The 1,145,180-nt window shown below is 40.4% G+C and overlaps 30 protein-coding genes, 14 long non-coding RNA genes and 24 other non-coding genes across 90 annotated transcripts; 39 read left to right on the forward strand and 29 right to left on the reverse strand.

Moving 5' to 3' along the window:
* Positions 1-1,522: 1,522 nt before the first annotated feature.
* Positions 1,523-5,915, reverse strand: LOC145442832 (activin receptor type-1C-like). The gene has a single exon (XM_080320850.1). It carries the CDS (start codon positions 5,825-5,827, stop codon positions 4,247-4,249), a length of 1,581 nt encoding a protein of 526 aa, XP_080176976.1. The 5' UTR covers positions 5,828-5,915; the 3' UTR covers positions 1,523-4,246.
* A 14,886-nt stretch (positions 5,916-20,801) lies between these two features.
* On the forward strand, positions 20,802-21,807 carry LOC145443477 (uncharacterized). Its single transcript, XR_013916440.1, has 2 exons — positions 20,802-21,293; positions 21,369-21,807. It is a non-coding gene; the product is annotated as an uncharacterized LOC145443477 (long non-coding RNA).
* On the reverse strand, positions 21,504-22,923 carry LOC145443476 (uncharacterized). Of its 2 annotated transcripts, XR_013916439.1 has the most exons (4): positions 22,626-22,917; positions 22,494-22,563; positions 21,811-22,202; positions 21,504-21,750 (listed from the first exon to the last, which is right to left on the reverse strand). It is a non-coding gene; the product is annotated as an uncharacterized LOC145443476 (long non-coding RNA). The 2 variants fall into 2 exon arrangements; XR_013916438.1 differs by having other exon boundaries at positions 21,811-22,923.
* A 23,686-nt stretch (positions 22,924-46,609) lies between these two features.
* LOC145442848 (bystin-like) lies at positions 46,610-407,213 on the reverse strand. 2 transcript variants are annotated; one of them, XM_080320876.1, is made up of 3 exons: positions 407,174-407,213; positions 48,205-48,843; positions 46,610-47,332 (listed from the first exon to the last, which is right to left on the reverse strand). In XM_080320876.1, the coding sequence occupies exons 2-3, from the start codon at positions 48,802-48,804 to the stop codon at positions 46,640-46,642; spliced, it is 1,293 nt and encodes a 430-aa protein (XP_080177002.1). In that variant the 5' UTR covers positions 48,805-48,843; positions 407,174-407,213; the 3' UTR covers positions 46,610-46,639. The 2 variants fall into 2 exon arrangements, with proteins under 2 accessions (XP_080177002.1, XP_080177003.1); XM_080320877.1 differs by lacking the exon at positions 407,174-407,213 and having other exon boundaries at positions 48,205-50,876.
* Positions 48,844-51,757, reverse strand: LOC145442879 (dnaJ homolog subfamily C member 27-like). Its single transcript, XM_080320915.1, has one exon. The coding sequence runs from the start codon at positions 51,755-51,757 to the stop codon at positions 50,936-50,938; it is 822 nt and encodes a 273-aa protein (XP_080177041.1). The 3' UTR covers positions 48,844-50,935.
* LOC145442900 (mitochondrial import inner membrane translocase subunit Tim29-like) lies at positions 51,774-53,963 on the reverse strand. Its single transcript, XM_080320940.1, has one exon. It carries the CDS (start codon positions 53,747-53,749, stop codon positions 53,081-53,083), a length of 669 nt encoding a protein of 222 aa, XP_080177066.1. The 5' UTR covers positions 53,750-53,963; the 3' UTR covers positions 51,774-53,080.
* Positions 80,174-100,537, reverse strand: LOC145442586 (polycystin-1-like protein 2). 5 transcript variants are annotated; one of them, XM_080320537.1, is made up of 20 exons: positions 100,211-100,537; positions 98,328-98,480; positions 94,297-94,424; positions 93,778-93,969; positions 93,524-93,714; positions 92,764-92,999; positions 91,301-91,554; positions 89,714-89,887; positions 88,874-89,013; positions 88,066-88,220; positions 87,125-87,398; positions 86,932-87,064; positions 85,955-86,119; positions 85,137-85,274; positions 83,569-83,754; positions 83,364-83,508; positions 82,431-82,548; positions 81,327-81,385; positions 81,054-81,268; positions 80,174-80,603 (listed from the first exon to the last, which is right to left on the reverse strand). In XM_080320537.1, exons 1-20 carry the CDS (start codon positions 100,283-100,285, stop codon positions 80,381-80,383), a joined length of 3,354 nt encoding a protein of 1,117 aa, XP_080176663.1. In that variant the 5' UTR covers positions 100,286-100,537; the 3' UTR covers positions 80,174-80,380. The 5 variants fall into 5 exon arrangements, with proteins under 5 accessions (XP_080176663.1, XP_080176661.1, XP_080176662.1 ...); XM_080320535.1 differs by lacking the exon at positions 100,211-100,537 and adding an exon at positions 98,535-100,186; XM_080320536.1 differs by lacking the exon at positions 100,211-100,537 and adding an exon at positions 98,535-100,185 and having other exon boundaries at positions 89,714-89,884.
* Trnaq-cug (transfer RNA glutamine (anticodon CUG)) lies at positions 109,993-110,065 on the forward strand. Its single transcript has one exon. It is a non-coding gene; the product is annotated as a tRNA-Gln (tRNA).
* On the forward strand, positions 110,442-110,513 carry Trnaq-cug (transfer RNA glutamine (anticodon CUG)). The gene has a single exon. It is a non-coding gene; the product is annotated as a tRNA-Gln (tRNA).
* Positions 110,741-110,812, forward strand: Trnaq-uug (transfer RNA glutamine (anticodon UUG)). The gene has a single exon. It is a non-coding gene; the product is annotated as a tRNA-Gln (tRNA).
* Positions 114,213-114,283, forward strand: Trnaq-cug (transfer RNA glutamine (anticodon CUG)). Its single transcript has one exon. It is a non-coding gene; the product is annotated as a tRNA-Gln (tRNA).
* Trnaq-cug (transfer RNA glutamine (anticodon CUG)) lies at positions 114,660-114,731 on the forward strand. Its single transcript has one exon. It is a non-coding gene; the product is annotated as a tRNA-Gln (tRNA).
* Trnaq-uug (transfer RNA glutamine (anticodon UUG)) lies at positions 114,961-115,032 on the forward strand. The gene has a single exon. It is a non-coding gene; the product is annotated as a tRNA-Gln (tRNA).
* On the forward strand, positions 115,254-115,325 carry Trnaq-uug (transfer RNA glutamine (anticodon UUG)). The gene has a single exon. It is a non-coding gene; the product is annotated as a tRNA-Gln (tRNA).
* LOC145442981 (uncharacterized) lies at positions 117,847-208,304 on the forward strand. Its single transcript, XR_013916234.1, has 2 exons — positions 117,847-118,046; positions 207,748-208,304. It is a non-coding gene; the product is annotated as an uncharacterized LOC145442981 (long non-coding RNA).
* Positions 119,020-119,091, forward strand: Trnaq-uug (transfer RNA glutamine (anticodon UUG)). The gene has a single exon. It is a non-coding gene; the product is annotated as a tRNA-Gln (tRNA).
* Trnaq-uug (transfer RNA glutamine (anticodon UUG)) lies at positions 119,321-119,392 on the forward strand. The gene has a single exon. It is a non-coding gene; the product is annotated as a tRNA-Gln (tRNA).
* Positions 120,809-121,331, forward strand: LOC145443888 (uncharacterized). 2 transcript variants are annotated; one of them, XR_013916569.1, is made up of 2 exons: positions 120,809-120,903; positions 121,172-121,331. It is a non-coding gene; the product is annotated as an uncharacterized LOC145443888 (long non-coding RNA). The 2 variants fall into 2 exon arrangements; XR_013916570.1 differs by having other exon boundaries at positions 121,184-121,331.
* Trnaq-cug (transfer RNA glutamine (anticodon CUG)) lies at positions 123,015-123,086 on the forward strand. The gene has a single exon. It is a non-coding gene; the product is annotated as a tRNA-Gln (tRNA).
* On the forward strand, positions 123,468-123,539 carry Trnaq-uug (transfer RNA glutamine (anticodon UUG)). Its single transcript has one exon. It is a non-coding gene; the product is annotated as a tRNA-Gln (tRNA).
* On the forward strand, positions 123,621-123,692 carry Trnaq-uug (transfer RNA glutamine (anticodon UUG)). Its single transcript has one exon. It is a non-coding gene; the product is annotated as a tRNA-Gln (tRNA).
* Positions 123,772-123,843, forward strand: Trnaq-uug (transfer RNA glutamine (anticodon UUG)). Its single transcript has one exon. It is a non-coding gene; the product is annotated as a tRNA-Gln (tRNA).
* Trnaq-uug (transfer RNA glutamine (anticodon UUG)) lies at positions 123,925-123,996 on the forward strand. The gene has a single exon. It is a non-coding gene; the product is annotated as a tRNA-Gln (tRNA).
* On the forward strand, positions 124,826-124,897 carry Trnaq-uug (transfer RNA glutamine (anticodon UUG)). The gene has a single exon. It is a non-coding gene; the product is annotated as a tRNA-Gln (tRNA).
* Positions 126,290-126,360, forward strand: Trnaq-cug (transfer RNA glutamine (anticodon CUG)). The gene has a single exon. It is a non-coding gene; the product is annotated as a tRNA-Gln (tRNA).
* Positions 131,258-153,672, forward strand: LOC145442415 (ephrin-A5-like). Of its 2 annotated transcripts, none has more exons than XM_080320319.1 (6): positions 131,258-131,502; positions 141,502-141,665; positions 142,169-142,294; positions 147,746-147,829; positions 149,563-149,652; positions 151,825-153,672. In XM_080320319.1, exons 1-6 carry the CDS (start codon positions 131,399-131,401, stop codon positions 152,064-152,066), a joined length of 810 nt encoding a protein of 269 aa, XP_080176445.1. In that variant the 5' UTR covers positions 131,258-131,398; the 3' UTR covers positions 152,067-153,672. The 2 variants fall into 2 exon arrangements, with proteins under 2 accessions (XP_080176445.1, XP_080176446.1); XM_080320320.1 differs by having other exon boundaries at positions 131,260-131,502; positions 149,563-149,674; positions 151,844-151,891.
* On the forward strand, positions 160,100-161,515 carry LOC145443310 (uncharacterized). Its single transcript, XR_013916386.1, has 3 exons — positions 160,100-160,174; positions 160,731-160,920; positions 161,416-161,515. It is a non-coding gene; the product is annotated as an uncharacterized LOC145443310 (long non-coding RNA).
* Positions 198,418-198,489, forward strand: Trnaq-cug (transfer RNA glutamine (anticodon CUG)). Its single transcript has one exon. It is a non-coding gene; the product is annotated as a tRNA-Gln (tRNA).
* Trnaq-cug (transfer RNA glutamine (anticodon CUG)) lies at positions 199,610-199,681 on the forward strand. The gene has a single exon. It is a non-coding gene; the product is annotated as a tRNA-Gln (tRNA).
* On the forward strand, positions 209,872-209,943 carry Trnaq-uug (transfer RNA glutamine (anticodon UUG)). Its single transcript has one exon. It is a non-coding gene; the product is annotated as a tRNA-Gln (tRNA).
* Positions 210,736-210,807, forward strand: Trnaq-cug (transfer RNA glutamine (anticodon CUG)). The gene has a single exon. It is a non-coding gene; the product is annotated as a tRNA-Gln (tRNA).
* Trnaq-uug (transfer RNA glutamine (anticodon UUG)) lies at positions 242,563-242,634 on the forward strand. Its single transcript has one exon. It is a non-coding gene; the product is annotated as a tRNA-Gln (tRNA).
* Trnaq-uug (transfer RNA glutamine (anticodon UUG)) lies at positions 243,001-243,072 on the forward strand. Its single transcript has one exon. It is a non-coding gene; the product is annotated as a tRNA-Gln (tRNA).
* Positions 266,156-267,710, reverse strand: LOC145442834 (solute carrier family 49 member A3-like). The gene has a single exon (XM_080320852.1). It carries the CDS (start codon positions 267,658-267,660, stop codon positions 266,161-266,163), a length of 1,500 nt encoding a protein of 499 aa, XP_080176978.1. The 5' UTR covers positions 267,661-267,710; the 3' UTR covers positions 266,156-266,160.
* On the forward strand, positions 270,552-572,078 carry LOC145443014 (uncharacterized). The gene is made up of 2 exons (XR_013916268.1): positions 270,552-270,684; positions 571,752-572,078. It is a non-coding gene; the product is annotated as an uncharacterized LOC145443014 (long non-coding RNA).
* On the reverse strand, positions 289,086-292,127 carry LOC145442843 (solute carrier family 49 member A3-like). The gene has a single exon (XM_080320867.1). The coding sequence runs from the start codon at positions 292,006-292,008 to the stop codon at positions 290,620-290,622; it is 1,389 nt and encodes a 462-aa protein (XP_080176993.1). The 5' UTR covers positions 292,009-292,127; the 3' UTR covers positions 289,086-290,619.
* LOC145442953 (uncharacterized) lies at positions 308,102-313,013 on the reverse strand. The gene is made up of 2 exons (XR_013916203.1): positions 312,607-313,013; positions 308,102-311,588 (listed from the first exon to the last, which is right to left on the reverse strand). It is a non-coding gene; the product is annotated as an uncharacterized LOC145442953 (long non-coding RNA).
* On the forward strand, positions 333,942-376,232 carry LOC145442821 (uncharacterized). The gene is made up of 5 exons (XM_080320836.1): positions 333,942-334,142; positions 334,273-334,430; positions 357,172-357,202; positions 365,745-366,617; positions 375,820-376,232. The coding sequence occupies exons 1-5, from the start codon at positions 334,064-334,066 to the stop codon at positions 376,131-376,133; spliced, it is 1,455 nt and encodes a 484-aa protein (XP_080176962.1). The 5' UTR covers positions 333,942-334,063; the 3' UTR covers positions 376,134-376,232.
* On the forward strand, positions 397,354-401,033 carry LOC145443212 (uncharacterized). Its single transcript, XM_080321200.1, has 2 exons — positions 397,354-397,907; positions 398,792-401,033. The coding sequence occupies exons 1-2, from the start codon at positions 397,714-397,716 to the stop codon at positions 399,795-399,797; spliced, it is 1,200 nt and encodes a 399-aa protein (XP_080177326.1). The 5' UTR covers positions 397,354-397,713; the 3' UTR covers positions 399,798-401,033.
* On the forward strand, positions 440,637-457,030 carry LOC145443298 (uncharacterized). 2 transcript variants are annotated; one of them, XM_080321286.1, is made up of 6 exons: positions 440,637-441,831; positions 445,592-445,669; positions 445,761-445,921; positions 450,677-450,713; positions 454,081-454,212; positions 455,139-457,030. In XM_080321286.1, exons 1-6 carry the CDS (start codon positions 441,780-441,782, stop codon positions 455,285-455,287), a joined length of 609 nt encoding a protein of 202 aa, XP_080177412.1. In that variant the 5' UTR covers positions 440,637-441,779; the 3' UTR covers positions 455,288-457,030. The 2 variants fall into 2 exon arrangements, with proteins under 2 accessions (XP_080177412.1, XP_080177411.1); XM_080321285.1 differs by having other exon boundaries at positions 445,761-445,915; positions 450,650-450,713.
* Positions 458,188-459,765, reverse strand: LOC145443299 (uncharacterized). Its single transcript, XM_080321287.1, has 3 exons — positions 459,564-459,765; positions 459,245-459,480; positions 458,188-458,926 (listed from the first exon to the last, which is right to left on the reverse strand). The coding sequence occupies exons 1-3, from the start codon at positions 459,691-459,693 to the stop codon at positions 458,732-458,734; spliced, it is 561 nt and encodes a 186-aa protein (XP_080177413.1). The 5' UTR covers positions 459,694-459,765; the 3' UTR covers positions 458,188-458,731.
* On the reverse strand, positions 478,887-482,632 carry LOC145443227 (uncharacterized). Of its 2 annotated transcripts, none has more exons than XR_013916354.1 (3): positions 482,018-482,632; positions 481,414-481,649; positions 478,887-479,322 (listed from the first exon to the last, which is right to left on the reverse strand). It is a non-coding gene; the product is annotated as an uncharacterized LOC145443227 (long non-coding RNA). The 2 variants fall into 2 exon arrangements; XR_013916353.1 differs by having other exon boundaries at positions 481,414-481,574; positions 482,018-482,617.
* LOC145443625 (uncharacterized) lies at positions 484,493-486,114 on the forward strand. The gene is made up of 3 exons (XR_013916493.1): positions 484,493-484,740; positions 485,235-485,333; positions 485,702-486,114. It is a non-coding gene; the product is annotated as an uncharacterized LOC145443625 (long non-coding RNA).
* On the forward strand, positions 495,438-496,687 carry LOC145443430 (putative inactive caspase B). The gene has a single exon (XM_080321396.1). It carries the CDS (start codon positions 495,470-495,472, stop codon positions 496,685-496,687), a length of 1,218 nt encoding a protein of 405 aa, XP_080177522.1. The 5' UTR covers positions 495,438-495,469.
* LOC145442952 (uncharacterized) lies at positions 498,347-916,371 on the forward strand. 4 transcript variants are annotated; one of them, XR_013916202.1, is made up of 7 exons: positions 498,372-499,341; positions 499,663-499,756; positions 504,444-504,609; positions 505,491-505,541; positions 508,619-508,690; positions 509,255-509,384; positions 511,715-512,173. It is a non-coding gene; the product is annotated as an uncharacterized LOC145442952 (long non-coding RNA). The 4 variants fall into 4 exon arrangements; XR_013916201.1 differs by lacking the exons at positions 508,619-508,690; positions 511,715-512,173 and adding an exon at positions 916,044-916,371 and having other exon boundaries at positions 498,347-499,341; XR_013916199.1 differs by lacking the exons at positions 508,619-508,690; positions 511,715-512,173 and having other exon boundaries at positions 498,347-499,341; positions 509,255-509,376.
* LOC145442910 (induced myeloid leukemia cell differentiation protein Mcl-1 homolog) lies at positions 511,823-513,792 on the reverse strand. The gene is made up of 2 exons (XM_080320951.1): positions 512,427-513,792; positions 511,823-512,181 (listed from the first exon to the last, which is right to left on the reverse strand). The coding sequence occupies exons 1-2, from the start codon at positions 512,895-512,897 to the stop codon at positions 512,062-512,064; spliced, it is 591 nt and encodes a 196-aa protein (XP_080177077.1). The 5' UTR covers positions 512,898-513,792; the 3' UTR covers positions 511,823-512,061.
* LOC145442828 (sialate O-acetylesterase-like) lies at positions 527,605-888,303 on the reverse strand. The gene is made up of 10 exons (XM_080320845.1): positions 888,288-888,303; positions 541,900-542,031; positions 541,243-541,413; positions 536,326-536,507; positions 534,974-535,112; positions 533,354-533,528; positions 532,456-532,568; positions 530,994-531,276; positions 529,779-529,968; positions 527,605-528,229 (listed from the first exon to the last, which is right to left on the reverse strand). Exons 2-10 carry the CDS (start codon positions 542,003-542,005, stop codon positions 527,969-527,971), a joined length of 1,620 nt encoding a protein of 539 aa, XP_080176971.1. The 5' UTR covers positions 542,006-542,031; positions 888,288-888,303; the 3' UTR covers positions 527,605-527,968.
* LOC145443287 (uncharacterized) lies at positions 552,330-553,228 on the forward strand. Its single transcript, XR_013916375.1, has 2 exons — positions 552,330-552,776; positions 553,133-553,228. It is a non-coding gene; the product is annotated as an uncharacterized LOC145443287 (long non-coding RNA).
* LOC145443286 (uncharacterized) lies at positions 553,234-556,570 on the reverse strand. Of its 2 annotated transcripts, none has more exons than XR_013916372.1 (3): positions 556,026-556,570; positions 555,775-555,949; positions 553,234-553,439 (listed from the first exon to the last, which is right to left on the reverse strand). It is a non-coding gene; the product is annotated as an uncharacterized LOC145443286 (long non-coding RNA). The 2 variants fall into 2 exon arrangements; XR_013916374.1 differs by having other exon boundaries at positions 556,016-556,570.
* LOC145442830 (sialate O-acetylesterase-like) lies at positions 558,554-571,147 on the forward strand. The gene is made up of 9 exons (XM_080320848.1): positions 558,554-558,697; positions 560,441-560,611; positions 561,573-561,754; positions 562,333-562,471; positions 563,008-563,182; positions 564,947-565,059; positions 566,148-566,430; positions 568,686-568,875; positions 569,783-571,147. The coding sequence occupies exons 1-9, from the start codon at positions 558,601-558,603 to the stop codon at positions 570,041-570,043; spliced, it is 1,611 nt and encodes a 536-aa protein (XP_080176974.1). The 5' UTR covers positions 558,554-558,600; the 3' UTR covers positions 570,044-571,147.
* Positions 580,484-585,320, reverse strand: LOC145442435 (arsenite methyltransferase-like). Its single transcript, XM_080320342.1, has 4 exons — positions 584,925-585,320; positions 584,141-584,252; positions 583,955-584,075; positions 580,484-581,379 (listed from the first exon to the last, which is right to left on the reverse strand). Exons 1-4 carry the CDS (start codon positions 585,022-585,024, stop codon positions 581,167-581,169), a joined length of 546 nt encoding a protein of 181 aa, XP_080176468.1. The 5' UTR covers positions 585,025-585,320; the 3' UTR covers positions 580,484-581,166.
* LOC145442918 (uncharacterized) lies at positions 590,982-610,705 on the reverse strand. Its single transcript, XM_080320963.1, has 4 exons — positions 610,511-610,705; positions 610,372-610,448; positions 608,596-609,679; positions 590,982-592,063 (listed from the first exon to the last, which is right to left on the reverse strand). Exons 1-3 carry the CDS (start codon positions 610,653-610,655, stop codon positions 609,419-609,421), a joined length of 483 nt encoding a protein of 160 aa, XP_080177089.1. The 5' UTR covers positions 610,656-610,705; the 3' UTR covers positions 590,982-592,063; positions 608,596-609,418.
* LOC145442797 (uncharacterized) lies at positions 621,724-627,946 on the reverse strand. The gene is made up of 3 exons (XM_080320807.1): positions 624,323-627,946; positions 624,193-624,256; positions 621,724-623,058 (listed from the first exon to the last, which is right to left on the reverse strand). Exons 1-3 carry the CDS (start codon positions 626,524-626,526, stop codon positions 622,885-622,887), a joined length of 2,442 nt encoding a protein of 813 aa, XP_080176933.1. The 5' UTR covers positions 626,527-627,946; the 3' UTR covers positions 621,724-622,884.
* Positions 718,540-787,649, reverse strand: LOC145442796 (uncharacterized). 2 transcript variants are annotated; one of them, XM_080320805.1, is made up of 18 exons: positions 787,283-787,646; positions 779,265-779,416; positions 773,594-773,657; positions 763,455-763,721; positions 745,028-745,393; positions 744,641-744,762; positions 744,440-744,575; positions 743,981-744,072; positions 742,032-742,200; positions 741,550-741,704; positions 741,426-741,484; positions 735,181-735,292; positions 734,958-735,119; positions 734,763-734,893; positions 732,734-732,810; positions 727,754-727,943; positions 721,449-721,534; positions 718,540-718,820 (listed from the first exon to the last, which is right to left on the reverse strand). In XM_080320805.1, exons 1-18 carry the CDS (start codon positions 787,359-787,361, stop codon positions 718,714-718,716), a joined length of 2,526 nt encoding a protein of 841 aa, XP_080176931.1. In that variant the 5' UTR covers positions 787,362-787,646; the 3' UTR covers positions 718,540-718,713. The 2 variants fall into 2 exon arrangements, with proteins under 2 accessions (XP_080176931.1, XP_080176932.1); XM_080320806.1 differs by lacking the exons at positions 718,540-718,820; positions 721,449-721,534; positions 732,734-732,810 and having other exon boundaries at positions 727,760-727,943; positions 787,283-787,649.
* LOC145442839 (sterile alpha motif domain-containing protein 3-like) lies at positions 767,356-772,961 on the forward strand. Of its 2 annotated transcripts, none has more exons than XM_080320860.1 (8): positions 767,356-768,817; positions 768,883-769,198; positions 769,309-769,402; positions 770,377-770,535; positions 770,597-770,809; positions 770,877-771,003; positions 771,290-771,369; positions 772,392-772,961. In XM_080320860.1, the coding sequence occupies exons 1-8, from the start codon at positions 768,613-768,615 to the stop codon at positions 772,644-772,646; spliced, it is 1,449 nt and encodes a 482-aa protein (XP_080176986.1). In that variant the 5' UTR covers positions 767,356-768,612; the 3' UTR covers positions 772,647-772,961. The 2 variants fall into 2 exon arrangements, with proteins under 2 accessions (XP_080176986.1, XP_080176985.1); XM_080320859.1 differs by having other exon boundaries at positions 767,358-768,817; positions 768,877-769,198.
* Positions 873,372-933,892, reverse strand: LOC145442845 (uncharacterized). Of its 3 annotated transcripts, none has more exons than XR_013916165.1 (14): positions 933,753-933,892; positions 933,374-933,485; positions 933,173-933,308; positions 932,628-932,719; positions 924,817-924,985; positions 924,330-924,487; positions 924,205-924,263; positions 895,969-896,080; positions 895,751-895,909; positions 895,556-895,686; positions 889,329-889,405; positions 886,948-887,134; positions 874,116-874,274; positions 873,372-873,641 (listed from the first exon to the last, which is right to left on the reverse strand). XR_013916165.1 is itself a non-coding variant. In XM_080320869.1 (14 exons), the coding sequence occupies exons 2-13, from the start codon at positions 933,389-933,391 to the stop codon at positions 874,211-874,213; spliced, it is 1,362 nt and encodes a 453-aa protein (XP_080176995.1). In that variant the 5' UTR covers positions 933,392-933,485; positions 933,753-933,892; the 3' UTR covers positions 873,372-873,571; positions 874,189-874,210. The 3 variants fall into 3 exon arrangements, 2 of the variants coding, with proteins under 2 accessions (XP_080176995.1, XP_080176997.1); XM_080320869.1 differs by having other exon boundaries at positions 873,372-873,571; positions 874,189-874,274; XM_080320871.1 differs by lacking the exon at positions 886,948-887,134 and having other exon boundaries at positions 873,372-873,571; positions 874,189-874,218; positions 889,316-889,405.
* On the reverse strand, positions 902,518-907,343 carry LOC145443016 (uncharacterized). Of its 2 annotated transcripts, none has more exons than XR_013916270.1 (2): positions 906,336-907,343; positions 902,518-903,345 (listed from the first exon to the last, which is right to left on the reverse strand). It is a non-coding gene; the product is annotated as an uncharacterized LOC145443016 (long non-coding RNA). The 2 variants fall into 2 exon arrangements; XR_013916269.1 differs by lacking the exon at positions 906,336-907,343 and adding an exon at positions 905,122-906,234.
* Positions 904,794-904,876, forward strand: Trnal-uaa (transfer RNA leucine (anticodon UAA)). Its single transcript has one exon. It is a non-coding gene; the product is annotated as a tRNA-Leu (tRNA).
* On the reverse strand, positions 913,257-916,220 carry LOC145443017 (uncharacterized). Its single transcript, XR_013916271.1, has 2 exons — positions 916,113-916,220; positions 913,257-915,726 (listed from the first exon to the last, which is right to left on the reverse strand). It is a non-coding gene; the product is annotated as an uncharacterized LOC145443017 (long non-coding RNA).
* Trnal-uaa (transfer RNA leucine (anticodon UAA)) lies at positions 914,013-914,095 on the reverse strand. The gene has a single exon. It is a non-coding gene; the product is annotated as a tRNA-Leu (tRNA).
* A 1,355-nt stretch (positions 933,893-935,247) lies between the features above and the next one.
* On the reverse strand, positions 935,248-964,938 carry LOC145442917 (uncharacterized). Its single transcript, XM_080320962.1, has 4 exons — positions 964,695-964,938; positions 960,718-960,869; positions 942,409-942,469; positions 935,248-935,512 (listed from the first exon to the last, which is right to left on the reverse strand). Exons 1-4 carry the CDS (start codon positions 964,831-964,833, stop codon positions 935,379-935,381), a joined length of 486 nt encoding a protein of 161 aa, XP_080177088.1. The 5' UTR covers positions 964,834-964,938; the 3' UTR covers positions 935,248-935,378.
* An 18,513-nt stretch (positions 964,939-983,451) lies between these two features.
* Positions 983,452-988,957, reverse strand: LOC145442930 (uncharacterized). The gene is made up of 4 exons (XM_080320979.1): positions 986,680-988,957; positions 986,257-986,401; positions 984,523-984,602; positions 983,452-983,684 (listed from the first exon to the last, which is right to left on the reverse strand). The coding sequence occupies exons 2-4, from the start codon at positions 986,330-986,332 to the stop codon at positions 983,460-983,462; spliced, it is 381 nt and encodes a 126-aa protein (XP_080177105.1). The 5' UTR covers positions 986,333-986,401; positions 986,680-988,957; the 3' UTR covers positions 983,452-983,459.
* Positions 988,958-994,099: 5,142 nt separating this feature from the next.
* Positions 994,100-1,015,409, reverse strand: LOC145442876 (uncharacterized). The gene is made up of 7 exons (XM_080320912.1): positions 1,015,260-1,015,409; positions 1,014,528-1,014,574; positions 1,010,701-1,010,848; positions 1,003,776-1,003,832; positions 1,000,173-1,000,286; positions 999,129-999,282; positions 994,100-997,381 (listed from the first exon to the last, which is right to left on the reverse strand). The coding sequence occupies exons 1-7, from the start codon at positions 1,015,321-1,015,323 to the stop codon at positions 997,120-997,122; spliced, it is 846 nt and encodes a 281-aa protein (XP_080177038.1). The 5' UTR covers positions 1,015,324-1,015,409; the 3' UTR covers positions 994,100-997,119.
* A 3,748-nt stretch (positions 1,015,410-1,019,157) lies between these two features.
* Positions 1,019,158-1,027,834, reverse strand: LOC145442929 (uncharacterized). 3 transcript variants are annotated; one of them, XR_013916174.1, is made up of 6 exons: positions 1,027,370-1,027,815; positions 1,026,939-1,027,136; positions 1,026,662-1,026,868; positions 1,022,878-1,023,205; positions 1,022,735-1,022,805; positions 1,019,158-1,021,725 (listed from the first exon to the last, which is right to left on the reverse strand). XR_013916174.1 is itself a non-coding variant. In XM_080320978.1 (6 exons), exons 4-6 carry the CDS (start codon positions 1,023,032-1,023,034, stop codon positions 1,021,648-1,021,650), a joined length of 306 nt encoding a protein of 101 aa, XP_080177104.1. In that variant the 5' UTR covers positions 1,023,035-1,023,205; positions 1,026,662-1,026,868; positions 1,026,939-1,027,136; positions 1,027,370-1,027,834; the 3' UTR covers positions 1,019,158-1,021,647. The 3 variants fall into 3 exon arrangements, 2 of the variants coding, with proteins under 2 accessions (XP_080177104.1, XP_080177103.1); XM_080320978.1 differs by having other exon boundaries at positions 1,027,370-1,027,834; XM_080320977.1 differs by lacking the exons at positions 1,019,158-1,021,725; positions 1,022,735-1,022,805; positions 1,022,878-1,023,205 and adding an exon at positions 1,025,476-1,026,604 and having other exon boundaries at positions 1,027,370-1,027,808.
* Positions 1,027,835-1,029,338: 1,504 nt separating this feature from the next.
* Positions 1,029,339-1,044,150, reverse strand: LOC145443138 (methyltransferase-like protein 27). Its single transcript, XM_080321133.1, has 5 exons — positions 1,042,895-1,044,150; positions 1,040,653-1,040,788; positions 1,037,188-1,037,299; positions 1,036,998-1,037,118; positions 1,029,339-1,031,592 (listed from the first exon to the last, which is right to left on the reverse strand). Exons 1-5 carry the CDS (start codon positions 1,042,964-1,042,966, stop codon positions 1,031,380-1,031,382), a joined length of 654 nt encoding a protein of 217 aa, XP_080177259.1. The 5' UTR covers positions 1,042,967-1,044,150; the 3' UTR covers positions 1,029,339-1,031,379.
* A 14,514-nt stretch (positions 1,044,151-1,058,664) lies between these two features.
* LOC145443338 (uncharacterized) lies at positions 1,058,665-1,060,763 on the forward strand. The gene is made up of 4 exons (XM_080321320.1): positions 1,058,665-1,059,032; positions 1,060,070-1,060,183; positions 1,060,259-1,060,333; positions 1,060,548-1,060,763. The coding sequence occupies exons 1-4, from the start codon at positions 1,058,792-1,058,794 to the stop codon at positions 1,060,715-1,060,717; spliced, it is 600 nt and encodes a 199-aa protein (XP_080177446.1). The 5' UTR covers positions 1,058,665-1,058,791; the 3' UTR covers positions 1,060,718-1,060,763.
* Positions 1,060,764-1,089,919: 29,156 nt separating this feature from the next.
* LOC145442653 (uncharacterized) lies at positions 1,089,920-1,111,742 on the reverse strand. Of its 2 annotated transcripts, none has more exons than XM_080320622.1 (6): positions 1,111,543-1,111,742; positions 1,109,192-1,109,340; positions 1,105,459-1,105,522; positions 1,103,823-1,104,053; positions 1,099,148-1,099,600; positions 1,089,920-1,090,382 (listed from the first exon to the last, which is right to left on the reverse strand). In XM_080320622.1, the coding sequence occupies exons 1-6, from the start codon at positions 1,111,616-1,111,618 to the stop codon at positions 1,090,072-1,090,074; spliced, it is 1,284 nt and encodes a 427-aa protein (XP_080176748.1). In that variant the 5' UTR covers positions 1,111,619-1,111,742; the 3' UTR covers positions 1,089,920-1,090,071. The 2 variants fall into 2 exon arrangements, with proteins under 2 accessions (XP_080176748.1, XP_080176747.1); XM_080320621.1 differs by having other exon boundaries at positions 1,103,814-1,104,053; positions 1,111,543-1,111,733.
* Positions 1,111,743-1,131,834: 20,092 nt separating this feature from the next.
* Positions 1,131,835-1,140,356, reverse strand: LOC145443458 (guanine nucleotide-binding protein subunit gamma-like). The gene is made up of 2 exons (XM_080321427.1): positions 1,140,129-1,140,356; positions 1,131,835-1,132,153 (listed from the first exon to the last, which is right to left on the reverse strand). Exons 1-2 carry the CDS (start codon positions 1,140,246-1,140,248, stop codon positions 1,132,058-1,132,060), a joined length of 216 nt encoding a protein of 71 aa, XP_080177553.1. The 5' UTR covers positions 1,140,249-1,140,356; the 3' UTR covers positions 1,131,835-1,132,057.
* Between the last annotated feature and the right edge of the window lie 4,824 nt (positions 1,140,357-1,145,180).

Consider the following 1,145,180-nt stretch of genomic DNA (forward strand, 5'->3'; position numbering starts at 1 on the left):
TCGTATTATGTCTATAACTTATTAATTAGAAAAATTATGCCCGACACAAAAATATTATTCAAATATTTGAAAATGTGATTTTATTTCGTGTCAAGCGTGAATTATGCAATAGCAAATCACATTTCCACGATGTTTGTGGAATGCCTGTCTGCAAGGACCCGTCAATCAAGGCCTAGTTGGAACCTATAATATCTCGATTATTGATGCTGCGGCCCGCGGCGTAATCAAAAACTAGGAAATGGCCCGCGAGCGCATTTGAGACCTCTGATTTAGATTCTAGAATATGGCTAATAGCGAGTAGTTCTAGATGCGCACTTTGAAAATCCAGTAGTTTGTACATAATTTCCAAGTCTTAGCCTGCCCGAAAACTACCACACCTCGTTAACAATAACTCAAGTTCTCTGTACAGTAGGGCTCTTCAAAAATCACTTTTTTTTCTCAAATCATACTGGCTACTTGATAAAATTGTTAGGTTACCTAATTTAAGCCTACACAAAAAATTTGGTACAATTCCAGCCAGTAACCGCTTTGCTACAGGAGAAGAAAGTTTCTATTTATTATATAAAAATGAATAATGAAAATTTTCTGTTCACCCCATGAAAGTGTTAGGCTGCCTATAGAAACGATGCTGACCAAATTTGGTTCAATTCCAACCAGCGGAAGCGGAGTTATTGCCGTCGAAAAATTTGGATTTGAATAAAATAGTATTTACGGTGACCGATTCTTTGTTTATTTATTATAGTTGTGCTCACCGTAAATACTATTTTATGCAAATCCAAAGTTTTCGACGACATTACCTTCGCTTCCGCTGGTTGGAATTGAACCAAATTTGGTGAGCATCGTTTCTATAGACAGCCTAACACTTTCATGGGGTGAACAGAAAATTTTCATATTTTTTATTATTTATTTTTATATAATAAATAGAAACTTTCTTCTCCTGTAGCAAAGCGGTTACTGGCTGGAATTGAACCAAATTTTGTGTGTAGGCTTAAATTAGGTAACCTAACAATTTTATCAAGTAGCCAGTACGATTTGAGAAAAAAAGTGAATTTTGAAGAGCCCTACTGTACAGTAATCTATTCGCGGGCCGAAGTAGTGATTACAACCTTTTTCTTGGGAATGCGAAATCAGAAAGATATCTAATTATCTATACACGCGACACTGGCCTGAGTGCCCATCGCATGCACGGACTCTAAACCGAACGAATAAGTGCAATGTGTTTTACCCGTCCGAAACTCGGGATTCAACGCGACTATAACCTATTTCACGCCGGCAGTATCTAGGCACGCGACCTTTCACGAACTCGGACCATAGGTCGCTCCAACTTTTCCGGAGGTGATTTCCAAAGCGCTTGGCGTGTAAAAGCGCGGCGTCGTACCGTGTGCCGATACTACGAGAAGAATTGTTGACTCGTGCGTCACCACAACCCTGGAGCGTGTTATCATATTTATCGCGCGAAAGATGTAGCTAAGTGCGTTGCCGCTAGCAGACCATAACACTGACTCAACTGTAAAACAACACGTTTCCCATCTCGGTGATTTATACACGAATAACAGTAAACAGCATTTCACACAAGTCTAAATTCTCGTACATCAAGACACGGCGATGGAGCTTCCACAACGCTTCAAATTTTCGTATTAAGAAACGCACACTGGCAGAGGCGGTTGAAAAAGAACAAGAACTCACACGTTATGGTAAAGTAACAATTTTGTAAAGAGCCCCAACCGCGGTGTGCTATTATGGTGGCGTAGCAATTCTTCGGGCATTTGTGGCTGTAATGGAATCGTGTGACGTTGTCAAATGCCGCTTACAGCGGAAGCGGTTGTCAATGTATTATATTCCCGACTGTTCAGATGTTAACCTAACACGCCGAACGCCGGTTAGGGCAGTCGCGACTGAATAATACGCACAGCGAGTTCACCGCCGGTTTACATTAAGACGGGCTAATCTCGGTTCTCAATCGCAAAACATTGCAGGGCAAGGAGGAAATGCCTTAGGACGCTTTATTAACGTCATTCCACTGTCCGATTTTAGGCATTCCCGCTCGCCAGGTGGAGATAAAATCTCGATTATATATACAACATTCGTTAGCTTAGTCCGGTTCTCTTCTAAAGCTGACAAAATGTATCAAGTCATCCAAAACCGTTTACAGTTCTCAATGAATGAATGCGACATTGATGGAATCACAAGCCGCTTGGAATGATGCATGACCGAAGATGTGGCAGGTTGCTTAGTTTCCAAACGATGAATCCGCAACCCTAACAAGAGAAGTTGGGGACTGGACTGGCGCGTTCAATAAAATCACACATTCACTCCGTGATACGCGAGTCATCGATAACTGAAATAAGTGAATCCTAGTGTACTCGTACAGACCAAGTCACAGGAAAGGAAATGGCTAATTACAGTCTCGCCATAAACGACCCATGCCGCCTTAGTTACAATAATATCCGAATTTCAACACTGTGTTGAGAACAAGGAAATCATCACTTTCTATGTGTTTTGACCGTCTCAATTTGCAATGACTTCGCCCCTGACAAGCGTCGGGGCTGGATCAATAGATCTTTTGGATGTGAGCATCAACGTCTAGTGACGCCAACCAGGATTGGACAGCGTATACTGGGAGTTGGTAGTGGAAAATGGAATAAAATGAAACGGTGACATCACTTCATTGTGAACGTCATCAAGGCGTTTTGCGAGTCCCCTAGTCTAGATATTTCGAACAGGACACATCAGACTGGCATTGTACGCCGACAATATCAGATTCCCTGAACATTAAAATAGAAAAACATCAGAAAAAAGTCCCATCACGTATTATTCCGATTTCCGAATGCCTGTACTGTACAAGGTCCGCCATTTCATTTTGTTTCAAGACAACAAAAGCACTCACACACGAATAATGCACTGTACGCCACGTATTTACAAGTAAACCCTGATTCGGAATCAGTGCAAGCAAATAAAAATGAGGTAAGAAGAGTGAATGGCTATAACAACCGTTAATTCACAGCCTGAAGGCATAGCGAGGTATATCGGTGATCACATCATGGAGACCGTTGGATGCGTGTGTATCGATCGCTTCACTTCGGGACGGACAAATTCCGACGCTAATTTCGCGATCATGTTTTCAGAGGGATCCACAAAGCCGAGTATCAGGTCAAACAAAACACACAAAAAACGGAAAGCGTACTACAAGATAATAAATGAACTATTGTAGAGAAAAAAGAAAACAGCTTCGTCGTTAATAATAACGGGGCCGCCGCTGTTCGGTAATTGAAACGCATCACGGCGCGGTCGCAAAACATGATTCGTAAAAACAAGAGAAAAAAGTTAACGGGCAGCACAGAAATGTTTTTCGCGTACGTAATGCCTGTCAATGCAATACCCAAACGAGCGGCGTCGCAACAGCTGTATTCGCGACGCTACCCGGGGTAGCGATCCGCTTGGGAACGCAGAAACAAGTCACACAATATCGTCTTCGAAATCGGGTTAAAATACAGAAGAAATGCATTGGAAAAGGTCCCGCGTCATGGGGGCAAGATGAGGCGCGCGGCGACTGCGGGGTGCGACCAAATCTCACGACGGCGACACGTACGCCACCACTGAAGATGCGAGCACTCGAATCCGAACTGAGTATTGATTGTAACAAGTCGAGTTGCGAGAGATTTTTTCAGTACTGAAATTATGCACCCCTATACGCTAAGTAAGATTTACATAATCAACGACAATTACAGGTTTCAATAGTGTTTTCTAACGTGAAAGCCTTGAAACCTCGATTGGCCGTATTAAAGCATCCAAAAGAAATAGTACAAAGCCGCTCGATTTAGTGAAAATTACATTTTCACGAAGTCTCGATCGACGCACAGCATAGTCACAAAATTCGATGAAATAACTATGGTCAAAACAGAATCACATTACCTTTATGCGGTTTAGAACTTGCAGTAGTTTCTATGCAGTTCATCTGTAGATTCTACACCGCTACCACACTGTGACAAATGATCTACCCTCTGGTCGGAGTCAGCCGATTCACCCCGGTAATACATAGCCGTCTCACGAAATTTTCCGAGATCAGCAAACCGTGTAGAACCACTGGTTAGTGATTACTATCAATGATTTTTTGTATGTCCGGCTAACACAGAATGGTGGTACTTGTATACTCGACTGAACGCAGAACACTCAATTCGGGATCCAATCACACGACAACTCAATTTAACCAGGCCCTAACAGCAACGTCACATCGTGACCGAATGAGTCACACAATTTTGACGCCCTCATCGTCTTTCAAGGACTTCAGGTCTTTCTTAATCCGCAACGCCGTCAACCTCGCGTTGCCGTTCTCGTACCAGCACTCCTGCATGATCTTGTGCAGCCCGCGCAGGCAGTCGTGGCTGCGCCACAGCGGCGTGATCGACGGTCTCAGCTTTTTCGTGCACACCACGTCTTTCATCTCGTCGATCGAAGGGTCGTTGGGCACCAGATCAAAATACGGCAGCTCGTAAGACAAGCTCTGCCCGCCTACAGTGGACCGGCGCGCTATCTCCCAAAACACAAGCCCCAATGAGTAGATGTCGGCTCTTTTAAACGAATCAAAGTGCCGTACGTTGATAGTCTCGTCTAAGACTTCCGGTGCCATGTACCGGACAGTGCCCGCTTTATCATTCGACGGCATGTCGATGGTATCAGACCCAGCCTCAAGTCGCACCGCGAGGCCCAAATCCGCGATCGCACATTCCCCGTTTCTCTTCACCAAGATATTTTTCGATTTCAAATCCCTGTGAGCGATCGGAGGCTTACCCTGCGTGCCCAAAATCTCCATGTGCAAATGCTCCAGCCCGCAAACGACAGATATCATCATCCTAAACATGGCTGCTTCGTCCACGAGTCTTCTGCCCAGGTAGTCAAACAGAGATCCGTTCTCGTGATATTGAGACACGAGCCACAGTTCCGTCCAAGTGCCGCCGTCTCGATTATCAGCCGCTACGTATCCCAGTATATTATCGTGCCGCAACATTTTGGTCTCGTAGATTTGTGCCTCACGTTTCCAGGAGCGTTCGTCACGCGAAGAAAACTTCTTGACCGCCACATCTTCGCCACCGCGCCACTTTCCGCGGTATACTTCTCCATACCGGCCCTTTCCGATCACTTCTAGCAGAGTGATTTGGCGTGCGATCGATCGCGGCACTAACAGAGGCTGCCCGGCCCCTGATCCACTAGACCAGCCATCTTCGTAATCTCTATTCGAGTCGAGGCCATCTTCTACATTCGGAATCGACCCGGCGTTGCTACTGTAAGTATTATCCTGCGAAGACTTCAGCCTTGTCTTACGTTTCACCGCCCATATGGCTAGCAACGCAATCGTTACCGCAAGTACTGCGACAGTCACCGGCACTCCAACCAGGATTTTGATTTGTGTCGAAACGGGCTTTTTGGCATCGTCAGAAGGTGTGGTAGGCGGCAAAGGGGGTTGGTCTCCGTTGCAATAGTCTTTGTCGCAACACTCCATTTTCATGTGCGAGGGACCGTCTCGGCAATGAAAGAAATTGTACATCATTTCAGCTTCCGAAAAACAGCCCCTTTCCTTCCTGGTGTACGGCTCGCCCACTGACGGGTAAGGAACGAACTCTGTCATAGAGAAGCACGTTCCGTTAATCTCGGTGCAGTTTCCTTTATCATTGTATCCGAGGCCTTGATCGAGGCTCTTATAGCAAGTCACTGCAGTAACTCGGGACACTGCGACAGCAGCCAGGGCAACTGCCACCACAGCAACCATAGAGTGCATCTTGAAATTGATCTGATCTATCAAAGGTTTACGTCTAAACCCAAAAACAGACATCAGTTATTATATCAGTGTAGCACAGAACCGCATGACAATGCTGCTAGTCTGCTACTGTGCTTCAATGAAAATGTGTTTGGCATTCAGGCCCGTTGTAATTTGCATAGACCTACTGAACGATTGAATCATTGATGATGTCACTGGTTGCCCGACATATGAGCATGCGACACAATGGAAAACGACAGTTCAGCATGGAACACATCAGCATGCGTCACTTCAGCATGTGACTGTATAACCCAAAAACTTACCCTAACCCGAAACATAGCCTAACCTAACCTAACCTAGCCTAACCTAACCTAAATCCTAACCCTAACCCAACCATAAACCTAACCTAACCTACCCCTAACCCGTAATTTAACCCACGTGCTCATGTGTCGCATGCCAAATTGTCGCATGCTGTAATGTCGCATGCTCATATGTCCACGGACCGATGTCACTATATCATAAGCCGGTGTTGCACCAGTTCAACTGATCGAAATATATATGTAAATTCAAATCAGTTAAACATATGTAAATTGAAGGCTACTTGTTGCTACTTTCATCACAACTTACAAAAAACACAATTCTTGCAACTCGAACACTTTCGGGTGCCTTTCATCAAATTAGCAAGTAATAATCCAAATTACAGGTCATGAAATTCGGAGTCAAAAGTCTTGGAGCTATTATAAATTCGCAATTGATGTTATGGTGAAAGCAATCATATGGCTCTGTACAACGGATTAGCGGTGTGCGCAGGTCATCTGGGAAGCATAAATCAACACAATTATGGGGAAATTTAATGAGCCTTTTTAATATAAGCTGATGTGTTAAGTAATTCTATGCCATATCTAGTCGTAGCCTACTACAATTATATTCGTTGAGCAGATACAAAATTTCACCAATTTTATCATTTGGATAGTTTCCTGGTTTAAGTTTTATTCTGTACAACACAGAAAGATATTTTGCACATGGCTTCAGATGGAAAGTATTCACTCCCTGCCTGAACACTGTGAACAGCCAGTTTCACTTTACAGCAACAAAACTGCTCATAAGCCGATGGAAGTTTACACCAAATTTTGTTGCTCTTGCCCTATTTTTATAATTTTACTAAATCAAAATAGGCACACGAGGAGAGATCTACCTATATGTAAATTTTGACATCAGTTTAACAAGTTTGTATTAATTAGGGCTTAAGAAAAGCTTCAAAATCACCTACAGTCCAGAATGTAAAGTACCATTACACAAAAACACTCTGGCAATGAGCAATCAAAACACTCTCACAATAAGCAATCCCTCGCAGTTTCAGGCAAAACAATCATTTATTATTAGTTTACAATGTAATAACTTTTTCGTACATGCCATTGGCTCCCCCATTGTGATGTTTTAGGGTTTGAAAACAGTTGAATTGGTAAATCAGTAAATGATGATCCTATTTAATAGCCTATGATAGACCATACAATATGTGGTTAAGTCACCCATGAAATGCGACAAACACTACCATCTGCAATAACTAGCAAGGTCAAGAATAGTTCAGATAGGCCTATGCATGAAAGACTATATGTCTTAGGTGTTGTTTACTATACAAGGAATATGATACCAATTACCAACAATCACTGCCTTCACTAACTTATCTAATACACGCTAGAAATGAGTATCAAAATAGCCAGGGCAACAGCTTCCAAACAATTCCAAGAATAGAGCTCTAGCATTAGGCTACTCCATAGAGATTTAGTTGGCAATAACAATCAACTTTCCCGCTTGGCCTCATTTCCGTTTGTGCGAAAACAAGGATTCAACAAGCTGCTAGTTCTGATCGAAGGCGTTTCTAAATATTTACGAGATTGACATTTCACGACATCGGAACGGCACGTTGTAAATGAAATTAACGCTACTCACGTTGTATAAAATAAATAAAGGTTACGGCTATACCAATGAACCTGACCATGCCTGGAAATGTTATTGCTAAATTTATATGAAATCATCGCTCTGTTTCATCTCAGCCTGATACAACTCTCCATTCGACTACTGTCAATATATAATAAATTAATTGTTCCTAGAGAGTGGAATGGATGACTCAATTTGTTCAGTTACAATCAAAACATCCAGCAGATGAGTTTTTCCTGGAGCAACGTGCTGGCGCCAAAGCCTAGTCAAAACAGTTTAAAAACTGTTGACAAAGCTTTGAATCTTCATGGAACGCACGTTTCTTAGAAGTAGACTAGTGATTGACCAGCAGTACTGTGACTGAGCTATACAGGATTGTAAGAAACACCAAATTATCATTGTCTCAATGTAACTGGCGGTATTTATTTCACTGCTGCATTAAAAAGTAGAGATTTTAATGAACCAAATGTCACGCATACCGTATCAAGTTCATAATAGTGATACTCATACTCAGATTTGCAACTTGAAATCAAAACACTCAGGTGCCAGTGCCTGATATCACCTAGGTCTATAGAAACTTCCCTTCAAAATTGACACCAGTGGTAGGTTAACATAACGTGATACAAACTAATCGCTTGGCACATAGGCCTACTGATATGGAATCCATAAACCATTAACAGTGAACCTCACACAGAGCAAGATATTGATCAATTAAGTTCACAATAAAAATTTCCTGAAAAAATATTTGCTATCAGTCAATACATAGCCCACACCAGGGGTTCTCAACCCGCGGCTCGCAGACGATTATATTGCAGCCCGCGACATATTTCATTATGAACGCAATTACTACTAGTGTCTGGTACGTATTGTTATTGAAGACAGATGTGTCATATTTGTCAAAGAACAGTTGTTGTAATAAAGCGCAGAAGCTTAAAATAATATCAAGATAGTTTCTTCTGGAGTTATACATTTCGCCTGATCTTAAAGAAAACATTGCCAGTTAGGTGTCAAGCCCAGCAATCCACATTTCGAGGCATTGTTAAAATTGCCGACGACGTTACAAATGTTCAAAATTGCATGGAATATCGCTAAACCCAAGAATCTGCCAGAGAAGATGTGACTTCAATAAAACTTCAAGGTACCGTGCGAATATTCGCTGTTTTCGGAATTTAGCAAGGCCAACATTACCTGAGAAATTTCGAAGCTACATTTGTCCGATTCAACCGTCACCAGATAGGTAACAGCATTGGCAGTCGAATTTTTATTGCACGTTCTGAAAGAGGTTGTCACGTAGACTACTTAAGCTTAGCATTGGACGAATCCACCGACTTCACACATCGCATAGCTAATTATCCAGGTGCATTTTATTAGACTGGACATATTCCCGGAGGAAATGCTGACGGAGCAAACGCGGCAAGGTGACCAGTGAGTAACATTACCTTGACAAAGGTGACTTCCGTAACTATGGGTGCAGGGCTCCAGCCATGGAAGGAAAGGAGAAGGGTTGATTCGTTTGCTCAGATATGAGCCCAAACGCTTGACTTCTTCTCATATCACAGAGCTCAAAGTGACAATGGCCTCTGTACCGAAGAAGTTACCGTAAATTTAATACTTGCTCGCTGTCGCATTGAAACAGAGAGTTCACTTCTCTGGTGGAAGGGTTTGAAGGTACATATACTGACTTGGCAACGAATGCAACGCATGATCCATGACGGGATTTACTTGCGCCGCTGGAAGATAGATATTCTCTCATGGTGATAACAATGTTCTGCGGTCCACAGTTTTTTTGCTGATAAAATGCGGCCCGTTATTTGAGGGAAGTCTAGAACCCCTGGCCTACACAATGGTAGAGGAGAAATTGTTGCCAATTCACTTGATCAAACCTAACAGAGTGCAGCAAATCGTTATTCGCATACCACCGGCTGAAAATTGTCTAATTGAAGCTTTTGTATCCATGTTGCAGATGAACTGATGTTTGAATTGTTCAATAGATCAATTGGTAGAAAGTTTCAATTAGTCAGTAATTTCAGAGTTTCTTCCCTTTTATGTTGGTAATTGCCAAGTGGCACATAATTCAACGGCTTGTGTATGGTTTTTAGACCAGTTGAAATAGTGTTTCCACAATCCATATTCAGCACCGCATAACACATATGACTTGTTGGTGTGAAAATATGATGACCCTAGCTACAATGCCCATCTTTCCGAAAGATATTAATAAAATAAGATGAATTTTGTGACAGTGACCTGCAGACCATAAAATGAATTCCGTGAATCCATATTACAGCTACTCTGTATATTTGAAAGGACAGAAACAATAGCAATTACTATATACAGCCAAGTCGTAATGACCTTTTCATGGCAAGAATACCTCTGTCTTGACATGACAGCAATATTATTTAGACATGGTAGCATTGCTCATGACACAGATTCTATACCCTATAATAGATGCACTGCTTTATAGCAGGAGTTTCAAATTCCTGGCCAGCGAGCCAAACAAAGCATATAAAAGCCTGGATAACGTTCGACGGTTTGAAACTGTAGAGATCAGTGGTTCCCAATGAGGGCAATATCGCCCCCCCCCCTCCCCCGGGTGGCGCTTTGGCGGTCTAGAGGGGCGAAAATAACGAATGGGGAGAAAGGGGGGCGATGGCGCGTTAAAACGGCTATATTGGAGTCAAGTCGGAGAAATGACCTTTATTTAGTCAAGTCGCCAGTGATTACAGTTTGTACGCCATTTTTCGGTTCCCAATATTTGGAGGGTGATGATCGGTGTGGAGCTTGAAGAGGGGATGATGAGTTGTAAAAGGTTGGGAACCACTAGTATAGATGAAAAAACATATTATATACATATATATACAAATTGCGCATTGTCCTGTCCAGAGTCCAGTATTATCAGATTGCAAGTATATCATATCTGTGCAAACAGAGTAGCTTATATCTATTTGTCACATTTCGCGGATATCAACTTTTCGTTTCATTTTCATTCGACCAAATCATGGTCATGGTTATGATCCGTCACATTGCTTCAAACACAACTATTGTCCAAAATATGGCCGAATATTTTATACCATATTTTATACAATGATTTCAGCATAACGTGAAAAATGGACTCGCATACAAGCTAAGTATGATTCGTCAGCAACGATATATACAGTCTCAAAACCAGAGATTCACAACTTGAGCACACAATATCACATGATCCTATCCACACTGATAGTGAAACTAACACAATTACAAAATGCACACTATTTACAAAAAAAAATGTATTGACAGGCTATTCTCCACAAAGTATTAACGAAACTGTTTAGGAACACCTTCTCCAAAATGTCTATTGACTGACCTGTAGAGGCCTGATACCGTATTGCTAAGTATGGCATCAGGCATATATTGCCGAATAAAACAGTGTTTCCCAACCTTTTCGGATGTCGGAGCCACATTCAAAACTCCAGAGAAAATATGGAGCCGGATGAAAACACTAGAGTAGGCTACTTCTACCTCTGGATCTCACCATCCAGCTAATTCAAAAGCATGCACGTAGACTTCTATAGATTCTGTATCAGATATTTTAGCATTGATAGACGCAGATTGGCGAGTTTCAAGAGGCCTTGGACGGCTTTTAGACATAACTAATATCCCTCATTTTAGCATTCATACACATAAATTGACTATAACTATTCATCGAAACAAACAACAACTGCCGTCTATCATGTTTTGTGGCATATTTAGAGGTCAATCTGAGCCGCAAGAAGGGTACCTTGGAGCCGTCGTTGGGAATTACAAATCATTCTTGGGTATCACATCAGGAATGCACCAAAAATACCTGCTCCATATCATTTTGGACTTGCCAGCGCCAAAGGAACCACAGTGAACAGATGCTGCTACATATGCTATTAATCACTATGAAATGATTTATGTCAATAGGAGATGGCAGGATGAAAATAATGGCCCAGACTCCCGAGAAGGTGCTTGTCTGCTTGACACTGAGTTATTGACAAATCTGTTCTACGTCACATCTAGTTACATGAGTGTACATATGCGGCCATATGGAAGCCAGTCATGCGCTTTATATAATTTTTAGTAGGCCTATTCCTTACATTTCAAATTGGCTGATACACCACAGTGTTACTAATTCATTGCTTCCAACAGTCTGGATAAACGCCAAGTACCTGGGGATGCTACGAGATACATATGCTCATGTAAATGCATATTGTCATGCTGCAAGGATGCTCGAAAACCTACGCTATACTTTGCAAATGCATGATGTATTAAATAGGGTACTTAAAGAGCTTCTTCATTACACAATTGCATGGTATATTCATATTGCAATGAACCCGAATATTTTGCTCACTGTCATTTTACATGATATGTCAAGTTCCTAGTTCTTCTAAGCTTGTATGGCCTACAGCAGCGGTCGGGAACCTATGGCTCGCGAGCCATATATGGCTCTTTTGGGTATATAATATGGCTCTTTCGCAAATATATATATTTTTTTACTAAATTGCTCAATATTGCAGCAACTTGTTAGTAAATTTTCATCACGACCAGAATAATTATTCTCGTGACCGTGTGAACATGTCTTCGAGAGGTAAAGACAGTACCGTTATCAGGGTTCGGGGTTCCGGCAGCTCTTTTCAAAATCCCTAAATTTAAGTTACTGTCGCGCCGGAGACCAATATCACTCGCGAATTCGATGTACCCGACTCGAAATCTTGGATTGCATGATAGGCTACGTTGATTGATCAAAGAGAATAGCATACATGGCGATGCCCATGAATGACAACGCAGGTATCAAATATATACGCACCGTCTTCCTGATCTACGGCGCGAAATGAACTGCCTTGGAAGTGACATTTACAATTACAAACAACGCCATAGCTATCCACGTTCTTTATTGGTAAGTCGCTTTGTAATACCAGCGATAAAATGTAGGCGAGTAGCGCAACGTTACATGTTCTCGCCGAAAATCTGAGCATTGTGAAGTTGATCAGTATTTAGATTTTCGGTATCATTGCAACAGTTCCATTCAGTTCACATCAGTTATTACAAATTCTAAGCTATTTACGATTAATTGCGGCATCAATGGCAAAGTTTAGCCCATCTGTGCCTTACCTATCGCATCGGGCTGCATTTCCGAGTAATAAATATGCAAGTCGCGTAATTTTGGGAGGAAAATGTTAAAAATTCCGTCATTCATCAACAGCGATAGAAAATACCAATAGTAATTGAAATTTTCACAATTTTCGTTCACTCATCCAGGCGACAGGTGACGAGCTGACTCGCTTGCCTCCCCTGACCCCATGTCACTGATGTATCACACCTTACATTGGGTATATACTGCTGTAGTGATCATGTATGGGCCCACTTACGCATGTGAGCATGGGTTGTCGCCAGACATGGGGTGATTACTTCATGAATGTAATCGATTGCGATTACGATTACTTCCGAATGACGCGATTACGATTACGATTACAACAAAATCTGGAAGTAGTCGATTACGATTACGATTACATTGGAAAAGTAATCACGATTACATTTATTTTGCATTTTAGAAGTTATGTTGGAAGACAATATATGGATTGCGCTGAAAAGGCCTAATGAGATAACAAACTTCCTTTAAAAAATATGCGTGATTTGCTTGTTACGTCATAATGTACCCATTGCCCATTGTTATACAGGACGATTTATCGCACCCAACGATTTGCATTCTTGCCAGGTCGATGACTGCCGCACCCCAAAATTCCCAATATGGTGGGAGCGAGCTCGAAGGGGCCTCAAGAGTATTTCGTAAACCAATATAAATTATAGAGTATTCTCGAGAGATTTAATTAACTTGAAAATTCTCTCTAGCTTGATTTTGGAATGCATACGTCTCCCCCTCAACAAAAAAAGCATACAAAATTTATAGTAGGCTTCTATTTAAAACAAATGGTTGTTCAAACACATTGTTTCTGACACGTTTCAAACGGTGTTTTAAACAGCCTTTTTTTTAAAAAAACTCTTTTTTCAAGGTGTAAAATTATGCCATAATTGTGTAAATGCTTTCCACGATTACCACCCGATTTAGCCGACGTACATCGATATGGATTGGTTGAAACCCCTCAAAATAGTCGGTTCAACAGTTATAGTACAGATATTTCGTCAAAGGAGCTATATTTACCCTATATTTTCAATTGTCAATGTCAATCCACATCCGTGACGTCATGGTTTGAAAACAAAACATGTTTTAAACAAGGGCCTTGTTGTAAACATGCTCGCTTTAAATTTATTTTTGTTTTAAACGCAACCCTAATTTATAGCAATAGGCATTTAGGTTCCAGTCAATACTGTGCCACGACTCACCAAATGACATATGCAATTTCGACCAACACGCGACTTCACGAAGTGTGCTACTAAGGAAAGACCTTGGCCGAAACTTTGGGTATGTGTCCACTGTCCATTGTCAATAGCCGCGCTGGGTGGGCATGACTAATGGTCCGGTCCTTCCAATCCGAGCTCACAATGCAAATGCCCCCCGGACACCCACAGAGCATTAAAGACATGACAATTTGTGTGTGCGTCTCACGAAAGTTTTTCTTTTAGTCTGCTACGTTAGGGATACAACAATATCTTTTGATTATATAACATACCGGAAGTCACGAATTAACAACATACACTAAAGTAATTATAACAAGATAACAGACATTATAATTATGAATTACGTGTCACCAGCTCTACAGGTAAATCTGACCATCGGGGGCAGAGAGAGAGGATTAAAAATTAATAATAGTGTAATGCGATTACCAATATTATTGACGAAATTCAGTCTTCAACTTGAAATTATCACACTATGGGGCCAAAGACCAACGTTTCGACTGGGAACGAATAGCTGTTTTCATCTTGATTCTAGCTACAACCCACGCTAACATGATATATAAGCCCATAGATATGGCGGCAGGTCCCAATGTTGAGTAAAGAATTATGAAATAACGATTGGCGCATGTTTCAAGTAGAGTCATATGAGCAGAACATAAAATTCTGCCTTCAACTTAATACAGATAATGTGCTGCAAGCTGCCGCTACGACAAACGGCAAAAACGGCTCGCGCGCGGTTATGATATATATCAGCAGCTGTTGATTTTTATTGCTTCGTTGCGGAGACCCTAATGCAGAGGTCTCAAACTCAAATGTGCTCGCGGGCCAATTTCCTACTTTTTGATGGCGCCGCGGGCCGCAGCACCAATAATAGGGGGATTTAATGTATTTCAAACCAAAGGCCTTATGTCCGGGGTTCGAGCATAGGCCTACTCCTGATAACTAGGTTACATTGATCATGTCATTACCGAAGTCAAATAGAATCAGTATTTGATTAAACCTTCTAATGTTGGAACAGATCAATAACAACTTGAACATGATGGATCTGTGCCATAACATTAGAAATGTGCAATCACCGAAGAATCCATTGGTGTTACACTTACAGCTGTGAAGCGTAGGCTACGACTAGTTAATACTCGCCAAATTAAATTGGTGATAATAACACATATAAAGATACCCAAGATGACACAGGATGTAACCAACTATACATCAAAGGGGCAACATAATGTCAATGGCGGTTGCCATACCTACCTGCTTAGATATCTAAATAAGCTACGCAACGCAAGCTACGACCTTTTGATATTTTACTATTTCTCTTACCAGTTTGATAGTTTGTTCATAGTGTCCAGTATGGTGTGGACACAAGCAAATCTCACGGCTCAGTGGAATTGGTCTACGTCACACTTTCCATTTGGTCGAAGGCATTTTGACGGTAATTTTCGACCGGCTTGCCCAGCATTAAATTTCATAAAACGTGTATCAATGGAAAGATACCAACGGTACTGATTGCGAAAATATGACCTTTATTATGTTCGTGGCCCTGGAACTCGCCAAAATAAACTTCGAATGTTGCATTGTAAGTAAGTTTGGTATTGTGACGCAGCCATGCCATTTGAGCAGCTCAGGAGCAATGCGCACGACAGTGATAGTGTGAATTATAGATATTCAACATGGAACGGCAACGACCGATTTGGCAGCTTCGTTCCGCCTCGCCGAGGATGGAGTGGAGAATTGTTTTGCGTAAGCGACTGTAGGATTTCTGGCAATCCGAAAGCTATCTTCCCGAGCGCAGAAATTATTGAATCTGGTCTTGATCGAAAGCTACTGTTGCACCGATTCCGAAAATATAAATTAAAATAATGATCAGGCACTTATCCACCTAGAATCCGTCCTCCAAGTCTGAAATATCGACATTGTTCGAACAATCGGAGAATCGCAACGGGTCATTGTTATGGCCATTGTGTTGCGGTTACCCGTTTGTTCCATGTTTAATTTCTATAGTGTGAATGCTGAATCGCTTGCGCAACAATCGCCAATACGCTTGCAGCTTGCGGTGCTCCTCACTTGCTCCCAGACGTCATTGCTGCGTCACAATAAAAAACTCACTTACAATGCAACATTCACAAAATTCCTTCTCTGATTGTAACGTTTGACGCGACGAGTACGAGAATTTCTACAGAAGGTCGCGCGAAAGTCCAAATCACAATTTTCAGTCACGAATTATCAACGGGTCATGTTTTACCATCATAAACAAGTAATTTCACGTAATAGTTGATCTTCCACTGCGTGGTAACTTCTGATAGTGATGTATTAGTGAAGTTTGATTAGTAGTTTTAGATTGAATTTCAAGTTCTCAAATAAATAAATAAATTGGTAGTTAAATATTGTCGAATACTTCGAAATCCAAAATATCGTCGCGGGCCGCACTAAATGGTCTCGCGGGCCGCGTGTTTGAGACCTCTGCCCTAATGTATTATTTGATGAGTACAAAATTTCAAATCTCTGTCCACTGTAGGCCTATGCACGACGTACGTACTACATAGGCCTACTGCTCGGGAAGCAGCAACGGTCAAACTGCGTTTGCATACCATAACCAAACATCAATACAGAAGGTACTAGGTAGAGAGGTGATTAATTATCCTGCTGCGGGGTACTGGCGTGTGGAACGTGTTGATAGCCTGATATACAGCACTGCGGGTGTTCTTACAATCACACGAATGTACGTGACGTACATCGAATATCTATTTACTGTGGATACTTCTTACGCAATGACTAGCAAGGCTAATATGCAACTTCTGACGTGATAATGAGCAATGGCATTTAAAAATCAGACGTTTGAACCTGGTATAATACAACTTTCTTGTTCACGAATGTTTAGTTCATTTCATAGCCCTTGTACAAATAAAAAGTAATCGTTCTTTCACAAAGAAATCGATTAGATATGGGAAGTAGTCGATTACGATTACGATTACTTCGTAATTTTTTCGAATGTAATCGATTGCGATTACGATTACTTGGAAATGCTGTAATCGTCGTAATCGATTACGATTACTAATCGCGATTACCCCATGTCTGGTTGTCGCATTTAAAAGGAGCATCACGACGAAGCTATATTCTCGTAACTGAAATTTCGCATGCTGGAATACGTTTACCAGCATTATTAGCACGAGTTTTTGCAGAAAAAATGAGACGCACACGACGAATCCTATGTGCTTCCATGACGTCACGAGTTTTCAATTGTGACATAACAGTTGATTGACATGTATGGCTCTTTGGGAGTTAAAATGGAAAAAATTGGCCAATATGGCTCTTCGGACGAAAAAGGTTCCCGACCACTGGCCTACAGCATGCGCAATCGCGCATATTTTGATTTTTAATTTTATACATCAAGCAGTCACACAGTGTGGGCTGAATAGCTGACTACACGAGAAAAGAATTTTGGCTGCCACCAATGCTGCTGTTATCATTTACGCTATTGTTGACTGTTCACATCTCAATGTACTGATATGTACCGTAGGTATGATATTATAGCTGAAATTACTTCTATTCTAGACGAAATGGTAGTGCCCAAGTGCTAACACAGTGCACAGTTAGTCTTACGATAAATTTCGCACAGCGAAATACGAATTGTCATGCGGCTTTAAATCCAATTGTCATGCGGGGAACATTCTCATTACGCCCAATATATTGCGTATCTATAGGACTTGATATCCTATAAAGTATTTGCTTCTTGATTCAACCGCAACTTATTTTGCTGTTATACTCGTGCTGCAGTAGACAATACGATCATGGCCATATTGACACATCATTTGCTGCATTCAAGTTTTTCCTCTCTGTTGCGTGATCCATTTACTGTTAATGAGGAAAACGAACTTGATTGATTGGTGCCGCTGAAATATCATGATTGTGTGTTTATATCGAGTGCAATGCCATACTGGTGAAGAGATTTGGTTTTGGTCTTGACCGGCTGTCGGCATTGGAATCGACTGATTACACTCATATATCACGTTTTTGATCTTAACCAGGGCTAACAAAAACTAACACTGGATGGTAAACAAGATAGCAAGAGAAGTTTATCGAAGTGATCAACAATTTGGATATCAATAATGCTCAAAATTGAGAGCGCTTTTGCACCAACGCCTTACGAGAAGTAAACCAAGTTAATGTTTTGTCGTTTTGGGGTGATATTTGAAATATTCATGCGCAAAGTTAACATACAAATTGTAGTGTGTTTGAACCTTCTCTGGTCTCACTCTATAGCGTAGTTCAAACGTGTCAGAGAATATGCTAAATTAACTGGCCACACACCATTCAAAAGTAATAGTTCTACACAGGTCGCACACCCCTGCGTTGAGCTAGACACTAGGATCCGACAAAAACTTCACGAAATATGTTTTTACTTGCTATGTCTCTTGCTTGCTGCGCAACTGCGAATAATTAGTTCGATCATTGATTACGTATGCACAGGTCCGAGGTGACGATCAAATATGTACAGACAATGGTGCATACAAGCCAAACAAGTTTAGTGCAACCCTCATCAGGATTCAGTCATGTGTAACATAAACAGCAAGTATTGATTCTTAATTAGTCAAAGAAGTTTGTAGAAACTTAGATAGTTCTCTATTCCTAACATAAAAGTGAGCAACTGCTTTTTTGCTAAGCATAAGCAGCAAATTAGACGCTGACATTTCAACTTTCAATTTTATCATCTAACAGGATTATTCTAAAATGGAAATACGGTAGGCTACAATTGACAAGTAATATATTTAATAATATCGTATCATTTTTTATTCAATTCAATTTAGATTTGCAGGAACTACAATTTAAACATGAATCCCAATACCTATGAAGTTTGATAGCATTGAAACTTCATATTATTTCATTCTCTACACGTCCAAGAAAATAAAAATAACTTTTTAGACACGGATATTCGCGATGGAAAATCCTTATGAGACACATTATTGCCACCCAACATAATTCTGTACTGTAATTACTATATCACGCTTAAATATACAACTTCTTGGTACTTCAATTCAAACTTTTCAAAATGTAATGTCATAAATGATATGATAAACTCAAACTGCATCCAATTACTATACCAGGAACCATGTCCCAGTACGGTAGTAGATGAACTAAATATATCATCATGAAACATAGTCTGGTGCTGGCAGTGGCGGACTGAAAATCTCTGGCGCCAAGTACAACAGCATGACCTTTTGCTTCTGAAATTTCAGACACTTCGTGACCAGTCCAGACTGTCGAGAGCGCCTTTCTTCCCGTCTGACGACTGACGCAGAATGACGAAAACATGAAAACACGCGGTCCGCGAAATATTCAACGAACCAACAAATACGAACGGAGTTAACGGACTCGGTCCTTTAGTTCAGTAAGTTTTAAAGGTCAACTGCATCTTCATGACAACTTTGCGGAATCATGTTCAGAATTTTTTTTCATAACGAAATTAACGACTTTCCGTGTTTCAACTCAATCGGAAATTGCCGTAATTTTGACTGAAAGTTCCAATATTGGCATGTTTACAGAAAAAGCAGAATGTCCATTGTGACGTCAAGTGAATGACACATATCATCAACACCGGTCACAGCGGCTGTTTGTGTGGTTGCCAGTAAACTCGCCCCAAAGTAAATTCGGCCCGTCGAATTCGGCCTTCGGTCACTTTGGCCGTCGGTGAATTCGGCCCTCAGTAAATTCGGCCCTCGGTAAATTCGGCCAGGGCCAGAGTAACAATAACAGTTACAATACCATTACCTAACCTGAACCCTAACCCTAATGCTAACCTAACTCTAATCCTAACCTAACCCTAATCCTAACCTAACCATAATCCTAACCCTAATCTTAACCTAATCCTAACCTAACCCTAATCCTAACCTAACCCTAATCCTAAAACCCTAACGCTAATCCTAACCCTAAACCTAACCCCTAACCTCCAAATCACTTGATAATATTATAATTATGTAATATAATACACATGATCAGTTATTAGTTATTAGTATGTTTAGGGTTTGGATTAGCGTTAGGGTTAGGATTAGGGTTAAGTTAGGGTTAGGATTAGGGTTAGGTTAGGTTAGGATTAGGGTTAGGTTAGGATTAGGTTTAGGATTAGGGCTAAGTTAGGATTAGGGTTAGGTTAGGATTAGGGTTAGGGTTAGGTTAGGTTAGGATTAGGGTTAGGTTAGGATTAGGGTTAGGATTAGTGTTAGGGTTCAGGTTAGATAATATTATAATTATGTAATATAATACACATTATTAGTTCGTAATACAATTTCACACAATGTTCTCCGAGGGCCGAATATACCGATTGAATTCGACTGTCGGTAAATTCGGCCCCCTAAACATCGGCATATATATATACATATATATATTCATACGCGTACCCTGTTCCCCAAATCACTTGATAATAATATAATTATGAAATTAATTCACATTAATAGGTGGTAATACATTTTTATAAAAAATTCTCCGAGGGCAGAATTGACCGAGTAACCAGTCAATTGACCGGTGAATTCGGCCGTCGGTAAATTCGGTCCCCGTGAATATCCGCGTTATCTCCCGTGATTACGCGATCTACGCATACCCTGACATCCAAATCACTTAATAATAGTATAATTATGTAATTAATTCATGTTAACGGTTGGTAATACATTTTAATACAATATTCTCGGTGGGCCGAATTTACTGATGTAATGGCCGAATTTGCCTGGGCCGAATTTACTTTGGGGCGAGTTTACTGGCAACCGTTTGTGTTCTCGCAGTTTTTATTCTAGTCAGTAATGGCCGAGGTTTCCATTGTAACGGATTTGCCAAGTGATATTGAGACTGAGTCTGAGTACTCCGATGTCGAATGTGAGTATCGTTTTTGCACGTACTTACAAAATTACCGTTAAAATGCCGGATTGGTTCAGGTGTTGATGCGCTCGATCCCACGTCAGTGGAACCCCTTGCAGCTTCATAATAATGATTGGTCATGAACAGCCTAGCTTGCTCAGCGCAAGCCGCTCGTCGAGACTACATGAAATACAGTTGTATATATAGTATGTAGTGTAATAGCTCGTTTCAGTCATGCATCTTGATAAGTTTGTGCTGTAAGGGGGTTCCGAGAGTTACTGACAGAAATAAAGTGTATCACAGAATTGCCAGGATTCAATGCAGTGTGTCTGGACGTTGACGTATTGGAGATGTCCTACTATGGATATAAACAGGAATATGGCCGCAGAATAATAACATCGAGTTCGATGTATGAATGGGATGAGTCTCTGATCCGGTTTCCAAATACTTTTCTCGCACTAATGCATTTGTTTTCATTTTTCAGAAATTGTGTTCGCTGGGTATGGGGATTCTGTGGCAAAAACCAGCGGAAAATCCTGCCTGCATGCGTTGTTACTGCTGTCCGAACAAAATTTACGTCAAATTCTTACAAAGGATTCAAGTTCAGTAACGCCACATCGTGAATGTACAGTTGTATTCCAAATAATAAACGCATGTAACTAATCGACCAAAATGACTACCGTGTCGGGTGTCAGGCAGAAAAGCATATCGGGTTTTATGTCGGGCAATAGCTTCCTCTCTGCTAATTTTGATAACGCTGCTAGTCAGAGGAGGTGGAACGGTCTCAGCACAATCGCTCAACTCAACAGTTTCTGGTCCAGTTCTGATGAGTGCTTGAACTTCTTCGACAAGCTCATTGTAGAAATCTAGAACAGGCATAACAATATGAAGAAATCTTATGCTGCAGTCAGATCAGCGGCAGTTACCAAATGTTGAATTTTCAAGTATCATGTGGGCCGTACATTCCCCATTTTTGTACTTCCGGTATTTGACCACGGTGCTCCTTGTTTCGACATCTTTTGAGTTTCCGAGCAATTTTCATTGAAATGCAGGATTGGCAACTGCATCCTACAAAATATGCATAATTGATGAGGCTAGTAATTATGCCAAAATCTGATATAGGTTAGTTTTGAATAGCCAAGACACCTGGCTTTTATGACTGAAATATGGTTGTAGTGATATAACTTTGGGCAGAAATGATTGAAGGCATTGAATGATTCACTTCCAGCAGTGTTTCCATTCGGCGATAGATGGCGGATGTCATTTTCCATTCGCGTGGAGTAGAGAACATAGCAAATCCTTTCATATGCCAATGAATCTGAAAATGGATTGCCATAATGGTAAACAACAGAATCAAAGATGCTATTCATTGTAACTTAAATTTAGGCCTATATTTATCATGTATATATGCTGAATGAAGCAGTTTGTTTCTTTTTGATACAGTCAAGTAGGCTTTAAAGGATGTAACGCCATCTACACTACCCGTAAATCAAAATCTGGAGTATGAGCAGTTTGTGCAGTCTTGCTTGATTCTCAGTGTGCTACCTAAATCAGACTCTTGCACGTTCGACTCTGATTGACACATTGGACAATGTTGAAAAATGCTCACCAGATTATTTCTGTCCACAATCACAAACTGGGTCTTGCTATTCTCCAGACATTCCTCTGAATCTGAATGCCTGCAAATCATTATCTTGGTGAAGACTTGGTACAAATATGATTACACTGTTCAAGTACTCACTCTGACTCGCCATCTAACTGTGTGGGGTGGAAGCTATCGTCACTTGACAGGAATTGGATATCACTTTCACAGTCTTCATAATCCTCTCCGGCAATAGGGTTTGGACAGCGATGAAAAGACACTTTGGGTACGGAATATTGCGTATTTCAGCAACCATACGCGACACAAGATGTACCTCCGTGCCTCATCTTCTTCATACCTTCCATATTCACAATCAAATTCAGTATCAAAATCAATCCCAACACGAATAACTATCTGTTTACCACACTGAGCTATACCAGGACTTTTGTCGTGTCATTCACATGACGTCATTTCATAGCTGAATGATTTCATATCCGTTTTTCCGCTTTACGATTTATAATTTAAATGAGAGGGTAAACCAAAATTGCGGTCACTAGAGGGCGCGCGTGCGACTGGTCCTTTGTTTACGTATCTACAACGACGACTCAGGAAGTGTATTAGAGGTAGTATTGGAGTGGTAGTAGTAGTAGTAGTGGAGTAGTTATAGTAGTAGATTAGTAATAGAGGTAGTAGTGATGCCGTGTTGTTCTGTTCCCCGTTGCTCAAATGCCGGCGGTCACCGATTTCCGACTCACGTAGACGCCAGAAAGAAGTGGATAGTGGCGATACGAAGGCTTGACAGTCGCACCAAAAAACTGTGGCAGCCGGGCCCAAGCGCTCGTGTTTGTAGCGCACATTTTGTGGAGGCCGACTATCGTGACGATGGAAATGGTAAGGATGAAATTTTCTGATTGCCGGTGGGCATCGAATGCTCCAGCCCAGCTGGTACATGTTGCTTTCCGTTATGTAGTACCGGTATATAAGCCAGGAGTTATTGAACAGCTGAATATTTGGTTGAACAAGTCCCTAATTTTATCTGTCTCAATACCAGAAATTCATTCATTCATTTTCGTTTCTCTGTTTACAGTTGAGAGGAAATTATTGCGCGACGGTGCAGTGCCTTCTATTTTCCCATTTGGACGGTCTGCAAAGTCGGTCTGCAAAGGAAGGAAAGGAAGAGCAAAGCGCAGGCATTATGATCCATTTGAAGATATTTGTCCTGACAACATCCACTCGAATTTAAACCCAGAAATATGGTTTAGCGAAGAGGTCGTAATCGATAATGATAATGAGGGGTGCAGTAATCAATTGAATATGTCTGTAAACGATGATGGACATGTTGACGAAACGACTCAATGTTGTTTGATGCCATCACATGGATTGAGATTGGACAGCTTGAAAGACAAACCCGAAGCTGTGAAATATTTCACTGGATTTGATGATTACCATCACTTTGATTTTTTTTTTTAATGTTCTTGGTCCAGCTGCCCATTACTTAAAAAGTCAATGCAGCCGTCTGTCTCCCCAAGAGCAACTCTATCTCACTCTCATGAAACTTCGCCAGGCAAAAGACGACTTTGAACTTTCACTCATATTCAACATCAGCAAAGTTCGAGTAGGTCAGTTGTTCAACATGTGGGTCAATTTCATGTACCATCAGTTGAAAGAGTTGAACACCTGGCCATCGTATGAGCTGACGCAAGAACACATGCCACAAGATTTTAGCAAGAATTTTCCTTCTACCAGAGTAATATTAGATGCGACCGAAGTTCCCATTGAAAAGCCCTCTAATGTGAACGCACAATCAGCCACATTTTCTTCTTATAAGAACCGCAACACCTTGAAAACCATCATTGGCTGTTCTCCCTCTGGCCTTGTCTCTTATGTGTCCGATACTTATGGTGGTAGGACGACCGATAGACAAATTATGGAGAGATCTGTGCTAATGACGGATAAAAGCAAGCTCCAGCGACGGGACAGCATCATGGCTGATCGTGGTTTATTGGTGCAGGATTTATTTGCAAATCGGGACGTCTTTGTAAATACTCCACATTTGCTTGGGGACAAAAACCAATTTGATGAGGAAGTATTAATTCACGACCGCCGAGTTGCCTCGAAAAGGATACACATCGAGCGCATCATAGGTCTAAGTAAGACCTTCAAAATTTTAAAGAATGAACTTCAATGGAACAAAGTTGCCATCGGACACAAACTGATTTTTGTGTGCTTCATGATAAGCAACTTCCGTAGGCGTATAGTTGACAAATACGCATAGATTTATAAATATTAGGCTGTGTTTTGTTATGACGGGAAGTTTCTTCTACCACTTGATGGTATGTAGCTTCTGGTTACATATTTTGCTTTAATTTTTCAGGACTAACCGAGGTGAGCCATTGTGGTATGACTGTGTACTTCTGTATTCTGATACCCTCCTTGCAAAAAAAAAATGAATTTTTGATTCCTTGGGAGTACGAATGCGCGCAAGAAAGTCCAGGCTATATTATATATGATTATGCTCTCCGGGTTGTGCCGATTACGCAGAAGCCCTTACAGTTGTATATGCCAGCCCACTCCTGATCAAGTTGCCGCAATTACTATAGTCATACTGTTTCTAGAGTTGAGGCCTGAGAATTTGCTGTATAATTACAGAAACTTTTATACAAAGAACAATTAGCATTGGAAATAGATGAAATTTGGCACTAATTCAGTGCTGCAGCGTTTGCAGCAATGTATTCCCGATAGTGGTTGAAGTAAAAGTCTCTGAGCTTAGGCAAAAGGTACTCCTTCCAAAATTTGTCATCATACTGCACTTCCTCGATCAATATGCACGGTTTTCCATTACAGGGGGTGTACACAATGAAGTAGCAAGCATCCCTCTTGCTTAGTGCCAGGCCTCCTTGTATTTGGCAGTAGTATGGGTGCGATATACGTAATGCCATTCTCCCATCAGACCTGAACTCGAGGAATGAGAAGCCCTTCCCTGGTGCAATAGGGTTTTCACGGGCAGTGTATGGGCATTTAATTTCTATGGTGTGGGTAGACCCCACTAACCCATCTGGAGTAGCCCCAAGGTAGGGAAACGATGGCAATATCCAGAGACCTGACGAGTCAACAGTAACACACATCTCCTCCTCAAATGCCCGCCTCGCTATTGGCTCATAGGTCTTTCCATGAATAATTGGCTGAACATTGAGTTTTTGGGGATTAAGGATGGTGTTACACAGGGAATGGAGATCACGTCGGGCTGTGAGATGGAAAATGGTGCCGAAGTGACTTGCTGTTAATCGCCATTCTCTGTGACGAAACCACAAACTGCTGTGGCTTTGTTGCCTTGTAGCAGACTGAATCTGTTCGGCTTCTTTTTCTGTAATCTGGGAACAAAATAGACAATTTCATTAAAAAGAAACAGTCTACAGTGGTGCAGAGTGATAATGAGGTGCAATGGAAGTACATGGTTACGAAAAACTACCACTAGGCCTACTAGGAAAAGAAGCATCCCACCATCATGTAATTTCAATTATTATTATTTTATTCATATTCCTAACCACATAACGTACGAAATAAGGCAAAGTCATTTTTTAGATGCAGTTGACCTTTAACGGTTTCAATATCTTTTGACATCATAGCAGATATAGGAGGTCACGAAATAGCATCATGTAACGAATTCATTATACCAACAAGTCCGCCCGAAGATGTTTAATTACTATTTAGGGGTCCTACCTTTTCCAACACACCTCACTCAGCTCTACTGGTAAATCTGATTACGTGAGCGGAGATAGGATAAATAACTGATAGCATATATGCATTGCAATTCGCGGTCATATATTGACCGATTGAATCATGAGTTATACAAATTTTTCTCGCTTCGCGCGAATAGGCGTAATTAGATGTCTCACTTAACATATGCTGAGAGGGTCTGGGGGGACGTAGGCTAGGGGGAGGGCAAGACCGACGTTTTATTTGGTAGAGGGGGGCTGACGAAGTGCTTTTACGGTCCTGCTCACACACACCGAGCGAGATAGTGTAATGGTGATGCGTCCGGCTTCTAGATCATGGTTTCCATCCCCAGCCGAGTCATACCGAAAACTCGGAAATTGGTAATCGCAGCTATCCTGCTAGACGCTCAGCAACCGCGGATAGCATGGAGGAGAAAAAATCGGGGTGTAGTTGAAGACTAGGTGAACTTGTGGTTGTATCGCACCTGCGTCGTCAAAGCATCTGCTCTCTCCCTCTCTCTCTCTCTCTCTCTCTCTCACACACACACGCACACATACACAAACACACACACATACACAATGTGCAATGCGGTATAATGAACCGATAGGAGGATGACGATCGAACGACTCGTTGCGGCATCTGTCTCGGCCTTTGTTGCCCGATGTCACAGATATTTCGATGCTATTATATCTTCCCGGGTAGCAGCAGGCGCTTATCGTCACCACTACGATAACTCAAGCAGGGTCGTTACAGCACTTTGTCAGCCAGACTTTAACTATTGGATTTTCAAAATGTGCAACTATTGAACTAGTGCGTGACGATCGAGACCATAACATGACTATATTTAAAACTGATAATACCAGTCAGTGAGAAATGGGTGAGATTGAATGGACAATGGACATTTCAAAAAGACGAGGTTTCGAGTTTGAAATTCGAAGGGCGCAAAACCCACCCCTGACTACGTCACTGTTTGTATGTGATGACTTTGAGATATAGATTCAAGACCAGTGTTCCCAAACTTTTTCGGTGTGAGGGCCAAATTTAGAATTTCAGAGTACGGTGGGGGCCGCACGAATACTACGGCTATGAAACGGACCCAAACAGTCATCGTGGCTATTTCGGAGCAGTTTTATTGCCCGAGATTTCGAAACTGTACACTGTTTACCGCTACTTATCTGCTGAATTGGGTGTCCGTTGAGTGAATCAGCTTTCCTGGCCTAAACGCGCGAAGCGCGAGAAATTTCTTTAGATTCATGACTGAATCGGTCAATATGATCGGGAACCGCATGTATTGCTATCAATTTTCATCCTGTCTCTGTTCACGCAAAATGATTTACCGGTAGAGCTGAGTGAGGTGTGTTTTAAAAGGTATAGGCCCCCTCAATAGTAATTAAACATCTCCGGGGGTATACCCGTTGGCAGGATTGTAACAGCACTTCGTCAGGACCCCAGACTCCCATAGGGTGATAAACTGACCCCGCATCACGTTGTTCGCTTTTGCAACGAAATTAAAGTTGTACTGTTTAGTGAGACAGCGCGACGCGCGAATATTTCGATAATTCATGTAAAATCGGTGGATAAGATCGGGAATGGCATGGTTGTCCTCTTTGCCCACGTAATTAGATTAACCGGTAGAGCTGAGTGAGAAGTGTTTTTGAAACTGCAGACCACGTAAAATTAAACATCTTCGGGCGGGCGGACCCCTAGGTATGACTTCTTTACATGAAGTTATTTCGTGATCCCTCCTGTCTGCTATATAAAAAATGTAGAATTGCCCAAACCTACTAAACTGAAAGCTCACACGATTTCAGATCGGTATTTCTTCACTGGCATATAACTTTCTTTCCTGCGGGATGGTATTTGTCTTGTGAGGTTCAGATTGCCAAGACAAGAACATTCGGCGCAAGTCATTTAGGCGCCTATATGGACAATTAAACCTATATGTAGTTTGTACATATAACGAATTTTCTGGTATTTCGAAGTTTTTGGTCAGCTGCCGATCGTTCTGACACACTTCATGGAGTAACATATGTTACATGGCCTAAAACTTTATATGTCTTGGTGCGTTTGTGACAGCCCACCCGTTGTGGGTGTATGTGATGATTGTTTGTTACTATTGTGATGGTACTGTTATTTCTAGGGCCGCCAAGTGTCTAGTACCGACTACGTGAAATGGACACTTGGTGGACCCGTGATAATGCATGGGCCCTTCTTGTCTGAACTGGCTGCCGCGAGGACGCAGAAATAAAGCTGTCTAAAAACTATTGTGAATCTCTTTACATCGACTATATCAGGAGGTCTTCCACACGTTGTGGTGCTGTCATGGCCAACGGTGATATGCCCATTTCTATAAATCTTGCGTATTTTTTCTTGGGGAAGAGTGCCCAATAATCAAGATATGTGGCGAATTAAATTCGCGCATGACGCGAATTTTTTTTTTAAAAAGTTCCATAAATTTTAAAAAAATACTCCATAATTTATGGTAACTCACGAAATAATTTTGTGCCCCCTTCGAGCTCGGCCTCCCTCAATTGGGGGGTTTGGGGTGCGACAGCTACGGCCCTGACTATAGGACTACTAATTATGCTGCTTTTAGCTGACGAAGAGGTGTGCATTTCGGCGTTTTCAACCGCGAGTCACGTGTTGCACATCAAGTTATCATAGGGTTACCATCCATACGTCCTCTTTTAAGATGATATGTCTTCTTTTTTGAGGATTTTGGTTACATATAGGGGCAACTTCGACTGATATACATTACGTCAGCACTGTGGGAACGCTACGGCGACTATTTCGGGAGCTGGACCGGAAAGTTGACCCTTTTTTCAATCAACCACCTGTTAATGTGAAAGAAAAACTGCATTTTCGGGAGTTGAGCTTCTTTTTCTTTTTTAGTCAAGCGACCACGAAGTTGGAAATATTTACATTTTTTCAGGATTTTCCTCCTATTTTGAAAGTTATCAATACCTATTTATATCTATAGCTACTGCCCGTTCAACTGGAAAGTTAGGGCACAATGCATTGAAACAGCAGCGACGTAACGTTAGCAGTCTATACTCACAACTTTCCTGCAATTCTATAATTAAAAACTATAGAGGCCAAGCCAAGCAAGAGTATTTACTAAATATATATATTTTTTGTCATAAATCGATTTCCTAATATATTTTGGGGGCCGCAAGAAATCCATCTGGGGGCCGCATGCGGCCCTCGGGCCGCACTTGGGAATCACTGTTCAAGACTATCACACAGCAGTATATCGGTGTCACGATTCAAGTCAAACGACGACACGAGTTTTCTAGTTGTTCAATAGCAAAATTTTATTTTAGCTTCACAACTAGACCTACTCTCTTCTCAAAACCCACAACTAGAACTAGAACAGACAGACAGAAGTTTATTTCCAAAATGCAAGAAAATATTGCGGTTAAATGTTGGCCAACGATACGACCATCATATGTCATCAAGTCAGCTGGTGAACTATATAGGCTACTCACTTTTCAGAATCCGAAACTAGAACAAGAACTAGTAGGCCTATAGTTGACCGCCAACCATGCAGGGCCGAAACAACACTTCCTCAGTCCATTCCCAAAAAACGTTGGTGCTGGCGCCCTCATAGTGTGATAAACCAAATTTCTGGGGGCTACACTACGCCCCCTCCCCAAGCCCCTTTCAGGATGTACGTTTTCGCTGCTATACTTGTTGGCAGTTTTCGTATGACTTGACTTGACTCGAGTCACTTTCCAAAAATGACTTGACTTGACTTGAGTCACTTTGCAAAAATGACTTGACTTGACTCGGCACTTCAGAAATGTTGATTGACCCGTTACTCGGAGCAAAAATTACGAGTCAATTTCAAGTCATCAAATAAACGGTGCAGGCTAAATCACTGTATCTTGTATATGTTTGGATTGTTTGCGACATACCGGTGTGACTTGTGAGAGAAGCCAGTGCTTCACGGATCGTACGTTTCCCTGATCCTCCATTGTCACACAAAAATAAACTGACCGCAAACGAAACGATCACAGCTTGCGTGTACTAGAAGTAGACTAATCTAATAGCAATGTATCACTTTTTCTCAGACGACTCAGAACCAACCCTCTTGTATGATTTAAATCGAACGAACATCGTTTATGCGTTTATATTCTCGCGAATGTTTTAATGGGTAATGTAGCCTACTGTACCATATCAATTTGTTTCAACTTCTCTAGGCTTGGTACTCTACTCTATTTTGACTCACGTATTTTATTATCAGTTCTACGTGTGCGTGAGCGATACAACATGCCATATTGTATGTATATCTATCTTCATATTCGTTAATAATTCAAGATAAATGGTCAATCAATCTGTCTTTCACACAGCTAGCAAAATGTAATGACATTGAATCATCACTGATACTTCAAAAATTCAATTTGACTTGAATTATGACTGGACTCGTGATTTGACTTGACTTTGACTCGATGAGTCACCTTCGAAAATCGATTGACTTGACGTGACTCGAGTCAAAACTTATGTTGACTCGAGATGACTCGTGACTTGACGGTAGTGACTTGATCTCAACACATGCTTGTGGGCGAGATTTGTTATAGTACTTATTACTGGGTCAGTTTATATCAGTCTAATCTTGCGAAGGGCGAATATTTTTTATAATCAATGATTGAATCGGTCAATAATATCGATAATTGCATACATATAGACCAGAGGTCTCAAACTCAAATATGCTCGCGGGCCAATTTCCAAGTTTCTGATGGCGTCGCGGGTCGCATCACCAATAATAGGGGTATTAAATGTATTTCAAAGAAGGCCTTATTTAACGGCACCTTGCAGACTGGCATTCCACGCACATGTGAAAATGTGATTACTATTATGAATTCACGCCTGGCATAAAAAAAATTGTTATAGGGTAATTGGCATAGTTTGTCAAAATAATTAGTTACAGACATCATGCTGCCATAGTGCAAATGCATCGTAACATCCTGAAAGCTACCGCGTTATAATTTTGCAGCTTGCGGACATTTGACGTGCCACAATAATAGGAAGAATATTTTAGAATTTAACAAAGATTGATCTGATATCAGAGCATTGGAGGAGTACAGCCATATCCTGATAATGATAACTAGGATATTGATCATGACATTACCAAAGTCAAATTATATCAGCGTTAGATTTACCTTCGAATATTGGAACAGATCAATAACAACTTGAATATAATGATTAATGTGCCATAGCAATAGAAATGTCCATCGCCGAAGACTCCATTGGGGATACAGCTAAGAAGCGTACCACACTGCCACTACTTTACTCGCCACCTTTGATTAGCGATGGATAAAGAGACCAAAGATGACGCGAGATACAACTATCTACAGAATGCCAATGGTTGCCATATCGCCCTGCTTGGATATCTAAATACGATACGCAACGCAAGCTACGACCTTTTCATATGTCACTGTTTTCCATAACAGTCTGGTAGTTTGTTTCGTCTGTGGTTGTACCAAGTCACGGCATTTCAAGTTCTTCTCTGATTGTAACGTTTGACCCGACTCAACTGGAGTCATTTTTATTTTATCAGTCCGAGTTAGAGTTATTCTACAAAAATTCGCGTACAAGTCCAAATCACCATTTTCAGTCACAAATCATCAACGGGTAATGTTTTACCATCATATAATCAGCTAATGTGACGTAAAAGCTGATCTTTCACCGCATGGTAACTTTTGAAAGTGAAGTTTGATGAGTAGGCCTATAGTTTCAGGTTTTTGGAGTAGTTTTAAAACGATTTTTAAATTCTCAAATCTAAAAAAAGATATGCAGCAGTTAAATATTGTCGAAAATTTTAAAATCCAAAATGCCCACGTGGGCCGCACAAAATGATCTCGCGGGCCGCGTGTTTGAGACCTCTGATATAGACCCTATCTATTCTATAAATTATATTATCCTCTCTCTGTTCACGTAATCAGATTTACCGGTAGAGCTGAGTAAGGTGTTGTCTTGGAAAATTTATTTCGTGACCTCCTGTCTGCTATGTAAAAAGATATTGAAATCACCCAAACGTACTAAACTAAAAGACGCACGCGATTCCAAATAGGTATTTCTTCACTGGCAAATGTCTTGGTGCGTCGTGGTGGCGCGGTAATGGCCGACGCCGAAATGCCCAACAATCAAGATATTTGGCAACATTTAATCGCGGCTAGCACGAAAAAAATTTGAATAAAGTTGCAGAAATTTCAAAAAATACTCTATATTTATGTTCAGTCACGAAATGTCCCTCTGGTCCTGCCGCCAACTTAAATAGGTATGCTAGTTATTTGTACGAGTCTGTTCGTCAACACCCATTGGGAGACCAACACAAATTGCAGGCCATACGTCCCCGAATCCAAACATTTACAATATACAGACTCCGAGTCTTACTCCCTAGTCTTTAAATGCACCGACTCCGACTATTTTCCTCGCAGAATTCCGACTTCAACAGGGAGTAGTAGGCCTATATACTACAAATTTACTTCGAAAATCATGCCATACCGCAGTGATGGTAAAATGACTTTCATACAAACAATAAACATATCCTAGCATATCATTCACGATGTCAAGCAAAATTGTTTCATTGTGGCACAGCTCGAAATGGTCACTGCACACTGCACAGTGCACAAACGCGGGCTGCATGCGGCCCACCGGGTCATGTTTTGCAGCCCGCGACATGATTTCAGATTTACGAAGAACGTTTAGGAGAGCATTACGAAATCCGGAAATTGATTGTATTTTAAAAATTTTGTTAATCTTGTTCAAAATAAGCTGCTCTCGTGTACCCAAAATCACTATTCCTCACTAGCTGATATGGCTTCGGCGATGGTAATAGCATTCCATGAAGGAAGAATTCTATGAATAGGCATGGGCATATTACCTTGACGTGCAATGCACCCGACACTGCCAAGACCGAGACGCTAATAAAAGTACTTAAGGGCTCCCACTGGATAAAGCTTTACAATGAAATATCTTTCCAGCAAGTAGGCTACCGTGTCTAGCTAACCTAACCCCGATATCGATTCTTTCGCCGAAAAGTGCTATCCCCATCACGTCTCGTGTGCAGCTCATATAGCTAAAACTAGAATGAAAGTGAAGATCATGATATTTTTGTTGTATTTGCATGTCTTCAATAAAATATTATTTCTTTTGTGGTAGGCTAAGTACGCCCGTTGCCCATGTTATATATAGGGTTACCATATTTTGGAATCGGTAAAGGAGGACACTTTTTAAAAGTCATAAAAGTTAGATTACCGGATTTGAAAACAGCTGATTTTAAAATTTCTAAAGGGAAACTTGTTGTATTGACTAAAAAAAGGTCATCACTCCGACTCGACTCCCGATAATGACCCACTCGAGCGTCCGCATTACATATTCGCGTCATTTATGGCGTTTTTAGTTGACCCTGGCCATGAGCCTAGCTGTCAAATTCGAAGGGAGGACGAATTTTCAAAAAGGCGGACATACAGGTGTCCTCGGTGGACCTTTTCGATTTCCTGGAAAGGGGGCACATATGGTAACCCTAATATTAGTTATTATAGATTACTGGTGCACAAAGTAAACTGTGTGTACATCATGTGTGTTAAAAAAACAAAACCATCAAAATATGATTTTCATACAAAGCGGGAAAATATTTTGGATAGGCTAATAATTGCAAATCCGTGTGACTTCGCAGTTCCCTTTCAGATACTATATAGTTTATAAATGCAAGGCCTCAACATTGGGGATATTCATCGTATTGTTCGGTCAAAACGCAACAGAGTGATACCGACTGCTTAATGACAAATGAGCTTATTGGATAGAATTGACATTTCAGAAGAACATGGTTTCGATTTCGAACTCCAACCTACTCGGGTCTACGCCACTGTACACTAGGGTTATGACTGGAAAAAAAAATTCAAAATTTTGTGTGTCCTGTAGTCACAAATGATGAGCTTTTGTGTCCTGATTTCAAAGCTCACAAAAGTTAAGACTGCTTGAACAAAAACCTCCCACACAAAAATTTTCCAGTTTTCACCGTATGGAGGATAGGCTTTCTTTTGTAGATACAGACTATATAATTTATTTATCGACTGATTTGAATTTAACTGACCCAATTCCAATTGCGAAGATTTAAAATAGTATTTTGGTACATTTTGATCGCCCAGATTGAATTATTCCTATCGTGTTCTTGTTTACAGTCAATATTAAATAATTATTAAATAATTATTAATTCCGATTTTAGATGTAGACTGTATATATCGTATAATTTCAATTTGTCTGGCACAAATCAAACTGGATGTTCGAAAAGGCGAAAGTAGAACAACTCTAGGTATTTTCAGCGGTCTAGAAAACCGCTTAGAAGAATATGATGTACAGGAAAATTTGAAAATCTGATATTTCATATGTGGCACCGTAGCATATGTTGATACTGGACGGCAGAATGGCCTTGTTTCGAAACTGCGAAATGCAATGATGAGCATGGGTTTTCATATCCCTTGACAAAATTATATTATCGATTCTTAAAGCATATATTAGAGTTCTTCAATCCAACGTCTTCAAGAAATCCAACTCTCAGCTACAAATTTGGAGACGATGTGGTAAAACACTACGAAAACTAGGTGCAATCCACCAAGCACGAATTTCAGAGGAAAATATTAGAAAACCGAGGATGTAGGGATGATTTTAAGTTTATCTATGGCATGTGCAGAACATGCCGTTCTTTCAAAGAAAATAGTATAGATTACCACTGATCAAATGGCTGAAACTTCCATCTCTACGCAATGCGAGAGGGTGCTCAAGGGCCATTATTGCGTACTTCCACTTCCCCGATAGAGAATAACTCTGGAGATGCTTATTTATTGCAAATGCGTGTCAGGAAGACTGGTATTCTAACCAGATGTCTAAAGATGGAATATACTAGAGCCCGACCGATTATCGCGCGCGGTTCGTCGATAATATCGAGACGATATCACACTTTGAAATAATTATCGGTATCGGCCATTGGAGCTGAAAAATTAACGGCAATTTGCGTGTGACGTCACAACATGGCGGAAGGAAGCCAGAAAACTATAATCTTTGATCGCTAGACTGAGAATATTTATATATTTCATATAGCTTACACTTTACAGGTGTCCAGATGCAGCCTTTCTAGTTCATTTCATGTTCAAGTATTACAATGGCTGTAAAGATGTTCAAATAAATGCCCTCTGAAGATTTGAAAATGTGCTTATGTATACATCCAACTTCTTTTGAATATCGGCTGAATGTATTGGGGTTATCGGCTAAGGTGTGAGATATTGGTTTTATCGGTATCGACCCAAAAATCCAATATCGGTCGGGCTCTAGAATATACCAAAGATTATTTGCTGCTATCTTCGCGGTCGAATGTCCTGCAGCGATAAAGTGCCCCAAAACCCCATTGAAAGTCAAATATGTCCATCGTAGATGTCCCTGGCACTAACATAATAACAGAAAGGGAAGTCAAATTGATGAATGAACTTCACAATAAGTGTAAAAGGACATATATTTGAAGATTAAATTTGTAGCAAAGAATATCTTTGAATTTTAAATTTTTTCCATATTTGGACCAGTGTCGAAAATTGATGTTAGTTTGTGGGGGACATTTTTTTCGATTTGAACAAAATGATTATAATTTTAATAATTTATACCAAAATGTTCATCAATTCCTGCTACAGGCAAAAAAAATTTTTTTTTAGTCATAACATAACCCTACTGTACAGTGTACACGGCGTACAATTCGACTGCCGAGCGAGGCTATACATAGGCTTACCTGCAACCAATGATGGTCACGACAGGCGTAGTAGCATCATAAATCAAACGATTTGAGTGTTTGTCTTGACTTTCAGCGAGCCCGTGAGTCTGGCTTCGGAAACCCCTATATAGTGTCACCGGTTATGAATGACTGAACTACAGAGCTCCATTTGAGACCACATTTTATATTAAATGGACTGTCTCTTCAGGAACCTCTGATGCAGTGTTGGGATGACTCGAGTCAGACTCGAGTCAACTTTTTCGTATGACTTGACTTGACTCGAGTTACTTTGCAAAAATGACTTGACTTGACTTGACTCGGAGCTTCAGAAATCTGCATTGACTCGTGACTCGGAGCAAAATTTACGAGTCAATTTCAAGTCATCAAGTAAACAGTGTCGATTAAATCAATGAATCCACAAGATTCATTAAGATACGATGGTGTCACTTGTGAGAGCAATCATTCATTCACTGATTGTACGTTACACTGATCCTCCATTGTTGCATCACAAATAAATTGACCGCAAACGAAACGGTCACAGTTTACGTTCTCGTACCAGTAGTAGATTATTCTAATAGTAATGTGTCTCTGTTTCTTGGACGGCTCAATGCTTACGTTGCGCATTACTCAGTTTTGCCAACCCTCTTGTATGATTTAAATCGAACAAATATAGTAGGTGCGTTTATATCCCTACGGATGGGTAGATGGGTAGTGTAGGCTGTTGTACAAATGCAATTTGTTTCAACTTCTCGAGGATTCGTATTCGGTCCTATATTTTGGCTGATAATAACTGACTGTAGCATGTAACTGCATGTACAGCTACTCACGTATTCTAATAGCAGTTGTACGTGTGCGTGGGCGATGCGATGTCTTTTTGCATGTTTATTTAACTTTATATTCGTTATTTGACTCAAGATAAATGGCCAGTTCATCTGTCTTTCAGACACTTAGCAAAATGTAATGGCTTTGAATCATCACTCATACTTCGAAATTCAATTTGACTTGAATTGTGACTTGACTCGTGACTTGACTTGACTTGACTCGACTTGACTCGAGTCACCTCCAAAAAACGGGTGACTTGACTTGACTCGAGTCACCTTCGAAAATCGATTGACTTGACTTGACTCGAGTCAAAATGTGCAATGACTCGAAATGACTCGTGACTCGAAGGTAGTGACTTGATCCCAACACTGCTCTGATGATTGAGACAGTGTGACTATTAGAGGTCGACCGATGTTGGTTTTTGCAGGCCGATTCCGATACCGATTATTCCCATCTGATAGGCTACCGAATACCAGGGAACGTAAAAAGGGGTAGAATATTCATGTCCACTGTACCCCCACATTGTTCTCGTTGTTGTTCACGACCTAAATATTTAAAATTAACCAATTTCCATACTTGATTATCCCTGTGATGGGTATCCTCCGGCACCCATCGATTTGGAATTTCAGTCATTAATAGCAGCACCAAAATCTGTTTGTGATTCGCTTCTCGCGCTTTGCGTTTATTATTCACATACCACTACTTGATTGAATAAAATCTATCCAGACCGGTCGTAGATATCACATTGATTCAAAACTGCCGACGCATTGCGGATTTACTCAAATATTAGTAAAAGACAATCAGTAGGCTTCATCTACATCTGCCGACAAGACAGCGTAATGGTGAAGCGTCCGACTTCTTGATCGGTAGGTCATGGGTTCGATTCCCGGCCGAGTCAGACCAAAGACCTAATTAATAGCACTGGTATCCATGACTTCCCTGCTTGGCGCTCATGCATTACTGGGATAGCATGGAGGGATGGTGGAAGACTTGGAAAGCCGTAAAAGGCTATATCTGCACCTTCCTTGTCCAGCGGCATATGCACATCATGCACTCATGTGTGTATGTGTATCATGAGTCGGTGTATATGCCGAAAAACAACATCAAGGACAAAAATAAACTACGTCCTTTCCTTCCTACTATATGTTCGACGGAAATGAGATTACACCGTAACCGGAGTTGGTGCTAGCAGAAGCAAGATATAATCTGGTCCTTGTTTTTAGCCAACATAGATTTATCCTGATTCATCTATAGTGCAGTGCTTTTCAACCTTTGTGAGCTAGCTCCATTGACACGTTTTTTGTAAAATAAATTCCATTCGCACGAACTAACCGTAAATTGTTATACAAAAAAAGATGAAGATACTTGAGAATATTTTGTTCAGATGTGCAACAAATTGACTACTATGTAGGCTGTAGCTTAGCCATCAAGTGTCTCATTAAAAAGGCAACTTTGTTTGCTCGTTTTGATTTCAATTATTTAACTGAAACCCTTCTCGGCCAAACAAGTTGTTGGGTTTTGTACAAGAACGTATACGAGTGCATGGATGGCCAGGTCTTAAAATCTGTTCCGCACTCCTATCCAAAAATACATCGTCTTTTTCGCGAGTGACAAATGCTGGCCGGCAGAAATCGTTTTTGAGAGCTGACACAAAGGTCCCGGAGGTTCCAATTTGTCCAAAGGGTGAAAACCCCACATGTTTGTGTTGAGGCTTTTGCCTTATGTCTTAGAAAATAATGTCTAAAACGATCAAGGAGAGTAGGCACATTAGAGCTCGCTACCTCATGATACGTATCTCCAACTTGTGTTCTGTTTTTTTTCTTCGATTTTCCATTTTCTGTCTCGTGAGTAAATGAGAAGAGCAAATAAACTCACGATAATGTGGGTTCAGCTGTTTAGCTCAATCTAACTTGAAAATTCATCTCGCGACCCGAGCCTCGCTCATGAACAGGAATTCATTTTTAATATTACAGTAGTATGCTACGATTTTACGGGCATGTATGACATACAGAACGTACACACTACAATTCTACCCCACACATCTCTACGATACATGCCTGACGCAGGCGATTTCAAATCAGGGTGAATTAAATTCCTCTGCGCGTCGCATTGGTACTACTGTGTATACATCAGCACCGTAACTGCCGCACCCCAAACCCCCAAATTGGGGGGGGGCCCGAGCTCGAAGGGGGCCCAAAATTATTTCGTGAATTAGCATAAATCATACAGTATTTTTTGAAAATTCATGCAATTTTTTTTCTAAATTTTTCGCGCTGCGCGCGAATTCAAGTAGCCATTTATCTTTATTATTGAGTATTGGGCCATTACCGCGCCACGACCCACCAAGACATACAATCAAGTTTTAGGCCATATAACATGCGACTCCAAGAAGTGTGCCAGAACGATCGGCAGCGAGAAAAGCTTGGCCGAAAATGTCTATGCCCTTATGCAGACCGAAGACTTTGTTATATATACAAAATACATATAGGTTTAATTGTCCATAGGAGTCTAAATGACTGGCGCCGAATCTTCCTGTCTTTGCAATCTGAACCTCACAAGACAAATACCATCCCGCTGGGAAAAATTTTATGCCAGTGAAGAAATACCAATTTGAAATCGTGTGCGTCTCTTAGTTTAGAAGCCTACGCCCAAACGTGATTCTATATTTTTTGATATAGCAGACTGGAAGTCACGAAATAACATCATGTAACGAAGTCATATCATCGGGTCCGCCCGCCCGAAGATGTTTAATCATTATTTACGGTCCCTCTTGTTTTCAAGACACTTCACTCAGCTCTACCGGTAAATCTAATTACGTGAGTAGAGAGGACAATAAATTGATAGCATAATATATATGGAATCGCCGATCTGATTGACCGATTTTATCATAAATTATCGAAAATTTTCGCGCTTCGCGCTGGCTCACAATACAGTACGGATAATTTCGTGACAAACGCGAACAACGTGATTGGGGGGTCGTTTTATCACCCTATGGGAGTCCAAGACCCACGTTTTTGGGGGCCTGACGAGGTGCTGTTTCGTTCCTGCCAACGGGTATACGCCCGAAGATGTTCAATTATTATGGAGTGGTCCTACCTTTTCAAACGCACCTGACTCAGCTCTACCGGCAAATCTGATTACGTGAGCAGATAGAAGATAGAAATTGATAACAATATATGCAATTCCCGATCATACTTACCGATGAAATCATTAATTCTAGAAATTTTCCGCGCTTCGCGCGCTTAGGCGACAAAAGCTGATTCACTAAAGAAAATCCAAATGAATATGATGAATAGCGGTAAAGAGTGTACCGCCGGAGGGGGGTCTGGGGGGCGAAGCCCCCCAGAAGTTGGGTCTATAACCCTATGGGGGGCCCAAGACCAAAGTTTTGGGGGGGGGGCCTGATGAAGTGCTGTTACGGCCCTGGTACTCATATTGCAAGAACGGGACTATTCCGTGCCGACAACAGAGCATATCCATATCGAAAGGTTTGGCCATCCAACTTAGGTCATTTTTAGGCAAGGTTTTATCGCCGCTTATGTTTTGGCACCCCATTTTATCAGCGGTCTGTTAGCCAAAACTTTACGTCTTCATGTGCCCGGACCCAGAAGGGGTTGGCCTCGAAATGAATGAGTCTAATAGTCCTGAACTCGCTTATTGCACACCCCTACACTAGCTCATGCCAACGGTCTTCGTCTTTGTTTTCTAGAAAAAACATTCGGACAAATCTTATCCCATAAATTCAAACCAAAGGTCAACAGATTCTGATGATCAAGCCATATTTCTGCGTGTCTCGCTTAGTCTGGCTACAGTACCCAACGCAGTGAGCTTGGATATGTAAAAACGACCGCATAATTTTTTGCAATAAATCCAACAAATATTACATGCATGTTAACAGATAGCTCTAGCACCGTGTCGACCCAAAACTATATCCTTTGCGTTCCATAATTTAATAACCCTTGAAGGAGTAAAAATTTGCGTTACAGTAACTTGCACATTAGGGCTGTTCAAAAATAACTTATTTTTTTGGATTCCAGTCGTTCACTTATCAAAGTGTCAGGTTACCCTATAAAACGCTGCACACCAAATTTGGTTCAATTCTAACAAGTATAGGGCTCCGCAGATCCAATTGAATTTTTTAATTTAAACAGGAAAATTAAAAAAAAAAATTTCAAATTTTTCTGTCAACCCCATGGAATTGTTGAGCTGTCTTCGGAGACCATGCAAAACAAATTTGACTCAATTCCAACTAGTAGAAGCGGAGTTATTGAAGTTTTTCGTTGATATTTCTCGGATTATCCTTGATTAGTGGATAATCCGAGGATTATCAACGAAAAACTCCAATAACTCCGCTTCTACTAGTTGGAATTGAGTCAAATTTGTTTTACATGGTCTCTGAAGACAGCTCAACAATTTCATGGGGTTGACAGAAAAATTTGAATTTTTTTTAATTTTCCTGTTTAAATTTAAAAAAATCAATTGGATCTGCGGAGTCCTATACTTGTTAGAATTGAACCGAATTTGGTGTCACTGGCGTAGCAGCATGTGCTGCCGCCCCTGGCTGTCGCTTAAAGTGCCGCCCCCCCCAACCCCCCCTAAGTAGACCGCAGCAAATTTCGACATAGATTCATGTTCAAGCAATCTTGTCAATAAAAATAATTACAAATAATATGCCGCGTGTCAGCCTCACCGTCTTAACGTTGATAAGGCCAAAATAATAAAGACTATAAATAGCGAACGACTGTATTGTGGAAATAGAAAATCAATAGCCGCCTCAAACAAAATCAGCGATAATACCCTCAAAGTTTTTGAACGTAGTATTTTTCTGTAGACAGAATGGATAGAGCTTATAGCCGATCATCATTCATGGTACAACGTAAATAAGACTTAATCAGTTTGAGCTTTGAGAAGCTCCTAACGCAGCTCGCAATTGAAACACCAATGGTCAGGTACCGTTTCAGACAAGAGCACGAGCCTAAATATCGTGTCGAATCAAGTAGCTTTGCATCAAACGCTGTTGCACTACGATCAAACGTGGTTTCACTGCTACGCACCAGCCTCTCGACCCTTTTAAAATCTCAAGTTGAACAACTTCATATGATCATAACTTAATTTGTGTAAGTCCCAGACACCTCATATTGGTTTGTACGAAAAGCTAGCAATCTTCTGATAAATATGATCCCTAATTTGAAGGTATAAGCCAGCCATAAGGCGTGGCAATATTCGCAGCCAACTCCAAAAAGTCCACCTCGTCGTCATAAGTGCTTCTAAAAGCGCTGGTGAATAAATTGTGACTTTCGCTTTGCAGCAGCGGGTGGGAATTCTAATATCCAAACATATCTCTTAAGTCATGGGCGGGCAACATATGGCCTACGGGCCGCATCCGGTCCGGTTTTCCGTCTTACATGATAATGTGACCCGCGGCCCCAGTCTGCCGAGATTCTCCACTACTTGCTTACTACAGGTCCAATTTTAGTGACTGTATGCGCAGCGTGCGAGAGTGGAGCTTACGCGTAAGTTCGTACAAGCGAGAAGACTTGCATTATCGGCATTTACCATGTACTCAACCCTAATGTCGTTTGTGGTAATCATTGTGTTTGTCGACTACAATGGTCAATGGGTCATTTACACTAAGCTGATATTTCGTATTTTTGATTCCGTAACTGCCGACATGTAGCACGGCACACTTCTAGGCTTGTAAGACACCGCTTATGCCAGTGGTTGCCAACTCAAAACGGGTCTCAGGCCACTTTTCAAATTTTGTAGAGGACGGAGGCCGCATGAATTCAATATCGCGATTAATTAGGCCACATAGTTGAACAACGACACTATCTAGTCACGTATTCAACCATAATGAATTGATATATTTGTAAATTTGGGGTACTGGACTTATAGAACGCCTTGAAATCCTAATTAAGGATTGCACTGTGTGTTGATTGATCAGAGAGAACCAGACATGGCGGCGCCTGTATGACAACGCAATTCTCCACATTGTCTTCGTCATTATCGGCGAGAAGTGGCTTTGAAGTGACATTGCTGTCGTTAAAATACATTCATTAAATACGATTCATTCCTTGTATAAATGGGTGAATAATGTATTGAATCAGCAATCCGGCCCGCCAAGTAGGGGAGATGTGGTACCGATGGATCAAAAATTTGAAAATGATCGCTGGCCCCGAAATGTTCAGCCGAAAACAGCAGATCTTTTGCTGGCTCAGCACTTTGATACAAGCTCCACCTATCGCGCACATATACATGAATATCCTTCTTTCCAAAGAATATTTATGGACGTTTAAAATTTGTTGCTCGAACGTGTCATCGGTCCCCACCCGGTGGGTCCAATGACACACGACCCGGGGACCTATGACACATATACCCTAAAAAACTCAACTGTAACTACTTTTCTTGCTCAGTATTATAATCTAAGCTACAGCAAGCCAAAGAAGAATGTTTGGTCGCAACTGGCAAAAAATGGAATAAATATTAACTCAAATGTTGTCATAAAATCACGTTTCGATTTAGGCTCGGACTTATAAATTTGAGGGTACATACATATTGCCCGAAAATCGACAGTATGACTTCCAAATACCTGGTTATAGCAATAAAACATCATATGCAATTATTACATAAAGATTTTCTGTACGTAGTCATGTTTCATTTGTTTCATGATTAGTATGCTTGATTATTTTGCTTGATTTGGCTATTGTATCATCGGTCCCCACCCTACGAATTTTATACATGAATCGAAAAATAGTCCACTCAAGGAAAGTACTGAAAAAAATAATAGGTGCCATTATATAGCCTGATACAAGCCCTACACTTCACAATAAAAATGATCGCTGGTTTGTTCGTGTTGAAGGTTACAAAGAAAAATGTATATGTCGATATAAATTTAGTTTACACCCCCCAAAACAAAAATCATCTGTGAGAGACCCCATAGCTCGCGCACGTCGAATTTTTTTGTATGTGAGGAAAGGTCTTGCCAGCATGCAATTGTAGACAAGTTCACGGAGTGTGATCATGGAATTATCATGGAGAATTTTCAAAGTATTTTCGGTGCCAGTGATCCATCGGTACCACATCTCCCCTACTTAATTTTCCTATATCCGGCCCGCCGACTGTAGGAGTTGCCCGCCCCTGATTTAAGTGGTTTATGCCTGTAAACCTAGTTTCAGCTTCAAGTTTAAATCTGCCCAAAGCTTGAAACATGCATCGTCCAACTTCTTCAACAACACTGAGGCAAGCATCTTCTGATTGTTCGCCAGGCGTTCTTATTTTTCCGCGAACTCTCCGAACAATCGGCCTGGACGGCTATTTCGGAGTGGTTCCATTATCATGTAAACATATTAATTCGTGTTTTTGGAATCAGCGCGACACCAGCTTTCAATTGAGACCTGTTTGATTAAATTTTAGCTTACGAGACGCCAGCTATAGGACTACCAATTACGTTTCTTTTAGCCGGCCGTGTACACTGTGTCGAGCGAGATAGTGTAATCGTGATGCGTACGGCTTATTGATCGGTAGGTCGTGGGTTCGATCCCTGGCCGGGTCAGACCAAAGACTCGAAAACTGGTATCTGCGGTTATCCCGACAGGCGCTCAGCAATTACGGAGGAGAAAAAACGGGGGTGCAGACTAGATGACCTTACTATGAAGTCCGTATCGCATCTCCGTCGCCTAAACATCTCGGTTGTGCAGGCGAAAAATATTGCCATCTCTCTTACTCTCTCTCTATCTCTCTCACACACGCTGTGCAGCCTCATTTTGCCGCCCCCTTGGAGCCTGCCGCCCCTGGTGCAGAGCCAGAACCGCCAAGCGGCTGCTACGCCACTGTTTGGTGTGCAGCGTTTTTAGGGTAACCTGACGATTTAAGAGGTGACCGGCTTGAATCGAAAAAAAAAGTTATTTTTGAACAGCCCTATTGCACATGTGAGGCTGTAATGATGATATCACTATTTACTACTATCCTCGTGCCTCGCGCTAATCGAACAGTTATTACGTAATATGATGATTGTTTAGCGAAAAGAAAGCAGAAAGCAGAGATGGTCAGTAACGATTACGAAGTAATTCTACTTTTTCGAAGTACTCAAGTAGTTTTCCTCTACTTCTGGTATTCACTCAAGTAGATCTGATTTTCGCAACTTCCACTTCGTAATTTTTTGTGATCTACTTTCTTACTTTTCGCTATTTTAAGTTTGTCAAGTAGAAGTAGTTTAATCCTTTAATAAGGAGGATAGCTTGAGGAATTTCGGAGCTGTTTTCACGGAGTATCAACATTTAATATTCATAAAAGTTGAGTAAAGCCCCAAATTTTCGCCTCGATTCGCGCTAAGTGGATACGGAATAACCAGTATGATTTCACGAAAGTACCGGTGAGTATAATTTGGGTAGCGAGTTGGCGTGGTTCCCTTCACACCGCATTGTCGCCCTTTGCCCATATGGAATATTTCACCACAGTAGGCTATATATGGCTCATCATAACGTTTAAAACTGATGTTTCGCAATCTAGCATTTACTTTTCATATCGTAATCTAGCAGTCCATTGGCTTGTCCTAATCTGGAAAAGTGAACTCTGACTTTTTTAGTTTTAGAGCTGTTTTAGCATACCCCCTTTGAACCGTTCTGTCTTTAGACATGAAATACATATTCCGCTTTTAGAAGAAGTATTTATATTTCACTTTCAATTCCCAGTATCATATGCTTTGACTCGAGCGATAACATGCATGTTGAAGTATAAAAGCAAGTGTAGTAATGCCTTTAATTTCCGAAAATAAGCAACACAATATGGCATTTTTACGATCCAACATATTTTTATTCACGTTTACTAATCGCGCAAATGGTTCACACCGTATCCTATTCAGTACAACATCTCTATATTGCTCTTCTACTAAACCACGGGTCTTATAATATGGGGAAGGGCGCCATACCATGATATTTTCTAGAACGGGCTGTTCGACCAAACAGAGGATTACCATATCAATACTATCATTTTCATCTCATGATGCGGACGAAAGCTTTATATGCTGTCGAAAATTGAATACCTCCTGGTATGCATCAATATGAATCAAGCTTAGCACCTTCCGCATAGCTCAATTCGCACACTTTGACAATCCATGCGAACGAGTTACGATTGTTTTCACAACTACTTACTTACTTGAGTAGAGTAGTAAAGGCAGTAAATTATACTTCAAGTAGTTTTAGGTTGCTTATGGAAGAAGTACTTCTACTCGTACTTGAGTAGATTTTCTCGTCGCTTCTTCTACTTCTACTTGAGTAGGTGTCTTGACTACTTTTACCACCTCTGGCAGAAAGTCAATTTGACGTCATTTTCCAGCCTGTCGCAGGCTCGGACGGGCTGATATAATGTATTTCTGCCACTACACCAGCTTCCAACCCAGGCTTTAGGTTATGTAATAATTATAGCGCGATAACATTAATTCACTCCGGCTTGTGGGAGCTACGATTAGTCGTGCTTCGTAAGTTAAACAAGTTTGGACAATTACGTCGCGACGATAAAAGTTACACTGCCTTCGAATTTCCTGTTGGGTTTATTTGCATTATTCCACGTCAGCAAAATTGACAATTATTCACGATTTTCATTCGCACTCATCCAGATTTTTCATTAGCACAAGTTGCAAAGCACTGATCTAGTGATTCCCAAAGCAGACGCTGGTACTTTCGTTATCCATGGGACGCTAGATCAAAAAGTAAAGCTTGGGAAACATGACTGTGTTCAATATATCCCTCCATTTCACACGGCTAGCGATGAGCCAGCTTCAAGTTTGCGACATTGCCTCCATAGCACAACCCTGATCTTAAACAAGCGTACTCCACACCACTCGAAGTAATCATTCCACCAATGTATTACAATAATATCAAAGCGGTTCCTCCATCACCACCTCTTTACTCTCCCTGGTCATGATCTGGTGCCGAATCTCGGGCGTAATCTTCGGGTGCGTCTGATACCGCAAAAGCTCCTGCAAGCTTTCCGCCTGCTCGTCCGATATATCGTTCCTATAAATCTCCACAAACGCCAACAGCGACTGATGCCACAGCACGGGCAGTTGACGTTTGTCGTTTTTGAACTGTACGAAATGAAACACGAGCGCGTCTATAACCCTAAACGGCAACGCGTATTTTTTCATGATCAACACACGCAAAAAGATGCTGTTCGCGCCGGTGTAGTTCATTTCCGCGATTTTCAGAAGGGCCGCGCTGGAATGCAACACCGGCAACGAACATTTCGAAACCACGCTTGATATAATGGTAGCTTCTCGCAACGTGCAAGTACCATCCTCGCACAGAGGCAGTATAATCCCCTTAAAAAACCCTGCCGGCTTATACATAGCCTTTTTCAAGGCCATAAACAAGTGAAAGTTGAGTCTCTTGTAGTATTCGATATCGTCGCGCACTCTTGGCAGTAATACGAGGTTGAAGAAGCGTTGCGCCATCGCCGAGTTGAGATTGGACGCGAAAATGCGCGTGGCTTGATAAATGGCCGCTGCGCTCCAAGACTCAGGTTCAGTGACGGCCAAAATCTGTTCCCAGTTTTTCAGATTCGGGATCACCTTGACAGAGAGATTTTATTCAATTCATCAACCATGAACGAGGCCGTAACAACAACCTTTTACCTATAAGTCATGAAATCAGATCATTTTGAACTACAAAACTGACACTAGATCAGTGGTTTTGAAACTTTTTTGTGCACGGATCCCAAGCAACCTATTCTGACATAATTTTACCAACTGCATAACTTGGGGTTACCATATTTTATGGCTCCAATTTCAGACACTATTTATAGCCTACTAGCGAGTTTAAAATGACATATGAAAAACACTGATGTTGGGCCCGCCTTAGGGTAATATACATATCTGTGTTAAATTTTGTGAACGAATTCTGTCAATTATATTGGTTCTTCCGCATATTACTATTACACCAGCAGGTTGCACATCCGGTGGTTTCCAACCTTTTACGGTCGCGTCCTCAATTCTGATTTGAAAATGTTTCATGGCCCAGCTCAAAAATTAATAAGCTGATTATTAATAGGTTAGCTTGCCCAGATTTTAGTCACAGCCAATTTTGGAAGCTGATTATGCTCAGCATCTTTGCAATCTCCAGAATAAAGGCAAACGACTCCCAGGTATAGAATCACAAATAGTCCTATTTCAGTAAAAGATGGATAATTTTATTTTTTAATTGCATTTTTGCGAGGGCTCAGAGGTCCCCATATTAAAATCGATATACGCACTAATTGACGCGCCTGAGTCATATCACCAATTGCTGACGATTGCCTTTGATCAGACATAAATATTTGGGTTTATTTCACTATGAATATATTACCGTAATCATTTGTATATGCAAGTTCTATTCTTCAGATATAACAGAGCAACACTAAAATAAAGGAAACGTTAGGCTTCCGTTATTGACACTGCGATCTTACCTTGAACGCTTTAGGCAGCCTGCCCGACCGGTACTTGCTCAGTATCGTTCTCACGTCCCGGTAGACCTCGACGATCCGCGGATCCAAATCCGACATAAAACTGTCGGCGCCTGGCAGTAGCGTCTCTACCTCGCTCTTTTTTTCGTTAATTTTCTCCATGATAATGTCGGCCAACGTTCTTTTAGTGGCAGGATTCGGGTTCATGAATTGCTTCAACGCCGCTTCGTCACTTTCGTCGATCTGTATCTCATCCTCGACGTAGTTATGCTGCGCACTTTCCTGCAGGGTTGGCCAATCATCGTCCTCCGAATCAGAGCCCGTGTTATTCGCCAACTTTGGAATCTTTTTCGTATTCCTGCGAGAGTCCACAAGCCCCACGTCGCTCTCCAAGTCTTGCTGTTGTTTCAACGCTTCTTTTATGATTTTCTTCGTAAGTTTCTGATCGACGTACTGGTCTTCCTCTCGCCTTAACCTGACTTTTTCCGGTCTTTCCGAATCTTTGACTTGATCGAACGCGGCTATGTCCTCGGTCAAACCCGTGGTCTGCTGGTGAGACATAGGGTAGGCGCGTTTCGCGCGCAGCTTTTTACTCTTACCCATACTGTTACGGTTAATATATTATTCCGCTGCGAGATTGCGCTAAAAAAATATGACAGCTGTTAGAGAATAGTGAACGCTACGCGAGATAAGAACAATACTGTGATGAAATACACGGTCGGTAAAAATGTTGCAATGCGACAGAGAAAATAAAGTCGAGGCATCAAATCTTTTGGGATAATATTCAAAGATATTCCGAGGTCATGGATAAATTTATTCCTCCATTAAACACGGCAATTCAAGTAATTATTCACTGCAGACTTGGACAACTAGAAAATTTTGTGATTTTAAAATTAGATTAGAATTACAGCTACTAAGTTTTTTCTAAATTAGATTGGAATTACTGAAAACTTGAAAATTGAATCAAGTTCGGTTGCTATCAAATCACAGTTCAATCCTACCAGCATGAGATTAGCAAATGTCTGTAAAACAAGCTTGGCTCGTTTCGCACTATACAGCTCTCCTATAGCAGTTACAGGAAAACCAGAAATTGGATTAGAATTACGTGACAGGCGTTTCGAATTATCTAGTTGCCCAAGTCCGATTCACTGCATCGAGATATAATTTGATTGTAATTATGAAATCTAAACTTGTGTATAAACTTGTATTGACACCGTCTGTTATATGAAGAAGATTAGAAAAAATACAGTAGCACAACCAAGTTCAATATGGTAGAAATTTACACTATATCGCAGATTACAGGTGGGATTTAGTCAAGCAGAGCTTCAGAATGGGTATTTATATGAATTTATGTGTCACAGCCCAGTAAACGGCACATTGGAGGTCTTGTAAAATTCCTGAAGTAAGAACTAACCAAATATGCTCAAATGCGTTCAGGTTTTCCTAACAAGGGGCCCACGCAATTTATGGATGAAGGCTCGAGAAAAATATCTGGACCGCACGAAACAGAGTGAGCTTGGCAAAAACATATATGTATCGTATAATAAACACACGGACTCAATGCACTACTAGTGAAAAAATATATATAAAATATTTCAAGTTTAACTACCGAAAATTTTTATATGAAATGGCTACGTACAAATAGATTGTGACATGTGTATAATACTAATCCAACACCGGAGAGTCAATCAATGTACAAAATAACACTACAGGAAAATAAGTGTTACAGTTAAACTGGAATCTTATCGTCAGAAAAGCATGGTATAAATATTAATTAATAATTGAAAACTGCGCAACAGGAGTGATTACTCGTCCATTACAAGGATAGTATGAGCTATAACTAAGTACTACATGTTAAGATCTTTAGAAAGAATTCGGCAAGGCAGAGTAACAACTCCCTCTAAGATCTACATTAATCACTAATTTCTTGTTGCGAGGTAGTTCATCGTCGCCGTGGAATCAAAGTAACTTATGTACATTTTTCAGATTTTGAGATCCATTTTTCAAACTTACAGAAAATCAAGGGAATATCATTAATATTGAAATGAACCCGAATATTTTCGGCTGACAGTCGTCAGGGGTTATCATCAGCAACTAGTAGAGAATTGGAAAGAACATTGTGTATCAACAACCGCATCATAAACCATGACGTCAACAGCACGAAATGAGATCTGAAATAAGAGAGAGTTCAATGTACTATTTTAAGATGGTACACGAAGTACTACTGCAGACAAAGCTTGGGCTGATGTGTTTTGATAAAGGTCGACTCCGAGGCACACAGATGAAAGTGTGAGCGGCCTCTACCGATGATGCAAAATTTGTCGTCAGTGACGTCATATTTTGTGATGCGATTGTTGATATACCATGTTCTTTCCAATTCTCTACTAGTTGCTGACGATTACCTCTGACGTGTGTTAGCCGAAAATATTCGGGTTCATTTCAATATGACGATGCTATTCAACTGTATGTTGAAGTTCTGTACCTACAAGAAGCTCCAGAAAATCAAGTTTTTTACAGTCATATCTTGGTTAACTTTCAACAATGTAATAAACATGGCCATCGCCAAGATATGGCCATTAGAAAATGCGCAACATGGACATAAGCTACTTTGACTGCACAGCAAAAATACCTACCATATCTAACATGTTAAACTCTTGTCAATGAAGACAATGATATATGGAAAAATGTTATTCCTCTCACATACAAGGTCTCAGTGCAAGACAACAATCGTCAATCACCTATTTCTCAACAGCGCAGTTCTCGCGTTAACGAGCGCTTTAAAAGCATCCTCGCTGCCGGGCGCTACGTTTTTATCCGGATGCAACAACACAGCGAGTTTCCGATAAGCTTTGTTGATATCTTCCCTCGTGGCCGAATGATGCACGCCGAGTTTTTCGTAATTATCTCTACCGTTTTTTATTCGCACTATCGCGTCCGCTTGCTCTTTGGTAAATCCGACCTTGACTTGTACTGGGTTTAGTCGGCCGCCGTTCTCCGCCAAGTCCAAGAGAGAGTTGAACAAAGCTTGGAACATCTCATTGACGCCTTCTCCTGATCCCGCTGACGTTTCAAAATATTGAAAACTGTTGCTTTCAGCCCACAGTCGGCCTTCTGTAGCGTCCACCATTCTGTTTCCCCGGTCGATTTTATTAGCGCACACAAAGAACAGAACGTTATCAATTTTTTGAGGCTGTCCGATCTCGTTCCGCATTTCTTGTAGCCACGAATTTAAGCTCTCGAAACTAGTACGGTTCGTGACGTCGTATACCAAAATAGCCGCTTGCGTGTCTTTGTAAAATTCATTTCTGACCTCGTAAAAAAAGGGATGCCCCGCCATGTCGAAGATGTTCACTTTTAATTCACGGTCGCGCAGATGTAGTTTCGTGACTCCGTAATCGATGCCTATCGTGGCGAGGTATTTGTTTACAAATCTTTTTTCGCAGTAACGTTTTATGAGGCAGCTTTTGCCGACTTCTGCGTCCCCCATGCTGATTATCTTAACGCGGAGACTTTTAGGGAGGCCCTTCTTGCGGCCTAGAGGATTGGGATTAGACATTTTTCAAGGATAGGCACTAGAAAAATGCAACAGAACTTGGTTTCAAAATAGCCACGATTCAACGTAAAGCATTCCAAGATGATTAAGATAAATATATTCACAGCACTACACACTAACACAACAGAAAGATATTAAATCCGAATTTCATCAGTTGAGTAAGTGAATCACAATTTGTAACTGCAAAACTTGAAGGTCAAATTAATTAGCGCTACGATTGTACGATAGTGTATTACTACCAGGGCTGGACCAAATTGACTATCGAGTAGATTCAAATATTCAAGTATCCCTCATTATGATGTTAGAGTATGTACGAATGACGTTGAAATATATACCTTTTGTCCCCTCCCCCCAAAAAAATACAACAACAGTCCTACATTACATTGAAGATTATTTGATATTTTTTCGATCACATCTATTTCATGGCACGTTGTGACAATGCGATGGCTTGATAGTGACTTTACAGATACGTAATTTCCACTAACAGCATCGAAACTATACTTCTCGTAGACGGCCAGAAGAGTATAATTTCAGCACACGAAAAAATCAGTGGTTCCCATCCTTTATGGATGTCAGAGCCGCATTACAAACTTCAGAGTACATATGGAACCGCATGAAAACACTCGAGTAGGCTACTTGTAACGAAAAGTAGCTAGCCTGCCTCTGAATGTCACCATCCAGCTAATTCAAAAACATTTCTTAGACTTCTATATCGGATATTTTAGCATTGATAGACGCAGATTGGCGAGTGCTATACATTGAAATGAACTGAGAGTGCATATCATTACTACAACATACTATCATGTCGATGTGCCATAGCTCTTCATACATTCCAACACTTGATGCACAAGTTTGCGGGGGGATTATACGGCAAGTAATATTGGACTTATTGCAATTTGTACTTGACTATGAGCTGTAATTTTGACGTTAGTAAAATTCTGTCCATATTTACTCTTGACAGACACGATATATAAAGGTCTATGACCAGCAGAACTCAAGATATATCCTTGTCTGACGCTAGTCTGCAAGAATTCTATTTCCCCGTTTTCAGAAGCGGCATTTGACAGCAGCTTTAGACGTAACCAATAGGCCCTATCACTCATTTTAGCATTCATATACAATTGTGTTCCATTATATTTTTGTGGCATATTCAGAGCTTAATCAGAGCTGCAAGAAGGCTACCTTTGAGTTGCATGCGGCTCTGAGAGCCTCGGTTGGGTATCACTGCTCATCTAGCATTACTTGAAATATTAAAATTAATACTCGATTCAGATGTAAGTAGCCTAATCTAATCATTGTGACCAGCCTTAATTAGTACGCGAACAATTATTCTGAAACGACAGCAGCTGTTATCGGACGATTTTGCTCCGATATCGGAACAACTGGATTACCAAAATACGACACTCCGCTTAATCGGTACATTAAATCTTTCACAGCATCTAGCCTACCATCTATGTCCTTGGGTAGCTCTTCAAAATCAACATCATAGTCAGCCATTTTATACTGCAACACCCAATATTTACCAAAGCATCCGATATCAAGTATTTGACCAAACGTGTCATACCATCTTGGCTGCAAATGCTTACATTGAGACTCGTAAAATTTGTTACATTTGTCGTAATCTGATGCGTAGACGACTGAGAATAATATCAAATTGCGGTAGCGAATCTGTCCTTTGGCCATATGGCGTGAAATTTTCTGTAAATGCGCGTCAGACTCTTTATTTTTAACGCTGTCAGTAAGTAATGACACCGCATTAACACTCCCTACAAGGTCTTCAGTGAATTGCTTTTCTGTCGGACTGGTCCAATTGAGGCAAACACCTAGTGAAAACAAGCCGGCGTATAGTGATGATTTCAATGGCCTATTCTTCGCGGAAGCCCAAGTCTCTTTCGCTGCAGTTTTGTAGTCAACAGCGGCTGTTTTGAAGGAATTCGAAATCTTCGTACCAAGACCCCGGAATGATCGGGAGAGAACCTTCCCGACGGCAGACATCCTTTAAGCTTTTGTTCTGTTCCTTTTCGTTTCCCCGTACCAATTACTTTTTCACATAAATCCAAGATATGTACATTACAGAAAACAACCTGGAGCTGCGACTATATTAATGCCTTATTAGTATACCTGCAATACGGATTAGGGATTCATCACAGCAGCAACGCACATTGATAAAAGCGGTACTCCATATCACAGAGCATGTTACAAATCGATACGGCTGAATAACTCCGTGAAAATGAAATCAAACTGGATGAAATATGCCGGTTTCATTTACGATATTGTGGGATTACCATATTTAGGAATCGGGAAAAGAGGACGCTTTTTCAAAATTTTCAGACTTGGAATTTTGGAGTAAAATTCGGAAAAAATAGTAAATTTTTCCCGACTTTGTGGTTGGTCGACTAAAAAAAGCCAGCCCATTTTCACTCGAATCTATCCATCATTGGTTTATTAACAATTTTATCAGTTCAATACACCACAAAAAAAATGCGATACAATGAAAAGAAAGGAAGATGTCGAAGCGACTAGGAGTTGTCTATGAGTCCACTATCTTAGCACTAAAAGCTGTTAAGGACGACGAATTCCCCAAAAAAGAGAGAGAGAGAGAGAGATATGATATTCTTTCTCGCCTGCACCATCGAGATGCTTTGGCGACGGAGTTGCGATACGGCCCCATGAGGTCATCTAGTCTGCGCCCCCGTTTTTTTTCTCCTCCATGCTATCCGTGATTGCTGAGCGCCTAGCAGGATAGCTGCGGATACCATTTTTCGAGTCTTTGGTATGACCCGGCCGGGGATCGAACCCACGACCTACCGCTCGAGAAGCCGGACGCATAACCATTACACTATCACTCCCAAAAAAGAGAGAACAACTAGGCGACCCCGGAGGACCAATTAATCAATCAATCAGGTTTATTAATATTTTCATCGTTTCAAAACGTCACAAGACTGCGATACAATGAAAACATATGACATTTTTGTGCATGGTGAGTGGTGACCCTATGATATTGGTTCTAATGCTGAGAGAGAGAGAGAGGGAGAGAGAGAGAGAGAGAGAGACTCCTGACGTCACGTGTCTGGCTGGGCAAGGTAGGACAACATTGTTAAAATATAACGAAACCTTCATATTTCGCGGTTTTACGTTTTTATCGGCACGAGTGGAAAATATTTTAATACTGGAGGCACTCTCAAAATAAATATATAATCCGGAGATCGAACATAAGCTTGCTGTAATACAAAATTATTAATGCACCTTCATCGCCCACTGCCGGTAATCAAACCAGTTATCTCTCTACGACGTGATCCTATTCATATTCATGCTTCAGTTGTATACGAGGAGCTTGCGCACTTACTCTGACTTTCAAACTGATTCCCGCGACGGCATGGTTTTTCGAATGTATTTCATAACATCCAACCCAGGGGCGTAGTAGTAAACTCCTTACTATATAGCAGGGTTACCATACGTCCTCCTTTGCGGTGTTTCAGAATGTCCTCCGAGGACACCTAGATATCTTCCTTTACAGCTTTTACAACTAGGATACTGGACATGTTACTGAAATTCGGCATAAATGACGCGAAATAGCTAATATGTCAGTTCGAGAGGTAAATTCATGATACGAACGGAAGTGACGAATTTTTTTAGTCAACTGGAATGAATTGTAGTAAAAGGTGGGTAAATTTGTAGTCGAAAAGCAATGACCGTTTTACAACAAAATGTACAGTAAATATTGCAAAATTGGCCGTTTGCAGTCTCGATCAAGTTACTTTTACGATTTGTCAAAGTATCTACTTTCTCCGATTCCAATGGTAACCCTACTATTATAACATGCGGTATATATTCCACTGTAACATTGTTTTCTTTTGTCCTACAACACAGATCAGCCTTCCCCCGCCCGACACGAATACACAAAGTTTGGTGAACATGGTGTTATACCAATGGGACGATCATGGAAAATCGATTCGTAACATATCATCGGCACGACCGAAGATGTGTCTGATTGGTGTGCACATCATAACAATCCGTAAAGAAACAATAGCCAAATACGACACCGAAAATAAAGTTCAAGTATTCAGGCCTACTAGCAACGACTGGATCGCGACGCAGAGCATCAAACACAATTGTTGATGAAACTTAACAACAGTCAGACTGCTGCTTGAATGTAATATTGTATACTACTCGGTATCAAAAACAACTGGACAATATAGGCTTACATAAATATTTCCAACACCAAACATGGGCATTTCTTTGAAACACCTTCGGAATCTCCGAAAGACAACGTACAATACGCGGACAGGAAAACATCAACTGTGAAGGATTTCTAACATACAAAACTAACTATATATCCAGCCCGCATTTCAGATACCATACATTATCAGTTTGCTGCAATTTAACACTGTGCGTGGTGTTGTTAGACTCGTCAAATCTTCACGTTACCAGAACCGTCTGAATTTGCTCTCGTCTTCCTCGCCAAGCTGAAAAAGCCAAAAAAAAACATGGGGCTTGGTGCAAAACGGATGACCGCAATGAATGGAGCTTCAACAGTATGTATAAGACTCTCTTGCTGAAAAATGAAAAATAAATAGACACTCTTACCGCACGCAGAGCACCGCCACAAGCAGTAACGAGAATATGAGGAGGGTCCCAAATGCGATGGTGAGGAGAAAATAGATATTGTCTGCATTCGCGCCATCGCTTGAATCGAAGTCGCCTTCCCGCATAAAAGACGTAGCTTCCGTTTGCCAACCATTGGTGGAATCATCTACATCGAAATTTGAACCAGTGATTGCCGGCCCGGTTCCTATAAAATTGGTTAGATGCGATCGTTAACGAAATCAATCTGCGACGAGACAGTTTTATCAAAATTTTTGGCACGGGGAGGACTCATGACCGAGAAGTCACTAACGACGACAAATATACAACTTCAAGTCAGACTTGATCAGCTGTAGAAAATTTCCAGCCTTTCCCAATCGGTTAGAAATAAAATTAGAGACACATTTTTACAAATTAGACGGGGATTAGAATTATATAGCTACACGGTTTTTTAAAAAGTAGATTCGAATTAGAATTAAGTACAGTTTTATTTTAATTAGAATAAAATTAGAATTTCTGAATTACGAAACTTGGAAATTACTGAATCAATTTCAGTTCGTGTCAAATCAGAAGTCATTGTCATGAGAACGGCAAATGTCTGTACAGTGTACAGTGTACACTGTACACAGAGCTCTTGTTGCGCACTATATAGTTCACCTGTAGCAATTACAGAAAAACCGGAAATCTGATTATATTAAAATTAGAACATTTCAACATTTTAACGAATTAGATTATAATTAAAATGAGTACGTATAAACATTCATTATTATTATAATAATTATTGTAATTAGAGAATATTTCACAAATTATATTAGAATTAGAATTGAGAAAAGAAATTTTTCACGAATTAGATTTCGCTTTAATTAGTCAATTAGACAACTAGAATTATCTAGGCCTAGTTGTCCAAGGAAGGAAGGAAAGGAGGTTATGCATTTTTTCCCGATGTTTTTGCGGAAGATAGGCTACACCGACTTATCCGACAAGATAGCGTAGTGGCGAAGCGTCCGGCTTCTTGGTCGGTAGGTCGTGGGCTCGATCCCCGTCCGGGTCAGACCAAAGACCTGATTAGTATCACTGGTATCCATGACTTCCCTGCTTGGCGCTCATGCATTGCTGGGATAGCATGGAGGGGTGGTGCATGACTTAGAAAGCCGTAAAGGCTATATCTGCACTTCCTTGTCCAGCGGCATATGCACATCATGCACTCATGGTATGCATATGCACAGATCGTGTGTATGTGTATCATGAGTCAAAAAACGTCAAGGACAAAATAAACTACGTCCTTTCCTTTCCTGACTCATTATAGAGTCGGCGCACATCCATACCATGAGTGGAAATATAGCCTTCTAAGGCTTTCTAAGTCTGGCACCACCCCTCCATGAAATCTCGGTAATTCTGAGCGCCAAGTGGGGAAGTCCTCGACACCAGTTTTACTAATCCGGTCCTTCGTCTAACCCGACCGGGGATTGAATCCGCGACCAACCGGACGCTTCCCCATTACGTCATCTTGTCGGTCTGTTCGAAGCAAGTTAACTTTGAACTCTGCACTCGATTATTATTGGTGGTTGTACAATGTACACTTGGAGTGATGATAGAATTGCGGTGGCAAACTCAAATATTATCGATTTTGCCAGGACTTTCACAAGAACGACTTCGAATAGTTACTAGTATTATTTCATCTTGAAACGAAATGTAGCAGAGCTATGGAAGAAAAACACAAACGCAAATTCACCATAATACGAGCTTTTGTCTATGGAGCACTATAGCCATACGGAGGTTAGTACTCTATAGTTTGTCACGGAAGCCGAATGCTTTCCGGATATGATACATCTATTCAACTCTACCTTCTCCAGGATAAAGTCCGGTTGATACATGATCGTAGGTGTTTGTAGCTCTTGCTGCGCGAGGAGAATTCGTAATCCCAGGTTCTGGTAATGAATTAAAACGTGTTGTCACCCGGGGCTGTCAAATCAGTCAAGACAGGATCGTAACTGACGCACCCCAAGCCGACGAGGTCGAGCTCGACGGGGGCCCCAAATTATTTCGTGAATTAGCATAAATGATAGAGTATATTTTAAAAATTTGCGCAACTTTTTCAAATTTTTTTCGCGCTTGGCGCGATTTCAAGTTGCCAAATTTCTTTACTTGGTACCTTCTCCCAAGAAAAACACACGAGATTTATACAAATGGACATATCGGCGCTGGCCGCACCACGACGCACCAATACATTTAATGATTTAGGACATATTACATACGACTCCAAGAAGTGTGTCATAACGATCGGCAGCGCGAAAATCTTGAACGAAAAGGACTGCCCTTATGCTGACAAACTTCTTTATATATGCAGAGTACATATAGGTTTAATTGTCCATAGGCGCCTAAATGACTGGCGCCAAATGTCCGTCTTGGCAATCTGAACCTCACAAGACGAATACCATCCCGCAGGGAAAATTATATGCTAGAGAAGAAATACCAATTTGAAATCGAGTGCGTCTTTTAGTTTAGTAGCTTACGGTTACGTATGTGCGATTCTATATTTTTTGATATAGCAGACAGGAGGTCACGAAATAACATCATGTAACGAAGTAATACCAACGGGTCCACCCACCCGAAGATGTTTAATTATTATTTACGGGCCCTACAGTTTCCAAGACACCTCACTTGACTCTACCGGTAAATATGATCACGTGAGCAGAGAGGACAAAAATTTGATAACAATATATATGCAATTCCCGGTCTTATTGACCGATTCAACCATGAAGTATTGAAAATTTTCGCGCTTAGCGCGTCTAGGCGAGAACAGCTGGCCCACTAAACAGACTCCCAATGTAGAAGACAAGTAGAGGCAAAGAGCAGATAGACAAAGGGAGTCTGGGGGACGAAGCCCCTCAAAAGTTCGATTTATCACCATATGGGGGGGCCCAAGACCAACGCTTTGGAGGGGGGGCTGATGAAGTGCTGTTACGGCCCTGGTCATAGATAATGCTCAAATACAAGTGGCAGTAATTCCATCGATGTTCACTTAATTGCGAGTAGCCTACATATACTACATATAGGGTTCGGCGCAACGATTCCGAGTACTCGAATATGAGCGAGTATTATTCCAGTGCTCTTCAACCTTCTCCGTCGTGGTACACCCTTTTAACATTTATTCGAAACTCGTGCACCCCTGTCCCAGTAACTCACTGATTCCGTATAGTAAGCCTAATCCAAGGGTGTTTAACCGCTTCGTTATTCACGCCCGTGCTTCGATTCCACTGTACGGCAGAGACTCGTCATGGCCCCTCTGGACGTCATATACTCATGTTAAATTGGCTAATGGGAACTTCGCACCACAGAGGGACTTGTGGTGTTCTGTGCCATCACTGATTTCTCAAGATATACGTTGCGTATAATATCTTCTAATTGTAGCCGCAGAACACCCTGCAGGCTTGCTATCTATCTACTAAAATCGTGAGTATAAATATTAGGAACAGCTACATGAATTCCCTCTCTAGTCGCGCGGAGCACGAAAAAATTTTACACCTTGAAAATTTATTTCGTCGATAACATTGGTTGTTTGATATGTCACTGCCGAATACGTATTCATTCTTAGCCCACGTGGTTAGATGAAACGATAGAGCGGACGGAGGGCGCGTCTTCGAAAATTTTGGGCACAAAATGAATGATGCTGCATCTTCCGGTTTATATTAATTACTTGTTCGCATTTTGTTATTTTTAACAAGGATTGATAAGGAGTGTAGGCTTGGTCGAAATATATAAAATATTGGAATTGGCCAAACGTACACGAAAAAACCTTCATTCGTGAGACGCACACGATTCGAACTTTGTGTTGCTTTATTAAGTGCATCATTTTCCTCATTTGTACGGTGGGAATCATATTATCCTATTATAATGAAAACGGAAAAACCTAGTCATACACTCCGAATCGCGCCAAGCGTGAATAAATTTTCAAGATTAAATTCTCTCAACGATTCGGGAACCAATTTGTCAATTCAAATTGCATATTGACGGTCGCCAACACACGCCAATTCAAATACATGGTGTTGAAAGCCGCATAATTATTGTTTAACGTCGTAGCGCCTGCGGGTTGTCCTCTGGCATGTTTAAATAAGGACGAAGAAGGCTGCAACGTATTCTGAGGGCTAAATATTAATCAGGGCTCGAGGTTACCGGACCACCATTTAGCACAGCGGTTCTTAAACGCGACGCCCTCCCGAGACTCCCTGGCTACGCCCCTGCGGCCTGCAGTGATGTATAGGCTACACTTCGCTATTTATAAGCATCTTGCAGAAGGTTTCAATTCAATATTTTGAGCTCTCGCGGTGGTTTCCTCAATAAGCGTTACAGACAGATATCGCAAGCTGAACACATGTCAACTCCATTCTGTTCTACTCCAAAAGGAACGAAAGTCCATTACCAACGTTCAAATGAGGAGAAACATTTCCTTATGGCATCACAAAAGGAATGAAACTTACAAGCTTACAGCCTTTATGAACTGAACATATTGTAGCCCAGGCTACGATATTTCAGACCCGGCTAACATGTTTTGAAACATAAACTTGCCTGTCTATTGTGATAGCTATAGTCATCGGTCTATTTCAATTAGAATCTGGTACACCCCTAGCTGTTCACCCCATCGGAGTGGTAAAGCCGTTTAAAAATTTAGTACAACCTGGGGTGCACGATGCACCCGGTTGGAGAGCCCTGTATTATTCTAATGATTCGAGTCGACGAGCGAGACATGATTTTCAGGAATGAAATTTTATGCTCCTTATTGCCTGTTGCCACTAAGATTTAATCAAAATGGATTATAGCTTCGATAATATGTTCCACTGTGGAAGCCTTACAACTTCGATTAGTCGTATTGTAGCATACGACAACAACATGTAGTACAAAGCTACGCACGTCAGTTGAAATGATATTTAGGTCAAGTTGTGATAAAAGCCTATTGCATTGTCGCATAGTTCAGTGAGATATGCATGATCGAATACTACCAAATTATCTTTAACGTGACGTAGAATTGAGATGTTACTATTTGTGATAGCATAACAGACTGGTTCATATTCAAACTCTTGGCATCTTTGATACTGTCTTGGCGCCATAATGAGTGATGCTCGGTAACCCCGCGTACTCAATTCAAATCGAATCACTAAGTATACTCGATATGGGCCTGAGCTAATTCTATAGCATGTTATCATGTAATGATATGTTAATGTACATTGTACAATGTATAAATCCCAACTTGTGCGTACCCTTTTTCAAAGTACGTGTCCCGTCCGTGGTGTTTCCAACGATGTACCGATATTGAATTTGAAACCCGCGACTATCAGTTGACGCCGTCTTTGACAGCGCTATTGTAACTGGTAGCACGTGTTCTCTCTGTTTCGAGCGTTTGGTTGTGCAGCTATCGATCATACTGGTGTTCGAAGATCTGATTTCGAAACAACCGCCTCTCCGGAAACTGCAGAGATTTGGCGTTTCATCGAAAGCTGGTAACAGAAATAAATAAGCGCGAGTCCGTATCAAATGATGACAATTGGTGAGAAATTGACATTGCAAAATAAAGGTGGCGTAAATAAATTGATCTGTCGGCAGTTTGGCGGCGAGGGCATCTTGAAAACCAGTACTTACTGTGTCTGCATTATGCATAATTGCGTGGAAACCGCACTGTGTCATATTGGAAAACAAAACAATAAATTATATCTGCGTAGAATTGATGATTTGATAAATCAACACATCTCACACCTGCGTGTGTTATTAAGTACAGTGTGCGAGTCTGCGAGTTTTCAATGCTGTGACAGAAGTAATATTTGGTCTCACGTAGAGCCTTATCGCTATTGGATTTTGAGATGTCGACAAATAGCACCTTCACCGATTATCCTGATATATTCAGCTCGGTCGATACTCAAAATATATGACATCTATCTATCCGTAACGGAACGCATTTATACATTTTTACCGCCATTGCTACACTTGGACATGAAATAAATTAGAAAGGCTGTATCTGGATTACCTGTAAATAAGGGTGGTCAGTAATGAAGTACTGCTACTTTTTAGAGTAATCGAGTAGTTTTTGACTACTCCCACAAATTGCTCAAGGGGTTATGTGTTTAGAGACTATTTCTACTTGGAAGTTTTCAATTTTCTAGGGAGAACGTGGCCTAGAATACTTATTATTTAACTCACTTTGGAATGGCGAGTATAGCAACGATGGCTGTTTGACCATCTCCGCCTGTAAGCTACAGCTAATAAATATATCAATATTCCCAGTTTCAAAATAGCAGGTTATAGTTTCTGATCCCTATACCCAGGGTTACTATACGTCCTGCTTGAAGGATTTTTCGTACTTTCCAAAGAAATCGAAAAAATCTTCCCCCGACGCCCAGATGTACTCCTTTTTAGAAATTAGACGTCCTTCTAAGCCTTGAGAGCCAGACGATTGTACACAATCCGGAAATGACGCGTAAACTGGATTTCGACGGTAATGACGGCGAGGTCGAGTGAAAAATTGTCAGCTATAGACTCAACGTGGGAGCGGGCTTACGAGTCGAGTTGGTAGAATGACCTTTTTTTATTCAATCCAATAATATTTCCCGTAATTACCCGTTGTCTCATCCGCTATATGATCTCTTGTAACTTGGTAAAAGTGTCCTGTGGCCGATACCGATATTTCTTTCAAAATGTGATATGAATATATGTTACAGGCCAAGCTCTAGTTGCACGTGCACCATGGGGACCCTGCTAATTCATTCGGTATGTAGTTAAGTTTTCGCTACCTGATATTCCCAGCGACATATCGCCTGTTTCACAGGTCAGATTCGTGCTGGTGAGGTTAAGCAACAACGTGCTTCCGGGAGACTCGCATCCTCTCGCGACGAATTCCCATTGCCGCGCGTACTTCTCCGTTTCGAAATGAGCAACCACGCCTGTACTGTCGGTGCATAGGTTGATTTGTTCTGCGCGAAACCTTCCTATAACGAAGCCTGCAAATAGCACGCATGAAACTTTGCATGGCATATGTCAAAAATAACAAAATAGCGTATTTTTGGAATTTTTCGGAGGTTATTTTTGGCAATTCTGGCATCGCAATAAATTCATATTTGCAGACTCTAGTTCACGATTTAAAACGTTTCAGCTTGGTCTTTCTCGTGAAATTGAAGTCCTAAAACATGCAGTATCCTCATTCCATACTGTGCGAACCCAACAGCAAGATTTATCCGAATTGAAAATGATGTTCGAGACCAAATTTACCCGATACAAAACCAAGTTCTTCTGCAATATCTGTTCCTAATAGTCGATTCACCGTGCTTGCGAAATCACCGGCGTTCATACAGGACGCATTATGTAACAATTGAAAAGGGTTTTTGAGACGTCTGGATCGTAGCCTTCACTACCCAACCGATGGTTAGAAATCATGACGACTTTAATAATCAATTCAATATGAAAAATTACCCATCCGGCAATGGTAATTAGGAAAGGACTTAATATAGGTCTATATATGTATGTATGGTACGTATAGATATGGAGGAATTTTGCACCATGTCTTTTCAGTGTTCATCGATGAGACTGAGTCCCTATAGAAAAACGAGACACAGTCCATCACAGTGGTTTTGACCGGGGGTCCGCGAAGCATTTTCAGGGGGTCCGCGAAACCTTTTTGTAAAATGATTGATAAAGCTTGCTAAAGCTGCAGGACTCGCATCATTAGAATGATTCTCCGAGATAAAATATCCTACAGCGCAAACTCATTTCAATTGCCAGAAGCCTAATAATATAAACATATTGCTGTTTAGAGACGTTTCGTTGGGGTCGTTTGAAATGGAAATTCCTGATTTTTCCCCATACTCTAGTCGTTTCTATATAGCATCTCATCTTGAAGTTATTCTGGTGGAGTGGTTATGTATATCACAGCAGAAAATAGACTTTATGGTGAGGTTTCAATCCCTTCATTGGGACATAGAGTATGGGGAAAAATCGGGAATTTTCCATTTCAATGTCCCAATGAAGGGATTGAAGCCTCACTATAACGCAGAGCGAATGTTTGTAGATGTTATAGTTGTGTTTTATCTGACTCCAGAAGGTTGCGTTTACAATTCGCTGCGTGTTCCCTTGCGTTCGACTCGACGGACCGGCGTAACCACGTCGTACGGCCTTGTTGGCTAACGTACCACGAATCCTGTCTATTGCACACGTAGTCGATGGATCACACTGACGAATATATTTTGTTTCTGTCCCCACGACTTGTAACTTTATTGAATCAATGTACGACGACGTAACAGTACTTCCGAACCAGCGAATAATCATGAATTAACGTGTATATACGCTGTGTTACATTCGTATATATATCATAGCCACGAGAGATTACATGCACCAAAGATCGTATACGATCTATTTCTCTTATCTATAATTCACACGACAAATAGACGACTCACGAAGGTCTTTCGGGTTTTCACTTCAGGGAATTAAGTAAGGTTCACAACACTCCCTATTGCTCAAATCTTAAAATGGCGTGAACAATATATTTCGTTAAACTCACCATGAAGTCTATATTCTGCTGTGATATACATAACCACTCCACCAGAATAACTTCATGATGAGATGCTATATAGAACTAACCATAAGCTGGACGGTATTTAAAACTGTTTTTAAATTTTGGTGCCATATATGTTGCGAACACAGCAAAAAGGTGTCGTCGGAAGCGGTACGCGTTAATAATATTACATTTGTCAGCGCCTACTTCATGGAAATATTTTCGGCACTTGTTCATATCAAATCGAAAACGCGGATTTTGATGACAATAAATACAGCTGCAAAAATCGCTCCGAAGAAATCGCTTCGAAATAACAAAAGTCGATACCAAATCTCCACATATAGTATGATGTTATTTTCACGAAAAGTCATTTTGTGGCTGTTTCTTACTAGCCTACAGTTTATATTTGCACAAGACAAATTACGATTGCCCGATAATTTAGCTAATTTTGAACAAAAACTTGATGGGGTCCGCGAAGGCAAAAAGATCCGGATTTGGTCACTGGACTTTTTGACCTTTTCATTCGCCTTTCATGGACCGCTTGGATAGTAGTCTTATATTATCTGCATTACTTTTCATTCAGTGTGCATCAGAGTTGGATCAATTACAATATTTTAATTCAATTACAATTACAATTACAATTACAATTACTTCCTTGCATGTCTCAACTACGTTACAGTTACAATTACTCAATGCTAAAAATATCAAATTACAATTACAATTGCTGTTAAATATGTAATTATTTACAATCAAAATTACACTTACAATTACTTTTAAACAGGAAATAAATGCAAAAGGAAAGAACCTCCCGATAACTAAGAATTACAATATTTTGGTTTGCATTTACATTTTCACTTGCTCGGAAACTGTTAGATTGCATTTGATGAACATTAGGGCGCGAAAAAGTTTCTCGCCCCAGTAAATTTGGTCAAGATTGGAGGTAAGATTGGGATAACATCTCTACAAATGCGTGATCAAGTTTGATGAAGCCTTGGTTGGAAACTTGATTTTTTTGCTACCGTTGCAACAACCCTTGGTACTGATCAGAGATTAAAAAAAAACTTTGACCGTGGTGTAGGAAATGGTTCAGTACAGGTTTCAGAAGAGTTTATTTGCTGTTCATCCATTTTTGAAATATTAAGATTTTTTAGACACGCCCCCCCCCCTTTATGACAGTGAATATTTCGTGCCCTTATCGTCATTGCACACAATTAGGGCTGGGCAAAATCGAGCACCTGAGTGATTCGATTCTGAATCACGTATTATGCTTCGAGTCGAGTCGAGTATTCGAGTATCACTGATTATGACGTAATAACAGTATGTAAGATGTCAAGGTTCAAATATGTACCTTTTATGCCACCACAAAGAATAAATGCCTGTTATTCGTCACGTTACAAATACTTTGGTATTATTTCGACTCTACCGATTTCATTTCACTTTGTGACAATGTTGTGGAAGTATCATGACTTCGGAAATGTGTTATTTCCAGTAACGTTCGTAGCTTGGTGCTATGTTTCGTATGCTGCGAAACGGCTAATCAAGGTTTCAAGGCTTCCACGCTGGAAAATAATATCAAAACCATAATTCTCGTTGATAAAATAACTTTCAGGGGCGAGTGGCGTATAATTTCAGTACTCGAAAAAATCGTCTTTTGCTACTCGACTCGAATCATTAAAATAATTACTCGATTCAGATTCGAGTACTCGAATCATTGTACCCAACCCTACACACAATGAAACCAGAAACTTAGAAATCCTTACATATAGTTTGATGGTACGGAAGGTTATGACTGCTGATGAGAGAATTCTCCAATACGAAATTCAGACTATACACCGACACCGAGCAATAACCATAAAACGGAGGTGAATCGGGCCAAGCGTGGAAAAGATTTCAGTTCATCGGAGCGTCGCGCCCCGTTCAGATGCATTCACGCCGCTCAAGGGGCCACGACTAGGGTTAGTTCGGATATCAATAATTTTCACTATCCGGATAACGGATATATCCGTATATTTGGAATTTAGCTAACCGGTTAACCGGATAGTGAATCCTAAGCGAGATAATCGATTTCACGAGGTCTGCATGAAAAATGGATCGCAAAATCATTACACAGTGTAATTGCAGCTCCCTCCTTATAAAGCACACCGCATCAATAGTGGCATCCTGTAGCCGGGACCGGAGTTTTGTAACAAAGAGTCCACACGTATTATATGCTCTTTCTGCTTCCACAGAATGGGCTGAATTATAGTAGTCTAAGCAAAGCTGAATATAGTAAGCAGCGCTTCCTTTTTGCCCATTCTTCTGTTTAGGTGTCTAGTACTGGAAGGACGAGTAGCTGATACCGGAATTGAGGCCGACACGATAGCTCACTCTAATTCCTCCATGAGAAATTCGCATGATCAGGCCCGTAGCCAGCCGAAAAATAAGGGGGGTGTTTTGAATAAAACGAGGTGGTTTCGATTTTTTTTTCGAATTTAGTATCAGCGGAAATCAATTACGCTTGTACGCACGAACATGTTTCCGGAATGCGAACATTCGATGTCATTTAGTTTCGCAATGTCACTCATTAATCAGAATCGCTGATTATAATAATCTCAACGGCATATTGTCTCCAAGTCACCAAGAGATAGGAGCCAACGCATGCCAGGCCCGAGACTATGGTTACGCCAGCGATGATATCGTTCGTACCATGCCTGTTGCAGATGCGATTGCGCAGGCCAGCGATAATATCGCGAGCACCAAGCCAATGCAGATGCGATTATGTAGGCCAGAGATGGTGTAATGTCCACAGAGCCTATTGCAGATGTGATTCTGCCGGCGGAACTATAGGCTTGTTGAAGACTCGAAAAACCACGCCAGCGACGATAGCCGAGTTCGCGGCAATCAATGACCTAATTTGGTGATTTTCTCAGCGGGAGATTGCGTCGCGTTACACAATGCATTAACGTATCCCACTAATTGCCGACACGCTTCTCGCTAATTGGCCGCGCGAAACCCTGATAATACGACTTATTGAAGCTTCCTAAAAGTTTGAAACACATTAATAACGATACTATTTTATCCGGTTAACCGACAGATTTATATCCGGATATCGGATAATAAAAACACCTGCGGTTAACCGGTTAACCGTTATCCGGATAATCCAACCCTAGCCACGACCCCAGTTTGAGAACCAATAGTTTAGCCTATATTGTAATTCACAAAGTTTTCTGTTGCCACTGAAGTATTGGAAACAGTTTAGCTTGACTGAATTATCTAGTTATAACGCAGTACGCATAGAACACCGATGTAAATAGGCTAATTATTACATGTGGTGACTGTTTACTAAGGCCTTAAGGCCCCTCTTCGTCATCCTGGTTCGTACAGGATTTTCACTGGTGCGACGAATAAATGATTTATTAAATTATCATTTTATGTTGTGATTGTCAGGTTTCCATGAAAATGTAATTGAGATTGTAATTGAGAAAAATTTTGATCAAATTACAATTACAATTACACAAAATAGAAATGCTTTAATTACAATTACAATTACATGAAAAAATGTAATTAATTACATTCAGCTCAATTACAAATTACAATTGATCCAACTCTGGTGTGCATGCCTCCTATTTACTCCGCCTAGGCTAAGGTGGGTGTCTGATCTTAATGGCTACTCCAAGTTGTTTCGACACCTTCCTATCTTTTCATTGTATCGCAGTCTTGTGATGTTTTGAAACGATGAAAATATTAATAAACCTGATTGATTGATTGATTGATTGATTGATTGAGTCTATGGACCTCCGAAGGATTCATGGGCCCTAATTTTAGAATTCTGATTTACGCACTTGTGATGTCGATTCATACAAACTCCAGTCAATTCATATTGACATTTTCAACTTATTCTCTTCATAAAAACTAACTTATTTCATTAAAAATCTATATTTTCAAACAGCCTTATTTTAGACATTTTAAAAATTATGTTTGGCATTTGGTTCCGAAATGCAAAAAAATAACAATGCCTGCATGACGTGCAGGTATTTAATTTCCCATATTGAGCGTAGCGTTGTACTATGCGTTTCGTATGCTGCGTCACTACCAATCGAAATTTACAGCCTTCCAAAGCAGAAAATTGCACTGCAACAATAATAATGATTCTTGTTGATAAATTATACCTCTTAGTGGCAAGGAGCGTATAAATTCAGCACTCGAAAACGTCAACCGTTAGAACCAATACTCGATTCAGCTTCGAGCACTGAAATCATTGTCGAATGTTGATACTACTTCGCAAAAGTTCGGACGTATAGCCGCGTGTGACAGCGTACCTTTACGAATTCACCTAATATTATTCGATTGTTTCGATTGATATACCATATTACTACAACAAGATAATATTCAACACTGGTATAACGGGTGTAGTTGTTATTACAAAATCGTTCGAACGAAACCGCATACGTCTATACCAGCCAATAGAATTTCTGAGAAAACATTAACACATGTCGTCAACATGACCATTTACAATTACTCAAACACATGTCTTCACATTTACCATTTCCGATTACTCATGATTCATGGCACTAAGGTAAAAAGCTATTTGAATATAAGGGAATATTCAATTCACTTCTATCGACACTGGAATGTCGAAAACATTAATCCTAACAATTCACGTAATAATTTATAAATTATCATTTACTCACCCATCCACAGTAGCATCAAATGAAACATTCTACCACGGCACATGACGCCCGAAAATTGTCAAGCAACAATTACAGCAGTAACTGTCTTATCCGTGACTATAGAAAATGCCTTTGAAAAGATAGTAGATTTTACAGAACTCATTCAAGCCGAAACTATTATCAACTCCGAGCGGAATATGTCTACAAGTAGCCTACACATCATCCAAACACTTTCATTGATAAATTTTGCCTATAGAACGACGCAACTCGCATTAGCCTACGCCTATTTGCCGTGTCACATGTCACGGGTACAAACGACGACATTACACATCTCATATGCTTGCGTCTAAACTTTCGCACTGGCTCATATTTCCACTACGTTTTTCCGGTATTAGGGACGGTATGAATGAACTCGTACAGTAATTCCTCTTGCACCATCACCAGGTTTGCGACACAAACTTACTCTATGAAGTAGGGGATTTCTAGCCACGAGATCTCAGTGTGATCTTACAGCACGATTTCTCGACCTCAAGTCCACCTACCAACCTGCCCTTCTCTACAGCAGGGCGAATTTTATCGTGGGTCATCACATTATGCATTTATATGTTGTTGACTGTATTATACGTGGTATATACGTGCACACTGCACAGACAGACGAAGTGGTCTCTAGCCTACGGACATAGGCGCCGAACGCTAATTTTCCTTAGGCATGCGAGTTCGATGACGTCACAAAGGAATGACGTCATGATCCGACGAAATTGATAATTAGGGATAATACAGCATCAATTCATGAGGGTCAAGTGCCTGCATAAATGCCGATTATGCAATATCTTCGTGTTAACAAACTTGCGCGTATGATAAGCTTGTAAACGAGTCCGGAAGTGCTGTCAATTAGCGAGTCCCTGCCGCTAGCGAACAATTAAATACGGCGCTTATCAACGCGTATTACGTAACCTCGGCGACGATTTGCGCAAGGCAAAATGTCAGAGTAGTTATGGAATCTGTTCTATAATGGCACCGATTTCAGGTTGTTCAAACCTTTCTCGTCTTTTACAACTCAAGCCTTGACAGATGACACACATCTTCTGATGATTATGTTTAGGTATTAGCGGAATTCACTTACGCATGCACGGTGCACTCACAATCGCACATGTCTGCGGACATTCGATCTTCTATGTCATTCAGGCCAGCGATGTCGCTGTTTAATTACAATCGCTAACCAACAAACACCTAACGGCATTGTCACCAAACCATCGAAAGATTGGAGCTAACGAATGCTAGGCTCGAGAGATGGGAGCCAACGCATGCTCGGCTCTAGACGCGATAGTTGGCCAGCGATGATATCTTTTGTACCAGCCCTGTTGCAGATGCGATTGTGTAGGCAAGCGATAATATCGTGTGCGCCAATGCAGATGCGATAGTGCAGACAGCGATGTTACCGGGCCTATTGCTGATGTGATTGTTAATCATGCTCAAGCGAGTGAAACTTGGCCTGTCGGAGACGCGATAAAGCAGGCAAGCGTCCCAAGCGATGATTGCCGAGCGCACGGCAATCAATGACACAATTTCGCGATCATCTCAGCGGGAGATCGCGTCGCGTTACATTGTGCACAGACAAATCTCGTTAATTGGCAACGCGCCTGTAGCTAATTGGCCGCGCGGAGCTGGTTACCTCGCTCACATATGCGGAAGCAGGTAATGTCGTAAACGGAAATACATTGCGATTCGTTCTAAATAACACAATCGGGGTTTATGCCGATTCATGCCAAACCGAATTCTAGGCATGCCGCATGCCTAAAAAAATGTCTAGGCATGCCCAGGTTCGGCGCCTATGCCTACGGAAGTTGGTAATAATAGCAATCAATCACTGCAATTTACAGTGTGTTGGATGGACGCAATGACCCACAGACGCAAGTCATTATCGTAAAATGATTGCCCAATCTGGTATTGTGTTACGGAACAAGTTCTCAGTACGGCGTGACTGACGATTGATATGTGTTGTAAGACTCTGGCTCGCATGTGATTGTGAGCTCATCATCAAAACGCACCATTGCACGAGTTACGCAATATTGAACAGTAATAGGTGCTTCAGTATTAAATGTAGTAAAGTAATAAATGCTTCAGTATTTAGTGTGAGCCGAAAGGGTTAGGAAACACCGATTCACTGCTGCGATGAGTTAACCATGTCGGAGTATATTTTAGACCTATGGTCCCCTATACGTGGCCGATTTTGAGAAACATGGGGAGCGAAAATAACAAAGAAGGCAATTGGGGGCGAATACGTACGAAGAGAGGGATAGGAGGGGGCGAAATGTTAGAACGTACGGGATATCGGCATATAATAGACGTGAAAAAAGGGGTTACTCTGGAACTACCGCGACAGTTGACTCAAAAATTTTGATGAATCGAAACAAGTTGGGGACCACTGTTTCACTCTTAACATAATAGCGATTGGATAATAATTCGCAAACCGTAACTTGGACTTGTTGAAGAACATGTGGCTGACGACTACAGAACCTGGTCCATGGATATCTAGATATATCCCTGGTCTGGTTTAATATAGGCTAGTTATCCTCAGTGTATTGCTAACTGTGCATGTACGGTACAACTAATATTATCGCGCAGCTGACGAGCAAAGCAGTACATCGGTTCATTACCCCTTTCTATACTGAACTATGCTGAAAGCAGATATTCAAACTCTGGTGGTAACAAGTCGAATATGACGCCATGTGACCTGCAAACCGCAAGACATTTCTGGTACGAAATCTGCAGTCGCTATGATCGCACAGACCTGATGATGATGATGTAGGAAGGAACACTTAACGAAACCGCAGACTAATCGAAATAGCAGGACATGCCTGTCCGATTCACGATCATCATTACTCGATTACTAATCAACATTCAAACAATACGCAAGCATTAGGAAAAGCTTGAATTGACAAGAGAACCAAAGTGAGCATCTGATAAGCATAGGAAGAAATTGAATTAGCGGTTATAGGCATGATTGCAAGAAGTTATTTGTCCCACCGTTGCAACACTAATGGATTGCAGATTTGACCGAGGTTAACTATAGAATTAATACGTTAGTGTTATTCATCCGATCCACAAAAGTGGTACATTACAAAAGCCTAGAACCAAAATATCGCTACATTATGAACATCAAACAACAAACGCATATAGATAGGTAATTTATTCATGTATTGGGTATACTGTTGCAGTTATGAGACTCATCACATCAACCAATTATGACTGTTAGTCTGTGAATCTTAATTCTGTGAGTACAGATTTTACTAAAGAAAACCATGCCAAACAACAAAGTGGGAGGGAGAGCCATGAATTTAATGTTATGTTCGGTTCCGCGTCATTTACAGGGAAACATTATCGTAGAATAATATCAACTTCCACATGCTAAACCTGCGTTCCATTGGAACAGATACCCTTCACGTGTACGTGTACGTCGTTACCGAGCGATTCTACTACGTCCGGCCTGCAGACACAGAGCAAAAGAACCTGTTGACAAGTTTGATGAACCACAGATGTTTCATTGACTAGGCCTTTATCAGCTATTGAATTACATTACGAGGATAACTACGATGGTAATCTAATTGACGTTTGCATTGACTAGGGTTCTTTCCATGTATAGTTATACCAATGAATGCAAGTTACAATCGAATCAAAATAGGTATGGAAGGGAAACATTGCGTCCAACCACCTCCCAAAACATGCGCCGTCATGGTATATTTTCCCCTTCTTAAGGCACGAATATTTGCCATTTCTCTGGATATCTCACTATACTTACTATACTAATATCATAGTGTATCATAGCGTGAGACTTTGTAAATATCTGTGGTCTTTTCCCACTCGTACACATGCACAGCAGCTACACTTCTATTGTTTTTATTCCGATTTTAACTATACAGGATGTGATATATGTAGGCTATCTTTTGAATGATTCATACATGTTAAAGTTGAGTTGCATATGTTTAAAACAAGGCCCTTGTTTAAGACAAGTTTTTTTGAAATTAATGACGTCACGAATATTCAATTGTGACGTCATAGTGGTTTGACATGAACAATTGAAAATATAAGATAAATATAGTTGCTTTGACGAAATATCTGTACTATAGCTGTTGAACCGAGTATTTTGAGGGAACCATCCCATATCGATATACGTCGGCTATATCGGATGGTAATTGTCCGTAGGCTAATACAACATGTTTTTGGATAGTATTTACCCAATTATGGCATAATTTTACAACTTATAAAAACCATTTTTTTTAAAAACGCTTTTGTCTAAAACATTCTTGAAAACATGTTTGAAACAAAATGTTTTTAACAACTATTTGTTTTAAATGCAACCCTAGTTGAAGTATTCGTGGCTTGTCTATGTTACGAAAACTTAATGATGCATGAGACCAGAGTTGCATCAAATACAAATGGTTATTTAAAACACTGCCACGGAGAAGTGTTGAGTACACGGCGTGGGCTTCCACTTGTAAATTTACATTACTCTTCACATTGATTGTGGATATGCTCAGTCGACAGCAGCCAACCCTAATTGTTTACGGGACCATTATTCTTGTGGACGGAAACATTCGATATCGATAATGTTCTGGTGCTGAAATGGATTGCGTTCTTTTTCACAAATTCGAGTATTTCTAAAACTCAGTGGCAGGCTTACGAACGATACTAAAGGCTTCCAAGAGGTACGCCGCAACCAAAATGTTGCGTACCACTTCACTAAATATAGACGCAAACTATGCCACAAAAATAAGAAATGTTTTGCCAACGGAACACTTCGAAATATGAAATAGTAAACACTAAAATTGAATAAAAGCACAAACAGCAGTTAAGATGTAATATTGGGGGGTATAATCTCAGTCAGAAATTATAAGTAAGGAATGCCACAATATTAGGCTGGCGTATAAGCGCTCTATATATTCTGCAATGAAATCTGCATTTAGGGCGGTTCCTTACATTTTCCAAACAAATTTTCTAGCCTACCTAAAATCAATACACAAACAAAAAATATTAAATAGGCCTATCTCATACGCTCTGCGATATAAATTATTTATTAGCACATCCTAGCTATTAATAAAAGGCAATAATTTTTGTGAAAAAAGTAATTTGCATCTACAATTACAAAAAATTAAGTAACCCATAATATAACGGAAGCGAATGTAGCAAATCGTCTTTATTATAGTGCGCGATGATATTAGATGTATGCGGTATAAACATGGAAGAAAACTATTTACCAATTCCCCGAATTTCCATGTAATGCTGCGTTTAATTCCCTCCAGGAGTTTTCAATTGAGGACGACAAATAAGCAGGTCATGGTATGAGGAATCTCCATACTCCATACCCGCATAAATCGTTCCAAACCATATACTTACAATCTTCCAAACCATATTTGATACTTTTCGATACTTTCACAGTTGTCCGACCTCTCACATAATAGTCTATTTTTAATGTGTGGAAATTTTCCGGCATATGTACTCAGATTATTTTTGATGAAATTATCCCTTTAAACAGCCTTGCTGCACGGCTGCACCAAATCTAGTCCCAATTTATTTGTATTACAAGTCTGCGATGTAGGTTGCCTAATCATTGAAGAGGGAAAGTAAAACATATACAGGCTTACGGGATTATTGGGGAATCACAACGGAAGCTCCATGACATGTAAAACGCAACGCAACTCTAGCAATAATCTTTAAAATTATGAAAAAATGTATTGTTCTATTAGAATATATCTTAGAATAGAATTTGACCTCGCTACAATCATTAGGGTTGTTGCGACAGCGGATCAAATGTCCGATTGCCCTCCAAGCATTGGGCCATACTCATTAGCTTCATTAATAGCCATCATCAGGGTGTCCATTCTTTCATCAGAAATAACAAGAATTAATGAAGTTACAATGCCTGTTGGGGACCGGCACGGCGTTCGCTCCGAGACAAGCTACATATTATTGTATCACAATGATTCTTATGTCAAATAGATATTGCGCGATGTTCATTCGAGAAAAGCGCAGGAAATGATTGCCAAGTGCAACAAATTGATATAAATATCCATGTAACTGCAACATTCTCAGAGTCATTTCGATATGCGAAATGTAAACTGTAACGCGACAGCGGTTGAATATCATTCGTTTTTATGATAGTCAGATTGGAATTATTATCATTTATATTATATTCCTTCCCATGCGCGTTACAACACTCTTTTGTCTTCAAATAGATGTCGACCGGGGTGGGTGAGTGACAGTCCCAATTTGAGATATCAGCATAGACCTCTATCATTGAACGATTTTCTGAGTTACGCAATCGATTTGGCAAATTGAAATTATAGGATCATTGTCATGGTTCTGGCAAAACTGACAAAGTATGGAAAATAATTTTCACACCATACTATGAAATTTACATGCCATACCGTACTTGCACATTTCCATATTCCCAACTAAAAGTAGCCGATCTGCGCAGTATTTCAGTGTGGTCAACGATCATGGACTCGAAACATTTATTCACCGCTACCGGAAGCAACTGGATTGCAACCAATAGCAAATCGCAACATATTGAGCCAAGACACAAAGTTCAGCGCAGCTCTGATGAAACATAATATAGCAGTTGACTTCAGCTACCAGTCACGGAAGATAGAATCTCTATAAACGGGCCTATGCCCGGTTTATTTAGAACCAAGTATTGCGCGACATGTGTTGATAGCCTAATAACTTCCACCGTGCTACCCCCGTCCTTGACGTTGTACATTGCCCCGGGTGAGACTTGACCAACCAGAGCGAAACGCTGTTACTGAAGGTTAATTCTGAACTATATTCAGTGACCCGAGATGCACGGGCTGCATCACCAATTTATTAATCTGTAGGCCAAGAACAAATAAGGTACAAATACAATTCTCGTTGCTTATAGTAGTTTGCAATTGAGTTTTTCTGATTCTTAACGCACTCCAGTGGCGGATCTCATAAAGTTGCATTGATCAAACTAGTGGTTCTCAACCTTTTTGCCTTCGCGAACCGCTTTTGGACCGTCACGGACCCCAAAGTATTAGTTCAAATTCAACTCAATTATCGTACAATCGTAATCTGTCTCGTGTAAATATAAACTGTAGGCTAGTCATAAACAGCAATAAAATGTATTCTTTTGAAAATAACGTCATAAGATTTATATAGAAATTGGGTAGAGTTTTATTAGTTCAAAGCGAATTCTGCAGCTACTTTTCTTGAAATACGTGATAATTTCTTGAAAATCCACGTCTTATATTTAATATGATAGGCTTACCATATTTCGGAAATGAAAAAAGAGGACACTTTTTCAGAAATTTCAGACAAGCAAAACTGGAGAAGAATTCTCAAAAACAGGTAAATTTCACCCGCTTCATGATCGGATGACTAAAAAAGAAAAAAAAAAAAAAAAAAGGTCATCACTTCCGCTCAGAGCTCAAAAACACGTTTTTCACTCAACATTGCCAGGTGGATGACTCAAAAAAAAAAAAAAAAAAAAAAAAAAGGTCATCACTTCCGCTCAGAGCTCAAAAACACGTTTTTCACTCAACATTGCCAGGTGGATGACTCAAAAAAAAAAAAAAAAAAAAAAAAGGTCATCACTTCCGCTCAGAGCTCAAAAACACGTTTTTCACTCAACATTGCCAGGTGGATGACTAAAAAAAAAAAAAAAAAAAAAAATAAAAGGTCTTTTTTTCGCTCAGAGCTGAAATCACCCCTTTTCCCTCCGAAATACCCGCCGGAGCTTCACTTCTGCGCTAATTTGCGGCATATGACTCGCGATTTCCTCTAAATATGACATAAATTTTTAAAAAAGAGGACAAAATCTCAAAAAAGAGGACAAAAGGGCGTCCTCCGAGGACACTTTCAAAAAAGTCAAAAAAGAGGACAAATCCTCTTAAAAGAGGACGTATGGTAAGCCTATAATATGAACGATGTGCCGACTGCCGACCATCTATTTCGACAAAGATAAGTGGTGGCGAATGCAATAATAACGTGTAACGCTTCCGACGACACTTTCCGGTATGATCGTCAGATTATATTTCCTTCGGAACAAGATCCCAGCTAGCACGCCCACTTGGTATCCAGGTGGAATTTAAGTGGTTAGGTGGGATGGATGATCGGAATGGGTTAGTGACATGTAACCCACATCGAAACCAAGCGGGATTTCCATCCGTAAAGATGCGTGGTTATACCATACCAATCCCAGGTAGATTGCAATAAGTCTCTTCTAATTGTACCTATCAATTTGAACTCGGGGAAGGTTTACTTGTTGAGTTTTTGATATCAAATCATCTAGAAACATGAGAAACCCACTTATAGAGGAGCTCAGATTTCCCAGATATCACCCACACAGGAACCAACCTTATTTTCCATCAATGTTATTTGGTTTATTTCATCGAATAATAAAGTTGGTTCCGTATGTAGTAAAGTTTTCTAGCTATTATGCTATCCCTGTTGGTTGCTCGAACCTCGAACATTAAAACCCCTACCATGCTTTACCTCATCAATGTGATTTGAACTATTTAAAATTGACCGTTTGTCACACTGAAGTGAACTTAAATTTCCGTTGCTAGAGTACTCAATTCCTCACAGCGTGCGTTATAAATTTCTTGCGTAGATCCCATTACCTTTATCCCTTATCTGTATCTATTATTTTTAACTCAGGATTAATTTTACTCGTAAAATTTCTGTGATCAAATAATTGAAACTTGTTATTTTCGTCAATGAAGAATGGTCGACTTTTCATACGGCTCCCACATGTGACCGAGTAGTTTTCCGAAATAGATGCTTCTTTTATATTTTCCTACAGCAAGGTTTGTTCATCTATATATAGTAAAGTCATAATATAATCGGTTTCCGATTTATTCATTTGCGATGCTGGTCGCTGGGACATTTCCAAATTGAATTCCACCTCAATATGAATTGAATTCGGGTACTGGTGACGATAAGCGCCTAAGAATCGGGCGGCCTCGGTTCGACTCCCGTCGGAGGTTTGTCCGGGCTCCTCTTCTTGCGACATGAGACCCGAGAATGACTCGACGAAAGAATGCACTCACACACAAGTTATGGAAATCGCGAGCAAGGGCCCTGGCCCCGAAAATGATCAACATCGAGAGTAACTGTGACGGCGGGCACTCTAAAGCCGAGGTAGATGTCAGCCTAAAAGACGGCAACTGCGCGTCGGTCGGCATCCTCCTATCTGTTCATTACGTCGCTTTCTATCTTATCGTATTGTACATTGTGTGTGTCTTGTTCAGTTGAAAATATAACTCATCAACGATTACACTTAAACAGTGATGACGGCCTCACTCACCCACCGTAAAGGTTATTATATACTCAGATTACCGTATATATTGGTTTGCGTGATTGGGGGTAGCAGGTTCCAGGTATGTACTGTGCAGTATACAATGTTAAGTTAACTAACGTTTAGGGTATAACCTAACATCGCATAGCACATCTCTACGTCGACTTCTCGGCCCAGTTACACTGCTACAAGGACCGGGGTCGCAATATTGTCTTCGCTGCCAGCTAAGTGGGTTACCCACATGGTCCCCCAGAAATTACCTCTGTAATATGGGGCCAAAAATGTACGGTTCCCGCTTGGTTTCCCCAGCTGGTTACCACAATTCATCTCACCTTGATACCTTGTGGTACCCAAGTAGGCGTGCTACCTGGGATATACACACAATGTAGCCTATATTGCGATGTAATGAAAATATAGGACGATGCCGAACGACCAGTTGCGGTCTCTTAAACTGCCAACCACCTTGGCCTAGTGACCGATGTCACAGTTCCTTTTTCAGTGTTCTTGCACTTTCCGTTCTTTGTGGGTGCTCACAACACATAAGACTCCAAAATAGAGAAACATATTTTTTAATGAACATATGCCAAGTCATTTCTGTCCAGCAGATCGATCATCTTGAAGTGATTCTGGAATAGTGGTTACGTATATCACATGAGAAAATGGCTTTTTGGAAAGAGTTCGAAGTCACCCCGCTTGACCTTACTCCTCCAACTTTTTTTTATTTTTTCGCAAACCCCGACAAAACATCTCTGAACAGCAATAAGTTTGTATCATCTCATACAGTCATTCTGTTGATGCGAGTCCTGAAGTTTTTCGCAGTTTACAGGCAAAACTGCATCGTGATTTTCCCAATTTAAAGAAATACAAATCAGGTTATCAATCATTTCTCAAATTTAGAGGTTTCGCGGACCCCCGGTTGAGAACCACTGTTCTAAACCAATTGCATAGTTGCTTGAAAATGCCACAGAAGAAAGGTATAGTGCGAAGCGAGCCAAGCTGAGTGTACAGACATTTGCTATTCTCGTGCTTATGAAAATGGAGTCTGTTTTGACATGCACTGAACCAGATTGTTGTTGCGTTTATCTGAATCGGAATTCAATTCATTTCCCAAGTATTTGTCAATTCCCTAATTCTAATGTAATTTGGTGAAAACTGTAACTATATAATCCTAATCTAATCTCGAACAGCTGAAAATTTTCTTGCAGCGAACTCTGTCCTGGGTTATGTTAATTCTGAACAATGGAAAGACCTGAATAGAAATTTGAGGGGTCGGGCAAAGCCTCTTCAAGTACCTGACGTCAACTAATTCGCGTGGTAGAGAACAAAAGAGAGCATTATTTTTGAATCCTGTATTTCTGGAATAACTGCATGGACTTTCCCCATCCAGACTTAGTAAAGTGGCCCTTGAAAGGTCATCGCCAAGGCGAATGTGCATTCTGGCTATCTATAAGCAATATGAAGAAATAGCATTGTACTGTATTCAGCAAGATCCACTCTGCGATGAGGACCACAACGATACATGATCGCCGTACTCAAGATATTCATAAAGCTTCCTTGTGCTTTTTTCGACGACGGATATTTCTCCCCGGATGTAAATTCGTCGCGGCAGACGACCGCGTTCCATTGCCAAAGAAAAACGCCTGCTGCCGCTCGTAGCTTATCTTCAACACTTCGGTGTGCATTTTTTCTTTCGTCCTTTCCTGCTCGGCCTTCGTTTTCATTTCTTCCAGAACGCGCTTCCTGCCCTCGAGCACGAACAGAGACCTGGGAATTTCAGACAGTCTGAAAGTGTTGTCTCAAACTTACTGCCAAACGTGAGAGTGGTCGCTTGACTTTCAAGTCTTTACCTCGCTTACCATCCAACACTAGGCCCAAACATTTTTGCCCACTTGCACGGACGTCCAGTTTGTGACAGACCTAGACAGCTAGATTCTATTTGTAAAATGGAGACTAACTCGAGCGAAATGACGGGATCCTATCCACTCAGATGATTACCTAATAGCATAAAATACTACTATCTGATATTTCCACGCACAGTTTTAACATACCCGTTGATTCAACACTTTGCAGCGACAGATTTCAGTTGTAAAACGAAATCAATGTCAGTGGATATCGTGATGAAAAACTTCAATTTCAATGGGCGAATCCAAATCCAAACTCAGAAAAGCACATTGCTGGACAGCGAAAACCACAAGCGATCAAAAAATACCATACCGAATTTGCTTCCTCGTCAAAAACAGAAAGTCGTGCTTCTTCAAATTGCGCAGCAGCAACTTCGACTCGCGGAACGCGTTCTCCAAAACCACCGCAAAGAAGTTCACGAAAAGCTTCCCGTAAATCACGAAGAACACAAAGCAAAATATTCCGCCTTGCAGCGGGTGCGACGCCAGCACGTTGCTCATGTAGGCGCCGGCGGCGTAAGCGACAATCTCAATGAAATGTAGCAATGAGACTAAAGAAATCAATGCTAAAATCAAAGTAACACACCGACTGAGCGGCCCGTACAAAAGAGCTGAAGTCCAGCATGTCGCGGAATAAAATCAGACCTGAAAGTAGAAATTCAACAAACTGATGCGCCCATCTGCTGTACATTTCATGCGACCAAAAAATAATAGCGGTTCTACAACCAAAATGATACTTTGTTATTTTTTCGACCACACCTACTCCACTGTGGGCAGACTTGGACAACTAGATAATTCTGGATTGCTAGCATAACTAATAAGAGCGAAATGTAATTCCAATTTAATTTCAGGCTTTCTCAAAATGCTACAGACCTGTAATGTGTAAAGCAGGTCTAGCAGTATTCTACATTTGGTACAAAGTGTACAATGTACATTCGTCATTCTCGTGCTTACGAGAACGATTTAATATGAACTGAGCCTGATTTTTATTGCATTTCTTTCTAATTAGGAATTAAAACCAATTTTAGAGTTTTTGCAAATTTAGTAACTCTGATTGAATCTAATTCGGGAATGCCAAATATTTTCTAGAAGAGCTTCTTGGAGGTACAGAACTTCAATATACAATTGAATTGCATATTCAGAGTGAAATGAACCCGGATATTTTCGACTGACACTCGTCAGGGGCAATCGTCAGTGACTAGTAGAGAATTGGAAGAACATTGTGTATCAACAATCACATCACATCGACGGTGACGTCATATTTTATGATACGATTGTCTGTATACAATGTTCTTTTCAATTCTCTACTAGTTGTTGACGATTACCCCTGACCAGTGTAAGACAAAAATATTTGGGTTCATTTCAATATGAATTTACTATTCAAACATTTTCTGGTTAACCAGTTCTGGATGTTGGTTGATAATGCCGTCACAGATTTATGCCATTTCTGCTAACGTGTGTAGTGTAGCCTCTTACTACACGTTTTGGATGCTGCGATACGACCAATTCAGGTTTGAAGGCGTCCACATTTGCAAAAAAGCACCAAAGCTACAATTCTCAGTGGTTATATAGTGGAAAAGGTGTTTAAAATCAGTACTGTCTCACTACTCGGATTCGAATCATTACAAAAAATACTCAATTCCTATTCAATTATTGAACCATTGTGCCCCCTCCCTACCCGCAGACTCACCCGAATGGTAAAACGCACCAAATCCGACCAGCAAACAGATCAGATGTCCCACCAAATCGAATCTTATCACCTGCATCGTGGCGTACGAAACGCGGAAATGATGGTGACCCTCCATTATCTGCAGCAAGGATCAGGTAACAGTTATGCCGTGTGCTAGGTGGTGATAAAAAGGCGGAATAACAGAGAAGAGCGCGGTAACAATAGAGAGTAATTCAACACAAAATCAAGAGGACGCTCATGATGCCATACAATGCGAATGTTGCTGTGATCTGAGACAACTATTTAGCCAACTCAAGTACTGTATGTATTTACAGGGCGATTGGAATTAGCAATGTGACGGTATACGTTTGTGTTCACTTGAGCCAGAACCTTCCAGGGGCTCACGCTATTCGTAGTACGGAGTTCACACAATAAGTCGTTCATTTTGTAAAGTCCCAATCGGAAAATATTTGCTGAGAAAAATCGGGTAGTAAACAGGGATATAACCATGTGCGGAAAGGGTGAACGAAAGACGTTTTTGCCACAAAAAACTTCGGATTTGACGTTACAAAGTCACGTTAGTGTCAAAAATTGTTAGACCGCTTCAAAACTCGTGAACAACCCCAAATGTTTATTCTCGTTATACTCTGGTACTGAAATAACAGATATTCACAGTTTTAAAGGTAGATTCTTTAATTTAAGTCTACTGGTTGACATAGATGTAACTATAGCTTACTGAATGTCATTATTCAGTTTATTTTAGGCACTAATATTTGAAATTGAATATTTGGAATTATGAATTTCACAAAATCGAACATGGAATGTCGAATAATTTCAAACTTTCCGCTCATTTTGCAGTGAAACCATTACAGAATCGTGCCGTCATTGAATAAATAGCCTGAAATTCTTCAAATCATTTCATCAACAACATTCAAATCTAAAAGAATCACTCACGGCGATGGTTCTCAACATCGTGAAAAAGATGCAGTACCCCAAGAGCGCTACAAAGATATCGCCGAGATTCGAAGCAGAGTACAGCAGCGATAGATAACTCCCACCGGTACGCATTGCATGCATCGCGAGGTCCGTACGATTGGCCCTGTAAAAAGGCGTGTTGTGTCACACTACAAAACGACCAATCGCACAAAGTCGTAGTCACTTTGAAAGGTATGTGACTACGATGCCAACCGACGACGCTAAAGTCGAGATCTCCAATAAGTTCCAAAAGCCAGCGAAATAACTGAAGCCCGTCTCTCTGGCCAGGTTGAAAATGCTGTACAAGAAGTAGAACGCGATCGCCAGCAACGCGAACAAGCTGAGGTAGGTGACGTAATCGTATGTGGTGCTGAAAGATGACTTTTCGCTTAAATTCAACGACTAGAAAAATTCTAGGTCTTCGAAATTTGATTGCAATTAGAACTACTGAATTCACAGTAGCTTGGCAATTGAATTAAATTTCCGAAATGGGAAGAAACGCAACAAAAATCCATTTTGGTTCACATTGAATCAGAGCTGTTGCTGATAAGCATGAGAATGGCAGATGCCTGAAATTACTGCGGAAGTAATGCAGCAAGTTTACAGTCGATTTCGAGTAGGAACGGAAATTTTCAAGGCATCTAATACTACATTGAGTCGCAGTAGAAAATGGAAGGTCTCAAATGTACTCGTATAAGTAATTTTGAAAAGTAGATTTCCAGGGCTCGTATACTTTTAGCGGATAATTGTCGGCGGAATTATATGGTGATCTTCGCCAACAACGCAAATCAATTTCATTGATTGACTGAATAAGAATCAGTGCCAACGTAGTGCATTTCGTTCTTGATGTTGTGTGATTGCGGGTCAAGCCCACAGCAGAGAGTCACTAAATATTCACTAACGGAAAGCTGAATATTTCGAGCATATTTTTGTAACAAAGGAAGTAAAACTTTTGAGATTGGCAAGGTCCATGCTCCGTTTAGTGTTGATTTTTTTTTATGTTGCCAACCCCTTGCATAGAGTGGTCAAAAATTTAAATGCAAAGAATTTCAACCAAATATGTCACAGCCTAATGACGTGAAAAATTGTAATATATTAAAAAGATTCACAGTGCAGAACCTACCAAGGTTCGTTTGTGAACGTGAACCTCAAAATTTCTGAGGTTCACACACAGAACGCGAACGTTCACACCATCCCTACTAACGACACTACAAATAGGCGCAATCTTCACAAACATATTCAGGAACCGTCACGCAGGGGCCATTTCACTCACGATAATGATATGCAAACTTCTACTTTTCAAAATCAAAATGTAGAGAGTAAGTAGGCTACTACCGTCTAAAAAACTATCAAGTAGACCTACCATACTTTCAGCACCAGAAAAGAGGAAATCTTTGGCCGGAATCACCCTGAAACAGCCTTCAAAGTCTGAAAATCGGCATTGATCTGAACAATCGTAACCACACAACGGTCATTGTAATGATGATTGTGCTGCATCGCTGCGATTGTTTAGAACAATGCTGATTCTCAGACTTTGAAGGATGTTTCGGGGTGGTTCCATTACTCTGATGAAATTTTGATGTATTTTTTCGGAATCAGCGCGACAGTAGCTTTGATATAAGATCAACTTTATTTAATTTGAGCGCAAGTAGAAGTGGATAACACTTGATAATGAAGAAGTAGTCAAAGATTAATTGAGCATGCAGAAAAAGTAGAAGAAATTTGTTACTAACTACCTCGGCATGGACTTACACGACATAGTGAGTTTTCATGATCATCAGTCGAAGGTCCCTGTGCACACCACCGCTGTTAGACATTTCAAAAGACATTTGCACGTAGCAGTAAAATCTCAAGGCCGCATTGTACAACACAGTCTCCAACATTACAAGTCTGAAAATAAAAAGCCGATGTTAGGTCCGTCAGTTTACGGCAGGGTTGTAATCAAGTCACCAGGTTCCGAGTCACAAGTATGTTCTACTTTAATAATTTCGACTCAATTAAGTTCGAGTTCAAGTGGGAGTGCAGAGGGTTGAGTTTGAGTCATAATGTTGAGACTAAAGTCCGAGTCCACTGTTCGGTTTCAACTTCAAGTCATGTTCAACCCACTTTTCACAACTCTGCTTGGGAGATATCGAATATACTAATGTTCCTCACTGTTAACAGTTTGTGGCCCTATTTTTAAAGTAACAGTACTGATAGACAATATACCAATAATGCGGTAACTTCACTATTCTTCAAAGTCACAATCAAATGCCTGTCTTGGCCATCCGAATCTCGAGTCATGTGCAATGACTTTAGTACAAGTCCCGTCGATACACATGTTTACTTAAGGCTAGTCGAGCTCAAAGAATCCCGACTTCAGTCATTAAGACCCTGGTTTACTGCATTGCATTCATCGTGATATGATAATCACAATGGCACGGCTCAGTCGAGGCAAGAGATATAATTTTTTGATGAAATTAGGACATTATTTCAGATTTCAATATTTCACAATTAATAACTTGAAAAATAGCCACATCTCCTTCATATTCCTACACAATGATATGTTGCAACATCTTGAGGTATCCAACCTTGAATGTCGATCGATCCAATTGTTTCGTTCGAGATATCGAAGCATCTTGGTTGCGTTGCTTTTGTCTTTCCCAAGACTTGCCACGTAGCCACCAGAATTGTAGATGCCGAGCTCCCCAAAATACGGCAAGGACCATTGATCGCCAAGCATATATCTCCAGGGACTGCACAATGCAATGAATTTAGGTTGGGTGGACAAATTAGGGAAGTGTAATAATAACAGTACATGGATGTCAATTGTTTCTCCTATAATGTGATTGATCTCAATTCATCACAAATATTTGAATATTGTGGTCAATAAAACTTTGCTTGATATAGCCTACATGCCGGTTTCAACATCACATTTTCAATTTCATTTTCTGAAAAACGCGAACAAAACAATATGCAGTTATTCTTCATGGCACTTACAAATGTTTAGTATATGATTTTCTACATTCATCATCATCTACAATTCATCATTTTCTCTTCCATTTTGATTGCTTGTTATCACGTTACTGCAATTTATCACAAAAATCAATGTTGATGTTATGTATATATGAGTCTTTTGTGCAAATGATCATGGTATTGACCTGTGATTTAATTCTGCTGCTAAACTAAGGTATCCACATCGTCTAAGAGTGATGATGCAAAAGGTCATATGAGTGACGATTACATGAGATGACTACATTGTAGTTACTACGGGAACAGTATATTCATATTGAATGGGAAAACATAACGTTCAACTTTACAAAGTTTATTTGTTACGAAATGCCTTGAAAGATGAGTTTTGGGCAGTTCGTGCCACATTCCTATTTTCCTTTCGCCAGCAACAATTCCGAATCTTCGAAGAAGGGATGATTTTGGAAATAATTATAATGGAATTATGTAAACAAGGAGCAGTCACTGTGAATATCATAAAACAAATCACCAAGAATTATAATAGTGGCATATTTCTACCAGACATAACCAGTAAAATGTCATTAGTTCACATCAATACCTTTGCTCATATGAATAAACGCCGTCGTCGCTGGTCTCATGCTCCAGATAACTGGTATCTTCCAGGTCATACCTTGACTTGCAAGAAATATCATCGATATTCAACAACAATTTTCCGTGAATGCACGGCTGCTCTACAAACAAGATATCGGTATTTTGCCATCGTCGCAAAAGAGAACCGCAAACGAAATCACCTTTCGCAAACTTTTGCTGACGTATAATAGGCTCCGAAACAACGACTAATTGTCCGTCTGTGAAGTAAGAATGGTATCCTCCATACAATGTTTCCACCGCTGGTCCGCTTAGCCATGCGTAAACGTCTGTGAATGTTTTGACACTGTGCCAGTCGTTGGTGCCAACTTGGAACATATTGCTTAGAGCCCTCTTGTGATGAAACATCTTGTTGTCGTGAATGCTGACAGCGTTGAGAACGAGGATGCTCAGGTATACCATGTGTATAGAAAGATCCTAGATTGAGAGACGGCAGACTTATATAAGCTACCAATCGAATTACTTGACAACTAAATACTTTTTTTTAAGTAGTTCTAGTTTTAAAGAAGGAAATTATTCGTCGAACAAATAGAAAACATGTGCCGTCGTTTGGCATGAGTCGTGATGCCAGTGCTCTGTTGCGTGATGTACTTGCAGGTATTGCAAGCTCAGAGTCATCACAGCTAACAGTGGCATAGCCAGGGGGTGGGTTTTGGGGATTGAAACCCTTGCCATTTTATGAAAAAAGCCGATCCGATTCCGGAAATTCAAAATTAATAAGTTGCTTTGGAATTTAACAGGTCGTTAGTTCTATTTCTAGTTGCGACTTGCGCAAGTTTTGAAAAGTGAGCACCGTAGTTCAAGTTCCACTGTAGTTCTAGTCTGATAGACAATGTTATTTCAACCCTTAACTCAGTGGTTCCCAACCTTTTCCCACCCACGTACCATTTCGAAGTTTTATGCAGTGCTCGCGTACCACCTGCTGACTAATTTAATTTTGACAGTTTGACGGAGACGAGCATGAATAACAAGATTCTTCATGGGTAAAGCATTTTTGCAAGGACCCCTCAACACGGAATCATTTGGATTTTAAGGTATTTCGACATCACCTGAGAGCTTTGACGATTACACAAAAACAAATTACTTTGATTCTCCTCCTGAACACCATTTTTGCCCGTCGCTCCTGCGACTCTCCCAGCACTTTCTCAGGCCTCGGAGGTTTATAACATGAATTGGTGCTGCGCATCTTTCGTGTCCTTCGTACGGCCATCTCTTCATCACAGTGTGATTGCAAACAAACTAAGTCGTAAATATTTGACAAAATAAGCACCGTGTTTCACAATATTCCTGCCCTGTCCAAGTTCGTCAAAACGTACAACCAGACATAGAAAACTAGACAATTGTAGTGTTGAAGTGCCGGTAATCTAATTCTAATCTAATTTCTGCTTTTCCTAAAAATGTAACAGGAAAACTGTATATTGCAAAATGAGCCAAGCTCGGTTTAAAGACATATTCCATTCTCACCACAAGAATGAGCTCAGAATAGATATGAATTGAACTTTATGTTTGTTGTGCTTCTTTCACAAATGCAGTAATTCGAATTCTAATCTAACTTGGAAAAAATTGTTTAGCTACAATTCTAATCCAATTAGGGAAAAACTGTGCGGCTATAATTCTAATTCTAATCCAATTTTGGAATAGCCCATCAACTGACAACCAACAGCATGGGATAATTATCACAGAAGTGCAAAATATCATTGATTTTCAAACATGTTCACTGTGTTTCTGACGTTTTCTATTGATGAGGGTCAGTCGAAGAACTTTTCGTTGATAAATTAACAATACGAACGTATTGTTTCGTGTATTGTCCTAATGAATCACCATAATTTGTAAGATTTGAGAATAGTTACTGCTTCATTTCCAAAGCTCCACAAAACCAGGGACTAATGTACCTGGCGAAAGTAAGGGCGGTATCCAGTCTTTTACGTCCAGTTTACGACGCCTGATGACAGAGAAATATGCAAGAGCAAGAGCTTTCAACGGTTCCGTTATGAATATACTGAACAGAGTCCCGGATAATAAAGACACCAGCCTGTAAGAAAAAGTATGGCTGAGACTGTATGACAGTGGAAGAAATTTGATTAGCCCAGATGTTCTCAACATTTTTTTACCGCCTACCACCTCAAAGTTCTATGATATTGTTGCGTACAAACATAATGAAAAACTCAACTTTACTCCTAAATGAATCATATGTTCATATTGCAACAAACCCTGGCTGACACTTATCAGGGGTAATCATCAGGAACTAGTAGAGAAGTGGAAAGAGCATTGTATATCAACAATCGTATCACTAGATATGACGTCACCATTTCCGGCATGAAAGTTTGAGCAATGTACATGGGAGGATTGGCAAAAACCTTCGGTTGGAAATTCCAAAACAAAAGTGGACCACAAGCTGATCCAAGTGCGGTGCAACTGATGAAATGATAACTGGTGACGCATAAAGTATTTAGTTAACTGCTCATTCAATCAAGATATTTCTAAAATTAAAAAAAATATGTTAACGATTCGAGAAAACAGTAATTTGCCACTGGACTAGCCTATATGTTAAGAGCACCTCGGCGTCACACAAATGGCACTTTTCAAAGCAATTAAAAATTCCTTCAAATAAAAGGTTGGTCGCATAGATTTGAAAAGTGATGGTCATCAGGTTTTCTCTAATAACTTACTGCAATGTGATTCAGTTGCGACACACATTTTGGATTTGACCACTGCGAAACATCACATCCTACCATTGTCTTGAAGCGTGGAGACCGTACATCATTCCAAAAAAGACGGTGAACACCGTGCTGTACGCGACTCCCAATATGATGAACAACCATCCAAAATGTGTGCACCGCCATGGTAAACGTTTCGATGCCAATGCCGGATCGATTTCACTCGAGGTGACCATTTCACTGACACTGCTTGACAAAGGATTAAGATTGCTTTGCTACAAAGGAACAAACATGAAAGCTTCAAAATGACTGCATGAGCCTATTGATGTAGAACCAACAATAGTATTGCAGTGAACACATAAAACTTCAGTCCTCAAAAAAAGTCACACACACTAGGCCTGAGAGTAGTTACTCTCTGCCAGTTAGGGTTCTGTTGATACTCTTCAACACTCTGTTCCAATCAAAGTTACAATACCGAATTCTTTGCTGGGGCGCTGCCTGCAACAATACGATTGACCCACTGCAAATACCACAACATCAGATCATTCGTATCATTGCCACGGGGCGTGGATGTGTAACTAATAAATCGCTACTCAAAAGATTTGGTGTTCTAAACATATAAGATACGAGGAAGCTAGAAAGTGTCAAGTTTATGTATCAGATCCATTGTGGTCACTGTCCTTCAAATTTGAACGGCTACTACACTTCGGAGTCAAAAGCGCACAAGTACGGCACAGGCGCGTCAACGAAGAATAACTACCATATGATCAGGACTGAATAAAAGAAAACGCATTGCTGTATCAAGTATCAAGTATACCAGACCCCAATTGTGGAACAGCATCTCGCCGGCTATCCGACAGTCGTCATGTCTCCATTCAAGTCGAAATACAAGCAATTTCTTGTAAATGAATACTAGTCAACCTTCAGGATTACCAGACCACGACCTAACATATAGATCTCGACTTCTGCCATCTCATTTTGTCGCTTGGCTTTTATATTATCTGCTTTACTTTCATTCAGTGTGCATGCCTCTTCTCTACTTCGCCTAGGCCAAGGTGGGTGTCTGATCCCAAAGACTACTCCAAGTCGTTTCGACACCTTCCTATCTTTTCATTGTATCACAGTTTCGTGGTGTTTTGAAATGATGAAAATATTAATAAACTGATATGATACTGACGATAGTTTATTTGTGTTAAACGAGTAATTTATACTACGTTATAATTGCGAACTTGTTTGTTAGCTTGAATCGATAACATTGAATAATTGCGACTGCAATGTCACTTCAATAATTAATGCAATCAAAATACAAGGCAATGAATTCATTGCCATATTAATCAATTTTACAAGGATTTTTGGTGGACCCTCATCAGGACATACCATCAACATCGCCGAAATCATGATTGAAAGAACCCAACATAATTATAGATGATGGCAATATAACGTTGTTCGAACTCGTAACCAAGAATTAAATTATGTATCGTAGTCTAATAGAGAGAAAAGGTCGTAGTTTATTTTTGTCCTTGATGTTTTTGCGGCATATACACCGACGCATGATACACATACACACGATCTGTGCATATGCATACCATGAGTGCATATGCCGCTGAACAAGGAAGGTGCAGATATAATTACATTGTCATATCAATTGAAACAAAAGGTTACCTCAATTTCGGCCCGCTTACAGGATTTATCTTCGGACCTGCCGACGGACTTTGAAGATTCAGCTTCAAGTACGATTTCTCCAAGCGTTCGCCAGCATTGTACATATAAGGCTTTGTGACGTGGTAGTCAGCATGCAAATTGTTCGTTCTTGTAAAGTTCTTTGAATCTCTTGTGCGAATATTGTTTTTTAAATTCTCACCACTTCCAAGGAACCCATCGCCAGCATGAGTTATCGAGCGATAATGTAATTTATTCTGTCAAATTTTCAAAAAGCATTTGAAACTTGCAGGTTTTGGAGAGAGATAATCTCTATTTGTCAACCGTGCAAATCAATAACGTAACATAACAAAAACGCAGTTCAACAAAATGTGATACACCGATAAGCATGGTATACACGGAAGGCTCGATATAACATAGTCATCAAAGCCAAGCCGAGAAGGATCTTACAGAGGCTGTTACCCTCAAAAATTAAATTTTAACCTATCAAATTATTCAAACTAAATTATAAAATAAAAAAAGAAGAAAACAAAATTAAAAAACAACACACCACATCATGGTCATAAACTTGTACAAACTACTCAATTTTCAACATTCGCAACTAGAACTAGAATTACAACTACAGCTACTATTTTTTCTAAATTCGCAACGTGGACTACAACTGACTGGAGCTATTCATTTTTAAAAGCTCAGAACCAGAACTAGAACTACAACCACTGTTTGCAAAATTCGCAACTACATCAGATCCCCGCATCATAGCCAGTGTCCCAAAGGAGCCAGGATGTGCGTCCAACAAATCACTGCTCAAAAGATTTGGTGTCCTAAACATAAGAGAAAGAAACTAGAAATTGTCCAGTTTATGTATCAGTTCCACTGCGCTCTCTGCCCCGAAAATTTGATTGCCGGACCTGCATTTAGGAACAGCATCTCGGCGGCTATCCAGCAGTAGTCAACCCGACATATCGATCTCCCCGTCCGACACGTGCCACTTCTTTTTGTCGCCTGTCCTGTTACATTATTTTCTTTTACTTTTCATTCAGTATTCATGCCTCCTTTTTACAAACCCTAGGCCAGGTGGGTGTCTGATTTTCAAGGACTACTCCAAGTCGTTTTGACACCTTCCTATCTTTTCATTGTATCGCAGTCTTGTGTTGTCTTTGAAATGATGATTTTGTTAATAATAAATTGAATGAACTAGAACTACTAATTTATCAAAATTTGCAACAATAACTAAAACTATTCACTTTTCAAAACTTGCACCTACCACTAGAACTGGGCCTACTCTCTTTTCAAAATTCGCAACTACAACTAGAACTAAAACTACTCTGTTTTTAATATTCGCAACTAGAACTGGAATTAATTAACAGTAGTTAGTTGACCGTCTACTAAATAGATTGTTAGTTTGTACATGTCCGATCATGGAAAATTTGAAATAAAATAAATAAAATAACGATTGTCACTTATACCCGAATAGGAATCGGCCTGGAATGAGCGCTCGGATGCGTGGTGTACGATGGCATTGATAAACTATCTTCATTGTACAAACTGTTTTCAGTTTTAGCTGATTCATAAGCATCGATGGATGGTTCTTTTGATAAATCGGATTCATGCGAATCACGTTTCATAAGGCGGTTGCGTGAGTTGCGAAAAATTGTTGAGATCACAAACGGAAATGGGAAGCAGATGATACTGCTTTCGATACCTGGGATAAAAAGAGAGGATATCGATGGGACATGCCAACAGAGAGGTACAAAGGCATGTAATAAAAGCTGGCATGTGAACAGTGTCTTGGTGTAGATGTAATTAGTCATTGATTTTGTGGTAAATAGCTTCATAAGAATGATGCATTCTGTATCACAAATAAAACCGGTTCGGGGGTGGGAAAAATGTCCTTCTGGCCCATGAATACCAAAGATTAGAAAGGCATACAGTCGCAATACTCATTGAAATGAAGTAAATCACAGCAAATTGTATCATTCATTACATAGCTGATTCCGCAACGGAAATTTTGTTTGGGAAAACATGCATGGCGAGGTTGCGTATATCTATTTGCAATCAATACGACTAGCTCATAGCTCTCCTGCTGTGTTGTGATGTGATCCGCCCGCCCGTTGTCGACTTAGAACCTCAAATTGAATGAAGAGCGTATAGTGTGGTACAATGTAGTTTTATAATTGTACTTTCAACATTAGACTTTCATGAACCCCTAAAACAGTCAATACGCACCTATTGCAACGTTCAACCACTGAAACGAGTAGAAACCAACATCCACAACAGAAGAACCTTGCGATCCGTACAAGGCGAGTGTGGTCGACATCATCACAAAAACGAAAAGCATGCAACATCCAACTCGCTGCACCCGAGACATATCATGCACCGACCATGCAGCCATCGCAAAGGACGAAAACCATAAATGCCTGACCAAAAGAGCAATATATTTCTCTAGCCATATAGACCCCTATTCATTTTGGTTTATTCACCTGTCCTTCATATAACTTCCGCTCTTAATCACAAACAAGCTTCGAAACGTGTTCAGTTCTTTAACAGAAGCAGCCGGAACCACAATGTCAAGCTTGCATTCGCCAGAGACATGATCGGCAAGCCAAGAACGAACGAGAAACATCCAACATTCTCTGGTTTCGTAATCTTGAACAACGATGCGGTCAACATACCTGGAATTTTGATACGATTTTCTCCCGATCAGTGTATTTTTAGGTCATTATATAAATGCTCTTTTCATTCAGAACCACAGTTATCACATTATTGATCGACTTGAAGACTAGTTTTATTTGTAGGTGGTATTTTCATGCTCTGGTAAGTCGACATGGAGTAGCAAACTCTGAATTTTAACGGCGACATTTTTTCATTATTTCTAATCATTTTGGTGATACAAATAAGTAATTGCAGCTGATCATGACACTGTAGTCCTGAAAACATGTTAGCAAATACTGCTTTTTGATAATCTTCACCTACAGCTTGTGATAGAACCGCTAGCATACCATTCGGGGCTTTGACCTTCATTGTGATGCCATAATCGTATTTTCCGTACGTCACCTATGGCAGACTTTGTTGTGAGGACAAATGTCGTGACAGCACCTTGGTTTAGCAGCTTTTCCTCGCCAGATCTCTGCACAAAAACACAATGCATGATGTCTTAAAATGCTCATTTCATTATATATGATATTATTGTCTCGAATAGTAAATAGGGAGGGCAAAATCGAGCACCTGAGTGATTCGATGAATGATGTGGCAAGTTGAGATGTGCAGGGTTGTAATTACTCAACTCGAGTCGCGATTTTTGGTGACTCGGCTTGTCTTGAGTCATTTTTTCAAATGCGTAAAATGACACAACTCGGCCCAAGTCATGTGACTCGAGACCAAATTTGGTATCTTAGGCATCGTTTTATCAAGACAACTTATCAATTTCATGGGTCCGCCAATGAAATCTGAATTTTCTCTAATAGCTTCGATTCTTCAGGTTGGAATTGAGCCAGATTTGGTGTGGAGCGATTTTAGTTAACCCTTTGTAATCGGCCGGCCAACTGACCAAAATTTTAATGCATAAAAAAAAACACGATAAAATGGCATCCATACGGCTTAAATCGACGCCCAATATATTGATGTAGACCTGAAGTAGCCGCCTAGCAGTCTGAGATACTCTCACGGCTTAGACGCCAGAGGGAATAGCGTTATGCGAGAAAATGTTCTCGATTTCTTGAAAATAAAATACAATTTTTTTCTTCCATATCTCTTGACGTCATACCTAGGCCCTCTCTTGGTATATGAACACCTGATTGCCTTCCGCATGAATCTCTACGTTCCAACGAGACATTACACGCTACTATAGCGATTCATAGCCCAGCGGTACAATCTTGGATAGGTAGAGATGATAAGCACGAATCATGCGGCTGCCGTCGATGAGTAATCGATTACATAACATAGTAACTGCCTTGGCAATTTTGCCTATCGTATATATCTCCATGCTATTGAAGTGTTATCAACCCCAGTTGCTTGTATATTGCTTGATAGGGATATTGATGAATATGCCAGGATAATGGCTAACCATATGTACAATTTGCAATTGCCTGAAGCAATTGTACATCTGTTTGAAACCGCAACAAGTCGGGTGATCTTACGCAGCCATGATTTTCACGTAATATGGTATTACATTCTTTCACGTCAATTTGAAACATCTTCTACGTGCTAATCTTCGATATAAGGACTTTCATAGAATAGTATGACCAACAACAAGTCATAAAAGATAACTGTAATTGGTTATATGACGTCTATAACGGAAGATACAATGGTTTATATTTCAGGCGTTCATTCACGCGAACATCATTACAAATTAAATTTTGCGGGAAACGTTTTTGCGTGTTCAATCTGCATTTCAAGCAGGATATAAATAATACAGTCCATCCTCAAGATTACCGGACCACGACTGACGTATCGATCTCGCTTCCCATGACATGCCGCCCCATTTCTTGTCACTTTCTTTTTCTATACTATCTTCTTTACTTTCATTCAGTGTGCATGCCTCCTCTTTACATCGCCTAGGCCAAGGTGGGTGTCTGATTCTATAGACTACTCCAAATCGCTTCGACATCTTCCAGTCTTTTCATTGTATCGCATTTTTGATGATGATGATGATATACATTGATAAATAGGTTGTACATGGTCTGATGTATGCGTATTCATAAGAGCTATCCATATAAATCGATCGTTACAGTTTAAAACTAATACAGGTCTAGCTATCTTAGAATAAATAACGACTCCTCTGTGTTAAACAGTCGCGGTCCAGTATACTGGACAGCTGGTCGCAAAGGGTTAACCTAACAATTTTATCAGCTAATCAGTTAAATTTGAAGAAACAAGCTAATTTTGAACAGCCTTAATGTAGAATCTAGTGCAGAAACGGACATTAAATCACTGTTTAAAAATCAATGCAACAATAGAGAGTCTTTATTTTTTCATCCAACCAAAATACATAACAAGCAGACGGCAATGATGGTGGTACAGAAACTATGCATACACAGTATGCGGTATCAGATAGGAATGATCGATGCGACCTTGAAGGTCAACTAGTCCGATCACACCCACATCAAACGGGTACACTTGTCTCTATACAGTCTGGCAATAATATAACTTATTAGTAGGGCAAGTTTTTGTTGCACTAAAATCGCGAGAAAATTGCATTTATCTTCATCAAAAGTTGGAGTAAAAAGGTTCATTTATAATTTTTGTTGAATTATCAGGGTATGAGATACTCGATAGGTTCCATTGTATAACGTAGTTCTTGCAGAGCTGTCAAATTTGTTACTTTATTGCCATTTAACGCACGGTCTGGCGAAACCGCCAAAAATTACGTTTTTATCAGCACATAGCGAGAAAATTACGCAATACGGGAATAATTTTCCCAAAAAAGCCAAACAGCATAGCTATAACCCCCCCCCTAAAACAAGTCAAATACCGCACCCCAAATCCCTAGATCTGCAAACTTGACCGAAGGCGTTGCAGAGATACTCACTCTTGGCAACTTTAACAAAATCTATAGCCTGAATAAGGTGACCCAGCGAAAATGTAGTTTGTGAAATGGGAAACAACCTCAAACTTAAACGACAGCATCAATAAAGTGATCTCTATTTACATATTGTTCGATCACGGTCGTGCTTTTCGGGGTAGTTGAACTTTTTGCTTGCATGCCATTGTGTCATAGATCAGAGTGAGATGCAGCTAACCCATCATATAACTCTTTGTTATGCAAATCAAAGAGAATAAAACCATACTAGAAATAGTTTATAGCAAGTTTTTAAATTCCTTCTTTACATTTTGACGCAATATTTGATAAAATTGGCACTATAAAATCTCTACAAACAGCTTAAAACATCATAGTAGATTCTGAGTAACTACAAAGCTGTGAAAAAAGTTGCAAAAACTTGCCCTACTTATTAGACTATCCAGGGGTTCTCAGCCATTTTTTGGCTGTGGCCTATTTTCCGGCTTGAAAATGTTCTGTGGCCCACCTCTTTTCAAGTCATAGTGCATTTCAATGTGTGGTAGGCGTATCGCCGCCGATATGGCTATTTCTTTATAATATACGAATGTTTCTTTTATTACTGTTCAGTGTTCATATTCAAATGTCGATCTGAGGGGACATGAAATCGCGCGGAGCGCGACGAAAATTTTCAAGGTAAATAAATCTCCAACAGACAACCAACGAAATAATTATTAGAAACTTAGAGCTCTTCCAATTGTGGGTTAGGGGTGTGAAAGTTACGGCCCAGCAATATCGTATAACTCTTGCGTACACCCTGTTCCACTCAAGTCGCGAAACCCAATGATCCGTTCCCCGCATTCACTGTGTGATTTGGGGTTTAATTCCACTCTGGTGGGGAATACTATACCCATTCTGGGCCCGCTTCAAACAATTCTTTGATGAATGGGATACTAAAGAGAAGTGAATTTTTCTTTAATATGCTAGTAATACAATGTAGTCCTACCTAATATATGTCTTGTACCTTTTGAAGTCACGATGTAATGACATTAAATCCAATGATACCACCAATTCATGTGACTCTTACATTGTGTACAATGATTTCAAGGCCGGACATTTTTAGACCGACTCCGAAGATTAATGTGCTGTGCCAACTCCTCAATCCATTATGATTCAGTCGGAATACTTGGATATTCATCCCAGCATTAACTTTCAGTTATTATATAATCGAAATTATTTTCGTTGCTGTTGGCCGGAGGTTGTCATAGCTGGGGGTACAAAAGCCGCCGTATCCCCACCCATTTCGACCTGTACATCGTGACTCCATACGTTCCACAAAGTCTCAGCAGAGTCGGATGAAAAACTTTATGTAGCATACGCATAATTCGATATGTTTTTCTAATATATGAACAAAAAAAAAATGCAACTAAACTTTCACGAATTCTACAATTTTCCAAATAGCTCTGTGGCCTACCCAAATTACTCGTCTAGCGGGCCATGGCCCACCCTTTGAGAACCCCTGCCGCTATCCCATACCTGCAATAAATGGACTTTACTACGTCTGTCTCCAATTAATCTGATCGCAACTGTGGATGTCGGACTGGCCCGTTTCCTATTTCCAGTAAACACAACAACGAGATAGCGATATTTTTCGTCCGCAAAGTTATCGTCAACTTCAACGTAGGGTGGCTGTAAATACCAATGTCGGTGGCAATGCATTTATGAAACATGAAAACAACTCACTGCATTTCTGTCCTTCTTGTCTTTTATAAAAGCCAGAATGAAAGCCAGTGTAAATGCAACATATATCATGGAGATGGATATTATTACAATAGGATTAGCTTGAAATTCTTTCATTACATCCATATCGACCTGACTTGAAGAGATAAGTACTGATAAGTGAAGTTATGAAAGGCGTGGGAATTTAAACCGGGTGTTTGAACTGATATCGATAAGCAGGGTTGTTATTACTCGAGTCATGGAAATTCGCAATAGAAAATGACTCGACTCGAGTTAATTTGTGTGCTGACTCAACTTCCTACTTGAGTCAGGTCATGATTAGGGTGATTTTTATAAAACATATAATTGTGACTATTGTTGACCTTGAAAAACTTTATTTTGAAAAAATTTTGCCCTCATGTATAGGCCTATAGATTAGGTGTTTTAGCATATAATGTTAGAATTGTATTCCAACTACTTTATCTGCGTTTTTGGTTGGAACTGTCTGTCCTTACGAAATAGTTTGGCCTGAAAACTTTTTTGACTCAAGAACTGACATATTTTTGCATGAAAAAAACTTCATTGTTGTAATACAACGAAAGATACTTTCCTACATTCTCATGTAGAAAGTGTCTGTCCTTACTAAGTAGCTTGCCAAGAATTGAGAAAGAACGTTCAGCAGCAGCTGTGGGCTGGCAACACTGAAGTTGTTGGTGACACACTGCTAATGATCCCTCTAATTTTTCACGAGTCTGTGCGAACTCACTACGTGGTGCCTTGGACAACAGTGTGTAACGACTAAAAAAAGGTCATCACTTCGGATTTTTGTGCACAGCTTAGATTTTCTGTGCACAGAGACTGTGTCATCACTGTACAATTGCGCACGCGAACAGCTTAGAGCAGTGGTTCTCAACCTGGGGGAGGGTGAAAGCATCTGAGGGGGGCCGCGAAGAAGCGGTCAACTGAAAAGTTTTTTTGCGCTCTACATATAGACCGAATTTTTTAATTCTCTCCTCAACAGTCATAGCCTTCCATGCCATCAAACAATCTGTTGGGGTTGCTAGCATCCCGGTTGGATTTTGTGATATGACGATAAGGGGATGAATGTAGAATGTCTGGCAATCGTATAGCCGGCGTCAAGAGCGAGGAACTGGTCTTCATTGGAAGCTCGGGTCGCACTGATTTCGAAAATACAATTCGAAATATGATCAAGGCACCAGAACCTCACCCAAAATCACCCTCAACAACTGAAATATGCATTGTTCAAAAATATCAGATCGTCGTGACACAATGACCATAACAATGACCTTTTGTGGAACTCCGATTCGACATGTATTTCAGACTTTGGCGGCAAATTTGGGGTGGTTCCAGTGCCCTGGTTATATTTTAAATTATATTTCTGGAATCAGTGAGACGGCTAGCTTTCGATAAAGCCCAGTTTTTTTTAAATTCTGCCTCTAGACACCAGTTACGGTATCCACTGACAGCAAATCCTACATTCGATGCCACGCGGCGATCAATCACCAGTGAAATGATACCTACCGTAATCAGAAGACAAACTTGGACATAGCCAGGAAACACTCCAGACATGATGCAAAGTGATATACCTGAGTATATCCCCGGGGCCCTTCCCTTGGAAATCGGTTCTACTCTAATTGCCTGAATATTTCGAAAAGAAGTCGAAGTACTTCGTTACTGACCTGAACACCTCTGGTACTGTACGATACCTTAAGTCCAGTTAGAAGAATAGAAAGACGACGGTTATAGGCAGACATCACCAAAGACAGAACGTTTAATAAACGCTGACTTCTAAAAATAAGCTACAATACCGGTACAGTGTCCACGAAAAAATCATTGGACCGTGAACCCGCCTGCATGACGCGAAAAATCGTTGTCCTTGTCGTTTTTACTATTTTACACAGCGTATACAGCAACTACGGTTGACAGCGTTTATTTATTTAGCTTCTCAGCTGAGTCTCATTTTCCCGAATGAGCGCCGCGACACTGAGCAATCGGCGACGGCAGTAAGAGCAAAGATAAGAAACGATGAAATCGAGGTTGTGACGTAATAATTGGAGACTTGAGGGCGCCACAAGACAGTCTTCCTAACTTAGGGCTCCCATCAGGGCATGGTATGATATCGAATGGAATGGAGTATGAAATTTCCATACTCCATACCTGCCCAATCGTTCCATACCATTGCAACATTCTTCCATGCCATATTTAATACTTTTTCCTTACTTTCGCAACTTGCCCAACCTCTCAAGTGATATTCTATTTTTCATACGTGGAAATGTTACGGCGTTTTTATTTTAAATATTTTGGATGAAATATCCATTTAAACAGCTCTGGTGAACCAATGATATACCCAGCTTCTTTATATCATATGTTGTCAGCAATGTATGTTGGCTAATCACGGTTGTAACCAAGTCACAAGGCTCCGAGTCACAAGTCAATCTCACTTTTATATTTTTGACTCGAGTCAAGTCGAGTCATTTTCAATTCCCACCGAGTCAAGTCCGAGTCCAAGTCAGCGAACAGAGGATCGAGTCCGAGTCATGGTATTATGACTCGAGTCCGAGTCCAAGTCATTGTGTTGACTGCTCAGTTTCCAGTTAAAGTCTTCCTAAACCCACTTTTTTTTAACTCCGTTTGGTGATATTGAATGGTTCGCATTCATAACATATCAATTTTACTCACTTTTAGTAGTTTCTGGTCGCATTTTCAAGCACCAGTACCAACAAACGAAATCCCAATAATGTGTTGGCTCCGAAATTACAATGAAATGTCGGTCTAGGCCGTCTGAATCTCGAGTCAATGACTTGCTTCGAGTCATGCGCAATGACTCGAGTCCAAGTCGAGTCAATAGGCCTACACAGATTTACTCGAGTCGAGTCGAGTCATTTTCGTATTTTGAGAAAATGACTCGAGTCGAGTCGAGTCATCCGAAAATCGTGACTCGAGTCAGACTCGAGTCGAGTCATGACTCGAGTCATTACAACCCTGTGGCTAATCATCGAAGACGGAACGTTAATTTATAGGCCTACACTTGAGATTATTTGGAAATAACAACAGAATTTCATGACATGTAAATGTAGTGTGGTATAAGGGACTGCTACCATAGTAACATCATCTACAAGATTACATAAACCAGAGGTATTGTCAAATAAGAAGATTGGTTATTCCCAACCCTTTTTTTTCTATATTCCCCACAACCTGAAATCTATATTTCCACCCTTTAAAATTGCTCCCTCCAATAAAATTTGGTAAAACGTTGTTTTGTGAAGACTTGCTATTGGTGAAAGTTAAGACCCCCGGAATTGAACAGCACGCAATAAAATGAATGAGCAGTGAACTGATAACCGTACACGCAATCAAGGGCGTAGCCAGAAAAAATATTTTTTTGGGGGGGCTAAAAATTCGATGACGTAAATGAGCCCCTCCCACCTAAAGATAAGGAAAGATGGGCTAAAACGATGGTCTTGGACCTTTATTGGATGATTAACACAACATCTGAGGCGATCTTTATGCATATATTCCGCTCATATAAAGTGATGTGTGATTGTAGAAAACTCTGACGTCAATACTTTCGCGCGAAGCGCGAAAACTTTTTGGTTAAAGAATGAAAATTGTTCATTATATTGTTACTTGCATATTGCAAATACATTGTCATTATCAGATTTACCGGCAAAGCTGATAGAAGTGGTGTCATCGAACATTCAGGGCTAGTACACTTGAACAATGTTCATAACACACGGCAAGACTATTTAGAGCAGTGGTTCTCAACCGGTGATCCGCAAAGCCTTTTCAAGGGATCCACGAAAACTACAAATTTGCAAAATGGTTGATAACCTAATAATAATAAACTATTTCTGATTTGTTTTAAATTAGAGAGATGATGAAGCACTTTCGCTTCATAACTGCTGAAAGTTCAGGACTCACATAAACAGAGAATGGCCGTCTGAGATGAAATATTCCACCGTGCAAAGTCATTTTAATTGCCAATAGCCTCCTTATACGAACACATTGCTGTTTAGGGATGTTTAGCTGGGGTTTTGGAAATAATTGTATGCCGAGATCCATTTTCTCCTATGAAATACATCGACCGCTATTCCAGAATAACTTCACGATGAGCTGCTAGATAGAAATGACTAGGCTGGAGGATATATTGATCCATGTATATGTTGCCATCATAGCCAAATGTGTCGTCTGACGCGTTACGCGTTATTATTACATTCGCCACCACCTATCTCTGTGGAAATGGATTGTCGGCACTCGTTCATGTCAAATCGACGACGTGGATTTTCAAGACATAGCCCTGTATTTCAAGAAATGCAGCTACAGAATTCGCTTTAAAATAATAAAAAGTCGGTGTTATTTTCAAGAAAGGTCATTTCGCTGTTGTTTATCACTAGCCTACAGATAATAATTGCACAAGACAGATGAAGGTTGCATGATAATAGAGGCAAATTTGAAATAAGAACTGGGGGTCCGCCGGGGTAGCCTACGTGAAGGTGCAAAGAGGGTCCGCGACGACAGAAAGGTTGAGAACCACTGATTTAGAATTTGTATAGGGTGGACGCCGGACGGGACAGTTGTCATTTATTGCTGTTACTTCATGACTTGCGGAGAAAGCTGTCACCACTCAAGAGATCTCTCACACACAAGGCCGTAGCTAGAATTACATTTTTTATTACGGGGGGGGGGGGGGATTTTTATGAGTTTAGGGAAGCTCTCCCGTGGGAACACCTCGCAGAACCGTACATCCTGCCATGGGCAATTTCATCACTACCCTTTATTCAAACGATTCTTAGACGCACGCACACACATACCCTCAGGAAGCTTCCAGTTGAAAAGCAGTGTGCATTTCGGACCTAGTCGTGCGGAGCGTACATGTTTTTGAGTAAATCAAAGTATTTGATCAATAACATTGGTGCGTGTATATGAGCAAGTGGATTCCATCCTTAATAATTACTTCGTTGAAGCACGGTTATTTAGTGCTGACCTCTGGTGAAGATTGATGCTAGTTTAGAGATTTGAATTGCTGATATATATACCAGACCAAATTACAAAACTCCTTTGATCAGACTCGTGCGATTTCAAATTAGCACTTTTTAAAGGGAGGTGGCGATATTTTCCTGTGCCAGTCGCATTCATGTCGGAGAAGTCTGATTGCAGGGACAGGATCATTAGGCGCCAGCCATTTAAGTACCCGAAAATCTATATCGAATACATGCGTCGGTCGGTCAATCATTTTGGGAGCGCACTTTGCGGAGTCGCATGTAACCTACTTTATATGTCTTCGTGTGTCCCGTAACGGGAATAGTCGGAGCTAACAGTCCCCAATCCCCATACTGAACTGACAACCCTAAACTCAATCAACCCAACGACCTTGAGTTACTCTCGTGTATCTACTGGTACTGTTCTATTCTCATAATTAAGAATGCAGCTAAAATCAATTGTGGGTATTTGCGGAAGATTTTTTTTCGGGACACCGATAATAAAATCAAGACAGTCATGATCATGGACACTAAATCGCACGAAGCGCGAAGAAATTTTTTAGGTTGCATCCATCTGCCCTAAAATAATGTCATATTTATTGATTTTACGAAAAATTTTCCTAAAATTGGGGGGGGGGGGCGATCGCCCCTTTCGCCCCTCGCTGGCTACGCCAGTGCACGCAATGTTGCACCTCCGTCAATATGGTGTAAGCCGACAGAAAAATAGGAAGGGTTTGAAATATTTCCAAATGTAGCGAGGTAGCATCAATTTACATGTGTCAATGCCAAAAAATGCATGGGCCAGATAAACTTCCTGCTGTTGGATATAAGCCGCCATAAGCTACACTTTCGCACGCTACATAACTCGAAAAGAAATATTTCGTTTCATCAGTCCGGCTGTGCTATCAATTAGCGAGTCCGCGATCTCCCTGAATACATATTCACATAGGCTACATATGAACTTTTATTATAACGAATCAGGTGATTTCAATCACACCATTTCGCATGCGACTGGATATAACAACGCATGCGGGAGATCGCGTGTCGCTGTCCAGTCGATTCTCGCTAATTGGAGGCAGTGATAATCAGAGGTGGTCAGTAACGAAGTACTTCTTCTTGAGTACTTCTACTTTTTAGAAGTACTCAAGTAGTTTTCCTCTAATTCTGGTACTTACTCAAGTAGATCTGATTTTTGCTACTTCTTCTTCTACTTCGCAATATTTTGTGATCTACTTACTTACTTCTCGCTATTTTCAGTTTGTCAAGTAGAAGCAGTTTAATCCTCCAATCAGTATCATTGCCTGAGGAGTTTCGGGGCTGTTTTCACGGCGTATCAACATTAATTTTCATAAAAGTTGCGCTTCGCGCTCAGTGGATACGAAAGTATGATTTCACGAAAGTATCGGTGATTATAAATTAGGTAGCGGGTTGGCGTGGTTCCGTTCACACTGCATTATCGCCCTTCGCCCATATGTAATATTTCATCACAGTAAATATGACTCATCATAATGTTTGAAACTGATGTTTCGCAATCTAACATTTACTTATCATATTGCAATCTAGTAGTCCATGCCGTGTCCTAATCTAGAAAAAAAGACTCTGAATTTTTTTTAGTCTTAGAGCTGTTTTAGCATGCAGACGAATGCTCATGCTGTCGAAAATTGAATACCTCCTGGTATGCATCAATATGAATCAAGCTCGGCACCTTTCGCATAGTTCAATTTGCACCTTGTGACAATCCATGCGAACGAATTACGATCGTTTTCACAACTACTTACTTACTTGAGTAGATTTGAAGTCAGTTAATTCTATTTCTACTTCAAGTAGTTTTAGATTGCTTATGGAAGAAGTACTTCTACTCGTACTTGAGTACATTTTTTCGTCGCTACTTCTACTTGGGTAGCTTTCTTGACTACTTTGACCACCACTGCTGATAATACGAATTGCTGAATTGCAAATGAGCTAACAGGCCTAAATATTAGAGATAGCCTACGATCGGAATTTCATACAGACGTTTAATAAACGAGGTTAATAATGTGATTTTGTTACAATTGAGTCTATACCGTGAGCGACTTTTTGAGGTATGCAATAAATTCGACGAATCGAAAGTAACATCATTGTCATGATTCTGGCAAAACTGCCAAAGTATGGAAAAAATATGGAAGTATGAAAAGAACATTCCATACCATACATGGGAAATTTCCATACCATACCATACTTGCACTCTTCAATATTCCATACCGAAATTTCGTTCCATAATATACCATACTTCCATACCATACCATATACCATGCCCTGATTACCGTACGTCCTCTTTTAAGAGGATTTGTCCTCTTTTTTTGACTTTTTTAAAAGTGTCCTCGGACTCGGAAGACGCCCAAAGGTCATATTGTTTGAGATTTCGTCACCTTTTTTGACAATTTCGGTGATATATAGGGCTAAATACGACAGAGACACAATAAGTCAGCTCCGTAGTGACGCTCCGGCGACTATTTTGGGAGCTGGGTCGGAAAGTCCACCCTTTTTTTAATCAAACACCTGATAATGTGAAGAAAACTGTATTTTGGGCGATGAGCGAGAAGTTTGACCATTTGTTTAGTCAACCGACGACGAAGTGGGAAAAATCTATACCCCCTTTCAAAGTTTTCCTCCGGTTTTGCAAGTTTCAAAATTTTGAATGAGTGTCCACTTTTCCGGTTTCCAAAATATGATAATCCTATCCTAACTAGAGGTCTAGAGCGCAGGCCTGCGGGCCGTATCCTGCCCATGAAGGGATTTTATGCGGCCCACAGAGAGTTTACGGTATTTAATAATGATGCGGCGCGCAGCCGGAGAAAAGTGGCCATGAAACTATTTGTTTTGTTCGGGTCTCTACCTACATAAATTTGCTAGCCAACATTTTCGACTATGAAAATGAACAAACAAAAATGAATCGAAATCTAACTGATGTTCACATGCAATCTTTACCAAGGGTTTCTCGTCCGACATGCAACCAGAATTCTAATAACTGGTCGACAACTTTGATCGACCACAGATCCATATTGTCTTCAACAGTTATTGAAGTATATATTACTTCAATATTCAATTCATTCAATACTGTTTTGGGCCTCTACACTTTCAACCTAAAATTAACATTATTTATGACAGTGGATCTTAACCCTTTTTCCTCCAGCGCCCCCTTTCAAAAATTATAGTGCTCTAGCGCCCCCAACCTCATATGTGATAAACCAAACTTCCGAGGGGCTTCGCCCCCAGACTCCCCTTCGGCTATCCGCTGTTTGCTGATACTAGTCATCTACATTTGGTGTCCATATACTGAGCCAGCTATTCTCGCCTAGACGCGTGAAGCGCGAAAAATTTCAATAATTAATGATTGAATTGGTCAATATGATCGGGAAAAGCATGTATATTGATATCAAATTTTATCCTCTCTCTCTGCTCACGTAAACAGATTAACCGGTAGAGCTGAGTGATGTGTGATTGAAAGGGAGGACCCCTCAATAATAATTATACATTCTCGGGCGTATACCCGTTGGCAGGAACGAAACGACACTTCGTCAGAGCCCCCGAAAAAACTTGGGTCTTGGGCTTCCATAGGGTGATAAACCGACCGCCCCCCACCACGTTGTTCGCTTTTGCCACGAAATCAGCTGTACTGTTTAGCGAGCCAGTGCGAAGCGCAAAAATTTTCCATAATTCATGATAAGATTGGTCAATAAGATCGGGAATTGCATATATATTGCTATCATTTTCTTGTCCCCTCTGCTCACTTTACCAGATTTACCGGCAGAGCCGAGTGAGGTGCAATGTTCCCTCGAAGCTGCGCACGTGCGCAGTGATGACACGGTCTCTGCGCACGTGCGCAGTGATGACACGGTCTCTGCGCACGTGCGCAGTGATGACACGGTCTCTGCGCACGTGCGCAGTGATGACATGGTCTCTGCGCACAGAAAATCTACGTTGCGCACAACAAATCCGAAGTTACGACCTTTTTTTAGTCGTTACGCACTGTTATCCAAGGGTCTGCACTGTGAGTTGTTGAGTGTGCGCAGACTCGTCAAAACGCAGAGGGAACATTGTGAGGTGTCTTGGAAACTGTAGGGCCCGTAACTAATATTTAAACATATTCGGGCGGGCGGACCCGTTGCATGATGTTATTTCGTGACCTCCTGTGTTCTATATCAAAAAATATAGAATCGCTCAACAGGGATATCTAGTTCTATATATCCATGTCGCCCAATCGTACTAGACTAAAAGACGCACACAATTTCAAATTGGTATTTCTTCACTGGCATATAATTTTTCCCTGCCAGATGGAGTTCTCTGACCAGTACCGAGGCTTGTGGCAACAATAGCAAAAAAATTCAAGTTTCCAACCAAGGCTTCATCAAACTAGATCACGCATTTGTAGAGATGTTATCCCAATCTTACCTACAATATTGGCCAAATTTACTGGGGCCAGAAACTTTTCGCATCCTAATGTTCATCCAATGCAATCTTACAGTTTCCGAGCAAGTGAAAATGTAAATGCGAACCAAAATATTGTAATTCTTAGTTATATGGAGGTATTTTTTCCCTTTGAATTTATTTTAATTTCACGCACCTTATCGGTATCATCCTTATCGCTGACGCCTTACCAATTACATTTCATTATCCTGACCCAGCTCTGAGTAGCCTAATCGTTTGATTACATTTCATTTACTGTCCTGTAGCCTATTCGCTATTAGTCGCTCAAACCTTTGGTCTTAACAGTCGCTTGAAACATTTTTCTGTGCTTGTAGTTTTCAGTACCCATGATTAGGAATAGTTCGAATACGTTCGAGATTTTTTCAATTAAAGGGTATTCTACATAACAGGAATGAAACATGAAGAGCTTGAGATTGTTGCTAATTACGTCGCTACGGTTGTCAAAGAACACCTCTTTACTGAATCATTACCTGTTTAAATGTAATTGTAATTATAATTGTAATTAATTACATGTTTAACAGTAATTATAATTGGTATTGTAATTTGATATTTTTAGCATTGAGCAATTGTAATTGTAATGTAATTGAAACATGCAAGGAAGTAATTGTAATTATAGTGGTAATTGAATTAACATATTGTAATTGATCCAACTCTGCTCAGGACTCTGAATCCTACGATCCGAGTTCAAATCTCGGACGGACCTGATGCCTTCGTTTGTATCTCCTTGTATTTTTACAATATTATAAATTATATATTTTTAATATTGTCTAAGCGATTTGCGTGGCCCATGGTGTAATGGTTAGCACACCAGGACTATGAGTCCTGCGACCCGAGTTCAAATCTCGGTGTGACTTGATGCCATGGTTTGTATTTCCTTGTATTTTTGAATCCTGCGATCCGTGTTCAATTCTCGGTGGGAGCTAATTTTTAATTATTTCGAATTGATTTGCGTGGCCCCATGGTGTAATGGTTAGCACTCGGGGCTTCGAATCCAGCGATCCGAGTTCAAATCTCGGTGGGACCTAATGCCTTCGTTCGCATTTCCTTCTTTATTTGACAATAATAATGGAATATTTATCCGTATTTTATGGTACTATTTTGCATTATTTGTAGTCGATTTCTGTGGCCCCATGGTGTAATGATTAGCTTTCAGGACTTTAAAACCTGCCATCCGAGTTCAAATTTCATTGGGACCTGAGTGTCGTTGTTTTTATTTCATACTTCCGGAAAATATTATATGGTGGTATTTTGCAATATTTCTCGTCGATCTGCGTGGCCCCATGGTGTAATGATAGCACTCAGGACTTTGAATCCTGCGATCCGAGTTTAAATCTCGGTGGGACCTAATACATTCGTTTGTATTTCCTTGTTTTTTTTACAATTGGAATATTTTTAATTATTTCTAATCGATTTGCGTGGCCCCATGGAGTAATGGTTGGCAATCAGGACTCAGAATCCTGCGATTCGAGTTCAAATCTCGGTGGGCATAATGCGTTCGTTCGCATTTCCTTGTTTTTTTTAAACAATAATAATGGAATATTCATCCGTATTTATGAGCGATTTGCGTGCCCATATGGTGTAATGGTTAGCTCTCAGGATTCTGAATCCTGCGATCCGATTTCAAGTCTCGATGGGACCTAATGCCCTCGTTGTATTTCCTTGATTTTTCACAATAATAATGCAATATTCATCCGTATATACATGTCGATTTGCGTGGCCCCATGGTGTAATGGTTAGCACTCAGGACTTCGAATCCTGCAATCCGGGTTCAAACCTCGTTTGGACCTAATGCCCTCGTTTGTATTTCCTTGTTTTTTTGACAATATTATTTGAATATTTTTAATTATTTCTAATCGATTTACGTGGCCCCATGGTGTAATGGTTAGCACTCAGGACTTTGAATCCTGCTATCCGAGTTCAAAACTCGGTGGACCTAATTCCGTTGTTTGCATTTCCCTGTTTTTTTTTTTACAATAAAAATGGTATATTTATCCGTATTTATAATCGATATGCGTGGCCCATATGGTGTAATGGTTATCACTCAGGACTCTGAATCCTGCGATCCGAGTTCAAATCTCGGTGGGACCTGAAAGTCGTTGGCTTTATTTCATTACTTTCGGAAATTATTATATGGTACTATTTTGCATTATTTGTAGTCGATTTGCGTGGCCCCATGGAGTAATGGTTAGCACTCAGAACTTTGAATCCTGCGATACGAGTTTAAAACTACGCGGGACCTAATTCCTTTGTTTGCATTTCCCTGTTTTTTTTACAATAATAATGGTATATTTATCCGTATTTATAATCGATTTGCGTGGCCCATTGGTGTAATGGTTAGCACTCCGGACGTTGACTCCTGCGATCCGAGCTTAAATCTCGTTGGGACCTAATGCCTTCGTTTGTATTTCCTTGTTTTTTTACAATAATATTTTGATATTTTTACTTATTTTCGAGAGATTCGAGTGGCCCCATGGTGTAATGGTTATCACTCAGGACTCTGAATCCTGCGATCCGAGTTCAAATCTCGGTGGGACCTGAAAGTCGTTGGCTTTATTTCATTACTTTCGGAAATTATTATATGGTACTATTTTGCATTATTTGAAGTCGATTTGTGTGGCCCCATGGCGTAAGGGTTAGTTTTCACGACTTTGAATCCTGCCATCCGAGTTCAAATCTCGTTGGAACCTGAATGTCGTTGTTTTTATTTCATACTTCCGGAAAATATTGTTGGAATATTTTTAACTATTTCCAATCGATTTGCGTGGCCCCATGGGGTAATGGTTAGCACTCAGGACTTTGAATCCTGCGATCCGAGTTCAAATCTCGGTGGGACCTAATGCATTGTTTGTCTTTCCTTGTTTTTTTTTACAATATTATTGGAATATATTTAACTATTTCCAACCGATTTGCGTGGCCCCATGAAGTAATGGTTGGCAACCAGGACTCTGAATCCTGCGATACGAGTTAAAGTCTCGGTGGGACCTAACGCTTTCGTTCGCATTTCCTTGTTTTTTTTTAAACAATAATAATGGAATATTTATCCGTATTTATGAGCGATATGCGTGACCATATGGTGTAATGCAGGGGCGGGCAACTTCTTCAGTCGGCGGGCCGGATATAGGAAAATTAAGTACTTGGCGGGCCGGATTGCTGAATCGATACATTATTCGCCCATTTATCCACATATACAAGGAATAAATCGTATTAAATGAATGTATTTTAACGACAGCAATGTCACTTCAAAGCCATTTCTCGGCGATAATGACAAGGACAACAACGTGGATTTGAGCATAGCATTGCCATACAGGCGCCGACATGTCTGCTTCTATCTGATCAATCAACGCGCGGTGCAATCCTTAACTCTTTCGATGCCGAGCTAAATTTGACGATTGTCTTCAAAACGCCGCGATTTACACCAAATAACCCCAATTTCAACCGATCGTAACTTCGTCGCTACCTTAGCTACCGAGACGTACCTACGTCCCAGAGATGAGCGGATTTGAAATTTCTATGTCCTAATCCAATCCAAATCCGAACCTTCAAATCCAATCCAAATCCTAATCCACAACTTTTTCATATTCAAGTCCATGTCCAATCCTAATCCGATTCCAGCTGGAAATTCAGAAGAAAAAAACAATTTATGCAATGGAGGGATTCGAAAATTTTCTTTCACAACCAACGATTCACTTGATTCAAGGTAACCTAGAAACCATAAGTACATTAATAACTGATCTGAATAAAGTTTGTCGCCATTCGCCAGACGACATTTCAATCTCCCAGAAAATAGGTAAATCCAATCCAAATCCTAATCCGTTCTGAAAAAAATGTCTAATCCAAATCCAATCCAAATCCGACAAAATTTCACAAATCCTGTTTTTTCAAAACCTAATCCTAATCCATGCTCATCTCTGCTACGTCCGTATTGTAGCCGCGAACGATAGCTATCTAATGATGCGTAACGTGCCTTGATTGATCCTGTCGTGTTGCTAGCAGAGATGAGCATGGATTAGGATTAGGTTTTGAAAAAACAGGATTTGTGAAATTTTGGCGGATTTGGATTGGATTTTGATTAGACATTTTTTTCGGAACGGATTAGGATTTGGATTGGATTTACCTATTTTCTGCGAGATTGAAATGTCGTGTGGCGAATGGCGACAAACTTTATTCAGGTCAGTTATTAATGTACTTATGGTTACTAAGTTATCTTGTATCAAGTGAATCGTTGGTTGAGAAAGAAAATTTTCGAATCTCTCCATTGCATAAATTAGTATTTTTTCTGAATTTCCAGTTGGAATCGGATTAGGATTGGACATGGACTTGAATATGAAAAAGTTATGGATTAGGATTTGGACTTGGATATGAAGGTTCGGATTTGGATTGGATTAGGACATAGAAATTTCAAATCCGCTCATCTCTGGTTGCTAGGACAGGCTTCGGTACGATCTGTAGCTTGGCTGATTTCAGGCGCGCTGCTGCCAAGGTATGGATTTTGTTGGTGTTTCTATGGTACTTATAGATTAGCTGTGACGTTGTAAATTTCACAGAATATTCTTATTATATTATATATTGATAATATATTATCCTTAAATCGTTAATTCCTTTTCGATGGCAATGCGGAGGTTCAGAACCGTCGTGAAATACTGCTGCCGACATGATCTTCGGTCATCGATGCTTCAAGGTTATCATTGTGACGTCAAATCCGCAATAATGGCTCGAAAATTTGACTTCTGCTAGTACCGGTACTCAAGTTTGTTTTTCAGGCTCAGTAACATACCGACGGAGCCCATTTGTGTACGATTACAAGCAACGATCTGCACAAAAACATCATAATTTGTCACCGTTGAGTCCTCGTCATCTCCCGATGCAATTCTACGTTTGAAAAACTTGAATAAATACGTATATATTGGTGTGGAGTCTGTGTTGTCGCAGTACATGTACTGACTTGGTGGCTTCAGTAGACCCGTATTTTAACTTAACGCGCGATGTGTCGCTAAAGATTGGTGATAATGATGTCAAATGTCTGTAGGTATTGGCATCTGTTGAAAATCATTACCGTCGTGGAAATATATATCAAATAAAGTTACTATTCCGTACAGGTAATCCAGCGAAATTGCCTCTTAGTAGCAAGTCTTGAATTTTGAATTCATTACCGCACAATGCCTCGACTGCCATGGACGCAAAACGGCATGTCAGATTTTCGAGACAAAAATACGCTCTCTCGATTTAGCGAACATATGGGGATACGCGGCGTCGAAAGAGTTAATTAGGATTTCAAAGCGTTCGATAAGCCAGGTGCCCCAAATTTACCAAGATATCAATTCATTAGGGTTGATTAGGTGACGAGATAGCGTCGTTGTTCAACTGTGTGGCCTATAATTAATCTTGATATTGAATTCGTGCCCGCGTCCTCTACGAAATTTGAAAAGTGGCCCGCGACTGGTTTTAAGTTTGCGACCCCTGCCATAAGCGATGTCTTACAAAAGCCTAGAAGTGTGACGTGACACAAGTCGGCGGTTACGGAATCAAAAATAAGAAATATCAGCCTGGTGTAAATGACCATTGTAGTCGACAAACACTATGATTACCACAAACGACATTGTAGTTGAGTACATCGTAAATGCCGATAATGCAAGTCTTCTCGCTTCGACGAACTTACATACATGACATACAGTCACTTAAATTTGACGTTGTAAGCAAGTAGTGGGAATCTCAGCAGAATGGGGCCGCGGGCCACGGGCCGGACAAAATCCCTTCGCGGGTCGGATCCGGCCCGCGGGCCGTATGTTGCCCACCTCTGGTGTAATGGTTAGCTCTCAGGATTCTGAATCCTGCGATCCGATTTCAAGTCTCGGTGGGACCTGAAAGTCGTTGACTTTATTTCATTACTTTCGGAAATTATTATATGGTATTATTTTGCATTATTTGCAGTCAATTTGTGTGGCCCCGTGGTGTAATGGTTAGCTTTCAGGACTTTGCATCCTGCCATTCGAGTTCAAATCTCGGTGGGACCTGAATGTCGTTGTTTTTATTTCATACTTCGGAAAAACATTATATGGTCCTATTTTGCAATATTTCTAGTCGATCTGCGTGGCCCATGGTGTAATGGTTAGCACTCAGGAATTTGAATCCTGCGATCCGAGCTCAAATCTCGGTGGGACCCAATGCCTTCGTTTGTATTTCCTTTTTTTTGTCAATAATATTTCCATATTTTTAATTATTTTCGAGAGATTCGAGTGGCCCATGGTGTAATGGTTATCACTCAGGACTCTGAATCCTGCGATCCGAGTTCAAATCTCGGTGGGACCTGAAAGTCGTTGGCTTTATTTCATTACTTTCGGAAATTATTATATGGTGTTATTTTGCATTATTTGCAGTCAATTTGTGTGGCCCCGTGGTGTAATGGTTAGCTTTCAGGACTTTGCATCCTGCCATTCGAGTTCAAATCTCGGTGGGACCTGAATGTCGTTGTTTTTATTTCATACTTCAGAAAAACATTATATGGTCCTATTTTGCAATATTTCTAGTCGATCTGCGTGGCCCCATGGTGTAATGGTTAGCACTCAGGAATTTGAATCCTGCGATCCGAGCTCAAATCTCGGTGGGACCCAATGCCTTCGTTTGTATTTCCTTTTTTTTGTCAATAATATTTCCATATTTTTAATTATTTTCGAGAGATTCGAGTGGCCCCATGGTGTAATGGTTATCACTCAGGACTCTGAATCCTGCGATCCGAGTTCAAATCTCGGTGGGACCTGAAAGTCGTTGGCTTTATTTCATTACTTTCGGAAATTATTATATGGTACTATTTTGCATTATTTGTAGTCGATTTGCGTGGCCCCATGGAGTAATGGTTAGCACTCAGGACTTTGCAACCTGCCATCCGAGTTCAAATCTCGGTGGGACCTGAATGTCGTTGTTTTTATTTCATACTTCCGGAAAATATTATATGGTCCTATTTTGCAATATTTCTAGTCGATCTGCGTGGCCCCATGGTGTAATGGTTAGCACTCAGGACTTTGAATCCTGCGATCCGAGTTCAAATCTCGGTGGGACCTGAAAGTCGTTGACTTTATTTCATTACTTTCGGAAATTATTGTATGGTGTTATTTTGCATTATTTGCAGTCAATTTGTGTGGCCCCGTGGTTAGCTTTCAGGACTTTGCATCCTGCCATTCGAGTTCAAATCTCGGTGGGACCTGAATGTCGTTGTTTTTATTTCATACTTCCGAAAAATATTATATGGTTCTATTTTGCAATATTTCTAGTCGATCTGCGTGGCCCCATGGTGTAATGGTTAGCACTCAGGACTTTGAATCCTGCGACCCGAGTTCAAATCTCGGTGGGACCTGAAAGTCGTTGACTTTATTTCATTACTTTCGGAAATTATTATATGGTTCTATTTTGCATTATTTGCCGTCAATTTGCGTGGCCCCATGGTGTAATGGTTAGCATTCAGGACTTTGCAACCTGCCATCCGAGTTCAAATCTCGGTGGGACCTGAATGACGTTGTTTTTATTTCATACTTCCGGAAAATATTATATGGTCCTATTTCGCAATATTTCTAGTCGATCTGCGTGGTCCATGGTGTAATGATTAGCACTCGGGACTTTGAATCCTGCCATCCGAGTGCAAATCTCGGTGGGACCTGAAAGTCGTTAACTTTATTTCATTAGAGAGAGAGAGAGAGAGTCTTTATTTTTCATCAAACGAAAATACATAACACACGGCAGTGGTGGTGGTACAGAAAATATGCATGCACAGTATTCGGTATTAGATAGGAATGATCGATAAGACCGTGAGGGTCATCTAGTCTGATCAGTGATCACACCAGCATCAAACAGGTACACTTGACTCTAAACAGTCTGGCTGTAAAAAAAGTTACAGTAGTTAAAAAAATAAAATAGAAGAAAAATTAAACGATGGTAGCAAATGATCAATGAAGCAATGTCTGGGCGAGGTAGGGCAACAGTGTTAGTGTAACGATAAGAGGTGATCAAGTAGAGCTTTTTTGAATCTATTCTAGGGCAATTCACGGATATGTGGTGGCAATGCATTCCAGATGATAGGTCCCGAGCAATGTTCCCTCTAAGCTGCGCACGTGCGCAAATGCGCAGTGCTGAAACGGTCTCTGCGCACAGAATATCTACGCTGCGCACAAAAATCCGAAATGATGTTTTTTTTTTATAGTCGTTGCGCACTGTTGTCCAACGGACCACGCAGGCGCGCAGACTCGTGAAAATTAAGATGGAACATTGCCAGGGCCAAAAAGTGTTTTCACTGAAGTATGAAACCGAGGTACAAGTGCGGCCCGCAAAAGTAAGTATTGCGCTCCGTGCATAAATGAGAATTTACAATCACGTGCGCCTCACGGAAGATATTTTTTTAGTATGGACTCGTACGCGTGAGGGATGCTGATATCATTTCAATAGCGCAGTATTTTCTGGGAATGTCGAAATAACATGGTTTAACAAGTTATAAATAACAATTAATGGGCTAGCTCGAAGTTAATCTGCGAGAAACTAACGAATAGTCTTCTCCGCGTAAGATTTACTCAGGACCGTAACTGTCGCACCCCAAACCCCCCAATTGGAGGGGCCGAGCTTGAAGGGGGACCTAAATTATTCCGGGAATTAACATAAATCATGGTGTATTTTTGGGAATTTCTTTTCGCGCTGCGCGCGATTTATTATTGTCAGATATCTTGATTATTGTATTGGGTACCCTTTCCCAACAAAAAATACGCATGATTTATAGAAATGGACAGTTGGGTGTCGGCCATTACCGCACCATGACGCGCCAAGTTAAAGGCTATGTAACATGTGACTCCAAGAAGTGCGCCAGAACAGCAGCGAGAAAACCTTGGGCGAAAAAGACTGCCCCCGTGCTGACCGAAAACTTCGATATATATACAAATACATATATGTGTAATTGTCCATGTTCAATTGTTCATAGGCGCCTAAATGGCTGGCGCCGAATGTTCATGTCCTTGCGAGCCGAGTCCCACAACAATACAAATGCCATATCGAGAGAACAATATTATCCAGTAAAGAAATACCAATATGAAATCGTGTATGTCTTTTACTTTAGTACGTTTTGGCGATTTCAATATCTTTTTATAATAGCAGATAGGGGGTAACGAAATGGCATCATGTAACGAAGTCATTAAACCAACGGGTACGCCCGAAGATGTTTTATTATCATTTAAAGGACCTATCTATTCCAACACACCTCACTGGATCAGCACTAGCGGTAAATCTGATTATGTGAGCAGGGAGAGGATAAAAATTGTTAGCAGTATATATGCAATTCCCGATCATATCGACCGATGCAATCATGAATTACATATTTTTTCGCGCTTCGCGCATTTAGGGACGCAACCACTAAACGGGCATCCAATGTAGATGATAAGTACCGGAAAAAGCCCAGAGACCGAGGATATCTGGGAAGCGAAGCCCCCCAGTAGTCGATTTGATCATCCCATTGGAGGGTGGTTGCGCACTCTTGTCCGAGGGCCTGCGCAGTGAGTTAGCGGGTTTGCGCAGACTTTTGAAAAATTAGAGGGAACATTGGTCCCGAGTAGTCGATGGATCTCTTAGTCAAGTTGCTATTGGGTGGGGGTAAGTAGATATTTCCTTTAGACGAGGATCTCGTGTAATGGGAGTGGACATTTTTAGCAGGCATGAAAAAGTCATCAAACTCAGGAGGCAAACTATTGGAAAAATAATTGTGAATGACTTTTGATACTTCGAAGCGATATAGGTCGTCAACTTGCAAAATTCGGTGCTTACGGTAGTAAGGCGATAGTTTGGTACGTAAATGTACAGATGAGATCAGCCGTATCGCACGGTTTTGCAGGGTTCAAATTCTGCACAGAAATGTTTTGCATGCACTTCCCCATACTACGATTCCATATTGCAGGTGAGAGTGGAAAAGAGAAAAATATATGGTTCGTAGTATTGATCTGGAAACCGAAGATTGCAGACGGGTCATTATTCCCACACACCGAGCTAGTTTTGATATTGTGCATTCAATATGCTGCTTCCAAGACATTTTAGCATCAATAGTGTAGTGACACCGAGATATTTTGCTGAGTCACATATGGAGATTTGTTTATGATTGATGTCCACAGTGAAACTATGATTGGCATTATTTAAAAGGAGCATCTCGGTCTTATCTGCATTCAAGCTTAGTTTGTTTGCTTGCAGCCATCTCGACACTTTTGGGAGTTCCCTATTCACGGATGCAAGCAAATCATTGACAGTGTTGGAGGTTATGAAGAGGTGAGTATCATCAGCAAATAGGGTTGTGCGGAATAAAGAGCATTAACAATGTCGTTAATATAAATAAGGAAAAAAGTCGGTCCAAGGACTGAGCCTTGTGGGACTCCACAAGTTATATCTCTGGTAGTCGATCTTAATGTCCCCAGTTTAACAAATTGTTTGCGATTTGCCAGGTAGCTTTCAAGTAGAGTTGCTGCAATACCCCTGATTCCATAGTGTTCTAGCTTGTATCTTAAGATTCTGTGGTTAACTGTGTCGAAAGCTTTGCGGAGGTCGATAAAAATGCTGCAGCCACTTTTTTTTTGCTTGATGGTTTTGTAATAGTCCGTTACAATTAATAGTATTGCATGGTTGGTGTTGTGGTTTGATCTGAATCCATGCTGAGTCGGAGACAGTACTGCATTCAATTCAAAAATTTTTTTGAGTCGGCAGTCAATCAGTTTTTCAAAAACCGTGGCAAGATTTGGCAGAACAGATATTGGTCGGTAGTTAGAAATTTGCTTTTTACAGCATTTCTTAAACACTGGCATTACTCTGGCAGTTTTCAGTGCATATACTTTCGGAAATTATTATATGGTGCTATTTTGCATTATTTGCAGTCAATTTGTGTGGCCCCGTGGTGTAATGGTTAGCATTCAGGACATTGCAACCTGCCATCCGGGTTCAAATCTCGGTGGGACCTGAATGTCGTTGTTTTTATTTCATACTTCCGGAAAATATTATATGGTGCTATTTTGCAATATCCTAGAGTCGATCTGCGTGGCCCCATGGTGTAATGGTTAGCACTCAGGACTTTGAATCCTGCGATCCGAGTTCAAATCTCGGTGGGACCTGAAAGTCGTTGACTTTATTTCATCACTTTCGGAAATTATTATATGGTGCTATTTTGCATTATTTGCCGTCAATTTGTGTGGCCCCGTGGTGTAATGGTTAGCATTCAGGACATTGCTACCTGCCATCCAGATTCAAATCTCGGTGGGACCTGATTGTCGTTGTTTTTATTTCATACTTCCGGAAAATATTATATGAAGCTATTTTGCAATATTTCTAGTCGATCTGCGTGGCCCCATGGTGTAATGGTTAGCACTCAGGACTTTGAATCCTGCGATCCGAGTTCAAATCTCGGTGGGACCTGAAAGTCGTTGACTTTATTTCATTACTTCCGGAAAATATTATATGGTACTATTTTGCAATATTTCTAGTCGATCTGCGTGGTCCCATGGTGTAATGGTTAGCATTCAGGACTTTGCAACCTGCCATCCGAGTTCAAATCTCGGTGGGACCTGAATGTCGTTGTTTTTATTTCATACTTCCGGAAAATATTATATGGTGCTATTTTGCAATATTTCTAGTCGATCTGCGTGGCCCCATGGAGTAATGGTTGGCAACCAGGACTCAGAATCCTGCGGTTCGAGTTCAAATCTCGGTGGGCATAATGCGTTCGTTCGCATTTCCTTTTTTTTTTACAATATTATTGGAATATATTTAACTATTTCCAACCGATTTGCGTGGCCCCATGGAGTAATGGTTGGCAATCAGGACTCTGAATCCTGTGATTCGAGTTAAAGTCTCGATGGGACCTAACGCCTTCGTTCGCATTTCCTTGTTTTTTTTAAACAATAATAATGGAATATTTATCCGTATTTATGAGCGATATGCGTGGCCATATGGTGTAATGCAGGGGCGGGCAACTTCTTCAGTCAGCGGGCCGGATATAGGAAAATTAAGTTCTTGGCGGGCCGGATTGCTGAATCGATACATTATTCGCCCATTTATCCACATATACAAGGAATAAATCGTATTAAATGAATGTATTTTAACGACAGCAATTCCGTCACTTCAAAGCCATTTCTCGGCGATAATGACAAGGACAACAACGTGGATTTGAGCATAGCATTGCCATACAGGCGCCGACATGTCTGCTTCTATCTGATCAATCAACGCGCGGTGCAATCCTTAACTCTTTCGACGCCGAGCTAAATTTGACGATTGTCTTCAATACGCCGCGATTTACACCAAATAACCCCAATTCAAACCGATCGTAACTTCGTCGCTACCTTAGCTACCGAGACCTACCTACGTCCCAGAGATGAGCGGATTTGAAATTTCTATGTCCTAATCCAATCCAAATCCGAACCTTCAAATCCAATCCAAATCCTAATCCACATCTTTTAAATATTCAAGTCCATGTCCAATCCTAATCCGATTCCAGCTGGAAATTCAGAAGAAAAAAACAATTTATGCAATGAAGGGATTCGAAAATTTTCTTTCACAACCAACAATTCACTTGATTCAAGGTAACCTAGAAACTATAAGTACATTAATAACTGATCTGAATAAAGTTTGTCGCCATTCGCCAGACGACATTTCAATCTCCCAGAAAATAGGTAAATCCAATCCAAATCCTAATCCGTTCTGAAAAAAATGTCTAATCCAAATCCAATCCAAATCCGACAAAATTTCACAAATCCTGTTTTTTCAAAACCTAATCCTAATCCATGCTCATCTCTGCTACGTCCGTATTGTAGCCGCGAACGATAGCTATCTAATGATGCGTAACGTGCCTTGATTGATCCTGTCGTGTTGCTAGGACAGGCTTCGGTACGAACTGTAGTTTGGCTGATTTCAGGCGCGCTGCTGCCAAGGTATGGATTTTGTTGGTGTTTCTATGGTACTTATAGATTAGCTGTGACGTTGTAAATCTCACAGAATATTCTTATTATATTATATATTGATAATATATTATCCTTAAATCGTTAATTCCTTTTCGATGGCAATGCGGAGGTTCAGAACCGTCGTGAAATACTGCTGCCGACATGATCTTCGGTCGTCGATGCTTCAAGGTTGTCATTGTGACGTCAAATCCGCAATAATGGCTCGAAAATTTGACTTCTGCTAGTACCGGTACTCAAGTTTGTTTTTCAGGCGCAGTAACATACCGACGGAGCCCATTTGTGTACGATTACAAGCAACGATCTGCACAAAAACATCATAATTTGTCACCGTTGAGTCCTCGTCATCTCCCGATGCAATTTTACGTTTGAAAAACTTGAATAAATACGTATATATTGGTGTGGAGTCTGTGTTGTCGCAGTACATGTACTGACTTGGTGGCTTCAGTAGACCCGTATATTAACTTAATGCGCGATGTGTCGCTAAAGATTGGTGATAATGATGTCAAATGTCTGTAGGTATTGGCATCTGTTGAAAATCATTACCGTCGTGGAAATATATATCAAATAAAGTTTCTATTCCGTACAGGTAATCCAGCGAAATTGCCTCTTAGTAGCAAGTCTTGAATTTTGAATTCATTACCGCACAATGCCTCGACTGCCATGGACGCAAAACGGCATGTCAGATTTTCGAGACAAAAATACGCTCTCTCGATTAAGCGAACATATGGGGATACGCGGCGTTTTGAAGACAATCGGTAGCGAACATATGGGGATACGCGGCGTCGAAAGAGTTAATTAGGATTTCAAAGCGTTCGATAAGCCAGGTGCCCCAAATTTACCAAGATATCAATTCATTAGGGTTGATTAGGTGACGAGATAGCGTCGTTGTTCAACTGTGTGGCCTATAATTAATCTTGATATTGAATTCGTGCCCGCGTCCTCTACGAAATTTGAAAAGTGGCCCGCGACTGGTTTTAAGTTTGCGACCCCTGCCATAAGCGATGTCTTACAAAAGCCTAGAAGTGTGACGTGACACAAGTCGGCGGTTACGGAATCAAAAATAAGAAATATCAGCCTGGTGTAAATGACCATTGTAGTCGACAAACACCATGATTACCACAAACGACATTGTAGTTGAGTAGCCTACATCGTAAATGCCGATAATGCAAGTCTTCTCGCTTCGACGAACTTACATACATGACATACAGTCACTTAAATTTGACGCTGTAAGCAAGTAGTGGGAATCTCAGCAGAATGGGGCCGCGGGCCACATTATCATGTAAGACGGAAAACTGTCCACGGGCCGGACAAAATCCCTTCGCGGGTCGGATCCGGCCCGCGGGTCGTATGTTGCCCACCTCTGGTGTAATGGTTAGCTCTCAGGATTCTGAATCCTGCGATCCGATTTCAAGTCTCGGTGGGACCTGAAAGTCGTTGACTCTATTTCATTACTTTCGGAAATTATTATATGGTTGATGGTTCGAGTCTCGGCTCTGCCATGTTTCTATGTGTCGGAGGTTTATCTGGGCTCCTCATCGCCGATCCCGCTGTAATACAGCGCATTGAAAAGCCCAGACAAAGAGAGAGCCGAACTCGTAAAAGGAGGCAGCAAATGAGCCGAAAAAGGACTGAAGTTCATGAAGACATGACATTATGCGTTTATGAAATTTACTGTGTGGGCGCAAATAACCACGAGTTGCAAGCGCCAATTATATGAGTTAATAAAAACAACAACAACAACAACAATATGGTGTTATTTTGCATTATTTGCAGTCAATTTGTGTGGCCCCGTGGTGTAATGGTTAGCTTTCAGGACTTTGCATCCTGCCATTCGAGTTCAAATCTCGGTGGGACCTGAATGTCGTTGTTTTTATTTCATACTTCCGAAAAATATTATATGGTCCTATTTTGCAATATTTCTAGTCGATCTTCGTGACCCCATGGTGTAATGGTTAGCACTCAGGACTTTGAATCCTGCGATCCGAGCTCAAATCTCGGTGGGACCCAATGCCTTCGTTTGTATTTCCTTTTTTTTGTCAATAATATTTGCATATTTTTAATTATTTTCGAGAGATTCGAGTGGCCCCATGGTGTAATGGTTATCACTCAGGACTCTGAATCCTGCGATCCGAGTTCAAATCTCGGTGGGACCTGAAAGTCGTTGGCTTTATTTCATTACTTTCGGAAATTATTATATGGTACTATTTTGCATTATTTGTAGTCGATTTGCGTGGCCCCATGGAGTAATGGTTAGCACTCAGGACTTTGAATCCTGCGATCCGAGTTCAAATCTCGGTGGGACCTGAAAGTCGTTGACTTTATTTCATTACTTTCGGAAATTATTATATGGTGCTTTTTTTGCATTATTTGCCGTCAATTTGTGTGGCCCCATGGTGTAGTGGTTAGCATTCAGGACTTTGCAACCTGCCATCCGAGTTCAAATCTCGGTGGGACCTGAATGTCGTTGTTTTTATTTCATACTTCCGGAAAATATTATATGGTCCTATTTTGCAATATTTCTAGTCGATCTGCGTGGCCCCATGGTGTAATGGTTAGCACTCAGGACTTTGAATCCTGCGATCCGAGTTCAAATCTCGGTGGGACCTGAAAGTCGTTGACTTTATTTCATTACTTTCGGAAATTATTATATGGTGATTTTTTTTGCATTATTTGCCGTCAATTTGTGTGGCCCCATGGTGTAATGGTTAGCACTCAGGACTTTGAATCCTGCGATCCGAGTTCAAATCTCGGTGGGACCTGAAAGTCGTTGACTTTATTTCATTACTTTCGGAAATTATTATATGGTGCTTTTTTGCATTATTTGCCGTCAATTTGTGTGGCCCCATGGTGTAATGGTTAGCACTCAGGACTTTGAATCCTGCGATCCGAGTTCAAATCTCGGTGGGACCTGAAAGTCGTTGACTTTATTTCATTACTTTCGGAAATTATTATATGGTGATTTTTTTTGCATTATTTGCCGTCAATTTGTGTGGCCCCATGGTGTAATGATTAGCACTCAGGACTTTGAATCCTGCGATCCGAGTTCAAATCTCGGTGGGACCTGAAAGTCGTTGAATTTATTTCATTACTTGCGGCAAATATTATATGGTGCTATTTTGCAATATTTCTAGTCGATCTGCGTGGTCCCATGGTGTAATGGTTAGCATTCAGGACTTTGCAACCTGCCATCCGAGTTCAAATCTCGGTGGGACCTGAATGTCGTTGTTTTTATTTCATACTTCCGGAAAATATTATATGGTGCTATTTTGCAATATTTCTAGTCGATCTGCGTGGCCCCATGGTTTAATGGTTAGCTATCAGGACTTTGAATCCTGCGATCCGAGTTCAAATCTCGGTTGGACCTAATGCCTTCGTTTGTATTTCCTTGTTTTTTTTGACAATATTATTTGAATATTTTTAATTATTTCTAATCGATTTACGTGGCCCCATGGTGTAATGGTTAGCATTCAGGACATTGCAACCTGCCATCCGGGTTCAAATCTCAGTGGGACCTGAATGTCGTTGTTTTTATTTCATACTTCCGGAAAATATTATATGGTGCTATTTTGCAATATTTCTAGTCGATCTGCGTGGCCCCATGGTTTAATGGTTAGCTTTCAGGACTTTGAATCCTGCGATCCGAGTTCAAATCTCGGTTGGACCTAATGCCTTCGTTTGTATTTCCTTGTTTTTTTTGACAATATTATTTGAATATTTTTAATTATTTCTAATCGATTTACGTGGCCCCATGGTGTAATGGTTAGCATTCAGGACATTGCAACCTGCCATCCGGGTTCAAATCTCAGTGGGACCTGAATGTCGTTGTTTTTATTTCATACTTCCGGAAAATATTATATGGTGCTATTTTGCAATATTTCTAGTCGATCTGCGTGGCCCCATGGTGTAATGGTTAGCACTCAGGACTTTGAATCCTGCGATCCGAGTTCAAATCTCGGTGGGACCTGAAAGTCGTTGACTTTATTTCATTACTTCCGGAAAATATTATATGGTCCTATTTTGCAATATTTCTAGTCGATCTGCGTGGTCCATGGTGTAATGATTAGCACTTGGGACTTTGAATCCTGCCATCCGAGTTCAAATCTCGGTGGGACCTGAATGTCGTTGTTTTTATTTCATACTTCCGGAAAATATTATATGGTGCTATTTTGCAATATTTCTAGTCGATCTGCGTGGCCCCATGGTGTAATGGTTAGCACTCAGGACTTTGAATCCTGCGATCCGATTCCAAATCTCGGTTGGACCTAATGCATTCGTTTGTATTACCTTGTTTTTTTTACAATATTATTGCAATATTTTTAATTATTTCTGATCGATTTGCGTGGCCCCATTGGGTAATGGTTGGCAATCAGGACTCTGAATCCTGCGATTCGAGTTCAGGTCTCGGTGGGACCTAATGCCTTCGTTCGCATTTCCTTGTTTTTTTTAAACAATAATAGTGGAATATTTAACCGTATTTATGAGCGATATGCGTGGCCATATGGTGTAATGGTTAGCTCTCAGGACTCTGAATCCTGCGATCCGATTTCAAGTCTCGGTAGGACCTAATGCCCTCGTTGTATTTCCTTGTTTTTTGACAATAATAATGCAATATTTATCCGTATATATCATTCGATTTGCGTGGCCCCAAGGTGCAATGGTTAGTACTCGGGACTTTGAATCCTGCGATCCGAGTTCAAATCTCGGTTGGACCTAATGCTTCGTTTGTATTTCCTCGTTTTTCGACAATATTATTGAAACATTTAAAAATATTTCTAATAGATTTACGTGACCCCATGGTGTAATGGTTAGCACTCAGGACTGTGAATCCTGCGAGTATAAAAACTATAAAATTTGTCCTCGGAAGGCTCTACTACAATACGCAAATGCGTCTCCTTTTTGACTGGTAAATGGATAATTTTCCGCTAAGTCAACAAAGTGGGTACACCTATCAAACGGGAAGCTTAAATCTGGTATCTGGTATATTCAAATACCGATGAAAGATTCCGATTTCAGATTAGGAAGGAAAGCACTGCCTGTAATTTCTCCTAAGATCTAGTAAATAAAACTTTTTAGATGATCATAAAGCACCCAACCGCAAACAGTTGGTCCGAAAATTCGTATCGGCATATCGAACACTTGAGCACAAGCATAAAGGTTCACTTCCTGTTCAGAAATCTTGGTATATTTCCTGATCATCTTGTTGATTAGCAAGGGGAGAGGTTCTACCAAGACCTCCGATCAACAAAAAAGAGATATCAGGGCAGATGAGATGAACAATGGAACATATCATGTCAGACTATTGCCGAAACCTTTCAAGAAACTGCACTGAATAGCTTACAGGCGAAAATGTCTGCGTGGCCCATGGTGTAATGGTTAGCACTCAGGACTCTGAATCCTGCGATCCGAGTTCAAGTCTCGGTGGGACCTGAATGTCGTTGTTTTTATTTCATTACTTTCGGAAAATATTATATGGTAGTATTTTGCTTTATTTCAAGTGGATCCGCGTGGCCCCATATGGTGTAATGGTTAGCACTCAGGACCTTGAAACCTGCGATCCGAGTTCAAATCTCGATGGGACCTAATGTCTTCGTATGCATTTCCTTGTTTTTTTGACAATAGTAATGGAATATTTATCCGTATTCATAATCGATTTGCGTGGCCCCATAATGTAATGTGTATCGAGCAAGATAGTGTAATGTTGATGCGTCCGGCTTCTTGATCGGTAAGCCGTAGGTTCGATCCCCGGTCGGGTCATACCAAGGACTCGAAAATTAGTATCCGCAGCTATCCTGCGTTCGGCTTTTTAACTCAGCTGTTGCAATCACCCCTTGCTATGCCTCTTTTTTACAACCAAATGGGTATCCGACGATCCGTGTAATAGTGAATTGATAGATGCATATATGATATCTAACCCACAGATCAGTCAACGCATGAAAAACACGTTTTCAACAACTACTATCGTTTTTCTGCATGGTGGACGAAGATGAGAGTAGATCAGGGATCCGGAGGATGTCGCTGATGAGCGCAATCCTTCTGTAAAGATGTTCAATCAGAAATGTCGTATTTTATACAGTTGAATTGAATCTCAAGATACACAAACTCTTGCGTTTAGTTCGAGATCAACCGACTTCACACGCCAATAAAACATTATTTCACGTGTGGAATTTAAAATTTTCGCTCCTGAGTAAAATAGCATAACATGAACTGTGGTGAATTTGTTCCCTAACGTAAAAACGGTAAAAACTGTTGGTTAGACTCCGAACTTTATATTCACAACTGCCATCGTTGTAATTCCCGGGTCATATTCTGCACTATGCTACAGCGAAGATATATTATCCGAAATTGTGGTATAAAAGTCGATTGCCAGTTCGAGCAAGGATGATGCGGTGCCAAATTTTTCGTAATATTTTGCACCTCGAATTCCACTCTTTATGTCGTATAAATCACGGTTTCTCGTGTTGATATTCATCACTGATAGCTATCAGTTGTCATACGTCCGGAATTTCCCGGAAATGTCCGGAATTTCCAGGACATGTCCGGAATTTCATTGTTCAAACTTGCGTCCGGGAGGAATTCTTAAAACATGCCTAAATGTCCGGAATCTTGAAGGCTTGACGTAGGCTCATAATTTTATCGTTAATCAATATAATAACATTATTTTTGGGTATATACGCTACATGATATTTTTCTTCGCGCTGCGCGCGATTTAGTATCACATTTATCGTTTTTCATAAGGGGACTACCACCCTCGTCCAAACTGCAATAAAATAAAAATAACCTTCATTTACTGAAATAATCCTAATTGTAATCGCAAGTATATGAGAACGGTATATTCCTAGAGAGGGTTAAGGATGTTTAAATGCTTTACTAAAAGATAGTGGTTCCAAACGGAGAGGTCGTTTGCCTTTATTCTGGGGTTTGCGGAGATGCTGAACGTAATCAGCTTCCAAAATAGACCGTGAGTAAGTCTGGGCAAGGGTGCTGACTTCTTTTAGTAATCAGCTGGTTAGATTTTGATCCGGGTCACGGAACATTTTCAAATTGGAGATGGAGTCGCGACCATAAAAGGTTGGAAACGACTGGATGTGGGGAGTTTATAAAGCTCCGTGGTTCGCACCGGCATAAGGCTGCATGATGAACAATCTTATTGGTCTGACATGACCATGACTTAACGATGTACAATTACGCTCCCTGTATTTTCGAAGTCATTTTTCCCCACCAGCTCTACCGCTAACTCTGAACATATGACAGAGAGAGGATCAAACTATATAGTAAAATGGAAGAACCAATATTATTGACTAAAGTCTTTCAAAAAATTGAACGGCCGGATGCATATAGAAACCATGATGCATATAGCAAGCTCCATAGAATTTGCGTCGATTACAATATTGTGGGCCCAAAATCATTGTTTATTTGGCGGGAAGGGGCTGAAAAAAGTGATTTCGGTCCCGGTTGTACACAACACACAGCCACATACATACTCCTAAACTTGGCTCGTGACCACATCTGGTCTATAAGCAAAGCTTTGCTGGAGTGACGTCATATTGACAGACAATGTGCTCATAACTGATTTTGAAATCCACTAGTGTGCGCTAAAGAGCGTCCGTAATTTGGGTCACAGAAATAATGGTATCCCTACCTTACTACGACTTGATGATGATGGTATCCATGGTGCTTTCCGACTACAATGGTCATTTGCACCACGTCTATATTCTCTATCACGATTCGATATGTTTCTACCAGTAGCACATCCTAGCTCTAGGCTGTTTTGAAGACACCGCATACACGGAGCAGATGGCGAGAAGCAGCCTCGACAAACCTACAACATATTACGACGGGATTGTGGACTTGTGATATATCAGATGTCACGTCAAGTTCAGCTATAATGCTAGGACGACACAAATAATAGTTTGAGTTTCCATATCTTGGAATCCGGAAAGGAGGCCACTTTTCACAAATCATAATAGTCAGATCACCGGGCTAGAAAACTGCTGATTATGAAATTTGTACTAGAAATTTAGTTTGTGTTGACTAAAAGAAAGGTCATTTTCCCTGACCCACTCCCAAAATGACCCGCTCGGACGACGGCACTACAGATTTCGCGTCATTGTATGGCGTTTTTTAGTTCGGCCTGTCCAATTACCCTGGCTGTCAAAGCTACAAAGGAGAACGGATTTCCATAAAGGAGAACATATGGTAACCCTATATTAGTGTCCATTACCCTGGCTGTCATAGCTATCAAGGAGACCGTAAGGAAACCCTATATATTAGTCAACTTCTTACAAGACTCTGAGCTGCGCTATTTCACTATTTCTAATAGTGTTAATTTATTTTGAATATGCCTCGATAGGGTTACTATTCACTGGGGCCCAGTGACTAAGTCAGTGGTTCTTAAAGTATGGGTCGCGACCCAAACATAGGTCGCGAAGGGTATAATTTTGGGTCGCGACGGTACCAGAGCGGTCCTTTAATATGTATGTAATATTATTTGAGGTCATTGCAACAACAAAATATGTTCGCTTTTCGCGCGATTTACTGTAGTTGGTTTGAGCATATCAGAGGTCACTGAGTTTGGTACCACGGCCAATAAGCGAGACACGCGGAGAAGTCGCCACCACAACATGACTTGATCATGAAAATGTGCCGACCTTTGTATTAAACAAATTGGTTTGAATTCATGATAAGATTTTTTCAACATTGGTTTCTCTGGAAAACACCGTCGGAGACCTGGGACGCTTTAGTGTAGCGTTGTACAACGAGCGGTTGCCGGTTTATGAGGCCAAAACCCGTCCACGCTTGGACACATGGATATATGGCGTTGGGCCAACATACGGCTGGGCAAAGTGCGGTGCCAAAAAGTTCGCTGGCGATAATTGACCGTCGCTGGGTGGCCAAACCCTTCGTTATTGATATAATTGGTCGGCACCCAAATGCATTCATTTTCGTGTGTGTTGCTTGGGTCGCGAGATATCACTAAAAGTCAGATTTGGGTCGCGGTCTAAAAAGTATAAGAACCACTGGACTAAGTCCATGTAATTTCATATAAACATCCATAGCCGAAGCCACGATGAAGATTTTGGGGTAGGGGATTTTTATCAATGATGTGACGTGCGAGGTAGTGAGAGGTAGCGGCATATGCACATCATGAACTCATGGTATGTATATGTAATATGTATGGATTGTATGCACAGATCGCGTGTATGTCTATCATGAGTCGGCCGGTGTATATGCCGCAAAAACATCCAGGACAAAAATATACAACATCCTTCCTTCCTTCCTGCTTATTGTAATGATTCGATTCGAGTGGTGTCCTGCAGTGATTTCGAGTACTGAAATTATACTTCGCTTTCCAATGAGAATTTGTCAATGAGGAGTATAGTTTCAACGTATTTTTCCTAACGTGGAAGCGTTCAAGCTTCAAATAGTCGTATCAGTATCACAGCATCCACATCGTTGTATGAAGCTACACACGGTATAGCGAAATGACATTTCTGTAAGCCCGTGACCGTGACTGGGGTTGCATTTAAACCAAAAATCGATTTAAAAGAAACATGTTTTAAACAAGGTTCTTGTTTGAACATGTTTTTAATCCACGACGTCAGGAATATTCATTTGTGACGTCATATTGAATTGGCATTGACAATTGAAAATATAGGATGAATATAGCTCATTTGAAGAAATATCTACGTACTATAGCTGTTGAACCGACTATTTTGAGGTTTCCAACCATCCCATATCGTGTACGTCGGCTATATCGGGCGATAATTGTCCGTAGGCTAATACAACATATTTTTTTGGAAAGTATTACACAATTATGGCATATTTATGCAACTTAAAATACACCATTTGTTTTAAATGCAACCCTAACCGTGACCAACACAAGCATAATCAACTTGTCGAAAGAATACCCAATTATCATGGTGTGGTGCAGAACATTCATAATTTATTTGTGGTAGCATAAAAGGTACATTTATGAACTTCCAATATTACCAACCCGGTTTTCAATTTCCTAATGATCGTGGCTTCGTTAGAGGCTTGGCTAGAATATAGTAGGCCTATATTATTCTATATTGCTATAACTTCCACTTGTTTCTATCGTGATTACAAGTGTTGATCTCACTGCCTCACCAGCGTAGATACTATAATCGCAAGATGTCGCACGCGAACAGCCTCCGTTTCACGAACCAGACCGGCTTCATTTATAAGCGAAAGTACGAGTTCAGAACTAATCGGCCGGCGACGTAACCGCGGCATGTTTTTGTTCAAGGGAGATCACCTTTGAGAGAGTGAAAATGTACCCAAATTGAGATTTGTAGTTGACTCTTCCTCTTCAATTGCGATGCAAAGACACCCAGTTATCGGTCTATGAATTTGCGAAAAATTGAATTCGGTGACCAATGCGCCTACATCTTTATTTCTAATATGCTGCATTTTCTAGTAGATAACTACTAAAACTTTTGTCGACATGGATTTACGGAATTTTCTGCAGTTCCTGGTTACTGCGCTGGTGTTGGAGATAGTTACAAGCAAGAGACACCTGGTTTATTGGAACGGAAAGATTATCCCACGGTAAGTACTGTCCTGTTCACCCTTTATGGCGTTGGTGTTCTATTTTATTATCCATTGGTAGGCTAGGTGTTTATGTAGGGGTATGCGTCCCGTAGATTGTCAAGAAATCGCTGGCGCTAACGCGAAAGGCATCATAACTACTTGGATTTATACAGCAGTGACTCTGCACATTACAACATGGCCATATTGAAATCCAATGAGATTGCATCTCGGGAATAAGAATTACCTTTGTGTCTTGTCTCGTGCACTAACGTGTTGTGCAAGTGGACTACCTCTCGAGGGATTTAGGTCGAACACACTACACAGTGTTGCTTTTACCATACTTTCCGCGGAGTAAAAATCTTGTTTTGTGTAAATAAATGGGACCTCTGTCAAAGCGACGCGAGTCTTCGTCAGAAGAACTTGTGCTTAACAATATTACCCAACTAACCCACGTTAGGAAGTATAGTAGCCTACTGGTCAGTTAACTGATATCGGAGATTGATATGGCAGTGCTATTTAGGATATATACCACACACATACGCACACCTTACTTTCGTCTCACGGTTTCCTTATGCTAAACTAAATACAGATGTGAAGTTACTACAACCGAATAACGGATGGCTATATACTGCTACTTGGCGCTCTTCGACCTAGTTTGTGAAATGAAAAATATGAAGGGCGATAAGCATCTAATTGGTGGCTTTTGTGTCAATTAAAATGTTCATTCCTTCTTCATGTTGGTGTGTTATGGATGTTATTACTGAATGTAGTATATATATAACAGACGTGTTGTTACTGATCCGCTGGATGCGGTAACTGAAAATATCTGTAGTATTAGAATTGAGTTTTCGATTTACTGTCATGTGACAGTATTGCACGGCTGAAATACTAGATATGATTGTCATCGGTGAATAATTGTACCCCCGTCTGATTATGATGTCAGACGTCCTCATTCGAAACCATGAATCCAAATTTAAGTGCATCAGCGTAGAATATGGTGCTTTGGGTATTGCTTTTCCAAGGATACCGGGATTGTGGCCCCACTATTCACAACGCTGATTCGCACCCGCAGACTATAATGTAGGCTATATCGATAGATTCTGTTGGAATTGCATCTGTTAAGATAAATTTCGCCAAATAGTACGAATAATGCTTAAAAATTCCCCGGCTGTTTCATCTCTCTCGGCCGACAACTGTGAGCGATTGATTAGCCGCACGCAAATGGGACATGTCTGTTATTCTTAGGGATTAGTCGCAACCTAACGCAACAGAGAATATAACGTTGATGTCTTCAAAGATAGATGAATCTTAAGAGCCGATCTGTAAACGGATTTCGGGCGCTCTGCGGAACGCAAATTGACGAAACCCCTTATCCGCGATTACGCGCCGAGCTCGCAATCCAATAATAATGTAAGAACATTGATAGATTTTATGCGTTTGCTCCAATTTCGTTTTCCTGATCCGGACTCGTACTGGGTATTCCAATTTGAAGGATTATGAAATGAGCAATGCGACCTTTGCGATTCCTTACCGCAATATATGTGGGCTTATTTCATCGTTTCATCCTATTACGAGGCTTGGTCATGCTGAGTGCGGAACGAAATCGAACTATGTGCTCGGGAGAAAAAAATATGGGAACGCAGGAAATGAACTCAATGTAACTGCAAATTTAAATTGAAAATAAATCGACTTCGAATATGCTTAGAACTCTTCCTATGTGCCTCAATTAATTATTCGCTTAGGTTTAATAAAATGTTAAATAGCTTCTTGGAGGTACTGAACTTCAATATACAATTGAATACTATATTCATATTGAAACGAACCCGAAGATTTTCGACTGACACTCGTCAGGAGTTCGTGTGCCATCTTAAAATAGTACATCGAGCCCTCTCTTATTTCAGATCTCATTTCATGCTGGTGACGTCATATTTCAAGATACGATTGTTGATATACAATGTTTTTTCCAATCCCAACTAGTTGCTGACGATGACCTCTGACGAGCGTCAGCCGAAAATATTACGTTCATTTCAATTTAAATGGTAAATGTAGTCAATCTATTGAAATCAGTTCCGTATTGGCTAGAATTGTTATTTTGCGGTAAAGACACATGTATTCTGCAGAGTAGGCCAAACACCCATGGTTCGATCATATGTGCTCAAATCACATCCTCGCGGCAATTCCATTTGGATGGCTGAAAATAATGTATTTGCGTAAATTGAAGTAAGATACTCGTACATATTCATAAGCCGTCATGCTGATATGAGTCGTCATGAGCACTTTACTAATATCAGAAAATTCGCGAGGGTATCGATTTCATCATAATAGTATCTGAATTTGACTTTCTACCCACAAGTACATCGGTAGCCCAGCGAATATCGAAAGTGTTTTCATTGGTAGTAACTAGGGCAAGTTTTTGTTGCACCAAAATCGCGAGAACATTGCATTTAATTTAAAAGAAAGTTGCTGTAAAAAGTTGCATTTACAATTTTTGTTGAATTTTTAGGGTATGAGATGCTCGAAAAGTTCCGTTGTATAACCTAGTTCCTACAGAGCGGTCAAATTTGTGACTTTATTGCCATTTAACGCACGGTCTGGCGAAACCGCCTAAAATTACATTTTGTCCGGCACATAGCAAGAAATTACGCAATGCGGGAATCATTTCCCCCAAAAAGGCTAACAGCATAGCGATAACCCATCCCCCTAAAACAAGTCAAATAACACACCCCAAACTCCTTAGGTCTGCAGACTTGACACAAGGCATTGCAAAAAAACTCTTTCTCGGTGACTTTAATAAAGGCAATAGAAAAAAAGGTGATTCAGTAAAAATGTAATTTTTGGCGATCTTGCCCGGGCGCTCCTGAAATGTGAAACTATTTCAAATTTAAACGACAGAATTATTAAAGCGATCTATTTACATATTGTTCGGGCACGGTCGTGCTTGGCAGGGGTAGTTGAACTTCCTGCTTACAAGCCATTGTGTCATAGATAACAGTGAGATGCAGCTAACCCATCATATAGCTTAGTTTTGCACATCAAAGAGAAGTTAACCATACTAAAAATAGTTTAGAGCGTGTTTGTAAATCACTCCTTTACATTTTAACGTAATATTTGATAAAAGTTGCAGTAAAAATTGGCATGAAAAAGAGAGAAAAGTTGCAAAAAGTTGCTCTATAAAATCCCCCCAAACAGCTTAAAACATCATAGTACAGTACATAGATTCCGAGTATCTAGAAAGCTGTCGGAAGCTGTAAACAAAAAAGTTGCAAAAGTTGAAAAAACTTGCCCTATAGTAATAACCAACAGTAACACCGGACGGACTGGTGTTAAGGATATAGCCAACCAAGAGCTTATGTGTAAGTCCTAAACTACGCCACTTTGCTATTTGATACTGTTGTTTACCGGTTCATTAGAATCGATAGCATCATATTAGCCTCTCAATTATGCTATGAATAGCGGGACTTGTTATATGTCACGGTAATAGAATCTTGGCCCACAACGTAAACTGAGCTCACCAGATTATATCGCCTGTTATTAAGATCCTTGCCCGTGCGTTACGGCCGTAACTCTGCGGGCGGCAGATGCAAAGTTTTGAATCGCGGACTGTTCTTTCCCGGTGTGTCGGATTCACTTTCACATTTTATCCGATAAAATGTGTTCAAAGAGTGGTTAATGAGCCGTTGGGTGCGCGTAGGGCGTTTCAAAGTCCTAATAATTCGATTAGACTACATCGCAATCGGAAGTACGAGCTTTGATGGCCCGACGGATATCAGCCGTTCTAGAAATATCGCCACTTAGGCATCGACCAACTCTGGCATGTCCAGTTGTCCACTTGTCCAGTCACTTCATCACTTCATTTATCGCACTCTTTTGTCATTACCATAGTCCTATATTGCTTGCTCTAAGCATCGCAAATTGTTGCTATCAAACTGTTGATTACTATGAACCGTTAAATATTATGCTACGATTTGTCAGACCAGGCTGATTAGACACTAAAGCAAAAGGGTAACTCCCGGTAAGCCAAATCATTGCCTGATGTCTGAATCCCTAGTCCTGCCTCACTACAAAAAGCCTCAACGCATGCCAGAGAGTATACAAGACATCCAAACGCAAATAAACTTTAATGGCTTTGTTCTTTAACCCAGTGGTTCCCAACCTTTTTCGACCCATCGCCACCTTTTCAAGCTCAACACCGATCATCGCCCCCTAAATTTTGTGTACCGAAAATTGGGCATACAAACTGTAATCACCGGCGGGTTAACTAAAAAAAGGTCAACTTTTTAACTCGATGTGTAATTTGACACTTTTGTAACTGAATTTCCGTGGCTTGACTAAAAAAAAAGGTCAGCCGTTTTGACGCGTCATCGCCCCCCTTTCGCCCCTTCGCTATTTTCGCCCCCCGTCGCCCCTTTGTCCATTTTCGCCCCCCTATCGCCCCCTTCGTCATTTTCGCCCTCCTAGATCGCCCACGTTGGGAACCACTGTTTTAACACAATGTTGATGCACAGTTGGTGTTGTGCACCAGTAATCTGTTGTAATGTATTGAATGCGTAGATATATGTGTAATGTGGTAGAAATTTGTTTTTGTTACTCAACGAAAATTTTTAGTTCCTCGAAAGCTTGCGGATTAGCATAAGGGTTCCCCGGGTTATTAAAGGTTAAGAACCACTGGAATATAGAGCGATGAGCGGTTGCATCAGACCGTCCGGCGTCTAGCACAACTAATTCCACGGATGCAGTTTCGGTCAAGTTCAGTGTAGCGCGGCCCAATTAGCTTCGTAGCAACGCTGCTATAACATAACGCCAAAACCTTTCGAGCTGTCGGAGGGGATTAATCCACGAGACATGCCAACATGGCGATGACCCATGTCGGTAATACGTTAAAATGAGAATGAAAACGAATCTCGAATCTCATTCTGGAGAACAAAGTATAGCTGAGACAAGAAGATGTGAGGCTTAGTATCCAAGCTGTTTCACGCTTGGCCTAACCTTCAATTGCTCGAGACCGGGGCTCGCTGTGAAAAATAGGGATTCGGCCTGCGCGTGTCAGAAAACATGCTCGTAGAGTGGCTGTGCAATTAGAGATAAATCTGTTGAGGTAATACTTAGTACTAGGCATTCCCTCAGCGACCAGTAACCACGCTTTTCCGCTGTCACTATTTCCGATGGCTATAACAGTAAGCAACAGGCAGATTAAAAAAAAACTAGTCTTCAGTTCGTGCTTGGCTAACTACCTCGTGTGGGACTGCGATATTTTCATTGTGAACTGGAATATAGATTCGCTTTTATGTTTAGGTTCGTCTCAAAGCTAAATCCGTGCAGGTGGGAGACCGTAAGATGTGTTCACTAGATGTGTCCATGTCTTATTCTAATTATGACTTCGTTTTTTTTGCGTCGAGTCCAGCCAATGCTCAATTACCATCGACTGATTGATATTTTCGAATCATATTACAATATTTACATGTATAGTAAGCCTGCATCTAGAAATGTTACTATAGATATCCTTGGTAGAATATGTCTTACCCTACACCATCAGTGGTTCTCAAACTTTTTTAGACACTCGCCCCTTTATGACAGTAAAAAATTCGCGCCGCCTTATCGTCATATCACAAAATGCAACCAGAATGCTAGCAATCACAACGGGCAGTTTGATGGCACGGAAGGTTATGGACTGTTGATGAAATATGAAATTAGGACTATACAAAGAGCAATAACCATGAATTGGAGGTAAATCGCGCGGGGCACGAAATTTTTGTCAGTTGACCGCAGCTTCGCGCCCCCTCAGATGCTTTCACGCCCAGTTTGAGAACCACTGCCCTACACGATAAAACTCCAAAGTGAACCAATTTAAATAATCAGTCCTCTAATTGAAATATATATTTTGTCAGTTTCAGCCCATATACTCGCAACATTGTGCGATCAGAGGTGCTTAAACTGCAATGAATAATGTGCAGTGGCCACCAGCCAAACAGCCAAGACGGAAGTAATTCCGAATTGCTTTGCTACATTACAATGAGATCACTACATATGTCTCTGTACATAAAAAAATGATCTGTCCTCTTTCGCATTGCCCTCTCGTAACCAGCTTCGACATTACGTTATACATAAATTCCAGTCGGATATGATGCGTGTGTCCTGTGTATAATTTTGGCAACACTTGCACTGGGCGTCTGCGCTCGCGTCTAGCCGGCCACGGTATCTCTATCATCCCCACTCGTACATCACACTTGGACCAAATTATGCATAAAGTGCCGCCTGACGCAGGGCGATAGGCAAGCTCTATTCTAGAGGTTGGAACAATATATTAGTCGCGGTGAAACGATCAATCTCCATTACGCCCTATCCGGAACGCTTCGCGCACTATCGATTTTCACTCGCGCCCGCCTTTAAAGTGTGACTCAGCAAGTTCACGAAGTTCACCTGGCCATCCGAAAAATCGCGATCAAGATACATTTCCGTTTATGACCTTTTCGAAGCAGATTTTGTACTAACTTCTGTATTTTTAAAACGTGCTACTAGAAATAGAACTATACTCACTTTTCAAAACTCGCAACTAGAATTAGAACTTACGACCTTCAAATATCCTCGCAGAAACACAACCAACTATAATTAACTGATAATTCAAGTTACTGAATTACAAATGAGCTGAGCATTATTGGAGATAGGATCGGCATTTCAAAAGGACGGGGTCTCGAGTTTGAAATAGGAGGGGTGATGACTCTGAGCTAACAATGACTGCTAGAATATCACACAGCAGTTAGACGATAAGCGTCATTCCTTTTGTTTAATAAACAACAACACAGCAGAACAACAGCACATGTATCGCGATTCACGCCAAACGTCGACACGTGCTCTATAGTTGATCCACAACTAATTGTTTTCAAATGCGCAACATGGGTTAGAACTAGAACTACTCACGTTTTAAAAACTAAACTAGAAATGCTCAAAAACCTGTAATATGTTGATCGCCAACTAACCATCAATTAGCAGTTTGTACTGCTAGTGTTTTTCGAAGGCAATTTGGTGGTGTATCTTGAATCTTGATCTTCCTAGCAGGACACGCGAAGTTTAGGTTTGGCGACTGTCAGAAAACTTACCAAATAACTAATGACGTGTTAACTTCAAATGGCAGAGGTTGACGGCCTGTTCGTTCGTATATTTGAAGTTCTAAAACACAGCTGTTTCTTACACTTTTCCCCTCGCGTACCGTGCCAGGCATTTACACTGTGCATACCGCGTATACCACCTTGGTAGAGTGCGCGGGTCACCGGGAAGTAATACCGGTATCAGTGTTGTAGGCGTAAAACGTTTCACCGCAACAGCAATAACTAAGTATAGATTTGTATCATAAGTACGAATGGCGGGGTGGTGAGTCATTCAAATGATCCCAAATGCCGAATATAAAACAAGTAGCACACCGCGATCTATATCAGTTCGCTGATTGGCGTTGGAATGAGCATTTCTGTTCATTGGCAAACAGCAACCAACCCCACGAAGTTCGCGCATACGATATTCCACAGGATAAGGTGTAACTTTATTTACTGCGGAATGTGTAGAACCACGTTCGAACTATTTTGAGTGTGCTGTTGGCATGTAAGTTTATTAAATCTCTTGGCGTTGCAAAACCAAAGATGGTATCCGTCGTCGTACGCGTGATCGACAATACTTGCACAATTTTCCAGAATCCCGGATTATATTTAACCATCATGTTCCATCCTCTCTAAAGGTTATGACTTAAAACTATTCGCGTAAATCTATACACGGTATTATCCGATGCAATTTTCGGATCCAAACAAGAGGATGACACCGAGTGAACTCACGGTAAGGGTATAATCAAGCGATTACAGAATCCATACTTATCATATAATATTATGATGTGCTTTGGCGATGTACCGTCAGATTCCAGCAGGGGCATTGTTTGTCGCATACCACAAAATCAGATAACCTTTCTATAGAGATACCAATTGTCCTTCCTATTCTTAGTCCGTGAATGTAGACGCAACATACAGTGTTTGTTGTTGATAAATAACGACAACAGGTTTGGAAAACACGCGGATAAACTGTGGAAACGCAATGCGATTGAATTGACAAAGTGGCGAAGTGCGAAATTGAATTGAATATATTTGTTTATAGTAATTACAACAATGCCAATGTATGGGAAAGGTTTTACAGAAAAATACAAAGAAATCTGATTCCTTATACATTATTCTATTCATAATTTGAATTGTTACGAATATACATCGCAGTTGCCACAGTCTTGATATCATTCTTTACGTTACGAATTGACTTTTCCAGCGGTGCATATAAGCAAACAAACGAAAAGAAGTAAACATGAGCGAGCAGCACCACGATGGAAACGGCATCAGTTGTTGACATGTTGTTGTTGTTGTTGACATCAATCAATCAATTAATCAATAAATAAAACATTTATTGAAATTTTGATCAAATAAAAACACCACAAGATGACAAGATTACGATATAACGAAAAGATAGGAAGGTGTCGAAGCGACTTGGGGTAGTCTTTAAATCATGTAGACATTGACCAAAGTACAGAGTGCTGATATCGTTGTAACATATAAACAAAAGCAACAACTGCATTTACTCAAAATACACTTAGTAACATCGCTATGGTGATATAATACATTTTTAGTATCATCTATTTGGTTCTATATAATGTCGAGACGGCATCCCGTGTAGATTCGGTAAATAGTATGCAGTGAAAATTGTCATCGTGCAGGTCAATTGTATTTCCGGGCACTTCATGGCGTTGTTTGAACGGGACGCAATTATTCTCGGGATCGGAAGAGAATGTCGCCGATCGCGTCTCAAGTTAACCTGACCCGACTCCGTTTAAAGTTCACATTATACACCCGAAACAGGGTACTGTTTTCTACCCCCAATTAGTCATGCACATTAACATGACGAAGCAGCCCTTGTTTTGGTTAACCTCTCAGTTTCCCGTGTTAGTATCGTGCGTTGAAGACGATTTATTGATGCTATATCGCAGATGGTTGGACTACTCACGTTTCACCCTTTGAAGATGCATGGTCGTCGCTATGCCATATCACCGCTAAAGTTTATATTTTTGAATGACGCTGTTGGATGGTATGCATTCCACGGTCATGCGGTCATATTGTCTTTGAACTCTTCCGCGGTGGCTAGTCCTTGCATATACACTGGTATTTCTCGAGAAGCTTCTAAATAGCCTAATAAAGAACAACAATCAAACACGTTTGTGTTATTTACATCTGTTTCGTGTTGATTGTGCAATCCACAGATTACACAATGCGACAGAACAACGCGCCACGGCAGAGATGCATCTTTGCATATTTCGAAGTACAACAACTGATATTGTAGTACTTTGCAGTGTGAAATAGGCCTTGCCACATCATATTAGACTTGGCTAAACATATATCTTTATATATAAAGCGAAATTTGGTAAGAGCAAAACTGAAATTGATTTCATTTTCAAGTTCTCGCGAATTCAGTGATTCATTCTAATTCTAGTCTAATTTGGAAAAACAATGTGTTGCTATAATTCTAATTCTAGTCGAATTCGGATTAAAAACTGTGAAGCTAGAATTCTAATTTTTATCTAACTTGGAAAATCTGAACATTTCCGAGTTCTCCAATTCTACTTGATTGTAGGATTGGAATATTACGAATCGTTGTTTATAGAATTCGTTAGAAGCACATAGTGCATCCGTATCCCAGACGTTTGGGGGCGGCGTTGAACACATCTGAAGCTGAACACACTTTGAAACGTGTTCGAGCGATCGTATATATTTCTTTAGGGATGAGGACATAAATAATTTTTCAGAATGCCATGTTCCGACAGTATGATAGTGGTAGGCTTATTCATTACGCTATACTTGGCAGTTCTGCTTAAACGGGGCAATGGAATATTTGTCGGACATACTCTCACAATTCATGCTATACCCTATTATGTTCGCAACCGATGCCCCTTTGAATAGTATCGCTCATAATCCTATAACATCAACTTCATTTTATGCATTACAGATTACAAAAAGGCGGATTGCATGTGACCGTGGAAGTAGACGATTGGATGGACGTTGTGTGTCCTTACTACGCTGACGAGGACGCCCGCACAGCCGTCGCCAGCGCCGATTATCTTTTCATTTACAACGTGACAGAATACGATTTCAATGCGTGCGACACCAGACGTAAGGAAATGCCTTTAATTGCAGACAGCTTAACCACACACATGTCATGCTGATGACGTGTTGTTATGTTTGTTTGTCGGTATTTAGAAGTGGGAAGGCGTTGACGATTCGCGTTGTGAATTTGCAGACTTATTTATATTGTACTGCGGATATACAGATGACTTGTCAGGTGCCTATGCTTTCGAAATTCCTCTATGTATCTTCACAACTCAAATAACTATAACCACACTGTAAATAGGCCGAACTTTGAAATATATATTCAGTCATCGTCAAACACTGGCTAGTTCTCGCAGTTATTACAACAATTTCATTCAAAAAAGTGACTCAAACTTATTTCATAACTACCTGCTACTTTTTGAAATCCAAAGCGAGAAAAGTGGTAATCTAAGTCTTAACCCATAACCACTTGTATAGTGTAAATAAGCAAAAATTGCTTCAGTACTCCGTAAAGTGTACTTCGTTACTGGCCAGCCCTCATGTCCCTAACTGAAACGGTATTTCAGGTGGCTTGCCAGTTCAAGTTTGCGATGATCCCTTGACGGAAAGGAAACTCACCACGAAATTTCAGGAGCGCAGCCCGTCTCCCTTTGGATTTACCTTCAGACCGGGCGAAACGTATTACTATATATGTGAGGAAAGAACTCTTCTGCATCCGTTAGTAGTATTACGTGACACCGTGGAGCAATATATTTGGATTTGAAAGTATCTGTTGATTATGGCCTAGATTGGATGTAGCATTGAATTAGAACTCTTCTATTTTTTGGGGTGCATAGCAATTTTAAATTGTCGATAAAGACTTTAGAACAACATTGAACCATTTACCACAGTTGTTCTGCACTGAGGTTCCACGTCAACTCTGTGGCAGGTTCACAAGATATACCCCAATCTTTTTCTCACTTACAGAATGTAAGAGCCAGACGGCTTGTCCATTAAGTAGAGAGATAAAAAATATATATATAAACGGATTTAGAAGTTGAGAACGTAATTTAGTACTTCTGGCTAAAACAGGCGACTTAACCACGTCAAAATGATGCAAGTGTTCTACTAAATTATGTAAAAGTACCCTACAATTGTAATACCAGTAATATGTGAAAGGAGAGATAAATATAAAAAATACTATTTGACGAAATTCGACAGTAGAATTTTGCGAAATTTGACAGAATAGTAGTCAAGAGTGAAGTCGCATTTCTTTCAGAATAAACTCCACAGACAAAATCGAAGTGATGATTTTTACAGGACTTGGCCTCGCATAAACTTTGCTAAAACCATACATAGCAGGCGTAAAGGCAGCTAGAAAATCCTCATTAAACCAATGTCTCAATTAAAGTACCAATTGTTTGTGATGCGCACTTTGTGATAATTCCATTCTGGGTTGATTTGGATTTTGGAATTCGTTTTGAAATTTTACCGGTCCTCAAGCTAAACAGGTTGAGAGCCGCAGAACTTAAGCATATCATACTAAGAGAGTGATGTTGAGCATGGTGAAATCCAAACTTGGAGTATAGAGTTCAAAAAAATCCAGGAAAGTATTTGGGTGGGCAAATAATATCACTAGTGCTAAAAACTCTACTCATTTAACATAGGTAGATCTTATGTATCATTCGGAACGGCGCAAAATTTAGGCAAATTTCTGCAATAAATCATTTGAAAACTGTCTCCCGATATCGCTAATACCTATAAGTTATAACCACGTGGCGGGTTGAATCGACTTTTGATGACGTAGGCCGTAAAATTCGAAATTGGCACTCGCGATTGGTCACGCGTACGAAAGGTGAAAAGGCCGAACTCGCACCTCGAAAAAATCTTGCCAACACGCCCCGCTCAGTCGCCCGCGATGCTATCGCTGGGATTTATGTAGATTGTGAGCCGTCAATATTTAACCGGTGCCGACTTTATTGTGTTACTCATCCAGTTTTAATTGTTGGGATTATTGCCACCGTAAGCTTTTAAAAAATTGATATAAACCGTAATATTTGGTTTATATTGGGAATACAATTCTCTACAAGCCCCTGACGAGCGTTCGGGGTTTAATTCAATGTGAATATATTATACATCCAAGAGTCCAATCAAATAGTTTAAAACCTTTCGGTCGCGTATTTTGGTTATAAAAGAATATCAAACTGCTTGATGGAGCAATTGAATAGCATATTCATATTGGAATTCTGAACCAAAATATTTTCGGCCAACACTCGCCAGCGTAATTGTCAGCAACTATAGTATAGAATTGGAAAATATTCGGGTATTTTTCAATATGGATATATTATTCAATTGCGTACTGAATCTCTTTGATGGTACAATTAGTATGCATTTCTAATTTTAGCGAGGCTCCCCTTATCCACGCCAAAGTCCCCGCGCACCAAATATAGGAAGTATTTTCAGAATTGATAGCACTTTCTAGTTTCTAACACCCCTTATTCGCTTCACCCGCCGTCGGAATCTCGTTAGACGCACCGACATGATTTGGGGCTGTGTTTGGTTAGGAATTTGAGCCTGCGGTAGGAAATGTATCTATATTTGCACAGCATTAGCGCGGGGCTTCAAGTCATTCTTTCTGAGATGCTTTCAACCCCGCGCCGTGTCATTAACCGTGAAATGACTGTGTCTACCTTCTTCGAGGCTCTCTCCCGTTTTTCGGTTTTTCTCGAGGGTCAGTGGCGTTCACTGTAATTCTTGCAGAGGGCGAAATATGGGTCACCATCCGCATGTTGCTGTTATATCAATGTCATATTATTGCGGTAGTATCATGACAGCAAAATCGAAGGCACGTATACATCAATGAAATACTGTCAATTGATAGGCGTAGAATTACCAAGTTGAGCTTTCATTCATAATCGCAATCTAATATCCGTATTTTGAATTTGCGAATTTTGGATTCGGCTGTAGCTAGCCAAATGTCAAGATTATATATGCTATTACCAGCATAATATAAAAGCCGCGTGCAATTCAGGATTCAGCTGCAAGGCATATGATCAGTTTAACATTTTGAATTAGTACCTTTGGGAATCGGCTATATCGTACCAATCGTCAGGATTGATGCTACCAATATATTTTACAGGAATCAAATTCACGAATCCAATAAAAGGCTTATGCGGGCCGTACCCAAGTTTTCATGATCTTCAATTGTATGGTCCCGCATTTTAACGTGTATTTTAATGACAGGGCATTCAAATAATAATCGTAACTCAGTTTGCAGAATAATCCAAATCAAGAAGGCTGATTTAAAAGCAATCGGTGCATCTGGTCACCGTTAAGTCGCGACTTTGGCCATTAAATTGTAGGCCGTGGGAACGCTTTAGTGGCGTACGAACAATGACAGTGTCCAGTCCATAGCTAATCCACTCTGTAAGTCAACATGCATGCGAGTCTGGTTGTTCTAGTTTATTTAAAAAAAATTAAGTGCTTATCGCCCGTTGATCTATGGCACCACGATCAAAAATTACGAGCCTGGACATTGGACATGTACTAGCGTCAGTAAATATCACACAAAATAAAATGTGGAAATGAGCTTTCGGCAAGATAAGAAAATGCAAGCGAGACTGAAAATTATACCAATTACAAATACGAGTCTGGTAATATAATCAGAATATATTTGCGTGATTGTGTTATGGTCTCTATTATCCTGATTTGTAGCACGGCCCGCTTTCTGTGGTACACACTGTAACACACATATGTTTAACCCGGAATATCGATGGTGTATTAAGCCTTATTCATATCATTGTCCGCAGTGATGTGTGTGTTCAACTGTGCATGGGCAGTGGGCACAGAGCAGTGAGCACGGGTATACAGTAAAGTTTCCACGCGTGCTGTTGGTTCCATACGCGCCCTCGCGAATCTACCACAAGAACTCGTTACCCCGCTTATTGTCGGTATAGTCGCCATTTTATTGTTCAAGTGCGTTTCGAGCGCTTTTTTCGCTTATCGACGCGAAACCAAACTTCCTTCGCGCATTCGATACAAATCGCTTCCACCTGTGATTTCTCCCACCTCCGAAGTACATGGCGTGTTTGAAATTAGAAAGTGTTCACGTGTGAAAACGAACGCCCCAGATTTGATGTTTACTTTACGTGATGCAAAGCAATGACAATTGCCGGCCGCCCGAAGGGACATTCGACAGCTTGCAGATATTTACTGTTGAGTATTTGCAATGTAATTTTATGTTACGGCTCGTTTAAAACTTATTGGGACGCTATGAAGCACAACTCCTGAAAGTTAGATAAATTCGACATAATCTTAAAAATGATGATGGGCGTTGGAAATTTTGTGTATTGAAAATGGCCCTCTATTTATGGTAGACATTTGTCTACAATCGCTATTCATCTCATTACTAATTTATAGCATGGAATAATAACGAAGAATTTTTACTGACTATTTGGGTTTACTAGGGCGCGTCAACTTCTATACAGCAACACCATTTTACAGCTTGGGTAGGTTTTTGGTTTAGCCCCGTAAATGGCGTTCCTATGCAGCTCTCCGGCTTCCCAGTCAGACTCATTAGGGATTAAGACAAGCACATATTCTATTTCTCATTCCGTGAGTGAGTAATGAGCATTCAAGATAATCAATGCCGCAGGAGTCGGCCTGATAGTCCTTCGTCAGATACAAATTACCTTGTTTATGTCCTGCCCATTCGGACTTCGAGTACTGAATGTAGGGTTGCATTTAAAACAAAAATTAATTTAAAACAAACAAGTTTAAAACAAGGTCCTATTTAAAACATTTTTTTTAAGCCATGACGTCACGAATGTTCAATTGTGACGTCCTCGTGGATTGACATTGACAATTGAAAATATAGGGTAAATACAGCTCCTTTGACGAAATATCTGTATACTATCAATGTTGAACCGACTATTTTGAGGGGTTTAAACCGTCCCATATCGATATACATCGGCTATGTCGAGTGGTAATTGTCCGTAGGCTCATACGACATGTTTTTTTGGAAAGTATTTACACAATTATAGCATAATTTCACAACTTGAAAAAACACATTTTTTTAAAAAAGACCTTTGTTTAAAACACTGCTTAAAACGCACAGTGTTTTAAAACACAATTTGTTTCAAAGTGAAACCCTGACTGAATGGAACCGCACATGATTTAACTGTGACTATTGACGATATTGATGCAAACGATTAAAAAGACATAGACATAGTATATCAATTACCACCCTCTCTGCGTCACTGGCCCGGGTGTACTGTAACGTTTTTATGTAAAAAGGAGCTACATACTCAATACACATTAAACCAAAGATATATACGGTGCTGAAAGGTATTGTTTAGACTCGTGATATATGTAACGTTCGCTGTCCTGAAGTACCGCATGGCGACTGTCCAACATTAATCCAATCTCCACATGAATCAGTTGATCACTTGTACCAGAGAATTGAATGAGGATAACGGGGATAGCCACGAAGAACATGGGGTATAAAACATACAGAAAAAATATAAAAACTCACAAAGAAAAGATAATGGGAAACCTGATTTTTCGTCCTATAGAAATAAGAGACAACGATATCAACATAAATTGACGAACATAACGAAATGCGGAATGTCTCGAGGAGCAACCCGTATATATTAGATATACCTTTGATTCGCCATCCTTAATTCTTTATTTTATTTTGACGCGAATGTAGCCTATACAGTTGGCTATTTATTTATAATTTAACCATACTACATTTTTTTAAAAAGATTGTACAGCAATTTTGTTATATGTGTCGATTTGTGACATACGGAGTTTAAATGTAGCTACCAGAACATAGCTGACACTAGGGTGGATATACCATCGTTGTATGTATTAAAGATCTACATATTTTCGCTTTATGCGTTCCTTATATACCTCCGCCTGGTAATTATAGTTTTATGCTCTCTAGCGAAAACACTGACCATTACGGCTGCTATTTTATCCGAGATCTGAAAGGCAAAATCGACCACGTGAAATGTAATACTAATCCCCCCAAACAAGACCCTTCTTTCATGGATGCATGATATCATCCGTCGTAATTGGATTGCCTATCCTTTCAATGCTAGCGCAGTCCACTGTATCGGTCAATTACACCTACTTTATCGGTGTGTCGCTCTCGTTTCCAGCGAAACCCATGCACGGCGACTCCAATAAAGGATGCACGGAAAACACACTGAAAATGATTGTGAACGTGGAGAAAAGAGGAACAGGTGCGACAACTGTTTGCGTCTTCTTAATTACGAATGGTCTCTTAATCCCATCCTAAAATATTATAGGGATGATTCACAGAGTAGGACTAGAAAATTTTCTGCTATTCCAAATTCGAGTAGAATTAGAATTATAGCTACACTATTGTTTTCCGAATTAGACAATAGAATTAGAATAATAGCTACACATTTTCCAAATTAGATTAGAATTAGAAATATAGCTATGTTATTGTTTTCCAAATTATACTAGAATTAGAATTATAGCTACACTATTGTTTTCCAAATTAGGCAATATAATACGGATAATAGCCACAGTCTTTTTCCAAATTGGACTAGAATTAGAATAATAGCCACACATTTTTTCTAAATTAGATTAGAATGGGAATTATATCTATAATATTGTTTTCCAAATTATATTAGAATTAGAATTATAGCTACACATTTGTCCAGATTAGACAAGAATTAGAATAATAGCTTCACATACTTTTCCAAATTATATTAGAATTAGAATTATAGCTACGCTATTTTTTTCCAAATTATACAATATAATACGGATAATAGCCACAGTGTGCTTTCAAATTAGACTAGAATTAGAATAATAGCCCCACATTTCTGTAAATTAGATTACAATGAGAAATATAGCTATAATATTGTTTTCCAAATTATATTAGAATTAGAATTATAGGTACAGTTTTGTTTCCAAATTAGACTACAATTACAATTATAGCTACACATTTGTCCAGATTAGACAAGAATTAGAATAATAGCTTCACATACTTTTCCAAATTACATTAGAATTAGAATTATAGCTACACTATTGTTTTCCAAATTAGACAAGAATTAGAATAATATCTCCACATTATTCCAAATTAAATTAGAATTAGAAATATAGCTATACCATTGTTTTCCAAATTAGACAAGAATTAGAATGATAGTTAAGCAGTTTAAAAAAAATTAGATTACAGTTAGAATTACTGAATTCGCGAAAACTTGAAAATTGAATCAAATTCTATTTATATCAAATCAGAGTTTTTTTCTAATGAGCATGATAATGGCAATTGCCTGTACAGCAAGCTTGGCTCATTTCCCACTATATACCGTTTTGCTGTCGCATTTTCAGGAAAACCAGAAATAAAATTAAAACAATGAACATTGCACACATTAGATTAGAATTAGATTACCGGCATCTCGCTCTAATTAGTCGAATTAGTCAACTCGATTTATCCAGTATACAAGTCTGGTGTCTAGCAAAGCGTACTGGAATATATTCCCGAGGGTGTAACACGATAACATGTATACGAACTGTCGAACACAGATACGGACAAGATAATATACTATTTCCCAATCCCGCAATACCACACGTGACATCGGATCAGATAACCCAACATATATGTTTTGAAGCCGCTCTGGTTGGAACAAATGGCCCTTCCCTCTCGTGATCATTTGAAGAATATAACCACGAATTTTCAGTCACGGAGAAAAATTTGACAAACAGTGGCGCGTATTCCGGCTTTAAGCCGCTTCACGCTGGTTAATTCACGTGACCTGACAGATGGCGTTGACAGAACTATTGTGTAGTTTAGACGAGACATCTTCCACATATGTCGCCATATGGAAAAGCATGTAAACCACCGCTATAGGCATTGCAGATAGTGTAATGAAGGGATTAATGCACCGTACTCCTTTTGTTTATATACTATAAAGGGATTTCATCTTGACCTATTCATTTTTTAAAGTTTACGACCCCCTTGACCGCGCGAAGATAGTGTATCACGAAACATCTGCACATTTTCCCAACGAAAAGACCGTTCTCACATCCGAGTCAAGTGAGTCGCCATATTCACATTGGTGTGCATGAGAAATCAATATACATGAAGTGTGTTTACATCTAAGCCAATTATTTATGCATGCGTGCGTTCACACGTATCACGGATCATTTGCGATGAGTAAACCTTATACATCTTGTCGGGAATAGTAGCCTACGATTCGTAAACCAACTGACATGATGCAGGTCTTCATCATTATGATTCTTGGTTCAATTCCGTAGCATCCATTTTTGACATAAGATCATCGCATGTCACGAAAATTGCAGGCTTTATATTACAGAATTTTCCTTAGTGTTAACGTGTGAACTATATGTTAGCACCTTTTAAAGTGTAATCTCGAACTGTGCACAAGTATATACCATGTGCTCGTGAAAAATATCGATGTAACGTGGACAAAATAGCGAGAATTTATGTTTCAAACTGATAGATATATTATGGATTATGGTTTCAATGAATGAGTATGGAATACAGTAGAGGCTTGCAGCAATCCAGTATGTGACTATTGTACACATGCAGTAGGTATACAATGAATATTATTCATATACATCGAATACATACCTATCCCAAATTTATTACTATTTTCCGTACAACACCATGTCTTATATGCGTTCTTGAAATTATTAGACCAAGTCATGGTTACAGTTTCAGCGTTGGCAATAAAAATTGTGCGAATACATGTCCGAATGGTGTATATCGGATACCAGTTTTCCATTCATAAAGGAACAGGTTTCTGTATCGCGACAGCCCCTACGAATTCGCAGAAAATTGAAATTCGAGCGCCTTATTTTCGTGGTCACCCTTTTGGATTCGATGAATCACAGCTCCGAACAAGATAATGATTCAGTATTACGCGGGCGCGTATCCTGTTATGGTTCTTCGTCCAACAAGGCATCGGGGTGAGATCGTCACCCAACTATATAGTGAAGCAATTCATCAATCGAAGCTACATACAAGCCTCAGCTGCAGAGTCTCAAATCGACTTACATATGGCCGCGTAGTATAGTCTTAATGGAGATAAATTGCGGGTTTCAGACTTCACATTTTCAAATCTGCTGACGGTTGTAAACTGTGTGTAGCTGGATTGCATATTAAAACGTCGATTAATCCAGATAACCCGCTATTAGAGGCTTAGATCGTCATGGGCACGAAGTAATTACTAGTTAGTGAATGGAGCTTACTGTCCCCGCTAATTATTTGCGACAAGTGCTTAATTCCTGGTTATCGACTCCACACTTATGTTATTGGAAAAGCACAGAACACACTCGCACTATTGTTATTATATGCAAAACATTGCGAAGGTGGTTGAGACACATTGCGGTCGCGGACGGTAACCTCGGTGGGTGTATGGTGTTTTGTAAACGACACATGCCAGGAGGTATTTAGTTTTTCTTCTGACCACAGTATCGTGTGATAGAAATGTAGACGGGACGCTGACGAGATCACTGATATGAATGCTGAAGGCCTAACTGATCTCCAGGCATGTCTTATAAAGTTGTGAATGTGCATATAGTTCAAGCAGAAGCGGTCAATGCCGTTGTAATGGCTACTAAAGTAATATAGAAGTAGTATTGTAAACTTCAACTCAATTACAAGTCCAAGTATGGATTTCTAAGGTGTGCTAAAAGTACTCAAGTAGAAGAAAAAACTGAGAGGCCTCAAAACAACTCTACTAAGCAAGTTTATTGTTGCATACTTGAATATATTCAGTTAAGCTGGCTATTTCGCTCGGTGATCTAAACATACCGCAAAGCTACTTTCTACTTCACATAATCCGAAGGGTAGAAATTTGCTTCAACATCCGTGAAGTCGCAGTTGCAGTGGTCTAAAAGAATGTCCGTTTGAGGGTGTATTGCGAGAGGCTAGGCGTCACTTGTGTGAACTCCATAGAAGTATAAAAGCGATTCTTTGCTGTCCATAGCGTCCTATGCACTGTGTGCAAGCTCTCATATACTTCTCTTAGGGCTCCTGAATCTGTCATATAGAACGCTGGATGTTTCATGCTGTCAATGAATGTATTAAAACGTGCTCTAACTCTAACCCTACTACACTTTTTAATTCTGGTGCGGGTACTTGATATATGAACGCATATGTTCCGTACCGAGTACCCAGGGATATTATTACATATGCCTTACCATATATTCCAAACAATTTTGATCTATCTGCAATTCAAAGGTCGAGAGACAAACCGAAGAAGGCACCACCACCATCGCCCCACAACCAGCACCACAACGACGACGACCACACTCGCCCCGAAGAAATCAATATTCCGAGTCATCAACACATCACGGACTGCGTCGCATGCCAAAAATCGCCGCGGCCACAACCCAGGCAGCAGCTCTACATCCGCCTTCAAGCGCACGAATTTATTATCAGTCGCCAGCGCGGCGTTAATACTGTGTTGGTACTTCCGATGAGACGGCGTCGGCGTACTGAAACTGTGTAATGAAATATCGCGATATCGCTCGCACCTGTTCGCCGGGCGGTATTTCCCGAAACACTTCGCCCGCGCGACATAGATGCTTATTTTCGTGATGAGGACATGTGTTTGCTCGCGGCGCGACAGTGCTAATTTCAGACAATGCGCTAGCCACGAGCATGTGTCCTGACGGTATTTGAAACCTCAAAATCGTGACGCGGTTTGCGGAATGAGTTTAGAAACTGTTAGATTCTCCGAATTGCCATGCAGTCGTGAAGATTTAAACGTGAAACAGTGCACCGGAGGAGAAAGTGATATAAAGCCATATACGGTGATGATAATCGCCACTGAATCGCCTTGGTCGTTGTAGGACGCAAGTATACGTAACTGTAAACAATCTAACTCTTACATGTTGCAATTTACATTATTATGAACTACAGATCGAAGCATGGCGTTTTCCTCAGGGTATACAGACGACTATGAGCGTGAGCAATATAGTATTCTCGGATTTTATCCGCGGCTACCTATGAATACTTCAGTTGTCTGGCTTACATGGCCGTATATACGCACCTGTAAGTGCTTCAACTTATTGACGTTGATTTTAAATCACTTGCAAGCTGTGGCGAGATAGCGTAGTGGTCCGTTCCACAGGTATAACAGCTATATATTGCTACAGTCCCGTCCGACCAAAGTCGACTCTGGAATACTGCCTATAAGTGTTTGAGGTTTATCTAGGCTCCTCCTCGCTATCTTATACACCAAAGCGGCGTGCCTAGAACGAACGTGGCTCGTGCTACAAGTCGGCATCACAGGCATCATGAAAAAGAATATCGGTCTGGTGTAAAATTTCCGAATGTCCAAATGTCTAAACACCATGAATACTAGAATAACAACAACTTGCAAGCTTGAACGAACACGAGCTCAGCATCCCGCCGTTAAACAGCTTTAAAGGGTTTTCAAATCTGAAATTGGTGACTTCCAGACTGCGAATGCATGTCACCTCTTTTCAGACGCACGTTTTAGTGAAAAAATGCATAGATGTGTCCGGTCTTTGGCTGTCATAACATTTTGTCGGGCAAAGGAAAGTTGACATTTCTGGCATACAATATAGCGGCAGCATCAAACGGTTAACCCATCATTTTATACCTTGTTGGGGAATCGTGGTGCTGCAATACAGTTTGTTCCAGGCATTTGTGAGACACTGCGCGCACCCTGAGTGGCAGTCGGGAGCCTATAGATAAACTTGAACTCTTAATAAGGAGTTCGGAGGACCACACCTTTTTCGTTTTGCGGCAACTGCTGAAACCACTATTAAACTAGAGGCACAGCATCATTTGCAGTGTATGAAGTCAGTTCACATCTCTATCACGGTACTCTCGAAGTCCCCGTAGGAAATAATTTAAATTTAGAATTTTGACATCCGGTACGTTTCTGATACTAAAGTATTACCTGTTTGGTTCTTTTTTATATTCTTTATGATATAATCGCGAAATTGACGATGCTTCGCCTTCGTCTTCACTATACGTGTTTGTTATTTAATATGTGTGTTACGTCAACTATTATATCGTTACTGTTTTCGTGAAATTAGACGGAACGTTGATTCATTGTGCGATGGTTTATCAGTGAAATGGGGGCTTCAAATTACACCGGATACGCATGTCAGTCTAGTTGGGGTTACACCAAACCGCAACACGCTGGACAGATGTTAAATTCGACACAGTAGGACTTGAAGACCATGATAATTTTGGATACCATGTTTTCCTCTGGGTGTGTACAGTAAAAGTAACAATCATAAAATTAATCTTATCCCGAGCTTGATAAGGAAAGTGCACAGGCAATATACTACAAAGAAGGGATCTGGTAGCACAGTAAGACCATTCATAGACTAATCTGGTTATTCCGAAGTGTATGGTCAAAGTTCTTTCATAATTTTACACGAATATGAACCGCTTTTAGTAGTTTTTAGTTCATCCCGCTAATCCATCTCGGGGGAGGCATTGAATCGTAGCAAGCGGGTGGAAATGGCAGATTCTCCTTAATCTATTTCAAATGGTTTTGTACCGTCCTACGCGCGGCTACAGTGTAACAAAATCCGCTGTCTTTAGCTGGTGGCTGTGTTTTCCATTCAATGCGTCACCGCGAACACAGGGGCACAGGGTAACACATAACACTGTGCGTCATACATCCTTATGACGTATAGTGAAACCAAAATGTTCCATTATATACATTCGAGTTTACTGGTAGCGATCGGGGTGCTGATGAGGTAAGCTGACTAAACTCCGAACAAAGAATTAAACTTTTAAATCGGATTGAATAATACAGAACGAACGCGTCTCATTAAAGAAACTTTGCCTGGAAGCGTGAAGACAGGACTTGTTACAGACAGATTTAAAGGCATACTTGAAGCATGAATCGCATCCATACAACTAAGGAATACTATTTTTGACACTGTGCAAATATTCAGTCACTGAACCATCTTGTCTCTACCTATCTCCCATCATAATCCTGTCTATCCGCCAGGATGCCGAGACGTTATACGAGAATATATACTCAGGTGGACAGAATTACAACTACGTTGATTGCTGCATCACATTGTATCAACATGACTAAAGAAAACTCACTACTTGAAAGAGCGCACACTCTTTGTAAATAGAATTTTTAATTATTCTTCACGCCGAACGCTTCCCATGATTTATTCCGACGTGTATTCCCTCTTATCTCACGAATCGTTGATTACAGGGCTTATTTACCAGTGCGAGTCACGACTGAGATTTGCTGATATTGTGACTGTTCAATTAATACGCATTGATAAAATGAATCCTATGAGACACGATAAATGTATTCTTATAAATCTGTAGTTGTTTGAACGTGGTTTAGAGCACGCGTGATCTATTATTTATTGAGGTCCCGCGATATTGGCATTTTTCCATAGTCCGCGTTTAAATTTTGACTTCCAGATACAAACTCTTATCTTATTAATAGGTTGATTATCTTTTACATGCCAAAAAAGTCAAAAATGTGGCGTTAGCTCCAAAAATTGTCAAAATTGTTTACAAAGTCTAAAGTTCAAGGTCGAAACTCAGATTTGGGTTGCGATCTAAAAAAATGCGATGTTGTGAAGCAACAGAGGTATTACAAGCAACGCAGCAGTATACACTGAACTTCAATGCTGCCAGAAAACAGCTGCTTCTATTGAACGACTTTTCTCCATTCTTGCCAAGCTACTTCGTAAGGACAGACAGCTCCAACGGAAATGTAGAAAACTACTGGAATTCTAACATTATGTGCAACAAGGCCGAATTTAAATACTTGAGGAAAAATTTTGTCACAATTAAGTATTTTATCGTCAAAAAATAATTTCCCTACTTATTAGCTGTCATTTACCAGTTCGCATCAATTTTCAGGTCTGTTAAATCGAGAGGAACGATCGCAACAGATAACGGACTCAGTTCAAAAATCCGTAGTGACAAGGAAGTCACCCTCTCGATATACCCGAAAAAGCGGCGTGAGGTAGCTGAGTCAATAAACCTCTCACCATTTACAGATTCGATAGGAAGTGATATGTGTGGCGAAGTGTTCAACTAAAACCCGTTGTAAATTGTAACAATCTCAGAGTGGGTCTGAATAGCTCTCTACTAGAATTTGGATTGCGGTTTACTTTTGGATATATACTTTACCGATTGTTGCTAATCAGTCTTGAGGAGGCGCTTTGCCTCACTTGTACCATTTGCTTGTGTAGTTTACACTTGGACAACACTTTGACTAGAGAAGGGCCCAGAGATTTGGTGTCTCTCGAGTTCATAGATGAAAGGTTACAATTTGCGGGAAACTTGTAGTTTTTCAAGCCTTTGCTAACACTTTGCGACTAATTACATAATTTAGGTATTATAAAAAGCGACTCGAAATCTACATAGCAGTATTTCAACACATCTCATTCATGCGACGTAACGAACATATGAGTTTAAGTGATTTGCTGTTAAAGCTGCGATGCCTAAACACGATATTCTTCATACATTCTATACTGCGGTACGATTTAGCCCGCAATCTGGACTTCACGAATCCATGTTATTTGATCTCGAAGAACCTGAAAAGTCGCCGTCATTGCAATAAGATTTCACATGCTCCATAGTAGATTGGACTACATTCTTAATATATAAATATACCAATCATACACTCTTAATACCATCAGTATGCACTATCCGTTGATTAATTGATAATTAGGCCAACGTGATAAATTTCGTCATTTTATTGTTGTGCTCATCACAGACAGGGCATTGAATCGCATTATTTTGGCTTCTATGACAGAGTCACTGGAATCTGCATCTGCTGTCCAACTACGCCCAAATCGAAATGCAGTAAACGGCCGAATGAACACCGCAATGCATGTTTGTTGTATCTTAGCGAAAAGAGTGTGTGTTACAACCAAAGGGCCGAAAAGGGTGGTACACGAATACAGAACATGATACATCGAGGTCATACGTCCCACGTGCCTCCGTATACGTGCATAATTTGGATCAAAATGTTGTACTCGATTTAAACCGCGGTATAAGTATGAGGGATAGATTCTAAATTCGTGTGTCATGGGTGTATATTCACACCCGTATGTCAGGGGCGGTACACGGATGGAAATCACACTCTTTTCGCTAAGACTGAGGGTTGCATTTAAAACAAAAATCTATTCAAAACTAGTAAAATATTTAAACATGTTTTTAGCCATGACGTCAAGAATATTCAATTGTGACATCACAGTCGATAGACTTTGTTGTATGGCTTCTTAGGAATTGCAATTAGACACATGGTCATGGTCAGTATGGGTCCTTCGGCGAAAAAGATTTCCGACCTCTGCCTTTAATAGCGGAGGCCACACGTACAATATTAACTCGCGACGGCACTCCCGACAATCTCACTTTTCACTAAGACGGGTGTTACGTCATCATGGGGTGGGGGAAGGCTAACTGAGTGTCGTACTTACAAAGCGTCAACGTGGGCTAGGATATTGGATTCATTTTTGACATCATTCGTAACGATATTCTGCCCTACAATGTTACCGACCGGATGATTCGGTAGTACACTGTAAATCCGCAAGGTCGTATTGAACACTTCATAACACTTTTTTCTGCGTACAGACACACTTTTTGGGCATATAAACGCATTGGGCCATTATCGTCGCAACGCTTCTGCGTATTTCTCCGTTTACATGTAACACTTCGCCACTGCGGCTTATTTTCAAGAAAATTTATACTTGGTAATTTATCATCAATTTTGCATTCATAAACCATCGCTACGTTTGGATATCACATTAAATCATGGTATATGTAAAATAATATTACTCACTTGACCCAACACTCAGTTTAAGGGTAATATTTCAATGAAATTTACATATTTCCCTGTGACGAAGAGGGGTCACAACCTTCGTTACGGTAGAGCGCGCTCGATTTCAGTTTGGATTTGAATTGGTGGTTCGTCAGGCTTCAGGCAGAGAGTAGGGTACTTGGCGAAATGGATATATTGAAGCAGTTTCTGCTACCTGATGGCGTAAAGGATCATAACATCCATGTACTGTAAGGTATGGAAATGCGGTAAATGTTATTGAATGTATGTAATGTGAGAATAGTCATAAAATTAACTCGTTTTGACATTGCAGTAACGTCGTTTGTTTTAGATGTTTTAGCAGGCTACTGATATCCCTTATTCATATGAATGTTCTTTAGATGTTTTGTAGTATATGATTCGTCTGATATTATTGCTGGATGATCGAGCTTCGAATCTGATAATATACCAGGCTGCGACCAGGTCCAGTACTACGGTACTGCTGGGAAGCTGCTATAAAAGTAACTTTTTTGACATATGGATAAAGGGATGTTCTCTCTATCCACACTGAAATATCACTATGTAGGCGATATTGTGGTCCATTGTGGACAAGTACTGCAATGTCAGCAATTGAATGCCGGTATGACAGTCATGCAACGGTTTTGATTGTTTTTCAACTGCAACACATTTTACACTGTATGGCCTACTGTTTATTCCAAGTGGTAAGGTGTTAACTAAAGCGATTTTTTTTTGAAATGTCAAAATAGGTCAGAATTTTGTCAAAATTGTACCGTTAGGTCAAAAATTGCCAAAATTTTTTACAAAATCAAAATTTTGTTGGCAACTTGCATTTCGTTTGTATCATAAATGATTGCACTGTCGGTGAACTTATCATTTTACAATTTACATCTTGTAGCCTACTTTGTAGTCCTACCGTTGTAGACGGACCATCGTCTGCTCATTGTGAATCATAAACTGTCAAATGAAACAAATACTCAACGTAGCCTATTGCACTATCCTAACTGAAGCAAGACTGCGTGGGCATTGGTTCTTCTATTAGAAACCGTATGATGAATAATTGCGATGTAGACAACTTTGTCATAATGAGAGAGAGAGTGCAGTGTACGCACAACTTCAGTGTTGCCGGCCAACAACTGCAGCTGGTGAACGTTCTTTCTTCATTCTTGCCAAGCTACTTAGTTAGTACAGACACTTTCTACCCGAAAATGTAGGAAAGTATCTTTCGTTGTACTACAACAAATTTTTAATTATTTCTACCATAATACGAGATGTAACTAATACTAGAATTATTCATGGGTCCAGATTTCGATAAAATAAGTTCTTTCTCATGTAAAAATTTGTCAATTTTCATGCTAAAAGATTTTTTCAGGTCAAATTACTTCGGAAGAACAGACAGCTCCAGCCAGAAATAAAGATGAGTTCCGGTAATACAATTCTAACACTATGCGAGAAACACCTAATTTAAGTACATGGGGTCAAAATTAAGTTTTTCATCATCAAAATATGTGTGAATTTGAATTTTTTAGTCAAAATCTTACTTTTTTAGGTTCAAAAAAATCGCCCCAATAATAGCACAGCCAAACAAACAATCTTTTCAACAAACCATGGATCACAAGGGGTAGTATTTGTTTTGCCCAATCCCCAAATTTGACTTTTCTGAGTTTATTGTGATACGGTAACTGAACTAAACTCTATTTTGCAGGTAGTATGTATTGAACTTGGCACCTTTTTGAAATGCATTTGCTGTATGGAATACTGGTAAGCATCACGGTGTTTTGTAAGTGAACTGGTATATCCTTAGAGAATGAATTTGATTCTGTTGCAATCTTTGTGATAAAGATTTTTATGAAAGTTTGCTGGTAAAATTTCACAAAAATTGTTAACAATCCAGGAAGTATACTAACTGTGCCAGAGAAAAATTGGTGGTAACGTCATGTGCAACTTTCCATTCCATTACTCAATTATTCTATGAAATACACCTTCTGTCACGCACAACATATTGCAGAAAAAAAACTGTATCCAGTATGATATCTGCGTGATTACTGAGCAGTTCATTTGTATTGCGAATTTTGGCAACAAATATTTCTTTTCAATAGTCTTGGATTGATCCTCAAATTCGTTCAACTGATGTCCACTCTTTAAAAAGAGCCCCCTGGGTCTACCGTGCCTGCGATGACAATGTTGACAGTGACGTGAGGAGTCGTTCGTAACGGGTTTTGTGCCGGCACAGTCATCTTATGTGATACAGACCTTTGTCTCAAGAGCCCATGTATACATGTGATTATGTAAGCCTATTTTTTCATTTTATATATCACCATTGATTATGTAATTTGCTGGTTTTTGCAGTCCTACTTATCTCACGAACTATCTCGCAGAGTAGCTTACGGGCTATTCGATATGAGCTGAAAAAGGCTTCATCTGTGTACACTGTACAGTACACTGAACACTGAACAGAGATGTAGTTGAACGTAATGAGCTCGTGTAACTTGTACTTTCACTATTGCTTACTGAACTATAATGGGCTAGGTCAGTGGTTCTCAACCTGAGGGGCTGAGCACCTCTCCTGCGCTTCTGTAACCTATCTGTGTGAAATATTTATATTTACTTCTGCATCAAATTTACAATTTTCCTTTTTAATGTTTCTTTTTTTCTAGGAGCAGCATTTGGATTTGACCAGTAAAAAAAAGATCCGCTATGGCACGCCACGAATCAGGGACTCATCAAGCCTGGGTTGCCGGCTGATGGAAAGAATATGAAAAATGCCCTAATGTGCAGGTAGTATGTATTGCAATTGGCACCTTCTTGAAATGCATTTGTTGTTTAAAATACTGGTAAGCATCGCGGTATTTCGTAAGTAAACTGGTATATCCTTAGATAATGAATTTGATTCTGCTGCATTCGGTTATTTTTATGAATGTTTGCTGGTAAAATTCCACTAAAATGATTAACAATCCAGGAAAGTATGCTACTCGTGCTGTAGTAAAATTGGTGGTACGGTCACATGCAACTTTCCATTACATTAATTATTTGTTCTATGAAAGACACCCTTTTGTCACATACAAATGTATCCAGTGTGATATCTGCGTAATACTGAATGCCGGTGACGTCATATTTTGTGATACGATTTTTGATGTACAACGTTCTTTCGAGTTCTCTACTAGTTGCTGACGATTACCCCTGACGAGTCTCAGCCGAAAATATTCGGGCTCATTTCAATATGCATATACTATTCAATTTTATATTGAAGTTTTGCACCTCGAAGAAGCTGTTCGAATATTGAATAGTTCCCTTGTATTGCAAATTTTTGAAACAAGTATTTTCTTTTCAACAGTCTTGGATTGATCTTCAAATTCATCCAACTGGTGTCGACTCTTCGAAGAGACCCCCTGGTTCTACCGTGCCTGTGCTAACAGACAATGTTGATAGTGACGTGAGGAGTCATCTGAACGGATTTTGTGCCGGTGCAGTCATCTTTTGCGATAATACTTTTGCCTCAAGAACCCATGGAAACATGTGATCATGTAAGTCTATTTATTCATTTCATATATCACCATTGATCATGTAATGTGCTGGTTTTTGCAGTCCTAATTTTCTTAATAACTATCTATACATGCGATATGAGCTGAAGAGAGGCATGATCTGTGTACATTTAACAGAGGTGTTCTTGAATGTAAAGAGCTGGGGTAACTTGTATTTAAACTACTGCTTACTGAACTATACTTGGAACATCAAATTGAGATCATTTCCCATGTCGTGCTAATTCCAAATAATTTCGTTAATTAAATTTAATCAGGAAGGAAGTATTTTGAAAGATTGGGAACAATTACAATTACTGCAATGAAGGAAAATTATTCAACACCTTCGATAAGATGTCACAAAGTTTTTTGTACTAAAGACAATCAATGTGTCCTTTGTCTGGTCAATTATTGTAATCGTAATGGAAATCCAAACCCATAGGAATAACGATTCTACTATATTTATTTTCGGATCTTGTTTGCAATCAATTACATTTTCAGCAAAACGAGGTTGATGAAGTCAACTGTCTTCTTCTCCAAGCCAAATTGAGAGACAAGCTAATACAATCCAAGACCCAAGCGCATGTCTTATTGAAACAGGTATCGTAATCTTTCTGTTTTGTGGACCGTACAAATTTACATAGACCGTTCGTAGACGTACATAGCAGTGTTGGGATCAAGTCACTACCTTCGAGTCACGAGTCATCTCGAGTCATTGCACATTTTGACTCGAGTCAAGTCAAGTCAATCGATTTTCGAAGGTGACTCGAGTCAAGTCAAGTCACTCGTTTTTTGGAGGTGACTCGAGTCAAGTCGAGTCAAGTCAAGTCAAGTCACGAGTCAAGTCAATTTGAATTTTCGAAGCATGAGTGATGATTCAAAGTCATTACATTTTGCTCGCTGCGTGAAGTACATATTAATTGGCTATTTATCCTGAATGAAATAACAAATTTGAAGTTGAATACATGTCAAAAGGTGTTGTGTCACTCACGCATATGTAGAACTGGTAATAAAATACGTGAGTATCTGTATAGCTCCATGCTTCAGTCTGTTATTATCATCCAAAATTGAAGATCGAATTCGAAGCCTCGGGAAGTTGAAACAAATGGATATCGTACAATACACTACCCATCCATCTACACATCCGTAAGCTTATAAATGCATAAACTATATTCGTTCGATTTAAATCACGCAATAGTTGGTAAAGGTGAGCCGTCTAAGAATTAGAGATGCGTTGCTATTAGAATTAGATTAATCTACTATTACTACAACGTAAGCTGTGATAATTTAGCTTGCGGTCAATTTATTTGTGATGTAACAATGAAGGATCAGTGAAACCTACAATCAGTGAATGAGTGGTTATTCTAACAAGTGACATCGGCGTATCGCAAACAATCCGAACATACACAAGACACAGATATTTGATCGAGCCAGTTAACTTGATGACTTGAAATTGACTCGTGAATTTTGCTCCGAGTCACGAGTCAATCCACATTTTTGAAGCGCCGAGTCAAGTCAAGTCAAGTCATTTTGGCAAAGTGACTCGAGTCAAGTCAAGTCATACGAAAAAGTTGACTCGAGTCTGACTCGAGTCAAGTCATGACTCGAGTCATCCCAACACTGGTACATAGACGTTCTGCTATAAATTTCATTCTGATTTACAGTTCTGCATTCTCACTGTGGCATGTGCGTCTGAATGTCAATGTAAATGTCAAAATGGCCGAAATGAAAAAAGCGCAGACCTAATTCAAGATATTTTTATTAGTCGTTATGCGAATTTTAGTCCTTCTCAGTGATAGGATTTCACATGTACCCGAGCGTACATATATATATATGTACCCGAGCGCCTTTCCTGCGCTTGTGTAACCTGCATGTGTGAAATATTTATATTTATTTTTGCATAAAATTTAGAATTTTCATTGACATATTCAAAACTTTGGAATTTAATCACATTTTCAAGGAGCACAACTTGGAGTCGACCAGTAGAAAAGAAGCAAACACCATGGCACGCCACGAATCAGAGATTGACCGATCCTGGATTGCAGCTGATGCCAAGAATATAAAACTGCTTCAGTGAAAATGAAGTATTCAGAAACATTGTTGACGTTTTGAGCTACTATGCATTGGATTGTCATACCCTGAAGGAGTGGTTCTCAAACAGGAGAAAGCATTTGAAGGGGCGTGAACCCGCTGTCAACTAAAATCTTTTTCGCACATGGCAGCTTCTACTTATTTCTCTGTGTATGGTCAGAATTTAATATTTGAATATTCTCTCATCAACAACTATTACCGTCACTGCCATCCAACTATCAGTTGGGATTTCTAGCGTTCTGGTTGCTTTTTTTAATTTCATGATACGACGATAAGGGGTGTGTGAAATTTTTTTGCTATCATAGCGGGGCGTGTCCAAATATGTTTAAGAACCAGTGCCCTAATGACTTCCATATTTCATATTTTGCAGCAGACTGGCAAATAACAACAAAATCTTTTCTGTAAATCTGCAAAATTTGTATGGACTCAAAGAAACGATTTCTTTGTTATTTAAACAAAAGTGATTGGCATTAACCTGATATAAATCCTTGTAATGCAAGCCCAAGAATATTTTTGATGCCTGGTTAGCAGGCCCAATTTCATTAAGAGTAAAAAATACTTTGTTACTTGTTTATCGTGGTAGTGGTAGTGAAACTGATATATTCATTGTTTGTTTTTTTACAATAAAATTAGAAATTTACAAGCCATAATTTGATCAATTATAAATATGTTTTAATGATTTGTGTTGATCATGTTTTCCGTTAACGGACGTAACCAATGAATTTGATTCCATGCCTTTGTCACGAATGATACTAAATGATATTTTGTTATCACTATCCCTAATTCCCTATGCATTCATTTTCATGATTGAACGAGTTGTATGATATTTGTAGTGAGTTTGCTCTTGATCATTTGTGATGTTTGTGATTTCATGGACTATTCCGGAAACGGTTTCCACTGCTGATCTGAATTTATGAAACCCTGTCACAGCAGCTATTGGAAATGTCAATGTTTGCACGTATTTAATCACCCAGGTTGGGTATTATAAGCGTCATCTATTCATGAATCAATAAAATCTGATTTTATTTTGAGCCCTGCGTTCCGGTGACTAGTCAACCAGCCACTTTGAGGCTGAACACTTTTTAGGTAAACACTCTTAATTTAAACACTTCGCAACACTTCTAGGCGTTCAATTTTTGGATCACGTTTCGTGTTCAATTTTCCGGGTTGAGCAACACTTCAGAATTTACAGTGTAGTTGAAAACAAGATTATAATGCTATATGCACATTGCACACACATTCCAAGGCATTGCTGACAGCTATTTTTAGAGGGAATACTTTCATTAGCAGTGGTATTCAATAAATGAACACAACAGTCAAATGCCGTATGGCCCGAATTGTAGTGATTAATTCATCTGCGATTGGCTAGGTGTTGGGTCAGTTATGGACAGCTTTCTAGGGCACAACACCTGGGTGGATGAAGTCCCGCGATGATCAAATCGGAAAACCGGCGAAATAAAAATAGCCGGTAGTAACCATAATCCTTTCATATCATGCATGGGATGGGTATTAGTGATAGTTTTTCATGAGATTTTGTAACCTCCTCGTCCATCATTGCATGGCCCGTGTTTTATTGTGGTATTCGTGGTGTTTGTCGACTACTATGGTCATTTACTCCAGGCCGATATTCTTCATTTTGATTCCGTAACGGCCGACTTATAGCTTCTAGGCTTTTCGTAAGAGTCGGCTTACGCGGATGAGGTGGCGACGCGGAGCCTAGATAAACTTTCATCACTTGGGTATAAGAATTCTGAAGTCGGCCAGTGTCGTTATCGTTTTACAGACGTCGTGTTTTAATCTAATTCTTGTGGTTGCTGGAGCCAATTATTGCACCTATTTGAATATCATAAGATTAGTTTGGCATGTGCCTGTCCGTTTTCCTTGAGTTTGTGGAAATGTTTTAGAACTGATGCTCTCTGCAGGTTTGTGCGCATTGATTAGGAAACGCCAACAGGGGCACACTATACCGGTAACAACTTGTGATCAAGGGAAGAATCACACGATTACAACAAAAGCTTATCCCGGTGGATCGGATTTCAAAATGGGTGGCGCGCCTATACTACGTTGTCATCGCCGCATGTGGCAATGCCTCACGCCCATACTTTCTCACATTTCATCAAAGGAAACATCATCGAAATACCACTGTCTTGATTTCCTTTTCGCTACTAGCATCACCTTGTGATATGAGTTGTCTGTAGCGTATGCTTGGAAAATAGACACAAGTCCTATATCAGAGGTCTCAAATTCAAATGGGCTGGCGGGCCACTTTCCTAATTTTTAATGACGCCGCGGGTCGCAGCATCAATAATAGGGGTGTTCCATGTATATATTGTATAATGTCCAAGTAGTTCTTATTTGAGGAACCTTGCAGACAGGCATTTCACAAACATCGTGAAAATGTAATTTACTAATATACTATTCACGCTTGGCACAAAAAAAATCATATTTTCAAATATTTGAATAAAATAGTTTTTGTGCCGAGCATAATTCGTCAAAATAATGAGTTATAGACGTCATGCGAGAGTACGCATGATGACTTCGTAAAAGCTGTCGGGTTATAATATTGCAGCTATAGTGGACTTTGACGTGCCACAATTTTATGTAGAATATTTTAGAATTTACTAAAGATATCAGAGCATGTGAGCGGTGTAGCCTAATCGGGGTTTCGGATATAGTCGTGATAAGTATCCTATTGTTACTGTCATTGCTAAAGTCAAATTAAACCCGCGTTAGCTTTTCTTCGATTAATATTGGAACAGATCAATAACAACTTAAATAGTAATAACATTGTTTCTCAGCCGTTTTAGCGATCGTACCCCTTGTGAATTCAATAAGATTTTCCGTGCCCCTGTTCATTTTCAACACAATTTCTGATGGTAACTATAGTTATATATATATAAAAATCAGAAAGCCCATTAACATAAAATCCCGCGTAGCTCGAATATTATTTTCCAGTTGAATAAATTGGTCCAGAAAATATTCCACATCATATAGGCCTATTTCCACGATGCATCTCGTACCCTCTGATGTGGTGCTTCGTACCTCGAAGGAGCTACGGACCCCTGGTTAAGAACCCCTGCAATAGAAATGACCAGTCGCCGAAGAATCCATTGGTGTTACATCCGTGGAGCGTACCACTGCCTTAGTCGCCACCGATAATAACATGGATAAAGAGGACAAACAACAACCAGTATATATGGTATACAGCAGGGGTGGGCAACATACGGCCCGCGGGCCGGATCCGGCCCGCGAAGGAATTTTGTCCGGCCCGCGGACAGTTTTCCGTTTTATATGATAATGCGGCCCGCGGCTACAGCCTGCCGAAATACCCCGCTACTTGCTTACTACGTCAAATTTTAGTGAATATATGCTATTTGTAAGCGCAGCGTGCGAGTGGAGCTTGCGCGTAAGTTCGTCGAAGCGAGAAGACTTGCATTATCGGCATTTACGATGTACTCAACCCTAATATCGTTTGTGGTAATCATGGTGTTTGTAGACTACAATGGTCATTTACACCAGACCGATATTTCTAATTTTTGATTCCGTAACCGCCAACTTGTAGGCTTTTGTAATACAACGCTTATGCCAGGGGTCGCCAACTCAAAACGGGTCGCGGGCCACTTTTCAAATTTCGTAGATGCCGCGGTCCGCATGAATTTAATATCGAGATAAATAAGGCCACACAGATAAACAACGACGCTATCTCATCACCTACCCAGCCCTAATGAATTGATATCTTGGTAAATTTGGGGTGCCGGGCTTATCGAACGCCTTGAAATATTAATTAGAGATTGCACCGTAAGTTGATTGATCACAGCATAGTGTCCTATATGGTGTGTACACAAGCAAATCTCACGGCTCAGTAAAATTGGTCTACGTCACACTTTCCCTTTGGTCAAAGGCAATTTTACCGTCATTTTTGACCGGCTTGTCAAGCATTAAAATTGATAAAACTGGTATCAATCGAAAGCTACCGCGGTACTGATTGCGAAAATATAAATTGTATTCTGCTCGTGGTCATGGAACCCCCAAAATCAGCTTCGAATCTTGCATTGTAACGGAGTTTGGTATTGTGACGCAGCCATGCCGTCTGGGAGCAGGTGAGGAGCAGAGTAAACCGCAAGTGTATTGGCCATTGTTGCGCTACCGATTGAGCATTCACATTCTTACTCTCGTGCACGCTTGCTCCTGAGCTGCTCAGACGGCATGGCTGCGTCACAATACCAAACTCCGTTACAATGCAACATTGCAGGCTGATTTTTTTTTTGGGGGGGGGGGGGGTCCAGAACCTCGAGCAGAATAGAATTTATGTTTTTTGAAAGCCAGCGCCGCGGTAGCTTTCGATCGATACCCGTTTTATCAAATTTAATGCTCGGCAAGTCGGTCAAAAACTACCGTCAAATTGCCTTTGACCAAATGGAAAGTGTGACGTAGACCAATTTCACTGAGCGGTCAGTTTTGATTGTGTTCACACCATATAGGACACTATGATCAAAGAGAAGCAGACAAGGCGGCGTCTGTATGACAATGCAGTTCCCAAATCCACATTATATCCTCGTCGTTATTGGCAAGAAATGGCTTTGAAGGGACATTGCTGTCGTTAAAATACCATCGTTAAATACGATTTAGTCCTTGTATATGTGGATAAATGGGCGAATAATGTATCGATTCAGCAATCCGGCCCGCTACGTACTTGATTTTCCTATATCCGGCCCGCCGACTAGAGAAGTTGCCCGCCCCTGGTATACAGTATATATATACGTCACGGGGGCCACAAAACGCCAATGGTTTCCATATAGACCTGGTTAGATATCTATATACCCTACGTAACGCAAGTTACGGGGTTTTGATATGTTACTATTCCTCACGACAGTTTCATAGATTGTTGCGTCCGTAGGATCACCAAGTCACTATTCCGAACGCAAGTCCTTCTCTGATTTTAACGTTTGACCGGGCACAACTCGAGTCATTTTTAGTTTATCACCCAATCAACCCAAAATCGAGTAATTTGACGAAAGGTCGCACCAAACGAAATCACAATCTTCAGTTACGAATCATCAACGGGTCATGTTTCATCATCATGAACCTGAAATGTGACGTAATAGCGATTTTCCACCTCATGGTAGATTTTAGAAGTGATGTGATGGTGAGGTTTGTTTAGATTTCAGGTTTTTGTAGTAGTTTTAGAGTGAACTTTAAGTTCTTAAATCTAAAAAAGATATATGACAATTGAATATATTGTCGAATAATTCAAATTCCAAAATGCCTTCGCGGGCCGCACAAAATGTTCTCGCGGGCTGCGTGTTTGCGACCTCTGTGCTATATGGACTTATTAATGCATGTTGTGATCACAACACGTTAACGGGGCATGGTCGGAACCAACAATGCGTAAAGATGATTCCTCGTCATTCATCGCAAAACATAGCACGCTTTAAGTATGCCGATGCTGTGAAATCACTAATCGTAATTAACCACAGTCTCGCCAACAAAAGGGAGGACTGGGGAAAATTAACGCGATGACTAAAACCGAATGCGCTAGCCAGTCTCATGACACCGCTTAACTATAGAACAGCGGATCGCGACGTATTGTTGTTGTTTTGTTTCACGGCGGTTATAGACATCTGTGGTCATTTTATGTCAGCTATAGGCCCGTACGTTTGATGGCGATTCCTTTTATTACTTGATGGCCTACTTTTTCACGCGCAGCCTGCACATAAGGTGGTGATGAGGAGCCTGGGCAAACCTTCGACACAATACAATAGTCTTCGCAATGAATCTAACCCGTAGCCCATTGGTTGCCTTGTTTAGTATATATGTTATTTTATATACCATGCCGATATTGTCAATTGCCACTACTGAACCTTCGACTTACAGTACGTTCCAAATTCGCTCCAGGTTTCTGTAAGACACTCAGTTAACACCTTGGTGATGATGGAGATCATGGGTGGCCAACCTGCCGCCGTATAAGGAGATTTGTGCGGCCGTCGATACGTAATTCAATTAGTAGGCTATGTGTTGGCGGCCGTGGACATGCAAATTGAATTAGCGACTTTACTCTCGAATTTTGAGAGATTTCAATTATTCTAGAAATTTCTTTTCGATTCAATGCGACTTCGTTTTTCCATATTAATATAGTATCCGCCTTTGCATTGTGAGCCCCACAGTGAAGATGCGAACAGCAGAGGAAAATGGTGCGTCCTATATAGAAATACCAGCTTGTAATCGTGTGCACCTCACGAAAGAAATTTGTTTCTGGTTCGTTTGGTCGATTCCAATACCTTTCTCCTATACCGACAATCCTGATGGAGGTCAAAAAATAACAGCATGCAACAAAGTGACTAATAACAATTGGCTCACTCGAATATGTATCATCATTCACAGCTTGCCCTAAATTTTCGAAAACAATCCCTCCATCAACTCTAGCGTCGAATCTCATCAGATGGGCCGAGAAAAGATAAATATTTGATAGTAATATGTGAAATTACTATGTATTAATGACGAAATTCACACGTGAAACTGAAAAAAAATTTCTCGCCTTGCGCAGCCATAACGACACCCAGTTACTATTCATAACATGACTATTCACGATTTCGGTAAGTCGATAGAAAAAAGTAGATTAGTCCGGACTTTACCGGAAATGGACATATGGAGACTGGACACTGTGGACTATTTATCATGGGTATTTGGCGTCCAGTTAGTTCAATAAGACTATGCCCTGGAATACGGCCATAGGCTATACATAAGTCTAAGTAATCGTAACACGGTCCTGAATAGCAAAAGGGGTGGCTACCCCTGATGTAGATCCTAGCTCGATAAATCGCATAAACAGCAAGGATCCTATATAGCGGAGACTTCAGTCGACAGCAACCGTTATTGTTAATTTATAGTGTTTTGATGGCATTGGTAAAAATAAATAGATTTGAGATTGATGTGATGACCTTTTGGTCATCGACTTCTGAAATTTCTGGGGTACGTTCAACCGGCTACAAAACTTGAATGGGTTCGCGATCAAAAGAGTTTAAGAACCCCTGCCCCAGATAAACCCCCGATATCTTCATGGAGTCGTTTTCAGTTGGATTAAAACCAGTATAGCTCATTGGTCACGTATAGGATGAACATTGGACAATTGAGCATGGACCATTGATGTCGCAGCGAATTTCATGATTGACCATTGCCTATCATGAGATCCAGGCTTTTACGTTAACTACATTCTATGTAGTCTCAAACGGGCACGATGTACTCAATTGTACTCGATATTACATATCGTGTTAGACAAAGTCATAAAAGCACTTTTAATGAGTGGATTGTGATATCTCTTTGTGCTAAATGCATCTCTTCGAATCGGAAGTGTCCATTAGGGCTGTTCAAAAATAACTTTTTTTTCCTGATTCCAGCCGTTCACTGATTAAATTGTCAGGTTGCCACAACAAAGGCTGCACACCAAATTTGGTTCAATTCGAACATGTCTAAGCGTCCGCAGAGCCAATTAAAATTTTTAATTTACTACGTAAATTTAAAAAAAAAATTTCAAATTTTTCTCTCAAACCCATGAAAATGTTGAGATGTCTTCAAAGACCATGCAAATGAAATTTGAGTCAATTCCAACCAGTAGAAACGGAGTTATTTGAGTTTTTCGTTGATAATTCTCGGATTATCCACCAATCAAGGATAATTGGAAAATTATCAACGAAAAACTCCAATAACTCCACTTCTACTAGTCCGAATTGAGTCAAATTTTATTTGCATCGTCTCTGAAGACAGCTCAACAATTTCATGGGGTTGACAGAAAAATTTGAAAATTTTTTTTTTTCAATTTTCCTGTATAAATTAAAAATTTTAATTGGATCCGCGGAGCCCTATACTTGTTAGAATTGAACCAAATTTGGTGTGCAGCGTTTTTTAAGGTAACCTGACGATTTAATCGGTGAACGGCTGGAATCCGGAAAAAAAAGTTATTTTTGAACAGCCCTAGTGTCCATTCAATATCGGTAACTGCGACGGTGCTCTGTACAAAATTATGGGTATGGTTGAACGCCGTTGTCTCAAAGCAAGTCCTACGCCAATCTCGTAAGCCCTGTCCTGCACGTATCCCCGCCGAAGAGAAAATATTCACCAACAAATGGAAAATCAGATTCAATAACAGCAATGACATTTCGATGCTTTTCCATACGTCGATATTACTATGTAAAGGTTTAGGTGGACGCGGTGATCTCAAAAGGGATAGATGAGAATTGTGCACTCACCGAAAGCGTTACTACAGAGAAATATCAAACTGTAGCTAACTAAATATCACTAGCATACAGCCAGCGGTGCTAATGTCATCACTATGGTCTTCGATTAGTGACAAAGGTAACAAGGGATGCTGCTGAAGCTGACTGAATACAATGACGTTGGGTAGGTTTACATGCAGATGGACCCACTATAAGAATTATGAGATATAAACTGTTAGGACTGCGGGTATAGGACTCTAGACACGGGAATCTGACTGGAAAACAATGATTTCTAGAATTCAGCCAATTTTTAACAACCCCGGAGACGTCCAAGCGTGAGATGTTCAACTCTTGGTCCATGTTTGTAATTACGGACCGCACAGTTACATAAATTAAAGTTCTGATCAATCACTCTTTGTAAGACTTTGTAGGAGCTTAACAAATGCGCAATCCCTTGCGCAACTTTAAGTTAAACGGCTACTGGGATTAGGGAATGTTATTCATTGTCTTCGTGACCTAAACTGGACCTAGCGTGTCTTATCCCACACTGCACATTGCCCTTTGATAACATAGGCGTCTTTGTGTTTGGATTGGAAAGCCCGTAGTCCACACCTATCCTCTTTCAAGTGTTAGTCCCGACAGACCTTTTCCTACTACGGATCCATCAACCTAATCCCCTAAACATCGTGATTTATGTGCTGTTCATCAGAGAGATTGCTTTGTTTCATTAAGTGATTTCTCTGCTTTCGTAGGTCGAGCGTAATCAAACGTGTTAACCCGAAAAATAGCCTTTCGAAAGTGCCGTGAAGTATGGCTGCAGCCGTTGCTTGTGTCGAACCTGTAACTTATCAATACCATACATCTTAGTTAGGAGTTTTTAGCGATTTGAAGAACATTCTTGGAATTGTCGATTTGATGTTGCTAATCGCGAGAGGCGCCATGAGAGCAAACTAAATCGTCGGTCAAGTACTCGAGTTCGCTCTGCAGTAGACTTAGGGCAGTGTGGCTTTCGACCTTCTTGACCATGCGGCATCCTATCAAAGGGATAAATAGTTGGCGGCACCCCAGCACTGGATCAACTTTATGCGTTTTCAGCATATCAACGTACACTCTTAGCGAAAAAGTGTATTCACAAGCATGCACCACCCGTGATATACGCGTGCGAATCAGCCGTGAATACAATTCAGTTTCAAACTAAAATAAAATCCATGTCCGGAGTCGCATTTAGTCTAATTTGTGCACATCATAATTTTGATTGATAATGGAGCAATAATGTTATACTCTTATCGGAGGAAAAGCAATCATTCCAAAACCCTTTTTCGCTTATCTTGAAAACAAATTGCTACCGCTGAATTTCTACATGTCCCGCTGGCGCTACGCCGCTAACCAAGCCTGCTGCAGAAAGTAAATGCCAATAACTACGATATGCCAAACCTGATACTCTCTGAAACTCGGTTAGCAACAAAAACGTTCAGTTAAGGGGGCAGTTAAGGAACAGTCTAATCTGTTCTCATGTTAAATATAAAATATATATAATAATAATAATACAAATAAAAGCCGTGTATATGTTTATCCACTGGTATTTATGAATGATGATAATCAGGAACATTTTTTCTGTAAATATTGAACGCTCATATATTTTGTATTGAAATGCGGTGAATCACCTCTGAATCCACACCCTAAACACACCTGATTTTATCAATTCGTGCGTGATTATATCAATATATTGCATGTCGCCAACAACGTAGATACGCTTATATTCTGATTTCCACAGTCTGAGCATTGGGCAGTGCCCTTGATGTTTCATGTTTGTACTGTATGGGACATTTATTTTGCTTGTGGAGCAAGAAATGCACTGACTGCTTCAGACATCTGGCAATGTGGCTCTGCCGCGTCGAGCACTAATGAGGATCAAGTCAAAGGGGGCTTGTTGGTGCGAGCCGGTGACCAGATCTGAAATTATACTCAAACCGGAATTATTTGAAAGATACTGTCGCATTTACTCCAGAAATGTCAATATCATTCTAAACAGGGTACCAGTAACCCCCCAAAATAGCACGATGGTACCGAAAAAGGCGATGTTACTGGATAATAGTAGAGCAGTGAGACAGCGCCTTGTCTATCGTGTCACGAGAATGTGCCCAATTTGTGTTGAGTGGTATTCCGGTATCTTGACGAATTTTATGTCGTCACACAAAGGCGGCACAAGTAACGTAGTAGTCTATTTTCCAATCACGAACCGCATCGTCACCGGCTTTTGAATACATAAGATCTGTACTTAACCAGTTTTTGCTTAACAATGTAACAGGCCGTAATACTGCAGTTCTTCATTATCTCGCGAGACTATTGAACGCTCTAAATGGCTCCACGGTTGAGAGTCACTGACTTATGGGTACTTACGATTTTTAATTCGATAAGAGATTGTTAACAGGTTAAGGTTATTGAATGACATATAATGTTATGACACGCTAGACTACGTTTGCTAATTTCAAACGTCGTAGCCTAGATGAAGTTTTTTCTGTAATGTATTGACGGCACTCATAATATCTTACCCTGGTCCGGTACGTCATGTAAATGCAGGCATTGGATTTGAAGAGAGGTTTACAACCTGTGATCCGCAGAGAAAATTGTGAGGTCCGCGAAATGGGTTTCAAATTTAGCCTAAGGACTTATAAGTTTGAGCTGATCCCGTGCGGTTGAGAGAATGGATAAAAAGAAAGAACAAAATCAATTTAATATATGCAAATGCTGACATGCAAATCGTCGCGTTTCTTCTGCATTTATACTTCGGGGACCATTGGTTCCCACAACTCGTTCCGAGCTTAGTGTTACCAGCCCAGTAATGGGCCAAGACGTGTATCTGTAGCAATGTGGTTCGCATACCGAACACATCAGCCCTAATTCACGGATAGCAACCCTTACTTTAAGCATCGACCCGTAGTCCAGCTGCAGGCCAGTGCGATGCCACAGGTGGACGCACCGTTGCTTTATGTCTCGGTATTATATCGCGTGTATAGTCCGTGTTGACTCATGAAATGAAACTCATCAACGGGGCCACATTTTTGTTATTCAAAATACCTTTTAAGTTATGGATAGTATGGTCTGTGTAATCCTCCGATAAGTTGTATTTAATATTCGAAATTTTATGCCGGTGACTTCATATTTGGTGATACGATTGTTGATATGCCATGTTCCTTCAATTCTCTACTAGTTGCTGACGATTGCCCTTGACGAATGTTTATTTCAATATGAATATATTATTCAATTGTAAATTGGCGAGAGTATAAACTCTCCTTTACCTATACTTACTTTCACACGTAATATCTAAGTGACAAATACACGGTACGACATTAGTGCCAATCTACAACTACATGGGTAATACACATATCATGTAACATTGTAACATATCCATCTTCCCATGGCGTAAATCCCGTGTATGTTCAGTAGGGATGGTGTGAACCTCTGAAAGGTTCAGGTTCGTGTGAACGCGAACCTTTTTGAAAGGTTCTGTGTGATCACGAACGTGAACATCGTGACGTCACGTGACGTCATATTGCTAATTCCAACCCTACATTTCAGTGAAGTGATAGCCTATATTAATGTACAGTGCACACGATACCTAACGACGACTCGGGCCACATATAATGCCACAATGCTAAAGTACATATTGAAGTTTTAAACGACGCCAAATGTATCAATTGGGGCAATCAAATGATATAATGATACCATAAAATCAATATCTTCCGTCGTTTTGCCAACAATTTTGACGAGGACTTGCAAGGGACGGGGACTTGCATGGGAACGGTCTAGGCCAGACCGGACAATGTATTCGGCGTCCGAGTATTGCTACGTTGATATTGAGCAGAGTATAAAACGGGTTTCTATACTTGTTACCGATATTACCCCATCAACAAGTTATACAGCAGTAGCCAACACCCCAATCGCACGGATTTGGTTTTTATGATACAATAAACATATGAAGTCACGATTGCCCCGTACGCCTGCCAGGTTTTTACATCAGACAACGATATCAATGTCATTGATTGGTTGAATAAGTATCATTCGCTCACTACCTCCGTCTTACATGTAGTGTATTTAGCTATTGATGTTGTGAGATTGCGGATCAAGCTCACAGCAGAATATATATTCACAGATGGAAAGCTGAATATTTCGAGCAAACATTTGTAACAAAGCAATTTTTGAGATTGTCAAGGTGCAAACTCGTTTAGTGTTGATTTTTTCATGCTGCCAGCGCCATGCATAAAGTTGTTCGCAGTTGAAATGCAATAAATTTCAACCAAAGTTGTCATATTGAAGTGAAAGTTGTAATATATGAAAAAGGTTCACAGTGCAGAACCTACCAAGGTTCGTTTGTGAACGTGAACCTCTAAATTTCCGAGGTTCACACACAGAACGCGAACGTGAACCTCACGTTCACACCATCCCTAATGTTCAGCCGTGAGTATACAGTGTGCACTGTGTAATGTGCTTATACATAGCTGGTACTCATCGGCATTACCAGAGGAACCACGGAAGATTTGATAGAGAGAGTAGAAATGTCTGACCAAACGTCTCGCAAGTAATTACAACCGGTTGATGAACTATTTGTTTTATCGCGGCGTGCCAGAAACGACTGATGTTATCGTGATAGTTTTCCTTGTAAGCGACTGATTTTTGACATAACGTCCGCGTAAAAAAACAACTAAAGACGTTCTGATTCTGTTTCAAAATCTTGCGTGCCACACTGTCGTAGATTTCCATTTCGCGGTTCTTCTCGAAGTGCTGGTTGCGAATGCGTTCAAGTTATGTGTTTCGGCATTCAATAAAGATGGTTGACCTGTTGGAATTCGCCACGAAATTCCTGCCAATGTCATGACATTGACCATCAAAGATCAAGGTCTGCAGTTAATGATCCTTGTGACAGTGATTTGTATTCGGTAATCTTCTGAAACATTGGTTGCGAAACCGGTACACCAGCTTGTGTGTGTATAACAGTACGCGCCCGTGACTTCGCTTTTTAATTTCAATTGCAATGACGGTTCATTGGAGCAAAGGCATTTCAGTCACTATCATGAATTTGACTGCATGCCATCATTTGACAGTGACAGTGACATTTGACATTTTAACCTTTACGGTGCAACTAGGGTTAGATTTAAAACAAAACTTTTATTAAAACACACTTGCGTTAGACATTTTTGAACGATCTTTTAAATATAAGCCTTTTCTCGTGTTTTATATTAATTAGCCTTCTAGCTTCGCCTATAAGGCGCTATATGGACAACTTCTATTAATTCATTCATTACTCCAGATTGTCGATTAGATATTACTATACTATGTATCGTTTTATACTATATTATTAATTTTGATTATATTAATATAAAATATATTACAAATGGCATAGTAGGCCTATACTAGGGATCTTTTCCATCATAATAATAATCGGGTATAGAACGAAAAAAATCGATCGTTCTTTTTTATGCTAGAAAATAGGTTGCCGCGTCTTGGACCCGCGTGTCCGCTGTTCAGGAGGATAAGAGCGCTTGTAGTCTGAACGAAGCCAATTTTAATCTGCAAACGGACTTTGATGAAGCTGCCACAAATCATCTCCAAACAGAGCAAGACTTAGCATGCAAGCCCGCAGCAATTGCTTATTTACAATCGGCTTATCGTTAGGCTTGAAGCGTTCTCTATTGGGCACACCGTTTCGTGCGATTGGATGAGAGATAACTCCTCTATAGTCCTATTTAGTTGCAATCTGTCTCTTGCCGTGTTTACTTTGCTTGACAAGCGTCCAGCCGTAATCATTACAAGAAAATGGACGCTCGCCGCCCCAAAGGAGCTTAATCTAAAACTCAAACAATTGGTCAAAGTAACAGCTGCGGCTTAATAACACAAAACAGCTATTATGGCTTTTAAACTAACACCAAGTTCATTTACAACAGTAAGTAAGTACTTCAAGCGCCTGCACCCGCAAGGTGCTTACGAGTAATTGAGTACGCAAACATATATGGAGCACGAACATACCAAATTTCCAACTATGAAGAAGTTCGCCTGCATTAAACTATGCTATTTTGCTGTTACTTATTCTTCTTTAAGCACAAAATGATGATGAGCTGTGGGTATAGGCTTATAACCTATAGCAAACCTATGCTTACATTACAGACTTCTTTGGAAACGTGGTGAACCTATATACCTCGGTTAATACCAGCAAATATTGTTTGTGCTCATGGAGTCGATACAAATAGAGATTAATCTCACTAATTGTATTTGCATTTGGCTATTTTGTGCAATCCATCAACATAAATCTACCAAACACTAGTTTGGTGTTGAAGTTTCCATACCTTTCAATCAACGCGTGGCACCACGGTTACTCATAATTATATAGGTTGGGCTCTGTCGGATTTAAAATATGGTGCGTGCGATTTGAGGCATAGGATTTTACCAGAAGCCGTGCGGTCTTACGATACATAGGTCCTTGCTGTCTATTGAGTCATATCATTCCAAGAAGCAAAACTTTAAGCCCACGAGTGGATACAACCCGTTACCGGATCAAGTTTATTCATAGGATGGTTCATTCGAAAGCGGCAACGGGTAGTTCGAGTATTGTCATGTAAAACTCGCGGCGTCTTTGTAACTTGGTCACCGGTAGATTACGAAAACGTGATGTCGCTTTGGCTGCCTCAGCAGCATTGCTCAGCAGCGAATGCTTGCGACTAAGTTTGAGTGCCGCTGCCGCATACGGCAATCGATGAAAGCTGACTGGGTTATGTTCTAGCTCCCTCTGGCGTCATCCTCTCGTCAAAAGAACTGCCGAAACGAGAACAGCCGATGCAAATCATATATAATATAATGTATATATCCAACCAGTCAGCTGATAGTAATAGAAATATCAAAATCTCCGTTGCGATTGTACGGTTTTATACGGGGAATAAAGATTCCCAATAGTACGTCTGACTAAAATACAGTACGATTTGCGGCCCAGCATGAGGCCGCCTCCGGGTCAAAGCGTTTCCTCATATTGAGCAGTTAGAATGATGCGCCTGTGATATGGTCGGTAAAGGATTGCGAGCTGATTTCTTCAGTGCGAGAATCTTGTTCCAATGCTGTGCTTTGAACTGTGATCACATTCTTTGCGATTGTTCAGAAATTGTCATAGCGCATGGCGCAGAGAATATTATACTGATTACACTCATTTCTGTTGTGGCATGCAAAATAGCAGTGAACTGGTATTTGTATCATGTACACACAATGTACAACAGTACAGTAAGCTTGTGCAGTATCCTTAAAATTTCATTCCATCTTAATGATTTCTGGTATATGGCCTGTTAGTTGTCGTAACGCAATGATTATTTCAGGTCAAATAATATCTACGAACCGGACAATGTCGCGGGACATCGCTACTCTTCCGTCATCATCATTTTAATAAAATATTTATCAAATAAATACACCACAAGATTGTGATATAATGAAAAGATCGGGGGTCAACATGGTTCGCGGGTCGAACTCAACTCAGCTCTATGACAGATTTCTGTCGCACGCGATTTGAAATTGGGGTGCATTATTTTCCCCTGCCCTCAAATTCGTACTTCATTTGTACTACTCAAATTGCAACGACGGAACTGTGTGGGTTCTGAACGTTTCGGCAACCGGACATATCAATGTCCAACGATTTGGCTAACCTGCGACGGTCATTCTTGGCCAAGGTTTGTCATCGCCGATTTGTTTCACACCGCACTTTGCCTATTCGTACGTAGGTACGTAGGGCCGTACGTAGGGCCGCAGTGGTTACTGATTACACTCACTTCTGTTGTCGCATGCAAAACAGCAGTGAACTGGTATTTGTATCATGTACACACAATGTACAACAGTACAGTAAGCTAAATGGGATGACTCGAGTCAGACTTGACTTGACTCGGCGCTTCAAAAATGTGGATTGACTCGTGACTCGGAGCAGAATTTTCGAGTCAATTTCAAGTCATCCAGTAAACGGTGTCGATTGCATCACCCTATCTTATGTATGTATGTATGTATGTTGTAGTAGTAGTAGTAGTAGTAGTAGTAGTAGTAGTAGTAGTAGTAGTAGTAGTAGTAGTAGTAGTAGTGGTAGTGGTAGTGGTAGTGGTAGTGGTAGTGGTAGTGGTAGTGGTAGTGGTAGTGGTAGTGGTAGTGGTAGTGGTAGTAGTAGTAGTAGTAGTAGTAGTAGTAGTAGTAGTAGTAGTAGTAGTAGTAGTAGTAGTAGTAGTAGTAGTAGTAGTAGTAGTAGTAGTAGTAGTAGTAGTAGTAGTAGTAGTAGTAGTAGTAGTAGTAGTAGTAGTAGTAGTAGTAGTAGTAGTAGTAGTAGTAGTAGTAGTAGTAGTAGTAGTAGACTTGAATCGTGACTTGACTCGTGACTTGACTTGACTTGACTTGACTTGACTTGACTTGACTTGACTTGACTTGACTTGACTTGACTTGACTTGACTCGACTTGACTCAAGTCTGCTCCGAAAATCGATTGACTTGACTTGACTCGAGTCAAAATGTGTAATGACTCGTGATGACTCATGGTTCGAAGGTAGCAACTTGATCCCAACACTGGTGCAGTATCCTTAAAATATCATTCCAACTTAATGATTTCTGGTATATAGCCTGCTAGTTGTCGTAACGCAATGATTATTTCAGGTCAAATAATACCTACAAGCCGGACAATGTCGCGGATACATCGCTACTCTTCCGTCATCATCATTTTATTAAAATATTTATCAAATAAATACACCACAAGATTGCGATATAATGAAAAGATCAGGGGTCAACATGGGTCGCGGGCCACTTTTCAAAATTCGTGGAGGGCTCGGGCCGCATGAATTCAACATCGAGATAAGATAGGTCACACAGATTGACCACCACATTTTTATAACATTACGTCAGTACAACGCCATGCTCTTTGTCAAGGGCGACGGGCATAGTTGACAGCAAAGAAATGATGTTTGATTAAAGAAATATTAATGAAACAAAAATATCGTGATCCCTGGTCTACAATATCCCCGGTTTGGGAAGCCTATGCTCGAGGAATCGCAAAATCCTTTCATAAATCAACATAAGGTAACTTTATTTTTGGATACGTCAATACTTTTGGCCAGCATGCGACTCCGCGAAGTGCGCGGCAAAAAATATCGGCGGGCGTAAACCTTAACGCTCAGAAAGACCGCCACATGTTTGCTGAAACATTTGATCACGATATAGATAGCCTATGGCCCGGCGTCGAAATAGCCGCCGCCGAAGTGTTCCCTCCCGTAGTGGATACGATGGTCCTGATAAAGAAATGCGAACTAGGAAATGGGTACATCTCAAGAAAACGGTTTTTCCTTACGGTTGGTTTGGTACGAATGATCGATACCAAAATAATTTGAGTTAAGACACCATACGAAGAAGGCGTGTAGATGCAGGCGCTGGGTGGCAATATAGAGGTCTGCCTGGGAGCTGATTGAGATGGCGTTTTGAATGCGATGAGCATGATTGCAAAATGTGACGTATTCCAATGGCACCTTGGGGCTGTTTCGTGTTTATACTTCAGTCGAAAGGCTGAAGAGATCAAACAAATGCGCCCACTGGAGAAATTATGTTTATGTTCTTGGATTCGTTATAGATTTCATGTCTTGGCTACATATCGTAGCATTCCAAACGCAATCCACCGAAACATAAACTGAACAACAGCGAAGCAATCTGTTCTAATACCGAACGAGATGGATGGCATATAAATTCAGAACACATCAAATCATCGACCGCACTGTGGCGAAGTATTAGGTTATTATTCTACAATCCAAAATTCCTGTATAGAATGATTCATCTTTGTGATACCCGTATATTGATATATTTCCAAGCTTGAGAAATCGATGTTACTGTCAGTTTTACTAGATATGTCATCTACGCTAGCTTGCATAGCTCAGCTTTGGTACTGCATATTTTGTATGCTGTTATACGACGCACTGAGGTTTCAAGGCTTCCGAGTTGGGAAAAAGAGCTAATTGATTTTTGTTTTGTTTTGAGGCATTCTTGGTGTTTGTCGACTACTATGGTCATTTGCACCAGGGCAATTTTCTTCAGTTTTGTTCCGTAGCTGCCGACTTGTAGCACGGCCCACTTCTTTTATAAAACATCGCTTTACACGGATGGGATGGCGAGGAGGAGCCTAGAGAAACCTTCACCATTTAGGCAGCAATTCTAAAGTCGACCTCGGTCGTACTCGAACCAGAAACAGATTGGTGTTGCAGCTGTGGATTATACCACTACCATATCTCGCCACCGAGATGAAGACTGACTATTTCAAATCTGGGTGAGTCGATCTACATGTCAGAGTCGTTAATTAATAATTTGAGAAGTCTGAAATGGAATCCGAGTCGTAATTTGAAATTGTACGTAGTCGTAAGTCTAAGCTGAATCGCAAGTGGGAATCTTACCAGGCTCTTGAGAAGTTTGTGCTACCGTTGCTGGACGGAAATACGCTATCAACCGTTAATGGGGTTCAAATTTCATGCTGACTTCGAAGCCCATATTCGAGAGACGATTTACAGTCGCCACGCACTGACATGCTTTCATTTCCGCATTGTCACACTTCTTGGTTTTTCCATAAGCAGAAGGGTTGTTAAAAAAAACATTTTTTCCGGATTCCAGTGATTCACTGATCAAATTTTCAAGTTACCCTAAAAAACGCTGCACTTCAAGTTTGGCTCAATTCTAGCAAGTGTAAGCCGCTGCAGAGCAAATTTAAATTTAAAAATTGTCATGTGAAATTGAATATATTTCTGTCAAACCCACGAAATTGTTGAGTTGTCTTCAAAGACGATGCAAAACAAATTTGAATCAATTCCAACCTGTAGAACTGAAGTTATTGCAGTTGAAAGTTCTGCATTTGCAAAAAATAGCATTGGTGGTGGGTGGTCCCAGAAGTATTAATGAAAAACTCAAATAACGGGAATGTATGACGTATACTGCGCAGTAGGGCTGTTCAAAAATAACTTTTTCTCCCGGATTCCAGCCATTCACTGATTAAACTGTCAGGTTACCCTAAAAACGCTGCACACCAAATTTGATTCAATTCTAACAAGTATACGACTCCGCAGTCCAATTAAAAATTTTAAATCATTAGGAAATATTTTTAATTAAATTTTTCAAATTTTTCTGCCGATCCCACGAAATTGTTGAGCTGTCTTCAAAGACGATGCAAAACAAATTTGAGTCAATTCCAACGAGTAGAAGCAGAGATATTCTAGTTTTTCGTTGATAATTCTGTGATTATCCTTGATCGTTGGATTATCAACGAAAAACTCAAATAACTCCGCTTCTACTCGTTGGAATTGACTCAAATTTGTTGTGCATCGTCTTTGAAGACAGCTCAACAATTCTCGTGGGGTCGACAGAAAAATTTGGAAATTTTTTTAAAATTTTTCCTAATGAATTAAATATTTTAATTGGATCTGCAGAGTCGTATACTTGTTAGAATTGAATCAAACTTGGTGTGCAGCGTTTTTTAGGGTAACCTGACGATTTATTCAGTGAATGGCTTGAATCCGGGGGAAAAAGCTTTTTTTGACCAGCCCTTCTACGCAGACAGTCGTACTCAACTCAGCTCTATGACAGATTTCTGTCGCACGCGATTTGAAATTGGGGTGCATTATTTTCCCCTGCGGTTAAATTCGTACTTCATTTGTACTACTCAACTTGCAACGACGGAACTGTGTGGGTGCCGACCGTTTCGACAAGCGGACATATCAATGTCCAACGATTTGGCTAACCTGCGACGGTCAATCTCGGCCAAGGTTTATCGTTGCCGATTTGTTTCACACCGCACGTTGCCAATCCGTACGTTGGTCGATATTTCATGTCTTCATGTGTACTGGCGCGGAAGGAATTAACCTCTAAATACCTGTGTATCAACAGTCCCGCACCCGCTCCTTACACACCACTTCACTAAAGCACCCAAACAGTCTTCAGCGGTATTTTCCAGAAAACCAATGTCGGATAAATCTTATCGTGAATTTAGACCCATTTGTGTAATACAAATATCGACACATTCTCACGATCAAGCCATGGTGGAGTTAAGACTTTTCGGCGTCTTTGACATATTTTCAATAGTAGCCTACCAACGACAGTGACCTCGGATATGTAGGCTATAAACTATCGACAGGAAATCACGCAAATCGCGAAGAATTTTTTACGCTGGAACCAATTCAACGAATATTACATCGATAGTAAAGATCGCTCGCAACCCAAAACTATACCCTTTGTGACCCATACTTTAAGAACCCTTGCTCTATAGGAAAGCTACTACCAATAGCATGATGGTAAATTCTTCCGATGAAAAATGGAGAGGTCCCACCGAGTTTTTAACTCGGATCGCAGGATTCAAAGTCCTGAGTGCTAACCATTGCACCATGGGCCGCAATGATTGCGGCGCAGCAGAGAAAGCCATTGTGGATAACATGTTACCAAATTCAGCAAATGGAAAATAGAGAGGTCCTACCGAGATTAGAACTCGCATCGCTGGATCCAGAGTCCTGAGCGCTAACCATTACACGATGGGGCCCGGCTTGTATAAACCGTCCGTGCGGAAAGCTATTCCCAATAGCATGCTGCTAAATTCTGCAGATGAAATAGAGAGTTCACACCAAGATTTGAACTCTGATCGTAGGATTCAAAGTCCTGAGTGCTCTATCATTGTACCATGAGGGCAGAAACATGGGGACTGTATTAGGCAACTTTATTGGCAGATATACAGTGCCAAATCGGCAAATAAGGAGGTTTCAAGGATCCACCGAGATTTGAGCACGAATCACCAGATTCACAACTGTAACTTCGTCTTAACTATAATCCCGCGAGGCAATACATGTTTCCACAATGTGATGAAAACTGTTTCAAAGATATACTTCTGAACCTGACTCTGCAGAAGTCTTCCTCTCCTATCATGACAGTCACTGTCTGAGCGAATGGAATTTATCAAAGCTAGAAAAATCCCTTATGATGAATCTAATTCACTACGCGCCTGATGCCATAGAAATTAACACTGCAATTTTACATGGTTATGATGGTGCAACACATTCACATTGCTATGTATGGTGCTACGTAAATTTTTGAAGTCACATTCGATTGTCACGTTAATGCATATTTCTGATGTCACTTTATGGTTCAAAATTGGTTGTCTTTTAAAATATCCATTACGGTTTCTCCATATAGTTACGGTTTCGACGAGCAAAACCCAACACCGCAACGGCCTAATTGGGCCTGTCTTACCTTATCTGGTATGAGTAATGTCGTGTCGAAAAGTTCAATTCCGCGACTTTGTTTGGGAAATGACAAACATTATCACCCGACCATTTATCATCAGAAAGATTGCATGTGTTTACACAGAAAGGTAACGCTTCCCAACCCCGAGGCAGGTATAGCCCGATTTCCCCGTTAATTCGACCCAGTGTGTCCAATTAATAGTGCTGTCCGAGCTGTAAGCGATGACCGCATGTTATGTTCAAATAATGAGTATTTGCACAGTCCTGTTTTAGCATATATCATGTAAGTCAGGTCATCATGGTCAAATGAATTGCTACAGTTACAGACTATGTTCATGTCTATGTCGGCAGTGATACAAGAGTGTCTACAGATGGTATAAATAACTTGCGTTAGAAAGGCCGTAACGCAGTCAAATTAGACGGCTTTGCGGGATTCCACAAAAATAGCATTGGTAGAAAAGTCGCGTTTTATGAAAATTTAAACCGATTACAGTTATGTTTTTGATTTTCAAGGTCAAGTATATGAAATGAGTGACGCATGCGATGTGGTTTAGGCAATATATAATTGAATGTCTTTTGCAAGGATGCAACAACAATGGTCGTGATAGGTCGCCATACGGCTTGGCGATTGGTGATTTACTTGGAAACAAAAGGTTTCTGTGACGGTAGGGTTACCATACGTTCTTCTTTCGGAGAATTTGTTCTCCTTTTTCAGGAAATCGTAGGGGAGACCGGGACAATTGTATTTTTCAACATTACGTGTTTTTCCCGTGGAAATTTCATATCCAAAGTTTTATATAAAGAAGCCAACAACTCAATAGTTGATATAAAATCCAAAATGGAACAATCAGCACTCAATCATGGAAATTTTGGGTCGCGAAAATCGTCTCTGAAATGTTACAATCGTCCCGTATACTAAGGGGCAATTGTACCACCCAAGCGGTGCAATTATAGCAATGTTATTCATAACTAAAAACAAACTAAATGAACAACAAAAACGGAAGCAAAAATTTTAATATTGCATTAAACTAAAGAGATAGAAGTTTGAACGCTTCCAGGCTACGCCTCATCGCATTTTTGGCATCTGAATGTAGTATCACCCATCGTGCCATCTTCATGAGCTCAAAGTGTACAAGAAACACATTTATTACATCATCTCCTTACACATATTCGCCCTCTTCTACCAAGGTGCTGTTGTTCAGCGTGGTTGGGCATTCGGTCACCTGCGAAGGTGCGACACCGACCTGGATAAAGTATCTTGGTTGAATGGGGCGATGATAGTGTAGCAAAACAAGCACACAACATTGTGTGGCGTCAAAGCTAATAGCATTCTTCTGTGCTGTACAAAATTTAAATAAATTGTTCACTTCAAATGACAAAATGTTAGTGAGCCATGCTCAAAGTCACGGGATGAGGATTCAGGTATGGGCAAGCTCTTAAGTGGCCATTGAAGGTCGGCATACCAAAAGTCGATCAACATGAGAAAGGGTGGTAGAATTACGGAACGAACCGAACGCTAAGATTCGCATCACCACTTCTGTCATCATCATCATCATTGGTTTATTAGCAATTTTATCAGTTCAATACACCACAAAAAAATGCGATACAATGAATAGACAGGAAGATGTCGAAGCGACTTGGATTTGTCAATGGAATCGGACACCCACCTTGGCCTAGGCGTAGTAAAGAGGAGGCATGCACACTGAATGAAAGTAAAGAATACAGTATAGAAAAAGAAAGCGACAAGAAATAGGGCGGCATGTCATGGGAAGCGAGATCGATAGGTCAGTCGTGGTCCGGTAATCTTGAGGATGGCCGTTTCGACAGATGATCATGTTAGAATTGGTATGGCAAGGCTGTATATGTCCTGGTATTGAACTTGTGGCTGTTGCAAGATTCATCTGCAGTATAGATAAATGTTATACCAACATAAGAACAAAGATATTTCATAACATGAATACTAACGTTTTGTGGATAAGTCAGGGTAATCTGACCGCAAAGTTTGAGATGGAAAAAAGGTCACTTTCGCCCTGTAACCAGTCCTAATCAGGGTCTCATTGCCATCTGGTATGACTTGCTGATAACTGTATGAAAGCTCATAAACACCTAAGCGGCACAAAAATGTGGCGAGATAGCGTATAGTGGTATAATCCACAGCTGCAACACCAATGGGTTGCGGGTTCGAGTCCGACCGAGGTCCACTTCAGAATTCCTACCTAAATGTTGGAGGTTTATCTTTATCTAGGCTACTCCTCGCCACCTCATCCGCGTAAACGGTGTCTTACAAAACGCTTAAAAGTGGGCCGTGCTACAAGTCGGCAGTTACGGAATAAAATGAAGTATATCGGCCTGGCGTAAATGACCATAGTAGCCTATAGTCGACGAACACCATGAAAATCACAGACAAACAAACAAACCTAAGTGGCACGGGCAGTCATTCGTACACAGCATGTTGCCCTTTATTCAAAAGGTTGAACACCCCTGACCTATGTGATTTCCACTTCCATGCTTTGGGGCAATATTGTATCATTATTTTCATTATTTCGAATAATTTTGCGTGACCCCATGGTGTAATGACTAGTAGTGCGGCGCAGATCGACAAATTCCCTAATCCGACTCCAATACTGTTTCTTAAAAATGGCGCCCGGCTTCGATACGGCACAGGTCATATTAGAAAAAGTATGAATGCATATAAATCCTGGGAATACCCACCCAGGATCTGATTAGGCTACTTCTCGCACAATACTCCATGGTACTCCAACAGATCCAATGATGCGTAACTGCCGCACCCCCAACCCCCCAATTGGGGGGGGAGCTCGAAGGGGGCCCAAAATTATTTCGTAAATTAGTATACAATCGTAATTTTTTGGAAATTCAAGCAACTTTTTAAAAGAAAATGTCATGTTGCCAAATATCGGGGTCATTGAGTACTCTTCCCCAAAGAAAATATACGTGTGATTTATACAAATAGGCATTTCGGCGTCGACCATTACCGCGCCGCGACGCATAAAAACATATACAGTTTTAGGTCATGTAACATGCGACTCCAAGAAGTGTGCCAGAACGATCGGCGGCGAGAAAACCTGCACGGCATAGGACTGCCCTCATGCTGACCGAAAACTTCGATATATATACAGTGCATAGGCCTATATGTTTGATTGTCCGAATGTCCATAGGCGCCTAGATGGCTGGCGCCGAATGTTCATACCCTTGCAATGAAGAAATACTAATTTAAAATTGTGTGCGTCAATTAGTTTAGTACAGTGGTTCGCAAACTGGGGGGCGTGAAAGCATCTGAAGGGGGCGCGAAGCTGCGGTCAACTGAAAAATTTGTTCGCGCTCTGCGCGATTTACCTCCAAATCGTAGTTATTGCTCTGCGTATAGACCGAATTTGATATTTTTGCACTTCACGCGTTTAGGTGAAGTATGTCGTCGTCACTAAGCAGTACAATAAATGCTGGTTATAAGTCGCTGCAAACACGACTAACCTGAAGCGGGGTTGCGCGGTCCTTTGAACAACTGTGAGCAAGACGAGCGAGCACCCATACTAGTCGCAAGAATAAAGATACAGCATTTACATTACTTTTTTTATCAAGTGTAACCTATGCCCAGGGCCGTAACAGCACTTCCTCAGCCCCCCAAAAAACTTTGGTCCCGGGCCCCCCATATGGTGGTAAATCTAACTTCTGGGGGGCTTCGCCCCCAGACCCCCCTCAGGCTATACACTGTTTACCGTTGCTTATCTGCTAGTTTGGGTGGCCGTTTAATAAGTCGGCTTTCCACGTCTAAACGCGCGAGGCGCGAGAATTTTCAATAATTCATGACTGAATCGGTCAATATTATCGGGAATTGCATATATATTGCTATCAATTTTTATCCTCTCTCTGCTCACGTAATCTTAGCTACCGGTAGAGCTGAGTGAGGTGTGTTTGAAAAGATAGGACACCTCAATAATGATTAAAAATCTCCTTGTGTATACCCGTTGGCAGGAACGAAACAGCACTTCGTCAGGCCCACCCAAAAATTTTGAGTCTTGGGCTCTAGGGTGATAAACTGACGTTGTTCGCTTTTGCCACGAAATTATAGTTGTACTGTTTAGTGAGCAAGCGCGAAGCGCGAGAATTTTCGATAATTAATGAGAAAATCGGTCAATAAGATCGGGAATTGCATATTTATTGCTATCAATGTCTTGTCCCTCTGCTTACGTAATCAGATTTACCGGTAGAGCTGAGCTGAGTGAGGTGTCTTTGAAACTGTACAGCCCGTAAATACTAATTGAACATCTTCGGGCGGGCGGAATCGTCCGTATGACTTCGTTACATGATGTTATTTCGTGACCTCCTGTCTGCTATATCAAAAAATATAAAATCGCCCAAACGTACTAGACTGAAAGATCACACGATTTTGGATTGGTATTTCTTCACTGGCATATAATTTTTTCCTGCGGGATGGTATTTGTCTTGTGAGGTTCGGATTGCCAAGACAGGAACATTCGGCGCCAGTCATTTAAGCGCATATATGGACAAATAAACCTATATGTAATTTGTATATACAACGAAGTTTTCGCTCAGCATAAGGGCAGTCCTTTACGGCCAAGGTTTTCTCGCTGCCGATCGTTCTGGCACACTTCTTGTAGTCGCCTGTTGCATGGCCTAAAACTTTATATGTCTCTTTATATGCGTCGTGCCGCGGTAATGGCCAACGCCGATATGTCCATGTATAGAAATCTTGCGTATTTTTTCTTGGGGGAAGAGTACCCAATAATCAAGATATTTGGCGACTTGAAATCGCGCAAATCCCGAAAAAATTTTTGAAAAAGTTGCATAAATTTTCAAAAAATTCTCTAAAATTTATGCTAATTCACGAAATAATTTTGGGTCCCTTCGAGCTCGCCCCCCCCCCCCCCATTAGCGAAGTTTCGAGCTCGCCCCCCCCCCCACCATTAGCGAAGTTTCTATAGATATCTCTTACCGGCCCTGCACACATAACGACCAAGACGTATTGGCGAGAGAGCGTAGTGGTATATTTCACAGCTGCAACACCAATGGATTGCGGGTTCGAGTCCGACTCCATAATTCCTACCCAAGAGATGGAGGTTTATCTAAGCTCCTCCTCGCCATCTCACCCGTGTAAGCGGTGTCTTATAAAAGCCTAGAAGTTTGCCGTGCAGCAAATCGGCAGCTATTACGGAATAAAAATGAAGCAAGTAAAAATATTTGAAATACACAAGGCACATGCTTTTTTAGTGCTTCATCCTGCCAGTCTGGAGTTGACATGCAAAGAATTTCAACCAAAGATGTTATAATGATGTGAAAAATTGTAATAACTGAAAACCTGAAAAGGAAGTTGACTTGTACAGAGACATGTTCACATACTATTCACCATAGTGTATTTTGATTATAATCAATCATTTAAACTTTATATCAATAATAATAATCTTACAACCAAACAAACATTCAGTGGCTGCTGCTGATGTGACGACGGGGAATAGTAAAATTTTATATTCAGTAGCAATGATGAATTAGGTATGGCACACTGCATAACATCATATACATGCATATTGCATACATTTAGGTAGAGAGATGAAGGACAACTAAAAACTTAAGGGATATCCCTGTACAGCAGAAGTCGCCAACTCAAAACGAGTCGCGGGCCACTTTTCAGATATCGTAGAGTCCGCGGTTCAATAGCCCGCGCAGGTAAACAACCACGTTTTTAAAACTTTTCCTCAGTACAATGTTGTGCTCTCTAACATGGACGACTGGCCTAGTTACCACAAATGAAATGATATATTATAAAAATTAGGAATACAACAACAAATATCATTATCACTACTTTCATCATATTTTGAACTATGAGCAGCGCACCTGATAACACTTTTAAGCGATTAAAGAATCGATATTGGGGTTAGCTATACACGGTATTTGCAGGAAAACTAACTCTTCATGAAGCCTGGTCTTGTAGAGAAGCCTGAAGTCGTCTTCTAAGCGCCTTGGTCTTGGCCGTGTCTGAGGCTATTGCACGTGAAGGCAATATGCCCAGCCCATTTATATCAGCTAATTCTTCCTCCGTGGAATGTCATTACCATCGCCGAAGCCGTTTCAGCAAGTGAGGAATAGTGATGTTGGGCACAGGAGAATAGCCTATTCTTAACATCAACAATATTTTCAACTGAAATAAATTTCAGAATTTTTAAATGCTTTACTAAGCGTTCTTCCGATATATCTAACCAGTTAGACACACACACGCGCGCGCATATTCTGTATAGCGAACTATGTCCGGTGTTACACGATTCACGAATGATGCGAATTAGGTAACGACGAACGCAGGACATATCGGTTTATATCTATACTGAATTTACTACGCACCAAAATGCCAAATATTATTGTTATGAAAAATCAGTGTGCATTTATTTAATAAATGAATGATTCGGTTCAATCGGGTGCAAGAGGATTTTTATTATTATTTAAAAACTCAGCTGTGTCAGTCTGGGAAGAGATGAACTGTTACCTATTTTCGAACCATTTTGCATATTCTACCAACCATAAATAATTTCATCAAATTCTGCGGGAATATTTCTACCATGATACGTGTCAAATTGTCTATTCTCCGAGTCGGGAGAATTCTTGTCAAAATAAATAAATAAATATTGCTCTTCCCCCAATCTTTTTTTACCCGAAAATCCCTAACTGAATCCGGAAATCACACAACCCTATCATGTACTGGTTTCGCATTTCACCGTAACAAATGAAAGCAGAGTCGAAAATATAAAATTACGATGCATAATGTATATATTCTAATGACCTAAGCGCGGCAAAATACGTTTCTGATCCGTCCTTCGCCCAGTCGCATCAGATTTCGGATCATTTGATCGTTTCGAACTGAGAAGTATTTTGTGGGCTTTTATGTCTGTAAATCCGTCGACCGGGGTGACGAGCTGACGACTTGTCACATATTTCACTATGCGTCTGTCATTGCATACCCGTAAGTTTTATCCGTCGCGCGCCTTAATGAAGAGTCGAGCCATACGTCAGTCCTTTCGTGAAGTCCTTCTTCTGTCGTCAGCGAGTAACCTACAAAAGACTCGACGACGGAAGAGTCGGTGACGAATTTAATCGCGTATAACCACCGGTGTCGCAGTTTTCTACAATCTACACCACGGCAAAACATCTTTTGTACATATTGACTCTCAATCTCCGGTCATTGCAAACGAACAAATATAGAATTCCATCATGTACTTTGTATGAGTAATTGTGAGGTAGGAAATATCTTCGCATTCTGTACCTAAAATGGACTGTATAGTCTCTTCGAGTAGTAGTGTGCATATCATCATGCATCGCAGTGGTGCGCAAATTTTACTTTAACGCGTACCCCTGAATTCTGGAGGTTTTCGTGGACCCCATTAGTGACATGGTCTGAGAAGAAAAATTCGAATTGCATTGATTGGACGTAACGAAGCTCAATAAAAGGAATTGGCATAGACATGTTGGATTTATTAAATTTCCGGAATAGAAAATGCAGTTTGTTATTTTAGCGGTTTCGTCAAGGTTTATTTTCGATCGTGTGCGACTATTCGTATCCGATAATTTTAGTGCGGAGCCGGCTTGGATATCCAGCCGGACTTTTTCATTTTTGGCCGGAGCCGGATCGGAGCCGGATCAATACTTTTTTTATACGGACAGAATCTTTATTGATAAGGATGGCTTTTGTAACTAAATAACGACCAACCAAACGTAAGTAACCGCCAAGCCAGTGCGAAAATAAACGACCCATATTTATAAATTCCCGGAACCACCATACCGTCACGTAGGGCGGAGCATGGACCGGAGACGCATAGGATATCCGGCCGGAATTTTTCATTTTTGGCCGGATCGGAGCCGGACAAGAGAATTGAAAAACAGGATCGGAGTCGGACCAGAGAATTTGTCGATCCGATCCGCACTAGATAATTTCTACGATGCTCCGTGATAAGATTTTTATACTTTGTGATAAATAAAGTTCCAGCCTTATTGAATGGAAGTTTCATCGTGTTGATAAGATAAATACCGTCGCATGAACTGTCATGTGAGCTGATTTGAGATGCTCTCGTAACTCTTGCGGTATCATTCTTCCTTTGGTAAGAACCATTCTGCGTATAGAAATATTTGGTTTCTGATGTCCCTTCGCTTTGAGTGATGAAAGTAAAAACAAACGAAATCTTTGCTGCACATTTTTGACATTTCTCGATATGTGATCTTAAGCTGACTTGATATAGACAAAATTAGACTAAATGTTATTGACCCTGAAGTTCAAAATGTAATTGAAAAATATAGTCATATTGAAATAAGCTCGAATACTTTCAACTGCAACTAGGAGAGACTTGAAAAGGACATTATGATATATCAACAATCGTATCTTCAAATAGGACGTCGCCGACATGGCGAAGATAACCCTGGACGAGCGTCAGTTGCCAATAATCGGGTTTATTTCAATGCCTATTGACGTTCGGTACCCCCAAGAGGCTCTTGACCTTGGTTGAACAACAATAAGATTTTTAATCGCATTTTCGAGGACCCCAGTTTAAGAACCCCTTATCTGTCGTAATGTGGATTCGGCAATCTTCTGCGCGTATGACAATTATCCGTGAGGGCATGTCATGTAGGGTTACCATACGTCCTCTTTTGAGAGGATTTGTCCTCTTTTTTGACATTTTTGAAGGTGTTCTCGGAGGACGACCAAATGTCCTCTTTTGTGAGAATTTTGGTTAAATGTATGTTCAATTCAACTGAGATATAAGAAATCGGTACTCAAGTGAGGGTCCGGCGGTTCTTTCGGGAGTTGAGCTAGAAAGTTGACTTTTTGTTTAGTCAACCAACGAAAAAATCAACCAATTTTTCCGGATTTTACTCCGGTATTGCAAGTCTGGAAATTATGAAGTGTCCTCTTTTCAGATTCTCAAAATATGGTAGCCCTAATGTCATGACAGTCATGCTCGTTCGTAAGCTATGGCCTGAAGTGATTGTGATATCGGACCAGAAGTAACATAGGATATTGCACGATTGTACGTTGATTGGTCCCGGATCCCGCGGTTGATTACAGCCTGATTCAAGCCAGAAAAGTAGTATTAATTTTATATCGTTGATAAGTCAGGTTTTGGGACGATTTAAGTACGAAGATTTTCATATATCGAATCCGAAACCAATCCTGCCGTGCACAAACCCGAAAAGCCCCAATCAACTTACATCTTCCAGTCTCTATACGCTAATCGGTAAAAGTGACTCAACAAGAACAAACAAAAAAATCCACTAGGAATTCGCTACAAGGGTGTTAAAAGATGAATATGGTCTTGCTAATGTTGATTGAGTAACTAGACTTCATTAAATTGAGTAAAGTATTACTTACCGCCTAGCAATCAATCCCATCGATAACAAGTGTGTACGGTTGATTACCTGCTTCCGATACTAGAGCACTCACGACAATCTGGGTTCGATTCTCAGCCAGTCTGAAACACTGGTTAACGTCCTATCTATTATTTTACATCATCATTTGTAAGCAGCAAAGTGTCTAAATCGGCTTAATTCCTAAGAACAACACAATAGTAGAATTCGCGATTCCAAACGGGCAACTTTCGGACTGATGTGTTTTGGTTTCATCAATCAGGTTGATACGAGAGCGGCGAAAAAGCCAATATTCTCCGTGAGTCATCATAACTCATCTAGTCGCCGCGGTCTGAAACGTAGAGTATCCCGACTTTCGCCGTGGTGGCAAGCGATGCAATGTCCCCCAATATATCTGGCTTTGAGATTACGAATACTGAATAAGCTATATACAATGTTTTGATATGTTTTTGTACTTTGAAGACACCAACGTGATTGCTTTCAGTGTCTGATTCAATTCAGCCACGACTTGTTTATACCACGTCATGTCAGGAATTAAATTGAGGTATAGTGATTGAATCAAGACCAATTCCGATCCATTTCCGGCAAAGGGAAGATGAAGTGAATAATATATAGCTCATAATCGCGTCAAAATGAAACATGCAAACAACTTACACAAAGCTGAAGCGAAGGTGAGACTTATACTCGGGAATAAAAACCGACGTGGATACAGGGTTGCTGCAAAATGACAATAGATTTCTCGACATCCTGCAAATTATAACAGCGTTCTTTCATTTATGTCATTTTTGCAACGTTTTGATACGATGACCATTTAGTCAAAACAGGAATTAACGAAAAAGAAGAAAAGAAGTGCGCAGACAAACGGGAAACGATACAGCTCAAATCCGAAAGAAAATTTGCTGCTTCAAAGAATGTTGCATCGGGTGCTATTTGAAGTGAAAAGTACACATAAAATGTGTATCGTATAGGCATCTAATAACCCTGTAACAATAAGATTTATTCAATAGAATCAGTTGAACTAACAATTTTCGTCGTTTTCAATTTACATTGCATACTTACCTAAATTTTCTTGTCGCTTATCCACTTATACCGCTGCAGTTCACAGAAGATGTCGAATCCGACTATAAGTAGTCGACACCGACTCTTTCCAACATATCTGAAATGGACCTGAAAATCTTTGCCGCAGACAACAATACGAACGAAATAATAAATTGCATATCCTCTGAGTCAGCGTAAGCAGATTAAAACAGCAAAGTTTACGTGATTCCGCTTCACTTTGGAGAGTTAAAGGTGGCGATACCGAGCGTGTTGTCAGGCTGACTCATGCACTTCATCACATGAAAGCTGCGAGTAAATCGACACATCCTACGCGTCTCTACCGACTTTCAATCTGTCCAAACACTATTATAAGACTCGTTTCAAAATGGAGTTCGGGAAGGAATTAGCTTATAGTGGATAGTCAGAATTATCGCAAAACCCCGTGTCCTTTTTGTGTGTCTTTGCGTATCATGTATGTTAGTTGTTTAGGGAATTGCGGATTTATGGAGATATTATGAGGTGATATTATGCCCCCACCTTACCGAATAAAGACTAAAATAACACAGTAACGGTCAGCTACATATACTGCATTTCAATTGCATGACGTAATGCTTGAACCATGCCTAAATGAATTTGAGTTGACAGTTTTCGACGGTTTTGTGTATTTCTGAACTTTAACGGCAGCCGGCAGCGGCCCCATGGTGTAATGGTTAGCACTCAGGACTCTGAATCCCGCGGTTCGAGTTGAAATCTCTTTGGGACCTGCTGCTTTTAAGGATCGGAATCTCTACGGTCAGCAATGAGGGCTTTGGATTCTGCGTTATGAGTTCAAATGCCGGTAGGACGCCTGTGAATTTCGCATTTACAAATCTTGTATCACATTTCTTCTGACAACTTGACTATCATGTTTGTCACACGATCTAATGATTAGCTCTATAAGGACTCCGAGCCGAGCTCAAATTCCCATGTATTTGTATCATATCTCTCAGTTTCGTCACTATATGCCCCCGTATGATTATGTTTCACATCTCGGTGGGACCTCACTACTGTCCATTTGCCAAATTTGGCACGGTGTTGTTGGTAGTAACTCGAATTCTTCAAATCTAGGCAAGACCTACTACTTATGGCAAAGCATGCCACTTTTGATTCATTTTCTGCAGATATTTTAGACATAATAATGGTGCACCTGCCATTCTGAATATATTCTAATTTTCTGTCACCAGCTCTACCGCCGTGTTCGTAAGATTTCATGGATAGTCAGCGCTGAGGTCCAGAGATCCTGCTCTTCGAGTTGCCACCGGAAAGAGACGTGCTTTTTGTTTTTCATATGAACTTCATATAGAGCATTTCCACTCGGGAACTTTCCATTTCTATCCAACCTATATTCATCGCACTCCAGTAAGCGAACTGTGTTTGGTCTTACTTAAATCCTGTTTGGCGCAATGAGGATTGGAAAGTATCGCAACGCAACGCAATAAACTTGACACTTTACTGTATATTCTTAGTCGACAAGCGAGTTCGCTACCTCTATCGATGTAGACAGGCCCCGCAAACGCAAGTTCGAATCCAACAATCCGGATTTTAATTGAAGTGCGCCTAAATTTTGGAGTAGAGCGGATGAATTATTGTCACCATTTCTGAAACCAAGTTCTTATAGCCAAGCATAGATTATAGAGTTCGTCAGGAACGAAGTATTTTTAATTTTCGAAATACTCAAGTAATTACTTCCTATAACCACTTCATCGAGTGATGAATACACTATCTTTCAATGAATCGGCGTTAACAGCTTTCGACACTTTTTTATAATCCTGAGCAGCGGTCGTTATTGGCCCCATGGTGTAATGGTCAGCACTTTGAATCCTGCGATCCGAGTTCAAATCTCGGTGGGACCTTCCATTTATTCGGTAATAAAGTTTGCATTTTTGCATTTCGTCTGAAATGGTGACTATAATATTTGCCCAAAGGCAAAGGTAAAGGTGAGCTGTAGAGATTCGAATTGCGGTGCAACCCCATAGTTGTCGAATTTTGCGCCATGTTATTGAAATTGCTTTCCTCCTGACGTAGTGACCGGTGTGACTCCGTGGTGTAACGGATAGCACTCAGGACTCAGAATCCTTCGATCCGACTTCAAATCGCATTTATGTATGGGAGTTTGTGACCACATGGTGTAATGGTTAGCATTCAGGACTTCGCGTTCGATTCCAAATATTGGTGAGATCTTTAAAATTTGCATCAAGTAAGGATCAACTCCTCGGACCCGAGTTCAAATCTCAATGAGACCATACGCAGTTCTGCGTTTACAGCTTATTTTTGATATTATTATCGTCAGAGCGAGGTAGGAGACTCGACCCAATAGTGGACTTATTTAATTTCGCATTTGCCGGATTTTCACCGTATTGTTGTGAACTTTCGTCAGATCGAAGTGAGCGTAGTGGCCCTATGGTGTAATGGTTACCATCCAGGACTCTGAATGCTACGATCCGGTTTCTAATCTCGGTGGGACCTCGATATTTCCATGTGGTTCATTTGACACCATGATAGGGGCAATACAACTTCTGGTATAGGGTGCACCAATGCATTTTGTGCCAGCACTGAGGAGTTTGTATCCTTCAAGTCTCGGTGGACCTGCCAGTTTATAAGGATAGGCAAAGCATACCATTCTTGTTCCATTTGAAGCAGATTTATTTGTGAACTTCTGGTGTTGGCTTGATCGCATTGCGACTTAAATGATTTGCTATAATACATTTATCAGACATATCTGCACGCGTTTGCCATTCTGTATATATTCGACTTCTCTGTCACCAGCTCCATCGCCTTGTTCATAAGGTTAGATGTGTTATGTTCGTGCATTTTACGTTGGTATCGTTTGTTTCTTATTTATCTAGGATTAGTAATTACCGCATATCATTATTTCCTCGTGTGTCGTGTTTTTATTTATACCCTGTGTTCTATTGTCTAATGGTCTTTCGTTTTAACTGAACTCTGCATCGTGTCGCTTGTTTTAAAGTTATTCTGCTGATAATATACTGATTTCATATTGCAACATAGTCGTATTGAGTTATTGTTCATACAAGATCAAGAACATAACAAGATGGACGGTCAGCGCTGAGATCTTCCCATCCTCCTCTTCGAGTTGCCACCGCAAATGGACGAGCTTTTTGATTTATGCATGAACTTCGTAGATCATTGCTGACACAGTTAACACTTATCGATACAATTTTACATATTTCAAAACTTCAATTCCGGCTCGTATAGGCCCCGTGGTGTAATCTTCAGCACCCAGGAATTTGGATCCTGCGATCTGAGTTCAAATCTCGGGGGGACCTGTGACTTCGCGTAAAAACGTTTTATATAATATTTCTTCTGATATCGTGCATATCATATATTTTCCTCTTGTGATCATGATTATCTTCAACGCCTCTACCTCCGATCCGAGTCCAAGTCTTCATGGAGTCACTCAATGCTCTATTTGCCGAATCCTAAACCGTATTTGTGATATGATTTTTCTCTCAGCGAATTGAGCAGTGCGGCCCCATGGTGTAATGGTTAGCACTCAGGACTCTGAATCCTGCGATCCGAGTTCAAATCTCGGTGGGACCTATTAGTTTCGTATTAACAATTTTAAATCATATTTCTTCTGATATAGTGTCTGTCATATTTTCCTCGTGGTTTGATTATTACTTCTGAAGTTTCAAATCTGATAGTATCATCATCATCATCATTGGTTTATTAGCAATTTTATCGGTTCAATACACCACAAAATGCGATCCAATGAAAAGATAGGAAAGTGTCGAAGCGACTTTGAGCAGTCTATTGAATCAGACACCCACCTTGGTCTAGGCGATGTACACTGAATGAAAAGTAAAGAAGATGGTATAGAAAAAGGAAAATAGCAATAAATGGGGTGGCATGTCATGGAAGGCGAGATCGATAGGTCAGTCGTGGTCCGGTAATGTTGAGGATGGACTAATATTCACTTAGCAGTAATTGCTTGTATTTCGACTTGAATGTAGACATGCTCGTCGACTGTCGGATGACCGGCGGGATACTGTTCCACACATCGGGTCCGTGATAGAGCGATGATCTTTTCGGTCGATCATATGGTATTTGGACGACGTGGACGCGCGTGTGTTGTACTTGTGCGCTTTTGATTCCGAGGTAAAAAAAAGTCATTGAAATAATCGAGACAACGACCGCAGTGGAACTGATACATAAACTTGGCGATTTCTAGTTTCCGCATATCATCTATGTTTAGGACACCGAATCTCTTCAGCAGCGACTTCTTGTCGCTGGATGGATGGATGCCCCCATGTTGTAACGGTTAGCAATCAGTACTCTTGCGATCCGAGGTAATCCGAGTTATCTATGGGACCTGCTACCTTTACGAATCGGGTTTTTGTAGTCCCTCTGTGCCATGGTTAGCGCTAAGGACTTTGAATCATGCGATCCTAGTTCTAATCACGGTCGTACCCTAATTTATTATATTTTATTAACAAATCTTGCATCATGTTGCTTCTGATATCGTAACTGTCATGTTGGCCCCCTGATGTAAAGGTTAGCTCGAAGGTAAATATACCTCCAATTTGAGTTCAAATCTCCATTGAACATGTCTGCCCCTTGCTGTAATGATTAGCTGGAATGACTACACCTCCAATTCGAGTTCGAATCTCCATCGAACATATTTTTGATGTTACTCTCGTGATAGCCACGCGCCGAGAGAGGTCCCATGGTGTAATGGTTAGCACTCAGGACTCTGAATCCTGCGATCCGAGTTCAAGTCTCGGTGGGGCCTGACATTTTTAAGGAATGAAATCCATTTTATCTGCATATAGCTTGAATGGAATGTGGTGAATAGATGTATCCTAAAGTAGACTTATCGATGTCGTCAGAAGGTTTGTACGAGGTCAGTCCAATTGTCAACCATGGCGTTTTTGGTCGCCATGCTTGTTGAATGATCTTAGCGACTTCGACAAAACATCGGAACAATGGATCATAAACAGACAATTTATCTTTATGCGCCCATGCAATGATAAAGTATTTACAAAACATCCTGATTTTGCGTATAGACATTGTTGTAATCTAACACCAACATAAAGCAACGTTGGCGAATGTAACACCTCTAATTACCTCCAAGAATGTAGCATATAACGATTTCTCGAATATCTCACCTTTGTGATCTATACTTTTGCGACCCAAATATTTATACGGCATTGTTAAAAAATTAATTTAACACATAAAAGCTTGTGATTCGGTGATCATATTCTTGGCCAGGTAGATTATGCGTAGCTGATTTTCAGATATATGTTTTGTTGTGGTCTCGATATGATGTGCGTTATAGCAGAGATTTAAAATTTGTTGTGTAACTGTTAGCTGGACTTTGTTGGCCCTTTCTTGAAGTGCTGTTGCTACTAGAATAGCCAAGAGTGAAATCGCGATGTGGCAGACAAATACAAGGCTGCATATACGACAAATAGTATGGAATTCGGATGTATTGAATTTTTGATGGATTGTAGATATATCTATTGCTAACTATCCCTTTGGCCTGGATGTGTATAGGTGGTCTTTGGACCACAGAACAAATCTGCATTGCCATCAGGACTTACGAAAACTCCAGTACGGATCTCAGAAGATACACTTCGTTGTTACAAGCTAAGCTTTCTATCCATCACACTATGAAGTGGATGTCTCTGTGTAACCAAAAGACAATTCATATTCTAACTACTAAACTCGGCCGTAAGTTTATGGAATGGACACTGCTGCGTTAACTATTGACCCACATTTGCCAATGTATAGTAAATTGTGAAGTCGTAGCCACACAAGATGCGCTCTGATCGTTATAGCGCGATATGGGAACTAATCGCTGGAGCTTGGACCATCCAGTCATAAAGGGCATTTCCTGAATGCGCTGTGCTCACCGACTGTACGGGAAATGAATGGACAGGGTCAGCATTACATTGACATCAGAGTTTAAAGAAATTCCGAATTAGATATTAATACAACAAATATTCTATCAAATCATGGCAGATGTCTGTACACAAAACTTGGCTTGTTTTGCACTATGCATGATCATGTAATGGTTTAGGAAAACCATCGAGCATGTCCATATTCAAGTCGAAATGCGAACAATTTCTATTGAATCAATACTGTAGTCAGCCGCCTAGTTTACTGGACCACGGCCTGACATATCTATCTCGCCTTTCCGCACATGCAACCGCTTTTTGTCGCCTATCCTTTCATATTATCTTTTTTTTTTCATTTCAGTGTGCATGTCTTATTTTACATCGCTTAGTCCAGATGGGTGTTTGATTTCGGAGACTACTCCAAGTCGTTTTGACACCTTCATGTCTTTCATTGAATCGCGGTCTTGTGGTGTATTGAAGTGATGAAATTATTAGCAATAAATTAAATGGAAGTGAATTTTGCTCAAAGCAGTCAAATTCGACAACTAGAATTATCCGAAATGATACGCTCCTTGTCACTGAGAGGTAATTTATTAATGTGAGTGAGAGTTTCGATACTATTTTTCACTGTGATAGGCTGTGAATCAAATATGCAGTATAAAGCTATACGCGCGATATAGTACGAAGATGTGATTAATCCACGCAAAGCGCAGGGATACAATCTTTAACGGGATGTAAAAGTTGGCATCATATTATTTATGTTCGCATAAAAATTACATATTTGAACTTGCCACATCATCCATACTATTGTGACATCAATAGGAGTGATGCTCAAGTACTCGACTCGAAGCAATAGCCTCTGTATCATGGATTCATGGTAACTGAATTTAATTTCGGAATATGTGTCTATGTGTTGTGCAGTATCATTAGTGAGTTAGCTTTTGTCGAGATGATGTCCTCTGCAGTATCGAGTTTAACCACCTCCAATCAACAGTTTACTTTTACAATATGCGACCCCACCAGTTGAACTACTTACGAGGTTACTTTCCAAATCTTCACTTTCTAGCAACAGGTATGGAAATCTCCATATCTAGTTGCACTTGAGTATAGCCTACTTCGCATTCTAGTTGAGTGCCATGAGCGGCTATACTTTGAACACCCCTGTGTTCAGTCCAGTGCTGGATCGGGATTGTGGATTCTAACTGGTAAGGGACCAGGTAAGTTTTTCTTAAACAGGATTCGGATCCTGTTTCAGGTGCATGCATTGTTTATTTCACTGTTTTGTTTTAAATTGGACTAAGCTGGCGTCAGCATTCATCACTATTTCTGAAAATGCCTAATAGCAAACTTTAATGCACAATGCACAGCCAAGGTGTAATTAAAAATATCGACGGCAGGGGCAAATGGATGCTCAACCTTGTGCAGGATATTTTAGGGTCCGGATTTTAACAATTGAGACGGAAAAAGGATCCGGATGGTATCAGGATTCTATTTTATCGAACATGATTGGATCCGGATCTCGAGAAACCATGATCCGTACATCTCTGGTTCACATGTAACCCAAAATAAAGTTAAAATGTCGTCAGATCTTTTCTGTAGCGTCGGACATTAGGCATGCTGGGAAAGAAAATGCACCTGATGATGTAGCAAATTCTGAATTGTTTGTTTAATGAAACGAGATACATTTTGCAAATGAGCATATACATGTAAAGTTCAAGGTGTCTTGCGGTCTACTCTAAATCGGATACGTATCAAACTAAAACAACGTCCTTCATCGTCAGTGAGATGAAAGCACGCCGCATACCCGATAACGGATACATATCTCAAATAAACGAACCGCTATTTGTACTAAGTTGTATTATCAATGATTTCAAATCACCATTTTCGGGTGTGTTGCGTACAGCATCGTTTACGTAGCTGTCGTAAAAACTGATTGACTGGACGGTAATTACGTTCCCGTTGAATTCTGCGGCTTGGCCTTGAAATGAGTCACGGGCTCTGTCACCAAGAAAATGATGTCGCCGATATACATTGAAAATCGCAAAGCCAGCTGTGGCTCGATAAGTTTCTACTTTCGACAATTATTATCTACGTCAAGCGTATTGTCCAGGTGGATGGAAATTGTCGTCAAAACACGGTCGCTTTCTCCAGCATTCTTCAAAAAGAGTTGGTGTGTTAACACTTCAACAGCTAGGGTTGCATTTGAAACAAAAATCAATTTGAAACAAACACGCTTAAAACATGGCCCTTGTTTAAAAAATGTTTTTATTATTTGTTCTTTATTCATGAAGTTACGAATATTGGATTGCGGCGTCATAATGGATTGGCATTGATAATTGAAGTTATAGGGTAAATATGGCTCTTACGGAGAAAAAGGCTTGCGACCCCAGTTATAAACGGACGAACATAACATAACATAACATCTTTGGGTTATATTTTTCATCTGTACAAGTACACACAATGTACAATGCGATAAGACACAATGCGATGTCATGAACAGATAGGAGGATGTCGAACGACACGCATCAGTAACGAACCTTTACTGTAACATCCACCTCGGCCGAGAGTGCCCGATGTCACAGTTCTTTTTCGATGTTGATATTTTTTGAAGCCGCGGCCCATTCTACTAGTTCTTTCCATTCCTTGTGAGTGCTTTTTTCGTCGGGTCTTTTACTAGGCTTTTTTTGTCGCCGTAAGAACGGCAACAGCGGGGGAAGAGGAGCCCAGATAAACCTCCGGCGGGAATCGAACCCGATCCGTCAGATTGGTGGGCGCTTATCGTAACCACTACGCTATCTTTAACTCGGACTACATCGTTTCGCAGCATTTTTACGGTCGGCGGTCATCATCATCAGAACATCAATTCCGTACCATTGATCCATATCTACGTGCTGTAACCATTGAACTGACGACGATTTCAAGGGTTCTGACCATTTCATTATGTACAAACGTTGACTATATTAGATGCAAATCGTCCGTATGCTCATGCCACATGTTTTTCGAGAGCATTTACATAATTATATCATAATTATGCAACTTTTGAAGAAAAAAAAAACTTTTTCAATAAGGCATTAATTTAAAACACTGTTTAAAACATGTTCTTTAAACAAAGTGCTTTACAACATCGCTTGTTTTAAATGCGACCCTAGTTATACGCTGTCAAGAAGCATGGTATTATTTCAACGTGCAACCGTACGTTGAATAATATTCACGGTCTAATTTGTTTTAAAATATGAGATGTATGTATTGTAGGGAGCTATAGCAAGCTAGTAAGATGTGGTCGTTATTAACGAAGTACTTCTACTTTTCGTAGTACTACTACTACAAGTTTTACCTACATGTACTATTTAACTCAAGTGCTTCTATACTGGACAGTTTTCAGTGTTTTAAGCAAAACTAGGCCTAGAATACTTACTTTTACACTTACTTGCAATTTGCGACTTCTTCTTGTGCTTGCATAAACAATTTCTACGTGACTTCAACTTTATACGCCTACTCGAATACCAACGTTGACTTTCACCACCGCTGCTAGCAATTGAAAACTTTTCATAGCAAATTACCGCTCTCGGTATGGGAAAGGCCGCGAAAACGTCAACAATTCGTTTTTACAGTAGGTAAATTTTGTCTTCAACCCAACCTTAGATATCACTGTAATTTTGTACAAGAAGCCGGCAGAATAGATCACAATTTCGTGACCGCAACGGGTTAGCGTTCTAATTTGTTACGGTGTGTGTCCTGGCTGAGACCCTATATCCCATGACAGTGGCGGCTCGTGATAATATCGGGTGGTGGGGCAAGGGGTGTACGCGATTTTAATTGTCTAAATGACGTCACAATAGTGTATTCCGACGTGACAATGTGACTTCGTGGTGGTCACACTCAGTTTGTATGGGGTATATTCACTAAGCATAGTAAACAAGACTTACGTATTTCAAATTATTCGAAAGAAAATATCAAGTACAGTTGTTCATACCTGCATATTTTAACGTTTGTATCAGCAGGCCTATTGCGCGCGGCGTGATTTCATAGTTGCAAAATGTTCATTGTTCAATGACGAGTTCATTGAAATATGGAATACCCAGAATGAGAGCGTTGAGAATCGGGAGCACATCTAACGCATCGAGCCTAAGTACTGCAGCAAAGTTGATAGAAAGCGATTTTTCAACTATAAGAAAGTTCACTAGTGGTTAACTTCGGAAAAAGATGTATTAGAATATAAACAAGTCAACTCGAGCCGAGCAATGTCGACTATAGGGTAATATCGAGACACCGTTTGCAGTAGAACACATGCTTCAGATCACGATACCCAGTTACGGTCGAAATAGAGACACTGTCCCTGGCACCAGCAGTGTAAAAGTGTATAACAAGGCGTCCTTATCCTCGCTTATACGTCAGCCTTTCATTTTTTATCGCAATACGTTGGGAAAAGGTAAGAGTGCGCTTTCCTCCCGTGTACGATTAGATCAATGTACAATTTCCAGGCTGATAAGGGCCGAGTCTTGCCTAAAAACACTGAATTTTGCATAAAATATATTGAGGAATAGGCTGATCAATTGATCAGCTGTTAGCCGTCATCGAAAACGAGCTATTAGCTAACGCGCTTGACATCGGGTTGTCAGCAAATGGCTTAAAGGCCACAATTTCACGGTGAAATTGACATTGGAGAATATAAAATAAAGTAGATATTTGAATGCAAACCGAGAATCTTAGTAAACTGTTTCATGAGATCATCATCTCATCACCTATCTCAGTATGAAACACAGTTAAAATTAGCACAGACCAACGCCGGCTTTTGCGTGAAATCCGCAATGCGGTAGTCAGCGTTAGGCCTACCATACTCGACCTCGATAATGAAATTACTGCCTTAATCATTGAGTGTCAATCTCGGGACATGGCACAGCGTTCGATACTGAAATCAAGATATACCGTTTAAAAGCTCAAGACGGATATAGGTATAGAGCATCGTTAAAATCGATAGAGACCAATACCGGTATTGCATAAAATCTGGCGAGTCAGCTCTCACTCGACTTAGCAAACGAAATTACCACCCACATAGTTCAGTGATAAACTTCAAACTTGGTACGGCGATCGATACTAACACTAAAACCAACTATGCCAAATGTCATGACCGATCTCTGTATGGAACATCGTCAAAATCAGTGGAGACCAATACCCGCTTTGGAGTAAAATCTGTTTGCGATACATGACGGATCAGCCAGCACACAGTCAACTTTGGAAACGACATTACTACCGTACACTTTAAGTAGCAACCCTGAAACTTGGAGCAGTGCTAAATACGACCTTCACGATATAACATACCAAGTTACAAGAATTATCATGGAGCGAAACATCGTCAAAATCGACCTATGCCAGCAAAGGTCGACTCAACGCATATTACGGTAACCGAGTTCAGATATAGATACGATTGTTACATCACACCTTAAGGGCAACCAGGTAGGTTGCCCCACTTGCTCGGTAATTTTATGAATAGGAGAGAGTAAATCACCGTTTCTTTATTGTGCGCGGCTTTGAGAGAACAGACAGTGAAAGCTTGTTATGAGCGCTACCGGGGCAAGCCCCGGCTAGGCATTCACAAAGCGAAAACACAGAAGAGAATTCGATTTTCGCAAAGACTTCGCTAGGTATATGCATTTACAAGCGAAAGCACAAGAATAATGCGGGTTTCGCTGTGATTTCGGTATATATTGATTGCTGTGCGTCTATAAATGGTAAATAATTGTTATTGAACAGAATTTTAGGTGGGGCAATGCCCCTGTTGCCCTATAGGACGAGCCGCCACTGTCCCATGACCAGGAACGCAGAAATCTGAGTCCAATGCTATTTTATAATCAGCGGTGGAAGATCACACTCAATAATTATATGTTGGCTAATTATTATTCCGTGAAGTGACGTCAGGTACCATATTACCTTTGTCAATACTCGGAATTTGCATTGTGCCCCACGATTGCAAATGCTAGTCAGCCCTCTAGTTTACCGGACCACGACCTGACATATCGATCTCACCTTACAACACGTGTCACCTCTTCTTGGCTCCCGTTCTTTTATATTATCTTCTTTTACTTTTCATTCAGTGTGCATGTGCAGTTGTGCATGCATGCCTCTTTTTTACGTCGCTTAGGCCAGGCTGGCGTCTGCTTTCGAAGCCAATATACTCCAAGTCGTTTCGACACCTTCCTATCTTTCAGTATATTGCAGTCTTGTGGCGTGTTGAAATGATGAAATTGTTGGCGATAAATTGAATTGAATTGAATCTGTGCTCACCGCTCTGTTGTATTAGCGCAGGGGTGGGCAAACTTTTCAGCTCGCGGGCCGCATTCAACATCTGAATTGATACGCGGGCCGCACTTAAAATCGTAATTATAAGAGCTAATGCGCAAGCTTTTATTCGATTGACTGCAGACTCAAGAATTTTTTTGAACTGAATGCAGTACTGTCCCCGACTCAGCATGGATTCAGATCAAACCACAACACCAACCATGCAATACTATCAATTGTAACGGACTATTACAAAACCATCAAGCAAAAAGAAAGTGGCTGCAGCATTTTTATCGACCTCCGCAAAGCTTTCGACACAGTTAACCACAGAATCTTAAGATACAAGCTAGAGCACTATGGAATCAGGGGTATTGCAGCAACTCTACTTGAAAGCTACCTGGCAAACCGCAAACAATTTGTTAAACTGGGGACATTAAGAACGACTACCAGAGATATAACTTGTGGAGTGCCACAAGGCTCAGTCCTTAGACCGACTTTTTTCCTCATTTATATTAACGACATTGTTAATGCATCTTTACTCCACACAACCCTATTTGCTGATGATACTCACCTCTTCATTACCTTCAACACTGTCGATGATTTGCATGCATCTGTGAATAGGGAACTCCCAAAAGTGTCAAGATGGCTGCAAGCAAACAAACTAAGTTTGAATGCATATAAGACCGAGATGCTCCTTTTAAATAATGCCAATCATAGTTTCACTGTGGACATCAATCATAAACAAATCTCCATATGTGACTCAGCAAAATATCTCGGCGTCACCATTGATGCCAAAATGTCCTGGAAGCAGCATATTGAATGCACAATATCAAAACTAGCTCGGTGTGTGGGAATAATGACCCGTCTGCAATCTTTGGTTTCCAGATCAGTACTACGAACCATCTATTTCTCTCTTTTCCACTCTCACCTGCAATATGGAATCGTAGTATGGGGAAAAGCATGCACAACATTTTTGTGCAGAATTTGAACCCTGCAAAACCGTGCGATACGGCTGATCTCATCTATACCTTTACGTACCAAACTATCGCCTTACTACCGTAAGCACCGAATTTTGCAAGTTGACAAACTATATCGCTTCGAAGTATCAAAAGTCATTCACAAATATTTTTCCAATAGTTTGCCTCCTGTGTTTGATGACTTTTTCATACCTGCCAAAAATGTCCACTCCCACTACACGAGATCCTCGTCTAAAGGAAATATCTACTTACCCCCACCCAATAGCAACCTAACTAAGAGATCTGTCGACTACTCGGGACCTATCATCTAGAATGCATTACCACCACACATCCGTGAATTGCCTTATAATAGATTCAAAAAAGCCCTACTTGATCACCTCTTGTCCTTACACTAACACTGTTGCCCTACCTCGCCCAGACATTGCTTCATTGATCATTTGCTACCATCGTTTAATTTTTCTTCTATTTTATTTTTTTAACTACTGTAACCTTTTTTACAGTCAGACTGCTTAGAGTCAAGTTTACCTGTTTGATGCTGGTGTGATCAGACTAGATGACCTTCACGGTCTTATCGATCATTCCTATCTAATACCGAATACTGTGCAAGCATATTTTCTGTACCACCATCACTGCCGTGTGTTATGTATTTTGGTTGGATGAAAATAAAGACTCTCTCTCTGTCTTATATAAAGCAGTGGTTTGACTGCGACCCAAATCCGAGTTTTAGTGGCGTCTCTTGATCCAAGCCTCTCACATCAAATCATATGCATTTTTAATATGACTATGCTACATTTTACAGGCATGTATACGATATAGAGAACACGCAGACAGCAGTCGTACGCCATGCGGCTCTATGGAACATGTTTGACTCACGCGATTTCAAATTAGAGTGTGTTATTTGACCACGGGTCGCACTTGTACTGACTTTCTACTCAGACTATTCGGTACCAACCGTTTCGACGTCAGTGTTTTTCCGAGAAAGCATGGTCGGACAAATCTTGTGGTGAACTCATACCAGTACAAAGGTCGGAACATTTTTATGATCAAGCCAAGTCGTTGTGATGACTTTTCTGTGCGTCTCGCTGATTGGCCTAGTAGTTAAAAGAAATTCAACAAATATTACATAATAAAAGATCGGTCAGAGGCCATCGCGACCCAAAAGTATAACATTCGCGACCCATACTTTCAGCACCCCTGATATAAAGTAACCGAAGACGTGGCGATAATACCTATGTATAGTGAATGTACATAATAAAGCAATTTACATATTGGTTTGATGATAACGCTCACGCGTCAGAAACATGATTTTTACTGCACATTTTTATCAATATTTCTAGCACGTTCCTCGATGCCTTCGTGGGCCGCACAAAATGTTGACGCGGGCAGTATGCGGCCCGCGGGCCGTAGTTTGCCCACCTCCGTTCTAGCGGGAGGGTATACAGTCAACTATGAGTGGTTAGGTTGTGGACTCAATGTTGTAAATAGTTGATAATCGTACGCACATTGATTATTTACAAGAATATAGTTTATTTCATGTATAAATCTAGTCGATCACTGTGAATTTCGCATTGCTATAAAATACGCAGCCATAGTATATTGATAGATATGATAATAGTAGTAAATTAGAGCAGGGGTTGTCCTATGACTATTCCAATCATTTCAATCAATATTGATGAATTTTCCAGCAGTAGATTACATACTCAACGTCTATGAATCCATCAGCGACACAATATTTGTGTAACCGTTTCAACTGAACAACATCTGAAGCACGCTTAACGTAATCATGTTTGTTTTATTTTGAGCACAACAACTTTCTTCATCGACATGATGGCCCCATGGTGTAATGGTCAGCACTCAGGACTTTGAATCCTGCGATCCGAGTTCAAATCTCGGTGGGACCTCTTTCGATCTACTCAAAACGGTACTATCAGAGAGAACCTAATTGTCCCATAGCTTTGAATTTCGTGTCTAGATTTCTAGAAAGCAAGTAATGTTTAACGACAACTTTATTTTAATAATTGATAATACGTCTGCAAAGTTTTCAAATCATGTCATAGATATCAAAAATATTGCTTAGTAAATCTCGGTGGGAATTTGCTTTTCGAAAATGGCGATTATTTCAATGTAGAATTTGCCATGGCTTTGCCCTTCTTCTACATCGCTAAATTCTGAATTTAGATTCATATACTCCAATTAATATTGTATGGGGATTTCACTTCCGTACAATTGCGAACATTCATTACTTATGTCTAACGATTGTGGGAGAGATTTCTTGCACGTATGGTGATTGGTGATACACTTGATGGACAGTTGACAAGCTATCGTTGAATTAATTTTTAATAATTTTCTCCTTAAAAAAACATCGCGAAACTGCGATGCAATGAAAAGATTGGAAGATGTCAAAACGACCTGGAATCACTCACAAAATACGCGCCATATTCTTGCAACAGGGAATCGGGGGAACCGAGGGAATGTTATTTGATATTATTCGTATTATAGTAGTTGCAGGCATCCTACAGTAATAGACCTACAACAAAACGAATCCCAAAATACGGTAGGCAATGACCTTGAATATCAATATAAAGACATAATCTTGAAACATCGCCACAAGCGCGCGAAAGATGGAAGCGATTCGTTGGTTCCTTCCGGGCTATTTCAATTATTCATTGTATTAATTTACATCAAAGCGCCGTGGCCCCATGGTGTAATGGTTAGCACTCAGGACTCTGAATCCTGCGATCCGAGTTCAAATCTCGGTGGGACCTTGCACATTTTAATTTTCAACGTACATATATTTATTGGTAACTCGGCTACTTTCCCTAAAATGTCGACTATACCGCTTTGAGAAATATGTTTACATTTGAGCGTTAATAATAATAATATTAACAGTAATACGGCCGTTCGTTTCACTACGACCTCGCTACTTTAAACCGTGTGTGATGTAGACAGACGTGACAACAGCGCACTCGAGTATTCTGACACTTTTTTCTGTCCGGGCAATGGGCATACGGGCCGTGAAAACATCTGCTTGTCGTTTCACCTGCAATCAATACTTCATCTTCACCGTAACCTCGAATATCACTGGCCTTTTGCATACGACGATGGGTATAGTTTGTGGAATTTTAATATTTAGGTCGTCAGCCCACTTTCAGGATTCGAAATGAGGTTACCCCGTCTCGTCTGTTACTTTACTATAGGCTAATTGTTCGAATAGTTATCTCTTTATTCTATAACATGTCTAAAGTTGCAGTAGTTTATAAATGACCATACAGATTTTCACGGCAGGTTCTAATCTACTAAAAGCTGCGACTAGAGAGTTGCGTTTCGCGTTTACAATTGAACTCATTTTGTTTGCGCGGTATTGCTTGCGAAGGCAACCCTCCATCGTGTCGAGCCTGGGGTTTGTTTGGATGGTATTACGGATTATACCGATCTCGGGACGGGTCGCGACAATCATTTTCTCGGTTATAGCCGCCGTGTTTGTAACTTGAGGCTAAAACTACCAATGGTAATCATATCATTCAGCTCTAATCTTCGTGGGTGATGTGTGAATAGAGATGCTGACAAGGGTTATTCACTAGCGACGACCGTTTTTGTTTATTTATACCTGGACAAAGCGTGGGGAAACGACTCCCCGAAGTTAACAAAGGAATTGCTGACAAAAAGGCTGTGCTGCGCTGGGTCTCGCCCGTGAGAAGAATCGAGAATTGCTGCAAGGCTCGTGTCTCTCTGCAAGGAATATAGCACGTGCAAATAAAACGATACATTTTCGTACAAGCATTACAGTAAATGTATCATGGCGATTTATCCCGTGCAGACATTGCAATTCTAGCAGTACGCTAACTTGATAAACGGGCAGACCTTCTAATAGAGTCTTTGGCACAAGGTGATGCCGCGGTGATACTCTGCGTGGCGTTCCGGCCACAAGTCAAAAAATGGAAGGTTTCAAATACACTGCTCGTGACGCACCGTGTTGCTTCATTCCGAATATGCTATCTACATCACAATTTTTCATCTTGCGCTTCTTGATATTAGAACCCTGCAATGCCCAAGCTGTCTTGCTTCAGTTAGCATATTGCGGTACGTTGACCGATGACCATAACACCATGTCAACCTATTTGTTTCATTTGACCGTTTATGATTCACAAGGAGCAGACAATGGACCGTCTACAACGGTAGGCCTATAAAGTAGGCTACAAGCTGTAAAATTTCAAGTGATAACTTCAACGACCGTGCAAAATCTACGATACAAACAAAATGCAGAGGTCAAAATTTTTTTGACTTCTGAAACAATTTTGACGAAATTTTGACAAATTTCGACCTGTCAAAAAAAGTTGCCCTAGTTATAATGTGTTCTGTGAACATGATCGAGATGTGCCATTTTTAGGGATTATCTGATTGAAGTATTATTTACTAATAATCTCAAAATCTGTTGAAATAGGCCATATATTGCAAGCAATTTTTAATCTACTCAGAATTGCTTCGCGGGCCGGATGAAATCGTCTAGCGAGCCGTATGTTTTACCCCCTGGACTATTGAGACTGACGTCATATATTACTCGGCACGTTCACCTTTAGATGCCTTATCTAAGGTTGTATTAGCAGAGTCTATCAACTTGATAAAAGAAAACGTAACTTAATGCCAATCAACTCCCTCTTGTAAACATATAATAACATTTACCGTGTTAGCGAGTTTATTAGATAGCCCGTTTCTTCAAGCCCACCCAATCGACTAATTACAGGAAAACAAAAATAAAATGCCGCGTGACGTGTATCATGTTACCTATTCGATTCCAAGTGTTTGCAGACACGAGATGTATACCCTTTAATTTCATAATTCACGAACGCTAACTCATACAACACTAATTATTCACGGTTCTGTTCTACGCACAATGCAGTTCATTTGTATATGTAAAATGATGCTAAACACATATCGTGAAACGCAAAGACACATAATTATATCCAGGGATATCTAGAACTTCTAGAAGTTCTAGATATCCCTGATTATATCCAACGCTTAAACCACACGTATGCGTGCTGTTTGCCGCTTTGCATCTGATAAATCAAGAATCGGCACACGCAGCATGCGTTACCGCAGTGAAATGAATATGCAGCAATTCTGAGAGTATTATAAATTACAACCTGCACAGTGCACAGCATGTAGTGTGCAGATGAAGCGTGTAACCTTACTACATTTCGATTTATCTTAAAAGTCAAGTGTGTGTATCTTGCTACTTGCTAGCCACATGAGCCAAGCGACAAGCACAAACCGCACACATAATTACATGCTTAAAAGAGTTGAGCCAATAACATTGAACATCTTGGGGCATCATCATAAGTGATCGATTAAGGTATATACTGATTTTAATAACTGGGTTGCGATCATAAAGATCTATTTTGTCGTGAGTAACTAATGACGCTTTTTGACGTGTTTCGCGCGTATACAGCTAATGTGTATTATGATGCTCTTGGTAGCCTTGATAAATGCTGGAGCCCAGCAACAAATTGATTATTTCGCAGATGCCCGTTGACTATGTTCATTGTTCAACTGTTCAATGTTCATGCAATATTTTGGGCTCGTTCAGGCTGCTGACTAGAATAGAACCAGATTATTCTCATAGGCATGAGAATGGCAAATGTCTGTAGTGTGCACCTCGCTCATTTAGCAATATACAGTTGATTAGGATTAGGATGAAAATGGGAACACGGAGACATTTCACAGAGCATAGGTAAAAGTCAGACTACCGGTATCTCACTCAATTACTCTCAACTATAGAACCAGTATTATTTAGTTGCACAAATCTGTTCGGATTGTCGGTCCTCAGCATGATAAATTGGGACCATAATAACGTTTGCGTATTGGTATCTGTTTGTCATCTTGTGACAACCCTACCGAAGATTTGGGTATGGGGAAATATCTTTCATGTGTTGCATACATGACTAGTCCAACGCAAGAAAGAAGAAATACCGCAGCTTCTCGATGTGGCTCTTACGAATTTACGAACAATCGTTTCCATCCGACTTGGCTGCAAGCATTGAGCATGCAGAATCTACATTACATCGTAGTTCGTTCACGAATCTATTGAGTATCGAAATATCAATTCCTCAACTTTCTGATACGAAGTTACCGAACAAAATCCCCACAAAAAGACCAAGGTTTTCAAAATCTCGAAATGTAATTGCGGAAATTCATAGAAGAAAGTATCAGAAAATTTTCAGTAAGATAAAGTGGAATAGAAATGAAGAATCACAATAATTCGGAAACATAAAATATGACTACGGGACACAAGAACGTATAGTTCGGTTCAAGAAAAAAAACGACGAACGAAAAGCTGTAACAATTGCAACCCTCACACATATACGCGCTGCGGGTACGAAAAGATACAATCCGAAGCTTCATATATCTTTACGAGCACTTTTGGAAAATTGTCGCTTTCGAAAATAGACAACTAACAAATTTTGTCACCGTAAATGTTGACCTCTTGGCAAACGCGCGATAAAAAATTGAAACAAGGCAAGCACACTGATCGTCAAGGGTGCAGCGAGAAAATTCGGGCGGGGAAAACAACTGCGCCAGCGGCATAATTTCTACCAAATGCATTGCGACCTAGTAATGTACGCATGGTCACGGATACCATATAGGCAGCTCTCGTCTGACTTTACAAGCCACAACGAGACGGGGCCTTCCAAAAACATAGTTTCCAGACGAGCACGCACGGTGCTGATGCATTTGCACTGACATTATCATCATTTACAATAACACGATATCCGACCCTTTCTCCATACGGGCGTGTACACCGGTTTCATCTCACGTGACGTAGCACATGCTATGCATTGCGATTTCACAGACGATTTCATACAGTCACTGTACTGTGTACGGCCTGGGGCATTTTCCTTGACGCATGCAACATCACAGTTTTCCAAGTCTGAGAAACGCATTATAGCAATATCTGTGTCTCAATACGAGAGTTTATTACCGGGATATGTCATAAGCGGAGGAATTTTTAGCCCGGGCGAGCATTGAGCCGGTTCGCCACCTCATCGCTGGCAGTCGTGCGTCGTGCTTCGTGAACGGCATTGAGGTATCTTAGCTTAAGCGAAGTCCCTGATTTCCAAAAGAGCGTTCAAAAGTAGATATACCACGCACGATATTGTAACGGAAATATAATACGAAGGCGACAAGACAGAAGCGCTGTTTCCGCCGTGTTTAGAACCCCGGACCTCGCTGACTCTTGGGAGGTTGCCTTTTGGGGACAATGAATCGTACTGTATCACGAACGGTTGGCGTGTGGTGGAAGGGCTGGCTTTCGCGTGATGGTTATGGCGCGTCTTTGAGTAATCTGCAATAAACACGTTGGTGACTCTTTTGACAGTACAGAACTTCAGTATATTGCAATTGAATAATATATTCATATTGAAATGAACACGAATATTTCCGGCTGACACTCGCCAGGGGTCAGAAAATTCGCTGGCTTATAATATAGCGATCGCGTAATACGCTAAATCGAATAAGAGACGATTGCAATTTGGCGACCTACGACCAGTGGCGTGGCCAGGGGAGAAAGACGCCTTATCCCTCCAAATTTTCCACCAGCCCATTGTGACGTCCTATTTGGTCACTACGGCGCGATTAATCTGTGAAGTCACTTCGCTCTTACATAATTTCGCCACCTCTCGCCTACCGAATGAAAATTTCATTGGCGCATCCCAAATTTTCAGTCTACGTCTTTGCCTGGGAATGCATATCGCCGATTCATTCTAATCGAATATGTTACAGCCGAAAGTTGAAGCCATGAACGTGCGTATCGAACTAAAAAATAACTGCAATTTTCGAACGAGCCGACTTAATAATGATACGATTAAATTTCCGATCCCTGGCCCGAATCGTACCTACACCTTCAGGCGGGCTATACAATTTACTGGAATTGTCTCTTTTGCTGTGCGTAAATCGTCTGATGAGAAATGGGGTTATATGATTTGGGAATTTGGTAATAATCCTCAAATATGTCGTACGAACTGGAACCTTATCGACGCACCCAAGAGGGCAAAGCAGGCATGATACCCAGTCCAAATATTTAGACATGAGCGTGATTAGGCGATCCTAATTGACACATCCGAGTACACGACTGGCCATACATTATTCCCGTACATTTATGTCATACCTTCAACTCAGCGAGGTATTATCAATATAATGCGGTCGAAATGGTCGTTAACTTAACGACAACGATACCCATCTCGCGGTAGGCGCGACTCGAAACTGTATTTCACGATATCATTGATTTGATAGCGACATTTGCCGGCGGTTTTGAAACTTAAATATCAAGCGTAACTGATGTCCACATGAAAGAGTGTCGCAGTCATGTTATTGAGGACTGCCTCGTCCATCTTATTACGTGGGATTGTGTTCAGCTGAGGATTATCTATTCGTGCAATCTACAAATACAAATTTGCAATCGGTAATATCTCACCGTGTGTCTTGTCGTGGTGCGTCGCATCTATTTTCTCTTTCGAATGGTAAGTGATAGTTCGCCTGCGCCCGCCTTGACTAGCAACTGAAACGCAATAGGTACATTAATGCTAAATTCTATGCGGTTGAAATATGAAATACAAGATAATTGATCAGCGGACTTCTTCGGTAGAAAGATTAACCATGAAAAGACTTGGGTAAACTTGACAATTTTAGTTGTCTTATTAGTCGAAATATTACTATTTTCTAATTTCAATTCTAATCTAATTTCTCGTTTCTAGAATGAACTCTGTTATGATATGAAATGAAGTTGATTTTTTTTGTATTTCTTTCAAATTCAGAATTTCATCCAATTTCCAAGTTTTTGCAAATTCAGTAATTCGAAATGAAATCTAATTATAATTCTAGAGTAATTTGGTGGAAAAGTTGTCAAATTTCAAGTTGTCCAAGTTCAACTCGAACAATAATGACATACTATCAGTTAGAATTCTCGTAAATAGAACGATTCTAATTATGACCTCACATTCGCAATGACATCACAATATAAGTTTATAAGCGATATCATCTGCTCTGGCACATAGTTCATTTCTAACAGCACACACAAGACACAACACCAAGATGATTATGCTTGTATCATTTCAAAAGTGTTTTATAACTTTTAATACCTCTTCCTCGTCGGTGGACGTGTATCATCATTCGCATTGTATCTTCGTTGCATCCGTTGCTGATATCGTCCAGTGGTTTGGCTAAATGTAACAGCAAATAATCATATACCGGCATGGTGTTAAGTAGCAGTCAGAAAAGTATGCGCATTTTGTAAAGAGCAAAGAGAAAGGGTTCTTAGCGGCCCTCAGGTCCAACTATAGACGCGTACTGTGTAATTGCAGGTTAGTTGTTAACAATTGAATGCGTAGCTTAGTTGATAGTAGACATTTGACCAATTTGAGCAAAATGTCGATAATTTAATTCTAATCTAATCTGTGTAATGTTCTTATGTGCTCTCATGCTAATTCTAATATAATTTCTGGTTTTCCTGGAAATACTGCGGGAGAAGTGTATAGCGCTAGTGCAAAACGAGTTAAGCTCGGTGTACAGACATTTGCCGTTCTCATGCTTATGAGCATAAAATCTGAGTTGATATAAACTGAACTTAATGTTTGTTGCGTCCCTCCCCAACTCAATTTCCAAGTTTTTGGGAATTCAGTGATTCTTATTCGAATCCAAGCTGAAATTTTTCTGCAGTTATTGAACTCTGCTTGGTAGGTTAGCGGATGGCACCTCACTGAAAGAGTGTCTTTTGTGCGGATCCATTGTTGAAAAGTGACCTTTAGCGGCGGTTTATCGGGAATAAATCATGTAATACCCACGTGAGGCTTATCTCAATCTCGGCCTCTCGAACAAAAACATGTACACACACGTAACAAGACTCTCAAAGACTTGAGTCAACACGCTACTGGAAGGGGCCCGGGGTTTAACTTTCCGCCCGTCTTCTCCATCACAAGGCGCTGTCTGAAATTTACGCGATAGAAACGGTGGGGGAAGATAAAACGTCCCTGTGCAAATACAGTCATATTTGCTCTGCGTCCCATTCCACTTGTGCACGCTGCCTTTGTCCGCGCTCCATATATCATACGCTGTTGATTTTTCGGTCAATTTTATTCAAGGAGCCGTCCCGCGCTTTCGCATTGAAATTGTCGAAGAATATGCGGTTTAGATTAACCTCTTTCGGACGTGTCTAATTAAAGAAAATGCCTGTCGCGCACGGGACATGTGGCGAGATCAAAGCGAGTAATGAACAACGAGTTCTGTACAATAGTTGAATTATGTTTCACCGTATTTTGGGTAAATAATACGCCGGTCGGACGATATTTCCACCGCGTTGGCAAACACGAAATCTGTCAATCGCGGGGTCAACATATCGCAGGAATTTACTTGTGCGCGAATCCGCACTCGCGAGCGGACTAAAATGACAGATAACAAGACAGAAACTTACTCAACTCAACACATCTGTAGAAAATCAGATCATGTTACCAATAACGTGAATGCAGATATGAAGATATGATATGATACGTATTTGTATTCGCACATTGAAATGGGTGTCAAAGAAAAACCAGGTGCCGGTAAGTCCCAATGATTTGATTTGCAGTCTATACGCTATAATGGAGGTCTGATATCTGCACCTAATTCCACCCATGTATTTACAGTTCAGGGCGAATTCGCAGTTGTTCCCGATGGATGCGTTTTTCTTTCGATATATTAACATTAACAGCGATCATTCACAAGTGCCGTCAAGACCGCCGAGAGTTCACAGATAGCAGACGGCACGGCCAATTGGATGTGTATAATAGGCAGACAATCCTCAATTCTCTTGCCCAATTTATTTCTACTATACGGAAGCTTAGCGGATAACAGACATATCATCATTGTTTGCGTTACAGTTCGTTTAGTTTCTCATAACCTTATGTCTTCGACATAATATAGGAAAGGCTAAATCACCGATTCTTGAGGCCATTCTCAAAACTAGTTTGGGTTTTGTGATTTATGAGCATGTCTGGAAGTTGCTTGGATTCGAGTGAACAAACAAATTAATCCTTTAGCCACAACCACGCGAAACCAGCGTCTCGCTGGAGGCGCTGTATCACATTCCAAGGCACGACATCTCGCTCCTTATACCGGGTATTGCATCGGACAGGCATGGACATTGGACGGCTTGATAATTCTAATGTAATTTCTGAAATGTTTCTATGCTCGAATATTGATTCTAACCTAATTTTTAGTTTTCTTGAAAATGTTACAGGAGAACTGTATAAAAACTAGGTGGCTATCATTATTTTTTTTTTCTAAGATAGAAAATCTGAAAATGTCCTGGTCGTTCAATTCTGTTATTGAGATACTATAGATATGATATGTTTTCATTGGCTATACAACAGGTGTAATTTCACGAGTTTAACGTGGCTTCACATATCTATAGATTTCCTTGACGAGCTTTCACATGCGACTCACATCGACTGTATGCATAAAAACCAACGTACCGAGTTTTGTTGTCATACTTCCATCGCTACAAGTTTACCCAAACATTATTTACGACAATTAGGCTGTTGGAGACGCACATGTCGTCCCAGCAACACTGCGATATAGTGGAATCGCGAGTGAAAAGCTTGTTACCTTACCTTGATAAAACTTATAACTTTAGTCCAGCAACCTGATACGATTCTTGACATACAGTGTTATTCTAAATTCTCTACTAGTCACTGACGATTACCCGTGACGAGGGTCAGCCGATAATATTCGGGTTTATATCAATATAAATGTAATATTCAATGGTATAGTGAAGCTCCGCACCTCCAAGAGAATATGCGTTTTTACGAAAAATGTATACATTTGACTGTGGACAGCATAGAACGCGGTGACACCCGTACACGGTGGACATCACAATCCTTTGAAAATGAATTGATAGATCTTCCATTCTCCAAAGCTTTCTCAGATTGGATGAAAATTTTATGAGATGTCCTGCCACTCCGAAATATTATTCAACAAACAATCAAAGAACGTAAACAATGAGCGATCGCTTATTTGACGTTAGCTGTCAAGGACACTTGTACGGGGTCAAGCTTCGGTTATGACGATGATATGTGTTGACACGATTGCGGCCGACAATCTCTTTCGCAATTTACGATCAGTTAATCAAGTCACCCGACGCAATGCAGCCAAATGTCGAACTGAATCGAGAAGTTCGCGTAAATTCATAAACGCGAACGTTTGTAGATATTTCCAACTCATTTTGACATATGTTTACGCGTTACTGATACCGGTCGAATAACAACATGTAAGTAATGAGATGATTGTGAAAATAGCGATTGATAAAATTTATTGACGCCACAGCCATACCGCACATGATCCGAAAAAGTTGATGTCAAATTGACGTAATAGCTTTATGATGCGCAGCGTTGAAATACGTTTGATAGCACTTCAATGAAGTGAGATCAAAGCTTTCCATGTCGGAAATCCAGCATTATCGACACAGGAGAGCAATAAGAATATCTTTCTGCTTTGAACAGTAACAATACATTAAGCGCTCAGGGATTAGCCATCGAACCAAATATGTTGCCGTAATGATAAATCGTCGTACACCGAATACTTGATTTGACACGCTATTGAAATACATGGGTTTACAACACAAGTAGCCCACATTAGGATGGGCATATGTAACAAATTATGAACACAATATGCCGCCTCCGCACAGCAGGCATATTCCAACAAGGTAACATGCTAGTACAAACAAATAATATTGGTGCATAGAGTATACCCCACAATGTGAGTATGCGACCCATGATGTATATATTCCCTATGGCGACGTATACCTGGTAGCTACAACTGTGGGCCAATAATAGCATATTACTATTCTTGATATTTGAAGAGCTTCATGGAGGGGGAGAACTTCATTATACGATTGAACAGTATATTCATATTGAAATAAACCCGAATATATTTGGCTGGCGATGAATCGCATTGTTGATATACAATGTTATGTCCAATCCTCTACTATAGTTGCTGCTGATTAACCTCTGAGGAGTGTCATCCGAACACTCTCGGGTCTTTAATATGAATATACCATTCAATTGTATATTATTGGTATCAAAGACTGATGCCAAGATCAAAGTCAAATTCGTACAAGCCATATGTTAAAAGTTATTGTAATATTGACGAATGTACATTCGTACAAATTTATGTACTATATACCTTCTACGAGTAGACATCATACAACTCGTGCTGTGCGTCTATTTCGGTTAAAGCGATGGCATTTCTTATGAAACATACTTGGAACTGGAAGCCATTTAAGTGTTGAGATGTATATTGTGACTTGGAATGTACATTGTCAATAATTGTAAAGAATTTCATGGCAACGTAATTCCGGGAGACATCTACGAAACTTGAGTTCATAGTTTATACGAAAGTGTTTTTGAACTTTTGATATTCGCCATTGGGCATTAAATATTTTAATACGCGCAATCAAAACGCGGAGTCATGTATTGTGTGCGATTGATTTCACACATGAGAACTGATGCAACGTATACATTCTGATTTGTGACCACACGCAATCGAAAACAAGCCGCCTTACAAGTTTAACAATAACATGTCAACACCGTGCCAATGGAAAGAGTGCCTTTGTCGAAACGCGTATTAAAACTACGCTAGGTTTGCGACCAAAGCAGTCGCGTCATTTGGGACATGTAGCTTGATTTAGATTTCACTAAAAACGATACTCACAAATATAATAGTAGGTCGCTCCGGGCATGAAGGTGAAGCCAAACGGGTACGGACTGCGTTCTTGAAATTTCGTGGTGAGTTTCTTCTCCGTGTACGGAGAATCGCAAGTTTGCAGCATGATTCCATCTTGGAAAATGAGACACATTTAGAAGCAGGCTTCTTAATAGCCTAGAAAATAGATTATAGCATTCACAATTCGAGGAACCATTCAACTCGGAACCGTCGTCTTTTCGCGCTAGTGCTATTACAATGCTTTTTAAAAAGGTAAGTAAATATAAAATCGGTATAGTTTAAAGGTAACTATACCTACTGTTCGTTAGTAGTTCTAGGTATGGAAGATCTTTTTGGAGGTAGAAAACTTCCATATACAATTGTGTAATATATTAATATCGAAATAAATGCTCGTCAGCAACTAGTAGAGAATTGGAGGGAACATGTATAGCATGAATCAAGAACCAATGTTCTGGTACTAGTTGAGGATTCTGAAAAGCGAGTAGTCAATAGTTTTAGTTCTGTAGTTGCGGATTTTTTAAATCCAGTGGTTTGCACTAGTCTGGCTCTAGCAAATTACTTTTCCACACACAACAATGCACCTATGATCGTGTGTGCACAAGGCTGCGAATCGTCGCGCGCTGGCACATCTTCGAATCCCATGCAAACCCGGCCAGCAATCGTCAACCTCACGATTTCGCAAACAATGTAATCGCTTTTTAAAGTGTCACAAAAGAGATGTCGAAGCTACATCAAACACCGTCGCCGGACGAGCGTTGTTGAAACAATTTAGGAGATTTCGTAGATTAGAAATTCGAGTAAATATGCGGAGACTGTTGAATTTGTTTAAACTGTCGAAAATCCGTAGCCACACGGTCGCAATTTGATGCTGGCCAGGGAGCCAAGTTTATCCCAGATATTCACAAAAGAATACAAAAGGACATATAGTTTGCCAAACGCTGACTTACCAATTAATGTCATTTCTACAGATACGCACAATAGGAACGCGTTCATTGATATGATTCAATTTTTTATCACAGCCAATGAATTAATGACTTCGAAAGATGTCATATAATTGAAGGATACACATACAGTAATTCATTTCCATAGACAACGATCCACAGAGACACGTAGAAGGTCATGGTGTCCGACAGTATTACTTCAGATCTTGATTCGGCCGTCCATTTTAGTTGATTACAAGTAAGTGCTACTAAAATGTATTAGTTTGCGGAAATGTGTCATCTTTCGAAAATCAAAATCAAATCGTCGTGGAATTACGACAAAACGCAACTGAAAATAAGGAATTGTAACTTTGATTTAATCAGAATTTTTCCGCTGAGATTTTTATATTTTAGATAGTCATAACACCTGTTGTATGCGCGTTTCTATTGAAGTTTCTACCAGGCAACATCCTGTTAAAATCATCAACTTTTTTCAGCTGTTGCATTTCTTTTGAAATGGGACTCAGCTGTTACCTGGACTCTGTTATAGAAATTTCTCTAAATTATTCTGTCGAAATTCGTCAAGATCTGTTTAAAAACCCTTTTTACTGGTCTTAAATCAGTTATTGATTACTTTAAAACAGCTTGGTACAAAAGCTACAGCGTTGTGAAATAATGAATACTCTACCACGCCAGAAAGCGTCTTAAATTACTTTCAAAATTTCCTAACCAGTTTAAAATTTGATTTTTATTCACTAATTATTGCACAAGCCTTCCACTTCTTACATTTAGCAGTTGAGAATAAAATTGAAATACTGTATATTTGGCGGACTGGTCAGAAAGTTCACTTGGACCAGCGGCTGAGAAACAATAGTTATTCGTGGTATTCGTGGTGCTTTGAACCAGGCCGATATCCTGTATTACTATAATCCGTATCTGACGACACAGCCCATTTCTATGCGTGTTACGACACCGTTTACGCGGTTCAGATGTCGAGGGGAGCCTTAATAAACCTGCAAGAATGAGGTAGGAATTCTAGAGTAGGCCATGGTAGTTGGTAGGACTCGAACTCGCAACATATTGGTGTTGTGACTGTGCCACCCACCGATAAGCAGTGTTAAAGCTTCTTTCGCAAGGTGTATGCCTTTCTACAGTTATATCTGCGCATCTCCAGATAGCCGCGAAGGAGTTTATACAGAGAAAAATAGTCTTGCCCGTGGCCTCAGCGAATGTTTCACTACTCATAAAATGCGCCAGCCATCTTACTTTCAGTATTACACGAATCGTAGTCCGACCGCGTCACGTTGTAGATATTCAGAAGAAGTTCCTCCCGACGCGGTCCTCTCGCGCTTTTCACTCCGTGCCGATTAGCGTACGGACACAAGACGTCCATGTAGTCGTCCACTTCAAGGTTAATCTCCAACCCTCCGAACGAAAGTCTGTCAAAGAGTATGTTCAGTAAAAACGCCATGTTGCAGTTTCTCGCGCAATGCACGTGGACAGACACTTGGTTATTATTATTAGTATATTCTTTATTCGCAGTGAAACTGGTAAATACACACATAATCCAATGAGAAATCTGCCCCCTAACGAAATGGCGAGACTGAAGTAAGCTTTCAGAAATTCAGTAATATATATTCAAATTGTTATTCATATGCAATACATGAAGCGGTCAGATATAATAATTGTGGTAGATGAAGGCAAGGGTTGCAGCGGTAGAGATGATTGAATATGAAGAACATGCTCTGAGTTTGACTACAAGTGTAATTTAATCCAGTGGTGCATTCAAGGTCTTCCGAAAAACTTATATATTATCGTTGAAAAACAAGGAAAATAGAGTGGCGCAGCCATAGCATTAAAGCTTTTTTCGTCACGACAACACAATCTTCACATTAATACCGACAGGATAAGCCTTGTGGTAATTTAAAACAGGCAGGGATGTCCAATTTCCATTGGTAGTATGAATATACAAATTCTATCCCTAAAAGAAATCACATATTCACATGAAATCGTAATAGCCGCGTACCGTACATCTGTACACTATTATGATTTTAACTTCTCGCTAATTGTTATTGAAGGAAAGTTTGAGTCATTGTCATTTGCGCCCAGCAAAACTCAGTCACTGCGCACGTCCGGTTAAGAACTGTCTCAAACACCATAAATGGTATAATAAACGATATCTGAATACATTGCGCTACCTTAAAGACATCTGCGACTTAATCATGTGCACCAATGAACGATTTAATGCGTCGTAATTGAAATACATGCGAGTTCCACAATAGATTCGTATACGCAACAGTCGAAAATTACAGAAGTTCGAGTTCCGCACCGGGCCCTTCTAATATGACTTTTGACTTAATCTATTTAGCGTTATAACAGAAAAAGTCAAAAAATGTGTAGATGTAGATGTGTTGTCAATATGGTGATTCGTTTACCTTCGGGCTATTAGGAAGATAGCGCGTAGCGGATTCATTAGATCAGGGATGTGCTATCTATAGCTGACGGTGGTTTGAACACGCGCCAATCCTACGCATACAATCGGTAAGTAACGTGAAGTTTAACACGGTTCGGTTATACAGTCGAACCTGACTTTGCTTAATGGCATGATTCCGATCGTTTATTGAACAAATGAAAAACATATTTATGAAGCCAAAAGGCGATAATGATTCTGCGCTACCCACCAATGCCAACTATTGCTGTGCACAGGGGCACGGTAATGGTCATTGGTCAGTGGTCACACATGCCACACGGGCAAGTACAGTCATTACTATATGAGATGTACGGTTCTTTATAAGCATCAGTCATATGGCAGTGGAATCAGTGGAAAAGGTATATTTCAAGCCGAAGTATCCGAGTAATAAAACTCATGATGATATCCTGAGTTTTATATCTTCCGAGGCATCTGGGAGATGTATTCATGTGCATTCGTCTGTGATACCACCACTAAGTAAACACGATTTTCAATTCTACTAATACGGTGTTGGCATGCGGCTGTAGGTACTCCCCGCTCGAACTTTACTCTGCTTTGTTCAAAGAACATTCAAGCCGAGCGTGGGAGGGCAATGTCAATCAAAAACAGCCAGGCAAACATTACAAGTCAAAAGCTTGGGTAACGAACCACTTCGAGTGTTGTAATTAGAAAAATACTTGAAACTTCATGGGTTGGTATTACGAGAAAATCAGGGTTACAACAATCGCGGTAGCCCGCAGTCGGATGTACACAGAACAATGGCCCGTTAACTCTATTGCTCTCTTTACATCGTTGATTGTAGGGTGCGAAGTTAAGGTATGTGCTTGTGCTGTGCACATTGCCGGCCTGCATAATCATGAAATGGTACTTTCCGTCCCATCGGAATATTTCGTAAGCGTATTGTATAGCTTGCTACTTTTTTAAGTGATTAATTGAGAGGTGATAGATACAGCTTCCGTAAGTGCCATAAACATAGATGGTAAAATGAAATTAATTGTATTGGATACACAACAGCAGGTTTTATCTATATACACAATGCGTAAATTGATGTTATATATGAAACGTGATCGATGATATTCACCAGTCATGACTGAACAAATTATGACGTCTGGCGGGCTCAAAAGTGTGGATGGATATTTCGACGGCTATCAGAGCGACCTTGAGTACGTCCACTTATGTCATCCACGCCTCAAGTCCAAATCCAAGCAGTTTTTACTGAATCAATCCTAGCCCGTGTTAGAGATTATCATGCCACTTCTTTATCGTATTTTTATTAATTTTATAGGTTCAATATTTCCATTCAGTGTACAAGCCTCTGCGTAGCATATATTTTGCCATTTTATTTCTATGAAGAGATTCTTGGAGGCAGAGAACTTCAATATGCAATTGTATAGTATATTCATATTGAAATGAATATTTACGGCCGACAATCGTCAGTAACTAGTAGATAATTGGAAAGAACATTATATATTAATGATCGTAACTATTTATGTATATATATATATCAAGGTAGGCGTTTGACTGAAATAGACTAAAACCATACGTTTCGAGTCCTTCTTGTAATCCATTTTTTCGCATTTCTTATGACATTTTGAGGAGTTGAAATTGATAATGAACGATTGATCGTAGGGTGTCATTTTGTACTCTCAAAACGCCACATGTTCTCGATCGGTAGTCATAGATTACAGAAACTAATTACTACTGTTTCTGTATTTCAAACCTGAACAAGAGCCCATTAAAAAGACCGCGAGTGACATGTCGTTCATCAGCACCTGACTAAACTACGAATACCACCGGTGGAACACCATACGATGTAAATCTACCTTATACGTAACCCAAGATACATGCTAATTCACAATCAAACACACATCAGGTCACACCACGGCGTTCGCGCGGCCACCCACCACATTCAGAGTTTTCGAATGCGTCACAGCAAATATTTGAACCTCTTCCACAGAGGTACTAAGGCGTTCACTCCGTCTGAGCTTTCCATTGTGCGACGGCGAATGTCTACGACGCTGTATCGAAAATACCAAGTACATTCCGGGACCATCGTTCATTGCGTGAATACGCGGTGTCAACGAGGAATTTTAAGGATTACGAAAAATATTTTGAGTCAATAACGGCGACATACAAGAAGCGATCCGCACAAAGCCGGCGTTTCGTCACGCGTTTTCGTCAAAAAAGACACAAGGTCCCACGTGTCCAGTCATTGAGATGATCAACAGGCATTAACAACTTATACATTAAAAATATTTACTTCATCGATTGAAGAACTATTATTTCAGTGGGTATTATCGAGGCACTTGGACGACGGATATGAGAAGGAGTGCCGAAAGCATATTCTCTTAAGTCGATCATGGTGTGCTGAGAGGATGACAGTTTCAAAAGCAAGTCTTTGGCCATATCCAACCGGCGATCGAGCACACCCACAGCCTACCAGATCGAAATGATGGAGGCTGTCCCAGTAGTACTACGCCCATATACAATCCAGTTTGCATACTTGGTAGGGGAATAATTTTTAAAGTAGCGAACTAAAAACATATATGCTAATATGTGCTAATATGTGCTCAAACTGCAAGCCTTCATCCCCACTGTTTCTCGCCTAGACGAGAACATTATTTCAACTAAAATTCAACAGGATTCAAGGTTAAGGATTGAACGAATAGACATAGACATATGAACCTTATAAATCACAGCCCCTTAGAATAGTCCGGTTATGAGCAATAAGATGGCGATGTCAATGCACAGTTAAATACATGTAGTTGAAAAACAAGGGCTACCATTGTAACGGGTACACATCTTTGTGCGATGACAGTATATAATTGGTTAAAATTGAGTTTGTGGAAACTGCATTGCGAATGTCAGGTATACACGCCTTCTACTGATTAGCCTTTCCAATCACTAGGTCCTTCCGTGTAGGAGGATTCACGACCCAATAATAATGATGCATCATCCCAATCAATGCGGGATAGTGACGATTTAATCACATTTAATGTGAACTATGACGACATAGTAGGTTGTGCGGTTGCATTTGCCACCTGCCGCGACTCCGAATTACGTGACTAGAATTTTTCATGGTACATTTCGACTTGATGGCAAGGTATGGCTATATTGGCTAATGATAATTCACTAAATCTTGGGAAGAAATCTGGTTTCACAACTTATATCCGGATCCGGGATGAAAATGGCACAAGTTACAAAATAGCTGAACGGCTGAAACCTACGGTACTCAATACCAATCGATCTAGCAACAGACCATTACCGGTTTACCAAATACGGACTGATTAGGACCGTGTTTTTGATGGGATAACATTACTGGCATATCTATCTCTACCTTACGACCCTTTGAAACGATGACAACCCAAATGATACCGTCTCAATAAAAACAGCGCGATTTAATTTTAGAATCAGACTAAACATACTTCTATCGAGCGTAGAAAAGGTTTTAAAAAAACACACTTATTGCGTGGTTGCGTAAACGGTTGTTATAGACTTAGATATGGAGTATGTAGCCGGGAATTTAAGGATTAATGGACGCGCAATAACTACGCCTTTAGTATCCGTGACGTATTGCACTCTAAGCTTGAAACAACACGCTTGGAAATAGGTGAGTGCGAAAATAGGTCGGAATATTAACAATATTTGACTTTACGACAAGGCGGACAAAAATAGTATGTCGTTCGGTGGATTAGCTGGTTTATTATCACTTGTTATTCTTCTGTCTAATACTTTCGAGGTTATATGACAAGGCAGTCGAAAAAGTTTTAGCCATATATTCCTTATGCATCTTTGATACTAACCAACAGAATGTTGACTACTGACAACGCATTGAATAACCATTGTCGACTAACGTCTGAAAATTGGAGTCGCTAATTGTCCGGGTCGCAGAGTTGACAACTACATGTCTGCTGTGTAGTGCAGAACGAAGAACGTCATCAAGTTTCTTACTGAAGGTCAGAGTCAAATTATATACATTACTGGAGAGACAAACTCCTCAAACGTAGACAAAAATATAGCCTCGGACACCGATTACTTGGTGTAGACGCAGAAGGCAAATAAGTCGGCAAAGCACCTACCGACCAGTAAAAACAGCCCTTTTGTTGATCGCCCAGTGCCCAGACAAAGAGTCCCATTATATCATTATCAAGTCAGGCAAATGAACCGACGACATCGCGGTACTATGCGCGGGGCTACGATACGTAAACTAACAATAGCCAAACACTTGGTGAAGATTTAGCGCTGTGGTCTTTCGGTTCATCTTTGAGGACACTTATTCCGTTCGGTTTGTTATAGTTACTATTATCGCCAATGAAGGAGTACGCCGGCATAGCATATCACGTCATGTCTGAGATAATTAGTCATGGTATAATTTCATATTATCGGTAAGCGCATATATAGAGTGAACAATGAACATCAACTATATACAAAAACTCGAGTCTTGGGTAGTTAATTAAGTTGTGACTTCATTATATAGGCGCGTTCTTGCTTGGTATCGCAATATAATTGGAGCAGTTTGTGTAATTTCCGTGCAAAATTAACTGGTATATCACACATCACATGCTACGTTTGCTCACTGTTGTAGGTTGGGACTCGAACCAAAAGCGGAGGTGTCTGTTGAAAACATCATCTGACGTATTCGAGACTCCATGTCATAATGTAGTTTTCCCAACATCACGATGCGATTCGTGAATGTAATAATAACAAAAGCTATTGACACCAACGGCTAAATTTATTAGAATCGACAAATCAAAAGCTATCAGGAGATAAACCTTGTTCACAAACGAAGTTTATCCATCGGACGCGTTGAAAGAGCTATGCGGGGCAACTCATTCTGTGAACAACAGCCACGAACTATTCGCTTGTCGTGTGTACGCCACAACAGCGCATTTACACACGCCAAAGCACGATTACAGGTAAATCCTGGCTGCGAAAGCATGGACGAAAAGGTTCGTAATGCCGATAATGGATGACTAATAATCGTTACCGACGAGCTTAGCAAGGTAAGCTAGGAAATAATCCAATTTTGGTAACAAACGCCTTGCAAAATTCAGGAACACATCGGGAATGCGGTAAATTTCCGGAGTGCCAGGTGCTAAATAAATTCCCTAGATAAGATAGTTTCGGTACTCCAAATTCAAAGGCCGAACACAAACACGGCCGTTTGCTGGATAAAACACACCGCTGGCTAGACATTTTGCAGATTCATTTATGTTTTTACACATTGGATGTACACGAGAGCACAGCCGGTCATTTATATTGTGATGACTATTCAGAGGTTTGATCATGTTCTATTACATCCCGAATTCTGATTCATTCCAATTTATATTGGCGTAAATATTTACTGCTCTTTAGTAATGTGGGTTACGGCGTACAGACCGGTAGCAAATGTAGCCGACTTTTATGGCCGTGGTACCTCAGTGGCGCCTCGATAAAACTTACAGACATTAAATCATAACTCACTATGAGGTATCAGATACTTTGGAAATACACTGGGAGATACAAACGCGCAGAACACGGGCAAGTGTCGCCTGCGGTTAATATTCGCGCGATAAAAAATACTGATATAAACATCAAACAGCATACCGGTATCTTCATCTCGGAGTGTACAAAACTCAGAGTCTAGAGACACCAAAATACCGCCGCCGTAAACTTAGAAAAGGCGAGGAAAATGCCATAACTTCAAATGAGTAGTAGACCTTTAACGAATTATATGGTACAGCAGGGGCGGGCAACTTCTCCAAGCGGCGGGCCGGATATAGGAAAATTAGGTACTTGGCGGGCCGGATTGCTGAATCGATACATTATTCGCCCATTTATCCACATATACAAGGAATAAATCGTATTAAATGAATGTATTTTAACGACAGCAATGCAACTTTAAAGCCATTTCTCGCCAATAATGACGAAGACAATGTTAATTTGAGAACAGCATTGTCATACAGCAGGGGTGGCCAACCTTTTTGCCAGTCACGGCCGCATTTCGACTACTCATGTAGCCTACGGCCGCATTCCAGGGCATAGTCGTAATGAACTAGCAGGACGCCAAATACTCATGTTAAAGTGTATATGTCCATTTCCGGTGAACTCCGTATTAATCTATTAAATAATGTTGGCTGTTCATAATCGCGCCAAGCGGGAAAAATTTTTCAGATTCATTCATCGATTTCGTCATTAAAATTTGTAGTTTTACATATTATTTCTCCTCCCATGTGATCATATTGATGGAGGGCTGTTTTCGAAAATTTAGGGCTGGTTATGAAGGATGATGCATCTCCGGGCTGGCCAATTATTATTGGTCACTTTGCTGCATGCTGTTCTTTGCATTTCTCGACCTCCCGTCAGGATTGTCGGTGTAGTGAGGAGCACACGATTCCGAGTTGGTATTTCTTTATGAGGCGCATCATTTTCCTTTGCTGTTCGCAACTGTACTGGGTGGCTCTGATCGTAAAGTGCGCAACTATATTAAAATCGAAAAATGAAGTCGCATTGAATCGCGCCCTGCGCGAAGAAAATTTCAAGAATAATCAAAATCTTTCAAGAAATCTGGAGTCAATTCGTAAATTCAAATTCCATGTCGACGGCCGCTAACACATACTAATTGAATTACGCGTCCACGGCCGCACAAATTTGCTTCTACGGCCGCAGGTTGGCCAACCCTGTCATATAAACACCACCATGTCTACTTCCCTCTGATCAATCAACACACGGTGCAATCCTTCATTAAGATTTCAAGGCGTTCAATAAGCCCGATACCCCAAATTTACAAAGATATCAATGCATTGGGGTTCAGTAGGGGACGAGATAGCGTAGTTGTTAAACTGTGTGGCCTGCCAGCGTAGTTGTTAAACTGTGTGGCCTGTCTATCTCGATATTGAATTCATGCGGGCCGCGGCCTCGAAATTTGAAAGTGGCCCCCGACCCGTCTTCAGTTGGCGACACCTGACATAAGCGGTGTCTTACAAAAACCTAGAAGTGTGCGCCGTACTACAAGTCGGCGGTTACGGAATCAAAAATAAGAAATATCGGCCTGGTGTAAATGACCATTGTCGTCGACAAACACCATGATTACCACAAATGACATTACGGTTCAGTAGGCCTACATCGCAAATGCCGATAATGCAAGTCTTCTCGCTTGGACGAACTTGCGCGTAAGCTCCACCCTCGCTCGCTGCGCATACATGTGTATAATAACATACAGTCACTAATATTTGATGTATGTAAGCAAGAAGTGGGGAATTTCGGAAGACTGGGGCCGGCGGGCCACATTATCATGTAAGACGAAAAACTGTCCGCGGGCCGGACAAAATCCCTTCGCGGGCCGGATCCGGCCCGCGGGCCGTATGTTGCCCGCCCCTGTGGTACAGTGTTATATGATGTACTATATCTGTTACTGTGTAGCTCTCATAACGATACAATGGAAGAGGGAAACTTTGTCAGATTGCCTAATATTTTTACAGCCATTTAGCGGGTGAACGTAAAAATATCACAGTAACTACTATAAGTACAATACACATAAACTGTACGTACGAGTACTGTAGGCATGAACTACCAGTACATATGAAATTGTTCTGGTAAAATATTCAATTGAATCAGATCACCATCCTGCATGTACGATAGGGTTGTTTAAAAGTAACTTAATTCAAATTTTTGCGCCCACTAGCTGAACTTGGAACTTGTTAACTTAGCTAAAAAAAACGTTGCATATCAAATTTGGCTCAATTCCAACGAGTAGAAGTGAAGCGAGAGTTGGAAAAGTTTGGATATATTATAAAAAATTAATAAATAAATAAAATTTAATTGAATAGTATATTCATATTGAAATGAACCCGAATATTTTCGGCTGACACTCGTCAGGGGTAATCGTCAGCAACTAGTAGGGAATTGGAAAGAACATTGTATATCAACAATCGTATCACAAAATATGACGTCACCAGCATGAAATTTCGTGAATGAGAGAGCGTTCAATGTACTATTTTTAGGTGGTACACGGACTCCTTTTGTTGACAGAGTTTCGGTTGGTGTACACCAAAACGAACTAAACCGAAACCTAATCGATAGAAGAACGTTAGTATCCGGTTGAGCAGGGAAATCAAGATGAGCGTGAGTAGGACCACCCCAGTAAGTCCGAAACCAAACCATATACAAATCCCAGACACGATTACCATCGCCCTTGTAACTTGAATATGTAAGGTCATTGACATTAACCAAGTGTTACCTAGCCCGCATTAATTTTACGTCTTACGTCCGGTGGGCGGTCTCAAACCGGAACTGAAAGAGGCAAGCGAGGATTAGAAGTGTTGAAATAACCAAGAGCACGGCCGAACGCGATAGTTTGAGTACACAAGACTCGCGCGTAGTTAGTTAGTTCAAGATCTAATCTCGAAATCAAAATATAACCACGCAGTTTTTCAAGTGCCATGACGTGACGCGTGTAAGGTTTGAAGAAAATGGTATTTTTGAGTTTAACCGGAATCGGGTTGATATCACGCGCTTACGGTAGTTCAAATAAGATATTGTACAAGGAGAAATAAGTTCATTACTCATTAGCATGGGCTATGGACGATACCAAAGTGAACAATCACACACGCACACTCGCACGGTAGGGCGGAGCATGGACCGGAGCCGGATTGGATATCCGGCCGGATTTTCTCATTTTTGGCCGGTGCCGGTTCGGAGCCGGATCATTACTTTTTATAAGAATATGACAGCTTTACCCCCTTCCTCCCTCGAACCAATAGTTACAGTGAAACGTTCATGGAAATAAACCACATGTTAAGTCCAAGTTTACATAATTACTTCAGATGAGGACTGGGTTTGATCTTTGAGTTTTTAATTTCCTGTTTGCATTGTTTCAATCAATATTCAATACCATCCTGTCAGTAGGAAATTGTTATCGTAGTTTTACGGGCCGGATCATGGTCATTTCTAGAATCCGGCCTTGGAGTCGGACAGGAGTCGGACCAGAGACCTTATAGTTTGGAAGGTCAGATACACATTTTAAAACGCGAATGCTGCGTTGTCGAGAAACATTTTACGAGTACCTCGTTTCCGTTGAAATTATGGGTTCCGACAACGGGAATTCACGCATCTTACGACATCGCATAAGGCCAGATAGTTCATTGTTGGATAATAATATAGGATATCCCGACTGATGCGGAAAAATATTCCTGCCAAGACTTATTCGCAAAGTCCTGTTGGATAAGGCCTAGCTTACAATATATTGAATAGTGAATCTATCTACTGAAATAACAGTGTCTCAACGCGTGGCACCGCTGAAAACAGCTCGATATATCAGTCTACTGTACAAATCGTGGCCACTTAGTTTGGAAAAACTAAATATTTTCGATTTCTCGTTTTGTATATCTAGTATGTTCGAGGAACCACAATTGATCCGCAATCGGGCAAACAACGAGGGCTCCAACTTCGCATAGTGGAAAAGATATCTACCAATTTGACTTGGAATAAAAATTCGTTTTGAATACCTATAGGGTTGGCCAGAATCGAGTGTCCGAATAATTCGGTACTTATTCGAGTTTCGAGCACATGTTTAACATACGTTACAGGACGTCTGTCGTCATACAGTACGAATGAATTTAAAAGATAAAGTTTCTACCTCCCACACAGATAGAATGACAATAATGTCAGTAAGGCCTATACATAGCAAAATGAATATTTCCATATTTTTTACCTATAGCTATACGACTGCAGCTACAGCATTTCGATGTAATGCTGCTACATAAAATGGTCGTTGATGTGAGCATTGAACAATGAACTGAACATGCATAGCCTCATGCTGGAAACAATGGATAGAACTTTAATAAAATAGATCTCCTTCGTTAGGGACGCGCAGCTTTGATACTGGAAAAATCACAATCTTTATACCGCTCGCCTCGAATCATTGCAGCCAATACTCTACTGTGATTAAATTCCTGGTTCGTTTTGCCCTACCCAAATTCAGTTTGACAACATATCCCGAATATAACTAAATGAATGGAACTTGTTACCTCACAATGCTCGTTGAGTATGCGTTGTATTACATGTATCCTATAGTCATCTGAACGCAAGGATACTAACTATAATATACGGATATCGAATGGTCGGTTGATGTTTCATCGATATCGTATAATCAGTGATAGAACCATGGCGCATCCGAGCATCTAAGATTTAAATATCCACACTGATTTCAAACCCAACAATCGCAGATCAAATTGCAGGCGTCAAATCTTTATTGTAGTACCAATGTTTAGTGGCCCATAAATTCAATATGTCAAAATAAAGTTACATTTCATCACTGTATGTAGGATGGTAGTGCATGCTTGCATTCACATGATCATTTATACACAGTACACACGCTGTCGATTATAGCAATCCTTATCCGATAATGACCATCACTAATTACACCACGCTTTCTCTTGAAAATCGGTTTGAAGTAGCCTGGGAATAATTACCGTTGTGCCGCTGCGAACAATAAACAAATACTACGCCTATTACCTACAACAAAAGAAGTCTAGCTCTTATTCACAACTGTTCAAACAAACAAAACCCTAAATCCATTTCGAATCGGACTAATTGACAGCCAAGTTAAATTTCTAAAATACGAGGAACTTGTTTCATAATCTGCGTTCCAAGATCGCGAGTCGAAATTGACTAATGTAATGTAACGTAACCGCTAGTTACGTGCACAAAATTAACGGGCCTTCGTAGGCTTGAAAATATCGGTAATACTGTCGGAAATGGATGGAAGTATACCGGTTTCCCACTGTTTTTTGTCTGGAATACAGCTTACAAAATCACACGAAAATCATACGCCAAAATATTTACGTAGCAAGCTCCTAATTGGTTTTAATCGTGATGTGAAGGGTTTGATTAAGTCATCGTTTTTAATTCTCTGCCGAGTTCAGAAAACGTTGCGTCCTTTAGAAATGCATATACCTGAAAACAGGATTCTAAACAGACTTTTCACTGAACCGACATTGACAGTTCGGATCACGTTTCGACATTTTATCCTAATCTTAAAATCATTCTGGTTTTATGTTAGCGAGGCCTTGATAATATTACCGCGAAACACACTAGGTAATATGAGCGTTAGATGCCGTATTAGAGAGATAAAGTAATCCGTGAAACGTAATAAGTCTACTATATAAACCCCCAGTCCAGCATCGACGTTGGAGGTATACGAATCTGACGAGACCATTGTACTCATAAGCGATCTTGGCAAGGGTTAACTGTAGAATTGTTGTGATGTTAGTGTTCACAATATTTGCAAGTTACATTTACAACGCGCTAAACGATCGATAAGATATGTCGCGTTGGGTAAACATTTGGAAAATACTGATCAGAACATAATAGTTGCCAGTTGTTACTATGGTTAGGAAAGTAAGTTGGCCAATGGCCATTCTGTGTGACATTATGCGGCTACCGATGTTTTCATCGGAACCAGGTGGGAGCCAGTGTGGGTTTTCCGACGAGCGTAAATGTTCCGCGAGAAATTTTATTCCAACTGGTCACATTGAATCCAGGCATAATAAACCACATTAATGTAGCGCCCGAGACATTGGTATCTCATTTCAACTATACATAACGATCAGATTTCTTGGATCTAACTCATTTCTGCCCGGTTTTCCTGGCAAGCCTACCTTGTCGGGATTTATGCATACGAGTTGGAATCAAATTATACGATCCGGCCTTTGAGCTGGCTGAGCTCTGCCCAAGACCAAAAAATCTTCACCCACTGCAGTACCAATGGCAGAGCTAGTGAGATAGATGCACGGGGAATTGACACAATATTCGACAATGTCTCGAGCAAGGATAGCCGGACATAGCGTAAACAGCTTATATCGCGCTTTTTTAGAAGCATTGTTACTCATCAAAATTACATATACAAAACCAGATTTGGCGCGAAACGATTACAGCATCTCACTCTGAACAATCGATATACGATCCGAAAATGACACAGATATCTCTAAATAATATACAACCATGAGTTAGGATTGTCTTAATGCCCCGAAAAATGTTCAATGTTCATTCCATTCTACGCAGATGAATATATGCGAAACGCAGCATCGTGGTTGTAGCTTGCTTTCTTACTAATGCGCCATGAGTTGCGAGCATCATTTCTATTACAAACAGCTTCACAGCGTTCTCTCATTAGAATTGATAATTTTCAAGTAGGCTACAATGAAATCACGGCGCTTAACTCAATCCCACCGGATAACAGCAAACTGATCGGGCTTAAAATCTTTACAGCCACATTAGAACGCTAGATGTACGCCACATTAATTATGGACAATATGGATTTCACCGCGACGGGAACGCGGCCGGGTCGTATCCGACATTTGTCTCTAAATAATCCACCCTCTAGGCGAGTCGACAATGTATTTTGATAAGATTACACTTTCTGACAGTCATAAATAAACATGCTTTGCGCCGTTTAGTTCGAACCGGGATCAAGTCAAAGGATTTCTGTCCGTGATGTAAAGCAATGCGCTCTGCATGTGACGGTCTTGCATTAAACTCGCATCGTGTGAAAATTCATGTACAGTTGTACACAGTTGAGTTAAGTCTTCACTGTATAACTACAAGTTAATGCACAAAGGGTGCAGCGATTGTGATTTTAAAAGGTGCAGATGCCTTTCGTTTGCAACAGTCTATTCAATCAAGACTAGTCTTCATGTCACCAGTCATATAGTTTAGTAATTAGCGACTTCATAGTGTTAAAAATACTCTAATGACGGCCAATTGCGAGTATTTAAGTCATCGTGCCTATGCCCATTTCTATACAGTAATAGAATCTTAGATTTCGAATATTAATAATGATGGTGAATGACTGAACGATCATTAATGGTCGTATTCGTGGTGTAGATATATCACTTCATAATTGGTACCTCACTAATGACAGTAGCACGTGACTAGTACGTCTCTATACATGTAAACTACCAAACATATCACCACGTACGGTGGTAGTCGATGACAATAAACTAACCACACTCAAATCGTTTGTACCAAGCCGAAGGTTACTACTTCAATAATAACCAGAAGTGATATATTATCCTAATTAATAGCCGCCCGCGCCTAGTTTACTGGGTACTTCCTTTGATGTGAAGCGTATGCGACGGCGTCGAGAGGACTTTGGAGTGAACCAATTTCGGCCGTCAAGTGATTTCGTTAGCTTGCGTGTAACCGCGGGAAACTGCATAAACGCGCAATATTAGAGAGTTCCCAACCGTGACATAAGATAATCGCAATTAAATGTGCATCGCAAGCTCGGAAGATTGGGGATAACACGCGTTATCTCAAAATTGGGATGTCTGCAGATTTTTTGGCACCGGTTTACAGCCTGTAAGACCTTGATTGCCCGGCTTGGTGGCATCGCACGGTTGACGTGACCACCAAACACACTATCCACGTAAGGCATGGTGCTGTTTCGTACATCAACGAAACCTATTGTAAGCCACCCCGAACATTGTAAGACCTATCATTCAGGTTTTAAGAACAACTGATATGCTGCATGGAGCCCAGTGGCGATTATAATACTGGTTTGTTATCCCGTATTCGAAATGCCGGTATCTCAGCATCTTTATGTAAAACAGTTTCTTAAATTGGGTCCGCGGGCGAATGTTGAAACTAGAACTATAAAACTACATTGTCTTTTACCAGTTCTGTCCTTTTATTTGACAGTGTATTATTTTTCCTTATTTGAAGAGCTTCTTGGATGCACACAACTTCAATATACAGTTAAATATTATATTCATATTGAAATAACCCCGAACATTTTTGGCTGACACTGGTCAGGGGTAATCGTCGGCGAACAGTAGAGAATTAGGAAGAACATTGTATATCAACAATTTTCAGCTCTCAGGCTCCCACCACAACTCACAAGCAAAAGAAATGGACTTTTTTTAGTCATAAGCTCCCAAAATTTCGGTATTATGACACTCAGACATTTGACTGTCCATAATTCTGAATTTATTGAGCAGTCCAAGATATCTTTTCGCACCAAGTTCCCATGTAACCATAAAAAGTAATTTAGGGTTCCTCACTGAAACATAAACCGATTAAGAACCATTGATCTATAACGTTACAGTACGTAAATCCATGGGCAAAATATGAACGAGAAACGATAATGTATTGATGAAGTCGTCGAACAAGCTTCAGCTCGCGCAATACACTTCAACTTACTCTAGTCATAAGACTGAAGCTCAAGTAATCAATTGTCAGATTTCACGGCGAAGCAGTGATGATTATTACAGAAATGCGGATGTCATAATTGTGCCCACCGAACCGAGCAGTAACGAAATTGCACAATTCATTTCAAGAGACCGCATCAATGCCGGGGCCCGACTCATGGATACAAAGCCGAGCCTGTGTATTCGGTGCAAAGCTGCTCGCCTCCAGGAAAGATTTAAACGCAAATGCGGATTTGGTTGATGAGGTTTTTAATTGCAACGGCCCGCCAATATTGGGCACGTGATGCGATTCTAGGTAGCTACAGCACGCATGTCGCCACTATCTTTACATCGGCAATGAATTGGATCCATATACCATACTGAAAATACCATATAGTGAAATGCATCGAAAAATTTGATTAGAGTTAGAATTATAGCTACACAGCATATTTCAAATTTGACTAGAATTAGAAATACTGAATTCGCGAAAACTTGACAATTGAATCAAGTCCAAATCAGAGTCCTTTATCATAGAATGACAAATGTCTGTACACGTGTACACGAAACTTGGCTTGTTTCGCACTGTACAGTTCTTCTGTAGCATTTTAAGGAAAACCAGAAATTAGATTGGAATTAAAATGAGAGCATAGAAAATTTTACAAATTAGATTACAATTGCATTACCGTAATTTCGCACTAATTGCTCTAACTAGACAGCTAGAATTATCTAGTTTTCCAAGTCTGGTATCGAAGATGTGATTCGGGTGGTGCAGTAAAGAGTATGAATAACGCCAAGTCTAAAGTGCGTGAACTGGCCGCTGAATAGTAGAAAATGCGCAGTATCACCGCTGTTAATATATATTAGGAATATCCCGATTGAAAAATACGCAAGGTTTTCGAAATGAATAAATTACAATCAACGACTATTCCTCGCGCTCATAAAAACCAATCCGCGTTTTCAATCGGAGCATGCGCAGATTTTTACGACCTTTTTATGACCGTTTTATTTCGGTTCGAAGAACAATTGATACGTTGCCAATGCTAGCTCCGACTGGTGGAACGAATTTTAGTACACTTGAACTGGCCGCGGTACTATTCGTACAAAGTTAAACGGCGATAATTTCGAATTCATCGCTCTTTATGGCACCCGCACGGCGCGGCAATGCTTGTTGCTTATACAGACCGCCTATCATGGTAACATACTTTCACGAAACACCAAAGATAGTTTTTGCTGCGCTTGAAAAACATGGATCGAAGTCAATAATATCTTCAGCGCGTGCTGTTATCGTAGATATTGAGATTACTATTTTGACAGTGCCTTACTACTGGAACGGGTAGCGTTCACAATTAATATGCATCGACTTATCCACCGGTAACCACTTAACGATTCAAGAAATAAACACGCAGCAGTAGCAAAAGTCAATGTTGACATTCACAGAGTAGTTTCATCTGTCATTACAAAATTGCTACGAGTACATCCAGGTGGCGTTGATATGGAAGTCCAGATGGTCAATTATTGAAAAGTCCTACGCCCTTCAGATAATGCCAAATAGAGCACCTGATACCGACAGTCATACATGAGATAGTGCCGGGATAATGAGACGAGTCTGCCCGCGGAAAAGGATTTCCTTTTCCCGAGCGAGCGCGAATCGCCATATTGAATTCGCTCAATTCGCTGATTACACTTCCAGCACGTCATCAGCGAATATTGCGATTGCCCAAATGTAAGTATCGCACATATCACGTAAAATGTCGATATTCAATCATTGATTTTAGACAATATTCAATCATTGATTTTAGACAATATTCAATCATTGATTCTAGACAGAGAAGTGATCTCAGTGTAAAGGTATGAAGACGGAAGTAGAATCAGCTGGAAGGAATAACAAAACTCGTAACACGAGCACTGCGTACTCACTTTGGAATGAGGTCTTGATCCCAATATACGACATGCTTCGTGCTCGAAACCGTGCAAAGCAGAGACATCGCGACAGTGGAAAACAGCGTAAATATATCCATGTCACACGCTTGGCCGATAAATGATTTCAGGCAAGATCCAACTCGCGAGGTCGATCGTAATCACAATGTATGCGATGCTATCATCTAATCCTAGAGGGTAATAAAGCTTTATAGAGCGCATTTCGCATATAAAACTAAATATGAAGTAAGATATACGACTCCGCATAATAAGACGCAGGTCAACTACCGTTCACAAAGCGCCCGAAGCCGGGTTCGCAAGTCCGTTTTTAGTTCAAAGAGTTATGCAATAACCAGGAGGTAAATATTATGAGTTTCATGCTATATTAGTGACTGAACATCGTTTACAACATGTACACTGTGTGGCCTATTTTATGGCATCTGTCAGATCGCGGGAACGCATTCTAATCCTGTTATTGAACGCATCTCGTACGACATGTACTATTTCATCCTGACTGGCGAACGCATCTAAATCGTAAGCCTACTTCACATATGAACAGGGCTAATGAATCTTCCACGATTTGATTGAAAGGCACAGTACAATCGCTCTTGGTTTTCTCGGAGATACATTCAATCAAGAGGCTTGCGCAGATCGAATGATGATAGACAATGGTAGAGTTCAATTGTCTAGTTCAGTCATAACTAGGCTTCTGAAACTGGAAACTTGTCAACAAAGCTATCGTCCAGGCATAATTCAGGTCAACTTACTTTTGTCTTGTGAACAGCGATACGCGACTAAATACGACTACATTGATCAACTACATCTAGTTTGAACAAACACCATACACCTCATTTTTTCAACGTTTGTGACCATTTCAGTAACTCGATCAATATCTTACTACCGCCGCATAGCGGAAGTTAAAAATCGACCGCATTTTACAATAGTTCATCACGAATAAGTTTTCGTCCAAATAAAGTATTTGAAAATTAAATCGATCGCAACCCCTTTTCATGATTGATAATTTTTAATATCGTGTCCTTCGAACATAATTGCTATCAATTTTGATAATGTGATAATGTATAACCTACTACGCTATCAAAAACACCGTCAAAATACACCAGCGTGTTGTCGCATGATGCAATGATAAACTGTCAATACTGTGTGTTCACCTGGCATAACTTATGTGTATAATATTATATCGATGGTTTTGCGACATAGCGGGATTCCTATGTCGAAACTCAAACCACGTTCCGATAGGACTAGTTTTCAAGATTGCGATGCTCAGCTGAGTCGCGTCGAGGCCCCATGGTGTAATGGTTAGCACTCAGGACTTTGAATCCTGCGATCCGAGTTCAAATCTCGGTGGGACCTTCTTTTCGTTAGTCTCAGTTCTCTTTACTATTTGTACTTGCATATATTGCACATACCTGATCAGATTTTCCGGTAACGCTGATTTAAGTAGTGTGTTCGAAAATTTAGGACCCATAAGTATTAGGTATGGTACGAACGAGAGGTTCACGTTAGCGTGTTCGGTGTGTGAATTTTCTCGTCGTTATAACATTCAATTGAATTTATTGATAGCAATCTCATCATTTCAATACACCACAAGACTGCGATACAATGAAAGATAGGATAGCAATATTTCCTCGATTGACGAAGCAACCATCTTCCAATGAACTGGCGTAAACAGTTATCGATAATTTTCAATAATTCTTCACTTTATCTGCGATTCGCATGGGCCCCATGGTGTAATGGTCAGCACTCAGGACTTTGAATCCTGCGATCCGAGTTCAAATCTCGGTGGGACCTCGATATTGTCATTAAATGCACTTCTTGCGATCTGTTAATATACAACTCACGGAGTATAGCGTAATTGTAATGTCATCATGACACAACCATTTTAGGAAACTAGAGTAGGTTTAAGTCACATCGAAACAGCTGTTACGTGATGCAGTCGACAAGCGGTGTGAAAAAACAGTCTTGACTTGGCCGTTGTCCTTCATTGCTATCAATATTTACGAAGCAACAACTCGCTGCTTCGATGGATACTTCCTTGCTTTCCTCCCAAATTTGGATTCAGTTATTTTGTTTACGACGCATGACTTAGGCTTCTACTGAGCTGTTTTACGACTCTGATAATAGCGGTTTAAAGTATGGGATGGTCACTATACTCGCTATGCTTTGGTGTGCGCTACGGTGAAATATTGTAGACAACGCATAGTGCGTGCAATAGCCTACAGCACCATGGTCGTGAATGCATGAAAGTCCGATGGAAGCATATATAGGCTATAACTTCTAAGTTGAAAATATATCCTGCATCAACTCAGGGCCGTAACAGCACTTCGTCAGCACCTCCCAAAACGTTAATCCTGGGCCCCCCATAGGATGATAAACCGAACTTCTGGGGGGCGAAGCCTCAGGCTACACCTACTTATCATCTACATTGGGTGTCCGTTTAGCCAGTCAGCTTTTAACGCTTAGACGCACCAGGCGCGAGAAATTTCGATAATTCATGACTTAATCGGGCAATATGATCGGGAATTCCATATATATTGCTAACAATTTTCATCCTTTCTCCGCTCACGTAATCTGATTTACCGCTAGAGCTGAGGGGTGTGTGTTTGAAGAAGTTGGAGCCCTCAGTAACAATTCAACATCTACGGGTGTCTTGTATACCCGTTGGCAGGAACGAACACAGCACTTTGTCAGGTCCAAAAAGGAACTTGAGTCTTGGGCTCCCATAGGGTGATAAACCGATCCTCCATGACGTTGCTCGCTTTAGCCACGAAATTATAGCTGTACTGATCAGTGGGTCTGCGCTAAGCGCGACAATTTTCGATAATTCATGATAAAATCGGTCAATAAGATCGGGAATTGCATATAAATTGCTATCAATTTCTGGTCCTCTCTGCTCACGTAATCAGATTTACCGGTAGAGCTGAGTGAGTTGTCTTTGAAACTGTAGAGCCCATAAATAATAATTGAACATCTTCGGGCGGGCGGACCCGTATGTATGACTTCGTTACATGATATTATTTCGTGACCTCCTGTCTGCTATATGAAAAAATATAGAATCGCCCAAACGTAGTAAATAAATAGATCACACGAATTGGTATTTCTTCACTGGCTTATAATTTTTCCCTGTGGGTTGCATTTGTCTTGTGAGGTTCAGATTGCCAAGACAGGAACATTTAGGCGTCTATGGACAATTAAACCTACATGTATTTTGTATATATAACGAAGTTTTCGGTAAGCGTAAGGGCAGTCCTTTTCGGCCAAGTTTTTCTCGCTGTCGATCGTTCTGGCACATTTCTTGCAGTCGCGTGTTACATAGCCTAAAACTATATATGTCTTGGTGCGTCGTGGCGAGGTAATGGCCGACGCCGATATGCCCCTTTCTATGAATCTTGCGTATTTTTTCTTGGGGGAAGCATACCCAATAATGAAGACATTTGGCAGCTTAAAATCGCGCCTAACGCGAAAAATTTTTGCAAAAGTTGCATAAATTTTCCAAAAATACTTTATAATTTATGCTAATTCACGAAATACTTTGGCCCCCCCCTTCGAGCTCGCCCCCCCCCCAATTGATGGGTTTGGGGTGCGGCAGTTACGGCACTGCATCAACTAAAAAGACCTTCACTGCGTGTAATGCTGCCTTATGAACCCTTATCCATGCGAAACACGATTTTCCTGTCTGCTGAATAGGCCATAGGAGCATGTGAGTCACATATCTACATGGTGACAAAAATCATGAAGTAGGTTAAAAGTTCCGTTTTAAGGGACTTATGTAGATACATAACCTCAGTAAACAATTGAATAATATATTCATATAGACATGAACCCGGATATTTTCGGCTGACACTCTTCATGTGTAATCGTCAGCTACTACGACAGTTGATATACAATGTTATTTTCAATTCTCCAGGATTTGCTAACGATATATTAACAATTATTTCAATATGAATATTTTATTCAATTTCATACTAAATTTTGGTTTAGTTGCTCTGGTCATTTCAACGAAAAGTTATATAGCCTATATTCTCTAAATATTGATTTTACTTCAAGATTTTCAAATGTCTCTTATCAAAAGAAAACATGAGCAAATTAAGTGTAGCTGATTTCGACCTACTAAAACAGTGGTGCTTAACCGCGAGTCCGCGAAGCATTTTCATGGGGTCTGCGAAACCCCCAAATTTGCGAAATGGTTGGTAACCTAATTTGCATTTATTTAAATTAGAGAAATCACTAGGTAGTTTCGCTTCATAACTGCTAAAATTTCGGGACTCGCATAAACAGAATAGCCGTCTGAGACGCAATAGCCTGTCCTTTGTGCAAACTGATTTTACTTTCCAAATTGCCAATAGCCTACTGATACAAAGATACTGCTGTTTAAAGATGTTTTGTTGAGGGTTTTGGAAAAGATTTGTTTGCAAAAATACATTTTCTCCTGTGATATAGCCTACATAACCGCTATTCCAGAATAAAATTTCTAAAATGTGCTGATAGGGAAAAAGAACCGGATTACTGAGCGGTATATATTCAAAAAAATATGTTTCCAATTTTGGTTACATATCTGTTGCGATCATACCCAATCTTTATGGAAATGGATTTTCGGCATCCGTTCATATCAAATCGACGGCACGGATTTTCAAGATACTACCGTGTATTGCAATTAATAACTTTAGCTCCAGAATTTGCTTTGAAATCAAAAATTCCTCCCAAGTTCTATATAAAGTGTATGATGTTATTTTCAAGAAAAGTCATTTGGTTGCTGTTTATCACTACGATAATGTTAATATCAAGAAGACAGAAGACGGATGCACGATAATTGAGCTAAATGTAACCTAAATTTTGGGGGTGGGGGTCCGCGGGGGTCCATGACGGTCAAAATGGGATCCCCAAAGACAAAAGTTTCAGAACCACTGTACAACAATGATATCGTCACTGCTACGTGGCAGGTAAAGAAAGACAGAGCGAAACACTGTGGGTTTATTGAAAGCAGTTCACCGCAACAAATCGTGATTCTAATTCAGACAGTTTGCGACTAATATCACTCGCAGAGAAATTAATCACTGCAGACAATACTGACAAATTACAACGCACGAAACAGATCAGTATGTATATCGTGGTACTGGAATGACTGTATCAAAGTTATTCGAGCCAGACATTGGCAGCGTGGATGAATTCGTATTTGTGTGTGGTGTGAAATATTTGAAGCGTAGATAACACGTACCTAATAATCGCTATATCTGGACACTTGCATGTAGGCATACTTATATGGTTTGTGTTAAGCAAGGTAATGGCTCATCCATATCAAATATCCGGACCTGGCGTATGGAACAGTATGCTACCGGCTATCTGACAGTCGACGAGCATGTCCACATTCAAGTCGAAATACAAGCAATTTTCTGAGTACTAGTCCGTCCTCAAGATTACCAGTCTAGGACCTGACCGATGTCACCTTCCGTGACATACCACCTCATTTTTGTCGCTTGCTTTTTTATATCATCTTCTTTTACTTGCCATTCATTATGCATGCCTCCTCTTTACATCGCCTATAGGCCAAAGTGGCTGTGTAATTTCGAAGACGACTCCAAGTCATTTCGACACCTTTTTTTCATTGTACCGCAGTTTTTATGGTGTAGGCTATTGAACTGATAAAAATTGCTAATAAACCGAACCGAAATATTCTTGTGCTGTTTCGGAAATAAAACATTGGTATTTTCAGCCACAAAACCTAGTGAAGTTCTGCGTCACCATGTATGGTCAGTGGTCAAAACATCCGAGTGATAAGATTCAGAAGGAAAATGTGAAAAACAGACACAAATGAGCAAAAGAAATTAATGAATGAATCAGTCAGTCAGTCACCCATCCACTAGTATATAAGTAATTCCACCAATTCAAAAAATACAATATAATGCGACACAGTGAAAAGAAAGAGATTAATCGAAACGACTTGACCTACAATAAATGCGATGAGCGCGACACAAATATATATAACTGCAATTCTCCTGCCTCCCCACAGATGTGCAAGTTATTGGGACGACATATGAAATTCAAAATTGGATAGTTCAACCATTTTTTCGCATTTTCGCGGCAATCATCTCTTCGACTGTAGCTATAGGAACTTGTGCGTCGTGCCAGGATATTACGATCATTTTGACGTCCTCACTTTCAGTCATTCTCGATCGAACCATACTTAACTTCATTGTTTCTAAAAGCACGAGAAAGAGATGCATTACTGTGAACTGTCAGCATTCTGTTTTGGTCTCAGCCTGAAGAGTATGCGTTCGATATACAAAAGATTGACAACCGCACGATGTCAACGTATAAGTAATGGCCAAAGAAACCATAACATAAATATAAACTGCGCTACCGTGAACATGAATAAAAGCTATTGCAATTGAAATCGCTTACTAGCTATTAGGGATGGTGTGAACCTCTAAAAGGTTCAGGTTCGTGTGAACGTGAACATTTTTGAAAGGTTCTGTGTGAACACGAACGTGAACCTCATGACGTCACGTGACGTCATATTGTTAATTTAAACCCCATATTTCAATTAGGTGATTGCCTATATTAATCTACGGTACACGACACCGAGCGACGACTCGGAGCCACATAATAGCTCAGTACTTAAGTACATATTGACGTTTGAAACGTCGCCAAATGTATCAACTGTGGCAATCAAATGATATAATAATCCCATAAAATCAGTATCTTGCGTCGCTTTGCCAACAATTTCGACCTGATCGGACAATGTATTCGGCGTCTGAGTATTGCCGCATGGATATTGAGCAGAGTGTAAAATGGGTTTCTATATACTTGCTACCGATTAACAAGTTATACAGCAGTATAGCCAACACCCCAGTCGCACGGATTTGGTTTTTATGATACAGTATACATATGTAGTCAAGATTGACCCCGTACGCCTGCTAGATTTTTACATCAGAAGACGATATCAATCTCATTGATTGGTTGAATAGGGATCATTTGCTGACAAAATACAGTGTATTTCACTCTTGATGTCATGTGATTGCGGGTCAAGCTCACAGCACAGAGACACTAAATATGCACAAACGGAAGGCTGGATATTTCGAGCAAACTTTTGTAACAATACAAGTAAATTTTTGAGATTGTCAAGGGCATGCTCGTTTAGGGTTGAATGTTTATGCTGCCAGCCCTATGCATAGAGTGGCCCACAGTTGAAAGTCAATAAATTTGAACCAAAAATGTTATAATGAAGTGAAAATTGCAATATATGAAAAAGGTTCACAGTGCAGAACCTACCAAGGTTCTGTTGTGAACGCGAACCTCAAATTTTTCGAGGTTCACACACAAAACACGAACGTGAACCTCACGTTCACACCATCCCTACTAGCTATGGTAGGCGATAATCAGTAACAACAATCAAGATCGATAATGGAGCATATACAATTCCCAGAAACGAAACTCCAGCAATGACAAACTTCATAAGTATTCAAGATGGAAAATTTAGAGCGTTAAATAGCGTCTTCTTTGAGGCACCATTATGACACCCAGAATATCATTATTTCTGGCAGCGAATTGTATTTCACGACTTGAGTCTGGCCCCGACAAAAGCCACACCCTTTTATACGGTCAATTTAAAGGGTTGCATTTGAAACACAATGGCCGCCGCATGTTGGCCAAAACCATCTATGTGGATTTGCCCTTATGTTTAAACCAGTGGTTCTCAAACTTTTCTTGACATGCCTCCTTTCTGATATTGAAAAATCTCGCGCCGCCTTATCGTCGTATCACAAAATGCAACCAGAATGCTAGCAATCCCAACAGATAGTTTGATGGCATGGGTGGTTACGACAGTTGATGAGAGAATTCTCCGATATGAAATTCGAACTATACACAGAACAATATCCATGAACTGGGAGTAAATCGCGCAACGCGCGAAATAATTTCTTAGTTGACCGCAGCTTCGCGCCCCGTTCAGATGCTTTCACGCCCCCAGTTTGAGAACCACTGGTCTAAACTAAATAGTAAATAGCCGACGCCGGTTAGCCCTGTCCACGAAACCTGAGGCGCGGCTCATGGCGAGGTGATGATTTAGAAGAGTGCGCGTCTTAAGAGGATTCGTTAGTTATGTCGGGAAGGGTCAGCGATTACAGTATCTTTAAGGTAACTACAATATGAGGATCGACTGTTCTAGGATCACGACGCACACAAATACTGGAGCATGCAACGAAATCCAGCCGTCACATGACTAACAATGGACCATTCCTTTCGCATAATTCGAATCAGGCATACCGGATTGAACCAAGGTGAACAACATTACAGTTAATCATTCCATTGGAATATAAATCACCTTGAATTACGTTTCGATTGACAGATGTTCCGCTGTAAATATCAATCACAAAAATATTATTGAAAGTTTGTGACTATCTGACTGCGCAATGATTCGAGTGCCCAAATCTTAGTCGAGTGTTAATCGTAATGATTTCGACCAGGGCTTTGGAGCTAGCACAAATTTCAAACTGCCCCAGCTCCGGCCCTCTCTTCTACGATGAATTAGCTCCGGCACCAAGATCCGGAGCTCATTGATACCGCTGCTCCGGCTCCAGCTCCGGCTCCGTAAAATATCGAATGGTTCAGTCATGTAGTCAATTACTACCGTTGCGCTGGGGTCGTCGGCCAAGCCGTTATTTCGTGTGGGTATGAACAGTAGGCCTAGGGATGTTCAAAAATAACTTTTTTCCCCGGATTCCAGCCATTCCCTAAAAAACACTGCACACCAAATTTGGTTCAATTCTAAAAAATATAGGACTCCGCAGATTCAATTAAAATTTTTAATTTATCACAGAAAATTAACAAAAAATTTCAAATTTTTCTGCCAACCCCATGAAATTGTTGAGCTGTCTTCAAAGACAATGCAAAACAAATTTGAATCAATTCCAACCAGTAGAGGCGGAGTTATTTCAGTTTTTCGTTGATAATCCTCGGATCAAGGATAATCACGCCTATTACGCCAGCCAAGAAAAAGTGCCATTTTGAATTATTTTAATAAAATCGTTATTACTTGGCATAATGCCAACGCGGGCCGAACAAAATGTTCTCACGGGCCACGTGTTTGAGACCACTGGCCTACAGTAGGTAAATGAGAGGCATGCACAGTGCACACTGAATTTACGAAAGGATAACGTAATAGGAAGCAGTGTTGGGATGACTCGAGTCATGACTTGACTCGAGCCAGACTCGAGTCACTTTTTCGTATGACTTGACTTGACTCGAGTCACTTTGCTAAAATGACTTGACTTGACTTGACTCGGCGTATCAGAAATGTGGATTGACTCGGGACTCGGAGCAAAATTCACGAGTCAATTTCAAGTCATCAAGTAATCGGTGTCGATAAAAATCAATGCATATGTTCGGATTGCTCGCGCAACGCTGGTGTAACCCGTGAGAGCGACCAATCATTCAATGATCGTGCGTTTTACTGAGCCTACATCAGGGGTTCTCAACTTCCCTTGTGTAACGGGCCGCATTTAAACAGCAAATGACGCCGCGGGCCGCAGGACATTATTACCATGTATTTTGGGGCTTCTGTAGCCCATATTCACCAGCAGTATACGGGCTTCTAGTTCATTTGTATGCATTTTAAAGCATTAATGGACATCATTAGTAAGTTTGCAATTCCTGTTTTTGTGAGAATATGTATCTTCCTGCGGCGCAAGTAAATTCCTTCACGGTGCTTGCATTGCATCCATTACCGAAGCGGATTTATGCACCTTCAAACCCTTCCACCAGAGAACGGAACTCTCTGTTTCAATGCATGAGCGAGTAAGGTTTTAATATGGTAACTTTTTGGTGACAGAGGCCATTATCACTTTGAGCTCTCAGTGATATGAGAAGAAGTCTAGCGTTTCGGGGTCATTTCTGAGCAAGTCAATTAACCCTTTTCCTCTCCGTCCATGGCTGTAGCCCTGCACCAATAGTTACAGAAGTCAGCTTTGTCACGTGGATGTTTCACACTGGTCCCCTCCCCACGTTTGCCTTACCAGCCTTTTTTCTGCAAATATGTCCACTCCAAGAAAATACACCCAGAAAATTAGCTATGCAATGTCTGTGGAGTCGGTGGATTCGTCCAATGCTAGGCTAAAGTAGTCTACGCGGCAACGTGTTTCAGAACATGCGATAAAAGATCAACTGACATTGCTGTCACTCTTCTGGTCTACTTTGAATCAGACAACTGTAGCTTCGAAATTTGTCAGGTGATGTTGTCGTTGCCGCTAAGTTCCGGAAACAGCGAATATTCGCACAGTATATTAAAGTTTTATTGAGATCACACCTTCTCTGGCAGATTTCTTGGGTATAGCGATATTCCAATGCGCCTCTTATAAGGTCATCGGCAATTTTAACAATGCCTCGAGATATGAATCGCTGGGCTTGGCACCAACCTAGCAACGTTTTTTTTCTGAGAGCAGGCGATATGTATCTCTAGAAAAAAACTTTTGTAGTATAATTTTAGGGTTCTACGCTTCGTCACGACAGTAGTTCTTCGACAAATATGACTAATCGGTTTTCCATTCATATCTGGAGAAGCAAGTTCATTGTACCACGCATAGTTATAAACTTAGTTTTCGCCGTTTAATTTCCCCTTCCTTGTTCTTGTTTCTGTTCAAACCATTCGCGGTGAGTGAAGCAGGATTATCTTAAATCAGGAGTCCTGACGAATACAGGTTCAAAACAATAACAGTCTAAACTCGAGCATATATCAGGAGACCTGAACACATCAAATAATGAATATTCAAATGAAACAGAGACGGTGCGATAAGAAAGCTAAGTAACTAAATTAACATGTAACTATTATGTGCCAGTAGTAAATGCGATCATAATGAAAGATGTCGCCGGCCGCAAAACAGACCTCTGCGGGCCGCGGGTTGAGAACCCCTGGCCTACATTGTTCTCTCACAAATACATTGATCGCAAACGACGTGATCGAAGCTTACAGCCTACGTTGTCTTAACTATAGTATAGAAAACTAATTTAATACCAAAATGTCTATTCCTGTTCTGTTCTGTTAACTTAACAACAAAACCTCTTGCTTTATTGAAATTGAATTTAAAAATACTTTATATAGTCCTTAACCATTGGCGCAGGCTCGAATTGTATCATATCAATTTGCAAAAGGGTAATGTATTACATCTTATCAATTCGTTTCTCTATTCTCTATTTGGGCTGGTAACTATAAACCGAGGCTGTGCAATTACTTACGTAGTTTATTAGTTCTACTTTTATGTGAGCGATACAGCGCCTCACTTGCCTGTATATTTAACTCTATATCCCTTCATCGGTTTAATATCAATGACCACTTAATCTGTATTTCAGACAGCTAGCAAAATGCAATGACGTAATCACGCCTCAATCCTCAAAAGGCAATTTGACTTGAATTGTGACTTGACTCGTGACTTGACTTGACTTGACTCGAGTCACCTCCAAAAATCGACTGACTTGACTTGACTCGAGTCACCTTCGAAAATCGATTGACTTGACTTGACTCGAGTCAAAATGTGCAATGACTCGAAATGACTCGTGACTCGAAGGTAGTGACTTGATCCCAACACTGAAGGAAGTGACAAAAACCATACGATCTCACGCACTGACACATGTTGCTTCACTTTCGTTGCTTGTCGCCTGTTGTATCTTTTTACTCCGTGTACCGCTGTACCAGTCTCTAATTTTATTTAGCCCAAGCTCCTTACTGCTATCTGTTCTATCGGATAATAGCGTCGGCCTCCATAGGCTAGCGAGGAATATTGCCCTACCATGTTTGTATATATTCCTGCCTGATTGATGGCTAATAAGGTTTTCACTTCGGCTTGTGACCTGTTGGGACTGATGAGCTATGAAAATAAGATGGACCTAAGTCAAAAATGAGGACAGATGTTATAAACGACCACGCAGTTTTATATAGTTTCGAGATCGGCCTTTCATGGTTCCCTTAAACTAGACCGCGGACCCCTGTTTAAAAAACCCTGTCATTTAATTTTTTTTTAGTTGCATAAGTATGCCATAGGTTTTTGTTAATCAGTGGTTCTCAACCGTTGTGTATTCGTAGACCCCCTTTGGACCGTCACGGATCCATGCGGACCCCTAAGTTTTAGTTCAAGTCCAGGTCAATTATCGTGCAACCGCCATCTGTCTTCTGCAAATATTAACTGTAGGCTAGGGACCAACATCAGCAAAATGACTCTTCTCGAAATTAACATCATTTATGTAGAAGTTGGCTGGGCAGTAGAGAGTTTGGCAGCTGCATTTCTTGAATAATGAGGCCGTGTCGTGAAAACCCGCTCCTTCGATTTGATATGAACGAGTGCCAAAAATCTATATGCAATAATAACGGGCAGCGCTTCCGGCGACCTCTCTGGGTACGATCGCAACATTCATGCGACCAAAATTGAGAACCCGATATTTTAAATCAGTGGTTCTTAACCTTGCCGCCAGCGCCCCCCAAGGGGCGCTTGCGATTTTGAAGGGGGCGCGGAAACGCTCGGGGGACGCTAGGCTCAGGGGGGCGCTGAAGAAAAATGGCTTCGCCGCAGATGATGTGGTAGTAGGACATATTCTTAATGAGTATTCAGAACAAATTAACAATCCACAAAACATGTCAAATCCCGAAATATTTGGTCGCGCTACGCGACGATGTTTGCTACATATGTTTGCATAAATGTAGTTGGTTATTATAATTTATATAAAACGAATTGCGCGTACTTTTAGATCGCCAATTTACCGTTATTTAAGGCACTGTCGTCACACTCGTTAGGGTTATTTTCAACAAAATGTTTCGAATTAGGTATATCCCGCAGCGCAGAGCGTGTGAAAACCGAAGGAGGCACTGTACATAACTTTTGATTGAGAGTTTCTTGTGCATAAAATAAGTTTTGAAGCTTTGTGCACGAAAGGTATACCTAAATATACTTGTATTTGAGAGCTTCAAAATTAAATCGTCAGAAATTTCTTCATCGTATCATAAATGATGATACTGGGCCGTATGCACCAACATTGAACACGTTCAAGTCTGATCGTCTGTTCGCTCGAACATAACTCAAACGGAACATCAGTTCAAAATTTCTCGCGATGCACCATCAATATTTAAACGCCGTTCAGACGAACTGACGATCATTGAGACGAGCTAGCGTTCAGTAAATAGATGCTCAATTTGTACCCTGAAAAGCTACTCAAGGCCGACGGAATAGTAAACAAAACAAGTTTTTTGTGGAACTCAGCGGTCGCCACTCGCTAGCGTGATGTCTATTTCAATGATGAGCAGCTGAGCGCATTCAAAAAACTCCGGCTATATTTCTGTAACCATTTTCGAATCAAATACCATGGCTAGCTTTGCCATCATGCTTTCAGAGTTCCAAAATTTAGTCATGACTTTACTGGCGATGCCCTGCCAGGAGGTAAATTGAAGGACAGAACGAAAATTTACAATATCCTGGCTTATGAATATATATTTGACACCACACTGTCTGTAAAAATCGAGGGGCCAATGGCGCTTTTCACCCGCTGTCTTCACCACGCACAACTTGTTCTGTGTGTTCACAGTGTGGAATGTCATCTTTGTTGTTTTATCCACATTCGAATCTAACCCGAACGGAATGAGTGTCCTGTGCTCCCTCAATTCCTTGGGAGTACCTTACTGTCACCTTGGAAATCATCAGTGCTCCCCTAATCAATTGCGCAAAACTTGCCGAGATTCCACCATTACTGTGTTCTCTCAATAGCCCGACAATCCAATCCAACTACCATATCTGCACAGCATATATTCAACATTCTCAACTGATAACGTAACACAAATCGACAGACTTATTTCATTGTTCATGATCATGTTGTATACTTGAACAGTTTGTGAAAAGAACTGAAATCCTTCAATTTGCATTTTTGTTGAGTAAATAGGAATCTCCAGGGTCTGGTCTTCATCATCACACAATAAATTATGATGATAGCCAAACACATGAAATGAAAATAGTCTACAAAGACAAACTCATCCAAGTAAAAACCTTTTCTTTCAATCATGAGTACTGCACAGTGTGCACACCTAACATTTTCTGCTAGACATGATAAAATACCATGCTATACATACCGAATTCTTTCAAGCATTATTGTCAGCACCTTGCTAGAGATAAAAGATTATTTGTCATGGTACATCCCTTGTCATAGTGCCAACCGAAGCATTTTTCAGAGTCGATCTAATCATTCACTATATTTTGATTGGTGGTATATTCAGATTTTTGGCGAGTTGACTCAAGCATCAAACTTCGGAATGACGGTCAGTCAAAATCTAAAGAAATTGACTTTCGGACCAAGGTAGTTAGTCCCATCATTACACAGGCACAGTACATCAATATCAGAACGGACAACCTTCAGTTGCATGTTGAATTGTTGATGCTATTGTAGAAATTGAGATGAATGTGGTCCATGTTGATGTATAGGCTACATTCCCCCAACATGGTACAATTCCAAATCGGTCATATTTGCACATTTCCATGACTGGTTTCTTGATTTCACGGTCCTACCACTCGAGTATTCTTGTAGTCATTGACTTTTAGGGGAATTTGACACAGACAGCAAACTTTGTAATGATATTCAGCCCAAATCTCTAGCAATTGACGTTCGGCCCAGAGCAGTTTGTCGCCTCTTTGAGCAGTAAATCCATATCAGAATGGATGACCTTCAGTTGCATGTTGATGATATTGTAGAAATCGAGATGAATGTGGTCCATGTTGATGTAGGCTACCTTCCCCCAACATGATTCAATTCCAAATCAGTTATATTATGCACATTTCCATGACTGATTTCTTGATTTCTCGGTCCTACCAGTAGAGTATTCTTGCAGTCATTTACTTTTTGGGGAATTTGACTCAGACAGATAACTTTGTAATGATATTCAGCCCAAATCTCTAGCGATTGACATACGACTCAGGATAGTTAGGCCCCTCTTCTTTGCGAAGTACATAAAAATCGGAATCTATAACCTTCAGTTTGATGGTGATTCTTTTGTATCTGTAAATGTGTCTTCTTCCAACATAATATTTTTGCATATTATGCACATTTTTGAGGATGGTCTCTTGGCCGACATCTCTTGATAATGCCGGTACTCATTGACTGTGACCTATTCCGAGAATCTCCAGATTAGTGAAACGCTTTATTGTTGTTATATTTCACTCATGTAACCTAAAACCTGTAAAATTACTATAATATAGAGATTTGCAAGATATGCGGCTCCAAAACCAACCTATCTACAGCCGACCGCGAGCGCAAATCACAGGACCACGATTCCTGACGTCTAGTACAAATCCATACAACTTCTGCTCCCACTACTCAATCGACAAACTACATCATTATCAAGCAAATCTACTTCAAGTTTTGTATTAGGTCCATTTTACTAAATTCCGTACTCATACTTCATACTTAACTTAAAACAGTTACATAAAAGAGGATTCAGCAATTCATGACATGCCGTGACATTGGCAGCCGGCAGCTACGTGCTTTCCATTTCGCCAATATGGAATCGGTGTCTCGTGTACATCAAAGATTCTACTAATACACACAGGTGTGACGCTGAAAACCGTCTTGGTACACCAAATATATTACGCTAAACGTACCGGAATTCCAACCCGGTCATTTGGGCTATGATGACAATCTACTGTAATATCGGCTGTACTGGCATAGCTTCAATGATTGTGAAATATATCAAGCTTTATAGGGAAAACGCCTCATCAATTGCACCCCGTAGGGTACCGGTACTTCAAAAACTGTACACTGTATACCTACAGACGTCAGACTTGGTCATAATTTCCATCTATTTTTGACCCAAAGGTCTTTCATTCAAACCTACAAGGCGCAAGACAAGAATATCACATCTTCATTACCAGTACCTTGAGGCAGGCATATGGATTTACTGGTTCACCACTAAACTCGCTAATACCGGTATACCGATCAACTGTAAGCCATTCGGCCTCACATTGGTGAAACTGGGTTCGGAAACATATAAAATCTATTCCTACAGCTTAGAAAGTCTGCTAATTTACGGAAAGATAGAAAATAGTGCACCTACGTCTTCACCATGAACCAATTTACAGTCAACCAGTCGCGAGAAACAGGAGACCACGATCAGCGACAGTCAAGCCAAAGCACTGATCTACGTTTTAAACAACCTCCCGCGGTTGTTTACTTTTCGATCAAATAGACACTTACGTGACCTTTGACCTAAACCAATCAGGTTGCAGCAGGATGTAAACAAAGAACAAGCCCGGGCAAGCTTACTATGAGCTCATACGGAAAAGGGTTGAAAAATATAGGTTTGTAGCAAAATTACATTGAATTGGGAATAGCTGGCTTTGGTGAATGGTAATAACGTAGAGCTAGTATGTATTTGCAGTGTTATAACCTACAATAAGCATGAATGGTGGCAAGCACGCATCAGCATGGTATGTCCAAATGAATGGATTTCTGACAACTTTTCGGATGAAGCGCAACTATTGCTGTATTATCCTTAGTCGTATACTATAGGATTGTCGTACCGAATAGCATGTATTGGAGGAATCTTGAGTCAGGATATGTGTGGTATCCATTATGTGGGCTTGGCGTTATATGCGTTCTATTTATGGAATCGACATTCGTATATAGTACAGTCTGTATCATTATCTAGCAAATTACTGTTACACTGGACACTTGCCTGCATATTCAATCATCGTATTAATATGATATATGTTAGGCAACATGATCCGTTCCCAGCTGAAATCTAGCTCTTGTGTTGAATCTATCAGGATAAATGCCGGATAAACACTGTGCTAATAGCCTGTGTAACATGGAGATGGCTACCCAGACCGTTCCTGGTGTGCGCTTTTACCTTTCCCAGAGCCAATAACATGCATGGAAGAATGTAAAATCTGGATAAAGGCATGTGGACTTCCTTGTAGTCATCTGAATTCTCATTTTATAATTAAATTGACATATCTATTATTGTACCAAAAATATTGAATCGTGACATAATCTAGATGAAACAATTCTGTGTTTCAAAATGAGTCCAATCTGAAATGCAGTCACACTTGATGCCACAATCGACTTGGTGTGTGTCTCGTTTTATTCCACTCCAGTCTTGTTGCTTGATGGTGTGTAATGTATTGAAATTGTTGAGAGCAATATATATTCAATAACGAGATGAATGGTTGAAATTGGTAGCGGTGATACGTTGCATGAGTCGGACGAGTACACCTTGACAGGTGCCTGCACAGCAGTATTGCTCTGTAAAATAAACATATTATATATTTTGTGCAGGCTTGATGGATTTCTTTTATGAAGCTGCAGAAAGAGGAAGTCGATGGATAAAACGCAAGAAAATCAAATTTCTGGAAGAAGTATAGAAGCACAAAACAGGAAACTCGTCCAGGAAAATTACAAATTGACGGACAATTATTGCTAGTGAAGTTCAGTTCTCAGAGGAGCATCATAATGTCAAAAGATGCGGAGAAGCTGAAATTTTATGCTAGACTACATTAAATTCTTTCTGAATTGTCCGACTTATCCTACTGACGTCAAATTTATAGTATTGCTGTAAGCATAGTATTAAACCATTGGGTCAGCCACATGTAACTGCTTCATTAAATCGCGATTTGGCCATGTAGATATGTGGTTCTTAAAAATGCACCATTTGCATTCATTCATGATTTCTCAAATCTAGAATGATTTATTGACTGTCAATAAATCACATACAACTTTGAAAGGATTGATGGATTGTGGTACACTTACTTTTGTGCAGGAAATATTCACAGGGAGCATTTCAGATCGAAATACTAGTTAAATATGTGGATTCGACAAGAAATGCAAGAAAATGATGGAGTTCAGCTATGGTGAGCCAGGCAATGCTATCATGGCAGAAAAGGGATTCACCAGTGAGTCTGAAATCAAGAAATTGAATCTAGATTTAAATATTCCTGCACATGATTCACACAACGTCAAATGCCTGAGCCAGACTGTTCCACAACAAGAAAGATGGCGAGAGAACGTATTCATATTGAACAGCTGATCGGAAGAATCAAGGAGTATAAAATTTTGACCGGTGTCATACTATGCAGCATTGTGTATCACAACTAACCAAATGTGGACTAATTGCATACTCTAATTCAAGATTGAAAATTAAAAATGAATGATGCAACATATTCTGCAATTGTGCAAATTCAGTTCCATTGTGAATATCGTAATGCCTAATAGCATGCTACGGATCGTATTTGCGCGGTGCCAAGGTCAGTCTGTACCAACAGTGCATGTCTAGATATTCCAGTGGTGTGCATTGAAGCTCCTTTCGATGCCCAATTTGTTGAATGAACAATTCTCCAGATGAAAATGTTCTAGGATTATTTGTGTTTGGTGGAATGTTATAAAACTGAAGACACCAGATACACCAAAATCTACCTTGAGGCAGGAGTTGATCGGTTGCGAGTGCGGTGGAGAGATTGCTTGTCAATCACGATGGAGCTCACTGATGCTGATGCAAATCACAATGTAGTCCTTTTAGCTTCAGGTGCTGGATTGTCTTAATCAATGCATATGCATGAGAGCATATATCAGAACCTAATATGAAAATAAATCATGGTTAAAATATCTATTGCAGTAGTCTCTAAAAAAATGTCTTTTTCCTTACTTACCCTGTCTTACAAGTGCAAGACGAATCAATAATGGATTTTCCGAGAACGTGTATTTCCATTGAGTGTGTTATCTCACTTTTCCGCAAGTTGCGATAACATTGGCTGTTCACTAGAATAATGCTTCCAAAAAGAGTGGATTGTCTCCTCAATCTTTATCCCTAAATCGTGTGCGTAGCGCTCCATGAAATACTTCGTAGCTTTCTCCGCGGTGTTAGAAGAAGATGCTGTTCCACTCAAATCCATAAATTCGATAGAATCTCCATAGCTTTCAAGTTTCATAATCAATACACAAAAATTGTGATGTGTGGCAGCAGCTATATTTTATAGTATATATATTTCTGAACATGAGATATGCTTGAAAATTTTGCTCGAGACCTGGAGCCTATGAAATCGTCAAAATATGCATTACCACAATCCTATAGTATAGTATACAACAATCGTCGCTTAATCCGAAAAGTTGTCAAAAACCCGTGCATTTGGACACAGCACGCTGGTGCGTACTTGCCACCATTCATGTTCATCCTAGATTAAAAGCTGCAACTTCATACTAGCTCTACGCTATTACTACTCATTAGGGCCAGTCATCCCCAATTCAACGTAATCTTGCTTAAAACCTTCATTTTTCACCCTTTTTCCATAAGAACTCATAGTAAGCTTGCCCGGGCTTGTTCTTTGTTTACATCCTGCTGCAACCTGATTGGTTCGTGTCAAAGGTCACGTAAGTGTCTATTCGGCGCGAGTGAACGCTAGATCATTGACGTTTCGGTGTTGGTGCTTTGGAAATATCTCCTGAACCCCTGTTTGAGCTCCAGTTTGGGTTCAAAACATGTTGGTGCATACGGCCCACTATCTCGTGTTGTTGTTCAGAACCTCACATGAACGTTATATAATGAGTTGCTTTGTTTGGAATACATTCATGTTAAAATTACTAACTGGGTATACAGTACTAAATTCAATGTGAGCAGGTATATGCATCCAATTCTCAGTTGACTTACTTATAGTTACACAAAGCACTAAGACAAAATCCAATACCATTAATTTCCCCGTATTGCCAATCGCTGATGTGAATTCGGGTGGGTTCGAACAATCTTGATTTGACCCTGAATGCACCACACACATTTATTATTATTATTATATTAAATAACGAGTAACGATTTAATTGTACCAACGGGCACGCCCGAATATGTTCAATTATTAATTACGTGGCCTTCATTTTCCAATACAACTGCTCACTCAGCGCTACTGGAAAATCTGATTAAGTGGGCTGAGAGGATAAAAAGTTTATAGTGACATATATATGCAATTACAACCTATTTCATTTATGCATTATAGAAAATTTTAGCTCCTAGGGCGACCAGGCCACATAAACTTTGCTCACCATCGAAATCACGCGACGGGGTTCCTGGGGGCCAAGCCCTCATGAGTTTGGTGTATTACACTATGTGCGCCCAAGGCAATCGTTTTTTTAAGAGGGCTGACGAAGTGCTGTTACGGCCCTCCTTCTCTCCCATTGTCTTTATTACAGTCCGTACAATATGAGGTGGGGGGGGGGGCGCTGGAGCACGATAATTTTTTTAAGGGGGCGCTGGAGGAAAAAAGGTTAAGAACCACTGTTTTAAATGAACATGTAACGTCCAGCCTAGTCATTTCTATCTAGCAACTCATCTTGAAGTTGTTCCGGTATAGTTTGTAAGTATATCACAGTCAATGTCAATTGTCATTGTCCGAAATCATAGTAGGTGAAGCTGGCTAGGTAATAGGTATGGGATGACAGTCATTACGGCGCCGTCGGAATCCGAGCGATTTTTGCTATAGTTTCCAGCAACAAATTTAACAGTTGTGGGTGTTACATTCCAACTATATCCACTGGTGAAAATTTATCCAGCGTAACGCCGTAATTACACGTGGTCTCTGCCAATGGCAACATGGAACACGGATCGACCGCAGGCTCCATACACTAACGTGCTCTATTTAATCCACAACTGCGTTGTTTCCACGTAGTGTGCTGCTTATTAAAAAGGCCGGGAACTTACCAATCATTCAATGATAAAAGCAACCGACTATAGCGTTACCACCTCCTTGGTAAACAAGATGAGCGGTTTTAAACATCCCGATACCCACCCGTCTTGCGTGTTGGTAAAGGCAATAATAGTCGAATGACATAAAATGACTCTAGTTTTCTTCGAGTAATCCATTCGGAAATATACGCAACGCAACAGTAAGGTTACGGCGAAGGTAACAAAATGTCGCATGGGCCATAAATGCCATACTAGCTAATAAATAGAAATAAACTGAAGCAGCCAGGATACTTCAATACATCAAGAGCAAACAAGCACATAGCAAAACGGACCCGTGCCGACTTCAGCACATAAATCGTAAAGGCCTGTGTAAAGATTTAATCAGTGTCATTGTTTGTCGTTCGTACTTTGATCGCTCAGGTAAACGCTGCATTTAGCTTAGCAAGACACTGATTACCTATCCATCTGTCCAATCTGCAAACTAACACAATTTACAAACACAACGAACTGAGGCTGCGCAAGTCTCATAAAATGGGTTTCCTGGTGCTATCTTAAATATCAGAGACACAATGATCGCTTGCAGATACACGGAACTTTGTAACAATTAAAAATGATCATTACGACAACACAGTACTGCGCACAACAAGCAGCTTTTTAACGAATTGGCAAACAGGCAATCTCGAGCGACGATTACAGCCGTAATTCATACGAACAACAAAATAAATAGTGACAAATCATGCATAGTATAACATTGAAACTGCAATGGAACATGGGATATAAGATGGACAGCATCGCAGCACACTATCCACCCTGACAATGTCAACGGAATCGATGCCACATGAAGACAGCACACCGACACGTCCGTAATACATTCTCAGGTAACTTGAATTCGGTTGAAGCAGTGCACGGGTTCGACACAGTATCAAAATGTTCGATGATCTCACAGTTCATTAAAACCCGTATGCTAGCAAGCGCCGGGAAGTAGGATTAGCGCGTTTTGGCATACATAATTGAATAGTTTTCTACCTCGTTTTTAAAAGTGAGATGACATCTGCCGCCGAGAATAGGTTAAACGAGCAGTACGGTAATTACTATCGTACGAGACACGCCCTGGTTCACGTCATACGCTTTTTGTATTAGAGCGATGTCGAGTGGCATTAAAATTTCATAACAGCCCACGCAAATATTAATAATTAGGATGTCACGCGTATAAGTAGAATCTTAAAAATATTATAAATCCGCTGAAAGACATGTAACTTGCTCTCGCGTGCGAGTAATAATAGGTACCGGGAACGACGATCCGACTCGAGTGCTCGAGTCCGAGCAGTGGAGCAGAGTGTCGATAGGTCTGGGTATAATGATTCGAGTACAAAAATGATGAGCTCCATAGTAAATTTATGAACAAAAATTTCAGTTTCGATAAAATTGACCACCGTGGAAGTTTTAAAACCGCAATTAGTCGAATCTTAGGTTACCATACGTCCGGGCTACCATGTTATGGGAATCTGAAAAGAGTACACTTTTTAGGAATTTCAAGACATACAATACCGGAGTAAAATCCGGAAAAATTGGTTAGTTTATTGGGAGTTGCAGTTGGTTGACTAAAAATTAAATAGAAAATAGGTTGTTTTTCCGACTCGACTCCCCAAAAAAACACTTTTATTGAATTATGCGTCGGTTGACTAAAAAAAGAACAAAAAAAGTCAACTTTCAGGCTTAACTCCCGAAATATACCCGCTGGAACGTAACTTGAGTACTAATTTCCTATATCTCGGTTGAATTCCAACATACATTCAACCAAAATTTTAAAAAATGAGGACACTTTGATGACCTTTTTTTCAGTCCACACCACACATTAACGTAAAAAATTGGGGTAAATCGGTGGTAGAACCGAAGTGATGACCCTTTTTTTAAGTTTTCAAAATCATCAGGTAAAGTCTTGAATAGCCCACAGTATTGTCACAAAGTACAATGAAATATGCACGGTCGAACAAATGCCAAATTATCTTATGTATCTATAGAATTGACATTACATTATTTGTGGCATCATTATTCCATTATTTGAGTTGCTGGGGTCAATATTTTCGAGTAACAAATTTGTGCTATCTTGGCAGCGAGTTTTTTATCAACATTTTTGTGAAAAATACTTTCGACACTTGCAGCCTCAAACCTCGAGTGGTTGCAGCGTCCAAAACAGGTCCCGCCGAGCTACCGATATTAGCCGGCATGTAATTTCTGTGACCGACCCAGACCAAAAAGCGAGATGAAAATGTCATGTTCGGGAACTATGAAAACATTTGTCGCGCGACTTGCATTATTTTAGCTGCGGTCGAAAAACCTTACATATTCACAACAATGTTCCCTCTAATTTTTCATGAGTCTGCGCAAACTCATTGCGCGGTCCCTTGCACAAGAGTGCGTAACTGAGCTGTAATGACTCGCGTCACGATTCTTTGGTGACTCGACGTGACATTTAAAAAAAATGAAATATGACTAGACTCGAGTCGATTTGTGTATGACTCCAGACTGGGTCTAGCAAGACGGGCATTTTACTGTAGTTTCGAAGAATAGTAAAGTTATCAGACTATTATTATTTTGCCTATCAGTACTGGTACTTGAAAATGCTACCAGAAACTGTTAACAGTGAGGAAAATTAGTATATTGTGAACTCGAAGCATTCGATATAACCGAGCAGAGTTGTAAAAAGTGGGTTTCGCATGACAATAATTCGGAACTGAACAGTCAACACAATGACTAGAACTCTAGTCAAAACACTATGACTCGGACTCGACACTCTACTCCGTGACTTGGACTCAGACTTGACTCGGTGGTGAATTGAAAATGACTCGACTTGACTCGAGTCAAAACTATAAAAGTGAGATTGAATTGGGACTCGGAACCTTGTGACTTGGTTACAACCCTGGTGCTTATCATAGGGTTGCCACGGCTGAACTCCCGATTTACCCGCATTTTTTCGGAAATGTGTGGTGACTGGTGTTGACTACAAAAAAGGTCATTCACTTTGACTCAACTCCCGATGTTCTCGAATTTTGCGAAACTATGACGTTCGCTGCGACGGACGGACTCGAGTTTTTTATCGCATTTTAATAAATTTTCTACAAAGAGATGATGTCCCTTTGTCTGATTACGAATTATTGATTCCAATTTAGTGCTGTACATTTGTACATCTGAAATGGTCGTGAATTTGGTTTGATGATCATCAGTGCCTTCTGCGAGAGATGATGATAATTTTTTTCGAACCACAGGTGGATTTTTTTGTGCGAGGCACCGGCACACATTTTTCTGTGCGCACAGACTTTGTCAGCAGACATAACATTGATTCACACTGTTATGACATCATACAGAAGAGTACTCGAATACTCAGCTCGTGATCAAATCAGCTAGGGTACTAGATTTTACCCCACCCCTATAGCCAGGGTTGTAGCACTGTACTCATTACCCTTACTTTGAAAGGCAACAACATATAAATCTACATTGTTCATAGTTCGTCTTATTCCTGGCAATATGGCTGTATGACTAGGACTTGGCGTAAGAAATGGCCAGTTTTTCAGTGCTCAGTATACAAATCTTGCTGTTAGGTCAGAGTTTTTGGAAATCCATATTTTTAAATCCAAGACTATGACAACCATGTCAACAACTTGACTATGACTATGCCGATAGGCTATAGCTAGGGCTGGGCTGAACTGAGTGTTAGGCTTCGAATTCAGCCTAGCATTGGAATGACTCCCTGTTTGACATCATAACAGTATGAAAGATGTGTAAAGTTCCAATATGCACAACCCTTTATGCTATCACATAGAATAGATTGCAAGATAACCATCACATGAGAGATAAGTTGGCATTTTTTCGATCACACATATTTCATCGCATATTGGGACAATGCTGATGGTTGATCATGACTTTGCATCCAGGCTACATGTCATTTCCATTAGTGTGCAAGTTTTCAAGGCTTCCACAGCGGAAAATACCGCCGAAACTATGACCTTTGTTGATAAATAAACTCTAATGGCAAGGAGAGTATAGTTTCAGTGCTCGAAATAGCCATCCCTCACTACTGGGCTCGAATTATTGTGCCCAGCTCTACCAAAAACCGTCTGTGACAACTAAAATATGCGGCGGAACAATAAATAGGCAGAAATAAGGAGGACATGACAGCATAACAACAAAAAAACATTCGATTACATTGAGGTCAGTGTTCCCGAAGAGTAAAACGCCGTTCCTTCGGGCTTGGTCGTGACATTGACGTTTTCATGAACCGGAGACTCGGCCGAAACGCCTTCCTCGCTCGAATCCTGTGTTTTCGCTTGCTCGGCTTCAAGACGCCTGTATCTGGTGCGGAACACTAAAACAAACACCAGCATCACCACTACCGCATACCCAGTCATGACATACGCAGGGATGGTCATGTCGTAGACTTCAATGTCAGGATTGCCAGCAGTACATACTTGGCCCGGGAAATCGTTCGGGAGCTTTTGACCCAACGCGGACAGTATAACAACCAACAGAATTCCTTGCAACTGTCCAAACATGAATAATATCCCTGAACTGGTGGCTTCTCCAACAGGATATGTAGTCTCAACTGACAGTTCATTCCCAATGGGATATACGGGCAATCCAAAGAACCCAAAGGCTCCCAAAGACACCGCGATAGGAACTTGAAGATTCGGGTAACTGTGCATCACTGAAAACGCTATTAAAGCTAAAACAGCGATGACGTAGCATATTTTAGTCACTCTGATATATCTTTTAGTGTTATCGACGATAATACCGGCACCAATTCCACCTACAAGCCCAGCCCCGATTAACGCTGCCGTACATACGACTCCTGCGAAATTATCGTCATACCCCCAAGGGCACAACATTTGGGACAGAAGCGTAGTCAGAACGCTGAACAGTCCGATACCTCCACCGACAGCCCACGCAAGCAGCCAGTAAGCTTTATTCCTAAACAAAGCTTTCACGCCCACTAGAAACGGTTCGGAAGGCGATTCTGCGCTTGCAGACGGTGGCGTTGGTGGCTGACTGCTACAAACACCAACAGTAGCCATTACTACAGCCAATATTCCGGGTATGCTCTCAATGGAGAGCATGAAAAGAATCTTGCTAGCGTCTGGCGCTAAAATCGGAGATAATATACCGGCCAACATAATTCCGAGAGGATTGCACATGGTGGCTATCATGTTCGCGATGGCTCTTTGATTTTCAGGAAACCACAACGCTGCTAGCTTTGTAGGGGCGAAAAGCATGAATGGCTGTGCCAATGCTGCCAGCACCGAGCCCACAAACACTAAAGGTATCCTGGATCCTTCATCGATTCCTGGCAGAGCGCTCACAATTCGGATTAGTGACCCGATAAAGTTTAACCAAGCGCTCATTATAATCGAAAGTCTCAATCCGAACGTATCCAGAAGCCAAGTGGCAAATATCCCACACGGAATCCCCACTATCATGAAAACAACTGAGAGCAAGTTAATGATGTTAACATTGGTGCTGTAGAATTCTGCAGCCGTGTAAGCCACAGGTGCAAATGCCAGCCACTGTAGTGCGTTTGATATGTTGAGCAGTGCCAGCGTGGTGAGTAGATACCATCGTCTTTTGTACAGAGTGTATTCCGAATTAGCAATGATTTGCTGATTGGACTGGTAGTTGCACGTTTCTTCCATCTTGTCTAGGTCCATAACAAGAGATCAATCAATAGGCTACCTAAGCGACTGTACTCTCCATTATGCTGTAAAGGAAATTACACTTTGTCAGCCATCTTCCGGAATCTCAATTCAGTGGTTGAGCTTAATAGACCTGATTGTCTTGAAGAATTCCCAAGGCTACAGCAGGAATGCATTAAGCCAGGAAATGAATCACACCAGATATAGCACAAAGCATACCTACAGAAGATTTATCGAGGTTAAGCCGTAGGGCCTATGGTCGTAAAATTAGCGCAATTGCACACGGAAATTGCTCGAAATAGAAGCAAATTACGTGACGTTCATGTCAGAGATCAATCACTTTTTAGGATGGAAGCACGTCATAATCAAAATCAGACAAACCGGTAATTGAATGGAAGATTACAGGTGGAATAACAGGGCATACCATCCCAATGGTTTGAGATGACATTTATAGCTAAGACTGTAAATCCATTTTCCATCACAGTCACTGATTATGCAAAAGACGTACGTAGGTGCAATTTTTGAAATTATATTCTATGACCATGCAGCTGCTACATGCCATTATTGTTAGGATGATTTCACTCATAAAATAAATATAAGCACCACCCAACAAAATACAATTGATGTAAAAAGCAGGGATCAAAGGTAGGCTCTGTCCTAAGCTAATGATTGTGCTCAATCAACTAACCTATCCAATATACAGAAGTTGTGTCAATAATACACCCTAAAGTACCTTTCGACACAGAAAATACATGACCATAGCATTATTGCCTACATTCCTGTTAGCGTTCGCCGTTCACATTAGACCTTACTCAAGAAATTTGAAGCAGACCGTTTTTTAATATTGAACATGAAATTTTTGTTTTACTTTTAGCCCACTATCATAAAAATCTTGGAAATAATCTGTCAAGAAATATGAAAATGCAGTCCATAAAGAATGACTAATAAAAAGTAAAATTATAAAATTATTGGATTATACAATCTCACTATTCCATCGCCAATGTTTCTATCAGAATCTTTTACACCTTGAAATGTTTCAGCGCTCATTCATTTTTTAGCCGGTTCTAGGTCAAATTCCACTATCCTAATGTGCCTTAGTATGGACATGGGTATAATTTAAGGCTGCTCGACAGTGATATAAGTCAACCAGGCACAATCATATTTACAAAGCAATATACACAAAATACTAGTGACACGACAACAATTTTTTCAAGTCACCCTATGCTACATGACCACATGCAATAGGCTAGGCAAAAAGTCCGCATGCAATTTACACCTATTCCCTATTGGCCCAAGAGACTTCCATGGATTTGCCTCTCACCAAACTTGGCATTATTATTGAGAGATTTTAACGAAATGACCTGCCTGGGCTGGGCCTGGACCTGTCTGCTGACTCATTCTGTGATAAACATGATTCAAGTAGGCTATGTCCAAAATAATACTTTTCATTTGACATTAATTAGGCACAAAAATTCTAGTATTTTGGCATCAAAACTGCTCATTGTTTAAGCAGTGGATGTTTAAGATGTATTAGGCCTGTTAAAAAAGTTTTGAGAACCCCTGATCTATAGCACATCCTACATGATGTTATGCAACCTTTCATACTGCAGCCTGATTAATGATCAAAATCTAGGACTATTTATGATACATTGGCGTTAAAATTCTACAATGCCATATACTGAACTCCATCAAACTAAATCTTTGTAGCTTCTGGATGTTTGCCAGATTGACTAACATGAACTCTTTTCATTGAGTTGGTCGCACTGCCAAGACAATCTACGCCCGGACTGGGCAAACTTTTCAGCCCGCGGGCGGCATTCAACATCTGAATCCATTCGCAGGCCGCACTGTATAAAATTGGGATAATAACCCAAAACGTATTATTGTTATTTGATTAAATAGTGAGGACAAGGAGATAATATATATGCTCATTTAAAACAAACCAAACATTGATTTCATGATATCGTACACGCGTCAGAAACAGTGGCGAGATGTCATAGGTTGGTCGACCTCAATAACCAATTGGTCAAAACTATAGAGATGAAAGTCGGCTGTCCCGATTCTGAGATCGGGATCAAAATTTAAATCTGCGAGCAGCGAGGTGTTCATAGATTTACTAATTCCACTTTTGGCTCAGTTCCAGGACACACAATGCTGACAGCATCATAACCATGTTAGCTTTAAACACGCTAATATTATATGTGAAGATAAATATAAATACCCTTATTCTACAAATCATCAACGCATCAAGACCAATAAAACGCATCGTATAAGACATATTGTGCTTATTACGACAGTTTTTGCTGTGTCAGTATTTTTGGTCTTGTTTTTAAGACAAATTTCGCTAATCAAGAAACGACATGATTTGTGGTCTTAAAAATGAGACTGGAAAGTTGACATGGGCCAGGAGCTGTAAGACATAACTAGCTTATTGAGATAATTTTTGATGTGTCAGTATTTTTGGTCTTGTTTTTAAGACAAATTTCGCTAATCAAGAAACGACATGATTTGTGGTCTTAAAAATGAGACCGGAAAGTTGACATGGGCCAGGAGTTCTAAGACATAACTAGCTTATTGAGACAGTTTATGATGTCTAGCATATTGAGACAGTTTATGATGCATCAGTTTTTCTTGTCTTGTTTTTTGACGAACTTTGCTAATCAAGAAACATCATGGTCCGTAGTCTTATAAATCAGAATGGAAATTGTCATGAGCCCGGAGCACAACACGTAGTTAGGTTTATTTGACAAATTTTGATCCATCAAAGGTCATTGCAAATACAATCTAGCGGTGACTTGAGAGCGGAGAGCCAAAACGTATTTGGTGGTGCCATGTTTGTCCATTTCTCGTTGATCACATGTCACACTTCAAATAAGTCAAATACAGGATGCATTTGCACTAGAACAAAAATTCAAAGTACCGTACCTTGTCACTTTTCACTGACACAATGGTGTTGGCACGTCGCACTCACCACAAATACTATTATATACTCAAACTACACTATATATTGTTTGGAGGATTGTATACAAATTGGTGAGTGTTATATAGAATGATAATGATAGATAATGGGTAGGCTATATAATGAACTACGAATTCAGGTATATATGTTATGCTTCCCTTCATGCAGAGCCTAATACTGACATGAATACCCACACAGCACTCGTGGGCGACAATGGTCTTATTTTTCAGCATTTTCAGTCTTAATTTTGAGACGAAAAATCATTGTTAAGACCGATTGGTCTTTAAGACATTTTTTTTCTAAAAAGTCACTTTAAGACCATAAGACCAAATTTGTCTAATTCTTTTTTGTAGTGTACGCATACAGAGAACGAATCTACCAAAGACACGCTCGAATCGATTGTTTTGTAAGCACATCACTGAAATTATTAAAACTGGAGTGACCAATCTGAAATCACACTCTTGATCCGAATTATCTCAATCTCGTTTAGGATTTTTGTGATGTTTAGCCCAGGTGAAACCTTTCAAACTGAGAGAGCCTTGAGATTGGACTGTCGCGTCAGAAATAAAAGATATTGTAGTGAGTATTTACCACAGAACAGTGGTTCTCAAACTTTTAAAGACAGGCCCCCTTCACGCCCCCCTTATCGTTATATCACAAAACGTAATCAGGATGCTAGCAAACCTAACGGATAGTTTAATGGCATGGAAGGTTACGACTGTGGATGAGAGATTTTTACATTTGAAATTCAGACTAAATACAGAGCAATAATTAGGACTTGTATGGAAATCGTGCGGAGCGTGAAAATTTTTTTCAGTTGAGCTCAGCTTCGCGCCCCCTTGGGATGCTTTCACGTCCCCAAGTGGGACGCGCCCCCAGTTTGAGAATCACGGCCTTAGAATTATCATGGAGAAATAGGCTATACTAAGAAAAAGATTATTCAATTCGCTGCATTAATTTGATTTTTAGTATGCATTTTATCTATACATATTTTTATTAAGTTTCTTTAGACTCTTGCGGGCCGCACAGAACGGTGTTGCGGGCCGCATGTGGCCTGCGGGCCGTAGTTTGCCTACCCCTGATCTACGCAAACAATAGAGGAAACTCGACAGCGAGCATCACAGGTTTACATAGACACATGTAGCCTATGTGCCAGAGACTGGAAACCGTGGTTGTTTTCGGTAATAGGCCTATATTGTGCATGACAGTCATTAAACAGAAAATTGCGTATGGCGTTGCCACGAATTTCACTCTGGCTCTAGTGTACTTTCCTACCCAGACCTAATTTGGCGTCACCGCAAATATCAAGTTCTTTGTCGGCCCCCGCTATCATATGACAGGCGACACTACATGCTAAACAGCGATAAGAGACTACACTTGCTTGAAATTTGATAAAACGGCTATTCATTGGAAATGTGGGCGAGGTATTAGCCTAGGGAATTCATCATTTGATATTGCACAATATCACATTAACAATCAACTATACCAATTATCAAAATCCGAGAAGCAGAGGTGCTGGCTAGTGGCTACTGGTCAGGAAGACATGAACGAAGTTCGGAGTAAGCTACTTCCATTGCAGCATACTAACTCAAGGGGCTGCGTTTCAGGCTTATTTCCTTTCTGATTCACAGTTTTACCAATGTTATGACGTCTGTTCTGTTCTACTTGAGTACCAACGACGACTACTTTTGACCATCCCAGCCGCGGCGAAAAAGTACTCCCGCTACTCGAACGTCAAATAAAATAGCGTTATATTTCTCCTTTAGCGTGCACTGGCGCGTAGTAGTTACTATCAGTGAACCTAATCTCAACTTTGGCCTCAGTAACTAAATATGTGACCTCCACGAGATAGTCGGGCACCAAAATCCTGTGATCCTATATTTTGGGCGTCAATCACATCCCGGCAGAGTCATCGGCATCATGTATAAAATATGTGAATCGCGCCATCATCACAAACGCCTGTTATTGGTCATGAGATTGGAGCATTGGCGTCATCTATCGTAAGCACATTCTACAAATCTTTACCGCGTGATGGTTATCCAAGGTTATCCAAGAGGAACAGAGATGGTCACAGTCCGGTTCAGGAAACGGGAGCCGGATCCATAGCAGGATTTCATCGATTCTCAACGTAGCCGGACTGGAACAGGATTTTTATTTGCGTCGCCCTGGTCGCGCGAAGTGCAACATTTTTTCAAAGGTAATGAATGAATTCTATCAATAAATATGTTACTTACATATATTGGGGTCGCATCTGTATACCACTGGGCTCATTTGGCAAGGACAGGAATATTCGGTGTTTAGACGTAGCAATATCGACGGTTTCGGTGAACTTGCCTCTATCACTTTGTGATAATGTTTCGTCGCTAACGATCTCGCTGCGAGCGCACAAGCGAAGTCGCAGGTTGGACGTCACGTTATTACGAATATAGTTATCAACTCAATCCTGTAAATATCGTGTTTATTTATAATTTTCAGGAGGGGCTCCAATAATAAATGCAAGAAATCTAGTGACAATAAATCACGCGAAGTGCTAAGAAAAATTTCAAGTCAAACAAATCTGCTACGAAATATTCTACTTTATGGTCTGGTCATGTACGAAAATCTGCGAAAAATGTGGCTGGCCCCTGGTTATGCCTATGCGTCAGAACTGATGATTTGGTCATCATCACATTTCGCGGTCGAACTAATCAAATTTTGGTTGGCCTTGCAATTTTACCTGATGCTATACAGAGTTGGTCAAAGTAGTCACCGTCGCTACTCAAGTAGAAGAAGAAGTAACGCCGAAATTTCTACTCGATTAGAAGTATGAGTGGCGGTTGACAGGTAAGTAAGTAAGTAGGTATTCAACATCTATTTTAGCATAAAAAAACTGAAAACTGTCAAGTAGAAGTTGAAGTAGTATAAAATCAAAACTACTTAATAAGTAGTGCGAGCAGGCAAAATCTACTTCAAGTACTTCAAAAAGTAGAAGTACTTCGTTACTGATCACCTCTTATGTTATAACTAATTTCGAGAATTACCTCGCAGGCCACACAAAACCTCCTCGCGGCCACATTTGGTCTGCAGGCCACGGGTTGGCTGCACCTGATCTGTATCGGTATTGTAATAAAATAACAGTAATTTATGGCACATATCCTTTGAAAGCAATTTTTTTCATGATTAAGTAGTTGAGTCGGAGCCACTATAGTTTTCACGACTCCGACTCCATCAAGCAAAAATTAGCCACACTCAGACTCCGACTCCACAGCCCTGGTCCCAGCAATAGATTAATCAAATAGCAACGTATATGTGTTTCTTAGACGGCTCTGTGCTTATGTTGCGCATGCAGTGCCCACCTTGACCGGCACTCTCGTATAATTTAAATCGAACGAATATAGTTCATGCGTTTATATTCTCGCGGATTTGTAGATGGGTAATGTATTGTACTAGGGATGGTATGATCCTCTGAAAGGTTCTGTGAAAGGTGAACGTGAACCTCATGACGTCACGTGGCGTCTTATTGCTAATTCCAACACTTAAGTTCAGTGAAATGATAGCCTATATTATTGTACATTGTACACGATACCTAGCGACGACTCGGGTCACATAATGCCACAATGCTGAAGTACATATTGACATTTTAAATGTCACCAATATTGCAGCATAGCCAACACCCGGGGCCTACGACAGGGTTGTAACCAAGTCACAAGGCTCCGAGTCACAAGCCAATCTCACTTTTATAGTTTTGACTCGAGTCAAGTCGAGTCATTTCAATTCACCGCCGAGTCAAGTCCGAGTCCAAGTCAGCGAGCAGAGGGTCGAGTCCGAGTCATGGAATTATGACTCGAGTCCGAGTCCAAGTCATTTTGCTGACTGCTCAGTTTCCAGTTAAAGTCTTGCTAAACCCACTTTTTATAACTCTGTTTGGTGATATCGAATGGTTCGCATTTATAATATAACAATTTTCCTCACTTTTAGCAGTTTCTGGTCGCATTTTCAAGTACCATAGTACCAACAGACGAAATCCCAATAGCTTCGGAATTACAATGAAATGTCGGTCTTGGCCGTCTGAGTCTCGAGTAAATGACTTGGTTCGAGTCATGCGAAATGACTCGAGTCCAAGTCGAGTCAATACACAGTTTGACTCGAGTCGAGTCGAGTCATTTCCGTATTTTGAAAAAATGACTCGAGTCAAGTCGAATCATCAGAAAATCGTGACTCGAGTCGGACTCGAGTTGAGTCATGACTCGAGTCATTACAGCCCTGGCCTACGATATGAATATCGTAGGCCCCGCAACACCCCAATCACACGGATTTGGTCTTTATGATACAATAAACATATGAAATCGAGATTGACCCCGTTCGCGTGCTAGATTTTTTACATCAGACAACGATATCAACTTCATTGATTCGTTGAATAAGCATCATTCACTGACTATAGCCTTATGCCGTGGATTTCTCTCTTGATGTTGTGTGATTTCGGGTCGTTTCGAACTTCAAACCTTGTTCTGGGGAGTTTTCTGAGAGGGTTTGTTAATTGTGGTCACGCTTCGGTGATTTTCAAGAACATGGTCAAGTTCAAGTTCTAGTTTATGCCGAAATATGAGTCATAAACTGGTTTACTATGCCTGAAAATGGTTGGATATGACAAGAGAAAGTATTCTTCGTTGTTTCATGCAATAAACTGGGCGGTAGTCCGATTCGGTATTTATCTGAAATTTGACCATTATGACCACGCCCATGTGTGAATTTTTCATGTATTTATGATTTTTCGATATCGGGATAGCAGGGTTGACGGCTTGATTGACGGCTTGTTCGAAACCTGGCAACGGTGGCTACGCACTAAAGCATCATTTTTGACTCTCTGACGCCATCCTGGGGGTCAGCCTTGGAAAATGAGAAAGAGAGAGAGAGATTTTTTAGAGAAAAAGTTTGTTTATTCAGACTTATAACAAAAGTTAGACATGTCATAGGGTGTCGATCGATGGCGAAAACTGTAGAAGGCTATACTCCGCCCACTTTTAAAATTCAAGAGACCATAGTCAAGTCGGTTGCCCGACATATGAGCATGCGACACAATGGAAAACGACAGTTAATCATGGAACACATCAGCATGCGTCACTTCAGCATGTGACTGTATAACCCAAAAACTTACCCTAACCCGAAACATACCCTAACCTAACCTAACCTAAAGCCTAAACCTAACCCAACCATTAATCCAACCCTAATCCAAGTCGCTTCGACATCTTCCTGTCTATTCATTGTATCGCATTTTTTGTGGTGTATTGAACTGATAAAATTGCTAATAAACCAATGATGATGATGAACCTACCCCTAACCCGTAATTTAACCCACATGCTCATTAGGGTTGTTCAGAATTGACCGACTATCAAAAAGTCTAGGTTTTCAGTCCGTTTCCCATGCCTTATACCTTAAAAACAAATTCTGGCTACTTTTTTTTGTAATTCATCCCCTGCATCCATGTGCATTTTGCCGTTTTTTCATGCACCAAAAAAATTCTTCGGAATTTGGGGATTCCCCCGTTGTGAGTGACTCGACAGCAATCGCATGTGTTCTCATTGACGTGAAGCGGATGTTCTAGCGTTGGTGACGCGCTAGGCACGGCAGTGAAATGGGGATCATTGATTACTCAGGTATTTTGCTGCTTTGTTGTTGAAGAACTGCATTTACGATTGAGGTGCAGGACTTACCAGGTAGCTTTTTGGCTCATGGTGTTAGCGAGTCTAGCGCAGGATTAGTCATTATATTATTGTAGCAGTATTGAATTATTCGATCTAATGGACCTGATACTCTTTCTTGTCTACTGGGATAGAAAACAAAGCTTGCAAATGTATTTTCCAGTGACTGTGGAAAACAGCCAATCGGTTGCTCTGAATTTTATGTTATTTCCTAAGATAGCAATATACTGGTCGGAGTATTTCCAATTTAGGAATCATTATCTTCCAGAATCAATAACTGGATCTAATCCGACTATTCTTGCTCAAGTTCTGTAGTATGTGTTTGACCTAAGAGAACTGAAATGTTTCCAACTATTCTTTGTTGCTTGACTGAGTTGATGTATATTTATTTTTTTAGGATTAGCTCTAGTGCGAAATGTCTGAAAAAAAAGAAAATTGCCATCTAGTGATATAGTATCAAAGAAAACTAAAAGATCACGGTCACAGACACAGCATTTCCTAGCTGGGCCATCTGAGGAAACATTACGAGATCGAAGCTGCTTACTCTTAGGAAAGTTATGCAGTATGTGTTACACCTAAGAGAGCATTCATATGCGAAAAATGAACCAGTAAAGTTACACATCCAGGACGTAGGAGATGAAGTACGGTAATAGGTTTTTGGTTCCTGGCTGCCACAAAGACCATCACACAAGTCAATGCCATTGAAAGATTAGAGACAGTGGGAAAACAGAAACCAAATGACTGTCACTAAAGAAAACTGCAGGCCAGCAATATGTATCAAGAAAACAAAGTGACTTTGAAGCCAACTTGAGTAAGCTATGGGCAATGGGCATAGAGGAGCTCCTGACGCGATGACGACAATTGAAGCAGGTACACTTCTCTCCGGCGATAAGAAACATGAATACAAAACATTTTATTAGGATCAAAGGGGTCCGTGATTAGCAACGATTGGTGGCAAAGATACAGTGTTGAAAGTGAAAACCATGCAACAAAAGAGACGGACCGAGAGTGCACCAGCTTCAAGTAGCGAAGGTGAATTTACAGAGAGCTCATCTATATCTTCGCAGGTAGCTGACACTTCCCACAGCAGTGATTTCGAAGTGGCGCAGTTGACATCGGGTCATTCCTTTAAATTTGTGACTCTAAAAGCGCCTGTAAATCTGTTCAACGACAAAGACATATGCCAGGTTTCTGATCGCTTGAAAGTCAGCGATAATGCTGCTACCATGATAACTGCAGCACTGATTAAAGATTGCGATTGTGACCCTAATGACTTTCATCTTTCAAGATCTGGAACCTATCGACGACGCATTGCAAATCGTTTTAAAATTCCTATGTCGATTGTGGAATAAATAGCAAACGATCCACCAAAGCACATCTCATTGCGCTGGAATGGAAAGCTCTCTAGGAGTCGTTTGAGGCCTTGGCAGTGCTGGCATCGTCTGCGTGTTCCAACGCATTTGAGAAGGGCAAACTTCTTGGCATTCGAACTCTGAGAGTGCTACAGGAAATCACGGGCTGATCCGTCATTTGAACTGCTGGAACTTTATAATTTAACAAAAATGTCGGAGCTCTTGTGTTTGACGCAACATCCTCAAACAATGGAAAAAATAAAGGTGCTGTTCTGTTACTTGAAGAATTGATAAACCGGAAAGTTTTTTACAGTGCTTGAATCCATCATATTCATGAACTAGTCATCCGGGAGATATGGAAGTGAAGTGTGTATTTGGATCGGCGACCACAGGCCCTGAAAACACAGATTTTAATACCTTCCAAGAAGTGCAAAGATATTGATCAATTAAGAAGCTCTGAAACACTTCTGTTTGATGAAGGCAGCGGGTTGGCGATGAAAGCTGATAAAGCAAAGCAAGAAATAATTCCACTGATTAAGCCATATAATAGAAAGCAGAAAGAATTCTTGATAAGAGATGAATACAGAGACTGTGCAACAGGCGCCTTGGTGATTTTAGATGAACAATATGTTGATAATCGTTTTCGCAAGCCTGGTGCTACTAATAGCACTGGATGGACGAGTCAAGTGCTGTACTGTCAAAAAATGTTCATGTGGAGTGAGCAAATGGGCTATTCTGAAGAGTTCATTAGAAACTCGGTACGAATGAATATTGCCCAGTTTTATGTCTCAGCTTGAAAACTGGTATTGCATGTGACGCACAGAGTAATGATCTCAAATTCTTTCATGACATGACGGACTTTACATCATGCGATTTCGCGGTTGCTGATGTGGCATATAAAAAGATGTGAAAACATCATTGGCATCTCACCAAGGAAACGGTGGTATCTACAATGTTCTCGGCTAAACCAATGATTCCTGACAAAGTGAAGGAAGCAATGGCTGCTAAATTGCTGCAAATGCCAATTCTTGAACAATTTCGCAGATGTGTACCTCTGAGTCTAATCTCTGACTCTGTCTCTGAGCCAATGAGTATGGTTGATTTGATTGGACTGGAATCGTGGTTTCTATTCGATGCTATACATACTGAACATGATTAGTTGGGTCTTCCAGTTTCGGAATGGCATACTGATCCGCATTTTGTGACTGCTTAAGAATTTGTGAGTAGCGTAGTGTTGAAGTAGTTAAAGACGCAGCAGAGCGTTTGGTAAAATTGAATACCGACTTTGATGCTTTAAAAACAGATGACAAAGAACAGCGGGCGAGCCTCTTACAAGCCGTGGGAGATCACGGGAACATATATGCCGATTTCTCTAAAGCAACCATTTCATCCACCTGATTTAAGTAGTAATTGCCGAGTTGATCTATTTCTTTTCCTTCTTGTTTCGTTTCCTGTGAACAATGTGATGTTTAAAATGTGGCTGTGAGTGAATGTACATTCACAGTTGTATTCTTGCACATGGTGATCCCGGAAATTGATGGACAATCTCAGGTAGGGTGGAGGAGTGTAGGATATGTGATCCAACAAAATGACTATCAGTCTCAGGCAGTTTTGAGGAGTTCTAAGGGAGTGTGGGACATGAAATGGTGTCCTGAACCGGCAATACTTTCTATAGTAAGGTTATGTAGCACTCCAAACCGCAATAGCTGCATAAACCCAGCTTACATATGACGTTAACTAGCCTAGTCCGAATGGCGATACCCAAATTTTAGGGGAATCCCCTATTTTTAGCCGATATTCTTCCAGCTCAAAATGCACACGGATGCAAGGGATGAATTACGAAAAAAAGTAGCTAGAATATGTTTTTATGGTATAAGGCATGGGAATCGGACTGAAAACCACGACTTTTTGAAAGTCGGTCAATTCTGAACAACCCTAATGCTCATGTGTCGCATGCCAAATTGTCGTATGCCGAAGTCTCGCATGCTGTAATGTCGCATGCTCATATGTCCACGGACCAGTCAAGTCACGGTGAGGTCACGGTATGAATTTGAAAAGTGATGGTCAATTCTGCAAAATATGCCCCCCCCCCCCCCTTCAAAAGGGTTAAAGGCTTCTATGACTATATTACTGTAATTGATGACTGTCAGGCTCCAGTTTCACAGTTATCTTATCGACATCTGAGTAAAATATAGCATCTGGGTTTTTCTGGGTTTATTTGGCCTTCACATCTGGGTTTTTTCGAAATATCCCAGTGGCATCTCTGGCTTGACGGTTACTTGCGTGTGGTAGTTATTTAGTTACGCAAACGTCATGCTTATCAATAAAGATTATAGCTGGATCAAAAATGTACTGATCCGGCTCCAGCGAAAATTATAAAAAATCCGTCCGGGTATGCAATCCGGCTCCGGTCCATGCTGCGCACTAGTGCGTGAGCGATACAACACGTTTTTGCATTTATATCTAACTTGATATTCGTTATTTGATTCAAGATATATGAGCAATCCATCTTTCTTTCACACAGCTAGCAAAATGTAACGACTTTGAATCATCACTCATACTTCGAAAATTCAATTTGACTTGAATTGTGACTTGAATCGAATCGAATCACGTTCGAAAATCGGACGGACTCGGATAGGATTCGGAATGGATTTTGTACAATTGAATTTTGTGACAGTCGGATCGATTGAGTAATCTATTGCAAATTTTATTTCGGATAGTTGTAAATTTTGTTTCGGATATTTTAGGACAGGGTCGGCCAACCCGTGGTCCGCGGCCACATGTGGCCGGCGAGAAGGTTTTGAGTAGCCCCCGAAGTAATTTTCAAAATTCGTTATATTGTCAAAAAAATTACCCAGGTTAACTTGCAAAATCAACCAAAAATTGGATTAGCCTGACTGTGAAATTTGGGATGTTGATGGTTTCGACGCAGTAGCGTAGTCATGAGTCAGATCCCAGCCACATTTTCGTAGATCTTCGTTGTAGGACGCCCTGCGCCCTCTCACGGTTCATACACTTTGTAAGATACAACATCATTATGGTACATCGCCCATATCTGTATATCACGTGACTTATATATCTTTCTTCTCGCTACCACGTGACTTACCATTTATCAGCTCGTGCATTTCAATTACAAAAGGAGACTCATCTGCGATATCCTACTGTATATTCCATACATATTCGATCAATATATCTATCTGAGGCAATACTGTCGTTGCATTCACGTTGAAGTTGTCAGATCAAGGACTAACGCAGGGACGTGCGTCTACTACGAAAAGAGCTAAGTATATCTACCCAGCCACACATTACGTGGGACTCAGGTTACAACTCTAGCAGGTTATCAGACGCCATATCTGGTCCGCATCGTATACGACCATCAAGTAGAATATTTGGCATCAGATTTATTTGTCTTGAAATGTTTCTTAGAACTTCGCGCTATTTTTATTCATTCGATTTCTTGTTTTCAGTGTTGCCACGCTTTCCAGAGTTTCAGAGAGAGCGTGTGTGCGTGTCGCCTCAGTGGTTCTCAACCGCCGGTCCGTGACGACATTACTGCCGGTCCGCCGGGTAAAGTACGATTTTATACCCTAATTTCTAGATGCGATGTTGAAGGCTGGTCCATTCATAAAATAAAAAAATATCAAATTTTAAACTGATTCAGAGCTTCGAGAGGTAACATTAGGCCTGGAAGAATGTCCGATTTGACTTAAAGTTCAAGACCTGTCATTTGACGACATGCGAGCGACACGTACAGAACAAATACAAGCTGACTCGTCGATAACCAGCGCAGTTTGCGCGATCATTCGTTTTCGATTCATTCGTTTGTGCATGTCCGTGGGGCACCCCAAAACGCCCAATTGGAGAGGAGTCGAGCTTGAAAGGGGCCCAAAATCATTTTGCAAATGAACATAAATCAAAGCGTATTTAAAAAAAGCTTTTCCAACATCTTTTAAATTCGTTTTTCGCTTTGCGCGACTTGGTGTCACTGAATGTCTTGCTTATTAGGTGCCCGTCTCCAAGAAATAGGCTACTCATGATTAATAGAAATAGGCATTTCGTCGTCAGGCATTACCGCGCCACTACGTACCAACGCATCATGAAATTTAGGCTAACATGGGACTCAGAAATGTGTGTGAAAATTCGGCAGCGAGAAAACCGATTCAGTGATGAATGATCGAAAATTTTCGCTATTGCTGTGATTAAGCTACATAAACTCTCTGTTTACACAGAGTAGAATGAAGGTACTCACAAGTACGGGTGACAACATCCACGCAACTGTGGGGTCTGGGGACGGAGCCCCCGGAAGTTTGGCTTATCGCACTGTGGGGGCCCAAGACCAACGTTTTTGGGTTTGGCTGACAAAGTGCTTTTCGGCCCGGATTTGCGGATGGCCGGTATAGCTGTTTTAAGGTGTATTCGTGCGGCGCGTTGTATTAGTAGTTGCTAGAGTAGCCGCGTCTGGTGGTAGTGGCCAATGAGCAAGGTAGCACGGTAAGGTGCTTGGTTCGGCTCCGAAATGCTTCTTCTCTCGATATTGTCAGACAGGAGAATATTATTTGAGTTGGCGTGGTCGGTTAAATCCATGGCCGTCGGCGCGAAAGACTGTAATCGACTCTCGGCATTAGCACGTTTATATGGATAAGGCAATTTTACCTCGACTCAGCAGACTCGGAACCATATAATCACATGGATGCCATCATGAAGATAATTGAAGTTACGATCAAAACCCTCGAAATGTCACTCTCTAGCACAAGGGTCGGCAACCTACGGCCCGGATCCGGCCCGCCAAGCGAAATCGTCCGGCCCGCGGCATAATAATTAGTTATCACAAGAATACGGTCCGCCGCTTCATAATGAGTTTCAATCTGCAGTGCAGCGCTGCATGAAAAAAATGCGGCATTGCTACGATATAATAGTAGCCTACATCGTATATCAGTCTATTGTTACGCCATAAAACGAAGGTGGTTGAAGTAGGAGATGGAGATGGACTAGACCAGGGGTTCTCAACCCGCGGCCCGCGGGCCGCATGCGGCCCTCAGACGATTATTTTGCGGCCCGCGACATCTTTCATTATAAACACAATTATTGATGACACGGTATTGTAACATATTAATTTAGATAATTTAGCTCTTTTATCGCACTGTCCCTGTTTCGTTTGATACCGATTTTTGAATGCAGTGGTTCTCAAACTGGGAGGCGTGCCCCTTAGGAGCGTGAAAGCATCTGAAAGGGGTGCGACGCTGCGGTCAACTGAAAAAAATTTCGCGCTGCGCGCAATTTGTCTTCAGTTCATAGTTATTTCTCTGTGTATATAGTCCGAATTTCATATTTGAGAATTCTCTCATCAACAGTCATAACCTTCCAGCTTCCATGCCATCAAACTAGCCATTTGTAGCATTCTGGTTGCATTTTGTTATATGACGATAAGGGGGCACGAAATTATTCTCTATAAAAAAGGGGGTGTGTCTGAAAAAGTTTGAGAACCACTGCTTCAATGTGCTCTCGTTTCTTGATATATGCTCGACTTCAGATTGTTATTGTTTTGAATCGGTATTCTGCTGGACTCTGGTTCAAGAGAATCCCGCTACGTAGTTGGCCTGCAATTTTGAAGAGTGTTTGACTCACTGCGAACGGTTGTTGAGATTGCCGACAACGTTACAGACGCATCGTTCAAAATTACTTGGAATATCGCTAAATCCTAGAAATCTGCTACAGAAGGTGCGATTTCAATAAGACATTAACATACTGTGCGAATATTTGCTGTTTCCGGAACTTAGCAGCAAAGAAAATATCACCTGACAAATTTCGAAGATACAGTCGTCTGATTCAATCGTGTCCAGACGAGTTACGTCAATGTCAGTCGGTCGCATGTTCTGAAACACGTTGCCGTGTAGACTGCTTTAACCCAACCTCGGACAAATCCTCCGACATTGCATAACTAATTATCTGGTTGAATTTTATCAGAGTGGACCTGGACATATATGCAGAGGAAATGCTGGCTTGGCAAACGTGGTGAGGGGGCCAGCGAAAAATGTTAATTTGACAAAGCTAACTCTGTAACTGTTGATGTAGGGCGCCAGGCATGGAAGGAAAAGAGAATGGTTGATTGGTTTGCTCAGAAATGGCCCCGAACGCCAGACTTCCTCTGAAATCACTCAGAGCTCAGTGTGATAATGGCCTCTGTAACGCAAAAGTTACCGTAATTTATTAATTGCTTACTCAAGCATTGAAACAGAGAGTTCGGTTCTCTGGTGGAAGGGTTTTAAGTTGCATATACCGACTTGGCAATGAATGCGATGCACGCTGCATGAAGGGATTTAATTGCGCCGCTAGAAAGATACATATTCTCACAATAAGCAGCAGCTGCAAACTTACGAACGCTGTCCATTGATGCTTTATAATGCATAAAAATGTACTAAATGCCCGTATACGAGTGGTAAATAGGCTACAGTAGCCTAAATTTAATTGTAGCCCACAAATACACGGTAATATTGTTCTGCGGCCCACAGCGTCTTTTGCTGTTAAAATGCGGCCCGTTACACAAGAGAAGTTGAGAACCCCTGGACTAGACTGAATCAGTGTTTATCAATCAGAGGTGGTCAAAGTAGTCATCGTCGCTACTCAAGTAGAAGTAGAAGTACCGCCGAAATTTCTACTCAAGTAGAAGTAGGAGTGGTGGTTCACAAGTAAGTAAGTAAGTAGGTATTCTACGCCTATTTTTGCCTACAAAACTGAAAACTGTCAAGTAGAAGTAGAAGTAGTCTAAAATCATAACTACTTGAAAAGTAGTGTGAGTAGGCAAAATCTACTTCAAGTACTTCAAAAAGTAGAAGTACTTCGTTATTGACCACCTCTGTTATCAATAGGGTGTATCTCGCAACCGAAGGTGTTCCATGCTTTTTTAAAGGGTTAATCACTCTAACGGGGTGTGACAATAAATGTGTTCTTCCTTTGCTTCAAAAAACGCTTGGAGCATCTCGGACGCAATGACGAATTTCAAACTATTCAATTATAGATAACTAGCCTCCGTATGTTAGTTAGCCTGTCTATAGTTTGATTTTCCAGAAGGCATTGTGCGCCAAGACAAAAAACCTGAATAGCGTTTTGGCCACAATGGTGAAAACTGATTGATTTTTGTCTCATCAACTGAATCAGTTACGCCAGATATTACTAGAAGCAGAGAATCAATATGACGATGTCATGTATAGACCTATATCTGTCATGTTCGATCATTGAGTCGAGCAGCTATGCTTACACGAGTGTATGAACTGAGAAATGAAATAGCAACTTTCCTCGAAAATACAAATATCGCCGATTCATAATCTTGTAATCGAAAATGGGTATCTCATCTTGCTTTCCTGGTACATTTAACGTCACATCTGAACAAATTGAACTTGCAACTTCAGGGGAAAACAACTGCATACATGAGATGTTGAGGCGCATTCAAAACAAATCTGTGACTCTGGAAATGTCAACAGTACAAAGAAAATTATGCTCACTTTCCCATACTGGAGAGAAAACCTAGTATACCAACACTACATTTGTAACTGTGATACGAAATTTAACTACTGAATATTCACCCTCTTTTCCGACATTCCTTCTCTACAAAATGAATTCTGACTATTCAGTACTCTGTTTAATGTGGACGCCAATACCATTGCCTGAAAATTTCAAATGGGCCTTTCTGAAATGCGATGCAGTAGAATTGAATGACAAATTTCATACAAAAAGCATATCGCTGCATGACTTTGACAAAGAGTACGTTCTTGAAATTGGTCTTTATCCCAGCTTGACCAGCAATGCAAAAGAAATTGCATCGATTTTTGGAAGCACGTATGCATGTGAACAATAGTTTTGAACAATGAAATTCACGAAGAGCAAGCTAAGATCACGTATTTCCGACGTCCATTGTGAATAGGGTCGGATTCTTGTTTCATCTGACTTGTTACCAGAAGTTGAAAACCTTTCACAAAGCAAGCTGCGTCAATTGTCACAATTATTCTGTGTCGTTGAAGTGTAAATAGATGTGTCTTCGGATTGGTATGATAAAGATTGCAGCAATGTAGGACAATATACCGAAGTGAGCGTAAAATATAGTACTATGAAAAAATCCGGCCCGCCAAAAGGTTGTACACCCGAAATTTGGCCCGCGACTAGCAAAAGGTTGCCGACCCCTGAGTCTAGCACCATATAATTGCAAAAAACGGTGGCATACTTTACATTTTGGCTTCATTGCAATTTTTGAAAGGCCACCGGTCCGCCAGACATTTTTTGAAATTTCACCGGTCCGCGAGGTGAGAAAGATTGAGAAACAGTGGTGGCTTTTGGGGTGGGCGAAGTGGGCGGTCGCTCGCCCCCCCCTGGTCGAAAGGGCCCCCCCTATTCGGATTATGCGCTTTTTTGAGGATAATAACGAATAAACATGGAAATCCGTGTACCAAGTAAGAATATGATTCCGTACAGATGTGTCAATCATCATCAAATCTCTGCATTTGTTAGAAGTCCCGTATCCCGATGATCATCACGTCTCTGCATGCGGTAGAATTACTTAGTCTTGATGTAGCCTATCCTTAGACACATACAATATTAGACATAGCTGAATCCAACAGCTAAACCCTACCGCGGGAGAGGGGGGTCTGGGGGGCGGAGCCCCCCAGAAGTGACGGTTAGATGCTTATAGGAGGCCCTCCGGTAAGTCTCGCCCAGCCCCCACCCCCCCCCCCCGTTCGTAAGACCACCACTGTTGAGAACCACTGGTATAACATGCGACTTCGAGTGTACACTCGTAGAAAAATCGACGGCGATGAAACCTTGGCACAAAATGATGGACGCATGTTTGCTGAAACCTTCGATATTGATGTCCAAGCGCCCCAGAATATATGCAAATACGGCATGCGGCATTTGGTCAACTTTTTCTAGGGTCACCTAGAGAGATCCGAAAAAGAAGAGCTTTTACCTAAGTCACAAAATATGAAAATATTAATTATTACGGGAAAATTTGAAATTTACCAGATTGATGGATTGACTAAAAATAAAAAAGTTCATTTTTTCGACTCGACTCTCGAAATACCCGTCTTTAGGTCGCCTATAATCGGTTTGAGTCTACCTTTTTCTTAGTCAACCTTACCGCCGGAATCCAGATATCACGTCTATTATGGCATTTTTAGTTGTCTCTATATGATAGGTTCACTCTCAAAGATAGGCCTATAAACACTGTGGCCATCGACATGGACCCAAAAATAAGGACAGTCGAAAAATTAGATTGGCATTTAAAAGCGTTTTCGTACATTTTGTGTATTTATACGAGGCGTGGCATATCATTGTCCATACTTTCGCCAGAAACAATCTGCTTCGGCGACTCCATGTTACCAGAAAGTGCTTTATTGATCTCACGACCGCTCAGTTCTAGGTTTACCTTTACTCAGGGCCAAAACAGCACTTCGTCACCACCCCCCAAATAAAAAGCAATACGTTGGTCTGGGCCCCCATAGGGTGATAAACCGAACTTCTTCACCTCGCTGTGATTGGAGGCGTAAACCGATATAGGAGAAGGCGGTACACCAAGTTCAGACAAAATCATTTTTGAGTGTATGGAGCAAGACCTCCAGTAACAATGCTTGTAGTCTTGGTCCTGGCCAAAGCAAACTCCTTGCGATGTTACAATCGGGGAATATTGCGATGGCAATCGTTAACGAGGAATGATTGCTGGTTTTTGTCAGCATGGAATGCCACAGATATCCTCAGCAGCAGCTGACACACCAGTGTTTTGGGGTATCAATATAAGTTGAAATAGCGGTCTTTTTCATATGGCCTCCAGGTCAATGTCACAATTGCAGATATTGCAACACAGATACCAGAGAAAAGTGATCGAAGTTCTGTAGTTGTTGAAAATAAGACAAAATAAGGACGCAAATCGAAAACAAGGACATTTCTTAGAAATAAGGACAGTTGAGTTTTCTAAGACGTGGCTCTTCAAAATAGGGACAAATCTTAGATATAAGGACGGTATGGCAACCCTGCCTATAAAGGAGGACGAATTGCAAAAAAGGAAGACATTAATTTTGGGCGTCCTCAGGGGACATTTTAGATTTCTTGAAAAAGGAGGAGATAGGCTATGTGGAAACCCTAATTTTCCATGAAATACTGGTGAACTCAATATGCACTTTTTGCCTTTTCGGAAGTGGGTGTCAATGTCAGCGACCCGACCAGAAACAGCACCATTGTCAGGTGGGTATAATGAAGGGATACCGTGTCCTCTTGTTTCAAGAATTGTAAAATGTCCTCCGAGGATGCGCAAATGTTCTCTTTTTCGTAATTTGTCCTGCTTTTTAAAGCTTTGAGAGTTATACGACAGTGAAAAGACATCTAAAAATGCCATAATAGACGTGAAAACTGGTTTTCCGGCCAAATTACTCGTTTCCTTGTGCGCTATTGTAACTGGTAAGTTGAAGGCTACCAAGTGTCCTCTTTTCGGATCTCAAAATAATCTGGTGTCTTCCTATATAATGTGGCCGCGACACTTGATGTCTTGAGGATTATTTAATCAATGGCGAAGTATTTCTTACTAAAGCTCTGAACATTTGTTCGAATTGAGCTGGATGATAGCCTACACGCATTTTTCACTCTCAATTTTGAATTGTTTTGCGGGCCGGATGCGACAAAGGGGCGTATGTTTGACACCACCGTCGGCTATACATTGTCTTTTACGCCAGTTTATGCATCCTGCTATTCATCATAACAAGCACCGCTTATCCATCTCACGTAAACGTTTCACCGCACTCTATCCGTGCGCAGATATCGGCAAATTCGAGACCAGATCTTGAAGGCAGAGAAATCAACAGATTCCGGCCGCAGTTAGAACGCGCTATCCGTGAAAACAGTCCCTGCATTTTTCTGTCCCTCGTCACTTTTATTCAGGCGAGGTCCAATACTCCTATACTGAAAGTTGTAAATAGCTAAAAATAGGTCAACAAGTATGGTGAAGCGGAAGTAATGAAAAATAGATTTACTTGAGTACGTACTACAAGTAGAGAAAATCCACTAGAATACTAAAAGTAGAAGTACAACCTCTGTACATAAACAATACTGTTTGTTCAGCGTGTTAAAGGACACTGTTATCGTCAAACTAGCAAGAGCTTCTTGGAGGTACAGAACTTCAATATACAATTAAATAGTATATTCATATTGAAATGAACCCGAATATTTTCGGCTGACACTCGTCAGGGGTAATCGTCAGCAACTAGTAGAGAATTGGAAAGAACATTGTATATCATTGTATATATTTTGTGATACGATTGTTGATATACAATGTTCTTTCCAATTCTCTACTAGTTGCTGACGATTACCCCTGACGAGTGTCAGCCGAAAATATTCGGGTTCATTTCAATATGAATATACTATTTAATTCAAACTAGCAAGTTCTCTCGGAGCACTGGTTGAAAAAATACTGCATAATTTGGTGAATATATTAAACAATAAAAGCATCCAAATGAAGTTTGTCATAATATAATTGCGAAATATGGTTCATAGCATTCGTAATACGGTATCGAAGAATACAGTACATGGTTCCTAAGAACCCTGCTTGGGAGCACGGATTAAACACCCTTGCTGTATGTTCACTTCAAACGATCATTTACCTCAGGGAACTAGCTAGTCCCTTTATAAAATTGGGCTCACTGTGACACAAAATAAGCAGATGTACATGCATACAAGGTACAACACACATGCATAGTATACAGAGCGAAATGCATTCGTGTGCATGTGCATAGGGTGTTGAGAAAAATCGTTCAAGCGTGCGGCATTCAAATTATGTAAATAAAATCCAAGACAAATAGGCCTACAAAATATTTATAAATACATCAATCACAACATGACTGATAAACATTTAAAAAAAACAATATTAGATTCTTAGCGCATTTTTTGGCAATTTGATATGTAGCTAAATCACAGTAATTGCAAGCTTTGAGATGACATTTAGCTATACACAGTACCATACTCCACAGATTCATGTTATATCATTTACAAGTTTAGCTCAAAATGAAATAGCAACTAACGGGCTGCTTACCGTGTTGCATATGTGACACAGCTATGATGAAATATATCTAGAGGTAGTCAGCATTGCTAACACTGAAGTAGAAGTTCTTCAGTAGATTTATACTTGAATAGTAGTAGTAGTAGCGATTTACAGGCCATGTGAAAATTACATCAATTGAGACGCATAAATTAAGGGCGGAGATCATAAAGTTAGTTCATCCAAAAGGCTGATCAACTGGTTAAAACTGTCAATCATGGCAACCTGCTTCGCTCGATTAAAAGCTTCACCAGACAACTTGGGATAATACTCCCGTAAAATTTTATCCAAGTTCAAGCGTCACGATTAACAGTGTAAATCAGACGATTAGCAGATAAGCTGACTTTATGATCTACACACCAAGATTTCGACTGTATTCAAGCAAGTAGTTTTGAAGATTAGATTTGGTCAAGGGTTCACACAAATTTGGCAGTAAATCAGTAATGGCTATTTTTGAAATCTCAAGATGCATATTTGCGACTAACAGAAATTGACTAATGACGCCACAAATTGGTAAAATTTATGAAAATACATTCAGTAGACACTGCAATGGCTATTGCTATTTCACGAGGTGACATCATGATTTCACACATAAAATTGATGCATTTCCACTGTCTACTTTTTAAAATGTTCTAGTGTAAAAGTAAGCAGTTTTGTCTAAAAACTGCTCAGTAAAAGTGGTAGAAGTAATTCGTTACAAGGAATATCACAGTCAGCGAATGATTATTATTACCATGGCCACAAAAATGATGTTCATACATATCCTATGTGGAGACGCATGATCAATGATCATCAAAACATGAGGAAACAATGAATCATATAAACGATGATCACGTTTGTCATAACGTAAACTTATAGACACCTCCACAACAACTGCAGTAGATCAAGTGATAAGTCAAATAAAGACTCCAAATCTTATTGAAATGATGGCACAATCGAATTCTCAGCATCAAGACGCCTGTATCTTGTAAGAAATGTCAACACAAAAACCAACATGATCACAATTGCCAGTCCAGTCATAATGTACAGCGGTATAGCCATGTCATAAATGGCTAAAGCAGAATCACTAGAGTTGCACACCTCTCCCGGAAAGTCAGAGGGTAGTTCTTTTCCAAGTGAGCTGAACAGAACTAGTAGCAAAATCCCTTGTAGCTGACCGACCATCATCAGAATACCGGAACTTGTAGCTTCACCGACAGGATAAGTGGTTTCTACACACAGTTCATTTCCGATCGGATAAACCGGCAATGCAAAAAATCCAAACATTCCCAACGACACAGCAATAGGTGCTGCCAGATCACGATAGCTGTACATTACAGCAAAGACAATCACTGCCAACGTGGCCAATGCCAAACAGATCTTAGTGATCTCAGTATGCTTCTTTATTTTATCTGCTATGACACATGCAAGAATTGCACCCACTATGCCTCCCCCGATCAACGCAGAATTGCAAACGACACCCGCAAAATAGCTATCATAACCCCACGGGCAAAGTATCTGTGACAACACAGTTGACAGTGCAGTGAAAAGTCCGATCCCACATCCTATTGCGCAAACAAGCAGCCAGTATGCTTTATTCTTCAACAATGATTTGATGCTGATAAGAAATGATTGAGATGGTGTATCAGCGCTTGCAGAAGGTGGGGTTGGTGGCTTACTGCGACAAACCCCAATCGTCGCCATTGCTGCCGCAAGAACTGTTGGTACACTCTCGATACAAAGCATAAAGAGAATCTTATCCTTTTCAGGTACCAGGACAGGGGAGAGTATTCCAGTGAGCATGATACCCAAAAGGTTGCTCATAGTTGCAATCATGTTGGCAGTGGCTCTCTCATCGTCAGGAAACCATACCGCAGCTAGCTTTGTAGACGCGAAAAGGAAAAATGGTTGAGCAAATGCGACTAATGAAGAACCAATAAAGACCAGTGGCACTCTGGCTTCTTCTTGAACCTCAGGAAGTGCACTTACAATTCTAATACCAGAACCGATGAAGTTCAACCAGGCGCTGAAGATGATTGAAAGTCTCAAGTTGAACGTATCCAAAATCCACATAGCACATAGTCCAGCAGGCACTAAGGCGATCATAAAAACAGCCGATATCATGTTAATAACGGACACGTTTGTTCGGTAAAAGTCTGCGGCTTTGTACGCAATCGGTGCAAATGAAAGCCATTGTACGGCGCCCGACAAGTTGAGGACTGAAAGTGTTGCTAGGATGTACCATCGTCTTTTGTACGATACGTAAGTAGGAATGTCACCAATAATTTGATAACTTTGGCTGGATTCATTTTCGTTTCGGTCCATTTTCAAATCTTAGTTCCTATATCATTTTGCCTATTCTGTAGAAAGAGAAAGGAAACACTTTGTTATCAATTTTCATAAGCACCAGAGTCCGTAAGATAATGTCTTAAGAGTAGCCTAAGTAAAAATAGGTAGAAAATATCTTTAACACAGGCAGGCGCGTAGCCAGCCGAAAAATATGGGAGGGGTTTGAAATGAAGAGGGCGGGGTTTCGATTTTTATAGCATCAATTCATTAGGGTAAAGTAATGCGTAAATGACGATTATACAATCGCCTCGCGTTGACGAACTTACGCGTATGATAAGCTTGCCAACGTGTCCGGAAGTGCTGTTAATTAGCGAGTCCCTAATCTCTCGCGAACAATTGAATACGCGAGCTTTCTCAACGCGTATTACGCGCATATCAACGCATATTACGTAACCTCGGCGACGATTTGCACAAGTCAAAATGTCCGAGTTGTTATGGAATCTGTTCTATAATGGCACCGATTTCAGGTGGTTCAATTTCAAACCTTTCTCATCTTTTATAACTCAAGCATCGACACACATCTTCCGATGGTTATGTTCAAGTATTAGCGAAAATCAATCAAGTATGTACGGGTACGCACCGTCGCACGTACATGTTTGAGGTCGATTGCGGACATTCCATGTCATTCAGTTTAGCGATGTCATTATTTAATCATAATCGCAAATCTGCATACAAGCCATCGAGAGATAGGAGCCAAAGCATGCTAGGCTTGAGACGCGATCGTTAGGCTAGCGATGATATCTTTCGTATCAGGTATATTGCGGATGCGATTGTTATGTAAGCCAACGATGATATGGTGCGGGACAGGCAAAGCAGATGCGATTGTGCAGGCGATGGTATAGTTCGCACCGGGCCTATTGCAGATGCGGTTCTTCAAGCCAGTAGAACTAGGCTTGTTAGAGACGTGATAAATCAGGCTAGCAACGATTGCCGAGCGCGCGCCAATCGATGACTTAATTTCGCAATCATCTCAGCGAGATCGATTCTCGTTAGTTTTTGCCGTGCTGGGTGCAATCGTTCCTAGCCTGATTTATGACGTCTCTAACAAGCCTAGTTCTACTGGCTTGAAGAACCGCATCTGCAATAGGCTCGGCCAATTGGCCGCGCGCAAGCCTGGCCTAGCTGTGTTAAAGGATTTTGGCGTAGATTGAAGAATGCCGTTTGAATACAGTGTTCTTCAGATAACCTGTTGCTATTTCTTGTTCTTTGTTGATATTAAGCCGTCAAATTGTAGATCAAAGTTGCGTTGCGGTGTATCGGTGAATGCGTGAGATTAACCATCCAATTGTTGACGCATGGACCTATTAGAGTTCTAGATTTGATGAGATCGCGGACCACGCGACAATTATGAATTACGCGTCGCCAGTAAGGTGAATACTGCAATACATCCGATATTATTAACACTGATTACGCGCGTTCGGAAAAGCGACGCGACGACTTGTAGCTACACTGTGTCCTGTGACTGTGACTAGTGACTACATTATACGATATAACGACCTTGTCTCCCTTGCACGCACGTGAAAAAAAACCCTCTCTCGTCTACTGTGCACACGAGAGAAGACGCGAGAAAAAGGCCATCATATGTATCGGTCATATCATTGCGAAAGAGCGTGCTACAAATTAGCTAGTGCTACCGACCGACGAAATATTGAAATGCATCGAGAGGGGTTTCGCGTTTCAAAAGTGGGGGGTTCCGACCCCCGAAACCCCCCCTCTGGCTACGCGCCTGAACACAGGTAACTTATTGGTGCCATGGTTCAGAAATTGAAAACAGCTGTCAAAAGAATGTTATCTTAGTTCGAGACGCACCATACTGACTTATTAATGAGTGCACATAAGTTATTTAGCAGAGATCTGAGCTATGGCTCACTTATTATGGGTTACCTTATAATTCCCGGTGTACCGGTAGTGGTAAAGTCAACTCGGGATTGGCATCCACTTGAAAAAATTATTTCAGGCTATTTTACACATCAGAATAATACAACTGCATTCTTCCCCAATGTGGATTACGAATTTCTCCAACACTACAATAGCAAGTTGCTTCACACTGTTGACCTTCATAACATATGGTTAGCCTGATATTTAACTCATAAATAAGTGAAATAATAAAAATGATTTAGATACCAGTACCACGGTACTAGTAGATGTGTTGAAACATCTCTCTCACTCACGTTATTGACATCGAGATAAGCGAAACAACGAAGAAACTCAAATCAAAAAGTGTTGATTACAATAGACTCTCTGTAAATCATAAGTACAGACCTTTTATACCTCTACTGCTGTAGGGGTGTATATAAATATGCAATGTCAGCATATACTTTGGAAATTGCATCGGTTTTAATCAGAGTTGTAACCCCGTCACAAGGCTCCGAGTCACAAGTCAATCTCGCTTTCATGGTTCTGACTCGAGTCAAGTCGAGTCATTTTCAATTCCCCACCCAGTCAAGTCCGAGTCCAAGTCAGCGAGCAGAGGGTCGAGTCCGATTCATGGTATTATGACTCGAGTCCGAGTCCAAGTCCTTGCGTTGACTGTGCACTGCGCACAGTGTCCAGTTAAAGTCTTGTTAAACCCCCTTTTATACCTTTGTTAAGTGATATCGAATGGTTCGCATATATAATGTACTAATTCTCCACGCTTTTAGCAGTTTCTGGTCGCATTTTGAAGTTCCAGTACCAATAGATGAAATCTCAATAGTGTGGTTACTTTACTATTCTACGAAGTTACAATGAAATGTTGGTCTTCAATGAGGGCAGCAGCAAAGGCCTCGGCCGAATCCTGGGACTTCCATTGGCAGTTCTCAGCAGGGCAGTTCAGTTGGGCATCCTTTTAATAAGGCTGTATCAGAGCGTTAGCCATAAACAAACATCTATGTTCACCTTTATTGAATAAGCTTATCAAAGGATGACTAGGATTTGTAGAGAGAAAATAGCATAGTTATCTAATTATACTACTGCCGAATTTCTTCACATTTCACAATCACATACTACTGGTTTGCCGGTTTTAAAGTAGCCAAAGTTTGAAATATTATGGTAAAAGTCCTGCAGATGGTGGCAGAATTTTTGTGATAGTAGTTGATAGTAGATCATGAACTCGATATCAAGTCAAAAAGCATTCAAAATTAGGTTGTAAATTACAAAATCGGTATAAAATCTGGTGTTTTATTTCTCTTAATTAATGGACTTGAGCATGAGAATAAAGTTGAAGTAAATTTGTTGGACAATCTGGAAAGGTAACTCAAACTGCAACCGGCGGTTAAAAGGTAAGGACGTAGTTCATTTTTGTCCTTGATGTTTTTGCGGCATATACACCGACTCATGCTGCACATGCACACGATCTGTGCATATGCAAACCATGAGTGCATGATGTGCATATGCCGCTGGACAATGAAGGTGCAGATATAGCCTTGTAAGGCTTTCTAAGTCTTGCACCACCCCTCCATCGGCTCGATTCTATCCCAGTAATGCTTGAGCGCCAAGCAGGGAAGTCATGGATACCAGTGTTACTAATCAGGTCTTTGGTCTGACACGGCCGAGGATCGAACCCACGACCTACCGATCAAGAAGCCGGACGCCCCACCATTACGCAATCTTGTCGGTTAGGATTAACTATCCGTCACCTCTAACTAACTTAGTCAACTGACAGCCTAAAACTCCTAACTAAACTTGCTGCTGACAGACTGTAAAAGTATAATACTCTGGGGTCGCAAGAAAAGTTACTATTCAAAGATAGAATTACTACAGAATCTAGCAATTAGATACATTAGCAGCATTTAAGAACGGGGTAAGTGTGAGATGACATGGGATCTTCGTAACTTTAACTACACTGCTACACTGCTACAGGACCTTTGCAATATTGAGGTTGCAAAACCAATGAGACCGTAACGAGGGGAACTCCCAAGCTTGTTAGTAACTTACTCACGCCCTCTAACGTCGTGCACACAGCATCGTCCACTAGTATATCCAAAATTTGGAACATCTTTAAAAAGCTGTGTTGTAATGTCTCATTCTAGGGAATATTTATACAAAACATCAATGAGCCTGCAAGAAGCTTACATGAAAGCCGTTAAGAGTTGGAACAAAGCGTTAGAAGGTCGCATCCGATGAGTGGGCGTGCCACGGACCATAGAATGACGAGAAGACTAGTAATCGCATGATCACGGCTCTTGATTAGCTATTCCGTTATGCGTCAATGATCACGAAAGCGGCAGTGTTCTGATAGGGATATCTGGATATCCCTGGTTTAGATTAGGTGCCCAATAAGTCTGCTAACGGCGGTCATCATGTAAGCGCATTGTAGGTTAGTTGGCAGATAGTGATTTAAGATTCATTCAGGACATATTGAGTTCTGAAATACATAAACAAACAACAGCTGTTTCACGAATTGTTTTAGAACATATGACTGGTTTATAGTGAAGAAAACCCTAAATTCCTTGTTTTCATCGAAGCAGAGCAAAGAAACACGCGGAGAAATATTGCAAGGGCGCTTATGCAAGTGGCGACCGAATTACTCGTTTCAGAAGATATCGAACATCATTTAATACGAATGTAGAGCACACAATACTTTGTCTGATCTTAGTGGGCTCCCCGCTCCAGCCGTGTTACCGGTATATATTTGAAGTTTGATGAATGCTCTTGGAAATGGTTAAATCAGCCGTTTATGCTTGGCACTTATCAGTTTCTTTCAGTAAAATGAATTCACCCGTAAATGCTGTCAAAGACCGCAATGATGCCGCAGAAAGACGAGTAATGGTAAGAACAGACTAAGCTAGTTTGACCAGCAGAAAGAGCTTATTTAGCTTAGCTTAGCTTGTAGCTTAGCCTGTCCTGAATGAATCTTTAATCATTATTGGCTGCATCACCACTAATGCTTGAATGAAACATGACCTGACATGGATATAAAAAAGAGCTAAAATACATTGAAGCGGTGCACTTCTTCAGAGCTCTAATGTTAGCTACCTGTTCAGCCCGCATATCATCTTGTGAGCAGGGCTTTGGAGCCGGAGCCCGGAGCCGGAGCACCGGAGCCGTTCATTTTTGCTGGAGCTGGAGCCGGAGCCGGAGCTCTACGTAAAATTCAGCCGCAGCCGGATCCGAAGCCGGAGCCAGTTATTTTAGGGGTAGCTCCGACTCCGACGTATTTCTTAAGATGCTTTTATATATGCAACAACCTATCTGCAAAGTTCACATAATTCAATATCAGGCCTTCGCGAAATTAAGAATTTTTTCCTCTTTGGCTCTACCTTTTCCGACTAACCATGTTACTGGGGATTTAAGAGCAATGAGTGCCGAACCTCGGTATGCGAAATATGCCGGTGAATATTGTGGGTATTCGGCATACCCGCAATTTCATCATCAGCACAACCTTGTTGGCCAATTGTATACGGTTCGAAAATAATGATCACTATGTATTACGCGAAATCGGAGAGAGGATTTCGTTGCACATTTCGATATGACGAGCACGAGCCGAGAAATTATATCTTATCGTTGCTTTGAATCGGATGAGCAAATACTCGTTCTTTCGTGATAGTTCTTTTATCGGGCCGCGAAATTGGACAGTGTTATTGAGTATGCAATTATGTGCATGCTAATTGGAATTCATTACTGCGCATCGTCGTCATTCACTCCAGTAACGATCTTCGAGCGTAAATAGGGGATGGCAAAAGAGCAGCCCGAAACGCCATGGTATTTTATGTTGGAGATAAATTACTGATTTGATACGCGATTTCCAATTTGTAATCATCTGTTCCGTTAATTCATTCTTGATGTCTGCTTGATACTCTAGTATTCCCGGATTATCGCGCACTTTGACTTGTAAATGTTCAATGTGCATACTGCATAGTTTAATTCGTTATGGGCATGGTGCAATGTGCATGGCACAGTGTTTAATTCGATTATTCGATTTGTTTCAACCGGAAAATAATATATTCAGATAAACATGATCGGCACCGGATGGACTGGTAACGAGAGCACCAATATCGAACGTCAACCCATAGGCCATTTGGTACAAGTCGAAATTCTATTGATCACGTCGTAATATCCGCGCATATTGCTCTTACTACAGTTACAGACAAATAATCGCACATTAAAAAATTGAATTGAGCTGTATGGCTTAATGTTAGCGAGTACAGTGCCAGTGTTAAAACGCCGCATCAGAATTTTAATGCTGTACACAGCAATAGCACGGAGTAAAGTGCGTTCTGGTGCAAATATGATGTTATCGACATTTGACAAGTATTCATCATGTCGTCACAAGCCGGTACGGCGGCACCTATATGTGTTCGTTGCTGCACCCGATGTTACTGACGGCAGACAGATTCTAGATTACTATATAGATAACTAACCTACGGGTAAATTAGTACTCTATATAGACCGGGGGTGGCCCACCTTTTCGGTTGAAGGGCTACATGAAATTGACGAACGAGTGCGCTGCCCATAGCCGCGCCAGGAACGTAAAATGTTCAAAGTTAATAATATTATTACTTGGGTATATTGCTAGTCGACTGTATACCGCCCCCTGGACACAGTTTGCAAGGACAGGACTATTCGGCATCTGGACATATCGATATCGAATATTTCAGTAACATACGACAATCATTTTGTGCCTACATTTCATCCCCGACGATCTTTTTGCGAGCGCAAACGCGAAAATACTTTCTCTCGTAATTACGAATATAGTTAAACTCGTCCGGCTAAATCAGGTGTTTTTTCATTTTCAGGGAGGGAGGGTAGGCTACAAAAAAGAAATCGTGTGACAACTAAACACGTGAAGCGTGAAGAAAAATTTTACTATTATTTAGTTTATTGTAATGTACGACGATGTACTAAAAATGTGACTGTATGGACCCTGGATCTGCCAATGCGTCGAAAATGATATTTTAGTCATCAACATCCCAAGTGCCGCTGGCAGACTAATCATATTTTGGTGGGCCTTGCAAGTTGGTAATCTGAGCAATTCAATTTCGATAATATAACAAAATGTCGATGATATAATGGGAAATTAGCTCGCGGGCTACTCAAATCCTTCTCGCGGGCCACATATGGCCCGTAGGTCGCGGGTTGCCCACCCCTGATATAGACAGACATCTCCAATAGTTTTCAGAGCCGGAGCCGGAGCTGGAGCCGGAGCAGTGGTAATAATGCGGCTCCGGAGCTGGAGCCGGAGCTAATCTATGATAAAAGACAGCTCCGGAGCCGGAGCTGGAACAATGCAAATTTACGGCTGCTCCAAAGCCCTGCTTGTGAGCCTGCAGAATTTTGTCCAGAGTCCATCTCACATGGTTTGTTGCACCAGTTTAGCGATGGCTAATATAATTTACCTGCACCCAGAAAAGCAGGAGTACTGACTGCTGAAGTCATCATCTCCACCAGCTCTACCGCTAACTGTGATCATGTGGGCCGAGAGAGGATAGAAATTGTATAGTGATATGTGGAAGAACCAATTTTATTCACAAAATTTAACATCCAGATGCACAATACATATTCTAGCGATTTTGGTGTATTCTATATCACGAATTGGGCTTGGATCCAGCGCACCTGACCATAAGCTAAATCAGAACCCAATTTTATTTCTGATAACGTTGTGTCTTTAGTATGCGCTCTACCCATATGCTTTACAGTCATACCACAAAAGCATCAGCTCTAACAGCTAAACGCATTCACCAGTTACAATTTAGAGACATATTCTGATAGGTGTGCCAGGTCCGGTCCCAGTCAGAATCTAGCATCGGTGTATGGATGGTAAGACGCAACTATTAAAATCATAGTATAATTCGGATTATTGCCGTTGTTTAAACTTGGAAGTTTCAGCACCTAATAAACTCATTCCGAGTCAAGAAACTTAATTTTTCTCAGGCGTATTCGCCCCCCTTCAGATTGTTTCACAACCCCAAGAGTGCGCTCCCCCAGTTTGAGAATCACTGTTCTACATCGTTTCAAATCATTTTTTAAAAGAGAAACCAGTGTCGTAATGTCTAAGTCATACGACTCGACTCGAGTCGCGATTCTTGGTGTCTCGACTTGACACGAGTCATTTTCTCGAAATACGGAAAATGACTCGATTCGACTTGAGTCAATCTGTGTATTGACTCGACTTGTACTCGCATCAATGAGCATGACTCGGACCAAGTCATATGACTCGGGACTCGGGCGGTCATCAAGTCCAACATTTTATCGTAATTTAGAAGAATAGTAAAGTGACCACACTATTATCGGTATTTCGTCTATATTAGTACGGGTGAAAATGCAACCGGAAACTGTTAAAAGTGAGGCAAATTATAATTCTATGAATGCAAAGTACTCGGTATCACCAAGTAGAATGATAAAAAGTGAGTTTTACAAGACTTTAACTCGAGACTAGACAGGTAATACATCGACTTGTACTTGACCCTCTGCTTGCCGACTTGGACTCGGACTTGACTCGGCGGTGAATAAAAATGACTCGACTTGACTCGAGTCAGAACTATAAAAGTGAGATTGAATTGTGACTCGGAACATTGCGACTTGGTTACAACCCGAGAGAAACAGTTTTCAAGTTAAGTATATCATAATTCTTATGCTCCATGGATGTAGGTAATTAGAAGATTGACTGCAGCTCCTAAGGATCATATCGCTGCAAAATATAATGTATTGTTATTCAAATGATTTTTTTATATACCCAATAATCAAAAATCGTTGGGTTAGATTTTTCATCTGAACAAGTCACACACAATGTACAATGCGATAAGACACAATGCGATGTAATGAACAGAGAGGAGGATATCGAACGACATGCAGTTGCGATCCTTTTTAGACTGACATTCACCTTGGCCTAGAGTGCCCGGTGTAACAGTTCTTTTTGATGTTGACCTTTTTGAAGCCGCGGCTCTTTTTAGTCCCTTCCATTCCTTGTGAGCGCTTTCTTTCGTCGGGTCTTTGTCTGGGCTTTTTAATCGCCGTAAGAACGGCAACGGCGGGGGAAGAGTCCATCCTCAAGATTACCAGACCACGACTGACCTATCGATCTCGCTTCGCATGACATGCCGCCCTATTTCCTGTCGCTTTCTTTTTCTATACTATCTTCTATACTTTCATTCAGTGTGCATTCATCCTCTTTACATCGCCTAGGCCAAGGTGGGTGTCAGATTCCATAGACATCTCCTTGTAGTTTCGACATCTTCCTGTCTTTTCATTGTATCGCATTTTTTGTGGTGTATTGAACTGATAAAATTGCTAATAAACCAATGATGATGATGATACAGGAGCCCAGATGAACCTCAGACGGGAAGCGAACCGGAGCCGCCCGATTCGTAGGGGCCTACGTCTACCACGAGGGGTTACAAACGAAGCACCGCAGTACCGCAGCAACAAATGCAGCGAGAAATTAAACACTAATTCGGCAGATTTGTTAAAAATGTGTAACGAGTTAGGCTACACTTTGGTAATATCCAAAACGGGTTGGTTAACATATGCAAATCTCGAACCCTACAGGCTAATGAGTGGCAAATCGGCGTGTGAAGTCAAGAGAGTACTTATTCATCAGGGTGGTTCTTTGCCAAAGCATGGTTTTGACCTCAAAATTGACTCGTTATTTTGTATTTCAACTCACCCATATTTCTCATACCTCAAGTCCGAGTCAAATCAGATCATTTTAGGACATTTGAATCAAGTCGAGTCATGACCAGAGTCGTCCCAACACTGCGTTAACTACTGTCTGTAATGCACGCGCGTTAAACAAGTAATATGTAAATACTTTTCACAATTTATTATAATTATTAGCCTACAAATTGTCCAATGCCGTTTCATACCAGCCCTAAAAATTGTCGAATGATCTATGGACTCAATTGTACGCTGAAGGAAAACGCAAATTGTTAGGCAGAGTTAATATCATGTCCCTGCTCAATGAAGGTTTTTCTTTATTTGTGTGCCAGCACAATGAGGTTGCAAATGAGAATGGGCATGTTGTCTCTCGGATGCACTAAAGTTATTTGATTTCTTGAATTGCCCTTCATTCTTAGCAGCGAAGAGAATGAAAGCTCTTTCAATACTGCTGGGTAGTTTTGGATCTAATTGATAATACGGGTTCGATCGATACCATTTTAATCGAGCATTTTGGCACCGTAAGATGAAGCATACGAATACTCCCACGGCACACCGAGCGAGATAGTGTAATGGTTATGCGTCCGGCTTCTCGAGCGGTAGGTCGTGGGTTCGATCCCCTGCCGGGTCATGCCAAAGACTCGGAAATTGGTATGCGCAGTTCTACCGCCGTCAAATCATTTCGATGGTACAGGCGAAAAAGAATATCATCTCTCTCTCTCACATCGGTTGAAAACCATTGCTCTGGGATAGCTGTATTTCTTCACAACCTTTTTCAGTTCGCGACCCACTTTTCATCCAAATTTCATTGTGCATCATATACGATGTGTGTCAAAACGAATGAAAGCGTGATTCAGCGCGCTATGCGCCGTTGTTGCTTTGTGGTATCCATGGTGATTTTGGACTGCGATGGTCATTTAGACTATGATTGTTACGCGGATGAGATGGAGAGTACGAGCCGATCTATAAATATACGCACAAGATTTGCAATGAGATTATGGAATCGACCTCGGTCCGACTCGAACCCGCAACCGATTGGTCTTGCAGCTGTGAATCACAACGCTGTCTCGCAATGCACAATGCGTCGTATGAGTAACGAGATAAACTGGATGCCGACAAGTTGCGCGATAATTCAGGAATACGAGTGTATGAATGAGCAAGGAATTAATTCACGCAACAGATGATTACAAACAAGAAAGCGCGTATCGTTTACGTTGAGCATAATGAGGTTCTGAGTAGCTTGCGTCGAGGCAATTTGTTCGTTATAAGTATAACACCAAATCGGACTGGATTGCTACATTCCCCTACCAACGTAAGCAAAGCATTTGGAGGAAGGAATCAATTCCAATTCTCCGGCATACACAATAACACACTGTCCAATGTCGCGCTCCAATCAAAATGATCGTCACGGAAAACTGGACAACGAATTATTGCGAGAACGTGGCGCTTATGGGCGCAGAGACACCTCATCTCAGAGGAAGAGAACGTGTATTTGCTCATGTAGTCACGAGAAGATAAAGGTACTTGACATATTCAATAGGAAACTGTAACATTTATAAATCCTTCGCGACCCACCGGTTGGGAAGGACTGAGCTAGAGGTATAGTGTGACCACTATGAAGTCTCATTCAAGTCAGAATAAGCCATTTGATCGCCTCATCACAATATTTTTCGTGCACCCCTTGTCCCACTACCCACTGTTGTGACGAGCTATTGCACATATGGTGCAGCTGAGTGCTGAGCTGATTCTAATTGACTTGTCTCGTTGTAAGTAAAACATAATCACACCCTATGAATTGATGCACGTTATAAAATCATATTGATTAGGCGGAAACGCATGATTAGGAAATGATGAACCGCATGATGAGGTAATGATGAGCCGAATTAATTATCATGTGATCAGTCGTAATGTCAATTGTTATATCTACAGTAGGCCTACACCCAGAACAACAGCTCCTCCTCGCCAGCTCATCCGTGTAAGCGGTGTCTTATAAAAGCCTAGAAGTGGGCTGTGCTACAAGTCGGCATCTACGGAATAAAAATGAGAAACTTGGCCTGGTGTAAATGACCATGGTAGTCGACAAACACTATGAATACTACAAACAACAGCTGATCAAATCGTGCCTCAAATCAAGGTATCTAATCTTCTTGAATTGGTGGTGCATGCCAGTATTGTCGAGATCCTTACGTCTGCATCTTGTGGAAAATGTGAACATAAAATCCAGCATAATCATAATTGTATCTTCGGTCGTGACATAACTGTTACAGTAGAACGAACAGCACATCGCCCCTTGGAAAGTCAGATGGAAGCCTCTTTACGAAGTACATATATAGACGTACAGAACTTCCATATACAATTGAATAGTATACTCATATTGAAATATACCCGAATAACAGCATGTCTCGAGAATTGCTAGTGCACGCGCATCACGCTCAGAGGTCATCCTTTTATTTAACACGTGATGGATAATTCTATTTGTGGGAAAAATTATCGAGAAATCAGATTTTGCGTCGCTCGGAGAGGCCGTTAATTCATTCAGATGTGAGCCTTATTATCAAAATACGCCAACCTAGACTTTGCCAATGTAAGGAGTTCGTGTATAACAGTGGCTCCCAACCTTTTTCGACTCATCGCCCCCTTATCAAGCTTGCCATAAATTTTCGTCCCCCGATATTTACGGATTCGAAAAAGAGGACATATCTATATTGGAAATTTATTTAATTACCTCTGATAGCTGATGAATTGACTAAAAAAGGTCATTTATCCGAGTAAGTGCTCGGAACACCGGTTTTCGCGTCTGCTTTCTGTTGAGTTGACCTTTTTTAGTCAACTTTCTCGTCATATCCCGAATAAGCAGTCTTCCAGTGCATTTTCCCGTGATTACACTCCGTGAATCTCTCTACAATTGCATGCTGGCAGAATGTTTCCTCACATGCAAACAACTTCAACCTGCATGAGTTATGGAGTCTCTGACAGATGTTTTCTGTTTTGGGGTTGTAAAATAAATTTCGATCGATGCATTCATTTTTCTTTGTAACATTCAACACGAACAGACCTGCAATAATTTTTAATGTGAAGTGCGGGGATTGTACAAGGCTATATGACGGCACATATTTTTATTCACTACCATCCTCGGGTGGACTTTTTTCAATTCAAATACATAATTCATGCAGTTGAGGCCAATGATACCATAACCAAATCAAGCAAAATAGTTGGACTATCTTGTCATGCAACAACACAAACAAGCCTATACACACATGGACGCTATATTTAATAATTACCTGTGATGGTCTACCGCTAAAATGAGCTATTTGGAAGTCAAAATCTCGATTTACGGACAATGTGTATGTACCCTCAAATTTGTAATTGTGCTTAAATCGAAACGTGCTTTCATGGCAACATTTGAGGTATTATTTATTCTATCTTCTCGACGGTTGCGACCAAACCTTCTTTTTTGGCTTTCTGTAGCTTAGATTACTTTCGTTGCAAGGAAAGATGGAACATTTCAGTTTTTGAGCGTATGTCTCATAGGTTCCCAGGTCGTGTTCCTTCCAACCCACCGGGTGGGGCCGATGATATGTCCGAGCAACATATTTTTAACGTTCATAAATATTTTTTCAATTGGTGAATATTCATGTAGGCTATATTTTATAAATATCTGGTAGGTAGAGCTTGTATCAAAGTGTTGAGCCAGCAAAAGATCTGCTCTTATCGGCTGAAGATTTGGGGGTCAGAGATCATTTTGCCATTCTTGATCCATCGGTACCACATCTAGCCTACATCTCACAGGACGTTCTAACATTTCGCCCCATCGCCCTCCAGTCGCACCCTTTGGTGTTTTCTCTCCCTTATTTCTCAAAATGGCCCCCGGGGGAAAGCTGCTTACAATTACCCCTGACAAGCATTTGGGTTTATTCCAGCATGAATATACCATTCCATTACTGTTGTTGTTGTTGTTGTTAATATTGTAATATATCGTGATCGGCTACTATCAATGATATATATCATTGGCTACTATGGACTTTTACACCAGGTCTGAAAGAGTCTGATAAATCCATTAGCGTTACAATTGTCTACCGGCGAGGATAATAAATTCAGCCACTGGTAGTAAAATCCGTGGATCTGATAACAGTTTTGTGAGCTGAAACGGTATGCCTAGATTCACCGCTGTTGTCTTCAAGTGATCGCGGTTGGTCGGATAGCATTGGCAGTCAATTAAAAGCGCTCGACCGTCTCGTCGATATCGCACGTATCGCATAAACCCAGGGCCGTAACAGCACTTTGTCAGCCCCTCCAAAACGTTGGTCTTGGGCCCCCCATATGATGATAAACCGGACTTCTGGGGGGCTTCGCCCCCAGACCCCTCTCAGGTTATACGCTGTTTATCGCTACTTATCATCTACATTGGGACCGTTACCTGAGTCAGCTTTTCTCGCCTGCGCGCGCGAGGCGCGAAAAATTCATGATTGAATCGGTCAATATTATGGGGAATTGCATACATATTTCTATCGAATTTTATCCTCTCTCTGTTCACGTTATCAAATTTACAGGTAGAGCAGATTGAGGTGTGTTTGAAAAGGTAGAACCCCTCAATAACAATTAAACATCTTCGGGCGTATACCCGTTGGCAGGAACGAAACTGCACTTCGTCACGCCCCCCAAAAAACTTGGGTCTTGGGCTCCCATAGGGTGATAAACCTACCCCCAATCACGTTGTTCGCTTTTGCCACGTAATTAGTCGTACTGTTTAGTGCATGAGCCAGCGTTAAGTGCGAAAAGTTTCGATATAATTCATGATAAAATCGGTCAATAAGATCGGAAATAGCATAGGCCTATATATGTTGCTATCAATTTATTGTCCTCTCTGCTCATGTAATCAGATTTATGGGTAGAGCTGAGTGAGGTGTTATGGAAACTGTAGGGCCCGTTGGTATGACTCCGTAACATGATGTTATTTCGTGACCTCCTGTCTGCTATATCAAAAATATAGAATCGCCCAAACGTAGGCTACTAAACTAAAAGACGCACACGATTTCAAATTGGTATTTCTTCACTGGCATATAATTTTTCCCTGTCTTGTGAGGTTCAGATTGCCAAGACAGGAACATTCGGCGCCGGTCATTTAGGTGCCTAATTAAACCTATATGTATTTTGTATACATAACGAAGTTTTCTGTCAGCATGAGGGTAGTCCTTTCGGTCAAGGTTTTCTCGTTGTCGATCGTTCTAGCACACTTCTTGGAGTCGCATGTTACATGGCCTAAAACTTTATATGTCTTGGTGCAGGGCTGTGGAGTCGGTAAATTTTACCAACAACTCCGGCTCCGACTCCGACTCCACACATTTTAAACATACCGACCCCGACTCCGACTCCCGAGTTTTTAAACGTACCGACTCCGACTCCGACTCCAACAGTATTACCAATTTACTTCGAAAGTTGCCACACTGTCGGTTAATGACTATCATACAATCAATACACATATGCAAGCATATAATTAACGGTGGCATGCAAAATTGTTTCATTGTGACACAGCTCGAATTACTATGCACTACGCCAGTGCTTTTCAACCTTTTTGAGCTTCATTCGCACTTTTGTTGTAAAATAAATTTCATTCGCACAAACTAATCGAAAATTATTGTTATACAAAATGAAGATGAAGTTCCATAACAACATTTTGTTCAAAAATTCAACAAATTGGCTACTATGTAGCTTAAGGTATCACGTGTCTCATTAAAATGGAAACTTTTCCCCCTCGTTTTGATTTCAACTTTTGCACTAAAACCCTTCTCGGCCAGAAAAGTTGTTGCGTTTTGCACAAGAGCGTCAACTAGTGCTTGGATGGCCAGGTCTTAAAATATTTACTGCACTCCCATCCAAAATACAGCGTAATTTCCGCGAGAGAAAAATGCTTGCTGGCGAAAATCGTTTTTGAGAGCTGACACTATATAAGGTCCCGGAGGCCCCAGTTTGTCGAAAGGGTGAAAAATCCACATGTTTGTGAGGCTTTTGCCTTGTGTCTTGGAACATAAGGTGCAAAACGGTCGAGGAGAGTAGGCACATTAGAGCTCGCTAATTTATGATACGTTGCTTCAACTTCTGTATCGCGAGTATATGAGAAGAGCAAATAAACTCACGATACTGTGTGATCTGCTCTTTAGCTCAATCTAACTTGAGAATTCATAACAGTTTAATATTGGTAAAGTAGCTTTTAGACTACAACCCAAATCTGAGTTTTTGGGGCATCTCGCGACCCGAGCCTCACCCATGAAAAGGAATTCATTTTAACATTACAGTTGTATGCTACGATTTACGGACATGTATGACATACAGAACGCGATCACCACAATTCTACCCAACACAGCTCTACAAAACAGGTCTGTCGCAAGCGATCTCAAATTAGGGCCAATTAAATTCCTCTGCGTGTCGCAGTTTTACTACTGTCTACTCAGATTGCAAGAACAGGACTATTGCGTGCCAACGACGAACGGAGCATAGCCATATCGTAAGGTTTGACCATCCAGCATCGGTCATTTTTAGACCAAGGTTTTGTCGCCGCTTATGTTTTTGGCACCGCATTTTATCAGCGGTTTGTTGGCCAAAACTTTACGTCTTCATGTGCCGTGTGCCCTGACGCGGAAGGGGTTGGCCTCGAAATGAATGAGTCTCATAGGCCTGAGCTCGCTCGTTGCACACCCCTACACTAGTTCATCCCAACGGTCTTCGACCATGTTTTCCAGAAAAACTAGTCGGACAAATCTTATCATGAATTCTCATGTTAAAGCCATATTTTCCGCGTGTCTCGCTTACTGGCGACAGTATCAAACAGAGTGACCTTGGATATGTAAAAACTATCGCAGTATTTTTTGCAATAAATTCAACAAATATTTCACATACATATAAACAGAAAGCTCTGGCACCGTGTCGACCCATAGTTAAACCCTCTGCGGTCTATACTCGTTGAATTGGTAGAAATTTGCGTTACAGTAACTTGCAAATGTGAGTCTGTAATGATGTTATTCACTACTATCACAGTGCCTCGCGCTAATCGAACAGTTATTAGAAAAATATGATGATTGTTTAGCGACAAAAAGCAGAAAGTCAATTTGACGTCATTTTTCCAGCCTGTCGCATGGTCAGACGGATTGATATACTGTATGTCTGCCACTGCACCAGCTTCCAAACCAGGCTTTTGGTTACGCAATAATGATAGTGCGAAAATATTAATTCACTACTGCTTGTGAGAGTTACGATTAGTGGTGTGTCGTAAGTTAAACAAGATTTTACAATTGCGTCTCAGCTACAAAAGTTACAAAGACCTTAAATTTCCTAATAGGTTTATTTGAATTATTCCACGTCAGAAAAATTACCAATATCCAGGATTTTCATTCGCACTTGATCCGGATTTTCATTCGCACTATTCGCACCACCTTCGTCATTCGCACTGCAATTTTTTCATTCGCACTAGTGCGAACCGTCACACAGGTTGAAAAGCACTGCACTACGCAATTAACATGAAATAATGATTTGCTAAATATTATTCCTTTTTCATATTTTATAAGCTTTTATAACATGGACTCTCCAATGTCCTAATATGTACGAATAATTCAAATATTACTTATATCGAATCCTGTATGATTAAAATGTAGATAAAAAATCCAAGTGTATGAGTCAGCAACTAATACAGAGATTGAACTTACTAATTTTCTTATTACACACTATACTGATTACAAGCACACACACTCTTACTACTAATAGACATTGGTCATAAATTAAATTCAATAAGTAGTCAAATGCCATAGCCTATGTCTAGTCTAAATAATGTACGTAGTCAAGTATTCAAGGACTAGGACTTGCAGTCTTTCTTGATCATTTGTTCGACCCAAACAGCTAAGCTGCACTACAAAGGACAGGATTATTCGGCGTTTGAATATAACAATGAGGACGGTTTCGGTGAACATGCCTCTATCATTTTGTGCAAATGTTTCGTCGTCGACGGTCTCGCTGCGAGTGCACAAACGAAGCCGCATGTTGGACGACACGTTATAGTTCGTCTCAATTCTGTAAATAACATGTATTTACAATTTTCAGAAAGGGGCTCCAATACTGAATGCAAGAAATCTAGTGACAATAAATTATGCGAGGTCAGAGAAAAATTTCAAGTCAAATAAATCTGCCACAAAATATTATACTTTATGGTGATTGGTCATATACGAAGATCTGAAATAAATTTGGCTGGCCAATACGCCAATGCGTCAGAACTGATGTTTTAGTCATCATCAAATTTCGCCGTCAGGCCAATCAAATTTTGATTGGCCTTGCAATTTTGCCTGATGTTATAAATAATTTTGAGAATTACCTCGCAGGTCACATAAAAGCTTCTTGCGGGGCACATTTGGCCTGCGTGCCACGGGTTGACCGCACCTGATCCGTATGGTTATTAATGACAGTGATTGGTGATACATATAAATTCCATTGAAAATCCTTTGAAAGCAATTGTTTTCATGATAGAGAAGTTGGAGTCGGAGTCGGAGTCGAAGTCAGATCATTTTCACAAACTCCGACTCCGACTCCAGTCAGTATTTTCCCCACGACTCTGACTCCGACTCCGACTCCAGCCATTATAGTTTTCACGACTCCGACTCCGACTCCATCAAGCAAAAATTAGCCAAACTCCGACTCCGACTCCGCCGACTCCGACTCCAAAGCTTGGTGCATTGTGGCCCAGTAATGGCCAACGCCGATATACTCATTTCTATAAATCTTGCGTATTTTTCCTTGGGGGAAGAGTACCCCAAAATCAAGATACTTGGCCACTTGAAATCGCTATAGCGCGAAAAATTTTGGAAAAAATTGCATAAATTTTCAAAAAATACTCCATAATTTATGCTAATTCACGAAATAATTTTGGGCCCCCTTCGAGCTCGGGCCCCCAATTGGGGGGTTTGGGGTGCGTCAGTTACGGCCCTGCATAAACCCGTGTCGTGGCATCCGATTCTGCCAAGGTGCCGGTGGAGTCCACAGTGGCCTGTTTGCAATCTTATCAGAATTGATGAGATTATTGGCGATGATATGCTGCAGCTTGACATAATTGTTTGCGAAGCGAATATCTAGTGATATTCCGAATTATCGTCTGATTTGTTGAATTCATCATTCCATCCTCACAGTGTTTGGCGATTTGCGATCTTAGCTCCTTGACTGACAGCGAGATTTTTTCAACTTCACGAGCTGGGGTTGGACATGCTGCACTCCTGGCTAGCTGATCCGACTGCTCGTTTTGACCCACTCCTCTGTATCCAGGAATCCATATTAGATGCATAGTTATGTTGTTCCGCGACAGATTTCTGCAAAAAAGAATAATGTCAGTAATTATAGAATTCTCATACTGTAGATGCACTGTTAAAAATATTCTATGCCAAATTACTGGTCTGGTCCTGGCAGCAGTTTTACGGCTCTGAGACCGGTAAATTTGAAAAATATTTTCCTGTAAATATTATTGACCGTAATTTATTCTTACAAAGACTGACTGTTAAAATTTTTACGGAAAATTCCCGTTACCTGATGTAACGGAAAACGGCTGTAATACCAAGTTACTGGTCTGGTCCAGTGCAGCAGTTTTACGCTGATGAGACCAGTAAATTCGAAATAACTCTCCCCGTAATATGATTTTACATATGCTGACCGTAGGAAATTTTACAGAAAATTTCCGTAACTAAAGGTAACAGAAATCTGCAGTAATATCAATATACTCGTCTGGTCCCTTGCAGCAGTTTTACGTTCCTGAGACCAGTAAATTTGAATCAGGTTTATTTGGTGCGGGAACACGTAAAAAAAAAGTAAGTGTGGATAATGACGAAAATCCAGTCTTTCTTGTGGAGATCATCAGTCAGCAGCTGCCTGAATGAAGAGGGCTTCATCAAAACTTCAGCAGCAGCAGTTGAAGGACTGTACTTTGGGCCATGCTCTTTTGTAGGTTCTTCTATAATCTGAACAAAGATTATGCAGTCATCAACACAGTTACAATTTGGAAACTTTGAAACGCTATAGTACGACATACTGCGATTTTTCATATTCTTGTCAATTTCTCGAATAATGATGGCCTAGGATAGGGGTGTCGAACATACGGACCGCAGGTCACATGCGGCTTGCGAAGCAATTCTGAGTAGTTTGAAAAACCCCTGTATTACCCAGCACATTTTCTAACAAATGTTGAGATATTATTGTAAGAAATACTTCCCGCAAGGCCACAAATGTAAAGATCATAGACCGTGATATAATTATCCGACAGTGGTGTTGTGGTTTTACTCTAGTCATCATCAGGAACAAGTTGGTAATAATGACATCCAATTTCCAAAACTCCAAAAAGTGCACACTGAGTTCTTATTTTTATGAAGAAATGAGCCAAAAAGTATAGTTATTTGTGAAGTGAAGAAAAAAACTGTTATATGCAGGTCGCATAGAGAATATATTAGTTATAAAAAATACAATTCAAATATATTTGGTCGCACTGCTGTATCACTTCTACTCAAAGGCCCCAGACAGACAGAGAAACCCGAATGACGATTATTAATGAGCCAAATTCTAACGTCTGCGTTTGCAATTAAATCACTTGTGTTCCTCAAAGCGCATACGATGAGTTAACGGCAGATTACGAATAAAACAGAGGGAGCATACAAATATGTCAGCTTATTCCGTCGTTAGAGTCAGTGTTTTAGCGGTTGAATTCAAACGATCAATCTTTGAATTTTTGCCAAAATTCCGTTGTTTGCGAGTAAAGGTGCTGCTAGAATATATCCATATGATATGATCGTGAATGTTATGCAATATACCAAAATGTATACAGGATTGATAATAAACTATTCAAGCGAAAAGTAAGGTCGGGCGTTTTGATGTACCGTAACATTTTGGAATGATTTAACTGATCCGGCCCGCGAGCGGTTTGAAAGTTTGAATCCGGCCAGCGATGCAAGTTGAGTTTGATACCCCTGGCCTAGGACTTCGTACCTGAATCATCTTTTCCAGCGTGATTGCAAACTTTTCTGGCAATATTCCTTTGCATCGCACGTCCAATGTATTTCGCACTGCACCGTGCTAGAAGCGAGAGGCGAAATGATCCCTTTCTATCACATAAGCATTCGACGTCATGATTCATAATGCCATAACGCTTCCATTTTCGTGTAGTTCAATGTCAGAAAATGTAATACATTCTTATAAGCCATAGCTTCTGTTCACCATTAAACTGTAACGAAAATACATACGTCTTCAGAAACAGGACTGAGAATAACTTGCCAGGTTTGAGCTCGGACACTGCTATACCTACAATATCTGCTATCAACACCTGCAATATTCTAAAGCTAGAGTTAAGCTGTGGCTTCGAAACCCTCAATATCTTACAGCAACGCATCTTGTCATTATCCAATACGAAAACATCGGGTCAATATAATATCTATGTCGGAACATTCAGCCGCACGTGCTCAGGCTCAGATATGTCTGACGTCTGACGCCGCTATGTCTGGAATATGTATGACGTCACAATGTACTGTTCGCTCGAGCAGCTACGAATTCATGATCAAACTATAGAGGATGTAGGATGGAGTGACGACCCATTGTTCTCTTCAATAGAATGCATTATGACGCTTTAGATAGGTCATGGTCTAGTGCTTACGGACCGATGTTCTGTTGCGAATCAAAACTGTGTACGGTAAGTAGCCCGTAAGTCAGTACTGCGCTGTTATTTTGTTACTTGTATATGTCTATAAGTCTGGTGGACTGATTGGTATGGATGAAGAAATGATATGGGAGGATTGGGAGGGAGTGACGGAAGAAATTATATATTTCTTCGGATGCTTGGATAACTGGAGAGGAGCTTCGTGTGCAGAATGTTCTGCCAACTTTCCCACAATGAAGGAGCTTAAAAACACGTCAAATCCCATGATCATCCAACTCCCGAGAGCAACATGGATGATAATAGAGCGATCTCCATACTGAGGACTGCATGTGAGTCAGCCAACTGCTTGATAAAATCAGTTCCACCATTCGAGCAGCTTAATCTAGATTCTATTTCATCATTCATAGAGGAGCTTAATTCCAGATATTGTGGAGTTGGCGTGATTGAACCAGTTTTACCAATATTATTCTAACATTTGCCACCAAGCTTCTTCGTTGTTTGGCTTTCCACAATTAGGTGCTGCAATGGTTTTGCTAAAGGTTTTCGGTGAGTTGGTGCGTGTAAGAGTAGGAGCCTATTACTTCTGCTTTTGGTGTCAATCGGCATGAGTCCGGTAAGGAATTATCATTTGCAAAATATTGTCAAAATAATAGATGGTTTGATATTCACTTACGACGTAAATATGGTATTCATTAATTTAGGCTCTCGAGATGCGTAATAATTCCTGAGGAGGTCAGTAACAAAGTAGGCCCTGCTTCTACATTTTCTAAGTAGCCTATATAGGCTTACTCTAGCAGATTTTACCCACTTACATGTACTACCGGTGGTTATTTTTTTTCACTACCTGTTAACTTACAGTAAAGGTGAGGCAAAAGTACTTACTTTTTGCAATCTCAATTTTGTAAAGTAAGATTTTAGTTAGGGATTATAGCCATCATGTGTATGATTTAAAATGCCATAAAGAGGGATGGCAACAGTAACTACTTGAGTACATTTCAAATATTATACATCCTCCTGAAGTGGTTTTTACATGCCGTGCTGGCAAATTTTTCCAGATAATGAGAGAAAGATATACCGCCTAAAACAGGGCCGGCCAACCCGTGGCCCGCGGGCCACATGTGGCCCGCGAGAAGGTTTTGAGTGGCCCGCGAGGTCATTTTCGAAATTTCTAATATCATCAAAAATGGATTGCACAGATTGTGAACTTGCAAGGCCAACCAAAAATTTTATTAGTCTGGCCGCAACACTTGAGATGTGACGACTAAAATATCAGTTCCGACGCATTGACAGATCCATCAGCCATTCACATATTGTTATATCTTCGTACACTACAATAAAGCAGAATAATTTGCGGTAGATTTATCAAAGGTAAAAATTTTCTACAAGCTTGGCGCAACATGTTGTCACTCGATTTCTTGTTTTTATTATTGTTGCCTTTTTGTGAAAATGGAAGAACACCTAATGTATCAGATTGAGTCTAACTATATTCGTGATTACGAGACAAAGTGTGGTTCAACATATGCGACAATGCGTTTGCGCTCGCAGTAAGACCATCGACTATGAAACCTAGGCACGAAATGATTGACGCATGTTGATCGCGTCTTTCGATATCGATATGTCCAAGCGCCAAATAGCCCAGTCCTCGCAAAATTAGCCCAGCGATATACAACAGACCCGCAATATAGTCAAATGACAATATTATTGACCTATGAACTTCAAAAAATTTTCGCGCTTCGCGCGGCTAGTGGCCCGCGCAATAATTCGCCAATCGAATGTGGCCCGTTGGCTGAAAAGGTTGGCCAGCCATGGCCTAAAATATCCGTCAGGTAAGTTCACTGGTATTCTATTCAGATTTTCATTCTCCATGGAAAGGAAGCATCAAAACAAACAGTAAACAGTATCCTCGGATAAATTCGTCAAGACCATTGATATCAAAAGTTGGTTGATTTAATAGTTTTACAGACTTATGAAAGTGTGGAGATCGTGGAGGATGTACTGGACAAGTCCGTGATGCACTTTAATAGGATTTTTTAACATAGTTTTGTTCGCTATGCCTTTCAGAAAAAGCAAGCCAAAATTTCTAAATATTCAAAAGGGTTACATGATGGATTGAAGGAGGTATCTAAAGCAGGTGAAAAGTAGCCTTTCTCCAAACAGTTTTTTTTCCCTATGGGACGAGTGCTGCCTATTCCCATAGGGGTTCCTTCTGTCGCCAAGGAAACCAATGCAAAGGTTGGAACCTTGACGTGGTGTGTTGGCTTTTTACACTAATACCGACCGGCAGCGTCTCTCAATGCAAATCACTTGTAAATTAAATGATCTTTATTGAAAACTGAATAGACTCTTGAAGGTACAGAGCTCAAACATACGATAAAATCATATTGAAATAAACCCCAATATTTTCGGCTGACACTCATCGGGGATAATTGCTAGCAACAACAATTCCCTACTAGTTGCTGACGATCAGGCCTGATGAGTGTCAGCTGAAAATATTCGGGTTTATTTTAATTTAAATGACGATCGTCCTGGACAGTTGAACAATCATCATCTGAACCACATGGAGTACCTTGTCTGTTTGGATATTTTCTGTTGTACCTTGTTTTCAGATCATATTTTCTGCAGACTGTGTATGCCGTAGAATCGTTCCATACTGAGAACAGATATACCAATGGTATCCAATTAGCACATTCGTCAATGTTGCTCAACAGCGTCATAAAAAAAATCGGTTACGAACTTACAACTTCACACTGTGAAGCTCTGTACACCAACACAAAGTCTCATTCCCAACCTATACATTGGATACGCCAAATTTCAAAAAGTGACAGACATTAGCAATTGCATATATATATTCAAAAATTGCTGAAGAGTTGAAAATTTAAAATCACAATTCTGAATCAGTTGGCTGAACTTTTCTATCCATGAAATGCAGCTGAGTCAATAATCGGACTGCTTGAAAGAAAAATCCTGAAAAATAGTTTCATGGTAACGTAATATGAATTGATCACCCATAATTCATTCAATTTATAATATAGGCAACCTCAAGATTGGTACAATTTTATCAGTTCAATACACCACAAAAAATGTGATACAATGAAAAGACAGGAAGATGTCGAATCGACTAGGAGTAGTCTATGGAATCCGACACCCACCTTGGCCTAGGCGATGTCAAGAGGAGGCATGCACACTGAATGAAAGTAAAGAAGATAGTATAGAAAAAGAAAGCGACAAGGAATAGGGCGGCATGTCATGGAAAGCGAGATCGATAGGTCAGTTGTGGTCCGGTAATCTTGGGGATGGACTGTATTTATTTAGTAGTAATTGCTTGTATTTCGACTTGAATGTGGACATGCTTGTCGACTGTCGGCTGGCCGGCGGGATACTGTTCCACACATCAGGTCCGGCATATTTGATAGAGCGATGATCTTTTCGGTCGATCATATGATATTTGGACGACGTGGACGCGCGTGTGCATTGTAGCCTACTTGTGTGCTTTTGATTCCGAGGTAAAGAAGTCATTGAAATATTCGGGGCAACGACCGCAGTGGAACTGATACATAAACTTGGCGATTTCTTCATCATATCCTCATTCTTCGATGAACAAGTTACCATTTCTCTTACTGAAGCTCCAGACGTCTGCATAAAATATAAGGGTATATATGTGAATCATGTTTAAAACTGCAATCACTCGATATATGATTACTTACCCCTGTATGATTGATTTACTTAATTTTTGTTATGAGAGGACAACATCCTTGATTTCTATGTGTTGGAGTTTCGCTGGAAGTTGCTCCCGAACTGAAGGTCATATTTCTACCCCCTTCGGCAAATTCGAGTATCAGGTTCACTGGGACCATTAGGCAGCTTCTAATGGATAAGATATTCATGGATAAGATATTCATGATGCTTCCTCTCATCTGTTTCCGGCACTAAATCAGGTCAACGAATCCTGAAGAATGATCTTTTTTGTTCTTTACTAGCCCGTTTATTAGAGTAACTGCAGCCTTAAATTGCGCAATGAGTCGCCATATATTCCGTACACTATCTGTTCAACTGCACCTGTTATGAGAACAGACCTGGCGAATAACTAAATCGCGAGAAAATCGTGTAACAGCAGAATAAAATGCCATTCCACAAGTGCTGCAGCTGATATTATTTACCTTAGCGACGCGCGTTGTCCCTAATCACTGAAGCGTAGCCAGCCTAAACGGAGAACAATGGGTCGTCACTCCATCCTACATCCTCTATAATCAAACAATTCATAAGGCCATTCGCAGGAAAAAGGTAAAGGACGTATACTACTCTTGTCGCAATGGCAAAGGAGCATGGCGGCTAAACACCAGCTCCAGTGTTTCGATATATAATTTGCATCATACATGCGTTAAGGAGTCTACAATGGTGGCAGAACTGGTCCAACAGATAATTACACAAAAGATTAATCCTGCAGTAAAACTACATAACATACCAAATTCGCTTGGCATGCTACTATTGCTAGACCTTGATGTCTCAAAGGATACTATTTATAAAGCGATATAAACGATGGTATCTGCAATGCCCAAATGTTCGGATGCCATTCACCGATTAGCATTCAGCACGGCCATCGATGTCGTAATTTGCTTGATGATTGAAACATGATGTAATGACGAAAATCACATATATATGTCCATAAGACCGTAAGCGTGTAAAATGATCGAATTGTAAGTGCAATAGCAATGTTGCAAATAATGATTATCCAGTAAATCGCTTTTACGAATGCAAAAGTAAATCCGGAATACTTATTATCCAGTAAATTGCTTTTACAAATCCAAAAGTAAATCTGAAATACAATTTATCCCGTAAATTGCTTCTACGAATTTAATCTGTAATATTTTTACCCTCTAAAAACAAGTAAATTTACTTTTGACGTGCCCGTATATTAATTTAACGGGCATTTACCGTTAATATAACTGACGGGACAAATTTACCGGTATAATTTGGGTAAATCTACGAATATTTCTAAGAGTGTGGGCTATGGCCCAAATGACACTTGGACCATCTGAAAAAATAGCCATTTCACACTGTGAGCGAAAATTGTTCACAGCCCATAAAAGACTCTATATTATCCCGACAAGCTCCGCGCTAACTACGGCTCTGGGTATTTCCCACCAAGGAAAAACCAATACATAATATTTCGGGTAACATGCGGCTCATTGAAGTGCGCTGCAAAAATCATTGGCGGCGATAAAACTTCGAAATTAAACAACCACCTCATGTTGGCCAACACGTTCGTTCGATATTGATGACCACGCGTCGAAATGACCGGCGCCAAGTATAGCCCCGTGCCCGCAGCCTGAGTCTCACGGTGCAAATGAAACCCGCGTCGAAAAACAATGATCGCCGCGACGAAATGCGAATTTGGAATCGTGTTCGCCTTACGAAAGGAGATTTTATTTTAGTTTTGCCTGGTACGTGTACGCGATTCCAATAAATTTTAAACAGCGACAATCTCTAGTGCGATATTTAGAGCTTTGCAGACGAACGAGATCTTTGGAGACAGCCCAACCTTAGTCTGATATCATACCGACTTGTATGATAAAGGGGTAGGTCCATTTTTCGCGGTCAAGCCATATCGTCGTAACAACTTTGGTAAGCGTGTCACTTATTGTCTATATGGTATACCGAACACAGTGGATTTGAAAACGACCAAAGCAGCCACAAAAGATCAATCTTAGTGTGAAATTTTTTTTTGCAATAAATTAAGCAAATGAATGATAGCTCTGGTGCGGTAGCGCCCAGAATTTATACATTTCGCGAACCATAATTTGAGATCTATTATGATTGCTGCTTTTTTGGCAAATGATGCAATCGCCGTCATCAATTACTATTACAAATCATGAATAGCCTACGCCATATCCACATTTTAACATGATGCCGATAGGTCAGTGGTTCCCAACCTTTTTCCACCCACGTATCACTTCGAGGTTTTATGCAGTGCTCGCGTACCACCTAGAAAAGTTATTCGAGCCGAAGGCGTTCAAAAATGCTTCCAGCGTGTTGAGCTGCCGAAGGCAACGAAACAGAAAATAAACCTCCTGTTTTAAGGCACAGTCAGGACCGCAACAGCACTTCGTCAGCCCCCCAAAACGTTGATCTTGCCCCCCCCCCCAGTGGTGATAGACCGAACCCCAGACCCCCCTCAGGCTATACGCATTTTGCCGCTTCTTATCATCGTCTACATTGGGTGTCTGTTTCGTGATTGAGCCTGTGTAGCCTAAGCGCGCCAAGCACGAAAAAAATGCTATAATTCATGATAGAATCCTTCAATATGATCGGGAATTGCATATGAATTGTTACCAATTTTTATCCTCTCTCTGCCCACGTAATCAGATTTACCGGGAGAGCTGAGTGAGGTGTGTTGGAAAAGGTAGGACCCCTGATGCTATTTCATAACTGCTATGTCAAAAGATATTGAAATCGCCCAAACGTACTACACTGAAAGACGTAAACGACTTCAAGTTGGTATTTCTTTACTCGTAAATCATGTTTCCTGTGGGATGACATTTGTCTTGTGGGGCTCAGATCGCCAGGACAGAAACATTCGGCGCCAGCCATTTAGAAGGCTATGGACAATTAAACATATATGTATATTATCGAAGTTTTCAGTAATCACAAGGGCATAGTCCTTTTCGGCCAACGTCTTCTCGCTGCTGATCGTTCTGGCACACGTCAACGACGTCCCGCCCACGACGACGACGGCTTCTAAAACCTCAAAATCAACCACTCCTGAATTAATAACTCCCTTCGGTCGAAAAAAAAAACAGAATCTAATCGCGTACCCCCCGGAAGACCTTCACGTACCACTAGTGGTACGCGTACCACAGGTTGGGAACCACTGCGATAGGTTATACGACACATGAGTTTATTAGGCCTACCACTGGGGATGGTGTGAACCTCTGAAAGGTTCAGGTTCGTGTGAACGCGAACCTTTTTGAAAGGTTCTGTGTGAACGCGAACTTGAATCTCATAACGTCATGAGATGTCATATTGCTAATTCCAACCCTACATTTCAGTGAAGTGATATATTAATGTATACGCGATACCCAGCGACGACTCGGGCCGCATAATGCCACAATACTGAAGTAAATACTGACTTTTTAAACGTCGCCAAATGTATCAACTGGGGCAATCAAATGATAATATAATCCGATAAAATCAATATCTTCCGTCGCTTTGCCAACAATTTCGACGAAAACTAGCAAGGGAATATAAGCTTACGCCTTAACGGTCCAAGTCAGACCGGGCAATGTATTCGGCATCTGAGTGTTGATATTGAGCAGAGTGTAAAACGGGTTTCTATACTTACTAACAATATTACCCCATTAACAAGTTATACAGCAGTATCCAACACCCCAATCGCACGGATTTGTTTTTTATGATATAAGAAACAGATGAAAACGAGATGGAGCCCGTACGCTTGCTAGATTTTTTTACGTCAGACAACCATATAAATTTCATTGATTGATTGAATAACCATCATTCGCCGACTACCTACAGCTACAGGTAGCGTATTTGGCTCTTGATGTTGTGTGATTGCGGGTCAAGCTCACAGTAGAGAGTCACTAAATATTCACAAAGGAAAGCGGATTATTTCGAACGAACTTTTGTAACAAAGCAAGTAAAGTTTTGAGATAAGCAAGGTGCATGCTCGTTTAGAGTTGATTGTTTTTTATGCTGCCAGCGCCATGCATAGCGTGGTCCGAATGTGAAATGCAAAGAATTTCAACCAAATATTTTATAATGACATGAAAATTGTAATAAATGAAAAATGTTCACAGTGCAGAACCTACACTGTAAAAAATAAAAACCTCGATTTACCGCGAAATGTTTGGAAGCACGGTAGCCAGACATTTCGTGGTAATCTAACATTACCGTTAGTCAATGTAAATTTAACTTACACTCGTCCGGTAATCTCACTTTACACGCCAGACTGTTATGTTACAGTCACCTCCGGTATATCTAATCTACATGTTCTCCTGTACATTTGCGATCGAGACTGTCATTTTACCGCCTACCTACCTACATGCTGTCCCTGTAAATCAGGATTACATACCAGCTTGTAAATTCACGTACATCCATACCTATCGCAAAGCAACCCGATGCAAAAATATCGCAACATTTTCTTCACATCCCCAAAACGACATTGGAACAAACTGTATATTCATTCATGATATCACGATGAAGTGGTTATCGATGGAAAAATATTGCTGCTGGAGGTCTATTTCTTCTTTAGAAGACATGCAGTAACACGAGTGGTCTCAAGAAAACGTGAATTAATTCCACCACCGGCCAAACTTCCAATTGTTTCTTTTTCTCGTTCTCATTCCTTCTGTGTAAGTAGTATCTTGCAGTTCCACTAAAAAGAATTCATGCGTAAGTCGCTATATAAAGCAAAGTTCCTAACCTGGACAGTGGACATGACATTATAAAGACTAAGACAAATGGGCTAACAAAAATATAACATGTTTTGAAGTACCGGTACTGGCACATTGTGTGATGACGGCTCCGCCTTTTACATGACATAGCAGAGATTCATGACTTTATCTCTGTATTGAAGCAAAAGGTTCATAATTTAAGGTGGCTTGTGTGGCAAACAAATCCAGCAGTGGATGAAAACATATCTATGCTATGGCCCGAAAATGACATTACCAAGCCAACAGTTTCAACTCTTCCGCAGCGGAGTATGTGGTCACTATATAAGTCGACAAATATCCCAAAATAGAACATCGGCGAATGAAATATATCAATCATGAAATCTAAGTCATCGAGGGCTGGTGTGCAGAGTCAGATATTCACGGTAACAAATACTATGTAGTACTGTATTACCTTTTAAGATGCGTATTCCATTCAGCATTCCTAGGAATCTTCAACGATCGCGTCCACTTTCTTCAAGCACAACAAGCTTCGCTCCACCCTTTGCTCAAATCTCACTAATGGCCACTGGCCAGACGACACTCGAACGATTTCGAAATAAATGGTATTCATCCGCTGACACATGACACCAATAATATTTACTGGCCACGTTATAATGTTTGATCTGGGTCGTTTTTTCCATACAGAAACATTTAGCATTGCACATAGTCCCTTTTTTCATCTAATTTCGTATAAATTGATATATATTCTATGTGTTGTTCACTACTTACTGTACTTACCTAACCAGACGCTGCTTGTGATGTCACAGTTGTGCGTTGGTTGTTTACTACGAATCTCAGAAAAAGCAGTCACCTAATGTAACCTATTACAGGTCGCCTTGTCCGCCATTAACAAATGGCCAGCTGAGCATGCGGTGCTGATATTTCTAGTTTCCCCGAGCAATATTATACATTTTGAACTAATTTTCTAACTTATCAGCCTTATCCGTGACAATGAATGTAACCAGCGAGACTGGCCGTAGTGGCCGTACACGTACAGCCGTACAGCCATTGCCTTATAATATAATATGGATACGGTATAGCACATTAGCTACGATTGTCGGTTATTTCTTGTACCCTACTAAGCTTAAATTGATACTAGGGTCAACAATTTCGGTGTGACAGACCCCAGTCTCGCAAACGAGGTTCAATCAGGTCAAATCACCGCTAGAATGATATATCAGTAACATTCAGTTCTACGTATACACTGGCTGCAGCGATTTTGATGCTAATCAATTTTGCCAATAGCCCGGTAAACTGCAGTAACGAGTAACTGTCAGTAATTTTGCGAAGAAATTCTGGTAAATTACTTTACAGCTATATTAAGGTAATATTACATATCAAAATGTAAAATGACAAGCTACGCGCAGTAATTGGCTGCGACCGGTAATTCGTGGCAAAATTTACAGAGATTTCCCAGTAAATCTACCAGATTTTTTACAGTGTACCAAGGTTCGTTTGTGAACGTGAACCTCTAAATTTCAGAGGTTCACACACAGAACGCGAACGTGAACCTCACGTTCAGACCATCCCTACCTATCACATTTTCAGAACCCGAAAAAAGGAAGATTTTTTCCGGCAAGTAAAATGAATGCAGAATTCATTTTATTAATACATTCATAACGTAAATATATTAAAAACCGGAGATTTTCGAGCTTGGTAGTAACATGAAAAAGTTACAAAAACAAAGCAAAGGTTACAAAACAGATATAAAAACAACAACTCAAATTTATTTTATATATTTTGCCCGTGAATACTTTAGTGTTCACTGACCTTTTGCCAGTAACGAATGCTCACTTACAACGATATCGTGATATTGTTTAAAAGAAACATCATTGCAATTATATACACTCTAAGCTAGAAACGACCAACCCGAGAAGGTTTTGAGTGACCTGCACCGCATGGTTATTCTCGAAATTAGTTATAATATCAAAAAGTAAATTATCTAGGTAATTTATTGAGAACTTAGTAGGTTAACCGAAAATTTGATTACCCTGACCTCGAAATTTGGGATGTTGATGACTAAAATGTCAGTTTCGACGCATTTGCGTAGCCAGGGGCCAGTCACATTTTTCGTAGATCTTCGTATATGACTACAAAGTAGAATATGTCGGGACAGATTTAATTGACTTGATATTTTCTTAGCAATTAGGGCGATTTATTGTCACTCAATTTCTTGCATTTAGTATTGGTGACCCTCCAGAACATTCAAAATACGCCCAATTCACAGAATTAAGTCTAACTATATCCAATATTATGAGTGAGCGTGTCGTGCAACATGCGACTTCGCGTCTGCACTCGCAGAAAGATTGTCGGCGATAAAACATCTGCACAAAATGTTAGACGTATTTTCGCCGAAATCTTCGATATTGATATGTCCAAGCGCTAAATAATCCTAATCCAGTCCTTGCCAGATCAGCCCAACGGTCTACAGAGGCGACCCGCAACATATGCAAGTATAACAATATTATTGACCGATTTCATTCATTAACTCTGAAAAAAATCTTGCGGCTAGGACTCGAATGCACACAGAGTTGAATGCTCTCGATTTTGATACGTTGTAAGATAAGTCTGATTTTCGCCGTTACCTAATCTGGTTCGCTCCTATCGGACGACCAAAAAAATGTCTTCAACATTTATCCAACCTAAGTCAGAATTATATCGCGGTCATAAATCCTATGTGCTTACGTGCATACGCCTCGCGTAAAAGTATTGTTGAAAATAAAAGCAGCTTACCCGAAATGCGAAAAAAAGTGGACATTTGGACGTCCTCGGAGGACCATTACCTTTTCTCGAGAGAAGAGGGCAAATCCTCCTAAAAAAGGACATACAGTAGGAATAGTTTAATGTTGTCTCATAATTATTTGATTTTCTCGCAATATATTACAGTAAAGCTGCAATGCCTATGATCTGCAGTTAGCAGTGACTGCTGAGCTGCATCATCTCCGGTTTTTCGTGACCGTCGACGGCATAATACGGAAGTTATGTCATGCGATCTCAAAATAGGAGTGACGGGCACCCGTGATCTTGACTGCTCGTGAGCCAGCCTAGATGTTCAATTGGGAACGCTTTTGTAATTAGGTAAGTTTTAAATCGTGATTATTTAGTTTAGTCAGTCATATGCATATTGCCACAATATCGTATCAAGTGTCACCTCACTTGTTAATAGGGATGGTGCGATCCTCTGAAAGGTTCTGGTTCGTGTGTTCGCGAACCTTTTTGAAATGCTCCATATGGGCGGGAACGTTAACACGAACATATGACGTCACGTGACGTCATATTGCTAATTTCGGCCCAATATTCAGTAAATTAATATAGTAAGGTTCACAATACTAGCGACGAATCCAGCCGCATTAAGCCACAACGCTGAAGTACGTACTGATTTTCTAAACATCACCAAATGTTTCAACTGGAACAATCAAATGCTATAATAATGCCATAAGAATCAATTTCATCCGTCGCATTGCCAAGAATTTCGACGCAAACTTACAAGAGAATGCGCCTAAACGGCCTATGCTAGACCAGACAATGTATTCTGCGTCTCGCTATTGCTACATTGATATTGCTCAGAGTGCAAAACCGGTTTCTACCCTTGCTACTGATATTATTTACCAATAAACAACTTATAGAGTAGCCAACACGTCAATCACACGGATGATACATTAAAAATAAACATATTTACGATGGATCCCTGCGCCTACTAGATATTTTACATTATATAACGATGTATTCTTTATATCAACTTCATTGATTGGTTGAATATACACATGCACAATTCACCGACTTTGTACATGCTGTATATTTCGTTCTTGACGTTGTGTGATTGCGGGTCAAGCTTACTACAGAGAGTCACTAATTGTCCACAAACAGAAGGCTGAATATTTCGAGTAAACTTTTGTAGCAAAGCAAGTTAAATTTTTGAAATTGGCATGGTGCATGCACGCTTAGTGTTGAGATTTTCGTATGCTGCCAGCGTCATGTAGACATTGGTCCGAAGTTGAAACGCAAAGAATTCCAATCGAAGATATTAAAATGACGTGAAAATTGTAAAATATGATAAAAGTTCGCAGTGCAGTGCACCAGGTTTCGTTTGTGAACGCAAACCTCTAATTTTCTATAGTTCGCACATAGAATGCGAACCTGAATCTCACGTCCTCACCACTACTCCTACTCGTTAGTCGTTAGTCATTTCATCAACTTTGTTTGCAACCACTAGTTTCCATAAGACCTATACCACACTTGCTATTGTCCACCTATCCATAGATATAGTTCAATCTTCTCATTCTATTTGAGTCATCTTCCCGTTTCCCCTGTTGGATTTTCGATTTTTAGTTCAGTTGCTGCAAAGTCATTTCATTTTCATATGTGTGCTTGTTCATGAAATTCCCATAAGTCTAGTACCATACATCGGTTAAAAAAGAAGGTTAGTGGTCCCGAATTGAGCTACGAAATAAACTCCTGCACGACCCACAGTCCCACAATCATCTGTGACGAGTAATCGCAGTATCACATAATGATACTGAAGCGTGATTCGCTGATATCAAATGAATTGTCACAGCCGCGTAAAAGTACATGAACAATGTACAGTAAAGGCACGTATTGCTTTCACTATTTAACTCTAGTATATGAGATTTTAGTCAGCTACTCATAGAAAATGTCAGGAATGCGTGAATATGAATACAGTCGACTCCGCTTAATCCAGATTACAGATAACCCGGACAACCGCTTTATATGGCCAAATGTTCAAGAACGGAACAAAAGTAAAATTTGCTGGTAAAAACTCCGGTCAATTCTCCGCTGAATTCCGACACAGGCTCGCAATTCCTATCGTTAGGTTCTTGCTATAGAATGTAAATATAGAACGGCAACGACCGATTTTGCAGCTTCGTTCCGCTTCGCTGAGGCTGGAGTGGAGAATCGTTTTGCGTACGCGACTGTAGGATTTCTGGCAATTCAAAAGTTATCTTTCCGAACGCAGAAATTACTGAATCTGGTCTTGATCGAAAGCTATTGTCGCACTGATTCCAAAAATATGAATAAAAGTAGGGTCACGCTCCAGTCTTTGACGAAAAATCACCCTCATTATTTGAAATGTGCATTGTTCAGAACAATCGGACAACCGCGGCACAATGGCTATAACAGTGACCCGTTGCGACTCTCCGATTGTTCGAACAATGCCGATATTTCAGCCTTGGAGGACGGATTCTACGTGGATCAGTCCCTGATCATATTTTAATTTATAATTTCGGAATCGGTGCCACAGTAGCTTTCGATCAAGACCAGATTCAGTAAATTCTGCGCTCTGGAAAATAACTTTTGGATTGACAGAAATCCTACAGTCGCTCACGTAAAACAATTCTCCACTCCAGCCTCAGCGAAGCGGAACGAAGCTGCAAAATCGGTCGTTGCCGTTCCATGTTTACATTCTATAGTCTTACGCTATAACTAGGGATGGTGTGAACCTCATGACGTCACGTGACGTTATATTGCTAATTCAAACCCTACATTTCAGTGAAGTGATAGCCTCTATTAATGGTGGTACAGTACACGATACCTAGCGACGACTCGGGGCACATATTGCCACAATGCTGAAGTACATATTGACGTTTTAAACGCCGCCAGATGTATCAACTGAGCAAATCAATTGATATAATGATCCCAGAAAATCAATATCTTCCGTCGCTTGGCCAACAATTTCGACGATAACTTTCAAGGATATAAGCTTAGGTCGTAACGGTTTAGGCCAGACCGGACAATGTATTCGGCGTCTGAGCATTGCCACGTTCATATTGAGCAGAGTAGTTCTATACTAGGGTTGCCATACGTCCGGAATTTCCCGGACATGTCCGGAATTTCACTGTTCAAACGGCGTCCGGGAGGAATTTCTAAAATATGCCTAAATGTCCTGAATTTTGAAGGTTTGAAATAGGATAAAAATGTTTTCGTAAATCAACAGAAACAAGATATTATTTTCGGGCATATTTATGCCACTTGAAATTTTTCTTCGCGCTGCGCGCGATTTATTGTCACATTCATTGTTCCACCACCCTCGCAAAACATGCAATCGAAAATTAATAAAAATAACCATCAATTACTGAAATTAGTCCAATTGTAGTCGCAATTATAGGAGAACGGTATATTACTGGAGTCGGTTAAGGCCACTTAGATACTTTAGTCAAAGCTATTGGCTCTAAACCTGGGGGTCGTTTGTCTTTATTCTGGGATTCGCGAAGATGTTGAACGTTATCAGCTTCCAAAATCGGCCTTGAGTAAGTCTGGGTCAAGGTGCAGACCGTTTTTCAGTAATCAGGTTATCAAATTCTGAGCTGGACTACAAAACATTTTCAAATTAGAAATGGAGTCGCGACTATGAAAGGTTGAAAACCACCGGATGTGCAACCTGCTGGTGCGGATCTGCATTTAGGCTCATAAATAGTCTTATCCGTGTGACATGACATGACTTTACGATGTCTAATTCCGTTTCCTGTGTTTTCGAATTCATCATCCTCCACCAGCTCTACCGCTAGCTCTGATCATGTGGGCGGAGAAAGTTTCAAAATTTTATAGTCATACATGGAAGAAGTAATATTATAGACCAATTTCATTCACAAAATTTAACGACCAGATGCATGTAGAAACCGGATGTTGCATCGATTACCCTATGGTGGGCTCAAGGTCAGTGTTTTATTGGACGGGCGGGTACGGAAAAATTGTTGTTTCGATGCTATGGTTACAACACACAACCACATAAATGCAATGACCTAACATTATAGCGGCTCCTGATCCGGATCGTGACCACATATGGTGGATAGGCAAAGCTTTGCTATCATATTGATAGACAATGTGTCATACCTCATTTTAAAATCCGCAAGTGGGCGCTAACGAGTGTCAGAAATTGGATCCACAAAAATATGGTAACCCTATTCTATACTTGCTACCGATATTACCCCATTAACAAATTATACAGCAGTAGCCAACACCGCAATCGCTCGGATTTGGTTTTTATGATACAATAAACATATGAAATCAAGATTCACCCCGTACGCCTGCTAGATTTTTTACATCAGACGACATCAATTTCGTTGTTTGGTTGAATATTTAAATAAGCATAATTCGCTGACTATCTACATCAGTGATTCCCAAGCGCGGCCCTGAGGGCCGCATGCGGCCCCCAGATAGCCTTCTTGCGGCCCCAAAAATATATGAAGAAATCGATTTATGACAAAAAATAAAATTTATATTTATAAAATACTCTTGCTTGGCTTGGCCTCTGTAGTTTTTAATTATAGAATTGCAGGAAAAGTGTGAGTATAGACTGCTAACGTTGCGTCACTGCTGTTTCAATGCAATGTGCCCTAACTTTCCAGTTGAACGAGCAGTAGCTATAGATATAAATAGGTATTGATAACGTTTAAAACCTGAGGAAAATCCTAAAAAAATGGTAAATTTTTCACACTTCGTGGTCGCTTGACTAAAAAAGAAAAAAGAGACTCAACTCCCGGAAAATACAGTTTTTCTTTAACATTAACAGGTGGTTGACTGAAAAAAAGGTCAACTTTCCGGTCCAGCTCCCAAAATATCCTCCGTAGCGTTCCTACAGTGCTGACTTGATGTATATCAGTCGAATTTGGTCCTATTTGTTACCAAAATCCTCAAAAAAGAAGACAAAATCTCAAAAAAGAAGACATTTGGGCGTCCTCCGAGGACACTTTAAAAATAATCAAAAAAGAGGACAAATCATCTTAAAAGAGGACGTATGGTAACCCTATGATAACTAGATGTGCAGCACGTGACTCACGGTTGAATACGCCAAGAGGCATACTGCTTAGCCGGCTAAAAGCAGCATAATTGGTAGTCCTATAGTAGGAACGTAACTGCAGCACCCCAAACCCCCCAAATGAGGGGGGCCGAGCTCGAAGGGGGCCCAAAATTATTTCGTGAATTAGCATAAATTATAGAGTATATTTTGAAATTTCATGCAACTTTTTCAAAAATATTTCACGCTGTGCGCGATTTCAATTCGCCACACATCTTGATTATTGGGTACTCTTCCCCAAGAAAAAATACGCAAGATTTATAGAAATGGGCATATCAGCGTTGACCATGACCGCGCCACAACGTACCAAGACATATAAAGTTTTAGGCCATGTAACATGTGACTCCAAGAAGGGTGTCAGAACGATCGGCAGCGAGAAAGCCTTGGTCGTAAAGGACTGCTTTTATGCTGACCAAAAACTTCGAAATACCAAAAACTTCGTTATATATACAAAATACATATATGTTTAGTTGTCCATATAGGCGCCTAAATGACTAGCGCCGAATGTTATTGTCTTGTCAATCTGAGCCTCACAAGACAAATACCATCCCGCAGGAAAGAAAATTATATGCCAGTGAAGAAATACCAATCTCAAATCGTGTGATCTTTCAGTTTAGTAGGTTTGGGCAATTCTACATTTTTTGATATAGCAGACAGGAGGTTACGAAATAACATCATGTAAAAAAGTCATAACTAGGGGTCCGCCCGCCCGAAGATGTTTAATTTTACGGGGTCCGCAGTTTCAAAGACACCTCTCACTCTACTCTACCGGTAAATCTGATTACGTGGGCAAAGAGGACAACCATGCAATTCCCGATCTTATTCACCGATTTTATCATGAATTATCGAAATATTCGCGCATCGCGCTGTCTCACTAAACAGTACAACTTTAATTTCGTGGCAAAAGCGAACAACGTGATGCGGGGTCAGTTTATCAACCTATGGGAGCCCGGGGTCCTGACGAAGTGCTCTTACGTTCCTGCCAACAGGTATACCCCCGGAGATGTTTAATTACTATTGAGGGGCCTATACCTTTTCAAACACACCTCACTCAGCTCTACCGGTAAGGCAGATTACGTGAACAGAGACAGGATGAAAATTGATAGCAATACATTCATTCCCGATCATATTGACCGATTCAGTCATGAAACTAGAAAAAATTCTCGCGCTTCGCGCGTTTAGGCGAGAAAAGCTGATTCACTCAATGGACACCCAATGCAGCAGATAAGTAGCGGTAAACAGTGTACAGTTTTGAAATCTCGCAAGGGCAATAAAACTACTCCGAAATAGTCATGATGACTGTTTGGGTCCGTTTCATAGCCGTAGTATTCGTGCCACCTCGACTGTACTCTGAAATTATAAATTTGGCCCTCACACCGAAAAAGTTTGGGAACCACTGATCTACATGTACAGTGTAGTTCGCTCTTGATGTAGTGTGATTGCGGGTCAAGCTGACAGCAGAAAGTCACTGAATATTCACAAACGGAAAGCTGGATATTTCGAGCAAACGTTTATAACAAATCAAGTAAAATTTTTGAGATTGTCAAGGTGCATGCTCTTTTAGTGTTGATTTTTTTTATGCTGCCAGCGCCGCTGCCGACCCCCCAGACAATACGGAAAACCTTATAATTAATATTTATTGCAAATCAGGATGACGACCACATGCTCCATTTCAGACAGCAGTTCAGAAATGAGACGCTTCACCCTGAAAATGGTTATCGCATTGTTCGATCGAGACACAACAACACCAATTCGTTAATTGCAAATGAGCTTGCAGGTATTGCAGATAGAATCGGCATTACATAATTATTATTATTATTAATATTGATGAAAAGGGGAGTGACGCTTTTCGCCGGTGAGGCCAGGTGCGTCACAGACTCGAATGTGCGGTCGAATGTGTGCTCGAATGTCGGTATACCAAAATGTGGGCAAGAACCGATTTACAAGTATGCACCACACGATCGAACGAACTCTGCAACATGAGATAATATCTCTTGGATGATCAGTAGATTTTCGAGTGTTGCAGCGATTTCGAGCGCACGCTCCCTGTCGAATAAAATGTTTCGATTAAAATCATATCGATCTGTACAATGGTCGCATAGATCAGTATCGCTACATCCAATTTTGTATAAATGCGCTTTCAGGCGGCAATGACCTGAACGAAGCCGAAATAATAATCTTTCGTAAAGCCTATGTCAATGCCTAGATGGAAAGTGGCCATCAGTCAATGATTTATGTAGATTTCGATAGTGACCTCCTCGCTCATTTCGTTGATATTCGGCGTTCTAGGTCGCTCTACAATATTGCCGTACCTTGGCTTTCGCCTCCGTGTGGCCAATTCCGCCAAGAAGTGTCTGAGAAGGGGTGTTTTCAATTTCGGTCCTGGCAGCTTGACAAGCCAATTTGTCGGCTAACTCATTACCACCAATATCAGCGTGTCCCGGTACCCATGCCAGGACATCGATGGGGACTGTCTGAATCGCTTGATTCAGCGAGCGGCCACATTCAAATATAACATTTTGCGTTTGCTGTGACTGCAAGTTGGCCATAGCGGATAGCACGCTCAGGCTGTCCGAGAGAATCAGATATGTTTGGTTTGAGCGATTTTGGCAGATCCATTTAGAGCGTGGAGAATGACTTGTGCTTCTATGGAGAAGATTGACTTTAGCGTAGAACAAGGTTGAGCAAAGTTTATCATCAGCGACGGGATAGTAAACGCATAACCGGCTCCTTCTGCTGATTTAGACCCGTCAGTGTATATTTCAGTGGCATCGTATAACGTTCGAATATGAAGTCCAGGACGATGGGTTTATGTGACATAAGTGCGATACCTTTTTTAATGATTTTTGCATGGTCCAAATCAATGTTTGGTGATTGCATCACCCATGGGGGGAAATCTGGGAGATTTTTTTTAAGGAGAATGTTATTCAGAGACGCGATATTCGTGGTGATGTTGAACGTAATGAATTTTGGGTTCATGAGGCTGTATATCTCCTGCCAAGAGTCTTCAAGCACTCCTATTGCATTGGGTTCGAGAGCCTGGTAACGTCTGAGGTGGCAGTGATACTTATGGCTAAGATGTCCGTCACATGATGCTTTCAGTGCACAAATGGGAGTGGTGCGCATTGCTCCAGAGCAGAGGTGGAGAGCTTGATTTCTTATGATACATAACTTGTCCATATACTTTTTCGGGGCAACGTAATATGCTGGTAACCCATAGTCAATCAGTGAGCGTATCAGCGCCCTGAACATCTGCAGCAATGGTTTTTTACTCGCTCCCCATGCGGTACCAGTCACGACTCTGATGAGATTTAGTCTGTTGGAGCACTTTTTGGAAATCATATCGATATGTTGCTTATAGTTGAGCAGTTTGTCAAGTGTGATAACCAAATATTTGTAGTTGTTGACAAATTCGAGTTCAGGGTCACCAGTTCTAAAGATGAGAGAAGAAGTTTCCTTTTCTTCGTGAAAAGCATGCCTACGGTCTTGGCCTTACTGATGGTGAACCCCATCTGGAACACCAGTCGCTTTTTACATCGAGTGATGATTGAATGGAAAACAAGAGGTGCTGGATAAGAAGACCATTATCGCACACTGCGCAGTCATCCGCGAACACCGCATTTTCACACCGATGACCTAACGAACTCGATAAATCATTGATCATGACCACATTACAGAGTGAGAGAGTTTCGATTGGAACCCTAACCTCACACGCGTATGCCACACTGCACAACAGCAGGCACAATTCGACTCCTGATCAGGCCTAAATGGCTGCAAGAAAGTGACAGCCAACACGACGTGTCATATGTATAAGTTGACTGTGTCACGATCTCTATGGAACCCCTGAGAGTGGCTCAGGGAACCCTTAATGTTCCCTGGAACAATTAATAATGCTACAAGTATTCCGTGCAAAACGCATATCCCAGTAGCCATGGCAGCATATTTATGTCAGTACTGTTATTTCCAGTTCATGCTATAGTGTTACCATACGTCCTCCTTTTTCAGAAAATCGAACATGTCCTCTGAAGACGCCCAAATGTCCCTTTTGGCAATTCGTCCCCCACAACTAAAACGCCATAAACGACGTGAAAACTGGAATCTGTACGTTCGAGCCGGTCTTTCGCGAGTCGCGTCGTAACAAATGACCTTTCTTTAGACAGGATAACAGCATTTTGCGTAAAGATTGTCAAATTATACCCGTTTTCTCATCCGATATTATAAATTTTGTGATTCGGAAACAATGTCGTCTATTCCGGATTTCAAAATATGGTAACCCTAGTTCACGGTATATACGTGACAAATTACAACGGTTTCGTTTCCCTTAATGTGAATAGCATGTATAATAGTCACCACGCAGGTATGAAGAAACTAGGCGTTGCTTTCCGAACATTCCCCTTGGGAAAATGGTATGACGCAACGTTTGCAAGGAAGCAGCAATTCCATACTATCCTTATATCTCCCTGCAAAAGTCAATGGACGCATGTTCGTCACAAGTTGGGTGTAGTGGAGTATTGGAATAACAAGATAGATATAATGAGCAGTGAGTATGAACTGCAAGGTATTGCAGATTCGTTACAAGCTGATGTGGCTATACAGACAAAATTTCACAAAGGTGGGTATTTTCATGAACGGAATCACGCATTAAATTATCGTAATGGGGTCGCATTTCCTGATATTTGTGGCTCGGAACTCCGTGACTTGGCAACAACTTTGCTAGAACTCAATCTTTTATGCAATTATAGCATCGCATGAGCCAAAATCGACAAATGCAACTGCTATCGTGGAAGACCACCTTTCCAAGCGATCACGTTCGACTCAACGATGCTGGATCTTCCTATTTGCGCTACTGCTTTTAGCCAGCATGTTATGCTCCGTGCTCTGCATGTATCTCGTCATACAGGTATATACTTATATATAATGCTAATCAGAGGGGCTGCGAGTATTAAGCGTTTCTACTCGAGAATTCTCTATTCAATAATCACAAGTGAAAATAGCGATTTCCAAGGCTTGTCAAAACTACCTCAAGAGGAAGTAGAAAATGAAAAGTCATCAACTTCAAGAAGTAAATTTGATTTAGCGGTCGCAGGATTGTAGCAGTGACTCTGAGGTTGTTTCTTTCGTAATTGCTAGATATGTCTTAATAGCTACTATTACAAAATGACTATTCATTAGTGCTAGGCACAATGATTCGAGTACTCGAATCTGAATCGTGTATTAATTTTGATGATTCGAGTCGAGTAGTAAAAGACGATTTTTTGAGTACTGAAATTATACGCTTCTCGAAAGTTAAAATTAATTTACTAACGATAATTATAGTTTTGATGCTATTTTATACTAAGGAAGACTTGAAACCTTCATTTGCCGTGTCCTAGCATACGAGACAGTACAAAGTTGCGAACGTTACTGGAAATAACACAGTTCCGAAGTCATGATCATCCCACAACGTTGTCAAGAAGTGCGACGGGATTGGTATGGTCGAAAAATACCAAAGTTGTAGCGGCTCTACAAGGCGCGCTTGTTGATCGTGTTGATTATTTGATTACCAATTTTTGAATGCTACCGCGTCCTTTTTCAATGCATGCATGTTGATGCGTTTACTCGTCAGTTATTAACTTCGCTCGCAATAAACGGAGCTCCCGCTTCATTGTTGGCCCCGACAGGCAGAAACGTATTTATGCACTACGAGCATGGATCGGCAAGCAGGCAAACAGAATGCGGTAGCTGTTAAGCTTCCAGCCTTTTTTGGGCAGAGGAACCACGAGTTTGGTTTCGACAGGCGGAAGCACAGTTCGCCTTGAAAGGAGTAACTGCAGATGAAACCACATTTTACTACGTAGTTTCAGCTTTAGATCAGACCACAGCAAAACGGCTGATAGAACTCTTGGACAATCCTTTACAGGCAGATAACTACAACACGATCAAAAGCAGGTTATTACAGTCTTTTACCTTGTGTCCACCAGAGTTGGAGCAATTATAATTTGTAATTGTAATTGAATGTAATTAATTACATTTTTCAATGTAATTGTAATGTAATTGTAATTGAAGCATTTTTATTTTGTGTAATTGTAATTGTAATTGTAATTTGACAAAAATTTTGCTCAATTACAATTTCAATTACATTAAATTGCTATTGAGACCTGACAAGCACATATAAAATAATTGACTTATAATTAGGCTTACCATACGTCCTCTTTTAAGAGGATTTGTCCTCTTTTTTGACTTTTTTGAAAGTGTCCTCGGAGGACGCCCTTTTGTCCTCTTTTTTGAGATTTTGTCCTCTTTTTTGAAAATTTAGGTCATATTTAGAGGAAATCGCGAGTGATATGCCGCAAATTAGCGCAGAAGTGAAGCTCCGGCGGGTATTTCGGAGGGAAAAGGGGTGAATTCAGCTCTGAGCGAAAAAAAGACCTTTTTTTTTTTTTTTTTTTTTTTTTTTTTTTTTTTTTTTTTTAGTCATCCACCTGGCAATGTGGAGTGAAAAACGTGTTTTTGAGCTCTGAGCGGAAGTTATGAGCTTTTTTTTTTTTTTTTTTTATTTTTAGTCATCCGATCATGAAGCGGGCAAAATTTACCTGTTTTTGAGAATTCTTCTCTAGTTTTGCTTGTCTGAAATTTCTGAAAAAGTGTCCTCTTTTTTCATTTCCGAAATATGGTAAGCCTACTTATAATGCATTCTCTTTAAATGTCGACAAGGAATTTGGTGGATCCATTCGCGGAAGCCCTTGACTGCGCCCTTGCGGGCGAAGTTTTTTTCTATTTTTACCGCTATGCTGGCCTAGGCTGCCATTGTATACAATTTTTAGATTACTAACCAACGGATGGATTCGCAACACGTGACTCACGATTGAATACGCCGAGAAGCGAACTGCTGAGCCGGCTAAAAGCAGCAGAATTGATATTCCCATAGCTGGCGATCCAAGCGTCGAAATTTGATATGTATGGTCCTAATCGAAAGCTAGTGTCGCACTGATTCCGCAAGAAAAGTATATTTCCAGGCAATGGTACCATCCCAAAATAGTCGTGAAAGTCTGGGAATCGGCATTGTTCTGAACAATCGCTAGGCGTAATTGGTAATTGTTGTGGTCACGCTGCTGCAGCGCTCTCACTTTTCAGAACAGTCGGCCTTAAACGGCTATTTTGGAGCAGTTACATTGCCCTGACGAGATTTTATTTTGTATTTTCGGAATTAGTACATCAATAGCTTACGATAAAGAACAGATGCATCAAATTTGGAGGCATGGATCGCCAGCTCTAGGACCACAAAGTTTGCTGCTTTTAGCCGGCTCTGCAGTACGTTTGTCGGTGCATTCATCCGTGACTCACATCTTGGGCATCTATCCGTGGGTTGGCAATCTACAATACGATTTCAGATCACGATGCTGCATCGTTATTTCGTCTGGCTAACTAACCAGACCACTGGATACTATATAACGTCTTATCTGACAAAGCACGGTTTTGTTTTTACTCCTCATCCTAATTCCTACGTCCCTCGATAAAAATAATATTATTTCTTTAATTATATACTATATACGCAAATCCAACACGTGCATATGTTATAATACTTTTTCAACGACATACAGCACCCTATCCTTAATCCTAACCCATAGGAAATTAGGTAAATAACATTTTACATTTCCAATTACGTCAGCCATAATTACCAAGCATACAAAACACGCTTATATTACGTCACAATGACATCTCACATAGCATACTATGTACGCACATAAATGCATTTATTACCACACAATCTGAACTAGACTTGAATTGTTGTTAAATACGACGCTACGGTTGTCAAGGAGCACGGTTGAATTTATGATTATTCAATTACATGTTCAACAGCAGCAATTGTAATTGTAATTGTAATGTAATTGAAACATTCATGAAAGTAATTGTAATTGTAATTGTAATTGAACTGAAATAATGTAATTGATCCAACTCTGGTGTCCACAACAGCGAGCTGCACGTCTGCTAAATATGTCACTTCTTGGCGACAGAAAACCTACAGATGATGGACGAAATGCTCACCCTGCTAGAAGATCATCACCCCTGCTTCCGTTTCTAATACTTATTCTTAGAGCAAATGCCGGAAACTTACGGATAGTGCTGGCAAAAGAGGATATAGATAATCCCCGAGATTTGGCTCAGCGGGCTGATCAAATGTGGCTATCGAGATCCGGCGATTACAGTATTAGTAAGACCAAACGACCATTCCTAATACGATTGAAATGGTTCCAAACTTGTGCTTCTACCATCGACGATTTGGCAAGAAAGCACGACAATGTTGCCGTCCCTGTGCTTGGCAGCAGGAAAACTACAAAGCCGGTTGTCCGCAGTAAACGGGGCAACCAGCAAGAAATTATTTTACCTGCAAGACCTGAGGTCCGTTCCGTTTTCTCGTCGATACTGGGGCGGAAGTGAGCGTATTTCCACCCACCAGGCTCGAACGGAGACACAAAACCTCTGGTCCGCTGCTTACGGCCGCGAACTGAAGCATCATACTTACTTACGGGACCAAGCGTCCTTCTTTGGATTCCCGTCAGGCAAATATGGTTGGGAATTCACCTTGGCTGACGTGTCCCAGCCGTTGCTGGAAGCAGATTTCCTTAGGGCGCAAGATATGCTGGTTGATGTCAAACACCATCGCCTTATTCATTTGCATTCCCTAACCAGCGTTCCTCTCGGTATTAGTGAACACGTTTCGTTTGGTCTTAATTCTGTCAGCACGGGAAGGTCTTGCTACGCGCAAATCTTAGCCGAATTTCCCGAGATTTTTACCTCGCATTTTACGCAAGTACAACTCGAGCATCTCATTTCAACAACAGAACAGCTTGTTCATTCTCGTGCGAGACTATTGGCAGCTGATGGACTCGTCATCGCACAAACTGAAATCAATAAAATGCTAGAGTTGGGAATCATCCGCCGTTCCGAGCTAATGGTCTTCGCCTTTGCACATGGTGTCCAAGGGTTCCTGAGGCTGGCTGCCTTGTGGAGATTACAGGCGTCTTATTACCGCCACGAAACCAGACCGTCACCCCATTCCACATCTTCAAGACTTCACCGCGCGCCTCACGGGATCAAATGTCTTTTCTAAAATCGACTTGGTGCGACGGTACCATCAGGTTCCCGTGGCACTTGATGACATTACGAAAATGGCTATCACCATACCGTTCGGATTGCTCGAATTCCTACGCATGCCATTCGGGCTTCAAAACGCAGTGCAGACATTTCAGCGAATGATGGTCACTTGATTTTGTATTTGTCTATACCTCGACGATATCTTGGTAGCGAGCGAATCACTCTCACAACACAAACGACATCTTCACGAACTTTTTGGAAAGCTATCCAAGGACGGACGTGTAATGAACATCGAAAATGACAGTTCGGAAAACCCGCCACGGGATTACCTCGGCCACCGGGTCGATAATCACGGTGCTAAACCACTGCCCGGAAAGGTAGACGCAATTTTGAAATTCCCTGGGCCCATAACGGTGAAAGGCCATCAAGAATTTACTAGGATGAACGATTTTTATCATCGGTTCATACCCGAGGCAGCGAAAATCATGATGCTTCTCTATGGTGCTCTTTCTGGAAATCCAAAAACGCTACTTTGGACAACTGAGATGGAAAGTGCAGTGCAATGGCAAAAGCAAACGAAGCGCTAGCCAACTCCACACTTCTCCATCATCCTTTACCAGCGGCAAAGACTGCTTTGACGGTCGATGCCCCGCAATACGCTGTAGGGGCAATATTGGAGCAATTCATGGACCAGGGGTGGCCAACCTGCGGTCGTACGGCCGCATGCGGCGGCTGAAGGAATTTTGTGCGGCCGTGGAAATGTAGTTCAATTAGTATGTGTTGGCGGCCGTCAACATGTAATTTGAATTTAGGAATTGACTCGAAAATTCTCAGATTTTGATTATTCTTGAAATTTTTTTCGAGCTACGCGCTACTCCGTAAATGGATCGCGAGATGGCGCCTCAACCCCCACTGCGAAGTAAACTCCTTGACACAAATTTCGCAATGATAATTTTTGTTGTTGAGGTCGTGGATCGCCGTGTGATTTTTTAACTGCTGCTCGCGAGCTAACCGAACCCTTAACCACAGATTTTGCATTGTTCAGTTTTGATTTTGTAATGTATCGCGATGTGTCGGTTCAGATCGCTTCCCCTCATAAATGCCCGGTCACAAATCAAACATCGATGCGATGCGTTTTCAAGTTGTAATGCGTCGCCATATGTCCGTATAAATTGGATTGGAACTCTTTTGCACAGACCCAGCATTGATTTACTCCAACCCCGTAGTGGATAGCCATATGTGCATCAAATCGATGTCTTCGCTCGAACTGTTCATCGCATAGCTGACATCGATAAGTTTCCATATCTGCGATTAATATTTCTGAGATGGTGACACTGTAAGTACCAAAATAAATTTAAGAGTCTCAAAGGTAAAGTCTTCGAAGATAACATCAGGCGGATTACAGCGAGTCTTTCCGGAACACTCCTATGTTCACAGATATGAGTTACCTTTCTTTAGAGCAGTGCTTTTCAACCTTTTTGAGCTTCATTCGCACTTTTTTTGTAAAATAAATTTCATTCGCACAAACTAACCGAATATTGTTATACAAAAGGAAGATGAAAATAAAACATTTATTTGCTCAGATGTGCAACAAATTGGCTACTATCTATCTTAAGCTATTAAGTGCCTTATTAAATAGGCTACTATTTTCGCTCGTTTTGATTTCAACTATTTCACCAAGTCCATTCTACTAGTGCTTGGATGACCAGGTCTTGAAGTCTGCTCTGCACTCCTATCCAACATACAGCGTATTTTTCAAGAGTGAAAATGCTTGCTGGACAAAATCGATTTTGAGAGCTGACAAAAAGGTCTAGGAGGCTACAGCGTTTCGGAAGTGCGAATAACTCACCCTCGGTATTGACGTCGCTGACTCTGGAAAAGCGCTCAAGGCGAGGCGAGCAAAGGCCTGGGGCGCGGCAAGACGGCTACATAGCCTCTTCCATTCAAGTGCCTCAACCCAGCTCAAGACCCGTATCTTCCGTGCCACTGTCGAGCAGGTTCTTCTCTACGGAATAGAGGCACTCACGCTGACAGAGAAGCTGGCTAAGACGCTCAACGCTAACTACGACGCACTCCTCCGCTATGCACTCGGCATTCACCATCCGGAGCATATATCCACGAATGCATTGCGAGAACTCACAGGAACGGTCCCATGCCGTCTACTGGCAGCTGAACGACGCTTCCGCCTAATCGGCCATCTAGTGCGGCATCAAGACGAGCAACCAGCCGCCGCCATCATCAATCACATTCCCACGAAGCCATGGCGCAGAGGTGGCTGGAATCGGAAAACATGGCGCTCGACAATGGAGACTGACCTAGCGCAACGCGGGCTGTCGCTTGAAGACGCCCACGACCGCCTACGTTGGAGACGCTTAATACGAGCCTAAAACTGATTATCTCGATGTTTTTTTGTTTCCTGTTTTCTTTTGCCCTTTTCATTTTTATTTTATCTAATTGAAAAGCCGATATATATATACCTGTTTGTGTTGGGGCTTTTGCCTTATGTCTTGGAATATAAGGTCCAAATGATCAAGGAGAGTAGGCACAATAGCGCCCGCTACCGTATGATCCGTTACTCCAACTTTCTTTTCGATTTCACATTTTCTGTCTCGCGAGTATGTGGTAAGAGCTAATAAACTCACCATACTGTGTGTTCTGCTCTTTAGCTCAATCTAACTTGAGAATTCATGACAGTTTAATAACGTTTAAGCAGTTATTTAGACTACCACCAAAATCTGAGTTTTTGTGTCATTTCGCGACCCGAGCCTCACCCATAAAAAGGAATTCATTTTTAATATTACAATAGTATGCTATGATGTGACGGACATACATGACATACAGAACGCGCACACAACAATTCTATCCAACACAGCTCTACTGAATATGTCTGACGCACGCGATTTCAAATTCGGGTGTATTAAATTCCTTTTCGTGTCGCAGTTTGTACTACTGTCTACACTCAGTTAGCAAGAACGGGACTATTCCGCGCTGACAACGGAGCATATTCATATCGGATGAATTGACCATCCAGTATCGGTCATTTTTGGCCAAGGTTTTAGTGACGCTCATGTTTTGGCACCGCATTCTATCAGCCGTTTGTTGACCAAAACTTTCCGTCTTCATGTGACCCGACGCAGAAAGGGTTGACCTCGAAATGAATGAGTCTCATAGACGTGAACTCGCTCGTTGCACATCCCTAGTAACTACAGTAGTTCATCCCAACGGTCTTCGACCATGTTTTCCAGAAAAAACAGTCGGGCAAATATTATAATGAATTCTCATGATAAAGCTTATTCGCTCCAGTACCCAACACCGTTACCTTAGATTTGTATCAACTATCGGAGGATTTTTGCAATAAATTCAACTAATATTACATAAATATTAACAGTTAGCTCTGGCACCCTGTCGATCCAAGTTATATCTTTTGCAGTCCATACTTTAATCATAGTGTCCTATATGGTGTCGACACAAGCAAATCTCACGGCTCAGTGAAATCGATTCACGTCACAATTTCCATTTGGCTACAGGCAATTTGACGGTCATTTTTGACCGGCTTACCGAGCATTAAATTTGGTAAAACGGATATCAATCGAAAGCTGAATCTGCACGTGGTTCTGGAACACCCACAATCAGCCTCGAATTTTTCATTGTTATGAAGATTGGCATTTCGACGCCAAGTCCGCCACTACACCAGCTTCCAAACCAAGCTTTCGGCTACGCCATAATTATAGTGCGAAAATATTAATTCATTACGGCTTGTGAGAGCTACGACTAGTGGTGCGTCGTAACTTAAACAAGTTTTTACAATTGCGTCGCAACAACAAATGTTACACTGCCGTTGAATTTCGTATAAGGTATATTTGAATTATTCCATGCCAGAAAAATTGACTATTATTATTCACGATTTTCATTCGCACTCATACGGGATTTTCATTCGCACCGTTCGCACCACGCTCGTCATTCGCACTGCAAATTTTTTCATTCGCACAGGTGCGAACCGTCACACAGGTTGAAAAGCACTGCTTTAGAGTATACATACACCTTGAGTGAGTAATATGATGTATGTAGTTTAGCGATTACAAATCATTGACGCCAAAATGAATATCCTCGTCTGTACGCCGCCTCGGTATCGAGATTATCTACATCACATGAACCAAACCAAAACCAGACACTACTGAACAACTGAAAGTTGTATCTGTTGTATCATGTTCAAAAAAATATATTTTGCGATGTCAAAACAGTTGTAGAGTCTAACTAAACATTCTATAGTTTGAAACTGTAAGCAATCATACTACAGTTTCGCGGTATGAGAAATATCGAGTAACGTCGAGATTGTACCAACACGAGTTTCCAGGCAGGTCACGAGCGGGCCCATAAGAGCCCATGATGAGTAGATTTGATATAGCCGTGCGATATGCTCGTGTAACGGTGTCGCTATACTAGTTCTTTACTCTTCACGTGTAAATCAGTTCACAGCACAGCCAGACAGATACCGTAGCAGTTATATTGACGACAATAAGAAGGCGTGCACCACACAGACAGAATATTTCAGAAGGCTGCGATTACCTCCCGCGAACGGGCGTCTCAAGGCGTGACGTCATTGGTCGCCATAGATGGCGCCCCGTCACATATAGGCCTACCCCCTCAATTTTTTCGAATGGTACATGAGCAAATATCTACCTCAAAACAAAAAGCAACGACACACCAAAAACGTATCGGCATTAAAGCTCAAAAAGTAACGAACATTCAAATGGTTAGGACAACTGAGTATTAAAATTGAACGACAAAATGATGAAAATATGTCACGTTATGTGGTCCTGCAGACGACCAGGTCTGTTGATTTGTCGGCCAGCACGAGTGATGGTTGGCGTCGTATCGTCAGCAGCGGGATCTGATGAAGAGGACGATGATTCCCGCATCTCAAGCAGATAAGGTCTGATATAATTAGCATGCGAAAGTCTGCAAGTCTACACTGCCCATGGTCCAAGTTCTCGATTCGGTAAAGGTATGGCGATTTCACTTCAATGACCTTGAATGGTCACACCCGCCCATTGGACAGCATCTTCACCAAGGGTTTATAGAAGAACCGGACTAAATCACCAACACAGTATGTGACTGGTTTGACAGAAAGGTTAAAGTTGCGCTCCTGTTTCTCAGCAGATGTCTTGCAAACGTAAGGCGTCAGATGTTGCTGATTCGATCCATTGGACATATTCGTGATAGAACTCAAATGGCAATTCGTTTGATGGTTTGCCAAACATCAAGTCTGTGGGAAGGGAAATTTCTCTCCCAAACATGAGTCGGTTGGGCGTGTACCCCGTACTCTCATGAACCGTGGATCTGTATGCAATCAACAGATGAGGTATAAAGTCCTCCCAATCGTTGCGATTTCCATTCCCCACCAACGTTTTTATCATTTTTGCAAAGTCCCATTAAATTTCTCCACCAGACCATCACTACGTGGATGGTAAAATGTTGTTCGAGTCTTGTCAATTTCGAACAATTTCATGAGGTGACGAAACAGCTCAGATTCAAATGCGGATCCACGATCAGAATGAATGGTGAATGGAACTCCATATCTCGTGAAAAATTGATTGACCAGCGCCTCCGCGGTAGTTACGGCTTTAACATCTTTGACAGGGCATGCTTCAACAAATTTACCAAAATAGTCCGTAACACATAATATATAGCCTACTCATTGCCGTTCTCAGACAATGGTAATGGTCCAATGTTATCAATGCTCACTCACTCTATCCATGATTTCCGCACATGGCATTTTTCGCAAGTAGGTGATGTTGCAGTAATGGCGTTTTTGCAGAAAAGCATTGTTTACATAATCTGGTCCAATCAGCAATTTGTCGATGCATATTAGGTCAGTAAAATATTGATCGATTTTTTTTGTAAGTTTTTTCCTTGCCAAGATGGCCACCCGTTCTTGATTCATGAAGTAACCGATAGATATCCTTACGCAAGCTCGATGGCAGCACAATTTGAAAGAGCTCAACATTGCCTGGTTTTTGTGACAAAAATTCTCGGTGCAAGACGCCAACCAACACTCGCAAGACATCCCAATGCATACATAGGGTGCGGACATCCCTTGGATATGGTAAAAGTTCTGTTCTCTCGTCTCCTTCCAGTTCAGCACGTCCGATACGCATTCATCCTTATTCTGCAGCTCTCTAAGTTGACTTGGACTATACGATTACAGCCAAGAGCACATTCTTTCATCAGTGCTGCTTACAGGACCTGGTTGAATAACAGTCACTTCCAATCCGGGTAGGAAACAGGTTGGTTCAATGTCCGGCTTGTCTCCGCATGTAGCACAGCAATCCCTTTCACATTTACGTCTGACGCGGGAAAGTCCATCTGCGTTGCCATGCTTTGCCGATGCTCTTTGTTCAATTTTGAAGTTGAACGTATCCAACATTCTGACCCATCTCGCCGTAATGCCTTCTAGGTTCCGGAAGTTGTACAGCCACTGTAAGGAACTGTGATCCACTCTCAGTCGGAATGGCCTTCCCCACAAATAAGACCTGAAATGATTCACGGCCCACTCTACAGCATATAATTCCCGGGAGGTGGCACAATGTCGTCTCTGTTGCTTGTTTAGCGTATTGCTGGCATACGCGACTACCTTTTCCTCACTTCCTTGTACTTGGGAGAGAACTGCTCCTGCACCAAAGCCATAGCAATCAGTATCGAGAACAAACTCTCCTGCAGTCTCAAGCGGATAAGCCAATATTGTCCTGCAGTCTCAAGCGCATAAGCCAATATTGGTGTACTTGTTAATTTGTTTCAGAGAGCGGGATGCCGCCTGACAATCATCGGACCATTCAAAGGTTGCCTTCTTCCGAGTGAGTTTCACCAATGGCTCTGCAATGGCTGAAAACTGGTCAATGAATCTTCGATAATAGTTTGCCGTGCCCAGGAACGCTTGAACATCCTTGGAGATTTTTCGGCACTGGCCAATCCTTCACAGCAGAAACTTGGTCATCACTACACTTGAGACCATCTGTGCAAATCACATGTCCCAGGTACTCTACCTCCTGGTAGAACAGTTTACATTTTTTAGGCTTGAGCTTTTAAGACCAGCGTCACGAATTCGCTTGAAAACCTCTTCCAGATTGCAGAGTGTTTGGTCAAAGTTCTCTCCATACGCCAAAATGTCGTCCATGAAGGCAAGGCATTTCTTCCATAAGAGTCCATTCAATAACTTCTCCATCATTGCCATGGACGTGGCAGGTGCATTACACAAGCCAAAGCAAAGGACTGTCCATCGAAATTGCGAATGCCCAGGCACGCTGAATGCAGTTTTTTCTCGGTCACTTGGATTCAGGGGAACTTGCCAAAAACCGAATTCAAGATCAAGAGTACAATACCATTTTGCCCCACCCAGAGAATTCAGGATGTCGTCAATGCGGGGCAGAGGATGGGTATCCTTTACCGTGATCGTATTCAATTTCCGGAAGTCAGTGCAGAAACGGTACGTGTTATCCCGCTTTTGAACCAAAACAATCGGCGCATTGTACGGGCTTTGGGCTTTCTCGATAACGCCCAGTTTTACCATCTTTTCGATCTGCTCACCCACAATTTCTCGTGCCTTCCAACCAAACTTCGCGGAGGCACTTTAACAGGGACTGTAGAAGATAGCTCAATTTTGTGCTCAATCAAAGTGGTATATCCCAATTTCCCATCAGGCCTCGTGAATATGTCCTGATACTTGATGAGAAGATCTCTCAACTGTTGCCGCTGTTGTACATTCAAGTAGTCTGGTTCTTCTACGAGGTGTCGCAGATGGTCCGGCAGATCCAAGCACGTTTCGACTTCCACGGTGTCAGGCGCCGCCACAGACCCACAAGTAGCAAGGGGCACTAAAGAGCCTACTCGTTCCCCAGCAGGGATTACAATATCATTTTGCGATAGGTTTAACCACATCACAGGCACCTCTTTGGATGTAGGATCGACCAAGCCGGGCAACACAGACAAACCACGACTATCATAGTGGGTCTCAAACACGTGTGACGATTCAACCACGCCACACTGTGAAATGGACGGCAACCAAGGCCCACTCACTGCACCCATGACAGCTGTTTCACTCCCTTAGGGAGTGTGTTTCTGAGTTATAACACCACGACAGGATACCCACAGCTGTTGCAATGTAACATTTTGCCCCTGCAAACTCAACATACCTTTACCCATGTACAGAACAGCATCATGCTTCTCCATAAAATCACACCCTAGCAAGCCATATGGCGCACCCAAACGAGCAATCACAACCTCTTGTTGTGCACAAAAATCACCAATACGTAAGGTCAACACCACTTTGCCATATAGCTCCAAGGGGCCACCAGAAGCAGTAACAAATAGGATATCACATGGTTTCAAATCAGTTATATCATACAGTCGAGTGTACAGATCATAGTCGAGGAAGGTACGGGGACTGCCTGAGTCTACCAGAAGTTTAGCCGACAGGCTGTCATTCACCGATGCAACGGTGTATCTAGACAGGCTGTCATTCACCGATGCAACGGTGTACCAGCTAGATGTGAGCCGAAGCGCACAAACAAAATTCATGAGTCTTTCCAAATGGCATGTTTGAAGAATTGCCTGATTCGTGGGGCTCATGTTCACCGGTGGCTGGTGGAACACCATCCCCATTCCTATTGGGACACGCAACTAGAAGGTGACCCAACTGGCCATTTGGAAAGACTCATGAATTTTGTTTGTGCGTTGCCTGATTCGTGGGGCTCATGTTCACCGGTGGCTGGTGGAACACCATCCCCATTCCTATTGGGACACGCAACTAGAAGGTGAAACAACTGGCCACAGTTAGCACAATGGGAGTTTGTGCAGTTTTTGTGTATGTGTCCAGTCACTCCACAGTTACGGCAAGGTCCATACCCAAACGTTACTCTTCTTCGGTACAAGGGGGGTGGGGGGGGGGTGGGGGGGTGGGGGGGGTGGGTGGCTTCTAGGCCTACTCATCGGTGGTTGATTTCTGGTAGTCACTAGGTTGCTAACCAGGTCAATCAGCTCGTCAATTTTCGATTCCATCTCATTATCACGCTTGCCTACTGCAAGACGTTCAGCTCCATTTTTGGTTGTAGACCTACAGGAGCCACAACTGGTTTACTAGTTTCGAACAATTGACTGTTCGGCGGTCCATCAACAGAGAAATACAAATCCGCAGAAGCAACTAGTTCATGTAGGTTGCTTGTTTTCATCAACGTAAGCTGTCGGCAAAGGTTAATATCACCAAGACCATTAATAAACTGTTGACACACAAATTCATCACGAGCTGCAGAATTCATACATGGAAAAGCCTTCAAGCTAAGCGTTGCCAGAACTGATGCGAATTCTGTTGGGGATTCTCCTAATTTCATTTTATGTTTGTTAAAATTCAGTACGGCTCAAGGGTTCCATACCCCATGGAATGTAGCGCTTCTGCAATTGGGCAATTACACGATTAATATTCCGACGGCAATCAGCCGACATTTGTGAAAGCACTTGCAAGGCGTTACCACGTAAGCTAGCATGAAGTCTAGCTCAAGCAGTTTGTTCGTCCCATCCGTTGGCCAATGTCACCGCATCAAAATGACATAAGTAATCACTAATGGGCATATTCACACCATCAACACGAGTTTGCAGGCAGGTCACGAGCGGGCCCATAAGAGCCCATGACGAATCATGAGCGATCTATATTACTACTTACGCCACGTCAAGTAGTCCCTCGCTTGTTCTTGACAAAGAGTTTTTGAAGTTGTACAGGTACACGGACTCTCGCATCCTTCGATTAGAACAACACGAACTGGTGGCATCCAAATTTGTATGACATGGGTTGACGAAAGAGGTCGGATTGTGGGCAAAAAATGTTTTTCGTGTCAACGCGCTAAAGTACACACACGCGTGTGGGCGACGCTATCGAATTATCCACCAACAATTTCTCGTTTTCAGTCGGTATCGTCGTGGTACCATACCGTATCGGTATCATCGTGGGACCATTCCCAATGTCACAAAGAAAAACGTAGCCTACTTGCTGACCGTGGTAGATCGTTTCACTCGCTGGCCGGAGACGACACCAATGGAGGACTCGACAACATAAACGTGCGCTAGGGTCGTGCGCATTCACCGCCAACTGGGTGGCACGCTTCGGTATTCCAGCACACATTTCTTCCGATCGGGGACCGCACCGCAATTTACTTCGCATTTATGGGCCCAACTCGAACCGCTACTAGGCGTGCTCCTATAGAACGACCAGTTTCCACCCGCAAGCCAATGGCTTCGTGGAACGCTAGTAGTAAGTAGTGTAGATCGTTCGTGACCTGGCAGGTGCTCTTATGGGTGCGACGATGAACTGCCTGAAAACCCGGGGTGATGACCCCACCCTTTTAGACCCTCCATCGTTTCTTATGGGCGCGGTGATGATGCCACCTTTTCAGGTACACACGTTGTGGTGATGACCTGCCATGGATTCTTGAGTGGCAGTGAACTAACGTTTTGGGTATAGCATAGTGTCCTATATGGTGTCGACACAAGCAAATCGCACGGTTCAATGAAATTGTATCACGTCACAGTTTCCATTTGGCTACAGGCAATTTGACGGTGATTTTTGACCGGCTTGCCGAGCATTAAATTTGATGAATCGGGTATCAATCGAAAGCTGACGTTGTACTGCTTGCGAAAATATAAATTTTATTCCACTCATGGCCCTGGAACCCCCACAATCAGCCCCGAATTATTCATTGTCGAGTAGATTGGCAGTGTGACGCAACAATGCTGTCTGGCGAAACGAGAGACTAGCTCAAGAGCAAGGATGCGGCCGAGCAGCGAGAGTGGGATCAGCTGACGTCGCGGCAATAGCAATGTGCAACCGCGCCACAGAGAAACGCTGCGCTGTTGATACTTTTTCTATGCGCTTCGGTACAAGCGAGCACACATCAGCCTTTCCTTGACTTGTAAGGGTAGAACTGGGTCCACAGAATGTATTAGGGCCCTACCAATTTTCGCGCAATATCCTTCAGCTGATAGAGATATGTAGGCTACGTCTAAGTAGTCTACATCAGTGCTCTTCAACCTTTTTCGTCGTGGTACACCCTTTCAACATTTTCTCAAAACTCGTACACCCCTAACCGTTTAATACACCGATGACGGAGAAAGCCGCATTTTGATTACATATACAATACGTCCGGATTCCAGGGAGTCGCCATGGCGTCTGGACGACAAATGCTTATATCAAATTTGATACTTGGAACTTAACACCGCGGAGAGCCCTTGTGGTGTTCTGTGCCTTCACTTATCTCTTGAGATATGCAATGCGCAAATTTTCTTACTGTAGAAGCAAAACACCCCAGCAGGTTTACAATATATAATATATGTACCAAAATCGCGAGAATAAATGTCAAAAAAAAACACTATAATTATGTGTGTAGTCGCTCGGAGCACGAAAATGTTGCCCCTTGAATGGATTTCATCGAAATTGTTGGCAGTTTCACATAATAATGTCAAAAATTTATTCATTCTCAGCTCACGTGATCAAATTAGCCCGTAGAGCTGATGGAGGGGGTCTTCGAAAATATTGGGTACAATATTAATGATGATGCATCTCCCGGTTCTTATTAATCACATAGTTGCATGTTGTTATTTCTTGGCCTCCCACTAGGATTGTTTGTATTGTTATTGATAATATTTTTAATACACATCAATGACAGTGGCGATAATCGCCTGTTTAGAATTTGTGCGCCACGACAGTGCAGTTCCTGAAATTTAGTGTCTTTGCTTTGGGTAATGAAAACGACTTTAGCTTGAACGCGCACTTGCATTCTTCATTCTGTCTCGCTAACGTGCGTCCACTTTCAGGACTCTGCTGCTGACTTTGAAACTCAGCTCACTCTTCTTCTAGCTAGGCTTTTCATGACGCTACGTTAACAGGGGGTCGGCGACGAGGAGCCTAGATAAACCTCCGACATATAGAAACATGGCAGAGCCGAGACTCTAACCAGCAACATTTGGTTGCATAATGACGGCCGCCAACACACGCTAATTTAAATATGTGTAGAAGGTCGCAAAATTGCGGCTGCTGAATGAGGCCGTACGTCCGCAGGTTGAGCACCCCTGGCCCAGCCGAAATAAGGATGACATTTGAGCAAGGCTGCAACGTATAGGAAATGCAAAATACGAATCAGGGATCGAGGTTACTGGACCACCATCTAACGCAGTGGTTCGCAAACTCGACCCCCCTGGCTGCGCAAGCATGTGTTCTGCGCTATTCATAAGCTGGCCGCAGGAAGCACCAATTCAAAATGTCCGTGCTGAGGCGGTGGTTTCGTCGAGAGTCATCAGACAGATATCGCAAGCTGAACATGACATGCTAACTCTACCCTAATCTACTCAAAAAGGCAGTATTAAGTCCATTACCAAAAGTTAAATGATTAGAAACATTTGCTTATGACATCACAATGTACGATATTACACATCCAGTCAATCTGTTTCGAAGCATAAACTGGCGTATTTATTGAGATAGCCAGGGTTGTAATGACTCGAGTCATGACTCGACTCGAGTCAGACTCGAGTCACGATTTTTTTATGACTCGACTTGACTCGAGTCATTTTCTTAAAATGGGAAAATGACTCGACTCGACTCGAGTCAATATTTGGATTGACTCGGCTTGTACTCGAGTCATTACGCATGACTCGACCCAAGTCATTGACTCGGCTTATTTTATATGACTTGAAGATGAAGAAATTTGCGAATCATAATGGCTAGATCAACGCATCCGACGAATTCTGCCGACATCGCTATTTGTCACCACTGCTTTCGTTGCACTTGTCTGATATCAGATATGCCGCCGTAAAAACAACAGAAAATGATACATAGTAGCAATGCATTGTACAAAATCGTCCAGTGATGAAGAGGTAATAGATCCTCCGCAATTAAAGTACTCAAGACTTTTCAATTATACAAGCAAACAATTGAATCAAAGTTCAATTAGAGCCAATGAAATGACTCAGATGGTGAAGAGATTGATAAGCTCATGTGTAGATTTGAAGGCGATGATTCTTTCCATTTTTGGGCGACTAGAAAGAATGAGTATTCAATGCTCCTCAGTGTGGTTCAAAAATGCTTGTCAATTCCTGCATCTAGTGCACTAGTGGAACGTGTATTCAGTAGATGTGGATTCATTCTACGGCCATGCCGCTTTAACATATTTGAGGATCTCCTTTCCACATTAGTATTTTTGAGGTGTAACTCATTGATTTGATCTGCTGTCTGTGAAAACACACAATGCGCCTCGTCCATTTGACGTTTTGTTAGGTATGTGCATTGTGCACGTGAGTAATAATGAATGGCTAATGTTGTGTGATGTTTGTACAATATGGCTTTTCTAAAATAACTTCTTTTTTATTTTACTGGGTGGTTACTTGATAAAATTGTTATGTTGCATAAAAGGAACACTGAATCTGGCTTAATTTGAAAAAAGTGGAATCAATGATGTGAGAGCAGAATATTTTGGATTTGAAAATAAATGGAGTATTTTAGTGAGAAATTCTTTCATATAATATAATTACATAGTAGTAAGCCGACTATATTTTTTCATATCCAAAACATTCTACTCTAATAACTTCACTTTTTCTAGTTGGAATTGAGTCAAATTTGCTATGAATCATATTTTTACACAATGTAACAATATCATGAGATAGCCGGTAAAATTCGAAAATCTCTATTTGTAATTAGTCTAAAATTTTCTTTCATAGCATTGCATTCTACTGGTTGGAATTGAGCCAAATTTGATTTTTTAGGCAATCTAGCAATTTTAAGAAGTAGCCGGAAAATTTGAAAAAATGGTTTTGAACAGCCCCATTGTACAATTATTTCTCCAATGCTGTAACTGCGATGTAGTCTGTAATGCAATTGGGAAAACCTTTAGTATAATCAAAAGGTATCTGTTCTGTTGTCACTGCACAATGCACATAGTTGCATGCACGCTTTTACAGCATGCTGGCCTGTTGTAAATACCTCTACATAAACATGCATCTATTGATTCTCTATCAACTAGTATCTTGACGTGAATTTGATGGTTCTCTATCGGATAGTATGTAGACGTGAATTCGTTGGTTCTCTATCAGCTATTCGTGAGCTATCGTCGATGTGTTCATAATAAAAACTGAATGCTTGTATTGGTGATGTATCAGACTGACAAGAGAGATATTTGATTTTAAGTTCTAAGATTAGTAAAGTTATCTTTAGCATCGGTAAATGAGGCCAGGACCTGTCCGTTATCTGCCTAAATAAACACGTGCCAAGACTCTGATAGGGACAAAATGAGCATGTTTCGCAAACAGGGAATTCGATATCACCCAAGCAGGATTGAAAACATGAGTTGAACATGACTTCAATACTGTGACTTGGACTCGACTCGAGTCATAACACCAGGACTCGGACTTGACCCTTCAAACGGTGACTTGGACTCGGACTCGAGTCTGTGATGAATTGAAAATGACTCGACTCGACTCGAGTCAAAACCACAAAAGTATGATTGACTCGTGACTCGGAACCATGTGACTTGGTTACAACCCTGGAGATAGCTATAGTCATCGTATCATCGGTTCATCATAATGTGGATCTGGTACACCCCTGTAGATCCAATCCGAGTGGTACACGCTTTACAAATTAGGGTACACCGAGGGGCGTACGAAACACCCGGTAGAAGAGCACTACCATATTGCTCATTAACCAGTGCGTCAACCTGTAGGCCTACTGACGCATAAACCTGCCTTTGTGATAGCTAGCCATCAGATCATTGTATTTCGGATCTGGTACACCCCTGTACACCCCATCCGAGTGGTACACCCTTTGCAAATTCTGGTACACCCTAGGGTGTACGAAAACCCCGGTTGAAGAGCACTGGTCTACATTGTATATGTCAGATTATTATGATATCGATTGCCTTAGCCCGCTTGTTGCGTAGGGCTCCAGAGATGCGTGGCACTGTTGATACTTTCTATAGGCGCTTCGCTAAAAGCGAGCACACACCAGCCTTTCCTTGACTTGTAAGGGTAGAACTGGGTCCACAGAATGTATTTGGTCCCTACCAATTTTCGCGCAATATCCTTCAGCTGATAGAGATATTTCTAGTAAGAAAATATACTTTCAAGTAATAAGATTCACTCAAGACAGCAAATTTAGATAATGTAAATATATCATATTGTAGTAATACAACTACAGTGTTGAGTTTTCACTCTAGTCCCCATAAGCACCACGTCGGTGACCTTGACACCAAATTCCGAGAAGGCGAAAAAGTGCAAACTCTGTTGGGCCGAATGGACAATGGACATTCAGTTATTCACAGATGCGAAAAAATAATGCAAATCCGTTTTACGTAAGTTACATTAGGAATATAAATACAGGCTACAGAATGAATATAATTCAAATATCTGTGATACCACTGTATTACTTTTGACGCAAAAGGTCCCCGGCATTCAAAAAAACTGTTTGGTGATTGAAAAATGTTAAACCAAATTCAAACGTCAACGTTTATAGTGATATCAGATATATTCCAGTGAAAAACAAAGGTATTAATTTGGTGGTAACATTTTGGAATCATTTGGCAGGTATGGCGCGCAAGCTTTCTAGTAACGGATTGAATCCGGACAGCGATACCAGTTTAATTCGACACTCCTGCTGTTAAAATTTATTCAACAATCAACATTTTACCTGCCGCATTCGCGGACCAAGTCCTATACCCATACGGATCAAATAAAAGCTTGTAATGTATGCTCATGCTCAATGCTCCTTGCTCACACTTAACCATAAAAGCGACTATAGAAAGTATCGACACCCGCCATCAACAGCGCGACGTGTCTCTGGAGCCCTACGCAACAAGCGGGCTAAGGCAATCGATATCATAATAATCTGACATATCCAATGTAGACTACTTAGACGTAGCCTACATATCTCTATCAGCTGAAGGATATTGCGCGAAAATTGGTAGGGCCCTAATACATTCTGTGGACCCAGTTCTACCCTTACAAGTCAAGGAAAGGCTGTTGTGTGCTCGCTTATACCGAAGCGCATAGAAAAAGTATCAACAGCGCAGCGTTTCTCTGGCGCGGTTGCAACATTGCTATTGCCGCGACGTCAGCTGATCCCACTCTCGCCGCTCGGCCGCATCCTTGCTCTTGAGCTAGTCTCTCGTTTCGCCAGACAGCATTGTTGCGTCACACTGCCAATCTACTCGACAATGAATAATTTGGGGCTGATTGTGGGGGTTCCAGGGCCATGAGTGGAATAAAATTTATATTTTCGCAAGCAGTACAGCGTCAGCTTTCGATTGATACCCAATTCATCAAATTTAATGCTCGGCAAGCCGGTCAAAAATCACCGTCAAATTGCCTGTAGCCAAATGGAAACTGTGACGTGATACAATTTCATTGAACCGTGCAATTTGCTTGCGTCGACACCATATAGGACACTATGGGTATAGGCATTGAAGGGGTATTGAATATCAAGTATATTGATCACGTGATTGATCCTTACATAACGTGTGTATTCCAAATTATTATATATGACCAATTCGAGGTAATCCCAACGTTTACGGTGATTGTGACTTCAATATATCGTTATTCTTATGGCTGCGGCGGTGATTCGTACTCTCAGGTATAGGCTGCGGCGACATATCGTACTTGTAGCAAAAAAGGCGTGAAATAGTTTGCAAAATCTAGGAATCGCTCGCAAGGTTATATTTTTGGTAATTAGTTTGCCACAGAGCCGGCGTAGACGGCGATTCGAAGACCAACAATAGCCACACTCACAAACTAACACTTCAAAAAGCTGTGAAATAGTTTGCAAAATCCTACGACCGCTGACGAGGTAATGCCCCAGACATATTGATCTCTCGCTCAATACACAACCGAAGTTGAATCGTATTTGAATGCGTAAATTTGTCACCGTGACATCAAGATTCAAAAACAGCAACTTGATGTTTTATGTTCTAACTCTAATTGATAATTACAATAAGTAACGAAAGTACAATAAGTAACGAATAACAGAACCGCCACCGGCGGGACTTGAACACCAACAAATTGTCACTTATTTCTGCGCTAACCCTAATCCTTTGTGGAGTTAGCGCGTATTCAAAACGGTGCGAAATATTTGTAAATCCCTACAGTCGCTCACAGGATAATGATTCAGGCATAGCGATCGCTCGTGACTTGGTGTTACAAACATACCGATCGCTCACAAAGGTAACGAACAACAGAACCGCCACCGGTGGGGCTTGAATACCAACAAACTGTCACTTGCTGGTCTAACTATAATCTTTTTAAGAGTCTAATCCTTTTGAAACTGAATATTACTTGACTTGACCAACTTTCAACTCCGTTTCCGGGTTATTCACACATTCCACGCCGTTGTTTTAACACTTATAGAATCAATACCAACTATCTCTAACCCGATAATATTCATTCATTTTGGTAATTTGTCAACTTTAAATCCATTCGTGAGATGTACTACAGGTACATTGGGATAATCCAAAATGAAATATTTTGACTTTGGTATAGTCTGAATTGAAATAGGTTTGACAAACATGACTACCAACTTTCAACCCAGACACATTCCGAGATTATACGCATATTGATTTGAAACAATTAATGAAACCTGACACAATCCTGACACAATGAAACCTGACACAAGCCAAACACAATCCTGACAGGCCAGACACGGCCCGCCAGATGATGTCATCTGGCCTGTGGAGGAATCTATTGCAGACCCTAGCAAGTAGCAATCACCAGAGCTCACATTACAGATGGCCCAATTCAAGACCTATGTTCCACTCCATTCCTGTATAGTGTATACAATCGATGGACAATGCTTTTCCAGTGACGTCATATTGACGGTCAATGAGTTACAACTCATTTTTCTTTTTTTTTATTCCGTAGCTGCCGACTTGTAGCACGGCCCACTTCTAGGCTTTTATAAGACGCCGCTTACGCGGATGAGATGGCGAGGCCGAGCCTAGTTAAACCTTCAACATTTATGTAGGAATTTTGGTGCCGACCTCGGTCGGACTCAAACCCACAACCCACAACCCATTGGTGCTGCAGCTGTGGATTATACCACTGCGCTATCTCGCCACTACATTCTGATGTGACGTCATAATGAGTAATACTCGAATACTCGGCTCGGAGCGTAATACGTGATTCAGAATCGAATCACTCAGGTACTCGATTTTGCCAAGCCCTACTAATCACACTAGAAATAGGCATAATATTCGAAAGTCTACGCAGTTACTGTGGCACAAGGAGATGACAATTTCACTTGAAATACAAGCTATCCCAAAACTACTTTCTACAGTTCAAGAGCCAAATCGAAAAGAGTAAGCAGTTTGATTGAAAAGCTTTTAAGTATAAAAGTGGAAATGGTTCAAGTCATCACAACGCGCCTGAGTAGGGCAAGTAGTAGTCCAAGTTAGAAGTCCATTGTTACCTACCGACCACCTTTGGTGCTTAGAAGCATGCAGATTGTCCATATGTGTCTGCCTGGCATATGAATCTATCCATGCATATTGCAGGTACGCACCGAATGGAAGCAGTTTGAAAGAGGTGAGCACTACCAGCAATTTAAAAAATATAGCTATAGCCATGACAGTTGTGATTTTGATAACTATATTCGCGTTTGTATGTGTATGAACTTGAACATGGAACATCGTTATTACTAACTGCCGATTTTGAGCATCAATCCCACACTGACTAAGTTCAAAAGAAGGAATCCGTTATTCACGCTAAACTACACGCAACCTCAGAGAAAAACAAAGCCGGATTATTCTATGATCAACGAGTCTAAATTTTTATCACATTTGAAATACTAACTATCACTTTGAAATACCTAACAGCAGCGACATGTTAGTTGGCGTATAGCAGGGGTGTCGCCAATGGTCGGGAGCAGACATGGGGTAATCGCGATTAGTAATCATAATCGATTACGACTCGGGCTGGGCAAAATCGAGTACCTGAGTGATTCGATTCTGAATCACGTAAAATGCTTCGAGTCGAGTCGAGTAATCGAGTATCACTCATTATGACGTCATAACAGAATGTAATATGTCAAAGTTCAAATACGTACTTTTGATGCGACCATAAAGAATATATTGCATATTATCCACCACATTAAAGATACTTAGGTATTTTTTCGACCATAACGATTTCAGTGCACTTTGTGACAATGTTGTGGGAGGATCATGACTTTGGAAATGTGTTGTTTCCTGTAACGTTCGTAGCTTTGTACTACATGTTTCGTATGCTACAATCCGGCCAATCAAGGTTTCAAGGCTTCAACAGTGGAAATTGGTATCGAAACTATAATTATCGTTGATAAATTAACTTTCGGTGGCAAGGAGCGTAAAATTTCAGTACTCGAAAAAATCGCCTTTTAATACTCGACTCGAATCATTAAAACTGATACTCGATTCAGATTCGAGTACTCGAATCATTGTGCCCAGCCCTAATTACGACGATTACAGTATGTTCAAGTAGTCGTAATCGCAATTGATTACATTCGAAAAAATTACGAAGTAATCGTAATCGTAATCGACTACTTCCCACATCTAATCGATTTCTTTGTGAAAGAACGATTACTTTTTATTTGTGCAAATACTATGACATAAACTGAACATTCTTGAACAAGGAAGATGTATTATACGAGGTTCATGATAGCACAAACGTCCGATTTTTATATGCCATCGCTCATTATTATGTCAGAAGTAGCCTATTAGCTTTGCTCGTCATTGCGTAAGAAGTATACAAAGTAAATAAATATTCGATGAACGTCACGTACATTCGTGTGATTGTAAGAACACCCGCCGTGCTGTATATCAGGTCATCAACATGTTCCACACGACCGTACCACGCAGCCGGATTATTAATCACCACTCTTCCTAGTAACTTGTGTATTGATGTTTGATTATGCAAACGCAGTTTGACCGTTGCTGCTCGGCGAGCAGCAGTAGGCCTATATAGTACGTACATACAGTCGTACACCGGACAGAGATTTGAAATTTTTTACTCGTCAAATAAAACATTACGGTTTCCACAGCGACGCAATAAAAATCAACAGCTGCTGATATATATCATAACCGAGCCGTTTTTGCCGTTTCTCGTAGCGACAGCTTGCACAACATTATCTGTATTAAGTTGAAGGCAGAATTTTATGTTCTCTCCATCTTATTCTCATATGACCCTGCTTGAAACAGGCGCCAGTCGTTATTTCATAATTCTTTACTCAACATTGGGACCTGCCGCCATAGCCATGGGCCTATATATCATGTTAGCGTGGGTTGTAGCTCGAATCAGTACCAAAACAGCAGTTCGTTCCCCAGTCAAAACGTTGGTTGTTGGCCCCCATAAGGTGATATTTTCAAGTTGAAGACTGAATTTCTTCAATAATATCGGTAATTGCATTATATTAATATTAATTTTTAATCCTCTCTCTCTCTCTCTCTCTCTCTCTGCCCCCATTAGTCAGATTTACCTGTAGAGCTGGTGGCGCGAAATTCATAATTATAACGTCTGTTATCTTGTTATAATTACTTGAGTGTATGTTGGTAATTCGTGACTTCCGGTCTGTTATATAATCAAAAGATAATGTTGTATCCCCAACGTAGCACACTGAAAGAAAAACTTTCGTGAGACGCACACACAAATTGTCATGTCTTTAATGCTCTGTGGGTGTCAGAAGGGCATTTGCATTGTGGGCTCGGATTGGAAGGACCTGACTATTAGTCACGCCCACCCAGTCATGGACCTGGCAAGAATGCAAATCGTTGGGTGCGATAAATCGTCCTCTTTAAAAATGGGCAACGGGTACATTATGACGTAACAAGCAAATGACGCATCTTTTTAAAAAGAAGTTTGTTATCTCATTAGGCCTTTTCAGGGCAATCCAGATATTGTCTTCCAATATAACTTCCAAAACGCAAAATAAATGTAATCGTGAGTAATCGTGATTACTTTTCCAATGTAATCGTAATCGACTATACTTCCTGATTTTGCTGTAATCGAAATCGCGTCATTCGGGAGTAATCGTAATCGCAATAGATTACATTCATGAAGTAATCACCCCATGTCTGGTCGGGAGCCGATGGCTCGCGAGTCCTATATATGGTTCTTTAAGGTATATAAGACATGACTTTTTGCCGAATATTTATTTTTGTACAGAATTCCTCAATATTGTGGTGACTTGTTAGTAAATATTCATCACAACCAGAATAACTATTCTCGTGGTAGTAGAAACATGTCGTCGAGAAGTAAAGACAATGCCGTCTTCAGGTTTAGTGGCTCGAACCCCCTCTTTTCGATATCCTCAGATTTAAGTTACTGTCGCGCCAGCGACCAATATCACTCGTGCATTCTTTGTACCCGACTTGAAATCAGGGATTTTGCGATACGTTGATCAATCAAAGAGCATAGCAGACATGAAAACGCCCATATTACAATTAACGCAGTTCTCAAATACACATTGCCTTCCTGATCTACGACGTGGCATTCACAATTGCAAATTCGAATTACAAATAGCACCATAGCTATTCACGTTTTTGACTGGTAAGTAGCTCTGTAGTACCACCGATAAAAAGTATGCGTGTAGCGCAGCGTTATTTTACCGCCGATTACTTTGAGAATTGAGAAGTCGATCAGTGTTTAGATTTTCGGAATCAGTGTGACAGTTACATTAGATTAATATCAGTTATAATTAGGGCAACCGTTTTTTTGACAAGTCACAAAAAGTCAAAATTAGGTCAAAATTGTAGCGTTAGGTCAAAAAATGTCAAAACTGTTCAAAAAGTTTAAATTTTTTTGCAACCTGCATTTCGTTTGTATCGTAGATTTTGCACTGTCGGTGAACGTATTATTTGACATTTTACAGCTTGTAGCCTACATTTTAGGCTTACCGTTGTAGACGGCCCAGCTTGTAGCCTACATTTTAGGCTTACCGTTGTAGACGGCCCATTGTCTGCTCATTGTGAACCAGAAACATTCAAATGAAACAAATAGGCTGACGTGGTGTTTGGTCAATGTGCTACAATATCCCAACTGAAGCAAGACTGCGTTGGCATTGCTTGGTTCTTATATCAAGAATGGCATGATGAAAAATTGTGATGTAGCATTTTCAAAATGAAGCAACACGGTGTGTCACCAGCAGTGTACGCACAACTTCAGTGTTGTCAGCCAAAAAGGCCACAACTGCTGCTGTTCAACGTTCTTTCTCCATTCTTGGCAAGCAACATAGTAAGGACAGACACTTTCTACCCGAGAATGTAGGAAAGTTTCTTTCGTTGTATTACAATAAATTTCAATTATTTACACCATAATTCGTGATGTAACTATACTGGAATTCTTCATAGGGCCAGATTTCGTAAAAATACTATTTTTTTCATGTAAAAATTTGTCAGTTTTCAAGCCAAAAAAGTGTTTTCAGGCCAAAATACTTCGTAAGGACAGACAGTTCCAACCAGAAATGAAGATAAGCAGTACAATTTTCACATTATGTGCGAAAACACCTAATTCGCATTCGTGAGGTCAAAAGTTGGTCAAAATTCATTTTTTTTAGGTCAAAATCTTCCGTTTTTTAGGTAAAAAAAACGCCCTAGTTATAATGAATTCTATGCTATTTACGATGAATTGCGCTATCAATGATGAGGCATGGCCCGTCTGTGCTCTTTACCTCTCATTTCGAGCTTTATTTTCGAACATTAAATACCGGTTTTTACAGAGAAAATTTGGTGCAGACGACGAATCCCATGTTGTGAGTTTGAATTGGTGCTACCATGACGTCAAGAATTTTCTATTGTGACGTAACAGCTGATTGACTTGTATGGCTCTTCGGGAGTTAAAATGAAAAAAATAGGACCGATATGGCGCTTCGGACAAAAAAGGTTCCCGACCCCTTTTTCAAAATTTTCAGACCCGCAATACCGGAAGAAAATCCCGACAAAATGGTAAATTTTCTGCACTTCGTGGTCGGCTGACTAGAAAAAAAAGATCAACTTTCTAGCTCGGATCCCAAAATACAGTTTTCCTTTCATATTATCAGTCGGTTAACTAAAAAAAGCTCAACGTTCTCGCTCCGCTCCAAAAATACACTTTTCCTTTCACGTTATCAGCTGGTTGACTAAAAAAGCTACCGAGTAAGCTCCCTAAATAGGCGTCGGGGCGTTACTTCAAGAGGACAAATACTCTTAAAAGATGACGTATGGTAACCCTACTATAGATTACTAACCGATGGATGGATGGATGGATGCACAACACGTCTCTCACGGTTGAATGCACAGAGAGGCGTACTGCTGAGCAGGATAAAAACCAGCATATCATTGATAGTCATATGGCTGGCGATCCGAGTGTCCAGATTGAATTTCTGGTCTTAATCGAAAACTTGTATGCGCTGATTGCGGAAATAAAGATAAAATATTGCCATGGTAATGGAACCAATCATAAAATACTCGTCAAAGTCTGAAAATTGGCATTGCTCGGAACAATCGCTCGACGGAATTGGCCATGGTTATGGTCATTGTGCTGCGGCGTTCTCATTGTCCAGAACAGCGGCCTTTGACGGCTATTTTGGAGTGCCTACATTGTCCTGAAGAGATTTTAATTTGTATTTTCGTAGTCAGTGCGACACTAGCTTTCGATTAACACCAGACTTATCAAATCAGGATGGTTGGATCGCCAGCTATCGGACTACCAATTATGCTGCTTTTAACCAGTTTTGCAATACGTTACTCTGCACATTCAATCCTGAGTCACGTGTTGCGCATCTATCCACAGGTTAATAATCTATCATACAGCCTGCTGGACGATTACATCCGGCCAGCGAGACAATTATGAGTAAATGGAAAAAATGCGTGCATTATTCAGCGCATTTATAAGATACGTTGATCTCTAGTAAGAAATATTTTCACCTAAATAATCCCCCTAGGCAGCAAATGTCGACATGGTTCATATTTCCTGTTACACCAAACCTTGTTTCATTTTCACTTTAGTCACCATTAAAACAAGTCGCTGACATTGAAACTGAATTCTGAGAAGGAAAAAAAGTGATCACTCGTTTCTGAGTTTTCTTGAAAATGGACCAAAATATTTATTCATGAAGGCAAAACGCCAATGCCAAACCGTTCGATAAGCGACATGAAAAATATATTTTTATCGCATATTTCAAACATTTGCCCTGACTAAGTCTATGGGGATGAACGCTATATTAAGAGACCGTAGTCGGTAGGTTGCAGCGACAGCCAATTTGTATACGGCAATGGGTGTTGCGTAGTCGGTAGGTTGCAACGATAGCCAATTTGTGTACGGCATTGGGTGTTGCATTTTACATTGTTTTTCTTCCACAGTTAAAATAATATGCCTGGGATTAGGAGACCCACATGTACAGACCATCATATCAAGGAATATTCCGTTATTATCAGAGGTGGTCAGTAACGAATTACTTCTACTTTTTCGAAGTACTCAAGTAGTTTTCCTCTATTTCTGGTACTTACCCAAGTAGATCTGATTTTCGTTACTTCTACTTCTACTTCGTAATATTTTGTGATCTACTTACTTACTTTTCGCTATTTTCAGCTTGTCAAGTAGAAGTAGTTTAAATCTCCAATCGTGAAGATAGCCTGAGGAATTTCGGGGCTGTTTTCACAGAGCATCAACATTTAATTTTCATAAAATTTGAGTGAAGCCCAGAATTTTCGTCGCGCTTCGCACGCAGTGGATACGGAGTTACCAGTATGATTTCACGAAAGTATCGGTGAATATAATTTAGGTAGCGGGTTGGCATCGTTCCGTTCACTATGCATTGTCGCCCTTCGCAATATATAATATTTCATCACAGTATATAATATTATGGTTCATCATAACGTTTGAAACTGATGTTTCGCAATCTAGCATTTACTTATCATATCGTAATCTAGCAGTCCATGGCGTGTCCTAATCTGAAAAATTGGACTCTGGCTATTTTTTTTTAGTTTTAGAGCTGTTTTAGCATACCAACCTTCGAAACTTTCTGGACTAAAGATATGAAATACATGTTCCGCTTTTAGAAGTAGTATTTATATTCTATTTCACTTTCAATTCCCAGTATCATATACTTTGAGTTCTAATTAATATTACGGCTCTTCACGATCAACTCGAATTACGTAGCAAGGCTCCCGGTAGTCAACGCGTACCACAACCAAATCCACACTTGTATATCCTTCAATATATTCGTTGACTAAAGCCAAGGCGCATGAATCTTCTCTTTGCAGTGGAAATACGGAAGTGATACGGTGAACTAAAAGTTACACAAAAACAGAATCAATACTAGCCTACTGCGTCCTATCTAACAATGCAAATCTTACCAATTTATTCCGGCAACAATCTTACACTAACATCATTGATCTTAATTACTAATTATGCCTGTAAAAAGGTAAACAATTACTAAATATGCCAATTAAATAAGAAACACGGCAGACCAAGAGCATGGCTTACATCAGGATCACACGCGTGGCTTGGTACTTCTAAACAACGATGGTATGCTATCGTTACAATTAATATCAGTTATTTTGTCTGGATAACATACATGTTGAAGTATAAAGCAAGTGTGGTAATGCCTTTAATTTCCGGAAATAAAGCTACACAGTATGACATTTTTACGATCCACTTTATTTTGTATTAATGTTTACTAATCGCGCAAAGTGTTTACACCGTATCCTATACAACAGTGCTCGGGAACCTTTTCTGTCCGAAGAGCCATATAGGCCATATTTTTTCCATCTCAACTCCCAAAGAGCCATACACGCCAATCAACTGTTCGTCACAATTGAAAATTTATGACGCCATGGTAGCACTAATTCGAACTCACTACATGGGATTCCTTGTGTGCACCATATTTTCTCTGTAAAAACTGGTATTTAGTGTTCGAAAATAAAACTCGCCTCGATGCCGGTTAGGCACATACGGGCCAAGCCTCCCTACTGATAACGCAATTCATCGTAAACAACTTATAATTTATCATAACTGACATTATTCGAATGTGACTGTCACAGTGTCACACTGATCCTGAAAACTAAATACTTATTGAGTTCTCAATTCTCAAAGTATTCGGCGGTAACATAACGTTGCGCTACACGCATACATATTATCGCCGGTACTACACAGAGCTATATATTTACCAATCGAAAACGTGGATAGCTGTGGCGTTGTTTGTAATTCGAGTTTGTAATTGTGAATGTAACATCCACAACATTTCATTCCGCGCTGTAGATCAGGAAGGCAATGTGTGTTTGAAAACAGACTTTTGAAATGGGAGTCGCCATGTCTGCTATGCTCTTTCATTAATCAACGTATCGCACAATTCAATATTTCGAGTCGGGTACATAGAATTCGTGACTGATATTGGCCGCCGGCGTGACAGTAACTTAAATTTGATGATTTTGAAAAGAGTGGGTCCGAGTCCTCTTTACCTCTCAAAGACATGTTTATAGTGCCACGAGAATAAGTATTTTGGCCGCAATGAATGAAAATTTACTGACAAGTCGCTGCAATGTTGATCAATGCAGTGCAAAAATAAATATTCGGCAGAGAGCCATATATTGTACCCAAAAGAGCCATATATGGCTCGCGAGCCATAGGTTCCCGATCACTGCTATACAACTTCTTCGTATTGGTCTTCGACTTAGCTACAGGCCTTATAATATGGGGAGGGCGCCATACCATGATATTTTCTAAAACGTGCTATTCGAGAAAACATTGGATTAGTATCGCATTCGCATTTCCATATCAATACTACCATTTACATCCCATGATGCGAACGAATGCCTATGCTGTCGAAAATTGGATACCTCCTGGTATGCATCAATAAGAATCAAGCTCTGCACCTTTGGCCTAGCTCAATTTGCACCTTTTGGCAATCCATGTCAACGAATTACGATCGTTTTCACAACTACTTACTTACTTGAGTAGATTTAAAGTTACTCAATTCTACTTCTACTTCAAGTAGTTTTAGGTTGCTCACGGAAGAAGTACTTCTACTTGTACTTGAGTAGATTTTTTCGTCGCTACTTCTACTTCTACTTGAGTAGCTTTCTTGACTACATTGACCACCTCTGGTTATTATTCTCAGAAAGAACCAGTCCAGCCAATAAACACATAGAGAGGATGACCATGTATTCGAAGCTCAAAGGAGAAAAAGGGGAGCCTGGTCCAAGTGGGCGTACTGCCGAGAAGGGTGAGTGTGGTGCACCGGGCTTAAAAGGAAATAAAGGCGAAGATGGAATGCCAGGACATCAGGGTCTACGGGGACGAACAGGACAGCCGGGCGAACGTGGTATGATTGGGAAGACTGGGTCGAAGGGGAACAAAGGCGGAAGAGGCGACATAGGACCTATGGGATTTAATGGAACCAACGGTGCGCCTGGTAGACCAGGAGACCAAGGTCGTCAGGGTGTTGAAGGCTCTTCTGGTATTCCTGGATCTAAAGGAAGCAAGGGAGACACTGGAGGAGTAGGAAAGCACGGTCGAGAGGGACTAGACGGAGCCAAGGGCGAAACTGGCACTCCTGGTTTAAAAGGAGAAATCGGATATCCAGGTGCGCCTGGTATAAACGGCACTAAAGGTCAAAAAGGCCAAATCGGAGCAACCGGTGATGTCGGCACAGACGGCGAACCCGGTATTCCTGGATTTAAGGGCGCATTGGGACCACAGGGAGCTAAAGGCAGCACAGGGGAAAAAGGTGTCGCCGGTCACAAGGGGTTGCGAGGAGATAAAGGGGATTCGGGCGCTAAAGGAGAAGGAGGGGCCAACGGGTCAAAGGGGATGAAAGGCTCGTTAGGGTCTAAAGGACAAAAGGGTGAGATGGGCGAGATTGGAGAGCCAGGAGCAATTGGTCGACCTGGAGCTCCCGGTAGTCCGGGTGTAAAAGGGGAGAATGGTCAAATCGGAGCTGCAGGATTGAACGGCACCAAAGGCCAAAAAGGCGAAATTGGCCCTGCTAGAGGTAGGAATAGTGTAAAATACCAAAATACCTGATTCAACGTCTTCCTGCGGGCACGGGTACTGTACACATAAAATTAAACCACCGTGGTTCGTAAGACGTTTTTTCCACGTGATATTGGTTGACAGCTATCAAACATGTTCAAATGTTTCCGAATTATAATCTTTTTCCGCCTACCGTGGGCTAGGTTAAGTAAATATGGAGTTGCTGTTCTATCAACATCCGTTTATTATATATCCAACCTACAATTGGATAGTGCATTCATATTGAAATGAACCCAAATATTTTCGGCGGACACTCGTCAGGGGTAATCATCAGCAACTATAGTAGAGAACTGGAAGGAACACTGTATAACAACAATCGTAATACTAAATATCACGTCCCATCATGAAATTTCGACAAAGAGAGCGTTTAATGTACCATTTTGTTGACACAGCCTTGGCTGTTGTATTTTGCTAAAAGCCAACTCCCAGGCACACAAATGAGAGTGTGAAAGCCCCCCCCCCAACCACACGGAATCTGTCGACAGTTGTCGATTGCTTGTTGATGGAACAATATTATTTCCATGTCTTTACTATAGTTGCTGACGATTACCGTTGACGAGTGTCAGCCGAAAATATTCCAGTTCATTTTAATATGAATATAGGCCTACTATTCAATTTTATATTGAAGTTTTGTAGCCTACCTCCAAGAAGCTCTTCAAATCCAACTTGGTAATAGGAACCGAACAGTTGACGAAATAAAGTAGCTCCTTCCACCCTGCAATCGCCCTGCATGGGCAGCATCGTCCACTTTGGAAACCACCTATCACTATTCGACCAACATACGCGGCTGCGCACACTCCTCAGTTGATTGAATTAAGCAAAGTATATTAATTCGTTTCAAGCCGCTTTTTATGTATATGGCCCCACCAGTTTATTTGTTGCTTTTGGCTCGTGCGAGTGTTATATGGTGTAACAGAATACACCAGATTCTACAGCACTGATAAATATTCGAACCATACTTTCGTGCAGGGGTCGCCAACTCAAAACGGGTCGCGGACCACTTTTCAAAATTAGTAGAGGCCGCGGGACGCATGACTTGAATATCGAGATAAAAATAGGCAACACAGTTTAGCAACCACGTTTTGATAACTCTACGTCATTACAACGCTGTGCTCTCTAACATGGGCGACGGGCAGAGTTACCAAAAAATAACTGATTGGTGGTACAGTACTCGAACACGGCTTTTAACAGTACATTCATATTTATTGACTCGAAGAACTTTTCGCGTGCCTCTTAGCAAGAGCAACCCGCGTGATAAAGGATACAGAACCACAAAAGACATATTATTTCATTGAAGAAATACAAATACTACAAAAAATATCATGATCATCACTTTCATTCTATTTTGAGCTATGAGCTGCGCACGAACTGACAATACTCTTCACCAACTAAAGCAGGGGTGCCCACCTTTTTGCTATTCATGGCCGCATTTTGATCACTTATGTAGCCTACGGCCGCATTCCAATGCATTGTCGTAAGTAACGAACTAACTGAATTCAAATACCCACATTAAACTGTCACTGTCCAATCGTCCATTGCCAGTGAACTCCGGAATAATCTATTCACTCATATCAGCTTATTATGCGCACGGAAATCTTGAGTAGTCAGGTTATGACTAGCCACAGGAATTTGTTTTGTAGTCGTTTTCATATTCATGAGTGAATTTCCTCATTAATATTAGTATAGGTTCACTTATTATATTGCTATTGTCAAACATTTATCCTTTCTCGGTGATTCGATTCACCGTTAGAGTTGATGCAGGAGATGTCTTCGAAAATTTAGGGTTCTCAATTCTGTGCTGCATCTTTGGGTGGACCAATTGTTATTAGTGCTTTTTGTGGCATCAGGAAAACACGATCACAAATTGGTATTTCTTTATGGGGTGCCTCATTTTCCTCTGATGTTTGCATCTCTACTGTGTGGCTCAGATTACAAAGGACACTACTAGGTATATTATTATCGAAAATCAACTCGCATCGGACTGCGCCCAGCGCGAAAAAAATTCAAGAATGATTCAAACCTCTCAATGTTTATACGGAGTCAATTCGTAAATTCAATTTGCATATCGACGGCCGCTAACACATTCAAATCAGATTAAGTGTCGACAGCCGCATCATTTTCCTTCTACTGCAGCAGATTGGCCATGCCTGGACTAAAGTATCGATATCGGGGTTAGGTAGACACGGATCTTGCTGGAAAACTATCTCCTCGTAAAGCTTGTTTTTTATGGAGCCCGAAGTCGTTTTCTAAGCGTCTCGGTCTTGGCAGGGATGGTCCATTGCACGTTAAGGCAATATGCCCTTTCACATCAGCAAATTCTTCTTCCGTGGAATGATATTACCATCGCCGAAGCCGTATCAGCGAAAATATAAATCTCATTCTGTTCGTGGCCCTGGAACTCGCCAAAATAACTCTCGGATGTTGCGTTGTAAGTGAGTTTGGTATTGTGATGCAACGATGCCGTCTGAGCAGCTCAGGAGCAAATGCGCACGAGAGTGAAAGTGTGAATGCTCAATCGCATGCACAACAATGGTCAATACGCTTGCAGCTTGCGGTGGTCCTCGCCTGATCCCAGACGTCATTGCTGCGACGCAATACCAAACTCACTTACAATGCAACATTCTATGCTTATTTTGGGGAGTTCCAGGACCACGAGCAGAATAAATATTTATTCTCGCAATCAGTACCGCGGTAGCTTCCGATTGATTCCCGTTTTATCAAATTTCATGCTAGGCAAGCTGTCACAAATTACCGTCAAATTACCTTTGAACAAATGGAAAGTGTGACGTAGACCAATTTCACTGAGCTGTGCTAGATTTGCTAGTGTCCACACAATATAGGACACCATGGTTGTACCAAGTCACGGCATTCCGAGTCACAAAAGTCCTTCTCTGATTGTAACGTTTGACGCGACGAGTACGAGTACAAGTACGAGTATTTCTACAGAAGGTTGCGCACAGGTCCAAATCAAAAATTTCTAGTCACCAATCATCAACAGGTCATGTTTTACCATCATAAACAAGTAATTTCACGTAATAGTTGATCTTCCACTGCGTGGTAACTTTTGAAAGTGATGTATTAGTGAAGTTTGATGAGTAGTTACAGGCTTCTGGAGTTGTTTTAGAGCGAATTCTAAGTTCTCAAATTTAACAAAATGGTAGTTGAATACTGTCGAATACTTCGAAATCTAAAATGCCGTCGCGTGATTGAGACCTCTGCACTGGAGCCTAGATCACTAGACTGTCCTCTATTGATATTTTGAAATATTCCAACATCTGCAGCTAGTCGTAGTATTCGGGATATTTGCTTTCATGTTCGGGTGCAGCAATCTCCATAGCCCTCTGCAGCAAACGACTTCATCTCCAAGAATGGCAAGTTCCATGGCCACAATTCCGCAATAAAGTATGTCGTTTTTCAATGTTCATAAACAACGGAAGCTGCATTTCAAAAGGGACAATCTAATTTGGCTATGTTCATCGCAGCTCGGTATTACTCACAATGCGAGTTACAACTGCTTTAAGCTTTATGTTGGTTCGATTACGATTCATATCGAGTATATGGGGAATCGATATTTTCGAGTAGGCCCTTCGACAATAATGAATCCTGCGAGAATTATTTCAACGACGAGAATTATCGTAGAAGCCTTAAATCCTCGAAGTGCACATAACTGGAGCACATAGCTGCACAGTAGGGCTCTTCAAAAATGACTTTTTTTCTCAAATCGTCATGGCTACTTGATAAAATTGTTAGGTTACCTAATTTAAGCCTACACACAAAATTTGGTTCAATTCCAGCCAGTAATCGCTTTGCTACAGGAGAAGAAAGTTTCTATTTATTATATAAAAATAAATAATAAAAAATTTGAAAATTTTCTGTTAACCCCATGAAAGTGTTAGGCTGTCTATAGAAACGATCCTCACCAAATTTGGTTAAATTCCAACCAGTGGAAGCGGAGTTATTGCCGCCGAAAAATTTGGATTTGAATAAAATAGTATTTACGGTGACCGATTCTTTGTTTATTTATTATAGTTGTGCTCACCGTAAATACTATTTTATTCAAATCCAAATTTTTCGACGGCAATAACTCCGCTTCCACTGGTTGGAATTGAACCAAATTTGGTGAGGATCGTTTCTATAGACAGCCTAACACTTTCATGGGGTTAACAGAATATTTTCAAATTTTTTATCATTTATTTTTATTTAATAAATAGAAACTTTCTTCTCCTGTAGCAAAGCGGTTACTGGCTGGAATTGAACCAAATTTTGTGTGTAGGCTTAAATTAGGTAACCTAACAATTTTATCAAGTAGCCAGTACGATTTGAGAAAAAAAGTCATTTTTGAAGAGCCCTACTGCACAGTGCACAGCGCACACGCCGCATCATAATATGAACAATTCATCCCATTTCAACTTTTGAAGTCTTCTCACTGTTATTGACTCCATGATGAGTGGCACTGCAGCGGCATTGGATTACTACAGTTGTAATCAAATCAGCCCTATAGCCGAGATATCCCTGCGCCGTATTCTCTGGTTTCCACTCACTCATGTCGACTCACTGTTGACAGCTATAGGCTATACTTCCATTCCAAGTGACTGTTATCTAAACCAGTGGTACTTAACATTTTTTCACCTCGGGAACCGGTAAAATTTCAAAAAATATCTGGCGGACAGGTGAACTTTCAAAATTGAAATGAAGCCCAAATGTAAACTATGCAACCGTTTTTTGGATACTTGGTGTTAGAGAGTGACATTTAGAGGGTTTTGATCGTAATTAATTATCTGCTTGTGAATTTATCGTAGCGAGTCTGCTGAGTCGAGGTAAAATTGCCTTGTCCAGATAAACGTGCTACCGCCGAGAGTCGTTTACAGTCTTTCGCGCCGTTGGCCGTGGGTTTAACCGACCACGCCAACTCGAATAATATTCTTCTCTTTGACAATATCGAGAAAAAAAGTATTTCTGATTCGAACCTTGTCGTGCTACCTTGCTCATTGCCCACTGCCACCAGACGCAGGGTCCTCTGGCAACTACCAACACAATTCGTGCCGCAAGAAAACACCTTACATAAGCTATATGGGCCATTCGCAAATCCAGGCCGAAAAAGCACTTCGTCAACCCACCCCATAAACATTGGTTTTGGGCCCCTACATGGCGGCGCCAAACTTTCGGGGGCGTCGCCCCCCCCCCCCCGACCCGACAGCTGGATGGTTGTTGTCACTTGTACTTGTGAGTAGGGATGGTGTGAACCTCTGAAAGGTTCAGGTTCGTGTGAACGTGAACCTTTTTGAAAGGTTCTGTGTGAACACGAACGTGAACCTCATGACGTCACGTGACGTCATATTGCTAATTTCAACCCCATATTTCAATTAGGTGATTGCCTATATTAATCTACTGTACACGATACCGAGCGACGACTCGGGGCCTCATAATAGCTCAGTACTTAAGTATACATATTGACGTTTTAAACGTCGCCAAATGTATCAACTGAGGCAATCAAATGATATAATAATCCCCAGTGGCGGCTCGTCCTATAGGGCAACTGGGGCATTGCCCCACCTAAAATTCTGTTCAATAACAATTCTTTACCATTTATAGACGCACAACAATCTATATATACCGAAATCACAGCGAAAATCGTATTCTTCTTGTCCTTTCGCTTGTAAATGCCCATATATAGCGAAGTCTCTGCGAAAATCGAATCCTCTTCTGTGTTTTCGCTTTGCGAATGCCTAGCCGGGGCTTGCCCCGGTTGCGCTCATAACAAGCTTTGACTGTCTATTCTCTCAAAGCCGCGCACAATAAAGAAACGGTGATTTACTCTCTCCTATTCATAAAATTACCGAGCAACCGGGGCTCAATAGGTCTGTGCCCCTAAGGTGTGATGTAACAATCGTATCTATATCTGAACTCGGTTACCGTCATATGCGTTTAGTCGACCTTTGCTGGTATAGGTCGATTTTGATGGTGTTTCACACCATGAAAACTCTTGAAACTTGGTATGTCATGTCGTGATGGTGGTATTTAACATTGCCCCAAGTTTCAGGGTTTCTACTTAAAGTTTAGGGTAGTAAATCCGTTTCCGAAGTTGAGTGTGTGCTGATCCGTCATGTATCGCAAACAGATTTTACTCGAAAGCCGGTATTGGTATCCATTGATTTTGACGATGTTCAATACTGAGATCGGTTATGACATTTGGCACGGTAAGTCTTAATGTTAGTATCGAACGCTGTACCAAGTTTTAAGTTTGTCACTGAACTATGTTAGTGGTAATTTCGTTTCCTAAGTCGAGTGAGAGCTGACTCGTCATTTATCGCCAACAGATTTTACGCAAAGCCGGTATTGGTCTCTATTGATTTTAACGATGCTCCTTACCTAGATCTGTCATGAGATTTTGCATGGTGTGTTTTGATTTTAGTATCGAACGCTGTGCCAAGTCTCAAGGTTGACACTCAATGATTAGGGCAGTAATTTCGTTATCAAGGTCGAATATGGTAGAGATGTGCTCAGATCTGACACTTTAGCCTACAACGCATTGCGGATTTCACGCAAAAGCCGGTGTATCTGTGGTAACGTTAACTGTGTTCCATACTGAGATAGGTGACGAGATGATGATATCATTCTCATTTGCATTCAAATATTTACTTTGATATTATATTCTCCAATGTCAATTTCACCGTGAAATTGTTGCCTTCAAGCCATTTGCTTACAACCCCCTGTCAAGCGCGATAGCTATTTCGTTTTCGATGTCGGCTAACAGCTGATCACTTGATCAGCCTATTCCTCAGTAAATTTTACGCAAAATTCGGTCTGTTTGCATTATTTTGACAGTGTACCATACCGAAAAGGGCCATGAGGCTACTTCTCGATGATGTCATGTAACAGTGTACGGCTTTCACCCACGTATATATTCGGTAATATATTTTCCAAAGGCGATTTCGCAGCAGACCTATAGACAGTAATAAAACCATATGTGTCGTGTTACAGTCTCCAGTTTCAAGGCCAAAATCTCCTATGCTGTACCGAGACCGAGTTTCCGAGACTGCTATTCTTGGTTCTTCAGAATGATGTTTTGGATTCAATATGACAGGCCCAATGTATGAGATAACAATTGGGTATGTGTCCGAACTCGTTGACCTTTCCAATTAGGCTTAAGCAATCTCTCGAGTTATAGTCATTTCCATTTCTGCAGATAATTAGTCAGGTCTAGTGCGAACATGAACCGCGTTGAATCTTTGTTCCGTACGCCGTTTACGCAGTTACCACACTTCAAGTCACAGCTCACCGGCAGACCTCTCGTGGCACATACGTTAAAATCACTGTTGTCGGGAAATTCATGTTACCGTAACATCATTAAGTTACTTGTTTACGTTGGAAAACGTCATTGTGACGTCATCTTGATAAAAAGTCGCTTGCAGCCCTTGCCCCACCACCCGATATTGTCACGAGCCGCCACTGATAATCCCATAAAATCAGTATCTTGCGTCGCTTTGCCATAAATTTCGACCTGATCGGACAATGTATTCGGCGTCTGAGTATTGCCACACTGATATTGAGCAGAGTGTAAAATGGGTTTCTATACTTGCTACCGATATTACTCCATTAACAAGTTATACAGCAGTATAGCCAACACCCCAGTCGCACGGATCTGGTTTTTATGATACAGTATACATATCTAGTCAAGATTGACCCCGTACGCCTGCTATATTTTTACATCAGAAGACGATATCAATCTCATTGATTGGTTGAATTAGGATCATTCGCTGACAAAATACAGTGTATTTCGCTCTTGATGTCATGTGATTGCGAGTCAAGCTCACAGCACAGAGACATTAAATATGCACAAACGGAAAGCTGGATATTTCGAGTAAACTTTTGTTACAAAGCAAGTAAAACTTTTGAGATTGTCAAGGTGCATGCTCGTTTAGTGTTGATTTTTAATGCTGCCAGCGCCATGCATAGAGTGGCCCGCAGTTGAAATGCAATAAATATGAAACAAAGATGTTATAATGAAGTGAAAATTGTAATATATAAAAAAGGTTCACAGTGCAGAACCTACCAAGGTTCTGTTGTGAACGCGAACCTCTAAATTTCCGAGGTTCACACGCAGAACACGAACGTGAACCTCACGTTCACACCATCCCTACTTGTGAGCACATCCATTCTACTCAGTGTAAGCAGAGAGTTTATGTAGCTTAATCGCGCCAATAGTGAAAATTTTCGATCATTCTTAACTGAATCGGTTTTCTCGATGCCGAATTTTTGGCACACCTTTCGGAATCCCATGTTAGCGTCAAATTTATTAGGTTTTATTACGTTGTGGCGTGGCAATGGCTGACGCCGAAATCCCTATTTCTATAAATCATGCGTATTTCTCGGAGAATGGAATCTAATAAGCAAGACATTTAGTGACACTAAATCGTGCAAAGCGCTAGAAGAAAATCGAAAAATGTTGGGAAAAGTTTCAAAAAAATAAGCCATGATTTATGTTAATTTGAGAAATATTTTGGCCCTTTTCAAGCTCGGCCCTCTCCAATTTGGCGGATTAGGGTGTCCCAGTTACGGTCCTGCACAAAATGAATGAATAGAAACGAATGATCGCACGAACTGTGCTGTTTAGCGATGAGTCAGCTCGTATCTGTTCTGTACTTGTCGCTCGCATGTCGTCAAATGATACGTCCTGAACTTTAAGACAAATCGAACATGTTTCCAGCCCTAATGTTACCTCGCGAAGTTCTGAATCAGTTTAAAATTTGATGCTGTATTTATTTTATCAATAGAAAAAGCCTTCAACATCTCATCTTGAAATTAGGATATAGAATTGTAATATACCTGACGGACCGGCAGTAATGTCGTCACGGACCGGTACTCTATAACCAACACCACGTGATTAGTAGCGGAAGTAAACCAGTACAGCGTAGTAACTGATAATATTTAATTCCACTTGAATATACCAAATGCGGAAGCACTTCTTTACTACGCAGTAACTACACCACACATAGAGGTCTTAAATGAACTGACACAAGGATAATTACTGTTTAGTACCTATATTTGTACCAGTTCATAAAAGATCCATGGACGTTGTCTTACGGCCCACGTCACCTAGTAATTGCCCGATTCAGATACCTGGATGACAAGCGTCATGTCTTTCATTGATTATATTCCAGTATACCAACACATTCGTCTCGTCGGTGGTGGCAGCAGAAGTGGCCGTGTGGAAATAAGACACAATGGCATGTGGGGTACAATATGCGACGACAGTTGGGATGTGAACGACGGGGAAGTGGTTTGCAGAATGCTTGGATATGGCGGAGTAACCGGCGCACCACATCAAGCCAAATATGGCGTTGGCAGCGGGGAGATTTGGCTTGATCAGGTTGAATGCAGTGGTAGCGAAAGTGATCTTTCCGCGTGCTCGAAATCATCGTGGGGTGTACATGATTGCTCTCACAGCGAAGATGCATCGGTGGAATGCTCTTAGCTCGATTTTAGCCGACGTGCTTCATGGCAGTTACAATGTGTTTATATTATTGTATGTGACCGTGAAGCAAGGACAAATATATGTTAAATATGTACGTAAGGACATGGACTAACTCTGGTCTTTCGTCTGCGAAGTGTCAGTTTAGCGGTCGAATAGTTCGAAAGGGGGTCGCGTGAGAGCCTGTCAGAACGAATCTCTGCAGGAGGTAGCCATGTCAATGGAGATCGTGAGATAAAGCTTCTCTCGCTTGCCAAGAATCGCTTTGCCATATCTGCTCGGACGCACGTCGCACATCGTTATCGGTAGGTGGTTGTTTAAAACACTCTGTTTGGGCCTTTTAAATTATTTTAAAGTTGTATAATTGTGCCATAATTGTGTAAATACTTTCCAAAAAAACATGCAATATGAGCTTACGGGCGATTCACACCCGATATAACCGACGCATACGATATGGAATGGTTGGAACCCTCGAAACAGTCGTCTCATCAGTTATAGTAGGTAGATCATTGGTAGGGAATGAGTGTTCTGATGATGATAAGCGCCTACCGTAAAAATGCTGCATGACTCAGTCCTGGTTCAGCATATTTTTGGTCCGTATATGACAGTATGACTAGGGTTGGAAGCCTATTTCGTCAAAGGAGCTATATTTACCCTACATTTTCAATGGCCAGTATCAATCGACTATGACGTCACAATTTTTTTTACATTTTTGTTTTAATACAGTGCTCCTCCGCCTTTTTCGTCGTGTTACAATCTTTTAACGTTTACTTGAAACTCGTGCACCCCCGGTAACATAGTAGCAACACGGATTCCGTGCAGTAGGCGTAATCCGAGGCGTTCACTGTTCAACCTTTTTGCTATTCACGGCCGTATTTCAATTACATAGATAGCGTAGGGCAGGGGTGGGCAAACTTTTGAGCTCGCGGGCCGCATTCAACATCTGAATTCATTCGCGGGCCGCACTATATAAAATTGGGATTATAAGCCAAAACGCAATATTGATATTTGATTATATAGTGAGGACATGGAGATAATATATGTGCTTATTTAAAACAAGCCAAACATTGCTTTGACACACACGCGTCAGAAACATATAGTGGCGAGATTTCATAGGCTGGCGGACCTCAATAACCAATTTGTTAAAACTATAGAGATGAAACTCGGTCGGCCCGATTCTTAGAACAGGATTGAAATTTAAATCTGTGAGCAGCGATCTGTTCATAGATTTACTAATTCCACTTTTGGTTCCGTTCCAGGACACACAATGCTGACAGCATCATAACCATGTTAGCTTCAAACACGCTTCTACTATATGTGTAGAACGTAGATAAAATATAAATACCCCCATTTTACCTAAGAGACGCCCGAATAATTTTTTATAAGCACATCACTGAAGTAATTAAAAATGGAGTGGCTAATCTGAAATCGCACTGGTGATACAAAGTATGTCAATCTCGTTGCAGCTATCCCGCTGTGATATTAAGTATTTTACCTTAGATCAGTGGATCTCAAACTTTTTAAGACACGCCCCCTCCTTATGATGGTGAATGATTTCGCGCCCCCTTATCGTCATATCACAAAACGCAACCAGGATGCTAGCAAACCTAACGGGTAGTTTGATGGCATGGAGGGTTACGACTGTGGATGAGAGATTTTAAAATATGCAATTCATACTAAATATAGAGCAATAGCTATGAATTGGAGGTAAATCGCGCAAAGCGCGAAAACTTTTTTGAGTTGAGCTCAGCTTCGCGCCCCCATCCAGATGCTTTCACGTCCCCACGGGGGTCGTGCCCACCAGTTTGAGAACTCTGTCTTAGAATTATCATGGTGAAATATACTGAGAAGTTTAATCAAGTCCCTGCATTAATTCGATTTTTTGTACGCATTTTATCAATATTTTTAAAAAGTTTCTTTAGACTCTCGCGGGCCGCACAGAACGGTGTTGCGGGCCGCATGCGGCCCGCGGGCCGTAGTTTGCCCACCCCTGGCGTAGGCCACATTCCAGCGGAGACTCGTCATGTCCCATCTGGACGTCATATGCTCCTATCAAATTGGTTATACTGGGAACTTCACACAGCGGAGAGCCCTTGTGGTGTTTCGTACCATCACTGATTTTTGTAGATAAACTTACATAATTTCTAATTGTAGACGCAGAACACAACCCATATGGCATAGAGTTACTATACAATATACATGCACCCAAATCGCGAGAATATATGCTATAGGAAAATTGATCTGGATTCCTTTTCTAGACGCGCAGTGCAGGAAAAATATTCCACCTGGAAAATTAATTTCGTCGACAATATTGGTTGTTTCATATATTGCGGTCGAATATTCATCCATTCTCAGCCCACGTGATCAGATTAGCCAGTAGAGCTGATAGAATAGGCGCATTTTCAAATCCTGGGCACAAAATTAATGATTATGCATCTTCTGGTTTTTATGAATCACTTTCTTGCATGTTCTTATTTTTTTGGTCCGCCATCAGGATCGTATGCAATGCATAGACGAAATATATATTGGAATTGCCCAAACATCCCACATAAACCTATACATTCGTGGGACGCGCACGATTCGTACTTGGTATTCCTTTATTTTAGGGGGTGCATCAGTTTGCTCTGCGGTTAGCATTTGTATGGTGGGGTTCAGGTTAAAATATTATAATAAAAACAAAATATCCAAGTAACCCTGAATCGCGCCAAGCGTAGTTAAAAGTTTAGGTAAAATCTCACAAACATTTGGGAACCAATTCGTTAGTTCAAATTGCATATTGACGGGCGCCAACACACTATAAATTAATTATGTGTAGACTGTACAGCAGTGGCGGCTCGTGACAATATCGGGTGGTGGGGCAAGGGCTGCGAGCGACTTTTATCAACATGACGTCACAATGGCGTTTTCCAACGTAAAAAAGTAACTATATGATGGTCACATGAATTTCCCCACAACAGTGATTTTAACGTAGGTGCCGCGAGAGGTTTGCCGGTGAGCCGTGACTTGAAGTGAGGTAACAAATGTTTTATTTATTTATTTTTAATCAAAGGATTATTTTACAAAATGTACGTGAACTAAGAATCGTCCCTATGCCACGAATCAAGTATCAGGTCATCCTTAGTAGCATGCGTTATGATTTCATGGTAGAGTTAGAGATTACGCAAATCGATAGACCCTAATTTTTCTACGCCCGTCCGAAAGTGTTTCGTACACGATCCTGGTGTGTTACGACCACTGAGCTGGTGGTTACGACCAGAGATGGGCGGATTCCAAAATTTCGGGATCCGAATCTATCCGGATCCGGCTGGCAATTGGAAATTCAGAGTCCAAAGAAATCCGGCTGGTGAATGTCCAGTTCGGAATCCGAAAAAATCCTGCCAGAACAATGCTAATTAATCATATCACAGCAAAAAAATCCGGCTAAAATCCGACCGTCACCCCAAATTCAAAATCTGGATCCAGTCCGGCCAGGTAAAAAAACATTGAAATCCTGCTCCGGCTCCTGAACCGGACTGTGGCCATCTCTGGTTACGACCAGGTGATAATAGGCAACCAAAGCGGAGGCACCCGGCGTACGATTGGATCAATAGACTGGACAACTTCTAGACCTCTCATTTTCGCTCTAAAGGCAACTGCGTAAACTACGTACGGAGCAAAGATTCAATACGATTCATGTTCGCAACTTGACTTGACCTGACTAATTCCAATGACTAGAACTCGAGAGATTGCGTAAGCCTAACTGGAAAGGTCAACGAGTTCGGACACATACGCAATTGTTATCTCATAGATTGGGCCTGTCATATTGAATCCAGAACATCAATTTGAATGGTTTTTGAAGAACTAAGGACAGCAGCCTCGGAACTTCGGTCTCGGAACAACATGGGAAATTGTGGCCTTGAAACTGGAGACTGTGACACAACACATACTGCTTACTGTCTATAAGTCTGCTGCGAAATCGCCGTTGGAAAATATATTAATCAATAAATACATGAATAAAAGCCGTAAACTTAGTATACTGTTACAAGAAATCATCGAGAAGTAGCATACGCAATCTCATAACCCATTCCGGTATGGTACACTGTCAAAATCAATACAAACAGACGAACACCGAACTTTGAGTAAAATAGATCGAGGAATAGGCTGATCGAATGATCAGCTGTTAGCCGACATCGAAAATGAAATAGCTATCGCATTTGACAGGGGATTGTAAGCAAATGGTTTGAAGGCCACAATTTCACAGTGAAATGGACATTGGCGAACATAAAATTATGTGAATATTTGAATGCAAACCGAGAATCTTGGTTAGCTGTTTCATGCGATCATCGAGATATACCATTGGAAATATCATCACCGATCTCGTTATGGAACGCAGACTATAGATTAGCACGGACCGACACCGGCTTTTGCGTGAGATCCGCAATGACGTAGGTAGGCTAAGTATCAGATCAGCGAGCATCTCTACCATACTCGACCTCGAAAACGAAATAACTGCCTCAATCATTGAGTATCAACTTTAAGACTTGGCACCGCGTTCGATACTAAAATCAAGACATACCGTGCAAAAGCTCATGACAGATCTAGGTATGGAACATCGTTAACATCAATAGAGACCAATAACGGCTTTTGCGTAAATTTGTTAGCGATAAATGAAGAGTCAGCTCTTACTCGACTTTGGAAACGAAAAAACCACCCACATAGTTCAGTGACAAACTTAAAACTTGTTACAGCGGTCGATACTAACACTTACCGTGCCAAATGTCATGACCGATCTCGGTATAGAACATCGTCAAAATCAATGGAGACCAATACCGGCTTTTGAGTAAAATCTGTTTGCTGTACTATGTACATTGTACAAGTACATTGTACATGACAGATCAGCACACACTGAACTTCGGAAACGGTATTACTACCCTTATCTTTAAGTAGCAAGCCTGAAACTTGGAGCAGTGTTAAATACTACCTTCACGACATATCATACCAAGTTTCAAGAATTATTATGGTGCGAAACACCGTCAAAATCGACATATAGCAGCAAAGGTCGACTCAACGCATATTACGGTAACCGAGTTCAACTATAGATACGATTGTTACATCACACCTTAGGGGCGACCAGGCATATTTGCCCCGGTTGCTCCGCCATTTTACGAATAGGAGAGAGTAAATCACCGTTTCTTTATTGTGCGCGGCTTTGAGAGAATATATAGTTAAAGATTGTTATGAGCGCTACCGGGGCAAACCCCGGCTAGGCATTCACAAAGCGAAAACACAGAAGAGAATTCGATTTTCGCAGAGACTTCGCTATGTATGGGCATTTGCAAGCGAAAGCACAAGAAGAACGCGGGTTTCGCTGTGATCTCGATATACATTGATTGCTGTGCGTCTATAAATGGTTAAATTGTTATTGAACAGAATTTTAGGTGGGGCAATGCCCCAGTTGCCCTATAGGACGAGCCGCCACTGCTGTACAGCAGGGGTCACCAACCCTTTTGCCAGCAAGAGATACTTCCTGGTTACTGATTGAGGCAAGAATTAATGAATTACGGCGCACTATGATTGTATATATTATACAACAATAGTCAACTCGAATTTTTAAATGTATGTCACACTTATTTTCCGTCATGTTATCTATTTCTATATCAGTCAATTGGAAGCCTGGCATTGCATTTTATCAACTAGTGTGCTGTACTCTGGTATGTAACTTGACACTGCAACTCTGAGTGAGTGTTCCAGATCTGCATTACTGAGGCATGTTCTATGTCTGTTATTGATGAAGTTCATGTCCGAAAAGGCTGATTGATTCACAACGATAAGTTGAACCAAACACGTTTGTCACCTTTATAGCTGCTGCTCTTACACAAATGTACTTTTCCGTGTCAACAAGGCACCAAACGTTTGCTGCAGTCTGGTGGGATTTGAGGGGGAGGTCATTTTGCAGTGTTAAATTTCAATCGCCAACTTTTCAGCACCCGAAACTGACAGATTTCATTCTACCAGACAGCAGCAACGATTACAGAACGTTAGAAACATGGTGTTTTAGTAATTATTTGTTTTCAAGCCTTTTAAGATAGGCTGTTCCGACCAGGGCTTTGGAGCAGCCGGAAATTTAAAGTGCTCCAGCTCCGGCGCTCTCTTTTATCATACATTAGCTCCGGCTCCAGCTCCGGAGCCGCATTGTAACCACTGCTCCGGATCCAGCTCCGGCTCCGGCTCTGAAATTATCAAATGGTCCTGTCTATATCAGGGGTGGCCCGCAAATGTGGCCCGCGAGAGGGTTTTGCGTGGCCCGTGAGGTAATGTCTTATTATATTATGGAAAATGAATTGCTCAGATTGTGAACTTGCAATGCAAAACAAAAATTACAATTCTGGCTGCGACACTTGGAATGTTGATGACTAAAATATCAATTCCGACGCATTGGCAGATCCAGGGTCCAGTCACATTTTCAGTAAATCGTCGTACATTACAATAAACTAAAATAGTAGCGAAATTTTTCTTCACGCTTCGCGTGTTTAATTGTCACACGATTTCTTGCTTGGTAGCCTACCCCCTACTGAAAATGAAAAAAAACGCCTAATTAGCCCGATTGAGTCTATTCGCAATTACGGAAGAAAGTCTTTTGGCGTTTGAGCTCGCATAAAAATCGTCGACGGTGAAATGTAGGCACAAAATAAGTGTCGCATATTATCTGAGACCTTCGATATCGATGTGTCCAGACGCCGAATAGTCGTGTCCTTGCAAACTGAGCCTAGCGGGTAGTATACAATAGACCCGCAATACTCACCTAGTTTATTTATAAACTTAGAAAATTTTACCCGCTTGGCGTGGCTAGTGAACCGCGCACTCGTTCGTCAATTGCATGTGCCCCTTTAGCAGAAAAGGTTGGCCATTCCTGGTCTATATAGATTACTAATCTACTAATAGGTTAGTTATCTATAGTAATCTAGAGTCCGTCAGCCGTCAGTAACATCCAATGTAGCAACAAATACATATAGGTGCCGCCGTGCCGGCTTGTGACTTCATACTGAATATTTGTCAATTGTCGACAACATCATAGTTGCACTAGAACGCAATTTAGGCTACTCCGTGCCATTGCTGTGCAAGTGTGCATAGCATTAAAATTCAGGCCTGGTGTTCAATTATGATGAATCAGCAGATGTGGTTGTTGCATATATAATAGCATCCTATGAAATATGTCGGAGCCGGAGCTACTCCTCAAATAACGGGCTCCAGCTCCGGCTCCGGCTAAATTTTAGGTAGAGCTCCGGCTCCGGCTCCAGCTCCGGTGAAAATGCACGGCTCCGGGGCTCCGGCTCCGGGCTCCGGCTCCGGCTCCAAAGCCCTGGTTCCTACCACTGTAATAGTCTGCAAACCACCAATTATTGGTTATTTAAGTTGTCGTAAAATTAATTGTAAATGTTACTCGTCTTCGTATCTTGGTTCCTTACTTTCGTCCTACGTTATTGCGTTCGTTCGGTCGTATGTTGCAGTTGCTGAATAAAGAGTCAGCTATCTTCATCAAGTTGTATGCTGCTGTTGCTGTACAGTGCCTGCTATCTTCATCAAGTTGTATGTTTCTGTTGCTACACTAGTTGGCAGCTACATCTTCATTCGAATCCTTCTTCAGCGTGGTCATGGAATACGTGTATGAATTGCAACGATCAGCATCCGTAGATAACCCATAGAGAGGCTTCTGCGTCTATCATCCACAGAGCATGATTCAGACTGCCGCGCAGAAACACATGGTAATAAACTGCCTTGAGTGTAAGAGAAATAAGCCGTGTCAAAAGATACAATACGTAATGGGCATACAGATATTGAAAATCTTCACGGCTATCTGCTAACGAATAGTAATGTTGTTTACTACTTTGGCATTGTCCGGGACGTCGAGCTACCATACTACTTTGGAATTGTCCTGGACGTCGAGCTACCATAACGGAACCCCCTGTCATTTCAAGACCGCATTCCGTCATGTCGCCTTTATAGGAAGTAATTCGTATCCTACGTCTTTGATTTCATGTGGTTCTATTACATGTTGGTTAGGGTTACCATATTTTGTAAATCTGAAAAGAGGACACTTTTTTAAAATTTTCAGACTCGCAATACCGGAGGAAAATCGTGAAAATATTATAACTTTTTTGCACTTCGTGGTCAGTTGACTAAAAAACGGTCAACTTTCTCGCTCAGCTCCCAAAATACAGTTTTTCTTTCATATTATCAGTCGGTTGACTAAAAAAAGGTCGACTTTCCGGCTCAGCGTCCGAAATAGCCGCCGGACAAAGAGGACATTTGGGCGTCCTCCGAGGATACTTTTGAAAAAGTCAAAGAGGACAAATCCTCGTAAAAGAGGACGTATGGTAACCCTAATGTTGGTATATTACTAATTGTAATTGCGGATATTTGATACCAGCATTTCAAGCGTTGCTTTGTCATTTGTAAGTTACATGTTGGTGTGATTGATTTAGCTATTCTTGTTTAAATCAATCTACATATTTAAAGGCTCACTGACGAATCTGACGAATATGTGGATTACTGTTGTATCACGAGGCTAGTTTAGTTTTAGTGCACCTACTTCACAAATATGGTCTTGACAGTCTTAGACCAAGGCAGCATGACCCAGACAGCACGACCCGCTATCTGTTGAGTTTAGGTTGAATGGGAGATTACATTGATTTGGTTCGCCGCAACTGCATCCGCAACTGCATCCTTTTCGCGTAACTACTATCTTACATCAGCATGACAAATCTTTGCCTGTGCGAAGCGCTTCTAGTTACCAGTTGCTAAACACTGCTAAGCTGAATGTTTGACTTACATCAGATCTTTATACGTATACGGGATAAAATATTGGCTCCTCTTTGCAATAGCAAGACATTCGTCACACGAAGTATTGAAATCCTTCTAGACCGGTTCGCAACACGCATATCTCAATAAATTCGTATTCGCCAATTATATGACATTCGCTGCGTTGGAGGAAACGCTATGGAAAGCTCAAGATATCGCCACTCGCAATTCTTCTTTATTTTATCTTCATTATTTTATTTTAGAGACACACGCAATCTTGAATAGTAACAGATCCGCAATCCAGCGTACGATGATCCCTTTCGCCACATGAACATCTGCAATATTGGTCCACAATAAATGATCATCAAAATTGATAAAAAGTCAGCATTTTAGGCTCTCCTTCCGACGATTATTTATCAGAAACCTGATGTTCGACGATTGGTCGACAAGTCGACCTGTATTGAACTGGAGATAATGTCGCAAATTTTCGCTTCACTTCGTCCCCAGAGACCCCTTCTACGCCTGGTCTTTTCACTGCCCTTAAGGTAGGATGAAGGATATATTCACCTTCTGGCCGCGCTAGGTCAACCCTATTGGTAATTTCATATGTAGGCTAACTATTAATTTTCAGTCCTTGTGTAACTCAAGTGATCAGATTTGCCGGTAGAGCTATTGCTAATTACATTGTTACATGTTGTAATTTATAGGGTTCAGACTGCAAGGGCCGGTAATTAAGTCGCCTATTGATGATAAACATTTGTACAATGGTTTCGGCCACATGGGGCAAATATTTTCGGTCGAGGTTTCCTCACGCCGATCGATTTGGCAACGCACTTATTTGAGATGAATGTTGGCACGAACTTCATTATGTTTCGATGCTTCGTAGCGGGGGTGAAAATGACCACCGAAGTACCTATTTCTAAAGATGATGCGTAATATGTTGTCTGGGGGTGCGACAGTAAATCCCACGAAGCGCGAACACAAGTTCAATAAATCTCCCCGTAATCTCTTTAACTTATTTTGATCTATGACATAAATTGGGGCCTCCTTCAAACTCGCCGCCGGAGAGTTTATGGTGTGACTGTTACGGTCCTCGTTAAAACACGTTGCCGGTCTGTCAGTCGTGAAATCAGTATAATTAGTATAAAACGTAACCAGATTTATCAGGATACAAGAATACTATAGATGCAGGAGTACTATAGTTTCGGTAGTCGGCGACTTGCAAATAGGAAAGTGGCGTCGGAGTTGAATATGTGTTCATTGGGATTGGGAATTGTAATCTTCGGCTATCTCGATATGTGTTCTAAAGCTGCATCCTTTAGATTTGCGGAAGCACACAACCAGGGTTGTAACCAAGTCACAAGGCTCCGAGTCACAAGTCAATCTCACTTTATAGTTTTGACTCGAGTCAAGTCGAGTCATTTTCAATTCACCACCGAGTCAAGTCCGAGTCCAAGTCAGCGATCAGAATGTCGAGTCCGAGTCATGGTATTGTGACTCGAGTCCGAGTCCAAGTCAGTGTGTTAACTGCTCAATTTCCAGTTAAATTCTTGCTAACCCACTTTTTATAACTCTACTTGGTGATATCAAATGGTTCGCATTTATAATATACTAATTTTCCTCACTTTTAGCAGTTTCTCGTCGCATTTTCAAGTACCAGTACCAATGGACAAAATCCCAATAATGTGGTAACTTAACTATTCTTCGAAATTACAGTGAAATGTCGGTCTTGGCCGTTTGAGTATCGAGTCATATGCAGAGGTGGTCAGTAACGAAGTACTTCTACTTTTTGAAGTACTTGAAGTAGATTTTGCCTACTCACAATACTTTTTAAGTAGTTATGATTCTAGACTACTTCTACTTCTACTTGACAGTTTTCAGTTTATCAGGTAAAAATAAGCGTAGAATAACTACTTACTTACTTACTTGTGAACCACGACTCCTACTTCTACTTGAGTAGAAATTCTGGCGTTACTTCTACTTCTACTTGAGTAGCGACGGTGACTACTTTGGCCACCTCTATGACTTGGTACGAGTCATGCGCAATGACTCGAGTCCAAGTCGAGTCAATACACAGATTGATTCGAGTCGAGTCGAGTCATTTCCGAATTTTGCGAAAATGACTCGAGTCAAGTCGAGTCATCAGAAAATCGTGACTCGCGTCGGACTCAAGTCGAGTCATGACTCGAGTCATTACAACCCTGCACACAACCAACAGAGATTCGGTCTGGCACGAATTTCATGTGACCAGACAGTGTTAAGTCTGGGTTTAAAATCCTCGACATTACCACACTGGCGACGTCGATATGTTATGGGCATTACAAATGAATACTGCGATTTCCGATAATGTCCCCTTTCTCACGCCATACTTCATTTTTAACCAATGTAGTCCTTGTAGAAATCGGGAATGTGACCGTTATTGCAATGGCGATTCGCATCACACCAATAACCCTGAGGGCAATCCCCGACTGTATTGCGATTTCCTGCTCAGAAATTATTCGTCAATTCCAAAATGACTTTCCAGTAATTGAGCACACCCTACTTACCAGGAAGACAAGCGTGTCCGTGGCAGAAGAAACCCGCTGCACAGTCCGGCGAGCTTTTGCACCACACGGCTATGAACTGCAACACGATTATTCGAACGGGGAATCGTAAGTACTTTATCCACCACTATCTACACTTACCATTTGTACATTCTCCATGTTCGCAAGTGTAACCGTGGGAAATTACCGTCCCTTTCCAGAATTTACTAAAATAAATTAGGTTGTTTGAAAATGAGTATCCAAGACTTTTCATCTCATCTGTATAGTTACTTGTTGGATAACAACACCTCATGCGACACTCATAAAACCACGGGCAATCATTACGGTCTTTGTGGCACGTTGTCTCTGTGAATTATGCATGGTGTTTATTCAAAGTACAAGGCTCTCATACTTGCCTGGAAAGCATTGATGTTTATAGCTGCTGCAATAGTAGCCATGGGAGCAGTCGTAATCACTCGTGCAATCTTTATTAAAGTATTAGTATTATAGGCATAACACTTTAATATAACTTGAAATTCCAAATTTTACTTTTTATGATCTGTATATATTTCGAGAGTAATGTGAATGTACTAAATCAAGCGTCACCAACACGTGGGGCAAGAAAATATAGGCTAATTTGCGGCCAGCCCTCTGATTTGAGATTTCAAAAGAACGCTTAGTAAAGCATTTTGCAATGCTGAAATTGATTTCACTTTCAACATATTGTTGTTGCTCAAAATAAACTATTCTCCCGCGCCCAATATCACCATTCCTCGCTAGCTGAAACGGCACCCATCGGGGGAAAATCAGCTGATCCGAATGGGCACATTGCCTTGGCGTGCGATGATCCAGACACTACAAAGACGAGACGATTAGAATACGGCTCGGGGCTTCCTAAAAGGCTCAAGCATTGCGGAGCTATGTATCGTGTCCCGCCAGCCGGCGTTGCCAGGTTTCGTGCGCTGTACCACCGTGCTCAAAATAAGAGTGATGTTCATGATACTTTTTGTTTGAATTCTTCATTATAATAGTATGTATTTTGTGGTTAGTATGCCTGTCAATCATGTTAGATAGCACAGAGTTATTGTGACGTGGCTACTAAACAGTGTGGCCTATTCTGTCTCGACATTGCATCATTGCGGCCGTGCCATTTACGAAATTTGAAAAAGAAATAAATATACTTACTATCTGCAGCCCATACCTTCACGGTAATCTGTAGGGCCATTTTTTTACCTAAAAGAGGAAAATTTTAACCTAAAAAGACAAAGTTTTGACTTTTATCGACCTAAACCACCTGAATTGTGACCAAATTCTGACCTAACGTATGCAAATTAGGTGTTTTCCCACAAAATGGTAAAATTGTACCACTTATCTTCTGGTTGGAGCTGGCTGTCCTAGTGAAGTAGTCTGGCCTGAAAAAAAACTGTTTGGCTTAGAAACAGACGAACTTTTACATGAAAAAAGTAGTATTTTAACGAAATCCGGCCCTATGAAGAATTCCAGTAGTTACAATACGTACTATGGTAGAAATAATTAAGATTTGTTGTATTACGACGAGAGATACTTTTTTACATTCTTGGGTAGAAAGTGTACGTCCTTACTAATAATTTTCCAAGAATGGAGAAAGAACGTTCAACAGCAGCAGTTCACTACTACGGTAGTGCATTGAAAAGCCCAGAATGAAAGTGAGCCGTGCTACAAGTCGGCAGCAATTACTTCGTTTCCATGCTCGGCCGATATGCCCATTTTCGAGAGACTCGGCCGATGAACGAGAGAATTTTGTTGCGCATTTACAGTGATGCACACCCACGTCGGCCGACTCGTCGGCCATCTAGTAAATCCTTCGGCTTAGCCCTTCGGCCATGCTTGCGCTGTGTCTTCGATTAGCTAATTGGTATTCGCTACTTACAATACACTTTTCGTATCAAATTAACCATGGCTGCACTTCGGACGGATCTTGGACGCCTTGAGAAACCAAGAATTATGATCGCAACGGAATTTAGTAGTACCGGTACTGCTACGAATTACCCGTAGGCTACCGAAATCTTCGCGATCTGATCACATACGCTGCTGCCACAATTCGAAGGTTTGCGTTCGATGGTGCATGGATACAATACAAACTACACCGCTTGACCACAAACTAGGTGAACTTATTCACATTCCCCTGGTAAGCAAATAATCGACAGGACACTGGACGTTCATGTCTGAATCACGACGACGGAACAGTAGTACCGGTAGACTACTGGAGAAGTTACTATTCTGTGCTCGAAATTATTGGACCACGATATCCCATATCTATATCCCCCACATACTAAGATATGCCACCAATTTTCATCTTTTATCCATCTTATTTTATCTTCTGTTAGTTTTAAGCAATTGGTTCATCGTGACCATTTTACATGTTGGATGCATTTCGTGTTCAAGGTCAAAGCGTGTTATTTGATTGAATGACCGCTACAAGTCTTTTCGGCTCATTCCTACCGAGTCATTTATCGCAATCTTCTGATTATTATTAAATTGTTACTGAGTAAGTAAGCCAAAGACGTCATCGCGATCGCTTCGCCCACCTAGTTCGGCCAAGTCACGGTTGGGTTACGTCTGCTCATGGAAACACGGCCGACATGTACAACGCATGCGTCATGGCCTTTCGGCCGACCGTCGGCCGAGCATGGAAACGAAGTAAATGACCACGATGGGGACGCATGAGAGCGAGAGAGAATAAAGAATGACTGCGAGAGAGATCGAAGGACGTTCCCAAGATTACAAAAAAGCAAAGACCTCTGAACATTATGAAATTTCGTGTCGTGGAGCATAAGGCCTAAAAAGGCTATAAGCTCCACTGTGTTGTGCCCATTAATACATACATACATACAACGGCAGCAGTTGTTGGCTAACAATATTCAAGTTGTGCGTACACTGTTGGTGACACACCGTGTTGCTTCATCTTGGCAATGTTGTCTACATCACAATTTTGCATCATGCGATTCTTAATATAAGAACATGCAAGGCACAAGAAGTCTTTCTTCAGTTATGATATTGCGGTACGTTGACCATAACACCATGTCTACCTATTTGTTTTATTTTACCGTTTATGATTCACAATGAGCAGACAATTGGCCGTTTACAATGGCAGGCCTGTAATGTAGGCTACAAGCTGTCAAATATCAAATGATAAGTTTACCGACAGTGCAAAATCTACGATACAGACGAAATGCAGAAGTCAAAAATTTTTTGACTCAGTAAACAATTTAGACAAATTTTGACCTAGCAGAACTGTATCTAAGCTCAGCTGTACAATTGATATTATGCTATATCATTATTCAATAGCGATTTTTCAGATTCCTGCAGTGTTGGGATGACTCGAGTCACCTTTTTCGTATGACTTGACTTGACTCGGCGTATCAAGAATGTGGATTGACTCATGACTCGGAGCAAAATTCACGAGTCAATTTCAGAGTCGTCAAGTAGGCTAATAGCTGTCGATAAAAATCACTGTATCTTGGATATGTTCGGATTGTTCGCGAAACGCTGCAGTAACCCGCAGTGTTGGGATGACTCGAGTCATGACTTGACTCGAGTCAGACTCGAGTCAACTTTTCGGATGACTTGACTTGACTCGAGTCACTTTGCAAAAATGACTTGACTTGACTTGACTCGACGCTTCAGAAATGACGATTGACTCGTGACTCGAAGCACAATTTTCGAGTCAATTTCAAGTCATCAAAGCAATCGATGTCGACTAAATCGCTGAATCTATACCTTACATGTTTTCGACACGCAGTTGTGACCTGTGACAGCAGCCAGCCTTTCGATGACTGTGTAACCAGGTGTCCCGTGGGACTGCGAAAACAATTGTACACGGGATTGAAACAGCTCAGCTTGAGCCGGACTAGAGTACCGGTGCGAGTAATGACGGACTTCGAGTATCTTCAACTGACTGTTATAAGTCCAGACCACAGACACAATAATATCCCCGTTACGATGTATTGTAGAATCAAGGTCAATCAGTCTGGTCCAATAACATAACGTTAAAAAATACGCTGGCAATACTCTGAGAAATTACAATAACATCAATTAGAATGTAAGAGCGATAAGACCACCCTGTTAACTGCGCGACGTTCTCAGACAAAAGAATGAACACGTGCGCTCGATGCCTAGTCTCGTTCTGTGAGGTAGTCATGTGTAACGAACCGTAGAATACGGGCGGAAAGCCACCGTGACATAGCCGCCCCCGTGACGAAACGTAATTGCAAAGGCGGTTATCGGTGAGCCACAAAAAAATGAAGGAATGGTGGTTTCCAGCTTGACAATGGGGGAGTGAAGAAACATGTAAAACAAAAGCAATTGTACCGAACGCTGACACAGTGCCAGTAAGCGAAGTCAATGTACAAAGAAAAAAGCACAACATTGGCAAGTGGGGTGCGAGATTGGCAAGATACAAAGAGCATGCAATAAAAGAGAGCAAAATCATTCAAGCTCAAGACGACACAACTTGCGGATGTCGCGACTATAAGTACCAGTGGGAGTACGCACAGTAACTTTTCGAACCAGCCCATGGCCATCCGGAAATGTTTGTTCAATGTTCAACTATGGCTTTCGGCCATTTACCACGGGTACAGAGGAATCAGTCATGAGTTCCAGCCTGGGAATGCTTGGGGCATTCTTCGGCATGACTCTGGAGATTCCTCTGACGAAAGAAACGTGAACCTGTCCGTCAGGATCCTCAAAACGGATGTAACAAAATCAGAATAACCATGTGTGCTGGCATCAGCAAATGCATGGAGCTGAATATTCACTGGCGAGAAACCAGGCGGCTTGTAGCATCTGGGAAACGACAGCTTTTCGAGTTCTGGGAGTGAGTCGACCCATTTTTTCCATTTTGCTTTAAAACTATCGTCGATCGGTGTGTCCCAATCCAGGTCGTCACAAGATATTTTCTGTAGGAGCAGTCTTGCCGGTAACAGGAACGGGCTTAGATATCCGAAGGGAGTGTAGATCTGAGCGATCTGGCTGGCGATGCCTCTTCGAGTAAAAGGCTTAGGTTTGATGTTAGTGCGGGCGCAAAGTGAGTCCTCATTCATGTTCCAGATAATTCCCAACGTACGTTCGTTACCGGAATTTGTGAAGTCGAGATCCACCAGGTTGGCAGCACGGGCGTCTTCGGGAATCCACGATATGATCTCGGTCGTGCCGCTAGCAAATTTTGTAAGGTTGAAACCGTAGTGAGCGAAAAGTGTTCGCAGCTCTTCGATGACTTTGATCGAAGTTTCAAGGTCGTCTGATGGATGTAGTATGTCGTCGACATATGTGTTACATAAGATACAGTCAAGCGTAGGCTTGTCGGCACTGGTGCCGTTCAAAAGAACGATCTGACGAAGACAGAATTGAGCAACGCATGGTGAAGACGTGCTACATAAGATACAGTCAAGCGTAGGCTTGTCGGCACTGGTGCCGTTCAAAAGAACGATCTGACGAAGACAGAATTGAGCAACGCATGGTGAAGACGTGCTTCCGAAGACATGAGACGTCATCTGGTAATCCATCGCTTTTCCATCTAGTCTGCTGTCTTCAAACCAGAGGAAGCGTAGGCTATCAGAGTCTTCCGGATAGGTCTGAATTCTCGAGAACATCTGGGCGAGATCGGCAACCCAAGCGTACCTGCCCATACGAAAACGGCATGGTACTCCAATTAGAGAGGAGTTGACGTCAGGCCCGCTGGGCAGTTGGCTGTTCAAACTGATGCCCGAGAATTTGCGGCTCGCGTCGAATACGATTCGCATCTTCTGTTGTCGGGTGTGGAAATGGATGAGATAAAAACTCCTTTCGGATGAAGGAAGTAGGTCGGGCGGGACTACCCGTGCATAGCCTCGAGACAGGTATTCGTCGATTTTTTCTTTATACTTGCGAAACAACTCAGGATCTTTCTGGAATTTCAAGCGTTGGTTTTCGAGCGATTTCTCGGCAGCTCCATGATTATATGGAAGCTTCACTTCTTTCGTTCTCCATGGAAGACCGACTCGGAAACGGCCGTTCAATATGTGCGCGGTTTCTTTCATAGTCGACAGAGCTTGTTCGTCTTCGATCGAATTTTGCGATTCATAGGGATCAACCCAAACGTCCGAAAAATCAGCGTTACAACTAGAGCAAATTGGCAATTTTGGCGACTCATATTGGTTTAAAATGGTATTCTCGGCATGCACGAAATTCATATCGATAAAATTCACACTATTGGGCTTAAAGCCAGATTTGACAAGGGTGCGGTCGGCGCCAGCAAGGGACCAACCGAAAACCGAGAGCTCGGCACCGGGCAGACCATTTTTGGGCCTGACGATTTCTGTATTTGGGTACTGCATTAGGAAATCTTTTCCTATGACAAGGTCGACGTCATTCGTATCGGCAACCGGTATGTTAATATGACTGAGGTGATCACATTTAGAAATAGTATCAACATTCGGCGTATGATCTTGCACATCGGGAAAATGAGAAGTCGCGAGCACATTTTTCATATCGATAACTGTGCTTTGATCAAGGGCTTGCACAGTAAGAGAAATCACCTCTACCTCCCCTTCGAAAACGCCACCCGCGGTCGACGTTTCGCAAACCATTCGATCACCCTGAATATTTAATTTTTTACGCAGGCGGTGTGTGCACAGAACATGACCACAGCCTGGGTCTAGGAATGCGTTGGTGACCACTCTAACATTTGAATCGGGGGAGGTGATTATAACCGGTACAACAGATAACCGCACGGGATTTACTTTCCCGTTTAGCCAAGATGACATCGTGTTGACGTCTGCGGTTATTTTATTTTGAAAACCCCCATGAAGTAGGGTGTGATGCGACGCTCCGCAGCCGCTGACGTAGCACTTGCGATCTGACTTGCACGTACGGGCTTCGTGCCCGTAGCCCAGGCAGTTGGCACATACCGGCTTTTTTTCTATATATTTCTTGCGTTCGGCTGGAGTCTTCTGGTGGAAGAGGTCACATTGGTAGAGCGGGTGCGAGTCGTCGCAGAGGTGACAGCGAGGCGTTGGCTTCGTATGTGAAGAGCTTTGTCTTGGTTCGTTAGTGACAGCGACGGGACGATCGACGGACGTTGCATTCATTTGCGTCTTTCGAGGTGGAAACTTGGTAGCTCTGGCGAACGGCATGCTCGACACGAATTTTCCAAGTCGAGTTCTTGACGTACCAGCTTGTCTACCAACGAAGGCGACAAAATCTTTAAACTGCGGCTCGTACCCGTTTTCCATCTTTTCTTCATACTTGCTAGAGAATTTTTGTATGAAGTGGCGGGGAAAACGCTTCATTATCGCGTCAGAGACTGCCGGTGCATTTACTTGGGCCATTGCGCCAAGTTGCGAGAGGATGTGGTTTGCCGACCGAAGCTGATCATAGGCCCCAGCCAGTTCACGATTATCATTAGGGTTAACATCATCCCCATGCATCAATTCATCAATGAAAGCGTCAATAACATAGGAGTCTCGGCCAAAGCTATCATGTAGGACGTTACGGGCATGTAAGTATGCGTCCTCGCCATACCGATTAGCACTGCAGCCAGCAAGTGCAGATTTAGCGTCGCCCGTACAGTACGATATCAGCTTGTTAAGCTTGGTACGGGCGTCGTGCCTTTCACTAGGATTGGCATTTATGGGTTCAAAAGCACTATCGAATTCGTTCATGAACCGGTAATAATCTCGCGGGTTGCCATCGAAACTGGCAATTGTAACAGTGTTGAGGTCCATGCTACGCTTCATGGAGACTAACATGGAATTCACCGAGGCAAGATAGGGGTCGTTATTACAGTTCGCCGGGCTATCCGGTGTCATTAGGACGGAAGGACCGTAATCGCGCGGTTGATAAGGGCCAGGAGTGATACTACTGCGGTTATGTACGGGATTACTATAGCCAGAAAGCGCGAAATCTCCTTGCTCTCGATACCGGGGAATAGAATCGTCGTGCTCGGAAAACGAAAAACGGTCCGGGCGGCGGTAACTAGTCATTAATCGATTGCGAGAATGAGAGCGAAGATCGGTGTGCGCGTTCGGCGCAGTACGAATATCGGCGGGTTGACCGCGAACATGAGAACTAAGATCAGTGTGCGCGTTCGGCACAGTACGAATATCGGCGGGTTGACCGCGAACATGAGAACTAAGATCAGTGTGCGCGTTCGGCACAGTACGAATATCGGCGGGTCGACCGCGAAAATGAGAACTAAGATCAGTGTGCGCGTTCGGCACAGTACGAATATCGGCGGGTTGACCGCGAACATGAGAACTAAGATCAGTGTGCGCGTTCGGCACAGTACGAATATCGGCGGGTCGACCGCGAAAATGAGAACTAAGATCAGTGTGCGCGTTCGGCACAGTACGAATATCGGCGGAGTGGCCGCGAGGACGATGAATGAGATCATTGTGCATAGTAAACATGAAATCGTTTTGCCGACGATGAATATCGACGAGCGTATTACGAGGATAAGAAATATGTTCATTGACAAAACGTTCAGCCTGCCACTGCGGAGTGCTTCGAGGGTCTGAACGAGTGGCCGGCCCAGCATCTAGACTACGCGAACAAATAGGCTGGGAATGTGAGCCTAGCTCCCTAGCCTGGTAACTATAGGTATCCGCTGCGAAACTGACGGACGGGCGACAGTTACGATTAGGGTTTTGAACTAGAGCATGCGCGACTTCTACCTTACTTGCTTGTGCGGTTGGCTGATGGTTGGTTGTCAACGATTGGGTTACCGCCGGCTCGTTAGCCAGTCTTTGCCCAGTACTACTGCCTGTTGCAGACGCTGGCGTTCCCCAGGGAACGAACCACGATGCGTGAGTAGCAGCCAAATTCAAAGGTTCAGTACTCGCAGCAATGTTTTCTGTGTCGGAAATGATCGACCCTCGTGATCCGATAGAACCGGCAATTGATGCTTCTTCCTCGGCGGCTTCCAAGTTCGAGGTAGCTTCGAGAACCTCAAATCTACCTTCAAATTCGGCATCGATTGTAGCTCTTCTCTGTTCTTGTCTCAGTTTAATCCTCTCGAGTGCCAGTCTAGCGTTGCGGACTGTTGCTGGTGTTCTGGACGGCGTGACGGAATGAAGACTTGATGGTTTCTTCGAAGTTTGGGCATTAATGTAGTCGATGGTAACTTCGGAAGAAGAGTTCGTGCTTCCTTCTTGGTAGGATTTGTAGGCGTGACGTGCATTGACCTGTGCGCGTGAAGCTGTTGCGAGCAGCTTTTCTATTTGTGGTATCGAATCTCGAAGGGCGTGATCCTGTTCAACGCTTCTGATCAATCGGTCCAAGTCGGCGGCGACTTGAACGCAGAGTTCTTCTAGTTCGTCTCTGAACTTGACAACGTGTTTGATGGGCGAAGCATTATCGATAGAGGAAATGAAAGCACGCTCGACTTTCAGGAGAGCGGCGCTGGAATTTTCGAGGACCTGGTCGATATACTGCTTGCTCCGGTACTGTTGATCAGCAGCTTGCAGTGTTGTATCCATATCGAGGTCAGTCAGCTCTCGTATTTTTTAACTTTTATGTCCCGTGGGACTGCGAAAACAATTGTACACGGGATTGAAACAGCTCAGCTTGAGCCGGACTAGAGTACCGGTGCGAGTAATGACGGACTTCGAGTATCTTCAACTGACTGTTATAAGTCCAGACCACAGACACAATAATATCCCCGTTACGATGTATTGTAGAATCAAGGTCAATCAGTCTGGTCCAATAACATAACGTTAAAAAATACGCTGGCAATACTCTGAGAAATTACAATAACATCAATTAGAATGTAAGAGCGATAAGACCACCCTGTTAACTGCGCGACGTTCTCAGACAAAAGAATGAACACGTGCGCTCGATGCCTAGTCTCGTTCTGTGAGGTAGTCATGTGTAACGAACCGTAGAATACGGGCGGAAAGCCACCGTGACACCAGGTTATACCGATCGTCAATTGTTATGTCACAGATACATTGACCGCGTACGAAGTAATTCGAGTTCACGGTGTCGTAGACTATAGTCGAAATCCATCAATAGCAGTACTAACAATGTATCTCATTTCTCGACTGCTTCGTGCGTAAGAACATCATGTATGATTTAAATCGAACGGATATAGTCTAAACGTATCCGTATATGATATTTGCCCGCAATTGGTTTGGCTCAAATTGTGTATTATTGTGTATGTGTAGAGGGTCTGTGTAATGTGTATTGCATTATTCTTCCCTCTGTGCTGTGGGTGATTGCTACGGGCTATACAATTACCCACGTAGCTTAGCGGTTCTACGCAGTTAATGCGGCATGATTTTGATTGGGTCTTCCAGATGTCGGTCCCTATGGTTATAAACCATATGTACATAGACTACATGCCCGATAGACCAAATAATCGACATGTCGCAAAGTGCAAATTATGTGGATCAAAAGTATCCGATCGGTTCGGTACGACTTCGATTTTCACTCGTCATTTGAAGGGAAAGCATTTATCTGAGTAAGTACAATTCATATTTTCACATTTTGATATTTTCGCACATCAGTATGTCCTACGTTGTACGTATAGTAGTGTCAGTATTTCATACGCTAACGGAATGCATGCCTAGGCCTAAAGATGCGTGCAGGCCGACTACTTCGTGATTGAACGCACGAAATTGTTACGGAGCCGGAGGCGAGTCATAGCAATAGGCTTTGAAATGTAGGCGACGAATGCATGTCTAAATTGGACTTGTATCGAAGGAGCGCTACAGAATTAGCCATGCAAAGCGATACGATCTACGATACCTACAATTGAGTCTTACAAGCTCAAACTATAGGCCTAGCCGAACCTGACAGCGCATGTTTTTAAGGTTGCTGGCGGTTTCACGCAATTTAGATGGTCACTGGCTTTGACTAGGCTTCGAACATGCATGCCTTGTCTATGCATGTGTTTTGGGCGCTGGCGTCTGAACGTGAGAAATATAATGGAACTTACACGCGGCTACAGTACGACGGTTCAATGATGCAAGCTTCTTTTGTTATAGAGTCGTAATTAAAATCAAATTCACCAATTAAAATTAAAAATATTTTCCTTCAACTTCTGCGTAGAATACGTTATTAATTTGTACCGCCATCCAGCATCCAAACAGTTCTCAGGCATAAATCACCAACAGCAACCTCGTCGACCATTGCCATATCTGTCTGGTGCTGATTTAAAACGAAGTAGTCGATATTTTCACAGAATACAAAGCGCTTCCTAGTCCACCCAAATTGCTCTTATGGGCACGATTTCAGTTTGAGGAGCTTCATTGAATACACCCTAGAAAGCTTTTTGTTCAGCGAAACTTAAATGAACATTCACCGTTCGTTCCAATATCTTGAATGAAGTGTGTTTTTATACAGGTATCAAGAATACACCAACTCAAAAGCGCGAAAGGGGAATGTACAAAGAATAACACCCTACCTTTTGGGATCCTCAAAAATGCTTCCAGGCGGTACCCAAGCCCAGGCCATCACTAATTCCATTTTAATGGATTCAATTGTTCAGGAGGGCATGCCCCTCAGAATAGTGGATTCGGTTGGTTTCAACCGATTTCTCGACACTATTAATTCCAGATACCGTTCCCCATGTCGTAAGACATTTGTTGGCCTTCTTGTCAAAAAACGGAATGAAATCAAGGGAAATATAAAAAGGAAACTGGCACAATGTGAAACGGTAAACATTACTGTAGACATATGGTCTGATAGAAGAATGCGTTCCTACATTGGTATAACCTGTCATGTGCTAATTGAAGAATCTAATTCACTAAATTTAAAGCCATATACACTGGCCTGTCAAAGGTTTGTAGGAAAACACACCAGTGCCAACATCATTGCTCATTTTGAACAAATGATGGAGGAGTATGGCATAAAAAACAAGGTTGAGTTCGTTATTACTGACAATGCGTCCAACATGAAAAAGGCTTTCCAAGTGAGCTTTCCCGAGTGTAGCGATACCGAAGATGATGTGGCGGACACTCCCAGTGATGACATGAGTGATTGGGAAGACCCCGAAGGATTTACTGTATTGAGTCGTAAAATTTGCGACACAGCCAAAAGAGGTCGCTTGTCATGTTTTGCCCACACTCTGCAGCTTTGCATCAAAGACGGTTTGGATCACATAAAATGCATTCAACCAGCTTTGTCAAAACTCAGCAAACTGTCAAGTATATTGCATAGCAGCACAAATTTCCTGAATTTATTCGAAGCCAAGTTTGGTAGCAACAAATCAATACCAGCTTCAAATATCACAAGATGGAACTCAACTCTGATACAAGTTGAGAAAGTAATTATGCTTGACCACGGAAGATTATCCGAATTGTGTAAAGAAGCCGGTCATGCTGAGCTAATATTCAGTGGAAGGGAGTGAGGACAGCTTTCTGAATTAGAGTCAATTCTGGGACCGTTCCTCACGGCGACAAATCTGACGCAGGGCGAACATATTCCCACAATTAGCTGTGTTTTACCTACTATTTTAGCATTGAACAGGCACCTCAAAAAACACTTGGGCAGCGCAAAGCACACGAAACCCTTGGTTGAAGGCCTAAAGAATTCTTTGTCACAAAGGTTTTGTGGTATTTTCAGCAATGTTGACGTAATTGATGATTACAGTGATCTTGGTAATTCCGAAGCATTCGGTGAGGAGGTGTATCTACTCGCAGCTGTCTTAGACCCGAGATTTCAAATGCGATGGATGGTTGACATCGATGCATCGGAAAATGCCAGAGCAATATTGCGCAATAAAATAACCGATTTAGTGACAACGCTTGCAGAACGGGTAACAGCGTCGTCCGACTCATCAAGCGAGAAGGAAGATGAGTATGATGGGCCTCCTAATAAATATGGGAAACTTTTTGCATCATATGGAAGATGGGGGTTAGCTAAAAAGCAGCAAGTTTCAGCACTGACCCAATTCCTCAAGTATTTGGATTCGGATGGAATAGCTAGCCACATGGCACTAGAGGACATTTGTCCAATTACATACTGGGGAGAGAATAAAAAAAATCTGAATTTGTTGTACAACCTGGCGAAACGGGTGCTGGCTATACCCGCGTCGAGTGCCCCTGTAGAAAGAGTTTTTAGTCAGGGTGGCATCCTAATGCGACCCCACAGAGCCCGGCTATCTCCTGCTACTTTGTCAGACTTGATATTCGTGAAATGTAACGCGAATATTTAGCTCGAACGAATTTCCGGGCTATGCGTCAATCGAGTGTCGACGTTTCGTTATCACTGCATGTGTCTATAACTTTAAAATGTATACTCAGAATTGTGAGTACTCTTTTTCCGTTTCGCAATTCGAATAAAGTGAGACCACAGTGCTGTTTTCGAGTGATCTTATACTGTCAGGCTAAGTGTCAGTGCCGGCGTGATTGTGGCTGTCGTCCTTATGGCAAAATAAGCGTGTTTTATGTTGTGGCCTAGATGTCGGGTGTGCACCAGAAATTTGTTTTAAATTTGGTTTACTACGATAAGTCAGAGCAATACAATATCCTGCTCGTGCATAACACAATGTTCGTTACTCGATCGATTCAGAATAAATGGCGAGTCAATCTGCAACCAGTTTGGAAATCATGTCTCGTAAGCTACTTCGAAAATTCAACTTGACTTGAATTGTAACTTGACTCGTGACTTGACTTGACTCGAGTCACCTCCAAAAATCGTATGACTTGACTTGACTCGAGTCACCTTTGAAAAAATTGACTTGACTTGACTCGAGTCAAAATGTCCAATGACTCGAGATGACTCGTGACTCGAAGGTAGTGACTTGATCCCAACACTGGTAACCCGTGAGAGCGATCATTTATTCAATGTTCGTGTGTTTTACTGAGCCTCCATTGCTTTCTCACAAATAAATTGACCGCAAACAAAGTGACCAAAGCTTACGTTGTCGTAAACTAGTATAGTGAACCAAACCTCTTGTTATATTGAAATTGAATTCGAACATAGTTTATAATATTCCTCAACCATTGGCGCAGGCTCGAATTGTATTATATCAATTTGTAAATGGGTAATGTATTGCATCTTAATAATTCGTTTCTCTATTCTCTTGTGACTGGTAACTATAAACGGAGGGTATGTAATTACTTACGTAGTTTAACTGTTCTACGTATATGTGAGCAATACAGCGCCTTCCTCCGTGTATATTTAACTCTATATTCGTTCATCGGTTCAGAATCAATGACCACGCAATCTGTATTTCAGACAGCTAGCAAAATGCAATGTCTTAATCATGCCTCATACATCCAAAAGGCAACTTGACTTGAATTGTGACTTGACTCGTGACTTGACTTGACTTGACTCGACTTGACTCGAATCATCTTCATAAATCAAGTGACTTGACTTGACTCGAGTCGCCTTCGAAAACCGATTGACTTGACTTGACTCGAGTCAAAAAGTGCAATGACTCGAGATGAATCGTGACTCGAAGGTAGTGACTTGTTCCCAACACTGGATTCTTGGACGAGAGTTTCGGATATGGTCGGATAGTTGGGTGCGATTCTTCGGAATCAGCCGGATAGTTCCGTAGACACCAAAACTGTCGGATGGATTCGGGTTCTCAAAAATCAACATCAGCTCATCACTGCTTTGATGAGACAACTTGACTTTAATTGTAACTTGACTCGAGTCACTTTCAAAAATCGATTGACTTGACAGGACTCGAGTCAAAATGTGCAATGACCCGAGATGTCTTGTGACTTGGAGGTAGTGATTTGATCCCAGCACTGGTTATTATCCCATTGTCAAGGAACTGATTGAACTGGGTGTGACTGCCTGAAGAACAATTTAAAGTAGGCCTATGTATAATATGGCTGGCTACCCCTGTACCTGCTGCAGACATGGGGTGATTACTTCATGAATGTAATCGATTGCGATTACGATTACTTCTGAATGACGCGATTACGATTACGATTACGATTACAGCAAAATCAGGAAGTAGTCGATTACGATTACGATTACATTGGAAAAGTAATCACGATTACTCACGATTACATTTATTTTGCATCTTAGAAGTTATATCGGAAGACAATATATGGATTGCGCTGAAAAGGCCTAATGAGATAACAAACTTCCTTGAAAAAAAGATGCGTCATTGGCTTGTTACGTCATCATGTACCGATTGCCCATTTTTATAGAAGTCGATTTATCGCACCCAACGATTTGCATTCTTGCCAGGTCCATAACCGCCGCCCCTAATTTCCCAATAGGGTGGGGAGCGAGATCGAAGGGGACTCAAAAGTATTTCGTAAACCAACATACATTATATAGTCTTTTCGAGAGATTTAATTAACTTGAAAATTCTCTCTGGATTGCTTGATTTTGAAATGCATACGTATCTTCCTAAAAAAGCATACATAATTTGGAACTAGTGAACTATATGCCCGCTTCACTCGTGTGAATGATTGACGTCATCTATCATGTTTCCCCATGATCATTTAATTCAATCTCCTTGTTTATTCTATCACTTATTCTTTTTTCTTCTTGTTCTCTCGTTTTTCCGCACGAGATAGAAAAATGCTGACTCAGCATTTTTTCTAGTTACGAGGTTTCAGTTTTGTCCGTTTGCTCCCATTATAGGGATTTTTGTCCGTTCACCCTTATTATATCACATATTTACACTCTGCCAAAAGCAGCTTTACATCTGCTGTATGACTGTGGGTGGTATAGGACCGTCGCACAACACTACCTCTTGTGCGTCTGATTGCATCAGTACAAGTCCCTCGTTCCTTAGATCTGCAGCCTTCATGCAAATTACCACATTCCGTTTTTTGCTTTTCTTCGTTATTGTTTTGCTCAAATGAATGAATCTCCTGTTCATTCGTTCAATGCCTGCGGACATTATCTGTTTTGCATTGTTTTCAGTCGTCATGTGGTACAATATCTCGTTGCCTTTATATTTACAGTGAGGAGGGGGCAACCCTTTTGTATGTCCATGGGCAGCCGCCAAACCATAGTTTGAGACTATTACTCTATCGCACCTTTTCATGACGTTCTTGATTTCTTCAATTCTCATTTGCACCCCGATATTCTTTGCTATGACGCCGCAAATTCCTTCCCAGGGATGATATCCATCCACTGAGTCATTACAAAGATCATGGCGACAATCAGACTCTTGAATTCCGTCTTAACGCTTGGACTGGTCCCTTGTTGTGGTAACTTGGCCAGCCATTGGCCAATGTGAATCTCGTGATTAACGGGGTTTTGTTGTTGGTGGAGAGAGGGCGAGGTTCTTCGTTGTCAGCGGGGATTCCCTACCTATTCAATCTAACCTCTGATCTCGGCGTGTGCCCACGCCTACCGTCACGCCAACGGACTCAGTCGCCGCCGGGGCCCTGTTTCTGGGGAGACGTGCATCCTAAAATCCCCAGACTCCTCGTCGGTCATATCCGGATATATGTCCGGTTGACCGGCAACAGCTGCTTTCTGGGTACCTTTTGGGAAAGTAGGTAAGACAGTGGCTGTCGTAATGCTACTATGGGCTGAATAGTTACAGTCGTTCGGACAAGTGCATCTACGAGAGCTGTCAGGACCAATTTTCTCGTGTTGGTCCTCATTTGCGCCAGCGGGGATTCCACACTCGACGTCTTCAAGAATAGTGCCAGCAGGGATTCCTGACTCGACACTTGGAGTTTCCCATAGGTTTTGTGTGACGTTAGTTGCGCTTTTCAACTCGTCGTTCGCACCAGTGGTGATTACCATCTCGGTACTTGCGCCATCGGCAACGGCCAGCGGCGACCGCCAGCGTGCCGGCTCGACGCTTATTTGATTTGCAGCTTCCATCAACGCCATCATCGGTTACAGTGTCGCGAGGACTGCTTCCGACTTTGGTTCCGTCCCGTTGATCTCATGAGATCCCATCATGTAGAGTTACTAAAGACAACTCTTCAATCGCATTAGACGGTGTTTTCAACCCAATTACTATGCTTGGTAATTGCTGTACTTGTTCAATGGAACGGACAGACCATCAAAATTAATCTCTACCAAGGAATCAACTTGGGACGAGCCACCTATTCCTGTCAATTCCATGTCTATTGGTTGACGTTCCTCCCAGCTTTGTGGGTATTTAGTAATAACGACCTTTTTCATTATCAAATTGGGGATGCTTCCCGTGTCAGCTAGGAATTTCGAACCCGTTATTGTATCAATCAAATACAACAATTGGCCTCCGAACAATTCCGTAACTCGGGCTGTAATGGGTCATCCGGCGTATCAAGAAATGTAAATAAGGGTAAAGAAGAGTTATGTACAGTTTTTGTGTGTTGGGGGTAATAAATTACCTGGGAGCTGATTTACGGGATCAATCAGCTCCCGCAAGCGATCGAGAGTCGAATACCTTGATTCAGTTCATCATCCGTCCAATATGAAGCACCATATCGACGTGGATGATCAGGGTATTGAGGTTCCGCCCAAGTCACTTGGCTATTACCTCGGGACGAGTGTGCAGGCGGTAAAGATGGCTTTGTGTCACGCACTTCCTTTGTTTCCTGGTTCCTAGGGCGCGTCTCTTGTTCATCCAGAAACTCGGAGTTCCAGACGAGTTGTAGTTCCTCCGCAACGTCCCGCCAGGTTTTCTCTTCTTCCCAGTCTCGTAACATCAGTCTGAGCGCTTCTGGAAGTCGTTGTCGTAAATTTCGGAAAAGACGCAATCCATCCGGATTATCCTCAATAAGACTATCCATGTCTATTTCTAGTTGCTTCAAAGCGCTATTCAGCAGAGGTAGCGGCTCTTCCTCCCAGCGATAATTTCTGCGGAAATCCCCAATGATCTTTTCATCATTTACCAAACCCTGGGGATTGGATAAGGAAAGGGATCGCATCACCGATTCCCATTCTGCTTCCCCCGAATTGGTATTAAAAAAATTTCCCAGTTGAGTAGCCTGCTTGTGTCTGCCAGCCGCCCGCAATTTCTTCTGCATCGCATTAGCCAATATAACATCCACCTCCGTATTCCCGGAACCGTGGCGTATTCGTCGCATCGAATTTTCCATCCACTTTAGCAGTGGCATGTCCCCAGGATCCATCATAAGCTGAAGCATTTCTTTTTCTGATTGGATTTTAACAGGCACGTTGAGCATTGGGACCGTAACACCGGGATATTGGTGCAGCTGTTGTTGCCCTGGCCTTCTGCTACGATCGTTGGGGGTAGAGGTAAAACGAGGAATATTTGGATAAGTCACGTTGTTCGGTCGGCCCTCATCCGTATCTTCATCCGACGAATTTTCGGAACTTCGGAGAGACTTCCCTATCTCCTTTATTTCTCGAGCCAATACTCGCATTCGATTATCGTAATCGTCGTCTCCAGTGTCTTCCGCATTTTCTCTAGTATCACCCTGTTCTCGGAAGGTCACCCGTCGGGATTCGCCATCCGCACTCCCCGCTCGTCTTCGAGAATCCTTCTCCTCGTTACGACGTTCCTGCCATCCTCGATACCCCATATACTTATCTAAGGGACTCTTTTTAGGTTTCGACGCAACGGGGGGCTCTCTCCCCCCAAGTCTGATGAGGCTTGGCATTTCCGCGGGGTTTTGCTTTTTCTGTTTGGCGCGTGCACCACTTCCCACATGGAAACATGGTGTCGTCCCCATGCGAGAGTCTGACAACGAGGTCGGCTCGGAACTAGGTAACGTAGGATAGACGGCCGTCACAGCATGACAATCCAAACCCTTGCGAACCGTCATCGTTGGCCCTTGTTTTATGTCCCCACTTGGCCGCTCAGCAGCAAGAACGTACGCCGGAGGATGATATTCTGGTGCATTTGGACGTATCGTCAAAACGGGAGGTTGGGTTCTATCTCGCGTAACCTGTGCTTGCGACTTTCCGAGCTCAAACTCTGACGTAAGAATGTCATTCAGCACATCGGTGGAGACCTTCCCGCTAACTTTTGTTGTGGCATCACAAACAGCTTTGAGGTCCGCTTGAGCTTTTCGAACCTCTTTCTTTGCCCTCTCTAAACCTTTCATAGTTTCTGGCAGAGCTGTTTTTACTTCTTTTAATAATTCCGTTTGTTCAGCCACATCCTTAGCAAGTTGTCTTTCTTGTCGCCGTACATCTTCATGGCGTTTTTGTGTCGCTTTAAGCAGGGTAATCCCTTGTTTGAGTTCATTTGTCGCTTCTGACGACTTTTTACATTTCAATGCTTTCAATATTCTTCGCATAGCACTTCCTATTGACTAGTGGAAGTACTGTTGACAAAAGGTAGTAGATCAGGTGAAGACACGTTGAAATAGAATGTAGATCCTTGCGTCGTATTCGTGGGTTGGACGTAAGCAGTAGATTCGCTGCTATTAGATCCCAAAAATACGTTCAACAGATTAGCAAACGCTCCAGGCGATACATGCAAATAAATTGCTGCCAATATTATCAGGAGAGATACAGACGATGAAAGCAAGGATACGACAAGTACAAGTTTTACGATGGTCGTCTTAGAAAGCATCGATTGGTCAACGTCTGAACACCGGAAGTTCCCCGTACTGGCCACCAATTTTGTTTTTATAGTGCAGCTCCACAACGATTGTTATGCGAGTAGTCCACACTTGTTCGGGATACTTCGTAGGACAAAGTTGACACTCTTTGCTCTTTTGTGTAGTACTGACGACGTTCGTAGATCTGTAGATGTTGATTTGAGATTTTTCACAGTCGTAAATGTTGATTGTAGTATTCCGCAGTTGTAATGTTGTCTTGTTTCCAAACAGCCAATGACCATTAGGTCCAAAATTCTAATCTAACCTTATACGTGTACTCTAAAACCTTAATACAACCAAATACTCCAATCAGTTAATTGTGCAGACGGAAATGAGGTAACTCTATGCAAAGCTTGGCTTAAAATGGCATACACATCATTCATCAATTGTAACACAAGGCATGGTTTAACCTATACATCATCATACACGATTAATAAACATTTTCAATACTCCAATAATAGTTTTCAACCAATTATGGACACAAAAATAGGGCGCTTCTATAAACATCATCCCGTACGGGTCTATCAGAATACGAGTAAAAGCTAGGCCTATAAATATGTCATGCATGATTGATAACTTTTCAATACTCCAAGGTTAGTTTACACATATAAATGTGAAGGCCTTCCCTGCCTCGACACACAAGCATATGCAATATACAAGAAACATGCCAATAGATGTTACAAAAAATACACTCAGAGTTCAAGTTGACCAACTTGCAGACTCGTGTATTATAAGAGTTCTCCAGTCTTCCAGCTGCAGGTATCGAACCGAAAGCAGTCCAGAAACCGACCCCTTGTTGAGTACTTTACATCATCAAGTACTTTCGTGTCGATTCGGGGATCGGGCATTCCAATAGCAGGCGGCGTTTGTTGAGGGTTCGTCGTAGGCAGAGATTCCGAATGCAATATCTCTATACTCTTGGCTCTTTTCATCTTTAGTTCATCGACTTCATGGAGCTATTCCAGCACATTTCATTTGGCTTCTCCATTTCTGTATACTTTGCAACTTCGGCTAGCAGTCAATCCCATTTTATTGCACTGCTTTATTTCTGTATACTTTGCAACTGTGGCAAGCAGCCGATCCAATCATTATAAGATCAAGGGCTTCCAGGGGTACATGCGAACATCACCCTTCAATGCCGAAAGACTTTAGAACCTCCCGCAATCAATCGTCAATATACTGTTTTGTGGATATAGTCTGATACTGGATGCTTCGTTTTGGGCTGTGTTTCAAGAGTGCTGGACTGCTGGTGGCTTTACATTGGTAGAGCCAGAAATTAGCCAACACTAGGGGACACATTCATGATGTCTGCATTGGTAGTCATTGGATATTACAACTGAATGTACAATTCATGTGGGCACCATACATGGCATGGATATGCAATATGCATACACACATATATTACATATACTTCAGCTCACTGCAAAAGTTCGCATACATGGAAAAATGGTGGCGCCATTTTCGGTAAAGCAACCTGATGGTATAGCTAACTACTAACATGCATACGGCAATTCCAGATAAGCACAAAGTGCTATCAACACAGCGACTAAATCTACAAAGCATATTCGATTGTTCATTCATTAACCCATGCGCAAATTCGAAATACGAAATGGCGGCATTTTTGTTAACTCAACACGATAGTGAGTATCGGCAATTATAGAGTTCGAACACGTTCTGCTAATTTAGCGTTGACGCAATCGATCTCATGAAACGAAAGCGTGAACCCTGGGACTCAATATTCGACACATCAATTTCGCAAAAACTGATGTGTGTATTTTTCTATTGTATATAAGAATTTTTGTTTTTAATTCTATTGAGAGTTATTTAGGGTGATTATATCTGTTGCTTACGCAACGGCAATTCTTCATACTAACAGCTCATATGGGCAGCCTCATGACTACAGAAGTCACCTCTATTTTTTCGGTTACTATAATTCCTTACCTTAACAATTTGGAGGGGCAGTGTAGGCATTCTCTGAAATATAAGATTTGCAGTGCCTATAGTTGAGAGCTTAAATTTACGACCTTTTACTTTGTATAGCTACAATCCATGAAGCGCGGATTTATGCATTTGAAACTCAGTGACAATGCGGCTCGTTTCGGAAAGGCACGAACTTACACCGGCGTTTCCACGCTATTGAATTGTGAACAGTCCACCGTATTATATTTATGTTAGCATCTTGGCACATAAGGGAGACTTGAGAACGGTACGACTTTGATAGTCGTAGCTTTCACATATTAAAGCGGATCAATAAATTCGTAGCTCATCAAATTTCAACGTACACAAACTGGAATAGTTGCGCCTCGATGTAGGAATTGTCACATACATATGACTAGCGCATTCCTAACTTTCAAGTCCTTTTTCTAGATAGGGCGTCTTGCGCAAAGTCGTTATTGTTCAATAATTATCCGGCCCGCAACGTAATTTGAGTTTGACACCCCTGGGAGTTGTCTGTGCGGCTCGGACCTCGTTGTCGCAAATACTTGGCGTTGAATTATTGTGCCAAAATGCCTAAATTAGGACACGACGAAGCAAGCTGTACGCAAAAGCACAGCTAATGTTTTAGAACTTTAGACTAAGTGAAAAAACCCAATTGACCTTTAATATCAGTGTGCCAAAGTTTGAGTGTCCGGTGTGTTATAATCATGAACTTATTTGCGGGAACATGCACAGATTATACCTGAAGCCTGATATATACTCCATTCCGAATCGAATCACTCACATACCTGCTATGGACCAGCCCTAATCACAAGTCATTGCGATGTCCGGTAATGCCGAAGAATATAAGTATCACGGATTAACGTATTCATTTTATTTCCGCAATGTACGCATTGGTCTTAGTAACAGTCGTGATGCTTGAGATCACTTGCGACTGCATGGTGACATGGCATCTGTCCTATAAAACTATAAACCTAGCATAGAACCCAGTAGTTTGCCACAGGCTAAATCGAATCCCCCAGTGTGGCGATTCCAACCGATACGCTGCGACACATCTTCCGACATTGCAAGTAATGCCCGAGAGGGTCTTGGAATCCAATGCCAAAATTATACGGCGAAGATGCCATTTTCAGTTTATATGTAAAGAACAGCCATAACAACAAAATGTGCTGGCAGTGGGCAGGTACCGTAAACCATAAAATTTCAGAACCACTGTCATAGTGTGCCGCAAATGAGTTTATTTGCAAAAGTCTATAGCTATATGGCATTGGATTATATCACTGGTAATATCATATATTAACAAGGGTCTTCATGTCTTCATTCACTTACCAATCTGACAATTAGTTGTTATAACTGCTGCCTATCTCCATTTACCTTCTATCTGCCACTATAGTTTTTATAGCTATATGTTAAAATTAAAACAATCATTATGTTAATTCATAAATACCCTATCTACTAATATTGTCAGTATGATAAATTTTACTTGAAGTTAATTATACTAGTAACAATTTATCAACTTCATGTAATATTCCAATGCCCATTCTATTTCGTAGTGCAGTGATGCCTTTATCTAACCTCCATATACTATTAAATGTTCTCATGTTATTGTTTTATAAAAATAGTTTAGTAATGCCTTTTACTGACTGGCCATGTATTATCAAATATCCTAACGCTATTGCATTATAGCAATTTGTCCAACTTGCCATCACTCTCAGTCGACTTCTTTCAACTCCTGTCAACTTTCTAGTCATTTCATGCCTTTCAGCTCTGTGTAAAGTCAACTGAATTTTCTGGCCTTATCCTTCGAGTTATATTCAGTTTTGGGCGGAAGAACATTAACGCACATGCATCCCTATTTGTCGCTACGGGCAATATTTTACTTCCTCGATTTAGGGACTGACGCAAATCCGGACATTCATCAAGCAATTTTTTGCCCCTATAAGGCGTCGTATGGCGTGATTAAACCACCAATTAAAGTAAATTCTCACCATTCTGCTATAGTTAATAGTTTCCTGTGCGTCAATACGCCATTACAACATTGCAATTCCCACCGCCTTTTGTAGAATCATTTCGCAAAAGTTCCGTAATTTGATTCCAAATTTGCACATTGACGCATTACATAAACAGCCCTTGGCTCTATTACCCAATCCGCAACTTCCTCAGTTACATCAATTATTTTTTCTCTTGTTATGCAATCCTCAGTTTTGCTAGTTATGTAATTCTTAATTTTTACTTATTACGCAATTCGCATTTTTTGCTTGTTCTGCAATTCGCATTTGTGCTTGTTCTGCAATTCGCATTTGTGCTTGTTACGCAAGCCGCAATCTTCGGCCAGTTCGCGCGAATTAAATTTACTTTCCACAGGCTTAACCAGGGCCGGAAAAAAAACTTCTCCATTTAAAAAAAAAAACCGATGTTATACTTGTAACAAGCACTGTTAACTCCCTAGCGCCCGAAACTACTAAAACCTACTTCGTTCAAAACGTGGTTTTTCGTGTCTATAGTGCAGTCATCATCATATGTGTATGATTTTGACTCACAATATCGCCCTTTCACACATAATTAGTCGATCCAAGTTCTGCAATTTAGCGGAAAACACCCCTGTTTGGGGCAAGTTGTCCGCAGAATCTGTCACAAGGTTCAGTAACTTCTCAAAGGGTCGTAACGAGGTTAGGACTTGGGTATCTCTATCCACGCCACCATCGCCAATCGAACAAACCGGTGGGCTCGACAGCAGTAATCACCCACGGAATGCTAGGTGACTGAACCCTTCCTTGCCACGTAACATTTAGGTACAAAGCCCCTTCTGTCGAGCACCATAATACAACATCAATTACCAAGGTAGACTAATTCAGTAGGCTAATGGCGTTGTTATTTATCCGTTCCAATATTCGAAGATAAATCTATATTTAGACTTCAATAGATTTTGGTGAAAATTAAATCTTTCCACGGCCGCAAAACTTCAACGCGACAGAACCTACTATGCGCGACGCAACCGCCCGCCCGCACTACCCCGGCGTCACACAACCCCGACAAGCCATGCCAAGCGCAACTACCCCTCTATTCAGCTATTCCAAAATGTACCTTTTTCTCGTGACAGGCGCAAATGTTGCTATAGTACATAATACATTTACAATGTGTGTGGAATCTGCACAGTTCAAATTCAAAATAGGGTCGACACCACGCAGATTAATTCTAGTTATCGTTATTGTAAAACCATGTACTTTTTTGCCTAAACTGCAAAAGGTAAGTTGTTGAGAGTTCACATTCTACCATTTTGAGCTATACTACTTTATGGCCTTTCAACAGAATTCCTATTCATAACTGCCTGCACCGCATAAGAGATTTCTGGTAATTTTTGTGGAAACCGGTACCACGCAAACCTATAAGTTTCACTTTAATTCAATTATTGATCTTACGCGCAGTCGTGACTGGTGCTATGTACACATTGTTTTGTTACTGACATATGTCAGAATTACCACTCTTATTTGTGTACTCGAATGCACGATGTAGCGCGCTGTGTAATGCAATTTACTTATACTAAACTAAAGCCGCGAAACAAGCGGTATTCACTTCGTGTCGTTAGACAGCAGTAGTTGTAAAAACCAAATTGACAAAGGTGTTGGAAAATCAACTCACCCGACACAAAAACCTACCTACTGGTTCCGAAATATCTAATGCAAATGGTGATGCGGTACGCACGCATAACCACCTGCATTCATGCAGCTTACAACACCGACCATGATAACAATTTAGAATTGCTGCTAATACTTTTGGGCCACAGCTATTCACTCGCTAGCCAATAGTTAGAATTCACGAGTTACTGATAAAGCAGTAAGTTACTGAATGTTTGGAGGACTGTGATAGACATTGGTGGGGTTACGTCTTAGTGACTGGGGCAATTAAATTAACGACTATTACTTCAGCGGGCCTTTCAACATTTTTCTATTTATTAGCATATTCGTCAAGCAAAGTCCGCTACAACAGATATATTTTCCTTGAGCATTCAAAGCTAGTGTTTTCCGTAACTTTGTGGCTTGTTACATCACGCAATTCTACATTATAATGTCAGCTAATTTCAATTTGGATTCAAAAGTGCACATTCACACTGTGTGCGTTCACCTTTGACCAAAAGTGATCGTCAGACTGTGGTGTGAACACACACGTCTTCATAGATATGCCATTCCAATAACGTGCATATTGCGTAGCTTTGTACTGAATGCGATGTGCGATGTTGCGATGTGGCAAATGGAGGTTTCAAAGCTTCCATAGTCGAAAATAATATCGCTCAGACAGTAGACGGACATAAAATTAACACCAACAATCTCCCCCACCTTCAAGAAATACAATTATTAATTCATTAGTTCAATTATTACGTCTTTTTTATTGACGATTTTAATTTGTCCTGGAAAGAAATAGCTGTTATTTACGTTTACTGGTTATTACGACGAGTAACACCCCTAATATATTTTCTAGTCCTGTTTTTACAGTACTTGGACCAACTCGATATTCTCAGCACTATTTTATGTGCTGTGGTCGTTGCGAACAGTAATATTATTATTATTATTTGGCCTCTGGTCTAATCGTTGCAAATATTATGTTCGCAGTTGGCGTCCAGCTCTCCGTCACGTCGTTTCGGCCCAATGTTGTTGGAACATTCTGGCCATCTCCTAACGAAATGAATCTGGTTAATTTGGTACTTACCTTCCGACTTTGATCTCGGGTATGGTAGTCCGCCCTGGTGCTGAAGTGTTTCTTGCTTGTGACGTAGTTGTTCGTTTCGATTTTTCTGGCCATTTGTATTGTGTCAGGCACTTCGTCATGGTGTTGTGTTGTTGTTACGAGACGATTGATTACACGAATAGGTCGCGTATATAGCTCAGTTTTGAACGTATTGCGCACCCGCTTCGATCAAACTCAATACATTGTATGTTCTTCCCCACGTATATGCGCAAGCAAACAGCACCGTATACATGGTCCGTCAAGTCTCTACCGTCCCACGTGGAACGAATGTCGTTTTTCTCGACACTTCATAATTATTGACTCTCTCCTATTTAATCCCGTGCTATTCATATGGCAGGGTGGTTTTTTTCACTTGTTCCACACTAGACCTAGTGATTCTTCCACCCTTATTTCAATGTATATGTGCAACACTTCCAATCCTACAACACACCCACTTTCTGATGAAACAACTATTGCCGTAGTAATCTCCGGGTACTTATTTCACTAGTACCCATAATTTATAGTAGGGTTGCATTTAGAACAAATGGTTGTTTAAAAAAACTAAATTGTGTTTTTAAAGTTGTAACATTATGCCATAATCGTGTAAACACTTTCCAAAACACATTATGTATGAGCCTACGGACAATTAACACCCGATTTGGCCGACGTACATCGATATGGGATGGTTGGAACCCTCAAAATAGTCTGTTCAACAGTTATAGTCCAGATATTTCGTCAAATGAGCTATATTTACCCTATATTTTCAATTGTCAATATCAATCCACTAGGACGTCACAATTTTATATTCGTGACGTCGTGGTTTTAAAAAAAACATTTTTAAAACAAGAGCCTTGTTTTAAACATGTCTGTTTTTAATTGATTTTTGTTTTAAATGCAAATCCAATTTATAGTAATAAGCATTTAGGTGCCAGTGAATACCGTGCCACGACACACCAAAAGATATACGCAGTTTCCACCAACATGCGTCTTCGCGAAGTGTGCTATATAAAGAAAGACCTTGGTCGAAACTTTGGGTATGTGTCCATTGTCCATAGCCACGCTGGGTGGACGTGACTAATAGTCCGGTCCTTCCAATCTGAACTAATAATGCAAATGCCACCCGGGTCACCCACAGAGTTTTAAAGACATGACAATTTGTGTGTGCGTCTCACCAAAGTTCTTGCGCCACTTCAATATCTTTTGATTATATAACAGACTGGAGGTCACGAATTAACAACATAAACTAAAGTAATTATAACAAGATACCGGACGTTATAATTATGAATTACGTGCTCCCAGCTCTACAGGCAAATCTGACCATCGGGGCTGAGAGAGGAATAAAAATTAATAGCAATATAATGCAATTACTAATAATATTGACGAAATTCAGTCTTCAACTTGAAAATACCACCCTATGGGGCCAAAGACCAACGTTTGGACTGGGGGACGAATTGCTGTTTAGGTCCTGATTCTAGCTACAACCCACGCTAACATGGTATAGAAGCCCATGGCCATGGCGGCAGGTCCCAATGTTGAGTAAAGAATTGTGAAATAACGATTGACGCCCGTTTCAAGTATAGTAATATGAGAATAAGATGAAGCCGGGGCCCGATGAAGCGAGCATAAAATTCTGCCTTCAACTTCATACAGATAATGTACTGCAAGCTGCCGTTACGTGAAACGGCAAAGCTGGCTCGGTTATGATATATGTCATTAGCTGTTGATTTTTACTGCTTCCTTGTGGAAACTGTAATGTTTTATTTGGCGAGTACAAAATTTCAAATCTTTGTCCGGTGTACGTACGTAGTACATAGGCCTACTGCTCGCCAAGAAGCAACGGTCAAACTGCGTTTAACTAAGCTTAGCCAAACATCATTACATAAGTTACTATTTTAAACTAGGCAGAATGGAGATTAATTATCCTGCTGCGAGGGAGTGGCATATGGAACGTGTTGATAACCTGATATACAGCACGGCGGGTGTTCTTACAATCATACTAATGTAGGCTACATACATCGAATATCTATTTACTGTGGATACTTCTTACGCAATGACGAGCAAAAGCTAATAGTCTACTTCTGACGTAATAATGAGCAATAGCTGGTGGAAATCAGACGTGTGTGCTATCGCGAACCTGGTATAATATATCTTCCTTGCTCACGAATGTTCAGTTTATGTCATAGTCCTCGTACAAATAAAATGTAATCGTTCTTTCACTAATAAATCGATTAGATATGCGAAGTAGTCGATTACGATTACGATTACTTGAAAATGCTGTAATCGTCGTAATCGATTACGATTACTAATCGCGATTACCCCATGTCTGACCTGCTGTACGGGTTATTTGGAAAGACGCTTAATTGCAAAAAGCGTGTTACTGGACAATAAACAATATGTTCGCAGGCTTACTGTTGTCTATAACTGTTGTTTTTGCATGAAAATGCATCTACCAATTGCACTAACTTTCGAAAAATATCACATGACTCTCGTGGAGGTCAAACCAAGATTATGCAGCTCGCAAAACGCCCCGAATCCTGTCGCATGCTCAAATGCTGGCAACCGGCTTGATTAGTGCAGACCTCACAACATCACATCGGTGTTTATTGTTTATACAAAAAATACTGCTCACGCGAAGCGCCCCATGTAGGGACGTTCGATTTTGTCTACCGACATTATGCCACGAATATTAACTGTGACGTAGCAATTGATCAAAATCGTATGGCTCTTCGGGAATTGAAAATATAGGGTCAACAACGTTCTGTCGACGAAACAGGTTCCTGACCCATGATTTGTACAATTGGCTATCTATATTGACTATATTTATATTAATGATTGATTTCCAGCAGAATTGGTCCGTAATAAAGTAGTCTACTTCCATTTTCCCCCAGCAATCAAGTAGGTCCTGCATATTTCTAATACTCTAATAGAGTGCTTCTCAACCTTTTTTCCTGCAGCGTCGCTTTTCAAAGATTGCCTGGGTCTAGTGCCCATCCACCCCATATTTTAAGGACTGTAGTAAAAAACAAGGGGTATGAACTCGAAGTCAGGTCGGTCTTTTCGAGTTGGGACACTACCATTGGTAATATTCAACGCTTGAATCACACCCGAGGACCACTGGAATAAATGAAGCTATAATATTTGTATGTGGTGTATTCGGCATCAGATCAAGGCTGTCATAGCAACCCTCGGGTTCGTGCTTATACCATCTGATTCCAGGCAGACATGCACATCACGAATGCACCTCTACGATTGGCAGTTCGGGGAAGTTAATGGTATTGGGGTTTGAATAATAACTTTGTGGAAGTAGTAAATCAGTTGCGAATGTAGTAGAGATCTTAGCTCGCATTGAATTCAGGACTTCACCCAGGTAATAACTTTAACTTGGATGTATTCCAAACAAAGCAGCCCATATTATGTAACGCTCACGCTCATGTGAGGCTGATGGTCACACAACTTAACAGTATCATCCTTTATGATACGATGAATAAATTTTCTGAGTATTTAATTTTGTAGCTCTCAAATGCAAGTGTCTTTAGTTGATCATCTTAGCCAAAAACATTCAATACATCTTTATTGTACAGAGGGCTCTCAAAAGTGGTACAGTGCCTTTCTCTTTGATTTCAACACGCACTGCGCTACAAGATACAACACTTAATCCGAAAAATTTTGTGGAAAATAATTCGTGCTAGCTTCATGGAAGTGATTTAACGGGAAATAATGGATCTAAAAGTACGCAAAAATCATTTTACTTGTTTGACAATAAACCACTGCTATCGTGAAAACATGTTGCAAACATTGCGGGTGTAAAAACTTACAGATTTGACAGATTTTGTCGAATGTTAATTTGCAATGAGAAGTCAATGATATATATAGAGCTATATAGTTCTATAATGTAACAATAAATTCCTGCTATACCATCTACTGCGACGCCATTTTTCGTCAGTACCTCGCCACATCGCCATCCTGGGCCCAGCGGCCTCCACATTACTCCCTCAGGTTTCCCGCCCACTTCAAATCGCCCCTTGTGAGGCGCTGGAGTCTAGGTTAAGAAACACCACTTTGGCGGTTATTGTTTTAGGTTACTTCCACTTTTAATTCACAGTTTATTAGGCAAAACTGGGTACTTTCAAAAACTTTGGATTTTGTAAAGTAGAAAGCGAAGATGTAGCCAGCAATTACCGTGGTGGCCACCTCCGAATAACTGCTCTCCGAATAACTGCTGAAAGTATCATACACACTGCATACTAAATGCACACCTTCATTGAATTGGACAACATGACCTGACTGGTTATTGCGAACAATGCCAAGTGTCCGAAAGCTTTGAACTCATCGTTTGTACCTCCACGCTTTACCGCTTTCAAACCTGTTGTATTTCCAGCGCCTGTTATCTGCGACATTTCATAAAGAACATTCTGTATTTTGATTCCGTAGCTAGTAGCTACCAATTTGTAGCATGCGCCAATTTTAGGCTTTTTTAAGAATCCGTTTGCGCGGATCACATGGCGAGGAGGAACCTAAATATATCTCCATCTCACAATGATTTATTGAGCAACCCTATGATGCTACACCCATCAATAGAATTCTTGTGTTGACTGGACGGGGAATATTGCCCCACACCAACTCTCCAAACCAGGCCTGGTGCACAAATTCCTAGTTGGTGAGCGCCAAGCCAACCCCATACGATGCAGAATCTGGCACAGTCAGTAACAATCCCGATACGATATTCGATTGTCACCTCGAGAAAGAGGAACCTGACAGAAATACCATGTGCATGTTATGACACCTCTGAAAGTGCTTCTTGGAGGCACAGACCTCAATATACAATTGAATAGTATATTCATATTGAAATATACCCGGATATTTTCGGCTGACACTCGTCGGGCGTAATCGTCAGAAACTAGTACAGAAATGGACAGAATATTGTATATCAACAATCGTATCTCAAAAGCGAAGCGTTTGCAGGGTCGCATAAACCAGCATGTCCCTAGATTTACAGAACACGTGCATCACGCTCGGTGAAAAGCGCACCCTTGACCCTTGACGCTGATCGTTCAAAGGCCATACATTCTGCGATTGGCAATCATCTGTTGGATAATCCCGCCTGTGCGAAAAATTATCGAGACGACAGATTTCTCATCAGCGGGAGGGGCCGCTCACACTTTCATCTGTGTGCCCTGGAGTCGACCTTTATGAAAATACACCAGCACAAGCTTTGTCAACAAAAGGAGTTCGTGTACCATCTTAAAATAGCACATTGAACGCTCTCTTATTTGAGATCTCATTCCATGCTGCTGACGCCATATTTCGAGATACGTTTGTTGATATACAATGTTCTTTTCAATTCTCTACTAGTTGCCGATGATCACCCTTGACGAGTGTCAGCCGAAAATATTCGGGTTTATTTCAATATGAATGTACTATTCAATTGTATACCTCTGAAGGTCCAATGGAACATATATGTCAGGTAGTAATTGCTCACGCAGGCATACTTCGCATTTCAAGAATATATTTCGAGGCAGGACAATTTTATTAAATGCAGAGAACAACCATCAATGAATTTATACAATGTACCTGTACAAATGTCATGACACGAGACACTAAACCGCTTAAAGATAGCTTTCACTTAGTCGTTATGCAACGTATGAATGAGAGAACAGAGCTTACAGAATGTAGATGTAGACGTTATTCGAAATAAACAAAAATTCGACCCTGAATCGTGATATCGGGAAATGCCTATTAGATCCATTCATTCTGAAATAGCCGAAGCATTTCAGACAGTTGTCACTTCATGCTGCATTGTGGTATCGCTCCTATCTTCGGCTTGTCGGAGGTCAGATGCACTCTGTCGCGAAGCTAATCGCCGCGTAACACATCCGGCACTTCGCAGAAAATCCTTCGTCGAAGCTCGAAACGCGTCGGACCCGAGATTGTAAACGATTGGATTGATCGACTCTGTGAAATTCAGAAAACCCCTCGACGCTAAATACGCGCCGATATAAAGTCGCGCACTATTTAAATAAAAAAAATGCAGAATTCCGTAAATAAACTTCGGAATATGGCCGAGTAGGAAACTAGCTACGATCAACGATAGTTGAACCAGAGCTTTTTTTATCTTCCTTTCGTAATTTGAGATTTTCAGAAAGCTGTTTTCTTTTCGTTTTTTGTTTCCGTAGAGACAATGTGATTGCAATACAGAGAGTCAAAATCATTACCATCGGGACGATGTTAAAAAATCCGTTGTCCATGATTTTAAAAATGTCAACTAACAACGCGTCGCCCGCTTTGTAGTAACAAGCTTGCTTGGGAGAACGTAACGATGGCATAACATCCCAGTAGTACGCAGGAATCGGCATAATCACGACAGTCGCGATCACCCACACGCAGACCGTTATTCCCTTAGCTTTTCGCAGCGTCATAAATCTCAGTGCTCGGTGTGGATGGCGGATGGCGTAAAATCTCCATATTGATAGAGCCAGCACTAGTAGACTTGTCACAGCAGGCGTTACTGCAAGTATCGGGTATATCAACTTGCAGGTGGCGCGGTTCCACGGATAGTCTTTATTAACGGCTGCGTACGTAACTTGACAGACGATGAACGGCGACGCAATAATCGATAAAATGTCGTAACAACACAAACCGATGATGATCACGTTGAGAGGAGCCGGCTTCATTCTGAAATAGCGATGAGGACGGTGACGTTTGCGAATATTCCGAAAGTCCAGAATAATCCAAATGCGGTCCAGATAACATTTATTTCCACTTTGGTAAGAAGGTTAGGAATATTCCCGATGTCCGTCGTTAGCGATGGCATGGACGAGTTGGAAAAACTCGGGGAAGTTGAAGTGATGTTCATCTCTTTAGCGTTTTTTTTATATCACTATAAGTAAACGAGAAAGAGTCATTTGATTATTATACAATTAGACCATTCATAATTATCTGCACGTATGATGTAGCCTGCCTATTTAAAATAAGGTTCAATTAATGTTCAAATATCATTTTACTGCGATCGGTGAGCTTAATGCTGGCCTAACCCGTAAATTATTCTTTATCATGCAAGTGCTCTAAAAACGTTTCTCGCAAGTGACAGCAATGATTGGAGAGGAAAGGCAAAGGATTCACACACCTGTTAAACTGCTGGATGGGACATACTATATACTAAACCAGTCGCATAAACCATAGACTGCTTATCATTGCACATATAAGATGTGCAATACATAAGCAAAATATTGAAGTTTAAAATAGGACAAATCAATAAGCCTCCAGAAAAATCAGATGATACTGGTTCTGGTAGAGCTAACCGAGATCTGCGGTAGGCTAGGTAGTAAAACTCATAGCCGCGGTTGTAGTGAAACTAGTTGATATATATAAGGCGAGCAACGTTGGCAATGTAACATCTTGGTGGTTTAAACTTTAAAGAAATGCTGCATGTTGTAAGTCTAAACTTTGTTCTCGCTTATCACAAACGATCAAATCGATATTACACAGTTCCAAACAAATAATATTGCTCACATACTACCCCTGAATATTCTCTCGCGTACCCAGGGTTGAGAATCTTTGCAGTCGATATGCCGATTAAATAATTTTACACGACATCACGTTACATCAGGGGTGGGCAACCTTTTTGCTATTCACGGCCGCATTTCGATTACTTATGTAGCCTACGGCCGCATTCCTGTGCATAAGCCATAATCAACTAACTGGGCATCAAATACACATGCTATACTGTCCATGTCCATTCCAGTTGAACTCGAGACTTATTTACTTTCTCATATCGGCTTACTATACACACCGAAATCGCAACTGGCTATGTTTTGAATAACAACTGGGAAAGCTTATGGTTGAGCCAAGAACGATTATTTTTTCAGATTCACAAATGAATTTCGTCATTATTATTAGTATGTTCACATAATGCAATCAAATGTTTATCCTTTATCAGCCCACGTCATCAGATCCACTGGTGGAGTAAATGGAGGTAGTGTCTTCGGAAATTTAGAGCAAATTACACTTGATGATGCATCTATGGGTGGGCCAATTGTTATTGGTCACTTTGTTGCATGCTATTATTTCCTGACCTCCCATCAGGATTGTCGGCAGGCTTAGCAAAAATACATTGGAATCGCCTGAACCAGTGGTTCCCAACATGTTTTGGGTGTCGAGACAGCATTTCAAACTTCAGAGGACGAATGGAGCTGCATGAAAACACTCGAGTATAGGCTACTTATAACGAAAATTTAAAGGAAGCTAGCCTACCTCTGCTCTCCCCATCCAGCTAATTCAAAAGCATGCACATATTGCACATGGACTGCTATAGATTCTATATCGGTTATTATAGCATTGATACAGGCTAATAATATACGAGTACTATTATGTCGTGATGTTATAGCTCTTCAAATATTCCTGCACTTTATGCAGAAGTTAGCGGGGAATTATACGCTGAGCAATGTTGGACTTATTGCAATTTATGCTTGACTATAAGCCTTTATTTTGATGTTAGAAAAATTGTGTCGAAATTTACTCCTCACAAAGATGATTTATAAAGGTCTATGACCAGCAGAACTCAAGATACATCGTTGTCTGAGGGTATTAATACATGCGTTTGACGCCAGTTTGCATGAATTTTCTTTCTCGGTTTTCATAAGCGGCCTTGGACGGCTTTAGACATAACTAATATCCCCATTTTAGCATTCATATACAGAAATTTCCTATAGGTATTCATAGAGACAATCAACCAATATCGTCTATTCTATTTTCTGGCACATTTAGAGGTCAATCAGAGCCGCAAGAAGGCTATCTTGGACTCGCATGTGGCTCTGAGAGCGGCGGTTGGGAATCACTGGCCTAAACGTATCAAAAAGCAAATTTCTCTCGTGAGAGGCACACTATAAAAAGTTGGTATTTCTATATGGGGCGCATCATTTTTACCTCCTGTTCGCGTCTGTACTATGGGGCTCAGATTGAAAAGGGCGGTATTATGAAGTTTAGCATTGAATCGCGCACAGCGCCAAGAAAATTTGAAGATTATTTAATATTCAATTCATCAAAAATTCAATTTGCCTGTCGACGGCCGCCAACACATACTAATTAAATTACGTGTCACGGCCCCACAATTCTACTTCTACGGTCGCAGGTTGCCCACCCCTGGGGTTACATGATCATGATCAGGTATCATAATAATTAGAAATATCAGCTTGATGTAAATTACCATAGTATAGCCGAAACACCAGCAATACCAAAGCAACAACAACATGCTTCAGGTCGGCCATACGAACGATGGATGACATCGTATTTTTCGCGTGTCTTAGATTGTCTCGTCCTGCTGATGGTCCATTCATGAGAATTGACCAAGCCAAGTTTCGCTTATAACGATATATTTAAATTTACGAAAACATTTTAAAAAACGAAACCGTCAATGTTAGTTCTACGATTTACTGCACATGTGTGCACACGTGTACATTGCCACGTTCCTCGTCCGAACCGCCGCCGCCTCTTCTTGCTGAAATAATGACTTCAACACAGTGCTGGTAACTTTCCAATTCGTACTACTTGAGGTCTATATCAACAGCTGTACTGAACTTCATGCAGTTGAATCTTGGCGTCAATTTCGAGTCTCCTGTGTTATCCTTCAAATGCATGCGTTCGAAATTAACGGATTAAGACTCCTAAATTATTCTTTATATCTTCGTGTTCGAATAAATCCAATCAGCTTGGCATATCGGGTAATTGAATTAAAGTACTTGCGGTTTTCGCTTAATTAAGTCTAGATCTCCGTTATGCTTTGTACCGCAATTCCATAACCGCGAAATTCAATGTTGAAATTAAGTCGCATCAACATTTCCTTTAACTATGCTTCCGAAATCAGATTAATTTTATAAACATAAACCTATTTTGGTGGAAATTCATGTTATGACGTCGGACACACATTCATCTTACCTACTTACTATAATCTGGATAAATTAATATGTATTATTTCGCTTACGATGACTTGGATTTCAAAATTCCATCTTGGTACGCTTCAACAGATTGTTCTCATAAAATATGGATCAATCCAAGCCGATTTTCGGAAGGACATGTGACTAAAACGCGAATAGTAGTGTAATACTCTGTTCAAAGTGGACCTTTGGTTATTGTTGTATTTTGTAATACTACGTTGCAGGCCCTTTTCGAAGGAGAGTGAATCTCAAAGAAATGTGGCTAACCATGTGACGTCTGTTTGAGTTGGCCTGTCGTTTGTTATGTTACAGATGTCGCATTCACTCCGAGATAAAATATTCGTTGAAAGTATCCTTAATAAATCGTTGAAGCATACCGACTGTGTAGTAGAGTGGTTCGCAACCATAGGGTGCCACTTCAACTGCACAGGCTCAAGGGTGTCTCGATATAATGAGGTATTGCAATATACAGACTGTAACTTTGTTTAGCTGGAGCTCATCACATGCGAATTTTATGTATTTATATTAAACAGATGACGTTATTATTCGTGATTGGAAATGTACTGATTACTGGCGCCTTTGCGTTACTGCGTCAAATTCCCCAAGAGGCTTTGAAATACACCACAATACAGACTGGATACATCATTTCGAGACAGACATTGTTCCACAGCTCGGCGTGTTTATTTGCAAACAACGACGATTTTCGGAAACCGGTGCTATTTAGTAGGGGTATAGTGGTGCCCTGTCTAGAATGGTATATTGGCGCTAATGCTGCTCGGAAATTAGAACAAATACAATTACTGACTTGCGTTACACTCTACAAATTAGTCGGAGCTATTTTACGTCGTTTTTCGAAACGGTAAAACAACATAAATTGGAGCTGGTGTTGGGGTTGCCGCGAAGTATCACCATTTATAGGGTGCCGTGAATTCAAAAAGGTTAAAAACCGGCTGTGTAGCAAATTGTCACCTCAATGTATGACTAATATTTCTGGCACGCTGGGAAATAACGCAAATAAGAATGCGGAGGGATCGGCGTAGCCAGGGAGAGGAAAGGGTCATGAATATGTGAAGTATAGTATTTTGGGGCAGATAGATTCACCTTGCAGCCTACTTGTTTCCTACTTGTCGCACAGCTGAACAAAGTATTTATTTTGTTTCATAATAGTTTTCAGTTGGTTTTGCGGATGAAAGTTTTTTCAAAAATGAGTGGGGTCGATGCTTTAAAATGGTGGAAAGCGCTGGTCTATGGGTATGCAGTATGCGGGTTGCGGGTCGAGTCCGACCGCCATCGACTACAGAATTCATACATGTGTGTTGAAGGTTTCTCTAGGCTCCTCGTCGCGAACTCATCCGTGTAAGCGGTGTCTTATAAAAGCCTAAAAGTTGGTCGTGCTACAAATCGGCAGGTACGGAATAAAAATGAAGAAAATTGACCTGATGTATTGACAGTATGCGGGTTAGTGACCAATGTTTCCTCTAAGGTGCGCGCGTACTGACAAAGTCTCCACGCTCAGAAAATGTGTGTCACGCCCAAAAGAAATCCACATGTGGTTCGAAAAAAATATCAATAAATCTTTCATGGAAGGCACTGATGATCCTCAAACCAAATTGACGACCATTTCATATGTTAAAATGTACATCACTATATTTTGGAATCAGTAATTCGTAATCAGACGAAGCATCATCATCTCTTTTTGTAGAAAATGTATTAAAATACGATAACAAGTTCGAGTCCGTCGCAGCGAACGTCAGACTTTCGCAAAATTCGGAGAAATCGGGAGTCGAGTCAAAGTGATTTTTTTAGTCAACAGCAAATATTATCGTAGAAAAGTGCGTAATTCGTGAGTCGAGCCGCAGTGATGACCTGTTTTTCTGTTATTTTTAGTGCGACTCGAGTCACGATTTTTTGGTGACTCGACTTGACTCGAGTAATCTTTTTAAATGCGTAAAATGACTCGACTCGACTCGAGTCAATTTGTGTATTGACTTGACATGTACTCGAGTCATTTTGCATGACTCGAACCAACTCCTTTGACTCGAGACTAGGATGCCCAAGACAAACATTTCATTGGCACTTCGAACAATAGTAAAGTCTCCACATTATTGGTATTTCGTCTATCAGTCCTGATACTTGGTAAATAGATCCAGAAACTGTAAGGACTGAGGAAAGATACGATATTATGAATGCGAGTCATTCTATATCACTCGAACGGTGTTGAAAAGAGTGGATTGAGCCAAATTGATCTCTAAACTGAATAGCAAACTTGGACTCGGACTCGAGTCACAACACTTCGACTCGGACTCGACTTGACTCGAGTCAAAACTAAAAATTAGAGATTGACTTGTGACTCGGAATCTTATGTCTCAGTTACAACCCTGCCGTAACCAATCTGCCGTTGTTCGTAAGACACGGTATTTTCATAATGTCGAGTGATAACCAGGCCGTGATATTTTTGGCACATACCAAAAATAACAAAAATAGCATATTTTTGGTATTTTTCAGATTTTATTTTTGCAGTTTTGGCATCGCCATGAATTCGTATTTGTATACTCGAATTAACCATTTAAAACGCTTCCGTTTGGTCTTTCTTGTGAAACAGAAGTCACGAAACAAGCAGTATCCGCACTGTACCACCAAACAGCAAGATTTAAATCCAATTTGAAAACGATTTTGGAGACCGAATTTACCCGACAAAACCAAGTGCTTCTGCAATATATTTTCCCAATCGTCGATGTACTATGCGTGCAAAATTACCGGCATGCATACAGGTCAAAATACTTATGATAACAACGGAAAGGGGCTTCTGACACGGTTGGACCACAGCTTTCACTACCCAACCAATTGTTAGACATCATGAGTGACTTTAATAAGCAATAATTATAATATGAAATATTATCCATCCGGCAAATTAAAAACTAGGAAAAACTGAATATGCCGAGTTACGAGCCCATGACATATTTATGGGGCGGCGGCCACTCCATACAAAATGCTTATAAGCCCGCATTCTGCGATTTCGAATTCTATTCTTAGGCCTGATTAGTTCGATACGACATCAGCGGAACGAGACCATCTGCGCTGAGCGACTCCGTGAGAGAGAGAGATATGGTATTCTTTTTCGCCTGCACCATCGAGATGCTTTGACGACGGAGATGCGATATGGCCTTTATAGTAAGGTCATCTAGTCTGCACCGGTTTTTTCTCCTCCAAGCTATCCGTGACAGCCGTGGCAGGATAGCCGCGGATTCCAGTTTTCGAGTCTTTGGTCTGACCCGGCCGAGGATCGAACCCACGACCTACCAATCGAGAAGGCGGACGCACAACCTTACACTATCTCGCTCGGTCATATCTCGCTCGGTGATATCGCGTAAATGCCAACTATTTACTATTAACCGATAAGCGCGCTACTAATTGAATACGCGGCTTCGTCGGCGCGGACTTCAATTGATTTGGCCTTTCTCATATTTTGATTAGCGCCAATCAATTACGTCTGTTTGCGGATTAGAAGTTTGAGATGCCCGTTGCCAGTCTTAAATTAATATGACATAACAATCGCTGAATACCAGATATACCAGACTGGCTCGCTGCAAACGCGATAAATCAAGCCTGCGATAACAGCGCACAGCAAGAGATTCATTGAAATTTTGCGTACTGTATATAACAGTGGTCGGGAACCTATGGCTCGCGAGCCATATATGGCTCTTTTGGGCATAAGATATGGCTCTTTGCGAAATTTTCATTTTTGTGCTTAATTTATCAATATCGCAGCAACTTGTTAATAAATCTTCAGCTCGGGCAGTATAATTATTCGTGTGGGAGTATGAAAATGTCTTTGAGAGGTTAATACAGTGACGTATTCAGGGTTCGGGGCTCGGGCCCCCTTTTCAAAATCCTCAAATTTTAGTTGCTGTCGCGCTGGCGACCAATATCACTCGCAAATTTGAGGTACCCGGTACGAAATCTTGAAATGCACGATGCATTCATTGATCAAAGAAACTAGAAGAAATGGCGGCGCCTTTATCACAATGCAGTTTTGAAATATACATTGTCTTTCTGACCTCCGGCGAGAAATAAACTGCCGCGGAAATTACATTCACAATTACAAATTCAAATTACAAACAACGCCATAGCTATCCACTTTCTTGGTTGATAACGTAACTTTGTAGTCGCTGTTACCTTGCCATTCAACACCAGAAGATGCATTAACTGTAAAAGGCGTCTTAAAAGTAGATTCATGCATTTATTGTTGTCTACGTCTGTTGGAAATCTAAATATTGAGCTTCGAAAAATATCATATGCCTCTCAGTGCAATACAATTAAAAATATATTACTTACCAAAAATCGATGTAGCTCAAGTTTTGCATACTCATTATTCAAATAAGGCAACCAGCATGATTAGTACGAATTTTTACTGAGAAAATACGGTGTAAACGAATTTGCGCTACGATGACGTCACGATTTTTCAATTGTAACGTAGTAGTTGAGTGACATGTATGGCTCTTTGGGAGGTAAAATGGAAAATATACGGTCAATATGGCTCTTCGGACGAAAAAGGTTCCCGACCACTGGTATATAATAACCGCGCTCCCTTTGTACGATCATGATAGCCAATAACATATGCGGACAGGTACAATTTACTGTTGTTGCGCCATAGTAGCAGTCCGAGAAACGACGATGAACAGAATCAACGATTTGTTCTTGTTAGGGTCCGTCTGTCAGCGACTAAATTGGCCGAAAGTTGACAACAGGCCACGAGTCTACGACATTCCTATTTCTGTTTCGATCTAGAGAATCAAGATGCCGAATGAAAAACGCATGAAATTGCAACCGAAGATTGGTTCATGTTTTGCTCCGAATCAGGATTCTAGAAGACAAGTTGTAACAAGTAAAGAAAGTAGCGGACAGATTTTAGAAAATTATAGTGAAGAAGTGCCGACCACAAGCAAATCGGTCACCGTTGACAGGAGAAGGTACAGTAACAGTTGGAAAGATGATTATCCATGGTTGAAATACGACTGCTCCAAAGACAGGGTATTTTGTTCAACTTGCACATGGGCAGTTGAACACAATAAAGTTGATTTGGTATCATTATCGAATATAATGCATGCTTCGGTCGAAGCCTGGATCGTTACAGGCTACAACGATTGGAAAAAGGGCAAGCAAGGCACCAGAAAACACCACGACAGTCGTTTACATAAAGACAGCGCACATTCGAAATTGATTACAGAACAAGAGCCGAGAGTTACAATTGAAAGAAAACAGTCACGCTCTCAAAATGATTTTCGACTGCCTACTTTTCCTATGGCGTCAAGGTGTTTCTATTCGTGGACATACAGACGAACGCTCTAGTTTCTCCGAACTATTGAAAGTTCTGGCGAAATACAACCCCAACGCTGCAGCATGGCTTGATCGACAGGGTTACAAATGGACAAGTCATGAAATTAGCAATGAAATTCTTGGAATGATGGCGAAAGAAGTACTTCGAAATGAAATTTCTGACATCAAGCAAGGCTGATATTTTTGCATTATGGCAGACGAAACTACAGACGTAGAGAAAAAGGAACAATTATCTTTATGCGTTCGTTACACCGATGCAAAGTTTGATGTCCATGAATAATTTCTTGGTTTCGTAGAGTGCCCCTGCACGGATGCTGCAACATTGCATAAACTAATATCGAATGGATTGACTTCGCTTGGACTTGACCTTTCTCTTTGCCTATTTATCAATAGCAAAATTGTTAACTTAAGTTTACGCCGTTAGTTCTCAGTGGTGTTCCGTGGAAAGCCAGGGGTTTCCTGAGCTAATCCCTTGGATGTCACGACATAACTCAGTTCATAAATGTGATTTGTATGTCGCGAGATAGCGTATAGTGGTGCAATATCAATGGGTTGCTGGTTCGAGTCCGACCGAGCTCGACTCCAGAATTCCTACCTAAGTGTTGGAGGTTTATGTAGGCTCCTTCTCGCAATATCATCCTTGTAAGCGGTGTCTTATACAAAAGCGTATAAGTGGGCAGTGTTACGTGTCAGCAGCTACGGAATAAAAATGAAAAAAATTGACCTGGTGGAAATGACATAGTGGTCGACAAACACCATGAATACCTCAAACAAACGAACAAACAAACAAACGTATGATTTGTGATGACACGCCCGTCCTGGCCATAATTGGCTGCAGACAATTAGGCCAGATCCGTACTCACGACCGATATTATTTATTATGATTCCTCACCTGCCGACTTGTAGTACGTCCTACTTCTATGCTTTTTCAAGAAACCGGTTACGCGATTAGGTTTGCGTTTGATGTTATTTGCTGTCATCGTAACAACATTGAAATTCACTGTATTTTGGTCAGTGATGTTTTGATTATTGGATAACACTGGTAGCTCACAATATATGTTTACTTGGTAGAACCTGCCAAGGCTCATTTGCAAGCCTGGACCTCTGAGTAATCGAGGTTCGCTTCCCTATAATACGAAAGTGAACTGAGCGTTCGAACCATCGCTACTACTGAGGATACGTGTGGTTGTAGCCACGTTATTTTAGAAATGCATCACTTGATAAACAAGCACCGTTATAGAGCTTGCACAATATCTTACAATCGATGCTACCCGGACGAAGCTTCATGTCTCATGCAAACCACGATAACAAATACAGAATTTACTTCCGTGATATATTATTGGCTTCACTAAGCATTTGTTAACACATACAAACAGTGTAATAACAGCACCAAGCCGAGGCAAAGTTGCTTTAAGCTCCTGTGAATCAGTATTATACATGACTAATGAATTGTAAATCACATCGACCTGTATTATCACTGACTGATACAGGGCAAACCTGCGGCGATCTTCAATAGAAGAAATTATGAATTTAGGTATATATATTGACCATGTTAAGATAAACGATTTATATTCTGGAGTGGTCAGTTACAAAGTAGGGGAGATGTGATACCGATGGATCAAAAATTGCAAAATGATCTCTGGCCCTCAAATCTTCAGCCGAGAATAGCAGATCTTTTGCTGTCTCAACACTTTGATTCAAGCTCTAACTATCGCGGACATTTACATGGATATCCTCCTTTTCAAAAAATATTTATAAACGTTTAAAATTTGTTGCTCGGACGTGTCATCGGTCCCCACCCGGTGGGTCCAATGGCACATGACCATGGGACCTATGCGTCATACGCTCAAAACTAAAATCTTCCGGCTTGTTTTGTTGCGTACTATAATCTAAGCTACTGTATGCGAATGAAGAATGTTCCGTCATCACCTACTCGAATAAAATAGATTATATCAACTCAAATGTTGGAATAAAATCACGTTTTGATTTCCACCGAAACTTGCAAAATTAATGCCACTTACATATTACCCGAAAATCGAAATTTTGACTTTCAAATTCCTCGTAATAGCGATAAAACATCACAGGTAACTATGATTTACTGCCTCTATATATGTAGGCGTCTTTCTGTTGTAAGTGATTAGTTGGTCCAGCTATTTTGCTTGATTTGGCTATAGTACCATAGGTCCCCCACCCTATAAATATTGTTATTGAATTAAAAATAGTCCACTCGAGGATAGTATTGATTCAAAAAATATGTGCCATAATATACCCTGATACAAACCCTATATTTCACACCAAAAGTTATTGCAGGTTTGTTAGTTTGGAAGGAGATATAGAAAAATGTATATCTCGATCCAAATTTAGTTTGCACCCCCTAAAACGTAAATCATTTGTCACAGTCCCCATAACTCACACAGGTCGAAGTTTTTTGCATGTGAGGAAAGATTCTGCCAGCATGCCTTCGTAGACAAAGTCGCGTACTGTAATCATGGGATTATCTCAGATAATTTTTCAAGTATTTTCGGTCCCAGTGTTTCATCGGTACCACATCTCCCCTACTTATACTTTGTCACAAGACTCCAGTAGATTTTCTCTATTTTTGATACCTAATGGTTTTCTGTAGGCTACTTCCACTTTCATCGCTGAATTTTCGTTATTGCGCTTGATTTCTTGGTGTCCAAACATGATTGAGCCTGGTACTTTACCCAGTCATTTTTAACACAGTCGACATCGACATGACAACTGACATGATCAAGCCACAGCAGGCCACTGGTTCGACCATTTATCGTCACGGTTCCTATGGCTCGGCATCGTTCTATATCTGGAACGAGAGCATCATGGCACATTATCATGGTGAAAATTATACATTTCGTAACGTTTAAATCTGGTAGTTATTAAGTGCATCAATCCGAATAGTTGATCTGCTCTATTTTGCTGACTGACGTATAGACCGATACTGTCTTTTAACAAATCCACATTTCGTTTTAGGCTACTTTATAAGACATGAATTGGCGATGAGAGCATTACATCGACCACCAACACTTAGATAAGGAATCTTCAGTTGACCTCGGCCCGGATGAAACTCAATCAATAATCGCCATATCATATTTTCATCTGAACAAGAAACACACAATGTACATTGCGATAAGACACAACGCGATGTAATGAACGGATAGGAGGGTGACGAACTACCAGTTTCGGTTGCAGTTGCGGTCTCTTAAACTGGCATTCACCTTGGCTTAGTGTCCGATGTCAAAGTTTCTTTTACGATAGTCTCTTTTCCGCGGCTCTTTCTTGTCTTTCCATACTTTCTGAGTGCGCTTTTTCATCGGATCTCAACCCATTGGTTTCAGCAGTAGAACCTACGGTCACTTTTTACTTTTATCGCCACCGCATGTAATCATCTATCGCTATCTTCCAGATAAATTGCTGGTGGTAGGCCTATTTTGGAAAACAGGCATTGAGCCGCTTCTTACCGGCGGATCATTGGCTGTAAGGTGCTTCGTAAAGCAAATTGGCAGAGGCGATAGTCAACGCACACACTAGGGATGGTGTGAACCTCTGAAAGGTTCCGGTTCGTGTGAACTCGAACCTTTTTGAAAGGTTCTTTGTGAACGCGAACATGAACCTCATGACGTCACGTGACGTCATATTGCTAATTCCAATCCTGTCTTTCAATGAACTGATAACCTATATTAATCTGACACAGTGTGTACACTGTTAGGGATGGTGTGAACCTCTGAAAGGTTCAGGTTCGTGTGAACGCGAACCTTTTTGCTAGGATCTGTGTGAACACGAACGTGAACCTCATGACGTCACGTGACGTCATATTGCTAATTCCAACCCTATCTTTCAATGAAGTGATAGCCCAGGGGTGGGCAAACTACGGCCCGCGGGCCGCATGCGGCCCGCAACACCGTTCTGTGCGGCCCGCGAGAGTCTGAAAAAACTTTTTAAAAATATTGATAAAATGGGTACTAAAAGCCGAATTAATGCAGTGACTTGATTAACTTTTTATTAGTATATTTCACCATGATAATTCTAAGACAGTTATTCTCAAACTAGTGCGCACGCCCCCCTGGGGACGTGAAAGCATCTGAAGGGAGGCGCCAAGCTGCGCTTTACAGAAAAAATTTTCGCGCTCCGCGCGATTTACATCCAGTTCAATGATATTGCTCTGTCTTTAGTCAGAATTACATCTACAAATCTCTCATCCACAGTCGTAACCTTCCATGCCATCAAACTACCCGTTAGGTTTGCTAGCAACCTGGTTGCGTTTTGTGATATGACGATAAGGAGGCGCAAGATCTTTCACCACCATAATTGTCTTAAAAAGTTTGGGAACCACTGGTCTAAGGAAAATACTTAATATCACAGCGAGTTAGCTGCAACGAGATTGAAATAATTTGGATCACGAGAGGGATTTCAGATTGGCCACTCCATTTTTAATAATTTCAGTGTTGTGCTGATAAAAAACGATTCAGGCGTGTCTTAGGTAGGTTCGTTGTCTGTATGCGTAGAATTGGTGTATTTATATTTTATCCACACATAGTAGAAGCGTGTTGATGCTAACATGGATGCTGTCAGCATTGTCTGTCCTGGAACTGAACCAAAAGTGGAATTGGCAAATCAATGAGCAGATCGCTTGTCTCAGATTTAAATTTCAATCCTGTTCTAACAATCGGCTCAACCGACTTTGATCTCTATAGTTTTGACAAATTGGTTATTGAGGTCCTACAGCCTATGAGATCTCACCACTATATATGTTTCTGACGCGTGTACGATATCATCAATGCAATGTTTTGTTTGGTTTGTTTTAAATACGCATAACTGTATTATCTCCATGTCCTCACTATATAATCAAATATCAATATTGCGTTTTGGTTTATAATCCCCATTTTATACAGTGCGGCCCGCGAATGGATTCAGATGTTGAATGCGGCCCGCGAGCTCAAAAGTTTGCCCACCCCTGTGATAGCCTATATTAATGTACACGATACCTAGCGACGACTCGAGCCACATCATTCCACAATGCCGAAGTACATGTTGGCGTTTTAAACGTCGCTAAATGTATCAACTGAGGCAATCAAAGGATATGATACTCCTATAAAATCAATATCCTCCGTCGCTTTGCCAACAATTTCGATGAGGACTTACCAGGGAACATAAGCTTACGCCTTAACGTTCTAGGCCAGACCGGACAATGTATTCGTCGTATGAGTATCGCTACATTGATATTAAGCTGAATGTAAAACGGGTTTCTATATACTTGCTACCGATATTACCCCATTAACAACACCTCAATCGCATGGATTTGGTTTTAATAATGCAGTAAAGATATGAAGTTAAGATTGACCCCGTACGCCTGCTTGATTTTTTTGCAGCAGAAAACGATATCAATCTCATCGATTGGTTGAATAAGCATCATTCGCTGACTATGTATTTCGCTCGTGATGCTGTGTGATTGCGGGTCAAACTCACAGCAGAGACTCACTAAATATTCATGAACGGAAAGCTGGATATTTCGAGCAAACTTTTGCAACAAAGCAAGTAAAACTTTTCAGATTGTCAAGGCGCATGCTCGTTTAGTGTTGATTTTTAATGCTGCCAGCGCCATGCATAGAGTGGCCCGCAGTTGAAATGCAATAATTTTCAACCAAAGATGTTATAATGAAGTGAAAATTGTAATATATGAAAAAGGTTCACAATGCAGAACCTATCAAGGTTCTGTTGTGAACGCGAACCTCTAAATTTCCGAGGTTCTCACACAGAACGCGAACGTGAACCTCACGTTCACAACATCCCTATACACTGTACACGATATCTAGCGACGACTCGGGCCACATAATGCCATATTGCTGAAATATATATTGTCGTTTTAAACGTCGCTAAATGTATCAACTGAGGCAATCAAAGGATATTATGATCCTATGATATTAATATCCTCATTCGCTTAGCCAACAATTTCGACGAGCATTTACCAGAGAATATAGGCTCGATCCTTTAACGGTCTAGGCCAGACCGAACGATGTATTCAGCGTCTGAGTATTGCTACATTGCTATTGAGCAGAGTGTAAAACGGGTTTCTATACTTGCAGCTGATATTACCCCACTAACAAGTTATACAGCAGTACCCAGCACCTCAATGGCACGGATTTGATTTTAATGGTACAGTAAACGATATCAATCTCATTGATTGGTTGAATAAGCATCATTTGCTGACTACGCATACTCGTGCTGTTATGTGATTGCGGGTCAAGCTCACAGCAGAGAGTCACTAAATAGTCACAAACGGTAAGCTAGATATTTCGAGCAAACTTTTGTATCAAAGCAAGTAAAACTTTTGAGATTGTCAAGGTGCATGCTCGTTTAGTGTTGATTTTTTTATACTGGCAGCACCATGCATAGAGTGGCCTGCATTTGAAATGCAATAAAGTTGAACGAAAGATGTTATAATGAAGTGAAAATTCTAATACATGAAAAAGGTTCACAGTGCAGAACCTACCAAGGTTCTGTTGTGAACGCGAACCTCTAAATTTCCGAGGTTCACACACAGAACGCGAACGTGAGCCTCACGTTCACACCATCCCTAGCACACACGCATTCGGCGAAATACAAAGGGACGAAGATGATAATAAAACCTTTTTGAAAAGGAAGCGTGCGTCGCAGTTCCTCAAACACCGCTGTGAAAATATCAATCGAAGTGGCTTGCAACGCCGGTTCTGCTTATCCTCCATATTTCAGAGGTTTATAGTATCGAATGGTGTGAACGTGAGGTTATGTGTGTGAACCTTTGAAATGCAGACGTTCACCTTCACAAACAAACCTTGGTAGGTTCTGCACTGTGAACCTTTTTCATATTTTACAATTTTCACCTCATTATAACCTCTTTGGTTGAAATTCTTTGCATTTCATCATCGGACCAAATTGGCCGAAATATTCCTATTTTCGTTTGAGAATATTTGGTGACTGTCTGCTGTGAGCTTGACCCGCATCAGACAACATCAACAACAAAATACAGAACATGTGGGTCGTCAAGGAATATAGGTAGGTTGTCATATTCAACCAAACAATGAAATATTGTTATGAATACATCGTTGGCCAATATACGGACGTACGGGATCCATCTTAAATTTGATATATCCAATGTATAATTATAATAAACTAAATTCATGCGATTGAGGTGTTGGCTACTGTACAATTTGTTTATGGGGTAATATCGGTAGCAAGTATAGCAACCAGTTTTTCACTCTGCTCAATATCAATGTAGCAATAGTTAGACGCGGAATTAAGTGTCCGGTCTGGCCTAGACCCTCGTCGAAATTGTTGGCGAAGCGACGGAAGATATTGATTTCATGGGATTGTTATAGCATTTGATTGCACCAGTTGATACATTTGGGGACCTTTAAAAAGTCAATATGTAGGCTACTTCAGAAGCACGACGTAATGTGAACTGAGTCGTCGGTAGGTATCATGTATAGTACATTCATATATCATTTCATTGGAATGTAGGCTTTGTATTAGCAACATGACGTCATGTGACTTACACTTATCTTACCAAGGCTTTTTTGTGATAATAGGTAAAATATACAGGTAATTACTAATTATTAATATAAACGTAAGACCTTGATAGCACACCCTATTTAATTATTTATTAATAATTGTTAATAATAATATGCGGACTATCAGTATTATGATAGTTAAATTGCAACCAGGGAATAAACTCATCGGAATAATAAATATATAATCGAAACCATTCTTCCACTATGAAGCAGGATCGCTCACCTCAAGATCAATTTAGACAGTACTAATTCTAATAAGGTAGCAGGTAACAGAATTATGATTGATGTTTGCTAGTAAAGCTCGGCCAAAAATATTGAGAAATCAAGGTTGTTGCGTTAAGTTCTTGGCGTCACGAATACATTCGTCATTTTACACCACGCCGATATTGTTTATTATGATTGCTGATCTACGGACTTGTAACTCGGCCCACTTTCGTTTCAGGCTTATGTAATGACCGTTTACTCAGAGCAAACGTCGAGGATGGGCTTGGATAAACCGCCAACACTTCCGTAGCAATTCCGGAGCCGACCGCGGCCGCAGCTATGTGGTACGTAGCCTACCACTAACGTGCCTTCACTATCTTGCCACCAAATACTAGGGTGCTGTGGGACATACAATGACGTACCACAATACTTATTGAAGGTGTTGGGCAAGGAGGATGAATTCGACGTATTGATAAATTGGAGTGAAGAGGCACGAAATGCGTTATCCGATCAATGAGTGGATATATTCAGCTATTATAGACGACACTTTAATTACGCGATTGAGCAAGGTCCGAGTGATGAAGCAACAAAATGAATGCTGTGATGCAGATAATGTTTTAGTTCGAGTAGTACCATCGTCAGGGTGTAGGGTTACATAATGAACAATTACACTCGGATAACACCGCATACTCTTATGCGTGCCAAATTTGCGGATGCATATGCGTATGAAGGTTTCCTAGATCGCGACAAACTTGGTGTCATGTTCTTTCTAAACTATTGAGACGATATGACGGACTGTATATGTTGCTTACAAGCAGGATTGTAATGACTCGAGTCACATACAACTCGAATCATTAATTGACTCAAGTCATTTTTTCAAATGCGTAAAATGTCTCGGCTCGACACAAGTCAATTTTTGTATTGACTCGACTTGCACTTGACCATGACTGACATTTCATTGTAACTTCGAAGAATAGTAAAGTCACTACATTATTGGTATTTCGTTTATCATTCCTGATACTTGAGAAATAGGGCCAGAAACTTAAAACTTAGAAAAATTACGATATTATGAAAGCGAAACATTTTATATCACTCGAGCAGAGTTGAAAAAAGTGGAGTGAACAGGATTAAACCAAAAACAAGACAGTGAATACAATGACTTGGACTCGACCCTCTCTATACTCCGTAGTCACTGACTCGGACTCGATTCGGTGGTGAATTGAAAGTGACTCGACTTGACTCGAGTGAAAACTATAAAAGCGAGATTGACTTGTGACTTCAAACTTTGTGACTTGGTTACAACTCTGCTTAGAAGTCCGCTAAGGCGGTATTAACTCCAGGCCAATAACTATGGGAGTCTATTTGAATGTAAGCGACGTTCATCGACTGAAATGCTGCCCAAAGGGTATGCAGCGCCGACCGCATATGCGTATACTTGACAGCCTACTCATTAGCGCTGTATTGTTATTGTGGAAGTATTGCTATTCTTATGGTCACCAAATGTGTACTACGTGAGTACGTTGAATGGGAAATTGGTGGATACGTGACGGAGCATCTCACTTATTATCTCAACGCCTGAAGGCGAAGTGGGATAATAAAACTCTATGAAAACAACTGTTGTTTTTCTATATCTGCAATATCGGTAGGTTTTCTGCATATAAAGGAGATATATTATTTGAACGTGCTAGAGAAATTTGTTACCCAACTCCGTCAATGTGGTTCACTAAGTACATTAGTCCTTCGTAAAACTTCAGTGCGTTTGTGGTTTTGTGAGACCGACTCGCATTCAGCCCAAGATAGATTCATATACGTGTTATACATAGATATTCAAATATCGTATAGCATGAGCTAGTTTCACTCCCACACTACATAGGCCATTATACATGCGTTGTCAGTCAAGCTCATTATGACCGAATTTTGTGCATCCATACCGAAGCTGTTTAGGTTGCGATATCGCTGTTCATTATATAAACAGTGTAGCGTACATAACGGACGTGGTTACTGCTCAGCTCATCCGAAAGATTCGGAATTGCGAAGTTGAATATAGTATGACTTGAAAACTAACTCAGGCATTTTATTCACGAGACATTCTATATATCTCACAGTTTGATTCTGTTAACTGACATAACGCATATAATACTGCGACTATAGTATTCAGAATTGGGCGTAAACAGGGAGGCAAAAATTAATTAGTGTTTGAAATAGGTTCCTGGTAGAACGTGACGTGATGCGTTCGTGTGTATGAAGAACCTTGATGACATGAATCAGAACGTTTTAGAAGCTCGCACCGTACTTAGCTGCATCGCCAGCGTATAGTTCTAGAAATAATTACCAACGAAAAATGCTCTAAAATACTCAAATACATGTTCGTTCATTCATTCATGAATTCATGAATTCATGAATTCATTCATTCACTGGTTTATTAGCAATTTTACCAGTTCAATACACCACAGAAATGCGATCCAATGAAAGATAGGAAGGTGTCGAAGGGACTTGGGAGTAGTCTATGAAATCGGACACCCACCTTGGCCTAGGCCAGTGGTTATTAACCTTTTTTTTTCCTGCGCCCCCTTTCAAAAATTATCGTGCTCCAGCGCCCCCCACCTCATATTGTAAGGACTGTAATAATAGCAATAGGTGAGAGGGAGGGCTGTAACAGCACTTCGTCAGCCCTCGCAAAACCGATTGTCTCGGGCACCCATATCGTGATAAACCAAAATCATGAGGGCTTGGCCCCCAACAACCCGTCGGGCGATTTCGCTGGTCAGCAAAGTTTATGTGGCCTGGTCGCCCTAGGAGCCAATATTTTCTATAGTGCATGAATGAAATAGGTTGTAATTGCATATATATGTCACTATAAACTTTGTATCCTCGCAGCTCACGTAATCAGATTTACCAGTAGCGCTGAGTGAGCTGTAGTATTGAAAAATCAAGGCCACGAAACTAATAATTGAACATTAGGGCTGTTCAAAAATAACTTTTTTGCCAGAATCTTGCTAGATACTTGATTAAATCGTTAGGTTGCATTGAAAAACGACGCACACCAAATTTGAATTCATTCCAACCAATATTCGCGGGTTTCGTACAGTTTGAAAATTTTGAATTTGCCTAAATTGCGGCAGATAATCCAAGAATTATCAAAGAAAAACTGAAATAACTCCGCTTCTACGGCTTGGAATTGAGTCAGATTTCTTTTTCATAGTTTTTGAAGACAGCCCAACAATTTCATGGGGTTGGCAGAAAAATTTGATTTTTTTTTTGCATTTTTGGGCAAATTCAAAATTTTCAAACTGTACGAAACCCGCGAATATTGGTTGGAATGAATTCAAATTTGGTGTGCATCGTTTTTTAAGGCAACCTAACGATTTAATCACGTAGCCAGCAAGATTAAAAAAAGGTTATTTTTGAACAGCCCTATTGAACATATTCGGGCGTGTCCGTTGGTACAATTAAATCGTTACATGGTATTTTGTTACCTCTTGTACGCTATAGTCAAAAGTTATTGAAACACATACAAGTAATAAACTGAAGTAAGCACACTATTCAAAATTGGTATTTCGTCACTGGCAAATAATTTTCTCTGATGGATTTAATTTGTCCGTGGGGTGCAGATTGCGACGACATGATAATTAGGCGCGGGCGATTTAAGCACTTATGGACAATTAGACTTATATACATTCAAGTTTACGCTCAACATCTTTTTGGAACTTTGGTATTGGAAATACTTCGCGCTTTAAACGCGCTCGAGGACCATTCGACTATATTAAACCATATGATGATTGCGTCTGGTGTATTCAGGGTCAAATCAAGTTTGTTATATCAACAATCGGGTTAGGTCTCGTACCCAGTGGTTCGAACCCTCTCGAATTCATATCGGTGATTGGCAATGCGGGGAAATTATTGGTATTGGATTTTGTCTTAGTGCCTTGTTTAACTATAAGTAAGTCAACTGAGAATTGGATACATATATCTGCTCACATTGAATTTAGTAATGTACCCAGTACAAGTACAAATACAAGTATAAATACAAGTACAAATACAAGTATATGTAGTAAATTTAGTCACTCTCAATCAAAAGTGATATGCAGCGCATCCTTCTTCGATTGTCACACGCTGTGCGCTGCGGGATATAATACCTAATTCGAAACATTTCGTTGAAAATAACCCTAGCAAGTGTGGCGGCAGTGTTTTAAATAACGGGAAATTGGCAATCTAAAAGTACGCCCAATTCGTTTCATATGAATATGAACCCACTACATTTTTGTAAACATATGTAGCGCTTAGCGCGACCAAAAATCTGGGGGTTTACATGTTTTGTGGAATGTTAACTTGTTCTGAATACTCATCAAGAATGTGTCCTACTACCACATCATCTACGGCTTTTTTCTTCAGCGCCCCCTATCGCCCCCTAAGTCCAGCGCCCCCATATCTCCCCCTGAGCGTTTCCGCCCCCTTCAAAATCATCAGGGGCGCTGGAGGCAAGGTTAAGAACCACTGGCCTAGGCGATGTAAAGAGGAGGCATGCACACTGAATGAAAAGTAAAGAAGATAGTATAGAAAAAAGCAAGCGACAATAATGGGGTGGCATGTCATGGAAGGCGGGATCGATAGGTCAGTCATGGTCCGGTAATCTTAAGGATGGACTAGTATTCATTTAGTAGTAATTGCTTGTATTTCGACTTGAATGTGGACATGCGCGTCGACTGTCGGATAGCCGGCGGGATACTGTTCCACACATCAGGTCCGGCATATTTGATGGAGTGCTGATCTTTTCGGTCGATCATATGATATTTGGACGACGTGGACGAGCGTGTGTTGTACGTGTGCGCTTTTGATTCCGAGGTAAAAAAGTCATTGAAATATTCGGGACAAAGACCGCAGTGGAACTGATACATAAACTTGGTGATTTCTAGTTTCCGCATATCTTCTATGTTTGGGAAACCGAATCTCTTCAGCAGCGACTTGTTGGATGGACTGTTGAACTGATAAATAATTTTGGGTCTCCCTTCGATGTTGCGGTTTCCAGGGTTTTGGGGATGCGGAAGGTACGCCGCTGGTTCAGAGTTTTATAATATTGACTCGACGACAATTGAAATCTAACCTCATTGTCCCCACGCACATAATGCCACAGGACCGCCTGCTGATATTAATGCCCCATTGTTTATTGTAAGTTGTTAGATCGTGCCATTTACGTAATAGGATGGAGAACGTGGCTGCAAACATTTACGAGGATGTTATTATAAAAGAAACAGGTAATAAGTACTCTGGAACTAGTTATTTAATTGTGACGAACACTCATGCACCTGATGTGTTATAAGGTTACGTTGTTATACAAATGTTATCCACTCTAGTAGTTAGATCACCTAACGAGTTCACTTGCATCGAAACCAGCAATTATAAATTGCAAGTAAAATAGTTTTACTTCGCAGGAAATAGTATTTGAATCGCAATAAAAATAATTCCTTCCTTAACCCTCTACTACTGCACCACTGTATCAGCTAAAGTATAGCTATCCACCAAGGGAGCGTTATCGCTGCCCTTGGAATAATTTTGACGGACAAGGGAGCGGAAATAACGAATGGGTCGAAAATGTCACAACGTTCAGTAAATTTCATTGATAGAAAGCGAGTCAATGCTTGTCTCATTCTAACACGGGAAAGGTCGTAGGGAAGTTTGGTAACCACTGAGCTGTACGTTCGGTGAGATTTGCTCGTGAGAGTACGCTTTCGCAAATAAGAAAGATTTGTGCACTAACGTTCCATTGCACTCTAGCCGCAGATAGCATCGAGATCACTCGTCATTACGCGTCATCGCTTCTCCATTTGTGAAATCTCTGGCGCGCATTTCTTCACTACGGTATTTCCAGACATTGCCGTCGGCCTAGTTCCATTCCTTTAGTAATCACGCGAAAGATATGTTATGCATCATTCACCTTATTTCCACTTGATGCAACAGCACAGATGCATTGTACCTGGCCACATATAGTCATATATTGATAACTTCTTGGAGGTACAGAAATTCAATATACAATGGAATAGTATATTCATATTGAAATGAACTCGAATATTCTCGGGTATATGTATATTGTATAATCACCATACCGTCGAGGTCCGTTCTGACCTAAGTCTTCTAAAATTTGTGTAAGTTTTGAACAATAGTTACTAGATGCATATGGTGCTCAAGGCTGTTCAAAAATAACTTTTTCCCCAGATTCCAGCCATTCACTGATTAAATTGTCAGGTTACCCAAAAAAACGCTGCACATCAACTTTGGTTCAATTCTAACAAGTATAGGACTCTGCAGATCCAATTAAAATTTTTAATTTATTAGGAAAAATGAAAAAAATAAATTTGGAATTTTTCTGCCAACCCCATGAAATTGTTGAGCTATCTTCAAAGACAATACAAAATAAATTTGACTCAATTCCGACCAGTAAAAGCGGAATTATGTGAGTTTTTCGTTGAAACTTCTCGGATTATCCACCGATCAAAGATAATCTGAGAATTATCATCGAAAAACTCATATAACTCCACTTCTACTGGTCAGAATTTGGTTTGAGTTTGAGATCGGTCAGTATGATCGGGAATTGCATATATATTGTTATCAATTTTTATCTTCTCTTTGCTCACGTAATCAGATTTGCCGGTAGAGCTGAGTGAGGTGTGTTTAAAAAGGTAGGACCACTCAATAACACTGGTCAACACATATTTTTAGTCAGACAAAGTAAGAGTGGTTTTGGGGGTTCTGAAGGGCACTGATTCCGAATATGAGCTTGTTTTTTTTCATATTGGCTCTTGTTGTGAAGATAACCCATGGGGCTATTTTGACCAAAATCTCCCATTTTCGCGGTATTGACTAGATACAAAATAGGCTTAGTCGTACTATAAAGTTTAGAAATTCAATCTACTTGTTAGTTTTACGCATAGAAGACCATTTTAAATCAAAATACAGCAACAACACTATATTTAGGGGTAATGGATTTATCACAGTTACAGACTTTCACGGATATCATGCACATAATTAAACTCCAGTCATGTATATAAGTATTTACCTAGATACTCAAATAACGTGGCATTAATCCCATCAGTTTTTCGTCAACCATCTATTATAAATTTGAAATAATCAGTTGGAATGCAATATTACTGATATATTTTAAATCGAAATTGTTTTTTGTACGATTTTCGCCTGTAAGCTATTTAGTGCAGTTTCTTGAAAGGTTCCGGAAATGGTCTGACATAATATGTGCAATGGTTCATCTCATCTGCCCTGGTATCTTTCGTTTGTTGTTCTGATGTCTTGGTAGAACCTCCTCCCTTGCTAATCCACAAGATGATAAGGAAATCTATCAAGATGACTGAACAGGAAGTGAGCTTTTATGCTCATGTTTGTGCTCAAGTGTTCGATATGCATATGCAGATAAGAATTTTCGGACCAACTGTTTGTAGTTAGGTGCTTTGTGATCATCTAAAAAGCATTTCGCATCATGCCATGCTAATATTGATAGAATGACTGAGAATGATATAGGGTCTTCATAGTCAATTAACCATTTGGGAGCAGAATAAAATGAGAAAAAACTACGATTTTCTTCCTACCAAGTGAAATATTCAAGGGTAAATACAGTAATTTTGGGCTTTTTTAGGGGTATAAATATCTTCTGACGGAGAGCCAATCGGACAAAACTAATGTGATATTCGTAATCAGCAACCTCAAAAACCCCAGAAACGGCTCTCAGATGTTCTGCCTAAAAAATATTTTTTCATTTTGTTGACCAGTGTAATAATGAAACATCTCCGGGCGTATACCCGTAGGCAGGAACGAGACAGCACCTCGTCAGGCCCCCAAAAACGTGGGTCTTGGGCTCCCATAGGGTGCAAAACGACCCCCCATCACGTTGTTGACGTTTGTCACGAAATCATCTGTACTGTATTGTGAGGCAGCGCGAAGCGCGAAAATTTTCGATAATTTATGATAAAATCGGTCAATCAGGACAGCGATTGCATGTATATTATGCTATCAATTTATTGTCCTCTCCACTAAAATAATTAGATTTACCGGCAGAGCTGAGTGAAGTGTCTTGAAAACGGGAGGGCACGTAAATAACAATTAAACATCTTCGGGCGGGCGGACCCGTTGATATGACTTCTTTACGTTATGTTATTTCGTGACTTCCAGTCTGCTATATCAAAAAATATAGAATCGCCCAAACGTACGCTTCTAAACTAAGACACGCACACGATTTCAAATTGGTATTTCTTCACTGGCATAAATTTTTTCCCAGCGGGATGGTATTTGTCTTGTGAGGTTCAGATAGCGAATACAGGAACATTCGGCGCCAGTCATTTAGGCGCCTATGGACAACTAAACCTCTATGTATTCTGTATATATAACGAAGTATTCGGTCAGCATACGGGCATAGACCTTTTCGGCCAAGGTTTTCTTGCTGCCGATCGTTCTGGCACACTTCTTGGAGTCTCATGTTATATGGCCTAAAACTTGATTGTGTGTCTTGGTGGGTCGTGCCGCGGTAATGGCCCAATACCCAATAATAAAGACAAATGGCTACTTGAATTCGCGCGCTACTTGAAAAAATTGCAAAAATTAAAAAAAATAATCTATGATTTATGCTAATTCACGAAATAATTTTGGGCCCCCTTCGAGCTCGCCCCCCCCCCCCAATTGGGAAGTTGGGGGTGCGGCAGTTACGGTGCTGCTCGGAATCCCCTCCTGTTATCCAACCTGAAGCACTAAGTAGCGTCCACAGCCATTTGGTTGATTCACGATATGTCAATGAGGTGTTGAATTTTGGAATTATTCGAACAAAAGGGTGTATTAGATTTTGGAAGGATGGACAAAACGGTTTGAAGACGCAACCTTGGAAACCTTCTACACTACAAAATCTTTTCAATATTAATCAAATTTTTCCGAATAGACCAGATTCCCCCATCGCCGAAATCGACTATTAGGAGACCACTGGACTAATATTATCAAGCTAACGACATTGGATCTTTACAGACCAACATCGTTACGAACTCGTAGACTTGAAGTCCGCGTCTAGCAATGACAATCCACCGATAAACGGAGTAATGCCAGGTAGGCTTTCATTAGATTGATGTCACAATAAGTTTATACGCTATCCATTGGGGTATATTCCTGTGCAAATTTAACTGTACCCACATTTCAGGAAAACCGATAGCATCAGCGAAGGATGCAGCAGATCATTCAGAATCCTCTTGCAATCCGTTACGCCCAACTCAAATTTCTAAAACCTGTCTATTGACAATTGTGGTCGTATACAATGTATTGATGACGATATCACTACTCATATTTTTTATTCAGGTAAAAGTCTGATTGTGTATATTCGAATTTATGTTCATTGAAATCTGTGAATTTATTTTGCGATCTGCGATCGGACTTATTCATTACATAGAATAGATTCATTCATAGAATTCATTCCCGTTCGTGCTTGTCGTGCTAACCTCGATATTTCAGAACTTTGTGTTCGCAAACGAAACTGCGAAGGTAACTGCGGTTGTCAAACTTTTTGTTACTGAGTAGCCGTTCGATATAGCCTACGTGAGTGTATGGCGCAGCCCTTCAAAAGAATGTATGTCAAGAATGTATGATTGTCTCTAAACCAGTGGTTCCCAAACTTTTTCGGTGTGAGGGTAAAATTTTGAATTTCAGAGTGCGGTCGGGGCCGCACGAATACTACGGCTATATGAAACGGACCCAAACAGTCATCATAGTTATTTCGGAGTATAGTTTTATTGCCCTGGCGAGATTCCAAAACTGTACACTGTCTACCGCTACTTATCTGCGGCATTGGGTGTCCGTTGAGTGAATCAGCTTTTCTCGCCTAAACGCGCGACGCGCGAGAAATTTCTTTTGTTTCATGACTGAATCGGTCAATATGATCGGGAATTGCATGTATTGCTATCAATTTTCATCCTGTCTCTGTTAACGTAATCTGATTTACCGGTAGAGCTGAGTGAGGTGTGTTTGAAAAGGTATAGGTCCCTTCAATAGTAATTAGACATCTCCGGGGGTATACCCGTTGGCAAGAACGTAACAGCACTTCGTCATGACCCCGGGCTCCCATAGGGTGATAAACTGCCCCCGCGTCACGTTGTTCGCTTTTGCCACGAAATTAGAGTTGTATACTGTTTAGTGAGACAGCGCGACGCGCAAATATTTCGATAATTCATGATAAAATCGGTGAATAAGATCGGGAATTGCATGGTTGTCCGCTTTGCCCACGTAATCAGATTTACCGGTAGAGCTGAGTGAGAGGTGTCTTTGAAACTGCAGACCTCGTAAAATTAAACATCTTCGGGCGGGCTGACCCCTAGGTATGACTTCTTTACATGATGACCTCCTGTCTGCTATATCAAAAAATGCAGAATTGCCCAAACCTACTAAACTGAAAGATCACACGATTTCAGATTGGTATTTCTTCACTGGCATATAATTTTTTTCCTGCGGGATGGTATTTGTCTTGTGAGGTTCAGATTGCCAAGACAAGAACATTCGGCGCCAGTCATTTAGGTGCCTATATGGGCAATTAAACCTATATGTATTTTGTATATATAACGAAGTTTTTGGTATTTCGAAGTTTTTGGTCAGCATAAAAGCAATCCTTTACGGCCAAGGCTTTCTCGCTGCCGATCGTTCTGACACACTTCTTGGAGTCACATGTTACATGGCCTAAAACTTTATATGTCTTGGTGCGTTGTGGTGCGGTCATGGCCAACGCTGATATGCCCATTTCTATAAATCTTGCGAATTTTTTCTTGGGGAAGAGTAGCCAATAATCAAGATATGTGTCGAATTGAAATCGCGCCTGGCGCGTGAAATATTTGAAAAAGTTGCATGAATTTTCAGAAAATACGCCATTATTTATGCTAATTCACGAAATAATTTTGAGTCCCCTTCGAGCTCGGCCCCCCTCAATTGGGGGGTTTGGGGTGCGGCAGTTCCGGCCTTGATTATAGGACTACAAGTTATGTGGCTTTTAGCCGGCTAAGCAGTATGCATCTCGGCGTATTCAACAGTGAATCACGTGTGGCACATCTAGTTATGATATAGGGTTACCATACGTCCTCTTTTAAGATGATTTGTCCTCTTTTCTTATTTTATAAAAGTGTCCTCGGAGGACGCCCAAATGTCTTCTTTTTTGAGATTTTGTCTTCTTTTTTGAGGATTCTGGTTACATATAGGGCCAAATTCGACTGATATACATTAAGTCAGCACTGTAGGAACGCTACGGCGGCTATTTCGAGAGCTGGACCGGAAAGTTGACCTTTTTTCAGTCAACCACCTGTTAATGTGAAAGGAAAATTGTATTTTCCGGGAGTTGAGCCTCTTTTTCTTTTTTAGTCAAGCGACCATGAAGTGGGAAAAATTTACCATTTTTTCAGGATTTTCCTCGGGTTTAGAAAGTTATCAATACCTATTTATATCTATAGCTACTGCTCGTCAAACTGGAAAGTTAGGGCACATTGCATTGAAACAGCAGTGACGTAACGTTAGCAGTCTATACTCACAACTTTCCTGCAATTCTATAATTAAAGACTACAGAGGCCAAGCCAACCAAGAGTATTTTATAAATATAAATTTTATTTTTTGTCATAAATCGATTTCTAAATATATTTTGGGGGCCGCAAGAAGGCTAACTGGCGGCCGCGCTTGGGAATCAATGCTCTAAACTCTTTTTGAAGGTTTGAAGCCCTAACTAGGTATAACTTCAAAAAACTTGAGCCAAAGGAATTTCCGACCGTAAGGCACTAATTGGGTTTAATATCTTCACATATACCATCACAGTGCCCGAAAAAGGAAGCTGCTCCAATACCCCCGTGATTTATAGCGCATACCCCAGTTTGAGATGATCCGCTCTACGTTGTGATCATTTTTGTGAAATAGTATAATTTTACATCAATTGTAGCAACTTTGATTAAATTTTCGAATTTTAACTTGATATTTGACGGTGACTGCACGAAAAGAACATGAAGGCCTGCGCAAAACTGAAATAAATCCAGTACAGTTGAGATTTAAATTTATTATCAATAATTTTACTTGACGGATCACGCTATTATGTAAATAATATAACTACTCTCATTTGAGACGGCGAAGTGTTTGGATCTTGAAAAAATGTAACCTACAAGATGCCTAATATTATGATAGGATATTTGCCCCCATTCACATAATCATTTGAGTGCTATAAACCGGCATGTCAGAAATCATAAGTAGAACTATCTGCCTGGTGTGAAATGACCATAGATGTCGTAACATCATGAATACCACCTGGGGTACTTTTATATAAGGTTACCATCAGGGTAGTAATGACTCGAGTCATACTCGAGTCGCGATTTTTTGGTGACTCGACTTGACACGAGTCAGTTTTCAAATGCGTAAAATGACTCGACTCGACTCGAGTCAATTTTTGAATTGACTCGATTTGTACTCGAGTCATTGTGCATGACTCGTAACAAGTCATATGACTCGAACCAAGGGATATGACTCGAGACTAGGACGGCCAAGACAGACATTTTATCGTAACTACGAGGAATATTAAACTAACCACACTGTTAGTATTCCGTCTATCAGTCCTGATAGTTGGAAAATAGCGCCAGAAACTGTTAAGACTGAGGAAAATTACCGTTTTTGGATACGAGCAAGTCTAAATCACTACAACAGAATTGAAAAAGTGGATTAAACCGGATTGAGCTGGAAACCGAACAGTGAACATAATGAATTGGACTGGGACTAGAGTCAAAATACTGTGACTCGTACCCGACCCTCTACTAGCGGACTTGGACTCAGACTTCACTCAATGGTGAATTGAAAATGACTTGACTTGACTCGAGTCAAAACTATAAAAGTGAGATTGACTTGTGACTCGGAACCTTGTGACTTGGTTACAACCCTGGTTACCATATTTTAAGATCCGGGAAAGCGGACACTTTTTACTAATCACAAAATGTATAATATCGTACGAGTAAACGACAGGCACGTTGAAAATCTTCTCATGAAATAATGTTGTCTTGACTAAAAAACGCCCTAATAGTGACAGTAGTAAAGAAGTTAAGAGATACGGTGATGCTGTATCTCATTTTCAACTGGAGCGTTGCGACATAAGAAAATTGAAATGGTAATATATGTGAACACGTTACATTTACCTGAAGATATGTAGACATTTGAAATAAATCTTACTTATGTTGTGATATATACTTACATATCGAATTTTAAATTAAATAAAAAGGGCAAAAGAAAACAGGAAACAAAAGAACATCAAAAGATTCAGTTTTGAGCTCGTGTTATGTGCCTCCAGCGTAGGTGGTCATGGGCGTCTTCAAGCGACAGCCTGCGTTGTGCTAAATCAGTTTCCATTGTCGAGCGCCATGCTGTTCGATTCCAGTCACCTCTGCGCCACGGCTCCGTGGGCATGTGGTTGATGATGGCGGCGGATGGTTGCTTGTCTTGATGCTGCACCAGATGACCGATTACGCGGAAGCGTCGTTCAGCTGCCAGCAAGCGGTATGGGACCGTTCTCTTGAGTTCGCGCAATGCATTTGTGGATACGTGCTATGGGTGGTGAGTGCCGAGTGCATAGCGGAGGAGTGCATTGTAGTTGGCGTTGAGCGTCTTAGCCAGCCTCTCTGTCAGCGTGAGTGCCTCAATTCCGTAGAGGAGAACCTGCTCGACTGTGGCACGGAAAATACGGATCTTAACCTATTACTATACGTTGTAATAGTAATAATACCCAGTCACCAGGTCCTCAAGTGTAACATACATTTGCCCCAAACACAAGAATAAATAAATGTGGAAAAGTACACCATAACAAACAAAAAACAGAACTAAATGACACAGAGATCGGAGGCTAATATTTGTTGACATATATAAGTGACTCGTAACACGAATATTAACACATTGTGATTTCGACATAAGCAATGTATGTTCCAGGAATCGCAATGCATATTATGTGAGGATTGATTACTTTATAGGATAAAAATTACGGAGCCGCTGATTTGATTAGCTGATCAATATCTGACATGCATTCCCATTCTTGCGCAGCTTAACACTGACATGGGTCTTATGAAGACGGACGTTGGGCAGATAAAGAATAAATTGTCGGAGAGTAAGTGTCTGAATACATAATCTGATATTTATTGTACGGTATAATATTAGGGTTACCATGTTTTGGAATCGGGAAAGGGTGACACCTTTACCAAATCAGAAAAATTAGTTGATCAAAATTGAAAACAGCCGGTTTCGCAATTTTTGCTGTAAAATTGGTGAGTTTACTAAAAAAATGTCATCACTTTCGTTCGAATCCCGGTTTACACACGTTTTACTTATATTTAGTGGTGTCGACCAAAAATTAAAATAAAATTAAAAAAAGATGTCGTCACTCTCGTTCGAACCCAGAATTTCCCGCTCGAATGGCGTCTTTGCTATTTAGCGTCATTTATGCCAATTTTCACTCGAATCTGTCCATTATCCTAGCTGTAAAGGAGGAGGAATGGCCAAAAAGAAGGACATTTCGGCGTCCTCGGAGAACATTTTCAATAACCTGAAAATGGAGGGAAAATCCTCCTAATGGAGGACGTATGGCAACCCTCTATAAAAGTGTTTAATATTTGCTTGAATTCAGTTTATCTCTATCTGGTTGAGATGATTTGGAACGTTGTTACAGACCAGTGGCTCCCAGTTGTTTTGAATTTGCGGCAATTGCGACGGGCAATTGATTTGGTACATTCTGAATAAACTTGAATTTCACGAGATTCAGCGTTTCGAATAGCGTTATGAAATATCACAGAATCGGTTTCTCAGTAGCTTATAGCTCACATGAAACCGCATGGTAGATATTCATTGCGGGACACTGAGGCTCGCCAGTCGGTACGAAATATAAAAATATCATGTGACAACGTTATATGTTTTGTTTGTGGTGATCTAACTAATATAGGTCGCTTAACATCAGCTCCATTTCAATCTCATTTTTTGTGTTTACAATGGCGAGCAATGCTTTTTCAGCTCATCGGAAGTGCTAAGTGTCAATAATTCAAAGGTATCGAAATATTTCTGCACAACATTCGGGACCTGGCACCGTAATTAAAATTCAAGTACACCTGAAATTCCGGTCAACACGTCGATGAAGAAGGCTCTACCATAGAATCATTCATCGAGGATGTACGATTGTATATTGTACATTGAAGCATAAACAAACATTGTCGAAGTGCGGCAGTTTTCACCCGCCAAGATATTCTCTCCGTCAGGGTATCGAGTAGGGCTGGGCAAAATCGAGTACCTGAGTGATTCGATTCTGAATCACGTAAAATGCTTCGAGTCGAGTCGAGTAATCGAGCACCACTCATTATGACGTCATAACAGAATGTTATATGTCAAATTTCAATTATGTACCTTTAATACAGCCACAAAGAATATAATTCCTGTTATCCATCACATTAAAGATACTTAGGTATTTTTTCGACCATACCGATTTCATTGCGCTTGGTGACAATATAGTGAGATGATCATGACATCGAAAATGTCCCATTTCCAGTAACGTTCGTAGGTTTGTACTTCATGTTTCGTATGCTACGATATGGCCAATCAAGGTTTCAAGGCTTCAACAGTGAAAATTAGTATCGAAACTATAATTCTCGTTGATAAATTAACTTTCAGTGGCGAGAAGCGTATAATTTCAGTACTCGAAAAAATCGTCTTTTACTACTCGACTCGAATCATCAAAATTAATACTCGATTCAGATTCGAGTACTCGAATCATTGTGCCCAGCCCTAGTATCGAGTACGAAACATTGTCTTATGTGAGCCAATGAGTCAAAAATACAGCGACCCAAAACATTATTCTTCCTATTCAGGCAGGTCGATTTTCTGATGACTCGAGTCATTTTCTCAAAATACTGAAATGACTCGAGTCGAGTTAAGTCAATCTGTGTATTGACTCGACTTGGACTCAAGTCATCGTGCATGACTCGACAACAAGTCATATGACTCGATCCAGACTCAGACGGCCAAGATTGACAATTCATTGTAATGTCGAAGAATAGTAAAGTAACCACACTATTGGGTTTTAGTTCACTGGTACTGGTACTTTAAAATGCGACCAGACTCTGCTAAAGTGAGGAAAATTAGTATAATATAAATACAAACCATTTGATATCACCAAAACAAAGTTATATAAAGTAGGTTTAACAAGACTTTAACTGGAAGCTGAGCATGAGAATTCAACACAATGACTTGGACTCGGACTCGAGTCATAATACCATGACTCGGACTCGACCCTCTGCTCGCTGACTTGGACTCGGACTTGTCTCGGTGGTAAATTGAAAATGACTCGATTTGACTCCAGTCAAAACTATAAAAGTTATATTGATTTGTGACTTGGAGCCTTATGACTTAATTACAACCCTGCAAGGGGGTAAAGGTTCTGGCTTTATTGCAGGAGATTTCATTCATCATCGTCTAGTATTTAGGTCACTCTACTGAATAGTACTAGGTTCGACCGCCGTTAGGGTGTCAGTTTTCCTGACACCTCAGACTCAATCAGTCCTAGTTGACACAATATTATTTATCATCAATTTCAAAACTGCATGGATACGGTCTATAGTAGGCCCGGGCAAAGAAGTTGAGCCCTCTCTGCCTCTAGAGCTGATCAAAGTATTTAACGTTGGTATACTCGCGTGTTAGTCCGAGCAACGTCATAAATTACTACTGATAATTTAAAGTAGACGTAGTAGTCCACAAGACATCTCGAAACTACTTCCAGTTGAAGTGTCAAATGAAGGTCTGACCAGCATTCTCAATTAAGTAATTCTAAAACGTAGATTTGGTCGAGGGGTCCCATATTTTTCGCAGTAATCGGAAGTTGGATCCTCGCGAACAACGGAGAATGGTTAATGATACTACTAATTACTGCAATTCTGTGAAATGATTTCAGTTACCGAAACACCAGAGGTTGTCAGTAACGAAGTACTTCTACTTTTTGAAGTACCTGAAGTAGATTTTGCCTACTCATACTACTTTTTAAGTAGTTGTGATGTTAGATTACTTCTACTTCTACTGGACAGTTTTCAGTTTTGCAGGCAAGAACAAGCGTAGAATACCTACTTACTTACTTACTTGTGAACTACCACTCCTACTTCTACTTGAGTAGAAATTCCGGCGTTACTTCTACTTCTACTTGAGTAGCGACGGTGACTACTTTGACCACCTCTGCGAAACACAGCCGCTATTTCGGCTAGTTGCAATATTGATCTCACTCATAAATATGATGATACCCTATGTCAAAACTACTTCATATTTTAGAAGATTATTAGTACGAGGAGGGGATAGTGCCCCCGGCACATAGCAATTGGTCCTGTCAAATAGATCAGTTATCTTGGAAGCGACATTGCCGAATTCTTACCCGTTTTCAATTTTTTGCACGCACCTTTTCCACCAGCGCACGGAAAATGTTATCAAAAATACGACACTCATTCCAGAAAAAGTCAGGTGCTGCCCCGCTAGTACGAGCGGTATATACTACGAGATTCCAAATCAAGGACTCGTAGGATCAACAAGTCAAACATGTGAAATTGGATGCAGAGGTGAAACCGGAATGAAAGGGCAGAAAGGTGAAACAAATGTAACCGTGAATCCTGATCAATCATTCCAATTGTTCCCTGGTTGCTGTTTCTATATATTGTATTCGTGCCGCATATGCCCGGATTTTTGTAATTTGAAATTCCGATCTGGATTCGAGATCAAGAATTGAATAAGGATTCATTTCGTATGATATATAAATCCAAGTGCTTCCTTTTACCGGTAATGAAGTTCTATGCCACACTCCAAATCCAAATCGACGTAAGGTATAATAACTCCAAATCCAATTCGAATCCTCCAGAAACTTCGGTATTTGGTATTTCGAATCCAAAGCACTGAGCTATAGCAAGATATTGGTTGCCCAGGAATTGTCTCGTCATCAAAAGCGCACAGTCTGGCCACATCATTTTGCAGACGGTCGAAGTGGCTGACTAGCTGCTGGTAAATCACGCCACGCTACACGTATTAGCATCTAAACTCCCTCGGTAAAACGTGAAATTGAATGGTTGGTTTAACTAATTGAAATCCATCCAACGATCATCGGTAAAAATCACGCCGCCTCCAACCACAATCTCGATTTGTGTTTGAAAGCTGATTCTTCGCCAGTCCAGATTCAATGAAAACCTTTCTGCATGGAACCTAATTTTTAGGGAACTGAGCCAATTTCTAAGCAATTTTGGCGTCATCAATCTACTCTGCGGAGCAGGCCTACCACGAATTTACAATCTATATTGGATTTTCGTGATGCCGAATGCCTTGCCCATCTTCCAATAGCAGTGCCGAACCTATTTCATATACGATATTCTACGAACAATCCGATGAATACTATACAATTAGGTAATAGTTCTGGAGTTGACGGCGTTCGAACCCATATCCGCCGCGCATTTGGTTGAATTTCTACCCGCCACCGCATTTGGTCGCCGGTAAATCTTACCGAAGTTGATTTTTTCCAATAAAGGTGATGCCGGAGTACCTGGACCAGAGGGCCGGGATGGGCAAACTGGTAGTATCGGACAAAAAGGTGAAAAGGGTAGCAACGGACAAAAGGGTAGTACCGGACTAAAAGGTCAAAAGGGAGTTAGAGGTGCTAGCGGAAGCATTTTTTAAACATCTTCATCAGGATCGACGGCTCGGACGACGACCTTTGGGTTAACAGGATTGGCACTTGCCCGAAATGCCAGGATTTTGATAGTTCAAATCTGAATTAGGGATTTAGGGAATTAGGGATTTTTATTTCGAATCCGGAAATACAAATGAACTTTGGTGAAACGATGAACGAACATAAAACGCATCTTTTCAATGACAAATATTCGAAAATACGAACGAAAGAAAGTACAGCCACTTGAAGAACGTACTTTTTTGTCCCGCAGTGCCCCATAGACGGGGCACAAGGAAACTAGCGCTAGGGAAAAATGAGAGAGCATTAAAATATATACCAACGCAATAATTAAAAAAGTGAGAACTCTCGAAGAAAAGAACTGATAAGTGGATGTAAAAGACCAGTTTTCGTTCATATTTATGTTTCAAAGTGTTTGGAAATCATAACAAAACTCGCATGAAGATCGCTCGAAGATCGCCGACCCCCATTGACTAGGGGAAAGTAAAATAACCTAATGTCCACCATTTATTATTGACATTTCAGTGGATATTTTCAGCGCGTGCGGGTGACGATCATGCTTCTAGGTTTCTTTCTTTCGTCTGTTGATTGAAAAATAAAATACCATCTTCATTTAGATATCAATGAATCCATTGTTCTCCTACCAAATTATCCCGATGTACCTCCTCCACGTCTTCAGTACAAAATCATCAACCAATTTTAAAATGAAAATGCTGCGCTAACAGTAGTGCATAGCGCGACTAAAATAGCTGTGACAAAGCTGTGTACTAATTTTAAGCACAATAAACAAGTTATAGCCACCGAAAACATGATCGAAAGATGGCGATGTAAATTTATGTAAGTTAGATAAATTGAACAACTCGTTATTTTCTCATAAATCCACCGATCCAGGCGAAAGCAAGCAGCCTCGGGATTACGTCTGATATGACACTACTAAGTCATCGAAGAAATGTTTATTCTTCATCTCGGGTTTTCAAAATATTCAAGATGTATCATCTTGCCCCTGTATTTAATGTGCCCCATTTCCCCTGTGTTTATAAGTCTAGTATTCTTGCAAATAGTCGCGTACTCGAGATATTTCAATACGTTTCCACTCTTTCCAACAATTCCATACTAGCCAATATAACACGTCTGCTGTAAATATATAGTCAGAACTATGTATAGTGCCATCAATATATGAGCTAACCATGATTCGAATGGTATCCATCCGCTACGAAATGGAACAGTGCTGGTATGGCCAAAGTTAATTCTTCGTGTTGTAATTATGTTAGTTGGAGAATTCAATTTGAAACTTTCTCATATGTTGCAGAGTGTGTTCTACATTCAGAAGCGCAGACAATTTTCTCCTACAGGTTGCATAAGATCAAAAAGGTCTCAGCTCACCGCTACACCCAGACTAGTGCTAAATGTCGTGTTTTCAATTTCAGATACTGCATTTTATGTCTTTCAACCCCAAATTTAAAATTCTTCAATAAATCATATTCCCGCAAACACAAAGTGTGATGTTTCGAAATCTTTGATGTTATTGCAAATGAGATTCGTTACGCGGTTGCCTAACCCATATGTTTCAAATCCGAAGTAATGCTTGTTAGTGAAACCTGGAGGACTTGAGTTTTCAACTTTCCGACTGTTCGCCTCCCTGTGGAACCCGGGGCCATTAGTCCCACCTGTTTATATAAGGACGAAAAGGTGACTTCGTATACGTATGTCTAAATAATAATACGAGACCGGTATGATGAGTAGTTGCTTAGCCGAGAAAGTCTATCATTCTATTGGAAAAGGCGTAGGGGAACGGTATTTCACTCTCTAATTTACATGGTCTAGGGTAGGGGTGGCCAACCTGTGGCCGTCGACACGTAATTCAGTTGGTATTTACTTGCGGTCGTCGATATGCAAAATTAATTTACGAATTAACTCCCGAATTTTTGGGACATTTTAATTAATCTTGAAATTTTGTCTCCGCTGCACGCGATTCAATGCGACTTCATTTTTGATATTAATATAGTTGCGCCCTTTATAATCTAACCCGCACGGTATACAGAGTATAGTAAAATGGTGCGCCCTATATGGAAATACCATGTCGGAATCGTGTGCTCCTAACGAAAGAAATTTGTTTCTGGTACGTTTGGGCGATTCCAATATCTTTTTATGATACCAACAACCTTATGCGAGGTCAAGTAATAACAGCATGCAACTAATGACAGGATTAATAATATGCCCACCCGAATATGCATCATTATAGATAACTTGCCCTAAAATTTCTAAAACACTCCCACTATCAACTCCGTCGGTGAATCTGCTCATATACGCTGAGAAAGGATAAATATTTGATAGTAGCATGTGAAACTACTAATATTAATGACAAAATTCATTCGTGAATCTGAAGATATTTTCTCGCGGGTCGCACTCATAACAATTCCCAGTAACTATTCCTAACAAATTCATGGAGGTATAAGGGTCACCAATCGCTTAAGATGTGGATACCCCCGAACAATACATCGAAATACAGCAAGATTTATATAACAATGACTACAAGCGTACTAGCAATTATGATAGAGCGGCATGCTAATATCGTATATATGGCCGTTGGGATGCTGTAGTCTAGCAGTGAGCACTGTGCAGCCTGTGGGGGCACGACTATGGAAAACCGATATTTCGTCTCTGAGTGTTTTTAAGAGAGACGACGCCAAGACATAACGGTACGGGAAATAGGCGACCTCTTGAGATGATCTCCTAAAATGATAAGCGCCGCATGTTGGACAAAACGTTCGATATTGATATGTTCAGCCGTCGAAATGACCGGCGCCGAAGAATCTTGTGCCTGATACGCACGATGCGAATGAGACCCGCAGAGAAAAATAATGGGCCCAGTGACAAAATGCGAATCTGCTCGTTTCACGAAAAGAGGATTTTATTTTAAGTTTCGTTATAATAATCGTAATCTTCTTCAGATTATATTTTTCTTCTACCCAAGGCACACATACTCACACAATGTACAATGCGATATACAGGACACCCGTAAGCCCTTTATAATAAATTTTGAACAGAAACAGTATTTACCGCGATCTTTAGAGTTTTGCAGACAAGCCTAGTGTGTCATCAAACTGATCGTACGATGCAGGGTTGGGCACAGTTTTCTTGATCAAGCCATACCGTCGTAACCACGTTGGTGCGCGTGTCACTTACTGGCTATGGTACCGAACACAGTGGATTTCGAAGCTATACAAATGTAGTCACAGACGATCGATGATTTTTTAAATAAATTATGCATATCCTTACCCTATCAGAACTTATTTCTATACTAGTATACCGATTCGACAGAAAACAATTAACTTTTGCGGAAACTAGGCTATTTAAGACTATTGAGACAGTTAGCAGAACGCTAGCATGATGTAAAAGTTCCGAACGGAACAGGAATGATATCAATGGCGCACTTAAACCCTTATTTGGCAAAGAGCTCCGAAATGTGCAGCCTCTCTAGCATGATTAACATATCCGTCACTCTGACTTAAATCTTTACGATGCACATTCAATGTAACCGTCGACGCAGCTGGTTCATACTTTGGGAATGGATCCATCCAACGAACGAACGGCGCTCGGGACCCATCAGACAAGTATACAAGTGACGACTGAAAATTAAGATATAACTATGTCCGGTTTACGAATAATTCAGACCAGATCGAGATCTAGGAAAGAAACACACTGCACTGATTTAAAGCGGATAAATGAATTATGCGAGCCACCATAGAATTCTCAAAATATTATAGTTGCCGGGATGAAGCAGGCCTATACCATCACGATGCCTCGTCGAAATGATTCATGTATCCTCAGGCTGGGTGAAAGTCTTTCAAAATTGAATAGCGTGCAGATATAGTGAAATGTAACCTACTTACCCATACGAATATAATTTACATAAGCATGAGTTTTACAAAAACAATTGCACTCACATATGAGTCGAATGTCATTCCCGTATTTATGGCGATTCTAGTAGCCTCGTCTTGACGAGTTCCAATCAACTCTCGTGCATAATTGGTGAGCAGATTGAAATGAGTGGATGAATATACATTGCCCAAAGCCGCATTTTTTCTTCGGCATATATATTTCGCCGCGTTCGAGTTCATTGAACCCGGGCCTTCACTTTCAAAGAAGAAACAATGATCCCCATATTTAACTTGACACATTCCTGAGAAAAAGAAGACATAATTGTATATCGGGTGAGTCGTAATATCGGCACTGAAATCTGTCTCATTTACCAACTCTACCTACCATGAAGACTCAAAACCAGTTCTTTAAGAGCTTTGACTTCATCCTGTAGAGTGGGAGACGTGCCATTCACAGGCAGCCCAAAGCAGTTTGTAATTGCAAACAGGAGGAACATGCAATAAACGTTCGCCATAGTAAGCAATCTATATTCTTGATCTGGATGGATTTGTAATCTGATATATCGTTTAAAATGTATATAAAAAGTAGGTCTGCGTAACATTTATATATGTACATTGTACAAGTACATATTGAAGGCTCTGGTAAATATTATCTATATAACTTCGATGGGGACAAAATAAATAACGCGTCTATCATGAAGAATATTACGGAATATATCTATTGCACCATTTTGTTAATTCAGTAAAACACGGTATAAGACAAAAATAATTGTAAACATAGACATATCTTCACGCATTATCTCGGAACATAACACATCCCCAATTAAAACCAGATAGGTTCATGCTTTGCGTCAGAAAATATTATAAACAACTATCACGCTCTTATAATCTCGCAGTGGATACGCAACGCAACCTTCTGGAGTCAGATTACACATCAATAACATCACCCAAACATTCGTACTGCGTTATAAAGAACCGTGAACCGATATGTTCATAAGAATATTTCCACTAATGATTAATCGTCTGAAGTAGAAATCACTTTCGAATTGAGATGATATTCAAATAAAGCGAGGTAAAATTTCTTGCGGTGCAAATATGGACGTAGTCACGTAGATATATGTGCGGTGCTGTGTATTTTGTTAATTCGTCGGTGTTGACAGCGTAAGTATTATGTTTGACGAAATATCAGCACAATTCGGATTCCTGCTCAGGGGATAAAGTAAATAGGTATACAAAAAGAGTATTAAGTTAGGCTATCCATGGTCGGCTCTTCCGCTTATTTGCTGATCTTCGTAGTTTTAAAACCAAATAAATGTAAATTGAGCAAAGAGTATATTTCTTTCGAGATTTTTACCTTTCTCAGAAACTTTTTCGTTTATTTTCTAATAGTGTTCCGAGGTATACTAACTACTGTACCTAGCAGAGTATTGCTACACTTACGCAAGGGATAGTGTAAACGTGAGGTTCAAGTTCGCGTTCTTTGTGTGAACCTCAGAAATTTGGAGTTTGAATTTCGCAAACGAACCTTCGTACGTTCTGTACCGTGAACCTTTTTCATATATTACAATTTTTCAGGTAATTATAACTAGGGATGGTGTGAACCTCTGAAAGGTTCAGGTTCGTGTGAACGCGAACCTTTTTGAAAGGTTCTGTGTGAACACGAACGTGAACCTCATGACGTCACGTGACGTCATATTGCTAATTCCAACCCTATCTTTCAATGAAGTGATAGCCTATATTGCCGATCAAGATAGCGTAATGGTTAAGCGTCCGGCTTCTTGATCGGTAGGTCGTGGGTTCGATTCCCGGCCGGGTCAGACCAAAGACCTGATTAGTAACACTGGTATCCATGGCTTCCCTGCTTGGCGCTCATGCATTACTGGGATAGCGTGGAGGGGTGGTGCATGACTTAGAAAGTCGTAAAGGCTATATCTGCACTTCCTTGTCCAGCGGCATATGCACATCATGCACTCATGGTATGCATATGCGCAGATCGTGTGTATGTATATCATGAGTCGGTGTATATGCCGCAAGAACATCAAGGACAAAAATAAACTACGTCCTTTCCTTTCCTTTCCTATATTAACGTACACCATACCTAGCGACGACTCGGGCCACATCATGTCACAATGCAGAAGTACATGTTGGCGTTTTAAACGTCACTAAATGTTTCAACTGAGGCAATCAAAGGATATAATACTCCTATAAAATCAATATCTTCCGTCGCTTTGCCAACAATTTCGTCGAGGACTTGCCAGGGAATATAAGCTTACACCTTAACGGTCTAGGCCAGACCGGACAATGTATTCGGCGTCTGAGTAGCCTATCGCTACATTGATATTGAGCAGAGTGTAAAACTGGTTTCTATACTTGCTACCGATATTACCCCATTAACAAGTTTTACAGCAGTAGACAGCACCTCAATCACAAGGATTTGGTTCTCGTGATGCAGTAAAGATATGAAGTCAAGATTGCCCCGTACCCCTACTACACTGTAAATCCGCAAGGTCGTATTGAACACTTCATAACACTTTTTTCTGCGTACAGACACACTTTGTGGGCATATAAACGCATTGGGCCATTATTGTCGCAACGCTTCTGCGTATTTCTCCGTTTACATGTAACACTTCGTCACTGCGGCTTATTTTCAAGAAAATTTATACTTGGTAATTTATCATCAATTTTGCATTCATAAACCATCACTGCGTTTGGAGATCACATTAAATCACGGTATATGTAAAATAATATTACTCACTTGACCCAACACTAAGTTTAAGGGTAATATTTCAATGAAATATACATATTTCCCTGTGACGCAGAGGGGTCACAACCTTCGTTACGGTAGAGCGCGCTCGATTTCAGTTTGGATTTGAATTGGTGGTTCGTCAGGCTTCAGGCAGAGAGTAGGGTACACGAAAAAACTTGGCGAAATGGATATATTGAAGCAGTTTCTGCTACCTGATGGCGTAAAGGATCTTAACATCCATGTACTGTAAGGTATGGAAATGCGGTAAATGTTATTGAATGTATGTAATGTGAGAATAGTAATAAAATTAACTCGTTTTGACATTGCAGTAACGTCGTTTGTTTTAGATGTTTTAGCAGGCTACTGATATCCCTTATTCATATGAATGTTCTTTAGATGTTTTGTAGTATATGATTCGTCTGATATTATTGCCGGATGATCGAGCTTCGAATCTGATAATATACCAGGCTGCGACCAGGTCCAGTACTACGGTACTGATGGGAAGCTGCTATAAAAGTAACTTTTTTGGCATATGGATAAAGGGATGTTCTCTCTATCCACACTGAAATATCACTATGTAGGCGATATTGTGGTCCATTGTGGACAAGTACTGCAATGTCAGCAATTGAATGCCGGTATGACAGTCATGCAACGGTTTTGATTGTTTTTCAACTGCAACACGTTTTACACTGCAGGCCTACTGTTTATTCCAAGTGGTAAGGTGTTAACTAGAGCGATTTTGTTGAAATGTCAAAATAGGTCAGAATTTTGTCAAAATTGTACCGTTAGGTCAAAAATTGCCAAAATTCTTTACAAAGTCAAAATTTTGTTGGCAACTTGCATTTCGTTTGTATCATAGATGATTGCACTGTCGGTGAACTTATCATTTTACAACTTACATCTTGTAGCCTACTTTATAGTCCTACCGTTGTAGACGGACCATCGTCTGCTCATTGTGAATCATAAACTGTCAAATGAAACAAGTACTCAACGTAGCCTATTGCACTATCCTAACTGAAGCAAGACTGCGTGGGCATTGGTTCTTCTATTAGAAACCGTATGATGAATAATTGCAATGTAGACAACTTTGTCATAATGAGAGAGAGAGTGCAGTGTACGCACAACTTCAGTGTTGCCGGCCAACAACTGCAGCTGGTGAACGTTCTTTCTTCATTCTTGCCAAGCTACTTAGTTAGGACAGACACTTTCTACCCGAAAATGTAGGAAAGTATCTTTCGTTGTACTACAACAAATTTTTAATTATTTCTACCATAATACGAGATGTAACTAATACTAGGATTATTCATGGGTCCAGATTTCGATCAAATAAGTTCTTTTTCATGTAAAAATTTGTCAATTTTCATGCTAAAAGATTTTTTCAGATCAAATTACTTCGGAAGAACAGACAGCTCCAGCCAGAAATAAAGATAAGTTCCGGTAATACAATTCTAACACTATGTGAGAAACACCTAATTTAAGTACATGGGGTCAAAATTAAGTTCTTCATCATCAAAATATGTGTGAATTTGAATTTTTTAGTCAAAATCTTACCTTTTTAGGTCCAAAAAATCGCCCCAATAATAGCACAGCCAAACAAACAATCTTTTCAACAAACCATGGATCACAAGGGGTAGTATTTGTTTTGCCCAATCCCCAAATTTGACTTTTCTGAGTTTATTGTGATACGGTAACTGAACTAAACTCTATTTTGCAGGTAGTATGTATTGAACTTGGCACCTTTTTGAAATGCATTTGCTGTATGGAATACTGGTAAGCATCACGGTGTTTTGTAAGTGAACTGGTATATCCTTAGAGAATGAATTTGATTCTGTTGCAATCGGTTATCTTTGTGATAAAGATTTTTATGAAAGTTTGCTGGTAAAATTTCACAAAAATTGTTAACAATCCAGGAAGTATACTAACTGTGCCAGAGTAAAATTGGTGGTAACGTCATGTGCAACTTTCCATTCCATTACTCAATTATTCTATGAAATACACCCTTCTGTCACGCACAACTTATTGCAGAAAAAAAACTGTATCGAGTATGATATCTGCGTGATTACTGAGCAGTTCAATTGTATTGCGAATTTTGGCAACAAATATTTCTTTTCAATAGTCTTGGATTGATCCTCAAATTCGGTCAACTGATGTCCACTCTTTAAAAAGAGCCCCCTGGGTCTACTGTGCCTGCGCTATCAGACAATGTTGACAGTGACGTGAGTAGTATAGTAGATCGGTCGTGATGTGCCTAGGGTTCTTATGGGCCCGCTGGTGAGGTGCCGCGAAACTCGTATTGGTGATGGCACCCTTTTGACCCCCCCTTCCGCTGGTGAGGTGCCATGTGTTCTTATGGGATCTCTGGTGATGGTACCCTTTCGGGTATAGACTGCGTCGGTGATGTGCCATGAAAACTCGTGTTGGTGATGGTACCCTTTCAGACCCCCTATCGCTCGTGATGTGCCAATGGTTCTTATGGGATCTCTGGTGATGTGCCATTGTTTCTTATGGGATCTCTGGTGATGTGCCATTGGTTCTTATGGGATCTGTCGTGATGTGCCATTGTTTCTTATGGTATCTCTGGTGATGTGTCAAGTATTCTTACGGGATCTGTCGTGATTCGCCATGTGTTCTTATGGGTGCGGTCGTGATTCGTACTTTCAGGCGTCTCTCGCGCGGTGTTGAATATATATCAAGTAAATAGTCATGTGAATGAATCTTTGTTAATGTGTATATCGTGCCGCACAAACGGAAACGCGGCTTGTTGTGAGGATTAAGCAGTGCGACCTATATTTCGAATGACCTGCGTGTGGAATTGTTTCACGGCCAGCCACATGCTACTATCGATTACACTAATCCAGTCAGCGCTATTACATTCAGGAGTATTCAGTATTCAGCAGCGACACGAAAAGCAACCAACAAATAACCGCGCTCGTAAATTAACACTTCAAAAAGTGTAAAATAGATTACAAATCCCGCGATCGCTAACAAGATAATGTCTCGGGTATAACCATTTTAGTGATTTGGTGTAAAAGACATACCGATCGCTCACAAGGTAATATTTCGGTAATTAGTTTGTCACAGAGCCGTCGCAGACGGTGATTCGAAAACCAACAATTTGACACTTTCTGGTGGTCGCTATATGTTTTGACACTTCGAACAGCGGCTGACTTTAGTTGCACGATAAGAATTATGAGAATATTCAATCAATGTATCAATTTGTCAACTCGAAATGAAATTCACTACACAAACCGAGTTGATTCGTATTTGAATGTGTTAATTCGGTACAATTCTAATTATTTTGAGAAATCTTTTCGTGATCTTTTGATTCGACCATAACCCGAATATTACTGACGCCGACTTTCAGCTACATCGAATTATTCGCACATTCCACGCCGCTGTTTTCACACTTATAGAATCAATACCAACTATAATTCTACAAGAATCAAGAATCACAAGTATGTGCATTATACAGTTATTGTCTTTATCAACATGAAATCAAACTCTTAACAAAAACACGCATCTTATCACTCGTCAACTCTATCATGAAAACCCTCGAACCCGTATTATTAAGAATGTTATAGTACGGTATCGGAATCCATTCGCGAGATGTACTAAAGGTAAATCCAAATAATCCAGAATGAAATATTTGGACTTGACATAGTGTGAATAGAAATAGGTTTGACAAACATGACTACCAACTTTGATCCAGTCACATTTCAAGATTACACTTTGAAACAATCCTTGAAACTTACAACTCTATTCACGACTGAGTTTTCCATTTGTCAAATAGAGTTTCAGTAAATACTATCGCGATATTTTAATGTGTTACTACACACAATAGAATCAATCAATGAAATATCGCCCGTTGTTGTAAATATTTCTATCTTGACAACCACTTATGCATACCGCGATCGACTTGTGACGCGATGAGTTAAATCGAATATTTCAATCTATTTGTCGAAACCTTGAACAAACTTATTTTTTGTTGCGATCGAGTGATTCCCATACACAAAAGAGTAAAATACAAAAAACCTTGTCAAGTCAATCCGTTTGTAACTTACCCAACCAAAACAAAAAGTATCCTTACGAAAAGTAGTCAAGACTACGCAAGTAATCACTACAACCAACAAACATATCAAGTTCGGTTTTAGGCATATACCACCAACTCGTCTTATTGGAATGTCAGCAACTCTTTACGGTCATAGTTACAACCACATTATCTAATTTACCCGACCAACTCGTCATGATCATTCCTCAAATCAACACAAACGCGATCACCGACTTGAGTTAACCACAAAACGGCATCAAGTTTTTAATCCACTTGTAGCTGACAGATTATTCGAATACATCGATGGAGACTATTATTGAACTCGTCGATATTGTTACTTCAACAAATTATCGCTTACGCCGACTGCGAAAGTTAATATCGAATGGTAAGACTTGATCACATATTTGTTGAACACAGACATGACAAAGAACATGATCGGGATTTTATAAACTAGTCATATTACTTTTCACATCTACCAATATCAGAATACAAGTCATCAAACTTTTTTGTTAAATGTAACATAGCACTTTTGGAATCGGATTCGTTATAGTCGTACAAATTGTATTAAACCCAACATCAAAACAAAGGGACTTTTTTAGTTCATTGAAATCAAATCATTCGTCTTCGACTTGTGCTTTTTTAGATTGCCCGCAACAATTCGTTTCGAGTGAGTTGTAACCAAAGTCGGGATATCTTTGTGTCCACAGATATGGAAGATGAATATAGCTAACACAATCACGAATCGACGTTTCAGAGTATTTGACGGATGTAATAAACTTGTTAGTGTCACCTATCTAAAAGTACGCACGCGTTCGATTTCCATACCGACTGTTGCGATGTTTAGGATTCACTTACAATAACCACGGGTGAGGATTTTACATCAATGTCGTTACTGTCGGAATTCACAACAGAGAATTGAAACATTACACAGGGTGAAAATATCTCTTTGATATCAAAGCACTACACCAAGTACACGATTAATACTCAACTCCGCTCACACTTTCTATATTACATGCTAAATGTAAAATATCACGAGGTCGCACTCTAAGACTTTGATCATTACAAAAGTAAATTGGAATATGTTTGCTAGATGCATTCAAATCAGCTAGAAATGTCTGGTGCACAACAATCGTAATATCAAGGAAGTACTTGCTACACTATAATTCACTAAACGTGTTTTGTATTGTTGTTCATTTGTAGTATTGATTGTTTTTGAACCCTCAAATAATAATTCCCGACATGAAACTAAGCCGCCGAAAGTCGTTACCATCACAAAGAAACAATTTACACGATGTTTGCCAAATGTATCCTATAGTTAGGTGAACTGGAATTATTTGTAAAACACACTCTGGTAAAGAAATCGAAAAGATATCCTACACCTAAATCTGATAAAACCATTTTGCACTTTGTGTTCGTCAGTAGTATCCATTTGAATTTTTCCATTTCCTCTCATCAAAGTAGATGTAATCATAGTCGCTAAAGAAATTACTTGGATGTGTTTGAATTCTAGACATAGTTCTAATTTACTCGACGCAAGACCCAAGAACAACCGTAGTTTACAACCGTGCACACATATCCAAAATATCGCACACTATGCTATTCCTAAAGTACAAACACCCGATACAAAATATTACTTGTTGTGTTGTTGTTGCGGCATCATCTTCACAATATCACCCTCAATACAAATGATGTTTATGTGTAACATGCTATTGATTTGAATCACACCCACCTGACGGAGGAGGATTTACTCAATCTTTACAAAATGGATATTGACCAACATCACATCATCGGATTGTATCTGTTTTGTTGGATATGAGTTATGTTAGTTTAACAGTAAACAAATTTCACCAGCTTGGATTATGAATTCAATGCGTTAGCAGTCATTCAATATTTTGTTTGTGTCAACTAGTTACTTTGTATGTTACTCCACAACTCTTACAAAAGTACGAAGGATATTAACATCGCACTAAGTAATTAACTTTACTCGATATTCTCGCATTACGAAACTAAAGAATGGTTGGTTAGACTCTACAAACTGTTTCGATATCACAAGACCTTTATTGTCTGAATGGGTGTTCATGTATCTTAATAATCAAATAGTTCAACACAGAACTAGCACTAACAGAAACATCAGAGTTGTTTACACAAAAGTTTGTATATGTGCACAGTATGCGAATACCATGTGTAAGTCCAGCACAATTGCGGTATCCATCCGAGTTTAGTTAACACAAATTTATTACAACGGAGTCACGTAAACTTTCGTGAAAGAAAAGCATACTCACTCCCAGAAGGTTATGTCAATGCCATAGCAGTACCCCAACAGCAAAGTACATATGTTTTCTAGTCACGGTCCTTACATCTTTCACATAGATCAATCTACTTTGCTAACGAAAAGTGCTGAGTCATCACATGATCACCCTCACAACAAAACAGCTAGTAGATATTATCATTCAAAAAATTCCTAACCCTTTACACACCAGTAACAAATCATACAACGAATATGTTTTGTGGGTCGAATTGTTGTTCAGTGTCAAGTCTACCTGTTGAAACGTACATTAAAAACAACACAGTCACAATCAAATTAAAACCACGAATCTATTTTCATTTCGTCACATACAGAAAAATAAATTTAATTTCCCAAAACATACTTGTAACCAATCGCTTTCATTAAACATACAACACCATAAAAGTATTTACTTTCTACAACATAGACATTCCGATGTAGTCAAGAAATATTTTTATTAATCAAAATCATCGACTTCTGTTTACGGCGTTAGTGTGTGCATGTCATATATGTGGGATCCGTATTAAAATGGACACGACGCGACTGAATGTAAGGAGATAGAAGTCTATCGCATAGATTTACATGCGGTCTTCGCTACGGTTTCAAAAAACTAATCATCTCTTTTGCATTGATCGAGACCGAGCAAGTTAGTTAATGGCCATGATTGTGTTTGTCATATGCGAATGATAGGGTTACTGTCAAATCTACATACAACAATCTTCTGACGATCATAATAGCAATTTCATTTTCCGCCCCTTCATAATTGTACAACTCGGTAACTACGTTTAACAAGACCAATCACACTACCGGCGTTGAACACAAGATACCTACCCAAGTAAAACTATCATTCTGGTTTGGACAACTGACGTTTACCTGTGTAAAATTATCACTTGGAGGTCCACCGTTACCTAACTAAAATACCATTGTCCTTTGGAGATTTATCGTTTACCCAGTGTAACAATCCCCTTTTCACTTGGAAATCTATTTTTGCCCTGGATAACAAACCTCTTTCATTTGGAAATATATTTTTTCTCTTGGTAACAAACCTTTTTCACTTGGAAATATATTTTTTCTCTGGGTAACAAACCTTTTTCACTTGGAAATATATTTTTTCTCTTGGTAATAAACCTTTTTCACTTGGAAATATATTTTTTCTCTTGGTAATAAACCTTTTTCACTTGGAAATATATTTTTTTCTCTGAGTAACAAACCTTTTTCACTTGGGAATATATTTTTTCTCTTGGTAATAAACCTTTTTCACTTGGAAATATATTTTTTCCCCGGGTAACAAACCTTTTTCCCTGAGCAACAAACCTTTTTCACTTGCAAATATATTTTTTCCTGGGTAACAAACCTTTTTCACTTGGAAATATATTTTTTTCCCTGGGTAACAAACCTTTTTCACTTGGAAATATATTTTTCCCTGGGTTACAAACCTTTTTCACTTGGTGATCCGTCGTTTACCTGAGTAAAAATATCATTTTCCTTTGGGGATCTGGCGTTTACCCAGTGTAACAATACATTTTCTCTTGGTCATCTAGCTTTTCCTAGAGTAACAAAACCATTTTCATTTTGAAATCTGACAACCACACCGACAATTTGATATTTTTGTATTTTCTTACAGCGAACAGCGACAAAATATACACCAACAACGACTCCGATACATTTGTCTAATCAAATATTCACTTGTGTTGGTGCATCCCATCAAAATCGTCGGTTACCCACATGCAATGCGCTCTTGTACACAGAAATGCATGTTTTGGAAAATTGGACAATAGGCTTCGATAGTTCTGTGATGTCCGGGTTCGTGCTTTGGATTTTCCAGAGTCAAAATGTCTGAATAAAACACCTCCTTGACGATGGTTGGTATGTGGATAACGGTGTTCGGAAAACGGTTGGATTTATGTCACCCATCGCGATAACAATTCCAGGTCGAGTTTTCCCCCGCGCGTTTACTATATTGTGTCTTTATTGGTCAATGTATGTCTCGACATTCAGTTTGAAATCGGAAACCCTGATAAGTATGTAACCGGATCCGGATATCAACTCTGAATCGATAAACCAATGAACAATATTCAAAGTAAACATGTTACATTCCACGAAAAAATACCATCCAGACATACGTCGCGCTTGTTTGCCCACATCAGTATACGCGTAAATGGAGGTGTGTGACATTGCATGCAATGTGTTGGTATACAAACATCGATCCACAGACATTATCATAGCCGGTAGTTTTGATGTAGATCGAATGTCACCCGATAACAATGTCATACCAACAAGCCACATTGCAACGACTCTGAGTCCGCGGTATTACATCGATATTTCGACCCCGTTCACTGATTTACTCGATGGTTTTATCGCGTTGTAACATTACAAGATAGTCATGACCCTATCTTCGGACAGACGTCCCAGATCAATTGGATACATGGGTCAATATCCATCGTGTTGTCGACACCGAAGTTTTCTGCTGAGATTGCAGCGTTTGACCAATGCGAACTATCGAATTACGGGTGCTCGAAATGATTGCGATCAGTCTTTCAGTTACGATGAATGGATGTCGCTACTCCCACATAACGACTCCAGATAAATATCGTGAACAGCGATTCTGCAAATCTTGGACTGATACTGTGTTCCAATAAGGCGTGTTTCTGTGGAATGAAGACTGCAATCGTACACCACAATAGAACACTAGCTCGCGATTTCACACGCAATCATAAAACACATCATCGTAAGGGTCCAGTTCGTCCGGTGACATTTCGAAACGGTCGTCGCCACAAGAGATCGGTATCATTTTGAAACGACATCGTCACAAGTCTATTGACGTCGATTCTGTTGGTCATGTCAATCCGTTTCACAATCCACCGTTTTTCAACTCCCCGCACCATAGTGTTACGACACAGACAAGAAGCGTCGGTGGAAATAATACAACACGGAAAGCACACTTTGGTGTTATTTGACATGGATTTTACACCAGATGAACCTCACATTCGAGCGATACATTGGAATGGTGCTTGTATTGTTGACGTCAAAGGAAAAGAAATGTATCGATTTATCGGATTTGTACATATCCAACAAAAATCTGGGTATATGATTGTGCACGGTTCGCATATTCGACTGTGAACGCTCTATTGGTATATGCAGTATAGTTCACTTTCACCGTCGTGCGAATAACCCATGTTACGGTTCCATGTTTGTGTGTCTGTATGTCACGCTTCAGATTGACTCAGAGTCATTGCAATGTGGCTTATTGGTATTGTTATCGGGTGACATTCGATCTACATCAAAACTACCGGCTATGATAATGTCTGTGGATCGATGTTTGTATACCAACACATTGCATGCAATGTCACACACCTCCATTTACGCGTATACTGATGTGGGCAAACAAGCGCGACGTATGTCTGGATGGTATTTTTTCGTGGAATGTAACATGTTTACTTTGAATATTGTTCATTGGTTTATCGATTCAGAGTTGATATCCGGATCCGGTTACATACTTATCAGGGTTTCCGATTTCAAACTGAATGTCGAGACATACATTGACCAATAAAGACACAATATAGTAAACGCGCGGGGGAAAACTCGACCTGGAATTGTTATCGCGATGGGTGACATAAATCCAACCGTTTTCCGAACACCGTTATCCACATACCAACCATCGTCAAGGAGGTGTTTTATTCAGACATTTTGACTCTGGAAAATCCAAAGCACGAACCCGGACATCACAGAACTATCGAAGCCTATTGTCCAATTTTCCAAAACATGCATTTCTGTGTACAAGAGCGCATTGCATGTGGGTAACCGACGATTTTGATGGGATGCACCAACACAAGTGAATATTTGATTAGACAAATGTATCGGAGTCGTTGTTGGTGTATATTTTGTCGCTGTTCGCTGTAGGAAAATACAAAAATATCAAATTGTCGGTGTGGTTGTCAGATTTCAAAATGAAAATGGTTTTGTTACTCTAGGAAAAGCTAGATGACCAAGAGAAAATGTATTGTTACACTGGGTAAACGCCAGATCCCCAAAGGAAAATGATATTTTTACTCAGGTAAACGACGGATCACCAAGTGAAAAAGGTTTGTAACCCAGGGAAAAATATATTTCCAAGTGAAAAAGGTTTGTTACCCAGGGAAAAAAATATATTTCCAAGTGAAAAAGGTTTGTTACCCAGGAAAAAATATATTTGCAAGTGAAAAAGGTTTGTTGCTCAGGGAAAAAGGTTTGTTACCCGGGGAAAAAATATATTTCCAAGTGAAAAAGGTTTATTACCAAGAGAAAAAATATATTCCCAAGTGAAAAAGGTTTGTTACTCAGAGAAAAAAATATATTTCCAAGTGAAAAAGGTTTATTACCAAGAGAAAAAATATATTTCCAAGTGAAAAAGGTTTATTACCAAGAGAAAAAATATATTTCCAAGTGAAAAAGGTTTGTTACCCAGAGAAAAAATATATTTCCAAGTGAAAAAGGTTTGTTACCAAGAGAAAAAATATATTTCCAAATGAAAGAGGTTTGTTATCCAGGGCAAAAATAGATTTCCAAGTGAAAAGGGGATTGTTACACTGGGTAAACGATAAATCTCCAAAGGACAATGGTATTTTAGTTAGGTAACGGTGGACCTCCAAGTGATAATTTTACACAGGTAAACGTCAGTTGTCCAAACCAGAATGATAGTTTTACTTGGGTAGGTATCTTGTGTTCAACGCCGGTAGTGTGATTGGTCTTGTTAAACGTAGTTACCGAGTTGTACAATTATGAAGGGGCGGAAAATGAAATTGCTATTATGATCGTCAGAAGATTGTTGTATGTAGATTTGACAGTAACCCTATCATTCGCATATGACAAACACAATCATGGCCATTAACTAACTTGCTCGGTCTCGATCAATGCAAAAGAGATGATTAGTTTTTTGAAACCGTAGCGAAGACCGCATGTAAATCTATGCGATAGACTTCTATCTCCTTACATTCAGTCGCGTCGTGTCCATTTTAATACGGATCCCACATATATGACATGCACACACTAACGCCGTAAACAGAAGTCGATGATTTTGATTAATAAAAATATTTCTTGACTACATCGGAATGTCTATGTTGTAGAAAGTAAATACTTTTATGGTGTTGTATGTTTAATGAAAGCGATTGGTTACAAGTATGTTTTGGGAAATTAAATTTATTTTTCTGTATGTGACGAAATGAAAATAGATTCGTGGTTTTAATTTGATTGTGACTGTGTTGTTTTTAATGTACGTTTCAACAGGTAGACTTGACACTGAACAACAATTCGACCCACAAAACATATTCGTTGTATGATTTGTTACTGGTGTGTAAAGGGTTAGGAATTTTTTGAATGATAATATCTACTAGCTGTTTTGTTGTGAGGGTGATCATGTGATGACTCAGCACTTTTCGTTAGCAAAGTAGATTGATCTATGTGAAAGATGTAAGGACCGTGACTAGAAAACATATGTACTTTGCTGTTGGGGTACTGCTATGGCATTGACATAACCTTCTGGGAGTGAGTATGCTTTTCTTTCACGAAAGTTTACGTGACTCCGTTGTAATAAATTTGTGTTAACTAAACTCGGATGGATACCGCAATTGTGCTGGACTTACACATGGTATTCGCATACTGTGCACATATACAAACTTTTGTGTAAACAACTCTGATGTTTCTGTTAGTGCTAGTTCTGTGTTGAACTATTTGATTATTAAGATACATGAACACCCATTCAGACAATAAAGGTCTTGTGATATCGAAACAGTTTGTAGAGTCTAACCAACCATTCTTTAGTTTCGTAATGCGAGAATATCGAGTAAAGTTAATTACTTAGTGCGATGTTAATATCCTTCGTACTTTTGTAAGAGTTGTGGAGTAACATACAAAGTAACTAGTTGACACAAACAAAATATTGAATGACTGCTAACGCATTGAATTCATAATCCAAGCTGGTGAAATTTGTTTACTGTTAAACTAACATAACTCATATCCAACAAAACAGATACAATCCGATGATGTGATGTTGGTCAATATCCATTTTGTAAAGATTGAGTAAATCCTCCTCCGTCAGGTGGGTGTGATTCAAATCAATAGCATGTTACACATAAACATCATTTGTATTGAGGGTGATATTGTGAAGATGATGCCGCAACAACAACACAACAAGTAATATTTTGTATCGGGTGTTTGTACTTTAGGAATAGCATAGTGTGCGATATTTTGGATATGTGTGCACGGTTGTAAACTACGGTTGTTCTTGGGTCTTGCGTCGAGTAAATTAGAACTATGTCTAGAATTCAAACACATCCAAGTAATTTCTTTAGCGACTATGATTACATCTACTTTGATGAGAGGAAATGGAAAAATTCAAATGGATACTACTGACGAACACAAAGTGCAAAATGGTTTTATCAGATTTAGGTGTAGGATATCTTTTCGATTTCTTTACCAGAGTGTGTTTTACAAATAATTCCAGTTCACCTAACTATAGGATACATTTGGCAAACATCGTGTAAATTGTTTCTTTGTGATGGTAACGACTTTCGGCGGCTTAGTTTCATGTCGGGAATTATTATTTGAGGGTTCAAAAACAATCAATACTACAAATGAACAACAATACAAAACACGTTTAGTGAATTATAGTGTAGCAAGTACTTCCTTGATATTACGATTGTTGTGCACCAGACATTTCTAGCTGATTTGAATGCATCTAGCAAACATATTCCAATTTACTTTTGTAATGATCAAAGTCTTAGAGTGCGACCTCGTGATATTTTACATTTAGCATGTAATATAGAAAGTGTGAGCGGAGTTGAGTATTAATCGTGTACTTGGTGTAGTGCTTTGATATCAAAGAGATATTTTCACCCTGTGTAATGTTTCAATTCTCTGTTGTGAATTCCGACAGTAACGACATTGATGTAAAATCCTCACCCGTGGTTATTGTAAGTGAATCCTAAACATCGCAACAGTCGGTATGGAAATCGAACGCGTGCGTACTTTTAGATAGGTGACACTAACAAGTTTATTACATCCGTCAAATACTCTGAAACGTCGATTCGTGATTGTGTTAGCTATATTCATCTTCCATATCTGTGGACACAAAGATATCCCGACTTTGGTTACAACTCACTCGAAACGAATTGTTGCGGGCAATCTAAAAAAGCACAAGTCGAAGACGAATGATTTGATTTCAATGAACTAAAAAAGTCCCTTTGTTTTGATGTTGGGTTTAATACAATTTGTACGACTATAACGAATCCGATTCCAAAAGTGCTATGTTACATTTAACAAAAAAGTTTGATGACTTGTATTCTGATATTGGTAGATGTGAAAAGTAATATGACTAGTTTATAAAATCCCGATCATGTTCTTTGTCATGTCTGTGTTCAACAAATATGTGATCAAGTCTTACCATTCGATATTAACTTTCGCAGTCGGCGTAAGCGATAATTTGTTGAAGTAACAATATCGACGAGTTCAATAATAGTCTCCATCGATGTATTCGAATAATCTGTCAGCTACAAGTGGATTAAAAACTTGATGCCGTTTTGTGGTTAACTCAAGTCGGTGATCGCGTTTGTGTTGATTTGAGGAATGATCATGACGAGTTGGTCGGGTAAATTAGATAATGTGGTTGTAACTATGACCGTAAAGAGTTGCTGACATTCCAATAAGACGAGTTGGTGGTATATGCCTAAAACCGAACTTGATATGTTTGTTGGTTGTAGTGATTACTTGCGTAGTCTTGACTACTTTTCGTAAGGATACTTTTTGTTTTGGTTGGGTAAGTTACAAACGGATTGACTTGACAAGGTTTTTTGTATTTTACTCTTTTGTGTATGGGAATCACTCGATCGCAACAAAAAATAACCTGATAGTTTGTTCAAGGTTTCGACAAATAGATTGAAATATTCGATTTAACTCATCGCGTCACAAGTCGATCGCGGTATGCATAAGTGGTTGTCAAGATAGAAATATTTACAACAACGGGCGATATTTCATTGATTGATTCTATTGTGTGTAGTAACACATTAAAATATCGCGATAGTATTTACTGAAACTCTATTTGACAAATGGAAAACTCAGTCGTGAATAGAGTTGTAAGTTTCAAGGATTGTTTCAAAGTGTAATCTTGAAATGTGACTGGATCAAAGTTGGTAGTCATGTTTGTCAAACCTATTTCTATTCACACTATGTCAAGTCCAAATATTTCATTCTGGATTATTTGGATTTACCTTTAGTACATCTCGCGAATGGATTCCGATACCGTACTATAACATTCTTAATAATACGGGTTCGAGGGTTTTCATGATAGAGTTGACGAGTGATAAGATGCGTGTTTTTGTTAAGAGTTTGATTTCATGTTGATAAAGACAATAACTGTATAATGCACATACTTGTGATTCTTGATTCTTGTAGAATTATAGTTGGTATTGATTCTATAAGTGTGAAAACAGCGGCGTGGAATGTGCGAATAATTCGATGTAGCTGAAAGTCGGCGTCAGTAATATTCGGGTTATGGTCGAATCAAAAGATCACGAAAAGATTTCTCAAAATAATTAGAATTGTACCGAATTAACACATTCAAATACGAATCAACTCGGTTTGTGTAGTGAATTTCATTTCGAGTTGACAAATTGATACATTGATTGAATATTCTCATAATTCTTATCGTGCAACTAAAGTCAGCCGCTGTTCGAAGTGTCAAAACATATAGCGACCACCAGAAAGTGTCAAATTGTTGGTTTTCGAATCACCGTCTGCGACGGCTCTGTGACAAACTAATTACCGAAATATTACCTTGTGAGCGATCGGTATGTCTTTTACACCAAATCACTAAAATGGTTATACCCGAGACATTATCTTGTTAGCGATCGCGGGATTTGTAATCTATTTTACACTTTTTGAAGTGTTAATTTACGAGCGCGGTTATTTGTTGGTTGCTTTTCGTGTCGCTGCTGAATACTGAATACTCCTGAATGTAATAGCGCTGACTGGATTAGTGTAATCGATAGTAGCATGTGGCTGGCCGTGAAACAATTCCACACGCAGGTCATTCGAAATATAGGTCGCACTGCTTAATCCTCACAACAAGCCGCGTTTCCGTTTGTGCGGCACGATATACACATTAACAAAGATTCATTCACATGACTATTTACTTGACATATATTCAACACCGCGCGAGAGACGCCTGAAAGTACGAATCACGACCGCACCCATAAGAACACATGGCGAATCACGACAGATCCCGTAAGAATACTTGACACATCACCAGAGATACCATAAGAAACAATGGCACATCACGACAGATCCCATAAGAACCAATGGCACATCACCAGAGATCCCATAAGAAACAATGGCACATCACCAGAGATCCCATAAGAACCATTGGCACATCACGAGCGATAGGGGGTCTGAAAGGGTACCATCACCAACACGAGTTTTCATGGCACATCACCGACGCAGCCTATACCCGAAAGGGTACCATCACCAGAGATCCCATAAGAACACATGGCACCTCACCAGCGGAAGGGGGGGTCAAAAGGGTGCCATCACCAATACGAGTTTCGCGGCACCTCACCAGCGGGCCCATAAGAACCCTAGGCACATCACGACCGATCTACTATACTACTGACGTGAGGAGTCGTTCGTAACGGGTTTTGTGCCGGCACAGTCATCTTATGTGATACAGACCTTTGTCTCAAGAGCCCATGGATACATGTGATTATGTAAGCCTATTTTTCATTTTATATATCACCATTGATTATGTAATTTGCTGGTTTTTGCAGTCCTACTTTTCTCACGAACTATCTCGCAGAGTAGCTTACGGGCTATTCGATATGAGCTGAAAAAGGCTTCATCTGTGTACACTGCACAGTACAGTGTACCCTGAACTGTGTACACTGAACAGAGATGTAGTTGAACGTAATGAGCTCGTGTAACTTGTACTTTAACTATTGCTTACTGAACTATAATGGGCTAGGTCAGTGGTTCTCAACCTGGGGGGCTGAGCACCTCTCCTGCGCTTCTGTAACCTATCTGTGTGAAATATTTATATTTATTTCTGCATCAAATTTACAATTTCCCTTTGTAATGTTTCGTATTTTCTAGGAGCAGCATTTGGATTTGACCAGTAAAAAAAAGATCCGCCATGGCACGCCACGAATCAGGGACTCATCAAGCCTGGGTTGCGGCTGATGGAAAGAATATGAAAAATGCCCTAATGTGCAGGTAGTATGTATTGCAATTGGCACCTTCTTGAAATGCATTTGTTGTTTAAAATACTGGTAAGCATCGCGGTCCCAGCAAACACCCGATGTCCAGTTGACTTCCTGCGGAAAAGACGCAGGACGCCCAGTGTTACTTCCCTGGAGTGGATTTGTCGACTACTAGAAGCGTCCTAAACACTTCCTGAGTTGGTCTACTATGGACGTGAAGCGACTCCATATGGACTCATTGGATCTGCTGCGAACGTGACATGACTCCCTATGGATGCGTCAGACCTACTGTGGACGCGACGTGACTCCCTATGGATATGTCATTTACCACCTGTTCTATTCCTCAGGATTACCATATCAGGACTCCCCTCCTAACCTGGTGCAATTACATGGAATTCAACATCATATAAACTAACGAACTGTTTATATTGGGTTACTGTAAAACGACAACTGCAAAATACAAGTACAACATTAACTAATGAACTATTACTGGTAAACAAAGTTCAGGCTTACGTGAAAAATCGATCAGGAAGTCACTACGAATAAATGTGTCAGTGGGAATTTGCATGTAACAGCAAGTTCTAAGTCAATTTTATATTACCATTACAAACATTTCAACTGAAGTGCATCATGAAATTAGAAATAAACGTGTCACATGACTTTGAAAAAGTACAACTTCTAATACAACTAAAACAGGGAAAAGCATGGAGCAATTATAAGTAAAATTTACATTGCATATTATAAAACGATGCATTATTTGCACCGCATCATGTTAAGAGCGCGAGTGCGTATTCGCAATAAACTTGGTTGCAACAACAGTTTTCTTCTTGGTCTTTGTTTTGCCTGAAACATATACAACAATGTCAGCAAATCATTTGTAGAGCCACTCTGCTGACATAGCACATGAAATTTGCGTCAGAGCTGCTCTAATTTCTATTCCCTCATGCATTAATTGTGATCCGCTACTTCTACTTGTGCTGAGTGATAATTTATGACGATACTACAATGTCTACTCGAGTACGGGAGCTTCTGACGTTGTGATACAGAGTTTGAAACCCGTCAATCAAATTATATTATGGAAACACCTCAAGTACATACTTCAGTACTTTCCAGAACTTCTACTTTACCTAAAATAGTTTTGATAAGCCATGTATATCGCTGCTTGAGTGCTTGAACCCGAGTAGAAATACATTGCGTTACTCTTACTTGTACTAGACTACTGACGCTACAAATATATCTAATTGAGTGCTGAACATGATTGCTTTCCTTATCTCTGTTTAAAAGCATACAACTACGACATTCCTCAAGTCTCCATATTTTGACCATGTCGACACTTGGAAGTAGTTTGATGTCTTGTAAATCGCTATTTATACTATTTAGTACGGTACTAACGGTGAATACTTTGACCACCTTTATTTGGAACTTATCACCTACTACAACTAGGGCTTGCCACGAATCTAAATAGAGCAACGATAAGTCGAAACAGATGATCTTTTAGGGTACATAAATTGTATTCAACAAGAATTAGAATTCCGATTCTATGTACCACTGCGAGGCCTAAAAACATAGATTCGTCATATCGCAGAACACGGCACATGTAGGACGTAGCTACGCACGATCGTGTGAATGACAAATGTATTGTCTCAAAGTACAATAAAATAGGAATTATCTTAAATCTAAAAAACATTCTTCGATATGATGTAGAGCCAGTATTCATTTTCTTCGAATTCGCATACGAGATAGATATTTCAACTTTTCCTTGTTCATAATGTTGTCACATCATATAGAGCAGAGGCTTCAATTTCAAATGTGGTCGCAGGTCAATTTCCGGATTTTTGACGACGATGCAAAATAGGGATATTCAATGTATAATTTCCAAGTAGGCCTTATTTGACGGGAGCTTGCAGACAGGCATTCCACAAACATCTCGAGAATATAATTTACTATTGTATTATTCACGTTTGACACGAAAAAAATCACAGTTTTGAATATTTCAATAAAATTATTTTTGTGCTGGGCATAATTTGTTAAAATAATGAGTTATAGAGATGATGCAATAGGATGCATCATGACATCATCAAACTCTGGGTTATACTATTTCAGTTGTTGGACCTTTGACGTGTCACAGTTGTATTTTAAAATCTACTGAAATTTGATCTGGTATCAGAGCATTTGAGCGGTGTAGCCTAATCCGGGTTTTGATATAGTCGTGATAAGTAGGCTGTTGCTACTGTCATTACCAAAGTCAAATTAATTCAGAATTAGATGTTGGCTTCGATTATTATTGGAACATATCAACGACTTTAGCCATAGTAATAGCATTGTTTCTTAGCCTTAGCAATCGCACACTTCATGCTACTCATAAGATTTCTAGCAGCCCAAAATTTATTTTCAACACAATATCTGATGGTACCTATATTAAAATCAGATAGTCGATTCACATAAAATTACGCATAGCACGAGAACCACAGCATATAGGTCTAATTCCACGATGCATATCGTACCACAAAAGGGTCTACGGGCCCTGTTCAAGAACCCCTGGGATAGAATAGAGCACAAAATCTTTTTTTAGAACTTTTTACTTCATTTTGAAGTGAATTTTACAAGCCTGGTAAATGGCTAATTGTACAGTAGAAATTCAAGGCGTTGCAACTATTTAAACTCCGGTGCAAACAATATGTACTTTGAACACCAACTATGATTAAACGCTAAGAATGCCTACGCAACACCTCGACCAAATCTACTTTTTCAAACTTATTATTTGTATACTTTCCAGAAGTGCATTATCTACTTCCATTTCGAGTAGATCTAACGCAACTTTAAAGTTGTTACCTCTAGGTGTGTATAAATCCATAACATTACATCTACTTCAGTTCAAAAGATGATTACTTTCACAGCCTCTGGTTTCCATGAAGTGTATTCAATGTTTTATACCTTTTGACTTTTTCCTGAGGATGACGCAGCACCGATTTTACAGCAACGCTTGTTCCATGTGGCAGTAGTTCTTCCGAACGTTTTTGGTTCCAGTCATCAAGACATACTTTGTACAGTGTTCTTGACGTTGTTGAACACTATCAATTGAAGACATTGCCGATCTAAATAATCAAAGATATTATAATGTTTGTAGTGAAGCCATTTGTCAAGAAGCCAAGCCAGGAATCTAGAATATCCTGTAAAAAAAAAGACAATGAAGTTCAAGCTGGACCATTCGCACATTCTACTCACTACAATGACTAATCAGTAGGGCTGAGCACATTGGTATGGTTACTCAAATCTCGAACGAGTATCAATTCTTATGATTCGAGCCAAGTATGTGACTATTTTCAAGACAGCCTACTGAAATTACACGCTCTGTGCCACTATAACAATGCAGTTTATAATAAAATTATAGTTCCACCCAGCACGTTTTAGCAGCCCGATTGCGAACCACCGTCAATTGTATATTTCCGCATCATCGATGGCACTTTTTTCAGGGTAATAAATTGCTAATTAATGAAATATCATGAATCATCATATATAGTTCGTAACTTCAACTTACATAATTTAACATCTTGATCCATGAACAATGCACCACTGCGGCGCCTTCCTCTGAAGTTTAGAACTACATAACATTGCGTGTTCAATATCTAGTCTCCTGGTAGAAATGAAGTAACTTTGTATACACAAACACAGATATGTCCCATCCATATATAGTAAGAATCCATTGATAATAAGGTTGTGTTTTCTTATCGACGGCAAGATGACCAATGTGAGCAATCAGCCTTCCTTAGGGCCCATCCATAGCCTACTTTTTTGATACTGCTGCAATGTAGGCAATGTTTCCGTGTATATATACTAATATCGAAAGTTATAATCAAGCAATAAAAGTATGCACGGAGGCCGTGCCAACATTGCGGTAACATTGCCAACAACCCGTCTGCACCAGGCCATGAACATGTTAAGTTTATAGAGTTTATAATTGGTTTAGTGTTTGAGTATCCTTTGATTAGAGCGAGGTTAAAGATGGGCTAACAAACTATTATAATGTTGTTCCTAAAATACCCTAAATACAAACCAATATTGCCAAAAATTCTTACATGTTCACTGAAAGCCTCAATTATTTTATTAACGCTATTATAGATGGTTATGGTTATATACTGTTGTGGAAACAAAAATACGAAAATGGATGTTAATGTGATGCTACAATCTTCATGTATCCACAAATTCAGCAATCTCACATTCCATAAAGGAACATTCCACATTTCTGTAAGCCTATACATAACATTTCAAAATTCAGTATATACCGATATGTTATAAAATACCGGTACATTACTTTATGCGGCATCTGGTTTGCTGATTGGGTCCTGCAGTCCTAGGAAATCCTTGTAAAACTTTTCACAGGATGCACATGAAATGGCAAGTTATTGCTTGTGAGACATTATGGAACAGAGCACAATAAATCAGACTTCTATGATCAATACATTATCATATAGTATCAAATGTAGCCTACTACAAGAATTATCGGCTTGCATGAGTTACCAATTAGCAGCGGGTCGATCAACTCCGTCAGTATAGGTGATATTACAGCCGTGTCACTATAATCATATAATCGAATTCATTATATCGCATCAGCAGTTCATGATGATCGAGACTATTGCTGTTTATTAAATATAGCACTCAAATACCAAGCTCCCTGCCCTTCCGGTACTCATGATAGAGACATCTTACAGTCCACGCTGTTAACGTTTCCAATTATGAACTAAACCATTACTGTGATAATTCGTCCCTCCGCCATTGCTACATACGGTGATCAAATTGAATTACACGCGCGGCGCATGCGCGATGCTCGCCAAATAGAAGAAGGCAGGCTTCTGGTTTTATGGTTGGATGAATCTGAAGCAACAGGCGTGTTCGACTCCATTATTTCGACTCCATTATTACTCCATTATTTCGAAATAGCCGAGAGGATTGCTTACTGCGTTGTTCCGTGATTGGAATAGTCATCACAATCCCATCATGACGATTATCAAGTTCTGATATCGGAATATTTCACATGCATTACGAGTATTTGCCCCTGATGTGGGCATTTTCGACCCAGTAATGTCACAATAAAATAAGCCACTGTGTCTCTGTATCGCACATTATATCGAGCCTCTTTAGCACTGTGCGACCGCAATGATCGACAGCCGGGCTTGTGAAGTTCCACGCGATGAGAAAGTCACACCATATCAACATCCACGGCTTCACTCCACTAGATTTCACTTGTATCATGACTGTATTCAACACAACTTATTCAGCATTGACTGCAGAATAATGCACATTTGAGTTCATAGAAACGATTTCCCAGTAAGGACATCCAAATCAACTCCTGTGTTGGTGGCATCCAGGCAACACACTATTTTCACATCCACTGGAATGGTCATTGGTGACTGGCATGGGAGCACTCTTAAAGTTACTTCCTCTGGGGGTCTCTTGGAGTTACATAATTGGACGTCAATTTGTGACCTACTGAGCAAGTCCTCAGTCACTAAAAGTGGGACGTGGGACGACTGGGCACAATTGTGGACGTACCCGTAAGTCCGTGGGAGATCGGGTGTTTGCTGGGGTCTTTCGTAAGTAAACTGGTATATCCTTAGATAATGAATTTGATTCTGCTGCATTTGGTTATTTTTATGAATGTTTGCTGGTAAAATTCCACTAAAATGATTAACAATCCAGGAAAGTATGCTACTCGTGCTGTAGTAAAATTGGTGGTACGGTCACGTGCAACTTTCCATTACAATAATTATTTGTTCTATGAAAGACACCCTTTTGTCACATACAAATGTATCCAGTGTGATATCTGCGTAATACTGAATGCCGGTGATGTCATATTTTGTGATACGATGTTTGATGTACAACGTTCTTTCGAGTTCTCTACTGGTTGCTGACGATTACCCCTGACGAGTCACAGCCGAAAATATTCGGGCTCATTTCAATATGCATATACTATTCAATTTTATATTGAAGTTTTGCACCTCGAAGAAGCTGTTCGAATATTGAATAGTCCCTTGTATTGCAAATTTTTGAAACAAGTATTTTCTTTTCAACAGTCTTGGATTGATCTTCAAATTCATCCAACTGGTGTCGACTCTTCGAAGAGACCCCCTGGTTCTACCGTGCCTGTGCTAACAGACAATGTTGATAGTGACGTGAGGAGTCATCTGAACGGATTTTGTGCCGGTGCAGTCATCTTTTGCGATAATACTTTTGCCTCAAGAACCCATGGAAACATGTGATCATGTAAGTCTATTTACTCATTTCATATATCACCATTGATCATGTAATGTGCTGGTTTTTGCAGTCCTAATTTTCTTAATAACTATCTATATATGCGATATGAGCTGAAGAGAGGCTTGATCTGTGTACTGTACATTGAACAGAGGTGTTGTTGAATGTAAAGAGCTGGGGTAACTTGTATTTAAACTACTGCTTACTGAACTATACTTGGAACATCAAATTGAGATCATTTCCCATGTCGTGCTAATTCCAAATAATTTCGGTAATCAAATTTAATCAGGAAGGAAGTATTTTGAAAGATTGAGAACAATTACAATTACTGCAATGAAGGAAAAGTATTCAACACCTTCGATAAGATGTCACAAAGTTTTTTGTACTAAAGACAATCAATGTGTCCTTTGTCTGGTCAATTATTGTAATGGAAATCCAAAGCCATAGTAATAACGATTCTACTATATTTATTTTCGGATCTTGTTTGCAATCAACTACATTTTCAGCAAAACGAGGTTGATGAAGTCAACTGTCTTCTTCTCCAAGCCAAATTGAGAGACAAGCAAATACAATCCAAGACCCAAGCGCATGTTTTATTGAAACAGGTATCGTAATCTTTCTGTTTTGTGGACCATACAAATATACATAGACCGTTCGTAGACGTACATAGACGTTCTGCTATAAATTTCATCCTGAGTTACAGTTCTGCATTCTCACTGTGGCCTGTGCGTCTGAATGTCAATGTAAATGTCAAAATGGCCGAATTGAAAAAAGCGCGGACCTAATTCAAGATATTTTTATTAGTCGTTATGCGAATTTTAGTCCTTCTCAGTGATAGGATTTCAAATGTACCCGAGCGCCTTTCCTGCGCTTGTGTAACCTGCATGTGTGAAATATTTATATTTATTTCTGCATAAAATTTAGAATTTTCATTGACATATTCAAAACTTTGGAATTTATTCACATTTTCAAGGAGCACAACTTGGAGTCGACCAGTAGAAAAGAAGCAAACACCATGGCACGCCACGAATCAGAGATTGACCGATCCTGGATTGCAGCTGATGCCAAGAATATAAAACTGCTTCAGTGAAAATGAAGTATTCAGAAACATTGTTGACGTTTTGAGCTACTATGCATTGGATTGTCATACCCTGAAGGAGTGGTTCTCAAACAGGAGAAAGCATTTGAAGGGGCGTGAAACCGCTGTCAACTTAAATCTTTTTCGCACATGGCAGCTTCTACTTATTTCTCTGTGTATGGTCAGCATTTAATATTTGAATATTCTCTCATCAACAACTATTACCGTCACTGCCATCCAACTATCAGTTGGGATTTTTAGCGTTCTGGTTGCTTTTTTTAATTTCATGATACGACGATAAGGGGTGTGTGAATTTTGTTTGGTATCATAACGGGGCGCATCCAAATATGTTCAAGAACCAGTGCCCTAATGACTTCCAGATTTCATATTTTGCAGCAGACTGGCAAATACCAACAAAATCTTTTCTGTAAATCTGCAAAATTTGTATGGACTCAAAGAAACGATTTCTTTGTTATTTAAACAAAAGTGATTGGCATTAACCTGATATAAATCCTTGTAATGCAAGCCCAAGAATATTTTTGATGCCTGGTTAGCAGGCCCAATTTCATTAAGAGTAAAAAAATACTTTGTTACTTGTTTATCGTGGTAGTGGTAGTGAAACTGATATATTCATTGTTTGTTTTTTTACAATAAAATTAGAAATTTACAAGCCATAATTTGATCAATTATAAATATGTTTTAATGATTTGTGTTGATCATGTTTTCCGTTAACGGACGTAACCAATGAATTTGATTCCATGCCATTGTCACGAAAGTTAAAGATACTAAATGATATTTTGTTATCACTATCCGTAATTCCCTATGCATTCATTTTCATGATCCAACGAGTTGCATGATATTTGTAGTGAGTTTGCTCTTGATCATTTGTGATGTTCGTGATTTCATGGACTATTCCGGAAACGGTTTCAACTGCTGATCTGAATTTATGAAACCCTGTCACAGCAGCTATTGGAAATTTCAATGTTTGCACGTATTTAATCACCCAGGTTGGGTATTATAAGCGTCATCTATTCATGAATCAATAAAATCTGATTTTATTTTGAGCCCTGCGTTCCGGTGAATAGTCAACCAGCCACTTTGAGGCTGAACACTTTTTAGGTAAACACTTTTAATTTAAACACTTCGCAACACTTCTAGGCGTTCAATTTTTGGATCACGTTTCGTGTTCAATTTTCCGGGTTGAGCAACACTTCAGAATTTACAGTGTAGCTTTTTTGCATCAGAAAACGATATCAATCTCATTGATTGGTTGAATATAGTCATCATTCGCTGACTACGTATTTCGCTCGTGATGTTGTGTGATCGCAAGTCAAACTCACAGCAGAGAGACACTAAATATTCACAAACGGAAAGCTGAATATTTCGAGCAAACATTTGTTACAAAGCAAGTAAAACTTTTGAGATTGTCAAGGTGCATGCTCGTTTATAGTGTTAATTTTTAATGCTGCCAGCGCCATGCATAAAGTGGCCCGCAGTTGAAATGCAATTAATATGAACCAAAGATGTTATAATGAAGTGAAAATTGTAATATATGAAAAAGGTTCACAGTGCAGAACCTACCAAGGTTCTGTTGTGAACGCGAACCTCTAAATTTCCGAGGTTCACACACAGAACGCGAACGTGAACCTCACGTTCACACCATCCCTAATCATAACATCTTTGGGGATGGTGTGAATGTGAGGTTCTCGTTCGCGTTCTGTGTGTGAACCTCAGAAATTTATAGGTTCATGTTCACAAACGAACCTTGGTGATTCTGAGCAGTGAACCTTTTTCATATATTACAATTTATACTTCATTATTACATCTTTGGCTGAAATTTATTGCATTTCAACTGCAGTTTACTTTATGCATGGCGCTGGCAGCATAAAAAATCAACACCAAATGAGCATGCACTTTGACAATCTCAAAGAGTTTACTCGCTTTGTTACAAAAGTTTGCTCGAAATATCTAGCTTTCTGTTTGTGAATATTTAGTGACTCTCTGCTGTGTGCTTGACCCGCAATCACTGAACATCAAGAGCGAGATACACTACATGTAGGGTACGTACTCGGTAGTCAGTGAATGATGCTTATTCAACTAAGCACTGCAATTGATATCGTGTTCTGATGTAAAAAATCTAGCAGGCGTACGAGGTCAATCTTGACTTCATATGTTTATTGTATCATAAAAACCAAATCCTTGCGATTGTGGTGTTGACTACTGCTGTATAACTTGGTAATGGGGTAATACCAGAAGCTAGTATAGAAACCAGTTTTACTCTCTGCTCAATATCAAGGTAGCAATACTCAGACGCCGAATACATTGTCCGGCTTGGTCTAGACTGCTATGAGCTTAAATTCCGTTGCAAGTGATCGTCGAAATTGTTGGCAAAGCGACGCAAGATATTGATTTTATGGGATTATTATATCATAGGCTTACCATACGTCCTCTTTTAAGAGGATTTGCCTCTTTTTAGCCTTTTTTGAAAGTGTCCTCGGAGGACGAATTTTGTCCTCTTTTTTGAGATTTTGTCCTCTTTTTTGAAAATTTAGGTAATATTTTGAGCAAAATGCGACTGATATGCCGTAAATTAGCACAGCAGTGACGCTCAAACGGTATTTTGAGCTCTGAGCGAAAATATGACCTTTTTTTAGTCAACCACCCGGCAATGTGGAGGAAGAAACGGTATTTTGGGCTCTGAGCGGGAAAGTTGACTTTTTTTGTTTTTTAGTTAACCGATCACAAAGTGGGAAAAGTTCACCGAATTTTGAGAATTCTCCGGTTTTGCAAGTCTTGAATTTCTGAAAAAGTGTCTTCTTTCCAACATATGGTAAGCCTATTATATCAGTTGATTGCCCCGGTTGATAAATTTGACGACGTCTAAAACGTCATTATGTACCTAAGCATTGTAGCATTATGTCCGAGTCGTCGCTAGGTATCGTGTACACCAGAGGTCTCAAACTCAAATGTGCTCGCGGGCCAATTCCTACTTTTTGATGGCGCCGCGGACCGCAGCACCAATAATAGGGGATTTCAATGTCCTTCAAAGTAGGCCCTATCTCCGGGTTTCGAGCATAAGCCTACTCCTGATAACTAGGCTATATTGATCATGTCATTACCGAAGTCAAATAGAATCAGCGTTTGATTTTACCTTCGAATGTTGGAACAGATCAATAACAACTTCACATAATGGATACTGTGCCATATAGCAATAGAAATGCGCAATTGCCGAAGAATCCATTAGTGTTACAGCTGTGAAGCGAAGGCTACGACTAATTAATACTCGCCCTATTAAATAAGTGATAATGACATATATAAAGATACCCAAGATGACACGGGATGTATCCAACTATACATCAGAGGGGTGACATAATGCCAATTGCCACACCTACCTGCTTAGATATCTAAATAAGCTAAGCAATGCAAGCTACGACCTTTTGATATTTTATCATTTCTCATATCAGTTTGATATAGTTTGTTCATAGTGTCATATATGGTGTGGACGCAAGTAAATCTCACGGCTCAGTGAAATTGGTCTACGTCACACTTTCCATTTGGTCAAAGGCAATTTGACGGTAATTTTTGGCCGGCTTGTCCAGCATTATCATGGTATCAATGGAAAGCTATCACGGTACTGAAAGCGAAAATTCAAATTTTATTCTGTTCGTGGCCCTGGAACTCTCCAAACTAAGCCTCGAATGTTGCAATGTAAATGAGTTTGGTGATTTGATAAGTAGTTTCAGGCTTCTGGAGTAGCTTTAGAGAGAATTTTAAGTTCTCAAAAAAAGTGTAGTTAAATATTGTCCAATACTTCGAAATCCAAAATGACGTCGCAGGCCGCACAAAATGGTCTCGAGGGCCGCATGCGGCCCACGGGCCGCGTGTTTGAGACCTCTGGTGTACACTGTATATCAATATAGGCTATCACTGAAATGTAGGGTTGGAATAGGCAAAATGACGTCACGTGACGTCATGAGGTGCTCGTTCGCGTTCACACAGAACCTTTCTAAATGATTCTCGTTCACACGAACCTGAACTTTTCGCGCCCAAACACGCGAAGCGCAAAATTTTTCGAAAATTCATGATTAAATCGGTCAATAGGATCGAAAATTGCATATATATTGCTAGCGAGCTCGAAGGGAACCAAACATTATTTCGTGAAATAACATAAATTATGAAGCATTTCTTTGGAAATTTATGCAAGTTGATGAAATTGTTTTCGCGCCGTGCGCGATTTTATGTTGCCAAATAGCTTGATTATTGGGTACCCTTCCCCCAACAAAAATACGCATTATTTACAAATAGAAATACGCATTATTTAGAAATGGGCACTTAGGCGTAGGCCATTACCTTACCATGACGCACCAAGACATGCGCGGTTATAGGCCAGAAGTGTCCCAGAACGATCAGCAGCGGGAAGACCTTGGCCGAAAAGAACTTCCCTTGTGCTGACCGAAAACTTCCGTATATATAAATATAATGTTTAATTGTCCATAGGCGCCTAAATGGCTGGCGCCTAATATTCCTATCCTGACGATCTGAACCCCACAAGACAAATGCCATCCTGCTGGGAAAAATTACTAGATAGTAAATAAATACCAATTTGAAATCGAGTGCGTCTTTTAGTTTAGTACGTTTGGGCGATTTCAATATAATTTGCTATAGCAGATAGAGGGTCACGAAATAGCATCATGTAACGAAGTCATTATGCCAACGGGTCCGCCTGAAGATGTTCAATTATTTTTTAGCGGTCATACCTTCTTCAACACACCTCAGTCATCTCTATTACAGGTAAATCGGAGCTACGGCGGACCTACTCACTATAACCAGTCACCGTGTTCATACATAGGTACCAAACCTGGGTAGACTGGATGTGCTGCGTTTACCCTGTAATTACTTTATTATGGGTGTACAGTATACACGCAATTTCGTTTTCAGCACAGCAACGATGGCCAATTGAGTGGTTCGAAAAATAATAAAAAACATGCGTGCCACAAAACGGAGTCGATGCTTATGTGAGCTGAGCAATTTACCAAATGATACGAATATATAAGCGACGCTAAAGAAAAAAAAATGTTACCTTGCCGCACATTTCGATTTGGAGGCGTGCATGCCGCACCCCAAGAAAAATCATCTCCATTTTGAATTGCTGAGGAAATGCATGACCTGGATAGTTTTTTTATTCATACCGTAAAATTGGACAGTATGTTATCGTGTATGCCTGCGAATTGAAACTAATTCCAGAGCATGATCGTTTACTCCAGTAACGATTTGTGGAAGTTAATAGGGAAATGCATCGAAGCAGCTCAGATCGGTATTGTAGTACGCATACAATTGCCGCGATGCGAGCTGGTCAATGCGATGTCCGAACCCGGACCCGGTATTGAATATAAGAGGGCAATTAGTCATTGGATGCGCGCTTTCCAAATTGTAAACATAAATTTTGTGTAATAATTCTTGGCGGCTTGATACACTCGTATTCTCGAATTTTCGCGCAATGTCACTTGCGAAGCTTGTAGTTTAATTGGCTACTGACTTGTGCACTTGTATAGTGTACCGCGTTGCATCAGGTTCTCGAATATTGATGCAACACCAGATTCTCATTGGCACGAATTTTGATGTTATTCGATTCATTTGAACGGGAACCTCTATCTTCCACTAAACTTGATCGACGGACGATGGAAGGACTGGTAACGAGCGCACCAATATTGAATTTGAAGCCATTGGATATATTTGGTAAAAAGTGGATTTCTGCTGATAAGGTCGCGACATACACTCATTTCTGCAGGTACATCTGAACAAATCGCACCATTCCAAGAATAAATTCGACTGTATGACTTGATATTAACGAGCGCGGTACCGGTATTAAAACATCACGTCTCTGTTGCAATGCTGTGTCACGTGTACAATGGCATGGAGTAAATTGCGTTCTCGTGTGGATATGACGTCATCGACAGACGATCATAAGTAATTATTACGTCACATGACTGTGCATACCCCCACAAAATGATGGTTCCTTGCGACGGCTACAATGGAGCAATAGTTGCCGGAGCCGGAACTGGAGCCGGAGCAGTGGCATCAATGAGCTTCGGAGCTTGGAGCCGGAGCTAATTCATCATAGAAGAGAGCTCCGGAGCCGGAGCTGGAGCAGTTTAAAATTTACGACTGCTCCGAATCCCTGGTCATACCGACGACAAAATTGTGATATATGAAAAAGGTACACGGTGCGGAACCTATCAAGGTACACAGTGCGGAACCTATCAAGGTTCACACTAGGGATGGTGTGAACCTCTGAAAGGTTCAGGTTCGTGTGAACGCGAACCTTTTTGAAAGGTTCTGTGTGAACACGAACGTGAACCTCGTGACGTCACGTGACGTCATATTGCTAATTCCAACCCTATCTTCCAATGAAGTGATAGCCTATATTAATGTACACGATACCTAGCGAAGACTCGGTCCACATAATGCCACAATGCTGAAGTATACATATCGGCGTTTTAAACGTCGCTAAATGTATGAACAGCGCTAATCAAAGGATATAATAATTGGGTAAAATCAATAAATTCCGTCGCTTTGCCAACAATTTCGAGGAGGACTTACCAAGGAATATAAGCTTACGCCTTAACGGTCTTAGCCAGACCGGACAATGTGTTCGGAGTCTGAGTATTGCTACATTGATATTGAGCAGAGTGTACAACGGGTTTCAATACTCGCTACCGATACCACAAACAACAACAAGTTATGCAGCAGTATCAAGCACCTTAATCGCACGGATTTGGTTTTAATGATACAGTAAAGATATGAAGTCAAGATTGACCCCGTACGACCGTTCGATTTTTAAATCAGAAGGCGATATCAATGTCATTGATTGGTTGAATAAGCATCATTCGCTGACTACGTATATCGCTTGTGATGTTGTGTGATTGCGGGTTAAGCTCACAGCAGATAGTCACTAAATAGTCACAAACGGAAAGCTGGTTATTCCGAGAAAATTTTTGCAACAAAGCAACTAAAACTTTTAAGGTTGTCGAGGTGCATGGTGCATGCTCGTTAGGCGTTGATTTTTTATGCTGCCAGCACCATCCATGGAGTGGCCCGCAGTTGAAATGCAATAAATTTGAGCCAAAGATCCTATAATGGAGTGAAAATTACAATTTACCAAAAGGTTCACAGTGCAGAACCTACCAAGGTTCTGTTGTGAACACGAACCTCTAAATTTCCGAGGTTCACACACAGAACGCGAACGTGAACCTCACGTTCACACCATCCCTAGTTCACACACAGAGCGCGAACGTCAACCTCACGTTCACACCATCCTTGCAACGCATAATAAAATGATATTTACCCAACCTGCGTCGGTACATCCCCCTGTTATTACACCGTGGCCAATGTGCAAGCAAGGTCTACCTAAATGTGTATTGTGTGGCAGACGATATAATATAAAATCGTTCTACTAATGCGACACGCAAAATTATTCATGTTAGGAATCAAAATCAAGCTCATTTTACTTTGGACTATGGCTTATTTGACCAAACTAGTATTACAATGAGGGCAAAAGTTAATGATTTCTCTTATCTTTCTATCTGTATTTGCACGTCATCTTCAATGTACGTGGGTTCATTCGTCGTCTTAGGCTAACATTACATGTTCTCGAGAGCAGCGCGGTCAGGAACTAAGTGCTTTCGTTCAATGAAGACATTTGTATAATTGCACTCGATATACTAGCCCAGGTACAGTTGAAACTAGATATCCCTGCCCGGCCGAATGCTCACCATGGATAAGAGCTGTTAAAATTGTCATGCCTGCTCGAACATTCTATTTTACAGGGTTGCCAATAGCACATCATAAAGCCAGCGGCGTCACATTCATCATTGAAACGCTGACATACGATATATTCATATAGATAAGTAAGGGGCTTAATAAGGGGCCATAATTGTATTTGCAAGGGTCCAGCAGCGGTGGCGTGTACGACCGGACGTGATTAGTTGTAAAATTTGGAACTGCGAAATAGTTATCATCATACTATCACCGTATGCGTATTACGTACTCGGCCAGTAGCAGTATTGCCGATTGGCGCAGTTGGGAGCCCAATTTCGGAATTTTGGCTCATTTTCGTGTTGGTTAGCACTAGAATTTTGAGTTTAATTGGCACGTTGGCACTAATATGGCACTTTCGACTTTCTTCAGCCATCACAATAAATATTTATCATCAGCACATTAGATTAGTATCAAATGCTGTTTACTCATGCACCTTAGGAAGTATTTGGTGTTAGAAATAGAGAAATATAGAATTATGGTAGGCATATAGGAGTCTTACGACCTATGAATCGTTATGTTGCATTGCCGTGCACCGAAATAATAGGTCGCGGGTCATTTCATTTGCTGTCCATGGCAAAACGCGGTTTGTAATGCCAACTATCATTCACCAGTTTTGCTACTGGACATGCTCTCCCTATCTTGGACATATGAATTCAAGCTAAGACTAGATCGTTAAGGCATATATAGGATTCGTGATGCCATTTAGCGAGCTGATTCATTGGAAAGTGTGCCTTGTTCATCTTCGTGCCGCTTTTGCTGTAAAATTGTGGACTTTTGCAGGTGTAACTTGACTTGACCAATGACTACCCTACGCAGAGGAAAATGAAAGATGTTTGATTGTCCTTCTGCGGCGTAATTGAAGCTTAAATGGACTGCTGAAGCTCATTGCTCTTTATATATATACGGTGAATTCGAACACTGAAGATAATTTGGCACATTTTCAATCAGTTAAACACTATTTTACGAAAAATTTGGCTCTCAGAGCCTTCCCGCAGTTCGCAAAACTAGTCAGTACGGTTGCGCACAATGATTCGAGCATTCTTGAATCCAATTGAGTATTAATTCTGATAGATTTGATTTGAGTATTGAGAAATGATTCTTTCTGAAATTATGGGCTTCTTGCTAGTAAGAGTATATCAGCGAAAACTATAGTTACAATGTGGAGCCTTGGAATCTCGGTTCGCTGCGCAGAAGCACACGAAACATGCAGTGGGCTACTACAAAGCCACGCACGGTGGTGGAAATGACATAGGCTACATTTGGCATTACTGGCATTATAATCTTTGCGGCGAATATACCGCAGTTATAGGCATGCTAAAATGCTAAATAGTGATAAAAAGCTCAAGGTATGCCCTGTGCAGGCCTGGTCAGGTCATACATGCAGGAATATTGGAATAAGATGACTCTGATTCATCTTTCAACAATCATGATAATGTGATGCGCAAGACAGCCATACAGTGCAGTATACACACGATTGCCTTCGAAACCAAACAATGAATATTTGATATTTATTCAAAAAAGCTGCAGATTACATAAATCCGAGGTCGTAGGATGGCTTAAGCTTGAAGTGTGAAGGGAAGATTAGCTTCTGTGATTCATTAACGTAACATAGTGCATAAGGGAATGCTACATACGAAGGATTTTACACAGAGTTCGCTTTTCAGACTTTTGAAACAAGCAGGCGCGATCGTGACATCAGTCTATTACACACTCCAGCGCAGTCGCCTTCACCCCAAATAAATGAAAAACGATTTAATATTGAAGACATATTTAGTAGCGCATAGGCGTATGACTCAACGTTTTCTTGATTTAGAATATTTCTCATACATATGGATCAAAATTAGAATGGATAAAGCAAGCGTTATTTTATCAGGAAGTGCGGTTTTTCACGGGGATGTTAATTTGCACTTTCATTCGCATGGCGAGTCTACTAGAAAGACGAATCACAGGAACGATGACGGCCCGAGTTTGAAAACGCCAAGAATGATGCAAGGTCAAATGGACCTTTCAATGATTCGTGAAAATCCCGAGCAAGACAACGAGGCAGTTCCAGATAGTCCTGGGAGTTCGAATTGGTTCAAGAATTGCCATCAACAATCGTATCAAAAGCACATTGGAGACGAGTCTTACTATCAAATCACTCACAATCCAAAAGGTCTTGTCTTGCTTATTAACAACGAATTTCCTGGTGACGAAAAACCCCGAAAGGGATCGGAAATAGATGTTGATGCTATGGAGGAATTATGGAGCCGGGTGGGATGTACAGTCACTACGATAAAAAATGTAGATACTGAAAATATGTTCAGTTTTATAACATCAATAGTTACATCTATAAGAGAGGTTGATTTTTTTGTAGCTATTATCATGTCCCACGGCATTGAGGATGATGTTATCATCGGCGCGAACAGGAGTAAAATGAGAGTGGAGAAAATTGTTGACATCGTCGCACGAAGCGAACCTCTTCATGACAAACCGAAACTCATTTTCATCCAGATATGCCGTGGAAAACGCGTTGAGAAAGTGGATCAAGTTGATGGTGTTGGATTTGATACCAATAATCCCGTCGACCAGATGCAGATGACCGATGAAGAACCCGGTGCCCATGGCAATCATGTTGGTAGTGGAACCTCAAAAATACAAAAAGGACAGGACCGATTGTTTTACGAAGAATACACTAAATGGGTAAACCAGCTCTTCCGCGAGGTTTTGAAAGGAGGTCAAATACTGGGCGCAGCTATCGATGATATTGATAAACCTTCCCCGGAATACGTTGTCGAATTTCCAGACGTATTGCTAGCATTTGCGTCTCAGCCTGATCATGTAGCGTTTCTCAGAGAAAAAACGGGTAGCTGGCTTATTGAGAGCCTAACTAAGGTGTTTAAGAAGTATGCCGCAACACTTCACGTCGTGGAGATGATGAAGAAGGTCAAGGAGGAGGTATCCAAGTATGTAGCTAATTGTCCGGATAACATATTATATGACAAAGGAAAAGAAACTCTTGATGTCACCAATACCTTCGGCAAAAGGCGTCTCTACCTCTTTCCCGGCTGTCCGAAACAATAGAGAATCCATCCTCATCGTGATGAGTGATTCATATCGATTTTACATTACATATCGTTAACTAATTTACCGAATTATATTCATCATATATACCAGACTTAGAGAACCATACATGTATAGATAACTCTAGGAGAGAGGGTAAGGTCGTGGAAATCGACCCTGAACAAGTCAGAAAATCGCTTGTGGCGATAAAATATTTTCAGTTGTAATAAATTATGATGAAAGATATTCTTGTATTGGCGATCGATAAAATATTTAAAAAAACAGAATATAGCAGCCTCAACTCTTGAATTGGGAATCATATGTTCTGTCAGCAGGAGTTAAGGGACGTTCTATCAGGACGGCCCAGGACAAAAATAATAAGTTGGTCTGTTTTTTTCTAATTTTCACATACTTCTCACAACATGCAGTGAGGCTACTTATCTAAATAACAATAAAACGTCATCACTAAGTCGAATATTTCCTTGTCTATTTATTGAAACATTCGACCTTTTTAGACAAGACTTGATTCCGGCAACAATTTGACCTGTAGAGAATTCAAGTAGCTGAATTACGCATTGTTGCACAAACATTAGAATTGTCGTGCTTTTATACATTTCTCTATGGAATTAATTGTTCTTACGAAGTAGCTTCGCAATAATGAAGAAAAAGCGTTCAACAGCAGAAGTTGTTAGCTGCATGGTAGAACAGAAGTTCAGAGTACTGCTTGAGTACGCTGGTAACACTCTGCTGCTTCATACTGACAATATTGTCGATTTTACCGATGGGTATTGTCATTAGTCATTTTGAGTTGGCAAGAAAGATTGCGATTTCTTATGTAGCGACCGCCGAGTACCTGCTAAAAGTATTTGATCGGAACCGACGATCCTACTTTTGACACATAAGCCTAGCTGACGTCAATATACTTATCAGCAGGGCGATCTAAAAACCGGAAGATTTTGATCTGAAAAATCAAAATCTTGACATTTTTCGACCTTAAAAAACTTAATTTTGACTTCGTATTAGGTGTTTTCTCACATAATGTCAGAATTGTACTACTTATTTTCATTTCTGGTTGGAATTGTCTGTCCGTAAGAAGTAGTTTGGCCTTAAAAACTGACAAATCTTTACCTATGAAGAATTCCAGTAGTTACATCACGCATTATGGTAAAAGTAATTAATATTCGTTGTAAGATATATTCCTACATAACAAAGATACTTTCCTACATTCTCGGGTTGAAAGTGTCTGTCCAAACTCCTTACTAAGTAGCTTGCCAAGAATGGAGAAAGAACGTTCAACAGTAGCAGTTGTTGTCTGGCAACACTGACGTTGTGCGTACACTGCTGGTGAGTGGTGACAAACCGTGTTGCTTCATTCTGACAAAGTTGTCTACATCAGTGGTTCTCAACCTTTTTAACCTTGCGGACCGGTAAAATTTCCAAAAATATTAGGCGGACCGGCGGACCATCAAAAATTGAAATCAACCCAAAATGTCAAGTATGAAACCGTTTATTTTACTATGGTGCTGGAGAGTGGCGTTTAGAGAGCTTTATTCGTAATTATGTTTGTTCATGATGATATTCATGTGATTTTACTGTCTGCTGAGTCGAGGTAAATTTTTATCCCAGATAAAAGTGCTATAGCGCCGAGAGTCGATTACCGTCGAATACCGTGGATTAAACGACTACGGCAGTAGTGAGGGTATCTGGATTATAGACGCACCAATCCCAGAAGGCCACGTCGCCCTAATTGCCACGCCTACATTGCCACATCATCCGCCCATTGCCGCACCTATGGGACGCCTATTGCCACATCATCCACCCATTGCCGCACCTATAGCACGCCCATTGCCGCACCTATAGCACACCTATTGCCACATCATCCACCCATTGGCACATCACATACCACATTCATCTGTGTCACATCATCAAGCGCCACACCTATAGTGCCACATCATCCATTGCCACATCATCACCGCATTGATTGCCGCATCTATATTGTGCACAGCGCCGCATCAACCAGCGCGATGTCGATTGCTGCACCTATAACACTCATTACCACGCCAAAACTTACCTTAGCTAGAATCGAACCTGGCTTGGATGGGTATAATGTCACGTCGCTCACCACCAGGCTATTGAGCAAACTACCCGTATTGAGCTGTTTTGAGAATATAACCGCCGATTCTCTCTTAAATTCCGAGACAACACCTTTTTCGAGTTATTACACATAAATGTAAGACTATAACAGCTGTGTCATCATTAATTAGTCAATGATTTCGGGGAATTCTGCAAATGCAACTTAATAATACAGATATCGCAACCATAAAGGCCTACGATCACGCAAAGCTCATGCACCGCGCATATTGCCGAATACTATTCCAAGAAATTGACGCGTGTAAATGCGGCACGAATATAGTTGCTTACGATTCCAAGAAGTCGGATCACATCGACAATATGAATTAGAACATTCTAAATATAGTTGCGATTCCAAAAAGTCGGGCCACATCGATAATGGGAATTAGAACATTCTAAATATAGTTGCGTTTCCAAGAAAACGCCGCGCTGGCGTTACGAATTAGAATGTTTAGTTCCGACGTAAAGCAATTCGCATTCTGAAAACTTCACATTTCTATTACAAGTATTGCCATGTGCGCAGGGACGCAGGTATCGCAGCTGAGGTAAGACCAATGTATTTTCGTGTCAATTTAAACTCAATTTAGCTATAATTTCTCGATGCAGCATTAGCTTACGCGAATTGTGAACGCAGATTGATTTACGTTGAGATTTCTCCAATAGCTAACGTAATGGTGAGTCCTGCGCGTGGCTATAATGTTAACCGGCAATATAGCCGAAGTCGCACAAATTCGAATGTATACGCAAGTTTTCTGTTAAAGGTAGACTATCTAGGCTCGCTTATTACTCGAATCTCGGTGTGGTTATAATAATTAGCTAGAGCAATAGTTTATCACCTATATTTAAATTCGCTCATTTCATTTCAGATCAAAACGCCGACATCGCATATACGCAATTTACGCTCGGAAAATTTCGCATTTATCACAACTATCGCGCTATGCACTTCACCTAATGACGCAGGTGATTTAGGCTACATTTCCGTATAGATTCGCACTAAATTTGGTTATAATTACGCGGGTATGCACTTCGGATTTGAGATGGATGTTAGTCTATGAATTCTTGCTTTACTCACGACCTAAAGTTGATAAATTGCGAGTTGTAGCAAGCATCTAACTCAGGGGTCGGCAACCTTTTGGTAGTCACGGGCCAAATTTCGAGTGTACAACTTCTTCGCGGGCCGGAACTTTTCATAATACTATATTTTATGCTCACTTCGGTATATTATCCTACATCGCTGCAATCTCAATCATACCAATAACAAAACACATTTATTTACACTTCAACAACGCAGAATATATGTGTCAATTGACGCAGCTTGCTTTGTGAAAGGTTTTCAATTTCTGGTAACAAGTCAGATGAAGCAAGAGTTTGACCATATTTTAAATGGGCGTCCGAAATAGTGATCTTAGCTTGCTCGTCGTGAATTTCATTGTTGAAAACTATTGTTTACATGCGTACGTGCTACCAAAAATCGGTGCAATTTCTTTTGCATTGTTGGTCAAGCTGGGATAAAGATCAATTTCAAGAACGTACTCTTTGTAAAGTCATTCTGCAATATGCTCTTTGTATGAAATTTGTCATTCCATTCAACTGCATCGCATTTCAAGACGGCCCATTTGAAATTTTCAAGCATTTTTATTGGCATCCACATTAAACGGAGTACTTGTAGAAAAGGAATTTAGGGAAAGCGGGTGAATATTCAGTAATTAAATTTCGCATCACAGTTACAAATGTAGTGTTGGTACTAGGTTTTCTCTCCTCCAGTATAGGAACGTGAGCATAATTTCTTTGTATTGTTGACATTCCCAGGGTCTCAGATTTGTTTCGAATGCGCCTCAACATCTCATGTATTCAGCTGTTTTCCCCCGAAATCGCAAATTCAATTTGTTCAGATGTGACGTTAAATGTACAAAGAAAGCAAGATTATATAATCCTTTTCGATTACAAGATTATGAGTCGGCGATATTCATATTTTAGAGGAGAGTTGCTATTTCATTTCTCAGTTCACACACTCGTGCAAGCATAGCTGCTCGACTTGCGCCAACATAGCAGATATACAGGACATCGTCATATTAATTCTCTGCTTCTAATATTATCTGGAGTAAATGTTGGTGATTCAGTTTGTGAGACCTAATCATACAAACAGTTTTCATCATTGTGGCCAAAACACTATTCAGGTTTGTTGTCTTGACGCACAATGCCTTCTGGTGAATTTAACTATAAATAACTAACCTACAGAGGCTAGTTATCTATTATTAAACAGTGTAAGTTTGAGATTTTGTCATTGCGTCTGAGATGTTCTAAGCGTTTTTGGTGGGGGGCATAGCGTATAGTGGTGACGATAAGCGCCTACCAATCTGACGGCCCGGCTCGATTCCCGTCGGAGGTTTATCTAGGCTCCTCTTCCCACTCCGTCGCCGTAAGGTGACAAAAAAGCCCAGAAAAAGACCCGAGAGAAGAAAGAAAGCACTCACTAGGAATGGAAAGAACTAGTAGAAAGGATCGCGGCTTCAAAAAGATCAACATCGAAAAGAACTGTGACATCGGGCACTCTAGGCCGAGGTGGATGTTAGAATGATAGGATCGCAACTGCGTGTCATTCGACATCCTCCTATCTGTTCGCTCGCTCGCATTGCACATTGTGTATGACTTGTTCAGATGGAAAATATAACTCAATGATTGATTGATTGATTGATTCCAGCAAGCAGAGGAAGGACACCTTTATTTTCACACCCCATCAGAGAGGTAAACCCTTCGAAAAGTATGGTAGACCTTCATGCAGTTGCGAGACACACCCGATTGATAAGTAGCCTGCTGATGTAGTCTACTCTACAGATAATCTTTATCTCCTACCTACTTCAACCACCTTCGTTTTATGGCGTAACAATGAACTTATACAATGTAGAATAGCAATGCCGCATTCTTTCCAAGAGTGCTGCACTGCAGATTGAAACTCATTATGAAACGGCGGGCCGTATTCTTGTGATAACTAATATGATATCGCGGGCCGGACGATTTGGCTTGGCGGGCCGGATCCGGCCCGCGGGCCGTAGGTTGCCGACCCTTGATCTAACTACTGAGATTATGCCGATTTTACAAGTCCATAAGCTGCTGCTTTTAGATATGTGATTTTAATAGCTAGTGCACTGATGCTTTTCCGATAGTGAATTAAATCTATAGCTAAACCTATGTCTATGCTATAATTTATCTCCCATTTTAAAACGCTATGCCACTGCAGGTTGAAGCTATAACATTTCAGATCACTTACATCACATCTGTTCCAGACGGTAGCGTTCAAGGCTACATCTTTGCGCAGCTATATCTATATCGAAGAAGTGTGCCGAGGTCGTATCATTTCAACTCGCTCAACTATAGCATAGATTGTGCCCGCAAAATGCAAATTCGTATTAAGTGTAGCCTGGCTAGCTTCGCTTATTACTCGATGTTCAGTAACGCCGTATTAATGTAAGCTGCGTTTGCCGGGGCTATAGGAACGAAGTCACTCAATACAAATTCCTGGCTCTTGCTAGATGATGATAATATGAAGCCACTACTCCATAAGCTGCTGCTTTTAGATATGTGATTTGCATTATGCCGATTTTACAAGTCCATAAGCTGCTGCTTTTAGATATGTGATTTTAATAGTTAGTGCACTGATGCTTTTCCGACAGTGAATTAAATCTATAGCTAAACATATGTCTATGCTATAATTTATCTCCTAAAACGCTATGCCACTGCGGGCTATAACATTTCAGATCACTGACATCACATCTGTCCCAGACGCTAGCGTTCAAGGCTACATCTTTGCGCAGCTATATCAAAGAAGTGTGCCGAGGTCGTATCAAAGTCGCTCAACTATAGCATAGATTGTACCAGCAAAATGCAAATTCGTATTAAGGGTAGCCTGCCTAGTCCCGCTTATTACTCGATGTATAGTAACGCCGTAATGTAAGTTGCGTTTGCTGTAGGAGCGAAGTCACTCAATACAAATTCCTGTTTCTTGCTAGATGATGATAATATGAAGCCACTAGCCCATAAGCTGCTGCTTTTAGATATGTGATTTGCATTATGCCGATTTTACAAGTCCATAAGCTGCTGCTTTTAGATATGTGATTTTAATAGCTAGTGCACTGATGCTTTTCCGACAGTGAATTAAATCTATAGCTAAACCTATGTCTATGCTATAATTTATCTCCTAAAACGCTATGCCACTGCGGGCTATAACATTTCAGATCACTGACATCACATTTGTCCCAGACGCTAGCGTTCAAGGCTACATCTCTGCGCAGCTATATCAAAGAAGTGTGCCGAGGTCGTATCAAAGTCGCTCAACTATAGCATAGATTGTAGCAGCAAAATGCAAATTCGTATTAAGGGTAGCCTGCCTAGTCCCGCTTATTACTCGATGTTCAGTACCGCCGTAATGTAAGCTGCGTTTGCTGTAGGAGCGAAGTCACTCAATCGGGGCTATAGGAACGAAGTCACTCAATACAAATTCCTGGCTCTTGCTAGATGATGATAATATGAAGCCACTAGTCCATAAGCTGCTGCTTTTAGATATGTGATTTGCATTATGCCGATTTTACAAGTCCATAAGCTGCTGCTTTTAGATATGTGATTTTAATAGCTAGTGCACTGATGCTTTTCCGACAGTGAATTAAATCTATAGCTAAACCTATGTCTATGCTATAATTTATCTCCTAAAACGCTATGCCACTGCGGGCTATAACATTTCAGATCACTGACATCACATCTGTCCCAGACGCTAGCGTTCAAGGCTACATCTCTGCGCAGCTATATCAAAGAAGTGTGCCGAGGTCGTATCAAAGTCGCTCAACTATAGCATAGATTGTAGCAGCAAAATGCAAATTCGTATTAAGGGTAGCCTGCCTAGTCCCGCTTATTACTCGATGTTCAGTACCGCCGTAATGTAAGCTGCGTTTGCTGTAGGAGCGAAGTCACTCAATCGGGGCTATAGGAACGAAGTCACTCAATACAAATTCCTGACTCTTGCTAGATGATGATAATATGAAGCCACTAGTCCATAAGCTGCTGCTTTTAGATATGTGATTTGCATTATGTCGATTTTACAAGTCCATAAGCTGCTGCTTTTAGATATGTGATTTTAATAGCTAGTGCACTGATGCTTTTCCGACAGTGAATTAAATCTATAACCTATGTCTATGCTATAATTTACCTCCTAAAACGCTATGCAACTGCGGGCTATAACATCACATCTGTCCCAGACGCCGACGTTCAAGTCTAGATCGTTGCGCAGCTATATCAAAAAAAAGTGTGCTGAGGTCGTATCAAAGTCGCTCAACTATAGCATAGATTGTACCAGCAAAATGCAAATTCGTATTAAGGGTAGCCTGCCTAGTCCCGCTTATTACTCGATGTTCAGTACCGCCGTAATGTAAGCTGCGTTTGCTGTAGGAGCGAAGTCACTCAATACAAATTCCTGGTTCTTGCTAGATAATGGTAATATGTAGCCACTATCACCTAACCGAAAGCAAGTCGCTACTGCTGATTGAGATGATTGCTATAATTAACGTAGCGAATATCGCCCTTAAACGTACTAAGCAAACTTTGAAACTATTGATTTTATTCGCATATACATTTATACAATTTCATATTCTTGCTTCAGCTCCTTGACGAAGCGTCGCACGATCGAATCATTCTTGCGATGATCTTCACCGAAGGAATTTAAATAACGTTCCGTACTCCATCCGCGCGCCTTATGGACGATGAAGCTTAGACAATGATGACCGCACGCTCTGGAACGTTTGTGCTGCAGACGCTTTATAGAGCAGGTATAATTTTCTGGTTCTATAAAGCACGCAATCTCGTATTTCAGTGGCATTAAGCCAAAGCTATCGTGAAAATGTGTCTCATCCTCATCCGCGTAAATGCATATCCAGTGACTTCCGATTTTTCGAGCTTCGTCATAATTGATCACGATAGCATAAGGAGGAGGGGGTCGCCTCGGCAGTCGATCGATAGGAAATGTGCCAAGGAAAATATGTTTTGTTGACTCGCAGCACCACAATATTTGGTATATTTCATCCCCGTTCATAGCACGGTCACTTTACGACTGCTACTGATTTGCAATAGCTTCTGGAATTCCATGAAACAGAGCAAAGTAGTTTCCGCTGTTAGCCCGCCAGCAGGAAATGTGATCCGTAAACTTAAGGTACCACTCTTTTGTAAGTCAAAGCAATCATCCAAATCATCAGGGCGCAAATTATAAACCAGTAGACAGAAACCACTAGCGAACTCTTCAGGTGTTAGGAGTCCTGTGTTTCTCTCCATTGCACCCGTACCCTCAATCAGGTTATGGTAAAGCTCCGTGTAATGACCCTTATCGAAATCTAGCTCATAACCTCCCTCCGGAATCAGAAATCCGTTCAGTTTCAGTTCGAGTCGTTGCATATTATTGTGTATGAAATTATAAGGATTTTTCGTAACATCTCCTTGAAAGGCTTTCGTAGCTACCATTCCAATGATTAGGCGAGAAGGTAGAGTCCCGCTATATAGATTCCCGATATCTATCTGCGTCGTAGCAGCCGCAAATGTTCGGGTGATCAATTTCATGTCGATATACGGATATTTCGCCTGGGCATTAACCATCATCGCTGTCTTCACATCATCGCTGACTCGTACGCTACATAACTGTAATTCCTTTTTCGTTAAGGTGAATTGACCGGTAGCATCTCCCATCATGAAAAAGCTTTTCGGATTCAAGGTAAGCTCAAACTCGAGAGGCACGTCATGTAGGATGTAGCGGTCTTGCAGACATAGTCCGTGATGGATTTTTGCACGTATTTCCACCACGTTATCATCCTTATAGGCTTTACTCCTGTTGTAATATCCTTTGTTAGCCGAGGCGTTAGTTCCACCAATCGTATCCATTTTTCCTAAAGTATCTTTTCTCCATCCTGAGGCCCTCAGTGTGGTACTTTGCACGTCAAGCGGAGCGAATAAATTGTGCAGATAGGACGAATAACACTGTACTTTTATATCTTGTTTCAAAGTTTCGTTAGCGACTTTAATTTGTAGTTGAGAAATCAAGGAATCCAAGATATTATTTACAACTCCAACATCATCATCGGCACCAATTGCTTCGCCACCTTTCTTTAATTGTAAATGAAATAAGAAATAGCTCTCGCTCAAATCGATAAAGTCTTCTGACCCCTCAAAGCATAATGTTATCACGCTGGAGTTGTTCGAAATCGGTGCTATCTTGATGATTCTTTTCTTTTCGACGCTAGTCTGTGTCGCGGGAATGTGAAATAAATCCAATGAGGGATGTACCCCCTCTGGGGACTGTACATGAATTAACTCCGCCATCTATCAAGTCTCAAGTAACAAATGATGCTTATCGTCGTGTAATATATATTTAATCGAAAATATCTTTGCGACGTCTCTTTTTCGTGATCTTACGACTCCGTCTTGGCATTTTTCTTTTTCTCAGTAAAGAATCGAGAGCGTTCCCAGCGGCTTCTTTTCCGCGTATTTTAAGACTATCGCCGACATTCTCTCCATTAATAACATCAGAGGCTACTTGCGCACCGGTATGTAGTAGACGCTTCCCGAGTGATTTTGCACCTTTCGAAATTAGGGGCATAACGCTTCTTCCGAACGAACGAAATAAGTTTCCAAGTCCATGACCTCTCTGCACTTTACCCCGAAAAAAATTGATATCACCACCGCTCTGTTGGTGATAATAGTTTCTGAACGCCTCCCGATCACAGCAATAATGACTCCTCATGATGTCTCAAAGCAAGTGTGAGATGAAGAGGTGCGTTCCCAAACTTTATAGCTTCGCCTTTATCATTACGAAGCATAACGCGTATCTCGCTTATTCGCTCCGTATTCAGAGGAAAGAAATATATTTTTTTGAATAGCATATGCTGATATTCATCTATTCCTGTCGTAACGCGGATATTGCGTAGTAGAGGCGCACTCGTATCACCTACAATTTGAGGGGTGATGACATCCGTATAAACTAAAACGTTGGTCACGGACACAGGTTCCCCTTGAAAGTGAATTTTTCTTCGTCTATGTAATCCACCATCTAGCTCTACCTCCGAACGAGCGCCTCCTCTGAGAACGGGGTTTCTATTATCCATAAAAAGTCTCGGACCGCTAGAACTCTTGTAAGGTCCCGCTATCAAGACCGGACCAGAACCATCTACCCCAGTGGTTCCCAACCTTTTTCCACCCACGTACCATTTTGAGGTTTTATGCAGTGCTCGCGTACCACCTATATCAGTTACGCTCGTTTCCATCATTTGTGACGTCATACTCGAGTATTTAACCTATGCGAGGTGTATTAATACATTCTTTTGAACTAAGCCAGGGATGTCAAATATACGGCACGTGGGCCGGATCCGGCCCGCTGGACGATTTTATCCAGCCCGCATAGCAATTCTGAGTACATTAAAAAAAAGATTACGGTATATCATCAATCACATCCACAGTAATAAACCAAATTACAACGTCCGCGTTGACAGTTAAATATCTTGTATTCATAACAACGCATACGCATACTAAAGCAAGGGTGGCCAACCTTTTTGCCATTCACGGCCGCATTTCGACTACTCGTGTAGCCTACGGCCGCATTCCAGGGCATAGTCGAAATGAACGAGCTGATGAGCCAAATACCCAGGTTAAAGTGTCTATGTCCATTTCCGGTGAACTCCGGACTAATCTATTTAATAATATGCTTATTATGCGCACAAAATCGCGAGTGGTTACTGGTAATGTTAAGCAAGGAAGTCATCAAAGTCGCGCAAAGCGCGAAAAAAATTCTGATTCACCAATGAATTTCGTCATTGATAATAGTAGTTTTACATATTACCCTCGAACATTTATCCTTTCTGATCCCGTGTGATCAGATTCACTGGTATAGAGTTGATGCAGAGTTGATTTCATGAATTCGATCCGGCCCGCGATTCAATTTGAGTTTGACACCCCTGAACTAAGCATTATCAGCCAGGGTTGAGGGGATGTATGGAATTGTTTTTTTCACCACCAGTCACAAGAAGAACAGCGTAATGAAATACCTACACACAACAAAAGTCAATTTATTTAATGCGATTAGCGAATAGCTTGTCGATGCGTGGCATACGTTTGCTTACTCCGCATCGAAAGTCATGTATGGGCGCAACAAGTCGGTTTCGTTTCTTCGTCTTGATAGTCATCAAGGATCAAAATCCTTGCTCGCATTCCCACGTATAAGGGAAAATTAGCAGCTGGGGAATAGTGGGAGACGACGGCTTCAAAAAACTCAAAATCAACCTCACCTGAACTAATAACTCCCTTTGATCGTAAAAAAAACAGAATCTTCCCGCGTACCACCTGGAAGACCTTCGCGTACCACGAGTGGTACGCGTACCACAGGTTGGGAACCACTGATCTACCCAAATAAATCGTGCTTTTTTCTGATCGTGATTGATACGCTTCATCAAACTAATTTTATCATGATAATCACCAGCCGGGAAATAATAAAAATTATTATCGCCTTCCGCATCATTCACGTACCATAATAAGCCGTCGTAAGGCTCGAACGTGGGCTGAAAATTATTTTTAAAAGACAACTCGGCAAGCCCTATCTCCCATTCACCAGAATCTATCGGTTTCGCGAGATCGATAGTAAAATCAGACTCGTGTGACGTAATATGAATATATTTCATAATGCAACTCCCCGTCTACGAAAATGCAATACAACACTCGAAGGAGAACTTCGAAAGGGTATTTTCTCACCCTTCTCATCAAGTAGCGATATTTCGACGCGTTCTAGCCTATTTATATTAACAGGGAAATAAAAAGGCTTCGTGTAATATTTCGAAAATGATTTACGATTGTTCACCTGTACGACGCGTAACAACGGTAAGAGCCTACCGCTATCTTCTTGTGGCTCAATGATATTACAATGAACATAAACGAAATCGATAGTCGGATCATGTCGCATGCGAAAGTTCAAATGAATGATACCCTCGGTGAAAAAATAATTCCACAATGTACAATTAGTATTCGGGAAATGAAACACCAATAACTCCTCCCTCGTTTCCTTATGCATAAGAGCACCGTACAATTCTCCGAGGCGTAGCAAGCTACTATGCCCTATGTCCGTCTCTGGTCGCAATTTGTCGGTTACCTCGTTATGAGGTATAGAGATAGACATACTATGATTTTCAGGGAAACATGTTACTTTTGCATCAGGATTGTCTCTTTCCAACGATCTATACATGTCATATAACGAGTCGTATTCTCCCAATTTAAAATGAAATTTTCTTGTTCTCTTTTGCGATCTGATCCCATACCTATTCTTCGTGATCCTATACTGTTTTTGATAATCCGTAGGGAAGGAGATCTCAGCCAGAGAAACTTCTGTATCTTCCACGTTTTTCGGGACGTCCAATTCAACGCAATAACTCGCTGTTGTATTATCAGGAAATTTATCCATGGAAGCGTTCGAAAATAGCGTGACGTAGCTCATATTTTGAGCTTGGGATTCGGAAGCATATAACCAACGCAAGAGGAGAGCAGTGATATCCAAAGCTCTTTGTTCCCATTCGAAATGGTAAGATTATAGAGAGAGAACGATACGATGACCAGTATGATTACTAGTTGCGCCAAAAACTGATAAAGGTTCCGACTAGACGATATCCTTCTTATCGACCCAGCTGTCGAATCCACTTCCATATCCCAACCAGCGTACTAAATACTGTTCTCGTCCCGCGCGTTTACGCCTTCTTATAATCTTCTCGACACGCCAAGTTTGCGGTTCTTTTACGCGTTGGAGCTCCTCTCTATAAAATCTACCCTGGATGACTTCACCACCGTAATCACGTAAGCGATACATTGGGGGATCCCCCTTTTGGGCGTCTGCGATATAGAAAATTTCCCGTTGCCAGTTGAGTAGGCTGCTTTTCTCAAAAAGATTTCGAATTTTCGATATACGGACGGGTACTCCTACAGCGAGGTCGGGTTGTTTAGCTTCTTGAAATCCGTAAAGTCTTCTCCAAACCGATTCCTGATTAGACGAATTTACTTGGTTTGGGGCCATGGCAATGCTACGATGGTACGTCCTGTTGTAGGAGTAAGTAAAGTCATCGAGAGCGCTCACGTAATTCCTCGTGTTATTTTTTGTGAAAAATCGATACATAATCGCCTTCATAGTACGAATCACCCTTTCGACGACAGACGATTTTAATTCGCTCCTCGTATAGAAATATCTAACTTTGTTCTCCTTTAGATAGTTCTGGAAAGCGCGATTGGTATATTCGCTATACCTTGATCGGTTTGTAACACTAACGGTACGCGTTCACGAAACACACGTTTGAAAGCAGAAATCATACTTGAAGCAGTTTTATTTTTAATCGCTATCATCCAAAGGTATTTGCTAAAAATATCAATCACCACCACCACAAAACGAAAACCGCTATTGTACTTTGAAATAGATTGCAGATCCATCAAATCGCTCTGAAACTGAGCATTGATACCGGAGACCACTACACGTTCACGCCTAAATTTCTTACGTAACGGAAAATGAAAAGTATAAGTATCTTGTCCTTTAAGCCATTCTTTTTCCTTTTGCAAATAAGCACCCCTGTACGAGTTGGGCTGTTTCGGATCAAAATAGTCTACGTCTCCCATTCTTTCCCGTATATACGGGGATTAGGCTTACGCTGTCTCTTATAAAGCCTGGGAAACGAAGGTTGTGGAATCCGGCGCGGGCGTTTCTTTTGCGGGCGCTTTTCTTTCGCTACGGGCTCGCGAGCCCCGTGTGTGCGGCGGGAGGGCGGGCGGTCGCTGCGTCTACGTCTTTTCTCAAGTTTCTCAGTTGAGCAATACCATGCCTATACAGAGCTAGTTTCTCGGAAGCATTTAATGGAGAGCTTTTAATTTTCGATATATGTTTATCAAATTTCTTTTCCCATTCGTCCTTGCTTCGAAATGCGGGGAATTGTAGTTCACGCATTCTTTCCGAAAAGTTTACCCAACAGACTCCCGATGACGGGGATTGCAGCGCCTAATATAGCTAAAACAGACTAGTTAGAAAAAAGTTGCTATTTTATCATAATCTTTATACCTGAGAGGAATCCACCCTTTTGTAGCACCCTCCGTTGACCTCTGCGAGTTTTTTGCGCCAGCAATTGTCTGATATCGGATTTGTGTTTTCCAAGCCTTAACTTTCTAGACGGGGAGATACGTACTGTCCCTGAAGCCAAGTTATGAACGCACTGGCAAACGCAACTTAAAAATTGATTGTTCGATAAAAGTTCTTTTCGTTGTTTCCCTTTAGCGTTTTTCAAAAGTTTTAATTTAACGTGATAGTCGCTCAATCGTTTTCGAGATATGTTACTTCCCCTCTTCGACATGTTGAATGCCCTAAAATCTGCAACGCGAGCTGTATTTATTCTTGATATACCGTCAACTTTTGATGTGGGAATATTTTGCTGCGAAGACGATAATTTTCGTCTGTCTCTTGCGTCACGTCAACCAGTATGTACGAGAACGGTTTTCGAGTTGCCTTTTTATAAGCCTCCGTAAGGAATCCGGCTTTATCCGGGAACATTTGACGTGAAAGAAAACTGATTTGACTCGCATCACGAGGATTTTTAAATATCACGATATAGCTCGCGCTCAGGGTCATATCCCGAAAGCCTTGGCCCCTATAGAATAAGTTTTGACAGATGAACACGACACTGATCTTTGCGTGATGGCTGTATCGAGTGAATAGATCTCTGGCCTCTTTCGCCTCCGTCATCATGTCGTCGATCACCAAGAGAACGTGCCTATTTCCTTTCTGTAACTTTTTGAGCTCGGAGAGCCCTTGCGAGAATTCTACCCCTTTCATTTTATCGTACAACGCCTGATAATTATTATACAGCCATACAATTTTTTCAGGAGCCGGTCTAATCATCTTCTCTGCGTTCTTCACCAACTCATAAGTAAAATAACTCTTCCCGCTACTGCTCGGTCCAGCTACGATCATCCGAAACGGAGCATGCAATGTACGTATTCGATCCATTTATTACAGAGATAAAGGCAATGTATGAATTCCATCATCAAGCACAATCCTTTTATAATAACCATAACTCAAAGCACTTCGATATTGCTTATACGTAAACATATCGCTCCCGTAGCAACGAAAACCACTATTGACGCCACCCGTGATCGATCTATTTTGGAGAATGCCTTTGAAATCTTTGAAAGTTTTGTTGGGCGTTTTTTGAAGCCCTTTCGAGCTGTACTTATCGCTGTCGTGTTAATGCCATTGCAATAGACGTCAGTCCAATTCCAACAAACATGAGGCTCTTCCAAACTTTATTGTTACCGAATGTTGTGTTATCGAAATATCCTACAAAACTGTCCTGAAACAATATTAAAAATGTTAGCCTTCCAAATCTTACAGAAAGTTAGCGTAGCCTACTTGTTAGGTAATTCGAAGTTCGCTGCGCTTGGAAAGTAAATTACAGTGCTTTGTGGGAAAAGTTGAGAACAAAATTATAAGGCGGAATCTAAGGTTCGAGGGATGATAAGGGTTCTGGGGATCGTAGTACCTCGAGCTATAGATTATAATTCCTAAATCCTTAGTAAGGCTTGTAAAATCGCTTACCCATCCTCCGTTTTGCGCTATCCACTTTCGTCTTCTACTACCAATGTAACTCCCAACTGTCTGTATGATACCTTCTATATGATCACCGCGATGTTCATCCTCCTTATTCCGAGCAAGAATGCTAGCGACCACAAAAAGAGAGACAATCCTACCCCAATTTTCTTGGGTATCTTTGAAAATTCCATCAGCTATCGTCAGGAACATTCGCTCGTCGGGTGAATATTCTTCATATTTTTCATCGACTTCTACATCACAGTAGCGAAGACGTTTAGAGAGCGCGTTTACGATAGTTCGGTGTCGCTCAAACATTTCATCCCCAACTCGCCGTAAGGTTCTCTCTGCTTTCGTATTTGCCTTAACGCATGAGCCGTCGAGTTCGTACATGATATAATTCCTCGCCAAGGAATATGCTCCGGATGTAATTTCATCCTTTTCTTCAGTGAGCGAAGGTGATACTCGTGATAATTCCATGGTTTGAGGATAATAGCGAGTCAGAGTTCATTTCAATAGCGTCTTAGGGACTTTAAAAATGAGTTGCTCGCCGCAACTTACAATTTATCGAGCATACGACATGAGTAAAGCGAGAATTCGTAGGCGAACATCGATCTTTATAGCGTCTAAGTTCTATCCCAGGGGTATATGTACTATCCGAAAGTGACGAAGTTCTATATGATACATTGTATATGCGCTATCCAATAGCTCATAAGTACTATGATCATCGAGGCATAAGCAGCTTCGCAGAGGCTACCCTTAACAGGAAATTTGTGTATACATTTTATATGCAAAATCTATGCTATACTTCAGCGTATTCGGCTTTAATAGCTCCTAACATTATAGTAGCACCGCCGCAGCTTACATTATAACGTTATTAGTCGCCACTGGCGTTTTACTATCGATTTAATTAGCCTTATTCTAGACATGCAAAAAATTATGCAGGTATTAGTATTAAGCTCTACTCAGTAAACTGCGATCTGAAATAAGTCGTAGGGATGGTACTACAAAAAATAACTATACATCGTTTTGTATGGCCACATATTGTAGTGTTGCGACATAGAGCGAACGCGTCAGTGCAAGTTTTGAAAGCTGGAAAAGATACGCTCGTATTATTTGATTCGGATATTAATCCTGCGGAATCTCAAGTTATTCGTAGTCATTGGAAGGATAATTGCATCATAGATGTGCAGGAAAAAGAGATCTTTCGATTTGTGGGTGTCGTCAATATTCAACGAAAATCCAGCCATATAATTGTGCGCGGGTCCCATTGTTGAAATTGAATTGATCAGCGTGACGTTATACATACTGCGCTGTATCGAAAGCATCAATGCCAGTTGGATATCGTCGAATGACTGTCTATAATGTTAATGACATACAAGAGCCCTAGTTATCTAAGCTGTGGATTTGCATAGCTGCTTGTTGATATATATGGATACAAGAATGGAACTCGTGAAGCGACATCGAAACATCAATCTGGAGGATTTAAGCAAGTGAATCGATGCAATGACGCACAATGATATCATTGATATATTATGCTCTTTTTCGAAATAAATGAGCTCGTACACTATACAATGCTATTTCAATGAGACTGAGTAAGTGTCAGCTAAAGTATAAGACATAAGGTCGGCACTGAATCGTTATATTATGGGAATCGATCCGACTTCTCGGGATCGTAATTAAATGAATGTATCGACAGACAAGTTAGTTGAAAAGTAAAACTAATCTCAGTAAAGTAAAACTAAGTTCCGATACACTATAGTTTAATTTTTTTAAATTAATGCATGAGTCAAGATGTCATTTTTTTTTTTAGGTATTAATCATCACCGCGTGATTGTACTCGTGGCATTCTTACTAACATTCTAATTATTGATAACACGTACCAGGAACGGATATGAGCTACGTGCCTTTTTTCTGTGAGCAGTCGACGTTCTAATTTTCCGTGACCTCGGGGCCTATCATTCGATCGGTACCAAGCACATATTTCAACGGTGCATAGCTCAATATCGGTATAAAGCATACTGATCATGAGAGTATATCAATTCGGATAGCAATGTCGAACATTGATCAAAGCGATTCGCTACCTAAGCGTAGTGTGGACCCTACAAATTACGCTACATTCAACTGCGCTTGCATCGGTAACACAAGTAGCATAGGAATAGGCGAAGATGAAACTCGGATGGGTCCCATTGAACAGTACCAAGCTATGATAAATAACAGAGGGGAAAAGATTTATGAATGCTATGCGAAGCATAGAGATGTAACTGTTTCCCCATTGAATGATCCCGTTTTCTATAACATGACACGCTATGCTCGTAGACTAAGCACATTCATGCGGTGGCCGGATAATATCAATACCTCCGGAACCGAGCTCGCAGACTGCGGATTGTTCTATTTGGGCTATAAGGATCATTTAAAGTGTTTCTCATGCGGAGGGTTGTTTCAAAATTGGTTGCCGTGCGATGATCCCTGGCTCGAGCATGCAAAGTTTTATCCTGCGTGTCCTTTTCTCATCAAGCGGAAGGGGTTGCAATATATTCGTAATGTCTGTTATGCGACACCTAATATAAGAAGAGGCTCGACTAAATTTGATGGCGAGGTGGAATTGCGTGATGACTGTTGTACTTATGTTTGATATTTCTTTTCAAAGAATGAGTCTAGCAATCCGTGGAGATACTATTCTGGCCCAGGGGCCCTATAGAAAAGACTTGTATCTTTTTAATGACATCACAAAATTACGTATCGAAGCTTCGAATGGAGCAGAATTGACCTCGGATCAACTCTTTGTACATGCCACAAGCGGGGTCATTCAGAAATATCGAGCCACTCTGAAGCATGAAGGAGGTTTGGTCGTTACGTATACTCGCGACGGGATCGAGCATTATCAACCTCTGAATCCGGCTGACGAATTCGTCATCTATTCGCCCAGCGTAGTTGTTCCTAATCCCGACCTTCCGCTCGTATCGTTTATACTACAAGCCAGTGATCGCTACATCAAACAAAACGGTCAGATCGAACGCAAGAACTCGGATCGCAGCGTCGGATGGCATCAAAGCGGACTACCTCGAAACATCGACCGATCCGGAGGATTTCAGCACGCGAATCGACGCAATAACGTTCAACGATATCATTGATATGCTCTTTTTTCGAAATAAATGAACTGATACACTATGCAATGCTATTTCAATGAGATAGAGTAAAGTGTTAGGAGACATGAAAAGCGCTGAATCGTATGAAATGCGGTGACTACAGGCTTCAAACCTAAAACCTAGATCAATATCGTTGGCTGATTCCTCTGTGATGACGTTATGAAATCTAGTTCAACGTTTAGTGTATTACAGGGGAATTCATATTCTCAAAAAACAGCTCAGTACGCATAATCATGATATTGTGGATGGATGATGTGGCACTATAGGCGTGGCGCTTGATGATGTGGCGTAGATGATGTGGCAATGGGCGTCATATAGGTGCGATAATGGGCGGATGATGTGGCAATAGGTGTGCTATAGGTGCGGCAATGGGTGGATGATGTGGCAATAGGCGTCCCATAGGTGTGGCAATGGGCGGATGATGTGGCAATGTAGGCGTGGCAATTAAGGCGACGTGACCTTCTGTGATTGGTGCGTCTATAATCCAGATACCCTCACTACTTACGGCACTTGGCCAACTCGAATAATATCTTTTGTTCGACAATATCTAGATAATCGGCGTTAAGTAGTCGGACCAAGCCCCTTGTCGCGCTACCTTGCTCGTTTCTCACTACCACCAGACGTACTATGAATGCAATACGTTGCACGAAAATACCTGGTAACTGCGATTAGGGGTCATCCACAAAATGAATGATTCGAAAATGAATGTTCGTGCAAACTGCGCGTTTTACGACGAGTCAGCTCGTACTTGTCGCTCGCATGTCCTCACTGGAGACGGCTTGAACTTCAAGTTAAATCAGGGTTGGGCAATTAATTTTTAGATGTGCGAAATTACAAGCAAAAATAGGCCGACGTCTTTCTCATGATGCCGATTTAAAATATATCTCCAAACACGGCGACCTGCTGGTCACCACAAAAATGGCAGGTTTCCATCTCACTCAAGTAAATAAATATTTAGTGCTTCACATCTTCTTTGCCTTCAGCCTCCATCTTTACTGTTTTTACCATGCCTGTTCATCGTTTTCGGGTGACCACTACTCATGTGCGCTGATTGACTTGTTTTACGAATTATGGATTGGAAACGCATGACATGACAATTTAAATAACAGACCGGGTAGGCCTAATTCGTAATGCAACAATGGCGACAAAAAGTTACTTTGGACTTTAATTGTTACAGTATACTTTGCTATGTTTGCAGTATTTTGAATCCAGATTATACGGCATATACTTATAGGCTGCGTAAGTGCGTAATCACAATACACAGATGAACAAAATTAGCAGGCTTAAAAGTAAACGCATTTCTGGTTCAGTTCATGCAACCTTGTGTTTTAGTTTACAAATTAGTATTCAAAAGTAGGTTTTATGATCTAAATATCAGGCTACTTTTCACGGGCTAGTCAAAATCGCGTCGTAGACCGCATATGGTCCGCGGGCCGCACTTTGTCCATGTCTGAATTAAATGGAACATGCTTTCAGGCCTAATGTTACCTCACGAAGTTCTGAATAAGTTTGTATTTGATGTTATATTTATTTCATCAATTGAAAAGCCTTCAACATCTAGCAACTTGAAATTAAAGTATAAAATTTTAAAATACCTGGCGGACCGGCAGAAAAGTCGTCGCGGACCGGCGGTTGAGAACCACTGGTCTACATCACAACTTTTCATCATACGCTTCTTGATATAAAATCCAATGCCCATATAGTGTTGCTTCAGTAACGATATTGCGGTACGTTTAGCATAACACCATGTCAACCTGTTTGTTGCATTTGACCGTTTATGATTCACAACGATCAGATAATGGGCCGTCTACAACGGTAGGCCTATAAAGTAACCTAAAAGCTGTAATATTTCAAATGATAAGTTTATCTATAGCCTTCATATAGGCTATGGTTCATCGACAGTGCAAACATCTACGATACAAACGAAGTGCAGGTTACCAAAAAATTTGACTTTTGAACAGTTTTGACAATTTTTGGACTTGACACTACAATTTTGAGGAAATTTTGTATTGTTTTGACTTGTCAAAAAAATATCGCCCTACTAATCAGACCTTTCAATTTCTTCTTCAACTTGAAGTAGTTTTGAGATATTTTAAAAGTTCAAATCTCTAGTTGTAATTGAGTAGAAATGTGAGCCTTACTTCTTGCTCTACTTGAGTAGTAACTAGGGTTTCATTTGAAACAAACGGTGTTTTAAAACACTTTGTTCGAAACATGTTTTAAACAGTGTTTTAAACAAAGGCCGTTTGAAAAAAATGTTTTTTTTCAAATTGTAAAATTATGCCATAATTGTGTAACTACTTTCCAGAAAAACATGTTTTATGAGCCTACGGAAAATTACGCCCCGATATTGACGACGTATATCGATATGGGATGGTTGGAACCTTCATAATAACCGGTTCAACGTTAACAGCACATATATTTCGTGAAAGGAGCTACATTTACCCTATATTTTCAATTGTTTATGTCAATCCACTATGACGTCCTAATTGAATATTCGTGGCATCACGGCTTAAGAAACATGTTTTAAATTAGTGCCCTTTTTAAACATGTTTGTTTTAAATGCAACCCTAGTAGCAACGCTGATCACTTCGACCACCTTTGTACCACTATTATAATCAAAACTGCCGAGGTATTTAATCATGCGAAGCACAGGTATGAAGCCTTGAAATCATTTATAAATATCATTAGAAATTAACCAATGCTGCATGATAAGCAGATTGGGGACGGTAAACTGGTTAAAGTTAGCATCAGCAGTTTGGTTCCTTGGTAAAGCAGAAATCCTGTGCGTAATCAATGTTTCAATGCAAGTTACAGGATCGCACATTTGGGTAGGATAGGAAGGTGGTGTTGAAACGAGTTGGAATGATCTTTTAAATCAGACCCCTACCTGGGCTGAGGCGATGTAAATTGGAGGCATACACAATTGCACATGCACACTAGGGCTGTTCAAAAATAACTTTTCTTTCTGGATTTCAGCCATTCAGTCATTAAATTGTGAGGTTAACCTAAAAAACGCTGCACACCAAATTTTATTCAATTCCAAGAAGTATAAGGCTCCGCAGATCAAATTAAAAATTTTAATTTATGCCATTTTGATTTTATTGATTATTTTTTTTTTCAAATTCTCGGACGAGATGCGGGAATGTGGCTTATTATCGGACAATCATGTGCATTTTATATACACCGGAGATAGCATCTCGTCACCGGCACCGGTATAGTTCAGCTATTTTACAGACAGGCGGGAAAAGAGCGATAGCCAATCAATATGTTAACGTTTTCCTGTGAATACTAGTTAGTTGTCTTCGACATGCTGCTGTTATATTTACGATGCACTGGTGAGATACCGCAAACGAAGCGCAATCCGGAGTCTGTATCGAATTCGAAAGATTCCCTCATCTCTGATTCAGTTTGCTGGCAGAAACTACTCCATCGATCAAGATGAAGATGCAACTATTATGGATGGTCCCGATTTAACTCAATATGTTTCCTCGCTACTAGAACAGATCAGTAATGATTCTGGCGACCCATCAATATCACATAGGTTAAACGTTTTCTGCTATCATTACCACATAGTTTGAACGTTTTCAGCTATCTGGATGATGATTCTCAGCCCCACATTATTAAAGTTTAAGCGTTATCCTTCATCACCTTGATTGACACGGTCGTCATTTATCCCATTTTATTTTGTTCGTGTTTTTGTTATTATGTGTAAAAAAATCATGATTTGAAATATTTATTTGATTAAAATCGATTTTAATCAAGGGCAAAATAATTTCAACGTAAGGCACGGAGCCCTGACCCCTAAACAGCGAGACATGAACTGGCTACTAGCAAACCATGTGCCCCAAACAAATGAGAGACTCCAAGCGAAAACAAGTGACTGTGAGCTGTGTGGAAATCTAACGGAAACACGTCTACGTCTTCTCTTAGACTGCAGACAAAAAAGTCTTATCTACCATCCAGGGCTGTGGAGTCGGAGTCGGTGGAGTCGGAGTGGGAGTTTGGCTGATTTTTGCTTGATGGAGTCGGAGTCGTGAAACCTATAAAGTGGCTGGAGTCGGAGTCGTGTAAAAAATACTGACTGGAGTCGGAGTCGGAGTCGGAGTTTGTAAAAATGACCCTGACTTCGACTCCGACTCCAACTCCAACTTCTTTATCATGAAAACAATTGCTTTCAAAGGTATCATTAAATTACTATAATAATAACTGTAATAAGATTTTTATGTACAATCAATCACTGTTATTAGTAACGATACAGATCAGGGGCGGTCAAACGGTGGCCCGCAAGAAGGTTTTGTGTGGCCCGTTAGGTAATTCTCTAAATTAGATATAACATCAGGTAAATTGCAGGGCAAACCAAAATTTGATTAGCGTGACCGCAAAATTTGATGATGACTAAAACATCAGTTTCGACGCATTGGCGTAACCAGAGGCCAGTCACATTCATCGTAGATCTGCGTATATGACCATGAAGTGGAATATTCCTTAACAGATTTATTTGACTTGAAATTTGTCTTAGAACTTCGCATGATTTATTGTCACATTTCTTGCATTTAGTATTGGAACCCCTCCCGGAAATTATAAATACGCGTAATTTATAGAATTGAGTCCCACTATACTCGTAATTAGGAGATAACGTGTCGTCCAACATGCGACTTCGCTTGTGCGCTCGAAGCGAGATCGTCGGCAAAGAAACATTTGCACAAAATGACAGAGGCATGTTCACCGAAACCGTCGATATTATGCTATGTCTAAAACGCCAAATAATCCTGTCTTTGCCAAATGAGCCCATTGCTATACAAAGGCAACCTCAAATATATACAAGTAATATATTTATTGATCGAATTCATTAATTACCTTTGGGAAAATTTCGTGCTTCGTGCGACCAGGGCATGACTGCACAATTGCACATGCACACTGAACAGTTGCACACGGAGTTTCCATGATATAATGGTAATCAATTTTAAAGCGTAGTCATATAAGTCTTGTTTTCAATGTCACCTAATTCGATTCGCTCCTATCGGACGACTAAAAAACGGTTATCAACATTCAAGTTGCCCGCGCAACGGTTCGTAAATCTCATGTGGCCCTTTGGCCGAAAAGGTTGGCCACCCCTGACATAGATAGAATTGGACATTATTTGCAAATTACAATTTAGTTGCATAGAGGGGAAAAAAAGCAATATGCATCTTCGCGATGCAGTCACAAATTGATGCAATTTTTCGAATTACATCATGATATTGTGACAGAGCAAATATATCGTCTGGTTGCAAAATTGATGTGAATATAACCAAACGCTCCTTCCCACTTGACAAAACTAAAAATATTTGTGGGGTAGCTAAGCTGCTTGGGTCGAACAAATGATTAAGAAAGACTGCAAGTCCAAGTCCTTGAATACTTGACTAAGTGCATGTAGACTAGACATATCCTATTTGACGGCGGAGATAGCGATAAGCGTCCACCAATCTGACGGATGCGGTTCGATTCCAGTCGGAGGTTTATCTGGGCTCCTCTTCCCCAGCCGTTGCCGTTATTGCGGCGACAAAAAAAGCCCAGAAAAAGACCTGACGAAAGAAAGCACTCACAAGGAATGGAAGGAACTAGTAGAAAGGGCTGCGGTTTCAAAAAGATCAACATCGAAAAGAACTGTGACATCGGGCACTCTAGGCCGAGGTGGATGTTAGAGTAAAGGATCGTTACTGATGCGTGTCGTTCGACATCCTCCTTCATGACATCGCATTGTACATTGTGTGTGACTTGTTCAGATGAAAAATATAACTCAACGATATTATATTATTATATTGTATATATTATTATTATATTATATCATATTATTATATTGACTATACTTCCTAAATTTCGTTTATGATAGGGTTGCCATACGTCCGGAATTTCCCGGACATGTCCGGAATTACACTGAAAAAATGCGTACGGGAGGAAATTCTAAAATATGCCTAAACGTCCGGAATTTTGAAGGCCTGAAGTAGGCGCAAAAGTTTTTTTGTAAATCAACATAAACAGTATTCTTTTCCAGCAGATTTATGCTATTCGAAATTTTTCTCCGCGTAGCGCGCGAGTTACTACGGCGTATTTGGTATAAATATATGGGCACCAGGCAGTAGGCACCTGGCACCGCCCTCGCAAAAATGCAATCAAAAGTAAATATAAATAACCATCATTTACTGAAATGCCTGGAGTTAGTTAAGGCCGATTGGATGCTTCAGTCACAGATAGTGGTTCCTAATCTTGGGGTCGTTTGCCTTTATCTGGGGATCGCAATGATGTTGGACGTAATCAACTTCCTAGGCCGTGAGTAAGTTTGGGCAAGCTAACATTTTTTAGTAATCAGCTTATCAAGTTTTGAACTGCGTCACGGAACATTTTAAGTTGGAAATGAGGTAGCGACCATAAAAGGTTGAAAATCACCGGATGTGCAACCTGCTGGTGCATTTTATAGTAGCCTAATACTATATGGAAGAATCAATTTTATTGACAGAATTCATTCATAAAATTTAACAACCAGATGCATATAGTAAGTGCCCAAGAAATTACATCGATTACTCTATGGTGGGTCCAAGATGAGTGCTTTTTTGGATCGAAAGTGGGCTGAAAAATGTTGTTTCGGACCTGATTAAAACACACAACCAGATAACCGCACTGACCTAACAGTATCGCAGGGCTGTCAAAGACAATCCCGACAGGCCAGATACGGCTCGCCAGACGATTTCCTCCGGCCCGTGAAAAATCTATTGCAGACTCTAGCAAGTAGCAATCACCAAAGCTCACATTGCAGATGGTGCGGTTCATGACCTATGTTCCACTCCATTCCCGTATACAAGCGATGGGCAATGCTTTGCTTGTGTGACGTCATATTGACAGACAATATGTTGGACCTCATTTTAAATCCGTTAGTGGGCGCTAAGGAGTGTCCGGAATTTGCTTCACAAAAATATGGTAACCCTAGTTTATGACCAATGTCTATTAGTAGTGAGAGTATGTGTGCTTGTAATCAAATACAGTGTGCAATGAGAAAATTAGAAAGATGCTTCATATTAGGTTATTAGAGTCCATGTTATAAAAACTGATAAAATATGAAAAAAGGAAGGATATTTAGAAAAGCAATCTTTCATGCATAGTGAATGATTCGAGCTGTGTCACAATGAAACAATTTTGCATGCCATCGTTAATCATATGTTTAATGGTTATATTATAGTCATTTAACCATCACTGTGGCATACAATTTTCAAAGTAAATTGGTAATGCTGTTAAAGTCAAGGTTGATGTCGGAGTCGGAGTCAGTAAGTTTAAAGACTCGGGAGTCGGAGTTGGAGCCGGAGTCGGTCCGTTGAAAATGTGTGGAGTCGGAGTCGGAGTCGGTAGTAAAATTTACCGACTCCACAGCCCTGCTACCATCCTTGCGGGTTGGGGAAAAGTAGGGTTACCATACGTCCTCTTTTAAGAGGATTTGTCCTCTTTTTTGACTTTTTTGAAAGTGTCCTCGGAGGACGCCCTTTTGTCCTCTTTATTGAGATTTTGTTCTCTTTTTTTGAGAATATAGGTCAAATTTACTGCAAAATTGGACTGATGTGCCGTAAATCAGCACCGGAGTGAAGCTCCGGCGGGTATTTCCGGAGCTGGGCGGAAAGTTGACTTTTTTTTTAGTCAACCGACCGCAAAGTGGGGGAAAAATTTACCGTTTTATGATAATTCTTCCCCGGTTTTGCAAGTCTGAAAATTCTGAAAAAGTGTCCTCTTTTCAGATTTCCGAAATATGGTAACCCTAGTAAAAGTCACCAACGAGACTGCACCAAAACCCGGGATGCAGACTATAATCCAATTGAACCTCCTTGAGAACCTACATAAAACAGTCCTAACGATACTAACATCTATCTTTATAAACAGGCAGTAGGCCTATGGAAGGCAAGGGAGTATAAGATGGCGGGAGCAAAACAGTATGGAGAACAATGGATCTTGCAATCTACGATAACCCGAGAAGTAAGGAGGAAACAGAAAGAGAAAAGATGCTAGATGATATACTTCACGACAGTACCATCAGGGTGATGAGACGAAAAAGGAAATTACTTTTGAATTTTCAAATAATGAGGGCTCCAGAGCCAGAACCGTACCTTCGCTATCTCATGTAGGCCTAAAGTGTGGACTTTTCTTTAACACAGTGTACGCAATAAAAATAATGAGCCATGACAACCCTGGGGAAATATACATTACAGCTACATCAGTAAGGTAATATGTTTTCTTCGCATTACGAATTGGCCGTCGCAACTCCACGATTTATATATTACACTGTCGGTTTTCGAAATCGATAGTGTGTTTCACTGTGTTGCGATTATCCAATTGATAGCGAATTGGGAGTGAAGCAGATTCGTTCTATAGTAGCCAATTTAACAAGGATATTTGGAGTTCAGGTTTCCATCCATACGTCTATTCACTGAAATGCGTTCGTACGCATCTAACAAATCGAAATGCGGCCGTGAATATATCAAAAAGGTAGGCTGTAACATACTCGGGTCCTCGTCGTCCAACAATCATAAGGTCGTCTTGAAAGATCATCGCCACATCGCCTGCCGGACCTGAAGTGTGGAACAGTATCTCGCCGTTTATCAGACAGTCGGCATGTGCAGGTCCAGTTGCGCACATTCAAGTAGGAATGCAAGTAATTCCTACTGAATAAATACTATAGTAAGCATTCAAGATTACCGCAGGGTTGTAATGACTCGAGTCATGACTCGACTCGAGTCTGACTCGAGTCACGATTTTATGATGACTCGACTTGACTCGAGTCATTTTCTCAGAATACGGAAATGACTCGACTCTACTCGAGTCAATCTGTGTATTGACTCGACTTGGACTCGAGTCATTGCGCATGACTCGAACCAAGTCATATGACTCGAGACTCAGACGACCAAGACCGACATTTCGAAGAATATAGTAAAGTAACCACGCTGTTGGAATTTTGTCTATTGGTACTGGTACTTGAAAATGCGACCAGAAACTGCTAAAAGTGAGGAAAATTAGTATATTATAAATGCGAACCATTCGATATCACCAAACAGAGTTATAAGAAGTGGATTTATCAAGACTTTAACCGGAAAATGGTCAGTCAACACAATGACTTGGACTCGACTCGAGTCATAATGCCATGACTCGGACTCGGCCCTCTGCTCGCTGACTTGGACTCGGACTTGACTCAATGGTGAATTGAAAATGACTCGACTTGACTCGAGTCGAAACTATAAAAGTGAGATTGACTTGTGACTCGGAGCCTATAGTGACTTGGTTACAACCCTGGATTACCGTACCACGACCTGAGATATAGATCTTGCCTTCCGTCACATGCCGCCCCATTTGGTTGCTTGTCCTTTCATATTATATTCGTATGCTTCCCAACCTTTTTCCGCTCACGTACCACTTCGAGGTTTTATGCAGTCCTCGCGTACCACCTACACAAGTTAGGCGCGCCGTAGGCGGTCAAAAAATGTTTTTACCATTTATGACTTCATAATCAGGTGTTTGACCTGTGTGGAGTGTAATAACTAGGGCGATTTTTCTACCTAAAAAAACAGAGGATTTTGACCTAAAAAAACTTTAAGTTTGACTAAATTTTGACCTCACGTATGCAAATTATGTGTTTTCGCACATAATGTTAAAATTGTACTGTTTATATTCATTTCTGGTTCGGACTGTCTGTCCTTACGAATTAGTTTGACCTGAAAACGCGTTTTGACCTAAAACTGACAATAATTTACATGAAAAAACTTTAGTTTAACGATATCTGGCCCAGTAGTTACACCACGTATTATTGTAGAGTTAATTAAAATTTGTTGTAATACAACGAAAGATACTTTCCTGCATTCTCGGGTAGAAAGTGTCTGTCCTTACAAAGTAGCTTGCCAAGAATGGAGAAAGAACGTTCAACAGCATCAGTTGTTGGCTGACAACACTGAAGTTGTGCGTACACTGCTGGTGACACACCATGTTGCCATACATCACAATTTTTCATAATGCGCTTCTTGATATCAGAACCATACAATGCCCAAGCAGTCTTGCTTCAGTTAGGATATTGCGGTACGTTGAACATAACACCATGGCAATTGTCAACCTATCTGATTCGTTCGAGCGTTTATGATTCACGATGAGCAGACAACGGCCGCCTACAAGGCCTATAAAGTAGGCTACAAGCTGTAAAATATCAAATGATAAGTTCTCCGACAGTGCAAAGTCTACGATACAAATGAAATGGATTGGTAAAAAAAAATTGACTTTGTAAACAATTTTGACAATTTTTTGACCTATCGCTTCAATTTTGACAAAATTTTGACTTATTTTGACATGTCAAGGAAATTGTCCCAGTAATAACAAATTATATTAAACTAGGCATTGTCAGTCCGGGTTGATGGGATGCATGGAATTGTTTTTTCACCACTAGTAAAAAAAAATCAAAAACAACCCCCCCTGAACTAATAACTTCCTTCGAACGATAAAAAAAAGAATCTACTCGCGTACCACCTGGAAGACCTTCGCGTACCACCAGTGGTACGCGTACCACAGGAGGGGAACCTCTGATTTAGTGTGCACAGGTGGGTTCCTGATTATTCTGATACGACTTGAATAAGTCGTTAAGAAACCGATCTTTTCATTGAATCGCAATCTCGTGGTGTATTGATCTGAAAAAATTGTAGATAAACTGAGCTGAACTGAAGGTTAAACAACCCTGATCCAGTGTTGGGATCAAGTCACTACCTTCGGGTCACGAGTCATTGCAGATTTTTACTCGAGTCAAGTCGAGGCAATCGATTTTCGAAGTTGACTCTAGTTAAGTCAAGTCACTCGCATTTTCGAGGTGACTCGAGTCAAGTCAAGTCAAGTCACTAGTCAAGTCATAATTTAAGTCAAATTGAATTTTCGAAATTAGAGTGAAGATTCAAAGTCGTAACATTTTGCCACCTGTCTGAAAGACAGATTGATAAGCCATATTTATCTTGGATCAAATAACGAATATACAGTTGAATATACATGCAAAAAGGCGTTTTATCGCACACGCACTCGAAGAACTGCTAATAAAATACGTGAGTAACTGTATAGTTACATGATACTGTCTGTTATTATCAACCAAAATAGAGGACCGAATACGAAGCCTCGAGAAGTTCAAACGAATTGATATGGTACAATAATGCACTACCTATCTACACATCCGTGAGAATATAAACGCATAAACTATATTCGTTCGAATTTAATCATACAAGAGGGTCGGTAAAGGTGAGCACTGCGCAATGTAAGCAATGAGCCGTCTAGGAAACTGAGATACGTTGATATTAATCTACTACTAATACGGCAACGTAAGCTATGATCATTTCGTTGGCGGCCAATTCATTTGTGATGTAGCGATGGAGGACCAGTGAAAGTGGAACGCACGAAAGTGAACGACTATGGTTGCTCTCTCACAACTGTCACCGGCGTATCGCGAATTATCCGAACATACACAATTACACATCATACAGTGATTTCGTCGACATCATTTACTTTATTGATGACTCGTAAATTTTGATCCGAGTCACGAGTCAATCCACATTTTTGAAGCGCCGAGTCAAGTCATTTTTGCAAAGTGACTCAAGTCAAGTCCTGACTCGAGTCATCCCATCACTGCTCTGATCTAAAACTAATGACCAATAAAAATCCGTAATGAACTATAACTAACTAGACTCTGAACTGAATCGCAAATGAACCGAGAAATAGATAGAATCGGCATATCAAAATGACCGCGTTTCGAAGTTGAAATGGCTATGCCATGTTAGTAATGATAACCCTGATTTAGCAATGGCTGCAAGAACAACACACATCACTTCGAAGGAAACGTGTTTTCAAGTTGTTCAGCAATCATTTATTTCATTCCTACTGAAACCACTCAATCAGCAGTAGTTTGTCGACCGTCAACAAACTAGATCTGTAGCTTGCACAGGTCTGAATATCGCATTGAACTGCACGTAAAGGACTACAGAGCAATAAACCACGCTTGAAGGTGTACGTACACTGTACATATATTTATCAATTTGATACAAAAGAGCAAATTAGCATGCATAGAGGTGATACACATCAGCAATAGTAGGTCGTAATACACAGCGATATTTTATTCATTGCAAAGAAACGAATAAAGAGTATGGCCTGGGTGCCATTGCATATCGTCAAATAATACGAAATATAGGTAGGTGTTAAGCATGGATTGGCAATTGAGGGGAAAAACGATTGGAATATTTTGGACATGGAATTTCGGCTAAAACAGGTAATTGCGCAGCAGTTCATAGGAGTACCAAAATTATGATTAGATAATACGGATATCAAATTGGGTATCTCTGGTAAGAGCACAGACAATGATAAAAGTATTTATTATTGAACGAAATCCTTCTCTACTCCAAGGAAAAAAGGCGCTGCCGGATATCCCAGGGTATTGTACACGGAACATTTCTTGAAAGCGCAAGGAGACTTGGCCCAAGCGTAACGGATTTTATCCACCAGCAAGAACAATTGGTTGCAGACGGAGGCATCCAACGTTATCCCGTGGCTAGAGTGGTCGACAATGACTGCCGTGTGCCATTTCTTGTCAAGGTCCGTGTCGTTTACAGAGCAATTATGCCCTTGACAGCATATCTGAATGAAACACAGTTGATGGGATAATAATTTGAGTATTCGAATCTGAGTTCGAGTCGAGTAGTGAGAGGAGTAGTGAGAGAATGGTTATAAAATTATACGCTCCTCGCCACTAAGAGTTTATCAACTGAAATTATAGTTCCGATAGCACTTTCAACTGTGGGAGCCTTGAAACCTCAATTGGTCGTATTGCCAGGGTTGCAATGACTCGAGTCACGATTTTTGTTGACTCGACTTGTACTCGAGTCATTAGGCATGACTTGAACCAAATCACGTGATTCAAGACTAGGACGGCCAAGACAGACATTCATTGTAACTTCGAAGAATAGTAAGGTCACCACATTTTTGGTATTTCGTCCATCCGTCCTGATACTTGGAAAAAAGGGCCAGAAACTGCTGGGTCTGCGGAAAACTATGATTTCATGAATGCAAGCCATTCTATAATCTATATCATTCGAGCAGAGTTGAAAAATGTGGATTGAACTAAGAACTGAACAGTGACCTCAATGACTTGGACTTGGATTCGAGTAACAACACTATGACTCGGCATTTCGTTGTAACTTCGAAGACTTCGAAGAAAAGCAAGCTACGACAATATTGGTATTTCGTCTATCAGTATTGGTGTTTGTAAAATAGAGCCAGAGAGTAAGGGAAGTTAGTATGTTATGAATACGAGGCATTCGATATCACGTAAATAGAGCTGTAAAAAGAAAGTTGAACTGGATTGAACTCGAAAATGAACAGTGAACACAGTGACTTGGACTTGGAATCGAACCTTTGAACCCTGAGTTGGACTCTGACTGGACTCGGTGGTGAATTAAAAATGACTCGACTTGACTCGAGTCAAAACTGTTGAAGTGAGATTTACTTGTGACTCGGAACCTTGTGACTTGGTTACAACCCTCTGCGTACTGCAGCATACCAAATCATTATTGCAAAGCTACTCGTTTTAGCGGCAATGACATGTCTGTGATGTAGTGATCAACCCACCGCATTCTCACAAAGTGCATTGAACTAGGCGTGGTCGAATAAATACTAAGTTATCTTTGATGTGATGCAGAACTGGCATTAAATTATTTGTGATGGCTTGATAGGTGAGCTTTCCACATATTTAATACTGCTATAAATACGCCAAAACAGGTGACACCCACATACTTGACTCGACGCCTAATACTCCATAATCAAATCACACAGCTACTCGATTTTGCCCAGCACTTTTTGTGAGTTGATTGTAGGTCAAAGGTGGCAACAGTATAGTCAACGTTGGTACTCAAATAGAAGTGAAGTTGGTCAGTAACTAAGTAACCTACTGTACTTCTACTGTTTCAGAGTACATGAGTACGCTTCGACTATTTACGCTACTGGCTCAAGTGGATACATGTTTTTCGCTGCTTCCACAAATAGTACCCGGTTTGTAGGGAAAGCTACCTTCTTTTTACAAGTTGCATTTTGTTAAGTAGGGCAACAATAATTTATTCCATTATGGTGCAATACAACTCAATATCCAGTCAAGCGTAAGTAACAAATTCCAAGTTGCAGAGGCGCACACCTGAAAATTGCCTTGATCCGTCACAGCCAGTTGATGGTATTTTGGATATCCGATCACAATCTTATGAGCTGAAGTTTCGGTAATCTTCTCAGGAAACGGCCCGTCGTAAATAGCCGTGTGATGATATATCACCGATAACGCTCCCGCGACAAGCCTGGCCGCAACGTCTTGCTTGTCTCTGGTGTGCACACTGAAATGAGACATTGCTTACTGTTGAATGTTCATGAAAAAATGGAGCATGACTGCCGCCAAAAAATAGGCCAACTATGGAGTGTTGCTTCATACGACGTGTGATTAGCAAGAAGATGGCCACTGGCCAGTGATGCTACTCCTATCCAATATCAAGTTGTCTGTAAAGACATACTTCAGGCCTGCAGCTCGGCATCGATCATGAAACTTATCCAATATAAACTCACTCACTGATGATGTTGTAATACTTTACAGGTGTTTGTAAATATCCCCGCGTTAATTTTCTCACAACGAAAGAGTTGAGTAGAGTAGAATGTCTATACCAGTAGTATAAAATACTATGGTATACAAATACTAGTCAGCGCTCGAGATCACCAGACCATGATATGACATATTAACATGCCTTCCGACACATGCCACATTAATTTTCATCGCTTGTCGTTTTATGTTATCGCCTATTACTTTCATTCAGTGTACATGTCTCTTATTGCCACGATCTATGCCAGGGGCTGTTCTAAGAACGGACCCCTTCTTTATTTTGGGTGGTGATGAAGTCGCAGAATATTTTAAAGTCTGCATAACCGAGGTTGCCGTCGACATGGATCAAAAATTAATGATAGCAAACAGTTCAAAGTATCATCATTGCGAAATTTAGGAACTGATGACTAAAAAAAGGTCATCAGTTTCGCCCAGCTCTCAATACTAGTTTGAGTACAATTATTTGTACTTAAATGCTCTGTATGGCAATTATAAATAGTGTGGTGAGCACTGAACACAGAAAATAAGAATGAACATAAGTCAACAAAAAGGACGGATCTTATATTAAGAGCAACCTAGTTTATAGTAGTAGTTTCAACATTGCCCTTTCACGGACGCCTTGAAACCAGATCCCCATCCACTGTTTAGGAATCCTTACTCTAAGCCTGGATTGGTGTCTAATCAACAGACTACTACGGGACGTTTTGACACCCTCCTATCCTTTCATTATATCGCGATCTTGGAATGAGGTGAATTGCAAATACTAACCTTGCATACGGCGATTTTGGATCGGGCAAATCCATCGCTACAGCCATGAAAGTGTTCTCCATCTCAGGATTAGGGACGTATCCGTAGTCAGCGGTCTGATGCCATCTGATCACAGGATAATTTGGCCCCTCGTCAATTTTTCCGCCGATCTGCACGAATCCAAACGGAAAATCCGGGTCGGTGGACATCTGAGTTCCGAGATACCATTCTTTCCTCCAGCTTCTGATCATATTGGGAAACATACACTGGTAATAGCCGGTGCGATAGATCGTGTTCGTCTCGCCTGTAAACGATACGGAACGTCTGAAAATATGCGAATCGTGAATTCCGAGGGGAATCAAAAAGGCACACAGCGAAATCATGACAACAATGTAGGCGGACTTGGATGACTCTCAGTAGTCTAATTCTAATCTAATTTGTGAAATATTTTTATGCTCTAATTTTAATTTGATAGTATAATCGCGAGTGTGGAACAAGTCAAACTTGGTTTAGAGATATTCGGAATTCTTCTACTTATGAGAATTTACACTGATTTCACATGAACTGCGCTTTCATTTTGTATTATTTCTTGCTATTTGGGGATTCAATTACTTCGTTCAGAGCATCAGAACCCCACAATATCACAATCAATGATGAAAATAGCATAGCCGATCATTTCACGGGGAAACAACGCAGTGCCGGTACAGAATTGTTGCTGAGTATATCGATTGTTGGGAAACAACACGCCTCCAAGTCAAATTGACCAATTGTAACATATTCTACTGCTTTCTTCCATTATAAGGACTGATCGCAGAGATATGACACGTTATCAGCATGTACCCATTGGCAGGGAACATCTCCACACCATAACATTACATGTCAGTTGAATTTCATAAAAACAAAGTTCGAATTCGGTCACGACTTTCTGTAATGCCCTGTGACAATGCTGTGCGGGGTTGTACCTAAGTAACAAGGTTCTGAGTCACAACTGAATTTTACTTTTATAGTTTTGACTCGATCATGGTGAGTCACGTTTAATTCACCACCGAGTCGAGTCCGCGTCCCAAGTCATAGTGTTTACTGATTAGTATCGAGTCCAAGTCAGGTTCGACTGACTTCAGTGAAACGCTCGAATGGAATCGAAGGCCTCGGATTATCAATATACTGATTTTCACCCTCTAAACATGATTTTATAAACAGGTTAAAGACGGTTTCTGGGCATATTTTGCAGTTATTGGTCCTAATAGTGTATACGAGACTTGAATAATTCATATTCAAATTCTCGAATCATATGACTGGGCTCTAGTCATACGCAATGGCTTGAGTATAAGTCAAGTAAATACACAAATTGACTCGAGTCGAGTCAAGTAATGACTCGAGTCATTACAGTCCTGACGCTGTGTGTCACTAGTCAGTTCCAGAAAACATGAGTAGCCTTGCGGGCTGTGGCACACAACTTGAAAAGTATAAAAACAACTTTTACCTTGGTACCAAATCACAGCCTTGATTGTCATATTCAACAGTGGATGAATCATAGCATTGTACAGTTGAGAATAGTCCGATTGCGTTTTCAGCTTTTCGATGTCCCCATTAGGGCTGCAAAAATATTATGATAACGTCAATATCATAACTTGCAGATCTCACAGACTTGCACCACTTATTACATGCATATTAAAATCCACTATCCAAATAGACCAGCGATTGACAACCTTTTCGCTATTCATGGCCACATTTCGATTACTTATATAGGCTACAGCCGCATTTCAGCGCATAGTCGTAGTGAAATAACTGGACACCAAATATCCACCTTAAACTGTAGCTTATGTCCATGTCCGGACTCATCTATTTATTGATATTAGTTTACTATACGCACCTAAGTTGAGAGTAGTCATGCTATGAATAGTTACTTAGATACGTTTTCTTGTCGCGCTATTTCAAATTTAAGAATAAATTACATCGTTAAACATCAACAGCACATATTATATTAAAATTTTCATCTTCTATCAGCCCATGTGATCGGATTCACCAATAGACTTGATGTGGGCGCGTTCGAAAAGCTAGAGCAAGTTATTAATGTGGATTCGCCTTCGGGTGGGCCAATTGTTATTAGTTACTTTGTCTCATGCTGTTATTTCTTGACCTCCCATCATGATATGGCGGACAGATATTGGAATCTCCCGAACGTACCAGAAATAAATTTATTTGGTGAGACTTGTCAGGGGTTATTATCAGCAACTAGTAGGAGATTGGAGAGAACATGGTTAATCAATATTCGTTTATTTTCAAAACCTCTACTAGTTGCTGACGATTAGCCCTGACAAGTGCAGCCGCAAATATTCAAGTTTATTTCAATATGAATATATTATTCAATTTTAGCTTACCTTGGAGGCTCGTGGCATTTCTCCAGCACCGACGGAGTCGACCAGACTTCTATCGCTGTTCCTCCCCAAGTTGATGCTACGAGACCGATGGGCACCTTCAACTTATCGAACAAATACTTTCCGTAGAGCCAACAAACAGCAGAGAAATACGTCCAGTCTTGACCACCAATCGTCTCTGTTAAGTAATTCATAGAATGAAAAAAAATGGGCACAAAATCTATCCGCAGAACAGAGTTGGATAGCTAGAAAATCAGATTCTCCAAATTAGATTATCATTTGAATTAGATCTACACATTTTTATTCCCAATTTAGATTAGAAATAGAATTATAGCTCGGCCTACAGAGTTATTCCCAAATTAGCATCAATATTACCGGTACTGTAGCCAAAACTTTAACATTGAATTCATATCCAATCAGTGCTCATTCAATTAAGCATGAAAATGGCAAATGCCTGTAAAGCAAGCTTGGCCCGTTTCGCTTTTCTCTTGAAGCATCATAGTAAAGTCAGTAATTGGATTGAGATTGAAATTAGAGCATAGAAATACTCCACAAATTAGATTAGAATTAAATCACCTGGATTTCACCTGAATTAGTCTAATTGGCAGGGTTGTAACCAACTCGTAAGGTTCCGAGTCACAAGCCAATTTGACTTTTATATTTTTGACTCGGGCCAAGTAGAGTCATTTTCAATTCACCACCGAGTCAGAGTGACAGTCCAAGTCAGAGGGCAGCAGGTCGAGTCCGAGTCATAGTATGAAGACTCAAGTTCAAGTCCAAGTCAAGTGTTTACTGTGCAATATCGAGTACGAGTCAGGTTCAACTAATTTCTGTGAAAGTCTTGGGTTATGTCGAAGGCCTTGGATCAATGATTTACTTATTTTCTCACTATTACCATGCTCATTCAAACATATAAAATAGGGTTTTGGAAAAGAACTGTCTAAATATTTATACAGCCTGAATACTGGTATATGCGACTTGGAGATGCTTTAAATTCTACAACAGCTGATAAATAAGCATGAGTTAAAATGAAATCAGTTATAACATCCCAGTAAATCGAGAAATCTTTCTGTAATTGATTTACGAAAATGCCCACTTAAAATTAAAAGATAATTCTTCAGAAGAAATTGGATGATTTGTAGCTGTTTGCTAGCAAATCCTATACCATATTCGGTGGAAAAACAAGCATTATTGTGTTAAAATTTGCATCGTCGTGGCTAGGTGGACATGGTTTTCTTTTTTGAGTGAAATTAAAAGATGTCAACGAGAGACACTGCTCGGAATTAATGACAAAATGTGGGTTAGTTTGTGAACAATTCAACCTCCTTTCTACTGTAAATATTTTGTTCATGTAATAAAAAACATCGACCTTTGATAGCATCTTTTCTGGTGTCCCATAAGCCGAAAAAGTTTGGGAACCACTGGTTTATACGCTCGTTCTTCATGTATCGGTCTTGATACACAAGACTTGAATAAGTCGCATAGAATGTAGCGGGTCATATGAGTTGGTCGAGTCAACGAAAAATTGCTACTCAAGTCATTATAAACTCGCTATTTAGACTACTAGAATTATCTAATTGTCCAAGTCTGTCGCAAAATCTTATCTTCAGGATAAAATCTTACTTGGTGAGGGTATGGACCACGGCTGTTGGATCAACGGGATATCGTACAGAGGCGCGGCAGAGTATTTCTCTGCGACAGTGAACACGCGAATATCCGGATAATTGACGGTTTCGTTGAGCTCCTGGCTAGAGTTGAACACCTACAAACAATGAAATAGATGCTCTACAGAAAAGGTCGGTCACAAATTGCACATATTTGTTATTGTCATTAGTCATTTTGCGTGCAACCCCTTGACCGAATTTACATTTTCAACTACTTCAACCACTTTCAAGACGGTATTCTACTCCGGGTTGTAACCAAGTCACAAGCACCCGACACAAGTCAATCTCACTTTTATAGCTTTGTCTCCAGTCAAGTCGAGTCATTTTTAATTTTTCAATTCACCACCGAGTCAAGTTCAAGTTCAAGGCAGCGAGCTGAGAGTCGAGTCCGAGTCATTTTGTTCACTGTTCGGTTTTCAGTTCAATCCGGCTCAGCCCACCTTTTTCAACTCTGCTCTGTAGAAGGGCTCGCATTCATAATATCGTAATTTTCCTCAGTCCTTATACAGTTTCTGGATCTGTTTACCAAGTATCAGGACTGATAGACGAAATACCAATCATGTGGCAACTTTACTATTCTTTGAAGTTACAATGAAATATGTGCCTTAGCTGTCTTAGTCTCGAGTCATATGACTTGGTTCGAGTCCTACACAATGACTCGAGTACAAGTCATTGACTCGAGTCGAGTCATTTTACGCATTTGAAAAAATCCCGAGTCAAGTAGAGTCACACTCGAGTCATTACAACCCTGATTCTACTTCCACACCAAGTAGTTTTGTGATGTCTTGGAAATCGCTACTTTTATTAGCATAATCTCTTCCAATAGTTGAACAGTAACCAGATTCGTGCAAACTACACTACCCATTTAGGTAGTTGACTGTCAAATAAGTGCTGCTGTTTTCATTAGTTAATTAGCGAGTACCGTACCATAGTTCCAGTTCTAGGTGCACATCTAAAAATCAATCAAAAAACAACTAGACAACAACCAGAAAACATGTGTCATCGTTTGCCGTGATAGGCTACCGTCGTTCTGTTGTGTTATTGCAGCCATTGCTAGCTCAAAGTCGTCATTACTAACAGTGGCGTTGTCATGGGTGAGTTTTAAACATGTACTGATGTAGTACATGTGGAAAACTGATCCGATTCCAATAAAATTCTGAATCCAATTTGATGAATTTTAGTCAGCTAGCTTCGGGATATTTAAAGGGCATTAGTTCTAGTTACGCATCTGGAAATCCAGTAAGCCTAGTCTGTATATTTGTACAAGTCTGACAGTATCCGAAATTTTTCGAAAAGCAACAGAAAAACTACCATGCTCATCGTGAATTGCATATTGCTTTGCCCGCTGCAAACGAACACATCGCCGAACAAAATATTCCTGATGAGAATCCACTGCAGTTTCCCACGATCGTCCTGCACGCCCTGTATCTCCGTCTTGGTTCCGGCAGGCTGCGGTTTAATCTTGACCGACCAAATTCCATGTCCGTCAAAACCTAACGCATTTCAAAGGAAAGGATGCATTATTACTAGGGATGTCAAAATTCAGGGTTGCAACCAAGTCAATCACACTTTTATGGTTTTTGACTCGAATCAAGTCGAGTCATTTTCAATACATCGTCGACTCAAGTCCGAGTCCAATTCGCCATACAAAGGGTCGAGTCCGAGTCATAGCGTTGAAACTCGAGCCCGAGTCATAAGTCCTTGTGTTGACTGTTTAATTTTGAGTTAAAATCTTGTTCAACCCAGTTTTTGCAACTCTGCTTGGTGATATCGAAAGATTCATATTCATAATATAGCCTACTAATAGATGAAATACCGTAAACCGGGGTAACTTTGGACTTGAGGGCAATTTTGGACACTAAGCAGTAAAAGATTTAAATGGTTATTGATGGAAAAGGGTTGCCGCTGGATGTCCAATCCTTTTTCATGTGGCAACAGTACCACAAGTAGTCTCAATAGAAGGTGGATTCATTTCACTACCAGATAAACTTGACACAACATTGATAAATTAATGGCGGGAGTCAATTTCATCAAAATTAATGGCCATTAAACTTCTTACAACCAAACATAGATAGCATGCGATTCATAGATTCAAAACTTGGCATCAGATACCTCTAAGCAGTCTTAATCCATGGCAAAAATCTCAGCGGGCTCACCCTTAGATCAATACAAGAAAATGTGGTGTCCAAAGTTACCCGGTCAAATTTTATCAGAACGGGGTAACTTTGGACAGTTGAAAATGTGATATTTAGAGCTCTGGAAAGTGCCTGCTTCATCTGTGTCAAAGTGTATGGTCAACTATATTCCTTATTACCGGCCTGATGGCTTTTTAAAATGGAATGAGAAGGTAAATAAATTAGAGTTTGCCAAAATATGAAAAAATAGGTAGGCAATGAGCTGAGAGATTGTAATCGGGTGTAAGCTACTTCAAAAACTTATCACATACTCCTAATGATGTGCCTGCTGAGTATGGGATATCGTAAATTACGACAAATATATCCATCAAAGGAGATAGGAAAGGAAAAGTGTATCTTTTAAAGAACAGTAATATATTTGAAATCGACAATAAATCAAGTTAACATGTTTAACGTTTGCTGTCGATTGCTGACACTGCCAGTGGGATATCCCTTATCACCATATGTTATTTAGGAAAATTGAGATAAGAGATGACTAGGGGCCCATTAGCCTTCATTAACTACCTTTTTTTTTTTGGGAGGGGGGGGGATTAGGTAAAAATCATGCAATAGGCCAGACATATACTATTTTGTTTCAGTTTAAGCCACTGCTCTCATCAAGTCTTACCAAATAAGCCTCATTTACGAGGTTTCATAAACAATTGATTGTAAAGGCATACAAAAAACGGATAATTTACAAAAATAAGGTAGGCCTACTTATTTATGACCATGAAGATTTTGGATTAGGTAATTCTAATCTATGCTCCATGACCCCTAAAAAACACAAAACTTGCTTCCCCTACACCCTAACATTCCCGAGATACAAAGCGGAATTGTTGAAAATTGTCCAAAGTTACCCCGGTTTACCATACCAAAATTGTATTCTTCCTCTTCAAATTACCTGTCATTGCCATCTGGGTCTCGAGTCATATGACTTGGCCCAAGTCTTGCGCGATGACTCGAGTACAAGTCGAGTCGATAAACAGATTGACTCAAGTTGAGACGAGCCATTTTCCGTATTTTGAGACTCCAGTCGAGTCATGACCTGATGACATCACAGTATATATGAATGTTGTAGAAAGTGAAACCATAAAGAACACGATGCCAGTTCTTCATCATAACAAAGATTATGTGGTATTTTTTCTACATCATTGCACTTTTTCACAATGTTATCGGTTGATCACGGCTTCACAGACATGGCATTTTCACTAAAGTGTATAGCCATGTAATAGCCTACATGTTTCGTATGCTGCAATACACTTTTACGAGTCGAAAATGGTCCTGAAACTAAAATTTTCGCTGATAACTTGACTCGCAGCAGCCAGGAACGTATAATTTCAGCACTCAAAAAATCATCATTCATCACTAGATTAATATTTTATATTCATATTAGGCCTATATATTTGTGTAGTTAATTCATTGTGTACAACCCTAGTTATTATTCCCAACCAGCTTACAAACATAGGCTATATTCAATCCTGGATGATGATATATCATATCAACGTAGCATACATCGATAGGATTGCTTAAGTTTCATAGTACTCGAGTTGCGTTTCGCTGCATCTACATTGTGATATTAAGGGGACCAGCAAGTCGAAATTTAGAAAAAATATTGACTTGAAATATCGACATAGTACCTATTGTTTTACCTCATGGCCTTATCTTACCCAAAACGTAACTAATAACTTCATAATTTCGCTTTTCATCGGCACCGGTTTAGTATCTTTTATTACTGGTAAAATGTTTATTAACGTTTTTGTCCATTGTAAAATTTTGTAAAATTTTGTTGAACAGCTTCATGGTAAATCAAAAATTTGTATGACATTCACATATGTCATATAGTGTTCACTGAGGGTTTTTTGAAAAGCTAGCATAGAGATCTGTGTTATGCTAAGAGACGTTTGGCCTAGGTCTACCTTGCTCTGAATTACAGAACTTCACAGCAAACTTTTTGAAAAAATGACCTGAAATTTGAAATTTCAAAATGAGATTTCTCCTAGAGGGGCTGCACATATTCCTTCCAATTTTAGCATAACACAGTACTGTCCTAGTACTTCCTAAAAAAGGCGTTAGATTGAAAAAAGGGCTTCACAATATTGAGATTTTGCATTCCCTGTGTCGGTGCATTTTTTCTCCTTCAAATCCACAATCTGCAGGTTAGACTAAACTTTTTGTTTTTTTGTACATAGCATAGCGACATCTAGCGACTGTGAAAATTTCATGGTGATGGGGGTAGCCATTTGAGAGTTAGGTTTTTGACTTGCTAGTCCCCTTGAAGCTGTTTCACATTGACTAGGTATATTGTTTTTCACATCGTCACTGCATACCGATATCAGCTAATATACTGAGGTTGGACTACTGAGTTCACCAGGTTCCTAGTTTATCAACCTGCTTAGTTTAGCATGCCGAGTTCATCAAGTGGCAGGTTCATTCTGGTATCATATAGCGAAATTAATTTTCATTAATCTGTGTCAGAATTCATCTTGTCATAATAAACTATACAGAATGAGCAAGTGGCATAAGATTGATTGCAATATTATCCAAATATTCTCCATAAAAGGCGACAATCAACAGCTGCGCAGCAACGAAAGCAACTTATCTCCTGCAAATGGTTTCATCACAACAAAATCCATCTGACATACCAATAACATGATACCATACAGGTAATCACACCATGTGTGGTAGGCTATTCAATACCGTATTTTTGGTCAACAATTCACGACAAACACATATCCTGGAAATTGATGGTGTCAATCCTGCAGATTGAAGACCGAGCCCAAAATGTACCAGTGAAGTATAATCGATTTGGAGTTCCGATTATTTCCAACAAGAAGACAGGATAGCCATTAATTATATTTTATTGATAAAAGAACATCTCAATGGTGTATTCATATTGCAATGAACCCGAACATTTTCGGCGGACACTCGTCAGGTTTAAACGTCAGCAACTAGTCTTACAAGTGTCAGCAGAAATTATTCGGGTTTATTTGAATATGAATGTACTATCCAATTGTAGGCCTCTATTGAAGTTTTGTATGTTACAAGAAGCTCTTCAACAGAATAGTTGCACACTGAGCAGCAGTGCAGTGGATGAACATACATACGTACCACTACTACCACATATACTTTGGGCATAGCTTACCCTAACACCGTAGCCAACTTATTCGCAATGAAAGTTATAGTGAAAGGCTTTATTAAAACTTTCAGTAACTACAAGGTGTATACAGGATCTGGGCACTTGGGCAGGTGTCATAGCTGTGACTATAATGTGTATGAACCAGGATTGTAATGACTCGAGTCGCGATTTTTTGGTGACTCGACTTGACTCGATTTATTTTCCATAAATTTATGTATTGACTTGACTTGACTTGTACTCGAGTCATTGCGCATCACTCGGACCAAGTTATATGACTCGAGACTCGGACGGCCAAGACAGACATTTCATTGTAATTTCAAAGAATAGTGACCTGCCAGATTATTGGTGATTTGCCTATTAGTACAGATACTTGAAAATGCGACCAGAAACTGTTAAAAGTGAGAAAAATTAGTTTATTATGAATGCAAAGCATTCGATATCGCCAAGCGAATTTGTAGAAAGTGGGTTAAACAAGACTTTAACAGGAAACTGAACTTGAACAGCCAACACAATGACTTGGACTCAGACCGGAGTCATAAAACTATGACTCAGACACACCCTCTGCTTGCCGAATTGGAATTGACTTGGCAGTGAATTAAATATAAATATGACTGGACTTGACTCGAGTCAAAACTATAAAAGTGGGAATGACTTGTGACTTGGAACCTTGCGACTTGATTGCAACCCTGGTATGAATGATACAAGATCCTTAGTCTATTGCATATGAATTCCTCAAGACCTGCTGTAAACTTGATGTCATGTTGCGTTGATACATATTGTCCTGCATAAGCATTTTCGAATGATCAAAAGAATCTAACGTCTATATAAGAGGTATTGCTGTGAATATTAACAATTAGGTACTGGTAACTGTAACATGAAACCTTAGACTAAAACAGTAAACATGAAATTAATTTGTACCTTTCATAACTTTGGTTGTATAAACATCTTGTATATTGACTGATATATTCACGATCGCGCCGATGGTCCCATATCCCCAAATGACGGAGCTGTGTGGTTCTCTTTGCAGCACCATGTTGGTTTGATAATATGACGCGAATGAAAATTCTGAAGTTTTGCGAAGCGTCACATCTGAATCAAAAATTGTGAAGCAAAAAATGCGAAGGCATGAAATCAGACCTACATACAGCTGGGATCGGAAAAAAGTTCATCAGCTAAGGAATCAGTTTATAAGGAAACGGTTATATACCTTTTACTTGAAAAATCAAGCAATGAAAACTAATGACCTCATAAAAAGGTGGAATAGCAAGAAGTTCAACCTGGCATTTTGTACATGAATCTAAGGATTTTACCAAGAAAAACTTGACCAAAATGAGCATGTAGTAAAAAATATGGCATAATATAATGTTCATGGTTCAAGCCAATTCTTCTTGCTAGTTGCCACATTCCAGCCAAGTGATTTGTCTACATGTCCATAGCATGTTATTGATGGTTTTGTAAATGCATAATTATTCAAGTTCAAGTTCAAGTTCAAGGACCACAATACCAAAGCTATAAGATTCTATCCAGTTTACCCCGTAGACTAGTCCAGTTGATTTGCTGAGGCAGTAAACTTACCTTGATAACTATCTTCGTAAGTCAACTTCTGCACATATTGTTCCGTTACTGAGTATGCAGGACAAAAAATCAGCAGGAAACTCACACGAAAAGCAGTTAACAACATATCATTAATATATTTGGCAACTACAACTATTATGAATCAATAATCGTGATTTAGGAGATCACTGTAGATCTGGATCGTATTCCATGACCTGCATTATTGGTGTCTGACCAGTGTTACAGCCTATGCAATAAGAACTATGTACAAATTACTGTAACAACTCATATAGGCTACACCAAATTTTTTCCTTAAACCAGAGTGGAATTAGTGGCACTGGCAATTTTCCATCTAATTCCTCAATTACTCGATGCAAGAAATCCCTCTGCTCTGTCACTCACAAGTTATTGACGAAAACAGCCACTGTTTCCAGTCTGGCTCATGAATTCATTCCTAACGGAGGGAACCGACTCATAGATGATACCGGTAGTTTTTGTAATAATCTCCTATCCCCAATAATAAATGTCGTAACATTCTCACGTCATTCTGTATTCTCAACATGGACATGTTTTATATCGCCACAGGGTCTGTTTTTGATGCGAGCAAATGACCGGTATACTGCCAATGGAGTGATAAAATCGAACATGTGACACATGTCACCGACTAAATGCACACAATTACAGTTTATCTTCCAGCTTTCATCACAATGAGATCATAACAACAGCCTAAAATAATCAATAATAAAATTTATATAAGGCAAAATTATATGGAAATGGAAATAACCTATATATTATATACTACCAAACGGAAGTCAGCTTCGAAATATCCAGCTTCAAAATTGCAAATAAACTAATTGACTATACTTCGAGGCTGATTTCCCTTTGGTACACACACATATTGAACAATAAAAATATTATTCAACTGCTCACTGCGATATATAGATTAGCACAAGAGTGCCAGCACACAATATATATAAAATGTACAAGTACATGTACTGTTATCCCTAGCCCCAAGGAGTGGCTACATCACAACACCGCGCACTGACAATCTATTTGCAACGGCCAGTTCTGAGTCACTTGCAAGTTTCTAGTACCCTACTGACCACCTTAGGCTAGCGATTTTTATTGCGAGAACTTCGGAATCATGCAATCTTGCAAAAACAAGTAAACAAACGCTGCATTTACGCTTGGCTGCATTGCAGTCACAGATGAGCGGATTTAGTCTTTTCAAATTGCGACTATGCTCCACGTCCCGGATTGAAAGACATGTTTGAATTCCGAATGAACTCGTGTCATGTACAAGACAGACTTGTACAAGATACCAATTTAGATGGTTGGCAGACAACTAACAAACGTTTCTTTGAGTAGGCTACTTCCAGTTCCAATTGTGAATGATTGAAAAGTGAGTCCACGTCACACTTTCAATTTGGCGGAGCACCGGGGTCGATTCCCATCGGAGGTTCATCTGGGCTCCTCTTCCCCCGCTTCTTCTTACGGCGACAAAAAAGCCCAGAAAAAAGACCCGAAGAAAGAAAGCACTCACAAGGATCCGGCCCGCGAAGGGATTTTGTCCGGCCCGCGGACAGTTTTCCGTCTTATATGATAATGTGGCTCGCGCATACAGTCTGCCGAAATACCCCGCTACTTGCTTACTACGTCAAATTTTAGTGACTGTATGTTATTTGTATGCGCAGCGTGCGAGTGGAGCTTGCACGTAAGTTCGTCGAAGCGAAAAGGTTTGCATTATCGGCATTTACGATGTACTCAACCCTAGTATCGTTTGTGGTAATCATGGTGTTGGTAGGATCATTTACACCAGACCGATATTTCTATTTTTTCATTCCGTAACCGCCGACTTGTAGCACGGCACACTTGTAGGCTTTTGTAAGACACCGCTTATGCCAGGGGACGCCAACTCTAAACGGGTCGCGGGCCACTTCAAATTTCGTATAGATGCCGCGGTCCGCATGAATTTAATATCGAGATAAAATAGGCCACACAGATGAACAACGACGCTATCTCATCACCTACTCAGCCCTAATGAATTGATATATTGGTAAATTTGGGGTACCGGGCTTATCGTACACCTTGTAATATTAATTAGGGATTGCACCGTGAGTTGATTGAGCACAGCATAGTGTCCTATAAGGTGTGTAGGCTACACAAGAAAATCTCACGGCTCAGTGAAATAGGTCTACGTCACACTTTCCCTTCACTTTCCCGCGGTAATAATTGCGAAAATATAAATTCTATTCTGTTCGTGGTCCTGGAACCCCCAAAAATCAGTTTCGAATGTTGCATTGTATCGGAGTTTGGTATTGTGGCGCAACGATGCCGTCTGGGAGCAGGTGAGGAGCAGAGTAAACCGCGTGTCACAATACAAAACTCCGTTACAATGCAACATTCAAGGCTGATTTTGGGGGTTCCAGAACCTCGAGCAGAATAGAATTTACATTTTCGCAACCAGTACCGCGGTAGCTTTCGATTGATCCCCGTTTTATCAAATTTAATGCTCGGCAAGTCGGTCAAAAACTACCGTCTAATTGCCTTTGACCAAATGGAAAGTGTGACGTAGACCAATTTCACTGAGCCGTGATATTTGCTTTTGTCCACACCATATAGGACACTATGATCAGAGAGAAGCAGACATGGCGGCGCCTGTATGACAATGCTGTTCTCAAATCCACATTATATCCTCGTCATTATCGGCGAGAAATGGCTTTGAAGTGACACTACTGTCGTTAAACCCATTCATTAAATACGATTTATTCCTTGTGTATGTGGATATAAATGGGCGAATAATGTGTCGATTCAGCAATCCGGCCCGTCAAGTACCTAATTTTCCTGTATCCGGCCCGCCGACTGGAGAAGTTGCCCGCCCCTGGCCTAGATGATGAGGTCTTTTAGTCAAATTAAAAGTGTGACGTATAGAGCAATCGCAGTGAGATTGGCTTGTATCCACACCAAATAGGACACTACACATCCACACATTCAAGTAGAGATACAAGCAATTACTACTAAATAAATACTAGTCTATGCTTGCCATATTTTTGTGGAGCGAATTCCGGACACTCTTTAGCGCCCACTAGCGGATTTTAAAATGAGCTGAAACACATTAACTGTCATAATGACGTCACACTATCAATGCATTGCCCATCGACTGCATACACTATACAGGAATGAAGTGGAACATAGGTCATGAATTGGGCCATCTTAATGTGAGCTATGGTGATTGCTACTTGCTAGGGTTTGCAATGATAATGAAATCATCTATGGTCGGTCGTATCTGGTCTGTCAGGATTGTGTTTGACATCCCTGCTATACAGTTAGGTCGGTGCGGCTATCTGTTTATGTGTTTTAATCAGGTCCGAAACGACATTCCGGCCCCACCCCCCTTCCGCCCAAAAAGCATTGATCTTGGGCCCACCATAGGGTAGTCGATGTAACTTGTTGGCCACTTACTATATGCATTTGGCTGTTAAATTTTATGTATGAATTCTGTCAATAATATCGATTCTTCGATATATTAGGCTACTATAAAATGCACAAGCAGGTTGCACATCCGGTGATTTCCAACCTTTTATGCTCGCGACCTCATTTCCCACATGAAAATGTTCCGTGGCAAAGCTCAAAACTTAATAAGCTGATTACTAAAAAAATTCAGCTTGCCCAAACTTACTCACGGCCTAGGGAGCTGATTACCTCCAACATCATCGCTATCTCCAGATAAAGGCGGACGACCCCAAGATTTGGAACCACTGTCCGTGATTGAAGCATCCAATCGGCGTAAACCAACTCTAGGAATATACCGTTAGCTTATAATTGCGATTACAATCAGACTTATTTCAGTAAATGATGATTATTTATATTTGTTTTGATTTCATTTTTTTGCGAGGGTGGTGCCTAGAGCCCATACTAATATCATTATACGTTGCATTAACTCGCGCGCGGCGAGAAGAACAATTTTGAATAGCATAAATCTGCTTGAAAATAATTGTGTTTATGTTGATTTACGAAAAAGTTATAAGCCTGCTTCAAGCCTTCAAAATTCCGGACATTTGGGCATATTTTAGAACAGTGGTTCCCAACGTAGGCGGCATCGCTCCCCAGGGGCGATTTCGCGGTCTACGGGGGCGAAAATCACGAAGGGGGCGACAAGGGAAATTTAGTTACAAAAGTGTGTCAAATTAAGCATCGAGCCGAAAATTTGACCTTTTTTTTTTAGTCAACCCGCCGGTCATTACAGTTTGTATGCCCCATTTTCGGTACACAAAGTTTGGGGGGCGGTGATCGGTGTTGACCTTGAAAAGGGGCGATGGGTCGAAAAAGGTTGGGAACCACTGTTTTAGAAATTCCTCTCGGACGCAGATTTTTCAGTGAAATTCCGGACATGTCCGGGAAATTCCGGACGTATGGCAACCCTATACTAGTCCGTCATCAAGATTATCGGGCAACGACCTGACCTATCGATCTCGTCTCCTGATGCCACCCCATTTTTGTTTCTTGTTTTTTAATATCATCATTATCATCATCATTGGTTTATTAGCAATTATATCAGTTCATTACACCACAAAAAATGCGATACAATGAAAAGAAAGGAAGCTGTCGAAGCGACTAGGAGTTGTCTATGGAATCAGAAACCCACCTTGGCCTAGGCCAGTGTCTTCCAAACTTTCTGAGCCATCGCCCCCCTGGACGACGAATAAAGTGCCAGCGCCCCCCGACCCCCCTTAACCACCACGCCCTAATCAAATGAAAGTTGGTTTGCATTTACTACAGCTAATAACGAGACGGATCGACCTGGTGCATTATTATTATTATTATTATTATTATCATCATCCTCGTCATATTGGGTTTGAGTATTGATAAGAGCAATCTCATTCTGAAATCTCCAGTCTCTACGCCCCGTACTGTCAAGTCGGTTTCTGCTGTGAGTCAAAAACCTTGTTACGGTGCTGAAGATACATTATATCAAATGTGAGCGCGGACGGGCGACGACAAAAAAGTCAATCCGACTCAAGTGAGAGTATTTTTATTTGATTTAATTGTGTATCCAGGACGATTGATTTGAGATATTGAACTTTAGTTTGAACTCAAAATTGTTCTACCTACACTCACAGTGTAATCGGCTCCTCAATTATTTCATGCTCGGAAACTTTACAGAATGTATTGATAATCCGGTAAGGATAGTTCTAATTGGAATATATTCCGGAATGAAACCACCGTATCCTCGTGCAGTTTTGTAAGATGATTGATTTATGATTCTCCGTCAAAATCGGGCACTCGAGCTGGGCCGGTAGATAATAATTGGAACAGTCCACGTCTCGCAAAATTTCGGAGAAATATCACGGGCTTATCACTGAATCCGAACAGTGCCGTTTTCGTCTTTATCCGGTTTCATTATAACTAGGAACGGAAATATTCTACTTATAAATTTTGGACAATATGCCCGTCAACTAGGCCTAGAAGGGATATCGTTTCTCGCAACCAGATCGCCGTGTCGAGGGCCTCGGTCGCAGCACTGTGGATAATCCACAAGCGTTTGAAGCAGAGATGAAAATCACACAAAGCAGTTTCTCTCAAAAAGCTATCACACCTTGTAGTGAGCAATAACGGCTCAAATAGCCTATTTCAACGCACTCACCAATGCTCTCATAATTGCGAATGCAGGTAGACTTATTTCTGTAGAATTACGCATATTCTGTTTAGGACTGCTAGGTATATGCACAAATTCAATACAATTCAATTCAATTTATTGCTAATATTTCCATCATTTCAATACACCACAAGACTGCGATACGATGAAAGATGGGAAGGTGTCGAAACGACTTAGAGTAGTCTTCGATATCAGAAACCCACCTGGCCTAGGTAATATAAAAAGGAGGCATGCACAGTGCACACTGAATAAAAAGTAAAGGAAGACACTATAAAATAGGGTTACAATACATCCTCTTTTAAGAGGATTTGTCATCTTTTTTGACTATTTTTAAAGTGTCCTCGGAGGACGCCTAAATGTCCTCTTTTTTGAGATATTGTCCTATTTGTCGAGAATTTTTGTTAATTATATGGAAAAATAGACTTAGATACAGTAAATCAGCAATGAAGTAACGCTCCAACGGGTATTTTGGGAGCTGGGCCGGATAGTTGACCTTTTACGTTTTTTTGGTCAACCACCTGATAATGTGAAAGAAAAACTGTATTTGGAAAGTTGACTTTTTTTTAGTCAACCGACCACGAAGTGGAAAAAATTTACCATTTTTCAAGATTTTCTTCCGATTTGGCAAGTCAGAAAATTTTGAAAAAGTGTCGTTTCAACACCTTCCTTTTATCATTGTATCGCCATCTTGCGTTGTTTTACAACGAGTAAATTTATAATAAACTGATACCGATACCGATACGGACACGCTCATAATGGCGTCGCAATCAGACATCGGTCGATAATAATTATTAATTCAACCTATTACTATTGCGATTACATTGAGAAGTAATCCTGATTACTCACGGTTACATTTATTTTGCTTCCTTGAATTCGGGACTAGAACATAGGCCTACATGCGAACGAAGACGGGCGACATAGCGTAGTGGTGACGATAAACGCCTACAAATATGGCGGCAGGCGGATCAGGTTCGATTCCCGTCGGAGGTTTATCTGGGCTCCTCATGGCGAAAAAACAGCCCAGAAAAAGACCCGACGAAAGAATGCACTCACAAGGAATGGAAAGAACTAGTAGAAAGGGCCGCGGCTTCAAAGCCAGCTATGGGCAATTAGTTTCCTCCGCGGGCCAAATGGGAAGTCGGAAATACGTTGGCGGGCCGAGTGAAACATTTTAGCTATATTTTACAGGGTATTTTAATTATTTCTAAAATTAGATTGGTAATAAATGCCGCCCAGTGAATGTATTCATGTCCGGTAGCCTAATGAGAAATTGACGGTTAATTGAAAAAATATCTATTCGAAACAATGCTAAACATGATACATTTTAACTCTCTTTAAACCAGTGGTTCCCAACCTTTTTCGGTGTCGGGGCAAAATTTAGGATTTCAGAGTACGGTCGGGGCCGCACGAATACCAGGGCAATGAAACGGACCCAAAATAGTCATCAAAATATGAAAATTGGCATTGTTCCGATCAATCACTCGAAGCCATTGACCATTAGTATGGTCATTGTGTTGCTGCGCTCCCACTGTTCAGAACAATCGACTTTGGTGGCTATTTCGAAGCAGTTTTATTGCCCTGGCGAGATTTCAATTCGTATTTTTGGAATCAGTAGAACAGTAGCTTTCAAATTATTCGGGCCATTTAGCGAGTTAGCTTTTATTGCCTGGACGCGCGAAGCGCGGAAATTTTCTGTAATTCATAATTCAATCGGTCAATATGATCGGGAATCGCTTATATATTGCTATCAATTTTTATGCTCTCTCTGCTCACGTAATCAGTTTTACAGGTAGAGCCGAGGGAGGTGTGTTTGGAAAGGTAGGACCCCTCAATAATAATTAAACATCTCTGGGCCTATATCCGTTGGCAGGAACGAAAGAGCACTTCGTGTGAGCCCCCCTCTCCCCAAAAGAACTTTGGTGTTGGGCTCCCATAGGGTGAAAAACCTACTCCTATCACCTTGTTCGCTTTTACCACGAAATTAGCTGCACCGATAAGCGAGCCAGCGCGAAGCGCGAAATTTTCGACAATCTTAGATAAAATCGGTAAATATTATTGGGAATTGCTTATATATTGCTATCAATTTCTTGTCCTCGCTGCTCACGTAATCATATTTACCGGTAGAGCTAAGTGAGGTGTCTTGGACACTGTAGAACCCGTTGGTATGACCCCGTAACATGCAGTGGCGAGATAGCGCAGTGGTATGATCCGCGGCTGCAACACCAATGGGTGTGGGTTCGATACCTAAGTGTTGGAGGTTTACCTAGGCTCCTCCTCGCCACCTCATCCGCGTCAGCGGTGTCTTACAAAAGCCTAGAGGTGGGCCGTGCTATAAGTCGGCAGTTACGGAAAATAAGAAGAATAACGGCCTGGTGTAAATGACCACAGTAGTCGACAAACACCATGAATACCCCAAAAACAAACAAACAAACCCCGTAACATGATGTTATTTCGTGACCTCCTGTCTGCTATATCAAAAAATATAGAATAGCCCAAACGTAGGCTACTAAACTAAGAAACGCACACTATGTCAAATTGGTATTTCTTCGCTGGAATATAATTTGTACCTGCGGGATGATAGGCCTATGTGTCTTGTGAGGTTCAGATTGCCAAGACAGTATTTTGTATATATAGCGAAGCTTCGGTCAGCATAAGAACAGCCCTTTTCGGCCAAGGTTTTCTCGCTGCCAATCGTTCTGACAGACTTCTTGGAGTCGCATGTTACATGGCGTTAAATTATAAATATATTTTTTTGGGGGGATCAGTACCCAACAATCAAGATATTTGGCAGCATGAAATCACGCCTACAGTAAAAAGCGGCACAAATTTTCAAAAAATACTATATAATTTATTCTTATTCACGAAATAATTCTGAGCCCCCTTCGAGCTCCCCCCCCCAATTGGACGTTGTGGCATGCCACAGTTATGGTCCTGTCTATACCTATATCTATAGCTACTGGTCGTTCAACTGGAAAGTTAGGGCACATTGCATTGAAACAGCAGCGACGTAACGTTAGCAGTCTACTCACGACTTTCCTGCAGTCCTAATTAATAACTCCAGACTCCAAGCCAAGCACGTGCATTTTATAAATATAAAATTTTATTTTTTGTCAATACTCGATTTCTTAATATTTTGTGGAGGCCGCAAGAAGGCTATCTGCGGGCCGCATGCGGCCCTCGGGGCCGCGGTTGGGAATCACTGCTTTAAACCCCTATCCATCCACATTCTTCTATTAATACTCTAAATATGTGGTTCTCAAACGTTTTAGGCATGGCTTCCTCTATGATAGTCAATAATTTCACGCCCCCTTTTCATGATGTCACAAAATATTAAAAAGAGCAACCAGAATGCTAGCAATCCCAACGGACAACTTGGTGGCATGGAAGGTTATGGCTGTTGATGAGTGAATTCTGAAATATCGCAGTGGGACAATACACAGGGCAATAACTGTATGTGGCGGGTAATTCGAGCAGAGCGCAAACATATTTTCATTAATCTTCAGCTCCGTGCCCCGTGCCTCTTCTGATGCTTTCACGCCTCCCAGTTCGAGAACCACTGCACTGAAATGTAGGCTATATGCAATAGTGCAGGGCTTATTTTCCAGATCATTGCCTTCCGAGCCGTGCGCAGCCTTATTTGCCGTGATGTTGAGCGAAGCTTGCATTTTTCTGAACTTTGCCCTACCTGGACCGAGCGTCTCGTATTTCTTTGTCAAAGACCGACATTAATTAAAATCCTTAATCTCGGCCACATGGTCGGTTGAAACTAAAAGGACGGGTTTACCCCCCTGAGTCCAATACAAATGTTAAGTGCTCGAAAGTCTAAACCTTTGTATTTCAGTTTTCGGCTTTCTTTTTTTGGCATGCCCGTTAATCCTTTATGGGTGATAGATATGATGAGTCATATAGTAATCTCGAGCATTGATTGACTTGTGTTACTAATTAGGGATTTGGAAATGTATCAATGCAACAATTTCAAACACATACCGTATAATGCGCAATTGACAATGACAACAAAGAAGGTTTGAACTAAACTATTTGAAAAGAGTGACTTCTTGTAACTTTAATTATTACTTTGCCACATTCCCTTTATTTTGAATCTGGATTTGCGCATGCGAGGTACGTAGGCAGCGTAATCGTGGCCTATATTGAACAGGCTTCAAAGTAAACGAATTTCCTGTTGAGTTGATACAGCCTATTGTTTTAGTCACTCAACAAGCAAGTTTTATGTTTTTAATTCCAAGCAACCTTTCGCGGGTCGCACAGAATAGCTTCGCGGGCCGCACTTTGCCCAGGTCTGCTCTAGGCCGAGGTGGATGTTAGATGAAAAGGATCGCTACTGATGCGTGTCGTTCGACATCCTATCTGTTCATGACATCGCACTGTGTCTGTGTCTTATCGCATTGTACATTGTGTGTGACTTGTTTCGATGAAAAATGTAATTCAACGATTATTATAAATATATCGATTGACATGGTGACTCTTTGGTGGACATAAAGTAATGAGCTCCGACGCCGCTTACGCTGTCGGTTAAAGCTCAATTCACGATGTCGGAGGTTTATCTTCAGGTGTTTTGTGTAGGCCTATCGCATTGTGTGTGTCTTGCAATGATATATATATATATATATATATATATATATCATTGGTGTCTTGATATGATGACAATATAATCTTACGGTTATTGATATTGATACATCGATCCTAGTTTGACTTCATCATCAAAATCATTTTATTAAATGTTTAATCAAATCAATTCACCACAATATTGCGATATAATGAAAAGCCGCCAAAATGTAGTCTTTTAGGCCCTTTTCATACCGGGGTTCCGGGAATAACATTTCTCGAAAATGTTTACCGGAACCCCTCTATGTGAACATAACACTGGTGTTTCGGGGCGGTATGAACGCGCTTATTTTCGGAGATTTTTACGGGACCGTCTGAGTATGAACACGAACGGCGCAGCTGGGTTCCCGGAACGCTGTCAATCAAACTTTGAGTTACGGTAACGCGCTGTTCATTCAGGCTGCTTGTATTTCGAGGTCAGCTACCTGCGGCATTTTGGTCTTCTTGTGTAATGGTGTTGGGAATGCATTATTCTTGGATTTATATTCTGTAAGCTCACAATACCTAGTCACTGACTACTAGTCAGCTTCTATTTTGTGAGGTTTTGTTATCGGAGCAGCACGGCTAAAAAGGTAGAACACCATCTCCAAATGATGCAGTATTGCCCATTGGCCATTGGGTGAGTTGCCTGAAAACTTTAGGACTTCAACACTAATTTGGTAGGTGATCTTAACCCTTACCAAATTTGTTACATCAAAGGCAAGTTTATAACCACGGATATGCTGTGCGTAGGTTTGTCACCGTGGTATACACCTACTGAAAAGGGGATTCAGTAACATCTGCCTTGATAGTGGTAGCAGAGAATGATGTCCCTAGCTCTGAATCACTAACCAAAATTGAAATTGTACCAACGGGCTGGTAAACCATCGTACATCATCCAAGCCATAATTTGGTTTTACCCTATGCCTTCATTTTCTTGTTGCAACCAAGTCTTCCTTTGTTAGGCAAGTGTAACTTAATCTGATCTTTTCGCAGGTCTAGATGGAGGATACTGATGAAAAAGGTGGAACTGTGCAAGTGTGCATTAAGTTATAGTTTCTCTCATGAATAAAATGAAACAGCACAAACACATCTGGTTAAGCTAGAGCATTGTTTATTGAGAAAGTCACACAGGGCATTTCCGACGTCTGGGCCAGCGATACTTGGATCACCACCAGGTCTTGTCTTCATTGCGTATACCATCCTCTGTATCATTCTGCCCTTAGTGGATTGCAGTTTCTGAGCAAAGCCAAACACCGCGCCTTCAGTCGACCAAAATCTTCAAGTGTGCTTTGCTAAGTTTCTGAAAAAGCAATTGTGAATTTTAAGGGTAGCAGAAAGGAAATTTATATTACATATTTGAAACTAGCTTTAGCTTATGCTCTGTGTTTCAGGGAAAAGGCTTCATGAGCCAGGGCTGAAAGGGATAGGCTGCGTCATCAGTTATGTAGGCTAGTACGCAACCCTCTGGCTCCCAATCATGAAGTCATCCTGAAAAACTTGAATGCAGCAAATGCATGTTTGGTACAAATGTTGCTGTGGTAATTTTTTATCCACCCACAGCGCTCAGACTTGTTTGTACAAAGTACTGGAATTCCGAAATGCGCAATTTTAACTAGAACTCAATTTTTTAAACTAGCAACTAGAACAGGGGTGGCCAACCTTTTCAGCCAAATCGCCACATTCGATTGACGAACTATTTTGCGGGCCACTAGCCGCAAACATTTTTTAAAGTGATAAATTAATAATATTGTCACTGGACTATATTGGAAGCCTGGTGTATATCGCTGGGCTCAGTTTGCAAGGACTGGACTATTCGGCACCTGAACATATCGATATCGAAAGCTTCGTCCAACATGCGGCAATCATTTTGAGCCTAGGTTTCAAAGTCGACGGTCTTTCTGAGAGCGCAAACGCAAGATCGCATATGTTCAACGACACTTTGCCTTGTAACCGAGAATAATGTTAGACTCAATCTGATACATTAGGCGTTCTTTCATTTTCACAAAGGGGTAACAATACAATATTAACAATATTAAAAGCAAGAAATCGAGTGACAACATGTTGCGCTAACCGTGTAGAAAATTTTTACTACTTTTGATAAATCTATCTCAAAGTATTCTGCTTTATTGTAGTGTACGAAGATCTACCAAAATGTGACTGGCTCATAGATCTACCAATGCGTCGGAACTGATATTTCAGTCATCACATCTCAAGTGTTGCGGCCAGACTAATCAAATTTTTGATTGGCCTTGCAAATACACAATCTGTGCAATGCATTTTTGAATAGCTGGTTCGTGGTACAGAACTTGAATATAGCTTTCAATACAATATCCATTGTAGAATAATATTTATTAACTCGAAGACTTTTCGGGTGCCTCTTTTCAAGAGTTATCGGCACACTAATACTAATACTACTAATTTCGAAAATTCACTCGCGGGCCACGGGTTGGCCGGCCCTGAACTAGAACTATCAACTTTTCAAAATCTGCAATTAGAACTAGAACTACTCACTTTCAAATATCCGCAACTAGAACCAGAAACTATTCACTTTTACAAATCCCCAACTAGAACTACTTATATAGTTTTAGTAACTAAAAGTAACTAAATGAGTAGGTTGATGTACATGTCTGACTACACTACAAAAATATACAAATATGATCTCATTAAAATAAGTGAGCAGGGTTGTAACCAAGTCACAAGTCGATCCCACTTCAATAGTTTTGACTAGATTAAAGTCGAGTCATTTTCAATTTACCACCGAGTCAAATCCGAGTCCAACTCATCGAGCAGAGCGCCGAGTTCGATTCATGGTTCTATGACTCGAGTCAAGTCATTATGTTGACTGCTCAGTTTCCAGTTTTGAGTCTATTTTCCATCAATTTGGGTCTTACTTTTGAGACAGAAAGTAGCCTACTTGGCAAGAACAATTGGTCTTTCAGACTTCTTTTTCTGACATAATGATTCAAGACCAAATTTGTCTGACCTTTTTGCAGTGGTATGCTACGCAAAAACTGGCTGACATTCCGCCATGACAAATATAGAAATATTACTATGCACTAGGGCTGGGCAAAATTGAGTACCTGAGTGATTCGATTCTGAATCACTTATTACGCTTCGAGTCAAGTATCATCATGATGACATCACAACACAATGTACCATGACAAAAATTCAAATGTGTAGGCTACTTTTTATGCCACCATAAAGAACATAACACCTATTGTCCGTCACATTAAAGATACTTTAATGTTTTTTCGACCATACCGTTTTCATTGCACTGCTTGACAGTGGTATATGGGATGGTCATGACTTCGGAAATGTGTTATTTCCAGCAACGTTCGTAGCTTGGCACTATATCTCGTATGTTGTGACATGGCCAATCACGGTTTCAAGGCTTACTCAGTGGTAAAGTTTATCAAAACTATGGTATAATTCTCGTTAGTAAATCATCTTTCAGTATAATTTCAGTAGCCTACTCGAAAAGTAGCATTTTACTACTCGCCTCGAATCAATAATGTTAATACTCGATTCAGATTCGAGTATCCGAATCATTGTGGCTAGCCCTACTAGGCACCAGCAATTTTTATTAAAATCAACTTGTGACAGTTGCAAGTTCTTAAAATACATCTGATGTTTACCTGGATCTATAAACGATTGGCCTCATTGGCTAGCCGCCAAAGAGCGACAGCTACTCAGCAAGCAAGAGAAATCGAGTTCGTGTAATTTGCTTGCTGCTTTTTGTTATGGTCTGGAAGCTCGTCGCAGAGTATACCAAATGTTTCTCCCACGAATTTCTCGATTTCCCTGGTTTCTCTGTACAGTGTACATAAGATTAGATTTACCCAAACCATTATACAGCAATCACAAAGATAAACTGACTTTGTCGTACCTCGTATAGGCTCGTACGCAGATGTGATCGCCTGATCGGTGGTTCTTTTCATTCCAGGACTCTATCCTCTTTGCTGGCTTTCAGTTTCTGCTCTCAGCTTCGGTTGATAATATACAAGTCAGGAACATACTCGGGCTCTATATTACTGATACAGATATTGAGTATAGAGTCCCATACACTTCGAGAAGGCATATCCGCAACATCCCATAGCTAAAAGTTGGAGCCAACTTCTCCGCATCTCACGTATATGCCTCTCCCACATTGTTTTCCACAAGCGTATTACAACTGGAACACCCCACAGACATGGTTTCGTAACTATCAACAGTTACGGAGAATCGCGTTCATACTGGCCATAATTTCCCGCGAATTTACCGAAAACACGACCTGTGTGAACATAAGTTCGCGGTAACTCTAAATAGGTATGAACGCGTCCTTTTCCCGGAACTGTTCCTGTAATTTTTTCTCTATGTGAACATCGCCTGTTTCGGAACTTGTTCCCGAAAGAATTTCGTAAATCCGGTATGAAAAGGGCCTTAATCAGATACCCACTGCAGCTATTCCGCTGTGTTCACTCGTCCATGATATTCTGCTATGTCTCGCATAAGAAACTACTTCTTGTGATGACTCGAGATCATGCATGTATAGATAACTAACCTACGGTAGGTTAGTTATTTATAATGCATGTGTCATCGGTAGGTGAGGTTGATATGGCAGATTGTGATCCGGTAATCTTGATTCACATAGCTTCATGCTTTGCTCTCCAGTCGCCATGAGTCGCCACTTAATTCACATACGATATAAATTCAAAACATGTACCAGAACCAGTAAACCACAAGCCACAACCGTCTTGAAACCACCGAAAACGACATTCCAGTGCAATATTCTGAATACTAATTACTAAATATGACATGATGGCAATAATGATCACAATCCTGGTTCAGGAGAAAGCCTGTGGTGTTTTGAAATGACGAACTGAACCGAACAGTTTAGGATTTTATCGACTTTTTCTATAGCCTGAGATGCTCCCGAATTTGAAAATGCTTCCACATATCAATATATAAAAATAATAGAGGATTCGGCATCATAATTCGGACTGCCGGAGATGATGGACTCGATTTCCGAAATCGGAGAATCCTCATCTCCGGTAATAACCGGTAAACAAGTTAATAGGGAATTCCCCCGCTGTTTCGAGTTATTTTGTTGGGGTTCAGTCGCTTGCAAAAAGTCTATTTTCTCCTGGATATTCTGATATTAGTGATATATATAACCGCTATTCCAGAATAACTTCAGCATGAGCTGCTACGTGGAAATGAATACCCTGGACGTTATATTGAGACTGTGTATGTCGCAACCAGACGGAAACATGCGTTATTATTGCATTCGCCACCACCTCTTCGTGGAAATTAAATGTATGGATTTTCGGCACTTGTTCATGTCAAATCTATACGGTGTGAATTTTCGAGACACGGCAGTGTAGTTCAAAAAAAAAAATGAAGCCACAGAATTCGCTTTGAAGTAATAAAAATCTTTCCAATTTCTACAGAAATAGTAATAAATAGTATCATGTTAATTTCAAGAAAAGTCATTTTGTGGCTGTTTATCATCACTAACCTATAAGGACTAGGCCAATACCATAATCACTGACCGAATGTTGGTTGGCAATGCATATAGCGTTAGTCGGTTACCAGTATCTAAAATGACAAGAAGCCGTCTGAACTTGGCAGTAATTGGTCGTTTGGTTCAACCTATATCAATAGGTTACCCAGGCTATATGTGAATGAATATTTTCAACTTGGTGCAAATGATAAAACAGCAACATAGGAATAGAATATAGCCTAGTCAACAGGGGAACTGTGATAGCAATTATTCCCTTTCCAGTATACCACCACTCCACCACCCAGAGTGGAATTGGTGGTAACGTCACACGCAACTTTCTGTTTAATTACTTGTTTATTCTATGAAAGAAACCCTTCTGTCACGCGCAACTTGTTGACGAAAACAACCACTGTTTCCAGTCGGGACCACCACCAGTTCACCACGGTGTTATCAGATGTTGAGAGGATAATTCAATTCCCAAGCTTCCCAATAATTGTTGAATCTGAATGCATTGGTTATTCTATGTACTAGAATATTGTGTATCATGTTGTATAGTGTCTACCATGAAATGATATCTAAGGGCTAAGGAGGGGGATGATAAGAAATTATTGTTGTGACGAGCAAGTCTTTTCTTATCGGAGACCTCACCCATATATTTATATGAATTACGTATAAACTGAAATTGATAGAATGTGTGATTTTGTTGCAAAGTTGATCTTTAAGCTTATAATCAGAAGGTTCAGATACTATTGAACCATATTGTAGTGGAATTGAAGAAATGATTACCATGAGATGTGTTATTGCTGTGTCAGACGTATAAATACTTGGAAGTTCGTATTTGCAAAAACATTTTGGTATGTTTGGTGACTCTGACACGAGGCTCTAAAATTGTATCTAGAGCTATAACCATTATTGCTAATGTAGATGATCTAAAATTTTCTTACAACATATTGTAGCCTCATAATTGTTGGCGAGTGAGATGTTGTTGATTACTTTTCTTACAAGTATGCTGTTGAGTTTGCCGGGATACTCGGAGCAGTACAATACGAAAAGTCTGAATCTTGACAGTCACCAGGGTAAGTTTACTCAGAAAACCAGGTAAGTTGTGTATTGGGTGGACTGCAGAGAGTTTTATATCTTGTCTGCATCCTTGAAGCAAGTGGTAATTTAATATAAGTAGGCTATAGTATGTATCTAGGACAGTGTCAAAAATGTACAAATTTAGGCTACATGAATATCTTTAGTTGAAGCATGTAAAAACTGTTAGTAGCATTTCATTAAACATGATGAATAGGCCCTCTTTGACATGATCTCATATGCAAATAATCATGATCAACTTCACTACAAAAAATAATAAGACAATTTTGGTCTTATTGTCTTAAAGTGACTTTTTATGAAAAAATGTCTTAAAGACTAATCGGTCTTAACAAGAATTTTTCGTCTCAAAATTAAGACCGAAATTGCTTGAAAATAAAACTTTTTTTTTATAAAAAGTCACTTTAACAATTTTTCGTCTCAAAATTAAGACCGAAATTGCTTGAAAATAAGACCGTTGTCGCTTAAAATCAAGAGACAAATTACATCAAAATACTCCGAGTGTTTTGGGGGTATTCACATGTCAGTGTTAGGCTCTGCATGAAGGGAAGCCTAACATACCTGGATTTGCAATTCATTACATACCTATTACATAACTATTGTACATTCCACTTACCATATTGCATACAATCCTCAAAACAATATAAAAATAGTTGAATTAGAGTATATAATAGTATTTGTGGTGGGTGCGACATGCCACCACCATTGTGTCAGTGAAAAGTGACAAGGTACAGTACTTTGAATTCTTGTTCTGGCGCAAATGCATTCTGCATTTGACTTATTTGAAGTGTGACATGTGACCAGCGAGAAATGGACAAACATGGCACCACCAAATACGTTTTGGCTCTCTGCTCTCAAGCCACCGCTAGATTGTATTAGCAATGACCTTTGATGGATCAAAATTTGTCAAAGAAAGCTAATTACTTACGTCTTGTGCTCCTGGCTCATGACAGTTCACCATTCTAATTTATAAGACCACGGACCATGATGTTTCTTGATTAGCAAAATTTGTCTTAAAAACAAGACCGGAAAATCTGATACATCAAAAACTGTCCCAATAAGCACAATATGTCTTTTAAGATGTGTTTATTGATCTCAGTTTTAAGACCGAATAATCTTGATAATTCAATGTGGTCTTAAGTTTGATCAGTCCTAATTTTAAGACCGAATAATCTTGACAATTGAATATGGTCTTATAAAGCTGAATCAGTCTTAATTTCAAGACCGAATAATCTTGACAATTCAATATGGTCTTAAAAAGTTTGATCAGTCTTAATTTTAAGACCGAATAATCTTGACAATTCAATATGGTCTTATAAAGCTGAATCAGTCTTAATTTTAAGACCGAATAATCTTGACAATTCAATATGGTCTTAAAAAGTTTGATCAGTCTTAATTTTAAGACAGAATAATCTTGACAATTCAATATGGTCTTAAAAAGCTAAATCAGTCTCAATTTTAAGACTTCATTTCATCAGTAAGACTACATTTGCTGAAAATGAGAGCAAATCTTCTCAATGTCTTAAATTTGAGAACAAAATTACAAATTATTTTTTGTAGTGTTGTAGTTGTTTTACTTTATTATGAGATGAATTATGGTCGGTGCTTGACTTTAAAACTCGACACCTCATAGTTTTCTTGCAATATGGTTTTTCATTAGTATTGTACTGTACTAGATCAAGAAATGGTTTGTAGTATGAAGCGACCATCCTCTTTATTTTCAGATGTAAATGCTCGAAAGACTTCGGAATTTTCATTCGCGTCATATTATCAAACCAACATGGTGCTGCAAAGAGAACCGCACAACTCCGTCATTTGGGGATATGGGACCATCGGCGCGATCGTGAATATATCAGTCAATATACAAGATGTTTACTTCAGCAAAGTTGTGCAAGGTTATAATTGTCCATCATGTTTTATATTTTTATCCAAAGATGGATGTTACCGTACCGTACCTAATTATCTTCACCAATTAGCCTACAACCGCTGTGTAGGCCCTTTTAAGGAGTTTTTCAGTACCGGTATTCAAAGAGGTATGTATATATTTTATAGTATATGGCAGGCGGTTAGTGTCAAGCTCTTGCTATCTCACCGTGATTTATAGTAGCCTATATTATGTTCCTATATACCGTATTACATTCTAACCAATTGCTCCACCAATGATCATGAACATGCCAAATTTGTCTCATCAAGTTAATAAAATGACGGGGACATTTTTTGTATTTACAACATAGGTCTGCGTTAATGCGTAAATAGAGACAAATATTTGGGGCATTGTGTGCCTCAATAGGGAGCTGCTCATTATTTCAAGTCATATTCAGGGAGTCGTCTCTAGAACTCGCTACCAAACTGTACGCCTGCCTACCTGATATTTACTGAGAGTTATAGACCTAACATACCCATGAAATATATAGGACTTGCAGGTAGTAACAACTTAATACAGTGGTCATGCTTCACGTAAAATTGTCAGTTATCGGCAAATTTTGAATGCGTAGAGCCTATGGTTTTGCACAGTGATCCTTAACCCCTGTTCAGTCGGACCATTCCTATTCGTATAGGTGCAGGAAGTTCTAAATTATGTGTATAAAAAGATTAGCTTTGTTGGATTGCATGATTTTTCTAAATCATCAGCAGATAGTTCTACTGTCATGTATTACCACTCGTATATAAAATGGCTTCCTGAGCCTCCACCTCCATTTCACCGATTTCCATATTATGAAATCAGACATTTGCGAATTGCCCATTTTCTATCGCTCAATAAATGCGGAATCTTGACACATAGGCTAGTAATACAAAGTAAATTGACCGAAAAGATTTATCGAAATCGGTGATTGATTGCAATATCAATGTTCCAAGGGTTCGATGGGAATGGAATTTGGTCCGTCAAGATTAAACCCCAGCCTGCCGGAACAATAACAGATATATACGGCGTGCAAGATGATCGTGGCAAACTGCAGTGGATTCTCATCTCAAACGTTCTTTTCGGAGATGTGTTCGTTTGCAGTGGTCAGAGCAATATGGAATTCACAATGAGCATGGTAAGCTATTTCTCACTTTGCTTGCAAAAGGATGCAGCTAGCTGTAATGTTTGCTGTTGAAAGCTGGGAAGAAATTATTGACATGTTTCATTTTGTGTAGCTCTTCTAATGTCTAATTTCCTGGTGATAAAAAGGATAAGTGTTTTCAACACTGACTCAGCACCTGAGGCCTACATCTAAGGCTGCAATCATAGAGTTAGCTTATCTGAGAGAATGCTAATCATCTGATTAAGACTGTCTTGACACAAAGTTGGATCAGCTTTCCCGTGAGGACTATCCCAAGTGGTCTGGTGAAACTTTTAATCCAGCAAAGTAGATTACCATGATTAACAGCTTTTAATCATACGATTATCGTTATCTCCGATGAGCTTTATGATCTCTGCCCCTAGTGTTACACAAACTTTTATACCCATGACATTAACATTTATCAAGTTACTTTGTTGAGCAGCCTGAAATGAAAAATTTCAATAGAAATATTCTCACCAGCCACAATAGAGAAGAGAGCCTGGACTATAATATGAGCTAATAATAACAATATCTTTATTTAGCGCTCAAATCATTTATTTACTGTGATTTAGGTGTACAACTCCAGTCATGAGCTTGATGAAACTTTCAATTATCCGGACATCCGGGTTTTCACTGTTGCCGAGAAGTACTCCGACATCCCACTTTACGACATTGCATCGATCCTGCAATCATGGTCAATTCCTTCTGGAGGTGAGATTCAACACTTACTTTGAATTTCTCAAGCTAATCCACATGTATATTATAGAGTACCATAATAGCTTATAGTTAGGAATCAGTGTTAAGATTGCTCCAGTGCCCCTTTTTATCGAAATGATTTAAAATTTTTATCATAAATATATCTCAGTTGCCGAACCTACACCTACAAATTTCTTTTATTCTCTCAGTACCGTAATCTTTTTGGGTTTGCATAAAAGTCCTTAAATGTTCGACAGAGAATTCTTTGCTCAAGTTTTATGATCATTCCTCCCAATTGTAAAACAGCTTAGAATCAGTAAATTTGTGTATATCAATGTATTTTCGTTGCAATATTGAAATTCTCAACCACAAACAACGTATGTTTTGAAAAGTAGATCTATAGTTTTTTTTAACGAATGGTTCGCCCTACAGAACTCGATATATTTCTTATTTCTCTACATACCAGCAATCGAAAAGCTTCGAAGAATGTAAAGAATTAAAGAAATATATTTCAATGAACATTACTTTTTCTCATTTGTAAAGTTTAACAGAGACCATCGGAGGTAAAGACTGGACATATTTCTCTGCCGTTTGTTGGCTTTACGGAAAATATTTGTACGATGAGTTGAAGATACCCATCGGTCTTGTAGCGACCACTTGGGGCGGCACACCAATTGAAGCCTGGTCCCCGCCGTCAGTGCTGCAGATATGTCATGAGCCTCCAAGGTGCGTATTTTATTATCAGTGTAGGCCAGAGCTACTCAACTATTTTCAGCAAAGTATTTGGACTGCAGTGAGAATTTGGACCCTGCTGTAAAATGAAAAAGACCAATCTTCACCCATACTGTTGTCACTACCATAGATGAAAGATGTCGTTGTCGGCTTAAAGTGTAATTTCTCTGACTGTTTTTTCCGCAAAGTAGCATTCGCCAAACTGACATTATTTGACTTCCTCATAAATATTTTTGAACCCAATCAAATTGATTAAAATATCGTTTGATAAAGTGACTATTGATGATTGCAAGTCAACCAGAGGTGGTGAATGTTGACAAGGAAGCGCAAGTGGATGTAACTCCGTAAATTTCACTCAATTACAAGGGTTTTCAGTACAGTATCTGAAGTGAAGTAGGCTATCTGTCTCGGGTCCATTGCATACTTTTCTAACTTGACAAATCATGATAAAGACCAGTGGTTCTCAACCGGGTAAGCATTTTCAGGGGGCCCGCGAAACATCTAAATTTGAATAGTGTTTGATAACCTAATTTTTATTTTATTTTATTTAGGAAAAGCATGACACAGTTTCACTTCATAATTGCTAAAACTTTAGGACTCATATCATTAAAATGGTCGTCTGAGATGAAATATCCGACTGTGCAAACTCGTTTTAATTGTCAAATTACGAATAGCCTGCCGATGCAAACATATTGCTGTTAAAGATGTATTGTTGGAATTTTGGATTTGGACTTCTCGGTCATAGCAAATTAGTAAACGGTCGTTTGGCTTAGAAATTCCCGAGTTCATTTCATAATCTGTCCCAATGACGGAATTGAAACCTCGCCACGAAAACCATTTTCTCCTGTTATACAACCACTGAATAACTTCAAGATGAGATTCTATAGAAAGGACTAGGTTGGACATGACATGTTCATTAAAAACACACACAAAAATCTGTCGTTGGAAGCGTTAGGCATTAATGTTACATTCGCCACCAATGTATCTTTGTGGAAATGGATTTTCGGCACTCGTTCACATCCAACGCGGATTTTCAAGACACTGAATACAGCTGCAAAATTTGTTTCGAAATAATAGAAGTCTACCCAGTTTTTACATATAGTGTGATGTTATTTTCAAGAAAAGTCATTTTTTGGCTGTTTATCACTAGTCTATAATTGATATTTGCACGGGACAGATGACGGTTGCACGATAATTGAGCTAATTTTGAACAAAAACTTGAGGAGGTCCAAAAGGGGTCCGCGAAGACAAAAAGGTTGAAGACCTAATCAGACATTGCGCGATTGACCAACATTACTGTTGAAGTGTTGAATGTGGATGTTGCATTGTAGATAATAATTTCTCTTCAATGCTACGAATGCTTTTAATGCTACCGACAATACAGTCAAGATTTCGGTCAAAAAAAGGTTTAGGATCAGAATGTCTTATATTTTTGTAGTCCGGTTGGCGATATTTATGCTGTAAATCTAGCTCCTATCGACATTGTGCGTAATAACATCAAACATTGATTAATATATAGTGTGCACATCCGCACAAGTATATGAATGACTAGGTATAGGCATGCCGAAATGTTGAATGTAATTTGTTAAGGCGTGTTTATCGGCCCTAAGGTCTCCTACTGGGCCTAATGACAGATGCCCCAACTTTGATAATAATGAACTGTAGTAAGCTTACAGAGGCTTTTGAATGCATAAGTCGTTGAGGTTGTCAAATTTGAATATTGACTTTGCTCAAACACAGAGCTTTGACATGTTACAGCCCTAAAGAGGATATAGAAAACTTGGGAACGCAAGCAGACTATTCCCAACTGTACAATGCTATGATTCATCCACTGCTGAATATGACAATCAAGGCCGTGATATGGTACCAAGGTAAATACTGTTTCTCTGTTTTAAAATCACGTGGGCCCATCCATGGTTTTGGAAAAGTGTAGCCTGCGGTAAATTGACAAACAACAGCATTGACGTTACGTTTTTTGTCATAATCCTAGGCTTCACAAATTCAAACTTCTTGATGAAGTATGACTGGCATTTCTGGCAAATATTTCGGTGGTCATAGCAAAGCACGGTACAAACTCGAATTTATGTCACAAAAAGCTCACCTCTAATATTCGACTCGAAGCTTGAGTCCAGTCGGGTAGATAACCATGCGTAAAATATGCTTCAACTCGCAGATTTAAAAAAATAAAATAAAGCCGTATTTTCTCTCGATAAAAAACTCCTGTTTTGTTGTTATAAGTAAATAAACAGAATAATATTCTAAGACCAATTCTTAATGTGTCTGAGTTTCATCGTTATGGACTTTTGAATATGCGTGAAATGAATATTGATGTGCTGTTGTACAGCCCATTCTCTGATATTCTCTGTTTGATTTGAAGAAGGAAAAAAATTGAAATTTGCTCGCATACTGCACCTATTTATCCTTTTTATAGTTAGTAGTATTAACATCGTTGGGTTATAATTTTCATCTGAACAAGTCACACACAATGTACAATGCGATAAGACACAATGCGATGTCATGAACAGATAGGAGGATGTCGAACGACACGCATCAGTAGCGATCCTTTACTGTAACATCCACCTCGGCCGAGAGTGCCCGATGTCACAGTTCTTTTCGATGTTGATCTTTTTTGAAGCCGCGGCCCTTTCTACTAGTTCTTTTCATTCCTTGTGAGTGCTTTCTTCCGTCGGGCTTTTTTGTCGCCGTACGAACAAAGAGGAGCCCAGATAAACCTCCGACGGCAATCGAACCCGGTTCGTCAGATTGGTGGGCGCTTATCGTAACCACTACAGTATCTCCCCCGGAGTAAGAACGAATAGGCTGGAAACCACTGGTCGAGCCGCATGCACTTAGTCTGTTTTCTCGTATAGCCTATCCCACCCATATAAATATTTGTCATACGATCTTTATGTTCCTGAAATTTTTCGCTGGATTTTTAAACATCACCTACTGTTTTCAGGCGAGGAAAATGCCATGTATCGCTCCGATTATTACCAGTGTATGTTTCCGAATATGATCAGAAGCTGGAGAAAACTGTGGTACCTTGGAACTCAGATGTCCACCGACCCAGATTTTCCGTTTGGTTTTGTGCAAATAGGTTGCAAAGAGGAATACAGGCCGAACTATCCCTTGATCCGGTGGCATCAGACCGCCGACTACGGATACGTCCCTAATCCAGAGATGGAGAACACGTTCATGGCTGTAGCGATGGACTTGCCGGACCCAACATCGCCGTACTCGAGGTTAGTTGTGGTAACCAATATGGAAATTTGGATGGGTGAGAAAATATGACGCCACAATTGTTGGAACTGAATTATGATGGGGGCAATGACTATGCTACTGGATTTTAAAAAGATTTGATGTGTCTGCAGCTAATTTGGCAGGGCTCCAACCAAGTCACAAGTCAACCTTAGTTTTATAGTTTTGGATCGAGTCAAGTCATTTTCAATTCACCACCGAGTAAAGTCCGAGTCCAAGTCTGGTTGTCAAGGGTCGAGTCCACATCATAGTGTTGAGACTCGAGTCTAAGTCATCGTGATTACTGTTCAATGTTGAGTGTAAGTCATGTTCAACATGCTTTTTACATCCTGATTGGGTGATATGGTGATATCGATTGCCTCGCATCTATGGTATACTAATTTCCCTTACTCTTCGCAGACGAAATACCAACAATGTGGTAGCTTTGCTATTCTTTGAAATGCCTTGGAAGTCACAATGAAATACCTACCTTGGCCGCCCTAGTCTCGAGTCAATACGCAAATTGACTGAAGTCGAGTCATTTTTCGTCATTTTCGACTAGAGTCATTGGGACCTGCAATTTTGTCATTTTAGATTGACTCCAGTTCGACCATGGTCAGACAGGTCCGTGGAAAATTTCCATCATTGGGTTCGTCAGAGACCTCCCCTTAAATATTCAAGTCCCAGTACAAGTAGCCATTTACAATATACCATGTGTGTCCCAGGCGAAAGTAAAATATGAATAGACTGAAGTGGTTTTGCCTACTTTCATTTATTCAAGTAGAAATATACGGGAATACTACTCGAGTAGCAATGCTGACTAGTCTGATCGGTCCGTGGGTATGTGAGCACGCGACATAATAAATAGCATGCGTCACTTCAACACGCAATCACTGGCCGATTGCATTTGTTCAAAAATAACTTTTCTTGGATTTTTGCGGCTATTAGCTAAAATTGTTAGGTTGACTAAAAGATTTTGAGTTTCTTATCAAAAAATTGAAAGAAAAATTTCCAATTTTATTGTCTAACCGATGAAATTGTTAAAGGGGCACTGCGCTCTAAAAATGACGTGGTCTCAAATTGAAGGGAAAAACGAACTAAAATTTTTGACCGCGGATATTTCCTTCAGAACGCCACCATATTGGAGCTGCAATGCACTGAAATTTCAACAGGGCCTTCACGCGCGAGCCGCCTTGGCTGAGTAACCCGTTACATGGCATGATGTCTTTATCGTCGCACTTGCTCGACGCTATAAGGCAGTCACGCAGAGAACGAACCTTAGACATATTTCCTTCATAACATCGGCTGACAACTATCTAAAATTCGTTCTCTGCGTGACTGGCTAATCGCGTCGAGCAAGTGCGACGATGAAGACATCGTGCCATGTAACGGGTTAAGCAGCTGCGGCAGCTGGCGCGTGAAGGTCTTGTGGAAATTTCAATAAATTGCAGCTCCATAACGGTGGCCTTCTGAAGGAAATGGCTGTGGCCAAATATTTTTGTTTGTTTTTCCCTTCAATTTGACACCACATCATTTTTAGAGCGCAGTGCCCCTTAAAGTTGTCTACGAAAACTTTGCAAAACAAATTTGACTCCATTCCAGCTCGTAGAAGTGAAGTTATTCTGGTTTATTCAGAAATAATTCTTGTATTACCCAGACCCACAGTAAATACTATTATTTCAAATCCACCATTTTAAACCCCAACACCTTCGCTTGTACCAGTTGGAATTGAGCCAAATTTGCAGTGTATCGTTTTATTGGGCTACTTGACAATTCCATGGGTAAGAGTGTAAAATTTGAAAAAAAAAATTTTTTTGTAGTAAATTAAAAGTTTTCCTACTCTCATGGCTTCACTTCTACTAGCTGGAATTGAGTCAAATTTGGCATGCAACGTTTTGATACAAGCTATCAATTTTAGGTCATAGCCACAAAAATCAGAACAATCCTATTTGGATGCGTCACATGAGCATGTAGGTTGAATTTCGGGTTACTGTTATACTTTAAGTTGGAATATATGTAAGGTTATTTTCAGTATTTTGGTCGGACATAGGTTTATGGTTTTATGGTTACAAAGGCATATGCTGAAGTACGCATGCTAATGGGTTCCATGTTCAACTGTCGTTTTTCATTGTATCGCATCCTCATATGTCTGGCAACCAGCAACCATCTTGGACGATCAGTCAAAATTTTCAGTGTTTCGAATTTTGGGACTACGTATCGGAGAAAACACTTGGCTTTTGCAATGATTGTCTGATTTCAGCGTTCACTTCCGAGATAAACAAGATGTTGCGGCTAGGCTGCTTGTAGGAGCATTGTCTGTGATATATCATCACACTGTTATATACGACGGGCCGTTCCCGGAGAAGATTACCGAGACCCCAGATCATAAGATTGTGATCCAATATCCAAAATATCATCAACTGGCTGTTACGAACGAAAACAACTTTCAGGTATGATTAGACTTTGCAATGCTGTTTCGAGATAGATCTTGACTTACATGTGACCGGCATGACCTCATTCATCATATGTGATGGCAAGAGTCATTACTATACAAAGATATTTAGTTTGTCACAGCGCATTTGACCAGATGTGTTTTCAACAATGGTGGTCAAAGTAGTCAAGAAAGCTAATCAAGTAGAAGTAACGACACAGACTTCTACTCAAATATGAGTAGAAGAAGTTTTCTTATAAGCAGCCGAAAACAACTTCAAGTAGAGGTATAATTTGTTGAATCATGGACCACTGAAGCCTGGAAACTGTCGTAAGCCAATGCAGTACAATGAAGTGGATTTGTGTTTCTACATCCGAGGAGATAAATATTTTCAACAGCATAAGGTTTCCACCACATAAAGTGATGCTAATGATAGCTTTGCTATAGAGCGGTGGTTCTTGACCTATCTGCGCTAGACCCCTGTTAGCCATACTGATACGTTATGTCGCATACTACATTACCGCTTTGCGTTATTAGGAAGGTAACTGAAAATATTGCAGATTGTATAATTCCAAACCTTTCGCTGAGCTGTCACACATAGATGACCCTGCGACCTGAAACTGTGCAAATGAACCACACCACTTCTACACGAATTATATTCGCCGACGCTTTCGTGAAAAAATATTAGACTTTAGACTCTGTGAACACAGCCCAATAAAGTTTCTGTCTTGGTCTCTGTCATTCTTATGATACTTCTACTTCGGAAACTGTATAAAGCGAAAAGTAAGTAAGTCACTAAATATGACTGAGTAGAAGTAGTGAAAAACTAAATTTACTTCAGCAAGTACTGCAAGTGCAGAAAAACTACCAGAGTATTTCAAAAAAGTATAAGTAATTCGTTACTAACCACCTCTTTTTTCGGACAGATATGTTGCCGAGGACATAATTGTTCTGTAAATGACACGGAACTTGACAAGAAATGGCACACGACAGCGATTCTCGAACACTCGGACCACGCGATCATATTGGACACCTCGGTCTGCAACCATATATTCTTGTGTGCAGACAAAATCCGATACGCTTGGGCCAAGACACCTTGCGCCTTCAAGAAATGTTCCGTGTACAATACCTTGGGATATCCGGCCGCGCCATTTTTCCTTGGGGTACACTCTGATTTCGTATATTAACACTTGTGTCCATGATCTTAGCGCAGTTGAGCGTACTACTTATTTTTATAACACATCAAACAATATATCTGTATTGCAAATTTTATGCCACTCTAAGGTGTTCCACTGACCGACTTATATTTTTAAATCCAATCATGAATTCTTTGTGTATTGTACAGATTCAAACCAGATGCTGCTTGCAAATTCTCAATTGTTAGAAATTTTATCCATATTTAGTCCAGCAAATACGTTTTAATCGAATGTATGCTTGAATTGTTTATCTCATGTTCTTGCCAATCTTACTTTTTCCATGACCATATGCAATGAAAATTCTAATCCAGGGGTGTAACAAATGTGTAGATTTTTATAGAAGATGCATCCATTGAATAATCCCTAAAGCAGCAAATGTTGATTTAAAGGAGGCAAAAAAGTGCACACTGAGTTTGGTAAAAATGGAATGGAACGGAAAGCAGTTATTCACAGAAGCCATAACGGCAATTCGGAACCGTGATATGCAGTTTAGACGCCGAATATAGTAGATACACATAATATAATTCATATCTGTGGTTGCGCTCGCGCTGCTCCGTCACACCCGACTCAGAAGGTCCCCGGATACAGATAAACCTGCAATTTAATAATAATGAACTAAATTCCAACGTCTGCTGTTACAGTTGAATCTCTATTATTCCTCACAAAGCGTACGCTGGGCTAACGCCAGATTAGGCTACTTTGTAGTTCTCACAGCACACAATGAACCACGCTTTCTAGGGATTCTGCCGATTGCTAAATTAGTCCATTGATAGGCAGGATCGACATTGTTATGTAACAACGGACTTTTCCGGTACAGCTGATTAAATATAGACGGACGACCCTAAATTGCCCTGAGTGAATCTATTCAGCATTATTACTGCATATTTATCTGCTTTATTCATCGACCGTTTCAACACTACGAAGCAGTTGCCTTTTTAGCGGCATGTCATGGGAAGCGAGATCGATAGGACAGTCGTGGTCCGGTAATCTTGAGGATGGACTGTACAGTGTACCTACTTCCTATCTTTTCATCGCATCGCATTTTTGTGCTGTATTGAACTGATAAAATTGCTAATATACCGAACTGAAACCATGCTTTAACGTTTAACCACGTGCAAAGTGTGACGTAAACCAATCGCAGTGAGTCATGAGATTTGCTTTTGTCCACATCATTGTGGGACACTATTGTGCAACAAGATGGCAACACGGTTAGGCCATAAAGTGTTCCGTTCCATAAAGAAGGAACGAACGAATCCCAGTTCAAGGATCCGTACGGATTCGCAACAGATCAGCACGGCAACATTATCGTGTGCGAGAGAGGCAACAACCGGGTTCAGATGTTCACGAGCGATGGAGCCTTAGTATCTGCCTTTGGGAGCAGGAGTTCTGAGCCGGGTCAGATGAAGAGGCCGCAAGGAGTTTGCCTTTTGTCAGACGGAGGAATTGCCGTCAATGTGTGTGACAGCCCCAGAGTGCAAATCTTATGAGCAACGAGATTAGAACTGTAGACCAAGGCACGTCACGCCTCCAGTTAGCAGCGCTCACGCGTATCATACTGAATACTAGGGATGGTGTGAACCTCTGAAAGGTTCAGGTTCGTGTGAACGCGAACCTTTTTGAAAGGTTCTGTGTGAACACGAACGTGAACCTCGTGACGTCATATTGCTAATTCCAACCCTATCTTTCAATGAAGTGATAGCCTATGCCCAGGCCGTGTTATTTTTGGCATATGCCAAAACTGCCAAAAATAACTTATTTTTGGCATTTTTCGATTTTTATTTTTGGCAGTTTTGGCATCGTCCTCTAAATAGATAGTTTCAGCCTCGAATTAGTCACAAAAACGCTTTATTTGGGCTAGTTTGTCAAACGACACCACAAAATGTGCAGCATCCACGTATAATCAGTGCCAACAAACAATAAGAAGAAAAAACCTAACGATTTCATAGGTTAATAATATCAAACGAAACCACAAAATGTGCAGTATCCATCGGAATCGGTGCCAATAAGCAAAAAAAAAGAATGAAAAGCCTAACAAACACGCTCAACAGCTGATTGTTACAGCTGTTGAGTAGACTTAAATCGTTTGCACTGTAACAGTGCTTCCAAACTCAGGTCAGCTAAGTTTCCCCTAAATTCATTTCTCGCCCAGCGAATCTGGGAAATATCGGTTTCAACAGTAGCCGTTGAGGGAAAGAATGTTGCCAGTCATCCACAAAAGGTTTTCAGAGCTTCAAAATCTTTGGAGGGCCGAACCGGCTTCCATGCATCATGAAAAGAGATCACTTCGCGAGTGCCATCGATCTCATCGCGGAAAGAATTTTCTTCCCGATCCTTTTCCAGGAGTTTCCTGTGTTGTCGCTCAACACATTCTATTTAGTAGCCCGACTATAATTTCTCCTTCAGTCTACCGATATATTTTCGGAGGACTTTTGCCACTTCATGGGGCTTTAATATTACCAACTCACATGGAAGAGTTCTGGGAAGGTTAGCTTGTTTAAGAACATTGACGCAACAAGACTGTCTGGCAAAACGAGACTATGCAGCTCAGAAATAGCCAGACACTTTGTTGCGTCACAATGTTCAACTCGATCACAATGCAAAAATTGTGGTTGATTTTGGGGGTTCCAGTTCCATGAGCAGAATATAATTTATATTTTAATAATCAGTACTGCGGCAGCTTCTCATTGATACCCGTTTTATCAAATTTAGCGCTCGACAAGCCGGTCAAAAATGGTCGTAAAATTGCCTTGGGACAAATGGAAAGTATGACGTAAACCAAATGCAGTCAGCCGTTCAATCTCGCTGTGCCCACACCATTTAGGACACCATGCTTTCACCCCTAATGGGTGGGCTGGACCCAGAATAAGAAACCTGCCTTTCACAAACGCTCTTCTCGCTTGTAACGCGGTCCTGTTAACACAACACCATGAACGAAATACGCTATTTGACAGGCCGTGTTATTTTTGGCATATGCCAAAAATTGCTTATTTTTGGCATTTTCAAATTTTTATTTTTGGCAGTTTTGGCATCTGGCTCCTGAAATGCCAAAAATAACACGGCCTGCCTATGCCCTATATTAATGTACACGATACCTAGCGAAGATTCGGTCCACATAATGTCACAATGCTGAAGTACATATCGGCGTTTTAAACGTCGCTAAATGTATCAACCGCGATAATCAAAGGATATGATAATTGCATAGAATCAGTGCATTCCGTCGCTTTGCCAACAATTTCGACGAGGACTTACCAAGGAATATAAGCTTACGCCTTAACAGTCTTAGCCAGACCGGACAATGTAATCGGAGTCTGAGTATTGCTACATTGATATTGAGCAGAGTGTACAACGGGTTTCTATACTCACTACCGATACCACAAACAACAACAAGTTATGCAGCAGTAGCAAGCACCTTAATCGCACGGATTTGGTTTTAATGATACGGTAAAGATATGAAGTCAAGACTGACCCCGTACGACCGTTCGATTTTTACATCATAAGACGATATCAATGTCATTGATTGGTTGAATAAGCATCATTCGCTGACTACGTATGTCGCTCGTGATGTTGTGTGATTGCGGGTCAAGCTCACAGCAGAGAGTCACTAAATATTCACAAACGGAAAGCTGGATATGCCGAGAAAATTTTGCAACAAAGCAAGTAAAACTTTTAAGGTTGTCGAGGTGCATGGTACATGCTCGTTTAGTGTTGATTTTTTATGCTGCCTGCACCATGCATGGAGTGGCCCGTAGATGAAATGCAATAAATTTGAGCCAAAGATTATAATGGAGTGAAAATTACAATTTACCAAAAGGTTCACAGTGCAGAACCTACCAAGGTTCTGTTGTGAACGCGAACTTCTAAATTTCCGAGGTTCACACACAGAACGCGAACGTGAACCTCACGTTCACACCATCCCTACTGAATACCACTATCAGGGAATAAAAGGGACATGCCAGTGCGTAAGTAAACCAGAGATGAGCATGGATTAGGATTAGGTTTTGAAAAAACAGGATTTGTGAAATTTTGTCGGATTTGGATTGGATTAGAGATTTTTTCTGAACGGATTTGGATTGGATTTACCGATTTTCTGGGAGATTATTATGTCGTGTGGCGACAAACTTTATTCAGATCAGTTATTGATGTACTTATAGTACACTACACTATGGTTCACTCGGTGCAAATGAACATGAGAGGTGCAGAACTATGCTAAGTTATCTTAAGTCAAGAGAATCGTTGGTTGTGAAAGTAAATTTTCCAATCCCTCCCTTGCATAAATTAGCATTTTTTCTGAATTTCAAGTTGGAATCAAAAGCGCACAAGTACAACACACGCGCGTCCACGTCGTCCAAATATCATATGATCGACCGGAAAGATCATCGCTCTATCAAATATGCCGGACCTGATGTGTGGAACAGCATCCCGCCGGCCATCCGACAGTCGACGAGCATGTCCACATTCAAGTCGAAATACAAGCAATTACTACTAAATAAATACAGTCCATCCTCAAGATTACCGGACCACGACTGACCTATCGATCTCGCTTCCCATGACATGCCGCCCTATTTCTTGTCGCTTTCTTTTTCTATACCATATTCTTTACTTTCATTCAGTGTGCATGCCTCCTCTTTACATCGCCTAGGCCAAGGTGGGTGTCAGATTCCATAGACTACTCCTTGTCGCTTCGACATCTTCCTGTCTTTTCATTGTATCGCATTTTTTGTGGTGTATTGAACTGATAAAATTGCTAATAAACCAATGATGATGATGATGAATCGGATTAGGATTGGACATGGACTATAAAATGAAAAAGTTATGGATTAGGTTTTGGATATGGATTTGAAGTTTTGGATTTGGATTGGATTAGGACATAGAAATTCCAAATCCGTTCATCTCTGAAGTAAACCTCTACGAAAGAACCAAAAACTAAAATGGCATATCGTCATAAGACGAAGCATTCAAACATTACAAGAAGCTCACAATGCAAGGGTATATTCTTTTTATTGCAAATGATTAAAAAATATGGTATGGTTAGTTCAGGCGTGTCAAACTCAAATTGCGTCGCGGGCCGGATTCCAACTTCAAAATCGCTCGCGGGCCGGACCAGTCAATGACTCCATAATGTTATCTGATACCCTTGATTTTCACTTCAATACTTTATTATCAGGCACATATACATAATTATCATGATAGCATATATTACATTCTATCCCGGATAGCGGGTTTTATTCTAACAACTAGCCAGCCCCCCATTCGGGAACATTAGAATTCGTAAAAATACAACGATTGGTCGGTTGAATACGCCTATGGACCTCTACAAGAGTGACGTTAACGAAGATATTAGTCGGCCTATTTCTGTGATAGCTTTATTTTAGCCGTAGGCCTACTTCAGCTTAGAGGTGCGCAAAATGCAGGTGCATCATCGGCACGAATAGTTTTAATCTAAGCCCCGTTTGGTACAAATGCAACCTGCACAGGAAAATAATGCCCACGTGGTGAAATGCGTATTGGAAAGGAATTTTCTCTTTAGTTTAGTCTGGTACGTACAATGATATATATACACTGATTGGAAACTGCCACGCTCCGTAACGCTGGAAGGTCTGCTCCCGCCGAAATCAGCGTGTGCGCGGATAAGGTTGGCTGCATACACTTCGTTGAGTAATGTTGACCGTGGTGCAATGCTGCTATCACCTTTGCTGGCAGATATTTCATTGGTTTTTCGTTTGTTGGTTAATTGTTAGTAGGTTTTGCGAGCATAGTAAAACAGTACTAAATACTGAGGTCTAATCAAACTTCCGCCAATGTGCAATATTCAGGTATTGACTAGCTGCTTAGGTTCTTGCATCTGTGTATGAGCGGAAAAAGCTTGGAAAATTAGGTCAGCTTGAGATTCGAACATTTGTAAGCAGCAATTACGCCATCTGATATCTTGAAAGCGAAACTGTTTAAGATGCTTGTGTGATTAATCTTATTGCTGGTGGGTGGCCAACCTGAAAATTCGATGAGACCCATTTCACAGAAGAAAGCAATTTTATTGAAGGCTACTATAATATTTATAACTCTTTTTTCTCACTAATAGTTGATAGATGAATAGTTAGTTGCGTCAGAATGGGGAGACACAGTGTTGCATACCAGGGTGTGCTAAACCTCTGCCAATGCGCATTTGTTCAAAGTTATTCCTACAAAACGTTTTTGCACTGGCGCCAACTATCAATCAGCGGAAACCTTGATAAATTTATAAGAAGCTTGCGTGAAGATCCGTGGCTGGATCAATTGTACAAAAAAAAAAACGATTTAAGGATTTGGTAACTTCATTTCAGGTCATCTGATTTGTTGGAAGATGAGTAAATGATTCTATACTGTACCCTTCATCATTGCATAAGAACTATATAGAGTGGTAAGCTACCTTGACTATTAGTTTAATTCCAAAGGTAGTTGACTGGTAAAACTGACAAAAACGAGTTTTGTTTTAATGTCTAATGCATTTGTTTTTGCGGACAGGACACAAATCGATCAATTTGAAAATTGGAGCAATTAAAACCATAAATTTGCCTGTAAATTGGCTACATTGTGTTCTCATGACTTTATAGCTTTGTCGAAAACTTCATTGCGAATATTTCAGCAATGCTGTTCAATGTGATGTTTCATGTGTTTGACTGCTTCTGATTTTTACATTTTCAGGGAAAGAGAATATTGTATTCTGTACAAGGAAAGAACGAATGGTAGGATTCGTTGATCTTGGCGAGTCGAGACCTTTAGATGATGATGAACCAGATACACACCCTCTTCAAGTTTATGCAAGGTGCCTGGTAACGCCATTTTCCAAACCCTTGGCATACTACGCAACAAAGTCGGTAGCTTCATTTCAACTTTCGAGAATTATTATGGGAATGTGTCGAATCTTGAAGGATTGTGGATTTCGGGAAGCTGCATTTGTTGCTGATGGACTCAGTGCAATAATTGCAAGATGTTCCAAGAGCTGAATAACTTGAACCTAAAGTATCCTTACAAATTCAAAAATATATTCAAGCCCCATAGTTATTTTTGCATCGATCTATTTCTGTACAGTTGCATATTAATGTAACTTTTTTCAAATGCATGCATCATTATTCTGTTTATATACACATTGATTAGGGATTAGAGGATTAAGTTCTGTGTTCGTAAATGTTGCATCTGTGAAGTGTATGTATCTTGTTTCATCATTCCTCATTTCTTTACATAACATGATGGGATCCTGAAAACTCAATTCTGTATTGTAAGGCATCAAGATTTTGTGGAATGATCACGGATAGGTGACTTTTTGTCAGGGGTGATTGATGTATGCAGCGTTGCTACTGAAGTAGTGGAAGTCTTCCTACAATGATTAACTCAGGTTCAAATAGAAGTAGCGAAAATATAAATCTGTAAAGTACTTTTGAAAAGTTCTAAAAGTAGATTTGGTTGTTCGCTCACAGTCAGTTGGAAATGGTCACTTTTGAAATTGCAGGGTGAAGCTAAGTGACTACCACAAAATGACCATTGACCAATAAATAGGTGGGTGCTATTTTCAAAAACAGATATCTCTGGCGAAAACTAAGTTGTGATGTTTTTGTTTAGTGAGTAGTATGAAAACACAACCACCCGAGGAAGTAGGCCAACCTATTTGAGTACTCAAAATACATAGAATTACTTCTCTAAAACCAACCTCTGATTGATATTTATTTATATACGATGTTATTGATGTATCAATATGATGGAAAAGCGACACCTCAAGTTGGAATGAAGGTTGTGTCACTTGCAACAGTGGTTGAACGTCCGCGACTGTGTGAACATACGCCTCGTTGGTCGTCACAAGGCTACAGCACGGAGACTGCGTATAATCGCGAGTCGTCAATGTGCGAATGGATTTGCGATAGGAGCACGACGCGCGAAATTTAACTTGCAAACTGGGTGTACGTGAATCCGCGTTTATATGGCAGTGGTCCGCCAGCATAATCAGAAAAAATCCCAGATGCGAGAAAGAAATGCGCTTTGAAAACTATTCGACACGTTAACGCTAATTGCCACTGATAAATATACCCAATGATATATATGTCATTGCTATTGCTAGTTCGTCAAAAAAGTATTGCGGAGGAAGCTTTTGTTGACAGCACAACTGTGTATGCGATGAAGGGTGACCAGGAACACGCTGAAACGCAGAGCTCACGGTAGTTTCCAATCATTGTATTTATATCATTGGGTACGTGTGATCGATTCAAATATAATTCAAATCGCGACAATCATTACCTGAGTTCATGAAAGTAACAACATGCTTCAACTAAATATAAGTATAAGTAGACTAATTATTATTGTCGAAAAAATTGATTCCCTAACTCTATAAACCTTCGCGCCTTACGCGACAAGAAAATAGCTGTATAGGCTATACTGATTTTCATATCACAGGGTGGTGCTTACAAAGCCGATTGAAACAAATTGTTAAGTCTTGCGTTTACCGTAAGCTATACTTCGGCTCGTTCGTCAGTCGTCTAATACCGTCTGTGAATCGGATATGAAAAGAGTCTTGATGAAATTACAAGTAGGGGTAAGAGTGGTCTGAAGGATTCGTCCCCAGAGATTGGTTTGATCGCCCTACGAGGCCCAGGATCACTGTTTTCGGGGGTTGAATGTGACGATAATAGAGTTGCGTTCTCCATAACGCATTCAAACACAGGCTAAACCTGTCACATTGATACAACAAATTCTAACGAGATAATATGTGTTGATTTTGCAAGGGGGGCACGAGTCATTTAAAAAACTTCCAAAGGACCGTTTTAGCAATTTGTTTGAAAGGTTTGAGAACCATTGATCTAACACAGTGGTTCCCAACCCTTTTCGACTCATCGCCCCCTTTTGAAGCTCCACACCGATCATCGCCCCCCAAATATTGGGAACCGAAAAACAGCACTTCGTCAGCACTCCCACCAAAAAAACGTTGGTCTTTGGCCCCATAGGGTGATAAACCAAACCCCAGACCCCCCTCAGCCAGTGGGCTTTTTGTCGCTACATATTAGCTATATCCTATTTCATGTACTGTTTGGTCAGTCACCATATTTCGCCTAAACGCGTCAAATTTATATCATGCATGTTTTAATGGTCAATATGGTCGATGTGGTATGTTGGAAAAGGTAGGACCCCTAAATAATAATTAAACATCTTCGGGCGGAATCGTTGTTATATTGACTTCTTTACATTATGCTATTTCATGATCTCCTATATCTGCTATGTCAGAAGATATAGAAATCGTCAATACGTACCAAACTAAAAGACGCACATGATTTCATATTGGTATTTCTTTACTGGCAAATAATTTTTTGCTTGCAGGATGGCATTTGTCCTGTAGGGTAAGGTCGCCAGGACAGGAACACTCGACGCCAGCTATTGAGGCGCCTACGGACAATTAAACATGACGTTTTCGGTCAGCACAAGGGCATTCCTTTTCGGCCAAGGTCTTCTCGCTGCTGATCGTTCTGGCATACCTCTCGGAGTCGCATGTTACATGGCCTCTAACTTCATATGTCTTGGTGCGTCGTGGCGCAGTAATGGCAGACACCGAAGTCTCCCATTTCCATAAATCATACGTAATTTTGTTGGATGACGGGGACCCTAACATCAAGACACATTAAAATATTAAATCGCGCCCGGCGAATTTACTCTATCATTCATGTTAATTCACGAAATAATTTTGGGCCTCATTCGATTTCGGGCCCCCGACCCCTAATTGGGGGTTTGGGGTGCGGTAGTTACGGTCCCGACTCCAATATAGCCGTTTTAACGCGCCATCGCCCCCCTATCGCCCACTTCGTCCGTTTTCGCCCCCCTATCGCCCCTTCGTTATTTTCGCCCCCCTAGACTGCCAAATCGCCCCCTGGGGGGCGATATCGCCCACGTTGGGAACCACTGATCTAACAGATCGTAATTTAATAAATATAGTGTCATATTCAGGATGTTCGGTTTTGAATGAGCGCTATAAGTCAAGATAGGGTATATAAGTTGGTTATTCATTGTTACATATTCTATGATTATCATACTGACAACGTTCTCTGACCTTCAGTTGCTGAATAAAATGTAGAATCAGTAGGCTACATCATTTGCATGCCGAAGCCGCATTTCAAACCTCATCAGAGTACTATGGAACCGCATGAAAACACTCGAGTAGGCTATATAACGAGAATTTACAAGTAGCTAGCCTACCTCTGGATCTCACCATCTAGCTAATTAAAAAGCATGCACATAGACGTTTCTATAGATTCTATATCGAGTATTTTAGCATCGATAGACGCAGATAAGCGAGTGCTATACATGGAAATAAACGGAAAATGCATATCATTACTACAACATACTATTATGTCGTTATGTGATAGCTCTTCATACATTCCAGCGCTTAATGTAGCATACAAGTTTTCGGGGGATTATACGCTGAGTAAAATTGGACTTATTGCAATTTATACTTGGCTATGAGCTGTTATTTGATGTCAGTGAAATTGTGTCGAAATTTACTCTTCGCAGAGACGACATATAAAGGTTTATGACCAGCAGAACACATCCTAATTGTCTGACGGGTATTCAGCCACGCGTGTGACGCTAGTTTGCAAGAATTCTCTTTCCCGGTTTTCAGAAGCGGCCTTGGACGGCCTTAGACATAACTAGGCTATAATAACCTTCATTTTAGCATTTATATACAGGAATCAACTATAACTATTCATAGAAACAAACAACTGTCATCCATTATATTTTTGTGGCAAATTTAGAGGTCTATCAGAGTCGCAAGAAGGCTTCCTTGGAGCCGCAAGCGGCTCTGAGAGCTGCGATTAGGAATCACTGGTTTAGAATCTCAATTCTGTCTCAAAGCGTCATCAACATGACAATACCAAGCTTTTAAATATGATTTTCACAAGTTGGGTAATGAAGATGACTATAACTCGTAAAATCTAAATAACGCGCTTCTGATCGGTGTGGGTTGTAATCATAGTACTCCAGAAACAATATTATGCATCATTTTGTTGTGTATCTCAAAGCTCGACTCCGTCAGTCATTTATATACATTAAAAACGTGTTTTTTATACTTTTCCAGTCGCATAGTGCCTAGGGCATATGCGTAACTAGATTTTCCGGTGCACCCATACATATGCATATATTTTGCCTTCGCCAACACCGCCGTAGAGTATCACTTCCTTCTTCTCTAACTTGATCACATTCGCGGTAATGAGTTCATCCGCGTATCCCATCAAAACCTCCAAGTACTTCCGATTTTCCAGTCCACTTCGTGAATTGAAAACGAGTATTCCTCCATGTCTGATCACTTTCACCAGTTGCTTCGTAAAATTGAGCAAATGAGTGTTGCGATGGAGCTTTATATTCAGAGCGATAGCGCCAGGATTACTATAGGTGACAATATTTTGAGACTCTGCGCGCAATGATGGCAGACTTAATACCTTGGGCGCAGGACAATCCGCGAATTTCTTGGCGATGTGTCGTGAATCAAATGTAGGCCTATATATACCAGCTTATTGCCAGACAAATCTTGGATCATTCAAGTTCAATGTCCCGTATAAGTAAATTTATATATAGGGTTACTACATCGGACGAGAAAACGTATTTACAGCTCATTTCATTGGGATGACAAAAAACGTCATTTTTGCGACTCGGTTCCCATAATCTCGTTCTTAGCTTATGTTAGCCGAGTTGAGTGAAAAAAGGTCATTCTTCTAACTAAATACCCGTCTCTCGTCAATTCGGCCCACATTTCGCCTGATTCATGTTATTTTTGGTCGTTTAGAATAAAAAGTGGGGCTAATTTACAAAAAGGAGAACATTTCTTGAAAAAGGAGGGCAAATGCTCCCAAAGAAGGACTACGGTTGGTTGGTTGATTGGTTGGTTAGAAACATAAAAGTCGAATCCTATATGATCGTCTCTCATTCATCAACGGATGCGGTTACACAGTACACAGTCTTATAGTTGCGATGAATTTATACGCAAACGTTGTCAAAGTATAGTCATTATTGCTACTCAAGTAGAAGTTGAAGAAACTCCCTTAACTTCTACATTATTTACAAATAGAAATATAAACTTCCTAAGCATGTCAAAACTGATTCAAGTGATTGTAAAAGATACAGGTCTGAAATGTACTCAAATAAATTAGTTTCAAAAAGCAGATTTGATATACAGTGGATGGGTTAATGCGTATAGTTCCGAAATTGCGACATGTACCTTTTTGCAACCAACTATAGATAGGCTAAGTCCCCCAGGTGGTCAATGTAGTGTAGTGTAGAAAGCTACTCAACTATAAAGGTAGTAGTGACGCTAAAATTAACTCAAGTGCAAGTAGCATTCCTTTTGAAAGCATCCTAAAACAACTTCAAACAAAAGTAGCAGCAGCGACGCTAAAATCTACTCGAGTAAGTAAGTACTTGTTAGAAGGAGCTGCGAATACAACAGCTACAGACTGAGCCCTGTATGGACGGTGCAGAGAGGTGGATTCGTGATGCTACATGGTGCGTGCACAATTGCGCATGCGACAGAAAAGCAAGAGACACTTGAGAATGCGACCCTTACGCATGGCGACTTTTGGTATTGGCGACGCGTGAGCATAGAGACACATCAGCATGGGGCACATCAGCATGGGGAAACATGAGCGTGGGTACACAAACACATGGTCATGAGACACTTACACACGGCGACTTTTAATCATGACGGCGTCTGAGAATAGGGACGCATGCGCATGGGTATACGTATGATCATGGCTATTGGTTACATGAGCATGGGGTCAAATAAGCATGGTGACAAACGAGCATTGGGACTCATCGGTATGACGACAATTCAGCATAGTTACACGTGAACACGGTAACACGTGAGCATGCGACACATTAGCATTCGATATTACAGCATGCCACACTTGAGCACATCTGCATGTGGTCAAGCGAGCATGGGGACATATCAGCATGGTGAAATGTAATCATGCGACACATTAGCATGTAATGTTTCTGCATGACGAAGCATCAGCATGGTGACATGTGAACGCGGTGATAGCAGAGCATGCGGCAGATAAGCATGCGATAGTTCAGCATGCGACGTTTGAACACATCTGCGTGGGATGGTGACACATCGGCATAACGGCACATCAGCATAATATTGGTAATTGCGTATATTACAATTAATTTTTCACCCTCTCTCAGCCTACGTGATCAGATTTGCCGGTAGAGCTGAGGGAGGTGGTGAGATCAAATAGCAGGCACAGTAATATTTCGCAACCTAGCCGCCTCATATGGACCCCGTATTTTGATGATTTCAGACAACATGCGGCTGTAATTTTTGACCAAAGTTTTGTTTGGTAACACACTTCGCAAGGTCGCATGTTGGCCGAAACTTCATAAGTCTTGGTGTGTTGTGCGTGGAGCGGTAATGTCCGGCATCGAAATGTATATATTTTTTAATGAATGATGCGTATTTATTTCTTGGGGCATGAAGGGTACCCAACCCATATTGAAAAGCAGGCATTTAATTTCAATAAATCGCACGAAGTGCGAAGACGATTTTGAAGCTGTATCGATTTCACACAAAATACTCTATATTTTATGTTGGATTCCAAAATAATTTTCGGCCGCCTTTAATCTCGCCCACCCAAGTGAGGAGTTTAGGGTGCGGCAGTTACGGCCCTGGATAAGAAAAAGCTTCAGACGCAAGCATAAATATGGACCAAATCATAAGTCGTACCACGTACCACCTTCAGGGTGAGAATACACACTCTTTTCACTATTACTGTAGGCAAACCCTACTTCTGTACTCCAAAAACGCAGAATCACTAACCGAAACTGCATTTAACAAACAATTATACATGGAATTCTGTGATCACAAAAAACCATAGGTATCGGTTTACAGTACACTCATACTCGAATGGATCGCGCCGGAAGATGGTTCATCAAGAGCGCGCTGGCCGCGGTCACGACATCATATGAGCAGTCCTCAATCGACAGTGGGTCATCTCCATGTATGGGTTGCCGGAAAAGCTTTCTGCAATTGTGAATATGCTATGTGAACTCGCAATTGCTGCGTTACGCACAAGATTCGCGACTCACCTGTATACAGCCTTCGATTTGGCTACTTCTAGCATTTTCGAATTCATATCTATACCGTCGATATGTCCTTTGTAACTCATGTCTTTGCAAATGCGCGCATTGCGACCAGTGCCTGGCATTGAAACGGAGAAATATACTTACACCGGGAAACACGTCATGTATCTGGCATTGTGGGTTGAGATGCACAAATCCATGTATCTCTTTCAAAGTTTGTTCGATATCGGAATTTATAGTCGATAGCAATGAAACATATATAACTATAGCACTTTCATCGATAACCTCTATATTTACAGGATATGGCATAGCATAAGGCGAATTTTCAAAACTTCACATCATTTATTTGAACAACATTACTTACATTACTTGGACGGGAAATAAACTAGCAAACCATTGCTACGCTTGAACGTGAAATCTTCTAGAAAAGCTACACACGAGCACCTTGTTGTGTTAAAGAGACCAATCTTTCCAGTCCAGCAGTTGTAGATTACAGTTCTCTAACTCCCTAATATCACGTTGTTACGTCACCAAAATTGCCGATATTTTTACCTCTAACGCCCGACACCGATATTTGATTTAAAGTCAGATAAGGACTCAATATTATCGGTGAACCAATAATCACCCGCGTTCTAATCAGTATGGAACTATTAAGTATTTCCAGTTCTATATATCATAATTTCTTATCCCGAATGTACCGACCCACAAACGAGTTCAGTCGGTTTGTTGGACTCAGACACACGTATTCTCGCATAAGGTTACTATGTCACAAAATTGACATCCTTTTTACCCGCCCCTATATCCAGCATTAGACTTGATTCGCAGTTTCTGATGAACTCGAACGCAACTTTCATCATGTTGGCATTCCCGACTCCATTAAGCGAATTCATATCTTCGTCATATCGTTCAGCCCAGTTGGTATACACCTGAAGAAACAGATTGAACGGTGTTGCTTCTCCGTGATAAGTATCAAAGACAATGAACTTGGAATAATCAGTCTGCCAGTTGCGTCCTAACCTATTTTGTCACGGCTCCATTTCATAAACTTGGGATTTTGATAAAGTTACAAAGCGACGAAGATACAAACGGTTTAAGATAACAAGCGAGGAAAATTACTCTTCGCACAGCGATAATTTCAAGAATCAATGAGCGTAACCTCTGGGCCGCAGAGGCCAGACAACTGACAACCATCTCGAATACCTTATATGCGAAGAATGCTTATTCCTTATTGTCGATATGAGAAAATGCAATAGTGATGAAATGCATGCCAGATGGTGCATGATTTAGATACAGGAGATATAGACGAAGTGGAACATTACATTTCTTAAAAATATGTTAGCAACCGTTTGGATACCGTGGATTTCTAAGGATAATATACACTGGGCAACAATTTTGAAGGAAAAACTAATTGTCCTTGCTTTTGCAATGGATTTCGGCTAATTTTGGCATGCCGATTTCGAAAATGCGTCTGGTTTTCTTCTTTATCACGTAAAGTTTCTGCTCTACGACATCTATGCCCACAATACGCAAATTTTCGCGAATTTATCCATATTACTTTCGCATATTGTCCGGCCTGCGTACAGTTTTTCGTTTTATATGATAATGTGGCCCGCGGCCCAAGTGTGCCGAGATTCCCCATGCACTACTTACGTAAACGTCAAGTTTTAGTGACTGACTGTTATTATATACGTGTGTGCGCTGCGTGCGAGAGTGAATTTTACGCGTAAGTTCGTCGAAGCGAGAAGACTTGCAATAGCGGCATTTACGATGTACTCAATCCTAATGAATTAATATCTTGGTGAATTTAGGGTACCCGGCTTAACGAACGCCTTGGAATCTTGATTAAGGATTGCACCGTGTGTTGACTGATCAGAGAGAAGCGGACATGACGGCGCCTGTAAGACAATGCTGTTCGCAAATCCACATTGTCTTAGTCATTACCGGCGAGAAATGGCATTGAAGTGACATTGATGTCGTTAAAATACATTCATTAAAAACGATTTATTCCTTGTATATGTGGATAAATGGTCGAATAATGTGTCGATTCAGCAATCCGGCCCGCCAAATAGGCTACTAAATTTCCCTATATCCGTCCCACCGACTGGAGAAGTTGCCCGCCCCAAACATATATACCATATAGAAATCCACACTTGATAATATAATAAGTTATCTAGCCAATGGAGCAATTGAGTTATTAAGAAAAAACGGTACTGGTATCGATCTAGGCCGATGCTTTCACCCATGTTTGGTTACAGCAGGCAATCATTCGAGGATATTTCAGACACATAGTTGATGCAAACTGCAGGATATGACAAGAAAAATATTTAGTGTTTAGTATCAGCTATATGTCCAATGCCACATTAAGCTTATCCAGTGTAACTTGAAACTCTTATACGCTCCATAATTTGGATTAAGATGAAGATCTTACGGATAGCAGGACTAACGATGAAGATATTTTTAAATGGAAGATGATTCAGAAGGTAAGTCCATGAATACAAAGTAAATGATCTGACATAGGCTTTGGGACTTGGAATAGAAATATTCTGAACTTTTAGCAGCCTTGCGAATTGAGAAAAGATTACTTGACAAAAGAGACGCAGAGAGAGAGAGAGAAGATATCTCACTTTCGATCACGAGAACCCAGTAAACACATTACAGACCAAAGATGTAGAAAGCGGAGTCCGATATAGTAGATATTAGAGCAGTGGTTCTTAACCTTTTTCGTGTCGTTACCCCCGAGAAGTAAATGACGGAGTTCAATTACCCCCATTTTAAAAACACAACAAATTACGAATGACAATCATTTATTCGTAAAAAACACAATGATGCCGCCATGATATGCACACAGAAGCCTTTCAAAAGTAATCAATTCAATGGGAAGGCTGATACTGTTTCCGTGCTATCAAGTGGTCAAATCTAGGCAAAGTGGAGGATAGACAGCATCTCATGTCATTGTCAATCGCAAGCTTGTTTCGATATTTCGTTTTGATGGACACCATTGCAGAAAATCCTACTTCGCAGCAATAAGTGGAAGGAAATTGAATCAAAAAGCTCAATGCTCTTCTGGAAAGGATTGGGTATTCATTTTGAAGCCCAACCCAAAAGTCTCCTATGTTTTCCCTTGTAAAGTTGATTTTGAGATTTGAATATTCACGCAGTCCAAGAAACTCTATTTTAGCTGACATGTCGTCATCGCAGATGCATGCCTCTTCGATCGAAAATGGCTTACTAATCCACAAGTTCTTTTGTCGTCCTTCCATTCCAGGAAAGTACTTTTCAAAAGCGGTAACAATTGCGTTCAGATGGCTAGCAATAGCCTGAGTAAAGTTGCATTTCACATTTGAATCAGACTGCAAAAACATGGTCAAATTTGTAAACATGCCCGTGTCGCCTTTTTGTATCATTCTTTCATAAAATTGCATCTTGCTTTTGAAAGCAGCTACGTTGTCTTGAGTAGTGTGCAACCACTGACGACCTCCTTGTAGCATCAAATTTAGTGCGTTTACTTCCGAAAAAAAAATCCGCCAAGTAAGCCACCTTCAATAAGAAACTTCTGTTTCTCATTTGGTTGTATAAATATTCTCCTTTCGTGCCTTGTTCCTGTTCGAGTAACGCAGTCACTTCTTCTCGTTGCTGGAGCAAACGATTCAGGACTTTTCCGCGCGATAACCACCTTACCTCGGTGTGTAACAACAGAACTTTATAATCAGCTCCAAATTCTTCACAAAGAACAGCAAATATTCTCGATGTTGTTGCATTTGCACAAATGTGATTTACAATTTTTACCACATCTTGCAACACTTCTTGAAGCCCTGGCGGTAGAGTTTTCATAGCCAAAGCAAAGCGATGAATCAAACAATGTGTGAATGATACATGAGGCGCAATATTGTGTATTAATCCTTTAAAACCAGATTTGTAACCAATCATAGACGGAGCACCATCTGTACAGATACCAACAAGTCGTTTCCAATCAAGTTTGTGTTTTTCAAAAAACTCTTTCACGATTTTGAAGATATCTTCTCCCTGGCAAGTGGTTTGAAGAGGTTCTGAAAATAAATATTGCTCTTTTATGCTGTTTTCGGAGATATAGCGAGCGTAAACCAGTAACTGTGCACAGGAAGAAACATCTGTGGATTCATCCAATTGTAAAGAAAACATCGGGCTGGATCTCAAATCTTCCACTACTTGCAGTAAAATATCTTCACTCATTTCAAGAATACGACTTTTGATTGTGTCGTTTGAAAGTGAAATTTCCTTCAACTTGTTTGACTGCTGCTTTCCTAACACCAAAGTAGTTGATTCTATGAGACAGGGCTTTATCAGCTCCTCGCCAATTGTGTGGGGTTTCTTTGCTTTTGCAATTCGTAAGGCAATGCGATACGACGCCTCTAATACTGCATTGTTTTGCTGCGCCCACATACCACCGGAGTCAAGGCGATCATTTTTTAAATGCTCCGCTTTTCGCTTAAAAAACTCGACTGTTTTTCCTGCCAATTCACCATGACGAGATACAAGGTGCTGCATGAGTTTGCTCGGTTTCATATTTTCTTGAGACAGCACTTTGAGACAAATCACGCATTGTGGTTTTTCAAAGGGACCTTCACTAACACTCGTAAAACCTAACTTTAGAAAAGCTTCGTTGTAACTTCGCTTCTTCGGAGGCATTTTGATGATGTCAAACTTGATTACACTGACTAGACTGGAGTCACTGGACCACTACTACTGGCAATACTAACAGTAACAGTACAGCATTACAATACGACAGCTTACAATACTACAGTTGGCCCTGTCATTCATAATCACTAATGGTTAGCCTACTATGATGTCACAAAAGGTATATTATGTAAAAGCGAAATGTAAACAAACTTACAAAAATCTACGTTAGCCTACGTTCATATTTACGACTGAAGATATTTTAGTGCAACGTAATAAGTATATGAAGAAAAGTCCGAATTACCCCCCACAAATTGCTAAATTACCCCTTTGGGGCAGACTTGTACAAACTAGACATTTACTTAGTTGACGGTCAACTAACTAACAGTTTTTTGAGTAGTTCTAGTTCTAGTTGTAGTTGCGGATTTTGAAAATTCCGTAGTTCTAGTTCTAGTTGTAGTTGCGGATTTTGAAAATTCCGTAGTTCTAGTTCTAGTTGTAGTTGCAGATTTTGAAGATTCGGTAGTTCTAGTTCTAGTTTTAGTTGTGCATTTCAAAAAAATATTAGTTGCCGAACAACTAGAAAACGCTCGTGTGTCTGTGTCCTGCCCTGCGCGAGGAGAACTCTCCTCGCGTGACAAGTGAGGTTACTGAGGGTTACTAATGTGATCATGACAAAGGATCAAATGCTCATTGTTGGATCATAGTTAATACATTGATTATGCCGAGTTCACTGATAACTTGGGCAAATTTACAACAATCGACAGTGCGCAGGGACACGCGGTCTCCCGCTGAGGTTGTTTACTAATTGGAATGTGAACTAGTGATCTCCTGCTGTGCGCTGGCGAGTATTATCTCGGAACTAAGCTGTCGCGTCTGTTAAACTTACGAGATTTGATTCGTGATGATGATGCCGACCACGCCTGCCCAGGCACAAAGAGAAGACGATCTGGATTCGCCCAAGGTATCTTTACAAAGGAAATTGCAGAAATTGCCTGGGTCGTCTCCTCCTGGCTCCCCAACTCACAAGTAACCGAAAATCTAACTCTTCAACTTTCTACCTCCAAGTCAGTGTCGTCCGCTTGAAGTTAAATCCGGCCCGTATGAGGGGAAAAAGTATGCCAGGGAACAGCGACTACTCCTGGGTCAGAATGTGCTAAACTGTTGGCGGAATATGACCGACTTGCCAGAATTACGGAACTTGGCGCAAGATTTTCTCGGGATGACTGCGACATCTGCGCCCAGTGGAAGGGCTTTCTCGCATGCTGGGATTTTGTATTCCCCAAAGAGGGCAAAATTCAACGGAAAAACATTTTCGTGACTCATGTTGATTCGCTGCAATCAGTATAACCGCTGCAGAAAATGGTTTAGTTTATTCTGTACTGATTACAGAAAAGTTCTGTATGTCTGATTTTTCAGTAATTTCGCTGTACCGACGTTCATGTGGAAGCGTCTGGAACGCCGAATTCGAATAAAATAAAAAAGAATGAGTTGATTGAGGATTAAATTTAGTTAGTTGTGTTTTAGTTAGTTAGTTGCCGATATTTAAATTTCGTTAGTTCTAGTTCTAGTTATAGTTGTGAGTTTTGGAAATTGAGTAGTTCTAGTTCTAGTTGCGTAATTTGAAAATTGGGTAGTTCTAGTTATAGTTATAGTTGCGAGTCTTAAAAATTGAGTAGTTCTAGTTCTAGTTCTAGTTGCGCTTTTTGAAAATTCAGTAGTTTGTACAAGTCTGCTTTGGGGGTAATTACCCCCAGGTTAAAAACCACTGTATTAGAGCTCGGCAGGTAGTAGAAAGGGGGATTTTGTGTCGACTCAATTCAATGTCTTTTCCATGTCCTTCAATAATGTAAATATTATGTAGATGCTACAGCCTTTAAACATGGTGAGTAGAATGTAGATCCTACATTAAAAGAACATCCTGATATAATAACCTGTTTTCTACCACTGGGCATAACCTGATCACGGCTGCGTACACACACACACACCACATTACCTACTACATATTAATCACATTTGCGGTAATTTATTTCAAAACGGAATTGGCAAGTAAATAATGCCGGTGTAAAAAATGAAACGAACGAAATTACTTGTAGTGCCAAGTAGCAATGAATGAAACTATGAGAACAGTCAGTAATCAGAAGGTTTCATCGTCTGATGATGATAATCCCTGTGGCGTTTTCTTTTCAACACCCTGCAGAAATAAAATGAAAATGACGATTATTAGCTAAGACATTCGTACTGCGAAAATGGCAGAGGTAGCGAGTAACGAATGACTCCTGCATTTTTTTCGCCCATACTTACTAAAATGGATTTGATTCTGGACTATTTCCACTCAAGTTTTTTTTATTATATTTTTTATTATTATATGACTAGAGAACTGACTTCAATCGCCACTTCTACTTGATTATCAAGATCAACGATGACTACTTCAGCAATCTTTGAAAACAGCCACTAACACAAAAAGAATTCTTGACTAAAATTTCTTCACATTCTGTCAAAAATGAACAATTCAACAATCCAAATGAATCAGTTATTTGGCAGCTAGTTGGAGAGATATATACTCAAGTCTAGAAAGTGGAATGATACTCTGCCTGGAAAGCTGAAGACCTAACAATATTGTGTACAGAGAACAAAACATTTGAGTGGCTGCACTGGTATAGACATTAACAAATTATTAGAATTGACAGTAAGATAACCAGCAAGACATTAAAATGAGAATTAGTGCAGTTTCTTAGGCTGTAGCGATACTCAGCCAGGAAAGTAATTGACCTAGCAGAGAGCAAAACGTTGTAAATAAAGCGAGCGAAACCTCCGACAAATGATAAAACATTAGAATCGACAGTCTTACTAGAAGCAGAATAACAATCATGAGGGGTTCGAGAACAGAAGCCGGGAATTGACCATCAGAAATTACTGAATACTGGCCGAACAGATCCATGACCACTAACAAATGGTCTTTTAATAGTCAATATTGATACCAAATGACACCACCCCTATTTCACCGCAACATTTAGCAAATACAGCGCTGGAGTCAACCTTATATAACCGCTAACCAAACGCCCATTAGTTTTCCCACCTACTACTACGCGCTTCGCGGATGGAAATACGCATTAAAGCGAACGGACGCGACTTGTCACACTCTTGCTATTTCTGCTTCTTTTTTTTCTTCGTTCCTCTTCTCTGTCGCTTCCGCTTCAGGAGAGAAACAGTCGGCCGTGTTTACGGATCGTGAATTCCCGGCTTAATGGTGATTCTTCCTCCAATGGTCAGCACCTTGAAAATTGAGAACAATGTTGTTGCAAAATACATGACAATTTGAAAGTTACATCATTCTAATTATTCCAGTTATGGCCGTGAATCGTTACAAGTGCGGTAACCATAAGAATTATTACTATACTTCAACTACAAATACAATATATTGTATAAAATAATTACCAATTCTTTTACGTTGATCGAGTCCCAAATAGATGAAATATGTCAAAAAATTTGCTAAATTTTTTTTAAATAATTTGACAGATTCCGAAATCTTCTCAAAGTGCACCTTTCAAAAATTTGATATCAAGACTCCCAACATTTTACAATTCGAAGTTGGATGGCTTTACCAATACAAGTACAGTTTGTATCGCAATTGACAATTATGTAGAGAACGCTGCGAGACATGAGAGTAGGCCTACCCTAAAACGTTTCTCTGACATGGACATTAGGGCTCTTAAAAAAATGACTTTTTTTCTCAAATCGTTCTGGCTACTTGATAAAATTGTTAGGTTTTTTCTGAAATCGTTCTAACTACTTGATAAAATTGTTAGGTTACCTAATTCAAGCCTACACACCAAATTTGGTTCAATTCCAACCAGTAGCCGCATTGCTACAGGAAAAGAAAGTTTATATTTATTATATAAAAATAAATAGAAAAAATTTGAAAATTTTCGGTTCACCCCATGAAAGTGTTAGGTTATGTATAGAAACGATGTTCATCAAATTTGGTTCGATTCAAACAAGTGGAAGCGGAGTTATTGCCATCGAAAAATTTGGACTTGAATAAAATAGTTATTACGGTGGGCACCACTATAATAAATAAATAAAGAATTGTGTCACGCTGTCATACTGTTTTACGCGACCGTTGTTATACACTGCATTGTTGCTGTGCTCTGGCTCCATTGATGTTATTTCTACATTCGACATTAATGCGTCATAATTCTCCATCTGATTTTGAATTCAACTCTGTTTTGCTTCCTTTATCGTGCCGGTAGCTCTTTAATAGGCGCGCGAAAAGTTCTTCGGGTTTCAATAACGTTTATCATGAAGGTACTTTTGAAAGCAGTATTAAAATTTTGTACCACCAACCAGTTATTTAATTACTATTTATCTTCAAAGTAAATGCTCATTGCATGAAGCAGGGTTGTAAGACTCGAGTCACGATTTTCTGTTGACTCGACTTGACTCAGGTCATCTTCTCGAAGTACGGAAATGACTCGACTCATTGCGCATGACTTGAGACTCAGACAACCAAGACGACATTTCATGATTATTTCAAAGAATAGTACAGCAAATCGCTATTGGGATTTCGCCTATTGATACTGGTATTTGAAAATGCGGCCAGAAACTGCTAAAAGTAAGGAAAATTCGTATATTATAAATGCGACCCACTCGATATCACAAAAAATATAATAAGTTGGTTCAACAAGACCTAAATTGGAAACTAAGCAGCTAACACAATGACTTAAACTCTGGCTCGAGTCATAATACCATAACTCGGACTCGGCCCTCTGCTCGCTGACTTGGACTCGGACTTGACTCGGTGGTGAATTGAAAATGACTCGAGTTAAAACTATAAAAGTGAAATTGACTTGCGACCCGGAGTCTTGTGACTTGGTTACAACCCTGGCATGAAGCCTCAATAGTTTCATGAGTGGGGTGACTAGACAAAGAAAGTAGTTAGTATGATCGCTCGCACGCGGCTATTGGCTCTTATGGGTGCACCCGACCGGTGCCTCGAAACTCGTCCTGAACCGGTGACCCTTTCAGACCCCCCTTCCACCCGACCGGTGCCTGGGTTGGTATAGGCATCTCTCGACCGGTAACCCTTTTCGGTATAGGGATCACTCAACCGGTGCCTCGAAACTCGTCTTGAACCGGTAACCCTTTTCGGTATAGGGATCACTCAACCGGTGCCTCGAAACTCGTCTTGAACCGGTGACCATTTTCGGTCGCATGTCGCACTTTCGGGTATAGTCATCTCTCGCACATCGGATGGAAAACTCGTGGTGGCACATCGCCCTTTCGGGTAAAGGCATCTCTCGCACGTCTTACTTTCGCATGTCGTGCTTTCGCGTATAGGCTGTGTTGGTGACTCGCCATGTGTTCTTATGGATGCGATCGTGATGCGCACTTTCAACCATCTCTCGCGTGGTGTTGAATAGTCACCAACAATAACCGCACAAACGGAAACGTGGCTTGCAAGAGATTTAAGCAGTGCGACCTATATTTCGAATGACCTGCGCGCTGAATTGTTTCACAGCCAACCGCGGTGGTCGTGACTCGCCTTTTTTACCATAGGTGGTGACGGTGATTCGCCTGTCGTGTATTCTTACGGGGTCTGTGGTGACTCGCCATGTGTTCTTATGGGTGCGGTCGCATGCGGCTATTGCGTCTTATGGCGGGGGTGGTGAGCGGCTATTGATGCTAACACGAAACCCGGGGTGGCGAGCGGCACTTATTTCTTATGGCGGCGGGTCTTATTTCTTATGGGTGCGGTCGTGATTCGTACTTTCGGTATAGACTGCGGGCGGCATGTCGTACTTTCAGCAAAAAAGGTGTGAAATAGTTTGCCAAGTCTAGGAATCACTTGCAAGGTAATATTTTGGTATTTAGTTTACCACAGAGCCGGCGTAGACGGCGATTCGAATATCAACAATAACAACGCTCACGAATTAACACTTCAAATAGCTGTGAAATAGTTTGCAAAACCCCGCGATCGCTGACAAGATAATGTCTCGGTCATAACCATCTTTCACGACTTGGTGTCATAACCATACCGATCGCTCACGCGGTGAAATTTTAGTAATCAGTTTGTCACAGTACTTGATTTCGCTGGTAAGATTTAACAAGTAACGAATAACAGACCGCGGTAACTTGAATAGCGACAAATTGTCACTTATTTCCGCTCTAACTCTAATCCTTTGTGAAGTGAACGCTTATTCAAAAGGGCGTGATATAATTTTAAAATCCGACGACCACTCACCGGATAATGCTTCAGACATAACCATCGCTCGCGACTCGCTGTTACATACATGCCGATCGTTGACAACGTAATATTTCGGTAATTAGTTTACCACAGAGCCGGCGTAGACGGTGATTCGAATATCAGCAATAACCACGCTCACAAACTAACAGTTCGAAAAGGTGTGGAATAGTTTGCTAAATCTGGCACATGGTAATGTTTTGGTAATTAGTTTGTCCCAGAGCCGGCGTAGACGGTGATTCGAATATCAACAATAGCCGCGTTCACAAACCAACACTTCAAAAAGGTGTGAAATAGGTTACAAATCCCCCGATCGCTCACAAGATAACACCAAAGACATAGCCATTTCCCGCGTCTTGCCATTACATACATCCCAATCGCTACAGTGTAATATGTCGATGGTTGTTGCTATCAAGTAATAAGTAATGAATACCAGTACCAGCACAGACCGTGATTCGAAAACCAACAATTTGTCACTTGCACGCGATCGCTATATGTTTTGACACTTCGCACCGTTTTCACATCTATAGAATCAATACCAACTATAATTCTACAAGAATCAGGAATCACAAGTATGTGCATTATACAGTTATTGTCTTTATTAACTTGAAATCAACCTCTTAACAAAAACACGCATCTTATCACTCGTCAACTCTATCATGAAAATCCTCGAGTCCTTATCATCAAAAATGTTATAGTACCGCATCGGAATCCATTCGCGGGATGTACTAAAGTTAAATCCAGATAATCCAAAATGAAATATTTGGACTTTGACATAGTCTGAATTGAAATATATTGACAAACATGATTACCAACTTTGATCCAGTCACATTTCAAGATCATACTTTGAAACAATCCTTGAAACTTACAACTCTATTCACGACTGAGTTTTCCGTTTATCAAATAGAGTTTCAGTAAATACTATCGCGATATTTTAATGTGTTACTACACACAATAGAATCAATCAATGAAATAGCACCTGTTGTAAATATTTCTAACTTGACAACCACTTGTGCGTACCGCGATCGACTTGCGACGCGATGAGTTAAATCGGAATATTTCAATCTATTTGTCGAAACCTTGAACAAACTATCAGGTTATTTTTTGTTGTAATCGAGTGAACGGAAATAGTATTACGTCTCAACATTTTAGCATCTTCCCATAAACAAAAGAGTAAAATACAAAAAACCTTGTCAATTCAATCCGTTTGTAACTTACCCAACCAACTCAACAGTATCCTTACGAAAAGTAGACAAGACTACGCGAGTAATCACTACAATCCAAAATCCATAGCAAGTTCGGTTGTATTCATATCCCTACGACGCGTCTTTTGTTTTTCAACTGTAAAAGTCGTTACTATTTTGCAAGACAAAGTAATTACTACTTGATATATTTTATAAACCAAAGTAAATACTACTCGGTGTGTGGTTTGAGATTAACATATTACATTTGAGTATACCGGATTTGAATGCCTGACCAACGTAGTTGAGAATTCATTTCTTACAATCAAACGCCGGTTTTACATTGAAAGGTATCATACTGTAAACATAAGGATTGACACATTGATTTGATATATGAGATTTTGTAATGCTCGACCACGACTTGATTATTAAATTATTCACGATAATTAGACCCGATGTTGTGGTAAAGGTTATTAGAAAATATCACTTTTGGCATCGAGTACCAGTCGAAGTGGGTGAACAATAACACCGAAAATGATAAATGCGTTTCGTGCTACTATTGATACAAGTTCATTTCTATCAGGTGAAATAAACGCCATCACAAAACTCAGAGCATGCAAAGGTCTTGATTGATATGAATTTCGATTTGTGTCTTATGATTTTAGAAATATTATGATTCGTTAAACCAAAGTCGTATGTCCGATTATTAATTGATTGGAAACTTGATCACGTACCTCGATCATTACAGAAGATTATAACCCCATTGTCCGACAATCTTTTACAAAAGGATCGAAACCAAGTAACCCAAAGTCGTTGCCGTCGCATAAACAATTTGTACGACGTTTGATAATTGTACCCTATACGTTGGTGTACTAGAGATATTTGTAAAACACACTCTGGTAAAGAAATCGAAAAGATATCCTACACCTAAATCTGATAAAAACATTTTGCACTTTTTGTTCGTCAGTAGTATCCATTTTAATTTTCCCATTTCCTCTCGTCAAAGTAGATGTAATCGTAGTCACTAAAGAACTTACTTGGATGTGTTTGAATTCTAGACATAGTTATGATTTACTCAACGCAAGACCCAAGAACAACCGTAGTTAACAACCGTGCACACATATCCAAAATATCGCACACTCCGCTATTCCTAAAGTACAAACACCCGATACAAAATATCGCTTGTTGCGGCATCATCTTCACAATATCACCATTTTGTTTGTGTCAATTAGTTACTTTGTATGTTATCCCACAACTCTTACAAAAGTACGAAGGATATTAACATCGCACTAAGTAATTAACTTTACTCGATATTCTCACATTTCGAAACTAAAGAATGGTTGGTTAGACTCTACAAACTGTTTCGATATCACAAGACCTTTATTGTCTGAATGGGTGTTCATGTATCTTAATAATCAAATAGTTCAACACAGAACTAGTACTAACAGAAACATCAGAGTTGTTTACACAAAAGTTTGTATGTGTACAGTATGCGAATACCATGTGTAAGACCAGCACAATTGCAGTATCCATTCGAGTTTAGTCAACACAAATTTATTACAACGGAGCCACGTAAACTTTCGTGAAAGAAAAGCATACTCACTTCCAGAGGGTTATGTCAACACCATAGCAGTTCCCCAACAACAAAGTACATATGTTTCTAGCCACGGTCCTTACATCTTTCACATAGATCAATCTACTTTGCTAACGAAAAGTGCTGAGTCATCACATGATCGCTCTCACAACAAAACAGCTAGTAGATATTATCATTCAAAATATTCCTAACCCTTTACACACCAGTGACAAATCATACAACGAATATGCTTTGTGGGTCGAATTGTTGTTCAGTGTCAAGTCTACCTGTTGAAACGTACATTAAACAGCGCAATCCAATTAAAACCACGAATCTATTTTCATTTCGTCACATACAGAAAAATAAATTTTCTTTCTCCAACACATACTTGTAACCAATCGCTTTCATTAAACACACAACACCATAAAAGTATTTACTTTCTACAACATAGACATTCCGATGTAGTCAAGAAATATTTTTATTAATCAAAATCATCGATTTCTGTTCACGGCGTTAGTGTGTGCATGTCATACCTGCGGGCCCCGTATTAAAATGGACACGACACGACTGACTGTAAGGAGATAGAAGTCTATCACATCGATTTACATGTGGTCTTCGCTACGGTTTCAAAAAACGAATCATCTCTTTTGCATTGATCTAGACCGAGCAAGTTAGTTAATGGCCATGATTGTGTTTGTCATATGCGAATGATAGGGTTACTGTCAAATCTACATACAACAATCTTCTGACGATCATAATAGCAATTTCATTTTCCGCCCCTTCATAATTGTACAACTCGGTAACTACGTTTAACAAGACCAATCACACTACCGGCGTTGAACACAAGATACCTATCCAAGTAAAAATATCATTCTGGTTTGGACAATTGACGTTTACCTGTGTAAAATTATCATTTTCAAGTGGAGGTCCACCGTTACCTAACTAAAATACCATTGTCCTTTGGAGATTTATCGTTTACCCAGTGTAACAATCCCCTTTTCACTTGGAAATCTATTTTTGGCCTGAATAACAAACCCCTTTTCACTTGGAAATCTATTTTTGCCCTGGATAACAAACCTTTTTCATTTGGAAATATATTTTTTCTCTTGGTAACAAACCTTTTTCACTTGGAAATATATTTTTTCTCTTGGTAATAAGCCTTTTTCACTTGGAAATATATTTTTTCTCTGAGTAACAAACCTTTTTCACTTGGAAATATATTTTTTCTCTTGGTAATAAACCTTTTTCACTTGGAAATATATTTTTTCTCTGAGTAACAAACCTTTTTCACTTGGAAATATATTTTTTTTTCCCTGAGCAACAAACCTTTTTCGCTTGGAAATATATTTTTCCCTGGGTTACAAACCTTTTTCACTTGGTGATCCGTCGTTTACCTGAGTAAAAATATCATTTTCCTTTGGGGATCTGGCGTTTACCCAGTGTAACAATACATTTCTCTTGGTCATCTAGCTTTTCCTAGAGTAACAAAACCATTTTCATTTTGAAATCTGACAACCACACCGACAATTTGATATTTTTGTATTTTCTTACAGCGAACAGCGACAAAATATACACCAACAACGACTCCGATACATTTGTCTAATCAAATATTCACTTGTGTTGGTGCATCCCATCAAAATCGTCGGTTACCCACATGCAATGCGCTCTTGTACACAGAAATGCATGTTTTGGAAAATTGGACAATAGGCTTCGATAGTTCTGTGATGTCCGGGTTCGTGCTTTGGATTTTCCAGAGTCAAAATGTCTGAATAAAACACCTCCTTGACGATGGTTGGTATGTGGATAACGGTGTTCGGAAAACGGTTGGATTTATGTCACCCATCGCGATAACAATTCCAGGTCGAGTTTTCCCCCGCGCGTTTACTATATTGTGTCTTTATTGGTCAATGTATGTCTCGACATTCAGTTTGAAATCGGAAACCCTGATAAGTATGTAACCGGATCCGGATATCAACTCTGAATCGATAAACCAATGAACAATATTCAAAGTAAACATGTTACACCCTGTGTTCCCACGAAAAAATACCATCCAGACATACGTCGCGCTTGTTTGCCCACATCAGTATACGCGTAAATGGAGGTGTGTGACATTGCATGCAATGTGTTGGTATACAAGCATCGATCCACAGACATTATCATAGCCGGTAGTTTTGATGTAGATCGAATGTCATCACACCCGATAACAACACCAATAAGCCACATTGCAATGACTCTGAGTCCGCGCTATTACATCGATATTTCGACACCGTTCACTGATTTACTCGATGGTGTTATCGTGTTGTAACATTACAAGATACTCATGGCCCTATCTCCGGACAGACCACCCAGACCAATTGGATACATCGGTCAATATCCGTCGTGTCGTCGACACCGAAGTTTTCTGCTGCAGCGTTTGACCAAGGTGAACTATCGAATCACGGGTGCTCGAAATGATTGCGATCAGTCTTTCAGTCACGATGCATGGATGTCACTACTCCCACATAACGACTCCAGATAAATATCGTGAACAGTGATTCTGCAAGTCTCGGACTGATACTGTGATCCAATAAGGTGTGTTTCTGTGGAATGAAGACTGCAATCGTACACCACAATAGAACACTACCTCGCGATTTCACACGCAATCATAAAACACATCATCGTAAGGATTCAGTTCGTCCGGTGACATTTCGAAACGGTCATCGCCACAAGAGATCGGTATCATTTTGAAACGACATCGTCACAAGTCTACTGACGTCGATTCTGTTGGTCATGTCAATCCGTTTCACAATCCGCCGTTTTTCAACTCCCCGCACCATAGTGTTACGACACAGACAAGAAGCGTCGGTGGAAATGATAAAACACGGAAAGCACACTATGGTGTTATTTGACATGGATTTTACACCCGACGAACCTTACATTCGAGCGATGCATTGGAATGACGCTTGTATTATTGACGTAGAAGGAACAGAAATGTATCGATTTATTGGTTTCGTACATATCCAACAAAAACCAGGGTATGTGATTGCGCGTGGTTCGCATATTCGACTGTGAACGCTCTATTGGTATATGCTGTATAGTTCACTTTCACCGTCGTGCGAATAACCCATGTTACGGTTCGATGTTTGTGTGTCTGTATGTCACGCTTCAGATTGACTCAGAGTCATTGCAATGTGGCTTATTGGTGTTGTTATCGGGTGTGATGACATTCGATCTACATCAAAACTACCGGCTATGATAATGTCTGTGGATCGATGTTTGTATACCAACACATTGCATGCAATGTCACACACCTCCATTTACGCGTATACTGATGTGGGCAAACAAGCGCGACGTATGTCTGGATGGTATTTTTTCGTGGGAACACAGGGTGTAACATGTTTACTTTGAATATTGTTCATTGGTTTATCGATTCAGAGTTGATATCCGGATCCGGTTACATACTTATCAGGGTTTCCGATTTCAAACTGAATGTCGAGACATACATTGACCAATAAAGACACAATATAGTAAACGCGCGGGGGAAAACTCGACCTGGAATTGTTATCGCGATGGGTGACATAAATCCAACCGTTTTCCGAACACCGTTATCCACATACCAACCATCGTCAAGGAGGTGTTTTATTCAGACATTTTGACTCTGGAAAATCCAAAGCACGAACCCGGACATCACAGAACTATCGAAGCCTATTGTCCAATTTTCCAAAACATGCATTTCTGTGTACAAGAGCGCATTGCATGTGGGTAACCGACGATTTTGATGGGATGCACCAACACAAGTGAATATTTGATTAGACAAATGTATCGGAGTCGTTGTTGGTGTATATTTTGTCGCTGTTCGCTGTAAGAAAATACAAAAATATCAAATTGTCGGTGTGGTTGTCAGATTTCAAAATGAAAATGGTTTTGTTACTCTAGGAAAAGCTAGATGTCCAAGAGAAATGTATTGTTACACTGGGTAAACGCCAGATCCCCAAAGGAAAATGATATTTTTACTCAGGTAAACGACGGATCACCAAGTGAAAAAGGTTTGTAACCCAGGGAAAAATATATTTCCAAGCGAAAAAGGTTTGTTGCTCAGGGAAAAAAAAAATATATTTCCAAGTGAAAAAGGTTTGTTACCCAGGAAAAAATATATTTGCAAGTGAAAAAGGTTTGTTGCTCAGGGAAAAAGGTTTGTTACCCGGGGAAAAAATATATTTCCAAGTGAAAAAAGGTTGTTACCCAGAGAAAAAATATTATTTCCAAGTGAAAAAGGTTTGTTAACCAGAGAAAAAATATATTCCCAAGTGAAAAAGGTTTGTTACTCAGAGAAAAAATATATTTCCAAGTGAAAAAGGTTTATTACCAAGAGAAAAAATATATTTCCAAGTGAAAAAGGTTTGTTACTCAGAGAAAAAATATATTTCCAAGTGAAAAAGGCTTATTACCAAGAGAAAAAATATATTTCCAAGTGAAAAAGGTTTGTTACCAAGAGAAAAAATATATTTCCAAATGAAAAAGGTTTGTTATCCAGGGCAAAAATAGATTTCCAAGTGAAAAGGGGTTTGTTATTCAGGCCAAAAATAGATTTCCAAGTGAAAAGGGGATTGTTACACTGGGTAAACGATAAATCTCCAAAGGACAATGGTATTTTAGTTAGGTAACGGTGGACCTCCACTTGAAAATGATAATTTTACACAGGTAAACGTCAATTGTCCAAACCAGAATGATATTTTTACTTGGATAGGTATCTTGTGTTCAACGCCGGTAGTGTGATTGGTCTTGTTAAACGTAGTTACCGAGTTGTACAATTATGAAGGGGCGGAAAATGAAATTGCTATTATGATCGTCAGAAGATTGTTGTATGTAGATTTGACAGTAACCCTATCATTCGCATATGACAAACACAATCATGGCCATTAACTAACTTGCTCGGTCTAGATCAATGCAAAAGAGATGATTCGTTTTTTGAAACCGTAGCGAAGACCACATGTAAATCGATGTGATAGACTTCTATCTCCTTACAGTCAGTCGTGTCGTGTCCATTTTAATACGGGGCCCGCAGGTATGACATGCACACACTAACGCCGTGAACAGAAATCGATGATTTTGATTAATAAAAATATTTCTTGACTACATCGGAATGTCTATGTTGTAGAAAGTAAATACTTTTATGGTGTTGTGTGTTTAATGAAAGCGATTGGTTACAAGTATGTGTTGGAGAAAGAAAATTTATTTTTCTGTATGTGACGAAATGAAAATAGATTCGTGGTTTTAATTGGATTGCGCTGTTTAATGTACGTTTCAACAGGTAGACTTGACACTGAACAACAATTCGACCCACAAAGCATATTCGTTGTATGATTTGTCACTGGTGTGTAAAGGGTTAGGAATATTTTGAATGATAATATCTACTAGCTGTTTTGTTGTGAGAGCGATCATGTGATGACTCAGCACTTTTCGTTAGCAAAGTAGATTGATCTATGTGAAAGATGTAAGGACCGTGGCTAGAAACATATGTACTTTGTTGTTGGGGAACTGCTATGGTGTTGACATAACCCTCTGGAAGTGAGTATGCTTTTCTTTCACGAAAGTTTACGTGGCTCCGTTGTAATAAATTTGTGTTGACTAAACTCGAATGGATACTGCAATTGTGCTGGTCTTACACATGGTATTCGCATACTGTACACATACAAACTTTTGTGTAAACAACTCTGATGTTTCTGTTAGTACTAGTTCTGTGTTGAACTATTTGATTATTAAGATACATGAACACCCATTCAGACAATAAAGGTCTTGTGATATCGAAACAGTTTGTAGAGTCTAACCAACCATTCTTTAGTTTCGAAATGTGAGAATATCGAGTAAAGTTAATTACTTAGTGCGATGTTAATATCCTTCGTACTTTTGTAAGAGTTGTGGGATAACATACAAAGTAACTAATTGACACAAACAAAATGGTGATATTGTGAAGATGATGCCGCAACAAGCGATATTTTGTATCGGGTGTTTGTACTTTAGGAATAGCGGAGTGTGCGATATTTTGGATATGTGTGCACGGTTGTTAACTACGGTTGTTCTTGGGTCTTGCGTTGAGTAAATCATAACTATGTCTAGAATTCAAACACATCCAAGTAAGTTCTTTAGTGACTACGATTACATCTACTTTGACGAGAGGAAATGGGAAAATTAAAATGGATACTACTGACGAACAAAAAGTGCAAAATGTTTTTATCAGATTTAGGTGTAGGATATCTTTTCGATTTCTTTACCAGAGTGTGTTTTACAAATATCTCTAGTACACCAACGTATAGGGTACAATTATCAAACGTCGTACAAATTGTTTATGCGACGGCAACGACTTTGGGTTACTTGGTTTCGATCCTTTTGTAAAAGATTGTCGGACAATGGGGTTATAATCTTCTGTAATGATCGAGGTACGTGATCAAGTTTCCAATCAATTAATAATCGGACATACGACTTTGGTTTAACGAATCATAATATTTCTAAAATCATAAGACACAAATCGAAATTCATATCAATCAAGACCTTTGCATGCTCTGAGTTTTGTGATGGCGTTTATTTCACCTGATAGAAATGAACTTGTATCAATAGTAGCACGAAACGCATTTATCATTTTCGGTGTTATTGTTCACCCACTTCGACTGGTACTCGATGCCAAAAGTGATATTTTCTAATAACCTTTACCACAACATCGGGTCTAATTATCGTGAATAATTTAATAATCAAGTCGTGGTCGAGCATTACAAAATCTCATATATCAAATCAATGTGTCAATCCTTATGTTTACAGTATGATACCTTTCAATGTAAAACCGGCGTTTGATTGTAAGAAATGAATTCTCAACTACGTTGGTCAGGCATTCAAATCCGGTATACTCAAATGTAATATGTTAATCTCAAACCACACACCGAGTAGTATTTACTTTGGTTTATAAAATATATCAAGTAGTAATTACTTTGTCTTGCAAAATAGTAACGACTTTTACAGTTGAAAAACAAAAGACGCGTCGTAGGGATATGAATACAACCGAACTTGCTATGGATTTTGGATTGTAGTGATTACTCGCGTAGTCTTGTCTACTTTTCGTAAGGATACTGTTGAGTTGGTTGGGTAAGTTACAAACGGATTGAATTGACAAGGTTTTTTGTATTTTACTCTTTTGTTTATGGGAAGATGCTAAAATGTTGAGACGTAATACTATTTCCGTTCACTCGATTACAACAAAAAATAACCTGATAGTTTGTTCAAGGTTTCGACAAATAGATTGAAATATTCCGATTTAACTCATCGCGTCGCAAGTCGATCGCGGTACGCACAAGTGGTTGTCAAGTTAGAAATATTTACAACAGGTGCTATTTCATTGATTGATTCTATTGTGTGTAGTAACACATTAAAATATCGCGATAGTATTTACTGAAACTCTATTTGATAAACGGAAAACTCAGTCGTGAATAGAGTTGTAAGTTTCAAGGATTGTTTCAAAGTATGATCTTGAAATGTGACTGGATCAAAGTTGGTAATCATGTTTGTCAATATATTTCAATTCAGACTATGTCAAAGTCCAAATATTTCATTTTGGATTATCTGGATTTAACTTTAGTACATCCCGCGAATGGATTCCGATGCGGTACTATAACATTTTTGATGATAAGGACTCGAGGATTTTCATGATAGAGTTGACGAGTGATAAGATGCGTGTTTTTGTTAAGAGGTTGATTTCAAGTTAATAAAGACAATAACTGTATAATGCACATACTTGTGATTCCTGATTCTTGTAGAATTATAGTTGGTATTGATTCTATAGATGTGAAAACGGTGCGAAGTGTCAAAACATATAGCGATCGCGTGCAAGTGACAAATTGTTGGTTTTCGAATCACGGTCTGTGCTGGTACTGGTATTCATTACTTATTACTTGATAGCAACAACCATCGACATATTACACTGTAGCGATTGGGATGTATGTAATGGCAAGACGCGGGAAATGGCTATGTCTTTGGTGTTATCTTGTGAGCGATCGGGGGATTTGTAACCTATTTCACACCTTTTTGAAGTGTTGGTTTGTGAACGCGGCTATTGTTGATATTCGAATCACCGTCTACGCCGGCTCTGGGACAAACTAATTACCAAAACATTACCATGTGCCAGATTTAGCAAACTATTCCACACCTTTTCGAACTGTTAGTTTGTGAGCGTGGTTATTGCTGATATTCGAATCACCGTCTACGCCGGCTCTGTGGTAAACTAATTACCGAAATATTACGTTGTCAACGATCGGCATGTATGTAACAGCGAGTCGCGAGCGATGGTTATGTCTGAAGCATTATCCGGTGAGTGGTCGTCGGATTTTAAAATTATATCACGCCCTTTTGAATAAGCGTTCACTTCACAAAGGATTAGAGTTAGAGCGGAAATAAGTGACAATTTGTCGCTATTCAAGTTACCGCGGTCTGTTATTCGTTACTTGTTAAATCTTACCAGCGAAATCAAGTACTGTGACAAACTGATTACTAAAATTTCACCGCGTGAGCGATCGGTATGGTTATGACACCAAGTCGTGAAAGATGGTTATGACCGAGACATTATCTTGTCAGCGATCGCGGGGTTTTGCAAACTATTTCACAGCTATTTGAAGTGTTAATTCGTGAGCGTTGTTATTGTTGATATTCGAATCGCCGTCTACGCCGGCTCTGTGGTAAACTAAATACCAAAATATTACCTTGCAAGTGATTCCTAGACTTGGCAAACTATTTCACACCTTTTTTGCTGAAAGTACGACATGCCGCCCGCAGTCTATACCGAAAGTACGAATCACGACCGCACCCATAAGAAATAAGACCCGCCGCCATAAGAAATAAGTGCCGCTCGCCACCCCGGGTTTCGTGTTAGCATCAATAGCCGCTCACCACCCCCGCCATAAGACGCAATAGCCGCATGCGACCGCACCCATAAGAACACATGGCGAGTCACCACAGACCCCGTAAGAATACACGACAGGCGAATCACCGTCACCACCTATAGTAAAAAAGGCGAGTCACGACCACCGCGGTTGGCTGTGAAACAATTCAGCGCGCAGGTCATTCGAAATATAGGTCGCACTGCTTAAATCTCTTGCAAGCCACGTTTCCGTTTGTGCGGTTATTGTTGGTGACTATTCAACACCACGCGAGAGATGGTTGAAAGTGCGCATCACGATCGCATCCATAAGAACACATGGCGAGTCACCAACACAGCCTATACGCGAAAGCACGACATGCGAAAGTAAGACGTGCGAGAGATGCCTTTACCCGAAAGGGCGATGTGCCACCACGAGTTTTCCATCCGATGTGCGAGAGATGACTATACCCGAAAGTGCGACATGCGACCGAAAATGGTCACCGGTTCAAGACGAGTTTCGAGGCACCGGTTGAGTGATCCCTATACCGAAAAGGGTTACCGGTTCAAGACGAGTTTCGAGGCACCGGTTGAGTGATCCCTATACCGAAAAGGGTTACCGGTTCAAGACGAGTTTCGAGGCACCGGTTGAGTGATCCCTATACCGAAAAGGGTTACCGGTCGAGAGATGCCTATACCAACCCAGGCACCGGTCGGGTGGAAGGGGGGTCTGAAAGGGTCACCGGTTCAGGACGAGTTTCGAGGCACCGGTCGGGTGCACCCATAAGAGCCAATAGCCGCGTGCGAGCGATCATACTAACTACTAAAGAAACACAGTCACATTTGCAGCATATCATGAATGTCTCTTACTATATGTGATCTTGTTCAAATGGAGGTTGATGAAAGTGTATTTCCCATTCTTTCCGACTCTGCTATAATTACACCAGACTGGCAACCAGATCTAGTGATTTTTCCACCCTTATTTCAATGTATATGGGCAACACTTCCAATCCTACCACACACCCATTTTCTGATGCAACAAACTATTGCCGTATCAACCTCCGGGTACTTATTTCACTAGTACCCAATTTTTTATCGTGCGCTTCTTGATATAAGAACCAATGGCGGGTATTGCGCTCCCATATGGCTTTCCACACAACTTATTTGGATTTCAGGGACATTTGAGCGATTGGAGGTATTAATATCGAAGGCTTAGCTGATTTACTGTGGATTTAAGGTCCAGCAAATGTAAATCGTCGCCGCTGTTGCACCGAAATGTCAGAGGTCTTGGGGTGTCATGGAGTGGAAGATAAGGCCAGCGCCGAAAAGTGGGAGTGTGATAGTTCCGCCCAGCAGGTTTCACATTCCTCGAATAATAAACTGATACTGATAAATCCCCCTAACAGCCTCAAGGCAATATTATCTTTTAATTTCGAAACAACCTAGACTCAATTTTTGAAACTTATGTTGTGTCTTTTATTATAAGCATTTCCACTAATTTGTCAGGTAGAATGACATACCCAAATTTAAAGTAGGAATGCTCTTTAATGGGAATTGCGCCTAGAGCGAAGAAATTTTCGAATTGAATCAATCGGACCAATAATATGTCACTTCATGTTAATTTGCAAAATAATATGCATCATTAATCAACGTATAATTGCACACTGTAGCCCAGGGGTCACCAACCTGGTGCCCGCGGGCACCAGGTAGCCCGCTAGGACTAGATGAGTAGCCTGCAAGCCCATTCTAAAAATAGGTGGAATAGCAGCATTTACCAATATTCGTCCGATGATTGCCAGTGAGCTTTGAAATATATAGATTGATTTATTCAGCTATTCTTGTTTAAAACACACTAACATGTAATTTGCATATATAAACACTTAAAAATATCTTCAATTACAATTAGTAATATATACATGTATGTAATAGAATCACCAGAAATTCAAGATACGGCGCATTGCCTATACAGGCGACATGACGGAATGCCGTCCAGGTTCTTCTTGAAATGGTGAGGGGTTCCGTTACGATACACTGTAAAAATTATTCTTGTTAATAAACAAGAAAAAATATGCTAGACTCGATTACAAGCTTACAGGCTTTTTCTAGTAACTCAGTTACAAGCTGACAAGCTAAATCTTGTTACCTGAATACAAGCCCGTAGCTTGTAAATCTCTTTTTCTCTCTCTCATTATACCTAAATCTTGCACCTGCACTGGCAGTACTATAAAGCGGAAAGACCCAGTGCATTCGGTGGCCATGACTGTTAACAAATGTATAGCAAAAGGCTCATTTATTTACAGCCAATTAACAACTGCAGCAGATCAGCAGGCAATATATACAGGCTTAAGCACAGTATGGACAATAAACAGCAGCACTAGAAAAGGAAATTGTGCAAAAACAATGTTTGCATGACTCGGCCTGCAGAAGACCCAGCACGCTAACTCGAATATTCAGGCAAGAAGCAATTGAAGAGGTAAAAGGTTTTAAGGCAAGCTCATGAGCGTGTCAACTAAAGACAGCATATGCTGCTGCTGAATAGGGTGAATGGTTTGACAATATCTCGTGTAGTTTTGAAAGTAAAGTACAAACCTATTCCATGACTATTTACACTTTACAGCGTCAAAACTGTCAAGTAATGAAGTATGCTGAAAACATAATCACTTGTAGCAGAATCTACTTTAGCATCCCAAAAAGGCAAAACTACTTCACAACGGACCAATTAGTATATCAATGATCAAATGAATTTCAAAACTGCACATCAATTTTTATCACACATTGAAGCGACTGCAGACGGCATACGCAGCCCTTTGATTTTTGCAATGCAGATGGACAAGAAATGTAGAGTGTTATTCACACCACGCGCGAACTGGATATTGAATACCCAGTACTGTGACAGAATGAGAGCCAAAGCATATGTAAAATCTAATACGTCATTTATCACTAGCCCGTCGAAGTGCACCGTCCACTTGGTTTCTTGAGTGTAACGATGTATGATTGGGTGCGGTGATGCTGAATTATCCTGAAACAAAGAGGGCACACAACTGTATACTGAAAGGCAAGGAGAGTATGAAATTATATAGCGTATATAATACTCCCAGAATAATGGTTGACGTATCAGGTCAAAATGATGACTATGACATTGCTTAAAACAATAGTGGCCAACCTTTTCTGATAAAGGGAAACACAAGATTTAGTAACCATTGCGCGGGCCACTTAAATGTGGTAACGTTGAAAACAAGACTTACATAACTACGCTTTAAATTTGATAAAATGATGTCATGAAAACTCTGTGCAACTGTGCAGTGTGCATTCATGTCCTGGTCATGATAGGCGCAAAATTTTTTCAAAGATAATGAATGATTTCGATCAATAGATATTTTACTTGCTTATATAGGGGGTTGCCTTTGTATACCTTTGGGCACATTTGGCAACGACAGGATTATTCGGCGTTTAGACATAGCAATATCATAGGTTTCGGTGAAGATGCCTCTATCGTTTTGTGCGAAGTTTCATCGCCGACGATCTCGCTGCGAGCACACAGGCGAAGTCGTCATCATCAAATTTAGCGGTCAGCCTAATGTCATTTTGATTGGCCTTGCTATTTTACCTGACATTATAACTAATTTCGAGAATTACCATGACTTACTGACATATCAGCGCAGTAAAGTTTACTTTATAGTAATGCAATGTTTATATGTACTTGGTGCGAACCTGGTTAATAATCAAGAATTTGTCAAAGGATTCGTTGAACATTGCAGGTAAACCGACCATCCAATTATCTGCAGAATCTGAAAAAACACAGAATCTTATTTGGAGTTGTCCAGCAATTTGTAAAATTGAAGCATCGTACTTATCGCATCTGTAATGCTGGTTGGCAATTGATTCCACTTGACTCTTGTTGCATGCTTGGGGAATTTAAATTCTTGGATCTTGTCCAGAATATCTAGACCATTGTTAATCCGCTTCATTTCTTCCAATAGCTGAAACATTTTCATTTACTGTTAAACAGAAATCAAACGAATGATATTGCTTCTTACCCAATATGAATTTTTAAGAAGGGGATACCAGTGTTGGGATGACTCGAGTCATGACTTGACTCGAGTCAGACTCGAGTCACCTTTGTCGTATGACTTGACTTGACTCGAGTCACTTTGCAAAAATGACTTGACTTGACTTGACTTGGCGCATCAAAAATGTGGATTGACTCGTGACTCGGAGCAAAATTCACGAGTCAATTTCAAGTCATCAAGTAATCGGTGTTGATAAAAATCACTGTATCTTCCATATGTTCGGATTGTTCGTGAAATGCTGGTGTAACCCGTGAGAGCGACAAATCACTCAATGATCGTGTGTTTCACTGAGCCACCATTGTCTCACATAAATAAAATGACCACACACGTAGTAATTGAAGCGTACAGCTTATGTTGTCGTAAACTAGTAGTGAGGTATTTTAATAGCATAATATTCATTTCTGTTTTCTGTTCTTTTACCTTTACCAAACCTCTTGTTTTATTGAAATTGAATTCGAATATAGTTTATATACTCCTCAACCTTTGGTGTAGGCTCGAATGGTATCATATCAACATGTAAATGAGTAGTGTATTGCATCTTATCAATTCGTTTTTCAAGTTTGGCTGGTAACTATAAACTGAGGCTATGCAATTACTTACGTAGTTGAACAGTTCTACGTAAATGCCTATGTGAGCGATACAGAGCCTTCTTTCGTGTATATTGAACTTTATATTCGTTCATCGGTTCAGCATCAATGACCACATCAATCTGTTAATCAGACAGCTAGTAAAATTCAATGACGTAATCATGCCTCATACTCCGAAAAGGCAATTTGACTTGAATTGTGACTTGACTCGTGACTTGACTTGACTTGACTCGACTTGACTCAAGTCACCTCCAAAAATCGAGTGACTTGACTTGACTCGAGTCACCTTCGAAAATCGATTGACTTGACTTGACTCGAGTCAAAATGTGCAATGACTCGAAATGACTCGTGACTCGAAGGTAGTGACTTGATCCCAACACTGGGGGATACTCCACAAGAATGTCAGCAGTTTGCATGTTGCCGACTTCTATGTCTAACCGACGACTTTTGAAAGTGGCTTTCATTGCTTTCATCAGCTTTCCTTTGGCTGGGTTAGATGAACTTGATTCCGATAATATGAATGACTTATGTTCATTCAAGCTTTCCTCATTGTTTGAAGATTCACCGACCTGAAATTTTAAATTAATGATATAAATTAGTGGTTTCCGACCAATGTGCCACGAAAATAGTAATTGCATACTTCGTTAGCAAGAATGCCAGAATTTCGGGGATTCTTGCATCGAGGGCTGCTCGCGTCCGATTCTTCCGTATGAAGCCGTCTCCGTGGACCAGTCCTTCCATACTTTTTTCTATTTGCGATGAGAACCGGATCTTATGGATCTTTTTCTTTCCGACGTGCGTTAAAAATTTTGTTATTGAGCTATAGCTCGACGACCAGGACATTGCCAAAGTAGTAAACAATATTACTAGCCTACGCATTAAGATGGCCGTGAAGTACTAGCAGATCTTCAACCCATTACGTATTGCATCTTTTGGCACAGCTTGTTTCTGTTACACTCAACGCAGTTCATTATACCATGTTTCTAACTTTCTGTAATCGTTGCTGCTGTCCGGTATCATGAAATCTTCTCATTTCTGGATGCTGAACAGTAGGAGACTTAAATTGGAACACTGCAAAATGACCCCCACCTCACTCTGCAGCAAACATTTGGTGCATTGTAGACACGGTAAAGTACAGTGGTGTATGCGCAGCAGCTATGAAGGTTGCAAGCGTCTATGGTTCAACTTATCGTTGTGAATCAGCCTTTTCGGACATGACTTATCAAAAACAAACACAAAACAGCTTAATTATTGCACATCTGGAACACTCACTCAGAATTGCAGTGTCAAGTTAAATACCAGAGTACAGCGCACTAGTTGATATCATACAATGCCAGGCTTCCCACTGACTGCTATAGAAACAGATAACATGATGCCAAGTCCTGCCAAGTGCTATGAATGTCGAAGCGGAAATTCAGAGTGGTACGTGTAAACGGCGGGAGTAAATAGTAGCCCGCCGCTTCAATCATTACGCGAAAGTAGCCCTCGGTTGCAAAAAGGTTGGTGACCCCTGCTGTAGCCTACCTCGTACACCCGACTTTGGTGCTACGTACCGCAAGGGTTCCGTAGACCCCTATTTAAGAACCACTGATCTGCCTACCCGGTTCCGGATTAGCTATCTGAGGCGTGTGAAGAAACGAAGAATGAGATTTCCTCGACCAGCGTTATGCTAGAGCAGCTTGGCGATGATGAGATGGTGCTAACCATTACACCATGGGGACACTGTTTCACCATAGCATGATAAAGTTAATAATAAAATAAGGTTTAAGATTGGACAAATCGAAAACCTAACTTTTGCTAACCAATGTCAGTCATTAGGCTACAGCGTGAGTCCATCCCTGTATTCGCGACATGAGGTTATTCTCTAATAACAAGTAGGAGGTTTTATTCGAGCTTCCAACTCCGTTCGCCCGTCTGGTGTGCAGAGTGCTCAAACCGCGATATTGGGAAAGATATACCCGTACATATGGTGCTAATTTCGGCAAATGCTAAACCTAACCAAAGCAAATCATTACGCTTCCGAACTATACAATCGTAATCAGAATATTACGAAAGACATTGTTGAACCGAGTGTAAAATTAGCCAAAATACAAACTGTGCAGTCCCACCGAAATTTTATCTCGGATAGCAGGATAGCATTACGCCATGGGGCCTCGTCAACAACGTTCAGAATAATGAAGATTATTCAGAATCTAGCAAAGAAAAGGGAAATGCGAATCCTCGCCGTCCCTCCAAGATTTCGGCTCGGATCGCTGGATTCAAAGTAATACACCACAGGACCATGCTGTGCATTATGTTTCTCTTCTTCTGTCCTCCACCATCCATTTGTACTTCAGGATCATATTGCAAAGAGTTGACAGTTCGGTACAGACAGTTTCGACGAAAGGACACATCAATGTCAAATGATATGTTCGACCAATAAGCGACCAACAATGTGGTAAAAGGTTTTATCGTCGCCGATCCTTGTTGCGAGTGTCAGCCCAAAATACTTGGGCTTATTTCAATATGAATATTATTCAATTATTGGATATTTATTTAGAAGATAGCGGCATTATCACAAAACATAAATATGTAATGTATATGGTTGACTGATTAAAAGACTACTCCAAGTCGTGTCGGCACCCTCCTATCTTTCCATTACATCGCAATCTTGTGGTGCATTGATTTAATAAAATGATGATCATGTATCTCCATCAGTATATCAATTCTGTTGATGACGTTAACCTCCGACTGTTGCTGCCCCGGTTTACGATGTGACTACTGTATATAATCACACTGACTTCGAGAATATTTATATAACGGTTCCCGATGAAGATACTTTCCCCCTAAAAATCACCTTCGAATATGGCAATCGACATTGTTTACAGAAAGTCGCAGCTCTGCGCTGGCGACACCGCGATAATAACATAGATATTTTAAAGTACGTAGAGTAGTATTTGAAATATGTTTCTGACGATAAATCTCCCAGAACTGTTACGTATAGAAGTGGAAAAAACAAGTAGTAAAGTTATAGGCAAAAACTACGGATATACTTCGGCAGAGTATAGCTATCTACTTCGTCACTGGCCACGTCCTTTTGAGATGTTTAGGCATGTTACACATACATCTGGGCTACATATCACGAATGCCGTCTCATCCAGGATTTCACAATCACGTCTGTGTCGCCAAATAGCATCATTGAGCTTGATCCGTGTACTTGACGCAGTAACGTCAGTCCTGATATATAAATGAGTACCAAGTTTACTACCCAGACATGGGGTAATCGCGATTAGTAATCGTAATCGATTACGATGATTCCAGCATTTTCAAGTAATCGTAATCGCAATCGACAACATTCGATAAAAATACCAAGTAATCGCAATCGTAAGCGACTATTTCACATATCTAATCCGTTTCTTTGTGGAAGAACGATTACTTCTTATTTGTACGAGGTCAATGACATGAACGGAACAGTGAACATTCTTGAACAATACGATATTATTATACCTGGTTATTGATGGCAGAAACGTCGGATTTTCAAATTCCACTGCCCATTATTATGCCACAAGTATTGGTTTTACTCGTCATTGCATAACGAATTATTTAAACGTAGAAAATAGATATTCGATGTACAATTGTACATGCTTTTGCGTGACTGTAAGAACACCCGTCGTGCCCTATATCAGGTTAGCAATACACTAAGAAAAGCTACTGCCTCGCAGCAGGATAATATTCACAACTTTCCACTAGTTTCAAATAGTAACGCATGTATTGATGTTTGGTTATTTGCTTGGTTAAATGAAGTTTAACGGTTGCTGCTTGACGTACAACAATATTAAAGGCTAGGCCTAAGCGTCAAAATTGAACTTGAGGATTTCCACATTGAAGCACTAAAAACCAACGGCTCCTAATATAGATCATAGCCGAGTCGTCATTTACCGCAATATCTGCATTATAGGCAGAATTTATGTTCACTTTCGTATTCTCATATGGTAAGGTTACCATATTTGGGAATCGGGAAGGGATGACACTTTTTCAAAATTACTCTAAACATATAACACCGGAGGGAAATGTTGAAAAATGGTAAATTTATCCCACTTCGTGGTCGATTAAATAAAAAAAAGTCAACTTTCCGGCTCAGCTCCCGAGGTAGCCGTCGGAGCGTTACTTTAGTGCTGATTAAAGGTATCTCGGTACAATTCGACTCTAAATTTAACCAAAATTTTCAAGAAGGAGAACATTTAGGCGTCTTCGAGGTAACCCTATCATATGGCGCTACTTCAAACGTGCACCAATTGTTATTTCGAAATTATTTACACAACATCTGGGTCTGACAGTATAGCCATCCGCTTCTACACCATGCTATAGCTTGGGTTGCAGACATACACAAAGTTTCGGCCAAGGTCGTGAACTCACATGTTGACCGAAACTGCATATGTCTAGGATGTGTTGTGTCACGGTAATGGCAGGCACCGAAATGCCTATTTCTATAAATTATTAGAAGTATGCATTTCAAAATCCAAATATTCAGCGACAATAAATCGCGAATCGCGAATAGAATTTAGGAGAAGTTAGGTAATCAAATCTCTCAAGAACACTATCTATGTATGTTGATTTACGAAAAAAACTCTTCGAGCTTTCTCCCCTACCTATTGGTAGTTTTGGTTACTGTCCTGACTAGAATGGAAAAGGTTGGATGCGTGAAATCGTCAGCAATATAATTGAGCAATGGATATATTATGACGTAAACAACAAATGACGTCATGAAGTCTCATTTAAAAAAGAAATTTGTTCTCTTATGAGACCCTTCATCGCAATCATGATATTATTGTCTTGCAATATGTGTTCAGTTCAAAGATAAATTCTAAGAAGGAAAATAAATGCGATCGTGAGTAATCGTGATTACCTTTCAAATATAATCGCGTAATCGATTGCTTCCAGATTTTGCTGTAATCGTAATCGTAATCGCAAAAAATCGCAAAATTGATACAATTGGTATCAATCGGAAGCAACCGCGGTACTGATTGCGAAAATATAAATTTCTTTTCTACTGGTGGTCTTGGAAATTCCCCCAAATAAGCTTCCAATGTTGCATTGTAACGTAGTTTGTTATTGTGACGCAGCCATGCCGTCTGGGGTCGGGTGAAGAGCAGCGGAAACCGCAAGCGTATTGACCATTGTTGCAGAAGCGATTGAACATTCACACTTTCATAATCGCGCGGACTTGCTCCTAGCTCCGCCGTATTATTCCATACGGCTTGGTTGCGTCAGCATGACTGGATCTCGTGTGATCAACGGGACGGAACCAAAGTCGGAAGCAGTCCTCGCGACACTGTAATCGATGATGGGTTGATGGAAGCTGCAAATCAGATAAGCGTCGAGCCGGCACGTTGTCTGTGTCGCTGCAGGCCTTTGCCGCCGGCTCAAGTGTCGAGATGGTAATCACCACTGGCGCGAAATGTGTCGAGTCACGAATCCCTGCTGGCACCAATCATAAATACGCCGATCTTACGACGGCAAATGTCTTACCTTCTTTTTCAAAAGGTCAAAAAATATGGGAAATACCTAGTGTTGGGTCAGGTAGCCCCTGCTGGCACTGGTCGAGAAACTGTCGGGTCAGTTAGCACTGCTGGCACTAACTAAAGATGTGTCGAGTCAGGAATCCCTGACGGCACCATTCAGTAGACGTCGAGCGTGGAATGCCCTTTGGCGCAAATGAGGACCAACACGAGAAAATTGGTCCTGAAAGCTCTCGTGGCTGCACTTGTCCGAATAACTGTAACAATTCGGCCCATAGTCGCATGCGACCGCTACAGTCATGAATACTTCCCCAAAAGGATGGAAACAGCAGCTGTTACCGGCTAACCGGACACATGTCCGGTCATGACCGGCAAGGAGTCTGGGGATTTTAAGATGCACGTCTCCCAGAAACGGGCCCCGTCAGCGACCGAGGCCGCCACCGTGACGGTAGGCGTGGGCACACGCCAAGATCAGAGATCAGATTGAACGGCCGGCCTCGAGTCCAAATTTCAATGCATTTAGAAGAATGTTCATAAAATCCGAACCACGAGACTTGAACCGACACCCAATATATCGCTATAATCGTGAAACAGCCGCCTAACCAACTGAGCTACTCTCAAAGCGAGAGAGAAACAGGTGATGCCCCTATACCAAGAAGTGTTCTCAACTTTTTGAAAATAAAAGAGAATTTGCTTCTTGAATTTGCGACTACGTCATACATAGACGTGCTCGGGATAGAATCATCGCCTGACTGATTTCACAGCAATATCAGGATTCCAAAATGACCTGAGTGAGGTTCTTACGATAATACAATCGACTGTAACGACCGCTGATATACCGATGGCTACAGTTGGCTATAGCGCGATTGATGCCAGGCGTCTCGCATTCAGTGCACATACACGCGCCGCGTGTTATTGTAGTATTGACGACGCTCATTCAATGATTCAATTCACAGTGCCGGACGCCGATGTATGTGATCGCTTCGTACGAGTTACTAAGTACTAGATAGTGCTTTATCGAAACACACCTTGCTCTTGTACAACAAGTAGAAATGAATATATATTGGTTGGATTGACAGGTAGTCATATCTGCAATATAAAATGCAGTGTTTCACTGCTATTTTACTGGGCATTTGAAGAAAGATTAGGTCATACGGGGCCTACGATAACTTATCGTAGGCCCCGGGTCATATTATGCAAGCCTTTCATCCACAATGGTGATGTAGACAATCGCTTTGAGACAAGGGCTGTCTATTGAACCAATAGGCATCCTGATAACCTAGCTATCACGACATGCGCATCGCAGCAATCAGTTTCGAAGTGCACAACTCGACCGCCGACTCTACATACCTATTTATTCGCTAATTTGACAATGGACATTGAACATTCAACCATATTTAGGTTTTGTTCTCTACCATGGGCCAGATCTAAAACATTTTCACCAGAAGTGAAGCCATTTACGGACATAAATTTTCTGTCATATCGATTGCGCTTTGGAGATCTTGTAGCTCGCTGAACTGAATACCATCATGTTGGTAATGCTGTATTAGTATGAAAAGCAGCAATCGATATGCGTAATCGGCAACAGCGAATCTTCGCTAATCACAACAGCAAATATATTACCGCGTGTTATTGTTTGGGTGATAACATAGTATCGCGGACGTTGAAATGATTCATTTCACAACGCCGGTATATGTATTCGCTTGTCCATCCTTTGTACGAGTTCGTGCCATGTGTTGAAACTAACATTGCTGTTGTACAACACGCACATCGAAGCAATCAGTTTCGAAGTGCGTTCGTGACCGCAGACTCTACATACCTCGATCCGCTAAATTGAAAATCGACATTCAACCATATTTTTGTAAAGTAATTTATTGCGTGGCGCAATATATGCCATTGGCTTTGCTGGTCGTCAAATTTTCATGAATGACCTGCGCGTTGTGGACGGAAATCTCGAGCAGACACGAAAATACCTTTCAATACCAGAATCGCGACCGGAGCTTTGATGTGCCGGTGCATTTCGTTTTATTCGCTAGGCTACTACGGGAAAGACGTGAAACATTTTCACCAGAAGTGCAGCCATTTACGGACATAAATTTCCTGTCATATCAATAGCGGAGATCTTGTAGCTCGCTGAACAACATCATGGCAGTATTGGTGTATTAGTATGAAAAGCAAAAATATTCAATATGCGTAATCTTCAACAGCAACAGAAAATACATTGCTAAAACCCGCGCATGTTATTTCGTAAAACATTTTTACTTCCAGTTCAAATAATCTTCTGTGCGACTAATTATTGATTATAAGTATTCCAATAGATGGGCAATGGGCATAACCAACGCATGTTAGGAGAAAAGATCTGCAAATGAATTTGATGTCTCGGCGATGCGCTGATTTAGGTCACGGGCGCTGGTTTATCTCACGCGCGCACATTCACGCGAACGCCGTGGCGAATTGTATTTTGCGCAAAACGTTTTTATGTATTCAATCTGCATTTTGAACAGGCTATTCGATAGTATAAGATGTTATTTATGGCTCGACGTATGCGTATTGATAATAGCTATCCATCTGTAATAGTTGTAATTGTCTACGACCAGAACAACCCAGGAAATTTTGGATTAAGTAAAGCGTGTTCGTGAAAATACGCTCAGTTATCATTAATGAGTGTGCCGTTTCGATCGGGTTAAGGAAAATAGTGAAAATTGACGGAACAGTGTAAGTAAAATTGTTAAGGGAAAAGAGGTAGATTATAGGTCGTGATAGGAATCAAGTGAAGTGTAATATGCAATAGGCGTAAATGGAAAAAAACTGAAACTTCGTAACTAATTTTATGCTGAGTCATGATATGCCGATTATAGGACGTACACAAATAAATGTAGTGCAGCATTATTTGTAATGGGAATCCAGTGAAGAATAATAGTAATGGGCGTAAATGGTAAAACTGAAACCTCGTAACTAAATTTATGCTGAATCATGAAATATAAATCCGACAGAATTGTAAGAGAAAAAGTTTGACGCGTAAAAAGACATAATCATTAAAGTGATCACAATGAACGGGTAATGCGTGTATTTCACAAGTTCCAAAGAATCTGTCAGTCTTTCTATTCCCATTGCACGCCAGCTGTATAAATAAAATTCTAAGGTGTCGCCGCTGAGTATGTTCTCTCTTACACCCATGGCAAATTGCTGGTACGATTTCTACGTAGTGTAGCACTTGGTTGATCCAGTCTGACGTGGAAAACATATGACGAATCCCCTATTTTGCTTCCACATGAAGCAACAGCACGGACTCTCATTGCAACTCGTCGTACGGATGGCACTAAAATAATTGTGTATCGTTTTGTATGCACACATATTGCGGTGTTGCGATATAGGCCTGATACGATTGTCCAAGTTCTGAAAGCTGGAAAAGATACTCTCATATAATTTGATTGCGATTTCAATCCTGCGGAATCTCCAGTTATTCGTAGTCAATGGAATGGTACCTCTATCATAGATATAGAGGGAAAAGAGATCTTCCGATTTGTTGGTATCGTTAATATTCAACGCAAATCGGGCTTCACAATTGTGCGGCGGGTCACATTGTTGAATTTGAATTGATCAGCGTGTCTCTGTACATGATGCACTATATCGAAAGCATTAATGCTAGTTGAATATTGTCGAATGGTTGACTCTAATGTTAGTTGCATACAAGAGTCTCGATGATCTAAGCTCAAGATTTGAATAGCTTATTATTGATATCTGGATACAAGAATGGAACTTGCGGAAGCGACTTTCGAAATGTCTATCGCGTTTGATTCCGAATTCTACTATGCTTTCATTGATTGCGTGACTGAGTAAAACCAAATAGGCTATATTATAATTGAATGTTTACGTTTTGATGTCTTGCGTTCGTCGTTTATGAGTGTATTGCTGTAGTTTTCTCGTGAACATAGATAGTCTGAAAGCAATGGACATCATCGTTTTCGAAATTTGCTCATAAATACAAACGGTAATAGTCTAGCGGTGAGCGGTGAACATAAATACACACGGCGATAGTCCGACGGTGAGCGATGAACGTAAATAGCCTCAGCGGTAGGGGATTGATACGACCTTAGAATCACGTACTCATGCTTGATTTGTTTCAATAGCCCCGAACTTGGGAATGACTTGTATGCGTCTAATGAAAATAAGTCGTAAAATGTGGAAACTGTAGAAACCGTAACTTCGAGTCAGGAATCGCCTACCTGCGGCGGAAGTGTTTGTTTAATTAAAACGCCGAGAATTGTGCGTCTGCGGCTAGTCCGTTGGCGTGTTGGTGCTGATTTAATTATCCATATAGTCGACGTGCAAAGTAAATTTGCAGGTATTCGAATGGTACTGCGAGCTCATATTATATCGTGAAATGCGGAGACCTCGGCTATCGAAACCGCGATCTGTCTGCGCTCAAAATCGCATTTTATATTAATTATTTAGTGATGATGTGTAGAATTTTGATATATCATCATAAAACCATGACTAGTTCAACGTTAATTAGTTTATCTGTGAATATCTGTCAAATATAGTCTTGCATTGACAACATAGTTTTCGAAATTTATGTATATTCTGAATGTTATTTATATCCAGAAAGCTAATATCATCAAGTTTCGGAGTTTAATCATCTAACGTAATCCAGTGTTGGGATCAAGTCACTACCTTCGAGTCACGAGTCAGCTCGAGTCATTGCACCTTTTGACTCGAGTCAAGTCAAGTCAATCGATTTTCGAAGGTGACTCGAGTCAAGTCAAGTCACTTGATTTTGGGAGATGACTCGAGTCAAGTCAAGTCAAATCACGAGTCAAGTCACATTTCAAGTCAAGTTGCCTTTTCGAAGTATGAGGCATGCTTACGTCATTACATTTTGCTAGCTGTCTCAAATACAGATTGAGTGGTCATTGACCCTGAACCGATGAACGAATATAGAGTTAAATATACATACAAGAAGGCACTGTATCGCTCTCCTACGTAGAAATGCTAAACCACGTAAGTAATTGCATAGCCACAGATTATAGTTACCAGTCAAAATAGAGAAATGAATTGATAAGATGCAATACATTACCCATTTGCAAATTGATATGATACAATTATAGCCTGCGCCGATTGCCGAGGACTATATAAACTATCTTCGAATTAAATTTCAATAAAGCAAGAGGTTTGGTCAAGGTATAATAACAGAGGTCAAAAATATACATTTTGCAATAAATAAATTACTTTACTATACTAGTTTACGACACCGTAAGCTGTAAGCTTCAATCACTTCCTTAGCGATCAGTTTATTTGTGAGAGAACAATGGAGGCTGCTCAGTAACATAGACGATCAATGTGCTCGCTCGAACGGTTTACATCAGCGTTTCGCGAACAATCCCACCATATGCAAGATACAGTGATTTTTATCGACATCGATTGGTCGATGACTTGAAGTTGACTCGTGAATTTTGCTTCGAGTCACGAGTCAATCCGCATTTCTGATACGCAGAGTCAATTCAAGTCAAGTCATTTTATCAAAGTGACTCGAGTCAAGTCAAGTAATACGAAAAAGGTCACACTCGAGTCAAGTCATGACTCGAGTCATCTCAACACTGACGTAATCATCATAAAACCGCGCCTATAGTTCAACGTTGATGAGTGTTATCTGAGAGCTCATGTTATCCGTGAAAATACAAAGTCCTAAATACACCCGGCGAATATAGCCTTGCATAGACATCATAGTTTTCGAAACTTATGTATAATCTGAATTATATTTATTTTCGAAAGCAAGTTATTAAAGTCTCGGAATTTAATCATCTAACGTATAATGAATGTTATTCATTTCTGGGAAGCAAGTTATTCAATACATCTTGCTCAATACACATGGAAAATCGGTATTGAAATTCCCAAAACATGAGAATATCTGATACATAGTGCTAAATACCGATGAACATAAATAGCCTCGAGGCACGCACGTAACGATTCCTATGCAATGAACGTAAATAGCGTCAGGGGTGGCAACAAAAGTAGGTGAATACACTACTCAACAGCAACTTCTTTCTACCCTATCATCAGCTTCTGAAATTATGGAGGTATACGCGCAATATCCCGAAAATCTTGAAGGGGTTCGCTAAGTAGTGTAATAGGGGTCTCGCAGTTTTGATTGGTCAAGTGTATTTTTCCGTCTGACAAGAACAAGCACCTTTTGATCACATCTTCGGAATACTGTATCTGATTTACGAACGCCTGACATTCCGGCTAAAACGGAAAGGGGCGTGATGAAAAATTGTGAAGAGAATTCCAAACTTGCGGGAATACACAGCACGGGGATGTATAAAATAGGTGTACTCATCAGATTTCCAAGATAGTATGGGTTTACATCAGGTGAACAGCACTTTCTGTGCGGTTTGACACCTCTCCAAACGGAGTAAATGAGTCGAACACACCATCTCAATGGAGACATAATCCAGGGGTGTAGTGGGTTTTAATATTCTGCAAGAAATAAAAAAAAGAATGTGGTACAACTGAAAGTATCGTTTACTTGATTTGCACTCCGCACTATTGTGAAAATAAAATGAATACACCTATGTTACACCCGTGGACAGATTTGGTTTTTATAATAAAATAAACATATCAAATCAAGATAGATCCCGTACTCCTGATAGATTTTTGCATTAGACAACGATAAAGTCTTTGTATTAATTTCGTTGATATAATTAATTGATTATGGTTTATTCGCTGACTATACCTACATGTAGTGTATTTCGTTCTTGCTGTTGTATGATTGCGGGCAAAGCTCACATCAGAGAGTCACTAACTATTCACAAATGGAAAACTGAATACTTCGAGCAAACTGTTGAGCAAATAGTTTTTGAAATTGGCATGGTGTATGCTCGTTTAGTGATGGATTGTAATACATGAGAAAAGATTCACAGTGCAGAATTTATCAAGGTTCGTTTCAGAACGTGGCAAAGTTTCTAAGGTTCACACACCGAACGCGAATCTCACATTTACACCATCCCTACTGTATAGGCCTACATGTGCAATTATGCAGTGATGCTATCTTGCAGTGGAACCTTGCGGATATTCGAGTTGAGTATAGAAATTGAAATCGTTTGCAATAGGTTTCAATTTTGGAGTTATTTCCTCAAGTAAAATTGAAGATTACGCTCAAATAAGCTTATTGTCGAGTTATTTAAAATTAGGTATCCGTGAATGTATATTATATGGTAACATTTATTTGGTAACATCAATATTGAAATGAAGTTTGAAAAGAGTTGGTCTTGGGAATTTGGTATCATGCATTTTCGTGCACCGGAATATAGCCTACATGACTGCGCTATCAACATTCAATAGGCCTGATCGCCTAGCATACGTATACGTAGTACGTACTTCGTCTCTAGTTACACACTTGAACTCATATATTTCATCAGTCATTCTCAGGGCTTCTTCAAACCTGCAACAAAAAAAGATTTTTCATGCATCTTCATCTTGCAATATTAATCGGTCCTATATACCGAACCTCTTCAAACATAATAGGCACATGGCGATTCCATTTTTCACCTTCATTACGTCATTGTTCAAATTTCCAGACCCGAAACCCTGTTCGAACGCAGCATCGGCCTCTCGGTACTTCTGCAGAGATTTGTCAAAATCATGAGCGACTAATAAGTAATACGCCTCGGTGTCCAGAAGTTCTGCAAGTCCAATCAAATACTCTTTATTTACAGGCTCCTGTGCCAGAAGTGAATTCCACATATCTTTTGCTTCTTGAATGTATCTCTCAAATCTTTTCCCCGTGGATACGGAATGTTCTATGCAACAATGTGCGGACATGGTCAATGCCATTGCTATGTTCAATGATGGAGGCATGCCTCTTGAAGCCTTCTTTCCTTTTTCCAACTTTATCAATTGTTCATACCAGCTTATCGCATCCTCATACCTCTTGGAACGAAGACAGGTTAAGCCGAGTGACAAAAGGATTCCGGATTTGTGACGGTCTTCATCCCTATTACCGTTTTTAGAGGAGTTAAACGCAATCTCGTAGCATCGACAAGCTTCGTCGTAGTCGCCGAATTGTCGATGGATGTCTCCTCGCAATTTCATATCTCCTCTACTTTCTGAAATTTTCTCCAAGTGTGGAATTACAACATCGTGTGTGAAGCTGGATGACGACATGGACGAAAAGTCATGCTCGATGACCTTGACGATTTCGTTAACTGAATTTCGCAGGCCTAACCCCACCTCGTAACAGCCAATCACACCATGTTTGCCAACAACATCAAAAATAGTCTTTACGTTAGAGGTGGAGCTGGTGGAAAGGACAAGGCCGGAAAGATGATCATTGTGATTTTGTCTTTCAGAATATACCTTCATACGAATGAGGTTTGCCATGGCAATCGAAAAAAGTAGGCTGTGCGTTGCGTCATCTGACAAGCCCATGTCTTTTAGCCTTTCAACAATGTGGGATGTACTAGGACATTCAAATATCCCGCAAATCCTAGTTATAAACGGAATGTGCACTGACATTGGACGGTAGTATGCCTTCTTCGCATTCTGTGCCCAGCCCATTTTATTGAAATTTGGTGTCAGGTTGAACTTAGCTAGGTTTTCGAGCGTGTATGTCAACTCCTGTTCCATGTAACGAGGCGAGACGCGTAATTTGCCTGCCTTGTCGAGACATTTGCTCCGGAAATCCTGAAAAAGCTTCTCATTTCCGGCTACGTGGCGCGATTCAATCAACATATTTGTAAGATGGTAACCTTCTTTCAACGATTCGTGTTCTTCTAGATACTGAAGCATTTCGTTCCATGGTAAAATAAGTTCAGTACCTTCTGGCTTTTCTAACGTCGGCTTTCTTCCAAAAGGGGTTTTACTTGCGTACGACAAACAACTATCGAACATGATTCCACCACGAGTTATGAATATGTCTTTGAACCAGTTTTTTGATTTGTCTTCGGAATAATGATCATTCAGACAGGGAATTCCTATCAAACTGATAGGTGTTTCGCCAAAATTAATCAACACCAAATCGAACAAAATCGCATACCAGCGAAAGTACTCGATGACCTTCTCACGAGCTGTGACGTCCTTCCAGTCCACTCCGTCCCCAAGTATTATGCCATTTTCGAAGTCGGAGTAAAGCGTAATTTCCTGCCTCGCAAGAGAACCCATCGCGAAATGAGAATATGCACACGGTGGATTGCCGAGTACTTCTACACACTTGTTTGAGATTATTTGCATCGTTTCGGCATAATATGTACTCGTTTTCTCCATCGTGTCCCTTACGAAAGCAATAGTGTTTCTTTCAAAAGTAATGATTTCATCTATATCGTGAACTTCGTCGGAAAGCGGACTCCATTCCTTCAGTTTCCGAGCCACTTCATCCCGTTTGAGTTGAATGTACTTTTTCATCGAAGTTGAGAACTCTACTAGATCAAATCCCACTGCATGCTGCTCCGCAGTGGCATTATCCAGCAAAATGTTACCCGTTGCGTTTATATCGGACATTATACATTTTCTCACTTCGCCATCATCGCATCCCAACAGAGCTCCATTCAGCAGTGCACATCGGCAAACGAACGCCCACTTGTCATCTTTATTTCCATGTTGGTAACACTTCGAAAGCTCGTAAAGTAGTTTACAGCATTCATCGCTTTCCCCCCTGGGGTCTGTCCGCCCATATAAGGTTCGCAACTTTTCAACAACCCGTTGACGATGAGACATATTTTTCCTGATGACGGCAATATCTGCTATTTACTTATCCGATGGGAGGTCTCGCGAAGTAAGCACGAGTCAGAGCATCCGTTCACGATAAAAATACGGGAGCCTGTGATCACTATTTCGGAATTAGTTTATATGGAATATTCCTGTGATATATAAGATGTTGAATTGATGCGGCTGAACGATTACATATCCTGTCGTGATGCGTGAGTGCAAATAAACCTAGCGCAACACGTCCTTAGTTCCTTATTTATCACATTAGCATGCGTTGAATCGATCTACGCAGGCCAGTCATCACGCCACGTCACCACGCCACGTTATCCTAATTGTCACGCCCATTGCCACGCAGTTGCCACCATTTTTTAATTTCGCAACCAGAAGAATTGACCTTAATGAGAATTGAGCTAAGGTTGTATGATTTATAGGGCTATGATTCGCGTACTCGTAAGGAGAGATTTTTTCGATTATTGAAATTACACACTATTGCCACGTAGTTATTTTATGTATGAGCCAGTATTGTAGCTCCAACACTCTTGTCACTGTGGAAAGCTGTAAACCTCGATTGGCCGTGTCGCAGTACACCAGGGGCGGGCAACTTATCCAGTGGGCGGGCCGGATATAGGAAAATTAGTTACTTGGCGGGCCGGATTGATTAATTGATACATTATTCGCCCATTTATCCTTTATCCGCATATACAAGGGATAAATCGTATGTAATGAATGTATTTTAACGACAGCAATGTCACTTTATAGTCATTTCTCGCCAATAATGACGAAGACAATGTGGACTTGAGAAAAGCATTGTCATACAGGCACCACCACTATAGATAACTATCAATACCACCACTGCTTCTCTCTAATCCAGGGGTTCTCAACCTGGGGGGCACGCCTACATTGGGGGTGTGAAACATCTAAAGGGGCGCGCGAAGAAGCGGTCAACTTAAAATAATTTTCGCGCTTTGCGCGATTTACCTTCACTACACGCGTGCTTCTCTCTATATAGACCCAATTTCATATCTTTTATTCTCTCATCAACATTCATAACCGACCATACCACCAAACAATCTGTTGGGGTGCTAGCATCCCAGTTGGATTTTGTGACATGACGATTGGGGGGTGCGAAATTTTTCATTATCAAAAAGGGGGGCGTGTCTAAAAAAAGGTTGAGAACCACTGCTAATCAATCAACACACTGTGTAGTGTGCAAACCTTAATCAAGATTTCAATGCGTTCGATGAGCCCGGTACCACAAATTTACCAAATATCAATTCATTAGGGTTTATTAGGTGACGAGATAGCGTGGTTGTTCAACTATTTGGCCTATTTTATCTCGATATTGAATTCATGCGGCCCGCGGCCTCGGAATTTGAAAGTGGCCCGCGACTAGTTGGCGACCCCTGGCATAAGCGGTGTCTTACAAAAGGCTAGAAGTGTGCCGTGCTACAAGTCTACCGCGGTTACGGAATCAAAATAATAAATATCGGCGTGGATGACCATTGTACAAATGTACAGTAGTGGACAAGCACCATGAATACCACAAATGACATCAGGGTTGAGTACATCGTAAATGCCGATAATGAAAGTATTCTCGCTTCGACGAACTTACGCGTATGCTCCACCCTCGCTCGCTGCGCAGTGCGCATACATGTTTATACTAACACAGTCAATAAAATTTGATGCATGTAAGCAAGTAGTGAGGAATCTCGGAAGACTGGGGCTGCAGGCCATATTATCAAGTCAGACAGAAAACTGTCCGCGGGCCGGATCTGGCCCGCGTACCGTATGTTGCCCGCCTCTGCAGTACACCAATGATATACACTGATTGGAAACTGCCACGCCCCTTAACGCTGAAAAATAGGCTCCTGGAGAAATCAGTCCGTCGCAGGTTACGCTTGAGCGCAGGTACGAGATTGCGCATGTCGCCAGTGGTGAAGTGCTGCAATTGACTCTACTGACGTAGATTTCACTTAATTTCGCTAGTTGGATGAGTTTTAGTTGGTTTTGTGAGCATAGTGAGTCAGTGCTGCATACTACGATGTAATATAACTTTTGACGATGCACATTTATGAAATTATCGACTATCTGCTACGCATTATCGCATCGGTGGCATACATGCATGTACGTCACAGCCTTAAAAATTATTTGAGACCGTTGGTGAGCGTCAATATAGATGTCATGACCTGGAAAGATTGTAAAAAGAGGATTTGAATATTTTCTGGCGTAATTTACGCCACCTGATTTATCAAAAGACAGGGGCTGATTACGATGATTGTGTGAGCAACGGAGTAGTTTTATATTGTAGGCCTATAGTATCAAACTATGGTGACTGTACCTTCATAATATGAAATCGGTTCTAACCGAAAACTATCCTTGTACTGGGACTGGTTGCTGATAGGCTATGACTATTACCCCGGGCCAGGGCGTTGAATACCCATTGATGATGAGAGTCGGCATTGTTCCGAATAATATTGCATCGACAAAACAATGCACTAGAGACGCGAATTACATTGAGGTTAATCACTCCAAAATTGGTATTGTTCCCTTCGACTTGGCGTGATACGTTGTATTCCTCTCACAATAGCTGGTCGCGTCAAAATGGCGAGGTAGTGTTTCGCACTGAGGTGTGCAAAAACCTCTACCAATACCAAGTTATTCAAAATATACCTGGTAAACATTTGACACTTCTTCGATATAAACTACAAGTCGTGAAGTGTTCTTGATTAATTGCCTGGAAAATTGGCAAGGATTATTCGTCGAGATTGATAGCTGGAATAATTGTACAAAATTGATGATTTATGCATTTGCGAACAACATTTTATGACATCTTATTCATTGAAGGGATATCATCTTATTTTGTAACCTCCATCAATGTTAAAATTCACAATCCACACGAACATTAATCAATCAATGGACAGATTATATTTTTATCTGCACACGACGCGCACATAATGTTCAATGCGATATACAAAACACAGAATGCGATGTAATGCGAACAGATATGGGGACCAACTAGATGGGTCTCATGAAGTGTTCGATGTTATACTCTTTCTTTATCGGGCCTTTTTTCTGAGGTTTTTTGTCGCCGTACGAACAACGACTCGGTGGAAGAGGAACCCAGAATAACCCCCGGCGGCGGGAATCCAACCCGCACCGCCTGCCTGGATGGCGACGACGCTCACCAATACAATCTTCCTCGATTGTGTACGCATATACTATATGGTGTTTTACGTATAACCTTCCGAATTTTTCGCCATTTGGATCACGCAATATGACTTTGACTTGATTTAGAATTTACAATGACTCGAAGGTATAGTAAACTGATCATCGCGTAGGCACACTGGTACATCGGTTTGGTCTGAGCCGTGCTATCGGTAGTGACCAATACCTATATTTTTGCACACCTTTCACCTTCAGCAGAGGTCACTGTAGGAACTTTTTTCCATCTTAAAGCTAGTTTCGAAAGAAAGATTGCTGTTTACATCGCCATTATAACTCCGGTGAAGCATGATTCGCGACGCGCTCAAACGGTGAGCTCAGTTCAGTTTCCAATCATTGTATAAAGGGGAGATGTGATACCGATGAATCGAAAATTGCAAAATGATCTCTGGCCGTCACATCTGCAGCCGAGAATAGCGAAGCTTTTTCTGTCTCAACACTTTAATACAAGCTCTAACTATCGCGAGCATTTACATGGATATCCTCCTTTTCAAAGAATATTTGTAAACGTTTAAAATTTGTTGCTTTAACGTGTCATCGGTCCCCACCCGGTGGGTACAATGGCACAGGACCGTGGGACCTATGAGACATACACTCAACAGTCAAATTTTTTAAATTGTTTTGTTGTGTATTATAATCCAAGCCACAGCATGCCAATAAAGAATGTTTCGTCGCCACATACGAAAATAAGATGGATAATATCAATTAAAATGTTGGGACAAAATCACGTTTTGAAATCCGCCGGAACTTACAAAATTAAAGCAACATGCATATTACCGTAAAATCAACCTTTTGTCTTTCAAATACCTCGTAATAGCGATAAAACACCACAGGTAACTATGATTCACAGCCTCTATATGTAGGCGTTTTTCTGTTGTTAAGTGATCAATTGGTCCATCTATTTTGCTTGATTTGGTTATGGTACCATATGTCCCCGACCTATAAATATGGTGATTGAATTAAAAATAGTCCACCTGAGGATGGTATTGATTTAAAAAATATGTGCCATTGTATACCCTAACACAAACCCTATAATTCACATCAAAAATTATTGCGAGTTTGATAGTCTGGAAGGTGATATAGAAAAATGTATAGGTCGATCCAAATTTACTTTGCACCCCTAAAGCGTAAATCGTTTGTCACAGACCCCATAACTCACGCAGACTCTGTCGGTATGCCATTGTAGACGGAGTAGCGTACTGAAATAATAATATTATCACAAAGAATTTTTCAAGTATTTTCCGTTCCAGTGTCTCATCGGTAGCACATCTCCCCTATATCATTGCAGTACCGTAAGTAGTATAGTAGATCGCTGGTGGTGTGCATAGGGCTAGTACGGTGCGGTGGCGAGTCGTACTTCAGATCCCCCTATCGGTGGCATGTAATGTGTCCTTATGGGTGCGCTGACATGTCGTACTCTCAGGTATAGGCTGCGGTGGCATGTCGTATTGAAAACTCGTCTTGGCAAGTCGTAGTTTCAGGTATAGGCTGCATTGGCATGTCGCACTTTAAAGTACAGGCTGTGGCGATGAGGTGTAGATGAATTAGCATCAAGTATAGTGAATAGGCACGTGATTGATCCTTACTAAATGTACATATTCAAAATTATAATATATGACCGATTCGAGTTAATACCATTTTTTTTTAGTTGATCTCAGCTTCAAGCCCCCCTTCCGATTCTTTCACGCCCCCAAGGAAGGGGGAGGGGGCACCCCCCTAGTTTGAGAACCACTGCCTTAGAATTATCATGGGGAGATATACTAAGAACAAGTTTAATCAAGTCCCTGCATTCATTCGACTTTTAGTACGCATTTTATAAATATTTTTAATAAGTTTCTTCAGACTCTCGCGGGCCGCACAGAACGGTGTTGCGGGCCTCATTCGGCCCGCGGGCCGTAGTTTGCCCACCCCTGTGCTAACATATCTGATATAGGCGCTGCGGCATGATAGCGGTACTGGTATAGGGATCGCTCTCATGATTCTAACAATAATGTAGACGTCGTTGTTCAGTCGTAACAAATGATCGATCGGGTTCCTGGTAATTAGTCTGCCACAGACATCGACAGCGATTTGAAAACCAACGATAGTCGCGCTCGTAAACTAACACTTCAAAGAGGTGTGAAATAGATTACAAATCCCGCTGTTCATGACAAAATAATGCCTCAGACATACCGATCTCTCCAGGGATTTGTAAAACTTCGGGATGGGTCTCTCGTTTTTTAGGCGGATGAGAGAAGTGTCACTTCAGACGCATCGACAGCGAAGTAGCTGTCGACAATCACTTATGAAGGATTCGATACCTAGCAATTCTACCAGCTTAGATTGAATTTGACTGGCATTACTTATCTAGGCACCATTCTAATTGTGGCACAATCATTACATTACAATTGGAGGAGTGATGTACCTACGATTTAAACTATTAGCTTAGCAGACATTCTGATTTACTCATATCAAACTGAGAACAAATGTATTTCAATCCAGGCTAGATACAAAGCTGATACAACCAAAAATCACAGAGCAGACAACAAACCTATTTTAATCAAGGCAAGTTACAGAACAGATGCGGTCCAAAATCACAGAGCAGATAACAAACGTATTTCAAACAAGGCAAGTTACCGAACAGATGCAGTTCAAAATCACAGAGCAGATACAACATAAAACCACAGAGCAGATAACAAACGATTTTATTGAAGGCAAGTTACAGAGCAGATGCAATCCAAAATCACAGAGCAGATACAAAAAAAAATACAGGGCATATAACAAACGGATTTTAATCGACAGAGCAGGTGAAGTCGAAAATCACAGACCAGATGCAAACAAAATTCACTAACAAATAACAAACAAATTTTAATCAAGGCAAGATAGAGAGCAGGTGCAATCACAGAGCAGATATCAAATGTTTTTAGTCGCGGCAAGGTACAGAGCAGATATTGCCAAAACCCACTAGCTGATAACAAAAATTTTAAATCAAGGTAAGTATGAAGTATGATACAGGCAGATACAACAAAAAATCACTAACAAACTAGGATTTGCTGGAACCCTTGGAGGAAAGTTTCCTGATCTTTTGCTGTTTTTGGCTTATTGGCAGCTGTGTCGTAGGACTGCTGTTTATGCGTTTCAATTCATTTTTTGCAAAGCAGTTGAAAGACGTTTGGATGATCAATTCAAAATTGTTATGGGCAATCTTCTCATTTTCACATACAACAGATGTCAGATTGCACAAAAAGTTGACTTCAAAATTTCACGAATGGCAGACACAAAAACACTTCTTGGATTGTGACAGGTTAGGAACTTTTTCTTAACATCACTGTCGTTGGATAGAGCTGTGTAGTATTGGACAGCAAGGGTTGTCAAGACATAACAATATTCAGATGGTTCTGAGAGACCACCCCTGTTCGCCATTTGCAGCAGTGATTTGTACTTGTCTGGTATAGAATCAGACAGTGGTGGAACAGCAATGTTCTTAACAAGTAAATTACTGCATTCGTCACAATGCCTTCGCCTGATAATAGACCGTCCAATATAACCACTTACATAAAAAGAAACAGCCGCATCACTCTCATCCACCTCGTCAATTGCAACATTACTCATGAATTCAAGTAACCACGAGAACTGGGAAGAATGTGATGCAGCATCCTCATGATCATTTCTATGATCAGATTGATCGAGATGTGATGCGGTGCACAATCCTCGCTGTTGGAGTAAACTTAAGCATCGGATCTTTTTCTCTGCCGAAACCAACAGCTTCACTGACATGGCTTCGAGGGGATGGGGTTGTTCTACTCAAATAACTTGGCAATTTTGGAAATATATGGGGAACCGCACTTGGTTTCAGACGAAGTCTAACTAAATCTGCTGATTTACGCTTGCGAACCCGGCGCTCTTTCTGGTCGACGGTACTCGTTATGAAATGGTCCTGAGTAAAATGTTTTGCGCAAACCCTGTGGTTCATCAAAAGTGTCCAGTTCTGCCTCGGTATTGCCCTTACCCACTTCTCCTTCAATTTCTCATCACGTGGAAACTTGAACAGAGGCAACTTGGAAACTTGAGCAGTGGCAGCAGTTTTCCTATTAGCACTATATCCAGTGCGGCATTCAGGAACGCAACATGTGTAACCCATCCTAATAAAGACTAATAGTCATTGTCGCTAAATTACTAAATTCAGAATAATAATCAAGTGAAAATATGAAACCATATGAAGGTAGTGAATGGACAGGTAGCCGTATTTCAAACACCCGCCTGCATCTAAACATGTAAATATGCATTCAGAGAGTTCTTTTATTCGTCAACCATGAAATATAGTAAAGGCAATGTCCACAAACATTCACGTCCAATAGTATACATTTTTTAAATTTTCCTAACTATAATTTACACGGTATAGACTGGGAGACCCGATATGACCGAAGTCTTCTAGGCCGGAGTCACCCAAGCATATTGGCAGTATTAATTATAATATGGATCAATTTCTTCTCTCAGTCGAGTAGCACCGCAAAGAGTAACGAAATGAACAAAAGTAAAAAAAAGACAGCAACACTAGTGAAGGACGGTTACCATAGTTAACAGTGTGATCAGAAAATAACAATTTGACCAATGTACACAGTGGTAATATTATTGTAGCATATTAAATGAATCAAAACAACAAACAACATCACTTTGGTCATGAGATATGTTCTTCTTAGTACTTGGATAATATAAATTTGCAATAGCGCGCTTTAAATGTATGATAAGGAAGAGTACGGTAGAAAGTTGGTACATTGTTCCAAAATTTAAGATAGGGAATTTCTTGACAGTCTTGATGAATTGAATTCAATTTAACAAATAGGGACTGATTCTGTGAGAATCTTGTGTTATAATGGTGAATTGAATTGTGGCATTGAAAAAAGTTGTCGAAATAGTCAAGTAATGTTCTTTCAATATATTGTTTCATGATTTTTACTATTTCAAATTCATACAAATCCGAGACCTTGAGAATGCCCAATTTTCTAAATTCAGGACTGACATTAGACATAATCCTAATGGCTTTGTTTTGTAATACCTGGAGCTTGTTGATATGCATCTTGTAAGAGCAGCCCCACACTATTATTCCATATGTAAGATGGCAGTGGACGAGCGCATGATAAACAGGTAGGAGAAGTGATATTGGAACCAACTTCTTCAGGCGATAGAGTGCACCAATGTCACGAGATATTTTGCTTGCTATGTAGTTGATGTGATGGTCCCATACTAGATTAACATCAATAATAATACCTAGATACTTGACAGATTGACTGGTTTTAATCAAAGAGTCCTTTAGTTTGAATTCTACGATCGCATTGTTGAGAGATCCTTTAGAGTCAAATACTAGAATTTTCGTCTTGAGGGGGTTGATATGTAATTTATTCGAAGACACCCAATTGCTAACGGAGGCTAGTTCAGAGTTAGTATTGTCAATGGCAGATGCATAGTCAAATCCAGATGTGACGATACTAGTATCATCTGCAAAGAGTGTGATATTTCCTGGGTAGGAGTAGACAATATCATTTATAAATATGATGAATAATAGTGGCCCCAACACAGAGCCTTGTGGAACACCTGTAGTTACTGGTAGTTCCAATGACTTGATTGAATTGATTTCAACGAATTGGGATCGATTTTTCAGATAGGAACTAAAAAGTTTTTTGCAGTTCCACGAACACCGTAATACTCAAGTTTTTTTAATTAAGATAGTATGATCAACGGTGTCAAAAGCCTTTTTCAGGTCGAGAAATACTCCACATCCAGTTTGCTTCGCACACAGTATATCATATAGTTTGGAGGTCATATGAATAACAGCTTGAGAGGTAGTATGATTCTGTCGAAATCCGAATTGGCATTGATTTAACAATTTTTTGTGGCATAAGAAATCATTTAGTCTTTGAAATAATAGTTTTTCAAAGATAATTGCAAAAGGCGACAGGATAGATATTGGCCGGTAGTTTGAGATAATGTCTCTGTCACCATTTTTGAATATGGGAATGACTCTAGCTATTTTGAGATAGTTTGGGAAGATTCCTAGATTTAATGAGTGGTTATAGAGAGTAACCAAACTATCACTAAGTTGAGTGCCAATTAATTTAACAATATAATTTGGTAGCATATCATAACCTTGAGACATTTTGTTTTCTAGTGATGCAAGAACAGTTATGACCTCAGCACTTGTGATAGGTTTCATGAAGATGGAAGATTCGGGTGAAAGGCCATAAGTTCACTGTGATGGAGCAGTTTGGTTGGCTAGTTTGCAAGCTATTGATGAAAAGAAATGGTTAAACGCTTCACATATTTCACGTTGATCAGTTTTGGTTTGACCAGTTTCCGAATCTATGATTTTGTTTGGTATGCAAGTATTTGTGCCACGATTTATTATTTCACCAATCATTTTCCAGGCGATTTTTGGGTTATTTCTATGTTGTGCAAATTGCTTTTTGTAATAAAGTTCCTTGGCTTTTATTTTGACTTTGGCAAGTAGATTTGCATAGGACTTGTAATGAGAGTGGTTGCAAGCAGAAAAATCGAGTAATAAATACTTATGCAGCTTATTCTTATTACGGATAGATGTCACGATTAGATCCCGACCGATATTGGATTTCTGAGCCGATACCGATAAGACCGATATCCAGTACCTCCACCGATAACCCCGATATATTCAGCCGATATTCAAAAGATATGGAATCTAGCTCAAGGCCCAATTTTAACAACTCAGAGCATTTATTTCAACAACTTAACAGCCATTGATATGCTTGAACATGAAATAAATGATCTAGGGGCTATAAAAATATATCAAAAGCACCAATCCAGCAGTTGCTGATTACAGTTCACGAACCACAATTTCTCGGCTCTTTCTCCAAGGAATGAACTTCTGTGGTCTTCCATAAATGATGTATAAAGTACTAAACACAGTGAGCAGTCTTTCACTTGGTACCATAGTTAGTGGCACAGCAAGAATTGGAAATCTTTCTCCATTTCGGTTCCACCGCTCCCTTGCAGGGGATCTTTCCTTCAATGGTTTCACCAAATATTGATATTAATATTGATATTCTTCTGGCAGTGCACCTGGAGCCTTCAGCACATCATTAAGAAATAGCTGAAGAGAATGTGCAAAACAACTGAAATTGTCCACGTCTGCAACTGCTCCACCCATCCCCCTTCGGCCTTGACCAAGACCAGCATTCAAACAATCAATATTTTACGCTTTTTTGTCAGAATTGGCCTATGTCGTCATGGAATTAAAAATTTTCGTATCAATTATTGGCTTTACTCCACGTTTGCTTGATTTTCTTGCCCTCTATGCTCGCATATTTCCTATCATGGTGGCCCCGAAGGCCTCAGTCAGACGACTTCATACATTACTGGTAGCTCTTTTGGTACCGAACCAATAGCACTATCTTCCGAGAAATGTTTCAACGAGACGCTTTTCTTTATCATCACGAGGGTCAGTCCAGCATGATTGATGTTCTCATTTCTCTTACTGATTGAAATCTTCTGCGGACAACTATCCAATCCACCCAGCTGCTCTCTGTCTTTGGTGATCGATTACTGCAGGACGATTCCCATAGAGTCAGTGGGGCATAACGGTGGTTAGTAATCCATACAAATTTTCAGATAGGCTATAGTCGTTTACAGCAGTGCTGTAAACGACTATGGATAGGCACGCCTACTGCCTGTAATGGAGTATGCACTATATGCAGCATGGCCATTTATTTTTTATAATTTACCGTCCTCACGTCTTCTATCGACTTCTCTGACTCCCTGCCACCATTTTGTGACGTCACGAAAATGGCCGATATTTTTTTACCTTCAACGGCCGATACCGATATTTCTCTCCAAGCGTGATATCGACTCGATATTATCGGCGAGCCGATAATCGGTCGGGCTCTAGTCACGATGCCCTTGGACAGCCATGGCTTTCAAGAGAGTCTGCGTTCGCGTTTTGATTGAATTCGCAATGGGGCATGTTTATCTACAACATCATATATATCGTGCATAAATTTATCAAAAACTAAATCATAGTTTTCTTCATCAATTTATGTTCGGTACAGATTGGCAGATATTTCCTCGATATCATCCGTAAAACTGTCGTAGTCCATACTACCAAAATATCTACGCTTGTATCGGCTATTGATAAATCGGGTTGTGGTTTCCAAAAGAAAAAATATAGGGTAATGATCAGTCAGGTCTGAATTAATTATAGAAGGCGTTAAACGAAGATCGACGATGTTAGTATACATATGATCCAATAAAGTAGACGATGTTCTGGTCACTCTAGTACAGTGGTTCCCAACCTTTTTGTCTTCATTCCCCACTTCAGATTTATTTCGAGCCTTCATTCCCCACCAGGACCGTAACAGCACTTCGTCAGCGCCCACCAAAAAAACGTTGGTCTTGGGCCCCCACAGGGTGATAAACCCCTTAGCCCCGCTGATCCTGTACGCTTTTCCCAGCTGCTTATCTCCTACATTGGGTCTACTATTTAGTGCGTCGTCTTATATCGACTAAACGCGCGAAGAGTGAAACATTTATATAATTTGTGTTTGAATCGGTCAATATGATCGGGAATTGCATATATTTTGCTATCAATTTTTTATCCCCTCGTAATCAGATTCCCGATAGAGCTGAGTGAGGTGAGTCGGAAAAGGTAGGACCCCTAAATATGAATTAAACATCTTCGGGCGGACCCGTTGGTATATTGACTTCGTTACAATATGCTATTTCGTGACCTCCTATATCTGTTATGTTAAAAGATATTAAAATCGCCAAAACTAAAAGGCACACACGATTTCAAATTGGTCTTGCTTTAATTGCAAATAATTTTTCCCTGCGAGATGGCATTTGTCCTGTGGGGTTCAGATCGCCAGGACAAGAACATTCGGCACCAGCCATTTAGCCGCCTATGGACAATCAAACATATAGGTATAAGTATATTGTATATATATCGAAGTTGTCGGTCACCAAGTGCATTCCTTTTCGGCCAAGGTCTCCTCGCTGTTGTTCGTTCTGGCACACTTCTCGCAGTTGCATGTTACATGGCCTATAACTTCATATGCCACGGTGCGTCGTGTCGCAGTAATGGCCGACATCGAAGTCTCCATATCTATAAATGCTACTATTTTTGTGGGGGAAGGGGTATCCAATAATCAGATATCCGTCAATAGTAAATCGCGCAAAAGCGCGAAAAATCTTTGAAAAATGACATAAATTTCTCAGGAAATACTTTGATTTATGTTAATGCACGAAATAATTTTGGGCCCCTTCGAGCTTGCCCCCCACAATTGAGGGGTTTGAGGTGCGGCAGTTACGGTCCTGTTCCCCGCTACCCAAGTTTTGTAATCACAGAGCAGCTATTTGCTGGTTTAACTACTCAAGACACACATAACCGCACCAGTACGCAAGACAATCGCCTATAACTGCAACATAAAACGTATTGTGAACCGATACCAGTAACGCTCAGAATTTCTCGAAAGTTTTATTTCACGTCAAACTAGTCGTGCTGGATGCGTTTGTGACACCATGATTGACCAATGACCATCCAGAGTTAAAAATTAGGTTTTGTGAACAACACGCAATATAATTTTCGATACATACATTCCAGAGCAGTGAACTGGTAACGGTAATTGCGCATGTGTCTCCGTGAATATGTAGACTGTCCTGTATATAATGTTGATCAAATGCGTCTATTCCCCACCAGAAACCATTGAATTCCCCACCAGTGGGGAATTCCCCACCGTTTGGGAACCACTGCTCTAGTAGGTTTAGTTATCAAGGGAATACAGGCATGGTTTGTAATCAAAATCATGTCTAAGTAATCATGTACAGCTTCAAATACAACCAAGAGAAAGCTATAGAAAACCAGAAAGCTATAGAACTGCTGAAAACTCCAAATATATCGTAACATTTGAACCAAATATGGCGTGTACCGGTAGTAGTTTATACAATACTATATCACTATAGTCTATCAACTGCTAATGCCTGCACACTAGATTATGAATATATGATCGATCATCACTTCTCACTCACCATATCATAGTCCACATACTTCACACTAATCTAAATCTAGGCAAAAGACCTCGTAGAATAAACACAGCCGCATCTGCTAAGGAGCGACCGACCATCTCAAGAGCTCGTAAAGACTGATCAAGTGACACGCCTCTTGGGCGGCGGTGCAAGTGAATTCGAGAGAGTGACTGATCCCGAAGTTTTAGAAATCCCTGGATCTCTCGCTCACTACGCAACTGAAGTTGAATCGTATCCGAATGCGTAAATATATCACCTCGGCATCAAGATTCGAACACAACAACTTGATGCTTTATGTCCTGAGTCTAACTGATAAGTAGGGCTGGGCAAAATCGAGTACCTGAGTGATTCGATTCTGAATCACATATTATGCTTCGAGTCGAGTCGATTATTCGAGTATCACAGATTATGACGTCATAGCACAATGTTATATGTCAAAGTTCAAATATGTACCTTTTATGCCACAGCAAAGAATATAATGCCTGTTATCCACACATTAAAGATGATTTGATATTTTTTCGACCATACCGATTTCATTGCACTTCGTGACAAGGTTATGGGATGATTATGACTTCGAAAATGTGTTATTTCACGTAAGCTTTGTAGCTTTGTACTATGTTTCGTATGCTTCGATGCAGCCGATCAGTGTTTTAAGCCTTCCATTTTGAAAACTAGCATCAAAACTATAATTCTCGTTGATAAATTACTTTCAGTAGCGAGGAGCATGTAATTATAGTACTCGAAAATATCGTCTTTTACCGCTCGACTCGGATCATTAAAATTAATACTCGATTCAGATTCAAGTACTCGAATCATTGTGCCCAGCCCTACTGATAAGTACAATAGGTAACTAATAACAGAACCGCCCCCGCGGCGACTTGAATTCCGACAAATTGTCACTTATATCTATTCCAATCCTATTTCTTTGTGAGGTTAACGGTTATTCAAATAGGTGTCAAATAGTTTGCAAAAACATATGGTAACAGACAAGATAGCACCTCGGCACAGTGATCTTTCGTGGTTTGGTTTTACAGAGGTAGGAATCACTCTCAAGGTGATATTTTGGTAATTAGTCTGTCACAGAACCGTCGTAGACGGTGATTCGAAAACCAACAATTTCACACTTTGCGGTGATCGCTATGTCAGCGTTTTCACACCTCTGGAGTAGTGGTTGACTTCAGTTGTAGGATAAGAATCATGAGAATATTCAATCAAGGTGGTATTTCGTCAACTTGAAACGAAACTCAAGTTGAATCGTATCCGAATGCGTAAATTTGTCACCTTGAAATCAAGATAATATTATTTCAAGTCTGTAAACATGGTACTGTCTTATATCAATAATACTGAGAATGTTGGTTGTCGGATTATTCACTCGTTGATTTGAAACAAACGTTGAAACTTACAATTCTATCAGTGGTCTATATTTATTTTTGTTACGACTCCGTCCACATCATGTGATGCAAATGATAGTATTGATATGGAAATGCGATACTAATCCTTTATACGGAGAAGTTGTGTCGGATACGGCTTTAACACTTTGGGTGATTAGAATACGTTCATTAACAATACGGCAGATCGTAAAAATGCCATATAGTGCATAGCTTTATTTTTGGAAAATATAAGGCATTACTACACTTGCTTTAATACTTCAACATGTATGTTCTCCAGACAAAAGAACTGAAAATATGATTAGAGCCCAACGTATAATTCTCGTAATTGAAAGAAAAATAGAAATCGGCCTACTACTTCTAAAAAGCGGAAAATAAACTGCCTGTATTTTGTCCAGAAAATTTCAACGGTGGTCTGCTAAAACAGGTCGAACATTTAAAAAATAGCTAATTGCTAGATTGCAAAAGGGTAGTTTCAAACGTTATGGGGTGAGGGTCATACTTACTACGATGAAATATTTGATATAGGCCAGTGCTCTTCAACCGGGGTTGTCGTACACCCTAGGGTGTACCAGAATTGGCAAAGGGTGTACCACTCGGATGGGGTGTACAGGGGTGTACCAGATCCGAATTACAATGAGCCGGTGGCTAGCTATCACAAAGGCAGGTTTATGGGTCAAAACAGGTTAACGCACAGGTTAATGAGCGATATGGTACGATGTTATCTCAAGTGTAATACTGTACACTGCTTGATTGTGATATCATAAGCAAATATTTCTCCTATTCATTCAGCCGTCGGCAATAGACCAATGGTTCCGTTTGGTGTTGGAAAGTATGAAGTTAACAAATATCTGTTCAGTCAGCTAGTCATTTGTCTTTAAGTGATTTTTTAGGAAACCGCCGCGATAGCTCAGACTTCTTGAATCGGTACTTCCTACCCGACGTTAATAAATACCGCAATGCACATAAATGAAGTGACGTAGCCAACCAGGGTCGAAACAGATTCCATGTTGAAATCGAAACCCTTTTGTTTCAAAATGCCGATTTTATTTCCAATATTTCGCCATACATTTGAAATTTAGTATTTTGTTATTAGTGATGCAAATTATCGACAATAGACTGTGTATAGCGGCATACGATCTGAGGTTACCGACATGTCTTGCAGCCCGTGTGCTATTATCGACTATGCGTGGTGTTGGGCAGGACTGATGGCAGTAGGTTGGTGCGCCTGCTATCATTGCTGATCTGAATTACCACTTCTGCAGCAGTAGCTTTACCTACTCTCTCCCCAATACTGTTACATTTAGGTTGATTATCGTTCGTAATGCCATGCTGTTTTTGGGCTGACACGAAATAAATTCCAATTTGCGTGGCGAGCGGCCTAACTGGCTGCGAATAGACTCTGTGACCAAATACTATTTTATTCCAATCCAAATTTCTTGACGGAAATAACTCCGCTTCTACTGGTTGGAATTGAACCAAATTTGAAGAACATCGTTTTTATAGACAACCTAATGATGCTTCCACGGCGTGAACAAAAAAATTCAAATCTTTCGTTGTTTATTTTTATATAATAAATAGAAGCTTTCTTCTCCCGTAGCAATGCGGCTACTGGTTGGAATTGAACCGAATTTGGTGTATAGGCTTAAGTTAGGTAACCTAACAATTTTATCAAGTAGCAAGTACGATTTGAGAAAAAAGTCATTTTTGAAGACCCCTAATGAACAGGGGTGTACGAGTTTCGAGCAAACGTTAAAAGGGTGTACCACGTCGAAAAAGGTTGAAGATACTGATATAGGCGACAATGCGGCGTGGACGAAACCACGCCACCCGGTATCTAAATTATATTTAGCGATACTTTCGTGAAAACATATTTGCCACTCCTTATTAGGGATGGTGCGAACCCCTGAAAGGTTCAGGTTTGTGAACGCGAACCTTTTTGAAAGGTTCATGAGTGAACGCGAAAGGTAACTTTATCACGTCACGTGACGTCACATTGCTAATTCCAACCATATATCTCAGTGAAGTGATATATTAATATACACATATATACCTGAAAATATGGTTGGCGGTAAGGAAGCGGTTGACTCCACTTCACATAACCAGATCTCAGCGTTCAACTCTGCAATTGGTCAACATTTAATGTGTGCCAGTCATTACAATGGCAGTATGTTCACTGTCATTGCTAAATGCAGATCTGCCTTCCATCTGTCTGTCTTGGAGTCAACTACAACTATAATCAAATTGACCAATCCGGATTTACGTCGGAAGAAAGAGTTTCTATATACTCTCAAAATTTCCCATTAATATATAGGCTACCGCTATTTGTCTGTGTGTTGTCTTCAGTGTATTATTGTATAATTTGATTTTCTCTCGTCTCTTGTTATGACTACCGGACACCGGTACAGCTGACTTTGCCTAGCGTTCATTTTTTTATTATTGTATTATTACGTCATACTTTGCCAATTTGGTTTTCGTTTGAATCTCTCTCTGTATGCTTATTATTGTGCCGTTAACTCTCGATAAGGGGCACACGAAAAGTCTTCGAGTTAATAAATTCTTTACTGCAATGAATGTAGTTGTGAAAGCAATACACATATATACCTAGCGCCGACTCGGGTCACATTATGCCACAATACTGAAGTACATGCTGGCTTTTTAAACGTCACAAATGTATCAACTGGAGCAATCAAATGCTAAAATAATCCCATAAAATCAACATTCAACTGGAATGGCTGGATGAAGAGAATCAATGGTAATGATGCAAAACAGCGCGCACAGATCGAGTTCCTTCCAATCCAATCAATGTCCAATCAGGTTTATTAATATTTTCATCGTTTCAAAACATCACCAGACTGCGATACAATGAAAAGATAGGAATGTGTCGAAACAACTTGGAGTAGCCATTAAGATCAGATACCCACCTTAGCCTAGTTATTGAAGGAGACCCTGATGATCTCAAAACCTTCTTCGCCAGTCTTAGAGTGCACACAGCGTGTTGGGGTAACTATGGTGACCGTCGATCTTCCGATTCGACTGAAGGCTATATATATATATATATATATAATGAAGCAGACAAATTTACCAGTCATTCCAAGGTTGAGTGGTTTTCACCTATAGAAATCTTATCTTGGACAAATTGGTGACAACATGGAATATTCTGGGCTACTAGATGTGATCCAGTTGATCTATGCATGAAGCACAACAACCATCCACATCATGGATGGAGGATGTTTTGACAAGGCAATCCCTCCTCGCCTCCTCGTCGATGCAGCTATCTATCAACATACCATGGAAATTGCCTTAACTGAGGATAAGCGTGGTGACATGAAGTCTTTCATGGAAAAGGTGACTGGTGAGGAAATGGGAGCCAGACACTGTGACCCAGTATTATGAGTATTTGAGCGAAGGTTTGAAGAAACGTTCAATCGATTCGCAAAAAGAGGAAGAACACCTGCACTCTGGGTGGAGTACCAATACATGGTATATATGCCCAATGTCTTTATCAGAACCGAGTGACTCGCAGACCACAATGGGAATCTGCCCCGCATTGTTACCAAGATGCTTCACACCTGCAGGCCATCATCAGCGGTCCTCAAACTTGAGACTCGAGTCATTTTCTAAAAATACGGATCTGTGTATTGACTCGACTTCTCGTGTTATTGCGCATGTCTCGAGCCAAGTCATATGACTCGAGACTCAGACGGCCAAGACCAACATTTTATGGTAATTCCGAAGAATAGTAAAGTAACCAAACTATTGGGATTTCGTCTAATAGTAGGCTACTTGTACTTGAAAATGCGACCAGAAACTGCTAAAAGTGAGGAAACCTATAGTATATTAGAAATGCGAACAGTTCGATATCACCAAACAGAGTCGTATGGCGAGATAGCGCAGTGATATAATCCGCGGCGGCAACACCAATGGGTGCGGGTTCCAGTCCGGCCGAGGTCGACTTCCGAATTCCTATATCTAAGTGTTGGCGGTTCACCTATGCTCCTCCTTGCCACCTCATCCGCGTCAGCGGTGTCTTACAAAAGCCTGGAGGTGGGCCGAGCTATAAGTCGGCAGTTACGGAAAATAAGAATAATATCGGCCAGGTGTAAATGACTATAGTCGACAAACACCAAGAATACCCCAAAAACAAACAAACAAACCAAACAGCTTTATAAAAAAGGGGATTTAACATGGCTTTAACTGTGAACTGAGCAGTATCAACTTGGACTTGGACTCGAGAGTAGTGAGGGTATCGACTTTATACGCAGGCCAATCCCATGCCTGAGGCTATTTATGTTCGTCATTGTATGCGTATTTAAGGTTATCTATGTTCACGAGAACACTAGAGAAATGACATTCATCAACGTTGAACTAGGCGTGGTTTTATGGGAATACGATTTCAAATAAATAACATATTCTATTATGTGTATTTAGGACTATGTATTAAAATTCCGATTCAGATTATACATAAGTTGCGAAAACTGTGATGTCTATGCAAGGCTATATTCTCCGGATAATAATATTAATGAGCTCTCAGATAACACATTTTTATGAATGTGAATTTGAATTCAATTGATTTATGTGCGTATTTATATCTGCAATAACACTTCGCTAACGGAAACCAGTCATTGTCATCGCTCAACTGAGAAATTTGAGAAAAGACGTAGACGCAGCGACCGCCCACCCTCCCGCCGCACACACGGGGCTCGCGAGCCCCGTAGCGAAAGAAAAGCGCCCGCCAAAGAAACGCCCGCGCCGGATTCCACAACCTTCGTTTCCCTGGCTTTATAAGAGACAGCGTAAGCCTAATCCTCGAATGATAGTTATTGTCATGATAACCAAAAAGTATGATGTATATGCAAGGCTATATTCGCCAGATATTATTATTATGCGTATTTAGGACTTTGTATTTTCACGGATAATATGAGCAACGCTGAACTAGGTGTGGTTTTATATGATGATATATCAAAATTCTACACATCATCACTAATTACTTAATATAAAATGCGATTTTGAGCGCTGCTACTTGATAATATTAATCCCTACGCTTCTGATGCATGATTTTTTGTGATAAGGACCTAGGTAACATTCAGAGTCTGCAACGATTGTTTGGATATACATTATAGCAATACCCCACTAAACTATAGGCAGTTATATTACTCTATTGGTCAGAGATAACTCATCCGTCCATATTTTTAAACTTGATTTTATGTATACAAGTTACGGTCTCTGCAGGCTCCACATTTTACGACTTATTTTCATTAGACGCAGGCAAGCGATTCTCAAGTTCGGAGCTACGGAAACAAATCACTCGCATGTGCACGTTTCGAAGTCGTAACAGCTTAGTAGCATATACGTAAATCCCAAGGCGAAAATAATCAAACGAACTATAGCTGCAGGCGTGCGATTCGCAGGGCTTTTATTATACAAACACTTCCGATGCCTGTACGTGAACCCTAGCGTTATAACGATAAGGTCTAATTAGCGCGTTCTGAAGCCGTAAATTTAGTCAACATCATTGAGATAACCCTGATTTAAAGATGATGATCGAGTGTGACAATAGCACTCGTCAAGGTTATACTAACATACCCTTAAACTACTCTCTACTTCACAAAATATAAAGTTAATGATTCCTAACTCGCAGTTACGAAGCAAAAGTCGATATTGCTTTGTGATGATTTTGATGTTGTTCCATACCGATTGGGAAGATAGCACACCCAATTTCGTAACTAACTACATAATCCCTAGTAACGTAGTAAGACGCATAACGGAATTTACGCAAAATCGGTATTGCTCTGCGATAATTTTGATCACTATGTTTTGATAATGACTTGCTTCCGAGAAATAAATCACATTCATTATACGTTAGATGATACTTTTCCTTGATATTCTATCATGTGTATTTAGGACTAATGCGACATCACTATGTTTACGGCAGGTCTGATTTGAACACACTAATTTTGCGTATCACACCACAAACTGCGCAAGCCTTCAAAGTTGATAAGTAAACAAGTATTTGCACTCCATCAGAGTACTAAATTAGCTTTTCGCGTATATGTACCTAATACTAAAGTGTTTATGATTTCAAATTGCTGCAACTTCATGACATTTTCAGTATTAAACAGAAATAAAGACCTAGAATACTAACTTTTATTCGTAAATAGCTATACTTCCTACCTTAATTTAATGGATTTATCTGAGATCATTCCTTTACTTAATCTCTCCAAAATGTGCATTATACAAGTAGGCCTACGTCACCATCGAAACCCTCTCGCTATAACTATCTGACAGTATAATTGCATTTAAGACATTATGGCAATGTACCATGTCAAATTTTGTTACGCATTTCATGATCAAACAACTTTAAAACCAACGTAGTTCTATACCGACATTTGCGTGAATCTGTTTTGCGGGAGCATAGCACATACCTATGCGTAGTCAACTTTAATGACGGAATTACAGATGCAATTTAGTTTCAACACTTTTACAACGATTCTTCTTGCTTCCTATAACTTCCCACTCGAGGCCCTCGTTATTAGGCTATGATCTCAGCCTGAGCTATGTCTTGAAGCCTACGGGACTCTGCTAATTGTTTCGATTTATTCTGCCCGTTTTAATTTAAGACAAGGAAGCCCATTTCACTCAATGTATCGATGCCTACGGTACTCTACAAAATTTCCTGAATAATTCTCCCCATGTTAATTTACCATAAGAAAGACAATTTGACTCCTGTGCGCAATATGAGCGGTGCTGCGATGACTGACAAATACTTTGAATTAATGTATAGAAGTAGCGATTTCGAAGTACGTAAAAAGTTAGTCCAGCTCACGCATTTTCCATTTTCAAAAGTCAAAACACGACGTTTTTTGTAAAATGAATACTAATTTTAATAAAAAATAGAAAAAAATCGCAATTTACGCAGAGCTATATAATTTATGAGCTATTCTAAAATTCGCTACGCCACAGCGGCTTGAAGCTAAATCTTTTCCTTTCAGATCAAAACGCCGACAGCGCATATGCAATTTACGCTTAGAAAACTTCACATGTCTGCTATCGCGGTATGTACCTCAGCTGACGACGCAGCCAAGTTGAGAGCAAGTTACGCTACATTTCCGTATATAGATTTGCACTAAATTTGGTTATAATTACTCCACGCCGGTATGCACTTAAGATTTGAGATCGATGTTGGTCTATGAATTCTAGCTTTACTCATGCCATAAAGGTGGTAAATTGCGAGTTGTAGCGAGCATCTAACTACTGAGATTATGCCGATTTTACAAGTCCATAAGCTGCTGCTTTTAGATATGTGATTTTAATAGCTAGTGTACTGATGCTTTATCATAACATTTCCGATAGTGAATAAAATCTATAGCTAAACCTATGTCTATGCTATAATTTATCTCCCATTTTAAAACGCTATGCCACTGCGGGTTGAAGCTATATCTTAACATTTCAGATCACCGACATCACATCTGTTCCAGACGCTAGCGTTCAAGCCTACATCGTTGCGCAGCTATATCTATATCGAAGAAGTGTGCCGAGGTCGTATCGTAATTAGGTTTCAAAACTTTTACAACGATTCTTCTTGCTTCCTATAACATCCCACTGGAAGCCCTCTTTATTAGGCTATGATCTCAGCCTGAGTTATGTCTTGACTCCTCCGGGACTCTGCAAATTGTTTCGATTTATTCTGCCCGTTTTAATTTAAGATATGGAAGCCCATTTCACTCAATGTAACGATGCCTACTGTACCCTACGAAATTTTCTGATTAATTCTCCCTAAGCGTGAAGTGTACAAATTTCGATGTTGCGCAAATACCACAAACGTTGCTGGCTTTCAGAGCCGGCAACTAAATGCAAGACAGACTTTACGCACAAGTTGCTATTCTGAAAATTTTGTCAAGGTAATGGTTTAAAAACTTATACTTGAGCACTACGAAATGTACAAGTACTTTATCTTTACACGACGTTTTTTGTAAAATGAATACTTGAAAAAATAAAAAATAAAAAAGAGCGAAAAATTACATTATATCCCGGTACGCAACAAGAAAAATCGTATGAATTTGTAAACTACTTGTTCATGACATAATAATAATTCTACTTGTACACTTTTTCACATTTTATAACACTTTAAGTAATACTTAACAGTTTCAGTTTTAAATAAAATACGGAATATAAACTAATCGAAAAATTCGGCAACCAATCTCGCGTAGGCTATGCATGCATACAAATGAGGAAAGTTACATCAACGCGTGTTAAAGTAGCTGTATCGAGTTATCGAATGATTTTCTCCTTACATCAAAACAACTAGAATGTATAACTAAATTAAAAAACGTATCTAAATGAGCTCCAGGGCATTGTGATTATGCTGCATACCAAATTTCATCACACATTTCATGATGGAACAACTTCAAAACTAACGCAGTTCTATAGCAACTTTTGCCTAAATCTGTTTTCGGTAGCGTGTACATATACAGAGTCAGATTTAATAACAGAATTATCATGCTAATATGTGACTCCTCACCTTGAAACTTGGTACGTAGTTGTAGGACATTGTGATTATGCAGCATACCAAATTTCCTCACGCATTTCATAATGGAACAACTTTAAAACTAACGCGGTTCTACATCGACTTTTTGCGTACATCTGTTTTGCGTGGGGGCGTATAGCACGTACCTATGCATAGTCAACTTTAACAACGGAATTACCATGCTTAACATTGAATCCCAACTCGAAACTTGATACGTAGTTGTAGGACATTATGGCAATGCACCATGCTAAATTTCATCACACATCTAATCATGGAACACCTTTAAAACTAACGCAGTCGAATACCGACTTTTACGCATATCTGTTTTGCGTGAACATAGCATATACCTATACATAGTCAATTTTAATAGCAGAATTACCGTGATAAACATTGAATTCCCACCTTGAAAGTTAGTACGCGGGTATAGGAGATTATAACAATGCACCATACCAAATCCCATCACACATTTCATGATGGAACAACTTTAAAACTAACGCGGCTCTACATCGACTTTTTGCGTACATCTGTTTTGTGGGAGCGTATAGCACGTAGCCTACCCATACATAGCCAACTTTAATAACGGAATTACCATGCTTAACATTGAATCCCAACTCGAAACTTGATACGTAGTTATAGGACATTATGGCAATTCACCATGCTAAATTTCATCACACATCTAATGATGGAACACCTTTGAAACTATCGCAGTCGAATACCAACTTTTACGCATATCTGTTTTTCGTGAACATAGCATATACCCATACATAGTCAATTTTAATAACAGAATTAGCATGCTAAACATTAAATTCTCACCTTGAACGTTGATACGCGGTTGTAGGACATAATAACAATGCACCATACCAAATTTCGACAGACATTTCATGATGTAACACCTTTAAAACCAACGCAGTTCTATACAGACTTTTGGCTAAATCTGTTTTTCCGTAACGTAGCACGTACCTATACATAGTCAACTTTAATAACGGATTTAGCATGTTAATAATCGACTCCCCACCTTGAAATTCGGTACGCAGTTGTAAGTCATTATGACAATGCACCATGTCAAATTTTGTTACGCATTTCATGATTGAACAACTTTAAAACTAACGCAGTTCCATACCGACTTTTGCGAGTGCGTAGCACAGGGGTTCTCAACTTTCCTTGCGTAACGGGCCGCATTTTAACAGCAAAAAGCGCTGCGGGCCGCAGAACATTATTACCGTATATTTGTGGACTATACTATTATATTTAGGCTAATATAGCCTATTTACCAGTCGTCTATGGACATTTAGTTTGTATGCATTCTACAGCATAATGGACAGCGTTTGTAAGCTTTCAGTTGCTGTTTCTAGTGAGATTGTGTCATCTTCCGACGGAACAAGTAAATCTCTTCATGAAGCGTGCATTGCATTCGTTCCCAAGTCGGTATGTGCACCTTCAAACCCTTGCACCAGAGAACTGAACTCTCTGTTTCAATGCGTGAGCGGGCAAGTATACAACTACGGTAACTTTTTCTTCACAGATCGAGGCCATTGTCACTTTGGGCTCTCAGTGATAGGAGAAGAAGTCTCATGTCCGGGAATTTTGAACCATGTGTTTTTAACGTCATCGGCAATCTCAACAATGCCTCAAAATATGGATTGCTCAGCCTGAGACCTAGCTAACAACGCTTTTTTCTAAGATCAGGTGATATGTGTAACTCGAGATGGAACTGTTCGAAGACCTATTCAGAACAATAAGAATCTAAACTCGACCATATATCAAGAAACCAGAAAACATTGAAGAATGAGAATAAATCAAACGAAACAGAGACGGAGCGATAAGAGAGCTTTAGTGGCTAAATTGATACCGTATGCAACAATACTGTGCCGGTAGTAATTGCGATCATATTGAAAGATCTCGCGGGCCACAGAAAAAGCGTCTGCGGGCCGCATGCGGCCCGCGGGCCGCGGGTTGAGAACCCCTGGCGTAGCACGTACCTATATGCATACTCATATTTCATAACGGAATTACCGAGCTAAACATTGAATGCGCAACTTGAAGATTGGTTCACAGGTGTAGGGCAGTATGACAATGTAACACATCAAATTTCATCACACATTTCATGATGGAACACCTTTAAAACTAACGCAGTTCTATACCAACTTCGCGTGAATCTGTTTGCGGGAGCGTAGCACGTACCTATGCGTGATCAACTTTAGTGATGGAATTACATATGTAATTAAGTTTCAACACTTTTACAATGATTCGTCTTGCTTCCTATAACATCCCACTCGATGCCCTCGTTATTAGGCTGTAATCTCAGCCTGAGCTATGTCTTGAAGCCTACGGGACTCTGCAAATTGTTTCGATTTATTCTGTCCGTTTCAATTTAAGATAAGGAAGCCCATTTCCCTCAATGTATCGACGCCTACGGTACTCTACAAAATTTTCTGATTAATTCTTCCTATGCTTATTTATCATAAGAAAGATGATTTGACACCTAAAGTACGAAATACTTGTTCGCTTGAGCTAATCCGCAGCGCATGGAGTGGAATTTTACGGGCTATGTGGACTCATTTCGTAGGGCTCTATGCCATAGGAGCATACTTTACGCTCCAATTCGATTCCCACACATTCCATATAATTACTAACAGAACCATTGAGTACCAGCCTCGACATTTTCCGTAGTACTAACAAACTGCGCTAACTTTCAGAGTTGTTAAGTATAGTACTCATACTTCTTGAGAATACCCAAGTAGGTTTTTTGCCTACATGCACCAAATACTCTCAAGTCCTTATGATATTGGAGTACATCAACTTCATGATAGCTAGATTATTAAACAGAAATAGACCTAGAGTACTAACGTTTTACGTACTCGGAAATGACTACTTCTACCTTATTTTAAAGGATACCTCGTTCGAAGCGAAATTTTATGTGGTTTTGGATAATATCCAAGATGTAGGCTGACTTTGAAGGGTACTTCATAAAACTCAAATATTGCGCAGTGAGAGTTCGCAAATTCTCGAAGTATTTTTTGTTATTTTTATTGCGATAAGTCATTCTGCAGCGCGAAAATGCGTCGTAGGATATAGATGAAACTAGCACCACTCATCAAGACCGCTGAAAACAGTACATTTCAACATTTAGTAGCAGTAAATTTCTAGTAAAGTACAAGAAGTGACCTTTTCCGAGTGAGTTAAAAAGTAAGTACTGCAGGTATAGTTTACCTGAAAACCGAATACTCTGAAATAGAAGTAGATGCAGTGTAAATAGTTAATCACTTGATTAAGTATATAGTGCAAGCAGATAAAACCTATACTTGAGTACTACAAAATGCACGAGTACTTCGCTATCGACTCCCTTCACGTAATAAGTGACTACGGTTTAAGACTGCTTTTACCGATACTCGTCAGTTTCAGTTTTAGATAGAATTCGGAAACCAAATAATTTCATAAACATAAGCTAATTAAATGAATTTACTCTATTGTACTATGCCGCGCTGATAACATTAATTATAATATACTTATCATGTTACAGCGATTTTTCTAGCGTAGAAATCTTTAAAATGTAGTAAGCAGGCCAATATGAAGATATTCGTTGAGCTAAATAAACATAAAAAATACTATAGACTACTTTATCGCTACTTTACAGTTTCAGTTTTAGATAAAATTTGTCCCTTTCACCTATAATTACAACTCTTCGCTATCTAAACATGTTTAGAATATATTATTTGCGATGATACGAACCCGTAAAGTACTAAAGTAGCTTTTCGTAGGATATAGATGAAACTGACACCACTCACCAAGACCACTGGTCCACTGAAAAAAGTACATTGTAGCAGTAAAGTCCTACTAAAGTACAAGAAGTAATGATTTCCGAGTGAGTTAAAAAGTAAGCATTGAAGGTATAGTTTGGTCAAAAACCGAAAAACTCTGAAATAGAAGTAGATGCAGTGTAAATAGTTAATCACTTCATTAAGTATAGCGCAAGCAGGCCAAACCTATACTTGAGTACTCCCTCCACGTACTTGGCTATGTACTCCCTCCACGTAAAAAGTGACTAGGTTTTAGACTACTTTATCGATACTTGACAGTTTCAGTTTTAGATAAAAATTTGGTAAGACTTTAAATTTTAAAGTAGTTTGAGCTTACGTTTGTATCACCTTGACAAGTAACATTATCAGACGTGAAAATCATACTATCACCTAATACAGAAGTTAACACACGTCAATGTGCTTCGGAATTCACGAGAAATTGCTTACTAAGAGAAGTATATTCTTGTATACACAATAGTGGAGAGAATATTTAAAATGTAGTAAGCAGGCCGATGGGTATTCGTTGAGTTGTATAAGCATAAAAAACATTCCCGTGCGCTCCTTAACCTAACTCTTCCTAACCCTATACCACCTAATACTAAGACACGCGCGCGGGAATGTTTTTTATGCTTATACAACTCAACGAATACCCATCGGCCTGCTTACTACATTTTAAATATTCTCTCCACTATTGTGTATACAAGAATATACTTCTCTTAGTAAGCAATTTCTCGTGAATTCCGAAGCACATTGACGTGTGTTAACTTCTGTATTAGGTGATAGTATGATTTTCACGTCTGATAATGTTACTTGTCAAGGTGATACAAACGTAAGCTCAAACTACTTTAAAATTTAAAGTCTTACCAAATTTTTATCTAAAACTGAAACTGTCAAGTATCGATAAAGTAGTCTAAAACCTAGTCACTTTTTACGTGGAGGGAGTACATAGCCAAGTACGTGGAGGGAGTACTCAAGTATAGGTTTGGCCTGCTTGCGCTATACTTAATGAAGTGATTAACTATTTACACTGCATCTACTTCTATTTCAGAGTTTTTCGGTTTTTGACCAAACTATACCTTCAATGCTTACTTTTTAACTCACTCGGAAATCATTACTTCTTGTACTTTAGTAGGACTTTACTGCTACAATGTACTTTTTTCAGTGGACCAGTGGTCTTGGTGAGTGGTGTCAGTTTCATCTATATCCTACGAAAAGCTACTTTAGTACTTTACGGGTTCGTATCATCGCAAATAATATATTCTAAACATGTTTAGATAGCGAAGAGTTGTAATTATAGGTGAAAGGGACAAATTTTATCTAAAACTGAAACTGTAAAGTAGCGATAAAGTAGTCTATAGTATTTTTTATGTTTATTTAGCTCAACGAATATCTTCATATTGGCCTGCTTACTACATTTTAAAGATTTCTACGCTAGAAAAATCGCTGTAACATGATAAGTATATTATAATTAATGTTATCAGCGCGGCATAGTACAATAGAGTAAATTCATTTAATTAGCTTATGTTTATGAAATTATTTGGTTTCCGAATTCTATCTAAAACTGAAACTGACGAGTATCGGTAAAAGCAGTCTTAAACCGTAGTCACTTATTACGTGGAGGGAGTCGATAGCGAAGTACTCGTGCATTTTGTAGTACTCAAGTATAGGTTTTATCTGCTTGCCCTATATACTTAATCAAGTGATTAACTATTTACACTGCATCTACTTCTATTTCAGAGTATTCGGTTTTCAGGTAAACTATACCTGCAATACTTACTTTTTAACTCACTCGGAAAAGGTCACTTCTTGTACTTTACTAGAAATTTACTGCTACTAAATGTTGAAATGTACTGTTTTCAGCGGTCTTGATGAGTGGTGCTAGTTTCATCTATATCCTACGACGCATTTTCGCGCTGCAGAATGACTTATCGCAATAAAAATAACAAAAAATACTTCGAGAATTTGCGAACTCTCACTGCGCAATATTTGAGTTTTATGAAGTACCCTTCAAAGTCAGCCTACATCTTGGATATTATCCAAAACCACATAAAATTTCGCTTCGAACGAGGTATCCTTTAAAATAAGGTAGAAGTAGTCATTTCCGAGTACGTAAAACGTTAGTACTCTAGGTCTATTTCTGTTTAATAATCTAGCTATCATGAAGTTGATGTACTCCAATATCATAAGGACTTGAGAGTATTTGGTGCATGTAGGCAAAAAACCTACTTGGGTATTCTCAAGAAGTATGAGTACTATACTTAACAACTCTGAAAGTTAGCGCAGTTTGTTAGTACTACGGACAATGTCGAGGCTGGTACTCAATGGTTCTGTTAGTAATTATATGGAATGTGTGGGAATCGAATTGGAGCGTAAAGTATGCTCCTATGGCATAGAGCCCTACGAAATGAGTCCACATAGCCCGTAAAATTCCACTCCATGCGCTGCGGATTAGCTCAAGCGAACAAGTATTTCGTACTTTAGGTGTCAAATCATCTTTCTTATGATAAATAAGCATAGGAAGAATTAATCAGAAAATTTTGTAGAGTACCGTAGGCGTCGATACATTGAGGGAAATGGGCTTCCTTATCTTAAATTGAAACGGACAGAATAAATCGAAACAATTTGCAGAGTCCCGTAGGCTTCAAGACATAGCTCAGGCTGAGATTACAGCCTAATAACGAGGGCATCGAGTGGGATGTTATAGGAAGCAAGACGAATCATTGTAAAAGTGTTGAAACTTAATTACATATGTAATTCCATCACTAAAGTTGATCACGCATAGGTACGTGCTACGCTCCCGCAAACAGATTCACGCGAAGTTGGTATAGAACTGCGTTAGTTTTAAAGGTGTTCCATCATGAAATGTGTGATGAAATTTGATGTGTTACATTGTCATACTGCCCTACACCTGTGAACCAATCTTCAAGTTGCGCATTCAATGTTTAGCTCGGTAATTCCGTTATGAAATATGAGTATGCATATAGGTACGTGCTACGCCAGGGGTTCTCAACCCGCGGCCCGCGGGCCGCATGCGGCCCGCAGACGCTTTTTCTGTGGCCCGCGAGATCTTTCAATATGATCGCAATTACTACCGGCACAGTATTGTTGCATACGGTATCAATTTAGCCACTAAAGCTCTCTTATCGCTCCGTCTCTGTTTCGTTTGATTTATTCTCATTCTTCAATGTTTTCTGGTTTCTTGATATATGGTCGAGTTTAGATTCTTATTGTTCTGAATAGGTCTTCGGACAGTTCCATCTCGAGTTACACATATCACCTGATCTTAGAAAAAAGCGTTGTTAGCTAGGTCTCAGGCTGAGCAATCCATATTTTGAGGCATTGTTGAGATTGCCGATGACGTTAAAAACACATGGTTCAAAATTCCCGGACATGAGACTTCTTCTCCTATCACTGAGAGCCCAAAGTGACAATGGCCTCGATCTGTGAAGAAAAAGTTACCGTAGTTGTATACTTGCCCGCTCACGCATTGAAACAGAGAGTTCAGTTCTCTGGTGCAAGGGTTTGAAGGTGCACATACCGACTTGGGAACGAATGCAATGCACGCTTCATGAAGAGATTTACTTGTTCCGTCGGAAGATGACACAATCTCACTAGAAACAGCAACTGAAAGCTTACAAACGCTGTCCATTATGCTGTAGAATGCATACAAACTAAATGTCCATAGACGACTGGTAAATAGGCTATATTAGCCTAAATATAATAGTATAGTCCACAAATATACGGTAATAATGTTCTGCGGCCCGCAGCGCTTTTTGCTGTTAAAATGCGGCCCGTTACGCAAGGAAAGTTGAGAACCCCTGTGCTACGCACTCGCAAAAGTCGGTATGGAACTGCGTTAGTTTTAAAGTTGTTCAATCATGAAATGCGTAACAAAATTTGACATGGTGCATTGTCATAATGACTTACAACTGCGTACCGAATTTCAAGGTGGGGAGTCGATTATTAACATGCTAAATCCGTTATTAAAGTTGACTATGTATAGGTACGTGCTACGTTACGGAAAAACAGATTTAGCCAAAAGTCTGTATAGAACTGCGTTGGTTTTAAAGGTGTTACATCATGAAATGTCTGTCGAAATTTGGTATGGTGCATTGTTATTATGTCCTACAACCGCGTATCAACGTTCAAGGTGAGAATTTAATGTTTAGCATGCTAATTCTGTTATTAAAATTGACTATGTATGGGTATATGCTATGTTCACGAAAAACAGATATGCGTAAAAGTTGGTATTCGACTGCGATAGTTTCAAAGGTGTTCCATCATTAGATGTGTGATGAAATTTAGCATGGTGAATTGCCATAATGTCCTATAACTACGTATCAAGTTTCGAGTTGGGATTCAATGTTAAGCATGGTAATTCCATTATTAAAGTTGGCTATGTATGGGTAGGCTACGTGCTATACGCTCCCACAAAACAGATGTACGCAAAAAGTCGATGTAGAGCCGCGTTAGTTTTAAAGTTGTTCCATCATGAAATGTGTGATGGGATTTGGTATGGTGCATTGTTATAATCTCCTATACCCGCGTACTAACTTTCAAGGTGGGAATTCAATGTTTATCACGGTAATTCTGCTATTAAAATTGACTATGTATAGGTATATGCTATGTTCACGCAAAACAGATATGCGTAAAAGTCGGTATTCGACTGCGTTAGTTTTAAAGGTGTTCCATGATTAGATGTGTGATGAAATTTAGCATGGTGCATTGCCATAATGTCCTACAACTACGTATCAAGTTTCGAGTTGGGATTCAATGTTAAGCATGGTAATTTCGTTGTTAAAGTTGACTATGCATAGGTACGTGCTATACGCCCCCACGCAAAACAGATGTACGCAAAAAGTCGATGTAGAACCGCGTTAGTTTTAAAGTTGTTCCATTATGAAATGCGTGTGGAAATTTGGTATGCTGCATAATCACAATGTCCTACAACTACGTACCAAGTTTCAAGGTGAGGAGTCACATATTAGCATGATAATTCTGTTATTAAATCTGACTCTGTATATGTACACGCTACCGAAAACAGATTTAGGCAAAAGTTGCTATAGAACTGCGTTAGTTTTAAAGTTGTTCCATCATGAAATGTGTGATGAAATTTGGTATGCAGCATAATCACAATGCCCTGGAGCTCATTTAGATACGTTTTTTAATTTAGTTATACATTCTAGTTGTTTTGATGTAAGGAGAAAATCATTCGATAACTCGATACAGCTACTTTAACACGCGTTGATGTAACTTTCCTCATTTGTATGCATGCATAGCCTACGCGAGATTGGTTGCCGAATTTTTCGATTAGTTTATATTCCGTATTTTATTTAAAACTGAAACTGTTAAGTATTACTTAAAGTGTTATAAAATGTGAAAAAGTGTACAAGTAGAATTATTATTATGTCATGAACAAGTAGTTTACAAATTCATACGATTTTTCTTGTTGCGTACCGGGATATAATGTAATTTTTCGCTCTTTTTTATTTTTTATTTTTTCAAGTATTCATTTTACAAAAAACGTCGTGTAAAGATAAAGTACTTGTACATTTCGTAGTGCTCAAGTATAAGTTTTTAAACCATTACCTTGACAAAATTTTCAGAATAGCAACTTGTGCGTAAAGTCTGTCTTGCATTTAGTTGCCGGCTCTGAAAGCCAGCAACGTTTGTGGTATTTGCGCAACATCGAAATTTGTACACTTCACGCTTAGGGAGAATTAATCAGAAAATTTCGTAGGGTACAGTAGGCATCGTTACATTGAGTGAAATGGGCTTCCATATCTTAAATTAAAACGGGCAGAATAAATCGAAACAATTTGCAGAGTCCCGGAGGAGTCAAGACATAACTCAGGCTGAGATCATAGCCTAATAAAGAGGGCTTCCAGTGGGATGTTATAGGAAGCAAGAAGAATCGTTGTAAAAGTTTTGAAACCTAATTACGATACGACCTCGGCACACTTCTTCGATATAGATATAGCTGCGCAACGATGTAGGCTTGAACGCTAGCGTCTGGAACAGATGTGATGTCGGTGATCTGAAATGTTAAGATATAGCTTCAACCCGCAGTGGCATAGCGTTTTAAAATGGGAGATAAATTATAGCATAGACATAGGTTTAGCTATAGATTTTATTCACTATCGGAAATGTTATGATAAAGCATCAGTACACTAGCTATTAAAATCACATATCTAAAAGCAGCAGCTTATGGACTTGTAAAATCGGCATAATCTCAGTAGTTAGATGCTCGCTACAACTCGCAATTTACCACCTTTATGGCATGAGTAAAGCTAGAATTCATAGACCAACATCGATCTCAAATCTTAAGTGCATACCGGCGTGGAGTAATTATAACCAAATTTAGTGCAAATCTATATACGGAAATGCAGCGTAACTTGCTCTCAACTTGGCTGCGTCGTCAGCTGAGGTACATACCGCGATAGCAGACATGTGAAGTTTTCTAAGCGTAAATTGCATATGCGCTGTCGGCGTTTTGATCTGAAAGGAAAAGATTTAGCTTCAAGCCGCTGTGGCGTAGCGAATTTTAGAATAGCTCATAAATTATATAGCTCTGCGTAAATTGCGATTTTTTTCTATTTTTTATTAAAATTAGTATTCATTTTACAAAAAACGTCGTGTTTTGACTTTTGAAAATGGAAAATGCGTGAGCTGGACTAACTTTTTACGTACTTCGAAATCGCTACTTCTATACATTAATTCAAAGTATTTGTCAGTCATCGCAGCACCGCTCATATTGCGCACAGGAGTCAAATTGTCTTTCTTATGGTAAATTAACATGGGGAGAATTATTCAGGAAATTTTGTAGAGTACCGTAGGCATCGATACATTGAGTGAAATGGGCTTCCTTGTCTTAAATTAAAACGGGCAGAATAAATCGAAACAATTAGCAGAGTCCCGTAGGCTTCAAGACATAGCTCAGGCTGAGATCATAGCCTAATAACGAGGGCCTCGAGTGGGAAGTTATAGGAAGCAAGAAGAATCGTTGTAAAAGTGTTGAAACTAAATTGCATCTGTAATTCCGTCATTAAAGTTGACTACGCATAGGTATGTGCTATGCTCCCGCAAAACAGATTCACGCAAATGTCGGTATAGAACTACGTTGGTTTTAAAGTTGTTTGATCATGAAATGCGTAACAAAATTTGACATGGTACATTGCCATAATGTCTTAAATGCAATTATACTGTCAGATAGTTATAGCGAGAGGGTTTCGATGGTGACGTAGGCCTACTTGTATAATGCACATTTTGGAGAGATTAAGTAAAGGAATGATCTCAGATAAATCCATTAAATTAAGGTAGGAAGTATAGCTATTTACGAATAAAAGTTAGTATTCTAGGTCTTTATTTCTGTTTAATACTGAAAATGTCATGAAGTTGCAGCAATTTGAAATCATAAACACTTTAGTATTAGGTACATATACGCGAAAAGCTAATTTAGTATTCTGATGGAGTGCAAATACTTGTTTACTTATCAACTTTGAAGGCTTGCGCAGTTTGTGGTGTGATACGCAAAATTAGTGTGTTCAAATCAGACCTGCCGTAAACATAGTGATGTCGCATTAGTCCTGAATACACATGATAGAATATCAAGGAAAAGTATCATCTAACGTATAATGAATGTGATTTATTTCTCGGAAGCAAGTCATTATCAAAACATAGTGATCAAAATTATCGCAGAGCAATACCGATTTTGCGTAAATTCCGTTATGCGTCTTACTACGTTACTAGGGATTATGTAGTTAGTTACGAAATTGGGTGTGCTATCTTCCCAATCGGTATGGAACAACATCAAAATCATCACAAAGCAATATCGACTTTTGCTTCGTAACTGCGAGTTAGGAATCGTTAACTTTATATTTTGTGAAGTAGAGAGTAATTTAGGGGTATGTTAGTATAACCTTGACGAGTGCTATTGTCACACTCGATCATCATCTTTAAATCAGGGTTATCTCAATGATGTTGACTAAATTTACGGCTTCAGAACGCGCTAATTAGACCTTATCGTTATAACGCTAGGGTTCACGTACAGGCATCGGAAGTGTTTGTATAATAAAAGCCCTGCGAATCGCACGCCTGCAGCTATAGTTCGTTTGATTATTTTCGCCTTGGGATTTACGTATATGCTACTAAGCTGTTACGACTTCGAAACGTGCACATGCGAGTGATTTGTTTCCGTAGCTCCGAACTTGAGAATCGCTTGCCTGCGTCTAATGAAAATAAGTCGTAAAATGTGGAGCCTGCAGAGACCGTAACTTGTATACATAAAATCAAGTTTAAAAATATGGACGGATGAGTTATCTCTGACCAATAGAGTAATATAACTGCCTATAGTTTAGTGGGGTATTGCTATAATGTATATCCAAACAATCGTTGCAGACTCTGAATGTTACCTAGGTCCTTATCACAAAAAATCATGCATCAGAAGCGTAGGGATTAATATTATCAAGTAGCAGCGCTCAAAATCGCATTTTATATTAAGTAATTAGTGATGATGTGTAGAATTTTGATATATCATCATATAAAACCACACCTAGTTCAGCGTTGCTCATATTATCCGTGAAAAGACAAAGTCCTAAATACGCATAATAATAATATCTGGCGAATATAGCCTTGCATATACATCATACTTTTTGGTTATCATGACAATAACTATCATTCGAGGATTAGGCTTACGCTGTCTCTTATAAAGCCAGGGAAACGAAGGTTGTGGAATCCGGCGCGGGCGTTTCTTTGGCGGGCGCTTTTCTTTCGCTACGGGGCTCGCGAGCCCCGTGTGTGCGGCGGGAGGGTGGGCGGTCGCTGCGTCTACGTCTTTTCTCAAATTTCTCAGTTGAGCGATGACAATGACTGGTTTCCGTTAGCGAAGTGTTATTGCAGATATAAATACGCACATAAATCAATTGAATTCAAATTCACATTCATAAAAATGTGTTATCTGAGAGCTCAATAATATTATTATCCGGAGAATATAGCCTTGCATAGACATCACAGTTTTCGCAACTTATGTATAATCTGAATCGGAATTTTAATACATAGTCCTAAATACACATAATAGAATATGTTATTTATTTGAAATCGTATTCCCATAAAACCACGCCTAGTTCAACGTTGATGAATGTCATTTCTCCAGTGTTCTCGTGAACATAGATAACCTTAAATACGCATACAATGACGAACATAAATAGCCTCAGGCATGGGATTGGCCTGCGTATAAACTCGATACCCTCACTACTCTCGAGCCATAATACCATGACTCGGACTCAACCCTCTGCTCGCTGACTCGGACTTGACTCGGTGGTGAATTGAAAATGAATCGATTTGAATCGAGTCAAAACTATAAAATTGAGGTTTACTTGTAACACGGAGCCTATTGAGTTGGTTGCAACAACCCTGTCATCGCAAAGAATTGAGTAAAACATTCACATTGACTCATTGAAGTTTTTCAACCGACTGATCATTTTCAACCAGCGGGATACGGATGTCGCGACAAGCTTACAGTATGAGTTCACTCCTTTCCCGCTCAGCAACAAAAATCAGAAGATGAACAAGGCTACCAAGGCAAAATGTTCGAATACAACCTTTTAGGCCTTAACTGAACCACTTGATTTGACTAATCAACCATGCTGGACCCGCATAATTGATGGTGGATGGATTCTGTACATGGTGAAGTGGGGTCAACGTCAGACATGACAGGGAATTGCCAACAATTACCCAAGCTACGTGCAGTATCTGGGCCGTTGCTTTCAGAATGTCATTGTGGTCTTTGATGGTTACAGAAGTTCACCAAAACATACAAAATGTTCTCAAGGAAGATAGCAACAGGAGTGATAAAACCAGAGACACTACCTCTAACAGAGGGTACACCTTCATAACGTTCACTCCGCGAGTACCTGCAGACCCGGTATTTGATTCTTTTACAGAACTTGTCTCCAAACCCCAGCGATTACGGATGGACAATAGGCGTGCATAGATATCACGGAAAACCATTATTAAACACGTCCTAAGTTACTTATGGGCGATAAAGATTTTTTTTATTTTATTTATTTTTTAATTCGTCAAATTCACAAAGCAGAGCCTGTAGTGAATGATAAGTGTTAACAATCAATTGAGAATCATGGAAAACCATTATTAAACACGTCCTAAGTTGCTTATGGGCGACAAAGATTTTTTAATTTTTTTTTAATTTTTTTCTTTTAATTCGTCAAATTTAACAGCTTTTTGGGGGGTTTCCCACAAGAGTTGAACTTCAACATTTTAACACATGTTATTGCACACCTTAACAAACATATTGGTGAAAAAATTGTTTGGTAACAACATAGATCACAGATTTTCATAAGTTTTCCTTACTACACGTACGTAGTAGTATAGATCGCTCGTGAGGTGGCAGGGGTTCTTATGGGCCCGCCGGTGACCTGCCGCGAAACTCGTGTTGGTGACCCCACCCTGGTGACCTGCCACGTGTTCTTATGGGATCTCTGGTGACCCCACCCTTTCAGGTATAGGGCTCGCTCATGACCTGCCGTGAAAACTCGTGTTGGTGACTCCATCCTTTTCGAGTCCCTATCGCTGATGACCTGCCGTATCGTCGGTGATACCACTCTTTCAGGTATACGTTGTGTCGATGATATACCGTGAAAACTCGTGTTGGTGACTCCACCCTTTCGGTATAGGCTGCGGCGATGACCTGCCGTCTCGTCGGTGATACCACCCTTTCAGGTATACGTCGCGGCGATGACCTGCCATGGATTGTTTGGTAGTGAACTAACGTTGTGGATATAGGCGGTGGCGGTGATTCGCCTGTCATGTATTGTTACGGGATCTGTGGTGACTCGCCATGTGTTCTTATGGGTGCGGCCGTGAATCGCCCTTTCGGGTATAGTCAACTCTCGCGCTGTGTTGAATAGGTATCAGGAATAGTAAACAGTCACGTGATTGATTCTTAGTTAATGTGTATATTACAAATTAATAAATATGACCGATTCGAGTTAATCCCAACGTTTACGGTGAGTACGACAATGATATATCGTTATTCTTATGGCGAGGGTGGCATGCGGCTATTGTGTCTTATGGGTGCGGCCGTGAATCGCCCTTTCAGGTATAGGCATCTCTCGCCCGGTGTTGAATATGTATCAAGTAAATAGTCATGTGATTCAGAGAAGGAAGTCGGGCCGGGTTTTTCGGGTTCGGGCCGGGTTCGGGCCGGGCTCGGGCCGGGTTCGGGCCCAAAGTTATAAAAATTATCGGGATTGAATCGGGCCGAATAGTCACTACGAAAAGCATTGACTTCCTATACAAATTTGATTTGCAATTTAGTTCGAAAGCAGCACAATTACATATAAGATACACCAATACCGTATCACGTATAAGTATGGCAATATCTGTGAATAAATTTTATACGAAGTACGAACCCAGATAAACTTCATTATAAGACGGCCCGAAGACTATGATTGAATAATGAAACAATGTCAGCTAAATAGTAAACAAGTGTCCCAAATACGCCAGACATTGATCATTGTTCAGGCCACATTGTGACGAGAACATGCTTTACGGATGGATGGATTACCATGTTGGAGCCTGGTTTACTACCAATTTAGTTTTAATTTCGATGAGGCATGCTGAACTGAACAGCTAGAAGCAGGTGATGAGACGACGGCTTCCGTTGTGGCACAGCAGAATTGATCGATAGATGTGTTACGGCGGTGTTAATATTTATTAAAGAAAGCTTTTAGATGCGCCATAGTGATTTTGTCGTCCATGGTGAATTGCTTAAGGTCTATACGGAAACTAACTTATATTGTATTAGGCTATGTGACAGCGGTAGTATTGTTATATAGCAGTGTTGGGATCAAGTCACTACCTTCGAGTCATTGCGCATTTAGACTCGAGTCAAGTCAAGTCAATCGATTTTCAAAGCTGACTCGAGTCAAGTCAAGTCACTCGTTGGAGGTGACTCGAGTCAAGTCGAGTCAAGTCAAGTCAAGTCACGAGTCAAGTCACAATTCAAGTCAAGTTGCCATTTCGAAGTATGAGGCATGATTGCATCATTGCATTTTGCTAGCTGTCTGAAATACATATTGAGTGATCCCTGATTCTGAACCGCTAAACGAATATAGAGTTGAATATACACGCAAGAAGGCGCTGTATAGCTCACATATGCGTAGAACTGGTAAACTACGTTGATAGTCACCAGCCAAAATAGAAAATAGAGAATTGATTGAGAACGAATTGATAAGATGCAATACATTACCAATTTACAAATTGAGATACGAACCCGACTGTATCCAATAACTGTTGAGGCTATTGAAATAATCAATTCTTCGTATAACGTGTGAATGCAACGCCCTTCGTATGGATGACAGTTGACTTGTATTTTGAACACACTATTTTTTCTCATCTTGGCCAATTTCATTCCTTTATTTCTTTAATTTAGTTTAATATTGAACCATTTAATACAGTTCACATTTTGCAAAAAGGATGGTGGAACTAAGTTAACAGTGGGGCTGTTTTCAGCGTATTCTCATTCAGATATATTAAGTTCTATTGCCATATGCAAGATTGCTATCGAAAGAAAACAAAGTGAGAGCATTAAAAGCGTTGAAAAGCTCGAAATTTGAATCGTATATCAGCTTATTTGCTCGCAACAGTTGAAAATTGCTATTTGAACTTGGTTTCGGGCCGAAACGGGCTCAAAACTCGACCGTCGGGTTCGGGCTGAACTTGTCGGGTTCGGGCCGGGTTCAGGTCCGGCTCACCAGGCCCACATTGTGATTGGTCCTTAGTTAATGTGTATATTCCAAATTACGACGAGTACGACAATGATATATCGTTATTCTTATGGACGCGCCGATGATTCGTACTTTCGGGTATAGACTGCGGGCGGAATGCCGTACTTTCAACAAAAAAGGCGTGAAAATAATTTGCAAAATCTAGAAATTACTCGCATGGTAATGTTTGACTAATTAGATTACCCCAGAGCCGGCGCAGACGGCGATTCGAATACCAACAATAGCCGCGTTCACATGCTAACACTCCAAATAGGTGTGAAATAGTTTGCAAAACCCCGCAATCGCTGACAACATAATGTCTCGGGCATAGCCATCTTTCGCGACTTGGTGCTACAGACATCGATCGCTCACGCGGTGAAATTTTCGTAAGCAGTTTGTCACAGAACTTGATTTTACTCGTAAGATTTAATAAGTAACGAATATTAGACCGTCAGTGTCGGTAACTTGAATAGCGATAAATTGTCACTTATTTCTGCTCTAACCCTAATCCTTTGTGAAGTGAACGCTTATTCAAAAAAGGTGTGAAATATTGGTAAAATCCCGCGATCGCTCACAAGATAATACCTAAGACATAACCATCGCTCGCGATTCGCTGTTACATACATGCCGATCGTTGACAATGTAATATTTTGTTAATTAGTTTACCACAGAGCCCGCGTAGACGGTGATACCAACAATAGCCGCGTTCACAAACTAACACTTCAAAAAGGTGTGAAATAGGTTGCAAATCCCACGATCACTCACGAGATAACACCTAACACATAGCCATCCCTCGCAACTTGTTTTTACACACATTCCAATCGCCACAATGTAATATTTTGATAATCGGTATGTCACAGGAACTGGATTTCATTGGTAAAATTTAATAAGTAACGAATAACAGAACCGTCGCAGACGATGATTCGAATACCGACAAATTCTCACTTATTTCTGATCCCACCCTAATCCTTTGCGAAGTTGACGCTTATTCGAAAAGGCGTGAAATAATTGTAAAACCCTACGTCGCTGACAGGATAATGCATCAGACATAGCGATCTAGTTATAGCACGGATCGGAATCCATTCGGGTTCTATAGGTAAATTGAGATAATCCGAAACCGAATATTTTGACTTTGGCGTAGTGTGAATTGAAATAGGATTGACTAACAAGACTACCAAATTTCAACCCGGGCATATTTAGAGATTATACGCATATTGATTTGAAACAAGTAATGAAACCTTACAACTCTATTCACGATCTGGCTTTCCGTTTGTCAAAGAGACATTTTAACATATCTTACCATACTCAAAAGAATTATTCATAATATCAACCGGTGTTAGAAATATAGTTTTCACTTACTTGATTATACCACTACAACTCGCAAACTTGAATTAATTCATCCTGGTTGTATTCATATGACCGATAATTTTTATTCAACTGTGAAGGCCGTTACTACACTGCAAGACAAAGTATTTACTAATCGGTAGATATACGACTTGACATAACCTATTACATTTTGAGTATACGAGATTTGAATGTCTGAACAATAACTGAGAATTAAATGATCACGAGTGAATCCGTATATTACAGCGTAAGAGATGCTGGAATGTCAGCAACTCTGTATGGTCATAGTTACTACCCTTAATTTACCCGGCCAACTCGTCATGATCATTCCTGAAATCTACACAAACATGACCACTGACTAGAGTTAACCACAAAATAGCATCGAGTTTTAAATCCAGTTGTAGCTTACGTATTATTTGAATGCGGGTTATGTTTTGTTATAATTGGGTGTACGGATAAAGTATTAGGTCTCGATATTTCAACATTTTGCCATACTCAGTCAATCAGGAAAACATTGGCAAGTAAATCCGTTTGTAACTTACCCGACCAACTCAAGCAGTCAGCCAAGCATACACGAGTCCATACAATCACTAAAACCTAAAATCCATAACAAGCTCGGTTGTATTCATATCCCAACGCATCTTTTTTATTCAACTTGAAAAGTCGTTACTATTCTGTAAGATAGAGGAATTACTACGCAATATATTCTGCAAGACAAACTAATTATTACTCGGTATATTTTGTAAGACAAAAGTAATTACTCTTCGGTACAGGGGACTTGAGCATAACATAATATGTTTGAGTATACGAGATTTGAAAGGTCGAGCAATGTAGTTAAGAATTCATTTCTTATACGATCAAACGCCGGTGCTACATTGAAAGTTATCATGTTGTAAACATCCTTATTGACACATTGATTTGGCATATGTAATAGTTGATCATGACTTGATTATTAAATTATTCGCGTTAATTAGACCCGGTGTTGTGGTAAAGGTTATGACAACAACAAACTTTTCACTGCCGTGGTTATTAACATATTGATTTGTAAAACTATACTTGTCTGAAATGTTCTTGATTTGAACGATATTCCGTGTTGGTACAAATCACTCTGCGTATTACGGATATCAGAAAATATTTTTACAAATGTAGTTGTTTCCAGTAACCAAGACTAAAGATGACACAACAATTTCGTTATTCAAACATTGAACACCCGATGCAAAATGCTTTATGGGTGAAATTCGCAACGGGTAATTGAAACGACTAAGTGCAGAGTCAGTATATCACAATGGCACGTCGTTACTATTGAATCCAGCAATTGATACGATTTATTGTCGGGATTTGTGACAGCGCATTGAAACATACACAACTTACAGAGTGTGAAAATATCACTTTGGGTATCGAGTACCGTTTGAAGCGTGTGATCAATACATAATTCCGGTCGCACTCTCTAAGACATTGTGAAGTCTACGGATTTACACTTCAAGACTTTGATCAACACAGAAGCAATTTAGAATATCTTTACTGGACGCATCCTATTCTACTAGACTTGAGTAATACACAAAACTCATAGCATTAACAAAATCGCAATAGGCGCTACACTGAAATCTACAAAATGTGTTTGTATTGCTCAAAGTAGTGATCATAAATTATCATTTGAATTAGTTATTATAATCATAAAACAAAACTTGCGAAAGTCATTACCATAACAAAAGAATATTATAGGTTGCTTGCTAAATGTATGCCGGAAATATTTGTAGAACGCTCACGACCAAATAAATCGGAAATTGTCATTCGTCAAAGTATATGTTGGCACAATACTCATCCCGTAAAAGATCTTACTTGTATGTGATTGAATCGCCGGTAAATAACTCGCTAAATCAAACCATAAGGAAATTTCACTCACTCGATGGATATGAAACAGCGTCGCTTAATCGGTCTATATCGTTTTTCTAAAGGTAAATCATATCAATCCAATAGAAAACAATTTTCACGAGCTTGGTAATGAAACCAAGTGGTGGGTCTTCGTTCGATATTTTGTTTGTGTCAAATACTTTGCAATGAACACACTGGAGTGGTTCAGCTTTACATCATCAGACTGTAATCTGTAAATCGAGATTACATCAGACTTGTAACTCTATCGTTTAACTAACCGAGTTGTATGCACAGTTTGATATTTTGGTCATTTAGTGATTGCTGAACATACCAAACGATACACATTCACTCCCGAAATACTGCATTCATCTCAACTCCCTTTGTCGTGATAATCAAAGTACATTTGTTTCGATTTCATAACAACCGACTATGACACGATATATTTTTAACAAGTTATGCTTAGAATATTGGTGCATTCCGCGAAAAATAATATACTACTCACATTGATACTGTTAATCGGTATTTTCACGCGAGTCGATTTTCAAACGAGTAAAATTTATTACTTGAGTTGTTCTGCTTAGTGTAAATGTAAACTCACCCATCTTTCAACAACAAACAATGATAAAAAAGTACGCAATCAAACACAACAAGTTTTACTTTTGTAGGTTGTGTATGATTACCCCACGCAACTCATTTCATACTAAGTGTATACGAAAGATATTCATGACACATGAAAATATTCGCTCATGCTACGAACCTGTACAATGATTGGTGACGCTTTCAAACTGTCTCGATATCACAAGAACTTTATTGTCTGAATGGGGGTTCATGTATCTTAATAATCAAATAGTTCAACACAGAACTAGTACTAACAGAAACATCAGAGTTGTTTACACAAAAGTTTGTATGTGTACAGTATGCGAATACCATGTGTAAGTCCAGCACAATTGCGGCATCCATCCGATAGTTAACACAATTTACGACACCGAGGTCGCGTCATCTTTCGTAAAACAACAAACCAACCAAGCCTTCAGGATATGTCCATGTCATAGCAATAAATCAGCTACTCCAACAACAGAATACATATGTTTTCTAGTTACGGTGCTTACATCTTACACACAAATCAATCTACTTTGCTAACGAAAAGTGCTGAGTCATCACATGATTGCCCTCACAACAAAACAGCTAGAAGATATCATAATACAAAAATACTCCTAACCCTTTGCGCACCAGCGACAAATCATACAACAAACATTTTTTGTGAGTCGAATTGTTGTTCATTGTCAAGTCTACCTGTTGAAACGTACATTAAAACAACACAGCCACAATTCAATTAAAACCACAAATCTATTTTCATTTCGTCACAAACTGTCACATACAGAAAACTAAATTTTCTTTCCCCAACACATACTTGTAACCAATCGCTTTCATTAAAAACACAACTCCATAAAAGTATTTACTTTCTACAACATAGACATTCCGATGTAGTCAAGAAATATTTTTATTAACCAAAATCATCGATTTCTGTTCACGGCGTTAGTGTGTGCATGTCATACCTGTGGGCCCCGTATTAAAATGGACACGACACGACACGATGTAACGGGGTAGAAGTCTATCGCATCGATTTACACGTGGTCTTCGCTACGGTTTCAAAAAACGAATCATCTATTTTGCATTGGTCGAGACCGAGCGAATCAGTTACATGTATTCACGGTAATGATTTTGCTTGTCATATGCGAATGATAGGGTTGCTACTCCGACAAATCAACATACAACAATCTTCTGACGATCATAATAGCAATTTCATTTTCCGCCCCTTCGTAACTGTATACGCACGAAAAGTATATTGTACAACTCGGCAACTACGTTTAACAAGACCAATCACACTACCAGCGTTGAACACAAGATACCTACCCAAGTCAAAATATCATACTGGTTTGGACAACTGCCGTTTACCTGTGTAAAATTATCAATTTCACTTGGAGGTCCACCGTTACCTAACTAAAATACCATTGTCCTTTGGAGATTTATCGTTTACCCAGTGTAGCAAACCCCTTTTCACTTGGAAATATATTTTTTCCCTGAGCAACAAACCATTTTCACTTGGAAATATATTTTTTCTCTTGGTAACAAACCTTTTTCACTTGGAAAAATATTTTTTTCTCTGGGTAATAAACCTTTTTCACTTGGAAATATATTTATTCCCTGAGCAACAAACCATTTTCGCTTGGAAATATATTTTTTCCTTGAGCAACAGACCATTTGAAATATATTTTTTCCCTGAGCAACAAACCATTTTCACTTGGAAATATATTTTTTCTCTGAGCAACAAACCATTTTCACTCGGCGGCTCGTCGTTTACCTGAGTAAAAATATCATTTTCCTTTGGAGATCCGGCGTTTACCCAGTGTAACAATACATTTTATCTTGGTCATCTAGCTTTTCCTAGAGTAACAAAACCATTTTCATGTGGAAATCCGACAAACACACCTGACAATTTGGTATTTGTTGTGTTGGCGACAGTTTGAAATAGATTACAACGAACAGTGACGGAAATATACACGGACTACCGGTTTCAGAGTATACCCGCATCAGTCGTATCACATCAATATCATCGGTTAACCACATGCAATATGCTTTTGTACACCGAAATGCATGTTTTGGAAAATTGACAATAGGCTTTGATAGGTTTGTGATGTCCGGGTTCGTGCTTTGGATTGTCCAGAGTCAAAATGTCTGAATAAAACACCCCCTTGACGATGGTTGGTATGGGGATAACGGTGTTCGGAAAACGGTTGGATTTATGTCACCCATCGCGATAACAATTCCAGGTCGAGTTTTCCTCCCACATGTTTACTATATTGTGTCGTTATTGGTCAATGTATGTCTCGACATTCAGTTTGAAATCGGAAACCCTGATAAAGTATGTAACCGGATCCGGATATCAACTCTGAATCGAACAATATTCAAAGTAAACATGTTACACCCTGTGTTTCCACGAAAAAAACCATCCAGACATACGTCGCGCTTGTTTGCCCACACCAGTATACGCGTAAATGGAGGTGTGTGACATTGCATGCAATGTGTTGGTATACAAACATCGGGGAGTAAGCCTTCGATCTACAGACATTATCATAGCCGGTAATTTTGATGCGGATCGAATGTCATCACACCCGATAACAACACCAATAAGCCACATTGCAACGACTCTGAGTCAATCTGAAGCATGACATGCAGACACACAAACATGGGGCCGTAACATGGTTATTCGCACGACTACCATTGGTGGTGAAAGTGAATTGTACAGTACATACCAATAGAGCGTTCACAGTCGAATATGCGAACCGTTCACAATCATATACCCAGATTTTCGTTGGATATGTACGAAACCAATAAATCGATACATTTCTGTTCCTTCGATATCAATAATACTAGCGTCGTTCCAATGTATCGCTCGAATGTAAGGTTCGTCAGGTGTAAAATCCATGTCAAATAAAACCAAAGTGACCCTTCCGTGTTTTATTATTTCCACCGCCACATCTTGTCTGTGTCGTAACACTATGGTGTGGGGACTTGAAAAACGGTACTTTGTAAAACGGATTGACATGTTCTTCGATATGACCAACTGAATCGATGTCAATAGCCTTGTGGTGATGACCGTTTCAAAATGCTACCGATACGGCAAACTGAGAGCAACGTCAATAGCCTTGTGGTGATGCCGTTTCAAAATATCACCGATATGACCAACTGAATCGATGTCAATAACTTTGTGCGATACCGTTTCAAAATGTTACCGATATGACAAACTGAAACCCCGATCTCTTGTGGCGATGGTCGTTTCGAAATGTCGCCGGACGAACTGGCCCCTTACGAAGGTGTGTTTTATGGTTGCATGTGAAATCACGAGAGGTAGTGTTCTATTGCGGTGTACGATTGCAGTCTTCATTCCACAGAACCACACCTTATTGGATCACAGTATCAGTCCGAGATTTGCACGATATTTATCTGGAGTCGTTATGTGGGAGTAGCGACATCCATGCATCGTGACTGAAAGACTGATCGCAATCATTTCGAGCACCCGTACTTCGATAGTTCACACTGGTCGAACGCTGCAGCAGAAAACTTCGGTGTCGACAACACGACGGATATTGACCTATGTATCCAATTGGTCTGGGTGATCTGTTCGGAGATAGGGGCATGACTATCTTGTATTGTTACAACGCGATAAAACCATCGAGTAAATCAGTGAACGGTGTGGAAATATCGATGTAATAGCGCGGACTCAGAGTCATTGCAATGTGGCTTATTGGTATTGTTATCGGGTGTGATGACATTCGATTCGCATCAAAATTACCTGCTATGATAATGTCTGTAGATCGAAGGCTTACTCCCCGATGTTTGTATACCAACACATTGCATGCAATGTCACACACCTCCATTTACGCGTATACTGGTGTGGGCAAACAAGCGCGACGTATGTCTGGATGGTATTTTTTCGTGGAAACACAGGATGTAACATGTTTACTTTGAATATTGTTCGATTCAGAGTTGATATCCGGATCCGGTTACATACTTTATCAGGGTTTCCGATTTCAAACTGAATGTCGAGACATACATTGACCAATAAAGACACAATATAGTAAACATGCGGCAGGAAAACTCGACCTGGAATTGTTATCGCGATGGGTGACATAAATCCAACCGTTTTCCGAACACCGTTATCCCCATACCAACCATCGTCAAGGAGGTGTTTTATTCAGACATTTTGACTCTGGACAATCCAAAGCACGAACCCGGACATCACAAACCTATCGAAGCCTATTGTCAATTTTCCAAAACATGCATTTCGGTGTACAAGAGCATATTGCATGTGGTTAACCGATGATATTGATGTGATACGACTGATGCGGGTATACTCTGAAACCGGTAGTCCGTGTATATTTCCGTCACTGTTCGTTGTAATCTATTTCAAACTGTCGCCAACACAACAAATACCAAATTGTCAGGTGTGTTTGTCGGATTTCCACATGAAAATGGTTTTGTTACTCAAGGAAAAGCTAGATGACCAAGAGAAAATGTATTGTTACACTGGGTAAACGCCGGATCTCCAAAGGAAAATGATATTTTTATTCAGGTAAACGACGACCCGCCGAGTGAAAATGGTTTGTTGCTCAGGGAAATAATATATTTCCAAGTGAAAATGGTTTGTTGTTCAGGGAAAAAATATATTTCCAATTCAAAATGGTCTGTTGCTCAAGGAAAAAATATATTTCCAAGCGAAAATGGTTTGTTGCTCAGGGAAAAAATATATTTCCAAGTGAAAAAGGTTTGTTACCCAGAGAAAAAAATATTTTTCCAAGTGAAAAAGGTTTGTTACCAAGAGAAAAAATATATTCCAAGTGAAAATGGTTTGTTGCTCAGGTAAAAAATATTTTTCCAAGTGAAAAGGGGTTTGTTACACTGGGTAAACGATAAATCTCCAAAGGACAATGGTATTTTAGTTAGGTAACGGTGGACCTCCAAGTGAAATTGATAATTTTACACAGGTAAACGGCAGTTGTCCAAACCAGTATGATATTTTGACTTTGGTAGGTATCTTGTGTTCAACGCTGGTAGTGTGATTGGTCTTGTTAAACGTAGTTGCCGAGTTGTACAATATACTTTTCGTGCGTATACAGTTACGAAGGGGCGGAAAATGAAATTGCTATTATGATCGTCAGAAGATTGTTGTATGTTGATTTGTCGGAGTAGCAACCCTATCATTCGCATATGACAGGGGTGGGCAAACTTCTGAGCTCGCGGGCCGCATTCAACATCTGAATCCATTCGCGGGCCGCACTATATAAAATTGGGATTATAAACCAAAACGCAATAATGGTATTTGATTATATAGTGAGGACATGTAGATGCTTATTTAAAACAAACCAAGCATTTCGTTGATGATATCGTACATCCATCAGAAACAGTGGCGAGATTTCATAGGCTGGTCGACCTCAACAACCAATTTGTCAAAACTATAGGGATGAAAGTCGGTGGTACCGATTCTTGAAATAGGATTTAAATTTAAATCTGCCAGCAGCGATCGGTTCATAGATTTGTTAATTCCACTTTGGTTCAGTTCCTGGATACACAATGCTGACCGCATCATAACCATGTTAGCTTCAAACACGCTTCTACCGTGTGGGGATAAAATATAAATACCCTAATTCTACGCATACAGAGAACGAATCTATAGCTACGACAAGCGCGAATCGTTTTTCATAAGAACATCACTGAAAAAATTGAAACTGGAGTGGTCAATCTCGTTTAGGATTTCTGTGATTTTTAGCAGTTTGAACCATTCCAACTGCGTGAGCTTTATTATCGGGCTGTCGCGCCAGACATTTACCGCAAAAAATAATCTAGGAAGTATTTACCTTAGAACAGTGGTTTTCAAACTTTGCAAGAGACCAAACTTTGCCACCTTACGATGGTGAAAGATTACGTGTCCCCTTTATCGTCATATCACAAAACGCAACCAGGATGCTAGCAAACCTAACGGGTAGTTTGATGGCATGGAAGGCTACGACTGCGGATGAGCGATTTTTAAATATTAAATTGAGACTACATACAGAACAACAACCGTGAATTGGATGTGAATCGCGCGGAGCGCGAAAAATTTATTCAGTTGATCTCAGCTTCGCGCCCTTCTTAAGATGCTTTCACCCCCTCAAGGTGGGCGCGCCCACCAGTTTGAAAACCGCTTCCTTAAAAATATCATGGTGAAATATACTAAAAAGTTTAATCAAGTCCCTGCATTAATTCGATTTTCAGTATGCATTTCATCAATATTTTTAAAAAGTTTCTTTAGACTCTCGCGGGCCGCACAGAACGGTGTGGCGGGCCGCATGCGGCCCGCGGGCCTCAGTTTGCCCACCCCTGGCATATGACAAGCAAAATCATTACCGTGAATACATGTAACTGATTCGCTCGGTCTCGACCAATGCAAAATAGATGATTCGTTTTTTGAAACCGTAGCGAAGACCACGTGTAAATCGATGCGATAGACTTCTACCCCGTTACATCGTGTCGTGTCGTGTCCATTTTAATACGGGGCCCACAGGTATGACATGCACACACTAACGCCGTGAACAGAAATCGATGATTTTGGTTAATAAAAATATTTCTTGACTACATCGGAATGTCTATGTTGTAGAAAGTAAATACTTTTATGGAGTTGTGTGTTTAATGGAAGCGATTGGTTACAAGTATGTGTTGGGGAAAGAAAATTTATTTTTCTGTATGTGACAGTTTGTGACGAAATGAAAATAGATTTGTGGTTTTAATTGAATTGTGGCTGTGTTGTTTTAATGTACGTTTCAACAGGTAGACTTGACAATGAACAACAATTCGACTCACAAAAAATGTTTGTTGTATGATTTGTCGCTGGTGCGCAAAGGGTTAGGAGTATTTTTGTATGATAATATCTTCTAGCTGTTTTGTTGTGAGGGCAATCATGTGATGACTCAGCACTTTTCGTTAGCAAAGTAGATTGATTTGTGTGTAAGATGTAAGCACCGTAACTAGAAAACATATGTATTCTGTTGTTGGAGTAGCTGATTTATTGCTATGACATGGACATATCCTGAAGGCTTGGTTGATTTGTTGTTTTACGAAAGATGACTCGACCTCGGTGTCGTAAATTGTGTTAACTAAACTCGGATGGATGCCGCAATTGTGCTGGACTTACACATGGTATTCGCATACTGTACACATACAAACTTTTGTGTAAACAACTCTGATGTTTCTGTTAGTACTATTTCTGTGTTGAACTATTTGATTATTAAGATACATGAACCCCCATTCAGACAATAAAGTTCTTGTGATATCGAGACAGTTTGAAAGCGTCACCAATCATTGTACAGGTTCGTAGCATGAGCGAATATTTTCATGTGTCATGAATATCTTTCGTATACACTTAGTATGAAATGAGTTGCGTGGGGTAATCATACACAACCTACAAAAGTAAAACTTGTTGTGTTTGATTGCGTACTTTTTTATCATTGTTTGTTGTTGAAAGATGGGTGAGTTTACATTTACACTAAGCAGAACAACTCAAGTAATAAATTTTACTCGTTTGAAAATCGACTCGCGTGAAAATACCGATTAACAGTATCAATGTGAGTAGTATATTATTTTTCGCGGAATGCACCAATATTCTAAGCATAACTTGTTAAAAATATATCGTGTCATAGTCGGTTGTTATGAAATCGAAACAAATGTACTTTGATTATCACGACAAAGGGAGTTGAGATGAATGCAGTATTTCGGGAGTGAATGTGTATCGTTTGGTATGTTCAGCAATCACTAAATGACCAAAATATCAAACTGTGCATACAACTCGGTTAGTTAAACGATAGAGTTACAAGTCTGATGTAATCTCGATTTACAGATTACAGTCTGATGATGTAAAGCTGAACCACTCCAGTGTGTTCATTGCAAAGTATTTGACACAAACAAAATATCGAACGAAGACCCACCACTTGGTTTCATTACCAAGCTCGTGAAAATTGTTTTCTATTGGATTGATATGATTTACCTTTAGAAAAACGATATAGACCGATTAAGCGACGCTGTTTCATATCCATCGAGTGAGTGAAATTTCCTTATGGTTTGATTTAGCGAGTTATTTACCGGCGATTCAATCACATACAAGTAAGATCTTTTACGGGATGAGTATTGTGCCAACATATACTTTGACGAATGACAATTTCCGATTTATTTGGTCGTGAGCGTTCTACAAATATTTCCGGCATACATTTAGCAAGCAACCTATAATATTCTTTTGTTATGGTAATGACTTTCGCAAGTTTTGTTTTATGATTATAATTACTAATTCAAATGATAATTTATGATCACTACTTTGAGCAATACAAACACATTTTGTAGATTTCAGTGTAGCGCCTATTGCGATTTTGTTAATGCTATGAGTTTTGTGTATTACTCAAGTCTAGTAGAATAGGATGCGTCCAGTAAAGATATTCTAAATTGCTTCTGTGTTGATCAAAGTCTTGAAGTGTAAATCCGTAGACTTCACAATGTCTTAGAGAGTGCGACCGGAATTATGTATTGATCACACGCTTCAAACGGTACTCGATACCCAAAGTGATATTTTCACACTCTGTAAGTTGTGTATGTTTCAATGCGCTGTCACAAATCCCGACAATAAATCGTATCAATTGCTGGATTCAATAGTAACGACGTGCCATTGTGATATACTGACTCTGCACTTAGTCGTTTCAATTACCCGTTGCGAATTTCACCCATAAAGCATTTTGCATCGGGTGTTCAATGTTTGAATAACGAAATTGTTGTGTCATCTTTAGTCTTGGTTACTGGAAACAACTACATTTGTAAAAATATTTTCTGATATCCGTAATACGCAGAGTGATTTGTACCAACACGGAATATCGTTCAAATCAAGAACATTTCAGACAAGTATAGTTTTACAAATCAATATGTTAATAACCACGGCAGTGAAAAGTTTGTTGTTGTCATAACCTTTACCACAACACCGGGTCTAATTAACGCGAATAATTTAATAATCAAGTCATGATCAACTATTACATATGTCAAATCAATGTGTCAATAAGGATGTTTACAACATGATAACTTTCAATGTAGCACCGGCGTTTGATCGTATAAGAAATGAATTCTTAACTACATTGCTCGACCTTTCAAATCTCGTATACTCAAACATATTATGTTAAGCTCAAGTCCCCTGTACCGAAGAGTAATTACTTTTGTCTTACAAAATATACCGAGTAATAATTAGTTTGTCTTGCAGAATATATTGCGTAGTAATTCCTCTATCTTACAGAATAGTAACGACTTTTCAAGTTGAATAAAAAAGATGCGTTGGGATATGAATACAACCGAGCTTGTTATGGATTTTAGGTTTTAGTGATTGTATGGACTCGTGTATGCTTGGCTGACTGCTTGAGTTGGTCGGGTAAGTTACAAACGGATTTACTTGCCAATGTTTTCCTGATTGACTGAGTATGGCAAAATGTTAAAATATCGAGACCTAATACTTTATCCGTACACCCAATTATAACAAAACATAACCCGCATTCAAATAATACGTAAGCTACAACTGGATTTAAAACTCGATGCTATTTTGTGGTTAACTCTAGTCAGTGGTCATGTTTGTGTAGATTTCAGGAATGATCATGACGAGTTGGCCGGGAAAATTAGGGGTAGTAACTATGACCATACAGAGTTGCTGACATTCCAGCATCTCTTACGCTGTAATATACGGATTCACTCGTGATCATTTAATTCTCAGTTATTGTTCAGACATTCAAATCTCGTATACTCAAAATGTAATAGGTTATGTTACCGATTAGTAAATACTTTGTCTTGCAGTGTAGTAACGGCCTTCACAGTTGAATAAAAATTATCGGTCATATGAATACAACCAGGATGAATTAATTCAAGTTTGCGAGTTGTAGTGGTATAATCAAGTAAGTGAAAACTATATTTCTAACACCGGTTGATATTATGAATAATTCTTTTGAGTATGGTAAGATATGTTAAAATGTCTCTTTGACAAACGGAAAGCCAGATCGTGAATAGAGTTGTAAGGTTTCATTACTTGTTTCAAATCAATATGCGTATAATCTCTAAATATGCCCGGGTTGAAATTTGGTAGTCTTGTTAGTCAATCCTATTTCAATTCACACTACGCCAAAGTCAAAATATTCGGTTTCGGATTATCTCAATTTACCTATAGAACCCGAATGGATTCCGATCCGTGCTATAACTAGATCGCTATGTCTGATGCATTATCCTGTCAGCGACGTAGGGTTTTACAATTATTTCACGCCTTTTCGAATAAGCGTCAACTTCGCAAAGGATTAGGGTGGGATCAGAAATAAGTGAGAATTTGTCGGTATTCGAATCATCGTCTGCGACGGTTCTGTTATTCGTTACTTATTAAATTTTACCAATGAAATCCAGTTCCTGTGACATACCGATTATCAAAATATTACATTGTGGCGATTGGAATGTGTGTAAAAACAAGTTGCGAGGGATGGCTATGTGTTAGGTGTTATCTCGTGAGTGATCGTGGGATTTGCAACCTATTTCACACCTTTTTGAAGTGTTAGTTTGTGAACGCGGCTATTGTTGGTATCACCGTCTACGCGGGCTCTGTGGTAAACTAATTAACAAAATATTACATTGTCAACGATCGGCATGTATGTAACAGCGAATCGCGAGCGATGGTTATGTCTTAGGTATTATCTTGTGAGCGATCGCGGGATTTTACCAATATTTCACACCTTTTTTGAATAAGCGTTCACTTCACAAAGGATTAGGGTTAGAGCAGAAATAAGTGACAATTTATCGCTATTCAAGTTACCGACACTGACGGTCTAATATTCGTTACTTATTAAATCTTACGAGTAAAATCAAGTTCTGTGACAAACTGCTTACGAAAATTTCACCGCGTGAGCGATCGATGTCTGTAGCACCAAGTCGCGAAAGATGGCTATGCCCGAGACATTATGTTGTCAGCGATTGCGGGTTTTTGCAAACTATTTCACACCTATTTGGAGTGTTAGCATGTGAACGCGGCTATTGTTGGTATTCGAATCACCGTCTGCGCCGGCTCTGGGGTAATCTAATTAGTCAAACATTACCATGCGAGTAATTTCTAGATTTTGCAAATTATTTTCACGCCTTTTTTGTTGAAAGTACGGCATTCCGCCCGCAGTCTATACCCGAAAGTACGAATCATCGGCGCGTCCATAAGAATAACGATATATCACTGTCGTACTCGTCGTAATTTGGAATATACACATTAACTAAGGACCAATCACAATGTGGGCCTGGTGAGCCGGACCTGAACCCGGCCCGAACCCGACAAGTTCAGCCCGAACCCGGCCCGAACCCGACGGTCGAGTTTTGAGCCCGTTTCGGCCCGAAACCAAGTTCAAATAGCAATTTTCAACTGTTGCGAGCAAATAAGCTGATATACGATTCAAATTTCGAGCTTTTCAACGCTTTTAATGCTCTCACTTTGTTTTCTTTCGATAGCAATCTTGCATATGGCAATAGAACTTAATATATCTGAATGAGAATACGCTGAAAACAGCCCCACTGTTAACTTAGTTCCACCATCCTTTTTGCAAAATGTGAACTGTATTAAATGGTTCAATATTAAACTAAATTAAAGAAATAAAGGAATGAAATTGGCCAAGATGAGAAAAAATAGTGTGTTCAAAATACAAGTCAACTGTCATCCATACGAAGGGCGTTGCATTCACACGTTATACGAAGAATTGATTATTTCAATAGCCTCAACAGTTATTGGATACAGTCGGGTTCGTATCTCAATTTGTAAATTGGTAATGTATTGCATCTTATCAATTCGTTCTCAATCAATTCTCTATTTTCTATTTTGGCTGGTGACTATCAACGTAGTTTACCAGTTCTACGCATATGTGAGCTATACAGCGCCTTCTTGCGTGTATATTCAACTCTATATTCGTTTAGCGGTTCAGAATCAGGGATCACTCAATATGTATTTCAGACAGCTAGCAAAATGCAATGATGCAATCATGCCTCATACTTCGAAATGGCAACTTGACTTGAATTGTGACTTGACTCGTGACTTGACTTGACTTGACTCGACTTGACTCGAGTCACCTCCAACGAGTGACTTGACTTGACTCGAGTCAGCTTTGAAAATCGATTGACTTGACTTGACTCGAGTCTAAATGCGCAATGACTCGAAGGTAGTGACTTGATCCCAACACTGCTATATAACAATACTACCGCTGTCACATAGCCTAATACAATATAAGTTAGTTTCCGTATAGACCTTAAGCAATTCACCATGGACGACAAAATCACTATGGCGCATCTAAAAGCTTTCTTTAATAAATATTAACACCGCCGTAACACATCTATCGATCAATTCTGCTGTGCCACAACGGAAGCCGTCGTCTCATCACCTGCTTCTAGCTGTTCAGTTCAGCATGCCTCATCGAAATTAAAACTAAATTGGTAGTAAACCAGGCTCCAACATGGTAATCCATCCATCCGTAAAGCATGTTTTCGTCACAATGTGGCCTGAACAATGATCAATGTCTGGCGTATTTGGGACACTTGTTTACTATTTAGCTGACATTGTTTCATTATTCAATCATAGTCTTCGGGCCGTCTTATAATGAAGTTTATCTGGGTTCGTACTTCGTATAAAATTTATTCACAGATATTGCCATACTTATACGTGATACGGTATTGGTGTATCTTATATGTAATTGTGCTGCTTTCGAACTAAATTGCAAATCAAATTTGTATAGGAAGTCAATGCTTTTCGTAGTGACTATTCGGCCCGATTCAATCCCGATAATTTTTATAACTTTGGGCCCGAACCCGGCCCGAGCCCGGCCCGAACCCGGCCCGAACCCGAAAAACCCGGCCCGACTTCCATCTCTGAATCACATGACTATTTACTTGATACATATTCAACACCGGGCGAGAGATGCCTATACCTGAAAGGGCGATTCACGGCCGCACCCATAAGACACAATAGCCGCATGCCACCCTCGCCATAAGAATAACGATATATCATTGTCGTACTCACCGTAAACGTTGGGATTAACTCGAATCGGTCATATTTATTAATTTGTAATATACACATTAACTAAGAATCAATCACGTGACTGTTTACTATTCCTGATACCTATTCAACACAGCGCGAGAGTTGACTATACCCGAAAGGGCGATTCACGGCCGCACCCATAAGAACACATGGCGAGTCACCACAGATCCCGTAACAATACATGACAGGCGAATCACCGCCACCGCCTATATCCACAACGTTAGTTCACTACCAAACAATCCATGGCAGGTCATCGCCGCGACGTATACCTGAAAGGGTGGTATCACCGACGAGACGGCAGGTCATCGCCGCAGCCTATACCGAAAGGGTGGAGTCACCAACACGAGTTTTCACGGTATATCATCGACACAACGTATACCTGAAAGAGTGGTATCACCGACGATACGGCAGGTCATCAGCGATAGGGACTCGAAAAGGATGGAGTCACCAACACGAGTTTTCACGGCAGGTCATGAGCGAGCCCTATACCTGAAAGGGTGGGGTCACCAGAGATCCCATAAGAACACGTGGCAGGTCACCAGGGTGGGGTCACCAACACGAGTTTCGCGGCAGGTCACCAGCGGGCCCATAAGAACCCCTGCCACCTCACGAGCGATCTATACTACTACTACTTACGTATAGATCTGGATGCCTTTTGCGCCATGTCTGTTAATTGATGAAATTGATCTATCCGTTATTGAACCATGAACATGTCCACAGTTCTCAAATGCAAGTTGGAGAGGAATGGAATTTGGTAAATGCGCAATTGCACATTGAGCAAAATTCATCCTGGGACGCGCGTGGCGTCTACATGATGTTACAAAATGCATGAGGAATGAGCATTAACAACAGGAAAATGCCAAGTAATTCCGGTATAGTTCAAAATTAGGAACCTCTGTCACATATTTCGAACTATTCTGATTGCTACTGTTGCGTGCACATATCCTCTACTTCCTATAATTGTTTGATATTATCTACTTCTAATCGCTGGATATCATCTATTTTCTAATCGCTGGGTTGATCAATCCACAGCTTGGTCGTAAATCCCAGTTTAATCACTGGACTTATTTCTTTTCATTCACCTTTCCTGGACCACATGGATAGTTTTCTGCGGACCCCCGAAGGACTCACGAGTCCTAATTTAAGAATTCTGCTCTGAACATTTGTTTTGTTGCTTCATACCAACTCCTGTCAATTCTTGTTGACATTTCTATCATAAACTTTCATAAAAATCTATATTTTCAGAAAGCCTAATCTCCGGCATTTTCAAAATATTATTTTTGACAGTTTTTGCATTTTGTCTCCGAAATGCCAAAAATAACACGGCCTGGTTATAGGCGACTAGTTTTAGTTTGGTAGGCCTACCCTGGCAGATGTATTTAGGAATGAAATGTATCCATATTGGAACTGCTGTCATTGCACACTGACCAACAGGTTCGCACTCTAATATGTCTTAACTAAATTTCCGCACACGCTGTCGCTTATATGCGATCTCCGCATGATGATGCTCGGACTAATGGTAATCATTAACCGGTTCCGAGATGAGAATTCGACACGACAGTGTGTTTACCAAAGCGCTGTTTGCTGCTGTCTGCACTTATAATCTTTCGGCTTATTAGCCTTATACCACTGCCTACAGCAGGGGTTCTCAACTTCTCATGTATAACGGGCCGTATTTTAACAGCAAAAGACGCTGCGGGTCGCAGAACTTTATTACCATGTATTTGTAGCCTAATATTAAATTTAGGTTATTGTAGCCTATTTACAAGTCGTATACAGGCGAAGGCAACCATGGAGACAGCGTTCGCAAGTTTGCAGTTGCTGTTTCTGTTGCTATTGAGAATATGTTATCTTCCAGCGGCGCAAGTAAATCCCTTCAATAAATCAAGTTTAAATTGATATATACACCTTTAAATCATTCCATCAGAGAACCGAACTCTCAGTTTCAATGAGGGACCGAGCAAGTATAAAATTACGTCTCCTTTTTCGTTACAGAGGCAAATATAGCTTTGAACTCTCAGTGATATGAGAAGAGGTCTGGTGTTCGGGGTTATTTCTGAACAAACCTGTCATTCCTTCTCCTTTCCGTCCATGGATGGAGACCTGCACCAATAGTTACAGAAGTCAGCTGTGCCAAGTTGATGTTTTTCGCTGGTTCACTCCCCACATTTGCTCTGCCAGCATTTACCTTGCAAATATGTCCAGTCAGATGAAATGCACCCAGATTATTAGCTATGTAAATTATGCGGAGTCAGAGGATTCGTCCAATTCTAGGCTAAATTAGTTTGCTCGGCAACGTGTTTCAGAGTATGCGATAAAAGCCGACTGTCATTGCTGTTCCTCTTCTGGCCACGGTTGAAGCAGACTACTACTGTAGCTCCAAACTTTATCACGTGATGTTGTCCTTGTTGCTCTTGATTCCCTTGAACCAGAGTCCAGCCGAAGATCGAGTCAAAACAACAACAATCTAAACTCGAGCATATATCAAGAAACCAGAACAAATCAAAGAACAAGTAATTAAACAAAACAAAGACGGTGCGATAATAGAGCTGAGTACCTAAATTAATATGTAACAATAGCTCATTATTTACCGAACCACGACCTGACATATCGATCTCGCCTTCGGACACATGCCTACTTTTTCATCATCAGTCCTTTTATATTATATTTGTTTACTTTTCATTCAGTGTGCATGCCTCCATTTTTTACATCGCTTAGGCGAGTTGGGTGTCTGATATCGGACACTACTCCATGTCTTTTTCGTTCTTTCCTATGTTTCATTGTATCGCAGTCTTGTGGTGTATTGAAATGACGATATTATCAGCAATAAATTGAATTGAATTGAATACCGTGCCATTGAAAACTGAATTCGTAATGAAAGATGTCGCGGGCCGCAAAATAAGGATCTGCGGGCCGCGGAATGAGAACCCCTGGCCTACAGGGTTGCTATATACGTCTGGATTTCCCCAGAAAGTGAGGGTTTTAAATGCGTCCGGGGGAAATACTTTAATGTCTGGAATTTTGTAAAATTGTATTTTAGTCCAAGTATTTTCAGTTTTCCAGCTGCCAAATTTTTCTATTCTTAGTTCCTCAAAGCTATGTGCTTGCTATGAAATTAACAATTTAAATTAATAGGAAATACAAATTCCGTGTTGAAATAATTATAATATTAATTGTAATGATTAGAAAACGGTGCATATTCCTAATATCGCCTAATGCCGTTTAGATGCATTAGTCAAAGGAGTGGTTTTCAACTTGAGAGCCGTAATCGCCGCGGGGTCGTTCGCCATTTTACGGGGATGGAGATGTTGTTGAAAGTACTCAGCTTCCAAAATAGGCCGTGTTTTTCGTAATCACCTGGCTAACTTTAGAGGTGGGCCAGGGAAAATTTTCAAACTTGAAATGGAATCGCTATCATAAAGAGGTTGGAGCCATTGATCCAAGGCAAAGGTTCTCAACCAGGATCCGCGAATCATTTTCAGGGAATCCGCGAAACCTCCAATTTCTCAAAATGGTTGATAAAGTGATTTTTACATTTTTGAATTAGAGAAATCTGAAGACATTTTCGTTTCCTAACTGCAAAAACTTTATAACTCAAATAAGCGGAATGGTCTCCTGAAATGAAATATTATACTGCATGCGCAACTCATTGTAATTTCCAAACGCCCAATAACCCACTGATATAAACATATTGCTGTTTAAGGCTGTTTTTAGGGGTTTGGAGAAAAATTGTTTAGAAAAAATATCTATCCTGTGATATGCATAACCGCTGTTTCAGAATAAATTCAAGATGAGCTGCTGGATAGGAATGAATATACTGGACGTTATACGTGCACTAAAAATCAGTGCCTCAATTTTGATGTCATATATGTTGCGATCATGCCCAACGGTGTCGCCGGAGGCGTTGCCCGTTATTATTACATTCGCCACCACCTATTTTTGTGGAATGGACGGCACTCCTTCATATCAAAGCGACGGCGCGGATTTTCAAGACACGGCCGCGTTTTTCAAAACCTTTAGTTAAACAGAATTCGCTTGAAATAGTACAAGTCTTCCAATTTTATGCGTAAATAGTAGGCATTTTGTTGCTGTTCATTACTAGCCTAAAATTGTTATCTGCACAACACAGATGGCGGTTGCATTATAATAGAGCAAAATTTGAATTAAAATTTTGGGGGTCGTCGGGGTCCGTGCCTGTCTTAAGGGGGTTCGCGAAGACAAAAGGTGGAGAACCACTGCTCTAGACAACTTGGCTACGCCCCTGCAATTATGAACACTGAAATATTTAAAAGCATCTCGCAGAAAGTTGCCTACCGATGATTCAAAATGTATGAGCTCTCGCGGCGGTGTCCTCAAGAATCATTATAGACAGATATCGCAAGCTGAACACAAGTCAACTCCATATATCCTGCTCCATTCCGAAATGAAGTAATAAGTCCATTACCACCGTTTAAATGACGGGGAGAAACATTTGCTTATGACTTTCCAGAAGGTATGTAATATATACAATCTTCGTTCAGCTGATATCAACAGTGTACGATATTGCACACCGGACCAACATGTTCTGTAGCATATACGTGCCTATTTATTGTGATAGCTAGTCATCAGTCATTTGTATTGCAGATTTGGTACACCCCATTTGAGCACCCTTTTAAAATTTTGGTACACCCTATAGGAGTATTGGGTGTACGATACACCCAGTTGAAGAGCCATGCGATATGATCTGTACACGCGCACACAGTTACGCAGTCCCAATTTTAGCGATGATTTAAGATGTTTTGCGATTCTCGCAGGGACATGATGAATAATTATGAATTCACCATATACCAGGGGTCGGGAAACCTTTTTGTCTGAAGAGCCATATTGGCCCTATTTGTACTATTTTAACTCCCGAAGAGCCATACATGCTCATCAACTGTTATGTCACAATTGGAAATTCGTGACGTCATCGTAGCACTAATTCGAACTCGCTGATTCGTCGTGCGCGCCACCTTTTCTGTACAAAAACTCGTACTAAACATGGTGGTTGCCTTATGTATGCGTCCGAAACTTGAGTTACGAGATAGTAGGTTCGTCCTGATGATGCTCCTTTTAAATGGGAGAACCCTTGATCGCATGCGTATAAGTGGAGCGAAACATGGTAACTACAGCAGTATATATGCCTATATCCACTCTTAGCTGTGATACATCAGTGACGTCGGGTCAGGAGAGGCAATTGAGACTACTTCGCCTGTCGCCAGGATGAGTGAACGAAAATTGTGAAACCTTTAACAACTATTGGTATTTTCTATCTATTACGAAAATTTAAATACTGATCGACTTCTCAATTCTCCAAGTATTCGGCGGTAACATATAACGTCACGCTACAATTCTACATTTAATCGCCTGTAGACTGCTACAGAGCTATACTTACCAATAAAGAACGTGAGTAGCTATGATACTGTGACGTTGTTTGTAATTGTGAATGTAACGTCCATGGCAGTTCATTTCGCGCCATAGAGCAGGTAAAAATGTGTATTTGAAACTGCGATGTCATATGGACGTCGCCATGTCTGCTATTCTCTTATATAAATTAACGCATCGTTTAATCAAAGATTTCGAGTCGGGTAAATCGAATTCGCGAGTGATATTTGTCTCCTGCGCGACAGTAACTCAAATTTGAAGATTTTGAAAACAGGGGGTCCGAGCCTCTAAACCCAACCTGAAGATGGCATTGTCTTTACCGCTCAAAGCCAGGTTTACATTGCCACGAACAATTATTCTTGCCATGATGCAAATTTACTAACAAGTTGCTGCAATATTGATCAATTCAGTACAAAAATATATATTTGGCGAAGAGCCATATCTTATACCCAAAAGAGCCATATATGGATTGAGAGCCATATGTTCCCGACCAATGTCATATACTTTTTCGATCCTAGCCTATAACTCGATTATAATTATTACGTGTAATATTGGTGGAGGTACGTATCTAAAGTCATATTTCCACAGTCTAGAGAGATCATGGGGTGACCAAATTAGAGCACTGCGAATGCCACATGAATGCTATGTGGCAGTGTTGGGATCAAGTTACTACCTTCGAGTCACGAGTCCTCTCGAGTCATTGCACATTTTGACTCAAGTCAAGTCAAGTCAATTGATTTTTGAAAATGACTAAAGTCAACTCTAGTCACTTGATTTTGGAGATGACTCGAGTCAAGTCGAGTCAAGTCAAGTCACGAATCAAGTCACAATTCAAGCCAAGTTGATTTTTAGACATGCGAGGCATAATTACGTCATTGCATTTTATAGCAGTGTTGGGATGACTCGAGTCATGACTTGACTCTAGTCAACTTTTTTGCATGACTTGACTTGACTCGAGTCACTTTGCAAAAAATGACTTTATTTGACTTGACTCGGCGCTTCGGAAATGTGGATGGACTCGTGACTCGGAGCAAAATTTACGAGTCAATTTCAAGTCATCTAGTAAACGGTGCCGAATAAATCGCTGCATCTTTTTGATGTTCGGATTGTTCACGATACGCCGGTGTGATATGTAAGAGCAATCAGTCATTCACTGATTGTACTTTTCACTGATCCTCCATTGTTGCATCACAAATAGATTGACCGAAAATGAAATGATCACAGCTTACGTTTAGGTACTTGCTGTAGAATAATCTAATAGTAACGTATCTCTGTTTGTTAGACGGCTTAGTGCCTACATCGCAACGTGCCCACATTAGCCAACCCTCTTGTATGGTTTGAATAGAAGGAATATAGTTTATATGCGTTTATAATCTCACGGTTGTGTAGATGGGTAGATTTGTACCGTACCACATCAATTTGTTTCAACTTCTCGGCGCTTCGTATTCGAACCTCTATGTTATTAGCAGCTCGAAGCGTGCGTGAGCGATACAACGCATTTTTGCACGTATATTTAACTTTATACTCGGTATTTGATTCCAGATATATCACCGATCAATCTGTCATTCACAGAGCTAGCAAAATGCTTCGAAAATTCAATTTGACTTGAAGAATTGTGACTTGACCCGACTCGACTTGACTCGAGTCACCTCCAAAAAACGAGTGACCTGACTTGACTCGAGTCACCTTGGAAAATCGATTGACTTGTCTTGACTTGACTCGAGTCAAAATATGCAATGACTCGAGATGACTCGTGACTCGAAGGTAGTGACTTGATCCCAACACTGTTAACTAGTTGTATAGAAGTAGCCAACATCCCAATCACACGGATTACGTTTTTATGACACAAATCGAAAAAGGACCCGATACACCTGCTAGAGGGGTTGAATAAGCAATCAGTCGCTGACTATGCCTACATGTAGCGGATTTCGCTTTTCATGTTGTGTGATTGCGGGTCAAGCTCACAGCAAAGCCCCTGAACATTCACAAACGGAAGACTGTATATTTCGATCAAACTTTTGTAACAAAGCAGTAAAATTTCTGAGATTGTCAAGGTGCATGCTCATTTAGTGTTTTTCATGCTGCCATGAGTGCCATGCGTAGAGTGGCCCGCAGTTCAAATGCAAAGAATTTCAACCAAAAATGTATTAGTGACGTGGAAAATTGTAATACATGAAAAATATTCACAGTGCAGAACGTACCAAGGTTCGTCTGTGAACGTAAGCTGTAAATTTCCGAGGTTCTCACACAGAACGCAATCGTGAACTTCTCGTTCACACCATCTCTAATGGTTAGATTCTGAATCAAGGTAGACGCATATACGTAACCTCAACCCCTCAACCGCGTGCGTATAAGAAACAGAGCTGGCCAGTAAGTAACATTTTACGACTACTTTTATGGATAACTCAAGTATATATACTATAGGTTCTGATTATTTGCACTACCTACTTGCGTGGTGATGTCTTCTATATTACTTAACAGTTTTTCTTTTCAGAAAAAACACTTACGTTTAACGATCTGGCTTTTGCGTTGTATAAAGTAGGCCTAGTTTTGGTATAAGTTCTCATTATGAGTAAAATTGTCATACTAACCGCGTTAAAGAGCCCCACTGTCATGGTCACGGTATATATTTTCGAACATTTCACAAATTTGTATTGTGATTAGTCAGTATAGGCATTAATCGCGGAGATACATTTAGCAATTGCCACTTCTGCTGAACAAATAACCTTATATTTTTCGGACCTTTTATTTTATACTCCCACTTGAGGAATAGTCTTTACATGAATTAGGAGTCGCTATACTTGTACTTGAATTTATTAAATAGACATATACAGCGACTTCTTCGTATCTATATATCTGAGTAGAAACGTTGACTATTCGTTGAACACCTTTTATCAGCATTGTAAATTAGTATGTAGCCTACCTGTATGAAGAGATACATGCACAGTACGGAGCACAGCATGCTAACTAACAGCAATAGCGCAAATAGGAGAATCCAGAATCTTTTAGTCGAATGCTGTGGTTTTCCTTCGATAACAGTTGCATTTCTCGACTCAAGCTCTTGCGATACTGCAATTACATAAAATACTAGGTATAACAGGTTTCATTGCACTAAATGCAAGACCCCATACCAGAGTTGGATCAATTGTAGTCTGTAATTGAGCTGAATGTAATTAAATTACGATTTTCTATGTAATTGTAATTGTAGTTTGACAAAATGTTTGTCTAATTACAATTTCAATTACAGTACATTGCAATTGAGACCTGATAAGCACAACATAAAGTAAAATGGCGCCTCTTCGTTTCACGATCAACAACCAACCAGTGTTCGCCGTGACAACATAGTGTCCTAAATGGTGTGGACACAGCGAGATTGAACGGCTCACTGCATCTGGATTACGATACACTTTCCATTTGGCCGAAAGCAATTTTACGGCCATTTTTAACCGGCTTGCTGAGCGCTAAATTTAATAAAACATGTATCAATGTGAAGCAGCTGCTGTACTGAATATCAGTCTCGATGTTGATACACAAGGTTCTTCCCAATTCTCTGCTAGTTGCTGACGATTACCGCTGATGAGCGTCAGCCGAAAATATAAATATCCTATTCAATTGTATATTGAAATTCTGTTCCTCCAAGAAGCTCATTCAAAATTCAATTTAATTAGGGTCCCCGTATTGTCAGTCGCAGGGTGAATTCGGGATGTCTACAGCGCACTCGAACCGGATGGTATACAGGCTTCTATACAATTTTCAAGGAGGGGACTGCAGTAAAAAAGGTTACGAACCACTGATATAGACGAGGCACAATTGGAAATAGATATATCGACCGTTTTGGCGAACATGCGGAAGTCATTCTCGGCCAAGGTTTTCTCGCTCGTGGTCTTTTTGGCGGCACACTTCGAGGAATAAAATGCTTTCTGAAATCTTCTATGTCTTGGTCTCTCGTACCAAGGCAATGACCGGAACCGAAATGCCCCTTCTATAAATTATGCATATTTTGTTCCTGTTGAGAGAGAAAATAATTAATTTTAATAAATTATCCTAAAATGTTTTATGATTTATGTTGATTCACGTAATAATCGCTCCCCCCCTTCAAGCTCGGTCCCCAATTGGGGAGTTTGGGTGCGGCAGTTTCGGCCCTGGTCGCTGTCGAATTATTAATCCTATAATCTCAGTCACACCCACACCCGCCAGTAATTTCTTCAGTGCAGTGACAATGAAATCTCAAACTATAAATAGCATCTGACGACTCCTCATAATTCAATATGGTAATCGTGCCTTTAAGCACCGAACTTGAGCGAATACCGCAGCCATGTTCAGACGGTACAATACACTATTAAAATAAATTATGAAACACTTTTTGATATCCTGCTTCCACCAATTCTCAGTTGCTTACGCATAACGGATACATTAGGGATGGTGTGAACGTCTGAAAGATTCAGGTTCGTGTGAACGCGAAACTTTTTGAAAGGTTCTGTGTGAACGCGAACTTGAACCTCATGACGTCGCGTGAAGTCATATTGCTAATTACAAACCTACATTTCAGTGAAGTGATAGCCTATAATATTGTACACGATACCTCTATAGCGACGACTCCGGGTCACATTATGCCACAATACTGAAGTACATATTGACGTTTTAAACGTCGCGGCATGTATCAACTGGGGCAATCAAATGATATAATAATCCCATAAAATCAATATCTTTCTTCGCTTTACCAACCATTTCGACGAGGACTTGCAAGGGAATATAAGCTTACGCCGTAACGCAGGATTGTAATGACTAGAGTCATGACTCGACTCGAGTTTGACTCCAGTCACGATTTTCTGATGACTCGATTCTACTCGAGTCATTTTCTCAAAATACTGAAATGACTCGACTCAACTAGAGTAAATCTGAGTATTGACTCGACTTGGACTCGAGTCATTGCGCGTGACTCAAACCAAGTCATATTACTCGAGACTTAGACGGCCGAGACCGACATTTCATAGCAATTTCGAAGAATAGCAAAGTAACCACACTATTGGGATTTCGTCTATTGTACTGGTAATTAAAATGCGGTCAGAAACTGCTAAAGTGAGGAAAATTAGTATATTATAAATGCGAACCATTCGATATCACCAAACAGAGTTATAAAAAGAGGGTTTAACAAGAGTTTAACTGGAAACCGAGCAGTGACTTGGACTGGGACTCGAGTCATAATACCATGACTCGGACTCGACCCTCTGCTCGCTGAATTGGACTCGGACGTGACTAGGAGGTGAATTGAAAATGACTCGACTTGCCTCGAGTTAAAACTAAAAAAGTGAGATTGACTTGTGACTCGGAGCCTTGTGACTTGGTTACAACCTTGCCGCCACGGTCTGGGCCAGACCGGACAATGTATTAGGCATGTGAGTATTGATACGTTGATGTTGAGCACAACGTAAAACGGGGGTCTATACTTGCTACGGATATTATCCCACTGACAAGTTATACAGCAACAACCCAACACCCCAATCGCATGGATTTGGTTTTTGTGGTACACTAAACATATGAAATCAAGATTGAGTGCGTACGCCAGCTAGATTTTTTTTACATCAGACAATGGTATCAATTCCATTGATTGTTTGAATAACCATCATTCGCCGACTACCGACATGTAGTGTATTTCGCTCTTGATGTTTTGTGACTGCTGGTCAAGCTCACAGCAGAGAGTCACTAAATATTCACCACAAACGGAAATCTGGATATTTCGAACAAACTTTTGTAAAAAGCAAGTAAAATTTTTGAGATTTTCGAGACGCATTCTCGTTTAGTGTTGAATTTTTATGCTGCCAGCACCATGCATAGAGTGGCCCGTATTGGAAATGAATTATATTTCAACCAAAGGTTTAAGAGGATTTGTCCTATTTTTTTGAATTTTTTGAAAGTGTCCTCGGAGGACGCCCTTCTGTCCTCTTTTTTGAGATTTTGTCCTCTTTTTTTAAAATTTAGGTCAGATTTAGAGGAAATTGCGACAGATATGGCGTACATTAGCACAGAAGTGACGCTCCGGCGGGTATTTCGGAGTGAAAAACGGTGAATTTAGCTCTGAGCGAAAAGATGACCTTTTTTTTAGTCAACCGGTCACAAAGTGGGAAATAATCACCGGTTTTTGAGAATTCTACTCCAGTTTTGCAAGTCTCAAATTTCTGAAAAAGTGTCCTCTTTTCAGATTTTCAAAATATAGTAAGCCTATGTTATAATGACGTGAACATTGTAATATATATGAAAAAGGTTCACAGTGCAGAACCCACCAAGGTTCGTTTGTGAACGTGAACCTCTTAATTTCTGAGGTTCACACACAGAACGCGAACGTGAACCTCACGTTCACAACATCCTTAATACATATCATACTTGCGATTTTATCGCTTGTCGGTGGATTTTCGTCGGTTGAAGAACGGGCTTCCACTTGACAAGTTGAATAAGGGTCTTCGACAACGGCGCTTTGAAAGGAAATTTGTACATGAATCAAAATGTTTTAAAATGAGATGTCGCAGTTTACGGTACAACTTACCAATTGGACTGAACACATCGTTAGCGTAGACATTGTCAGCCATCGTAGATTTTGATCTTTAACTTTGTCTCACTTCTTTGTGAGACAAAAATGAATAATTGGTATATGTCTACATTCTAGAAGGATATTTGACTAGCCTGAGCTGTCAGTGATAGAACATTGGCGGATGGTAAATTTAACAATACAGTGAAAGCATATGGTATCCGATAAGACGTCCATGATCGTGTAGCCATGAGGAAAAAGTTGAACGGCATTGCTACCTTACGGGTTCATTGTGACGTAACTACGTTCCGAGCTAGCTAACCGACTCCTGTTATACTAAAGAGATAACTGCTAAGTACTATCCAAAAGTAGGTCTGAATACGAAACCTCCGCAGTGAGCTACTAGAGACTGAACTGTGATAAATTGATTGATTGAAATATTGCAACATCTGCAGTTAGTCTTTGCATCAAGGATATCTGCTTTCATGTCAGGACGCAGCAATCTCCATACCCCTCTGCAACATCGGACTACATTTGCAGGAATAACGAATTTCATCGTCCGAATTCCATAATAAACTATTTCATTTTTTAATATTCATAAACAACGGAAGCTATATTTTCAAAAGGAACCATTTAATTCGGCTTTGTTCACCACGGTTCGGTATTACTCACATGGCGATTTGCGCCATATCATTCTGTTACAAGACTATACCAGCAGTTTAGTCACGAGTGTGTCGTTAATTTAATTCTGTTTGGCGACGATTTGCTCGTCGGAAAGTGATTGTTGTATTTCGCGTTTATCAATGATTGTAAAATGTCCCACGTCGTCCGTATATACAATGGATCCTCTTCACACAAAAACATATTCAAAAGTAATTGTTACTTGACAGAATTGCCCACAAAGTTGATACAAACAACTCTGTTCGAACAATTTCAATTGCATCAATAACAGAGCTTTGACTGCGATATTCAAATTGATTATTCAGATCAAAACGAAATACACAATGGCCGTAAAACACCGTATAGAGCACGGGATCGTCATCTTCACTTATCGCAAGTGTGGGGTTGCCACAACGACTGATTTCTCAACGATCAGCCAGTGATTTGACCGACGATTTTAGGCGGATGCATTTAGCACAGCGACCTTTCACATTTAACCGAGCTTTGCAGCGTCAATGGCTCGATATACTTTTGAGACACGTGTGATGATTGTGCATGTGTGGCAATATTTTTCAAACCTCGCCTCTATGTTACTGATGCGTTGACTAACCTTTAAATATGATATGATATGAAAACGTGAAGTGACATTGAGATAAATTAGTAATTTAAGAATCAGTATGACGACACTGCGAGCACGAGGTTTCCATAGCGAATCACGAGCAATGCCTATTTACTACCCTGAAGACCATTTTGGGAGATTTCCAGTGTTCTGACCAGGTAAAAGTTATATATATGAGTTCAACCATATTGTCCTGCGGTGGGGAAACTGTCATGTTCGTGCATTTTACATTGGTATCGTTCGTCTCTTATTTGTCTGGGATTAGTAATTACCGCCAATCGTCGTGCTTTGTATTTATACCCTTTGTTCTGTTGTTTCCTAGTCCTTCGTTTACCGGCACTCTGGATCGTGTCGCCTGTCTTAAAGTTATTCTGCAGATAATATGCAGATTTCATATTGCAACCTCGTGGTATGAGTTATTGTTCGAGCAAGATCAAGAACATAACAGAAACAAGCAGATCTCAGGTTGATCTGATGACGACAGTCATTCTTCTCATTCGAGTAAAGGAAACTTACGTCCTAACCCTAACCCTAACCCTAACCCTAACCCTAACTGTCTTGTCGAGCGCGAAATTCGATGAAATTGGTATTAATCAAAAACTACTACGGTACGGATTTCGGACATATCAATTATATTCGGCTCGTGGTACTGGAGCCCAAAAAATTCGCCTCGAATTTTGCATTGTAACGGAGTTTGGTATTGTGATGCAGCAATGCCGTCTGGAATAAAATGCAGCAGGGCAGCAGGAAGTGAGAAGCAGCGCAAAACTCGAGCGTTGGCAATTCTTCTGCAGGCGATTGTGCATTCACACTCTCACTCTCGTTGCGTTTATATTCGATAGTAGGGCATTGTGGTTCAACTGTAGCTTTCTGATGAACCAGGTTTTATTGAATTTGGTTGCTAACACCAAAGAATGTAGAAGGACAAGAAGTGCGAGGTCATTGTTGCGTCACGCCACTGTTACGCAGCGGCATCCATTTTGGTCACAAAAAGACCACAAAAACAGCCTGAACCTATGCGTGCGGCTGTAGTTTTCGGTCATATTGGCAGTGATATTTATGGGATTACGCTCGCAACTGGGATATTGGACGTAGAAACCAAGGTGAATTTATGTATTTTCGTTGTCTGCTGGTCGTTTTTATTTCAGATCACCCCGGACTACCACAGCAAAATTCCTTTCTGGGCTGCACCGAATTGTAGGCCTACATATGGCGATATATTTAGAATCTCAACCTAAAGGCTTCTTATAAGAATTGCATCCTGTTGAAGCAGGAGATGGAGCTAGTAAGATTCAATATTGCCGATAGGAACTTTCCGCATATATACTGTAACAGCATAGACCAGCCACTACGATATAAAGTCACCCATCTTACAATTTGCAGCTACAAGGCCGGTGTCAGGAGAAAGATGAAGAAATTGCGCGTTATTATTATTATTAAAAATTTAGAGTCACCCTTATCACCTGTTTAGGTCTTGTGTGCCACGGAATACAGTGCAAACAAATTCAGGGAGAAAGATGAAGAAATTGCGCGGTTGAAATCGCTGGTAATGCGAAATCCTTGTGAAATTAATTTTAGCATTTTGACGATACAAACATAGCAATTTACAGCGTTGCTACGCTGTAAATTGCTATGATACAAATACACAATGAAAACCATACAAGATACCCAAATGTGATTAATAGCGGAATTGTACAATTTATGATCGTTTTCGTACTTGCATGTAAGCTCGGATAACAAGGAACAGATGGAGGAGGATAGGAAGGTTTTTTTCAACAAGGATCAGATTCAGGCTTTGAAAAGAGACGGGCAGGCTTCTGGATGCAGATGGGCCGGTGATACAATTATGTCAGCACTGAAGATCAGGTTTTCATTTGGAAAGCATGGGTAGTTTTTGAGCTCCAACAGTGTTTCTATATCGAATGTAAACATTCGATAGTGTAGATATCTGAGTAAATCCTCTGATACCACAAACATTTTTCATAATTTTTTAATATATTCTCGGGTTGAGGCTCGTTCCAGTTTCTTGGTAATGATTAATTGGAGTATAAATTAATCACTCATAATCGGACTTTATAAATAAAGAGTGAAATTATCCAAAAAATAAAAAAATAAACCGAAGGCAGATCGCTGCAGCTTTTGCGACCAAAATGGCGGACGCCATACGTAACAATGAAATGACGACACAATGACCTCGCACTTCTTGTCCTTCGACATTCTTTGGCTAACACAAGCATCTCTTTTCTTATTCTCTCTTCTTCCTACTTTCAATGCATGAGATGGTCTAAGGACGTTAGCCTTTTCTGCGTAATCGCTGTTCCGACTATTCAGGGGTGGGCAGACCTGCTTCATGCGCAAGCCGCATATCAAAATCGTAACTTTATATAGCCACGACACAAATATTAAAAAATAAAACGAATTTATCACGTCACAATGAAATGAAGACTATCGAAAGAAGTTTATTATTTATGGTGATACGGTGGGCCTCCACCTGGGCTGCAAAGTATTAGAAATCAGGCTGATATGACGTCAAAGCAGTGCGGAGCAGCTCGTTAAAGTGCTGATGAGAATTTAAAGAAGATTTTCGCTCTGTAATCTAGTAAGTCAGTAAATCTGTCTTCACTGGGTAACCCGTAGCACAGTTTTGGTGTCTGCTTTCGTAAATACGTTTCAAGTTACTGTTCGACGTTCCTGTTATTACTTTCCTCTCTTGCAATTATCGATCGACAACATTTTCTAGGCCAAACTGCAGTAATTTCTTGCCTTTGCAATGCAAATGGAGGAGCCGTATTCACCATTGGTAGTCCGGAAATTATCATCGATTGATAACCAGGCACCATTTTTGCGGGTGAAACATTTGCGTGAACTTGATTCTTGATTCGAGAGTTCAACGGCAAATTTGTAAACCTGCAGTGCCACCTTCGCTTGTGTTGCGTAAAACATAAGGTTAGAAACAACACGAAAACAATACGCATATACGAGATAGAATGTATCAATTTATAATCAGGTTACACCTCTCTCCAGCAAAACCGACATGCGAATGTGCAATTTGTAATCATCAAAGAGCCGCAATCAAAGGCTGAAAGAGCTGCAGTTCTCCCACCCCTGGACTACACTATTATTATTCACACCATGCCCATATCCCTTACCATCGTTGCAGAGCAATCGCCTTGTAATACGGCCCAATTTGGTTCTCGATTTATATTAGTATTTATAGTAGGAAGTACAAAATATGCATTGTGTTGATCGCTATGGTCGCTTTACTCCATTATTATTATCGAAAGATTAGTTGATTGTCTGAACGTCCTATGCCAAGGTTTCCGGTACTTTTCAGGCTTATGGCACACTAAAAGCATTGAAAACCACTCGCGGCGCACGCGGTAATGCGATGGTTATGCTTGTTCGCACGAGCACATATTCGACTGAAACCACGTTGACAAACATACCCGCATTTCGTCGTTTTCCAAGCAGTGTGTCTCGGTAAGAGCTTTTAATATCAGTTAAAACCAAATACAATGTTTACATACTCATAAGGTACAAACGACAAAAACATTTTGACTGCACATATGGAATACGATTTGGAAGGTGACATCCAAAGCACATCATTATTTTGTGACTACAGCGTTTCAAAACACAGCTGTTCGTGTTCTGCAAAACGATTGGTTGATATATAGCTTCCAAATCAATGAGCTATACACCTATATTTGTTTACAGCAAATCCCGAGTATTCCTGGAGCGTACGGTGATGTCTAGACAATGTGCTTGTGATTAGGGCCGGGCGCAATTATTCGAGTACTCGAATCTGAATCGAGGATTGATTTTAATGATTCGATTCGAGCAGTAAAAGACGATTTTTTCAAGTATCGAAATTTTTCGCTCCTCGCCGCTGAAAGTTACTTTATTAAAGAGAATTATAGTTTCGATACTAATTTTTACTGTTAGAGGTTTGAAACCTTGATTGCCATCATTGTGACATATGAAACATATAGTACAAAGCTACGAACGTTACTGGGTATAGCACATTTCCGGAGTCATGTTCATCCAGGGTTGTAATGACTCGATTCATGACTCGACTCGAGTCCGACTCGAGCAACGATTTTCTGATGACTCGACTTGACTCGAGTCATTTTTTCAAAATACAGAAATGAGTCGACTCGACTCGAGTCAATCTGTGTATTGACTCGACTTGGACTCGAGTCATTGCGCATGACTCGAACCAAGTCATTGGCTCGAGACTCAGACAGCCAAGACCGACATTTCATTGTAATTCCGAAGCCAATACACTATTGGGATTTCGTCTGTTGGTACTGGTACTTGAATATGCGACCAGAAACTGCTAAAAGTGAGGAAAATGGTATATTATAAATGCGAAACATTCGATATCACCAAACAGAGTTGTAAAAAGTGGGTTTACCAAGACTTTAACTGGAAACTGAGCAGTCTACACAATGACTTGGACTCGGACTCGAGTCATAATTCCATGACTCGGACTCGACCCTCCGCTCGCTGACTTGGACTCGGACTTGACTCGGTGGTGAATTGAAATGACTCGACTTGACTCGAGTCAAAAGTATGAAAGTGAGATTGACTTGTGACTCGGAGCCTTGTGACTTAGTTACAACCCTGTGTTCATCCCACAATATTGTCACCAAGTGCAATGCAACAGGAATGCCCTAAAGCAGTGGTTCTTAACCTTGCCCCCAGCGCCCCCAGGGGGCGCTGGCGATGTTGAAGGGGGGCGGAAACGCTCAGGGGGCGATATGGGGGGCGCTGGGCTCAGGGGGGCGGTATGGGCGGCGCTGGAGAAAAATAGCTTCGCAGTAGATGATGTGGTGATAGGACATATCCTTAATGAGTATTCAGAGCAAATGAACACCGAAAACTTCGTTACATATAACCTTCAAAATACATGTAGGTTTAATTGTCCATGGGCGCCTAAATGACTGACACCGAATGTTCCTGTCTTGGAAATCTGAACCCCAGAAGACGAATTCCATCAGGCAGGGAAAAATTATATGTCAGTGAAGAAATACCAATCTGAAATCGTGTGCGTCTTTTAGTTTAGTACGATTGGGCGACAGGGATATTCCTGTTGGGCGATATCCCCGTTGAGCGATTCTATATTTTTTGATATTGCAGACAGGGGGTCACGAAATAACATCATGCAACGAGGTCATACCAACGGGTTCGCCTGCCCGAATATATTTAATTATTGGTAACGGGCCCGTTTTGATGAGTCAGCGCAAACTCAACAACTCACTGCGCTGACCCCTGGACAACAGTGCGTAACGATTAAAAAAAGGTAATAACTCCGGATTTGTTGTGCGCGACGTAGATTTTCTGTGCGCGGAGACCGTGTCAGCACTGCGCACGTGCGCAGCTTAGAGGGAACATTGCACCTAACTCAGCTCTACCGGTAAATGTGTTTACGTGAGCAGAGAGAGAATAAAAATTGATCTCAATTTACATGCAATTCCCGATGATATTGACCAATTCAATCATTAATTAGTGAAATTTTTCGCACTTCGCGCGACTAGGCGAGAATAGCTCCCTCAGTAAATGTACACTCAATGTAGATACCTAATAGGCTATCAGCAAATAGCGGACAGCCTAATGGGGGTCTGGGAGCGAAGTCCCCCGGAAGTTTGGTTCATCACCCGATGGGGGCCCAGGACCAACGTTTTATGTTTCGGGAGGGGGGCTGACGAAGTGCTGTTACGGCCCTGGTAACGAATATTTGTACCTGCGGGAACGCCCGAATATGTTTAATTATTAATTACGTGCCCCTTATTTTCCTATAAAACAGCTCACTCAGTGCTACTGGTAAATCTGATTACGTGGGCTGAGAGGATAAAAAGTTTATAGCGACTTATAAATGTAATTACTATGCATTATAGCAAATTTTGGTACCTAGGGCGACCAGGCCACACAAACTTTGCTGACCATCAAAATCACGATATGGGGTTTGTGGGGGCGAAGCCCTCAGAAGATCGGTTTATCACGCTATGGGTGCGCAAGGCAATCGTTTTTAGGGGGGTTGACGAAGTGCTGTTACGGCCCTCCCTCTTACTTATTGTCTTTATTACATTCCTTACAATATGAAGTTGAGGGGGGCGCTGGAGCACGATAATTTTTGAAAGGGGGCGCTGGACGAAAAAAGGTTAAGAACCACTGCCCTAAAGCGACCAAGACTCAAGATTGTCTTCTTCAAACCGTTGAGGAGGTTGTCAAAATATGGAATATGGCAAGATTACCTATTAAGCAAACGCACCACATTGTAAAAATTCTGGGACAAGTTTATGAGAATTGGTTTGCTCTTAAAAAGAGCAAGGCTCGATCAAATGATGCTGGAGGAAAGCGCCAAGCATTTTGTGATAAACTTGACAAGTTGTGGAACATTGCACATAGCAATATCACTTATAAAAAATGATCCGCAGTTGTCTCCATCGAAGAAGAATGAAGACCTTGCATGTTATGAAGACCAACAGCATTCTCGAAACGCACAGCTCGCAGGAAAAGATAAAATCTTCGAAAAAAGCCTGGCACAGATTCCAACGGAGATCAGTGACGATCCGTCTAGCGAGGAATTTGTTTCCTTGATGTCGTCATCATCTGGGGATGAGAAAAGTAGTACTCCGTCCTCTGAATATGATGCTGCGATCACTGCACCCTCTGAATGTGAAGCTGCGATCAAATCCGATTTTGTTGAACTTCAAGCTCCAAGAAACTTGTTGGATAACAAGAGATTACTGCTGCGCTGGATCGTCTTAAATTGAACGATAATGAAGCAACTATGTTGGTTAGTGCCTTCATACAGGCATGCGGGGGGGACTTAAATGACTTTGTGCTATCCAGGTCAACTATAAAGAGACGTAGAAAAGCTAATCGTCTTGAGATTTCGCATGAAATATACGAGTCATTTCAACAAGACCTACCGAATCATGCTGCTATACACTGGGATGGAAAGTTGACAGAAGACAGGTATGGAACAAAGTATGAAGCATTGGCTGTTATTTTGTCTTCTCATCCTCATCATACCAATGGAAAGTTACTTGGAATTCAAAAGATTGAAAATGCTACAGGAGAGGTCCAAGCAAAAACTGCATTTGATTTGATAACGACTTGGAGTTTGCAGAATTCCATTGCCGCGTTGGTATTTGACACGACATCAAGCAATAGTGGATGGAAAAAAGGAGCTGCAAAGTTCCTGGAAGACCACCTAGGTAAAAAAATGTTGTATCATGCTTGTCGCCATCATGTATTGGAGTTGGTGGTAAAGAGTGTCTGGAAAAGCATTTTTGGACCTGAAACCACAGGTCCTGAAAATACATTATTCAACAATTTCAAAAAAAGCTGGACAAAAATAGATACGAATGCTTCCCCTCGAATTTTGGATGTCCCAGAGCGCTACAAACAAAGAGCGTTGGCCGTTGAAGCTCATTTAGCCCAGGCCTTAGCGAAGAAAGATTTTTTTCAGGGGATGACTACAAGCTATGCGTCATCAACACCTTAACCGTCTCAGGTGCTGCATTTCGTGGAACACATCAAAAGCCGGGTCCTACTCATCATGTCAGGTGGATGGGGACTATTCTATATTCTCAGAATATGTTCATGTGGGCTGATCAGATGCAATACTCGGAAAGTTTCTCGACCCAACTGGAACGCATGAACTTGTTTCTAAGCTTATTCTATGTTCCTGCTTGGCTGGACTGCAGCATTGGGCGTGACGCGCCGGGAAACGACTTGCGGTTCATTCAATAGGTACGCGGTTACGCAACTACCGATCAAGATGTTGCTGAATCTGCTCTCAATAAGTTGAAGAAGCATCCATGGTACATTGTGGAAGAAACTGTGGTTTATGCCTTGTTCTCAGAAAAAGAAAGTTGCGATACCAGAAAAAGCATTGCAAGCCGCCTACTGAAAGTTGAAAAACCGCAATCTTATCAACGCGGGCCACCCATTCTCTCATCAGAAAGGACTATAGAGGATAACACCACTTTGGCTGATTCGGCCCGCAGTCATGGCATTTGTTCAACGAATTTGAGTGTTCTGGAGAATGGTTGAATCAGCCTGTGGAACAATGGCCTCAGTATGAATCATACAATGAAATGAGCCATTTTGTAAGTAATGTCAAAGTCGTTAATGACGCTGCTGAACGAGGAGTTAAACTCAACACCGACTTTGCTTCGATCATCACAGAAGATGAGCGCCAAAAGAAAAGTCTGCTGCAAGTTGTTGAGCTACACCGTCAGAAGTATCACAACTTCAATAAATCCACACTGAAATCCTATAAGCCTGCCTGAGACTAGAGCCTGTTGTTATCCACTTTGTGTTTTTATGCTTAGCTAATTCTCAACATGTTCTTCAATGATAATAACTGTCTTTTCATCTTTCACAATTGTCTCAAGTCACGTAAATGGTCGGCCTACTATGTCCGGATTTGTATTTTGCCTTATTCTGCTTTTCAAGTTTGATAATGCAAATTTCCTTACAATAAATTCATCAAGTTTCAGAAACATAGTCTGTTCCAGATTTCTTTTTCTTATGTTAACTCAGTTGTAAGCACATTCCATAGTCGGTGACGACAATGACTAATTTGTATTGAGATTATTGTTTCTGTTTCTGTAAGAACACCGTGGACGTTTTCTGACAGAATGCATTGGTAGTTTTTTAATTTAGACTGTCATGATCTTTTGAGCAGAAGCCTAGTGTCGTGAGCTTTTGACATTTGCATTCTGGCCGTATTCGCTACTGTGACAACGTCTTGGACAGGACAGGCCTTAGTTTTTGTGTTCGGAGGGGGGGTGTCAACTTTCTTTCAGACGTATTAGATACAGCAAACCTGATGCGGATTAGGTGAATTGGAGCTACTATAAAGGTGAAATTACATTCATATACAATATGTCTTTGATTAACATTTACTGAGTTAAAACCGGCTGGAAATGCCTATATTCGTTCATACATAGGCCTACCACCCGGCTACCTATACCAAATACGGGAAGGTGAAACACATTTGGCATGTATAGGAATGTAGGTATGTTCAATTGTCAAAAAGATAATTCAACCTGATATTTCCCAGCTCTACTCAGCCGTTTTCTACCGCAAACTTCACAAAAGCTACAAACCAGCAATGGTGAATCGACGCTAGTAAGGAGAATTGGCCTGTGAGTCTTTGGGGGCTTTGCGCGCAGGGAAGACCGCGATGAAAATGACCAAAATCGGGTTTAGAGTAGAGGTCGACCGATTATCGGCTTGGCCCATTATCGGCGCCGATATTTGGAACTTTCTCGAATATCGGTATCGGCCAATCTAGGCCGATATCGCGACCGATATTTTATATCTAACTACAATCTACCTTTTCTGAACTGATCTGCAATTCGACCTGTATCATGTTTTGATTTTCGGGTTATCCCAAATTTCAACGAATGTTCACAATTAAGCAATAAGTCTTTTCGATTTCAGTTTTCTCGTTTGTTGTTCACCTTTCTGTGGCATGAACAAGTGCCACCTTGCCTAATATATAATATTTTTGGCGAAATAGTTCTCTGCTCCTTCCATAATAATATCGGCCTATGATATCGGTTATCGGCCTTGTGAGCGTCGAAATATCGGTATCGGTATCGGCCTGTAAAAATCAATATCGGTCGACCTCTAGTTTAGAGGTGTTTTTATGCACTAAACTATCATTTGGAATTACGCAAAACAAGTTTCCAAAAAATTGCATAAATCTGAACAACCCTAATGCATATCCGCGCTACACGATACATAATTGTTTCGCGTAACCTGCGACTCCACGAAGTGTGCTCCCATAACTATCGACGGTGATAACATCCAGAATCCAATATGACCTACACTGGCGACCAGACATGGGGTGATTACTTCATGAATGTAATCGATTGTGATTACGATTACTACTTAATCATCACGATGGAGGCAACGCGCGTTGTAATTCGTGTTTATTTGGCTTTGCCTGGTCCAGTTATATAAGTCCAATTCCATGTTATCTTATAGATACTATTGATCGTACATGACTAACAAAATGTTCAATTTGCAACTGCACAAGGCCATCGGAAGTATATATATTGCCTTGTTTGACACTTCTAATAGGCGCGCGATTTCTCTTGTTGCTTCATTTCATATCAATTTGAAACGGGTTCTACACATCGAATGTCCGATACAGGTTCGTCAGTATATGGGCATATGATCACCATCTATTCATTGAAGTCTACAGTAACTTCGTATAACATATAAAACGGATGATTCAACGGTCTGTATGATGTTGTTATTACAGGCGCGAGTACCGTACACTCGCGCCAACTTACACACCCATGTCTGCAGTGTTTAGCACTGGCGTCGTGTAACTTATATAAGACCAACCTTCGTGATACTGATCTTGTTGAAGTGTTATGGACTGCATCTAACTATGTGTGTGACATTCAACTGTGTAAGACAATCGTAAGTGAATGTATATATGGCCTTATGCGGCGATGCCCATACGTGCGCGCAGGGCCGTAACAGCACTTCGTCAGGCCCCCCCCAAAACTTTGGTCTTGGGCCCCCCATAGGGTTATAGACCGAACTTCTGGGGGGCTTCGCCCCCCAGACCCCCCTCTGGCGATACACTTTTACCGCTATTCATCACATTCATTGGGACTTTGTTTAGTGAATCAGCTTTTGTCGTTTAAGCGCGCGAAGCGCGGAAAATTTCTAGAATTCATGATTTCATCGGTCAGTATGATCGGGAATTGCATATATTGTTATCAATTTTTATCTTCTCCCTGCTCACGTAATCAGATTTGCCGGTAGAGCTGAGTGAGGTGTGTTTGAAAAGGTAGGACCACTCAATAATAATTAAACATCTTCGGGGGTATACCCGTTGGCAGGAACGAAACAGCACTTCGTCAGGCCCCAAAAAACGTGGGTCTTGGGATCCCATAGGGTGATAAAACGACCCCCCCCATCACGTTGTTCGCGTTTGTCACGAAATTATCTGTACCGCATTGTGAGCCAGCGCGAAGCGCGAAAATTTACGATGATTTGTGATAAAATCGGTCAATCAGATCGGCGATTGCATATATATTATGCTATTAATTTATTGTCCTCTCTACTCACGTAATTAGATGTACCGGTGGAGCTGGCTGAAGTGTCTTGAAAACGGGAGGGCCCGTAAATAATGATAAAACATCTTCGGGCGGGCGGACCCGTTGATATGACCTCGTTACATGATATTATTTCGTGACTTTCAGTCTGGTATATCAAAAAGTATAGAATCGTCCAAACGTAGGCTTCTAAACTAAGAGACGCACACGATTTCAAATTGGTATTTCTTCACTGGCATAAAACTTTTCCCAGCTGGATGGTATGTGTCTTGTGATGTTCAGATTGCAAAGACAGGAACATTCGGCGCCAGTCATTTAGGAGCCTATGGACAATTAAACTTATATGTATTTTGTATATCTAACGAAGTCTTCGGTCTGCATAAGGGCGTAGACCTTTTCGGCCAAGCTTTTCTCGCTGCCGATCGTTTTGGCACACTTCTTGGAGTCTCATGTCTTGATTGTATGTCTTGGTGGGTGGTGGCGCGGTAATGGCCAATACTCAATAATATAGATAAAAGGCTACTTGAATTCGCGCCCAGCGCGAAAAAATTTTGAAAAAATTGCATAAATTTTCAAAAAATACTCTATGATTTATGCTAATTCACGAAATAATTTGGGGCCCCCTTCGAGCTCAGGCCCCCCCCAATTGGGGGGTTTGGGGTGCGGCAGTTACGGTGCTGCGTGCGCGGCCTTTTTCACTTAAAAGAATATTGCTTTATTTCACACCAATTTGAAGCGTGTTCTATCCAACTAATTCCCGATATTATGGTTGCAATGAACTCTCGCGATCAAAAACTACTCTAAAACGACAACTGTGCCTGCTTACGACGTGTAGAACGGAAGATATGAGGAATTATAAGATTAACGTTCATTCAGAGGCGAACTGAGCTACACATTGCATTTTGCGGGAAACGTTTTTCTGTATTCAATCTACATTTTGAACAGGTTATGCCATAAGGCAATGGGTTAGCTGGCCGTATGCGTATCGACAATTGCTATTTATAGACGATCATTGTAACCGTTTATGACCCCTACAACGCAAGATGTCGTTAATTGATTGAAGCGTGTTTATGAAAACTGTGCATGGATCCTCTAGGATCCACCCGCGGCGAAACGGTTAAAAATAATCACGATTATACCCACGATTACATGGTTTGCCTTCTTAGAACCTATCTTTGAAAACATTTCGATATAACGATAGCGATGAGAACCGTTTTTATTGAGACGTCATATGCTTGCTATGTCACAATATACCCATTGCCCTACCTAAAAGCTGACGATTTCTCGCACGCAACGGTTTGAATTCTAGTCAGGGCCGTAACTGCTGCACCCATACCCCCAATTGAGTGAAAGCGAGCTCGAAGGAGCCCGAACTTATTTTGTAATCAAACATAAATTAATAAGTAGTTTTCAGATATTTACTGAACTTGAAATTTATCTTACTTAATGTCGCTGGATTATTATATGCATAACTCTCCCTTCCATAAAAGTGCATAATTTAAAGAGATTGGCATTTCGGTGAGACATATGAGACATATGCAGTTTTGGCCACCTCGGCGACTTCACGAAGTGTGCTACCAATGAAAGGCCTGGGCCGAATCTTGCTATATATGGGTCAGATGTCCATAGCCATGTTTAATGAGGCGCGAGGAATAGCCCTGATATCCAAATCTGAGATCCACTGTACAGTGTACAATTTCCACTCGGGGAACACACAGACGAAAATGATGCGACCCGTGAAGAAATGACAAATGGTGTGTGCGTCTTTATTCCTTCTGTATGCTACATTATGGAAACTCCAATATATTTTACCTATATATAGTGCAATGGAGGTCATGAATTAACAAAACAGAACTAAGTAATAATACCGAAGGCCTAACATGCTACGATCAAATTACGTGCCCTAAAATGATGATTATGATGATTATCGTCCTATGACGTGGTTTCATTGTTCGTGTTTTTCATGCTGTTTCTCGACTTCGATGGTCATTTTACACCAAGCCGATTGTCTTTACTTTGATTCCGCATCTGCCGATTAGTAGCACGGCCCACTCATAGGTTTTTAAGACACTGCTTGCGCGAACCAGGTGGCGGAGAACAGCCTAAATATATTTCGAACAGATAGGTAGGAAATTCTGGAGTCGACCTCGGTCGGACTCGAACGCGTAACCCGTTGGTGTTGCAGCCGTGTATCATACCACTCCGCTATCTCACCATACTGCTACGTGATAGTGGTGTCTGGAGTGAATAGAGAACCTTATATTCGCAATGCCGGTGCATGGTTCCAACAACCACACTACTACATTCACACCGAATACATATTTACAATGTGTGGTACATTACGCAATGACGAGCCAAGCTAATACTAGGTATGTATATGTAACAATGAGCAGCGGCATTTGAAAATATGACGTTTATGCTAACCTGGCATAATATCACGCGAATCCTTGTTCGTTCACGAATGTTCAGTTACTGTCATAGTCCTTTTAAAAATAGAAATTAATCGATCTTTCGCAAACAAATCGATTTGATATGTAAACGAATCAATCACGATTACTATTGATTCGGATTTTTTTTCCCGGTGTTATCGATTGCGATTACGATTACTTGAAAATTCTGTAATCGTCATAATCAACAGAAAATTATTTAATAGTCTTATCTTAGTGGCATGGGGTCGTAAATTTTCGAAGACACCACTTCCATCAGCTCCAGCAAGAAATCTGACCACGTGTATGATACATTAGGGTTGTTCAGATTTGAAAAATTGTCAGGAAACTTCGATGCTTGTGACCCAAATGAAGGTTTAGTACATAAAAACACTTTTATGAGCAATTTTGGTCATCTTCGTCATGATCTTCTATCCCCGAAAACCCCCCAAAGATCCACGGGGCAATTCTCCTTACTACTGGATATGCAATGTTGACCACGTCACCGGTTTATAGCTTTTGTGACGTTATCAGTTGTAAACGGCCATGTAGAGATGATATATTGCAATAAAATAGCCATGATTTCAAAATTGTACTGAACTGCAGTCCCATAAAGGCCACATGCACAACGATTTCACTCTGCACAAACTGTCTATCATGCTCATGGGAATCATGTATTGGTTGCACCATTGACATCGGCTTGTTTTGGATCGTACATTGAAGAAGCGCCGTTGCGTTGCAATCCGTGACCAAATACCGATATTCCCAGCTAGTTTTCAGCCATAAGATATTATTCAGAGGTATGTAATGTCAGTAATACTTTTCTCAACTTCAAATCATCTGTAAAATACCGAGTTATCTTATTTTATGGTATAGACTGCAATTTAGTTGCAGAAGAAAGTCTGAAACAAAGCGGATATGGGTTTTGCGGACCAACCATGAACAAGATTCAGGTCTGCCTACTATTTGGTCTGATATTCTGGTCACTATTCGGAAGGATATTTATCTGAGTGTATTAGTCACTCCAAGTTACCGACTCTAGATGAGGTTCTACTACATCCGCCATATCTGAAAGAAAATTGCCCCGAAACTACCACAACGCACGACTGTGTCCTTCTAACTGTTGAAGAGGTTGACAATGTATGGAATATGACAAGAATATCTACAAGGCAAGCGCTGAACATTGTGTTGATGCATTGTTTCAGGCATTCTTCTTCAACTAAATTGCAGTCTACCATAAAATAAGATAACTCGGTATTTTACAGATGATTTGAAGTTGAGAAAAGCATTACTGACATTACATACATTTTAATAATATCTTATGGCTGAAAACTAGCTGGGAATATCAGTATTTGTTGACGAACTGCAACCCAATGGCGCTTCTTCAATGTACGATCCAAAACAAGCCGATGTCAATGGTGCAACCAATACATGATTCCCATGAGCATGATAGACAGTTTGTGCAGAGTGAAATCGTTGTGCATGTGGCCTTTATGGGACTGCAGTTAAGTACAATTTTGAAATCATGGCTATTTTATTGCAATATATCATCTCTACACGGCCGTTTTCAACTGATAACGACACAAAAGCTATAAACCGGTGACGTGGTCGACATTGCTTATCCAGTAGTAAGGAGAATTGCCCCGTGGATCTTTGGGGGGGTTTCGGGGATAGAAGATCACGACGAAGATGACCAAAATTGCTCATAAAAATGTTTTTATGTACTAAACCTTCATTTGGGTCACAAGTATCGAAGTTTCCTGACAATTTCTCAAATCTGAACAACCCTAATGATACATATGGAAGTACCAATATTTTCTACTCTTAAGAAAATCGCGCAACCAGTAAATTTATGCTTACCGATTTTTCACAGCACTTGCATTAGCGATTGGTGCATGGTAAGCCGACAAACCTAATTGGATAAGTTTTGCGTTCACCATTACCTAACACGGCCACATATATTCCTCATCGCTAACCTCACTGCTATAGCAGTGTCTCTAAAAAGCACAGTATGATGGTGAGCCGCGCCAGTAACAAGTCGGCAAGTCGGATTCAAAACATGCACAGGCTACTATATAGTAATGAGTCCAACCATATTTTCAATAATAAGTATAAGGCATCCTAATATTCAGTGAGTCCGTTGGGAGGCTCCAGTCGAGGGGCGTTCACCCTGTGGGACCGGGACTGTTAACTGCTAGGAACCGGCATTTATGCACGAAATAAGAAAAATATTACGTGCACGATAGCTCTGGTGTGGTAGCGACGAAACTCTATACCCTTTTCGATCCATCCTGTATAAACCACCGGCGTAAGCGATGCTGTTGCCAACTTCAGATAAGTAGTTTGGGGCATTCCTTGCTGGAAACGATAATTGTGACAAAATATTATTGCGTGGCATGGCAGTTCGCAAGGTTTTGACATTGACAATATTCTGGCACGCTGCATACGAAACGTTGTCGACCCGTATTGTAAATCAACGTTCGAATATGATATTTTTCAATTGACCAAAATGCACAGTACATGCTGAGGAGCCGGAAATTCTGATTTTTCCTCTATTTGTATACCATTTTAATGTTTGCCAACTTTTGTACATATTCATACGGGGAATGGATTTAGCGTGCGCATGACAGCAGATCTATAACTGAATCATCTACCGTCTCCCTCTAAACCAGGGGTGGGCAATTATTTTCTCCGCGGGCCGAATGAAAGGAAGAAAATACGTTGGCGGGTCGAGTGAATTTTTTTAGATATATTCTGTTTTTTAATGTTACTTCTAAATCACATTGCTAACAAATGCTGCTCAGGAAATGTGTTGATTTTAGGCAAGGGTCGGCAACCTACGACCCGCGGGCCGGATCCGGCCCGCCAAGCGAAATCGTCCGGCCCGCGGCATAATAATTAGTTATCACAAGAATACGGCCCGCCGTTTCACATCGAGTTTCAATCAGCAGTGAAGCACTGATTGGAAAGAATGTGGCATCGCTACGATATAAGTTGCCTACATCGTATTAGTCTATTGTGACGCCATAAAACGAAGGCGGATGAAGTAGGAAATGGAGATTGTCTAGAGTAGACTAGATCAGTGCTTATCAATCGGGTGTATCTCGCCGCGGAAGGTGTATTACCATACTTTTTAAAGGGTTTATCAATGGGGTGTGATAATAAAGGTGTCATTTCTCTGCTTCAAAAACGCTTGGAATATCTCAGACGCAATGACAAAATCTCAAACTTACACTGTTAATTACAGATAGCCTAACTATAGCATCCGTAGGTTAGTTATTCATAGTCTAATTCACCAGAAGGCATTGTGCGCCAAGACAACAAATCTGAAGAATTTTGGCCTCAATGATTAAAACTGTAAATATGACTCTGTCTCACAAACTGAATCACCAACATTGTTACGCCAGATATTACTATAAGCATAGAATCAATATGGCGATGTAATGTATATCTGCCATGTTCGCACATCAAGACGAGCAGCTATGCTTGCACGAGTCTATGAACTGAGAAATTAACAGCAACTTTCCTCGAAAATACAAGTATCGCTGACTCATAATCTTGTAATCAGAAATGGGTATCTAATGTTGCTCTCCTGGTACATTTAACGTCACATTTGAACAAATTGAATTTGCATTTTCGGTGGGGGGGGGGGACAACTGAATACATGAGATGTTGAGGCGCATTCGAAACAAATATGCGACTCGGGGAATGTCAACAGTACTGAGAAAATATTTGTAACTGTGATACGAATTCTAATTACTGAATATTCAACCACTTTGCCGACATTACATCTATACGGAACAAATTCTAACTATTCAGTACTTCATTTAATATGGACGCCAATACCATTGCCTGATAATTTCAACTGGGCCTTTTTGAAATGCGATGCAGTTGGATTGAATGACAAATTTCATACTAAGAGCATATGGCTGCTGGCAAGGAGTACGTTCTTGAAATTGATCTTTATCCCAGCTTGTCCAACGATGCAAAAGACATTGCAACGATTTTTGGTAGCACGTAGGCTTTGCATTAGTTTTGAACAATGAAATTCACGAAGAGCAAGACAAGATCACGTATTTCGGACGCCCATTTAGAATATGGTCTGATTCTTGCTTCATCTGACTTGTTACCAGAAGTTGATAACCTTTCAAAAAGCAAGCTACGTCAATTGTCACATTTATTCTGCGTTGTTGAAGTGTAAATACACGTGTTTTATCATTGGTATGATTGATATTGCAACAATGTAGGATAATGTACCGAAGTGAGCGTAAAATATAATATTAAGAAAAATTCCGGCCCGCCAAAAAGTTGTACCCTCGAAATTTGGCCCGTGACTAGCAAAAGGTTGCCGACCCCTGATGTTAGGTAATGAGAAACTGACGGTTAATTGAAAATTTTCTGCCATGACTCGAAACAACGTTCAACATAATACATTTTCAACTTTATTTAAACCCGTATCCACGTCCTAATATTAAGACACTAAAACAGTGGTTCTCAACTTTTTTAGGCACGCCCTCATTGGTGAAGGTGATAAATTTTGCGCCCCTTATCATATGACAAGTATTAAGAAGAGCAGCCGAGCAGAGGGATTTCTTGGTGACATAATTGCTACTCATACTTTGCTACATTGCCTTTATTTTGATTATGGATTACGCATGAGAGGTATGTAGGCAGCGTAATCGTGGCGTAATAATTGAAAGGCTTCAAAGTTGGAATTGGAATTATTGGAATTATTGGAATAATTGGAATTATTCGCGCTGCGCTTCTATCCACTGATGTTTAATATTTTCTTCCCGCGCCGCGCTAGGCGCGCACATGTGCTTTTCCCTCTTCTTCTTATCACTCACTCTGAGTGCCTGTGTGTTTTTATCATTGAATATACCACTAGCCATCACGGGGTTCGACTGCATGCACATGGACACCGGTTTTGTCACGGCCTCCTCCCCAAATTAACATGAAAGGGACTCTTAGTTTTTTTTTTTAAATTTAACATCCTGTGTGGTACCCAATTGCTAGGGGGAGGAGTTTCCCACTTCATGTGAAACAGCAGATATCATTTTCCCAACAATGATTATTTTTTAAATGCATGCAGTTGGATCTCGCCAGTTCGCCCCATATTTTTGTTGTTTGTCGGCCCTCACCACCATGTATTGTGTTGTTTTGGTGGGGGTCTTTTTTCTATGTTTCATGTTCTTCTGGCGAACTGGCCCCGTCCTCTCCTGTCCTTATTCCTTATAATATCGCATTTCATGTGATTTCGCCCATTTATTTGTGTGTAATATTTAATCTTGATTGTTTCAAATATATACATCGTATATTTTTGAGGTGACCGAAGTCGCGACTATATTTATTCTATTCGCATGTTTCTTTCTATGATGCATTCGAGAATAAAATATTCCAAACAAATTTTGATTGGAATATGGGGACCACCGCCCTCGCGAAAAATGCAATCAAAATTAAATAAAAATAACCATCATTTACCGAAATAATTCCAACTGTAATCGTAATTATAAGAGAACGGCATATTCCTAGAGTCGGTCAAGGCCGTTTGCATGCTTCAGTCAAACACAGTGGTTCGAAAGCCGTTTTTTTGCATTTATTCTGGGGATCGCGAAGAATTTGAACGTGATCAGCTTCGAAAATAGACATTAGTAACTAGTAGGGCTGGGCAAGCTGACATTTTTTGGTAATCAGCTTGTCAAATGTTGGGCTTGGCCACGGAACATTTTCAAATTCGAAATGTAGTCGCGCCCGCAAGAGGTAGTAAACCACTTGCTGTGCAATTTGCTGGTGCATTTTATAGTTATATATAGAAGAATCAGTATTATTGGCAGAATTAATTCATAAAATGTAAGAACAAGATGAAAATAAAACCAGATGCATATAGTAAGCCCCCCAGTTGCATTGATTACCCTATGGTGGGTATAAGATCAGTGTTTCTTTTGCCGAGAGGGGGCTGAGGAATGGTATTTCGGTCCTGGTTACAAAACACAACCACATAACTACACCTACCTATAAATATATCAGGACTGTCAAACACTCGACCAACGATTGCATCAAGCCCTTGAATGAATTTCTTGCACACCTTAGCCATTACCAGAACCTACATCAGACGTGGCTCAATTTGGGACCTATTCTGCAGGCCGTACCTCTATACAGTAGATAGGCTTGGCTTTGCTAGTGTGAAGTCAAATCCACAGAGAATGTATTCAAACGTTATTGTAAACCCCGCTAGTAGGCGCTAAAGAGTCTCAGGAATTTCAGTCACAAAAATATGGTAACCTAACCCTAATCGTCACATCACAAAATGCAACCAGAATGCTAGCAATCCAAACGGATGGTTTGATGGCATTGAAGGTTAGTTAGGACTGTTGATGAGAAAGTTCTCAAATAAGAAATTTGGACTACGCACAGATAAATAACTATGAATTGGAAGTAAATCGCGCCGAGCGCGAAAAATATTTCAGTTGACAGCAGCTTCGCACCCCTCTTCAGCTGTTTTCACTCCCCCAAGGGAGAAGGTGGGGTGCAACCCAGTTTGAGAACCACTGACTTATGTGCTGCAACCCCCGTGCGGTCGTTTGCCTATTCTCCAATGGTCGTCGAGACGAAAATCAAAAACCAAAGACGAGTGCTTTTCAACCTGCGGGATAGTACGCACTTGTGCGAAAGAAAAAAAAATGCAGTGCGGATCGTGCGAAGGAAAATCTGGATGAAGGCGGATGAAAATCATAACCCTGGTCAACTGCCAATTTAAAAGGGATATGCGACTAGATCAGTGCTTTTCAACCTTTTTAACCACCATTCGCAATTTTTTGACAAAAAAATCATTCGCACAAACTAACCGAAAATTGTTATACAAAAAGAATATGAAGATACTTATCAACATTGTGTTCGGATGTTCAATAAGCATAGGTTATCAGTTTAGGCGATCAAGTGTCACTTTAAAAAGACAATTCTATTTCCACCTTTTCATTTCAACTATAGTGCACTGAAATCGTTTTAGGGCAAATAAGTTGTAGGGATTGGTACAAGAACTTCTAGTGCTGGGATGGACAGGTCTTTATACAAAAACACCCAACAATTCCATCCAAAATACGCAGTCTTTTCAGCGAGTGGCAAATGCTTTCTGACAGATATAAAGGTTTGAGTGTTATCTCGCGACCCAATCCGCACACATCTGAAAGAATGCAGGGGATGTCTTGCTCAAAAGACCAGACAGAGTCGTAGTATGACACATGCAGCTAAGAAATGTGCAATGCGGAATTAGTACTATTTTCGAATGAGCTGATATTTATTGGAAGAGCGCGGCAAGATGAACAAACGTATTAGCTGATTAGTTGATAAATTCCTAATCCAGGAATATGGATAGATTTGAATCTGAATTGAGGATCAGGTCATCGTGCCGGGTTGAGTATAAGAGCACATTTCATTAGGACATCTTGACAGTTTGTGTGACTTCAAAAGTTCCAAAATCGATCGTTTATGCGCTCACAAAGACAATAATCCCAGTTACAGGTAATTTGGTTTATTTTCAACCATACCTATGTCATTGCACCATTGTTTACAATACTGGAGGTTGATCACGACATCTCCACTCACGGGTGTAGCCAAATACTACAATCTACATGCCTCAATTCATGTGATGCGACCAATGAAGGTTTTGAATCGTACATAGTGGAACATAGTACTAAATCTACAATGCTCAATTATATATATCCCATTAGTCACATTCGTTTAAGATTGGAATCCCGCCATCACCACATTGTAGCTCCTGCAATGAACCTGGGACGGTTGAGCACTTTATAATGACCTGCCCCTCGCATGAATTTCATAGAACGTTCCTGCGTTGTGCTTGTGTTTGTATGAATATTCCATTTCGCCTCGTCAACTTACTAACGAATTCAAGCATTTTGAAATATGTGGTAGAAGATGTGCTGAGCTTTTTCTTCTTCCAATAAATAATAAATAAATATCCCATTAGTGCAATAGAGGTTTTCATTTCAGTACTCCAAATCTTCTCTCAATACCCGACTCGAATACGCGACTCAGATTCATGTACTCGGATCATTGTGCCCCACTCGAGCAATAATAACCGAGCTATTTTAATAGGATAGTCAAAAACTGAGAATCATACTTGGCGAATCGACCGTGAGATGTATACACGCGTCAGTTCGGCAGACTTGGACAACTAGATTATTCTGATTGCATAATTTGACTAATTAGAGCGAAACGCTGGTAATTTAATTGTAGTGTAATTTGTGAAATGTTTGTAATGCTCTAAGTTAATTCTAATCTAAATTCTGGTTCCCATGATAATACAATAGAATTGAATTGTGCGAAACGAGTCAAGCTTGCTGCACAGACGTTAGCCATTCACATACTTACAAGAATCAACTCTGATTTGATATGAACAGAGCTTGATTTATTTTCCAAGTTTTCGCGAATTCAGTAATTTTAATTCTAATCCATATTTGGAAAAAACTATGCAGTTTTATTCCAATACTAATATAGTTTGGAAAAATATCTAGCTGTCATTGAATAGTCTAATTTGGGAAAACAGCGTGGCTATAATTGTATATTTCTGATATATTTCGAGGAGCTGAAAATTTGCTTGGTTGACAAACCCTGCAGTAGTGGAACCGGGTCTACGGAGAACGGAAGAATCAGACACTGATTGGCTGTGATGCATTATATTAAAATCAATGAATGAACACCAACACTTCCGTTGAATCGCAATTCACATCCGAAGCACATGCAAAATTCATTGAATTATATTCCATCCGTATCGACTAAATTAAGAATAACAGCGCTCCATGTTAAATTAGCCTTAACAATATTGTTCTGATAATTAGTTTCTGGTGAATATAAGAATTGTGCTTTTCAGATCGTTAATTGATTTCGCGGATCCGTCTGGCGTATCGTCCGTTGGCGAATCCCCGAGTAAGCCATCCCAACCTGCGCCAGAACACAAGAGAATCATGACTCTTAACCACCTTACATACTAATTTTGTTGCGGATAAATGGTTAAAAAAGATAAGGTGATCTCTGGAGGTGGTCAGTTATAAAGTACGTCTACTTTTTTGAAGTACTCAAGTACTTTTCCGCTAATTTGGTACTTACTCAAGTATATCCAATTTCCGTTACTTCTACTACTACTTCGCAATATTTTGTGATCTAATTACTTACTTTTCGTTACTTTCAGTTTGTCAAGTAAAAGTAGTTTAATCGTTCAATCATAAAGACAGCATGAGGAATTTCGGGACTGTCTTCACGGAATATCAACATTTAATTTTCATAAAAGTTGATTAAAGCCCAGAATTTTCGTCGCGCTTCGCGGACAGTGGATATGGAGTGACCATTATGATTTCATGAAAGTATCTGAGAATATAATTTAGGTAGCGGGTTCACACCGTATTGGCGCTCATACGAAATATTTCATCACAATATATATGGCCCATCATAGCGTTCGAAACTGATGTTTCGCAGTCTAGCATTTACTTATCATATTTGTAATCCAGCAGTCCATGGCGTGTCCTAATCCGGAAAAGTGGACTCTGCTTTTTTAAGTGCTAGGCTTGTTTTTTCACACCACCTCTGAAACTTTCTGGACTGAAGTCATGAAATACATTTTCCGCTTTTAGAAGTAGTATTTAGATTTCTCTTTCAATTCCCAGTATTATACTTTGAGTTCTAACTAGGATCAGTTCTTTTTTCCGGTGAACATACATGTTGAAGTGTAAAAGAAAGTGTAGTATGGCCTTTAATTTCCTGAAATAAAGCTACACAATATGGCGTTTTTACGATCCACCATATTTTTTATTAACGTTTACAAATCGCGCGAAGTGTTTACACCGTATCCGATACAACTTCTCCATATTGCTCCTCAACTAAACTACGGGCCTCATAATATTGGGGAGGGCATTTCCATATCAATGCCATCATTTTCATCCCATGATTCTGACGAATGCTTATGCTGTCAAAAATTGTATACCTCATGGTATGCATCAATATGAATCAAGCTCTCCACCTTTCGCATAGATCAGTGGTTTTTAACCTTTTTCCTCCAGCGCCCCCTTTCAAAACTTTCCGTGCTCTAGCGCCCCCCCCCACCCCACCCCATATTTTAGGAACTAATAAAACAATGGGTAAGAGGTAGGGACGTAACAACACTTCGTCAGCGCCCTCAAAAACGTTGGTTGTGGGCCCCGATAGGGTGATAAACCAATCTTCCGTGGGACTTCGCCCCCAAATACCCTCGCCTCGCGTGATTTCGATGTTGAGTAAAGTTTATGTGACCTGGTCGCCTAGGCTAGAAAGTTTTCTATAGTGGATGAATGAAACGGTCAAGAATCTTGGTAATTGCATATGTATGTATCGCTATAATGTTTATCCTCTCAGCCCACGTAATAATATTTACCGGTAGCGCTGAATGAGATGTTGTCTTGGAAAATGTAGGGCACGTAATTAATCATTATACATATTCGGCGGACCAGATGTTACAATTACTTCGTTGCATGTTGTTATTTTGTGACCAGCTATCCACTTTATAGTCAAAAGATATTGAAATCGCATAAACGTATACTAAACTAAAATAAGCACACGATTCAAATTGGTATTTCTTCACTGGCAAATAATTTTTCTTTGATGGATGTTATTTGTCCTGTCGGGTTCAGATTATCTCGACATGAGAACTTGTCACGAGTCAATTAAGCACCTATGGCCAATTAGACATATTTATATCGAAATTTACGGTCAACATGAGGTCAAACCTTTTCAGCTAAGGTTTTATCACTGACGATGTTTTGGCACACTTCTTGGAGTCTTCATACATCGCGGCGTGGTAATGGTCGACGCCGAAATGCCTATTTCTATTTTCGATAAATAATGCGTATCTTTCGTGGGGTAAGGGTATCCAATAATCAGAAATTTGACAACGGTAATTCGCGCGCAACGCGAAAATAGGTAAAAACTTGTATAAATCGTCAAAAACTGATGTGTAATTTTTGAGATATCATATGTAGCAAACATCGTCAAAACATTTCGAGATTTGACATGCTTTATCGAATGTTAATTTGCTTTGAAAACTGGTTAATGATATCTTTCACTATACTACACCATCTACTGCGAAGCCATTTGCTTCAGCGCTCCCATACCACCCCCCCATATCTCCACCTGAGCGATTCCGCCCCATTCAAAATCGAAATCGCCCCTTGGGGGGCGCTGGAGGCAAGGTTAAGAACCACTGGCATAGATCAATTTGCAGCTTTTGATAAACCATGCTAACGAATTACGATCGTTTTCACAACTACTTACTTACTTGAGTAGATTTGAAGTCAGTCAATTCCACTTCTACTTCAAGCAATTTCACGTTGTTTAGGGAAGAAGTACTTTTATTGGTAGTTATGTCGATTTTTTCGTCGCCACTTCTACTTCTACTTGAATAGCTTTGTTGACTACTTTGACCACCTCTGGTGATCTCCTAGAATGGGAAAAGAGTACAGAAGGGGTCTGTTGCTTGCTCATAGAGCAGTAGCAGCACAGGTAGCCTGCACTTTCAAGTTTCCTTATCCTTTATGCACCTACCCCCAAAGTCTCCGCATGATCGTTCGTCAGCTGGGATAGAATTGATTCCGCCGATACAAACAGAGCGTGTCACCAAGTCTGCAGTTCTAAAACGGAATAGAAACTTATATTTCTGCTTGGATCCGTGTTTAACAATGTGCTAGATACATTCACTCAAAGCCAATTCGTGACTCCAGCTGTCTGAATATCAATAATACCAAACAACAATGAAGGACACTATCATAACAACCACAACACCAAGAACGACATTTATTTAGCAATACGCTAGACAATTTATTTTGAAGTCAAAAATATATGATAAATTTGACTGGGGATCACGATATGACCTGATAGGTCTCATTACTCGTCTCCACCACAGCAGCGCGCATGAACAAGAACACAGTGTTCCCCGTCGTCGCAGTGGATATTGTTCAAACCATATGAAAACAGGGAGAGAGAATTACCAACTGATAATTCAAGCTATGCCCATTGCAGGCCATGGATTCTTCAATAAAATTCTATGAAGTCGCCGCTGGCTGAGCATCGTCGCTGCTTCACCAGTTGCAAATTGCTGACACGATGTCTAGAGCAGTGGTCCCCAACCTTTTTCGACTCATCGCCCCCTTTTCAAACTTCACACCGATCATCGCCCCCCAAATATTAGGAACCGGAAAATGGGCATACTGACTGAAATCACCGGCGAGTTGACTAAGAAAAAAGGTCAACTTTTCGGCTCGACTTCGAAAATACACTTTTCCAGCTAAATTTGGGTGAGTTGACTAATAAAAAAGTTGATTTCTCCTACTTGATTCCCAAAAGACCGTAACAGTACTTCGTCAGCCCCCCCCCCTATGCGCTGGTCTTGACCCCCTTCCATAGGGCGATAAAGCAAACTTCTGCACTCCTCAGACCCAACTCCCCCGATACCTCTTTACCGCTACTTCTCAGCACAAATTGTTAGACTCTTTAGTTAGTCGGCTTAATTCGCGCGAAGCGCGAAAAATTTCTATCATTCATGATTGAATCGGTCAATATGATCGGGAATTGCATATATATTGCTGTCAATTTCTTATCCTCTCTCTGCTCATGTATTCAGATTTAGCGGTAAAGCCGAGTGAGGTGTCTTGGAAAATGTAGGGCTCATAGATAATAATTGAACATATTCGGGCGGACCCGTGGGCAATGTTTTCTCGAAGCTGCGCAGTGCTGACACGGTCTCTGCGCACAGATAATCTAAGTTGCGCACAAAAAATCCGAAGTGATGAACTTTTTTTAGTCGTTACGCACTGTTGTACAAGGGTCTGCGCAGTGAGTTGGTGAGTGTGCGCAGACTCGTCAAAAATTAGAGGGAACATTGCCCGTGGGTATAATGACTTTGTTACGTAATGACATTTCGTGGCCTGTCTGCTATGTCAAAAGATCTTCAAATCGCCCATACGTACTGAACTAAGAGACGCACACGATTTCAAATCGGTATTTCTGCACTGGCAATTAATTTTTCTCTGCGAGATGGCATTTTTTATGGGGTTCTGATTGCCAGGACAGGAACATTTGGCGCCAACCATTTAGGCGCCTATGGACAATTAAATATTAAATATATATGTATATCGTATATATATCAAAGACGGTCAGCATAAAGGAAGTCCTTTTCCGCCAAGGTTTTCTCGTTCTAGCACACTTCTCGGAGTCGCCTGTTACATGGCCTGAAACTTCATATGTCTTGCTGCGTCATGGTGTGATACTGGCTGACGCCGAGATGCCCATTTTTATAACTCATGCGCATTATTTCTTGGAGGAAGGGAATCCAATAAGCTAGAAACACGTGACCACGAACTGGCGCGCAGCGTGAAATTTTTTTGAAAAGTTGCCTAAATTTCCAAAACAATACTCTATAATTAATGTTAATTCACGAAGAAATTGTGGGCCTCCTTTGAGCTCGGACCCCCATCCCAATTGGGGGTTTGGGTGTGGCAGCTATGGTCATACGCCAACACAGCCATTTCAACGCGCCATCGCCCCCTATCGCCCTCTTCTTCCGTTTTCTCCCCCCTATCGCCCCTTGGCTATTTTCGCCCCCTGGACCGACAAATCGTCCCCTGGGGGGTGATATCGCCCACGTTGGGAACCACTGGTCTAGAGCATTGCACTTGCTCGAAGCGGTATCTCGACGAGACTCCGCATTCTAGTCTCATTTCTTTAGGTAGTTCGTGGAAAACACACTATAAATCAGTAGTTCTCAAAGTGGGCGTCTCCGCTCCATGGGGGCTTTCGCGAGCGTTAAGGGGCGCTGACCATGAAATGGGTGATTGGAGGGCGCTAGTTATAAAATTGGGCGATAGGGCGGTAGGCCGATAGGGAGGCTGAGAGCAAATGGGGTCGGCGTAAGTTTTGACCAGTGATTCCCAATCATTATTGGTGTCGGAGCCGCACTAATACACTCACTAGGTATAACTAAAATTATCAAGCATGAAAGCAGGTACCTACGAATACCAACACTAACACGAAACAAACACAAATCAATTTAATGTCCAACTTGGCATTGGATTTAAGCTTCAAGAAGTGTGTCAAAGCTAGGCGTAATTGCAGAGCAAACACTACTCAGTGGCTGCTGGAGGTGGTCATCGGTCAATCGATTGCGATATTGATTTTTGATTCCGATTATTTTGCTGAAAAGTGCTTCACGATCACAATTAAAAAAAAAATTCTGGGCATTGGTAATCAAGTTAGGATACCTTTCCTCCGAAATGCGACTCCAAAAATTGGAGTACGTCGTCACTTTTAAATATTTTTCTTGGGCTCTATATCGGACTACATGTCTAGCAACTCAAGTTGAAAATTACTAGGGGCAGTGGCCACATTAACTGCAATAGCATTTGAAAACATTTTCATCATGGGCCAAAAAGCATTCATTCCCTCCATGCGGCGGTTGATCTTATTACTAAAGTTGCTGATAAACCTCGGGTATGCATCGAATGATCCATAAGTGTGAGGGTCAGATAACATTTGACAATTTGTTGCAACACCACCTGGTGAGTTTGGCGTGAGTTGAGTGACAACACCGTTGCTAAGTAGAGAAACGGAGCTCAGCGGACGAATTGGGCTCCACCCTTAATTTTAACACCAGACTCCAAGTCATGCAAGGGTAACTTTTAAATATTAATTTTATTCTTTGTTATCAATTGATTTTTTAATATTTTTGTGGGATTTTCAAACGTGCATGGGAACCGCAAGAAGGCTAGCTGTGAGCCGCGGTTGAGAATCACTGGTTTAGAAGGTAACTGCTGCGTGGTGTTGAAACGATTGATAGATAAAGCAGCTAAATACGCAGTAGAAATGCAAAATCGATTCAGTCAGGGTAGTTCAGATTCGTCCGTCTCACTCTATTTAATCAGCTGCAGCGGAAAAGTCCATTGGTACTTGGCAATGTGGAATGTGGATCCTGCCGATCAATGGACTAATTTAGCAATCGGCAGAATCCCTGGAAAACGTGGTTCATTGAGTTGCGAGAACTACAAAGTATTTGAGCAGTTATGGCTCAAGCTCACTGCAGTCTGCAAGGTGTGATGGCATTTTGAGAAAAACTGCAATGTATAATTTTATTATCTGTTCTAAACGATCGTGGAGTTTCCACACTACTGTGACCGTGGCCTTCGACACGGCGTTCTGGTAGCGAGAAACCACATCGCTTCTACTTGACGTACATAGGTTATTTTCCAAAATTTATGAATAGAATATGTCCATTCATAGTATTGAAATCTGATAAAGGAGGAAATATTCGTTGTCTAGGGTTGTGGTAGCTCAAAAAAGTTTGAGAAACGCTGTTCTAAATGAATCACTTACTTTACGTCCACATGATGCAACAGCACGGACTCTCATTGCAACTTTCCACATGCACGTATGAATTGTATAATCATCATACTGGTCTAAGGGCGTAGCCAGAAAATGTATTTGAGGGGGCCTACAAATTTGATGAGGTTAAAGATATGAAAAACAACAGTAAAAATTTTTGGTCATGGGCCCTTATTGGGTGATTAATACAATTTTGAGGGTATAATGTTATGATAGATCTGCGGGGCTGTACCTCCACGAGAAGGGCGAGAATCTTTCAAAATTAAAGGTGGATTTTGATCAAGAATATTGTTAGTTTCACTAGTGTTGGGCACCCCATAGGTTGTTCAACCGAACTCCTGGAGGCCTCGTCCCCTAGACCTCTCATGTCACAGATACTCGAAAGTTAGACTTCATTGTCATGTAGGTACACCGTGTATATCTTATATATTGGCGCGAAGAAATTTCCTAATACATGCCTGAATTTTTATCAATAACATTAGTAATTGCATATCATATAATTGTCCACGTGATCAGTTTAACAGTAGAACTAAGAGGGTGGTTTCTTCGAACATATGGGGAAAGTAATTGATATACAAATAATTATTTATCTATCTGCTAGGGGGCGGGCGTTGTTATTAATTGTTATGTTGCATGTTCTGATGTCGTGACCTCCCGGCTTCAATATAGTTAAAGGACAATGGAATTGCACAAATTTACCAGACTGAACAAAAAGAAAAACGTTTTTCGCGAGACGGAGACGATTCCAAGTTGACATTTCATCACGGGGTGCGGCAATTTCTCAGATTGCCAAGATAGGACTAATCGGTGCCGACCATTTGGGCACGTATATCAACAACTGACAGTTGAACATGGGGTGTCAAAATGCCTATTTTCATATATTAAACTAAATTAATTTTTTCTGTGGGCATGAGGTACTCCTATTAACATAAAGAAATTCAGCACGACATTAAATCACGCGAAGCGGAAAGAAAATTTCAGGTATAATATTTCTGCGAAAGAATTTTAGGCCCTTATTCGACCTCACCCCTCTCAATTGGTGGGCATGGGGTGCGACTCTGTTACGGTCCTGCATATATACATTTTCATTACGAGATCTATCGATAGAGCTGGTAGAAGCGGTGTTTTCAAAGATTTAGAATGTACGCAATCAGTCATATTGAGCTATATGTTCCTACCTCAAAATAACACTATTCACGAGTTTCTGGAGGGGGAGCGTCGGTTGGTCAATTGCAATTAATTACTTATTCAGTTGCAGCATGCTGATATTTCCTGACCTCCGGAGGAAGTTGTTTCAACTTAGGAGGTCGCTCACTCGTACCACTACCAATAAAAAGAGAAATATCTTTGGTGGGATTCGCATGATTCCCAATTTGCATTTATTTACCGGGAGCTATATTAATATCCCCTGCTCCTCGCATTTTGACGGTGGGCTCAGGTTGCAAAGACAGGGCCACCACGCGTGAGCTTCGGCCTCGGTTCCATTGCCGGCGATCTTTCTGGGATCACACTTCGTGTCTAGCTAAACCTATCTGCCTGAAGTGTCTTTTGGCACCGAAAAGCTGCTGCCTACAATAGTTTTGCAGCCTCAATCTTCACACACGCATACAGTCAGATTGAATTCTGTACATTAAGCGAATTTTTATGTAGGCCTGTTTTTAATTGTGATTTATCGAGAGATGAGCACTCGACAATCAAACAATCACAGAAAATTGATATCGCACCATGCGCGAAGAAAAATTTCAAGTTGAATACATCTGCCAAAAACATACTTTCGCTTATGTTCACTTACTAAAACTTTCGAAAAATTTGGGAAGGGCCATGGCCCAGTTAGCCCCCTCCTGACTACTCCAATGTAGTGGTCGAGATTCGTCCCACAATTATTGTACAACGTATAGTTTGTACACGTATTAAGTTATATCGTTATGCAAATGTCGGTTCCATGCAAGGTTCGTGTTCACGGTTGCGTGTATAACGAACCTTTTGTTAAAGTCCACTTTCACATTAACCAGGACCTTTCCATGGTTTTCGTCCTTCCTACTTGCTGTGTTAGGCAGGCTTACTATATCTCGAGATCAGGAGAAGATGATACTTTTTAGAAACGCCAAAAAATGTCATTTACCAGGTCGACCCCAGAAAGACGCGTTCTAGCATGATACTGTTGTGTTGACTAGAAAAAAGGTCATTTTTACAACTCGACTCCTGAAAGATCCGCTCAAACGTCCATATTCCATATTTCGCATCATATACGTTTTTTAGTTGTGTCTGTATATCCAATATTATTTTGTGTGTCTTGAGCAATCTAAATTAGTAGCTTCACAGATTTATGCTGCTTTGATTTCAACATCAGTGGGTGGTTTCTTGATATAATGGCGGGAAATGCTTCAATCAACGACGGGCCGCTTATTGACGTGAAAGATTTGTCAGTGGATTGGTCAGTTGGAAAAGATAAGAACATTCGAAACCGTGAAACTTACTTAACTGCAGGACAGATTGCACTTGGCATTCCTTTCTCGGAGTAAGGCCGGAATTGTATGTAACCGGGAGTCGTCGAAGATCTTTGGTTTGGAGGAACTCCTGCGAGTACCTCATCGTCATTACCTTTTAGGTAAACAATTGGCTCAACAAGTGATACATTCTCCGGTATGCGATGTGCTGTTCTTATACCTGTACAAAATAAATATACTTGGTATTAGTCAAAATCAGGGTGGGCCAACCTTTTTGCTATTCACGGCCGCATGGCGGGATATAGCCACAATAAACTAACTGGACACCAAATACCCATGTTAAGCTGTCCATGTCCATTTCCGGTGAACTCCTGACTAATCTACTTTTTCATATCGTCTTACTATATACTCCTCGAAATCGCTAGTGGTCATGTAATGAATACTGAGAGCGGTTATGGTCGCGCCAAGCGCGAAGTTTGTTTCAGATTCACGAATGGATTTCGTCAAAAATATTTGTAGTTTCACATATCAGATATTCATCCTTTCTCAGTGTTGTCGACAATTTAGGCAAATTTATAAATGATGATGCATATGCGGGTGGACCAATTGTTACTAGTCACTTTGATGCATGCTGTTATTTCATCAGAATTGTCAGTATAGTGGGATGGGAAGATCTTGGAATCTCCCAAACGTACCAGATACAACTTTCTTTCGTGAGGAGCATACGATTCCAAGTAGTAATTTCTAGATAGGGTGCATCATTTTCCTCCACTGTTCGCATCTGTATTCTGGGACTCAAATTGCAAAGGGCGCTACTATATATTTAAATCGAAGAATGCAGTCGCATTGAATCGCGCATATCGCGAAGAAAATTTCAAGATCATTTAAATCTCTCAAAGTTTAATTAATCTCTCAAAAATTCGGAAGTCAATTTGTACATTCAATTTTCATGCCGACGGCCGCCAACAAATGCTCATTGAATTACGTGTCCACGTCTGCACAATTTCCCTACTACGGCCACAGGTTGCCCACTCATGGTCATAATCGACATTACGTTCGGAGTGATTGGCGCGCATATGGTGTATAACAGTGGTTCTTAACCTTTTTTCCTCCAGCGCCCCCTTTCAAAAAATATCGTGCTCTAGCGTACTCCCCACCCCCATATTGACCTTCTTTTTCAGGTTTTTGAAAATGTCCTTCGATGACGCCTGAATGTCATCTTTTATGGCAATTCGTTCCCCTTGACAGCTTTTAGAGCTAAGATGGTGGATAGTTTCTAGTGAAAATGGGCATAAATGACGCTTAACAGGAAATCGTGGTTCGAACGTAAACGACAACGTTTTTTAGTCAACCAACGAAAAATCTAGAAGCAAAACTGCATAACCCCGTCGCGTGATTTCGATGGTCAGCAAAGTTCGTGTGGCCTGGTCGCCTTCGGCGACAAAATGTTATATAATGCATTAACGAATAGGTGATAATTGCATATATATGTCTTATCTTCTCAGGCCACGTGATTAGATTTACCAGTAGCGCTGAGTGAGCTGTTGTCTTGGAAAATGAAGGCCACGTAATTAATAATTAAACATATTCGGGCGTGCCCGTTGGTACAATTACTTCATTACATGTTGTTATTTTGTTACCTCTTGTCCGTAACATAGTCAAAAGATATTGAAACGAAAAAACGTATTAAACTTAATTATAAGCACATGATTCAAAATGGTATTTCTTCACTGGCAAATCAATTTTCTCTGATGGATGTTATTTGTCCTGTTGGGTGCAGATTGTGACGACATGAAAATTAGGAGCGGGCGATTTAAGCACCAATGGACAATTAGACTTATATAAATCGAAGTTTACGGTCAATATTAGGGCAATCCTTTTTGGCTAAGATTTTCTCGCTGACAATCTTTTTGGCACACTTCTCGGAGTCCCATATTGGTAGGATCTTCATTTGTATTCGTGCATCAGCAGTTTCGGTCCTGGTAAGAGGTCAAATCCAGTCGGTCTTTTCGGGACTTTAGTATTGGAAATATTTCGCGATTTAATCGCGCTCGACGATAACTCGACAATAATAAACCATATAATAATTGTATGTGGTATATTCGGGGTCAAATCTAGATTGTTACAACAACAATTGGGTACGGTCTCATACCCTGTGGTTTGAATCAGATGTACGCATCCAGAATTCAAATCTGCGATTGGCAATACGGGGAAAGTATCATCCTTTATGATACGATGGATAAATATTCTGACGATTTAATTTTGTAGCTCTCAAATACAAGTGTATTTAGTTAATCCTTTCGTGAAAAAAGCTTCAAAGCATATTTTATGTACAAGGGGCTCTCACTCTTAACACTAGAACTACCGGAACTTCGAACTACCTAGAACTACCGTGTGGCTTTTTTGACGCATGTTGGATTTTCTTCGATAAAATGCATTCACCGGTGCTAAAAATCAGCACAAATCTCAACAAACGGCATTAGAAACCATTGTTTATTGCGCTCACAGCTACTTGCAATATTTTACATACACCTTAGTGCAAGACTTATATAACAAATCGCCGTTTTTGGGTGTAACATACAAGTGTTGTTCTGGTGCACGTTTGGTATTTGAGCACGTTGTTTAAAAATTTGGAGTAGGTTCCAGATCCGCTTTAGCAACATCATCATTCTTGTTTATTGCTGACATAAAGCATAAAGCTTATCAGATAAGATTTGCATAATGCAATCTTGCAACTAATCCTGGATTTGCATATTTTTATAGCATCGACATTTTGGCAAGTAGAAGATCATTCACATTCTAGGAAAACATGCACGGACCATCGTCGACTTGTTGGTACCCTCATAGAATACTGCCTTGCAACCTGGCCAATAATATCTACCTGGTTTTGTTTCGTTATAACATTTAACCGTCACTGGTTTCTTGTCTGTGTTGTTTCTGAAGGAAACAGTTACCTCCGGTTGGAGTGAGCTCAATATGTGTACAACTTCGATCTCTACACTGGCATCTCGCCGTTACGCCTATCAACAAGATGATAGCTTCGAAAAGTGTGGCTACATGAAGCTGCCTGTGTTCCTTCTGATCCCGGGTAGCTTCAAGCAACTTTTGACAATAGTGTCAACTGGGACTTCGTTTGCTTCCCCAAGCGTATACAGCCACATTCACGAAACATTGTTTCAAGATTGATTACATCAGACTCTTCACATTACTATCCTTGGCAAATGTATAGATTATGGAAGAGGTGTCCTGTCCTATCCTTGCCTAAATATGAGACGCCCGTGTACAGATACTTGGTAGCAGCAGCGTACACCATCTGACATTTTACCCCAATTATTTGCTGGCATTTCGACCATGTAATGAACGAAAACAATCTTATCTTTATCGAGTCCGCACCTTTTTGTACTCCTGATGTCAATAGAAAGCTCATGACTTCCATAAACCTGTTCCTCGTGATGACCTGACTAAACATAATGCACCCAAGCCCTCAGTCCTCATATGCATTCAATTTACTAGGTTCAGCTCACTCTCCCCCCGAAGATCCATCTCGTAGACCGGAGCAAAGGCCCTTTGCCCTTGTACAACCCTAGTGTATTAGTATGGACAATACAGATGTAGGCTTGGTCTAATGGTACATTTCAAATGTGATGTCCTGTAACACGCTGAGCTTCAGAAATATAACATTACAGAGCTTTGGTGACTCGGAACGAGGAAGATCCAGGGCCTTCTGTTACAGGGGTTGTTGTTACTAACACAGTTAGACCAAGTAGATATTAACAAAGTTCTGTTGTTACAAACGGCTTTTCTGCGTTTATCAGATATATAACCACGTCAAGAATATGAAACTGAGATGCCTGAAGGTAGAAAAACTGTAATGCGTCAAAAAAGCCACTCGGTAGTTATAGGTAGTTCTGTGTATAACTTTTTTATTTGTACTAAATGAGTGATGAAAATCATAGGTAAGGTGGCCTACATAAAATAAATAGAAGTCAAGAAGTTTCAACCGAACAGCGTAAGATTTGACTGAAAGCCAGCTATTTAAAAATGAAAATGCGTCAAAAAAGCCACTTGATCGTTCTAGTGTTAAAAGAGATATACAGTGTCTCCTTCGATAACCGCACGCTGTGCGCTGCAGGATATAATAGCTAGTTCGAAACATTTTGTTGAAAATAATCCTAGCGAGCGTGACGGTAGTATTTTAACGGGAAATTGGCGATCTAAAAGTACGCGTAATCCATTTTATATGAATTATAATAATCCACTACAATTATGAAAACCTATGTAGCACACGTCTCCGCGTGGCGAAACAAAAAAATTCGAGATTTGACATGTTTTGTGGAATTTTAATTTGCTACTACATCATCATCTACTGCGAAGCCATATTTTTTGAGCGCCCCCTATATCGACCCCTGAACCCAGTGTCCCCCTTATCGCCCCCTGAGCAATTCCGCCCCTTCAAAATCGGTTATGAACCACTGGTGTATAGTATGAAAGCAAATGCAACCGCAACGGTCTCGCGATATCGCTTTCTCATTATATTGGTTATAATATTACCGGCTTTTGCTCCCCGCTTTGCCATGCAATATCTATTCAGGTAGGAACATCATATCATACAATACTTAATAAAAATATTTTACATTTTCCGTATGACTGAAAAGGCTGCAGGTAGCAATGGCCTACACAAATAGCATATTTCTACTCATTGGTGGTATTGATGTTTTATAATTACTACGGTTCGAGTATGTTGACAGCTGAACTTGTAAAACATATTTATAAACGATATTCCATTATTCTCATATCCAACAACTCTTCCATATCGTTAATCGGGAAAGTTGGGCACTATTGCTTATGATCTGAATTTTATTGAGTTAAACCTATAGCTGGAATTAGGAAAAATATTCAATATTGAGTCCAGAATCCAGGGGGGCATTTTGAATGCGAAATAGTGACTAGAATGTCTGCATTCAGCAATGTATATTTCTTGGTAAATGCATACCAACGGCACAAATTCACCTGTCGTGCTGACTATTTCCATAGTCTTATGAAGAACCGCTCTTATTTCGGATTCAGAAACCTCACTGCCTCCAGGTCTATAGAAAGAAAGCAATGATCTAAGATTTGCGCAATTTGACTACCATTCTAGATAGGATATTAATCAATTTTACAGCTCTGCATACAAACAATAATCACCATGCTTCCTCACCTGAAGCATGCGGTGAATTCAATAAATTATATTATCGTTTTTTTTCAAAGTTTGTATAATTTTTCTCGACTCGCATAGTTCGTAGCTTTTAAATATCTTCGAACAGATAGTACACGCCGTAATCGGTCTTAGAGCCTATGCCGCTTGATTTAACGAAGTGAATGGGCTAATCTAGCTGATGTCATTGACTTTATAACCCGCTGACACAATTTGCAAGTTGTGCGATCTCAATAACCTGATTACTAAACCCGTGAGTGGGACATTTACAACGTGCGTGAAAGCATAGTTTCAAACTCATATACGGATTAATTGTATGGACGGATTTATATTTTGTTAGTAGTAAGCAGAGTTGGAATGTCTCGAGTCACTTATTTCGTTTGATTGACATGCCTCGAGTCATTTGCAAAAATGAATTGACTTGCCTCGGCGATTCAAAAATATGGATTGACTCGTGACTCGGAGCAAAATTTACGGGTGAATTTCAAGTCTACAAGTAATCGGTGTCGACAAAAATCGCTGTAACTTTCATACATTCGGATTGTTCTCGATACTCTGGTGTGACTTGGGAGAGCGAACAATTTCATTCATTCAATTATTTTGCGTGTTACGGAACCTCCATTGTTCTTTCACGCCAAATTGACCGTAGCGAAGTGATTAGAGCTTACAGCGTGCGTTGTCGTTAACGAGTAGGGAAGTATCCACCTCCGTCGGTGGTCATTGTTGCCCGTTGCTCACCTGGACTAAACCACTTGTATGATTAAAATTGAATTGGAAAATACGTTATATTACTCGTCCACCTTTGGCGCAAGCTTAAATGGTATCCAATGTACATGTAATTGGGTAGTGAATCATATCAAATCGTTTCAACTATCCGAGGTTTCGTATTATATTCTCTATTTCAGTGGATAATTTTAGACGGTGGGTATACAGTTAATGGCGTAGTTTAGCAATTCTATGCATGCGTGAAATATACAACGCCTTTTTGCTTGTCTATTTATTGTAAATTTGGTCTTCGATTTAAACTTAATCGCGCATGCAATGACTTCATCATATCTCGTACTGCGAAAAGACAACTTGACTTGAATTGCAAATTGACTCGTGACTTGACTTGAGATGACTCGAGTCAAAATTTGCAATGACTCGAGATTATTTGTGACTGGAAGGTAAGGTATTGACTTGCTCCCAACTAGGGTTGCATTTAAAACAAACGGTGTTTTAAAACACTTTGTTTAAAACATGTTTTAAACAGTGTTTTAAAGAACTGCATTTTTATAAAATACAATTTTTTTCAAACGTCTAATTATGCCATAATTGTGTCAATACGTACGAATAACCTTGTGGTATGAGCCTATGGACGATTTGAATCTTAAATAGTCGACGTACATGAATTGGGGGGGGGGCTGAAGCCCTCGAAATCCTCGTCGGTTCAAAATTTTTTTGCACGTAGATATAGTTCATTGGTACCGAATGGATGTTATGATGATGATGACCGCCGACCGTAAAAATGCTGCATACCAATGTAGTCCCGGTTAAAGATATTTTTGGTCTGTTTATGACAGTGATCGGAAGCCCTTTTTCGTCGAAGGAGCCATATTTACCCTATATTTTCAATTGTCAATGTCAATCCACTGCGACGTCACAATTAAATAGTCGTGACGTCATGGCTAAAAAAACAATAAAAGACATGTTTTAAGCAAGAGCCTTGTTTTAAACAAGTTTGTTTCAAATTGTTTTTGTTTTGAATGCAACCGTAAACCCAACACCGGTAGTAATTTCCCAAACGATTCTGTTGCTTAACATTCAACGAAAGTTGCATATTGTTCGACATGACGGTCATACTTAGATAACAGCACATATCCCATCAATATTGAGCGAGGACGACCGGTAGCTTGTACTGCATGGTCGTAATTGTCAGTAGTTGAAGACCATGACGATCGAGTGAATGAAGTCGGCTGCAAGGAATTCCAGTCCTGAAACAATATTCAATGCCGGGCGGTCAATGTCTCTTCATAAGTGCTGATCGTAGTTACATACCACGCTATTTGATATATAGTAAAATACACCATTGATAGAAGGATCACTACCAGCGTTATGAATGCAGTGAGATTGAAATTGCAACCGAAAGTCCCCGAGGCTCATGGTTCCACTCCGTGAACGATCACCACCGTTATTATCAGCACCCGCATTTCCACCAACCTATAGAAGACCATGGTAGTGTGAAAATGATTGAGTGACATCTTGGCAGTGAATACATTACCCGTAAAGTAAATGTCGACGCTCTTCGGCGCTCGTTGCCGACCCACATCATTGCATTGAAAGGATGGGAAGTTGCAGCGAGAAGTTGAATTGGTGACGAACTGCTGGAATTCCTGTATATATAGGGATTGTCCTCAGGACAAAATGATATACAACAAACACGCCCGTTTTTCTGGTACATGTTTATATTGATTGTGATTTGTTTCTTTCTGTTAACATACTTTTAAACTGTCCACAAATAAATTGTGATGTATTAAATACGGATGACATCACAATGTGAAGAAATTAAGTTGGCGGTAGGGACAATGGTGCGGATACATGAAAAACCAGAGCGAGCGTGAAAGTCATCCGAGATATTACGCAAAGCGAAGACTATGAACATTACTGAAGTTACTGTCGTGACGCACCTGACTTTAATAGACGACAAGCGCCACTGTTGAATGCAGCGGGGGAGTTAGCGTAGTGGTGACGATAAGCGCCTACCAATCAGGCGGATCCGGTTCGGATCCCATCGGAGGTTCATTTGGGCTCCTCTTCCCCCAGAAAAGCCCAGAAAAAAGACCCGAAGAAAGATAGCACTCACAAGGAATGGAAAGAACTAGTAGAAAGGGCCACGGCTTCAAAAAGTTCAACATCGTAAAAGAACTGTGACATCGGGCACTCTAGGCCAAGTTGGATGTTTGAGTAAAAGCTAGTGATGCGTGTCGTTCGACATCCTCCTATCTGTTCGTTACATTGCATTGTGTCTTATCGCATTGTACATTGTATGTGTAGCTTGTTCAGATGTAAATTGTAACCCAATGTATTGTATTGTATTGTCTGTGTGCGCATAAAATACAACAGAAAGGGATTTTTGGGGAGAACGCGCATTCGCGGTCCAGTCTGCCTCGCTCGACACTCCCAGTATACTGCTGGCGAATACTCAGATAAATCGGATTTTTCGCGGTTCTTTGTGAATTTTCGGATATTTTCGTGAAAACCTCAGGAAAACGCTGCCATGTGCGAGCTGCCTACGAAGCATCAACTGCATCGCATATCAGCGATAGCAGGGAGAGATGGGCATAAATTGGAGTTGATTCGAGTTACTACCCTGATTTGTTTGTATTTAATATTCCGAAAAGCATTCACGTGGTAGAGTATAGAGGGATGTCCCGAACATATGTGCTGAAAAACTCATGATCGCAGAAGAACGTTCTATACTCTCTAAAGCAGCGGTTCTCAACCTTTTTTGACACGCGCCCCCCTTGACGATGGTCAAAATAATCGCGCCTCCCCTGACCCCCCTTACATTTATCGTCATGTCAAAAAGAGCAGATCATCTAATACAGAGGTGGGCAACCTTCTTGGTAATCATGGCTGCATTTCAATTACTTATGTAGCTCAAGGCCGCATTCCAGGGCATAGCCGCAATGAACGATCTGGACGCAAAATACCTGTGGTAAACTGTCCATATCCATTCCCGGTGAACTCCGGACTATTCTACTTTTCACAACGGCCTATTGTACGCACCGAAATCGCGAGTGTCAATGTTATGAATCGTTGCTAGAAGTGCATATTGTCGCGCCGCGCGCGAAAATTTTTCAGAGCCACGAATAAATTGTTATTTTTGAGGATTTCCATTCCTGCTCCAAGTAAGAAGGGCGCTACCGCATTAAAATCGAAAAATGAAGTCTTGTTGAATTGCGCGTAGCGCGAAGAAAATTTCAAGATTAAATAAAATATCTCGAAAATTCGGGTGTGAATTCGTAATTGCAATTTGCATGTCTACGGCTGCCAACACATATTAATTGAATTAGGCGTCGACGGCCGCACAAATTCCCTTCTACGGCCGCATGCGGCCGTACGGGCTGCCGACCCCTGATCTAATAGTATACATGAGGTTTATCTTACGCCAACTTTGAATCCGCATTCTAGTTGTTTAGTCTTTTACATTGCTGACAAACTTCCCGAAACTTGTTTGAAAATAACAAAAAAAAAACATTGAAAAGGACATCAATTAATTTCAAGGTAGGTTGCACTGAGAGTAATCCTGATGCTGGTAGTGACTACAGAGAGCACGATTGCATATTGCATCTAAGTCTGCCTTAGGCAGTGCAGTTCGCCAGCTATCAACAACAGCTACTTAGCGCACAGAGATTTAGGCTACTGCCAAAGCTATAAAGTAATGAATGACTTGCACGTATCTTCAAAGATTATCAAAAATTTGCTCAAATGAAGTTGAAGTCAGCCTATACTCCGTTGAGCGCGACTGATGGAGTTTGAGTTTGGCAAGCTTTCTAGAATACGAATTAAGTTTAATCTTCAATAATGGTCTCTTCAGAATGGCTGTGAAACACATGTTTAGTAACAATTTATACAGACATTGACAAAATTGACAAAAATTTCTCTTTTCTACGTTACTTTTGTGGTGTTGACTAGATAAAAATATCATCTTTCCTATCTCTTCTCTCGAAATACACGTCGCGCCATATTTATCGTTGATTGATATGCCAACTCTGGCGTTCGCTGCGTCGGAGTCGAGTTTTTGATCGCATTTTAATACTTTTTCTAGAGAAAGGGGACAAATTCCAAAAAAAGTGGAGGTCCTCCGAAGACAATTTCAAGTTATTGAAAAAAGAGGACGTATGGTAATCCTACTGTTAGTATCCTAGGGAACAACTGCACTAATCTGTAATCGTAGAAACCAATATTTTTGTTGCGATATAAAATCAAATATATACCACAATATACATGTAATTACTATTGATTATACGGGTACGCAAAATGACCTGTTCTACGACGTAACCGTGGAAACATGATTTCCACATTAATCGAACACTATATAATATATATATATTGAAAATCAGTGTGACTTAGTCTGCTGTTCCCTTTCAGATACCAGTTCTGGAATGCAAAACTTCAACTTGGAATGTGTAATTGCATTATTAAGTTGAAACGCAACAGCGTGATACCAATTGCTTAAAGTGGTTATCAACTGGAGTCCGCGAAGCATTTTGAGGGGTTCCGCGAATCCTCAAAATTTGCAAAATGGTTGACAACCTAATTAGTATTTTTTTTAAATTAGAGAACTCACGAGATAGTTTCGCTTCATAACTGATAAAACTTTTTTTAACTTACACAGGGGTTCTCAACCCACGGCCCGCAGACGTTTATTTTGCGGCCCGCGACATCTTTCGTTAGGGACGCAATTATTACTGCCACGGTATTGTTACATATTAATTAAGCTACATACCTCTTTTATCGCACCGTCTCTGTTCGTTTGATTACTCATTTTCGCTGTGTTCTGGTTTGTTGTTCGAGTTCAGATTGTTATTGTTTTGAATCTGTATTCGGTTGGACTCTGGTTCAAGAGAATCCCGCTACGTAGTACATTACATTTTTTAAAGTGTGTTTCACTCACAGTGAATGGTTTGAACAGAAAAAAGAACAAGGAATGGGAAATTAAACGGCGAAAACGGGGTTTGTAACTGTGCGTGTAACAATGAATTTGCTTTCTCAGATGTAAATGGAAAACCGATGTGTCATATTTGCCGAAGAACAATTGCCGTAACGAAGCGCAGAAGCTTAAAATGATACCACGACAGTTACGTCTGAACTTATACATATGGCCTGGACGCCTGATCTTAGGAAAAACGTTACTAGCTAAGTAGCTATACGTGTCAAGCCCAGCACTCCAAATTTCGAGGTATTGTAAAATTGCTGACGACGTTGCAAACACATCGTTCAAAAATGCTTGGAATATCGCCAAACCTAAGAAATCTGCTATAGATGGTGTGATTTCAACAAAACTGCGAGTATTTGCTGTTTTTGCAACTTAGCAGCAATGACACCATCACCTGACATCTTTCGAAGCTACATTTGTCTGATTCAACCGTAACCAAAAGGGTAACAGCAATGTCATTCGATCTTTTATCGCATGTTCTGAAACACGTGAAGCGTAGACTACTTTAGCCTAGCATTGGACTCCACAGACATTTCATAGCTAATTAGCTGGGTGCATTTTATCAGAGTGGACATATTTGCAGAGGAAATGCTGGCTGGGCAAACATGGAAGGGGGACCAGCGAAAAAACATCAACTCGACAAAGCTAACTTCTGTAACTAATGGTGCATGCCCCCCGCCATCGAATGAAAGGATAAAGGTTAATTGGTTTGCTCAGAAATGACCCCGAACGCCAGACTTCTTCTCATATCACCGAGAGCTCAGTGTGATAATGGCCTCTGTAACGAAAAGGTTACCGTAATTTTATACTTGCTCGCCCACGCTTTGAAACAGAGAATTCGGTTCTCTGGTGGAAGGGTTCAAAGGTGCTCGTATACGACTGGTAAATAGGCTACAGTAGCCTAATTTTAATAGTATAGGCTAGCCCACGAATACATGATGATGTTCTACGGCCCGCAGCGTCTTTTGCTGTTAAAATGCGGCCGTTATACAAGGGAAGTTGAGAACCCCTGATTACATAAACAGAATGGCCGTCTGTGATGAAATATTCTACCGTGTAAACTTATCTCAATTGCCAAATTGCCAATTGCCTACTGATACAAACAGTTGATGTTTTTATGGGTTATTGAAAAAAAAATTGGTTGCAATCCAACTCCGACTCTGACTCCAGACATTATAATTATACCAACTCCAACTCAGACGACTCCACACATTTCCAATATAACCACTCCGACTCCGACTCCGACCCCCGCGTCTTGAAACGTATCTATCCCTATTTCGGCTCTGACTCCGACTATTTTCTTAAGAGAACTCCGACTCCGACTCCAACAGTACTACGAAAATTATATGCCACAGTGACGGGTAAATGACTATCATATAACCATTAAACATATGCAAACATATGATTAACGATGGCATGCAAAATTGTTTCATTGTGGCGCAGCTAGGATGATTCACTATGCAATTAACATGAAAGAATACCATTCCAAATATCCTTCCTTTTTCATGTTTTATAAGTTTTCAGAACATGGAATCTCTAATAACCTATAATATGCACGAATCATTCAAACATGACTTATATACAATCCTGCATAATCAAAATGTAGATAGAAAAATCGAAGTGAAGCTCTTGTCAGCAACTAATACAGAGATGTAACTTAGTAATTTTCACATTACACACTATACCTCTATGTAACTGAATAACAAATTGCAAATAATGTCCAATTTAATTAATCTCGGTAGTATTAATAGTGACTGATGGTACATAAAATCTTACTTTATTTAATATGAGTAATTTAAAGACACCTTCGAAAGCAATTGTTTACATAATGACGAAGTTGGAGTCGGAGTCCGAGTCAGGGTCATTTTCACAAACTCCGACCCAGACTCCAGTCCGTATTTTTTCCACGACTCTGACTCCGAATCCAGCCACTACAGTTTTTAACGTCTCCGCCTCCAAGGCGTGCTAAAAAGAGACTCCGACTCCGACTCCATTTAGCGAAAAATTAGCCAAACTCCGACTCCAACTCCATCGATTCCGACTCCGATTCCACAGCCCTGTTTATACATAATCGCAATACCATAATGATAGTTCAAGATCGCCTTCTAGATCGAAAGGACTATACTGGACGTTATAGGCTGTGTTCATAAAAAAATATGTTCCTAAATATTGATGTCATATATGTTCCGATCATACCCGAGGCTGTCGTCAGAAGCGTTGTGCGTTATTATTACATTCCTACCGTCACCTATCTTCGTGGAAATGGATTTTCAGCACTCGTCCACATCAAATATACACGGCACGGATTTTCAAGACACGACCACGGATTTCAAGAAATTAGCTACATAAATAGTAAGCTATGCTGTTGTTATTAGGAATTGTCATTGTTTTGCTGCTTATCACTAGACTACAGGCAATATTTGTATAGCGTAGATGATGAGTGGACGACAGTAGAGCTAAATTTGAAGTAAAGCTTTGAGGATCCGCGGGGGTCCGTGGCCATCAAAAAGGGGTCCGCGAAGACAAAAAGCTTGAGAACCACTGAATTACAAATGAGCTTATAAATATTGGAGATAGAATTGGCATATCAGAAGGATGGGGTTTCGATTTCACAGCCGAACCTCCCCAGGTATGTCTCTGCACATGACTTTCCATCACAAAAGTCACAAAGTATCCATACAATACGAATGAACTGATCGCGCATAAAATATTTAGGTGTTCCCTTTTCGCTTACATCGTTGAATCCACATTTGAAACCTTATTGCCGAAAACAGTCTTGTGAGTCAAGAATTACGATTACATACCCGTAAATCTTGTTGTACTTGACCAAGACCTGCGCGTTACTGTCAATTTGATAGTAGAGCTGTCAAAGGTAACATCATGTAGCTCGTCGAAGATTATTACCAGTTGATCGATCGATCTACTCACTTTATTCCCGCCGTCGAACATATCATTTCCACCGTCGTTGATGTACGATTGATCGTCGCTGAGATCGTAAGTGTAGCCGTAGAATCCGGAAACAAGAGAACGAATAGTAGACTGGGATCGATTGTAGCTCTCAACTAGACTGACGACGCTTACACCTGTGCAAGTGTGCTTTATGAATAGCGATACTAGCTGGGAAACACATGTCAGGCATTTTTACAGATTAATGAAGAAGCAAGTATGTTATTAAAATTACTCTTTATAAATAAAATAAGTCTCCTCTTACTAGTATACCCAATAAAAATGGTTGACTACGATGTTCTTATAAAGGAAATTTTGGAAATTGACCATTGAAGTGATACAATCCGATAATTGAGTCATTTCAGTGCCGGTTCAATTATATTATCGAACTTGATGATGACCAGAGTATAATGGCAAAGTCACGCGATTTCGGATTCACAATAAATGTAGAGAACGGCAATTACCTGACGGGAGGATACTTTTCATTGGGAAATGCTTGCTAAATAATGATCGCAATGTCCTGCCGTAGTTCCTGAGAAAACCATTGTTCGTATAATACTTCAAAGTCGCGTTGGACGAAGCTTGCAGGATATCGATGTCATTTCGAACGTGCCACATCATCACATCAGAAGCCTGCAATCACGTGAAAATAAGGTAACGTGCAGTAGGCTATACGGACATCCATTAGTCACCTAATCTGCTCTCAACTCCGTATATCACTTTGTGCTGGGGGATTCAACGCTGTTGGTTCGAAAGGGATGGATAATGATGTCACAGTCACAATCACATGATTTAAAATTCAAAACGATTCATTTCGATTTGGATTTGGAAGAAAATCGCCAGATTCATTTCAGTTATTTAGTTGTTTTCGATGCTGTGTTTGGATTTGGACATGGGCACTGACTCTTTGATAATGATCAATTGTCATACGTAGCCTACATGATCATTCGTGGTCCAGTATTGCGAAATCATGAATTTATTACACTTTCGACAGGATGCCGGAAATTATGAATGTGATAACTAGTTATAGATGACAAATAAGAACAGAATGTATTATGTATTCTGACTATACGTAACGTTAAAGGTATTCTGGATTCTATCTGACAAACAGAATGCTTGTAAATTATTTCAATTTCAGTGAATTAAGGAGTATATTTCGGTTTAATGAAACCGCGAACAGTGATGAAAGTTTGAACAGTGAAATTCCGAAAATGTCCGTGAAATTCTGGACGTATGGCAACCCTACCCTATATACGCTTTTTACAATGGTTTTTAATGAGTTTCTAGTGCTGACCAATAAATCATGGGCTAAATATCAGTCATAATGGTAAAGTTTCCCCATAACCCTTAGGGGAGATGTGGTACCGATGGATCAAAAATTGGAAAATGATCGCTGGCTCCAAAATGTTCAGCCGAAAACAGCAGATCTTTTGCTTGCTCAGCACTTTGATACAAGCTCTACCAATCGCGCACATATACATGAATATCCGTATTTTCAAAAAAGATTTATGGACGTTTAAAATTTGTTGCTCGAACGTGTCATCGGTCCCTACCCGGTGGGTCCAATGGCACACGACCCGGGGACCTATGACACATATACCCTAAAACACTCAGATGTAACAACTTTTCTTGCTCAGTATTATGATCTAAGCTACAGCAAGCCAAAGAAGAATTTTCGGTCGCAACCGTCAAATAATAGATTAAATATTGACTCAAATGTTGTCATAAAATCACGTTTCGATTTAGGCTCGGACTTATAAATTTGAGGACACATACATATCGCCCGAAAATCGACATTGTGACTTTCAAAGACCTCGTTATAGCGATAAAACATCATATGCAATTATTACATAAAGATTTTCTGTACGTAGTCATGTTTCATTTGTTTCATGATTAGTATGCTTGTTTATTTTGCTTGATTTGGCTATTGTATCATCGGTCACCACCCTACTAATTTTGTACATGAATCGAAAAAAATTCCACTCAAGGAAAGTACTGAAAAAAATAACAGGTTCCATTATATAGCCTGATACAAGCCCTAGACTTCACAATAAAAATGATTGCTGGTTTGTTCGTGTTGAAGATTACAAAGAAAAACGCATATGTCGATCTAAATTTAGTTTACACCCCCCAAAACAAAAAACATCTGTGAGAGACCCCATAGTTCGCGCACGTCGAATTTTTTTGTATGTGAGGAAAGATGTTGCCAGCATGCAATTGTAGACAAGTTCACGGAGTGTAATCATGGAATTATCATAGAGAATTTTCAAAGTATTTTCGGTCCCAGTGATCCATCGGTACCACATCTCCCCTACATCTAATGGCCCTGATGAATACAGACAAGTCGTGTATGTTGCGAATATCAGTAACCGATGTCGATTCAATCCACCGTAATCAGTTATATTGGCATTACCGTCAAGGAGAAATACGCTAGACTTTTATAATCATTGCTTGTGGCACCCTCCGGAGTCCCAAAGGTGTTGTAATTTTCCCAGTTACCGGATCCTAGATGTAAAAAATTGATAGTTCAAAATGACTTTCACGGACTGTAATCATGTGGAGACATTCTCATATCATAATTAGGGTTGTAAATCGCGTTGAACAACTGTTTCTGGACAGCCTTTATGGCATTGCGGACGACAACACTCGCTTGCTCAGCAACATTATACCGAGGTTGGAGGGCAGCAAAGCTGTAACTCATGCCTGAACTTATACTGGCAAAATTCTGTCTGTATACCATTATATAACATCATACACAATATAGTGGTAGCATTTTGAAGTAAATTGATTACATATTTGTCATTGGTGGAAGCAGCCGTATTGTCAGTACCATCTAATCCTGTCAAATATCCCTGACAATCCTCTTTTGTACCTTGGTATGATGCATTATTTTTTCCTTGCTCGCTTGACCATCTGTCGCCTTCAGTACATCGACCGTATACGTTGTTCTCGTGTACGCTCGCAACAAGCGTCCATCCACCTCCGGCTGATTCCATGTCACAATACACCTTTGAAAAAGACGAAAACCTGTGATACAGGCGAGAGTATGCCAATGAAATATTGTAACATTCACTTCGAATTGTGATGACATTTCCGATGGCTGAATTGCGTAAATGCCTGATCGCAGTTGACCTCGTTGAAGCAGGTCAAAGCAAGATTTTGCAGGTTTCATGTTCGATATAGTCTCAGAGGTAACTGAAAATATACGGTCGCTTAGAAATATATAAGTGGGCACGTTATTTCATATGCTATTTTATCCACATGTGAAGCATTTGTGGAATTTGGTTTTCAACCGGAGATACACTTAAAGTGTAGTATATTACTCATATAGGGTATGCTACGAAATTTACTTAATGAGGATTTCAAATCGATGTTAGTTATAATTCTTTCGGAGTTGTTCAACCGATAAAGGTTTAGTATACTAGCTGACTCCTATATCTCTATATAGATGCTATCATACCGTTTAGAGCCAATTGTAAATTTCTTAAAGAGTGTTTCAACTCTATTAAATCAGCTTCTTCTGCAGGTTCTCCCTTGCTTCCATTGACACCGGCGTCGCCCTTTATGCCGATACCTGGTAACCCCCTCTGTCCAGGTTCCCCAGCTTCTCCCTTTGAACCTTTTTGCCCGTCAGTTCCATTGAGACCATCAAGCCCATTCAAACCAGCAGTGCCGATTTCCCCTTTCTCCCCTCTTGTTCCGTTTATACCAGCTCTCCCTCCATATCCTCTTTCACCACGTGGCCCTGGATTGCCGGTTTTACCCATGACGCCCAATTCACCTTTTGGGCCTTGTGGTCCGATCGACCCGGCGTCACCTTTAATACCTGAATATCGGAGTTGTAACCAGGTCACAAGGTACAGAGTTACAGGTCAATTCTACTTCTTTAGTTTTGACTCGAGTCATTTTCGATTCACCACTGAGTCAAGTCCGAATCAAAGTTGCGTCCAAAGGTTCGATTCCGAGTTATAGTGTTGAGACTCGAGCCAGAGTCCAAGTCAGTGTGTTCACTGTTCATGTTCGAGTGCATTTCCTATTCAATTCACTTTTTTAGAACTTTGGGTGATATCGAATGCTTCGCATTCACAATGTACTGATTACACTGGTCAACAAAATGATTTTATTTTTCTTAGGCAAAACATCTGACAGCCGTTTCTGGGGTTTTAGAGGTTGCTGATTACGAATATCACACTAGTTTTGTCAGATTGGCTCTCTGTCAGAAAATATTTATACCCCTAAAAAAGTCCATAATTACTGTATTTACTAGGGATGGTGTGAACGTGAGGTTCACGTTCGCGTTCTGTGTGTGAACCTCGGAAAATTAGAGGTTCGCGTTCACAACAGAACTTTTGTAGGTTCTGCACTGTGAACCTTTTTCATATATTACAATTTTCACTTCATTATAACATCTTTGGTTCAAATCTATTGCATTTCAACTGCGGGCCACTCTATGCATGGCGTTGGCAGCCTTAAAAATCAACACTAAACGAGCATGCACCTTGACAATCTCACAGGTTTTACTTGCTTTGTTAGAAAAGCTTGCTAGAAATATCCAGCTTTCCGTTTGTGAATATTTAGTGACTCTCTGCTGTGATTTTGACCCGCAATCACACAACATCACGAGCGAAATACGTAGTCAGCGAATGAGATTGATATCGTTTTCTGATGCAAAAAATCTAGTAGGCGTACGAGGTCAATCTTGACTTCATATCTTTACTGCATCATTAAAACCAAATCCGAGCGATTGAGGAGTTGGCTACTGCTGTATAACTTGTTAATGGGGTGATATCGGTAGCAGGTATAGAAACCCGTTTTACACTCTGCTCAATATCAATGTAGCAATACTCAGACGCCAAATCCATTGTCCGGTCTGGCCTATAGACCATTAAGGCGTAAGCTTATAATCCCTGGTAAGTCCTCGTCGAGGTTGTTGGCAAAGCGACTGAAGATATTGATTGTAAGGGAGTATCATATCCTTTGATTGCCTCAGTCGATACATTTAGCGACGTTTAAAACGCAAATATGTACTTCGGCATTGTGGCATTATGTGACCCGAATCGTCGCTAGGTATCGTGTACATTTATATATGCTATCATTTCATTGAAAGAGAGGGTTGGAATTAGCAATATGACGTCACGTGACGTCACGAGGTTCACGTTCGTGTTCACACGAACCTGAACCTTTCACAGGTTCACACCATCCCTAGATTTACCCTTAAATATTTCACTTGATGGGAAGAAAATCGTAGTTTTTTCTAATTTTGTACTGCGCATAAATGGCTAATTGACTATGAAGAACCCTCATATCATTCTCAGTCATTCTATCATTATTAACATGGCATGATGCGAAATATTTGTTTGACAAAAAAGCTGTTTGTCAAGCCTAAAAATTGTACTTTTTCAAAACTGAAATTCATCTTCTCCTGTGTACAATTAGTCATTCTACCAAGATTAAAGAGGAGTATAAAACTATAAAATTTGTCCTTGAAAGGCTTAACTACAATGTCTCATTTCTTTTGACTGCATGGTAATTGGATAATTTTCCACTGAGTCCACGAAGTGGGTATACCTAGTAACCCTATCAAACGAGAAGCTTAAATGTGGTATCTGGTATATTCGAATATCGATGAAAGATTCCAATTTCATATTAGGAGGAGTTCACAGCATGTAATTTCTCCTAAGTTGTAGTAAATAAAACTTTTTAGCTGATCACAAAGCACCCAACTACAAACTGTTGGTACGAAAATTCATATCTGCATATCGAAAACTTGGAACAAACATAAGCATAAATGTTCACTTCCTGTTCAGTCATCTTGATATATTTTCCGATCATCATGTTGATTAGCAAGGGGAGAGGTTCTAACAATACACCAGAACAACAATAGAAAGATACCAGGGCAGATGAGATGAACCATTGATCATATTATGTCAGACCGTTGCCGGAACATTTTGAGAAACTGCACTAAATAGCTTACAGGCGAAAATCGTACAAAAAAACAATAATTTCGATTTAAAAGATATCAGTAATATTGTATTCCAACTGATTATTTCAAATTTACAATAGGTGGTTGACGTCAATCTGATTGATTTAATGCCACGTTATTTGAGTATCTAGGTAAATACTTCTATACATGACTGGAGTTTATTTATATACAAGATATCCGTGAAAGTCTGTAACTATGATAAATCTAATACCCCAAAATATAGTGCTGGTGCTGTATTTTGATTTAATATAGTCTTCTGTGTGTAAAAATAACAAGTATATTGAATTTCTAAACTTTATAGTACCACTAAGCCGATTTTATATCTAGTCATTACCGCGAAAACGGGAGATTTTGGTCAAAACAACCCCATGGATTATCTCCACAACAAGAGCCAATTTGAAAAAAACCAAGGTCATATTCGGAGTCAGTGCCCTTCAGAACCCTCAAAACCACTCTTACTTTGCATGCCTAAAAATATGTGTTGACCAGTGTTATCATCACTTAGCTCAGTTTCTGGTACTATTTTAAAAACACCCGTACTGATAGATGAAATACAAAATAATGTGGTAGCTTACTACTCTTCGAAGTTACAGCGAAATGCCTGCCTTGGCCGTGTGAGTCTTGAGTCTTGGTCGAATCATGAGCAATGACTCGATTAGGCCCACAAGTATAGGGCTGCGCAAAATCGAGTACCTGAGTGATTCGATTCTGAATCACGTATCATGCTTCGAGTCGAGTCGAGTATTTGAGTATCACTCATTATGACGTCATAGCAGAATGTACTATGTCAGAGTTCAAATATGTACCTTTTAAGCCCCCACAAAGACTATAGAATGGATGTTATCCATCACATTAAAGATACTTTGGAATTTTTTCGACCCTACCGATTTCATTCCGCTTGTGACAATGTTGTGGGAGGATCATGTGTTATTTTCAGTAACATTAGTAGCTTTGAATCGTATATTCATATTGAAATGAACCCGAATATTTTCGGCTGACACTCGTCAGGGGTAATCGTCAGCAACTAGTAAAGAATTGGAAAGAACATTGTATATCAACAATCGTATCACAAAATATGACCTCATCAGCATGACATTTCGAATGAGAGAGCGTTCAATGTACTATGTGTAGGTGGTACAAGAACTCCTATTGTTGACAGAGTTTTGGTTGGTGTATTTTGATAAAAGTCGACTCCAAGGCACACAAATGGTGAACGACCCGCCCAGCGATTCGAAATCGGTCGTCTCGATAATTATTCGCACAAATCGGATTATCTAACATATGTTTGCCGATGGCAGAATTAATGGCCTTTGATCGATCAGCATCAATCTTAAGCGGATGAGTTAAGGGTGACGTGAGTAGTTAAGTAGATCGCTCGCGAGCGGCTAATTTTTGCATGGGGCTCTTATGGGACCGCTCGCACGCGGCTGGGAAACTCGTATTGGCACGCGGCTCCATATGTCTTATGGGCCCGCTCGCACGCGGCTATTGCGTCTTATGACCCCTCTCACACGGTAACTCTTTTCAGTATAGCGATCGCTCGCACGCGGCTGGGAAACTCGTGTTGGCATGCGGCTCTTATGTCTTATGGGTGCGTCGGCATGCGGCTATTGCGTCTTGTGGTCGCGCGGTAACCCTTTTCAGTATAGGGATCGGTCGCAAGCGGCTTCGTTGTTGGCATGTCGTACTTCGTGTTGAATATGTATCAAGTAAATAGTCATGTGATTGGGCCTTAGGTAATGTGTATATTCCAAATTACGGCGAGTACGACAATGATATATCGTTATTCTTATGGACGCGGCGATGATTCGTACTTTCAGGCATCTCTCGCGCGGTGTTGAATATGTATCAAGTAAATAGTCATGTGAATGAATCTTTGTTAATGTGTATATCGTTATTCTTATGGATGCGGCGATGATTCGTACTTTCGGCTATAGGCTCCGGTCGCATGATAGCGTTATGGAGATAGGGATCGGGATCGGTCGCATGCTAATGTTTTTAGGTATACGTGCGGTAACATGCTAACGACGATAATGTGTCTGTCATGTATTCTTACGGGATCTCTGGTGACTCGCCATGTGTTCTTATGGGTGCGGTCGTGATTCGTACTTTCAGGCATCTCTCACACGGTGTTGAATATGTATCAAGTGAAGAGTCACGAGTATCGCTAAACAGGAAATTCACTAAACCGCAGCACAATGTGCGATTTTGAAAAACAGATGTTCGCGACCGCGTTTTGATATGTGTGACCCACTAACTACGTCCGCTTTGGAAACGCGATCTGTTGTGAGGATTTCGAACGCGCACTATCGTATCGATTATTACACTAATCCAGTCAGCACTATTACATTCAGGAGTATTCAGTATTCAGCAGCGACACGAAAAACGATCAACAAATAACCGCGTTCACAAACTAACACTTCAAAAAGTGTAAAATAAATTGCAAACCCCGCGATCACTGACAAGATAATGTCTCGGACATAACCATCTTTCACGACTTGGTGTCATAACCATACCGATCGCTCACGCGGTGAAATTTTAGTACTCAGTTTCTCACAGAACTTGATTTCACTGGTAAGATTTAATAAATACCGACTAACAGAACCATCAGTGTGGGTAACTTGAATAGCAACAAATTGTCACTTATTTCCGCCCTAACCCTAATCCTTTGTGAGATTACCACATACTCAAATAGATGCGAAATAATTGTAAAATCATACGATCTTTTTAGGAATATTACTTGACTTGACCAACTTTCGGTTCTGTTTTCTATTTCCACACAGTCGCTATAAGTTTCCACGCTTCTAGAATAGCATTGACTTTAGACACGTCATAAGAATCATGGTAATATTCAATCAATGTGTCAATTTACCAACTCGAAATCTCACTCGCGCTACAAGTGAAGCTGAATTGTATCCAAATATGTTAATTTACCACCGCTCAGCGCAAAACTGACTCTGTATAGCAATATTACGCATGCGCGATATTTCAGAATGGTATAATGTCATTATCAGTAAATATTTCACAAACTTAATCGTTTACACGAATCAAAGCTAAAGTTGAAACGACAATATCAAGGTTGTTTGAAACCTTACAACTCGATCAGTGATTTTTTATTCAACTGTAAAATAAGTTAATATTCTGTAAGACACAACAATTATTGCTCGGGTAATGTGACATTGAGATTACCAAATTGTATATTGAGTTACAAAAACCTTGGCAAGTCAATCCGTTTGTAACTCACCCAACCAAAACAAAAAGTATCCGTATGAAAAGTAGACAAGACTACGCCAGTAATCACTACAATCCAAAATCCATAGCAAGCTCGGTTGTATTCATATCCCTACGCATCTTTTTTATTCAACTTGAAAAGTCGTTACTATTTTGCAAGACAAAGTAATTACTACTCGATATATTTTGCAAGACAAAAGTAATTACTACTCGGTGCGCGCAACTTGAGATTAACATATGTTTTGAGTATATGATATTTGAATGTCTGACCAACGTAGTTGAGAATTCATTTCTTACGATCGAACGCAGGTGTTATATTGAATATTATCATGATGTAATCATAAGGATTGATACTTTAGTTTGACATACGAGATTTGTAATAGTCGATCATGACTTGATTATTGAATCATGACGTAATTACACCGGTGTTGGTTATTGTGATATCAACAAACTTTTCAGGGATATTTTCAATTAACGCATCGATTTGTAAAACGAGGACTTGCATGTGCGGAAAGTTTTTGATCAGGAAATTAATCCAGGATCGTTCGAATCGTGTGATCAATATTTAACCCTTTCACACCCACCATTGTACGTGCTAAATGTAAAAAAAAAAACATTGTGAAGTCTATAGATCTACACTTCAAGGTTTTGATCAGCACAGAAGCAATTGTAATACCTTTATCACCGATGCGTCCTAAACAACAGACTTGGTTAATAGAAACTCATGTCAATAATAAAATCACAGTATGTGCTACACTGAAATCTACAGAAAATGTCTTTGTATTGCTGCTCGTAGTAGTGATATCGATTTGAACCTACAGAATAATTGTCATCATCTAACCAAACTACTGAAATTCGTTGTCAATTCGTCTGATGTTCACTGAATGCGTACTAGAACTATTTGCACAACGCACACGATCAGAGAAATTGGAAATTTTCCCATTGTCATTCGTCAAAGTAAATACCATCACAATACTCTTTCACTAAAAGACGTTACTTGTATGTGATTGAATCACCGGTAATTAACTAGCTAAATCAAACCCCTAAGAAATTTCACACACTCGTTGGATATGAAACAACGCCGCTTAATCGTTGTGGGTCGTTTTTCTAAGTACAAATCATATCCACCCAACCGAAAACAATTTTCACTCACTTGGTTAATGAAGCCGAGGTCGACATTCGATATTTTGTTTGTGGGAAATACTTTGTAATAAACACACTGGAGTGGTTGAGCTTTACCATCATCAAGCTGTCATTTGTATCGTTTAATTAACCGACATTTAGCGATTGGTGAACATACCGAACGATACACAGTCACTTCGAAATACTCCGTTGATCGTAATTTCCATCATCATAATAATCGAAGTACAATTGTTTCGAATCGCTGGAGTGGTTGAGCTTTACATCATCAGACCACCATCTGTACATCAAGAATACATCCGACTTGTAACTGGGTCGTTTACCTAACCGAGTTGTATGCACAGTTTGATATTTAGCGATTGCAGAACATACCATTTCGAAATAGTGCGTTGATCTCAATTCCTTTGTCGTGATAATCGAAGTACATTTGTTTCGATTTCATAAAAACCAACTTTTCTATGACGTGATAAATTTTTGAAAAGTTATGCTTAGAAGATTGGTGCATCTCGCGAAAAAATAATATACCACTCATATTGATACTGTTACTCCATTGATCGGTATTTTCAAACGAGTCGATTTTCAACCGAGCAAAATTTATTACTTGAGTTGTTACGCTTACTATATTTAAATGTAAACTCACCCATCTTTCAACAAAAAACAATGATGAAAAAAGTACGCAATCAGACACAACACTTTGTACGACACTAATTATTGTTCCACACATCTCATTTCATACTAAGTGTATATGAAAGATATTCATGGCACACGAAAATATCCGCTCATGCTACGAACATACGCAATGATTGGTGACGCTTTCGCACTATTTCGATTTAGTGTAACAAAAAACAACAACAACAATTTTCACTCTCTTGACTTATGAAATCAACAGACGAACCTTCATTCAATATTTTGTTTTTGTCAACTAGTTACTTTTTCATGAGACCCCCACAACTCTTACAGAAGTACGAAAGATATTTACATCACACAAAGTAATCAACTTTACTCGATATTCTCACATTACGAAACTAAAGAATGGTTGGTTTGACTCTACAAACTGTTTCGTTACCTCAAGAACTTTATTGTCTGAATGGTTGTTCATGTGTCTTAAGAACCAAATAGTTCAACACAGCACTAGTACCAACAGAAACATCAGAGTTGTTTACACAAAAGTTTGTATGTGTACAGTATGCGAATACCATGTGTAAGTCCAGCACAATTGTGGTATCCATCCGGGTTTAGTTAACACAATTTACGACACCGAGGTCGCGTCATCTTTCGTAAAACAACAATCCAACCAAGGTTTCGGGATATGTCCATGTCATAGCAATAAATCAGCTACTCCAACAACAGAGTACATATGTTTTATAGTTACGGTGCTTACATCTTACACACAAATCAATCTACTTTGCTAACAAAAAGTGCAGAGTCATCAAGTGATTGCCCTACCAACAAAACAGCTAAACGTACTACCATACAAAATGGCCGTTATAGTCACCAACGGTACGGGGTACAAGTAACAAGTCTCGAGAATCCAGTTATTGAAAAAACGTGAAAGTGTTTCTCCTGTACCAAGTCGTTATGTTGACGAAAGCGTATATTGTAATATCATGATCGATTTGCATTCGTTGGTCACAAAATGTCACTACTCTAAATAATTATTTTTCACTCAAACACAAACGCTTACTTGTCACCATTCGTTTTCATCAAGCACGAGTTCAAGAAGCTTATTACGACATGAATTGTTATTTTTATGTTGTGTAAATAGGTAATAATTCATTTTAGTAACACTATATCAACATCATCGAGTTGTGTGAATAGATTTACATGTGGTCTTGTGGTTTTAATCGAAGTACACAGCACGGTCTAATGTAGAGTCATCTCTATTGTACAGCAACTCGGTAATCGAAATACATTAAAATTTAAACAGCGATCTTGTTTCGTCACGCGAAAAATATGTTCACTATCGCGATACTCTGCACAGGACGTGTAAATCCTTTTCACACTCGTAATAGTATACCAACGGCTACCGACGACAACGTTTAACAATACCAACGACACTGGAAACACTGAAACCACAACACTTAACCGAGTAAAAATACATTTTCCTTTGGCTACACGACACTTACCCGACTAAACAATATCATTATCACCTGGAGATCCACCGGTACCCGGGTAACAAAACCATTTTCCTTTATAGATCTATCGTTTACTCAGAGTAACAATACATTTTCACTTGAGGGTCTATCGTTTTCTAGAGTAACAAACCCCCCCCCCCCTTTCCTTTAGAAATTTATTTTTTCCCTGGGTAACAAACCTTTTTCACTTGGAAATCTATTTTCTCCCTGGGTAACAAACCCTTTTCGTTTGAAAAAATATCATTTACCTGAGTACCAATACCGTTTTAACTCGGAAATCTATTTTTTCCCTGGGTAACAAACCTTTTTCATTTGGAAATATATTTTTTTCCCTGGGTAACAAACCTTTTTCACTTGGAAATATATTTTTTCTTTCGGTAACAAACCTTTATCACTTGGAAATATATTTTTTCCCTGAGCAACAAACCTTTTTCACTTGGAAATATATTTTTTCTCTGAGTAACAAACCTTTTTCACTTGGAAATCTATTTTTTCCTTGGGTAACAAACCCCTTTTCACTTGGAAATCTATTTTTTCCTTGGGTAACAAACCTTTTTCACTTGGTATTATATTTTTTCTCTGAGTAACAAACCTTTTTCATTTGGAAAGATATTTTTTCGCCGGGTAACAAACCTTTTTCACTTGGAAATATATTTTTCCCTGAGCAACAAACCATTTTCACTTGGCGGTCCGTCGTTTACCCGAGTAAAAATATCATTTTCCTTTGGAGATCTGGCGTTTACCCAGTGTAACAGTACATTTTCTTTCCTAGAGTAACAAAACTATTTTCATTTTGAAATCTGACAAACACATATGACAATTTGATATATTTGTATATTGTTACAACGGATAGCGACAAAATATACACCAACAACAACTCCAATACATTTGTGTAATCGCATATTCACTTGTGCTGATGCAACCCATCAAAATCATCGGTTACCCACATGCAATGTACTCTTGTATATCGAAATGTATGTTTGGGAAATTGGACAATGGGTTTCGATAGGTCCGTGATGTCCGGGCTCGTGCTTTGGATTTTTCAGAGTCAAAATGTCTGAATAAAACACCTCCTTGACGATGGTTGGTATGTGGATAACGGTGTTCGGAAAACGGTTGGATTTATGTCACCCATCGCGATAACAACTCCAGGTCGAGTTTTCCCCCCGCATGTTTACTATATTGTGTCTTTATTGGTCAATGTATGTCTCGACATTCAGTTTGAAATCGGAAACCCTGATAAAGTATGTAACCGGATCCGGATATCAATTCTGAATAGATAAACCAATGAACAATATTCAAAGTAAACATGTTACACCCTGTGTTTCCACGAAAAAATACCATCCAGACATACGTCGCGCTTGTTTGCCCACATCAGTATACGCGTAAATGGAGGTGTGTGACATTGCATGCAATGTGTTGGTATACAAACATCGATCCACAGACATTATCATAGCCGGTAGTTTTGATGTAGATCGAATGTCATCACACCCGATAACAATACCAATAAGCCACATTGCAATGACTCTGAGTCCGCGCTATTACATCGATATTTCGGCACCGTTCACTGATTTACTCGATGGTGTTATCGTGTTGTAACATTACAAGATAGTCATGGCCCTATCTCCGGACAGACCACCCAGACCAATTGGATACATCGGTCAATATCCGTCGTGTTGTCCGAAGTTTTCTGCTGCAGTGTTTGACCAAGGTGAACTATCGAATCACGGGTACTCGAAATGATTGCGATCAGTCTTTCAGTCACGATGCATGGATGTCGCTACTCCCACATAACGACTCCAGATAAATATCGTGAACAGTGATTCTATAAATCTCGGACTGATACTGTGATACAATAAGGTGTGTTTCTGTGGAATGAAGACTGCAATCGTACACCACAATAGAACACTACCTCGCGATTTCACACGCAATCATAAAACACATCATCGTAAGGGTCCAGTTCGTCCGGTTTCGAAACGGTCATCGCCACAAGAGATCGGTAACATTTTGACACTGTCATCACCACAAGGCTATTGACATCGATTCTGTTGGTCATGTCAATCCGTTTTAGAATGTACCGTTTTTCAACTCCCGCACCATAGTGTTACGACACAGACAAGAAGCGTCGGTTGAAATAATAAAACACGGAAAGCACACTTTGGTGCTATTTGACATGGATTTTACACCTGAAGAACCTTACATTCGAGGTTGACGTAGAAGGAACAGAAATGTATCGATTTATTGGTTTCGTACATATCCAACAAAAAACAGGGTATGTGATTGTGCGTGGTTCGCATATTCGACTGTGAACGCTCTATTGGTATATGCTGTATAGTTCACTTTCACCGTCGTGCGAATAACCCATGTTACGGTTCGATGTTTGTGTGTCTGTATGTCACGCTTCAGATTGACTCAGAGTCATTGCAATGTGGCTTATTGGTGTTGTTATCGGGTGTGATGACATTCGATCTACATCAAAACTACCGGCTATGATAATGTCTGTGGATCGATGTTTGTATACCAACACATTGCATGCAATGTCACACACCTCCATTTACGCGTATACTGATGTGGGCAAACAAGCGCGACGTATGTCTGGATGGTATTTTTTCGTGGAAACACAGGGTGTAACATGTTTAATTTGAATATTGTTCATTGGTTTATCGATTCAGAATTGATATCCGGATCCGGTTACATACTTTATCTGGGTTTCCGATTTCAAACTGAATGTCGAGACATACATTGACCAATAAAGACACAATATAGTAAACATGCGGGGGAAAAACTCGACCTGGAGTTGTTATCGCGATGGGTGACATAAATCCAACCGTTTTCCGAACACCGTTATCCACATACCAACCATCGTCAAGGAGGTGTTTTATTCAGACATTTTGACTCTGGAAAATCCAAAGCACGAGCCCGGACATCACGGACCTATCGAAACCCATTGTCCAATTTCTCAAACATACATTTCGATATACAAGAGTACATTGCATGTGGGTAACCGATGATTTTGATGGGTTGCATCAGCACAAGTGAATATGCGATTACACAAATGTATTGGAGTTGTTGTTGGTGTATATTTTGTCGCTATCCGTTGTAACAATATACAAAAATATCAAATTGTCAGGTGTGTTTGTCAGATTTCAAAATGAAAATGGTTTTGTTACTCTAGGAAAAGCTAGATGACCAAGAGAAAATGTACTGTTACACTGGGTAAACGCCAGATCTCCAAAGGAAAATGATATTTTTACTCGGGTAAACGACGGACCGCCAAGTGAAAATGGTTTGTTGCTCAGGGAAAAAATATATTTCCACCTGAAAAAGGTTTGTTTCCCGGCGAAAAAATATCTTTCCAAATGAAAAAGGTTTGTTACTCAGAGAAAAAATATATTACCAAGTGAAAAAGGTTTGTTACCCAAGGAAAAAATAGATTTCCAAGTGAAAAGGGGTTTGTTACCCAAGGAAAAAATAGATTTCCAAGTGAAAAAGGTTTGTTACTCAGAGAAAAAATATATTTCCAAGTGAAAAAGGTTTGTTGCTCAGGGAAAAAATACATTTCCAAGTGATAAAGGTTTGTTACCCAAAGAAAAAATATATTTCCAAGTGAAAAAGGTTTGTTACCCATGGAAAAAAATATATTTCCAAATGAAAAAGGTTTGTTACCCAGGGAAAAAATAGATTTCCGAGTGAAAACGGTATTGGTACTCAGGTAAATGATATTTTTTCAAACGAAAAGGGTTTGTTACCCAGGGAGAAAATAGATTTCCAAGTGAAAAAGGTTTGTTACCCAGGAAAAAAAAAATTTCTAAAGGAAAGGGGGGGGGGGTTTGTTACTCTAGAAAACGATAGACCCTCAAGTGAAAATGTATTGTTACTATGAGTAAACGATAGATCTATAAAGGAAAATGGTTTTGTTACCCGGGTACCGGTGGATCTCCAGGTGATAATGATATTGTTTAGTCGGGTAAGTGTCATGTAGCCAAAGGAAAATGTATTTTTACTCGGTTAAGTGTTGTGGTTTTAGTGTTTCCAGTGTCGTTGGTATTGTTAAACGTTGTCGTCGGTAGCCGTTGGTATACTATTACGAGTGTGAAAAGGATTTACATGTCCTGTGCAGAGTATCGCGATAGTGAACATATTTTTCGCGTGACGAAACAAGATCGCTGTTTAAATTTTAATGTATTTCGATTACCGAGTTGCTGTACAATAGAGATGACTCTACATTAGACCGTGCTGTGTACTTCGATTAAAACCACAAGACCACATGTAAATCTATTCACACAACTCGATGATGTTGATATAGTGTTACTAAAATGAATTATTATCTATTTACACAACATAAAAATAACAATTCATGTCGTAATAAGCTTCTTGAACTCGTGCTTGATGAAAACGAATGGTGACAAGTATGCGTTTGTGTTTGAGTGAAAAATAATTATTTAGAGTAGTGACATTTTGTGACCAACGAATGCAAATCGATCATGATATTACAATATACGCTTACGTCAACATAACGACTTGGTGCAGGAGAAACACTTTCACGTTTTTTCAATAACTGGATTCTCGAGACTTGTTACTTGTACCCCGTACCGTTGGTGACTATAACGGCCATTTTGTATGGTAGTACGTTTAGCTGTTTTGTTGGTAGGGCAATCACTTGATGACTCAGCACTTTTTGTTAGCAAAGTAGATTGATTTGTGTGTAAGATGTAAGCACCGTAACTAGAAAACATATGTACTCTGTTGTTGGAGTAGCTGATTTATTGCTATGACATGGACATATCCCGAAACCTTGGTTGGATTGTTGTTTTACGAAAGATGACGCGACCTCGGTGTCGTAAATTGTGTTAACTAAACCCGGATGGATACCACAATTGTGCTGGACTTACACATGGTATTCGTATACTGTACACATACAAACTTTTGTGTAAACAACTCTGATGTTTCTGTTGGTACTAGTGCTGTGTTGAACTATTTGGTTCTTAAGACACATGAACAACCATTCAGACAATAAAGTTCTTGAGGTAACGAAACAGTTTGTAGAGTCAAACCAACCATTCTTTAGTTTCGTAATGTGAGAATATCGAGTAAAGTTGATTACTTTGTGTGATGTAAATATCTTTCGTACTTCTGTAAGAGTTGTGGGGGTCTCATGAAAAAGTAACTAGTTGACAAAAACAAAATATTGAATGAAGGTTCGTCTGTTGATTTCATAAGTCAAGAGAGTGAAAATTGTTGTTGTTGTTTTTTGTTACACTAAATCGAAATAGTGCGAAAGCGTCACCAATCATTGCGTATGTTCGTAGCATGAGCGGATATTTTCGTGTGCCATGAATATCTTTCATATACACTTAGTATGAAATGAGATGTGTGGAACAATAATTAGTGTCGTACAAAGTGTTGTGTCTGATTGCGTACTTTTTTCATCATTGTTTTTTGTTGAAAGATGGGTGAGTTTACATTTAAATATAGTAAGCGTAACAACTCAAGTAATAAATTTTGCTCGGTTGAAAATCGACTCGTTTGAAAATACCGATCAATGGAGTAACAGTATCAATATGAGTGGTATATTATTTTTTCGCGAGATGCACCAATCTTCTAAGCATAACTTTTCAAAAATTTATCACGTCATAGAAAAGTTGGTTTTTATGAAATCGAAACAAATGTACTTCGATTATCACGACAAAGGAATTGAGATCAACGCACTATTTCGAAATGGTATGTTCTGCAATCGCTAAATATCAAACTGTGCATACAACTCGGTTAGGTAAACGACCCAGTTACAAGTCGGATGTATTCTTGATGTACAGATGGTGGTCTGATGATGTAAAGCTCAACCACTCCAGCGATTCGAAACAATTGTACTTCGATTATTATGATGATGGAAATTACGATCAACGGAGTATTTCGAAGTGACTGTGTATCGTTCGGTATGTTCACCAATCGCTAAATGTCGGTTAATTAAACGATACAAATGACAGCTTGATGATGGTAAAGCTCAACCACTCCAGTGTGTTTATTACAAAGTATTTCCCACAAACAAAATATCGAATGTCGACCTCGGCTTCATTAACCAAGTGAGTGAAAATTGTTTTCGGTTGGGTGGATATGATTTGTACTTAGAAAAACGACCCACAACGATTAAGCGGCGTTGTTTCATATCCAACGAGTGTGTGAAATTCCTTAGGGGTTTGATTTAGCTAGTTAATTACCGGTGATTCAATCACATACAAGTAACGTCTTTTAGTGAAAGAGTATTATGATGGTATTTACTTTGACGAATGACAATGGGAAAATTTCCAATTTCTCTGATCGTGTGCGTTGTGCAAATAGTTCTAGTACGCATTCAGTGAACATCAGACGAATTGACAACGAATTTCAGTAGTTTGGTTAGATGATGACAATTATTCTGTAGGTTCAAATCGATATCACTACTACGAGCAGCAATACAAAGACATTTTCTGTAGATTTCAGTGTAGCACATACTGTGATTTTATTATTGACATGAGTTTGTATTAACCAAGTCTGTTGTTTAGGACGCATCGGTGATAAAGGTATTACAATTGCTTCTGTGCTGATCAAAACCTTGAAGTGTAGATCTATAGACTTCACAATGTTTTTTTTTTACATTTAGCACGTACAATGGTGGGTGTGAAAGGGTTAAATATTGATCACACGATTCGAACGATCCTGGATTAATTTCCTGATCAAAAACTTTCCGCACATGCAAGTCCTCGTTTTACAGATCGATGCGTTAATTAAAAATATCCCTGAAAAGTTTGTTGATATCACAATAACCAACACCGGTGTAATTACGTCATGATTCAATAATCAAGTCATGATCGACTATTACAAATCTCGTATGTCAAACTAAAGTATCAATCCTTATGATTACATCATGATAATATTCAATATAACACCTGCGTTCGATCGTAAGAAATGAATTCTCAACTACGTTGGTCAGACATTCAAATATCATATACTCAAAACATATGTTAATCTCAAGTTGCGCGCACCGAGTAGTAATTACTTTTGTCTTGCAAAATATATCGAGTAGTAATTACTTTGTCTTGCAAAATAGTAACGACTTTTCAAGTTGAATAAAAAAGATGCGTAGGGATATGAATACAACCGAGCATGCTATGGATTTTGGATTGTAGTGATTACTGGCGTAGTCTTGTCTACTTTTCATACGGATACTTTTTGTTTTGGTTGGGTGAGTTACAAACGGATTGACTTGCCAAGGTTTTTGTAACTCAATATACAATTTGGTAATCTCAATGTCACATTACCCGAGCAATAATTGTTGTGTCTTACAGAATATTAACTTATTTTACAGTTGAATAAAAAATCACTGATCGAGTTGTAAGGTTTCAAACAACCTTGATATTGTCGTTTCAACTTTAGCATTGATTCGTGTAAACGATTAAGTTTGTGAAATATTCACTGATAATGACATTATACCATTCTGAAATATCGCGCATGCGTAATATTGCTATACAGAGTCAGTTTTGCGCTGAGCGGTGGTAAATTAACATATTTGGATACAATTCAGCTTCACTTGTAGCGCGAGTGAGATTTCGAGTTGGTAAATTGACACATTGATTGAATATTACCATGATTCTTATGACGTGTCTAAAGTCAATGCTATTCTAGAAGCGTGGAAACTTATAGCGACTGTGTGGAAATAGAAAACAGAACCGAAAGTTGGTCAAGTCAAGTAATATTCCTAAAAAGATTGTATGATTTTACAATTATTTCGCATCTATTTGAGTATGTGGTAATCTCACAAAGGATTAGGGTTAGGGCGGAAATAAGTGACAATTTGTTGCTATTCAAGTTACCCACACTGATGGTTCTGTTAGTCGGTATTTATTAAATCTTACCAGTGAAATCAAGTTCTGTGACAAACTGAGTACTAAAATTTCACCGCGTGAGCGATCGGTATGGTTATGACACCAAGTCGTGAAAGATGGTTATGTCCGAGACATTATCTTGTCAGTGATCGCGGGGTTTGCAATCTATTTTACACTTTTTGAAGTGTTAGTTTGTGAACGCGGTTATTTGTTGATCGTTTTTCGTGTCGCTGCTGAATACTGAATACTCCTGAATGTAATAGTGCTGACTGGATTAGTGTAATAATCGATACGATAGTGCGCGTTCGAAATCCTCACAACAGATCGCGTTTCCAAAGCGGACGTAGTTAGTGGGTCACACATATCAAAACGCGGTCGCGAACATCTGTTTTTCAAAATCGCACATTGTGCTGCGGTTTAGTGAATTTCCTGTTTAGCGATACTCGTGACTCTTTACTTGATACATATTCAACACCGTGTGAGAGATGCCTGAAAGTACGAATCACGACCGCACCCATAAGAACACATGGCGAGTCACCAGAGATCCCGAAAGAATACATGACAGACACATTATCGTCGTTAGCATGTCACCGCACGTATACCTAAAAACATTAGCATGCGACCGATCCCTATCTCCATAACGCTATCATGCGACCGGAGCCTATACCCGAAAGTACGAATCATCGCCGCATCCATAAGAATAACGATATACACATTAACAAAGATTCATTCACATGACTATTTACTTGATACATATTCAACACCGCGCGAGAGATGCCTGAAAGTACGAATCATCGCCGCGTCCATAAGAATAACGATATATCATTGTCGTACTCGCCGTAATTTGGAATATACACATTACCTAAGGACCAATCACATGACTATTTACTTGATACATATTCAACACGAAGTACGACATGCCAACAACGAAGCCGCTTGCGACCGATCCCTATACTGAAAAGGGTTACTGCGCGACCACAAGACGCAATAGCCGCATGCCAATGCACCCATAAGACATAAGAGCCGCATGCCAACACGAGTTTCCCAGCCGCGTGCGAGCGATCGCTATACTGAAAAGAGTTACCGTGTGAGAGGGGTCATAAGACGCAATAGCCGCGTGCGAGCGGGCCCATAAGACATAAGGAGCCGCGTGCCAATACGAGTTTCCCAGCCGCGTGCGAGCGGTCCCATAAGAGCCCCATGCAAAAATTAGCCGCTCGCGAGCGATCTACTTAACTACTGACGTGTGTCAGCAGAAAATATTCGGGTTCATTTCAATATGAATATACTATTCAATTGTATATTGAAGTTCTGTACCTCCAAGAATATGAAATAATTGCTCGATTCAGATTCGAGTACTCGGATTTTTGTGTCCAACCCTACCGACAAGTCGAGTCAATACACAAATTGCGTCAAGTCGAGTCGATTCATTTTCCCTATTTTAGATAATGACTCGATACAAATCGAGTCAAAACAAAAATCGCGACTTGAGTCGGACTCGAGTCAAGTCATACAATCCTGCTAGATATCCTGTCTCACCTTGTATTCCCGGTACACCCTGCTGTCCAATAGTTCCAGGCGAACCTTGTGCCCCAGGTTTTCCAGCCACACCTGTCTCGCCTTTGGTACCATTCGCTCCACGATCTCCAGGTTCACCCTTTTGACCTTTGGGTCCTGCTAACCTACCCTGCACATTGCCCTTTACTTGATTTGGATTTTTGTTGCCAATTTCAACCGCGTCTGGGAGAGCCTTTGTTAGCGTGGACTTCCTTGGATGATCGTCTTGTACATTTGCAACTTGCTCAGCTGTGAGGTGAGATACATTTGCATTCAATAGTACACCGAAGGGTATTAAATCGTAAAGTTATTGTACACTCGGCAGCATGCCCACGCACGGTTTGTGGATGTGGTTCTTTGCTATTAATGCCTAGCACGGCCGATGATAACGATCGTCGTTGCTCCCCTTCAGTGGTTCTTAACCATGTCGTCAGCACCCCCCTTGGGGCAGTTTGGAATTTAAAGGGGGCGCAAACACTCAATGGGCGATATGGAGGTGGCGCAGGGACGTTATGGCGGGTCGACGAAAGGTGGTGTAACAGTACAGATGGCGTAGTTATAGTATCGTAGTCATAGGGACATAAAGTTTTATAATTCTATATATCTTTGAGATCACATTGCAAAATTCATTCATATATTCAGATTTTCGTTTTTCCTTGCGCAAAATATACTGAAGATTTATTTAATGTTTCCACGAATGCAGTGGTTACTATATTTCATCTAAAATTTTTATTTGTACGCTTCACTTTTAGATGGCAAAATCTTCCGTAACACCGTACTATCAAACTAGATATGGGTTTTCACGACAAAATAATTGGAACTAGGTATTATATACAGACTTGTACAATCTAAACATTTAGTTAGTTCGGTGGTTTGGATGGCACACCATCACAGTGGTTCTGAACTTTTTTGGCTTACGGCACCTGCAAACTACCAGAATACTTATTAGGACCCAGTAGTTACGCCGACTAATGTGACCACCACTGCAGTCAATCCAAAATGTTTCTGTGCTCCCTTTTTTAAATAAACTAAAAGTAATCTTTTGTACGTAAAACGTCCATCATATAGCTTACTAAACCGTGATAGAAAGTCGTCGTTTTCCTCGGGCCAGAATATCGTTCCTTCGTGAATATATCAAACAAGGCGCATTCAGACGAAAGTAAGAAGGGGTTATTTTGATATAGGCCTACGACCTCACAGAAACTTCGGGCTGTTTGACAATAAATCTGCCAACTGCCGGATTTTGTCGAAGAGGTAAACCACGATCGCCAATAACGAAAACGGAGGCGTTGAGGTGCAGGCTATACCAGGCTATACCACGCATTTTCACGCAGATCGCGTAGACCGCTTGAGGATAGCCATTCCTCAATAGTTCTACTGGCAGACACCCGCAGTTCAATCATACTTCCAACAAACCAAGATTATAACCTCAGCGGCGAAGCGAAGAGGATTGTTATCTGATATAACTTGATCAACCTTACTTCTCAATACTCATATTCGGCGACAGTAGCACAACGTTGTGCTATAAGCCTTTATTTTAACGGAAGTGCCGGCACCATACCTGACAATCATGATGTGGATTACCATGTTCGAAATTCGAATTTGCAAACGCGAACGTCAATTCCAAAGGAGTTCATTTCTCGCTGGTGTTGTATTGTATTGATAAGATAAGACAGTGGTGCATATAGCCGAATGAGGCTTTGTGCTCCACGACAATTGAACACTGGCAATTTATACAGTTCAATGTATTTCTGCCGGTAAAGCGAATTCGAGGGGATATTGATTGCGGGTATAATATCAATTTTGATTTGTCAAATGTACAAACTTCGCATCAAGATCAATTTAGATTATTGATCATTTGCTACAAACCAGAATTATACTACGCATAATTTCAAACTTCCGAAGAAATCGCTCGCGGCACACTTGCGAGACGTAAATGGCACACTAGTGTGTCGCGGCACACCGGTTGAGAACCACTGAGTTAGTTGATGGTCAACTAACAAACGGTTATTTTAGTAGTTCTAGTTCTAATTCTAGTTGCTGATTTTTAAAATATTGAGTAGTTTTGGTTCTAGTTCTAGTTACGGATTTAAAAAATAGAGTAACTACTCGTTCTAATTCTAGTTACAGATTTTGATAATTCGGTAGTTCTAGTTGTAGTCGCAGATTTGAAAAAAGATTAGTTGCCGAACAACTAGAAAACACGTGCCGTGGTGTTGAGCGAATTAATTGGGATGTCGGTGTTCTGTTGAATGATGTTTGTGCACTGTGCAGCCACTGCTCGTTCAGAGCCATCATTGCTAACAGTGGCGTAGCCAGCGGGTGGCTCTTTGGGGTCAGACTCTCTCCCATTTCAAACTGGAAACTCTGTTCTTATGAAATGACGATTTAATGTCTGATATTTCTGATAAAATAAAAATAAATGTGTTGACTAGGAGAATGAAATCCAGTTCTGTACAGTTCTTAACCTTTAATGACTTGCAAACCCCTACGTCACAAATGAGCAACTATTTTTTGAGAACTGCTAGCAGAAAATACGTTGGCGAGTTAAGTCAATAGATTATAATCATGTTGTAAATATAGAGGTTTGCGGACGCCAAGAAACTGCTTCGCGGTCCGCCGATTGAGTACCCCTGTATGAGATTTATATCAGGTAATCTCAGGCGATAATTAGAATTTATCAATAACGTTTCCTATACCAGCTTTATTTCTCCTGATTCCCAGTACTACGAATTCGTTGTATCATTTGAACTGGGTCGTACTGGGTTTGAGAAAACATTAAATGATGTACCATTGCGAAAAAGGTTGAAGAGCACTGCCCTATACGATATCCCTTTCTGCAAAATAATGATGCAAAATTATTTCAAGGCGTGAATGGATTTGTTTCGCTATATCCTCGCTGTGAGCATGACGTTTAATAATTAGCGTGACGAGGGCGGCTTGAACGGCTATTCCTATTTACAGTAGTCCATGTATATTGAAGTTTCACAGCAAATCATTTAGGTTCGGCTCTAAATCGTTTCGCTTCCTCAGTATTTCCCACAGACAACGGTTTTCATGTCACCTACCACGTCATAAGGTGAGCAATTTCGATTGAGGCTGTAGTATCGAGAATGCAAATCGAGAGGTGTTCAATATTAGTTTCTATGATATTTAGGAATAGGAGGGTGTATATACATAGGGTTGCATTTAAAACAAATGGCTGTTTCAAACACTTTGTTTAAAACATGATCTAAACAATGTTAAGAACAAAGGTCTTTTGAAAAAATAAAAAATTTAAGTTGCAAAATTAGGCCATAATTGTGTGAATTCTTCCCAAAAACATGTTGTATCAGTCAACGGACAGTTACCACCCGATATAGGCCTAGCTATAATACGTAGATATTTCGTCAAAGGAGCTATATTTACCCTATATGTTCAATTGTCAATGTCAATCCACTATAGCGTCACAGTGGAATATTCGTGACGTCATGACTTGAAAGAAACAATAAAAAACATGTTTTAAAATATTTATTTTAAATTGATTTTTCATTAAATGCAACCCTAGATACACACACACACACACACACACACGATATGTGCATATGCATATCATCAGTGCACGATGTACATATTCCGCTAGACAAACAAGGTGCGGAAATAGCCTTATGAGGCTTTCGATTTTGTTGTTGTTTTTGTGGTATTCATGGTGTTTTTCGACTGCTATGGTCACCAGGTCAATTGACTTCATTTTTATTCCGTAGCTGCCGACTTGTAGCTCGGCCCACTTTTAGGTTTTATTAAGACACCGCTTACACGCATGAGATGGCGAGAAGGAGCATAGAGCCTAGGCATTGGAAGACTTGCACCACCCCTCCAAGGCCTCCACACTGTAAATCTAAAAGGTGGAAAAAATGGTAGGAAAATGGAGGAAGATACTTTTCCTTCTTTTATCCACCGTATCTCCACCACATATGGAGGAATTTAGAGGGTGGAAAGAGGGAGGAATCAATAGTCTACCCTATTTGGTGGAAAAGAATTATTGACATGGTGGAAATCAGAAATGACTGTTCGCAAACTGTCGTATTGCCTAATTAAAACATGACAGTCGATACTGGCTTCTAGTTAATAACGTCATCAGACATGAATTTCGAGTCGAGTGTTGTTTTTTCACTCAATATAAAGTCACAGTCGCGTGCATTTGGGAATATTGATAAAATTTTAAACATTTTTTGTTCAAGTGGTTAAACCAGTAAAGGGATTAGTAAATTTGAAAATATCTGAATATTAATAATGGATTGTGATAATTATTTCAATATCCTTCACGACTGTAGCATATCCAAAACCTTTAACGTATATTATCATTGCCAACATTCTCACCAATGAACCGTGACCGGCGCTAATTCAGCATCCGGGACTCTGGCAATTTCGAATGTACGCGATGCGCGCTCTCCGCCGTCAGTCAGTCAGTCAGTCGACAGAAAAAGATATTTATATTCACTGATTTTGAGTTAATCACAATTATGAGTATTGTTGATTTTAGTTCATAAGTTATGCCATCTGCCTAATCGATTTCGTATTGAGTACCGGTATCGCTCGTGACTAAAAATACAATGAACTTGCCATAAGCAGTTAGCAGTACCTGCGAGATGAGAATGATGCATCTGATGACCCGATACTGTTTTTCTGCTGGTTTGGTGGGAAAATAATTCAAGTAAGCCAACTGGTGATTATAATGCAAGAAATAATCTAGGAAGAGTACATTTTTATATTCATGCATACCATAGGTATAGAGCTATTGGGTATTCAAACTGGTTCTGTATTTATAGTTTTACCATAGCCTTTATATAAGCCTTTATATAAAGGCTATGGTTTTACCATCATGCAGTAGCTGCATATTTACAATTTGGATTTTCATTGTTTGAATGAAAGGAACTCTTCTGATATCTTTCTGGCGTCACAATTTTCTTTTCTAGACAAATTCACAGTCACATTGTGGAAAACTCTGAAGTGAAATATTTGCTTTACCCCGACGATGAAAAATCATTTGTACCTTTAGATGCCTACGCAGTCGATGACCACCATCATGTCCGTTTAGATCACTTGGTGTGAGATGTAATTGAAAACTAATTGTAATTTGTAATTTCAGTCCTAAATAATTATGAGACTTTTAGTTACATTCAATACCAACAACAAGATCATTAATGTGTGCACAAAAGAGGATATACCATCATCTGTTGCACTGAAATTTGATTTGGCGCCGGAACTCTTGAATATTCAGTGTTATGATAAGGAGTTTACTGATTGGGTTGATCTGTCTGATGCTGATGTAAAAGACAATGATCGGATTAGAGTCCTTGTTACGGGTGAGTTTAGGCTTGACTTCAATTATCAATTTTTTCACCTCTATACCCAATTTTCCAAGAAAAAGTACAAAGCGTTTGCGACAGCAGCATCACTAACGACTCCCTAACTGTGGATTCATCTGAACGTGATGTGATGGATGATTCAGTTGAATCATTACTGGATTCATCTGAATCTATTGTGACGAATGATCCAGTTGAATCATCACTTTCACGTTCATACCGACGATGGCCTGTGGTCTACAACATCCCAACTTTTCCTCAATACCTGGTGCAACGCATCAAACACCTAGTACCTGGTAGCGCTGGCAATATTGTAATTCCATCAAGACTGAGAAAAGAGATCAGGACAATTCTCTTTCAAGATCTTTTACAATATACTTTGTAAGTATCATTCTATTCAATTCATCCATCGTATTTTGTTTTGAAACTCGTGCATGCATTTCATTAGTTTGGATAGATATCAGGTAACTATATGCCGATCTATCTAACAGGTACCCCACTGCGCGTCAGTATCAAGAAGTATGCTCGGCATTAATAAGAAACTATCCAGTTTTGAAAGACAATAACGAAGAAAATTCCAGCTATGTAAGTCAGCTGCATGTACCTGTAGTCCTGGGCAAATATCCATAGTAAACTGTCCTTGCCCATTACAGGTGAATTCCGGACTAATGTATGTTTTCATATCAGCGTATTATACGCACCAATATCGACGGCCGCCAACACATACTAATTGAATTACGTGTTGACGCCCAAACAAATTTCCGCACATTGCCCATGCCTGATATAATCTATTCTTGTTGACGATTTTTGGCGTATGATAAGCTTGCCAAAGAGTCCGGAAGCGCTGTCAATTAGCGAGTCACTGATGTCTGGTGAACAATTAAATACGCGCTGGTATTACGCAGCCTCGGCGACATTTTTCGCAAATCAATATGTCCGAACCTGCGCCACCTCGTAACCTCGTAAGTCGGCGCCTATGGTCTCTGTTGTCATGACTATACCTGTACACTGTACGCTGCTTCAATGTATTTCTGAAGGCAATAACCCCAATTCCAGAATAACTACAAGATAAGCCAAGTCCAAGTCGTTACGTTCAATGTTAGGTTTTCAGTTCAATCCACTTTTTGTCAATTCTGCTAAAGTGATTGGCTCCCATCCAGAATACCGTAATTTTCCTCAGTCTTAACAGTTTCTGGCCCTATTTTGCCAGGTATCAGGACTCATACTCAAATAACTATTTTTCGAAGTTGCAATGAAAAATTGATTCGAGTCGAGTCATTTAACGTATTTTTTTTTTAAAAGAATTGAGTCAAGTCGAGTCACCCACAAATCGCGACTTGAGTCCATGCAATGGAACCACCTCAAAGTCTGAAAATCGGCATTGTTCCCAACAATCGCTCAACAAAATTGACCATTGTTATGTTCATTGTGTCGTGGCACTGCCACTGTTGAAACAATGCCGATTTTCAGACTTTGCGGGCTGTTTAGGTTTTTTTTCTTGGTTTTGGTATTAGTGCCCTCTACAGAGTCGAGTGTAACAATAATTGCAATTTCTTCAGGGCTCGTGGCATATTGCCTTAAAGCAGAAGTTCAATGAATATCGAAGACCGTTACAAGCTAAATTGGTGAATCAGATGAAGCAGAAGTATGGTACAAAACGAAGGAATGTTATTGAGGAAGAAGAAACCAGCAGCTCAAGATGCAAAAGAGCCAGGGTTGTAAGTCCAGTTAATTTTTATCTTGGTTTTGAGATGAGCTAGTTAAATTCTAATTTTTCAGGATAATTTCTGTCCGGATCTTGTCGGAGATCAACACAGCATTGATAATCACATAAAAGATATACAACAAGAAGTTAAAAAGTGGGAGCCAAACCAAGTCACGCTCCTAGACCGAATGAAGAGGACCCACCAACACCGCAGAAATCAGATTTTAGAAGGGGCTCAGTTATCGGAGATACTCCTGACCTATCCATCACTATGGGATGCTCAATGGGTAAGTACAGTAGTCTAGAGTATGAATTGTCATTGCTACAGGTGTATCATATTTTATGTATATTAAGATGTTGAAAGAGGCTGAAACCTTGATTGGGTTTGATATTTTGAAGCACACAACACAGAGCCGCTACAATATAGCTCAAGGCAAAATAAAGTGGCCTAAAGTTCCCGAGACTATTCAAGGATTACTTGGTGAGAATATTATTTCATGAAATTGTGTGGCATTGCAAATTTTCCGCTAACAACTTTTTTCGAATGAATTCAAGTGCAGTGGCTCTCTAACTTCTGCCGTTGCGAGGCAATTGTAGAAACTTGTTTGACTTGCGCCGCACCAATAATCGTGGCTTTCACAATAACATTGTCTCGTACCAGCCGGTTACAGTTGGATTCATTTCCGAAAATTATACGCGTTCAAAATAAATATCGGAACACTAGAAGTAATCATCGATGGTTCTAATAACCTGCGTCTGCTTTGTAGGTGATGGAGTGGTGGATTGGCGTGCTGGTATACCATCCATGTTTGGAGAAGGATATGACAATTTTCTTCATATTGGAGAGGTAAGCTGTTCGTAGATAGATGATGTATTATGTATAATACTCGTTGTTAAAACTAAACAGTTAGTTAGTTGATGGTAAACTAACTAAGGTTTTTTTTATTTGATTTTGAAAATTCAGTAGTTGTAGTTCTGGTTCAGTGGTTCTCAACCGGGGGTCCGCGAAGCATTTTCAGGGGTCTGCGAAGCCTCTAAATTTATAACATAGTTGATAACGTAATTTGTGTTTGTTTTTTTAATTAGGAAAATCACGAGGCCGCCTCGCTTCATTAAAAACTCCAAACTCACATCAACAGAATGGCCGTCTGATATGAAATATCCTGCTGTGAGACTCATTTTAATTGCTAAATTGCCAAGAGCCTACTGATAAAAATATTTTCAAGAAAAGTCATTTTTTGCACGCTCCCGTGGGGTCCGTAACGGTCCAAAAGGGGTCCGAGAAGACAAAAAGGTTGATAACCACTGTTGTAGTTGCTGATTTTGAAAATTCAGTAGTTGTAGTTCTGGTCTGGTTTCTACCTCGCCATCTCATCCGTGTAAGCGGTGTCTTACAAAATTCCTAGAAGTGGCCCGTGCTACAAGTCGGCAAATACGGAATGAAAAATAAATAATTCCGGCCCGGTGTAAATGACCATAGTGGTAGACCAGTGTTTCATAACCGAGTCACGAGTCAATTCATATTTCTGATATGCCCCAACAACTTCTACCAATAGAAAGTGTCAAAATTGCTCAATTAAATAGTTCCATAGACCTGGTACAGGCGTCGCATAGCTTTAGTAATGGATTGGAGCTCATGAGATTGAAATATATACTTCATCGTGACTGAAATATATACTTCATTGCGACCAAAGCAGACTGACTTGACAAGATTATTTTTAAAAGTATAAATCAAATGAGCAACACTTTGTGACACAAAGTCATGTTAATAACTTGTGCATTGGTAATATAAATTGTCCCATGTACTAAACCTATCTCGATATCATAATGATCTGAAGTCCGAAGATTTCATAGTAATATATCTTTCAGGTTTCTATCTCTCCATATCCAACGATGGTCTACAATTTGCAATGGAGCCTGCACTTGGATGGACTCATCTTCTCAAAAAATATTGAAAGTTTTGATGAAGCACTTGCTCTTCTGATCGCAGCTCATTGGATATTTAACATCAAGTTTCAGAAGACTATCAAGCACACCCTCACCTTCATTTCGTCATACCTGCTAAAGCTGCCTGGCGTAGAGCTGACAAATTCCGTTGTGAGGACTACCAATATGTTGCCATAAACAATGGAACTGTCATCATAGTTATGTAGGGTTACCATACGGAGGTTCGAGCGGGTCATTCGGAAGTTGATTGTAAGTGCCTACTTTTAATTTTAGTCAACACCACTAAATTTAAGTGAAAAGATGGTAATTCTGGAGTCATCACTCCCATTCAACACCAAAAGTTTTCCAGCAAAAAATAGCAAAATCTGCTGTCATTCTTGATCAACTAACTTTCCTGCATTGGTAAAATTGTCCTCCTTTTTCGATTCCGTAATATGGTAACCCTATAGTAATGACTGTTCGAATACGCCTAATAAAATGCATGAAATGCCATACTTGTATGTTTTTAATTGGATTTGTATTCTGCAGTATTGCATAAAGCAAAGATGTGTGGCAGCTGACAGCTAGGTTGGGGTGGAAGGTATGTCCCCCATATAGGGTGGGGGGTATTACCCCATATAGGGCGGAAGGTAGTCCCCCATATAGGGTGGAGGGTATTCCTCCATATAGGGTGGAAGGTAATCCTCATATAGGGGGGACGGTATTCCCCCATATAGGGTGGAAAGTATTTCCACCATGATGGGGGGTGGAGTTGCATTCCACCAGAAATGGTCAAAATGGTGAACCAGTTTTAATGTAGGAAATCTCCACCTTTTAGATTTACAGTGCATGCTATCCCGCTAATGATGAGTACCAGCCTTGAAACCGGGAAGCCTTGTATACCACTGTTACTAATCATTCATGTCATTGGTCTGACCCGACGAGGGATCGAATCCACGCCGGATGCTATCTTGTAGGCATATATTTACAAAAAATTTCAATAAGTTTGAACTTGAAACATATCAAGTTACAACTGTAACAGGCTCCAGAATTGAGTCGTATAGGCTGAAACGTCCCACAATGAAAACTAGTTTGACGTCACTAACTTAATACATCCTAATACTAGTTTCACAATGGTCACTCACCAGCTGTTTTTGGTTGATTCATGACATTATTCCGATGCTTCAATTCTTCAATCTCAGTCCTGTACTGCAATATAATGATTAAATGTGATTGCAGTAGCGCATGAGGACAATTTCGCAAGCGCTCAGCCTACGACAGTTTCCTATACAGACTGCTATTTCACACGTAAACTCGCAGCAAAACAGCATCTGCAATACTCCGGTTGGCGAATGCATGATCATGGTTCAAGTCGAGAAATCTGAAATTGGGGTAATTAATTGCAAGTAATCTTCTAACAATAGCTTAAAGAGCTTCGTGGAGGTACGGAACTTCAATATGCTATAGCAGGGCGGGCAACTTCTCAGGTAGGTTGGCCTGATATGGGAAAATAAAGTACTCGGCTGACCGGATTACAAGTATTAATACATTAATCAGGCATTTATCCTCCTATACAAGGAATCAATCGTATTTAGTGTAAACTTGTAGTTGAAGCGAAGAGCCGGAAAACAGTATTTAATGGATATAATAGCCTAATGTATACTTCAATAGCTCTTGAAATAGTTGAGTCAATCAGACATCCGTTGTGAATCAAAATTGTAAACAAGTTCTTTGAACTCGGATAGCGTAGTGATGACGATAAGCACCTGCCACCCGGGCGGCCCGGGCTCGATTCCGCGTCGAAGGTTTTCCTGGGCTGTTCTTACGGCGACAAAAAAGCCCAGAAAAAGATCCGATGAAAGAGCGCACTTACAAGGAATGGAAAGAGCTATACAGAGTCACGGAATAGCGACAACACATCGGAAAACGAACTGCGACATCGGGTACTAGGCCGCGGTGGATGGCAGTTTAAGAGACTGAGACTGCAACTGCTACGGCAACTGCAACTGGTCGTTCGACATCCTCCTATCTGTTCATTACATCGCATTGTGTCTTATCACATTGCACATTGTGTGTATCTTTTTCGGACAAGAAATATAATCTGACGAATATTACGATTATTAGCTCTGGCTGCATGTCGGACGTAGAAACCCTTAGTAAAGACTGCACGTGAACATCAATTATAATGGAACGCCGCCTTGTCTTGCTGATGTTCATGGTCGAAAATGTTTGCACGCAAATGTATGTATTGTAGACCCAAACAGAACATAAGTAGCTTCGTGACCATCCCTCTCGGGTTGTTCAACTTGGATTCATTCTGTGACGCATAAAATTTGTCAATACTTTCAGATTAGAATTTCACTTTTAGGACAGAAACTCTCCGCGGGCCGCTCAAAATCCCGTCGCGGGCCGTATGTTTCCCACCCCTGTACTATAGGATAGTATATTCGTATTAAAATAAACACAAATATTTATCACTGGTCTGGGGTAATCATCGGCTAGTGAACTGGAGCATTGTATATCAACAATCGTAAAACAAAATATATGCGTATTGTATCGTATCGTATCTAAGGTTGCATTCAAAACAAATGGTTGTTTGAAACACCATGTTTAAAACATGTTTTGAACAAAGTCCTTAATTTTTTTTTTAAGTTGTATAATTATGCCATATGCGTGTAAATACTTTCCAAATACGTGTTCTATGAGCCTACGGTTGTTTACTAGGGATGGTGTGAACCTCCGAAAGGTTCAGGTTCGTGTTAACGCGAACGTGAACCTCATGACGCCGCGTAACGTCATATTGCTATTTCCAACCATACATTTCAGTGAAGTAATAGCCTATAATAGTGTACGCGATACCTAGTGGTGACTCGGGCCACATTATGCACAATGCTGAAGTACATATTGACGTTTTAAACGTTGCCAAATGTATAAAATTGGACAATCAAATGATATAATAATCCCATAAAATCAACATCTTCCTTTGCTTCGCCAACAACTTGCAAGGGAATATAACCATACGCCTCAACGCTCTAGGCCAGACGGGAAAAAGTATTTGGCGTCCGAATATTGCTACGTTGATATTTAGCAGAATGCAAAACGGGTTTCCCACCGATATTACCCCATTAACAAGTTATACAACAGTTTCCAAGACTCCAATCGCACGGATTTGGTTTTTATGATACAATAAACAAGTCAAGATCGACCCCGTATGCCTGCTAGCTTTTCATAAGACAACAATATCAATTTCACTGATTGGTTGAATAAGCATCATTCGCTTACTACATGTAGTGTATGTCGCACTTGATGTTAAGTGATTGCGGTTCAAGGTTACAGCAGAGAGTCACTAAATATTCACAAACGGAAAGCTGGATATTTCGAGCAAACTTTTGTAACAAAGCAAGTACATTTTTTGAAACTGTCAAGGCGCCTCCTGGTACTGTTTTTTGCTGCCAGCGTCATGCATGGATTGCGTCATGCATAAATTTCAACCAACGATGTTATAATGAAGTGAAAATTGTAATATATGTTCACAGTGCAGAACCTACCAAGGTTCGTTTGTGAACGCGAACCTATAAATTTCCGAGGTTCACACACTGAACGCGAACGTGAACCTCACGATCTCACCATCCCTATTGATTACCACCAGATTTAGCCGACGTTTACGATATGAGATGGTTGGAACCCGCGAAATAGCTGGTATAACTGCTATAGTAGGCCTACATAGGTATAGATCATCGGTACGGAATGCATGTATTGATGATGATGACCGCCGACCATAAAAATGCTCCATGACGATGTAGTCCTGGTTAAAGATATTTTAGGTCCATATATGACAGGGTTTGGATGCCTATTTCGTCAAAGGAGTATATTCATCCAATATTTTCACTTGTCAATGTCAATCCACCATGGCATCACAATGGAATATTCGTGATGTCATTGCAAAAAAAACGAAACAAAAACGACAATATAAAGTATGTTTTAAACAAGGGCTCTGTTTTAAACATCTTTGTTTTAAATTGATTTTTGTTTTAAACACAACGCTAATCGTATCACTAAATGAAATACGTCACCAGCGTGAAATTTAGTAGTAATGGTAGTTTGTAATATATACAACAAGATATAATAATACGACACGTTGTACTATTTTGTAGGGATGGTGTGAACGCGAGGTTCACGTTCGTGTTCTGTGTGTGAACCTCGGAAATTTAGAGGTTCGCGTTCACAACAGAACCTTGGTAGGTTCTGCACTGTGAACCTTTTTCATAGATTACAATTTTCACTTCATTGTAACATCTTCGGTTCAAATTCATTATATTTCAACTGCGGGCAACTCGATGTATGGCGCTGGCAGCATTAAAAATCAACACTAAACGCACATGCACCTTGACAATCTAAAAGGTTTTACTTGCTTTGTTACAATAGTTTGCTCGAAATATCCAGCTTTCCGTTTGTGGATATTTAGTGACACTCTGCTGTGAGCTTGAACCGCAATCACACAACATCACGAGCCGAATACGTGGTCAGCGAATGATGCTTATTCAACCAATCAATGAGATTGATATCGTTTTCTGATGCAAAAAATCTAGCAGGCGTACGGGGTCAATCTTGAATTCATATCTTTACTGTATCATTAAAACCAAATCCGTGCGATTGAGGTGTTGGCTACTGCCGTACAACTTGTTAATGTGGTAATATCTGTAGCAAGTATAGAAACCCGTTTTAAACTCAATATCAATGTAGCAATATACCCAGACGCCGAATACATTGTCCGCTCTGGCTAGACCTTCAAGGCGTAAGCATATATTTCTTCGTAAGTCCTCGTCGAAATTGTTGGCAGAGCGACGGAAGATATTGATTTTATGGGAGTATTATATCCAGGGTTGCCATACCGTCCTTATTTCTAAGATTTGTCCTTATTTTGAAGGGCTTTGTCTTAGAAAACTCAACTGTCCTTATTTCTAAGAAATGTCCTTATTTTCGACTTGTGTCCTTATTTTGTCTTATTTCCAACCACTACTGAACTTCCATCGTATTCCTCTGGTATCTGTTTGTTTGCTTGTTTTATTCATGGTGTTTGTCGACAGCTGTGGTCATTTACACCAGGCCAATAATCTTCATTTTATTCCGTCGCTGCCGACTTGTAGCACGGCCCACTTCTAGGCTTTTTATAAGACACCGATTACACGGATGATATGGCGAGTAGCAGCTTAGATAAACCCCCAACCCATAGGTAGGTAGGACTATCTATCTGTGTTGCATAAGATTCTGAAATTATGCTTTTGCGTCGAGATTTCATGACTGCTAAGTGGTGAGATAGCTAGGGCAGTGAGTGGTGGTTTAGCGATTTCGTCTGTACCAAGCTACCGCGGCGGACGTCATTTTGGCAGTAAACAGCAGTGCCAGGTTCCTGCTGTTTGGTCTACAGCAGAATAAGCTCAAGCTGTGAGAAAGGCAGCATTTATTGCGTAGTGAAAAAAGGCGCAGTGCAGTCGACACATTGGTTAAAAAGTAGTAAAGCAATAAATCATTGGTAAATTTATCTAAATTATATTGCATGAATTGCATTGCATATATTGCATATATTGCATATAGTTTTAGCTACAATCAAGGCTAAATCTGATTAGTTAAAATGAATACTGAACACTTAACAGGCGTAAGAACGTTTTTCGTGATGAATATGAGATAGAATTAAAAGGTATCTAACGAAGCTTGAAGGAAGAGTGTTTCACACATTGCAATATCTGCAAGCGTGGAGGCTATAAGAAAGACCGTTATTTCAACTCCCATTGATAGCCCAAAACACAAGAAGTGTGTAATAATGATTAATTGGAGCCATGCGATGAATAATTTTTCCACAAGTCGATCAGCACCAACGACCACGGACTACAAGGAAGCTGCTGCAGAGGGTACCTGGGTATTCCATACTGTCAAAGCCAGCAATAATGCCTTGCCAACGATTGCACATCGCAATTGTACGAAGGAACATTCCGCGATTCCAACAACGCAAATAAGTTTTCTTCGGCCAGGACCAAGACTACAAACATTGTTATTGGAGTTCTTGCTCCATACGCTTAAAAATGATTTTGTCTAGACTTGGTGTACGGCCTTTTCCAATCTTGGTTGACGCCGCTAATCACAACGAGGTGAAGAAGCTTGATTTATCAATGATGGGGGTCAAGACCAGCGTTTCTTTGGGGGGAGGGCTGACGAAGTGCGGTTTCGGCGCTGAGTAAAGTTAAATCTAGACCTGAGCTGTCGTGAGATCCATGGATAACTTTCTAATAACAAGGAGTTGCTGGAGTAGATTGTTTCTGGCGAAAAGTATGAAATGTATAATCTTTTGACAAAGTATATGTACCAAAACGCTTTTTCATGCTAATCTACTTTTTCGACTGTCCTTATTTTCGAGTCCATGTCAATGGCAACCCTGATTATATCCCTTGATTGCCTCAGTTGATACATTTAGCGGCGTTTAAAACACCAATATGTACTTCAGCATTGTGGCCTTATATGTGGCCCGAGTCGTCGCTAGGTATAGTGTATATTAATATATAGGTTATCGCTTCATTGAAAGATAGAGATGAAATTAGCAAAATGACGTCACGTGACGTCACGAGGTTCACGTTCGTGTTCACACAGAACTTTTTAAAAAAGTTCGCGTTCACACGAACCTGAACCTTTCAGAGGTTCACACCATCCCTACTATTTTGCCTTCCAGAAATCGTCTCCCGTGTTAAAAGCGAAAGCCATGGTAGTCAAGTTGGTAGCCAAATATCTACTGACCAAATCAGCAACCATGACTAGTGCATTTACCTGAGCTGTCAGAAGTATGCATACGATAATGAACACCAGGTTTACAATGAGCATCCCTGATAACATCAGATTCCATCGCCTTTGAGCCTCGAAAGTTTGATAGCGATGGCGCGTTTCGTGAAATGTGACTGCACTTTGCGGAGATGACTTGCCTGGAGATGGAAATTAAGCAAAGGTGGTCGAAGTAGTCGAGCAAAAATCTACTGAAATACAGATACAGGTGGTGGTTTAAAAGTCACCAAAATTATTCAAGTAGTGGTAGAATTGGCTGGGTTTGAATCTTCTAAAGTAAGTCAGTATCTAGCTGTGAAAAGCCGTCATAGATATTCCCCAGTGCTCGGTAAACATTTGGTATCTGGCTATGTGGACTGTGCAGAGTGATAGATTTGTGCTGCTACATCGCAGGAGGTATAAATGTTCCACATCATCACAATTCAACCGCATCATACTTTGCAAATGATAGTTTTCTATGGAACAGCGGTTCCTAACCTTTGTTAACCCCACCACTCCGTTTCAGGAAATGGAACGGAGGAAAGGTATTGTGACGCATGAGACCCATGCGAAGGGCAACGCCGAGAAGTTACATGTATTGCTAGATTACGACACCTATCGTTCCATAAATTATGCTGGGCCATATGTTCTGAGATTGAACATGACATATGGGCGAATATACGGTGTGAAAGCAACCACTCATTATCGGTACTTTTGTAAAAATAAAATTTTGTCAATCCTTATCTATTTTTCGCGAAGCACAACCAAAAACCGTATTTTATGAAAATAAAATTCTTGTTGGTACTTCGTGAAAACCTTGAATCCCTCAGATTACCCTTATCAGTCTCTCACTCGCTCTCTCATTGGACGAAAAAATGGGCTTCTACTTGATGAAATATAGGCCTAACCAGCGAAAAGTAAGTGCGACTAAATATTACGATGTAGTAGTAGCGGAAAATTAAATTTACCTAAATGAGTATTGCAAGTTGAGAAAAACTACTTGAGTACTTCAGAAAAGTAGAAATACTTCGTTACTGACCACAGTTGGGAATAAGCTACCTGGTTATACCGTCCCATTACAGTAGGATCACAAACATTGTAATGACATTCACGCGTGTGTGTAAAATGTAGCCCAGAGGCTTGCGGACACGGGAGGCAAGTGAGACCGTGGATCATCTGTCAGCAGAAAAAGTAACAGAAAATTACTTGAACCTTTGGTACTTTTTTACGATGTTGATGAATGACAAATTTTCAACATTTCTGTACACACAATTACGCACCTTGGATACTTATTGTTCGGAAATATTGGTCGAAAGGATAGTTGAAGGATATATTAGTCAACTATAACCTGTGATAGAGTAATTCCTCGTACGCATCCAGAATTTATATCAACTGATATTAATCGAAAGTTATTGTAGCACTGATTTCCAAAATTGAAACAATATTATTTTCTGAGCACTAACCGTGAACGCCACCAAACGTCACTTGTAAATTGCTGATATTGACATTCAGTAAGTTTCAGCACAAGTGTTATTACTTGGGACATCAAATTTTGGGGATATTGGCGTAAAATTTCTGATCGGCGACCAAATTAAGAAGGTTTAGGCACTTAATATCGGGATTCTTTGTCTTCTGAAGTGACATATTTTGGTTGCAAATTCTTATTGAAGTGTTCGGTCTGTTTCGGGAATAATGAAGTATCCAAATTCTTAAGTCTTTGTGGCGATACGTCCGTTTACCATCGCCATGCGATGGCCTCGGTCATGTAGATGGCCCATTTATCATGAAGATTTGGTTTAAAATCGAATATATGTATATAATAGCGAAACCAACTAGAAACCAATTTTCCATCACTGGTCTGTTAGAAGTGTAAAATATAGCGATTATGATATCATGTTACCGTCAGTAGCAACCTGCAAACCGCGGCATCTGGAGCAAATACGGCACCATATTACCATTTGTTGTCACTGCGATGATCAGTGGTCAGGAATAACATCGATAGGAGCGAATTTGTTATTGCTAAATGGGAATCCGCAGTGATAAATAATTAGAATGCATTGGTTGTTAAACTATTTTAGACCCCCCCCCCCTTTATGAGAGTGAAAATGTCGCGCCCCCCGAACTTCATATCACAAAATGCCAACAAAAGGCTATAGCAATCCCAACGGATAGTTTGATTGCGTAGAAGGTTATGACTGTTGATGAGAAAAATCATGAAATAAGAAATCAGGACTATATACAGAAAAATAACTATGAAATGAAGGTAGCCTATATCACGCGACATGGCCTTTTTTTAGTCAACACAACGAAACTAGATCTAGATATAAAAAATCACCTTTTTCACGTCCGCTATAGTAACTTTTGCAGCCTGAGAAGAGTGCCCTCCTTCTGGATCTCAAAATATGGTAACCATATTGTATCAGTACATGGCAGGGTAATCCAGCACCTCACTTGAATACTTCGATTCACGTATGAGCCAAGGGTGAAACATCTTTTACTTTTCACAATGAAACAAATTCTTCTGATTTTTCAAGGTTGTCGGATAACGACCAGTATGATATCATTGACCTATTGCATGCGGTTTGACCTTCTGTATTTGGGAGGCTGTGTACGCACCAGAGTTGTGTCAATCGTAATTTGTAATTGAGCTGAATGTAATAAATTACATTTTTTCATGTAATTGTATTTGAAGCATTTCTATTTTGTGTAATTGTAATTGTAATTGTAATTTGATCTAAATTTTGCTCAATTACAATTTCAATTACATTTTCATGGAAACCTGACAATCACAACAAAAATAATAATTTAATCAATCATTTATTCGTCGCCCCAGTGAAAATCCGGTACGAACCAGGATGACGACAAGGGGCCTTGAGGGATTAGTAAACAGTCACCAAATGTAATAATTAGCCTATTTACATCAGTGTTCTATGCGTGCTGCGTTATAACTAGATAATTCAGTTACCCTAAACTGTTTCACATACTTCAGTAGCAACAGAAAACTAAGTGAAGTACAATATAGGCTAAACCAGTGGTTCTCAAACTGGCGGCGTGCCCCCGCCCCTTGGGCGGCGTGAAAGCATCTGAACGGGACGCGACGCTCCAGTGAACTGAAATCTTTTCCGCGCATGGCCCGATTCACCTCCGTTTTATGGTTATTGCTCGGTGTATATATAGTCTGAATTTCGTATTGGAGAATTCTCTCATCAACAGTCATAACCTTCCGTACCAGGGGCGGGCAACTTCTCCAGTCGGCGGGCCGAATATAGGAAAATTAGGTACTTGGCGGGTCAGATTGTCCACATATACGAGGAATAAATCGTATTTAATGAATGTATTCAAACGACAGCAATGTCACTTTAAAGCCATTTCTCATCGATAATGACGAAGACAATGTGGATTTGAGAACAGGATTGTCAAACAGGACCCTCCATGTCTGCTTCTTTCTGATCAATTAACACGCGGTGCAATCCTTGATTAGGATTTCAATGCATTCGATAAGCTCGGTACCCTAAATTTACCAAGATATCAATTCATTAGGATTGAGTCCAGTGCAAATGCCGATAATGCAAGTCTTCTCGCGTCGACGAACTTACGCGTAAACTCCACTCTAGTACGCTGCGCACTCACGTATATAATAGCATACAGTCAGGAACGTAACAGCACTTCGTCATCCCTCCCCCCAAACCGTTGATATTGCCCCCCACCAAATGCTAAACGAGCGAAGCGCGCAAGAATTTCTATATTTCATGATATAATCGGTCAATATGATCGGGGATTGCATATATATTGCTATCATTTTTATCCTCTCTTTGTTCACGTAACAATATTTACCGGTAATAGAGCTGAGTGAGGTGTCTTGGAAAATGTAGGCCCGCTAAATAATAATTAAACATCTTCGGGCAAGCCCGTTGGTATAATGACTTCGTTACATGATGTTATTTCGTGGCCTCCTGTCTGCTATGTCAAAAGATATTGAAATTTACTTTGGTCAGAAACTTTTCGCACCCTAATGTTCATCAAATGCAATCTAACAGTTTCCGAGCAAGTGAAAATGTAAATGCGAACCAAAATATCGTAATTCTTAGTTATCATCAGGAGGTGCTTTCCTTTCGCATTTATTTTAATTTCACGCACCTTATCGGTATCAACCTTATCGCTGACGCCTTACCAATTACATTTCATTATCCTGTCTCAGCTCTGAGTAGCCTTATCGTTTGATTACATTTCATTGACTGTCCTGTAGTCTATTCCGTGTAAGTCGCTCAAACCTTTTGTTCTTAAGGGTGGGTTTCAAAAAGTTGTCTTAATTTAGACCTGGCTTAAGGCCAGTGATTGACTTGCTCAAGACGCCAGACGTCGGCGGTCTTAATTCGGTTTCAAATGTCAATTTGGCGCCGCGCTCGGCCAAGTCCGTTAGTTGCGAGTAATTACTGTCTACTTCGTCGCTGTAGCGAGTTCAACACGGAACCGAGGCCAGTTGTTATTGTTTTGAGTTGCTTGCTGATGTCGTATAGTATGGTAGCGATGCAGTGAAGGAATACGGAATTGCTTGAGTTGTTGAAATTTACGGACGGATGATCAGAACGGAACCCCGAGGAAGTATCTGGCAAATGATCAGCACGTTATCGCAAAGTATTCGAAGAAATAGTGCGGCTGTGATACCGATTTTTGAAGACACAACTGCCCAGCATTTTGGCATATTAATCGATGAGGATTATGCTCTTGGAGATGCTGAATATCCACTGAGGACTTATTACTCACGCCACTATTATGCCCAAGAACTTTGACCGAAAAAAGTCACTATTGTTTTCATGCATATTGTTACCCTCTGGCAGAGCGCAGTGCTTTGTGTTGAAGAAAATATCTCGCGCATTGGCTATATTCATGGAAGAACCTCAGAATATCGATATGACAATAGCCTGCTTCTGCCTTTACAATCATAGCAATGCTGACAAGGCAGACGGAGCTGAATTTGATGACATACTGCAACTGGAAGCGTTGACCGCACTCCCACAGTATCGACTCCTACAGAGAAATCTGCACGACAACGCATGATCTAGAGATTTTTGCAATACATTTGATTACATTCCAATACATACTCGTGCTTTATTTCTTGTGACACGTTAAAATGAGGTAAAATGTGCATTATGGCTTTAAGTAAGTTCAAGTTCATAAATTTGGACACAAGATAGCGAAGTTATTGCAAGGGGCTTGGAAAACTGGAGCAGGCGAACATGAACGGCTGAACAAAATTGAATCAAATGTACAAAAGACATGTTTTGACTCTAGATTCGGCTAGCGTCAAATTAATGTTGTTCAGCATCTTCTAAATTATTAACGTTGAGACCATGCTCAACTTGTTTCATTCTCTTCTGCTTTATCACTGATTTTCAAATCTTCTCGGCTTCATAGTTGACTTCGGGCCTGGACTTCGGTGAGCTGTTGGTAGAGATATAACTAATAAATTTCGAACGAATTTTTCAAATTTTATACTGTTGCTATCCATACAAAACTCAATAGTCTATTGTAATACATAGCATCAGCAAACTATACGAATGTTAATAGCAATAATAATGAGATAATAATTAATAGCAATAATAATGAGATAATAATTAATAGCAATAATAATGAGATAACAAACAGACAATTGATGGCCTAGTAATGAATGCAAACTTACCTTGATCTGGTTGGAAATGTTGCCCAAACAACTAGCAGATGCAGCTCCCAACTGCTACTCCATAAGTTGGCACATCAGATGGGTCAGCATCTATCACAAAACAAATTATCAAGCATGGTATGAATATGAATGGAAATGACATACTTACAGCCCAGTGTTGGTATCATGGTGCGAGGAACTGGATAAAGCTCGAGCAAAGTGCTTTCAGAAAAACCTTAATATAAAAGGAACTGGATATTGGTATGCTCATTCACACTCACATATACGGATAGATAGATAAATACCTATTTGATGGCTTGGCACATCACTGCTCGTTTGATTTTCTCTGTGTTCCAAAAGAATGGTGCTATCATTTGTTTCACAGCCTGCAGCTCACTCTGGTGGCACATTGCACAGCTATATAATAATTTTTACATGGACTGATCATGCTGCTATGTCGATACTATGACTGGGTAGCAAATCTGTGAAAATCAATGTTGAATTGACATATATCTCAAAACATTTGGATTACTGAAGCGTTAGCATTTACTGCACTTTGAATATTATTGGCATATATCACTTCACATCAATGGCCCCTTTAAGCTGCATACATGCGCAAATGCGCAGTGCTGACACGGTTTATGCACACAGAAAATCTGAAGTCATGACCCTTTTTTAGTCGTTACGCACTGTTTTCCGAGGGTCTGCGTAGTGAGTTCTTGAGTGTACGCACAGACTTGTCAAAAATTAGAGGGAACATTGCTTCACATCTATAGCAATTCACTAACAACTTCATGCAAAGTCATGTCATTTTTCTTTCCGAAACTTCTGGATCTTTATCCAGTATGCTGAAATTCGGTGCGCGTGCAGTGAACGGAATATCAATACAATGCTGGTTGAATAGACACATATTGATCAAAGTTCCATGTAGTCGGCACTATTTCTAGAAAGTAGCAGTTAAACATATTTATGACAATGCTCATAGGGGTGGAGCGAAAATGGATGTTGAGGGGAACCCTGCAATCAATCACAGTTGCGTGCAAGTGGTGCAACATTGATTAGGCTCAACAAAATGAGCATGATACATATTTTCCATTTTCTGGTGATGCGTCATGTGTTCACTTTTTGGCTATAACCACAGCAAAGCCAAACTGTCAAAACGTCAACGTGCCTAAGTTAAAAGACGTAACCAGTCGAGAAAACTATAATGATGAGTTGACGTAGCATGTAGGCTATCAATAAAGGATCTGTTGATCTGCCGCAACCTAAAATCTCATCTTGGGGCTTCTTCGATACATGCGCTATATTAACTGATGTTCCCCATGACCACTGATCAGCATCATTACCCGTAGCGGATTCTTATCGCTGACCTTTCTTTGCCAAAATGGGCGGGATTCGCAAGTCCAACGCTAGGCACCTTTACGCCTTACCCCAAATATCACTTCACGTGTCTCGTAACCATAGTCATATCATATTCGTAACCGAATCGATTGGAGCCAGCGAACGCGGGTTATGGTGGTCATGGGGAACATTGCTTGATACTATATGGTGCGGTTATGGAAGAAGTGCTGATGTGTCCTGTGTGCCTCAGGGCTCTGGCTATCCATTTGAATTGAAATCCGTTCAGTATACGAAGACCCCTGCAGCATTCCACTGTAAATCCCACTATAACGGTATATGATACCAACTTGTCACGTTTGTGATATAAACATTGTTCCAAACTGCCTGACATCAATATAAAATGATCTAATCTGATTTGCCAAGCTATACATCAGAAGAACGGCCAGTATCCTTCAACAAACAGCACAGCAGTTATCAGCACTGTTGACTTCAGCCTACCCCCTAGCTGGCTTGGATATCTGTCTTAACAAAGCGCACGCTGGAGGGGAAATCCCCTCAAGTCACAGTTTTGAAACCGACTTCAGCCTGAGGCGTGTAGCTTAAGCCCGACGACGGGCCTAAGTCGACTATTTGAAACCCACCCTAACAGTCGCTTGAAACATTTTTCTGTGCTTGTAGTTTTCAGTATTCGTGATTAGGAATATTTCGAATACGTTCGAGTTATTTTTAATTGAAGAGTATTCCACATATCAGGAATGAAACATTAATAGCTTGAGATTGTTGCTAATTACGTCGCTACGGTTGTCAGAGAACATCTATTTACTGAATCAATTACCTGTTTAAAAGTAATTGTAATTGTAATTATAATTGTAATTCATTACATATTTACCAGTAATTGTAATTGTAATTGTAATTTAATATTTTAGCATTTAGTAATCGTAATTGTAATGTAATTGAAACATGCAAGGAAGTAATTGTAATTGTAATTGAATTAAAATATTGTAATTGATCCAACTATGGTACGCACCTCCAGGTTCTTCAATATTTTCCGGTGATCTGTCGTTTTCTGATCCATCAACACTGTGTAACTCCAATTCCTCACTCATTTTCGCCCTACAGACAGATGTCGATGTTTATTGCACCCGTATGTGAACGGTAACTGAAATAAATCATTGCTGAGTTGTTATATTTCAATGCAGTTAATATGAGTCATATTCCCTTTTTTAAAATTATGTTTGTTTTGCAATGTTAGGTTTGCTATAGAAAGCAAAGCAGCGCAGTGTTCCAGGCATAGTCTAAATGTTCTGCAGAAATAGGATGGCAACAACATCTTCAACAGAAACCGAAAATTTCAGGTTTTTATGTCTTAGTTACAATTCCTTGTTTTCAACAGATATACCTTCGACAATCAAAGCCGATACTGCCCAGGGCATAGAAACCACTTGCCTGGTGGTAAGTCATCGCGATCCATTTATAATTTATTATACTTGGTACTACGGACTTTGCCCAACGTACATTTACTATATACTTCGCTAAGGCTTTTATTTAACGAAATTAATTCAAGACTTCCCTTCAACGTTTGAAATAAGGTGGTTCAATACCCCATGATTCATAGACACAGCTACACGGACAGCAATAGCATGATTGTTAATCGTGTCAATGTACTGTAATTTGTGCTATACAGCAGCATATGGAAACTGTGGATATCGGTAAAGTCATTGACATATGGTTACACAATGAATAAAACAAAAAGTTTAATGTTTTTGCTAATCTCATGAAGAGTTTTAAATATATTCAAATTGGTATCACCTCACTATAGCATACTTCCTTGGAAGCCCTTTCATTTGGTGACTTTTGTGACCGGTAATCATTTTCTCTCAATAATTGCAATTGCGATGCTACGTGAGTTCAAAGAGTTGGGCTGTGGTAGGCAGTTGTTGTTCGGCTGATCTTACGTCCATTGGCTAAGGTTTGGTGCGTTCTTGAGCTTAACAACTTTTGCTGTCAGTAAAGCATAAATTCCTAACTCTTCTGAATGGTAAATAAATTAGTGCGTTTGGAGTTGCTTGATGCAAGGTATCATTAATTCGAAAATATCGGCCAAACGTCAAAAACCAATAAGTATCAGAAAACATTGAGACATTGAGGAGAATGAGCGAATCAGTAAACACTAATGGCTAACAATATTTTTGGCATTTCACTCCCTCGTCAACAAATACACGCAGCTATCACGCCACGCAATCGAATGTTATCTGAGTGAAGCGGAGCAAATGCTATCCCCGTTATAATATTATGCGTGTAATTTCCAAAGGTTTCGAGACTACGATTTACAGACGTTTTTTAGATAGTTTGCGGAGTGGAAGTTACAATATGCGCGATGCAATGCTGGAAAACGACAGGTGTCAACTAGCATTCGTTTTTGTAGTATTCCAATTCGAATAATTATCATCAATAATATTATCCTCCTTCGTGTTAGCGTTGCCCAATTTTATTGCCCAATTTTATTGTCAAACCTATCTTGACTAGGGTTGGTTAGTCACAGTTTTAGATATGAGCTAGTCCGTAAATTTTGTGAAGCATGCAATCGATTTGACCATACAAAAGTAGGCTCTTTGTCATGGTTGTGGCAAAACTGTTGTATGGAAGTATGATACAATAGCTCCATGTCATACCTGGAAAGTTCAATAACATACCATAAATATTTGCACATTTCATAACCAATACCGGAGGATCACACCATACCATACCATGACAAGCATTTGAGACATCAATGGTCGCGGTCATTTTGCACCAGCGAGAGATTATATATCATCAAAACGTGAAAATAGAAAATGAGTAGTGACACTCAAATAGATACGTTAGTCAGGGAAGTATTCGGTTAACATGATTTTAGAGCTACTTGGGTCAGTGTCGTAACAATTTTCTTCTCTAACCTATCCACTAGGGCAGGGCCGGCCAACCCGTGGCCCGCGGGCCACATGCGGCCCGCGAGAAGGTTTTAAGTGGCCCGCGAGGTAATTTCCGAAATTAGATAATATTATCAAAAACGGATTGAAAAGATTGTGAACTTGCAACGCCAACAAAAAAATTGATCAGTCTGGCCGAAATACTTGAGATGTGATGACTAAAATATCAGTTCCGACGCATTGGCAGATCCATGAGCGAGTCAGATTTTGGTAGATCTTCATACACTACAATAAAACAGAATAATTTGGGATAGATTTATCTAAAGTAAAAATTTTCTACACACTTCGCGCAACATGCTGTCACTCGATTTCTCGCTTTTGATATTGTTACCCCTTTTTGAAAATGAAAGAACGCCTAATGCTTCAGATTGAGTCTAACTATATTCGCGATTTGAGACAAACCGTCTTTCAACATATGCGGCCTTACGTTTGCGCTCGCAGAAAGACCGTCGACTATATGAAACCTAGGCACAAAATGATTGACGCATGTTGGTCGAAGCTTTCGATATCGATATATCCAGGCGCCGAATAGTCCATTCCTTGCAAACTGAGCCCAGCGCTATACAGCAGCCCCGCGATAATGTAAAGTGACAATATAACTGACCTATGAACTTCGAAAAATTTTCGCGCTTGGCGCGGCTAGTGGCCCGCGCAATAGTTCGTCCAGCAAATGTGGCCCTTTGGCTGAAAAGGTTGGCCATCCCTGCACTGGGGTTATAACAAAAAAAATTCTAAATTCAAATTTTCCAGTTTTCACTGTAAGGATAGGTTTTTTGTAGATGCAGACTATATAATATATATACCGACTTATTTCAATTTAACTGACACAACTCCAATTGCGAAGATTTCAAATAGTATATTGGCAAATTGCGATTGCCCAGATTGAATTTATCCGATCGTTTTCTTGCTTACATACAAAATTAAATAATTAATTATTAATTATTAATTTCGATTTTAGATGTAGACTGTATATCGTATACTTTTAATTTGTCTGACTCAAAATCCAAATGGCTGTTCGAAAAGGCGAAAGTAGAACAACTAAACATATTTTCAGGGTCTAGAAAACCGATTCGAGGAATATGAATAAAATTTGAACATGCCATATTATATGTGACTCAGTATCTAGTGACACTGGGCGGCAGAATGTCGTTGTGAAACTGCAAATTGCAATGATGAGCAAGGGTTTTCATAAATCACAATACATTCGTTGCCAAAATAGTATTATCGATTCCTAAAGCATATGTTTCCAATCCAACATCCTCAACAAATCCAACTCTCAGCTATAAATTTGGAGATGATATGGTAAAACACCACGAAAACTTGTACAATCCACCAAGCCATAATTTCAGATGAAAATATTAGAAAACCGAAGATGGGGTGACCATGTTAAGTTTATCTATGTGCTGTGCAGAGCGTGCCGCTCTTCCAGATAAAATAGTAGATTGCCAGTTGCCACTAATCAGATAGCATAAACCTCCATCTCAACTCAATGCGAGATGGAGATAATTGGTATAATTCCGTACTTCCAAGTACGCAGATGGAGAGTAACTCTTGAAATATCATGCTTATTCATCGCAAATGCGTGTCAGAAAGCCTGCTATTCTAACCAGATGTCTATAAATGGAATATACTGGAGCCTGACCTATATTATCGGTTCGCCGTCATAACATTGCGGTAGGAAAGGAAAGGACGTAGTTTATCTTTGTCCTCGATGTTTTTGCGGCATATATACACCGACTCATGATACACATACACACGATCTGCGCATATGCATACCATGAGTGCAGGTATAGCCTTTACGGCTTTCTATGTCATGCACCACCCCTCCATGCTATCCCAGTAATGCATAAGCGCCAAGCAGGGAAGCCATGGATACCAGTGTTACTAATCAGGTCTTTGGTCGGACCCGGCCGGGAATCGAACCCCACGACCTACCGATTAAGAAGCCGGACGCTTAACCATTACGCTATCTTTTCGGAGGTCACAAAACTATCAACTTTGATCGATGAACAGAGAATATTAATATCTCTCACATAGCTTACACGGTGTTCAGATGTATAGCCTTTCTAGTTTCTTTCATTTTCAGGTATAACAATGTAAAGATGTTCAAATAAATGCTCTGAAGCTTTGAAAATGTGCTTATGTAGCCTATATCCAACTTCTTTTGAATATCGGCTGAATGAATGTATTGGGGTTCTCGATCAAGGTGTAAGATATCGGTATCCGCCAAGAAATTCAATATAGGTTGGGCTCTAGAGTAAACAAAGTTTATTTGCTGCTATCTTTGCGCTCGAATGTCCTGCAGCGATAAAGTGCCTAAAAATCCCATTGCAAGTCTGTTATGTCTGTTGTACACGTCCCTGCAACCAACATAATAAAAGAAAGGGAAGTCAAATTGATGGATGAACTGTTCCAGAATTGCAAAAGGACATATGAAGATTAAATTTGTAGCAAAGAATACCTTTGAATTGTAAATTTTTTCTATATTTGGACCAGTGTTGAAAATTGAAGTTAATTTGTGCGGGTCATTTTCGATTTGAACAAAATGATTGTAATTTTGATAATTTATACCAAAAGGTTCATTAATTCCTGCTACAGGCAATTTTTTTCTAGTCATAACCATACTATCCACTACTCCCTCAGGTGGTCAGTAACAAAGTACATCTAGTCATCTACCTTTCCGACCTTCGTCGAGTGAGGACGTATCGAGGTAGCTCTGATTAATGCACGGGATTTGCGCTCGAGTTGAAGAATTTACGGTGAGATCGTTTCATTGTACTATAGTCTAGTACAGTGGTTCCCAACCTTTTCGTCTTCATTCCCCACTTCAGATTTATTCCCAGTCTTCATTCCCCACTACTCAAAACTATCGTCGTATTTCCTTTCAACTATTGCCATTGCGGACCAGCTATTTGCGCGTTTGAGTACGCAAGACAGAACCACACCCGTACGCAAGACAATCGCCTATAACCAGGCCGTGTTATTTTTAGCATATGCCAAAACTGCCAAAAATAACTTATTTTTGGCATTTTTCGATTTTTATTTTTGGCAGTTTTGGCATCGTCCTCTCAATAGATAGTTTCAGCCTCGAATTAGTCACAAAAACGCTTTATTTGGGCTAGTTTGTCAAAATACACCACAAAATGTGCAGCACCCACGTGTAATCCAGTGTCAACAATCAATAAGAAGAAGAAAAAACCTAACGATTTCATAGGTTAATAATATCAAACGAAACCACAAAATGTGCAGTATCCATCGGAATCGGTGCCAATAAGCAAAAAAAAAGAAAGAAAAGCCTAACAAACACGCTCAACAGCTGATTGTTACAGCTGTTGAATAGGCTTAAATCGTTTGCACTGTAACAGTGCTTCCAAACTCAGGTCAGCTAAGTTTCTCCTAAATTCACTTCTCGCCCAGCGAATCTGGGAAATATCGGCTTCAACAGTAGCCGTTGAGGGACAGAATGTTGCCAGTCATCCACAAAAGGTTTTCAGAGCTTCAAAATCTTTGGAGGGCCGAACCGGCTTCCATGCATCATGAAAAGAGATCACTTCGCCAGTGTCATCCTTTCAACACATCCTATTTAGTAGCGTGACTATCATTTCTCCTTCAGTCTACCGATATATTTTCGGAGGACTTTTGTCACTTCAGGTGGCTTTAATATTACCAACTCGCATGGAAGAGTCCTGGGAAGGTTAGCTTGTTTAAGAACATTGACGCAACAAGATTGTCTGGCAAAACGAGACTATGCAGCTCAGAAATAGCCAGACAGTTGGTTGCGTTACAATGTTCAACTCGATCACAATGCAAAAATCGTGGTTGATTTTGGGGGTTCCAGTTCTATGAGCAGAATATAATTTATATTTTAATAATCAGTACTGCGGCAGCTTCTCATTGATACCCGTTTTATCAAATTTAGCGCTCGACAAGCCGGTCAAAAATGGTCGTAAAATTGCCTTTCGACAAATGGAAAGTATGACGTAAACCAAATGCAGTCAGCCGTTCAATGTCGCTGTGCCCACGCCATTTAGGACACCATGCTTTCACCCCTAATGGGTGGGCTGGACCCAGATTAAGAAACCTGCCTTTCACAAACGCTCTTCTCGCTTGTAACGCGGTCCTGTTAACACAACACCATGAACGAAATACACTATCAGGCAGGCCGTGTTATTTTTGGCATATGCCAAAAATTGCTTATTTTTGGCATTTTCAATTTTTTTTTTGGCAGTTTTGGCATCTGGCTACTGAAATGCCAAAAATAACACGGCCTGCCTATAACTGTAACATATAACCTATTGTGAACCGATACCGCTAACCCTCAAAATTCAGCGAATTCCCCATTTCACGTCACACTGGTCGTGCTCGATGCGTTTGTGACGCGATCATTGGTTATCCAGAGATATTATTATGAGTTTTTGTGAACAACACGCAGTACAAATTTCGCTGTACATGCATTCCATAGCAGTTAACTGGTAACGGTAATCGTTCATGTGTCTCCGTCAATATGTATATAATGTTCAACAAATGCGTCTATTCCTCACCGAAACCATTAAATTCCCCACCAGTGGGGAATTCCCCACAGTTTTTGAACCGCTGGTCTAGTACGCAGTGTAGTGTAGAACAGTGCTATTCATACAGGTGTTACGTATAGGAAATAGATTGATAGGTTAATATATATAGTGGGTTAAAGAGGTTGCTCCCTCTCTATCACAGCGTGGTAGATGGAGGGCATACAACATACCAAGACGCCGGTAAAACGTATAACGACTGATCCTAAATCATCGGATAGTGACGAGCCTAGTAATGGCGTTAGTGACCGGCTTCAACAGAATGGGAACGAAATCTCCCCTCGAAATTATGCAGTAGCGGATCAAAATTCTGTATTACAAACCAGTACTACTAATGCTAATGAAAATATTTCTTGTTCTCATACGTCCCAGAGTGTATCCCGACCTCCTGCAAACACATGCAGTTTCTTCGCCAGTGGCACAAACCAGCATTGTTTCCGATAACAACGAAAATATCATGGGTAGGAAAGTGGTGATTTCAGGACAACAAAGGTCTATTCTGCACTATCGACCAACAGTGGTGAACAGGGCGTTGTCCGCGTTGATCACCAATTATCAAGACATCAAACCTCTTCACAAATCCGGTTCTTTGCTCATCACCTGTCACAATCATTGTCATGCGGTAATCTAAGCGACCCGGTGACGCATACCGATATCCCAATCGAAACTTCGAAATTTACACCAAGGCCGTTCGCCAGCAGAGCTGTTATTACGGGTGTTCCATTAGACGTAACGTTGTTGGACAGCTTCGCCACCTATCTTGTAACTTACGCCAAACAACTCAAGAAGAGAAAACCAGAAGACGGAGTCTCCGACAGTCTCTCGGTGTTCCTTTGTTTTAGTACCAGGGAAGTGCCAAAATTCATTTCATTCGGATATCTTCGCTTTGAGACAAAACATTATAATCCACCCCCGACAAGGTGCTTTAAATGTAACCGCTTCGGTCACACCGCGAATTCGTGCCGCGGTAAGCTTACTTGCGCGAAATGCAGCAGTCGTGACCACGAATACAAGGATTGCCCTAACGTGAAAAAATGCGTTAATTTTAACCAACCGCATAGCGCAGGGTATGGAGGATGCTCCGTCTACAAAGAGGAAGCTAAAATTCAAATTGTTAAAGAACGCACAAACATGTCTTTCACAGAGGCGAAGGAAATCGTACGATCTCGAACCTCTGAAACCTCTCAGACCACCTCAGCTAAGACACTGTATTCCGAAGTGCATCATCGTCGTAAAACTACAGCCCGGTCTTCAACAAACAATAAGAAACCAAGTTATTATACTTCACCTGCCCCAAACGACGGCGATCTTGGATATCTGTCAAACTCAACTGTCGTCCCCAGCCAAATTAATGAAGATCGACAGAAACAAACCACATCCATGTCCAGCTTGAATATCAACCCAATACAGCTGTTGGCGCTTGTTGCGGAGGTTGTACAGCTAACTGTATCAGCATACATAACTGGAAACAGCAACATCTTCGACATCGTGGCGAAGGCATGGATTAAACACTTCGGCTACTCCGTTGAATCCGATCTATTGCAGCAAGCATCAAACACATCAGATCCCCCCGTCGATAAATCTTCTCCGGTCTCGCAAGGCAGCAAAGTTCAGTAGAACACTTTTCTCCAATGGAGCTGTCGCGGCATGTATAGAAAATTGAACGAGTTCAAACAATTTGTAGCCACCCTAACCATTAAACCGGATGTTATACTTACTAAACAGACGCACCTCATCGCGAAATACTCCCCGAAGCTACGGGGATACCATTTGTATCGACGAGACAAGACATTACACTCCGGTGGCCTCGCCACATTTGTGCACGAGTCATTGTCATCCTCGATTTGCCATGGTTTTCAATCGGCGTGTTTTGAAATGTTATGCGTCAACGTTAGCGGAATCAGCTTTTGTAACGTTTATATGGCCCCCGCCGTTGTTATCGGCAGCAACGATCTTGCATAGCTACGTCACTTTTTGTAGTGGTAGCTCTATGGCGCCACTAGGGTGTGACGACATCGCAGGGGCTTCGGTGCTTGGTCGTCACTGAATACATGGCTGCTTGAGAACTCACGTCTCGTATATTAGACAGACCGTCAGTCACGTTACTACATGGTGGCAGCGGTGGGTATGTTCTCTTCCCGCGACTTTGCGTCATTTTGCGAAAGCTGGAAAATTGAACATATCATGTCCTCACCTAGATATCCACAGGGGAACTAGGAGGCTGAGCGTGCCGTTCAGACCATCAAAAACCTTCTGCGAAAATGTGACGATGAATATCTGGCGCTACTCACATACCGCAACACGCCATTGGCTATCGGCTACTCGCCGGCAGAATTGAGCATGGGCCGCGAACTAAGAACAAGAGTGCCGTGTCATCCAGACGATCTTCTGCCCAAGTCTGTCGACCGAACTGCCGTGAAGAAAGCTGAAGCAGATTACCGACGCAGAGTTACTCGTGATTACAACAAAAGACACAGAGTAGTACCTGGAGATGAGTTCAAGGTGGGAGATCGCGTCTGGATTCCGGACTGCAAATCGCAAGGTGTTGTGGAAAAACTTGACACTGACACTCAACCCAGATCCTTGGTTATCAGAACTGGGCGTGGCACCTTCAGAAGAAATCGCCGAATGGTGCGGAGATACCGGACGGAGAATGGCCCGCAAGAGGGCGTCGACATTACCGCCAGTGAGGCAGCTGAATTCTTCAAATTTCCCGATCAGGAAGGAGATAGCAGTTCGAGCGCTACTAGTGTCGATCGTGATGACCATCATGAGGCGGCGATAGTCCGACGGTCGGATCGGAACAGAACCGCACCTCGCAGATACATCGAGGAGTACTGATGTAGTTATAGGAGTAGTGTGTGTAAATATGTTGTGTTCTTCATTCACCTCTTGCCTGCCAATTGCTTCATACCTTTGTACCGCTAACTGCCTCAATTCGGATTGTTTATTGTCTTCATTCTGTGCTTGCGTTGTATATGTTTGTGCTGCTTATAAGCATTTGTGCTTGTCCTGAGAAGGGAAATGTAGTGGTAGCTCTATGGCGCCACTAGGGTGTGACGACATCGCAAGGGCTTCGGTGCTTGGTCGTCACTGAATACATGGCTGCTTGAGAACTCACGTCTCGTATATTAGACAGACCGTCAGTCACGTTACTACACTTTTCTTCTCGGTCACTCATTTTCGGCGATTTCAATGCCCACCACCTACAGTGGAGCCACTGCTCGAACACCAGAGGCAAAGCGATCCACGATTCTCTCGACCAACACAACCTAGTTTTGCTGAACTCATCCCAGCCCACTCGTTTGAACATCTCCACAACGGCAGTAAAGAGGTGGTCTCTTCTGGACTTGACCGTAGCTTCTAGTGATATTGCCGCGCGATGTAACACTTCCGTTTCCGACACCCTCATAGGAAGCGACCATTTTGTTATCTTTTTTGCTATCAACAATCAATGACAGAATAACTCGCTCCTCGCCTAGACCCCAGAAGTGGTTGCTTGGGAAAGCTGATTGGGAGAGGTTTTCAATCTGTGTCGATGATTCGCTATCGGGTGTATACCCAAGGATGATATGAAAACATTAAATTCCACTTGTGTCGACGCTTTGTAGCGCGCAGCCACCGAAACCATTCCGCGTCCCAAATCCACAGACAAGATCCCAGTACCGTGGTGGACACCGGAATGCGCTCGCGCCATCCGCCGCAAACGAGCAGCTTTTAAAATGACAGACGTAGTTTCGCCACTCGTTACGTCATGGAATATAAAAAACGCCGCCACGCCGCTCCGAATGTCGCCGAAATATATTGCGATCAAAACGCTCAAGTTGAGAACGTTTCTGCGATACCCTCAACAGTCATGCGGGAATGGCGAAGGTCTGGAAAACGATTGGTTCGATTTCGGGATTGGTTCGATTTCGGGTAAATACAGCTCCATGTCTATACCATCTCTTATCTCGAATAACAGTAGACCATCACTTATCTCGAATAGCAGTAACGCCATCGGCGACTTGAGTAAGGCAAAATGCTGGCATCAACTTTCGCTTCTATTAGCAGCTACGAAAACTACGACCCTGACTTCCTGCTCACGAAAACCGATTTCGAAAAATCAATCCCCATCAGCGACATGGTTAATGAAAATAATCTAAATAGTCCTCTCGATAGACCATTTACACTACAAGAATTTAATGTTGCATTTGCTATGCAATGATCAAACCCCTATAATCCGATGCGGTTGTCAAGCTTATTGCCCTTATAAATAGCTCTTGGGGAACAGGATGCGTTCCGGGGGCCTGGAAGCACTCCATCGTCATCCAAATCTTGAAAACAGGCAAGGAGTCAACTAGACCGGAGTCCTATCGCCAAGCCGTGTTATTTTTGGCATTTCAGGAGCCAGATGCCAAAACTGCCCAAAATTAAAATTTGAAAATGCCAAAAATAAGCAATTTTTGGCATATGCCAAAAATAACACGGCCTGCCAAATAGTGTATTTCGTTCATGGTGTTGTGTTAACAGGACCGTGTTACAAGCGAGAAGAGCATTTGTGAAAGGCAGGTTTCTTAATCTGGGTCCAGCCCACCCATTAGGGGTGAAAGCATGGTGTGGTAAATGGTGTGGGCACAGCGACATTGAACGGCTGACTGCATTTGGTTCACGTCATACTCTCCATTTGTCCAAAGGGAATTTTACGACCATTTTTGACCGGCTTGTCGATCGCTAAATTTGATAAAACGGGTATCAATGAGAAGCTGCCGTAGTACTGATTATTAAAATATAAACTATATTCTGCTCATGTAACTGGAACCCTCGAAATCAACCACGAGTTTTGCATTGTGATCGAGTTGAACATTGTGACGCAACAAACTGTCTGGCTATTTCTGAGCTGCATAGTCTCGTTTTTCCAGACAGTCTTGTTGCGTCAATGTTCTTAAACAAGCTGACCTTCCCAGGACTCTTCCATGCGAGTTGGTAATATTAAAGCCACCTGAAGTGACTATAGTCCTCCGAAAATATATCGGTAGACTGAAGGAGAAATAGTAGTCGGGCTACTAAATAGAATGTGTTGAGAGGACAACACAGGAAACTCCTGAAAAAGGATCGGGAAGAAAATTCTTTCCGCGATGAGATCGATGGCACTGGCGAAGTGATCGTTTTTCATGATGCATGAATGCCGGTTCGGCCATCCAAAGATTTTAAAGCTCTGAAAACCTTTTGTGGATGACTGGCAACATTCTGTCCCTCAACGGGTACCGTTGAAGCCGATATTTCCCAGATTCGGCTGTAACAGAACAGCTGTAACAATCAGCTGTTGAGCGTGTTTGTTAGACTTTTCTTTCTTTTTTTTTGCTCATAGGCACCGATTCCGATGGATACTGCATATTCTGTGGTTTCGTTTGATATTATCAACCTCTGAAATCGATAGGTTTTTTCTTCTTATTGTTTGTTGGCACTGATTATACGTAGATGCTGCACATTTTGTGGTGCCTTTTGGCAAACTAGCCCAAATGAAGTAAGTATTTTTGTGACTAATTCGAGTCTGAAACTATCTATTAAGAGTACGATGCCAAAACTGCCAGAAATAAAAATCGAAAAATGCCAAAAATAAGTTATTTTTGGCAGTTTGGCATTATTTTTGGCAGCTTTGCCATATTCCAAAAATAACACGGCCTGCCTATCTCCCATCTTACTCACAAGTCACATCTGTAAAATTATGGAAACTATGGTCACGAACAGATTGCGCGATGGTACTTGGAATCCAAGAATCTGCTAAATAGTTGCCGCTCGACCATATACTGAGAGTCCATGACACTGTTTATAAAGCATTACATGATAAAAGGTCGGTGGCGGCAGTTTTTCTTGATATAGAACGAGCATACGACATGGTTTGGCGAACTGGCCTCATCCACAAGCTGTCACAAATGGGCGTAAAAGGAAACATGCTTAGGTGGATCTCAGAATTTCTAAAAAACAGAACCTTCCAAGTCCGCGTGAGTAGCTCGTTGTCGCGATATCACATTCTAGAAAATGGTTTACCCCAAGGTTGCGTTATTTCGCCATTACTCTTCTCCATGATGAATAATGACCTTCCTACAGTTATCCAGTGTGAGCATGCATTATTCGCGGATATGATAAAGTGGATTATCCGTGGAATCTAACATCTCTGCGGTCCAGTTAGCCCCTAACATCGATTCAACTGTGGTGTAAACAGTGAGGTTTCAAAATATCGCACACGAAATCGGCGGCGATGCTATTCACAAGAAAGCGATCACTGCCATCCGCGTCTCTACGTATCGGCGGCACGCAACTCAGCTTTGTAGACAATTTTGAATATCTTGGGGTTGTTTTCGATTAATTGTTATCGTTTGAATGCCATATAGAGTATTTCGAGAAGAAATGTTGCAACAGATTAAACGTTTTCTGACTGGAACCTCGTGGGGCGCTGGCAAGAGCTCGCTACTGATAACCTATAGGACAATGATACGATCACTTACCGATTATGGAATGCCAGCATACTTCCTCGCCACGAAATCCCACCTGGTGAAGGTGGAGAAAATCGAAAACAAGGCCCTTCGAATTAGGCTATTTGCGGAGCTATGCATAGTACACTGATTTGCGCATTGCAAGCATCCTGTTGCGAAATGCCTCCGCCCATTCGCCATCGGTACCTAAGCCTAAACTACCGATGTCTTCTGCTTAGTCATCCAGCGAGCAGCCACTCATCTCGGCACAATCGAAGGCTCGTGGCATAAAATATATTATGTTATTACTTTTTAGTCAGAGATTCAATACTTTTAACACGCTAACGAAGTCAGCTTGTTTTGAAAACATGGTGATCGAGCGATTCGATTCCCCTTGCCCTCGGTGGGATTTACCGATTCCATGCGTTGATATCGACCTATCTAGGTTAGTCTCGAAACAGGATGCACCCCAGTACGTCAAATGTAGATTATCGACTTTATCTTTAAAAGATTCGGCGGATACGTCCCAGAGCACGAAAATTCGATCATTGATAACATATTTTATCCGTGGTGCACAAGGCCGGAAACGGCGCCACGCGCCACTTTAAACTCCTCATTAATAATAATAATATTAATAAGTATGCTGACGTAGATATCCTCTATTGTTGGTATTTCCTGAAGTAAGTCTAAATTCCTTTACCGCTACTTCTATTTCGTAATATTGTGCTACCTAGTCGGCTAGCTAGCAGCTACAGGTGTCAAAAGCCCAACAATCCAATACTTCGATGCATACATTGTTAAAATTGCCGACGACGTTACAGACGTATCGATAAAATCGCTTGGAATATCGTAAAACCCAAGAAATCTGCTGGAGAAAGGGTGTATTTTCAATAAAACTTTACCATACTGTGCGAATATTCGCTGTTTCCGGAACTATTAGCAGCAAGGATAACATCACTTGACTGATGTCGAAGCGACAGTTGTCTGAATCAACTGTGACCACATGAGCAACAGCAATGTCAGTCGAGCTTTTGTCGCATTTTCTGAAACACGATGCCGCATATTAGACTACTTTGGCCTATAGCATTGGACGAATCCACCGACTTCACATAGGTTGCATAGCTATTTATCTGGGTGTATTTTATTAGTGTGGACATATTTGCAGCAGTGATGAGCGGAGTCTGCTTCTCCGGACTTCGAGTCCCTCCGACAACTTTGGTCTGTGAGGCAAAGTCCCTCCGACTCCGGGCAGCTCAATTCCAGACTCCAAGATAAGCCGAAGAATCTTGTCCAGTTTCCGAAACATCCATAACGGTAGTGGTAGCTATTCAAAAACATTGTCGAAGAATCCCAATGATAGCAACTCTTAGCTCCTCTGACAGCTTCCGCTTCAAAGATGAAGCCTCCTCATCCAACTTAGGTTTCACCGTAAATCTGGATGGTAAAACGTCGTCTGCACTCACTTTGCCATGCATTGCCCCAATTTCGATCAAGGCATCAGCCATCTGCTAGAGGTCCTTCCCCTCAACAGAGCTCAGTGGTCTGATATCATGGGATACAAAGAAGACAACACCACGACAAAACTTCTCCTTTGATTTCTCGCTTACTTTTTTGTTGGAAGAAAGAAAGGAACTCATCTTCAACTGCGGTCCATTCTTCTTACACGCTTCAATATGTCTTCGAAGATTCGACATACCACTTGTCAACTTTTGTCAACATTGCAATTTTGACATCTCGCAAACCCAGTATACTGGCCATTATTATCATGCATCAGAGTGAAATCCTTTCACTCGTCACTCTTTTTCTGCCTCTTTGTGGGTAACCCACTTGACGTCGACGGAGGAAAACCAGTAAGTCCGAACTAACTACCATAGGGTTACCATATTTCAGCAACCCAAATTCCGGACACTCTTTATCGCCCACTAGTGGATTTCAAAATGAGTTATGACGTCACACTAGCAAAGCTTTACTCATGAATCCGAGGTGGTCACGATCTGGTTCAGGAGTATGTGGCTGTGTGTTGTCTAACCGGTACCGAAAGCACATGTTTTCAGCCCCCTCCTGCCCAAATAAACAATGATTTTGAGCCCACACTATAGGGTAATCAATGCAACTTCTGGGGGGTGTTCTTGCTATATGAATCTAGTTTCTATATGCATATGGTCGTTAAATTATTTGAATGAATTCTGTCAATAATATTGGCCTTTCCATATATTGCTATATAGATACTATTCCCCGCCAACATGATCAGAGTTGGCCGTAGAGCTGGTGGAGGATGATGAGTTCGAAAAAAACAGGGAGTGTAATTGCGCATCGTTAAGTCATTTTCATGTCCTACTGATAAGATTGTTAATCAGCCTTATGCCGGTGCGCACCATGGAGCTTCATAAACACCCAACATCCAGTGGTTTCCAACTTTTTATGGTCTCGAGTCGCGACTCCATCTCCAATTTGAAAATGTTCCGTGGCCCAGATCAAAATTTGACGAGCTGATGACTAAAAGAAGTCAGCACCTTTGCCCAGACATACTCACGGGCTATTTTGAAAGCTGATTACGTTCAACATATTTGCCTCCCTTTTTGATAGTGAAAAATTTCGCGCTCCCCTTATCGTCATATCTAGAGCCCGACCGATTATCGGCTCGCCGATAATATCGAGTCGATATCACGCTTGGAGAGAAATATCGGTATCGGCCATTGAAGGTAAAAAAATATCGGCCATTTTCGTGACGTCACAACATGATGGCAGGGAGTCAGAGAAGTCGATAGAAGACGTGAGGACGGTATATTATAAAAATAAATGGCCAAATGGCTGCATATAATGCATACTGCATACAGCCAGTAGGCCTGCCTATCTGAAAAATATTTTAGATAACTAACCACCGTTATGCCCCACTGACTTCGTGGGAATCCCCCTGCAGTAATCGATCACCATGAAGACAGAGAGCAGCTGGATGGATAGCAGAGATGAGCATTGGATTGGACTTGGATTGGACAGGATCAGGATTATGGGTTATTTTCGTTTGGTCCGAATCGGACCGGATTGTGATTTTGAAAAATAAGGTTGGACTTGGACTTTGAGCATGCCCAAATCCGGACTCGGGCACGCTGATTTCGCAACCAGAAGTGCGAGGTTATTCTTATATAGATCAGTGTTTATATAGCTCAGTGCGGGCGGATGGAGAGAAGAATTGTTCCCAGTGTTGTCAATTGACGTTGATTCAAGTTGATCGTTAATGTCCGGTGCAGTAGTAGTTGCGCACCTATATATTTTGATTTGGCTGGTTCTCCCGTCTAAAATATTTTATGTGCTCATGGAACAAACTACTATGGCAAGTTTGTTGTGTATTGACCCCGGAAAGTGAATATATTAGTTGTTTGTCTGGTATGGGTAGTAGGTACATTTGGGTTGGATAGATATATCTTATATATATTTTTAATTTACTGGCTAAAGATGCTACTGGTTGCATTCCAACCGGTGTAGGTGAATTCATTGAAGTAGAAAAGTTGGGTTAGAAAAATAGTGTTGAATAGTATGTTCATATTGGAATGAACCCGGATTTTTTCGGCTGACATATTTTGTGATACGATTGTTGATATACAATGTTCTTTTCAATTCTCTACTAATTGCTGACGAGTTTCTGCCGAAAATATTCGTGTTCATTTCAATATGAATATACTATCCAATTGTATATTCAAGTTCTGTACCTCCAAGAAGCTCTTCAAAGTAGTGTTGCAGCTCTATAATTATTGATGAAAGAATATCCCACAGTAAATATCATGTTTGTTGGAATTGAGTCAAATTTGTAATGCACCATTTTCTTACAAAACTTCATAGGGACGGACAGCCAGTATAATTCGAAAAAGTGTGTATACATTTTAGCATATTGAAAACTCTCCAGTTGCAATAACTTCGCTTCTACAGGCTGGAATTGAATCGAATTTGATGTGCAGTGTTTGTTCGAACCGACCTAACAATTTTATCAACTAGCCAGTCAAATTTATAAAAAAAACTTGGTATGATCAACCCTGATGTCATTGTACAAGCGCATTGCTCATGATGTGATGGTTAAGGTATTGATAGCCATCTTGCTAGTCTAGTTATTTACATTCGTGTTGCTAAAATGTAAAATGAAAGTTGCTGTGTCATGTAGACCCACTGCAGTTTCGAGTGAAGGCAAACATTGGAAAAATAGATCTTGTCACAGACCGGACTTATATTTCAGCGAGCCTAATTATTCTCTGTAACATGTTCTTCTGATTTTTCAGTTATAGATTGGGACTTAAGATTTTGAAAATATTTCTGGATCAGGATGGAGTTCGACTGTAAATTTTGAAAATATTTTTGGATCAGGATGGAGTTGGACAGAGTTGAAAATTTTCAGGACCGGACTTGGACTGTGAATTTTGAAAATATTTTTGAATCAGGATGGAGTAGGACTGAGTTGAAAATTTTCAGGATAGGACTTGGACCGAAAAATATCACAGTCCGCTCATCACTGATGGATAGTTGTCTGCAGAAGATTTCAATCAGTAAGAGTAATGAGAACTTCAATCATGCTGGAGTGACCCTCGTGATGATAAGATAAAAGCGTCGCGTCGAAACGTTTCTCTGAAGATAGTGCTATTGGTTCCGTACCAAGACCAACAGAGCTATTTATACCAGTAATGTATGAAGTCGTCTGACTGAGGCCTACGGGGCCACCATGATAGGAAATATGCGAGCATAGAGGGAAAGAAAATCAAGCAAACGTGGAGTAAAGCCAATAATTGATACGAAAATATTTGATTCCATGATGACATTGGCCAATTATTATTGATCAATTGATTGTTGAAATGCTGGTCATGGTCAAGGCCTAAGGTCAAGGGGATGGGTGGAGCAGTTTCAGACGTGGACAATTTGAGTTGATTTGCTCATCCTCTTCAGCTATTTGTTAATGATGTGCTGAAGGCTCCAGGTGCACTGCCAGAAGAATATCAATATTTAGTGAAACCTTGAAGGAACGATCCCCTGCAAGGGAGTGGTGGAACCGAAATGAAGAAAGATTTCCAATTCTTGCTATGCCACTAACTATGGTACCAAATGAAAGACTGCTCACTGTGTTAAGTACTATATATACATCATTTATGGAAGACCACAGAAGTTCACTCCTTGGAGAAAGGGCCGAGAAATTGTGCTTCGTGAACTGCAATCTGCAACTGCTGGATTGGTGCTTTTTTGATATATTTTTATAGCCCCTAAATCAGTGGTTCCCAACCTTTTTCCGCCCACGTACCATTTCGAAGTTTTATGCAGTGCTCGCGTACCACTTACATCCACCATTTATGACGTCATAATCAGGTATTTGACGTAAGCTAGGGGTGTTGACAAATTCTATTAAACTAGGCATCACCAGCCAGGGTTGATGGGATGCATGGAATTGTTTTTTCACCACCAGTCACAAGAAGAACAACATATATTGAAATAACAACAAACAAAAGTCTATTTATTTATTGCGATGGCTGCATTGCTTATTTTGAACTTGCCGGTCGATGCGTGGCATCATAGTGCCCTATATGGTGTGGATGTGGACACTAGCAAATCTCACGGCTCAGTTAAATTGATCTACGTCACAGTTTTCATTTGGTCAAAGGCAATTTTACGGCCATTTTTGACCGACTTGCCGAGCGCTAAATTCGGAAAAAACGGGTATCACTGGAAAGCTGCTGGTGTATTGATTACGAAAATATAAATTTTATTCTGCTCATGATCCTAGAACCCCCCTGAACCAGCCTCGAATTTTGTATTGTGATAGAGTGTTGAATTGTGACGCAACAATTCTGTTAGCTACACTATCGGTTTGCCAGACAGAATTGTTGCGTCACAATGTCAAAACTCGATCACAGTGCGAAATTCGAAGCAGATTTTGGGGGGGTTCCAGGACCATGAGTAGAATAAAATTTATAATTTCGGAATCAGTACAGTAGCAGCTTTCCATTGGTACCCGTTTCATCGAATTTAGCGCTCGGCAAGGCGGTGAAAAATGGCCGTAAAGTTGCCTTTGACTAAATGGAAAGAGACCAATAGACCAATTTCACTGAGCCGTGAGATTTTCTTCAGTCCACAGTCCACACCATATAGGACACTATGATGGCATGCGTTTGCTCACATTGCATCGAAAGTCATGCATGGGCGCAACAAGTCGGTTTCGTTTCTTCGACACAGGCTACCTTACCACGGACTCACCTTACCACGACGACGACGGCTTCAAAAAAACTCAAAATCAACCCCACGTCAACTAATAACTCCTTTCGGCCGAAAAAAACAGAATCTACTCGCGTACCACCTGAAGAACCTTCGCGTACCACTAGTGGTACGCGTACCACAGGTTGGGAATCACTGCCCTAAATCATTTATTTCATGTTCAAGCATATCAATGGCTGTAAAGTTGTTGAAATAAATGCTCTGAGGTGTTAAATATGGGCCTTGAGCTAGATTCCACATCTTTTGAATATCGGCTGAATATATCGGGGTTATCGGTGGAGGTACTGGATATCGGTCTTATCGGTATCGGCTCAGAAATCCAATATCGGTCGGGCTCTAGTCATATCACAAAATTCAACTGGGATGCTAGCAACCCCAACAGATTGTTTGGTGGTATGGTCGGTTATTATAAATGTTGATGAGAGAATAAAAAAATATGAAAGTGGCGGGCGCGCCCCGCAGGTTGAGAATCCCTGCTTTAGTCATTCGGCTTAATTCGCTCGAAGCGCGAAAAATTTCTATCATTCATGATTGAATCGGTCAATATGATCGGGAATTGCATATATATTGCTGTCAATTTTTTATCCTCTCTCTGCTCATGTATTCAGATTTACCGGTGACGCTGAGTGAGGTGTCTTGGAAAATGTAGGGCCCGTAAATAATAATTGAACATATTCGGGCGGACCCGTGGGTATAATGACTTCGTTACGTAATGACATTTCGTGGCCTGTCTGCTATGTCAAAAGATATTCAAATCGCCCATACGCACTAAACTAAAAGGCGCAGACGATTTCAAATTGGTATTTCTGCACTGGCAATTAATTTCTCTCTGCGAAATGGCATTTTTTGTGGGGTTTTGATAGCCAGGACAGAAACATTATGCGCCAGCCATTTGGGCGCCCATGGACAATTAAATATATATATGTATTGTATATAGTAGGCAGTTCTTTTCTGCCAAGGTTTTCTCATTCTGGCACATTTCTCGGAGTCGCATGTTACATGGCCTGAAACTTCATATGTCTTGGTGCGATAATGGCTGACGTCGAGATGCCCACTTCTATAAGTCATGTGTATTATTTTCAGGAGAAAGGGTAACCAATAAGCAATAAAAATGCGACCCCGAAATGGCGCGCAGCGCGAAAATTTTTTGAAAAAGTTGCCTTAATTTCCAAAATAATACTTTATAATTAATGTTTATTCCCGAAAAAACTGTGGACTCCCTTTGAGCTCGGGCCCCCCATCCCAATTGCGAGTTTGGGTATGTCAGTTATGGTCATGAACGCCAATATAGCTATTTCAACGCGTCATCGCCCCCCTATCGCCCCTTCGTCCGTTTTCGCCCCGCTATCGCCCCCTTGGCTATTTTCGCCCCCTGGACCGACAAATCGCCCCTGGGGGGCGATATTGCCCACGTTGGGAACCACTGGAATAAAGCATTTAAACAGCCTTAACGATCTATAGGAATATATCGTTCTCCTATAATTGCGATTACGATGGGGCTTATTCCAGTAAATGAAGGTTGTTTTATTTTATTGCAGTTTTTGCGAGGGTGGTAGTCTCCATATTAAAACCTGTAAATGTGATAGTAAATCGCGCGCAGCGCGCAGAAAAATATCATGCATCAGTATGAAATTCCCCAAAAAGATTGTTTTATGCTCCTGTTGTTGTTTTATGCCAGGGGTCACCAACACGCGGGCCGCATGCGGCCCGCGAGATCATTTTTTGCGGCCCGCTACTTGAATTGAAATTTCGGAAGAAAGCTAAGAAAACCATTTTGAAATGCTGAAATTGATTACAGTTTCAACACACTGTTGTTGTTGTTGTTGTTTCAAAATACGGCTATTCTTCGCTGCCCAACATCATTATCGTCACTAGCTTTGGCTTTGGCGATGTCAACAGCATTCCATCGAGGGAGAATAACAAACTGATATGAATGAGCTGGGCCTATTGCCTTGACATGCAGTGGCCCAGACACTGCAAAGACCGAAACGTCTGGAAAACGGCATAGGGCAGTGGTTGTCAAACTGGGGGGCACGCCTCTCTTGTGGGGTGTGAAATCATCTGAAGGGGGCGCGGAGCTGTGGTCAACTGAAAAAATTTTTCGCGCTTCGCGCGATTTACATCATATTAAAGTTTTGTGTATAGTCCGGAATTCATATAACAGAATTCTCTCATCAATTAACAATCATAACCTTCCATGCCATCAAACTATCCGTTGAGATTGCTAGCATTCTGGTTGCATCGTGTGATATGACGGTAAGGGGGCAGCGAGATTTCTCAGTATCATGAAGGGGGCGTGTATAAAAAATTTTAGGAACCACTGGCTTAGGGCTTCCCCGCAAGGTCAAGCTTAACGTGGAGATGGTCTTTCAGCTAGAAACGTATTTCGCTAGCCCCAATATCGATTGCTTGGTCGCTGAAAAGCGTTTCCAGGTATCGTGCACAGCTCAGAGCTCAAAATAAAATGAACTTGATGACAATGATTTTTGTTGTATTTGTATTCCTTTAATAAAATATTACTTCTTCTGTGGTCACTATGCCCATTGTCTATGTAAGGTAGCACGGCGTTGTACTGACGTTAGTTTTAGCGTTGTTGCCTAGTTTATAGCGATAGTGAATACTTGTGGCCCGCGGCCGCCACGAAATCTGAAAAGTGGCCCGCGACCCATTTTGAGTTGGCGACCCCTGTTTTATGCTGTATTGTTTTATGCTTATGTTCCTACGTCAAGTCTTCAAAATTCCGGACATTTGGCATATTTTAGAAATTCCTACCGGACGCTAGTTTTAACAGTGAAATTCCGGACATGTCCGGGAAATTCCGGACGTATGGCAACCCTAAAATACCACTTACATCGACGATCACATCACAGGTTTCAGTAAATTAAGTTCCGCATTGCCATGAAACAGTTGATGGAGCTGCACTAAACAGACTTGATGCATCACTGAGGTACCGATCGACGCTCCTTGGAGTTGACTAAATGACTATTGACTTCCAATTTTAAAGCTGCCACATGATATCAGGGATTTGGAGTTTGAGACAGACCAGCAGCAGAAACTTGTTTGCGGTGCTGATTTTTCTTATCACATCAAAGTCATTTCTCAATCAAAACAAAAATTACATGACGCAAATTCAGAAGAGTTCTGGATGACTAATTACTTCAATCAATATTGAAGGAAGCGTAGTTGATGCGAGTTGCGAGCAGAGCAAAGCAGACGGTTGTAGTTATTCAGTGTGGCTGTTCAGAAATTCTGAATATTTTGTTTTTACTGGGTAAGATCAGCTTACCTTAGTGATTTATGTATTGTTGAAATCTTTGAAGCGGGCTTAGATGCTGGTATGCCCCTGTAAGCGGATCTTACTAGCGAAAATTCGTCGCAACGGCAACGCCATTCAATTATTATAACACATTGTATAAGTTATTATTGTTTCAATCCAGAAACTTGCTATTTGTATGTATATTTCTAACAGATATCGATAATAAGTGTTACATCAATATTACTTTATATCTCTCACTGCAGAGTAGTAAAGTAGCAAAGTACGATGAAAGTTGCGAAAAGTTCTCACGAAAGTGGTATCGCATATTATCTTGATTTAAGTGATACCAACGTTGGGAATACATTTTCACAAAATGCACCTATTACTACGTTGAATGTCATCAGGATAATGAGATATATTCCGTTATGATCATGAGCTTGCTGGAAGAATCAGGGTAGCTAAAGGTGGTACCGTTGGGAAGCCGAAGCCCCGCTGTATGTTGCTGATTGTGAATGTTTCGCACAATTATTGTGGTTACATGAAAATCAGTCACGAAACAAATACGCAAGGAGGAATGCGACTATAGAAGACTGCAATGACAGCAACGTGGAAGGTTCTGAAGATCTATCTCATAATATGGTGACATTCAGCTGTGGATTCAAAGACTGCATTTCAAGGCAGGGAGCAAATGATGCACTGCGTAAGATATTGGGCGCCTTTAATTTTGTGAACTACAAACACTGCTCAACGAAAATGCCTTGCTATATCACTAGGTTCCTCTCCAGTCCTCAATTACAGTGCAGATGGCTGATTGCTATGCACTTGGCAATCATCTTTGCATGTTACCCGTCATATTACAACTTGACAGGGTGTCAACTGTCTGTGTTTTGGTTTGTAATCAATAGTGTCTTCTGGTCAGGGCTATCGAAAGATACCGGGGGCAAAACTTAGAACACTCCGGTAAACTCCGGAAAAATATCGGTAGTGAACTCCGAGTCCACTCCTAGTATCACAAAATTGGCAAAACTTCGCTCCGGATACACTACGACTCCGATCCGGTGCTCATCACTGATTTGCAAAGGAAATGCTGGCAGGTCAATCGTGGGTAGGGAACTATAGTGAAAAACAAAAACTTGACTTGTGTAACTATTGGTGCAGGGCTCCGGCCATGGAAAGAAAGGAGGATGGTAGATTGCTGGTTGATTTGCTCAAAAATGACCCCGAACGCCAGACTTATTCTCATATCACTGAGAGCTCGAAGTGACGTCTCATATCACTGAGGGCTCAAAGTGGCGTCTGTTACGGAAATGTTAACGTAATTTTATACTTGCTCGCTCACGCATTGTAACAGAGAGTTCGGTTCTATGATGGACTGGTTTGAATGTGCATATATCGACTTGTAGCGTGTGCAATGCATACTCCATGAAGGTATTGACTTGCGCCGCTAGAATATACATATTCTCACACAACATCAGCAACTGCAAACTTACGAACGCTGTCCATTAATGCTTTTGAATGCATGAAAATGTTATAGATGCCCGTATACGACTGCTGGTGAATAGGCTTTTGCAACCCGCAGCGTGTATTGCTTAAAATGCGGAAGGGAAGTTGAGAACCCCTCCTATGGTGTGGAACGATTGCGCCGGGTTTGGAGTATGGAAATAATCCATACCATACCCTACCATGCACTGCCTGCAACTCGCGAAGACGTTCTTCCTGCACTTCAACAAAATAACGTAGCTTATTAATATAAGTGCCCCTGTGATTGTGGCTACGTGGGAATTAACGAAACTACGTTTGCAAGACCGCATGAAAGAACATGTTCCTAGATTTATTTGAACACGCGTCACGCTCGATGTAAGTTTCACCCTTGACTCATGCGCTGAAACTTGATTCAGAACAGGCAAAGGCCATAAACTCTGCCAGAGGCAAACTTTTGTTGGATAATAATGTTTGCGCGAAAATTATTGGGAAGACAGATTTCGTGTTGTCGGGAGAGGCCATTCACACTTTCCTTTGAGTGCATTGGAGTCGATTTTCATCACACTACGCCAACCAAGTCTGTGCTGACAAAAGGAATTCGTGTACCATCTAAGAATAGTACATTGATCTTAAGCGCTCTCTTCGCCTCGATTTTTCGAGATTTCATGCCGCTGACGTCATTTACTCGTGATACGATTGTAGATATAGAATGTTCTTTGAAGAGTTTCTTCGAGGTACAGAACTGCAATATAAACTTGAATAGTATATATTCATATTGAAATGAACCCGAATATTTTCGGCTGACACTCATCAGGGGTGATCGTCAGCAACTAGTAAAGAATTGGAAATAACAATGTATATCAGTGGTTCTTAACATTTTTTTCTCCAGCGCCCCTTTTCAAACATTATCGTGCTCCAGCGCCCCCCAACCTCATATTGTAAGGAATGTAATAAAGACAATGACTAAGTGGGAGGGCCGTAACAACACTTCGTCAACCCTCCTAAAAACGATTGCCTTGCGCACCAATAGCGTGATAAACCAAACTTCTGAGGGCTTCGCCCCCAAGAACGCCGTAGCGTGATTTCGATGGTAGGCCGAGTTTGTGTGGCCTGGTCGCCCTAAGGTAACAAAATTTTCTATAATGCGTGAATGAATAGGTGGTAATTACATATATAAGTCGCTATAAACTTTTTATCCTCTCAGCCCACGTAATCAGATTTACCAGTAGCGCTAAGTGACCTGTTGTATGGGTAAAGAAAGGGCACGTAATTAATAATTAAACATATTGGGCGTGCCCGTAGGTACAATCAATTCGTTACCAGGGCGTAACAGCACTTGGTCAGACCCCTCCCAAAACGTTGGTCTTGGGCGCTCCATCGGGTGATAAGCCAGACTTCCGAGGGGCGTCGCCCCTGACGCTCCTTCGGCTATCCGCTATTTGCTGATACTAGTCATCTACATTGGGTGTCCGTTTACTGGGGCAGCTATTCTCGCCTAGACGCGCGAAGCGCGAAAAATTTCAATAATTAATGATTGAATTGGTCAATATGATCGGGAATTGCATGCATATTGATATCAATTTTCATCCTCTCTCTGCTCACGTAAACAGATTTACCGGTAGAGCTGAGTGATGTGTGATTCAAAAAGGTAGGACCCTCAATAATAATTACACATCTTCGGGCGTATACCCGTTGGCAGGAACGAAACAGCACTTCGTCAGGCCCCCCGAAAAAACTTGGGTCTTATGATAAAATCGGTCAGTAAGATCGGGAATTCCATATATATTGCAATCAATTTCTTGTAATCTTTGCTCTACCAGATTTACCGTTAGAGCTGAGTGAGGTGCAATCTTTCCTATTAGCTGCGCACGTGCGCAGTGCTGACACGGACTATGTGCACAGAAAATCTAGGTTGCGCACAACAAATCCGAAGTTATGACCTTTTTTTAGTCGTTACCTACTGTTGTCCGAGGGTCTGCTGCGCAGTGAGTTGTTGAGTATGCGCAGACTTGTCAAAACGTAGAGCGAACATTGTGAGGTGTCTTGGAAATTGCAGGCCCGTAACTAATAATTAAACATATTCGGGCGGACGGACCCGTTGGTATGACTTCGTTGCATGATGTTATTTCGTGACCTCCTGTCTGCTATATCAAAAATATAGAATCGCCCAACAGGGATATCACCCAACAGGAATATCTAGCTTTAGATATCCCTGTCGCCCAATCGTAGTAAACTAAAAGACGCACACGATATCAAATTGGGGTTTCCTCACTGGCATGTACTTTTTCGCTGCCAGATGGAATTCGTCTTCAGGGGTTCAGATTGCCAAGACAGGAACATTCGGTGCCAGTCATTTAGGCGCCCATGGACTATTAAAAACCTATATGTCGAAGTTTTCGGTGGTAATTTACTCTGAATACTCATTAGGGATATGTCCTACCGTCACATCATCTACTGCGAAGCCATTTTTCTCCAGTGCCCCCCATACCGCCCCCCGGAGCCCAGCGTCCCCCCATATCACCCTCTGAGCGTTTCCGCCCCTTCGGAATCGCTGGCACCCCTTGGGGGGCGCTGGAGACAAGGTTAAGAACCACTGATGTATATCAACAATCTATCACAAAATATGAGGTCACCAGCATGAAATTTCGAATGCGAGAGCATTCAATGCACTTTTCCCACGAGGTACACGAACTCCTTCTGTTGACAGAGTTTTGGCTGGTGTATTTTGATAAAAGTCTACTCTAAGGCACACAAATGGAAGTGTGGACGGCCCCTATCAATAACGCGAAATCTGTCGTCTCGATAATTATTCGCACGAACCGGATAATCCATCAGATGTCTGCCGATTGCAGAATTAATGGCCTTTGATCGCTCAGCATCAAGCTTGAGTGAATAGTTAAGGGTAGGGTTCTGGTTTAAATCGGATTTTTTTCGTAAATTTTTTACTTTAATTTTACGATTTTGATAGTATTGCTTGTTTTTTTTTTCAAATTTTCGGATTAGATGCGCGAATCTGGTTTATTATGTGCATTTAATATAAACCGGAGATAGCATCTCGTCACTGGCACCAGTGTAGTCCAGCTATTTCACAGACAGACGAGAAAAGAGCAAAGAGCGATAGTCAATCAATATGTTAGCGTTTTGCTGTCCATACCAGTTAGTCGTCTGCGACATGCTGCCGCTATTTCCGAGGCACTGGTGGGATACCGCCAACGATGGGCAATCCAGAGTCTTTGTCGAATTCGAAAGATTCCCTCATCTGTGATCCAGTTTGCTGGCTGAAACCACCTCATCGATCAAGATGAAGATGCAACTATTATGGATAGTACCGATTTGACTCAACATGTTTCCTCGCTACTAGAACAGCATTACCAATTCTGGCGGCCCATCACTATCACATAGGTTAAACATTTTCAGCTGGCGTTACCACATAGGTTGAACATTTCAGCTATCTGGATGATGATTTACAGCCCCACATTTTTAAAGCTTAAGCGTTATCCTTCATTAGCTTAATTGACATAGTCGTCATTCATCACATTTTCTTTTGTTCGTGTTGTTGTTATTATGAGTGAAGAAAACAAAAAAATCAAAAAATCATGATTTGAATTATTTAATTGATTAAATCGATTTTGATCAAGGGCAAAATGATTCTAACAAGAATCCTAGACAAGGGAGGGATTTTCACCGAGCGTGATGCACGTTTTCTGATAAATCTGGGGACATGCTGGTTCATGCGTTCCTGCAAACGCTTTGGCGTTCTTCCCACAGCCACAATCACAGTGGCACTTATATTCGTACACTACATTACTTTGTTGTAGTGCAGGAAGCACGTCTTTGCGTGTTGAAGGGAGCGACACAGTCAAAACCAATGTGATTTTTATGACTACACAGAAGGAGAATAGTGCATTGAACACTGTCTCATTCGAAATTTCATGCTGGTGACCTCATATTTTGTGATACGATTGTTGATACACAATGTTCTTTCCTATTATGCACTAGTTACTGAACATAACCTCTGTCGAATATCAGCAGAAAATATTCGGATGCATTTCAATATGAATACACTATTCGATTGTATATTGGAGTTCTGAACCTCCAAAAAGCTCTTCAAATACACCATATTGTAAATCAGATAAAATGATTGCAAACAAATCGTTATGCATTATCTCAAGACATTTTCATTCCCATGCATTATACCAAGACATTTTCATTCCCAAGAAACACCTAATAAGTAGGGCGATTTTTTTGACATGTCAAAAAAGTCAAAAGTGGTTCAAAATAGTAGCGTTAGGTCAAAAAAAGTCAAAATCTTTGCAACCTGCATTTCGTTTGTAACGTAGATTTCGCACTGTCCGTGAACTTGTCCATCGACAGTTTACAGCTTGAAGCCTACTTTATAAGGCTTACCGTTGCAGACGGCCCATTGTCTGCTCATTGTGAAACATAAACATTCAAATGAAACAAACAGGTCGACATGGTGTTATGCTCCACGTACCGCAATATCCCAACTAACGCAAGACTGCGTGGGCATTGCATGGTTCTTATATCAAGAAGCGCATGGTGAAAAATTGTGATGTAGACACCATTGCCAGATTGAAGAAACATGTTTTGTCACCAGGCAGTGTACGCACAACCTCACTGTAGGCAGTCAACATTCACTGCTCTTGAACGTTCTTTCTCCATCCTTAGCAGGCTATATACTTAGTAAGGATCGAAAGACACTTTACTTTCTTCACGATAGTAAGGAAAGACACTTTACCCTCTTCACGATAATGTAGGAAGAAAGTATCTTTCGTTGTACTACAATTTTTTTTAAATATTTCTACCCTAATGCGTAATGTAACTATCGAAATTATTCATTGGGCCGGATTTCGTAAAAACAATTTTTTATGTAAATATTTGTCAGTTTTGTGAGGCAAATGTTTTTTTTCTCAGCCCAAACTACTTCGTCAGGACAAACAGCTCCAACCAGAAATGAAGATAAGTAGTACAATTCAAACATTATGTTGGAAAACACCTAATTTGCATACGTTAGGTCAAATTTGGTCAAAATAAAATTTTTAAGGTAAACAAATGTCAAAACTCTGATGTTTAAGGTCAAAATCTTCAGTTTCGTAGGTAAAAAATAGCCTTGCTACTTCGTGCTTCACACGTAAACATGCTAAGAAGTGCCATACTGTAATACTCTCGTATCGGTATGCATATGTCTGTGCGTGTTATGAAATTCTAATTACATTCGAATTTATAGATAGTTTAATAAAGACAACAACAAATCCTCGTCGGGTCACGGTCTCTGTGTGTCTACAAGACAGACTGTCGCGTGCTACGCCATAGTAATATACGTGAGTCAAGTCAGTCGGAAGAAGAAACTATACACAGCGAACTTAACGCATGCAACCTTTTGGTATCAGATTACACATCAATAACATCACATAAAAATACGCTCTGCGTTACATTAAGCTACACACTAAAATAGAATTCCATTAATTACAACGGAGTGCTTAAGCGAGCAATGCGTCGAAACAGAATGACCTGGCGCATAAATACATTCGTGATTGGGCGTCGTCGTGAACGGTCGTTTTCAGAGAAGCTCTCTGTAATCAACGAATTTCTCGCAGGTCTACATTCCGTTGGCCGCAGTCGCATTCGTAGGACCGGTTAGAGTTTTCTATTGCAGGATTACCTATAGCTACTACTTGCCGCCTGCAGATAGTATTCGTAGACACAATTGAGTCGCCCTCCCTATAAGCGCTTGTCGTCCGCAGCATTCAATTCATCAGATAGTGAAGGTGGTGATGACTCGCCAAGTCGAGCCAAAGTAGCAACGAAATCATATGTCATAGCAGGATAAAGCACCATTGCCAGAACCCTTGAATGAAGTTGCGTGGAGTAGAGACGCAAATTATCAACCTATGTAGTGTGCCAAATTCCAAGTTATCCGTTCCGTTCCTCTATATCGCATACCACCTATTCGTGAGGTTACATACTCAGGCAGAAGCCCTATCTTCCCGAACGCTTGGAGTGCTAGTAACTGTACTGGACCGCGTAAGGATGCGTCGTTGCAGGTAGTACTACGTGAAAGTGGCGGAGGCAGGAAACTGAATCTCTGCGGGAATCAAATGTGATAAGTTTTCGGCTTCAATACACATTCAGGCCCTACAAGGTAGGGTTACCATAGGTCATCCTTTAACAGGATTTGTCCTCCTTGTTCCGGTTATTGAAAATGTTCTTCGAGAACGGTAAATGTTATTGTTTTTGGCAATTCGTCCTCCTTTACATCTTTTAGAGCTACAAAAATGGATGGATTCGAGTGAAAATTGGCGTAGACTACGCTAAATACGATTTTCGTGATTCGAACCATTTTCCCGGATTTTACTCCACAATATGATAACCCTACTACAAAGCGATTTGAGTTCTCCCTTCGGGGCACCTTATAAATATCATGTAATACTAGCAAGCTGGTTACGCTTTACACTACACTGCGAAATGATAAGTTCACCGACAGTGCAAACATATAATACCCAAACGAAATGCAGGTTGCAAAAATGCTCTGACTTCGTAAACAATTTTGATATTTAATTGACCTAACGCTACAATTTTGACAGAATGTTGACTTGTTTTGCCATGTAACATAAAAATCGCCCTAATGATGATGCTTCTTAGGGTGGGCGAATTTTTATTAGTCATTTTGATGCATGCAGTGCATTTCTTCATCTTCCTTCAGGATTGTCGGTATAGAGTGGAAAGATATTGGTATCGCCCAAACATACACAGAGAAAAAATTCTTTCGTATGGGGAGTATGCTATTCCGACTTGTTATTTCTATATGGGGCGCATTGTCTCCCTCTGTTGTCCGAATCTGTACTTTGGGGCTCGGATTGCAAAGAACGCTACTATATGAACAACGAAAAATGAAATCGCGAAAAAACTTCAAAATTAATTATTGAATCAAAGAGTCAACTCGTAAATTCAATTTCCATGTCGACGGCCGCTAACACATGATAATTTAAATACGTATCGACGGCCGCACAAACTTTCTTTTATGGCCGCAGGTTGACCATCTCTGGTGTAATGGTACGTTCCAGTTGTCATTTCCTGTAACACGTGGATCGTCAAAAATGGTACATATTTAAATACTACAGAGACTTGATGACTCGGAAAGAAGAAGATGTGCTGTCTTCATTATTACATGTGATATTCGTAACACGCAGTTAGTCCAGGCCAGCATTGGCGACATTCAGTTGTTGCAAACGACGTTTCCACGTTTCGTATAGACATAACCAGTGTCAAGAATCTGTAATTGCGATGCCTTGCGGTATAAAATCTGTTATGCGCAAAAAGTCACTTGGTAGTTCTAGGTCAGACCTGGGCGAGTTGCGGCCCGCGGAGCTATTCTGTGCGGCCCGCGAGAAGTTGCTTGGAATTCAAAGCATAAAACCTACTTTTTAATGTTGCTGCATGGACTAAAACCATAGGCCGAATAAACTGAAACGAAAATTCGTTTTTACTTTTAAGGCGGTTCATTATTATGCCACGATCACGCAGCCTACGTATCTCGCATGCGTAATCCACATTGAAAATGAAGTCAATGTGGCAAATTATGCCGTAACAATCAAAGTTATAAGGATTCGCAAAACTTTCTTTGTTGGCATTGTTACATTACGCATTTTATCGGCGGTTCTCAAACTGGATCGCACGCCCGCCTTGTGAGGCGCGAAAGCGTCTGAAGATGGACGCGAAGCTGCGGTCAACTGAAAAAATATTTCATGATTCGCGAGATCTACCTTGAATTCATTTGGTATTGCTCTGCGTATCATTCGAATTTCGTATTTGAGAATTTTCTCGTTAACAGCCAAACAACCTTCCATGCCATCAAACTATCCACTGGGATTGCCGGCATTCTGATTGCATTTTGCGATATGACGATAAGGATGGCTCGGAATTTTCACTATCATGAAGGGGGCGTGTCTAAAGAGTTTGAGAACCACTGCAATACACGGTCTCTGCTTCAAATTGTTACGTGATACGTTTCCGAATTCCTCTTCCGTAAAACAAATATGTGGATGAAAGCCGTGATCCGTAAACTTGGAACACTGTTGGGCGACATCATCGAGATGCAGAATACGCAAACTCATCTACCATTTAAGAATGGATAAATCCAAACCAACAGCGCATCGAGGTCATGGATCATCGAGTGATCAGCTGTTAGTCGACATTGACAATGAACTAGCTATCGCACTTGACGATGCAGATTGTTATCAATATTAGCTTGAAGGCTGTAAGCTCACGGTAAAATCGACATTCATTGGAGAACATGAAATTAAACAAATATTTAATTGGAATTAAACCGAGAAACTTAGGTAACTGTTACATGACATCATCGAGATATATCATTCGAAAATCATCACCTATCTTGGTATCGAACACAGCTGAAATTAGCACGGACCCAAGCCGGCTTGTGCGTGATAGCAGCAATGCGCTAGGTACGTGTCAGATCAGCACACATCTCTACCACACTCGATCTCTTCAGCAAAATTACTGCCCGTATCCTTCAGTGTCAGCGTTGCTACTAGGCACAGCTTCCGATAATACAATCAAGACATACCGTGCAAAAGCTCAGGACAGATCTAAATATGGAGCATCGTTAGAACCAATAGGTACCAAAACTGTCTTTTGCTTAAAATCTGTTAGCGACAAATGACGAGTCAGTATCTCACTCGACTTGCGAAACGAAATGACGTCCCACATAGTTCAGTGACAAACTTGAAACTTGACACAGCGTTAGATCGGCTACTAAAATTAAGACATACCGTGCCAAATGTTATGACCGATCCAGGCATGGAACATCGTCAAAAGCAATGGAGACCAATACCGGCTTTCGAGTAAAAATCTTGTTTACGATACATGTCGGATCAGTACACATTCAACTTCGAAAACGAAATTACTACTCTAAATTCCTGAGTAGTAACCCTGAAACTCGCAGCAGTGTGAAATACCACCATCACGACATCACATACCAAGTTTCAAGAATTATCATGATGCGAAACACTGTCAAAATCGACCTATACCAGCAAAGGTCGACCGAACGGATAATTAATTACATATTACCGAGGTTTAGAATTAAATATGATCGGTAAAAATAAATTGTGCATATTATATAGAAATACGAATATTGGCGCTGGAGATAACCACACACATTGAACAGGACTATGACCCCAGGATAAGAGATGGACCACAGAACACTTTCAAACATGAAGATGAGTCACGGCCGAATAAAAGTTGAGAACCCTGCCCTAGTGCCTTGAACCAGTTGGGATCAGGGTATTATCCCACTTGAATGGAATAATGTAACGATCGCGCCTATACTAAAAAAGTAAAATAGCCCAGTATTACCGGAATCGTGCAGACCAATTTTCCTGAAAATTAATGTCTGCTATAAGTGATGGAAGGTGAGCCTGTAGATTATGATGGCATCTAGAGAGAAACCGAATAGTCGGTCATAAGCGTCGCAGTCCAAATATTATTATCAAGGATATGACGCAAATCTTCATTTGAATAAGTCCAGGTTGTGCTGAACATAGCCGAATTGAACTGTGCGATTTTGAAATTGTAACTTCCATTCTTCAAGAATATGAGAACTTACCTAATTCAGGATTATGATTTACCGATAGTCAGTACATTCTTGAAGTGCGATGAATTGATGTTTTTCTTGCAGGTGTATATAGCAGACGCATTCTGGGTAAAATTGCTGCATCCGATACTTTATACATATTAACGATGAAGTATATGGGTGCTCAGTGCTCACTGATCAAAAATCTTCACTATATGTGAATCGCAAGGTCTTTCGATAGATCGTGGCAAGACAACGCAGTAAAACTGCTCATAGGTTGTATAAGGTCCCTGGATTGACCTTTTCTCAAGCAGTGGTGGGCATATCGCAGTGATATCTGTATCTGAAAAGTAGATTGCAAATACTGAACTCACTCCCATGAGGTGCTACAAATGGACTTGGGCGGCTCAGCCGTTATGACCCGCTATTCGAGAAAGTTGCCGACAACTGTTGATATAGACTCAATTTATTCGATTTTGTGCCTGCTGATTGCTGCTGCTGATTGCTTGCACTCACAAAAAAACACGTTTCAGCTAAATCTCGTGTTGACAACAAGATAGATTACGATATACGATGGCCGACGGTATCTACGATAACGTGTTCCGTCCATCTGGTAAGTATAAACATATGATTAGGGGCAATTGCTGTGTACAAAGATTTCATTTCACGCTCACAACCTTAGCAATGTTGGGCACATTGCAATATTACACCATTTCGATTCTTGTTACAATTTGTCAAGGTGACGTTGATGAAGACCTTTATTCAACTTGTGAAGCGCAAACCAGGTCAGTGACAGATGAAAACCCAGCGACACGCTATGTAAATGCAGGTAAGGATAGATTTGTTCATGATTGATCAACTTAGCATGTATAGGTGCTGTATGGCAAAGCTGTTTTAATTTATAACTTTTCCCCTTCCCTTCAGTAATACCTTACCATACCATAATACCCTTGCTATAGCCATATGCCATCATCTGAGCGTACCTATATGGTGTTCGCTAATGGGGCGTGAGGACGCGATGACGATAGTAAAATACCGTCGGTTGGCGACGGTTTTGAAGTGATATGCAGTCATCTGTTCCGGCTGTTGGTTTGACTCATATTACTATAATTTATACTCAACGACAATGGTGCTTATCGCAGATAATTGGGTTGTGAATATCTACCTACGTCTTCCCCTGTCAACTCCCATCCATTCTCACATTCCGCTTGTCAGTCAGGGATTAGCGGATATTGCTATTTGTAATCAGTGAAAATATAAAGCAACCAAGCATTGAACCATATTATCCAATAAATATCAATAAGTAATAGAAGCTTATTGTTCCGAAGAAGTTTTACAGAGAGGTCAACATTGAATGCAGATAAGCCGCATTTGCCAACCAATGCTGGAAGGCGTGAAAGCTTGTTCACTGGCAACTTTCTGCTGCTTATAATACCATGTCAAACAGCTCAAACTTACGGGGAAGGGGCACCCCTATTTTACGCACTCGAACTGCACAATGAAGAATGCGATGTAATGAACAGATAGTAGAATGTTGAATCGTCTAAGTACTGTCTCTTAATCTCGCACCCCTTTCGGCCTAATGCCCGATGTAGCAGTGTTCAGGGTATATCTTTTTTAGGGCTACCTCGCTCTTTTTTTATTCCCTCCCTTGAATTTGTCCTTGTTCAAGTATGTTCCTGGACTGCTTTTTTGTAACTAAATTGTGAGCACAACAACGAAGGGTAGGGGCACCCTCCCCTCGTTAATAGCAGTGGAACGCCAACTCGCCCATGTATAATATCATTTAGGAAGGTGATAACTAGGGCGATATTTTTGACCTAAAAACAGAAGATTTTGACCTAAAAAGTCAGAAATATAACATTTGATTACCTTAAAAAACATAATTTTGACAAAATTTCGACCTCATGTAAGCAAATTAGGTATATTCACACACAATGTTTGAATTGTACTACTTATCTTCATTTCCGGTTGGAACTGTCTATCTTTACCAAGTAGTTTGGCCTGAAAAAACTTCTTTGACATTTTACCCTACACCGATATTAGTTAGTATCATTCCCAAATGCCAACATATAGCACGGCCCACTTAAATTTCATAGTTTTTGTAAGAGATCGCATACCCAGAACCCATGGTGAGGGGAAGCCTGGTGGAATGCAGTAGAGTCTATAGAAATGAATGATAAATATCTTGAGGTGGTTTGCACATGTGAGATGTCAAATTATAAAATATTTGTCTTAAGCAGTGCAGATTAAATATTTTTCAAATGCTCAACGGCACACTCGATTCTCGTTGAAAGTTATTGCACCATCTGGTATTTTATCGTTATAACCTTTATTGAAACCCAATCGCAGATGGCGCGGAGGCAGCAGTTAACAAAGCTGAACCAAAATCAGCGACAAGAGTTTGCTCGTCCAAAACTAAAGTGGTGCTTTTTGGATTGAGTCTTCTCATATTATCGACGTTCGCCGTCTTATTTTGGTTGAATTCCGCAACCCAAGCAGGTTATCTTTTCAACAAATATTTGTAATGATATAGGGCCAATTGTACACATTCGGAGTACTCAAGTCTTCTTGGCATAGTTGCAATACTTATTCATATACTTTTGCGTGAATACTACTTTGAATTATTATGCGTCAACAGATTTTTAAAGCCTATGATGAAATTATCCCTGCATAGCGAATGCAGTGTGCAGCTTCCGGATCTCAACTCCTATTAACACTGTCACCCCATAAATTCTATCTTAGTCCTGCATAAGCATGCTTCATTTTTTTCCTCAAAAGCGCGAATTATCTCGAAGTAACTGTTCAAGCCGTTATTATTACCTGTACTCGAGCTAAAGCACTGACATAACCTCATTTTCTACTTGAAGAAATCGGCAATCACTTCGCACAATGAAATGCTTGCAGTCTGATGACTTATATAGTTGCTGTGCAAATGTGCATTGGTGATTATGTTCCACCGACCGACATCCCCAGAAGTGAGGGTTAAAATTTTTGGAAATATTGTTGTATTTGCTTTTGTATTATTTTATTACATGGATGCCAATGGATAAATGCAAGTTAAACTTGAATTTGAAGTCGTATAAGCATGTTATTTTCTGCTACAGGTAATTCCAGTGAACTCAATTTCCTATGCAGGTCTTCGATTTCGAATTACGATTAACTTACAAAAGTGCTAACGATTAACCGCGCGTTTTTTATTCTCCTTGTTCGTCATCATTAGAACTTTTATAGTCGGAGCCCACCTACCCTTATGAGGTATAAAAATGTTATATTTTTGTGGCGGGCAAAACGGTAACAGTTAAACATATCTTTGAAGGTTATGCCATACCTACGCCTCGCGACCAAAGCCTCACGCTTCCAAATGAATGCATTTGTAATGTTAGTATGCTACGTTTATTGGCATGTATGTCATAGAGAAGGTGGAGACAGCCAGTGGTACGCAAAACTGTTCTATGAAACATGTGCGATGAACGCGATTTCATATTTACGTACATTTCCTTCGAGGGTAGAATATTTGTACTGCGGGTTTTTCGGGCTTTATATAACCAACAATCCTTTTGCCACTAAATACTTCATGTATTCATCTGTCTCGGAGTGGAAAGGGTATTAAGGCCCCGAAGTGTCTAATAGTCCCACATCCAGAGGTGATCAGTAACGAAGTACTTCTACTTTTTCGAAGTACTCAAGTAGTTTTCCTCTACTTCTGGTACTTACTCAAGTAGATATGATTTTCTCTACTTCTACTTCGTCATATTTTGTGATCTACTTACTTACTTTTCGCTATTTTCAGTTTGTCAAGTAGAAGTAGTTTAATTCCCCAATACGAAAGATAGCCTGAGGAATTTTGGGGCTGTTTTCACGTAGTACCAACATTTAATATTCATAAAAGTCAAGTAAAGCCCAGAAATTTTGTTGCGCTTCGCGCACAGTAGTTATGGAGTGACAAAGATATGTTTTCACGAAAGTATCAGTGAATGTAATTTAGATACCGGATTGCTTGGTTCCGCTCACACCGCATTGTCGCCGATATCAAATATTTCACCGCAGTAAATATGGACTACCATATAACGTTTGCAACTACCGTTTTGCAATCTAGCAATTGCCTATCATATCGTAATCTAACAGCCCATTACGTGTCTTGCTAATCTGGAAAAGCCAGGTTTAATAACGTTACACCTGTTTTAACGGATCACCTTTGAAGCTTTATGGACAAAAGACATGAAATATATTTTCCGCTTTTTAGAAGTGGTATTTGTATTGCACTTTCAATTGCGAGTATCATACTTTGAGCTCTGATTAATTTCAGTTCTTTTGTCTGCAGAAATTACATGTTGAAAAATAAAAGCAAGTGTAGTAATCCCTCTATTTTCCGAAAATTAAGCTACACTAAATATACCTCTTACGATCCACAATAGTTGTTATCAACGTATACTAATCACTCAAAGTGATGAAACCGTATCCGATACAACTTCTACGTATTGTGCTTCGCCTAAACTTTGGGCCTTGTAATATGGGGTAGGGCGCCGTGCCATGATGTTCTCTAAAACGGGGTCTTCTAGCAAACAAAGGGTTAGTATCGCATTTTCATATCAATACTATAATTTGCTTCCCATGATGTGAAACAATGCTTCTGTCGAAAATTGATACCTCTTGGGATGCATCAATACGAATCAAGCTCTCTGCACCTTCCGCATATAGCTCAATTTGCAGCTTTTGGCAGTCCATGCGATCGAATTAAAGACTGTTTTCAAAACTACTTACTTACTTGAGTAGATTTAAAGTCAGTCAATTCTGCTTCTACTTCAAGTAGTTTTAGGTTGCTTATTAAAGAAGTACTTCTACTCGTACTTGAGTAGCTTTCTTGACTACTTTGACCATCTCTGCCCACATCGACACGTTGCAACCCATACAATAAATATCCCAACGGCCTCCAGCAGCCTTAGGCGATACTAGGAATATACCATTTTTTCAAAGTTGAGAAATGGGTGGCTTTGGTATGATTGTTAATATACAGCAGGGCTCTTAAACCGGGTGTATCGTACACCCAAGGGTGTACCAAAATGTTTAAAGGCTGTACCACTCGGATGGGGTGTACTGGGGTGTACCAGATTCGCAACAATCAAACTTCTACAAACTACTACATTTCCGAATAAAAGCAGCTAGATCTAAAACTAGAACTACTCATATTTTAAGATTCGCAACTAGAACCAAAACTACAAGTAATACTCACTTTTCCAAATCCGCAACTAGAACTAGAAGTGCTCACTTTTCAGAACTTGCAACTAGAATTAGAATTAGAACATAAGACCTTAAAAAATCTGCAAATCACCAAAAGACTACCAGGTAGACCAGTGGTTCTTGACCGGCGTTTCCGAATGTGCAGTTAGATGTCTAATGTCGCAAATTATTGTGTTTGTGACTCACAGAAAATTAGGGGTTCACCGACGGCTTGCAGATTACCTTAGGACACACCTGGACATTTTACGGCCCGCGAAAATTTGCTTCAAATTTTGAACTATATATTTGAATAAATGCTTAAATCATGGACTGTATAAATTGAACTGCAAATGCATTTACTTTGAAGGGTGTTTAGTGTTTATTTAGGCACCGTGGTTACGTAGCCTACGTTCTTCGTATGCGTAATCTACATTCAAACTAAAGTTGATACAACATGAATTATTTCAAGTTGAAATTATGACATAAACACGCAGTCAGTCGGAGGCTGCGAGAAGGCGAATTTCTGAAAACCTTCCTGCGAAACTACTAACAATACAAGGCTATTTCACCAAGTTACACACCGGTCGGAATGTAGTGACCAAGCTGTTAACACTGTTTCTTGTTTACTATTGTTTTGAATTATTACGTGGGATGAATATTATTTTTTGTACATAAACTCCAACTTCCTATTATTGCATTATAATAGGCTATTACATCCACTCAGACGCTTGTGTTAACAACGTAATTCAGTGCTTTCGATTTAAAAATTATTACAAATGAATACACCGCAGAATACAGTGCTAACTTCTGACTTGACCCGCCAACGTGTTTCCTGCTTTTAGTTCTCAGTAAAATAATTGCCCACCCCTGGTGTATGGATTCCCAAGTCATTAAATGTTAAGAGTGCCGACTGAATGGAATTTAATTCTCCTAGACAGCGCATTAATATTATTGTGTCGGAGATATCAGACATCGAATCAACATTTCGAAAGGACTTAGTTTTGAGTTTGAAATGGGAGAGATTTCAACCCCCAAAACCCACCAGCTGGCTATGCTACTGTTAGTAGTGATGGCTCTGAGCTAGCAATGGCTGCATATTGCACAAACATTATTCAACAGAATACCGGTATCTCAATTCATGTAAAACGACGACAAGTGCTTTCTAGTTGTTCGGAAACTAATATTTTCTTTCAACTATACAACTAGAACTAAAATTAGAATTACTCACTTTTCAATATCCGCAACTAGAACTAGAACTAGAACTACGCAATTTTCAAAATCCGCAGCTAAAACTAGAACTAGAACTACTCAAAAAAAAACGTTAGTTAGTTGTTCGTAAACTAACTAAATTGGTAGTCTGTACACAAGTCTGATTACAATGAACCTATGACTAGCTAGTTCATGCTTCACATCAGGTTGACTGGATGTACAATATCGTGCAATGTTCAATTTGTTCATATCAACTGTAAGCAACTTCTAAATCATATTCCTTTTGTGATGTCACTAGCAAATGTTTCTCCTCATCCTTTAACCATTGGTAATGGACATGGATAAAAACATTCAACAAACTGATTATCAAAACCGAAAGACGCATTCATTTGGACCAAAATTTTCAAAGACACCCCTTCCATCAGCTCCACCGGTTAATCGGACCACGAATGCTGAGAATGGATAAATATTTGACAGTATTATATGTAAAATTACAAATATCATCGACCAAATTTTTTATGAGGCTGACTAAATGTTCGTGCTTCGCGTGACTATAAAGCGAATCCCAGTCACTTCTTCTCACAATAATACTCTTGATTTAGGTACATATCTAGTAAGCCTGCGGGGATGTTCTGCTTCCACAATTAGAAAGTTTTACACGCAAGGTATATCTCAAGATAACAGTGATGGCACAATACACCACAAGGTCTCTCCGCGCTTCGAAGTTCCCGGTGCAACTCTCCGCTAGAATGCGGCCTGTTGCCATATATGTAATCGACATGCGGTCGTATACAGCAAAAAGGTTGAACGCCACCAGATAAGGCTTATACTACGGAATGGGTATAATGTGGTCATGGGTGTACGAGTTTTGAGTAAACATTAATAGGGTGTACCACGACAAAAAAGATTTGAGAGCACTGATATATAGAGCATATTCCCTGCGTCAATAACATATTGTAGCCCAGGGCCGGCCAACCCGTGGCCCGCGGGCCACATGTGGCCCGCGAGAAGGTTTTGAGTGGCCCGCGTGGTAATTTCCAAAATTTCTAATATCATCAAAAATGGATTGCACAGATTTTGAACTTGCAAGGCCAACCAAAAATTTGATTAGTCTGGCCGCAACACTTGAGATGTTATGGCTAAAATATCAGTTCCGACGCATTGACAGATCCATCAGCCATTCACATATTGGTATATATCTTCGTACACTACAATAAAGCAGAATAATTTGCGATAGATGTATCAAAGGTAAAAATTTTCAACAATCTTAGCGCAATATGTTGTCACTCGATTGCTTGTTTTTAATATTGTTTCCATTTTGTGAAAATGGAAGAACACCTAATCTATCAAATTGAGTCTAACTATATCCGCGATTACGAGACAAAGTGTCGTTCAACATATGCAACCTTCCGTTTGCGCTCGCGGTAAGACCGTCGACTATGAAACCTAGGTCGAAACCTAGGTCGCAGCTTTCGATATCGATATGTCCATGCGCCGAATATCCCAGTCCTCGCAAACTTAGCCGAGCGATATACAGCAGGCCCGCAATATTATCAAATGACAACATTATTGACCTATGAACTTCAAAAATTTTCGCGCTTCGCGCGGATACTGGCCCGCGCAACAGTTCGTAAATCGAATGTGGCCCTTTGGCCAAAAAGGTTGGCCAGCCCTGTTGTAGCCTATACAGACTGCCCCATATCAACATGTCGTATCCTACAAAATCATTTGTTCCAATTTATCATATGTGCACTTACGAAGTGTGTGAATTGCGGTAAAGATTATTTCACATTATCAACGTTCATAAGTGCGGTGAGTTGGTGCAGTACGCATCTCCGCAACTTTTAATCACCAAGACTCAAAAACGTGCCGTAGAAATGGTGATCTATTGATACTGGAGAAATGTCGAAGCGTCCGCGTTCACAGCTAAATCTTTTGGATTCACCAAAAAACACTAGCATGTCCAGTGCTGTCATTTATATCATCGTGATGAACAGGTTCAGAGTCACAGTTTCAGTCGTTTATTAATATAATCAATAATTACAGTTTTATCAATTTAATTATTATTTGACAATGAAGGTGTTGTTGGTATCGAGCCCTAATGCACCTCGATAATGAGGCCTCCTGTGGATATACAAAACTATAGATTTGGAGGTAACATTTCGTCATCATTCGACTGGACTGACCCGCAAGCGATGAAATGCTGTCATTCCGTCGTCAATTACGTTTGATATTCCTGACCAATCTACGCGACAAAATTAAGTAGTAATATATTTCAAGAAGTTACTATGTTAGCGGAAGACGTCTACAAACTGAATTGAAAGGCAACTTACGAAATACAAATAGAGAAGTTCCACATGAGTAATTATAGTGGGTAAAATAATCCATTTTAAACGGGCCATTTGATAACCGGCCATGATATATTTGTGACTAGCCACCAAAAATCCTGTGGCAGGTGACTGGTAAAAGAAAAGCGTGGGTCCCGCTGATGAGTTCTGCAAGTGCGGCTGAATTAAAAGTTCCAAAACACGAAAGATTGAGTGTTGCTGACTAAAAAGTCGTATTCTCTCTCTTGTCAGTCTGCACAACCGTCAATCATGTATGTACATTTATGTTATAACCGAAGGTACCCAAGTTCCTTCATTTCATTAATCCCAAATTGGACCGTGGTGGTAAAACATTGGTAAAACACTGCAGTAATTCGCATCGCATTCCAAAAATAAACATACTGCGCACATATGCATAGTAATGTTCGGAGGTATTTTTTAGACGCCGCCACTAGTGTGCAAAAGTTGATGCCATCCAAATCATGTAAGGGCCTGCTCAGAAGTGGACAAACAAGGTCGGGTATTTACACCATCAAGCCATCAGAAGCGTCATCGTCATTCGAAGTGACTTCCAAAATGCTCTACTGACGTGCCTAACATTGCTAGATTTATCCTTTTTGAAAGGTATACTGCGACATGAAATCTGCCGGAGGTGGGTGGACGCTCGTTGCGAGCGTTCATGAGAACAACGTATACGGCCGATGTACTCGAGGAGACAGGTGGTCAAGCGAGCAAGGACGAGCACATGAATCATATACTGGTAGGCTATACAATGGACCTGACGCTGAAAGTTATGACATGGCGTCTAGTATAGGGTTGCCATACGTCCGGAATTTCCCGGACATGTCCGGAATTTCACTGAAAAATCTGCGTCCGGGAGGAATTTCTAAAATATGCCCAAATGTCCGGAATTTTGAAGGCTTGAAGCAGGCTCAAAAGTTTTTCGTAAATCAACATAAACAATATTATTTTCAAGCAGATTTATGCTATTCAAAATTGTTCTTCGCGCCGCGCGCGAGTTAATGCAACGTATAATGATATTAGTATGGGCTCCTGGCACCACCCTCGCTAAAAAATGCAATCAAAATAAATATAAATAACCATCATTTACTGACATAAGTCTGATTGTAATCGCAATTATAAGCTGACACGGTATATTCCTAAAGTTGGTTAAGGCCGATTGGATGCTTCAATCACAGACAGTGGTTCCAAATTTTGGGGTCGTCCGCCTTTATCTGGAGATCGCGATGATGTTGGACGTAATCAGCTTCCTAGGCCGTGAGTAAGTTTGAGCAAGCTCATTTTTTTAATAATCAGCTTATCAAGTTTTGAGCTTTGCCACGAAACATTTTCAAGTGGGAAATGAGGTCGCGAGCATAAAAGGTTGGAAATCACCGGATGTGCAACCTGCTGGTACATTTTATAGAAGCCGAATATATCAAAGAATCAATATTATTAACAGAATGCAAACATAAAATTTAACAGCCAAATGCATATGGTAAGTGCCGAAGAAGTTATGGACTACCCTATGGTGGACCCAAGATCAGTGTTTCTTTGGCGAAAGGGGGGGGGGGTGTTGTTTCGGATCTGATTAAAACACATAGCCAACACCAGAGCTCACATTACGGATGGACCAATTCAAGACCTATATTTCACTTCATTCCTGTATACTGTATAGTGTATGCAGTCGATGAGCAATGCTTTGCTAGTGTGACGTCATATTGACGGTCAATGAGTGACACCTCATTTTAAAATCCGCTAGTGGGCGCTAAAGAGTGTCCGGAATTTGCTTCACAAAAATATGGCAACCCTAGTCTGGTAACATAGTATTAATAGTATTCATGCTACCACATAACCCATCCTATGCAAAACCAGTCACTCTGCAGTTGTATCATCAAATGAATCTCTCCCGTATTCCGCAGCCACTGTACTGTCACATTATTTACTAATCAGGGATACACATTACATTGCTTCCCTTCGACTATAGCAGTGGTCGGGAACCTATGGCTCGCGAGCCATATATGGCTCTTTTAGGCATATGATATGGCTCTTTGCGAAATTTTCATTTTTGTGCCTAATTTATCAATATTGCAGCAACGACTTATTAAATCTTCTGCACGAGCAGTATAAATTATTCTTGTGGCAGTATAAAATGTATTTTGAGAGGTTATTACAGTGACGTATTCACGGTTAGCCCCATTTTCAAAATCCTCAAATTTAAGTTGCCGTCGCGCCGGCGACCAATATCACTCGCAATAAATTCGATGTACCCGGTACGAAATCTTGAATTGCACGATGCATTCATTGATCAAAGAGACGAGGAGACATGGCGGCGCCTGTATCACAATGCAGTTTTCAAATATGCATTGTCTTTCTGATCTGCGGCGAGAAATAAACTGCGGTGGAAGTGACATTCACAATTACAAATTGAAATTACAAACAACGCGATAGCTATCCACGTTCTTGATGGATAACGTAGCTTTGTAGACGCTGTTAAAATGTAGGCGTGTTGCGCAAATGTTACCGCCGAACACGTGAGAATTAAGAAGCCGAATCGGAATCAGTGCGACAATTATATTCGAATAATATCAGGTATTATACATTCAATGATATTTACGATGAATTGCCCTATCACAATGTCTTGTCCTCTGTTTCGAACTTTATTTTCTGACAATAAATAGGCAATAAGTTACGTAATTTTGGCAGTAAAAATGTTCAAAATCTAGTACACAGGTGAGGCACTGCGAGCCATATATAGCTCTTTTGGGTATAAAATATGCCTCTTTTCCAAATATATATTGTTGTACTGAATTGATCAATATTGCAGCAACTTGCTAGAAAAATTTCATCACGGCCAGAATAAGTATTCTCGTGGCAATATACACATGGCTTTGAGAGGTAAATGCAACGCTGTCTTCAGGTTTGGGGGCAGGAACCCCCTCTTTTCAAAATCATCAAATTTAAGTTACTGTCTCGCCGGCGACCAATGTAACTCGCGAATTCGATGTACCCGACTCGAAATCTTGGATTGCACAATACGTTGATTGATCAAAGAGAATAGCAGTCATGGCGACGCCCATATGACAACGCAGTTTTCAAATACATATTATCTTACTGATCTGCGGTGCGAAATGAACTGCCGTGGACGTTACCTTCACAATTATAATACTCAAATTACAAAAAAATGTAGTAGCTATCCATTATTTTTGATTGGTAGGCCCAATACGCTCTGTACTACCGGCTATAAGACGTAGGCGTGCGGCGCAACGTTATGTGTAACTGCCGATTACTTTGAGGATTTAGATCTTCGGAATCTCGGTGACAATTAGACTAGATTAATATCAGTTATAATAAATCATAATCTATTTACGATGAATTGTGTAATCAATGGTCTGTGTCTGCGTCTGTGCCTTACCTCTCGTTTCGCGCTTTATTTACGAACAATAAATATGCAAATTGTGTGATTTCGGGAGAAAAATGTTCAAAATCGTGTCATTCATGAACATCGATAGAAGATACCAAAAGTAATTGAAGGTTTCAAAATTTTCGTTCACTCATCCTGACGACAGGTGAGGTACTGCCTCACTTGCATCCCCTAACCCGACGTCACTGATATATCACAAATTTTAGATTGGTAGGGATATTACTGCTGTAGTGGCCATGTTTGACTCCACCTACGCATGTGATCATGACAGTGTTGGGATGACTTGACTTGACTCGAGTCAGTTTGCAAAAATGACTTGACTTGACTTGACTCGGCGCTTCAAAAATGTCAATTGACTCGTGACTCGAAGCAAAATTTACGAGTCAATTTCAAGTCATCAAGTACACGGTGTCGATTAAATCACACTATCTTATGTATGTTTGGATTATTCGCGGTACGCCGTTGTCACTTGTGAGGGCGACCATGTCATTCACTGATTGTAAATTGACCGCACAGCTGAGGTTGTCGTAGTAGTAGTAGATTAATCTTACAGCAACGTATCTTTGTTTCTTAGACGGCTCAGTGCTCACATTACGCAGTGCAAACCTTTATCAACCCTCACCCTCTTGTATAATTTAAATCAAACCAACATAGTTTATGCATTTATATATTCTCGCAATTGTATAGATGGGTAGTGTATTGTACCATATCAATTTGTTTCGACTTCTCGAGGCTTCGTATTCGATCTTCTATTTTGCTGTAACAGACAGTAGCATGTAGCTATGCGCAGTTAATCACGTATTTTATTAGCAGTTCTAAGTGTGTGTGAGCTATAAAACGCCTTTTTTCATGAATATTTAACTTCATATTCGTTATTTGATTCAAAATAAATGGCCAAATAATCTTTCTTTGACTCAGTTAGCAAAATGTAATGACTTTGGATCATCACTCATACTTCGAAAATTCAACTTGACTTGAATCGTGACTTGACTCGACTTGACTCAAGTCACCTCCGGAAAACGAGTGACTTGACTTGACTCGAGTCACTTTCGAAAATCGATTGACTTGACTTGACTCGAGTCAAAATGTGCAATGACTCGAGATGACTCGTGACTCGAAGGTAGTGACTTGATCCCAACACTGGATCATGAGTTCTCGCATTTAAAAATACAATCACGACGAACCTACGTTCTAGTAACTCATGTTTTGCATGCTTAAATAAGGTAACCAGTATGATTAGAACGGGTTTTAACAGAGAAAATGTGGTGCACACGACATTTCCCATGTAGTTAGTTGAAATTAGTGCTATTATGACGTCACGAATTTTCAATTGTGACGTAACAGTCGATCTACATGTACGGCTCTTTAGGAGTTAAAATGGAAAAAATAGGGCCAATATGGCTCTTCGGACAAAAAAGGTTCCCGACCACTGGACTACAGTTAGCAAACCGCCGCCCATACTTTATATGTATTCTTCATTGAACACTGCATAGCGTTTAAGCGTCATCGTTGAACGGAGCATAATTTCACTGCGCAAGTTAGATCGCTATTTCTACTATTTACCCATATCTAACCATCGATAAACGCACTATATGCACTCGTAATATTTTACCATTTTTATATATCTAGCATACAGTAGCTGGGAAAATTACAACTCTTTTGGAACGCCAGATGGCGCGACAAGTGATGACTATAAAAGCTTGGCGTATTCCACAGTGCAAGTGAGTCTAATACACAGTATTATGATTTGAGACAGGTAACACCTATACCCACAAAAGCCTACCATCTCACAGACTGATTGTGTTCAATGCTCATCCCGAATGGATTGCTGAATTGCGATTCGAGTTCAAACTGTTACATAATGAATTACAGGCGACTCGATCAATTTCCCTTACCTTGACTTGGTCCACCACTTTGTTACGGTTCAATGGAATTAGTCATCGCTCAGAGCTTTCAAATTGATTTTCACGTTGCATTACACAACAGTTGAACTTTTTAAAGCTTCAATTGCATTTCTGTAGCAAAACTCTCCAACTGCATATACATTAGATTCTGCGAAGTAAACCTTGTGACAGGATAGTATCTATTCATCATATGTTTTCTTGAATATGAGATTAAACTTAAATATAGCTCTCAGAACCACATTCATTGCAGTAGAATTTATAATCAATCAGTTTTATTGGTATTTTAATCATTTCAAAACACCGCAAAACTGCGATACAATGAAAAAGATAGGGAGGTGTCGAAACGACTCGGAGTAATCTTTGAGATCAGACACCCACCTTGGTCCAGGCGAAGCAGAGAAGAGGCATGCACACCGAATGAAAAGTAAAACAGAGAATATAAAAGGCAATCGACAAAATGAGGTGGCATATGGTGGAAGGCGAGATCGACATGTTAGGTCGTGGTCCGGTGATCCTTAGGGCTGACTAGTATTCATTTAGAAGAGATTGCTTGTATTTCAACTTGAATGTAGACATGCTAGACGACTGTCTGATAGCCGGCGAGATGCTTTTCCGCAATTGGGGCCCGGCATACTTACGCGAACAGCACTTTCCGCCTGACCCTTCTCAAGAGTTAACGGCACCATATTAACTTTCTCTACATTCTTGGAATTTCCATTAACGTATAGCCTACTTGCCTGTGTAACGCCTTCCGTGTATTGTATTATTTGATTTTCTCTCGTCTTTTTGTTATAACTACCGGTACAGCTGACTTTTACTAGCGTTCCTTTTTTCATTGCATTGCTACGTCTTACTTTGCCAATCTGATGTTCGTTCGAATCTCTTTCTGTATGCTCATTATTGAGCACTTCTTCGATAGTAGGTAGATATCGAAAAGTGCTCACCATGATCACCAATAAATGTTTCCCATGAACACGGACAAAAATTTATGAACGTCAAAATAATTTGTTGTTTTTGTTCCTTTGGCGAGACGGATATTAGGGTTGGGGTGGGGGTGCTAGGGTTGGGGAAAGGGGGATATTAGGGTTGAGGAGGGGGTGTTAGGGTTGAGGGAAAGGGAGACTGGAGATGGGTTAGGGTCAAAGTTAGGGTTGGGGTATCCAAAGATTAGGGTTAGGGAAGGGCGATATTAGGGTTGGGGGAAAGGGAAATTGGAGGTGGGTTGGGGCCAAAGTTGGGGTTAGGGTATCCCAAGATTAGGGTTAGGGAAGATATGGGAGTTGGGTGAAAGGAGGATATCAGGGTTGGAGGAAATGGGGATTGGCAGTGGGTTAGGGTATCCCAAGATTCGGGTTGGGAGAGGCGGGGTTTTATGGTTGGAACGTAGGGGGATATTAGGGTTGGGGGATTGGAGGTGGGTTGGAGTCGAAATTGGGGTAGGGTATCCCAAGATCAGGGTTGAGGAAAGGGGTATATTAGGGTTGTGGGATGGGAGATATTAGGGTTGGGGGAACGGGAGATTGGAGGTGGGTTAGGGGTACCCCAACCCACCCGAATCTTCCTTTTCCCCAACCCTAATATCCCGTTTTCCCAACCCTAATATCACCTCTTCCACAACCCTAATATACCCCTTTCCCAAACCCTAATCTTGGGATACCCTACCCCAACTTTCACCCTAACCCACCTCCAATCTCCGTTTTCCCCAACCGTAATATCCCCCTTTCCCCAACCCTAATATCCCCCCTCCCCCAACCCTAATCTTGGGATACCCTACCCCAACTTTCACCCTAACCCACATCCAATCTCCTTTTTCCCAACCCTAAGATCCCCCCTACCATAACCCTAATTTTGAACAAGCCTAACATCCCCGTCCCCAACCCCAATACTCTCCTTATCCCCCAACCCTAATATCCGTCTCTCCAATGGCACAAAAAACAATTCATTTTGACGTTTATACATTTTTGTCTGTGTTGATGGGAAACATTTATTGGTGATCATGGTGAGCACTTTTCGATCTCTACCTACTATCGGAGAAGTGCCTATTATTGTGCCGTTACCTCTTGATAAGGACCGCACGAAAAGTCATCTAGGTAATAAATTCTACTGCAATGAATGTAGTTCTGAAAGCAATGTCCTTGTTTTCGTGTTTCTCTTTTCGATGCGTGATTGTATATTTAGTTGTATCCTTTTAACGCGTTTTTAATCCAAACGAAAAAACGCCCATTAACCCTTTAAAATATAAATCCTCTTGCTAAAATTATTATCAAATTAAATGTCGTATTTCATTCCAAAATATCCTTCCGAATATGACCAATTCATAATCCAATGACGATTAAAACATATTTTAAAACCGCATGTATTTGAAAAATTGTTATAGATTCACTGACCACGTTCAAATTGTGTAATGAGTAATGACTGAATCTGGTCAAAAGTCGCAACAGAACGGGCGATTTTGACCTACAAAAAAAATCAAAATCTTGACATTATTTTACCTAAAAAAAACTCAATTTTGACCAAATTTTTACCTCAAGTATGAAGATTAAATGTTTTCCCACGTGATGTTAAAATTGTACCACTTATCTTCATTTCTGGTTGGAACTGTCTGTCCCAACGAGGTAGTTTGACCTGAACAAACTTTTTTGACTTGAAAACTGACAAATTTCTACATGAAAAAAGTTTATTTTAATGAAATCTGGACCAATGAAGAATTCCATAGGTTACATCACGCATTATGACAGAATTAATTTAAAAAAATTTGTAGTACAACAAATGATACTTTCCTATATTCTCGGGTGGACAGTGTCTGTCCTTACTAAGTTGCTTGCCTATAATAGAGAAAAAGCCTTCAACAGCAGCAGTTGCTAGCTGCAACACTGAAGTTGTGCGTCCACTGCTGGTGACACACCGTGTTGCTTCATTCTGACATTGTTGCCTACATCAAAATATTTCATCATGCGCTTCCTGATACATGAACCAATACCCACGCAGTCTTGCTTCGATTAGGATATTGCGGTACATTGAGCATAACACCAGGTCATTTAATTTTTTCATTTGACCGTTTATGATCCACAATGAACAGATACGGGGCCATCTACAATGATAGGCCAATAAAGTAAATTGTCAAGTGATAAGTTCACCGATACTGCAAATACTACGATACAATCGAAATGCAGCTTGCACATAAATTTTGACTTTGTAAATAATTTTGACAATTTCTTGACCTGCCATTAGTATTTTGACAAAATTTTGACTTATTTTGACATGTCAAAAAATCGCCCTAGTCATCTCTAGTAGCCAGGGAGCTAACGACGCCGTAGTCTTTCAAATATTTCGCCAGTTGATCAATCAATATATCAGTTAATGTTAACAAAGTGGGGTCGTTATATCACCCATATCCAAATAACGGCGGCTAAGCCAGCCGGAAAATGACAACAACAATAAAGTTGAAAACAAATCTCGTTAATGAGTCATCTGATTATTAATAATGGCTGTTATAGTGTACACACGGTGTATCTTCTTTTCGCTTGATTGCAGGCTTCCGATGTGATGATGTGGCACGTTCGAAATGACATCGAAATCTTTCAAGCGTATTCCAACGCCATTCTCAAGTATTATACGAACACTGGGTTTCTAAGGAACCACGGCGGGACATTGCAATCGTTATTCAATAAACTTTTCCCGATGAATAACATTCCCCAATCAGGTAACGGCCGCTGTCAAATGTATATGGGGATTTGAAATAGACTGACTTTTCCAACATTCCCCGGCAGTCATGAAGTTCACTATTAAAACTAAACAAGTGATGAATCTCTCTCAACTAGGGTTGCAATAAAATCAAATGGTATTTTAAAACACATTGTTTAAAACACCATTTGTAATTTGTCATTATGCCATATAGTTGCGTAAATACTTCTGAAAAACATGTAGTATGAGCCTACATACGATTTGCAAGCAACATAGGAGACATACGATATTGAATAGTTTAAAGATATTAGTGGTCCGTTTAAGACAGGAGTCGAAAGCCTTTTCCGTCAAATGAGTCATTCTTACCCTATATTTTAATTTTCAATTTCACTCGACTGTGATGTCACAATTCAAAGATTCCTAATGTCATTGCTAAAAACATGAAAAACACTACACATGTGTTAAAAACGTGTCATGTTCTAAACAGTTTTTTTTCAATTGATTTTTGTTTTTAATGCAGCCCTACTCCCAACTCACTAAGAAGCATTACTAGAGATGGTGCGAACCCCTGAAAGGTTCAGGTTCGCGTGGGCTCATGTGAACGCGAACCTTTTTGAAAGGCTCTGTGTGAACGCGTACGTGAACCTTGTCACGTGACGTCATGTAGCTAATTCCAACTCTACATTTCGGTGTTGAAAGTGATATGTTACAGTACATACCTAGCGGCTACTCATGACACATTTTGCCACAATGCTGAAGTACATGCTAACTTTCGAAACGTCACCAAATGTATCAACTGGAGCAATCAACTGCTATAATTCGACGTGGACTTGCAATGGAATATAGGCTTACTCCTTAAAGGTCTAGGCCAGACGGACAATGTATTCGCCATGTGACTATTGCTACATTGATATTGAGCAGAGTGTGAATCGGGTTTCTATACTTGTTTCCGATATTACACCATGAACAAGGTATATACGGTATAGCTAACCCTCCAATCGCACAGATTCGGTATTTGTGGTACAATAAACACACCAAATCAAGATGGATGGCCCACGACTAATGTATTTTTCACATTTGACATCGACGTGTTCATTATATATCATTGATTGGTTGAATAAGCGGGTCAAACTCATAGCAGAGAGTAACTAAATATACACAAATGGAAAGGTGAATACCTCGAGCAAACCTTTATCATAAAGCAAGTAAAATTTTTTGATAAGGTGCAGGCTCGTTCAGTGTTGATTTTCATGCTGCCAGCGCCTTGCACGGAGTCCGAACTTCAAATGCAAATAATATAAACCAAAGTAATGACGTGAAAAATGGTAATACATTAAAAAGGTTCACAGTGCAAAACCTACCCAATTTCTGAAGTTCAGACACAAAACGGGAACGTGAAACTCACAGTGTTGGGATGACTCGAGTCACCTTTTCCGTATGACTTCACTTGACTCGAGTCACTTTGCTCAAATGACTCGACTTGACTTGACTCGGAGTAAAATTCACGAGACAATTTCAAGTCATCAAGTATTCGGTGTCGATCACTGTATCATGCATATGTTCGGATTGTTCGCGAAGCGCTGGTGTAATCCGTGAAAGCGACCTATAATTCAATGATCGTGTGATTTACTGAGCCTCCATTGTTCTCTCACAAATAAATTGACCGCAAAGGAAATGGTCGAAACTTACAGTATAAGTTGTCGAAAACTAGTATAGTAAAGTAATTTAATAGCAAAATGTCTATTTCTGTTCTCTGTTCTCTGTTCTTACCTTAACCAAATATCTGTGTTTATTGGAACTGAACTCGAATTTAGTTCATATAGTCCCCAAATATTGGTGCAGGCTTGAATTGTATCATATTAATTTGTAAATGGGTAATGTATTGCATCTTATCAATTCGTTCCTCTGTTCTCTATTTTGGCTGGTAACTATAAACTGAGGGTATTATGCAATTACTTTATTACGTAGTTTTGCATACGTAGTTTAGCAGTTCTACGTATATGAGAGCGATACGGCGCCCTTTGCGTGTATATTTAACTTTATATTCCTTCATCGGTTCAAAATCAATGATCACTCAATCTGTATTTCATACAGGCAACAATTTGCAATGACGTAATCATGCCTCATACTTCGAAAAAACAACTTGACTTGAACTGCGACTTGACTCGTGACTTGACTTGACTTGACTCGACTTGACTCGAGTCACCTCCAAAAATCGAGTGACTTGACTTGACTCGAGTCAAAATGTACAATGACTCGAAATGACTCGTGACTCGAAGATAGTGACTTGATCCCAACACTGAAACCTCACGTGCACGCCATCAATAGCACTGGTCGAAATGATGACTAGCAAGTCCATTTTCGTACGCTGATTACGAATATGAAGTCGCTTTTTTTCTATTACGTCAACATTTTTTATAATCTGTGATTTAAAATTTTGCATTTCCGTGCTAAACACAGCCTGTTCTGTGACGTATTCCTTGCTGTTGAGTCATAGCTGTAACCATTGTGCCGTCATTAGAAGTGGTCAAAGTACTTACTAAAAAGTAACGGCGTCAATCTCTACGCAAGTATAAGTAAAAGTAACTTTTTATGGATATATAAAAAGTGAGTATTTTAGGCCTAGTTTTTGATATCACCACAAGACTGACAGTATCAGTATCAACTTATTAATATTCTTTGCCTTTCAAAACATCACAAGACTGCGATACAATTAAAATATAGGGAGGCGTCGAAACGACTTGGAGTAGTTTTTGAAATCAGACCCACACCTGGGCCTAGGCGATGTAAAGTAGAGGTATGCACACCACAGCGACATTAAGGCTGTGAAGCATTTGAAAACAAAAATCTCCAACATTTGGTGTGCCAGTGGTTTGGAGAGAGCCAGGTGGACATGGAAAAGATTGTTATATTTGCTCATGTTTTTTGGGGGGATTCAATGTCAAAAATCAGCACAAAAGTCAATATCCAATTTGACTTTCGCAATACGACCGATTCCTCTTGGGCCAGATGTCACAATTCCATTGCCTTTTCAAAAGTTCTACATACAAACAGTTGAAGATTCTCTCGGTGAAGAGTCTTTCTCTGAAGTATGTTCTCACCATGAGCGTGATGGTGATCAGCAGCTATATAAAGTTGAATCAAGCTAAACTAAATACCTTTGTCATAAATTTGAATTTGTCAAATGAATTTGCTCTTTCAAAATCGGCACTTTTCCCCGAATTTGAATCGATTCACCAAAATTGCGATTAAGTCAAATATATACGCTTAATCCAGGCGTGTTTGGTATCGTAGTATCTAGAATATTGCCCTCTAGCGTTTTACGCCTATGATACAGCTATCCGCAAGAGGTATAATAGTGCCATGGTCAGAGGTGATCAGTAACGAAGTACTTCTACTTTTTAAAGGTACTCAAGTAACTACTCAAGTAGATCTTTTTTTCGCTACTTCTACTTCGTAATATTTTGTGAACTACTTACTTACTTATAGCTATTTTCAGTTTGTCAAGTAGAAGTAGTTTAATGTCTCAATAAGAAAAATAGCCGAAGGAATTTCGGGGCTGTTTCCACGTAGTACTAACATTTAATTTTCATAAAAGTCATGTAATACCCAGAATTTTCGTTGCCCTTCGCGCACACTAGATATGGAGTGATAAATATGTTTTACCGAAAGTATCGCTGAATATAATTTAGATACCGGGTTGCGTGCTTCCGTTCACACCGCATTGTCACTAATACCAAATATTTAATCACAGTGAGTATGGCCCCCATAACGTTTGAAACTACGTTTTGCAATCTAGCAATTACGTATTATATCTAGCAGCCTATGACGTGTCCTAATCTGGAAAAGTGGACTTTGACTTTTTTAAATGTTAGACCTGTTTTAGCTGACCACCGCTGAAACTTTCTGGATAAAAGACATGAAATATATTTTCCGCTTTTTAGAAGTAGTATTTGTATTTTTCTTTCAATTACGTGTATTATACGTTGAGTTCTAATTATAGTTTCAGTTCTTTTGTCTAGAGAACATACATGTTAAAGTATAAAAGCAAGTGCAGTAATGCCTCATATTTTTCGGAAATAACGCTAGACACAACATTGCATATTTAAGGAATGTCATATTTTTATTAAACGTATGCTAATAGCGCGAAGTGTTAAAGCCGCATCCGACACATGTTCTCCGTACTGCTTTTCGACTGAACTAGGGGCATTATGATATGGGGGATGGCGCCATGCCATTATATTCTGTAAATGGGGTGTTCGAGTAAACAAAGGATCAGTATCGCATGAATCGCACATCAATACGATCATATGCATCCCATGATGTGGAAGAATGCTTATTCTGTCAAAAACTGACAACTCCTGGGATGCATCAATATGAATCAAGCTTTCTGCACCTTCCGCATAGCTCTATTTGCAGCTTTTGACAGTCCATGCGAACGAATTACGATCGTTTTTATAACTACTTATTTACTTGAGTAGATTTAAAGTCAGTCAATTCTGCTTCTAATTCAGGTAGTTTTAGGTTGCTTATGTAAAAAGTACTTCTACTCTTACTTGAGTAGATTTTTTGTCGCTACTTCTACTTCTACTTCAGTAGCTTTCTTGACTACTTTGACCACCTCTGGCCATGGTCTGCTGAAGGGCGAAAAGTGTCTGTTTTGTCAGCAGTTTTGTTTTTATGAGCGGGTCTGAACTCTGGTAGCCTCGTTCTCCGTTGTCGAACATAACCTACTTCAAAGATTATGATATTCTCTTTTCAACAAAACATGACTCAATGCTCTAGCATTATTCATCTCGTTTTTACGTAGGAAATGCTGACCTGACTGTTCAGAATTTCGGTAAGGTGGACGGCGATGCCGGCTTCTCACTGCTGAGTGAACACGCTTGTAATAGTAATTACACAAGGCCTAGGTGATGTGTCTTTTGCATTTGTCGACTGCTGATGGCTAAGCTATCAAGCAGTATGGTAATTGTGAAACAAAGCAATATACCATATTGTGACACTTTGTATATAAGCTACTTACGTGCGAAGTCTATTTTGCAACAGCATACCAGCCGGCCTAGCAACTTGCTTCAACGACCGCCTATAATAAAATCTATAGTATTCATACAGTCTGTGACGTATATTTGTAATTTTGGTTTCAAATAAATCAGTGGATCGACGTCTTTCCATATATTACCATGGGACATTTGCTCTACGTACACAGACTGTGAAATAGCCGTATATCGATGGAGAAATTAACACATAAAGTTGGCTGGCGCATTCTGTAGCGTCATAGTCTCAACTATTTTCGGCCGACCGTCTCGTGTAAAATCGTTGGTATTAAAAAATTTTCAACTTATACATATAAACCTGGTATTATATGAATCAGATATTGCTAGCTTTTCCTACAAACCAAAATGAAGCCGCTAGGACGTGTACACGAGTAAAGATATAGCCAGATGACCGCGTGGCAGATTGATCGAATCCGTATACGAAATCCGATTTTAAAAGTGTTCGCAATTAAAAGATTAAAAGTCAAACGTATATTTGGCACTGATACCACTTTTGCTTCGCGACAATGAATACACGCGCTTCTTTGCCTCCGCGCCCTCTTAAGTCTATTGTGTTCAAGATCTTATAGAGACATTTGGAATTGGGAATTGTATCTCTTTATTTATGCATCAAGCTTCTTTGTCGCTCAATACAAATCAATGTGCTTCTATCCGTGTAGCTCGTACAACAGGCATCAAGGGGTCTTAGGAGAATATGAAACTTTTGATTTCAAAATTTGAAGATAGTACTCGAACTACTCATACGTGTAAAGTTTTCGGTAATTTTGAACTCATAAATATGCTACTGGGTCAAAGGTATAGAATCTAGAACTACAGGTGGCACTACTACTATGTATACTTGTTTTTTGTGTGAATGGGACAGTGGAAATCATTGAATTAAACATGAGTGGCCGATGAGGGAGTATCTTACACCAGGCTTTAAAATGTTTTTGAGCCTGCTTATCGACAGATCTAATATTGTATTTCCACCATTATATATTAAACTGTATCCAATGAAAAATATTTGTAAGCTCTGATCAAATAGAGTGCACGTTCAAAATACATTCACAAAAAGTTTCTTCACTTGAGCGTTTTAAAGTTAACGAGGGTGTATTTGTTGGACCTCAAATCACAATACTCATGAACCCCCCCTACTTGTTATTAGGAAGGCGGATTTGGAAATTACATGATTCTCTTTCATTGAAGTTGCATCTACATTTCCTGGAAATACTAAGGATCCTTATTATTTGGAAGGTTTAGTTTAAAAAAGTAAAATCTCAAATCCAATAAAGTAAGTAGAGAGCTTTGTAGGATGTGTTCTGCATCATATACTGACCTAAACGGGCAAAAGCACCCTTAATAGAGGTCCTTTTTAGCAAAATTTTCAATCAATTTTTTCGAAAAATTGTGACGTGATGAGTAAATTCTGATGGCAAATTCGGAATCAGCATCGTCAAATTAGGTAAACTCAATTATTCGTTCTAAAAAAACTAAAAAAAGTTGAAAAATGTCGACCAGTGTAATCATTACAAAGGCAGATTTCCATCGTGTCCATTCCTGGGATATCGTCGCCAACCATTGCTATTGCGAACTAGTAGACTTGAACGTTATTTTATTGATCAGAGATACTTTAAACAATACGATTGTCATCGTCATCAAGTTCCTTGATTTAATGGTCAAAATCAACCGGCATTAACAAATTACAAATCAAACTCCAATGGTGCTTGTGTTACAAATTAAAATCCATTATAATTTGTATTAGTAATAAAATATTGATATCGCGCAATAGTAGGAGTTGAACTTAATTTTATGTATAGGAGGTATTTGAAATTTTATGTTTTGCATACAGTCGTTCAACGGTAGAAACAGCTGACATGTCTGCAATGTTTACAAGTAGCCTTCCTATTGGAATTTACAGGTTTAAGCATCGTCAGTCTAGTTGAGAGCTTCAACCGATCACAGTCTGCTATTCGTTCCCATGTTTCCGGATTCCACAACTACACGTACAATCATAGAGCTTCTGATCAATATTACATCCGCGACGGGGGAAATGATATGTTTGATGACGGAAATAAAGTGAGTAAATGGATTATACAAATTAAATTATTAACGAACTACATGATGTTCCCTTCAACAGCTCTACTACCAAATTGACAGTAACTCACAGGTCCGAGTCAACTACAACCAGGTGTACGGGTATGCAGTCATCAATTTTTTATGACGTATTGTTGTCACTAATGCCTGCTCTCGATAACGAACTGTCTATAATTTGCAATCTGTGGTAATCTCATGATGTTTTATATAAGCAAAAACACAATAGTTTAATTAGATGCGGTTCGTCGGTATAACGTATAATCATAACGACTGCAAATCGACCGTTATTCTGCAAACATTATCGGTAGAGTTTCTGCTCCTTATAAAAAATTATAACTCTGAATGTCACAGTTCAGAAATTTAGCAACGGGCGGGTAAACGGCGGGAGCGATAGGTAGCTATTCTCGTTAATGTATACCCAAAGAACAGCTCTTGGTTTCAAATAGGTTGTTGAAACTTGACATTTTGTCTTCAGGGGTAGTGATGAATATAAGTTGAGCTTAACAAAGTGTGTTGAGTCAGAAAAGTATGGTAAATATCGGTTTACCATATTTCAAACTCCGCATTTCGATGTACAAATGCAGTGTACTCTTGAGACGACAATTTCACTACCTTACAGTTAAAATGACAAAATGAAAAAGCTCTGAAAAATTGTCCTTTAACGAATCTTTCATATGATACCCTAATAGATTTATTATTTTGATAGGGTTTTGAACAATTTGCATTCTAAATTGTGTAAAGCTTAACCGATTTCAGAGCATCGATCAACTTTCGCCTCAATTTAACCTTTAACACTACATAGCATGGCATTTAATACGGCATGGGAATATAGACCAATAGACTAGCTACTCGTAAAACCGAGTGCCACATCCCAACTGTAATCCAACATCTGTTTACACTTTACACCTTTTAGAATTTTCAAAACGACGTAACTTTTGACCCCGGAGTTCCATTTTCCTCTAAACCTTATTGTGTTCCAAATTACCACATCTATGCATGTAACAAATTTCAGAGGATTTGGGAATGTGGTGGTTCCAAGTTATGTTGTCCAGGTTGGGAATGGCCCTGTCGATATTGTCAATCATTTGCAGTTTATTTCCACCGCGGAGAATGACGTTCTGTTCTCAGGAGTTGCTTTGCATAGACAAGTAATGGACATTAAAAACATAGAAAGAGACTACAGGGTATCTTCAATACATGTCCCCAAGTCAACCGTGCGAATGCGATTCAGAATATGAATTACAAACAAAGCAGGGGATAACTCTAATCATGTCAAATATTAGCCCCGTCCTCGTTTTGTAACGTAATTTTGAAAACGTGACACAAATTATTCATTTGTTTTTCATCGCAAATTATCACGACAATATCAATAAATACTCAAAGAATGGCAAAAAAGTCAGGTTTCTGTGACTATGCATCAGCAAAATACTGAGAGTATCCAACGACGAAGCAAAACGGACTGGTCGGATGATGCGCACTCCTCAACAATTAATTTTCATAGTTCGACTTCATTTGTAATTGGCGTCATTTGTATTTGATATATCACAATTTATATTTGAGAGGTTGAAAAGCATGTTAACAGAAAGAAAGAAGGTAAAGTCGATAAAGCATGTTGCAAATAGGTTTCTTGTGAATTCATATTTCTCTTAACGACAATCCTTGTGTACACAGAAAGTGCAGTTCGCTGTTCAGCATTCTCTCCGCAACGTCGCATCCTTTCAATGCAATGATGTGGGTCAAAAACCAGAATCGAACAGCGTCGACATTTACTTTAAGGGTAATATATTCACTGACACAAAGTCGCCTAATCCTTGACACACTAGCATGGCGTTGTAGGTAGAAGGAAATGCTGGTGCTGATGGCGAGGGTAAGCATCGCACACGGAGCGGATCAATAAACCTCGGAAATTTCCGGTTGCGATTTCATTCTCACAGCATCTACGGCGCAAGTGATCCTTCTATCAATGGCGTATTTTACTATATATCCAATAATGTGGTATGTGACTACGAGAACAAATTATCAAGACATACTGACTACCTTGCATTGATTATATTTTCAGGAATGGAATTCCGTGGTGCCAACTTCATTCGTTCGATCGCCATGGTCTTCTGGGACCAACAGTTACGACCACTCGGTACAAGCTAATGGTCGTCCTAGTTCGATTTTGCTGGGATATATGCTGTTATCTAAGTGAGAATATCATCTTTCACAATATGTTACTTTCGAGGAATGTTAGACGGCAGAATCGTCCGTTAACTTACTGCTAATATTATGAAGATCCGTTCATCCCTATATGATTTTGAAACTATGCCATTAGCGTTAGGTGAAACGTCTGAAAAAGACAACAGAAAAGGCCTTGAGCGAAGTCTGTCCGTTGTGATATACTCAAGTTCCCCTGAGGTACCCAATATGCTTCATACTAACGCATGTTCAATCCACCGCCAACTTGCTGTTTCAAAAGTAACAGATTCGACCACTCATCTAAATCTTGCGGAGGAAAATTACGTTGCACGTAATGCGGCGCGGTACACCATTCATACGAGGCATGCAACAATTACAAAAATTGTATCGACTTCTGTAATGAAAATCAAAGTGCCGCGTATGTCGAATTCGCAGATGTATAAGGAAGAGAGCAAAATTCAAATTTCCTTCCCTGATACAAGGCGTCACGAACGTACCCAGGGTTCCATATCCGTCTCTTCGGCGGTGCCGAAAGAGTCTTACGCCCATAAAACATCTACCAACAGATAATCCTTGAAAGTCTCTTGTACCACAAAATCATCGAACAGCAATTTGCCAACCATGCCACTTTCAAATATCAGGGACTTACGACATCGGCCAGTCAATCAATCAAACAAATCTGCGTTATAAAATCCCTCTGCAACACAGACTAATGATGCCGTGCCGAATCAACTTTGACTATGCAGTTAAATCAACTAGATTCAATAACAGGGCTGTGGAGTCAGCATATTTTACCCCCCCCCCCACTCCAACTCGGACTCAACACATTTTCAGTATTTCGACTCTGACTCCGACTTCAACAGAATTATAATTTTACTTCGAAAATTATATGCCACGGTGACGGTTAAATGACTATCATATAACCAATAAACATATTCAAACATATGATTAACGATGGCATGCAAAACTGTTTCATTGTGGCACAGCTGGAATAATTCAATATGCAATTAACATGAATGAATGCCTCCCTAAATATCATTCCTTTTTCATATTTTATAAGTTCTTATAACGTGGACTCTCTAATATCCTAATATGTATGAATCATTCAAACATGACATAGATCCCATCCTGTATATTTAAGATGTAGATTATACAATTGAAGTGTAGCACTCGTGCATAAGTCAGCAACTAATACAGAGATGTAGCTTATTAATTTCTTCATTTCACACCATACTGATTGCTGATTACATACACACTCTCACTACTAATAGACATTGGTCATTAACGAAATATAGGAAGTAGTCAAATAGTATATGTCTAGTCTACATAGGCACTTAGTCAAGTATTCAAGGAGTAGGACTTGCACTCTTTCGTAATTATTTGTTTAACACAAGTGGGAAGCTGCGTTCGGTTATATTTACATCAATTTTTCAATTAAAAAACCCGCACAATGTATTTACTTAGTCACAGCATCATGGTATAATTCTAAAATTGCATCAATTTGTGACTGCATCGCGAAGATGCATATTGCGAATTTCTTCCTCTATGCAACGGCATTCTAATGTGTAAATAATGTCCAATTTTATCTACATCAAGGAAGGCCAACCTTTTCGGCCAAAGGGCCACATGAGATTTACGGATTATTGCGCGGGCAACCGGGATGTTTATAACTTTTTTTTGTCAAGGACAGGATTATTCAGCGTTTAGACATAGCAATATCGACGGTTTCGGTGAACATGCCTCTACCATTTTGAGCAAATGTTTCGTCGCCGACTATCTCGCTGCGAGCGCACAAGCGACGTCGCATGTTAGACGACACGTTATTTCCTAATTGCGAATATAGTTAGACTCAGTTCTGTAAATTACGCGTATTTATAATTTTCTTGAGCGGGCTCCAATACCAAATGCAATAAATCGGGTGACAATAATCCTACGATGTGCTGATAAAAATTACCAATGAAATAAATCTACTACACCAGGGGCGGGCAACTTCTCCAGTCGATGGGTCGGATATAGGAAAATTAAGTACTTGGCGGGCCGGATTGCACATTATTCGCCCATTTATACACATATACAAGGACAAAATCGTATTTAATGAATGTATTTTAACGACAGCAATGTCATGTCAAAGCCATTACTCGCCAATAATGACGAACACAATGTGGATTAGAGAATAGCATTGTCATACAGGCGCCGTCCCATCTGATCAATCAACACACGGTGCAATCCCTAATTAAGATTTCAAGGCGTTCGATAACCCCGGTACCCCTAATTTACCAAGATATCAATTCATTAGGCTGGAGTAGGTGACGAGATAGCGTCGTTGTTCAACTGTGTGGCCTGATTAATGTCGATATTGAATTCATGCGGTTCACGTCCTCTACGAAATTTGAAAAGTGGCCTGCGACTCGTTTTGAGTTGGCGACCCCTGGTGTAAGCGGTGTCTTACTAGGGTTACCATACGTCCTCTTTTAAGAGGATTTGTCCTCCTTTTTGACTTTTTTTGAAAGTGTCCTCGAAGGACGCCCAAATGTCCTCTTTTTGGAGAATTTTGGTTAAATATATGGCAAAATCGACTGAGATACATTAAATTAGCACGGAAGTAACGCTCCAGAGGTTATTTCGGGAGATGAGCCCGAAATTTGACCTTTTATTTAGTCAACCAACGGATAATGTGAAAGGATAAACTGTAACTTGGGCGCTGAGAGAGAAAGTTGACCTTTCTTTTTTTAGCCAACCGACCACGAAGTGGGAAAAATTTACCATTTTCAGGATTTTCCTCCGGCTTTGTAAGTCTGAAAATTTTAAAAAGTTTCCGCTTTTCAGATTTCCAAAATATGGTAGCCCTACGTCTTACAAAAGCCTAGAAGTGTGCCGTGCTACAAGTCGGCGGTTACGGAATGAAAAATAAGAAATATCAGCCTGGTGTAAATTACCATTGTAGTCGACAAACACCATGATTACCACAAACGATATTATGGTTGAGTACATCGTAAATGCCGATAATGCAAGTCTTCTCGCTTCGACAAACTTACGCGTAACCTCCACTCTCGCACGCTGCGCATACAAGTATATCATAACATACAGTCACTAAATATTGGAGGTAGTAAGCAAGTAGTGGGAAAGCACGGCAGACTGGGGCCGCGGGCCATATTTTCATGTAAGACGGAAAACTCTCCGCGGGCCGGACAAAATCCCTTTGCGGGCCGGATCCGGCCCGCGGGCTGTATGTTCCCGCCCCTGTACTATACGAAATATTCCACTTTAGGGTCATATGCGAAGATCTGCGATGAATGTGGCTGGCCCCTGGTTTCGCCAAAGAGTCGGAACTGATGTTTTTGTCATCGACATTTATAATACTAATTTCGTGAGTTACCTCGCGGGCCGCATCTAGCCTACCGGTCATGGGTTGGCCACCCCCGATCTGTATCGTTATTAACACTAGAACGATCAAGTGGCTTTTTTGACGCATTTTCATTTTTGAAGAGATGGCATTCAGTCAAATCTTACGCTGTTCGGCTGAAACTTCTTGACTTTTATTTATTTTATGTAGGCCACCTTACCTGTGATTTTCATCACTCATCTAGTACAAATAAAAACGTTATACACAGAACTACCTAGAACTACCGAGTGGCTTTTTTGACGCATTACAGTTTTTCTACCTTCAGGCATCGCGGTTTCATATTCTTGAAAGTGGTTATGTATCTGATAAACGCAGAAAAGCCGTTTGTAACAACAGAACTTTGTTAATATCGACTTGGTCTAACTGTGTTAGCAACAACATCCCTTGTAAAAGAAGGCCCTGGATCTTCCTCGTTCCGAGTCAACAAAACTCTGTAATATTATATTTCTGAAGCTCAACGTGTTACAGGACATGACATTTGAAATGTACCATTAGACCAAGCCGACATCTGCATTGTCCATACTAATATACTAAGGTTGTACAAGGGCAAAGGGCCTTTGCTCCGGTATACGAGATGGATCTTCGGGGGGAGAGTGAGCTGAATCTAGTGAATTGAATGCATATGAGGACTGAGGGCATGGGTGCATTATGTTCAGTCAGGCCCTCTCGAAGAACAGGTTTATGGAAGTCATGAGCTTTCTATTGACATAAGGAGTAAAAAAATGTGTGGACTCGATAAAGATAATATTGTTTTCGTTCCTTCCATGGTCGAAATACCAGCAAATAATTGGGGTAAAATGTCAGATGGTGGACGCTGCTGCTACCAAGTATCTGTACAAGGGCGTCTCATATTTAGGCAAGGATAGGACAGGACACCTCTTCCATAATCTGTACATTTGCCAAGCATAGTAATATGAAGAATCTGATGTAATCCATCTCGAAACAATGTTACGTGAATGTGGCTGTATACGCTTGGAGAAGCAAACGAAGTCCCAGTCCACACTATTGTCAAAAGTTGCTTGAAGCTACCCAGAACCAGAAGGAACACAGGCAGCTTCATGTAGCCACACTTTTCAAAGCTATCATCTTGTTGATTAGCGTAACGGCGAGATGCCAGTGTAGAGATCGCAGTTGTACTCATATATATTGAGTTCACTCCAACCGGAGGTAACTGTTTCCTTCAGAAACAACACAAACAGGAAACCAGTGACGGTTAAATGTTTTAACGAAACAAAACCAGGGGGATATTATTGGTCAGGTTGCAAGGCAGTATTCTATGAGGGTTCCAACAAGTCGACGTTGGTCCGTGCATGTTTTCTTAGAATGTGAATGATCTTCTACTTGCCAAAATGCCGATACTATAAAAATATGCAAATCGTGGATTAGTTGCGAAATTGCATTATGCAAATCTTATCTGATAAGCTTTATGATATGTCAGCAATAACCAACAATGATGATGTGGCTAAAGCGGATCTGGAACTTACTCTAAATTTTTAAAGAACGTGCTCAAATACCAAATGCGCACCAGAGCAACACTTATATGTTACACCAAAAAACGGCGATTTGTTTTATAAGTGTTGCACTGAGGTGTATGTAAAATATTGCAAGTAGCTGTGAGCGCAATACCAATGGTTTCTGATGCCGTTTGTTGAGATTTGTGCTGATTTGTAGCTCCGGTAAATGCATTTAATCGAAAAAAATTCAACATGCGTCAAAAAAGCCACATGGTAGTTCTAGGTAGTTCGAAGTTCCGGTAGTTCTAGTGTTAATAACAGCAGCGATTGATGGTACATAAAAATGCTATGGAAAATCCTTTGAAAGCGATTGTTTTCGTGATAAATAACTTGGAGTCGGAGTCGGGGTCATTTTCACAAACTCCGACGCCGACTCCAAATTGTTCAAAGCACGATCTGTCTAATGTAGTAAACGCTTGCTTCAGGTGGGGAAGAACGGTGGCTAGTTTCTGTTAATAATAGTCGATCTAAAATGCCAGTCAAATTGTGCTGATATTCCCTCAATAATTGGTTCCTATAACGGGGGTTTTGGATTTCTATTGCCTTCATGTTATGGCCTGACTCTGGATGTTGTATTTTCACGCTGCTCTGTATTCTTCACGCGTGCGAACGGTTGGTTTACTCGACGTGCCATGACGTCACGTCTCGTAGTTACATACACCTATTCCGAATATTACAAGTAGGCTATTAGGCGATGCGAGTGACTTCGACGTAAAATCTGGTAATATTCATTACTTCAACTTCGATGTGTTAGGCATTAGAGACCCGATAGCCTCTTTTGCGATGTTGAACCTCAAATTATGCTGTATGCATGCATAGTTGTATACTGTACGCGTACTCGAACCTTATTATTGGGTCCACAAAAGCTATGATCACTTACCGCCATACCTATAGTACCAATGTTTCCTCTAATTTTTCACGATTCTGCTCGCAATCATCAACTCACTGCGCGGTCGCTTGAACAACAGTGCGTAACGACTAAAAAAAATCATCACTTCGGCTTTTTTGTACGCAGCTTAGATTTTCTGTGTGCATAGACCGTGTCAGCACTGCGCAATTGGTCACGCGCGCAGCTTAGAGGGAGTACCTATGGTATGATCTGGTTTTACGGCATTGTCCTCCTATTCTACGCACTGCTCAAGATTTTCAGACCTTATGGTATCTCTGACTGAATAGCTGACATAAGTACAACCTTGCATCATTACTTTCTTTTTCAGAACAGGAGGTAAAGATGTTTCAGAATCCGAAATAAGAGCGGTTCTGCAAAACACAATGGAAATCGTCAGAAACACAGGTGAATTTGTGCCGTTGATTTACTCATTACGGAGAAATGGAGATTGCATGATATAGACATTCGAGTCAATATTTCGCAATTAAATGAAAATCTGAACGGTGGAGTCATACGAACAGTGCCACCACTTCAGTTATCTATAATTAGGCCTAACTGAGTTGAAGCAATTGTTATATCGGATAAGGCAATGATACAGCATTGTTTATAAATCATTTCACATGGTAAGCTGTCGACACCAGGTGTCTCAAACTCAAATTACGTCGCGAGCCGTTTCACTCACACCTTCAAATCGCTAGCGAGCCGCAAGAGTCAACTGATTCCAAAATGTTACCTCATACCTTTTCTTTTCATATGAATACTTTATTATCAAGCATATATAGCTAATTGTAATTACGATCCGTGATACTATGAAATATACTAGTATAATAGCAGTATCAGTACCAGTTTATTAATATTTCAAAACACCACAAAGATACAATGAAAAGATAGGAAGGTGTCGAAACGACTTGGAGTAGTCTTTGAAATCATACTCCCATCTTGGCCTAGGGCCCTAGGCGAAGTAGAGAAGAAGCGTGCACATGCACACTGAATGAGAAGTAAAGCAGATCATATAAAAGGCAAGCAACAAAATAAGGTGGCGGGTGGCGGAAGGCGAGATCGATTCTACATTGCATCACGATTCACAGGGGTTTTATTGTAGCAAGTAGCAACATCTTTATTCACGAGCAAGGGACTTGGAAAATATTTTATTGGCCAGTTCCGTTTTGGCATTTTCACTTCACCGACTAACTACTTTTTGGTCTATTCTCCATAAAACTCTGATTCCAATGTGAACTTTTTGCCTTCTCGAAATTTGGTGTCATTGTCTCCGACTTGTTTCTATTGATAACTAGAGTGAAACCACAATACCGAAGTCGGGTGGTTATATTGTGGCCTATCAACATACTCGATATTTGCTTTCTTTAAGGATTATTTAATGCAGTGGTTCTAAACCGGGGACACCGGACCCCTGGCGATCCGCGAAGCATTTTCAGGGGGTCCACGAAACCCCTAAATTTACAAAATAATGGAAGTTTCTCCTTCAAAACATCTCAACATTTGTAACAAATATTCTGGATTAGATAAGCATTTTTTAATAATATCAGAATTATTTCGCGTGCCGGTTGAGACCCACGGGCCGTATCTTTGACACCTCTGGTCTTCATACTTGGACCACTGTAATTATAAAACATAAATTCTACTAACGCGTCAAAATATACGATTTTGTATAAGGTGTTGCCACATGCAGCCTTTTCACGCATTTTTACAATCAGTACCACATAACTCAAAATGTATTATATATATTGTCAGTATTTAATGATGTTCCAGGGAACTATTTGGGCTACATGCGATTATGCCAGTTTACATCATGGTTAGACATCCACAGAATGGGGAACAACGGCTGATATTATTATAATGATTACATTGAGAAGGCGATTTCACGAAACCACTGAAGTTGTATATGCTTTTATAAGTCAGATGCAGGTCAATATCTCTGTACTCGTTTATTTTGACCAATAGCCCTCTAATTTAGGGTTACCCTAAGTCCTCCTTTAGAAGGATCTATCCTCTTTTTCAGGTTTCTGAAAATGTTCGCTGAGGACGCCTAAATGTCCTCCTTTTGGTCACTTAAACCACCAACTTTTACAACAAAAATAGCGAGATCGGTTGTGTTCAGTTTTGATCAACTAACTCTTCTGATTTGGTAGAAGTGTCCTCCGTTCCCGATTCCGAAATATAATAATACTACTCTACTTATTCCGTACAGATAAAAGGGCTGTGTATCGCATACCGCAGAATACATCTCTTGTTGAGCCAATTGTTTACCTGAAAGGAAATGATGATGAGGTGCTCAAAGGAATTCCTCCAAACCAAAGATCTTCGACGACTCCCGGTTACATACAGTTCCGGCCTTACTCCGAGAAAGGAATGCCAAGTGCAATTTGTCCCGCAGTAAAGTAAGGCTCGGCGTTGATTTTACGCTTTCCTAGGATAATATCAAGAATCCGCCTGCTGCTGCTGAAATAATACTATGAAGCAGTGATGCTACTAATTTCATCTACTCGAGACACACAACATCAGAGGCAAAGTGTGGCCCGCGAAAGTTATCCGGAATCCAGAACATAAACCTACGTTTGAATGTTAATCCGTGGACTAAAATCATATGCTGTATTAACTAAACAGGACATTTTTTCACTATGAGGCCTGTTTATTTATTTACCGCGATATAGCCTACGTACGTCATCCGTGTAATACCGATTCAAAATAAAGCCAATGTATCGAATGTAACAATTGAAGTCACAGAAAGTCACTGTTTTCATATAGTTTCGTTCAAACCTTCTTTGTTGTCACTGTCATATTGACACACTCTGTGCTTTAATTTGTTACGTGAAACGTTTCCAAATCCGAAGAGACTCTTCGGGTTACAGAACTTTAATATACATTTTAATAATATATTCATGGCAGAAATATATTAAAACCCGAAGCTGTTCGAGCTGACACTCTTCAGGGGCAATCGTCAGCGAATGAAGAATTTCAAAAACATGCATCTAGCTACATTGCACACAACCAATTATGACGTCATAGAAATAAACAATATGAAATACAGGCAAACCGCAAGCGCAGCTATAGTGGCCAATTTTTAGATTGACTAAAAATTTCTTCTGCTGACACCAGCGAGGTCGGGGGATTTTAATAAAAGTCGATTCCAGTGTAGACAGATGGAAATGAGTGCGGCCTCTACCTAATATAGAGAAATTTTCATCGCGATATTTAGTGCAAGTTGCATTCTCAGCCAAATGCTTGCCGATGGCAGATCTCATAGCCATGACCTGATTACGCTCTAGTAATCGCAGATCAGTTACGGCTGCATCTTCGCGAGAGTCTGATGAGCGCGATCTAATAACGCTCGGAACATGGTGTTTGATGCGTTCCTGCAAGCGCTGAGTTGTTCTTCCCACGTACCGACAATCACAGTGGCACTCATAGCAAGACCTGCCCTGAAAGCAAGATTGAGTGATTTGGCACATGCCTATTGTGCATATCCTATTGATTCAGCTAATTTTTTAATAACGAAGGAATGTTTCCGCGCAATAAAAGCATTGCGACAAAATCCAGACATTTACATCAGCAAACCGGATAACGGGTCTGGGGTTGTATTCGAGAACAAACGGAATTACATAATCAAAAATGGAAGCAATACTGGGTGACGAATCAAAATTCAATACACTTGGTCCCGCTGCTGAATTCGATGACATTGCGAAGATCGAAAGTCGGATATAGCGCCGAATATTTAACCTCTAGAAAAACGGCTCCAAAACATAAGGTCTACGCGTCCATCAGACCGGTCGGAGCACAGAGGCCACGAATGTGCGGACTTCCAAAAACTCATAAAACCAACGTGCCCGTTCGACCAATTCTTTCTATGATTTGGTCGGCTGAGCACAAGATTGTGGAGTGGCTTATCGGTATTTTGGAATCAGTGCGTTCCATGTATGGTTCGCATTGTGTCTCTGATTCGTTTACATTCGCGCACGAGATGAAAACCACCGTCTTACCAAATTCGAATATTTTTCTTGGTTCCTATAATATCGTTATCCTCTTCCAGAACGTGCCGCTGGCGGAGAGTGTTGATATTTGCGCGTACGCGGTACACGGTGGTGGTGATGATTTAGCACCACTTTCCTTCTCGCGTAAAGTGGTCGTTGAACTTCTTGATACGGCAACTTGCTCTGTCGAGTTGACTTTTAACGATATCATGTACAGGGAACCGACGGTTTAGCTATGGGATCCCCTATTGGCCCAATTATAGCTAATACATTTGTGGGATTCCATGAACATAAAACCAAAAAACCAAATAAAACCAAACCTCCATTCATGTATCGTCGCTGTGTCGACGACACCTTCGTTATCTGTAAAAACGAAACGGAGTTTGATGGCTTTCTTGATAGCTTGAATTCTCTACACTCGTCTTTAGAATTCATGTTTGAAAAAGAGCTGGCGAACTCGTTGCCATTCTTAGACGTTCTAGTGGGAAAACGGGGTAATAACTTTGTCACTCCGATTTACCGGAAGCCAACGTTTACAGGACAATATTTACGCTGGAATTCGATCAGCCCGAACCGCCGTAAACTAAATTTGATTGGCACGTTGGTGCACAGAGCCTTGATGATATGTTCGGATATAAATTTGAACGAGAAGCTAGAATTTATCCGCAAAATTCTAATCGATAACGGGTATCTTGAACATATCATCAAGAGTTCTGTGGACAGAAAACTCAGTAATTTCAATCCAAGCAAATCACAAAACACGAACGCACGGCCTGGGGAGAATGTACACATACTTTTATCCTGGATGTGCCCCATCTCTTCCCGCTATGAAAAACAATCGATTTCTGCTGTAAATCACTGTTACGATAACGTAAAAACTAATGTTGTGTTTACCACCATACAATTGCTTCCTGCAACGCGCAAAGATGTTCTTCCTGCTTCTCAACCAAGCAATATAGTCTACGATTTCAAGTGCCATTGTGATTGTCGGTACGTGGGAGGAACAACTCAGCGCTTTGCTGGAACGCCTCAAGCAACATGTTCCGAGGGTTATTAGATCGCGCACATTGGACTCTCGCGAAGATGCAGCCGTAACTGATCTGCAATTACTAGAACATAATCAGGCCAAGGCTATGAACTCTGCCATCGGCAAGCATTTAGCTGAGGATGTAACTCGCGCCAAAAACTATCGCGATGAAAGATTCTCTACATTAGGTAGAAGCCGCACTCATTTCCATCTGTCTGCACTGGAATCGACTTTTAGTAAAATCCCCGATCGCGATGCTGGCAGCAGAAGGAATTTTTAGTCAATCTAAAAATGGGCCACTAGCTGCGCTCGCGGTTTGACTGTGTTTCATGTTGTTTGTTTCTATGACGTCATAATTGGTTGTGTGCAATGTAGCTAGATGCTTGTTCTTGAAATTCTTCATTCGCTGACGATTGCCCCTGAAGAGTGTCAGCTCGAAAAGTTCCGGCTTTTAATATATTTCTGCCATAGATATAATATTAGAATGGTTCCAAATCCATAATTCGTAAAACCAGTTAATCAGTGCTCGTGATTAACGGACGGGCATGTCAAAAAAAGAAAGGTGAATGCCGACGGCTGAAATTCCAAGACGAATAGGAGCACTAAATATTTGTTCACAGAAGGTGTACCCGTCCTTTTAGTTTGTAACAAGCAGGTCACCGTGGAAAATAATTGGAGTCGATATAATGGCAAAAACACAACGATAGACACTCGGCTACAGTGTTGGGATGACTCGAGTCATGACTTGACTCGAGTCAACATTTTTGTATGACTTGACTTGACTCGAGTCACTTTGCAAAATTGACTTGACTTGACTTGACTCGGGGCTTCAGAAATATGGATTGACTCGTGACTCGGAACAAAATTTACGAGTCAATTTCAAGTCGCCAACTAAACGGTGTCGACTAAAACTCTGTATCTTGTTTACGTTCGGATTGTTCGCGACACACTGGTGTGGCTTGTGAGAGGAACCAGTCATTCACTGATTGTACCTTTCACTGATCCTCCATTGTTACACCGCAAAAGAATTGACCGGAAACGAAATGATGAAAGCTTACGTTCATGTACTAGCAGTAGAATAATCTAATAGCAACGCAATATCTGTTTCTGAGACGGCTCAGTGCTTACATCGCGCTGTCCAGCTTAACCAGCCATCTTGTATGATTTGAATCGAACGAATATAGTTTATCGATTTCTAGTTTCACGGATGTGTATAGATGGGTAGTGAATCGTACCAATTAAATTTGTATCAACTTATTGGCGCTTCGTATCCGATAATCTATTTTGGCACATATAGGCCTATTTTATAAGCAGCTATACGCGTGGATGAGCGATACAACGCCTTTTTGCATGTATAGTTACCTACACACTTATTATTTGATTCAAGATATATGAACAATCATTCTGTCTTTTACACATCTAGCAAAATGTAATGACTTTGAATCATCACTCATACTTCGAAAATTAAATTTGATTTGAATTGTGACTTGACTCGACTCGACTTGACTCGAGTCACCTCCAAAAAACGAGTGACTTGACTTGACTCGAGTCAAAATGTGCAATGACTCGAGATGACTCGTGACTCGAAGGTAGTGACTTGATCCCAACACTGCTCGGCTAAGGGCGGGCGCATTTCGGAAGCACTGCTAGATCGCATCAATAACAAAGGCCATTGCACTGGTCGGAATGCAGCGACAAGACAAGCTTTGTAGTTCCCGAAATACATTTTAATGTCTCAATAATAACGTGTCTGTAGCTTAAAAAAGAGTTTGAAATGTATCATATTTACCATTGTTTTAAATTATGACGACGAATAAATATTGTTTTTAATAATTAACCAACACTTTCTCATTGCCTAATACCAATACATCCACCGAGCAACATGTATTAACTATGTAATACACTACTTTCAATTTAGTTAACACACCACAGAACTTGGTTAAAATTTTTGACTCGGCTTGCCAACTTATTTCTCCTTTAATTGGGCCCGCGGGGAAATATAATTGCACACCCCTGGACAAGATGCTTTGCGATACTGTGCGATATTCACGACACAATGCGATGTAATGAACAGACAAGTCGGTGTCGGAACGAACATGTGCGTTCCACCAATTTAAAATTCACATTGATCAACTGGCAAGTTGACAGTTAAAACTATAATAGGGAAATAATTTACTAATTATTTACGTCTCTTATAAGACGTATACGTAGGGGCGATGTGGTACTGATGGATCAAAAATTACAAAATTATCTCTGGCCCTCCAATTTTCAGCCGATAATAGCAGATCTTTTGCTGTCTCAACACCTCGATGCAAGCTCTACCTATCTCGGACATTTACATGAATATGCGCCTTTAAAAAATATTTATAAACGTTCAAAATTTGTTTCTCGAACGTATCATCGGTTCCCATCCGGTAGGTTCAAAGGCACACGACCACGGGACCTATGAGACATACGCTCAAAAACTCAAATTTGTCAACTTGTTTTGTTATGTAGGCCTACTATAACACAATGTAACAAAATAACATCCCGCATCCCACTTTCCTTACGTAATGTGTCAAGGCGGTGATACGCATATACGTCAGGAAGCACGGTTTTAATGACTGTAGAGACATTACTAGGGCAAGTTTTGTTCCACTAAAATCGCGAGAAATTTGCACATGATTTTAACAAAAGTTGCATTTATATATTTTTTTAAATATTAGGGTATATTATACTCGAAATGTTCCGTCTCACAAGCTAACAGTTTACGAATTCCAGGATGCTTGCTTGTTTCGTTTCTTTCTTCGCTATTTACTCGATCGTGCATACACTTTTATGTTCTTCAGGTTTGTAACCTGACAGCATATCGCCGTCAGCTTCTGTGGAGCTGTCAGATATTGTACTTTTTCATCTCACTAACGGTCTGGCGAGACCGCCTTAAATTACATTGTTTCATGGTACGCAGCCAGAACATAACGCAATACGGATATCATTTTCGAAAAGAAAACAATATACAGATAGCACACCCCTCATCTCCATCAAAGCAAGTCAATTAACACACCCAAAACCCCTAGGTCTGCAATCTTTACCCAAGGCGTTGCAGGAAATGTCACTGTTGACGACTTTAACAAAGTGAATAGCCTGAAAAAGGCGATTAAGTGGAAATGTAATTTTCGTCGCTCTCGCCTGGGTGTCTGTGAAATGGCAAACTAACACAATTTAAACGTCAGATAATTAATCAATATTGGATGAACTTGTAAATCAGAGCCTTGTGACTAGGTTACAGTTTATATTGTTACCGATTATTTGTTTTATTCATTTGCTGTTTTTTCTTCCGAGTTATTCTTTTCATATGGTTTGTTGTCCATCAACTATAGCTGGGATAATGTATATATATTGCTTTCATGTTATTGTTGTTGTTGCTGTCATTCTTGTTTAGTTCTTCCGAGATGTGGCTTCACGCATTGTCATAGTCTGAAAATCGCTACTCACTAGTTGATTGTTAGAACTGGTTTGGTGCGCAAGACCATATATAGTAGTTCAGCACCATTAACCCCGCAAATAACAGCAATAAAGAATCGGAAATACAAGTTCTGATGCATTTCAGAACTAAGGACTGAGCGACACGCTCAGTTTGTATCGGCGGTATCAATTCTATAACAGCTGACGAAAGATCGTGTGGAGACTTCGGAGGTAAGTACATTTTACATAGGATAAGCTAAGTTGAAAGTGTATGTGTGCTCTTACTAAACTATGAGCAAGCAATAGATATACTCTATACCAGGGGTGTCAAACTCAGCTTGCGTCGCGGACCAGATTCAATCCTTGAGGTTGCTCGCCGGCCGCACCAGCCAAATGTTTCCGATAATGTTGCCTCGAAATCCATGACATTGTTTTTCACTTCTATAATTTATTATCAAGCATTATATTTTATTGCGGATCATAGGAGTTATATTCTAGCAACTTTGTTATTCGCAAACAACGAAATTGGCAAAAATACGACAACTGGTTAATGGTTATAAACAGCTAAATCCTAGTGACGCTAACGACGATGGAAATTGGCATATTTTGATGATACCTTCGTTTTGTTCGTATTCTGGCGTTAGCCCTGCGTATGCGTTGTTAGGAATACTAGAGATTTAACCGTAAACGCGGATGTTGGAATTTCATTATCTTGAAATCTTGATACCGGTTTCTCTGAAGGTCGGGTACTTTTTGGACAGAAGTGATACAGGTAACCTGCATATACCGGTTTTGCACAGGCACTGGCACTGTCACTGACACTACCAATTTTTTCCATTCAACTCTGAATTCAGTGTGCGCTTTTTGCTTTCTTGAAATTGGTTGTCGATGTCACGGACTTGTTCATAATGGTCAGAAGAGTGAAAATACAATATCACTGTCGGATGGTTATAATGTGGCCTATCAACATGCTCGACATTTGCTGTCTTAAGAGATAACTTAATGGAAGTATTTTTTACTAAAATTCCATTATTTGTTAAAGATGTGCTGGATAATACAAGCATTTTCAATTGATATTCAAAAGTGCTTTGTCGGCCTGGTGAAACTATCTGGCGGGCTGGATGCGTCCCGGGGCCGAATGTTTGCAGCCCCTGCTCTGTAGGCTACACATCTACAATTCTGGATTATCATCCTTTTAACTATTTGCCAGACACACAAAATTGATATGTTAAGATGTTGCAAAGTCACGGTATTCTGTGTTTCTAACGTAGGTTGGGATGGTTTACCCGAGGATTCACCAACGGATGATGCACCGGACGGATCCGCGAGATCGATTAACGATCTCAAAAGCACAATTCTGATCTTCACCAGAAACTAGTTACGAGACGAACATTGCTACTGCTCATTCATTGCAAAGTACTACTGTATTTCAATTAGTGTATATAAGTTAAATCTATTCAAAAATGCTATGCGTCTTTTTTTGATCTAGTTTTTGATGCAGCGGGAGTTCATATTCATTCATTTATTTTGATATACTGTATATCAGCGTTTCAAAGTCCCACTCCTCCATTCTGCGTAGGCCGATAACTGCGGTTCCTCACTTGATTGCACCGTGAATATATCCCCCGATCCATTCGCCACGTCAGAGTGTGAATATTTCTTCAAGTTGAACATAATCCACTTAACTTGAACACAACCCATATCACGCATCCCCATGCGTACGAATAATGATCGTAACACATGAAATAAAATGGTTGCATATGCATATATCCAAACTGGTAATTGTTCGATGAATTTTACTTTTCAAGGCAGTTCACATAGGTCAGTGGTCGGGAACCTTTTTTGTCCAAAGAGCCATATTGGCCTTATTTTTTTCCATTTCACCTCCCAAAGAGCCATACATGTCAATCAGCTGTTACGTCACAACTGAAAATTCCTGACGTCAGGGTAGCACCATAATTCGAACTCACTATACATGGGATTCGTCGTGTGCGCCACATTTTCTCTGTAAAAATTCGAACCAATCATGCTGGCTGCCTTACTTGAGCATGCGAAACTTGACTTACGGGAACGTATAGGTTCGTCGTGTTGATCCTTCGAAATGCGAGAACCCATGATCACGTGCGTGGGTGGAGCCAAACATGATCACTACAGCAATCTATTTCGGCTTACCCACTCTAAGCTGTTAACAAAAATTTTGAAACCTTCACTTATTATTGGTATTTTCTATTGATGTTTATGGATGACTAGATTTTACACATTTTTCTCCCAAATTCACACAATTTGCATTTTATTGTTCGAAAATCAAGCGTGAAACGAGAGGTGAGGCACAGACGGGCAGAGCCTCACCATTAATAATTCATCGTAAATAGCTTTTTATTATAACTGGTATAATCTTATGTAAGTGTCGCACTGATTCCGAAAATCTGAATACTGATCGACTCCTCAATTCTCAAAGTATTCGGGGGCAACATATAACACGCCTATTTTATCGCAGGTAGAGCTACTTGCCAATCAAGAACGTGGATAGCTATGGCGTTGTTATTTGTCATTCGAGTTTGTAATTGTGAATGTCACGTCCGCGGTAGTTCATTTCGTGCCTTAGATCAGGACGAAAATGTGTATTTGAAAACTGCGTTTTCATATTTTGGTGTCGCCATGTATGTTATTCTCTTTGATCAATCAACGTATCGCGCAATCCAAGATTTCGAGTCGGGTAGGCTACATCGAATTCGGGAGTGATATCAGTCGCAGGTGCGACAGTAACTTAAATTTGAGGATTTCAAAGAGTTCGAGCCCCTAAACCTGAAGACGGCATTGCCTTTACCTCTGAAAGCCATGTTTATACTGCCACTGGAATAATTATTCTGGTCGTGATGAAAATTTACTAACAAGTCGCCGCAACACAGATCAATTCAGTACATAAATAAATATTTGACAAAGAGCCATATCTGATACCCAAAAGAGCCATATATGGCTCGCGAGCGGTAGGTTCCCGACCACTGACATAGATGATACGTACGTACATTTCGTTTTATGCACATAAAAGGCATATTAGGCAAAGCATCAATGCATAATATTAGAATATTCAGAGGCAGTAGTATCAAACTGGGTTGTAATGACTTGAGTCATGACTTGACTCTAGTCGGACTCGAGTCACGATTCTCGTATGACTCGACTTGACTCGAGTCATCATCTCAAATTATGGAGATGACTCGAACCAAGTCATATGACTCGAGACTCAGACAACCAAGACCGACATTTCACTATAATTTCGAAGAATAGTAAGGTAACCACAGCATTGGGATTTTGTCCATTGTTATACTGGTACTTAAAAATGCGAGTAAGTGAGAAATATTAGTATAATATTATAAATGCGAACCTCGGACTTGACTCGGTGCTGAATTGAAATTGACGCGACCGGACTCGGGTCAAAACTATAAAGATGAGATTGACTAGTAACTCGGAGCCTTGCGATTTGGTTACAACCCTGGATCAAATGTACTGCAGCATGATTGAAGTTATGCGTAATATAGGTTCACAAGGTACTCGTACCAAAAATATAGCTATTGGCTTGTTTGCAACAAAATTTCAGGGTTTTCTTCATGTCTGGTTTCATTCGAGCTTGCACACGAAACGGAAATGCAACGGGTTTGGAGATTGCATCATAGCGTAAATCCTTTAGTAGAATACTTTCATCATAGATTACTAACCTACGTTGGTTAGTATTATATACTTTCATTATTGAGATTTCGGGTACGTTCACATTACTTTGTTGAAGCATATTGTTAGTTCGCCACCTCCGGTAAAGATTGTCCCTAGGCTACTCGAAATATTCCAAATTTGTATTTTAGAGTAGGTGATGTGTTTTTTACTCGCATCGGTACCGTCGGGAACAGATGTCAAGGACTATTCGTTGCCGTCATTTCAGAGCCGCGCAATCACATCAATATCGACAGTTTCGGTAAACAGGTGTCGGTCATTTTGGATTCTAAGGTATTACCACCGCCGAACCTTATGTTTGCACACTTCGCGGAGTAGCAAGTTTCACGAAACGCTTATATGCTGGGGTTACCATACGTACTGTTTTAAGAGAATTTGTCCTCTTTTTTGACTTTTTTGGAAGTGTCAGTACTGACGTAACGTTCCATCGGGTATTTCGGGAACTGAGCCGGAAAGTTGAACCTTTTTTCAACCGACCGCAAAGTCGGGAAAAATTTACCATTTTTTCGGATTTTGCTTCAGTATTGTAACTCTGCAAAATTGAAAAAATGTTATCTTTTCACATTTCCAAATTATGGTAACCATATGCCCAGATTTGTCCTGCCGTCAAGATACCGTAATGGTGAAGTGTCCGGCTCCTTGATCGGAGGGTCGTGGGTTCGATCCCCGGCCGGGTCAGACCAAAGACCTGATTAGTACTACTGGTATCCATGAAATCCCTGCTTGGCGCTCATGCATTACTGGATACCATTGAGGGTTGATGCAAGACTTAGAAAGACGTAAAAGGCTATATCTGTACCTTCTTTCTCTAGCGGCATATGCACATCATGTTTTCATGCTATCTACATGCACAAATCTATCGGTAAGGCCTACGGGCTTATAGCATTTGGTTCGAGATCGATATACACATCCCGAATTCTCCTCTGCGATTGGCAATACGGGGAAGTTAATTGTATTGGGTTTTGTTTTATCGCTTTGTGTGACTAATAAATCAACTGAGAATATGCTGGTAGAGATATGCTCATATTAAATTTAGTCCTGCACCAAGCTCTTAACTTTAGCATGAGTTACTAGCTGACTCGCTAAACCGCGCAATTAGTGCGATCATTCGTTTTCGATCCAATAATTTTGTGGTTGGCCAGGTATCGCAGTTGCCAGGTGTTTTCGTGCGGTGCGTTGTGCTCGTAGTAGACTGCGTCTGGAAGTAGTGGGAAATGAGCAAAATAGCTCAACAAGGTGCTTGGTTTTACTTCAAAACGCTTCATCTCTGGATATTGTCTAAGAGAGTTGGCCCGGTCGGCTAATCCACGGCTCTCGGCGTGAAAGTAGTCCATGTTTATGTGGGCAAGTCAATTGTAACTCGATTCAGCACTCAGCAGACGCTACCGTAAAATCACATGAATACCATCACAAACATATTTAATTGCTAACAAAACCCTAGAAATGTCACTTACAGGGGTTGCCAATCTGCGGCCTTGAAAGGAAATTTGTGCGATCGTGGACACGTAATCCAATTAGTAGGCTATGTGTTGGCAGCCGTCGACATGAAAATTGAATATACGAATTGACTCCCGAATTTTTGAGATAGTTTGATTGATCTTGAAATTTTCTTCGCGCTACGCGCGATTCAATGCGACTTCATTTATCGACTTTAATATAGTCGTTGCGCCATTTGCAATTTGATCCCCACAGTACACATGCGAACAGCGGAGGAAAATAATGCACCCCATATAGAAACAACAACTTGGAATCGTGCGCTCCTCACGAAAGAAATTTGTTTCTGGGAGGAGATTCCAATATCTTTCCACTATACCAGGGGTTCTCAAAGGGTGGGCCACATAGCATTCTGAGGTGAGCCACGAGGCTATTTAGAAAATTTTAGAATTAATGCCAGTTTAGCAACTGAAGTAATCGCGAGTATATGATAAGGTAATGCTGAAGTAATTAAGTATTCCGGCAGGGTCATATGTCGTATGCCGTGGAAAGGGGATGCAATAAACTCATAATGAAGTGTAATCGATGCATATATTTACTGTACTTCGGCACGTCGTATTATTGTAAGACAAACATAGCCATAATTGAAAATTTTTACCAACTTCTGGTGAAGGTATACTGGACCACCGCAACAAATCGTAATAGATTGAGAATTTAGCGGAGCGCATTAATCTAAGGAGTCGGTTTAAAATGCCCGGCCTGGAAATCAGTGAACATAATGTAAGAGTCACATGAATTGATTGTATCGTTGGATTGAATATTCTGACGTTGCAACTTCAGTTGGTTTGGTAAAAGGCATACAATGTGCACTGTACAGCATACTTATTAAAAAACTCTTTCTCCACTTGTCTGTAGTAGTAGCACCCTATTCATTAATGAATTGTATGAAGCTGGTCCAGAATGCTTATATTTGTTCCCAAAATAGTGGAACTAAAACCCTAATCACAAAGTGGATGCGAGAATTTGATCATTGTGTTTCGTGACGCGAATGGAGCAGCGGAAGATCATAATATACACAGCAGTTTTAGCGTATGATCTACGAGGGCAGTAACTGCCGCACCCAAACCCCCAATTATGGGAGCTCGAAGGGGCCAAGATTATTTCGTTGGTCGGTTGTTGAGGATATTTATTCAAATCAAAAATTTACGTCGAGCTTGGCGCGTTTTCATGTCCCTAGAGGTGTAGATTTAAATATAATCAGTAAATTAAAAGAAAAATGCGCATATTTTAGACAAATAGGCATATCGTCGCCATCGACTACCACGCATTGAACAGGATTAAGAATCTAAGATAAGAGGTGGGCCACAGCACAGTTTCAAATCGGAAAATGGGCCACGGCCAAGAAAGGGATGAGAACCCCTGCACTATACCGACAATCCTGATGGAAGGTCAAGAAATAACAACACGCGACTATATTAACAATTGGCCTACCCGAAGATGTATCATCATTTATAACTTGCCCTAAATTTTCGAAAACATCCCCTCCATCAACTCTACTGATGAATCCGATCGCTTTGGCTGAGAAAGGATATATATTCGATAGTAATATATGAAACTAAGTATATTAATGACGAAATTCATTCGTGAAACTGAAAAAATTTTCGCGCTTCGTGCGACCATATCCGGTTCGAGTAATTGTTCATAACATGACCACTATGTAGCGATTTCGGTGCGTATAGTAAGACGATATGAAGAAGTAGATTAGTCCGGAGTTCACCAGAAATAGACATGGACAATGGGCAGTTTAACATGGGCATTTGTTGTCTAGTTTGTTCATTGCGGCTGTGTCCTGGAATGCGGCCGTAGGCCATTTAAGTAATCGAAATGCGGCCGTCGATAGCAAAAAAGGTTAGCCACACCTGCTCTAGTGCCATACTTGCAGAAAAAACGGCAGCATTCATTACTGTTGGTGTTGATTTCAAATATTTAGGGTGCACCGGTCCGCAAAATTTCTGTTGTAATTTTACCGGTCCGCGCGGTGGAAAAGGTTGAGAACCACTGTTTTAGACATATGTTTTTGATTTGCATTTTATATGCAATTCAAATTTATATCAGTTCATACCGCAATGTGTTCGCGGTCGTCAGGATAGTTTATATGGGTATGTGTAAGCTATCAATGCCATGGTTTGGCAATGATTTTGCAATGCGAAACAATGACCAGCCATATCCCAAAACATCTCAAACTAACAGCAAAGAAGTGCAGATATGGTAAAATGATACGCACGAAACGAGTCACCATGCGAAAGTGTGAAACAATCAGGTGGAAGCTGGAGTGTTGATTAGGGTTAGGGCACAATCACTGGAGTATTCCAATCTGAATCGAATATATTCTGATGATTCGAGTCGAGTCGGGTAAACTAAGAAGAGTACTGAAATCATGCCACTAAGAGGTACCTTGTTGTTGGTGTTGTTGTTGTTTGTGGTATTCATGGTGTTTGTCGACTACTATGGTCATTTACACCTGGCCTATAGTCTTCATTGTTTATTCCGTAGCTGCCGTCTTATAGCATGGCCCATTTCTAGGCCTTTGTGAGGCACCGCTTTCGCGGATGAGGTGGCGAGGAGGAGCCTAGATAAACCTCATAGCCTACACATAGGTATAGGAATTCTGAAGTCGACCACGTTCGATCGGACTCGAACCCGCAACTCATTGGTGTTGCAGCCGCGGATTACACCACTACGCTATCTCGCCACCTTAACAGTTACCTCAACAACAAGGAAGGCGGTTTCGATACTATTTCCACTGTGGAATGCATCCATAAAGTTTCACAGTTGGAGTTGAACGTCTCTTTTCTTATGACCCACCATTCAAGAAGGTTGCCTACCACTGTCGATATAGACTCAATTCCTTCAACTTGCTGTCTGAAAAAAACCTTTGATTGATAGCATGCACGCAAAACCATAATTCAGGAAATTTAGTACTGCGAACAATATCGATTACAATTCACGATGGCCGAAAATATCTACGATACCGATGTCTTCAGTCCATCTGGTAAGTGCAAGTCCAAGACGAAATCTCAAAGCCTGAATATCTGATTAGAGGCAAATGCTGTAAGATTTTATTTTACGGTCATGACTTTAGCAATGTTGAGCACATTGCAATATTGCACCATTTCGATTCTTATTACAATTTGTTAAGGTGCTGTGCTGTTGGCGAGGACCTTCATGCAACCTGTGAAGCGCAAATCAACCCACGTACAGATGAATACCCATATACACGCTATATAAAGGCAGGTAAAGTATAGAACTGTTTATGAATGAGAAGCTGACCATGTATGGGTTCTGTGCGGCAAAGCCGTATTGATTTAATACCGTTTTTCCCTCACCTTCAATATTACCTCAGAATCTTTCACCATAGCAACCTGCCATCATCTAAACCAGGGCTGTGGAGTAGGTAAATTTTAATATCGGCTCCGACTCCGACTCCAACAGTATTTCCAATTTATTTCGAAAATTATATGCCACAATGACGGTTTAATGACTATCATATAACCATTAAACATATGCCAACATATGATTAACGATGGCATGCAAAATTGTTTCATTGCGGCACAGCTAGAATTATTCACTATGCAATTAACATGAAAGAATGCCTTTCTAAATATCCTTCCTTTTTTTTATAACAAGGACCCTCTAATATCCTAATTTGTATGATTGAATAGTATATTCATATTGAAATGAGCCCGAATATTTTCGGCTAACACTCGTCAGAGGTAATCGTCAGCAACTAGAAGAGAATTCAAAAGAACATCGTACATCAACAATCGTAACACAAAATATGACGTCACCAGCATGAAATGTCGAATACGAGAGCGTTCAATGTACTATTTTTAGATGATACACGAACTCTTTTTGTTGACACAGCCTTGGCTGGTGTATTTTGATAAAAGTCGACTCCAAGGCACACAAATGAAAGTGTGAACGACCCTTTCCAAGTATGCGAAATCTGTCAACTCGATAATTTTTCGCACATGCGGGATTATCCAACAAGTGTTTGCCAATTGCAGAATGTATAGCCTTTGATTGATCCGCATCAACCTTGAGCGGATGAGTTAAGGGTGCGCTTTTCACCGAGCGTGTTCTAAAGAAACGAGGAAAATGATGATTTATGCGTTCCTGCAAGCGCTTTGACGTTCTTCCCACGTAGCCACAATCACAGTGACACTTAACTTCGTAAACTACATTGCTTTGTTGAAGTGCGGGAAGCACGTCTTTACGTGTTGCAGGGAGCAGTTGCGTTGTCGTGAAAATCACGTTGGTCTTCACGGTGTCGTAACACTTATTGACCACTGAAATCAATTGCTTTTCAAAGCGGGTGGAAATAGGCTCTATCCAAGGTAGATGGATGTAGACATCTTTGGTTGTTCGTTCGGTAGATTCTGTTGACTTTTCTGCATTGAATTGCGTTACTTTCCTCTCTATGCCGCGGTTGATGACATGTAACCGTTATCAAGTAAGATTTTGTGGATATTGTCAACTTCTGAGTTCAGTTTATTACCCGAACATATCATCAACGCTCTATGCACGAGGGTGCCTATGAGGTTGATTTTTCTGCGTCTAGGACTAAATGAATTCCAACGAAGGTATTGGCCAGTGAATGTCTGTTTCCGGAAGATTGATGTTTCAAATTTATTGGTATCATGTTTTTCGACTAAAATGTCCAAAAATGACAATGAGTTATTTCGTTATTTGTCAATTGTGAATAGCAGAGCTCGGTGAAGCGAGTTTAAGTGAATGAGAAATTGATCACAGTCCAACTCATTCCTGAATATGACAAAAGTATCGTCTACATATCGTCGGTACAACAACGGTTTGACGGACACACGCTGGGAGAGAAGCTCGCCCTCATAATATCCTACGGAAATGTTAGCCAAAAAAGGTCCCAAGGGAGATCCCATCGATATGCCGTCTATTTGTTTATTGAGAAGATCGTTAAAGCTAAATTCAACAGAACATGTAGCTGCCTGTAACAGTTCAACAAAAATTTACGCGGGATTGATGGTGGTGCTAGCTTACCGCCGTAAAGCGCGTTCGCACAAATATCGATTCGACGATTACTCCTGACGAGTGTCAGCCGAAAATATTCGGGTTCATTTCAATATGAATATACTATATTCAATTGCATTTGAAAATATGACTCGAGTCAAGTAGAGTCGCCAAAAGATCGTGACTTGAGTCGTTACAATCATGTATACGACATCGCCACTATCGGGCGTAGCCATATACAACATACCTCGAATGATGTGATACGACCATTGAAGGTTTAGAATCGTCCACAATGAAACATAGTACTAAATCTATAATGCTCGTTTGTATATATCCTCCTAATGCTAAAGAGGGCAAAATTTCAGTACTCCAAATCTTCTCTCAATACTCGGCTCGAATAATCGACTCAGATTAGAGTACTCGTCTCATTGTGCCCAGCTCGAGTAATAAAAACCGAACGATTTTAATTTAAGATAGGTAAAAATTCAGAATCTCATTCGGAGAATCGACCTTGAGATATATTCACGCGTCAGTGCGGCAGACTTGGACGACAAGCTTATTCTAGTTGGTCAACTTGACTTGCGATTCACATGCTTATTAGAATCAACTCTGATTTGATATAAACTGAGCTTGATTCAGTTTCCAAGTTTTCGCGAATTCAATAATTCTTATTCTAATCCATATTTGGAAAAAGCTACGCAGTTTTATTCCAATACTGATTTAATTTGAAAAAATAAAATAAAATATGTAGCTATACTTCTATAGTCGAATTTGGGAAAACAGTGTGGGTATAATTGTAATTGTAATTTTTTGGGGAAGCCGAAAATTTGTTTGGCTGACCAACGATGCAGTAGCGGAACCAGATCTACGCAGAATGGAGGAGTCAGACACTGAATGCCTGAGATGCAGTAGATTCAAATTAATGAATGAATAACAACAACACTTGTTGTACACACATTTGTATCGCAAGTGAAAACCAAAGCACATGCAAAATTCATAGAGTTATATTCAATCCGTATACACTTAATAAAAATTAACAGCGCTTCATGTTAAATGAGCCTAAGTAACGTTCGTCTGATAATTAGTTTCTAGTGAATATAAGAATTGTGCTTTTTAGATCGTTAATTGATTTCGCGGATCCGTCTGGCCTATCGTCCGTGGGCGAATCTCCGGGTAAACCATCCCAACCTGCACCGGAAACACAAGAGAATCATGATGATCTCCTAGAATGGTTGAAGAATGTGGAGCAGGCCTGTTGCTTGCTCATTAGGGCTCTTCAAAAATGACTTTTTTCTCAAATCGCACTGGCTACTTGATAAAATTGTTAGGTTACATAATTTAAGCCTACACTCAAAATTTGGTTCAATTCCAACCAGTAGCCGCATTGCTACAGGAGAAGAAGGTTTATATTTATTATATAAAAATAAATAACTAAAAATTTGAAAATTTTCTGTTCATCCCATGAAAGTGTTAGGTTGTATATAGAAACGATGTGCGCCAAATTTGATTCAATTCCAACTGGTGAAAACGGAGTTATTGCCATCGAAAAATTTGGATTTGAATAAAATCGTATTTACGATGAGCACCACTATAATAAATAATGCAATGCGCCTATTGGTTGGAATTGAACCAAATTTGGTGTGTAGGCTTAAATTAGGTAACCAAACAATTTTATCAAGTAGCCAATGCGATTTGAGAAAAAAAGTCATTTTTGAAGAGCTCTATTGCTCACAATGCTCATAGATCAGCAACAGCGCCAGTACACTTTCAACTTGACTTATCGTCATATGTAGGCCTACTTATACCTCCAAAGTCTCCACATGATCTTTATTCAGCTGTGATAGAATTGATTCCGCCGACACAAACCGAGCGTGTCACACAGTCTGCAGTTCTAAAGCGGAAAGAAAACCTATATTTATCCATGGTTACTTTTCAACTATTTGCTAGATACGGTAACACATTGTCAATGCGTGACTCCAGATGTCTGAATATCAATAATACCGAACGGTAATAAAAGAAACAATAATAACACCACCAAGAACAACAGCAAGAAAAACGACATTTATTTAGCAATAAGTCAAATAATTTATTTATAAGTCAAAATTTATCATAAATTTGACTGGAGATCACGATATGAGCTGATAAATCTTATTACTCGTCTACTCCGAAGCAGCGCATGAAAAAGAACACAATGTTTCCCGTCTTCGCAGTGGATATTCCAGAAACCATATGAAAACAGGGAAGAAGAATTACCAACTAATAATTCAAGCTATCACATTGCATGCAGGCCATATGCGTTAATAAATTCTATGGTGTCGCGGCTGAGCATCGTCGCCCTTCACCAGTTGCAAATTGATGACACGATGTCCAGACTGTTGCACTTGCTCGAGTCAGTATCTCGACGAGACTCGATGTTTTAGTCTCATTTCATTAGGAAGTACGTGAAAACATATTCCAGCATCTCCCTACAAATATTCGGCTTCTTTTACCAAGGTGCTGTTGTTCAGCGTCCATAACGGGCTGGGCATTCGGTAACCAGACTCAAATATCTTGGTTGAATCGACCGATGATTATGTGGTAAAACGAGGACACAACATTCTGTGGAGTCAAAGCTTATGACAGTCTTCAGCTCTGTGCAAATTTAAAATAAATTGTTCACACCAAATGACAAATTGTAACTACACACAAAAAAATCTGGTAGATTTACAAAGAAATTTCTGTAAATTTTACAACGAATTACCGGTCGCAGCCAATAGCAGTGTGTAGCTTGTCATTTTACATTTTGATATGTAATATTAAATTAATTTAGCTGCTAAGTCAAGTTACCAGAATTTCTTCGCGAAGTTACTGACAGTTACTCGCTACGGCATTTTACCAAGCTATTGGCAAATTGATTAGCTTCCAAGCCCCAGCAGCCAGTGGATACCTGGAAGTGCATGTCACTGTGATATCATTCTCGTTGCGATTTGACCTGATTCAACCTCGTTCGCGAGACAGGGTTAAGTCACACGGAACTGGTTGACCCTAGTACCAATTTCGGTATGGTGCATAGTTGGGTGCAAGAAGCAGCTGACAATGTAGTTACACCATAGACATTATATTATAAGGCTATGGCTATGGCGGTTAGATTTGTTGTAACAGATAGGGCTGATGAATTACAAAAATCAGTTTAGGATATATCATCTTATTCCTGAAACTAGAAATATCAGCACAGCAGGCTCAGTTGACCATTTCTTAATGGCGGACCCGGCGACCAGTGTTGCCACTCTATAGGTTCCAGGAAAAACACAAGATTATGTCGTGAAAAAACACTAGATTGGCGAAACAACACTGGATTACTAAATTGCAGGAAAAATTTGCCGTTGCCAAGTATTCATGATGACCAAGGTACAAATCTATAGATAAGAGGTGTTCCACACATGAATTCGATACATATGTATGATATACTGCATGATTATTCAACGAAAATTAAAGAAACGAATTCAACAGAGTAAGAAAAAATCAAATATTGTCGCTTACGAATTGTACGGCATTATAAAAATTATCTTTCGATTGTACACCACCGATCAAACATAAGTTAAGTATCTTTTGTGTGGCATCTTGCCACAACCGTACATATTCAACCAAACAATGGGGAGGTGTCCATATGCCACATACTTCATTTCCACGCATGCAGTGGAATGTGGCAATGCCAAGAGATTCGTCGTGAGCTTCCCCAATAAAGGGAATTTTGATTCACATAATCCATTGTGCAAAGATTTCAATATTCGCCAAAATCCTGTTCGAGGGCATTGACTAATAACCTGCAGCTCATTTTGTGAATTTGCCAAAGCAGCCCATTCTTCCGACAAATCATCAAGTTCATCAAATAATTTCACAGAGGGAAATTGCACAGCTAGAGGAATGATTGATTTTACTTTTTTTGTGCTGATAAGGCTGTTAATGGATTCAATACACACAAGTACGAAAGTATGCTGTCCTCGGCAAATGAAAATCTTGCCGAATCTTCAGAGTGAGTTCAACAAGAAACCACAGAGCATCAGAGCGAAATCGCTCATCATTTTTTCCGAGACTCTCGCTAATAAGTACGGATTCACAGCGTACCCTGTCACGTAATAATTGCTTGTTACCGCACCACCACATAGAATTGTTGAAAACAAACACAGCCAGAGACACCAAATCGTCTTATTAGCGATACATTTAGCGTATAATTTAGTAGTCTAATGTTAGAATATTACTTGTTCTCACAATTGCAGAAAAACACTAGATTAGTAAAATTGTGCGAAAAAAAACACTAGAACACTAGGACGACCGAAAAAACACTAGATCTAGTGTTAAAACACTAGGAGTGGCACCACTGCCGGCGACCAATAATAGGTTATCTTAGGTTACGCGTTGCGGGTTTTTCTATAGATAACTAAGGTAAACCGGTTTACCTTAGTTATCTATAGTTTTTCTGAGATTCGTAGTAAACAACCAACATGCAACTGTGACATCACAAATAGGGTCCGGTTAGGTAAGTAAGTAGGGAACCACACATGGAGCAATAAATATCAATATATACGAAATTAGATGCAAAAGAAAGGGATTTTATGTGTTGATAGATGTTTCTGTATGAAAAACCAACCAAGATTGAACATAATAACGGGGACAGTAAATATTATTGGTGGCATATGTGAGCGGATGGATATCACTTATTTCAAAGTCGTCTGCGTGTCGAGCCGAGTAGCCGACTGGTCGGTCATTAATATTGAGCTTTGAGTATGCAAAGGCTGACGGTGCGAAGCTTGTGACTTGTGATTGAAGAAAGTAGAGACTTTCGTTGAAGATTCCCAGGACTGATGAATGGGATGCGCATCGTAAAAGGTACAGTACTGTATAGTATTAGTTACCGTGAATATCTACGACTGTGCACACCACCCGGATGACTTTGGTTTCATGATTTAAATATTTCAGTCGCCTCATTCTCTGTTCTATTTTGGGATATTAGTCGACTTGTATAATGACCTGCGACACCACATACTCTGCCGCGGAGTAGTTGAAACTGTTAGCTTGTTATTGACATTTATCGGGTCATAGCTTAGATATGTTTTCATCCACTGCTCGATATGTTTGGCTCACATGCCGCATCAAATGAGGCACCTTTTCTTTCAATACATTGATCATTTAAGTCAGTGATTCTCAACCGCCGGTCCGCGACGATATTCCAGCCGGTCCGCGAGGTAAATTACAATTTTATATTCTAATTTCAATATGCAATATATTGAAGGCTTATTGTCCATTGATAAAATAATTTAAACATCTAATTGTAAACTCAGCATTCAGAACTTCGTGAAGTAACATTAGGTCTGGAAACGTGTTCAATTTGACTTGAAGTTCATGCCGAGTCATTTGACGACATGCAATCGACAAGTATGAGTTGGCTCGCTAAGACGCGCAGTTTGTGCGATCATTCGCCTTCGATTCATTCATTTTGTAAAGGACCGCAACTGCCGCACCACAAATCCCCCAATTGGAGCGGCGCTGAGCTTGAAGGGGGCCCAAAATTATTTCGTGAATGAACAATTGAACATATATTATGGAGCATTGTTTATAACTTAATCATACTTTAGTCAAATTTTCATTACCTTTCCCTCCCCCAGGAAATACTCAGGATCTATAGAAATAGGCATTTCGGCGACAACCATTACCGCCCACGGCGCGCTAACACATGATGAAGTTAAGGCTAACACGGGACTCCAAAAAACTCACCAGGATGATAACCTTGGCCGAAAATGACTGCCCATTGTTGGCCGAAAACTTCAATATACATTTGTCTACTTGTCCATAGGCTCCAAAATAGCTGGCGCAGAATCACGCTGTCCTGGCAATCTGTACCCGCCGGATGAATGCCAGACCACGCAGAGAAAAATTATTTGCCAGTGAAGAAATACCAATTTGGAATCGTGTGCGTCCTTTGATTAAGTACACCACGTTTAGAGTAGATCACGACATATTGATATGCAATGTTGTAATTATTCCAACAGACCCACACGAATCAGTGTTGGGATGACTCAAGTCAACTTTTTCGTATGACTTGACTTGACTTGAATCGAGTCACTTTGCAAAAATGACTTGACATGATTCGGCGCTTCAGAAATGTGGATTGACCCGTGACTCGGAGCAAAATTTACGAGTCAATTTCAAGTAAACGATGTCGATTAAATCACCCTATCCTATGTATGTTCGGATTGTTCGCGCTATGCTGGTGTCATTTGTGAGAGCAGCCAGTCATTCACTGATTGCACATTTCACTGATCCTCCATTGTACATCACAAATTATTTGATCGCTATCGAAACGATCACAGCTCACGTTGTCGTCGTAGTAGTAGATTGATCTAATACCAACGTATCTTTTCTTCTTAGACGGCCAGTGCGCTTACATTGCGCAGTGCTCGCATTTACCAACGCTCTTGTATAATTTAAATCGAACGAATATAGTTTATGCGTTTCTATTCTCACAGATGTGTAGATGTGTAACTTCTCGGGGCTTCGTATTCGATCCTTCATTTTGGCTGATAAGAACACACTGTAGCATGCTGCTATACAGTTATCCACATATTTTATTAGCGGTTCCAAGTGTGTGCGAGCGATACAACGTCTTTTTGCATGTATATTTAACTTTGTATTAGCTATTTGATTCAAGATAAATGGCCAATTAATCAGTCTTTCACCCGGCAAAATGCGATAACTTTGCAACATAACTCATATTTCCACAATTCAATTTGACTTTAATCGTGACTTGACTTGGGACTTGACTTTGACTCGAGTCACCTTCGAGAACGGATCGACTTGACTGGACTCGAGTCAAAATGTGCAATGACTCGAGATGACTCGTGACTCGAAGGTAGTGATCCCAACACTGACACGAATATGCATAATTACTATTAATGATATGCCATAAATTTCATCAACTCAAATCAAATCAACTCTACTGGAAATCTGATAATTCTGAGAGTATAAACAGTTACAGCAATACATATGCAATTACCAGTATCATTGACCGATTCAGTCATGAATTATAAAAAAATTTCCGCACTTTGCGCGATTGCATACATAAACTCTCTGTCGACAGTGAGTAGAATATGAATTTGTTCACAAGTACTGGTGAAAACATCCAACCAACTGTGGGCTCTGGGGCAAAGCCCCCCACTGAAGTTTGGTCTATCACCCTATGGGGCTCAATACCAACGTTTTTGGGTGGGTAGGCTGACGATCGGCTCTGATTTTGTGGCTGGCCTGGTCAGGTATAGTTGTTGTCAGGTGTTTTCGTGCGGCGCATTGTATTCACAGTAGCCAGAGTAGCCTAGAATAATATTCGAGTTAGCGTTGTTGGTTAATTCCATGGCTCTCGACGCGAAAGACTGTGAACGACTCTCGGCGCTAGGACGTTTATCTGGGCAAGGCAATTTTACCTTGACTCAAATGACTCACTAAGATAAAATCACATGGATGCCATCATGAACGTAATTAATTACGATCAAAACCCTTGAAATGTCACTTTCTAGTGAGTAGGACCTGGTTCTGCAGTACACCTTGTTATTTATGATATCTGTGGTGTGGTCATGAACTGCGGTGCACATGATTTCTTGTAATTATTAGAGCAGATTTTCTCTGTTGTGGACGTCATGCTGACCGGTCGTGTGACCGCCAGCTTAAGTCCGTTTTATGTTCTGGTGGCGATACGTTGCAGCTTGCCTGTGAAGCTCCGTAATAGAGCATTATCACTCCGAAGACTGGGCCGTTACATCTAGCACCATATACTCCCAAAAAACGGTTGCATACTTCACGTTTGAGTAGATTTTCAATTTTTGAAAGTCTACCGGTCTGTCAAATATTTTTTGAAATTTTACCGGTCCGCGAGGTGAGAAAGGTTGAGAACCACTGATTTAAGTCATGAATCTCTGCCATATCATGTCAAATGAGGAGTCGTCAACTCACAATGTACCAGTACCGGTACTTCAAAACTTGTTATATTTTTGTTAGCCTATTTGTCTTAGTCTTTATAAGTCATGTCTAGGTTAGCAACTTAGCTTATTATAGCGACTTACGCATGAATTATTTTTAGTGGAACTGCAAGATACTAGTCACACAGAAGGAATGAAGACGAGAAAAAAAAACAATTGGAAGTTTATCCGGCGGTGGAATTAATTCACATTTTCTTGGGACCACTCGTGCTATATTTGCATGCCTCCTAAACAAGAATTATACCTCCAGCAGCAATACTTTTTCATCGTGAATCATGAATGAATATACAGTTGTCCCAATGTCGTCTTGAGAGCGTGAAGAAACTTTTGCGGTATTTTGGCATCGCGTTGCTTTGGGATAGGTATGGATGTAGGCCAGTGGTTCTCAACCTTTTTGGCTTCGCGGACCCCTTTTGACAGTCACGGACTCTCGCGGACCCCCTCAAGTTTTAGTTCAATGTTAGCTCTATTATGGTGCAACCTTCATCTGTCTTGTGCAAATATGATCTGTAGGTTTGTGATAAACAGCAAAATATTGATTTTCATGAAGATAACATCATACTATTTATGTAAAAATTGTCGGACTTTTATTAGTTCAAAGCTAATTTTACTGCTGTATTTCTTGAAGTACATGGTAATGTCTTGAAAATCCGCGTCTTCGTTTTAATATGAACGAGGAGTGCCGAAAACCATTTCCGCAAAGATAGATGGAGGCTAATGCAATATTAACGCATAACGCTTCCGACGATACTTTTGATGTGATCGCAACATTTATGGCACCAAAATGAAGAAACACATATTTTATGAACACATATCAGGCCCAGCCTCTAGCGCAGTGACGGGCAACATACGGACCTCGGGCCGGATTCAGCCCGCAGAGAGTTTCTACCGTCAAAGTGAAATTCTAATCTAAAAGTATTGACAAATTTTATGCTCCAAAAAATGGATCCACGTTTTCCAACCAGAGAAAGACTGTCATGAAACGACTTGTTCTATTCGAGTTTACATATATATTTACGAGCAAATACTTTCGACCATGAACAATTGAACATTAACAAGACAAGGCTGCATACCAATTGGTGATATGAACTTCAGGGTTGGATCGTAATGCTTTGATAGCAACGAAACACTCTTTGTTCATAAAAAATCAGCCTTGTCGATAGGGCATCCGCAATAAGAATTCCCCAAATCTGATAGCCGAGCTTTAAGAGCAGGTATATCATTATCCGATTTATGACGAGTTTCAGCCGAAAATATTCTGGCTCATTTCAATATGAATATACTATTCAATTGTATATTAAAGTTCTGTACCTCCAAGAAGCTGTTCCTCGCATTAGGACAAATTATGGAAATACTTCGGAAATTTTTATTTCAAACGACTGTTCACTAATTTGATAAGACTGACAACTTCAAATCGAGAAGGTTTGGCAGACATTACGAAGTCACCCTGATTGACGTTACTATCTCAACAAAACGTCTCTGAAAAGCAATATGTTTGTATCAGCAGGTTATTGGAAAATTGGCAATGAAAATGAGTTTCCACATTACCATAGTCCATGTCAGACGATTATTATGATGATATGAGTCATGAGGATTTAGCAGTTGTGGTGCGAAACTGCCTCATGCTTTCTCAAATTTAAAAAAAATAAAATAAAAATTAGGTGATAATCCATTTTAAAAATTTAGAGGTCTCGCGGACCCCCTGAAATTGCTTCGCGGACCCCCGGTTGAGAACCGCTGATGTAGGCTGAGACGTGAATTTACAAGCTGGCATGTAATCTGATTTACAAGGACAGCATGTAGGGTTATAGGTAGGTAGGTAAGGCGGTAAAATTACAGTCTCGGTCGTAAATGTACAGAAGAAAATGTAGATTCAATATACCAGAGGTGACTGTAACATTACAGTCTGGCGTGTAAAGTTAGATTACCGGACGGGTGTAAGTTAAATTTACATTGAGTGACGGTAATGTTATATTACTGCCAAGTGGCTGGCCACCCTGCTTCCAGACATTTCGCGGTAAATCGAGGTAATTTTTTTTTTCAGTGTAGGCCACGTTAAAAGCCAGGGGATAAGGATTCAGTCATGGGCGAGTTCTTATCCTTCTTAAATGATCATTGAAGTCGATACATCGAAAGTAAATCAATGTGAGAAAGGGTGATAAAATCACGGAAATAACCGATCCCTAAGATTCTCATCACCACTTCTGTAAAAGGCGGTTACCGACAGATGATCATGTTAGAATTGGTATGGCAAAAGTATATGTTCTGGAATTGAACTTCCGGCTGTTTCAAGATTCATCTACAGTAATAAATGGGTTATATACCAACATATGAACAAAGATATTCAGCACTGAAAAGGTGTTATAACGGGGCAACAGCAACAAGATGTTACAATTATAATTCCCTTTGACATTACACGATTACTGCTCACGTATGGTACTTTCTAGGCTATGGCAGTACTAGTTTTCATATCATCCTGGTAGACTACGGTAACATTGTTCCAGCTACATATATTAAATTGTAACCATTTGAGGTATTATTTTTCTGAACGAATTATTCCAGACCCTAAGTGTCCAAAATTTCGTTTTTTCCGAATTATTCCGGGGTTTCGCGTTGCAGCTGGACGTAACTTCAGGTCTGTTAGGAGACATAACTGCAACATGCATACTCAAAATATCATGGCGATCCACCCCCCTCCCCCCCTACTAGCGGTGAGGTCGATCGTTACATTTGCTTCTAGTTACATTTGCTCCAGGTCTCCCTTACTGGTCGAGATTCCTCGATCATTGTACAATGTACATGTATAACGGTATATCCTTATGTAATTTAGGGTTGTCATACGTCCGGAATTTCCCGGACATGTCCGGAATTTCACTGTTGAAACTGTGTCCGGGAGGTATATCCAAATTATGCCTAAATGTCAGGAATTTTGGAGTAAACTCATAATTGTTCTTAAATCAACATAAGCAATATTAGTTTTGGGCAGATTCATGCTACAGGAAAATTTTCTTCGCGCTGCGCGCGATTTAGTATAATGTATATTGCTTTTAATATGGGGACTGAGTGCGGGGCGGATCGACAAATTCTTTGGTCCGACTCCGATCCTGTTCCACAATTCTCTGGTCCGACTCCACTCCGACTCCGAGGCCGGATACTTGAAATGAGCGATATCCGATCCCAAAAACTCCGATAATATTCATGTACGACTAGCTATTTCTAGTTGACTACAAATGCAGTAGATCATAGGCAATGGGTTCAGGTTATATTGAAACAGACATGGCATTGAAACTCAGAGCTTTGTATGGAATATGAAAACTACACAAACACTACATAAACACTCCCAGGCTGGTATCGAATATAGAAAGACAAGGTAGGCTACATAACAAAAACTCGCAGGTTTGTATGGGATATGAAAACTACACTCACAGGCTGGTATCAAATTAAAAATGACAAGGTAGTCTACAGGGTAAGAAAAACTCACAGGTTTGTATGGGATATGAAAGTACACACACAGGCTGGTATCCAATTAAAAATGACAAGGTAGACTACATGGCAAGAAAAACTCACAGGTTGGTAACTAACATTGATTGAAACTAGGGAAGCTGAAAGATTAAGCCCAACCCTTAAGTAAAACTGGAAGTTCGACTGTGATTTATTATTTACATGAACTGTTTAATATTACTATTGCCTCAAGGGTGGATGATGACAAGGCTGCCCGTTTCTTTGTAATAGTATGGCCACACACACTGAACAGTCGTTCACTTGCAGCACTAGATACTGGTATGGAAAGAACACCTAATGCCGAACGGTGCAGGAAGGGGAATAGTTTTCTGATTGGCGGCGATAGCCAAAACTTCACTACATCAAAAAGGCCTGCATCTTCGTCATGAAATGATCCCAATGTTGCTTCATCAAAGCAGTATTTGATGTATCTTGAGATCTCATTTTCTTCGGGTTCGCAAGCAGGCTTGGCTACCACCCAGTCTTCAAAGCCAACGTCCAGATCGCCATATTTTTTTTTTTTTTTGGTGGCTCACGTATTGGTACTAGATTTTCCTGGTCTGAGGAATTTGTTTCCTGATTGATGTTGATCAGGAACTGTTCGGCAAGCCTGTGTATCTTGGATCTTTCGCGTTCAGTTAGTGGAACAAGAGCTTTATACTTGGGATTCAGGAAGAACCCCAACAGGTGAAAGTCTGTGACTACAAACTTCTTTCTCAGACAAAACAGCCCACGTCTCTTCATGTACTCCAAAATAGGAGGATCAGAAGAGTCTTCAAACAAAGATCGCTCAATTTTTTTGAAGCAGAGGTACACCAAATGAAGAGTCGGATACGAGCCTCCTTCAAGAATTTTAGAAGCTTCTTCAAATGGTCCAAGAAATTTAATGAGAATCATCACCAATGTCCAGTCAATTCAATTCAATCTTCCCATCTCGTTGGCATTTTTTAAAACTTGCATCACCTGTTCCATATTATCGTGAACTGACTGAAGCATATACAACATGGAGTTCCACCGTGTCTCGCAACTTTGTTTCAAGGCAGTCGGCAATTTACTATTGAGACCGGTACGTTTGAAATGTGCAGTCAAAGACTTGCAACGAGATATTGTATCAGAAACTTTTTCTATCATCTCAGTATCAGACGAAACTATAGGGCAGTGACTATGCACGGACATCGAGGGCTGTAACGTGTGGTGCAGGACAGTCGACAACATGTGGCAAGCACATGTCAGTCTCTGATGTTCTGTCAGTGCAGATCTTATATTGCTTGCGTCATCCGTTACAAAATAACAGCAGTCTAGCGTAGAGCTAGATAGTCCAATCTCAGTGCAACATTCCTGGATTTTATTTAGCAGATTTACACCTGATTTTTGCTCCTCAAACTTTGTTGCAGATATTGCTACAGAGTGCAACTTTTCCTCGCGGATGTAATTGGCTGTCAGTGACATGTAATGTCTGCTTTTGATATCAGTCCACATATCCGTGGTTAGCCCAATCATCCCATATTCGCCAATAGCCGCTTTCACTACGACAGAAAGTTTTTCCTTCTCCAGTGCAGCACGGCTTAGAACTTCCCTTTTAACGGTATATCTGAATGGGATTATTTCTTCTGCATTCATTCGACCATAAACCGACCCTATATCCATAAATGTTTGAGCAAGCTCGACAAAACCGTCACACTCCAAAGATCGGAATGGTCTCAAATCCTTTACAATGAATGATGTGGCTGCTTTGAGCAATTGTACCTTGGCCTTAGTCGGAAGCGGAGCAGATTTCTTTTTTGTCAGAAAGGATGACATTGAACGTTGGCCCGCTGATGGTATGACTTTCGATACACTACATCTGGTTTTGGTATGAGTGGCTAAATGTGTCGTGCCACTGTTCTTTCTGTCATGCTTGAATGTCAAACCACAATGCCGACAGAGCAAAAATCCTGAATAGTCACCGCCCTCCTCACTGGTGCCAGGGCCAGTTAGCAAGGCAAAACTCTTCCACACCTCACTTTTATTTCCCTCCACATCAACCGCGTTTAGTTTCCCTTCTTCATACAGAGCGTTTGCTATTTTCGATGATCTTATAATAGTAGGATTACTAGCCATCTCACTGCACGCTAAGGAGACCCCGCATCGACCACATACAAAGGAAACAAAGGATGTTGGAGGTAATAAATGCTTAGTCATATAATAAATGCTGCGATTGAATGAGCTATCATATATTTGGGTCATGGCTCAGTGATTTTACAAATATGGCTCGGTTATTTTCTCACTGTGGTCGCAAGTTACTATAGTCATGCTGTGGCCGGATCAAAAATATTCTAATCCGGCTCCGGCCGTATCAGAAAAAATACTGATCCGGCTCCGGTCCGGCCCAAACAAAATTGAAAAAATCCGGCCGGATATCCGATCCGGCTCCGGTCCATGCCCCGCACTACCACCCTCGCAAAACTGCGATCAAAAATAAATAAAAATAACATTCAGTTACAGAAATGAGTCTACTTGTTATCGCAATTACAAGATAACGGTATGTTCATAGAGTCGGTTTAGGCCGTTTGGACATGACTTAACTATGTACAATTACGCTCCTTGCATTTTCGAAGTCATCATCCTCCACCTGCTCTACTGCTAACTCTGATCATGTGGGCGAAGAGAGGATCAAATTATACAGTAATATATGGAAGAACCAAAATTATTGACATAAGTCATTCAAATCATTTAACGACCAGATGCATATAGAAGCCAGATGCATATAGTAACCTCAAGACAAGTATTTCTTTGGATGGGAAGAGGCTAAAAATGTGGCTTCGGCCCAGGTTACAAACTACAACACACAACCACATACTCTTGAACCGGATCGTGACTACCTCTAGTCGACAGACAAAGCTTTGCTGGTGTGACGTCATATTAATCCACAATTTGCTCATACCTCATTTTGAAATCCGCTAGTGGGCGATAAAGAGCGTCCAGAATTTGGATAACAAAAATATGGTAACCCTAATGTAATTGTCGAGTTTGAAATTAGCAACTCTACTAAAAAAAAACAGTAACTCCAAAGCTTACTTAACTGCAGGACAGATTGCACTTGGCATTCCTTTCACGTCGTAAGGCCGGAATTGTATGTAACCGGGAGTCGTCGAAGGTCTTTGGTTTGGAGGAACTCCTGTGAGCACCTGATGGTCATTTCCATTCAGGTAAACAATTGGTTCAACAAGAGATGCATTCTGCGGTATGCGACAGACATACCTATCTGTAAGATAATATTAATTGATGTATATCAGGGGTCACCAACTCAAAACGGGTCGCGGGCCACTTTTCAAATTTGAAATCACTATCGATATGATGTAGGCAACCACGTTTTAAAACTCTACGTCAGTACAACGCTGTGTTAGCCAACATAGGCGATGGGTAATAGTGACAACAAAAGAACTAATATTTTATTAAAGGAATAAAAATACAACAAAGGATCACTGTAATCAATTTCATTTTATTTCGAACTCTGAGCTGTGCTCGATACCTGAAAACGCTTTTGGGGGCTAGCGAGATACGTTACTAGAGGAAAGACCATCTCTACGTAAAGCTTGATCGTCTGGGGAAGACCTACGCCAGTCGTTCTCAATTTTTTTTAGACATGACCCCTTTATGATACTGAAATCTTTCGCGCCCCCCGTATCGTCATATCCCAAAGTGCATCCATAATGCTAGCAATACCAATGGATAGTTTGATGGCATGGAAGGTTAGGAATGTTGACGAGAGAATTCTATAATGTGAATTCCGTATTATACACAGAGCAATAACTATAACTATGAATTCGCACGAAGAGCAAAAAAATTTCAGTTGACGGTAGCTCCGCGTTCCCTTCAAATGCTTTCATGACCCCACAAGGGGGCGTGCCCCCAGTTTCAGAACTACTGCCCTAAGCTGTTTTCTATGCGTCTCCGTCTTGGCAGGGTTTGGGCCATTGCCGTCGATTTCAGCATTTCAAAATGCTTTCTGAGCTTTCTTACGAAATCTCAAATCAAGCCGCGGGCCGCAAAATACGTCCTCACCGGCCGCATGCAACGACTGCATTTTTGTTTTGTTAAGCGGTCCGGAGGAACCGCAGTAAACCTCCCCCCGTTATTGAGTCCTCTGTGTCACCGGACACAGATTTCCCGACGCGGTTGCTCGCATTTTTCCCTCTTTTTTCTCTCTAAGCAGAAGGTGCATGCGGCTGGCTTTGAAAAGGGGGCGTCTGCGGCCACTTACCCTTATCGCCACCACACTTGTGCCTGAGAAGAGAGCCATCAATTACATGAAGGCCTGGCGGCCATACTCGTCCTCGGTTCGTGATTACAGTGATTGGATAGTATTATGGTTGGACCACTAAGGTTTCGCACCGCCCAGCGTCCAGTAAGGCGAGCTTAATACAACCAAATACTGACTGCACTCATTCGACTGCATGCTATAATACAAACACCACCGACGGAACGTCAAACGAATATGTAATGTACCTGGTGTACCAAAATAACATTTGCGGTGGGTGGACAATATAACACCTACTGTGGACGTGACGCGACTCGCTATCGACGGACCTACCGAAGACGTTGCGCTACCTCACTCATTGCAAGTTACAATTACCTACACTTCCTACTCGATACATACGAAGTACTATAATAGCATTTTTGGTGGGAGAGTGATCTTCCGCACCTTTACGATTATCAAGTTTTCATGACAGAAGTTTTCGCATGCATTACTGGTATAATATACCCGGTAGATGTATAAAACATATTTTGACCTGATTTTGACTACGACGGATTTCACATGTATCATGTGTGTATTCAGAAAACTTGTTTCGCATTGATTGCACAATAATGCACATTTCATTACATAGGAACGATTTTCGAGTACGGACGTCCTGACCAACTCCTGCGTATGTGACATCCAGGTATCACACAATTATGACATCCGCTGGAATGGTCTTTAGTGACTGGCATAGGAGCATTCTAAAAGTTACTTCCTCTGGTAGTCACCCGGAGTTGCATAAGAGGGCGTCAAATGTTGGACTTACTGAGCAAGTCCTCCGTAACTAACTGTGGGAGGTGGGACCAGTGGGAACAATTGTGGACGTACAAGTAACTCCATGGGATACGGGGTTTGCTGGGATATTTCTACGTCTTGGTGGAATTGATGTTTTATAATTACTACGGCTCGAGTATGTAAACACCTGACTATGCAAAACATATTTAAAAACAATATTCAATTACAATTATTTTTATATCCAACTATTTTTCCATAACTTTAACTTAAGAACTTGGGCACCATTGCTTCTACTCTAAATTTTAATAGGCCTATATAATAGGTAACAAAAGGGGTTTTGATTGAGAAAAATTGACGAGAATATCTGCATTCAGTAATGTCTATTTCTTGTTAAATGTAATGTATGCCAACGGCAAGAATTCACCTGACGTGCTAACGATTTCCATTGTCTTACGAAGAACCGCTGTTATTTCGTTTTGCGAAACATCAGTGCCTCCAGATCTGTAGAAGTAAAGCAATGATGCAAGATTGTACTTATATCAAATATTTAGTCATAGATATCCTGACATCTGAAAATCTTGAACACTGCGCCGGATATTGCCATAAAACCCGATCACGTATACTAAAAGGCAGGGTTTCCCCAACTTTTTATGGACGCGACTCGCGACTCAAAATTTCGATTGGAAAATGTTGCATGACCCCACCTCTCAATTTAGCGTGCTGGTTTAACAAAGTGGTCACTTCACCAAGACCCACTCATGGTCTACGTGTGAAGCATGGCGACTATCTGCGCGGCAATAGCAATTATGAACACGTCAACCTCCATCATTTGATTAAGAGTTAATCAAGAATATATCAACTTATATAGGTCTTTTGGAACGATTGTTATCCGTACCCCAGAGCATTGCTTTTCAACCTTTTTGAGCTTCATTCGCGCTTTTTTGGTAAAATAAATTTCATTCGCACAAACCAAACGAAATAAGATAAAAATACAGCATTTATTTGTTTAGATGTGCAACAAATTGGCTACTATGTATCTTCAGCTATCAAGTGTAGTATCTCATTAACAAGGCTACTCTTCTCGCTCGTTTTGATTTCAACTATTTCACTAAGACCCTTCTCGGCCTGACAAGTCGTTGGCTTTTGTATACGAACGTTTACTAGTGCATGTATGGCCCGGTCTTAAAATCTGTTCTGCACCCCTATCAAAAATACAACGTATTTTTCACGAGTGAACATGCTTGCTGGAAGAAATCGATTTTGAGAGCTGACAAAAAAGGTCTAGGAAGCTCTAGTATGCCGAGAGGGTGAAAAACCCACCTGTTTGTGTTGAGGATTTTGCCTTATGTCTTGGAAAATAAGGTACAAACGATCAAAAAGAGTAGGCACATTAGAGCTCGCTACCTTATGATACTGTTTTTCGATTTCCCATTTTCTGTCTCGCGAGTATGTGGGAAGAGCAGATAAACTCACGATTATATGTGTTCTGCTTTTTAACTCAATCTAATTTGAGAATTCATAACAGTTTTATAGTGTTAAAGAACCTTTAAACTACCATCGAAATCTGAGTTTTTGTGACATCTCGCGATCCGAGCCCCACCCATGTAAAGGAATTCATTTTGAATATTACAATAGTATGCTATGATTTTACGGACCTGTATGACATACAGAACGCGCACACCACAATTCTATCCAGCACAGCTCTACAAAATATGTCTGACGCACGCGATTTCGAATTAGGGTGAATTAAATTCCTCTGGTTGTCGCAGTTGTACCACTGTCCACTCAGATTGCAAGAACGGGACTATTCCGTGCCGACAACGGAGCATATCCATATCGAATATGGTTTGGCCATTCAGCATCGTTCACTCTTATGTTTTGGGACCGCATTGTATCATCGGTTTGTTGGCCAAAACTTTACGTCTTCATGTGCCCCGAAGCAGAAGTGGTTGGCCTCGAAATAAATGAGTGGCTTGAACTCGTTCCAACTAGTTCATCCCAACGTTCTTCGACCATGTATTCCAGAAAAACCAGTCGGACAAATCTTATCATTAATTCTCATGATAGAGCCATATTTTCTGCGTGTTCTCGCTTATTGGCTACAGTACCCAACACAGTGACCTTGGATATGTAAAAACTAAGGCAGGATTTTTTGGAATTAATTCAACAAATATTACATTTACATATTAACGGATAGCTCTGGCAGCGTGTCGACCCAAAATGATACCATATGCCGTCCACACTTTAATAACAGTGGAAGGGGGGGGGGGTGAGAATTTGCGTTACAGTAACTTGCAAATGTGAGTCTGTAATGATGGTATTTACTACTATCCACGTGCCTCGCACTAATCGATGAGTTATTGCGAAAGTATGATGATTTTTAGCGAAAGAAAGCAGAAAGTCAATTTGACGTCATTTTTCCAGCCTGTCGCTGGCTCAGACGGGCTGATATACTGTATGTCTGCCACTACACAAGCTTCCAAACCATAGGCTTTTGGTTACGTAATAATTATAGTGCGAAAATATTAATTCACTACGGCTGGTGAGAGCTACGATTAGTTGTGCGTCGTAAGTTAAACAAGTTTTTTACAATTGCGTCGGAACAACAAAAGTTACACTATCCCTGAATTTCCTATTAGGTTTATTTGAATTATTCCAGGTCAGAAAAATCAACAATTATTATTCACGATTTTCATTCGCACTCATCCGGGATTTTCATTCGCACCATTCGCACCGCCTTCGTCATTCGCACTCATTCGTGATTTTCATTCGCACCATTCGCACCGCATTCGTCATTCGCACTGCAATTTTTTTCATTCGCACTAGTGCGAACCGTCACACAGGTTGAAAAGCACTGCCCCCGAGGATGGGAAAACAACCGCATTGGGGTCGCTAACCCTAACCGCTGAACCCCTAACCCCTGAACCGCTGCGCTAAGTTGTAACTGTTGGAGTTTTAGGGGGGCCCATATTTTGAGGTTCTACATCAGTGGTTTCCAACCTCTTATGATGTCGGGCGGCATTTCAAGCCTCAGGGTATGTATGGGGCCGCATGAAAACACGCAGGCGACTCATAACGAAAGTTTAAATGTAGCTTGCCTACCTCTGGATCAGTGCTTTTCAACCTGTGTGACGGTAAGTGCGAATGAAAAAATTCCAGTGCGAATGACGAAGGTGGTGCGAATAAAAAATCCGGATGAGTGCGAATGAAAATCGTGAATAATTGTTAATTTTTCTGACGTGGAATAATTTAAATAAACCTAATAGGAAATTCAAGGACGGTGTAATTGTTGTAGTTGAGACGCAATCGTAAAAATCTTGGTTAACTTACGACGCACTACTAATCGTAGCTCTAACAAGCCGTAGTGAATTAACATTTTCGCACTATAATTATTACGTAACCAAAAGCCTGGATTGGAAACTGGTGTAGCGGCAGACATACAGTATCTTATTGTTACCATATTTTGGAAATTTGAAAAGAGGACACTTTTTCAAAAATTTCAGACTTGCAAAACCGAAGGAAAATCCTGAAAAAATGGCAATTTTTTCCCACTTCGTGGTCAACTTCCTGGCTTAGGTCCCAAAATACTGTTTCTCTTTCACATTATTAGTCGGTTGACTAAAAAAAGGTCAAATTTCTGACTCAGGTTCCAAAATACAGTTTTTTTTCACATTATCAGTTGGTTGACTAAAAAAAGGTGAACTTACCGGTCCAGCTCCGAAATAGCCAACGGAGCGTTACTTCAGTGCGGATTTACTGTATCTCTCTCCAATTTTACTCTATACTTAAACAAAATTCCCCAAAAAGAGGACAAAATCTCAAAAAAAGAGTACATTTGGTCGTCCTTTGACGACACTGAAAGAGCAGTCAAAAAGAGGACAAATCCTCTTAATAGAGGACGTATGGTAACCCTACAGTATATCAACCAGTCTGCGACTGCGACAGGTTGAAAAAAGGACGTCAAGATGACTTTCTGCTTTCTTTCGCTAAACCAGGGGTGGGCAAACTTTTGAGCTCGCGGGCCGCATTCAACATCTGAATCCATTCGCGGGCCGCACTGTATAAAATGGGGATTATAAACCAAAACGCAATATTGATATTTGATTATATAGTGAGGACATGGAGATAATACAGTTATGCGTATTTAAAACAAACCAAACAAAACATTGCATTGATGATATCGTACACGCGTCAGAAACATATATAGTGGTGAGATCTCATAGGCTGTAGGACCTCAATAACCAATTTGTCAAAACTATAGAGATCAAAGTCGGTTGAGCCGATTGTTAGAACAGGATTGAAATTTAAATCTGAGACAAGCGATCTGCTCATTGATTTGCCAATTCCACTTTTGGTTCAGTTCCAGGACAGACAATGCTGACAGCATCCATGTTAGCATCAACACGCTTCTACTATGTGTGGATAAAATATAAATACACCAATTCTACGCATACAGACAACGAACCTACCTAAGACACGCCTGAATCGTTTTTTATCAGCACAACACTGAAATTATTAAAAATGGAGTGGCCAATCTGAAATCCCTCTCGTGATCCAAATTATTTCAATCTCGTTGCAGCTAACTCGCTGTGATATTAAGTATTTTCCTTAGACCAGTGGTTCCCAAACTTTTTAAGACAATTATGGTGGTGAAAGATCTTGCGCCTCCTTATCGTCATATCACAAAACGCAACCAGGTTGCTAGCAAACCTAACGGGTAGTTTGATGGCATGGAAGGTTACGACTGTGGATGAGAGATTTGTAGATGTAATTCTGACTAAAGACAGAGCAATATCATTGAACTGGATGTAAATCGCGCGGAGCGCGAAAATTTTTTCTGTAAAGCGCAGCTTGGCGCCTCCCTTCAGATGCTTTCACGTCCCCAGGGGGGCGTGCGCACTAGTTTGAGAATAACTGTCTTAGAATTATCATGGTGAAATATACTAATAAAAAGTTAATCAAGTCACTGCATTAATTCGGCTTTTAGTACCCATTTTATCAATATTTTTAAAAAGTTTTTTCAGACTCTCGCGGGCCGCACAGAACGGTGTTGCGGGCCGCATGCGGCCCGCGGGCCGTAGTTTGCCCACCCCTGCGCTAAACCATCATCATATTCTCGTAATAACTGTTCGATTAGCGCGCGGCACGAGGATAGTAGTAAATACCATTATTACAGACTCACATTTGGAAGTTACTGTAACGCAAATTTTAACCCCTTCAAAAGATTATTAAAGTATGGACCGGAAAGGGTATAATTTTTGGTCGACACTTAAAACTCTTCATTAATAATAATAATAAAAAAGCTGCATAGTAGCCAATTTGTTGCACATCTGAACAAAATGCTTTTAAATATCTTCATCTTCTTTTTGTATAACAATTTTCGGTTAGTCTGTGCAAATGAAATTTATTTTTCAAAAAAAAGTGCGAATGGGGCTCAAAAAAATTGAAAAGCTCGGCTCCGGATCTTACCATCCAGCTGAGTAATGTTTGACTTATTGCAAGTAATACTTGACTATGAGCCGTTATTTTGGTGTTAGTAAAATTGTGTCGAAATTTACTTTTCACAGAGACGATATGTAAAGGTATATCACCAGCAGAACTCCAGATATATGCCTATCCTTGTCGTACGGGTAGGCCTTTTCATGAATGCGTTTGGCGATAGTCTGCCGGAATTCTCTTTCCCTGCTTTCAAAAGCGGCCTTTGACGACTTTAAACATAACTAATATCATTCATTTTAGCGTTCATATACAGAAATTGACTGTACCTATTCATAATACAAGCAGAAACTGTCGTCTATTATATTTTGTGGCATATTTACAGGTCAATCAGAGCAGCAAGAAGGCGACCTTCGAGCCGCGGTTGGGAATCACTGTTTTACATAGTAGGTTCCGTTGTATACCCCAACAGTTCAAGACTTGCAGGATATATACTTGTTTCGCTTGATTCTTCGCATTCATTCGATCATGAATACAGTTTTATGTTCTTTTGGCTTGAAACCTACATGACAGCATTTCGCTGTCAGCTCCTGCAGCGTTTTCGAGCAGAAATAAGCCAAATAGCAGAGCGATAGTCCATGAAACATATAAAATACCATGCTCCAAAACCCTAGATCAGCAGACTTGGCCCTAGGCATTGCAGCAAAACTCACTGTTGGTGACAAAATCAATAGCCCGAAAAGATGACACAGTGAAAATGTACTTCTCGGCTGTCTCACCTGGCCGTCCGTGAAATGGGATAGGACCTCAAATTTATACGACAGTGAGTCAAACAAGCGATCTATTTGAATATAGTTCAGGTACTGTCGTGCTTGGCTGGGGTTGTTGAACTTCCGGCTGCCAAGCCATTGACTCATACATAACATTGAGATGCAGCGAATCCATCACAAAGCTCTTTGTTAGGCAAATCAAGCAGAGAACAATACTAGAAATAGTTAAATATCTAGTTTTTTTTTTAAATTACTCCTTTACAATTTGCACAATTCTTGATACTAATTGCACTAACACGTCGTATGAAAAAATAGAAGAAGTTGCAGAACCATCTAAGATTGATTAAGTGGATACAACAAACTCAGCTAGTGCAGTAAGTTTCCAAGCAATTCTGCGGTCTAACTTTCAGCAAAAGTGGCATATTGTTCGTTATGATATTCTTACTTAGATAACAGCATATATCCCATCAATATTGAACGAGGACGACCTGTAGCTTGTACTGAATGGTCGTAATTGTCAGTAGTTGAAGACCATGACGATCGAACAAACGAAGTCGGCGGCACGGAATTCCAGGCCTGAAACATTATTCAATGCAGGAACGAAAATGTCTCTCCATAGGTCCTACTCGTAGCCACATACCACGGTATTTGATATATAGTAAAATACACCATTGATAGAAGGATCACTCGCGCTATAAATGCAGTGAGATTGATATTGTAACCGATAATTTCCGAAGTTCACGGATCCACTCCGTGTCCGATCACTACCGCTGCCATCAGCACCAGCATTTCCTTTTACCTGTAGGACACTGTAGGTGTTACACGAATTGATTGACTAGTTAGCAATGAATATATCACCCGTAAAGTAAATGTCGATGCTGTCCGATGCTTGTTTTCGACCCACATCATTGCATTGAAAGGATGGGAGGTTGCAGCCAGAAGACTAATCGGAAACAAAGTGCCGGAATTCCTGTACACATAAGGATTGTCCACATGATAAAAATGAAATACAAAAAACTTGTTTTAAACACGCCCCTTTTTGATACATGTTTTTATTAATTGATGTTTAGGTTTTTTTTTAATATAGGCTACTTTCACAGCGGCTACAAATAAATTGTGGTGTTTCAAACACGGATGACATTACGATATGAAATAAAAGGCAAAAAAACGAGAGATACCGATGTGGAAAGAGCGCGCCGTTCAAGTTGTACGAAATATTACGATAAGCGAAGACCATGAACATTACTGAAGAGTTACTGTCGTGGCGTAGGCTACGTGATAGGCGAAAAGCACCACTGTTGTAGGTGTGAGTGTGTGATTAAAACAATATGAAACTTCATTATTGGGGAGTGCACGTCCGCCTTCCAGTCTGCCTTACCACTTCGTTGGATTCTCCCCATGTTTTGCCGATGCATAGACAGATAAATAGAACGTTTTCGCGATTCTTCGCCAATTGTCGGATATTTTCATTACACTGTTAGTTTTGAAGTGTTGCTCAACCCGGAAAATTGAACACGAAACGTGATCCAAAAATTGAACGCCTAGAAGTGTTGCGAAGTGTTCAAATTAAAAGTGTTTACCTAAAAAGTGTTCAGTCTCAAAGTGGCTGGTTGACTAGTCACCGGAACGCAGGGCTCAAAATAAAATCAGATTTTATTGATTCATGAATAAATGACGCTTTTAATACCCAACCTGGGTGATTAAATACATGCAAACATTGAAATTTCCAATAGCTGCTGTGACAGGGTTTCATAAATTCAGATCAGCAGTTGAAACCGTTCCCGGAAGAGTCCATGAAATCACGAACATCACAAATGATTAAGAGCAAACTCACTACAAATATCATGCAACTCGCTCAATCATGAAAATGAATGCATAGGGAATTAGAGATAGTGATAACAAAATATCATTTAGTATCCTAAACTTTCGTGACAGGGGCATGGAATCAAATTCATTGGTTACGTCTTTACAACTTATTTAAAACTGATCAAATTACGGCTTGTAAATTTCTAATTTTATTGTAAACAAACAAACAAACAAACAATGAATTTATCAGTATCACTACCACTACCACGATAAACAACCATAAGTATTTTTTACTCTTAATGAAATTGGCCCTGCTAAAAATATCCTTGGGCTTGCATTAGAAGTATTTATATCAGCCTAATGCCAATCTCTTTTGTTTAAATAACAAAGAAATCGTTTCTTTGAGTCCATACAAATTTTGCAGATTTACAGAAAAGATTTTGCTGTTATTTACCAGTCTGCTGCAAAATATGTAATCTGGAAGTCATTAGGGCAGTGGTTCTTAAACATTTTTGGACCCGCTCCTATATGATAGCAAAAAATTTCACAGACTCCTTATTGTCGTATCATAAAGTAAAAAAAGCAACCAGAGCGCTAGAAATCCCAACGGATAGTTGGATGGCAGTGACGGTAATGGTTGTTGATGAGAGAATATTCAAATATTAAATTCTGACCATACACAGAGAAATAAGTAGAAGCTGCCCTGTGCGAAAAAGATTTTAGTTGACAGCGGCTTCACGCCGCTTCAAATGCTTTCTCCGTTTGAGAACCACTCTTTTAGGGTATGACAACCCAAAGCATAGCAGCTCAAAACGTCAACAATGTTTCTGAATACTCCATTTTCACTGAAGCAGTTTTATATTCTTGCCATCAGCTGCAATCCAGGCTCGGTCAATCTCGGATTCGTGGCGTGTCATGGTGTTTGTTTCTTTTCTACTGGTCGACTCCAAGTTGCGCTCCTTGAAAATGTGATTAAATTCCAAAGTTTTGAATATGTCAATGAAAATTCTAAATTTTATGCAGAAATAAATATAAATATTTCACACATGCAGGTTACACAAGCGCAGTAAAGGCACTCGGATACATGTAAAATCCTACCACTGAGAAGGACTAAAATTAGCATGACGACTAATAAAAATATCTTGAATCAGGTCTGCGTTTTTTTCAATTCGGCCATTTTGACATTTACATTGACATTCAGACGCACAGGCAACAGTGAGACTGCAGAACTGTAACTCAGAATGACAGTTATAGCAGAACGTCGCAGGTCTATGTAAATTTGTATGGTCCACAAAAAAGAAAGATTACGGTACCAGTTTCAATAAGACATGCGCTTGGGTCTTGGATTATATTCGTTTGTCTCTCAATTTGGATTTCAGAAGAAGACAGTTGAACTCATCAACCTCGTTTTGCTGAAAATGTAATTGATTGCAAACAAGATCCGACAATAAATATAGTAGAATTGTTATCCCTACGGGTTCGGATTTCCATTATAATAATTGACATACGGTAGGCTTTACATATAACTTTGATTCCAAGATTTTATAGCTGCTTTGAATTGAGACGAGAAAATATACCAGACAAAGGACACATTGATTGTCTTTAGTACAAAAACTTTGTGACATCTTATCGAAGGTGTTGAATACTTTTCCTTCATTGCAGTAATTGTAACTGTTCTCAATCTTTCAAAATCCTTGATTAAATTCCTGATTAAATTTAACTAACGAAATTAATTGCAATTAGCACGACATGGGAAATGATCTCCATTTGACGTTCCAAGTATAATTCAGTAAGCAGTAGTTTAAATACAAGTTACACCAGCTCTTTACATTCAACAACACCTCTGTTCAATGTACACAGATCAAGCCTCTCTTCAGCTCATATAGCATATATAGATGGTTTTTGAGAAAATTGGGACTGCAAAAACCAGCACATTACATAATCAATGGTGATATATGAAATGAATAAATAGACTTACATAATCATATGTTTCCATGGGTTCTTGAGACAGAAGTTTGTATCGCAAAAGATGACTGCACCGGTACAAAATCCGTTCAGATGACTGCTCACGTCACTATCAACATTGTCTGTGAGCACAGGCACGGTAGAACCAGGGGGTCTTTTCGAAGAGTCGACATCAGTCGGATGAATTTGAGGATCAATCTAAGACTGTTGAAAATAAAATACTTGTTTTAAAAATTTGCAATACATGGTAACTATTCAATATTCGAACAGCTTCTTTGAGGTACAAAACTTCAATATGAAATTGAATAGTATATGGATGCATATTGAAATGAGCCCGAATATTTTCGGATGAGACTCGTCAGGGGTAATCGTCAGCAACTAGTGGAGAACTCGAAAGAACGTTGTACATCAACAATCGTATCACAAAATATGACGTCACCAGCATTCAGTATTTGCACAGATATCAGACTGGATGTATTGTATGTGACAAAAGGGTGTCTTTCATAGAACAATTAATTATTGTAATGGAAAGTTGCATGTGACCTTATCACCAATTTTACTCCAGTCAGAGTACCATATTTCCTGGATTGTTAATCATTTTAGTGAAATTTTACCAGCAAACATTCATAAAAATAACCGAATGTAGCAGAATCAAATTCATTATTTAAGGATATACCAGTTTACTTACGAAACATGGCGATGCTTACCAGTATTTTAAAAAACAAATGCATTTCAAAAAGGTGCCAATTGCAATACATACTACCTGCACATTAGGGCATTTTTCATATTCTCTCCATCAGCCGCAACCCAGGCTTGATGAGTCCCTGATTCGTGGCGTGCCATGGCGGCTCTTGTTTTTTACTGGTCAAATCCAAATGCTGCTCCTAGAAAATACAATAAATACCAAAGGAAAATTGTAAATTTTATGCAGAAGTAAATATAAATATTTCACACAGGTAGGTTACAGAAGCGCAGGAGAGGTGCTCAGCCCCCCAGGTTGAGAACCCCTGACCTAGTCCATTATAGTTCAGTAGGCAATAGTTAAAGTACAAGTTACACGAGCTCATTACGTTTAACTACATCTTTGTTCGGTGTTCAGTGTATACAGTTCAGTGTACACTGTACAGTGTACACAGATGAAGCCTTTTTCAGCTCATATCGAATAGTCCGTAAGTTACTCTGAGAGATAGTTCGTGAGAAAAGTAGGACTGCAAAAACCAGCAAATTACATAATCAATGGTGATATATAAAATGAATAAATAGGCTTACATAATCACATGTATCCATGGGTTCTTGAGACAAAGGTCTGTATCGCATAAGATGACTGTGCTGGCACAAAACCCGTTACGAACGACTCCCCACGTCACTGTCAACATTGTCCGATAGCGCAGGCACGGTAGACCCAGGGGGCTCTTTTTAAAGAGTCGACATCAGTTGGACGAATTTGAGGATCAATCCAAGACTATTCGCAAAAGAAAATTCGCAATACAAATGAGCTGCTCAGTAATCACGCAGATATCATACTGGATACAGTTGTTATTTTCTGCAATAAGTTGTGCATGACAGAAGGGTGTCTTTCATAGAATAATTAAGTAATGGAACGGAAAGTTGCACATGACGTTACCACCAATTTTACTCTGGCACAGGTAGTATACTTCCTGGATTGTTAACAATTTTAGTGAAATTTTATCAGCAGACACTCATAAAAATCTTTATCACGAAGATAACCGAATGCAACAGAATCAAATTCATTCCCAACGGATATACCAGTTCACTTACAAATCACCGTGATGCTTACCAGGATTCCATACAGCAAATGCATTTCAAAAAGGTGCCAATTTCAATACATACTACCTGCGACATAGAGTTTAGTTCTGTTACCGTATCATAATATAAACTCAGAAAAGTCAAATTTGGGGATTGGGCGAAACAAATACTACCCCTTGTGATCCATGGTTTGTTGAAAAGATTGTTTGTTTTGCTGTGCAATTATTAGGACGATTTTTTGGACCTAAAAAGGGAAATTTGACTAAAAAATCCAAATTCACACATATTTTGATGATTAAAAACTTAATTCTGACCCCATGTACTTAAATTAGGTGTTTCTCACATAATGTTAGAATTGTATTACCGGTACTTATCTTTATTTCTGGATGGAGCTGTCTGTTCTTCCGAAGTAGTTTGACCTGAAAAAATCTTTTAGCATGAAAACTGACAAATTTGTACATGAAAAAACCTTATTTTATCGAAATCTGGACCCGTGGAGAATTCTAGTTTTAGTTACATCTCCTATTTTGGTAGAAATATTTAAAACTTTGTTGTAGTACAACGAAAGATACTTTCCTACATTTTCGGGTAGAAAGTGTCTGTCCTAACTAAGTAGCTTGGCAAGAATGAAGAAAGAACGTTCACCAGCGGCAGTTGTTGGCCGGCTACACTGAAGTTGTGAGTACACTGCCCTCTCTCTCATTATGACAAAGTTGTCTACATCGCAATTTTTCATCATACGGTTTCTAATAGAAGAACCAATGCCCACGCAGTGTTACTTCAGTTACGATAGTGCAGTAGGCTACGTTGAGCATTTGTTTCATTTGACAGTCTATGATTCACAATGAGCAGACGATGGTCCGTCTACAACGGTAGGACTATAAAGTAGGCTACAAGATGTAAATTGTAAAATGATAAGTTCACCGACAGTGCAATCATCTATGATACAAACGAAATGCAAGTTTGCCAAAAACATTTTGATTTTGTAAACAATTTTGGCAATTTTTAACCTGACGGTACAATTTTGACAAAATTTTGACCTATTTTGACATGTCAAAAAAATCGCTTTAGTAAGCAGTACAGTGTAAAATGGGTTGCAGTTGAAAAACAATCAAAACCGTTGCATGACTGTCATACCGGCATTCAATTGCTGACATTGCAGTACTTGTCCACAATGGACCACAATATCGCCTACATAGGGTTATTTCAGTGTGGATGGAGAGAACATCCCTTTATCTATATATCAAAAAAGTTAGTTCGAAAGCAGCTTCCCATCAGTACCTTGTACCTGGTCGCAGCCTGGTATATTATCAGATTCGAAGCTCGATCCTCCAGCAATAAGATCAGACGAATCATATACTACAAAACATCTAAAGAACATTCATATGAATAAGGGATATCAGTAGCCTACTATAACATCTAAAAAAACAAACGACCTTACTGCAATGTCAAAACGAACTCATTTTATTTCTATTCTCACATTACATATATTCAATAACATTTACCGCATTTCCATACCTTACAGTACATGGACGTTAGTAGTAAGGGTTGAATCGTTTGTTGCAGGCCAATCAGAGAGCGCCACGTCATCCTAATTGCCACGCCCATTTTCATACCCTAAGGGTACATTCATCTGCTACGTCATCTGTGCCACATCATCAAGCGCCACGCCTATAGTGCCACATCATCCATTGCTATATCATCGCTGCATTGATTGCCGCATCTTGATACTTTTCTCAGATATTGTATTATGTGTATTTAGGACTAATATCATCCATACATATTTTTTAAACTTGATTTTATGTGTACAAGTTACGGCTTCTGCAGTTTCCACATTTCACGACTTATGATTGCCGCGTCAAAACTTACATTGGCACTTTACTCAGTCTCCTTGAAATAGCATTGTTTAGTGTACGAGTTCATTTTATTTCGAAAAAAGAGCATATCAATGATATCGTTGATCGTTATTGCGTCGATTCACTAGCTGAAATCCTCCAGATCGGTTGATGTTTCGAGGTACACCGCTTTGCTGCCGTTCGACACTGCGATCCGAGTTCTTGCGTTCGATCTGACCGTTTTGTTTGATGTAGCGATCACTGGCTTGTAGTATATACGATACGAGCGGAAGGTCGGGATTATGAACAACTACGCTAGGCGAATAGATGACGAATTCATCAGCTCGCAGTATAACCGCTACCTGTATAATGTTTGCATGTCGAGTATAAGGGTATTTAACTCGCCACTAAAATGCCAACGGAATAGCCGCAGGGAGCCGGTTCTCGTTGCTATAATTAAACGAACACCTTTGCCGCAGGTACGCGATCACCGACGTTATAATGATAGGGACAAATTAGTCGCATGAAAGCGAGTCTAATGAATATAACGACAGACAACAAGTTAGTTGAAAAGTAAAACTAATCGTGACCGATGCAAGACGGCGTGAAACAGCGCTTTCGCTCGATTCTTGTTGATGTAGCGATCACTGGCTTGTAGTATATACGATACGAGCGGAAGGTCGGGATTAGGAACAACAACGCACAGGCAGTCTCACACACTTTGCTGCATCTGAGCTTCGTACTAATACATGCATAATTTTTGCATGACGAGAATACGGGTAATACGGTCAATAAACGCCGGAGGCGAGTCATTTAAACCTTGTTGCTAGATAATACCACTTTCGGCTACAACAAAGTTGCCCTGCAACAAAAAATAGAAGCCCTAATGATCATGCAGAGTAAAGTTCAATTATACATCGAATTATTCGAATAGACTTGTGTAGGTATGAAGTGAAATAGAACGGAGTTTACGCAAAAGTTGCTATTGATCATAGACCAAGCTTGCTTTCAGAGCTGGAAACTAAATGCATATGAAAATTTAGCTAGGTTTTCTCCACACGCATCAAATGTAGGCCTACTCAAGTGTTTATGAGGCGGCGAATAGTTCGAAGGTTGTTAGCATGTAAGGACGTCACATAGAATTGTGGAGTTTTCTGTAAACTATAATCCGGTGATCTATTTTCAATCACTATATTTTTCATTAATCTAAACTTCGCAGTTACGCTTTCTACAGTTTACACATTTTACGACTTATTTTCTTTAGACCCATACAAGTGATCCCCAATGTCGGGGCTATGGAAACAAATCAAGCATGCGTACGTAAATCTTGAGCTTAGATCACCGAGACTCTTGTATGCAACTAACATTACAGACAACCATTCGACAATATTCAACTAGCATTAATGCTTTCGATATAGTGCATCATGTACAGCGACACGCTGATCAATTCAAATTCAACAATGGGATCCCCCGCACAATCATGAAGCCCGATTTGCGTTGAATATTAACGATACCACCAAATCGGAAGATCTCTTTTCCCTCTACATCTATGATAGAGGTACCATTCCATTGACTACGAATAACTTGAGATTCTGTGGGATTGAAATCGCAATCAAATAATATGAGAGTATCTTTTCCAGCTTTCAGAACTTGGACAATCGTATCAGGACTATATCGCAACACCGCAGTATGTGTGCGTGCAAAACGATACACAGTTATTTTTAGTGCCATCCGTACGACTTATGTTCAACTTGCAGTGCAACTGATGATTTATTTGCGACCTATGCATTAATGACTTTAATACTATGTACTTTAAATTATCCACACCTATGAGTCGAAATGTTGTTAAGTAACTCATGTTTTCAGCATAACCTAAAAGCAAAGTGGACGAATTTCCATGCGACCGATGCATTAATGACTTTAATACTATGTACTTTAAATTATCCACACCTATGAGTCGAAATGTTGTTAAGTAACTCATGTTTTCAGCATAACCTAAAAGCAAAGTGGACGAATTTCCATGTTGATCAAATACCCCAAACACTGCTTGCTTTCATAGTTAGTAATTAAGCGCATCACAGAATTTACCCAAAAAAGTCGGTACTCCGAAAATTTTGTAAAGTAGAGCTTTTGGCGTTGGACTTAAGTTCAAATGAACAAGTGTTCACGTAGGTTCGAGGTCTGAATGAGTCTTTTAAAGCATATAGAAACGAAAAAACTAATCTAAAAAATGTACGAAGTTTGGATGCGGCATATTTGGGTTTTTTAAAAATTATTTATACCCACGATTCGAGATATCGTTACAATGGAACTGGGTTGGCCGAGTGGTTAAGGCGTTGAACTTAAGCTTCAATGAACAGGTGTTCACGTGGGTTCGAACCCCACACTCAGTACGTCTTATGGGGATTAGGATTTTTTGGATTCAAATTTTTCGCTATTTTTTCATGGCCATAAGTCATTCTGGACCGCGAAATTGTGTAGCATATACTAATTTACGATAGCGCATTTGTAATTCGTGCAAATACAGTAATATCATAGTTCTTGTAACAAATTTGTATGCGCACAATATACGTTTATCATAAGTCCCACACATTCATGATTTCGTCCTAGTTTGAGTTTTAGAAAATATTATACCCACATCGCGACATCTTTCAAAAACAAAACGATGGCCAATGCTTGAGAGAGCAAATTTGCTATTTTTCATTGCCAAATATTGTGCTTTCAATTCACACATGGATTATTGGCAATATAATTTTACTTAACATATTTCTTTCAATTCCAGGCCTATTCAGTCCAATTAACGGCCACAAAGCTGAGTCCTCGACATCTCATACTAGCGCACCATGAAAATGGCGACCTGCAGTCATGGATCGTGGCGAATGGCTTCCGCATAAAGGGATCGTCTCACAATGAAGCGACACCATTTGAGATGGTGCTGGATCTTCTCTATTATGTTTGTGACCTCACATATCCAAAAGTTTTCCAGATACTCTCAATTTTGGATGAAATATTCGAGCGACATCGAACTGTCCTAAACGCAGTCTCCAAACGTCTCCGCTATTTGCACTTTTTCACATTTTATAACACCTTAAGTAGTACTTAACAGTTTTAGTTTTAAATAAAATACGGAATATAAACTAATCGAAAAATTCGGTTTTTGCGTGCATCTGTTTTTGCGGGAGCGTATAGCACGTACCTATACATAGTCAACTTTAATAACTGAATTACCATGCTTAACATTGAATCCCAACTCTAAACTTGATACGTAGATGTAGGACATTATGGCAATGCACCATGCTAAATTTCATCACACATCTAATGATGGAACACCTTTAAAACTAACGCAGTCGAATACCGACTTTTACGCGTATCTGTTTGCGTGAACTTAGCATATACCTATACATAGTCAATTTTAATAGCAGAATTACCGTGTTAAACATTGAATTCCCATCTTGAAAGTTGGTACGCGGTTATAGGACATTATAAAAATGCACCATACCAAATCCCATCAGACATTTCATGATGGAACAACTTTAAAACTAACGCGACTCTACATCAACTTTTTGCGTACATCTGTTTTGCGGGAGCGTATAGCACGTACCCATACATAGCCAACTTTAATAACGGAATTACCATGCATTGAATCCCAACTCTAAACTTGATACGTAGTTGTAGGGCATTATGGCTATGCACCATGCTAAATTTCATCACACATCTAATGATGGAACACCTTTGAAACTATCGCAGTCGAATACCGACTTTTACGCATATCTGTTTTTCGTGAACATAGCATATACCCATACATAGTCAATTTTAATAACAGAATTAGCATGCTAAACATTAAATTCTCACCTTGAACGTTGGTACGCAGTTGTAGGACATAATAACAATGCACCATACCAAATTTCGTCAGACATTTCATGATGTAACACCTTCAAAACCAACGCAGTTCTATACAGACTTTTGGCTAAATCTGTTTTTCCGTAGCGTAGCACGTACCTAAACATAGTCAATTTTATTAACGGAATTACCATGTTAATATTCGACTCCCTACCTTGAAACTCGGTACGCAGTTGTAAGACATTATGACAATGCACCATGTCAAATTTTGCAAGTACTTTATCTTTACACGACGTTTTTTGTAAAATGAATACTAATTTTATTGAAAAAAATAAAAAATAAAAAAGAGCGAAAAATTACATTATATCCCGGAACGCAACAAGAGAAATCGTATGAATTTGTAAACTACTTGTTCATGACATAATAATAATAATTCTACTTGTACACTTTTTCACATTTTATAACACTTTAAGTAATACTTAACAGTTTCAGTTTTAAATAAAAGACGGAATATAAACTAATCGAAAAATTCGGTAACCAATTTCGCGTAGGCTATGCATGCATACAAATGAGGAAAGTTACATCAACGCGTGTTAAAGTAGCTGTATCGAGTTATCGAATGATTTTCTCCTTACATCAAAACAACTAGAATGTATAACTAAATTAAAAAAACGTATCTAAATGAGCTCCAGGGCATTGTGATTATGCTGCATACCAAATTTCATCACACATTTCATGATGGAACAACTTTAAAACTAACGCAGTTCTATAGCAACTTTTGCCTGAATCTGTTTTCGGCAGCGTGTACATATACATAGTCAGATTTAATAACAGAATTATCATGCTAATATGTGACTCCTCACCTTGAAACTTGGTACGTAGTTGTAGGACATTGTGATTATGCAGCATACCAAATTTCCTCACGCATTTCATAATGGAACAACTTTAAAACTAACGCGGTTCTACATCGACTTTTTGCGTACATATGTTTTGCGTGGGGCCGTATAGCACGTACCTATACATAGTTAACTTTAACAACGGAATTACCATGCTTAACATTGAATCCCAACTCGAAACTTGATACGTAGTTGTAGAACATTATGGCAATGCACCATGCTAAATTTCATCACACATCTAATGATGGAACACCTTTAAAACTAACGCAGTCGAATACCGACTTTTACGCATATCTGTTTTGCGTGAACATAGCATATACCTATACATAGTCAATTTTAATAGCAGAATTACCGTGTTAAACATTGAATTCCCACCTTGAAAGTTGGTACGCGGTTATAGGAGATTATAACAATGCACCATACCAAATCCCATCACACATTTCATGATGGAAAAACTTTAAAACTAACGCGGCTCTACATCGACTTTTTGCGTACATATGTTTTGTGGGAGCGTATAGCACGTAGCCTACCCATACATAGCCAACTTTAATAACGGAATTACCATGCTTAACATTGAATCCCAACTCGAAACTTGATACGTAGTTATAGGACATTATGGCAATTCACCATGCTAAATTTCATCACACATCTAATGATGGAACACCTTTGAAACTATCGCAGTCGAATACCAACTTTTACGCATATCTGTTTTTCGTGAACATAGCATATACCCATACATAGTCAATTTTAATAACAGAATTAGCACGCTAAACATTAAATTCTCACCTTGAACGTTGATACGCGGTTGTAGGACATAATAACAATGCACCATACCAAATTTCGTCAGACATTTCATGATGTAACACCTTTAAAACTAGCGCAGTTCTATACCAACTTCGCGTGAATCTGTTCGCGGGAGCGTAGCACGTACCTATGCGTGATCAACTTTAGTGATGGAATTACATATGTAATGAAGTTTCAACACTTTTACAATGATTCGTCTTGCTTCCTATAACATCCCACTCGAGAAAATGCGTCGTAGGATATAGATGAAACTAGCACAACTCATCAATACCGCTGAAAACAGTACCTTTCAACATTTAGTAGCAGTAAATTTCTAGTAAAGTACAAGACGTGATGATTTCCGAGTGAGTTAAAAAGTAAGTATTGCAGGTATAGTTTACCTGAAAACTGAATACTCTGAAATAGAAGTAGATGCAGTGTAAATAGTTAATCACTTGATTAAGTTTAGTGCAAGCAGCTAAACCTATACTTGAGTAGTACAAAATGCACGAGTACTTCGCTATCGCCTCCCTCCACGTAATAAGTGTCTACGGTTTAAGACTGCTTTTACCGATACTCGTCGGTTTCAGTTTTAGATAGAATTCGGAAACCAAATAATTTCATAAACATAAGCTAATTTAATGAATTTACTCGAATGTACTATGCCGCGCTGATAAGATTAATTATAATATACTTATCATGTTACAGCGATTTTTCTAGCGTTGAAAATCTTTAAAATGTAGTAAGCAGGCCAAATGAAGATATTCGTTGAGCTGAATAAACATAAAAATACTCTAGACTACTTTATCGGTACTTTACAGTTACAGTTTTAGATAAAATTTGTCCCTTTCACCTATAATTACAACTCCTCGCTATCTAAACATGTTTAGAATATATTATTTGCGATGATACGAACCCGTGAAGTACTCAAGTTGCTTTTCGTAGGATATAGATGAAACTGACAACACTCACCAAGACCAGTGATCTACTGAAAAAAGTAAATTGTAGCAGTAAAGTCCCACTAAAGTACAAGAAGTAATGATTTCCTAGTTAGTTAAAAAGTAAGTATTGAGGTATAGTTTGGTCGAAAAAGCGAAAAACTCTGAAATAGAAGTAGATGCAGTGTAAATAGGTAATCACTTCATTAAGTATAGCGCAAGCAGGCCAAACCTATACTTAAGTACTGCAAATGTACAAGTACTTCGCTATGTTCTCCTTCCACGTAAAAAGTGACTAGGTTTTAGAGTACTTTATCGGTACTCGACAGTTTCAGTGCTAGATAAAATTTGGTAAGACTATAAATTTTAAAGTAGTTTGAGCTTACGTTTGTATCACCTTGACAAGTAACATTATCAGACATGAAAATGATACTATCACCGAATATAGAAGTTAACACGCGTCAATGTGTTTCGGAATTCACGAGAAATTGCTTACTAAGAGAAGTATATTGTTGTATACACAATAGTGGAGAGAATATTTAAAATGTAGTAAGCAGGCCGATGGGTATTCGTTTAGTTGTATAGGCATAAAAAACATTCCCGCGCGCTCTTAAACAAAACACTTCCTAACCCTACCACCTAATACTAAGACGCGCGCGGGAATGTTTTTTATGCCTATACAACTAAACGAGTAAAAGTACTCTAAAACCTAGTCACTTTTTACGTGGAAGGAGAACATAGCGAAGTACTTGTACATTTGCAGTACTTAAGTATAGGTTTGGCCTGCTTGCGCTATACTTAATGAAGTGATTACCTATTTACACTGCATCTACTTCTATTTCAGAGTTTTTCGCTTTTTCGACCAAACTATACCTCAATACTTACTTTTTAACAAACTAGGAAATCATTACTTCTTGTACTTTAGTGGGACTTTACTGCTACAATTTACTTTTTTCAGTAGATCACTGGTCTTGGTGAGTGTTGTCAGTTTCATCTATATCCTACGAAAAGCAACTTGAGTACTTCACGGGTTCGTATCATCGCAAATAATATATTCTAAACATGTTTAGATAGCGAGGAGTTGTAATTATAGGTGAAAGGGACAAATTTTATCTAAAACTGTAACTGTAAAGTACCGATAAAGTAGTCTAGAGTATTTTTATGTTTATTCAGCTCAACGAATATCTTCATTTGGCCTGCTTACTACATTTTAAAGATTTTCAACGCTAGAAAAATCGCTGTAACATGATAAGTATATTATAATTAATCTTATCAGCGCGGCATAGTACATTCGAGTAAATTCATTAAATTAGCTTATGTTTATGAAATTATTTGGTTTCCGAATTCTATCTAAAACTGAAACCGACGAGTATCGGTAAAAGCAGTCTTAAACCGTAGACACTTATTACGTGGAGGGAGGCGATAGCGAAGTACTCGTGCATTTTGTACTACTCAAGTATAGGTTTAGCTGCTTGCACTAAACTTAATCAAGTGATTAACTATTTACACTGCATCTACTTCTATTTCAGAGTATTCAGTTTTCAGGTAAACTATACCTGCAATACTTACTTTTTAACTCACTCGGAAATCATCACGTCTTGTACTGTACTAGAAATTTACTGCTACTAAATGTTGAAATGTACTGTTTTCAGCGGTCTTGATGAGTTGTGCTAGTTTCATCTATATCCTACGACGCATTTTCTCGAGTGGGATGTTATAGGAAGCAAGACGAATCATTGTAAAAGTGTTGAAACTTCATTACATATGTAATTCCATCACTAAAGTTGATCACGCATAGGTACGTGCTACGCTCCCGCAAACAGATTCACGCGAAGTTGGTATAGAACTGCGCTAGTTTTAAAGGTGTTACATCATGAAATGTATGACGAAATTTGGTATGGTGCATTGTTATTATGTCCTACAACCGCGTATCAACGTTCAAGGTGAGAATTTAATGTTTAGCGTGCTAATTCTGTTATTAAAATTGACTATGTATGGGTATATGCGATGTTCACGAAAAACAGATATGCGTAAAAGTTGGTATTCGACTGCGATAGTTTCAAAGGTGTTCCATCATTAGATGTGTGATGAAATTTAGCATGGTGAATTGCCATAATGTCCTATAACTACGTATCAAGTTTCGAGTTTGGATTCAATGTTAAGCATGGTAATTCCGTTATTAAAGTTGGCTATGTATGGGTAGGCTACGTGCTATACGCTCCCACAAAACATATGTACGCAAAAAGTCGATGTAGAGCCGCGTTAGTTTTAAAGTTGTTCCATCATGAAATGTGTGATGAGATTTGGTATGGTGCATTGTTATAATCTCCTATAACCGCGTACCAACTTTCAAGGTGGGAATTCAATGTTTAACACGGTAATTCTGCTATTAAAATTGACTATGTATAGGTATATGCTATGTTCACGCAAAACAGATATGCGTAAAAGTCGGTATTCGACTGCGTTAGTTTTAAAGGTGTTCCATCATTAGATGTGTGATGAAATTTAGCATGGTGCATTGCCATAATGTTCTACAACTACGTATCAAGTTTCGAGTTGGGATTCAATGTTAAGCATGGTAATTCCGTTGTTAAAGTTAACTATGTATAGGTACGTGCTATACGGTCCCACGCAAAACAGATGTACGCAAAAAGTCGATGTAGAACCGCGTTAGTTTTAAAGTTGTTCCATTATGAAATGCGTGAGGAAATTTGGTATGCTGCATAATCACAATGTCCTACAACTACGTACCAAGTTTCAAGGTGAGGAGTCACATATTAGCATGATAATTCTGTTATTAAATCTGACTATGTATATGTACACGCTGCCGAAAACAGATTCAGGCAAAAGTTGCTATAGAACTGCGTTAGTTTTAAAGTTGTTCCATCATGAAATGTGTGATGAAATTTGGTATGCAGCATAATCACGATGCTCTGGAGCTCATTTAGATACGTTTTTTTAATTTAGTTATACATTCTAGTTGTTTTGATGTAAGGAGAAAATCATTCGATAACTCGATACAGCTACTTTAACACGCGTTGATGTAACTTTCCTCATTTGTATGCATGCATAGCCTACGCGAAATTGGTTACCGAATTTTTCGATTAGTTTATATTCCGTCTTTTATTTAAAACTGAAACTGTTAAGTATTACTTAAAGTGTTATAAAATGTGAAAAAGTGTACAAGTAGAATTATTATTATTATGTCATGAACAAGTAGTTTACAAATTCATACGATTTCTCTTGTTGCGTTCCGGGATATAATGTAATTTTTCGCTCTTTTTTATTTTTTATTTTTTTCAATAAAATTAGTATTCATTTTACAAAAAACGTCGTGTAAAGATAAAGTACTTGCAAAATTTGACATGGTGCATTGTTATAATGTCTTACAACTGCGTACCGAGTTTCAAGGTAGGGAGTCGAATATTAACATGGTAATTCCGTTAATAAAATTGACTATGTTTAGGTACGTGCTACGCTACGGAAAAACAGATTTAGCCAAAAGTCTGTATAGAACTGCGTTGGTTTTGAAGGTGTTACATCATGAAATGTCTGACGAAATTTGGTATGGTGCATTGTTATTATGTCCTACAACTGCGTACCAACGTTCAAGGTGAGAATTTAATGTTTAGCATGCTAATTCTGTTATTAAAATTGACTATGTATGGGTATATGCTATGTTCACGAAAAACAGATATGCGTAAAAGTCGGTATTCGACTGCGATAGTTTCAAAGGTGTTCCATCATTAGATGTGTGATGAAATTTAGCATGGTGCATAGCCATAATGCCCTACAACTACGTATCAAGTTTAGAGTTGGGATTCAATGCATGGTAACTCCGTTATTAAAGTTGGCTATGTATGGGTACGTGCTATACGCTCCCGCAAAACAGATGTACGCAAAAAGTTGATGTAGAGTCGCGTTAGTTTTAAAGTTGTTCCATCATGAAATGTCTGATGGGATTTGGTATGGTGCATTTTTATAATGTCCTATAACCGCGTACCAACTTTCAAGATGGGAATTCAATGTTTAACACGGTAATTCTGCTATTAAAATTGACTATGTATAGGTATATGCTAAGTTCACGCAAACAGATACGCGTAAAAGTCGGTATTCGACTGCGTTAGTTTTAAAGGTGTTCCATCATTAGATGTGTGATGAAATTTAGCATGGTGCATTGCCATAATGTCCTACATCTACGTATCAAGTTTAGAGTTGGGATTCAATGTTAAGCATGGTAATTCAGTTATTAAAGTTGACTATGTATAGGTACGTGCTATACGCTCCCGCAAAAACAGATGCACGCAAAAACCGAATTTTTCGATTAGTTTATATTCCGTATTTTATTTAAAACTAAAACTGTTAAGTACTACTTAAGGTGTTATAAAATGTGAAAAAGTGCAAATAGCGGAGACGTTTGGAGACTGCGTTTAGGACAGTTCGATGTCGCTCGAATATTTCATCCAAAATTGAGAGTATCTGGAAAACTTTTGGATATGTGAGGTCACAAACATAATAGAGAAGATCCAGCACCATCTCAAATGGTGTCGCTTCATTGTGAGACAATCCCTTTATGCGGAAGCCATTCGCCACGATCCATGACTGCAGGTCGCCATTTTCATGGTGCGCTAGTATGAGATGTCGAGGACTCAGCTTTGTGGCCGTTAATTGGACTGAATAGGCCTGGAATTGAAAGAAATATGTTAAGTAAAATTATATTGCCAATAATCCATGTGTGAATTGAAAGCACAATATTTGGCAATGAAAAATAGCAAATTTGCTCTCTCAAGCATTGGCCATCGTTTTGTTTTTGAAAGATGTCGCGATGTGGGTATAATATTTTCTAAAACTCAAACTAGGACGAAATCATGAATGTGTGGGACTTATGATAAACATATATTGTGCGCATACAAATTTGTTACAAGAACTATGATATTACTGTATTTGCACGAATTACAAATGCGCTATCGTAAATTAGTATATGCTACACAATTTCGCGGTCCAGAATGACTTATGGCCATGAAAAAATAGCGAAAAATTTGAATCCAAAAAATCCTAATCCCCATAAGACGTACTGAGTGTGGGGTTCGAACCCACGTGAACACCTGTTCATTGAAGCTTAAGTTCAACGCCTTAACCACTCGGCCAACCCAGTTCCACTGTAACGATATCTCGAATCGTGGGTATAAATAATTTTTAAAAAACCCAAATATGCCGCATCCAAACTTCGTACATTTTTTAGATTAGTTTTTTCGTTTCTATATGCTTTAAAAGACTCATTCAGACCTCGAACCTACGTGAACACTTGTTCATTTGAACTTAAGTCCAACGCCAAAAGCTCTACTTTACAAAATTTTCGGAGTACCGACTTTTTTGGGTAAATTCTGTGATGCGCTTAATTACTAACTATGAAAGCAAGCAGTGTTTGGGGTATTTGATCAACATGGAAATTCGTCCACTTTGCTTTTAGGTTATGCTGAAAACATGAGTTACTTAACAATATTTCGACTCATAGGTGTGGATAATTTAAAGTACATAGTATTAAAGTCATTAATGCATCGGTCGCATGGAAATTCGTCCACTTTGCTTTTAGGTTATGCTGAAAACATGAGTTACTTAACAACATTTCGACTCATAGGTGTGGATAATTTAAAGTACATAGTATTAAAGTCATTAATGCATCGGTCGCAAATAAATCATCAGTTGCACTGCAAGTTGAACATAAGTCGTACGGATGGCACTAAAAATAACTGTGTATCGTTTTGCACGCACACATACTGCGGTGTTGCGATATAGTCCTGATACGATTGTCCAAGTTCTGAAAGCTGGAAAAGATACTCTCATATTATTTGATTGCGATTTCAATCCCACAGAATCTCAAGTTATTCGTAGTCAATGGAATGGTACCTCTATCATAGATGTAGAGGGAAAAGAGATCTTCCGATTTGTTGGTATCGTTAATATTCAACGCAAATCGGGCTTCATGATTGTGCGGGGGATCCCATTGTTGAATTTGAATTGATCAGCGTGTCGCTGTACATGATGCACTATATCGAAAGCATTAATGCTAGTTGAATATTGTCGAATGGTTGTCTGTAATGTTAGTTGCATACAAGAGTCTCGGTGATCTAAGCTCAAGATTTACGTACGCATGCTTGATTTGTTTCCATAGCCCCGACATTGGGGATCACTTGTATGGGTCTAAAGAAAATAAGTCGTAAAATGTGTAAACTGTAGAAAGCGTAACTGCGAAGTTTAGATTAATGAAAAATATAGTGATTGAAAATAGATCACCGGATTATAGTTTACAGAAAACTCCACAATTCTATGTGACGTCCTTACATGCTAACAACCTTCGAACTATTCGCCGCCTCATAAACACTTGAGTAGGCCTACATTTGATGCGTGTGGAGAAAACCTAGCTAAATTTTCATATGCATTTAGTTTCCAGCTCTGAAAGCAAGCTTGGTCTATGATCAATAGCAACTTTTGCGTAAACTCCGTTCTATTTCACTTCATACCTACACAAGTCTATTCGAATAATTCGATGTATAATTGAACTTTACTCTGCATGATCATTAGGGCTTCTATTTTTTGTTGCAGGGCAACTTTGTTGTAGCCGAAAGTGGTATTATCTAGCAACAAGGTTTAAATGACTCGCCTCCGGCGTTTATTGACCGTATTACCCGTATTCTCGTCATGCAAAAATTATGCATGTATTAGTACGAAGCTCAGATGCAGCAAAGTGTGTGAGACTGCCTGTGCGTTGTTGTTCCTAATCCCGACCTTCCGCTCGTATCGTATATACTACAAGCCAGTGATCGCTACATCAACAAGAATCGAGCGAAAGCGCTGTTTCACGCCGTCTTGCATCGGTCACGATTAGTTTTACTTTTCAACTAACTTGTTGTCTGTCGTTATATTCATTAGACTCGCTTTCATGCGACTAATTTGTCCCTATCATTATAACGTCGGTGATCGCGTACCTGCGGCAAAGGTGTTCGTTTAATTATAGCAACGAGAACCGGCTCCCTGCGGCTATTCCGTTGGCATTTTAGTGGCGAGTTAAATACCCTTATACTCGACATGCAAACATTATACAGGTAGCGGTTATACTGCGAGCTGATGAATTCGTCATCTATTCGCCTAGCGTAGTTGTTCATAATCCCGACCTTCCGCTCGTATCGTATATACTACAAGCCAGTGATCGCTACATCAAACAAAACGGTCAGATCGAACGCAAGAACTCGGATCGCAGTGTCGAACGGCAGCAAAGCGGTGTACCTCGAAACATCAACCGATCTGGAGGATTTCAGCTAGTGAATCGACGCAATAACGATCAACGATATCATTGATATGCTCTTTTTTCGAAATAAAATGAACTCGTACACTAAACAATGCTATTTCAAGGAGACTGAGTAAAGTGCCAATGTAAGTTTTGACGCGGCAATCATAAGTCGTGAAATGTGGAAACTGCAGAAGCCGTAACTTGTACACATAAAATCAAGTTTAAAAAATATGTATGGATGATATTAGTCCTAAATACACATAATACAATATCTGAGAAAAGTATCAAGATGCGGCAATCAATGCAGCGATGATATAGCAATGGATATGATGTGGCACTATAGGCGTGGCGCTTGATGATGTGGCACAGATGACGTAGCAGATGAATGTACCCTTAGGGTATGAAAATGGGCGTGGCAATTAGGATGACGTGGCGCTCTCTGATTGGCCTGCAACAAACGATTCAACCCTTACTACTGACGTTATGATCCTTTACGCCAGGGGTTCTCAACTTCCCTTGTATAACGGGCCGCATTTTAACAGCAAAAGACGCTGCGGGCCGCAGAACAATATTACCATGTATTTGTGGGCAAATATTAAATTTAGGCTACTGTAGCCTTTACCAGCCGTATACGGTTATTTAGTACATTTTTATGCATTATAAAGTAATAATGGACAGCGTTCGTATGTTTGCAGTTGCTGCTTGTTGTGAGAATAAATAGTGCAGGCCTATCTTCTAGCGGCGCAAGTAAATCTTTTCATGGAGGGTGCATTGCATTCGTTGCCAAGTCGGTATATGCAACTTCAAACCCTACCACCAGAGAACCGAACTCTCTGTTTCAATGCGTGAGCGAGCAGGTATATATTACGGTAACTTTTGCGTTACAGAGGCCATTATCACATTGAGCTCTGAGTAATATGAGAAGAAGTGGCATTCCGGGCCATTTCTGAGCAAACCAATCACCCCTTAGCATTTCCTTCCATGCCTGGAGCAGAAGCCAGCTTTGCCAAGTTGATATTTTTCGCTGGTCCCTTCCCCACATTTGCCTAGCCAGCATTTCCTCTGCATATATTATGCCAAGTCGGTGGATTCGTCCGAGGCTGGGTTAAAGTAGTATACGCAGCAACATGTTTCAGAACATGCGATAAAAGATCGACTGGCATTAATGTTACTCGTCTGGTCACGATTGAATCGGACGACTGTATCTTAGAAATTTTACAGGTGATGTTGCCCTTGCCACTAAGTTCCGGAAACAGTAAATATTCGCACATAATGTTAAGGTTTTATTGAAATCACACCTTCTATAGCATATTTCTTAGGTTAAGCCATATTCTAAGCAATTTTGAACGATGCGTCTGTAACGTAGTCGGCAATCTCAACAACCGTTCGCATTGCGTCAAACACTCTTTAAAAGTGTAGGCCTACTACATAGCGGGATTCTCTTGAATCCGATTCCAGCCTAATACCGATTCAAAACAATAACAATCTGAAGTCGAGCATATATCAAGAAACGCCCCATTAAAGCAGTGGTTCTCAATCTCTTTTGAACACGCCCACCTTTTTGATAGGGAAAAATTTCGAACCCCCTAACGTCATATAACAAAATGCAACCAGAATGCTAGGAATACAAACGCCTAGTTTGATGGCATGGAAGGTTATGGCTGCTGATGGGAGAATTCTCAAACATGAAACCAGACTATACACAGTGAAATAACTATGAATTGGAGATAAGTTGAGCGCAGCGCGAACATTTTTTTCAGTCGACCTCATTTTCGCGCCCCCTTCAGATGCTTTCACGCCCCAAGGGGGCGCGCCCCCCAGTTTAAGAACCACTGCATTCAAGAATGAGTAATCAAAAGAAACAGAGATGGTACGATAAAAGTGCTAAGAACCTAAAGTAATTTGTAACAATACTGTGTCAGTAGTACATGCGTTATAATGAAAGATGTCGCGGGCCGCAAAATAATCGTCTGTGGGCCGCATGCGGCCCGCGGGCCGCGGGTTGAGAACCCCTGCTTTACGCCATCAGGTAGCAGACTCTGCTTCAATATATCCATTCTGCGAAGTCTTTTAGTGTACGCTACTCTCTGCTTGAAGCCTGACGAACCACCAATTCAAATTCGAAACTGAAATCGAGCGCGCTCTACCGTAACGAAGGTGGTGACCCCTCTGCGTCACAGGGAAATATGTATATTTTATTGTAATATTACCCTTAAACTTAGTGGTTCGGTCAGTTGAATAACATCATTTTACATATACCATGATTTTATGTGATCTCCAAACCTACCGATAGTTTATGAATGCAAAATTGATGATAAATTACTAAGTATAAATGTTCTTGAAAATAAGCCGCAGTGGCGAAGTGTTACATATAAACGGAGAAATACGCAGAAGCGTTGCGTTGTGTTATGAAGTGTTCAATACGACCTTGCGGATTTACAGTGTACAATTCGATATTAAAAGCAAGTGATTTGTGGTACAGAACTTCAGAATAACGCGAAACAATAACTTCATATTGTTAATTTATTCGCTAAAAGCTTTTCGACTAACTCTCATCAGTAGCGAACGTTAGTGATGGGGTGAATCAAATTCGAAATGTAAGAACTATTTTGTCTGTATGACGTAATAATAACAAAAACAAACAACTAGTAGACGGGCTAGATACGGTAGTAACGGTACAAAACAAACGTTAACGAGTACATATTCGGTTATAAATAACCGAAAACACAACACATAACATTAATGAAATATTCCAAGAGTGTAGAGGCGTTCCTTCTGGCGACAGAGAATCGGCTTTCGTAGCTTTATGATCGTAGATTCCAGGACCTTTAAATGAAACAGAGAACGGCCACGAGCAAGTATAGAAAATTGACTGTCATTGTAATGATCAGCACATTCTGGATGGGATAAGAGATGCTGTCCAATAGCCGAATTACAAGCAGTAACTTGATCATAATCACGCAGTGTGTCAACAGACTGCGATGAAGGAGTTGGAGAAACATTATTTATTCTAATTTGCCGTGGGACATGCTGGCGAATTCTTTGCTGCAAGCGCTGAGACGTGCGACCTACATACCGACTGTCACATCGGCACGTGTATTCATATATTATGTTGCTTTGATTTGTCGCAGGTAGCACATCCTTTTGCGTTGCAGGCATCAGAGATTTCGTCATGAAGATTATCTGAGGTTCTACTTGTGAAAAACAATGGCTCACTGACGATTTAATTTGTTTTTCAAACCTGTTGGACACTTTCCCAATCCAAGGAAGATGCAAATAAACAGGACATTTTCTAGGTCCAAACGGTTTAACTTTTCTGAAATCTTTGAGTTTACGATCTATGGTCATTTTAATGATATGATCAGGATAACCATTTGACTGAAAGATTGACCGAATGTTCTCCAATTCAGAATCAAGTTTGACTTTACTACAAATCATCAGAGCCCTGTGTACCAGAGTTCTTATCAAATTTACTTTACGTTTTACTGGACAGAAAGAATCCCACGAAATGTATTGCCCACTGAATGTAGGCTTACGGTAAACTGATGTAACAAAATTAGCACCCGTCTTTTCCACTACAACATCAAGGAATGCTAATGAATTATTGACCTCTTTTTCCATTGTGAATTTCAGTGATGGGTGAAGACCATTCAATTTGCTCAGAAACAAATCACACTGGGATTCATTTTCAAATATGGCGAAGGTGTCATCAACATATCTTTGATACATTAATGGTCGATCAATATCTTCGAATAACCGTTTTTCGTAATACCCCACAAAAATGTTAGCCAGAATGGGACCAAGCGGCGATCCCATTGCAACACCATCGATCTGTGTATATATGGTGTTATTGAAACTAAATTCGACATCACAAGTGATCAATCGCATTAATTTAACAAAAGAAGACCTTGAGAATGGAGGAGATGGAAGGACACCACCATAGAGTTCATTGGCACAAATCTCTATAGTCTCTTGAACTGGCACGTTCGTGAATAAACTAGATATATCAAACGAACACATAGAGATTTCGGACTCATCGAGATCAACATTACGAATGGTATCAGCAAATGTGAACGAGTCACGAATGCAGTTACCACCATAGAACAAACTCACCGGCTCAAGATATCTCGCAATCCACTTCGCGACTTTGTGATACGCTGATCCAACCATCGATAGTATCGGACGTAAGGGTACATTCGATTTATGGGTCTTCGGAAGACCATACATACGTGGTCGAATGGAGCCAGTGGGTCTGATGTCGTCGTATTCAGCAGAAGAGATTTTTCCCGCCTTCTTGAGGGTCAATAGTAGACGCTGAATACGAGCTTCTATCTTGGAGGTGTTGTCATTGTCGCACGCAGGGCCAAGGATTTCGAATTTAGACTTGTCGCCGAGAATTAAATCCATTTTAGAAATGTAGTCACACTTATTCAAAATGACTACACCAGATCCTTTATCAGGTTTGGTTATGTGAATTGACTTATTGGATTTCAGGGATCTGATGCTCCTGTAGCAATCGGAAGTCATCGTGAAATCACTTCTGTCGATTGGAGTTCCACAAAAACCATGCGCTAAGCTACTTAGTTTGGCTTTAAGGGCCACAATTTTCTCACTGTGTTCCTTTGCTCTGCTTTCATCATCAAATTTCTGGTGATGATGTGACAATTGTCCAAGTAATACCTCAAATTCAGCAAACACTTCCTCACGCAGAAGAGTTGGTACAATGAACTCTATGGTGGTGTCCTTCCATCTCCTCCATTCTCAAGGTCTTCTTTTGTTAAATTAATGCGATTGATCACTTGTGATGTCGAATTTAGTTTCAATAACACCATATATACACAGATCGATGGTGTTGCAATGGGATCGCCGCTTGGTCCCATTCTGGCTAACATTTTTGTGGGGTATTACGAAAAACGGTTATTCGAAGATATTGATCGACCATTAATGTATCAAAGATATGTTGATGACACCTTCGCCATATTTGAAAATGAATCCCAGTGTGATTTGTTTCTGAGCAAATTGAATGGTCTTCACCCATCACTGAAATTCACAATGGAAAAAGAGGTCAATAATTCATTAGCATTCCTTGATGTTGTAGTGGAAAAGACGGGTGCTAATTTTGTTACATCAGTTTACCGTAAGCCTACATACAGTGGGCAATACATTTCGTGGGATTCTTTCTGTCCAGTAAAACGTAAAGTAAATTTGATAAGAACTCTGGTACACAGGGCTCTGATGATTTGTAGTAAAGTCAAACTTGATTCTGAATTGGAGAACATTCGGTCAATCTTTCAGTCAAATGGTTATCCTGATCATATCATTAAAATGACCATAGATCGTAAACTCAAAGATTTCAGAAAAGTTAAACCGTTTGGACCTAGAAAATGTCCTGTTTATTTGCATCTTCCTTGGATTGGGAAAGTGTCCAACAGGTTTGAAAAACAAATTAAATCGTCAGTGAGCCATTGTTTTTCACAAGTAGAACCTCAGATAATCTTCATGACGAAATCTCTGATGCCTGCAACGCAAAAGGATGTGCTACCTGCGACAAATCAAAGCAACATAATATATGAATACACGTGCCGATGTGACAGTCGGTATGTAGGTCGCACGTCTCAGCGCTTGCAGCAAAGAATTCGCCAGCATGTCCCACGGCAAATTAGAATAAATAATGTTTCTCCAACTCCTTCATCGCAGTCTGTTGACACACTGCGTGATTATGATCAAGTTACTGCTTGTAATTCGGCTATTGGACAGCATCTCTTATCCCATCCAGAATGTGCTGATCATTACAATGACAGTCAATTTTCTATACTTGCTCGTGGCCGTTCTCTGTTTCATTTAAAGGTCCTGGAATCTACGATCATAAAGCTACGAAAGCCGATTCTCTGTCGCCAGAAGGAACGCCTCTACACTCTTGGAATATTTCATTAATGTTATGTGTTGTGTTTACGGTTATTTATAACCGAATATGTACTCGTTAACGTTTGTTTTGTACCGTTACTACCGTATCTAGCCCGTCTACTAGTTGTTTGTTTTTGTTATTATTACGTCATACAGACAAAATAGTTCTTACATTTCGAATTTGATTCACCCCATCACTAACGTTCGCTACTGATGAGAGTTAGTCGAAAAGCTTTTAGCGAATAAATTAACAATATGAAGTTATTGTTTCGCGATATTAAAAGCATAATTGACCAACATGATACCGCATTGGTGGAACGTCTGACTTCTTTATCGATAGGTCGTTGGTTCAATACCCGGCTGCGTCAGACCAAAGACCTGATTAGTAGGGCGATTTTTTTTTTGACCTAAAAAACGGAAGATTTTGACCTGAAAAATTTAAATTTTGACTTTTTTTCACTTAAAAAAAATGAATTTTGACCAAATTTTGACCTCACGTATGCAAATTAGGTGTTTTCGCACATAATGTTAAAATTATACTACTAATATTCATTTCTGGTTGAAACTGTCTGTCCTTACGAAGTAGTTTGGCCTGAAAAAACGTTTGTTGGCTAAAAAACGTTCAAAATTTTACACGAAAAAACTAATATTTTACCCAAATCTGGCCCGATGAAGAATTCCAGTAGTTACATTACGCATTATGGTAGAAATAATTAAAACAAATTGTAGTACAACGGAAGATACTTTTCTACATTCTCGGGTAGAAAGTGTCTGTCCTTACTAAGTGACTTGCCAAGAATGGATAAAGAACGTTCAACAGAAGCTGTTGTTGACTGACAACTTTGAAGTTGTGCGTACACTGCTGGTGTCTAACCGTGTTGCTTCATTCTGACAACGTCGTCTATATGACAATTTGTCATCGTGCGCTTCTTGATATAAGAACCATGCAATGCCAACGCAGTCTTTCTTCAGTTGGGATATTGCGGTACGTTGAGCATAGCACCATTTGTTTCCTTTGATTTTTTTAATATGATTCACAATGAGCAGACAATGGGCCCATCTACAACGGTAGGCCTATAAAGTAGGCTATAAACTATAAAATGCTAAATGATAAGTGCACCGAAAGTGAAAAATCTACGGTACAAACGAAATGCAGGTTGCAAAAAAAGTTTTAATTTCGTATACAATTTTGACATTTTTTGACCTAACACTACAATTTTGACCTAATTTTGACTTTTTTTGACATGTCAAAAAAAAAATCGCCCTACTGATTAGTAATATTAGTATTCATGGCTTCTTCGCTTGGCGCTCAGCATTAACGGGATAGGATAGAGAGATGTTGCAAAACTTACCATGACTCACGAGGCTATATCTGCACAATCATGGTCCAGTGGCATATGTACTTGTACATCATACACTCATGGTATGCATGTGTACAGATCGTGCGTATGTATATCATGAGTCGGTGTATATGACGCAAAAACATCAGGACAAAAATGTACCACGCGCTATTGCTGACTAATTTGTTTAATTGAAACATGTTGTCAGTTGATACGTCAAATTATTACATTACTATTGATTATGCAGATGCATCAAATGAACTGTGTAACAACATAACCGTTGAAATATGATTTTAACACTAATCGAAATCATCAGAACAAATATATTTTGCCAACAAGTGTGACTTATTTGGCTGTTCCCTTTCGGACACCAGTGCAGGAATGCGAAGCTTCAACTTGGGATCTGTTATTCTATTCTTCAGTCGAAACGAAACAGCGTGATACGGATTTATTTTAAAAAGGAGCTTATAAATATTGGAGATAGAATGGCATTTCAGAACGATGACGTTTCGATTTCGAACCCAAACCTACCCAATTACGTCACTGTTCATGACCTCCCCCCCCCCAACAGTCACAGTTTATCTGTATAATACACTGATCGAGCCTAAAGTGTTTAAGTGTTCCCTTTTCGCTTACATCGTGGAAGCCACATTTGAATTCTTGTTACCGAAAACAGTCAACAGTAACAAAAAAGAAAAGAAAAACTGTGACACAAAGTGTACGACTGCATACCCGTAAACTTTGTTGTACTCGACCAATACCTGTGCGTTACCGTCAATTTGATAGTAGAGCTGTCACAAGGAACATCATGTAGATCGCTGAAGATTCATTACAAGTTTATCAATCGATCTACTTACTTTATTCCCGTTGTCAAACATATCACTTCCACCGTCGTTGATATAATTTTGAACAGAACCACTGTAATCGAAAGTGTAGCTGTGGAATCCGGGAACAAGAGAACGAACAGTCGACTGGGATCGATTGAAGCTCTCAACTAGACTGACGACGCGTACACCTGTAGAAGCATGCATTATGAATAGTGATGCAAGTTGGAAATACACATGTCAGGCATTTTTACAGATTAATGACGAAGCAAACATGCCATTAAACTTACTTTTTATAGATAAAATAGGTTCCATCTTACTAGTATACCCTATAAAAATGGTTGTTGGCAACGATGTTAAAATAAAGGAAATTTTGGAAATTTGCAATTGTAATCATACAATCCGAGAATTGAGTCATTTCAGTGCCGGTTCAATTATTATCGAACTTGATGAGGGCCAGAGTATAATGGCAAAGTCACGCGATTTAAGATTCACATTAACATTAGAGAACGGCCATTACCTGATGGGAGGATACTAATCATTGGAAAATGTTTGCTAAATAACGATCGCAATGTCCCGCCGTAGTTCCTGAGAAAGCCGGTGTTCGTATAATACTGCAAAGTCGCGTTAGAAGATGCTTGCAGGATATCGATGTCATTTCGAACGTGCGACATCATCACATCGGAAGCCTGCAATCACGCAAAAATAAGGTAACGTGTAGTAGGCTAGACGTACGTACATCCATTAGTGACCTAATCTGCTCTGAACTCCGGACATCACTTTGTGCTGGGAATTCAACGCCGTTGGTTTGAAAGGGATGTAAAATGATGTCATAGCCACAATCCCGTGATTCAAAATTAAAGCGATTCATTCCGATTCAGATTTGAAAAAAAATCGCCCGATTTATAAAAGTTATGTAGTTGTTTTCGAGCTGTATTTGGATTTGGACATGGGCACTAGGGCTGTTCAAAATAACTTTTTTTCCCCAAATTTCATTAGTTTGGTGATAAAATTATCAGGTTGTCTACAAAGACGTCATACACCAAATTTGGGTCAATTACGACCAGTAAAGGCCGTGTAATCTTAAATTGAAATTTTCGACACCTCGATATGACCAAATATCGTGTTCCAGGCATGCTTGTAGGGAAAGTGATGCTTTTTACGCGTGTTTACATCTTGATAAAGGCCTGCGATGGAGTTTGGATGATGAAATTGCTAATATATGAAAAATGACTATGACACTGATAAGCTGGAACTACATTGAAAGAGCCCCGTGAAAACGATAGCGATATACATCGCATATGAATACTTTCAGTACTGAAATCCGGGAGCATAAAGAGAAAATGAATTGCCAAGCAGGTAAAATACAATGAATATAGTTCTCAGACTAGAGGCGAGATCTTCTGTCGCACCGGTGTGAATTTCGCGTATTCGGAACCAATGAGCTTGTGGATACCAGCACTCCGCACTCCGCAATAAAGTGCATTGTCTTATTACTAGGCTAAGTGAAGGCAATTGTATCGAAAGACAATGATCAATAATCTGGAGATTGTATTTTCATCCGATCAAGACACACACAATGCGATAAGACACCATGCGATGTAATGAGCACATATGAGGATACCGAACGACGCGCAGTTCCGGTCTCTTAAACTGACATCCACCTCGGCCTAGTGCCCAATGTCACAGTTCATTTTCAATATTGATCTTTATGATGTTCTAGCTCTTCCCTTTCCCTTCGAGTGCTTTCCTTCATCGGGTCTTTATTCACAACCAAATCTCGAGGATGATATGGAGTGGTTCAGAAGAATTACACTGGACAACAATATTGAACGAAAATTTTGTTGACTCTTATTTTGCATGTGACTCAGACTAATTGTGGTATGCTGCTGCTGGTTTTCTTTTGTCACGTCAAGTTTTTGCTCTACGACATATGCCCAAAATATGCAAATTTCCACGAATTTAGCCATATTACTTTTCCATACCACATGGAAATCCACACTTTTTATCATATATTAAGTTATATAGCCAAGGGGTCAATTGAATTATTAGAAATGAAGGTACTGGTATCGATCTAGGCCGATGCCTTCGCCCACTTTTGATTGGAGGATGCAATCATCCGAGGCTATTTCAGCCACATATTTGATGCAAACTGCAGGATATGACAAGAAAAATAAACCTTACATTTACAATCAGCTATAGGTTCAATGCGCCATTCAGCTTATCCCAGGGGTTCTCAGCCCTTTCTTGGCCGTGGCCCATTTTCCGGTTTGAAAATGTGCTGTGGCCCACCTCTAATCTTCAAGTCATAACTCTGTGCAATTCGTGGTAATCGACGGCGCCGATATTACTGTTTCTCTAAAATATGCGCATTTTTCTCTTTATTTACTGATGAAATTAAAATATAAACATGCGAGGGCATGAAATCGCGCGAAGCGCGACGGAAATTTTCATGTTGAATGCATAGCTTCCAACAAACGACCAATAAAATAATCTTGGGCCCCTTCTAGCTCCCCCAATTGAGGGTTTCGGTGCAGCAGTTACGGCTCCGGTAGATCGTATGCTAACACTTCTGAGTATTTTATGATTGTCCGCTGCTCCCTTCGCTTCGCGAAACACAATGATCGAATTCCCGCATACACTGGGTGATTGGGATTTTAGTTCCACTATTGAGAGGAATAGTATAATCATTTTGGTCCAGCTTCAAACAATTCATTGGTGAATGGGGTACTAAAGGGGAGGGGAGAAAGTTTTTCTTATTATGCATGCTGTACATTGTATGTCACGTACTGAACCAACTGAAGTTGCAATGTCGGAATATTCAATCCAGTGATACTATCAATTCATGTGACTCTTACATTATGTACATTGATTTCCACGCACGACAATTTAAACAGACTCCAAATATTAATGCGCTCCGCTGAATCCTCAATCCATTACTGTTCGTTGCGGTGGTGGAGTATACCTTCACCGGAAGTTGCGAATAATTTGCAATTATGGCCATTTTAAACTTACAATAATACGACATTTATACATCAATTACACTTCATTCCGAGTTTATCGCACACCCCATTCAACGGCATACGACGTTATGACCCTGCCAGAATACTTGGTTACTTCAGTATTACCTTCCCGGTTATATACGCAAAATTAGTTGCTGTTAGCCGTAGGTTGTCATAGCCAGTGGCAAAGCCGCCGTTTCTGCCTCGCATTTTCGACTTGAAATGCTGACTCCATACGTACCACTACATCTCATCAGAGTCGGATGAAAAGCTTTATGTAGCCTACGTACAATCAACTAATATGAATTTATTTTTTAGCGATTAACAAAACAAATATTACTAAACTTACACTATTTCTAAAATTTTCCAAATAGCTCTGTGGCCCATCTCAAATGCTCTTGTGGCCCACCAGTGGGCCATGGCCCACCCTTTGAGAACCCCTGGCTTATCCAGTGTAACTAGAAATTTCTATAAGCTGGATAATTTGGATCATGATGAAGATCTTAGGGATGCAGGCCTAATGATGAATATTTTGAAATTGAAGATGATTCAGAACATAGAGAAGTCCATCAACACAAGTTAAGTGATCTGACATAGGCTTTGGGACTTGGAATAGAAATAGTCGGAACTTTTAGCATCCTTGCGAATTGAGGAAAGATTACATGGCAAGAGACCGAAGATATCTCACTTTCGATCATGGTAAACAGCGTTTTCATCGTGGGGATACATGCGGTATGTTTCTGTATTGCCGTGATACTGACATTGTCATGATACTGTTACCATGGGTTGCTGGAGGAGATAGGAATCAAACAAATGTCTATTGGTAACTCAAAAAGGATCCTAAAGTGTGGCATTCTCCAAAATGGCAACGTCTCAGGCGCAGTAACAATTGCACACTCAGTTTGTATTCGTGAATAATACAGAAACATTGAATTGTTGCAATATCACAAGCATGATTAGGATTGGATAAAATGTGTTAGATTGGAAATGTTGTGTTTTCTTAGTGCTCAGACAATAAGAATGCACATGTAACCCTGATACACATGTGCCACTGCCATTCGATATGTCGGACAGCAGACATTAAAAAAAGCTAAAATATCTAAATAATATCCCGGAAAACCTTGGCATAGTCAGCGATGCGCAAGGAGAAAGTATCTCCCAATATCGGAAAATGATTGGATAAGATACCAGAGTAGATGGGAGCTTACATATGTTAGCTGACTATTGATCGAGTATTAAACGAGACAACCAACAGAATTATGATATATTGGCGTAAATTTGAGCCCTGAACCTCGCACTTTATTTGTCCTGCAGAAGCAATATCAGTTTGAAACGACCTAATAAAGCAGTGCAGCTGTTAATTTGAAGTTAACCCTTTGCGACCGGCGGTCTAGTATACTAGACCGCGACTGTTTAACGCAGAGGAGTCGATATTTAATCCAAGATAGCTAGACCTGTATTGGTCATAAACGATTGCAATCGGTTTGTATGTATGGCTCTTATAAATACGCATACATCAGACCATGTATAACCTAATGTTTCAATGTATATCCTGCTTGAAATGCAGATTGAACACGCAAAAATGTTTCCCGCAGAATTGAATTTGTAAGGATGTTCGCGTGAGTGACCGCCTGAAATATAAACCATTGTATCTTCCGTTCAAGACGTCATATAACCGATTACAGTTATCTTCTATGACTTGTTGTTGGTCATACTATTCTATGAAAGTCCTTATATCGTAGATTAGCACGTAGAAGATGTTTCAAATTGACGTGAAAGAAGCAAACCTTATTACGTGAAAATCATGGCTGCATAAGATGACCTGACTCGTTGCGGTTTCAAACAGATGTACATTGTACAATTGCTTCAGGCAATAGCAAATTATACATATGGTTAGCCATTATCCTGGCATATCCATCAATATCCCTATCATGGAGCTTAGTTTTGTATAAGAAAGCCGACACCAGCCCTAACACCGCACAAATAAGCGTGCGAGTTGGGCTATTTTTGTACCCGAGCCTGTGATAACAACATCATATAGAGGCAGTTATATATCTGTTTTAGATGGCACACGAAGTTACTGTTGGCTTCTATGACTACTGTTGATCATACATGGAACAATAGCTGTGTAGAATACAGTTCAAATTGATGCGAAATAAAGTACTGTATCACGTGAAATGACTTCCCGAGCGTATATGGGCACTGGGCAGTATCGAATATGGCAATATGTGTATACTTACGGATCCCTTGCAGTTGCAAGTTACATATAACAAGCAACTGGGGTTGATAACACTTCAATAGCATGGAGATGTATACTAACGGCAAAATTGCCAAGGCAGTTACTATGTTATGTAGAACTGGACGCGCGTTGCCTTCAGCGAGAATACGAGATTACGTAATCGATTTCTCATCGGCGGCGGCCGCGTGATTGTACTTATCATCTCTACCTTTCCAAGATCATAGCGCTGGGCTATGAAGCGCTATAGTAGCATGTAATGTCTCGTTGGAACGTAGAGATTCATGCGGAAGGCAATCAGGTAGTCATATACTAAGAGAGGGCCTAGGTATGACGTCAGGAGATATAGAAGAACAAAATTGTATTTTATTTTCAAGAAATCGAGAACATTTTCTCGCATTTAGTCGCATAACGCTATTCCCTCTGACGTCTGAGCCGTGAGAGTATCTCAGACCGCTAGGCGGCTACTTCAGGTTTACGGCAATATATTAGGCGTCGATTTAAGCCATATGGATGACATTTTATCGTTTTTTATGTGGATGCAGTAAAATTTTGGTCAGTAGGCCGGCTGGTTACAGAGGGTTTTAATTGATTTACTTGCGACTGCTTGTGGTTTTCGATAGGTTTCATACAATGAAAAAAATTTTGAAAATAGTGCTTTTATGTGGGTTATGAGACAATGGGGTGGGTGCCTACCCCAAAAACCTGACGTGATAGAGAAAAACCGAAAACAATTTCGAATTCAGCGCCCAAAAGTAAGTCGAAATCAATTGTCCGATCAAAGCCAAAAAAATTGTGCTTACCAGTGTTATTGATATGAGGAAGATGTGTCATCATTATTATCAACCGACTGGTAACGTGACATACCTCAAGCATCCCATTAATGGTTGGCGCGAGTTCACTACGGTACATATAAATGGCCTATGATGATGCAGATCCGCTAAAATTCGAAAATATTGCCTCAGTATTCGTAATTCGCCTTGTGGGGGTATCTAGGAGTCGTGAAAAGCAAATATCATAACGCATTGCGAAGAAAACAGCCGAAACGTCGTCAAATTTACATCAGCACGTCAAAAGATACTTTTGGGTATCCATATCAACCTGTGAATATATTTTACTGTAATTTACCTGTGTGCAGGGCCGTAACAGCGTTTCGTCAGCCCCCCAATAGGGTGATAAACGGAACTTCGCCCCCCAGACCCCCTCAGGCTATGCACTGTTTTCTGCTACTTATGATCTACATTGGGTGTAGGCGCGAAGCGCCAGAAATTTCTATAATTCGTGACTGAATCGGTCAATATGATCGGCAATTGCATATACATTGATATCAATTTTTATCCTATCTCTGCTCACGTAATCTGATTTACCGGTAGAGCTGCATGATAAATTCGGTCAATAAGATCGGAATTTGCATATATATTGCTATCAATTTCTTTTCCTCACCGGTAGAGCTGAGTGAGGTGTCTTAGAAACTTGTAGAGCCCGAAAATAATAATTACACATCTTCGGGCGGGCAGACCTGTTGGTATGACTTCGTTGCATGATGTTATTTCGTGACCCCCCGTCTGCCATATCAAAAAATATAGAACCGCCCAAACGTACTAAACTAAAAAATTACACGATTTCAAACTGGTATTTCTTCACTGCCATATAATATTTTCTCTGCGGGATGGTATTTGTCTTGTGGGTTTCAGATTTTCAAGGCAGGAACGTTCGGCGCCTATGGCCGATTAAACCTACAGGTATTTTGGATATAAAACGACCTTTTCGGTCAGCTTAAGGGCAGTCCTTTTCGGCCAAGTTTTTTTCGCTGACGATCGTTCTGGCAGACTTCTTGGAGTCGCATGTTACATGGCCTAAACTTTATGTCTTGATGCGTCGTGGCGCAGTAATGGCTAACGCCGATATGTCCATTTCTATAAATCTTGCGTCTTTTTTCTTGAAGGAAGAGTACCAAATAATCAAGATAATTGGCCATTTGAAATCGCGCACAGCGCGAAAAATTTTTGAAATAGTTGCATAAATTTTCAAAAAATTATTTAAAATTTATGCTAATTCACAAAATAATTCTAGGCCCCCTTCGAGCTCGCCCCCCCCAATTGGGGGGTTTGGAGTGCGGCATTTACGGCCCTGCCTGTTCCTCAGTTCATGTTCGCTTCATGGTTCCCGATTTCAGCCTTAAAAGTATTTTATTTGCTAATTTATATCACCATCGTTTAAACGAGACTACTTCAATTTCGTTGACTCATTTCCAGCAGGTCAGCGTCAAATTAATTTTTCAATAATTAGCAATTTCATTATCTCAACTCTATCACATAGCCCAGTATCAAGATGTAAACCTGTGAAAAAAGCATTACTTCCCCTTCAGACATGCCTGAAACACGATATTTGGTCATATCGAAGTGTCGAAATTTTTCACCGTAAATACAATAAATTCAAAAATTGACGAAAGTTAGATTTAATATTGCACGGCCATTACTGGTCGGAATTGACCCAAATTTGGTGTGTAGCGTTTATTTGGGCAACCTGACAATTTTATCATTAAGCGAGTGAAATTTAAAAAAAAAATTTAACAACCCTAATGGGCACTGACTCTCTGATAATGTTCAATTGTCATGCGTAGCCTACATGATCAATCATGGTCCAGTATTGCGAAATCATGAATCTATTACATTTTCAGTAGGATGCCGGAAAATTTGAATGTGATAACTAGATATAGAAGACAAATAGGAACAGAATGTTTATGTACTCTGATTATACTTAACGTCAAAAGTATTCTGGATTCTATCTGACGAACAGAATGCATGAACTTTATTTCAATTCCAGTGAATTAAGGAATATTTCGGTTTAATGAAAGCGTGATATTATAAATTAAGATTTCTATATGTAGCCTATATACGCCTTTAACAATGGAGTTTCCACTGCAGACCAATAAAACATGGGATTTTGATGAAATATCAGTAATAATGGTAAAAAGTTTGCCCAAAACCCTTACATCTAGGGGCCCTGATGAATGCAGACAAGTAGTCTATGTTGCGAATATCAAAAAACGATATCGATTCAATCCACCGTCATCTGTTATATTAGCATTACCGGCAAGGAGAAATACGCCAGACTTTTATAATCATTGCTTGTGGCACCCTCTGGAGTCCCAAACGTGTTGTAATTTTCCCAGTTACTGGATCCTAGATGTAAAAGAAATGATAGTTCAAAATGACTTTCACGGACTCTCACCATGCAGTGACATTCTCATATTATAATTAAAGTTGTAAATCGCGTTGAGCAACCGTTGATGGACATCTTTTATGGTATTGCTGACCATATCACTCACTTGCTCAGCAGCATTATACATATGTTGGAGCGCAGCAAAGCAATGTCCAGAGCATTCAACATAAACGCAATGCCTCATTAGGTTAGCGTTACAACTCGGGCAAAGGTATTTAGAATTGAACCTCATGCTTGAACTTATACTGACAAAATGCTGCCTCTGTATACCAATAGGCTATATAACATCATACCAATATAGTGGTAGCATTTTGAAGTGAGTAAATTAATTTCATATTTGTCATTGGTGGAGGCAGTCATATTGTCAGTACCATCTAATCCTGTCAATTATCCCAGAAAACCTTCTTTAGTACCTTGGTATGATGCATTATTTTTTCCTTGCTCGCTTGACCATCTATCGCCTTCGGTACATCGACCGTATACGTTGTTCTCGTGTACGCTCGCAACAAGGGTCCATCCACCTCCGGCTGATTCCATGTCACAATACACCTTTCCAAAAGACAAAGACCTATGATACAGGCGAGAGTATGCCAATGAAATATTGTAACATTCACTTCGAATTGTGATGACATTTCCGATGGCTGGATTGCGTAAATGCCTGATCTCGTTGAAGCAGGTCGAAGCAAGATTTTGCTGGTTTCATGTTCGATATAGTCTCATAGGTAACTGAAAATATACGGGCGCTTACAAATATATTAGTGGGTACGTTATTTCCTCTACCATTTTATCAGCCTGTGAAGCATTAGTGGAATTTGGTTTTCAACCGGACATACACTTATAGTGTAGTACATTACTCATATAGGATATGCTACGAAATTTACTTAGTGAGGATTTCAAATTGATGTTAGTTATAATTATTTCTCTGAGTTGTCCAACCGATAAAGGTTTAGTATATTACGTGACTCCTATATCTCTATATAGATGACATCATACCGTTTAGAGCCAATTGTAAATTTCTTAAAGAGTGTTTAAACTCTGTTAAATCAGCTTCTTCTGCAGGTTCTCCCTTGCTTCCATTGACGCCGGCGTCGCCTTTTATGCCGATACCTGGTAACCCCATCTGTCCAGGTTCCCCAGCTTCTCCCTTTGAACCTTTTTTCCCGTCCGTTCCATTGAGACCATCAAGCCCATTCAAACCAGCAGTGCCGATTTCCCCTTTCTCCCCCTTTGTTCCGTTCATACCAGCTCTCCCTTCATATCCTCTTTCACCACGTGGTCCTGGATTGCCGGTTTTACCCATGGCGCCCAATTCACCTTTTGAGCCTTGTGGTCCGATCGACCCGGTGTCACCTTTAATACCTGGATGTCAGAGTTGGAACTTGGTCACAAGGTACAGAGTCACAAGTCAAGTCAACTTCTATAGTTTTGACTCGAATCATTTTCGATTCACCACCGAGTCAAGTCCGAGTCCAAGTCGCGTCCAACGGTTCGATTCTGTGTTATAGTGTTGAGACTCGAGTCAGAGTCCAAGTCAGTGTGTTCACTGTTCATGTTCGAGTGTATTTCCTGTTCAATTCACTTTTTTACAACTTTGGGTGATATCGAACGCGTCGCATTCACAATATACTGATTATCCTCACTTTGCTCAGTTACTGGTAATATTTCAAAAACACTGGTACTGATAGATGAAATACCAATATGTGGTAGATTACTATTCATCGAAGATACAACGAAATGCCTGCCTTGGCGGTCTGAGTTTTGAGTCTTGGTCGAATCATCAGCAATGACTCGATTACGCCTACAAGTGAGGCTGGGCAAAATCGAGTACATGAGTGATTCGATTCTGAATCACGTAAGGCTATTATGCTTCGAGTCGTGTCGAGTATTCGAGTATCCCTCATTATGAGGTCATAACAGAATGTACTATATCATAGTTCAAATATGTACCTTTAATTGCCATCACAAAGACTATGATGCATGTTATCCATCACATTAAAGATACTTTGGATTTTTTTCGACCCTATCGATTTCATTACGCTTTCTGAGAATTTTGTTGGAGGATCATGGCTTCGGAAATGTGTTATTTCCAGTAACATTAGTAGCTTTGTACTATACGTTTAGTAAGCTGGGATACGGTCAATCAAGTTTTTAAGGCTTCCACAGTGGAAAATAGTATCGAAACCATAATTCTTGCTGATAAAATAACTTTCGGTGGCTAGGAGAGTATAATTTCAGTATTCGAAAAAATCGTCTTTTACTACTCGACTCGAATCATTGAAATAATTACTCGATTCACATTCGAGTACTCGAATCATTGTGTTCAGCCCTACCGACAAGTCGAGTCAATACGCAAATTGCGTCAAGTCTAGTCGATTCATTTTCTCTATTTTAAAAAGTGACTCGATTCAAATCGAGTCAAAACAAAAATCGCGACTTGAGTCGGACTCGAGTCAAGTCATACAATGCTGCTAGATATCCTCTCTCACCTTGTAGTCCCGGTACACCCTGCTGGCCAATAGTTCCAGACGAACCTTGTGCTCCAGGTTTTCCAGCCACACCTGGCTCGCCTTTGGTACCATTCGCTCCACGATCACCAGAGTCACCCTTTTGGCCTTTGGGTCATGCTAACCTACCCTGGACATTGCCCTTTACTTGATTTGAATTTTTGTTGCCAATTCCAACCGCGTCTGGGGGAGCCTTTGTTAGCGTGGACTTCCTTGGATGATCGTCTTGTATATTTCCAACTTGTTCCTCTGTGAGGTCAGATACATTTGCACTCAATAGTACACCGACGGGTATTAAATCGTAAAGTTACAGTACACTCGGCAGCGCGCCCACAGTGTACTACACATATATAAGTGCGGGCTCTGCGGTATACCCTACGCACGGTTTGCGGATCTGGTTTTTCGCTATAAAGGCCTAGCATCCCCATGAGGGCAATTTAGAATTTAAAGGTGGCGTAAACACTCAGGGGGCGATATGGAGGGGCGCAGGGACGTTATGGCGGGCCGAAGAAAAATGGCGTAGTTATAGTATAGTTGTCATAGGGATGCAAAGTTTTATAGTTCTATATATCCTTGAGATCACGTTGCAAAATTCATTCAAATATGCAAAATTTTCGTTTTTTCTTGTGCAAAATATACTGAAGATTTATTTATTGCTTCCACGAATGCAGTGGTTACTATATTTCATCTAAAATGTGTTTTTGTACGCTTCACTTTTAGATGGCAAAATCTTCCGTAACACAGTTCGATCACACTATAGATATGGGTTTTCACGACAAGATGTTTTGAACTAGGTATTTTATACAGACCTGTACAAATTATACATTTAGTTAGTTTATGGTCAACTAACTAGCGGTTTTTGTGTAGTTCTAGTTCTAATTCTAGTTGCTGATTTTGAAAATTGAGTAACTACTCATTCTAGTTCTAGTTGCGGATTTTGAAAATTCGGTAGTTCTAGTTCTAGTTGCAGACTTGAAAAAATAGTAGTTGCAGAACAACTATAGAAAACACGTGTCGTGGTTTTGGGCGAATCAATAGGGATGCCGGTGTTCTGTAGAATGATGTTTGTGCAGCCATTGCTCGTTCAGAGCCATCATTGTTAACAGTGGCGTAGCCAGAGGGTGGCTTTTTGGGGCCAGACTCTCTCCCATTTCAAACTCGAAACTATGTTCTTTTGAAATGTCAATTCAATGTCTGATATTTCTGATAAAATAAAAATGACTTTAATGACTAGGAAACCTCTACGTCACAGATCAGATGAGCAACTATTTTCTGAGAATGGCTGACAGGAAATACGTTGGGGTGCAAAGTCAAAAGTTTGCACTATGTTCGGCTGTGTATTAATTTCTGATAATTCATAAATTGAAAGCAATGAATTACGTGCTGAACACAAGCTTTCTGTGTGGATGTGTTACTATTAGGCAATTAAGAATTTAGACTCAAAATACAAATATAATATTTATTCCACGTGATTATTCAAAAAAAATCGCAATCAAGAAGCATTGTTAACTATTTTTATTCACACCAACCCATTCTATTCCTTCTATTGAGACACCAAAATGTATGGGGTGCTACAGATTGATCACTATCCCGAGCGGTGTTTAGCTTGGTAAAATCGTCGTGTTCTGTTGGTAATTTCGCTGGCAGGTTTTCCGAATTCGTCTTCTTAGCCGAACGACTGCGTGCTTATGTCATAATTCCAGGGATCGGCTACCCATGGCATGCGTGCCAAAAGTGGTACGGAAGATGATTTTTTATAGCACGCTAAATGATTTAATGTGCATTATTATAACCATGTTTCTTGCAAAAAGTGAAACAAAAGTTTTGAAAATGAAAGAGGCTCGAAGGTGAATCCAAATTATTTCGTAAATCAACATGAAGTACGGTCTTTTGAGACAGATTTTATTTTTCTATAAATTTTTCCCCGCACTTACCACGTAAGTCCGCATTTGACCCACGGGCCGTAAAATGCCGAGGTCTGGTCTGCCCTGCGCTAATCTAAAAGCCTTCGGGGAACCCATAATTTTCAGTGAGTCACAAACAAAAGCGCTCGGTGTTCTTCAATTATTATTGCGATGAGAGCTATAGTTTTAACAGGTATTCCATGTATGGCATAATTGTTTGAACTTCTTAGTTGGTTCGGGGTCTTTCTATCTTTATTGCAATGTTCCCTCTAAGCTGCGCGCGTGCGCGGCCACGCACTGCTGACAGAGTCGCCGCGCACAGGAAAATCTGTGCCGCGCACAACGAAGCCGAAGTGATAACCTTTTTTAGACGTTACGTACTGTTCATGGGAGCGCGCAGTGAGTTGGTGAGTGCACGCAGACTCGTGAAAAATTAGAGAGAACATTGGTTCAATGCATCGCAATTTTACGGGGTTTTGAATTAAAGGAACTGAAATGACTACAGATGATGTCGCTTCACCGGGTATGGCCCATGATGCATGTAGCCAGGTATCCGCTTATCTTCAAAAAATGTTCCATATGAATCGCATGCAAGGGGGACATATGCGAAGGCTGGCTGCTAGGGATGGTGTGAACGTGTGGTTCACGTTCGCGTTCTATGTGTGTTGTGTGAACCTCAGAAATTTAGAGGTTCACGTTCACAAACGAACCTTGGTAGTTTCTGCACTGTGAACCTTTTTCATATATTACAATTTTCACTTCATGATCACATCTTTGTATAAAATTTATTCTTTTTCAACTGTGGGCCACTCTATGCATGGCGCTGGTACCATGAAAAATCCAACACCAAACGAGCATGCACCTTGACAATCTCAAAAATTTTACTTGCTTTGTTACAGAAGTTGGGTCGAAATATCCAGCTTTCCCTTTGTGAATATTTAGTGACTCTCTGCTGTGAGATGGACCCACAATCACACAACATCAAGATAGAAATACACTACATGTTGTCACCGAATGATGATTATTGTATCAATCAATGAAATTGATGTCGTTGTCTGATGTAAAAAATCGAGCAAGCGTACGGGGTCAATCTTGACTTCATATGTCTATTGCAGTGCTTTTCACCCTTTTTTGAGCTTCATTCGCACTTTTTTTGTAAAATAAATTTCATTCGCACAAACAAACCGAAAATTATTATACAAAAAGAAGATGTAAATACAACATTTATTTTCTCTAATGTGCAACAAATTGGCTACTATCTATCTTAAGCTATCAAGTGTGTCTCGGCCAAACAAGTTGTTGGGTTTTGTACAAGAACGTCTATTAGTGCTTGGACGGCCATGTCTTAAAATCTGTTCTGCACTCCTATCCAAAATACAACGCATTTTTCACCAGTGAAAAATGCTTGCTGGAAAAAATCGATTTTGAGAGCTGACAAAAAGGTCTGGGATGAAGCTGCAGTATGCCGAAAGGGTGAAAAACCCACTTGTTTGTGTTGAGGCTTTTGCCTTATGTCTTGGAAAATAAGGTCCAAACGATCAAGGAGAGTAGGCACATTAGAGCTCGCTACCTTATGATACGTTGCTCCAAATTGTTTTTCGATTTCGACATATTCTGTCTCGTATGGATGTGGGAAGAGCAAATAAACTCACGATATACTGTGTGTTCTGCTCTTTAGCTCAATCTAACTTGAGAATTCATAACAGTTTAATAACGTTGAACCAGCTTTTTAGACTATACGACCAAATTCTCAGTTTTTGTGGCATCTCATGACCCGAGCCTCACCCATGAAAATTAATTCATTTTTAACATTAGAGTAGTATGCTATGATTTTACGGACATGCATGAGATACAGAACGCGCACACCACAATTCTATCCGACACAGCTCAACAAAATATATCTGACGCACGCGATTTCAAATTAGGGTGAATTAAATTCCTCTGCGTGTCGCAGATGTACTGCTGTCTACTCAGTTTGCAAGAACGGGACTATTCCGTGCCGACAACGGAGCATATCCATATCGAATGGTTTGGTCATCCAACATCGGTTATTTTTGACCACGGTTTTGTCGACGCTTATGTCTGGACACCGCATTTTATCAGCCGTTTGTTGGCCAAAACTTTACGTCTTCATTTGACCCGAAGCAGAAGGGGTTGGCCTCGAAATGAATGAGCCTCATAGACCTGAACTCGTTCATTGCACATCCCTAGTTCCTACAGTAGTTCATCCCAACGGTCTTCAACCATGTTTTCCACGAGAAAAAAAAAAAGAGTCGGACAAATCTTATCCTGAATTCTCGTGATAAATCCATATTTTCTGCGTGTCTCGCTTATTGGCTACAGTACCCAACACCTTGATCTTGAATTTGTAAAAACTATCGCAGGGTTCAATAAATTCAACAAATATTACATACATATTAACAGATAGCTCTGGCACCGTGTCGACCCAAAAGTATACCCTTTGCGGTCCATGCTTTAATAACCCTTGAAGGGGTGAAGTTTGCGTTACAGTAACTTGCAAATGTGAGTCTGTAATGATTGCATTTATACTACTATCCTCGTGCCTCGCACTAATCGAACAGGTCTTACGAAAATATGATGATTGTTTAGCGAAAGTAAGCAGAATGTCATTCATTTTTTCAGTCTGTGGCAGGCTCAGACGGGCTGATATACTGTATGTCTACCACTACACACAAGCTTCCAAACCAGGCTTTTGGTAATGTAATAATTATACTGCGAAAATATTAATTCACTATGGCTTGTGAGAGCTACGATTAGTGGTGGGTCGTCAGTTAAAGATGTTTTATTATTGCGTCGCATCAACAAAAATTACACTGCCTTCGAATTTCCTATTAGGTTTATTTGAATTATTCCAGGTCGGAAAAATTGACAATAACTATTTACAATTTTCATTCGCACTCATCCCGGATTTTTATTCGCACCGTTCACATCACCTTCGTCATTCGCACTCAGCCGGGATTTTCATTCGCACCGTTCGCACCATGTTCGTCATTCGCACTGCAATTTTTTTCATTCGCACAAGTGCGAACCGTCACACAGGTTGAAAAGCACTGGTCTATTGTATCATAAAAACCGAATCCGTGCGATTGAGGTGTTTGCTACTGCTGTTTAACTTGGTAATGGACAAATATCGGTAGCAAGTACAGAAACCCGTTTTGCACTCTGCTCAACATCAACGTAGCAATACTCAGAAGCCGAGTAACACTGTCCGGTCTGGCCTAGACCGTTAAGGCGTAAGCTTATATTCCCTTGCAAGTCGTCGTCGAAATTGTTAGCAAAGCGACGGAAGATATTGATTATATGGGATTATTATATCATTTGATTGCCGCAGTTGGTACATTTGGCGACGTTTAAAACGTCAATATGTACTTTGGCATTTGGAATTATGTGGTCCGACTCGTCTCTAGCCATCGTGTACATTGATATAGGCTATCACTGCACTTAAATGTAGGGTTGGAATCAGCGATATGACGACACGTGACGTCATGAGGTTCACGCCATTCCTACTGGCTACCATCTGATTTCTCGTATGCCGAAATATTGCCCCATTTCGCTTCGCTGTCACGTGTACATGATGCTTAATCGGAACGGTGAGTATGTCGCCAGGCTCAGGTTCAGGTTTGATATACCAGTGCTCTTTACCCACGTGTGTCGTACACTCTCGGGTTTACCAGAGTTCTTCAGAATGTACCACGTTCGTGGGTTGTACTGGGGTGCACCAGATATTGCCGTAAAATGATCTGGATACGATATTTACTGTCTGATCTGAGCCATGAAGTTTAAACAGATATGAAGACAGAACTGCTTCATATGATCTACACTAGCTTACAAAAGTAACAAATAAGATTATAATCATGTTGTAAATATAGATGTTCGCGGACGCCCTGAAACTGCTTCGCGGTCCGCCGTTTGAGTACCACTGTCTCAGATTGATATCAGGTAATCTCAGGCGATGATTAGAATTTAGCATTAGCATGTCCTATACCAGCCTTAGTTCTCCTGATTTCCAGTACTACGAATTCGCTGTATCATTTAAACTGGGGTGGTTTGAGTACACATTAATAGGGTGTACCATTCCGAAAACGGTTGAAGAGCACTGCCTTATACGATAACCCTTTCTGCAAAATTATTTAAAGGCATGAATGGATTTGTTTCGCTAGCCTCGTGGTGAGCATGAAGTTTAGTAATTCGCGTGACGAGGGTTGCATGAAAGACTTTTCCTATTTATAGTAGTCTATGTATACTGAAGTTTCACAACAAATGATTTAGGTTCAGCTCTAAATCGTTTCGCTTCCTCGGACAAATGTTTTCATGTCACCTACCACTTTAAGAAGGTGAGCAATTTCGATTGAGGCTGCAGTATCGAGAATGCAAATCGAGACGTGTTCATTATTAGTTTCTATGATATTTAGGAGTAGGACGGTGAATATTTCCTTGATGTTTTTGCGGCATATACACCGACTCGTGATATACATAGGGATGCATTTAAAACAAATGACTGTTCAAAACACTTTGTTTAAAACATGTTTTAAACAATATTTTAAACAAAGACCTTTTGAAAAAAAAATATAATAAGTTGCAAAATTATGCCATAATTGAGTGAATTCTTTCCAAAAACATGTTGTATGAACCTACGGACAATTGCCACTCGATATAGCTATAATACGTAGATATTTCGTCGAAGAAGCTATATTTACCCTATATTTACAATTGTCAATGTCAATTCACTATAACGTCACAATTGAATATTGGAGACATCATGGCAAAAAAACAATAAAAAACATGTTTTAAACAAGGGTCTTGATCTAAACATATTTTTTTTAAATTGATTTTTGTATTAAATGCAACCCTAGATATACACACACACGAACTGTGCATATGCATATTATGAGTACGATGATGTACATATGCCGCTGGACAAGGAATGTGCGGAAATAGCCTTATGAGGCTTTCGGCCCCCGTGCTAAAGCATAGTTATTAGCGTCATTAGCTTTTAGCTTCATTAGCTTTTCATTAGCTTACTTTTTCATTAGCTTAATTAGCTTTATATTTGCTTAATTAGCTTTTCATTAGCTTAATTAGCTTTTCATTAGCTTTTCATTAGCCTAATTAGCTTTTCATTAACTTAATTAGCTTTTCATTAGCTTAATTAGCTGCATTAGCTTTTCATTAGCTTGCATGTACAAAATAAAGGCACCCAGTTTCACAACGGTCACTCGCCTGTTGCGGGTTGATTCATGTCATTCATCCGATGCTTCAATTCTTCAAGTTCAGTCCTGTACTGCAATATAATATTTATAAGTGATTGCAGCAGTGCATGACGAGAATTTCACCAGCGCTTAGCCTACGACAGTTTCCTATACAAATTGCTATGTGTTAGCGGCCGTCGAGATGCAATTTGAATTTACGAATTGACTTCTTGAGAAATTTTAATTAATCATGAAATTTTCTTCGCGCCGGGCGCGATTCAATGTGACTTCATTTTTCGATTTTAATGTAGTAGCGCCATTGTGCTATCAGAGCTCACGGTACAGATGCGCCCCATATAGAAATACCAACTCGAAATCGTGTGCTCCTCACTATACCGACAATCCTGACGGGAGGTCAAGAAATTGCAGCATGCAACAAAGGGACTAATAGCAATTTGCCCACTCGAAGATACATCATCATTTATAACTTTTCCTAAAGTTTTCGAAAACACCCTCATCCGTCAACTCTGCCGGTGAATCTGATCCCATGGGCTGAGCAAGGATAAATGTTGGATAGTAATAAGTAAAACTACTAATATTAGTGACGAAATTCATTAGTCAATCTGAAATTTTTTTCGCGCTATTCGCGAGTATGAGCAATACCGTAACAAAACCAGTGCCCAGTCGCGATTTGGGTGCGTATAATAATCCTACATATGATTATACAGATTAGTCCGGAGTCCACCGGAAATGGACATATACACTTTAACATGGGTATTTGGCGACCAGCTAATTCACTACGACCATGCCCTGGAATGCGGCCGCGGGCTACATGAGTAGTCGAATGCAGCCGTGAATGGCATAAAGGTTGGCCACCCATGTTCCAACAGTAGCTTGCAGAGATTCTTGGAGATACGGAACTTCAATATACTATAGCAAGGGCAGGTAACTTCTCAGGTCGGCGGGCCTGATATGGGAAAATAAAGTACTCGGCGGGCCGGATTACAGAATTGATACATTAATCAGGTATTTATATCCTCCTATACGAGGAATAAATCGTATTTATGTAAACTTGTAGTTTAAGCGAAGAGATCAAAACAGTATTTAATGGATAAAATAGCCTAATGTACTCCAAGAGAGGTGGCACTAGAGTAGTGTTATTACGAACTTACAGACCGTCCAATCAGAGAGCGCCACGTCATCCTAATTGTCACGCCCATTTTCATGCCCTAAGGGTACATTCATCTGCTACGTCATCTGTGCCACATCATCAAGCGCCACATCATCCACCCATTGCTATATCATCGCTGCTTTGATTGCCGCATCTTGATACTTTTCTCAGATATTCCATTATGTGTATTTAGGACTAATGTCATCCCTCCCTATTTCATAAACTTGATTTTATGTGTACAAGTTACGATATCTCGGCGTCTTATAACGTAATAATGTAAGCTGCGTCGGGTGCTGCTATAATGTTAGGAGGGAATAAAGTAGAAAGTCCACGTCTGGAGACCTGTTAGCAGGTGCGCATACCACCGTAGTAAAACGCGTAACAGATTTCACGCAAAAGTCGATATTCTTTGTGATGATTTTGATGTTGTTAGAGTATGTACGTTCACGAAGACTGCGATATCGCACGGATAAATGCATCATCACTAATTAATTACTTAAATGCGACTTGATAATAATAATCCCTAGAATAATATAAAATGCGATTTTGAGTGCAGACAGATCGCGGTTTCGATTTCCGAGGTCTCCACATTTTAAGCCTTATTATCAGCTCGCTGTACACCCACTACCTGTATAATGTTTGCATGTCGAGTATAAGGGTATTTAACTCAGCACTAAAATGCCAACGGACTAGCCGCAGGGGCCCGGTTCTCATCGCTATAATTAAACGAACACCTTCGCCGCAGGTACGCGATCTCCGACGTTATAATGATAGGGAAAAATTAGCCGCATGAAAGCGAGTCTAATGATTATAACGACAGACAACAAGTTAGTTGAAAAGTAAAACTAATCGTGACCGATGCAAGACGTCGTGAAACAGCGCTTTCGCTCGATTCTTGTAGTGACCACATTTCAAACGATTCAGTCCTTTTCATGTCACTAGAATAAGGGGGATTAAACCGACAGTGAAACGCCGCCGGCGTCTTATAACGTAATATTGTAAGCTGCGTCGGGTGCTGCTATAATGTTAGGAGCGAATATAGTAGAAAGTTCACGTCTGGACACCTGTAAGCAGGTGCGCATACTACCGTAGTAAAACGCATAACAGAATTCACGCAAGAGTCGATATTGCTTTGTGATGACTTTGATATTGTTCCATACCGAATGGGAAGATAGGACTCCTAATTTCCTAACTAACTACATAATCCCTAGTAACGTAGTCAGACGCATATCGGAATTTACGCAAAATCGGTATTGCTCTGCAATAATTTTGACCACTATGTTTTGATAATAATTTGCTTCCGAGAAATGAATAACATTCATTATACGTTAGATGATACTCTTCCTTGATGTATTTAGGGCTAATGCGACATCACTATGTTGGCGACAGGCCTGATTTGAACACACTAATTTTGCGAATTAAACTTATCGCCCAACACGGACACTCAATGAAGAGCACCCTGGAGACCCACATAAATGCTCCACAATTCTTGACATATAATATATACTGAGCATATAATAAGCTGTCAAAACCTATACTTGAGTACTCGGAAATGTACAAGTACTTTACCTTTACACGACGTTTTTTTGTTAAATGAATACTAATTTTATTGAAAAATAAAAATTATGTACTCAAGTAGGTTTTGTCTACACGCACCAACTACTCAAGTGTTTATGACACAGGAATGATTCATTAAGTATAGCGCAAGCAGGCCAAACGTATACTTGAGTACTCCAAAATGTACAAATACTTCGCTATGTACTCTCTCCACGTGAAAAGTGACTAGGAAAACCTATACTTGAGTACTCGGAAATGTACAAGTACTTTACCTTTACACGACGTTTTTGTAAAATGAATACTAATTTTATTGAAAAATAAAAATTATGTACTCAAGTAGGTTTTTGTCTACACGCACCAACTACTCAAGTGTTTATGACACAGGAATGATTCATTAAGTATAGCGCAAGCAGGCCAAACGTATACTTGAGTACTCCAAAATGTACAAGTACTTCGCTATGTACTCCCTCCACGTAAAAAGTGACTAGGTTTTAGACTACTTTATCGATTTTCGATGTTGCGCAAATACCACAAACTTTGCTTGCTTTCAGGGCTGGCAACTAAATGCAAGACAGACTTTACGCAAAAGTCTCTATTCTGAAAATTTTATCAAGTTAATAGTTTAAAAACTTATACTTGAGCACTACGAAATGTACAAGTACTTTACCTTTTCACGACGTTTTTGTAAAATGAATACTAATTTTATTGAAAAAATGAAAAAATAAAAAAGAGTGAAAAATTACATTTTATCCCGGAACGCAACAAGAAAAATCGTATGAATTTGTAAACTACTTATTCATGACATATTATAAATTGTACTTGTATACTTTTTCATATTATGTAACAAATTTAGTAGTACTTAAATAAATTCGGAATATAAACTAATCGAAAAATTCGTAACCAATTTCGCATAGGCTTTGCATACAAATGAGGAAAGTTACATCAACGCGTGTTAACTAATTGTATTATGTAGCTTGTAATTCATGCAAGTTTCGAAACTTCTACACTGAGTCTTTTAAAGTAGATAGAATCGAAAAAACTAATCGAAAATATTTACGAAGTTTGGATGCCACATATTTTGGTTTTTTAAAATTATCCATAACCATGATTCGAAATACTTTTAACTAACTTATGTTTTCGACATAAGATAAGCGTGAAATGTACAAATTTCGATGTTGCGCAAATACCACAAACTTTGCTTGCATTCAGAGCTGCCAACTAAATGCAAGACAGACTTTACGCAAAAGTTGCTATTCTGAAAATGTTGTCAAGGTAATAGTTTGAAAACTTATACTTGAGAACTACGAAATGTACCAGTACTTTATCTTTACACGACGTTTTTTGTAAAATGAATACTAATTTTATTGAAAAAATAAAAAATAAAAAAGAGCGAAAAATTACATTTTATCCCGGAACGCAACAAGAAAAATCGTATGAATTTGTAAACTACTTATTCATGACATAATAATAATTCTACTTGTACACTTTTTCACATTTTATAACACTTTGGTTTAAGTAGTACTTAACAGTTTCAGTTTTAAATAAAATACGGAATATAAATATAATCGAAAAATTCGGTAACCAATTTTGCGTAGGCTATGCATACAAATGAGGAAAGTTACATCAACGCGTGTTAACTAGTTGTATCGAGTTACCGAATGAGTTTTTCCTTACATCAAAACAACTAGAATGTGTAACTACATTAAAAAACGTATCTAAATGAGCTCCAGGGCATTGTGATTATGCAGCATACCAAATGTCATCCCACATTTCATGATGGAACAACTTGAAAACTAACGCAGTTCTACAGCAACTTTTGCCTAAATCTGTTTTCGGTAGCGTGTACATATACATAGTCAGCTTTAATAACAGAATTACCATGCTAATATGTGACTCTTCACCTTGAAACTTGGTACGTAGTTGTAGGACATTGTGATTATGCAGCATACCAAATTTCCTCACGCATTTCATAATGGAACAACTTTAAAACTAACGCTGCTCTACATCGACTTTTTGCGTACATCTGTTTTGCGGGAGCGTATAGCACGTACCTATACATAGTCAACTTTAATAACGGAATTACCATGCTTCACGTTGAATCCCAACTCTAAACTTGATACGTAGATGTAGGACATTATGGCAATGCACCATGCTAAATTTCATCACACATCTAATGATGGAACACCTTTAAAACTAACGCAGACGAATACCGACTTTTACGCATATCTGTTTTACGTGAACATAGCATGTACCTATACATAGTCAATTTTAATAGCATAATTACCGTGTTTAACATTGAATTCCCACCTTGAAAGTTGGTACGCGGTTATAGGACATTATAAAAATGCACCGTACCAAATCCCATCACACATTTCATCATGGAACAACTTTAAAACTAACGCGGCTCTAAATCGACTTTTTGCGTACATCTGTTTTGCGGGAGCGTATAGCACGTACCTATACATAGCCAACTTTAATAACGGAATTACCATGCTTAACATTGAATCCCAACTCTAAACTTGATACGCAGTTGTAGGGCATTATGGCAATGCACCATGCTGAATTTCATCACACATCTAATGATGAAACACCTTTGAAACTATCGCAGTCGAATACCGACTTTTACGCATATCTGTTTTTCGTGAACATAGCATATACCCATACATAGTCAATTTTAATAACAGAATTAGCATGCTAAACATTAAATTCTCACCTTGAACGTTGGTACGCAGTTGTAGGCCATAATAACAATGCATCATACCAAATTTCGTCACACATTTCATGATGTAACACCTTTAAAACCAACGCAGTTCTATACAGACTTTTGGCTAAATCTGTTTTTCCGTAGCGTAGCACGTACCTATACATAGTCAACTTTAATAACGGAATTAGCATGTTAATAATCGACTCCCCACCTCGAAACTCGGCACGCAGTTTTAAGACATTATGACAATGCACCATGTCAAATTATGTTACTCATTTCATGATTGAACAACTTTACAACTAACGCAGTTCCATACCGACTTTTGCGGGAGCGTAGCACGTACATACTCAACTTTAATAACGGAATTACCGAGCTAAACATTGAATGCGCAACTTGAAGATTGGTTCAGAGGTGTAGGACATTATGACAATGGAACATATCAAATTTCATCACACATTTCATGATGGAACCCCTTTAAAACTAACGCAGTTCTATACCAACTTAGCGTGAATCTGTTTGCGGGATCGTAGCACGTACCTATGCGTGATCAACTTTAGTGATGGAATTACATATGTAGGCCTAATTATGTTTCAACACTTTTACAATGATTCGTCTTGCTTCCTATAACATCCCACTCGATGCCCTCGTTATTAGGCTGTAATCTCAGCCTGAGCTATGTCTTGAACCCTACGCAACTCTGCAAATTGTTTCGATTTATTCTGTCCGTTTCAATTTAAGATAAGGAAGCCCATTTCACTCAATGAACCGATGCCTACGGTACTGTACAAAATTTTCTGATTAATTCTTCCTATGCTTATTAATCATAAGAAAGATGATTTGACACCTAAAGTACGAAATACTTGTTCGCTTGAGCTAAGCAGTAGCGCTTGGAGTAGAATTTTACGGGGTATGTGGACTTATTTCGTAGGACTCTATGGCATAGGAGCATACTTTACGCTCCAATTCGATTCCCACACATTCCATATAATTACTAACAGAACCATTGAGTACCAGCCTTGACATTTTCCGTAGTACTAGATGGCATGTATACAATTTCAGGACATCCGACAGTACGACGGAGACTATCAAAATATCGAGAGAAGCCCTCTATTCTTTTCTGAAATAATCAAGGTTTTATCAGGACTTCTCTTCATATAAACTCCAGCAGAATCACTAATAACCTCTCAAGTTTACTCAATTTACTTTAATCTGATACTCGTGTACCAAATCTCTATTTTCCGCAAGTATGATAGAGGCTATCGCTCGATACTCAACGATTCGTAGTTTTGCTGGAATACAAGTACAATTAGGGATTGAAAAGAAACTGATATAGGTGGTTATGTTTGCAGGATATTTACACTTCTACTTACTGGGTTTTCAGGAGAAACTACCTACGTTTAGGACTTTATATTTCAAAGTAGTTTTAGGTTACGTTTGTATCACCTTGACAAGTGCTATTATCAAAAACTGCTTTTGCTAAACTCTTACACTTTCACTAAACTTCTACACCGAATCTTGTAAAGTAGATAGAAAAGGAAAACTATTAACATAAGGTAAGTGAGAAGCACGCAAATTTCGATTGCATACAAATGCCACAAACTGCGCTAACTTTCAGAGTTGTTAAGTATTGAAGTACTCGTACTTCTTGAGAATACCCAAGTAGGTTTTTTGCCTACATGCACCACATACTCTCAAGTCCTTATGATATTGGAGTACATCAACTTCATGATAGCTAGAGTATTGAACAGTAATATACCTAGAGTACTAACGTTTACGCAATTTTATGTGGTTTTGGATAACATCTAAGATGTAGGCTCACTTTGAAGGTTACTTCGTAAAACTCAAATATTGCGCAGTGCGAGTTCGCAAATTCTCGAAGTATTTTTGTTATTTTTATCGCGATAAGTCATTCTGCAGCGCGAAAATGCGTCGTAGGATATAGATGAAACTAGCACCACTCATCAAGACCGCTGAAAACAGTACATTTCAACATTTAGTAGCGCTAAATTTCTAGTAAAGTACAAGAAGTGATGATTTCCGAGTGAAGTAAAAAGTAAGTATTGCTGGTATAGTTTACCTGAAAACCGAATACTCTGAAATAGAAGTAGATGCAGTGTAAATAGTTAATCACTTGATTAAGTTTAGTGCAAGCTGATAAAACCTATACTTGAGTACTACAAAATGCACGAGTATTTCGCCATCGCCTCCCTCCACGTAATAAGTGACTACGGTTTAAGACTGCTTTTACCGATACTCGTCGGTTTCAGTTTTAGATAGAATTCGGAAACCAAATAATTTCATAAACATAAGCTAATTTAATGAATTTACTCGAATGTGCTATGCCGCGCTGATAAGATTAAATATAATATACTTATCATGTTACAGCGATTTTTCTAGCGTAGAAAATCTTTAAAATGTAGTAAGCAGGCCAGTATGAAGATATTCGTTGTGCTGAATAAACATAAAAAATACTCTAGACTACTTTATCGATAGGGGAGATCTGGTACCGATGGATCACTGGGACCGAAAATACTTTGAAAATTCTCTATGATAATTCGATGATTGCACTCCGTGAACTTGTCTACAATTGCAAGCTGGCAAAATCTTTCCTCACATACAAAAAAATTCGACGTGCGTGAGCAATGGGGTCTCTCACAGATAATTTTTGTTTTAGTGGGTGTAAACTAAATTTAGATCGACATATACATTTTTCTGTGTAACCTTCAACATGAACAAACCAGCAATCATTTTTATTGTGAAGTGTAGGGCTTGTATCAGGCTATATAATGGCACCTATTATTTTTTTCAGTACTTTCCTTGAGTGGACTTTTTTTCGATTCATGTATAAAATTCGTATGGTGGGGACCGATGATACAATAGCCAAATCAAGCAAAATAATCAAGCATACTAATCACGAAACAAATAAAACATGCCTACGTATAGAAAATCTTTATGTAATAATTGCATATGATGTTTTATCGCTATAACGAGGTATTTGGAAGTCACCCTGTCGATTTTCATGCAATATGTATGTACCCTCAAATTTATAAGTCCGAGCCTAAATCGAAACGTGATTTTATGACAACATTTGAGTTAATATTTATTCTATTTTTTGACAGTTGCGACCAAACATTCTTCTTTGTCTTGCTGTAGCTTAGATTATAATACTGAGAAAGAAAAGTAGTCACATTTGAGTTTTTTAGGGTATATGTGTCATATGTCCCCGGGTCGTGTGTCATTGGACCCACCGGGTGGGGACCGATGACACGTTCGAGCAACAAATTTTGAACGTCCATTAATATTTTTTGAGAAGACGGATATTCATGTATATGTGCGCGATATGTAGAGCTTGTATCAAAGTGCTGAGCCAGCAAAAGATCTGCTGTTTTCGGCTGAACATTTCAGGGTCAGCGATCATTTTCCGATTTTTGATCCATCGGTACCACATCTCCCCTACTTTACAATTTCAGTTTTAGATAAAATTTGTGTCTTTCACCTATAATTACAACTCCTAGCTATCTAAACATGTTTAGAATATATTATTTGCGATGATACGAACCCGTGAAGTACTCAAGTAGCTTTTCGTAGGATATAGATAGATGAAACTGACAACACTCACTAAGACCTCTGGTCCACTGAAAGAAGTACATTGTAGCAGTAAAGTCCTACTAAAGTACAAGAAGTAATGATTTCCGAGTGAGTTAAAAAGTAAGTATTGAAGGTATAGTTTGGTCGAAAAAGCGAAAAACTCTGAAATAGAAGTAGATGCAGTGTAAATAGTTAATCACTTCATTAAGTATAGCGCAAGCAGGCCAAACCTATACTCGAGTACTGCAAAATGTACAAGTACTTCGCTATGTTCTCCCTCCGCGTAAAAAGTGACTAGATTTTAGAATACTTTATCGGTACTCGACAGTTTCAGTTTTAGATAAAATTTGGTAAGACTTTAAATTTTAAAGTAGTTTGAGCTTACGTTTGTATCGCCTTGACAAGTAACATTATCAGACATGAAAATTATACTATCATCTAATATAGAAGTTAACACACGTCAATGTGCTTCGGAATTCACGAGAAATTGCTTACTAAGAGAAGTATATTCTTGTCTACACGATAGTGGAGAGAATATTTAAAATGTAGTAAGCAGGCCGATGGGTATTCGTTGGGTTGTATAAGCATAAAAAACATTCCCGCGCGCTCCTAAACCTAACTCTTCCTAACCCAATACCACCTAATACTAAGACGCGCGCGCGGGAATGTTTTTTATGCTTATACATAGATAGCGAGGAGTTGTAATTATAGGTGAAAGGGACAAATTTTATCTAAAACTGAAATTGTAAAGTATCGATAAAGTAGTCTAGAGTATTTTTTATGTTTATTCAGCACAACGAATATCTTCATACTGGCCTGCTTACTACATTTTAAAGATTTTTTACGCTAGAAAAATCGCTGTAACATGATAAGTATATTATAATTAATCTTATCAGCGCGGCATAGCACATTCGAGTAAATTCATTAAATTAGCTTATGTTTATGAAATTATTTGGTTTCCGAATTCTATCTAAAACTGAAACCGACGAGTATCGGTAAAAGCAGTCTTAAACCGTAGTCACTTATTACGGGGAAGGAGGCGATGGCGAAATACTCTTGCATTTTGTAGTACTCAAGTATAGGTTTTATCAGCTTGCACTAAACTTAATCAAGTGATTAACTATTTACACTGCATCTACTTCTATTTCAGAGTATTCGGTTTTCAGGTAAACTATACCAGCAATACTTACTTTTTACTTCACTCGGAAATCATCACTTCTTGTACTTTACTAGAAATTTAGCGCTACTAAATGTTGAAATGTACTGTTTTCAGCGGTCTTGATGAGTGGTGCTAGTTTCATCTATATCCTACGACGCATTTTCGCGCTGCAGAATGACTTATCGCAATAAAAATAACAAAAATACTTCGAGAATTTGCGAACTCTCACTGCGCAATATTTGAGTATTACGAAGTAACCTTCAAAGTGAGCCTACATCTTAGATGTTATCCAAAACCACATAAAATTGCGTAAAACGTTAGTACTCTAGGTATATTACTGTTTAATACTCTAGCTATCATGAAGTTGATGTACTCCAATATCATAAGGACTTGAGAGTATGTGGTGCATGTAGGCAAAAAACCTACTTGGGTATTCTCAAGAAGTAAGAGTACTTCCATACTTAATTTAGTTTACGGCGATTCGGGCTAAAAGAATTCCAGCGTATGTAATGCCCTGTAAACGTTGGCTTCCGGTAAACCGAAGTGACAAAGCTAACACCCCGTTTTTCCACTAGAACGTCTAAGAATGGTAACGAGTTAGCACGCTCTTTTTCAAATGTGAATTTTAAAGACGAGTGTAGAAAATTCAAGTTAACGAAGAAATCATCGAACTCCGTCTCATTTTGACAGACATCTTAGTTACCGTTACCATTCTTAGACGTTCTGGTGGAAAAACGGGGTGTTAGCTTTGTCACTTCGGTTTACCGGAAGCCAACGTTTACAGGGCATTACATACGCTGGAATTCTTTTAGCCCGAATCGCCGTAAACTAAATTTGATTGGCACATTGGTGCACAGAGCCTTGATGATTTGTTCGGATGTAAAATTAAACGCGGAGCTAGAATATATCCGCAAAATTCTAATCGATAACGGCTACCCCGAACACATCATCAAAAGTTCTGTGGACAGAAAACTCAGTAATTTCAATCCCAACAAATCACAAAACACGAACACACGGTCTGAGGAAAATGTATATATACATTTGCCGTGGCTGGGCCCCATCTCTTCCCGGTTTGAAAAACAGTTGATTTCTGCTGTAAATCGCTGTTACGATAACGTAAAAACTAATGTTGTGTTTACCACCAAACAATTGCTTCCTGCAACGCGCAAAGATGTTCTTCCTGCTTTTCAACAAAGCAATATAGTCTATGATTTCAAGTGCCACTGTGATTGTCGGTACGTGGGAAGAACAACTCAGCGCTTGCAGGAACGCATCAAACAACATGTCCCTAGCGTTATTAGATCACGCATATTGGACTCTCGTGAAGACGCAGCCGTAACTGATCTCCGAATACTAGAACGTAATCAGGCCATGGCTATGAACTCTGCCATCGGCAAGCATTTGGCTGAGAATGCAACTTGCGCTAAAAACTATCGCGATGAAAGATTTTCGATATTAGGTAGAGGCCGCACTAATTTCCATCTGTCTGCACTGGAATCGACTTATATTAAAATCCACCGACCGCGCTTGTGTCAGCAGAAGGAATTTGTAGTGAATCTAAAAATTGTCCACTAGCTGCGCTCGCGGTTTGCCTGTATTTCATGTTGTTTGTTTCTATGACGTCATAATTGGTTGTATGCAATGTAGCTAGATGCATGTTTTTGAAATTCTCCATTTGCTGACGATTGCCCTTGAGAAGTGTCAGCTCGAAAAGCTTCGGGTTTTAATATGAATATATTATTAAAATGTATATTAAAGTTCTGTACCCCAAAGAGTCTCTTCATGCTAATTCTGTTATTAAAATTGACTATGTATGGGTATATGCTATGTTCACGAAAAACAGATATGCGTAAAAGTCGGTATTCGACTGCGATAGTTTCAAAGGTGTTTCATCGTTAGATGTGTGATGAAATTTAGCATGGTGCATTGCCATAATGCCCTACAACTGCGTATCAAGTTTAGAGTTGGGATTCAATGTTAAGCATGGTAATTCCGTTATTAAAGTTGGCTATGTATAGGTACGTGCTATACGCTCCCGCAAATCAGATGTACGCAAAAAGTCGATGTAGAGCCGCGTTAGTTTTAAAGTTGTTCCATGATGAAATGTGTGATGGGATTTGGTACGGTGCATTTTTATAATGTCCTATAACCGCGTACCAACGTTCAAGGTGGGAATTCAATGTTAAATGAAGGTTTATCATCGCATTCCGAAATATTGAAAAATCGTTAACATTACATCTAGGACGCTTCGCCGAGGAACGATTGTGACACACTCCACAAGGTAAATATTCGATTATGATGCCGTTTATTGACTCGCGCACTCAACAGCTATCCGCTAGCGAATGATTGTAATGCGTATCAATCGTAAACAGTCAATTAGTACATCAACTCGCGAGCATGCTAATTCCGTTATTAAAGTTATCTATGCATAATGCGTGCTACGCTCCTGCAAAACAGATTCACGCAGAAAGTCGGTACAGAACGGTGTTGGTTTTAAAGGAGTTCCATAAACATATATTGTGCGGAAACAACTTTTTACAAGAACTATAAAACTCCACTCCAAGCGCTGCGGCTTAGCTCAAGCGAACAAGTATTTCGGACTTTGGGAGTCAAATTGTCTTTCTTATGGTAAATTAACATAGGGAGAATTATTCAGAAAATTTTGTATGTAGAGTATACCGTACGCATCGATACATTGAGTGAAATGGGCTTCCTCAAATTAGAACGGTTAGAATAAATCGAAACAATTTGCAAAGTCCCGTAGGCTTCAAGACATAGCCCAGGCTGAGATCATAGCCTAATAACGAGGGCTTCGAGTGGGATGTTATAAGAAGCAAAAAGAATCGTTGTAAAAGTGTTCAAACCAGGGTTATGCTTGTATAACCTTGACGAGTGCTATTCGGTATGGAACAACATCAAATTTAGCATACTGAAAAAGATCTACTTGACAAAAATTTTCGTTATGTCCATTATAGTCGTGTTCATGCGACGAATTTGTCCGACTTGCTTGCATGAGTTACAAGCTACATAATAATGAATACTCCGCGATGTAAAATTAGTATACACCATACAAAATCCGGATTTTTAAAGTTTTTAGTGTAGCGGCATAGTGCAGTGAAAAATTGGAGCTACTGTATATTATTTGTCGCCTATATTTAAATTCGGTGTGCTAATGCGTTCCAACCACGCTTGATTTCAGCTGGCGATATTACAGCCACACAGGAAGTTGATCGAGCTAACAGCGACTCAGAGCTCATTTAGATTCCTAAGCTACTTTAAAATTAGTACCCGAGTATTTGCTGCAATTATACTGCCAGATAGTTATAGCCATAGGGTTTCGACGGTGACGTACTTGTATAATGCACATTTTGGAGATATTAAGTAAAGCAATGATCTCAGATAAATCCATTAAATTCAGTGCTTATTTCGAGATCTAAGCTACTTTGGAAATGAGGATCCTAGGATTTGCTTAAGTTTCATCTATATCGTACAATGCGTTTTCGAGTTCCAGAATGACTTATGTCAATGAAAAATAGCAAAAATGATCTCCCAATCATTGATCATGGTTTTGTTTTTGAAAGATGTCGCGATGTCGGTATAATATTTTCTAAAACTCAAACTAGGGTGAAATCATGAAAGTGTAGGACTTATGATTAACATATATTGTGCGCAGACAACTTTGTTACAAGAACTATGATATTCCTGTACTTGCTCGAATTACAAATGCGGTATTGTATATTAGTATATAGCCTACTACACAAAATCCGGAGTCTAAAAGTTTTTATTACAGTTGAGAAAAAGTACTCGATACGCTATATTTGAATCTAAAAATATTAATCCCCGTAAAACGTACTGGGTGTGGGGTTCGAACCCACGTGAACACCTGTTCATTGAAACTTAAGTCCAACGCCTTAACCGCTCGCTCAACCCAGTTCCATTGTAACGATATCTGAGAAACCTTTTAAATTGGGGTAGAAGTAACTATTTGCAAGTAAGTTTCATGAAGTCTCGATACCATATACTTGACTCTGAAAATATTAATCCCCATAAAACGTACTGGATGTGGGGTTCGAAGCCTAGACAAATAAGAGGATCGTGTTTGAAAATAGATGGAGAATCACTGGATTAAACTTTACTGAATACTCCGCAATGTAAAATTAGCATACACTATACAAAATCCGGAGTGTCAAAGTCTTTGGGGTAGCGGAATAGTGTAGTTTTCTAACTACTTTACAAATTCATACGGTTTTTCTTGGTGCGTTCCAGGATAAATGCAATTTTCGCGCTTTTTTATTTTTATGTTTTCATTAAAATTGGAGCTACTGTATATTATTTAACGCCAATATTTAAATTCGGTGTGCTAATGCGTTGAGGTTGAAGCTAAAACATCCTATTTCATGCGGCCAAGAAGACTAGCACCGCGTAGCCGAATTTAGCATACCGAAAAATATCTACTTTACAAAATATTCATTTCGTTATGTCCATTAAAGTCGTGTTCATGCGACGAATTTGTCCGACTTACTTGCATGAATTACAAGCTGCATATTACAACTAGTTAACACGCGTTGATGTAACGTTCCTCATTTGTATGCATAGCCTACGCGAAATTGGTTACCGAATTTTTCGATTAGTTTATATTCCGAATTTTATTTAAAACTGAAACTGTTAAGTACTACTAAAAGTGTTATAAAATGTGAAAAAGTGTACAATGAGAATTAATATTATGTCATGAATAAGTAGTTTACAAAGTCATACGATTTTTCTTGTTGCGTTCCGGGATAAAATGTAATTTTTCGCTCTGTTTTCCTATTTTTCATTAAAATTAGTATTAATTTTACAAAAAACGTCGTGTTTTGACTTTTGAAAATGGAAAATGCGTGAGCTGGACTAAATTTTTCCGTAGTTCGAACCCGCTACTTCATACATTAATTCAAAGTATTGGTCAGTAATCGCAGCACCGCTCATATTGCGCGCCATCTATTTATTTCACGGATAACGAATTACTCCTGCTTTCCTACGGTTTGCCTACTAATAGTACTTAGTTTAGATTAATAAAAGTATAGTGATTGAAAATAGATCACTGGATTATAGTTTACAGAAAACTCCACAATTCTATGTGACGTCCTTGCATCCCAACAACCTTCCAACTATTCGCCACCTCATAAACACTTGAGTAGGCCTACATTTGATGCGTATGGGGAAAACCTAGTTAAATTTTCATATGCATTTAGTTTCCAGCTCTGAAAGCAAGCTTGGTCTATGATCAATAGCAACTTTTGCGTAAATTCCGTTCTATTTCACTTCATACCTATACAATGTAGATAGTCTATTCGAATAATTCGATGCATAATTGAAATTTCCTCTGCATGATAATTAGGGCTTCTATTTTTTGTTGCAGGGCAACTTTGTTGTAGCCGAAAGCGGTATTATCTAGCAACAAGGTTTAAATGACTCGCCTCCGGCGTTTATTGACCGTATTACCCTTATTCTCGTCATGCAAAAATTATGCATGTATTAGTATGAAGCTCAGATGCAGCAAAGTGTGTGAGACTGGCTGTAAAAATGGCGCGAAGCAGCGACTCTAATTTCCCGGCTTATAGCAAACAACGACGCTGAAATTCTACTGCAGACGCAGCAAAGTGTGTGAGACTGCCTGTAAAAATTGCGCGAAGGTACATTTCCCGGCTTATAACAAATAACGACGCTGAAATTCTACTTCAGATGCAGAAAAGTTAATGCGTTTGGCTATATAAATTGCGCGAGGGTGCATTTCTCGGCTTATAGCGAATAACGACGCTGAAATTCTACTTCAGATACAGCAAATGCGGCAAAGTCTGCGCGAATAGCTGCATAAATTGCGAAAAGGTGCGACTCTAATTTTTAGGCTTTATTGCAAATACCGATGCTGGAATTGTACCTATGCCACATAGAACTCGAACACTATCGATGAAATTCACATAAAATCATGCGTACTTGATCGCGTGAAATGTACGTATAATTTTAATATATAACAATAAAACCGCGAGTGTAAAATAAAAGTTTGGAAGTAGGAATAGGCGAAATCCCATTTTATATTAATTAATTACAGTCTTCGCGAACACACATAGTCCGAAATATACAAAAATTATTTCTCGAAAGTTAGCGCACTAATATTATTAAGTCGCATTAGTCCTAAATACACATAATAGAAGCAGAATCTGAATGTTACCAACGTCCTTGCGTAGATGATCGTGCGAAATGTGCGTAGAATTTTAATATGCCATCATAAAAACCGCGATGAAAGTGTACGCATTAATATTATCAAGTCACAGTATAGTGCTAAATACACATAATAGAATATATGAGGAAAGTATCATCTAACGTATAATGAACTAAATACACATGTCAGAATATGCTTGATGATGTGGCAGAGCTGTAATAGATGACGTAGCAGATGATGTGGCGATGGGCGTGTCAATGGACGTCCTGTAGGCGTGGCATATTAAGGCGACGTGGCCTTCTGTGATTGGACGGTCTATAAGGTCGATGATAACACTACTCACTAGTTGAAGTCAATCAGACATCCGTAGTCAATCAAAATTGTCAAGAAGTTCTTTGAACTCGGATAGCGTAATGATGACGATAAGCGCCTGCCGCCCGGCGGCCCGCGCTCGATTTCGCGTCGGAGGTTTTTCTGGTCTGTTTTTACGGCAACAAAAAAGTCCATAAAAGACCCGTTGAAAGAGTGCACTTATAAGAAATGAAAATAGCTACAAAGAACCGAGGAATAGAGACAACACACCGAAGAAAGAACCGAGACATCAGGCACTAGGTCAAGGTGGATGGCAGTTTAAGAGACCGCATCGCAGCTATGGTCGTTCGGCATTCTCCTATCTGTTCATGACATCGCATTGTGTCTTATCGCATTGTACATAGTTTGTGTCGTGTCCAGATAAAAAATATTATCTGACGATTATTACGAGTATTAGCTCTGGCTGCATGTCGGGCGTAGAAACCCTTAATAAATACTGCACGTGAACATCAATTATATTGGAACGCAATCTCGTCTTGCCAATGTTCATGGTTGAAAATGTTTGCTCGCAAATTTATGTATTGTAGACCCGAACAGAACATAAGTAGTCTCATGACTATCCATCTCGGGTTGGTCAACTTGGATTTCTTCCATGACACATAAAATTTGTCAATACTTTCAGATTACTCTTTCACTTTCATGGTAGAAACTCTCCACGGGCCGCTCAAAATCCCGTAGCGGGCCGGATCCAGCCGTGTGCCGTATGTTGTCCGCCCAGGATAGTATTTTCGTATCAAAATGAACACAACTATTTATCACTCGTCTGGGGTAATCGTCAGCTAGAGACCTTGAACATTGTGTATCAACAATCGTATTACAAAATATAGGCATATTGTCTCGTATCATAACTAGGGTTGCATTTAAAACAAATGGTTTTTTAAAATATGTTTTAGACAGTGTTTTAAACAAATGCCTTTAAAAATGTTTTTTTTTTTAAGTATAATTAGGCCATAAGTGTGTAAATACTTTCCAAAAACATGTTCTATCAGCCTACGGACGATTACCACCCGATATAGCCAACTTATACGATGTGGGATGGTTGGAACCCGCGAAATAGCCCGTTCAACAGCTATAGTACGTATGTATGGATCATCGGTACGGAATGCATGTTTTAATAATGATGACCGCCGACCGCATAAATGCTGCATGACGATGTAGTCCTGGTTAAAGATATTTTTGGTCCGTATATGACAGGGTTTGGAAGACTATTTCGTCAAAGGAGCTATATTTACCCTATATTTTCACTTGTCAATGGCAATCCACTATGGCGTCACAGTTGAATATTCGTGACGTCATTGCTAAGAAACGAAACAAAACACAAACAATAAAAAACAGGCTTTAAACAAGGGCTTTGTTTTAAACATGTTTGTTTTAAATTGATTTTTGTTTAAAACAAAGCCCTAATCATGTCACCAAATGAAATACTTCACTGGTAGTTTGTAGTATATACAATAATATATAATAAGACGACACGTAGTAATATTTTGCCTTCCAGACGTCGTCTCCGGTGTTGAAAGCGGAAGCTATGGTAGTCAAGTTGGTAGCCAAATATCTACTGGGCAGATCAGCAACCATGACTAGTGCATTTACCTGAGTTATCAGTAGTACGCATACCATGATGAACACAAGGTTTACGATGAGCATCCCGGATAACATCAGATTCCATCGCCTTTGAGCCTTAAAAGTTTGATAGCGATTGCGTGTTTCGTGAACTGCAACTGCACTTTGCGGAGCTGACTTATCTGGCGATGAAAAATAAGCAAAGGTGGTCGAAGTAGTCGAGCAAAAATCTACTGAAATACAGATACAGGTAGTGGTTTAAAAGCCACCAAAAACACTTTAAGTAGAAGTAGAATTGGCTGGGTTTGAATCTTTTAAAGTAAGTCAGTAGCTAACTGAGAAAAGCCGTCATAGATATTATCCCGTGCTCGGTAAAAATTTAGTATCCGGCTATGCGGACTGTGCAGAGTGATAGATTCGTGCTGCTACATCCCAGGAAGTATAAATGTTCCACAACATCACAATTCAACCGCATCATACTTTGCAAATGATAGTTTTCTATGGAGCAGCGGCTCCTAACCTTTGTTAACCCCATCACCCCGTTTTAGGCAATCGAATGGTGGAAAGGAATGGTGACCCATGAGACACATGATTAATGTGTAGAGCAACGCCGATAAGTTACATGTATTGCTAGATTACGACACCCATCGTTCCACAAATTATGCTGGGCCATATTTACTGTGATTGAACATCACATATGGGCGAATACACGGTGTGAAAGCAACCACGCATTACCGGTACCTTTGTAAAAATAAAAATTGTCATTCTTTATCCATTTCTCGCGAAGCACAACCACAAACCGGATTTCCTGAAAATAAAATTCTTGTTGGCACTCCCTGAAAGCCTAAAACCCCACACATTCTCCTTATCACTTTCTCTCTCGCTCTCTCATTGGACGAAATAATAGGTTTCTTCTTGACGACATGTACCAGCGAAAAGTAATTGCGACAAAATATAACGATGTAGTAGTAGCGGAAAATTAGATTTACTTGAATTAGTACTGCAAGTAGAGAAAGACTCCTTGAGTACTTGGGAAAAGTAGAAATACTTCGTTACTGACCACATTTGGGAATAAGCTACCAGGTTATACTGTCCTATTACAGGAGGATCACAAACATTGTAATGGCATTCACGCGAGTGTGTACACTGTAAAATGTAGCCCAGTGGCGTGCGGTCACGGGAGGCAAGTGAGGCCGTGGACAGAAAATTACTTGAACCTTTGGTACTTTTTAGCGATGTAGGTGAATGACAAATTTTGAACATTTCTGTACACGCAAATACCCACTTTGGATACTAATTGTTCGGACATATTGGTCGAAAGGATAGGCGAACACATATAAGCAGAGTTGCCATCGACATGGACCCAAAAATAAGAACAGTCGAAAAATTAGATTAGCATGAAAACGCGTTTTTGTACATACTTTGTATTTATACGAGCAATGGCATATCACATTCCATACTTTTCACCAGAAACAATCTGCTCCAGCAACTCCTTGTTTTTAGAAAGTGCTTCGGATCGCACGACAACTCAGGTCTAGGTATACCTTTACTCAGGGCCGAAACAGCACTTCGTCACCCATCCCCCCCCCAAAAAAACGTTGGTCTTGCCCCCATGGGTGATAAGCCAAACTTCATCACCTCGTTAGAGGCGTCAACCAAGATGGGAAAAGGCGGTACACCAAGTTAACCGTTAACAATGCTTGTAGTCTTGGTCCTGGCCTAAGAAAACTTATTTGCAATGTTGGAATCGGGGAATATTGCTTTGAACAATTGCGATGTGCAGTCGTTGCTGAGGAATGAATGATTGCTTGTGTTTGACAGTATGGAATGCCCATTTACCCTCTGCAGCAACTGCCTTGTAGTCTGTGGTCGTTGGTGCTGATCGACTTGTGGAAAAATTATTCATCGGCTATCTCAAATTGATCATCATGACACATTTCTTGTGTTTTGAGGTATCAATGTGAGTTGAAATAGCGGTCTTTCCTATGGCATCCAGGTTAATGTCACAATTGCAGATATTGCTACGTGAGAAACACTCGCCCTTCAAGCTTCATTATATACCTTTGAATTCTCTCTCATAATCGTCACGAAAAACGTCTTTACGCCTGTTCATTTATACTAATCAGATTTAGCCTTATATGTAGCTAAAACTATATGCGCAAGTGCAATATAATTTAGAAAAATTTATCAATGATTTATAGCTTTACTACATCTCAACAAATGTGTCGACTGCACTGCGCCTTCTCTCACTACGCAATAAATGCTGCCTTCCCACAGCTTGAGCTTATTCTGCTGTAGACCAAACAGCAGGTACGTGGTACTGCTGTTTACTGCTAAAATGACGTCCGCTGCGGTAGCTTGGTACAGACGAAACTGCTATACCACCACTCACTGCCCTATAGCTATCTCACCACTTAGAAGTCAAATCTTGTGGTGTGTACGTCATGAGAGTTCCTTTCATTTATGATGTCATAAAATCTCGACGAAAAAGCATAATTTTAGAATATTATGCAAAACAGATACCAGAGGAAAACGATCGAAGTTCTGTGGCGGTTGAAAATAAGACAAAATAAGGACGCAAGTCGAAAATAAGGACATTTCTTAGAAATAAGGACTGTTGAGTTTTTTAAGACGTGGCCCTTCAAAATAAGGACAAATCTTAGAAATAAGGACGGTATGGCAACCCTGCATATAAGTCAAGTATCAGTATCACCTGTGATCGCGCAATTCCTCGTACGCAGCTCAGAATTTATATCAACTGATATCAATCGAAAGCTATTGTAGCACTGATTTCCAAAATTAAAACAATAATATTTTCTCAGCACTAACCATGAACGTCACCAAACGTCACTTGTACATTGCTGATATTGGCATTCAGTAAGTTTCAGCAAAATTGTTTTAGTTGGGACATCAAATTTTGGGGATATTGGCGTGAAATTTGTGATCGGTGACCAAATGAAGAGGGTTTTGGCATTTCATATCGTATTCTGTGTCATCTGAAATGACATATTTTGGTTGCAAATTCTTATTGAAGTATTCGGTCTGTTTCGCGAATAATGAAGTATCCCAACTCTTAAGTATTTGTGGCAATGCATCCTTTTACCATGGCCAAGCGATGGCCTCGGACACGTAGAGGGCCCACGTATCACGAAGACTTGGTTTAAAATCGAATATATGTATAAAGAAACCGATTAGTGTGACTTTTCCATCACTGGCCTGTTAGAAGTGTAAAATATATCTGTAAGGATATCATGTTATGGTCAGTAGCTTATATCCTGGCTCGTCTTGCGGACTATACCTGCAAATCGCGACATCTGGAGCACATTCGACCCTATATTACTATTTGCTGTCACTACGACGATCAGTGATCGGTGATCAGGAACAACATCGATAGGAGAGAATTTACTATTGCTACATGGGATTCTGCAATGATATATAATCAGAATGCATTGGTTGTCAAACTTTTTCAGACACCCCCCTCCTTTATGATAGTGACAAATGTCGCGCCCCCTAAACTTCATATCACAAAATGCTATCAAAAAGCTATAGCAATCCGAAAGGATAGTTTGAGGGCATAGAAGGTTATGACTGTTGATGAGAAAAGTCATGAAATATGAAATTAGGACTATATACAGAACAATAACTATGAAATGAAGGTGTATCGCGCGAGATGACCTTTTTCTAGTCAATACAAGGTAATTAGATCTAGATATAGAAAATCGCCCATTTTCTCGTCCGCTATAGTAACTTTTGCATCCTGTGAAGAGTGCCCTCCTTTCCGGATCTCAAATTACGACAACCCTATTGTAGCAGTACTTGGCAAGGTAATCCAGCACCTCACTTGAATACCTCCATTCACGTATGAGCAAAAGGGTGTCACATCTTTTACTTCTCACAATGGAACAAATTCTCGTCTTTGATCAAGGTTGTCTGATATCGACCGGAATGCTATTATGGACATATCGCATGTAGGTTGACCTTCTGTATTCTGGACGCTGTGTACTCACCTCCAGGTTCTTCAACATTTTCCTCTGATCTGGCGTTTTCAGATCCTTCAACACTTCGTAACTGCAATTCCTCACTCATTTTCGCCTTACGGACATAGATCGATGTTGGTCCCACCCGTATGTGAATGCTAAATAACATAAACCATTACTGAGTTGTTATATTTCAATGGAGTTAATATGATTCATATTCGCTTTTTATAAAATTATTTTTGTGTTGCAATATTCTATTTGCTATAGAAAGCAATGCAGCGCAGTATTCTAGGTATAGTCAAAATGTTCTGCAAAACTAGGATGGCAACAACATCTTCAACAGAAACCGAAAATTTCAGGTTTGTGTCTTAGTTACAATTTCTTGTATTCAACAAATACCTTCAATAATCAAAGCCAATACTGACCAGGGCATGGAAACCACTTGCCTGGTGGGAAGTCATCACGATCCATTTATAATTTATCATATCTGGTACAACGGACTTTGCCCAACGTACATTTATTATATACTTCGATAAGGCGTTAATTTAACGAAAGTAATTCAAGCCTTTCCTTCAACGTTTGAAACAAGGTGGTTCAATACCCCATGATTCATAGACACAACTGCACGGACAGCAATAGCATGATTGTTAATCGTGTCAATGTACTGTAATTCAAATACAATGCAGCAGCAGATGGAAACTGCGGATATCGGTATAGTCATTGACATATGGTCACACAATGACTAAAACAATAATTTTAATGTTTTTGCAAATCTCATGAAGAGTTTTAAATAGGCCCTATATTCAAATTGGTATTACCTCACCATAGCATACTTCCTTGGAAGCCATTTCATTTGGTGGCTTTTGTGATAGGTAATTATTTTTCCCCAATAATTACAATTGCGATACTACGTGAGCTCAGAGAATTATGATGTGGTGGGACGCTGTTGTCCGGCTGATCTTACGTCCATTGGCTTAGGTTTGAAGCTTTCTTTAGCTTACCAACTTTTGCTGTTAGTAAAGCATAAATTCCTAGCCTTTTACCTGAATGGTGAATAAATTTGTTCGTTTGGAGTTGCATGATGCAAGTTATCGTTAATTCGAAAATATCACCCAACCGTCCAAAACCTCTAAGAATAAGAAACAATTGAGCCATTGAGAAGGAGATTGAGCGAATCAGTAAACACAGTGACTAATAATATTTTTGGCCACTAAAAACGGCATTTCACTTCATCGTCAACAAATACACACAGCTATCAAGCCACGCTATCAAGCCACGCTGAGTGAAGCGGAGCAAATGCTATCCCTGTTACATTCTTATGCGTGTAATTTCTACATGTTTCGAGACTACGATTTACAGACTTTTTTGGATAGTTGGCGTAGTGGAAGTTACAATATGCGAGATGCAACGCTGGAAAACGACAGTGGTCAAATAGCATTTGTGTTTGCAGTATACGAATTCGAATAAATATCATCATTAATATTAGTCTCCTTCGTGTGAGCATTGCCCAATTTTGTTGCCTCCCAACCTATCTTGACTAGGGTTGGTAAGTCACCGTTTTAGATGTGAACTTGTCACTAAATTTTGTGAAGCAGGCAACCGATTTGACATTCCAAGAGTAGGACCTTTGTGATAGTTGTGGCAAAACTGCTGAATGGAAGTATTGATACATTATCTCCATGTCATAACTGGAAAGTTCCATTACATACAGGGCGTTGGAGCCGGAGCCCCGGAGCCGTGCATTTTTACCGGAACTGTAGCCGGAGCCGGAGCTGTATATAAAATTCAGCCGGAGCCGGAGCCGGAGCTGGAGCTAGTTATTTGAGGGGTAGCTCCGGCTCCGACGTATTTCATAAGATGCTATCATATATGCAACAACCATATCTGCTGAGTTCACATAATTCAACAGCAGGCCTTCGCGAAATTCAGAATCTTTTCTTCTTTGGCGCTACCTTTTCCGACTAACCATGTTCCTGGGGATTTAACAGCAGAGTAGTCATATGTTCAATGTTCAATTTTCATACATGATTGCCGAACCTCGGTATGCTAGATATGCCTGTGAATATTGTGGGTATTCGGCATACCCGCAATTTCATCATCAGCACAACCTTGTTGGCCAACGGTTCGAAAATAATGATCACTATGTATTACGCGAAATGGGAGAGAGGATAAAAACGTGATTTCGTTGCACATGTCGATATGACGAGCATGAACTGAGAAATTCCATCTCATCGTTGCTATGAATCGGATGAGCTATTACAAGTTTTTTCGTGATTGTTCTTTAATCGGGCCGCGTAATTGGACAGTGTTATTCTGTATGCAATTATGCATGCGAATTGGAATTCATTACTGCGGATGATCGTCATTCACTCCAGTAAGGATTTTCGAGCGTCGATAGGGGATGGCAGAAGAGTAGCCCAAAACGCCGTTACACTCAGCGAACAATTGTCGCGGTGCGAGCTACTCAATGCGATGTATGCATGCGAATTGGAATTCATTACTGCGCATGATCGTCATTCACTCCAGTAAGGATTTTCGAGCGTGAATAGGGGATGGCAGAAGAGTAGCCCAAAACGCCGGTACACTCAGCGAACAATTGTCGCGGTGCGGGCTACTCAATACGATGTCAGGACCCCATGGTATTTTATATTGGAGCCAAATTACTGATTTGATACGCGATTTCCAATTTGTAATCATCTGTTTCGTAAATTCATTCTTGATGTCTGCTTGATACTCTAGTATTCCCGGATTATCGCGCACTGTGACTTGTAAATGTGCAATGTGCATACTGCATAGTTTAATTCGTTAATGGCATGGCGCAGTGTACATGGCACAGTGTTTAATTCGAGTATTCGATTCGTTTCAATGGGAAAATATTATATTCCGATAAACTTGATCGACACCGTATGGAATGGTAACGAGTGCACCAATATCGAGCGTCAAACCATTGGCCATTTGGTACAAATCGAATTTCTATTGATCAGGTCTTGATATCCGCCCATATTGCTCTTACTACAGTTACAGTTGAATGATAATCGCTTATTTAAAGATTTAATTAAGCTGTATGGCTTAATCTTAACGAGTACAGTGCCAGTGTTAAAACGCCGCATCAGAATTTTCATACTGTACACAGCAATGGCATGGAGTAAAGTGCGTTCTAGTGCAACTATGATGTTATCGACAATTGACAATTATTCATTATGACGTCACAAGCCGACACGGCGGCACCTATGTCTTCTTTGCTGCATCCGATGTTACTGACGGCTGACAGACTCTAGATTACTATAAATAACTAACCTACGGGTAAATTAGTCATCCATATAGACCAGGGGTGGCCAACCTTTTCGGCTAAAGGGCCACATGAATTTGACGAACGAGTGCGCTGCCCACTAGCCGCGCCAGGCGCGTAAAATTTTCAAAGTCAATATTAATATTACTTGGGTATATTGCGGGTCGACTGCATACCGCCCGCTGGGCTCAGTTTGCAAGGACAGGACTATTCGGCATCTAGACATATCGATATCGAAGATTTCCGCTAATATACGACAATTATTTTGTGCCTACATTTCATCGTCGACGATCTTTCTGCGAGCGCAAACGCGAAAAGACTTTCTCTCGTAATTGCGAATATAGTTAAACTCAATCGGCTAAATCAGGCGTTTTTTCATTTTCAGGAGTGGGTAGGCTACAAAGCAAGGAATGGTGTGACAATTAAACACGCGAAGCGTGAAGAAAAATTTTACTACTATTTTAGTTTATTGTAATGCACGATGATTTACTAAAAATGTGACTGCGGACCCTTGATTGCGTCGGAACTGATATTTTAGTCATCAACATCCCAAGTGTCGCGGCCAGACTAATCATATTTTTGGTTGGCCTTGAAAGTTGACAATCTGAGCAATTCACTTTCGATAATATAACAGGATTTCGATAATATAATGGGAAATTAGCTCGCGGGCCACATATGGCCCGCAGGTTGCCCACCCCTGATATAGACAGACACCTTCGATAGTTTTCAGAGCCGGAGCCGGAGCTGGAGCCGGAGCAGTGGAAATAGTGCGGCTCCGGAGCTGGAGCCGGAGCTAGTGTATGATAGAAGAAAGCTCTGGAGCCGGAGCTGGAGCAATGCAAATTTACAGCTGCTCCAAAGCCCTGATTACATACCATAAATACTTGCACATTTCCATGACCAATACCGGTAGATCACACCAGGGTTGCAGCCAAGTCACAAGCAGGGCTGTGGAGTCGGAGTCGGTGGAGTCGGAGTCGGTGGAGTCGGAGTCGGTGGAGTGGGAGTCGGTGGAGTCGGAGGAGTCGGAGTCGGTGGAGTCGGAGTCGGTGGAGTCGGAGTCGGAGTTTGGCTAATTTTCGCTTGATGGAGTTGGAGTCGGAGTCGGAGTCGTGAAAATTGTGGTGGCTGGAGTCGGAGTCGGAGTCGTGGAAAAATACTGACTGGAGTCGGAGTCGGAGTTTTTCAAAATGAACCCGACCTCGACTCCGACTCTGACTCCAACTTCTTTATCATGTAAACAATTTCTTTTCAAAGATAACTTTTAAATTACTAATCACTGTTATTAGTAACGATACAGATCAGGAGTGGCCATACCGTGCTCCGCAGGCTAAATGTGGCCCGCGAGAAGGTTTTGTGTGGCCTGCGAGGTAACTCTCGAAATTGAATATAACATCAGGTAAAATTGCACGGCCAACCAAAATTTGATCAGCCTGACCGCGAAATTTGATGATGACTAAAACATCAGTTTCAATGCATTGGCGTAACCAGAGGTCAGCCACATTCATCGCAGATCTTCGTATATGGCCATAAAGTAGAATATTCCGTAGCAGATTTATTTGACTTGTAATTTTTCTTGGCACTTCGCATGATTAATTGTCACATTTCTTGCATTTAGTATTGGAAACCCTCCTAGAAATCATAAATACGCGTAATTTACAGGATTAGGTCCAACTATCCTCATTAAGAGATAACGTGTCGTCCAACAATGGACTTTGCTTGTGCGCTCGAAGCAAGATCGTCGGTGATGAAATATTTGCGCAAAATGACAGAGCCATGTTCACTGAAACCGTCGATATTGCTATGTCTAAAACGCCAAATAATCCTGTCCTAGCCAAATGAGCCCATTGTTATACAGAGGCGACCCCCAATATGTACAAGTAATATATTTATTAATCGAATTCATTCATTACCTTTGAAAAAATTTCGTGCTTCGCACGACCACAGCGTGACTGCACATTAGGGTTGTTCAGATTTGAAAAATTGTCCGGAAACTTCGGCCATTGTGATCCAAATGATGGTTTAGTACACAAAAACAATTTTATGAGCAATTTTGGTCATCTTCATCGTGATCTTCCTTTTCCTCAAAGCCCCCAAAGATCAGGGGCCAATTCTCCTAATTATTGGGGATTCCCCAGACTTTTTACCTAGCTCTTATTGTAAAGCAGTGCTCCGAGGTGATGATTGTACCTTTAGTGGAGTTTGCAGTTGAAAACGACCGTCTATAGGTGATAAATATCATGGTAATATATCTTTTTGGCAATCGTATTACACTACATATGCCAGTGCGACCTTCTGGTACATGTGTTCTTATCTCTATAGGCCCACTGCTACAGCTAGTCAGGCTATATGAATGAGACAATTGCATGCATTTCCAGGTTGCTTTTATTTTGTTCACGTTGGTGAAAGATCTATTAAGTAGGAATATAATGTGCAATGCCAGTGCCTCCGGACAATTTCAGCTCATTTGTAAAATACTGAGATGTCTAATTTGATTGAGGACCGGAATTTAGTTGAAGAATGTCTGAAACAAAGCGGAGAAGGGTTGTACCTGTCCTGCAAAGAACAAGAGACAAGTCCACTACTCAATATTCCCGTTCACTTATTGCCCGAAGACGACCAAAACGCAGGACTGTCCTGTTCAAACAGTCTAAGAGGTTGCCATAGTGTGGGATATGACAAGGGTACCTACTGAGCAACATTGTGAAAATCCAACAAACTCATGATACAAGGCTTGCTCTTGTAACAACAAGAGAGTCAAGGGAAGGCAATGTATGTTTCTGAAACTCAATGAATTTATTGTGAGAACATTTTGAATAATCAAACTTTATGAAGCAGATAATGACAAAAAATAATTAGCACGTTATAACATTTTCGTGGCTTGCGACAATTGGTATTATCATTGAAAAGATGTTGAGAATTCCAAGTAATTTTCCATCTGTATGCTGAGGATAAGAAGACAATATCACAGCCAATGCTTCATAGTTTGTTCCAAATCTGTCTTCTGGCAACTTTCCTTCCCAGTGTATAGCAGCATGATTGGGTAGGTCTTGTTGGAATGATTCAAATCTATCATGTGGAACCTTATGGCGATTAGCTTTTATATGTCTCTTTTATACGTGATAAGGATAGCAAAAAGGCATCAATATTCCCTCCGCGTGACTGCATGAAAGCACTAAGTAGCATAGTTGCTTGGTTATCAGTCAATTTTAGGCGTTCCAGCTCATCAGTAAGATGTTTCTTTCTTAACAAGTTTCTAGGAGCTTGAAGTTCAATAAATGAAGGATATTTGATTGTAGCTTCATAATCAGAGGGTGGTGTACTAGTTTCCTTCCCAGGTGACGAGGACATTAATGTAACAAATTCATCACTAGAACTTATGCTCGCAGATGCTGAAACAGGTTCGTCACTGATCTCAGCCTGGCTTCTTTCAAAAGTCTCATGTTTTCCTGCGAGACGTAAACTGCGAGAATACTATTGGTCCTCATAAAATGCGATGTCTTCATTTTTCTGAGATGGCGACATCAGCGTCGCAATGTCCAAGGTCCCCCAACTTATCGAGTTCATCACAATTGACATGTTCTTTTGAAGATAATAAAGTCCAAGCAGCATGAAGCTTGGCAACCTCTTCCAACAGTTTGAAGAAGAAATTCCTGCGTTTTGGTAGTCTTAGGGCAGTTTTCTTTCAGATATAGCAGTTATTTTAGAACTGGGAGTGACTGATACAATCAGATGACTATCCGCTCGAATAGTAACCAGACTTCGATCTTGTTCTTGGTGAATCCGGTACTACCTTTCTCCGCTTTGTGTCAGGCATTCTTCGTCAACTAAATTGCACTCTGCCATCAAATGGAATTACTCGTTATGTTACAGATAAACTAAAATTGAGGTAAATATCACTGACATTACATATCATAGACCTTTCAATACATTTACTGCTTAAAAAGTAGCTGCGAATCTCTGCATTTGTTCACGACTTAGCAACCCAACGGCGCTCCTTCGAAGTACGATCCATAACAAACCAGTGTCACCCGTGCAACTAATAAATGCTTCTCATGAACACGATGGAGAGGTTTTGAACAGGAAAACGGAGATAGATCTGATATTTATAAGACAACATTTAGGTACAATTTTGAAAACAAATATACTACCTTGCAATTCCTTATTTCTGCACAACCGTTTTCAACTGATAACATCACAAAAGCTACAAACTGGTTACACGGTCAACACTACAGAGCACTACGTCAACGTAAACAGTCTGGTGTATCAGCTGTAGTAAGGAGAAATGACCTCGGGATCTTTGGGGGCTTTGAGGAAAAGGAAGATCACGATGAAGATGACCAAAATTGCTCATAAAATTGTTTTTGTGTACTAAACCATCATTTGGATGACAATGGCCGAAGTTTCCGGACAATTTTGCAAATCTGAACAACCCTACTGCACATGCACATGCACAGTGCACACTTTACAGTTGCACACTGAGTTTTCATGACATAATTGTTATCAATTTTAAAACGTAGCCATAGAAGTCTTGTTTTCAATGTTACCGAATTCGGTTCGTTCCAATCGGGCGACTAAAATTTACCGACTCCTCAGCCCTTGTCACAAGGCACCGAGTCACAAGTCAATCTCAGTTTTATAGTTTTGACTCGAGTCAAGTCGAGTAATTTTCAATTCACCACCGAGTCAAGTCCGAGTCCATGTCAGCAAAAATAGGCTCGAGTCCGAGTCACTGTAATATGACTCGAGTCGAGTCCATGTCATTGTGTCGACTGCTCGGATTCCTGTCAATATCTTGTTAAACCCACCTTTTATCACTCCGTTTCATGATATCGAATGGTTCGCATTTATAATATACTAATTTTCCCCACTTTTAGCAGTTCCTGGTCGCATTTTCAAGTACCAGTACCAATAGTCGAGATCCCAATAGCGTGGTAACTTTACTATTCTTCAAAATTGCAATGAATTGTCGGTCTTCGAAGTCTGAGTCTCGAGTCATGCGCAATGACTCGAGTCCAAGTCGAGTCAATACACAAATTGACTCGAGTCGAGTCGAGTTATCTCTGAATTTTGCGAAAACGACTCGAGTCAAGTCGAGTGATCAGTAAATCGTGACTCGAGTCGGACTCGAGTCGAGTCATGACTCGAGTCATTACAACCCTGGATCACACATTACCATACTATGCCCAGCTTTTTCGATATGAATGGTCATGGTAATTTTACACTAGGGAGATAGTATTTTTCTTTAATCCTCTACTGCCGACTGATAGCAAGTACCCCTTTGTTTTACTGGGCTAGTATTAGGCACGAACGTCTACAAATATTGTCAATAGATTTATTGAATATTATTTGTGATTATGTTTCATCATACCGTGGAAACAGAAAATGAGTAGGGACACTCAAATAGATGCATTATTCCAGAAAGTATTCAATTAACATGATTTTAGGGCTACTTGGGTCAGTGTCATGACAATTTCCCTCTCTAACCTAACATGATGCGAACCTATCAACTACTCCCACAGGGGGTCAGTAACAAAGTACTTCTACGTTTCCGAAGTACTCACGTAGATATCCTCTACTTTTAGTACTTACTGAAGTAAGTCTAAATTTCCTTCACTGCTACTTCCACTTCTTAATATTGTGCTACCTAATCAGTTCCTTTCTGTTCGGTATATTGAGTTTGGCAAGTAGACATATCAGGAATGAGAGAGAAAGATCAAGACGGAGGAATTGAGGGCATTTTTCGCGATGAGTCCAAAATTTTCATCCTGCTTCGCGCGAAATGCATAGCGAGTGTCTCATATATTTTGCGGAAGATATCGGGCATTGTCATTTATGTATCGATTCCGTGGCTCATTTGCGGAATTTCCGTCCGCGCAGTGGCCCATATGACCATTTCAACATAGTAAATCTGGCTCAAAGAATCGCTTGGAATTGTAGGATCTACAATATTTTCAGTTAGCTTGCAAATAACGCAAATTGTTCATGTATAGTTTCCCATGCAGTTTATCCATATCGGTCAGCGTCTTATGAACTATACAGACCTTGCAAGTGGGCGTCATACCCTGGCATTTTCCAAAAGGAGGCACTATCGTAATAAGGTTCTGACCACCGTTCTATAGCAAAGCCAGGGATATATAGAACTCCGGGATGGCTGACTTCATTTTGGCCTTTACCTAAGTAGGTCCAGAAAGTTACCTGCAATCTGCCTCGAAATATCCACTTTTCTGCAAGCTAGCGATACAGCTGTTTCTAGAATAACGATCTTCAACCTTTTGCGGAATAGTTAGTGAGTAAGCTAGACATTCTTCCCTTATCACAACCTTACTGCTGTATAGCCAACCTAGTAAAGTACGACACTGCTGTATAGCCAACCAAGTAAACTATGACAACTCTGAATTTCAGTAAATCATGAATGTGTTCAAGTTCTACACATCATATAATCTGCATCAGGCCATAAATAACAGAGTGCATAACGAATAATATCAGCGTATTCTACCTATTTACAAGACATTGTCGGAATCGTTGCAGCTGGGAAGGGGGGGGGGTAATAGGATTGATTAAATCAACCGTTTCAATTCGCGGTAATCGACAATTACCATGGAGTATAGGGTTGCATTTAAAACAAACATGTTTAAAACAAGGCCCTTGTATAAAACATACTTTTTTCAAGCAATGACGTCAAGAATATTCAATAGTGACGTCATATTGGATTGACATTGACAATTGAAAATATAGTGTAAATATAGCTCCTTTGACGAAATATCTGTGCTATTGCTGTTGCACCGACTATTTTGAGGGTTCCAGCCATCCCATATCGATATTAGTTGGCTATATCGGGTGGTAATCGTCCGTAGGCTCATACAACACGTATTTTGGAAAGTATTTACACAATTATGGCAGAATTTTACAACTTAGAAAGATTTTTTTTCAGAAGGCCTTTGTTTAAAACACTGTTTAAAGCATGTTTTAAACATAGTGTTTAAAACACCGTTTGTTTTAAATGCACCCCTACCATGGAGCATTTCCAATAACGAAAAGATAGCACGGCCTGTAAGGACTCGAAATTGTGATAGCAGCATTGTCATCTTCTATGTCACTCAATGCAAGTTGATCACGAAATCAACACACCATTGATACTTCTCTTCAGGTTCAAATGTAGGTACATATCATTATCAATTTAAGAAGCATTTGGTAGAACAAGTTGTTGAATTCAGCTGATATTTTGTTTACTGAGAAATAGTTTCATGACCGCAGTGAAGAAATTACCACCATGGCTTAACGGTATATCACGAATGGGCCTCCTGAAGCATTTCATGCCATTTTTCAGTTAAGAAATATTCAGTATCATTGTCTTGCAGATTTTCCGATAGAGCGATAGATGATTCCATGTCAAAAAATCATCTCGGTGAGGATACACGAGATCCAAATATTCAGATCGTGGCCATCTTTGCCAAGATTTCAATGGAATGTATGCCCAGTATAATATATCAGGATATCCACTGTTGACGTGATGCAAATGCTGGAACATCGCGTTTTTTTTTCCGGAATCTGCAACAAAAATGAACAAATGATGTATTTAGAGCCATAAAGCAACCTTAAGAGTATATATAGATGTATGCAGAGTTGGTCAGTAGTGAAGAACTTCTACTTCATTGCAGTACTCAAGTAGGTGTTGCCTATTTTCGAAGATACATCTTGTAATTTTGAAGTAGCCATCTCCAAACTTAAGTACCTTGCAGGTATTTCACTTTCTACAGCTACTTGAGGAAGTTTAAATACCAGTACGCCCGGGGATACGACTGTTACTTGAGTAGCAATGCAGACTACTTTAACCACATCAGGATTAATGTAAACCGCTCATTTAATAACGTATCACTAGAATCAACCAAACTTACCTTGGGCCGACTGAGGAGAGGTCCATGCGTTATTGCGACGATTGACTAAACCTTGCAAATTGAAAGCAATCTTCAGAGTTTTCTCTTCCTCCACCGTACAGGCCTATAGCCTATATAGGCTATAAGTGTTTATATGGTAAAGACAGGCCGTATCTCAGGGTCGTATCGTTTCCTGACGATTGTGTTGGCTTGTCCATTCAAGGGAGTGGGCATCTTCATGGCTTCAGTAAGAGCAAATGGTCAACAAATGTTGTGGCCATATACTGGGAGTCAGCCATTGGCAGTTCACAACAGTGCACTTCTGTTGAAGTATAATTCCAGTACTGTAGCATTGAGGTGCCGTTCATTAACAAACATATGCCTGCCTTGTTTTACCAGACATGCAACTGATGAATAGTATCTGTAACAAGAGATTGAATTCAACAGTTGTTATGGACACTTACAACTGCAAAGACCTTGACGAGTTGTGTTTGTATTAGATTCAAGTATTGGTTATCCTTAATTGAAATGCCTCTTTACTCTTGCACACCGGTGGTGTACCGCACTCAGTGGCTCCAATTCTTACTAGAAATAATCCAGCAATGATCTGGAATACCGGTAAGCCTGCAATACCAGCACTACCTGCATATTCACATATTAATCTATAGTACAAGATCTTAACTGACGAAGTCCCTCCTAACGTTCGCCTTCGTAGTTGACACGGCACAGTGTAAATGTACACTTGTACTTGTACAACGTACAGCCTTGGATGGTGACATACACTCGCATAACATACCGGTAAATGAAAAACATACCGCAAGGCGTAATCAAAATCATACTGCGGATATCAATGTTAACGTTGGAAATTATTCTACATTTTGTTATCTTATCACGATTATCAGCGCAGAAAAACATGTTACATAAGATACTACAGAAGCAGAGATATTCCAATGGCGAGTAAATGACCGTACCGGTATACCGGTAAATTGCTGCTGAAGGAATATGGCTAATACCGCAAAGTTTCAGACATCCGAACATCTCCTAACCTAGCTAACCTCTAGCTTTATATAATAACATAAACATGGATATTATATGCCTCTACCGCTCTCAAAAACTAAAAATTAAACACAGATGAAGCGGCTGACCGAAACGTGCATCAAAACTGAATGCGCGAATCTGGACCCACTTAGGTAATGCCGCGATGACGCAATCAGCCATCCCGGAGTTCTATATATCCCTGAGCAAAGCAAACATTTGTATCAGAAGACGTGGTCGAATCCCTATGTTGTTGAAAATATATATCTCCTGATATGTATAGCAACGCGATCCACGCTTTCTCCATCACCTACAATGAACCAACATATGTCAGTATCCAGACTCTGGCTGACCATGAGAGTGTGACCAATTCATGAGTGATTCTTTTCAAAACTATTTACTTACTTGAGTAGTTTTCAAAGGCCTCAAATTCTTCTACCTAAAATAACGTTGAGCTGCTTTCTAAAGCACTACTTTTACTCGTACGTGAGTAGAATCCTGAACCGCTACCTCTACCTAACTTCAGTAGCTTTCTTGACTACTTTGACCCCCTCTTACTACTCCTGCCTTACCATGTCCAAAATTTGTTCAAATGTGAGTAGCTCTTATTTTTATAGATCATTACGTAGGTGTTGAAGTAGTCTAAAACATAGCCACTTAAGTAGGTGGGAGCAGACAAAGTCTATTTGAGTGCTGGGAAATAGTAGTAGCTGGCTTGGCTACTAAACTTGAGAGTCCTGTCCTAGGCGTACTTACAACGCCTCCACACTGTAAAAAAAACACCTCGATTTACCGCGAAATGTTTGGAGGCTCGGTAGCCAGACATTTCGTGGTAATATAACATTACCGTTAGTCAATATAAATTTAACTTACACTCGTCCGGTAATCTCACTTTACACGCCAGACCGTAATGTTACAGTCACCTCCAGTATATCCAATCTACATGTTCTCCTGTACATTTGCGACTGAGACCGCCTACCTATATACATGCTGTCCGTGTAAATCAGGATTACATATCATACCGATCGCAAAGCATCGCGATGCTAAAATATCGCAAAAGTCTTTTCACACTCCCAAAACGACATTGGAACAAACTATATTCATTCATGATTCACGATGAAATGGTCATCGATGGAAAAGTATTGCTGCTGGAGGTGTAATTCTTCTTTAGGAGACATGCAGTAACACGAGTGGTCTCAAGAAAACGTGAATTAATTCCACCACCGGCCAAACTGCCAATTGTTTCTTTTTCTCGTTCTCATTCCTTCCGTGTAACTAGTATCTTGCAGTTCCACTAAAAAGAATTCATGCGTAAGTCGCTATATTAAGCAAAGTTCCTGACCTGTACACAGTGTACAGTGGACATGACATTATAAAGAGTATGACAAATAGGCTAACAAAAATATAACATGTTTTGAAGTACCGGTACTGGCACATTGTGTGATGACGGCTTCGCCTTTTACATGACATAGCAGAGATTCATGACTTACTTTATCTCTGTATTGAAGCAAAAGGTTCCTCATTTAAGGTGGCATGTGTAGCAAACAAATCCAGCAGTGGATGAAAACATCGGCACTTCTTCGATAGTAGGTAGACATCGAAAAGTGTTTACCATGATCACCAATAAATGTTTCCCATGAACACGAATAAAATTTATAAACGTCAAAATGAATTGTTGTGTTTTGTGTCTTTGGAGAGACGGATATTGGGGTCTGGTTGGGGGTATTAGGATTGGGGAAAGAGGGATATTAGGGCTTGGGAGGGGATGTTAGGCTTGGAGGAAATTAGGGTTATGGGAAGGGCGATATTAGGGTTTGGGAAAGAGGAATATTAAGGTTTGAGGAAAGGGGAATTGGAGGTGGGTTAGGGTCAAAGTTGGGGTTAGGTATCCCAAGATTAGGAAGGGGGATATTAGGGTTGTGGGAGGGGGATATTAGGGTTGGGTTTAGGGGATATTCGGGTTAGGGAGGGGGATATTAGGGTTTGGGTTAGGGGTATATTAGGGTTGTGGGAGGGGGGATATCAGGGTTGCGGGAGGGAGGATATTAGGGTTGTGGGATGGGTATATTAGGGTTGGGGTTAGGGAGATATTAGAGTTGCGGGAGGGGGATATTAGGGTTGGGGTTAGGGGTATATTAGGTTTGTGGGAGGGGGGATATTAGGGTTGCGGGAGGGGGATATTAGGGTTGGGGTTAGGGGTATATTAGGGTTGTGGAGAGAGGATATTAGGATTGCGGGAGGGGGGATATTAGGGTTGCGGGAGGGGGGATATTAGGGTTGTGTGAGGGGGGACATTAGGGTTGGGGGTAGGGGGATATTAGGGTTGCAGGAGGTGGATATTAGGGTTGCGGGAGGGGGATATTAGGGTTGGGGTTAGGGGGATATTAGGGTTGCGGGAAGGAGATATTAGGTTGGAGTTAGGGGGATATTAGGGTTGGAGGTGGGTTAGGTTCAACGTTGGGGTTAGATTACCCCTAAACGGTGGTTAACCCACCTCCAATTTCCCTTTCACCCAACCCTAATATCCCCTCTCCCACAGCCCTAATATATCCTAACCCCAACATCCCCCGCCCACAACCCTAATATCCCCCTCCCGCAACCCTAATATCCCCCCTCCCGCAACCCCAATATCCCCCCTCCCCCAACCCTAATATCCCCATCCCGCAACCCTAATATCTCCCTCCCGCAACCCTAATCTTGGGATAACTAACCCCAACTTTGACCCTAACCCACCTCCAATCCCCCTTTCCTCAAACCCTAATATCCCTCTTTCCCAAACCCTAATATGCCCCCTTCCACAACCCTAATATCCCCCCTCCTGCAACCCTAATATCCCCCTAACCTCAACCCTAATATCCCCCTAACCTCAACCCTAATATCCCCCTCCCGCAACCCTAATATCCCCCTAACCCCAACCCTAATATCCCCCTCCCACAACCCTAATATCCCTCCTCCCCCCCTAATACTCCAACCCTAATCTTGGGATACCCTAAACCAGTGTCTCCCAAACTTTTTTGAGCTGCCGCCCCCCTGGACAACGAATAAAGTGCCACCGCCCCCCGACACCCCCCTCACCACGCCCAATTATAAAACGAAAGTTGTTCTGCATTTAATACAGCTCATTATGAGACGGATGAAGCTGGTGTATCATTATCATGATTCTCGTCATATTGGGTTTGAGTTTTGATAGGAACAATCTCATTCTAAAATCTCCAGTATTCACTTCATGTTGGCCTACTGACTAGTCGGTTTCTGATGCGAGTCAGAAACTTGGTCACGGCGCTGAGAACACGTTCTTTAAAATCTGGGGGGGGGATGGGCAACGACGAAAAAGCGAACCCAAATCCAGTGATAGTGTTTATTTTATATTCAATTGTGTATCCAGAGCGATTGTTAGATATATTGAACTTTTGGTTGAACTCGAAAATGTTGTGCACTACAACTAGGGTTAACATATTTTAGTAATCTGAAAAATGGACGCTTTTTCAAAATTCTCAGACTGACAATACCGGAGTATAATCTGGGAAAATGTAAATTTTTCCCGAGTTTGTGGCTAGTTTACTAAAAAAGAGGTCATTTTTCTTGCTCGGGCCCCGAAAAACCCGCCAGACCGTTACTCCAGCGCTGAATTCCTATATTTCAGTCCAATTTCTAATATTTTGAAAAAATAGGACAAATTCTCAAAAAATAGGACATTTATAGGCGTCCTCCAAAGACACTTTAAAAAAGTCAAAAAAGAGGACCAATCCTCCTAAAAGAGGACGCATGGTAACCCCAACTACAAAGTAATCAGCTGCTCAGGCATCTCATGCCTGGAAACTTCAAAGAATGGATTGATTATCCGGGGAGGAATATATCCTGGAACTAAATCACCATCCTCGCGTAATTTATGTAAGCTGGTTGATTCGTGTTTCTCCATCAAAACCAGGTATTCGAGCTGGACCGGTAGCTCAAAGCTATCTTGAGAATTGGAACACTTGACATGTCGGAAAATTCCGGTGAATTATCACTGACTTGTCACCGAATACGGAGAGTGCCATGATCACCTTTATCAGGTTTCATCATTGCTAAGAATGGATATATTCTGCCCTAAAATTTTGAGAAATACGACCGTCAAGTTGGAGCGATGTAGTTTCTCGCAACCAGAACGTCGTGTCGAAGGCCACGGTAACAGCGTTGTGGAAAATCCACCATCGTTTGAAACAGATAATAAAATCACCTAAGACAGTTTCTCTTAAAAAGCCATCACATCTTGCAGTGAGCAATAACCTCTCAAATACAGGCTATTTCGCAGTTCTCACAGCAGCGCAACGAACCACGCTTTTCGGGGATGCTACCTACTGCTAAATTAGTCCATTGATGAGCAGGAATAACATTGTCAAGTAACAATGAGCTTTTCCGGTACAGCTGAACAAATAGACGGGCGACCCTAAATTGCCCTTAATGAATCTATTATGCATTTTACTGCGAATCTAGTTGCTTTAATAATCAATCGTTTTAACACTATACGCAGCAGTTGACTTCTAAACCTACACCAACCGCATTTGCTCTCAGCGCCCCCCTACCGCCCAATTTTCTTGCCAGCGCCCCCCAATCGCCCATTTAATGGCCAGCGCCCCCTTCACGCTCGCGAACGCCCCCAGGGGGGTGCTGGCGCCCACTTTGGGAACCACTGCCCTAAACCCAATTTTGCCCCTAACCCACTCCAAACGCAAAAACAAGACATTTTGACGTTTATAAATTTTTGTTCGTGTTCATGGAAAACACTCGTTGGTGATCATGGTGAACTCTTTTCGATGTCTACCTACTATCGAAGAAGTGCCAAAACATCTCTATGCTATGGCCCGAAAATGACATTACCAAGCCAACAGTTTCAACTCCTGCGCGGCGGAGTATGTGGTCACTATATAAGTCGACTAATATCCCAAAATAGAACAGAGAATGCGGCGAATGAAATATTTCAATCATGAAATCAAAGTCATCAAAGGCTGGTGTGCAGAGTCAGATATTCACCATAACAAATACTATGTAGTACTGTACCTTTTAAGATGCGTATTCCATTCAGCATTCTTAGGAATCTTCAACGATCGTGTCCACTTTCTTCAAGCACGACAAGCTTCGCTCCACCCTTTGCTCAAATCTCGCTAATAGCCACTGGCCAGACGACACTCGAACGATTTCGAATTTCGAAATAAATGGTACTCATCCGCTGACACATGCCACCGATAATATTTACTGGCCACGTTATAATGTTTGATCTAGGTAGTTTTTTCCAAACAGAAACATTTATCATTACATATAGTCCCTTTTTTCATCTAATTTCGTATAAATTGATATTTATTCCATGTGTTGTTCACTACTTACTGTACTTACTTAACCAGACGCTGCTTGTGATGTCACAGTTGTGCGTTGGTTGTTTACTACGAATCTCAGAAAAAGCAGTCACCTAATGTAACCTGTTACAGGTCGCCTTGTCCGCCATTAACAAATGGTCAGCTGAGCATGCGGTGCTGATATTTCTAGTTTCCCCGAGCAATATACATCCTAAACTAATTTTCTAACTTATCAGCTTTATCCGTGACAACGAATGTAACCAGCGAGACCGGCCGAACAGCCATAGCCTTATAATATAATATGGCTATGGTGTACCACATTAGCTACGATTGTCAGTTATTTCTTGTACCCTACTAAGCTTAAATTGGTACTAGGGCCAACAATTTCCGTATGACGGACCCCAGTCTCGCAAACGACATTTAATCAGGTCAAATCACCTCTAGAATGATATATCAGTAACATTCAGTTCTACGTATACATTGGCTGCAGCGATTTTGAAGCTAATCAATTTTGCTAATAGCCCGGTAAACGGCAGTAACGAGTAACTGTCAGTAATTTTGCGAAGAAATTCTGATAACTTACTTTACAGCTATATTAAGGTAATATTACATATCAAAATGTAAAATTATAAGTTACGCCCAGTAATTGGCTGCGACCGGTAATTCGTGGCAAAATTTACAGAGATTTCCCAGTAAATCTACCAAATTTTTTACACTGCATGAATCTGCAGATATAAGAATATATCTAAACGTTCAGGTTTTAATGAGTCTCTTTTGAATTGACTCCATCGTGGCTTTTTATCCTGACAGACAAGAGAGTGACGTCATATCATACATCGCGTAAATAATATCAGGGTGCAGTAATACATCATGTGCTGTTAATATATGATATGTTGGGATTGCAATCCCAAGACCAATACAAGGTGCTATACAGTAGTATCGTTTCACCAACGGGAAATGAATTTCATCACGTTACAGGGAAAAGCTTCCAGGAGGTACAGAACTTCAATAAATAATTGAAAAGTATTTTCATATTGAAAAGCATCCCAATATTTTCAGCTGACTCTCCTACACTGTAAAAAATAATCATGGGTGTACCCATAGTCTAGACCTGGTCCCACCTGAGTCATGTTGACATGGAAAAGGCCCATGATAACTTGTCGACATCCATGTAGACCTGTTGACATCCATGTCCCTACCCATGTCCTAATAATGCTTCAAATTGACCTTTCACCTCTATTAATGTACACATACCCTGTGGTTAGATGTATTTAGCTGTATTTGACATCTGGAATGTTTGCAAGAAAATCTGCGAAAAGTTCAATGAACTCGCTGACGCTGGCGCAAACTTCATGTTGAAAACGCAATATGTCGCCACTGTATGATGGAAACTCATTAGTCCATCGACAGATTCCCAAACGAAATGGATTGTCCACTTTTTCTGAAGAGTATCGCACTTCATCGTCGGGTTGACATTCTTCGGATCCTATAATGAATATAAATGTCGTTACCATGCATGCACTATTCAAGGCACACGGGTTGATAGAATACATATGAATAGTTTCCAAGGTGGTTTAAAGTTGTATCAATCACAGCCAGTTAAGATGACAAAAATCTATTAGCACCTCATTACAATGACCTTGTCTATGAATTGTCTCGGTATGTACAAAATCTACTTTTCACTTGACAATATCAAGTATGCACACATGCACAGTCTTCCATTCCTTTACCTCTGCACCACTATACTATTTGATGCTACGACCTACGATTATCCAATTATTAATAAATGGATGGATTATTGCACGGATGGGCGGTTGATCCAGGATTTGAAAACTTGTATTTTGGTGACGGAGTTCAACTTTGGTGATTGCGACCCGGCCAAAGGTTGTTTGTGTCTTTTCTGGGAATTCCGAAAACAGAACTACTCGCTTTTTCAAATCCGCAAGTAAAACTAAAACTAGGACTAATCAATCACCGTATAAAATTCAAAACTAGAATTGTAACTAAAATTACTCAATTTTCAAAATCCACAAATATAACTATAACTTACAACTATACCTAGAACTTTTTAAAATTTGATACTAGAACTAGTACTAGCAACCTTTTAAAATCAGGAGCTTACGAACTAAATCACAACTAACAATATCAATGGTTTTTGACTGGTTTTCCCGCGAGGCAATGGCGCACACTAAACTCACATTGTTTGTAGGGCTGGGCATAATGATTCGAGCACTTGAATCTGAAATAACTATTATTATTATTATTGTAGTATTGTCTTGTAGTATTATTGAGCAAACCAGTTTTGGCCATTATCAACAACTCACCTTATCCACAATCAGGAAGCTGTCGAAGCGTTCATTGAAAATGGTGGGTATGCCGACCGACCAGTCCAATTTCTGATTACCTGAATGAGAAGTGAGAGATCAGCTCAAGTGGAACATTCGAGAAAAAAACGGTTTCAAAATTAAATAAATGCAGTTACAAAAATTAAATGAATGCAGTTACTGTTTGTGTAGTGTGAACTGCAAATATGGGTGTGGCAAAAAATATGCAAATTTCAACATTGCCTTTGGATCCAGACAGTTTTTAAAATCGGCAACTTGAAATACCCTATTTCTATAATATCCTACCAAGTAATGACCTTTATAAATCCGCAACTAACGAACTATAATACATGGAACTCAGCCATGGGCAAAGTGAGCCCCGCTATTTTGAGAAGCACGTGTGGCCATTTTTTGGAATTAAAAACATAAAACCTACTTTTGAATATTGCTGAATAAAACCATAAGCTGGATAAACTGAGCTGGAACGGAAATTGATTTACTTTGAAACCTGCTCAATAATGTATCGCGATAACATAGCGTACGTCCCTCCCAAGCTTGTATGCGTAATCCAGATTTAAAATCAAGTCAATGTAGCAAAGTCGTAACAATAAGTCACAATAAGTTACTCCTTCCGTATAGTTTGGTTCAAACCTTCTTTGTTGCCATTGTCAGTGCGCGTTTTGACTGAGACCTCATCATACATAAAGGGTGAATGGACATATCATAAAAAGAATGTCTAAAGCTGAAATGCAAAGAAGGTATGGAGCACTAAACACAGGGCCGCAACTGCCGCATCCCAGACCCCTCAAATGGAGAGGGCCCGAGCTCGAAGCACCAAAAATTACTTCGTAAATGGACATAAATCCTATAATTCATGAAATTTAATTCAAATTTTCTTCGCGCGATATATAGTGACTAGATGTTTTGATAATAATATGGGTACCACTCTACCCGCAAGAACAGCTAATTTATAGAGATCAGCATTTCGGCGTCGGCCGTTAGCGCGACAGGACACACCAAGACGTTGACAATGACGTTTCGGCTAACATGTGACTCTGCGAAGTGTGCTGCAAAAAAGCTCAACGGCGAGGAAATCTTGACCAAAAGCACCGCCACATGTCGGCCGAAACCGATATATATATATGTCAATTTCATCAAGTCGCACTGTTAAGATATAGCTTACCTTTTAATGTATTGATATAAAAACCCGGATTACAGAGAATTCAAAATGTATCATGTTTAACATTATCTTGAATTAGGAGGGAAAATAAATATAAATTTTCATTTCGTTAATTAACCGTACTTTTCTCATTAGGCTATCTAATATCAACACATCCACGGAGACGTATTTATTAAAAATGTAATTCACTGCTTTCCATTTATAAATAAAATCAATACACTGGAGAATATAGCTGAACATGTTGGTTTGGCTCGGCACGCCAACTTACTTTCCATTACTGAAGTGGCCTGCAGAGTAAAATAATTGCCCATCCCTGAACCAACTAGATCTGTGGAATCACTCAGGTAGGCTATTCGATTTCAACCCACCCTCGCGATGACATGTGTTTTTCAGTTATTGAGCACCTACACAACTGCGAAGCTGGAACAAGAATTACTCACTTCCCGAAACCCGCAACTAAAATTTGAACTAATCATTTTTCACAATCCGCGACTAGAACTACTCGACAGATATTGACCGCCAACTACCTAAATTTGTGAAAGTATCTTACTTACCCATAACTTTTTGAATTTCTATCGGAATTTCTTGCGGTTGCAGGAGACTGAGTGCTGAGCTCCAAGTCTTTTCCATAATCTTTGAGGTCAAGTCAACATCCAAACAGGCTTGATTCAGGCAACATATTTTCACTTCTTCCAAAATCTGAACATTGTGACAGATTTACATCATAGCTAATTAATTAAGTTTGTCTGCAGGAGCCTTTAGTACTATCAGTAGTCTCAATTTAAGCACAGGTCGGGCTTGTGGTCGAGGATATGTCACAACTATCGTAAATTATTTCAGGAATATATATATGTAGTTTGTTTTGTACTATCATAGCATTCTGTAAAACGAACATTTTGTGAGTTTGTTGCAAAGTCGCAGGTTGACTCGATCATGGCAATGTTGTGTTTGAAACCACTGCGTTAGATTGTACCTACCAAGGGAGCATGGGTCCAAACTGATCTTCATTCTCCATCAGTATTCTTGCTGATGTTCCATTTACGACACTGTCGCGGCCTGATTTAAAAGTTCTTCTCATTCGATCTTGCAGCATCTCTTCATCTGGCACCCTCTATTTCCACTCTGACTTATTTCCTTTTGATGCTCGTCGACGCTAAGTTCGTCTGTCGGAAGGGTAGATGTGTTGACTTTGCAAACAGCTTTCTCTGCACAAGTATAGAAGAGTCACGATAATACTTGGCTTAGCCATGGAAATATCTCTTCAGCGCAAAACTAGCAACGTGCTTGTAAGAAATCGATTGCAAGGTTGAAATTAAAGGGGCACCACTCTAAATATGATGTGGTCTCTTAAGAAATAATCTATAAAAAACTCCAATTATGATACCCGTAATTTTCCATGTATAATGCGCAAAATTTTCACGATTTTTCGCCCTAAAATCGGGGGGTGCGTATTATACATGGGAACAACGCGCTTGAAAAAAATCTCCCTCGATAAAAAACTTGAAATCACACCTATCTGCATTCTTCATGTTTGTTTCCAATCGCGCATCACTTTCAGCCATCGCGCGTAGTAATAAGTGGGAAGCGACGCGTGTATCCAATTAACGAGAGTCGTGTGCAAAAGCACGCAATCTCCTGCTGAGTTGGTTTGCCGTTTGTACGCGAGCAAAATTAGGTCACTAATAGACACTCGTGCGTGGCAATTCTCGCCAATTCATCGCGTCAACGACCGGCCCGAACAATCGCATACGCAATTTATACATACACAAGAGGCCATGTGCGCAAGATATAATCGCTTGCGTAATCAGTCGCATCTCCAACAGACCTGTTGCGCATGACATAACCGTTAGCCTAGGCGCAATCGCATCTATAATAGGCATCGTGCGCAAGATGTCGGTTCGTTGGCCTAAACTAACTCGCTGCCGGCGTCGCAGGCTTTGGCTGCTATCTACTATCGTTTAGACACAATACCGTTAATTTTATAATGATTAGCAATCGCATCTGTAAAAGGTCTTCTCGTGCTCAAGATGCTGTGTCGCTAGCCTGAACTATCGCGCCGCCCGCCTCGCAGGCTTTGGCTGCTATCTACTATCGTTCAAAGACAATCCTGCTAATTGTATAATGATTAGCGATCGCTGTGTAATGATTGTTCAAGAGTGACATCGCAAAACAGAATGACATCGTATACGAAATCGGAACTATTCATGTACTGAAATGCAGGGTGCGTACTATACATGGGTACAGGCTTTTCCCCAGAATTTACATGCTATTTTAGGGGTGCGTATTATACATGGGGGCGTACTATACTTGGAAAATTACGGTAAATCCAATTACCCTAAATATAATTATTTTACTGCATTTTGATTTAATACAGTGTTCAGTATAACAAGTAGATTTAATTTCTTAGCCGTTTTTTTTTATCTGGACCATACAGTGAAAATGTGACGTTTGTCAAAATAACCCCATGGGATATCACCAAAACCAGAGACAATTTGAAAACACCAAGGTCATATTTGGAATCAGTGTCGTTCGGAACCCCGAAACAACTCTTCGAATATGCGTTAAGAGTGTAATCCTAGTATAGTAGCCTACCAATTTATGTGTGGTAATAATTACTTACTTTCATCGTCTGTCAAGATTAGTCGTATTACTCCTTTATCTTGAATTGCCAAGAGAGATCATACGAGGCAAATGCCTCGTCGTAATATAGAAGTTGAATATACTGTCCCCGATATTACTCCGAAATACAGTTCTCACAGTTTCAGCTATCTCAGATCTGTGATCCACTGTAATCACTCGTTCAGTCGTTCATGATCTCCAGCAGCCTCATTTTCAATGTCACAAATATCACAGGAGTAACATTACAAACAACTGCAGTATGTATATCTGTAAAATACAAATTTACATCAGGTTCTTATGTTTCTAGGGTTTTCAAATATTGAATCAAAGGCTCGAGTATAGCATGATATCCCATATTTTTTAAAGCTGAAGTTTTTTCAATCACCTCAGGATGAATATTCCTCCAATTGGATAAATACTTCACTTTAACATTGCCCAGTACGGTACAAAATAAAAGCAAGGAAGCTTGTGAAACGTCTAGGACTACTAACGCATTACCAACTACCACATGATCTACAACTACATACAAATGCATACGCAGTAAACTTTGATCACTATTTGCAGCCGTTTAGCAGTTCCCGCTATATGCCGGTATCTGACTGAATACGACTAAGTTGCTTCAGGTTCGACTATACCCAGTGACGCATTACAGATTCGGCGGATATATTACAACGAAGACAGGAACAATAAATACATCAATACTTACCATCAAATCCACGGCTTAACACAGCAACAAGCCATAAACTTTGCAACTTTCACAAAACAACCTATGAAATGACCGACTCCATCAAACTTCCTCTTTTTTGCAATCCTTTTGAATTGAGCGCTACGTCTATACTGTACGCATGACTGGTTTTGTAACCAGATAATCCGGAGTCATTATGGCTCCGTAACCGAACGGCTATGTTTGCGTGCGATGATGTAGCTATGTACGAATCACGATGTTTGTGTATTGCAATATATCCTGTGAGGATGTAACGATGTTCACTTGTCACTCAGCTGAAATAGCGATATAGTGAAATGGTAAAACGTCCTGCTTCTTGATCGGTAGGTCATATGATCAATTCCCGGCCATGTCAGACCAAAGACTAAAAAACTGGTATCCGTGGCTATCCGGCTCAACGTTCAGCATTCAGGGATAGCATGGTTATCGCATTTCAATCGTCAAAGCATCTCAATGGTGAAAACGAGAATAAGTCTGATTTCTCTCTCCCCCCTCTCTCTCCCCTATCTCTTTCCTCCCCTCCCCTCCCCCCCCTCTCTCTCTCTCTCTCTCTCTCGCTCTCCTTTCTCTCGCTCCCTTTCCCTTCTTTCTCCCCCTTTCTTCTTTCTGCTCTATTCTCTATCTCTCCCCCACTCTCTCTCCCCTATCTCTCTCCTCCCCTCCCCTCTCCCTCCCCTCTCTCTTTCTCTCTCTCCTTTATATATGCTCTCATTCGCTTCTTTCTCTCCACCACTATTCTTTCTGCTATATTCTCTATCTCTATCTCCTCTCTCTCCTTCTCTCCCTCCTCTCTTTCTCTCTCCCTCTCTCGCTCCTCTCTCTCTCTCTCTCTCTGTCTCTCTCTCTCTCTCTTCCTCTCTCTCAGTGACGATGATGATGATAATTATGATGATATCACTTAAGCTCAACGTGATACTCTTACTTGATAACCATAGACATGGCTCCCATCATGTCCCATCATGGAAGTTTTTGTCATGTCAACATGAGATTTTAAAACCATGTCGGTGTTTTCATGGAATTAACATGAGAAAGAGGAAGTCATGTCATTTCCATGATAAAATCCATGTTTATTTTTTACAGTGTATAGTTGCTGACGATTGTCAGCCGAAACAATTCTGGCTCATTTGAGTATCAATATATATTTTTCCATTGTTTCACCAAAATGTAATTAAGGGATCAATTGGTATATTGGCCAAAAATGAACAACACAGAACCACACCGTCTATATTTGTATGACTTGAAACAGTGCTTCGTAAACTTTTTAGAGCGCGACTCGAATCTAAGTTTTATCGACAATTCGCGACTCAAGCCTCACATATTGAAATGAGTGCATATCTAATGTTAGTGTGATACGTTTCTACGGGTATGGATGAAATAGAGAAGGTGCAGACAATCAGAGTATACACAACGCAGTTTTATTAGACACGGTTCTTTAGCAAAAAGTCCTTGATTCAGCGAGGTTGATGTCACATATGACAATTATCCGAGCGAGCAAGAGCGACCCTTTTTTATGCCCTTTTTATGCCTTTATGCATGTATCAATGGTTTCTAGGCTTTTCTATTCTTGAACTTTTCGCAGGGAATTTATTTGTAAGCTCAATGACTCCTGAATCACCGAGAATGACGAGCAAGATTACAAAATCAAGCACTGGAGTAAATTTTCATATATGATTCACAAGCACACGCCCTTTCCTTGGAGAATTAGGTCCGGTATTACGATTATCACGAACTAGCCTGAATAGTCAAGCAAAACAATTTATTTATATCCATTAATTTACCAGGCCCCAAAATAGCAAGTACTATTGTTAATAAATAATAATGGGCATTCGTTTTCTAGACACGTTAAGCGCGAAATTTTTCAGGTTCATAAATGAATATAAAATTGGTTCTTGCTCAAATTACTATTAATTTTAGTCCTCTTACCACATACGTGATCAGAATACCGTTGGAGATGATGTCTTCGAACATTTAGGACTCGTAACTATCCTACTGCTGGAATCATGATTATGAACAACCACTTTACTGTGCATGTCGCTTATTGGTACCCAACACACTGTACTTGGAAATCATGAGCAGGAGAGATCGCAATCAGCGCTTTTGAGCTGGAGCCGGAGCCCGGAGCCGTGCATTTTCACCGGAGCTGGAGCCGGAGCCGGAGCTCTACATAAAATTCAGCCGGAGCCGGAGCTGGAGCCAGTTATTTGAGGGGTAGCTCCGGCTCCGACGTATTTCATGAGATGCTATTATATATGCAACAACCATATCTGCTGATTTCACATGATTGAACAGCAGGCCTTCGCGAAATTAAAAATCTTTTCCTCTTTGGCGCTACCTTTTCCGACTAACCATGTTCCTGGGGATTTAACAGCAGAACAGACATATGTTCAATGTTCAATTTCCATACATGAGCGCCGAACCTTGCGGTATTACGCGAAATATGCCTGTGAATATTGTGGGGAGTCGGCATACGAGCAATTTCATCATCAGCACTACCTTGTTGGTCAACTGTACGGTTCGAAAATAAAGATCACTGTATTACGCGAAATGGGAGAGAGGATAAAAACGTGATTTCGTTGCACATGTCAATATGACGAGCACGAGCCGAAAAATTCCATCTCATCGTTGCTATGAATCGGATGAGCAAATACTCGTTCTTTCAGGTTAGTTCTTTAATCGGGCCGCGAAATTGGACAGTGTTATTGAGTATGCAAGTATGCATGCTAAATGGAATTCAGTACTGGGGATGATCGCCATTCACTCCAGCAAGGATTTTCAAGCGTAAATAGGGGATGGCAGAAGAGTAGCCCAAAAACGCCGTTACACTCAGCAAACAATTGTCGCGGTGCGAGCTACTCAATGCGATGTCACGAGTAAGGACCCATAGATAGATAGATAGATAGATAGTCTTTTATTCGTCACATCAATAAATCAAGAAGTATACGAAATAAATATTGCGGTATAGACTGGGAGACGACGAGGGGCCGTTAGGCCTTCAGTATTTTATGTTGGAGACAAATGACTGATTTGATACGCGATTTCCAATTTGTAATCATCTGTTTCGTAAATTCATTCTTGATGTCTGCTTGATACTCTAGTACAGTGCTTTTCAACCTGTGTGACGGTTCGCACTTGTGCGAATGAAAAAATTGCAGTGCGAATGACGAAGGTGGTGCGAATAGTGCGAATGAAAATCCGAATCAAGTGCGAATGACGAAGGTGGCGCGAATAGTGCGAATGAAAATCCGGATCAAGTGCGAATGAAAATCGTGATTAATTGTTAACTTTTCTGACGTGGAATAATTCAAATAAACCTAATAGGAAATTCAAGATCAGTGTAACTTTTGTAGTTGCGACGCAATTGTAAAAACTTAATACGATGCACCACTAATCGTAGCTCTCACAAGCCGTAGTTAATTAATATTTCCGCAGTCTAATGATTACGTAACCAAAAGCCTGGTTTGGAAGCTGCAGCTGGCAGTATAGAGATCTCTACAAGCTCTACAGTGGCACACATACAGTATATCAGCCCGTCTGAGCCTGCGACAGGCTGGGAAAATGACGTCAAAGTGACTTTCTGCTTTCTTTGGCTAAACAATCATCATATTTTCGTAATAACTGTCCGATTTGCGCGAGGCACAAAGATAGTAGCAAATACCATCATTACAGATTCACATTCGCAAGTTACTGTAACGCTAATTTTTCCGCTTCAATGGTTACTAAAGTATGGACCGCAATGGGTATAATTTTGGGTCGACACGGTGCCAGAGCTATCTGTTGATATGTATGTAATATTTGTTGAATTTCTTGCAAAAAATCCTGCGACAGATTTTATATATCCTAGATCACTGTGTTGGGTACTGTAGCCAATAAGCGAGACACGCATTAAATATGACTTTATCATGAGAATTCATGATAAGATTTGTCCGACTGTTTTTTTCTGGAAAACATGGTCGAAGACCGTTGGGATGAACTAGTGTAGGGGTGTGCAACGAGTGAGTTCAGTCCTATGAGACTCATTCACTTCGAGGCCAACCCCTTTTGCGTCAGGGCACATGAAGACGTAAAGTTTTGACGAACAAACCGCTGATAAAATGCGGTGCCAAAAACATAAGTGGCGACAAAACCTTGGTCTAAAAATGACCGATGCTGGATGGCCGAACCTTTTGAGATGGATTGGATATGCTACGTTGTCGGCACGGAATAGTCCAGTTCTTGCAATCTGAGAAGACAGTAGTACAACTGTGATACGCAGAGGAATTTAATTCGCCCTAGTTCGAAATCGCGTGCGTCAGACATGTTTTGTAGAGCTGTGTTGGGTAGAATTGTGGTGTGCGCGTTCCGTATGTCATACATGCCCGTAAAATCGTAGCATACAACTGTAATATTAAAAATAAATTCCTTTTCATGGGTGAAGCTCGGGTCGCGAGATGCCACAAAAACTCAGATTTTGGTGGTAGTCTGAAAGCTGCTTTATCGATATTAAACTGTTATGAATTCTCAAGTTAGATTGAGCTAAAGAGTAGAACACACAGTATCGTGAGTTATTTGCTCTTCTCATAAACTTGCGACACATAATTTGGAGCAACGTATCATCAGGTAGCGAGCTCTAATGTGCCTACTCTCCTTGATCGTTTTGCATCCTATGTTCCAAAGAAATGAAGCAAAAGACTCAACACAACATATGGGTTTTTCATCCTTTCGACAAACTGGATCCTCGCGGGACCTTTGTGTCAGCTCTTAAATACGATTTCTGCCAGCAAGCATTTTTCACTCGCAAAAATACGCTGTATTTTGGATGAGAGTGCAGAACAGATTTTAAGACCTGGCCATCCAAGCCCTAAGTAGACGTTTTTATACAAATTCCCAATAACATTGTTTGGCCGAGAAGGGTTTTAGTGAAATAATTGAAAGCAAAACGAGCTAAAAAAGTTGCCTTTTTAATGAGAGACTTGATAGCTTAAGCTACGTACTAGCCAATCTGTTGCACATCTGAGCAAAATGTTGTTAAGTATAGGCCTATCTTCATCTTCTTTTGTATAACAATTTTCGATAAGTTCGTGCGAATGAAATTTATTTTACAAAAAAGTGCGAACGGAGCTCGAAAAGGTTGAAAAGCACTGCTCTAGTATATTCCAGGATTATCCCGCACTGTGACTTGTAAATGTGCAATGTGCATACTGCATAGCTTGATTCGTTATGGGCATGGCGCAATGTGCATGACACAATGTTTAATTCGATTATTCGATTCGTTTCAACGGGAAATATTATATTCCGATAAACTCGATCGACACCGGATGGACTGGTAACAAGTGCACCAATATCGAACGTCAAACCATTAGCCATTTGGTACAAATCGAAATTCTAACGATCACGTCGTGATATCCGCCCATATTGCTCTTACTACAGTTACTGTTGAATATTAATCGCACATTTAAAGATTGAATTGAGCTGTATGGCTTATTGTTAACGAGTACAGTGCCAGTGTTAAAACGCCGCATCAGGATTTTAATGCTGTACATGGCAATGCCACCGAGTAAAGTGCGCTCTATTGCAACTATGATGTTATTGACAATTGATAAGTATTCCATATGACGTCACAAGTCGGCACGGCGGCACTTATGTATTCGTTGCTGCATCCGATGTTACTGACGGCTGACAGACTCTAGATTACTATAGATAACTAACTTACGGGTAAATTAGTAATCTATATAGACCAGGGGTGGCCAACCTTTTCGGCAATAGGGCCACATGAAATTGACGAACGAGTGCGCTGCCCACTAGCCGCGCCAGGCGCTTAAAATTTTCAAAGTTAATATTATTAATACTTGGGTATATTGCTGGTCGACTGTATACCGCACGCTGGGCTCAGTTTGCAAGGGCAGGACTATTCGGCATCTGGACATATCGATATCTAAGATTTCTGCTAATAGACAACACTCATTTCGTGCCTACATTTCATCGACGACGATCTTTCTGTGAGCGCAAACGCGAAAAGACTTTCCTCGTAATTGCGAATATAGTAAGACTCAATCGGCTAAATCAGACGTTTTTTCATTTTCAGGTGGGGTTAGGCTACAAAGCAAGAAATCGTGTGACAATTAAACACGCGAAGCGTGAAGAAAAGTTTTACTACTTTTTAGTCTATTGTAATGTACGACAATTTACTAAAAATGTGACTGGACCCTGGATCTGCCAATGCGTCGGAACTGATATTTAAGTCATCAACACCCCAAGTGTCGCGGCCAAACTAATCATATTTTTGGTTGGCCTTGCAAGTTCACAATCTGAGCAATTCAATTTTGATAAGCAGAATTTCGATAATATAATGGGAAATTAGCTCGCGGGCTACTCAAAACCTTCTTGCGGGCCACATATGGCCCGCAGGCCGCGGTTGCCCATCACGGATATAGACAGACACCTTCGATAGTTTTCAGAGCCGGAACCGGAGCTGGAGCCGGAGCAGTGGTAATAATGCGGCTCCGGGGCTGGAGCCGGAGCTAATGTATAGCTAATGTATGATAGAAGAAAGCTCCGGAGCCGGAGCTGGAGCGATGCAAATTTACGGCTGCTCCAAAGCCCTGATCGCAATAAGCGTAAAGAAATTCGTGTGTTGCTAGAAATTAATCAGATAGCACATATCACATGAACGCTCGAGATGTGAAAAGCGGCCCATTTTTCAAGAACTCCTGACTTAAAAGATCAAGCATGAAGGAACAACACCGAAATACAATATGAAATCCTATAAATATACGAGAATTGAATCCTAATCACATAGGCATTCCTAATTGACGACGCAAGTGTGACTTTCCACTGTTTTCTAATGCGCAAAGTCAGCCTAAAATGAAGTGAAGCACAATATACGTTAATCCCAGCATGAAAAAATACATGAAAATAAAATCACTCACGCCGGACGGAAGCAAAGTGTCAAACATCTACAATCGCTCAGTGTTGGGACCTTCGAGTCACGAGTAATTTCGAGTCATTGCACATTTTGACTCGAGTCAAGTCAAGTCAGTCGATTTTCGATGGTGACTCGAGTCAAGTCAAGTCACTCGATTTTTGGAGGTGACTCGAGTCAATTCGAGTCAAGTCAAGTCAAGTCACGAGTCAAGCCACAATTCAAGTCAAGTAGCCTTATCGAAGTATGAGGCATGATTACGTCATTGCATTTTGCTAGCTGTCTGAAATACAGATTGAGTGGTCATTGATTTTGAAGCGATGAACGAATATAGAGTCAAATATTCACGCAAGAAGGCGCTGTATCGCTCACATATACGTAGAACTGCAAACTACGTAAGTAATTACATAGGCTCAGTTTATAGTTACCAGCCAAAATAGAGAATAGAGAAACGAATTGATGAGATGCAATACATTACCCATTTACAAATTAATATGATACAATTCGAGCCTGCGCCAATGGTTGAGGATCGACTATATATAAACTATATTCTAATTCAATTTCAATAAAACAAGAGGCTTTGGTAAGGTAAGAACATGGAACAAAAATATACATTTTGCTACAAAATTACTTTACTATACGAGTTTACGACAGCGTAAGCTGTAAGCTTCGATCACTTCGTTTGCTGTCAATTTATTTGTGAGAGAACAATGGAGGCTCAGTAAAACGCACGATCATTGAATTATTGGTCGCTCTCACGGGTTTCATCAACGTTTCGCTATCAATCCGAACATATGAAAGATAAAGTGATTTTTATCGACATCGATTACTTAATGACTTGAAATTGACTCGTGAGTTTTGCTCCAAGTCAGGAGTCAATTCGCATTTCTGACACGCTGCGCAAGTCAAATCAAGTCATTTTTAGAAAAGTGACTCGAGTCAACTCAAGTCATGCGAAAAAGGTGACTCGAGTCTGACTCGAATCAAATCATGACTCGAGTCATCCCAACACTGCAATCGCATGCTTGTGTGTAGTCGTGAAAACAAATCAACTCGATTCCAGGTTAATATATAAGCGTCACCAGTCAGAGTTAGTCAAATACTGTTGTTTTAAAGTTAGTACATATCGATTCGTATCCAATAATGGGCTCGAAAACCGAAATTCGGTCAACTTTACTAAGCTGCTCTCTCACACAGATAATTTTCAGGTTGGTTGCAACTCGTGTCGTGTCCGCTTCCAGGATTACCCAAGTACATCACGACGCAATTGTATGTATTGGGTTCGTTGAAAAACCAGAAGGTCGAGTCGGTAGTAAATGTGGCGTCCTCAGTCACACCGTCCAACCAATCGTAAGGTGCTGACGATGATGCTCTACTAATTCCAAATAGAATCCAGTCCGGACTGACATTGAGGGTGTTCAGTCCTGCCATTATTTCGCTAAATACAGAGAATCACATGTCACATTCCGTCAGCAGTAGTAGGCGAGATCACTTCTATACAGAGAGACGAAATCTTCGCATGGACGATATGATTTTGATGTTTTTTTAAAATAATATTATTACTATTTTACTAGTCCAGAATACTGCTAGACATGAACCGGTTATTTTTCTATATGCGTCTATAGCAGGGGTCGCCAACTCAAAACAGGTCCCGGACAATGTTTCCTCTAATTTTTCACGAGTCTGCGCGCACTCACAAACTCACTGCACGGTCCCTTTGACAACAGTGCGTAACGACTAGAAAAAAGGTCTTCACTTCAACTTTCTTATGCGCGGCTCAGATTTTTCTGTGCGCGGCGACTTTTTCAGCAGTGCGCGGCCGCGCACTCGCGCAGCTTAGAGGGAACATTTCCCCTTGCATCAACTCTACCGATGAATCCGATCACATGGGCTGAGAAAGGATAAATATTTGATGGTAATATGTGAAACTATACTAATAATATTGACGAAATTAACTCATGAATAGGAAAACAAAAACCACAAAACGAATCCCTGTAGCTATTCATAACATGATTACTCACGATTTCGGTGCGCATAGTAAGCCGATATGAGTAAATAAATTTGTCCGGAGTTCACCGGCAATGGACATGGACAGTTTAACGTGGATATATTTGGCCCACAGTTAGTTCAATACGACTATGCACCGGAATGCGGCTGTATAGGCTGCATAAGTCATTGAAGTGCGGCAGTGAATATCAAAAAGGTTGACCACCGCTGCTTTAGTTGCTGAAGGGTATCGTCAGGTATCGTGAGCAGCTTATCGTGCAAAATAGAATGAAAGTAATGATCATGATATTTTTGTTGTATTTGTATTTCTTCAGTAAAATATTATTTATTTTGTGGTAACTATGCCCGTCACCCAGGTTAGAGACCACAGCGTTGCACCGACGTAGAGTCATCATATTGTGGTTGTTGAACTGCGTTGTCTATTTTTATCTCGATATTGAAGTCATGCAGCCTGCTGCCTCTACGAATTCTGAAAAGTGGTCCGCGACCCGTTTTGAGTTGGCGACCCCGCTCTAAAGGTTCAGCGCCTCGTCAACCATTAACCTCACCACAAGTCACTGTCCTGATGGAATGAATGTGTTGCCGAAATGACTTGGTTCAGTTATCAGTCGGTTGACCAGGATTCAATATCACGCTATGCCGCTCAGTGTAATAATTTGGTCTTTGTCAAACTCGTGCTAATGGTAAATTAAATGTGAAATCTGCGAAATACTCGATTTTCGTTTAACGTGTAGAGGGACTACCATAATGAACTCTTAGGGTCTGGGCATATTGTATGCTACGGACGTCGCGGGTATAGTCAGTAATAGATTTTAAGCCGGCAGTTACCATGGATTGAAAACGTTCGCGACCACGAAAAATCTTGGAAATTATGCAATCAACAATAAAAGATGGAGTGCGATATAATTTCCAAAATTCTCAAACGCAAATATTAACAACAATATCCCACATGCTCATATTGGAAAATCGATGTGTAGTGTAATGATAATCTGACCGAAGAGCAGGAATTTTCCTCGTTTAAAAGTTGATATAAATATCCGTGTACCTTCTACATCTTAAGAGTCAACAAGTACCCTTCTTTATAGTTTGCGGAGTGCACGTTACAATATGAGAGATGTGGTATCCCAAAGTTAAAATATACGAACATAAAACCAGACACGTCATTCGCGTAAACTCACCGTCGGACGGTAATGTTCCGCATGCCAACTGTCGCCAATTTAGCTCCGGCTGCTTCACATCTTGTTTGGGCCGTAGCAAATGCAACATCTTCTACGCCTACAGAGTAATCGTAGCAGTTGGAAGCGCGATACCATCCGTCGTCAAGAAACCCCACTGAAAATGTAGAGGAAAAACAGACATAACTTTAAATTACTTAATAATATAGGGAAATACTTGAGATTTACGAAATTAGTTCGACACATAGTTTATCAGTAGGGCGATTTTTTTAGCATGTCAAAATAAGTCACAATTGTGTCAAAAATGCAGCGTTAGGTCAAAAGTCAATTTTTTTGCAACCTGCATTTCATTTGTATCGTAGATGTTTGCACTGTCGATGAACTTACTATACGACAATTTACAGCTTGTAGCTTACTTTATAGGCCCACCGTTGTAGACGGCCCATTATCTACTCATTGTGAATCATAAACGATCAAATGAAACAAATAGGTTGACATGGTGTTATGCTCAACGTACCGCAATATCTTAACTGAAGCAAGACTGCGTGCGTGGGCATTGGTTCTTATACCGAGAAGCGCATGATGAAAAGTTGTGATGCATGCAACATTGACAGAATGTAGCAACGCGGTTTGTCACTAGCTGTGTACGCACAATGTCAGTGTTGCCAGCCAACAACTAGTGCTGTTGAACGTTCTTTCTTCATTCCTGGCAAGCTATTTAGCACGGACGGACACTTTCTACCAGGGAATGTGGGAAAGTATCTTTCGTTATTCAATACTACAACAAATTTTAAATATTTCTACCATAATGCGTGGGATGTGACTGCTGGAATTCTTCATAGGTCCAGATTTCGTTAAAATAAAGTTTTTTCATGTAACAATTTGACAGTTATCAAGTCAAAAAAGTTTTTCAGGCGAAACTACTTTGTAAGGACAAAGAGGTTTATATGGTCAACGATACTGACTGCTCCACGTAATACACAGCGTAAAAGATACCATATTATCACAGTGCTTTATGCAAGTGTTTAAGTCACTTCAGACACTTACGTTGGGTGTTGCAACTTTCCTTCTCCGTAACTGTTACTCCCGAGCAAACTCGTGATCTTGTACGTTCTCCCTGGCAAGTATTGGAGCACGCACCCCACTCAGTATAAGTACAAGCTGGAATAATTACAATGTATAATGATTGTAAATGCGATATTATATATTCAATCGAGTAGAGGTTTTCGACCTGGGATTATATACTTTCACTCATTACGGGGTAAATTTACAAATTACACATTTATTTCTAAAGAATCTGACGAAAATGAATAAAACCGCTTTAATCAATTGTGACGCTATTTTCCGATCCTGTACAGTAAGGGTGTCAAACATACGGCCCGCCAGACCATTTCATCTGGCCCGCGAAGCAATTATGAGCTGATTGGAAAAATTATTGTATTACCCAGCACATTTATAAAAATGTTGTTCACAGAAGCGAAAACGCCCGGAACTAACGCCAGATTCGACGTGAAGCAGTTGCTCACAACCTTTTTCGACTCATCGTACTCTGATCAAGCTTGACACAAATATTCGCCCTCCATATTTACGGATACGAAGGAGATGGCATATAAACGGGATATTTATCCACGTTACTGTGATCTCTGGTGAATTGATGGTACTCGGAAAACCGGAGTCCGCAGCTATTTTTCGTTGCGGTGACCTTTTTAAGTTGACTTTCGCGTCATATCTCAGCCGTTTTCGCGCACAATTTTTGGCTGTGTAAATTTATCATATCTAACTTGACTTTCGAACATTTTCGCCCCAATCGCTCCCCAATCCCCCCCCTTTTGGTATTTTCGTACCCTTGCTTCCCAAAATCACCCACTATGAGAGGAGCGATATCGCCCCCGTGGGGATCCACTGACTTAGCGGTTTGAAACTGTATTTAACCGGCCAATTATTGTACTTTTACCAGTTTGATTGTTTGCCAATAAAGGTGTTATTGCAATATAACCCCTGTGATCCCTAATATGATGCAATATACTATCACGTACACAGGCTTGAAAATAAAGTATGTAAGTGAAATACACGGGTATGGATTTTGAGATAACATTCTGAAACAATTCGCCTGGTGCCGCCATCGATCGATCTGAAGGCTTCAATCCGGCCCGCGACGCAAGTTGAGTTCCACACCCCTGCTGTACAGCTGTATAATCAAAGATTCAAATATCGTACATCTTAAAGATTGTTGGGGCGTTTGGAAAATATATCAAAGAATTATTTTAGATTGAAAACATGTGCAATTTATATATCTTTTAATAATATTTCTAGTTACTCGGTTCGAATCGGTCGCATTTACAAAGTTAATTTTGTACAGCCCTACTTCTTTATCTTTCTTACTATAGAATGTGCAGCAGAACGTCGATTTGACGTTGGATCGGACAATCGCTGCGCATTATCTATAGTCGACCAAGATATGGAAGATCTAAAATGTAGCAGTATAATTTAATGTTTGAATCATTGGTATTAATGTACAGCGTACTTTAAACATAGCGACGACTCGGGGCATAGTACCATAGCGCTGAAGTACAGACTGATCAGGCATCACCACTCACCAGGCATATTAACTGAAAAAATAAAATGCTTTACTAAATCCAATAAATCTATATCTTTTGTCGCTTTGCCAACAATTTCGACGAGGACTAGCAAGATAAGCTTACGCCTTCACGGTATAGGTTGGACTGGACAATGCAATACAAGCGTGTCATCGACATTGATATTGATCACAGCGAAAAATCGGTATTATTCACTGGCTACATATATTATATCAAAAACAAGTTATACAGCAGCCAATATTCCAATCGCAGGAATTTCGTTTTTTTATAATACAATAAAAATATCAAATCAAGATAGATACAGTACCTCTATTAGACAATTTACAACGATGGATTCTATACGTCAATTTCGTTGATGACAATAAATTGATTTGTTGAGTAAGCACAATTCGATGACAAGCTACACGTAGTATATTCCGATATCGATGTCGTGTGATTACGGAAAACAGGTGGGATTTACTAAATTTTCACAAACTGAACGCTGAATATTTTAGCGAACTTTCCTAACAAATCAATTAGAATTTTTAAATTCGGCACGATGCATGCTCGAGTATTGCTGAAAGAGTAAATATTACCAAATGAATTAGGTAGCCACAATTATAAACTAATAATCAGCAGCAAGTTAGTGGTGGTCAAGGTTCAACATTGGATTTCGAACCCGCAATATTGATTTAGCTCACAAATACATATCCATTTCAGTTAAACATTGCAGTGCCAACACATCAGGCACCTAGAGAATCTGTGACTCATGTCCAGACCGTAGTATTTTTGGCATTTCGAGAACCAAAATGCAAAAACTACCAAAATTTAAAAAAAAAATGGCAAAAATAAGGATTTTGGAAAATATAGATTTTTATGAAAGTTCTTTGGTAACAATGTCATAAAGAATTGACGGGAGTTAAAGGTGACTACAAAGACCAAAATGTCTGTGATTAAATCAGGATTTACTGTTAATCTGTCAAATGATCAATCCAGCGATTAGGAAATTGATGATATCCAGCCATTAGGAAGTAGATGACCTCTACAGGAAAAAGTAATAAGCCTAATCAACATATTTTGGAATCTGTGATTGATTATTAGCGCAATCACTAGGCATTTTCCTGATGTCAATGCTCATGCATTTTGTCAGATCATGTAGCTGCGATACGCGACCCAGGCTGCATTTAGCTCAATGTACTCTACATATAGCCTACCTATTGTCATTCCCCTTTAACTTGCAATTGAATACTGTTTGCATGTTCATTGTCCAATCACTGGTAGATTGTGTCACGGTTTCCAATAGGGACATAGTTTCATCAAAGAACAGATGTGGTGCAAAATGCCTCCAGATCTATACATACCATACATACATACATTCATTCCTTTCCTAGTTTTTCATTGCCGGGTGCATAATTTTTCATATTATATTGATTATTAACGTCACTCATAATTTCTAACCATGGGTTGGGTAGTTTAGGCTGCGAACTCCAAACGTGTCAGAAACCCTTTTGAATTGTGACATTTGTGAATGCCGGTAATTTTGCACACATCGAATCGACTATTGAGAATAGATATTACAGAAGCACTCGGTTTTGTGTCGCGTTGATTTGGCCTCCAACATCGTGTTCGATTCGGATTTAAATCTTACTGCTTGATGGCCCAATGTGGATACTGCATGTTTTCGGACTTCTGTTTCATAAGAACGATAAACTGAAGCGTGTTTACATGGCTAATTCGAGTCTATAAATATGAATTCATGGGGATGCCAAAATTGCCAAAAATATCATCTGAAAAATTTCAAAAATAAGCTATTTTTGTTATTTTTGGTATGTGGCAAAATAACACGGACTGCTCATATCCAATGCACTCGTGCGGCGAACGAGTTGTGGCAGTTTTATGGGCTACACTCGCTCTGATTATCGGATCCAACACTTATGCATATTCAATGTAGCTCATCACCGGCTTGCCGGTTACAGTATCAATACAAACGGTTACAATGCCGATACCGAAACGGTAGAGACATTTAATACAGCATCTATGAAATTTCGGCCGCAAAACCAGCCGTTAGTCTCACCTGTATTGATAGTGGTAGCTGCAGTCGTAGTTGTGGCGCCAGTTCTCGAAAATGCTCCTTTGAAAGTTAAAAAACATTGGCTATTTAGTTTGTCGAGCGGGCCACGGGCCGGAGCCGCACTATGGATATCCAGCCGGATTTTTTTTTTCATTTTTGACCAAAATAGGATCGGAGCCAGATTCGTACTTTTGTGATGCGATCAGAATCGCTATTGAGACGGATTAGCATGACTGTTGTAGCTATGCCTACAAACCCGTGCTGTGCAATGCAAACCTGTGAGTTTTAGGCGCCATGTTTCTTTTGTTGCAGTATTCAATATATGGTACCCGTACCGTATGATCTACTGTTTTGTACTCAGAGAATTTGTCGATCTGCTCTGCACCGTCCCAATATAAATACTCTGAAGCCATAACAATATGTAATTGCTTCACAACCCAACACAATATTTTCAAATATTCGTATATATTACAGCAGGGGTCGCCAACTCAAAATGGGTTGCGGGCCACTTTTCAAATTTCATAACAGCCGCGGGCCGCATGTCTTCAATATCGATATAAACTACGCAACAACGTTTTCAAACTCAACGTCAGTAGGCTACAACGCCGTGCTACCTAACACAGACAATGGGCATAGTGACCACAAAAGAAGTAATATTTTATTAAAGGAATACAAATGCAACAAAAATCATTATCCTCAATTTCATTTTATTTTGAACTCTGAGCTGTGCTCGATTCCTGGAAACGCTCTAGCGACTAAGGAATCGATATTGGGGCTAGCGAGATACGTTACTAAGTGAAAGACCATCTCCACGTTAAGCTTGACCTTGCGGGAAAGCCCTAAGTCAGTGATTCTCAAACTTTTTTATACACGCCCCCTTTATGAAACTGAAAAATTTCACTCCCCCCTTACCGTCATATCACAAAATGCAACTACAATGCTAGCAATCCCAACGGATAGTTTGATTGCATGGAAGGTTATGATTGATTGATGGGAGGATTCTATTATATGAATTCCGGACTATACACAAGATTTGAATATGATGTAAATCGCGCTGAGCGCGAAAAAAATACAAATGAACGCAGTTCCGCGCCTCTTTCGGATGCTTTCACACCCCCACAAGAGGGGCGCGCCCCCCAGTTTGAGAACCACTGCCCGATGCCGTTTTCCAAACGTTTCATTCTTGGCAGTGTTTGGGCCATTGCACGTCAAGGCAATAAGCCCAGACCATTCATATCAGTTGGTTATATTTCCCTCGATGGAATGCAGTTGACATTGCCAAAGCCGTTTTAGTTAGTGAGGAATAGTGATATTGGGCACCGGAGAATAGCAACAATAGCAACAATAGCAACAATAACAACAACAATATGTGGAAACTGTAGTCAATTTCAGCTTTTCAAAATTGGTTTTCTTAGGTTTCTTCCGAACTTTCAAATCAAGTCGCGGGCCGCAAAATTTGACCTCGCGGGCCGCGTGTTGGTGACCCCTGTATTACAGGTTGTTCTATTGTAATTGTAAAAATTCACCATCTCGTTTGAATTCCCCGAGCTTGTAATTTGCTGTGATTGATGTTGGCCTTTTTCTCGGACGAAAATGTAAAAATGAACACCAGCTATTTATAGGCATGCGTCGACGATAAGCTCGTAACCGGTAATATCGGTTCGTACAACCAGATACTTGACCCGAGCAAGATCGTAAACAGAAGAATATTACTGATGAAAATTGCCAACAATTCAGTCGGAGATGACTCCAGCATCGTATTGGTTATCAGGTTACAGTGTCGCGATATGCCTCGAGGCCTTCGAGGCATATACCATCATTCCTGTATCGGTACCAGTGACCTAGTTCAGTGGTTCAAAATCTTTTTGAGCTCGCGGATCGGTCAAACGTTAATATCAATGTTGCGGAGCTAAATTACATTGCGACAAATGTATGCATACCCATAATGTAATCTTGGAATCTGGATTTAATGCTGACTCTGTGATATTAGGTAGGCTATTTATACGTGGTTCCATTGAAGTTTATGCAAGAGGAAGCTCGCGAAGTTAGCTGATAAAGACCAGTAGCTTGATTGTTATTGTTCGGCATCGTTTTTCATTGTGTCGCATGATCAATGGTCATGCTCATATGTCTGGCAACCATGTGTCCTCTATTATGCTGATAAGTTTCGCTCAATTCAAAGAAGTCTATTTAAAAGTCTACGACGAAGCCTTCACATATAACTTGTTGGAAACAAGTTTTATAGGATATTTATAAACAGTTTCGTACAGCAGTTGCACCATTGTGACACACGCCCAAAGTACACCAATGACTCCTGTTTATTACGGCACCATGCGGAAGATACGTTCCGAACTTCGAAATCAAATTATAATTTGATGTTTTACATCTCTGATCCACTTCTTGCATATTGGAATTGAGATTTTGAATGCTAATTATTTGGCGGAGCGGCACTAAACTTGTCACGGACCGACACCGGTCCGCGGATCGGTGGTTGAGAACCACTGACCTAGTTAATACACCTATAGTTATTGTTATTCTTTATTCACAGTAAAACTGGTAAATACACACATAATCCGGCGAGCAACCTGCCCCCAAAGGAAAATGGCGAGATTGGAGTAAATTTTTAAAATTTCAGTAATACATTCAAATTGTTATTCCTATGCAATACATGGAGAAGTCAGATTACAGAATTGCAGCAGATGAAGAATTGGCAAGGGTTACAGAGCAGAGGTAGAGATGATTGAAGATGAAGAATCGACATTACAGAAATTATGCTGTGATTCACAAGTGTAATTTTAGTCCAGTGGTGCATTCAAGGCCTTCCGAAGAATGTGCACAGTGCCCAATAATGTGATCTTTTGGATCATGTCGAATCGAACGTTACCCGGAATTTGTTGGATATGTCTCATGAGTTTTTTGCTCACGACCCCTGTAGCGCCAATGACTATCGGTACAATGTTTATTTTGCATCGCCACATTTTCTCACATTCCATTTTGAGGTCTGCGTATTTGGAGTGTTTTTCTGATTCTTTTTGCAGTAGGTTGTGATCAGCTGGGACAGCCAGTAATAAGCATTCTCTTTCCTTTTTTAGTTTGACGATTATATCCGGTCGGTTGCTCCTGATTTCGTTATTATTATTATTATTATTATTGATGAAAAAAAGAATGACGCTTATCTCCTGTAAGGCGGGGGGCGTCACGGACTAGAGTTGAGGGCCATGTAGCAAAGTAGGTACAAACACTTTTACAGAAGTAGCTGCGAGCATTTACCACTCCGGAGAGCCAAACAATTGTGCCATTATTTGGGCTAGTACTGGTTAACAAATATGTACCACACGACAGAACGAACTCTGCAACATAGGATAACATTTCGGGGACAATCAGTAAATTTTCGAGTGTTGTGGCGATTTTGAGCTCACGCGCCCTGTCGAATAAAAAGGTTCTATAAAAATAATATCGATGACAGAGCAGCAAAATGTCATAATGAAAATGGCCAACAATTCAGTCGGAGATGACTCCAGCATGGTATTGGTTATCAGGTGACAGAGTCGCGATATGCCTCGAGGCATACCATCATTGCTGTATCGGTAGTTATGACCTATTTATTACCTAGTTACTAAGCGTACGAGCGAGCACCCGAGTTTTGTTCGACGTCAGCCTTACGTGATCGCAGGCATGAAAATATATTAGAAACTTTATTATAATAATCACGTCCCTAGTGATGGAAGTTTTTCCAGGTTCCTTCACGCCATCTGCTCCGCGTAAGCGCTGTCTTAAAACAGCCTCGAAGCGGGCCGTGCTACATGTAGGCAGATATGGAATCACATTCAAAGTGTTACGGTCTGGTGTAAATGACCATTGAAGTCATAAAACATCATAAAAATCACAAACAACAATATATGAGATGTAACAATTTATTCCGAATCGGAAACGAGGTTGTCGATTCTTTCAAATACCTTAAAGCAGCCTGTAAATCAGTGGTTCTCAACCTTGATATCATGCGCTGAAGACAATGGCGTCACAAGAGATGGTGCAGCAAAGACATATGATTAGGCTATATAGTAGAAAATACGCTTTGACTATATACTTATGTAGCGTTTTTCGCTCTTGATATTGTGTGATTGCGGGTCAAGCTCACAGAAGAGAGTCACTAAATGTTTACAAACGGAAAGCTGGATATTTCGTGCAAACTTTTTTAACAATCAAGAATTTTTTTGAGATTTTTTTCTAGGTGCATGCTCGTTTAGTGTTGTTTTTTTTGCTGCCAGCACCATGCAGAGAGTGGCATTCAGTTGAAATGCAATAAATTTCAACGAAAGGTGTTATAATGAAAGGAAAATTGTAATATATGAAAAGGATTCACAGTGCAGAATCTGACAAGGTTCATTTGTGAACGTGAACCTCTAAATTTGTGAGGTTCACTCACACACAGAACGCAAACGTGATACTCACGTTCACACCATCCCTACTATATATTCTTGAGTTCAAATTACAAATTAACATTCGACAAAATCTGTCAACTCCCGAAATTTTCCGTTGCGTTTCGTGAGAAATATATACCAACGAAGTTTACAACATGTTTCCATGAATGCAGTGGTTTTCCTCTACTTTTAGTACTCACCAGAGATGGTCAAAGTAGTCAAGAAAGCTACTCAAGTAGAAGTACAAGTACCGACGAAAAAATCTACTCAAGTACGAGTAGAAGTACTTCTTCTATAAGCCACTTAAAACTACTTGAAGTAGAAGTAGAATTGACTGACTTCAAATCTACTCAAGTAAGTAAGTAGTTTCGAAAACAGTCTCAATTCGTTCGCATGTACTCATTGTACTGTCAAAAGCTACAGATTGAGCTATGCGGAAGGTGCAGAGAGCTTGATTCGTATTGATGCATCCCAGGAGGAATCAATTTCCGACAGAATAGGCATTCTTTCGCATGATGGGATGCAAATTATAGTATTGATATGAAAATGCGATACTATAATTGTTTACTAGAAGACCCCGTTTTAGAGAATATCATGTTCATGGCGCCCTACCCCATATCATAAGGCCCCAAGTTTAGGCGAAGAGAAATACGTAGAAGTTGATCGGATACGGTTTCATCACTTTGCGCGATTAGTATACGTTATTAACAAATATTGTGGATCGTAAAAGTTATATTTAGTGTCGGTTAATTTTCGGAAAATACGAGGCATTACTACACTTGCTTTTATGCTTCAACATGTATGTTCTGCAGACAAAGGAACTGAGAGTAATTAGAACTCGAAGTATGTTACTCGGAATTGAAAGTGAAATACAAACAGAATACCACTTCTGAAATGCAGAAAATATACTTCATGTCTTTTTTCCATGAAGCTTCAAAGGTGATCTGCTGAAACAGGTGTAACATTAAAAAAAGTCGGATTTTCCAGATTAGCAAGACACGTCACGGGCTGCTAGATTACGATATGATAGGTAATTGCTGGATTGCGAAACGGTACTTTCAAACGTTATGGTGGGCCATATTTACTGTGATGAAATAGTATATGGGCGATAATGCAGTGTGAGCGGAACCAAGCAATCCGCAACCTAAATTATATTAACTGATACTTTCGTGAAAACATCTTGTCACTCCATAAGTACTGCGCGCGAAGCGCAACAAAATTTCTGGCTTTACTTGACTTTTATGAATATTAAATGTTGGTACTCCGTGAAAACAGCCCCGAAATTCCTCGGGCTATCTTTCGTATTGGGGTATTAAAATACTTCTACTTGACTAACTGGAAATAGCGAAAAGTAAGTAAGTAGATCGCAAAATATTACAAAGTAGAAGTAGAAGTAGAGAAAATCAGATCTACTTGAGTAAGTACCAGAAGTAGAGGAAAACTACTTGAGTACTTCCAAAAAGTAAAAGTACTTCGTTACTGACCACCTCTGGTACTCACTCAAGTAGATATAATTATTCACTACAAAACAAGACACATAACTGCTTCTCACAACTACTACCTACTTACTAACTTGAGTGGATTTTGGTGTCGCTACAGTACTTCTACTTTTACTTGAAGTAGGTTTGCTATGCTTTCAACAGGACTATATCTACTAGTACCTGAGTGGATTTCATTGTCAATATTTCCACTATTACTTGAGTAGCTCCCTTGACTCATTTGACCACCTCTGAATTCATGTAAAATGAATCGCATGTACTTTTATATCGTCAATTCCTCGTTAAAACACTCCCGTCGCGTTATAGTTTGGGTTAATTTGCTCAAGATGCTTCGAAGTAGGTACAGTATCCGACAACGCACAGCGTAGCGAAATCGAAGAGGCACTGTACCATACTAGAAAGTGCAAGTCCTGTGCACATTGAGATGCCTTGATGCTATTCGACCAAAGTCATATCATGAAGGACGATACCGTTTAGTGTTGTTACCCACAACCTCACATGAACGTTATATAATATGGATTGCTTTGTTTGCAACACATTCATGGTAGTGTAGTACTAAATTAAATGTGAGCGAAGATCTCCACTCCATTCTTAATTATAGTTCCATACTGCCAATCGCAGAGATGAATTCGAGATGTTTACGTCGAGCTCGAACCACATGGTATGATCCCGTACCCGATGGTGGTGTAATATCCATCATTTGATCCCGATTATAGCAAATGAAATTGTTATATTGTAAATTAGTCGAGTGGCCCTCGGGAGGGACTCAAGCGTGAAATTTCACAATAGTAAAGTGATAAAGTCCCAATCTGAAAATATCGACCTGACTTCTACTTCTTATCCATTGGTCTTTACTACATTCCTTAAAAGGTGGGGACGCCAGACCTACGCATTTATTATAATGGCGCTGGACGGGCAAAGATTAAGAACAACTGAGCTAGAATATGTCTTGAGACTGTAAATACGAAGTTAAAAAGAAGTTTCAGAACCCCGGCTCTATATACCTACCCATTACGTAAAGAAGAGCAACGAGCAGCCCAACACTGGGACTTTCGCGGCGCGGCTGTGTCCACGAGGGCGTCGCCGGAACGATTGCGCGAGGAAAGTACGATTGCGCCGCTGGTAGTTGTGGGGCCGCAAAGAATGCGTTTCCTTGCTGCAAATTATTGTATAGACATTAAACATTACTGCCACCTCAAAAATCCAGTTTCCGCTATAGCTCGATTGCAGTTGTTCGTCTCATTAACATTGACCTGAGATTTTACTATCCATACGGGATGACTGCTATTGATTATAATGACTGTATCATGCAGAATAATGATGGGATCACATTATTATATATCTTCATTCGCAATTAATTAGGTAGGTCAATTAGCAGCATAGTTCATATTGATATAAGTGAGGGTTACGAACTCGTGTTCAACTATTGATGCTGTCTGTTGGTATCCCGGAAACTATAATTGTCATGCGAAACTTTCGAGATCATTGCATCTCTAAATCGGTGCAAGTGACGACAAGTGATGACTGGAGTCAGTCAAGTAACGAGAAAATTCCGCCTCCAATCATAACAACCCTATTACAGAAAGTATGTCCTTGAAAAATATTAGCTGCGCTCATAGTAGAAAAAGTATTACATATATAGGCCTACCTATATAGATTTTTTCATGACTTCATTTATAAGATGTATGCAAACTTCAAGTTGAAACCAGCTCATATAATATAAAGGAATATTTTCAGATGAAATATTATTTCTTATCATTATAGCACAGATAGTATTTTTTTGTATTACTGTATCTCTGTATACTGGTATATACTGAAAATAATCTTACGATATCGGTATATACTTTATACGTACTAATACTTTATACGTACTGCATGTGTATATTTATACGTATTTTCACCACACGGTTTACCGTTTGTGTGTCCTAATACATTGATCGTGTCATCCTACTAATTGAACTGCCGCCGACACCGGCTGTTGTACGAGGACATATAAGTGTGCTCGTCGTTTCACGGCTCCGACTGAAGCTCTAAATGTGTTTTTCGGAAATATTTACTATACTTTCTATTTGAAATCTGTCACTAAACATTCACAATTTTGTCACTAAAATATATGGTCACTCGGTTTATCTTCCACTCTGTTGATATATGACCATTAGGGTTGTGCATATTGCGGAAAATCTCAAAAGTGATGCATTCATGTCTCATTCTATAGATCATTGATAACAAACGTCCATGAACCTGCAATACGCTCACAGCGAAGTCGTTAAGATTTGTCTAAATGCGTTTAAAAGTAGCTGCCGTAGAGTGGGCGTGTTAGTGACCATAGAACGGCGAGATGACCAGTAATCACGAAATCATGTCTTTTGATTGGTTAAACAGTTCTGCTTGAATGATCACGACCGCAGCGGATTGCTGACTATGTGCTTCTACTAGTTCAAGAAGTTAACTAACGGCAATGATTCAGTAAGCGCACTGTACGTTGGTAATTTATTCTTAACATGATACACCTGGTCATTGTATGTTTCAGTCTTAAAACTAGGTAACGATATAGGTTTAGAGAGCAACGATAGCCTATTGCAGGCATGACAGAGGTGAAGGAGCGAATGTTTGTGAACTTATATGACAAATTATGGATCCGAGAAATACCTAGCTGATATGCTGGAGATTACGACAAGTGCTCCCGCTTTTCTGGGTGCAGGTAGTATATTAGTCATCGCAAAACTGGTGCAGCACACCATGTGAAATGCATTCTGGACACAATCCTGTATGCTCAGAAGATATGTGGGCCGCCAGGAGCTTACATTGGAGCTCTGAAGAAATGTAACTATACCGCATAGCTTCAATACATTCTTTTTTATATTCATGTATGGTTTGATTCAAGCATTAGTCGTGATGGATCCGGTAATGATCTAAGACTCATGACAGACATGCTAAGCAATGCAAGCAAACGAACAAACTGTCTTTTTGCTGGTCCTACCAGCATATCTTATGCTTATCTTTAGACCTCTTTCCGCGGCATCTTTGAGGACTTTGAATTGATAGAACTTACGGGTAGATTCATTATACTGTAAGAATCTGACAGGAGCCAAACATAAATGGTTGATTCATCTAACCCTTACAGCATTCCAGACTTCAATTATATACTACGGCAAGAGCCTAATGTGTTATTGTCGAGCTTTATATATTTGCATTCACATCTCCTACATCTCCTCTGAAACTAGAAATGCGTTCGTCACGTGTATAAGCGCCTTTGCAATATTTATTCGCGTGTTTTTGTACTTCCCTCAATGAAAACAAGGCATACAGACTACAACGGTTAACTTCACAATAAGTCATACAGCCACGTTTAAAACTTTTGTGAAGCAGCTATTCTTTGTTCATCATGTATTTCGTAACTCAACATGTTCTGAATTCATCTTAAATAATTATCTGTGGACCAACATATACAATGCGCTTACAGAATCCCCGCCGTTAGCAGACTTCTTGAACAGCTGAACAGCAAACCGCCACCGTCGTGATCATTGAGGCATAGCAAATTAGCATATCAAGCGCCGTGACTTTGTGATTACTGGTCTGCTTACCATTCTATGGTCGCTGACACTCCCACTCTACGGCAGCTATTTTCAAACACATTTAGACGAATCTTAACGACTTTTCTGTGAGCATATTGCAGGTTTATTGACGTTTTTTTTTATCAATCATCTATAGAATAAGGCATGGATACGCATCAATTCTAAGATTTTCGAAATTATGGACAAACCTAATGACCCTGCGGATAGCGACGAAAACAAAAAGTTGTTGTAGTAATATCATTAATATCAGTATATGGAATTGGAGTGTTGCCTGACACTATTTGGCGCGTTTTGCGCCACGGTGTTAGGGTAGTTCTAGAAGTAACTGGGTCGGCAGGTACGGAATCATAAGAAATAATATCGGCCTTGTGTAAATGATAGTCGAAAAACACCACGAATACCACGAAACTAACAAACAAGTCGAGAGCATAGAGATGATGGACAGTGCACGTGCATCCCATATTACAAATCAATCGCTGTGTGACGTTTTCTTGCAACACACCATCGATCGCATAAGAAATTCACTTTTGCTTGTAAATTTTGTGTGTTAACCGGGGCTTTGGTGCCGGAGCGGGAGCAAGGAGCCGGAGCCGCGGAGCCGTGCATTTTCAGCGGAGCCGGTGCTGTAGCCGGTTCTATGAACAGTAGCTCCGGCTCCGATGTATTTCATAAGATGCTCTGCTTTTACAGATGGCTGCATTTACGCAATTTTACGATATTCGTTCAAAAAATTGAGAGTTGTTGCCTTGTTGGCATCACCTATTCTAACTAACTAGTAACCATGTTTGATTGTTTATACACATGCGTCAAACCTGGGTAGGCTGGATTTGCCACGCTTACTCCGTAATTACCGCATTATAGGTATACCCACCCCACAAATTCGTAATCAGCCCAACACCGATGGCCAATTGTGTGGTTCGAAAAATAATGAAAACCATGCATGTCAGAAAACGGGATTGATGCATACGTGAGATTATTAATATAGCCTATACCTAATTAATAATGAGACGAATATATAAGCGACGCCATCGGATACAACCATATGGATTGCTGCAGATGTTGATTAAGAGGCGCGCATGCCTCATGCCGAAAAACATTGTCTGAATTTCTGAATTGGACGACCAAATGTACATTATTCGTTGATAGATTTTTAATCGTAACGACAAATTGGATAGTGTGTTATCGTTTTTGCCTATGAATCGGTATCGTGCATTAGTATGAGGCGTATGCTCTATGATGGATTGAATATGCAGTTCTTACCTTTGCCTCGGGAAACGCCTCTGCGGCCATACGCACTTGTGTAGCTTCTGAAAAATTTTCGATAGCTTTATTTCGCCCTTACTTCATGATAGTATTGCAAGAGCTTGTCATATCGAATGTAATTCTTTCGGGTCAAACTCGATTTATAGCCCGTTAAAAGACATCGAGGTAAGGAAATATCAGAGCATTTATAGCCTACAATAAACGCACCGAATCCGCGATCGGTGGTTTTATAAGACGAATTGTTCAAAATAATGTGATAATTAGGCTGGAGTGAGGTAGAGTGTGCTGTGCAGTGGGGATGGAAGCAGTCACAACAATATTGGCAGGATTTAAACGACTTCTTCGTAATATGTATCCAGGGCATTTGGACACGACTTTACTATACCTTTTGTGATCGAGTAATAGGCTACTACTAGATCTACCAGTTTTCACGTAAATATTGTGAAAATAGAATCGGTTTTTGTGTTTTGTAGTCTGTTCCGCTGTAGGCTATTCGCATCCGGTTAACAAGTTACATTTACTAAAATTTGATATTTTACACATGTCAACTTCTCGCTGTTCGTCATGAAACATCCTATTTCTGAACCTGGGATTTGATGTTTATCTTGTTTGACATCGTGAATAACGAAGTCTGTATCCATACTACTACTGCGGCCGCTTGTAGGCCTACTTGTACATTTAGTACATCAGGCTCAGGCTGATATGATATTAGGGCGCTATCAAACTCACCTGCTAGAGTTACCAGAAGAAAAACGCCGCAGATCACTTTCCCGAGCATTTTTGGAGAGGGCATCAGAACTTAACGATGTAGAATAGCGCTGTGAAAAGTAAATCAAATATAACGATTTACAACGCTTGTGAGCTTGTTATCTCCTGTGTTTACATCTGAGCATGTGCTGTGCATGCTGACTTGTTGAAGTCGTCTTCATGTATCTTACCATTGCAAATGGATTTTCAGTCTGTTTTCCGTAGAGCGAGTTTCCGCATGCGTATATTGATTTAGCTATCTCTTATTGTCATTAGGCTCAAATTACCTGCGCAAATGTTCACTGCGGAGCGCGCGGAATACTATCAACTTTAAACGACATTGGTCGCTAAATCCTTGCCTGTGATTTGAAATATTGGCAATTGCGGAAGTTCAATTTCCACATCGGTTAATTTAACGCTACTGATTACTGACTTGATTATGCAAACCAAAATTAGCTGAATACATAGAATGATAGAAATAATTTTGACACCTCGTGTTTCGTAACTCAAATATAGCTGATTGCTCACGCATTTTAATTTCTTTTTTTGAGATTTGTAATGATAATTTGGCACTATATCATATTATTCGATATTATCTCATTCGAGCGGGGAAGCAGTGATTAGCTGGGTTGATTGATGTTAAACACTAATATATAGCCTATACTGCTAGGAACTGATATTGATCCTTTAGAAGCGAGCCGTAAATAGAGGTGTCCACGCTCATGTGATTTAGACAGCAGTCGCACGAGATGAAACCGTTCTCGTTGAATGAAACCGAATTACAAATACCACCGATGATGGATCCTCCGGCCCGATCATCACCATACACCTAAATCTCGTGTTGTTAATAAGTAGGGTGATTTTTTTACCTAGAAAACGGAAGATTTTGACTTGAAAAAAAAGTTTTGACAATTGTTAAACCTTAGAAATCTCAATTTTAACCAAATGTGACCTAGCGTATGCAAATTAGGTGTTTGCCATATAATGTTAGAATTGTGCTACTTATTTTCTTTTCTGGTTGAAACTGTCTGTCCTTACGAAGTAGTTTGGCCTGAGAAAAAAAACTCGCTTCGAATGTTGCATTGTATAACGGAGCAAACAATGGGCCGTCTACAACGATAGGTCTTAAGTTGGCTACAAGCTGCAAATGTCAAATTATGAGTTCACCGACAGTACAAAGTCTACGATACAAACGAAATGCAGATTGCAACGCTACAATTTTTACCTAATTTTGACTTTTTTTGACATGTCAAGAAAAATCGCCCCATCATTTTGCGAACACTAACATATCACAGAATGCAATGCATCGCCAAACGAGGCTTCATTCTAATGGAAAGATTTACACCCGTGCTATGCTGTTATATGATAGAGATTAGAAACATTATCTCGAATAAGTTGATCGCTAACTCGTGCTTTACGTCGAAGCTTATTTTACGCCCCATTATAATATCATATTAAGATCCAATCGACACTTATCTTTTAATTCACTGGTCTTTCGTGATAGGCTCACATACTGTCAAGAAGGTCTCCTCTCGCAAAGTAATTCAACTGTCTCTGAGCTAGATTAGGTGACATCTATTTATATTAGCTGTTGAATGTTGCTTGCTACCGGCATATCCATATCGCAGCGATACCGTCTAATGTGAATGTCGGAACTCGGAGGCATTCCCGACATCGCAGGCCATTACCGAACAACGTAACACGACTCTACTGAAAGATGCCTGATGGGTGTGTAGCGTTTTCTAACCTTTTGCCGCTTGTGGCACAACAGAGAAAATACAAATGTTCGCGGCTCACTTACAAGAGAATAAAAGTTGCTATGAAAAATAACGGTAATTCGATGTAACCTGTGTGCATTGTGCAGTGGTTGTTTGTGCAGACGTTATCGCCGAAGTATTAGAATCTATACGGGACTCTACGTAATCATAGTGTGTAATGACACGGTCGGATAATTTCTCATTCATATAGATTATAATACCACAATTGCCGCGGTACAAAATGCCCTTGATGCGCAAAGCACTACCAAATGATTTCAGATATAATAATGAAATACGAACATATACAACTGAAATAAGGTCACATTGTTGACAATCATACCCGCATTTTGTCGACACAGAATGGTCATAATCATCATTCACACAACAATAAAGATGGAATTGGTAACATGAGCCACTTAGAATAGGATTTGAAAGCACGCAAATAGCAAATATTCACCCAGTTTATTTGTTGAGACAACGTTTTAAAAAAGAAGCTTCTGTAGCGAAATTACTTGGCTCATTCCTTTCAAATGGATTCCTAAGTTGTTAACAGCAAGTATGGAATAGAAATGTTGCAGTGAGAGCAGAAGTCCAGAGCATGGGCACGTGATTTGCGGAATGATATAATGTTTATGAGTTGATTCATTAAGATCGTGAAACGACTTGGTTCTCTCTCTCTCTCTCTCTCTCTGAGATTTTGTTTTCCCACAATGCGTCAACGTTTCGCCTGTCGGTTATGTCATAACTGGTTTCATCGAATCATGTGGTTGTTTATTAGCTATTGAAGGAGTTATGGCGAAGTAGCATATACCTGTCTCCATGTTGTATTTTATACATTTATACAGTTCTTTTCCAAAATTCCGAAAGAGATTCACGGCACACGGCAAATGCATTCTCATCGATGTCATTATTTCTTCGGAAACGTTGCCAGAGCAATATAGGATTTTAACACCGGAACGTAATGTTCTACAAATGCTACCGTAAGTATTCATACACCTGCATTACATTTTCTTTTCATATTATGACAAAAAGAAAAAAAAAATAGACACCGAACATTATTAATTTCATGACGTGTGCATATGGCCTGTAATAATAATTTGGAGATTAATCCGTGACTCATACACCTATATGCATTGCATGAGAACGCAAATCTCTTCAATGCCTCTCAAAATTACTCTGGCACAGTGTGGTAAGGAATTTGTTGTATTCTCCCATGGTCTTAGTATGTGGAAGGAGGTTCTTCAAATAGGCCATCATTCCTCGTTATAAATCCAAACCTTTGCCTACTATAGAACAGTGCGCGCAATCGTGGAACCGGTTCGGGAAGGCTGTATATTACTGAAGGCAAAAGGTCGGAAAAAATCAGAACATTAAATACCTCAATAAATGAAACTGATATCTGCATGATGTTTTAATTTACGAAGGTTGGTTATGATATGCTAAAATACGGATGTGTGTATTGTAACCGCCTAGGTTTGATAGGTTTAAGTCAAAATTGCAGCAAGGTCGAATGTATGATGTCTCTCTCTAAAATGCAAGATCGGAGTCAGATTGGTAAATCTACCTGCATTACACAGTATGCTACTTCTCACCTACATAAGTATGATGTCGCTAACAAAAGACCGAAATGGAATTTTCGAAGGCAACCAAGGACGCATAAATCATATTAGTACCTTATTAAGCAAGCATCGGCAAAGTTCGGTCCACTGAGGTAATCTGAACGGCCCGCGAAAAGTGGCTTCGAATTCAAAACATAAAACATACTCTCGAATGTGCTGCGTGGACTAAAACCATAAGCTGTGTAAAGTGAACCGGAAGTTTGTTTACTTTGAAATTTGTTCACTAATATGCCGCGATTACGCAGCCTTCGTACCTCGCATGCGTAATCCAGATTCAAAATAAATTCAATGTAGCAAACTACGCCGTATCAATCAATGTCATCAGAATTCCCTGCTTCTATATAGTTTAGTTCAATCCTTCTTCGTTGCCATTGTCACATTGCGAATTATGAATATTATTAAAATATTATGAACCAGTTATATTGCTATCGGATATGCTACTTTCGTGGCTCAAATATGCAACACAGCATAATAAAACACGACTTTCAAGCATCAATGTCAGACTTTGCGTGTACTCTGCGTTTATATATTAAGAAGGCGTTCAGTCACACAGCTGAAGACAAACAATAATACGATAATGTGATCGTGCAACACTCATCAAATATAATATTCATTTGTTGGGCGCTAACTTTTGAAATCCTGTTACATCTCGTAGTCCCGTTACAAGACTAGATCTTGCGGCATACCCATACATATGCATATATTTTGCCGTCTCCAAACCGGCCATAGTGTACGTTTTCTTTTGTCTCCAGCTTGATCACGTGCCCTGCAACGAGCTCATCTGCGTATTGCATCAAAACCTCCACGTACTTCTGATTTTCCGGTCCAATGCGATAATTGAAAATGAGTATTCCCCCGGGCTTTAGCACCTTCACCAGTTGCTAAGTAATAGCGAATGTTATATAAGTTCGAGAATGGGGTTGAGGACCTGGAATATACCGGAACAGAACGTGTAGGCCCACGCAAAGTGCGCCACGAAACATAATACATAGCGCGCCTGATCAACTACTATCAGTATCTTTTACGATTCTTATTCGTGAATGTCGCGCAGCATTTATTGTCACCCAACGTGGCTCATAGTGTTTGACATCAATAGACATATACACAAGGTTGTTGCGAAAATATTCCTGTCTCCCTGTATACCAACTTATAGCGCGACTGGTTCTTGTAACTGTAAGATCCTGCTCACGTAGAGTTGCAACAAGGATCAAAGATTAACCTCCAACACTTACGCGTTCGGACTCGACACCGTGGTCAAGTAATGTTGTTTGTTGCAATGGTGACTAATACATCACACCGATAGCGAAATTTGACACCGAATAGAAACACTCGGACATTGCATGACATAGGCCTACATGAAATAAGTCCAGGTCCAGACAACCGTGATGGAGGTAAATATAAAGATTACGAATTGATACATACATCCCTGCATAAAATGTCCCGATACCAATTTACCGCAGAATGTGGTGACGGGGAAAGCAGTAGTATATTTTAACGCTCAACACCTATGGGTTTCGGGTAAGAGTCCAATCAACGCCAAAAAATTCCTGGACTTTGAGGCTTATCCAATGTCCTAATCACAACAGTTCCTGGCAATTAGTGTCATGTGATAGCGGAGAAGGAATGTGTGGGATCCGAAATATATATTCGGAATATCAGAATAGCGTCAAATGACCATAGATGTCGGAAAACGGAAACCAATTAATCTACCGATTTCCGTTGTACCGTAGGGTGTGCATAAAGTCATTAGAACTATCCGGTATCAAATATTGCATTTACATCCGTTCCAGTCGGTGAAAATGGGTCAAACGCAGTTTTTCACAAGGAGACATATCCCGGCGGTGTAGTGACTTCATGCTTTCGTGCACCTAGAGGGCGTGAAAAGGCGTTACCGGGTACACGTATGCAGAATCTTTGGGATAGGCCTATCAATATGAAATCATGTATTTTACCCATTTACATCAAATGGAACATATATGTCAAGGAGGAATTACTCACCGCATAAAAGGTCGTCGGAAAGGTCTATACGCCATGATGAAAAGTTGGTTATATTACACCTATTTATTTATATAAATACTGAACAACCACCGTTGACCACCCACATTGGAATTACTGTTGCTCTTACTTGAATGCAACGTTGCGGCAAATGGTTCACCATAAACCCACCGGTCACTGTCACCACGTCGTACACTGTAAAAATTATTCTTGTAAAATTACAAGAAAAAATATGGTATACTCGATTACAAGTTTACAGTATTTTTCTTGTAATTCGTTACAAGCTGACAAGCTAAATCTAGTAAACTCAGTACAAGCTATATCTTGTAACTCTCTTTTTCTCTCTCTTCTTATACCCAAATCTTGCACCTGTACTGGCAGAAAGACCCAATGCATTCGACGGCCATGATTGTTCACAAAACTATAGCGAAAAGGCTAATTTATTTAAAGCCGATTAACAGCAGCAGATCAGCAGGAAATATACAGCAGGCTCAAGCACAGTATACGAAAATCAACAGCGGCATGTATAAAAAGAAATTGTGCAAAAAATATTTGCATGACTTAGCCTGCAGCAGACCAAGCATGCTCCACAGGAGTGCAGCTTGAATGGCTTGACAAGCACTCATGTAGTTCCTAAAGTATCATTAGGTCCAGTACAAACCTATTTTCTACTTTACAGCGTCAGAATTGTCAAGTAATGAAGTATGCTGAAAATATGATCACTTGAGGCCAAATCTACTTCATCACTCCCAAAAAAGCAAAACCATTTACACTTACCATTGTATATCAATGATCAAATGAATTTAAAAACTGCAAATCAATTTGTTTCACACATTGAAGCGACCGCAGACGGCATATGCAGCCCTTTGATTTTTGCAATGCAGATGGACAAGAAATGTAGAGTCTTATCGACACCACATGCGAACTGGATATTGAATACCCAATGTATTGACAGAATGAGAGCTAAAGCATGTGTGAAATCTACTACGTCATTTATCACTAGCCCGTCGAAGTGCACCATCCACTTGGTTTGTCGAGTGTCAAGATGTATGACTGGGTGCGGTATTCTGGATTATCCTGAAAAAAGAGGGCACACAACTGTATACTGAAAGGCAAAGAGTATGAACTTATATAGCCAATAATACTATCATAGTAATAATGGCTGATGTATTAGGTCAAAATTATGACTATGACAGCACTTATACCAGGGGTACCTTTTCAGCCAAAGGGACACAAGAGATTTAGGAACCATTGAGTGGGCCACTTGAATGTTAATGACCTTCTTAAGTCGTCCGATAGGAGCCAACCGAATTAGGTAACATTAAAAATAAGACTTACATTTTACATTATGTCATGAGAACTCTGTGGGCATTCATGTCGTGATCGCGCTAGGTGGGAAATTTTTTCAAAAACAATGAATGAATTCGATAAATAAATATGTTACTTGCAAATATTGAGGGTTGCCGTTGTATACCACTGGGTTCATTTTGCAAGGACATGATTATTCGGCGTTTAGATATAGCAATATCGAAGGTTTCGGTGAACATCCCTCCGTCCTATTGTGCAAAGTTTCATCGTCGACGATCTCGCTGCGAGCACACAAGCGAAGTCGCATGTTGGACGACACAACGTTATCTCCTAATTGCGAATATATAGTTTGACTCAATTCTGTAAGTGAAGCGTATTTATAATTTTCAGGAGGGCTCCAATAATAAATGCAAAAAATCGAGTGACAATAAATCATGCGAAGTGCCAAGAAAAATATTAAGTCGAATAAATCTGCGGCGAGATATTCTACTTAATGGTCATATACGAAAATCTGCGATAAATGTGGCTGGCCCCTAAATACGCCGGAACTGATTTTTTAGTCATCATCAAATTTCGCGGTCAGACCAATCAAATTTTGGCAGGCCTTGCTATTTTACCCGATGTTTCGAGAATTACCTCGAGGGCCACACACAACCATCTCGCAAGCCACGGGTTAGCCGCCACCGACTTTTACTGACATATCTAGCTGTGAGCCTATTATCAGCGCAGTAAAGTATATTTTATAGCAATGCAATGTCGACATGTACTTGGTACAAACCTTGTTTATAACCAAGAATTTGTCATAGGATTCGTTGAACATTGAAGGTATACCGAGCATCCAATTGAATTCTGCAGAATATGAAAAAAACACAAATTCATATTTTGAGTTGTCCAATAATTTGTATATTCAAAGCATTGTACCTATCAGTATCACATCTACAATGTTGGCTGGCAAGCGATCCCACTTGATTCTTCTTGCATGCTTGGAGAATTTATTTTCTTTGATCTTGTCCAGAATATCTAGACCGGGGGTTCTCAACCCGCGGCCCGCAGACGTATATTTTGTGGCCCGCGACATCTTTCATTATAAACGCAATTACTAATGACACGGTATTGTCACAAATTAATTTAGATACTTAGCTCTTTTATCGCACCGTCTCTGTTTCGTGAAGACAGTGGTTCTCAAACTTGGGGCACGCGCCCTCTTTGGTGCGTGAAGCATCTGAAGGGGGCGCGAAGGTGCGGTCAACTGAAAAAAATTTCGCGCTGCGCGCAATTTATCCCTGATTCACTGTTATTTCTCTGTGTATAGTCCGAATTTCATATTTGAGAATTCTCTGATCCACGGCTATAACCTTCCATGCCATCAAACTAGCCGTTTGTATTGCTAGCATTCTGGTTGTATTTTGTTATATGACGATAAGGGGGCACGAAATTTTTCCCTATCAAAAAGGGGGGGGGGGCGTGACTAAAAAATGTTTGAGAACCACTGCTTCAATGTGCTCTCATTTCTTGATGTATGCTCGACTTCAGATTGTTATTGTTTTGAATCATTATTCGGCTGGACTCTGGTTCAAGAGAATCCCGCTTCTTAGTAGGCCTACACTTTTCAAGAGTGTTTGACTCACTGCCAACGGTTTTTGAGATTGCCGACGACGTTACAGACGCATCGTTTAAAATTGCTTCGAATATCGCTAAACCCAAGAAATCTGATATAAAAGGTGTGATTTCAATAAAATTGTAACATACTTTGCGAATATTTGCTGTTTCCGGAACTTAGCAGTAAGGACAACATCACCAGAAAAATTTCGAAGTTGCAATCGTCTGATTCAATCCTGACCAGACGAGTAACATCAATATCAGTCAATCTTTTATCGCCTGTTCTGAAACACGTTGCCGCGTAGACTACTTTTACGCAGCCTTGGATGAATCGACCGACATTGTATAACTAATTATCTGGTTGAATTTCATCAGAGTGGACATATATGCAGAGATATACTGGCTGGGCAAACGTGGGGAGGGGACCAGCGAAAAATATCAACTTGACAAAGCTGACTTCTGTAACTATTGGTACAGTGCCCTAGGCATGAACGGAAAGGAGAAATGTTGATTGTTTTGTTCAGAAATGCCCCCTAACACCAGATTTCTTCTCATATCACTCAGAGCTCAATGTGATAATGGTCTCTGTAACGCAAAAGTTATAGTAATTTTATACTTGCTCGCCCACGCATTGGAACAGAGAGTTCGGCTCTCTGGTGGAAGGATTTGAAGTTGCATATACCGACTTGACAACGAATGTAATGCACGCTCCATGAAGGGACTTACATGCGCCGCTAGAAGATACATATTCTCACAAGCAGCAGCTGCGAACTTACGAACGCTGTTCATTGTTATTTTATAATGCAAAGAAATGTACTAAATGCCGGTATACGACTGGTAAATCGGCTACAATAGACTAAATTTAATAGTAGCCCATGAATGCAAGGTAACATAGTACTGCGGCCCGCAGCGTCTTTTGCTGTTAAAATGCGGCCCGTTATACAAGGAAAGTTGAGAACCCCTGATCTAGACCAGACATGGGGTGATTACTTCATGAATGTAATCGATTGCGATTACGATTACTTCAGAATCACGCGATTACGATTACAGCAAAATCGGGAAGTAGTCGATTACGATTACGACTACATTGGAAAAGTAATCACGATTACTCACGATTATATGTATTTTGCATCGTAGTAGTTCTGTTGGAAGACACTATACATGGATTGCGCTGGAAAAGCCAAAGGATATACCAACTGTCTTGAAATAAGATGGGACGTTCCCTTGTTACGTCATAATGTACCCATTGCCCATTTTATAGAGGGCGGTTTATCGCACCCAATGATTTGGATTCTTGCCAGGTCCATAACTGCCGCACCCCCAATTCCCCAATAGAGTGGGGAGCGTGGTTGGAGGGGACTCAAAAGTATTTTGTAAACCAACATAAATTATAGAGCATTTTCGAGAGATTTCATTAATTTGGAATATCTCTTTGAGCTTTGCGATTTAATTGTCTCTAGATAGCTTGATTTCGAAATGCATACGTCTCCCCTTGAAGAAATAAAGCATGCATAATTCATAGTAATAGGCATTTAGGTGCTAGTCAATACAGCTCCTCGACACATCAAAAGACATATGCAGTTTCGGCCAACATGAGACTCCACGAAGTGTGCCATTAAAGAAATACATTTGCCAAAACTTAAAGTATGTGTCCATAGCCACGCTGGGTGGGCGTGACTAATAGTCCATTCTTTCCAATCTGAGCCCACCATGCAAATGCCACCTGGGCATCACAGAGCATTAGACATGACAATTCGTGTGTGCGTCTCACGCAAGTTTTTCTTTTAGTCTGCTGTTTGGGCCACTACAATCAATATCTTTTGGCTATACAACAGACAGGAGGTCACGAATTAACAACATACAATAAAGTAATTATTGCAAGACACCAAATCTTATAATTATGAATTACGCCGCCCCCTCCCCCCCCCCCCGCTCTTCAGGTGAATCTGACCATCAGGCGCTGAGATAGGATTAGAAATGCAATATAATGCAATTACCAATATTATTAACGATATTACATCTTCAACTTCAAAATTGACTACCCTATGAGGGCCCAAGACCACAGTTTGGTTGGGGGACGCTTTTGTTGTTTAATCCAGATTCTAGCTACAACCCACGCTAACATGGTATATAAGCCGTTGACTATGGCGGCAGGTTCAAATGTTCAGTAAAGAATTGTGAAAGTGCGACCCGTTTTGGGTAGAATATTATGAGAATAACAGAAAGTAAACATAAAATTCTGCCTTCAACTTAATGCAGATAATGTAATGCAAGCTGCCATTACGAGAAACGGCAAAACAACGGCCCAGTTATGATGAATATATATCAGCAGCTGTTGATTTTAATGCTTCGTTGTGGAAATCGTAATGTTTTATATGGCGAGTACAGAATTTTAAACCTTTGTCTGCTGTACGTTCGTACCATATAGGCTCGCCAAGCAGCAACGGTGAAACTGCATTTAACTATAGAATTAGAACTATTACATTCCATAGTTTAACTAAACGTAACCAAACATCAATACAAAAGTTGCTATTTTAACTTAGGCAGAGAGGTGATTATGATTAGTTATCATGATGCGAGGTAGTGGCATCCTAAATGTATTGATAAACTGATCTACAGCACGGTGGGTTTTCTTACAATCACACAAATGTACATCGAATATCTATTTAATATGTGTGGATACTTCCTACGCTAAGACGAGCAAAGCTAATAGGCTACCTCTGACGTAATAATGAGCAGTGGCTTTTGGAAGTCAGACGTTTGTGCTCTCAAATACTGGTATAATATCTCTTCCTTAGTTCACGAGTGTTCAGTTTATGACACAGTCCTTGTACAAATAAAAAGTAATCGTTCCTTCACAAAGAAATCGATTAAATATGGGAAGTAGTCGATTACGATTACGATTACTTCGGGATTTTTTCGAATGTAATCGATTGCGATTACGATTACTTGAAACTGCTGTAATCGTCGTAATCGATTACGATTACTAATCGCGATTACCCCATGTCTGATCTAGACCATTGTTAATCAGCTTCATTTCTTCCAATAGCTGAAACATTATCAGTTACCGTTAAACAGAAATCAAACCAATGATATTGCTTCTTACCCAATATGAATTTCTGAGAAGGGGATACTCCACAAGAATGTCAGCAGTTGGCATGTTCCCGTCTTCTATATCTAACCGACGCCTTTTGAAAGTGGCTTTCATTGCTTTCATAAGCTTTGCCTTGGCTGGGTTAGATGAACTTGATTCCGATAATATGATTGACTTATGTTCGGCGAAGCTTTCCTCATTGTTCGAAGATTCTCCGACCTGAAATTTTTAATTAATATATGAATCAGCGGTTCCCGACCGACAAGCCACGAAAATAGTAATTTCCTACTTCGTTAGCAGGAAGACCAGAACTTCGGGGTTTCTTGCATCGAGGGCTGCTCATGTCGGATTCTTCAGTATGGAGCCGTCTCCGTGGACCAGGTCTTCCATACTTTATTCTATTTGCGATGAGAACCGGATCGTCTGGATTTTTTACTTTCCGACGTTCGTTAAAAATTTTGTGATCGAGTTTCTTTTTCCAAGCGTGCTAAAATGTTACGGATTTTAGAGAGTGTAGCACAGGGGTGGGCAAACTTTTGAGCTCGCGGGCCGCATTCAACATCTGAATTCATTCGCGGGCCGCACTATATAAAATTGGCATTATAAACCAAAACGCAATATTGATATTTGATTAGGGCCTATATACTACTACTTCGTCTGCGTGCACATTTAAACGTCTGGCTCGGCCTGATATAATATTAGAGATGCTATCAAACTCACCTGCCACTGTTATCAGAAAGAAAACATAGCACATCATGTTCCCGAGCATTTTAAGAGAGGGCATCAGAACTTAGCGATGTAAAATAGCGCTGTGAAAAGTGAACCAAATTTAACGATTTACCATGTTTGTGAGCTTGTTATCTCCTGTGTTTACATCTGATCATATGCATGCTGACTTGTTGAAGTCGTTTTTATATATCTTACCGTTGCAAATGTATTTTCAGTCTGTTTTTCGTAGTGCGTGTGCCTGGCCGTAATCGAATTCTACGAGTTTCCGCTGGCGTATATTGATTTAGGGGCCTCTTATTGTCAATTGGCTCACATTACCTGTACAAATGTCCAATGCAGAGCGCGACTTTAAACGACATTGATCGCTAACTCTTTGCTTGTGATTCGAAATATTGGCAATTGTGGAAGTTCAATTTCCATATCGGTTAATTTAACGCAACTGATTACTGACTTGGTTATGCAAACCAAAAATAGCTACGAATACATAGAAAGATCGAAATAATTTTGACACCTTGTGTTTCGTAACTCAAATATAGCTTAATGCTAACGTATTTTAATTTCTTTCTTTAATATTTGTAATGATAATTTGGCACTATATCATATTATTCGATATTATCTCACCCCCGAGGAAGCAGTGAATAGCTGGGTTGATTGATTTTACACACTGATATATATACTGCTAAGAACTGAAATCGAACCTTTAAAAGCGAGCCGTAAATATAGGTATCCACGCTCATAGGATTTAGACAACAGTCGTACGAGATGAAATCGTTCTCGTTGAATGAAACCGAATTACAAATTTCATCCATGATGGATCTCCGGTCCGATCACCACCATGCAACTAAATCTCGTATCTAAGCTATCATTTTGAGTACACTAACATATCACAGAATTCAATGCATCGCCAAACGAATCTTCATTCTAATATATAGATTTACTTGTACGATGCTGTTATATGAAAGAAATTAGAAATATGGCCTCGAAAAAGGTGATCGCTTTACGTCGAATATCATTTTACGCCCCAATTACAATATCATATCAAGATCCAATCGACACTTATCTTTTAATTCACATGAAGTTCGTGAGATATACTGTCAAGAAGGTATCCTCTCGCAAAATAACTTATCTTTATATGAGCTATCCCCTCATATTATAGCTGTCAAATTTTGCGTGATACCGGTATATCAATATCGCAACGATACCGTCTAAAGAGGATATTGTAGGCATACCCGACATCGCAGCCCATTACCGACCAACATAACACGACTCGCCTGAATCATGCCAGCAGTGTTTCCCAACCTTTCTCAGCTTATGACAGACAGATAAATTATACACGCTCCCCGCTCCCTTACAAGTGAATAAAATTTGCTGTGGAAAAGAATGGTAAGGCGATGTATACGTATGTGCATTGTGCAGTGCTTGTTTACACGGAGATTATCGCCTACGTATAAGAATTTATACGGGACTCAAAACGTCAGATTAATCTACGTAATCACACTGTGTGAATGACAAATTCGTTAGTTTCTTGTTCTTATAGGCTATATTACCTCAATTGCCGCGGTGCAAAATGCACTTGATTCGCAAAGCACCACTAAATGATTTCATATATATTAATAAAATACGAACATATAATACTGAAATTAAGGCACATTTTTGACAATCATATCTGCATTTTGTCGACAAACCAATCCTTTTAATGTCAATCGATGCAGAAAAGCCATGCTTATTGTTCACACAGTCATAAAGATGAAATGGGCATATAATGTTATATAGGCTACTTCCGCGCCAAAGTTGAAATTCGAAGACGATTTGAAGCACTAAATATTTGTTTACTTGAGGTAAGGGTTGACTCGTCTTTTTAGTTTGTGCCGAGCAGATCACCGAGTTTAAGGAGTATAAGAGTTTAAGTCGGTCTAACGACATAAAAACGGAGACAGACACAATGTCAAGGGGGGGGGGCAGGAATTTTAGAAGAACTGCAAGCTTCGCTCAACAGCAAAGCCATTTCACCAAGCTTACAGTGTATACTGCTCAGAAGGCAACGATCAAGACAATAAGCTTGGTAGTATCCCCATTTCATGTTATAGTTTTAATCGAAAAACGTTAAAAGGGGTCTAAAGTGAGTTTAAAATCTATCACATTTGACCTTTTTTCCAATTATGACTGCAAATAAATATTTCTCATTACATAATATCAACACATACACTGAGCAACATTTATTAGGCATGTAAATAATGTAATTCACCACTTTCAATTTAGAAATAAAATGAATACGCTGAGAAATATAGCTAAAATGTTTGACTGGGCCCGCCAATGTATTTTCTACTTGTCACTTGGCCCGAGGAGAAGAATAACTATCCACCCTGTTATTAAGTCATAAATATTGATAACAGCGACGGGGTGGTTGAAAATCCACTCTACCCATGTCTTCTCATCCCATTATAACCTTCTCGTATAATTAGTCCTACCGCATCCCCAACGGTACGTCTCCGCATGTCGAGAACGGCTGCTTTAAAGAGTAGTATGAGTATAAACAACAAAAGATTATCTTTAATTCTTTCAGGAGATTCATGGCGATGATATTAGTCATACCAAAAATATATTAGCAGGTATCAATTTCCAGCTGAGGTAAATTGGAGAATGTAATATAATATGGGGTTGTGTCCCGCGCATTAGCTAGTTTATATATTACATATATGCCAGCAATGCTCTTGATACTCCGTAAGTCCATAAATGACGATACGGACGATACGATGTGGCTTATTATGAACCAGTTATAATGTTACCTTATATAGGGAAGATGTGGCACCGATGAGACACTGGGACCGAAAATACAAGAAAAATTCTCTGAGATAATCCCACGATTACAGTACACGAATTTGTCTATACAATGGCATACTGGCAGAATCTTTCCTCTCATGCGAGAAACTTCGACCTGGGTGAGTTATGGGGTCTGTGACACTAGCAAACCCGCCATAATTTTTGATGTGAAGTATATATAGCTTGTATCAGGGTATATAATGGAACATTTTTTTGGAATCAATACCATCCTCCAGTGAACTATTTTCAATAATCCAATTGCAATATTTCTAGGGTGGGAGACCTATATGGTAGCATATCCAAATCTAGCAAAATAGATGGACCAACTAATCACGTAGCAACAGAAGCACACCTACATATATAGAGGCTGTAAATCATAGTTACCTGTGGTGTTTTATCGCTATTACGAGGTATTTAACAGTCAAAATGCCTATATGCGGGTAATATGTATGTGGCAATAATTTTGTAAGTTTGGGCGTAAATAACAACGGGATTTTATGCCAACATTTGAGTTGATATAATCTATTTTATTCTAGAAGGTGGCGACGAAACATTCTTCATTGGCTTGCTGTAGCTTAGATTGTAAAGCACAACAACATAAGTTGACAAATTTGAGTTTTTGAGCGTATGTCTCTTAGATCCCATGGTCGTGTGCCTTTGGACCCACCGGGTGGGGACCGATGATCCGTTAGAGCAAAAAATTTTAAACGTTTATAAATATTTTTTGAAAAGGCGGATATTCATGTAAATGTCCGTGATAGGTAAAGCTTGTATCAGAGTGTTGAAGCAGCAAAAGATCTGCTATTCTCGGCTGACGATTTGAGGGCCAGAGATCATTATGCAATTTTTGATCCATCGGTACCACATCTCCCCTACAACTTTCGTGGCTCAAATATGCCACACAGCCTAATAAAACACTACTTTGAGGCAACAATGGAACACTTAGAATGTACTCTTGCGTTTATATATTAATAAGGCGTTCAGCCACTCTGGCGAAGACAAACAATAATAAGATAATGTGATCGGTTGTGATCGTGCAACACTCATCAAATATAGTATTCATTTCTTGGGACCCAACTTATTAAACAGTTACTAAAATCAAATACATGTTTTATCACAGCTCTTCACATCACGATTTCTCTGCATAAGGATGTGTTACATCTCTTAGTGCCGTTACATGACTAGATCTTGCGGTATACCCAAGCGTATGCATATATTTTGCCGTCTCCAACCCCTCCATATTGTACTTTTTCTTTTCTCTCCAACTCGATCACTTTCTCTGCAACGAGCTCATCTGCGTATCCCATCAAACCCTCCACGTACTTCTGATTTTCCGGTCCAATTCGTGAATTGAAAATGAGTATTCCTCCGGGCTTTAGCACCTTCACCAGTTGCTAAGTAATAGTGAATGCAATATAAGTTACAGAGTGGAGTTGAAGACTTCGACTATGCCAGAATAAAAGGTGAAGGTCCACGCAACGCGCTACAAGTGTACCGTGAACCTAAATGGCACGTCCGCTCCGCACTTGTTTGTGATTCTTATTCGTGAATATATTGGAGCAGTACAGCTTAATCAACGTCTCGGGTATAGGCTACTCCTCATAACTAGGCTATTGATCGTGTCATTACCAAAGTCAAACTAATTCAGCGTTAGATAGGCCTATGCCTTCGAATATTTGAACAGATCCATTTAATGATTACTGTCCATGGCAATAGAAATGTTCAATCGTCGAAGAATCCATTTTTGTTACAGCTGTGAAGCGTACGCTACAACTACTTTATACTCGGCACAATTGATTAGCGATAGTAACATGGATAAAGATACGCAATATGATACAGCATGTAACCAACAGTACATCAAGAGGGCAACATATTGCCAATGGTTGTCATACCGACCTGCTTTGATGTCTAAATAAGTAACGAAACGCAAGCTACGACCTTTTGATATTTTACTATTTTTCATACCAGTTTGATAGTTTGTTGCGTCCAAGGTTGTACCAAGTCACATCTCTGATTGTATCTTTTGACGCGACACAACTCGAGTCATTTTTGCTTTATCACCCATTGAATCCGAGATCGAATAATTCTACAAAAGGTCGCGCCCACTTCCAAATCACAAATTTCAGTACGAATCATCAAATGCTCATGTTTAACTATCATAAACAAGTAACGTCACGTAGGTAATCTTGCACTGCGTCGTTACTGTTGAAAGTGATGTAATAGTGAAGTTTGGTGATTATTTTTTGGTGTCTGGAGTAGTTTTAGAGGGAATTTTAATTTCTCAAATTAAAAACAAAATGGTAGTTAAATACTTTCGAATACTTCAAAATTGAAAATGCCGTCGCGGGTCGCAAAAAGTGGTCTCGCGGGCTGCGATTTTGAGACCTCTGCCCTATATTCTGGCAGTGTAGTGGCTTCTGGTTGGATTCACCCATACCCTCCCTAAGCATGGGTCGGCAACCATTTTTGCTCTGCGGACAGGTTTCAAAATGAATTTTTTGTTCGCGGACCGGTGTTCAAAAAACACAAATGTTCAATGTCAATAATTGATTACACCTAATACATAAAGTCAGTAAATTTCGCACTGTAAGGCAGTAACACATATGTTTCGATTGAATACATTACCTTGATTCTTTTCAAGTTTTCATGAGTGATCGTGACTTACATGCAAAAAGATACGAACTTTTCGCGTAGCAGTAACGAGATTCTCTGGACCGACATTGGCCCGCGGACCACTGAATGCCTAATCCTGCCCTATAGGACGTTGAAAGGCGTTACAGGGTACACGTATATGGCATCTTCGGGATATTGCTCTAAATTAGGGTTGCCATACGTCCGGAATTTCCCGGACATGTCCGGAATTTCACCGTTAAAGCTGCGTCCTAGAGGAATTTCTAAAATATGCCTGAATGTCCGGAATTTTGAAGGCTTCAAGTAAGCTGGTAATATTTTTGTAAATCAACATAAACAATATTATTTTGGGCAGAATTGTGCTACATGAAATTTTTCTTCGCGCTGCGTGCGATTTAGTAGAATAAATATTCGTTTTAATATGGGGACTACCACCCTCGCAAAAACTACGATCAAAAATAAATAAAAATAACATTCATTTACAAAAATAAGTTTAATTGTAATCGCGATTACAAAATAACGGTATATTCATAAAGTCGGTTTATGCCGTTTGGATGCTTTATTCAAAGATAGTGGTTCTAAATCTGTAGTTTGCCTTTATTCTGGAGTTCGCGAAGATGTTGAACGTAATTAATTTCCAAAACAGGCTGTGACTAAATTTGAGCAAATGTGCCGCCCTTTAATTAGTAGGCCTAATCAGCTCATCAAATTTTGAGCTGGGCCACGGAACACTTTTAAATTGGAAATGAAGTCGTGACCATAAAAGGTTGGAAACCACCTGATGTGCGGTGTTTACATAGCTCAGTGGTGCAGTGCGCACAGGCATTCGGCTGATAAATAATATTATCGGTGTGACATGAACATGACTTAGCGATGTACAAATACGTTCCTTGCATTTTCGAAGTCATCATCCTCCATCAGCTTGAGCTCTAACTCTGATCATGTAGGCCGAGAGAGGATCAAAATTATATAGCAGTATATGGAAGAACCAATATTATTGACAGAATTCATTCAAATCATTTACCGAACAGATATATAGTAAGCCCCCGGACGATGCACTGATTACCCTACGGTGGGCCCAAGAGCAGTATTTATTTGGGCGGGAGGGAGCTGAAAAAATGTGGCTTCGGCGCTGGTTACAACTTATAACACACAGCCACATACTCCTGAACCGGACCGTGACCACCTCGATTCGATATGCAAAGCTTTGCTGGTGTGACGTCATATTGATCGACGGTGTGCTCATTCCTCATTTTCAAATACGCTAGTAGACGCTAGAAAGCGTCCGGAATTCGTAAAACTCAAATATGGTAAGTGGTAACCCTACTCTACATAAAATCAAACATTTGACCCCTTACACCATCTAGAACAGATGTGAAGGCAGAATTACGTACCATGAAATGTCGCCGGAAAGATCTATACGCCATGGGGAAAAGTTGGCTAATACACCTATTTTTCGCCTATTTATTTATACGTATACCAAATTACAGCCGTTGATCACGCACTTTGGAATGACCAGGGTTGTAATGACTCGAGTGTGACGGAAGTCACGAATTTTTGGGTGACTCGACTTGATTCGAGTCATTTTTTCAAATGCGTAAAATTACTCGTATCGACTCTATAGTCAATTTGCGTATGGACGTGAGTCCAGACATGGCGTGATTACTTCATGAATGTAATCGATTGCGATTACGATTACTTCTGAATGACGCGATTACGATTACGATTACAGAAAAATCAGGAAGTAGTCGATTACGATTACGATTACATTGAAAAAGTAATCACGATTACTCACGATTACATTTATTTTGCATCTTAGAAGTTATATTGGAAGACAATATATGGATTGCGCTGAAAAGACCTGATGAGATACCAGACTTCCTTTAAAAAGATGCGTCATTTTCTTGTTACGTCATAATGTACCCATAATGTGCTCATTTTTATAAAGGACGATTTATCGCACCCAATGATTTACATTCTTGCCAGATCCATGCCTGCCGCACCCCAAATTTCCCAATGGGGGGGGGGGGGCGTCGAGCACGAACGGTACTCAAAAGTATTTCGTAAACCAAAATAACTTATAGAGTATTTTCGAGAGATTAATTAAGTTGAAAATTGTCTCTAGATAGCTTGATTTTGAAATGCATACGTCTCCCCTTGAAGAAAGAAAGCATACATAATTTATAGTAGGGTAGCATTTAAACAAATAGTTGTTTAAGACACTTTGTTTGAAACATGTTTTAATCAGTGTTTTAAACAAAGGCATTGAAAAAACCTAAATTGTGTTTTTGAGTTGTAAAATTATGCCATAATTGTGTAAATACTTTCCATAAAACATTTTGTATGAGCATACGGACAATTACCACCCGATTTAGCCGACGTACATCGATATGGGTTATATTGGTTGGAACCCTCAAAATAGTCTGTTCAACAGTTTTACTACATATATTTCCTCAAAGGAACTATATTTACCGTATGTCTTTTCAATTGTCAATGTCAATCCACTATGACGTCCCAAATGAATATTCGTGACGTAATGGCTTTAAAAAAACATGTTTTAAACAAGGGCCTTGTTTCATACATGTTTGCTTTAAATTGCTTTTTGTTTTAAATGCAAACTTAATTTATAGTAATTTTAGGCATTTAGGTTCCAGTCAATATCGTGCCACGACACACCAAAAGACATATGCAGTTTCGGCCAACACGCGACTTAACGAAATGTGCTACTGAAGAAAGAACTAGGTCGAAACTTAGGGTATGTGTCCATTGTCAATAGCCGCGCTGGGTGGGCGTGACTAATAGTCCGATCCTTCCAATCTGAGCCCACTATGCAGATGCCGCCCGGGCACGCACAGAGCAATAAAGACATGACAATTTGTGTGTGGGTCTCTCAAAAGCTTTTCTTTCAGTCTGCTACGTTCGGCATACAACAATATCTTTTGATTATGTAACAGACCGGAGGCCACGAATTAACAACATACATTAAAGTAATTACAACAAGATACCAGACATTATAATTATGAATTAAGTGCCCCAGCTCTACAGGTAAATCTCACCATCGCGTGCTGAGAGATGATAAAAAATTAATGGTAATATAATCAATTACCAATATTATTGACGAAATTCAGTCTTCAACTCTAAAATACCACTCTATGGGGGCCAAACACCAACGTTTGGACTGGGGGACGAATTGCTGTTTTGGCACTGATTCTAGCTACAACCCACGCTAACATGATATATAAGCCCATGGCTATGGCGGCGGCGCCCATTGTTGAGTAAGAATTGGGAAATAACGATTGGCGCCCGTTTCAAGTAGAGTCATATGAGAATAAGATGCAGAGAACATAAAATTCTGTCTTCAACTTGTTGCAGATAATGTACTGCAAGCTACCGTTACGAGAAACGAAAAAAACGGCTCGGTTATGATATATATCACCAGCTGTTGATTTTTAATGCTTCGTTGTGGAAACCGTTATGTTTTATTTGACGAGTACAAAATTTGAAATCTTTGTCCGGTGTACGTACGTACTACATAGGCCTACTGCTCGCCAGGCAGCAACGGTCAAATTGCGTTTAACTATGCATAACCAAACATCAATATACGCAAGTTACTATTTTAAACTTTAAAATGCTGTAATCGTCGTAATCGATTACGATTACTAATCGCGATTACCACATGTCTGGACGTGACTGGTACTCGAGTCATTGTGCATGACTCGAATCAAGTCAAAGGACTCAAGACTTTAGGATGGTCAAGCCAGACATTTCATTGTAACTTCGAAGAATAGTAAAGCTACTACATTATTGGTATTTCGCCTATCAGTACTGATACTTTTGAAAATAGGGCCAGAAAATGTTTCAACAGATAAAAATTGGGATAATCTGAATGCGTCCATTCTATATCACTCGAGCAGCGTTTAAAATAGGGGTTGAACCGGATTGGATTCAAAACTGAACAGTGAACACAATGACTTGGACTCGGACTCGAGTCCCAACAGTTTGACTCCGACACTACCCTCTATACTCACTGACTTGGATTCGGACTTGACTCGATGTTGAATTGAAAATGACCCGACCTGACTCGACTAAAAACTATAAAAGTGAGATTGAATTGTGACTCGGGGCTTTGCGACTTGGTTACAGTCCTGGGAATGACATTTGCTCTTACTCCGATACAACGTTGCGGCAGATGGTTCATCATAAGCCCACCGGTCACTGTCACCACGTCGTATGTGCCATCCCTAATCGGCAGTGGCTCATCTTCTTCTATGCGTTGTCGAAAAAGCTCTCTATAGTGTAGCAAACGCAATGCCAGTTCATGATTGCTGATTGGTGGCCTACACATAATTTATGACCACCTGTATATAGCTTTCGACTTGGCTACTTCCAGCATTTTCGAATTCATATCTATACCGTCGATTTGTCCTTTGTAGCCCATGTCTTTGCATATTTGCCCACTACGTCCAGTGCCTGAAATATAAAGAGGACGAGATATGGTTATGATGAACGCGTGATGTATCTCCTATATGTGAATACTGACAGAGGATCTCTGATTAACGATGGGTTGGGATTTGCAGATCTGTGGTAAAAAGTCATATCCATGTATCCAGGGCAGTGTTGGGATGACTCGAGTCAGACCCGAGTCAACTTTTTCGTATGACTTGACTTGACTCGAGTCACTTTGCAAAAATGACTTGACTTGACTTGACTCGGAGCTTCAGAAATCTGCATTGACTCGTGACTCGGAACAAAATTTACGAGTCAATTTCAAGTCATCAAGTAAACAGTGTCGCTTAAATCAATATATCTTGTGTATGTTCGGATTGTTCAAGATACGCCGGTGTCACTTGTGAGAGCAATCGGTCATTTACTGATTGCACGTTACACTGATCCTCCATTGTTACATCAAAAATAAATTGACCGCAAACGAAACGACCACAGTTTACATTGTCGTACCAGAAGGAGATTAGTCTAATAGAAATGTGTCTCTGTTTCTTAGACGGCTCAATGCTTACGTTGCGCATTGCTCAGATTTGCCAGCCCTCTTGTATGATTTAAATCGAACAAATATTGTCTGTGCGTTTATATTCTGACGGATGTGTAGATAGGTAGTGTAGGCTATTGTACCAAATCAATTTGTTTCAACTTCTCGGGGCTTCGCATTCGGTCCTATATTTTGGCTGATTATAACAGACTGTAGCATGTAACTGTACAGCTACTCACGTATTCCAATAGCAGTTGTACGTGTGCGTGGGCAATGCAATGTCTTTTTGCATGTTTATTTAACTTTATATTCGTTATTTGACTCAAGATAAATGGCCATTCATCTGTCTTTCACACACTTAGCTAAATGTAATGGCTTTGAATCATCACTCATACTTCGAAATTCAATTTGACTTGAATTGTGACTTGACTCGTGACTTGACTTGACTTGACTCGACTTGACTCGAGTCACCTCCAAAAAAGGGTGACTTGACTTGACTCGAGTCACCTTCGAAAATCGATTGACTTGACTTGACTCGAGTCAAAATGTGCAATGACTCGAAATGACTCGTGACTCGAAGGTAGTGACTTGATCCCAACACTGATCCAGGGTTGCATTTAAAACAAACCGTTTTCTTTAACACCATGGTTTGAAAAAAAGCCTTCATAATGTTTTTTTCACACTTCGTACATCCATCCCATAATTGTGTACTTACTTTCGAAAAAACATGTACTACGGAAGATTTGCACCTAACATAATCGGTGTATACGATGTGGAGTGATTGGAATTCTCTGAATTACCTTCGGTTCCACAGTTATAGCAAGTAGATATATATATATCATTCGTACGGAATGGTTGTTCTGATGATGATGGCCGCCGACGCAAAATTACTGCATAACGATGCAGTCCCGATTAAAGATATTTTTGGTCTATTTCTCCTTCTCGTCGAAGGAGCCATATTTACCCTATAATTTCAATTGTCAATGCCACTCCACTGTGACGTCAAAATTAAAGATTCCTGATGTCATGTCTAAAATTTAAGAAAAGATTTAAACAAGGGCCATTTTTTGACATGTTTGTTTTGAAGTGATATTTTTAAATGTAGCCCTACATGTATTACGCATACATATAATAGGAATGCGCTATACGTCGGATGTGATTTACGAGTTACTATATTGCGAAAATGGATTTACCGCAATCAATCAAACAATCATGTCATTGATAACCCACAGCGCCATGACTGGTTAAAGCTGCACAACTCACTAAATTTGCAGTAAAGGAAAAGGATGCCAAGTATAGCACCAGCTCTAACATAACAACGTAATCCTACATAGATTAATAGTATATTATATCACAGTACGGATCATAGGGTTTTATCCTAGCAACACCTATATCCGCAAACGACAGAATTTCGCCAAAAAAACGAAGATTGATCATTTGAATTCAACCGCTAAAACACTGCCTCTAGCGACAGAATAAGCTGGCCCATGCCTAGTCTATGCTCTCTTCGTTTTTGTCGTATTCTGGCGTTAACTCTGCGTACGCGTTGTGAGGAATACAAGAGATTTAACTGTAAACGCGGACGTTGTAATTTGGCTCATAACAATAATCGTGTTTCAGGTTTTTCTGTCTGTCTGGGACCTGTTTGGGACCGTGCGACCAAATATAATTGAATTATACTTTTCTACCTGTTACATTCTCCATGCGACCTGCACATAACAGTTTCGCTTGGCGAATAACTACTTTTTGGCTTATTTTCCATAAACATCTGTACTCGGTGTGCACTTTTTCGAGTTTTTGGATTTGGATGTCAGTGTCAACAATTTGTTCCTGATGGTGACTATAGAGCAGGGGTGGCCAACCTTTTTAGCCAAAGGGCCACATTTGATTGGCGAACTATTGCGCGGGCCACCAGCCGCGCGAAGCGCGAAAATTTTTCGAAGTTCGTAGGTCAATAATATTGTCACTTGACTATATTGCGGGCCTGCTGTATATCGCTGGGCTCAGTTTGCAAGGAATGGACTATTCGGCGCCTGGACATGTCGATATCGGAAGCTTTGACCAACATGCGTCAATCATTTTGGGCCTAGTTTCATAGTCGACGGTCTTTCTGCAAGCGCAAACGCAAGGTCGCATATGTTGAATGACACTTTGTCTCGTAATCGCGAATATAGTTACACTCCATCCGATACATTAGGCGTTCTTTTATTTTCACAAAGGGGTAACAATATTAAAAGCAAAAAATCGAGTGACAACATGTTGCGCGAAGCGTGTATTAGATTTTCACTTATGATAAATCTATCGCAAAGTATTCTGCTTTATTGTAGTGTACGAAGATCTACCAAAATGTGAATGGCTCATGGATCTGCCAATGCGTCGGAACTGATATTTCATTCATCAAATCTCAAGAGTTGCGGTCAGACTAATCAAATTTTTGGTTGGCCTTGCAAGTTCACAATCTGTGCAATCCATTTTTGATAATATTACTAATTTCGGAAATTACCTCGCGGGCCACTCAATACTGTCTGGCGGGCCACGGGTTGGCCGGCCCTGCTATAGAGTGAAACCATTACACCGCTGTCGCATGATTATAATGTGGCCTATGATCGTGAAATTTGCTGTCTTGTGGAAAGTATTTCTTACTAGAAGATCTCAACACTTGTTGGACATGTGCTGGATAATACAGGGATTTTCCAATCAACTCAGAATTGCTGGGCGGGCCGGATCAAATCGCCTAGCGGGCCGTATGTTTGACACCCCTGCTTTACATGATTCGTTATAAACAAGCGCACATGCACTACATTTGCATCTGCAATCGATATAGCAATATGGTGCTTACCCGCCGCCACATCGAGCATTAGACTTGATTCGCAATCTCTTATGTACTCTAATGCAATTTTCATGGTGTTGATAATTCCAACTCCATTGTAGGATTGTAAATCCTTGTCGTATGTATCAGCCCACTTGGTATACAACTGAACAAATGGACTGAATAAGCGGACTTAGATTTGTCCTTTTACAACCGAGGAGTCCAAACATTTTTGCTTCGGGCCAAATACAGAGGAATATATAGTCCAGGCAGTTACTATATAGCAGTGGTCGGGAACCTTTTTTGCCGAAGAGCCATATTGGCCCTATTTTTTCCATCTCAACTCTCAAAGAGCCATACATGTCAATCAACTGTTACGTCACAATTGAAAATTCGTGACGTCATGGTAGCACTAATTCGAACTCACTGCATGGGATTCCTCGTGTGCGCCACATTTTCTCTGTAAAAACTGGTATTTATTGTTCGAAAATAAAGCTCGAAACGAGAGGTAAGAGGCAGACGGGCCAAGCCTCCACCAAGGATAACGCAATTCCTTGTATAAGTAGATTAGAATTTATTACAACTGATATTAATGGAATGTGACTGTCACACTGATTCCGAAAATCCAAGGGCGTAGATAATAAAGTCAGCTGATCCGGGAGAATGATAATCATGAAATTAAAAACTGCTAATCGGGACGCATCTCAGGCGGAGATAATAAGGGATCTGATCCGGAGTATTGCTAATCGTGTGATTAAATACTGCTAATCGCGACTCATCACGATGGAAAGGTTACGCCCGATGGTTAATCGAGGTGTCCCGAGTTTTCAATCAAGTGGCGTCATTTGTTACATCATAATGCGAAAACGCGTTAAAGGCCATCAGTTGTCAATTTGTTGAATGAAACAGTTATGTCTCATGTAACATGAAAATTATAATTTTCAACAACAGCAGCCTGCTGATAGCGACACTGCCACTGTAATATGTCGAATTATCATCATCGCGAAATTAAGGTCGTGTCCAATTCGTTCGGTACAGCTAAGAAATGGATTATAGAATATTGGTATCGCTCTGCAATGGCGGGTACATAATTAGTGAAGCTACTACCTAGGAGACCATTGGCACGGTCATTATCGGAAATATTTGTGCGTATGGGAATGGTAAGCAGTTTTTATCGATAACAAGTTATCTATAGTTTGTTCCGGTTTGATAAATCAAGAGATTACCACTAACTTTATGCGCTGCGATCAACCGGTTTCCCTAATCCTGGGTTGCTAAATCCTGACGAAGGCGATAATCGAATTTTATTGCTAATTCAACTTTATTATCTCCGCCCTAAATATATATCTACTTCTCCATTCTCAAAGTAATCGGCGGTAACATAACGTTGCGCTACACGCATAAATTTTATAATACACAGAACGTGGAGAAAACGGAACGTGGATAGCTATGGCGTTGTTTGTAATTCGAGTTTGTAATTGTGAATGTCACATCCACAGCAGTTCATTTCGCGCCGTAGATCAGGAAGACAATGTGTATTTGAAAACTGCGTTTTGAAATGGGCGGCGCCGTATCTGCTGTGCTCTTCGACTCAACGTATCGCACAATTCATGATTTCGATTCGGATACATCGCCAGGAGGTTTGAGTCAGTAGTCATTTCGATGGGGTGGGTTCGAATCCCATCGCTGCCACCACGCCAGGATACAGAGCCTGTACTCCCTGTTGCACCACGAAACGATGTCGCCACACGATAAACGTTTATTACAGAAGAGACATCTTAACAGCACGAAGTCGTTATGTCAGGCAACTAAATAAACGGCGCAATTAGAGAACTAATCATTAACGTGCCAATTAACAAGTGCCGAGATTCGGCTCCATTACAAACAATACCGGCGCATGGAATTTGCGAGTGATATTGGCCGCCGGCGTGACAGTAACTTACATTTGATGATTTTGAAGAGAGGGGGCCCCAACCCCTAAACCTGAAGACGGCATTGTCTTTACCTCTCAAATACATGTTTATACTACCACGAGGATAGCTATTTTGGCCGTGATGAAAATTTAGCAACAAGTCGCTGCGATATTGATCAATTCAGTACAAAAATAAATATTTGGCAAAGAGCCATATCTTATACCCAAAAGAGCCATATATGGCTCGCGAGCCATAGGTTCCCGACCACTGCTATATAGTCATCAAGTAGTATTTCAAACTTCCGATTTCAGATCTACATCACTCGGCGAATGTAATTTATACGTGTAACATTCACTCACTTCATTCAAATCTTCTTTAGAGTCGGGGTAACGAGCCGTCTCTCGCCATGTAAATTTCTCGCTCGTCATCATATTGTTGCTAAACGACGGATCGCTACTGTGTATGTAGATGAGTTAATCGTACGAATGTACAAACCATCGCACGTTACAGTGAGCACGATACACTCAGGAATTTTAAAATATAGTTGTCAGCCGATATTATCAAAGATTTGTGTTGTGTGAACCACGGCAATTTTGTTACAGTAAATAAGCGTACGCTACGCCAAGGGTCAAGAAAAAACAACGCGTGACCTCGATACCATAGAGATTGACGAAATGTACTAGGATCATTTGTGCAAATATTTTACGTGCAGTTCGACTGCGGTGGCTTTCTGAGTAAAACGGCTGTCGCCAAGAGTCTTTTTCACTTTCAACGTTAATTCACTCGACTCGTGACTCGGCTTGACTTGTGCGGTCACTCGAAATTACTAGTGACTCAGAGGTGGCGACTAGGTCCCAACACAGTCGCGAAATGTCGATGGCCTCACTGGCAGTGGCACTGGAACCCATAGCTGCATATACCTATATGACTTCCAGGTGGCCACAAACGAAATTAAGAGAAACCACGTCTATTTGATAATTTTCAATTACCAGCTTGAGTTGACTCAATTCTGTAGACGCTTCAGCGTAGCACGAATACAATTCTCAAAATTGAATAATCTTACTAACAAACACCATATGTTATATTGATATACGAAATAAATTTAGGCCGCCAATCGCGAGATTTCAGGTGCGGCCTTGACATTGACATTGACTAGAACCTCATCTCACTTCAACAATTGCTGAGATATGAGCTCACAAGACAGGGACTCATACTATTACAGTCTATGTTGCCGACAAGAGCACCTATAATCTGGATATGCTTTCTTCCTCCAAATTCCAAGTCTGGAGACAACACCAATTCTAGTGACATCACCTGATATTAAGAGTAAGTGGATATGATTTATAGTAAGCTATTTCTAGGTACGATGCTCATGACTTCGAAATGTTGTAAACCAACAGAGCAAGCCTCGTAGCCCCTTTCGGGCCCAACAGGGCTATGTCTGTTAGCATAGAAAACAGTATTAGGCTGTTATTCGTTCTTCAAACGATATTATTCAGATGTCAATTCGCCTTCCCTGTCAGTTATACCGTCCTATAATATTGGATACGAACTCGACAATATGGCGTTTCCGGACAAGGCTATTTCTGTGAACCAACAAATAGGTATTTCTTCCTATTGCGTACGACACTATTTTGATTTAAATAATTTTTTGTTTTAAATGCAACCCTAACTATATCTACGAATGCAATGTCACTTGGATGTTTTGAAATATTTGTGTATATAGATTGGTAGCACGTAGTCGCATTGCTAATTTATTGTGATCACGCATGCGGCAATTACGGCATCAATGGAATCAATTGCGATTAAGATTATATATAGAAAATTTAAACACATATTCAATGGAAATATAGTTATTGAGACTAGGTTGCATCATGAGTCGACAATAATGTGAAATTTTGAAGACAATTTTTTTGTTAGTAACAACTCATTGCAAAACTTAATCACCGACGATTTACCATCCCCAATTGCCCAGCAATGTTCGTTTGAGATAGCCTACCACACAATTTATAATATGATATAGGCGAGTGATGGACTACGGATTTACATTTTGAGTGGAGAATGTCGAAACAACGATTGGTGCCCAATCCATAAGAGAATGAGGTAACATGAACTCGAAATTCCGCCCTAACGACAAGAGCTTTTAACGTGAGTTACGTGATGCAAGTTGGAAATCGTACACCTATACAAATGCGCTTAAACGGATATCGCGAGGCACCGTTACGAAGAACAGCTTGTGTGGCGGATAATGGATATATTTCATTACGACGCAATCCATGAGAAAGCTGCATGCCACATAGCCTACTTTTTATGCATTTACAAGCAGTAAAGCTCACAAATTCGATATATCTGGGCTCTGCTACCGGATGTACCGTATACCCAAGGGTGTACCAACATTTTAAAATGGGCACCCCTCAAATGGGGTGTGTTGGGGTGTATACCAGATCCGCATTTTGAATAGGTAGCTCTACTCCTGCGAGATGCTTATAAATAGCGCGGGCGTAGCCAGCGGGGCGCGGGGATTGGAGTTTAAGAACCACTGCATTAGAAGGTGGTCCGGTGACCTCGAGCCGGCATTATATAGTAGGCTATTTAGCATTGCCAATACGTTGCAGCCTTGCTCATCCTGATTTCAAAAGGCCAGAGGCGGCTAACCTGCAGACGTATGGTCGCATGCTGTCGTTAAACAATAATTATGCGGCCCTCTACATCGTAATAAATTAGCGTGTGTTAGACACCGTCGATATGCGACTTTAATTAAAGAATTGGTTCCCAAATCTTTGAGAGATTCTAATTTAACTTGAAAATTTTATTTATGCTAGGTGCGATTCAGGGTGGCTTGGATTTTTCGTTTCTAATATAGGCCTAATAGTGTAATCTGAGCCCCACTTTACAAATGCGAACAGCAGAGAAAAATGATCCATCGCATAAAGACATACCAAGTCATAATCGTGTGCCTCTCATGTATGAAGGTTTTTCTGGTACGTTTGGCGATTACAATATATGTATTTCGACTATGCCTACATAACTGATGTGAGGTCAAAAACAACAACATGTGAGAAAGCCAATACTTGACAGTAATGTATGAAACAACCAATATCGTCGACAAAATTAATTTTCAAGGTGGGAAATTTTTTTCGTGCTCTGCGAGACTAGAGAAGGAGTCCACATAACTGTTACTGGCATTTATACTCGTGATGTGGGTGCATAGATAGTAAGCCTGCAGGGGTGTTCTGATGCTACAGTTAAAATCTTTTATACGCAAGGTATATCTCAAGAAAGCAGAGATGGCACAGAACACCACAAGGGCTCTACGCGGTGCGAAGTTACCAGTAGCTAATTTAACATTCGAGTATACGACGTCCAGATGGGCCATAACGACTATATGCTATTTATATGTAGTCGAAATACGGCGGCGAGTAGCAAAATAGTTGAACACCGTTGGATTAGGCTTACTATACGGAATCAGGGTGTTATGTGGTCAGGGGTGTACGAGTTTCGAGTAAACGTTAAAAGGGTGTACCACGACGATAAATGTTGAAGAGCACTGAATATATCATCATCATCATGTCTACAGATATTAGGGATGGTGTGAACGTGAGGTTCACGTTCGCGTTCTGTCTACGAACCTCCGAAATTTAGAGGTTTACGTTCACAAACGAACCTTGGTAGTTTCTGCACTGTGAACCTGTTTCAAATATTACAATTTTCACTTCATTATATCATCTTTGGTTGAAATTTATAACATTTCAACTGCGGTTCACTCTATGCATTGCGCTGGCAGCCTAAAAGAAATCAACACTAAACGAGCATGCACCTTGACAATCTCAAAAATTTTACTTGCTTTGTTACAAAAGTTAGCTCAAAATATCCCGCTTTCCGTTCGTGAATATTGAGTGACTCTCTGCTGTGAGCTTGACCCGCAATCACACAACATCAAGAACGAAATACACTACATGTAGGTTACAGGTAGTCAAGTCAGTCAGCGAATGATGCTTATTCAGCCAATCAATGAAATTGATATCGTTGTCTGATGTAAATAATCTATCAGGCGTACGGGATCAATCTTGATTTCATATGTTAATTGTATCATAAAAACCAAATCCGTGTGATTGGGCTTTTGGCTACTGCTGTATAACTTGTTAACAGACATGGGGTGATTACTTCATGAATGTAATCGATTGCGATTACGATTACTTCTGAATGACGCGATTACGATTACGATTACGATTACAGCAAAATCAGGAAGTAGTCGATTACGATTACGATTACATTGGAAAAGTAATCACGATTACTCACGATTACATTTATTTTGCATCATTAGAAGCTATGTTGGAAGACAATATATGGATTGCGCTGAAAAGGCCTAATGAGATAACAAACTCACTTTAAAAAAGATGCGTCATTTGCTTGTTACGTCATAATGTATCCATTGCCCATCTTCATAGAGGTCAATTTATCGCGCCCAACGATTTGCATTCTTGCCAGGGCCATAACTGCCACACCCCAAATTTCCCAATAGGGTGGAGAGCGAGCTCGAAGGGGACTCAAAAAGTATTTCGTAAACCAACATAAGTTATAGAGTATTTTCGAGAGAGCTGATTAACTTGAAAATCCTCTCTAGATCAATGATTGCCAACCGCGGGTCCAAGAGCCGCATGTGGCTCTCACCTAGCCAACTTGCGGCTTCCGTTGACGTTGGAAAATCCAACAAAAGTAATAAAAAATCAATCTATAACAAAAAAAATTGATATTCAAAAATTTCACTTGCTTTGCTTGGAATCTGGAGTTTATAATTTAGGGTGTAGACCAATTCCTTTGGTGTCGAGTAGCGATTCTCTACTCAGCAACGATTTCGTTATTCAACTCACGGTAAAAAGTATGCTCACACTCAAATGCGTCTGGATCGGTACTCAAATTTAAGTCTGCTCATCACCAGACCTAATTAAGTGCAGGTGGTGTTACAACACGTTTTATAACGCCATCTGACCAGCAAACCAATGGATTATTTGATTTGGTTGTTAAGTTCAACGGCCGCATTGAATGATTGCTTTTTAACCATGATGAAAATGTTTTAAGTCCTATTGTAGTTAATGTGGCCACTGACCTCATAGTAATTTACAACTTGAGTTGCTAGACATGCAGTCAGATATAAAGACATGACAATTTGTTTGTGCGTCTCACGAAAGTTTTTCTTTTAGTCTGCTACGTTTGAGCCACTGCAATATCTTTTAATTATATAACATACCGGAGGTCACGAATTAAGAACATACACTAAAGTAAGTATAACAAGAAACCAGATGTCATAATTATGAATTACGTTGCCCCAGCTCTACAGGTAGGTAATTGTGTGGCGAGATAGCGCAGTGGTATAATCCACGGCTGCAACACCAATGGGTTGCCGGCTCGAGTCTGAACGAGGTCGACTTCGGAATTCCTACCTAAGTGTTGGAGGTTTATCTAGGCTCCTCCTCGCCGCCTCATCCACGTAAGCGGTGTCTTACAAAAAGCTTAGAAGTGGGCCGTGCTACAAGTCGGCAGATAGGGAATCGAAAATGCATAAAATCGGCCTGGTGTAAATGTCTGTGGTAGTCGACAAACACCATGATTACCTCAAACAAATAAACTCTACATGTATATCTGGCCATCGCGGGCTGAGAGAGGATTAACAATTAGTAGTAATATATTGCAATTACTAAATTTCTTGACGAAATTCAGTCTTCAACTTGAGATTACCACCCTACCGGGGCCAAATACCAACGTTTGGACTGGAAGACCAATTCCTGTTTGGTTCTGGTTCCAGCTACAACCCACGCTAACATGATATATAAGCCCATGGCCATGGCGGCAGGTCCCAATGTTGAATAAAGAATTATGAAATAACGATAGGCGCCCGTTTCAAGTAGTTTAGTAGAGACATATGAGAATAAGACGAAGCGAACATAAAATTCTGCCTTCAACTTAATACAGATATTGTACTGCAAGATGCCGTTACAAGAAATGGCAAACGGCTCGCTTGTGATATATATATCACCAGCTGTTGATTTTTACTGCTTCGTTGTGGAAACCGCAATGTTTTATTTGACGAGTACAAAATTTCAAATCTTTGTCCGGTGTACGTACGTACTTGATAAGCCTACTGCTCGCCAAGCGGCAACGGTCAAACTGCGTTTAACTAAGCATAAGCATAACCAAACATCAACACATAAGTTACTATTTTAAACTACAGGCAGAGCGGAGATAAATTATACTGCTGCGGGGTAGTGGCGTGTGGAACGCGTTGATAACCTGATATACAGCACGGCGGGTGTTCTTACAATCAGACTAATGGACGACGTAGGTCAGGGCCGGCCAACCCGTGGCCCGCGGGCCACATGTGGCCCGCGAGACGATTTTGAGTGGCCCGCGAGGTAATTTCCGAAATTAGTAATATTATCAAAAATGGATTGTACAGATTTTGAATTCGCAAGGCCAACGAAAAATTTGATTAGTTCAGCCGCAACACTTGAGATGTGATGACTAAAATATCAGTTCTGACGCATTGGCTGATCCATGAGCCAGTCACATTTTGGCAGATCTTCGTACACTACAATAAAGCAGAATAGTTTGTGATAGATTTATCAAAAGTAAAAGTTTTCTACACGCTCCGCGCAACATGATGTCACCCGATGTTTTGATTTTAATACACCTTTGTGAAAATGAAAGGACGCCTATTGTATCAGATTGAGTCTAACTATATTCGCGATTACGAGACAAAGTGTCGTTCAACATATGCGACCTTGCGTTTGCGCTCGCAGAAAGACCGTCGACTATGAAACCTATAGGCACAAAATGATTGACGCATGTTGGTCGTAGCTTTCGATATCGATATGTCTAGGCACCGAATAGTCCATTCCTTGCAAACTGAGCCCAGCGATATACAGCAGGCCCGCGCAATAATCAAGTGACAATATTATTGACCTTCGCGCGACTAGTGGCCCGCGCAATAGTTCGTTAATCAAATGTGGCCCTTTGGCTGAAAAGGTTGGCCACCCCTGACGTAGGTACATCGAATATATATTTACTGTGGATACTTCTTACACAATGACGCGCAAAGCTAATTGGCTGCTTCTGACGTAATAATAAGCAGTGGCGTTTGAAAGTCAGACGTTTGTGCTGTCACGAACCTGATATAACATCTTTTCCTTGTTCACGAATGTTCAGTTTATGTCATAGTCCTTGTACAAATAAAAAGTAATCGTCCTTTCACAGAGAAATCGATTAGATATGGGAAGTAGTCGATTACGATTACGATTACTTCGGAATTTTTTCGAATGTAATCGATTGCGATTACGATTACTTGAAAATGCTGTAATCGTCGTAATCGATTACGATTACTAATCACGATTACCCCATGTCTGCTTGTTAATGGGGTAATATCAGTAGCAAGCATATAGAAACCCGTTTTACACTCTGCTCAATATCAGCATAGCAATGCTCAGACGCCCAATACATTGCCCAGTCTGGCCTAGACCGTTAAGCGTAAGCTTTTACTCCCTTGCAAGTTGTCGCCGAAATAGTTGGCAAAGCCGCGGAAGATATTGATGTTATAGTATTATTATATCATTTGATTGCCCCAGTTGATACACTTGGCGACGTACTATGTACTTCAGCATTGTGGCATTAAGTGGCACGAGTCGTCGCTAGGTATCGTGTATATTATTAATAGGCTATCACTTCACCGACATGTAGGGTTGGAATTAGCAATATGACGTCCCGTGACGTCATGAGGTTCACGTTCGCGTTCACACAGAACCTTTCTGAAAGGTTCGCGTTCGCACGAACCTGAACCTTTCAGAGGTTCACACCATCCCTAACAGATATGATTCCAATTCACTGTATACCGCTCAGCACTGATCTCTATATCTTTTGTATGCCAACCAAAAGATTTCGAGGACCGCAAGGAGTGAGAATATCGTTCTCGTTGACAAAGTTTAGGCCTATCTCATTAACAAGGGGCGTAATTGCGCTTCTCGCAGTGCCCCACTTCCAATACTCAACTTGTATCATCAAAGTTTAGACGTGATTCTGATTACGGTATACTCGAATCATTATGCCTCGGACCATAGCCAGGAGCATTTAATTGGTGCTGCTCAATCCTCATGTCCTTTTCGAGCGGTATCTGTTGCTCCGCCATGTTTCGATCCGATTCTCAGCACTTGAAAAAACGAAGTGAATGATAAAATGCAGTGCGGATGAATATCCGGATGAAAATCGTAAATAATTGTTACTTTTACTGACGTGGAATAATTCATATAAACCCAATCGAAAATTCAAATGAATTGGTTCTCTAAAATGGAACGCAATTGTGAAAACTTGTTTGACTAACGACACACCACACTACTATAACCGTGGCTTTTACAATAACTATATCTTGCACCAGCCGTAGTAAATTAATATTTGCGCACTAAAATCATTACGTAGTCAAATGTCTGATTCGACAGTTGGTGTATAGTGACAGGCAGACAATGAATCCGCCCTCCTGCGCCTGCGACACGCGGAAAGAATAACATAAATTTGACTTCCTGCTTTATTCCCCCGAACAAACATCATATTTCTGCAATAACGGTTCGATTGTCACGAAGACAGTAGTAAATATCATTATTACAGACGCACATTTGCAAGTTACTGTAATTTAAGAAACGTTAATGCAGGGGTGGCCAACATACGACCGTAGAAGGAAATTAGTGCGGCCGTCGACAGTCGACACGTAATTCAATTACTATGTATTGGAGGCCGTCGACGACATGCAAATTTAATTTACGAATTGACTACCGAATATTCGAAAGATATTAATTACTCTTGAAATTTTCTTCGCTCTACGCGCGATTCAATACGAATTCATTTTTCGATTTAAACATAATAGCGTCCTTTGCAATCCGAGCGCCACAGAACAGATGCGACCAGCAGAGGAAAGTGATGCTCCCCATATAGAAACACCAACTTGGAATCGTGTGCTACTCACGAAATAAATCTTGTTGTTTGTGGTACGTTTTGGCGATTCCGATATCTTTACACTATATACCCACAATCCTGGTAGGAGGTTAAGAAATATCAACATGCAACTAATGACATAACTAATAAAAATTGCATGACCCAGTTGAAGATGCTTCATCATTTATAACTTGCCCTAAATTTTTAAAAACACTCCCCTATCACCTCTTTCGACGAATCTGATCACGTGCATTGACAAACGATGAATATTTTGTAGTATTATCTGAAACTTCGCTTCGCACGATTGCATGTGAACAATTTTTATATATCCAAAGGGTCCGTGGACATATGAGCATGCGACACACCGCCATGCAACAATTAGACCCGCGACACACGAGCACGTAGGCTAAAATACGAGTTAGGGGTGGGGTAGGGTCGGATTTACGGTTGGGTTAGGGTTAGGCTTGGGGTTAGGACATATATAGGTTAATATATAAGGGTTAATTTCAGGGCTGTGTTTCGGGTTACGGTAAGTTTTGAGGTTATAAAGTTACATGCTGAAGTTAGGAATGCTGAAGTGTCCCATGCTGAACTGTAGTTTTCCGTTGTGTCGCATGCTCATATGTCGGGAAACCATCCAAAGTCACTGTGTTGGATAAAATATCCAATATGCGAGACACGCTGAAAATATCGCTTGGTCATGTAAATATATCGACCTTTATATTATCCACATTGGTTTGAATTCATGATACGATTTATCCCATTGCATGCCTTCCCCGAAAAACACCATTGAAGACCGTTGGGACGCTTTAATGTTAGGGTGTGCAACGAGCGGGTGCGGGTCTAATTTCGAGATCAACCCCTTCTGAGTCGGGACAGGTGAAGACGTGAGGTATGTGCCAACATACCGCTGGAAAAGTGCGGTTCCAAAAAGATCGCCGGCGTCAAAAACCTCGGCAGAAAACGTAGCTGGCTGGTCAGAACATTGATAGGCTCGGTATTCGAAATGGAAGTGAGACGGCAACGAATAGACCAGTCCTTGCGATTTGAACAGACACTATAGTGCAAATGCAACTCGATGAGGAAAATGATTCACCCCAACTTGATATCGCGTGCGTCAGACATGTTCGACAGAGCTGTGTAATTGTTGTCTGCGTATTCTCTATATCATACATGCCTGTCAAATCGCCGCAGTCTATTATAACATTAGAAATGCCATGTCAAGCACGTAGGCTAAAATTTTAGCATATTTTGGTGGGTCCAAGACCGGACACACCTGAGCGCCCGCTACCGGGATTTTATAAAAATGGGGTATGAAACATTATTTCCGTCAATATAGCGTCATGTAAGCAATGCTTTGCATTTTCTCGTCTGGTTATACATAAGTGGATTTTTGAACATTGGTCGTGAATTAACTAGGCCAGTGCTTTTCAACCTTTTTTAGCTCTATTCGCACTTTTTTTTGAAAAATAATTTCATTCGCACCAGTCAGCCAAAATTTAGTACACGAAAAGAAAATGAGGAAACTTGTCACTTTTGTATTCGAAGAGCTTCTTGGAGGTACAGAGCTTCAATATTTTGCATTCAGCGTGTCGTATTATTGACTAATCATGAACTAAAATCACTGCAGTAGAAAAATCACAGATATCGCACTCCCGTTGTTCTCAAGAAGTTCGTTGCATTTTCCGGGGGTATCGTGCAGTGATTTCCTTGGAAGCTTAAAGGGCGAAACCAAGAACAATATTCACTCGCAATAGTGCCACTTTGCCACTAAATCCACATGTTACGTCATGGCGATGTGAATGTGTTTGCATTTGGAACGCACAAAATAGTGAAACTGCACTTGAATCGTAGCATCAATGTTGCCACTAGCACCTTTGGTTCATTTTTCTGACAACATTCGAAAAGATGCTTCACGTACTAAGGTATGTTAGATAGGGTTACCATACGTCCTCCTTTAGGAGGATTTGTCCTCGTGATTCGGGTTTTTGAAAAAGTCCCCCGAGGACGCCTAAATGTCCTCCTTTTTGAGATTTTATCCTCTTTTTCAGGAAGTTTGGTTAAATCTATAGCAAAATTCGACTGTGATGCCGTAAATCAGCTCCAGCGGGTATTTCGGGAGCTGAGCGTAAGTTGACTGTTTGTTTTGTTATTTAAGTCAACCGACTACGAAGTGGTAAAAATTTACCACTTTTTAAGGATTTTCCACCGATATTCTGTGTTTGAAAATTTTGAAATAGTGTCGTCCTTTCCCGATTCCAAAATATGCTAACCCTAGTGTTAGACCAGGGGCGGGCAACATACGGCTCGCGGCCCAAGACTGCCGAGATTCCCCACTACTTGCTTAACGTCAATAAGTATTAGTGACTGTATGTTATTATATACGTGTGTGCGCTGCGTGCGAGAGTGGAGCTTCCGCGTAAGTTCGTCGAAGTGAGACTTGCAATATTGGCATTAACGATGTACTCAAACCCAATGAATTAATATATTGGTTAATTTGGGGTACCGGGCTCAACGAACGCCTTGAAATCTTGATTTAGGATTGCACCGTGTGGTAAATGATCAGAGAGAAGCAGACATGGCGGCGGCTCTATGACAATGCTGTTCTCAAATCCACATTTTCTTAGTCACTTATCGGCGAGAAATGGCTTTGAAGTGACATTGCTGTCGTTAAAATACATTAACACTAGAACTACCGGAACTTCGAACTACCTAGAACTACCATGTGGCTTTTTTGACGCATGTTGAATTTTCTTCGATTAAATGCATTTACCCGAGCTAAAAATCAGCACAAATCTCAACAAACGGCATCAGAAACCATTGGTATTGCGCTCACAGCTACTTGCAATATTTTACATACACCTCAGTGCAACACTTATAAAACAAATCGCCGTTTTTTGGTGTAACATATAAGTGTTGCTCTGGTGCGCATTTGGTATTTGAGCACGTTCTTTAAAAATCTAGAGTAGGTTCCAGATCCGCTTTAGCCACATCATCATTGTTGGTTATTGCTGACATATCATAAAGCTTATCAGATAAGATTTTCATAATGCAATTTCGCAACTAATCCTCGATTTGCATATTTTTATAGTATCGGCATTTTGGCAAGTAGAAGATCATTGACATTCTAAGAAAACATGCACGGACCATCGTCGACTTGTTGGAACCCTCATAGAATACTGCCTTGCAACCTGACCAATAATATCCCCCTGGTTTTGTTTCGTTATAACATTTAACCGTCACTGCTTTCTTGTTTGTGTTATTTCTGAAGGAAACAGTTACCTCCGGTTGGAGTGAACTCAATAAATATGTGTATTGTACAACTTCGATCTCTACACTGGCATCTCGCCGTTACGCTAATCAACAAGATGATAGCTTTGAAAAGTGTGGCTACATGAAGCTGCCTGTGTTCCTTCTGGTTCTGGGTAGCTTCAAGCAACTTTTAACAATAGTGTGGACTGGGACTTCGTTTGCTTCTCCAAGCGTATACAGCCACATTCACGTAACATTGTTTCGAGATGGATTACATCAGATTTTTCATATTACTATGCTTGGCAAATGTATAGATTATGGAAGAGGTGTCCTGTCCTATCCTTGCCTAAATATGAGACGCCCTTGTACAGATACTTGGTAGCAGCAGCGTCCACCATCTGACATTTTACCCCAATTATTTGCTGGCATTTCGACCATGGAATGAACGAAAACAATATTATCTTTATCGAGTCCACACCTTTTTTTACTCCTTATGTCAATAGAAAGCTCATGACTTCCATAAACCTGTTCTTCGAGAGGGCCTGACTGAACATAATGCACCCATGCCCTCAGTCCTCATATGCATTCAATTCACTAGATTCAGCTCACTCTCCCCCCGAAGATCCATCTCGTATACCGGAGCAAAGGCCCTTTGCCCTTGTACAATAGGGTTGTTCAAAAATGACCTTTTTTCCTGAATCTTGCTGATTACTTGATTAAATCGTTAGGTTGCCTTAAAAAACAACGCACACCAAATTTGAATTCATTCCAACTAATATTCGCGGCTTTCGTTGAGTTTGAAATTTTTGAATTTGCCTAAAAATGCAAAAAAAATTTTGTTCAAATTTTTCTGCCAACCCCATGAAATTGTTGCGCTGTCTTCAAAAACGATGCAAAACAAATTTGACTCAATTCGAAGCCGTAGAAGTGGAGTTATTTCAGTTTTTCTTTGATAATTCTGGGATTATCCTTGATTGGTGGATCATCCCAGAATTATCATCAAAAAACTTGAATAACTCCGCTTCTGCAGCTTGGAATTGAGTCAAATTTGTTTTCCATCGTTTTTGAAGACAGCGCAACAATTTCATAAGGTTGGAAGGAAAATTTGAATAAAATTGTTTTTTGCATTTTCAGGCAAATTCAAAATTTTCAAACTCTACGAAATCCGCGAATATTGGTTGGAATGAATTCAAATTTGGCGTGCGTCGTTTTTTAAGGCAACCTAACGATTTAATCAAGTAATCAGCAAGATTCAGGAAAAAAGGTCATTTTTGAACAGCCCTATTGTACAACCTTAGTATATTAGTATGGACAATACAGATGTCGGCTTGGTCTAATGGTACATTTCAAATGTCATGTCCTGTAACACGCTGAGCTTCAGAAATATAATATTACAGAGTTTTGTTGACTCGGAACGAGGAAGATCCACACTGTAAAAAATAAAGGTGGGTTTTTGGCTAAAATGGAGGAAGAAACTATAATCCTTCCTTTTACGAGAGGTAGAGTATGCCATACACCTGTCAAGAAGGTATAATACATTTTCCTACCTCCAGAAATACATATTCCACCTCCCAAAACCCTCCTATAAAGTGATATATACGATACATTACTTTATAGGAGGGTTTTGGGAGGTGGAAGATATATCCATTAGAAAACATATCCATCGATCTATCCATTAGAAAACAATGTTCTCCCTTCGTTTTATTGCGTGAGGATGTCACCGGTGTTGTATATTCGTGTTGTTGCTCTAAGGTCGAACAGTTTTGTTTTCTTGTGATATGTATGATCTTCATTATATATATATTCACTCTTTCGGTAATCTCGCATGTTCAACGAGTATGGGTAATAGTTTTATTCAGAGGATAACTAAATGAGTGAGATGTTGTACGTTTAGGAATATGATTATCGATGCGTGACTTCTAGAATATTTCGGCGATTCAAATTTTACGTCATCGCGCCGGACAAAGATTTGACGCGCAACAGGTCGCAGCCAGGCATAGTTCGCTCTTTCTGTATGGTAAATGCCGTAAATATATAGGAATTGTGACTGACTGAGGTAGCGGGTTAAAGGTATATACGCAGTAGCATATAGCTTATGGGGTATTTCGAATTGCCTGTAGTATATGACGCCTAGAGTTGTTTGACTTTCTGCAAACAGGTGTAGACAACTATATAGAAAAGTTTCAGCTTTTCCAGGCTAGAATTAGAGCTAAACCGTTTTTTCCGAATTAGATTACAATTATACTGCTGGCGTTTCGCTCTAATTTAGTGAAATTAGACCACTATAATTATCTAGTTGTCCAAGTCGCTTCGAACATCTGAATTACCGGTACCTATACCTACGGTATATCATAATATTTATGCTTGAATTTTCTAGGTATATAAGTCATATAGATAGGCTACATACCTGTAGAACACTGATTCGTGATTTTATAAAAGTTGGTACAAGAATGGACATTTTCAACTTGATGTTGATTAATGGAGCAAAATTTGATATTTGAGTGCAATTATATATACCTCGAATCCAGTGACAAGATTATTAATCGTTGAAACCAAACGCAGCTTGTTTATGTTGGCCCAGAGAATTTGGCTAGCCAGACCATATTGATAGAATATGGTCACAGTAAGATAATATTTTGGGCTAATTTTCATGAACTTTCCAACATTTGATTTGATATGTCCGCTAAAACAGCTGTTATTCTGCTTTCGAATAAGACCTAAATTGCTGATTTCCATGATAACTGTGTTTGTCAAAGGCTGTAAAGGTAATTTCATTTCCATGTTATATGTTTGTTTGTTTGTTTGTGGTGTTTATGGTGGTGGTTCGACTACACTGGTCATTTTACACCAGGCCGGTTCTTATTATTATCATTCCGTATCTGCCTGATTACCAGTGAACTCGGCACTTAGTGAATTCGGCCGCACAAACTCAACACTTGGTGAATTCGGCCGTGGTAGATCTCGTAGCGGTACCGGTCACCATGATTGGTTACTGGAATGTTTGCCGGTGAACTTGGCACTTTGAGTGGTTGTCAATGTTGTACGGGGTTCAGGGCATGCGTAGATCACACAGTCACGGCGTGATTAGATCACAGATTGCGTAATCGCGGGAAATAACGCGACGCTCTTCACTTGGGGAACTCGGCCCTTGGAGGAATTGGCACTAGAACACCTTCGCATTAGAAATGCATTTAATATGAATGAACAGTATCAAAAAGAAAATTTAAACATGTCGTGGCTCGCGGTAGATCTCGTAATCTTGGGATCCTTCAACCCTGTTATCGAGACACCCTAACCCCAGAGTGGAATCGTCTCTCCAAAGGCAAAAAATAATTTATTTTGACGTGATCATGCGAAACATTTGTTGATGAGGAACACTGGCTTGTTGTGATCGATAAACGAAGAAGCGCCGCTTGATCTTCCACAGTTTAATTGAAAAAGTTGTAATGTGTACAATGACAAAATCTTATCATCAAATTGTCAAGAAAATTTGTCGAAGTTCTGGAAATTTCAAAAATATCAGCTTGACTGTCTCTAGTCGTTTGATGCAACGAAAATGTTGGGAAATGATGGCTCCAAACTGCTTGTATGACTGTCCACCAAATATTAACATTGAGAAAGTTATGGTTTCAACGCTACCAAATTTTTATTGCAAAATGACCAAATGAACATTGGTAAATCCAAAATATTTGATGATGGTTTTAACAAGTACGAATCTCGTGGCATATATCTTGTGGGCGAAAACGATGATGGTCCTATATTTTGTAAAGTCGAATACATTTTACTTATTGCCAAGCAATGGAAAATATTGGGAAAATTAATCGAATCAATATATTTCTCTTGTCATCTGCATTGTTACTGTGTTCGCGAAACTGATCGTTACCATGCTTTTTTGCCGAATGAATTGATCTACCAAAGACCTTTTGATGTTTACTCAATCAATGACTCCAAGTTCATAAGACTTCATCATTGCGTGTGCCTGTCACCTGACAGTGATATATAAACATTTGTTATTCAATCTGTCTCTTTAGATGACAATGAACTTGGTAGCTAAATTATGGGTACATTCCAAGCGGATAAAAGTCGACAATGTCTCTGAGATACGGAGTGCAGTTTATGAAGTCTATAAAGATGAACTGCGTGATCGTCAATTCTTGATCAAGTATTACGACAAATCAGTTGAAGATTTTATTGACCTTGATGAAGACGCAATTATTAAAGACAAAGGTCAAATAAAAGTGGAAGTTCTAGAACAACACCAAATAATCAAAGGTAAGCCCATAGTGTATTATTTATGCTTCAAATTTACACATTGCTTGCTGCAAGGTTATTAAATCTTCAAATAATGCAGAGGTCTCAAACACGCGGGTGTTGTTTGTTCTCTTTATCGATGTTATTATCCGTGACGATTAGGGTAGGCCTAGTAGGTAGTAGCACGCTCTACAGCTGTAACACCAATGAATTATTCGCCGATTGGACATTATATTCCTTGGGTTCTTAACCAGAGTCCGTATAGACCCCATCAGGGTACGAAGCACCACATCAGGGTGTGCGAGATGAATTGTGGAATTAGGCCTATATGCTGTGGAATATGTTCTTGGCCAATTAATTCAACTGGAAAATAGTCTTCGCGCTGCGTGCGATTTTATGTCAATGCGCTTTCTGATTTAAAAAAATAGTTAACATCAGAAATTGTGTTGAAAATGGACAGGGGCTACGAGAAATCTCATTGGAAGTACAAGGGGTACGATCGCTAATAAGATTAAGAAGCAATGCTATTACGATGGCTCAATAATGATTATATTTCAGTTGTTATTGATATGTTCCAATAATAATCGAAGGCAAAATCTAACGCTGATTTAATTTGAAGTTGGCAATGACAATACCAATAGCCTAAACTTATCATGACTTTATCAAAACCAGGATTAGGCTACACCTCTCAAATATCTGATATCAGATCATTCTTCATTAGATTATAAAATATTCTACATAAAATTGTGGCACGTCACAGGTCCACTAGTTACAATATTATAACCCAACAGTTTTACGATGTCATAATGCAAACTCTCGTATGATGTATATATAACTCATTAATTAAAAAATTATGCCCGCACAAAAACAATTTTATTCAAATATTTGAAACTGTGATGTTTTCCGTGTCAAGCGTGAATTTTCGCTGGGTCGGGAGATTTGCTCGTGTCCACCGGGTACTCTGATGAAATTCACAGATGCTACGTACGTCGTACATATTGTAAGATCACGCCTGGGACCGCTGAACTATATAATCTATGACACTCTATTCATTACAGAACTCGTTCCACAACTTCATGTTGAGACCCCTCTGAAAATGCTGCCGCCACTTGGTGCCTCTGCTGACAAGGAAAAAGCAGATTCCCTTGGCTTCAGTTCATGGGATAGTGCTGGTTTGTATAATATTATAGTATTATACAATATTATAGATTCTTCATGGGTTATAGTTGCAACATGCATCTTTTAAGATCTATGCTCACAGGAGGATCGTGTCAGTGTGATGCCAGACATTCCTGTTTTGGGGTGCGGCAGTTATGGTCCAGGTAAGAATATAACTTATTATCACCATGTTGAAATATATTGAGAAAAAGTAATTGAATTTTTGTACGCATTTCTCAATTTTTATTTTTGGCAGTTTTGGCATCTGGCTTTGACCAGGCCTGCCTTAATGTAGAGCATAGCTCTCATTTGCTAGATGTTTATGCACAATATCACACATCAGAATATATAGTAAAGGAGTTTCATTCCTTTATTAAGATGTAATGAAGCCATCACCAGCAACCAACACGCCGCTCATCAAACCTACCGTAAGTGAATGGAAGGCGAAACTTCATGTCACTGATTCTGGAACATTTGCCTGGTGTGCACATCACCAATGCTGTGAAGACCAAACTCCGTGCAATGCACCACCAAATAAAATCTTTTGAGTAATGACGTCTTGAATTGTTAATAATAAATCCAATGTCATGTCAACATGTGATGCATTATATATGTATGTTGCTGTTTGACGAGGATATGCGTATGCCATAATAGGATGCGTTGGTCGGATAGAGGTGTAAGGTAGAAAGATAAGGTAGAAAAATACCTACCTGTGAAATAAGGTAGAAAAATACCTACCTGTGAAAAAAGGTAGAAAAATACCTACCTATGTGAAAAAAGGTAGAAAATTTTCCTCCTGTCTGTAAGGTAGACCGTGAACCACCTCTAAAGGTGGGCACAGTTTTTACAGTGCAGGGCCTTCTTTTACAAGGGATGTTGTTGCTAACACAGTTAGACCAAGTCGATATTAACAAAGTTCTGTTTTTACAAACGGCTTTTCTGCGTTTATCAGATACATAACCACTTTCAAGAATATGAAACCGCGATGCCTGAAGGTAGAAAAACTGTAATGCGTCAAAAAAGCCACTCGGTAGTTCTAGGTAGTTCTGTGTATAACTTTTTTTATTTGTACTAGATGAGTGATGAAAATCACAGGTAAGGTGGCCTACATAAAATAAATAAAAGTCAAGAAGTTTCAGCCGAACAGCGTAAGATTTGACTGAATGCCAGCTCTTCAAAAATAAAAATGCGTCAAAAAAGCCACTTGATCGTTCTAGTGTTAATTAAATACGATTTATTCCTTGTATATGAGGATAAATGGGCGAATATAGTAACGATTCAGCAATCCCGTCCGCCAAGTACTTAATTTTCCTATATCCGGCCCGCCGACTGGAGAAGTTACCCGTCCCTGTGTTAGACGATTGGATGGTACGGTGGGCGTTAAAATCAGGGATGCATTGCTATACAAACACACACAATCCGAGTAATTGATGACTGTTGTTTATGGATAAGCTTAGGCTTCATTCTCTTCTTATCTATGCAGTACACTAATCAACATATATTTCAATAACAACTTTCGGCATTCTTGTGTTGTCAAAGTCAACACTTTCACCTTCTTGAAAAATTATAACTCACATATAAGATTCATGATTAACACACAGTTATCGGCCTGGTAGCCAACTGCGGGATGGCTCTTAGGTCAATCGTACAATATTGGAAAACTGACTGAAATAATGCCAAATTATCTTTACTATCCCATATATCCTTCCTTATACATAAAGACTAATAAGGTTCAACTGTCTAATTAAGCTTAAATTAGGCTGCATAAGGAATATCGTAAGACATACGGCTTGGTGGATTTGATTTTGCTCTGCAGAGGGTGCTCAGCTGCTCACTGTTCATCTGCTCAAGCTAAACCGGTAGAGTTCGGAGTAGGGTTAGTTCGGATATCAATAATTTTCACCATCCGGATAACGGATATATCCGTATATTTGGAATTTAGCTAACTGGTTAACCGGATAATAACTGCTAAGTAACACAATCGATTTCACGAGGTCTGCATGAAAAATGGATCGCAAAATCATTACACAGTATTATTGTTGAGCTAAACGTAGTTACGTGCACGCGCAGTACGAGCGAATACGAGAAAAATCACGCAAAGTTAATGTTCACTGCTTCAGCAACGCCCTCCTTATAAAGCACACTGCATCAATTGTGGCATTCTGTAGCCGGGACCGGAGTTTTGTGACAAAGAGTCCACATGTATTGAATGCTCTTTCTGCTACCACAAAATGGACTGAATAGCGTTTCCTTTTTGCCCATTCTTCTGTTTAGGTGTCCAGTACTGGAAGGACGATAGTAGCTGATACTGGAATTGATGCCGACATGATAGCTCGCTCTAATTCCTCCTTGACAAATTCACGTGATCAGGCGCGTAGCCAGCCGAAAAATAAGGGGAGGGGGGGTAAATAAAATGAGGGGGTTTCGATCTCTTTTCGAATTAAGTCTAAGCGGAAATCAATTACCCTTGCACGCACGAACATGTTTGCGAAATGCGAACATTCGACGTCATTTAGTTTCGCGATGTCACTCATTAATCACAATCGCTGATCAGAATACTCCAAGCTGCATAGTGTCTCCAAGCCACCAAGAAATAGGAGCCAACGCATGCCAAGCCCGATACGCGATTGTTACGCCGGCGATGATATCTTTCATGTAATGCCTATTGCGGATGCGATTGTGTAGGTCAGCGATAATATCGTGAGCACAAAGTCAATGCAGATGCGACTGTACAGACCAGTGATGGTATAGTGTCCACTGGCCTATTGCAGATGGGATTCTGCAAACGCAACTATAGGCTTGTTGAAGACTCGATAAATCAGGCCAGTAACGATAGCCGAGCACCTAATTTGGCGATCTTCTTAGCGGGCGATTGCATCGCGTTACATTGTGCACATTGGGCACAGACATATCTCGCTAATTGGCCGCGCGCAACACTGATAATACGACTTATAGAAGCTTACTAAAAAGTGTAAAACGCATTATCAACGATACTATTTTTTCCGGTTAACCGGCAAAATTCTATCCGGATACCAGATAATAAAAAAACCTGAGGTTAACCGGTTAACCGTTATCCGGATAATCCATCCCTAGTTCGGAGTATTACAAAGCTTGTAGTACAAAGGCGGTACGAACACGAACTAGGCAAACTTTTCCTATGAATCAGCAAGCTATGTGGAATCACCAATATTTTATATATAGGCCTATGCCTTCACGATCTAGACTTGGCCTGAGATCATCAGTCCAAGAACAGGAAAGCGTGTCTAAGCCTAAACTATGGAGTTCGCATTACAAACAGGCCATTACACTGGTCAGTAGATAAACTGCCCAGTGACTTAATAGTTCGATATGATGCAAGATAAATATTCATTGGACGTAAGACACTAATGTGCTTACAGCAATTTTATTTATAACAGCCTCTAATCCTTGGTTAGGTAGGCTACACGAGTAAAGAACACTTGTTATAGATCTAATGTGCTAATTGTTATAGTTCAAGCAACGCTAAATTCTGCTGTTAACCAACATGAATGTGTGCCAAAATTCCAACATTTTGTATTCAAATATGCCAAATGTCAACACATACAATATCCATTATCCATATACGGTGAATGTTTCCGAGCATGTGAGCAACTGATACCGATTCAACTCCTTCTTTTTTCCATGCAGTGACGTAATTCTCTGGTGCGGAAATATTATCTCAAACTTTGCATTATACCCGCATCGGGAGCGTTCCTCACTTGTGAACTGGAAAAGCCTAGCTACCAACAAGTTTTTAGAATTGCTTCCAAACGACAAAATTTACGGGCTCACTGTACTTAATATCGTGTTCATTTGAATTATTCCACGTCGGAAAGTGTGAGAAACATGGACAATTTTCATTCGCACTCATCCGGATTTTTCATTCGCACCACGCTCGTCATTCACACTGAATTTTTTTCATTCGCACTAGTGCGAACCTTCACACAGGTTAAAAAGAACTGAACTAGGCTATTATCTCTAATTCGAGCTCCTGCGATTGCTAGGGGTTGGTATTCTCATTTGGCCTGCAACTGATTCCACGGGCCTGGTGATTGTTGAGCGCGCAGTATCTGGTACACCGAATGCGTTGAACAACCCTGCTATATTATTAGGCCGGTGCAGTTAGTTGGTTTTTGTGTCGTAACCAAGACCGAAACAACATTTTTTCAACGCTAACTCGCCCGCCCCCACAAAAACACTGGTCTGGGGCTCACCACAGGCTGATCGATGCAACTTCTGGGGTTCACGATAAGCAACTGCTTGTTAATTATTTTTGAATAAATTATTATTAATAATATTAAGAATTAAATGATATCCTGCTTCTTTCAAATATTACTATACTACTCTCTCGGACAACATTATCAGAGTTAGCGACAGATCTGGTGGAGGTGCTGAATTCGAAAATGCAGGAACCGTAGGTACAGTTCATCGTTAAGCCTCCTTAAGAGGCGAAATGCCGGTCATCAACAGCACATCCGGGGATTTCTAACCTGTTCCACAGCTCACCTCCAAATTTGATAAACTGATTGTTAAAAAAAATGTCCGCCTCTATGCCCAGACTTACTCACGGCCAATGTTCCTTCTAAGCTGAGCGCGTGAGCACGCGCACACTGATGGTCCAGTCCGCGCGCACGGAAAATCTGTGCCGCTCCCAAAACAAAAATCTACCTGTGGTTCGAACAAAATTATCACTATGTATTTGGAAGACGGCGCTGGTGGTCATCTGACCAAACTGACGACAATTTTAGATGCAAAAATGTGCATCGATAATGTGTATTTCATAATTTCTAATCAGACGAAGCGACGCCATCTCGGTAGAAACGTCGATTTCAGCCCGAGCGCTCTCCAGAGTCGACTGCAGAATTCCTACCTAAGTTGTTATGTTCTAGATCTTGTTTGAACAATAACTCAATGCGACGAGGTTGCAATAAGAAATAAGTATATTATCAGCAGTATAACTTAACGGCAGCGACACGATCCAGAGTGCAGTTAAATGAAAGACCACGAGACAACAGAACACAGGGTATAAATACGAAGCACGACAGACGAGGAAATAATGATTGGCGGTAATTACTAATCCTAGACAAATAAGAGACAAACGATACCAACGTAAAATGCACGAACATAACAGTCCTCCCCTGTAAGTTGAAAGTACAAGGACGCGGTTTACGTTGGCCGATAGAAATCAGTTGGTGTCCTAATTCTAAGCCAGTGGTTCCCAACCGGGGAGGAATTCCCCCCTTAGGGGGAATTTTGCAATTTTTAGGGAGGAATTCCACTTTAGAATTGTAACGGATTTCCCAAAATGTTCATGTCCGAACTGTCCTGTTGGCAACCAGTTATATCAGAGCGTATGCTCCTTATAGCTGTTTTTTTTGCTGAAAGTATGTTCAAATGCTATTTGAAATCTCTTTCCCCCATACAAGCTCGCCCTTTTTTGAACTAGTTCAGATGTGTGCTGCAGTTCGCAAGACAATTTCGTAGGCCAGCGACGGCCTCTCAATCAAATATATTCTACGCGAGCAAATGTCGTGCCGAATCTATCACAACAAGGCCTCTAACGAAAGTATTTATCTTATATTTTCATGTCAACATTTTCATAAAGTGACAAAATATTCCAACGTCATTGATTCAAGTCAAAGAGATCGCTAGCCTTGCTTTATTTTTAGTGAACAGCTACTCGATCGCAAAAATGCATGTTAAACTTGGTGCAATGTTGCCGAAACCGAATGAATGTCCTAAATCTCAATGAGCTCAAGCATGAAATCTGATCACGTGTATGTTATATATCAAGGTATATATCAGGGCTGTAACCAAGTCACGAGGCTCCGAGTCACAAGTCAATTTCACTTTCTCAGTTTTGACTCGAGTCAAGTCGAGTCATTTTCAATTCACCATTGAGTCAAGTCCGACGGTCCAAGTCACCGAGCATAGGGTCGAGTCCGAGTTATGGTATTATGACTCGAGTCCGAGTCCAACTCCTTGTGTTGACTGCTCAGTTTCCAGTTAATGTCTTGTTAAACTCACTTATTATAACTCTGTTCGGTGATATTGAATGATTTTGATTTATACTAATTTTCCTCACTTTGAGCAGTTTATTGTCCCATTCTCAAGTACCAGGACCAATAGACAAAATTCCAATAGTAAGGCCAGTTTACTGTTCTTCGAAATTACAATGAAATGTCGGTCTTGGCCGTCTTATAGTCACGAGTCATATGGCTTGGTTCGAGTCATGTACAATGACTCCAAGTTGGGTCAATACACAGATTGTCTCTAGTCGTGTCGAGTCTTTTCCCTATTTTGAGAAAATGACTCGAGTCAAGTCGAGTCATCACAATGCTGACTCGAGTGTGTGCAATCCTGCTATATATGAAAATACCAATATTATTGGCCAAATGCCAGTGGCGGCTCGTGACAATATCGGGTGGTGGGGCAAGGGCTGCGAGCGACTTTTATCAACATGACGTCACAATGGCGTTTTCCAACGTAAAAAAGTAACTTTATGATGCTCACATGAATTTCCCGACAACAGTGATTTTAACGTAGGTGCCGCGAGAGGTTTGCCGGTGAGCCGTGACTTGAAGTGTGGTAACAAATGTTTTATTCATTTATTTTTTAACAAAGGATTATTTTACAAAATGTACGTGAACTAAGAATCGTCCCTATGCCACGAATCAAGTATCAGGTCATCCTTAGTAGCATGCGTTATGATTTCATGGTATAGTTATAGATTACGCAAATCGATAGACCCTAATTTTTCTAAGCCCGTCCGAAAGTGTTTCGTACACGATCCTGGTGTGTTACGACCACTGAGCTGGTGGTTACGACCAGAGATGGGCGGATTCCAAAATTTCGGGATCCGAATCTATCCGGATCCGGCTGGCAATTGGAAATTCATAGTCCAAAGAAATCCGGCTGGTGAATGTCCAGTTCGGAATCCGAAAAAATCCTGCCAGAACAATGCTAATTAATCATATCACAGCAAAAAAATCCGGCTAAAATCCGACCGTCACCCCAAATTCAAAATCCGGATCCAGTCCGGCCAGGTAAAAAGACATTGAAATCCTTCTCCGGCTCCTGAACCGGACTGTGGCCATCTCTGGTTACGACCAGGTGATAATAGGCAACCAAAACGTAGGCACCCGGCGTACGATTGGATCAATAGACTGGACAACTTCTAGACCTCTCATTTTCGCTCTAAAGACAACTGCGTAAACTACGTACGGAGCAAAGATTCAATACGATTCATGTTCGCACTTGACTTGACCTGACTCATTCCAATGACTAGAACTCGAGAGATTGCGTAAGCCTAACTGGAAAGGTCAACGAGTTCGGACACATACGCAATTGTTATCTCATAGATAGGGCCTGTCATATTGAATCCAGAACATCAATTTGAATGGTCTTTGAAGAACTAAGGACAGCAGCCTCGGAACTTCGGTCTCGGAACATCATAGGACATTTTGGCTTTGAAACTGGAGACTGTGACACAACACATACGGCTTACAGTCTATAAGTCTGCTGCGAAATCGCCGTTGGAAAATATACTAATCAATAAATACATGAATAAAAGCCGTAACTTAGTATACTGTTACAAGAAATCATCGAGAAGTAGCATACGCAATCTCATAACCCATTCCTGTATGGTACACTGTCAAAATCAATACAAACAGACGAACACCGAACTTTGAGTAAAATAGATCGAGGAATAGGCTGATCGAATGATCAGCTGTTAGCCGACATCGAAAATGAAATAGCTATCGCATTTGACAGGGGATTGTAAGCAAATGGTTTGAAGGCCACAATTTCACAGTGAAATGGACATTGGCGAACATAAAATTATGTGAATATTTGAATGCAAACCGAGAATCTTGGTCAGCTGTTTCATGCGATCATCGAGATATACCATTGGAAATATCATCACCGATCTCGTTATGGAACGCAGACTATAGATTAGCACAGACCGACACCGGCTATTGCGTGAGATCCGCAATGACGTAGGTAGGCTAAGTATCAGATCAGCGCGCATCTCTACCATACTCGACCTCGAAAACGAAATAACTGCCTCAATCATTGAGTGTCAACTTTAAGACTTGGCACCGTGTTCGATACTAAAATCCAGACATACCGTGCGAAAGCTCATGACAGATCTAGGTATGGAACATCGTTGAAATCAATAGAGACCAATAACGGCTTTTGCGTAAATTTGTTGGCGATAAATGAAGAGTCAGCTCTTACTCGACTTTGGAAACGAAATTACCACCCACATAGTTCAGTGACAAACTTAAAACTTGTTACAGCGGTCGATACTAACACTTATCGTGCCAAATGTCATGACCGATCTCGGTATAGAACATCGTCAAAATCAATGGAGACCAATACCGGCTTTTGAGTAAAATCTGTTTGCTTTACTATGTACATGATAGATCAGCACACACTGAACTTCGGAAACGGAATTACTACCATTATCTTTAAGTAGCAAGCCTGAAACTTGGAGCAGTGTTAAATACTACCTTCACGATATATCATACCAAGTTTCAAGAAATATCATGGTGCGAAACACCGTCAAAATCGACCTATTCCAGCAAAGGTCGACTCAACGCATATTACGGTAACCGAGTTCAGATATAGATACGATTGTTACATCACACCTTCCGGGCGAGCAAGCATATTTGCCCCGGTTGCTCGGCCATTTTACGAATAGGAGAGAGTAAATCACCGTTTCTTTATTGTGCGCGGCTTTGAGAGAATAGATAGTGAAAGCTTGTTATGAGCGCTACCGGGGCAAGCCCCGGCTAGGCATTCACAAAGCGAAAACACAGAAGAGAATTCGATTTTCGCAGAGACTTCGCTATGTATGGGCGTTTGCAAGCGAAAGCACAAGAACGCGGGTTTCGCTGTGATCTCGGTATATATTGATTGCTGTGCGTCTATAAATGGTTAAATTGTTATTGAACAGAATTTTAGGTGGGGCAATGCCCCAGTTGCCCTATAGGACGAGCCGCCACTGCCAAATGCATACGCACACTTGAGAAAAAAATCGCGAGACCAGCAAATTTATGCATACTGATTTTTCACAGTGGTTATATTAGCGATTGGTGCATGATAAGCCGAAAACACAAATGGAAGTATAGAGGTCTGTTGAGTCGATATTTCCAGAATTTGTTTGATTGGGACCAAGACCATTGTTTTTGGAGGTCTACAAAGTATTGTTACAGTCCTGCTAGAAACAGACACTCCGTACCTCCGGTCTTATTCTTCGGTCAACAGGTGATTGCGCGGTAAAAAATGACCTTTTTTTAATCATCGGGCAGATTTCTCCTAAGGGGGGAATTTTGGCTCAAATTTCAGCCAAGGGAGGCACGAGATGAAAAAGGTTGGGAACCACTGTTCTAAGCGGATAACGTCTGCCCGACGTTCGAGCAGGATTAGCTACAGGACGTTGTGCCCTATGTCTGACCAATGGTTGCTCAGTTTGCGACTGTTGCGCCTGAGCAACTTCCTGTGTGGCTGTATTATTGCCAGCTGAAATCAAGCGTGGTTGGAGTTGGTTCTTATGCCTTCTCCAATACCCATGATCTGTTTTTACAATGTACACAACACGCCCCAGTATTTCCGTCACCACGCCAGCAACCCACTTTGGTCCGCGTCGGTAACTGCGAGCGTAAACCGAGGAACCAATCTCAAAATGAGTGACTGATTGTCCAGGCGTAACGGGTTTCGATTTGTCGAAGGACGAGCACAAACTTAACAAATTGCGCGGCTGTCGACCATGTAAAATTTCGGCAGGCGTTTTCCAGCCTATGCCCGGGTGCGGTGCACATCGGTAAGTAGCGAGAAGTGTTTGGAGCGCGAAGTTGAGATCTTTTCCCCCGTCGCAATTTTTTATTAATCCAGCTTTTAAAGTCTGGACGAATCGCTCCGCTTCCCCGTTCGAGGCAGGGTGAAAAGACGATGATACGATATGGGTGATTGCCAAATTAGAGCAAAACGTATCGAATTCATTCGATGTGAATTGCGGCCCGCCATCCGTGACAATTGTTATGGGCAAGCCTTCGATAGAGAAGACTTCCCTCAAAGCGTTGACTACACACAAGGTCGTGGTTGAACCGACATTCATTACTTTAACGAAAGGATATTTCGAATGCGCATCGACGATGACAAGAAACATTTTATTGTTCATTGGACCTGCGAAATCCAAGTGAATTCGTTCAAAGCTTTCAGAAGTTTTTGGCCATTCGCGATACTGACGATCAGGCGCTTTCATTACCTTACGGCAAGCGTCGCAACTCTTAACGAGATTTTCAATGTCGCGATTAATGGAAGGCCATGCGATGTAACGTCGAGCCATCTGCTTCATTTTCGCGATACCCCAATGTCCTTCGTGCAACAATGATAAGACTCGCGAGCGAAGTGACTGCGGAATTACTACGCGCTGAAAACCATCAATATTGAGCATGACTATGTCTTCGTGCAGGGAAAGCGAATGTTTCCGAATCGAAAACCAAGAAAAATCATCAATGTGCGTCTTTGGATTCCAATTACCATGAGTGACAGATAATTTTGCTAGTTTCATGGTTTTGTCCTTCAGCGTCGCGTCGCGAATTTCATTGCGAGTTAACGGCAAGCCATCGAATGCCATATTAATAGCGTGAACGATCTCCGCGTTTTCACGAATTTCCAGTTCGTCAAACTCAGGGTCTGGACCAGTGGCGGCTCGTGACAATATCGGGTGGTGGGGCAAGGGCTGCAAGCGAATTTTTATCAAGATGACGTCACAATGGCGTTTTCCAACGTAGACAAGTAACTTGGTGGTACAGACTACGGTAACACGAACCTCCCGACAACAGTGATTTTAACGTATGTGCCGCGAGAGGTCTGCCGGTGAGCTGTGACTTGAAGTGAGGTAACTGCGTAAACGGCGTACGGAACAAAGATTCGACACTGTTCATGTTCGCACTATACCAGACTAATTATCTGCAGAAATGGAAATGACTATAACTCGAGAGATTGCGTAAGCCTAACTGGAAAGGTCAACGAGTTCGGACACATACGCAATTGTTATCTCATAGATTGGACATGTCATCTTGAATCCAAAACATAATTCTGAAGAACTACGGATAGCAGCCTCGGAAATTCGGTCCCGGTACAGCATAGGAGATTTTGGCCTTGAGGCTGGAGACTGTCACACGACACATACGGCTTACGGTCTATATAGTGTCTACTGTCTATATGTCTGCTGCAAAATCGCATTTGGAAAATATATTACCGAATAAACACGTGGATGAACGCCGAAAACTTGGTACACTGTTACATGAAATCATCGAGAAGTAGCCTCATGACCGTTTTCGGTATGGTACATTGTCAAAATTAATACGGACAGACCAACACCGAATTTTGCGTAAAATTTACTGAGGAATAGGCTGATCAAGCGATCAGCTGTTAGCCGCCATCGAAACCGAAATAGCTATCGCGCTTGACAGGGGTTGTAATTGTAAGCAACTGAAGGCCACAATTTCTCGGTGAAATTGACATTGGAGAATATAAAATAAAAGTAAATATTTGAATGCAAACCGAGGATGTTAGTAAACTGTTTCATGATATCATCATGTCATCACCTATCTCAGTATGGAACACAGTTAGCGTTAACACAGATACACCGGCTTTTGCGTGAAATCCGCAATGCGTTAGGTAGGCTAAGTGTCAGATCAGCGCACATCTCTACCATGCTAGACCTTGATAACGAAATTGCTGCCCTAATCATTGAGTGCCATCCTTGAGACTTGGCACAGCGTTCGATACTAAAATCAAGACATACCATGCAAAAGCTCATGACGGATCTAGGTAAGGAGCATCGTTAAAATCAATGGAGACCAATACCGGCTTTGCGTAAAATATGTTTGCGATAAATGACGAGTCAGCTCTCACTGGACTTAGGAAACGAAATTACCACTAACACAGTACAGTGACAAACTTGAAACTTGGTACAGCGTTCGATACTAACATCAAGACTTACCGTACCAAATGTCATGACCGATCTCGGTATGGAACATCGTCATAATCAATGGATACCAATACCGGCTTTTGAGTAAAATCTGTTTGCGATACATGACGGATCAGCACACACTCAACTTCAGAAACGGAATTACTACCCTAAACTTTAAGTAGAAACCCTGAAACTTGGGACAGTGTTAAATACCACCATCACGACATGACATACCAAGTTTCAAGAATTATCATGGTGTGAAACACCATCAAAATCGACCTATACCAGCAAATGTCGACTAAACGCATATGACGGTAACCGAGTTCAGATATAGATACGATTGTTACATCACACCGTAAGGGCAACTAGGCTATGTTGCCCCGGTTGCTCGGTACTTTTATGAATAGGAGAGAGTAAATCACTGTTTCTTTATTGTGCGCAGCTTTGAGAGAATAGACAGTGAAAGCTTGTTATGAGCGCTACCGGGGCATGCCCCGGCTAGGCATTCGCAAAGCGAAAACACGAAGAGAATTCGATTTTCGTAGAGACTTCGCTATATTTGGGCATTTACAAGCGAAAGGACAAGAAGAATACGATTTTCGCTGCGATTTCGGTATATAGAGATTGCTGTGCGTCTATAAATGGTAAAGAACTGTTATTGAACAGAATTTTAGGTGGGGCAATGCCCCAGTTGCCCTATAGGACAAGCCGCCACTGGTCTGGACCCTTTGGTAGGCGAGATTAGTCGGTGCTGATTAGTCGGTTTATAGCGAATATCGTATTGGTAAGCCATGAGCGTTAGTGCCCATCGCTGTAAGCGTTGCGCTGTAATCACGGGAATTTTCTTGTCCGGCGAGAAAATAGCTAAAAGCGGTTTGTGGTCCGTTACGAGCGTAAATTTTCTACCATACAAGAATTGACGAAATTTAGTGACTCCGTAAATGATTGACAGAGCTTCCTTCTCTATTTGAGAGTAGGATTTTTGCGAATCCGAAAGCGTTTTCGATGCGTGTGCGATCGGTCTCTCTTCGCCATTGTGCTCGATTGAGAGGACAGCGCCGATTCCAAATTGAGAAGCATCCGTTGACAAAATGAGCTGCTTGTTTACATCATAATGAGCTAACTGCGTAGCGTCGATTACGTCGTTTTTGAGGATGCGAAAAGCTGCGTCACAGTCCGTATTCCAAATGAATTTTGCGTCTTCTTGAAGAAGACGGTACAAGGCAGCGGCTTTATTCGTAAAATTAGGAATAAACGCGCGATAATAATTGACTTTGCCCAGGAATGCCTGTAGCTGGCGAACATCCTGAGGTTTAGGCAACTGTTTGATTGCTTCAACGGATTTGTTAGACGGGCGTTTGCCATCCTTGTCAATTATGTGACCAAGATACTCGATACTACTTTTGAAAAATTCACATTTAGCGAAGTTGACGGTGAAACCGTATTCGGTGAGGCGCTCAAAGAGTAGCGATAAGTTGCGAAAATGATCGCGTTCATCAATGCCAGTTACGATTATGTCATCGATAAAACAAGCAACACCGGGTAAGCCGGCGATCATGGCATCAATACAGCGTTGAAAATTTGCGGGACTAGATGCGACTCCGAAACACATGCGTCGATAACGGAATAAACCGAATTGCGTGTTGATGACACACAAATTCTTCGCATCATCATCTAATTCTAGCTGAAAATAAGCATCGGCAAGATCAATTTTCGTGAAGATACAACCACCCAGTAACTTAGTGACGGATTTCATCCAAGGAGGGCAGGGGATGTTGATCTATCTGAATCTGTTGATTCAATGCTTTAAAGTCACCACAAATGCGTACTGATCCACTAGATTTAGTGACGGCAACAATAGGTGCTGCCCAATCACTGTAATTGATTGGTTCGAGAATACCTTGATTGACTAATCTATTCAATTCGGTTTGAACAGCGATTTGCCTTGCGAAAGGCAAAGGGCGTGGCTTGTTGAATACGGGCTTGGCATTAGGTTTCAAGTGAATAGTCACCTTTGTCTTGGTGCATCGACCTAACACATTAGAGAAAACGGAGGGAAATTTGGACTGAAAAGATACCAATTTGTCGTTCGAATCAGAAATGTCAATAGTATTACATGATTGCGATTTGACCATCTGCGAGGAAATTGCATCCAAAGCAGACGTTCCCTTAGCGGTCATGGAGAAAGCATCGCTCCAATCGAGACCAAAAATGTTTTGCCCACGGTGTTCGTCGAGAACTACCAATTTTAAGCCAACTCGAACTTCAGGACCCACCTGCACAGTCACAGTGCAAATACCTTTCACTTTCAATGGCTTGTCGCCGTACGCTACGAAAGAGCAATGGTATGCTGAGAGTTTCGGAGAGCCCAAAGTTTTGTACCCAGTCAATCCCACCATGGCGGAGGGTGCACCAGTGTCCCACTGTGTCGGCAACGGAATGCCGTTGATGCTGGAGTTGATCCAGAGCTGGTTTCCTACGCGTCGATATAGTTGATCGATGTCGAAGGATAGGAGTGGTACTGAGCAGAAATTGACGGATGTAACCTGTTGCGTGATACTAGGTTTGGTAGACATGCTCACAGGTTTGATATGACCTTTACGATCACATTTCTGACATACTGAATGTCGATATTGACAGTCTTTTCTCTGGTGATCGATGAAACAGCGGCTGCAGGATTTCAGTCTTTCCGGGAAGTTGCCTTGGATGGATTTGGAAGGTTTTTTCCCCTTCTGATAACTTCCCGTCATTTTGTTGACGATGGAAGCGTCTTTACTGCTACTCTCGCCTTGGATAACCCTATCAGTTTCCAGCGTTCTCACGTATGTTGCAGCTACTTTGATGAGAACGTCGTCGAGGGATGGATTGGTTTGTGTTAGACAATGCCGTCTCACATCCGCGTGCGGCGTTTCTTTAATGATGAGATCGCGCATTAGCTCATCAACGTAGCTCTGATCACAGCCTTCTCTTGAGCATGTGAAGTTGCAATCCTTGGAGATTCCGCGTAGAGTAGCGATCCAATCAGCATACGATTGTCCCGGTTGTATTTTGCAATTGTAAAATTCGTACCTGGCAGCTTGCACATGAATTGAGTCCTTGAAGTGTGTAGACAATTTCTCAGTCAACGCGTCGAAAGTTTGCGCACTGACATCAGCAGCACCAAACAAATTACGTAGGAGCGAGTACGTTTCAGGTCCAACCCATGACAGTAGACACGCTCTCTTCTTCTCCATGTTGGAAATGCCGTAAATTGCTAGGTGATGGTTGAATCGTTGCAGATATTGATCCCACTTCTCCTTTGATTTGATGAACGAATCAAACTTGGGAGCGGTCGCTTCAGATGTTGACGCACCGGGATTCAACCTCTGCGTCAATTGCGCCATTTCTGTCATGACTTTTGCCATTGCTTCGTCATGCTTTGCTTGTTGTTGCACCATCATCTCTTGCTGCTTCGCTTGTTGTTGAGCCACAATCTCTTGCTGCTTCGCTTGTTGTTGCACCATCATCTCTTGCTGCTTCTCAAGAATTTTCAATATACTTGCTTCCATGATGTATCTCAGTCGCAGAAATAAATATGAATCCGACTTCTGACACCAATTGTTATGTTCTAGATCTTGTTTGAACAATAACTCAATGCGACGAGGTTGCAATAAGAAATCAGTATATTATCAGCAGTATAACTTTACGGCAGCGACACGATCCAGAGTGCAGTTAAATGAAAGACCACGACACAACAGAACACAGGGTATAAATACGAAGCACGACACACGAGGAAATAATGATTGGCGGTAATTACTAATCCTAGACAAATAAGAGACAAACGATACCAACGTAAAATGCACGAACATAACATAAGTGTTGGAGGTTTATCTATAGGCTCCTCGTCGGCACGTGATCCGCGTAAGCGGTGTTTTATAAAAGTCTAGAAGTGGGCCGTGCTACAAGTCGCTAAATACGGAATCAGAATAATGGTGTAAAATGACCAATGAAGTCGAAACACCATGAACATCAATCAAACGCGAAAATATGGCGCAGATGGCGAATTCTATACAGCGATCATCGATATCGTACGACGATGACGTCAATAAAAATGGCGATTCGTTTCCATAAGTATCCAATGTTCACTGAAGTGGTATATTAGGAAGGCTACTGCAAAAATTGTTATAAAATTAGGGCGACCGCAGTTGGAGGACATTTCGTGTGTATTCTAAACGCTGCGATATAAACTGCTAATTTCCAGTGACCCCGCGCTGAATTCACATTTCAAAATAATCTAGAGATTTTCAGTCGTCTAGCTTGTCTCCTTCTGCTGGCGATAATTGTCGCCAAACTGCTTCAAAAAGAAGACTGTCCACCAAAGTAGTCCAATATATATATATATATACATATATACGCATGCTATTACACGAATGAGAAGAGCTTTAGAAAACTTGAAGCCAATAAATGCTTCAGGCGGTATGTCAAAGGACTGTGACTTCAGTATCAGATATACTAGTAGCGTAATTAACCAGAATTCGGGTTATCACGAAGACCAGTACCAGATTTGCTAGTAGCGTAATTTACCAGAATTCTTTCACCAATTTACGAATTTTTTTACCAAAGATTACTACAGCAGGTAAAACTGCTGCCCATCCTGAGGTTGGTAAGTTACCTGAAATTTTCTAACAGTGACGCGAGCTTTCGGTGCCGCTATACGTCATCGCGTGTTAAAGTAAAGGGTAATCGTTGTTTTTCCAGCGCAGGGTGGGATGGTTTACCTGGAGATTCACCATACTCCAGAGTCCAGACGGATCTGCGAAATCGATTAAAGATCTCAAAAGCTCTATTATTATTTTCACCGGAGACGAACATTGCTAATAGACAATATAGATGAAGTGGTGTAATTTCCTTCAGTCATTTGTTCGCAAAAAAATTGAATGTCGTCGATCACATTTCTGTAGCTGCTCTCGATTTCAGTAATATGCAAAGGCATATTTCAATATTATTTTACGAAGTGGTGTCCACTGAATCACAACCATTCAAAGTCCGGCTCGTGCATCCTGCATTCTTTGATGCTTAGTTAAAGCACCCATTCGGGAAAGTGTGATCCTTCGTCTATAAAATTACTATTACTCTTTCTAACACTTTTAGTTCAGTGCGCATGCCTCCTATTTACTTCGCCTATAGGCCAAGGTGAATGCCTCATTTAAAGACTATAAACAAAGTCGTTTTGGCACCTTCCTATCTTTTCAAGGATCGCAACCTTTTGGTGTATTGAATGGATAAAAATTAAACTGAATTGAAATTAAAAGATCGAGAAAGCAAATGATTATTACATTATTTAAAATAACACTTCTTCAGCGTATTCTTAAAGATTTAATGAAGATCCTACTGGCTACCTGGCCTGTCCCTTCAGACCATTCCATTTATCAGCTCACCGATAAGGGTATCACTAATTTCAACCCAGGCAATTCTACATGTGAATGAGGTATATCATAGAAATCTCCAAGATATATTCCCTGTATATCACATTATACATGGTAGCAATACCGTAACTGCCACACCCCAAACCCCCCAATTGGGGGGGCAAGCTCGAAGCGTCCCTAAATTAGGTAGTGATTTAACATAAATCAGAGAGCAGTTTTTGGAAACTTATGCGATTTAACATTGCCAAATATCTTGATTATTGGGTACCCTCCCACCAACAAAAATACTCATGATTTATATAAATAGGCACTTCGGCGTCGGTCATTACTGCGCCACGATGCACCGATACATATGAAGTTATATGCCACATAACAGGCGAATCCGAGAAGTGTGCCCGAACGATCAGCAGCGAGAAGACCTTGACCGAAAAAGAATGCATTTGTGCTGACCGAAAATTTCGAAATATATATACATATATGTTTAATTGTCCATGTCCATAGGCGCCTAAATGGCTGGCGCTGAATGTTCCTGTCCTGGCGATCCGAGTCTCGCAACAGGACAAATGCCATATCGAGGGAACATTATTTTCCAGTAAAGAAATTACAATTGGAAATCCTGTACGTATTTTAGTTTACCACGTTTGGGCGATTTCAATATCTTTTGACAAATAGCAGATAGGATGTCACGAAATAGCATCATATAACGAAGTCATTATACCAACGGGTACGTCCGAAGATGTTCTATTATTATTTAGAGGGCCTACCTATTCTAACACACCTCTCTCGATCAGCCATACCGGTAAATCTGATTATGTGAGCAGGCAGAGGTTAAAAATTATGCAATCCCCGATCATATTGACCTATGCAATCAATAATTATATAATTTTTTCGCGCCTCGCGCGTTCATGCAACAATAACCACTAAACGGGCACCCAATGTAGATGGAAAGTATCGGGAAAAATCCTACATCCCGGGGGGGGGTCTGGGGGGCGAAGCCCTCCAGAAGTTAGTTTGTCACCCTATGGAAGGTTGGTTGCGCACAGTTGTCCAAGGGCCTGCGCAGTGAGTTGGCGTGTTTGCGAAAACTCGTGAAAAATTAGAGGGAACATTGCTGTCGACTCATAGCACGGCCCACTTCCTTTATAGGTGTTTATGAGACGCCACGTGCGCGGCTAGGATTCCGATGAGGAACCTTTAGATAAGATATGCCTCCAACACTTGTATACCTTCGTCACGACATCAACGTTTCCGGAAGATAATACGAAATCAACCGCCGATGAATGTTACTATCAAACTCATTGTCGAGAAAAGAAGCAAACTGACCTACTATTCTTGGGTGCATTATAGCAGTGTTGGGATAACACGAGTCATGACTTGACTTGACTCGTGTCAGTTTGCAAAAATGACTTGACATAAATTCCCTCGGCGCTTCAGAAATGTGGATTGAACCTTGACTCGGAGCAAAATTTACGAGTCAGTTTCAAGTCATTAAGTAAACGGTGTCGATTAAATCACCCTCTTATTTATGTTCGGATTATTCGTGATTCGCCGGTGTCACTTTTGAGAGCAACCTCTCATTAGCAGATTGTACTTTTCACTGATCCTCCATTGTTACAGCACAAATAAATTTACCGCAAACGAAACGATCACCCCTTTAAGTTGTCGTAGTAGCAGTAGATTATTAATCTAATACCAACGTGTATGTTTGTTTCTTAGACGGCTCAGTGCTTCATTGCGCAATGCTCACCTTTACCAACACTCTTCTATGTTTTAGATCAGTGGTTCCCAACGTGGGCGATATCGCCCCCCAGGGGGCGATTTGGCGGTCTAGGGGGGCGAAAATGACGAAGGGGGCGACAGGGGGGCGAAAATGAACAAAGAGGGCGACGGGGGCGAAAATAGCAAAGGGGGCGAGAGGTGAGCGATGACGCGTCAAAACGGCTGACCTTTTTTTTTTTTAGTCAACCCACGGAAATTCAGTTACAAAAGTGTGTCAAATTAGACATCGAGCCGAAAATTTGACCTTTTTTTTTTTTTTTAGTCAACCCGCCGGTGATTACAGTTTGTATGCCCAATTTTCGGCACACAAAATTTGGAGGTGGGCGATGATCGGTGTTGACCTTGAAAAGGGGGCGATGGGTCGAAAAAGGTTGGGAACCACTGTTTTAGATGGAATGAATATAGTTAATTCGCTGGATGGTGTATTGTACCAAGGGCTGGGCAAAATCGAATTCCTGAGTGATTCGATTCTGAATCACGTATTATGCTTCGAATCGAGTCGAGTATTCGAGTATCAATCATTATGACGTCATAACATAAGATAATAAGTCAAAATACAAATATGTACCTTTTATGCCACCACAAAGAATATAATGCATGTTATCCATCACATTGTAGATACTTTGGTATTTTTCGACCATATCGATTTCATTACACTTTGTGTCAATGTTGTGGGATGATCATGACATTCGGACATGTGTTACTTCCAGTATTGTTCTAAGCTATCTACTATATGTTTCGCATGCTGTGATACTACCAATCTAGGTTTCAAGGCTTCCACAGTGAAAAATAGTACCTATACTATTATTCTCGTTGATTAATTAAATTTCAGTGACGAGGAGCGTATAATTTTAGTATTCGAAAAAATCGCCTTTTACTACTCGACTCGAATCATTAAAATGAATACTCGATTCAGATTCGACTACTAGATCCATTGTGCCCTGGCCTAATTGTACCACATGAATTTGGTCAACTTCTGGAGGCTTCGTTTTCGATCCTCTGTGTTGGCTGATAATAACAGACTATATATAGCATGTAGCGATTAGGGCTGGGCACAATGATTCGAGTACGCGAATCTAAATCGAGTATTAATTTTAATGATTCGAGTCGAGTAGTAAAAGACGATTTTGTCGAGTACTGAAATTATACGCTCCTCGCCACTGAAAGTTAATTCATCAACGAGAATTATAGTTTCGATGCTATATTTTCCACTGATGAAGAGTTGAAACTTTGATTCGCCGTACCGTAACATACAAAACATATAGTACAAAGCTAGCAACGTTACTGGAAATAGCACATTTCCGAGTAATGATCCTCCCACAACATTGTCACCAAGTGCAATGAAATCGGTACGGTCGAAAAAATACCAAATTATATTTAATGCGATGGATAACAGGCATTATATTCTTTGTGGTCGCATAGAAGGTACATATTTGAACTTTGACATATTGCATTCCGTTATGAGTGATACTCGATTACTCGACTCGACTCGAAGCAAATTACATGATCATCATCATCATCATCATTGGTTTATTAGCAATTTTATCAGTTCAATACACCACAAAAATGCGATACAATGAAAAGACAGGAAGATGTCGAAGCGACAAGGAGTAGTCTATGGAATCTGACACCCACCTTGGCCTAGGCCAGTGGTTCCCAACCTTTTTCATCTCGTGCCTCCCTTGGCTGAAATTTGAGCCAAAATTCCCCCCTTAGGAGAAATCTGCCCGATGATTAAAAAAAAGGTCATTTTTTACCGCGCAATCACCTGTTGACCGAAGAATAAGACCGGAGGTACGGAGTGTCTGTTTCTAGCAGGACTGTAACAATACTTTGTAGACCTCCAAAAACAATGGTCTTGGTCCCAATCAAACAAATTCTGGAAATATCGACTCAACAGACCTCTATACTTTCATTTGTGTTTTCGGCTTATCATGCACCAATCGCTAATATAACCACTGTGAAAAATCAGTATGCATAAATTTGCTGGTCTCGCGATTTTTTTCTCAAGTGTGCGTATGCATTTGGCAGTGGCGGCTCGTCCTATAGGGCAACTGGGGCATTGCCCCACCTAAAATTCTGTTCAATAACAATTTAACCATTTATAGACGCACAGCAATCAATATATACCGAGATCACAGCGAAACCCGCGTTCTTGTGCTTTCGCTTGCAAACGCCCATACATAGCGAAGTCTCTGCGAAAATCGAATTCTCTTCTGTGTTTTCGCTTTGTGAATGCCTAGCCGGGGCTTGCCCCGGTAGCGCTCATAACAAGCTTTCACTATCTATTCTCTCAAAGCCGCGCACAATAAAGAAACGGTGATTTACTCTCTCCTATTCGTAAAATGGCCGAGCAACCGGGGCAAATATGCTTGCTCGCCCGGAAGGTGTGATGTAACAATCGTATCTATATCTGAACTCGGTTACCGTAATATGCGTTGAGTCGACCTTTGCTGGAATAGGTCGATTTTGACGGTGTTTCGCACCATGATATTTCTTGAAACTTGGTATGATATATCGTGAAGGTAGTATTTAACACTGCTCCAAGTTTCAGGCTTGCTACTTAAAGATAATGGTAGTAATTCCGTTTCCGAAGTTCAGTGTGTGCTGATCTATCATGTACATAGTAAAGCAAACAGATTTTACTCAAAAGCCGGTATTGGTCTCCATTGATTTTGACGATGTTCTATACCGAGATCGGTCATGACATTTGGCACGATAAGTGTTAGTATCGACCGCTGTAACAAGTTTTAAGTTTGTCACTGAACTATGTGGGTGGTAATTTCGTTTCCAAAGTCGAGTAAGAGCTGACTCTTCATTTATCGCCAACAAATTTACGCAAAAGCCGTTATTGGTCTCTATTGATTTCAACGATGTTCCATACCTAGATCTGTCATGAGCTTTCGCACGGTATGTCTGGATTTTAGTATCGAACACGGTGCCAAGTCTTAAAGTTGACACTCAATGATTGAGGCAGTTATTTCGTTTTCGAGGTCGAGTATGGTAGAGATGCGCGCTGATCTGATACTTAGCCTACCTACGTCATTGCGGATCTCACGCAATAGCCGGTGTCGGTCTGTGCTAATCTATAGTCTGCGTTCCATAACGAGATCGGTGATGATATTTCCAATGGTATATCTCGATGATCGCATGAAACAGCTGACCAAGATTCTCGGTTTGCATTCAAATATTCACATAATTTTATGTTCGCCAATGTCCATTTCACTGTGAAATTGTGGCCTTCAAACCATTTGCTTACAATCCCCTGTCAAATGCGATAGCTATTTCATTTTCGATGTCGGCTAACAGCTGATCATTCGATCAGCCTATTCCTCGATCTATTTTACTCAAAGTTCGGTGTTCGTCTGTTTGTATTGATTTTGACAGTGTACCATACAGGAATGGGTTATGAGATTGCGTATGCTACTTCTCGATGATTTCTTGTAACAGTATACTAAGTTACGGCTTTTATTCATGTATTTATTGATTAGTATATTTTCCAACGGCGATTTCGCAGCAGACTTATAGACTGTAAGCCGTATGTGTTGTGTCACAGTCTCCAGTTTCAAAGCCAAAATGTCCTATGATGTTCCGAGACCGAAGTTCCGAGGCTGCTGTCCTTAGTTCTTCAAAGACCATTCAAATTGATGTTCTGGATTCAATATGACAGGCCCTATCTATGAGATAACAATTGCGTATGTGTCCGAACTCGTTGACCTTTCCAGTTAGGCTTACGCAATCTCTCGAGTTCTAGTCATTGGAATGAGTCAGGTCAAGTCAAGTGCGAACATGAATCGTATTGAATCTTTGCTCCGTACGTAGTTTACGCAGTTGTCTTTAGAGCGAAAATGAGAGGTCTAGAAGTTGTCCAGTCTATTGATCCAATCGTACGCCGGGTGCCTACGTTTTGGTTGCCTATTATCACCTGGTCGTAACCAGAGATGGCCACAGTCCGGTTCAGGAGCCGGAGAAGGATTTCAATGTCTTTTTACCTGGCCGGACTGGATCCGGATTTTGAATTTGGGGTGACGGTCGGATTTTAGCCGGATTTTTTTGCTGTGATATGATTAATTAGCATTGTTCTGGCAGGATTTTTTCGGATTCCGAACTGGACATTCACCAGCCGGATTTCTTTGGACTATGAATTTCCAATTGCCAGCCGGATCCGGATAGATTCGGATCCCGAAATTTTGGAATCCGCCCATCTCTGGTCGTAACCACCAGCTCAGTGGTCGTAACACACCAGGATCGTGTACGAAACACTTTCGGACGGGCTTAGAAAAATTAGGGTCTATCGATTTGCGTAATCTATAACTATACCATGAAATCATAACGCATGCTACTAAGGATGACCTGATACTTGATTCGTGGCATAGGGACGATTCTTAGTTCACGTACATTTTGTAAAATAATCCTTTGTTAAAAAATAAATGAATAAAACATTTGTTACCACACTTCAAGTCACGGCTCACCGGCAAACCTCTCGCGGCACCTACGTTAAAATCACTGTTGTCGGGAAATTCATGTGAGCATCATAAAGTTACTTTTTTACGTTGGAAAACGCCATTGTGACGTCATGTTGATAAAAGTCGCTCGCAGCCCTTGCCCCACCACCCGATATTGTCACGAGCCGCCACTGGCATTTGGCCAATAATATTGGTATTTTCATATATAGCAGGATTGCACACACTCGAGTCAGCATTGTGATGACTCGACTTGACTCGAGTCATTTTCTCAAAATAGGGAAAAGACTCGACACGACTAGAGACAATCTGTGTATTGACCCAACTTGGAGTCATTGTACATGACTCGAACCAAGCCATATGACTCGTGACTATAAGACGGCCAAGACCGACATTTCATTGTAATTTCGAAGAACAGTAAACTGGCCTTACTATTGGAATTTTGTCTATTGGTCCTGGTACTTGAGAATGGGACAATAAACTGCTCAAAGTGAGGAAAATTAGTATAAATCAAAATCATTCAATATCACCGAACAGAGTTATAATAAGTGAGTTTAACAAGACATTAACTGGAAACTGAGCAGTCAACACAAGGAGTTGGACTCGGACTCGAGTCATAATACCATAACTCGGACTCGACCCTATGCTCGGTGACTTGGACCGTCGGACTTGACTCAATGGTGAATTGAAAATGACTCGACTTGACTCGAGTCAAAACTGAGAAAGTGAAATTGACTTGTGACTCGGAGCCTCGTGACTTGGTTACAGCCCTGATATATACCTTGATATATAACATACACGTGATCAGATTTCATGCTTGAGCTCATTGAGATTTAGGACATTCATTCGGTTTCGGCAACATTGCACCAAGTTTAACATGCATTTTTGCGATCGAGTAGCTGTTCACTAAAAATAAAGCAAGGCTAGCGATCTCTTTGACTTGAATCAATGACGTTGGAATATTTTGTCACTTTATGAAAATGTTGACATGAAAATATAAGATAAATACTTTCGTTAGAGGCCTTGTTGTGATAGATTCGGCACGACATTTGCTCGCGTAGAATATATTTGATTGAGAGGCCGTCGCTGGCCTACAAAATTGTCTTGCGAACTGCAGCACACATCTGAACTAGTTCAAAAAAAGGGCGAGCTTGTATGGGGGAAAGAGATTTCAAATAGCATTTGAACATACTTTCAGCAAAAAAAACAGCTATAAGGAGCATACGCTCTGATATAACTGGTTGCCAACAGGACAGTTCGGACATGAACATTTTGGGAAATCCGTTACAATTCTAAAGTGGAATTCCTCCCTAAAAATTGCAAAATTCCCCCAAGGGGGGAATTCCTCCCCGGTTGGGAACCACTGGCCTAGGCGATGTAAAGAGGAGGCATGCACACTGAATGAAGTAAAGAAGATAGTATAGAAGAAGAATGCGACAAGAAATAGGACGGCATGTCATGGGAAGCGAGATCGATAGGTCAGTCGTGGTCCGGTAATCTTGAGGATGGACTGTATTTATTTAGTAGTAATTGCTTGTATTTCGACTTGAATGTGGACATGCTCGTCGACTGTCGGATGGCCGGCGGGATACTGGACGAATCACTCAGGTACTCGATTTTGCCCAGCCATAGTAGCCATACAGTTATACACGTGTTTTATTAGAAGTTCTGCCTGTGCGTGGGCGATACAACACCTTTTCGCATGTATATTTAACTTTATACTGGTTAGTTAATGCAAGATAAATGGCCAATTAATCTGTCATTCACCCAGTTGGCAAATGTAATGTCTTTGCATCATCACTCATACTTTAAAAATTCAATTTGACTTGAATCGTGACTTGACTCGTGACTTCACTTGACTCGAGTCACCTTTGAAAATCGATTGACTTCACTTGACTCGAGTCGAAATGTGCTCTGACTCAAGATGACTCGTGACTCGAAGGTACTGACTTGATCCCAACACTGGCATATAGCGCAATAGTTATATATATCTTCTATCTGTCGGTACTGTACACATCGGGTGACTTAACGGCTAGCCGATGACATCGAGTCGATATCATCGGTATTCGCTGTTAGCGTGACGTCACAGCATCGTAGTAGACTGTCAGAAAAACATAATCTGAGACTGCCAGACTGGGAATATTGATCTATTTCTTACAGCTTACTGGTGGGCGTTTATATGAACCCTTTATAGTTTATTTAATTTTCGAATATGGGAATGACTGTAAAGCTGTCTTGTTAATGAGCATTAAGCTAGATGTCCTATCTTTTTAATGTCGGCTGAAGATATCGGGTTTGGTTATCGATGTAGGTGCAAATCGCTTTCATCGTTTTCGACTCTAAAATTCGATGTGGCTCGGGATCTAATGGCGATAAATCATGTCGCAGAAAACTTACTACAGGGCTATAATTTCGACAAACATTTGAGCAGCGTTAAAAAAACTTTCGTAACTTGGAATTGGTTTTCATACTTTACTGATACGTTAATTTGTCCGAAAGTGCTAAGATACTTTTGCAGTTCAGTAGGCCTAATCCCTTCAATGCATTATATGGCAACTAGTTTCGCAGGATGTGGTGTCGTATATGACAACGAGTTTGATAGAAGAAAATATTAGATGAATGTATTCGTGTTTTTGGCGGCAGTTCTCTAATAGTTGCTTGTCTCGCTAGGATTCTCGCAACAGGTGATGAAATGCAAAGGCTTTGATCATGCAAAATGCACAATGCTTCAGATGGTGGCGACTGAATGCTAGGGCAAGGTCATTTTTCACCGCTGCAAAACAAAAGGGGTGCGAGGCCGATTTCGAATAAGATTGACTTCAATCGTGTAGTCAAGGGATGGAGCTTCATCTATATTTAACTACTCGTCGCCATCTGATCCGCGTAGTGCCGTACTAAGAGTCAACAATTCAGAAACCCCAAAATAATATAGTCAACTTTTGTGAAATGGACATGACGATTAATGTCGTCACACTGTGATAATAAACAGAAATGGCAATGTGTTAGACTCGAGGCTCCTCGAGTGTTTCACGTTATTTATTAAAAAGAACTAACAATTACTACAGTTTCCGAATACATAAAAGTCACCTCCCGAAACTATGTATAAGCTCGCAGCTACTTTCTCAGCCAAATCGATCACGCAACGGCTTGGTGTGGTTACTGCGACACAATTTGGCATAGTTCCATTGGCTATGGTAGCATATTTTATCGTGTCACGTGTATTCTGACATCAGGACAATTCGCCATTCAATTCATATATCTGCAAGGCATGGACCGCCAACTCAAAACGGGTCGCGGGCCGAATGAATTCAATATCGCGATAAAATAGGCCACACCGTTTAACAACCACGTTTCTAAAGACTTTACCTCTGTACAACACTGTGCACGCTAACATGGGCAACGGGCATGGTTAGTACAAAAGAAATATTGTTTTACTAACAAAATATCGCGATCATCATTTTCATTCTTTCTACAGCTATAAGCTGTGAATAAGAATAGGACAACTAGATAATTCTAGTCGCCTAATTTCACTAAATTAGAGCGAAATACCAGTAATCTAATTCCAAACTAATTTGTAAAATGTTCCTATGCTCTGGCTCTAATACTTATCTAATTTGTAAAAGGTTTCTATACTCTAGTTATAATTCTAATCTAACTTATCGTTTTCCTGAAAATGCCTCTTTGTCCGCGGCATTTTGCAGCGAGTTAACAAGAATACCCGCCCGCACAGGGAAATCCAGTGCCAAGCCGCCATCGCATTATTTACATTGCACAGTCATAGTAGGTATTATGGAGCAATGCTGCATAATATCTCTAGTCGTCTGAGACTAATATTATAGTTTCAATCAAGAACAGAACAGCACAGAAGAAAAATGATAGCTAACATAAACTTGTTCACTTTCATGCACACAACTCCATCAAGAAAAATGAGGATGATAGCTTCAGATACAACTAAAGAAAATATATTGGAGGATGAAGTGAAAAATCGTTCTCCTCGTCTTACGGCTGCTGCCAGAGAAGTCGTAGACACGACCACAACATCAGCTTCACCGGAACGAGTTTCCATGCATGCAGAATAACTGTATAGTGTATAAGGGTTGCCAACTCAAAACGGGTCTCAGACTACATTCCCAATTTTGCAGAGGCCGCGGACGCAATAATGCAATATCGCGACAAAATAGACCGCACAGTTGAGCAACCAACCTTTTCAAACTTTACCCTGGTACAACGTCGTGCTCGCCAACAGGGCGATGGACATGGTTACCATAAAAGAAGTAATATTTCACTAAAGAAGTACAAATACAACAAGCAATATCATGATTATAAACTTCATTTATTATGAACTGTGAGCCGCGTAAAATACCTGACAACGCTTTCTCAGCAACTAATGAATCGATATTGCGGCTAGCCAGACATGTTACTAGCTGACAGACTATCTCATGCTGACGATTGATTTTGGGAGAATGCCCTGGGGCGCTAGGCAGTGTCAGTGCCATTGAACAGGGTTGTAATGACTCGAGTCATGACTCGACTCGAGTCCGACTCGAGTCACGATTTTATGATGACTCGACTTGACTCAAGTCATTTTCTCAAAATACGGAAATGACTCGACTCGACTCGAGTCAATCTGTGTATTGACTCGACTTGGACTCGAGTCATTGGGCATGACTCGAACCAAGTCATATGACTCGAGACTCAGACGGTCAAGACCGACATTTCATTGTAATTTCGAAGCATATTAAAGTAACCACATTATTGGGATTTCGTCTATTGGTACTGGTACTTGAAAATGCGATCAGAAACTGCTAAAAACGAGGAAAATTAATATATTTTAAAAGCGAGCCATTCGATATCTCCAACCAGAGTTATAAAAAGTGGATTTAACAAGACTTCAACTGGAAAACTGGACAGTCAACACAATGACTTGGACTCGACTCGAGTCATATTACCATGACTCGGACTCGAACCTCTGCTCGCTGACTTGGACTCGGACTTGACTCAGTGGTGAATTGAAAATGACTCAACTTGACTCGAGTCAAAACTATAAAAGTGAGATTGACTTGTGACTCGAAGCCTTGAGACTTGGTTACAGCCCTGCCATTGAACGTCAAGTCAATATGCTTATATATCAGCTGACATCACCTTACAACATCTTATATCAGCTATATCGATGGTATGCCGTTGCCACCGACGAACCCGGTTCATATAGTGAGGAATAGTGTTGTTGGCAACAACTTGTTGGGCACAGACAAATAGCTTCTTCTGGAACAACAACAATAATTTGAAGCTGAAATCAATTTCAGTATTTCAAAATTATTCAGTTCGCGTTCTTCCAAAATCACAAATCCGATCGCCGACCGCATTTGGCCGGCGTTTTCGTGACCTCTGGTATAGTGCAAAACGAGACAAGCTAGGTTTACAGACATAACCGCTATCATGCTTATGGGAATGCACTCTGATTGATATGAATTGAACTTGATATTTGCTGTATCTATTTATCATTCACAATTTCTTTCAATTTCCAAGTTGTTGCGAATTCAGTAACTCTACTTCTAATCTATTTTAGAAAAATCTGTGTATCTCCAATTCTCATTGTAATCTAATTTGAAAAAATTGTGTAGCTCTAATTCTAATCTGAAAAATCGAAAATTTTCTAGTTGCCCTAGTCTGTCTGTGTGCACGATATCTGACAATACTTTTCACCTACTGTAGTATCGATGTTGGTGTTACCTATATACACGATAATTGATGGAAAACTTTAAATCCTCGTATAAAGCTTGATGTTGTGGGGAAGCCTTAAGTTGCTTTCTAAGCGTTTTGCTCCAAGCAGTTTCTGGACCATTTCACGTCAAGGCAATATGCTCGTTCCTATCAGCTAATTCTACCTTCATGGAATGCTATTACCGTTGCAGAAACCACATCAGGTATTGAGGAATAGTGACGTTGGCGACCGGAGAATAGCTTATTTTGAACAATAGCAATACTTTTAAACTATATTCAATTGAGGTATTTTAGAACGCTTTGCCAAGCATACATTCAAAATCTCTAATCACGTCAAGGGCCGCGTTGATGACCCCTGCTGAACGATCTATCACCAACTCATTTATACATAGTGTATTGGCATTAGGGAATAGCATTCGAAATCAAATCGTAGACGGTGAACCGTGAAACATCGCTTAAGGTTTGCAACTGGTCATGACAGTACAAGTAAGAATATTTACAAGAATATCAGTCCCACTGAAAATACAACTTCAGTGACATTGGACGGAAGCATCTTCGCCGTGGCTGCAGTCGTGCGTCCCCCAGCTGTTTTTCGGGCAGTCTTCGATGTCTTCTTCGTCGCCGTTGCAATTAACTTGGTCGAGCCATATTGTGCCGCTGCCGAGACCATTGCTCGCCTCACCAGTGGAGCTTGTGACTCCATTAAATCCAAGCATCCGACATATAACGGCGCCATCTCTCCCGTCCCAGTCGTCATCGCAGACTGTTCCCCATACGCCATTGTGCTTTACTTCCACACGCCCGCTGTTGGAGTTTCCGTTCGCCAGTCGAACTCTCTCGCCTGGAATAATAGAGATGGCTGATAGTAGGGATGGTGTGAACCTCTGAAAGGTTCAGGTTCGTGTGAACGCGAACCTTTTTGAAAGGTGCTGTGTGAACGCGAACGTGAACCTCAGGACGTCACGTGACGTCATATTGCCACGTCCAGCCCTACATTTCAATGAAGCCTATAGCGACTACTTGGGCCACATTGCTGAAGTACATATTGACATTTTAAACGTCGCCAAATGTATCAACTGGGACAATCGAATGATATAATAATCCCATAAATGCAATATATTTTGTTGCTCTGCCAACAAATTAGACGACGATTTGCAATGTATTCGGCGTCTCAGTATTGCTACGTTAATATTTAGCAGAGTGTAGAACGGGTTCCTATAGCCTACTTGTTACCGATATTATCCCAATAACAAGCTATACTGCACTAGCCAACACCCCAGTCGCACGGATTTGTTTTTTGTGGTGCAATAAACATATGAAATCAAGATTGACCCCGTACGCCTGCTAGATCTTTTGCATCAGACAACGACATCAATCTAATTGATTGGTTGAACAAGCGTCATTCGCTGACTTCGGGTAGTGTATTTCGCTCTTGATGTTGCATGAATGCGGGTCAAGCTCACAGTTGAGAGTCACTAAATATTCACAAACGGAAAACTGGATATTTCGAGCAAACTTTTGTAACAAAGCAAATAAAATTTTTGAGATTGTCAAGGTACATGGTCGTTAAGTGTTGGTTTTTTATGCTGTCAGCACCATTCATAGAGTGGCCGCAGTTGAAATGCAATAAATCTCAACCAATGATGTTATAATGAAGTGAAAATTGTAGCATATGAAAAAGGTTCACAGTGCAGCACCTACCAACGTTTGTTTGTGAACGTGAACCTATAAATTTCTGAGGATCACACACAGAACGCGAACGTGAACCTCGCGTTCACACCATTCCTAGGTAACAGTAAACTTAAAATATTTAGCTCGGTGTTATTACGTTTTAGTCCATGCTGCTTAGGTACTGCAAAGCGCCAATGTATCACTGCATGTTGCGAAATATAATTGCGACGTCGTACTTCGTGATAAGACTGTTGTGTGTTGATGTACAACGTTTTTTTGACTTGTGACCCTGACAGCCGAAAATATACGGGTTTATTTGAATGTGAATGTATTTTTCAATGGTATACTGATGTTTTGTACCATCAAGACTCAAGAGCATCTTAATGAAAAGGCCATTTTACTGTAAATCAAGTAACGTCGTATATCTGATTCGAAGTCGAAAAGGATGTACGAATGCATGGTACGTTTGGGAGACCAGCCAACCTCTCCACAAGAGAGTAAATGGTCATCGACATGATATCTCGAAAGTTGACAAATCGAAGCCTGTCTGTGATCATTTTTCTTCCGCTGCGCACTCGGAGAACGACATGACAATCAACGTATCGATCGGCAACATTGAAGACTCTACCCGTCGCAAGGCTACTGAGCAGAAATACATTGAGAAATTTGGCACTTTCCGACAAGGGCTGAATATAGATAAAGGATGTATGTCTCACTACACCATGAATGCTTGACTTGACACCTTTTGTACATGTGAATTATCCTATAAACACCTTATCGAATCCAATTTTAGGAAAGAGAGAGAGAGAGATATGGTATTCTTTTTCGCCTGCACCATCGAGATGCTTTGACGACGGAGATGCGATACGGCCTTTATAGTAAGGTCATCTCGTCTGCACCCCCCGGTTTTTTCTCCTCCATGCTATCCATGATTGCTGTGCGCCTAGCAGGATAGCCGTGGATACCAGTTTTCGAGTCTTTGGTCTGACCCGGCCGGGGATCGAACCCACGACCTACCGATCGAGAAGCACAACCATTACACTATCTCGCTCGGAACATAACTTAAGTTTGTATTCAAAGATATTAGTGTATATGGCGTCATAAAGTACGCGACTTTGGAATCAATAAATTCTTATTCCCCATGATGTACTAATATGCATATGTTCAAATTGAAAATCTCTTTGCGTTGCTCTTTTTGCGTTATTTTCGCTTTATCACCTGAAGAAGGAGCGGCGCTCCGAAAGCTCGTGTAACTAATTAAGTTGTATTCATTCGCAAGTGGACGTTATATAGGGTGTGAGAGCTACCAAGGTCTTACGTTTTATATATCGTCTGCTATCGGCGCAACAAAGCAATGAAAAGGTTTAGTAAGATTGAATCCTCGGGTGAGGGCTATATAATTTTTATTGTGGCATTCCAGGGAATAGGTGGCGGCAGAGAGCATGTTTGCCCTGTGACTACTTCGCTGTATGCAGTGCATATGTATAAATCATATATAATACCGACACTCGGATACCCGTACTAGGTGTCACAACTATATATATAAATGGGCCCATTGTGCATACATAAACCCTAGCTAGAACCATAGGTTATGTGCTACACAAGGTACAATTGTTGGGTATACCATGACAAACAGCGGTGGTAAGTATCTGTACTATATAGCAGTGGTATTTAACTGGCGTGTATGGTGCACCAAAATATGCTTGGGGTGCCACAGTATACGAAGAGATAAACAAGAATGCATGGCCAAGTTTTCACACTATAGCGGTGTTTATCAAGCTGGGTTGCCGTTCCCAGATCGGATATGAGCAGGTATTCGCGCAGGCGCTGGCGAACAACTATATAGTTACAATGAGTGATATACAGTTCAGTAAGTCAAGTATGTATAGGGAGCATGGGTTCTTCACAACATTTTCAGGGTTCGTCATACCAAAGCTACGGTAGCACCTCTACTTCTACATGAGTAGCATAGCTGACTATATACTTAAACCAACTCTATGGAAAGCCTGCTATCTTCTGCTTTATATGATACCTAATTTGAAGGTATAGGGAAGTGGTCGGGAACCTATGGCTCGCGAGCCATATATGGCTCTTTTGGGAATAAGATATGGCTCTTTGCCGAATATTAATTTTTGTACTTTCAATTTATCAATATTGCAGTGACTTGTTAGTAGATTTTCATCACGGTCAATAATTCTTCCCGTGGCAGTATAAACATGTCTTTGAGAGGCCAAGACAGTAACGTATTCAGGGTTAGGGGTTCCGACCCCCTTTTCAAAATCCTCAAATTTAAGTTACTGTCGCGCCAGCGACGAGTATGACTCGCGAATTCGATGTACCCGCCTCGCAATTTTGGATTGCACGATACGTTGATTGATCAAAGAGAATAACAGACATGGTGACGCCGTATGACTATAGATAACTAACCTACGAAGGTTAGTTATATATAGTATTACAATGCATCTGTGGAAGTGACATTCACAATTACAAATTCAAATTACAAACAACGCCATAGCTATCCACGGTTTTGATTCGTAAGTATAGCTTTGTAGTACTGCCGTCAAAATGTACGCGTGTAGCGCAAAGTTTTGTTACCGCGAAATAGTTTGAGGTTTGAGAAGTCGATCAATATCTAGATTTTCGGAATTCGTACGAAATTTAGTTTACATTCGATTAATATCAGTTATATTAAAGTCGAATCTAATTACTATGAAGTGCGCTATCTCAGATGACGCTTGGCTCCTCTGTATATCACATGTGCCTTACCTCTCCTTTCAAGCTTTACTTTCGAACAATAACCATGCAAATTGCGTGAATAAGTTAAGTCATTCGTGAACATTGATAGAAAATAAAAATAATATAACCATTGAAAGTGTCACAAATTTCGTTTACTCATGTTGACAGCAGGTGGGGCACTGCCTCATTTCACTTGCATCCCATGACCCCACGTGATTGACGTATCACACCTTACGGTGGCTATGTGCTACTGAGGTGACCATGTTTGGCTCCACCTACGCATGTGATCAACTGATCATGGATACTCGCATCTAAAAAGAGCATCAAGACCAGGGGTGGCCAATCTGCGACCGTACAACTATAATTGTGCGTCAATTGGCGCGAGTTGGCTGCCGTCAAAATGCAATTTGAATTCAGGAAGTTTAAAACAACTTCGAAATTTTCTTCGCGCAATGCGCGATTTTGAGTGTCTTGACTTTTCCCTTTAAAAATATAGTAGTGCAGGGCCGGCCAACCCGTGGCCCGCTAGAAGGTTTTGAGTGGCCCGCGAGGTCATTTCCGAAATTTCTAATATCAAAAATGGATTGCACAGATTGTGAACTTGCAAGACCAACCAATTATTTGATTATTCTGGCCGCAACACTTGAGATGTGATGACTAAAATATCAGTTCCGACGTATTGACAGATCCATCAGCCATTCACATATTGGTATATCTTCGTACACTACACAATAAAGCAGAATAATTCGCGGTAGATTTATCAAAGGTAAAATTTTTCTACAAGCTTGGCGCAACATGTTGTCACTCGATGTCTTGTTTTTAATATTGTTGCCCTTTTGTGAAAATGGAAGAACACCTAATGTATCAGATTGAGTCTAACTATATTTGCGATTACGAGACAAAGTGTCGTTCAACATATGCGACATTGCGGTTGCGCTCGCAGTGAGACCGTCGACTATGAAACCTAGGCACGAAATGATTGATGCATGTTGGTCGCATCTATCGATATCGATATGTCCATGCGCCGAATAGCCCTGTCCTAGCAAAATTAGCCCAGCGATGTACAACAGGCCCGCAATATAGTCAAATGACAATATTATTGGCCTATGAACTTCAATAAATTTTCGCGCTTCGCGCGGCTGGTGGCCCGCGCGATAATTCGTCAATAGAAGGTGGCCCGTTAGCTGAAAAGGTTGGCCAGCCCTGTAGTAGTGTAATCGGAACCCCGCACTGTACAAATGCGAAGCACTAAGGAAAATGATGCGCCTTGTCCAGAAATGCCAATTTGGAATCGCGTGGGTCTCACGAATGAAGGTTTTTCTGGTACGTTTGGGTGATTCCAATATATATTTTGGCTTTTTCCTTCTATTCTGATGGGAGGTCAAAACACAACGATATGTAACACAGTGATTAAAAACTACCCGAAGATGTATCATCAATAATTATGTGCCCAAAATTTTCGACGGCACCCCCTCCATCGGAAAATCAGATCAGAGGGGGCTTAGAAAGGATACACATTTGATAGAAATATGAGCAACTACCAATATTGTCGACGAAGTCCATTCATAAAGACGGAAAAATTTTCGCGCTCTGCGCGACTAGACGTCTATTTCCGGTAACTTTTCATATCCATAATATTTGCAATTTCGTTGCGTATAATAAGCCTGCTGGGACGTTCCGTCTCTACAATTAAAATATTTTTGGCGTAAGGTATTTCACAATAAAACTGTGATGGTGCAGAAACCACAAGTGCTGCCTGCGATACGAAATCCTCAGGTAGCCTATTTATTATTGATATTTGGCGTCCAGGTGATATTACGACTGTACACTGAAATGCGGCCGTACTCGATATATATATAATCGAAATGCGTCCGTTAATAATAAAAAGGTTAAACAGCCCAGATCAAAACGAACTTACGATCTAGTATAACTGACGAAAGTCTCAAAGTTTATTTGAATCTTAAACTCATTTATTATCAACCAGACCGCACAGCCATCAGTAATATCATGCAACACCAAGAGACGTATTAGCTGTAAAACGCGTGTAAATAGTAGATTCACACGTTTAATGTTGGAAATGTTAATTGTCTGAAGCTTCGAAAAATATCGTATGGCTCTCACTATAATACAATTAAAAAGATGAAACTTGCAAAAGATCTATGTAACTCAAGTCTCGCATACTCAGAGAAGGTAACCAGCATGATTAGGACCCACGAGTTTTTACTGAAAAGATATGGCGCACACGACGAATCCCATGTTACAGTGAGCTCAAATTAGTGCTATTATGATGTCATGAGTTTTCAATTGTGACGTTACAATTCATTGACATGTATGGCTCTTTGGGAGTTAAAATGGAAATATAGGGCAAATATGGCTCTTCGGACGAAAAAGGTTCCCGACCACTGGTATAGGGCATGACAATTTTCGAATACCGACGATCTTACATGAAGAGTTCGGCTGAAAATACCTATGTCTAAAATTTCCAGATATTTTCCGAGTGGGAAATATAGTCAGAAATTCTGCCAGAACATCAGAAGTCGGCTTGTACGGTATTCTGTGTAATTTACCACCGTTTCGAACATCAAACCTTGTTCTGGGGAGTTTTGTGAGGGGGTTTGTTAATTGTGGTCACGCTTCGGTGATTTTCAACAACATAGTCAAGTTCAAGTCCAAGTTTGCGACGGAATATGACTCATGAACTGGTTTACTATGCCTGCAAATGGTGGGATATGACAGGAGAAAGTATACCACGTTTTTCATGCCATTAAAACTGGGGTAGGGGTCCGATTTGGTATTGATCTTGAACTTGACCATTATGACCACTCACTGACCACGCCCATATGTAAATTTTTAATGTATTTTTGATTTTTCGATATCTGGCGAGCCGCGTGGCTTACGGTCATGGTTGACGGCTTGTTTGAAACCAGGCAACAGTGGCTACGCACTGAGGCATCATTTTTGACTCTCTGACGCTACCCTGGGGTCAGTCTGGAAAAATGAGAGAGAGAAAGAGATTTTTCAGAAAAAAAGTTTGTTTATTTAGTCTTATAAAAAAACCTAGACATGGCATGGGGTGTCGATCGAGGGCGGAAACGGTAGATGGCTATACTCCGGCCACTTTTAAACTGGAACAGCTCAGATTGAAGTCTTGGTGAGGTCACGGTATGAATTTGAAAAGTGATGGTCAGTTCTGCAAAAACTGACCCCCATTAAAAGGGTTAAGAGCGTCAGTGATTTTGGGACACGGCATGAGAGTGGTGATATGTGAAACAGTTCCATGGCGGTTTCCATGTCCATAAGAATTATTGCTTAAATAACAGAAGTAGCTTATGAATATGCAGCCCTGAACTGGTCCTTATTGAAATATTCTTTGGGAGTTGATCCATGTAGTGGTACCGGGTTGATTCAACTGTCTATCTGCACTCTCAGCGAAAGGAGTGCGTATCCACACCCAAAAGTTCGAAAACAGAACCTAACTCAGAAATATATTACAGTAATAAATCATACGTGCTAACGTCGATAATACCTTCATACGTGCCATGCATGCATAATTTGAATTAAAATGTTATACTCGATTTATACCGCGGTAAACGTCTGAGGTAGGTTCTGCTTTCATGTGCCATGGGCAGGCCTGTTTATTTTTGGATATTGGGTTTTATTTTTGGAGATTCTCCAAAAATAAGATTTGAAAACATCCAAAAATAAGCTTTTTTTGGATGATGTTTTTTCAAGTTTTTTAGTGAAATGCACGAGTCAGAGCAGTGTAAATACTGTTGAAACAACCAGGAAACTCACAAACACATACGAAAACAGCATGTGTAAGCGGGAGGGGGTCTCCGAAACGCTATAAGTACTTCCCCTCACTGGAAGGATCAGAGGCGACACAACAAGGGTTGAAGAGGCGGCATGGTATGAAATCGTGCGAGTGTGGTGCCGGCGGGACCTTGTAACGCAGGCCAAATACCGCCACCTCTACAACAATAACTTCGTCTACACGATGATGGAACTGAATGATTACCTCCAACGGCAACAGGACTTGATCCAGGAAAAGAAAAGTATGTGCCTTAAGTTTGTAGACACATGTTGGTTGTCAATTAAGAAGATGACCACTTGGTTGACTAGACACCGTGTCAAACTCCTCGGGGTTATAAACGATAGAAGTCCGGCCTGTGCATCCCTCCGCTGCAGTAGTGGATACAACTAATCGTCCTCGAGCACATGGCCACAGAGGTGAGCACCACCGTCACATAGATTCAGGGACTTTTGCCATCTGATCGTGGAGCATCAGGATGAGCTCCATCGCCAGGTCGAACGCCTTCGAGCTCGGCGCCCAGCTGAGGACTGGGACAATGACACCCGCGGCAAGGAAGTTCCTTTGGTCAGAAGGTGCTAGGCTCTCAAGTTCACCGACTCACGCAATTTCGTGGAGGATCAGAGTGTGCAGGTGCTCTGTGTAGTCCTCGACCTTCTCGAGAATATCGACGACGAAGAGAAGCAATCCACGTTCGAGGCAGCCAGGAGCCCTATAGCAGGGCTCATCGACGGCATAAAGAAAATTGAAGTTGCCGACAATGAAAGGGTTCTGCCCTGTCCACCACACCAAGCGGTGCAACCTCGTAGGCAGGACAGAACAAATACTTCTTGCTCTTTTAGATTCTAATAATATAAACAACAGTGATACATATATGTAAGCTACTTCATTTGCAGTTCAGTGAATTGATCGACAAACACCGGGGTGGGCTGTCGAACAAGTGGACACCTGAGTAGATAAAGAATATCGAAGACCAATTCCAAAAATAAACAGGCCTGGCCATGGGTGTACTGTATATTCACACCCGTATATCAGACGTGGTGGTACACAGGTGGAAATATACATTCTTTTCGCTGAGAGTTTGTGGTCGTCATGCGATGGAGTTGAGGTTAACGCGTATTGTCAAAACATGACTTTGTTGATAATCAAAATTATTTGGGTCGCAAGTTTATCCCAAGGGGCAAATATCTTCAAAGGGTTGCCGCCTATAGAGTAAATGATGTAGGATTTCGAATTAGTACAATCAAAAACGTGGTTATTGTCAATGAATGCGATTGGTCTGTAAACGTGCTATATGAAGACATCAAGTTTATTAATATAATTTATCGACCTTAAACCAGTAATTCAAAAATACCTGTGTGTGAACTTAATGCACAACAATATCTTACGGTTTCTTTCCACGCGTAGCCTGGCGACTGTTGCTTTTAACACGGCGTATTCCTGTGCGTCTGCTGCTGGTTCGCCTTTGTTTCCCTTGGCACCTTTCCCGCCGGTACTGCCTTTAGGTCCGATCGCACCATTGCTACCTGACGGTCCGACCGGTCCTTGCCGCCCATTTTCACCCTTTTGACCTTTTTGACCGTTGTTACCGTCGATACCATCCCTGCCGTTTATTCCGTCTGTTCCCGCGTCTCCTTTCTCGCCTATTTCGCCTTCGCGCCCAGGAGCACCGGGGATACCGTCGCTTCCTTTTATTCCTGGATTTCCATCTACACCAGCCGCTCCTTTTTCACCTTGCCGCCCTTGCTCACCCATCGCCCCTCTTATTCCGGTGTCGCCCTTGGATCCTTTGGATCCCGTGGGTCCGATTTCGCCTTGTGTTCCTGGTGGTCCAGGCATACCTTGCAGAGATGAGCGTATATAATAGTTTCAAATAGATTCAGATTCGATTCCTAATCCAAATCCATACTTAAATTCGACAAAAGCAGTGATTCGTAACTGGTGTTCTAGAGAGGGAAGCCTAGGGGTTGCCTGAGCCAGTGCCAGGGCTCCCGGGATTTCTTAGACAAACACTCAACTGATACATATGATTTGTCATGACACGTCCGCCTTCGCCCTTATTGGTTGCTAGTAATTAGGTCCGATCAGTAGCCGAATTGTGACTGTCGTGTTGGTATGGCGAGTGCAGTGACGTATACGCAGGATATGTTGTGGTTCGCAATCGAAACCCCATCCTTCTAAAATGCGATTTATATCCCCAATAGTTATAAGCTAATCTGTAACTAAGTAATTGATATTACGCTGCTGGGTTTCGGCAGAACGATAGGCCTACTATGACAATTCCCAAGGTGAAGGGTGCATTTTTCAACTCGTATCTAAAGGGGAAGGCAGATGTCACATTAATTTGCGATAGATATTCATGATATTGCTTTCGTCCTGTTTGATTTTGTTCTTTTGACATTCTGTTGCTCATTTAGTGCAGTGTTTCCCACCCGGTGGGTCGCGAAGGATTTCTAAATGTTAAATGCTTCTATTCAATATTCCATGTACCATATTTTCACATGATCAGACGAGCAAATACACGTTCTCATTATATAAAATAATATGTTTTTGCGCCCATTGGCGCCACGTTCTCGCGCTCACAATATTTCGTATGCCAGAATTCCGTGACATTCCTTTTGATTGCAGCGCAACATTAGACAGTGCGGTACTGTGTATGCCTGAGAATTGGAATTGATTCTTTCCTTCAACGGCTTTACGTACGTTGATACAGCAATAAATACAGCAATTCATCCCGATTTCGTATTATAAAGAGCAAATTGCCGTGACTCAAGCTACTGAGAACCCCATCGTGTTCAACGCAACAGATAGGCTACTTCCTTTCTCGTTACGTTTAATAATTCTTGCCTGCTGCATACAATCATACACCCGTATTCCTGAAATATCACGCTACTTGTCGTCATCCAGTTTAACTCGTTACCCATACAACACATTGGCTCGACGGCGTTGTGATTCACAGCTGTAACACCAATAGGTTGCGGGTTCGAGTCCGATCGAGGTCGACACAATAATCCCATATCCATATATAGGCTCCTATACTCGCCATTTCACTCGCGTGTAGTGGGCCGTGCTTCAAGTTGGCAGCTACGGAATTAAAATAAAGAATACCACCCTGATGTAAATGACCATCGCAGCCGGATAATACCATGATTACCACAAAGCAACAACAACTACGGATTTTGAGTCACGTTTTCTTCCGTTTTGCCATATGTCATGATGGGTCGCAGAATGAAATCTGCATGGATGAAAAGTGGGTCGCGAACTGGAAAAGGTTGGGAAACACTGATTTAGTGCCTATTATAATAGTGCTAATATATTATATGCAGGCCAACATTATGGTATAGCGGTAGATTCTATTGCTGTGAGTTAGAGAACATTTGGGGTTCCCGGATGCTCGCATATTAGCCCAAGTGTTAGCCAGGTTAGTATAGGTTAAAACAGTGGTTCTTAACCTTTTTTCCTCCAAAATTATTGTGCTCCAGCGCCCCCCAACCTCATATTGTAAGGAATGTAATAACGACAATGAGTAAGAGGGAGGGCCGTAACAGCACATCGTCAAACCCCTAAAAACGATTGCCTTGCGCACCCATAGCGTGATAAACCAAACTTCTGAGGGCTTTGCCACAAGAACCCCGTAGCGTGATTTCTATGGTCAGCAAAGTTTGTGTGGCCTGGTCGCCCTAGGTACCAAAATTTTCTATAACGCATGAATGAATAGGCGGTAATTGCATATATACGTCGCTATAAACTTTTTATCCTCTCAGTCCACGTAATCAGATTTACCAGTAGCGCTGAGTGAGCTGTTGTATGGAAAAATAAAGGGCACGTAATTCATAATTAAACATATTACGACGTGCCCGTAGGTACGATTAATTCGTTACCAGAGACGTAACAGCACTTCGTCAGCCCCCGCAAAAAAAACGTTGGTCTTGCGCCCCCCCCCCCATCGGGTGATAAGCCAAACTTCCGGGGGGCTTCGCCTCCAGACCCCCCTTCGGCTATCCGCTATTTGCTGATGCTAGTCATCTACACAGGGTGTCCATTTATTGAGCCAGCTATTCTCGCCTAGACGCGCCAAGCGCGAAAAATTTCAATTAATAATGATTGAATTGGTCAATTTAATCGGGAATTGCATGTATATTGATATCAATTTTTATCCTCTCTCTGCCCACGTAAACAGATTTACCAGTAGAGCTGAGTGATGTGTGATTGAAAAGGTAGGAACCATCAATAATAATTATACATCTTCGGGCGTATACCCGTTGGCAGAAACGAAACGGCACTTCGTCGGGGCCCCCGAAGAAATTTGGGTCGTGGGCTTCTATAGGGTGATAAACCGACCGCCTCCCATCACGTTGTTCGCTTTTGCCAGGAAATCAGCTGTACTGTTTAGCGAGCCAGTGCGACGCGCGAAAACTTTCGATAATTCATGATAAAATCGGGCAGTAAGATCGGAAATTACATATATATTGCTATCAATTTCTTGTCCTGTCTGCTCACGTTACCAGATTTACCGGTAGAGCTGAGTGAGGTGCAATGTTCCCTCTAAGCTGCGCACGTGCGCGGTGCTGACACGGTCTCTGCGCACAGAAAATCTACATTGCGCACAACAAATCCAAAGTTAGGACCTTTTTTAGTCGTTACGCACTGTTATCCAAGGGTCTGCGCAGTGAGTTGTTGAGTGCGCTCAGACTCGTCAAAACGTAGAGCGAACATTGTGACATGTCTTGGAAACTGTAGGGTCCGTAACTAATAATTAATCATATTCGGGCGGGCGAACCCGTTGGTATGACTTCGTTGCATGATGTTATTTCGTGACCTCCTGTCTGCTATATCAAAAAATATAGAATCGCCCAACAGGAATATCTAGTTTTAGATATCCCTGTCGCCAAATCGTACTAAACTAAAAGACGCACACGATTAAAAATTGGTATTTCTTCACTGGCATATCATTTTTCCCTGCCAGAAGGAATTCGTCTTCTGGGGTTCAGATTGCCAAGACAGGAACATTCGGTGCCAGTCATCTAGGCGCCCATGAACAATTAAACCAATATGTCAGTGGTTCTCAACCGGAGGTCCGCGAAGTATTTTCAGGGGGTCCGCGAGACCGCGAAATTTGCGAAATGGTGGAAACATATTTTTTATAATTTGGGAAAACACGAGGCAGTTTCATTGTATTACTTTTAAAACTTCATGACTGACATAACCAGATTGGCCGTCTGAGATCAAATAACCTACAGTGCAAACTCAATTTAATTGCCAATAGCCTACTAATACAAACATATTGCTGTTTAGAGATGTTTTGTGGGGGTTTGTGGAAAAAATAGGAAGTTGGAGATTGCTATAGTAAGGTCCATCAGGGTGACTTCGAAGTATTTGTCACCATTCACATTCTTTTGTGACAGTGGTTCTCAAACTAGATTGAGGTGAAAGCATATGAATGAGGGCGCAAAGCCGTAGTCTACATATCATCAGTACTTACTGCTCAGTGTATAACTTTGAAATTCCTATTTGACAATTTTCTCTTCGACAGCCATAACCTTCCATGCCATCAAATTATCTGTTGGGATTGTTATCATTCTGATTGATTTATCGCTAGCATAACGTCGATATTTGCCAAAAACAGACAACGGTTAGTCGATCATAATCTGGATAAATTTGATCTAAGACTTAGGGGTCCGCGGGGGTCCGTGAAAGTGCCAAGGGGGTCCGCGGGGACAAAAAGGTTGAGAACCACCGCTATATGTCTTTCGTAGGCTATATATAACGAAGTTTTCGGTGTTAATTTGCTCTGAATACTCATTGAGGATATGTCCTACCCCCACATCATCTACTGCGAAGCCATTTTTCTCCAGCGCCCCCATACCGCCATCCTGAGCCCAGCGCCCCCCATATCGCCCCCTGGGCGTTTCCACCCCCTTCAAAATCTCCAGCGCCCCTTGGGGGGCGCTGGAGGCAAGGTTAAGAACCACTGGGTTGAAAGAACCACTGATCTAATGTTTAAATCCAAGTTCATATTATGTCGAAGTACCGTTACAATTTTCAAATCTGTACCTTGATCACCTTTGCTTCCGGATACTCCGGGTGGCCCAATCGCGCCGGGGACACCCGGGCCTCCTCGGTCGCCTTTTGTGCCATTGAATCCCATTGTGCCATGTTCTCCTTTCTCTCCTTTCAATCCTCGCTCTCCACGGACTCCTGGCAGTCCACGTGCACCCTTTACACCTTTCTCAGCATTGCTGTGCGTTTCGGGGATAATTGCATTCACTGTTTGAGGCCGCCGGATCTGTTCATCTGTTTCAAAGAAGATGGGTGGTTAAGGCAGCTTTGTAATTTTCGGAGCGCTCCGCACAAAAGCGCTCCGCACAAAAGCGTTCCGCACAAGTGGCTCTCAAATGGGCGATACGCTTGGAATAAATAGCCCCTATGAAACGTATGAGTTTTTCGTCATTTAAGGCGGGGTTTCTTGACTTAATCTTGAGTAAATTTTAATAACATTGATTGCTTATTCTTTATTGCATCCTTGGAGTAATGAGACACGTCGCATCAAGTCATCTACTAGGTTATTATTTGTTTTCTTTCATATCCCCATGGCTAATTAGTACGAGGTTTGTTTCAGGGTTGCAGCTTGACATGGAGATCTTTAGGAACATATCACCAGTACCCGTCTGTATTGCTCCAATGATAATAGCTACACGCTACTATTATTGAGAATGTGTTTTTGTTTTTTGGTATTTATTGAAATGGTAAAATTTGTTTTTTGTTATTGTTCGCGTTCGTGTTCTGTGCGTGAACCGTTCTGTGCGGGACCCTAAGAAATTTAGAGGCTCTCATTCACGAACAAACCTTGGTAGGTTCCGCACCATGAATCTTTTTCATGTTCTACAATTTCACGACATTATAACATCTTTGATTCAAATTCTTTGCATTTCAACTTCGGACCACTCTATGCGTGGTGCTCGAAGCATAAAAATCAACACTTAATCAGCATACACATAGTTAATCTCAAATATTTCACTGGCTTTGTTACAAAAGTTTGCTCGAAATAGTCAGCTTTCCGTTTGTGAATATTTAGTGACTTCTTGCTGTGAGCTTGACTCGCAATCATACAACATCAAGAACGAAATACATGCAATATAATAGGTCAGCGAATGATGCTTATTCAACCAATCAATAAAATTGATATAAGAATAGATCGTTGTCTAATGTGAAAATATAGCTGGCGTACTGGATATATCGTTGGTATATATGTTTATTGCATCATAAAACAAATCCGTACGATTAAGGTGTTTGCTACTATGCATAACTTGTTTATGGGGTAATATCGGTAACAAGTATAGAAAATGATTTTACGCTCTGTTCAATATCAATGTCGCAAAAGTCAGAAGCCGAATGCATAGTCCGACCAGGGCTAGACTGCTAAGACGCAAGCTTAGTTAGCTTAGTTGCAAGTCCTCGTCGAAATTGTTGGCAAAGCGACGGAATGATTTTATGGGATTATTATAGCAATTGATTGTTACAGTTAATACTTTTGGTATCTATTGAAAAAGTCAACCTGTACTTCAGCATTGCGGCACAGTGAATATGACGTCACGTGACGTCATAGGCTCACGTTCGCGTTCACACAGAACCTTTCAAAAAGGTTCGCGTTGACACGAACCTGAACCTTTCACGTATTCGCACCATCCCTAACTCTTACCCGTTATAGGTTGCTTCACGATGAAGGACTCTCCCTGCTTTAGCCGCTGTATATCAGTGCGAAGCTGCGGAACAGAATATTCAATTTAATAGAGGAGAAGGCCTGTATGCTATTTTAGACAGCAGTTGCTCAAAGCTATATGTAGATGTGTGGTTTCGTTTGCTTTATTGGGATTATATAAATCGTCAGCATGGTAATCATTGTCGAAAAGGTAAGAAAGAAGAGATGATACAAAAACCCACATTACATTTCGAAATGTGCATTTAGACTCGGACGCGGTGTGATATAGTCCGAGCGAGATAGTGTAATGGTGATGTGTATGGCTTCTTGATCGGTAGGTCGTGGGTATGATCCCCGGCCAAGTGAGACCATAGGCTCCGAAAACTGGTATCCACAGCTATCCTATCAGGCACTCAGCATCTACGGATTGCATTGAGAGTAAAAAACGGGGTTGCGCCCTAGGGGTGACCTATCGCATCTCCATCGTCAGAGCATCTCGATGGTGCAGACGCAAACGAATACCCCTTCTCTATCTCTCTAGTCGAGTTATAGTAATCTATTAATTTTAAATAACACGTATAGTAACGTATGGTTTGGGAGTGTGGATCCAACGCTTATCGACGACTCGTCTTAGAAAGATTCGAATGTTAGATGTGATTTAATAGGAATCAGCCCAACACGATATTAAGAATGTAAATGCAATTTTCGCATAAATATATCCATAATGTCAGCTTGTTTGAGACGGAATATTTGAAAAGGATTTCTTCAAAACCGGAGCGGTTCATCCCATCTGGCAACGGGGTCATTTTCCAGCCATGATTGTGTGCTATCAATATGGATACTGACCTATGAATTCATACACACAAAACAATGAATATAGAGAATTTCGGAGGAATCGCGATATCTTTTTCTCTTGTAAATGGTTAACATTTCCCATCCTCGGTAGTGTTCATAACTAAATTTACTTATCTATTCTCAAAAAGGCGCCCACTATAATCGAAGAATTTTTCATTCATCTTACAGTGCAAAATTAGTGAGCGCATATAGGATAAATATGGATTGTAATTGAAGTCACATTTTCGTGTCAGTACGACGCCATTGTGGCCATTGTGACGCGAGTTTTTTTACCAAGCACCATATCTTGTCACGAGCCGCCACTGTCCAAAACATTGATACGCGGCGATGAATAGTATTTTAAAAAGTGATGCATAGTGATGATTGTTAAACGCGAAACAAAATTTTGCGAGTCATGCATTCAAGCCTACACCAGAAGAGGCGTAATTTTGATTTGTAGGCGTAATCGTTTACAATTTCATCATTTTCAAGTACTCGAACTATTAGTCGCAGTCGTATTTGATTGACGTCGTAAAATGCAAAGTAGTTGATTGTTTTGCATATAAAATAATCGAGGGCTTTGTCAATAGATGATTATGCCTACTCAGAAATCCCGTTAGTAAGTACTATTGACTATGTCATAAAATTAGTATGAACTAGTGATGTATCATATTGACCAGTGGTTATTAACTAGGGTTACCATATTTTGGTATCCGGAAAGGTGGACACCTTTTATAAATCATAGAAGTTCGCATACCGGACTAGAGAACTGCTGATTAAAAATTATTCTGAGAAATCATCTTGTGTTGACTAAAAAAAATCGTTTTTCTCAACTTAAGTACCGAAAGACGCGCTCAAACATCCACAATACAGATGTCGCGCCATTTGTGGTGTATTTTATTGCCCATGGTTGTCAACGCTATAATGGAAGCCGAAAGGAGGGCATTTAGGTGTCCTCGTATAGGACATTTTCGATTTCTTGAAAAATTAGGACATATGGTAACCCTATTTTCAGGTGTTCTTGTCTTAGGGTACCCTGGAGGACACGACACACAATCAACTCATAGATATCATTCGTATTGATACGCCCGTCTTGTCCATCATTAACTGTTGCGGGCAATCATACCCCACCAGTAGTCGAAATGTAACTGTTGTGATGGTACCTAGTGAGCAGGGGCGTACGAGGGGAGGTTGGTTTCGAAATCGGAAGGTCAATCTTCGGAAATGCCAATTATATCCCCAATATTTACAAGGGCATCTGCAATTAAGCAGGAACGCATCAAACAACATGTTACGAGCGCTATTAGATCACGCACATTGGACTCTCGCGAAGACGCAGCCGTAACTGATCTGCGATTATTAGAACGAAATCAGGCCATGGCTATGAACTCTGCCATCAGCAAGCATTTGGCTGAGAATGCAACTTGCGCTAAAAACTATCGCGATGAAAGATTCTCTATATTAGGTAGAGGCCGCACTAATTTCCATCTGTCTGTACTGGAATCGACTTATATTAAAATCAACCGACCGCGCTTGTGTCAGCAGAAGGTATTTTTAGTCAATCTAAAAATTGGCCACTAGCTGCGCTCGCGATTTGCCTGTATTTCATGTTGTTTGTTTTTATGACGTCATATTTGGTTGTATGCAATGTAGCTAGATGCATGATTTGAAATTCTCCATTTGCTGACGATTGCCCTTGAAGAGTGTCAGCTCGAAAAGCTTCGGGTTTTAATATATTTCTGCAATGAATATATTATTAAAATGTAAATTAAGCAATTATTATCATGCTGTTGCGTTTCCAATGTGAAGCCTCTCATTTCTAGACCGATATCTGGATGAGAACAGCAGAAGTCATGTTAATTTTGAAGAAATATTCATTACGATATTTTCGTTTTGTGTGAAAATGGTCTTTTAAATAGCTGTGCCATTCTACACTATGTTGACGTATAGTGCATTCTGTGCTCCGTTAATCTATAGCAGTGGTTCCCAACCTTTTTCGACTCATCGCCCCCTATTCAAGCTCGACGCCGATCATCGCCTCCCCAGATTTTGTGAACCGAAAATTCGGTATACAAACTGTAATCATCGGCGGGTTGACTAAAAAAAAAAAGAAAAAGGTCAACTAATTGTCGAATTCTACACTTTGGCAACGAAAAAATAAGGTCATTCCTCCGACTTGACTCCAATATAGCCGTTTTAACGCGTCATCGCCCCCCTATCGCCCCTTCGCTATTTTCGCCCCCTGTCGCCCCCTTTGTCCATTTTCGCCCCCCTTTCGCCCCCTTCGTCATTTTCGCCCCCCTAGGCCGCCAAATCGCCCAAGTTGGGAACCACTGATCTATAGTAATGTATTAGATGTGTGGTTAGTTAGATGTGTATTGTGATGGCTTTTTGTTTTTATGACTATGACAGTAGAATGTCGGATTTATGAAGCTCGTTGCTCATTATTACATCACAAGCTTTAGGTATCCTTGTCAATCGGTAGTGTCGTAATGATATTTATTATCTTTTGATGCATCTCAATCTCATTCGTTCCGCTGGTTATATTGTTCAAGTGTATTGGCTCAAATTCAAGGAAACAGAATTAATGTAATCTGCAGAAATCGAGATCACTCTTTCCGTGCAATCGTAATCGTAATCGAATACGGCGAGATTTTGCAGTAATAAATTCTACCTCATGTCTGCCGTACACCCTGCGTCAGAATAGCGATTAAAGTGTCCATTGATTTTCGGGTATGTTTATACAATCTTTTCATGCCTGAAAGTGGGCTTTACAATTAGTAATATTGGCTTGGTGAAATATGACCAATGTATTTGTGACACCATGAAAACACAGAACAAAAACATGTCCGGCCTGTCAGTAAAAAGGTTGCGCGATCCTGAATCAAACTATTTTCACCTGTGCGAAGAGAGTGAGGGTGGCAATGGTGAACAGCATGTTGATCACGAGCAACACCGACAATATGATCCGAAATCTGTCCTTCGGATATGCTCCCCGTACGTAGGGCAGTGGCGAAGAATTACTCTCCGTTAAACAGGTCGGAGCTTCTAAAAGATAGTACGTTTGAATGACCCATCATGCTTTGCATGCAAATTATAATTTGATTTTAATAGTCTGCTAAGGGTACTACTAGATACATGGATAAGATATATATAATATACTTATATATACACATTACACACCATATTATGGCAATCATTTCAATAAATGTCTTGAGCAACTCTTGGAGGAATCCCGGGCATTGTGGTAGTGTCAATTGAGAATTTACCCAACTAGAAACTGATGATGAACATTTAACAATATCTGATTTGATTGAAAATGAAAGTAGGACTGGTTGAGGAGAATTAGTGTTGCTAAATACGACTAGACTGAAATTGCTGCATAAGTCGCTTAGTGGAGCTAATTTGTTCATTTATTGCTATAATGTTAAAGGAATGGAATTCAGAATACTCAACATAGGTGTTTTATTTGAAGTCGATTGGGATCGCGTGTTAGTGGTAGAAAATTAATTTTCATTGGTAATAGCAAGTCATCGTTTGCAAGTTATTTCATATTACCACCTCAATCCCGCCGGGTTGATTTGATCAAAACTGTGATGCTGTTTGTGACATCAGTCTTTGGTAGGTAGGCTAACTCATTGTGCCTGACTGCCAGTCGTTAATATGTACTAGCTAGCACAAATGATATGCACGTAGCATACAGATCGTTTTTGTATGTCATGATTCGAAACAATTCCTTATCATCTATATCTATTAAAACTATATGAATCAATAAATTCAGGTCGTGTTTAATATGACACATTTCATTTATTCGTCGATATTACTTAAATGACCGAAAACATAATCAAAGATAGTTTGGCCAACAGACTTCAATATATACATCTATCACAGGTCCAGAAGTTTTGACAAAATAGTACTGCTAGCATCTTTTACGGTACTTGACTGATGCGAAGGCATCAGTGTCGTCAAAATAATTTCAATTTCTAATCGCCAAGGTAGCAAAACGAAGGGATAATCCTCAGTGTATTTTTATGTCTATATCTATGTACGTTGGTATGTAGACAAAATTTATGTATGATGTAGGTGAATGCCGATATTCAATGTGCAAGTCCAGCTATGTTTGTATATTTAGTTGATTCAAATAATATATTATATATAATATAATATAACTCTTACTGGTGTGGTGCACAAGACCTGTAATGCAGTAATCACCACAATCTTAAGTTGACTATTTCTATTGATAATATACGCTCAGTAACATGTCGGTCTTTGCTCACACCACATAGCCTACCATTTATACACATGAATCTATCGATTTAAATTAATACTTCTGAATACTATTAATGATTAGGGTTGGGCATAATGATTACAGACCTCAAATAATCCGAATCCAGTAATAATTAGGGTAGGGAGGAAAGATTTTATTTAGGCACTGAAATCATACTCCGCATTTCACTATGAGTTACATTTATCAAGCAGAATCGTGTAGCTGTTCATTTGCCATCGTAAAGGCCTTAAACCTATGAACAAAGATAAGACTTCGGGAAACACCTTTGCGGAACATATATGGCACCAAAATTGAGAAACATATTTTAATGAAACTATAATGTGCATGTCCAGCCTAGTCAATTATATCTAGCAGCTCATATTCAAGTTTTCTAGAGTACTGGTGATGTATATCACCGGAGAAAATGGATATTCGAAACCATTTTTTCCAAAACCCGAACTACAAAACTTCTCTAAACAGTAATATATTTTTATCAGTAGCCTATTTGACAATTTGGTCATTAAAATGAGCTTGCACAGCAAAATATTCCATCTCAGACGGCCATTCTGTTTATGAGAGTCCTCAAGTTTAGCAGTTGTGTAGCAGAAGTGCCTCGTGATGTGTCTGATTTAAAAAATACAAATTAGATTATCAACCATTTTGCAAATTAGTACGTTTAGCGGACCCCCGGTTGAGAACCACTGTGCTAGTGGGACAGTGTCATTTCTGTGGAGTCATGAATAACTCAAATTATTGTCAGCAATCAACAACATCAAAAGCAATCAAATGAGCATAGTCGAAAAAATACCAAATGATATTTATGAGTGTTAAAGTGGCATTATTTTCATTCTGGTCACATAAACAGTATTCAAACTTTCCACAGCATCCATACTCTTGTGAAGTCATGATACTGGACTAAACTCGATACAGAATTGGGTCACTCCGTTACTCGATTTTTCCAAGCCTTGTAAATGATCACTAACCATTCTCCTCGGCGCGACGTATTTCCGTGTATGGATTTTCAGGCTGGCACGAAGTCGTCACGTATTCGTTGCTCATTTTCGAGTTAACCCAAGCACGTGCACTTGACGCTCAAAGCGTTTTCGCAAATGAAGGCAAGTCGAGAGAGCTGTTGAATAAATCTTCATGTTTAGTCTTGTGCTTCCGCAAACGTAATTCTGTTGACCATTGGACTCTGGAAGTGAAAGCCGTATCGTACATTATGACTAATGCCAATGGAATAATTCTTGAATACCCCGCAGAGAAAAGATGACTGTATGCCTCATACTTCTTCGATATTTCTTTGGTTTCGTGGTTTGCAAGTTCGATGAATGTTTCATTAGCGATAAACACCGCATCGCCAAATACCAGGAAACTTCGTAATGACTCGATTTGCATTCGGAATTAGTTGGTATAATCTCTACCTGCGTAGCATGGTTGATCAATGAGAATGCAATATTATACATTTTGTTTTTGGGGTTTCTTCTCCATAATCCTTATTTAACAAGATTCTATCACGAAAAGCATGCACTGATGTAGCTGTACTTTTCGACAGGTCATAACTCAGTTATTTACTTTACTGCCCTCAGCGAAATCAGCTAGGGTTCGACAAGCTTTATTGCTCTGCGGACTGGTTTAAAGATCAAATTTATTTCGCGGACCGGCGGCACCGGTCTTCATAAACCCCATTTGTGCAACATTGAAGACTTGTTGCAGCTCACACCCTATAACAGTGGTCGGAAACCTATGGGTCACGAGCCAAATATCGCTCTTTTGGGTATAAGATATGGCTCTTTGACATAATTTTAATTTTGTACTTAATTTTATCGATATTGCAGTAACTTGTTCGTAATTTTTCTCAACGGCCACAATAATTATTCCCGTGGCGGCATAAACATGTATTTGAGAGGTCAAGACAGTGGCGTGTCCAAGGTTAAGGGCTCGGGCCCGTTTACAAAATCCCTAAATTTAAGTTGCTGTAGCGTCAGCGACCAATATCCCTCGCGAATTCGATGTACCCGGCATCGGGCTCTGCGTAATCTTGGATTGCACCATACGTTGGTTGATCAAAGAGAATGAAAGACATGGTGACGCCTATATACGACTGTACAATTATGCATTTATTAGTGAGTTTTATACTCTAATAAATGATTAAGCTGTAAATAAAGCAACGAAAGACTTAACCGAAACTTGCACTTGTCACTACCTTCAACTCCAGTAAGTTGACACAAAAGTCTTTGTCAGCATGAACTAAAGTCATGCGTGACGGTATGAGCCATAACCATACATCCCCCCACAACTCCGATAAAGGCACAACTTGAGGAGTTGAAAATAAAAGGCGCAACAATAAACATTCATCAATATGAATAGACCGCGCCAAGGACATAGTCTTTGTGCCAAAATGGAGGATTTTTGACACGGTTTGACATGCGGCCACCATCAGCGCTGGTTGATGGAGAAGTACCAGGAGAGTCATCATCCACGTACGCATCGTCAACATCATCCACAGGCTGGTCGTTGCAATCTTTTTCCTCGTGTGCGTCATTGAGAATCCTCTGCGCGGGATTCGCACCATCAACATGCGGTGACTCAGGTGTCGGCACGGGTAATAAAGTTTCCGTACCATGCTGCTTTTCAGTATATCGACAGAATGGCTGTACTTTACGAAGGTACTTTCTGTTTCGCAAAGTCAATCTCCCGGACCCATCAATCTTAACAAGATACTGGTCATTGCCGTTACACTGAACAATCATACCGGTCTTGTCCCATCGAAGAGGGAAACGTCCATGTTGATTTTGTACACGACATATGTCCCCCACTTCAAGGGGTGCCAGATTATGAGTGCGCGGTCGCAAAGATTCGAGCTGCTTAGCGAACCTGGTACGTAACGTACGTTCTCTTGTTTGCCATAGCTTTGTCCACATCGGTCTTACGATATGTCCGTTGAATACTGAACCAACTTTCTTGAATGGCAGAGCGTCTTTCAAAGGTCTTCCAAAAACGATTTGAGCTGGAGACAGGCCATTGTCTGGATCAGGACAGTTTCTGAACTGTAACACGGCTCGTACAAATGAGTCGGTTCGGAGCTCACCATCCTGTGATATATTTCCAGTGATAAGTCGTTTAATTGACTTGACCGCAATTTCAGCCCGGCCATTTGACCGAGCATTGTATGCAGAAGACAGTCTGTGACGAACACCCCATCGACGTAGGAAATCTTGCGTACTATGAGCGGTGAATTCAGGTCCGCCATCGCTGCTCAGGTCTTCTACAACGCCGAATGTCATGAAGTAGTTCCGTAAAGCATCTTGCAGTCCAAGTGCACCAGACATTTGAGTGCCAGGCTTGATATGAAAGATTTCAGGCCAATTGCTGAAACGATCGATGGCTACGAGATACTGGTGACCTGCAACAGTGCAGTAATCTGCGGCAATAGCCTGAAAGGGGTATGTCGGTACGTAAGGATCACAAGGGGGCAAATGCGGCTGGCTCGGTGCGGACCTGCTACACGCATCACATTGTGCCCGCGTTCTTGCAATGCAAGCCGACATACCGGGCCAGAAAACAGTAGCTTGAGCTCTCTGTGACATGGCACTGATACCTTGGTGAGCAGAATGAAGGGTGTCACATATTGGTTTCCTCAGAATTGAAGGTATAACAACTCGATCATCATACATGACGACATCATCAACAATAGAAAGCTTACCACGATAGCGCCAATATGCTTGGATCCGAAACGGCAACTGTTCCGATCCATGTGAGAATCCTGAGACAATGTATTCCTTCAGCTTACTGAGAGTATCATCGCATAGGGTAGCTTTTCGCACATCCTCCCATGAAATGACTTTAATGGCGTTCAGGGATGCCCTTGTAGCTGCAATAATAGACGTCTCTAGTTGGTTGTTTTCATCGTGACCTGCCGCCACACAATCGACAGGGTCCAGGGAGGACCAGTGAGTCGTGTCCAGTGATGCGGGGTGCCTCGAGAACGCATCCGATGCCGGTATGGATTTACCTGGAACATGAAAAATACGAAAGCGCCAGGACATTGTACGCTGCTTCAGGCGGAATATTCTAGTGTTTGTAATATCGTCCAACGATTTGTCCCCGAAGATTTTGATCAGCGGTTTGTGATCGGTAGCGATAACAAGGTCATCACAGCCAAGGGTAAAGAACTTGGTGTCCTCCAGTGACCATGCCACAGCAAGGGCTTCACCTTCAATCGGAGCGTATCGTCTTTCTGAATCACGTAAGAATCGGGAACCTGCCAGAGTAATTTTCCAGCCATTGGGACAGCAATCAGGCGTCGTAGATTCGCACTCGCAGTATTTTTGACGCAGCCAGTACCCAATGCCTGTTTTCGACCAGTCGGGATTCAAGCAAGTTTTTCGCTTCGGGTCAAAAATGCGCACCCCATTTTGGATTGCTCGAATAATCTCAGCTTTTGATTCTGCAAACGCCTTATCAAGTTCATTGGTCCACGTGAAAGAAGATTTCGGGCTAAGTAAGCTCTTGAAAGGTGCCATCATGTCGGTAAGTTTGCCATAATGGGAGACTTGGTTCACAAGTCCAAACCACGACCGTATGTCTGACAGCTTTTGTGGCCTTGGGAAACAGGCGATGGATTCCAAATATTTTGGAAGTGGACGTACGTCGTCTGCCGTAATCTCGAATCCTGCAAATTCAATATGCTTGCATGCAAATTGAAATTTTGAAGGGTTAAGAATGATGCCATTGCGTCCCATCAGTTCGAGATAATGAATCATTCTCCACCAATGTTCAGACAGACTGTCATCCCATAACACTGTGTCGTCGACGCACTTTGTCTTTCTAGGCACATCAGCGATTATCCGATCATATCGATGAGTGTATCCATCCCCGCTTGCTATGAAACCTTGTGGGGCCACTCGATATCTATATCTGCCAAATTCAGTGATGAACGTGAGTAAGTGGCGATCATCTTCTCTGACAGGTACCGAATGGTAGCCATTCCAGGCGTCAGTAACCGATCTGAAAGTATCGGGTGGGATGGAACGGGCCTGATGAAATGGTGGAACGATGTGGTGCGTGTCCCGGGAGCAATGACGGTTGAGGGATTGGAAGTCTATTACTCTGCGAGGACTTCCATCGCTTTTACGAACCCATATTGCTCGATGACACCACTTTGTCGGCGTATTAGGTTCAACTTTTTCAATGACACCAAGACGCACGTCATCATCCAATTGTTTCTTAACTGCATCACGCCAGTGAATTGGCACTTGAGAAGGTGTGTGGACTGCTGCTGGCTTTGCATCTGGATCAACATGAATGGATATGGGTGTTCCAGACATAGAAGGCAACGTTTGATGTTTGCACTTGTTGAATGTTGACGAACTAAATCGCAGTAGAAGCCATTGTTTCATCTTTTCGTTATTTTCCACACATGGCGTGAAAGGGAGCTCAGTGGGCGAACTAGGTGGCAACGAGCGTTTTAGGCATTCACACGAGCGTTGATTACTATTGGTGTTTGAATATTCCTTTGTGGAGGCCGGAGCAGTTATTGCGGCAGCGCCAACTGTAGGAAAATCCGGGCCAATAATATGCAATTGCTCCATCGCACCTCTGCTCATGTAGAACAAATCAGTCGAGTCTGTTACATAAACCATCTCGGCTGTTGCTATGCGATGTCCGTTGCGCATTTCACCAGACATTCGAAGGAATACTGCACCCAGAATATTTATGCCCTCTTCGTTAGCAGCAAGCATACGTTTAGTTACGGGTAATAGACAGTTCTCAGTAAGCCCACATGCTAATAACATTGTTAGGCCCATCAAAGACGATTGGGCACCACTGTCCGCAACACCTTTTACTGCCCTAGACGACATTTGTGGACATGGAATATTGAATTGATCATAATCTCGAGTGTCAGTCCATACCTGCAATTCCACAGTCGGTTGCGGTTTCGATTCCTTTGCTAACCACCCCTTTGTTCCATCGAAGATGTAGTGCTTGAACGACGACTGATGTCCACGCGGAGTAACATTACGCGTTGTCGATGCATGGTCATTATGGCGGTCAAGTGTTGAAAGAGATGCCATATGTCCAGACGGGCTAGATGCAGATGATACTTTTCTCTCTGTTTTCCAGCATTCTGAGCATTGTACGAATTCTTTCAAAAATTTCTTCCCGAAACGTCCCTTAATGTACTTGAATTTCTTAATTTTCTTGCCACAAGAACGGCATGGTATCATGACATCAAGGTTGGCCGATGGCGGTGCATCTTGGGCTTTTGGCACATTAGACGCGACAGTTCCGGTGTTATCAAATGATCCGAAACTCTGGCTACTAACAGAGATAGCACGAGACGCCATTTCTTTAGTTTCAATCACTTTAATAGTCTCTGGCAGAGTCCTGTCGTCCAGGTCAGGTAAACTGAGGATATCTCGCCTAATATCTTCATCTGCTATGCCTGATATCACAACATGTTTGACGATGTCATCAGAATAGTTGACTATCTGATCACAGTCTTGTCGCGTGCACTTCATAGCAAATGTGCAGGTACGAGCTATTCCGTGGACCTGAGCAGCAAACGACCGAATAGGTTGATCACGATCCTGGCGACAACAGAATAGATTGGCCTTGCGAACACTTGCTGCTATATTCATAACAGCCAAGGCCTTGATGGTAGCCAGAAGTTCGTCCTCACTTATCCGAGACACATCATCAACTTGTTTGAAAAGGTCTGTTTGTAACGCAGATTCGCAGCATTGCCAGAGCTGATTAGTGATTTGATCTGCCGGCATATTTGTGCCCCCTTTAAATAATTCCCATTTGCGAAGGAATACATGCCAATCCTCAGCAGTCGTATCTCGAGAGACTACAGGGCGTTCCATGCTGGGAAGTTTTTGACGTGCGACACTGTCATTATGTTGTGTGGCCGTCTGATGTACCATAGCATGAATGTTCAACTCTGCAGCAGCGATGGCAGCTTCAGTATCAGCAGTCTGGAATCCGCAATTCGGAAGAGGGCATTGACCGACAGGCATATCCGTTATCCAGGTGTATGAAGTTTAATCATGTACAATTATGCATTTATTAGTGAGTTTTATACTCTAATAAATGATTAAGCTGTAAATAAAGCAACGAAAGACTTAACCGAAACTTGCACTTGTCACTACCTTCAACTCCAGTAAGTTGACACAAAAGTCTTTGTCAGCATGAACTAAAGTCATGCGTGACGGTATGAGCCATAACCATACAACGACAATGCAGTTTTCAAATACAGATTGTCTTCCTGATCTACGCCGAGAAATGAACTGCCTTGGAAGTGACATTTCAATTACAAATCTAAATTGGAAACAACCGACGCCTCGCTATCCACGTTCTTTATTGGTAAGTAGCTTTCTAGTACTGCAACGCTTCTGTTACCGCCTAATTGAGAATTCGATCAATATTGAGATTTTCGGAATCAGTGCTACAGATACATTAGATTAGTATCAATTATTATAAATTCTGAGCTACTTAAGATGAATTGCGCTATCACAGGATGATTAGTAGCTTACCAGATTTACAAGGAAAATATGGCACCCACGACTAATCCCACGTAGTGAGTTCGAATTTGTACTACCATGACGTCACGAATTTCAATTGTGACGTAGCAATTGATTGACATGTATGGCTTTTTGGGAGTTAAAATGGAAAATATAGGGCTAACATGGCTCTTCAGGCGAAAAAGGTTCCCGACCACTGCCCTATAAGTTGGTTGTTCAGTGTGGTTAAGAAGTTGACAAATAGCGTGCGAGTCATGTTACAACGCAACAATTCAATTTCTATGAGTGAGCTTGACTACTATACTTTTGAACTTCATTGAACTGGCAACGCATATGAACCTTCTGTGAACCATTAACAAACTCCTCGCGGACTAGTGTTTGCCGACTATATATTACTGAGCTAATTAAATACATTTGTAATTAAGTAGAATATTTGGCTCACTCCACTTCTTACCCCCTTGAATCAGCGATCTTCATATGTATGTCGGATGTCGGCAGCATTGTATTTTAACGCAGCAACGTAATGTCCATATCACAAAGTTCGCGTGCTGCGAACATTCCCCTATTTCGTTAAAAACGAATTTAGATGCATGTACATTGTACATGTCGACATGAAAGCCCTTTGTGAATTTCATTCTCATTTGTCTCTATTACATCGCCACGTGGGGAATAAATAGGCATCGTCTGATTATGATGCTTCAAGTATCGCTAATCGTAGTTGATAACAAAAATCCTTCGCATATGATTCGCGACCGAAAATGTGACGCTGACTCGGACCTCTTGTATGTTGATTTGAATTCAGGCTTGACTTGTGTCAAAATTTATATCAGAGAATGACTTGTGATTCGAAACCTCATGACTTCATTACAATTATTCAGTGGTTCTACCTTTGTTGGTGCATTTCAACGGATTGTAGTCAATCAGTCGTATAGTTTCCGCTAAACATGCTATACATGAATATGGTATTATGATTATAATATGGGAGCCAGAGCTACAGATTGTCTCTGAGTTTTTTCCACTTCTATTCGGACTATAGTTGTAAGGTAACGTAGACCCTGGATGGTTACACTGCATATTGAGCCACATGTCATTTTCTTTCTGGTAAATAAACAGCGTTGTGTGCAATACGAGACAAGTCGTCCATGAGTTACAGGTGAATTCAGCAACAGGTTAATTATTGTTGTGTAGGAGTACCAGTATCAATTTATTAATAATTCCATCAATTCAAAGCACCACAAGATTGCGATACTATGAAAAGATAGTCTTTAAAATCAGACAGACATTCTGACATGTAGGCGGTGTAAATAAGAGGCATGCACTGCAAACCGGACAGAAAGAAATAGAGATAACAGAAACAGAAATGTGATTGTATTGTATTGATAAGCTAAGGCAGAGGTGCTTATAACCTTATGAGGCTTTGTGCTTCACGACAATGGCACAATGGGAATTTCAACAGTTCAATGCATTTTCTTTTATTGGCCACTTTTCTTGCTCTCTTTCCATCACGAGTCAGTCTCTATCTCTATCTCTATCTCTCTATCTTTTGCATATACATTCATTCATCGTTTCTTTGCTGCCGACTTTCAAGCTCGGCTCCCTGTACTTTCTGGGCTTTGTAAGTCACTGCAATCGCAGTGAGGTCGGCGATGAGGAGCCCAGATAAACCATCGACACATAGAAACTTGGTAGAGCCGAGACTCCAACCAACAACCATTGGCGTCGTGACGGTGTCGCTCAGCAGACTGTGCCACAGTGCGCGATTGTGTGTGATGAAAATGAATGACGCATATATCGATAGGCGAGGTCGATATGTCAAATCTATATAATTCGCAACCAGTTTATAGGCCCACCATATCGGACAGAATGCTATCTTTCGATATCGAATTACTTATTGGCAAGGCGACGGCGCGAGATCGCGAAAGATAAATAGTGGATATTATATGTATCAATTCATCATCGTAATTTGTATAATATCGTGTTCCCGGCACAGAACTCAAGCGCCCGTTATACGCACATAGGCCCATAACGCGTGAGGTAGGGCCTAGCCTACTCGGTCCTCGCGCTTATTCGCCCGTCTGTGGACTCAATAATTCATATGCGTTCTATATGGTTACTGCCTTAGCTCGGTTGTATACTCACAGTTAAGGCCTACCGAATATAACCCAATTGGGTAAATAACACGACAAGCCATCGCAGATCGACTACAGTCTCACTTCTTTACCATAGTGAGGTAGAACATCGAGAATTTGTAGTTTAAGAAGCTGAATGGTCCAGCGTGAAGTCAACTCCGCCAACTAGAAGCTAGGCGGAAAGTTAACGCGAGAATCATGCTCGACTCTCAGTTTTTTTAATATCGAACTTCGCGGATAGTGATGTTTGTGACGCAGACTGTTCACGTTTTGTCTCGATTTCTGGACTTTGCGGTAAGTTAATTTTATCGCTAAAAATGCTCTCGAAGACATATGTATGGAAGGTATTGTAATCCCGATTGCCTCCGTCTCTCAAATTGTAACGGTAAATGTTGATTCCGCAGTGCGGTTGTTGCTTTGTAATGATATCAATCCTAACGTATCGTTTGATGGCCTGGAAGGTTATGACTGTTAATGAGTAGGGCGATTTTTAGACATCTCAAAATTTTGTCAAAATTGTTTACAAAATTAAAATTATTTTGCAACCTACATTTCGTTTGTATTGTAGATATTTGCACTGTTGGTGAACTTATCATTTGACTTTTAACAGCTTGTACCTACTTTATGTGCCTATACCGTTGTAGACGGCCTATTATCTGCTCACTGCGAATCATAAAGGTCAAATGAAACAAATAGGTTGACATGGTGTTATGCCCAAAGTACCACAATATCGAAGCAAGACTGCGTGGGTATTGGTTCTTATATCAAGAAGCGCATGATGAAAACTTGTGATATACAGCATTGTCAGAATGAAGCAGTGTACGCACAGTTTCAGTGTTGCCAACCAACAACTGCTGCTGTTGAACGTACTTTCTCCACTCTTGGAAAACTATTTAGTAAGAACAGACACTTTCTACGCGAGAATGTAGGAAAGTATCTATCGTTGCAGTACAGAAAATTTTAATTATTTTCATCATTATGCGTGATGTAAATACTGGAATCCATCATTGATCCAGATTTCGTTAAAATAAATAATTTTCATGTAGAAATTTGTCGGTTTTCAAGTCAAAAAAGTTTTTCAGGTCAAACTTCTTCGCAAGGACCGACAGTTCCAACCAGAAATGAAGATAATACAATTCCCATATTATGGAGGGAAAATACCTAATTCACATATATGACGACAAAATCAAGTTTTTTAAAGTAAAAAAGTCAAAATTTTGCTTTTTGGTCAAAATCTTCCCTTCTAGGTAAACAAAAATCGCTCCATTGATGAGAGAATTCCAAAATATGAAATTAGGGCTATAACAGAGCAATAGCCATGAATTGAAGGTAAATCGTGCCGAGAGAATATATTTAGGTTACGGCAGCTTCTCCCTCCCCCCTCCCCTTCATATTTTTGGGGTGCCCTTAAAGCTTACATATTAGACTCCGTTAGGTTAGTAAAGGTTAAAAATCACTGGTATAGCAATAAACGCACGAGAATCAAATGCAATGCATAGACCATAGCATAAGCGATGTTTTGTATTGAATTCCGACTAACGACGCTACGGCATTTCAAGCGCCGTTATATGGCGGTATAGAGCAGTGATTCGTAACATTTTTCTATCGCGGACCCCTACCGGTTTATGGGTGGTTGCATGGACTCCTCAGCGCGAAATTTTCGAATCTGATGACTGACCGGGTCAATTTCCCAGTTTTTATGACTCCACGGGCCGCTGTATCAATAGAGATATTCAATGTTTTCCAAATGGGCCTTATTTGACGAGGTGAAATTGTCAGATTGATAGCGAGTCGACCTTGTGATCATTATCATTTTGTCGTCGAGTTCTAGCAATTCTACGAAAGGTCGCGTCCTTTTTCAGTCACAAATCATTCAGGCCGGGGTCACGTTTTATCATCTTAAATACGCAATGTGATGCAATAACAGATCAAGCTAGACCAGTAGGATCCATGCGCCCGCGCTTGTATGGTCTACCTAAGACGCATAAATCTAATGTGCCATTGCGTCCACAACTCTCAATGGTTGGCTCGTCATATCACAAACTCGCTAACTGGATTGCACGCTTTCTTGAACCAGTGAGTTCTCTTTATGGTATCCATTGCATTCGTGACTCGTTCACGTTTGCTGATACCATCAGAAGTTCCAAGCTCGATCCTGCTAAACTTTTTATGTGCTCCTATGACATCTTAAGTCTGTTTACCAACGACCCAGTGACGAGACCGTACAAATCTGTGCTAATGAGTTATACGGTGGCTCTTTGCGATACCCGCCATTTTCGAGAGACATGTTCGTCCAATTAATGCGCAGGGCAACTTGTAACGTGGAATTTAGCTTCAATGAAGTCATATACAAACAGACTGATGGAGTCGCGATGGGATCACCTCTTGGTCCTATACTTGCTAATATTTTCGTAGGTTATCATGAGCAAAATTTAATTCGGAACATTGACAAACCACTGATGTACCATCGGTACGTTGATGACACTTTCTTAGTCTTTAACAAAGAATCGGAATGTGATATATTTTTTAGGTATTTAAATCAACTTCATCCGTCGCTCAAATTTACTATTCTTTTGTGTTCCTTGATGCCTTAGTACAAAAGTTCAATAAGAAGTTTCTAACGTCAGTCTTTCGGAAAGCCACTTTCACTGGCCGATATATCGCTTGGAATTCATTTTATCCGACAAAGCGCAAAACTAATCTGATGCTAACGCTTGTTCACATGGCTCTGATGATTTGTAGTAAGTCGAAACTTGAATCTGAAGTAGATTTCATACGGAAAATCTTCCAGTCTAATGGATATCCAGATCACATTGTGAAGTTGGGGAAGTGAGTGGCGCAGTTGGTTGATCACTGCAGTCACGACACCAATGGGCGTTAGTTCGAATCCCGGTTCTGACCAACGTCTACGTGTCGGAGGTTAATCTGGACTCCTCATCGCCGACCGCACTACTACGGTAGTGCCTTGGAAAGCCCAGACTGAAAGTGAGCCGTGCTACAAGTCGGCAGCAGAGACCACGGCGGGGACGCATGGGAGCGAAAGAGAATGTAGAATGACTGCGAGAGAGATTGAAAGATGTTCCCAAGAATTCAAAAAGCAAAGACCAATGAACATTATGAAATTCATGTCGTGGGGAACAAGACCTAAAATGGCGACAAGCTCCACTTTGTTGTGCCCATTAATATATACATACATTGTCAAGTCCACCATTGACAAAAAACTAATCGACTTCAGAGCCACTGAATTCATTGGACACGGTAAATGTCCAGTATATTTACATATACCATGGATTGGTAAAGTTTCTGGTAGATTTGAGAAGCAAATCATGTCGTCTGGTATTCAATGTTTCATGTGGGTACAATCTAGGATTGTTTTCACCACAAAAACTCTCTTTCCTGCAACACAGAAGAATGTACTACCTGCCACAAAATAGAGTAGTATTATTTACAATTATACGTGCCGCTGCGACAGTCGGTATGTGGGTCGTACTTTACTTTGTTTGCAACAAAGAATCAACCAACATGTGTCCAAGCAGATTAGAAAACCTGACGTCAATGCTATTTAAGACAGTCGATCGCAGACAAGTATCCCTTTCTTGCGAGACTATGACCAGACCATGGCATGTAACTCTGCAATAGGTCAGCACCGTCTTACGCATCCAGAGTGTGCAAAATCGTAAAACGACAGCAGATTTTCAATTCTTGCTTGCGGAAGTAGTCTGTTCCATTTAAAGGTTCTCGAATCGACTATAATAAAACTCGAGCAACCGATTCCTCGTCGGCAAAAGGACCGACTCTCTTCTCTCTGTGTATTTCATAAGTGTTGCATCTCTGGCTATATACTATAGCCAATTTGAAGAGACTCTTTGGGGTACAGAACTTTAATATACATTTTAATAATATATTCATATTAAAACCCGAAGCTTTTCGAGCTGACACTTTTCAAGGGCAATCGTCAGCAAATGGAGAATTTCAAAAACATGCATCTAGCTACATTGCATACAACCAATTATGACGTCATAGAAACAAACAACATGAAATACAGGCAAACCGCGAGCGCAGCTAGTGGCCAATTTCCAGATTCACTAAAAATTCCTTCTGCTGACACAAGCGCGGTCGGTGGATTTTAATATAAGTCGATTCCAGTGCAGACAGATGGAAATTAGTGCGGCCTCTACCTAATATAGAAAATCTGTCATCGCAATAGTTTTTAGCGCAGGTTGCATTCTCAGCCAAATGCTTGCCGATGGCAGAGTTCATAGCCATGGCCTGATTACGTTCTAGTAATCGCAGATCAGTTACGGCTGCGTCTTCGCGAGAGTCCAGTGTGCGTGATCTAATAACGCTCGGAACATGTTGTTTGATGCGTTCCTGCAAGCGCTGAGTTGTTCTTCCCACGTACCGACAATCACAGTGGCACTTGAAATCATAGACTATATTGCTTTGTTGAGAAGCAGGTAGAACATCTTTGCGCGTTGCAGGAAGCAATTGTTTGGTGGTAAACACAACATTAGTTTTTACGTTATCGTAACAACGATTTACAGCAGAAATCAATTGCTTTTCAAACCGGGAAGAGATTGGGCCCAGCCACGGTAAATGTATATATACATTTTCCTCAGATCGTGTGTTCGTGTTTTGTGACTTGTTGGGATTGAAATTCCTGAGTTTTCTGTCAACAGAACTCTTGATGATGTGTTCGGGGTACCCGTTATCGATTAGAATTTTGCGGATATATTCTAGCTCCGCGTTTAATTTTTCCTCCGAACAAATCATCAAGGCTCTGTGCACCAACGTGCCAATCAAATTTAGTTTACGGCGATTCGGGCTAAAAGAATTCCAGCGTATATAATGCCCTGTAAACGTTGGCTTCCGGTAAATCGAAGTGACAAAGCTAATACCCCGTTTTTCCACTAGAACAGTGGTTCCCAACCTTTTTCGACTCATCGCCCCCTTTTGAAGCTTTACACCGATCATCGCCCCCCAAATATTGAGAACCGAAAAACAGCCGTTCGTCGCCCCCCTAAAACGTTGGTCTTTGGCCCCATAGGATGATAAACCACTTCAGACCCCCTGTCAGCCAGTGGGCTTTTTTCGCTACATATCAGCTATACCCTATTTCATGTACTGTTTGGTGAGTCACCGTATTTCGCCTAAACGCGCGAAGTGCCACAAATTTATACAATTCATGTTTGAATCGGTCAATATGGCCGGGAATTGCATGTATATTGCTATGAATTTTTACATCCTCTTTCTGCTCACGTAATCAGATTTACCGGTAGAGCTGAGTATGGTGTGTTGGAAAAGGTAGGACACCCCTAAATAATAATTAAACATCTTCGGGCGTATACCGGTTGGCAGGAACGAAACAGCACTTCGTCAGCCCCCCCCCCCAATAAATTTTGGTCTTGGGCTCCCATAGGGTGATAAACCGACCCCCATCACGTTGTTCGCTTTTGCCACGAAATTAGGCGGAATCGTTGTTATATTGACTTCGTTACATGATGCTATCTCGTGACCACCTATATCTGCTATGTCTGAGATGTGGAAATCGTCAAAACGTAAAAGACGCACAACATTTCAAATTGGTAATTCTTAACTGGCAAATAATGTTTTCTTTGCGGGATGGCATTTGTCCTGTATGGTTAAGGTCGCCAGGACAGGAACATTCGACGCCAGGCATTGAGGCACATGTATACAATTAAACATATATGTATATTGTATATACATCGAAGTTTGCGGTCAGCACAAGGACGTTCCTTTTCGGCCAAGGTCTTCTCGCTGCTGATCGTTCTGGCACACTTCTCGGAGTCGCATGTTACATGGCCTCTAACTTCATATGTCTTGATGCGTCGCGGCGCAGTAATGGCTGACGCCGAAGTCTCCCATTTCCATAAATCATGCGCATTTTTGTTTGGGGACGGGTACCCCAAAGTCAAAATAAATGAAAATATAAAATCGCGCACGGCGCGAAAATTTTTTGAAAAAGTTGCATGAATTTCTAAAATATTACTCTACAATTTATGTTAATTCACGAAATAATTTTTGGCCCCCTTCGAGTTCGGGCCCCCCACCTCCAATTGGGGGGTTTGGGGTGCGGTAGTTACGGTCCCGACTCCAATATAGCCGTCTTAACGCGCCATCGCCCCCTTCGTTGTTTTCGCCCCCTATCGCCCCCTTCGTCCATTTTCGCCCCCCTATCGCCCCCTTCGTTATTTTCGCCCCCCTAGACCGCCAAATCGCCCCCTGGGGGGCGATATCGCCCACGTTGGGAACCACTGCACTAGAACGTCTAAGAATGGTAACGAGTTAGCACGCTCTTTTTCAAATGTGAATTTTAAAGACGAGTGTAGAGAATTCAAGTTATCAAAAAAGTCATCGAACTCCGTCTCATTTTGACAGATAACGAAAGTGTCGTCGACATAGCGACGGTACATGAATGGAGCCTTGGTTTCATCTGTCGCGAAAAGTCTATTTTCATGGAATCCCACAAATATATTGGCTAAAATCGGGCCAAGAGGGCTACCCATAGCTACACCGTCGGTTTGCATGTAGATGGTATCGTTAAAACTAAACTCAACAGAGCAAGTAGCCGTATTAAGAAGTTCAACGAACACTTTACGCGAGAAGGAAGGTGGTGCTAAATCACCACCACCATAGAGCGCGTCCGCACAGATATCAACGGTCTCCTTCAGCGGCACGTTCGTGAAGAGGCTAACGATATCATATGAACCGAGAAACATATTCGAGTTTGGAAGGTCGGTTGTTTTCATCTCGTGCGCGAATGTAAACGAATCAGCGACGCAATGCGAATCATACATGGAACGCACTGGCTCCAAAATACCGATAAGCCACTTCGCGAGCTTGTGCTGCGCCGATCCCATCATAGAAAGAATTGGTCGAACGGGTACGTTGGTTTTATGAGTTTTCGGCAGTCCGTACATACGTGGCCTCTGTGCCCCGACCGGTCTGATGGAGGCGTAGACCTCAGGTGATATGGAGCCGTTTTTCTTGAGGCTGAATAGTCGGCGCTGTATCCGTCTTTCGATCTTGGCGATGCTATCGAATTCAGCAGCGGGACCAAGTGTCTTGAATTTTGATTGGTCACCCAAGATTGCTTCCATTTTGAGTATGTAATCCCGTTTGTTTAGGATTACAACCCCAGAGCCCTTATCCGGTTTGCTAATGTGAATGTCTGGATTCTGTCGCAATGCTTTTATTGCACGAAAACATTCCTTCGTCATTAAAAAATTTTCCGAATCAATAGGATATCCACAATAGGCATGTGCCAAATCACTCAATCTTGCTTTGAGGGCAGGCAAATTATCAGCGGAGTTCGCCTTGCGATGATATAGTTGAGCCATTAGCACTTCAAATTCTGCGAATACCTCTTCACTTTTTATGGTAGTAGGTGGTAAACAAAAGTTGAAACCATGAGACAATACGAACTCTTCAGTGGGCGTGAGCTTGTAGTCCGATAAGTTAACAATATTTTTCCCGTCAGGACTAGCATTGTTACCAAAGCGTTGGGTAATAAGACGGCTCAAGTTACGATCATTCTTCGCCAAGTTCTCTTTTTCCTTTATGGTATCTATAGATGCCAGGTACCGGGTGAACCGAATCAGATCAAAGAATGACAAAAATCCACGAATTTCTTTCTGTAGTGACCGACATATACGATGTAAGGTAGCAAGCAACTTGTTGTTCTTGTCGATTTCATCATATATAAATGCACGCTCAATATTTGGGGTGAGGCGTGCTCAAGACCTCTCTATCCTACCTTTGATAAACTTCGGTAACGTCTTTTTGGCGAGTCGTTGTTACGATAACGTAAAAACTAATGTTGTGTTTACCACCAAACAATTGCTTCCTGCAACGCGCAAAGATGTTCTACCTGCTTCTCAACAAAGCAATATAGTCTATGATTTCAAGTGCCACTGTGATTGTCGGTACGTGGGAAGAACAACTCAGCGCTTGCAGGAACGCATCAAACAACATGTTCCGAGCGTTATTAGATCACGCACACTGGACTCTCGCGAAGACGCAGCCGTAACTGATCTGCGATTACTAGAACGTAATCAGGCCATGGCTATGAACTCTGCCATCGGCAAGCATTTGGCTGAGAATGCAACCTGCGCTAAAAACTATTGCGATGACAGATTTTCTTATATTAGGTAGAGGCCGCACTAATTTCCATCTGTCTGCACTGGAATCGACTTATATTAAAATCCACCGACCGCGCTTGTGTCAGCAGAAGGAATTTTTAGTGAATCTGGAAATTGGCCACTAGCTGCGCTCGCGGTTTGCCTGTATTTCATGTTGTTTGTTTCTATGACGTCATAATTGGTTGTATGCAATGTAGCTAGATGCATGTTTTTGAAATTCTCCATTTGCTGACGATTGCCCTTGAAAAGTGTCAGCTCGAAAAGCTTCGGGTTTTAATATGAATATATTATTAAAATGTATATTATAGCCAATTTGTATTGCACTAATTGCATTTTTGCTTAACGCTGTCGTTTTGTGAATTCTCTCGTTGTTATTGTTGTAGTTATACCAATCTTACGTCACATTACCTATTTCATCTTTATATTTCGAATTGCAATCTCCGTATTTACTGACGGCCACTCCCGACGAGGGTCAGTTAAAAAGCTTGGTGTTAATAAATTACGAATATGATTGTGTTGTCCGTTGCAATAATAACATCTCATGGTAACCTTTAGAAGTGTTGTAATAGTGAAGTTTTGCGAATAGCAATTTCGCAATGAATTACAACTTTTCGACTCTGAAAAGACATATGTGGAGCCTAAATATTGTCCAACAGGTCTCGCGGGCCGCGTGTTCGAGACCCCTGCGGAACATGGACCTCTTAAAACTAAATTGCAGACCCACAAGGAGTTCATGAATCACACGTTTAACAAAAATGATCTAGTAGTTTGCAAACTTTTTCGACAAATAGTAGGCCTACCCCTATCAAGCTTGAAATTTCTTCATCGCCCCTTAAAAGCTAGCTGTCATCAGTAACGACGTATTTCTACGTTTCCGCAGTACTCTGGTAGGCTTTATCTACTTCCTACACTTAACCAGAAGGTAGTTCTGTTTGTCAATTTCCTCCACCTCAACAGTTCTTTGATGCTGCTTTTAGAGACCCAAAGTTGTCAAGTGAAGTAGTTTTATGATATACCTCATCGACCCGTTGCTACCAACTACAGAGTATTCAACAAGCGGTATTAGTCTGTTAACGAGTGTCATTTAGACCAGTGGATCTTAACCTTGCCTCTAGAGCCCCCCAAGGGGCGCTGACGATGTTTGCTACATATGTTTTCATGAATGTAGTGGCTTATTATAATTCATGTAAAACGAATTGCGCGTACTTTTAGATCGCCAATTTCCCGTTAAAACACTGCCGTCACGCTTGTTAGGGTTATTTTCAAGAAAATGTTTCGAATTAGGTATTATATCCCGCAGCTCACCGCGTGTGAAAATCGAAGAAGGAGTCACTGTATATCACTTTTGAGTGTGAGAACCCCTTGCACATGAAATAAGTTTTGAAGCTTTGTGCACGAGATGAATAACGCAATATACTTGTATTTGAGAGTTACAAAATTAAATCGTCAGAATATTCCTTCATGGCATCATAAAGGATGATACTATCTAGTGTTGCGGTTCACAACCTCACATGAACGTTACATAATATGAGTTGCTTTGTTTGGAATACATTCATGTTGAAATTAATAACTGGGTACAGTACTAAATTCAATGTGGGCAGAGATAGGCATACCATTGTCAGTTGACTTACTTATTGTTACACAAAGCACTAAGACAAAATCCAATACCATTAATTTACCCGCATTGCCAATCGCAGATGTGAATTCAGGATGGTTCGACCACAGGATATGAGACAGCACCCGATTCTTGTTATAACAACCTTGATTTGACCCTGAATATACCACACACAATTATTATATGGTTTATTATAGTCGAACGGTCCTCGAGCGCGATTAAAGCGCGATATATTTTCATTTTCTAATACCAAAGTCTCGAAAAGACCGACTGGACTTTTACCTCTTACTAGGACCGAAACTGCTGCAACCCATACCCCCAATCGGTGAGCTCAAGGGGCCCCTAAATTATTTCGGTGAAAAAACATAAATTACACATCATGTTTTGACGACCCCCCCACCCCACTGAAGAATACTCATAATTATTGAAAATAGAAATTGGCATTTCGGCTTCGGCCATTACCACGCCACGATGCACAAAGACACATGAAGTATTGGTCAATACGGGACTACGAGAAGCGTGTCAAAACGATCGTCAGCGAGGAAACCTTAGGCGACGAGGATTGCCCTTATGTTGACCGTAAACTTCGATATATCTGCACCCCACAGGACAAATAACATCCATCAGAGAATATTATTTGCCAGTGAAGAAATACCAATTTTGAATCGTGTGCTTACTTTAGTTTATAACGTTTATGCTTTTCAATATCTTCTGACTATATATCGGACAAGAGGTAACAAAATAACAACATGTAACGAATTAATTGTGCCAATGGGCGCGCCCGAATATGTTCAGTTATTAATTACGTGATTTTCATTTTCCAATACAACAGCTCACTCAGCGCTACTGGTAAATCTGATTACGTGGGATAAGGGTAAAAAGTTTATAGCGACATATATATGTGCAATTACCTACCACCTATTCATTCCTGCATTCTCAAAAAAATTGGCGCCTGGGGCAAACAGGTCACACAAACTTTGCTGACCATCGAAATCACGCGACGGGGTTCTTGGAGCGAAGCCCTCAGATGTTTGATTTATCACGCTATTGGTGCGTAAGACAATCGTTTTTTAGGGGTGATGACGAAGTGCTGTTACGGCCCTCCCTCTTACCCATTGTCTTACAATCCTTACAATATGAGGTGAGGGGCGCAGGAGCACGATAATTTTTGAAAGGGGGCGCTGGAGGAAAAAAGGTTAAGAACCACTGGTTTAGACGATTCGATCCTCTTCACATTTCGTGCGCTGCGATGAGTCAAGCATTGAGTCGTTTTTCTATCAACATCCATCAACTATAAATTAGGGTTCGCATATTTTGGAACCCGAAAGGAGAACACTTTTAAACAATCCTAAAAATCAGTTTCCCGAAATTGAAACAGCCGAGTTTGAAATTTGTATTGGAGATCTTGTTGACTAAAAAATGGTCATCACTATGATACGACTCCCAGGTGACGCGCTCGAGACTTCGCATTGCCTATTTCTCGTCATTTATGCCGATTTTCAGTTGACCCTGTGTATTAGCCTAGCTGTAAAGGAGAACGAATTGCCAAAAAGGAGTGTATTTAGGCGTCCTCGGAGGACAGTATCAATTTCCTCAAAAATGAGTACAAAGTCTCCTAGAGGAGGACGTATGGTAACTCTACTATGAATAGAATTTGCCAAGAAACCGAACGATCAATCATACATAACTGACTGATGGACGTTGTACCTATCTCCTGTCGCCCCCAATCGACCCCATTTGCTTTTGTATCTCCCCGCGTCGCAAGATGACCCCCATGGGATCCACTGTACTAGACAGAACTCTCCAATCTCAATCCCAGCTTACCGCGGACAAACCCGAATCATCTCACATATCGCATGCCTTAACACTGCGATAATATATAATATATAGAAACAACAAACGCGAATCAAAATACCATAGACCCGACATGGATACGGTAACAAGATATCATTAACATTTAAGCACAGATAATGCAGAGTCTCGTCTTCGAACGGTGTGTCCGACATAATTCCTGTCCGGCCGCGATAGAAATATCGTTATGTTCAACGCCCGGCATTGGTTTATCACATAATATCGCACGAGTCTCTTTTGGTCTTTTTGTACGGATTCTGTCGATTTGCGAGTTGCGCGCTTACAAGATAATCGTCGTTGTAATGTTTCTGAAAATAAGTCAAGCTTTAATATACATGGGTCCGAAGTAAAGCCTCTGTAGCAGGGGGCACCTACTCAAAACGGCTCGCGGGCCACTTTTAAAATTTCATAGAGGCCGTTGGCAGCAAGAATGCAATATCGAGGCAAAATAGGACACACCGTTTAGCAACCGCGTCTTTAAAACTTTACGTCAGTGCAAACGCCGTGCTCTATAACAGTTGTTCTCAGCCGCCAGTCCGCGGACCGGTGCTGGTCTGCGACGTCATTCCTGCCAGTCCGACAGGTATATTACAATTTTAAACCTTAATTTCAAGATGTAATGTTGAACGCGACAAGTACAGAACAGATACGAACGGACTCGTCGCTAAACAGCGCAGTTTGCGCGATCTTTCGCTTTTGATACATTCATTTTGTGCTGGACCGTAACTTAGGGTTGACATGTCCGGAATTTCACTGCACAAACTGTGTCCGGGAGGAAACTTTAAATATGCCTAAATGTCCGGAATTTTGTAGGCTTGAAGTATAAGGCTCAAAATTCGTTTGTAAATCAACATAAATAAAACCATTTTTGAGCAGATTTACGCCACTGTGAATTTTTCTTCGCGCTGGTTGCGATTTTGTTCAATGTTTATTGATTTTATTATGGGGAGTGAGGAACACCGGCTTTCGGAAAAATTGCAATAAAAAAGACCTAAAAATAACCATTATTTACTGAAATAAGTCTAATTGTAATCGCAATTATAAGATAACGGTAAATTCCTAGAGCTGGCTTAGGCCGTTTGGATGCTTTTGTCGGTGGCCCCTTCTTTAAAGCATACCAATGCATAATCATCTTCTCGATATTTAATTCTAGTTACAGGTGGTAGTGGTGGGTGGACAGAAAACTAAGAAGAAAGTCGTCTCTAATTTACAGATTCCGAGTCAATTTCAAACTGGTATCAAATACTTTCAGCTTATTCACATTCATCATTGCATCATTTCCAAATTAGCAAGACTTGGTGCCCGCATACCATACTTCAACTATACTAAAATATGAATCGCGGGTATTGTATGTAAATTGATTAGCACGCTGCATTCATAAACTAGGGGAGTATTGTTAAATGTAAGCTCATTTTATTGAATGAAATGCAGCATGATGGCTATAACGACAGTGTTGACCTTATACTTATGTATAGGGATGATTTGAACCTCTGAAAGGTTTAGGTTTGTGTGAACGCGAACCTTTTTGAAAGGTTCTGTGTGAACGCGAATGTGAACCTCATGACTTCACGTGACGTCATATTGCTAATTCAAACCCTACATTTCAGTGACGTGATAGCCTATTTAATGTATAGTTTGTACACGATACCTAGCGACGACTCGGGCCACATATTGTCACGATGCTGAAGTACATATTGACGTTTTAAACGTCGCCAAATGTACCAACTGGGGCAATCAAATGATATATCAATCCCATAAAATCAATATCTTCCGTCGCGTTACCAACAATTTCGACGAGGACTTGCAAGGTAATATAAGCTTACGCCTTAAAAGTCCAGGCCAGGTTGGAAACTGTATTCGGTGTCTGAGTATTGCTAGTAGGGATGGGGTGAACGTGAGGTTCACGTTCGTGTTCTGTGTGTGAACCTCGGATATTTAGAACGAACCTTGGAAGGTTCTGCACTGTGAACCTTTTTCTTATATTACAATTTTCACTTCATTATAACGTCTTTGATTGAAATTTATTGCATTTCAACTGCTTGCCACTCTATGCATGGCGCTGGCAGCATAAAAAAATCAGTAGTAGTCAGCTGTAGTCAGCGAATGATGCTTTGTCAATCAATCAACTGAATTGATATCGTTGCCTGATGTAAAAAATCTAATAGGTGTACGGGGTCAATGTTGCCTTCATATGTTATTATTATTATTATTGATGAAAAGATGAGTGACGCTTTTCGCCTGTGAGGCCAGGTGCCCTCATATGTCTATTGTATCATATAAACAAAATCCGTGCGATTGGTGTGTTGGCTACTGCTCCAACTTTTTAATGGGGTGATATCGGCAGCAAGTATAGAAATCCGCCGTTTTACACTCTGCTCAATATCAACGTCGCAATACGACGACTCCGAATACAGTGTCCAGTCTGGCCTAGACCGTTACCGCGTAAGCTTATACTCCCTTGCAAGTCCTTGTTGAAATTGTAGGCACAGGGACGAAGGATGTTTACTTTATGGGATTATTATATCAGTTGATTGCCCCAGTTGATACATTTGGTGACGTTTAAAACGTCAATATGTACTTCAGCATAGTGTCATTACGTGGCGCGAGGCGTCGCTAGGTATCGTGTACATTGATATAGGCTATCACTTCACTGAAATTTAGGGTTGGAATTAGCAATATGACGTCAAGTGACGTCATGAGGTTCACGTTCGCGTTCACATAGAACCTTTCAAAAAGGTTCGCGTTCACACGAACCTGAACCTTTCAAAGGTTCACACCATCCCTAATTGCTACGTTGATATTGAGATGAGTGTAAAACGGGTTTCTATACTTCCTATCGATATTACTCCATTAACAAGTTATACAGCACTAGCCAACACCCCAATCGCACGGAGTTGGTTTAGATGATACAAAAAACATATGAAATCAAGATTGACCTCGTACGCCTGCTAGATTTTTTACATCAGACAACGATATATCAATTTCATTTATTGGCTGAATACGCATCATTCGCTGGTCGTACCTACACGTAGTGTATTTCGCTTTTGATGTTGTGTGATTGCGGGTCAAGCGCACAGCAGAGAGACACTAAATATTCGTGCAAACCTGTGTAACAAAGCAAATAAAATTTTGGAGATTGTCAAAGAGCATGCTCGTTTGGTGTTGATTTTTTTATGCTGCCAGCGCCATGCATACAGTGGCCCGCAGTTGAAATGCAATGAATTTCAACAAAGGATGCTATAGTTATATTGAAGTGAAAATTGTAATATATGAGGAAGGTTCACAGTGCAGAACCTACCGAGGCTCGTTTGTGAACGTGAACCTCTAAATTTCTGAGGTTCACACACGGAACGCGAACGTGAGCTCACGTTCTTACCATCCCTACTTGTGTATAATTGGAATATAATGTTTGAGTGTGTAGGAGAAAATTGTACCCCTATACGTTGTCGGCATTGCCAAATAAGAGTCAACTATAGTTCTTACACACCTGGCTGAATAGCGAATATATACAGCATTAACAAATAGTTGCACAGATATCATAATGGAAGTCAGGCTACTATGGAGGCAGTTGAGGGCTTGGCCGAGCTCGGTGACGCGGCGTGAGGTTCATGCTTAGTGAGGCACTGACCCTTTTGTGCCAGACTTACAAATACACATTCCCATAATAGTAGCTGATTCAGACAGCGACTTCTTAAAAATCACATTAGCACTCTTCACACGCAGGCTGCGCACAAGTACTATATATCCGCTATTGAAGGTGGTTAAACTGGTTATGGTTTGAAAATACAAAACGGATATATCAGTAACGGAATGTATTATCTCTACACTGCAAGTTGGCGGTCGCAACTATGCGAATCATGCTACACCGTCAGTTTGCAAATTCAATAGCGCATAAGCTGCGCTGATTATAACAGTCTGATTGCTAACAGTAGGTGAGGCAAATAGATCTGTGTCTCACCTGCTCATTGTTTCTCAGTATCAGTTTATTAATAGTTTCATCATTTCAAAACACCACAAAACTGCGATAAAATGAAAAGATTGGAAGGTATCGAAACGACTTGGAGTAGTCTTTGAGATCAGACACCCACCTTGGCCTAGCCTAGGGGCGGCCAACGTTTACGGCCAAAGGGCCACTTGAGATCAACGAACCGGGTCCCATGGATGCTGATGACCATTTTTAGTCGTCCTATAGGTACGAACCGGACTATAGGTGTTGGTGAATACAAGACTTCTGTCACTACGCATCAAAATCGACAATAATTATGTCAAGAAAAGTCAGTGTGCATCAATGTCCTAACCGCACGAAGCGCGAAAAAACAGAAAGGCAATCGAATTCGGTCAATAATTATGTCACTTGCATATATTGCGAGTCGCCTCTGTATACTGCTGGGAACATTTGCCAAGGACAGGATTATTCGGCGCAGGGGCATATATATATCGAAGATGCGTCGCGCATGTTATTTTGAGCAATGCTTTCATCGCCGACGATCTTTCTGCGAGTGCAGACGCGAAGCCGCATGTTGAACGACACGTATTCTCATAATTGAGAATATAGACAGACTCAAATCTGTAAATGGTCGCATTTTTAATTTTCGGGAAGGAGTACCAATACTAAAAAAAGAATCGACTGACAATAAATTACGCGCTGTGCTAAGAGAAAGATCCGGTTAAATAAATATACCACGAAATAATATAATTAATTGTCATATACGAAGAACCACGAAAATATGGCTGGCCAGCTGCAATGCCAATGCGTCGGAACTGATATTTTAGTCATCAAATATCCCTTTGCAGCCAGGCATTGCAAGTTCGCAATAAATTACCTGCATAATTTACTTTTTTATTGTAACAAATTTCGATAATTACCTCGCGGGCTACTCAAAACCTTCTCGCGGGTCACATTTGCCCCGCGGGCCACGGGTTGGCCACCTGTGGCCTAGGCCAGAGTTCACAAACTCAAATGTGCTCGTTGGCCAATTTCCTAGATTTTGATGACGCCGCATCAACATATTAAATGTATAATTTTCAAGTATAGGCATGTTTGACGAGACCTTGCAGACAGGCACTCCACAAACATCGTGGAAATGTAATTTACTATTCTACTATTCACACTTGACACGAAAAAAAATCACATTTTCAAATATTTGAATAAAATTGTTTTTGTTCCGGGCATAATTTTTTTTAATTGATGAGTTATAGACATCATGCGAGAGGATGCATCATGACATCGTCACACTGTCGGGTTATAATATTGCAGCTATAGTGGGCCTTTGACTTGCCACAATTTCTTGTATAATTTTTTTAAATCTTCAGAAGATTGGTCTGATATCAGAGCATTTGACAGGTATAGGCTAATCCTGGTTTTTATATAGTCGTGATAAGTGTATGCTATTGTTACTGTCATTGCCAAAGTCTAATTAAATCAGCGTTAGATTTTGCCTTCGATTATTATTATTGGAACATATCAATAACAACTTGAAATAATCATTATTGAGGAATAGTAGTAGCATTGCTTCTTAACCTTTTCAGCGTCAAGTGATTTTAGGACAGCAACTCGAGTCTTCTCGCTCCGGTCATTCAGAATATGTGACTCAAATCATCATAACACTGATATATAAATATCTCTGCGGATGTGATCGTATCGATCATTCCTACCTAACAAAGAATACTGTCCATGCATCTTTTCTGTACCACCATTATTGCTGTATGCCTATTATGTATATCGGTAGGATATAAAATATAAAGACTCTCTATCAAGCTAATTTGGGGGGCTTGAATTGACTGTTTATTGAGATGGATTTACTCTAAATCATGTCAAATGCCGATATCAGTTACATATATCGATCTTATCGGCAAGAATGATGGATTATCGGTCACATGGCAATAGTCTCCAATTTTAACATCGATTGAGCTATAATTATCTAGCGCAGTGGTTCTCAACCTTTTTTTAGACACGCCCCACTTTTTGATAGTGAAAAATTTCGCGCCCCCCTTGTCGTCATATCACAAAATCCAACCGGGATGCTAGCAACCCCAACAGATTGTTTGATGGTATGGAAGGTTATGAGTATTGATGAGAGAATTAAAAATATGGAATTTGGTCTGTATATATGGAAACACGCGCGAACTGGAGGCAAATCGCGCCAGCGCGAAAATTTTTTTCAGTTGACCGCTTCTTCGCGCCCCCTTTCAATGCTTTCACGCCCCCCAGGTTGAGAACCACTGATCTAGCGGCAGCCTGTACATTCGGGATACTGCGGTATACTATAACACGCTGAATGACACAATTTAAGGCCTTATTGCTGTGACCGTTCTAATCTTCATTCCTGAGCTTTCTGCCAATGTTGCTATCAGGGTTGCAACCAATTCACAAGGTTCCGCGTCACCAAGTCAACCTTACTTTTATAGTTTTGACTCGAGTCAAGTCGAGCCATTTTCAATTCACCACGGACCCACGTCCATGTTTAAGTCAGTGAGCAGAGGGTCGAGTCCAAGTCATAGTGTTCACTGTTCAGTTTTGAGTTCAATCCGGTTCAACCCACTTTTTCCGGGTAATATAGAATGGCTCGCATTCGTAATATCGTATTTTTCAGTCCTAACAGTCTATGGTCCTATATTGCAAGAATCAGGACTGATAGACGAAATACCAATAATGCGGTGACTTCACTATTCTTCGAAGTTACATTGAAATGCCTGTCTTGGCCATCCAAGTCTCGTGTCAGATGAGTTGGTTCGGGTCATGCACACTGACTCGAGTAGAAGTCGAGTTGATACACAAATTGACTCGAGTCGAGTCGATTCACTTTACGCATTTGAAAAATGACTTGAGCCGAGTCGAGTCACTTGGTCATTCAGGTCACTCAAGTGGGACATGAGTCGATTCATGACTAGAGTCATTACAAAACTGGTAGCTAGTGCTAGTAAAAAATTCACCGAGCTATACCGCGAAACGATCACACGCTGAAAATGTACTAAGGTGTCAACGGACATACGCATTTACAGTTCACATGTGAGTGGAATGGATCCAACGGCATTTTAAGCAAAGGAAGCTTATGTTCTTAACACCTAGATCAGGGATACTCAATTTAGTTTTTGCGAAGGTCCAGCTTCGGATGTTTGATGCAATTTGAGATGCGCTGGAAATGTTGTGATATGGCATACGAAGCTACCAGTATACTATCCAACTTTTTCGGTTGTTATACCGTCTACTGATTACTAAACATAAGGTCATTCTACTTGTGGTTATGACTAAAAAAGTTACCTCTACCGTCTCTCAGAAAATTCAACTTGAGCTACTTTTTCTTGCCGACCAACATTATAAAGGTCATCAGCCTATCCGGTTGCCATGATAATTTCATAGGCTACTTATTGAACAAAATATCCAAGTTAATACTGAGACAGATAAGGTCTGGGGTCCGTTTCAAACTCCTCATTCGGGCCGCTGAACGCCATTTGAGTACCCCCATTTATAGCTCAGCCTATCGCTACGCCAAGACGTAAGCCGATGCCCGAAATTGTGGTTGGCACTTTGTGCCAAGGTTCAATAAGGCCTGCTTTCAAGCCTATATCAGTCTGGTACCATACCCTTTGCGGCATCGCATGGTGGCCCAATTCTGATGTCGCGTGATGGCACAAACTTGATTTGGGTCGTTGGGTCTTGACGCCGGAGTGATCAGCTTATGGTATGTAGACAAGACATGACTATATTAGCAACTATACGAGAGAATGAGTCGTCCAACATGTAACTTCGTGCGTGCGCTTGCAGAAAAATCGCCGGCGATGAAACCTTGGCTCCATATGATGGACAAATCTTGGCCGAAAACTTCAATATTGATATGTCCAGACGCTGAATAGTCATCTGTTGCAAACTGAGTCCAGTGGCATACAGAGGCGACTATATATTCAACTAATAATAATAATGACCAAATTCAATCAATAGCTATGAAAAATTTTCCAGGACACAGATGCACACTGAGTTATCTTGGTATCATAAATTTTATGAATTTTGATGCGAAATAAGGCAAGTTCTGTTTTCACCGTTTCTTAATCTGGTTCACTCCTATCGGACTACTGAAATGGATCGCCTAAATGTAAATTGCATGCGGCCCATTGGCCGAAAAGGTTGGCCACCCCTCCAGTAACGGAATGCACACCATCTCACCGCAGTATCTCAATAGCACCTCTAATAGAGTGACAGATTATTTATATGACAACAAACGACTAAATTCACATCGTTGGTACAATAATTTTATTGGTTACTCACAAGCAATATACCCAACTCACTTGGCAAAATTCCATCAAGTCTTTTGATACGACTGATATATTCTTCCTTTCGATCGCTCCTTCGATCCTCAATTGCTTCACAACACTCTGCAGCTTGCTAGATGTCACTGGTGAATCCATAGTGTAGTTTGTGGTTGTTTATATCAAGTATGTATCATAAGCATATATGATATACTCATACGATTCGGCTATTGAAATGATGCATTCGATAATAACCAGATACTTGTTGGGAGAAATATCTCATGATATCCCCGTGATTGTCAAAGGAAACGTAACCCTGTGTCTTTGAGCTCTATCTAACCTTGATCGACACATATGCCCCTCTGGCGTTAATGGGAAGGCAATTTCGAAGCCATGAGGCTTCAAGAAATCTCCTAGTATACCGCATAATCTGAAAGTAAATCTACCCATAATTGAATAGATTACGCTTTGAGTGATGCCACACTAGTTAGATACAACTTGCCGATATGACGATATCGTGGTTAGCCCGACGCTATCTCGCAGCGGAGCAAGTATAATAATATAATTTCTCAGACGTGGTTCAATTATATCGAATTGCTTAGCCTGTATTGGAGTAGCACCTAAGCTCTAGAGACGTGGCGCGTAATCTTAAGAGGAAGTTATAAGATTATGCCAATGAGCTATATTTCGCCCTTCCGTGTTTTTATTTCTCAGCACTTCCAGCCTTTAGTCAAATTTCAGGTATCATTAAAGTTCGCAATAGTTCAAACTTATGACATATTCAATGGTCAGGAACGGAGTTATAGCAATCTAATAATGTGATATATCAAAGACAGTGATGCTTCAATAACGCAGAGAATACTACGAACAACCATTTGAACTGGCACTAAGCATCAATCTAAAAATTCCCGAATCGCCCTGCCTGAACAAACACAAGAAATTCCCAAACCGAATATGCGCATCTTCACATAAATAGCGCACTAGTCATAATATTCACCGGAATAAGGTAGCGTCTATGCTGACGTCATCCTCCTGATACGTGCCAAGTAACTGGGAACGCAGCATATAACAATCTGATATTGCAATCGATAGTGCTACGCTGCGCATGCGTATGGAATCATGCGATTGTTTAGTCTTCCCGCGAAAGAGCGCATGGCCTATCGCTTGATTTTTCCTGCGATCAATCCGTAGCCTGTGCTTTGCGTATGTGTACTAGACATGAATAATAGATGTTATTAATATTAATATAGAAGCGGGCTAATTACAAATTTGGTCATGCGAGCGAATGAAGTTGCAACGCCATATGCGACGGGAAAAGAATGATATTTAACGGCGGTTTCTTAACTTGTATTATCGGGCTCGCCATTCGGTATCTATAGACCGCACTCCGGCAACCCGCCATAAAAACGAATGTTATATATTGCTATATTGACGCCAAACGATCATCAGAACGTGAGCAGACATAGACAACGATAAAATTTTCAATTTTTTCGAATTTGCTTAGGATTAGAATTATAGCTACACAGCTCCTTCCAGATTATACAAAATTATTGCTATAGCTACATAATTTCCCCAAATTAGAATAGCATTAGCATTACTGAATTCGCGAAAACTTGGACATTTAGCATGAGACTAGTAAATGTCGGTACAGCTAGCTTAGCTCGTTTCGCAGTATACAGTTAACCAGTAGCATTTACATTCTGCAAGAAAACCAGAAGTTAGATTAGAATGAAAATTTCGGTTTAAATTAGTCTAATGAGGCAACTAGAATTATCTAGTTGTCCAAATCTTGCCACGAGTTCACGATTTTCACGAATTTTACGGATCGTTTCATAGACATCCGTTGATTAGGCTCAATATTATATGGGCGTTCCTACACGCCCAACCTTGTCTCATTGCTAACTATGTGAATAGCGTAGTTATTTCCCCAGCAAATCTTACGCTTTCCCCGCACATATCTGGAAGAGCGTGATATTGCACTCATCAGCACCGTTCTAAAAACCCATAAATTACGCAGAGACTGAATCGAAAGTGTCTGATTACGAACAGCCGGAACACTGCAAATGTCCGGTCATTGTCCAGCGCAACTGTTTTCATCAATCTACTTGGACTGTAATTGAAGGCCAACATCTAGCTGCTCTTTGCACGTTGAACGGGTATAGCTTATAACTCATAGCTCATAGTAACACAGAGAGCTGTATCACGTTGAATAGATTAGGTGCATATCATGCGATAAATTGCTTAGTTAGCGATTGATTACGGCTATAGAAATTGATGCATGTGAAGGCGATGGTCCGGTCAGTTATATAACGATATGACCAATGAAATAGACTCCTGAACGACTAAACAGTAACAGAATAACGCTAATTGTGGTTTAGGTGTATGATCTTGGAATACTGATGCCATACGACTTGAAGTGATAGTCGGTTTTTCGTACCCATGGCAATTACAGTCGTTCTGATAACGTTTTTCCATAGTCCATACCAAGGGTAGGCAATTATTTTTCCCCACTGGCCGAATGACAAGCATAAGATACGTTGGCGGGCGGGCGTCAAAACTTTAGCTATAGTCTGAACCGTATTGATTTAGATTGCTAATATGCTTCTTGGTGGATGTGTTGATATTCGGTAATGAGAAAGTGACGGTTATCAAAAATACTATCTATTTACCGTCATAACTCAGGACAATGTTCGGCATGATACATTTTAAACCATTTCCAAACCCCAGACACGTTTTTCTTATAATATAAAAAATGTTTTTGGTATAGTACAAAAATTGTCTTGGTCGCTGCCTCCCGACCAGTGTACCCTGTAAGTACAACTCGGTGAAAAAGCCTCGTTGTTTAGCGAAGTTTGCAGTTCGTCCAAAATTCGCCCCCTCGGCCGAATGTCTGTCCTTGTATTTTTGTCATAATACCGACTTAAATTGGACTCGTTAGACACGGCAACCTGTATGGCATAAACGACTAAAACGACGGGTTTACCTCATAGTCTAGTAAACCAATATTTAGTGCTCCAAATCTTATTGGAATTTCCGCCTTCAGCCCTCGCCTTTCTTTTTGTGACATGTCCGGTCATCCTTTACGGATGATTATCACTCAATCACGAGCACTGGATGACTTGTTTTACCAAATAAAGATTTGAAATCGCATCACGTAACAATTTGAAGCACATACAAAGTGATGCATGATGTGACAATGGCAACAAAGAAGGTTTGTTCTAAAAGCTATATGGATACAGTGACTTCATGAGACTTCCATTGTCACGGACTACTTCGCTACATAGGCTTTGTTTTAAATCTGGATTACGCATGCAAAGTACGTAGGCTACGTAATCGCGGTGCATGAATAAACAGGCTTCCAAGTAAACGAATTTCCGACTCAGTTTATACATCAAATGGTTTTAGTCCACGCTTTAACATTCAAAAGTAGATTTTATATTTTGAATTCCAAGCAACTTTTCGCGGGCCGCTCATTGCCCAGGGATGGTCCATACGAAGCTTACTGAGTCTGCTACCATGTAGAGCTCGACCGAGAAAATTTTTCGGCATTTCCAAAATGGAATGGAACTGGGATTATAGCTACATATTTGTTTTTAATTATGATTAGAAATACTGGATTCTCAAAAACTTGACAATTGAATTAAACCAGAGATCATTTTCATGAGCATGAGAACGACAAGTGTCCGTACACGAAGCTTGGCACAAAGCATTTTCACGAAAACCAGAAACTATATTAATATTAAATAAGGGCATAGAAACATTTCATAAATTGCATTAGAATCAAGTTATCGTAATTTCGCTTCAGTCTAATTTAACAACTTGAATTCTCTAGCTGTCCAAGTCTGCGACCCTGCGTCTTCTCTAGGCTACTTAGAATCCGTTTTACATACTGGCAATTGACTTGAGCCACATCTACAGTATATTGCATTGCATAAAACCTTTGTCCTCGAGAGCCTCAGTAAAAACAGGGAAGTTAAGATATAAACCGAAAGACAAACATACGTTTCCGGCAAAACGCGAAGACACAGCCTAACCTAGCCGAATATGATGCATAACAGTGAATGAACCTGCATACATATTCATTCGTATGAATCACGTACTCCAGCTAAGCCTAGGCCAACTCCTTCCTCATAATACCATGGCTAAATCCCCTACTAACCTAATGTTCACGAAACATGATGTGTATGCAGTGGCACTTATTACCTTAGTATGACATTAATCAAGGATATATTGGTGCGGTGATCGATGGAACAATGTAACCGTAAACAGCAGATTTACGCTAACACATGGTACGAATTTTAAAATCGCTGATATCGTGATTTTTACATGTTTTATTGATTAAAATCTTCATGTATAGGCCACATCGATATTGAATGGATAGTATGCTCACACTAGGCGCGCCGATAGTACGATATGTGCACTTGTATCCCAAAATTTATGAGCACGCGCGATATTTGTGTTCGTTATCACTAGGGCAATTTTTTTTTGACATGTCAAAAAAAGTCAAAATTAGGTCAAAATTGTAGCGTTAGGTCAAAATTTGTCAAAATTGTTTACAAAGTCAAACATTTTTTGACCTCTGCATTTCGTTTGTATCCTAGATTTTGCGCTGTCGGTGAACTTATCATTTGATATTTGACAGCTTGTAGCCTACTTTATAGGCCTACCGTTGTAAACGGACCATCGTCTGCTCATTGTGAATCATAAATGGTCAAATGAAACAAATAGTGACATGGTTTTATGGTCAATGTACCGCAATATCCTAGCTGAAGCAAGACTACTTGGACATTGCATGGTTCTTATATCAAGAAGCGCAAGCTGAAAAATTGTGATATAGACAACATTGTCAGAATGAAGCAACACGGTTTGTCACCAGCAGTGTGCACACAACTTGAGTGTTGTCAGCCAACAAATGCTGCTGTTGAACGTTCTTTCTCCGTTCTTGGCAAGCTACGTAGTAAGGACAGACACTTTCTACCCGAGAATGTAGGAAAGGATCTTTTGTTGTACTACAACAAATTTTAATTATTTCCACCAGAATACGTAATGTAACTACTGCAATTCTTCATAGGGCCAGATTTCGTTAAAATA

This window comes from Botryllus schlosseri, chromosome 7 (assembly GCF_051294905.1).
Source record: "Botryllus schlosseri isolate E-star chromosome 7, Bs_hap1, whole genome shotgun sequence".
NCBI lineage: Eukaryota > Metazoa > Chordata > Ascidiacea > Stolidobranchia > Styelidae > Botryllus > Botryllus schlosseri.

Excerpts from the sequence above, each read along its gene's own strand:
- LOC145442832 (XM_080320850.1), bottom strand. The coding sequence starts at position 5,827 with ATGTCTGTTTTTGGGTTTAGACGTAAACCTTTGATAGATCAGATCAAT.
- LOC145442848 (XM_080320876.1), bottom strand. The coding sequence starts at position 48,804 with ATGGGTAAGAGTAAAAAGCTGCGCGCGAAACGCGCCTACCCTATGTCT. Across the intron at positions 47,333-48,204 it reads GGCTGCCTAAAGCGTTCAAG|GTGATCCCGAATCTGAAAAA; the intron begins GTAAGATCGCAG and ends CTCTCTGTCAAG.
- LOC145442879 (XM_080320915.1), bottom strand. The coding sequence starts at position 51,757 with ATGTCTAATCCCAATCCTCTAGGCCGCAAGAAGGGCCTCCCTAAAAGT.
- LOC145442900 (XM_080320940.1), bottom strand. The coding sequence starts at position 53,749 with ATGTCTGCCGTCGGGAAGGTTCTCTCCCGATCATTCCGGGGTCTTGGT.
- LOC145442586 (XM_080320535.1), bottom strand. The coding sequence starts at position 98,657 with ATGGATGTAATGAAAGAATTTCAAGCTAATCCTATTGTAATAATATCC. Across the intron at positions 88,221-88,873 it reads ACCGCCCTTACTTTCGCCAG|TTTGTTTGCAATCACACTGT; the intron begins GTACATTAGTCC and ends TTTACGACTTAG. Across the intron at positions 83,755-85,136 it reads ATGAAAACTCACTATGTCGT|CACCACATACGATTACGTCA; the intron begins GTAAGTCCATGC and ends GTCATCTTTCAG.
- LOC145442415 (XM_080320319.1), top strand. The coding sequence starts at position 131,399 with ATGGATTTACGGAATTTTCTGCAGTTCCTGGTTACTGCGCTGGTGTTG. Across the intron at positions 131,503-141,501 it reads AACGGAAAGATTATCCCACG|ATTACAAAAAGGCGGATTGC; the intron begins GTAAGTACTGTC and ends TATGCATTACAG. Across the intron at positions 147,830-149,562 it reads CGTGGAGAAAAGAGGAACAG|TTTACGACCCCCTTGACCGC; the intron begins GTGCGACAACTG and ends CATTTTTTAAAG.
- LOC145442834 (XM_080320852.1), bottom strand. The coding sequence starts at position 267,660 with ATGGACCTAGACAAGATGGAAGAAACGTGCAACTACCAGTCCAATCAG.
- LOC145442843 (XM_080320867.1), bottom strand. The coding sequence starts at position 292,008 with ATGGACCGAAACGAAAATGAATCCAGCCAAAGTTATCAAATTATTGGT.
- LOC145442821 (XM_080320836.1), top strand. The coding sequence starts at position 334,064 with ATGAGCAGTGAGTATGAACTGCAAGGTATTGCAGATTCGTTACAAGCT. Across the intron at positions 334,431-357,171 it reads GCATGTATCTCGTCATACAG|GTACGCACCGAATGGAAGCA; the intron begins GTATATACTTAT and ends TGCATATTGCAG. Across the intron at positions 357,203-365,744 it reads ATGGAAGCAGTTTGAAAGAG|AAAGAACCAGTCCAGCCAAT; the intron begins GTGAGCACTACC and ends TATTATTCTCAG.
- LOC145443212 (XM_080321200.1), top strand. The coding sequence starts at position 397,714 with ATGCGGCATGATTTTGATTGGGTCTTCCAGATGTCGGTCCCTATGGTT. Across the intron at positions 397,908-398,791 it reads AAGGGAAAGCATTTATCTGA|GTATCAAGAATACACCAACT; the intron begins GTAAGTACAATT and ends GTTTTTATACAG.
- LOC145443298 (XM_080321285.1), top strand. The coding sequence starts at position 441,780 with ATGGAGAACGTGGCTGCAAACATTTACGAGGATGTTATTATAAAAGAA. Across the intron at positions 445,916-450,649 it reads TACTCATATTTTTTATTCAG|CTTAACACTGACATGGGTCT; the intron begins GTAAAAGTCTGA and ends ATTCTTGCGCAG. Across the intron at positions 450,714-454,080 it reads AAAGAATAAATTGTCGGAGA|AAAAAGTCAGGTGCTGCCCC; the intron begins GTAAGTGTCTGA and ends CACTCATTCCAG.
- LOC145443299 (XM_080321287.1), bottom strand. The coding sequence starts at position 459,693 with ATGGCGAACGTTTATTGCATGTTCCTCCTGTTTGCAATTACAAACTGC. Across the intron at positions 459,481-459,563 it reads ACTGGTTTTGAGTCTTCATG|GAATGTGTCAAGTTAAATAT; the intron begins GTAGGTAGAGTT and ends TCTTTTTCTCAG. Across the intron at positions 458,927-459,244 it reads GAATGACATTCGACTCATAT|TCGTCACTTGTATACTTGTC; the intron begins GTGAGTGCAATT and ends CTTAATTTTCAG.
- LOC145443430 (XM_080321396.1), top strand. The coding sequence starts at position 495,470 with ATGGATAAAGCAAGCGTTATTTTATCAGGAAGTGCGGTTTTTCACGGG.
- LOC145442910 (XM_080320951.1), bottom strand. The coding sequence starts at position 512,897 with ATGGAATTATCACGAGTATCACCTTCGCTCACTGAAGAAAAGGATGAA. Across the intron at positions 512,182-512,426 it reads TAGCGCAAAACGGAGGATGG|GACAGTTTTGTAGGATATTT; the intron begins GTAAGCGATTTT and ends ATATTGTTTCAG.
- LOC145442828 (XM_080320845.1), bottom strand. The coding sequence starts at position 542,005 with ATGTTGTTAACTGCTTTTCGTGTGAGTTTCCTGCTGATTTTTTGTCCT. Across the intron at positions 541,414-541,899 it reads TTACGAAGATAGTTATCAAG|ATGTGACGCTTCGCAAAACT; the intron begins GTAAGTTTACTG and ends TTTTTGATTCAG. Across the intron at positions 528,230-529,778 it reads CGGATCAAGGCAATTTTCAG|ATATGCTGTCAAGGGCATAA; the intron begins GTGTGCGCCTCT and ends TGTTTCATTCAG.
- LOC145442830 (XM_080320848.1), top strand. The coding sequence starts at position 558,601 with ATGTTGTTGATTACTTTTCTTACAAGTATGCTGTTGAGTTTGCCGGGA. Across the intron at positions 558,698-560,440 it reads GAATCTTGACAGTCACCAGG|ATGTAAATGCTCGAAAGACT; the intron begins GTAAGTTTACTC and ends CTTTATTTTCAG. Across the intron at positions 563,183-564,946 it reads ATATGTCATGAGCCTCCAAG|CCCTAAAGAGGATATAGAAA; the intron begins GTGCGTATTTTA and ends GACATGTTACAG.
- LOC145442435 (XM_080320342.1), bottom strand. The coding sequence starts at position 585,024 with ATGAATTCGCTTAATGGAGTCGGGAATGCCAACATGATGAAAGTTGCG. Across the intron at positions 584,253-584,924 it reads AATGCTGGATATAGGGGCGG|GCACTGGTCGCAATGCGCGC; the intron begins GTAAAAAGGATG and ends TTTCAATGCCAG. Across the intron at positions 584,076-584,140 it reads AAATCGAAGGCTGTATACAG|AAAGCTTTTCCGGCAACCCA; the intron begins GTGAGTCGCGAA and ends TCACAATTGCAG.
- LOC145442918 (XM_080320963.1), bottom strand. The coding sequence starts at position 610,655 with ATGAAAATGTTTCAGCTATTGGAAGAAATGAAGCGGATTAACAATGGT. Across the intron at positions 610,449-610,510 it reads CAGCATTACAGATGCGATAA|ATTCTGCAGATAATTGGATG; the intron begins GTACGATGCTTC and ends GTGTTTTTTCAG. Across the intron at positions 609,680-610,371 it reads AATTCTTGATTATTAACCAG|GATAATTCAGCATCACCGCA; the intron begins GTTCGCACCAAG and ends TCTTTGTTTCAG.
- LOC145442797 (XM_080320807.1), bottom strand. The coding sequence starts at position 626,526 with ATGTCTCATCGTCAACGGGTTGTTGAAAAGTTGCGAACCTTATATGGG. Across the intron at positions 624,257-624,322 it reads TGCCTATTATGTTTGAAGAG|GTTTGAAGAAGCCCTGAGAA; the intron begins GTTCGGTATATA and ends TTTTTGTTGCAG. Across the intron at positions 623,059-624,192 it reads AGTGTGTAACTAGAGACGAA|CCGGAATGTCAGGCGTTCGT; the intron begins GTACGTACTACG and ends TTTCCGTTTTAG.
- LOC145442839 (XM_080320859.1), top strand. The coding sequence starts at position 768,613 with ATGAGACTTTTAGTTACATTCAATACCAACAACAAGATCATTAATGTG. Across the intron at positions 769,199-769,308 it reads GATCTTTTACAATATACTTT|GTACCCCACTGCGCGTCAGT; the intron begins GTAAGTATCATT and ends TCTATCTAACAG. Across the intron at positions 770,536-770,596 it reads GATGCAAAAGAGCCAGGGTT|GATAATTTCTGTCCGGATCT; the intron begins GTAAGTCCAGTT and ends CTAATTTTTCAG.
- LOC145442796 (XM_080320805.1), bottom strand. The coding sequence starts at position 787,361 with ATGAGTGAGGAATTGGAGTTACACAGTGTTGATGGATCAGAAAACGAC. Across the intron at positions 779,417-787,282 it reads AAATATTGAAGAACCTGGAG|GCAAGTCATCTCCGCAAAGT; the intron begins GTGCGTACCATA and ends TTCCATCTCCAG. Across the intron at positions 741,705-742,031 it reads GAAAAGTATCCTCCCGTCAG|GTGTAAGCGTCGTCAGTCTA; the intron begins GTAATTGCCGTT and ends ACACTTGCACAG.
- LOC145442845 (XM_080320869.1), bottom strand. Across the intron at positions 924,488-924,816 it reads GATTAGTATCCTCCCATCAG|GTGTACGCGTCGTCAGTCTA; the intron begins GTAATGGCCGTT and ends ATGCTTCTACAG. Across the intron at positions 895,687-895,750 it reads ACTATATATCAAATACCGTG|GCCTGGAATTCCGTGCCGCC; the intron begins GTATGTGGCTAC and ends ATAATGTTTCAG.
- LOC145442917 (XM_080320962.1), bottom strand. The coding sequence starts at position 964,833 with ATGTTATTTAGCATTCACATACGGGTGGGACCAACATCGATCTATGTC. Across the intron at positions 942,470-960,717 it reads GCGTACTACTGATAACTCAG|TACAGGACTGAACTTGAAGA; the intron begins GTAAATGCACTA and ends ATTATATTGCAG. Across the intron at positions 935,513-942,408 it reads CATGAATCAACCCGCAACAG|AGGAACAAGTTGGAAATATA; the intron begins GCGAGTGACCGT and ends CTGACCTCACAG.
- LOC145442930 (XM_080320979.1), bottom strand. The coding sequence starts at position 986,332 with ATGGAAAAGACTTGGAGCTCAGCACTCAGTCTCCTGCAACCGCAAGAA. Across the intron at positions 984,603-986,256 it reads AGAAATTCAAAAAGTTATGG|GTAATCAGAAATTGGACTGG; the intron begins GTAAGTAAGATA and ends CTTCTCATTCAG. Across the intron at positions 983,685-984,522 it reads GCTTCCTGATTGTGGATAAG|GATCCGAAGAATGTCAACCC; the intron begins GTGAGTTGTTGA and ends TATTCATTATAG.
- LOC145442876 (XM_080320912.1), bottom strand. The coding sequence starts at position 1,015,323 with ATGCCCTCTCCAAAAATGCTCGGGAAAGTGATCTGCGGCGTTTTTCTT. Across the intron at positions 999,283-1,000,172 it reads GGAAAGTTGCAACACCCAAC|TGGGGTTTCTTGACGACGGA; the intron begins GTAAGTGTCTGA and ends CTACATTTTCAG. Across the intron at positions 997,382-999,128 it reads CGGAACATTACCGTCCGACG|CGAAATAATGGCAGGACTGA; the intron begins GTGAGTTTACGC and ends CTCTGTATTTAG.
- LOC145442929 (XM_080320977.1), bottom strand. The coding sequence starts at position 1,026,992 with ATGAGCAGCCCTCGATGCAAGAAACCCCGAAGTTCTGGTCTTCCTGCT. Across the intron at positions 1,026,869-1,026,938 it reads CTGGTCTTCCTGCTAACGAA|GTCGGAGAATCTTCGAACAA; the intron begins GTAGGAAATTAC and ends TAAAAATTTCAG. Across the intron at positions 1,026,605-1,026,661 it reads TTCTCAGAAATTCATATTGG|CTATTGGAAGAAATGAAGCT; the intron begins GTAAGAAGCAAT and ends ATAATGTTTCAG.
- LOC145443138 (XM_080321133.1), bottom strand. The coding sequence starts at position 1,042,966 with ATGATGACGAGCGAGAAATTTACATGGCGAGAGACGGCTCGTTACCCC. Across the intron at positions 1,040,789-1,042,894 it reads CTAAAGAAGATTTGAATGAA|TTGTATACCAAGTGGGCTGA; the intron begins GTGAGTGAATGT and ends CCATTTGTTCAG. Across the intron at positions 1,037,119-1,037,187 it reads AAGTCGAAAGCTATATACAG|AGAGCTTTTTCGACAACGCA; the intron begins GTGGTCATAAAT and ends GCTACACTATAG.
- LOC145443338 (XM_080321320.1), top strand. The coding sequence starts at position 1,058,792 with ATGACAATGAACTTGGTAGCTAAATTATGGGTACATTCCAAGCGGATA. Across the intron at positions 1,059,033-1,060,069 it reads ACAACACCAAATAATCAAAG|AACTCGTTCCACAACTTCAT; the intron begins GTAAGCCCATAG and ends TATTCATTACAG. Across the intron at positions 1,060,334-1,060,547 it reads GTGCGGCAGTTATGGTCCAG|ATGTAATGAAGCCATCACCA; the intron begins GTAAGAATATAA and ends TCCTTTATTAAG.
- LOC145442653 (XM_080320621.1), bottom strand. The coding sequence starts at position 1,111,618 with ATGAGCAACGAATACGTGACGACTTCGTGCCAGCCTGAAAATCCATAC. Across the intron at positions 1,104,054-1,105,458 it reads CGTGAAGCAACCTATAACGG|ATGAACAGATCCGGCGGCCT; the intron begins GTAAGAGTTAGG and ends TCTTTGAAACAG. Across the intron at positions 1,090,383-1,099,147 it reads GCTACGCGTGGAAAGAAACC|GCGAGAGAGTTCGACTGGCG; the intron begins GTAAGATATTGT and ends CTATTATTCCAG.
- LOC145443458 (XM_080321427.1), bottom strand. The coding sequence starts at position 1,140,248 with ATGGATTCACCAGTGACATCTAGCAAGCTGCAGAGTGTTGTGAAGCAA. Across the intron at positions 1,132,154-1,140,128 it reads ACTTGATGGAATTTTGCCAA|AAACATTACAACGACGATTA; the intron begins GTGAGTTGGGTA and ends ACTTATTTTCAG.